The sequence below is a fragment of the Amphiura filiformis genome, chromosome 10, assembly GCF_039555335.1.
Source record: "Amphiura filiformis chromosome 10, Afil_fr2py, whole genome shotgun sequence".
NCBI lineage: Eukaryota > Metazoa > Echinodermata > Ophiuroidea > Amphilepidida > Amphiuridae > Amphiura > Amphiura filiformis.
In genome coordinates this window covers 46700142-47607641 of record NC_092637.1, presented here as the reverse complement: position 1 = coordinate 47607641, position 907500 = coordinate 46700142, and the positions used below count along the sequence as shown (strand labels likewise).

The following is a 907500-nucleotide window of genomic DNA, read 5'->3' as shown; positions in this document are numbered from 1 at the left end:
AGTGTTCCGTTTATTGTTCATTGACACCACCAACGATTATTGCAATAAAAATATCATAAAAAGCTCATTTTGCTCCATCTCATAACGACGCTTTTCTTAGCAAATATATTGCACCTGTCTCGCAATTTGTGTCTCCTCTCTCCTCATCGCTTGGTTGGGACGACGTTGAACTTTTAGGATAATTTCTCCGTCATTTATTACTGCTATTATCAAAACTAAACCATTCAGATGAAGAAGATAGCAATATTAGACACACATCACTTCAACCAAAAGATTATTATCCTCTACGACGACTTTGAAGTAGCATTTATACAATCCGAAAGAAACATAGCCAACTATCTCCGAATATAATGATAGATGAATTTCTTTACTTGAACATTTATGATTTATATAGTTTAATGATGATATTTTGAACGAGTGTGAAGAATTATACAAGTTAGGAATGAGTGATACGTGTAAATGGTTTAGTGGTTCTTGATACCAGTATTTTATTAAAGATGTTTGATTTTTAAGATGTGTGAACTCGACTCGTGAGCAAATCGTTAACGCAAAGCGCTTGCTACTTGAAAATCTAATAAACGCAGTGCAATTTCACAGCAAACGCGATGACACCAAGACGTCACGGCCAAGTCAATACACCGGTAGGGGCAAGTATGTGCGTATGCTATGTTGAGACCCCTGACACGGCAGCGATCTCCGCGGAGGAACCTGATAGCTAAAATTGCCTCCGTGTATAAGCCTGGTTTGGCCTGTCAATTTCCGCACTCGGTTTTCAAAATTAGAAAATTGTTACAAAGGAAAATACGTGAAGCTATTAGGAAAAGTTTGAACATTGCTAAACATGCTTCGTAGGGGATATGAATACTTTATTTCTCGTGCTGTGTTGTTGAGGTTCAATTTCGAGTTGTGTTTCTAAAGGCGATTTAAACAGTCAGAAATCGCAGCGTGTGTGTTGGCGGGTGGTAAGGGCTCTATCAGTGTCGGCTTGGGCCGTCAAAGACGGCAGAATGTTACAGTGACACTCCGGCAATTAGAACCCCAGGTACGCGTCTGGAGGGACTCAATTGACTCGTACAGTGAGCCTAATTGCTGCTTAAATTGAGACCACTTCGAGAAAATAGAAATCTAAATGGTTTGATGCTATGGAACCTTTTGTGAATGATAAAATTGAAAATCATGGTGAAAATTGTCGAAAATTATTGTAAGTCAACCTTTACCAATTATGGGTTTTATTCCCTATTGCTGTTAAGAAAAACAACTGATATCGGACACTAGGAGGGTACGGTTAAACTCACAAACACATATTTCACGACAATATCTTCTCATATTTAACAAATTGTCGATGGCTCTTTGACCATTTAACATGACTTTTTAATACGACTCTTTAATCATGTTAATATGACTCTTTAAATGATATCATAGACTATAGACCCTATTTACCTCTGACCTATATTGGACCAAACATGGTCCTTCAATAAAAGTGGTTCTCTTTACACTCTTAGAAAAAAGGTTCCAAGAAGAACATAAAAAGGTTCTTAAGCTGTCCTGTATAGTTCTACAAATAAAAGCCAGCGAAGGCCATAAAGAACCATTTCAGACATGAAAAAGGTTCACTGTTGTAGGCCAGAAAGAACCATTTTGGGGTTCTGACAATTAGTCAGTTCCTAGAACCCTAGTTGTCCTAGTTCTCCTAAATCCCACTGAACTTTTTTCTCAGTATTGAGAACCATTTTACGCCGACAAGTTTCAATTGAATGCATGGAGTTACCATGGTTACTCACTTTCTTGCACCCATAAAAACTGTGTTTAGAAATTAAACACTTAAAACCATTTGACATGCGCAACAATTTTTTTGTTTTTGGTATTTATTTGAATGCATGGCTAACTGATGTCTAAGTATTATAATTTGAACCTTCACTTAGGTTATACACTCTAAGAAATAAAGGTTCTAAATAGAACCCCTTTTGTCCTCTCAGGATAACCCTCCCTCTTAAACATCTCAAAAAGGTTCTTTAATTTTGAAGATCCCTTAAAGGTTGTCTAAAGAACCGAAAACGGTTCTGTATCACATTTATACTGGGGCCATTTTCGACGGTTTTGGAACCATTTTTTAGAGAACCTCTAAGGGATCTCCTGAGTCCTGAGAGGACAACTTTAGAAACTAATGAAATCCGAAACTGGCTATCTTTTAGAATACCCTACCATTTTTTACATTCACAGTGTATGTGTATGGGTCGTTCATAAAAGATCCCCATTGAAAATCTACAGTGGTAGGGTTTTCTAAATGAAATCCTAGAAACTTTTTAGAACCTTTATTTCTTTAATTAATATAGAGTGTATGTTTTAAACGTGTTAACAAAATAACGGCATATTTAATCGATAAACACGTCGAACACGATATAGTTTTTAGAAAGCATGCTAATTAAATATAGAGAGGCGTGCAGACGAAGGCAACGGACTACATGCACGTGATGTCATCCTGGTATCTCGAACATCTCACTGGTCGGCCATATCTCGCATAGATCAACTCCCTGTGCATTCAATCCGTGCGATCAAAACATCTGATCGGGTTCTTTGATGTTATAATTTTGCCTAATCACTGTAATGATGTTGGTAATGAGTCGCTTAATGAGTCGGTGTGTCGTCGACAGAGGGGGTAGTATTGATTTAGGAAACAGCGGGTTATCAAAAACGTCGACCGCGGCCCGAGATACAAGAATGCCTTTAAAAGGGACATCGTGTTGGATTTATAAACGCCAGAGGTATTCATTGGAGTGAAGTCTATAGTCATTTAGTCCAAAGACTAAATAGTCTTTATTCCTCGACCATGTTCAATCATGGGTATAATAGATGCACACCTCCTATAGGCCTACGGGCTCAGAATTCCAATTCCCAATCACGATCACCGTGCATGTAGAAATCCAAGATTTACAAGCAATTGAAACGGAACAACTACCAAAATGCTATTCCTTATACTCGCTCACTTTTCAATCAATCAACCAAGCAAGCTATTTTGGTCAAACAATAATTCCCAGTCAATTTATGGATCAATAAATCAGTAATTCACAATCAATCAATCAATCAATCAATCAATCAATCAATCAATCAATCAATCAATCAATCACGCATATGCTACCAATTTGAAACTCGTGCTGGGATCCGGAGATGAAATAGAAATAGATAAAAACAGATGAAATATAAAACAGAAAAAAAAGGATGAATTATCAAATTTGAGATAAGCAGCAAGAGAAAATGGAAAGGAATATTTTAAAGGAGAAAGATGAGTGCTTCAAGGTGATCGTGTTAATTTAAATCCGCTCCCAAAAGACAACGAAAAGAGCAAGCCGAATCATCACCATGGATCTCATTTTACCACTAAAAGTTCCGCTGAAAATTATTTTCTCTTTTATCATTTCACTTCATTTAACGGCGATCGGGCTCAAATTTTTATGGCCCTAATTCATCACAATTTACGCGCGATTTTGTTTCCCAGTGAGTTCAATTTTTGACGCAATTTATGATTTATGCGTGTCACTATAGCTAATTGCAAATTGCGCGAAAGGTTTAGTTGTGCAACACACGTGGGAATTAGGTAATAATAATACACGCTAAGCCTTTTACACGGTAACATTATATTAAGTGTTTTTCACCCCGAACATGACGATTTACACTGATGCGAGTTTAGAATGAGATAGGACAAGATATTACATAGGGAATATATAAAATAGGTAATAAATCAGTTACAGGAAAACAGCTTGTGTCTGGGATGAGATGATCACCAGAAATTAGCGATACAATTGTTTAAAACTTCGCTTTTTTGGTGCAAATTATGTCATGAAATCACAAGCTGTTATGGAACATGCAGAATTTGAAAATTAGCCAAATTTGTTAAAGATTTGTCCCACCAGAATCATCATCAATAAAAATTCCTTTAAAAAAGGAATGGGGCGCCCAATGTGAGCTTAGACGTGATATGGTTATACCATGGTGTTTAGATTTGGTATTATAATGATTTTTTTCTAGGGAAGAGTATAGATGATCAAATGCAAGAGAAATGTGTTTGATTGGGGAAGGTGTATGACAGGACTGTTTTGGATGAACAGTTAATGCATGTGTGTACCTGTATATAGTAAAGAAGGTAAAAACGGATGACAATAAAATTTTAGAGAATGACAACGATAACAGAGTTTTCATAAGGGAGCGTGACGAGGCCCTATAAGTGAATAAATTATCCAAAAATACAAGTCAAAATAAAATAAAACAGCGGTCTTATCTCTAAAGGTAAAAGAGTGAGAAACTCACTCCCCAAAAGAGTGATTCACTTATAAGAACAATAAAAAAAGAATGAAATGTGTTGTTTAACTTTAAAACCACTCTAAAAGAGTGAAAACCACTCTGAAAAGAGTGAAACCACTCTGAAAGAGTCTTTCAAGGAGTTACTCTTTCAAGGAGTTAAATGAAGGACAACTCTAAAAACGTGTTGTCCGTCATTTAACTCCTTGAACGAGTTAAAATTAGAGTGGTTTTCACTCGTTTTTGAGTGGTTTTAAAGTTCAAACACATTCTTTTTGAGTGGTTTTATAAGTGAATCTTTCTTTTGGGGGAGTGAGTTTAATGAGGCACACAAAATGACGAGGCCTTAAGCAACACTTCTAAAGAAAATAAATATACAAAAATGCAATTCAAAATAAAAATAATGTATTAGCCCTGTATCAAAACTGCTATGTTGCAAATCACACCCTAAAGTAATCCCAAGTTGGCATATTATGCTTACACCACAATATTATGCCAATCTCCAATACATGTGCACAATTTGGGAACAGATCTTTATTTCGAATTAATAAATAACCATTATTCCGAAAGGTCACGAAATTTGGAACCTTCTCTAAATGTAAAAGAGTGAACCCGAGAGTGTAAAACAGCTCAAAAAGAACCGTATGAGTGACCACTCCTTTGAGAGTTCAATTCACCCTCCAAAAGAGTGAATACATTCACTCTTAAAAAGGAGTGAATAAAATCACTCTCAAAAAGAGTGAATAAATCACTCTTTTAGAGTGAACCCGAGAGTGAAAAACAGCTCAAGAAGAGTGATTTTATTCATGCTTCTCACTCCCTGTCGCAAAGGAGAGTAATAAATGCGAATGATAAAATCTTATTAGTCCTTCATCCGGAGACTTCGTCGTTCAAAGGAGAGTAACAAAATGCGAATGATAAAACCTTATTTAGTCCTTCATCCCGGGACTTCGTCGTGTTATGTTGTATACGAAGGCTTAGCAACCGAGGCATTTTAAGGGGACTATATTTTGTTATCCATGTGCCTTTGGGGTTTAACACTTTCCCGTGTTAGTTTGGTTTTGGGTTCGTTCGTCCGTCAGTGTGTCTTTTTCCACGCGCCATCATATAGTTGCCAGAGGGTATCGGACGGGCGTTACCGTAATGCTCAATTAAACACTACCGAGGCATCACAGAATACATTGGCTATAGACTCGTATAGGTGTTGCGAAGAGGAGGGCTGACCTTGTTCAATGTTGAGATAATACGGATGAAAATGGGAAATCGTAATAAGAGATTCTTAAAAATAAAAATTAACACGTCCGAAATTGTGGAAGACATGCATCCCAGCAAACACAAAACGTTTTCGACATCATTCGCAAAAGGTTATAAAAGGTTGTCAGAAACGTTTAAATGTCGGGTTATATAAAGGGTATATTAAGAGTATAAAACGTTTTCATAACCTTAAAAACATTTTTGCTAATCTACTGCTCAGCAAACAAAAATGTTTTACAGAAAACGTTTAAATGTCAGGTTATATAAATGGTATAAAAACGTTTTAATAACATTCTTAAAACATTCTTGAAAACTTGATACAAAACTTTCTAAACAGAATGTTATTTTGGGGTTGAAAAAATATTTTGCGAAAAATGTTAGCCCAAAATATGTTCAATAACGTTTTAAAAACGTTTTCATGACCTTTATATAACCCGACTTTTAAATGTTATTAAAAGGTTTTGACAAAAACATTTTAAGAACATTTCTGTGTTTGCTGGGTTCAAATATTTCAACATAATGTTATTTAAGTATTGACACAATATTTGGCAAAAATGTTTGCAAAAATAGTTTATAATAACATTTTTTGAAAACATTTCAAAATATTGTTGTAGTGTGTTTTCATACAAAACGTTTTTAAACGTTATTATGACCTTTATATAACCCGACATTTTAATGTTATTAAGACGTTTTTACCTAAACCAAAAGCCAAAATATAACTTATTAAAAACGTTTTTAAAACGTTTTTGTGTTTGCTGGGATATGAGAAATTGCGAGACAGATGCAAAAGATACATCTCAAATTTTGTGACAAAGATGCTTGCGAGAATTGTCATACCCAGACATACTTTACGGTTTCAATTTGCGTCCGTTTTGCTAGGATACATGTATGATTCTGCATCAAAGGAACAACCGTCAACTGTGATCAATCAAGCAACCACTCAGTTCAATCAAGCAAGCAATCACTCATTCAAACAACATAACAATCAAACAATCAACAACAAAAATAAATCAACCGATAATTGACCAACCAACCAATCATCCAATCAACTAATCAATCAATCGATCGATCAATCAATCGATAAGTTCCGATAAATTAATCGATTCATTTACAAGATGGAATTTTTCCTAGAAAATATATAGAAATTCAGTATCAACAAAATTCCACATCACGTGATGCTTAACATCGCTTAGTGATGTCTCCAGGTTCCTCACTGTACCGTAGTAATATTTCGCGAGTTTGCAAGTGTGTAATTTGTCAATTTAGGCGTCGTAATTGTTTTGAAGTCATCTTTGCAACTGTATATAAAGGATATCAAATCAAGTTCATATAGAATCCTATAAAGTCGCTAATGGGTGTAATTTGATTCCCAGGTCCCTGCTCGCCTTTACTTCACACCTTCAAATACAAGCACCGCATATATATCGGCATACATGACATAGATGATTGGGCAGAAATGAAACAGTTATGCCGAGCTCGGGGCAGATCAGAAACAGTTATGCTTAGCCCAGGGCGCCCAATTAACTTATTGGCGCTCTTCTATCAGTTCATTTTAAGACACATTTTGCACCCATCAGGATAATTGAAAACTAATGCGTGCGGCAATGTCACTAAATCACTAGACTGTAAAGTCATGACCAACCGACACCCTCTGGCTCACCGGTGACTCGATATCGATGAACTTGGGGATCGGTGCCGCGGGAAAAGGAGGATACCAAGATGAATTTTGCCGCGGATATATAAACATAAGTTAGACATGTGTTTATCACTGAGGTGGAAAAGGGCATTGTCTTTGTTAAGTTTTCACGCGATGCATTGGACGAGATGATACAACGTAGCTAAAACCTTAAAACATAAATCCTTCTCTTTCGTAAGTTTGTACTAAGGGATGGGGTATGAACGTTTGGACAGTATTTATTTTGGGACATTAGAGCACATCAGACATATCGAATTGCATTCTGAATATGAAGAATGTCATTCCGATATCAAATAATTTTGATTATTTGAAATTCGCAATTTAATACACATTTTATGGCAAATCATTAAAAATTGATTTTTTTGATATTTAACAGTAGGCCCTACTTGAAGTAAACTTTATAAATCTAATGATTTATACTTAAAGTGTATGTAGGTGGGATGAAAAGCCGACGATCAATTGAAAATTTTGACCTTTCGTATTAAAGATATGGATTTTTTCCCCAAAACACCAAAAAAAAAATTAGGTCTTTTGGGGAAAAATCCATATCTTCAATATGAAAGGTCAAAATTTTCAATTGACTGTCGGCTTTTCCTTCCTGCTACATACACTTTAAGAATATATCATTAGATTTATATAATTTACTTCGAGGACCGTTATATATCAGAAATTTGAAAAATATCAAATTTTTATAATTTGTCATAAAATTTGTATTATATTGTGATTTTTAAAAATGAAAATTATTTGATATCAGAAAGACATGCTTCGTATTCAGAATGCAATTCGATAGGTCTGAGGTGCTCTCATGTCCCACAAAAAATACTGTCGAAACGCAATAAACGCTCATTTTGGATCCCTTAAATGAACGACAAAAATTAGACACACAAAAAGGTAACTACTGGTAATAGCAAAATCAGGCTGATGTACATAGGGCGTTGTTCTTCTTCTTCGTAAATACTGCTTAACTTCCCTTGACGAGATAACACAAGCAGTATACCATCATAAGACCAAAATAAATTGTTGTATTGTCGTAATCGGTTGGAAATAAAAAAAATAAAAAAATAAATAATAAATAAATAAATAAATAAATAAATAAATAAATAAATAAATAAATAAATAAATAAATAAATAAATAAATAAATAAATAAATAAATAAATAAATAAATACCAAGGCCTCATCAAACATAATTTACCGCTTTAAAAGTGTGTGTATAAAAAAAAAAAAAAAAGGGGCCTATGCCTACCCACCTACCCCTAATGTTGTTTGTTCAGCCCGTTTCGCCAATATAACAATTTTGTTGGCCTAAGATTTAATATTGGACGCTCCAAAAGACCAGCAGATTTCTTGAAATGGATCCTCTTGTATAGGCATTACCCATGGGCTATCTTCAGTAGACATAACACACGCTTGCCCTTGCGAAACAACGCATGCTGATATATACAAACGTTTGACAGTTAAGATCAAACATTTCACTTTCAACACAAATTACAGACACTGATTTGAAAGTTGACATTTAACACACTGACATAGATTTATAATTGACACATTTTGAAATGCATTGGTGCGTTTTTTATTTATCTTTTTAAATTTTTTATAAAAAGTAAGTGGTACGGTGGGGATATGGATGCAACATTTGCAACTTTGCAAGTCCTTTGAACAATGTTGAAGAAGCAGAGAAATAAACAAAACATGGAAAATGCATTCAAATCGTAAGATATTATAAACATATGTATAAGTTCTATGAATTAAGTAAAAGTGTTTTAAAATGTCCCATTAAAGCGACGAAAAAAGAAAGAACCCTTGTTCTGCCATGTCAAGTTGTTATTATTTGGCAAAACCTATATCATTATAATTATATGTGACCGTACGCCACGAATAAGTCGTAAAGTCGGCAAATCGTGTTCTGAGTTACAGTGTAAAATGTGCATGAAGGTCATATTCATAGGTACCTCAAGTTGGTGCTACATGTTTCTCATTTGGCTAGTGCCAGTCAAACACCTTTAAAACCAATCAATAGTATTATTGTTGAAGTCTATAGAATTCTTAAATAGCTCTAATCTTTGCTTGCTTTTGTTACACCCTGTTCAAGTGGTGGGTTATACAAAGCATTGTATTTTGTCTAGGTACCCAGCAAACACAAAACGTTTTAAAAACGTTTTAAATAAGTTATATTTTGGCTTTTGGTTTAGGTGAAAACGTTTTAATAACATTAAAATGTCGGGTTATATAAAGGTCATGATAACGTTTTAAAACGTTTTGTATGAAAAACACACTACATCAATATTTTTAAATGTGTTCAAAACCTAATATTGTAAACTATTTTTGCAAACATTTTTGCCAAATATTGTGTCAATACTTAAATAACATTATGTTAAAATATTGAAACCAGCAAACACAGAAATGTTCTTAAAATGTTTTTTCCGAAACCTTTTAATAACATTTAAATGTCGGGTTATAAAAGGTCATGAAAACGTTTTTAAAACGTTATTGAAAATATTTTGGGCAAAACATTTTTCGCAAAATATTTTAAAACCCCAAAATAACATTCTGTTTAGAATGTTTTGTATCAAGCTTTCAAGAATGTTTTTGGAATGTTATTAAAACGTTTTTATACCCTTTATATAACCCGACATTTAAACGTTTTCTGTAAAACATTTTTGTTTGCTGAGCAGTAGATTATTAAAAAATGTTTTTTAAGGTTATGAAAACGTTTTATACTCTTAATTTACCCTTTATATAACCCGACATTTAAACGTTTGCTGACAACCTTTTATAACCTTTTGCGAATGATGTCGAAAACGTTTTGTGTTTGCTGGGTATGTATAACCAACAATTAACAATGAGATAACTTATTAATCCATCAATACATCCTTCTTTAAACGTGTTAGTGTTAATCGTATGCAACACCTTCTAAACATTTACATGTAGAATATAAATATAAACGCGTTTTAGTATATAATTAAGTGTTATCCGTTGTTTTTTTACAGATATGGTAAAGTGATTTCTTTTCCGGATGCATCTTCCATTGCTCAATTGAAATAAAAATTGGCAAACGCGACAGAAAATCAAATATTTCCTCCAGTTTCTTTAAATTGATATAATTTTGTAACAGTTTCTTATTCATAATGGCAACCTTTTTGCCGAGACTTGCCCCGAACCTGCACCACGTACACACGATGTCCAACTGCGCCACTCAAAGCCGCGACGCAAAGACATTTTAGACCTGATCAAATTCAAATTTCCAAAACTCTATGTCGTAATTGCAATTCGGCACGCCATACACTACTAGTCAAGCTTATACACCGAGTGGCAAAATAAACTCACCCGGTTCAATTGGGTGAAAACGAGAGACGATTTGTGCGCCCCGGGAGAGAGAGAAGACCCACTCAGATAATTGAGGCAAAAATTAAATTGTTTCCACGACGCACTATTGGTTTCACCATGGATCATCTAGCTTTATCATGTCTTCCAAAAACCGCCATTTTGTAAAAAATCTTGTTAAATTTTGAAAAGCCATATAAAATTTATGAACCAAAACATGGCATGTTTGGACTCGTTTGGGTCCACTTTTCATGCAGAATTCAAATATGTCCATAATTAATAAAGATAATGAAATTTGAGAGAAATTTACGTAAAAATTAGATGAACTTGACTTGGGAAGATGGAGGGTTAATTGTATATCTACGCTCTAGTTGGAATGTCTTTGATGTTGGACGAATGCGTCGTTGGTACGCTGTTGGCTATCTGACACACGAAACCAACAAATGCTATATAGCTTTACTGATGCTAGCATGCTTGCTGCAGCTTCAAATAGGTTTAAATTCAAACCTATTATAAACTCAGTATATGGTATTAGCCAGCGAACAGTTACACTGTCAATTTCCTAATTTTGTTGCTCATGTAGTTCTTTTAGAGAAGACTTTAGGTGACACTGATTGTTAGTTGGTAGATTACAAAAGCCCGTTAGTCTTTTTACAGTCTATGAGAAAATTGAATCCATTTCAATTCAAGTTTAGCGGGCCGTTTTCAGCAATTGTGTCTTGAAAAGGGGTACACTCCGTTAGTCCGCAAAACCGTCAGTCCGAACCACCGTCAGTCCGAATTTTTAGGGTTAGGGTTCCTAACCTTAACCCTAACCCTAATCCTAACGTTAACCCTAACCTAATCCTAACCCTAACCTAAACATTCGGACTGACGGTGTTTCGGACTGACGGGGAGACCTTGAAAAGATGAGACGCCAGAACGGGAGTACAGAAGACTTGAACACAATAACATGCTTAAAAGACGTTAACTTAATTCTCTGTGTGCTACCATAGGGAACACAAAAAGTCCCAAGTTTTGAGATATTTTCTCAAGATATCAAGAGCTTTATTAATAACTACAGAACCAATACTAGGCTTGTCTGTACTCATTTTAATGCATTTTTCGTGCTGATTGCAAATGGTCGTGGAAATGTTTCTTTCCGGAGAAACCACCAAACCTTTAAAATCAGCAGACAAGTCTGCTTGTTTCTGTAGACAAGGGGCAGTCTTCAGTGAACGGCTCTTTTCAGAGCCACCAAAACCTTTATATTAGCAGATAGGCGAGATCTGCTTGTTCTCTGTTGACTAGGGGCAGTCTTCAGTGAACGGCTCTTTTCAGAGTCATCAGTAAGCAAGGGGCGGTCTACATGTCTCATTCTTATATAGGTACTTTGTCCTGAAGAAGTCAGAGCTACTCCTGACGAAAGCTTGACAGTTCTAAACTTGTCCGACGGCGAACCCGCTAAAAAACCCACTAATTGTTATGAATTCCCGTCGTAAAAGCCTATCCCACAATTTGAAATTATAACATTTGGGAAACTTTGCACGCGTGCTACTGAATTCAAGAATACCAAAAACTATAGCGAAAACATGACAACTGTTTTGTTTTCATGTTTACAAGAGAAAGATAATGAAGAAGAATTAAGAAGAAGAAGAAGAAGAAGTGGGAAGGGGAGAAGGAGGAGAAAGAGGAGTAGGAGAAGGATGAGGAGTAGGAGGAGGAGGAGGAGGAGGAGGAGGAGGAGGTAATTATAAAGAAACAGATGAAGATGAAGTTGAACAACTGCATGGTAGTATAAGGTAGACGAAGTAGTAGACATGGCAGAGGAAGAAAATTGAAACTGAGTCGTAGATAATCTACGACTCAAGTTTCAATTTTCTTCCTCTACCATCTGACCATGTCTGACCAGAGAAGATGAGTCTTCTCTGATATGACGAAGAAGTAGAAGAATTAAGAGGAAGAAAAAGGAGATGAAAGAAAACGAAGGAGAAGAAGACATGGAAAAAGAAGAATGGGAAGAAAATAATCACAAAGAACAACATTAAGTAAGAACATAGATAGTGGAAAGAAAGAAGACACTGCATGGTAGTGGAAGCGTCACCTAAACATCTATCGGAAGATGACACTGTGTTGTCACAGCGGGCAAATGTTAGCAGTTAATTTGCTTCAAACAAGCTTAGCCCAAACCTATTAACTGAAATTCAGTACTATAATAGTGACTGGAATATCATAGTTAATGCAGTTTGTAGTTGTTGTATAAAGTAGTTACACTGTCATTTGCCAATATTGCAAAGTTCGTGTCTCTGACAAACAAGGAGAGAATTACACAACAAACGATAGCGCAGCATGTCTACATTTAAGGCATATGAATTCCGTTATATTTTAACAAATGCCTTATTTTGTTCTTGAAACAAATATGCAAACAAACAAATATAAGCAAGCAATCATGCACATGAGTCAATGAATGAATGAATGAATAAATAAATGAATGAATTGTTGAATTGTTGAATTGTTGAATGAATCAATGAATCAATCAATCAATCAATCAATCAATCAACATATCAATCAATCAACATATCAATCAATCAACATATCAATCAATCAAAATATCAATCAATCAAAATATCAATCAATCTACATACTCAACCAATCAACCAATCAATCAATCAATATATCAATATATCAATCAATTTATCAATCAATATAGGCTATCAATCAATCAATATATCAAACAAATGAACAAACATACAGACGGTCATTTAGAAGTGCTATCACTTTATAGCTATAGTATGTTCAGTAAAAAATGGAACATTACCCCATCCATTAACCCGTACACATTATCAAAACTCATATTCTATCTTTTTCTGAATGAATTCTAGCAACTGAAGTATGTTCTAGCATAAGTTGGTGACATGACCTTAGCCCCATGCATGTTGGTGTAGGTCATGTCCACATTTGCTGGAAAAACTATAGAATAAGATAGTTAAGTCTTATGGAAAGCTTTTGACAATAACATATCGTACAATAAAAACGCGCGACTCCATTATTTTGCCTTCGTTTAAACAAAATATTACAGTGAAACTTCATTTTAAAATAAATTGATTACATAATGGATGTGTTTGGTGCGAAATAAATGAATATTAAATTACATTCTACAATATATAAATATATAAAAACTTGTTTAAAGACCCAGTGATAAGGCATTAATGACTGCATAATGCATCATAATCTTTCTGCTTATGAACAAAATAGTTTTATCTTTTTACGATCTCCCTTCATCTTTGTCTCTTTAGGGACGTGCATCTTAATCTTGAATAGCCACTAGCCTTTAAACAGAATTAAATGTTTTGTTAATAACCCCTCTATGTTTCTAGCACCCAGTCTCAGAGATTAAAATTGGACCATGATTATTACCATTGTTTTGCTTCAAAATATTTTTTGCAAGGAGCCCGAGTTGACCCATAAACATGATAATATGCGGATGATTTGTTCGTAATACGTGTATTCCTTCCAACCACGATTAAAAAAAGTGGAATTAATTTGTTAAATGTATGAAGAGAATAAGTAATTAAATTTTGTGCCCATAGGTTATTATAAAGAAAGAATGTTTAAAGATATTATGATTATTATCTATGAAATCTGTGAAACAAATTAATGATGTGAGAATTATAGAAACGCGTGCCTGATGGGGATGGTGGAGGAGTCCGCAGGAAAGGAAATAGCGGTATTAAAGTAAGACCTGATAGTTCAGTTCACTTTGTGCAAAACCCTTCAACGGTGTTGATATAATGCTTTAGCTATTATATAAATCTACAGCTGATGAAAACACAGCACCTATATCAAACACATTACTTCATCAGCTATCTTCTGCTGATCACACACAACTTCATCAACTATCTTCTGGTATTGAGTGCACTGCTTCATCTTTACCTTCTGTTGAGATCTAATTCATCAGCTATCTTCTACTGATAGCCAACTATTTTATCACGTATCTATAATACTAACAGAACACACTTCATCAGCTAGCAGACTACTTCATCAGTTATCTACTGCTGATAGCACATTGCTTCATCAGCTGTCTCCTATTATCCATTATCAGCAGGAGATAGCTACTTCTGATAGCACATTACTTCATCAACGATATTATTCTGATGCTATTACACTACTTCGCAGCTATTTACTTCTGACAACACATCATTTTATCAGCTGTCTACTGCTGATAACACACTACTTCATCAACTACATTCATACCATAAATAGAACACTATTTTTATACAGCTCTACTGCTGATAGCAAATACTTCATCCACTCTCTACTGCTGATAGCATATACTACTTAATCCACTATATCTAGTGATAGCACACTACTTCCTGAATCCACCGTCTAATGCTTATACTATATACTTCATCCACTATCTACTGCTGATATCGCACTACTTCATCCACTATCTACTGCTGATAGCACACTATCTACTGCTGATAGCAAACTACTTCACCACTATCTACTGGTGACAGCGGACTACTTCATCCACTATATCTACTGCTGATAGCACACTACTTCATTACATTAATTTATCTACTATCTACTACTGAAAGCACTCTACTTCATCTACTATCTACTGCTGATGACACACTACTTCATCCACTACTGCTGATAGCACTCTAATTCATTCACCATCTACTGCTGAAAGCATACTTCTTCATCTACTGCTGACAGCATACTACTTCATCCACTTTCTACTGCTGATAGCACACTACTTCATCCGCTATCTACTGCTGATAGCACACTACTTCATCCGCTATCTACTGCTGATAGCACACTACTTCATCCGCTATCTACTGCTGATAGCACACTACTTCATCCGCTATCTACTGCTGATAGCACACTACTTCATCCACTTTATAATGCTGATAGCACACTACTTCATCCGCTATCTACTGCTGATAGCACACTACTTCATCCGCTATCTACTGCTGATAGCACACTACTTCATCAGCTATCTACTGCTGATAACACACTACTTCATCCACTAGCTACTGCTGATAGCATACTACTTCATCCACTCTCTATACTGCTGATAGCACACTACTTCATCAGATATCTACTGCTGATAGCACATTACTTCATCCACAATCTACTGCTGATATCGAACTACTTCATTCACTATCTACTGCTAATATAGCACACTACTTCATCCACTATCTACTGCTGATAGCAAACTATTCCATCCACTGTCTTTAGTGATAGCACACTACTTCATTCACTCTCTAATACTGGTAGCACTATACTTCATCCACTATCTACTGGTGATAGCACACTACTTCATCCACTATCTACTACTGAAAGCACACTATACTATCTACCATGTCTACTGCTGATAGCACACTACTTCATCCACTATCTATATACTGCTGATAGCACCCTACTTCATCCACTATCTACTACTGAAAGCACACTACTATACACTACTTCATCCACTATCTACTGATGATAGTACACTACTTCTTCCAATTGCTACTGCTGATAGCACAGTACTCTCATGTCGATAACACACTACTTCATCCACTATCTACTGCTGATAGCACACTACCTTATCAGCTACCTACTGCTGATAGCACAATATACTTCATCCACTATCTATGCTGATATCACATAACTTTATCTACTATCTACTGCCAAAAGCACTATACTTCATCTACTATCTACTGCTGATGGCGCACTACTTCATCTACTATCTACTGCTGATAGCACACTACTTCATCAGCTATCTAATGCTGGTTGCAAACTACTTCATCACTTATCTACTGCTGATAGCACACTACTTCATCCACTATCTACTGCTGATAGCACACTATATTATCACCTTTCTACTGCTGAAAGCACACTATACTTCATCTACTATCTACTGCTGATAGCATACTACTTCATCCACTATCTACTGCTGAAAGCACACTATGTCATCTACTATCTACTGCTGATAGCACACTATTTCATCTACAATCTACTGCTGATAGCATACTACTTCATCAGCTATCTAATGCTGATTGCAAATTACTTCATCACTTATCTACTTTATCACCTTTCTACTGCTGAAAGCACAATATACTTCATGTACTATCTACTGCTGATAGCGCACTACTTCATCAACTATCTACTGCTGGTAGCACACTACTTCATCCACTATCTACTGCTGAAAGCACACTACTATCTACTGCTGAAAGCACACTACTATTTACTGCTGATAGCACACTACTTCATCCACTATCTACTGCTAAAAGCACACTACTATTTACTGCTGATAGCACACTACTTCATCCACTATCTACTGCTGAAAGCACACTGCTATCTACTGCTGATAGCACACTACTTCATCAATTATCTACTGCTGAAAGCACACTATTTCATCTACTATCTACTGCTGATAGCACACTACTTCATCAACTATCTACTGCTGGTAGCACACTACTTCATCCACTATCTACTGCTGAAAGCACACTACTATCTACTGCTGAAAGCACACTACTATTTACTGCTAATAGCACACTACTTCATCCACTATCTACTGCTGAAAGCAAACTACTATTTACTGCTGATAGCACACTACTTCATCTACTATCTACTGCTGAAAGCACACTACTATCTACTGCTGATAGCACACTACTTCATCAATTATCTACTGCTGTAAGCACACTACTTCATCCACTATCTACTGCTGAAAGCACACTACTTCATCTACTATCTACTGCTGATAGCACACTACTTCATCTACTATCTACTGCTGAAAGCACACTACTATCTACTGCTGATAGCACACTACTTCATCAATTATCTACTGCTGATAGCACACTACTTCATCCACTATCTACTGCTGAAAGCACACTACTATTTACTGCTGATAGCACACTACTTCATCTACTATCTACTGCTGAAAGCACACTACTATCTACTGCAGATAGCACACTACTTCATCAATTATCTACTACTGAAAGCACACTACTTCATCCACTATCTACTGCTGAAAGCACACTACTTCATCTACTATCTACTGCTGATAGCACACTACTTCATCTACTATCTACTGCTGAAAGCACACTACTATCTACTGCTGATAGCACACTACTTCATCAATTAACTACTGCTGAAAGCACACTACTTCATCCACTATCTACTGCTGAAAGCGCACTGCTTCATCCACTATCTACTGCTGACAGCACACTACGTCATCAGTACCCTTTTCATCCTGTTTTCATCATCTATATTAATTGATTTACTTAACTCTTAGTCAAATCTATAATAATTTCATTTGATTTTCAAAACATTGTACTTTAGTCTCCTGCCTTTTTCCGCATTTCCACACCCTTGCTACAAACTGTTAAAACTTTAAATTCTTCCATTTTATACATTAACCCCATTTAAAGTTAAAATTAATTTCAATTTGTTCCTACTCCTTCCCCAAAAGGCATGCGCGATGTTCGAATTAAACTTTTCCCCCATTCTTTGATTCGCCAATTCGTTTCTAACAAAAACTCTAGATCAAAATTCTCTCAAAAAAGGCTTTAAGGAGAATTCATTGACATGCTTCAATCGTACAGGCCTGTCTCTCTATCCAACAAGTAGTGATATAAAGTGATTTAAGTGACAAATTAAATTCAACCCGATTCAATACCCTTTCCTATTATAAATTCTACTTGTAAAATCAGTGAAAAACAAACACTCAAAATTGGTCATTTGGTTTGCCGCCGCCGCCGCCTAACTCCACTAAGTTGAATACCGAACTGAATACACGAACGATACATCATTTCAAAACGCTACCCGTTCAATCCCCTTCCTTGATTACCTTCTTTTTCGCCGATGAATTTTCCAAACGCTACTTTGAAACTACCAGCAAAACATCCCACCGCGGTACCAATTATTGTTTTCTTTCTAAATTCAATTACTATCGTATTAAGGCGATTTTCATATAATGTTTTTTGCTTATTTTGTCTTTCCCGTTTACCTGAGTTTGACCCAATTTACAATCCAGTCGAGATTGTCTTCTTTCCGTATTTATATCCCGATTGACTCTCTGCGCATTACATTGAATGATTGGAGATATACTCGTCTTAGCTAGTGCTGATCTTCCTATAAACTTATCTGAATAATAAGGATCTTGATTGAGTCACGGCTAACACCGCAATGGAACTATAGCCAAAACATTAATGTGGATTTTCAATCCCGATAAGCCCCCGGGGCGTTGTCTAAACCCACCAGGGCGTCGGAGCAGAGCGCCTGGATATTAGGGGATCAAGATTACAAAATTGCGCTAGCTGCGCGATTTTTTCTCTCTCTTCATCATGAGGAGAGAGAAAAAAAGTTCATCGGTACGTGTTAGTACATCATCAGTTATCACACGATGAGGGATAGCATTCCCATAATGCACCATTGTTTATAAGACACTTTCGATGCCTTTTTTAAAAAGTGTACTTGTTGTAAAAGGCTGAAAATAGTGACGCAAATGATGCTATTTTGTTCTTCAAATTGCGCCAACTTGAATCTTGCGCTTTATCATACATAATGTTATTAAAACCATTTCCCTTATTTTCAGTTTAGGAATTTTTTTGAAGGAAACTGAATGATATTAGGAAAGTGAAAAATGCTCAGATACAGTTTTAGAATAACGGCCGGCAAGTTTTATTATCAGGATATAAACCATTGGGTTGTTAGGGTAAGGGTTGGGCAGAGGTGTGGTTAGGAATTTCTTAGAGGGGCGAGGGACGCAAGGCAATTTTCAAGAGGCCAAATTTTACGAAAATGGTCAAAAATGAGCTAACAAGTACAAAAAAGGCACACAATCTTAAATATCTGGGCGGTCGGCGGGCAAGGGGAACCGTGAGGGGGGGGGGGGAGGGGCAGCTTCCCCATTTGCCCCTTGGCTACGTCATTGGGGTTCAGGTTGAATTCTAATACGTTTGTTGAGATAAGCATTAAGATTGGGATCACGAAGGTCGGCTTCTTAAATTTTGCCGAATTTGTTCTCAATCTGGACTGAATTGTTTCATAAAAATTGACTGAATCTGCAGTTTCATTTTTTATATATCAAAATGCTGCTATCTACATGACATGTCGCGCTGAATTATGGGTAAGTATGAATTCCCCCCTTCACATCATCAAAACTATAGCCTTGAATAGTTGAATAAAATGCTACATGAATTTCTTGCAGCAGGTTTTTGTGCGAACGGAGTTATCGCGAATTACGCTAAGTTTACTTTGTTGATAGTTAAACAAGATTCACCAATGCTATATAAGACCGCAGAGTATAGGGCGTGATCCAGGTAGGATTTTAGGCCTCTTCTTTTGACCTAAATACGACTGGGTCGTGATCCATTTATAAATCTGATTATTAATTGATTAACCTTTTTAAAATAATGATGAAAATGGAATAAATCTGAAATTCTTGGGAAAATGGATTGAAATGATATGTGTTATCTTCGGTAGATAGCAATAATTACTGATTAAATGGGCTATGTATTGCACGTACAATGGTTTTGTATATTTTATGCTTTCAATCAGGTAAATTGCATAGTTATTAGATTAGACACGTTTGAGATATCTATAGGATTGAACATAAAACGTCAAAGTTTTGAGGTATTTTCTCAAAAAATAAAGAGCTATCTCAAGAACCACTGAACCAATACCAGGCTTGTTTGTACTCATCTTAATGCATTTTTAATGCTGATTCCAAATATGGTCATGAAAATTGGGAATTTTGTACAATTCTGAAATTTTTGAAAACAAAAAAATCTTGACACGTGGAGGTAGAGATTAACATTTCGTTGTAAATAGGAAATATTCCATACTTAATGTCAAGCCTGTAGGTAAATCCTAATCTTTTAGTTCTAATTGGCAATAAAAGTTAAATTTGAATATTTGGCAAATTTTTGGAAATAAGGGCCAAAAACAAATGCATTTTTAGTGTGTTTTTCGAATGCTGTGACAATCAACTCAAATTCTAATATCAGGTTATGTATTCGAATTGTTGGACCATACATTTTCTGTGATAATTAATCTTTTATAACCAATTATCAAAATTAACATAAAATTTTACATTAATGAACAACTTAAGCAAACTTAGAGCCTTCAAACCTATTGGTTCAGTGGTTCTCTCAATATTTTGAAAAAAATATCTCTTTTTATATTGACGCCCATGGCTAGCATGCAGAGCACTAACATCCAATAGCACCTACTTCGTCAACATCATCAGCTTTTTAAAAAAAATTGCTGATAGCATTATAGCACACTAATTTATTTGTTCATTAACTACCTACACCTGACCTGACGGCCCACTACTTCATTAACACATGAACTATCTACTGTTGATAGTAAACCACTTCATCCACTATCTCTACTGCTGAACACTACTTCAACTATATCTATACTGCTGATAGCACACAACTTCATCCACCATCTACTGTTGATAGCATACTACTTCATCCACTATCTACTGCTGATAGCATACTACTTTATCCACTATATACTGCTGATAGCACACTGCTTCATCCACTATCTACTGCTGATAGTATACTACTTCATCCACTATCTACTGCTGATAGCACACTAACTCATCAACTATCTACTTGTGATAGTACACTACTTCACCCACTATCTACTGCTGATAGCATACTACTTTATCCACTATCTACTGCTGATAGCACACTAATTCATCAACTATATACTGCTGATAGCATACTACTTTATCCACTATCTACTGCTAATAGTTCATCAATGTCAACTATTTACAGCTGATAGCATGCTACTTCATCAACCATCTACTGATGATAGCACACTACTTCATCAGTTATCTACTGCTGATAGAACACTACTTCATCCACTATCTACTGTTGATAGCATACTACTTCATCCACTACTGCTGATAACACACAACTTCATCCACTATCTACTGCTGATAGCACACTACTTCATCCACTATCTACTGCTGATAACACACAACTTCATCCACTATCTACTGTTGATAGCATACTACTTCATCCACTATCTACTGCTGATAGCATACTACTTTATCCACTATATACTGCTGATAGCACACTGCTTCATCCACTATCTACTGCTGATAGTATACTACTTCATCCACTATCTACTGCTGATAGCATACTACTTTATCCACTATCTACTGCTGATAGCACATTAATTCATCAACTATCTACTGCTGATTGCATACTACTTTATCCACTATCTACTGCTGATATAGTTCATCAATCAATGTCAACTATTTACAGCTGATAGCATGCTACTTCATCAACCATCTACTGCTGATAGCACACTACTTCATCAGCTATCTACTGCTGATAGAACACTACTTCATCAGCTATCTACTGCTGATAGCCACTACTTCATCAACTATCTACTGCTGATAGAGCACTACTTCATCAGCTATCTACTGCTGATAGCACACTACTTCATCAGCTATCTACTGCTGATAGCACACTACTTCTTCAGCTATCTACTGCTGATAGCACACTACTTCATCAACCAATGTCAACTATCTACTGCTGATAGCATACTACTTCATCAACCATCTACTGCTGATAGCACACTAATTCATCAGCTAACTACTGCTGATAGCCCATCAGCAATTCGTCTACTATCTATACTACTGATGGTACACTAACTTCATTTTAACTATATCTGCTTTGCTGATGATGAAAGTTATTTTATCAGTCATCTACTACTTCATCACTCATACCTGTTATAGACTGCTCATGTGTTTGTCTGTCTGTCTGCCTGTCTTTGTTTCTGTCTGTCAGTCTGCCTGTCTGTTTCTGTCTCTCTCCCTCCCTCCCCTCACCTCACTCTAATAACAATACCATTTATCGACTGTTAATGTAATACACTTGTTTGTTTGTCTGTCTGTCTGTCTGTCTGTCTGTCTGTCTGTCTGTCTGTCTGTCTGTATGTCTTTGTGCCTGTGTGTCTGTCTTTTTCTGTCTGTTTTTCTGTTTCTCTGTCTTTGTTTTGTTTTTCTCTCTTCCTCTCCATCTCTCCTGTCGTCATCAATTTGATCAAAGCAAAGCTCGGCACTCGGCCATTTTTTCTATGATAGCGCAAATAGAGCAAACTCAATTGATTTTGGTAGCTAGCAGTGCAGTCCATTATTCCTAAAGAAAAAGTCTCATCAACTATGATCAAATAAAATACTTAAAGTCGTAAAGCAAAAAAGTTTAACCTTACAAATATCACGCCAAACTCGCAAGAAAGCTTACCACGTACGCATGCAGGCAATGCCAACCAGCGACAAAAAAGATCTAAAGTTAACAACTCGCGAAATTTTGTAAGATAAATACCTCAATTTCTGACAAGAGTGGAAATTAATGTAGAATCAAGATTGAAGTGGGGTGTTAAAAAGGCAATTGAATGTCCCTATAGTAGCGATAACAAACAATGTCGGTGTGCCGTTGCCGTTCTGAGGGATTTGCGGGAGGCAATATTAGGGATTTTAAGATTTACGTGTTTTTAGTAAAACACAAAGCCGATTCCGTTCGCACTCCGCGTACTTACAAATCCCTTTTCTTTTTTCATACCTTACTAAAAGCCTATGTAGTACCTTTTATTATTAATAAACCAATTTCGATGGTGATAAAATACGGAAATTGAGAAAAATACACATAAATTTGTGTAATATTTTCAGGTTTTTTTATGATCTTTCTATGTTTGTTAAGCGGGTGATGGGATCAGCGTGTAACAAGTGAATATATCTTCTTAGAAGATATATGAGAAATCGTAGTGACAGGATTTTAGTGGAAAATGTACCGTTAATATTAACAAGATTTTGAGTAAAACAAGAAAGATGTATGGTTTACGATTTTATGTGAAAAATTCATCAGGGTGTTTAGGATAAAATGTAAAGTTTGTATGGTAACTATAAACGAGGTTGAAGTCTTAATGACTTAATGATCATATTATATGAATAAGGGTGAGAAAAATGTAGGCCGTTTATGAAGTTTATTGAAGTTATGAGGTAATAATAGTAAACAAATAAACATATAAATTAAGGTAAAGACGTCAGAATATTCTAGAAGAGGTTCATTAGGTTTGTAGAAACTCATAATATACATTTCATCTTGTCAAAACCAACTATATTTTAACAATCTTTCAGTGAATGCTGAATCGAGTGGCTCTATTTCAATTATATCAACATTTTAAACTGAACAGAGAGCATCGAACACCATGAACAGAGATGAGGGGGCCCATTATCTTAGTCACGTATACGTTCCACTTCTGGGCGCTGGTGCGCCCTCTATTGGTGTACAGAAGTTGGATCAAAAACATCACTTTGAAGATGGCCATCGCCCAAGATGGTCGAAACTGTCGGGTCAATAAAACATAATTGGTTTTGAAAAGGTGAAATTTAGAAACACTAACAGTTTAGAATGTTGATATAATTGAAATAAAGCCACTCGATTCAGCATTAACTGAAATATTATTAAAATATAGTTATACAAAGAAAGAAAATCGGAATAGAAAACAGCATAATATAAAATATATATCAACAGCAATCAATAAAAATACCTAATCCAGAAAAAAGTACGCATTAACCAGTTTACAGAACAAAACAAAAATAAAATACAACAGAAAAAGAATAAGTAGAGAAAACACAAACAAACAAACAAACCACCCTAACGAACAAAGAAACATCCCATCAACAAGTAAGCAAAACAATCAAAATGTAACAATCAAAAATCAAGCAATTAAAATGTACTAATTATACTCTCATAAACGAAACATCATCATCATTATATCGTTGTCGTCTTCATCATCGTTGTCGTCGATGTCCTCCTCCTCCTCCTCCATCTCATCATCTTTTCCTCCTCTTCTTCCATCTCATCCGTATCCTCCTCATCCTCACCCTCATCATCCTTATCCTTATCCCCTCCTCCTCCTCCTCACATCATCCTCATCTTCATTCTAATCCTCCTCATCATCGTCCCCATCCTTCTCCTCCTAATCATCCTCATTATCTTCTTCTTCATCCTTCTCCTATTCCTCCTTCTCCTCCTCATTCTCCAGCTCATCCTCCTCACTCTCCTTCTCCTCCTCGTTTGGTGATCACTCCTACAAGCGTATTAACTAATTCAAATTGAAGACGTAACGTTTTCAGAAAAGCCTAGATAACAAGTGATCAAATCTTTTATTGGTCACTCAACAAATCATGTTTCCATGAAGACATAAATAAAAGGAAACAAGGAAACTTTATATTTTGGAACATAAAATAATACAGTTTCTGATCCATGGCTAGCAGCTTTTATTTTAGAAATGTTGCCTACATTTTCTTGGAACCAATTTGGTAGCCTACTTCAAGTTCTAAAGCAGTCTTCAAGATCTGTGGGTACCATAACACGGTAATGGTAATAACAATTATTATTTTTATCAATACGAAAAGCAAGCAATATAATGAGTTTAAATAATGGCATACCCCAGAGGTACGAGCTTTTACAAAATAACAATATTTTGACCAATGCCATATTCATTTCATTATTATGAAAAATAACAGATTGTGTTTTTATAACGAATAATAAAAATGGGGGCAGGTCATCGGAATATGATATCTTCTGGACTGTTATCCCTCTCTATGCGCTGTTACCCCTCTCCATACGATGTTGACTGCAGACGACAAGTTTAAAATTTTCTGAACATTTTCAAACATTTCAGAATTGAGCATATCCGTGACCATATTTGGAATCAGCATCAAAAATGCATTAAAATGAGTACAAACAAGCCTAGTATTGGTTCAGTTGTTCTTGAGATAGCTCTTGATATTTTGAGAAAACATCTAAAACTTGAACTTTTTATAATGAAGTCCTATAACCAGCATGCAAAGCTTTAGTTACCGTATTATAATAGGCGGGATAGGGGACATTGTACTAATGTGTAACAAAACCCAACTTTCTCAAAGCTGTGTGATTTTATATCACATGCAGCATTGAAGTTAGTATGCATACAGCGCGTGCAGCGTAAATAGTGAAACACTTCGGGATTGCTCCTCAAAGCTCATAACCCCCTCCCCCTCCCCTTGGGCCCCTCCCAAGAAAAAAGGAAGGAGATAATGCACTTTAAGATAAGAAAACAAATCGTCAAACGTGTGCACCAATTAATGGCTGCCGTCAGGATTATTTGGGCAATTCCAAGCGCATCATTCCCCAATGCGAAGTTTGCATAGCCTATGCAAATTAGGAAATTGGGTGGTTTGGAAAAGTTTCTCCCACCTTAAAGGTGGGTAACCTGATTGACAGCCTCATCCCCAACTTTACCCTATCAAAGTGCAGATTTTGGTATCAGGTGAAGCTCATATTTGTCTCATTAACATACTGAAATTAAGTGTTCTAAATCGGTATATTTTCGAATAAATCGTCAAAAAACTGTCGAATTAGCCTCAACTGCATGTGGTATACCACGTTTTCGACTAATTCAGCAGTTTTTTGATGATATCTTCGGAAATAAACCGATTTCGAACTCCTAATTTCAGTATGTTTATGAAAAATAGGATCTTTCATTTGATATCAATTTATTACATGATCATGATGATTATCATTAATAAAAACACTGTAGACTACCAGTTTTACGCTAATTCATAAAACTGGTAGTTTAGGAATTCATAAAGAATTATATTAGTCGCATTTACAAGGAACATTTACATGATCTTTTTGCATGAATGCTTGAAAGGGACAACATTTTATGTTATTCATAAGTCTTAAAGAATTTGATTTTCCAAATATATCAGGTCGATCACCTTCCTTTAATCATTCACATTTGCTGCAATAAAAAGAAATTCAGATGCAAGCTTCGCGTTTTGTAAGAAATCGAAAGGAATTGTCAATATCATGTGAGAAAGTAAAGTTTGAACTTTTTCACCTCACGTTCACTGAGATTTTAAATCTTCGAATTTGACGTAAGGCAGCTATCATTAAATTTTTTATAGATTTGTCGACCGGTTTATTAAAGGACGAAAAGTCATGACATCGTCCTCATTAATAATTGGGTCAGTAAATTATGGGAAAATATCAATTTGCAAACAGAGACAGATGTTGGGTTCTTTTGTGTTAAGTTTGTCAACTTCATTGTTTGTTGCAAATCTTCTTTTTCAGGTTTGTTTGCTTTCCTTGTCTTTTTTAAAACTCCTTTGTTATTCATCGAACCAGGTCAATGTAGTATTCTTTCTTTCTTTCTTTCTTTTTTTTTTTCTTTCTTTCTTTCTTTCTTTCTTTCTTTCTTTCTTTCTTTCTTTCTTTCTTTCTTTCTTTCTTTCTTTCTTTCTTTCTTTCTTTCTTTCTTTCTTTCTTTCTTTCTTTCTTTCTTTCTTTCTTTCTTTCTTTCTTTCTTTCTTTCTTTCTTTCTTTCTTTCTTTCTTTCTTTCTTTCTTTCTTTCTTTCTTTCTTTCTTTCTTTCTTTCTTTCTTTCTTTCTTTTTCTTTCTTTCTTTCTTTCTTTCTTTCTTTCTTTCTTTCTTTCTTTCTTTCTTTCTTTCTTTCTTTCTTTCTTTCTTTCTTTCTTTCTTTCTTTCTTTCTTTCTTTCTTTCTTTCTTTCTTTCCAGTACGACGGCAACTTTCGCATACGACCGTTAAAGGTCAATTTTTACCGATAAGGACTTTGGTGGACGACATTTGCCCCCGTGGGTATGAGGAATGATATTTTTCCCGCTGATTTTTAAACAACTTTTGACAGTTCATTACAGAAAATAAAAATCATCAATCGACGGTTAATACGTAAAAAATTACATGGATGTTGACTTTGTTTAACTTTTGATACCAAATTTACAAATCTGAAATGCCATCATCACCGGAAGTCATTTTTATGAGTTCACAGCTTGTGTCACGGTAAGTAATGTTCTCGTCATGTTTACATTATTCAAGAGGTGTGAATTTGCCGTATAAAACAAAATAACAATTAGAGCATAATAAAATATAAAACTATAATATGTTAATTTTATGTTGAGGTGAAATTTGTGAGCGGCGGACTCTCTTATTTGCAATAAATTGGAATTATAATCGAGGCTCCATGCGGACCTTCGCCGACATCGGTCAACGTAAAGGTTGCCGAATTCTGCGCCGAGTATTCACAGCGTACACTGAACTACTCCCGGCGTACTATAAAAAAATCGAGAAAATTCGGTAGAACGGTGCTGATTTTTTTGCAAATTAACACATGTTCATTTTACATGTGTTAAATAGCGTCGGTGTTTTATATTATCAAATTATTAAATTGAAATTAAAATTTTTTATGAAGTTTTGTCATGCATTTTTATTGCATGTCATGATAAATTGACAACAAACAAAATGAAACATGCATGACATATTTGCTGCTTTCCTTTCTGGAATGATCTCTGCAGTATTAATAATGGTCATCAGGGCTGTGGCGTGAGGCGTGAGTCTCATGCACTGGGTTACTTTCTCACGCCAAGGTAGTATAATCCGTAATGTTCCGTAGCTTTTATGCAAAGCTGTACGATGCCTGAAATCTTGATAAAATCCTTCATTTCAATGTGCCATAGCTTTTACGGAACATTGAAATTGCGAATTGTATTGAGATTTTAGGCCTCGTAAAATAGCGATAAAATTGAGATTGAGAATTTTAATTGAGTCTGCCAGTGTTCAGTAGCTTTTACGCAAAGCTTTACTAGGTCTAAAATCTTGATAGATTCCTTGATTTCAATGTGCCGTAGCTTTTACGGAACATTGAACTATACAATTTTATCAAGATTTTAGGCCTTGTAAACTTTACTAAACCTAAAATCTTGATAAAATTGAAATTGATAATTATAATTGATTTCAATTACCCGTAACTTTTACATAAAGCTTTACGATGCCTAAAATCTTGAAAAAATCCTTGATTTCAATGTGCCGTAGCTTTTACGGAACATTGAAATCAAGATTTTAACATCGTAAATCGTGAGGCCTAAAATTCAATAAAATTGAAATTGAGAATTTTACTAGATTTTAATGTTCGGATGCTTTCATGCAAAGCTTTACGATGCCTAAAATCCTGATAAAACCCTTGATTTCAAAAGCTAGGGAACATTGAAATCAATTAAAATTCTCAATTTCAATTTTGTCGAGATTTTAGGCCTTGTAAAGCTTTACTAGGCCTAAAATCTCGATAAAATTGAAATTGATAATTATAATTGATTTCAATTACCCGTAACTTTTACGCAAAGCTTTACGATGCCTAAAATCTTGAAAAAATCCTTGATTTCAATGTGCGTAGCTTTTACGGAACATTGAAATCAAGAAACTATCAAGATTTTAAATCATCATCTTTAAAACCTAAAATCTCGACAAAATTGAAATTGAGAATTTTAATTGATTTCAATGTTCCCTAGCTTTTACGCAAATCTTTATGAGGCCTAAAATCTCAATAAAATCCTTCATTTCAATGTGTCGTAGCTTTTACGGATCATTAAAATTGATAATTTTATCAAGATTTTAGGCCTTGTAAAGCTTTACTAGGCCTAAAATTCAATAAAATTGAAATTGAGAATTTTACTAGATTTTAATGTTCGGTTGCTTTCATGCAAAGCTTTACGATGCCTAAAATCCTGATAAAACCCTTGATTTCAATGTGCCTTAGCTTTTACAGAACATTGAAATCAAGTATTTTATCAAGATTTACCAGGCCTAAAATCTCGTCAAAATTGAAATTGAGAATTTTAATTGATTTTAATGTTCCGTAGCTTTTACGCAAAGTTTTACGAGGCCTAAAATCTTGATAAAATCCTTGATTTCAATGTTCCATAACTTTAACAGAACATTGAAATGGAGAATTTTATTTGCTAAGCCTAAAATCTTGATATAATTGAAATAAAAAATTTATAGATTTTAGGCCTCATAAAGCTTTACGAGCTCGTAAAGCTTCACGAGGTCTAAAATCATAAAAGAATTCAAATTTCTTGCCATCATTCCTTTTCACCACTGCAATCCCAGATTTTTACAGAGCCCCAGTGGCATGGAAAGAAAAATAATAATCTTGGGGCCCGACATACTTGGTAACTCAGGGCCCATCTTGGGAACTTAGGGCACAGACTTAGTAACTTGGGGCCCGCATGATAGTAACTTCACTTGAAGCCCCGAGGTAGTATTTTAGTTTTTAGTGCTCTGATTTTGAAGCGCAAGCCCTAATTTATTGTCGGGCCCAAGCTATTAAGTCAGGCCCCAAGATATTTTTTTCTTTTCCATGTCATTTGTAATTGATATTTTGGTTTATTTCTTTACAGATGAATTTTGAACTTGTACTGGAGGAACCACCTGCAGCAACAAGCTAAAGCAAGAGACAGATTGAGATGTGATACAGTGATGATGATGCTCCATAGCAATACCTGTGCCATATATCATGTCAGCAATTCAACTAAGTTCAAGCGAATTAAACTTTGAGGGGAAAATTATTGACAGAAAAAGACATCTTGTCAAAATGGCTGACGGCCTACATGTAGGCCTACCTATCTATAGGCTTAGTGGACTAGCTGGTAGCCTAGCCATCACCTACTGTTATAGTGTTAATTTGATATTTTACAACAGTGAAACTCATAATTTAAAATTATGATAATGTGTTTGTGGACTGCAATTAAGTCAACAAATTAATACTGGACACAGTGGTAACTATGCAAGTTAAACAAAGGCGAGTTTTAAGAAAGGTGAGTTAAAGAAAAGGCGAGTTACCCCCACCCCCAGATTAGGTTTTTTGTCAATTACCCTACACAAAGTAAGCTAACGGCAGGTTATGACAGAGCTATCAAGTCCCATCGGTGAGCTACGACAAGGCAATTAAGTCCCACCGGCAAGTTACGACAACACCATCAAGTCCCACCGGCGAGTTATGACAACACTATCAAGTGATTCAAGTCTTGTTCACCAATTGAGGTGCATGGTGGTAAGAAAAAATCCACTTTACTCTTTATCAGATTGTAATCTTAACTCGCCAATGGGACTTGCTGTAAATATCTTAACCAGCTGATAAGACTTGCCATAACTTGCTGATGGGACTTGCCGTAAATTTTAATTCGCCGATTGGACTTGTCGTAACTTGTCTGCTGGACTTGCCATGAAAATCTTAACTAGCAGTAAAAATCTTAACTCACCGGCGAGACTTGCCGTATTCTCAGCAGGGGTCACTCTTTAATCTCTGCAGGGCACCATGGGGTAACTTATCTAACTCGCCATTTCTCTCGCTCTAGCTCGCCCATTTTCACTTTCGCCATTAATTTTAAGGCCAAAAAGATAATTGTTTGTTTCGGGCCTCATAACTGCTAAATTGTTGGTCTAAAGTATATAAAAGTATACATATTTAGAATGGCAAAGACTTGATAAGTTCATCTGTGAGGTCAAACTTGGGCCAAAATGCTCATGTGTGGCCCAAAATCCCAAAAGAATGTTTTTGGCCCACTTCTTTTTAGTGCAGCGTAACATTTTTTATTAATTTTTAAAAACTAGATAATAATATCTAGGAGCTGTTTTTTCATTATTTTTAAATTTCGACCAACTTCGAAAAAAAATCATCATAAAAAAGCCAGATTTTTGCCCAAATTTCAAATATTTTTGGGGAAGTTGGTCAAAATTCAAAAAAATAAGAAAACAACTCCTAGATTATCTAGTTTTTAAAAATTAATAAAAAAAAATTTGGCCCAAGAATTTTTTTGTTACGTTGCACGAAAAAGAAGTGAGCCAAAAACCGTTATTTTGAGGATTTTTGGCTAAAAATGACCCAAATTTGACCTCACAGATGAACTTATAAAGTCTTTTGCCATTCTAATATATACTTTATATACTATACACCAACAATTTAGCAGTTACTGAACCCAAAGTTCCATAATTCCTGGGTTCAGACCAACCTTAAATCAACATTACTGATGTCAATATAATTAGGAGCTGTCAGTTTGGGGAGTTTGCACTGGAGCTGGCATTTTAAGTGACATTAAAAATGTGTCAAAATTTGGCGGGTACAATCAAAATTTGTGCATGCTACACATGAATGTCCACAATGAATGCTATATCTACTACTTTGTTTACCATATTTATAATGATAAGATTTTGAATACTGTGATTTGAAAAGAAAAATTAGTTTAAGGGATTCAGGTTGGGCGACGAAAAACAACACCTTGTTATAACTTTCAAGTAGAGTCGGTCAGTCAGGTCTCTTTTTTTTTTTTTTTTTCCCTTAAATCACCAAAATCTGTAATATTCTGCAATTTGGGGAAATACAAACAAAAAATTGTTCCTGATATTTTCAAAATTTGGGTCGGCATTCCTTTATACAGGAAAATTTGTTTCCCAAACTGTGGAAAATTTGGGTCGATCAGGCCCATAGAACAGGGTTTTCTTTTTTTTTAAATCAGCCTTATCATAACATCCAAAAGTGATAATGTAGCTAGTTTGTGAAGCAGGTTCTTGTGTGTGTAGTTGTGAACCTTTAGGCAATAAAATAAAATGATTCCCAAAATGTGCTTATGATTTGAAGTTATGTTTTGTGTGTTTTTGTTTTTGATAACATATTGGTGTAAAAACTACTTAGTTAGGGTTATAAAGAAGCCATCCCATTTTTGGTTCAACATGTTCAAGTTCCTTAGGGAATCAGTCAAGGTTGAGATTTTTGTCCATGTCAATTCTGTTCTGTCACATCAAAGTGAAGTATGTGAAGTGAAGTTTTGTATGAGAAACAGCGAAAATGAAAAGAATTTTTTTGGATGAGAAACAAATAATGTTTGGTGAGCTAAATTTACTGGGGATTATCAACTGTAGTGTCCCCAGTTTCAATGAGACATTAATAATAGACACACACTACAATGAGAACATTTATCTCACCACAAATACAAATTTTTTCTCATCAAAAAAAATTTAGAAAATTTAAATTCTTTTCATTTTGGCCATTTCTCATCAAAATATCCGTTTCTCATCATGACCTTCCTCTAGTGGAGAAATACTGCTAAAAGCTCAGGCAGGAGAGTTTTCAGCTGATCAGCTTTTTTGACTATTTTTGGTTCATCTTTTTTCAAGCAAAGCCACTCCCATGCATGAAAGCTGGATAAAGTCTGTACATTTTTTAAAAGTAATTAAAATTACTTTTGCTTCTATTGAACACCCAGGGATACATTGAATTAGTATGCATTGCTAGCATTTTTTTAGTACAATGTAGCAGTATTTCTCCAGTTTCCAACCTATAACAAGTAATTTAGGGTCTATAACTTGGAACTTATTTTTTGGTGGTTGGGGGGGTTTAGGTAACCTGTTCCTGGTATTTTTCCTCGGGTAGGCCAAGGACGGACGGGCCCGAGAGTACCCGGGAATTGGTGAGAGCCTTAACACATTTTGAAGTCACTGGCATTGCTTTTGTATGTTAAAAGTACTTGATGATAACAAAAAATCTAATACAAACCCCGAAACATGTGCCCCCATAGATTCCGCGTTAAAGAGGTTCCACTTTACAAAGGTGCAGCAGTGGCAGCAGTTTTATGAAATAGGACCCTGGTTCACTAGGTAATCACCCAGGGGATAATCACAGTACCAGGAGCCGCTTTTTCCAACTGTGTAGCTCCTGGTCCAGACCTGCTTATTTCCAGGCTTGTAGGTGGGTGCTTACAGCATGGGCAATTAATGGAACAAATACGGTATATACCGTAAAACCCCGTCTACAAGCATATATAGTGTTTTTGATGAAAGTTCGAGTAATACGATACATGCGTAAATTGCATGTGCTTGGATCTATAATTTATTTGCTCAAACTCCATAATGGCGTCTGGATTAATTTAGCTTTTATCAGAAGCACTCTATATGCTTGTAGACGGGGTTTTACGGTATAGGCCTACCCCACAGTATGTGTATAGTTGTATACTCAAAAATGGCTTGTTCCCCTGCTAAAAATACTTCTTTTCTGTTGAGATGCAAAAAATCTTACAGTAATACTGTAAATACAGTACTGTTTCCTATGCAGACCCGTAACCAGGAGGGCAGCCGCCCCATGCCCAAAATGTCCCATTTGCTCGTGTAGCGCGCGAAAAAATTGGAGTTTTTATGCCTTTTTGGTCAAAAACGTCCAAATTTTAGGGAAAAAAGCCACTTTTTCAAAATCTGCCGCCTTCCAGTCAAAATGTTGAAAAAAAGGTCCACATTTTCAAAATCAGCCCCCCTCAAAAATAAATCATGGTTAGGCAACGAAAAAAAGAAACCCTGTTCTACGGGTGGACTAAGTAGGGTTGGTCGGTCCGCCTGTTTTTTTGTTTTGGAAATAATTAGCAATTTGAGAAAATACAAAAAAAAAATTTGTTCCTGAAATTTCCGAAATTTGGGTTGGCAGAGGAAAAATTTATTTCCCAATTTGTTCAAAATCTGGGTCGGTCGGGCCCGCAGAACAGGGTTTTCTTTTTCGTCCCCTTACTGGCCTGTTCTTATGCCTATGGCTGTGAGTTGTAGAATTGGAGTCTTGCATACTTGACTTGATTCGCTTATCTGCGACTTGACACATTAATTGGACACACAGGCGCAGTGATTAATAGTGCGCTATGCACAGGCCCAGTGCTTAGACGTTGATCCACAAGTCTCAACCTTTATAGGTTGTCGATGACCACTTCGGCCCATATCATTCCATAAACCATTTAACACAGGGACTTACAGCTCCCGGTTGCAGCTAAGAAGCACACACTAGACATTCCACAATTATCCTTCACAGCCAGGATCAGCTCCCCAAGTTTCGTAAGGGTTTTAAAAATACAATGAGACAATTAGCAGTGAGTTCCTTGTCCATTGGAATTTCAAGCTAACCCAATTTTTAACACCAAAGTGTACTAACCACCGCCAGGGTTTGAAACCGCAACCTCTCGCACTAGTCTAGCGCCTTATCGATTAACTTGACTGCTTCTGTCAAGCATTGTGTCAATTTATTATGAATGAATTGTGTCAATTTACAGGCCCGATGCATGGAATCAAAAACTGGTGTGGCGCTCGCAATATACGATCCAATTCGAGTGCAGCGAGTGGAGCGTCTAACATTGTGGGGTCCGCTTAGGCCCCTTGACATTTTCAGTAAGCATGTGCATGTTTCACTGATCGCAATATTGAATCATGCGCAAAGTTAATTGTGTGCATAAAGTTAATCGCGCACAGCATACACACGTACAAGGGCGGTTTGTCGGCACACTTGCAGTCACGGAATCGCTTAAAATTATTGACGCCACTACCGAACTTGGAAGTGAATCAATGTATAGTAAATTGCTGTGAACATACAAAGCGTGCATTTTGTTAACACCGGCGGCTACACAGCAGAAGTCATATACGCTCTCGATCATCAATGGTTTACTTCCAGCAAAATAATAGGGAGTTTGTAAATCCAGCATGTCTGGGCCTAAGGCCGTACATGTGGGTACAGGGCGTTAGTCCGACACTCCGCTAGTCCGACACTCGGCTAGTCCGACACGCCGCTAGTCCGAACCTGAGATCCACTGCACCAGTCCGACACGCCGCTGGTCCGAATCTAAAATACACTGCCAGTCCGACACGCCGCTAGTCCGAAAATGAAAACCACTGCGCTAGTCCGAAATTGAAAACCACTGTGCTAGTCCGAATCTGGAAAACACCCCTTCAGTCCGACACGGCGCTAGTCCGAATCTAAAAAACACTGCGCTAGTCCGAAACTGAAAACCATTGCGCTAGTCCGAATTTGAAAAACACTGCGCTGGTCCGAAACTGAAAACCATTGCGCTGGTCGAATTTGAAAAACACTGCGCTGGTCCGAATTTGAATTGGGGAAACATTGCGCTAGTCAGATATTCAGACTAGCGCAGTGTTTTTCAGATTCGGACTAGCGCAGTGTTTTTCAGATTCGGACTAGCGCAGTGTTTTTCAAATTCGGACAAGCGCAGTGTCGGACTGAAGAAGTGTTTTCAAATTCGGACTAGCGCAGTGTATGTTGGAGTTGGACTAGCGGCGTGTCGACTGAAAACTGTTTTCAAATTCGGACTAGCGGCGTGTCGGATTGTTGCAGTAGTTTTCATTTTCGGACTAGCGCATGCTTTTTTCAGACTAGCGCCATGCTTTTCATTTTCGGACTGACGCACCTCTAAGTATAGGGAATTTGTGTTGTCGGACTAGCGGCGTGTCGGACTAGCGGCGTGTCGGACTAGGGGCGTGTCGGTCTAGCGGCGTGTCGGACTAGCGGCGTGTCGGACTAGCGGCGTGTCGGACTGAGCGGTGTACCCCGTACATGTACTGAACAATCATTGTGCGTCCGTGTAGTTGGATGCACAAGTTTGATTGTTCAGTGTGGCCTTAGGCCTAGATTTTTGACAAGCTCCTAGTTTGCCAGCCTAAATAGATATGCCCAAGTTCCCAATACACTTTAAAAGAATATTTAAATTATTACATCCAGTTTCAGTTCATGAATTTTCAGTAAGCTTATCGAGTGATGATCATTCCCATGCCACAGTGCAGAGCGAGGCATCAGCCCAGATCGTGTCCGAGCAGGTCCGAGCTTGGCTTTGGATCTCAATATCTTAATATCAAGTATGCCTAAGCTTATTATTATACATGTTATACGGGCCAGGTAAAGAACCAGACCAGCAGCGACCGCCGCCAGCACAGTAAGACAACACCCCGTGTCCTGGGCAGCTCTGGCCAGGCGAGCTCAATGACCAACCAGGCCGGGAATTTCCCGTCAGTCATAAAGATTATTAATTCCAACTTTGATTTCGAAATAGAAAATACGCCGATTATCGTCAGTGATTTGAAAAATATATAATTACAAGCATTTTATGTTAACGAATTCAAATTCATAAAAGAAAGACAATATATTTGATTGTTTTAATAATTGAAGGTAATATTATTGATCATGGCTGATTGTGCGTGTACGCAGTACGCACAGCTCAGAAAAAACAACAAACTTAGGGTGTGAATTTGCCGTATAAAACAACCAATTTGTATAAGGTTAGGGGTACAAATTTCATTTAGGAAGCGTCTAACACATGGGAAAATATCAACGGCGGCGACCTCAGAAAAAAGGTGTTTTGAAGGATTTTGTAAAACGCGTCGGTGAATGCGTAGTCAGAATTTTCAAATATTTACGGAGTTTAAACCTTTTTTTCTTCATCAAGTGAAAACATTTGATTTGTTTCAGTATAATGGAACTTCTAATCATATGTTTATCTCTTTAAAAAAATATGTGAATTTGAATATATCAAATTCTTTCATGGTAAAATAGCCATTGTTTTGGTGCGCGCTTCGGCACGAAAATACGGGCCCTTTAAATTTAAAAAATATGACGTCATTCAAAGGTCACGTACGGTAAAATAAACCGGAAGTAGATGAAGTTGCCGTCGTACTGTTTCTTTCTTTCTTTCTTTCTTTCTTTCTTTCTTTCTTTCTTTCTTTCTTTCGTTCGTTCGTTCTTTCTTTCTTTCTTTCTTTCTTTCTTTCTTTCTTTCTTTCTTTCTTTCTTTCTTTCTTTCTTTCTTTCTTTCTTTCTTTCTTTCTTTCTTTCTTTCTTTCTTTCTTTCTTTCTTTCTTTCTTTCTTTCTTTCTTTCTTTCTTTCTTTCTTTCTTTCTTCTTTCGTTCGTTCGTTCTTTCTTTCTTTCATCCATTCAGCACGGTAACCTCATTTGAAGTTCACACTTCCTGTGTGGGAGATTAAGGTCATATCTTCCATAGGAAGTGTATGGATTTCAACTGCAGAAAAGCTTAATTTGCATCAACGTGGAAATCTATGCAATAATAATTATGAACACAATCTGATAATGAAGACATCAAATAAGATGGACACCAATAAAATCATCACCCCGCTTAAAACAATGCTAATTAATATGCACTCCCGCACTCATCATTGATTGAACCACAACCCACACACCAATAATAACGATTACAAAATTGAGACAAAAAGAGCAGTCAATTTTCAACATATTAGTGTGCAAAATTCAATGAAATTAAAATTGAGCGTTGTCCATAAAAGGTGACATCAATTTCATCAGCAATCAGTTTCAATTTAGATAGAAAAGCGAAGATGGGATAATTAATCGATTTTTGATGATGGACGAATGAGCGAAGTGATTACTAGCCTATGTTATTAGTCACTGCAATTAATAAATAAGGGCTATTCCATTTAAAATCCACACTACCCCTGTGGAAGATTTTGGAAATATTTTCCTCAGAGGGAGTATGAATTTTAAATGGAATTATCACATTAACCAACTCTTTTTAAAACTCACCCTCCCTCTGGACGATTCAGGTTGAATCTTTCTCAGAGGGTGTATGGAATTCAAATAGAGCTGCCTAATGTGCTAATTCCATTTGAAATTCATATTCCCCCTGTGGAATATATTTTTTAAATCTTCCACAGGGGTAGTGATTTTAAATGGAATAGCCCATTGCGTGATGATTTCCCGGGGGCGGCACTCAACATTTCATTTCTGATTTTTAAGAAGTGACACGCACGATAATAAGTCAGGCGTATTAAAATAAGAATTTTAGTCGGTATTTGATAGTTGTTTGTGTTTAATTGTGGGTCAATAAGTCCGGGAAAATGTATGTTTTGGTTCTCGTCCCCTCCTTCCTCTGATTTTTGACTCTTTTAATTTTTTTAATAGATTTTTTCAAATATTTTAAGACTTGGGAATTCTTTGGGAAAATTTCATACATGTAAATAAGCTTATTATGTATAGGATAATGGCCAAGGATTAGAACGTGAGTGGGTAAGAATGGCTGAGCCGCGGAGCGGCGAAGCCATTCTTACCCACTCACGTTCTAATCCGCGGCCATTAACCGACTTAATACACACCTATGACGTCGCGCTATTGTTTTACCGCTCCATTATTTTTCACGAATGGAGTGTTATTGAAATAGGTTGCTCTTTACAAATTGATCAATTACTCATTGATGCCGGACAATACACTAATATAATGATCGTACTAAATTTTAGGTGCGAGTGCAAAAATAGTCCGACTCAGCTTTATGTAAAATTTCTATAGAAATACCCATCATATCACGATCCAGGTGTTTAGTTCAAATCATCCGTAACCACCTTCTTGAATTATAAAGATTTAAAATGTTTGTTACACAAATTGAATAAACGTAGATTCGTAAAATCATTAAAGTGATTAGACCATCAATAGTTCTTTATGCCCACTTCTAATGTATTAACTGTTGAAGTAGTTGCGTTTAGGTGTCTATTTTGCATAATAAGGAAAATTGGCAAAAGGTCATATAGCATGTATAGGCTCATATGAAATGGTCATTACAGTTGTCAACCTCAAGAAAACTACACCTATCGCTATACCTGAGCAATGATACTCTTCTCTGTGAATTGAGTTTACGATTTTGGAACAACCATGCAATTATGGACACTATTGTTTATCTTGGATAATTTTGTGATGGAATCATTCCGAGGATATATAGGCCTATCGTTGATTCGCAGCAGAAGGACCAAAATCAGGTACGAAAAGGTATGAAAATTTTAAATGTACTACAACACATTTTACCTAGGCCTATTGTTGTCCTTGAACTTTGTCGGCAAAAAACAAAACAAACCAAACTTCGCCGCCTTCGACGCGAAATAAAAAGCCACCTCAACTTCCAGTCCCCTTCCGAAATCAAATGGAGCGTCCCTAACATTGTAATATTTAATTACCGTAAAATGGGGGTAACTTCGGTAAGCGGGGTAACTTTGGTCGTTCAAATATATTTTTTTTTGGTTTATATTTCCGTACAGCAATATTGTTTTTAGTCATATTTGGTCTCAATTTGTTAAGAAATATATTTGGAAGAAGTCGCTCATGTCCAATTTCTTTGAAAGTTACGAAAATATTGGCATTTTTTGACCAAAAATGAGCATTTTTTACATTTTTTCAGACAAAATAAAAATCGATATTTGTGAGCAAGGATGCGTGCTTGCTTAATTTTGCATGGGGACAAATGTCACAAAAAACAAAACCTTGCCCATATACAGCGAAGATCAATTTTTTTCATCTTCTTTTCTTCTTGGAATGTAATACTTTGACCAAAGTTGCCCCAAATGCGGGGTAACTTTGGTCAGGCTATTTTCAACCCCTAGGGCACCCTTTCAAAATTATTCAAAAATCTTTTTCAACTTCAAGGTGTAGAAGGAACCCTAACGTCATAAAAAGAGATAATTAGAAATATATTTGGTTTTGTTTGGAAGCAGTGGTTTAAAAACTCTGAAAAGTGCCCAAAGTTACCCGTTTTACGGTATCGGATAGGCCTACTGATCGATGTAAGTAAATATTCAAGCATGCCAAAATACCATCAGATGAAACATCAGATATACTAATGACAAATAAAAATTATACAGAAAATAGACCTACTGTGGCTTTTATCATTATTAAACATGCCCGAAGAGAACGATTTGAAAATAAACAGATTCATAGGCCTAAATACATTGATACAGAATGTGTATTATGTATATGTAGCAATGTTGCCCAAAATATGACAAATTATATGTAGGGCCTAAGCCACTGAAAACGTATAAAAATATAAAGAAGGAAAAAAAATGTTATAAAAAACAGTAAGCGTAGAAAGAAAGGTCCAAATAAATAAAAGTAAAGGCCTACAAGTAAAGCCTTTAGGTAAAACACATCTTGCATAATAAGTACAACGTACTTAGCCAACAATTTAACCTGCCCGTTTTGATCTTGACTTACTTTTCACAGATTGCATTGTAAGGGCTCGGATAGCGACGTTTTTACGTATTTTGTTTGTGGCACCTAAGAGCAAATCAGACACATCCTTCTGATATCAAATAATTTAGATTTTTATTAAATTCGCGATACAATACACATTTTAAGGCAAATTATTAAAATTGATATTTTTGAAATTTAACAGTCCTCAAAGTAAATTGTATAAATCTAACGATATGCAGTAAATAGTAGGAAGTTGGGTTGAACAGCCGTCAATCATATGAAAATTGTGACCTTCATTATTAAAGATATAGATTTTTTCCTCAAAACACTAAAAAATGTAGGTCTTTTTGGAAACAAATGTTTAAGTTCTATATGAAAGGTCAAATTTTCAATTGCGTCGGCTTTTCATCCCAGCTACATAGGCCTATAGTTTAAATACATATCATTAGATTTATAAAGTTTACTTCGAGGACTGTTAAATTTGGAAAAATATAAAAAATATGAAATTTTAATAATTTGTATTATATCGCGAATTTCACAAAATCAAAATTATTATTATTATTAGATATAGGGACAATCCTCGTATTCAGCATGCAATTCGATATGTCTGATGTGCTCTCAGGTCCCATGACAATACTGTGCAAATGTTGCTATCCGCTTCCTCAATTTATTGTATTAATGAAAATCATTTTCTTCTTGTTTTTCGTATCATTGTTTTGCATGAATGAAGTGATGATAACAATACCGCACTTTTCGCAAATACTTGCTTTTCAAAAGTGCAATTGATATTAACACTACATTCGTAAATGCCAGTACTTTTTCCCTGAAAAGTATTTGCTTTTCAGAGAAAAGAGAAAGGCATTTACGAATGGCGTGTTATTGTGATCATCGCTCCATTCGTGGAAAATAATGGAGCGGTAAAACAATAGCGCGACGTCATAGGTGTGTATTAAAAGGCAAGAAATATCACTTTGTCTTTTTATGGTACTCTATAGTAGGGTTTATCCCTCAGAATCGCACATTTGAAAAAAAGAACAGAAAAATGCCCCCTCCTTTCCTCGAGCACAATTGGAAAAGACCGAGAACTAATGTAATAACAATGTTAATTTTACATTGAAGAAAAAAAAAACACCACCCTTCCTCATCAATTCATGAAAATCCTCTGGACGAGAACCAAAAAATTAATGTTATATAAGCTACACGCTTAATAGTCTCCTCCGCAGCCAGTTTGGTTACGCTCCCTCCACACAAACAGTCTGCCAATTGCCACTTATAAGTTACGCCGTTTCTGATTGGCTACACGAATGTAGCCGTAGAGCTGTACATACGGGAACTTTATTGACCTCAGTCAGCTGGCGAGATGGCGGGTCAAACTTGCTCTTGAATAATAAAGTAGCCGTCTAGCCGATCGACCAATTGAAAGCTTTGTTTGACGTCAAGCTGGATGACGTCGCACAGTGGGCCAGAATCGCCTCAAATTGTGCCAAAATTATAAATGGACAATCAAACCCGGGCACATTCACTGATCCACATAGTGTCTATACGTTATTCCATCGTTCACGTAAACGATAAAGAAAGCTTTCATAGCTTTCAAAATGTTATCTGGAAGTTCAATTCTATGATTAATGCGTAAAACATCCATACATAGGCCTACATGGTATGATGAATTTATGATGAAGGTGAGCCTGTTGAATAAGCAGCATTAAAAAATGTTCTTGATAATGATGCCATGATTTTGCTTTATCTTTATCAATGATGTATTAAAATATTGAGACCTTTTAGCATTTAAAATGCTATTTCTTATGGCAGAGTTGTACTGAGTGAAAACCGCAAAATACCAAGGGTATGTAGGTAATATGAGGGCGCTATGCACATGACATGATAAACCCGTACGCTGTGCACTGATCCATCAAAATTAGCTGAAAAGTGAGCAAATGGGGGTACATTGGATTGACCCTGGAATGCAGGCTTGCAAATATTTGCAAAAACAATTGCCATCAACATAGTTCTAAAACTTGTCTGCAACTAATAAAATTAGTTTCTGTACAGGAATCGACAGGAATCCAAACTAAATTTCTATTTTTTCCCAAAAATGCATATTTTTACCGTATTTCACCAAATTAGCCCCTCATTACTCCTGATTAATACAATTATCTATATTTTGACTTTAATGATTTGGTTTGACTACTATTAGGTATGACATATGCACAATGGCAAGACAACAGTTTCTCATTCACTAACGTTACATTAGTTGTTTTCAAAATTCACACTTTTACCATTTTAAGAGAAACTATGACAATTTTGGGCCAAATTCATGACTAAACGACACTTATGAAATCCATCGAAACATAAATTATGGGCCAAACAATATACTTCAGAATGTTTTCGTTCTCAAACAACTGAAAAAAATTAGAAATTCCACATTCACCAAATTTGAATTTTGGCACACTTTGATTCCGCCCTGGCCCACTGTGCGTCGGCAGAAAACCGTTAGCGAATCAAAAAGGACCAGTTCGTGATCATTGGCAGACTGTTTGTGTGGAGGGAGCGGAACCAAACTGGCTGCTGTGGAGACTACACGCTTAAGGGATCTGGAATGAGCGTTTTGAGCGTTTCGACAGTATTTTTTGTGGGACATGAGAGCACATCAGACATATCGAATTGCATTCTGTATACGAAGAATGTATTTCTGATATCAAATAATGTTCATTTTTTTGAAATTCACGATATAGTACCAATTTTATGATAAATTATTAAAATTTGATATTTTTCACATTTTCGATATATAACAGTCCTCGAAGTAAATTTTATAAATCTAATGACATATTGTTAAAGTGTATGTAGCTGGGAGGAAAAGCCGACGATCAATTGAAAAAATTTGACCTTTCATATTATGGATTTTTTCCCAAAAAGACCTATTTTTTTTGGTGTTTTTGGAAAAAAATCCATATCTTCAATACGAAAGGTCAAAATTTCCAATTGATCGTCGGCTTTTCATCCCACCTACATACACTTTAAGTATAAATCATCAGATTTATAAAGTTTACTTCGAGTACTGTTAAATATCAAAAATATCAATTTTTAATCATTTGCCATAAAATGTGTATTACATTGCTGATTTCAAAAAATCAAAATTATTTGATATCAGAAGAACATTCTTCGTATTCAGAATGCAATTCGATATGTCTGATGTGCTCTAATGTTCCACAATAAATACTGTCCAAACGTTCATACCCCACCCCTTAACAGCTTAAAAGGTCTAGTCGAATTTGAAGAAATCACGCGAAATTTAACTCAATCTTTGTTGAAATTGACACTCTGGACATTATTTGACTGTAGAGATCTAATAGGATTTTGCATCTCGACTATCCCTGGTCTAGGAATTGCTTTGTGGTCGATTAATCTCCACATGGCTATTTAAGGGCTGGGTTTTACCACATAGCAAACACCAAAAAATATTACCACTTTTAAGGGATCGGATAGCAACGTTTGTATTGTATTTTTTGTGGGACCTGCGAGCACATCAGACACCAAATTCTTCAATTCGAAAGGTCAAAATTTGGTGTGTCTGATGCGCTCTTAGGTCCCACAAAAATACTGTGAAAACGTTGCTATCCGATCCCTTAAGCAACATAACAAGTTGTCTAATTTTTTTGCATCACAAGTTCACTGCCAAAGGAGGAAAATATCCTAAACCGGGCCAATGAAATCACATAACATTTGTTCAAGTTTGTCAGGCTTTTTCAACCGACGGAGGGGACATTTGCCCCCTGCAAATTGCGCCTCTGCGAATTTGATATTGAGCTGAAAGGTACAAAATTTAATTTATATAACTTTTGTGGCTCAAATAGGGAAACATTTGTGATTTTGTTATGAATTAAAAACAAAGGGGCCAAGCTGGGGGGTGGGAGCGGGGTTTCTTTTGAAAATTTTTGTACGGGGATGTGCCACACAGACTTTCACTATACCTTTTCTGTTTTTGCCTCCCATTAGTATAGTATACCAATTTTGCACAAAAAGCAGCCAAATTTGCCATAATTGGGCACTTTTAGGGGCACTATTCACCAAATGCACCCAATTGGGCGTTGGTCTCTGCTGCAAAACCCACCCATCGACATACCGAAATCGCTGAAAAGGTGGCAAAACCCCCAAACCGTGGCACATCCCCGAATACCTTCAACCAGAAAGAAAAGGGGTCTTGAAGGACTGGAGCATGATGGCTGAACTGATTCGTTCGTTGATTTTGACTATACCCTGCATGTCAATATGAGAGTGACCCCGGCCCTTAACCCCCCCACTTTATTTTTGAAGATCTTTCAAAATCAACTTTCAAAATATTTCTTATATAATTATACTTAGCATTTAACGGAGAAGATGACTTGTTATATATAGTTAGGAAAATAGCTGACCTCAAATTACAAAAAGTAATTAAATATAAATAATTCTTAATCGTCCCGCGCCCCTCAGTTCAGAACTATTCAATATTTAAACATTATAATAATTACTATAATATCGTATTCTATTATATATTATTATATCATAGTGTTTGGTCTATATTAATATTTTTATGACATGATATCATACCTTGTTTAAAAATTAAATGAGATATTAGCAATAAACGCCGTCTAAATGACTACCATAGCCTGTCCCCAGCGAATGCTGCTTATTTTCTTGCCGTAACACCCCCTTACCCGGAACCTGTCAATTTCCCCTACCATAACCCTTATCCGCGCGTACATAACATTCATAATAAAATATTTCATACTTTTTTCAAAAATTTCAGAATGTGTAATTTTAATGGTCATATTCGATATCTCCATACAAAATGCATTAAAATGAGTACAAACAAGCCTAGTTTTGGTTCAGTGGTTCTTAAAATTGACAGTAAAAAATGGCGGGAATTTGTATGACAGTCATGGACTCGGTACGGTTTATGCAATCGCCTAGTGCAATTTTCCGCGGGATTACTTTGTTTATATGACGTAATTTGCCCATTGGTTCTTGTTGATCCCTTGTGTCAATTATTGTGTCAAAAGATTACACACTTTAGGTCGTTGACATGATGTCATTGGCGCCTTTGTTTTAGTTAAGTGGGATAGTTTTGAAATAAACGCCATAGGCCTATACGTCAAGTTCATGTTATACACAAATTGACCTAGTATACGTCAAGTTCATATTTGGTAAAAATGACAGAAGTCGACTCTTGATTATATCACCATTTGATTGAAACGTTTCTAGAAAACATTATTTTAAATAATTGGGAAATTGGGAACGAAAAAGTTATATGATAGAAAATATCGAACATTGAGATGTATGATTTCACAATAAATTCAATCATAATGTCAAAATCTACTGGACTGCAATTATTGTTGAACTATTTTTAAATATTAAAATATAGTATAACCTGTTGGAAATCAAAGGGCAGCAAAGAGTGGAAGTTTTTGAGTGGGTTTTCACCCGGAGATTTCACAACATTTCTGCCAAAATTGTGAAATTAAACATTTATCGTATTCCTGTTATAAGAAAGATTTGATTACAACACAGAATTACATTCTATGGATTACAAAATAATCTTCTTGATTTTAAGGGGTATTTCAATTTGAGGCTAATTATGGAAATCACAAATTTCAATTTTATAGCAAGAAAATAATACTATACTACTGAATATGCCATGGAAAATACGTGGTGTGTCCTTTACACCATCTCTTTCTTCCATGTTTACACCTATATACTGGATGTCCCCAGCTAACCAAAAATAGAATGCTGTCGCCCAACGGGATAAGAATTAAGGTTACTTTTTAAGGTTATATGATTAGAAAATATTTGAGTCATGATTAACTTGTGGTCATCACCATTCACTCTAAGAAATAAAGGTTCTAAATAGAACCTTTTTTGTCCTTTCAGGAGAACCCCCCTCTTGAACCTCTCCAAAAGGTTCTTTAAAGAAACGAAAACGGTTCTGTATCACATTTTTGGGGCCATCTTCGATGGTTTTGGAACCATTTTTGGTTCTTTAGAGAACCTCTAAGTATTCTCCTGAGAGGACAACTTTAGAACCTTTTTAGAACCTTTATTTCTTAGAGTGTAATTCTAAAGACGCCACAAATCGTCCCCTCCTCCATCAATGTAGGCCTATGACCTCCTTTCCGACAAGTTCCTTATTTTCACTTGATTATATATTTTCATTTTGTTTAAACATCTTCAATGACAGTATCATTCAATTCTGAGGGGACCATGTGACTTCACAAGCATCATGGGATTGACGTATGTCGCCCTCAGGCGATGTCACTAGAACGCCATAATGTAATCGAGTTTTACTAATATTAGCAATATATTTAATAACTTTTCTTTGAATATAAGTCATGAGAATGACATAGATTAGGCCTAAGATTAGTCAAATTGATTTAAAGTTTTCTTTTTTTACTCTTTTGTTAGCTTATCTCATGATGCATTGACCGTGATGGACCTAAGAATTACTGTCTTATTTTCTTGTCCACATGACTGAAATCTTGCATGCTTTTATGCAGTCGTCATTATTTTATGATGGCGTTTTATTTTCCTAAGGCAGATTTGGAATACAGGCATAACTGAATCGTTCAGTAGATTCCAGAAGAGTCGCCAGAGATAAAAATCTGGGAAAGGACATTTCAGTGCGAAAATTGGCACAAGTAAGCATTAAATCTTTTATAAAAATATGTTTTAGTTGTGTTGTTTGTAGCAGTTGGCGGTGCTGATGTTTGTCCCAGAGGATGATTTAAGTACTACCCACCACCCAACTGGGTTTACTATGCAGCAGGCGAGCAGTGTGAGTAACATGACACCACTGCTATGCTATGCTGCATAGAATTGCATGGTTAAATTCGAATTTGTACAGTTATATTTACATAAAAAACTCTGTGAAGATGCTGGTCGATTTCACATTTTATGTTATCTACAGAAGGTGTGAATTATCCTTTAAACACACATCACTTTTGTTCTGAAATCGACTAAGTAATAATGACACAAGCACAATTCTAAAACAACATCTTTTGCACAGTTGAAACTCTAGTGATAACGCTTTCGCAGTGCATGATGGGGCTTCCTTAAAGAGGAAGCCCCGCCAGAGCAGTTCTTCTGGGGTGACCAAATCTGCCTGGTTATCAAATTAATCAGTGACAATGATATCTCTGAATTTGACACGTGCTAATTGATGCAATAACATTAAAATATCAATTAGCACCTGTGAGATTCAGAGATAACGGTGTCACTAATCTATTTGATAACCAGGCAGGTTTAGTTCACCCCAGAAGAACTGCTCTAGCGGGCTTCCTCTTTAAATCATCCTCTGTGTTCGTCCTTTGCTGATTTGTTTTCCTTTTTTCGTCCTTTACATCTGGTTTCTGTTCTTCTTGTTCTTCTACTTTTCAGTCCTCCTCCTTTCTTATTCTCATTCTTCTTGTTCCTCGTTTTTCTTTTTCTTGCATGTTCTTTGTTCTTGTTCTTATTTTTGTTCCTCTTCTTGAAATGCTGATAAAAGAAATAAAAAGAAAGCAAAGCAAATAAAACACAGAAACACACTTATATATAACACTTTTAGTAATTATGAGGATTTTCTGGAAACTAGACAACTGCTCTGAGCATGATAGAGTAATGCCAAATACACTGATCAACGTGCCTTTTGTTTGAAGCAAATCAGACATACGGTTTTCATATTTTCTTTGCATCTTATTGTTTTTTATCAATAGTCAATGTAACCATGTAATTAATGAGCTAAGATGACTAAAAAAGCTTATAACTGTGTATTTTTTTTTGCTTATATTGTCCTTAAAATAAATGCATAAAATAATGTTCATGTTCGTTTCTTTTGCTTTGAAACTTGGCTAAAGTGCTTCAAATATGTATTATGAGACGCCATCTAATGTATATATTTGCATAATTAATGAGCTAATTTGCATAAATTCTAATTAATGTTAAATAAATGATCTGGAAGTCATTAGGAACACTCTGACCAAGTTTGAAACTAATACCGTATTCTGTTAAATAAAACTGTTATGAACATTTTTCAGTTTATGCATTGTTTTAGCAAAATATTGACAAAAATACTAATTAGCACTTTCAAGTCATAGCCCTAACTATATTGATTATTGATTTAAAAAAAACACAAAGCCTACAATTCAAAGGAATATAAAACATGTGTTTTCTTTAAAAATAAAAAAAAAAAAATCAGAATTATATATTTTAATGACCTTTATTTGGAATCAGCATACAAAATGCATTAAAATGAGTACAAACAAGCATAGTATTGGTTCAGTGGTTCTGAAAGCTCTTGATATTTTGAGAAAATGTATCAAAACTTGGGAGTTTTTATATGGCTATTATATATAGCACACAGAGTAGGAAAATTGTACCAGGTATTCAAGGCTCGCTTAAGGGGGTACTACACCCATCGCATTTTTTTACGGGTTTTTTGCATTTTGTGAAGAAATGAGAAAAAAAAATTGGACATAGTGGTATGCAAAATGAAGGGGCAAATCTTCTCGTTCTATTGGTGGCATCGGTATCAATGTAGCTTACATGCTTTTGAAGGTAGAAGCCAAAAGGTGGTACATCACTGATGTTTTAAATTCACTTCATTTTGGAAAGCTTGCTATCAACGGATTTCGTTAAAATTTTGGATATGTGTTGCTAACGCATTAGAGAAATAATGTTGATATGTAAAATGGGAATAAGTGGTTCCTGATGGCTTCATGAACTTGGTGATTTTCAGTGCTCCACATCTATCAAAAACGAACTGGTTAAAATGCTTCTATTTTCAATGTTGAGCTATATTTTGTATTTTTAACTAGCGACATTATTTCACTGAAACTTAATTAAGCCATAGGTAACAGGTTACCACAACCATACTACAGCAATGTTGAAAAAATTGCATTTCTCGTCACCTATACCCACCATATTTCGTAAGTGCGTTAAGCTTATATTTGCGATTTTGGTAACTATTTTACCTTTTGTTTTCTAACCCATTTCAACTAGGAACTCCAAAATTGATACAGTGATAGCATATTTTAAGCGGAGTCATATCATTTGTAACTTACCTATGATTGTCGCTAAAAAAAAAAAAAAAATCAAATATTGTGTATATTTCCATAGAGTTCTGCACGATATACGGTAGCCGAATTTTGACACACGACAATTTTGACAAGTGTTCACCCACAATCCATTGCGTTATACGAGTTGCCGAGTTTTGGTATATATTTCTGATTTAGGTATTTTTAAGATCAAATTCCGGCGTATGGGGCAATCCCAATACGGAGCCATGGAGAAGGAAAAAACAAATTTTAGACAAGCCAAGACGGGCCGGGCCGGGGGGGCAGGAATTTGGGAAAATTTGGCAGATCGAAGGGGGGAATTTTTGGCGCACATTAAATGGGACACGACTGATTTTTAAATAACACGCACAAGGCTTTGGAATCACGTCACGGGTATGCCTACAGAATAGAAACGCAGTCAAAATCATGAAAAATTCCTGCACGTTATCCGGCACGCTCAGGCCTATAACGTAGGCCCTACGCTCGAATTTAGACATTCCCATCTATACAATTTTAAAGGCCTATCCAGTGATCCCAGCAAAGTGTGAAAAATTAAAATTGTTTATAAATGTCTAAAAGTGAAGGATAAGTCATTTAAATAGTCATTTAATATTTTTGAAATGTATTTGGCATAGGATCCTAACAGCAGTAGGCCAATTGACAAAGTTGAAGCCCGATATAGGCCTAATGTAGGTGGCCTATCATAGGCTTATCCCGGCTAGTATTCAGATTCGTGTAAAATGTCTGATGATTTTTCCCCGGGATGAGATTTTGTCTTTAATACTCAGCGTTTGGCTAAACCACTAATAGGCCTACTATAACAACAAACAGGGACAACAAAGGCGATTATGAAGGCCGGGGAAGGGGTAAGATTATAAGAAATTCAGTTGGTAGGCCTACACCATTTGGAAATCCCCCAGTGAGCCCCTTATCATGCTTATTTCATCATCTAATATTTTAATTATATGACTGCCCCGGGCTATAACCTTTAACTTTCATTTTCCGTGTTACCTTTAAAATGTAGGCCTACGCCTATTATTTTGCGGAATTGTAGGCCTATACTCGTGCTTTTCACCGCTGATTAAGTTTATATTATCGCAACTCGCCATCTGGGGTGGTGAATTTCTTTCCCCATGCCAACAAATCTTTGTCCTCCCCACTTTGACATGCCAACCCCCCTCTATCGACATAGGCCTACCAAAACATTGTCCCCCTAGGCCTACATGGCATGCAACCGGTAGGCCTATACTTTTAGGCAGGCCGAGAAGGGGCAAGCAAGTTTTGGCACGTAGGCCTATATTATTGCAAAAGCCAAGTATTAATATACTCCTTTAAAATGCCTCTTCTGGCACAAAAGAAATACCGATAGCAGAGTGATGCCACGTGCACATGTGCATTGACATTGGCCAATATCTATGGGGTGTAATAGGTCTACTATTATTTATTATTCACTTTTTCTACTCACTTTATTAGGGCCTACCATTTAAAATGTCTAAAATTGCGGAATTGTTAAAATGTCTTAATTTGCGGAAATGAGCAAATTTCTCATCTACGTTCAGTGCCGTACATAAGGGGGGGGGGCAATGGGGGAAGCTACCCCAACCCCCTGTGGAAAGTCCGCCCCCTCCCCCTTTGGATGCGGTCGCCCTGAAGAATTTTACTAGGGTCTTTTTTGTACTTTTGAGCCTATTTTGTTTCGTTAAAGATTTCCCCCTGGAATGAGGGTTTCCCCTTTCACTCCTTTGCCCCCCTAAAAGTCCTAGCTACGCCCATGATCCCCCATGACGCCACTTCACGGGGAGGGGGGGGGGGGGCACAACACACATTTCTGGGGGGGATGCTCCGGGGGTATGCTTCCCCAGAATTTAGTAGGGTCCGGGGACTGAGCTCCCGGGGTGCTGACGGCGTACCGGGGTAGGCCTACATGCCGGAAAGAGATCATTTTTGGAGCTGCCAATAAATATAAAAGGTGGTCTTTTGGAGCTGCGAATAGTCAAAATTGGGTCTTTCTTGGCTTTCTGGGTGAATAACGCCTGAAAAAAACCAGACATGTGAAGAATGATCGAGCGATGTAGGTCTTAGAGCTGAAATTGTCAAGTTTCCGTGTTTACGTATGCCTGCGCCTGCGCCTATAGCTCTATTTTGGTCACGGGTCTTTTGGAGCTGCGGAATCCAAAAAATGGAGGGGGGTCTTTCCGGGAGAGCATACCCGTATGGTCTTTTGTGTTAAGTTCCAACGCTTAAAATTCAATTTTAATAACACGACGGTCACAGTCTTGATTTTATCAGGGATTTTACCAAGAGAAGGTGCTAGGCATACATGCTCATGTTTGAATCTGGCAACTTTGAACTTATGCGGTAGTCTTGTAGCCGTCCGGCCCTGTTCAGTTTTATACACGCATTTGAATAGGAATTGTTTTGCGCACTTACCTAATGTTTATGGAGCACATTTTCTTCATTAGTTTGTCAAGTTGATGTCAAATGTTCTATTCTATATTATTTGGCAATAGTGTTTTTTTTTTTATGTCCAAACATGGTCCAATGTTGTAATTTGTTGTTTTTGATCGCAAAGGTCGGATATTTTTATTCCCGATTTAACTGTGCACCCGCCGGAGGGCTTCGCAAGGGTGCAGAATTCGGCGAAAGTTTGACGGTAATTTTGCCTTTTTGACACTAAAACGCATTCGATCCTTAATTTTATTTCAACAAAATTTTTGATTAGGTAGCATATTAATGAGGCGGCTACAATTTTTTTACCAAATCTTAAAGAATTATTATTCTCAAATGTCTGACCTGTGTATTTCCTATTGGTAATACAAATTGACGTGTCAGCCCTAAACATACATAGGCAGGTCGTATTTTGGACTGGTAGCAAGTCTAATACTGTATACGTGAATATCGATGAATGTTAGAAACGGCAGAAACCGGTTGTGACGGAGACTACGTGGTAGCGTCCTTAACAACCAGTCAACTTTAAGACAAATAGGTGAAAAGGGACACTTTCACGATGTTTTTCATATTTTTTTTATTTCACATGATCAGTGCATATATCGCCTAGCTTGAAATGATAAAATATTTTTTTAGACCAATCAAACCAATATATGGGTGTAGTACGCCCTTAAAAACATGATATAAAGAAAATTAAAAAGCCGGCTTTATTTAGCTGGTTATTTTAAGGTGATCATATAAATGGACTTCTTCTATGCACTGCCCAGGCCCTTGGGAGATACAAAAATCATTTTTCTCACTTAAATCATTTCCTTTCGCCAAATTTCCCCGGAAATAGCTCGCAAAACTATAATTTCTAATGTTCTACATGAGATGTGATTTATATGTTTGTTACCTTATCATGGGTATATTATCAAGTTCCTTGTGATTTCACGTCAGAACTATATAATAGAAATTCGAATAAAGAAATGTACTACCGTCATATCGTATGCATGGTCATATCTGATGTTCGAAAATATAGGATGAACAAAATGAGAAAACAGCCTCACAAAAGTAAATTATATGGTAAAAAAGTTACAGAACGGTTCTCGGTTGTTGCGAATTACTCGATAAAATTTGGTTTATAAAATTTGAACCAAACATGTGCTTTCGTCTGAACGGTTTTGGGAAATTTATGACAAAAAGAACTAAATTTTCAGAATGACCGTGTTTGACTGCATGTGTTTTGGAGAAAATTGGCTCTGGACAGAATTAGATTTTTTACTTTTTGCTACAATCATCAGCCGTTTTGGGGGCTAAAAATTGATTGATTTTGACTGAACATTTTTGAAAAAATTCAGAACATTTTCAATACAAGTTTGCAATAAAATCATCAAATTTTGACCAAATTATCAAGCTTTCAGTGATATTTTAGGGTCATATTAGCTTCCAGAAAAAAACCCCCAAAAAACAAAACAAAACCAAATGACGACCGACCGACCCTACTTGAAAATTCCATCCCCATAAGGCGACGAAAAAAAGAAACCCTGTTCTACGGACGGACGGACCTTTCAAGTAGGGTCGGTCGGTCGGGCCTTGTTTTGTTTTGAAAATGACCCCAAAAAATCACCAAAATCTGTAAATAATTTGCAATTTGAGAAAATACAAAAAAAAATTAAAAATGTTTTTCCCCACTTTGTTCAAACTCTGGGTCGGTCGGGCCCGTAGACCAGGCACCAGGGTTTTCTTTTTTCGTCGCCTAAACAGTCGCTTTATCTCCTGAGGAATCAGGAGAACACGATCAGTGCTAAAACAACGTCGGTTTTTGCACGCGATAAGCCTTTCTGCAAAAGCGATCAAGTATAAATCAGCCTAGGCCTAAGTTGAATCAAAACTTGTTCAGTGTCTGCTTACGTTATCGGAAATTAATCAATTTATCGCGATATCACCAACTAAGCTAAAATTCTGTGAATGATGACAGTCAAGGCGTGTCTCAATTATGGAGCAGTGTGTAAAGTCAATTGAGCTCAATATCTAGGGTGCGAACATATTTACGATTGTTTTAAGATTATTATGCTTTTATTTTCGCCAGCCCATCGGGCTGGTACCTATTTCTGGGATGGGGTCAGTTTGCTCAAGAGATTATTTTTTATTGGTATTGGAATGACTTTTTGTTAAAACTTTTTGTGGTTGAATTTTTAAATATTTTAATTCGATGTGTAAGGAAAAGTAAGTATGTTTTGCCGTTTCAACGAATGAAAACGAGTGAGTATTGAAAGTTATGTTTGAATTAATATGACTTTAAAAGTTTTAGGTATAGGCCTAAAATGTAACAATAATAGTTAATATACAGCATCATATGGTCAGCAGAAGAAAAGTATGTCATTTCAGTGTCTTTGACCCGGGGTCCTTGACCACTGAACAGCGTGATATCATGTTGATAACAGATCTAAGAATCAAAATCTTCATCATATGGACCATATTGATGTTTAAGTAATTATCTATCCTATCCTGTGTCGTTTTATGGATAATAAAAATTCCTTTAAAAAAGGAATGGGGCGCCCAATGTGAGCTTGGACGTGACTGTGAATTCCATGGTGTGTAGATTTGGTATTATAATGATTTTTCTAGGGAAGAGTAGAAGATGATCAAATGCAAGAGAAATGTGTTTGATTGGGGAAGGTGTATGACAGGACCGTTTTGGATGAAATAAATGGGATTGAAGCTTTCGTGTCAATTTGCGATTATGTGGGCTGGAAAGTCTGTTTTTGGGACCTATTGTAGTGTGAGGATATTGCTTTGGATATTGAATATTGTTGAATTTCGTTATGCAGGGGTATTATATGATGAATAGTGCTTGGATGTGATATGGTGAATTCCATGGTGTGTAGATTTGGTATTATAATGATTTTTCTAGGGAAGAGTAGGAAATGATCAAATGCAAGAGAAATGTGTTTGATTGGGGAAGATGTATGACAGGACCGTTTTGGATGAAAAAATGGGAATGAAGCTTTCGTGTCAATTTGCGATTATGTGGGGTGGGGAAAAATTCTGTTTTTGGGACCTATTATAGTGAGGATATTGCTTTGGATATTGAATATTGATGAATTTCGTTATGCAGGGGTATATGATGAATAGTATAGAAGACACAAATAAGTAAGCTCTCCTGGCAAAATATGGGGGGGGGGGGGGGATATCCCCCACCCGGGATCTACGCCTATGTTGACCAATAGAAAACGTTAAGTTTTTATAAATGTATAACATGATACATATACATCATCTACTTGCTAATACACTGAAAATCAAATAGAGATGAAGGATAAAGAGGAAGAGTCTTTCAAAATGACAGAGTTCACGAATCAGGTGTTTAGTCATTTGTTGTAACTTTCCATTTTCATATCTAACCTACTCTGCACTAAATCTTACAATAATTCGTGATTTGAGGCATAATGATACCTACATCCTGACTCTGACATATAGGCCTATAACTCCCCAGCAAACAAACTTTCCAAGTCAATTATACCATGCAAATAATAACATTTGGCCTACTAGAGCTCTAATTAAGATAACATCTAATTAAGCAAACATTACTGGGTAGCATCAAGGTTTAAGAACTGTTCCCATGAAAGATAAGCATGTTGTGGATCCTAGTGTATGGTCAAAGTATATGCCGTGTTGTTTCCATACAGTTTGCCGCCCAATTGTGCCACCATATTACAACTCTGGCAATAACCGCTATATAGATTTGTTTATGGTAATTGGCAAACAAAGGCCATTGATATTATGGTCAAATGTCATCGTCTATCGGGTTTTAAGACAAACGGTGAACAGGTTGAAGGCATACAAAGGTCGCGGATTATTTGGTGTTTTTACAAATCCATTAATTTTGTCTTTTAAACAAAGAATATATGCACACCATTTTATCCTGTGCATAACAGAAAACAATAATAAAATAAAATCCAAACATATTGTGGTTTTATTTCTGAGCAAGGGCATAATTTTAGCAAAACAATTGCAGAGTAAATCTAGTAAGAGTGAAATTAGAAGCTTCTCACAAACACATGCCTATATTGTGGGACGCCTCCGTAGAGGGCGCCCCAAAAATGACTCAAAATGCTATTGATGAAATAGTTGCTATCATAAACATCAGTTTTGCCTTTTCAACGGAAAAATCCGATGCAAAATAAAGTTTTTAGGGCCTAGCTATAATATGGGCATAATTTATGCATGTAGGCTATTATTGAACAATGTACCCATTTGACATGCACTTATAGATAAATAAATTGTCTTACTTTATTAATTTAATAACTTCTATGTTATAAATAAAATGACACATAACGTAAGTGAAGCTACTTTCTATCTTTTTTATTTGATTCATAAACTTACAGTCAAAACACACAAGAGTGAAGATTGCAGTGAGTAATCAGTCCTTTATAAATGTTCTTGCCACCATCTATCATATAGTAAACTATACATTGCGAATTAATATCAAATTATTTTAAAATAAAAAATGTACATGTAAGGTGAGTTTATATTATGTTATATGGCGAATTAAAGGAGTATTTCGTGATCCTAGCATCCTCTTTTTATGACATTTTTCAGTAGATATCCACAAAAAAGCCTATTCTAAAAGATTTCAGTTGAATCCGATTTTGCCTTTACGAGTTAATGCATGGTTTATATGTACGTGTAGACAATGTGTTGTAATTTCGTTCTGGTGCACCAGAACGAAATTCAAATTTCACGATTACTTTGCTAAACGAATTAATCTGCAAGAAATATTTTGTACATAAACATTATGTAGCCAGAGGTTTCCAGTGATATAAAAATCTCAACTTTTTTTGAGAAAAGTTAGGGGATGATGCTGTGGATCACGAAATGCCCTTTTAACTAAAACCTGCAGTCAGTGCAGTGTAGTATTTGTGACGTGGTATATCGAAAGCAGACACTTTTGGGCAGGATCGTAAATGGAGAAATAGCCAAAAATCTACCCGGGTGAATTTTTCACGATTTGGGTTTATGATGTTATTAATGTTTAAAAATATTGTCTGATCGTTTCAGACCGGAATATAACTGGCATGTTGTATTTTTGAGACATTTTTCAAGGTAATTCCTACTCTCAACATTGTCAATAATATTTTTAAAGGCAGCTTATCTATTATTAATATTAAAGGCCCATTCAGTGATTTGCTCATCCGAACGATCGTAAAAATCATCAAAATGTTGGTACCGTACCTTTGTTATTACATAGATGTGCTAAGTCTGCGAATGGTTCAGCCAAAAGCCGTGTAGGCCTATTTAAGACAAAATAAGACATTTTATACACGAATCTGTATTTTTAGATACTGACAGTATCTATAATTAGCTACAAGTATTTGAATGGCGGGGCTTGAACTTCGTCAGTACTGCTGTTTTCTTCATTTTTGCCAAATTTGGCATTTCAAAATACCAAATGACAATTTGAATGACTTAGGCCTATCCTTCTCTTTGAAGCAATTTATAAACAATTTTAATTTTTTTACTCTTGCGCTGGGATCACTGAATGGGTCTTTAAGAAATGTGGCGTATCATGTCAAAAACAGACATCTTTTGGACAGCTTATAAATTTGGAGGCTTTCACATAAAGAGCTATTTTGCTCCACAACGCCGTTTTCCCCAATAAAATCGGACATTCCTAAGCGAAGAAATTGAGTTATGGTATTAAAAAATAAGAAATTGAAATATCGTGGGTAAAAAGCTGAAAAGACAAATAAAACCAGAACAGAACAATTTAGAGAACAATAATGAATTAATAATAATGAACAATAATGAATTAAAGAGTTGACAGGAGATTAGGAGTTAATGTTTTCTGCAGTTTCAGTGTACATCTTCTCACCGTTGATGGTTTGGTGGACTGTCATGTAACATGGATGTAGTAAGCCGTGATCCTAAAAATGCCTTTCACATTGACCAAAACTAATTACAAGACCTCTTCTACATTGAGGCTGGCTTTCCCTTTTAAAGGGAATTTTTATTAGCATTTGATTTCAAATAGGTAAAATCAAATTAGAAAGAGGATTGCTATCTTGCGTTAGGAATAGCGATATGCTTATAGTATACTAGTTCTTATTTTACACTGCAAAAATATTGTACTCAACATTGAGTAAAAAGGTCACAACTCAACAGTTGAGTAAAAATTTACACAACATTGAGCTCATATAGCCTGATATAGGTCACAACTCAACAAATGAGTAAAAAATTACACAACATTGAGCTCAATGTTGAGTAATTTTTTACTCAAATTTTTTACTCAACTGTTGAGTTGTGACCTTTTTACTTATATACTTTATATATTTTGCAGTGTAATCTTTAACTTAATCTATGGGGCTATATCACGATTGTGTGTCTCGCACCCCGATGGGCCAAACCAACAAACACCTCCCGGAAATACCTCCACAAACAAACAAACAAACAAACACACAGACAAACAAACAAACAAACAAACAAACAAACAAACAAACAAACAAACAAACAAACAAACAAACAAAAACAAACAAACAAACAAAGCAAACAAGCAAACAACAATGGCGTAGATTCCTTTTTGACATGGGGGCCGGGTAGGGGAAGGGTGGGGTTGGAAAAATTTTCTTGAAGTATAGTTAATCCCGTATGCAGGACATTTCGGCAACAGAATAAGTTTATGGTACAAATGCGCGCGAAGCGCGCGGAAATGTTGCCATAAAACGTTAGCTGAAATATGGCACAAAAGTGGAACAAATTCGCGCGAAAAGCGCAAACATTGTAGCTAAAATGGTCAAATAGTCAGAAACCCACATGCATAGGTGTTAACATTGGGGTGGGGTGTTGTGGGGTGGGGGTGATTGTATGGACCATCACCACTTACCAAAATATTGTGGGATGCATGCCCCCATTCCCCGGGATCTATGCAAATTGTTTGTCATTTTGTTTTTGGTCTATCCCAGCAAACACAAAAACGTTTTAAAAACGTTTTAAATAAGTTATATTTTGGCTTTTGGTTTAGGTAAAAACGTTTTAATAACATTAAAATGTCGGGTTATATAAAAGTCATGATAACGTTTTAAAACGTTTTGTATGAAAACACACTACAACCATATTTTTAAATGTTTTCAAAAAATGTTATTTTAAACTATTTTTGCAAAAATTTTTGCCAAATATTGTGTCAATACTTAAATAACATTATGTTAAAATATTTGAACCCAGCAACCACAGAAATGTTCTTAAAATGTTTTTTTCAAAACCTTTTAATAACATTTAAATGTCGGGTTATATAAGCGTCATGAAAACGTTTTTAAAACGTTATTGAAAATATTTTGGGCAAACATTTTTCGCAAAATATTTTTTCAACCCCAAAATAACATTCTGTTTAGAATGTTTTGTGTCAAGTTTTCAAGAATGTTTTTAGAATGTTATTAAAACGTTTTTATACCCTTTATATAGCCCGACATTTAAACGTTTTCTGTAAAACATTTTTGTTTGCTGAGCAGTAGATTATCAAAAATGTTTTTAAGGTTATGAAAACGTTTTATACTCCTAATATACCCTTTATATAACCCGACATTTAAACGTTTTCTGACAACCTTTTATAACCTTTTGCGAATGATGTCGAAAACGTTTTGTGTTTGCTGGGATGGTTCTCAAGTGCAACGAATCCACGATAGGGGTTTCGGGAGGATCAAAGGGTGTCGTGGTCGGTCGAGGGTGCCATGTTGGGTCAAGGGAAAGACGGACGGGTCAAGGGGTGTCATGGTGGGTCATGGGGTGTCAGGATGATGGGCCATTAGGTATCATGGTAGGCCTAGCCTATATGGGTGAATGGGTGTCATGGTGTGATAAGGAACGTCGGGGCCTGAGGTCAAGGGGTGTCATGGTAGGTCTGGTGTGTCATGGTGAGTCAAGAGGTGTCATGGTGGGTCAAGGGGTATCATGGATCATCAAGGAGTGTCATGGTGGGTCATGAGGTGTCATGGTGAGTTAAAGGTTAATATGGTTGGTCAAGGGATGTCATGGTGGGTCAATGGTGAGTCAATGGTGTCTAGTACCGGGGTATGACCCCTGTGGTGGCGTCAAATGTATGAGAAAAAATTAAGGAATACAATAAAAAAAACCTGGGGTCGTACATCTAATAGTTTTATAGTTCATAAAATTTGGGTCCTTATTTTCAGAGCTTTTCAGGCATACCTATTAGTATTTCTTCTCCAATATACGTCTCTTATACCGGTACGCATTTATTATATATGTTGAGCACGGATCGATTGGCGCAAGGTTCATATTTCAGTTCAGTTTATCATTTGGTTCATACGCACATATTAGTGCGTATGCACCAAATATGAACCTTGAATCCCTCAGAAATTTATAAAACCACAGATCCAGGATCTGTGATAAAAGACAGCAGACCCTGAAACACAGCATCACTGTTAGCACACCACCACGATCACAATAATTAATTGAAAAAAAAAAGTATTATGATGGCGCTAAACCACAGTCAGGGGTATGGGCGGCCGTGAGGGCCAAAAGGGTCTCAAAACTACACAAGGGTCTCAAAAGTACAATAAGGTCTCAAAAACACACAAAGGTCTCAGAAATAAACACACAACAAGGTCTCAAAAGTACAATAAGGTCTCAAAAACACACAAATGTCTCAGAAATAAACACACAGTGATGTCTCAATAGCACAATACGGTCTCAAAAACAGAGAAAGGTCTCAGAAACAAACACACAACAATGTCTCAATAGTATAATAAGGTCTCAGAAACAGAGAAAGGTCTCAAATACAGAGAAAGGTCTCAAAAACAGAAAAAGGTCTCAAAAACAGAGATGTCTCAAATACAGAGAAAGGTCTCAAATGCAGAGAAAGGTCTCAAAAACAGAGAAAGGTCTCAAATACAGAGAAAGGTATCAAAAACAGAGAAAGGTCTCAAAAACAGAGAAAGGTCTCAAAAACAGAGAAAGGTCTCAAACACAGAGAAAGGTCTCAAAAAAAGAGAAAGGTCTCAAAAACAGAGAAAGGTCTCAAATACAGAGAAAGGTCTCAAAAACAGAGAAAGGTCTCAAAAACAGAGAAAGGTCTCAAAAACAGAGAAAGGTCTCAAAAACAGAGAAAGGTCTCAAAAACAGAGAAAGGTCTCAAAAACAGAAAAAGGTTTCAAAAACAGAGGAAGGTCTCAAAAACAGAGAAAGGTCTCAAAAACAGAGAAAGGTCTCAAAAACAGAGAAAGGTCTCAAAAACAGAGAAAGGTCTCAAATACAGAGAAAGGTCTCAAAAACAGAAAGGTCTCAAAAACAGGGAAAGGTCTCAAATACAGAGAAAGGTCTCAAAAACAGAGAAAGGTCTCAAAAACAGAGAAAGGTCTCAAAATCAGAGAAAGGTCTCAAATACAGAGAAAGGTCTCAAATACAGATAAAGGTCTCAAAAACAGAGAAAGGTATCAAAAACAGGGAAAGGTTTAAAAAACAGAGAAAGGTCTCAAAAACAGAGAAAGATCTCAAAAACAGAAAAAGGTCTCAAAAACAGAGAAAGGTCTCAAATACAGAGAAAGGTCTCAAAAACAGAGAAAGGTCTCAAAAACAGGGAAAGGTCTCAAATACAGAGAAAGATCTCAAACACAGAATGGTCTCAAAAACAGAGAAAGGTCTCAAAAATAGAGAAAGGTCTCAGAGACATATACCTCAGAGACATAGACTGCACATAACGGTCGGTTGACTTTGTAATACCTGATTTGAGACCTAGACGTGTTTTTGAGACATGAACGTGTTTTGACACCCAAAAGGGTCTCAAAACTACACAAGGGTCTCAAAAGTACAATAAGGTCTCAAAAACACACAAAGGTCTCAGAAATAAACACACAACAAGGTCTCAAAAGTACAATAAGGTCTCAAAACACACAAATGTCTCAGAAATAAACACACAGTGATGTCTCAATAGCACAATACGGTCTCAAAAACAGAGAAAGGTCTCAGAAACAAACACACAACAATGTCTCAATAGTATAATAAGGTCTCAAAAACAGAGAAAGGTCTCAAAAACAGAGAAAGGTCTCAAACACAGAGAAAGGTCTCAAAAAAAGAGAAAGGTCTCAAAAACAGAGAAAGGTCTCAAAAACAGAGAAAGGTCTCAAATACAGAGAAAGGTCTCAAAACAGAGAAAGGTCTCAAAAACAGGGAAAGGTCTCAAATACAGAGAAAGATCTCAAACACAGAATGGTCTCAAAAACAGAGAAAGGTCTCAAAAATAGAGAAAGGTCTCAGAGACATATACCTCAGAGACATAGACTGCACATAACGGTCGGTTGACTTTGTAATACCTGATTTGAGACCTAGACGTGTTTTTGAGACATGAACGTGTTTTGACACCCTTTTTGGCACACACGGCCGCCCATAGTATTCCGCGGCGTTGACCCTTTTGACCCCGGCGGCCGCGCCGTGAGTGCCAAAAGGGTCTCAAAAGTACGTCTTGGTCTCAAAACCACATCTTGGTCTCAAAAACACGTCTAGGTCTCAAATCAGGTATTACAACCGACCGTATATATGCAGTACCGCATACAGGACTGCAACATCCGCTTGCAGTCCCGCGTGGGGCACTGCAATATTTTTGGTGTATTTCCGTATGGGGAACTGCAATATGTTTGGTGTATTTCCGCATGGGGAAATGCAATTTTTGGTACATTTCCGAATTGGATGTATTAATCAAAAGTTTAAGTCAAATGGCTACGTGCTTTGACATGCAGTTAAAAGGGCATTTCGTGATCCACAGCCTCATCCCCAACTTTTCCAAAAAAAGTTGAGATTTTTACACCACTGGATACCTTTGGCTACATAATGTTTATGTACTAAATATTTCTTGCAGATTAATTCATTTAGCAAAAATATCGTGACATGAAAAATTTGAATTTTGTTCTGGTACCGGTATACCAGATCGAAATTACAACAGTGGCCTATGGAGCAGTGTAATACACATAATCATGCATAACTCGCAAACGCAAAATCGGATTGAAATTGTGTGAATAAGCTTTTTTCGTGGATATCTACTGAAAAATGTCATAAAAAAGGATGCTAGGATCACATGCTAAATTAAGTTACTAAGCTCGTCACAATATAGGCCCTATCGTACTTATTGGGTTGGATGGTTTGTTAATATCTACACCACATTTCGCCATACTGCATTTTAGAAACGCTTACTGTTAGAATAAGAAAAATTTTAATTGTAATTATTGCACATTCTAGGGAAGCGTGGTTACCTTTTTAAAATAACCGAGTGAGAGGGTTTTCAAGAAAATATTTTTCCTGTCAAAACTGAAGCATCCTCTGTATAAAAGAAAATATGAATATTAACTGCACATCATATATAACGATTCGTGATACCCAATTGTGGCACATTTGATGTCGTTTTATGAGGCAGAGAATTTTATTTCAATTTTATATACGCCAAAATATTTTTTAATTGAGCGAGAATGGCGATAGAAAAAACGTTGAAAATTCCATGTATAAATTACATTAGACCCAACCAATGATTACTGTTTCGTTTTTATGGTAATCTAATCTTTTATTTCCTGAAATAAAATTAGGGGTCTAATGTGGATTAATTGTGTAATTGATGAAAACATCGACGTGTATAAAAGAAGCTACAAGAAAAATGGTAGGCCACGCCACATTGATAATCTATGCTTTTAGTATACGGCGAGTTCGTAGCGCACGTGTGAATCAAAATCGATTATACTATTGTGCTTGTATAGCCTCATTCCTATTTCTGTATATAAAACACGCAGTTATCAACAATTAAGCGCTATTAATACACATTAATCTTTTTAAACAAATAAAATTCCAAAATATGGTACGTTTTCTGTATTTGCTTGTCACGTGGTATGTTGAAGTAATGAAGTTGCGATTATATTTTTAAATTTTCATCATGTCACCATCAAGCCTTGATAGCCGAGCGGTCTAAGGCGCTGGTGTCGGACTGACGGGGTTTCGGACTGGGAGAGCTATACAAGGTTTCAGAAGTGTTCTTAGGGTGCTGATTCAGAATCTTTGATTTGTAGGAATACATTCAGTACAAACAGAATTATTAGCTCTAAATCATAAGTGCTTTATATAGGCCTAAATGACAAGAAGTAATGCTCTTTAGCTGTAAGTTTAGAGGGCTTGTCACAGTTCCCTCAGGCCCGTAGTACGCAGGATTTTTTTGGAGGTGCTGATTTTGAGAAAGTGCACTTTTTTCAGGGGGGTGATATTGTGAAAAGTGGAATTTTCACTTTTTTTGACAAAAAAAGAAAAAAAAAACCTGATTTTTTTGCTTGCTATGCTCACAAAAATGTGATATTTTGGTACTTTGTGTATACTTGTGCAAATTTGGGGGTGAAGGTGTGGTCGCACCCTCCCCACTCCCCATGTACAGGCCTGAGTTCCCAAGGTCAAAAGAGCTAAAATTTTCACTTTCATGGCTGCTTTGTTATGATTCTTGTAATTCCTTGTTGATATTCCTTAAATCAATTAAAAAGTGACAGACAAACAACCCAACTTTTAATGTTAATTATGCATATTCAAAATAATACGGGCACACTCTTAAAAATCCCTAGTCACTTTTGACTAGAAACTAGTCAAATTTGACTAGATTGCGGGGTGCAATAGGATCTTACTAGACTCTAGTCATTTTGACTAGGATAATCTAGTCGACAGGAACGACTAGGGAGTCTTGTCAAAACATGACCAGAATATCTAGTCATTTTTTGTTTCACTTTTGACTAGAAACTAGTCAAATTTGACTAGATTGCGGGGTGCAATAGGATCTTACTAGATTCTAGTCATTTTAAATTCTAGTCATGTTAATTTGGGGAAATGCATCATCTCTTGCCCGCTTCACGCTAAGAGAGGAACACTACGCCTCAACACTGTGGTGTTTTAGCCATCAAGTGTATTTGATAGCATGGTGACACGTATTACAGAAATTATCTATAAAATTACGGTCTTAAAAGAGGATGGCAGAAAATTATAATGTATTTGCTTGAAAATATAAAATCTATGGTGTTAAATAGCGTTTGCCCTGTGTTCTTCATCCGTGGTTTTGTTTCCTATTATTTCAACTGAGTATAATATTTAGGATTTAGAGAAGGTCCTCCAAACACTAGCACTCATCACAATAATCATTTGTTACAAAATTGTTACCCAATTTGTTACCAAAATTGGTGTGAAAACTCACACCAAATTCTGCATCCTCGACTTGGAATTGACTAGAATTTCTTGACTAGAATTTATGACCAGGCGTAAATGACTAGATATGCGTTGACCAGGCATAAATGACTAGATCAGCGTTGAAATGATTAGAAAATCTCCTCAAAATGACCAGAATCTCGTCAAATTATTTTGACTAGGATTTCTAGTCGAAAAAACGACTAGGTATTTTTAAGAGTGCACTGCTAGTAAAATTTGATAATTTTAAACAACAAATTTATTAATAATTCTAAAAATGTAACACATGCTTTAGGTTTTACAACTTTGCGTATTTTTGTTTGAATCATACATGTATACTGACCACATGTTGGAATACTTGTGTGTTTAGAAAAATAAAGTGACTATAAATAAGAATACAATTTAACATGTATCTATATGTGTTTGTTTTCATGGTGACTGGTGTAAGGGCTGATCAATATTAGACAAGTTAATTGTTGCGCTTTTTTAATGGCAAGGGGTGAAACAAGAAAAAAAAAAAAAAAATTTATAAGGAAAACAATTTTAAGCAAAATATGTCAATGTTTTTGAGCTGAAAACAATTCATAAATTGCCTCAAAATATTCTCTTTGTGATGCTTTTTATCTTTCACATTTACCCCTTGCACAAAGAAGACTTTTTTCTGTGGTGTAAAACAGGCATTGATTTTTGCCAAAAACTGAGGGTTTCAGTGAAGTTTGTTTTAATGAGGGGAGGTGCAAGTTGTTTTGAAAATGTCCAAATTAGTGAATGCAATGCCTGCTGCTGAATTCCAATAAAACTCAATTTTTGAATAAGATTCATCCTCCACAGTGATATACCAACATGGATATGGGGTGGACCCTGAGTGATCCCATGTTCCAAATACCTGGACAAAATTGATAAATCTTCTCAATAGACCCATTACATACTAAATTTCTATTCAATTCATTTACACCTCTAGGCGCCTGAACTTGTCAGGGGTGGTGCAATAAATTGTACCCCCGGGGCCGGGGTGGTGAATTATAGAGGGGACGCAAAGATGTTTTGGCATGTCAAAGGGGGAAGCATTTTTTGGCAGGTCGAAAGGGCGGGTCAAGTAATTTTTGGCAGGTCGAAAGGGTGGGGGAGGGGGGAGCAAGCAATTTTTGGCACATACATTTTGGGCAACGTTTCTATATTACACCCTAAAAGGTGTAGGATAACGTTAGGAACGTGTTCAAATATGCAAAATTTCTCTTCAATCGCATAATATGATAAGACTTTTTAAGTCCAACTTGTAATTTTGTAAGAAATTTGGACAAAAGTTTTGGCCAAATCTAACACAAATTGTCTAACACAAATTGTCTTAGTTTTTACAACTTACAACCGCAAGCAATTTGAGAAACATTTTGGCTGCAGTGATGCACAGTTGGTCTATTTTCCAAAAGAAATTAAGAAAATTTTGAAAACAAAATGACCCATCCATAGGCCTATATACCGAAATTCCCCATGCGGAAATACACCAAAAATATTGCAGTTCCCCATGCGGAACTGCACATTCCGACCTGCATCACCGCATGCAGAAATGCAAGTTGGGATATGTAGTTCCTCATGCGGAAGTGCGTGACGGAATGTGTATAGTTTCGCCTGCTGATGTGTGCAGTATAGTACCGGTACTGCATGCGGTACTGCACATATAACGGTCGGTTGTAATACCTGGTTTGAGACCTTTCTCTGTTTTTGAGACCTTTCTCTGTTTTTGAGACCTTTCTCTGTATTTGAGACCTTTCTCTGTTTTTGAGACCTTTCTCTTTTTTGAGACCTTTCTCTGTGTTTGAGACCTTTCTCTGTTTTTGAGACCTTTCTCTGTTTTTGAGACCTTTCTCTGTTTTTGATACCTTTCTCTGTATTTGAGACCTTTCTCTGTTTTTGAGACCTTTCTCTGTATTTGAGACCTTTCTCTGTATTTGAGACATCTCTGTTTTTGAGACCTTTTTCTGTTTTTGAGACCTTTCTCTGTATTTGAGACCTTTCTCTGTTTCTGAGACCTTATTATACTATTGAGACATTGTTGTGTGTTTGTTTCTGAGACCTTTCTCTGTTTTTGAGACCGTATTGTGCTATTGAGACATCACTGTGTGTTTATTTCTGAGACATTTGTGTGTTTTTGAGACCTTATTGTACTTTTGAGACCTTGTTGTGTGTTTATTTCTGAGACCTTTGTGTGTTTTTGAGACCTTATTGTACTTTTGAGACCCTTGTGTAGTTTTGAGACCCTTTTGGCCCTCACGGCCGCCCATACAGGGGAATCGCAGGCGGCGTACACGATGATCTGTAGTCTGTACACATTTTGAATTCGCCATTGGTTTTTAACTCTCTCCACGCGGGTGTCGACTGCAGACGACATGTTTCAATTTGTTTTTAAAAATTCAAAAATTTCAGAAATGTAAATTGTCATGACCATATTTGGCATCAGCATGAAAAATGCATTAAAATGAGTACAAACAAGCCTAGTATTGGTTCAGTAGTTCTTAAGATAGCTCTTGATATTTTGAGAAAATATTTCAAAACTTCAACTTTTTCCGTTGAAGCGCAACACCGTGATATTGGTGATTTAAAAATAATAATTTATTCCAAGACCACATAATTTTTTTTTAATTTTCATAAATTGATGAGGGAGAGGGTGTTTTCTTTTCAATGTAAAATTAGCATTAATGTTACTCCCAACAGCTGATCGCGGGTTAAACCACAGAAATTGAAAGTTGTCCTTAAATATAATCAAAGCACACTTTTAATTGTGTTAAAAAACATAAACATCTTCATATTTTTACGTGTTTTAGTGTTATTTTAGTGTTTATAAATTAACACCCCTACCTTCACTGTACAAACAAGTGTTTCATTAACTGTTCAAGTGATTCAGTGTTGACTGTTGCGCTGCTCAGTACTTTTGCAGTGTGACCGCCCTCTACTGGTGAATCAACTGTTGGGCATTTCAACAAATTCTTGTTCATTCTGGCGAGAAAAACAAATATCCTCCTGGGGGGGGGGTGGTGCACTCCGAAATATCATGTACACATAATAGGGCCTACGGCTACGTGTACAAAGAAATAAAAGAATATTTTCGTAACAATACAAGTAACGTACGTTGAAAGAAACATGACACATTCAGAGGCTGTGTAAGGCGTTAATTCTGAGAAGATCGGGCCAAAAAAATTAATGTGGACCAATTAGGGGCAAAACGAAAGACCCCCATTAACTTATGTACATGCTGCCCTCAATTTTCAAGCTCATGTACTTAGAACACGGCATGGATCCAGCATTGCGTGGAGTCAGGTATAATGTGTGCTTTTTACAGAAAATGTCTGTTTTTCATAATTATGTTTTAATAGCGGGGGCCTAATCCGATAATTTATAGAAATACAATTATCTGTTGAAGCACTGTGCTTTTGCTGAATTACTTCGATAGCGATATTAATGGCAGATGGGCTTAAACCTGCTATATGCATGGTAACAGGGATGGCATACATTGGCATAAGCCTAGACTCGCTTGCCAGTCCTTTGGGAAATACACACTTAACGATTTGCGCCGGTTAGAAACTTGAAAAAAAATCATAAAAAATTCATCAATGTATATAAAAGTGGTACCAACCTTATTGTGCTTGCTAATTTAAGACTCGGTTGAAACAAAATTAAGGATCGAATGCATTTTAGTGTCCAAAATTTACAGTCAAAATGCCACTAATGTTTTTAATTATTTTGAATTTTGGCGCACTGAAAGCAGAGATTATAGATTCATTGGTGCAAAAAGATGCATATTTAGACCATGCACCAGATACAGCTTTTACAAGTGTGAAAGTCTTACCGTTTTAAAATTTAAGGACGTTTTGTGCATAATTTTGACATTTTTTACTAAAACGTCGATTTCTCAGAGTTCACTTTTGACAATATTGCGCGATTTTTGTGACAAGATAACTCGCAAAAATATGCAAGCAAAGGGTAAACTTTTTGCACTATCCTTTAGAGTACATCAAAGTCTAGGAAAGGTTTTTTCATTTTTTCAAAATATTTGTTTTAAACAAAAATATACACCATTATGTGCATTTTTTAGCTTAATAGAGTGACAAAATGACTTTTTTCACATGTTTTTTTCAATATTTCGAAAAAAGAGACTTATTTCAAAAAAATAAAAAACCTTCCATAAGTTCATGTCTCTTCTTCATGAAAAGCTAACTGAATTGTTTTTACTCCGAACGGATTTTTTTCTAAGTTGTCACAAAAAATTGGGGTAAAAAGTGAATTTTTGTGATTTTTTCAAAAACTTGAGATTTTTGAACAAATCTGACGTCACCATGGGATTCCTTGACTCATTTCCTTTCCAAAAATGTATAGTTTTATATACTTTGGACATACAATTCAGAAATAATGAAGCTCGAAAAGGTCCATGTTCTCTCCCATTACTCTGCCCTTAAAAGGTGTTTAAAGGTGTTAAAACCATCCTCATATTTTTTTTGCATGGTTTTTAGTGATTATAAATTAACACCCTATACCTTAACTGTACAAACAAGTGTTTATTAAGTGTTCATGTGTTTATTAAGTGTTGCTCTGCTGTTTTTGCAGTGTATATAGCATTACGTGATATGATTTATGTGGATTTCGGTGTTCTATGCTATGTGCGCATTTCTCCTGTGAACGTTTCATGAATATTTAGGCTAAATGTAGGCGGCGTACACGATGATCTGTACACATTTTGAATTCGCCATTGGTTTTTAAACACCGTGACAGGCCCGTACGCAGGATTTTTTTTTTTTTTGGGGGTGCTGATTTTGAAAAAGTGGACTTTTTCCAAAGGGGAGGGGCGATTTTGTGAAAAGTGGACTTTTCCCCTCAAATTTGAACCATTAAAAATTCTTCAATTTTGGGACTTTTTGTATACTTTTGCAAATTTGGGGAGGTGCGGTCACGGTCGCACCCCCGCACCCCCCTGCGTACGGGCCTGCACCGTGATATTGGTGATTTAAAAATAATAAAGACCACATAATTATTTTTTAAATTTTCATGAATTGATGAGGGAGAGGGTGTTTTCTTTTCAATGTAAAATTAGCATTAATGTTACTCCCAACAGCTGATCGCGGGTTAAACCACAGAAATTGAAAGTTGTCCTTAAATATAATCAAAGCACACTTTTAATTGTGTTAAAAACATAAACATCTTCATATTTTTACGTGTTTTAGTGTTATTTTAGTGTTTATAAATTAACACCCCTACCTTCACTGTACAAACAAGTGTTTCATTAACTGTTCAAGTGATTCAGTGTTGACTGTTGCGCTGCTCAGTACTTTTGCAGTGTGACCGCCCTCTACTGGTGAATCAACTGTTGGGCATTTCAACAAATTCTTGTTCATTCTGGCGAGAAAAACAAATATCCTCCTGGGGGGGGGTGGTGCACTCGAAATATCATGTACACATAATAGGGCCTACGGCTACGTGTACAAAGAAATAAAAGAATATTTTCGTAACAATACAAGTAACGTACGTTGAAAGAAACATGACACATTCAGAGGCTGTGTAAGGCGTTAATTCTGAGAAGATCGGGCCAAAAAAATTAATGTGGACCAATTAGGGGCAAAACGAAAGACCCCCATTAACTTATGTACATGCTGCCCTCAATTTTCAAGCTCATGTACTTAGAACACGGCATGGATCCAGCATTGCGTGGAGTCAGGTATATGTGTGCTTTTTACAGAAAATGTCTGTTTTTCATAATTATGTTTTTAATAGCGGGGCCTAATCCGATAATTTATAGAAATACAATTATCTGTTGAAGCACTGTGCTTTTGCTGAATTACTTCGATAGCGATATTAATGGCAGATGGGCTTAAACCTGCTATATGCATGGTAACAGGGATGGCATACATTGGCGTAAGCCTAGACTCGCTTGCCAGTCCTATATACGCCGTACCTATGTATATTAAGGACTGGCTTACGCCATTTTGGATGTCAATGGGAAATACACACTTAACGATTTGCGCCGGTTAGAAACTTGAAAAAAATCATAAAAAATTCATCAATGTATATAAAAGTGGTACCAACCTTATTGTGCTTGCTAATTTAAGTTTTAATAGCGGGGGCCTAATCCGATAATTTATAGAAATACAATTATCTGTTGAAGCACTGTGCTTTTGCTGAATTACTTCGATAGCGATATTAATGGCAGATGGGCTTAAACCTGCTAGGCCTATCCCGGAGGCCTATATGCATGGTAACAGGGATGGCATACATTGGCGTAAGCCTAGACTCGCTTGCCAGTCCTATATACGCCGTACCTATGTATATTAAGGACTGGCTTACGCCATTTTGGATGTCAATGGGAAATACACACTTAACGATTTGCGCCGGTTAGAAACTTGAAAAAAATCATAAAAAATTCATCAATGTATATAAAAGTGGTACCAACCTTATTGTGCTTGCTAATTTAAGACTCGGTTGAAACAAAATTAAGGATCGAATGCATTTTAGTGTCCAAAAATTTACAGTCAAAATGCCACTAAGGTTTTTTAATTATTTTGAATTTTGGCGCACTGAAAGCAGAGACTATAGATTCATTGGTGCAAAAAGATGCATATTTAGACCATTCACCAGATACAGCTTTTACAAGTGTGAAAGTCTTACCGTTTTAAAATTTAAGGACGTTTTGTGCATAATTTTGACATTTTTTTACTAAAACGTCGATTTCTCAGAGTTCACTTTTGACAATATTGCGCGATTTTTGTGACAAGATAACTCGAAAAATATGCAAGCAAAGGGTAAACCTTTTGCACTATCCTTTAGAGTACATCAAAGTCTAGGAAAGGTTTTTCATTTTTCAAAATATTTGTTTTAAACAAAAATATACACCATTATGTGCATTTTTTAGCTTAAAAGAGTGACAAAATGACTTTTTTCACATGTTTTTTTCAATATTTCGAAAAAGAGACGAATTTCAAAAAAATAAAAAAACCTTCCCTAAGTTCATGTCTCTTCTTCATGAAAAGCTAACTGAATTTTTTTTACTCCGAACGGATTTTTTTCTAAGTTGTCACAAAAAAATTGGGGTAAAAAGTGAATTTTGTGATTTTTTCAAAACTTGAGATTTTTGAACAAATCTGACGTCACCATGGGATTCCTTGACTCATTTCCTTTCCAAAAATGTATAGTTTTATATACTTTGGACATACAATTCAGAAATAATGAAGCTCGAAAAGGTCCATGTTCTCTCCCATTACTCTGCCCTTAAAAGGTGTTTAAAGGTGTTAAAAACCATCCTCATATTTTTTTGCATGTTTTTTAGTGTTTATAAATTAACACCCTATACCTTAACTGTACAAACAAGTGTTTATTAAGTGTTCATGTGTTTATTAAGTGTTGCTCTGCTGTTTTTGCAGCGTATATAGCATTACGTGATATAATTTATGTGGATTTCGGTGTTCTATGCTATGTGCGCATTTCTCCTGTGAACGTTTCATGAATATTTAGGCTAAATGTAGTGACGTCAGTACAAAACTCAAATTTCAACTTCCATTTATATCTTACGTATTTATCAATCAATCAATCAATCAATCAATCAATCAATCAATCAATCAATCAATCAATCAATCAATCAATCAATATATTTAGGTTTTTATTGCGTTGCAAAGTAGCAAAACTTTCTTTATATATGGCCCAATTTGTGCCTGGAAAAGGCTATCACCTCTTACAACCTATCGACAGGTCTGATTTCTATAATGAGGTGTCACCGGGTTTGTAAGAGATAATAATACCAAATCTAAACACCATGAAATTTACCACATCACGACCAAGCTCACATTGGGCGCCCATTCCTTTAAAGGAATTTTATTAAGTCACCTACTAGGAAACAAATGTGGCTATAACTACAAAGAAAATTGTATCTTATCACAAGTAAACAAAATAATTACACAGCTTGCTCTTGCTAGCTTTTGTCAGGGTCAGGGATATATATGAACACCAATATTATACAGGTTTATAGGCCTACACATGGGTTATTACAAGAGTCAATAAACATTAGCTAACATTCAATTAACTATAGAGTATAGATAATGGACTTAGTTTTGTGCAATGTAGTAATTTTCTGAAGTAAATCGCTTGCTGCACAGTTTTCTATATGATGATATGTTTACTTTGTAATCAGGCCTGGCCAATGACCCTGCTAGTTTTGATTAACCAATCTGTTATGTGTATTGTCAGCATGTGATGGCTATAAGCCAATTGTAAACATGTTACTAAAAAAGGCAAAAAAAATCCTACTCCTGGACAGACTCTTTTGCGGGTTAGGGCTAATTAGTAAGTTGTCATGTGTGGCAAGATTAGATAAAGGCATACAAACTAGGGTATGAGATATTAGGAATTATTTCCTAGCCTCTTAAAGCACATGGTTGGTGGGCTATATAGCTATTCAAGACACAGGATATGTAAGGGATAAACTGTGCATATGAGATGTGGGTGCAAGTGGCATCATTTCACTGCCGTGAAAAAATAACACTGTCATAAATAAATACAGTTACAATAATAATCAAATAGACTAGGTGGCCAGAATGAGTGCACCCAGCCCCTTCCCAACCAGGAAGTGACTGCGTGCACAAAGACCAAAAACAGTGTGAGACCCACTGAAATGGCTCCAGGGAGCCAGTCAGTGCACCTCACATGAAGCAGAGGCAAAAACCAAAGTACAATTCAATACAAATCAAGCAACATACTATACCAAGGATAATAATGATGAAAAATAACACTGTCAAAAATAAATACAGTTACAATAATATTTATTGTATATTATTTACCACCTCTAAGGTTTTTTTTCATCCGTTATGAACATATGCATGTCTTAACGCCCAAACGACTTAAAACATTTCGTAGATCCATCCTTTGCGCTCATGTTTGTGATATCATGACTGGGAAAAAAAGGGGGGGGGGTCACAGTAAAAGATGTGATTTTTATTTCCCTCTTGTAAAATATTTTCAAGAGATACTGACTTCTTACTTGTTTGTTAGTTTGAAATAGTCATTTCCTTTTATATTTAGAGAAAATGTAGCCAGAATAAGGCGGGTATGTGCAGCGGTCAAGGGTCCCCTTTTCAGGCTTTCCGGCAGTTCCTTTAGACCTACATTTGGATCATGCTCCAGTTCTGCATGTTTTGTAAGGCCACAAACTCTGACAATAATCCCTTTAGCTCAAATTTGCAAATATTTTGAACTTTGTAGCTCCATAATCTATAATTTGGCCCAATTTTAGTTCACTGGACCCTCAAAAGTGTTGAAATTTTAGTTCATCAAGCCCCTAGCCTATTTTGCCCGAAAATCAGTTCTTAGTTCCCAGAGTTCGGCGCTCCGCGACGCACATCCTTGCCATATTTTAAGTTGAGTGCATCCCGTGCGCACACGCAAGTTTGTTTGTTAATTTGTTTAACACGGTTGGTCCTTTAGGACATACACTATAAGACAACATGGAATCTCATCTGTGAAAAAACAAACAAACAAACACTGAGATCATACACACAACATAAGCCAGGCAAACAAATTGAGACTGTTAGAATGTAATAAATTTATAAACAGTCTCAGCCAAGAAGGCCCTTAGAAATCATGCAGGCATTGGTTATAGTTAACCAGGAAAAGGAAGAGAAAGAAAGAGCAAAGAAAATCACTTCAAACATTTTGTCAAACAAGAAACTAACAAATTTTACTGTTACCCTAGTATGGACATGAGACAGAAAATGAGGGATTAAAGCCCCTGTATTAATTTCGCGGTGGGAAAACTGATGTAGTTAAAACTGTGCGTTATTCTTTGTAAAATTAAAATAATGAGATAACACAACGTTCTCATACTTACGCCGTATTTCAAATTTTTTGTAACACACGACAGTATTTTGCATTAACAATTTAATAACTTTAACTTATAGGGCAAATCTTGATCACCTGTTCTCATCTATTGTTGGATACATGTTTCATTACTACTTCAAGATTGGATAGTCTCATCACTCATCAACAAACACCACCATGACCGGGATGACACTTTTAGTTTATATGTGCCTGACACATCTCTGCGCTACAATTTACTGTGACGAGAAGACCAATACATCAACAGTAGATGCAGCTAGACTACAAGAAGCATGTAAGACCAGCAGCTCCTTATCTTTCTTAACATTTAAGTAGCTAAGGTGGAAGGGGGGAAGGAGGGGCGTGTATGGGACACAATATTGTTTCTCCTTTGACTGCGATTTTTTTTGTAAAACATGAAATATCCGGCAATCTGACCGAGAGCTGGTTATCTTAATACCAAAATAATTAAAATCTGCGATGAGAAATTTGACAGTACATTTTGTATCATTGTGATTTATTTATTTATTTATTTATTTATTTATTTATTTATTTATTTATTTATTTATTTATTTATTTATTTATTTATTTATTTATTTATTTATTTATTTATTTATTTATTTATTTAAGCATGTAAGACCAGCAGCTCCTTATCTTTCTTAACATTTAAGTAGCTAAGGTGGAAGGGGGGAGGAGGGCGTGTATGGGACACAAGATTGTTTCTCCTTTGACTGCGATTTTTTTGTAAAACATGAAATATCCGGCAATCTGACCGAGAGCTGGTTATCTTAATACCAACATAATTAAAATCTGCGATGAGAAATTTGACAGTACATTTTGTATCATTGTGATTTATTTATTTATTTATTTATTTATTTATTTATTTATTTATTTATTTATTTATTTATTTATTTATTTATTTATTTATTTATTTATTTATTTATTTATTTTTATTTATTTATTTATTTATTTACATTGTGTTTATATTTTTATTTCACGAATACTAGTCTAAAAGGGGTCTGCATAAGCCCCACGGGCTAATTTGGGTGTGTCGGGATATGGTGTTAAATATTTTATGATAGAAAAAAGTGCTTTCCGTGAGTTTATGGAAAGATGGTCATTATGTAATGAATTGACCTTTTAATGATTTTACTACCTGAAAGTAACAAATTTGCAGAGGATAATTACATGAGCTTTGTGGGGGGGGGGGATTACTGAATTTTGGCAACAATATTACCAAATTAATTGGGGTTTCAGGTGATATTTCCTTAACTTAATCACCAATAGATACTCGTCTGAAATGAAATGCACTTGTAGCGGACCAGTTTTGAAAATGGCGTGTATGAGGAGAGCATGACCTACCGGTGCATGTACTCAAATATTGAGACAACTAAAGCTGATACACAATAGGAAAAATTGTATGGATTTTATAAAAGAGATCAAAAGGCTTGATGTAAATGAGGTGTCAGTACAGCCCCAAGCCCACGTGCATGCCTTTTCTAAAACTTCCCAATCCTTCATCTTGTCATCTTGAAGAAAAGTGTGTGGGTGTGTGTGTGTGGGGGTGGGGTGGGGGGGGGGGGGGTGGTGATGCTGCGGATCACGAAATGCCTAATATATTAAGAAGTACACTGCATTTATTTTAATGGCTAAGACTGGAAAAATATGGGTCCTGTCACCCCACTCGCCTTAAAATAATAAGATATAAAGTTTCATTGTAAAAATTGGAAACTTGTATTATGTTGTGGCAAAAGTTTGAAATGTACAATAGTATGAGTGATAGCAAATATTACTTGCCTTATATTTGTGTATTTATGGTGAAACATATAAGCGCTCATACATAATGCTCATTGTAGACGATTAAAAATGTATGTAATATTTTTTATGTTAACAGATTATGATGGTAATAGAGACAAGATCAACGCCACAGGTACAGGTGAATTCCCTTCATGGTTTAAAAGGTGGTTGATGGATAACAATGACTCTTCAGTGCACGTGCCACATCAATATCCAACGGGAGAACAACCCAATGGAACAGATCCAGCATTACACGAATGTAACTCTGAAGGATGGCTAATTGACCGAGACATCCTTGTTGAACTTGAAATGGCTTTGAGTAAGCAACAACTGTCTCTTGTTAAATTTGATATTTCCTTGAATTTCACAGAATTTCACAGACTCAACTGAATCTTCACAAGGCAACTCTGTGTTCTACTGGGTGTTGGATGCAAAGGGAAAGTGGATTCATTGGAGCCTCATTTGTAGTTGGTTACCAATTGAATTCGACATGTTTCATGATGTATGGAGCCTAAGTATGAGCCTGATGGCACCAGAAGGCACATCACCAAATATAACTCAAAGTGAACTTTTTAACATCACTAAAGGGTGTTTAGATGACGTAACTACTTCAATCTTGCAGATGCTAAGCAAGCAGGGGCACGATTATCCTGAAAACTTACAAGTACTTCGGGCAAATGTGACACACAGCTCTTGTAATGATTTACCTTATATTGTGGCAACTACTACCTACTATCTTGTGTATGCTACCTTAATGTGCGTTCTGTTTCCCACTTTTATCTTAACCGTCATATCACGGCCCATTCCCAAAACATGCTTTCAAAATGGAAACATATGTAGGCTAAATTTAAACATGAATCCATTGCCAGTTGGTTTCAAATATATCACATTATTTTGGAAACCATCTCAGGCTCCAATTAGATGGAGTATTATATCAATTGGTATCCTAGTAGTACCCGTTATATGTTACATTGTTGGTTTCTATAAAATGGACTTGGTAGAAATTCATTGGCACGCACTAGCTTACATTTCTATGATGATTTTATCGGTTACCTATTGGTATAAGAATAAATGTAATCATGAGAACCATCTACTATGTATACCCAGAGAAGATGAGAAGAAACACACCAGACAATCAAGATCAATAATTTCCATGTTTACTATGTTTACCAAAGGAGTTACTATGCAAAGCAGATTTGTCACTTTAGAGAGTACACAAACATCACAAGATTTACTTGATCTTTTTTCTAATTATTTTATTGAATACCAGAAAGCAATTGTAAATTACAAGAACTGGCATAATGTATATAAAACTCTAAACAAATATTACAATATAGTTATTTGTATATTGCTATTGCCCGTATGTTGTTTTTGTCTATGGGTTCTGTTGGTTTTTATCATGGGCATAGCATTGTTGGTATATTTAGCCGTATCTCTTATCCCTAATAATATAAAATTAACCGACCTACACATAAAAAAGATGTTTGTGCCTGTAGCTTTTTTGTTGTTTGCCAATTATTTCATCACAGTGGCAATGATTGATTACAAATTTAAAATATTATTATTGTGTCAAGTTTTGCAATGGGTATTATTTGATCTAATTTGGTATTTTGTTTTAAAAATATTTAACATTTCATTTTTCAACATTACTCCCTTCTTATGTGCTTTTAATTTAACGTTTTTCATATTTTTTATATTGTCTTCCATTATAGAGTTTGTTTTATACATGATTGTTGAGCTTCTAATAAACCCTGACAAAGCAGGGCCCCCCTTGTTCATCTTTGTTGCAAGCTTGGGAGTTATAGTCAAAGCATCTACCGGCTTTTACGATGAGTATTCTCAGCTATTTTATTTGACAGTACAAGCAGCGGAAAATGTCCACCAAGAGCTCACAGAACTTTTGGACGATACCAGTAAATCTCTGTCAAGACTTAAATTCCATCATGGGAGAGGATATAATCACCTGCTACAAAAAGCAGCTACGTACCTGACCATTGAAACAGATTTAATCAACGATCAACGTGACCTTCAAAGCCGACTATCTTCGTTGCTGATGTATAGTGACAGTGATGATGAGCCTACAATAGAAATCAAATTGTTTTGGGTAATGGTTGAGAAATATAAACCAATTGCTTACGTGATCTTTTCCAAAATTATTTTCAAATACATACTCCCTCTTGCATTTATTAGTTCCGTTATTTGGACTTTTTTCAGTGCCTTGGAAAAAATAGATTTTGCTGTAGCTTCAAGCAGGTCTTTTCTGACCATTGCTTTAGCCTTTGGATCAGCAATACTATTGGCAAGGAGTTCTCCTGCATCAGAGTCATGTGAGAATGACACTTTAAAAAGAAAATACCAGCTAGATGTTCTAGCTTATGTGTTATATGGTCGTGTATACCATGCAACAAACGACTTCCCTGAGACAACTGATGACAATGGCGATACTAGCAACCTGTTGACTGTACGTAGTTCCCGGCGACGAGACCACACCTCAAATAATGACAATGACCACAGGAACAGTGACAACGACAGCAGTGCAGTTATTGAGGATGATAGTAACAATGACCGCAGTAACAATGGAATAAACATGGAGCAAGATACTAGCAACCTGTGGGATGTACTAGATGTACTACATGTACTAGGTTATCGTCATCTATACCATGGAACTGTCAAACCCAAGGGCAGCAGTGACGATGATAAAGACAAAATCATTATCATCAGGGAAAAGGATAACGAGAATGACATCGACGGTGATCATGATACCAGTGACAATGATGGTGACAATGACGATGAGGATATTGATAAAGACATTGCCAATAATGACAAGGTACATCCTGAAATTAAGGGCCAACATGTTCTGGCACATGCAGGCATGGCAGGTTTAGGTGATTCTAATACTGGGCTTACTATCAACGTGACCAAGGACAGAGTTGCCCCCTTAGCAACACCAGAGGATTTATCCGACGATGATTCTATAATTTCTGAACACCAAACTCTTCTTAGGCCACATTCTCCAAATATGGAGAAAAGTCCATCTTGTCATGTCACTCTGAATCCACCATATCATCGCCATGGTAACAAGATAAAAAAGAAAACGAGGAGAAGTGCAAATTTGGATACCATGAAACAATTTCCCGTGGTTGCAGCAACCTTACACTATGGTTCAAATGCTGGTTCTGAAGCTGACGGTAGTGAACGTCAAATTCCACCAAAGAAGCTAAACAAAGATCAGTTAACACGGAAGGGAAAAGCTTCCTCGGATTACACAACGGAGAAGACCAAGATGTGGATTCCGGAATTTGGGTTAACTGAAAACGACAAAGACATCATATTAGGGAAGCACCAGGAGACACCGTGGCTATGCGACAAGATCATTGATGCGTCGTCAGAGATTATACAATACCAATACAAAGTATCGGGACTGCAAAGTTGTTGTTAAGGAGCAACGCAACCAAAACAATTCCGAAAAGAAGATGGGGAGTGGTACCAGATAATTAACACGAATACGTCAAGTGGTGGTTCTCATTGGGTACTTTTGTATACCCATGGTGTAACCAATGAAACAGGAGAAATCCCAATCATTTATTTCTATGATAGTCTTAGGACTGGTTTTATTTCTGAAAGTGTTTTGAAGGCAGCACAGGCAATACTATATGGTCCAGAGTCAGATGAAAAAGTTGTCATCAAGACTATGAAATGTGACAAGCAGCCCAACTCTGACGATTGTGGTGTCCATGCAATCGCTAATCTTGTCATGCTTGTTAATGGCATTGATCCAGCCCATCTAAGATATGCAGATCCTGATTCCATGCGGAACCATCTTGTTGATTGTTTGGAGAAAAGGATGTTTACCCCTTTCCCCGTGGAGAGAATATATTTTGGATATAGGCCTATCACCCTCCCAATAGCTTCCCACACGAATCGGAAATATTTAATGCCAGCTAAGATAAACGGAGGTCAAAACACCAATGACTGCACCAAAACTTCGAAAGTTTTGTAAAACGTTTTCATTTTGTTACCATAAAATATGGAACCTTTTTTTAGATTTCTTATTATTTCATCAAACATAACCGCACACTTTGATAAAGAATGTTTTTGGCTCTTTCATGCGACAAAATTGCAGATTAAGGCATAAAAGCCATGTTATTGTCATGATTGGGGCATCAAAATCCACACAACTAATTATTTCTTCATCTATAGAAAATATGTTCTTATTGAGTGTAAATCTCAGCAGAATATTACCCATAGTTAAGTGTATAACCATACTTTTTGTGGCAAGTTTAGCTAGATTTCTGTCAATTTGACTCGATTGAACACTGAAGATAATAATAATCTTTCATGGTCTTTCATAAGAGTCTTTCATGGTTGATAATTAATGCTGGCTATGTATAATTCGGCTGTCTTGTGTGTAGGGATGACTCTAGTTACAATGAACAGTTTTTAAATTATGGCCATTCAAAAGGAAATATGTAAACTATAAATAACTAGAGGCAAATGGTGGTCATAGACCACAAACCTAGCTGGGGCATGTTGGTGTTGTGGAGGTATCTGACCCCTGCAAAATGTTCCAAAAATGTTCCCCTGTCATGAGGTTTGTTGTCACCGAGTTTTGAGTCCTGTACTCCTCACAGATGTCCAGAAAATGCAATTCTAAGATTTGACCCAGATGACCTTTGACCAGACCCCTGCAAGATGTTCCATAATTCACTCCTGGTCATGAGTTGTCACCGAGTTTGAGCCCTGTACCTCTTACTTAAATACTTGTATTTCCCACATTGCCTCTGTCACATATTTCCTTCATATTATTGCCAGCAAGTCCTAATTTTGACTTTGCAAATTGCAAAATGTCATTTCATATCAAATTAGTAGACTTTCTTTGAAAAAACATATCACTGGTGCCTGATGGGAATACCCGTCCGCCATTTCATTAAACTGGATCGTTTTCGCCTGGTTTGTGCCCAGATGTATTGGGGGCGCGCTATACTCTCATTGAACAGGCAAAGTTCGCAAAACTAACAACGTTGTTATTTGCGAAACTCAATTAACATGATCCAAGGGGTCGAACATGAATTATTCATAACGAGCTATAACGGATCGATAACTGGCCTCACTTTCTAGCTAATAAACCAGCTGAATTTTTCATAGATTTTGCGTTGCTAATAGAACAACCGTGAATTTAGTGTCACCCCTTGATTTGCATTTTGTCGGCGAATTTGGCTGACTAGCAAATGTGTTAACTAAGGTTTGCCTGGGATGAGTACATCATCAGGTTGTAGTAAGCTACAAATTTCAAATGTTTGAGGACTTGTTCTCATTGCTTACCTGTGTTTTCACATCATATTTTGTGGTCAAAATGATTACAAATGTGTAATTTGCCCGGGGTAATTTGCAATCATTTCCGACGGCTAAGTAAGATGGCCTTGAACAGGGATCTCTGATTTGAATGCACACTAACCAGGGCCGTGACACTCGTATTCAATCCCTGTATATCAGTAAGCTTAAAGACGAAATACCTAGGGGAAACTGGGGAAAAGTGGAAAAAAATTTTTTGTCCAGCCCAAACAGGATTACGAAGCAAGGCAAGGCAAAACTTATTAAGGTTTACAAGATACATATTTGGTGCATACGCACCGATATGAACCTCGCGCCAATCAGGCCGTCTTCACGTATTAGAGGTAAAGTTTGACATATCAGATATCGCACGACTCTGTGGTATATTTGGTTAACAAGATAGAGGGTTAAATGCACAAAGTGCTATATCTCATTAACCAATGATCCTACAGAGATGTGAGCACTGACTTTTTGTTCTTTATGACCAGAGGAAAAGTTTGACATATCGCACGACTCTGTGGGATATTTGGTTAAAAAGATAGATTGTTAAGTACATACACAAAGTACAAAAAAGTGACTATATCTCATTTACCAATGATCCTACAGAGATGTGACCACTAACTTTTTTGTTCTTTATGACCAGAGGAAAAGTTTGACATATCGCACGACTCTGTGGGATATTTGGTTAAAAAGATAGAGGGTTTGGTGCATACAGTACAAAAATTTGTCTATATCTCATTAATCAATGATCCTACAGAGATGTGAGCACTGACTTTTTTGTTCTTTATGACCAGAGGAAAAGTTTGACATATCGCACGACTCTGTGGGATATTTGGTTAAAAAGATAGATTGTTAAGTACATACACAAAGTACAAAAAAGTGACTATATCTCATTTACCAATGATCCTACAGAGATGTGACCACTGACTTTTTCGTTCTTTATGACCAGAGGAAAAGTTTGACATATCGCACGACTCTGTGGGATATTTGGATAAAAAGATAGAGGGGTAAGTACACAAAGTACAAAAAAGTGACTATATCTCATTAACCAATGATCCTACAGAGATGTGACCACTGACTTTTTCGTTCTTTATGACCAGAGGAAAAGTTTGACATATCGCAAGGCTCTGTGGGATATTTGGTTAAAAAGATAGAGGGTTTGGTGCATAAAGTACAAAAAGTGACTATATCTCATTAACCAATGATCCTACAGAGATGTGACCACTGACTTTTTTGTTCCTTATGACCAGAGGAAAAGTTTGACATATCGCACAACTCTGTGGGATATTTGGTTAAAAAGATAGAGGGTTAAGTACACAAAGTACAAAAAAGTGACTATATCTCATTAACCAATGATCCTACAGCGATGTGACCACTGACTTTTTCGTTCTTTATGACCAGAGGAAAAGTTTGACATATCGCAAGGCTCTGTGGGATATTTGGTTAAAAAGATAGAGGGTTTGGTGCATAAAGTACAAAAACGTGTCTATATCTCATTAACCAATGATCCTACAGAGATGTGACCACTGACTTTTTTGTTCCTTATGACCAGAGGAAAAGTTTGACATATCGCACAACTCTGTGGGATATTTGGTTAAAAAGATAGAGGGTTTGGTGCATAAAGTACAAAAACATGTGCAATTTCACTTAGTTGCCAGCGGAAGAAAACGGGAAGATTACAGTGGTTTGTTGCCAGCGGAAGAACCCGAACGATTACAATACCTAGCTGGGGGGTGTAAACCCCCCAGCTAGGTAAATAGTAACATGTTGTTTTCATTTTCATAACTAAACTGTCCATAGAATTGTACGGTAATATATGATGCATTTTAAGATGAATTTCCATACATGGGTTGTTGTTAGTACACTGTAAATCCCTTGCTGTAACACTTTACGTTTAGCCAAATATTAGGCGTTTAGCCAAATTGTTATTATTATCTACATGTACGTACCTTTTCAGAGAAAATGTTTCATATTTTAAAACCTAATCTCCCACATAATCAAAAATAAAATCAACACCGTTCCTTTTGTTGACAAGTTCTCATAATTTATTTGTATCGAAACGCATTGTAAACACATTATCTGTAGATAATAAGAACAATTTGGCTAAACGCCAAACGTGATGAAAAAGTGTATCAGCTATGGATTTGGGGTGCATGTGTGTATGTTATATTGATATCTTGTTGTACTTATGCTATGTTATGTATTTTCATGTATTTTATAAGTTTGTTATTCCTCTGTACAGCGCATTGGTCCATGGGAAATGCACTTGATAAGTCTTCTATAATAATAATAATAATAATAATAATAATAATAATAATAATAATAATAATAATAATAATAATAATAATAATAATAATTAAATGTTAATATTAGAGTCGAGTGAATATTTATATGTTATTAGGGACCGTTCACAAACACTTGTAAGGGGGGGCTGATGCAAACAAATTTAATTGCGAAAATGTTTCGCCCTCCCCCCTTTACAGACCTCAAAAATTTCAGGGCCCCCCTTTTGACATGAAAATTATGGGTCAACCCCATAGAAAAGCATATAAACTTAATTTTTCCAGGACAATTTGTGGTCATTAATTTCAGGGCCCCCCTTTTGCATCAGACCCCCCTAACAAGTGTTCGTGAACGGTCCCTTAGTGGTATAAAATAATGATCACCATATGAAAAGGTTTTGTTTCAAAATGATTCTCTCATAAATGCATCTACGTATAGTTTCCACCTCGATACACCCGAGTACACAGATATTTCCAAGCACAGTAAGTCTAGCCTCTACACAGTCTGGGTTTATACTACGGTTGAGGTCATAGCATCATAAGAGCTGTGTGAGATCTAGCTGGTGACAAGTGAAAAATGTGGCATATGTGATTGGTTTTTGTCAAAAATCCGAATATTCCCTTCATCCAATCAGAGAAGTTTTTATATCAAACGAAAGCTAACACTTCCCGCTAAAAAGAACTTTTTTCATTTCGTCAACAGATGACGCAATTCAATGTTTATAGCAACGCGAATGTTGAAAACGTCCCCGTCCCTTGTCTTGTATTTTGGTTATTTTTGGTAAAGTTGCTTTGTTTCGCTAATTTCATTTGATTTTAGGGAAAGGCTTCTGGTCTTCCAGCCTTTTTGTCGATATGTATCGTGTTTGTATATTTTTTGATGTAATGTAATGTAATGATTTTTATGGAAATAAATATGAATATGAATATGAATATGAATATGAATGAATTGTGTAAACTGCTCCTTCCGTCTATCCTGAAAAGAATGTCAGCCTTGTAATATCGTTAGCCTCGTACATCACATGTAGCGTGTCCTATACCGCCTGCACACATTCATATGACGCGTGACCGCCCTCTTCAGGTAAATAGATAAAGTGCCCGGTTATTGGGAGTTGCAGCAATTTCTTATTCATTCTTTTCATGGGGGGGAAGGCACTCCGAAATATCATGTACACTCATACGTGTTTAAATGAAGAATGCGTAAAAATAAGTGGTGATGACAATGAAGACACACCTGAAGTGGATGCATTTCTGTAATGCCCCCTCCACGTTTAACTTTTCCCCGGCCCAAAAACCAGGGCTTGTTATTGTTGTTGGGCATCATGCCCCCTCCCGTCAATCATCAATAGCGTCAATCCGTCTTGAAATGTGTGCTGGGGGTGTAGGGGGGGGGGGGTGGGGGGCATTCGGCCTGAATTGTCAAAACATGGCTGAAAAGAACAATAAATGGATCATTTTGACAAAAGACGAGAGGGGAGGGACACCTCCCCCTGGCCCATGCAGGATTGACGCCCTTGCCCCCTCCTATTCACTCCTATTCACAGTCCCAAATTAAGAATGGGATCATAATTATTCAGGCTTATTTATAATGATTTAAATGTAATGAACTCACATTTAAATGCTGGTATAAATGACCTGACTGACGCTTTCTGAACAAATTTTTGACCTCAAATTTTTGACCTTTAACAGTCAAATCATTAGGATATCTGGCATGTCCGGTACAGCACTATCCCCAAGGTTTGGAATAGAAAAAGGTCTTCTCTGTTAAAAACAGAGCAGAATTGTTTGTTTTAAAGTTTCTGTATTTTCTTTAGCACTGGATACTTGGTATTCGACACGCCGAATTCAAAAGAGAAGCACCAAAAACAACCCTTCACAGAGATTTAAGGTAATTTGAAAAAAAAAAGGTTTGGCAGTCGCCGATATTAATTACAGACATTATTGGTATTTTCCAGTTATTCTTAAGCAACTTTTTCGGATACCATGCAAGAAAATAGTCCCTCTTTTTAACCGAAGCACTGCCCAGCTCTAATTAGTGGTATAACCCAGCAAATCTAAAAACGTTTTAAAAACGTTTTAAACAAGTTATTTGGGTTTTGGTTTAGGTAAAAACGTTTTAATAACATTAAATGTCGGGTTATATAAAGGTCATGGAAACGTTTTAAAACGTTTTGTATGAAAACACACTACAACAATTATTTTAAAATGTTTTCAAAATGTTATTGTAAACTATTTTTTGCAAAACCTTTTTGCCAACTATTTTGTCAACACTTAAATAACATTATATTAAAATTTGTTTTTTAAATGTTATGAAAACGTTTTATACCGTTTATATACCATTTATATAACCCGACATTTAAACATTTTCTGACAACCTTTTCTAACCTTTTGCGAATGATGTCAAAAACGTTTTGTGTTTGCTGGGAAAACACGGATTAAGGAGCATTGGTTGGCGGCGGAAGTATTAAAATGTAGGAGGAGGGAGGGGGTCGGGGGACGAGCATATTTTGTTCCGGTTTTCTGGGACTTTTTTTGCGCGCACGAAGAATTTCAATTTCAAACTATTTTAGCCCCGAGGTGTGTTTTGCTATTTTATGGGCCAGTGCGCGAGAAGTGCGCAAAAGTAATAAAATAATGTTTGCCCTATATTTGCCCAATACCCGGGCCCAATACACGGCTTTTCGTGCTAAAAAGGAAGATGCAAAGGGCAAATTATTGCTTTATTGCGATGCTGACAAAGGGGTCTTAACGGGGTTATATATGCGTCCCCTCCAAATTGGGAGTGCCCCCAGCATTCAGACTCCCAGTAAGGTGCATTTTTCCCGGGGCATTTGTCCAAGATGATAAATGTAACTGATGCGCTTTATATGCTAAAGAGGATTAGCTGTTTTTGATTTCTGGTCATTTGCTATGGATTGCCAACAGTTATTGTCTTACTTATGCCACACATTTTGTTACAAAAATTTAAAGAAACTTATAGCAAAATTGCATCTCGTATCTTGGCTTTTGGGTGGTTAAAAAATAATATGCTCATCACAGCGTCAGAATTTAGCATACCAAAATTGCAACAAAGTTTGCATTAACAATATTGTGGGCTATGACAAGGTTCTAAGTGTTATTTTTTTTGGAGATACATATAGTGTAATTCTAGAAATCTTTAAAAGTGATACATAACTTGACTAGATTGGTAAAAGTATCTTAAAAAATAATAACTAGCTTGACTAGATTGGTAAAAGTATCTTTGAAAATGACACCTAACTTGACTATATTGGTATCTTTACAATTAATACATAAGTTGACTAGATTTCTAGAAGTATTAATTTGTTTTCATTCATTGGGATCTTAAAACGGCTTTATTTTAAACACATCAAATTGGCAGATAGAACCTTGTAATTATCAGACCTTTAGTATAATATTATTGCATCATAGTAATATTTAGCATTGAGTAGCAAAATGCGATACGATATTGGCTATGCCCTTGTAATTATATTAAATAAACAAGCAAACATCACTTCCCCAAAGAAACAAATGTAGTAGTAGTAGTAGTTTGGATGTTGCATCCACAATATTATTATTATAACACATCAATAATACAAAAGCAAACTATCAAAAATCTGGTCAAAGGTGACTTTAATTTAGTACATTGCTGACCCATCAAATCGAAACATAACATTATTTAGGAAAATCACATAATAATAACGAAAAAAATATACAAAAAGAAAGATCAGATTACAAAATTGTTTTAAATTATCCCTCTCGGCAAACGAAATAGGAAAATAATTTGTTTGAGAAATGAAATGAGTAACCTCCGAACATCCTTACGATGAGAGGAACAATTTCAGATATTACAACATGACAGGACCATTTTTCATTCATTGGTTCATTTAGAATTGGGTAAATGAATCATGAAAGTACTCCGTCCTTCGGAGGTGATGGTTAGCCGTCGGTCCAGTGTACAGAATTCCATAACTGTACATGCCTGTACATGTTTCTTACAGCCAGTTTCGAAAAGAGTAGGGTGTTCAAAGAGTTTGTTTCTAAAAGGTGATAAATCCAATAGCTGCCTTGTGTCACATTTTCCGGTACATTTTAACATTTGCAAGTTTAAATGACATTTAATAATTGAATACCTGAGTAGAAGAAGGGCCCAATTTTTTTACAAAAATGAGTTAGACCCAGCATTTTATTGCCAGCAGACTGTTCTTCCTTGTGTGTGAAAGAAGAGCCTAAATCCACTCTCTAAATTGTCTTCCAAGTTCATTTCATCATGGTTTTCATGCAAGAAAGGCCAAATTTTCTTAATACTTTTTCTTAATATCTCAAAAACAGCTTTGTTGGAGTTTGGCCCTTCTTCCTCCCAGGTATACAACTCAACACTACACCATACTATCTTGTTAACAATTGGGATACTCCCAATCATAGCTGAGAGCTGAGATTACACCAAAAATAAAGAACATCAATGTTTTCTATAGATGGAGAAATTATTATTGATACCAAAATAAAATTTACTTTTATGCCTTAATTTGCCATTTTGTTACATGAAAGAGCTAAAAACATACCTAATCAAACTCATTATTTTGTTATGTTTGAGGAAATATTAAGAAATCTGAAAGTTCCCAATTTTATGGCAACAAATGCAAAATTTTTTATGCAAACTTTTGAAGTTTTGGTGCAATCACGTGTGTTTTGACCTCTGTTTATCTTAGCGGACATTAAATATTTCCGAGTCGTGTGGGAAGCTATTGGGACGATGATATCTCCAATATAATTTCTCTCCTTGGGAAAGGAGTAAACATCCTTTTCTCCAAACAATCAACAAGATGGTTCCGCATGGAATGCGAATCTGCATATCTTATATGGGCTGGATCAATGCCATTAACAAGCATTACAAGATTAGCGATTGCATGGACACCACAATCGTCACAGTTGGACTGTGTGTCGCACTTTTTAGGCTTGAAGGCAACTTTTTTATTTGACTCTGGACCATATAGTATTGCCTGTGCTGCCTTCAAAACACTTTCAGAAATAGAACCAGTCCCAAGACTAGCATAGAGGTCAATTGGAATTTCTCCTGTGTCATTGGTTACACCGTGGGTGTACAAAAGTACCCAGTGAGAACCACCACCTGACGTATTTGTGTTAATTATCTGGTACCACTCCCCGTCTTCTTTTCGAAATTGTTTTGGCTGTGTTGCTCCTAAACAACAACTTTGCAGTCCGGATACTTTGTATTGGTCTTGTATGATCTTTGAAGACGCATCGATGATCTTGTCGCATAGCCACGGTGTCTCCTGGTGCTTCCCTAATATGATGTCTTTGTCTTTTTCAGTTAACACATGTTCCGGAATCCACATTTTAGTCTTCTCCGTTGTGTAATCAGAGATAGCTTTTGCAGTTGCCTGGTTACCAGTGTCCATTCCTGCCTGATGATGAAATGATACCGATATATCTTCTCTTTTGGTTTCCTCCCCATTACTTATTTCAGACCTGAAATCGTTACCTGGGTCTTTTCCATTTCGCTTTAACTGATCTTTGTTAGACTTGTTTGGTTGGTTCATTTTTAGCTTAACGGTACAATTATCACTGTATTGGACTGGGCGTAAAAACCCCTCAATTTCAGTAATATGATCCTTCTGCTTATCTCTCAATTTGCTTTCATGTTTGTCTGTAGTTTGATCATGCTCACTTAATTTTGTTATAGGATATCGCTGAATACCTGGAATCATCATGATCGTGGATTCCGGCCTGTCAGGTCTTAATTGTCGCCCATATCCTGAAGGTGATTTATACGCCTTTGTTGAGCGTTTTCTTGCACTGGTTTCAATATATTGGATTCCTGTTCCCCGTTTCTGTTCGTCTTTCTTTAGTAAGGCACACTTTTCAGGATTAATACCGGCATCTGAATCACGGTGTACAGCTGCTTCAACCACATGGACATTTCTCTTCGTATCCCAACATGCACTGCTCCTCATTTTATTTTTCATCTTCTTTCCATGGAGAGAGCACAATGGATTCATAGTGACATGACAAGGTCCAGTTTTCTCCATATTGGGAGAATGTGGCATAAGAAGAGTTTGGTGTTCAGAAATGATAGAATCATCGTCGGATAAATCCTCTGGTGTCGCCAAAGGGGCAACCCTATCCTGTGAAATAGTATTAGACTCACCTCCAAATGACAGAACATCAAGCGCCTTGATTTCAACATGCACATTATTGTCTGAGTCTTTGTCAATATCCTCATCATTATTATCACTATCATTGCTATTGGTTTTATGATCACCCTCAATGTCATTATCGTTAATTATTTCGATTATTTTATCAACGTTGGGTTTGACAGTTTCATGGTATAGATGACGATAACATAGTACATCTAACAGGTTGCTTGTATCTTGCTCCATCTTTATTTCATTGTTACTGCGGTCATTGATACTATCATCATCACTAAGTGCATTGTTGTCATTGTCACTGTTCGTGATGATGAGGTCATTGTCATTATTTGAAATGTGGTCCAGACGCCGAGAACTACGTACAGTCAACAGGTTGCTATTATCATCATTGTCATCGCTTGTCTCAGGGAAGTCGTTTGTTGCATGGTATACACGACCATATAATACATAAGCTAGAACATCTAGCTGGTATTGTCTTTTTAAACTGTCATTTTTACATGAGTCTGATGCAGGAGAGCTCCTTGCCAGTATTACCACTGATCCAAAGGCCAAAGCAATGGTCACAAAAACCCTGCTTGAAGCTACAGCAAAATGTATTATTTCCAAGGCACCGAAAGCAATCCAAATAACAGAACTAATAATTGCAAATGGGACTATGTATTTGATAATAATTTTGGAAAAAATCACGTAAGGAATTGGTTTATATTTATCAACCATTGCCCAAAACAATTTGATCTCTATTGTGGGCTCATCATTGTCACTATACATCAGCAACGAAGACAGTCGCTTTTGAAGGTTACGATGGTCGTTATCTAAATCTGTTTCAATGGTCAGATACGTAGCTGCTTTTTCTAGCAGGTGATTATATCCTGTTCCATGATGCAATTTAAGTCTTGAGAGAGAATTACTGGTGACGTCCAAAAGTTCTGTGAGCTCTTGGTGAACATTTTCCGCTGCTTGTATTGTCAGGTAAAACAGCTGAGAATACTCATCGTAAAATCCGCTAGATGCTTTGACTAGAACTCCCAATATTGCAACAAAGAGGAACAATGGGGGACCTGCTATGTCAGGGTTTATTAGAAGTTCAGTAATTATATGCAAAATAAATTCTACATAATCAGCCAATATGTCATTAGCTGATAATAGTATATTAAGAACCCATAAGAAGGGAGCAACGTTGGAAATGTTATGCACTTTTAAAATGGAATATCCAACTAGATATACTAATACCCAATGCAAAACTTGCCCAAATAATAATTCTTCAAATGCGAAATAAAGCTGTGTCACCAAGTAAATTGGGTTAGCAATAAACACCATCAAAACAAATAGGGGTACATGTGCCATGTTTATATGTATGTCGCTTAATTTGCTACTAGTAGAGACAAAAGAGACGGCAATATATAAAAATGGTATGAGCATGCCAGCAAGAAGCAGGGAGATTAGAGCACGACCAAAATAACAGGTGAAAACTAATATGCATATAACTATATTGTGCTTTTGATATAGGGTTTTATATAAAGCATGCCAAAGCTTGTAATTTACAAACCTTTTCTGGTATTCATGTAAATAAAAACACAACAGATCATAATTTACATCTTGTGATGTTTGTAGACTGTCTAAACTGGTACATCTGGTTTGCAAAGCACCTTCTTTAATCATCGCTTCATATAGGTCATTTAACATGTAAAATGATATTAATTTTGCGGGTCTTTGGAAATGATACATTGATCGATGATTCAATTTATTTTTATACCAATAGGTGACCGATAAAATCACCATAGAAATGTAAGAAACTGCGTGCCATACAATTACATTTAGGTCCATTACGTACAGACCAGCAATGGAACATATAACGGGTAAAATTAGGATACCAATGGATATAATACTCCATCTAATTGGAGCAAGAGATGCTTTCCAAAATATAGTAACATATTTGAAACCAACTGGCAATGGATTAATGTTTAAATTTAGCCTAAACATTTTTCCATTTTGAAAGCATGTTTCGGGAATGGGCTGCGGTATGATGGTAAAGACAAACGCTGGAAAAATAAGTGCAAAGACGATTCGAACAAGCACACGGATAGTAAGTGCCAATTTACCTGGTAGATTATTACAAGAGTACGTGTACTCAAACCATTTCATATCTGCACTAAGTACTTGTACGTTTGCAGGATAATCGTGCTTGCTAAGCATCTGCAGGACCGATGTAGTTACGTCATCCAAGCATCCTCTTGTGATGTTAAAAAGTTTCCTTCCAGCATGTACAGTTAGATTACTTAGTGATTTGCCATCCGGTACGACCAGGCTCATACTTAGGCTGTATACCTCATCATGGAACATGCCAAATGTGACTGGTAACCCAGTGTCACAAGTCAGGATCTTATGAATCCACGTTCCCTTTGCATCCAGCACCCAGTGCAACACAAAGTTACCCTGTGAAGATTCACTGGTTGAGTCTGAGGTATTCAAAGAAACATCAAATTTTACAAGAGACAGTTTATGTTTATCTAAAGCTGTTTGAAGCTTAACAAGGATTTCTCGGCCAATTAGCCATCCTTCAGAGTTACATTTGTAAAATGCTGGATCTGTTCCATCGGGATGTTCTGCTGTTGGATATTGATGCGGCACGTGCACTGAAGAGTTATTATTATCCATCAACCACGTTTTAAACCATGAAGGGAATTCACTTGCACCAGTGGCGTTGATCTTGTCTCCTTTACCATCATAATCTGTTGACATAAAATATGTAATATTAATAATTAACTGTCTCATTACTATGAGCGTCGTAATTGAAATTTGAGTGCTTATATTTTTTACCATAAGACACAAATTTATAACAAGTATATAATATTTGCTTTATGTCACTCAACATCTGTATGTTTCAAGAACGAAAACACTCATTTGTCAAGGCAATACTAGTAAAAGGTTTTGCCAAAACAAAATTCTAATTTCCAATATTTACAATGGAATTTAATACAGGCTCAAATGTGTCTGGCTATTGGTTAAGGGTCTTATCATTAAGGTGTTCTACGTCAAACTTTTAATGTGTTCAACGTTAAGGTAATACACTATTTTAAAGTGTTGCGATTTGGTAGTTCACAACATCTTGCGAATGGTAGTGAGCTTCAGCAAAAATTGCATTGCTCATTTCCTTGCGAGCGTGTAGAAGAATTCAAATATCACAGAAATGCTTGTATAGGTCCTGTGGTTCTTGAGTTATGTTGTAAAGAGGGCTGAAACAACAACACTTTTGTAAAATGTACATAACTTATTAACAACAATAAATTAAGCAAGTTTTCAAAGTATATGATTTGTAGAATGAACTTTTGCAAATCATCAAAGTGTTATTTTTCAATAATATATTGATTTAGACAATAAAAATCGATTTTTTGGCTGCTTCGACCAACAATACCGCATCTACCCTTAAACCATCCGACTCTGGATCTTAACGCGAGTCGGTGCGGTGCATGATATAGCGCGTGTTTGTTCGTAAATATTGAGAAACATAAACACACATTAACAGGGAAAGGTAACATGCGTTCAGTACGTAAGATCACAAGACTTATTGCATTATGGGTCTTATTTTTATGTGCATATCTATTCCTGGGAAGGGAAAAATATCGAAAACTGTTCGTTTAGCCTATTATTTTTGAGCCAGTCCATGCCTGATGTTAAGGAAGTTTTCCACTCGTAGTCACAGATGTGGCTAATGTTTTGAAATTAGGTGGGGATTTATGCCAACTCAATAGATTTCAAACCAAAATTACAATTCCTTACGATTTTTGTGTAGTGGCTCTTTAAAAATTGACAAAATGGCCTCCAAGCCCATTTTTCATTTGTTTTTATTGTTTTTTAAAGTTAAATGTCCCATGTGGGCAAACTTCAACATTTTTTTTTAGTTTCTGTTAAAATTGTGTCAAGCCATTTTTGTCAAAGTTGGTTTCAACTTGGTATCTCGGATTATTACGTAATTACGACGATAGAGAAAAATAAAGAAATACATAAGAATGTTGTATATTAATACCAATTATATTTAGTAAGGGTAAATACTGATCAATTTTCAGTTAAGTAGAAAACATATCCGGCAAATATCTTGCTTGTAAACCAGCAATGACCCCCCTTACCAACTTGAATGTTAAAATGGTTAAGAAAGATAGTGAGCTGGTCTTACGTGCTTTTTGTAGTCTAGCTGCATCTCCCGTTGACGTATTAGTCTTCTCATCACAGTGAATTGTAAGGCAGAGATGTGTCAGACACAGATAAACTACAAGTATCATCCTGGTCATGGTGGTGTATGTTGATGAGTGATGAGTCTATCCGATCTTGAAGTAGTAATGAAACATGTATCCAAGAATAGATGAGAACAGATGATCAGCTTTATCCTATAAATTAAAAGTAATTTATTCATAATTGCAAAACAATGTCTTGAGTAACAAAAAAAATTGCTACTTGGAAGTAGAAAATCACGTAAAACACCTACCTCCTTGTGTCTTGTGTTTCAACCGCTTTTTTAAAGGTGCCAAAATATAATGGGATGCTCAGGAGGATGAGCTCAAATTAGACTATCTGAAATATCACCATTGTGTAGCCGACTATTAATACATATTTAACTATTAAGCAATAAACTGGGTGCTCCATGCAAAATGACATACTTTTCCAAACGGATATATTTTGCAAAAATGCAGGGCTCAAATTTAAATTCTGGGTAAAACCCATAACCTGATAGTATTCCTCTCATTATCAGGATTCAGAAAAAGTATAGTTTGGTCTCCGAAGCACAGTTCTTGAGTTAATGTCAACATTTATTTTGGTCTCGATGCTCCGATTTTAATCAAAGTGGTCTCTCAAATTGTTCCGATGGAGACAATATTTGAACAGAGAATAGTTTGCAATATCTCATGTGCTCAGTATGCATGGGGGTACCGCGTATAGGGTTAAACTTAGTGCTGTTGTTATAAAAACAACGTCTTTTCACTGTGACATTGTCTGTACAGCCTGTCTCAAAAAAAATTGTGCAAGTGAAAAGCGCCCTCTCTGGCAATTAGAAAATACCATTGTGAAATAATGCTTACATCAATGTCAAGGGTGTAGTCTTAGCTCTCAGATGCCGTTTGTTCTGTTCAATTTGATTGTTTTAATCTCCAGATATGTTTAGTTAAAGACGAAAGGGTAAAATCACAATTGTGCCACTTTTACTATGGAAGATGGCTTTACATGTAACAGTGATAGCATCAAGTTTATCAAGAGTTCCTTCATGAAATCAAAAGAATACACAATACAAAAAGTTTTTTACTGTTTTTACTGTTTTATCATGATGCAGGAATGATGATTCTCTTTTTCCACTTAAAAGAGATTAAAAGCTAAATAAATATTTCACATTCTGTTGTAAAAATGGATTTCACATTCTGCTGTTTTGCACGTGCATGTCAATGATTTTATAATGGTAAATACTGTTCTCTTAAGACATGTTAAGGGGGTACTACACCCCCTGGCCAATTTTGTGCCTATTTTTTGCGTTTTTCTCAAAAAATATTGCGCATTGGTGACGAATAAGATATGTATATTATAGGGGCAAGGACTACAACTACTGCACTGAAAATTCAGGAACTCAAGGCAAGTAGTTATTGATTTATTGATCAAATATTGGTTTTCCTCATTTTTGACTGTAACTCCACAACTGTTGTCTGTGCTGAAATAAAATTTCCAGTGCAGTAGTTGTAGTCCTTGCCCCTGTAATATGCATATCTTACTTCTTACCAATGCACTATAATTTTTGAGAAAAATGCAAAAATAGGCACAAAATTGACCAGGGGTGTAGTACCCCCTTAAAGGACAAGCAAATATTGCGCACTTATACATGTTATAGGTTAATGAACGCATATTACTTGTTGGGAGAGATATTAGACAAAATAGTGCTGATGTTGATGCGTCTAATGCGTGCGCCCCGAAAGGGAGAGTGCATTAGACGCATCAACATCAGCTATCATTGATTTACAGCTCTCTTCCCTAGTAAAAGTGGCACAATTGTGATTTTACCCTTTCGTTGTTAAATAAACATATCTCGAAATTGGAACAAGCAAATTGAACAGAACAAACGGCATTTGAGAGCTAAGACTGCGCCCGTGACATTGATGTGAACATTATATCACAACAGTATTTTGTAATTGCCAAAGAGGGCGCTTTTCACTTGCACATTTTTTTGAGACATGCTGTATAGGCATACCATGTATATATAATTATCCAAATGCCGGGTCCTACACATGTAATGTCAGGGACATTGATTTGTAGTAAATTACACACCAGCGTTTCTTTTACGATATATGCAAAATGAAATATTGATGCAAAATACTAATTTTGTTCAGTACATATTGTGTGCCACGCAGGGCAATAGGTTTACATACACATTGTATTTGTACTGAAAAGCCCCGTGAAAAGCCCCGGAACGTGACATATTAAACCATTTGCCCATAGCTTTCGTCAAAATAATAGTGACAGTTACGACCAATGCCATGACTACCATCACTTCGATCGAATACACTTAAAACAATCCGTCGTTATACACATGGCGTGCTTGACTGTACATGTATTAATGACCTACAGATTGACAAAGACCCATGAATAAGACCTTAAAACCAACCAGAAATTGCGATTCGGAACAATATGATACATGTGATAATACTTACCAATCTTATACAGTAATTGATTGTTATGATATCGAGGATTCATTGCTGATATCACGAGCGAGAATATTGTTCATGCACAGGGCATAATATACATTTCAGCTACGGCGACACCGCGTGACGTCACGCTTGACAAAGTCCATTCACTGTCAGAGGAGGTTTGTTGTTGTAAATGCAAAATGAAATGGAGCAAACATATGACCAATTTCATGATATACGCTCGTACAGCATTGATTTGGTAAAAATTGATAAGGGCATTTGATAAATTAGTTGATTGTCTTTATTGACGACCTATGATGCAAGCATCCCCTCATGGCGTAATGCATTGTGGGTAATATGTTTTTCATCATCATCATATGACCTTTTGGGGTTTCCCCAGCCTGATGTAATTTAAATATACACTATGACTTATATTCGGCCCGTATCGGCACAGTTCAGCTTATATGAATATGAATTGATCCAAGCAAGAATCCATAGATGTGGGATACTGCTGGTTTAACATGTTCATGATACCCGGCAAAATAGCAAGATTGATTTCAGAAGTTAGTGGTAGTCTAATTTTGATTTTGATAGATTAATAATTCAAGCCCCAAGCTTGCTTCATCCTCATAAATGAACCCATTACTAATTTGTTTTACGTATGCCGATTTCCTCCCACAAACAGACAAATACTTACAAAGAGGTTTGGGAGTGACACGATGACACCTGTTACGATATAGCAAGACCTAATGCCGGAAATATCTTTTCACCAAATTCTCTTATATATGCACTATTCAATAAAATAATCATGGTAACGCACTGTTCTATAATTCAAACACAATTTAAAACAATTTATTTTGGTCCCATCCTCTAAAATTGCTTTTGTCGATTTTGACAACATTGTGCACAATTACCCTCCGCTTAGTTTATCCATGCTCACATCTACTGCTGATATGATGTCAGGTAATTTATCAATGCTCACAGCTACTGCTGATATCAGTTAGTTTACCAATGCTCACATCTACTGCTGATGTCAGGTAGTTTATAAATGCTCACATCTACTGCTGATATCAGGTAGCTTATCAATGCTCACATCTACTGTTGATATCTGGTAGTTTATTAATGCTCACATCTACTGTTGATATCAGGTAGTTTATCAATGTTCACATCTACTGCTGATATCAGGTAGAAATGTCTACATCTACAGCTGATATCAGGTAGTTTATTAATGCTCACATCTACTGTTGATATCTGGTAGTTTATCAATGCTCACATCTACTGTTGATATCAGGTAGTTTATCAATGTTCACATCTACTGCTGATATCAGGTAGTTTAGAAGTGTCTACATCTACAGCTGATGTCAGGTAGTTTATTAATGCTCACATCTACTGTTGATATCTGGTAGTTTATTAATGCTCACATCTACTGTTGATATCAGGTAGTTTATCAATGCTCACATCTACAGCTGATGTCAGGTAGTTTATCAATGCTCACATCTACTGTTGATGTCAGGTAGTTTATTAATGCTCACATCTACTGTTGATATCTGGTAGTTTATCAATGTTCACATCTACTGTTGATATCAGGTAGTTTATCAATGCTCACATCTACAGCTGATGTCAGGTAGTTTATCAATGCTCACATCTACTGTTGATATCAGGTAGTTTATCAATGCTCACATCTACAGCTGATGTCAGGTAGTTTATTAATGCTCACATCTACTGTTGATGTCAGGTAGTTTATTAATGCTCACATCTACTGTTGATATCTGGTAGTTTATCAATGTTCACATCTACTGTTGATATCAGGTAGTTTATCAATGCTCACATCTACAGCTGATGTCAGGTAGTTTATCAATGCTCACATCTACTGTTGATATCAGGTAGTTTATCAATGCTCACATCTACAGCTGATGTCAGGTAGTTTATTAATGCTCACATCTACTGTTGATATCTGGTAGTTTATCATTGCTCACATCTACTGTTGATATCGGGTAGTTTATCAATGCTCACAACTACTGTTGATATCAGGTAGTTTATCAATGTTCACATCTACTGCTGATATCAGGTAGTTTATTAATGTTTACATCTACCGCTGATGTCAGGTACTTTATTAATGCTCACAACTACTGCTGATATCAGGTAGTTTATCAATGCTCACAACTACTGTTGATATCAGGTAGTTTATCAATGTTCACATCTACTGCTGATATCAGGTAGTTTATTAATGTTTATATCTACCGCTGATATCAGGTACTTTATTAATGCTCACATCTACTGTTGATATCAGGTAGTTTATCAATGCTCACAACTACTGTTGATATCAGGTAGTTTATCAATGCTCACATCTACAGCTGATGTCAGGTAGTTTATCAATGCTCACATCTACGGTTGATGTCAGGTAGTTTATTAATGCTCACATCTACTGTTGATATCTGGTAGTTTATCAATGTTCACATCTACTGTTGATATCAGGTAGTTTATCAATGCTCACATCTACAGCTGATGTCATGTAGTTTATCAATGCTCACATCTACTGTTGATATCTGGTAGTTTATCAATGTTCACATCTACTGTTGATGTCAGGTAGTTTATCAATGTTCACATCTACCGCTGATATCAGGTAGTTTATCAATGCTCACATCTACTGTTGATATCAGGTAGTTTATCCATGCTCACAACTACTGTTGATATCAGGTAGTTTATCAATGTTCACATCTACTGCTGATATCAGGTAGTTTATTAATGCTCACATCTACTGCTGATGTCAATTAGTTTATCAATGCTCACATCTACTGCTGATGTCAGGTAGTTTATCAATGCTCACATTTACTGCTGATATCAGGTAGTTTATCAATGTTCACATCTACTGCTGATATCAGGTAGTTTATCAATGCTCACATCTACTGCTGATGTCAGGTAGTTTATCAATGCTCACATCTACTGGCGATGTCAGGTAGTTTATCAATGCTCACATTTACTGCTGATGTCATGCAGTTTATTAATGCTCACATCTACTGTTGATATCTGGTAGTTTATCAATGTTCACATCTACTGTTGATGTCAGGTAGTTTATTAATGTTCACATCTACCGCTGATATCAGGTAGTTTATCAATGCTCACATCTACTGTTGATATCAGGTAGTTTATCCATGCTCACAACTACTGTTGACATCAGGTAGTTTATCAATGTTCACATCTACTGCTGATATCAGGTAGTTTATTAATGCTCACATCTACTGCTGATGTCAATTAGTTTATCAATGCTCACATCTACTGCTGATGTCAGGTAGTTTATCAATGCTCACATTTACTGCTGATATCAGGTAGTTTATCAATGTTCACATCTACTGCTGATATCAGGTAGTTTATCAATGCTCACATCTACTGTTGATATCAGGTAGTTTATCAATGCTCACATCTACTGTTGATGTCAGGTAGTTTATTAATGCTCACATCTACTGTTGATATCTTGTAGTTTATCAATGTCCACATCTACTGTTGATATCAGGTAGTTTATCAATGCTCACATCTACAGCTGATGTCAGGTAGTTTATTAATGCTCACATCTACTGTTGATATCTGGTAGTTTATCATTGCTCACATCTACTGTTGATATCAGGTAGTTTATCAATGCTCACAACTACTGTTGATATCAGGTAGTTTATCAATGTTCACATCTACTGCTAATATCAGGTAGTTTATTAATGTTTACATCTACCGCTGATATCAGGTACTTTATTAATGCTCACATCTACTGCTGATATCAGGTAGTTTATCAATGCTCACAACTACAGGTAGTTTATCAATGTTCACATCTACTGCTGATATCAGGTAGTTTATTAATGTTTACATCTACCGCTGATATCAGGTACTTTATTAATGCTCACATCTACTGTTGATATCAGGTAGTTTATCAATGCTCACATCTACAGCTGATGTCAGGTAGTTTATCAATGCTCACATCTACTGTTGATATCAGGTAGTTTATCAATGCTTACATCTACAGCTGATGTCATGTAGTTTATTAATGCTCACATCTACTGTTGATATCTGGTAGTTTATCAATGTTCACATCTACTGTTGATGTCAGGTAGTTTATTAATGTTCACATCTACCGCTGATATCAGGTAGTTTATCATTGCTCACATCTACTGTTGATATCAGGTAGTTTATCCATGCTCACAACTACTGTTGATATCAGGTAGTTTATCAATGTTCACATCTACTGCTGATATCAGGTAGTTTATTAATGCTCACATCTACTGCTGATGTCAATTAGTTTATCAATGCTCACATCTACTGCTGATGTCAGGTAGTTTATCAATGCTCACATTTACTGCTGATATCAGGTAGTTTATCAATGTTCACATCTACTGCTGATATCAGGTAGTTTATCAATGCTCACATCTACTGCTGATGTCAGGTAGTTTATCAATGCTCACATCTACTGGCGATGTCAGGTAGTTTATCAATGCTCACATTTACTGCTGATGTCATGTAGTTTATTAATGCTCACATCTACTGTTGATATCTGGTAGTTTATCAATGTTCACATCTACTGTTGATGTCAGGTAGTTTATCAATGTTCACATCTACTGTTGATATCAGGTAGTTTATCCATGCTCACAACTACTGTTGATATCAGGTAGTTTATCAATGTTCACATCTACTGCTGATATCAGGTAGTTTATTAATGCTCACATCTACTGCTGATGTCAATTAGTTTATCAATGCTCACATCTACTGCTGATGTCAGGTAGTTTATCAATGCTCACATTTACTGCTGATATCAGGTAGTTTATCAATGTTCACATCTACTGCTGATATCAGGTAGTTTATCAATGCTCACATCTACAGCTGATGTCAGGTAGTTTATCAATGCTCACATCTACTGTTGATATCAGGTAGTTTATCAATGCTCACATCTACAGCTGATGTCATGTAGTTTATTAATGCTCACATCTACTGTTGATATCTGGTAGTTTATCAATGTTCACATCTACTGTTGATGTCAGGTAGTTTATCAATGTTTACATCTACTGCTGATATCAGGTAGTTTATCATTGCTCACATCTACTGTTGATATCAGGTAGTTTATCCATGCTCACAACTACTGTTGATATCAGGTAGTTTATCAATGTTCACATCTACTGCTGATATCAGGTAGTTTATTAATGCTCACATCTACTGCTGATGTCAATTAGTTTATCAATGCTCGCATCTACTGCTGATGTCAGGTAGTTTATCAATGCTCACATTTACTGCTGATATCAGGTAGTTTATCAATGCTCACATCTACTGCTGATGTCAGGTAGTTTATCAATGCTCACATTTACTGCTGATATCAGGTAGTTTACCAATGTTTACATCTACCGCTGATATCAGGTAGTCTATCAATGTTTACATCTACCGCCGATATCAGGTAGTTTATTAATGCTCATACTTACCGACTGATGTCTATCATGCATTTCTCAATGCCCATACTACTGGCAATATGAAGTAGTTTATCAACATAATCAATGCTCACATCTATACTGCTGGTATCGGATAGTTTATTAATGTCCACATCTGCTGCTGATCATGATGCAGTCATGTCTACAGTAGAATTCATCTCGACCTTTGCAGGACTTAACCCCATTAAAAGCTATTAAACCAAGATAACACTCATTGAAACAGCTCAACTGATTAAATCGGATCTTCTCTGGTTGTGCACAAGTAGCCTACAAGTGTCTGTTTTCATGTGCGATATCGCAATAAAGCTGGTATTCATAGCTTCAGTTGGGTAACCGATTATAAAGGAAACGAAAGGAAACAATGGTATGTGTGGCTTTGTTCACGAAATCAGACAATGGCGTGCTTTTTGTAAACCAGCATTCTTGAAAATGAGCAACATAATGATTGTTGACTTAACACGGTTTGGAAATAATTTCTTCATATTTTTGGTGTTATCTGTCGTTTACATGTCCTTCCTAAAACACAAAAGTACGACCCTCTCCAAACACCTAAATTAGCTAAAAATTTAGGACATGTTACAAAACTATATTGTCTAGAATTTTAGAAGAGTACTTTTAATATTGGCCGGTTATTTTTCACACAGCGACGTTAACTAGGCAATGTACTATTACCTATAACATTAACTAAAACACCAAAGTACGAATATTTCCAAACATCTAAATTAGCTAAAATTTAGGACATGTTAAAAACTATATTTTCTAGAACTTTAGAAGAGTACTTTTAATATTGGCCGGTTATTTTTCACACAGCGACGTTAACTAGTCATATCCCCATACTTTTAACGTAGGGCTATTTGTAGGGTCACGCGTCAATGGGAAAGAGCACTGTGTATTGTGTATAGGAAAACGGACAGTAACTGCAGTATGTGTCAGTTAGTTTATCATTTATCACATCTACTGCTAATATCGGATATCAAGTAGTTTGGCCATAGTCACATCTACTGCTCAATGTCAGTTGATTTATTAATGCGACGTCTAATGGTGATAAAGTATTTTTGTGTGTCTTTCTTCGTAATGCCAGCATCTAGGCTTACTAGCTTATGCAATTTAAAATACGTACATCCATATACTGAATTTCGACTGAATTACAAGTAATCTTTCAATGCTCGTTTTCAAGCAAAAACTTCATCAAATCAATTCAATACTTCAATTGTGATTTTTATTATCATGCTTCAGATTCATTGCTGAAGCCAAAAAGCCAAAATCGACTGTTTTTTAAGTTTCGTAGCGTTCCTGCAAACAGGCTTTTATTCTTACACTTCAATATAGGAAGCAACATAATGGTTTCACATTTTTAAGGGACCTTTCAATATTATTATTTTTTTAAAGTTTTAAGGGGGGATCCGAATGTTTTTGGGGGTCTCGCGGTTGGGTTCTCATGTTTTTACTTAAACCAGGAGCGGTTAACTTTGTGCTACGTTTCAAATGGGAAAAGGGAAAACGGGGAGGGTGATCTGAAAATTTAAATTTCGAGCGGATGCGATTGGAGAACGAGAATTTTTTTTTTTCGATTTTTTTGTCAAAACTCCCACTCTCCCCTGTCGCAAATATTGAACGGTCCCTAACGGGATTTTTAACAGCGTACAATACTACAATAATGTTTTTGGTTTTCCCTTGTTACTGGTTCGCTGAACAATTGCTGACATTTGACTTTGAGAATTTCTATGTAACACACGATGCATGATAAGGAACTTCTTTAAAGGAAGTATACTATGCATTGATATGTACAATACTTTCCACTACTGACTTTGGTCCATAATGTTACATTTCAATGCACAAAGTAACACAAATTCGTGATCTGATCTATACACAGAGTTGATATTAATTATCGTTGAATAGGTACATGCATAACTACGCTGATATTTTTGTCTGCTAGTTGTGAAAGATTATTTGTTAATACTACATGTTATATTTTGCTACAATTGAGCGCTGCAAAGTGACCTTTCTGGTGTCTTGCTGGTGTGAAATAATGGACGTTTTTAGTTAAAGACTGGTAAGTTGTATCTTTTCTAAACGGTTGTTTCATATAAAAATACGTATGCAAACCATAGGGAAATACGAAATCAATGGTCAGTACACATCCCTCCCACACCGACATCGCCTGGCTAATAATTACTTGGTATAGCAGAGATACTAAAATAAATACCCGGGATCGATACACGTGAATTTGCTATGCACGAGTTTGATATGAGAAGAAAATCTTTGAATACCGGTGTAGAAAATGATGAATATCTCCCGTAAATGATTTCGTATAAAGAAACCAGATGTGGTTCCTTGCACATGAATATATATTTTGAACAGATATGATAGTCGTTAGCGTGCGCTTTGAGACAGTAGCTTGCGTCTTGAGTCAAAAACTGACAATAATTCCGCAATAATTCTGATTTATATGTGCCGAATTATATAGCGCAGTGTATAGACCAATCGTGAAGGTTGTCTAAAAGAATATGACCTATGGCATACCATGCTTGACTGACACACAGCGAGGTTAGCCACCGAGCTAATCGGGGCTATTGTCAGTAACCTTAGTCAGATGTCCTTCAGCCTATTATGCGACTGAACTATTAAACAGGTCGATATGTATAATGGCCATTCAATCTACCATGGCGATTTCTGCCATGAAGATATCTGTGCCTGACACTGACACTGTGCCTCCCTACCCCGGTCATGTCCAACGGTAGCGGTAACAAAGTGACATAATACATGTAGGCCTATAGCTTAAGGTCTTGGAAGGTGGAACAAGTGTCTAATTGCGGAAATTTAGTTTTAAAAAGTAGACCATACTTTCAAACTTTCAAATACTTTCAAGTAGAACTCTCAATGTCAGGGGCATTGTTTCTACATAAACATCGTATCAGGCAAGGATATGTTGGTTACCAATCGTCATGTTCTTGTAGCCTATCTTCGATCCCAGCAAACAGAAAGCGTTTTACAGAATGTTTAAACGTTATCAGTGGTTATATATGAAGGTATAAACTGTTTGAATAACATTAAAAAACACGTTTTAAAAACTTTATGTGAAAAAAATATTCTAACATAATGTTATTTATGTGTTGGCAAAATGTTTTACAAAAATGTTTAGCAAAAATATTTTACAATAATATTTTGACAACATTTTAAAACTGTTATTCAATGTTAAGACCAAAACCAATACACATTTATAATGTTTTAAAAACATTTTTGTGTTTGCGGAGTGTTAACCAAGAGTTTTGAACTGGGCAAATAAGATGAGAGCGTACGTACGGCATGTTGTTGTTATTTTGAAGGACGGAAAGCACCGAATAATTCCATATATAATGGATGATTGAGCAGAATTGCTGAAAGAAAATACCATAAAATGCAAGTCAATGTCAGGGTTCAATTGTACAATACAATAGTAGCAATTTTAGGGATAGGACATAACGGGAATTGATATGCAATACCATTAAAAGAACAATAGTAATTTCTAGGATCCGTTACTTTTAAAGTTGGGTGCCCCCCTCCCCCCGCAAGACTATACTGTTATACACCATTTATACCTGACCAAGCTTCATTTGGAAGTTAACATTAACCAACATTTATTAGCTATAAACGTTGGTAGAAATTTGTAGAAATTTTAAACATGAATACAAAATTATAGGAAATATGTAATTCCAATTTATAGAGGTTATCCACTTACATTCATGTGTGACTTCTAACAAAAGGCGCAGGTTCCCGTAGTATTCCCCATTCAAACCAATTCAATGCACGACCTTGGAGTTACCTGCATGACTTTGGCGGGTTATTTTGAAACAGTGATGGTTTCACATGCAGGTACTTCTTTTGAAAGTCCTAAACAAGGTATAGCAGTCGCTGATAGGATATGCAGCTTATAGAACACGGATAACCTCTATTGGTTGGATCCAGCATGGTCTTGAAAGGGCTTGAATATTATGCCCCTCTTATAACACTTATTTTAAATCAAATTACAGGACAAGATATTGACCACCTGTCCGCACCTATTCTTAGATACTTCAAGATCGGAGAGTCTCATCACTCATCAACAAACACTTGTTCAACCATGACCAGGATGATACTTTTAGTTTATCTGTGCCTGATACACTGTCTTACAATTCACTGTAACGAGAAGACTAATACGACATCAGTATATGCAGATAGACTACAAGAAGAAGGTAAGACCAGCTTATTATATTTCTTAACATTTGAGTAACTAAGGGGAGGGGAGTGTATGGGACACAAGATTTGTTTCCCTTCAACTGCGATTTTTTTTTGTAAAAACACTAAATCTGAGTCTGACCGAGAGCTGTTGATACCTTAATGATTCACAATAGGTGGCTTTTTATTTATTTATTTATTTATTTATTTATTTATTTATTTATTTATTTATTTATTTATTTATTTATTTATTTATTTATTTATTTATTTATTTATTTATTTATTTATTTATTTATTTATTTATTTATATTTACATTATGTTTATATTTTTATTTCACGAATACTAGTCTACGGTATTGGGGTCTGCATAAACCCCACGGGCTAATTTGGGTGTGTCGGGTTTTATGATAAATTATTTGAGCTTTATGGGGGCGGGGGGAGGGCTGAGATTTCTGCATTTGGGCAACAAGATATTTTTTTATCAAATAAATTTGGATTTGAAGTGATATTTCCTTAATTTAAACACCAATAAGTGCGCGTCAGAAATGAAATGCACTTGTAGTGGACCTGTTTCAAGTTTTCTAGTGGAATAAAACTCTCAACTTTTTTGAGAAAAGTGGGGGATGATGCTGTGATATGTCCTTTTAATATTAAGAAGTACGTACACTTCATTTCTTTTAATGGCTAAAACTGGAAACAATATGGGTTCTGCCATCCCACTCGCCTTAAAATGATAAGATCATTGGCGCCTTATAGTAGTACTAAAAGCCAGACACAGTAAAAACCTGTATTAGATTTCATTGTAAAAATTGTTAACTTGATTTATGTTGTGGCAAAACTTTGTACAGTTATAGTATGAGTGATTTAAGGATTCAATCATGTTTCACCGTTGTTCATCACCGATTAACAACGATGCGTCCGCGTCGTCTGCGTGGTTTACCACGCAGAGGCGCCAGACGAAGATCGTATAATTCATATGATTCATATGATCGTATAATTCATATGATTATTTCCCTGATTATTTCATGAGGAATGTCAGTTAATCATTGACAGTCAGCCTTACAAAAAGATCGGTGATTTCTATTGATATCAGCAATAAAACTGAATAAAACAGCAATCTTTATCCGATACTTCCAAAATACTGAATTCAACTTGTAAGCTCGCGTGATACGCACACAGATTCCAGACATGACGAATTTTACGCGCTCACGCGTAACGCGGATGTGCTCTGGCGTTCGCGTATACGCTTACTGCAAAAGTGTTGATTCATCACGGATTAACAACGGTTGGCTCCTGTACAAAAGTATAGGAAGAGTTGTTGAAAGCAAAATATTACTTGCCTTAAATTTGTGTATTAAGGGTGAAACATATAAGCGCTCATTATTTCAAACATAATTCTAATTGTAGACGATTAAAATTGTATGTAATATTTCTATTTGTTAACAGATTATGATGGTAATAGAGTCAAGATCAACGCCACAGGTACAGGTGAATTCCCTTCATGGTTCAAAAGGTGGTTGATGGATAACAATGACTCTTCAGGGCATGTGCCACATCAATATCAAACAACAGAACAACCCAATGGAACAGACCCAGCATTATACAAATGTAACTCTGAAGGATGGCTAATTGACCGAGACATCCTTGTTGAACTTGAAACAGCTTTGAGTAAACAAAAACTGTCTCTTGTTAAATTTGATATTTCCTTGAATTTCTCAGACTCAACTGAATCATCACAAGGCAACTATGTATTCCACTGGGCGCTGGATGCAAAGGGAACGTGGATTCATAAGATCCTGACTTGTGACATTGGGTTACCAGTCACATTTGGCATGTTCCGTGATCAAGTATACACCTTTAGTATGAAACTGATGATACCGGATGGCCTATCACTATTAAAGTAATCTAACTGTACATGCCGAAAGTGAACTTTTTAACACCACTAAAGGGTGCATGCATGACGTAACAACCTCGGTTTTGCAGATGCTTAGCAATCGGGGGCACTATTATCCTGCCAACATACAAGTACTTTACAGTATGAAATGGTTTGAGCACACGTACTCTTGTCATGATCTACCAGGTAAATCGGCCTATATTATCCGCGTAATTGTGCATATTATTTTCGCATATATTATTCCCGCTTTAGTCCTTATCATCGTCATACCGCCACACATTCCCAAAACATGCTTTCAAAATGGAAACATGTGTAGACTAAATTTAAATATTAATTCATTGCCAGTTGGTTTCAAATATGTCAGTATATTTTGGAAACCATCTCTTGCTCCAGTTAGATGTAGTATTATATCTATTGGTATCTTAATACTGCCCGTTATATGTTCCATTGCTGGTTTGTACAAAATGGACTTGAATGTATTTCATACGCACTTACTTACTTACATTTCTATTGTGGTTTTAGCAGTCGCCTATTTGTATAAGGGGAACTGGAATCCTGGCATGAAACATTTCCATTTAACCTCACCATTCAAACTTTATTTTCAAAAACTGTTTATAGAAGATACTATGCAAACCAGATTTGTCAGATTAGACAGCTTACAAACACCACAAGATTTCCTTGATCTAGGCTCGTTTTATGCACAAGAATATCATAAATCATTGGTAAATTACAAACACTGGCATAACATATATAAATCTCTGGACAAAAAGTACAGTAAGGTTGGTTGCATATTACTATTAGCCTTTGAGCTTTTTTTTGCTATAGTCACCCAGGCGGCTATTTCCATAGTGTTTGCAGTTGTATATATTGCCTTCTTTTTTGTCCCTAGTAAGCTCGATGTTCGTGTATATAGAAAAAGAATATTTTAATCGGTTTTACTTACCAGTGGATCTTGGTGGTGCTGTATGTTCTCGACATTGAATTAACATTATTATTATTAGGTCTAGTTTTGTCATGGGTATTATTACATCTGCTTTTTTATTTTGTGTCAAAAATGCGTGACATTTTATTTTTCAACCTAACTCCTATCTTATGTGTTTCAAATTTATTATTTTCAGCTTATGTCATATTGTATGATTATATAAATTTTGTTTCGTATATAGTTACCGAACTTCTTATAAACCCTGAGAGCGCAGGTCCCCCATTATTCCTCTTTGTTGCAAGCTTGGGAACTATGATCAAAGCATCCAGCGGATTTTACGATGAATATGCTCAGCTATTTTATTTGACAATACAAGTAGGTATGTCACAGTGGCTGCACAATAATTCTGCTACACTGTGCATGCAAGCATAACAGTGAATTGAAAAGGGCGCGCTTCAAATTTGGCCAATTTTAGAAAACATCCATGTCGATAAATGAATTTCTTTATATGCTTCATTTATCCAAATTGTTTAAATTTTTAATATATGATGTGTGAAGCCTTTCCGAGGCTAACATCAGGGTCCTCCAAAATTAAAAATTGTTTTGTTTAAGAGCTACTGCCTGTTTTTATGGATTTTGAAGATCGCTCATAAATCAGTAAATATAGGCCTATTGAAGTAAAGGAACTACCACCATTTAGCTGAAATACTAATCTTTCTTAGCATGTAAATTAATTCCGTCGACAACAAATGAAACACTTCCCTAAAACCAGTTGAAGCAAAACATTAATCAATGTTTTTTTTAGGGAGTAATTTTCCAAACCACAATAGCTCTAAGCCATTGTGTGTGTCCAAGGCCATACTATTTTTGTGTACGTGGTACAGTAAAATTGCTGTTCACTTTACCGATTGTCCTCCCACGTTAATCCAGATGACAAAATGTTAATTTAAAGTCTCATTGCAACTGAATTTTAATTTTTACTTTTCGGACTTGGCTTTGAGTAATGGTGACACATACCATGTTTACAGTAAAAATGAAAATTATATTCTAGACACCGTCAAAATGTCAAACTTTTTATTTTTTTGTATTGTTTTTAAATAATTAACTGCAGTTCATTTATTCAACCTCATAACAGGATCATACTTTAAAAAATTATGATGAATGAACAGACGTTCATTAAATATTGAAAAAAAACTAAAATTACTCATGCCTAATTTGCATAATAATAGCATAAATACATAATTAGCTGTAATTACTTAATTTGCATAATTAATTACTTTTTGTGTATTTTTTGTTATCAATTGAAAGAACGTTGTATACATATGTGTGCAAAAAAACCCGCACCTTTATATCATGTACGGTTTTCTATTGGCATCAATTTTGCATATTAATTAGCTGAACTTAGTCATTTTTTGAGATATAATTTGTTTGCAGATTGGCCGAAATTGCTAAAATAGTATATTTGGTTAATTTATTATGATTATTCAATGATAGATTTTTTAATTTTGTTTTCTGTAACGAAGTCAGGAAAGATAGGCATTTAACATGTGATATTTAAATTAACGCTGCTTTTTCAAGGAAGCGTCCAAATATACCTTCAAAATCTCGAAATGTGCCAATTTTGTCATTACAGCCATTTGTGGCAGGATTTCATTCCATCTATGAGCATCTTGAAATTGACACTACATCACAATGCATTGACCGATTTCAATTCTGTTTTTTGATTTTTGATGCTTTAATAAAGCTCAATAATGTAGGAACATTAAATAACGTGTTTCTGCTGCGATTATTTTTGAGGTGATATGCCTAATACAAGCAGCGTCAAAAGTCCACCATGAGCTCACAGAAATTTTGGACAACAGTAAATCACTGTCAAGGCTAAAATTGCATCATTGGACAGGGTATAATTACCTGCTAGAAAAGGCAGCTACGTGTCTGACCACTGAAACAGATGTGGTCAGCGATCACCGGAACTTTCAAAAGCGACTTTTTTCGTTGCTGACGTATACTGACAGTGATGAGCCCACAATAGACATCAAATTGTTTTGGGCAATGGTTGATAAATATAAACCAATTCCTTACGTGGTCTTTTCCAAAATTGTTATCAAATACATACTCCCTCTTGCATTTATTAGTTCTGTTGTTTGGACTGCTTTCGGTGCCTTGGAAATAATAGATTTTGCCGTAGCTTCAAGCAGGTCTTTTTTTACCATTGCATTAGCTTTTGGATCAGTGGTACTATTAGCAAGGAGCTCTCCTGCATCAGGCTTATGTGAAAATGACACTTTAAAAAGAAAATACCAGCTAGATGTTCTAGCTTATGTATTATATGGTCGTGTGTACCATGCAACAAAGGACTCCCCGGAGACGACTGACAATGAAAATTATGTCAAGGTACATCCTAAAGTTAAGGATCAAGCTGTTCAATGTTCTCTTGGAGGCATGGCAGATTTAGGCGATTCCAATACTACTCTTTCACAGGACAGATTTGCCTCCGTAACAACACCGAAGGATTTATCCGATGATGATTCTATGATTGCTAACCCTAACCCACACCAAGGAAAGGACAGAGTTGCCCACCTAGCTGCACCAGAGGATTTATCCGACGATGATTCTATAATTACTGAACAAGCTCTTCTTATGCCAAATTCTTCATATACAGAGAGAAGCCCATCTTGTCATGTCGCTCTGAATCCACCATATCATCGCCATGGTAACAAGATAAAAAAGAAAACGAGGAGAAGTGCATTTTTGGATACCAAGAAACAATTTCCCGTGGTTGCAGCAACCTTACACTATGGTTCAAATGCTGGTTCCGAAGCTGACGGTAGTGAACGTCAAATTCCACCAAAGAAGCTAAACAAAGATCAGTTAACACGGAAGGGAAAAGCTTCCTCGGATTACACAACGGAGAAGACCAAGATGTGGATTCCGGAATTTGGATTAACTGAAAAAGACAAAGACATCATATTAGGGAAGCACCACGAGACACCGTGGCTATGCGACAAGGTCATTGATGCGTCGTCAGAGATTATACAATACCAATACAAAGTATCGGGACTGCAAAGTTGTTGTTTAGGAGCAACACAACCAAAATTATTTCGAAAAGAATATGGAAAGTGGTACCAAATAATCAACACGAATACGTCAGGTGGTGGTTCTCACTGGGTACTTTTGTATACCAAAGGTATAACCAACAAAACAGGAGAAATTCCAATCATTTATTTCTATGATAGTCTTAGGACTGGTTTTATTTCAGGGAGTGTTACGGATATATGGTCTAGAGTCAGATGAAAAAGTTGTCATCAAGACTATGAAATGTGACACACAGTCCAACTCTGACGATTGCGGTGTCCATGCAATCGCTAATCTTGTAATGCTTGTTAATGGCATTGATCCAGCCCATATAAGATATGCAGATCCTCATTCCATGCGGAACCATCTTGTTGATTGTTTGGAGAAAAGGATGTTTACTCCTTTCCCAAGGAGAGAAAGTATCTTGGAGATATCACCCTCCATATAGCTTTTCCGACGACTCGGAAATATTTAATGCCAGCTAAGATAAATGGAGGTGAAAACTAAAGTGACTCCACCAAAACTTTGCATTTGTTGCCACAAAATGTTGCGCTCCACACACCTTGATGAAGAATGTTTTTGGCTCGTTCAGGTCACAAAAGTGCAATTTAAATTCATAAAAGTCAGCTTATTGTGGTATCAAAATGCATACTACTAATTACCTCTGCATCTATAGAAAACTTACTGCAATCTATTTTAAAATAAGTGTCGACGAAATATGTGGTTAAAAATATTGGCATAAAGAAATATTTCACAGTAACATTTTAAAACATTAAAAAATGTTGTTGCCGTTTCATACAAAGCATTTCAAAACTTTTTCATGACCTTTTTAAAATTTAATGTTTTTAAAATTTTGTTACCAAAACAAAAAGCCAAAATATTACCCGATTAAAACGTTATAAAACGGTTTGTTTGCTGGACAACAACTATAAAGAAATAAGCAAAGCAGATTTAAACTGTGTTGAAATATATATTTACCTCAAATACTTCGATGTGTACAACGCACATTTTCATCGGGAGGACTGCAATGATTACCTGGTGGAGTTGAATGTCCTGAGCTTGACATTTGATGTCCTATCTAATAGTCAGATTAGGACAATTTGTGACCAGCTCCAATAAAACCCGGAACAAGTCTAAAGACATGTTATTGAGTTATGTCTTTAAGGGGGTACTACACCGCTCGTTAAATTTGTGGCTATTTTTGCATTTTTCTCAAAAACTAATAACACACTGGTAACAAAAGTTATGTATATTATTGGGGCAAGGAATCCAATTACTACACTGGAATTTCAGTGACCCAAGACAAGCGGTTCGTTATTTATGATAAGAAATGAGGTACCGCTAGGATGTACCTCATTTCCTATCATATATACTGAACCGCTTGTCTTGAGTCACTGAAATTTCAGTGTAGCAATTGCTTTCCTTGCCCCAATAATATACATAACTTTTGTTACCAGTGTGTTATTATTTTTTGAGAAAATGCAAAAATAGTCACAATTTACCACAGGGTGTAGTACCCCCTTAAAGATGACATACCCATTTAAAAAAATCAAATGTTGGAATTCATAATTTTATGGTATTTGACTTTATTATTATTGAAAAGATGTTTATTTAATCAATAATTAACAGTTGAACTATGATGATCCCTATTCAAGCAAGGCAATATCATCAGCGAAATCCAAGTCCAGCTGGAATTGAGATGTGTCTAGAATTTCAACAGTCATTTTTATAATACAGATTCCGGCTGGAGGGTATGGAAGACATTGAGATTTAGGTGAAATTCCGGCTGCTAAAATTAACAAAAAAACAAGAGTGGGGATTGTGAAAGGCCATGATGTGCCTATGGAAGACATCCATATTTCTTAATATTCCGGCTGGAAAATGGTCAAAAATGCTCCAATTCTGGCAGGATCTTCACTTATGGTCGCCATCTCGATTAACCTATGAATGACATTTACAATATACTTGAATTCTGGCTGGAAAATGTTCTAATTCCAGCTGGAACCCTATGAAAGACAATTACATTTACTTGAATTCCGGCTGGCCATATTACCACAATTCCGGCAGGGTCTTCGATGGGGTTTTCCTGACACGTGAATTCCGGCTGTCAATTTAGCCCCGAATTCCGGAAGTGTCTTCCATAGGGGGGGTGCGGAATACATCTGGAATAGCCCAATATATAATGTCCTGGTCCGATCATTCGAAAGGATATCAAAGGTCAAGATCAGGACATTCAACTCCATCAATGATAATGGATTTCAACTGGAATAGCCCCTTGCTAATTTGGTGTACCTACATAAATACCAATGAAGTCAATAGTTAAAATACCTCGTCTTCCATCTTGGATGTTAAGGTATAGAAATATATCATAAGGGGAGGGGTATGAAGGTTTGGACAGTATTTATTGTGGGACATTAGAGCACATCAGACATATCGAATTGCATTCTGAATCCCAGGGGGGGGCACATTAAAAATTTTGGTGGGTATGCTCCCCCGGAATTTTGAGGTGGTGGGTCTTTGGGAGCTGACGGCGTACCGGTAAAAGGGGTCTTTCGGAGCTGCGAACCGGGCTGTGAACAAGTAAAATGGTGTCTTTTGGAGCTGCGAAAAGTCAAAATCAAGGGTCTTTCTTTGCTTTTTGGTTCAAAATCGCCTGAAAAAACAAGAAATATGAGGAATGAGCAATTTTTGGGTCTTTTAGAGCTGAAATTATCAAAATCAAGGGTCTTTCGGAGCTGTATTTTAGTCAAATATAGGGGGTCTTTCGGAGCTGCGAAACCCAAAAGGTGGGTCTTTCCGGGGAGCATATCCGTATGGTCATTTGTGTTGAGTGCCCCCCCCCCGGGTTCTGAATACGAAGAATGTCCTTCTGATATCAAATAATTTTGATTTTTTGAAATTCGCAATGTAATACACATTTTATGGCAAATCATTAAAAATTGATGGAACTGTCTTAGATGTCACTCAGAATATGAAACTTCTTGGTATCACCTTAGAAAGTGATCTTAGTTGGACTACTCAAGTCAATTCAATGATATCTCGCACCTTTAGACGAATGTATATGCTTTATGTTTTAAGACGCTTCAATGCTTCGAGGGATGATTTATCTTCTGTTTATCAATGTACATTCGGCCTATCACGGAATATGCCAGCCCTTTATGGCATACTAGTATATCCAGGGCACAGTCTGAGCAGATGGAGCTCCTCCAGAAGCGGGCGAGTCGTATCATCCTGGGCCAGAGCTACACATCTTATCGGGCTGCTTTGGAGAAACTAGGTTTGGTTTCCTTATGTGAGAGGAGAGATCAGCTGTTGGTGCGATTTGGCCAAGGTTTGCAAGCGTCTGCTAAACATGCTGCCTAAATCCAAAGGTGATCGGCAAGGTAGGAATCTTAGGTATGCCCAGCAGATTGATCCTCCTCGCTGTAAGCGAACCAGGTACATGCAATCTACCATTCCTCAAGTTGTTCAGCGTCTTAATAATCTGTGATTTCTTTTTTGCCTTTGAATGTTATGCTATTGTATGGGAAATTAAGGTGATGTCTTCCATAGGGGTGTATGTATTTAGACTGGATCAGCCAAGTGCGTTACAAGACGTCACCCGTACACATGCGTCCACGTATGCGTAAAACTAATCTTATCTTTTCAGACTAGCGGCGTGTTGAATGAATGAATGAATGAATGAATGAATGAATGAATGAATGAATGAATGAATGAATGAATGAATGAATGAATTAATTAATTAATTAATTAATTAATTAATTAATTAATTAATTAATTTATTTATTACGGTATAAACAATCAGAAAGCAGGTCACAGACCTGATACGCCTGGATAACAATAAAATATGTATATATAAAATCAACAACAAAATGCATACAATAGCATAACATTCAAAGGCAAAAAAGAAATCACAGATTATTAAGACGCTGAACAACTTGAGGAATGGTAGATTGCATGTACCTGGTTCGCTTACAGCGAGGAGGATCAATCTGCTGGGCATACCTAAGATTCCTACCTTGCCGATCACCTTTGGATTTAGGCAGCATTTGAGAATGTTTAGCAGACGCTTGGAAACTTTGGCCAAATCGCACCAACAGCTGATCTCTCACCTCACATAATAGGAAACCAAACCTAGTTTCTCCAAAGCAGCCCGATAAGATGTGTATCTCTGGCCCAGGATGATACGACTCGCCCGCTTCTGGATGAGCTCCATCTGCTCAGACTGTGCCCTGGAGATACTAGTATGCCATAAAGGGCTGGCATATTCCATATAGGGTCAATACGCCTATTCTCGGTCACACGCCTATTCTCGGTCAGTTAGCGTTTTGAACAACCGCTGACGATCGTTGCTTTAATTTCAGCCGTGTCTTCCGAACGAATCATTTAGCCGTACCGGTGCTGCAGGTTTTGGTGACTTTTTAATATCACGGCAGCACAGTTCACCTCAAATGATAGATTTTGAGATTGTATGGTGACCTGAAATATCGGCATTTAAAAAAAATAATGACGTCATTTAAGAGGTGATATTGTAATATAATCAGTGATGCGAAATTGTACATGCATTTTAAAACTGTAATTTTAACAAGTTGATCCATCTGCATTGTAAATAACACCATAGCAAATGATTGGTGTTGTGTTTATGTAAATTCCCATAGAAACAGGGGTGTCCGAGAATAGGCATACGAATTCCGTTGGCATTCCTATTCTCGGTCAGTGTTCCCTAGTATGAGCTATGTTGACATTGTTGTTGCCATGTGTCCTACAAATGATCATGCATGAGCACATGAGAAGTTTTGCATTTTGCTCTGCAGGCTTAAATTAGGCCTATAGCCATTTGTTGAATACAAATGAGCGAGGAGAAATTATTTGTGACCGCCCGCCCCTCCGCTCCTCTACCCCTTACCACACCCCTACCCTGTCGTATTTTCGAGCTTTTTCGGTCGGAAAAACGGTCAACAATGTCACATTTCTGTCGGCAAAAAATGGTTCCTAGAACTGACTTGCGCAGATAACATACACTACCACCTCGGGCCTACACGTGCTATTAGCGCAATTTTGTCATTACTTTATATAGGCCTACATGTTAGCACAAATAGCACCGCTATTTTCATGGGTGTGCTATTTGTGCAATTGACAGTGTTATTTTTTGAGGACTTAGAAAAACCCATTAGGGACATTATAAATAGCTTTAAATGTTAATAATTAGGGCAGTTATCATGGTTATGCTATTTTTGAGTTCTCCTATTTCTTGGAGGGGTGTTATTAGCGCTGTTGTGCTATTCTTATGGTTAGACCTTATAGCGTGCTATTAGCGCTATGCTGCTATTCTTAAAATGGTTAGGCCTTATAGCGTGCTATTAGTGCTATTGTGCTCTGGAAATTGTTTTGGCCTTAGGGGGCATATAGCGCGTTCTTATTGCAATAATGTTATTTTTGAATTCTTGTACACTTGGAGGGGGTGCTATTAGCGCTATTGTGCTATTCTTAAAATGACCTAGACATTATAGCGTGCTATTTGTGCTATTGTGCTATTCTTCAAGGGGGCACAGCACTAAATCCTTCCGCATTTGGTGTAACCTTGTATAGTTCCGGTTAAAACTAGCGCCTGAGCAAAATGTATCAGCCTCTCGTGGGTACAATATATGCAAGTGAATCGTGCTTGTTTTTATGGGAACAACCGAGTAGGACCTCAACATTAAAAATCTATTCAAAAATGTTTAAAATCGATTGTGAATTAGTGACAGGTTGTCGGAATAATATCAAGGCCGGAACTAGTAAGGAGGCGAAATTGTCGGCTGAAATTCGTGAGGGCGCTGTTTAGGCGCCCGTAGCGCAAAAATTTTGACTTTCATCACTTGGATGCTAAATTGGTCAATTTGGCGCCCGCTAAGGTATGTTGCCCCCCTCCCTGCCCCCCCCCCCTCGTAGTTACGCCACTGGTCGATTTGCAGTGGTATTGATACCAAAATGAATTCATTTTCATCAGTAAAACGTGAGTTTTGGTGATTTGTATGTCCCCTACCCCTTAATATTGTTATTATTTTATGTTGCTACACATAGAAATTAACCCCTTTTTTCACATTTTATGTCTATCTACCTGACAACTAATGGTTTAATTGCTTTTAAAATAATTACTAGAAAGTTAGAACAACCAATTAGCTACATATTGATACCAAAATGAATTCATTTTCATCAGCAAAACTTGAGTTTTTCGTGATTTGTATGTCCCCTACCCCTTAATATTGTCATATTTTACGCTGTTAGATATGGAATATTAACATATTTCTCATATATTATGTTTAAGTACCTGACAACTAATGGTTTAAATGCTTTTAAAATAATGCTAGAAAATGAGAACAATCAAATAGCTACATATTGATACCAAAATGAATTCATTTTCATCCCCAAAACTTGAGTTTTGGTGATTTGAATGTCCCCTATCCCTTAATATTGTCATTTTATTGTATTTTACGCTGTTAGACATGGAATATTAAAATTTTCGTATATTTTATGTCTATCTAGCTGACAACTAATGGTTTAATTGCTTTTAAAATAATACTAGAAAGTTGGAACTATCAATTAGCTACATATTGTTACCAAAATGAATTCATTTTCATCAATAAGACCTGTGTTTTGGTGATTTGTATGTCCCCTTACCCCTTAATATTGTCATATTTTACGCTTCTACACTTGAAAAATTGATATTTTTTTACATTTTTAAGTCTATACAGCTAACAGCTAATGGTCATTTTGCTTTAAAAGATTACAAGAACCAAATAGCTATATATTGATGCCAAAATGAATAAATTATAATGAATAAACATCGAGTTATGTTGGATTGTACGTCCCCTACCCCTTAATATTGTCATATTTTACAATGTTACACATTGGAAAATTAACATTTTTTCACACTTTATGTAGACCTGATGGTTTTTCTGTTAAAAATAATACTGGAAAGTTAAAACAATCAATTAGCTGCATGTTGATACCAAAATGAATTCATTATTATGAGTAAAGGTTGAGTTATGGTGGTTTTTATTTCCCCTAACCCTTAATAATACCATATTTGACATGGTTATACATGAAAAATTAACCTTTTCTCACATTTTATGTCTATCTACCTGACTAATAATGTTTGTTTTGCTTTAAAATAATACTAAAACATTTGAACAATCAATTAGCTACATATTAATTCCAAAATGAATTCATTATCATGAGTTGAAGTTGAGTTATGATGGTTTATATTTCCCCTACCCCTTAATATTGTTACACACGCTGCTACATGTGGAAAAGTAACTACATTTTCAGTCTATTTTCCTGACAAGCAGTGGTTGATCTCACCCCGCACATATAAATATTCAAAATATTACATGAATGGTAACTTACCAAACAAATTTTGTTAATGGAACTTATATAGTTCAGCTGAGTGACGTATTAAGACACGTAAAACACCCCAATCCCGAACCCTATACACACCAACCCCCACACCCACATACACACCCCACCTACCCCAAACCTACACAACACAAACCAACATGCACGCAAACATGCACTTATATAAATATTTGAACCAGAATATCAATGTTTGCCTAGATATGCTTAATATTAAAAACAAAAAAAAAAAATGGAGCTTAATTAATTTTGAAAATAGAAATTGGCACAATAGTAAAATTTGAAGCCAGTGCCATAAAAACACCCACCCTACGCATTGTTGTGAAAACTATGATTTTCCACTAGTGTATGGACTGGCCACTTCCAATCATGATCTAATGAAACCTAGGTTTGCCTTCAAATAATACTAGAAAGTTAGAACAATCAATTAGCTACATAGGCATACCAAAATAAATTCATTAGTAAAAGTTGAGTTATAGGAATTTATATCTCCCCTACCCCTTAATTTTGCCATATTTTTTGTAATTTTATGTGATTATACGTCCATATATAAAATGACCTGTAAAAAAAGTGTTACCACAATTTGAGACCACTACCTACCTAGCAGTGATCTCGAGGGTCCATACTAACTACCTATGGTGTCAAACCTTGTATGTAGTGGGGGTGAACGAACTCCTTATTTAGGGCCCTGTGTGATCTTGCTCCTGGATTAGTCGGGCGTGCCACCGCATTCCGCTGTGCGGTCCCACAAAATAGGACCACCTCGGACCCCGATCGGATGGTACGAAAATTTTTGCCAATAAACCGTTTTGAAAGGATCGCTCCTTGTCAATATATCTGAGAATATTGCACACGTATTTTATTATGGGTTTAAGTTATCAAAAACGCATCATACCGATCAAACAGGCTTCCAAAAGAGAATGACCGAGAATAGGTATAGAAAAACTATACGGTGACCGAGAATAGGTGTTTAGTGACCGAGAGTAGGCGCTGCCGTTGACTTTGACCTTTTGACCTTGTACTTCCAATACAAGTTCAATGGAAGATGTCATGCAGGGTATGTTAAACGGGGTGATGTGTGGAATGCACGTTCCCATATAGCTAACTTTTATAATCATTTACGCAAGAAATAGAGCGGATTGTTTCTTAAGTGACCGAGAATAGGCGTATTTACCCTAGGCTGAATGTACATTTGATAAACAGAAGATAAATCATCCCTCGAAGCATTGAAGCGTCTCAAAACATAAAGCATATACATTCGTCTAGAGGCGCGAGATATCATTGAATTGACTTGAGTAGTCCAACTAAGATCATTTTCTAAGGTGATACCAAGAAGTTTCATATTCTGAGTGACATCTAAAACAGATCCATTGAAAGTCAAAGGATTGAAGGAATGCTCCCTTTTTTAAAAAACTGACATGCATAATATGACATTTGGAAGGTTTTGGCAGAATGCATTTTTGTTGCACCACTCACCTAAACCATCAAGATCTTTTTGCGGTTGTGAACAACCACCTGTCATAGCATTTACAACTTCACCAAACGTCAGGTCATCAACATATTTCCATCTCAGGGGGGCTTCGGATGCAGCATCATTAACCATGGCGGAAAAAATAATCGGACCAAATTTAGTGCCCTGAGGCACTCCCCCCGAAATAGATTGACATGCTGTGATTCTAACAGATTGGGTGCGATTACACAAAAAGCTACTAATGACAGGAATAATACTTGGGCGAATACCTATTATCAATTAACTTCAGAACAGCAATATTGTGGTTAATCCTGTCAAAGGCTTTAGTAAAGTCAACAGCACATAAGGTTGCATAATGGCCAACCTCATCAATACGTTTAAGGACAGTGTCTACAACATCCACTAGATAGTGAGTAGTTGAGCTGTCCTTCACATTACCGTACTGCTGTTTATCAATGTGAGGGTAAAAGTCGACCATAGTCCACTCAGCTAGAAAGCTTTCAAAGATCTTACCGTTGAGGCGGGTAAGGCTGATAGGCCTTAGTTGATTAAGGCTTTTTGCATAGGTATCGGGGTTATTGATGAGGTTTTCCATACTGCTGGGAACACACCTTGGTTTAAACAACAATTAAATATGTGAGTTAATGGCTCAGTTAGTTCAAAAGCAAACGCCTTTGATGGAGTCTTGTCATAAATTATTGGTTGGACTAGCGGAAAGTTAGACTCCCGCCATGTTGGACTATAAAAGAGATGATCGTTCGCTTAGAATTAACCCATTTCTATAAAATGTACCTATAGAGATGCGACTTCAATTTGCATCACATGTCGTATAGAACAAATGCATTAGCTGAAAATGAATGATTACCCTATGATTCTAATCTGAAAACTCATTTATTAAAGGCAACTTTTTAAGTCCATGGGCTATGACAAATGGTTGCAATATAATTTCTAGCGATTTTGTAATTATTTTTTTTTGTATTAAAGACAAGAAAATGTCAAATTTCATACGGTTCACTCAAAGAGAATCTTTTAATCTGTATTATTTTCCTAATCATCTCCTCTACCATTTCAATACATTTGAATGTATTTTGTAATGCTATATATATATATATATATATTTTACCCGTATATCACATAAGGTGTTAGTTCGAAGTGGTTGTTGTTGGAATCAAGATGACACAGTGATATGTGCAGTCAGGTTAGCTCGACTATTATGTTGTGAGAGGTTGCGTTTTCGAACCCTGGCGGTTGTTAGAGCAATCTCGTGTTAGAAATTAACCCTGAAATTCCCATGGATAAGGAACTTACTCTTATTGCCTTTTTACCCGTGCAAAAATCGGCCGCCGCGAAGGTCAATTGTGGAACAACTAGGGTGTGAGCATCTTAGCGTCACGCAACTGTGTTGTTGTTTAAAGGCATACATTGGAATGTCATCTTTCCCTGGGTAAGATCTGATACCAGGACAGCCCATGGCCAGAGGGTAAAATGAGTAGGTTTGTTTCACCTTGAAGGCAAGGTTAGTCTTGCAAATATGGGTTAACTTTCTCCTAGGCCATCCAATATGCCATATACAGTAGGACTATAACTTGTATCTACTGGTCAGTTTATACTCCTATTTCCACATCTGTTATTCCAATGTATGCCTTTTTAAAATGGTTTATGGAATGATATGGGGACGTAGTGGTCAGTGACAACCTGTAAAGTGGGCTGCGGCTTGTGAATCAACGTCTAGTCGTTGTGCCTGTGCGTAGTACACTATAAATCACTGCTAAAGTATTCTCGGTCACTGTTATGTTGGAAGACCAAAAATGATTATACCCCTTTTTAGACGCTCTGACCCCAACAATTAGACGTTACTCCTGCACTAAAACATTTTTCCAGGGGTTGATATACGCTAATTGAGGTCGTGAGGCATAGGAGCTGGTCGAAAATATAAAACACATTTACCATCATCTCTGTTTGTGTTCTTTCCCCTTGGCTCCTAATCCAACTGCCTCCCTAATGGGCTATTCCATTTAAAATCCACACTACATCTGTGCACAATTTAGCCAAAGTTTTACAGAGAGGGAGTATAAGTTTCGAATAGAATAGACAGTTGGGTATCTTTCATTTTAATACTCACTCCAGTTGTGGAAGATACAGGGGGATTATGGGTTTCAAAATGATTAACTCTATTACATTTGAAAAATATACTCCCCCTGTGGAAGGTGTTTCCATAATCTTCCACAGGGGTAGTGTGGATTTCAACTAAAATAGCCCAATCTGTTCCTTAATTGTTCCTGCTTGATTAAGTTGATACCCTTGATATGATACTAGCTTCCTGCTAGCATTTGATATAGAAGCGAAAGTTACGTCGTCTCTAAATACTTGGGAAAAAGAGGGGCTATTTTCTTGTTTGGCATCTGAAAGAGATGATTAAAAATCACTGACAAACAGTTTTGTTCAAAAGTTCCCTTTAATCTGCTGTTCCTCTCAGGTCTCCAAAAAGGAGAGCCGCTTGGCAGTTTCTGCTATTTCTGGAGGGAACACTATTGGCTTGTGCTCCTCATCCATCAGGAAGGTCCAGTCTCTAGCCTTCTTCAGGATGTTTTTTACTTCTGTCTTTGGGGTACGTAGAGCTGGGTTCCTGTACGTTGTGCCATCGGCTGTACGGAAAGCAATGGTAGGGATGAAGTCTGGAGTATACTCTGTTGTTTTGCTGTTGTTAGCCTCATCAATATAATTATGGTATCAGTCCTGGTGCTATTGCTCTTAGTGTATGGTCATGGCGCCAGTTGTACCTTCCATTATCAAGCGAGTAGCTGCAACAATTCAGGATGTGGACACGGTTGTTTGATGTGACCATTTATTAGTTTTTCTAACAAAACATTATTATAATGTTCAATTCTAGACTTGAATAATACCAACAGTTATCACAATAAAACTCTGAACTGATTCATCAGGATCGTTCATAAATCACTGGTAAGCAAATGTGACCATCCATCTCAAACCGCTCGTAAAGTCGGCAAATTGAATTTCGAGTTACAGTCCAAAATGTGCATAAAGCTTGTATTCATAATGTACCTAATAATTGTCCTACAAGTTTCTCATTTCAGTCCAGTCATATACCAATCTTTAATCCTATTATTGGAGAGGATAATAAGATTATACTTATAGTAAATAGCTTTAGTCTTTGTTTGCTTTGGCTAAATCCTGTTCAAGTGGTGGGTTAACTAACAATTAACAATGAGAGGACATTCCCGAACCTCGTTGACTTGGGGATGATTTGAAGTGACCGCCAATTATGACCATTTGATATTTAATACCAGCAATGTAGAAAAAGAGATATATTGTAGCACAAAAATAATGTACCTTTTTACTGAAGGAGCAAAGTTTAACAAGCCATAACTCCACTTCTGGATATCGTTTGAAGTCAAATGATATATCATTGTAAAGCTTATGATATATATTTTCTAAACATGGAACAAAACAAAATTGACCAGGGGCCGACTTTACGAGCGTTTCGATGTGGATGGTCACAAATGTTCTCAACACAGATCCAAATAATAAATTAGGTACTCACTAGAAATATTTCGATTTCTAGTGAGTACCTAATTTACTATTTGGATCTGTGTTGAGAACATTTTGCTTACCATTGTTATCACAATAATTAACTGTTTATATACATATATTTTGAGCAACTTTTAACATAGATTTTCGTTTCTATATCAAATTATTCATCTTTTTCTGCTTTTTTGTGGTAGTTTTAATTCAATAAACTGTGCATTTGTGTGCTAAATTGAGGGCGCTATTTACATATATTTTAAATTTAAATTAGCTAAATAATGTGAGTTATACCTTACATGTCATGATAAAAAGTTCTTTGAAAATTCCCTTGTGATTTGCTAGTCTGTTTGCTGATGTTCTAATACCATTATACATTATTGTCTACCTCTTGTAAAGATGCAAACGCTATTTTAGATAAATAGCGCCATCATTGTTCACCTTTTCTTAAAAATGACTCGGTTTTACATGCCATCAAACAACCATGTGGAGCAGAGTACAGTTACGGTAGTTGCAGAGTTGGCACAGTCCAAGATTGGTTTCCCCCACAGTTCCAGATTAGCAGGTGAAGGAAGTTGGTCATGGATGGCATTGACATGGAACGACAGGAGCTCTGGTGTCCAGACATATATGAGCTTCTTCCATGAGGTGTCAGTCTGCATGGCGGAGTCCCATCTCAACCACTGTCCTTGTTTAGCACATTCGTAGAGATAAACCAGCATATCTTCTCCATTCACTTCCTTCACCAGATTAGTGAGGCATTTTCTGTGATCTTTCTGGCTCATGTCCTTAATAGCTTTTGGGTTTTCTTGAAACCCAGTCCTGCCCGGTCAGTTTGACCTCGGTTCATCTCATTTAAGATGAGGTGGCGCTCTCTCTGTTCGAGCTCTTTAACTCCATTCCACCTCTTCTTGGTTTTCTTATGTTCCAAACAATCTCTGTAATAGTGTTTGGGTCTCTGGAGTATTTGTTCAGATGGTATTTGATGACCTGCATGCATTTGACAGCGGTGGTGAGCTTTTTCAACTGTAGGCCATGTTTTCCTTTACTTCTGTACAATGCACTATATAGTGAACTCCCATGTCATTTTGGGGATAATCATATGATTGTATATCCACATTTTCATGAATCCATTCAGTTGACTTTGATCAGTAGTTTTCAGCATGGCTGACAGTTTCTGATTAATCATTTGTCTGATGTCACCATCCTTTGGATCTTCATAGATGGGCTTTCCTAGGAATCGCATGGGCTGATTGTGAATATAGGTGATCATCTGTAAGGATTGTAAGCTACATATTGGGTCTTGTGACCATTCAACTTCTGTTCTGCGTTTAGAATCACTTTCGTCATCACATGGGATCTGCATTTGGATGGTTTGGCATTCATAGTTCTTATCCAGTCGAGGAAGTTGTTGACAATATTAATAAGATGCTGGCAACTTTCTGGGCTTCTTGCTACAAGGGTCAGATCATCTGCATATGCCTTGGCTGACGATGTAAGGTCTGAGCTACTCATGCGGTATCCAAGGTGGCTCGATTGGTCAAAAAGATCGAAACACAGATTGAAGACTGCTAGGAATAAGATGCAAGATAACGGCCATCCTTGGAAGACACCAGTACAGCATTTAATCCAGTCTGTGTTCCAATCTTCAGTTTTCACTCTGATGAAAAGATCATCGTAATAATTGAAGATGACCATTCTAATGTATTCTGGGCAAACTGTATAAGACTGTGTGGTACAGTGCCATATGCATTTTGCAAATCTAGTCAGCTTGTAACAATTGGCTTGCCGTTTCTTTTGGCATCTTGGAGCATTACTTTTCTGAAATGAATGGTGATTAAACCATGGAAGAAAGAGATAAGAAGGAACCACAACGAACGCATTCACTTTGTCCACTCCCTTTACCGACATTTAACTGACATTGTTATTCATGAGTTCTCAACTTTGATCAATACCCATTAGTTTGGTATTGTACTCCGTGCATTTGCATATCTCCTGGAGCGTGTCTAGAGGATGATTTGAACTAATGACCTTCCGTGCAAGCACACTACAGGATTTTCTCTGGTGACATGATCATCGGTCATTGTTAGTCCTTCAAGGAGGACCACGCTCCATTTAGTACGATAGTCCACGCCGTCAGGCGTGGGTCCTTCTAGATTAGACATATCCTGACCTGGAAAGTCGAGGGAAATCTCAAACTGATTAACCACGCCTACTGACAGCTACTAATGATATTCAGCCAATCCGATTGACTAAATATCATCAATAGCTGTCAGTAGGTGTGGCTTGCCTACCTGCTACCAGAACACTAGCTTCCAGCTTGGAATTGACACCAGTATTGCGTAACAAGATTGATTATTAACCCTCTTCAGTTGCATGTGTTAATCCTGTTATAATACTCGGTTTTCTTCTTACCCTCAGTTCACTGACCTGTAGGTTGCACACAATCAATTCCTTTTGTCATCACTACATTTAATATTGTCCTGGTTAACCTCGATTCCTTACTATTTTTGTATAAAGGTTGTGCTTGAAATTATTGATTGCAGTGCAGTCCATTCAATCAAATGTTGTCATAAAACTATTTGATCGTAGTGCGTTTGTTATGTGTGTGAGACGAACTGTCTCGGTAGATTGCAATCATGCTTTTGTTGAATGGATTCGAGTATACCGCCATATTTACGGTATGATACGTCATATGCGCAACCTCTATTAATTGGGATAGTTGGCCTATTCGTTTAACATGTTTAAGAAAAATATAGAATTGGAGGACACACGCTTCATAAAAACTTTGGGTTTCACTAATTTATTTACTTTAATTCCTTTTCTTGAAAAAAAAAGAAGTTCAGCAAGTTCTTTCTTTCTTTCCTTCTTTCTTTCTTTCCTTCTCTCTTTCTTTCTTTCATTATTTAATACGGGCCTATAATTACATTTATTTCATGTATCATCATTTATGTTTTATTATTAATGTGTGTTCATTAATTATTCATTTATTTATTTTATTTTCGTTGATTGATTTATATATTGCCATTGATCAGGCTTATATAGCTTATATCGAGAAATTATGATTTCTTTCATTTTTGCTTGCTTACTTTTTTGTTTAGAGATTTTTAGATCAAAGACTAATCATATCAGAACCAGAGCATGATTATTGATGCTTAATCAGTCACTAATGAATGAATATCATGCATATGAATTATAAACGAATGCAATTTGTAATTGAATTATAGAATGGATGATTGGTAGATTGGTTGATTGAGAGACTGATTAATTTGAGATTGATGAAGTTATGAGCGGTCAATAACTATTTGGCTGACTGATTGAGATTGCCAGATCTAACACTATGGACCACAGTGGCCTCATCCTAATGACATAGTTCAATAACCTCAATTAAATACTCAATAGTGCAAATTTGACCTCAAGTTTCAGAGTATGAGTTTTGTATCCAATTTTTCAAATGTATTGGGGTTAAAGAATTGTGCCCTTATTAATTATAGATGAGCATGTTGTGGATCCTAGTGTAAGACCATGAAGAGACAATTGAGAGACTGATTATAAATTGAGTGGTTGCTTGACTCGATTACTTGATTGATTGATATTTTAACACCAAGATACGGTACATTAATTGCGAGACTACAATGTAATTTGTTAATAATTGATCGATTGATCGAACGAATGATTATTGATTGATACTTGATGAGTAGTTCAATGATTGACTGACTATTAATTCATCGATATATCAATCTAATAAGTTATTGTGATTCTATTATATTATATTATTATATTGATTGATGGATGACCATATCAATTAATTGATTAATCAATCAATTCAATAATGATTCTGATTGTTTTCTTGATTGTTTGTTGAATACTTATTGGACGGATCGTTGGTTGAATGAACCAACGATTGAGTGATTAATCAAAGAATCCCTTGAACTTGAAGAACAGTTTGCATCCATTTTTCGAAAATCGGAGCAACTTTTAATTTTTCACCCCTAGCGTGCAAATTGACCTTGGACCTGTCGAGCCTCAAAACTCAATATGTCCTACGTGCGCAAATAATGTTACACTTTTGTGATCCTTAGACCCAGACAAATAATTTGACATGTTTTTAGTGAATTTTGAGCATTTTTGCGCCCCTATATGACATGAGCATGTAGGGTGTTTGAGGGTCTTTTTTGAGGGTCACGGAGTTCCAATATATAGCTTGGTAGACAAAAGTTTTGAATTCAGCATACCCGAATTAAACAAAACAATTTGGTTGCCAGCTTTTACGCGAACTTGCTGCTTGATGCTTAAATAAGCATATTTCCAAAATAGAGCCAGACTAATATAACAACACTGATTTTACAAAATAAATCAATATGATATCACGATTTAGGCCTACACTGGTCGAAACCCAGCTACTTCAAAAGTGTGAAGTGTTTTGATCCATGCAATCTCATAATCAATCGATTGAGATGACTAGCGTACTCGTCCCAGTTACATAACAGATGCGGTTAAATAATGGGCGGGGTTACCAACCATATTTGGAGTTATTACGTTGTCATTAACTTTTGGTTCAGGTCACTGCTTATGGTAATTCGAGTGCGCTGCTGGGGGTAGAGCACGAATCTATAAGGACCAACGCCTGACGGCGTTGATTATAGTGCTAAATATTGCGTTGGTCCTGTATGGACTAGTCATTGTTGGTAAGGCACCAGAAACAAATTGGTTCGATCTTTCGATCGACCGTCGATGCTGCTTCGATGCTTGTTATTAATGAATTATCAACTAATTAATCTGAATGAACACTAAATTTATATTGGTCAATATCACTACAGGCACAAATTACTATTTAATCACAATTAAAAATAGTAAATGAATTGATTTCATGAATAATAAGGATCGACCAAACATCGATGGTCGATCGAAAGATCGAACTAATTTGTTCCTATCGCCTAATTTCCGTGCGTGATCGAATCGAGTCGGCGACACCGTAATTTTCCGAAAAAACACTTTTGTTGCATGCTGGGAAGGTTTGACTTGACTTCATCTCTATCTTCCATTTTGCCCAATTTTCCCGAACTTTGATGACTTTTTTCTCAGAGTTGGCAATCTTTGGCACTGAAACGAGTTAGCTAGTTACAATTATACACATGTAAGCTATTAAATTCATCAGGTTTCATGTACCGGACTCAACCGGAACATTTTGAATTATTTAAGAACATTACATCTATTTTCATCGAAAATTTACGCAATGAAGTCATCAAAATTTTACCTTATTTGATAAAGATGAAACTCAGCAAAAAAAACGGCCGATTTTGATGAACGTTTCGATGTTTAAAAAGTACATTTTCTACACAACACGATCGATAAAACAGTTTGACTGTAGACCCCGAAACAAAGTTACTATGCATGCTCAGAGCATCAGGGAAATTCAAGAATCTTACTTCCGGTAGCGTTTGGTTGTTAGTGGATGGGTTTGTTTGGTTTTTTTTTCCAGTAATGATTTCGCCAAGCATCAATCGCGGTAAATGGACTATACATGAAAGGAAGTATGATTGATAGCTTTTCTTTTCATGCGTCAATAGATAAGCGGATTAAAACTTGGCCGATCGAAGTCGTTGTGGTTCCTTCTTATCTCTTTCTTCCATGATTATACCAGCATTCATTTCAGGCGAAATAAATGGTGATTAAAACAGAAATGACAGGTGATGAGTGCAGCCTACTTATAGTGCAGGGCAAAACATTCAAAGATTGTTTTCACCTATCGCTATGGTAATTAATCCTGCAACGTCACTATTGTCTAGCTGGTATTGTCATTTTATGTTTGAAGCAGATACTTTTCAATCACCCTGTTCTCAATATCGAACGCAGAGTCCGCTATCACAACAAAACAGATACCGGTACTGATACTGGACAGACTACATTATTAAAATTAAACTGTTCAAGTAAAGTGGGATTATTTATGCGTTTTAACAATGCAAAGCTAACATTTTCCATTTCTCCCATTCCTCTTTTGCCCGATCAAAAATGACGTACTTACACGGATCTAATCGAATAAAAATCAACACGCCGTTAAGGGAAGGGGTATGAACGTTTGGACAGTATTTATTGTGGGACATTAGAGCACGTCAGACATATCGAATTGCATTCTGAATACGAAGAATGTCCTTCTGATATCAAATAATTTTGATTGTTTGAAATTCGCAATGTAATACACATTTTATGGCAAATCATTAAAAATTGATATTTTTGATATTTAACAGTACTTGAAGTAAACTTTATAAATTTGATGATTTAATACTTAAAGTGTATGTAGGTGGGATGAAAAGCCGACGATCAATTGAAAATTTTGACCTTTCGTATTGAAGATATGGATTTTTTTCCAAAACAAAAAAAAAAATTAGGTCTTTTTCGGAAAAAAATCCATATCTTCAATATGAAAGGTCAAAATTTTCAATTGATCGTCGGCTTTTCCTCCCAGCTACATAAACTTTAAGAATATGTCATTAGATTTATAAAATTTACTTCGAGGACTGTTATATATCAAAATGTGAAAAATATCAAATTTTAATAATTTGTCATAAAATTTGTATTATATCATAATTTCAAAAATGAAAATTATTTGATATCAGAAAGACATTCTTCGTATTCAGAATTTGATATGTCTGATGTGCTCTCATGTCCCACAAAAAATACTGTCGAAACGCTCAAAACGCTCATTTCAGATCCCTTAATACGTTCGCACTGAATCTTTTGTATACCAAAATAAAGGGGTTTGGCGATTTATCTATTTCTCCTGCTTGAGAATGATTCTGCCAGCTACGTCATCAATACCTGCGTATAAGAGGTCAACCTTAGCTCTATGGTTTTAAACTCACATCATTTCCATATAGCAACGTAAAAAATAATTAATAAAAGCTATTGTGATATGAAATAGCTTTGTATCGTTCATCTAGGTCTTGTTGTCGACACAAACTGGTCACGCAAATCAGTTAACTACTAATAGTAATCGAAACAAAATACATTAGTGTATTGGCGATAAGCTCCAAGCTCGTTGCATTTATTTGTTAGCGGTCAATCTCACCTGGAATATATACCTTTATTTTGCTGTCAGGGATGCATGGCGTTGCGTTGTTATACAATATAAAATAAACTCAAGTTCAAGATATTACCTGAGACGTGCGTGTGATTCGTGTATAATAGGCTACGGTTTGGAAAAAAAATACTGACTGTTGCAGAACGATTATGGTAGTAATATACAAGGAATAGTATTATTACTGTAATTAATCATGCCGTTTCCGAGGATGCATCTTCCTGCCGCCTCTGCGGCTCTAAGGTAAGTGGTATCGTCACCATGTATTAATGCAGTGGGTTACTAGACTTATTTTTTTTTATAAATGAGAGGGGTAATAGGGGGGCATATATGACAGTGTCAGAGAGGGCGTAAACTGGGCCATCTCCATATACACCATATGTGTTAGATTAACTATAGTGGTCACATGGGTAAGATTTGATGAAACCCCCGACGTCTCTAGGTACCCTATTATGTTAAAGCCATAATGTACGATTTCGGTCAAAAAAAATATATTTGTAATAATAAACAGCACTCTCACGAAAGCGTCCTAGTCATTTTAAGTCGAAATAATGAGGAGAAATTACCACTTACTAACTTGTCCGCTTAATTGTGCACCTCTATAGGGAATATCGCGATGCTCTTATGAAGACAATAATTTAAAATTGTTCCATTGTCCTACAATTAATACAAATTTGGCTGATTCCAGTTACGTGTAAGCTTAAAATCAGGGTTGAACTAAAAAATAACCGAATTCATTTAAAAAGATCTTCCATTATGGCTTTAAAGCAAAATTTCACTAAAACTATCTGCCTTTTACGGGGAGTGGCTCAAGAGAATCTGGGACCTGAATAAGGGATGCAATCCCTTCACCCTTTGTCGTGTTTGTAACGACAATAGTTAATAACTGTGCGATTCTAGTTCCTTATTTATAAGGCGGACATGGAAATATATAGGCAATGTAACGTATAATTGAGGAAGTTTGATATAACAAAAACTATCAGAAATATGAAATTAAGGATTTCCTTCCTCTTACAAAATGAAGTCATTTACTGAAAATGATTTTGAAGGTCATAGATCAGATCATCATTTTTACAGATCAAGTATCGTACTTGGTATTTAAAGATTTTACTGGCTTTGGGCAACATGAGCTATCCCAGTTGAAGTTCATAACCGCTTATGAAAGATACGACCTTGATCTTCCACACAGGGTGTATAAATCTTAAATGGACCCACCCATTCGTTCAGGTAACCCCATTTTAATTTCACACTCCATGTGTGGAATGTTAATGTAATGTAGAGGGATGTATTTCAACTGGAATAGCCAACAATGTTTGCGTCTGAGAACATCCGATTGGGGTCTTCTTTAGGGATGCAAATCTTTTGTTAGGGCAAAATATTGTGATACCCATACTTCGACCACCAGTTTTCATAAAACCATTTGTGAGGGCAAAATATTGTGATACCCATACTTCGACCACCAGTTTTCATGAAACCATTATATGCAAACTTTAAGGATTGAGTGCAAAATCTCGCCGACTAACACATCGGCGTGCCCGGATCCCAAGACGCTGACCTAGACGACGATGCAACTACACCAGGCACAAAAAGAAACTCGTCAGTTATATTCATCCTTGCTGTTCAATAACTTGATCATTTTGGATTATTCTGAAATGTACATTTTGTTAATTGGACTTTGCTGTCTCATTTGACACCCTGTTCGTGAAAAACGAACAAGATTTGACCAAGATATGCGCCTCCAAAGCTTCAAACCCCAATATCAAAAGTTGCATTTTCAACGATTTTCAATGGGAACGCATCGTTGGATTGCACACAAGCACCACGGGCCAATCAATAAAGCACACAGTGTAACAGGCACAATTGAATCGTTAAAATTGCAACTTTTCATTTTGGGGTTTGAGAGTTTGGAGGCGCATATCTTGGTCAATACTTTCTCAATGTTCACGAACAGGGTGTCAAATGAGAAAGAAAAGTCCAATTAACAAAATGTATATTTCAGAATAATCCAAAATGATCAAGTAATTGAAAAGCGAGGATGAATATAACTGACCAGTTTCTTTTTGTGCCTGGTGTATGTTGAGAAATAAGTATGCTCTCACACAACCGGATTATAACACTTGACTTGCTTGACAATAATACCCTAACAAATTACTATCCTTGAATGTGTTTGTGAATATAATGATTGACATACATTCTTTGCAGCATTATATCGACTGATTAAACTCAAATTTATGAGGGCCAGGTGGCCTAGTGGTCTAAGGCGCTGGACCATTAGGGAGAGTTGATCGAGAAGTCCGTGGTTCGAAACCCCATCCTGCCCGGTCCTTGTTGCTCACTCTAAATAGTTAGGAAATTGCACAATCATATTCTCTTTCAGTCTAGTAGAATATAATTGTGATAATTTCTTCTCGTTCCCACTCACTTTGTAGAATGTGCAGGTATACACGGTGGGTGCCTGGCGTCTCGTGGTTCGAAGGGTCACGTAAAATGGCGGTTCCGTATGTCAGACGAGTCAAACCTGAGCACGTGAAACGTTGTAGGCCTTATCGAGTAGGAGATCATCCCCGGGCTTGTTACCTGCACCTTTCCTAGGTCCCAGGGCAGTAGAAGTTGTGTGTACAGTGATGGTAGTAGATTAGTTGTGTTGATAGTAATGTTGTGAAATGGTGATATAGGCTATATAGATTACATTGTTGAGTAGTGGTGCGCCTAAGAGGCGGGATTTCCAGAATTGATTGATTGACTACAATAAGCATAAGCATTTGTATAAAGGTTTCGGACAATAAATGACGAACCACGGAGCAAGACGATGGATGGCAAGGTGCTGTGAAGTCGATGCCTAAAATCATCGGCGAAGACGCAACCTATACGCAAGTCTATAGTTCATCGTCACACGTTTTGAATATTCAAGACGCAGGAGAGCCATCGATATGCTCCAAGGCAACATGATGTTGGCATACTCAGCGAGATTCTGCCCCGTGTCCTATTGAGTACCACAGAGTCAAGACGATATCCAGGCAATTTTAGAATTTAGTTAACATTTGAATGTTATTTTTCAAAAGAGATGACAGCTAGGGCCTATTTTGAATAGCAATATAAATATTTCAATATTGAAAACATTTTGATTTCTGATGACGATACAATACCATAGGGGCTTTGTTTATTCTCAATGTTTGCAAATCGATCAAAAATATTGAGACAAATCGACATTTATATACAGACAGAATATCTAAGCATATTGTGGAAATTGGTACATTTCAAAACAGTATATGCAATGATTGGCATGTAAAAGCATTACTAACATTTTGTGATGATATCAAAGTAAAAGGTGCTTTGTTATTATTTCACATTGTTATTATAACACATTGTTTTTATTTCTAATGTCGGTAATTGTGTATAGTTTCTTTCACCTTTAAGCAGAAAGTTACTCGAATTCATCACGAAAACAAAGGGTCAAGTAAAGAAATACTGACACATTTTCTTGCAATATCGGCAAACTATTATTTCCGACCTCTGAATCCTTTAAATTGCTTGATTACATCACATTTTAAAATTTATTTTACCTACGCTATTTTTGATGTACAAATTTAAAGCACTACTTTGTGTTATATTATATCATTGTTACAATACAATATATTTATTTTGTGGCATACTTCCTGATATTGTTCAAAATTGTAGCAGGAAATGCTATGGTATTTTATACATTTTCATATTTTTCTGAAAGCAGCAATAATGGCTACTCCAGTTTAAATCAGTACACCCCTATGGAAGACACGGCCTTAATCTTACACATTAGGACCGTGATGGGTTACCTGAATGAGCGACTCCATTTGAAATCTACAGTCTGTGTGGGAGATTAAGGTAATGTCTTCCATAGGGGGTGTATGGTTTTTAACTGGAATAGCCCAATATGACAATATTTATATCTTTAAGCAGAGCTAATGGGCTATTCCAGTTTAAATCCATACCCCCTATGGAAGACACGGCCATAATCTTCCACACAGGGGGTGTGAATTTCATATGGGATTACCTGAATGAGCAACTACATTTGAAATCTACACCCCCTGTGTGTGAAATTAATGTAATGTCTTCCATAGGGTGTATGGATTTCAACTGGAATAGCTCAATGTGACAATATTTGAACCATTAAGCTGAATTTATACTCCATCGCTAGGCGACGAGCGATTGGTTTCTAGCCAATGAGGTAGCGCGATTTTTGTTGCGTCGGGAAAAGCGAGCTCACTCATTGGTTGAATACCAATTGCTCGTCGCTCAACGATGGAGTATAAATTCAGCTTTAGTGATGAAATTCTTTGTGCTGTTCCTCCTTTCTTATATTACCTTTAAGGTGGTACTACACCCCCTGATAAACTGTGTGAATAATTTTAATTTTTTCTAAAAAAATCTCACTGGTAACAAAAGGTATGTATTATAGGAGCAAGGAATCCAATTACATCAATGAAATGTCAGTTATTCAAAAAAAAGTGGTTCATTATAATGTTAAGAAATGAGGTACATTCTAGCGGTACCTCTTTTCTTATCATAAATAACCTACTGCTTGTCTTCAGTCACTGAAATTCCAGTGTAGTAACTAGATTCCTTGCCCCTATAATATACATAACTTTTGTTACCAGTGTGTTATTATTTTTTGAGAAAATGCAAAAACAGTCACAAATTTATCAAGGGTGTAGTACCACCTGAAATAGTTTGTAAAAATAAAAGAAATACTGCTACAAATCTAAACATCTCAAAAAAAGTAACTGACCCCCTTAAATAAGGCCAAAAAAAATGTTGTGTTGCCCTCCGCGGCCGGGTCAAAATCGCGAAAACCTGGGCCGGGTTTTTTTTTTTTTTTTTTTTCAAAAAAAAAAAAAAAAAAATCTAATTTTATTTTTTTTTTCAATTTTTTTTTTTTTTTTAATAATTTTTTTTAACAAATGATTTTTTTTATCATACATGTACCCCCAAGCCTATTCCCAGATCCATAACGTTCACTAAAAAGATTGTGCCCCAAGCCAGCACTTTAAGTGGATAGTAGGACTGACTCATTGAATCCCAACAACATGGATGTTTAGGCCCTTCACAATATTGATTTTGAGTTTCCTATTTCCCGCCCGCATCAAAAATTGAAAATTGCAAAATATTTAATTATTTGATTTTCTGTCATTTTCTCTGTTAAATGACATTTTTGTTACATTAATTTGCTAATTTCTTACTTTGATCATGAATCCTGAACAAACAAATAACACATATTATTAATTATCAATATATAAAAATCAACCATAATTGCAATATGATCTGCAGTGCCAAAATGTATCATGTAGGATGTTCATGTTGATATTAGGCAGTGACCACTTGTTTCAAAATGAAGAAAATAATAAGTAATAAATAACTAATAATTAAGTTATCTCATGCCTATTTTAAAATCTTTAAATAGTAAACTAAGAGTTAATTGTGAAGGGTCTTAATATTAATATTTACTTCAATAAAATATTAAACATTGGATAGAAAATACAGCCAATATTAAGCATATGCCTCTCTTCACTCATGTGACTGTGAAATAGTAGGTACAGGTATCAAATGGTTGAGTTGCTAAAAAAAATTTTTTTTTTGGCCTAATGTCCATTATTCAAAAACGGGTGATTGTATTACAAATCTGTAAAATGCGTTTTGACACCTCATTTGTAGCAATTGACTAAATATTGACGTCACAGCGTACATTTAAATCAATGTAACCCAAGATCTGAAAGTTGCAGTAAATTCTATTGATTTTGCATTCAGTGTAATGGAAGAAAATCTGTGTAATGATATCTGAGTTGTATGTAAGTGCAACTTTCAAATCTGGACCTCACTGCATTAAATTAACCGGTGTTTTATTGTTTTCTGGGCTATCGTGTCAAATGAGGTGTAAAAATGCACAGAAATAAATTCTGCTTCCAACGCATTTTTCAGATTTGCAATACAATAGCCTCTTTTTGAATAATGACCATTGTTTAAGGGGGTTAGTTACTTTTTTTGAGATGTTTATAAAAGAATCACCGTCGTGGTGACGACTATTAGAAATTGTTGATCTTGTAAACAGGAATTGATGTTTGATCTTGGTTAATGTCACGGCTTTCCAATCATTTATTATCGACATTTAACGCTCTGATGTTATGATGTTGCCTTGGAGCATAATTTATATATTTAGAAATACTGGATCTGCGTTAGTTACTAAAATTACTGTATGCCCATGAGTGTTTGTCTATACATCAATTAAGATGCTCAGTGTAAATAGTCAAAACTGGTATACTTTTGTTATCATGAAAGTACGACGTAATATCTTTTTTTGTTTAGTGGTAGTATTTTTTTAAAGTGGTTAAGAGAAGAGCAGTGACGCAAGTTTGGAATCCCGAAATGTATATATTGGACTAAAATCTAACAACAAACAGAGCAGAGTACTGAAAAAAAGTTCACCTACTGCTGTGTAACAATTTAAGGATACGATACATGATTTACCGACAAGTGACTCATTTCGGAATGCGATCATGAATTTTGAAGAAAAAAAGTTTCCACAGGCTTCGTTGGGATTCGAACCAGCGATTGGGAACTTCCTTTGATTACGCGTCTAGCGCTTTTTGATTTGATTTGATTTATCGCTTGTCCACGGTAGCAGTTGAGTGGAGGAGTGTAATGATAAATGATAAATCTCATAATGCCATCTTTAGCCTTTTGTTTACTAAAAAAAGACGCGTTTTGTAAAGATAGATTAGCCGTTTTATGCATAAAGAGCACGAACGTTTCGGAAATGTTTCAAACAAATAATAAAGACACTGATGTGATGATGAAATTGCGTAAGTCGGGAAATATCTGCGTCGCAATGTTTTGTTTTGGTTTTAGGAATGTGACCTTAAAATTTACAACTTCATGACATTATCATTCGAAATCAACAAAAGATATTTAAACAGTATATGGCCTCATTCTTTCTCTAGAATGTTTTGTACATGTATGTGAAATAGCTTCAACAATGGTTCGCTGCATAATGGTAAAAACAGCCTTGACCTAAAATAGGGCGAGAGGTACCATATTTACCGATTCAGGCTAAATTTAAAATTGATATAAAACGTTTGTTTTTTGATCGATTACAAAAATTAATTTTTGTCATATAAAGAAATTGTGTCTGGCGTGAATTACACTACAGTTTTTTTTATTCTTAGGGCTCTTTAACTTCTTCAAATAATTGTTTAAATGATAGAGTGAATCCCCTGGCCCTCTATAATTACGCACAAAAGATCGAGTCCCCTTAAGCAAAGTAGGTAATGGGGATATAGTTACACATCCTGCACAAGAACAAATAAACACACTGGCATGACTGGGGAATGATTGCTCGCTACAAGAGGAAACTGAATATATTTAATAAGAAAGAATGAACAGTACTGTTTAGACAATTATTTTCAAGTAAAAACTGTAAAAAAAAACCATGATAAACATAGTTGTTTTTATTTTTCGTTCTTTAAAACCTATGGAAATACAATGAATGATGATAATATTTCATGATTAATAAAATAATAATAGATGTGAAGAATTTTTCAAACGAAAGTTACAATATTCATGATATTCAGACCATATGTACATGGTGTAGTCACTCCTTAAACCAAATGCACTTTAAAAAGTTCCAAGTAGAACCTAAAATGTTCTTAAGCTGTCCTGTACGTATAACATTAAATAGTTCTACAAAGAACTAAAATGTTCTGCTATGGCCAGATAGGATCATTTTAGACATGAAAATGGTTCCTTGAAGCCCAGTAAGAACCATTTGGGATGTTTGGGATTCTTGCAATTTGCTAGAACCCTACCTATCATGTATGTAGATTCCTATGTATAACCTGTTAGCAAAGTGCTTCATTTTTGCGAGAGTTTTGCATTAGCTTAAGTGTTATTCTGAACCTTGCAATTAGTGCAATCATCTTCATCATTGAATTGGTTAAGTCTAGACAACTAATGGGCTATTCCATTTAAAATCCACACTACCCCTGTGGAAGATTTAGCTAAAGTATTCCACAGAGGGAGTATAAGTTTCGAATAGAATTGACAAATTGGGTAACTTCAATTTGAAATACTCTATCCAGTTGTGGAAGATATAGGTAAAGCTATAATACAGGGGGAGTATGGGTTTCAAAATGATTAACTTTGACTAATTACATTTTGGAAAACTTACTCCCCCTGTGAAAGGTATTTCCAAAATCTTCCACAGGGTGGTATTCAACTGGAATAGCCAAATTACCAATTATCAGTCTGCCAATTATACAACCCGATTACACGTCGAGCTAAAAGGATCTAATGATATTATAATGTTTGTAATAGGAAGTACATTACGTGTAATTATGATGATATTGAGATGTAGAAGTGCATACCGCACACCGACATCGCCCGATTATTAATTACATTATACAGCAGAGACACTGAAATGAATACCCGTGATCGATACACGTGAATGTGATATGCACGATTTGATATTCAGACGATAAATCTTTGGATACCGGGGTAGAAAATGATGGATAACTCCCGTAATTGATTTATACACGATACATGTGAATGTGCTATGCACGATTTGATATTCAGACGATAAATCTTTGGATACCGGGGTAGAAAATGATGAATAACTCCCGTAATTGATTTAGTCTAAAGAATCCAGATTTGGTTCCTTACACTTGAATATATGTTCAACGGATATGATAGTCGTTAGCTAGCGTCTTGAGAAAGAAGCGTGTGTCTTGAACTCAAAAACATACAAACATATTCTGATTTTATATGTGCCGAATTATAGCGCAGCGTATAGGCTACAATCAAGTGCAAATTTCCCTGGGACACTTGTTCATATTTCGCGCCCTCTGTTCAATAAAACCGGTCATATGAAGTTCACCATGTGATTTTTTATTTGTATAGTTTCCAACCTATTTCGAATCCCTCCTCCCCACCAACCAATGTTGGAGCAAAAATATAGGCCATTTAAAAAATGAGGCGTTTGGTATACAACATTGAATAAGGGGTGCGGAGAGGGTCATTGAACTATGAAAGTGTCCCAGCAAATTTGCACTTGATTGTATAGGGGATGCGAAAAAATAATCTATTAATATCAATAAAATCGCCATAACTATCGAACGCGTTGCTCGATCTTCATAATTTTTTCAGTGATGTCAAGATAATTTCAATATGCATTACATGATTAGCCAATTTTTAAAAAATGTATTAAAATAAACATTTTTTTGAATATCCAACCCTGCAATGCATGCATTTTTCAAGGAATATTTGACACATTGATTGCTTATATTAGAGTGGACTTATAAATTCTCCTTTGGTAGAATTTACAAACATAATAAAAGCAAACCAAATAAGAAATTAAGAAAATATAGAAATAAATAGAACAGAATCATGATGTTTGTCTCATCATTGATCTTTCAAACTCATTACCCTATTTTCAAATGCTATTATCGGAATGCACGTTAAACTCTTTAATATAGGCCTTCAACTACCCATCACAGACACGCTAATTCAACGTAACAATGCCATGCCAAAAAATGTATATACAATTATATACAATTACACATTTAAAATGTGCTTATTATTGGTATTCAAAAATAAAAAAAAAGAGATAAAGAGCAGGATTTAAAAGTAAACATATCGGCGACAATGAGCTTCGAACCGTAGCCCTCATGATCAGAAGGCAGTAAGCAAACCACTACACTATGGTTGAGCTGTTGTTATTCATGCGAATTTATTTATAACAATGATAACAAGAATTAATGACGCAATAACGGTCTACCAGAATAATATAACTTAAAAGTAATATATATTTATTTAACATTATGGTAGACCGTGCTCATTTGGCTTAAATGGAGGAATAATTACCAATAAACATATCAAAGTTAGGAAGGTATGTATAATGTGACCGTGTATATTCAAAATATACGTTAGATAAATGCTGAATACGACCAAAACATGAGTTTTAATGAATGATTTCATTGGATCGAAGCTCGATAACACAATACAGTAGCATTGCAATGATAGGATTAAATACGCTGAAATCGAGTGCAATTGTCATCAGTCTCCCGGTGGCATATAATTACTGGCTTTGCTTCTCTCCACGAGATCTCGAGTTCGAATCCATGTAATGCTATTTTTCTTTCTTTCTTTTTTTTTTCTTTTGTCTTTCTTTCTTTCTTTCTTTCTTTTTTCTTTCTTTTTCTTTCTTTCTTTCTTTCTTTCTTTCTTTCTTTCTTTCTTTCTTTCTTTCTTTTCTTTCTTTCTTTCATTTATCAATGAACTAAAGGGAAACAATTGTTTTGGGTTATGATTTTTTTGGTTATTTCAGTAGGTATTTTTAACTGATTGTACTCTATATTTCCAATATGATTTAATTTTGATTAGTTTTAAATTGTTTTAAAAGTGAATTTTGAGATAATGCGCTTATAATAGCAATCATGTGTCAAATATGCCTTAAATAATGCATATATTACAGCGTTTTGATACCTAAAAATATTTAGTTTGACAAAAAATGACAATTAAAGTAACCAAAATATGCGCAATGTTATTTGTTTTAAATTAGTGAAAAAATCATGTCAATCGAGCAACGCGTTTGCGAGTTATGGTAATTTTACTGAAAGTAATAGATTTTTTTTTGTCTTCTTCAATACATGGGATGCGAAAAATAATCTATTAATATCAATAAAATCGCCATAACTATCGAACGCGTTGCTCGATTTTCATAATTTTTTCAGTGATGTCAAGATAATTTCAATATGCATTACATGATTAGCCAATTTTTAAAAAATGTATTAAAATAAACATTTTTTTGAATATCCAACCCTGCAATGCATGCATTTTTCAAGGAATATTTGACACATTGATTGCTTATATTAGAGTGGACTTATAAATTCTCCTTTGGTAGAATTTACAAACATAATAAAAGCAAACCAAATAAGAAATTAAGAAAATATAGAAATAAATAGAACAGAATCATGATGTTTGTCTCATCATTGATCTTTCAAACTCATTACCCTATTTTCAAATGCTATTATCGGAATGCACGTTAAACTCTTTAATATAGGCCTTCAACTACCCATCACAGACACGCTAATTCAACGTAACAATGCCATGCCAAAAAATGTATATACAATTATATACAATTACACATTTAAAATGTTCTTATTATTGGTATTCAAAAAAAAAAAAAAGAGATAAAGAGCAGGATTTAAAAGTAAACATATCGGCGACAATGAGCTTCGAACCGTAGCCCTCATGATCAGAAGGCAGTAAGCAAACCACTACACTATGGTTGAGCTGTTGTTATTCATGCGAATTTATTTATAACAAGGATAACAAGAATTAATGACGCAATAACGGTCTACCAGAATAATATAACTTAAAAAGTAATATATATTTATTTAACATTATGGTAGACCGTGCTCATTTGGCTTAAATGGAGGAATAATTACCAATAAACATATCAAAGTTAGGAAGGTATGTATAATGTGACCGTGTATATTCAAAATATACGTTAGATAAATGCTGAATACGACCAAAACATGAGTTTTAATGAATGATTTCATTGGATCGAAGCTCGATAACACAATACAGTAGCATTGCAATGATAGGATTAAATACGCTGAAATCGAGTGCAATTGTCATCAGTCTCCCGGTGGCATATAATTACTGGCTTTGCTTCTCTCCCCGAGATCTCGAGTTCGAATCCATGTAATGCTATTTTTCTTTCTTTCTTTTTATTCTTTTGTCTTTCTTTCTTTCTTTCTTTCTTTCTTTCTTTCTTTCTTTTTTTTCTTTTTCTTTCTTTCTTTCTTTCTTTCTTTCTTTCTTTCTTTCTTTCTTTCTTTCTTTTTCTTTCTTTCTTTCTTTCTTTCTTTCTTTCTTTCTTTCTTTTTTCTTTTTTCTTTTTCTTTTTCCTTTATGTTGCCAATTTACATTTACATTTATCAATGAACTAAAGGGAAACAATTGTTTTGTTTTATGATTTTTTTTTTGGTTATTTCAGTAGGTATTTTTAACTGATTGTACTCTATATTTCCAATATGATTTAATTTTGATTAGTTTTAAATTGTTTTAAAAGTGAATTTTGAGATAATGCGCTTATAATAGCAATCATGTGTCAAATATGCCTTAAATAATGCATATATTACAGCGTTTTGATACCTAAAAATATTTAGTTTGACAAAAATGACAATTAAAGTAACCAAAATATGCGCAATGTTATTTGTTTTAAATTAGTGAAAAATCATGTCAATCGAGCAACGCGTTTGCGAGTTATGGTAATTTTACTGAAAGTAATAGATTATTTTTGTCTTCTTCAATACAATCAAGTGCAAATTTCCCTGGGACACTTGTTCATATTTCGCGCCCTCTGTTCAATAAAACCGGTCATATGAAGTTCACCATGTGATTTTTTATTTGTATAGTTTCCAACCTATTTCGAATCCCTCCCTCCCCACCAACCAATGTTGGAGCAAAAATATAGGCCATTTAAAAAATGAGGCGTTTGGTATACAACATTGAATAAGGGGTGCAGGGAGGTCATTGAACTATGAAAGTGTCCCAGCAAATTTGCACTTGATTGTATAGGGGATGCGAAAAATAATCTATTAATATCAATAAAATCGCCATAACTATCGAACGCGTTGCTCGATTTTCATAATTTTTTCAGTGATGTCAAGATAATTTCAATATGCATTACATGATTAGCCAATTTTTAAAAAATGTATTAAAATAAACATTTTTTTTGAATATCCAACCCTGCAATGCATGCATTTTTCAAGGAATATTTGACACATTGATTGCTTATATTAGAGTGGACTTATAAATTCTCCTTTGGTAGAATTTACAAACATAATAAAAGCAAACCAAATAAGAAATTAAGAAAATATAGAAATAAATAGAACAGAATCATGATGTTTGTCTCATCATTGATCTTTCAAACTCATTACCCTATTTTCAAATGCTATTATCGGAATGCACGTTAAACTCTTTAATATAGGCCTTCAACTACCCATCACAGACACGCTAATTCAACGTAACAATGCCATGCCAAAAAATGTATATACAATTATATACAATTACACATTTAAAATGTGCTTATTATTGGTATTCAAAAATAAAAAAAAAGAGATAAAGAGCAGGATTTAAAAGTAAACATATCGGCGACAATGAGCTTCGAACCGTAGCCCTCATGATCAGAAGGCAGTAAGCAAACCACTACACTATGGTTGAGCTGTTGTTATTCATGCGAATTTATTTATAACAAGGATAACAAGAATTAATGACGCAATAACGGTCTACCAGAATAATATAACTTAAAAAGTAATATATATTTATTTAACATTATGGTAGACCGTGCTCATTTGGCTTAAATGGAGGAATAATTACCAATAAACATATCAAAGTTAGGAAGGTATGTATAATGTGACCGTGTATATTCAAAATATACGTTAGATAAATGCTGAATACGACCAAAACATGAGTTTTAATGAATGATTTCATTGGATCGAAGCTCGATAACACAATACAGTAGCATTGCAATGATAGGATTAAATACGCTGAAATCGAGTGCAATTGTCATCAGTCTCCCGGTGGCATATAATTACTGGCTTTGCTTCTCTCCCTCGAGTTCTCGAGTTCGTATCCTTGTAATTCTATATTTCTTTCTTTCTTTTTTATTTTTTTCCTTTCTTTCTTTCTTTTTTCTTTATTTTTCTTTTTTTTTTCTTTTCTTTCTTTCTTTTTCTTTCTTTCTTTCTTTCTTTCTTTCTTTCTTTCTTTCTTTCTTTCTTTCTTTCTTTCTTTCTTTCTTTCTTTCTTTCTTTTTTTTTTTTTTTCTTTTTCCTTTATGTTGCCAATTTACATTTACATTTATCAATGAACTAAAGGGAAACAATTGTTTTGTTTTATGATTTTTTTGGTTATTTCAGTAGGTATTTTTAACTGATTGTACTCTATATTTCCAATATGATTTAATTTTGATTAGTTTTAAATTGTTTTAAAAGTGAATTTTGAGATAATGCGCTTATAATAGCAATCATGTGTCAAATATGCCTTAAATAATGCATATATTACAGCGTTTTGATACCTAAAATATTTAGTTTGACAAAAATGACAATTAAAGTAACCAAAATATGCGCAATGTTATTTGTTTTAAATTAGTGAAAAAATCATGTCAATCGAGCAACGCGTTTGCGAGTTATGGTAATTTTACTGAAAGTAATAGATTATTTTTTGTCTTCTTCAATACATGGGATGCGAAAAAATAATCTATTAATATCAATAAAATCGCCATAACTATCGAACGCGTTGCTCGATTTTCATAATTTTTCAGTGATGTCAAGATAATTTCAATATGCATTACATGATTAGCCAATTTTTAAAAATGTATTAAAATAAACATTTTTTTGAATATCAAAACCTGAAATGCATGCATTTTTCAAGGAATATTTGACACATTGATTGCTTATATTAGAGTGGACTTATAAATTCTCCTTTGGTAGAATTTACAAACATAATAAAAGCAAACCAAATAAGAAATTAAGAAAATATAGAAATAAATAGAACAGAATCATGATGTTTGTCTCATCATTGATCTTTCAAACTCATTACCCTATTTTCAAATGCTATTATCGGAATGCACGTTAAACTCTTTAATATAGGCCTTCAACTACCCATCACAGACACGCTAATTCAACGTAACAATGCCATGCCAAAAAATGTATATACAATTATATACAATTACACATTTAAAATGTTCTTATTATTGGTATTCAAAAATAAAAAAAAGAGATAAAGAGCAGGATTTAAAAGTAAACATATCGGCGACAATGAGCTTCGAACCGTAGCCCTCATGATCAGAAGGCAGTAAGCAAACCACTACACTATGGTTGAGCTGTTGTTATTCATGCGAATTTATTTATAACAAGGATAACAAAATTAATGACGCAATAACGGTCTACCAGAATAATATAACTTAAAAAGTAATATATATTTATTTAACATTATGGTAGACCGTGCTCATTTGGCTTAAATGGAGGAATAATTACCAATAAACATATCAAAGTTAGGAAGGTATGTATAATGTGACCGTGTATATTCAAAATATACGTTAGATAAATGCTGAATACGACCAAAACATGAGTTTTAATGAATGATTTCATTGGATCGAAGCTCGATAACACAATACAGTAGCATTGCAATGATAGGATTAAATACGCTGAAATCGAGTGCAATTGTCATCAGTCTCCCGGTGGCATATAATTACTGGCTTTGCTTCTCTCCCCGAGATCTCGAGTTCGAATCCATGTAATGCTATTTTTCTTTCTTTCTTTTTTATTCTTTTTGTCTTTCTTTCTTTCTTTCTTTCTTTCTTTCTTTCTTTCTTTTTCTTTCTTTTTTCTTTCTTTCTTTCTTTCTTTCTTTCTTTCTTTCTTTCTTTCTTTCTTTCTTTCTTTCTTTCTTTTTTTCTTTCTTTTTTTCTTTCTTTTTTTTTTTCTTTTTTTCTTTTTTTCTTTCTTTTTTTTTTTTTCTTTTTTCCTTTATGTAGCCAATTTTCATTTACCTTTATCATTGAATTTAAGGGAATCAATTGTTTTGTTTTATGATTTTTTTGGTTATTTCAGTAGGTATTTTTAACTGATTGTACTCTATATTTCCAATATGATTTAATTTTGATTAGTTTTAAATTGTTTTAAAAGTGAATTTTGAGATAATGCGCTTATAATAGCAATCATGTGTCAAATATGCCTTAAATAATGCATATATTACAGCGTTTTGATACCTAAAATATTTAGTTTGACAAAAATGACAATTAAAGTAACCAAAATATGCGCAATGTTATTTGTTTTAAATTAGTGAAAAATCATGTCAATCGAGCAACGCGTTTGCGAGTTATGGTAATTTTACTGAAAGTAATAGATTATTTTTGTCTTCTTCAATACAATCAAGTGCAAATTTCCCTGGGACACTTGTTCATATTTCGCGCCCTCTGTTCAATAAAACCGGTCATATGAAGTTCACCATGTGATTTTTTATTTGTATAGTTTCCAACCTATTTCGAATCCTCCTCCCCACCAACCAATGTTGGAGCAAAAATATAGGCCATTTAAAAAATGAGGCGTTTGGTATACAACATTGAATAAGGGGTGCGGGAGGGTCATTGAACTATGAAAGTGTCCCAGCAAATTTGCACTTGATTGTATAGGGGATGCGAAAAAATAATCTATTAATATCAATAAAATCGCCATAACTATCGAACGCGTTGCTCGATTTTCATAATTTTTCAGTGATGTCAAGATAATTTCAATATGCATTACATGATTAGCCAATTTTTAAAAAATGTATTAAAATAAACATTTTTTTGAATATCCAACCCTGCAATGCATGCATTTTTCAAGGAATATTTGACACATTGATTGCTTATATTAGAGTGGACTTATAAATTCTCCTTTGGTAGAATTTACAAACATAATAAAAGCAAACCAAATAAGAAATTAAGAAAATATAGAAATAAATAGAACAGAATCATGATGTTTGTCTCATCATTGATCTTTCAAACTCATTACCCTATTTTCAAATGCTATTATCGGAATGCACGTTAAACTCTTTAATATAGGCCTTCAACTACCCATCACAGACACGCTAATTCAACGTAACAATGCCATGCCAAAAAATGTATATACAATTATATACAATTACACATTTAAAATGTGCTTATTATTGGTATTCAAAAATAAAAAAAAGAGATAAAGAGCAGGATTTAAAAGTAAACATATCGGCGACAATGAGCTTCGAACCGTAGCCCTCATGATCAGAAGGCAGTAAGCAAACCACTACACTATGGTTGAGCTGTTGTTATTCATGCGAATTTATTTATAACAAGGATAACAAGAATTAATGACGCAATAACGGTCTACCAGAATAATATAAATAAAAAAGTAATATATATTTATTTAACATTATGGTAGACCGTGCTCATTTGGCTTAAATGGAGGAATAATTACCAATAAACATATCAAAGTTAGGAAGGTATGTATAATGTGACCGTGTATATTCAAAATATACGTTAGATAAATGCTGAATACGACCAAAACATGAGTTTTAATGAATGATTTCATTGGATCGAAGCTCGATAACACAATACAGTAGCATTGCAATGATAGGATTAAATACGCTGAAATCGAGTGCAATTGTCATCAGTCTCCCGGTGGCATATAATTACTGGCTTTGCTTCTCTCCACGAGATCTCGAGTTCGAATCCATGTAATGCTATTTTTCTTTCTTTCTTTTTTATTCTTTTTGTCTTTCTTTCTTTCTTTCTTTCTTTCTTTTCTTTCTTTTTTTCTTTCTTTCTTTCTTCCTTTCTTTCTTTCTTTCGTTCTTTTTCTTTCTTTCTTTCTTTCTTTTTTCTTTCTTTCTTTTCTTTCTTTTTTTTTTTTTTCTTTTTTCCTTTATGTTGCCAATTTACATTTACATTTATCAATGAACTAAAGGGAAACAATTGTTTTGTTTTATGATTTTTTTTGGTTATTTCAGTAGGTATTTTTAACTGATTGTACTCTATATTTCCAATATGATTTAATTTTGATTAGTTTTAAATTGTTTTAAAAGTGAATTTTGAGATAATGCGCTTATAATAGCAATCATGTGTCAAATATGCCTTAAATAATGCATATATTACAGCGTTTTGATACCTAAAAATATTTAGTTTGACAAAAATGACAATTAAAGTAACCAAAATATGCGCAATGTTATTTGTTTTAAATTAGTGAAAAAATCATGTCAATCGAGCAACGCGTTTGCGAGTTATAGTAATTTTACTGAAAGTAATAGATTATTTTTGTCTTCTTCAATACATGGGATGCGAAAAAATAATCTATTAATATCAATAAAATCGCCATAACTATCGAACGCGTTGCTCGATTTTCATAATTTTTTCAGTGATGTCAAGATAATTTCAATATGCATTACATGATTAGCCAATTTTTAAAAATGTATTAAAATAAACATTTTTTTGAATATCAAATCCTGCATATCATGCATTTTTCAAGGAATATTTGACACATTGATTGCTTATATTAGAGTGGACTTATAAATTCTCCTTTGGTAGAATTTACAAACATAATAAAAGCAAACCAAATAAGAAATTAAGAAAATATAGAAATAAATAGAACAGAATCATGATGTTTGTCTCATCATTGATCTTTCAAACTCATTACCCTATTTTCAAATGCTATTATCGGAATGCACGTTAAACTCTTTAATATAGGCCTTCAACTACCCATCACAGACACGCTAATTCAACGTAACAATGCCATGCCAAAAAATGTATATACAATTATATACAATTACACATTTAAAATGTTCTTATTATTGGTATTCAAAAATAAAAAAAAGAGATAAAGAGCAGGATTTAAAAGTAAACATATCGGCGACAATGAGCTTCGAACCGTAGCCCTCATGATCAGAAGGCAGTAAGCAAACCACTACACTATGGTTGAGCTGTTGTTATTCATGCGAATTTATTTATAACAAGGATAACAAGAATTAATGACGCAATAACGGTCTACCAGAATAATATAACTTAAAAAGTAATATATATTTATTTAACATTATGGTAGACCGTGCTCATTTGGCTTAAATGGAGGAATAATTACCAATAAACATATCAAAGTTAGGAAGGTATGTATAATGTGACCGTGTATATTCAAAATATACGTTAGATAAATGCTGAATACGACCAAAACATGAGTTTTAATGAATGATTTCATTGGATCGAAGCTCGATAACACAATACAGTAGCATTGCAATGATAGGATTAAATACGCTGAAATCGAGTGCAATTGTCATCAGTCTCCCGGTGGCATATAATTACTGGCTTTGCTTCTCTCCCCGAGATCTCGAGTTCGAATCCATGTAATGCTATTTTTCTTTCTTTCTTTTTTATTCTTTTTGTCTTTCTTTCTTTCTTTCTTTCTTTCTTTCTTTCTTTCTTTTTTCTTTCTTTCTTTCTTTCTTTCTTTCTTTCTTTCTTTCTTTCTTTCTTTCTTTCTTTCTTTCTTTCTTTCTTTCTTTCTTTCTTTCTTTCTTTCTTTTTTTTTTTTTCTTTTTTTCTTTTTTTTTTCCTTTATGTTGCCAATTTACATTTACATTTATCAATGAACTAAAGGGAAACAATTGTTTTGTTTTATGATTTTTTTTGGTTATTTCAGTAGGTATTTTTAACTGATTGTACTCTATATTTCCAATATGATTTAATTTTGATTAGTTTTAAATTGTTTTAAAAGTGAATTTTGAGATAATGCGCTTATAATAGCAATCATGTGTCAAATATGCCTTAAATAATGCATATATTACAGCGTTTTGATACCTAAAAATATTTAATTTGACAAAAAATGACAATTAAAGTAACCAAAATATGCGCAATGTTATTTGTTTTAAATTAGTGAAAAAATCATGTCAATCGAGCAACGCGTTTGCGAGTTATGGTAATTTTACTGAAAGTAATAGATTATTTTTTTTTTTTTTTTTTACAATCAAGTGCAAATTTCCCTGGGACACTTGTTCATATTTCGCGCCCTCTGTTCAATAAAACCGGTCATATGAAGTTCACCATGTGATTTTTTATTTGTATAGTTTCCAACCTATTTCGAATCCTCCCTCCCCACCAACCAATGTTGGAGCAAAAATATAGGCCATTTAAAAAATGAGGCGTTTGGTATACAACATTGAATAAGGGGTGCGGGAGGTCATTGAACTATGAAAGTGTCCCAGCAAATTTGCACTTGATTGTATAGGGATGCGAAAAAATAATCTATTAATATCAATAAAATCGCCATAACTATCGAACGCGTTGCTCGATTTTCATAATTTTTTCAGTGATGTCAAGATAATTTCAATATGCATTACATGATTAGCCAATTTTTAAAAAATGTATTAAAATAAACATTTTTTTGAATATCAAACCCTGCAATGCATGCATTTTTCAAGGAATATTTGACACATTGATTGCTTATATTAGAGTGGACTTATAAATTCTCCTTTGGTAGAATTTACAAACATAATAAAAGCAAACCAAATAAGAAATTAAGAAAATATAGAAATAAATAGAACAGAATCATGATGTTTGTCTCATCATTGATCTTTCAAACTCATTACCCTATTTTCAAATGCTATTATCGGAATGCACGTTAAACTCTTTAATATAGGCCTTCAACTACCCATCACAGACACGCTAATTCAACGTAACAATGCCATGCCAAAAAATGTATATACAATTATATACAATTACACATTTAAAATGTGCTTATTATTGGTATTCAAAAATAAAAAAAAGAGATAAAGAGCAGGATTTAAAAGTAAACATATCGGCGACAATGAGCTTCGAACCGTAGCCCTCATGATCAGAAGGCAGTAAGCAAACCACTACACTATGGTTGAGCTGTTGTTATTCATGCGAATTTATTTATAACAAGGATAACAAGAATTAATGACGCAATAACGGTCTACCAGAATAATATAACTTAAAAAGTAATATATATTTATTTAACATTATGGTAGACCGTGCTCATTTGGCTTAAATGGAGGAATAATTACCAATAAACATATCAAAGTTAGGAAGGTATGTATAATGTGACCGTGTATATTCAAAATATACGTTAGATAAATGCTGAATACGACCAAAACATGAGTTTTAATGAATGATTTCATTGGATCGAAGCTCGATAACACAATACAGTAGCATTGCAATGATAGGATTAAATACGCTGAAATCGAGTGCAATTGTCATCAGTCTCCCGGTGGCATATAATTACTGGCTTTGCTTCTCTCCACGAGATCTCGAGTTCGAATCCATGTAATGCTATTTTTCTTTCTTTCTTTTTTTATTCTTTTTGTCTTTCTTTCTTTCTTTCTTTCTTTTTTTTTTTTTTTCTTTTTTCTTTCTTTCTTTCTTTCTTTCTTTCTTTCTTTCTTTCTTTCTTTCTTTCTTTCTTTCTTTCTTTCTTTCTTTCTTTCTTTCTTTCTTTCTTTCTTTTTTTTTTTTTTCTTTTTTCCTTTATGTTGCCAATTTACATTTACATTTATCAATGAACTAAAGGGAAACAATTGTTTTGTTTTATGATTTTTTTGGTTATTTCAGTAGGTATTTTTAACTGATTGTACTCTATATTTCCAATATGATTTAATTTTGATTAGTTTTAAATTGTTTTAAAAGTGAATTTTGAGATAATGCGCTTATAATAGCAATCATGTGTCAAATATGCCTTAAATAATGCATATATTACAGCGTTTTGATACCTAAAATATTTAGTTTGACAAAAATGACAATTAAAGTAACCAAAATATGCGCAATGTTATTTGTTTTAAATTAGTGAAAAAATCATGTCAATCGAGCAACGCGTTTGCGAGTTATGGTAATTTTACTGAAAGTAATAGATTATTTTTTGTCTTCTTCAATACATGGGATCCGAAAAATAATCTATTAATATCAATAAAATCGCCATAACTATCGAACGCGTTGCTCGATTCATAATTTTTCAGTGATGTCAAGATAATTTCAATATGCATTAAATGATTAGCAAATTTAAAAAAAATGTATTAAAATAAACATTTTTTTGAATATCAAACCCTGCAATGCATGCATTTTTCAAGGAATATTTGACACATTGATTGCTTATATTAGAGTGGACTTATAAATTCTCCTTTGGTAGAATTTACAAACATAATAAAAGCAAACCAAATAAGAAATTAAGAAAATATAGAAATAAATAGAACAGAATCATGATGTTTGTCTCATCATTGATCTTTCAAACTCATTACCCTATTTTCAAATGCTATTATCGGAATGCACGTTAAACTCTTTAATATAGGCCTTCAACTACCCATCACAGACACGCTAATTCAACGTAACAATGCCATGCCAAAAAGTGTATATACAATTATATACAATTACACATTTAAAATGTTCTTATTATTGGTATTCAAAAATAAAAAAAAGAGATAAAGAGCAGGATTTAAAAGTAAACATATCGGCGACAATGAGCTTCGAACCGTAGCCCTCATGATCAGAAGGCAGTAAGCAAACCACTACACTATGGTTGAGCTGTTGTTATTCATGCGAATTTATTTATAACAAGGATAACAAAATTAATGACGCAATAACGGTCTACCAGAATAATATAACTTAAAAGTAATATATATTTATTTAACATTATGGTAGACCGTGCTCATTTAACTTAAATGGAGGAATAATTACCAATAAACATATCAAAGTTAGGAAGGTATGTATAATGTGACCGTGTATATTCAAAATATACGTTAGATAAATGCTGAATACGACCAAAACATGAGTTTTAATGAATGATTTCATTGGATCGAAGCTCGATAACACAATACAGTAGCATTGCAATGATAGGATTAAATACGCTGAAATCGAGTGCAATTGTCATCAGTCTCCCGGTGGCATATAATTACTGGCTTTGCTTCTCTCCCGAGATCTCGAGTTCGAATCCATGTAATGCTATTTTTCTTTCTTTCTTTTTATTCTTTTGTCTTTCTTTCTTTCTTTCTTTCTTTCTTTTTCTTTCTTTTTTCTTTCTTTCTTTCTTTCTTTCTTTCTTTCTTTCTTTCTTTCTTTCTTTCTTTCTTTCTTTCTTTCTTTCTTTCTTTCTTTCTTTTTCTTTTTTTTTTTTTTCTTTTTTCTTTTTTCCTTTATGTTGCCAATTTACATTTACATTTATCAATGAACTAAAGGGAAACAATTGTTTGTTTTATGATTTTTTTTGTTATTTCAGTAGGTATTTTTAACTGATTGTACTCTATATTTCCAATATGATTTAATTTTGATTAGTTTTAAATTGTTTTAAAAGTGAATTTTGAGATAATGCGCTTATAATAGCAATCATGTGTCAAATATGCCTTAAATAATGCATATATTACAGCGTTTTGATACCTAAAAATATTTAGTTTGAAAAAAAATGACAATTAAAGTAACCAAAATATGCGCAATGTTATTTGTTTTAAATTAGTGAAAAAATCATGTCAATCGAGCAACGCGTTTGCGAGTTATGGTAATTTTACTGAAAGTAATAGATTATTTTTTTTTTTTTTTTTTACAATCAAGTGCAAATTTCCCTGGGACACTTGTTCATATTTCGCGCCCTCTGTTCAATAAAACCGGTCATATGAAGTTCACCATGTGATTTTTTATTTGTATAGTTTCCAACCTATTTCGAATCCCCTCCCTCCCCCCACCAACCAATGTTGGAGCAAAAATATAGGCCATTTAAAAAATGAGGCGTTTGGTATACAACATTGAATAAGGGGTGCAGGGAGGTCATTGAACTATGAAAGTGTCCCAGCAAATTTGCACTTGATTGTATAGGGATGCGAAAAAATAATCTATTAATATCAATAAAATCGCCATAACTATCGAACGCGTTGCTCGATTTTCATAATTTTTCAGTGATGTCAAGATAATTTCAATATGCATTACATGATTAGCCAATTTTTAAAAAATGTATTAAAATAAACATTTTTTTGAATATCAACCCTGCAATGCATGCATTTTTCAAGGAATATTTGACACATTGATTGCTTATATTAGAGTGGACATATAAATTCTCCTTTGGTAGAATTTACAAACATAATAAAAGCAAACCAAATAAGAAATTAAGAAAATATAGAAATAAATAGAACAGAATCATGATGTTTGTCTCATCATTGATCTTTCAAACTCATTACCCTATTTTCAAATGCTATTATCGGAATGCACGTTAAACTCTTTAATATAGGCCTTCAACTACCCATCACAGACACGCTAATTCAACGTAACAATGCCATGCCAAAAAATGTATATACAATTATATACAATTACACATTTAAAATGTGCTTATTATTGGTATTCAAAAAAAAAAAAGAGATAAAGAGCAGGATTTAAAAGTAAACATATCGGCGACAATGAGCTTCGAACCGTAGCCCTCATGATCAGAAGGCAGTAAGCAAACCACTACACTATGGTTGAGCTGTTGTTATTCATGCGAATTTATTTATAACAAGGATAACAAAAATTAATGACGCAATAACGGTCTACCAGAATAATATAACTTAAAAAGTAATATATATTTATTTAACATTATGGTAGACCGTGCTCATTTGGCTTAAATGGAGGAATAATTACCAATAAACATATCAAAGTTAGGAAGGTATGTATAATGTGACCGTGTATATTCAAAATATACGTTAGATAAATGCTGAATACGACCAAAACATGAGTTTTAATGAATGATTTCATTGGATCGAAGCTCGATAACACAATACAGTAGCATTGCAATGATAGGATTAAATACGCTGAAATCGAGTGCAATTGTCATCAGTCTCCCGGTGGCATATAATTACTGGCTTTGCTTCTCTCCACGAGATCTCGAGTTCGAATCCATGTAATGCTATTTTTCTTTCTTTCTTTTTTATTCTTTTTGTCTTTCTTTCTTTCTTTCTTTCTTTTTTCTTTCTTTTTCTTTCTTTCTTTCTTTCTTTCTTTCTTTCTTTCTTTCTTTCTTTCTTTCTTTCTTTCTTTCTTTCTTTCTTTCTTTCTTTCTTTCTTTTTTTTTTTTTTTTTTTCCTTTATGTTGCCAATTTACATTTACATTTATCAATGAACTAAAGGGAAACAATTGTTTTGTTTTATGATTTTTTTTGGTTATTTCAGTAGGTATTTTTAACTGATTGTACTCTATATTTCCAATATGATTTAATTTTGATTAGTTTTAAATTGTTTTAAAAGTGAATTTTGAGATAATGCGCTTATAATAGCAATCATGTGTCAAATATGCCTTAAATAATGCATATATTACAGCGTTTTGATACCTAAAATATTTAGTTTGACAAAAATGACAATTAAAGTAACCAAAATATGCGCAATGTTATTTGTTTTAAATTAGTGAAAAAATCATGTCAATCGAGCAACGCGTTTGCGAGTTATGGTAATTTTACTGAAAGTAATAGATTATTTTTTGTCTTCTTCAATACATGGGATGCGAAAAAATAATCTATTAATATCAATAAAATCGCCATAACTATCGAACGCGTTGCTCGATTTTCATAATTTTTTTTTTTTTTTTAAGATAATTTCAATATGCATTACATGATTAGCCAATTTTTAAAAATGTATTAAAATAAACATTTTTTTTGAATATCAACCCTGCAATGCATGCATTTTTCAAGGAATATTTGACACATTGATTGCTTATATTAGAGTGGACTTATAAATTCTCCTTTGGTAGAATTTACAAACATAATAAAAGCAAACCAAATAAGAAATTAAGAAAATATAGAAATAAATAGAACAGAATCATGATGTTTGTCTCATCATTGATCTTTCAAACTCATTACCCTATTTTCAAATGCTATTATCGGAATGCACGTTAAACTCTTTAATATAGGCCTTCAACTACCCATCACAGACACGCTAATTCAACGTAACAATGCCATGCCAAAAAATGTATATACAATTATATACAATTACACATTTAAAATGTTCTTATTATTGGTATTCAAAAATAAAAAAAAGATAAAGAGCAGGATTTAAAAGTAAACATATCGGCGACAATGAGCTTCGAACCGTAGCCCTCATGATCAGAAGGCAGTAAGCAAACCACTACACTATGGTTGAGCTGTTGTTATTCATGCGAATTTATTTATAACAAGGATAACAAGAATTAATGACGCAATAACGGTCTACCAGAATAATATAACTTAAAAAGTAATATATATTTATTTAACATTATGGTAGACCGTGCTCATTTAACCAAATGGAGGAATAATTACCAATAAACATATCAAAGTTAGGAAGGTATGTATAATGTGACCGTGTATATTCAAAATATACGTTAGATAAATGCTGAATACGACCAAAACATGAGTTTTAATGAATGATTTCATTGGATCGAAGCTCGATAACACAATACAGTAGCATTGCAATGATAGGATTAAATACGCTGAAATCGAGTGCAATTGTCATCAGTCTCCCGGTGGCATATAATTACTGGCTTTGCTTCTCTCCCGAGATCTCGAGTTCGAATCCATGTAATGCTATTTTTCTTTCTTTCTTTTTATTCTTTTTGTCTTTCTTTCTTTCTTTCTTTCTTTCTTTTTTTTTCTTTTTCTTTCTTTCTTTCTTTCTTTCTTTCTTTCTTTCTTTCTTTCTTTCTTTCTTTCTTTCTTTCTTTCTTTCTTTCTTTCTTTCTTTCTTTCTTTCTTTTTTCTTTTTCTTTTTTTTTTCCTTTATGTTGCCAATTTACATTTACATTTATCAATGAACTAAAGGGAAACAATTGTTTTGTTTTATGATTTTTTTTGGTTATTTCAGTAGGTATTTTTAACTGATTGTACTCTATATTTCCAATATGATTTAATTTTGATTAGTTTTAAATTGTTTTAAAAGTGAATTTTGAGATAATGCGCTTATAATAGCAATCATGTGTCAAATATGCCTTAAATAATGCATATATTACAGCGTTTTGATACCTAAAAATATTTAGTTTGACAAAAATGACAATTAAAGTAACCAAAATATGCGCAATGTTATTTGTTTTAAATTAGTGAAAAATCATGTCAATCGAGCAACGCGTTTGCGAGTTATAGTAATTTTACTGAAAGTAATAGATTATTTTTGTCTTCTTCAATACAATCAAGTGCAAATTTCCTGGGACACTTGTTCATATTTCGCGCCCTCTGTTCAATAAAACCGGTCATATGAAGTTCACCATGTGATTTTTTATTTGTATAGTTTCCAACCTATTTCGAATCCCCTCCCTCCACCAACCAATGTTGGAGCAAAAATATAGGCCATTTAAAAAATGAGGCGTTTGGTATACAACATTGAATAAGGGGTGCGGGGATGGCCATTGATCTATGACAGTGTCCCAGCAAATTTGCACTTGATTGTATAGGGATGCGAAAAAATAATCTATTAATATCAATAAAATCGCCATAACTATCGAACGCGTTGCTCGATTTTCATAATTTTTTTAGTGATGTCAAGATAATTTCAATATGCATTACATGATTAGCCAATTTTTAAAAAATGTATTAAAATAAACATTTTTTTTGAATATTCAACCCTGCAATGCATGCATTTTTCAAGGAATATTTGACACATTGATTGCTTATATTAGAGTGGACTTATAAATTCTCCTTTGGTAGAATTTACAAACATAATAAAAGCAAACCAAATAAGAAATTAAGAAAATATAGAAATAAATAGAACAGAATCATGATGTTTGTCTCATCATTGATCTTTCAAACTCATTACCCTATTTTCAAATGCTATTATCGGAATGCACGTTAAACTCTTTAATATAGGCCTTCAACTACCCATCACAGACACGCTAATTCAACGTAACAATGCCATGCCAAAAAATGTATATACAATTATATACAATTACACATTTAAAATGTGCTTATTATTGGTATTCAAAAATAAAAAAAGAGATAAAGAGCAGGATTTAAAAGTAAACATATCGGCGACAATGAGCTTCGAACCGTAGCCCTCATGATCAGAAGGCAGTAAGCAAACCACTACACTATGGTTGAGCTGTTGTTATTCATGCGAATTTATTTATAACAAGGATAACAAAATTAATGACGCAATAACGGTCTACCAGAATAATATAACTTAAAAAGTAATATATATTTATTTAACATTATGGTAGACCGTGCTCATTTGGCTTAAATGGAGGAATAATTACCAATAAACATATCAAAGTTAGGAAGGTATGTATAATGTGACCGTGTATATTCAAAATATACGTTAGATAAATGCTGAATACGACCAAAACATGAGTTTTAATGAATGATTTCATTGGATCGAAGCTCGATAACACAATACAGTAGCATTGCAATGATAGGATTAAATACGCTGAAATCGAGTGCAATTGTCATCAGTCTCCCGGTGGCATATAATTACTGGCTTTGCTTCTCTCCACGAGATCTCGAGTTCGAATCCATGTAATGCTATTTTTCTTTCTTTCTTTTTTATTCTTTTTGTCTTTCTTTCTTTCTTTCTTTCTTTTTTCTTTCTTTTCTTTCTTTCTTTCTTTCTTTCTTTCTTTCTTTCTTTCTTTCTTTCTTTCTTTCTTTCTTTCTTTCTTTCTTTCTTTCTTTCTTTCTTTCTTTCTTTCTTTCTTTCTTTTTTTTTTTTTTTTTCCTTTATGTTGCCAATTTACATTTACATTTATCAATGAACTAAAGGAAACAATTGTTTTTGTTTATGATTTTTTTGGTTATTTCAGTAGGTATTTTTTAACTGATTGTACTCTATATTTCCAATATGATTTAATTTTGATTAGTTTTAAATTGTTTTAAAAGTGAATTTTGAGATAATGCGCTTATAATAGCAATCATGTGTCAAATATGCCTTAAATAATGCATATATTACAGCGTTTTGATACCTAAAATATTTAGTTTGACAAAAATGACAATTAAAGTAACCAAAATATGCGCAATGTTATTTGTTTTAAATTAGTGAAAAAATCATGTCAATCGAGCAACGCGTTTGCGAGTTATGGTAATTTTACTGAAAGTAATAGATTATTTTTGTCTTCTTCAATACATGGGATGCGAAAAATAATCTATTAATATCAATAAAATCGCCATAACTATCGAACGCGTTGCTCGATTTTAATAATATTATAAGTGATGTAAAGATAATTACATTATGCATTACATGATTAGACAATTTAAAAAAAATGTATTAAAATAAACATTTTTTTGAATATCAACCCTGCAATGCATGCATTTTTCAAGGAATATTTGACACATTGATTGCTTATATTAGAGTGGACTTATAAATTCTCCTTTGGTAGAATTTACAAACATAATAAAAGCAAACCAAATAAGAAATTAAGAAAATATAGAAATAAATAGAACAGAATCATGATGTTTGTCTCATCATTGATCTTTCAAACTCATTACCCTATTTTCAAATGCTATTATCGGAATGCACGTTAAACTCTTTAATATAGGCCTTCAACTACCCATCACAGACACGCTAATTCAACGTAACAATGCCATGCCAAAAAGTGTATATACAATTATATACAATTACACATTTAAAATGTTCTTATTATTGGTATTCAAAAATAAAAAAAAAGATAAAGAGCAGGATTTAAAAGTAAACATATCGGCGACAATGAGCTTCGAACCGTAGCCCTCATGATCAGAAGGCAGTAAGCAAACCACTACACTATGGTTGAGCTGTTGTTATTCATGCGAATTTATTTATAACAAGGATAACAAAAATTAATAACGCAATAACGGTCTACCAGAATAAAAAAAAAAAAAAAGTAATATATATTTATTTAACATTATGGTAGACCGTGCTCATTTAACTTAAATGGAGGAATAATTACCAATAAACATATCAAAGTTAGGAAGGTATGTATAATGTGACCGTGTATATTCAAAATATACGTTAGATAAATGCTGAATACGACCAAAACATGAGTTTTAATGAATGATTTCATTGGATCGAAGCTCGATAACACAATACAGTAGCATTGCAATGATAGGATTAAATACGCTGAAATCGAGTGCAATTGTCATCAGTCTCCCGGTGGCATATAATTACTGGCTTTGCTTCTCTCCCGAGATCTCGAGTTCGAATCCATGTAATGCTATTTTTCTTTCTTTCTTTTTTTTCTTTTTTGTCTTTTCTTTCTTTCTTTCTTTCTTTCTTTCTTTCTTTTTTCTTTCTTTTTCTTTCTTTCTTTCTTTCTTTCTTTCTTTCTTTCTTTCTTTCTTTCTTTCTTTCTTTCTTTCTTTCTTTCTTTCTTTCTTTCTTTCTTTCTTTTTTCTTTTTCTTTTTTCTTTGTTCTTTTTGTATTCTTTTGTTTTTTTTTTGTTTTATGATTTTTTTGGTTATTTCAGTAGGTATTTTTAACTGATTGTACTCTATATTTCCAATATGATTTAATTTTGATTAGTTTTAAATTGTTTTAAAAGTGAATTTTGAGATAATGCGCTTATAATAGCAATCATGTGTCAAATATGCCTTAAATAATGCATATATTACAGCGTTTTGATACCTAAAAATATTTAGTTTGACAAAAAATGACAATTAAAGTAACCAAAATATGCGCAATGTTATTTGTTTTAAATTAGTGAAAAAAATCATGTCAATCGAGCAACGCGTTTGCGAGTTATGGTAATTTTACTGAAAGTAATAGATTATTTTGTCTTCTTCAATACAATCAAGTGCAAATTTCCTGGGACACTTGTTCATATTTCGCGCCCTCTGTTCAATAAAACCGGTCATATGAAGTTCACCATGTGATATTTTTTTTGTATAGTTTCCAACCTATTTCGAATCCCCTCCCTCCCCCACCAACCAATGTTGGAGCAAAAATATAGGCCATTTAAAAAATGAGGCGTTTGGTATACAACATTGAATAAGGAGTGCGGGGAGGGTCATTAAACTATGAAAGTGTCACAGCAAATTTGCACTTGATTGTATAGGGGATGCGAAAAAATAATCTATTAATATCAATAAAATCGCCATAACTATCGAACGCGTTGCTCGATTTTCATAATTTTTCAGTGATGTCAAGATAATTTCAATATGCATTACATGATTAGCCAATTTTTAAAAATGTATTAAAATAAACATTTTTTTGAATTTTTTTCTCTGTAATGCATGCATTTTCAAGGAATATTTGACACATTGATTGCTTATATTAGAGTGGACTTATAAATTCTCCTTTGGTAGAATTTACAAACATAATAAAAGCAAACCAAATAAGAAATTAAGAAAATATAGAAATAAATAGAACAGAATCATGATGTTTGTCTCATCATTGATCTTTCAAACTCATTACCCTATTTTCAAATGCTATTATCGGAATGCACGTTAAACTCTTTAATATAGGCCTTCAACTACCCATCACAGACACGCTAATTCAACGTAACAATGCCATGCCAAAAATGTATATACAATTATATACAATTACACATTTAAAATGTGCTTATTATTGGTATTCAAAAAAAAAAAAAGAGATAAAGAGCAGGATTTAAAAGTAAACATATCGGCGACAATGAGCTTCGAACCGTAGCCCTCATGATCAGAAGGCAGTAAGCAAACCACTACACTATGGTTGAGCTGTTGTTATTCATGCAATTTATTTATAACAAGGATAACAAAATTAATGACGCAATAACGGTCTACCAGAATAATATAACTTAAAAGTAATATATATTTATTTAACATTATGGTAGACCGTGCTCATTTAACTTAAATGGAGGAATAATTACCAATAAACATATCAAAGTTAGGAAGGTATGTATAATGTGACCGTGTATATTCAAAATATACGTTAGATAAATGCTGAATACGACCAAAACATGAGTTTTAATGAATGATTTCATTGGATCGAAGCTCGATAACACAATACAGTAGCATTGCAATGATAGGATTAAATACGCTGAAATCGAGTGCAATTGTCATCAGTCTCCCGGTGGCATATAATTACTGGCTTTGCTTCTCTCCACGAGATCTCGAGTTCGAATCCATGTAATGCTATTTTTCTTTCTTTCTTTTTATTCTTTTTGTCTTTCTTTCTTTCTTTCTTACTTACTTTCTTTTTTTCTTTCTTTCTTTCATAGGCCTTTTCTTTTCTTTCCTTTTTAGTTTTTTTCTTTTTTTTTCTTTTTTTCTTCTTTTTTTTTTTTTCTTCCTTTCTTTTTTCTTTTTTTTTTTTTTTTTCCAATTTACATTTACATTTATCAATTAAAAAAAGGGAAAAAATTGTTTAGTTTTATGTTTTGTTTTGTTTTTTCTGTAGGTATTTTTAACTGATTGTACTCTATATTTCCAATATGATTTAATTTTGATTAGTTTTAAATTGTTTTAAAAGTGAATTTTGAGATAATGCGCTTATAATAGCAATCATGTGTCAAATATGCCTTAAATAATGCATATATTACAGCGTTTTGATACCTAAAATATTTAGTTTGACAAAAATGACAATTAAAGTAACCAAAATATGCGCAATGTTATTTGTTTTAAATTAGTGAAAAAATCATGTCAATCGAGCAACGCGTTTGCGAGTTATGGTAATTTTACTGAAAGTAATAGATTATTTTTTGTCTTCTTCAATACATGGGATGCGAAAAAATAATCTATTAATATCAATAAAATCGCCATAACTATCGAACGCGTTGCTCGATTCCTAATTTTTCAGTGATGTCAAGATAATTTCAATATGCATTACATGATTAGCCAATTTTTAAAAATGTATTAAAATAAACATTTTTTTGAATATCAAACCCGGCAATGAATGCATTTTTCAAGGAATATTTGACACATTGATTGCTTATATTAGAGTGGACTTATAAATTCTCCTTTGGTAGAATTTACAAACATAATAAAAGCAAACCAAATAAGAAATTAAGAAAATATAGAAATAAATAGAACAGAATCATGATGTTTGTCTCATCATTGATCTTTCAAACTCATTACCCTATTTTCAAATGCTATTATCGGAATGCACGTTAAACTCTTTAATATAGGCCTTCAACTACCCATCACAGACACGCTAATTCAACGTAACAATGCCATGCCAAAAAATGTATATACAATTATATACAATTACACATTTAAAATGTTCTTATTATTGGTATTCAAAAATAAAAAAAGAGATAAAGAGCAGGATTTAAAAGTAAACATATCGGCGACAATGAGCTTCGAACCGTAGCCCTCATGATCAGAAGGCAGTAAGCAAACCACTACACTATGGTTGAGCTGTTGTTATTCATGCGAATTTATTTATAACAAGGATAACAAAATTAATGACGCAATAACGGTCTACCAGAATAATATAACTTAAAAAGTAATATATATTTATTTAACATTATGGTAGACCGTGCTCATTTAACTTAAATGGAGGAATAATTACCAATAAACATATCAAAGTTAGGAAGGTATGTATAATGTGACCGTGTATATTCAAAATATACGTTAGATAAATGCTGAATACGACCAAAACATGAGTTTTAATGAATGATTTCATTGGATCGAAGCTCGATAACACAATACAGTAGCATTGCAATGATAGGATTAAATACGCTGAAATCAGTGCAATTGTCATCAGTCTCCCGGTGGCATATAATTACTGGCTTTGCTTCTCTCCCCGAGATCTCGAGTTCGAATCCATGTAATGCTATTTTTCTTTCTTTCTTTTTTATTCTTTTTGTCTTTCTTTCTTTCTTTCTTTCTTTCTTTTTTCTTTCTTTTCTTTCTTTCTTTCTTTCTTTCTTTCTTTCTTTCTTTCTTTCTTTCTTTCTTTCTTTCTTTCTTTCTTTCTTTCTTTCTTTCTTTCTTTCTTTTTTTTTTTTTCTTTTTCTTTTTTCCTTTATGTTTGCCAATTTACATTTACATTTATCAATGAACTAAAGGAAACAATTGTTTTGTTTTATGATTTTTTTTGGTTATTTCAGTAGGTATTTTTAACTGATTGTACTCTATATTTCCAATATGATTTAATTTTGATTAGTTTTAAATTGTTTTAAAAGTGAATTTTGAGATAATGCGCTTATAATAGCAATCATGTGTCAAATATGCCTTAAATAATGCATATATTACAGCGTTTTGATACCTAAAATATTTAGTTTGACAAAAATGACAATTAAAGTAACAAAATATGCGCAATGTTATTTGTTTTAAATTAGTGAAAAAATCATGTCAATCGAGCAACGCGTTTGCGAGTTATAGTAATTTTACTGAAAGTAATAGATTATTTTTGTCTTCTTCAATACAATCAAGTGCAAATTTCCCTGGGACACTTGTTCATATTTCGCGCCCTCTGTTCAATAAAACCGGTCATATGAAGTTCACCATGTGATTTTTTATTTGTATAGTTTCCAACCTATTTCAATCCCCGGCCCGCCTCCACAATCTAATGTGAAAACAAAAATATAGGCCATTTAAAAATGAGGCGTTTGGTATACAACATTGAATAAAGGGGTGCAGGGAGGTCATTGAACTATGAAAGTGTCCCAGCAAATTTGCACTTGATTGTATAGGGATGCGAAAAAATAATCTATTAATATCAATAAAATCGCCATAACTATCGAACGCGTTGCTCGATTTTCATAATTTTTTAAGTGATGTCAAGATAATTTCAATATGCATTACATGATTAGCCAATTTTTTAAAAATGTATTAAAATAAACATTTTTTTGAATATCAACCCTGCAATGCATGCATTTTCAAGGAATATTTGACACATTGATTGCTTATATTAGAGTGGACTTATAAATTCTCCTTTGGTAGAATTTACAAACATAATAAAAGCAAACCAAATAAGAAATTAAGAAAATATAGAAATAAATAGAACAGAATCATGATGTTTGTCTCATCATTGATCTTTCAAACTCATTACCCTATTTTCAAATGCTATTATCGGAATGCACGTTAAACTCTTTAATATAGGCCTTCAACTACCCATCACAGACACGCTAATTCAACGTAACAATGCCATGCCAAAAAATGTATATACAATTATATACAATTACACATTTAAAATGTGCTTATTATTGGTATTCAAAAATAAAAAAAAAAGAGATAAAAAGCAGGATTTAAAAGTAAACATATCGGCGACAATGAGCTTCGAACCGTAGCCCTAGTGAACATAAGGCAATACGCAAACCACTACACCATGGTAGAACTGTTGTTATTCATACGAATATAATTTTAACAAGGATAACAAAAATTAATGACGCAATAACGGTCTACCAGAATAATATAACTTAAAAAGTAATATATATTTATTTAACATTATGGTAGACCGTGCTCATTTGGCTTAAATGGAGGAATAATTACCAATAAACATATCAAAGTTAGGAAGGTATGTATAATGTGACCGTGTATATTCAAAATATACGTTAGATAAATGCTGAATACGACCAAAACATGAGTTTTAATGAATGATTTCATTGGATCGAAGCTCGATAACACAATACAGTAGCATTGCAATGATAGGATTAAATACGCTGAAATCAGAGTGCAATTGTCATCAGTCTCCCGGTGGCATATAATTACTGGCTTTGCTTCTCTCCACGAGATCTCGAGTTCGAATCCATGTAATGCTATTTTTCTTTCTTTCTTTTTATTCTTTTTGTCTTTCTTTCTTTCTTTCTTTCTTTTTCTTTTTTTTTTTCTTTTCTTTCTTTTTTTTTCTTTTCTTTCTTTCTTTCTTTCTTTCTTTCTTTTTCGTTTTTCTTTTTTTTTCTTTCTTTTTTTTTCTTTTTCTTTTCTTTTTCCTTTATGTTGCCAATTTACATTTACATTTATCAATGAACTAAAGGAAACAATTGTTTTGTTTATGATTTTTTTGGTTATTTCAGTAGGTATTTTTAACTGATTGTACTCTATATTTCCAATATGATTTAATTTTGATTAGTTTTAAATTGTTTTAAAAGTGAATTTTGAGATAATGCGCTTATAATAGCAATCATGTGTCAAATATGCCTTAAATAATGCATATATTACAGCGTTTTGATACCTAAAATATTTAGTTTGACAAAAAATGACAATTAAAGTAACCAAAATATGCGCAATGTTATTTGTTTTAAATTAGTGAAAAAATCATGTCAATCGAGCAACGCGTTTGCGAGTTATGGTAATTTTACTGAAAGTAATAGATTATTTTTTGTCTTCTTCAATACATGGGATGCGAAAAAATAATCTATTAATATCAATAAAATCGCCATAACTATCGAACGCGTTGCTCGATTTTCAAGATTTTTTCAGTGATGTTAAGATAATTTCATATGCATTACATGATTAGCCAATTTTTAAAAATGTATTAAAATAAACATTTTTTTTGAATATCAACCCTGCAATGCATGCATTTTTCAAGGAATATTTGACACATTGATTGCTTATATTAGAGTGGACTTATAAATTCTCCTTTGGTAGAATTTACAAACATAATAAAAACAAACCAAATAAGAAATTAAGAAAATATAGAAATAAATAGAACAGAATCATGATGTTTGTCTCATCATTGATCTTTCAAACTCATTACCCTATTTTCAAATGCTATTATCGGAATGCACGTTAAACTCTTTAATATAGGCCTTCAACTTCCCATCACAGACACGCTAATTCAACGTAACAATGCCATGCCAAAAAGTGTATATACAATTATATACAATTACACATTTAAAATGTTCTTATTATTGGTATTCAAAAATAAAAAAAAGATAAAGAGCAGGATTTAAAAGTAAACATATCGGCGACAATGAGCTTCGAACCGTAGCCCTCATGATCAGAAGGCAGTAAGCAAACCACTACACTATGGTTGAGCTGTTGTTATTCATGCGAATTTATTTATAACAAGGATAACAAAATTAATGACGCAATAACGGTCTACCAGAATAATATAACTTAAAAAGTAATATATATTTATTTAACATTATGGTAGACCGTGCTCATTTAACCTTAAATGGAGGAATAATTACCAATAAACATATCAAAGTTAGGAAGGTATGTATAATGTGACCGTGTATATTCAAAATATACGTTAGATAAATGCTGAATACGACCAAAACATGAGTTTTAATGAATGATTTCATTGGATGGAAGCTCGATAACACAATACAGTAGCATTGCAATGATAGGATTAAATACGCTGTAACCGAGTGCAATTGTCATCAGTCTCCCGGTGGCATATAATTACTGGCTTTGCTTCTCTCCCCGAGATCTCGAGTTCGAATCCATGTAATGCTATTTTCTTTCTTTCTTTTTATTCTTTTTTGTCTTTCTTTCTTTCTTTCTTTCTTTCTTTCTTTTTTCTTTCTTTTTCTTTCTTTCTTTCTTTCTTTCTTTCTTTCTTTCTTTCTTTCTTTCTTTCTTTCTTTCTTTCTTTCTTTCTTTCTTTCTTTCTTTCTTTTTTTCTTTTTCTTTTTTCTTTTTTCTTTATTTGATATTTTTGTTTTGTTTTTTGTTTTTTTTTTTTGGTTATTTCAGTAGGTATTTTTAACTGATTGTACTCTATATTTCCAATATGATTTAATTTTGATTAGTTTTAAATTGTTTTAAAAGTGAATTTTGAGATAATGCGCTTATAATAGCAATCATGTGTCAAATATGCCTTAAATAATGCATATATTACAGCGTTTTGATACCTAAAATATTTAGTTTGACAAAAATGACAATTAAAGTAACCAAAATATGCGCAATGTTATTTGTTTTAAATTAGTGAAAAAAATCATGTCAATCGAGCAACGCGTTTGCGAGTTATGGTAATTTTACTGAAAGTAATAGATTATTTGTCTTCTTCAATACAATCAAGTGCAAATTTCCCTGGGACACTTGTTCATATTTCGCGCCCTCTGTTCAATAAAACCGGTCATATGAAGTTCACCATGTGATTTTTTATTTGTATAGTTTCCAACCTATTTCAGAATCCCCTCCTCCCCACCAACCAATGTTGGAGCAAAAATATAGGCCATTTAAAAATGAGGCGTTTGGTATACAACATTGAATAAGGGGTGCAGGGAGGTCATTGAACTATGAAAGTGTCCCAGCAAATTTGCACTTGATTGTATAGGGATGCGAAAAAATAATCTATTAATATCAATAAAATCGCCATAACTATCGAACGCGTTGCTCGATTTTCATAATTTTTCAGTGATGTCAAGATAATTTCAATATGCATTACATGATTAGCCAATTTTTTAAAAATGTATTAAAATAAACATTTTTTGAATATCAACCCTGCAATGCATGCATTTTTCAAGGAATATTTGACACATTGATTGCTTATATTAGAGTGGACTTATAAATTCTCCTTTGGTAGAATTTACAAACATAATAAAAGCAAACCAAATAAGAAATTAAGAAAATATAGAAATAAATAGAACAGAATCATGATGTTTGTCTCATCATTGATCTTTCAAACTCATTACCCTATTTTCAAATGCTATTATCAGGAATGCACGTTAAACTCTTTAATATAGGCCTTCAACTACCCATCACAGACACGCTAATTCAACGTAACAATGCCATGCCAAAAAATGTATATACAATTATATACAATTACACATTTAAAATGTGCTTATTATTGGTATTCAAAAATAAAAAAAAGAGATAAAGAGCAGGATTTAAAAAGTAAACATATCGGCGACAATGAGCTTCGAACCGTAGCCCTCATGATCAGAAGGCAGTAAGCAAACCACTACACTATGGTTGAGCTGTTGTTATTCATGCAATTTATTTATAACAAGGATAACAAAATTAATGACGCAATAACGGTCTACCAGAATAATATAACTTAAAAAGTAATATATATTTATTTAACATTATGGTACACCGTGCTCATTTTGCTTCAATGGAGGACTTATTACCCATAAACATATCAAAGTTAGGAAGGTATGTATAATGTGACCGTGTATATTCAAAATATACGTTAGATAAATGCTGAATACGACCAAAACATGAGTTTTAATGAATGATTTCATTGGATCGAAGCTCGATAACACAATACAGTAGCATTGCAATGATAGGATTAAATACGCTGAAATCGAGTGCAATTGTCATCAGTCTCCCGGTGGCATATAATTACTGGCTGCTTCTCTCCACGAGATCTCGAGTTCGAATCCATGTAATGCTATTTTTCTTTCTTTCTTTTTATTCTTTTTGTCTTTCTTTCTTTCTTTCTTTCTTTTTCTTTCTTTTTCTTTCTTTCTTTTTTCTTTCTTTCTTTCATTTATTTGTTTATTCATTCTTCTTTCCTTCGTTCTTTCTTTTTTTCATTCATTCTTTCTTTTTTTTTTTCTTTCTTTTTTTTTTTCTTTTTTTCCTTTATGTTTGCCAATTTACATTTACATTTATCAATGAACTTAAGTGAAACAATTGTTTTATTTTATGATTTTTTGGTTATTTCAGTAGGTATTTTTAACTGATTGTACTCTATATTTCCAATATGATTTAATTTTGATTAGTTTTAAATTGTTTTAAAAGTGAATTTTGAGATAATGCGCTTATAATAGCAATCATGTGTCAAATATGCCTTAAATAATGCATATATTACAGCGTTTTGATACCTAAAATATTTAGTTTGACAAAAATGACAATTAAAGTAACCAAAATATGCGCAATGTTATTTGTTTTAAATTAGTGAAAAAATCATGTCAATCGAGCAACGCGTTTTGCGAGTTATAGTAATTTTACTGAAAGTAATAGATTATTTTTGTCTTCTTCAATACATGGGATGCGAAAAATAATCTATTAATATCAATAAAATCGCCATAACTATCGAACGCGTTGCTCGATTCCTAATTTTTCAGTGATGTCAAGATAATTTCAATATGCATTACATGATTAGCCAATTTTTTAAAAATGTATTAAAATAAACATTTTTTTTGAATATCAACCCTGCAATGCATGCATTTTTCAAGGAATATTTGACACATTGATTGCTTATATTAGAGTGGACTTATAAATTCTCCTTTGGTAGAATTTACAAACATAATAAAAGCAAACCAAATAAGAAATTAAGAAAATATAGAAATAAATAGAACAGAATCATGATGTTTGTCTCATCATTGATCTTTCAAACTCATTACCCTATTTTCAAATGCTATTATCGGAATGCGTTAAACTCTTTAATATAGGCCTTCAACTACCCATCACAGACACGCTAATTCAACGTAACAATGCCATGCCAAAAATGTATATACAATTATATACAATTACACATTTAAAATGTTCTTATTATTGGTATTCAAAAATAAAAAAGAGATAAAGAGCAGGATTTAAAAGTAAACATATCGGCGACAATGAGCTTCGAACCGTAGCCCTCATGATCAGAAGGCAGTAAGCAAACCACTACACTATGGTTGAGCTGTTGTTATTCATGCGAATTTATTTATAACAAGGATAACAAAATTAATGACGCAATAACGGTCTACCAGAATAATATAACTTAAAAAGTAATATATATTTATTTAACATTATGGTAGACCGTGCTCATTTAAACAAATGGAGGAATAATTACCAATAAACATATCAAAGTTAGGAAGGTATGTATAATGTGACCGTGTATATTCAAAATATACGTTAGATAAATGCTGAATACGACCAAAACATGAGTTTTAATGAATGATTTCATTGGATCGAAGCTCGATAACACAATACAGTAGCATTGCAATGATAGGATTAAATACGCTGAAATCAGCAGAGTGCAATTGTCATCAGTCTCCCGGTGGCATATAATTACTGGCTTTGCTTCTCTCCCCGAGATCTCGAGTTCGAATCCATGTAATGCTATTTTTCTTTCTTTCTTTTTTATTCTTTTTGTCTTTCTTTCTTTCTTTCTTTCTTTCTTTCTTTTTCTTTCTTTTCTTTCTTTCTTTCTTTCTTTCTTTCTTTCTTTCTTTCTTTCTTTCTTTCTTTCTTTCTTTCTTTCTTTCTTTCTTTCTTTCTTTCTTTTTTTTTTCTTTTTTCTTTTTTTTTTTCCTTTATGTTTGCCAATTTACATTTACATTTATCAATGAACTAAAGGAAACAATTGTTTTGTTTTATGATTTTTTGGTTATTTCAGTAGGTATTTTTAACTGATTGTACTCTATATTTCCAATATGATTTAATTTTGATTATTTTAAATTGTTTTAAAAAGTGAATTTTGAGATAATGCGCTTATAATAGCAATCATGTGTCAAATATACCTTAAATAATGCATATATTACAGCGTTTTGATACCTAAAATATTTAGTTTGACAAAAATGACAATTAAAGTAACCAAAATATGCGCAATGTTATTTGTTTTAAATTAGTGAAAAAATCATGTCAATCGAGCAACGCGTTTGCGAGTTATAGTAATTTACTGAAAGTAATAGATTATTTTTGTCTTCTTCAATACAATCAAGTGCAAATTTCCCTGGGACACTTGTTCATATTTCGCGCCCTCTGTTCAATAAAACCGGTCATATGAAGTTCACCATGTGATTTTTTATTTGTATAGTTTCCAACCTATTTCGAATCCCTCCTCCCCACCAACCAATGTTGGAGCAAAAATATAGGCCATTTAAAAAATGAGGCGTTTGGTATACAACATTGAATAAGGGGTGCAGGGAGGTCATTAATTTCTATGAAAGTGTCCCAGCAAATTTGCACTTGATTGTATAGGGGATGCGAAAAAATAATCTATTAATATCAATAAAATCGCCATAACTATCGAACGCGTTGCTCGATTTTCATAATTTTTTCAGTGATGTCAAGATAATTTCAATATGCATTACATGATTAGCCGTTTTTAAAAATGTGTATTAAAATAAACATTTTTTTGAATATCAAAACCTGCAATGCATGCATTTTTCAAGGAATATTTGACACATTGATTGCTTATATTAGAGTGGACTTATAAATTCTCCTTTGGTAGAATTTACAAACATAATAAAAGCAAACCAAATAAGAAATTAAGAAAATATAGAAATAAATAGAACAGAATCATGATGTTTGTCTCATCATTGATCTTTCAAACTCATTACCCTATTTTCAAATGCTATTATCGGAATGCACGTTAAACTCTTTAATATAGGCCTTCAACTACCCATCACAGACACGCTAATTCAACGTAACAATGCCATGCCAAAAAGTGTATATACAATTATATACAATTACACATTTAAAATGTGCTTATTATTGGTATTCAAAAATAAAAAAGAGATAAAGAGCAGGATTTAAAAGTAAACATATCGGCGACAATGAGCTTCGAACCGTAGCCCTCATGATCAGAAGGCAGTAAGCAAACCACTACACTATGGTTGAGCTGTTGTTATTCATGCGAATTTATTTATAACAAGGATAACAAAATTAATGACGCAATAACGGTCTACCAGAATAATATAACTTAAAAGTAATATATATTTATTTAACATTATGGTAGACCGTGCTCATCTGGCTTAAGTGGAGGAATAATTACCAATAAACATATCAAAGTTAGGAAGGTATGTATAATGTGACCGTGTATATTCAAAATATACGTTAGATAAATGCTGAATACGACCAAAACATGAGTTTTAATGAATGATTTCATTGGATCGAAGCTCGATAACACAATACAGTAGCATTGCAATGATAGGATTAAATACGCTGAAATCGAGTGCAATTGTCATCAGTCTCCCGGTGGCATATAATTACTGGCTTTGCTTCTCTCCACGAGATCTCGAGTTCGAATCCATGTAATGCTATTTTCTTTCTTTCTTTTTTTTTATTCTTTTTGTCTTTCTTTCTTTCTTTCTTTCTTTTTCTTTCTTTTCTTTCTTTCTTTCTTTCTTTCTTTCTTTCTTTCTTTCTTTCTTTCTTTCTTTCTTTCTTTCTTTCTTTCTTTCTTTTTCTTTCTTTCTTTCTTTCTTTCTTTTTTCTTTTTTTCTTTTTTTCCTTTATGTTTGCCAATTTACATTTACATTTATCAATGAACTAAAGGGAAACAATTGTTTTGTTTATGATTTTTTGGTTATTTCAGTAGGTATTTTTAACTGATTGTACTCTATATTTCCAATATGATTTAATTTTGATTAGTTTTAAATTGTTTTAAAAGTGAATTTTGAGATAATGCGCTTATAATAGCAATCATGTCAAATATGCCTTAAATAATGCATATATTACAGCGTTTTGATACCTAAAATATTTAGTTTGACAAAAATGACAATTAAAGTAACAAAATATGCGCAATGTTATTTGTTTTAAATTAGTGAAAAAATCATGTCAATCGAGCAACGCGTTTGCGAGTTATGGTAATTTTACTGAAAGTAATAGATTATTTTTGTCTTCTTCAATACATGGGATGCGAAAAATAATCTATTAATATCAATAAAATCGCCATAACTATCGAACGCGTTACTCGATTCTCTAATTTTCAGTGATGTCAAGATAATTTCAATATGCATTACATGATTAGCCAATTTTTAAAAAATGTATTAAAATAAACATTTTTTTTTTATATTTCAACCCTGCAATGCATGCATTTTTCAAGGAATATTTGACACATTGATTGCTTATATTAGAGTGGACTTATAAATTCTCCTTTGGTAGAATTTACAAACATAATAAAAGCAAACCAAATAAGAAATTAAGAAAATATAGAAATAAATAGAACAGAATCATGATGTTTGTCTCATCATTGATCTTTCAAACTCATTACCCTATTTTCAAATGCTATTATCGGAATACGTTAAACTCTTTAATATAGGCCTTCAACTACCCATCACAGACACGCTAATTCAACGTAACAATGCCATGCCAAAAAATGTATATACAATTATATACAATTACACATTTAAAATATTCTTATTATTGGTATTCAAAAAAAAAAAAAAGAGATAAAAGAGCAGGATTTAAAAGTAAACATATCGGCGACAATGAGCTTCGAACCGTAGCCCTCATGATCAGAAGGCAGTAAGCAAACCACTACACTATGGTTGAGCTGTTTGTTATTCATGCAATTTATTTATAACAAGGATAACAAAATTAATGACGCAATAACGGTCTACCAGAATAATATAACTTAAAAAGTAATATATATTTATTTAACATTATGGTATACCGTGCTCATTTTGCTTAAATGGAGGAATAATTACCAATAAACATATCAAAGTTAGGAAGGTATGTATAATGTGACCGTGTATATTCAAAATATACGTTAGATAAATGCTGAATACGACCAAAACATGAGTTTTAATGAATGATTTCATTGGATCAAGCTCGATAACACAATACAGTAGCATTGCAATGATAGGATTAAATACGCTGAAATCAGTGCAATTGTCATCAGTCTCCCGGTGGCATATAATTACTGGCTTTGCTTCTCTCCCCGAGATCTCGAGTTCAGATCCATGTAATGCTATTTTCTTTCTTTCTTTTTTATTCTTTTTGTCTTTCTTTCTTTCTTTCTTTCTTTCTTTCTTTTTCTTTCTTTCTTTCTTTCTTTCTTTCTTTCTTTCTTTCTTTCTTTCTTTCTTTCTTTCTTTCTTTCTTTCTTTCTTTCTTTCTTTCTTTCTTTCTTTTTCTTTTTCTTTTTCTTTCTTTTTCCTTTATGTTTGCCAATTTACATTTACATTTATCAATGAACTAAATGGAAACAATTGTTTTGTTTATGATTTTTTTGGTTATTTCAGTAGGAACTTTTAACCGCTTGTACTCTATATTTTCAATATGATTTAATTTTGATTAGTTTTAAATTGTTTTAAAAGTGAATTTTGAGATAATGCGCTTATAATAGCAATCATGTGTCAAATATGCCTTAAATAATGCATATATTACAGCGTTTTGATACCTAAAATATTTAGTTTGACAAAAATGACAATTAAAGTAACAAAATATGCGCAATGTTATTTGTTTTAAATTAGTGAAAAATCATGTCAATCGAGCAACGCGTTTGCGAGTTATAGTAATTTTACTGAAAGTAATAGATTATTTTTGTCTTCTTCAATACAATCAAGTGCAAATTTCCCTGGGACACTTGTTCATATTTCGCGCCCTCTGTTCAATAAAACCGGTCATATGAAGTTCACCATGTGATTTTTTATTTGTATAGTTTCCAACCTATTTCAGAATCCTCCCTCCCCACCAACCAATGTTGGAGCAAAAATATAGGCCATTTAAAAATGAGGCGTTTGGTGTACAACATTGAATAAGGGGTGCGGGAGGTCATTAATTATAAAGTGTCCCAGCAAATTTGCACTTGATTGTATAGGGGATGCGAAAAATAATCTATAATATCAATAAAATCGCCATAACTATCGAACGCGTTGCTCGATTTTCATAATTTTTCAGTGATGTCAAGATAATTTCAATATGCATTACATGATTAGCCGTTTTTTAAAAATGTATTAAAATAAACATTTTTTGAATATCAACCCTGCAATGCATGCATTTTCAAGGAATATTTGACACATTGATTGCTTATATTAGAGTGGACTTATAAATTCTCCTTTGGTAGAATTTACAAACATAATAAAAGCAAACCAAATAAGAAATTAAGAAAATATAGAAATAAATAGAACAGAATCATGATGTTTGTCTCATCATTGATCTTTCAAACTCATTAACCTATTTTCAAATGCTATTATCGGAATGCACGTTAAACTCTTTAATATAGGCCTTCAACTACCCATCACAGACACGCTAATTCAACGTAACAATGCCATGCCAACAAGTGTATATACAATTATATACAATTACACATTTAAAATGTGCTTATTATTGGTATTCAAAAATAAAAAAAGAGATAAATAGCAGGATTTAAAAGTAAACATATCGGCGACAATGAGCTTCGAACCGTAGCCCTCATGATCAGAAGGCAGTAAGCAAACCACTACACTATGGTTGAGCTGTTGTTATTCATGCGAATTTATTTATAACAAGGATAACAAAATTAATGACGCAATAACGGTCTACCAGAATAATATAACTTAAAAAGTAATATATATTTATTTAACATTATGGTAGACCGTGCTCATTTGGCTTAAATGGAGGAATAATTACCAATAAACATATCAAAGTTAGGAAGGTATGTATAATGTGACCGTGTATATTCAAAATATACGTTAGATAAATGCTGAATACGACCAAAACATGAGTTTTAATGAATGATTTCATTGGATCGAAGCTCGATAACACAATACAGTAGCATTGCAATGATAGGATTAAATACGCTGAAATCGAGTGCAATTGTCATCAGTCTCCCGGTGGCATATAATTACTGGCTTTGCTTCTCTCCACGAGATCTCGAGTTCGAATCCATGTAATGCTATTTTTTCTTTCTTTCTTTTTATTCTTTTGTCTTTCTTTCTTTCTTTCTTTCTTTTTTCTTTCTTTTCTTTCTTTCTTTCTTTCTTTCTTTCTTTCTTTCTTTCTTTCTTTCTTTCTTTCTTTCTTTCTTTCTTTCTTTCTTTCTTTCTTTCTTTCTTTCTTTCTTTCTTTCTTTCTTTCTTTTTTTCTTTTTTCTTTTTCCTTTATGTTGCCAATTTACATTTACATTTATCAATGAACTAAAGGGAAACAATTGTTTTGTTTTATGATTTTTTTTGGTTATTTCAGTAGGTATTTTTAACTGATTGTACTCTATATTTCCAATATGATTTAATTTTGATTAGTTTTAAATTGTTTTAAAAGTGAATTTTTGAGATAATGCGCTTATAATAGCAATCATGTGTCAAATATGCCTTAAATAATGCATATATTACAGCGTTTTGATACCTAAAAATATTTAGTTTGACAAAAATGACAATTAAAGTAACCAAAATATGCGCAATGTTATTTGTTTTAAATTAGTGAAAAAATCATGTCAATCGAGCAACGCGTTTGCGAGTTATGGTAATTTTACTGAAAGTAATAGATTATTTTTTGTCTTCTTCAATACATGGGATGCGAAAAAATAATCTATTAATATCAATAAAATCGCCATAACTATCGAACGCGTTGCTCATTCCTAATTTTTCAGTGATGTCAAGATAATTTCAATATGCATTACATGATTAGCCAATTTTTAAAAATGTATTAAAATAAACATTTTTTTTTTTTTCAACCCTGCAATGCATGCATTTTTCAATGAATATTTGACACATTGATTGCTTATATTAGAGTGGACTTATAAATTCTCCTTTGGTAGAATTTACAAACATAATAAAAGCAAACCAAATAAGAAATTAAGAAAATATAGAAATAAATAGAACAGAATCATGATGTTTGTCTCATCATTGATCTTTCAAACTCATTACCCTATTTTCAAATGCTATTATCGGAATGCGTTAAACTCTTTAATATAGGCCTTCAACTACCCATCACAGACACGCTAATTCAACGTAACAATGCCATGCCAAAAATGTATATACAATTATATACAATTACACATTTAAAATGTTCTTATTATTGGTATTCAAAAATAAAAAAAGAGAGATAAAGAGCAGGATTTAAAAGTAAACATATCGGCGACAATGAGCTTCGAACCGTAGCCCTCATGATCAGAAGGCAGTAAGCAAACCACTACACTATGGTTGAGCTGTTTATTATTCATGCGAATTTATTTATAACAAGGATAACAAGAATTAATGACGCAATAACGGTCTACCAGAATAATATAACTTAAAAGTAATATATATTTATTTAACATTATGGTAGACCGTGCTCATTTGGCTTAAATGGAGGAATAATTACCAATAAACATATCAAAGTTAGGAAGGTATGTATAATGTGACCGTGTATATTCAAAATATACGTTAGATAAATGCTGAATACGACCAAAACATGAGTTTTAATGAATGATTTCATTGGATCGAAGCTCGATAACACAATACAGTAGCATTGCAATGATAGGATTAAATACGCTGAAATCGAGTGCAATTGTCATCAGTCTCCCGGTGGCATATAATTACTGGCTTTGCTTCTCTCCCCGAGATCTCGAGTTCGAATCCATGTAATGCTATTTTTCTTTCTTTCTTTTTTATTCTTTTTGTCTTTCTTTCTTTCTTTCTTTCTTTCTTTCTTTTTTTCTTTCTTTTTTTCTTTCTTTTTCTTTCTTTTTAACTGATTGTACTCTATATTTCCAATATGATTTAATTTTGATTAGTTTTAAATTGTTTTTTAATTGTTTTTTGAGATAATGCGCTTATAATAGCAATCATGTGTCAAATATGCCTTAAATAATGCATATATTACAGCGTTTTGATACCTAAAATATTTAGTTTGACAAAAATGACAATTAAAGTAACCAAAATATGCGCAATGTTATTTGTTTTAAATTAGTGAAAAAATCATGTCAATCGAGCAACGCGTTTGCGAGTTATGTAATTTACTGAAAGTAATAGATTATTTTTGTCTTCTTCAATACAATCAAGTGCAAATTTCCCTGGGACACTTGTTCATATTTCGCGCCCTCTGTTCAATAAAACCGGTCATATGAAGTTCACCATGTGATTTTTTATTTGTATAGTTTCCAACCTATTTCGAATCCTCTCCTCCCCACCAACCAATGTTGGAGCAAAATATAGGCCATTTAAAAATGAGGCGTTTGGTATACAACATTGAATAAGGGGTGCAGGGAGGTCATTGAACTATGAAAGTGTCCCAGCAAATTTGCACTTGATTGTATAGGGGATGCGAAAAATAATCTATTAATATCAATAAAATCGCCATAACTATCGAACGCGTTGCTCGATTTTCATAATTTTTTCAGTGATGTCAAGATAATTTCAATATGCATTACATGATTAGCCGTTTTTTAAAAAATGTATTAAAATAAACATTTTTTTTGAATATCCAACCCTGCAATGCATGCATTTTTCAAGGAATATTTGACACATTGATTGCTTATATTAGAGTGGACTTATAAATTCTCCTTTGGTAGAATTTACAAACATAATAAAAGCAAACCAAATAAGAAATTAAGAAAATATAGAAATAAATAGAACAGAATCATGATGTTTGTCTCATCATTGATCTTTCAAACTCATTACCCTATTTTCAAATGCTATTATCGGAATGCACGTTAAACTCTTTAATATAGGCCTTCAACTGCCCATCACAGACACGCTAATTCAACGTAACAATGCCATGCCAAAAAATGTATATACAATTATATACAATTACACATTTAAAATGTGCTTATTATTGGTATTCAAAAAATAAAAAAAAGAGATAAAGAGCAGGATTTAAAAGTAAACATATCGGCGACAATGAGCTTCGAACCGTAGCCCTCATGATCAGAAGGCAGTAAGCAAACCACTACACTATGGTTGAGCTGTTGTTATTCATGCGAATTTATTTATAACAAGGATAACAAGAATTAATGACGCAATAACGGTCTACCAGAATAATATAACTTAAAAGTAATATATATTTATTTAACATTATGGTAGACCGTGCTCATTTGGCTTAAATGGAGGAATAATTACCAATAAACATATCAAAGTTAGGAAGGTATGTATAATGTGACCGTGTATATTCAAAATATACGTTAGATAAATGCTGAATACGACCAAAACATGAGTTTTAATGAATGATTTCATTGGATCGAAGCTCGATAACACAATACAGTAGCATTGCAATGATAGGATTAAATACGCTGAAATCGAGTGCAATTGTCATCAGTCTCCCGGTGGCATATAATTACTGGCTTTGCTTCTCTCCACGAGATCTCGAGTTCGAATCCATGTAATGCTATTTTTCTTTCTTTCTTTTTTATTCTTTTTGTCTTTCTTTCTTTCTTTCTTTCTTTTTCTTTCTTTTTCTTTCTTTCTTTCTTTCTTTCTTTCTTTCTTTCTTTCTTTCTTTCTTTCTTTTCTTTCTTTCTTTCTTTCTTTCTTTCTTTCTTTCTTTCTTTCTTTCTTTCTTTCTTTCTTTTTTCTTTTTCTTTTTTCCTTTATGTTTGCCAATTTACATTTACATTTATCAATGAACTAAAGGGAAACAATTGTTTTGTTTTATGATTTTTTTTGGTTATTTCAGTAGGTATTTTTAACTGATTGTACTCTATATTTCCAATATGATTTAATTTTGATTAGTTTTAAATTGTTTTAAAAGTGAATTTTGAGATAATGCGCTTATAATAGCAATCATGTGTCAAATATGCCTTAAATAATGCATATATTACAGCGTTTTGATACCTAAAATATTTAGTTTGACAAAAATGACAATTAAAGTAACCAAAATATGCGCAATGTTATTTGTTTTAAATTAGTGAAAAAATCATGTCAATCGAGCAACGCGTTTGCGAGTTATGGTAATTTACTGAAAGTAATAGATTATTTTTTGTCTTCTTCAATACATGGGATGCGAAAAATAATCTATTAATATCAATAAAATCGCCATAACTATCGAACGCGTTGCTCGATTTTCATAATTTTTCAGTGATGTCAAGATAATTTCAATATGCATTACATGATTAGCCAATTTTAAAAATGTATTAAAATAAACATTTTTTGAATATCAACCCTGCAATGCATGCATTTTTTCAAGGAATATTTGACACATTGATTGCTTATATTAGAGTGGACTTATAAATTCTCCTTTGGTAGAATTTACAAACATAATAAAAGCAAACCAAATAAGAAATTAAGAAAATATAGAAATAAATAGAACAGAATCATGATGTTTGTCTCATCATTGATCTTTCAAACTCATTACCCTATTTTCAAATGCTATTATCGGAATGCACGTTAAACTCTTTAATATAGGCCTTCAACTACCCATCACAGACACGCTAATTCAACGTAACAATGCCATGCCAAAAAATGTATATACAATTATATACAATTACACATTTAAAATGTTCTTATTATTGGTATTCAAACATAAAAAAAAGAGATAAAGAGCAGGATTTAAAAGTAAACATATCGGCGACAATGAGCTTCGAACCGTAGCCCTCATGATCAGAAGGCAGTAAGCAAACCACTACACTATGGTTGAGCTGTTTGTTATTCATGCGAATTTATTTATAACAAGGATAACAAAATTAATGACGCAATAACGGTCTACCAGAATAATATAACTTAAAAGTAATATATATTTATTTAACATTATGGTAGACCGTGCTCATTTAACTTAAATGGAGGAATAATTACCAATAAACATATCAAAGTTAGGAAGGTATGTATAATGTGACCGTGTATATTCAAAATATACGTTAGATAAATGCTGAATACGACCAAAACATGAGTTTTAATGAATGATTTCATTGGATCGAAGCTCGATAACACAATACAGTAGCATTGCAATGATAGGATTAAATACGCTGAAATCGAGTGCAATTGTCATCAGTCTCCCGGTGGCATATAATTACTGGCTTTGCTTCTCTCCCCGAGATCTCGAGTTCGAATCCATGTAATGCTATTTTTCTTTCTTTCTTTTTTATTCTTTTTGTCTTTCTTTCTTTCTTTCTTTCTTTCTTTCTTTTTTCTTTCTCTCTTTTTTTTTTTTTATATCTTTTTTTCTTGTTTTGTTTCTTTCTTTCTTGTTTTTTTGGTTGTTTGTTTGTTTGCTTTCTTTCTTTCTTTTTTTTTCTTTTTTCTTTTTCTTTTTCCTTTATGTTGCCAATTTACATTTACATTTATCAATGAACTAAAGGGAAACAATTGTTTTGTTTTATGATTTTTTTGGTTATTTCAGTAGGTATTTTTAACTGATTGTACTCTATATTTCCAATATGATTTAATTTTGATTAGTTTTAAATTGTTTTAAAAGTGAATTTTGAGATAATGCGCTTATAATAGCAATCATGTGTCAAATATGCCTTAAATAATGCATATATTACAGCGTTTTGATACCTAAAATATTTAGTTTGACAAAAATGACAATTAAAGTAACCAAAATATGCGCAATGTTATTTGTTTTAAATTAGTGAAAAAATCATGTCAATCGAGCAACGCGTTTGCGAGTTATGGTAATTTTACTGAAAGTAATAGATTATTTTTTTTTTTCTTTAATACAATCAAGTGCAAATTTCCCTGGGACACTTGTTCATATTTCGCGCCCTCTGTTCAATAAAACCGGTCATATGAAGTTCACCATGTGATTTTTTATTTGTATAGTTTCCAACCTATTTCGAATCCTCCCTCCCCACCAACCAATGTTGGAGCAAAAATATAGGCCATTTAAAAAATGAGGCGTTTGGTATACAACATTGAATAAGGGGTGCAGGGAGGTCATTGAACTATGAAAGTGTCCCAGCAAATTTGCACTTGATTGTATAGGGGATGCGAAAAAATAATCTATTAATATCAATAAAATCGCCATAACTATCGAACGCGTTGCTCGATTTTCATAATTTTTTCAGTGATGTCAAGATAATTTCAATATGCATTACATGATTAGCCAATTTTTAAAAAATGTATTAAAATAAACATTTTTTTTTGAATATCTACCCCTGCAATGCATGCATTTTTCAAGGAATATTTGACACATTGATTGCTTATATTAGAGTGGACTTATAAATTCTCCTTTGGTAGAATTTACAAACATAATAAAAGCAAACCAAATAAGAAATTAAGAAAATATAGAAATAAATAGAACAGAATCATGATGTTTGTCTCATCATTGATCTTTCAAACTCATTACCCTATTTTCAAATGCTATTATCGGAATGCACGTTAAACTCTTTAATATAGGCCTTCAACTACCCATCACAGACACGCTAATTCAACGTAACAATGCCATGCCAAAAAATGTATATACAATTATATACAATTACACATTTAAAATGTTCTTATTATTGGTATTCAAAATAAAAAAAAGAGATAAAGAGCAGGATTTAAAAGTAAACATATCGGCGACAATGAGCTTCGAACCGTAGCCCTCATGATCAGAAGGCAGTAAGCAAACCACTACACTATGGTTGAGCTGTTGTTATTCATGCGAATTTATTTATAACAAGGATAACAAAATTAATGACGCAATAACGGTCTACCAGAATAATATAACTTAATAAGTAATATATATTTATTTATCATGATGGTAGACCGTGCTCATTTAACTTAAATGGAGGAATAATTACCAATAAACATATCAAAGTTAGGAAGGTATGTATAATGTGACCGTGTATATTCAAAATATACGTTAGATAAATGCTGAATACGACCAAAACATGAGTTTTAATGAATGATTTCATTGGATCGAAGCTCGATAACACAATACAGTAGCATTGCAATGATAGGATTAAATAGGCTGAAAGCGAGTGCAGTTGTCATGAGTCGCCCGGTGGCATATAATTACTGGCTTTGCTTCTCTCCACGAGATCTCGAGTTCGAATCCATGTAATGCTATTTTTCTTTCTTTCTTTTTATTCTTTTTGTCTTTCTTTCTTTCTTTCTTTCTTTTTTCTTTCTTTTCTTTCTTTCTTTCTTTCTTTCTTTCTTTCTTTCTTTCTTTCTTTCTTTCTTTCTTTCTTTCTTCTTTTTTCTCTTTTTTTCTTTTTTTTTCTTTTTCTTTTTTCCTTTATGTTTGCCAATTTACATTTACATTTATCAATGAACTAAAGGAAACAATTGTTTTGTTTTATGATTTTTTGGTTATTTCAGTAGGTATTTTTTAACTGATTGTACTCTATATTTCCAATATGATTTAATTTTGATTAGTTTTAAATTGTTTTAAAAGTGAATTTTGAGATAATGCGCTTATAATAGCAATCATGTGTCAAATATGCCTTAAATAATGCATATATTACAGCGTTTTGATACCTAAAATATTTAGTTTGACAAAAATGACAATTAAAGTAACCAAAATATGCGCAATGTTATTTGTTTTAAATTAGTGAAAAAATCATGTCAATCGAGCAACGCGTTTGCGAGTTATGGTAATTTTACTGAAAGTAATAGATTATTTTTGTCTTCTTCAATACATGGGATGCGAAAAATAATCTATTAATATCAATAAAATCGCCATAACTATCGAACGCGTTGCTCGATTCATAATTTTCAGTGATGTCAAGATAATTTCAATATGCATTACATGATTAGCCAATTTTTAAAAAATGTATTAAAATAAACATTTTTTTGAATATCCAACCCTGCAATGCATGCATTTTTCAAGGAATATTTGACACATTGATTGCTTATATTAGAGTGGACTTATAAATTCTCCTTTGGTAGAATTTACAAACATAATAAAAGCAAACCAAATAAGAAATTAAGAAAATATAGAAATAAATAGAACAGAATCATGATGTTTGTCTCATCATTGATCTTTCAAACTCATTACCCTATTTTCAAATGCTATTATCGGAATGCACGTTAAACTCTTTAATATAGGCCTTCAACTACCCATCACAGACACGCTAATTCAACGTAACAATGCCATGCCAAAAAAATGTATATACAATTATATACAATTACACATTTAAAATGTTCTTATTATTGGTATTCAAAAATAAAAAAAAGAGATAAAGAGCAGGATTTAAAAGTAAACATATCGGCGACAATGAGCTTCGAACCGTAGCCCTCATGATCAGAAGGCAGTAAGCAAACCACTACACTATGGTTGAGCTGTTGTTATTCATGCGAATTTATTTATAACAAGGATAACAAGAATTAATGACGCAATAACGGTCTACCAGAATAATATAACTTAAAAAGTAATATATATTTATTTAACATTATGGTAGACCGTGCTCATTTAACTTAAATGGAGGAATAATTACCAATAAACATATCAAAGTTAGGAAGGTATGTATAATGTGACCGTGTATATTCAAAATATACGTTAGATAAATGCTGAATACGACCAAAACATGAGTTTTAATGAATGATTTCATTGGATCGAAGCTCGATAACACAATACAGTAGCATTGCAATGATAGGATTAAATACGCTGAAATCGAGTGCAATTGTCATCAGTCTCCCGGTGGCATATAATTACTGGCTTTGCTTCTCTCCCGAGATCTCGAGTTCGAATCCATGTAATGCTATTTTTCTTTCTTTCTTTTTATTCTTTTTGTCTTTCTTTTCTTTCTTTCTTTCTTTCTTTCTTTTTTCTTTCTTTTTTTCTTTCTTTCTTTCTTTCTTTCTTTCTTTCTTTCTTTCTTTCTTTCTTTCTTTCTTTCTTTCTTTCTTTCTTTTTTTCTTTTTTCTTTTTTCTTTTTTCCTTTATGTTGCCAATTTACATTTACATTTATCTTGTACTAATGGGTTTCATTTGTTTTGTTTTATGATTTTTTTTGGTTATTTCAGTAGGTATTTTTAACTGATTGTACTCTATATTTCCAATATGATTTAATTTTGATTAGTTTTAAATTGTTTTAAAAGTGAATTTTGAGATAATGCGCTTATAATAGCAATCATGTGTCAAATATGCCTTAAATAATGCATATATTACAGCGTTTTGATACCTAAAAATATTTAGTTTGACAAAAAATGACAATTAAAGTAACCAAAATATGCGCAATGTTATTTGTTTTAAATTAGTGAAAAAATCATGTCAATCGAGCAACGCGTTTGCGAGTTATGGTAATTTTACTGAAAGTAATAGATTATTTTTGTCTTCTTCAATACAATCAAGTGCAAATTTCCTGGGACACTTGTTCATATTTCGCGCCCTCTGTTCAATAAAACCGGTCATATGAAGTTCACCATGTGATTTTTTATTTGTATAGTTTCCAACCTATTTCGAATCCCCTCCTCCCCACCAACCAATGTTGGAGCAAAAATATAGGCCATTTAAAAATGAGGCGTTTGGTATACAACATTGAATAAGGGGTGCAGGGAGGGTCATTGAATTTATGAAAGTGTCCCAGCAAATTTGCACTTGATTGTATAGGGATGCGAAAAATAATCTATTAATATCAATAAAATCGCCATAACTATCGAACGCGTTGCTCGATTTTCATAATTTTTCAGTGATGTCAAGATAATTTCAATATGCATTACATGATTAGCCAATTTTTAAAAATGTATTAAAATAAACATTTTTTTGAATATCAAACCCGGTAATGAATGCATTTTTCAAGGAATATTTGACACATTGATTGCTTATATTAGAGTGGACTTATAAATTCTCCTTTGGTAGAATTTACAAACATAATAAAAGCAAACCAAATAAGAAATTAAGAAAATATAGAAATAAATAGAACAGAATCATGATGTTTGTCTCATCATTGATCTTTCAAACTCATTACCCTATTTTCAAATGCTATTATCGGAATGCACGTTAAACTCTTTAATATAGGCCTTCAACTACCCATCACAGACACGCTAATTCAACGTAACAATGCCATGCCAAAAAATGTATATACAATTATATACAATTACACATTTAAAATGTGCTTATTATTGGTATTCAAAATAAAAAAAAGAGATAAAGAGCAGGATTTAAAAGTAAACATATCGGCGACAATGAGCTTCGAACCGTAGCCCTCATGATCAGAAGGCAGTAAGCAAACCACTACACTATGGTTGAGCTGTTGTTATTCATGCGAATTTATTTATAACAAGGATAACAAGAATTAATGACGCAATAACGGTCTACCAGAATAATATAACTTAAAAAAGTAATATATATTTATTTAACATTATGGTAGACCGTGCTCATTTAACTTAAATGGAGGAATAATTACCAATAAACATATCAAAGTTAGGAAGGTATGTATAATGTGACCGTGTATATTCAAAATATACGTTAGATAAATGCTGAATACGACCAAAACATGAGTTTTAATGAATGATTTCATTGGATCGAAGCTCGATAACACAATACAGTAGCATTGCAATGATAGGATTAAATACGCTGAAATCGAGTGCAATTGTCATCAGTCTCCCGGTGGCATATAATTACTGGCTTTGCTTCTCTCCACGAGATCTCGAGTTCGAATCCATGTAATGCTATTTTTCTTTCTTTCTTTTTTATTCTTTTGTCTCTTTCTTTCTTTCTTTCTTTCTTTTTCTTTCTTTTCTTTCTTTCTTTCTTTCTTTCTTTCTTTCTTTCTTTCTTTCTTTCTTTCTTTCTTTCTTTCTTTCTTTCTTTCTTTCTTTCTTTCTTTCTTCTTTCTTTTTTTTCTTTTTTCTTTTTCCTTTATGTTGCCAATTTACATTTACATTTATCAATGAACTAAAGGGAAACAATTGTTTTGTTTTATGATTTTTTTTGGTTATTTCAGTAGGTATTTTTAACTGATTGTACTCTATATTTCCAATATGATTTAATTTTGATTAGTTTTAAATTGTTTTAAAAGTGAATTTTGAGATAATGCGCTTATAATAGCAATCATGTGTCAAATATGCCTTAAATAATGCATATATTACAGCGTTTTGATACCTAAAATATTTAGTTTGACAAAAAATGACAATTAAAGTAACCAAAATATGCGCAATGTTATTTGTTTTAAATTAAAAAAAATCATGTTAGTGAAAAAAAGTCATGTCAATCGAGCAACGCGTTTGCGAGTTATAGTAATTTTCCCCACTGAAAGTAATAGATTATTTTTGTCTTCTTCAATACATGGGATGCGAAAAAATAATCTATTAATATCAATAAAATCGCCATAACTATCGAACGCGTTGCTCGATTTTCATAATTTTTCAGTGATGTCAAGATAATTTCAATATGCATTACATGATTAGCCAATTTTTAAAAAATGTATTAAAATAAACATTTTTTTGAATATCAAACCCTGCAATGAATGCATTTTTCAAGGAATATTTGACACATTGATTGCTTATATTAGAGTGGACTTATAAATTCTCCTTTGGTAGAATTTACAAACATAATAAAAGCAAACCAAATAAGAAATTAAGAAAATATAGAAATAAATAGAACAGAATCATGATGTTTGTCTCATCATTGATCTTTCAAACTCATTACCCTATTTTCAAATGCTATTATCGGAATGCACGTTAAACTCTTTAATATAGGCCTTCAACTACCCATCACAGACACGCTAATTCAACGTAACAATGCCATGCCAAAAAATGTATATACAATTATATACAATTACACATTTAAAATGTTCTTATTATTGGTATTCAAAAATAAAAAAAGAGATAAAGAGCAGGATTTAAAAGTAAACATATCGGCGACAATGAGCTTCGAACCGTAGCCCTCATGATCAGAAGGCAGTAAGCAAACCACTACACTATGGTTGAGCTGTTGTTATTCATGCGAATTTATTTATAACAAGGATAACAAGAATTAATGACGCAATAACGGTCTACCAGAATAATATAACTTAAAAAGTAATATATATTTATTTAACATTATGGTAGACCGTGCTCATTTGGCTTAAATGGAGGAATAATTACCAATAAACATATCAAAGTTAGGAAGGTATGTATAATGTGACCGTGTATATTCAAAATATACGTTAGATAAATGCTGAATACGACCAAAACATGAGTTTTAATGAATGATTTCATTGGATCGAAGCTCGATAACACAATACAGTAGCATTGCAATGATAGGATTAAATACGCTGAAATCGAGTGCAATTGTCATCAGTCTCCCGGTGGCATATAATTACTGGCTTTGCTTCTCTCCCCGAGATCTCGAGTTCGAATCCATGTAATGCTATTTTTCTTTCTTTCTTTTTTATTCTTTTTGTCTTTCTTTCTTTCTTTCTTTCTTTCTTTTTTCTTTCTTTTTCTTTCTTTCTTTCTTTCTTTCTTTCTTTCTTTCTTTCTTTCTTTCTTTCTTTCTTTCTTTCTTTCTTTCTTTCTTTCTTTCTTTCTTTCTTTCTTTCTTTTTCTTTTTTCTTTTTTCTTTTTCTTTTTTTTCCTTTATGTTGCCAATTTACATTTACATTTATCAATGAACTAAAGGGAAACAATTGTTTTGTTTTATGATTTTTTTTGGTTATTTCAGTAGGTATTTTTAACTGATTGTACTCTATATTTCCAATATGATTTAATTTTGATTAGTTTTAAATTGTTTTAAAAGTGAATTTTGAGATAATGCGCTTATAATAGCAATCATGTGTCAAATATGCCTTAAATAATGCATATATTACAGCGTTTTGATACCTAAAAATATTTAGTTTGACAAAAATGACAATTAAAGTAACCAAAATATGCGCAATGTTATTTGTTTTAAATTAGTGAAAAATCATGTCAATCGAGCAACGCGTTTGCGAGTTATGGTAATTTTACTGAAAGTAATAGATTATTTTTTGTCTTCTTCAATACAATCAAGTGCAAATTTCCCTGGACACTTGTTCATATTTCGCGCCCTCTGTTCAATAAAACCGTAATAGATTATTTTTTATTTGTCTTTTCTTTTCAATACCAACCAATGTGGATGCCATTTAAAAAATGAAAAACAATCTCATTAATATCAAAATAAATATCGAAAAATAATCTATAATATCAATAAAATCGAACGAACGTTGCTCGATTTTCATAATTTTTCAGTGATGTCAAGATAATTTCAATATGCATTACATGATTAGCCAATTTTTAAAAAATGTATTAAAATAAACATTTTTTTGAATATCAAACCCTGTAATGCATGCATTTTTCAAGGAATATTTGACACATTGATTGCTTATATTAGAGTGGACTTATAAATTCTCCTTTGGTAGAATTTACAAACATAATAAAAGCAAACCAAATAAGAAATTAAGAAAATATAGAAATAAATAGAACAGAATCATGATGTTTGTCTCATCATTGATCTTTCAAACTCATTACCCTATTTTCAAATGCTATTATCGGAATGCACGTTAAACTCTTTAATATAGGCCTTCAACTACCCATCACAGACACGCTAATTCAACGTAACAATGCCATGCCAAAAAATGTATATACAATTATATACAATTACACATTTAAAATGTTCTTATTATTGGTATTCAAAAATAAAAAAAAGAGATAAAGAGCAGGATTTAAAAGTAAACATATCGGCGACAATGAGCTTCGAACCGTAGCCCTCATGATCAGAAGGCAGTAAGCAAACCACTACACTATGGTTGAGCTGTTGTTATTCATGCGAATTTATTTATAACAAGGATAACAAGAATTAATGACGCAATAACGGTCTACCAGAATAATATAACTTAAAAAGTAATATATATTTATTTAACATTATGGTAGACCGTGCTCATTTGGCTTAAATGGAGGAATAATTACCAATAAACATATCAAAGTTAGGAAGGTATGTATAATGTGACCGTGTATATTCAAAATATACGTTAGATAAATGCTGAATACGACCAAAACATGAGTTTTAATGAATGATTTCATTGGATCGAAGCTCGATAACACAATACAGTAGCATTGCAATGATAGGATTAAATACGCTGAAATCGAGTGCAATTGTCATCAGTCTCCCGGTGGCATATAATTACTGGCTTTGCTTCTCTCCACGAGATCTCGAGTTCGAATCCATGTAATGCTATTTTTCTTTCTTTCTTTTCTTTTTATTTTTTGTCTTTCTTTCTTTCTTTCTTTCTTTTTCTTTCTTTTCTTTCTTTCTTTCTTTCTTTCTTTCTTTCTTTCTTTCTTTCTTTCTTTCTTTCTTTCTTTCTTTCTTTCTTTCTTTCTTTCTTTCTTTTTTTCTTTTTTTTTTTCCTTTATGTTGCCAATTTACATTTACATTTATCAATGAACTAAAGGGAAACAATTGTTTTGTTTTATGATTTTTTTTGTTATTTCAGTAGGTATTTTTTACTAATTGTTCTCTTTATTTTTAATATTATTTATTTTTGATTAGTTTTAAATTGTTTTAAAAGTGAATTTTGAGATAATGCGCTTATAATAATGCATATATTAATGCATATATTACAGCGTTTTGATACCTAAAAATATTTAGTTTGACAAAAAATGACAATTAAAGTAACCAAAATATGCGCAATGTTATTTGTTTTAAATTAGTGAAAAACATGTCAATCGAGCAACGCGTTTTTATATAATTTTACTGAAAGTAATAGATTATTTTTGTCTTTCAATACATGGGATGCGAAAAAATAATCTATTAATATCAATAAAATCGCCATAACTATCGAACGTTGCTCGATTTTCATAACAGTGATGTCAAGATAATTTAATTATGTATTACATGATTAGCCAATTTTTAAAAAATGTATTAAAATAAACATTTTTTTGAATATCAAACCCTGCAATGCATGCATTTTTCAAGTAATATTTGACACATTGATTGCTTATATTAAATGGACTGTTTTAAAACATAATAAAAGCAAACCAAATAAGATATTAAGAAAATAGAAATAAATAGAACAGAATCATGATGTTTGTCTCATCATTGATCTTTCAAACTCATTACCCTATTTTCAAATGCTATTATCGGAATGAACGGTAAACTCTTTAATAGAGGCCTTCAACTACCCATCACAGACACGCTAATTCAACGTAACAATGCCATGCCAAAAATGTATATACAATTATATACAATTACCATTTAAAATGTTCTTATTATTGGTATTCAAAAATAAAAAAAGAGATAAAGAGCAGGATTTAAAAGTAAACATATCGGCGACAATGAGCTTCGAACCGTAGCCCTCATGATCAGAAGGCAGTAAGCAAACCACTACACTATGGTTGAGCTGTTGTTATTCATGCGAATTTATTTATAACAAGGATAACAAGAATTAATGACGCTTTCTTTTTTATTCTTTTTGTCTTTCTTTCTTTTTTTCTTTCTTTCTTTCTTTTTTTCTTTCTTTCTTTCTTTTTTTCTTTCTTTCTTTCTTTCTTTTTTCTTTCTTTCTTTCTTTCTTTCTTTTTTCTTTTTTCTTTTTTTTTCTTTTTTTCTTTTTTTTTTCTTTTTTCCTTTATGTTGCCAATTTACTTTTACATTTATCAATGAACTAAAGGGAATCAATTGTTTTGTTTTATGATTTTTTTTGGTTATTTCAGTAGGTATTTTTAACTGATTGTACTCTATATTTCCAATATGATTTAATTTTGATTAGTTTTAAATTGTTTTAAAAGTGAATTTTGAGATAATGCGCTTATAATAGCAATCATGTGTCAAATATGCCTTAAATAATGCATATATTACAGCGTTTTGATACCTAAAAATATTTAGTTTGACAAAAATGACAATTAAAGTAACCAAAATATGCGCAATGTTATTTGTTTTAAATTAGTGAAAAAATCATGTCAATCGAGCAACGCGTTTGCGAGTTATGGTAATTTTACTGAAAGTAATAGATTATTTTTTTTTTTTTTTTATACAATCAAGTGCAAATTTCCCTGGGACACTTGTTCATATTTCGCGCCCTCTGTTCAATAAAACCGGTCATATGAAGTTCACCATGTGATATTTTATTTGTATAGTTTCCAACCTATTTCGAATCCCCTCCCTCCCCCACCAACCAATGTTGGAGCAAAAATATAGGCCATTTAAAAAATGAGGCGTTTGGTATACAACATTGAATAAGGGGTGCAGGGAGGTCATTGAACTATGAAAGTGTCCCAGCAAATTTGCACTTGATTGTATAGGGGATGCGAAAAAATAATCTATTAATATCAATAAAATCGCCATAACTATCGAACGCGTTGCTCGATTTTCATAATTTTTCAGTGATGTCAAGATAATTTCAATATGCATTACATGATTAGCCAATTTTTAAAAATGTATTAAAATAAACATTTTTTTTGAATATCAACCCTGCAATGCATGCATTTTTCAAGGAATATTTGACACATTGATTGCTTATATTAGAGTGGACTTATAAATTCTCCTTTGGTAGAATTTACAAACATAATAAAAGCAAACCAAATAAGAAATTAAGAAAATATAGAAATAAATAGAACAGAATCATGATGTTTGTCTCATCATTGATCTTTCAAACTCATTACCCTATTTTCAAATGCTATTATCGGAATGCACGTTAAACTCTTTAATATAGGCCTTCAACTACCCATCACAGACACGCTAATTCAACGTAACAATGCCATGCCAAAAAATGTATATACAATTATATACAATTACACATTTAAAATGTGCTTATTATTGGTATTCAAAAAAAAAAAAAAGAGATAAAGAGCAGGATTTAAAAGTAAACATATCGGCGACAATGAGCTTCGAACCGTAGCCCTCATGATCAGAAGGCAGTAAGCAAACCACTACACTATGGTTGAGCTGTTGTTATTCATGCGAATTTATTTATAACAAGGATAACAAGAATTAATGACGCAATAACGGTCTACCAGAATAATATAACTTAAAAGTAATATATATTTATTTAACATTATGGTAGACCGTGCTCATTTGGCTTAAATGGAGGAATAATTACCAATAAACATATCAAAGTTAGGAAGGTATGTATAATGTGACCGTGTATATTCAAAATATACGTTAGATAAATGCTGAATACGACCAAAACATGAGTTTTAATGAATGATTTCATTGGATCGAAGCTCGATAACACAATACAGTAGCATTGCAATGATAGGATTAAATACGCTGAAATCGAGTGCAATTGTCATCAGTCTCCCGGTGGCATATATTTACTGGCTTTGCTTCTCTCCACGAGATCTCGAGTTCGAATCCATGTAATGCTATTTTTCTTTCTTTCTTTTTATTCTTTTTGTCTTTCTTTCTTTCTTTCTTTCTTTTTCTTTCTTTTCTTTCTTTCTTTCTTTCTTTCTTTCTTTCTTTCTTTCTTTCTTTCTTTCTTTCTTTCTTTCTTTCTTTCTTTCTTTCTTTCTTTCTTTTTTCTTTTTCTTTTTTTTTTCCTTTATGTTGCCAATTTACATTTACATTTATCAATGAACTAAAGGGAAACAATTGTTTTGTTTTATGATTTTTTTGGTTATTTCAGTAGGTATTTTTAACTGATTGTACTCTATATTTCCAATATGATTTAATTTTGATTAGTTTTAAATTGTTTTAAAAGTGAATTTTGAGATAATGCGCTTATAATAGCAATCATGTGTCAAATATGCCTTAAATAATGCATATATTACAGCGTTTTGATACCTAAAATATTTAGTTTGACAAAAATGACAATTAAAGTAACCAAAATATGCGCAATGTTATTTGTTTTAAATTAGTGAAAAATCATGTCAATCGAGCAACGCGTTTGCGAGTTATGGTAATTTTACTGAAAGTAATAGATTATTTTTGTCTTCTTCAATACATGGGATGCGAAAAATAATCTATTAATATCAATAAAATCGCCATAACTATCGAACGCGTTGCTCGATTTTCATAATTTTTCAGTGATGTCAAGATAATTTCAATATGCATTACATGATTAGCCAATTTTTAAAAATGTATTAAAATAAACATTTTTTTTGAATATCCAACCCTGCAATGCATGCATTTTTCAAGGAATATTTGACACATTGATTGCTTATATTAGAGTGGACTTATAAATTCTCCTTTGGTAGAATTTACAAACATAATAAAAGCAAACCAAATAAGAAATTAAGAAAATATAGAAATAAATAGAACAGAATCATGATGTTTGTCTCATCATTGATCTTTCAAACTCATTACCCTATTTTCAAATGCTATTATCGGAATGCACGTTAAACTCTTTAATATAGGCCTTCAACTACCCATCACAGACACGCTAATTCAACGTAACAATGCCATGCCAAAAAATGTATATACAATTATATACAATTACACATTTAAAATGTTCTTATTATTGGTATTCAAAAATAAAAAAAAGAGATAAAGAGCAGGATTTAAAAGTAAACATATCGGCGACAATGAGCTTCGAACCGTAGCCCTCATGATCAGAAGGCAGTAAGCAAACCACTACACTATGGTTGAGCTGTTGTTATTCATGCGAATTTATTTATAACAAGGATAACAAGAATTAATGACGCAATAACGGTCTACCAGAATAATATAACTTAAAAAGTAATATATATTTATTTAACATTATGGTAGACCGTGCTCATTTGGCTTAAATGGAGGAATAATTACCAATAAACATATCAAAGTTAGGAAGGTATGTATAATGTGACCGTGTATATTCAAAATATACGTTAGATAAATGCTGAATACGACCAAAACATGAGTTTTAATGAATGATTTCATTGGATCGAAGCTCGATAACACAATACAGTAGCATTGCAATGATAGGATTAAATACGCTGAAATCGAGTGCAATTGTCATCAGTCTCCCGGTGGCATATAATTACTGGCTTTGCTTCTCTCCCCGAGATCTCGAGTTCGAATCCATGTAATGCTATTTTTCTTTCTTTCTTTTTTATTCTTTTTGTCTTTCTTTCTTTCTTTCTTTCTTTCTTTCTTTTTTCTTTCTTTTTCTTTCTTTCTTTCTTTCTTTCCTTTTTCTCTTTCTTTCTTTCCTCTTTCTTTCTCTCTTTTTTTCTTTCTTCTTTCTTTCTTTTTTTTTCTTTTTTCTTTTTTCCTTTATGTTGCCAATTTACATTTACATTTATCAGTGAACTAAAGGGAAACAATTGTTTTGTTTTTATGATTTTTTTTGGTTATTTCAGTAGGTATTTTTAACTGATTGTACTCTATATTTCCAATATGATTTAATTTTGATTAGTTTTAAATTGTTTTAAAAGTGAATTTTGAGATAATGCGCTTATAATAGCAATCATGTGTCAAATATGCCTTAAATAATGCATATATTACAGCGTTTTGATACCTAAAATATTTAGTTTGACAAAAAATGACAATTAAAGTAACCAAAATATGCGCAATGTTATTTGTTTTAAATTAGTGAAAAATCATGTCAATCGAGCAACGCGTTTGCGAGTTATGGTAATTTTACTGAAAGTAATAGATTATTTTTGTCTTCTTCAATACAATCAAGTGCAAATTTCCCTGGGACACTTGTTCATATTTCGCGCCCTCTGTTCAATAAAACCGGTCATATGAAGTTCACCATGTGATTTTTTATTTGTATAGTTTCCAACCTATTTCGAATCCCTCCTCCCCACCAACCAATGTTGGAGCAAAAATATAGGCCATTTAAAAATGAGGCGTTTGGTATACAACATTGAATAAGGGTGCGGGAGGTCATTGAACTATGAAAGTGTCCCAGCAAATTTGCACTTGATTGTATAGGGATGCGAAAAAATAATCTATTAATATCAATAAAATCGCCATAACTATCGAACGCGTTGCTCGATTTTCATAATTTTTTCAGTGATGTCAAGATAATTTCAATATGCATTACATGATTAGCCAATTTTTAAAAAATGTATTAAAATAAACATTTTTTTTGAATATCCAACCCTGCAATGCATGCATTTTTCAAGGAATATTTGACACATTGATTGCTTATATTAGAGTGGACTTATAAATTCTCCTTTGGTAGAATTTACAAACATAATAAAAGCAAACCAAATAAGAAATTAAGAAAATATAGAAATAAATAGAACAGAATCATGATGTTTGTCTCATCATTGATCTTTCAAACTCATTACCCTATTTTCAAATGCTATTATCGGAATGCACGTTAAACTCTTTAATATAGGCCTTCAACTACCCATCACAGACACGCTAATTCAACGTAACAATGCCATGCCAAAAAGTGTATATACAATTATATACAATTACACATTTAAAATGTGCTTATTATTGGTATTCAAAAATAAAAAAAAGAGATAAAGAGCAGGATTTAAAAGTAAACATATCGGCGACAATGAGCTTCGAACCGTAGCCCTCATGATCAGAAGGCAGTAAGCAAACCACTACACTATGGTTGAGCTGTTGTTATTCATGCGAATTTATTTATAACAAGGATAACAAGAATTAATGACGCAATAACGGTCTACCAGAATAATATAACTTAAAAAGTAATATATATTTATTTAACATTATGGTAGACCGTGCTCATTTGGCTTAAATGGAGGAATAATTACCAATAAACATATCAAAGTTAGGAAGGTATGTATAATGTGACCGTGTATATTCAAAATATACGTTAGATAAATGCTGAATACGACCAAAACATGAGTTTTAATGAATGATTTCATTGGATCGAAGCTCGATAACACAATACAGTAGCATTGCAATGATAGGATTAAATACGCTGAAATCGAGTGCAATTGTCATCAGTCTCCCGGTGGCATATAATTACTGGCTTTGCTTCTCTCCACGAGATCTCGAGTTCGAATCCATGTAATGCTATTTTTCTTTCTTTCTTTTTTATTCTTTTTGTCTTTCTTTCTTTCTTTCTTTCTTTTTCTTTTCTTTTTCTTTCTTTCTTTCTTTCTTTCTTTCTTTCTTTCTTTCTTTCTTTCTTTTTCTTTCTTTCTTTCTTTCTTTCTTTCTTTCTTTCTTTCTTTCTTTCTTTTTTTTTTTTTTTTTTTTTTTCCTTTAGTCAATTTTCATTTATATTTACTAATGAACTATATGGAAACAATTGTTTTGTTTTATGATTTTTTTGGTTATTTCAGTAGGTATTTTTAACTGATTGTACTCTATATTTCCAATATGATTTAATTTTGATTAGTTTTAAATTGTTTTAAAAGTGAATTTTGAGATAATGCGCTTATAATAGCAATCATGTGTCAAATATGCCTTAAATAATGCATATATTACAGCGTTTTGATACCTAAAATATTTAGTTTGACAAAAATGACAATTAAAGTAACCAAAATATGCGCAATGTTATTTGTTTTAAATTAGTGAAAAAATCATGTCAATCGAGCAACGCGTTTGCGAGTTATGGTAATTTTACTGAAAGTAATAGATTATTTTTTTTTGTCTTCTTCAATACATGGGATGCGAAAAATAATCTATTAATATCAATAAAATCGCCATAACTATCGAACGCGTTGCTCGATTTTCATAATTTTTCAGTGATGTCAAGATAATTTCAATATGCATTACATGATTAGCCAATTTTAAAAATGTATTAAAATAAACATTTTTTTGAATATCCAACCCTGCAATGCATGCATTTTTCAAGGAATATTTGACACATTGATTGCTTATATTAGAGTGGACTTATAAATTCTCCTTTGGTAGAATTTACAAACATAATAAAAGCAAACCAAATAAGAAATTAAGAAAATATAGAAATAAATAGAACAGAATCATGATGTTTGTCTCATCATTGATCTTTCAAACTCATTACCCTATTTTCAAATGCTATTATCGGAATGCACGTTAAACTCTTTAATATAGGCCTTCAACTACCCATCACAGACACGCTAATTCAACGTAACAATGCCATGCCAAAAATGTATATACAATTATATACAATTACACATTTAAAATGTTCTTATTATTGGTATTCAAAAATAAAAAAAGAGATAAAGAGCAGGATTTAAAAGTAAACATATCGGCGACAATGAGCTTCGAACCGTAGCCCTCATGATCAGAAGGCAGTAAGCAAACCACTACACTATGGTTGAGCTGTTGTTATTCATGCGAATTTATTTATAACAAGGATAACAAGAATTAATGACGCAATAACGGTCTACCAGAATAATATAACTTAAAAGTTAATATATATATTTATTTAACATTATGGTAGACCGTGCTCATTTGGCTTAAATGGAGGAATAATTACCAATAAACATATCAAAGTTAGGAAGGTATGTATAATGTGACCGTGTATATTCAAAATATACGTTAGATAAATGCTGAATACGACCAAAACATGAGTTTTAATGAATGATTTCATTGGATCGAAGCTCGATAACACAATACAGTAGCATTGCAATGATAGGATTAAATACGCTGAAATCGAGTGCAATTGTCATCAGTCTCCCGGTGGCATATAATTACTGGCTTTGCTTCTCTCCCGAGATCTCGAGTTCGAATCCATGTAATGCTATTTTTCTTTCTTTCTTTTTATTCTTTTGTCTTTCTTTCTTTCTTTCTTTCTTTCTTTCTTTTTTCTTTCTTTCTTTCTTTCTTTCTTTCTTTCTTTCTTTCTTTCTTTCTTTTTCTTTCTTTCTTTCTTTCTTTCTTTCTTTCTTTCTTTCTTTTTTTTTTCTTTTTCTTTTCTTTTTTCCTTTATGTTGCCAATTTACATTTACATTTATCAATGAACTAAAGTGAAACATTTGTTTTGTTTTATGATTTTTTTGGTTATTTCAGTAGGTATTTTTAACTGATTGTACTCTATATTTCCAATATGATTTAATTTTGATTAGTTTTAAATTGTTTTAAAAGTGAATTTTGAGATAATGCGCTTATAATAGCAATCATGTGTCAAATATGCCTTAAATAATGCATATATTACAGCGTTTTGATACCTAAAAATATTTAGTTTGACAAAAAATGACAATTAAAGTAACCAAAATATGCGCAATGTTATTTGTTTTAAATTAGTGAAAAAATCATGTCAATCGAGCAACGCGTTTGCGAGTTATGGTAATTTTACTGAAAGTAATAGATTATTTTTGTCTTCTTCAATACAATCAAGTGCAAATTTCCCTGGGACACTTGTTCATATTTCGCGCCCTCTGTTCAATAAAACCGGTCATATGAAGTTCACCATGTGATTTTTTATTTGTATAGTTTCCAACCTATTTCGAATCCCTCCTCCCCACCAACCAATGTTGGAGCAAAAATATAGGCCATTTAAAAATGAGGCGTTTGGTATACAACATTGAATAAGGGGTGCGGGGAGGGTCATTGAACTATGAAAGTGTCCCAGCAAATTTGCACTTGATTGTATAGGGGATGCGAAAAAATAATCTATTAATATCAATAAAATCGCCATAACTATCGAACGCGTTGCTCGATTTTCATAATTTTTTCAGGGATGTCAAGATAATTTCATTATGCATTACATGATTAGCCAATTTTTAAAAATGTATTAAAATAAACATTTTTTTTTTGAATATCCAACCCTGCAATGCATGCATTTTTCAAGGAATATTTGACACATTGATTGCTTATATTAGAGTGGACTTATAAATTCTCCTTTGGTAGAATTTACAAACATAATAAAAGCAAACCAAATAAGAAATTAAGAAAATATAGAAATAAATAGAACAGAATCATGATGTTTGTCTCATCATTGATCTTTCAAACTCATTACCCTATTTTCAAATGCTATTATCGGAATGCACGTTAAACTCTTTAATATAGGCCTTCAACTACCCATCACAGACACGCTAATTCAACGTAACAATGCCATGCCAAAAAATGTATATACAATTATATACAATTACACATTTAAAATGTGCTTATTATTGGTATTCAAAAATAAAAAAAGAGATAAAGAGCAGGATTTAAAAGTAAACATATCGGCGACAATGAGCTTCGAACCGTAGCCCTCATGATCAGAAGGCAGTAAGCAAACCACTACACTATGGTTGAGCTGTTGTTATTCATGCGAATTTATTTATAACAAGGATAACAAGAATTAATGACGCAATAACGGTCTACCAGAATAATATAACTTAAAAAGTAATATATATTTATTTAACATTATGGTAGACCGTGCTCATTTGGCTTAAATGGAGGAATAATTACCAATAAACATATCAAAGTTAGGAGGTATGTATAATGTGACCGTGTATATTCAAAATATACGTTAGATAAATGCTGAATACGACCAAAACATGAGTTTTAATGAATGATTTCATTGGATCGAAGCTCGATAACACAATACAGTAGCATTGCAATGATAGGATTAAATACGCTGAAATCGAGTGCAATTGTCATCAGTCTCCCGGTGGCATATAATTACTGGCTTTGCTTCTCTCCACGAGATCTCGAGTTCGAATCCATGTAATGCTATTTTTCTTTCTTTCTTTTTTATTCTTTTTCTTTCTTTCTTTCTTTCTTTCTTTTTTTTTCTTTCTTTTCTTTCTTTCTTTCTTTCTTTCTTTTTCTTTCTTTCTTTCTTTCTTTCTTTCTTTCTTTCTTTCTTTCTTTCTTTCTTTCTTTCTTTCTTTCTTTTTTTTTTTTCTTTTTTTTTTTTCCTTTATGTTGCCAATTTACATTTACATTTATCAATGAACTAAAGGAAACAATTGTTTTGTTTTATGATTTTTTTGGTTATTTCAGTAGGTATTTTTAACTGATTGTACTCTATATTTCCAATATGATTTAATTTTGATTAGTTTTAAATTGTTTTAAAAGTGAATTTTGAGATAATGCGCTTATAATAGCAATCATGTGTCAAATATGCCTTAAATAATGCATATATTACAGCGTTTTGATACCTAAAAATATTTAGTTTGACAAAAATGACAATTAAAGTAACCAAAATATGCGCAATGTTATTTGTTTTAAATTAGTGAAAAAATCATGTCAATCGAGCAACGCGTTTGCGAGTTATGGTAATTTTACTGAAAGTAATAGATTATTTTTGTCTTCTTCAATACATGGGATGCGAAAAAATAATCTATTAATATCAATAAAATCGCCATAACTATCGAACGCGTTGCTCGATTTTCATAATTTTTTCAGTGATGTCAAGATAATTTCAATATGCATTACATGATTAGCCAATTTTTAAAAAATGTATTAAAATAAACATTTTTTTGAATATCCAACCCTGCAATGCATGCATTTTTCAAGGAATATTTGACACATTGATTGCTTATATTAGAGTGGACTTATAAATTCTCCTTTGGTAGAATTTACAAACATAATAAAAGCAAACCAAATAAGAAATTAAGAAAATATAGAAATAAATAGAACAGAATCATGATGTTTGTCTCATCATTGATCTTTCAAACTCATTACCCTATTTTCAAATGCTATTATCGGAATGCACGTTAAACTCTTTAATATAGGCCTTCAACTACCCATCACAGACACGCTAATTCAACGTAACAATGCCATGCCAAAAATGTATATACAATTATATACAATTACACATTTAAAATGTTCTTATTATTGGTATTCAAAAATAAAAAAAGAGATAAAGAGCAGGATTTAAAAGTAAACATATCGGCGACAATGAGCTTCGAACCGTAGCCCTCATGATCAGAAGGCAGTAAGCAAACCACTACACTATGGTTGAGCTGTTGTTATTCATGCGAATTTATTTATAACAAGGATAACAAAGAATTAATGACGCAATAACGGTCTACCAGAATAATATAACTTAAAAAGTAATATATATTTATTTAACATTATGGTAGACCGTGCTCATTTGGCTTAAATGGAGGAATAATTACCAATAAACATATCAAAGTTAGGAAGGTATGTATAATGTGACCGTGTATATTCAAAATATACGTTAGATAAATGCTGAATACGACCAAAACATGAGTTTTAATGAATGATTTCATTGGATCGAAGCTCGATAACACAATACAGTAGCATTGCAATGATAGGATTAAATACGCTGAAATCGAGTGCAATTGTCATCAGTCTCCCGGTGGCATATAATTACTGGCTTTGCTTCTCTCCCCGAGATCTCGAGTTCGAATCCATGTAATGCTATTTTTCTTTCTTTCTTTTTTTATTCTTTTGTCTTTCTTTCTTTCTTTCTTTCTTTCTTTTTTCTTTCTTTTCTTTCTTTCTTTCTTTCTTTCTTTCTTTCTTTCTTTCTTTCTTTCTTTCTTTCTTTCTTTCTTTCTTTCTTTCTTTCTTTCTTTTTTTTCTTTTTTCTTTTTTCTTTTTTCCTTTATGTTGCCAATTTACATTTACATTTATCAATGAACTAAAGGGAAACAATTGTTTTGTTTTATGATTTTTTTGGTTATTTCAGTAGGTATTTTTAACTGATTGTACTCTATATTTCCAATATGATTTAATTTTGATTAGTTTTAAATTGTTTTAAAAGTGAATTTTGAGATAATGCGCTTATAATAGCAATCATGTGTCAAATATGCCTTAAATAATGCATATATTACAGCGTTTTGATACCTAAAAATATTTAGTTTGACAAAAAATGACAATTAAAGTAACCAAAATATGCGCAATGTTATTTGTTTTAAATTAGTGAAAAAATCATGTCAATCGAGCAACGCGTTTGCGAGTTATGGTAATTTTACTGAAAGTAATAGATTATTTTTTTTTTTTTTTTATACAATCAAGTGCAAATTTCCCTGGGACACTTGTTCATATTTCGCGCCCTCTGTTCAATAAAACCGGTCATATGAAGTTCACCATGTGATTTTTTATTTGTATAGTTTCCAACCTATTTCGAATCCTCCTCCCCACCAACCAATGTTGGAGCAAAATATAGGCCATTTAAAAAATGAGGCGTTTGGTATACAACATTGAATAAGGGGTGCGGGGAGGGTCATTGAACTATGAAAGTGTCCCAGCAAATTTGCACTTGATTGTATAAAAAAAAAAAAAAAATAATCTATTAATATCAATAAAATCGCCATAACTATCGAACGCGTTGCTCGATTTTCATAATTTTTCAGTGATGTCAAGATAATTTCAATATGCATTACATGATTAGCCAATTTTTAAAAATGTATTAAAATAAACATTTTTTTGAATATCCAACCCTGCAATGCATGCATTTTTCAAGGAATATTTGACACATTGATTGCTTATATTAGAGTGGACTTATAAATTCTCCTTTGGTAGAATTTACAAACATAATAAAAGCAAACCAAATAAGAAATTAAGAAAATATAGAAATAAATAGAACAGAATCATGATGTTTGTCTCATCATTGATCTTTCAAACTCATTACCCTATTTTCAAATGCTATTATCGGAATGCACGTTAAACTCTTTAATATAGGCCTTCAACTACCCATCACAGACACGCTAATTCAACGTAACAATGCCATGCCAAAAAATGTATATACAATTATATACAATTACACATTTAAAATGTGCTTATTATTGGTATTCAAAAATAAAAAAAAGAGATAAAGAGCAGGATTTAAAAGTAAACATATCGGCGACAATGAGCTTCGAACCGTAGCCCTCATGATCAGAAGGCAGTAAGCAAACCACTACACTATGGTTGAGCTGTTGTTATTCATGCGAATTTATTTATAACAAGGATAACAAGAATTAATGACGCAATAACGGTCTACCAGAATAATATAACTTAAAAAGTAATATATATTTATTTAACATTATGGTAGACCGTGCTCATTTGGCTTAAATGGAGGAATAATTACCAATAAACATATCAAAGTTAGGAAGGTATGTATAATGTGACCGTGTATATTCAAAATATACGTTAGATAAATGCTGAATACGACCAAAACATGAGTTTTAATGAATGATTTCATTGGATCGAAGCTCGATAACACAATACAGTAGCATTGCAATGATAGGATTAAATACGCTGAAATCGAGTGCAATTGTCATCAGTCTCCCGGTGGCATATAATTACTGGCTTTGCTTCTCTCCACGAGATCTCGAGTTCGAATCCATGTAATGCTATTTTTCTTTCTTTCTTTTTTATTCTTTTGTCTTTCTTTCTTTCTTTCTTTCTTTTTTTCTTTCTTTTCTTTCTTTCTTTCTTTCTTTCTTTCTTTCTTTCTTTCTTTCTTTCTTTCTTTCTTTCTTTCTTTCTTTCTTTCTTTCTTTCTTTCTTTCTTTTTTTCTTTTTCTTTTTCCTTTATGTTGCCAATTTACATTTACATTTATCAATGAACTAAAGGGAAACAATTGTTTTGTTTTATGATTTTTTTGGTTATTTCAGTAGGTATTTTTAACTGATTGTACTCTATATTTCCAATATGATTTAATTTTGATTAGTTTTAAATTGTTTTAAAAGTGAATTTTGAGATAATGCGCTTATAATAGCAATCATGTGTCAAATATGCCTTAAATAATGCATATATTACAGCGTTTTGATACCTAAAAATATTTAGTTTGACAAAAATGACAATTAAAGTAACCAAAATATGCGCAATGTTATTTGTTTTAAATTAGTGAAAAATCATGTCAATCGAGCAACGCGTTTGCGAGTTATGGTAATTTTACTGAAAGTAATAGATTATTTTTGTCTTCTTCAATACATGGGATGCGAAAAATAATCTATTAATATCAATAAAATCGCCATAACTATCGAACGCGTTGCTCGATTTTCATAATTTTTCAGTGATGTCAAGATAATTTCAATATGCATTACATGATTAGCCAATTTTTAAAAATGTATTAAAATAAACATTTTTTTGAATATCCAACCCTGCAATGCATGCATTTTTCAAGGAATATTTGACACATTGATTGCTTATATTAGAGTGGACTTATAAATTCTCCTTTGGTAGAATTTACAAACATAATAAAAGCAAACCAAATAAGAAATTAAGAAAATATAGAAATAAATAGAACAGAATCATGATGTTTGTCTCATCATTGATCTTTCAAACTCATTACCCTATTTTCAAATGCTATTATCGGAATGCACGTTAAACTCTTTAATATAGGCCTTCAACTACCCATCACAGACACGCTAATTCAACGTAACAATGCCATGCCAAAAAATGTATATACAATTATATACAATTACACATTTAAAATGTTCTTATTATTGGTATTCAAAAATAAAAAAAAGAGATAAAGAGCAGGATTTAAAAGTAAACATATCGGCGACAATGAGCTTCGAACCGTAGCCCTCATGATCAGAAGGCAGTAAGCAAACCACTACACTATGGTTGAGCTGTTGTTATTCATGCGAATTTATTTATAACAAGGATAACAAGAATTAATGACGCAATAACGGTCTACCAGAATAATATAACTTAAAAAGTAATATATATTTATTTAACATTATGGTAGACCGTGCTCATTTGGCTTAAATGGAGGAATAATTACCAATAAACATATCAAAGTTAGGAAGGTATGTATAATGTGACCGTGTATATTCAAAATATACGTTAGATAAATGCTGAATACGACCAAAACATGAGTTTTAATGAATGATTTCATTGGATCGAAGCTCGATAACACAATACAGTAGCATTGCAATGATAGGATTAAATACGCTGAAATCGAGTGCAATTGTCATCAGTCTCCCGGTGGCATATAATTACTGGCTTTGCTTCTCTCCCCGAGATCTCGAGTTCGAATCCATGTAATGCTATTTTTCTTTCTTTCTTTTTTATTCTTTTTGTCTTTCTTTCTTTCTTTCTTTTTCTTTCTTTTTCTTTCTTTTCTTTCTTTCTTTCTTTCTTTCTTTCTTTCTTTCTTTCTTTCTTTCTTTCTTTCTTTCTTTCTTTCTTTCTTTCTTTCTTTCTTTCTTTCTTTTTTCTTTTTTCTTTTTTCTTTTTTCCTTTATGTTGCCAATTTACATTTACATTTATCAATGAACTAAAGGGAAACAATTGTTTTGTTTTATGATTTTTTTTGGTTATTTCAGTAGGTATTTTTAACTGATTGTACTCTATATTTCCAATATGATTTAATTTTGATTAGTTTTAAATTGTTTTAAAAGTGAATTTTGAGATAATGCGCTTATAATAGCAATCATGTGTCAAATATGCCTTAAATAATGCATATATTACAGCGTTTTGATACCTAAAAATATTTAGTTTGACAAAAATGACAATTAAAGTAACCAAAATATGCGCAATGTTATTTGTTTTAAATTAGTGAAAAAATCATGTCAATCGAGCAACGCGTTTGCGAGTTATGGTAATTTTACTGAAAGTAATAGATTATTTTTGTCTTCTTCAATACAATCAAGTGCAAATTTCCCTGGGACACTTGTTCATATTTCGCGCCCTCTGTTCAATAAAACCGGTCATATGAAGTTCACCATGTGATTTTTTATTTGTATAGTTTCCAACCTATTTCGAATCCCCTCCCTCCCCCACCAACCAATGTTGGAGCAAAAATATAGGCCATTTAAAAAATGAGGCGTTTGGTATACAACATTGAATAAGGGGTGCGGGGAGGGTCATTGAACTATGAAAGTGTCCCAGCAAATTTGCACTTGATTGTAGCTGCACTCACTCGTGGACATGTGGTGTAGGCAGACCCATGGCGTATACATGCTCACTCACACAGAGAGAGGTCAATTACCAGGCTATTGTCAGTAGCCTTAGTCCGCCTTAGTTAGCATGCGTGGCTGTGGATTCAATCTACCATGGCGATTTCTGCCATGAAGATATCGGGGCGATGACACTGTGTACCGTAGAATGATATAGGATAGCATTACATGAACGTAAATTTTGTTTCTGAATTTCTGATACCATGGATATTATAATATAAGGGACTGTGCAATAATGATTAACCGGGGCAAAATTTTTAAAAATGCTTGCTTCTCCTTTGCACATGAGTCCAAATTTGCAAGACGTTAACGGTCTAGATATTGCGAGCGTATAACCTGGTAACGAGCAGGAAAATTGGCAAATTTAAGCGTTTCTGTACCATTTTTACCGTTTTATTTAAAAGGCGGCTTTTGTTCTCCTGTCTTTACATGTCACTTGCAGGAGCCGCCTGTAACACCGCATCCCAAAAGCATCAACTCTATTTCTGCCATTCTTGGTCATGGCCCAAGACTCGCATCCATAAGTAGCAATGGAAAACCTCGTTGCACGTAGTAGGGATACCTTATGAGGTCAATGGGTATTCCTAGTCTTTCCCACATGCTTGACATGCCTTGTACGGTTGTCCTTCTCTGCTCTGCGTGCTAGCCATAGCCTTCAACATAAAAAAAATCCAAGTTTTGAGATATTTTCTCAACATATTAAGAGCTATCTAAAGAACCACTGAACCAATACTAGGCTTGTTTGTACTCATTTTCTTGCATTTTTCATGCTGATTCCAAATATGGTAATGAAAAAATACAATTCTGAAATTTTTAAATTTAAAAAAAAAAATTGTCGTCTGCAGTCGACACCTGCGTGGAGAGAGTTAATTTCAGTTGTGGTATCATTCGAGATGTTGACAATTTGTCCTCTAGTTCCCCTTCCTTCACGAAATCCAGCCTGCTCATCAGATATTTATTGCTCCATCAGTTCGTTCTTCATTCTTTTGATGATGATCTTCAGAAGCACTTTACTTGCATGACAAATCAGGCTGATGGTCTAATGATTATTTTAATGATTCCGTTCTTCGGGAATGGAATAAATACTGCCCTGCGCATGTCTCTCGGCCATATCTTGTTTTGACAGATGATACAATATAATACACGCCACATCCCCCAGTTACCTTCTACAACTTAGAATCTACAATGCCAGGTGACTTAGCATTTGTTAACTGTACCATAGGAAGCTCAACTTCAGATCTCAGTGGTGGAGGTTCTTCCTCAATCGTTTCACACTCTACACAAATTTTGTCATCTTGTGCCTCAAACAGCTGGGAACTATATACCCATCGCCCCTTGAGGTCCTCACTTCACTTTCACTTTATGGGTATCCATAAGTAAAAATATATATTTTTCGATTTTTTTTAAATTTGATTATAGGAATTATATTTAAGCACAAATTTAGAAACATTGCTTATGTAGCTACAATAAAATATAGATAGGTGAAATTAAAGCAAACATTAATTTACACATACATGTATAGAAATAGTTGAGCATTTTAATTAAAATTTCCAGGGCTGATTTCCATTGGGACCCACAGTTAATTAAAAAAACATGGAATAATACAATATAAAAGCCACCTAATTAAATATACAAACATGCAATGTTCATTTCAAATAATGAACCCTGTTTCAAGTAAAAAAAAAAGACAATTTTAGGCCAAAAAAAACATGTTTGTTTCCTGTAGCAGGTCCAAAAAGTCAAATACGAAATGCGTTTTTTTAAAATCCATGTCTTGAAATGAAAAAAAAACACCTTTTTTACGCTGCAAATTGGAATGGGAATTTACAGTGGGTTTCTCTGACACACACAAAAAATCATATTTCTTCATATTCAAGAATATTTATATTGTTTATTTGTTGTGTAATGTATACTGCGCCAATAAAGTATCCTTACAGTTGGAAAAATAATCACAATTCCCAAACTGAACAATATTGGGGTAAATTTGTTTTTTTAATAGATGCACTAGCTAATCCTGCACATTATGACACCATCTTGAATCCAATGTGACTTCAAGAAGCAAAGTTACAATCATTTGATTAGACGAAGGTCCAGTTTTGAAAGTGACAAACTGGCCTATTCAAAACTCCACAAACTAGACATGTGGTTTGAGAGTGGTGAATGGCTAATTTATGCGTTTGGCTTTAATTTAAAACAAAAGGAACAAAAGAAAACTGAAACAAAAGAACTGACAAATAACATGAAAGTTAATGAAAAGTACAGAGAAGTAAACACTGAAATAAAAACTGCTTTAAATAACGCTTCATTGAAGAAACTGTGTTGTCTCTTTGTTTTGCTTGTTGGAATCTTTTTGCGCCTTGTATAGGCCAGTTTGTCACTTTAAAAACTGAACCTTCGTCTATTCAATTGCTTGTAACTTTACTTCCTGAAGTCACATTGGATTCAATGTGGTGTCATAATATGCAGGATTAGATAGTGCATCTATTAAAAAACAAATTTAACCCAATATTGTTCGGTTTTGAAATTGTGATTATTTGTCCAAGTGTAAGGATACTTTATTGGCGCAGTATATAAATGTTTACTCCAGTAGTGTTTTATATTTTTTTTGGCAATTTTCCGGGTTTTTTTCTTTTTTTTCTTTGTAAGTGAAAAAAAAAATCAAATGCGCACAAAAGCCGTCTAAAACGAAATGCACGCGCTACAGGAAACAAACTTGTTTTTTTGGCCTTATATTACGAGGGTACACCAAACCATATCTTGACTCTTATTGATCATTTCCTTTTCCCTCATTCTAGATATTATAATTGAACAATTTCATTTCATTGAAAATGAATGTAGCCGAGCAAACTGATAGATGATACCATTAATGATGCATTATAATGGCTAAGTAGTATGCTATTATTTATCAAGTCCAATTGATAAGCACTTCGTCAAATTGCAACATAGAACAGCCTATATTATACACTCTTAAAAATACGGGGTCAAATATGCACGACTAAAAATTAAACCATTTTAGAAAATCATTTTGTTTACTGCATCCTGGTAACTGAGATGTGTGTTTCATAACAAACCATAATTTATTCTATTGAACTGTTGAACATGTCCAAGTAGAATACATGAATAGAATACATTAAATCCTTTGTTATACTATCTATAGAAATGTACTGATTATAACACTGAATAAATTAAATAGGCCTAATCTCTTCCACATATACAATTTAATACTACACCATGTATGTATCTTCTATAATGTGTTGTTAGGAAAAGAGATTTAAAAAAAGGCTATAAGGTCATCAAAGGTCAGGTTATAGGTCAATTGGTTCAGGTCAAATTCAGGCATCAATTTTGAATACATGTGATAGTCTGTGATATCATACATGTCATAATGAGGCATCAATTTTGATATTTTGTCTGTTACTGGATATATAATGGAAATGTGTGAGGTGGATATACTAAAATACCTTGGGATGTAAATGGTGAGTACAATTTAGATTGCCTAGTTGAGATGGATTGGGCAAATAAATATAAAATAGTTACCAAAATCACAAAAATGAAGCTTACGGTATAGGTGACAAAAATACAATCTTTTTCAACATTGCTGTAGTGTGGTTGTGGTAACCTGTTACCTATGGCTTAATTAAGTTTCAGTGACATAGTGTCGCAAGTTCAAAATACAAAATATAGCTCAACATTGAAAATAGAAGCATTTTAACCGGTTCGTTTTTGATAGTTGTGGAGCACCAAGTTCATGAAGTCATAAAAGAAATCAGGGACCACTTATTCCCATTTTACATATCAACATTATTTCCCTAATGTGTTAGCAACACATATCCAAAATTTTAACGAAATCCGTTGATAGTAAGCTTTCCAAAATGAAGTGAATTTAAAACATCAGTGATGTACCACTTTTTGGCTTATACCATTAGAAGCATGTACGCGTCATTGATACTGATGCCACCAATTGAACGAGAAGATTTGCCCCTTCATTTTGCATACCACTTTGTCCAATTTCTTTTTCTCATTTCTTCACAAAATGCAAAAAAAAAAAAAAAAAAAATGCAATGGGTGTAGTACCCCCTTAAAGTAAGAAAATCAAGAATCACCCTCAGATACTGAAAAAGGGTTCTTACGTCTGCCTTCTTTTGGGAATCCTAAACCTAAAATGGTTCTTTTCGTTTAAAGAACTTTGTTTCTTGAGGGTTCCATGTAGATAGCGACATTTTCACGTATTTTTTGTGGGACCTGAGAGCACATCAGACATATCGAATTGCATTTTGAATACGAGCAATGTCGTTCTGATATCAAATATTCTTAAACACTTGAGAATGTTCCTGCAATCTTATTGGTTCTTACCCGTGTGATATGACACGATATGACACGGGTTAGCGCGTGTGCATCGACGCGATACGCGTACTTGCTTTTTGAACCAATGGGAGGCGCACTGCAACAACGGGACTGATCGATTTTAAGCCCTAGAATTTAATTTGATTAAAATTTGTAATACTTATGATAATATTTTATTATTTTGAATTGAAGTGTTTAAGAATGAGAATAAAGGTATTGTTTTTAGCCGCTGTCGTGCATCTATCGTCTCATATAACACGGGCGATATCATTATTTTTAGCGTAAAACAACTCGGCTCCGCATCGTTGTTTTACTTAAAATAATGATGTCGCCCGTGTTATATGAGACGATAGATGCACTCCAGCGGCTAAAAACAATACCTTTATTTTCTTAATTTTGATTTTTTAAATTTTTTGTCATTTTTTTTTGAAGATTCCGCACACCCCAAAAATAATTCCATGTTACGTGGCTGTGCATTGACAACAGTATACCTTTTATATGGTCTATGCTTTTATATGGGCCATGGTGCTACGCGGTTTGGGTTTTTTTTCCATCTAATAGCTAACTAATGGAGCAATTAGTTAATATGTTTCATGGAAAATAGAAAATACCATATGGAAATAAATCGGACATCCACCTTTAAGCAGTTGCCAATGGGTGATTCCAGTTGAAATCCACACACCCCCTATGTAAGACATAACCTTAATCTCCTACACAAGGAGTGCATGTGAATCAAATGAGATAACCATAACCTGCATGTGTGATTCCATTTAAAATCTACACCCCCTGTGTGGGAGGTTAAGGTTATGTCTTCCATAGGGGTGGATGGATTCAATTGCAATAGCCGACTGTTGTTCGACCATCGACCATGTACGACGACTGGTATACCATGTCGGCCGTGTACAAGGTAGATTTACCTGACTTTGAATCGACTTACAAAATAAACACATGATGGTCATTATCAAGATTACTACGGTATTACAACATTTTCTTTGAAGCCGCACTATAGTCATATTAGTAGTACTTTCATCATGATTTTCAATATTAATATTATTATTATTATCATTTTAATGGGCAAAATATGCACTTAATGTTCTATGTGAAGTTAATTAATTAAAAACACAACCGAATTTCAGCCAAGCGTCAAGATTGAAAATCAAGACAAAATTAATATAAGTAGGTTCAATACTGCCGAGGATAAAAATAGGATCGATTGCGAAAGTAAATACAAACGAATCCTTCAATATTGCATTCTTATATATTATTTCCATATTTTTTTAAATAAAAAGAACACAACATCTTTAAGATGACAATTGTGGCAAGGAAAGAAGGCCTTGAGTTTAAATAAGTTGAAATTATACTCTGGATTTTCCCTGCAGCACTACTTACTGTTATTATGAGACGGAACTGCTACCATTTGATCAAAGGTAAAACGACCTAGCGTGTTTAGATAACACAATCATCGTCGTACCAGGATAAATGGAGGTTGCGTTTCCATGGTAACGTATACCAAGGTCGGAACTCAAATTATAAAAGCGTTGACTCCGTCATATTTCTATTAGGTTCTCACCAAGCGGAACGAGTTTGCAAATAAACGAACCAGTTCCGTTGCAATGCACTCTATAATTATGATAATAATACAGGGTGTCCCCCTAAAAGTGTGTTAGTTCTGATATTTTTTTACAAATAACCCCCTATATTGGTCAAAATAAACAACTCGCATTTTTTGGCATTGTTTGCTATTAAGAACGTAGCGAATTGTTAATGTCATTTTAGAAATTCTCTCACACTAATTGTGCCACAGATTGACGCAGGTACAGCTCCTAAAACTCCCCATTGAGTGATACATTTTGTGCGCGTAGCAACAAGTCCGGTGCGATTTCATATCAGCAGAAAATTGCAAAATGTACAACCTCCAACCATCTTTACAACCGAGATCATGTCTTCAAAACTGTTTTTTTTTAATGAGCCGCTGTTTTTTTTACAAATTGTAGCTAAAAGATTGGCCTTAAATACAGAATAATTGTGAAAACAGATTTTTAATTCAATATTACTACATTCGTTGCTGCTCGCATTTTCTGGGACATCACGTATGGTTACTTCGGGGTTAAGTTTGTTTGTTTATTCGTTTGTTTGAGTATTGATGGGTTTTTGTTGTTGTTGTTGTTGTTGTTATTGTTGTTGTTTTCTGTTCTTTTCTGTTTCGTTTCGTTTCGTTTAGTTTTTGATTTTCGTAATGCACTTTTATTACGTTTTTACAGAAAGCCAAATCATAAATTGGTCACGTGATACATATCCATTCTCGCTTTACTGTCTTTTGTTATTGATACTTGCATAGGCGTATTGTTATCATTAATTTAAATTTATTCCAGCAAGAAATACTCAAACTTTCGGACTATTTAAAATACCAAAAAATTAACAATGATATCACCTTTTCATAATTGTAATAAATCCTGAAATTTGGCAGATGAAATATCACCTGATCCTTGAAAGTTGATTTGGTACATCCCTAACTGATACACAGCGGAAGTGTATGGATGGTTGAATTACAACGTCTCGCAAGAAAAATACAATATTTACAACGTTTTAAGGTGGTACTACACCCCCTGATAAATTTTGTGACTAATTTTGCATTTCCCTCTAAAAATAACTACACACTGGTAACAAAAGTTATGTATATTATAGGGACAAGGAATCCAATTACTTCACTGAAATTTCAGTGATTCAAGACAAGTGGTTCATTATATATGTTAAGATATAAGGTACATTTTAGCGGTACGTCTTTTCTTATCATAAATAACACACTGCTTGTCTTGAGTCACTGAAATTCCAGTGTAGTAACTGGATTCTTTGCCCCTATAATATACTTAACTTTTGTTACCAGTGTGTTATTATATTTTGAAAAAAATGTAAAAATAGTCACAAATTTATCAAGGGGTGTAGTACCACCTTAAGTTAGCCAATGCGACGTTTTGACTTGTAGTGATTGAATGCGTGTGCTAACCTTTAATACAATTACATTATTTTCCTTGTAGTAATAACACTTTACTTCTATAGTACTCCCTCGTGACAGAGAATGTCATGCTTCTGCTTCGGTGCTTTTCTATATTTGAATTAAATAAAAACGTATTATGTACGCAAATATAAGTCACAGGGGACATAATGTTTCAATATTACAGATAGGGTTATTGCTTGTCTCTCTTTGTTTATTTGTGATTTTTTTTCTTTAGAATATTAAATTATATACTAAGTTATACATAACTCATATCAATTCAAATCATGATCCACATAATTTATAGATAAATTGTGTAACAAGTCATAAACTATATATTCTGGACATTTCAAAAGTATCCAATGTTCGATTTGGAAGATGCAGGCTTGTCGAACAAAACTTGCCGAACATCACCTAACACGAAACGAATTTGGCGGATGGTAGCATTACATAAAAAGAACATAAAACGAACATTGACAAATAAGAACGGCTTTACTAAAATACTATCCGTTTCTTGGACGTAAGGCCGATCCGGCAATGTGTGACAGGGGCATAAGGAAGTGACTTTTGCATTTACTCGATTGAAAGTACAATATCTATTACACTGTACTGTGGAACTCATTGGTTACTGAGACACAGTCATTTATCTGTTCGGCTATTTTGATGACTTCATTTTCATTATAGCAGTTTCACTTCAGATAAAAATTCCCTTTAAAAGGGAAGGCCAGCGTCAATGCAGAAGAGGTCTTGTAAATCGTTTGGGTCACCGTGAAAGGCATTTTTTAGGCTCACGCTTACAACCATGTTACATGACAGTTAACAAAACCATCAATGGTGAGAACATGCACACTGAAACAGCAAAACACATTAACTCCTATAACTCCTGTCAACTCTTTAATTCATTACTCCAAATTGTTCTGTATTTTTGTCTTTACTGCTTTTTACCCATGCTTATTATAAAAATCAAGAAATACACTGCAGTTGTTAGTTAATTCGCTATGTTAAGGGATCTAAAATGAGCGTTTATTGTGTTTCGACAGTATTTTTGTGGGACATGAGAGCACCTCGGACCTATCGAATTGCATTCTGAATACGAAGCATGTCTTTCTGATATCAAATAATTTTCATTTTTTGAAAATCACAATATAATTCAAATTTTATGACAAATTATAAAAATTTGATATTTTTCAAATTTTTGATATATAACAGTCCTCGAAGTAAATTATATAAATCTAATGATATATTATTAAAGTGTATGTAGCAGGGAGGAAAAGCCGACGGTCAATTGAAAATTTTGTCCTTTCATATTGAAGATATGGATTTTTTTCCCAAAAAGACCTAATTTTTTTTGGTGTTTTGGGAAAACAAATCCATATCTTCAATACGAAAGGTCAACATTTTCAATTGATCGTCGGCTTTTCATCCCACCTACATACACTTTAACACTACATATCTCAGAAAACAGTACAATATAGCAAAATCGAGGAAAAGAGGGGTCAGCATTTTTTACTCATATTTTGAAGTTTCATTGGGTTCCCTAAAGTATTCATGAAAATGGTGATGAAAAATTCTCATATCCCCCCGAGCAAGATACCAGACCCCCCTAAAACCGCCCTAAAATTGGCTTCTATTAACCCCTGACAAATTTGAAAATATTGCATTTTTGCACACATTTCAGATGACATATTTGAATATAACACAATGGTTTATCACTTTATTTTTTCTGTCATGTAATATTACATATTTTCACAATATAAAAATACGCAGCAAGCTTTAAAAATTTTTTGGAATGTTCCATTTTCAGCATGAGGGGTGAGACTATATTCTTGTATTTTTAAAATGTTGAAAATGCCTGATTTTCCCCAATCTTTGAGGGAAAAAATAAAAACCTTCATATCTTTTTTTATTTTTTATTTTTTTGTCATATATTACCCCACTATTGATGTTTACAAAAATGCATTCTAAATCATGGAGACTTCTTTAGTATTTTACTTACATGACCACCAATTTAGGGCACTTTTAACAATTACCGTAGTCAAATGAGGCATTTTTGTTACGTACACTTCTACTTCCATATCACTGCATATGGTGATGACTTCCATTCTAAACTGCAACATTTTGTTTATCACTCTATATCACATGACTACGGTGACACAAACATGTGATATTAGCAAGGGTTAGTCCATTATTTCAAAGGGGTTTTTGTAGAAAACTGGGGTATCAATGTTTTTGCTATATTCCATTGTGTAAAATGGCTGATTTTGAGCAGATAATAGCTGTACGGTCTGCTAAATGCTCATATCTCTACAGTATGATGCTAATTAGGAGAGTTGCATTAAGGGGGGGTACTACACCCCTGGCCAATTTTATGCCTTTTTTGCATTTTTCTCAAAAATTATAGCACATTGGTGGCAAGTAAGATATGTATATTATAGGGGAAGGACTACAACTACTGTACTGAAAATTCAGCAACTCAAAACAAGTAGTTATTGATTTATTGATCAAATATTGGTTTTCCCTCATTTTTGACTGTAACCTCACAACTGTAGTCTGTACTGAAATAAAGTTTACAGTGCAGTGGTTGTAGTCCTTGCCCCTATAATATACATATCTTACTTGCCACCAATGCGCTATAAAATGCAAAAATAGACACAAATTTGGGCTGTGGTGTAGTACCCCGTTCACTTGGTCAAACTTGACAAATATGGTTATAACAATAAGCAACGAAAGACTTTAAAAAACGACTTTTATGTCACTGAGGTGTTTGTAGAAAACTTAATTATCATGGTTTTCGCCATATTTTACTGTTTCGTATGGTTAACATTGAAGGGATAATACATAAACGGTCTACCAAAATGCTGACCAAAGTTCAATCAAAACGCGATCTGGAAGTTGCAAGAACTCCATAAGCCACAATAAGAAATGCCAACTTCTTTGCATTACCAATTGCCGCAAGCCAGTGAAGTTCTTATACGGTATTCCATCCGTGACAAAGGTTAAAGATGATTCTAAAAATAAGCATCAAAAAGCTCAAAAATGTCTTTTGATGTCCAGTATTCTATGTCCAAATCTCAACTATAAATTACATAAGGAATGCTACATAATTTGAAGCTGTAATACTTAATGAAAGTATGTACTACATTCACATTGACTTGTATCTATGGTGAGTGGATAATTGCTCACTAGCATTTTACTCTGGGCAAGCTGTGGCGAGCAAGAATGATCACTCGCCTCAAACAAAATTTACCATTTGCACCATGTGACTGTGACTAGGTATTATGACTGATTTGGAATTCAGATGCACTGTTTTCAGCATTTTTTTTCCCAAATATTTCCGTCGTGTAAATTTTCTCCATTTTAGTTTCTAGGATGACACCCATCTATAAAAATGGAATAACTCAGATGTCAAAATACATTTAATTAGTTTTAGGGGAGGCAACTGGGGAAAGAGTTCTGACTGGGGGCATTTGTTGAGAATAGCACCCCCCCCGTGGCGCCCCACTGAAAACAAATCGTATTTTAATTACAAATACATATTAAAGATTAAAAGTCCATATCTTACGAACATCTGCATTTTTGCATTTCAAAAAAGTAGTCCACTTCTGGCATGTGTATCTTGTAAACTAAAATATACTCCATGACTTGTATTTCTTTATTTAATTAGTCTGGAATTAAGGGCTCGGATAGCGGCGTTTCACATATTTTGTATGTGACCTGAGAGCATATCAGACATATCGAATTCTGAATACGAGGAATGTCCTTCCGATATCAAATAATTTTTGATTTTTGATATAATACAAATTTGAGTAAACTTTATAAATCTAACGATATGTACTTAAAGTGTAGCCCTATGTAGCTGGGATGAAAAGCCGATGATCAATTGACTTTTCATATAGATATTAAAGATACATATTTTCCCAAAAAAGACCTAAATGTTTTTGGTGTATGTGCTCTCAAGTCCCACAAAGAAATATGTGAAAATGTCGCTATCCGAGCCCTTAAACTAGTTTACCTGTGAAATTAAAAAATAAAAATATATGAAGGTTTTTATTTTTGCATCACAATATGGGTAACAAATCACATGATTCACTTTTTCTCAAAAAGAGAAAAGTAGTAAAAAAGCCCTCCCCGAAATGGAACAAACCAATCAAATGTTTTACTTTTTCTCTTATATTCCTAAAGAGTAATTTAACTTATCACATGCAGATTATATTTTTGATTGAGAAGGGTTTTCTATATCTTTGTTCATCGTGAAAATACCACTTTTCTACATTTGTTGATGTTATTGGACCATCATAAGCTAACTTTCTTGAGTGACACCTCTGTATTATAATGGATTAACACACACATCAAAATACCTTTGTTTGTCATATTAGACAATATAAAGGAGAAACAAATAATTTTTTATTAAAACCAAAATCAAGACTTCAAATAATCAATTAAATTCAATATATTTACAACCTCTGCATTATATAGCATTAGGAAAACGTAGTCCACTTTTGGGGCTTGTATCCGATAAACTGAAATACTCTCCATGATTTTTATTTTTTGATTTAATTAGTCTGGAATAAAACTAGTTTACCTGTGAAAATAAAAGAAATTAAAAGCTATAAAGGTTTTTTTTTTTTTGCGTCAAAAGTGGGTGAAAAAAGCATTTTTCACTTTTTTTTACAAAAAGTGAAAAATAGGAAAACACCCTTCTAAAAATGGAACAAACCAATTAGATTTTTTACGTTTTCTTTCATATCTGTTAAGGGTAATATATCAACTTAATACCTACAGAGTACATTTTTTTTTATTGTGAATGGTTTTCTATATCTTTGATCATCGTTAAAATAATCATTTTCTAGCTTTTTAGATGTCATTGGCCCATATAAGCAAACTTGAAATGTTCTAGAGTGATACCTCTGTATTATAATGGAATAGCCCAGGCTTCAAAATGCCTTTGATTGTCATCTTAGACATTATAATGGAGAAACAATTTCTTTTTATTAAAAATACATAATCAAGACTTCAAAAAACCAATTTAACTCAATATCTTTACAACATCTGCATTCTAGAATATAGAAAAAGTAGTCCACTTCCGGGGCTTCTATCTCATAAACTAAAATAGTCTCCGTGATTTGTATTTCTTTATTTAGTAAGTCTTGCATGAAACTAGTTTACATGTGAAAATAAAAAAAATTAAAAGGTATGAAGGTTTTTATTTTTTGCGTCAAAAAGTGGGTAAAAAACACATTTTTCACTTTTTCTCAAAAAGTGAAAAATAGGAAAACCCCCCTCCTAAAAAATGGAACAACCCAATTAGATTTTTTACTTTTTCTTTCGTATCGGTTAAGATTAATATGTCAACTTAATACCTACAGAGTATATTTTTGATTGTGAATGGTTATCTATATATTTGATCATCTTGAAAATACCCATTTTCTAGCTTTTTTGTTGTTGGAAAGGGGGCGACAGGGGGTCATTTTAGGGGGGTCTTGTATCTCGTACCAGAGGGGTCGTGAGATTTTTTTAATGTCACCAGTGTGCATAACTTGGGACACTTGCTCAACCATCAAAGCATGAAAGAAATCTGCCTACCCTCGTTTTCCTCGGTCTGTCTGCTTCTATCAGATATTCCGTGTTAAGTATAAATCATCAGATTTATAAAGTTTACTTCAAGTACTGTTAAATATCAAAAATATCAATTTTAATGATTTGCCATAAAATGTGTATTAAATTGCGAATTTCAAAAATCAAAATTATTTGATATCAGAATGACATTCTTCGTATTCAGAATGCAATTCGATATGTCTGATGTGCTCTGATGTCCCAAAATAAATACTGTCCAAACGTTCATACCCCAGCCCTTAACTCAACTTACATGCACATTTTATTTTAAAATAATTTTATATTATTTCGCAATGTATAGTTTACTATAAAGTAGATAGTGGCAAGCACATGATAAAGGACTGATCATTCACTACAATCTTCACTTTTAAACTGTATTTTTTGAATGTGTTGATTGTTAGTCCGAAACTCCTGCAAAGCTATGGACATGGCATCTTACCTACTCCATTCTGTAGTCTGCATTGTGTGTTTTCTCAGTCTTCAATCATTTTGTTGAATGTAATTTTATGAATCAAATAAAAAGATAGAAATTGGCCTCACTTTAGTTATGTGTCATTTTACAGTATTTATCATTTATAAAGTAAGACAATAATTTATTTATTTTCTATAAGTGCATGTCAAAATATGGGATATATTGTTCAATATTATAGCTAGCCCTAAAAACTTTATTTTCAATCGGATTTTCCCGTTGAAAAGACAAAACTGATGTTAAAGATAGCAATAATATCATCAATAACATTTTGAGTCAATTTTATCCATAAAACGATACAGGATAGGATAGATAATTACTTTGACTTAAATGTGGTCCATATAATGAAGATTTTGATTCCACAACATTATTAGATCTGTTATCAACATATCAATTATGCACTCACAGGCAACCAAACATCATGCTATGCTCCACTGATATGACCTCGTGATCATTCCCCGCTTTGACCATGTCATTTTTTTGATATGCTGATTGCTGAACAAGTTTATGTTTATATGTGTAGGCCTAACCTATGATAACTTTTTAAGTCATAATTAATTCAAACATAACTTTGGCAATACTCAATCGTTTTCGTTCGTTGAAACGGCAAAACATACTTTCTTTTCCTTGCAAATCGAATTAGCAGACATCAAAAACATTTCCACCACGAGAAGTAAAAAAAAATTCATACCAATAGAAGAAGGCTATAATCTTAGCTAATCTTTAGTGTACACAAACCCCATCTCAGAATTAGGTACCAGCGCCCTATGCGCTGGCGACAATAGAGGGGATTACTGGGGCTGAGTACAGTTCAAGGCCACGCACGGAAAATGAAAAGCCGACTGTCAAAGGTCACTAACTAACTAGTAATTTGATAGCACTTCAGCCTGCTTCGAACAACGTCTAAGGGCGAATTTCTCGACGGGTGGCTTAGCAGTTGGCTAGTCTAGCCGCAAGGCTTAAGAGGTCGTAAGACCAGGCTTAACTGAAAACACGTTCCCCGAAGCACGGCTACCATAGCCTCGAGGCTTCGTTAGCCTGTGGGCCAGGCTTGTAGGATTAGCCCCAGGCTTCGGTAAAATTTGCATTTCTCGAAATCAGTCTTCTGTAGCCGTAGTCTACACGCAAGCCTGTTAGGCCAGGCTTACAGCGGCTTTTCTTGGCCCTGCTTTAGAGCAGGTCTTAGGTCGTAAGCCGTGGACTATTTCAACTGACAAATTGCTTAAATTGTAACGCAAAGTTTTTCTTTCATATTTTTGAGAAATCGAAACAGATGCTGTCTTTCATTCAACATAGAGAGTAGGCCTACCCCTAAGTAATAATTATTGTTCGATTTAGTTGAACATTTCACCATTTTATTTTAGTGTTCATTCGAGTCAGTTAAACCTGCTGTTACTATAAGGCCTACTCATTTTGAATGATGAACTTTCTTTTGGAGCGAGACGCAATCTTCGACGTCAACTTGCTGTTGTGAGCGTCTTCAGGAGAGGAATGATCCTTTTCTGAAGTATTCGGATACCAAACTTAAATCGCGCTGCCGATTCAGTAAAGGCAATGTTTTAAGGCTTACTGATCTGCCTGAACTTGTAACGGTCAACAAATAGGAGTAACCTTCTCCTTCATGTTCAACAATTTACTAACCTTACGATATTTTGCTACAAGAAGTGCCCCCCCCCATATTTGAGATGTCCAAAAACCTTGAAGTTCCACATGAACTTGCTCCCATGCTTTCCTCTTTTTTGCCTGAGATTTATTATCGGACGCCTTGCTTTCGTCATCATCATCATCATCATCATCATCATCATCATCATCATCATCATCATCATCATCATCATCATCATCATCATCATCATCATATTAAACTATGCACTCATGCTAAATTCGCAAATAGAACATGAAAATATCAGCAGTTAATAGCACGCACGATCGGTTGTCAAATGCTTGGTTATGTTTTTGTTTTTGCACCAAAATGATCCTTAAATAATGTTTTACATTTGAGGCCTACTTTTAGAGGAATCAAAGTATCCTTTTCTGTCGGCTTGCAGTTTGACCCTTTTGGAAATGCAAGAAAAATTAATGTGTCGAGTAAAAAGTATAGAAGTATCATTCATGCAAGCAGGACTCATAATAAAGTAAAGTGGAAATAAAATAATACATAAAAGACACAAAAACAGAAAAAATACTAGCCTTGCATCAAGTTGTGTACCGTGTAAGCCCAAGCACAAGACCGCCGGTCTAGGCTAGTCTTTGCGCTGGTAACCTTGTTAGTACGGTAAACCGGGAAGGACAACAGCTTATGCACACTTACCTCCAACTGCCTATACAATTAAGTCGCTGGTAGAAAGGGACGCGGTTGTCAAGCGTTAAGCCTGAAAGGCCACTAAGACCAACTTGAATTTGCGTTCAAGAAATCCGGCTACAGTTAAGACTCGGGCTTCGAGAGCGGGCTAGGCTTAGTAGCCTCAAAGCCACCTTAAGCCTAAGGCTTACTAAGACTCCTATCGAGAAATTCGCCCTAAGTGTCTGTGTAATTTGAGTTAGAAAATAGGTTCTGGACGCTAGATTTTTTTCTGCAACCATGATGAACCGCTGCAACCATAATGGGTCGCAATTATAGTTAGGGTTAGGGTTTAAGGTTAGGGTTAGGGTACGGTTAGCACATTGCGGCCCATTATGGATACAGAAAATAGTAAATACAAACGAATCCTTCAATATTGCATTCTTATATAATTATTTCCATATTTTTTTAAATAAAAAAGAACTTTAAGATGACAATTGTGGCAAGGAAAAATGGCCTTGAGTTTAAATAAGTTGAAATTATACTCTGGATTTTTCCCTGCAGCACTACTTTTATACTGTTATTATGAGACGGAACTGCTACCATTTGATCAAAGATAAAACGACCTAGCGTGTTTGGATAACACAATCATCGTCGTACCAGGGTAATGGAGGTTGCGTTTCCATGGTAACGTATACCAAGGTCGGAACTCAAATTATAAAAGCGTTGACTCCGTCATATTTCTATTAGGTTCGACCAAGCGGAACGAGTTTGCAAATAAACGAACCAGTTCCGTTGCAATGCACTCTATAATTATGATAATAATACAGGCTGTCTCCCCAAAAGTGTGTTAGTTCTGATATATTTTTACAAATAACCCCCCTATATTGGTCAAAATAAACAACTCGCATTGTAAAATGTACATCCATCAACCATCTTTACCTCCGAGAGCATGTCTTCAAAACTGTTTTTGTTAAAGAGCTCCTCAGTGGTTTTTTTTACAAATAGTAGCTAAAAGATTGGCCTCAAACACAAAATGATTGTAAACAGATTTTTAAATAATTCTACATTCGTTGGTGCCCGCATTTTCAGGAACACCATGTATGGTCACTTCCGGGGTTAAGTTTGTTTGTTTGTTTATTCGTTTATTTGAGTGCTGATGGTTTTTGTTGTTGTTGTTTTCTGTTCTTTTTTGTTTCGTTTCGTTTCGTTTTGTTTTTGATTTTCGTAATGCACTTTATTACACGTTTTTACAGAAAGCATAAATTGGTCACGTGATACATATCCATTCTCGCTTTACTGTCTTTTGTTATTTGTACTTGCATATAGTACTTGTTATCAATTTAAATTTATTCCAGCAACAAATACTCACATTTAAAATGCCAAAAATGTAACAATGACATCACCTTTCCATAATTGTAATAAATCCTGAAATTTGGCAGATGAAATATCACCTGATCCTTGAAAGTTGATTTGGTACATCCCTATACTGATACACAACCGAAGTGTATGGATGGTTGAATTACAACGTCTCGCAAGAAAAATACAATATTTACAACGTTTTAAGGTGGTACTACACCCCTGATAAATTTTGTGAATAATTTTGCATTTTCCCTCTAAACATAACTACACACTGGTAACAAAAGTTATGTATATTATAGGGACAAGGAATCCAATTACTTCACTGAAATTTCAGTGATTCAAGACAAGTGGTTCATTATATATGTTAAGAAATGAGGTACATTCTAGCGGTACGTCTTTTCTTATCATAAATAACACACTGCTTGTCTTGAGTCACTGAAATTCCAGTGTAGTAACTGGATTCCTTGCCCCTATAATATACTTAACTTTTGTTACCAGTGTGTTATTATTTTTTGAGAAAAATGTAAAAATAGTCACACATGTATCAAGGGGTGTAGTACCACCTTAACTTAGCCAATGCGACGTTTTGACTTGTAATGATTGAATGCGTGTGCTAACCTTTAATACAATTACATTATTTTCCTTGTAGTAATAACACTTTACTTCTAGTACTCCCTCGTGATAGAGAATGTCATGCTTCTGCTTCGGTGCTTTTCTATATTTGAATTAAATAAAAACGTATTATGTACGCAAATATAAGTCACAGGGGACATAATGTTTCAATATTACAGATAGGGTTATTGCTTGTCTCTCTTGTTTATTTGTGATTTTCTTTCTTTAGAATATTGAATTACTAAGTTATACATAAAATTTCATATAAAATTACTAAGGTAAATATAAATATGTTATCAAGAATCATATATGAAATCCGCTATATAGGCATGATACCTAAATTCTATTCATTTCAGTATTCTGTTTTTAGTTATTTCATTGACAAGAATTGTATACACATGGACAAGTTATAACAGTGCTGCTGTTTACAATTGATACGTCAATTCACTTTCTCACGGACCCGGACTCAAGGATGAATGTGGAGAGGGGGGTGGGGGGGAGGGCGTATCATTTTTATGCGATTTTGAAACAATGTTTGCAAAAGACTTCGACTCCGAGGTGGGGGCGAGGGGGGTGTTCGAGACACCGTCAGAATAGTCAATAGAGTTACGTTACGCATTTACCACGACTATCATCATCATCATCCTTCGGATGCGGAGCAGGCGACTACCCACACATGTTCCTCCAGCTACCTCGGTCTTGAGCTATTGCTGATAGTTGACCTTGAGACAGCATTCTGTCCATATCCCCCCAAAGACACTGGATGTATTGCCAGAACAAGGTTCGTTGCCGTTCGGGTTTCCTCTTGAGTTGGGACATACAAGCTGTATAAAAATGATTGGTACCCATTAGCTTCCATTGATAATGGATGAATCTGACACATTATCAATTCAAAACATGATCCACATCATTTTATAGATAAATTGTGTAACAAGTCATAAACTATATATTCTGGACATTTCAAAAGTATCCAATGTTAGATTTGGAAGATGCAGGCTTGCCGACAAAACTTGCCGAAAATCACGAAATGAATTTGGTGGATGGTAGCATTACATAAAAGAACATAAAACGAACATTGCCGAATAAGAACGGCTTTACTAAAATACTATCCGTTTCTTGGACGTAAGGCCGATCCGGCAATATGTGACAGGGGCATAAGGAAGTGATTTGTGCATTTACTCGATTGAAAGTACAATACAATGTCTATTAGACTCATGTGCTGTGGAACTCAGTGGTTAGGCTACTGAGACACAGTCATTTATCTGTTTGGCCATTTTGATGACTTTATTTTCATTATAGCACTTCAGACAATAGAGGGGATTACTGGGGCTGAGTATAGTTCAAGGACACGCGCTGAAAATGAAAAGCCTACTGTCAAAGGTCATAAACTAACTAGTAATTTGATAGCACTTCCGCCTGCTTCGAACAACGTCTAAGTGTCTGTGTAATTTGAGTTAGAAAATAGGTTCTGGACGCTAGATTTCTTTCTGCAACCATGATGAACCGCTGCAACCATAATGGGTTGCAATTATAGTAAGGGTTAGGGTTTAAGGTTAGGGTTAGGGTACGGGTAGCACATTGCGGCCCATTATGGATACAGAAAATAAATACGCGTTCCGGACGGGGTTCGAGAAGGAAGAGGTTTGTCGGTAAACAACCATCAGTCAAATAGCGATAAAGGATTCATTTAGGGGTGGCGAAACAATAACTAATTCTCGATTAACATGGTTGTCATAATAAGCAATATTGCGTTATTTATACTTGCTTGCTTGCTTGCTGCAGTCGAGTGGGATCCACCGAATCACAAAGGCTTTCCAGAGTTGTATTTCTTGCATTGCTGCCCTGAAGTCTGCTACTTTCAGAGCCGTCTTTTAGGATGTCGTTAGTGTATTGGACGAGCCTTCAATGTTTCCTTCTCCCATACTTTGGTATTCTATGAAAACAGTTTGGGTACAGGCTCCTAGCTTCTGGAACAGCATAATTGTGTTCAGAGAATATTACCTAGTCTTTATTTATAAGTTTTAGTCATCAAACGATTTTGTATATGGCGCATCACTCCCGGAGCATCACTAAAATGCCCTTTCGCTGAACTTGATGAAAAAAGGTGGTCAAAACATCCGCAAAGCTTGCAACAAACAAGTATAATAGCATAATGTATGACAACGATGATCGAGATGAGGGGAAGAAACGAGAAATTAAGTTTATGATTGCTTTGACGTTCTACAATACGCTATGTAAATTTCTTTAACCACATATTTAAAATCTGAAGTACTAATGTACTTACGGTCAATACCCCTCAAACTATAATTAAATAGAGAGATAAGAACAAAATTCAGCACCAAATGCTTTATATTAAAAGTAAATTACATCTACATGTCCACGAAGAAATCGTTGAATATAGTTGAGTTAGTTTTATCTAATACGTTGTACGTGTTAAGATGTTGTCCGGTAGTCCTATTTATAGATGTGTTGAGACTTCAGACATTGTAATCAATAAGACTAAGAGTAAGTAGGAGGAAACAGCATCGTGGTTTGAAGAAAGATGTTTTTGCGTGGAAGAGTAAAGGCTGCTTTTGGTTACTTGTTCACATGGTATACCGTAAACGTTCGCCTAATGGCGCTTTTGGATTCTTAGAAATGTGAGAGCGCCATCCTTGTAAAATCTCAACAGCATTAAGGATACGTGTATGTTAAATTGAGCAACCTGGACATAATGCCTCAGAAAAAAATATCGTGACATGACCCAATACTTTAGGTCACTACGTTAGTTGCTAGAGCAGCAAATGTTTTGGGGTTTCTTCAGGTAGTCTTTCTCAAAGTGCCATTGGACTTAATTTGTAAATCGATTTATACGTTATACCTAACTCATTTTGGTAAATCTTTTTATAACATTGTAATTTCTTCATATTTTTTTAATATTCTTCAGTTCAAAATTACACCCTTCTATTGTCTGACCCGTTAGCTCAGTCGGTGAGGGTGCGCCTTGAATGGTGAATGGTACTTGTTCGAATCTTGATTTTTGCCCCCACTTTTATGTGAAGAAGGGTCAAGAAATGTTTTTGGATTTTGTCCCCATTTTACGAACGAATATTGTGAATTTTTTAAATTTAATTTTAATTTTCTTATTTTTTTTAGATAAATACGCACTGCGAACAAACGGCAACAAAAACCGCTGACAAAATTTGCTCCACCTGCTATCAATGCGTGATATATTCCACTACATTTAACAGTTAAATGACCTTTGAAAAATAGAACGGCCTCAATGTTTCAAATTGTGTAACTACATTACTTTATTCATTTATGCATTATAAATGATCAGCTATTTTTCTTTTCTTAAAAGGATCGAACCCAAGTAGATCAGACCAGGAAAGTTGAAAAAGAAGGAGGAAGAACGGAATTATATCCTTGAGATAATCCTGTAGGTTATCCTGTCGCACCTATTCATAGTCCTTTATTCTCAAGTAGTTACACATCTACTTGAAAGTAGCCTTTGATGTGATGTACCTTGCCGACTACGGTTGATTAATTTTCACTCCAGAATTGAAACCATATCCAATGTTTCTATAGATAATTCCTTGAAAGTATGACACGTGTGTGTTAAGTACCTGATGTTGCTCTGCAGGGATACCGCACGTGGATACTATAAGAAAGAAATGTAGTTTTGTAAAGATTCCAAAAAATCCGCCCATTTTGGAATATATATTAATTATTTAGGAGAGTGTTTTAGGATTTTGTTAGAAACGGGATGATTTTTGATCATCTATATTTTATTGTTTTAATGTATTTTCCTGTCATTTCCTGCAAACCTAATAAAGATATTTTGATAATTGAAAATAGTCTGTATCATAAATCGTAGAGGTTGAAAGCGTAACCAAGCGTGCAAAATTATTATTTGCCATTGAACTTCGGTCATATTTTATTTGAAATAAACTGGATGTTAGGATCTGCATGCATGGTATGCATGGTATTGATGGTATACAGACACTGACCTTTCCCTAAAACCAGTAAGCAGCAACTTGTGTATCACACCCGTCATGGGTTCGAACCCTTTTGTTGTATTTTATTGTTAAACCTAAATAGCGTGATTGCTTTTGAATGAGCGGCAACACACATATTTTGTTTGAGGATAGCTGGATCTATCTCCTTCTTTTACATCTTCTCTGATCAGACCATTGATCATATAACTATCAGACCACGAAGTAGTTACGTAACTCCGTGATGGTATCGGAACCAAGCACTGTTTGTATGGCGATCATTACGATCACGCTATTTTGGTATGCCTTTTTTGTGTACTGATTGTTTCGATCGTGGTTCATTACTTAAGCGCGTGATCCCGTTGACATAGTAACATTACGTAACTTCGATACCGGGCTTCGATACTGAATAGTTGTTGAGTGTACATAATATGGAAAGCCATTGGGGTATTGTGTGCCTTCCAAAGCGCCTTATAACATGTTCTCATTATGTTGTGGAATCCTAGCCAGTATTCAATGATAGCTATAGAGGCCTTGCATTTATCGATTGGCTCCAAACAAAGGATTTGAACCGGTTTCTTCCCCGTAATCATGGCGCAGTGCAGTCCATTCAATCAAATGTTGTCATCAACCTATTTGATCGTAGTGCATTTTGTTATGTGTGTGAGACGAACTGTCGTGGTAGATGCAATCATGCTTTTGTTGAATGCATTTGAGTAGTCCGCCATATTTACGGGGTGATACGTCATATGCACAGCCTCTATTCAGTTGGTCGTTGTATGATTTTGTTCGTTCACTCATTCAAATTTTATTTATATCATTTGAAGACTGAGCCTATTATGATACATCCTCCGTGGAACAGTTTCAAACAAATATAGCTAGGGATTATTGGGACAGAGGTGATCTTTTGAATCCTCTTAGAGGGCTATCATTTTTTTCGGAAGGGGGGTCCCAAATTTACAAAAAGTCTGCGTCAATAAAATTGCGCACCCCTATTTTGGCAACAAAATTTTATGATCCCAAACCCCAAAATTGTATTGAAATCAGTCTTTTGAATAAAATAACACACTTTCTGTGGTCATCGTGTGACTCCTACATTTTGGTCATAAAACATTTTATGACCCCTCCTATTATTCTTTCCAAGACTTTATGACCCCCGTATATTTGGGACCCCCCTTCGAATAAAATGATATACCTCTTATGACCACTGATGCATGGGCAAGGACACTCGCGCGAATTGAAAGACTTGTCGCACGCGACAGTTCGTCTCACACACATAACAAATGCCTATACAATCAAATAGGTTCATTACAACATTTGATTGAATGGATTGAGTTACTCTAAAATGAAAAAACAAAGAATCATAAAAAAGTACTTCATACAAGATAAAATAATAAAATTATATAAACAATGTTAAAGATAAAATCAAGAAAATAGAGAATAAAATTTCCTCAAATCAGAAAAAAAACATTGACAGACATCATAATCTGTCAGAAATTACTGCATGAGATTCGAACCATCAATCTTCTCCACAAGTTCTCTTTATCCTCGCACTATAGTCTAATGCTCTGCTCACTGGGCCACAACGTATCAGGTGAATGATTACCGCATTATCATGAACAGGTTTGTTCGATCTTGTTCATAATTGTATGTGTCAATAGGTTTCACCCTTTAACAACACGTACCCTTAATGATCAGTGATAATAGTCGGCTTTTACAGGGATGGCGCTCTCTCATTTCCATGAACTCCATAGCGCCATTAGGCGAACGTTTACGGTATATGACCTGCTACCCCCAAATGAGCGTAAAGTCGGAAGTTGGTAGTTTCGAAACACCCCGGCTACTGCGTTGGTGTTCACTGTTTCACACGCACCTGTTCAAGCCAGAAGTATGCATGTGCATGTTCTTTGTGAATGGAGGTCATTCGCAAAGGACATACTAACATGCAGGTGCGCGGCAAACAAAGAACAGCAACGCAGTCAGCCAGGATGTCTCGAAACTACCAACTTGCGACTTTATACTCATTTCGTTGTAGCAGGTCACATACATACATGCTTTATTTACGCTAAGAAAATAGATCAATAAAATAGTTGATAAATCGAGAGAATACCTTAAACTTTTTTCGTTTCAGAAACATGAACAAAATGCGAAGGAAACTGAAATATAACGTCCTTATTTGAGATCGCGTTTCTTATTGAATTCGCTGGAAATCCTTAAGTGCGCAAACCAAATAATTAAAAGATCTGTCCCCCATGAAATGAAAACTCGATGTCTACCGTAACGGTTAGTTATATCATGGAGGTATATAAATAAATGGAGAATGATCGCCAGAATTCTAATCTCTTAAGTGGAGATTATCCTATTACCTCTATTCAATGAGTCACCAAACTTGAATGACTAGCCACTTCAGCCAAGCTATTGATCTCCACGATGGTTATGAGACTCTACCATGGTTCATTGATCGTCACTCCCAAAATTTCCTCATAGGAATTGACCCTACATTGACCCGTACCGGAAGGCTTGTAAAAGAGACTGTATAATGACGTCAGCTAGTCAATTAGCTGTTCAAAGTCGCCAGTTTTGATAGCTTATAGTTTCAATGTATGATTGTGCGAAAACCCGATGAAATTTGGATGTTCTGTTCTCAAGTTATGAAACTGTTTTCTACACTAGTTGTGCCGTAACTTGACAAATATACTTAGTTTTCATGTTCATATATTAAGCTTTTAAGGGGTCTGAGGGAGTTCAAATATAGTGCAAATGAAAGCAAAACGTTTTTACCTTCCGATTGTGAAAAAATTATGTTGGGCCAATTTGGGCCAATTGAGTTAAGAGCGAGTAAGATTTACCGGAAGTACTTCGAATTCAGCTAAAATCTTTTCATCATCATTAAACTTCTCATTTTATAATAAATAATTATCAGTATTTAGGCCTAAATGATTATTAATATTATTAGGGGCCATCATTTTCTTTGGAGGGGGGTTCCAAATAGGCCTATACCGGGGGGGGGGGGGTCATAAATTTTTGGAAAGAAAAAAAGGGGGGCATAGCCTAATTTAATTTGTCAAGAATCATGACCAAAATGTAGGGGTCACAATATGACCACAGATATAGGCCTACAGATAGGGTGTTTATTTTATTCAAAAAGACTGATTTCAATGCAATTTTTTGGCGAAAATGACATTTTGATATCAAATTTTCTGAAACATGAGCACTTTCCAATAAACATTATAAGGTGCGCTTCAGACTCCGTATTGTACGTACAATATTGTATGTACAATATTTTTCGTGACGTCAAAAAGTATTGCACGTCCAATAAATATACGTGCCACGACGAGTTGAATCAGATTAAATAACGCGCTATATAATATAAAACCCTGACGGTTCATTGTTTGCTAAATCCAAGCGAGGTCACCCGAAAATCTATGCAAGAGAAATTTCTACTGCTGCTGATGAAAAATCCTAGAGTGCGTTTGGAGGTTTTTCTGCACTTTACCATTAGGCCTAATAAATTCATTAAAAAATAAAAATAAAATAAACATTTAGAAGGAATGTTTTTACTCACTGCTCATCTGATCCACTTTCCCAGGAAACTAAATACCGATACTCCTTAGTTTTATCCCTGACTTTCCAGACATAATTATGAGTAAACATCAAATTTAATGTTTACAAAACAATCAAATATATATACATTCGTTTGCATTTTGTATATTAATATTAATATTAATAAAAAATGTTTTCCATGCTGATTTGTTTTTGTAACGAGTATATCATTTCAAAAAGAAAGTAATAAAGGCGGATATTACTTTTTAAAATCTCAACGCATTACTATTAATAGGCCTATAATTAATGACAAAGTATAGAAGGCGTTGCATCCGGGTCTACAGGCCTACAAATAATACTTAAGAAACTGACTAAATCAATATATGACTAAATATAAACGAATCTCTAAATCAATTAATCAATCAGTAATCAATCAATCAATCAATAAATAAATAAATAAATAGGCCTAAATAAATAAATCTATAAATAAATAAATAAATAAATAAGAACTGAATGTGCCATTTATATTATTATTACAATTTTAATATTTTTTTATATTAATATCAGTATTAATATTATTAACTTTAAAGGTGCCCATTGATTATATAATAATTCAAGTACAGTTGAATACAAGAAGACATAAAAAGATGTTCATCATTCCGTGCACGAACACTGCACTAAATTTACCACTCTTAGAAATTTGGCAACTCCGTATCAATTAAGCAACCAATGATTGTGGCAAAATATATATTTTCCCGGTACATACTTTTTATTGTACGTGCAATACTTTCTGACGTCACGAAAAATATTGTACATACAATATTGTACGTACAATACGGAGTCTGAAGCGCACTTAAGTAACTGCATTTAGCACCCCATTGAAATAAATGACCAGTGAAACAGACTTAACAATGTAATCAGCTTAGCATAATCAATATCCCTGAAATTGCCTATTCAACAATAATTGGTCATAACCAACGTAGTACAAAAGATGCTTGGCTAGATCATTCTCCATTTATTTATATACCTCCATGGTTATATACTATTATACGTTATAATATTCTAAAAGTGCCAAAAACGGCATGTATATAAACAACAGTGGAGTCGATATTTAGAGAAATGATATCTGAAGAACGATGATAGATGGAACTAAATAGTTGTATTCTTTTGAAAAGGGGATCTTAAGGAAGAAAAGGAGCCTGCTTAATTAGTGGTTTTGAAAAACAGTATGAAAATGACAAACTGTCTTGACGCCCGCATGCAATCTCCTGTCAATAATATATCGAGGGCTCCCATCCAACCACTGTGCACAAAACATGGCGTATTAATTAGCGAAATTAGTTTAAGGGTGGTCTTAACCCTGGAATTATGGAAACTTTCGGGCTTCATAACTGCTAAATTATTAGTCTAAAGAATATAAAAGTATACATTTTTAGACTGGAAATGACTTGCTGAATTCATCTGTGAGGTCCAATTTGGGCCAAAATGCTCATTTTGGAGAAAATCTCAAAAACGGGGTTTTGGCCCAAATTTTTCGTGCAACGTAACAAAAAAAATTGTTTGGCCAAAATTGTTTTTTTATTAATTTTTAAAAACTAGATAAAAATATCTAGGGACTGTTTTTTTATTTTTTTGAATTTTGACCAACTTTGAATAATTTGCACCAAAAATGGCAAAAAAATCATAAAAAGCCTGATTTTCGCCCAAATTTCAAATATTTTTGGTGAAGTTGGTCAAAATTCAAAAAAATGAAAAAACGGTCCCTAGATATTTTTATCCAGTTTTTAAAAATTAATAAAAAAAAAACCCGTTTTTTTGTATTTTGGCCCAAAAATTAGCATTTTGTCCCAAATTTGATCTCACAGATGAACGTATCAATTCTTTGTCATACATTACACCAACAATTTGGCATTTATGAGGCCCGAAAGTTTTCATAATTCAGGGTTCAGACCAACCTTAATGTGTTGGTTATTTTATACTTGTCTGATACCGTTTTTGGATTGTATTGACAAGTGTGAGCACTTGTAATATCAAAGCTTGAATAAGTTTATAATATGTGACGTGTCATGTCAAAAGGAGACACTTTTGGGCAGGTTATCAATTTTGAGGTTTTTACATATCTTAAATAATAGAGATATTTTGCCCCACAATGCCGTTTTTCCCAATGAAATCGGACATTCCAAAGCAAAGATATTGAGTTCGAAGTTATGGTATTATAAAATTGGGAATTGAGATATCGGCCTTTAAAAATATTATTGACAATGTTGAGAGTAGGAATTACTTTGAAAAGTGTCTTAAAATATTGGCAATATTGAGAGTAGGAATTACCTTGCAAAATGTCTTAAAAATACAAGATGCCAGTTATATTCCGATCTGAAACTATCAGACAAGATTTTAAACATTAATAACATCACAAATTCGCAACAAATTGTGAAAAAAAAATTCACCCCGGGCAGATTTTTAGCTATTTCTCCATTTACGATCCTGCCCAAAAGTGTCTGCTTTTGACATGGGACGTCACATGGCAGCTATTGCTGTTCCCATGTTATTTTGCACTATGCTTCCAGAGAACAAGAAATGTTAAATCAAGCTTTCAACAAAAGCTTTATTTGCCACATATGATTCTAAATTAAGAAACTTCCCTTTTTATTTTGAACATAATTATAATCATAATCAAACAATTATGTTACACCATCTCCCGACACGCCCCTATTAATATCTAGACCGTGCGGTTTATGTAGACCCTTTCCAGACTAGTCTTGGAATTTTTCAAAAAGAAAAAAAAATCCATACTAAATGTCAAGTCTGTACTAATATTAGTAATAATGATAATAATAATAATAACACTAATAATAATAATAATAATAATTTACAATAATAATGTGCATCAACAATTCTAATTTATTGATAAAATATTGTTATCACATTTTCTCAAAGTCGATCAAACCAAAATAACAGTCTGTTTATCAAACTGCAAACAAATAACGAATTTAATTTGTGGTTTCGCCAATACTGTTTCTGACATAATGTACATAATTATTAAGAAAACGTTTCATAAGACATAATATGTCAATGACAATATAACAATAATGGTCTATTTTGAGGGAGAAATCTGCGCATGTGCATACTTTTATATTCTTTAGACTAATAATTTAGCAGTTATGAGGCCCGAAAGTTTTCATAATTCCAGGGTTCAGACCAACCTTAATGTGTTGGTTATTTTATACTTGTCTGATACCGTTTTTGGATTGTATTGACAAGTGTGAGCACTTGTAATATCAAAGCTTGAATAAGTTTATAATATGTGACGTGTCATGTCAAAAGGAGACACTTTTGGGCAGGTTATCAATTTTGAGGTTTTTACATATCTTAAATAATAGAGATATTTTGCCCCACAATGCCGTTTTTCCCAATGAAATCGGACATTCCAAAGCAAAGATATTGAGTTCGTAAGTTATGGTATTATAAAATTGGGAATTGAGATATCGGCCTTTAAAAATATTATTGACAATGTTGAGAGTAGGAATTACTTTGAAAAGTGTCTTAAAATATTGGCAATATTGAGAGTAGGAATTACCTTGCAAAATGTCTTAATAATACAAGATGCCAGTTATATTCCGATCTGAAACTATCAGACAAGATTTTAAACATTAATAACATCACAAATTCGCAACAAATTGTGAAAAAAAATTCACCCCGGGCAGATTTTTAGCTATTTCTCCATTTACGATCCTGCCCAAAAGTGTCTGCTTTTGACATGGGACGTCACATGGCAGCTATTGCTGTTCCCATGTTATTTTGCACTATGCTTCCAGAGAACAAGAAATGTTAAATCAAGCTTTCAACAAAAGCTTTATTTGCCACATATGATTCTAAATTAAGAAACTTCCCTTTTTATTTTGAGCATAATTATAACCCTGCAATTTTTGTCACAAATAGTACGCCATGATGAGGTCACCTATTTGCGTATTTCTATTATTACCAGTAAATGAATCAAAGAGGCTACACACTTGCTTTGATAGCATGAAACATTTTCTATTTTTATTCTCATGGTCATAAATTAAATTAATATTAAAAATGGAAGTTCATCTGTGTTGGCAGTAAACATAATTGGAGGATGTTTTAGCTCCCCTTTTCAAAATGGCCTAAAAATTATCAAAATGCTCCAAGTTGAAATGTCAAAATAATATATAATTATGTAGTCTGGGTGTCCTCAGAAAAACACCTTTGCGATGTTACATAGAAATGTACACTTACCGTAATCGGGGTGTCCTCACAGAAACGCTTTGCAATTTACGCAGCAATGTAAACTTACCGTAAACTGGGTGTCCTCGCATAAACACTTTGCAAATTACACAGCAATGTACACTTACCGTAATCTGGGTGTCCTAACATAAATACTTTTGTAATTTACACAGCAATGTACACTTACCGTAATCTGGGTGTCCTAACATAAATACTTTTGTAATTTACACAGCAACGCACACTTACCGTATTCCGGGTGATCTCACATAAACACTTTACAATTTAGACAGCAATGTACACTTACCATATACTGGGTGTCCTCACATAAACACGTTGCAATATACATAGCAACGTACACCGTAAACTGTTTGTTCTTACATAAACACTTTGCAATTTACACAGCAATGTACACTTACCGTAAACTGGGTGTCCTCAATAAAACACTTTTGCAATTTACACAGCAATGATCACTAACCGTAATGTGGTTGTCTTAACAATAACAACAACAACAACAACAACAACAACAACAACAACAACAACAACAACAATAATATTTAATTGGTATATTGGAAGTGTATTTCAGCTCTGAAGAATGCCAATTGCTGGCGAAGTTTAGGAAATAAATTTGATAATAACAGAACAATGTGGCATAAAGTCCGAAATTGTGTCCGCCACAAAGCTCAAATTCAGCCTCCCTAAATCCGCCATTTTAGGTAAATTCACTACATTATAATCAGCATAATGTAATCTCATGAAAAGCACATTTTCCATCAAACAATTATTTTACACCATCTCCCGACACGCCCCTATTAATATCTAGACCGTGCGGTTTATGTAGACCCCTTCCAGACTAGTCTTGGAATTTTTCAAAAAGAAAAAAAAATCCATACTAAATGTCAAGTCTGTACTAATATTAGTAATAATGATAATAATAATAATAACACTAATAATAATAATAATGATAATTTACAATAATAATGTGCATCAACAATTTTAATTTATTGATAAAATATTGTTATCACATTTTCTCAAAGTCGATCAAACCAAAATAACAGTCTGTTTATCAAACTGCAAACAAATAACGAATTTAATTTGTGGTTTCGCCAATACTGTTTCTGACATAATGTACATAATTATTAAGAAAACGTTTCATAAGACATAACATGTCAATGACAATATAACAATAATGGTCTATTTTGAGGGAGAAATCTGCGCATGTGCGTTTCCATTCAATATCAATCAAAGTGTTGGACCGCGCCTGCTAATTTGATTAAGTACACGATTTATGACGTAAGTGTTTTTTCCAATACGTTATAAGGATGTGAATACCAGTAAGAATCACTCCCTTGACACTTCCCTACTTCACCATTGAATTGGTAAACATGTCCATTGCTGCCTTGTATCAAATAGGTAAAGAAACCCAAAACTTGAATGCATAGAACTGGTTTTATATAAGAAACAAGAATAACAATAATATTATTCATAATTAATGATTTAAAATTATGATATCAACATAAAATTTAGACGCATCTCTTAATTAATCAAGATGTACGTCTTAATGTAAGTGGTACGTTTTAATTTTGTGTTGAGATCATAAGTTTTAATATTAAGAGGTACCTCTTAATTTTGTGTTGAGATCATAAGTTTAAATCATTAATTATGAAGTTTACCAACACAGATAAACTTTCATGCTAATATATTACTCCCTTAATTCAGGAAAAATATAACACTAATTTATTCCTCTTTTGCCAAATTAAACATAGCTGAATACGTATCGTATACCCAGTAAACACGCAACGAACTACAGAAAAGGTTTTTAAACCTTAAAAGGTTTGACACTATTTTAAAGTGTTGCGATTTGGTAGTCACAGCATCCTGCGAATGGTAGTCAGCTTGAGCTTTGGCAAAAATCGCATTGTTCATTTCATAGCGAGTGTTTAGAAGAATTCAAATATCACAGATATACTTTTGTAGGTCCAATGGTTCTTGAGTTATGTTGTAGGAGGGCTGAAACACCTGCAACACTTACATAAACGTATACTTAACTCATTAACAACGATAAATCAAGCAAGGTTTGAAAGTATATGGTTTGTAGAATGAACTTTTGCAAAACATCAAAGTGTTATTTTTCAATAAAATATTGATTTACATATGAAAATCGATATTTTTTGGCTGCTTCGACCAACAGTAGGCCTACCTTGTCTACCCTTAAATGTCTGGTTATATATATCGTCAGATTGCTACGCTAATTGCCTAAATCATTTTTGGTAATTTTGAGAACAAAGTACAAAATATGGTTCAAGTATGCATTTAAACATATTTATTCACCAATCTTTGCTCAAGAAGAAATGACAATGATACTAATAAAAGGGAATAATCCGAAATAATTAGGGTGATTACGTGATTGATGCATGCTTGAACCACATTTTGTTCTTTGTTCTCAAAATTACAAAAACAAAAAAACAACAAAAAAACCACTTGCAGGCTGACGATATAAAGGGTATAAAACGTGATGCAAAACATTCTAACAAAATGTTATTTAACTGTTGACAAAATATTTTTTAAAAACGTATTTATGATCTTTACATAACCCGACATTTAAATGTTATAAATCGTTTTAAGAACATTCTTGTGTTTGCTGGGTAGTTATTACGATTTGATAATATAAGTCAAATTTTTATATTTGGCCAATTTTTAGAAATAAGTGCCAAAAACATGCGTTTTTATGGTGCTTTTCGTATGTTGTGACAATCAAGCACAAAGACTTGTACTAAGACTAGGCCTAATTGCATTCTATACATTCTAACTTTTGGAAAACACATTTTTACTAACCAATTATCAAAATTAACTTAGACTTGTGCCAATTCTTTGAATTTTGTGACTTCGATTGTTAGAAATCACGCAGAATTGCATGATCCATTTCCCCTTAAATTGCAAAACTACTGCCAGTTAGGACTAACTTAAAGATTGAGATTTAGCTATGTTTCATTTGGCAAAACAGGATAATATTTAAAAAAAAACAATTGTCTTTTTCTGGAATATGGTGTAGTTAAATAATGTCCTGCCAGTCTCGTCAAATGACTATTTCGTTAGACAAATACTATAAAAAAAAAGCGCCACGTTTTACTTAAAGCAGCTAAAGCAGTTAGAACACTTTAATACAAACGGGGAAACTTTGCAACTGATTTCACGCGCAAAATATCATATCAATATCGTGTCTTACAGAGAGCCGTCTCCAGAGGCCGTCTCTCCCGGGGGGGTCACTCCCATTGTGGCCTGTACACCATCCGCGATAATCAACTTTTGAAAAGCACCCTAAACAAGGATTTAACCCTTGGCTAAAACGACACCCTAAACAGGGATTTCATTCCTAACATCAAATTTCATACCCTAAATTTCATTTACGCGTATTTAGCAATTGCAATTTTGCTACCCTTTTTCCAATTTTTCATGTTTTTGACACCCTAAACGCGATACGCGCGGATCGTGCCTACCCACGAAAAACGACCCTTTTTACGCGTTTTCATTATCGCGGATGGTGTACAGGCCACAATGGGAGTGACCCCCCCGGGCCGTCTCTCTTTGGTATCAATCAAGACGAAATTGATGCAGTAATAGCGGTCATTGCAATATAATTGGCGAGATAGGGATTTATAATTTGTTAAGGGCTGGGGTATGAACGTTTGGACAGTATTTATTTTGGGACATTAGAGCACATCAGACATATCGAATTGCATTCTGAATACGAAGAATGTCATTCTGATATCAAATAATTTTGATTTTTGAAATTCGCAATTTAATACACATTTTATGGCAAATCATTAAAATTGATATTTTTGATATTTAACAGTACTTGAAGTAAACTTTATAAATCTGATGATTTATACTTAAAGTGTATGTAGGTGGGATGAAAAGCCGACGATCAATTGAAAATTTTGACCTTTCGTATTGAAGATATGGATTTTTTTTTCCCAAAACACAAACAAAAATCAGGTCTTTTGGGGAAAAATCCATATCTTCAATATGAAAGGTCAAAATTTTCAATTGACTGTCGGCTTTTCCTCCCTGCTACATACACTTTAAAATATATCATTAGATTTATATAATTACTTCGAGGACTGTTATATATCAAAAATTTGAAAAATATCAAATTTTTATAATTTGTCATAAAATTTGTATTATATTGTGATTTTCAAAAATGAAAATTATTTGATATCAGAAAGACATGCTTCGTATTCAGAATACAATTCGATAGGTCTGAGGTGCTCTCATGTCCCACAAAATACTGTCGAAACGCAATAAACGCTCATTTTAGATCCCTTAACATACACTACAGATAATTATAGAATTACTATAATTTATAGTAAGTGTAAAGCACTACATCAAATATTGATGGTCTGAATGTATCTTTTTTACCTTTTCATGGAGGTCCACCACCTAAACATTTGAATACATGAATTCAAAACCCACCCAAGTCCATGGGAAGTGATTTTGAGAAAAAAAGACTGTGTATCATTTTAATTCCTTTAGTTAGATTATATATTTTATATTATAAGTTTTGAGTTAAATCATTGCTTTGGATATTAGTATCAAACACTTTATTGCAGCGGTTTATGTAGAACAAATTGCTATCACTATTTGTTCATAATTCAAGCAAACTCACAAACGTTTTTGAATCGTTTTTTATAACATGTAATAAATATGTTTGGGTTTCGGTCAGAACGTTTTAATAACATTTAATATGTTATATATAAAGGCCAATAATACATTTTTAAAGCGTTTTATATGCAAATCACCACAACAACATTTTAAACATATTGCCAAAATGTTATTGTAAAATATATGTTGGTAAACCTTTCTGCCAAGTTTTTAAAAACTGTTTTATACCTTTTATAAAATTGAATTTGACAGTGATGTCAGACGGAAACTTTTTAATTCTGTCTTGGATTATGAAATAGCTCTTGACAACCCAATAATGTCTTTGACGTAATTCCTTAAAACCGAAACGTTGATTATGTGCTGTTCCCGTGAATGTACACTCAGACCCCTAGTCATCAGTTCTTTTGTTATACCATGATGCAATCATGTCTACAGTAGAATTCACCACGGCCTTTACAGGGCTTAAACCCCATTAAAAGCTATTAAACCAAGATAACACGCATTGAAAACAGCTCAACTATGTTACATCAGATCTTCTCTGGTTAAATCCACACCGTACATGTTTCTGTTTTACCTGTGCAATGAGCAATGAGCTGTTATTATAGTTTCAGTTGAGTGAACGATTATAAAGCGAAGGCAAGGTAACAATAGTGTGTAGGCTTTGGTTTACGAAATGATAATAGTCTGCTTTATATTGTTAACCAGCTTTATTGAAAATGAGAAGCATAATGGCTTCAGAAATGTCAGTTAAAAACATAGTGCTTGGATATACATTTAAAAAAATCCAGGTGTTAAAATTAGGCATGAAATTGTGTCTTTAGTGTAAGATTTTTGATATATATAGGCCTTAACTTCGTCTGCGAGCTTTTTTCGGACTTCATTTTTTAGCGTTTCAAACTATTATAGCTTGCTAAAGAAAAGAACTTGAACTTGAACTTGAACTAAAAAAAAGACATTTCCCACCTCTGTAAGGCACATCGTGTGGGTCTATATATTATAGTTTTGTCAGAATATCCGTTTCGATTTCTCCTTCACATGCAACTGCCAAAATGTCCAACTCAGTACTTCTTTTCTAATATAATCGATATTTCTATTGTGACTTGCAAAATCAGCCATCCATGGGTACATTCGCGAGTTGATTTTGACAAAATTGGTAGTCGTAATTGAAAAATGGTGCAATAAAAACCGAAATTCTGACAAAACTATGACATATAGCTCACTGTGCTCACTGTAATGTGCGTTAGAAAGTTGGGAAAAATCTTTCAAAGTTGGGAAAAATCCTTCATTAGCGAACTATATTACTTAGAAAACCTAGAAGGTTGGCCAAAAAAAAAGCTCGCGTGCCAAGTTGAATTAGCCTATCAAAATCGAAAATCTAACACTAAATGATTGAATTTCATGCCTAAGTTTAACACTAGGATTTGAAAAAAAAATACAGTATCAAGCATTATAGTTTTTCATAACATTTACTGAAAAATGAAAATTATTGCTTTTTATTTGGTCGAAACGGTGCAACTCAAAATGTTGCTCATTTCAACACCAAAATTGTTTGTATCGCCTATAATTAAATGATTGAGCAAGCTTTGTACAACAATAGAAATCGGTTGACCAGAGTTCTGCCTAGGTAATCGTTAGTTCTAATTTTAAAAACAAACTATAAGCTCTGGGCGGGATGCGGTGGAAAATTTGGGTCAACATAAAATCAATACCCATTAGATTGATAATGAGTGTGATTAGCGTGTACTTTAGTTACTCAGTTCAAATCAATATTATTCCACTTGACCGTTTCTTAAGGGCTGGGGTATGAACGTTTGGACAGTATTTATTTTGGGACATTAGAGCACATCAGACATATCGAATTGCATTCTGAATACGAAGAATGTCATTCTGATATCAAATAATTTTGATTTTTGAAATTCGCAATTTAATACACATTTTATGGCAAATCATTAAAATTGATATTTTTGATATTTAACAGTACTTGAAGTAAACTTTATAAATCTGATGATTTATACTTAAAGTGTATGTAGGTGGGATGAAAAGCCGACGATCAATTGAAAATGTTGACCTTACGTATTGAAGATATGGATTTTTTTCCAAAAAAAAAAAAAAAATTAGGTCTTTTTGGGAAAAAAATCCATATCTTCAATATGAAAGGTCAAAATTTTCAATTGACCGTCAACTTTTCCTCCTGCTACATATACTTTAAGAATATATCATTAGATTTATATAATTTACTTCGAGGACTGTTATATATCAAAAATTTGAAAAATATCAAATTTTTATAATTTGTCATAAAATTTGTATTATATTGTGATTTTCAAAAATGTAAATTATTTGATATCAGAAAGACATGCTTCGTATTCAGAATGCAATTCGATAGGTCTGAGGTGCTCTCATGTCCCACAAAAAATACTGTTGAAACGCAATAAACGCTCATTTTAGATCCCTTAAGGCAATCGGAGCCCTTTTATCTGAGCTTATTACGTGTCCCCAGCAGTTGTCATTTGAAATAATTTGGATCCACCCAGACATAATTGGATTAGTCTCTACCATAATCTTTTGATCCTTATACCCATATCTTCTCACTAATCCTATTCATAACTGAAATGTAGTAATTATCCTAATCATATGGGGATATGACAACAAATATTCAGATTTCACACCACCAAATAGTATATATGGTTGTGCGCCCTTGAATTTCACTTCTCAGAAAAACCCATTGATTCTGAATTTAAGCATTAAAATGAGCAGAAATTTGCATAATTTTAGCCAAATTTAGATTGGTCATGATTAGTAATATTAATTCCTGCAAGTGTACCACAGATGGGAGAGATCGAATAACTTTTAATGATTTTAAGCAGCCTTTTCTTTACAGAAACACCGGCATGGTTTTGCCTGAAAAATAGGACATTCCCAGACATCGTAGACTTTGAGGGCCAGTCGTAAAAAATAATGAGGGATCAGGCAAGGGCTGATTTGAACCATCATAGCTGTCGCTTAAAACTGAGTCGCTCCTGTGAAGAAAAAATGACGTTTTCTTAAGGCAAATTTAGCACATATCTCTATGGGACTCTGATTTGGTGGTGTGAGATCTGAAAAAACAAAAAAACAAAAACAAAACAAAAACAGCAAAAAAGAAAGAAAAGAAAACATTTCGTAGGGGTTCGGAATTCGACAACCGTGCTAAATAAATAATAAATAAATAAATAAATAAATAAATAAATAAATAAATAAATAAATAAATAAATAAATAAATAAATAAATAAATATAACAAGTTTACTTCACAGGTGACTAGCTTTGGAATAATAGAGCGCTCAAACCCATTACATGTGAGCTAAGAAACAAATTAATTAATTTGTAAATTAATAAATAAATAAATAAAAAATAAATAAATAAATAAATATTCAAATAAATAAATAAATATAACTAATTTGATCATCATCATTACTGTCTTTCATTCATTGATATATTCCTTATGCTAAATAAACTTTTATTCTTGCGAATTTGACATGCTAGAACTAGAACTAGAACTCAATTCAGGTTTTTTTAATTTATCAATTCGTATTAAACAATTCACTGATTCCAGCACTGGTGGCTGACATTACTGTTTGTGACAGGAGGTCTGTAAAGGTGGCCTTAGCTTTGCGCTGTGGGTGGTGGTGTTCCTGTACTTTTAAATGTGACAGAAGTAAGTAAGATTTTTGAGAGCAAATTTTGCGACTCTTTGAAAGTTTTTGAGTGTAGAATAATGATTTCTGTCGATGTAAAATAAATAACATATCAACGTTTTAGAGTCCCCATGTTATAAAATACATATGTAAGTTTTAAGTAACTTTTATGAAAGCCCTCAAAAAGTTACCTATTTTTTGTACTGCTAATGTCTGCTTTGTCTGCAAATCTCACTCAAAATGCTTTACAATTTTATTCTTGGGATTCAAATAATTGTAATATCTTTACAAAAATGAAATTATTTTAGAAACTTTCAAATAAATGGCCGTATACCGAAAAGATATAATAATTTATGTAAGTTATCGATCCAAATGCACGTGAAAAGAAAATACTGTCATATAAAAATCATTTTAATGAAAACAAATCCATTTGAAACGCGACGTTTGAAGCTAAATAGGTTGATATGTATCTTACAAATTTTATCATAAAACATCTGTTTTTGTCAAAATGAAGTCAATAATCTCGTGTGCGATCAGAAAAGACGAAACATCTGATCATTATCTAGCATATTCACGAATGTTCTGTTTGGGTGATAGTGACTATTCATGTGATTGTTACTCTCTAAATGTGAAAGAGTGAAAAATCACTCAAAAAGAGTGAAATCTCACTCTTTCAAAGAGCCATCTGAGTGACAACTCTTTTAGAGTGAAGCTCACTCTCAAGAAAGAGTGAAAAATTCACTCCGGAAAAGAGTGAATCAGAAAAGAGCATTTATTTATTTATTTATTCATTTATTTATTCTATTTTATATACAAGAATATCACAGCAGTTCATATGGTGAGTACACTTAGGTGTAGGACATAACACTTGGCAAATACCATGTTTACCGTGTCCCAGTCTGGAGAAGCGTGATGCGGCGTAACCTACATAAGCTTATACATATGCGTACATGTAAACCGGCACTGGGCCGGTAACAAACTGCTCACATTTGACTTAAGCTTACTGCCGCCGTTGTCTCCAGACCAAGTGTATACTTGCTACGATTTAATGACCTACACATAAATGTAATCACTATTGAGTATGCTGTCTATTTCTTCATCAAATCCGCTTTCTTTTCGCCATTCATTCACACACTGTTCGCCATTTTGTTACACAAGTTCAACAAACATCGGCGGATTTTCGGCGCTTCTGATTGGCTGACAGTTCACTCCAAGAAAGAGTGAGATTTTGCGTCACTTTTGAGCGAGTGAGGCTCACTCGAAATCGCGAGTGAAATTATGTGTCCTGTTTTCACTCTTTTAGAGCTAAAACCCACTCTTTTAGAGCTAACTTAAATTCACTCTGAAATTCAGAGTGGTTTTTCACTCTTTTACATTTAGAGAGTACTCACAAAATTATAAACCAACACGTCTACTTTTCTGAGCTGAAAATGGCGGGGAAAATGGATTACTGTACAGTGTACACATATGTTGCAGATAGATTCTATGTAGTTTAAATCCTAGATAAAATAAATTATTTTAAATTGCGTGCTCTCTTCAATAATGCATTTTACTTGTGGGGCAAATGTAGTGAATGAGAGAGACATCGCAGTCAGTTCCAATAATTCTGAACTAGCTTGCTAAATGTAAACAATTATAACACAATGGTTTATACCATAATATGAGACACGATTTATACAATCCCTCCTGTCTTATTAACTGTGTACGTAATATAACGGCGTGATGTTGACACACAAGAATTGTTAATGATCATCTCAAACAACCCACATCTATCGGGACCCATTGCTTAGAGCTATATCCGGCAGTTTAATAGCACCTCAATTAGGAGTACCTTTTGAAGTGAGAAAGAATAGAGCAAATCTAACCCAGCTCAAACATGGCAGTGACTATTATTAACTTTACCTCTTCCATGTGTTTGATCTATCGATCTAGATTGTTGTTACATTTTAAAGGCGCACTTCGTGATCACCCCACAAACTACTCTATATAAAAGTGACAAATTCAGTGATAAATGAAAGTTGCTGTTCAATTTGAAAAATAAGGGTCTTCGGATGACAGGACATGTGTTCTTAAGAAAAAATATGGGGTCTTTGGTTGACAGCGATGCTGAAAAAGGGGGTCTTAACAGCCGTACGTACGCGTCAACTCCAAAGTGGGAGTGCCCCCAGGCCACCGAGAGCCCAAATTAAAACTTTCTAACACTAGTACTAGTAAATACGTAACTTTTAAATTCAATGTCCGAATCAACTGCCATTTTGTAAATAAACTTTTTTTGCATGGATATCTGTTGAAAAGAGGATTCTATTATCCCTTTAAATTACTTCACGGTTGTTTGATTTATATAGAATTGGTTTCATTATTAAGTAAATGCAAACTATAGGTGGCGCTATTTATCATAAATTATATTTCTTAATTTCTTAATAGTGCCATTAAAACAGGTGGAATAGGTGAAACAAGCAACAAAGAAATTTTATAAACATATTTCATCAAAAAATAAAAGGAATTATTTGTATTAAAAGCCTGAAAGGGTAATTTCCAGTATCTAAATAGCGCCACCAATCTTGTCATAAATAGCTCCGGAAAAGCTTTAAAAAGTGCTGTGAAAGTGAATAATGTTCTAAATAAGGGGAAATTAAAGTTGAAAATGACTCAAAAGCATCTGTATCATACCGCTTTAAGCTGTTTAAGATGGGTTGTACATGATGTCTTGTTTGAAAAACTAATAAATGATCACATCAAACAACCATGACTTAGAATGGTTAAATTTGATTGCATCGACATGGTTTCAAATGTCGGATATTAACTGTTACTTTGATATACCTCTTTTCTAAGGAGAAACTAAGGGATGCACCATTAGAAATTATCAGGAGGGGGGGGAGCTAGAGAGTTAGAGTCTAGCAGAATTTTTTGCACTTCATGTGGGATTGCACGTTGTGAACGTTTGATATCAGGTAAGATATCGTCACCCTCATAACAAAACTACCTAAGACATTTTTACATGTTTCTCATTTGCAACTTTGATTTTCTGAGTAAACCCATAATTAATCAAATTTCCAGCCGCATTCTTCATTAACTTGTGGAATACATCACAGAGATGATTAATTATGGGTTTATTACTTAGAAAATCAAAATTGCAAATGAGAAACATGTAAGAATGACTTAGGCAGTTTTGTTATGAGGGTGACGTTATGACAATCCAACCATTAAAGGTGTATGAGCAGATCGACAGCACTACCCCATACTACATTATCCTATTAAATAGAGCATTATTTTTTTTGCATAATCAAACTGATATTTAATACCTGAAATATGTTCCGTTTAAATTTTATGAGCGAAAAATAGTCTCAATCCCGCCTCCCCCATGGTGGTTGGTTATCACACAAATTATAATATTAATATCGCTAGTTAATTGAATAAACTCAAAACTTGGGAAAACATAATATCTGATCACCCACCTTTAATCACTTTCTTGCTTCAAAATTCCTAACGCATATTTTGAAATTATTCCCTACTAATGTTTACCATCCTATAGTGGTCTTTTATAGTCCACTTACAGTAAATGAGCACATTATACTAAAAATATTCTTATTGACCAACAATACCCGTACGAGGCTATTGTATGACGTCATAAATCCAAATCGATGATAGTTAACAACAGAGGGCAGCAAACAGGAATTCCACGTCTGAGCATTAATTTATTTTATTCAAGTTTTATTTCAAAGAACTGCATGCGTATTTTTAAATCCATTACTATATTTTTAAAGGACGACCTCTATATGTTATGTGTTCCGAGTCAGTTTGCGTTCACTGGAGTTTTGTGATGAATGAGAATGATCTTAAAAGAGTGCACATCGGTAACATGAATTGCAAATAGATATTTATTTTTATTTGTTTCGCAATGTTTTGTCTGATATAAATACCTTAAAAACACGTTTCCACAAAGGTCCTTGAAATTAGTAAAAGCTTTCCGTGATTTGGCAGTCTGCAATAAAGTGCATTGTCAAAATGTGAAAGTATGTTGGCACAGGCAAGGCTGTAAGTAGTTATGATGTATATATATATAAAATAAGATGACATTAATATTGAGATTCTCATGAATATAGTGGATCATTGATTTTCGTGTAGGAGTGGATACGAAGCTAATACTCTAAAGACTGACCCAGCAATAATACTAAATTTAAAGAACCAGGGTTGAACAATTTAAGCATATATTGTTGCGACAAAAATCCAGAATCTTTAGCAATGTTTGTGTAATTTTGCGACCCGTTATAATATAATAGTGAAATTAAGTTGAATTCACTCTGTTTGGAGTGGTCCTTTATATGGCTCCTTCACTCTAAGAAATAAAGGTTCTAAATAGAACCTTTTTTGTCCTCTCAGGAGAACCTTCCCTCTTGAACCTCTAAAAAAGGTTCTTTTATTTCTAAGAACCCTCAAAGGCTCTCTAAAGAACCGAAAACAGTTCTGTACCACATTTTCGGGTCATTTTTGATGGTTTTGGAACCATTTTTGGTTCTTTAGAAAACCTCTAAGGGTTTTCCTGAGAGGACAACTTTAGAACCCTTTTAGAACCTTTATTTCTTAGAGTAAACTTTGAATGTCACTCTTTTGGAGTGAATTCACTCTTTTAGAGTAGAATTTCAATTTTTGAGTGAAAATTTTACTCTTTTGGAGTGATATTCACTCTTTTTGGAGTGTATATAGTCACTCTTTTTGGTTCACGTTTGAGTATTGGGGTTAACGAACTTTGTCCTGCCACATTGGCATATTTTTTGTCCTTTAAAAATGACTATAAATCACACATATCATAACACCATACTGTACAAAACTAATGTCTTCAATCGTGTGAGTTGTCATGTGAAAGGTCGATAAACGCCATTTTGCGTTAACACTGTTAACCCAGCAAACACAAAACGTTTTCGACATCATTCGCAAAAGGTTATAAAAGGTTGTTAGAAAACGTTTAAATGTCGGGTTATATAAAGGGTATGTTAAGAGTATAAAACGTTTTCATAACCTTAAAAAACATTTTTTGATAATCTACTGCTCAGCAAACACAAAATGTTTTACAGAAAACGTTTAAATGTCGGGTTATATAAAGGGTATAAAACGTTTTAATAACATTCCAAAAACATTCTTGAAAACTTGATACAAAACATTCTAAACAGAATGTTATTTTGGGAGTTGAAAAAATATTTTGCGAAAAATGTTTACCCAAAATATTTTCAATAACGTTTTAAAAACGTTTTTATGACCTTTATATAACCCGACATTTAAATGTTATCAAAAGGTTTTGAAAAAAACATTTTAAGAACATTTCTGTGTTTGCTGGGTTCAAATGTTTTAACATAATGTTATTTAAGTATTGACACAATATTTGGCAAAAATGTTTGCAAAAATAGTTTACAAAAACATTTTTCGAAAACATTCAAAAATATTGTTGTAGTGTGTTTTCATACAAAACGTTTTAAAACGTTATCATGACCTTTATATTATATTATATTATTATGTTATTAAAACGTTTTTACCTAAACCAAAAGCCAAAATTTAACTTATTTTAAAACGTTTTTAAAACGTTTTTGTGTTTGCTGGGAAGGCCACCAACTTAAGCCCTATAATGTAAGCTTTTAATTGAAACAACATATTTTGAAATGCATATTTTAAAAACTATAATCAAAGATAGCACACAAAAATTGATATAATCGGTTTTTGTATCTTAGAACATGATTCACTAAGAACATTGAAATTTAGATTGACTTGTTAGGAATTTTGGTAGCTTCAGTTTGATACCCCACTTTTAAAAACGAATTCCAAATTCGTCCAGATTTTAGTTTTTGTGAAACTTGGTGTGATTTGAAAAGTTGCAAATTCAATCGGATTAGTTCGTGCAAAATTGCTTCAAACGGTATATGGACATGTACTGATCGCGGTCCTTTCTATTTTGTGTGGTGGATAGTCATCAAATCAAAGGGATTTAACCTTAATACTACGAGGGGGTGGGGGAGGGGTCGTACCAACCCCCCTAAAGTTTTTTTATCCGTCACAAAAAACACACGTTTACGCCCAAACGACCAAAGCTAATCGTAAATCCATCCTTTGCGTTAATTTTAGTGATACAATTTTTTACCCCAGGATCTTACCCGAGGGTAGGACCGGCCGTCAAAGATGATCATGCATAGAGGGGGGTTGGGAGGTTGGTGAGGCCCACCATTGGTTTCTACACTTCTACAGTAAAATTAATGATTTTCATTTCCCTCCTGTGAAATTACTTACTTTTTACGTTTTAGTTAGGTTGAAATAGTCATTTCATTTTATATTGAGGAAAAAGTTCGGTGAAAATCGCATTTTTGTAGAATTTTTAGCCAAAAATCAATTTGCCTATACTTAATTTCTCAAATTTGCATTGGCGCCATCACATTATGACGTCATAGCGGCATTATGTGGGGCATGTTTATACTTGTTTTGGTATATATCGTTCAGATTTAAAAATTAGGGGACACCCCATTCGTAGTCCGTGTTACAAAATATGGCTCAATAGTTATATATAGGTATATAATAAACGTTTGATTTGTTTTTTAATGACACTGATTGAAATCGTTAAAATCAGGATGATTTTGAAATTTTTTTACCTATCAAATTGCAGCTTCTCACATTTTATGTATTCTACGTTCTTCATCAATAATGATAAGATTTAAGACCTCCCAAAGAACGGTGGACATTTTGTATCAAGAGAATCCGCAATGTTTGTTCGTCTGCTATAACACATTTCTTGAAGCTTTCAACCAATATTCATGAAAATGCAAAGGTCAATTCGATTTGAGACTTTGTTTAAGATGCTTCCCATTATCCTCTGCAGACTATGAACCACAACGACATCATGTGTCGAGGCATAGTCCAATGATATCTATCCAAACTCACGGCTCAAAAGGTGACCTCAAGTTTAAAAGTACGAGGTTTTGCACCAAATGGCTTCAAAGTTCATTATATTAATGCACAAGCATATTTGGGGTCAATAACTGGGCCGTGGTAGATGAGAATGTTTGATATACTCGTGGCGCAAGAAGATGGTCAACCTCCATCTACTCACATCACATTCCTGCCTATATACTTTCGATTAAAATATAGCCTCGACCAATATAATGTAATTTAACCACCAGGCTTGGTCTCAATTTTGTCACTAACAATTCCCGCCATTTTCTTCCGCCTTCATTGATTTAGTGGTTGAAAGCAATTAAATATCAGTGTTGCGTTTGTTTTTAGCTTACGAGCGTAAACTAACGATAAACTAACGATATCATACATTTATCAGTGAAGTATAATTACAAGCAGACTTGGTACTGGGAAGCACCTTTTTAGTTGCAACATTTCCCTTTGATGTAACGTTGATAATATTTTCTGTAGCAAACGTCTTGGCGCCAAATCGTGTGGAATTCTATACAGTGCATACTGTTTTTTTTAAATGGAATCATTAAACAATACTTGGCTAAACAAACTACAGTCATATCTATCTAATGGCAATTTTGAGGACTGAGAGCGATCAACGTTCTTTGCAACTTTTATCTGAAGTAGAGTTGGAGAATTCACGTGAAAGTAGAGTAAACAGACAAGATTTCGAGAATTCGCGTGAGGGAAGAGAAGAAAGACGACGAGGTGTATATCAAGAGGAACAAGAGGAAGAAGAGCGTCCTCCCGGTGAGGTAACTGTGTTCCATTTAATTTGTGAAATAATATGCCCGGATCTATATCGGTACGTAAAAGGCTTTCTATATTATTAATTTTTGCACACATGATAATATTTCATTGTTTGTTGGTTTAAATAAAAACCTCTTTCGCCATCCACATGCCATGCTGTATTCTCTGCAGTCTCCTTAAAACTCGTCTAATGCCTGTTTCGCTTGCCGCAGCGGCAAGCGACATGCCATATCAGCCAATGACAAGCTTTGATTATGTCCGTTTTTCTGCAAAGCGCACATCGGCAAGCGGCATTGTAGTATGAAACTAGCATAAGGGGGAAGGGCGCTAATAATTATCCACCCGATGTACCAATATGCTAAAATGAGCCGCCAAATAACATGGGGCAATTAGGAGATCATTCATCATTGTGCTTATTTTTTAAAAAAGAATTTTAAAGAATTTTACAAAACTCCCTCATTTTCAAACCTTTCCACGGAATGATTCAAATATCAATCGATGATCTGTATTCGGAGTGCCAATCACTGCCTATCATCAGCACATGAGACGTAGGTATATTGTTTTTTATAGAACTTTGACCACATGGAACGGATTGAAAATGAGGTAGTTTCGTAAAATTCTTTTTATTTCAAAAACGGAGCGGCCAATTGTCAAAATTCAAAAAGCGCGTGATAGCTAATATTCCTTCAACCACATCGGTTATTTAGTTATATTTGGTTTTTGCCTTAGATTACCCAAAAAATCAGTTCCCGACGATACAGTTCTTTCAGGGACACCCTGTACACAATATGTAAAGCCTAGAGGGCGGTTGTCTAAGCCCTACGATGTGCCAATCATAGACCTATATGTATCTCACCGCTGATTGGTCCTTTAGAAATTAGAACAACGAGGGCGCTATTAATTTGAAGCCTAATTTGCATATTTACAGGTGGTAAAGATTTGTAAACTATGCATTTAGGACAAAATCATGAAGAACACTAAAATATGGCTCCATTTATTGTGAAACAGGTGAACACTAATGAAAAAAATAATGTTTTATTCAAAATAATTAGCGCCCTCAATTTCTATCACACATTATGCTAATAAAATAGATAAATAGGTCGATTATTATGTAAATGGCGGAAAAATTAGCATCATGAGTAGCGTAAAATATATCAGGTAACTATTTGGCAACCGACCTGGCTCATCCACTATAATGTAAAGCTTATAGGAAATAATAATCATTATCACTATTAATCTTTTAATCATTCTGATGTTAAAATGCTATTAGGAGTTTCCAAACTTATTTAAACAAAAATCAAGGTATGCAAACAGTGAAGTTGACATATGTTTTCAAACTGTACTATTCATAAACACACACAAAATCAACCACGCTTTAAAATTCAATTAAAGCTTAATGTCCTTCACAGCTTTTAAATGGAAGACTAGTGGTAGTGGTGGTGGTGGTAGGCTAATGTTGGCGGTGGTGGTAGACTAGTGGTATTGGTGGTTGTGGTGGTGGTGGTAGACTATTGGTAGTGGTTGTGATGGGGGTAGACTAGTGGTGGTGTTGGTCTGATGATGTTAGTGTTCGACGCCTCAAATGCTGGCCCCATAGAATTCAGCTTGAGAAAATCTAATTTTTTCTTTAAATGAGCGACTCAGTTCTGAATGCAACCCTTTTGTAACATCTCCGACTATGACAAACAACAAGTTGACCCATTTTTTACGACTAGACCTCTAGATCCATAATGCCCGAGGCTCATATAAGAATCCTATGAGAGTTTCCACTCAGTATAATATTGAAGGGTTACTTGAGAACATTACAAATTACTCAATCTGTTACATCTGTCATGATGATACTAGAAATCGGGAATAAGCCAAATGCTAGGCACACTCAGTTTCTATCCAAATCCCCCTGAGCACTACCTGCCGATCTAACATTGTCTCTGATTGGTCAATTGCATGATATTTTCACTTTAATCGCCAATTGATAATGAAAACTTCTTTTAGGCCAATCGGCAGGTAGTTCTCATGGGGTTAACCTTCAACTTACCTTTTTGAGAATTTCTATTTGGTCTTCATTCCAAGTATTTGACATGATTTTAACTCGTTGAATTGTAAACTCTAGGGATTGGGATCAACCTAGCATCTAGATAAAGATTTTAAGGGATCCAGTATAGTAAGAAAATACAACTGATCAAATAAAAAGAACCTACTTTAAAAATGAGGAAAGAGTGAACCAAGTAGGTAAGCCCCTTGATTCCTAAATGCCGAAGTGGCGGCACGCTCACCACTCCATATAACTTGATATGAATTTTGACTGATTTTGACCTTTCAATGCTAGAGGGCTGACTTTCCGAACATGAACATGGAACATAAATATCTAAACAAACGCATTCATAATTATAGGGTAATAAACTACATGCCTAAATTTTAAAATTTCTGAAGGAAAACAAATTGCTATATTTGACCGAGGGAATTAATTTCTTAGCAAAAAGTGTGTATCTCTGAATTGTGCTGTAACATGTATTGTTAACAAAAGAACTGGTGACCACCGTCCTGACTGTTAGTTGAATGTTAACTGGAGTTTAATTAACTATAAAAATGAAGCTTAAATTTCTACCACAGTTAAGAAAAAACAAAGGAAAATCGGTAATATAGTTAGATCAGAAGAAATTGAAAGCCAACACAACGCGAACACACTCATGGTAGTAGCAATAGTAGTGGTGGTGACGGTGGCGGTGGTGGTGGTGGTGATAGACTACTGATAAGGGTGGTGGTGGTGGTAGTTGTGATGTTGGTGGTAGACTAGTGGTAGTGGTGGTGGTAGATTAGTGATAGCGGTGGTGATGGTGGTAGTGGTGGTGGTAGACTAGTGGTAGTGGTAGTAGTAGTATTAGTGGTGGTAGTGGTGGTAATAGACTAGTGGTAGTGGTGGTTGTGGTGGTGGTAGTGGTAGTAGACTAGTGGTGGTGGAGGTGATGGTATCTCGTGTTAGTGGTGGTGGTGGTAGACTAGTGGTGGTGGTGGTGGTGGTGATAGTATACTATACTGGGCCAAATGTTAGGGATAATCATGCACGATTCTGTCTAAATTTACATTCAGCTTACCTTTTTGTAAAGCAAAACAGATATTTACCAGACAGGGCACGATTAAATTTCTATTTGGTGACGTGAGATCCGCAATATAAATTATTTACCGTGAGAAGAAATTTATACAAAGTATTTTGACATTATTTTAACTCGTTGAATGGTACATTCTAGGGCTTGGGATGAATCTAGACCCAGCATAGTAAGACATTACAACTAAACACCTCAAAAGAAATAAGTCCCCCTCTGAACATGTCGTCATAACATCGTAAGGTTTCATTTTGTACCAACAAAACTAACTTTGAAATAATTATATGACTGTTTACTAAGTGCTGTGTGAAAATGAGAGATTTCCATGACTTCAGGGCTGAATGAGTCTAAATTGAAGGCAAAAACTGCCCTTTTCAAAAGTCACAAAGTAGGCCTATGCTTGTCACAAAAGTTGATTCATGGCTTGTTACTAATGGAAAACCCCATGTGTTTGAGTGCAGTTTAAAATCCTCACCAAGTGAACATTTACTGTAATGTGTATCGATTCTTGATCATTCAGCCATGCAAATCCCCTTGGTGCAGAGTTCAGCACAGTGAGTTGTAAGATGGTCAGTTCCATTCCTTGTCCCAATACGCCTTGCAGTTAACAAGCATAGGCCTACTTTGTGACTTTTGGAAAGGGCACTTTTTGTCTTCAATTTAGGCTCATTCAGCCCTGAAGTCATGGAAATCTCTCATTTTCACACAGCACTTAGTAAACAGTCATATAATTATTTCAAAGTTAGTTTTGTTGGTACAAAACGAAACCTTACGATGTTATTATTACGACATGTTCAGAGGGGGACTTATTTCTTTTGAGGTGTTTATTTAAATAAAAAGAACTTATTTTAAAAATGAGGCAAGAGTGAAAGAAGTAGGTAAGCCCATTGATTCCTTAATGCCGAAGTGGCGGCACGCGCACCACTCGATATAACTTGATATGAATTTTGACTGATTTTGACCTTTTAATGCTAGAGGGCTGACTTCCCGTCTAAGAACAGAGAACATAAATATCTAAAGATACTGGTGAACGCATTCATAGAGAGTAATAAGCTACAGTTCCGTTGTTTAATATTGGTCAATTTGCATGGATTTATGCGGAAACAACGACAGACGTTTTCATTCTATATATCATTCCACAGAAATCATTTACATTGCCCCGAGCTATGCATCTGCAATGTTTAGAAAAAAGCAAAAGAGACTGTTTTTTCTCTGGGCTACAGAACATTTATAAACTTAGTTCATTTCTACAGTTCAGAGATGTTGCTAGCTGCCCTCGACTACAAGCACCTTAAAATATTGAGCTCTAATAGGCTTTTGCCTTTTTGCTTTTTTTTTAAAGAGATAAGTTGATTTATTTCTACATGTATGTTACTTTGTTATTCGTAAAATACCCCATTGCGTTTTGGATCGAATTTGGATTTAGAGTAAGGGTTGGAATTAGAAGAGAACAGCAAGTTGCTTAAAAATAATTTGTTTAAAAACAACTGTTTTTCCCAAATTTATGGAACAAAATTACATGTCTTCTTTAGGGGGTGCCATTAATTTCTGGAATAGCCCAATATTGCAATGGGCAGCTATTGGGCATACGCATTTCTGCCAGCGAGCCTTGAGTCAAGGCCCTTGACTGATCATTCAATCATTAAAATGGCAGCCTCTTAACCATCCATATAATTATGCACAAATTGATATTGTACATTACTGTAATATTTAAATAATTGTTTTTATCAAGTAGATGTTATGAATAGTTTTAAACATTACTCAGGGCAGTTAAGGAAGATGTAGTTTGTAGTGCACCAACTGTAATCTTTCAAGCAGAAGCATCGGAATAAGTCACGGTTGTTTGATGTATATAGAATTGGCTTCAATATTAACTAAATGCAAACTATAGGTTGCGCTATTTATCCTAAATCATATGTCTTTATTTGGGGTATGTGATTAATACTGCCATTAAAACAGCTGGAATAGGTGAAACAAGCAATAAGGACATTTTATAAACATATGTTGTCAAACAATAAAAAGAATTATTTGTATTAAAAGCTTGAAAGAGTAATTTCCAGTAACTAAATAGCGCCACCAATTTTGTCATTAATAGATACATTTTATATCCGAAAAAGCTTTAAAAATACTATAAAAGTGAATTATTTTGTAAAAGAGGGAACTTTGAAAGTTGAGAATGACTCGAAAGCATCTGTATACATTAGCATGATATCACTTTTAGCTGTTTAAGCCTAAAATTTGGTTGTACATGATGTTTTGTTAAAAAAAACCCTAATAAATGATCCCTTCAAACAACCGTGAAGTGCCTTTACTCGTTTCTTTGTAATATTTTTAACTATAAATTAATGTCTGAATTTGGGTTCATGCTTTGTTATAATGGTTACGATATTTCAAGGCCAAATACACATACAACTTCATGCTGATTTACTTGGTCCATTGCAGTGGAATAGGTTTCCATTAAAACATGAATAAAATCTAATTCCCTCATGAGCGTAAGGAAAAATATGACAAATGTAGTTTCGTAAGCAGGGTTTGAATTTGACGCTAGACAATTGACAATGGCAAGTTGTAACTGTGTCGGGCAAGTTTCGATCAACTGGTAGTAAATGTCGTCGAAGGAGTTGTAAAGAGCCGTTGCTTACTGGAGTCTTGTTGTATTCTTTAACATACTGCCACCATTTTGTATTAGTCTTGCAATTACTAGAGACAAGGGGATAATAATAATAATAATAGCGACAAGGTACATATCCACTCAATTAAGAGCGCTCAATGCACTAAAACAAAAAACAAAAACTGAACAATAGACAAAGAAAACTGGAAGTAAAATAAGAAACATAACTTAAGAATTACAGAATGTTTCTGACATAAGATGAGTTTTTAACAACTTTTTAAACACAGTTACATTTTTAGCAGTTCTAATATAAATAGGCAGTTCATTCCATTGACGTGGAGCGGAGCCTATAGACCTTTTCAAATCAAGATCAAAGATCGGAAAACCGCAGTATTTATTCAGAATGCTGGGGGGGGCAAATTGATGCACAATGAATCAAACGGAATCACGTACCCATTTGAGTGAAAATGCAACGTATTTAGCCAAAATCAACATGAGTCATCACAGAGAAATATTTTCTAAAGGTATTGAACACTTCCACTATTTGGCACTTCACAATGTGACAGTAAAAGAAAGAAAAATGCAAATGTTTGTCGTCTGTGGCACATTTGATTTGGTCTTCGTGTGGTCTTCACAATACAAATACCATCTCTTGCACAAGCCATACCCAACGCTTGACCGTGTCTTTCACGCAGATTTGTGTTCAGACGTAATAGTTGCGTTTGTATTAGCGTCGATGACCCGGAATTGGTACAAAATGGGGTCCTCCATAAAACACTTCGAAAAGCGTCGATTTGAAAAAGGTTTATATAACTGAACAATTTCTAATATTGGCAGCAAGTCGTAAAACTAGTCCTATCTTGATTAGACAATAATAACTGCGCGCTATCTGTTTTGAGGTCATTGCGAGAAATCGGAGGGTTTTGTTTTGGGCCGAGGAAAATTACCGAGGCCCAAAACAAAACCCGACAATTTCACGCAATGACCGTAAAACAGATGGTGCAAAGTTATTATTGTCATTCATTACCGCCAAATTTGTTTCATGAAAATAACACATTTTTTGCATAAAATACGATTGAAAATGTATCTTCCTTTCACCGTTTTAATTCGCAGTTAATACGCGATCAACAAGTACGCGAGCTTACTCGCGGTGATTACGCGTGCTTGTTTGCACGTTAAGAAACAATACGCAAACGTCGGTCAATTGAACAATTGTGAGATATTTTAAGACCTCGATTTGTGTTCGCGTTTTCACAAATGATAAAATATGATTGGATCGCACGCATCGCGTTTATTAATGAGGTTATGAATTAATGATTAAGTCTTCAATAAGAGTCTGCCTTGTTCTTTTAAGAGTTAATCTGCAAGCTGGTCAAGCAAACAAAATGCAAGATTATAAAACAAATAATTAAAAGTTGACCGCAAACCGAAGGAAAGAAACATAGTAATGCAGCCATCAAACAAGCAGCAAACCATAAATAGCCTATAGGTCCTATAACTGAAATACAACATTAAATCAGTATCTGCTTATATATAGCTGAGTGCAGGAAATGCTAATGAACTGAATATCGACGTTGAAGTGGTAGCGCCCCAATTCGCACTTATATCAGACGGTGGATCATGTTCTACCCAGAATACACCACAGAGCTGACATTTTACACCGCAGACATAAGATTAACACATGTATTCCGAAGCATGTCACAGAGTGTAACTGAAGGTTTGTACTGTTAGAACATTCGGTACAAAACCGTTTAGGTAAAACTTTGTACCAATTATTGGATCAAGTTTACCCAACATTGGCTTATTGTCAGTAAAAGTGCCATATTACTTGTAGGGCATGGTGGCTCAGTGGTTATGGCATTGGACTCACAATCTGAGAGTTTTCTTGATGTGCATGGGTTCGAGTCCCCGTCCTACCACCGTGTTGCGCCCTTGGGCATGGCGCTTTGCCTCGCTTGCCTCACCCCACCCAGGTGCAATGGGAAGCTGTTAGGGGTTGTCACAGTCGTTGTACTGATGAACCCTGCGCAAACGTGGTTCCGACATATTCTAATGACGGCGGAATAAATGTAAAGCGCTTTGAGGCTGTTTACGGCATAGAGCACTATACATATCTACATTTTTTTACTCAACCGATGAGTACCATTATGAACTACCCTCATGTGTTGGGTAAAGTTCTTACCCAATGTTGGGTAAAAGTTTACCCAAACAGTGGGTAAATTGCTGAAAATAACCCAATGTATGTTTTTTTATCAAGTTTTTTAACCGTGTATGCACTGATCACTGAAAGTTACAAATTAGGGCTTTTAGTATAAAACAGCATATCAAATTAGATATTGTGTATTATACTATAATCCGTATGTGAATATTTCATTCTGGACTTTGAACAAGCTAAAATACCGGACTAAAATATTGATGTTGACATTAATGTCTGAAAAGTATCGAAAGAGAATACGTTTTTACTCACCGCCTTCTCTAGCGGTCACCTGACTCATCTCCGACGCCATTTTGATTACCTTTGTCTGTCAGAGTGTGTAAAGTATGGGTGATCGCAATGGAAGGAATTTATTAAAAAACGATATGTTATTATAGAGTTTCCAGAGGAGAGGACGATAATAAACGTTAAACCAAGCACCAACCAACCACCACCAGATCTTTATCTCCACCAATGGATGTCTGTAAAGAATTGTAGCAAAAATAATCAGCAGAATTTATCTGACTCCATAACGACCAAGGAACGGAAGCGATCAAAATGTTACCAGTACTTTTATTTCAGAAAGTATACGCGTTGCATTATGGTTTACTGTGATCATGGTGACGCTAGCTAATTCAATTCAGTACTTGTGACATTTCTATGATGTACAAGAAAGCTGGGTGGACCGTATAATGAAATTTGAATTCAATCAGGACTCATGGTAATGATTTCAAGGAAATGATAAAATACTCAGTCATCTCTTCATATGCATCACCAAAGGCGCACATTATACAAAATATAGTGCATGCATTTCCGGCATTTTCGTAGTTAATGCAGGGAATTAATCTATTTCATGTAATGTAGATGGTTTTACTGCTGATTTGCTTTGACATGATAGGGGTGAGAAAATGGGAACTCCGATCATATTCAGTCGTAAAGTAAGTTTATACTAATGAAAGAGCACATCAAAAAGAAACTGTAACCTACAATACGTGTTTGTCATGTTAAAACTACAGAGTATCCCAAAATGAAGAGTATACTCAACTATGCAAAATGTTGTATTGTTATGCAGATAACTGGACAATTGACAAGATTAGGCAAACAAAAAAGTCTCAATACTGCCGCGAGTACTATTTTGTTTGATTTGTGGTTCGCATTTGTCGACCAATGACCAATTAATATTTCCAAAAATACATGTAAAAGCATTTGTTGGTATAATTAGTGTAAATGTATATTTCATTATGTTAATATTGTAAGCTTATAAGGCACCAGAAACAAATTTATTCGATCTTTGGATCGACCGTCGATACTACTTCGATGTTTGTTATTAATAAACTAATTAATCGGAATTAATGCTAAATTTATATTGGTCAATATCACTACAGGCAAAAATGACCATGTTATCACAATTAACGACAATAAATTCATTGATTTGTTTCTGGTGCCGAAGCAAGTACATATTAAACGGATTGAGCATATCAAGATTATTTTGAGCCTGTAAGATAATTTTCAATCAAAATAATTGTTATAAGTTACAAGTTATCATAGCAGTATCTAAAGTTAATGTGTTGAAAACTGATGAGTTTAAAAGTGAGAAATCATAAAATCCTCAAAAACTGCCATTTCAATTTGTTCATGATACTTTTTGAGTATCTAGAGCATGCACAGAAACGATTGGCAGAAAGAAACAACTCATCCAAGAGCCTATATGTGATGCAATCAAGCAAAATCAGTCGGAACTCGGAAATATTGATTTTGAGATATAGCCAAACAAAGGAAATATTTCCTTTTGTTTCCTCTTGTTTTGGAAACTTTTTAATTGCTCATATCCTTGGAACTGGTTGTTCAATTTCAATGGGGTTTTCTGCAAAATCCAGCTTTGTAAATGTTGTTTACTATACTATACTATAAGAAACTGAAAATATAATATTTCCGAGTTCCGACTGATTTTGCTTGATCACATTACATATTATGACTTTGCAACATCATTGACAAACAGAACAAATAAACTTCTTGTAGCTAAAAGGTTATCTACAGGGTGTATCAAAATGATTGGTACCGACGACTTTTCATTTTTGCAGATTTTTTTTTACTATGTTTTGTACCAGTTTGGAGTTAATTGTTTACATATTTGAAATGATAGTACTTTTATCTTCTCTACGAATTTTAGATCTTACAGATAGCACATTCGGTTCAGAAGTTACATGATTCTAAAGGAAAGTAGGTGTTTTACACTTTTCATCGTAACGCTGGATCCGTAGCGCACCATTTTCAAGCTGTTGCGCTCTATTTTATTACAAATACCTGTCGAGAATGATATTTATGTTGAAGATCTTGGAAATGTTTTATTTTTTCCTTGCATATTTCTTCATTCACGATGTGTTCTAATCAATATTTATTGGTTGATAGTAATGTCAAAGCCGTAATACCTTATTAACTTGAATTAAGAGCATGTATGCAATAAACATTTCAAGCAGTGAACATATTCATCTTGTTGTGTATAAGTAAAATCATGATTACGCCGATCTTCATTTAATTGACAATAGCTCCCAGATGCATCAACCTTTCATCGTCGGATTATTAGATCAATAAGTTAACATATGCCCCTTTCTATTTATAGTACAAAAACAATATTAATTAGCAATCTTATATTTTTGATATATTTTTGAAAATGTCACATGTCCCGGTACCAATCATTTTGATACACCCTGTATGCACAGTCTGTGTTGAGCAGCGACGTAGCTTGTGACACAATCACGGCGTCTTCATTTAACGTAGTGTTTACACCCCGATCAAGTGATCCTCCGCTATTGGTAAGTGTTTACACTCCGGTCGGGTGGTCATGTAACCGGAGGAGTATTAACACTACGCTGAAAGAAGACGCCGTGATATTGTCAATAGCTACATCAATGTTCAACACAGACTTTACAAAGGTAACTTTTTAGCTACATGTAATGTCAATATGACAGAGTCCAATATCAGTATACAATCTGCTAAGTGCTTTTCCAAGAAGTTATTATGTCTTTACTAAGATTGTGGATATCGAAACGGATTAAGATTAGTATCCGACTCTTTACGAAATTGACTGTTTTCAATAATCTATCGACCTCTTTATTTTGACATTTTATTTAATGTCTTTAAGAAATTGCATTTGTTTTAAGTGTAATGATACTATCCATATTTTAATGAGTCAGTTGACCAAGCGTAAAACATAATAAGTTGTAAAATAGCAAATGGGTCAGTTCCGATATTTGACCTGTTTGTAAAATAGCAAATGGGTAAAGTCCGAAACTTGCTTGTAATTTGGCATCTTTTTGTTTTCTGATAATAGAATATGCAATACAGGCCATTACACAACATAGTAATGCGCATTGTAATGTGGCTCTCAACTCCTGTGTAGAGTGCCCCATTAACTGACTAATGAAAAGCTGAAAAACAGTGGCTTTAATGAAAAGCTGCCAAAATGTTAAAATGTACAAACAACCCAACTGTTGGAAAGCTCCTTTTTTGTAGGCTTTAGCCCGCTATAATTATGCAGCCAGTGTGGGAAAGAATTTTTTCACTTGTGAGTGCTAAATAATAGGCCAGTAAGGAAGATGCACATGCTAAACTACTAATAGTTATTATGATAATAATACGATCGGCGATAAAGATATATCATAGTTTACTGGGATAATACGGTCAGATGTCATTAAAGTGTTTAGAAATAGCAATTCTGGTGTCAATAATCACTGAGACTGCACTGACGATGGCAAAACACGCAAAAACATCGGAGGATCACCCAATGTGAAAAAGTGAAATATTTTGCCGAAAATGCAGACCCGCATCAGGAAACCTAATGTGTTTCATTTACGTGAGTATTCGTTTTGTCCATATGGTAAATCCCTTTACAATAATGCAAGTCGAATACCACACTTGAATTGAATAATATAACCCAAGTGGGTAAAACCGTGACACAGTGATCCAGTGGGTCAGTGATTCATGTGACTTGGTTGGCTCACTTAAAGTGTGTCATATGACTCACATAAATTTTAAAAGGAGGTCACCACACAGACAAAATGAATACTCACGTAGGTGAGTCACATGACCCTCATAAGTTGTGTGTGTGGAATGGTTGTGAAAGCCATAATATCACATGTTCAAGAAAGGATTGATATAATGTGTATAAAAACCTCTTTATAACGACCTGCAATTAATTGTACTCAAATGATTGATAAAGTGAAGTATTAAAATGACAAGGTCATTCCAAAACTGCTTTCTCCATCACAATATCAGTAAAGTACTGGTACAGATATTAGGCAGTGTAGTTTTGTAAACATCCTTTTGCGGTCCAAGTATTTAACCTAGTGGCCTATCAAGGCCAGTTTTCCGAGGGGGCAAAGATAAAAAAGAGTGACTATTTTAGCCCAAAATAAAGTTGAAATTGTGTGTTTGCCGAGCCAATTTTCAATTTTAGACAAGTTTAGCCAAAAATTAAGGCGAAATTTTGTGCATACCGTGACAAGTCTAGTTTTACAATAGGAGGGGAGTATTCTTGCTAAGGTTGCTTTTAGGGGGTTGAAATTTTGTAAGGGTAGAGTTTTTGATGAAAGAACTGAAAGGCAGCCACCCTATACAAAAACATTATTTATTACGAATACGGGCGGCTGTGCAGTGTGCATTATTGTTGTAGTAAGACCAATCTATTGTCAAGCATTTGTGTGTGTGTGTGGGGGGTGTCTTTCTTACGTCTATTTCGTCAAAAAACACGCACAAACACCCCTCCTACCCTCCACACACACCCCACCAAAAATCTAAATAAAAACACTCATTTAGAGGCATACTTGCTTATGGAATTTTATGATATTCAGTTAAGAGTCTCAGTAAAATTGATAGCTATCATATTGAACTTTTTGTGAAAGTGGAAATTTAACCCCATTTTGTGAGCTGTGTAACCCTAACCAGGCTGCGTGGGATATCATACTAAAACGTTCATATTTCTTAAACTTGCCGCGTCTGATTTCATTTTCTCTCGTCCAGTTGTAGGTTACATGTAATGCAGTTTGTTTTGTATTGCTAATTTTGCTTATCTATATCTTAACTTTTGTGTTTTTAATCCACTGACATTTAGTTGCAAAGCAGTTATCAAATCATAATATTTCTTGATATTATGGTCATGTTTGCTGATATGCAAACCGAGGATACAAATGTATAGCCATACAATTAAGGGCACCATGGCAAATTATTGTGGATTTTACAATAAGAAAATAACTTCAAGGTTTGCATGTAAACGTTTATTAAATTGCTTTTGCAAAATTCAATATCTTGATGAATTTTATCCTTGAAAATGTATCAGAAAATGGCATTTCAATTTGTGATATATATAAAAGATTCATTATCGAGGGGAGTTTCCCGAAGTTTGTAGTGGCTTATTCAGGTGGGGTTTACATTGGTTAGTTCAAAATTGAATTTCTCTGTCATGTTTGGTTATTTGAATAGGTTCTATACATTGGGCTATTCCATTTGAAATCCACACACCCCCTGTGGAAGATTTTGGAATTCCAACCAAAATCATCAGTTTGAGTCGTCGACATTCCAACTGGAATTGAGGTCAGATTTCATCTGAAATAGTACGGCAAGGGTGTGGAAGATTTTGGAATTCCAACCAAAATCAACAGTTTGAATCATTCCAGATCTGGAATTGAAGTCAACATTTCAACTGGAATTGAGGTCAAAATGCAAATCTTCCACAGGGTATCCGACTGAAAGTTAAATAAAGTTAAATTTCCCACTCAAAAACATTTAAAATAGTACCAAAATCAACAGGTTGAGTCGTCAATATTCGAACTGGAATTGAGGTCAAAGTACAAATCTTCCACAGGGTAATTAAAAAACATGTATATTTCAACCCAAAAACATGTAAATTTCCAACTGGAATTGAAGATTGACTCTGAAAAGGGTGTGGAAGATTTTGGAAATCAACCAAAATCATCAATTTGAGTCTTCCAGATTTTCATTATATGAAAAGTGCATGTTAGGAGTTCCAGCTTTTCATAGTACCTTAGTATTGGTATAAAATACCTGATCTTATTATTTGCTAGTAATCATGATTTCAAACCATCAAATGCTGGATCTAATGAGATTGCATGCTCCCAGTCCCCGCACTCCGTGTATCCGCGGGTAGTTGTGAAATTTGAAAACCCAGACCTGAAACTTTTCAGTTACTTTTGTTGCTCAAATTCATACATTAAACAAAATTTCAGCCCAATTGGAGTTATTTTATCACCAATTTGACGCTGTCTTTCAGTTTTTTTTGTTTGAGCATTTAGCTCTGAAAACCTGGGGGGTCAATCCCATTGTAGCATGTACACCATCCACGATAATCAACTTTTGAAAAGCACCCTAAACAAGGATTTAACCCTTGCCTAAAACGTTACCATAAACAGGTAACACGCACCTGTTTTTTCACACCCTAAACAGGGATTTTATTCCTTGCATCAAATTTCATTTCCGCATATTAGCAATTGCAATTTTGCTACCCTTTTTTCCAAAATTTCATGCTTTTACACCCTAAACACGATACGCGCGTAATTTTAATAATTTGTCATAAAATTTGTATTATATCGTGAATTTCAAAAAATGAAAATTATTTGATATCAAAAAGACATTCTTCGTATTCAGAATGCAATTCGATATGTCTGGATGTGCTCTCATGTCCCACAAAAAATACTGTAGAAACGCTCAAAACGCTCATTCCAGATCCCTTAAACAAAAGTTTATGGTACAAATTTGTGCGACGTGCCTAATATTTGCCATATTAAAGCTATATAAAATTGTGTGAAATATGGTTCGTGCAAAAATAGAATGAATAGGCCAGCATGAAGGCTCTTTTTAGGCTGAAAAGCTACATAGATGTCAACTTGATGCATGGGGGAGGATTGTCAATACCCCCTTGTCAAAATGTTTAGGGAATTATATAAAAACGAAGCTAAACTATTATAAATGATGAAAACAAAATCCATGTTTTGTCAAGAAGTGGTAAATTTCTTGACTTTTGTTTCATTATGTCTTGAATGAAACTTCAAAGGAAATTCTAGACATAATTAAGTAAAGACAAGAAATTTGCCATTTCTTGACTAAACTGTTATACAAAACTTATTGTTGCTGCATAGTGAAAACATCAAGCTTCATTTTAATATGAGTAACAGTTTTAAAGAGTTAAACTTAGGCCTACAGCTAATTATAATGTTATAATGTTTTGGCCTAAATTATTTTTTGGTATAATATTGTAAATATTTAAGCCAACAGATACAATCACTACAGTTTATTGCCAGATTAAAAAAAATATAGTGAAATTGAATAGAGACTAAAAAACAAAAACAATCCGGTTTTTTTGTAAATATATATTTTTGCCATTTTAATGTGATAAAGCTGTGGAAATTTAGTGAAAAAGGGGAGAATGTGGGACTCGAATGCAGGGCCTTCAAGTCAGTGGCATAGATTTGTATTTGACATGGTAGGGGGCTGGGGTTGGAAAACAATTCTTTAAGTGTGAAACTAAACCTACCCACAGAATAAGTTTATGGTACAAATTAGCACGAAGCACCTAATATTTGCCATATTGAAGCTAAATTGTGTGAAATATGGTTTATACAAAAATAGAATAAATAGACGTTAGGCTATTTTTAGGCCAAAAAGCCGCACACAGATATAGATATCAACATGATGCATGGGGAGGATTGTATAGATCATACCCTCTTATCAAAATATTGGGGAATTATACATGTACGAAGCTAAAATATTATAAATGATGAAAATGAATTTGTTTTCACCCTTGACACCAAATCTTTTTGTTGACCCGACGTGGAGCAATTTTTTTAAATATTTTTTAGTCTGAGGTGGAGGTGTGGAGCTAATTTATTTTCCCCTCAGATAGCGAGATAATTTATTTTTCTTCAAAGAAACCACAATATCATAATATTGAAAGTTACACATAATGCTAAAAAAAAGGGGGGGAAGGAAATTAACTGACCAACCTCTGGCACAGTTGGAAAATTGTTCATGATAAAATTATATAGCAATCCCAAAATGTTTATATAATCTTGAACATTGGCTTCAAAATGCAACAACTTCAATTGCACTACTTATCCTAGAATTGCTTTTCAAATTTGGTCTTTATCAGATTGCATTCACAATAAAAATCCCTTTAAAAAGGGATGTGCTGGGACATGGTTGTTCACATTGAGTAACTTTATATTTCTTTATATAAAAACAGTCAAAATAATTTGAAGTGCAAAGATTCGGTTGGTTCAAACCTCAAAATCAGGCCACTTTTTCCCAGATACTGATGATTCAGTTGGATTGCTTACAACAGTTCCATTCCAATTTGTATACTTTTATGCTCTTTATGTTACTCCTCCTAAGGTTTGCGTTCACTAACTTACAGCCCAATACGAACAATTTTAAAATATGATCCCTAGATGACCTATGACCTATGACCTCCAAACATTTTCACTCACTTGATGCCCCCTTACACAATTATTACCACTAGGTAATGTTTGACATTGAAAATTACTTTTACAAAGGAGGGCAATTTCCCCATCGCTTTATCTAAATCAACAATGACCTCATTTGACCACTAAATGACCTTTGACCTCAAATATCTCCACTCACGTGTTGTCCCCCTACTCAAATATTATCATCACCAGGTTTGGATGGCATGAGTTGGAACCGACGTTTGCACCTTTCATAGCTCTTTTTGTTTTTTGAGGATTTAAGCATACAAAGTAACAAGCAAACTTTCAAGAAATATATATTTTTTAAGTACCAGTATATATTACAGGCCTACACAAACTGAACCCCAAAATAGCACCTTTAAAGCCAATAAGTGAATGTTTATTGATAATATTCGTAGTAACAAAATCCAATCATTACGTATGCTCTAATCATGCTAATGCTTCATTCTAGTTTTGACATTTGTGTCGGCATCATAAAAATAGACCCAAATATTTGAAAGTGATGTGTGCATCAATAGCTTTTGATCACCATCTTGTTGTAACCAGGAAATGTACACAGCCCTATCTTATTTCCAAGCAGTGATCTTGTTTATTTATTAACACAGGTCTTCCCTCAAATAACTATGCTGCATGTTGCAGGGTCAAACATGTTTTTGTAGTTGAAAATTATCCAACATATATTTGATAACAGACCACCACAGACAGACCACTATCTACATGAAGAGATTAAGGAACATGTGTATTCATTGCTCACTACTCAGCAGGTAGCTCTCAACAGAGATACAGGCCATACATGGCAGATACTGAACAACAACAAAGCATGTATGGTACCCGGTGTGTCTGCCCATAGAACCCATAGCCTGCCAAGCTCAGTGTGCTAGTGAAGAGAACCATCAAAACTTCCTAGTCTAGATTCAGAAATATTATTTTCCTAAAACATATACCTATTTTACCTTAAAATGCAAAATCAACACAATATTTCTGATATCTGCACAGGTCAATTTTAGTATTCATGTTTGTCATAACCATTTTGATAATTTTTTTGCAATATTTTTACAAGTTTCCGTTTTCTTCTTGAATTACTAATAGAAACAACAGAAAACTGAAATCAAACAATAAGTGCTGGGTTGCCACGGCAACCCAGCACAAAAATGTGTTATTGGCATGGTTTTCTTATATGCCTACATGTATACATGTATTTATTTATTTATTCAAATTTCTCTGCCATCACAAATAACAACATACGAGGGATGGTCAATATATTCCTGCAACTATTATTTATCTCTGCTAAGCATGACTTTGATGACTAGTTTGTAGTTTTTGTACCTTTGTCTTTCAAAACAAATGTGTATTAGCCAAGTCGAATCCTTGATTACGTAATGACATTAGCATAAGCACAATAGCATATGGACACTGCCTGATATATCATAGTGGTGAAAAATAGTGGAGAAAATAATGAGTCAAATTGAGGTATTGTTACATAATTCTAAATATCTCGAGAATAAAAGTATGGAATCTGGTGCGGTTTTGCAATTTGGTAGATCAATAACACAGGGTTGATGCTATACTCTATATATTTAGACCTATACTATTTTTATTAGAGATAGGGGATCATGTTGAATATCTCCAATTTTGAGTAGGCGTTATCACGCATTGTTCTTTACATAATAAGAAATAGCAAGATTAAAATGGTACCTGGTTCGATAAGGTAAAATGGGAGGTCCCTGTGGGGAATTCGCAAACATTTCTTCCTTTTTAAACCCTTTGTTTTCAAAATGTCATGTTTATGTAATCAAAGCAGCACACCATAGAGAGGCTCTGAATTGAAAAAGAAATTTGAATTTCAAAAGGTGTGTTTAATTTCAGCATTCTTAGACTTAGTATAGCAACTAACTCACAACGTCCAGCAGCATTGTATTTAGTCATATTTATAGCGCTTTTTTGCCTAAATTTTCCTTTTTTCATACATTTTTGCCTTTGTACTTTTAATTGTGCCTACCACCCACACATGCGCAAATTTATTTCTTTTATTGCAACAATTTCTATTGTCCTGACTATTTCATACCAATAATCATAATTGTTTTCGTTTCATTTTGGAGATATTTTTTATTCTTGTGTCTAACTTATATGCTCGTCTGTCATGATTTTCACAACATTTTTGTTTGTCATTAAGGCCTATTTCTGATGAATTTCAAAGACTGCACCTTTCCTCGTCTGTGTGTTCAATTCTTCTTTCACAATTATCAAGTGAATATACTCAGATTACCTCATACCAAAACAGGGCTTGCAAACTGCTTTGGTACTTACTTATCCTTCTCTCATGTTCTGTAACTGCAATTCAAATGTCCCACCAACGTTGACAGTTGTACATATAGCAATGACTTGATACAAATGAGATTACGCAATTCAAAAGTACAAACTTGTGGTATTTATCATAAGAAATAGTCATCAAAGTCATGCTTGAGGGGAGATAAATAATAGTTGCGGGAATATATTGACTGCATTGTCCCTCGTACAAAGACAATAGAAAACAGCATACCCAAATAGTAAACTTATCTTAAGGGATCCCCGTAGAATACAGGAAGGAACATGATAAAGCGCAACATATCTTTTTATTTCAACAGAAGGGTTGTCAACATGTCCAGGGTTTTGTTAAAATGAGTCCCAATTTATATATTTTTATTTACAATCTTTTCTCAAACATGCCAATGAATGTGAGAAAGAGAGTGAATAATTGATACAAATTCTCCTTTCAGAAATATATGGCTGGCTACAAAACAAAATGTGACATATTTGTTACAACCTGCAAAACAAGTTGAAAATCAAAGGCATTCATTTTATTTTAACAATCTTCATAATGCCTTTGTTTTTATGAAATATTTGATTAATTTAGTTAATTCCGCACTTGTCATTAATATTGTGAAAAGATATTCCAATTCCAAAAATATTGCAGCCACAGAAACTCAAAATATTTCCTTATGACTGTATGACTGTATGGCATTGATATTCATCAAATATCCACTTGGCGATAACTAATTAATTGAAAGGGCTATTGACATTCATTTTAAGTTTAGAAGAATATCACATTGAAATGTTTAGAAATACAACTTTTAAAATAAGTAATTTTTTTTAAAATATTTTTTGTCATTGAACATGGCTGTTAGCTAAGAAGGCATTTTTGGCTATTTTGGACTTTTTGGATAAACAATCATCACTGGTGTATACCTATAACAATTCTGAACTCAAAAATCTTTTTTTTTTTCGTCGCCGCATCCACCGTTGCCATGGTAACGGCAGCCATATTGGATTTTTATACACTTAGTTATTCAAGTTTTTCAGAAAAATTAAAACAACAATGAGTCTGAAACCACCAATATTTAAATGTTTGAAGCAGTACAGAGCCCTTTTTCACAAAATTTGTTCCGTTTTTGTTTTTGAGACGTTTTAAGATTGTGTTTATGCGAAAAGTTCAAAATTTGGCCATTTTGGGGGAAAAAATCACCATATTTCAAATTTGGAGGGGTTTTGTTAAAAAGGGCTCTGTATACTTCTCTAGATCTACTTAAAATACACCTTTCTGCCAAGTTTCAAGTCATTTGGACCAGGGATATGAGACAAAAACTTGAATTACTGATAAAATTACCATTTTGAAATAAACGCATTTTTAAAATGACTAATAATAGCCAGGTGAGGAATTATGAAATATAGTATTAATATACTAGAATATAAATTTGTTGAAGCAAAAATAATAATAAAGTATATATAAATAATAATAAAGTAAATAAATGTTAAATTATGATTGTAATTGCCAGGTAAATATTTTTGTTAGGAATTCTTTTACATATCGCACCTTGAAAAACAATAAAATACATTAAAATTCAAATGCATGGATAAGAATAGGAAACGAACGAAAGCTACCATATTTCTCGACACTTTGTTCACTTCAAATAGTCGAAACTTGGCAATGCAACATCCGATTTTAATGGGGTAAAAAATATTTTAAAGCTAAAACTCTGCTGAATTTAATAAGTAGCAAAACTCAAATTACACATAAATGCTCATTTTAGTCATTTTCTTAGCTAACAGCACCCTTAAACATTGTGCAGAAATAAGTCAAGCAAGTGAATTGCCCATATTTTCTCAGTTGACAATATTTACAGGCTTATGACAAAAAACAAAATACAATACAAATTAGTGAACTTGATGTATGCATTAAAATGAACGACCAATTCGATTGATTGACAAATATTACAATAAAATAAAAAATAAAATGACATGGTATTGCACACATAAGCCTAACAAACTTCAGTGACAAACTTATTAAAATCAAAATGTTTGCAATAAAAAATTCATTTTCTTGCATTACAAATTATTTTAAATTTATTTAAAATTTTATAAATATTTTTAGCATTGAAAATATTACTTTTGATGAAAAAGTCAACAAACATTGGGCAGAAATAAGTCATGCAAGTGAATTGCCCATACTCCCTCAGTTGACAATATTTACAGGCTTGATATATTAAAACAAATATAATACAAATGATTGAAATGAATGAATGAATTAAAATGAACGACCAATTCGATTGATTGACACATCTACTATGCGTTCATAGGCAAATGTAGAATGCCAGAAGACAATAAAATGACAAGGTATTGCACACATAAGCCAAACAAACTTCAGTGACAATCTTATTAAAATCAAAATGTTGGCAATAAAAATTAATTTTCTGAAATTTTCTGAATTTGTCAAATAAGGAACTTTTTCACGATAAATTAAAATTTTCATTTGTGCATGCATGACAAATTTTTCAACTAAGACAGTATGTATGGCCATATTTTGTTTGTTAAATGATGAATTAATTATACTTCATGTGCTTGGTGTACAAATAAAGTAAACTAACACATTTATATTAGTCAGAACAAGAAATTTAACAGAGAATGTAATTAGACATTTTATAAATGCTTGATATGACTAAACATTGATAAAAGGGCAAAAGGGCAAAATAATTATTTATTGTTGTTGGGTTTTATTAAGTGGGAGCATGATAACAGAACAGAACAAGTTTTTGAAGACTCATTTTCTGAACGAGACATTTGTCTTACAAATAAGCAAATGAATAAAGAGTAAACTGACGAATCAAACGGAAAACATTACAAGAGCATATTTATAACTGTTAGTATACATTTTAAATGAGAATCAAAATAAACCTTGAATGAATAAATTAACAATGTGAACTGCAAAAAGTTTATTCTTAATTAATATATCATTTTCTTTCTTTGAAATGAGTGGTCACATATGCAATATCAACGGTACATTTTGGCACTGCGGATTTAATTATATTGCAATTATGGTTGATTTCACACAAATGCAGGGATGTTATTTGTTTGTTCAGCATCATAGCTATTAAATGTGATCAAAATATCAAATAAAAATCAAATACAGTGAATAGATTCATCTGGTTTGTAAGACATATCAATTAGAAATTTTCGCTTGACAAAACCAGTAAGTTTTTACTTACTCTCTAATATTTCGTCCTACACGTCGGAGGACTTCTTCAGATGTGAAACATCTGATCCACTTTCCCGGGCAACTGACTTCCGGTTGTGATTGGTCTTGTTTCCAGTCTTCAAAAGTGGGTCATATACGTGACTTAGGAAATAAGTGCCTTCCTCTCTATTCATGGTCTTTGTCTCCCTCTTTCTGATCTCCATCGCTTCTCGTACTTCTCTGGATCTTCTGATATGTTCTTTGCCAAGTATCTTGGAGTCCTCCCAGTTGACAACGTGATTTGCTCTAGCGACATGATCAGATATGGCTGACTTCGTTTGTTCTTGCTCCGATGTCCTTCGCTCTGACCGAGTGAACCTTTTGTCATTCGCTTTCTTAACCTCCGCTTGATGTTCTGCGAGCCTAATCCCGAACAACCGAGAGGTTTCACCAACGTAACTAAGATCACAATTTTGGCAGCCGATCTCATAAATACAATTGCCTGTTTTAAGTTTGTCTCTCTTGTCCTTTGGATGGACCAAAATCTTTTTGAGGGTTTGGTGGGGCTTCATTGCAGTGTCTACTTTGTGTTTTTTGAAAATTCTTTGAACTCGTTCAGAGATTCCATTGACATAAGGGAGCACTACCATCCCCTTGCTTTTGTCCTCAATCTTTTGATCTTTCTTAGCGCTAGGTTTCACAGTCGCTTTAGATTTTTGTTTCATTTTTTCTTTGACTTGGTCTACTGCCCATTTAGGATAGCCACAGTTTTAAGGGCTCCACGCACATGTTTTTTTCTTCATTTTCTCTATCCGTTTCTTCCGTGACCACGCTGTACATACGGTCAAATAGAGTTCGGACCACACCCATTTTCTGATGGAGAGGGTGTTCTGACTTAAAACTGAGATATTGGTCAGTGTGGGTTGGTTTCCTATATACCAGGAGCTTTACCGTACCATCAGGTTTCCGAACAATAAGCGTGTCGAGAAATGGTATTTGCCCTTCTTTCTCTTCCTCGTACGTGAATTTTACACTGTCCGTTTTGTCAACTTGGTTTAAGTGATCAGTTAAATTCTGGACTTCACCTGTTTTATGATTTCAAGCACGTCATCCACATAACGACGCCAATACCGTGGCTTACAATCAATCGGGGCAGTCGCGATTGCTTGCTGTTCCAGGAATTCCATAAATAAATTCGCTATTATGGGGCTGACTGGGCTGCCCATCGCTGCGCCAAACCGTTGCCTATATATGGCACCTCTGAATTCAAAATATGTGGTGGTGAGAATAAATTCAAGGAGTTCGATAATATCTTCAACTTCAAGTTTGGTGCGCTTTTTGAGATCTTTGTCATCTACCAGTCTTTGTTTAACCACATCTAAAGCCTCGTTTATTGGGGTATTGGTAAACAAGGATACCACGTCGTGCGAGTTAAATATTTCATTTTCCTCGATACATACTCCACTTAAGTCCTCCGCTAATTCTTTTGAATTTTTCACAGAGAAGTACGAGAAGCGATGGAGATCAGAAAGAGGGGGACAAAGACCATGAATAGAGAGGAAGGCACTTATTTCCTAAGTCACGTATATGACCCACTTTTGAAGACTGGAAACAAGACCAATCACAACCGGAAGTCAGTTTCCCGGGAAAGTGGATCAGATGTTTCACATCTGAAGAAGTCCTCCGACGTGTAGGACGAAATATTAGAGAGTAAGTAAAAACTTACTGGTTTTGTCAAGCGAAAATTTCTAATTGAAAAATCAAATAATTAGGCCTAAATATTTTGCAATTCTCAATCATTTTGGATGCGGGCAGGAAACAGTAAACTCAAAATCAAGAAGGGCCGAGGTTTTTCCCTTCAAAACAGACCAGGGAAAAATATTAGTTCCTATGATATGACAACGTGGAGGGTGATAGTCATAGCAGGATACTGTCATGCTCTAGACTATTAGCCGTGTTCAGACGTAGGGTATTTAACTCGAGTAAAGGGGTATTTCTCGAGTAAAGTGCCCAGTCGGGGTAAGCTCGTGATAAATGTCGAGTTTGTGCCCGTCTGGACAGTAGTCGGGGCAGCTTATCCCGACCTTAACCCGACTGATTTACCTCTGAAAAAAGTCAGAGGTAAATCCTTAACCCGACCGGAGCAGTCGAGGTTGATGCCTGTGTGGATCGCACTAGAGGTAACAGTCGAGGTAAACATCTGCAGATTTGACCTCACTACAATTAACCATCGGCGTTCAGTCAGTTCTTGCTCTAAACTACTTTACATGAATCAAGGCGTGCATTTTTTTTTCTTCGCTGAAGAGTGTAGGCCTAATGACCCTGCAAATACATTAATATACAAAACTTTTTAATAGCATTTAAATGTCGGGTTATATAAAGATCATGAATACGTTTTTAAAACATTATATTTGGGCAAACATTTTGGTAAAATATTTTGTCAACAGTTAAATCAAATTCTTTTAGAATGTTCTGCATCACGTTTTCCATTTTCCGTTGCGAATTTTACTCGAATGAAATTGGTTTACAATCGGACTGCATATTTACTTTTAGAACCTGCGCGCTACTTCCGGAAATTATCCCTGGGTACAAAATGGTCGTGGTAAATTCACGTCAGCAGGTCGTGTTAAAAGGTCGGGGTAAGCTATGTATGGACAATCAGTCGAGTTAGCGAAAATATTTGTGGTATTTTATCACGGGTTGTAAAAAATTTAACTCAAGTAATAATTCGGGTCTGAACGTGCCTTATGTTGATGGTTCAAATAGCCTGTATAAACAGCTAGGGGGGTACTCAGTACAAAAGACCATTTGCCCATCTAATATATCAATGACTTTTCGGAAAAGGTAATTGGTATAAAAGTTTCATGTCCATCTGCTTTGATAACGATCAAAGCTGAAAAAAAAATCCCCTCATTTCAATATCTCCAATATCTTGAAATAATTAATTAAGAATGAGTTTTTTAATTCTCATCTTTCTGATATCAGAAAATGAGCATGTAGTGTGGAATTTTTAAGTGTTTATTTTTTCATATGGGCAAGTTCTTTGACATTTGAATCTGTCGAGACATTGGCACAATACATATAGGAATCAGCCTAGAAATCAATTCAAATTATATTGTAGCCAAATTTAATTTGTCCATCAAAGTATGTTGTCCAACCTGTTTGGAATTTCACCTTTAGACACCAAAATGACACCTTAAAATTAAAATGTCCTGGGTACAAAAATGCAGGCAATTTTGTTTGAAAATGTTTACGATTTTGAACTCTAGAAAGCCGAGAATAGAAATAAGCAACCAGGGCAATTATATTAATTAAATTATATTGTTATCTGTATGAAAATATCAATACAAAAAGTGAAGTGGTAACGGGAGTGGTAATCAGTTTTGAGGTTAGAAGACGCATTATACTTCAGTAAAAAAAGAAGACTCGTTATACTTGAACTTCAGTAAAAAGGGTTAATTCACATGTCAATATAAAACTTGAATTTGTTATGTGAAAATCTGTAACCAGGTAGAAAAAAACATGAAGCAAGGCCTATCCTGAGAAAAGCCCAGACTAAAGATCATAATCAAATTATGCTCCATACACTGTCCACTGTGGTCCACAGCTTCTGTGCACAAACTTGTAGTGGTTTTACAAAACTATTCCACTGGGCCAAGGACACCCATCCTAAAAATAGTTTTAGAATGTTAATGGTTTAATTTATGTGGCATTATATTTTTGCAATTATCTGTTCTTAAAACAAAAACTTCACAATGCACACAAAATAGATTTCTTGTCACTTGAGGTCTATTAAAGTTGGCTATAAAGTCTATCTGGTATTTGAATGAATGAATGTATAGCAAAATAAGAATCTGAAGAAACTGTCAAGAATTCTATCTATAAAAAATCCTTTTTTACAACAACAAAAAATTCGTAAATTTGGACAACAAAATAAAATTCAGGCAAAAATTCTCATTTGGGGCTGTGCAATAATTATGAGCCAATGGGTTGGGGGGGGGGGAATTTCCCCATGATGGTCCAACTCAAAATGTGTCGGTTATTGTTGGAAATTTCAGCATGATAATATTTTAAGCAAACATGTTTTTTGCGTCTAACAGTTTTTATAATTTCTAAATTTCCACCATACTCAGAAAACAAGCAAATCTTCCACAGGAATTTCTCCCGGGGATCACTCCCATTGTGGCCTGTACACCATCCGCGATAATGAAAACGCGTAAAAAGGGTAGTTTTTCTTGGGTAAGCACGATACGCGCGTAAAGCCCGATCCTGACTCCACATCGCAGCGAGATGCGATGCTACGATGCTATAAAAACTGTAATCTGAGCCAGGTTTTTACGAGCTCAGCGGTGAAAATTCTCATCGCGCGGTGGAAATTATGGTCCGCGAAAAAGTTGAACAATGTTCAACTTTTTCGCATCGCGCTGCGATATCGCAGCTTCTGATTGGCTGCTGGAAAATCAAGGTCGGTTGAATGATCTTAAAAGGAGATGCAGACCCCACATGCTTTTAAAACATCGCAACATCGTGCGATGAAATTAAAATGTACATTTTAATTTCATCGCGCGATGCTGCGATGTTTGAAAAGCATAGCAGCATCGCATCGCGCTGCAAAGTGGAGTCAGGATCGGGCTTAACGCGTTTAGGGTGTCAAAAACATGAAATATTGGAGAAAAGGGTAGCAAAATTGCAATCGCTAATACGCGGAAATGAAATTTAGGGTATGAAATTTGATGCATGGAATAAAATCCCTGTTTAGGGTGTAAAAACACCTGTTTAGGATATTGTTTTAGCCAAGGGTTAAATCCTTGTTTAGGGTGCTTTTCAAAAGTTGATTATCGTGAATTGGTGTACAGGCCACAATGGGAGTGAACCCCCCCCCCCCCCGGAATTTCTACCCTGTTTTAGACCTTCTCTGCTGGAATTCTAACAAAATGTAAATGTTTCCAACTGGAATTGAGGTAGAAGTGCAAATCTTCCACAGGGTATCCGACTGAAAGTTCAATTTTCCACCGATGTTTCCAACTGGAATTGAAGTCGACATGAAAATCTTCCACAGGGTATCTGACTGGAATGAAGTTTTTAGCTAGAATTCCACACAAAACATGTAAATGTTTCCAACTGGAATTGAGGTCAAAATGCAAATCTTCCATAGGGTATCCAGCTGGAATTGCGTTAAATTTGTAAATCTTCTACATGATTCAGCTGGAATTACAATGAAACGTGGGACTATTTCCAACCGGATTGTACATTTGGCCCAACTGGAATTTAGGTAGCATTGTAAATCTTCCACAGGGGGGTGTGGATTTCAAATGGAATAGCCCATTGTAACATATTATGGTCTTAGAATACGTGTTTTCTTGCGATTCATTTCTGGTTGCATTTATTGAGCTATTCCACTTAAAATCCACACTACCCATGTGGAAGATTTTAGAAATATCTTCCACAGGGGGAGTATGAATTTCATATGAGATGAACACATTAGACAGCTCTATTTGAATCTCTTACACCCTCGGAGAAAGGTCTAACCTGAGTGTTCTACAAAGGAGGGAGGTTGAGTTTCAAATGGCGCTGCCTAATGTTCTCATTCTATTAGAAATTCTTACTCCCCTTGTGGTAGATATTTCCAAAATCTTCCACAGGGGTAGTGTGGATTTTAAATGGAATAGCCCAATAAATGCAACCAGAAACGAATCACAAGAAAACACGTATTCTAAGATTTTAAATAAAATAGCCCATTCTAGGTTTACTCAAAGAAAATTGGAATAAATGCTATGAAAGATATAAATGTTTCTTTGCTGTCCATTAGCGTGATTGCCATAGTAACACAACGGCTGACGTCACATACTCGGGTTCTCCAGTTAGATCGTATCAACGATTTTGCATTTTCTAGTTATACGACTAAGAATGTCATGACTTTATTATATTAACCATTCATGCGGACACGAATGATTATTTTACTATTCTTGTATCGCGAAGTTATTGACAATAATATAAGAGTTGAATCGATTATTTAAATGAGTACGCACAGTCCATAGTTAGAATTGGTGCGGTATTTCTTGAGAATTGAGGTAAAATAAAGGAGGTGACATTTCAGCGCATACGGGAAATTTATGTTTAACTAGCCGTGTGAATATAATACATTTCCTTGCTTGAATCGTTTTCCTGCAACGGTTTACGGTGTATGAAGTTCATGTCTGCGTTCATATGATGCTAATAAAATTCAGATTGATCTGTATTACTTGGATTAAGTACACAGAGAATGCGAAAAACTTAGGGTATAGTCTTAACTCCATTTTCCGTGATGATGTACCCCCGGTACATTTTGAGAAAACTCAAGAAAGGAATTGAACCCTCTGGACACTACTGATCATCTTACCACATTTCTGATTGGCATTTGCAGATTATCTTATTAATGTCCTCCTTGAATGGTTCAAAATTGGACACTATCTTCCTTTTGGCCAATCAGCAGGTAGTTCTCATGGGGTTTATTTGATTTTGAAATCGCCTGTTTGTGTTGTATATATTTGGGTCAATCTGTATTAATCTATCTTTTATATGGATCAAACTGAGTCATATAAACATCCCCATTATGTTTCACAAGAAAAAAATGAACAATTGAAAAAAATAAAATCTAATATCTGTATGGTGATTTTTGCCCGAGGCATAATAAAATAGTAACAATACATTACAGTCTCGCTCACGCATACCAAATCGAGTCTAATATCAACACAATTATTACTTGCTATATTGACGACAAAAATGACAAGTAACAAAAAGACGTTGGCGCGTCTTGTAAGCTTATATAAAATGGAACGTAATAAAAATATAGGATTATACACCATGATAGCTAATGCTATTTAATGTAAATGCTACGGTATACAGAGATAACACCTTGCGAACCTCTTGAAAACATGCTAGTGAATGAGGCTGAGTTGGTTTCTGTCCCGTATCTTTAGCAGGATGTCTTTTACCGCGTAGACGAAAAGCATATTCAATTGTGATGATGTTGTATGGTGCTGCCAGTGTTTAAATCACGGGGTCAGAGTGGAATGTGGAATAGTTTGCGGATAAGTGTATGTGACAGATTCGCATCCTTAGTGGATATATTTATTAAGGAATAAACGTTAAGTCTATGGAACGGTTTTATGTGAAGTAACACCATGTACCACTACGGGAATAGCTTAATAAGGGCAAAATCTTCAAAACACCGGTAAGTGCAATTGTTCATCAATTAACCGATATATTATGGATCCGTAAGGTTGATGCGTAGTCAAGTAGGCTAGAATATGTCATTTAGCTTTAATTAATGATGTTAAAGTCATAATTACAAGTCTCATATTTTACCAAAAGCAAACTGAGGACCTAGTGTTTATTTTTGCCGAAAACTAACCATATGCACCTTGTACATTTGCTGTTCTCGGACATTTTAAACACGTGTCTTTGCTGTAATTTAAAAGACTGCGTGATTTGGCACTGTCCCTAGTCTATTGATTTTATGCTAATGCTGTTACGTAATCATGTGTGTGATATCATTTTTACATGTGTTGTTTGAAAGACAAATGTACATTGTTTATGTGATCATTGAGAAATGCCATGAAAACAATCCATATATGACGTCACAAGTCAACTATTATTACATACTGACCGACTCTCGTATTGTTCCTATTGCTAGGTATGTACGGTTTTGTTTCAACCATAATAATCTGTTTTACACGGCAGCCAAGTATCTTTCATGTATTTTGGTAAAAACTGCTGTTTCTTTTACTTTCTCTTTTCTTTGCCGTACTATGCATGGTGGCTGCATGTTTACAAAAAATTATGTATAAAACTTAAATGTCAAAAATGTTGCATTATTATATGGTGTTCAAATTGAAAGTCGTTAAATACATAATAATAGAAACTGCCCTATATACATCAAATACATTTAATAAAAACATGTTCGATGCATGATAAAAGCAATAAAATAAATTCTTCTCTGGCATTTATGATCTCAAATTTAATTTGGTATTTTAGCAGTAACACTAGGTATTGTTTGAATGTTTTTAGACAGGCCGCAATTCCGTTAAGGGAAGTGTTCCTTTATTAGTTGTAAATAGCGAATCAAGGGCATAATTATTTATTATTATTATAATTATATATTATTATTATTATTATTTGTATTATTATTATTATTATAATTCACTCATTTATTATTGTTATTATTATCTTTATTATTATTGTTATTATTATTAGTCCCAGCAAACACAAAAACGTTTTAAAAACGTTTTAGATAAGTTATATTTTGGCTTTTGGTTTAGGTAAAAACGTTTTAATAACATTAAATATATGACGTCACATTTATTACATTACATACTGACCGACCCTTGTATAATAAAGGTAACACAATAATGTTCTTTATTCGTACGTTTTTCACATAATTACATTTCCCGTCATATGTATGATTTAAAGCAAACAAATAAAAATAAATAAGCATACAAATACATTTTTTGCAGGTATTTCACTCACATACACGTCGTCACGTAGTCTGAATATTTTCATGAAAACAATTTCCTCTTTCAGATTTTAATTTCCTACTAACTAACCATTATACTATTTAAATGTAAGAGTGATTTTCCACTCTTTCAAGGAGTTTAACGAAAGAACAATCCATTTGTGAGTGGAAAACATTCTAAAATGACAATATTCACTCTTTTGAGAGTATACAGACTACTAAAATTTTAGAGTGCATTTTTCCACTCAAAAAGGGGTTATCCTCCTTTTCACTCTCTCACTATTTAATCCACTCTTTCTGCTCAGTGTACATTTAGAGAGCAGAGAACCCTATCTTGCACTTTTACAGTTAATAGCAATGTTTCTATTGCTAGGTATGATTACATAATAGCAATAGAAACAATATACTAAATGTAACACAATAATAGTCTTTATTTGTACGTCCTTGTTACGTCTATAATTACATTTCCCGCCATATTTATGTTTTTAAAGTAAATAAATAAATAAATAAGCATACAAATACACTTTTGCAGGCATTTCAATCACATACACATCGCTTACGTAGTCGGAATATTTTCATGAAAACAATTCCCTTTTACAGATTTAAATTTCCCAAGTATCTGACCATTGTAGAGAACCCTATGTTGCACTTCTACAGTTAATAACAAATTGCTCGGAAATTCTAGCTTCAAATTCACTCACCCGGCAGTTTAATATTCAAAGCTAGAGTCTGGAGCTGTCGAAATCTAGTGGAAATCGATGACACCGTGTAAAGCATTTTGATGTATAGACAGCTTTTCAAAATGTTGCTAAACTTGCGCTTCAACTATGTTATAGACTAAACAATGAAGAAGGGACACGATTCTTTGAACCAAATATGCCAGCACATTTCTAGAATGATCTTTGGTTGTGCTGAGTACAAAAAACTCTTACATCATAACCACAGACTTTTGAGCTATAGTTATGGAATGATGTGGGGCCGTAGTGGTCAGCGACAACCTGTAAAGTGTGCTGAGGCTTGTGGATCAACGTCTAGGTGTTGTGCTTGTGCGTAGCGCACTATAAATCACTGCGCTTTTCTTTCTGTATTATTTAATGAACTATTGTAATTATAAAGAAACGAGAACACGGGATAATGACACATATTGATAATAGCCATGATATTAAGAATCCTTTTATAATCATATTGTAAGATTAGAACATGTTTGACATTTAATCCTCATATTGTTGTTGTGTTAATGATCTTCATTGTGATATTTTGTGTGTGTTTACCTTCTGTCTCGAGGCCACTCAATAACATGTTTTTCACGTGCGTGATGTCCTCGCAACGCGGCGCCGCGGGAGGGGGGAGGGTGCATGTGGGAAAATGGCCCACGGTCGGAACACTTGCCCCTGTTGCCCCCCCAGTGAAAACCTAAAATTACGAAAACTTCCACTTTTTGCGGCAATTTTAAGCAATTTTTTTTTATTTTCCCCCCTGAAATTAACTTTAATTTACCCCCTCAAATACCCCCTGAAAGAAAACTCCTGGCTTGCCTTAAAAGAAAATATTGTTAACTACTCGAAATAATTTGTAATTTGCTCCACAGCGACGCCCACGATGTTTTATTGAATTTCAACTTTTTGCATGATTGTAATGCCCAATAGTATTCTAAAATATCGTCTGAAAGCCTGAAGTGCAATAATTACAGTAAAAGATTTGAATTTTTATACCCGCATATTAAAGCAATAATGTGTGATTTGCTCCACAGCGGCCCGCTATGTTTTCTTGAAGTTTTATTTTTTGCATAATTGTAATGCCCAATGGTGCGCTAAAATACCGTGTGAAAGACTACGCCTGTAATTACAGCAAAATTTAGAATTTTTATAATAAATCAGGGATCTCAGGTTTTATTCGCCAATTCATTCCCATAGAGCTCCACAGTTAAGCGGCTAAGTGGTTTTCGTTCATGTCTCATTATTTCGGCTTAAAATAATATAATTAGAAAACCTCCTTGACAGTTGCTACAAATATTATGTAATATGGAAAAGACTTGACATATCCACCTGTTAGGTCAAATTTGGGCAAACATGTTCAGTTTGGAGAATATCGATTTTTTTGAGTAATTTAAAATAATTTGAAATTTAGGTATAAATCAGGCTTTTTTTAATGATTTTAAGCATAAATTAAGCATTTGTCAACCATATTTGGTGAAAATTAAAAAACCCAAAAAACCAATGACCAAAAACAAAAACAACTACAACAACAAAAAAAAAACAAAAAACAAAAAAACAAAAACAAAAACAAAAACAACAACAACAAAAAAGAATTAAAATTCTACTAGTGTTTAACCGGGGTTCGGACCCACCCAAAAAGAGAAAATCAAATCAGAAAATGTGGCTTTATTTAAATAGTTTGAATACCAAGCAATAATTTAGCGTACAAAATCTATAAAATTTAAAATAACAGACATATTGTGAGCTCTACGTTAACCTTTTCTCCCATAGAGCTGTGGGAATTAATACCAGTAAAATTTATAATTTTTCATAATAAACCAGGGATTTTATTCGCCAATTCATCCCCATAGAGCTCCACAGTTAAGCGGCTTAGTTGTTTTTTGTTCATTTTATCTCATTATTTCGGCTTAAAATAATAAGAAAAATCTCATTGACAGCAATGTTGATACTATTATTATGTAGTATGACAAAGACTTGACATATCCATCTGTTAGGCCAAATTTGTGCAAAAATGCACAGTTTTGGAGCTAATCACAAAAAACGGTTTTTTAAAAATAATTTTAAAATATTGGAAATTTGGGTGAAAATCAGGCATTTTTATGATTTTAAGTAAAATTAAGCATTTTCAACCATTTTGGTGAAAATTTCTCATAGTTAGTCAAAAAAGAAGAAAAATAAATAAATAAATAAATAAATTCGATAATAAAATAACAATTCTACCGGGGTTCGAACCCATTATCTACGGATCCATACTCCACAGGTTACAAGTCGTCCTGCCGAAATAAAGTATACACATAGGATATACTATGACTAGCATAATTACCAATGAATACGTATATAATTAACCCTAACCCTAAACCATTAAACCGTAACCCTAACCTAATCCTAAACCCTAACCCTAACCCAAACATATAGCCATTTCAGACCTTATTAGGCGTTCTTACATTGAACTTTGTATCGCAAAAGCCTTTTTAGGATGGCATCTTTGAGGTTTCCATTCAGCTTCTTTCTGTATTTTTATTTAACCACCTGAATCACTAAAATATATTTGTGTCACAATTTCAACAATTTCCTGGTCAAATCTAATCGGAATAAATGTAAAAACAAAACAAAAACAAAACAATAAAACAAAAACAGAACAAAAACAGAACAAAAACAGAACAAAAACAGAACAAAAACAAAACAAAAACAAAACAAAAACAAAACAAAAACAGAACAAAAACAGAACAATAACAAAACAAAAACAAAACAAAACAAAAAACAAAAAAAAAACAAAAACAAAACAAAACAAAAACAAAAAAAAAACAAAAAAAAACAAAAAAACAAAAAAAAAACAAAAAAACAAAAACAAAACAAAAACAAAACAAAAACAAAACAAAAAACAAAACAAAAAAAAAAAAAAAAAAACAAAAACAAAAAAAAACAAAAAGAAAGAAAAGAAAAAAAAAGAAAAGAAAAGAAAAAACAAAAAAAATCAAAATTAACAAAAAAAAAAACAAAAACAAAAAACAAAAAAAAAATCAAAAAAAAAAAAAAAAAAAAAAAAAAACAAGCAAAAAATATTCGATTTAGGTTTAAACGGGACAAACATCCTAGTGACTTACGTGACAGACATTAAGTACAGAGATCCATGGGGAAATGCGAATTCAATGTAAAATACATTGAAGGACGGAACTTAAGAACCAAAGTAGATATTTTACGTCAAGGTGACAAAAGCTAATTTGATACGTTCACTACCAATATGGGAATTACCATCTTTCGCTCTATATACCTAGACTGTTCCATTAGCTCGAGCCTGTCTCCATTAAAATACTAATGGATTACCATTCTATTAAAAGTGGTAATTTTCAGTAAGAATGAAAAAAAAATAAAAGGAATGTTCTGGAATGAAACATACATGTAATACTTAGAGGAAGGTACCATACAGCCTACAAGCCATTAAATTCACGGCCTTGCCATTCAGCCTTGAATATACTAAATGCTATGGTCGAAAACATACCCAATGTGGCATTCAGAAATCTCCTATGGTCACTTTTATTTAGGTCTCAAGATATGCATCACATATGTTCCAGCTTTCATTCCCCACCACAAGCTTAGTGGGCAGACCAAAAATATAAATTAGTTCTGATGCTAAACTTACATTAAGGTTATTAATTATTTTAAACTGTTGTGATTTGGTAGTTCACAGCATCTTACGAATGGTAGTGAGCTATGGCAAAAACTGTATTGCTCAATTCATAGCGAGTGTGTAGAACAATTAAAATATCACAGATATACTTTTATAGGTGCTGCGGTTCTTGAGTTACGTTGTAAAGAGGGCTGAAACAACAACACTTTTGTAAAACGTACATAACTCATTAACAACAATAAATTAAGCAAGTTTGCAAAGTATATGATTTGCAGAATGAACTTTTGCAAAACATCAAGGTATTATTTTTCAATAATATATTGATCTAGATAACGAAAATCGATTTTTAGGTTGCTTCGACCAACAATACCTCGTCTACCCTTAAAAGGGCTCAGAGAGATTTCTTGAGAAAATCAAATCAGAAAATGTGGCTTTATTTAAATCATGTAAATAGATTGAATACTCAGAGAACATACCAAGCAATAATTTAGCGTACAGAATCTATAAAATAACAGACATATTGTGAGCTCCGTGTTAAGCTTTTCTCCAGACCTGTGGGAATTAATGTCTGGATCCAGACAAATCACACTGCTTTATGCTGAACTATTTCAGAGGCTGATTCATGTATGGGTAAACATTGCTTACATGTGAAAAACTGGACTTTGATCAAAATTGAGGGCGCACTTTTTGTGAAATCTCTCAATGATGTTTAATATCCCTCTCCACATTGGTGTCGACTGGAGACGACAAGTTTCAAATATTCTGTAAAAGTCAATTACAGAATTGTACATTTTCATGACATAATTCGGAATCAGCACGAAAATGCATTAAAACGAGTACAAACAAGCCTTGTATAAGCCAAATCGGCATTAGAAGTTTGCAATACATTTTGGGACAGTTTTTGCATTTTTAGGACACTTTGTCCTTTGACCTATCGCGAAAATTGGTTTTTGTGCATACAAAATATAATTAAAAAAAGTTTTACTAGAATAAAAACAAATCCAAAAAATATATTTATAAATTAATTATCTAAATATTTTTAACGATAAATATAAATAAATAAATAAATAAATAAATAAATAAATAAATAAATAAATAAATAAATAAATAAATAAATAAATAAATAAATAAATATAAATATATAAATAAATAATAGTTAGAGCAACTTGCCCGATATATTAGAGGTCAAAGTGTCCCAAAAGTGCTCTCAAAACCCGGAAGTCACAATGGCGATTGGGCTTATTGGCTCAGTGGTTTTTGAGCTAGCTCTTAATATTTTGAGAAAATATCTCAAAACTTTTTATGTTGAAGCCTATTGCTAGCACGTATAACATCAAATAAATGCACAATCTATCTGACGGATATTGAAGTAATAAAACGACCTAATTTATATCATTTATTAGGTGACACAGGTATAGATTCGGTTCTTGGAACGGATACTACTAATGGCCTAGAGGCAAACGTGACTTTTTTACACACACAAGTTTAACACAGCGATTAAAGTTTTGACATAATAATTACATGGGCTGAACCGTAAATTTTATACAATGTTAATTCGTTTGAGTGTGATACAAGAATATATATTGCAAGAGATATATTCCACGAGTAGAAGACAAGAACAACATCTTCTTGAAACACACAAAGTTAAGCCATTAAATATTATTATTATTATTATTATTATTATTATTATTATTATTATTATTATTATTATTATTATTATTATTATTATTATTATTATTATCACATTGATATATTTAATTTTACTTATTTGACCTACCGCAGTGCAAATGTGAAGCCGATTAACGAAATGTACCCGCGCACATCATCTCTTGTGTGCATGGTGTTCCTCAAGGTACCAAACTATGTCCCATCATTTATAGGTTGTCATCAAAGCAAATCTCTATAATTGTTTACTTCAGATGCCTGACAAATAAAACACAAATTCCAGTCACACGCTACACACAATATTGAAGGTGGCAAAAGGCCAAAATATATACACATCAAGCAAAATAAATAATAAATCACATAACGCTTGGTGCAATCAATAAAGTGACCTGGCAACAACAACAACAACAACAATAATAATAATAATAAAAAATAATAATAATAATAATAATAATAATAATAATAATAATAATAATAATAATAATAATAATAATAATAATAATAATAATAATAACACAAACACTACTACTACTACTACTACTACTACTACTACTACTACTACTACTACTACTACTACTACTACTACTACTACTACTACTACTACTACTACTACTACTACTACTACTACTACTACTACTACTACTACTACTACTAAAACATGCTTTATAAAGTATACTGCGCCAATAAAGTATCCTTACATTTGGAAAAATAATCACAATTTCAAAACTGAACAATATTGAGGTAAATTTGTTTTTTAATAGATGCACTATCTAATCCTGCACATTATGACACCACATTGAATCCAATGTGATCTCAAGAAGTAAAGTTACAAGCAACGGAATAGACGAAGGTCCCGTTTTAAAAGTGACAAACTGGCCTATACAAGGCGCAAAAGATTCCAACAAGCGAAACAAAGAGACAACACAGTTTCTTCAATGAAGCGTTATTTAAAGCAGTTTTTATTTCAGTTTTTACTTCTCTGTACTTTTCATAACTTTCGTTTTATTTGTCAGTTCTTTTCTTTCAGTTTTCTTTTGTTCCTTTTGTTTTAAATTAAAGCCAAACGCATAAATTAGCCATTCAACACTCTCAAACCAGATGGCTAGTCTGTGGAGTTTTGAATAGGCCAGTTTGTCACTTTTAAAACTGGACCTTCGCCTAATCAAATGCTTGTAACTTTGCTTCTTGAAGTCACATTGGATTCAATGTGGTGTCAAAATGTGCAGGATTAGATCGTGCATCTATTAAAAATTTTCCTCAATATTGCTCGGTTCGGAAATTGTGATTATTTTTCCAAGTGTAAGGATACTTTATTGGCGCGGTATATGTACAGAATGTTGCGAGAAAAAACCTTTTCAAATTACCCCTTATCATATAAACAGTGCCAAAATGAGTTTCCTATAGCCACAAACTAGTCCAAATTGATATGTCACACAAGTTTTTAGCTCTATTAATGGTTTTAATCAAATGTTATAAAAAAAACCAAACAACAACAACAACAACAAAAATAAATTTAAAAAACTCCCATGTTTGTAATAGCCAATTTAAGTAGATACGGGACAAAGACTTTTAATGTTAGTGATTTATATGACATTATGTACAGTTCTCCAAGGGGAAATCCAAAGTCGATGTATATAAAACACATTGAAGCAAGAAACGTAAGAACCGAAGTAGATATTTGACGTCGAGGTGACAAAAGCCTGTTTGATATGTTCGCTACCAAAATGAGCTATTTTAGTTTAAATCCATCATGCACCCCTATAAAAAACATGATCTATACACACAGGGATTGTGAATTTCAAATTGGATTATCTAAAATGGTGACTCCATGTGAAGTCTACACTTCCAGTGTGGGAGATTAAGGCCTGGTCTTCATTAGGTGTGTATGCATTTCAGTTGGAATAGCCCAATTTGACTAAGCATCCTTCGCTTAAATGTGCTACTCCATTTAAAATCCACAATACCCCTGTGGAAGATTTTGGAAATATCTGCCACAGGGGGAGTGTGAATTTCAAATAGGATGCGCATACGCAGCTCCATTGGAATTTTATACACCCTCTAAGAAAGATTCAACCTGAATCTGGCCCTGAGGGAGAGTCAGTTTCAAATGGAGCTGCTAATGTGTTCATTCCATTTGAAATTCATACTCCCTCTGTGGAAGTCATTTCCAAAATCTTCCACAGGGGTAGTGTGGATTTTAAATGGAATAGCCCAATATACCTAGACTAGTTCATTTAGCTAGCTAGCTCGAGTCAGGTCATGTGATTCATTAAATTCCCTTGCTATAATAATGGAATAACTTTATTTTAGTATACAGATGTAATGGTTCCTTAAGATTAAAGAAAATACAAAGGAATGTTCTTGAATGAAACATTCATGTAATACTTAGGTACCATATAGCCTACATGCCATTAAATTAATGCACGCTATTCATCCGTGAACATACTAAATACTAATGTTCGAAAACATCTCAATTTATATCTCAAGATATGCATCATATATGTGTCAGCACATACGTGAATATATTCCCGACCACAAGCTATGTAGGAAAAAATTGTAAATTTTCAGTCAATATAAAGGTAAGACATTAAAAAAATCCCTGAACCAAACCGACCGGAATTGTAATGTTTCAGATGCTAAAAATGTAAGCAAAATGCAATTATATCTGCCAGTATGCCTATACATTAATGTTAAATAAATGCACACTCAACCTTGTGGATATTGAAGCAATAAAACGACCTAATTTTAACATTTATTAGGTGACTCAGGTATAGATGTAGTTCTTGGATACTACTCGAATGGCTACTGGCAAACGAGGCTTTTATTCACTGTTGTTAAGTTTTTACGAACATAAAGTTTTTATAAGAATGATTATCTGGGCTGAACCGTAATATTTATATGACGTAGAGTCACTTTGAGTGTGATACAATAATTGCACGAGATGAAACAAAAGAGAACAACATTTTTTTTGCATCACAAACAAATAAGCCATTCAATATCATTATTTGTATTTTCATTAGAGTGACTTCTTGTGTTTATTGTATAATGCAGCTCTGCCATTTGGTCGCGATGTTGTGCAAGTTAAATAATAATAATAAAAAAAAAAAAAAAAACAATCATGTTATGTCATCTGATATAATATTGAATGACTTTGAGTGTGATACGAGAACATATTGCACGAGTCGAAGACGAGAATCCAGAATTGCCGCAAAAAATGTTTGTGGTTTTACTTGTTTATAAAATTCCTGTGAGTGGCCGTGTTGTTGTGTTGTTGTATTGTGATGCGTGTTGGTGCTGTCAGGTGCCGTGACCATGGTGATTCGCGTTGGCGTACTCGCTACGCGTAAAATATTAAAAAAATATTGTATTGCATCCGGGTATTTGCAAGAACTGTACAATATAAAGTCTTGTGGTATCGCTCAAAAGCCTGATATAAATAATAATTCTAAATAATGTAGTCATCAGGCTACTTTAAATAATTATATAATACAGTTATTATATGTTTAACAAGGTGGCTTTTCCGAAGCTATCATCTTTCTGTATATTTGATTTGTTTTTTTATTTTCTATTATCACAACTTTCAATTTTGATTTCCTTTCTTTAATGCAAATATTTTTGTTCAATATATTCTGCAGCGTTGAAATTGAACAACTCCACTAAACAACAACAAAGAAATGGCGTTGAATTTATTGACTACGGTGATCTATAAATACGACAATGTTAATTTTATTTTGGGTTTTCATTGGGAAAATACTTTCCATGCACACAATAAAGAACCCACAAGACAAATTGCTGAATCGTTATTTAATTTGAATTGTTGCTAGTTTTATACCAACAAAAGGAGAATGAGCACACGCGTACTGATGAATGTGTCTTATATTCACTTATAAAAACAGTAACGCTCCGGATAGGTGATAATTTGATGTTTTAGCAAAATAAAAATGCAATTTGTTTAGTTTTTACAGAGAACAGAAATAATGGGAGAGATCACCAAATATTGTTTTCGGAAGTAAGCCATAAAATTAAGATCAGTGCTGTTATAAACTATTTGCTTCTTCGTTTCTCCTGACATATTATACAAGCCAACGTGCATTTAAAAATCTGGTATGTTGGGTTATCATTCTTAATAAGTACAAGCGTATCCTTAATATTTCGATATTTGCATATTATTTGCATAATATTTGCATAGTATTTGCATAGTACTATGAGTACCACCTGTCCCAAACAACATTACCTAATCTCTTTTTCTGATTCAGAAATATCAAATGGGTATCATATCTGCAAATAAATGGCTATTTATTTCTTTTGCATGCATTTGAGTCGTTCCTTGTTTTTTGAAAAAACGTCAACGAAAAAGTTGATTGGAATCATGTAAACTCTTCTCTTATAACAAGCAGTACTGCAATCTGTCATAATATTTTGATTTATTTCTTGTATTTTATTTCCTCTTATAATGATAATGGGTTGTCAAGGTCATCGGATGTTAATCCTCCTGCCAGGTATGATCACATGGTGTTCTGATCTAATGTAATTGGGTATTGCGTAAGGGTAAAACAACAACCCTTTATGAATATATTTTCCCTCTTTTATTGCAAGCTGGCTCATGGAATAATAAGACATGTAAATAAGGAGTCAATTAAAGGTAAAATCACAAAGCAATAGCCATGCATGGGATAATGGTCCACAACAGTCAGCTCGCAGATCATATAAATCAACCGTTTGATGTTAGGAAAAGAAAAAAAATCAAAATAAACAGAAACTTGGTATTTTCTTGCTTGAAAGTTAAGCTAAGCACAAATAATTATAACAAAACTGCTTTCAACCTAGAAAGACATGGCCTTTAGCCAGTAGAATCTTTTGAGAGGGGCCGGTAATCCAGGTTCATGCTTAGAATAATAAGGGTCGGTTCATAGTGAATATTCGAAGGCGAATATTCGGCTTCGAATACTTTTTGTGACGTCAAAATATATACGGCAACGAATAAAAACGGAGTTGAATGGGATTAAATATCGCGCAACTGATAGCGAGATACTATTGATTTATATGAAAGGCTCGAGGTCACCTAAATATCGTTCGACGAACGATGATTTCAAAAATCCCCAATGAAAATTAAGGAATCTGGAATGAGCATTTTGAGCGTTTTGACAGTATTTTTGTGGGACATGAGAGCACATCAGACATATCGAATTACATTATGAATACGAAGAATGTCTTTTAATTTTTTTCATTTTTTGAAATTCACGATATAATACAAATTTTATGACAAATTATTAAAATATGATATTTTTCACATATTAAGAGAGATTTTCTGAGAAATACAGATGCCATGGGAAAAAGGTGGAAGATGGGGGTCAGCAAATTTCAACCATATTTTGGCAATTTAATAAGTTTGGATAAGTGTTCATAATAATCAGTATAAGAAAATCTGCTATGCCCCCTCCTGGAAAATATGGGGCCCCCTAAAATATGCCCCCTAACACGTATTTCCCTGACTTGTAAAATGCCGTTTTATGCCATTTTTGAACAAATTTTTGGCACCTAAGACAAGCATCTATGAAAGTAATTTTTTCTACACACCTTCTTTCATCCTTTGTCTTTATCAAAAAATATAAAACAACAAATGTTTATATTGGGATGTTTCATTTATGGACAGGGGTGGGGGCCCGTATTTCACATTTTACAACTTTTGAAAAAAAGTGAAATATCCCTCTACTTTGTGACGTCATTGTAGGAGTTCCTCAATCTTTCTCAAATTGTTCATTACAGGAGAGAACCTCTGTACATAGATCATTTATATAATGCAATAAAAATCATGGAGACTTTTTTACTTTTCATAGAACACAGACATGGATTTTCCCAATATGTGACATTGGTATAATGATGCTGTATACAACACCAACATCAATATAAGATCTTTTCACTGTAGCAGTCCCTTTTCTTGAGCCAATAGTCAGTTATTGCATTTAGAAGTTAAGAACCACATTTAAGAATCAAGTACAGGGGTAGGTGTTTCTATTTTACAGCATATTGGTAAAATCGCCAGTAGATAATGCTCCTTGAATATGAGCCCCTACCTAATGTCAAAAGGTCGTATTCATACATGTTAGTGGTATTATGATTATTATGAAAATCACAAGCTCCTATTCTGATTCTTAATCATTTCACATGCATCCGTACTTAAGTTATAGGAACTAGGCCTAGTAGGGCCCCATACCCCAAAGTACTAAATTCTAATAACCTGGGGTGGAACTTACTTAATGCTAGGAGTGCATGGGCTATAAATGGGACTTGTTTTGTTTTGCTTCGGGATAAGGTTTGTTGTATGTTCTATTTGACCTAGGCCTATCTCAACATGAAATTACAAAATGTTAAGCCTGGGTTTCAAAAAAGAATGTGCACAGCAAAAATCCAAAATGGCCGCATTTTTCCCTGAAAATCACATTTTTAGCCATAACTTTGTAATTTTTGGGTCTTTTTTACCAAGTTCTGGTGCCTAGTCTATGGTGGTTTTTTTGGTCAATCAATCTATTTATGTAGTTAGAAGTAGTCTCAAATCTTCATGTGTTGAGTTACGACCATTTCTGACCCAATGCACCTTTTTTACCCAAATTTTGAACCAGGCCCATAGACCTCATATTTAAATTACAGAAAAAGCTAGACAACAGGTTAAAACTTACATTACAATATAAATTGGAAAAACGAAATAGACACACAACATACGTTACATCAAGTAAAAAATGTAGATTTTTGCACTGCAGACTTTTATACAATTTTGATAGTTTAATGGATTTTATTGTATTTACATTTTTAGCAATTTCTTGCATTACAAAAGTTTGTATTACACTTTATATTACTGATTATACGAGGCTTCTTTAATTGTGAGCTACGATAATTCAAAGAGAAGGCAGTTTCCATGGCAACGGTCATTTATACTAATTTTAAAGCAAATTTCCCCGGTAACACTTGACAAATTCCCTCATCATGTGAACATGACCTAAACATTTTACCCGGAATAGCCAGTATCAGGGATAATAAATTTGACAGTGTAAAAAAAAAGATCAGGGAAAGAAAATTTATTATCCCCGATACTGGCTATTTGGGAGTAAAATTTTTAAGGACATCTCCACAATATGAGGTAAAATTTACAAAAAAAACAACAACATAATATAAATGGCTAGTTGTTATGTTGCTACGGAAACTAAAGTGTCACAGGCACAATCTCAAACTGCTGCATGATAGTGTCCTGGATATCATCATCAGTGCCATGTGGTCGCTGCTCACTTTCATCTCCGGTATCAGTACCAACGCGCATCAGGTGATCCACTCGAAGGTTTTGTCCCCCGCGTTTCGTCCCTATTACCATCAATATACCAACTTTTGTTGCCTCCCTCATCACAGATGACAGCAACAACATTTTTCTGTGACCTATGACCTTTGAATTTTGGGCAGTTTGACCCCAAATTTTGAGCAATTTGTTGCATTAAAAAAAGCTTGTATTACACTTAATGAGTATATGATATATGGATTCTTTAATTTTAAGCTACATGTATTAGGAGATTTCAAAGGGAAGGCAATTGCCATTTATACTAATATTTAAGCGAATTTCCCCAGTAATCTATGATCTTTGAGCAGTTTGACCCCAAATTGACCCATTTTCTTCATTTTGAGCAATTTGTTGCATTAAAAAAGTTTGTATTACACTTTATAAGTATACTATTGATATACATGGATTCTTTAATTTTAAGCTACATGTATTAGGAGATTTCAAAGAGAAGGCAGTTGTCATGGCAATGGCCATTTATACTAATATTTAAGCGAATTTCCCTAGTAACATTAAGCAAATTCGATTTCACAAGTAGGCCCTCTCCGAATAACTTCTAACAGAGCCCGTTTTAGTACTAGTTTCGATGTTGAAATAGCAGCATCACTTTCTAACATTAATTTTGTTAATAAAAACTGAACCTTACCTTAACTGAACCCTATTTAACGGGTTATGCCATTTTAAATCGACTTTCGAAAAGTTTTTTGATACATTCATTGATTTCTCAAAAAGTAAAAATCGCAGTTTAACAAATAACGGTTCAAATGAAAGCCATTATTGGGGGCTAATTGTTGTATCACTATGATAGGCCTGACACCAATATAAACACTTGTTTCGGTGACCCAAGTTCATGGTCATTTCTGCTCACGCACTTTTTGGGTGGGTGCGGCGTGCCGCACCCACCCTGTATTCTCTGACTATTGACCTACTTTTTCACATGCCGCAGTGTTGAGAAAATATTCGTGCCGGTTAGACCCAAACACCCACAGAGGTGATAGTTTACGGCGAGTTTTGTAATTATTACTTGATTTTGATATGTAAGTAATACGATAAAGTCGTCATAGGCAGTAATGTGTTTGTATTAAAAGAAATAACAAAAATGATTATTTAAGTAATAGAAATACTATTTGGAAATTGCAGCAAGATTTGCAGATGTTTTTATTTGAACAGTACCAGTTCACCAGTTTTGCTAGTTTTCCTAATCTTTGGGCTAAATTAATAGCATCGTGAAAACCAAACAGTCAATTAATTTATGTCAACATTTCCTTGTTTGACATCGCATGCAAACATTATCTTATTTACATAATGGTTTTGACCTCGAGTCATGAGTGGTGATTCATTGTTTAGGCCAAGTAAAATAAATAACGTGTATATCGTCCCCGCCCTCTCCGATTTTTGGAGATTTTCAAATATTTTAGTTATTTTTCCTATTTGCTTCCTTACTTTGTTTATAAAATTGTTGTGATGAAATGACATGTTTAGAAGTTCTTGGTTATCATTTATAAACACATTGCAAACACTTTCTTCAAGCTAGGGGTAGGGCTTTGGGGAAATAACAAAAATATTAGGGGCCTCCCCGATTTTATGATGTGTTGACAAACATTTGCCATTGCAATTTTACACAGAAATGAATGGTAAAACAATAACACGATAACAAATAATAAGGACCTCCCTCACCAATTATTGAAAAAGTCCGGACATATACATTTTTTTTACTTGGCCTTAATTGGCATACTCCTCTAAATATTTTACCGCAAAGTCCTATGGTGGAGGGCTACTTTGTTGTGTAGTCCTACAAAGGTGGGTGACTAAAAAGTAGCCTGTTGGTACATGTTTTACCGTACAGTCCTATGGTGTGGGTTTTTATTTTTTTATTTTGTTGTCCTAATTCGATTGCTCTTAGTTCGTTATTTATATAACTTCAAACACAAACCTTCTTAGGGATGCACCATTAGATTCTCAGGGTGGGGTAGGAAGTTTTTCAAAAAAAAAAAAAAACTTCACCCACTTCATGAGCAAAAAAAAAAACTTTCCCCACCAACTATAAAAAATAAAAAACTTTCCCCGACCCCAACTTCCTACCCCCCTCTCAGTATCAAATGGTGCGTCCCTTAGTTTAATTCTTTCAATCAAAATTCCACTCCTCTGCTAATGATGACAAGTGATAATCGAAGTAATACTGCATTAGGCCAAATACAAAAATAAACATGTTTCACGTCCCCTCCCTCCTTTTTGGAGGTTCCTTCAATTATATTTTTATATTTTGCAATTCAGTTATAACTTTTAAAAAATTATGTCTAGGGAGTTGAGATGCTTTCTATAGCCTTCTCAATATACAAGAAACAATTTGGAAGGTTTCGAGATCATTAGAGGGGGCCTACCCATCAGAACAACAAATAAAAAGAGGCCTCCTCCTTTTTGCAGGCATTATTGTGCACGCTAAAATAGCTCTAAATATGGGTATTTACATTGATTCTGCGATACAAAATAAAAAGGCCCCTCCTACTCCTTTTTTTCAAAAACCTGGACGTGAAACATGTTTTTTATTTTACTTGGACTTATCAATATGGAACTACACCTTTATCTTGACAATTCATTTGCTCGCCCTATTCCTTTTAAAGGAATTTTTATTTATTGTGAAATTGACTTACTCATTCTTTCATTTCTCTTGACAATTTTTTTTTTTTTTTTCCTATTCCTTTTAAAGGAATTTTTATTTACAGATGGCCTGGAATTTCATATTTCGGTTTCAGCGATTGCCCGAAAAAGGTGGTATGTTTTTGAAAAGCGTTTCCGCTTGGAATGTAGATAGTTATTGTTGCTATTACTCTTCGCGATTTTAATTTATGCCCTCTTTAGCCGACAATTTTCAATGCATTTTACACAATAGATACGTCGCTTGCATAAATACCGCTATTTTTAACAGTATCGTTTTTGTTAACCAACATAACATCAAAAAGAATTCTCAAGACTTTGATGAGACCATAGATACCAAATCGGACTACATGTGATGAACAGATTTTACACTAGAATCAAAAGAACCAGCGTAGGCCCTCTCAAAATGTACTTTTTTAAATATCGCGTTGTGATAAAAATGACTGCCTTTTCCTTGTTTTTTATAACAAGGAAAAGCTTTACTTGCCTCAAACTTCAAACGTAGTGCTGTCTCAGTGTCCGTTACTGGTTAGTATTATTCCGATTAAGCGATTTTCATGATTTAGGCCTACTTAGCCTACATTTGAGCAACTATTTGCCCACACCGTGTACGAATATATTCCACATATGGCGCTGCATTCAGTATCACGCTAACGACAAGGTTATACTAAGATGTGTAAGACTTTCTGACACTATATTCACGGTTGTTCTAATGGCTATTCAAACTTATGACAAATTTGGCTGGTTTGCGTTGTTCAATACCATTTCACCTAGTCTTGGTACCAGCCGGTTTGTGCTCCTCCGTCACTAACGGTGACGGAGGAGCACAAACTCGCTGGTACCGAGACTATTTCACCCTGATGTGACAGTGACGTCACATCCGGGGTCACGTCAGTATAAAGCTGGTTTCCACAGAGGAGTAAGATATCTTACTCCTCTGTGCTGGTTTCATACTACCATGCCGGTTGCAATGAGCGGCGTGGCGCACTCGCATTGCAGACAAACGGACACAATCAAGACTTGTCATTGGTTGAAACGCTCTGCCGCTTGCCGGGTGTTCGTGATCGCGCGCCATTATCGTGATGATCGGGGATTCCTTTTTTTTGTGATGAAGGCACCAGCCGAAATGTCCGTTTTCAGAATGCAATGAACATAACTCTGTACTCCCCGGGGAGATGATGTATTTTGCGACACTCATGGCGGGAAAGAGATATGAAACGAATTTTATTAGGCGCAGCATCACTCGCTGGAGTTCGATGGCGCTGGTGTACATACGCACGCGCTTAAAGACACCGCATAGATGCGCGAGCGAAACAGCTGTTCACAACGCGTTGACATCACTGCCACATCGGGGTGAAAAATGGTATAGGTAATAGATGACTATGAAACCTCAAACTCGCCCCTCGATAAAGGTTGGCAATTGAAGCAGGCCTCAGTTTAGCGAACTTTGTCTAGTTTAATGCGATGCGAGTGCAAGCGCCGCTCAGACTGTGAAGGTTTCTGGATACCGAATATGGGTTTAGATTAGGCCTATATCATGTCCTCTAGGCCATATAATTTATTTTTGGAAAGGAAAGTCTAATCTCGGAGCCTATTCAATTGAGAAGAGACTGGATTTTGTCATAATAATATACAAATTAATACTTAATGCCTCGCGATTTTTTTTGATATCCAGCCATAGTATTTTAATTGATTAAACTGAACATAAACCTATATCTTTACTAGCTTCATGCACTAATTTGCAGACCCGCCCGGCCTTCTACATGTAGTGAGTACCACATTAGATTGTGTTTACAAGAAATAATAAGCACTGCCTCCTCGAAATTTCTTATGCCATCAGCTTTGATGATTAAATATTATCTACAACTCGGCACCTGTGTTCAAGGCCTTTCTTTTATCTATTGACCTCAAAAGAAAGGATTAGAATGATCAGAATGCCGTCCCTGACCCCTTTTCACACATTAATAATGAGTCGGTAAGGGAACGTGCTACCGTTATACTTCAATGAGTACGTATGGCTACTACGCAGTTCAATGGCCTTATTGTGATCTGGCGGGAGTTTTAAAAGCACGGTCCCTGACTGCGTGGGCATATTTCCGGACAAGGAACAATAGAGACCAATTGCCTGGCAATGACGTCACATGTAATCCCAGTCTATAGTGTGATTAGAACATTATAGGCTGGTGGTTACTTATAGTATGATCAGTACGAAAAGTCCAATGCGATTATTAATGTATTTTCTAAAATTAAAAGAACCACTTTTTAGCGGGAATTTTTATAAGTTACACAGCTGAAGTTGTGAAAGGGTTGAAAGACTACAATATTACGGCTTAAACAAGAATTTCTTTGTTTGGTCGTTATTCCTATAGACTCATCCCTTAATACAGCTAAAAATAAAGAAATATATTGTCATGCGTGGTAGAATTGCCGCTTAAAAATGTTGATTTTTACATGCTTTTCACTATGATGGAGAGGTTATTTGGTGGTCTGCGCCCCCTTAATAGACAGAGGTCACTCAGATGAAAGAGAGAGGTATACTAGTATATTGACCATCAAAGGATCCTCAATACAAACCCCAAAATCCATATAATGTCAGCAGCATTTTGGTATTTCAAAATCGAGAATCATAGATAGATAAGCGTTTTTATGTTTAACACAATAACACCCCTACTTGATCAATGTAGTGTTCCAATATATTATTGTCTTTGTTGTTAACTACATAGTGATAGAAAATAATTATTGTAGGCCCTACCTGCGTTCCTTGGAAGAAAAAGGTAATATTCATTTGAGGGTGCATAAAGCATGATGCAAAAGGTTATTTTAAATCAGCACAGACAGAATTTTAGTACTGACCCGGGGTACTGAACCCCCAACTAATTATAGAATAGTCCTGTTCTAAGCATTTATCCAACACAATTTAGGCCCCAATTTATTATGTAATAGTGTTGTTGATGTTGTTTACTTCTGATAGGCTCCCTTATCATCAAATTTCATTTTTAAACTTAGAAAATCACCGTACCTGAGTTTAGCATGAAAATATCGCAATTTTGCACTTTTCTGAAAAAGAGCATAAAGTAAGATGTGCTCATTTTAAAACGGAAAAAGTCTCCACGATTTTTATTTGCTCAATTGTTCAACCTATATCTACTTTATCCAACAAGTAAATAACTTTGACAAAAATATTGAGGAACTCTCACAATCATCTTGCAAACTTTGCTTCAAAATTAGGATTTTGCACTTTTCTGAAAAAGAGCATAAAGTAAGATGTGCTCATTTTAAAACGGAAAAAGTCTCCACGATTTTTATTTGCTCAATTGTTCAACCTATATCTACTTTATCCAACCAGGTTATAACTTTGACAAAAATATTGAGGAACTCTCACAATCATCTTGCAAACTTTGCTTCAAAATTAGGATTTTTCACATTTACATAATTGCTGAAAAGGCCATTACACCCCTCTCTGAAAATGGAACAACCCAAATGTTGTCCAAAGAATTTTTAATTGTTATGTCGAGACAAAATGTGTATTATTACTGTGAAGTATAAATCAAATATCTGCAGATGCGCGTTATTACGTGGCTCTAATCAAAAGTTAGTGCACATTTCAAAGTTTTTGTGTCTGAGAAGACAATCATGGGGGTCAATTTGAGGGGGGTCCAGTATCTCCCAGTGGGGGGTCCTCAAAATTTTTTAATACCTCCACTGTAAATACTCATGGACACATGTTTGATTGGCAAAAGACGAACAAAATTTGCTCACCACCATCTTCCACCTACCATCTGAGTCTATCGGATAAACCCTCTTAATATATAACAGTCAACAGCAAATATTATAAATCTAATGATATTTTCTTAAAGTGTATGTAGCTGGGAGGAAAAGCCGACGATCAATTGAAAATTTTGCCCTTTCATGTTGAAGATATGGATTTTGTTCCCCAAAAGACCAAATCTTTAATACGAAAGGTCAAAATTGTCAATTGTTTGTCGGCTTTTCATCCCACCTACATACATGGCCGTTCCTAGGGATTTTGCCGCCATAGGCAATGCCTCTCCCTGCCGCCCCACCAAAGCATACCAAAAAAAGTATTAAGGGGGTTACCCCCTTGAAAACTCTTCAGTTTTGACCTATTTGTATACTGCCCACCGTCACGACCGTTTTCCTCAGTGGCGTAGATTTCTTTTTGACATTGGAGGGATGGGGTTGCCACGGAAAAATAAACCTTGAATTATAATGAAAAATATTCCCATTTTTAAAGCTAAACTGTTGAAATGTGGTGCAAAAATGAAATAGATTTGCGCGAAGCGAGGAAAAAATTGCACTTTTGGGACTGAAATGGCCAAATAAGAGGTGAATTTGTCAGAAACCCACATACAGGCGTCAACATTGGGGGGGGGGGGGGGGAGGGGATGATTGTTTACTATACCTCATAAATATTTATTAGGTAATCCATACATCTTATTGGTTAATAACGCCAGCGTCCGAGTACGGTATTTTGACTACTTCCCCGCGCCTGTGCAATTACGCGCACGCGGGGAAGTAGGAAAAACTTCCGCACCCTACTACCACACGGTGTATCGACCCCGCGCGTCACCGTTCCTTTTGACGTAGCATTATGCTATACAACGGCGATTCTGCAGATGCGTTTATCGTGAAAATGGCGTCTGCTGCAGTTATTTTGCCGAGATACCGATGAAAAATAACACGCGAATTTGACGTTTTATGAAACAAAATGTTATTTATGGAATGTTAAAAAGAAAATTCGAATAATATAGGTCAAAATGTAGATTGATTGAACAGAAATCTTCCAATAAAATCAGGTAGGCCTAAGCCAAAATATTAAGCTTATTTACCATGCCGGCCGGCACGTTGACTGGTGTGTGTTTTGACTTTTGTTTACGATTTTACCGTGATAGTGAAAATATTTATGAGGTATAGTAAAACAAATACAACATGTTTTATTTCGGGAAAGTAGTCAAAACTACTGGTCCCTCGGTGTTGGATGATTTGACTACTTCCCTCCGCTGACGCGTCGGGAAGTAGTCAAATCATCAACACCTCGGACCAATAGTTTTGACTACTTCCCTCAAAACATGTTGCATTTGTATAATGGACCATCCCCTGGCAAAATATTTTGGGATTTACCCATCCCCGGATCTACGCCTATCAGCCAATGAAAAAGTATTCACCGGAAATATATTTGTGGGAGTTAAAACTATGCAGAACAACCAAAACCACGAGCGTTGGTACCCTATCATTGCGTGTTCTTTTAAAATAAATTCTTGTTTATTTCTATAATTTGTGAATCAGGCAGTAAAACACACTAGCATGTAGGCCTACACAAGTTCGGAACGAGACTTTTTATCTTTTGACGCGTATTTCGGTCGAATGCCAAAATTGATTGCACAATGAATCATGAAATGAGAGAAATACTACTTTGATGATACCGATCTCAAGTGGACATCAGCCAATGAAAAAAGTATTCACCGGAAATATATTTGTGGGAGTTGAATTTTGTTGAACTCGACAGATATATATTTGGTGGGTCACCGTGGGAGGTCTCATATATAACACTTGTGAGGGCTGTCATATTTGTCGTCGCTTCAATCACATCTTATGATATTTATTTATTTATTTATTTATTTATTTATTTATTTATTTATTTATTTATTTATTTATTTATTTATTTCTATCTATCTATTTATTTATTTATTTATATTTATTTATTTAATTATTTATGTATATATTGACTTATTTATTGACTTATTTATTTATTTTTTATTTATTTATTTATCTATTGACTCATTCATTTCTTGATTTGCTTTGCAGCTCCGCGCCGGTTACAGGCAGGTCGTAAATGCCCCGAAAAGCAAATCTTTTTGACTCCTATTCAGGTCAGGGGCGTAACCAGACCTGACCTTCCGGGGGGGGAGCAAGATTGAAAAATTTCCCAATTTCTGATCAAAAGTTTTAGTATTTATGTTCGAGAGAAAGCTCGCTTGCCGCGAAGCGTTAAACGGGTGGAGTCGGTGGGGTCCAGGGCAAAGCCCAGGCGGGGTCAAGGGGCTGAGCGCCATGAAGCTCAGGTTTTTGGCATATTAGAAAATATCAGTGTTTCAGAGTACAAATTTCACAATGAAAGTAGTAGGCCTATAGATCTTCTTCTCTCTTTCTTTCCCTTTTCTCTTCTCCCTTGAGTCCCTTCCCCTTTTCTCTTCTTCCATCCCCCTTTTCTTCCCTCTTTTTTCTTTTCTTCTTTCCCCTTTCTCTTCCCTCTGTCTTTCCCTTTTTTCTCTTCTCGCTTCCCCTTTTTTCTCTTCTTTCCCCTTTCTCTTCCCTCTTTTTTCTTCCCTCTTTTTCTCTCTTTCCCCCTTTCCCCCCCTCCCAATTTTTTACTCTTCTTCCAGGTTTTTTGTGTCCGGGGGCAGCTTGCACCCCGGCCCCCACTGGTTACGCCACTGCTCCTATTTAGACCCATTTATACAGACATTAAATCATGACAATAGTTCAATGGAGTTTACCTATTATGATTTTCGTTAAAGAAATTCTCTAAATTTTGCTTACATTGGTCAACAGGCAATACTTGTTAACAGTCGGGCAACGCTGTGAATTGTAGAAATATATCTTTCTCCGGTTCATAGAAAAAAATTAAGTCAACAAAACAAGTTAAAAAACACCAAAACGATTAGCCTACAGACTTTCATTACTTCAAAGAAAACATTAGCCCAACTTAAGTAAGAGACGTTGACAAAAAACCCGATTTTGTAATAGTCGATTTCAGTAGAGACGGGATAGAGACTTTAATGCTAGTGACCTATGTGACATTATGTACAGGCCTCCATCGGGAAATCCAAAGTCGATGTAAAATACATTGAAGGAAGCAACTTAAGAACCGAAGTAGATATTTTACGTCGAGGTGACAAAAGCCTGTTTGATATGTTTGCTACCAAAATAAGCTGTTCTAGTTGAAATCCATTATACATTCCCTGTGGGAAACACGATATTAATCTTGAACACAGGGAGTGTGAATTTTAAATTGTTAGTAAAGCACAATCATAATCATTATTTCCCATACAACAATATAAGAAATAAACTCAGAAAAAATAACAGACGGGGGAGGTGCAACTAAAAGCAAACAAATGCCTGAAAATTGTGACACCCCTATACATATACTAAATTGCATAAACAAAACACAAAACCAATTCTATAAACCTCGTATCTCACACACAGCACTCACATTGAACGCATGAAAATAGTAACATTATAATCACATTGATATTCAAATACATAAACGTGTAAGGTTATGATTGTTTTCGGTTATCCAGTAGTATAAAATAGACAATATGAATCAAATTCAACGATTTTTCAGTAATCTTGCGATCCGTTTATCATGTCTTCATCAGACTGCGCAGAGACTAGACCGATTGTTTGGTCACGTGATGGTAGTCGGCGAGGACGTAGTTTTACGGTGGGGTGCAGGCGTGCGATAACAGGAAACGAAGACCCCCTTCTTATTGAGTGCTCTCCCATTATTTCTGTTATCTATAAAAACTAAAAAACAATCAAGTCATATCATTAGAGCATACAAAATATTTCTAAATATTGTAGTCATCCAGCTATTTTCAATATAAATAATATAAAATACAGTTGTCCATGCAGATTTAACGAAGCGGCTTTTCCGAAGCCATCGTCTTAATTTGTTTTTATATTCTATTATTACAACTTTCAATTTTGATTTCCTTTCTTTAATGCAAATATTTTTGTTCAATATATTCTGCAGCGTTGAAATTGAACAACTCCACTAAACAACAACAAAGAAATGGCGTTGAGTTTATTGACTACGGTGATCTATAAATACGACAATGTTAATTTTATTTTGGTTTTTCATTGGGAAAATACTTTCCATGCACACAATAAAGAACCCACAAGACAAATTGCTGAATCGTTATTTAATTTGAATTGTTGCTAGTTTTATACCAACAAAAGGAGAATGAGCACACGCGTACTGATGAATGTGTCTTATATTCACTTATAAAAACAGTAACGCTCCGGATAGGTGATAATTTGATGTTTTAGCAAAATAAAAATGCAATTTGTTTAGTTTTTACAGAGAACAGAAATAATGGGAGAGATCACCAAATATTGTTTTCGGAAGTAAGCCATAAAATTAAGATCAGTGCTGTTATAAACTATTTGCTTCTTCGTTTCTCCTGACATATTATACAAGCCAACGTGCATTTAAAAATCTGGTATGTTGGGTTATCATTCTTAATAAGTACAAGCGTATCCTTAATATTTCGATATTTGCATATTATTTGCATAATATTTGCATAGTATTTGCATAGTATTTGCATAATATTTGCATAGTATTTGCATAGTATTTGCATAGTACTATGAGTACCACCTGTCCCAAACAACATTACCTAATCTCTTTTTCTGATTCAGAAATATCAAATGGGTATCATATCTGCAAATAAATGGCTATTTATTTCTTTTGCATGCATTTGAGTCGTTCCTTGTTTTTTTGAAAAAACGACAACGAAAAAGTTGATTGGAATCATGTAAACTCTTCTCTTATAACAAGCAGTACTGCAATCTGTCATAATATTTTGATTTATTTCTTGTATTTTATTTCCTCTTATAATGATAATGGGTTGTCAAGGTCATCGGATGTTAATCCTCCTGCCAGGTATGATCACATGGTGTTCTGATCTAATGTAATTGGGTATTGCGTAAGGGTAAAACAACAACCCTTTATGAATATAGTTTCCCTCTTTTATTGCAAGCTGGCTCATGGAATAATAAGACATGTAAATAAGGAGTCAATTAAAGGTAAAATCACAAAGCAATAGCCATGCATGGGATAATGGTCCACAACAGTCAGCTCGCAGATCATATAAATCAACCGTTTGATGTTAGGAAAAGAAAAAAAATCAAAATAAACAGAAACTTGGTATTTTCTTGTTTGAAAGTTAAGCTAAGCACAAATAATTATAACAAAACTGCTTTCAACCTAGAAAGATATGGCCTTTAGCCAGTAGAATCTTTTGAGAGGGGCCGGTAATCCAGGTTCATGCTTAGAATAATAAATGTATGTTGACTTGTTGATCAGAATTCATTTTAGCACGAAAGTGAAATAACAATATCATTAAGTGAGCTGATCTAATAATTAAGTCAACAAAACAAATCTCCACCAACCCTTTAGAAGGCATATGTATTTACGACGTCAAGTGGGTCATTATTTCTTCAAGATCTTATTGCTCCATTATACTGCATCTCGCTGACTTTGTTCTCAACAACTTCTGAGTGTTATTCCCTGTATGCTACGCATACAATTTGTTTCGCACCGCCCTGAAATGAATGTATTTGCTGTAATTTCGTTTTAGATCCGGACTTGTCTAGTTCTGTCAAAGACAAAAACAAACAAACAAACAAACAAACAAACAAACAAGCAAACAAACAACAACAACAAAAAAACAAGAAAAAAATTAAGTCAACAAAACAAGTTAAAAAACACCAAAACGATTAGCCTACAGACTTTCATTACTTCAAAGAAAACATTAGCCCAACTTAAGTAAGAGACGTTGACAAAAAACCCGATTTTGTAATAGTCGATTTAAGTAGAGACGGGATAGAGACTTTAATGCTAGTGACCAGTGTGACATTATGTACAGGCCTCCATGGGGAAATCCAAAGTTGATGTAAAATACATTGAAGGAAGCAACTTAAGAACCGAAGTAGATATTTTACGTCGAGGTGACAAAAGCCTGTTTGATATGTTTGCTACCAAAATAAGCTGTTCTAGTTGAAATCCATTATACATTCCCTGTGGGAAACACGATATTAATCTTGAACACAGGGAGTGTGAATTTTAAATTGGTTAGTAAAGCACAATCATAATCATTATTTCCCATACAACAATATAAGAAATAAACTCAGAAAAAATAACAGACGGGGGAGGTGCAACTAAAAGCAAACAAATGCCTGAAAATTGTGACACCCCTATACATATACTAAAATTGGATAAAAAACACCGCACAACCAATTCTATAAACCTCGTATCTTACACACAGCACTCACATTGAACGCATTAAATTGTAACATTATAATCACATTGATATTCAAATACATAAACGTGTAAGGTTATGATTGTTTTAGGTTATCCAGTAGTATAAAATAGACAATATGAATCAAATTCAACGATTTTTCAGTAATCTTGCGATCCGTTTATCAGGTCTTCATCAGACTGCGCAGAGACTAGACCGATTGTTTGGTCACGTGATGGTAGTCGGCGAGGACGTAGTTTTACGGTGGGGTGCAGGCGTGCGATAACAGGAAACGAAGACCCCCTTCTTATTGAGTGCTCTCCCATTATTTCTGTTATCTATAAAAACTAAAAAACAATCAAGTCATATCATTAGAGCATACAACATATTTCTAAATATTGTAGTCATCCAGCTATTTTCAATATAAATAATATAAAATACAGTTGTCCATGCAGATTTAACGAAGCGGCTTTTCCGAAGCCATCGTCTTAATTTGTTTTTTATATTCTATTATTACAACTTTCAATTTTGATTTCCTTTCTTTAATGCAAATATTTTTGTTCAATATATTCTGCAGCGTTGAAATTGAACAACTCCACTAAACAACAACAAAGAAATGGCGTTGAGTTTATTGACTACGGTGATCTATAAATACGACAATGTTAATTTTATTTTGGGTTTTCATTAGGAAATTACTTTCCATCCACACAATAAAGAACCCACAAGACAAATTGCTGAATCGTTATTTAATTTGAATTGTTGCTAGTTTGCTACCAAGAAAAGGAGACTGAGCACACGCGTACTGATGAATGTGTCTTATATTCACTTATAACATTGCATAAAAACAGTAAAGATCCGGACAGGTGATAATTTGATGTTTTGATTTTTTTAAAGTTTTTACAGAGAACAGAAATAATGGGAGAGATTACCAAATATTGTTTTCGGAAGTAAGCCATAAACTTAAGATCAGTGCTGTTATAAACTATTTGTTTCTTCGTTTATCCTTACATCCTGCATCCTTTTATCCTGCATCCTTTTATCCTGCATTTGAATATCTGGTATGTTGGCTTAACATTCTTAAGGGCTGGGGTATGAACGTTTGGACAGTATTTATTTTGGGACATTAGAGCACATCAGACATATCGAATTGCATTCTGAATACGAAGAATGTCCTTCTGATATGAAATAATTTAGATTTTTTGAAATTCGCAATTTAATACACATTTTATGGCAAATCATTAAAAATTGATATTTTTGATATTTAACAGTACTCGAAGTAAACTTTACATATCTGATGATTTATACTTAAAGTGTATGTAGGTGGGATGAAAAGCCGACGATCAATTGAAAATTTTGACCTTTCGTATTGGAGATATGGATTTTTTTCCCAAAACACCAAAAAAAAAAAAAAGGTCTTTTGGGAAAAAATCCATATCTTCAATATGAAAGGTCAAAATTTTCAATTGACCGTCGGCTTTTCCTCCCAGCTACATACACTTTAAGAATATATCATTAGATTTATATAATTTACTTCGAGGACTGTTATATATCAAAAATTTGAAAAATATTACATTTTATAATTTGTCATAAAATTTGTATTATATTGTGATTTTCAAAAATGAAAATTATTTGATATCAGAAAGACATGCTTCGTATTCAGAATGCAATTCGATAGGTCTGAGGTGCTCTCATGTCCTCAAAAAATACTGTCGAAAGGCAATAAACGCTCATTCTAGATCCCTTAAAAAGTCAAAGCGTATCCTTAATATTTCGATATGAGCATAGTACTATACTATTTGCATAGTACTATGAGTACCACCTGTCCCAAACAACATTACCTAATCTCTTTTTCTGATTCAGAAATATCAAATGGGTATCATATCTGCAAATAAATGGCTATTTATTTCTTTTGCGTGCATTTGAGTCGTTCCTTGTTTTTTTGGAAAAAACGACAACGAAAAAGTTGATTGGAATCATGTAAACTCTTCTCTTATAACAAGCAGTACTGCAATCTGTCATAATATTTTGATTTATTTCTTGTATTTTATTTCCTCTTATAATGATAATGGGTTGTCAAGGTCATCGGATGTTAATCCTCCTGCCAGGTATGATCACATGGTGTTCTGATCTAATGTAATTGGGTATTGCGTAAGGGTAAAACAACAACCCTTTATGAATATATTTTCCCTCTTTTATTGCAAGCTGGCTCATGGAATAATAAGACATGTAAATAAGGAGTCAATTAAAGGTAAAATCACAAAGCAATAGCCATGCATGGGATAATGGTCCACAACAGTCAGCTCGCAGATCATATAAATCAACCGTTTGATGTTAGGAAAAGAAAAAAAATCAAAATAAACAGAAACTTGGTATTTTCTTGCTTGAAAGTTAAGCTAAGCACAAATAATTATAACAAAACTGCTTTCAACCTAGAAAGATATGGCCTTTAGCCAGTAGAATCTTTTGAGAGGGGCCGGTAATCCAGGTTCATGCTTAGAATAATAAGGGTCGGTTCATAGTGAATATTCGAAGGCGAATATTCGGCTTCGAATACTTTTTGTGACGTCAAAATATATACGGCAACGAATAAAAACGGAGTTGAATGGGATTAAATATCGCGCAACTGATAGCGAGATACTATTGATTTATATGAAAGGCTCGAGGTCACCTAAATATCGTTCGACGAACGATGATTTCAAAAATCCCCCAATGAAAATTAAGGAATCTGGAATGAGCATTTTGAGCGTTTTGACAGTATTTTTGTGGGACATGAGAGCACATCAGACATATCGAATTACATTATGAATACGAAGAATGTCTTTAATTTTTTTCATTTTTTGAAATTCACGATATAATACAAATTTTATGACAAATTATTAAAATATGATATTTTTCACATATTAATATATAACAGTCAACAGCAAATATTATAAATCTAATGATATTTTCTTAAAGTGTATGTAGCTGGGAGGAAAAGCCGACGATCAATTGAAAATTTTGCCCTTTCATGTTGAAGATATGGATTTTGTTCCCCAAAAGACCAAATCTTTAATACGAAAGGTCAAAATTGTCAATTGTTTGTCGGCTTTTCATCCCACCTACATACATGGCCGTTCCTAGGGATTTTGCCGCCATAGGCAATGCCTCTCCCTGCCGCCCCACCAAAGCATACCAAAAAAAGTATTAAGGGGGTTACCCCTTGAAAACTCTTCAGTTTTGACCTATTTGTATACTGCCCACCGTCACGACCGTTTTCCTCAGTGGCGTAGATTTCTTTTTGACATTGGAGGGATGGGGTTGCCACGGAAAAATAAACCTTGAATTATAATGAAAAATATTCCCATTTTTAAAGCTAAACTGTTGAAATGTGGTGCAAAAATGAAATAGATTTGCGCGAAGCGAAGAAAAAATTGCACTTTTGGGACTGAAATGGCCAAATAAGAGGTGAATTTGTCAGAAACCCACATACAGGCGTCAACATTGGGGGAGGGGGGATGATTGTTTACTATACCTCATAAATATTTATTAGGTAATCCATACATCTTATTGGTTAATAACGCCAGCGTCCGAGTACGGTATTTTGACTACTTCCCCGCGCCTGTGCAATTACGCGCACGCGGGGAAGTAGGAAAACTTCCGCACCCTACTACCACACGGTGTATCGACCCCGCGCGTCACCGTTCCTTTTGACGTAGCATTATGCTATACAACGGCGATTCTGCAGATGCGTTTATCGTGAAAATGGCGTCTGCTGCAGTTATTTTGCCGAGATACCGATGAAAAATAACACGCGAATTTGACGTTTTATGAAACAAAATGTTATTTATGGAATGTTAAAAAGAAAATTCGAATAATATAGGTCAAAATGTAGATTGATTGAACAGAAATCTTCCAATAAAATCAGGTAGGCCTAAGCCAAAATATTAAGCTTATTTACCATGCCGGCCGGCACGTTGACTGGTGTGTGTTTTGACTTTTGTTTACGATTTTACCGTGATAGTGAAAATATTTATGAGGTATAGTAAAACAAATACAACATGTTTTATTTCGGGAAAGTAGTCAAAACTACTGGTCCCTCGGTGTTGGATGATTTGACTACTTCAGTCAAATCATCCAACACCTCGGGACCAGTAGTTTTGACTACTTTCCCGAAATCAAAACATGTTGCATTTGTATAATGGACCACCCCCTGGCAAAATATTTTGGGATTTACCCCTCCCCCCCGGATCTACGCCTATCAGCCAATGAAAAAAGTATTCACCGGAAATATATTTGTGGGAGTTAAAACTATGCAGAACAACCAAAACCACGAGCGTTGGTACCCTATCATTGCGTGTTCTTTTAAAATAAATTCTTGTTTATTTCTATAATTTGTGAATCAGGCAGTAAAACACACTAGCATGTAGGCCTACACAAGTTCGGAACGAGACTTTTATCTTTTGACGCGTATTTCGGTCGAATGCCAAAATTGATTGCACAATGAATCATGAAATGAGAGAAATACTACTTTGATGATACCGATCTCAAGTGGATATAAAAAAAAAAAAAAAGTATTCACCGGAAATATATTTGTGGGAGTTGAATTTTGTTGAACTCGACAGATATATATTTGGTGGGTCACCGTGGGTGGTCTCATATATAACACTTGTGAGGGCTGTCATATTTGTCGTCGCTTCAATCACATCTTATGATATTTATTTATTTATTTATTTATTTATTTATTTATTTATTTATTTATTTATTTATTTATTTATTTATTTCTATCTATTTATTTATTTATTTATATTTATTTATTTAATTATTTATGTATATATTGACTTATTTATTGACTTATTTATTTATTTTTTATTTATTTATTTATCTATTGACTCATTCATTTCTTGATTTGCTTTGCAGCTCCGCGCCGGTTACAGGCAGGTCGTAAATGCCCCGAAAAGCAAATCTTTTTGACTCCTATTCAGGTCAGGGGCGTAACCAGACCTGACCTTCCGGGGGGGGGGGGCAAGATTGAAAAATTTCCCAATTTCTGATCAAAAGTTTTAGTATTTATGTTCGAGAGAAAGCTCGCTTGCCGCGAAGCGTTAAACGGGTGGAGTCGGTGGGGTCCAGGGGCAAAGCCCAGGCGGGGGTCAAGGGGGCTGAGCGCCATGAAGCTCCAGGTTTTTGGCATATTAGAAAATATCAGTGTTTCAGAGTACAAATTTCACAATGAAAGTAGTAGGCCTATAGATCTTCTTCTCTCTTTCTTTCCCTTTTCTCTTCTCCCTTGAGTCCCTTCCCTTTTCTCTTCTCCCATCCCCTTTTCTTCCCTCTTTTTCTTTTCTTCTTTCCCCTTTCTCTTCCCTCTGTCTTTCCCTTTTTTCTCTTCTCGCTTCCCCTTTTTTCTCTTCTTTCCCCTTTCTCTTCCCTCTTTTTTCTTCCCTCTTTTTCTCTCTTTCCCCCTTTCCCCCCTCCCAATTTTTTACTCTTCTTCCAGGTTTTTTGTGTCCGGGGGCAGCTTGCACCCCGGCCCCCACTGCTTACGCCACTGCTCCTATTTAGACCCATTTATACAGACATTAAATCATGACAATAGTTCAATGGAGTTTACCTATTATGATTTTCGTTAAAGAAATTCTCTAAATTTTGCTTACATTGGTCAACGGGCAATACTTGTTAACAGTCGGGCAACGCTGTGAATTGTAGAAATATATCTTTCTCCGGTTCATAGAAAAAAATTAAGTCAACAAAACAAGTTAAAAAACACCAAAACGATTAGCCTACAGACTTTCATTACTTCAAAGAAAACATTAGCCCAACTTAAGTAAGAGACGTTGACAAAAAAACCGATTTTGTAATAGTCGATTTCAGTAGAGACGGGATAGAGACTTTAATGCTAGTGACCTATGTGACATTATGTACAGGCCTCCATGGGGAAATCCAAAGTCGATGTAAAATACATTGAAGGAAGCAACTTAAGAACCGAAGTAGATATTTTACGTCGAGGTGACAAAAGCCTGTTTGATATGTTTGCTACCAAAATAAGCTGTTCTAGTTGAAATCCATTATACATTCCCTGTGGGAAACACGATATTAATCTTGAACACAGGGAGTGTGAATTTTAAATTGGTTAGTAAAGCACAATCATAATCATTATTTCCCATACAACAATATAAGAAATAAACTCAGAAAAAATAACAGACGGGGGAGGTGCAACTAAAAGCAAACAAATGCCTGAAAATTGTGACACCCCTATACATATACTAAATTGCATAAACAAAACACAAAACCAATTCTATAAACCTCGTATCTCACACACAGCACTCACATTGAACGCATGAAAATAGTAACATTATAATCACATTGATATTCAAATACATAAACGTGTAAGGTTATGATTGTTTTCGGTTATCCAGTAGTATAAAATAGACAATATGAATCAAATTCAACGATTTTTCAGTAATCTTGCGATCCGTTTATCAGGTCTTCATCAGACTGCGCAGAGACTAGACCGATTGTTTGGTCACGTGATGGTAGTCGGCGAGGACGTAGTTTTACGGTGGGGTGCAGGCGTGCGATAACAGGAAACGAAGACCCCCTTCTTATTGAGTGCTCTCCCATTATTTCTGTTATCTATAAAAACTAAAAAACAATCAAGAGCATACAACATATTTCTAAATATTGTAGTCATCCAGCTATTTTCAATATAAATAATATAAAATACAGTTGTCCATGCAGATTTAACGAAGCGGCTTTTCCGAAGCCATCGTCTTAATTTGTTTTTATATTCTATTATTACAACTTTCAATTTTGATTTCCTTTCTTTAATGCAAATATTTTTGTTCAATATATTCTGCAGCGTTGAAATTGAACAACTCCACTAAACAACAACAAAGAAATGGCGTTGAGTTTATTGACTACGGTGATCTATAAATACGACAATGTTAATTTTATTTTGGTTTTTCATTGGGAAAATACTTTCCATGCACACAATAAAGAACCCACAAGACAAATTGCTGAATCGTTATTTAATTTGAATTGTTGCTAGTTTTATACCAACAAAAGGAGAATGAGCACACGCGTACTGATGAATGTGTCTTATATTCACTTATAAAAACAGTAACGCTCCGGATAGGTGATAATTTGATGTTTTAGCAAAATAAAAATGCAATTTGTTTAGTTTTTACAGAGAACAGAAATAATGGGAGAGATCACCAAATATTGTTTTCGGAAGTAAGCCATAAAATTAAGATCAGTGCTGTTATAAACTATTTGCTTCTTCGTTTCTCCTGACATATTATACAAGCCAACGTGCATTTAAAAATCTGGTATGTTGGGTTATCATTCTTAATAAGTACAAGCGTATCCTTAATATTTCGATATTTGCATATTATTTGCATAATATTTGCATAGTATTTGCATAGTATTTGCATAATATTTGCATAGTATTTGCATAGTATTTGCATAGTACTATGAGTACCACCTGTCCCAAACAACATTACCTAATCTCTTTTTCTGATTCAGAAATATCAAATGGGTATCATATCTGCAAATAAATGGCTATTTATTTCTTTTGCATGCATTTGAGTCGTTCCTTGTTTTTTTGAAAAAACGACAACGAAAAAGTTGATTGGAATCATGTAAACTCTTCTCTTATAACAAGCAGTACTGCAATCTGTCATAATATTTTGATTTATTTCTTGTATTTTATTTCCTCTTATAATGATAATGGGTTGTCAAGGTCATCGGATGTTAATCCTCCTGCCAGGTATGATCACATGGTGTTCTGATCTAATGTAATTGGGTATTGCGTAAGGGTAAAACAACAACCCTTTATGAATATATTTTCCCTCTTTTATTGCAAGCTGGCTCATGGAATAATAAGACATGTAAATAAGGAGTCAATTAAAGGTAAAATCACAAAGCAATAGCCATGCATGGGATAATGGTCCACAACAGTCAGCTCGCAGATCATATAAATCAACCGTTTGATGTTAGGAAAAGAAAAAAAATCAAAATAAACAGAAACTTGGTATTTTCTTGTTTGAAAGTTAAGCGTAGCACAAATAATTATAACAAAACTGCTTTCAACCTAGAAAGATATGGCCTTTAGCCAGTAGAATCTTTTGAGAGGGGCCGGTAATCCAGGTTCATGCTTAGAATAATAAATGTATGTTGACTTGTTGATCAGAATTCATTTTAGCACGAAAGTGAAATAACAATATCATTAAGTGAGCTGATCTAATAATTAAGTCAACAAAACAAATCTCCACCAACCCTTTAGAAGGCATATGTATTTACGACGTCAAGTGGGTCATTATTTCTTCAAGATCTTATTGCTCCATTATACTGCATCTCGCTGACTTTGTTCTCAACAACTTCTGAGTGTTATTCCTGTATGCTACGCATACAATTTGTTTCACCGCCCTGAAATGAATGTATTTGCTGTAATTTCGTTTTAGATCCGGACTTGTCTAGTTCTGTCAAAGACAAAACAAACAAACAAACAAACAAACAAACAAACAAACAAGCAAACAAACAACAACAAAAAAAAAAACAAGAAAAAAAATTAAGTCAACAAAACAAGTTAAAAAACACCAAAACGATTAGCCTACAGACTTTCATTACTTCAAAGAAAACATTAGCCCAACTTAAGTAAGAGACGTTGACAAAAAACCCGATTTTGTAATAGTCGATTTAAGTAGAGACGGGATAGAGACTTTAATGCTAGTGACCTATGTGACATTATGTACAGGCCTCCATGGGGAAATCCAAAGTCGATGTAAAATACATTGAAGGAAGCAACTTAAGAACCGAAGTAGATATTTTACGTCGAGGTGACAAAAGCCTGTTTGATATGTTTGCTACCAAAATAAGCTGTTCTAGTTGAAATCCATTATACATTCCCTGGGGAAACACGATATTAATCTTGAACACAGGGAGTGTGAATTTTAAATTGGTTAGTAAAGCACAATCATAATCATTATTTCCCATACAACAATATAAGAAATAAACTCAGAAAAAATAACAGACGGGGGAGGTGCAACTAAAAGCAAACAAATGCCTGAAAATTGTGACACCCCTATACATATACTAAAATTGGATAAAAAACACCGCACAACCAATTCTATAAACCTCGTATCTTACACACAGCACTCACATTGAACGCATTAAATTGTAACATTATAATCACATTGATATTCAAATACATAAACGTGTAAGGTTATGATTGTTTTAGGTTATCCAGTAGTATAAAATAGACAATATGAATCAAATTCAACGATTTTTCAGTAATCTTGCGATCCGTTTATCAGGTCTTCATCAGACTGCGCAGAGACTAGACCGATTGTTTGGTCACGTGATGGTAGTCGGCGAGGACGTAGTTTTACGGTGGGGTGCAGGCGTGCGATAACAGGAAACGAAGACCCCCTTCTTATTGAGTGCTCTCCCATTATTTCTGTTATCTATAAAAACTAAAAAACAATCAAGTCATATCATCAATCAATCAATCAATCAATCAATCAATCAATCTTTATTTCATTCAAAATACAACAATACAATAACAGCAAAACAACACATTTGAATGAGGAGATGCTCAGAAGGCCAAAAAGGCCTGAACAAGCACCCCTTAACCTTAGCCTAAGTTTCTTAATTTGTCTAATAAAATACAATTACATACATACAAACACCCCCCACCCTCTTTCATACATTCATGTAGAACGAACTAAGCAGGAAAAAAATGATGAATAAAGAACATGCACAATATAAGTGCAAGACAAATTAGGATTTCATAACATTTGCTCATGTATATCGCACAAGAAAGCTGACATTTTGTGAATATAGTATAAATGCTAAGAGATCAGTTAATTTTAATCGATTTTTTGTTTTAAAAGGGAGAGCATACAACATATTTCTAAATATTGTAGTCATCCAGCTATTTTCAATATAAATAATATAAAATACAGTTGTCCATGCAGATTTAACGAAGCGGCTTTTCCGAAGCCATCGTCTTAATTTGTTTTTATATTCTATTATTACAACTTTCAATTTTGATTTCCTTTCTTTAATGCAAATATTTTTGTTCAATATATTCTGCAGCGTTGAAATTGAACAACTCCACTAAACAACAACAAAGAAATGGCGTTGAGTTTATTGACTACGGTGATCTATAAATACGACAATGTTAATTTTATTTTGGGTTTTCATTAGGAAATTACTTTCCATCCACACAATAAAGAACCCACAAGACAAATTGCTGAATCGTTATTTAATTTGAATTGTTGCTAGTTTTATACCAACAAAAGGAGAATGAGCACACGCGTACTGATGAATGTGTCTTATATTCACTTATAACATTGCATAAAAACAGTAAAGATCCGGACAGGTGATAATTTGATGTTTTGATTTTTTAAAAGTTTTTACAGAGAACAGAAATAATGGGAGAGATTACCAAATATTGTTTTCGGAAGTAAGCCATAAACTTAAGATCAGTGCTGTTATAAACTATTTGTTTCTTCGTTTATCCTTACATCCTGCATCCTTTTATCCTGCATTTGAATATCTGGTATGTTGGCTTAACATTCTTAAAAAGTCAAAGCGTATCCTTAATATTTCGATATGAGTATAGTACTATACTATTTGCATAGTACTATGAGTACCACCTGTCCCAAACAACATTACCTAATCTCTTTTTCTGATTCAGAAATATCAAATGGGTATCATATCTGCAAATAAATGGCTATTTATTTCTTTTGCGTGCATTTGAGTCGTTCCTTGTTTTTTGGAAAAACGACAACGAAAAAGTTGATTGGAATCATGTAAACTCTTCTCTTATAACAAGCAGTACTGCAATCTGTCATAATATTTTGATTTATTTCTTATCTTTTTATTCCCTCTTATAATGATAATGGTTTGTCAAGGCCATCGGACGTTAATTCTCCTGCCTGGTATATAATCACATGGTGTTCTGATCTAATGTAATTGAGTATTGCATAAGGGTAAACCAACAACCCTTTATGAATATATTTCCCCTTTTATTGCACACTGGCTCATGGAATAATAAGACATGTAAATAAGGAGTCAATTAAAGGTAAAATCACAAAAGGAATAGCCATGCATGGGATGATGGTCCACAACAGCCAGCTCGCAGGTCATATAATCAACCATTTGATGTTAGGAAAAGCACAAAAAAGATCAAAATAAACAGAAACTTGGTGTTTGAAAGTGAAGCTAAGCACAAATAATTATAACGAAACTGCTTTCAACCTAGAAAGATATAACCTTCAGCCAGTAGAATATTTTTGAGAGGGGCCGGTAATCCAGGTTCATGCTTAGAATATTATACGTATGTTGACTTGTTGATCAGAATTCATTTTAGCACGAAAGTGAAATAACAATATCATTAAGTGGGCTGATCTAAAAATTAAGTCAACAAAACAAATTCTGCTCTCAATCTCCATCAATCACTTAGAACGTAATATTTTTACGGTGTTAAGTGATTTATATTTTCTTCAAGATCTTATTATTACTCCATATACTGCGTCTCGCTAAGTTTGTTCCAGTTCTCAACAACTTCTGAGTGTTATTCCCTATATGCTTATCACGCATACAATTTGTTTCCCAACGTATTGAAATGAATGTATTTGTTGTAATTTCGTTAAAGATCCGGGCTTGTCTGGTACTGTCAAAAACAACTCCCCCCATAACAAAACTCCCTCCAAAAAAACCCAACGATTATCCAACAGAATTATAAGAACATTTATTACTGCAAAGAAAACAAGTGCAACTTAAAGGAGGATTTCGTGATCATAGCATCCTCTTTTTATGACATTTTCAGTAGCTATCCACGAAAAATGCTTATTCCCAAAATTTCAATTGATTCCGATTTTGCATTTGCGAGTTACGCATGATTATGTGTATTACACTGATCCATAGGCCACTGTTGTAATTTCATTCTGGTGTACCAGAATGAAATTCAAATTTAACGATATTTTTGATAAACGACTTAATAATCTGCAAGAAATTTTTGGTACATAAAAATTATGTAGCAAAAGGTTTCAAGTGGTATAAAAATCTCGAGACGTTGACAAAAAAACCACGTTTTTGTAATAGTCGATTTAAGTAGAGACCTACATAACATTATGTACAGTTCTCCATGGGGAAATTTAAAGTCGATGTAAAATACATCAAAGGAAAAAACGTAAGAACCGAAGTAGATATTTTACGTCGAGGTGACAAAAGCCTATTTGATATGTTCGCTATCACAATGAGCTATTCTAGTTGAAATCCATACACCCCTTCATCTTAAACACAGGGAGTGTGAATTTCAAATTGGGTAATACTCAATCATTTTTTCAAATCAAAACACACAACCAATCCTATATATAAACCTCGTAATACTCGCAGCACTCACATTGAATACATGAAAATAGTAACATTATAATCACATTGATATTCAAATACATAAACGTGTAAGATTATGAATGTTTTGAGTCATCCAATAGTATAAAATAGACAATATGAATCGAATTCAACGATTTTTCAGTAATCTTGCGATGCGTTCATCAGGTCTTCATCAGACTGCGCAGAGACTTGACCGTTTGTTTGATCACGTGATGATAATCTGCGAGGAAGTAGTTTTACGGTGGGGTCCAGGCATGCGATAACAGGAAACGAAGACCCCCTTCTTATTGAGTGCTCTACCATTATTTCTGTTATCTATAAAAACTAAAAAACAATCAAGTCATATCATTAGAGCATACAACATATTTCTAAATATTGTAGTCATCCAGCTATTTTCAATATAAATAATATAAAATACAGTTGTCCATGCAGATTTAACGAAGCGGCTTTTCCGAAGCCACCGTCTTAATTTGTTTTTTATATTCTATTATTACAACTTTCAATTTTGATTTCCTTTCTTTAATGCAAATATTTTTGTTCAATATATTCTGCAGCGTTGAAAATGAACAACTCCACTAAACAACAACAAAGAAATGGCGTTGAGTTTATTGACTACGGTGATCTATAAATACGACAATGTTAATTTTATTTTGGGTTTTCATTGGGAAAATACTTTCCATGCACACAATAAAGAACCCACAAGACAAATTGCTGAATCGTTATTTAATTTGAATTGTTGCTAGTTTGCTACCAAGAAAAGGAGACTGAGCACACGCGTACTGATGAATGTGTCTTACATTCACTTATAACAAGAAATGTCTTTAAAAAGACAACGCCATGGATGCAGATCATGTTTCATAATTTTACATTGCAAGTACTTTGAATGCTAGTAAATTTGAATGTTTGGTACAACTAACCGGGTGCGAAATATTGGCATTTATTGGTAAATACCACCAATGACATACTAGGAAATACTCAAAATTTTCATGCTGAAAGCGGAATTGAAAAATGTGTGCTAAATAGGTCTACATATCATACCTGAACAAATGGCTTTAATTGAAATCACATCCTCTGAGTTTTACAACAATACAACAGTCTATATTCAGACAACCTTTAAGAATGTTTGCTGCTTAAGGGATTTCATATCAACCAAGTTTCATGACAATCCAACTATCTATTATCAGTAACTTTAACCTTGATATGACCTTGATGGTTTCCACAATCTGACAATCTATACTCAATTCACCTTGGATGACCTTGACCTGACATTCAACATTTTCCGCTTACCAACTCATCATGTCCATAACCCCCATAACAATCTGTCCTTTTACCTTTTCTGTGTTTTACCATTTACCAATATTTAGTATATATATGATTACAGTTAAAATCCAATAAAAGCATGGTATTTTAATTAAGATATATTTATTCACAATGTATAGTTTACTGGTAGTTACAATCTACCCCAATTACTGGTATTTACCCTCCCCCTGACGACTAGTGTCACTCCCAACATCAATTATTGATGGTAGTAGTGGCACCTGCACTGTTTATACCCAGCTTGTTTCCTTGTTTGGTCAGATCAGGGAATGGTCACTCAGATTAATGCCAATATTATTGTTAAATTAGTGGTCACACTTGTTGCAGCTTATCAGTAGCCTGGATCAGCAGGAGTGCAATTGTATCCTTTTTCATAGAGCAATGATTGTTCAAAATGCTTAATGTCAAATGGTTCCTAATAAAAATTCCTTTAAAAAAGGAATGGGGCGCCCAATGTGAGCTTGGACGTGACGGTGAATTCCATGGTGTGTATATTTGGTATTATAATGATTTTTCTAGGGAAGAGTAGAGTAGAATGATAAAATGCAAGAGAAATGTGTTTGATTGGGGAAGATGTATGACAGGACCGTTTTGGATGAAAAAAATGGGAATGAAGCTTTCGTATCAATTTGCGATTATGTGGGGTGGGGAAAATTCAGTTTTTGGGACCTATTATAGTGAGGATATTGCTTTGTATATTGAATATTGTTGAATTTCGTTATGCAGGGGTATATGATGAATAGTATAGAAGACACAAATAAGTAAGCTCCCCTGGCAAAATATGGGGGGGGGGGGGTATCCCCCACCCGGGATCTACGCCTATGTTGACCAATAGAAAACGTTAAGTTTTTATAAATGTATAACGTCTGTGATACATATACATCATCTACTTGCTAATACACTGAAAATCAAATAGAGATGAAGGATAAAGAGGAAGAGTCTTTCAAAATGACACAGTTCACGAATCAGGTGTATAGTCATTTGTTGTAACTTTCCATTTTCATATCTAACCTACTCTGCACTAAATCTTACAATAATTCGTGATTTGAGGCATAATGATACCTACATCCTGACTCTGACATATAGGCCTATAACTCCCCAGCAAACAAACTTTCCAAGTCAATTATACCATGCAAATACAGACTTGACATTTAATATGGAATATTTTTCGCAAAAATCCAAGACTGGTTTGGACGGAGTCTGCATAAACCACACAGGCTAAATATTAATTGGGGTGTGTCGGGGGATGGTGTAAAATAATTGTTTGATAGAAAATTTGTTTTACATATGTTTATATTATGGTGTTCATAATGTAGCAAATTTACCTAAAATGGCGGATTTAGGGAGGCTGTATTTGAGCTTTGTGGGAAACACAATTTCAGACTTTATGCAACATAGTTCTGTTATTATCAAATTTATAGGGGTTTGGGGTGATATTTCTTAAACGTCGTCAGCAACTGGCGTTCATCACAGCTGAAATACGCTTACAATGTACCAAGTTTTTGAAGAAGGGAGGAGCTTAAAATTGGGCTCTTAGAAGCTGTACGTACTCAGAAAATTTGAATGACCCCCTGGGGTCAAATGTTATAAACTTGCGGTACAAAAACAACTGTGTGGATTCCTGGTTGTCATATGAACTCAAACTGTTTCTTTGTGTACAGTAAGTTTATAACATTTGGCCCCAGGGGACCATTCAAACTTTCCGAGTGCGTATCACTTTTAAGGGCCATATTTTTTAAAGCTCCTCCCACTTTCAAAACTGGAAGATCACAGGTGAATTTCAGTTCTGACGAACACTTATTGGTATTCAGGTTCAGTAAAATCGCTTTAAACCTCAATAAATTTGATAATATCAGAATAATGTTGCTCAAATTCAGAAATTTTACCCCCACAAAATCAAATTCAGGCTCCTTAAATCCGCCATTTTTGGCAAATTCATTACATAATGAGCGCCATGATATAAACTAATGGAAAGAACATTTTCTGTCATTCAATTATTTTGCACCATCTCCCGACACACCCCAATCAATATTTAGCCTGTGCCGTCTATGCAGACCTCTTACCAGACCAGTCTTGGAATTTTGCGAAAAAGTATTCCATATTAAATGTCAAGTCTGTAATAACATTTGGCCTACTAGAGCTCTAATTAAGATAACATCCAATTAAGCAAACATTACTGGGTAGCATCAAGGTCTAAGAACTGTTCCCATGATAGATAAGCATGTTGTGGATCCTAGTGTATGGTCAAAGTATATGCCGTGTTGTTTCCATACAGTTTGCCGCCCAATTGTGCCACCATATTACAACTCTGGCAATAACCGCTATATAGATTTGTTTATGGTAATTGGCAAACAAAGGCCATTGATCTTATGGTCAAATGTCATCGTCTATCGGGTTTTAAGACAAACGGTGGTCAGGTTGAAGGCATACAAAGGTCGCGGATTATGTGGTGTTTTTACAAATCCATTAATTTTGTCTTTTAAACAAAGAATATACGCACACCATTTTATCCTGTGCATAACAGAAAACAATAATAAAATAAAATCCAAACATATTGTGGTTTTATTTCTGAGCAAGGGCATAATTTTAGCAAAACAATTGCGGAGTAAATCTAGTAAGAGTGAAATTAGAAACTTCTCACAAACACATGCCTATATTGTGGGACGCCTCCGTAGAGGGCGCCCCAAAAACCTTATTTGTGGACGGATTTCCATCGTTGAAAAAACAAAATGTATGTTTAATATATTAATTATTTCATTAATAGCAATTTCCTAAGTTTCCATCCATATATAACCACAGAGCATTATCTGTTTACAAAATAAGTGTTTATTTCAGATTTCCAATTATAGCCATGTTATCAGTATACTGATAAGAGGCCAAATCCAGACCTTCTGGTCATATTTTCATTGTTATAGTCAAAAACGGATACTTTGTCCTGGTAGTCCCTAGCAACCCAGTCTGCATGTGGCTCAGTCGCAAACATACACGACAGAAACCGGCTGTGAAGGAGCCTATATGCACGTAAACAACTTTAATTCTTATTATAAAATCCGTTTTTGAGTATAATAGGAAAAAACTCAGATACCATGGATGGATACTGACTATATATTTAGAGAACTTTGCCTACTAGGAATTTCATTGAAACATAATGGGATAGGTGGAAAACAATTGTACAAGTATTAATTCAAAAGAAAATATCCTATTTTGGTCAACATTTAACCAATTTGAATATGTTGGGTGTCAATCTGGACTGAAAATGAGCCATTCGCCAGATTTCGTTGATTACAGCAAATTTCATCCATAAACAAAAAACTTATTCAGTACATTTCATATCTACCTAAACTCTTGAACAACCTCATATTTTTTTCTGAAAATAACCAGATTTTTGAAACTATTATTACAACTTTCAATTTTGATTTCCTTTCTTTAATGCAAATATTTTTGTTCAATATATTCTGCAGCGTTGAAATTGAACAACTCCACTAAACAACAACAAAGAAATGGCGTTGAGTTTATTGACTACGGTGATCTATAAATACGACAATGTTAATTTTATTTTGGGTTTTCATTGGGAAAATACTTTCCATGCACACAATAAAGAAACCACAAGACAAATTACTGAATCGTTATTTAATTTGAATTGTTGCTAGTTTTATACCAACAGAGTGAGCACACGCGTGTCGATGAATATGTTATACATTTACTTATAAAAACAGTAAAGGTCAAGATAGAAGGTATCTTGATATTTGAGTAAAATAAAAATGCTATTTGTTCAGATTTTAAAGAAAATGGAATAATAATGGGAGAGCATCAATATTTTTCAAACGTAAGCAATTTTTGGAAAGGTAAATTAAGATCAGTGCTGTTATATATAAATTATTTTGTTATTCCTTTCTCTTGACATTTTTATAATGCTTGCCTACGTGCATCTGAATATCTGGTATGTCCAAACGTATCTCTTTATTCCAACGTTTGCATAGTTTTATGAGTACCACTTGTGACAAACAACATTACCAAATCTCTTTTTCTGATCCAGAAATTGCGATGGGTGAAAATGAGATACAATTATAATTATGTATGAAGACATAAAGTGATCAAAAACCTTGCAGAATAGTTTTAAAAGGTAGTGTTAAGCAGTATGCAGACTTTTTATTAGACGTACAATATTGTATGTAACATATCTACGTTATTTAATCTATTGCCATTCTATTTCCAGTAATGTTTAAGTTCTAACGAATGTTTGATGACGTAAAATCGATAATATATTTCTACCAGCTATTATTCGTAACATATTATCGATTTTACGTCATCAAACATTCGTTAGAATATAACATTGAACAACATTTATTTTCATTTTAGACTTTTTTATAGTCCATATTTTCTTCATTTCAGCTTAATTTAGCAGTAAGTTGTCATGGTTGTGTGCAAATTCCTATTACTATTAGATACGTTGTAATAAAACATGATTTTAAACATTTGTATATTACTTTTCTCTGAGGGCTTGCAGCAAAATTGATATTTTATTTTCCTTGGTATGGGTTTGTGGCTAGTAGTCAGGTAATGATGATGATATGATGATGATGACGACGACGACGACGACGACGATGATGATAATGATGACGATGATGATGATGATGATGATGATGATGATGATGATGATGATGGATAATACAACTGATGTCAGATGATTATTAGAGTCGTGATGGTGACGATGATGGCAGTGATGAGGGATTTAATTTAGTATGAAATTCTCACCCCCCCTCCCGCACCCACCAGTCAATGTTGTTTTGATACTGAGACAGGAACGGACAATTGGTCTAGTATTGGCTCCAACATTGCTTTGGGGGGGGGGGGGGGTGCAAGCAATATGAAACATTAATGTTTGCCTCTCATGTTACTTGCAATATTTAAACAAAGAGCACGTTTCTATGGTATCAGTCACAGCAGAGAAGATGTAACCTGTTTACTTCTCATGTATATGTTTTTGCTTAACACGTGTGCTATGACCCAAAAAATACATCATCTCCAAATACACAGTTCAGTGACCTCGAGGCCTCCATTCAACAAGAAAGTTAACAAGTTGTTATAGAAGATCATGCATTTATACCAAATACACTCAGAGGTCAATTTATGAGTGCACAAACATTATAGGGTCAACAAACTGTGTCTTTATAATCCGAACAACATGTGACATATTTTTTTAAGGCCAAATCGACTTTTACAATGTTTATTGAAGAGATAACATATGCATAATCTCAGTTTGCGAGTAGATAAGAGGTCAAATGTTTCCATGTTAAAATAGAATTACATGCTAGGCATGTTTGTTCCTCTTTTCGTTTGTGTATTAATCATCATCATCATCATCATCATCATCATCATCATCATCGTCATCGTCATCATTATCATCTTTGATTTGATTTGATTTGATTTGTTCATCATCATCATTATCATAATCATTATCATCATCATCATCATCATCATTGTCATCGTCATCATTATCATCATCATCGTCGTCGTCGTCATCATCATCATATCATCATCAGTACCGGACTACTAACCACAAACCCATACCAAGGAAAATAAAATATCAATTTTGCTGGTAAATTGTTTTTGAGAAAAAAAGTAACAATGCTTATTATTTACAGATTAAAACGAAGCAATATGTATTGCCGCAATTAAATTCGGCGTACGAACTTATATTTTAATTTTTAAAAATTATTTTGAGGAAGACCTGCCCAATAATTATTATTTTACAGGGAAGCGTACTTAGAGAATATCATTTTAAAATCGCTATTTATTTCTTTTGAATGCAATTGCGTCGTTCTTTGTTTTGGGAAAAACAACAACGAATAAGTTAAAGTGGATAATGGTGATGAAAGTCACTGTGCACATAAGCAGACACGATAAACCAAACAACCATCGTAGACACAACAACAGGCAAAGTTCGAAGCCCACAGAAGTGTCAGGAAAACAGCACAAAAGTACAAGGGAAGTGATGAAAATCACTGTGCAAATAAGCAGATAAACAAAACCAAACAGACAAAAAACAATCGACGTTTTGAGCAGATAAACTGCTCTTCTTCAGGGACAGACAATAAAATATAAAATCAAACAACGAAAACTACATGCTGTAGTGTAATAACAAATTACTATACCAATAGCATCGCAACCCATTGCAATATCGCACAGGTAAATCAGAAACATGTGTTTGTGGACTTAACAAATAGAAATAGTGGGTAAACAAGAAAACAAGCTCAGAGCAAAATAAGCGGTGTCTTTACTCAATCAAAGCAAGTTCACTACGAATAAGTTGATTGGTTTCATGCAAACTCTTTTCTTACAGCAACCATTATTGCAACCCATCATAGAATTGTGATTTATTTCTTCGCTTATTCGCTCTGTTTATACTGTAATGATAATGGCTTGTCAAGGCCATTGGACGTTAATTCTCCTGCCAGGTATAATCACATGATGTTCTGATCTGACAAAATGTGTGCATTGCATAAGGGTAAAACAACAACCCTTTATAAAGATATTTCCCCTCTTTTATTGCATACTGGCTCATGGAATAATAAGACATGTAAATAAGGAGTCAATTAAAGGTAAAATCACACAATGAATAGCCATGCATGAGATGATGGTCCACAATAGTCAGCTCGCTGTCCCATATATCAACGCCATTTTGTTGTTATAAAGAAGGTTGGTATTTTCTTGTTTGAAAATTAAAAGAGTATCAAAAATTATAACCAAACGGTTTTCAACCTAAAAAGATATGGCCTTTAGCCACTAGATCATTTTGAAAGGGGTCGGTAATCCAGTATCATTCTTAGAATAATATACTATGTTGACTTGTTGATCGGAAGTCTTTTCAGTACCACAGTGAAATAATAGTATTAATAGACTTCAGTGGGTTAACCTAAAATATAATTTAACAAAACAAATTCGCTCTAAATCTCCACCTATAGAACACAAATGTATTTATGGTGTCGAGTCATAATTTCTTCAGATCTTATTACCCCAATGCCTAAAGCCACGACATCTCCGTGATACGGAAAAATGGAACAATTCACGGAATTCGGGGTTTGCTCACGGAAAATAGAAAATGCCACAAAATAGTGAAAAAATGTGTAAAATGTCTAACGTGTGTGTTGATATGCAAAATAAAACAAAGAAAAGTGATAAAGCCTATTTAGCAGTGATCAACCATTAGACAATCCATTATAGTATTAGTTATAGGCTTATGATGCAAGATTCTAGCCATACTACAGTAAAATGTAAGACAAAGACACTTTTGTCCAATTTGTAACACGGATGTTAAATTTTGTAACACGGAGAAATCGTGGCTTTACCAATACCCCATATGCCGTATTTAGCAACCTTTGCTCCAGTTCTCAACAACCTCTCAGTGTTATTTATTCAAATTACGGTTTTATTTAGCTTGTCTAAATAGAACCAATTTACTCCAGCAGAGAATGGTTGAGCCTGTTGTTATGGTATTGTTTTTAATGCCAAATCGGCCTCTTCCGGTCATCCAATGGGCGTTCTCCTGCACTGTAACGTTGATTTGCTGGGTTACTTTGAACCGTCACTTTTTTGTCTGCATTTACTGAGAGTCACAGCAATCGAAATCGGCATATGAACTTTACTTTTATTTTACTTATTTTGAAGCAGACATGCCCAATAATTATTATTGTACAGGAAAAGTGCACTTAGAGAATATCAGAAATGTCAAATGGAACTACTAGGTATGATATCTGCAAATAATTTCATTATAAAATCGCTATTCACTTTTTTTGAATGCACTCACGTCGTACCTAGTTAAAAAAACCCCGAATATTAATTGATTGGCATCATATAAACACCTTTCTTATAACAAGTAGTACTCACCATCATAGTATTTTTGATTTATTTCTTGTCTTTTTATTCCCTCCGTTTATAATGATAATGGGTTGTCAAGGACATAGGACGTTCATTCTCCTGCCTGGTATAATCACATGATGTTCAGATTTAATGTAATTATGTATTGCATAAGGGTAAAACAACAACCCTTTATAAATATATTTTTCTTCTTGTATTGCTTTCTGGTTCATGGAATAATAATAAGACATGTAAATATGGAGTCAATTAAAGGTAGCATCACAAAATGAATACATAGTGGGGTACAGAATGGAAGTCCCGTTCTCGGGTTGAGTACAAGAAGTTTTGAAAGTGTTTCTTTATAGATTTCAGGACGCTGAATAAAATGAGAGGGGTCTGCACCATCGAAAAGTGTGGGGACTCTCGCTAGAGGGCGTTTTTCAAAATGGCCGCCAAAATCCCTTAAAATCACCATAACTTGGTCAGAGAAGCACCCAGCAGCACGATTCTGATGTCTATACCCATGTTTTCAGGGTCAAGGAATCCAATAGAGTCATTTACAACAGGACCTATCATTCCAAGATAGCTGCCAAAATTTCAAAATGGCCGCCAGTGAAAATGAATTTGGCTATATCTCGGGTGATGTACTACACAAGTCAGCTCGCACGTCACATAAATAAACGCCATTTTTTGTGAGGAGAAATAAAAATATAAAAAACCCGATGTATTTTTTTGTTTGAATGTTAAGCTAAGCACATAAAATTACAACCAAATGGCTTTCAAACTAGAAAGATATGGCATTTAGCCAGTATATCCCTTTGAGAGGATCGGTTATCTTGTTTCATGCTTAGAATAATATACCTATGTTGACTATGTTAACTTCTTGAGTTTCAAGTAAATAATAATATTATCCAGCGGGCTGATCTAAAGCAACAAAAACAAATTCGGCTCTAACTCTCCTTTAGAACGCAAATATCTAAGATGTGAGTAATTTATTCTTCAGGATCTTATTACTTAATATACAGCATTTTGCAACTTTTGTTCTAGTTTTCAACAACTTACGAGTATAATTCCCTATATGCCTACTATTATAACAACTATGCTCATATATCTTGCGTCTCAGATGTTGAATAATAAAATGTGACCCGCTCTGACAAAACCAGGTAACAAGTCGCATTTTTGACATTTTATGATTTGAGCACTAGACAATAAGCTATAAAATGATACCAAAATTATGTAAATGCTTTTCAAGATATGGATACTTAATGATACCTTGATGTTTTTTGCCAAATTGCTATTCTGAGTATAGGCGAATTAGTTTCCTGCCTTACACAGGATTGAATAGGGATTATCATAGTTCAGCTGTTATTTATTAAATATGTCTGGTAACTTTTTCCCTGTTTTGTCGAAGCTGGTCAAAATGTTATTACCACTTTTGTTAATGTATGTATTTTTAATACAATTAAATGTCTACTCCGTTAATGTATGTATTTTTAATACAATTAATTGTCTACTCTGCTTTAGCACTTTTCTTCGGGACAGGCGCTTACGATAGTGAATGGATGTCCTGGATAGTCTCAATTTATTTCATGTCTAGAGAGTTTTGTTATAATGTTACTCTGTTATCATGTGTTTATTTGGGGAGTTTTATGACGATCTTGGTAAATATCCGAAATGTCAAAAGGCACTGCTAGATATCGTATATCTACAAATAATTTCACTATAAAATCGGTATTCACTTTTTGTATTTGAAGAGCTTGTTTCCAAACCATGTTAAGTCCACATGTTTCTGAGTTACCTGTGCGATATTGCAATGGGTTGCGATGCTATTGGTATAGTAATTTCAATTGGATGCAGCATTACAAAGCAAACAGTGGATGGATGCACAGTAACAATACTGTGCGAGACTTTTGGTTCCCAAATGAGAACTATAGTTTTCATATTGTTAAGTAGCATTCTTATGTTAAATAATTGTTGATGGTACAACTCAGTGTTGCTAATGTCAAACTTGTCAAAGAAATTGTGATTGTATCACACAAGTAAATGAGAAACATGTGGTTGTGGACTTACAATGGTTTGGAAACAAGCTCTTCATTTATTAGAGCAACAAGCCAGACCTAAGCAAAATATTCCAGTTTCATCTAACAGTCAAACATACATGAATGTTATGCAGCAAATACAGGGTGCCTCCTGGTAACAATGTTTCCGCTTTAATGAAAGTCACGAAAAAGATGGCAAATATCCTGATAATAATTTTGACATCGATCAGCAACAATGGGCTGATGCCTTGCGCCTTTGTAGGTTTTAGCAGGGGTACATAACGATAAATATGATCAGAAGTATCACGATTATATTGATAAAGAACAGTTTGAGATATGCCAAACATGTATTTCAATGCCTTAAGGGCTGGGGTATGAACGTTTGGACAGTATTTATTTTGGGACATTAGAGCACATCAGACATATCGAATTGCATTCTGAATACGAAGAATGTCATTCTGATATCAAATAATTTTGATTTTTGAAATTCGCAATTTAATACATATTTTATGGCAAATCATTAAAATTGATATTTTTGATATTTAACAGTACTTGAAGTAAACTTTATAAATCTGATGATTTATACTTAAAGTGTATGTAGGTGGGATGAAAAGCCGACGATCAATTGAAAATTTTGACCTTTCGTATTGAAGATATGGATTTTATTTCCCAAAACACCAAAAAAAAAATAGGTCTTTTTGGGAAAAAATCAATATCTTCAATATGAAAGGTCAAAATTTTCAATTGACCGTCGGATTTTCCTCCCTGCTACATACACTTTAAGAATATATCATTAGATTTATATAATTTACTTCGAGGACTGTTATATATCAAATATGTGAATAATATCAAATTTTTATAATTTGTCATAAAATTTGTATTATATTGTGATTTTCAAAAAATGAAAATTATTTGATACCAGAAAGACATGCTTCGTATTCAGAATGCAATTCGATAGGTCTGAGGTGCTCTCATGTCCCACAAAAAAATACTGTCGAAACACAATAAACGCTCATTTTAGATCCCTTAAAGGAAAGAAAAAAAATAGACAAAATTATGACGCATGTCACTATGACGAGTATAATACTTTAAACGGAATACATTGAACCATAGAAGTAAGCCGACATAAAATAAATCTGATTTTTACACTAGGTTTCAAAAAGTGACGCCATTTAAATTTAGTTTTAAGCTTGTGCGAGCAATTTGAACTATAACAACTGACAAAGAACTAAAACTACATTATTTCTACTTCAAAATGTTTCAAAATGTAAATGAATCTTTGCAAACTATGTTTTGTCTGACAAACTTGTTATAATTGTACAATTCCTTTGAATTCTCGTACTCAAATGTTTTTATTTTTCAATTGGAGTGTTTTTACGTCTACTTAAATTGCTTCTTTATATCACGGAACCAATATTATTTTGCCGGAAGCAGGAAGAGAGGAATAATAAATTTAAGTCCATAAATTGTAAAATAGATTCTAAGAATAAAATGTATTGTCTTCTTAATTGAGCATACTTGATGTTTTTATTTTTTCAATTGGAGTACTTTTACGTCTACTTAAATGGCGTCTTCATGGAACCAAAAATTGCCGGAAGCCGGAAGAGGGAAATTATAAATCTAAGACCATAAATTGTACTAAGAATAGATTGCTTGCCTCAAAATGTGAAATTTGATATTTTAACGTCTAGTACGTGTTGTTAGTTGTTTTGTTGTCAATTTACATATGATGCAAGTGAAATTTTGAAGTCACCCAGATATTCCTCCCTCCCTCCTCTGTAAATGTGCAAGTTGATATTTTAACGTCTAGCACGTGTTGTTAGTGTTTTTGTTTGTCAATTTAATACAAGATGTAAGTGAATTTTTGGAGTCATCTTTTTGGTTACCCAGATATTCCTTCCTCCCTCCTTTTCCTTAAAAAGTACTGCCGCAAATGAATGCGGGAAATTCCGGGCAAAATCGATGTGCCTTGAGTAATTTGATTATTTATCTTTGTTTACAATATAAAGCTTCTGCCATGAGAGATGGGAAACCCCCTTTGCAAAAGCTGGTGTATTGTGACACCCCTTTGTGATGCCAGGCAAAAAAATTCATGGGTATTCCCAAAATTCGCTACTGGTTGCTATGCAAATCATGACATGAACATGGCATGTTCATGTCATGAACATGACAAAACATTCTAATTCTTTTGTTTTGTATATGGCATGAAATTTCTCTATCTAGGATACATGGGTGATTAATTTTGAACCCATAAAAATTGTAATTGACGCCCTTGAAAAAGAATTAATGGGCATGTAAGTAGAGAAAATTTGATATTGACCATGATTCATGCCATGAATTACCCATGAATAAGGAATTTATGGGCATGGAAGTAGAGAGAATTTGACATTGACCGCTATTCATGCCCATGAGTTACCCATGAACATGCCCTGAACATGTCAAGGCTCTGACTAAACGCATGACACAAAAAAAGGCATGCAAGGGCATGGATATTCATGTGTGAGCATGAACAATCCATCAAAATTTCCCAAATTCATGACAATTCATGCCCGTTGCTAGCGAAAATAGGGCATGTTCTTGGCATGTTCATGGCAAGATCTTGGCGTGTTCATGGGCATGACTCATGCCTAAATAAACAAAGTCAGGACTATTCATGGATGGGGAATCCCCGAGTTTGTAAAGTGGATATGGCATCATTTTGAGAAAACCCACAGGAAGTGATGTAATGTGAAAGTTTATTCCCAAATTATATTTATTGTGAACAGGTGCATCTCATCGGACCAATAATTATAGGCCTTATTTTCAATACCGAACACGATAGTAGTTTAAAAAGTCAGGGCAGGTATATGGGTAACGGGTTTGGGTAATTAGAAATAGGCCTATCACGAGAAGCGCCCGACCCGAGAACCGCGAAATCTAGTAACGAATAAAAACAGCCGTCTTTCACCACACGATATTTACATTTCCCGGGCACTAAGTGACAATGACGGCCCAATAACACAATGAAGGCTGACGACAATTGACCACAAATAATATCAACGTGGAGTGGGAATTTTGAATATCGCGTGTTTTTATTCGTTTTTATGGTCAATAAATTATGAATTTGTTTTAAATAAAACCACGTGATTCGTACTTGTTAATTGTTTTATAACATAAAAGGCATAATGTTGTGATTGTCGGAGTGTTCCTGTAACGAGTTAATCATGAGTAACTGACTAAATGACTACTGTCTGTTCAATTAGCTTCGATTCTTGTATTTTTAAGATATTTGAAAAAATAAAAAAATTTGGTCAAAGTCATCAAAGAAAAGTGTTTACACAGCCTTAGACCCAATGTGATTTTAACTTTTCAAATTCCAAAGTTCAATTTAAAACCCCATTTCTTTTCAATTTTGCCTCATTTTAGGCAGTTACTTGGGTCCACCAAAAGGGTTCGCGACCTTTTCACAAATCGATTGTGATAGTCCATTCTTAACTTAGGGCAAAGACCCTATCCAATTTACTACAAAACAATCTGTCCAAAAATCTGTCCTGTCATTTCAATTGTTATACCGTTCCGGTTATTGGATAGGGTCTATAGATGATGATCAGTGATGATGATGGTCCACCGGTTTTTGTTGCACGAAATTATATGCGCGATTACGTTTTATGCATAACATTAGGCCTATGCTGAGCATTATTTTTTTCCCTAAACAATGACATTAAAATTATGGATTTATTTCAACTGGTTTACAATGTAAATTTATTTTTGTTTAAGTACCACCATTCCTCTCCGCGAATATCAGCATTCGCTTGACATTTTCAGATACAGTGACTTTACAGGATTGTTTTCTGTAACCTCATTGTTATTGTACAAAAGTTCTTTTGTTTCCAAATGTCCTTCGCATAGTTTGTATTCAACAAAAAAATTGAAAATAAATTGAAACTTTAGTTCATCTTCACATTTTTACAATAACGTAATGTTTCACAGTGGGGTTTCAACCATCACGGGTCTATGTTTCAACACAAATTAGGCCTATTGGCACATATAGCTATTCAGCTGGACAATACTTTCTGATGCGGATGGTCGAATAAATACTATTTCAGCGCATCTAATTATTATGACATTCGTCCCCTTTGCACTAAATGGATCGATTCAAAAAAGTTTATGGTACCCGACGTTCTACGGCTTTTTATAAAAATATTGCGGGAAAAGACCAAAATTGAAAAGAAATGGGGTTTCAAATTGAACTTGAGAATTTGAAAAGTATAAATCACGTTGGGTCTAACACTTTTCTTTGATGCCTTTGACCGCAATGATTTATTTTTTCAAATATCTTAAAAATACAAGAATCTAAGCTAATTGAACAGATAGTAACTGACATTCCTCATGGAATAACCATGTAAATTAGCTCGGGCAGCGCAGGGCAACGTTGTTAAACGGTGATGAACAACGGTTAAACATGATGAGTCCCTAAGTCAATTATACATTGTTGGGGATAAAAATATGAATAAAATCGGCAAAATCATATACATTTAGCTGATTTAAAATCTTATAAACTAATTATGGCGTAGGGAAGGGAATATGTATAATTTAAATATTCATAATGGCAATTTGATCACGAAAGCCTTTTATTCACACGACAGCTACACCGTTATTATAACTCTCCAAGAATTTGATTTAAGTGGGATGTTGAAAAGAAAATAATAAAAAAGAGAGATGCGGAAGAAAAACGAGAGAAGGGAAGTGTGAGGCAGAGGGAGATCACATGATAGACTTTGTCAGGCTTTAAACATCTGTATTATAACTCTTGAATTCCCGTTTTTGAGGCTATACAATATGCAGGTTTTGAATTACTTTAACTCATTTACCATGAAAGGTTTCGAGCGTCATCTAATGTTTTCATTCTCCCAACCTTAATGGTGTGTGCCACACGTAGTAGTAAGAATAATCTGTTCGTACTCGATGCTAACACACACAGATCTCAGTTTTCTTTTTAAATACACATATTATGTTGCACTATAGTAACCACTAGAGATTGGTTGAAGCTCTTCCCATAATCCTAAGTGCCAAAACTACAAGTAATATAATATGGAGCAATTATTGAAATGAATTCATGACGATGACGATCTCACTACTCATAAACATCTGTATCAATTCGAGTTCAACTTAATGCGTTCATCATTATTAATAGCATACTTTTAATTGATCAAAAATCGCCTATGGCATAGTCTACTCAGCACTTAGATTGACATTATCCCTTAACCTAGCCTTCTATAATGAGGGCTCTCTTACTGAACAATTCTGATTTTGGGATCTACCAGCTTATTGATCGCGAGACCCCGAGTAAAAATCAATTACACTGGAGAGGAGCAAGCAATGGTACCGTAACGATTCGAGTACATAACGACTGCTCAGTGCCAGAAGTGGGTAAGTGAAAGAGCTGAACTGTGTACATATGCAATCTATAGATGAGTTGACCTCAATGTTTAACAACAAAGGCAAGGGACTGGTATATCTTTATGCTTGAGTGAACCCCATGCATCCACTACACCGTTCAATAGTCTTATTGTGATGTGGCGGGAGTTTTAAAAACACGAGCCCTGAACAAAATATGATGCGCGCGCATACTGCCAGGCAAAAAACAATGGATATTGTGATGATGCGTGCGAATACTGCCAGGGATTGACGTCAGAAGTCAACTCATCTATACACAGTCATGGAATAATTGGTAGGAAAAGGCACTATCTCATTAGCATGAGCTGCACTGTTATTTAAATAGCGTATTGTTATTTAAATTTGGCCTCAGCTCGTATAGATGGCGCTAGTCATGGCATGCAGACGGAGCCTGTTCGAATCAGTGGGAATGTACAGGCATGTTTAATTGATGCATAAATCACCGTTCTGTATATAGGTATAAGCTGGTATATTTTGTACACGATTTATTTATACAACAATGGGGGTGATATTAAATGTATTAAGTTTATAAAATGTGACATTTACGTGCCCTTTTATTGTCTGTAGTGCAGAGCTCCGCCGACTGAAGCAGCTTGAAGCTATAGATGGTGCCAGCGTGGCCGTCCCTGGCTGCATGTAAAATTCAATTCCAATAATATTGAATTATATCAGATTCATTTCAAGCAAACACCATTGGTCTGCTTTTGAAAAGAAATGTTAATTCCCAAAGATATATAATCGAGTATCACAATGTCATTATATTATGTCAAAACAGCCGTAGATCTTAAAATATTCAAGGACATTGGTTACGTAATTTCCACAACAGCGTTTGGTGATAGACCTATGAATAAGGGATGAAGTGGTCTTCATTTCTGATCGTCAGATGTGGTGTAAAAGATTTTGACTTGAAATACTACTTGTATTTCATACCTTCTCAATTTCCATCGCATTATTAACAGCAAGTCCTAATTTCGACATTGCTATTGTAAAAAGTCATTCCCTTCTCAAATTAGCAGACTTTCAATAAAAAACATATTCTGGTGCCTAATGGAAATACCAGTCCGCCATTACGGGTGCAGAGGTCAGTGGTCTCAGCTCTCATAGCGGGCGCACTTTCAAGCTTGGTACTCGCATTGAACAGACAAAGTTCGCATACTGAATGGCGGCTTTATTTGTCAACCGTTATTAACATGATCAAGGGGTCGAACATGAATATTCATAACCGATCAATAACTGGACTCATTTTCTACCAAGCAAACCAGCGAGATTTGTCATTGCTTTGCGTGTTTAATAGAACAACCGTGAGTTTAGTGTCACCCCCTTGACACAGTCTATTGTACTCATCTACACATAGCAGCTACACATGGCAGCTATTGCACTAACCCACTTCTGGCGCTGAGCAGTCGATAAGCAGATACTTTGCAATAATGGGTTGAAGTATTTCCCGTTTGATCATTCATCATGTCCATGGCAATCTGCACTGTTTATTTTTAAATACGCTATATATTAAAATATTTTATACCTGGTTTACCCAGGTTTAGACAAAAAAAGGACCTTATTAACTTAACATGTTAATGTTAAACGTAAATATTGTGAGTTTTAAATTCTCAGAAAAAAGGAAATGAGTGACACATCAGCTGCAATTTCGTTGTCCAATTTGTGTGTCTGACACAGCATTCATTATATAAATTCCGAAATTTAATTTTAATTTAATTACTGAAATCACATGACAGTAAATTATCTGGCAATGGAGTTTGGGATAGCAAATGAGATAAAACATGATATTGAGATATAAGCAAAACAAATGATAAAAGCAACAAAAAGTGATGGGGAATTAGCTTGCTATATTATAACCTACAATAAAAGACATAATATTCTGTACGAAAACAACTAAAAAGCAATCAACGCAACAATGTTGCCTTGTGATGATAAAAGATGTTAATAACCGATTTTCGTTAATAAGTTTTACCTAAAAGTTTATTATTTTGACGTAACCATGTTTGATAGCTTTTAAGCTTAATAGTCAGAGGCTGATCCAATCATAACATTACCTTAACACTTTCAAATCGATTGTTAACAGAATTGCGTTTTTCTAGTTTATAGAGACCGAAAAAAAAGAAAAGCAGTGAAGTTGTGGAATGTCAACATGTTCAATTAAAGGTGGGTAATCTGATTATCAGCCTCATCCACCCACTTTACCCCATCAAAATTGCAGATTTTGGTATCAGGTGAAAGCTCATATTAACATTAACATATTGATCGAAATTAGGGATTCCAAATCGGTATATTTCCGAAGAAATCATCAAAAACTGAATTAGTCTTACCTTTGGTACACCACGTTTGAGACTAATTCGACTGTCTTTTGATGATATCTTCATAAGAAATACCATAAGAAATCTGGCTTTGTAAAAGGTCATGACTTTGCAACAAAGTTATTGTAACAAGTATACGTTTACTTTTACTTACATTAACTTATATTCCCTGCCACCCCCCCCCCCCAGTTGCGCACTTATCCCGCATTCAACGCATTCTTGAGCACGCTGTTTACGTGATATAATGCAACACGATACAATTTTCACGCAACAATGATGATGATAAAAGATGTTATTAACTGATTTTTGTTAATTAGTTTTTACCTCATAGCTTGTTTGACGTAACCAAGATTGATAGCTAATAGGTAGAGGCTAATCCAATCATAACATTACCTTATAGTTTCCAAATCGATTTTTCACAGAATTGCGACTGAAAGAAACGCTGAGTAAACCCTCACATAACAAACATTGAAAGCGATAACACCAAAAGTAACAAATTTGACATTTTAGTCAATATGTGACTGTACAGCACGAATGGCCGTAAATATCCGAAATCGTATTCTGAGTTACAGTTTACTGTGCATGATGGTCGTATTCATCTTTACCTCAAGTTGACGCGACATCCATCTCATTTTAATAGTCAAACACCTTTTGAACCAATCAATAATCCTATTGTTGAAGAGGATAATGAGCTTCTACCTCAGATGGCTATATAATTCTTAACTCTGGTATTTGTTTGCGTTGGCTAAATCCTGTTCAAGTGGTGGGTTACAAAGCACTGTATTTTGTCTAGGTATGTATACCCAACAATTAACAATGAGAGGACATTCTCACCTCGTTGACTTGGGGATGATTTGAAGTGACCGCCAATTATGACGGTTTGATATTTATTACCAGCAATGTGGAAAAAGAGACACATTTATATTTGACCGTACACGACGAATGAGCCGTCAATTATGTTTTATTTTGTGTTTAGAAAATATATATATATTATAAGCTTTAAAATGGTATATCACTTGACTTCAAACGATATCCAGAAGCGGAGGTTATGGTTTGATGAACTTTGCTCCTTCAACAAAATGGTAGCTTTTTTTTGTTTCTAAGCGACACGGACCGCACAGAGACTTACATCAATACTTAAAAGAATACCAACTTCATATTTGTTTCAGTACTTCAGTTTGTGTGCTCTTTTTTTGTAAATGGTCACATTTTCGTGGGTAATCCAGATTGGGTAGCTGAGAGGTATCACTGAACAAACATCATACTTTCACTTTTTGTAAGCCGTTTTAGTCAATATAAGAGGCTTCTGGTAGCACAATAGTGGTTAATTTCCCTATACTTTGTGTTCAAAATGGGCTCTATTCAAATGGTTCAACCTAGCTCAATTTTCCAAAGTAAGATTTTCCTGAAAGACAAACAAACAAGCAAGTAAACAAATAAAAAGAAACTACTTTACCGCGAAACTATCAATTTTCTTCATGCCATTTTCAGAATAATGCCACTTGTGATTTTACCTAGAAACCGGCGACTTGACAGGTGCTTGGAATCAAGCCTACATTTAATACCTCGCACGAATTTTTCACAAAAACTGCCAATTTTTTTTTGGTTTTTAATATTGAGTTATATGTGTGCAATGTAAAAACACTGCAGATTGGGACGGAATGCCTTTAGAGACATTATTTGGTGATGTGAGAAATCTTCTGTCAACGACAACGTACATTTCTTTGTACATTTTCATATGAAATTACAAAAGACAGAGATAAAAACTAGTTCGCGTCTGAAATTCTGACAACTAGACAAAAAAATGCCATACTGTGCAGGTCGGCAACCAATCACGGCGCGCCTTTGTCCTGACGTCAGACGCGAATTAGTCTTTTTATCTCTATCTTTCATTATAATTTCATTCACTTTTAATATATCGCTAATAGTGCCTTTAATAGAATCAGAAATTAGTGCAAAATTAATGATGAATCTGTGACAACCGACTTCCTCGACATCCATTACATGCCAAAGGTTACTTAAACAACAATTCTATCTAAGACGGACGTATTACATTGCTTGTAGACAGAATGACTACGATTTCGCTAGCTTAAAACATGTATAAAAAATCTTTTCACCAGCTTGCGGATACTTCTTGTATCTAATCAGGTTCTAGTTTAGAGATCGAAAAAAGAAAAGTAGTAAAGCTGTGGAATGTTAACATATGACGTGATCTTATTATGAAGTTGAGATACCGGCAAGAATAGGGAGCTAAATATCAAACAAACAAACAAAAAAATAAATAAATACATAAGAAATCTGGCATTGCAAAAGGTCATAACTTTCTAACTGAGTTATTGTAACAAATATACATTTTCTTTTCATGACATAATCTATTATACCCTCTACTAGTACATCTGTGAACACAACTTGCACATTTAGCCGGCATTCCACGCATTCTTGAGCAAGCTGTTAACGTGATATATACTTCAAATTGTAAAATTCCACTGTCGTGTGTTTTAATATAAGTAGATGTTAAAGTTCAAATTATAGAACTATAAAGTCCAGTTGATATTGATATATAAGTTTTTTCTGTCATCTCCATTCACCGTAGTACAAGTGGGACGTCAAAATCGATCGTTTCCAGGTCAACTGGTTCAGTGCTCTCTGTGAGCGTGTTTATAGTGGGAGCAGATGTGCGGTACATTGCGGTACAATTTCTACCCGGTTAGAGATTATCCGGATACTTGCCCACTATAAACACTAGCAGTATATGTATGTACGGTACATCGATCGATATCCTTCTAAACCGAATGATATTGTGGCGAGATATTCCCACTATAAACACACCAGTATAAATTGTGTGCGGTATTACCGGAAGTGGGAGCTTCTTCATGATGCGTAGGATGCGCGCAGGACATTCGGAACGATTCTCACCCCAGGAGTTATCAAAACAGAAGCTACATGTTCACCGCCATGATCATATTGTTGAATGGGCTCTTTATAGCTCGGGCCACAATATTTACACATTCCCCGTGTGACCTCGGGGTCATTGCAAATGTACGATAATGCTAGTTGGTATAATTTGTGCGGTAACTGTGTCTCACTATAAACAGCAAGGGTATCGGTATATATACAAGATTATCGTATACGGTATACTCAATATGCGGTATATTTACTATAAACACGCTCTGTGTTTGGAACGACGATATTAAATGATCACAACATAAAGTCAATTGGTTACAAACCATGCGTGAATAAGTTACTAAAGTATGGACGTATGGCGCAATCGATACCATTGATAGCTAACTTAAACAGTGATTGATTTTCTTGACCAGTTAAAATGCTACCTGGTCAATGACCTGACGGTGTTTTTAAAATTTAAGATATTTTCCCTAATATTCAAACTAATATAATGAATGCAGCAATTAATATTGCCTATTGTTTTAATACACTCAAAGTATATGACGGATAATGTACTCTTGCAAATGCATTCGTCAAGATAATCGCACTTGCCATGGAGTTATTGCATTTAGCTCTCGAGTCTATCGGCTCTCGAGCTAAATGCAATAACTCCATGGCGCGTGCGATTATCTTGACTAATGCATTGCACTCAGTTCATTATCCTTATCATAATGCAACACGATATAATATTCATACCACGGTACTGCCTATCCAGAACATGACAGACGCAGTATTTGTTCTGACAAACAGTAAAAAAAAAGTTGTTCGATTTCTGATCGGCACAATTTTAATTTGTCAATATGTTTTTTGTTCAATAAGTTCAACCATGTAAAAAGAAGAGAAAAACAAAAAGTAATACTGACTAAAAATTCGAAACTGGTTCTTGTGCTCGACATTTGCTATGCGATATTGTTATTCAACTTTGACATACCTGTCGTCTTGCGCTCATAAGTTACTTTTTAGATACGGAGTGGAAGCTTAGCAGACGCGTACAAGAAGGATAAATAATAATTTTGTTGTACCATGGCAAAATGCGGTTCATCTAACCTTTCTAGGGGACACTATAGATATGCTATGGTATGTACAAATATCAAGTTGATGATTTATTAATTTATAACCGAATTTTCAAAACAAAATTTTTGGTTGGAACATTATTGTATCACATTATGTAAAATATTTTTTGTGAATAGAACAGTTCAAATTTCTTTTTCATACACTTGTCAGAATTTAAATTTTGTTCACGACAGACAAAAGTGTTTAGAAACAATTGGCTCGGGACAGGTTTAATTTTTGTTGGGAATATTTAGCTAAGAGGTTTAAACATGATATTGCTTTAAAATTCGCATCTGGATCAACGACCCTCAAAATTACTTTGTTATAGTGTAAAAGGAACTATACGTAGACATCATCTAAATAGGTAATGACATCTTTGTCTGGTTCGAATGTGAGAATGATGGATTTTAATATCCCGAAGGGGGCTCTCCCTGGTTGAAGGTATACGGCGATGGGTTTTGGGGAACTTGTTCACGAATTTTGTTATTTCGATGTGTGGGTTTTCAGTGAAGATCAATGTACCTAATTGTGCGCATTTGGGCAAAAGTGCCCTTAAAAGCACCCGATTTCGACAAATTTAGGTACTTTATATCAAATATTGGTATATTGATGAGTTGCAAAAACAGGAAAAAGTAGGAATAGAATACTTATTCCCCCAGGAATAAAGGTATACAGATTGAATTAACTTTGTCATAGGAGTCGAAAAGAGACAACTTATGACAAATTTGTTTGAGAACAGATTGACGTTTAAGAGCTTAATAAAATGCAACCAACTATGTGTCTTGTTGTTGTCAGTTAGCTTAGGTATCTGGTAGAAGCGTGGTGGAACGTATAGCTCCATTGATTATTCCATTTCCATTTCATTTTTATGTTTTAGGGGTGTTATTCTACTAAGCTATTACTTGAAAACTGTTTTTCAAACATTGTTGTTTTGCATATTACTTAACACAATGAAACCATTTGCCAGTTTGCACTAGACCCTGTGTATGTAAAACCATTTGCGACTTTACACCAGAACTTATAAATGTTTCCAATTCAAACGTAATTCACGGCTATAGTGATTACAATAGGCGTCATTATTATGTACGTTGTGACTGGCCGTGTACATGCATATGTATATAACAACTTAAGAGAAAATAAGACAACAGCTGCTGGCCGCTGGTTACAATACTTTACAAAGGTCATTTTTTACCCTAGTTCTAATCCTTGTGGATCTCATCAAAAGAGTAAGCTTGAAGGTGCCTCATCACACTAGGATCCGCAACATGCTCATCTATCAGGGGAACAGTTCTTAAACCCCAATACATGTGTACATTCATTGAATGACCTTTGGGTATTTGGGTACAAAAACTCATACCCTGCAACTTGAGGTCAAATTTTGCATTATGATTATGTAATTGAGGTTATTGGACTATGCCATTGGGATGAGGCTCAGTGTTAGCATCATGGTTTGCAAAAGTAAATTAACATCCAGCACAGGTAAGGATAGCCAATATTTTGCCACCGGTTGTAATCATTGAAACTAAAAGTGCTAAAAGCGTCGTTGAAAACACCCCTTTACAATTACGAGCTGCAACCCTCATGTCATTGTAAATTATACACTGCTGGGGATAAAAATGTATATAAACCAGTTTCTCTCGCCTGTGTGTATACTAAGTATTTTAAAACAATCAAAATTATTTGATATCAGAAGTACATTACTCGTATTCAGAATGCAATTTGGTGTGTCTGATATGCTCTCAGGTCCCACGAAAAATACTGTGCAAACGTTGCTATCCGAGTATAAAAGGTTTCGAAAGTGGTCTCAGGTTTTCCTTCTCCCTACCTTTGCATGGTGTGTTCAGCACGTACGCGTCTGCAGCGTAAATAATCTGTTCGTACTCGATGCTACCACACACTGATATCAGTTTTCTCTTTAAATATACATAGTGAATATACATTGCACTATAAGCTATTTTAACCACCAGAGAATCGTTGAAATCCCGGTTGAAACTCTTGCCAAAATCATAAGTGCTAAAACTACAGTAATATAACATGGCGCATTTTAATGCATGACGATGCTTCAATGTTTAGATAACACTGCATCCTAATTTCAACAACTCACTTTGGCCACTGCCATGGAAATACATGAGAATATACAAGCAGATAGGAGAGAAGAAGCAAGTAACTAAGTGGGACCGTAACGATTCGAGTACACAAGCAGATACTTTGGATAATAATGGATTGAAGTATTTTCCGCTTCATCATTCACATGACAAACCGCACTGTTTATCTAATACGGTGTGTCTGGTTTACTTTGGTTTAGACCAAAACGAAGTATTATTAATTAAGCATGCTAATGGTACACACAAATTATTAGGAGACTCAAACTCTCAGAAAATGAAGACATTTAGTGACATTGCAATTTTGTTTTCCAATTTGTTTGTCTAACACAGCATTCATTACTGATATCACATGACAGTGCTGCATTAGGAAATGTAATGTGGGATAGCGAATGTGGTAAAACATGATATTGAGATCACGTAAAGAAAATGTCAAAACTAATAAAAAGAGATGGGAAAATTTGCACACACTTAAGTTAATACAATCTGAGCAATAGAACGTTAAAATACCATGCATTGGGTATGGAAACGAAAGTATAAGCAACGTTATTACCTTTTACATATAACTAACTGATTTTTCTTAATTGGTTTTTGACGTAACCATAAATGATAGTGTTACGAGTCGTACTTGACTCAAGGCCAAAATCACCTTTTACCCGAACTCACACGAATGCACAACACAAATACACTGTTTGATTAAGCTAACATAATCTAAGTCTTTAATTGAAAACAAAGTATGCTTGGTACATATAACAACAATATACACTAAAATCACACAATCAGTTTTACTCTATCGTTACTTAACCAGCGGTCTTCTTGTTGGTGATTCTAGAGTTCTTGCAATGTTCTGGACGACTGATGTAATATATCCTTACTCACTTGTCCTGCGAAAATCAGCGAAGTCCATAGTACACTTGCATTTATAAATCCTTGCGTATAAAATCCTCATACGAAAATGATGATGCTTCCTCCAATCTCCTTTGCGCTGCTATCTCCACAAATATATCTCCTTGCGCTGCTTTCTCCACAAATATATCTCCTTGCGCTGCTTTCTCCAAAAATGGTGTTTCTTTCACCAATCACTCTTTTCCCAGGGAACAGGTTTCTTTAACACAGCTCCGCTGTTTTTTGACAGATGCGTGGCCTTCACAAACCCATCAAACTCCAGCAATTTGACAGAAGAACTTTTAATCCTTTGATGAGGAAGAGCACTTTTGTGTGCTCGCTGTCTTCTTCGTTGCTGTATTAAAATTAGCTCAATTATTGGCTATATAAACTGGTTAAAATGTACTTCTTTTTTGAAGCACGAAGACCATCACACACATGTGGAGTTTCTCAATCTCCCACGGCATTCTGTAAAGTCCCAACAAAAGCCTCCAGCTTTTTATATCAGTACTCATGCAAAAACCCATCATCTATTAATAAACCATTACTTCAATCACATTTTCACAACATTGCTGCAATCTTGGGATTTCCCAATATTAATTATACACATTCACCTTTCACATTACATCACTTCCTGGGGGTTTTCTGACTATAGTGCAATATACTGAACTGGGGATTTCCAAGTTCCAAACATAGATCTGACTTTGTTTACAATAATTTGGGGGAATACCAAAATGACTTTCCACACCATTGTCTTGCACGTACAAGGGGGTTTCCCATCTCATGAAATACTTTCAGCTTGTAAACAAAGTTAAATAATTAAATTAAATCAAATTACTCAGGGCACAATAGCTATAATCTAAATGTGGTAAAATTGAATTTTTGAAAACATTTTAGCCAAAAATCAATTTAACCTATATTGTACATAGCCAGAATTTCCCACAATTGCATGGGCGCCTTTATATTATGACGTCATAGCCAGGCCCGTAGCCAAATTTGCAAAAGTATACAAAAAGTATAAGTCCGACCAACTAAAGTATGCTAGGTATGTAAAAATATATCAGGAAAAGGGCACCAATAGTGCAAACTAGATAATAACGAGATTACCAAAATTGCGTCGTTATGTAAAATATTGGTATAGATGTTGTTTTTCACAGGCTGCTGAATTTCAATTTCTTCCCCGACAGACCAAAGTGCTTAAAAACGATTGGCCTAGACGGAAAATAAGAAAAAGAGAGTGGGAGAAAAACGGGAGAATAAAAGAGTTTTTGAAGTCCAAAAGTTTTGAAGATACACCTGTATTATAAATCGTGAATTCAAGTTTGTACTATAAAACATACACGTTTTGAATTACTTTAAATTATTTGGTATGAAAGGTTCCCAACGTGGTCTCAGGCATTCATTACCCCAACCATTGCATGGTGTGTTCCTCACGTACGCGTCTGCATTGTAAACAATCTGTTTGTACTCGATGCTAACGTCCACTGATATCAGTTTTCTCTTTAAATATACACAACGCCTATATATTGCACTATAAGCTATTATAACCACCGAGATTAGTTGAAGCTCTTCCTAGAATGACATGCGCTAAAACTACTAGTAATACACGGACAAATTACGCGAGTAATGATGATGTTTTAGCGTCTCGTTCTGGTCGTTGCCATTGAGAGTCAGCATAATAATATGCTTAAAGTAAATAAGATTGCACCGTAATCATGGTAATGATTCGAGAAAACATCAAAAATTGAATTGTCATTCGCAGAGAGATATTTCGCATGCTTTCGACCAAAGGAATCCCAGTGGCACACCTGACGTTGAAATTAGGTTGAAATTTTGACATAGAAATCAAATTTTGACGTCGAAATCAGGTTGAAATCACGTTGTATTTGCAAATGGACTTCAACCTGATGGACTTCAACATGATTTCAACATGATTTCATTTCAGAGGCTAGTTATAATCAGGTTGAAATTTCAAGTAACCTCTAGTTTAAAATCAGGTTGATATTATAGTCTGTCCACATAGAAGTACAAAGTAAATAGACCTCGGAAACTGGAGGTATGAGAATAATTATTTCAGTGCAATGCTTCTTTGGCGCGCCAACTGCTGCGCGATTTATGCTCCACGCTCTATACGCATCGCGTCGCGCTCTCGTGTGACGCAAAGCATCGACCCCCGATGCCACATATTTGGTTTGTACTTCTAAGTGGACAGACTGTAGGTTAGGTTGAAACTTCGACGTTGTATCAACGTTGATTCAAAGTCGAAATCCTAACCTGTGCCCGCTGGCAGTGAAATAAATCATCCACAGGAATCCAATCCAAGGCACCTGCCAAATTTGATTTTGTGTGTCTACCTATCAGCGCCTTTGAACAATTGACTTTTTGTAGATTGACGCTATATAAATTTTTATTACTGTTGCTGATGTTGTTGAAGTATTTCCCTTTTCATCACGCATCATGTTCATGGCTAACTGCGCCGTTTATTTAATACGTTATACTTGGTTTACCCAGGTCAACGCCACGAGGCTGACAAAAAGGCGATTATTAAATCAAATGAGTGTCACAGCAATTTGTTTTCTAATTTGTTTGTCTAAAACAACATTCTAACTGAAATCACATGACATTACAACATCTGGCAATGGATTGTGGGATAGCGAATGAAGTTAAACATAATATTGAGATATAGGCAAAAACACATCTACAAAACCAATAAAAGAGATTGAGAAAGAGAATTTGCTCACTATAGGCTAAGTTTATCCAATCTATGTAACAGAACGTTCAGTTAATAAAAATTCCTTTAAAAAAGGAATGGGGCGCCCAATGTGAGCTTGGACGTGATATGGTGAATTCCATGGTGTTTAGATTTGGTATTATAATGATTGTTTCTAGGGAAGAGTAGAAGATGATCAAATGCAAGAGAAATGTGGTTGATTGGGAAGGTGTACGACAGGGCCGTTTTGGATAAAATAAATTGAATTGGAATGAAGCTTTCGTGTCAATTTGCGATTATGTGGGGTGGGGGAGTTCTGTTTTTGGGGCCTATTGTAGTGAGGATATTGCTTTGGATATTGAATATTGTTGAATTTGCAGGGGTATATAATGGATAGTATAAAAGACACAAATAAGTAAGCTCTCCCCTGGCAACATATGGGGGGGGGGTGATTTATCCCCACCCGGGATCTACGTTGATCAAAAGAAAAGGTCTGTGTTGACCAAAAGAAAAGTTTTTATGAATGTATAACGTCTGTGATACATATACATCATCTACTTGGTAATACACTGAAAACCTAATAGAGATGAAGGATAAAAAACAATTACAGAACATTCATTCTTCATAAAAGTAGCTATGGGTATACAATGTTTACAAGATAAGAACGTTAATATTTTGTACATGAACGTAACGTCTTTGATACATAGTTGTCAATACACTGAACATCTGACTAGAGATTTACAATTTGATGATATTCAAAAGAATACTTAGCGTTGAAGAATAAAAAAAAAATTACAGAACATTCATTTGTTAACATACACGTAGCAATGATTAACAATGTTGAAAATACAAACGTAACGTTTTGTTCATAAACGTAACATCCTCGATACATATATTTCTTAATACACTGAAAGTCTAAATAGAGATTCTACAATTTGATGATATCCAAAAGGATTCTTAGCATTAAAAAGTAAAACAAAATACGGCAATACTGTTATCCATGACTTAGGAAGTTTGAGTTCAACGGCGTAGAATAGAGCAGAACAGCAACCTTACCCTTTCTCGGATGAAAATTAACACCAACAATGACTATAGAGACGCGATGGAAAACAATCAGAAGCGACGCCAATCGATATTAGGTCAATGGCCGTATAACTGTCCAATCACAATTAATTGACAAGTGCATGATCAATGCATGACCTCGTAAATAGGCCAATTAGGGCATACCTCTTTGACCTCAGGTAACATGCTCTTGTATATCTGTACATGTAAAGTTCTCATGCACGCGTGCCAAATGTATTCGAGCATAACAAAACGCTGGTTGCCATAAAATTAAACCCATTCCCGCATCACTACATGAATTACGAAAGCAAATCAATGTGATTACAACTCAACTAAACACATACGCAGTTTCGATGGCATTTACGTTGTTTTTGGTCTTCAGTGTTTTAAAATACGACAATGCAGAACATGTATATACAATTGGTATGTCGTGTTGTTTGCATACAGTTTGTCGCCCAATTGGACCACCATATTGTAAGTTTGGCAATAACCACTATATGGATTTTATGGTAATTAACAAACAAAGGCCATCAGTTTAAGAGGTGTTTTACTGCCTCGTTATTGATCTTATGGTCAATTTGGTCACCGTCTATCGGGTTCTATATAAGAGGCGATAAACTGGTTTAAGCCATACAAAGGTCTCAGTTTATTTGGTGTTTTTAAGTCCATTAATTTTGTATTTTAAACAAAGAATATACGCACAAGATTTTATCCCGTGCACATTAGTAAACAATAATAAAATAAAATCCAATCAAATTGTGGTTTTATTTCTAAGCTGCGCATACTTTAAGCAAAACAATTGCAAAGTAAATCTAGCAAGAGTGAAATTAGAAGCTTTTTACAAAGTCATTCCAAATAAGGGCCCCGCCGTAGCGGGCGCCCCCAAAATGTATCCGATACGATAACAAAAAGCAAACAAAGCTACACAATTACTCATCACCTCTAGATGATAATCACTGGTTTTCGTTCATTAGTTTTTATCTCCTAGCTGATTTGACGATGCTATGAATGAAATAGTTAGAGGCAGAACCAATTATCACATTATCTTCAATGATCTTTATATTCCCAAATAGATTTTCTACAGAATTGCGTATTAAGGATAGACGAGGTTGGTCGAAGCAGGCAAAAAAAAAAATCGATTTTCATTATGTAAATCAATATTGAAAAATAACACAAATCATATACGACGTACTTTGAAAACTTGCTCGATTTATTGTTATTAATAAGTTATGTTCGTTTAACAAAAGTGTTGTTGTTTAACCTCTTTACAACATAACTCAAGAACCACAGGACCTGCAAAAGTATATATGTGATATTTTAATTCTTCTACAAACTCGCTATGAAATGATCAATGCATTTTTGCCAAAGCTCACTACCATTCGCAAGATCCTGTGAACTACCAAATCGCAACAATTTAAAATAGAGGTTCATATTTGCTTCAGCAATGTTGTTTTCTTGCTCATTGGAAAAGGGCAAATATAGGGAGTGGTAGGTACTACTGATCAACCACCACATTTTTACAAGCCATTTTAGTCAATATAAGAAGCTTCTCTTAAGGGATGGGTATGAACGTTTGGACAGTATTTATTGTGGGACATTAGAGCACATCAGACATATCGAATTGCATTCTGAATACGAAGAATGTCCTTCTGATATCAAATAATTTTGATTTTTGAAATTCGCAATGTAATACACATTTTATGGCAAATGATTGAAAATTGATATTTTTGATATTTAATAGTACTCGAAGTTAATTTTATAAATTCTGATGATTTATACTTAAAGTGTATGTAGGTGGGTGAAAAGTCGACGATCAATTGGAATTTTTTTTCCTAAAACACCAAAAAAAAGTATATCTTCAATATGAAAAGTCAAAATTTTCAATTGATCGTCGGCTTTTCCTCCCAGCTACATACACTTTAAGAATATATCATTAGATTTATAAAATTTACTTCGAGGACTGTTATATATCAAAATGTGAAAAATATCAAATTTTAATAATTTGTCATAAAATTTGTATTATATCGTGAATTTCAAAAATGAAAATTATTTGATATCAGAAAGACATTCTTCGCATTCAGAATGCAATTCGATATGTCTGATGTGCTTTCTTGTCCCAAAAAATACTGTCGAAACGCTCAAAACGCTCATTCCAGATCCCTTAAGACGCAATTGGTTCACATTTGATACAGCATTGCTGTTTTCGTACTCTATATAACTTGTCATATGAAAATAATTTCCTTCATTTTTAAGCTATCACTGATCACTGATAGCTCCTTTAATAAAATCACGAATTAGTGAAAAATTAATAATGAATCTGTGGCAGCAGACTTTTTCAACATCCTTGACATGACAGAGGTTATTTTAAAACCAAGTATATCTTATGCTAACACATTACTTTGCTTGTAGACACAATTACTGTGACTTTGCTAGATTTGTAAGAAATACGGAGTGTCAGTTGAGCAGCTTGCGGCTAGTTCATGTACTTAATCAGGTTCTAGTAAAATAAAAATCCCTTTAAAAGGGATGCGTCTGGTCCAGTGAAAAGATTGGATGCGTTGTGGTCATGGAAACAGACTTGACGAATCAGGATCCAAGTACTAGTATATTCTCATGACTTTTTATTAATCGACATAAATATAAAAATGAATATAGTTGGTGGTATTTAAATAATTTTTTGAGAATTATTACTTTTTATTGTTGATGGTATTGGACATATGTACTCAAGTGATATGTACTAATTAATTAATTAATTAATTAATTAATTAATTAATTAATTAATTAATTAATTAATTAAATCAAATCTAGGCTGGTCAAAACCCATCTCTGCTTTCAATGATCACTTTGTGAAATGAAGTGCATTACTTTACCAGCGTGCTTCACAATTTGTGTAATATAATTAGAGAACAAAAAATAGTTTCAAATTATACTATTTCATATCATTCCTGGGATATCATTAAGTTTGGAGGAACATTATTACAACAATTACAGCAATATAATGTAATACATTAATATTATGGCAACACATGACTATGTTCATATAATCTTCTGATTTATTATATTGTACTTTCTAGCGTTGACCTATGAACCTATTATGGCCACAATTCTTCTTACTCAATTTATGACACCATAAGCCGCCTTACCCTAAAGAGTCATAAAAGGCTGGTCGGTCAAATCCCATCTCTGCCTCAGTCTCTGTCTCAGTATCAATGATCACATCTTCAGCTGAGTTATAACAGATATCTTCTAGAATGTGTCACTGGAACTCCCTGGGGATTTAATCCAGACACTAAATGCATCTGGCCCCTTGGGGCCAGACGCGAAAAAACCCAACAACAACAGTGAGGCTGTGGTACATGTCATGTGATTTGATCCAAGGAGGCTAAAGGCGGCAATAGTAAAATACCGGCATAAAGGTGGCTATAAACCGAAACAAACATTCAAAACAAAACAATACAATAAAATACATATTAGAAATTTGCAATGTTTATTTTGCAACCAAGTATGCTAGGAATGATTTCAGCAAAGTACAGTTCACTTTGGTCATCTATTTAAGGCTAGCAACTATTTTAAACTGCTCCGATTTGGTAGTTCACAGCATCTTGCGAATGGTATTGAGCTTTGGCAAAAATTGCATTGATAATTTCATAGCGAGTGTGTAGAAGAATTCAAATATCACAGATATACTTTTGTAGGTCCCGTGGTTCTTGAGTTATGTCGTAAAAAGGGCTAAAACAACAACACTTTTGTAAAACTTGAATTATTAACAACAAGAATGAACTTTTGCAAAACATCAAAGTGTTATTTTTCAATAATATATTGATTACGATAACGAAAATCGATTTCTTGACTGCTTTGACCAACGATACATAGTCTACCCTTAAGAGTACTGTACTATAATTAATAAAGGACAAAGAAAGATAAAAGCAAAAGTATGCTTCATTTAGTTAAACAATCCCTGTTGTGAACAAAAAATAACTCTATACGACAATGCAAATCAAGATCAATTCATGGACTATTAAAGTGCACAGCGAAATGTTGAGTACCCGGTATGTAAATTAAATGGAACAGCCAAAATGCCAATGGGTATGTAATTTAACTAGAACAGCCTTAAATTGATATCGATATCAATATTGACGTCACAGATTCGATTTGTCACGTGATCGTCAAACCTGTACTAGAAGGTGTCAGTTCTGCAGAAACTGACACAAAAACCAACGACAACATTGAGGCTGTGGTACATGTCATGCGATTTGATCCAAGGAGGCTAAAGGCGGCAATAGTAAAATACCGGCATAAAGGTGGCCAAAAACCGAAACAAACATTCAAAACAAAACAATACAATAAAATACATATTAGAAATTTGCAATGTTTATTTTGCAACCAAGTATGCTAGGAACAAAATGATTTCAGCAAAGTACAGTTCACATTGGTCATCTATTTAAGGCTAGCAACTATTTTAAACTGCTCCCAGGGGCGTAACCAGGCCTGACCTTCCGGGGGGGGGCAAGATTGAAAAATTTCCTATTCTTGACCAAAAGTCGCGAGCGGCTTGCCGCGGAGCGTTAAACGGGTGGGGTCCAGGGGCCCGCCTTATGGGCCCTGGTGGGGTCCAGGGGCAAAGCCCCGGCGGGGGTCAAGGTGGCGGAGCCCCCTGAAGCTCCTGGTTTTTGGCATATTAGAAGCTAAAAAATCAGTGTTTCAGAGTACAAATGTCACAATTCCCTCTTTCTTCCCCTTTTCTCTTCTCCTTCCCTTTTCTCTTCTCCTTCCCTTTTTTCCCTCTTTTTTTTTCTTCTTTCCCTTTCTCTTCTTCCCTCTTTTCCCTTTTTTCTCTTCTCCTTTCCTTTTTCTTCCTCTTTTCTCTCCTTCCCCTTTTCCCTTCCCAATTTTTTTGCTCTTCTTCCCAGTTTTTTGTGTCCGGGGGGCAGCTTGCCCCCCGGCCACCCCACTGGTTACGCCACTGACTGCTCCGATTTGGTAGTTCACAGCATCTTGCGAATGGTATTGAGTTTTGGCAAAAATTGCATTGATAATTTCATAGCGAGAATTCAAATATCACAGAATATCTACAAGGGCCTAGATGGTATTACTTAAGATCGTGATATTTAGCAAACGGGTTCAACCATGATAATGTTTGATAAGCGTCTGGATCAATTAACCTAAAAATAATGGAAGTCGTTTTTTAGAATGAAATAACTAGCACAGTCAAGTAGCATTAGTCAGTTCTAAATATTTAATGACATTTTCGTCTAAGTCTGAATATGAGAAAGGGGTGACTTAAAGGTATGCAGACTGAATAACAGCTTTATCGTTACCGAGTACCTCACACCTAAGTGTTATTATACTATAGCACTTTACTCTTTTAGTTGGTAGTAAACACACCTATAGTTTCACTGACAAATTAATGTATAGACCTTACACTATAAAATAAAGTTGCAATATCCCCTTTTATTGGATTATGAGTCCAAATAACAGCCCAAAATACCACAAAATATTTTTACCGATGCTAAATATTGTCATGCTCTGCGTGCTAGCCATGCACTTCAACGGAACATGTTGAAGTTTTGAAATATTTTCTCAAAATATCAAGAGCTATCTTAAGAACTACTGAACCAATACTAGGCTTGTTTGTACTCATTTTAATGCATTTTTCATGCTGATTCCAAATATGGTCATGAAAATTTACATTTCTGAAAATTTTGAATTGACAAAAAATTGAAACATGTCGTCTGCAGTCGACACCCGCGTGAAGAGAGTTAACGACAATAGTATTCCTTCTGGAAGGAAAAGCTGTGCATAGTTTTTGAATTTAACGGACGTTCTCGCACGATATTGAGCTGTAGCAAGAAATGAAACCGGGAATTAAACCAGTTTCAAGATTAAATAATACTTGCAGGGGCGACAAAATATATGGACTTTTGTACGGGGTCTGGGCGACCAAACTCATCATCACGTCTGACCTACTATGTTATTCAGTAGAGAGGCATCCACATGATCATCATTAGGTGTAGATCAATCTAGACTAAAAGGCCATCAATGTTCATCGATGTGTCCATACATGTAGCTCAAATCGGATCAGGCTTTAGTTTACGGCATATACGGTAAATTGTGCGCATTACGCAAAACGCGTTAGCTTGCATATGATCTCGATTTCAATGATCTAAAACCAACCTGGATTTGAATCTTGTATGTAGCGAATCAAATCTGTATCACAAGTTTTCGAACCCATCAATATGCTGGTTAAAAAGTAGACTAGACGGCGTGTCGAAATATTTTACACTATGTTAAAAGGAATATTCTAATAATATTATTCTAAAACCCGAATCAAAGAATTCGATCAAAATGGTATTACAGTGTCATTCACAAGTGTCCTGTTATAATATATCTTCTTGTCGTGCGTCAGTTTGCGTTGCTAATAGACAGCAAGTCGAAAGAAATACATAAGGAAATTAAAAGTCGTTTTATCTGTGGTTTCTTTAAACAGCTCAAATACATTTCTTTTGTAAATGTCAATGGCCCTGTAAAACGTTAAGATGCTCCCAGCGCCGTCTGATCATGCCGGTGTACGTGTTGTAAACACCAGTTTCCGAATTTGACTGCCTCGATGAAATTGTTTCGCACGAATGGTCAATGGTGACATAAAATCGAGCCACTTGTAAGATTTTTTATTTTGATATTGTTTGATATCATATATACTGAATTAATTTTCAAGCAAAGTTGAACACTGATGGCACTATATATCTTAAATCTTGTTTGCATCTTTACAATGACATTAAAACATGAGAAAAATGAGAAACAAATAACAAAGAATAAATATTTTTAATCACGAAATTAAAGGAATAACTAATATTATTTGCTAAATTAACCTAAAATATACAAAATAGCCCCCTCAATTTCCACACAAATATACGATTCATAGAATATTATAAGATAAATTATCACAAAATGGCAGAAAGAGATAAAAAAATATGATAAATAAAGTATTAGTATTATACATACATACATATTGAGCATTTATAAAGCGCTGCTACATTAAGAGCGTAGCGCTACACACAATATTGAAGGTGGCAAAAGGCCAAAATATAAACACAAGCAAAATATATACAGAGCAACAGAACAATTAGGAAGATTTATACAAATGTGTCTTTAAAGCCTTCTTAAAAACAGCAAGTGATGCAGATTCACGGATATTGATCGGTAGACGATTCCACATTCTGGGAGCATTATAGTAGAAGGCCCCGCGCTCAGCAGACTTCAGCAATTTAGATGTATTGTGCTCTGTCAGTCGTGTGGTGTCAGATGCTGAGCGCAGTCCAGCTCTACCAGGTTGATTGAGAGTGATACAAGAGGAGATGTAATTGGGAGCCATATGATTCAGGCATTTGTAAACAAATAAAAGTACTTTAAACACAATTCTTATAGCTGATGGTATTGTCCAGATCTACAATGGAAGATAATATAATGTTTTGTTAGAAACATTAATAAATGATCACATCAAACACATGTGATTATGAAATAATTGTTTTTGATATTTTCCTTCATTTCATAATTATAATTTTGGAGTCAATAAATGTAATCGCTGTAAATAATAAAAGCTGCAGAATTGGTTCGTTTGTTTTTTTATGAGATAAACACTTAGTCTCGATTGATTGCACATCACTTAGCTATTATAATTTGCCATACAGAGCGAGTCAAAAAAAGTGCAATAGAGCAAAGAATCAATACACTCAAAAGTCACCTTCTGTGGAAATATGAAGTGAATCGCGACAACCATTTAATTTTTATAGGTCCTTTTGCTGCGATACCCAATTTCGTTATTTGTCCACGAGATACCATGTATTTTGAATGAGAGCACACAATGCACGGTAAAGGCACCAGCTCTGAAATGACTTTAACTTAAACAAAGTTGAGTTTTGCGTTATTTTAAATTTTTTTTTCTGTTCAAACAAAGTTTCTAATATTATTTTAAGTCCTTCATACCTCACTTGACCCCAACTCCAGTTTTTTAAAGCCCAATATGTTCAACATACTGGATATTTTGTAATTCACTCCACTTCAATTTGCGCGCATTTCATTTTGGCATTTGAAAAAAACTGCCAACAAATTTGTATGTTTTTGATTGAAAATAAACATCTTTAAAGTAAAGGTAAAATGAAAATAACAACAAATAATGTTTTTTTCTCCTTAAAAAGACTAAGGGCAATAACAATGGGTGCTCCAAATCTACCTTTCACAGAGTGCGCTGACATTCAAATTTTAGATGTCTCTTGGACAAACATTAAAATTGGGTATCGCTATAAAATGCGTCATAAAAACAAAACGGTAAATGCTAATTCCTTGGTTTTTTCACACAAGGTTGCTGATGGATATATCATATATAAAATGTTTTAAAACCTAAAAAGTTCAGCTCGGTTCTTAAATAAAAATGGATTCTTTTCTCTATTGCACTTTTTTGACTCACCCTGTATATAAAAGCCAGGATTCTAACCCCAATTAGGAAAGTCTGTATTGATTACCAAGGGCGTTTTAACTGGAATTACGGTGAGTCGAAGGTACTTATAGAGATTATTACTAATTGCTAATACTCCTTATACAATTATAACGAATTTGTGATAGCAATATTGTAACTTTGTTTAAGAGGACGTCTTTCATTTTTTTAAATTTCTGATTTTTACACGATTGTTATGTTCTTCAATGAACTAACACGCTGTTGTTTGATGTGATCATTTATTAATGTTTCTAGCAAAACATGACATAATTTTCTAGACCTTTAGAATACCAACAGCTATCACACAAATATATACATATTTTTTTTTAGCTATTTTTAACTTCAAATATTTCATCTTTTTCTGCCGTTTTGTGGTAATTTTATTACATGAATTGTATATTTGTGTGCAAATTGAGGGCGCTATTTACACATATTTGTAATTTAATTTAGCCCAATAATGAGCTAACCCTTTCATTTCATGATAAAAAGTTGTTTAAAATTTCTTTGCTATATATTACTCATTTTAATGTTGTTTTAATACCATTATACTAGTGTCTACCCCTTGGAAAGAGGTAAACGAGATTTAAGATAAATAGCGCCATCAGTGTCCAACTTTGCTTAAAAAATGAATACAGTTCTACATGCCATCAAACTACGGTGACCATATCCTGTAAAATTAAGGGCTTATGCTCAATTTGTGACCAAGTTTAAGATTTTCAAAATCACTGAACACGAGTGGCTCATACAATCATAACATTAGTAAAACTTGCGTATGGCTGGCATGTCTCCAGACTTGCGTGAAATTACGAGATGTACGTCCATAACGCATTGAGCCGATCGATCTCATTTACTGATCGACTGAATGACACGCATTGACAAAATAGGCGCTGGAATGAAACAGCAATTTTAATTTCGTTCTTTCTCATTTGATCGGCCAAAACTTATATGATTGTGACAGATAAAGTAAATAAGTTAAAGTTAAACCGATAATATACGATCTCTGTCAAATGTTCATTTGAAAAAAAAAAACACTGGGCAGTTTCGGCAGTTTTTAGCGGGGTTTATATGGGGCAATTTAAACTTAGAAACCCCACTGGGCATGTCGAAATTGCTCGGTTGGCCTACATACTTAACACATTTGGCTGACTCCATTTAAGTATAAGTTGCGACATTTGTAAATGTGTAAACTTATAAATATGCAAAAGATCAGGTGTGACGAAAATTAACCAAATTCATCTAAAAAGATCGTATATTATAGCTTTAAAAAGAACCATGACGACATTTATCATCATAAGTTTCTTCCGGTATTTTATAATTGACATTTTATGATGGCGTTAAAATACAATCAAGAATGTTGATTGCCAATGTTGTCATCATTGAGGCACATTATTACACAAGTAGGCCGAGCATACATTTATACGAGTCTTAGACTTGCCATGTCGCGACGAAGCTTACGTGCTGTGGATCATTCAAGTTTCAATTCAATGGAACTGGTGTCAACTTTATGCCGAAGTGAGCAAGATATTATGCTTACTTCTTTATAACGGGATATGCCAATTGAAATCCACACTACCTCTGTAGAAGATTTTGGACATATCTTCCCAAGAAGGAGTATGAACTTCAAATGGAAAGATCACATTAGGCAACTCAATTTGAATATCATTCACCCTCTGAGAAAGATTCAACCAGAATCTTCCAGAAAGGGAGGATGAGTTTCAAATGGAGCTGCTAATGTGTTAATTCCATTTGAAATTCATACTTCCCCGTGGAAGATATTTATAAAATCTTCCACAGGGGTAGTGTGGATTTTAAGTAGAATAGCCCATTTATACGAATCCTAGACATGTCATGTCGCGACGAAGCCTACGTGCTGTAGATCATTCTAGTTTCAATTCAAATAAAACTGGTGTCAACTTTATGCCGAAGTGAGCAGGATATTATGCTTACTTCTTTATAACGGGCTATGCCAATTGAAATCCACACTAAAGTTTCAATTCCAATGAAACTGGTGTCAATTTTATGCCGAAGTGAGCAGGATATTATTCTATCTTCTTTATAACGGGATATGCCAATTGAAATCCACACTACCTCTATGGAAGATTTTGGACATATCTTCCCAAGAAGGAGTATGAATTTCAAATGGAAAGAACACATTAAGCGGCTCTATTTGAATATCATACACCCTCTGAGAAAGATTCAACCAGAATCTTCCAGAAAGGGAGGATGAGTTTCAAATGGAGCTGCTAATGTGTTAATTCCATTTGAAATTCATACTCCCCCGTGGAAGATATTTCTAGAAAGCTAACTTCTTTATAATGGGCTATGCCATTTGAAATCCACACTACCTCTGTTGAAGATTTTGGACATATCTTCTCAAGAAGGAGTATGAATTTCAAATGGAATGAACAGATTAGGCAGCTCTATTTGAATATCATACACCCTCTGACAAAGATTAAACCTGAATGTTCATCAGAAGGAAGCCGAGTTTCAAATAGAGTTAGTAAATGTGCTAATTCCATTTAAAATTTGTATCTTCTACAGTGGTAGTGGGGATTTTAAATGGAATAGCCCAATGTGGTTCATTGTGTGTTTTGATTGGTACCGTATCTTACATGGCATCTACACTCATAGAAATGACCTGTTCGCCTTGTTGGCGCAATTCAAAAGGAGTAAGTTTGGACAACTCAAAATAGTGTAAAAGTTGCCAAACAAAATTCATTTTAGTTATCCGAACTTAAAAAATGCTGAAAAAGCTCAAAAAGTTCCGTCAACTAATCAACTTTGTTGGCATTACTTAAAAAGTTGACGTAAGTCGTTGCGTCAACTTTTTAAGTAATGCCAACTTTTGAATTCAAGTTCAGGGAACAAGGTTCAAAGAACCAATTAGTTGAGTTATTGTAACTCAACATGTAAGTTGATGTAACTCGTTCATATTAAGTGGTACTTAAGTGGTGAGTTATTCCAATTTGGTACTTTGTTACTTAATTCACGTAATTGGATCATTTTCTGCACAATTAGCAGTATTCAAATATTTTTGTAATCAGTGCAAAATTTTGTATACTATAGCACACCTCTATATAATTATGCTAACCTAGGCTAGTTTCATTTTGTAACAACTCAATAAAGTAAGTGCAAATGAGTGCGACCAACATAATGATATCGAGTCAGCGTTACTCAAAATTGTACGCGTTGGCATTACTCGGAAAGTTGACGCAACGACTTACGTCAACTTACTGAGTAATGTCAACGAACAATTTCTATGAGTGTATTGACATAATGTGCCAGAAAAAAAATATCGGTACAAAGAAGAAATATTGAGACTGTAACTCACATATCACAAACACACGACTAGACCCCCAAAACACAACGTGTTGCAGAAAAGGTGCCGTTTGTTATGTAAAGAATTAAGGACGAAAAATTCAAAGTATGTTTTAAATTACAGTATATTACAAATATTCTTTTTTAATGGACCATATGTATGCACATCTTTATGATTTTTGTTATAGTCGGTAAGATGTCAAGTCAGTAATTGGAGTGGAGCGTTTATGCAATTAGTTAAAAGGTGGGCGAGGTCAGAGTTGACAGGCGTCAGTAAACATGGTTTTATATTAATAGTTAAACGAATAAAAAACGTTAAAAATAAAATTATACAATATTATAAAAAAAAATTACTATTTGAAGACAAAATGCATTTACAGAACAAGATAATAATATAAACATGCTGTTATATTTTGAACCTGAACATTACGCATCGACGCTGTCTCACATTATACCGTATTGCTCACAACAAGTACTGATATTTGTATCATATTTTATTTTTACTTCTTTTCACTTCATACATTTTTCTCATGTGATTTGTGATTATATGAAACTAATTTAAGTTGTTGTTTTTAGTACAAAGAAGTAATTTAAAATACCATAACCATGATAACCGGAGTCTAGAACATAGTAAAACTTGGTAGTGGACATAGCTTGCTGCAAAAATTATATATACTGATTTCACTCCATCCAGAGAAGGCCCAGAGCCTAGAGGGCACAATGTTATGTTCACACGACCCATCCACCTGTTGTTAACTAATCAAAAATGACATTATGGTGTGAATACACTAGTAGCAATTCTAGCTGACAGCTTTCAAAATTTGCTTTCAAAACTTTTTAAGGATATGTACGCGTAATCAAAATTAACCAAAAGAAAATCTAGCAAAAATAATTTGTCTGACTTACATTGACTTTTGTATTTATTCCCTATTTCAATAGTGCTGTATTTTTCCAGAGTCGAGAGTAATGCCCTGATCCATCAAAAACTTGTTGTATCAAAACTACTCACATAATTGTTTCTAAGCTCATGGTAAGAGCTTGCTTGACAGATGCTAAATGATAATAGTCACGCTACTTTCTACACGAGTAGATACGGGCGTTGTATAAGGATATGATAGGGTCTTAAGTATATATAACTCAGAACATTCTCTCAGGGCCGACCTAGTAACAAACGGGTGTGGCATTGATTGTTGTTTAAAGTGTACTTGAAATTTAACACGTTCTGGAGTGCAATTTACTTTATTTTTATCATGTTTTATTATTATGAAAACAGTTAAAGCCTAAATATACGATTTCCTTATTTCCTTGCAATTTTAAATTTGTTATTCTATACCCTAAATGCTGAAATAATACTAGTGATAATGGTAGGGAACGGTTTCTCTCCATTTTGAGCTGAAATAAAAAGGTAAAATTAAAGAAACCCAACTGGTTATTTTGGCCGTTAAACACACAGTTCTATAGGAGGACATAAAGTCATAATTTTATGAATTATGACTTTATGTCAAACTTTGCTCTGTGGCCTTACAAACACAACAAAGTTGGCTGGTTCCATTTAGGTGGAAGTTGAGACATGTTTAAATATTACAAATAGCCTATGCCAAAAATTAGGTTACTCCCCACTTCAAATTAGACTTGCATTGGCAGTTAGAACTAACTAAAAGATTAGCATTTGGCAATGCCTCAAACTGGATACTATCTTTTTGATAAAAAAATAGTGCTGTATTTTTCTGGAATCGGGAGTAATGCCCTGATCCATCAAAAACTTACTGGTATCAAAATTCTACTCACATCATGGTATCTAAGCTCATGGTAAGTGCTTGCTTGACAGATGCTAAATGATAACAGTCACGCTACTTTGTACACCAGTAGATATGGGCGTTATATAATGATACAATAGGGTCATAAGTATAACTAAGAACATTCTCTCAGGGTCGATCTGGTAACATAAGGGTGTGGCATTAATTGTTGTTTAAAGTGTACTTGGAATTGAACACGTTTTAGAGTGTAATTTACTTCCTTTTTATTATGAAAATACTTAAATGCATTTCATTTGGACTATTCATTTTGACATTCATTTGAAATCCATACATCCCTATTAAAAACATGACCTGAATCTTCCACACAGGGAGTGTAGATTTCAATTGTTCATTATTATTGTGTTAGTAGCCATTACAGAAGAAATAATGAAAAATATAATTTTACAGGATCTAAGCTTAACTAAGTGACGACAAAATACACAGCAACGTTTACCAAATTATGATGATGATTGAGACAAATATAGTCCCTAATATATACACACGGAACTTAAAATAGTCAAATGTTGATATATATTATGATTCATCCAGTCGTAGAAACAGAATGTGAATTCTGAATAAAATACTGGAATAACTTTTTTTTAAATTTTCATCCAATCTCATTGGACTTCATCTAGCAACTGCAAAGATGCTCCGGTATTGATCGTAATCGGAGACTAGTCACTAGATCGTGAGGAGAGGTGGTTTGAGCAGGAAGTTCGAGAAGCGACTTAGGAACGAGTGGAGAAGCCATACCTCAACAAACGAGGGGGCCTGAGATTCCAACTTTCACACGCATGGGATTCATCGATTGTCAATATTCCTTGCCGATTAACACGTGACCAGTCTCCGATTACGATCAATACCGGAGCATCTTTGCAGTTGCCAGATGAAGTCCAATGAGATTGGATGATAATTCACAAAATTCGTAAGTTATTCCAGTATTTTATTCATAATTCACCTTCTTGAAATAGTCAAGCTGGAACACAAATTATTTATAGTTGAGAGTACATAATCAACTAGTGTATCAAAATTAACAAAAAGAAAATCTACCAAAACAATTTGTTTGAATTATATTGACTTTTGTATTTACTCCCTATTTCAATAGTGCTGTATTTTTCCAGAGTCGAGAGTAATGCCCTGATCCATCAAAAACTTGTTGTATCAAAACTACTCACATCATTGTTTCTAAGCTCATGGTAAGAGCTTGTTTGACAGATACTAAATGATAATAGTCACGCTACTTTCTACACGAGTCGATATGGGCGTTATATAAGGATATAATAGGGTCACAAGTAGCTCAGAACATTCTCTCAGGGCCGTCCTGGTAACATACGGGTGTGGCTTTAATTGTAATTTAAAGTGTACTTGAGATTGAACACGTTTTAGAGTGTAATTTATGTCTTTTTTTATTATGAAAATAATTAATGCACTTCATTTGGACTATTGCTACTGCATCCAAAATGAGGCTATTCCAGTTGAAATCCTTACACCCCTGTTAAAAACATGACCTGAATCTTCCACACAGAGAGTGTAGATTTCAAATGTTCATTATTGTTGTGTTCGTAGCCATTACAGAAGAAATTATTGAAACACAAATTGTTTATAGTAGTAAGAAACTGTACACGAATATTATCTAACAAATAATATTATTCCATACTTCTTTCGTAAAGCATACGATGCATTATTTGTTTACAAAAAAACCAAGTGACTTTCATCATCGATTTTCTGCTTGGTTTTACCTTGACAAATTTATTGCACGTATGCATCAAAATTAATAAATAATTGTTTGTAAAAAGAGTTGTGCTTTATTAGTTTCATGTGGTAATGGACAAGTGGCATGTCTGCTCTCCGTAGTAAAAACGAAATATCTATGACCACATTACACGGTTGTTTGATGGGATCATTTATTAAATTTTCAAACAAAACATCATGTACAACCAAATTTTAGGCTTAAACAGCTAAATGTAATATCATGCTAATGTATACAGATGCTTTTGAGTCATTCTTAACTTTAATTTTCCCTCTTTTACAAAATTATTAACTTTTATAGCATTTTTATAGCTTTTGCGTATATAAAATGTATCTATTAATGACAAAATTGGTGGCGCTATTTAGTTACTGGAAATTACTGTTTCAAGCTTTTAATACAAATAATTCCTATTATTGTTTGATAAAATATGTTTATAAAATTTTCTTGTTGCTTGTTTCACCTATTCCAGTTGTTTTAATAGCAGTATTAACCACCTAGCCCTTGCAAATAAAGAAATATGATTTAGGATAAATAGCGCCATCTATAGTTTGCATTTAGTTAATAATGAGACCAATTCTGTATACCTCAAACAACCGTGATATTATAAACCAAGTACTGCCTTCTTACTAGGGATACAGGTTTGAATTAGTCTACTCACAAGGCAAGATACTGTATCTACTAGTACATAGCTTGGCAGATACTGCACTTTGATTTGAGAGACAGGTGTACATTAATTTTTACTTTGGAGAGCAGATATTTGAGGGTCAGTTTTTCCACAATTACATTTTTTCTCTGCCGTATAATATTACATCACCACACTTACTACACCCATTTGATTTAACTCCAAGTTTGATTAACTATGAAGAAATGAGACTACTGATATAAAACAAGAGAAATATAATAGATGGTATGGCCATCCTAACAATGCGTTTAGTTTGACCGACGGTTATGTACACAAAGAAAAAGATGCCATTAATACAGGGATATGACGCTCAAAACAAATGAACCATTCAACAACATCACTAGTGGCTTTCAGATTTCTATCTTAATAGCTCTTGATGATAAGATTATTTGACCTATTACATGCATGGAAGAACATGCAATAATGTCATAATGGTCATAAAACTATTGCGGTATAAGAACGGTATAGTTGAGTTAACCCGAAATCTTCTTATGTATTTTAATAACAGTCTAGATATGAACAAAATATACATGTGACAACATTGGGCTATTCCTATACACTTTCTATGGAAGACATGGCCGTAATCTTCCCCACAGGAGCGTATATTTCAAATATAGGATTACCTTAATGTGTGTTTGATTAAGTTTATTCCGTAGGAGCGTATGTATTTTAACTGGAATAGCCCGTTAGCATGCAATTTGATTTGCTAAAGCAGCGTATACAGTCAAAAAGCGGATCAAAGTCCAAGTGCACATTTAATTCAAGAAACAGTGTAAAAATCCTACATTAATGTACTATAATAAGACTAAAACTAAATTAAGTTGAAAATAAGTAAACAACGCAACAACAATACTATAATATCAAAATCAGTACTCTTATGTTGTAAAGTTCTACATAATCGTGATTATACAGAGACATATTACAGGTGAAATTGCAAAGATTTCAATTCAGAATTAATGTGCATACAGCACACACGCCTTTTAATAAACGTTAACTTACATTATGCGATCCTCCTGGCTTCCTATTAATTACCGACATGGCAAACAAGTGTCAAACAGGTTCCAGATTAGCCATTTGCAAAAGGATAGAACGAAATTTTCTTTTTTGCCGTCTGTTGTTGTTAAGTGACATATTATTTGAGTGAAATATACCATGGAAGGGCTTGCAGAAGATGTGCATATGATGTCAAACACACAGACCCCAGATCCTATTTCAAACGGTCCAAAATATCCCTCGATCTTGGAGATACCTTGATCAAACATTGTAAGCCATCCAAGATCTTTAACTATATAATAATACAACCCATATGTGGAATGATCTCTCTGCACATATATCTGCTTTCAAGAAGTTTAATAGCTATCTGGGCGTGAGTCTGTGAAAATTCTGATAGTTTTATGCTGTTAATGTGTATACTTTGTTTTTAGAGAAATCAATATGAATTACAATTAATATATTCAGGCAGAAAAAAATGAAATTGGCCTGAGCAATTAACAAGCCTCGTTGTATCTTTGCCTCATTGTATATTAGTTGGCTCTTAACCAGTTCACTAAACTTTAAACTAAACTTGTATTATCTTCAAACAATAACATCAATATAGCTATATTGACGCTTTTCATCAGATTTCAGACAATTTATACGAAAAAAAAACAGGACTGGCTAATCAAATCGGTACCTCGTTTGCTAAAAGCAAAGTCTGCATCGCCCGAAAATACTAGAAATAAGAACCTTTCAGAAAAATGCTTCTTCGGAACAAGAAACATTCGAGGTTCATTGTGAACAAAAAAACAGTGTTCGGACAATGACCTCTCGGAATATCGCCCTGATCTCATGCAGAGGACTGCAGCAAATGTGTTTTTATTTATTAAAAATATAAAATACCACTCAAATGCCTCAGAAAGTTGAGGTTAGCCATTATTTACAGTAATCGCTATCAAGTCGACTACCGTATTGCCTTTGATAAAGGTCAGATGAAATCGTACCTTACAGTCAACAAATAACTAAATGCGAAGACTTTTTTCTTAATCTGTAAAATCTGATATTTTAAAGACATGTTATGCTCACTAATGCGTGTACATTCCTATGATAAGAAGACCTGAGAGCAAGAAGACCGTAAGTCCACTTGGCCCCTCAACATGTATACACTAAAGTTACGTATAGTTTCTTAGGGTTTTATAATGTTCAATACATGTTCCATGGTGAAAACATCATGAAAGGTTGTGAAAGATTTGTTTTAGCCCCTGAACATGTATAAAACATTACCAAACTATACGAAACTATACACAACTTTAGTGTATACATGTTGAGGGGCCAAGTGAACTTACGGTCTTCTTGCGCTCAGGTCTTCATATGGCGGTAATCTGAGTAGGCATTAATCAAGCAAACAAAACAAATACACTTATGATAATAATAATGTTGTCGCCTTCACTTGGCATCAACATGGTCAACACAGTGGAATATAAAGACCATTGCAGGTCAGTTCAGTTCAGCAAATGTCAACAGAGTTTAGATAGTTGTAATTCAATCTGGCCATTGGAGGCACCACTCATGACACTCAGTATTGATAAATACAACACTTTTGAGCTGAATCGCTGAGCAGCGAGCGAATGGCTTTTGGCCAATGAAGTAAAGCGATTTCACAACATAACAAAAACAAACCGCTTGATCTAATTTGTAAAAAATCAATCGCTCAGTGAATAAATGTAAATTCGGCGTAACTGATGAAGCACTCTTGACATTAGCAGCGATCATGAGCAGGCGATAGGTCTAAAATATTTCTCAGCAAACAAACTGTATAAATCTTTCATCACGAAGTTTTTCTCGATATCATACATAGGAGAATGATAATGATAAAGAAAATGTTCTTGTCTGATTGTTGCCAGACGTTTCAATTTGCATCTTAAAGATTCAATTACTCACACGCTTATGACTAAAAAAACTATTAATTAGGATACCCTGTTCCATTTTTTCAAATAATAGTTTAGTACCAGCAAATGGTATCGTTTTTAATTTGCAAATGCAATGCAAATGACATTGTCATTTCTGAACAGATATTTCAATGTTACCATGAAAATATGAACCACCTGAGTAAACAACCAGAGAAGGCTCGAAGGTGTCTTCTTCGGTGAACATCAGTATGAGCGGGTTAATAAATGGCATTCGTTGAAACACCGCTTAACGGGTCTTCAGGGTAGCTCGGAATCGTTAAAGCGATTGCTTGTTTATGATTGATTTTGTCTTCCCACGATACAATCCTGCATGGTCGGTTAATTTGTAAATGCTATTGTGAACACTATTTAAGCATTATGGTCTATAAGCATTGATTTCTGGGAACAGCTAATAGTAAACTACACTATAACGAATGTGATTTAAGCTAGCATAAACTGGGCCTACGGCTAAACAAAGTGCAATGTGGGATGCACTGACTTCCGGAATCATGACACGTCTATCTCTAACACTGGTTGCTCGTTCGTAGCATTTGAAGTATTTTTAGAATTTTACTGTGGAATAAAATGTTCTCAATTCCACATAACGGTGTGCATTTCATGGTACAGCATGATCTAAAAAAGTAAGTTGAGTGATTGAATTCGATTTTGACTGTTATCACCACTTGTCGATCCAATGTCGTGGTTTGCATTTTTATTCATTTAGCCAACTTAGTTTTGTCTTAGTGCTCTGAATGATAATCGGCTGTTATAGATTAGGACAATATTCATATTCCAACTGCCTGGTTATGATAGCATGCAGATCTCGTATACCGTAAACGTTCGATAGTTAGCATACCTGCTTACTATCGAGTACTTTTAAAAACATGCAAACATGAAGAGCCCTATCCACAAAAGTGTAACGGGTTTTAAGCAAATCATCGATTTGCAGGTTTATTTATTCGTATAATTATAACTATTCAAAACAGAAAATGCATGCTACTTTACACAAGACTACCAAATTCGACAACTTTTGATCTAAATTGTGGAAACGAAATGCACCATATCTGGAGTTGTTTTGGATGCGTTCGGTATTAATCTATCTGCTCATTATTATTGTCGTTGAAGCCATTACACAAAAAATGTAAAGGTCTATTTTTAAGGAATATAAAAATAACTAACTGGCGGCATGAAAAAGGAACGTTTACCAAATTATGATCACAATTGTGGCAAAAAATTTTTCCCAAATATATACACACTCGCTCACCTTAAAACACGATGTTTGTAGTAGTATCAAAATCATACGAATCTTACAAAATTGTACACGAATATTATCTTACAAATAATATATCTTTCACTTTTCGTAAAGCATACGGTGCATTATTTGTTGACAAAAAACACCAAGTGATTTTCATTATCGATTTTCTGCTTGGTTTTACCTTGACAAATGTATTGCACGTATGCATCAAAATTAATAAATAATTGTCCGTAAAAAGAGTTGTGCTTTATTAGTTTGCTGTGGTAATGGACAAATAGCATGTCTGCTCTCCTTAGTAAAAACGAAGTATCTGTGACCACATTACAAACCAGATACTGCCTTCTTACTGGGGACACAGGTTTGAATTAGTCTACTCACAAGGGCAAGATACTGTATCTACAAGTACATAGCTTGGCAGATACTGCACTTTGATTTGAGAGACAGGTGCACGTTTTTACTTAGGAGAGCAGATATTTGCGGGTCAGTTTTTCCACAATTACATTTTTTCTCTGCCATAGAATATTACATCACCACACTTACTCTACCCATTTGATTTAACTCCAAGTTTGATTAACTATGAAGAAATGAGACTACTGATATAAAACAAGAGAAATATAATAGATGGTATGGCCATCCTGACAATGCGCGTAGTTTGACCGACTCTTATGTTCACATTGGAAGATACAGCATTAATACAGGGATATGACGCGCAAACAAATGAAGCAGACAACAATGTTGCCAATGGCTTTCAGATTTTAATCTTAATAGCTCTTGATGATATGATTATTCGACCTATTACATGCATGGAAGAACATGCAATAATGTCATAATGGTCATAAAACTGTTATGGTATAAGAACGGTATTTTGAAATAAACCCGAAATCTTCTTATGGATTTTAGTAACAGGTACATACTTGGTCGTAATCAGAGGTTGCATTAACGATGCAATTTGATTTGCAAAAGCAGTGGATACAGTCAACAAAGCGGATCAAAGTCCAAGTGCACATTCAATTCACGGAATAGTGTAAAAATCCTAAATTAATGTAATATAATAACTAAATCTCTCTGAACTAAGTTGAACGTAGACAATTTAATAGCAATCATATAATATCAAAATCAGTACCCTTATATACCGCAATTCTACGTAATCTTGATTATACAGAGACCCATTACAGCTGAAATTCCAAAGATTTCAATTCAGAATTAAAGTGTATACAGCACACGCTTCTTTTAATAAGGTTAAAGACCACTAATAGGCCTGGGAGATACATTGAAATACGATGAGGAACTATTTGTTTTCATGGCATTCGAAAAGACTGCATTAAAATCGCTGAAATTGATCAAGTTATATAGCCAAAAAAGTACTTTTTAGAGTTTGATGCTTCAAAATGGTACATTTTCTCTCATTATATGACATTTTTGATGTAATAGTACCAAAATTCATACGCACAGCTTCGGTTTTTAGTAAATAGTCGCCTTATCATATTGTAACTTTCAGCTTCGAGGGCGCACTGTCATTTTAAGGTGTTTACGGTTCAGTGCGTTAAAACAAGAAAAGTCTCAGGTCAACCTATGTTGAATTTTTTGATCATTTGGCATCTAAATCATATAGTTTCACCTGATATTGGTGGCATTGAACTGTGAGAGTTCTGAATATGAGAAAATTCCACCCGAAATTAGGCATTTTCCCATTGAAACCCGTGTAATACATAATTAGTGGTATTCAACCTATAGAAACACTGAATTCTATGGATCTGATATTCGTCATGGAGACTTTTATTTGCTTACATTTCTCAATATTTAACTGTATTTGCCCTGGCAAGAAAACGTGCATCTTCTTCGACTACTAAGGTATGTTTTTAGAACCCGTTGAGGTAGTAACGGGTTGAGGGGGGGACCTGTGGCATTAGTATTGGGTTTACGGCTGGTTTCTGTGATTTCAGGGCTTCTAAATTCAACAACCTTCGCTTGCCTGCGTATACATATAGAAAGCTTAATGATGATGGAAAATCAATGTTGATGATCATATAGACATGCCACTTTGTTAATTAGACCCACATGCACATTTTGTTGGTGATTTCCTTGCCCTAAATAACGTACATAGGCCTATACGTGTAAATACAGTATAGGCCTAGGCTAAACATTTTGCTTAAGCTTTAAAGGCGCATGTAAGGCCTATAGTCACGTGTAAAATAAAACCTAGTCTTTGTGTACACGTTGTCTATGGGCCTCTACAGCATCTTGTGTGGCCTCACTCTATCCTAACTCAAGCCGGAACCCTAACTTGATCTATAACTCTATTTTAAACCCATATCTAATCCTCGGACCTAGCCGTATCTCTATCCCTATCCATGAGCCTAGCCCTATAAAAACCCTATTCCTAATGCGAACCTGACCCTAATCAACAATTCTAACACTAAACAGCAAGCCTAAATCGGAACACTAACCCTAAATCAATCTTAATCTGATCTGATCGTGCTAGGACAGGCTACAGATACGAATCTCCAGATATAGTCCTAGGTTGAAGCAAAAACAGCGAAACAGTCATCATACAGGGTGTCCGAAAATCATTGATATTTTACTCGTCATGCTGTTTTCCAGAAATTTTCTTGTTAAAACATGTCTTGCAAATGTCAATGTTTACATTCATGGCATTTTACCCGAGATTTGAGCACCTTTGTGCTTATATAGGTTAAAGACCACTAATAGGCCTGGGAGATACATTGAAATACGATGAGGAACTATTTGTTTTCATGGCATTCGAAAAGACTGCATTAAAATCGCTGAAATTGATCAAGTTATATAGCCAAAAAGTACTTTTTAGAGTTTGATGCTTCAAAATGGTACATTTTCTCTCATTATATGACACTTTTGATGTAATAGTACCAAAATGCATACGCACAGCTTCGGTTTTTAGTAAATAGTCGCCTTATCATATTGTAACGTTCAACTTCGAGGGCGCACTGTCATTTTAAGGTGTTTACGGTTCAGTGCGTTAAAACAAGAAAAGTCTCATGTCAACCTATGTTGAATTTTTGATCATTTGGCATCTAAATCATATAGTTTCACCTGATATTGGTGGCATTGAACTGTGAGAGTTCTGAATATGAGAAAATTCCACCCGAAATTAGGCATTTTCCCATTGAAACCCGTGTAATACATAATTAGTGGTATTCAACCTATAGAAACACTGAATTCTATGGATCTGATATTCGTCATGGAGACTTTTATTTGCTTACATTTCTCAATATTTAACTGTATTTGCCCTGGCAAGAAAACGTGCATCTTCTTCGACTACTAAGGTATGTTTTTAGAACCCGTTGAGGTAGTAACGGGTTGAGGGGGGGGGACCTGTGGCATTAGTATTGGGTTTACGGCTGGTTTCTGTGATTTCAGGGCTTCTAAATTCAACAACCTTCGCTTGCCTGCGTATACATATAGAAAGCTTAATGATGATGGAAAATCAATGTTGATGATCATATAGACATGCCACTTTGTTAATTAGACCCACATGCACATTTTGTTGGTGATTTCCTTGCCCTAAATAACGTACATAGGCCTATACGTGTAAATACAGTATAGGCCTAGGCTAGGCATTTTGCTTAAGCTTTAAGGCGCATGTAAGGCCTATAGTCACGTGTAAAATAAAACCTAGTCTTTGTGTACACGTTGTCTATGGGCCTCTACAGCATCTTGTGTGGCCTCACTCTATCCTAACTCAAGCCGGAACCCTAACTTGATCTATAACTCTATTTTAAACCCATATCTAATCCTCGGACCTAGCCGTATCTCTATCCCTATCCATGAGCCTAGCCCTATAAAAACCCTATTCCTAATGCGAACCTGACCCTAATCAACAATTCTAACACTAAACAGCAAGCCTAAATCGGAACACTAACCCTAAATCAATCTTAATCTGATCTGATCGTGCTAGGACAGGCTACAGATACGAATCTCCAGATATAGTCCTAGGTTGAAGCAAAAACAGCGAAACAGTCATCATACAGGGTGTCCGAAAATCATTGATATTTTACTCGTCATGCTGTTTTCCAGAAATTTTCTTGTTAAAACATGTCTTGCAAATGTCAATGTTTACATTCATGGCATTTTACCTGAGATTTGAGCACCTTTGTGCTTATATAGGTTAAAGACCACTAATAGGCCTGGGAGATACATTGAAATACGATGAGGAACTATTTGTTTTCATGGCATTCGAAAAGACTGCATTAAAATCGCTGAAATTGATCAAGTTATATAGCCAAAAAGTACTTTTTAGAGTTTGATGCTTCAAAATGGTACATTTTCTCTCATTATATGACATTTTTGATGTAATAGTACCAAAATGCATACGCACAGCTTCGGTTTTTAGTAAATAGTCGCCTTATCATATTGTAACGTTCAACTTCGAGGGCGCACTGTCATTTTAAGGTGTTTACGGTTCAGTGCGTTAAAACAAGAAAAGTCTCATGTCAACCTATGTTGAATTTTTGATCATTTGGCATCTAAATCATATAGTTTCACCTGATATTGGTGGCATTGAACTGTGAGAGTTCTGAATATGAGAAAATTCCACCCGAAATTAGGCATTTTCCCATTGAAACCCGTGTAATACATAATTAGTGGTATTTAACCATAAACGTTAACTATTATGCGATCCTCCTCACTTCCTATTAATTACCGACATGACAAACAAGTGTCAAAAGAGGTTCCAGGCTAGCCTTTTGCAAAGGATAAAACGGTTTGATCTTCTTGTTGTCTTCTGTTTTCCAGTGATGTATCATTTGAGTCCGGACTCGAGTCCACTTTTTGTTGGACTCGGACTTGGCTCGGACTCGGACACCAAAAGACTCGGCTCGGCTCGGACTCGGACACAAAAGGACTCGGACTCGAAGCGAGTCCAGTCCGAGTCCAGTCCAATTAAATCCATGTAAAATGTGAAATGATTATCTAAAAATGTCAAAGTAGATCTCAATTTGTTGACTTTGCTTATTTGGCAATTTTACAAATTAATTGGGGCTGTCAAATCTGTGATCTGTCATATATCCTACATATCCACCACATTATTTAGATTTATCTGTCACTTAGTAGAATCATATTATTGTTATCATTAATGAAATAATTGATAATTAAGTAAATGCAAGCTTTATTAAATATTTGGACTACATAAAAATATCTAAGAGTTCTTTCATGGAACTTTCCAATCCAATCTTGAAAGAGAGAAATATGCACACTGGACCATACATCTCAGCTCAGTAAATTGTAATGGCTGTAGGGTGCACATTTGTGTGGGACAATTTTGAAAAGATATTTAGAATTAAAGGTGAATTTCTGTTATTATTATTATTATTATTATGACGATGATGATAATGATGATGATAAAGAGGATGGTAACGATGATGATGATGTTTTTTTTTTTCTATAATATATTTGAATACATTGCAATTCATTTACATGTATGCTGCATGCAGCCTAGTGACACTTCTCTAGTCCCTGGGTGCAAGTTCGGGGTGTGTTTACATGTAGTGTGTCACACACACATACAGATAGCCCCACATGACTGCTGTGAGTGCTGTTTAGTACAGGTGGTCTGATACATGTCAGTAGTTTTTACCATCAGGAGTTACCTGTTCATGGGTATGGGACTTTGAAGGGGTGTGTGTACAGTTGATTGGTTGAGTTGGGTTGAGTCTTTTAAATGTTAACTGTTTAGGGTGGGGTGGGTGGGGTGTGGTAGGGTGGATATGTATAGGGAGAGCGGTGTGTGGTGTAGTGTAGTGAGTGACTTATGGCCAATGACCTTCTTTTTCTACAATTATAGCATCAAAAACTTTGCAATTTTCTTTTTTCAGCAAATTTGTATTGTAAATTTTCAAATTAGAAACAAAATATAAAATTTTGCTCCATTTTTGGGAAATAATGACCCATTTTGTCAAAATGTTATACCAAATGACTCCTTCTTTCAAAATTGTATACCCAATTATCCCTTTTTCATTTTGTTATACCCAAATGACCCATTTTTATACAAATAGGCTCCTACTAAGCAATGCCAGTAGGCAGCCACCTGTCACATCATAAGTTGAATGACCCCCCCCCCCCCATACACACACACAGGCATGGACTTTGACCGAGTCCGGACTCGAGCCGGACTCGAGCCGGACTCGAGTCCGGACTCGAATCTTATTTTTGTTGGACTCGGACTTGGCTCGGACTCGGCACCCCTGGACTTGGACTCGAGTCCGGACTCGGACACAAAAGGACTCGGACTTGGCTCGGACTCGGATACAAATGGACTCGGCTCGGCTCGGACTCGGACAAACTGGACTCGGGTACAAGTCTGCTGTTTTCGGTGACATTGTTGTTAAGTTACATATTATTTGATTGGTTACCGACATGGCAAACAAGTGTCAAAGAGGTTCCAGCTTAGCCTCTTGCAAAAATATAAAACGGATTGTTCTTCTTTTTGTCTTCTGTTTTCGGTGACCTTGTTAAGTGATTATTATTTGATTGGCATATTCCATGGACGGGTTTATAGAGTGTTTTAGTGGAGAGTTAGTTTTGATGTAATCCCTTAATACTACTGTGCCTGCAAATGCCGAACACACAAGCCCCAAATCCAAGACTTGGACAGTCCGTAAGATCCCACGATCTTGCAGTCGATATACCCCACCCTCAAACATTGTCAGTCATGTACATATCACTGCTGTCCGATCTCGGGCCAATAGGTGGTTAATAAATTTAGCTATCTGGGCGCAAACATGTCAACAGTCTATACAAACAGATGAAGCAAAATTGTACTATTTCGGAAAAAAATGAGAATTAAAAATCTGTAGAGTTCAAGATCTCAAAGGTTGTCCATTATTTGCCTCTTAGCCTCAATAATTGTGATATTCTTAGTTTTATCGCAAAACAATAACAGCAACATGATTATAATTATTAACAATTTTCATCAGATTTATGATCATTTATGCGGGGAAATTGATTTGCTAATCAAATTTGCTGAATTGCTACGCCCTGACAACACTACGAATAAGAACTTTCCGGACGAATGATTCTTTGGGACAAGAAACATTCCAGGTTTATTAAGAACTTTCACAAAAACAGTGCTCAGACAATGACCCTTCAGACTAAAAATTATTCGGAACAAAAACACCTCGGAATATATCGCCCTGGTCCCATGCATGCAGAGGACTGTAGATAAATGCCTTTGAAGTTTGATTAATGTCAGATGAAATCGTACTTTACAGTCAGCAAATAACTAAATGCTTTCTCATATAATCTGAAGACACGATATGCCTATATATATTCCTCGAATGTTGCGGTAATCTGAGTACGCATTAAACAAGTAAACAAAAAAAACTTAAACTTATAATACTATTGTTCTCGCCCTCATTTGGCATCAACATGGTCTACATGTGTTGTTTTTAAAAATGTGTACATCTTAGGGCCTATATTATTGTTAATTGTCTATTTTTATATAAACATTGTAATTACTGAGTACCGAATCAAATCAAATCAAATCAAATCTACTCAGTGGAATATAAAGACCATTGTAGGTCACTTCAGCGAATGTCAATAGAGTTTAGATAGTTGTAATTTAATCTGTCTATATATATTGGAGGCACCACTCATGGCACTCAGTATTGATAAATACAACACTTTAGAGCTGAATGTATACCCAATCGCTGAGCAGCGAGCGAATGGCTTTGACCATTGAAGTAAAACGCCTTTCCCAACATAACAAAAAAGCGCTTGATCTGATTGGCCAAAAATCAATCGCTCAGCGAGTAAATAAAAATGCGGCGTAACTGATAAAGAACTTCTTCACACTCTTAGCATGAACAGCGATCATGAGCAGCCGATAGGTCTAAAATATTTCTCCCCAAACAAAATATATAAATCGCTCATCACGAAGTTTTACTCGATATCATACATAGGAGACATGTAAATCCATTCTGAAGAGAATGTTCTTGTCTGATTGTTGCCAGACGTTTTAATTTGTAAATATAGAACTACTCATACGCTTATGATTAAGAATAGTATTAATTAGGATACTCGCTTGGAATTTTTTTGTAAATAATTCTTTAGTACCCGCAAATTGAATAGTTTTTAATTTGCAAAAGCAAATTTAAGTGGTATAATTACACGCGTATATTGCCATTTCTTTCAATCTGTATAAGTCATTTCGGAATAGATTTTTAAATGTTGCCATGAAAATATGAACCACCTGAGCAAGCAATCAGAAAAGGCTCGAAGGTGTCTTTTTCGGGGAAGATCAGCATGAGCGGGTTAATAAATTGCATTCGTTGAAACACCCCTTAACGGGTCTTCTGGGTAGCTCGGAATCGTTAAAGCGGTTGCATGTTTGTAATAGATTCTGTCTTCCCACAATACGATCCTGCATGGTTGGTAAATTTGTAAATGCTAATGCGAACACAATTTAAGCTATATGGTCTATCAGCATTGATTTCTGGGAATGGCTAACAGTAAATTACACTTTAACGAATACGATTTACGCAAGAATATACCATCTATACTGTGCCTGGGGCTAAACGAAGTGCAATGTGGGATACTTCGCTGACTTGGCTTCCGGAATCATGGCACGTCTATCTCTAGCACTGGTTGCACGATCACGTTCATAACATTTGAAGTATTTTTAGAATTTTACGCTGGAATAAAATGTTCCCAATTCCACATAGCGGTGTGCATTTCATGGTACAGCATGATCTAAAAAGGTAAGTTGAGTGATTGAATTCGATTTTTATTTTCATCTTCGTATGATCCAATGTCGTGTTTTGTATGTTTCATACGTAGTCATTTAGCCAACTGTAATACGAGTTTTGTCTTATAGTGCGCTGAATGAGAATCAGTTGTTATAGATTGGGATAGGGCTCGTAAGTGCGTCAGTGGTTTATTTTGATGTCTTATCATATTGCATTGCACGCTAATTGATGGCATTCAGATATTATTGTGTTGTATCAAAAGCTAAATATCATTATAAAGAAATCGTGACTACACAAGTATAATGCCTGTAAACCTGTTTGTGGCAAGTGTTTATAAGTATTGACGTAATTTAGTGGCATATTTTAAGTGAAATTGTATTAGTTTGTAATTAATAACTTTACTTTAGTATAATACATTTTATATTTTATATTTTTGGCATGTGTTTAAAGGTATTGATTTAATTTAGTGGTATATTTTAAGAGACATTTTTAATAATTTGTAATTAATAACCTTTCTAGCTTTTTTCTTTCTTGTATAATTCTGAAAACCGTTACCGTCGTTTTTCAATTTTTTTAAACCCAAAATTTTTCTTACTGACAATAGCTCTTCCTTGATGGTAACTTGGTAAGAAATCATGGGTGTATACACTCTTATTTCGCCAATTAAAAAAGTCTTAAACAATCTTAATCAATCTTAAACTCGTGTTAGTTACGTGGTCCTCTCGTCGAAATATTGGTTAAGGGCCCTTAATTTTCTTGTTGTTTAAGGCTCAAATCAATAGTTGGTTAAAACTTTTAACCAATAAATGCATATATCACTTTAACCAGCTTCAAGTTTAAGTGCTTAACCAACTAGGTTGTTTAAGGTCTTTTAATCAATATTTGCTTAATAACTCTAAACAGATAATGATTTATATGTTCTATTTTATCTAAGGATTGTTTAAGAAATACAACTGCTTAATCAATGGTTGTATTGGATTTAATTATGATTGGGACTTTCTTTCTTTCTTTTTTTTAAACATTTTATACTGAAACATAATTCATGATAGATTTGAAGTCATCAGATCTTGGTCAACTGTGAGATTCGTTCAAAAATACAATTTCATGCATAAAGTTTTTTTTTTTTTTTATCAGTTCAACCCGCTATGTATCCGGGCAATGTATCCGAGTAAAAAATTAAAATCTAGTAAGCCTTTCTCTCTCGCATGCATTACGATACAATGCTAAAATACAATACATCAACGCTAATAAATTCACACACTCGATACGGTATCCAGCATACCGATACTTCAATGCATCTCGTCTACATTGTAAGCTATTGTGCGTATGCCCAAAACTGAACATCGCCGTACACACATTGGTGATATACATGTACCGTGCACGTAGAACAGTACAGTACAGTATCGCTAGAATGTCAATCCCAATGACGTTGTTAAATCTAGCAAATGAACGCATCAATATCCATCCTTTATATGTCTCAACGATGTCTATGCATAACTTATCAAACGAATCTCGAGTTTGGTGCAACCTGATTGACTCAAACCTACCTATTTGAACGAAGTTTCAGAAGACCATAAGCAGCACGACCAGCATTCACTCGTGGCCGCCATTTGCTTTTGTCATTTTAAACAATAATTGGTTAAAATTCCGTGGCGCGAGATGTATCGTTAAACAGGTAAAGTACAATTCCACTAAACATTACACAGTTTAACGCCTTTTAACGTAACAAAAAATAACCACCTTTATACGCTCGAGTTTAACAGTCTTTTAACATACGTTAAACTTGGCAGATTAAGCGCAAAATCACGCCTTTGAACATTAATCTTAAACTTTTCTTCTTATACTTGGCGACTGTTAACTGCCGGAACAAGAGTGTATGCTTGGAAGCTGAGCCACTCTATGGTTTTATGCCAGAAATTTGAAAATGCAGCCTCATTTTGGCAATTACTGGACCTTTTAGGCACTCAGCCCCAGGGGTGAATGCAAGGGACGGAATGCTTAAAAGTTGTTAAATACACAAAAATATGACTTAATGCTTAGGTTATATAGTGTGTGACATGTTCTGAAAACATAGATAACAAACAACCATTTTTTAGACATAAGGCAGCTATTGCAATCAGAAAGATATCATCTTGAAGCTGCGATGTACCAGATAATATTTTGTATCGATTTCTAATAATAAACAAAGGTACTTGCACTTAATGTGGCGTCAGGTGGTGCTTAAAAGGATACCTCGTGCAGGGATAGCATTGAAGATTTATATGAAACATTAATGTTGAAATGCTAAGTTATTTTGCATTTCATCAATATTCTACTTCAGGTATATTACTATTACTACAGTGACATATTTACAAGGTAGTTTGAGCAATTATACGGTATATTGTTGATAAATTATTAACCCAATGCATGGGCATTCAGACTTTCTTACCGTGCCTCCGATTGGTTAATAATCATCTGAGTAACCAATCAAAACTTAGATTTTAAATTTTTATCATTAATAGCTTAAATCCCATTCAGTGCTACTTGCCACTTTTTCCAATAACTAGTAATACCCACGAAATGTACAAAATATCCCCTATATCTCAATGTTTTTGCCATTTGACACATGTTTGAATGTCTGTCTGCTCGTGCAAGTAAGCTTACTTGCTTGCTTGCTTATTCTGGGTGGATTTCCCGAACCACGACAGCTTTCCATATCATCCTGTTCTCCATTACCTTTCCCAGGTCAGATGCTTCCAGTCCTGGTGTGCTATAAAGGTATTTTGTTCCATGTTTTTCCCAAAGCAGTATCCAGCGAAGCCTATATCCTCATTTCTCTGATCTTCACTGAGATTCTTTTTCTCTGTCAGTTTGTTCATAATTATTATTCTAGGTTAACGGTTTCTAAACTGAGAAAGGTTTTTAACACAAGTCTCTACATACATAAATGACAGCCAGTGAAACAAATGGGACATCGGATCACCGGACCGATGCTCTACCAACTGAGCTAATGAGTCAGATGGAGAAGAGCAGTGATAAACAGATTTATTCTGCTGTCCAATTCAGTCAGGGTTGTTTAAACGTTTTAATAACGTGATGAAGAAAGTTAAATTAATACTTACTTAAAGCATATTTTGCCCACTTGAGAGCTTTCGGAATGTATCACTATTCCTTGTTCACTCGGTTGATGGATTGGTGATTGAAGTTTAATACTGGGGTGAAACCGTCGGAGTCACGTGTCTGACACTAACGCAGTAGAGAGTTGTAAGCTCCAGAAAGTCTATATCGGCCATGGTCTCGGTTCAAGTCAGTTTTGATGTGAATTGACTCCTTTAGTCTGTTTTTCTCTCGAGGATTTTAACCCCACTCGTATCAACTGTATGTCCTGTTTTCCGATGGTCCCCCACAGGAAAGTGGTGTACGTACTGGGTCTGCGATGTTCAGCAATTTGGGATTTAAGCTAAGGGGCTGTCTCACTGACACAAGCAGAGTTACAGTCTTGGCAATTAACTTGGTAAACAGGTCCACGGCATTTAACGGGAGGAACATTATCATTGAACAACGTTTTAACAGTGCACTTAACTTTTGTTTTTTGAGTCTTGAGTTTGGTACTGTCCAACACTCCAAGATGGAGACAAACGGCCAGGATGTGTGATCTGCGCTGTGGTTTTTGAAATTCTTGCTTAGTCTTGGTTGCTTAGATATTTTGTTACTGCTGTTTTGAAGGGTTCCGGTTTTGTGATGCTGATTAGGTGAGGTGGAAGAGAGTTCCAATCACGTATTGTCTTTGGTATAAATGAGTTTTTGTAACAGTCTTTGTTGGCTGATATGGTTGAATAGGATTCTGGGTGATGATGCCGCGACTGGCGCTGGACGGGCTGTAGAAGGTTTCCGATGGGCAGGGACAGGTCGCCTAGTCTTGCTTGCTGGAATACGCAGAGTCTTCTAGCCTTCCTCCTGGTGCTGAGTGGTTCTAGTTCCAGATCTTTGACCATCTGGGTCGCACAACCGGGAGATTTAGATTTATAATCATTGAGGATGAATCGTGCCGCTCTTTTCTGCACTCTCTCCAGCTGGTCTATGTTCTTTTTGTGTGCGGATCCCAGACGGATGAGGAATATTCAACTTGCGGCCGGACTAGTGATCTGTATGCTGTAAGTTTGGTGGATTGGTTACATGAATAAAGATTACGTTTTATGAAGCCTAATGAACGGTTTGCTTTTGCACAGATATTTTGAATATGACTGTTCCAGTTTAGTTTGTTGGATATGGATACACCAAGATATGGATGATTACTAACAACAGACAATGTGACACCGCTGAGTGTGTAAGAAAACTGCTTAGGAGCTCTAGCATGAGTTAAAGTCATAACAAAACATTTTTGGCAATTGAATTTCATTTCCCACTTTTTCCTCCATTCCCCAAGTGTATGCAAATCTTCCTGAAGAGTGCGAGCGTCAAACTCATTTGCTATTTCACGGTAAATGATGCAGTCGTCTGCAAAGAGACGGACGGATGAATGGATGTTGTCGGGAAGGTCATTGATGTAGACCAGGAACAGTAGCGGCCCCAGCACCGTACCCTGAGGGACGCCAGAAAGAACGTTAGACCAGGCCGATTTCTCGCCGCTGACGACAACTCTCTGAGTACGGTGCTTGAGGAAGCTACTGATCCAGGTCAATGTGGTGTTTTGTATGCCGTATCTGTGTAATTTAGTGATGAGTTTGTTGTGGGGGACTACGTCAAAAGCTTTGGAGAAATCCATAATGATCATGTCTACCTGGGACTTATTGTCGAGAGAACTTGCCAGGTCTTGTATTGTGAGGATGAGTTGAGTTTCGCAAGAGTGCTTTTGACGGAAGCCATGTTGTTTGTCAGTGAGTATTGTATGTTTGTTGAGATGATGCATAATGTTGGAGTGTATGATGTGTTCAAGGATCTTGCTAGTGATGGAAGTTAATGAAACGGGGCGGTAATTAGCTGGGTGTGTTCTGTCTCCTTTTTTAAAAATGGGCGTGATGTTGGCTCTCAGCCAAGAAACAGGTACTTCTCCACTGTCCAGAGATTTCTGGAAAATAATGGAGAGGGGTGAGGCAAGCTCCTCTGCTGCCAATTTTAAAATTCTGGCAGAGATCCCATCAGGACCTGATGCTTTATTAGGGTCTAATTCACTGAGAAGCTTGAAGACACCTGCTTCAGAAATGACAATATCAGGCATGGGTGGGATATTAGAATCATCCAACATGGGAACCTCAGGGTGTTCTTGAGTAAAAACTGAACAAAACTGTTCATTGAGGATCTCAGCTTTTGACTGGTTGTCAGATTCTAATTTGCCATTTCTCATAAGGGCTGGGATACCAATTGAATCAACCTTGAGGCTCTTTATAAAACCATAGAATTTTTTTGTTGATTCACCACAAATATTTTTGATATATCTCCTGTATGCGTTCCTAGTTGTCTTGTTTGCCGCTTTTCTGGCATCATTGAAGTTCTCATAACTGGTGGTGGTATTTAACCTACGATGGGAATTGTAGGCACGCTGTTTACGTTTTTGTAAACGCCTGACTCTGGTGTTTATCCAGGGTGATGTGTTACGCTTAGTAACGATCTTGGAAGGAATAAACATGTCCATAGATTCATTAATAGCATGCTGGAATTCATCATACAAAGTATTGACACTGGTGTCAGGTGAAACAGAGTTAACAAATTGGTTAGACCAATTTTTTAAATGACATTTCAAAGCAGCATCGTCCGCTTTGTGGTACATAAAAACCTTGCGGGGATTTTGTTTTATATATTTGGGTTTAGTGCTCACAATTATAACTGGAATACCATCATGGTCACTTATCCCGGCACTATCCAAGACCTCTCAACAAGGGTGGGATTAGAGGTGAATAGGAGGTCTAATGTATTGTTTTTCCTAGTGGGTCCACGCACTACCTGTTCCAAACCAAAATCACTGGCAATATCAATCATCTGCCGGGAAAGGTTTACATACGACCCACCAGGATCAACAGACATGAGATCCCAATTCACGCTCGGGAGATTGAAATCTCCCCAAAATGATCATGCCATTACTGGTGCTTTTGATTTTATCAAGCGACTCGCGCAAAGCGTTAAAATACTCAGGTGCAGAACCAAACTTATGGGATCTGTAAAAAGATCCAATTATGAGATCCTTGGTACCTTTGATTTTAATGGTAATCCAAACAACCTCACAATTGGTATCCAGATCAACACGATGAGTTGCAACCAAGTCATTCCGCAGGGCAATGAGTACACCGCCTTTGGAATGACCAAAGTCCCTGTCCTTCCTAATGACTGAGAAGTCAGCAGGAAACAACTCACTACTATTAACACTACCATCAAGGTGGGTCTCAGTGCCGATAATTATATCGGGGCAATAATTCTCGATGCAAACACTTAAGTCGGCAACTTTGCCTCTGATACTACCAAAATTTATCACCATGCACTTCAGAGACTGTTTGTTTCTACCTTTTTGGGGGTGGGGTTTGGGTCTACCGAGCTTGGGTGACCTACCCTGAGATGTACTGTGTCCATTTGGGCTAACAGTACTGCTAGCGGAAGACACTGTATTGGTCGACCTTACTCCGCTAGCTAAGTCTTGCGGTGAAGATGTGGCAAGGGGGTGCCAAATTTGAAGATGTTACTGGAATCACTCAAACAAGAAAAGTTGTTGGAAATCTCAAGGCTGGTATCAGAGAATAAAAGAGGGTTGGCGTAATTTGGACTGCCACATCTATTACAAATCCATGAAATGCTACTATCTACGAGTAACTCATAACTGGGTGTTGACATACCCATACACTCTACGTGGAACCACTGTTCACAATTATCACAGCACGTAGCTCTTTGACCCCATTTTGCAGCTTTGGTGCAAATATTACATGGGTACTTGGGCTTGTAAGGCCCCGGGTTTGGATGTAGGTCACCCGACTGCATGATTAAAATCATGGACAAGCAATACAACAAAGAGTGTGAAGGCCTAGATTGGTCATGGTTTACACAAGAAGCAACATCAAAGTTCTTGTAACTATGTTACTTATGTTACTTATAAGATATGATAATTTTCTGCAACAGGTTAGAAAGAAAAGATAACATTTGCTGAGGGGAACGCCCTCAAAAAAATGTTAAATTCTGGTTTTTACACGATAGTAATGTACTTTAGTCAATAAAGATACACTGCAAAAAGCAAGACTTTAGGTGCTGTAGTTTTGTCAAAATCCGAGATTTTGAATAAAACGATGGAACCGGCGTTTTATTATTGCGATGGAAATATTAGTCGAACACGTATGCACAGTACCACGAGGGGATATCCGAGGATCGTACCGTATTACAACCGCGGGAGTAACATGCATGGGCGCTAGTAGTAAATTCCAATTTTCTATGCTTTACCTCACTTGTTCGGCTCAAAATTAAAAGGGGACATATCTGACAGTAAAAGCTAACATTTTATGGAAAACAAATACTAATCTATTTGTACAGAAATGTTATAATATGGCTTTAACCATGGCTAGATACTGTCCTTTACTACACATACCATTCATTAATCACCATTTGATTCATGTAACGCCAGTGAAATTAAGACCCCCCCCCCCCATGTCGCCATCGCTGGGCTGGGGGTTGTATCCGCTATCTCTTGAACCAAAAGCAAGTACCCTATAATTTGGTTCCTCAAGTTTGGTAGTGACGTCATTGCTTCTTCGCGCGCGCGATTTGATACTGCGGCACGGGAAATACTCGCATACGGCACTACCAAACTTGAGACGAACCAAAGTATAACCTCTGTGCCGCACTCTGCCTGGTTTGCGAACACATTTAACGGCTTCAAGTCGCATCCAATCATTCTAATGACATGAATGGTCCATTACCCAATATAATTGAGCAATTAACAGACCGGAATTCTAACTTCAATCAATAAATACAACCAATAATTATTCTAATTTTTCATGGTTTTCTGCGTCAAGTTAAACCTTTACCGGTATACCTGTATAACAATGTCAATTATACATATTCACGTACATTATAAAAACCAACTAGGTTATTTAAGGTCTTTTAATCAATATTTGCTTAATAACTCTAAACAGATAATGATTTATATGTTCTATTTTATCTAAGGATTGTTTAAGAAATACAACTGCTTAATCAATGGTTGTATTGGATTTAATTATGATTGGGACTTTCTTTCTTTCTTTTTTTTTAAAATTTTATACTGAAACATAATTCATGATAGATTTGAAGTCATCAGATCTTGGTCAACTGTGAGATTCGTTCAAAATACAATTTCATGCATAAAGTTTTTTTTTTTTATCAGTTCAACCCGCTATGTATCCGGGCAATGTATCCGAGTAAAAAATTAAAATCTAGTAAGCCTTTCTCTCTCGCATGCATTACGATACAATGCTAAAATACAATACATCAACGCTAATAAATTCACACACTCGATACGGTATCCAGCATACCGATACTTCAATGCATCTCGTCTACATTGTAAGCTATTGTGCGTATGCCCAAAACTGAACATCGCCGTACACACATTGGTGATATACATGTACCGTGCACGTAGAACAGTACAGTACAGTATCGCTAGAATGTCAATCCCAATGACGTTGTTAAATCTAGCAAATGAACGCATCAATATCCATCCTTTATATGTCTCAACGATGTCTATGCATAACTTATCAAACGAATCTCGAGTTTGGTGCAACCTGATTGACTCAAACCTACCTATTTGAACGAAGTTTCAGAAGACCATAAGCAGCACGACCAGCATTCACTCGTGGCCGCCATTTGCTTTTGTCATTTTAAACAATAATTGGTTAAAATTCCGTGGCGCGAGATGTATCGTTAAACAGGTAAAGTACAATTCCACTAAACATTACACAGTTTAACGCCTTTAAAAAAAAAAAAAAATAACCACCTTTATACGCTCGAGTTTAACAGTCTTTTAACATACGTTAAACTTGGCAGATTAAGCGCAAAATCACGCCTTTGAACATTAATCTTAAACTTTTCTTCTTATACTTGGCGACTGTTAACTGCCGGAACAAGAGTGTATGCTTGGAAGCTGAGCCACTCTATGGTTTTATGCCAGAAATTTGAAAATGCAGCCTCATTTTGGCAATTACTGGACCTTTTAGGCACTCAGCCCCCAGGGGTGAATGCAAGGGACGGAATGCTTAAAAGTTGTTAAATACACAAAAATATGACTTAATGCTTAGGTTATATAGTGTGTGACATGTTCTGAAAACATAGATAACAAACAACCATTTTTTAGACATAAGGCAGCTATTGCAATCAGAAAGATATCATCTTGAAGCTGCGATGTACCAGATAATATTTTGTATCGATTTCTAATAATAAACAAAGGTACTTGCACTTAATGTTGGCGTCAGGTGGTGCTTAAAAGGATACCTCGTGCAGGGATAGCATTGAAGATTTATATGAAACATTAATGTTGAAATGCTAAGTTATTTTGCATTTCATCAATATTCTACTTCAGGTATATTACTATTACTACAGTGACATATTTACAAGGTAGTTTGAGCAATTATACGGTATATTGTTGATAAATTATTAACCCAATGCATGGGCATTCAGACTTTCTTACCGTGCCTCCGATTGGTTAATAATCATCTGAGTAACCAATCAAAACTTAGATTTTAAATTTTTATCATTAATAGCTTAAATCCCATTCAGTGCTACTTGCCACTTTTTCCAATAACTAGTAATACCCACGAAATGTACAAAATATCCCCTATATCTCAATGTTTTTGCCATTTGACACATGTTTGAATGTCTGTCTGCTCGTGCAAGTAAGCTTACTTGCTTGCTTGCTTATTCTGGGTGGATTTCCCGAACCACGACAGCTTTCCATATCATCCTGTTCTCCATTACCTTTCCCAGGTCAGATGCTTCCAGTCCTGGTGTGCTATAAAGGTATTTTGTTCCATGTTTTTCCCAAAGCAGTATCCAGCGAAGCGTGTCTGACACTAACGCAGTAGAGAGTTGTAAGCTCCAGAAAGTCTATATCGGCCATGGTCTCGGTTCAAGTCAGTTTTGATGTGAATTGACTCCTTTAGTCTGTTTTTCTCTCGAGGATTTTAACCCCACTCGTATCAACTGTATGTCCTGTTTTCCGATGGTCCCCACAGGAAAGTGGTGTACGTACTGGGTCTGCGATGTTCAGCAATTTGGGATTTAAGCTAAGGGGCTGTCTCACTGACACAAGCAGAGTTACAGTCTTGGCAATTAACTTGGTAAACAGGTCCACGGCATTTAACGGGAGGAACATTATCATTGAACAACGTTTTAACAGTGCACTTAACTTTTGTTTTTTGAGTCTTGAGTTTGGTACTGTCCAACACTCCAAGATGGAGACAAACGGCCAGGATGTGTGATCTGCGCTGTGGTTTTTGAAATTCTTGCTTAGTCTTGGTTGCTTAGATATTTTGTTACTGCTGTTTTGAAGGGTTCCGGTTTTGTGATGCTGATTAGGTGAGGTGGAAGAGAGTTCCAATCACGTATTGTCTTTGGTATAAATGAGTTTTTGTAACAGTCTTTGTTGGCTGATATGGTTGAATAGGATTCTGGGTGATGATGCCGCGACTGGCGCTGGACGGGCTGTAGAAGGTTTCCGATGGGCAGGGACAGGTCGCCTAGTCTTGCTTGCTGGAATACGCAGAGTCTTCTAGCCTTCCTCCTGGTGCTGAGTGGTTCTAGTTCCAGATCTTTGACCATCTGGGTCGCACAACCGGGAGATTTAGATTTATAATCATTGAGGATGAATCGTGCCGCTCTTTTCTGCACTCTCTCCAGCTGGTCTATGTTCTTTTTGTGTGCGGATCCCAGACGGATGAGGAATATTCAACTTGCGGCCGGACTAGTGATCTGTATGCTGTAAGTTTGGTGGATTGGTTACATGAATAAAGATTACGTTTTATGAAGCCTAATGAACGGTTTGCTTTTGCACAGATATTTTGAATATGACTGTTCCAGTTTAGTTTGTTGGATATGGATACACCAAGATATGGATGATTACTAACAACAGACAATGTGACACCGCTGAGTGTGTAAGAAAACTGCTTAGGAGCTCTAGCATGAGTTAAAGTCATAACAAAACATTTTTGGCAATTGAATTTCATTTCCCACTTTTTCCCCCATTCCCCAAGTGTATGCAAATCTTCCTGAAGAGTGCGAGCGTCAAACTCATTTGCTATTTCACGGTAAATGATGCAGTCGTCTGCAAAGAGACGGACGGATGAATGGATGTTGTCGGGAAGGTCATTGATGTAGACCAGGAACAGTAGCGGCCCCAGCACCGTACCCTGAGGGACGCCAGAAAGAACGTTAGACCAGGCCGATTTCTCGCCGCTGACGACAACTCTCTGAGTACGGTGCTTGAGGAAGCTACTGATCCAGGTCAATGTGGTGTTTTGTATGCCGTATCTGTGTAATTTAGTGATGAGTTTGTTGTGGGGGACTACGTCAAAAGCTTTGGAGAAATCCATAATGATCATGTCTACCTGGGACTTATTGTCGAGAGAACTTGCCAGGTCTTGTATTGTGAGGATGAGTTGAGTTTCGCAAGAGTGCTTTTGACGGAAACCATGTTGTTTGTCAGTGAGTATTGTATGTTTGTTGAGATGATGCATAATGTTGGAGTGTATGATGTGTTCAAGGATCTTGCTAGTGATGGAAGTTAATGAAACGGGGCGGTAATTAGCTGGGTGTGTTCTGTCTCCTTTTTTAAAAATGGGCGTGATGTTGGCTCTCAGCCAAGAAACAGGTACTTCTCCACTGTCCAGAGATTTCTGGAAAATAATGGAGAGGGGTGAGGCAAGCTCCTCTGCTGCCAATTTTAAAATTCTGGCAGAGATCCCATCAGGACCTGATGCTTTATTAGGGTCTAATTCACTGAGAAGCTTGAAGACACCTGCTTCAGAAATGACAATATCAGGCATGGGTGGGATATTAGAATCATCCAACATGGGAACCTCAGGGTGTTCTTGAGTAAAAACTGAACAAAACTGTTCATTGAGGATCTCAGCTTTTGACTGGTTGTCAGATTCTAATTTGCCATTTCTCATAAGGGCTGGGATACCAATTGAATCAACCTTGAGGCTCTTAATAAAACCATAGAATTTTTTGTTGATTCACCACAAATATTTTTGATATATCTCCTGTATGCGTTCCTAGTTGTCTTGTTTGCCGCTTTTCTGGCATCATTGAAGTTCTCATAACTGGTGGTGGTATTTAACCTACGATGGGAATTGTAGGCACGCTGTTTACGTTTTTGTAAACGCCTGACTCTGGTGTTTATCCAGGGTGATGTGTTACGCTTAGTAACGATCTTGGAAGGAATAAACATGTCCATAGATTCATTAATAGCATGCTGGAATTCATCATACAAAGTATTGACACTGGTGTCAGGTGAAACAGAGTTAACAAATTGGTTAGACCAATTTTTTAAATGACATTTCAAAGCAGCATCGTCCGCTTTGTGGTACATAAAAACCTTGCGGGGATTTTGTTTTATATATTTGGGTTTAGTGCTCACAATTATAACTGGAATACCATCATGGTCACTTATCCCGGGCACTATCCAAGACCTCTCAACAAGGGTGGGATTAGAGGTGAATAGGAGGTCTAATGTATTGTTTTTCCTAGTGGGTCCACGCACTACCTGTTCCAAACCAAAATCACTGGCAATATCAATCATCTGCCGGGAAAGGTTTACATACGACCCACCAGGATCAACAGACATGAGATCCCAATTCACGCTCGGGAGATTGAAATCTCCCCCCAAAATGATCATGCCATTACTGGTGCTTTTGATTTTATCAAGCGACTCGCGCAAAGCGTTAAAATACTCAGGTGCAGAACCAAACTTATGGGATCTGTAAAAGATCCAATTATGAGATCCTTGGTACCTTTGATTTTAATGGTAATCCAAACAACCTCACAATTGGTATCCAGATCAACACGATGAGTTGCAACCAAGTCATTCCGCAGGGCAATGAGTACACCGCCTTTGGAATGACCAAAGTCCCTGTCCTTCCTAATGACTGAGAAGTCAGCAGGAACAACTCACTACTATTAACACTACCATCAAGGTGGGTCTCAGTGCCGATAATTATATCGGGGCAATAATTCTCGATGCAAACACTTAAGTCGGCAACTTTGCCTCTGATACTACCAAAATTTATCACCATGCACTTCAGAGACTGTTTGTTTCTACCTTTTTGTTTTTTGTTTTTGGGTCTACCGAGCTTGGGTGACCTACCCTGAGATGTACTGTGTCCATTTGGGCTAACAGTACTGCTAGCGGAAGACACTGTATTGGTCGACCTTACTCCGCTAGCTAAGTCTTGCGGTGAAGATGTGGCAAGGGGGGGTGCCAAATTTGAAGATGTTACTGGAATCACTCAAACAAGAAAAGTTGTTGGAAATCTCAAGGCTGGTATCAGAGAATAAAAGAGGGTTGGCGTAATTTGGACTGCCACATCTATTACAAATCCATGAAATGCTACTATCTACGAGTAACTCATAACTGGGTGTTGACATACCCATACACTCTACGTGGAACCACTGTTCACAATTATCACAGCACGTAGCTCTTTGACCCCATTTTGCAGCTTTGGTGCAAATATTACATGGGTACTTGGGCTTGTAAGGCCCCGGGTTTGGATGTAGGTCACCCGACTGCATGATTAAAATCATGGACAAGCAATACAACAAAGAGTGTGAAGGCCTAGATTGGTCATGGTTTACACAAGAAGCAACATCAAAGTTCTTGTAACTATGTTACTTATGTTACTTATAAGATATGATAATTTTCTGCAACAGGTTAGAAAGAAAAGATAACATTTGCTGAGGGGAACGCCCTCAAAAAAATGTTAAATTCTGGTTTTTACACGATAGTAATGTACTTTAGTCAATAAAGATACACTGCAAAAAGCAAGACTTTAGGTGCTGTAGTTTTGTCAAAATCCGAGATTTTGAATAAAACGATGGAACCGGCGTTTTATTATTGCGATGGAAATATTAGTCGAACACGCATGCACAGTACGTACACGGCGAGCGGGGTACACACACACCCCCACACACCCCATCCGAGGATCGTACCGTATTACAACCGCGGGAGTAACATGCATGGGCGCTAGTAGTAAATTCAATTTTCTATGCTTTACCTCACTTGTTCGGCTCAAAATTAAAAGGGACATATCTGACAGTAAAAGCTAACATTTTATGGAAAACAAATACTAATCTATTTGTACAGAAATGTTATAATATGGCTTTAACCATGGCTAGATACTGTCCTTTACTACACATACCATTCATTAATCACCATTTGATTCATGTAACGCCAGTGAAATTAAGACCCCCCCCCCCATGTCGCCATCGCTGGGCTGGGGTTGTATCCATATCTCTTGAACCAAAAGCAAGTACCCTATAATTTGGTTCCTCAAGTTTGGTAGTGACGTCATTGCTTCTTCGCGCGCGCGATTTGATACTGCGGCACGGGAAATACTCGCATACGGCACTACCAAACTTGAGACGAACCAAAGTATAACCTCTGTGCCGCACTCTGCCTGGTTTGCGAACACATTTAATGGCTTCAAGTCGCATCCAATCATTCTAATGACATGAATGGTCCATTACCCAATATAATTGAGCAATTAACAGACCGGAATTCTAACTTCAATCAATAAATACAACCAATAATTATTCTAATTTTTCATGGTTTTCTGCGTCAAGTTAAACCTTTACCGGTATACCTGTATAACAATGTCAATTATACATATTCACGTACATTATAAAAATGAACCATACACAACCATTTGGCATGTGACATATAAATTAAATCCCAGAGCTTCTACCACCAACACCACCACAATCACCACCACCACCACCACAACCACCACCACCACCACCACAAAGTTGAATTTTAATTAATCTAATGGAAAGGACGGCGCTATTTCTCTTTTTCGAAAATGCTTTGTATACAAATCAATATGACATCACATAGAGCGAACCGCAACTTTTGACTTTGCATCTTTCTTGGGATTTTGGATCACCGTGTCTTGACCGATTTCAACAAATGAGGTCTTAAATGCGAGCTATACGATGTAGCTATTGGCTGCTGGTTCTAATTATACATTATATGTCTTTGTTGAGAATATATAGGGGTAAAAATAACTGGTACCTTAATTCTTTTGCTCTCTGTATGGCGATTAGTTAATTATGATCCAGGACCAATTAAGGGTCTAGAATCTCCAATTAGCTATATTGACGCAACTAGTAATCTAAAATAGTTGGTTAAAAATAATATGCATGGTATTGTACGTTATATTTATCTTGACTTCTAACGTCATTCAATTAATGCGCTAAATACGACCACATTGCTTGTTGTAAACTTAAACACGCAGATAAGTATTAAAAATAGATTGATCTTTAAATCTGTGTCAACTTTAATATTGAATAATGATGTAATTTGTCAATACAATTTTTAAGCATCAATTCGGTTGTTTCAATTTCAAAAGAGTCAACCATTCAGTTAACGCCATTTGAAATTTACACTCCCTGTGTGGTAGATGAAGGATATGTCTTCCATAGGGCACACCGGCATCGCCTGGCTAATAATTACTTTGTCAGCAGAGATACTAAAATAAATACCTGGGATCGATACACGTGAATTTGCTATACACGAGTTTGATATGAGAAGAAAATCTTTGGATACCGGTGTAGAAAATTATGAATATCTCCCGTAAATGATTTCGTATAAAGAAACCAGATGTGGTTCCTTGCACATGAATATATATTTTGAACCGATATGATAGTCGTTAGCTTGCGTCTTGAGACAGTAGCTTGCGTCTTGAGTCAAAAACTGACAATAATTCCGCAATAATTCTGATTTATATGTGCCGACTTATATAGCGCAGTGTATAGGCCAATCGTGAAGGTAGTCTAAAAGAATATGACCTATGGCTACCATGCTCGACTGACACACAGCGAGGTCAGTCACCGAGCTAATCGGGGCTATTGTCAGTAGCCTTAGTCAGCTGTCCTTCGGCCTATTATGCGACTCAAAACTATTAAACAGGTCGATACATAATGGTCATGCGTGGCTGTGGATTCAATCTACCATGGCGAGTTCTGCCATGAAGATATCGGGGCGATGACACTGTGTAGGGGGTGTATGGACTTCAACTGGAATAACCGGCCTTTTCCGCAAATCGTATTGTCAATAATTACATTATCCAACAACAGGTTTTTGAGACTTACTTCTCAAGTAGAAGCTCTGTATCTGCTTTGATATTCACTCGAGTAAACGGCAGTATCAGGCCCACGGCACTCTGCACATAGGTCATAAAATGACCTGAATACGAAAGGTCAACATTTTCAAATGTTGGTTGGTTTTTCATCCCCGCTACATACACGTTAAGTACATATCATTAGATTTATAAAGTTTACTTCGAGGACTGTTTTAAAAATGTCAAAATTATAAAACATATCAATTTTAATAATAATTGCCATAACATTTGTATCATATCGTGAATTTCAAAAAATTAAAACTATTTGACATCAGTAGGACATTCCTCGTATTCAGAATGCAATTTTGGTGTGTCTGATGTGCTCCCATATGCCGCCAAAAATACTGTGCAAACGTGGTTATCTGATCCCTAAAGTAACCTATGAAAAGATACGCAAAAGGCGTTTTTATTTATATCGTCTGCTTTGTTTACGTCATTATTCGCTCATTACCACATTTAAGGTTCAGCTATTACACAAGGTTCCTCAGTTTTGTGATCGGAGTGGCGCATCTCTAATGGCAGTTGACTATTAATAGCTTTGTAATAGTCGACACCAAATAAGTCGTGACTATATCAAATAAACATTCAAAGACTAGAAAAATATTAACAACACTTTCACGAACGTGAAATGATTTAGTAATGTAATTGAGCTACATTTTATTTATATATTTCCGTGTTCTTGCAAGGCTATAATAGATAGCCGACTACCACAGGTCACAGTCTAATGTCGCGACTACCGCTAATACTAATAGTTTAATATATTTCGTTCAAAACATTGAACTTACTTGCCAATTGTCATCTGAAGTTTCTTAACTCTTGCATAATATTGTCCCATTTATATGCTAAAGTCAGATGCCCAAGAGCTGAATACATACATAAAGTAGTGAAATAAATTTGCAACATCACCTACACAATAAAAGTTTTATTCAAAACTGAGTACGAAAAGCTAAAATTTGTATTAAGTTCATTAAGTACATTCAGATATCCATTTATCTGTTTTTCTTATTCTTTGCATTATAAACCTCTTAAAAAGATTTTATTTTTATGATGTGTTAAATAAGATTTTGTTTAAGGTAACATGTTTCTCTGTCTCCACAGAGTATTGACATACTATTCATGGAAAGAAATGAAGCCATCAATATGAAACCAATATGTAGTATAAAGTATGCGCTTCAATCGGGTATGTGGGTCCATTACTATATACAAATGACAAGTCATTTACCTTGTACAGAGAAAAGACATTCCTGATATAAGCATTTCCGAGAATTATATGTTTCTGAACTTTAATTTGTTTTATTTCGCAATTACGTTTGGACAAATAGCCCTTAAATAAATATCGCCCTCCACCCAAGCATTTGAGTCAAAAATTAATTGGTTTAGAAATATTACAGAAATTCAGTTACCATCAAAACTGCTGCAATATAAAGAAAATAATGTCAACCAGTTGTTAAGAGGATATAGAAATGAAAAAAAAGGTAGACAAATTCAATTGAATGTTTGGAACATTTTGCAGTCGTGTAATATTAAATTTAAGTAACATTTAAAAAAACTTTTCCCTGTTTTTTTTATATTTGCAATATCTCTCTATCGAGGCCGGCCTTATCTGAGATATTGCAAATATAAAAAAAAACAGGGAAAAGTTTTTTTAAATGTTACTGAAATTTAATATTATACGACTGCAAAATGTTCCAAACATTCAATTGAATTTGTCTACATCTTCATATATTCCTATTATCCTTCAATTTCCAACCGATAGGCCAGGATAAACCATGAAAGTAAACTAAAGTCTGCACAAAAAGTAACACAGTTTAAGAACTAATAATTGTTTCACAATATTTCTACATAGAAAGAAGGATGATTTATTTACGCGTATTTAGTTTACAGCGATCAATGGTTATTACGCGAGCATTGTGGCACGTAAAACCCTCCATTTATCTTCGCACGGACTTCAAATTAATACAAATAGCTGCAACTTTTAAATTCGGGTATTTTTCTTTAAAAACACTGCTGTGTTGTTAATATTGAACAAAATTGGACAAATGGGGGTATTCAAATGCGCGTAAATAAATCATCCTTCTTTCTATGTTGAAATATTGTGAAAACAATTATTACTATTAGTTCTGACCTATAGACGTATTTATAACAGCTGCGTTACTTTTTGTGCAGTCTTTACGTGCGTATTACTTCCATTGACAGGTAATCCCCCGTTTGTGAGAAAGTTGAGTTATGATTCCCTATATCCAGAGAAAAAGTCAGATCATGGATTTTGCTTTCATGCAGGTATGCATCAAAACCCCGGTAGGTATTCTGAAATAATCGTGCTTAGAGCTGGACTTGATTGCTTATTCATGTAAAAGAACTTAACTGTGGGGTGTAAAGTACATAAAATGATGAAATTTGTGATAGTTGAAGCGGAAATACATTTTGCAGTGCTAAAAATAAAACAAAATATGTTGAGAACTAGACAATGAGTACACAACATGTAGAAAACTGAAAGAGGAGGAGAAAAAGAAACAGGAGAAGGAAATGATGCGGGATGGGAAGATGGAGATGCAAGAAGAAGAAAAAGAAAGAGACGTAAAAGAATAGAGGAAGAAGGAAAAAAAAAGAAAAGAGAAAGATATATAATTAACATGAAGTTGAATAATAATAAGAAGAAAGAATACAAAGAGCGAAGAGGAGAATAAAGAAGAGAACGAAGTAGAAAAAGGCGACGACGAAGAAAGAAGAAAAGACGCAGAAGAAGATTCTTAAACTTTTCAGCAATTCCTTCAAATGTTTTAGATTATTAGTATTTCAGCATGCAGTTTTACTAAAAGAACAGTTGCGTATTTATTTGCTATATATAGTTTGATATTTTTAAAAGCAGCTTTATCAGATGCATTCAAAGGATTGGAATGATCCCACATTGCCAGCTAGGGAAAATACCAGAGCCGAAAACCAAAAATACATTACATTATATAAAAAAGATCATTAATTCGCCACTCCGGAAGCTTAGCGCGTTTTACAAAATATATCTTAAGTGTAGAGCAAAACAAAAACGAAAACCAATGCTTTGGAAACTTATAAGTCTTAAGTACCTTTGTAAAGATATGAACTGAATCAGACTGTCAAATAAATATAGGTAGCTTACTCTTTTAAATATCGCGCTATAAAGCTAGCTGTTATAAGAATACTCTTGTAGTGTTTAAAAACAGTTACGTGATTTTCTGTAGTAATGGTGTACTTTTCATGGAAGGAAAATAAGAGCGCAATATGAAACTGACGGGGAGTATCAATTATGCGGCTTGTTGTCAATATAATAATAGGTGCACATATAATAACCCACAAGTCATTACCTTGTACAGAGAAAAGACATCAACTATATTAACAAATACTTCGCAGCAGTGATGATCTTGAAGTGGCTAATGTGTTTGGATAAATGCCCTTACGGAATATATTATGCTGCCCTCTGTCCCTAACTGCGGGACAAGATCAATTATTTTAGCTTCACAATAATAGAAAAAAATCAGTGTTTTAACATAAATACTGAACTCCATATCAAGTTTGTTTATAAAAACTGCACAAATTGTTGTATGGTTCATCCATGAAGGTTGAATGATCTGTAGGAGCAAAATGAAATAATTGGAATAAAGAAACCATTTTCTCGTTACTTATTCTTAATTGGGTGCAAGGGCTATCCAACAATTAGCCCGGGCAACTAGCCAAAGCTACATGGCAGTTTGTCTGAGCGTTTATTCACACGCCGATTTATATTGATGGGGAGGGGGGGATTGAGACGAATAGTACTTCCCCCTCTTGTGTCAGGTAGACAACTAAGAAAAGGGGTTTCACAAACAATTACATTTTAATTCCACGGCTACAAAATGTGTTAAACTCTTCATAATTTTTTCTTACTTTTAAACTTATAAATAGACACACCGCGATGCATTGAAAGGCGATTATGATCATGTAGAACGAAAGCTGCGATTCCTGCGTAGAGAGACAAGTTAGATCATGGAATCTGCTGCCATAAAGGTATGCATCAAAACCCCGTTAGCTATATTCGGGGGTAATCGTGCTTAGAACAAGACTTGATTGCTTATTCATGTATAAGACCTTAACTCTAAGGTGTAAATGACCTGAAATGATCCAATTTGTGATATATACATGAAGCAGAAAATACCTTTACTGTGTTAAAATTAATTATCTTGGTGCGGAAAAATTAAAAAAACGAGAAGTAAACATGAAAGAGAAAATAAACGTGGAAAATGTAGAGAAGATGGACAAAGAAAAGAATGGTAAGATGAAGAAGACGAAGAGGCAAAATTTGCAGAAGAACGAAGAAGAGGAATAAATATCGCCCTCCGCTCAAAAAGTGGGGCCAACATTAAATCTTTCGACTTAAAAATAATACAAAAGTGTAATTTTCACTGAAGCATTCGCTTAATAAAACGTAGGGGCCTATGCCTATTTCTGAACTTCAATACTCATAGCTATACTTACTTTGAACTCAATATCAGCTATGGTAATAATAATAATACTAAAATAAATATCGTTTATTTGATCCCTAACGGGAGGTTTAAAGATCTACAGAACATCACGAAAAATGATCGTAATTCGCCTCGAACGGGTGCAAAACACACCAGACCCACAATTAACCGAAGTCACACGGCGGCTTTTGTGAGAGTTTATTAATACGTCGATTGATATCAACGGGGGTGGGAGGGTTGGAAAAAATTGCACTACTTCGCCCTCTTTCGTTAGGTAGACAATTTATCGAACATTTTTACATCTCGACTGCAAAATGTGCTAAAATATTCAACTGAAGCTTGTGTCATCTTCACAAAATTCATACTTTTAACTTAATTTCAAATCGATAGATAGGCACATCGTGGTTTCTTCAAAGCTGAGTGATGATTCCCATAGAGCGAAACCTGTTTAGAGGGACAAAGTTACATCATAACATTTGCTTCCATACAGGTATGCATCAAAAGCCCAGTAGGTATTCTAAGGCGATCCCGTTTAGAGTTGGACTTGATTGCTTATTCATTTATTAAGACCTTAACGGTAAGGTGCCAACGACCTAATATGATGAAATTGTGATATGGAAAGCAAAAAAAAATACATTTATTGCGCTAAAAATGAAACAAGAATACGGTATGCTGTATGGTTGAAATTTAGACAAGAAGAAACAAAACATGTAGAAAAGAAGGCGTTTGAGTTTGAAATTAGCAATTCTACATGAGCATTGTATCTAAAAAGAAACACATATTTAATCAAGAAAACACTCAATAAATTATGGAGGAAACAAAAGAACGTTTCTTAGAAAATAATACACGAAGTCAATAAAACAGTCAAACTTAACTGAAATAAATTACACTTCTATCACTAAAAGAAAATACTAAGGACTGTGTTTGAGCTAAAAGGATATAAATCATTTTAGATATCAAATTTTGAACCGATTTCTGGAATGTTTTACGGACTTTCAGAGAATGTACAGGAGTTTAATAAAATCATACCAAGTAACATATTGCTCTAACCTTCAGAATTCAGAACAAATAGAATATTTTGCGACATATACTTCTCAAGTTATAAACAAAAAATTGCGAAGATCAATTTTCTGCTCCACATGAGCCGAAATCATCAAATATTTTTCGATACTCATATTTGGTGTCGAATTGTTTGTCTTGCGATATCAATTATAAATATATATATATATAATTATAAATATTATAAAATATAACGCAAACACAAAAAATGTTTTTAAAACGTTATAAAATAATACAACAACATTTTAAGACTGTTGTCAAAATGTCATTGCAATTAAAATTTTGTCAGCCCTTAAAGGAGGTGACCTGATATTGAAAAATCAAATTCTTTAAAACTTACATATAACATAAAATGACATCCCTTTCAAGCAATCATGCAAAAAGAACAATGTAAATGTTTTTTGTAAATGTGACTAATTCCTAATGGAATTACCAGCATTTATACAGCGTGATATTGGTAGTCTACAGTGTTTTTATCAATGATAATCATCATGATCATGTAATATATTGATTTCAAGTGAAAGGCCCTATTTTTCTCATAAATATATTGAAATTAGAAGTTCCAACTCGGTTTAGTCTACTAATACCTTTTAAGGTATTAGTAGTGGTCAAAACTACAATGTTGCTCTTTAATAAGATTTTTGACTGTAAGAACTTTTATGGTAAAAATGTTTCATAGAAAATTATCTTCCCTCCTGACATTTCAGTAGTTCTCGGTACATTATCTTGGTTGCAAGTTATAATCACATAAAACAAATAGCATGACATTTTAAAGCAATACACAAATTACTGCCTGACGCGTGTGGCGTCCTGCATAAAGTTTCATGCGGGATATAAATAAACTTACCTTTTTTATTTAACGCAGATAACACAGAAATGATGGGTCATTTAAATTTGCATTATTCAAGTAATTCTACAGGTGTTATCATTTCCCTTCACCATAATTAAGTAGATTAATTTATAGAGTACCGAAGTGATGACGTCACAGAAAACTTTTTTTGCATTTTAGCGTTTTGAATACCATGCAACGATGGAGCATGATGAAAAACATCCACAGTCCAAATTTGGTGGGAATCGGATCATGAGGGCACGAGATATGGCCGCATGAATACCTAATTAGCCGCATTGAAATCAGTGTAAACTGGTTCCAAACAGTTATGGACCAGGCCAATTTACACCGATTTCCATGGGGCTAACTAGGTATTCATGCGGCCATATCTCGGGCCCTCATGATCCGATTCCCACCAAATTTGGACTGTGGATGTTTTTCATCATGTCCTACTGAAATATGGTCATGCAAATGCTGAAATGCAGAAAAGAAAATTTTATGACGTCACACTTCGGTACTCTCACTTTGGATAACAGCGCGTTTTTGTCTACACCTGAATTTAAGCAACACGAGGTCAACCAGACATACCTATTTTTGCCGGACGAACCAACGTTGCGACTGAAACGTTGCGGCTTCTGCTGGGCTGTGATACAAATGACCTTGAGTACCGGACACTTCCAGTATTGATGACAATCGGTGAGGAATGTCCTTTATGATTCTGTCCCAGCCGTGTGAGAGTTTGGCCCGGACGCCTCTTCCTCGGTTGAGGGATGGTTGCTCAGCCCTCACCCAGATAGCCTCTTTCACGCCACGCTCAAACCAACACTGCTCACGTTCTAAAATTCGGACATCCTAGGTGTCAAAACTGGCTTTCAGATGTAGAAAAACATCCGAGTCGTTTCCACTTGAGCTGGCTCTGCGATGTTGAAGAAGAGGTTGGGCGGTTTCTCCTATGTAGGAGTCTTGACAGGCTTGCTCTCCCGAACAGCGTAACCCGTAGACCACTCCACTGATCCTTTCCTTGGCCGGTACTCAAGGTCATTTGCATCACAACCCAGTTGAAGACCAAAGGTTTCAGTTGCAACGTCGGTTCAACCGTCAAAAATGGGTATGTCTGCTTGACCAGATCCAAATTAAATTAGATTCTCCGAAAAATGCATGTAATTGCAAATTTTTTATTTATCTATTTTACTTGCCATAAATGTTTTTGCCCACAAAAATGGACGTATTACATAATGGGGGTAATTTTTCTTCACCCAATCTTTTCTTCTGTACCATTATCTTGTAATTTCTTGCATGACATGTTATTTTTGAATAACAAGATCCATTACTTTGCCAGGCTAACAATATTTTGCCAATAAATAGAATCTCTTGTTTCCGATTTATAGCTCCGTTTTGCTTGTGCATTTTAACACGCTTGACAAACTGTGGCGGAGTTGAGTCTTACATCATTAATTACATCAACGGTTGAAGTTTGGCAACAACAAATTCATCGAATTAATGTATGTCTCAAATGGTGGCAGACATATGTCCACACACCTGACCCGACGAATTTCGGCCTGTAGAGGGCGCACTACACACGGAGATGATAACAACGACGATGAAGTTGACATTGGAAGAAGTGATGATGATGAAAATGATGCGGCAGCTGATGATGATGATGATGATGATGATGATGATGATGATGATGATGATAACGATTATGATGTTGATGTCGACGTTGGTGCTGATGTTTATGTTGTTGCTGCTGATGATAATGTTGATGTCGAAATTGATGCTGATGTTGATGTTAACATTGTTGTTGTTGATGATGATAATGTCGCTGATGTCGAAATTAAGTAACGATAATGATTGTGATTATGATGGTGATGATGGTGATGACGATGACCACGACAACGATGGTGATAATGTAGATATTGATGTTAATTATGTAACGAGGTTGATTTTAGGGGCCGACGATTAATCGTAGGGGCTAAAAAGATGAACAGGACACATAACACGAAGACACATAATCTTGTAATAAAGTTGTATACGATGGAATTTATTTTATTCCGAAGACTTGGATGGATACAGTAGTGGTATATAAGAAGAATGCAATGAAGTGATGGAGGAATCAAATTTGGTTGATGTTGGCAGATGGATGCCTGGTAGAGAAGTGTGCTCGGAGACAGGCAAATCACATGGGATAAACAAAATGACCTCTGCCTAGACTATGCCATAGTCGAATTTTATTAAAAATATGTTATTATTAGTCATGATGAACCCATTTCGTTGAACTCAAAATGATACTGATGTTTATTAAAATTAAAGTATTCAATAGTAAAATGGTCATAAAGAGTTAAAAATATCAGATGATTAGTGACAATAAAAGTAATTGAATGCAACATTATCTTGCATAATTATAATGGCTCACTTTAATACTGAACAATTCTGATTTTGGAATCTACCAGTTTATTGATAGCGAACCCCGAAAATTCGACTATGGACTTTGAATTGTAAGCAGAACTTTACCCCTGGACTTTGCTCTCTAAAAACACACTGTCAAGCATACTTGTTTATCAGTCCATTAACCACAAGTACGCGCTAGATGTTTGATGAGAGATTAACTTTCGCGTCAACACAAAAGCGCCGCAAATACCACAGACAGTTGAGTACGGTGTAGTTAATGGTAATGACGCGGGCCCAGAAGATTTAAACCATAGCGAGATATGGGCGACCAATCACAAGGCAGATCCATTTAAAGATGCATTACATCATGGCCAATTTTAGTTAGGCCAGAAATTGGCCTAACTCTCCATAGAGTCCCGTGTTAAAAATCTTAACCGCAAGGCAAAGTCAGTAGTCTACTTGGGAAGCTAACAAAGAGAGGGAGTAGGGTGACTGAAAAGATCAGATGTGAAAATCTATCAATTGTGCACACATTAATTAAATCAGAGTTTTAAGCTTAAATACAATATCCAGAGTATGCACAATGGGCAAGTGGACTACAGGGTAGTCTAACCTCTGCCACACATTTAAACATCACCAAAACATACAATAACCATATGCCCTGAGCGGCATTGACCTTGTTACAGAGATGGGTATGATGGGAGGAGGAACATATGCAAATGAGGGCAAACAGGAAATTAGGGAGATCAAGATTACATCAGATTACATAATTAGTTGCTGGGCAAATTCCCTGTTACTTGGGGAAGTCACATGGCCTGGCACATGATTATGATGATGTAAACAAAGCAATTTGGCTGAATGAAATCAAAACATTGGAGAGGAAATAGTGAACACAAAACAAAGTCATAGAAAACCATAACTTTACATAGCTAAGATGGAAATAATTAATTGCCACAAATTATGGATAAAACATATTTTGAAATGAAACCAAAAGTAAGGGGGGGGGGTCTTGACGACGGTTATAATAATTACGATGATAATGATGCTTATATGTTTATATGGCATATGGTGGTGGTTGTTATGATAATGAAGTTGATAGTGGTCATAATTGTCGTGGTATTAATGTTGATGAAGAAGACGATAATGATGATGGTGATGATGATGATGATGATGATGATGATGATGATGATGATGATGTTGATGAAGATAACTGTCCATCTGTTGAAACCAAGAAATCAAGTTAATGGCACAAATATAGTAGTTGCGCGTTCTAATCTTTAACATATCAATTGTACACTAATCTCTGCCTAACAATATGGCCGACAAACACGACCGAGATCCCATAACAGATCTCTTCATAAATGGCATTGATATCAGAACAGATTCTGTGACATTTAATCAATCATGAAACCATTAGTTAAACAAAATTTATACTTCAGTCGTCAGCATTGAATTACTAACATTCAACCAATCATGTGCTGTTTCATGTTGCAACAGATCACTTTATTGGTCAAACATCAATCGCTATTGGCTAACCACTGAAAATTACACCCAGGGTAATGCAGGTGCCTGTCGCTCTCTTCCTCTCAAGAAAGAAATGTAATTTCAATAATATTGAAAGAGGTTTCCGCTATCTATCAATCCTATTGTTCTCAACGGTGCTCCCAGGATGTAGAAGTCACGTTTCTCAATAACGTTCTTCAAGTTTATAAGGTCATTGGTACACTCCTGCGTGTATCGTGTTTGCGCATGTCTATATCATACAAAGGTGATATTGATATAAAACATCACCGTTCAATTAGGGGAACGACAAAAATGAAGCTCCGTCGACTTTCAAATGTAGTGCGAGAGTAACATATTGACGGTGAAGCTTAATAAAACATCATTATAGATGATGATACAAAAATCAGTCCGCAGTTAGTATTTAAGTTTTCAAAGTTGATGCACATACCCTATCGCATAAACTCAACTGGAATTAGCCTTTTCGAAGCATTGTGTACACAGCAGGAGGGCAGTATTCAATATAGGTAAAACCAGGCGGCATCAGTTTTTTTTTTTTTGGGGGGAAAAAGTGAATTTTAGGGGGGTGTCAAAATTGGCAATTTTTACGTAAGTATGGAGGTTTTACCTCAAAAGTGTGTGTGTGGGGGGGGGGACTGGGTAAAACCCGCCAAACTTTACCCACTATGTGCAGCGCCATCCAATTTTGTCCGCCATACATCTAAAAGGCTAATTGTATAACAGTTGCAATGGCAGACATGTTGGTTCTAAATTCTTAGTGTCAGAGGGACAGGTCGCTACTTCGATTCCACAGCCATTCATACCTATCATACGTTTTATTGTATTATCATGCAAATTGGTCCGCAGAGGCATCTTGGAGGGCAGAATTTTATTTAAATGAGGACAAGTGACGTGACGTAGTAATCGATATGGGGACAATATAGATCGTCCACGTTGACACAAAAGGTCCAGTGATTATGTGTATTAATGTGGGAACGGGAGTGCCGGAGGGGGAGAAAAGTCGTTTCTGTATCAAGTAAACCACTCATCTTTGAATGACAAAGGAAATATAAAAAATACGTTATACTTTGTAACTTTTGACATTTTAATTTCCGACATAAGGCACCATTTACGTCATCGTAGAAACCGATCACAATTCCCCTTCCCTGTTTTCCTGATAATATTACCCCTAAATTGACTCTTTCCCCCATGGCGTAAATATTGATCTGTCCTTTGCAACTTATAAATCAATCATACTCGGTGCATTAGGCTAACTATTTAAAATTACTTAGGTATCCTAATTAAAATGACTCAAATTAATTAACATATAATATTACAAATATTAATTTTGCGCTGTCTACAACAAGTGTAAAATTGCATAAAACATAGTAGTGTTTATATAAAAAATAATAATGCCATTAATGCTATGCGTGCTATCCATGTGCTTCAACGGAAAAATATCAAGAGCTATCTTAAGAACTACTGAACCAATACTAGACTTGTTTGTACTCATTTTAATGCAATTTTCATGTTGATTCCAAATATGGTCAGGAAAATTTACATTTCTGACATTTTTGAATTTTTAAGAAATTTTTGAAACATGTCGTCTGCAGTCGACACCTGCGTGAAGAGAGTTAAGCAACAGAATTTGCATTTTGTAATGCATTGAAAAACACTATGCCCTGTGATGTTATTAAAAACGACAGTATGACAGAGCAATCACACGTTTATTAATCTACGAAATGGAGCCATGCAATTTAAAGGAGCGTTTGGCAGTTTATGTTCATTATCCTCCCAAGATTAAAACAAAAAAGGTTTCTGTTTGTAAAGTGTTAAATCCGGCAACACGGCGTTCGTTCCATGAATTCAACACGTAACGATGTGTGGCGTCTTTTGCATGCGCACTTGGAAATTTCACTTCAATTTCAACCTGCATTAAGTGGAAAATAGTAGGCATATCACGCAGGGTATATAACAATTGTGAAGCTGGCTCCGTTGCTAACCAGTACTAGCTTTTGTAAATGATTTTTGTTGCTACATTGTTGGATCTGTAGCAAATGGAGTTTTTGTGGTGAGGAAAATATACACTATTTCGTGTTTTATATTAGGAAAAATCGCCATTTGATGGAGTGATCTGTATTATTTATGGATGTCTTAAATATTAGCGGCGTTTTTTTGTTGAGGAATGGATTCTGATTGTAACCCGGATATACACAAACTTATTTGGAGGAATCAATATAGAAATGGCTGGTGCCGTGAGAATGAGCGCTGTTATTGGGTACGTACATACATACAATAATATATGCAATTTAATATCGGTATTAGTGTATTTTTCGATTTCAATTCACTTGGTTTTACTCCTCGTACAATTTTATTTTGCTCAGGTTAACTCGAAAAATGAATGATTTGCGGCTTGATAAGATACATTATGTAACCGTATCTATGCAACACATGTTTTTTTTTTCCTTTTAGCATTTCCTTTGTCCAAATATCATTGTTATAGATTAAAACATCTGCTAAAAATGCGGTTTTGTCTTCATTCCCTTAAAAGTGGATACTGTTATTTTGTATTAAAGCCATATTATAACATTTGCTGTTGAGGACGCCCTCACTGATTTTTTAAAATTCATTTTTTTACACAATTATATTGTACTTTATTAAACCAATATACCCTGCAAAAATCAAGACTCCAGGTGCTGTAGTTTTGTCAAAATCCGATATTTTGAATAAAGCGCCGGAACCGGCGTCTTATTATTACGATGGAATTATTAGTCGAACGCATACACGATGCTCATAACGCACAGGGGGACGGTGATCTACACAACAAAGGGTCGTACCATAACATGACCGAAGGAGTGGTACGTATTGGCGACATACGCGCTGGTAGTAAATTCCAATTTTCTTTGCTTTGACGTAGTTGTTCGGCTCAAAAATAAAAGGGGATATATCTGACAGTAAAAACTAACATTTTATGTCAAAGAAATGCTAATCTATTTTGTATGATAATGTTATAATATTGCTTTAATATGCTATGAGGTTGTGTATCATAATAGTAAAATTCAAAATATTGCGCAATCACTGCTAATGTTATGGTTTATAGATAAAATTATAGTTAACGCTGCCAACTCACACGGTATAATTATCTGTACACTTTACAGATGTACACTGACTACTAACTAGGCCCAAGCACCCCTTATAAATGAATTTACAACATTATGACTAGAAGTTCTTATTTAGCAAATGATTTTAGATAAAAAGGTCCAATGTTGCTTAGTCACTGTGATTATACTATCAGCACAATTAGCGGCAAGTTCTATTGTCAATAACCTGACTGTCACACCAACCCTCTGCACCACATCACGCCCAACACACCTGTATACTTTCAATCCAGTTAGAAACAATTGCAGGTGTTTTGTCGTTAGAAATATGAAAAATAAAGGTAGACTTTCCTTACCATGAGTATCCTCACAAAATATAATCTGAAATAACACACACCACACAACCCATTTGAGTCGTTCAACTGAAGTCGTATTAAAACATCAATTATTGATTGCAAAATTTAGTGATGAAATTTTCATTTTTTTTAAACAATAAAACTATTTATTCAGGATATATTGTGTAGTTGCACAAATCAAAATGTATTACATTGTTTTGGGAACGCGGAAAGTATGCGCCGTAGAAGTGACGTAATTAATCGGATTAACTACCATAGCAATAGAGTAATACAGTACAATTTTGAATATATCGCCCTGCACTACAACGTTCACGCGGTATCTATGCATTGTACCATACATGTCAAAGAAAGGCTGATCACTCACACCTGTAAGATTAGTATCTTTGAATAGAGCGGTATTGTATTCAATCTATGTTAGCTGACATACACAAGTGATTAGTGCAATCTGCTTGTAGTGCTATGGTAGTTAATCCGATTATAACGTCACTTCTACGGCGAATTGGCGTAAACATGTAATACCTTTAATGTTTTTTATAATAGAGTTGAATACAATTGGCTTCACAATGTCATATTAAAAATATCAATCAAATTAAAAATTTGTTTCAATCAATATAATATTGTTATTCAGTGTGTCAATGTTATCGTTTTGCTATACGGACCTGGGAAAGTAAGAACCGATTATCATTAAAAAGCAATTATTTTGAATTATATTTTAGTATTCCTCTTTTTTTTTTATAAACAACTGTACAATATATTCCACAGAAACGTGCTAGATGTTGATTCTATTTATTAATTTCATTTTTTTTTCATTTATCGCAACTCCTATCTAGTGATGCCTTTGGATACCAATTGCTATAAAATAAAATAAATTATATATATCTACATAACGTGACCTTTAATGCTTTTAGTTAAAAGCACTCACATTTTAATTATAACCCTGTATCGCTGGTAGTCAGGCGTGCTTGATTACCGAAAGATAGCACACTCCATCCTAAACCTAGCGAATGTTTTACGACACAATGATGGTCTTTTAAATAACAGAATTTTGCTAAATAAGTATTACCATGGGAATACAAAGTTCATTTTTTTCAAATTTATTTACGGACTTAAGTATTACCATGAGTACTAGCAGGTTTGGGTTTAGAGAAACATTGGACCATAAGTATTATCTTATTATTCATTAATTCATTTGATTCGTAAAAAAAATGGGCACAATTATTTGCTTTAAAAGTAACATATGATTAAGAAATCCTAATCCTAAGTTATTTCTTGATGGACCTTCCATAACAGGACAAGTACGGCATTTTATGTACTTATACTTGACTGACTATGTGATAGATGGCATGCACTTCCCTTGGTTTCAAGTTTTTTTTCCAGAAGACCTTGACTAGCAGATAATAGTTCCGAAATAAACAAAAGCTGTATACTAAAGACGATTTACACACAATAGAATCTAAATATGTTTCCTTAATATTTTAGAAATAAATTCAGAAGTTATATCAACAGTTCAACGCTAGCTGTTGGTAATTTATGTGGTATGTTTTTTAACACAATCTAAATGTGGTCTTTCTAGAGTTGTCAGATGAACCAAAATTATCTGAAATTCAAGTGCTAAGCTTAGATAATCTAGGTCACTTTTTAGCACGATAAAATAATTAATCAGATTAGTGGAGTATTTTTTCCAAAACGATCAAAAATGAACAACAATTATACAAAAGTAATATAATCGTTGGTAAACTTTGAGCATGATAAAATAATTTATTAGCTCCCTAATTAGTGGTGTGTTTTTTCTTTAATGAGGACCGTAATACCGTAAAAGCTTGTAGAGTGTACTATTAAACAGGTGGTGTGTGGTCAAGATGATTAGCTTATGTATAGTTAATTTGCCACTAATCAAGACAAGATGCTTTTATCAATGTCCACATTTATTGATTAGCTGTATTACCTAATGACAAGATTGACAATTTATTTACACGGGTCTCTAGATGGTTGAGTTAATGTATTGAATCAGGTCGCAATTATAATCCTGTGGGATGTTTTGTCCCAAAACTGAATTATTTTTCTTTCAGCAACCCTACTTCTTTGCACATTTATGTGCAATATATTGCATCATAGAATATATGTGACAATAATTCTTTAGAGATTATGTTCGATTCTTTGCTTATAAAGTACATTAATTTAAGTGCATCTCAATATTTCTTGAAGGCCTTTATAACAAGAATAATACGGCAAATTATGTGTACGTGACTGACCATATGATAGATATGATAGTTATGATATGATATATAGAAAGGCATTACCTTGTTTGAATGTCTTTCCCAGAGGATCTTGACAAGAAGATGACTTGGTTATTCTTTCGTAAACATTCTTAAGCAAACTAAAACTGTATAAAAACGTTAACCGTTAGTAAACAGGGGTAAGTTTTTATACACCAATACAATATACATGTTTTATTTTCTTAAAATTGTCAGGAAAAAAATATATCAAAAGTGAAATACTTACCGTTGAAAATTATGCTATACGTGGTAGCCCTACTATAGGGCCTTTTAAACACACTGTATCCGAGAACCGCTAAAACCCACTAACCGCTCCACCCAAAAATGTCAGGGGAATAAGCAGTAACTGGGTTTTAGCAGTTCTCTGGATATAGCCAGGTTATATGATATATCATGGTCTTAGGGGCGCACCATTAGATTTCCAGGGGGGCATGGGAGCGTTTTGAAAAAAAAACTTCGCCCACTATAGTGAGACGAAAAAAATTGCCTCACTGATGAGTAAAAAAAAATCCCCACCCAACTTTGTATAAAAGGTATACATTAAAATTGAAAAATGAATACTAATTTTTTTTTGCTGCCTTCGGAGGCGAAAAAAAATTCTCCCTGAACCAAACACCCATGCCCCCTGAGAATCTAATGGTGCGTCCCTTAGATCACCACAGTCAAAAGGCCCTATACTAGTAGGGCTAATACGGGGCGTGTCGTTTAATACAATCTAAATTGTCTATCTGAAATTCAAGTGATAATCTTGGTTATCTAGTTCACTTGTATAGAGTATGATAGAATAAAAAATCAGATTACCGGAGTATTTGTTTTCTAAAATGATTAGAAATGAACAACAATTGTACGAAAGTAAAATTAAAGTATTTGGTAATCGTTGAGCATGATAAAACAGAGCCAAAAAGCCAACTATAAAATCAGTACCAACTGACCAGCAGGGAAATGTTGGATCTAAAAAGATCCAAGTAGTGTACATAACCAAGGAAAATAAATATTAGAAACTGTTTAATATGTACAACAACATCCAAAATTGAGGTGTAGGTTTAAAAGGTCTGGATGTTGTTGTACATATTAAACAGTTTTTTACATGATAAAACAATTACCAAATTACTTTCACCAGATGCTTTCACAAGGACAACAATTCGCACCGCAATGCTTTAAAAGCTTGCCGAGTATTAACCAGGTGATATGTGGTCAAGATGATTAGCTTATCAATAGTTAATTTGTCACTAATCAAGACAAGATGCTTTTATCAATGTCCACATGTATTGATTTGTTGCATTAGTTGATGACAAGATTGACAAGTTATTTGCTCTGGTCTCTAGCTGACTGGGTTAATGGATTGAATCAAGTCAGAAATGTAATCCTGTGGGATTCTTTTGTCCAGAACTGAATTGGTTTCTTTAAGGGGTGGGGTATGAACGTTTGGACAGTATTTATTGTGGGGCATTAGAGCACATCAGACATATCGAATTTCATTCTGAATACGAAGAATCCTTCTGATATCAAATAATTTAGATTTTTGAAATTCGCAATGTAATACACATTTTATGGCAAATGATTAAAAATTGATATTTTTGATATTTAACAGTACTCAAGTAAACTTTATAAATCTGATGATTTATACTTAAAGTGTATGTAGGTGGGATGAAAAGCCGACGATCAATTGAAAATTTTGACCTTTCGAATTGAAGATATGGATTTTTTTCCCCGAAACACCAAAAAAAAATAGGTCTTTTGGGGAAAAAAATGTCAATATGGTCAAATTTTTCAATTGATCGTCGGCTTTTCCTCCCAGCTACATACCCTTTAAGAATATGTCATTAGATTTATAAAATTTACTTCGAGGACTGTTATATATCAAAAATGTGAAAAATATCAAATTTTAATCATTTGTCATAAAATATGTATTATTTCGTGAATTTCATAAAATGAAAATTATTTGATATCAGAAAGACATTCTTCGTATTCAGAATGCAATTCAATATGTCTGATGTGCTCTCATGTCCAACAAAAAATACTGTCGAAACGCTCAAAACGCTCATTCCAGATCCCTTAAGCAAACCTACAGTATAACTTCTTTGCACATTAATGTAAATATGTTGGATAAATGTGACAGAATCATTCTATGAAAATGTACATAGTGTTAATCATGGTAAAAGCAAATTAATTGTTTATTTAAATTTGGAAAGATGTTTTTTGTGAAGATATTCATTAGAAGGAAAGTTTTGTTGGTTATACTTCCATTCCTTTGTTTTAACAAAGTGGAATAAATTCTTTAACAAAGTGGAATATATTTAATTATATCTCATTGATTTAAAATGATCTACATTACATTTGATATCTGTTCAAATAAACGCTGACATTAATATTAATGTTAATCATTAGCAATGTATGCTGGCTCATATAATCGGGCATATACAAGGCTTGTTGAAAACTAATAATTAAAAAAAAATGAGAGTAATTAACTTGTGTAGCTATCAACTTTATTGATAGGATATACTCATGTTAGTAAACCTAATTAGAAGAACACAATGATTTCATTTCGACTGTTAGTGGACAAAAAAACCCACTTCATTGCAAGATTTTTAAATTTAAAAATTTGGTTTAGATCTGTCGACTACAATACAAATATAAGCTGGTGGTGGATTGGGATACATGAGAACATTTTGTAAATTAAATAAAAGACCTTGACATTCCTCGCCGTCTAACGTCTCAACACCTGACGTCATCACAACATCATCAATCAGATGCCTGACGAAGTCCGAAGTTTTTGGACGCAACATAGCAAAGTGAGTTGCAAATTTTAGTTCCAGTATTTGATTTAATTTACAAAATAATGTTTTGAACTACTGGATGAATAATCTACACCAAAATATTTGCTATTAATACACACCTATGACGTCGCGCTATTGTTTTACCGCTCCATTATTTTCCACGAATGGAGCGATGATCACAATAACACGCCATTCGTAAATGCCTTTCTCTTTTCTCTGAAAAGCAAATACTTTTCAGGGAAAAAGTACTGGCATTTACGAATGTAGTGTTAATATCAATTGCACTTTTGATGAGCAAGTATTTGCGAAAAGTGCGGTATTGTTATCATCACTTCATTCATGCAAAACAATGATACGAAAAACAAGAAGAAAATGATTTTCATTAATACAATACATTGAGGAAGCGGATAGCAACATTTGCACAGTATTGTCATGGGACCTGAGAGCACATCAGACATATCGAATTGCATGCTGAATACGAGGATTGTCCCTATATCTAATAATAATAATAATAATAATTTTGATTTTGTGAAATTCGCGATATAATACAAATTATTAAAATTTCATATTTTTTATATTTTTCCAAATGTAACAGTCCTCGAAGTAAATTTATAAATCTAATGATATGTAATTAAACTATAGGCCTATATAGCTGGGATGAAAAGCCGACTCAATTGAAAATTTGACCTTTCATATAGAACTTAAACATTTGTTTCCAAAAAGACCTACATTTTTTAGTGTTTTGAGGAAAAAATCTATATCTTTAATAATGAAGGTCACAATTTTCATATGATTGACAACTGTTCAACCCAACTTCCTACTATTTACTGCATATCGTTAGATTTATACAATTTACTTTGAGGACTGTTAAATTTCAAAAATATCAATTTTTAATAATTTGCCTTAAAATGTGTATTGTATCGCGAATTTAATAAAAATCTAAATTATTTGATATCAGAAGGATGTGTCTGATTTGCTCTTAGGTGCCACAAACAAAATACGTAAAAACGTCGCTATCCGAGCCCTTACAATGCAATCTGTGAAAAGCAAGTCAAGATCAAAACGGGCAGGTTAAATTGTTGGCTAAGTACGTTGTACTTATTATGCAAGATGTGTTTTACCCTCACTTAGGCTTTACTTCGTAGGCCTTTACTTTTATTTATTTGGACCTTTCTTTCTACGCTTACTGTTTTTTATAACATTTTTTTTCCTTCTTTATATTTTTATACGTTTTCAGTGGCTTAAGCCCTACATATAATTTGTCATATTTTGGGCAACATTGCTACATACACATAATACACATTCTGTATCAATGTATTTAGGCCTATGAATCTGTTTATTTTCAAATCGTTCTCTTCGGGCATGTTTAATAATGATAAAAGCCACAGTAGGTCTATTTTCTGTACAATTTTTATTTGTCATTAGTATATTTGATGTTTCATCTGATGGTATTTTGGCATGCTTGAATATTTACTTACATCGATGAGTAGGCCTATCCGATACCGTAAAACGGGTAACTTTGGGCACTTTTCAGAGTTTTTAAACCACTGCTTCCAAACAAAACCAAATATATTTCTAATTATCTCTTTTTATGACGTTAGGGTTCCTTCTACACCTTGAAGTTGAAAAAGATTTTTGAATAATTTTGAAAGGGTGCCCTAGGGGTTGAAAATAGCCTGACCAAAGTTACCCCGCATTTGGGGCAACTTTGGTCAGAGTATTACATTCCATGAAGAAAAGAAAATGAAAAAAATTGATCTTCGCTGTATATGGGCAAGGTTTTGTTTTTTGTGACATTTATCCCCATGCAAAATTAAGCAAGCACGCATCCTTGCTCACAAATATCGATTTTTATTTTGTCTGAAAAAAAATGTAAAAAATGCTCATTTTGGTCAAAAATGGCAATATTTTCGTAACTTTCAAAGAAATTGGACATGAGCGACTTCTTCCAAATATATTTCTTAACAAATTGAGACCAAATATGACTAAAAACAATATTGCTGTACGGAAATATGACCATTTAAAAATATATATTTGAACGACCAAAGTTACCCCGCTTACCGAAGTTACCCCCATTTTACGGTAATTAAATATTACAATGTTAGGGACGCTCCATTTGATTTCGGAAGGGGACTGGAATTGAGGTGGCTTTTATTTCGCGTCGAAGGCGGCGAAGTTTGTTTTGTTTTTTGCCGACAAAGTTCAAGGACAATAATAGGCCTAGGTAAAATGTGTTGTAGTACATTTAAAATGTTCGTACCTTTTCGTACCTGATTTTGGTCCTTCTGCTGCGAATCAACGATATATATCCTCGGAATGATTCCATTACAAAATTATCCAAGATAAACAATAGTGTCCATAATTGCATGGTTGTTCCAAAATCGTAAACTCGATTCACAGAGAAGAGTATCATTGCTCAGATATAGCGATAGGTGTAGTTTTCTTGAGGTTGACAACTGTAATGACCATTTCATATGAGCCTATACATGCTATATGACCTTTTGCCAATTCTCCTTATTATGCAAAATAGAGACCTAAACGCAACATGACGCAACTACTTCAACAGTTAATACATTAGAAGTGGGCATAAAGAACTATTGATGGTCTAATCACTTTAATGATTTTACGAATCTACGTTTATTCAATTTGTGTAACAAACATTTTAAATCTTTATAATTCAAGAAGGTGGTTACGGATGATTTGAACTAAACACCTGGATCGTGATATGATGGGTATTTCTATAGAAATTTTACATAAAGCTGAGTCGGACTATTTTTGCACTCGCACCTAAAATTTAGTACGATCATTATATTAGTGTATTGTCCGGCATCAATGAGTAATTGATCAATTTGTAAAGAGCAACCTATTTCAATAACACTCCATTCGTGAAAAATAATGGAGCGGTAAAACAATAGCGCGACGTCATAGGTGTGTATTAAGTCGGTTAATGGCCGCGGATTAGAACGTGAGTGGGTAAGAATGGCTTCGCCGCTCCGCGGCTCAGCCATTCTTACCCACTCACGTTCTAATCCGCGGCCATTATCCTATACATAATAATCATCATCATTAGTCGGGCTCTCATTCACGCGCGGATGGGAAATAGTGTTCACTTTATGTTTGATACGGTTTCTAGACTGAAATTTTGCGTAGAACACGCTCCCGTAGTCCACTTTAATTAAAAATGTGCCCAAAGTGCTTTTTTCGGGGTGCCCCTACAATGGGGTCAAAATGACTAAAAATGTATTATAAGGCCAATGGTGGTGATTTTGGTGTCTAAATATATGTTTATGGACATGAGAAAGTCATTTAGACAGTTTACGAAATCCAAAATGGCTTCCTTATGGTCCAAAATTCAAAATGGCGGCCAAAATGGTGAATTTTAGCCAAACTTATTTGAACGGCTTTTCCAGGACGATGGTGGTGATTTGAGTGTCTATGAATATGTCTTTGGACATGAAAAAGTTATTTACATAGTTTGTCAAAATCCACAATGGCTGCCTTATACAACAAAAAATCAAAATGGCCGCCAAAATGCCGAAAATTATTCTAACTTATTTGAACGGCGCTCTCGGACCCATGGTCGTGATTTGGGTGTAGGTATATGTTTGCGGACATAAAACAGTCATTTATATTGCTTATAAAAATCCAAAATGGCTGCCCTATGCCCCAAAATTCAAAATGGCGTTCAAAATGTCGAATATTAGTCTGTATCATTTGAACGGCATTCTCAGGCCGATGGTGGTGATTTTGGTGTCCAGTTATATGTTTGGGGACATGACAAAGTCATTCAGCTAGTTTACAAAATCCAAAAAAGTTGCCCTATGGTCCAAAATTCAAAATGGCGGCTAAAATAGCGAATTTTAGTATAAATTACTTCTTAGGCTGATGGTAGCGATATTGGTGTCTAGGTACATGTTTCTGACATATAGGCCCTATAGTGTACATGACCAAGTCATTTAGATGATGAAATCTTAAATGGCTGCCCTATGCTAAAAAAAGTGGTGGTCAAAATTGCAAATTTTATATTGATTTCACATAATTATCCTCACATCCCAGCTCTTGGGACTTAATTTTTGTTTTAAATCTAAGGTCGCCGTGTCACAATATAATCACTTGTAATTGGTACATAGATGCCCAAATTATTCAAAATAGCGCCATTAACCAAATAATCACATTTGATGTCCATTGATCTATTATGATTTAAAAAGGTGGCCAACTGTTATATATCCCGTAAAAGGTAAACGATTTCTATCTTTAAACCGGGGTATTCGAAGATAGACCATAATATGAAACATAATAATCATTATAACGCAATTAAGGAAAGTAATTAACCCTAGAACTACGTAGGGGGTTGTACCACCCCTAAGGTTTTTCATCCGCCATAAAAAAAAACCACCCGTCTTTACGCCCAAACGACTTAAACTAATCGTAGATCCATCCTGTACGCTCTTTTAAGTGATACAATTTTTACCCCAGCACCTTACCCGGGGTATGACCGATCACCAAAGATGATTGACCATAGAGGGGGTTGAAGCCCACTATAGGTTTCTACAGTAAATACAGTTTCATTTCACTCTTGTAAAATTATTCCAAGATAATTGACTTTTTTACTTGTTAGTTAGGTTGAAATAGTCATTTTCTTTTATATTTGAGAGACAATTCGGTGAAAATCGCATGTTCGTAGAATTTTTGAAAGAATATCAATTTTGCCTATACTTTAGTACATACCCAGAATTGAATACACGAATACAAAACCCACCCAAGTCCATCGAAAGTGATTTTGAGAAAACTAAAAAACAAATGTGTATCATATATACATGCCGGGTATAGGCCATTTTGGATTTCACCTGCTAATACTAGACCCACGTAGAGGGTTGATTTGGGTTCAACGTTTTTTACATATGATAGGCCTATGTATAAGCAACAATTTTCCATGCTTAACTCAGTTTGGCCAAAGTATGGACTTCGGTGGGTTGTGCATTCATATATTCAACTTTGCAAGGATGTGCTCACGTCATAGTGATATTATGTGGGGAATGCTTGTACTTCTTTTGGTATCACTGGATAGACGAGACCCATAGCTATACATTGGTACCAAATACAATTGAAAATTAGGGGCAACACTCCCCTCCTAGAACCCTAGAACTACTGAGCCATATACACGGACTACAAAGGGGCGAGTTGCACCCCCCCCCCCAATTTTCAATTACAAACGTCATATGCCGTTATATTTGGTACCAAAATATAGCTATATGTCTACTCTCTCCAGGATTCCAAAAAAAGTCCACATTCATCACATAATATCGCTATGACGTAATAATGTGAGCACACCCTTGTAAAATTGGGAAATTTTGGCTATCTACAAAAGTATAGGCAAAATTGATTCGGCCAAAAAATCTACAATAATTTATTTTAAATCTAAAGTGCGATTTTCACCGAATTTTCCCATAAATATAAAAGGAAATGACTATTTCAACCTAACTAACAAGTAAAAAGTCAATATATCTTGGAATAATTTTACAAGAGTGAAATGAAAATAATGATGGGCCTCGCCTCCCCCACCCCATGGCCATCTTTGATGGTCGGTCCTACTCCCGGGTAAGGTGCTTGGGCAAACATTTTATCACTAAAATGAGCGCAATGGATGGATGGATCTACGAATAGCTTAAGTCGTTTGGACGTAAATACGTGTGGTTGTTTTTTATGGCGGATGAAAAACCTTTGGGGTGGTACAACCCCCCTGCTTAGTTCTACGTTGTAAATGGTTATTATTTGATGTTTCATATTATGGCCCCCAAGGTCTTCAAGTGCCCAGGTTTAAAGATAGAAATTGTCAATCGTCTTTGGACTACCTTTTTAAATCATAATAGATCAATGGACATCAAATGTGATCCTTATAGTGTTAGTTAGTATTAACATTTGCTTAATTTTGAATATTTTGGGCATCTATGTTCCATTTATAAGTGATTATATTGTGACACGGCGACTTTAGATTTAAAACAAAAATTATGTCCCAAGAGCTCGGGTGTCTATATGATAATTAGATAAAATCAATATAAAATTTGCAATTTTGGCCACCACTTGATTTTTTTAGCATAGGGCAGCCATTCTAGATTTCATCAACTATCTAAATGACTTTGTCATGTACACTATAGGGGCCTATATGTCACAAACATATACCTAGACACCAATATCGCTACCATCAGCCTAAGAATATCTTTCAAGTAATTTTTACTAAAATTCACTATTTTAGCCCCCATTTTGAATTTGGACCATAGGGCAATTTTTTTTTTATTTTGTAAACTAGCTGAATGACTTTGTCATGTCCCCAAACATATAATTGGACACCAAAATCACCACAATCGGCCTGAGAATGCCATTCAAATGATATAGACTAATATTCGACATTTTGACCGCCATTTTGAATTCTTGGGCATAGGGCAGCCATTTTGGATTTTTTAAACAATATAAATTAATGTTTTATGTCCTCAAACATATACCTACACCCAAATCACGACCATCGACCCCCGAAAGCGCCGCTCAAATAAGTTAGAATAATTTTCGGCATTTTGGCGGCCATTTTGAATTTTTTTTTGTATAAGGCAGCCATTTTGGATTTTGATAAACTATGTAAATAACGTTTTCATGTCCACAGGCATATTCATAGACACTCAAATCACCACCATCGGCCTGAAAAGCCGTTCAAATAAGTTTGGCTAAAATTCACCATTTTGGCCGCCATTTTGAATTTTGGAACATAAGGAAGCTATTTTGGATTTCGTAAACTATCTAAATGATTTTCTCATGTCCATAAACATATATTTAGACACCAAAATCCCCACCATTGGCCTTAGAATACATTTTTAGTAATTTTGACCCCCATTGTAGGGGCACCCCCCGGAAAAAGCACTTTGGGCACATTTTTAATTAAAGTGGACTACGGGGGCGTGTTCTACGCAAAATTTCAGTCTAGAAACCGTATCAAACATAAAGTGAACACTATTTCCCATCCGCGCGTGAATGAGAGCCTGACTACATTCTTCGGCTGCGGAGCAAGCGATCTACAGGTTTACTCCATCTACATCCGTCATGAGCCATTGCTGATAGTTGACCTTGATAGTATATATATATTTCCAGAACAAGGCTCGTTGCCGTCCGGGTTTCCTATTGCCATGAGTTGCGATTTACAAGGCATACTCTTTTACTGGCTCATCTTCAGGGAAACGGAGTATAATGCCCTACAAATTTCAGTTGACGAGTCCTGTCTTTCTCAACAAGTGGTGCTGTCTCTGTCAGATTGTCTCTGTCAGATTGTAGATGGAAGTATTTGGTACTCTGTCTACTCTACTCTAATACTGTTCAGCATAATACGATAGCAGGATGTGTCAAATGAGTTGAGTTTAGTTTCCATATCCTAATAATATTAACCACATAAAGTGAAAAAAACAAATATGCGGAAAACCCATGACTTTTGGGACTAAATTTGACACTTTTAGCGCGACTGTTCTGATTTAATAATAGAAATAGTGTCTATATATGTGTTAAAGTGTTGACAGTATGAGTGGATCAAGGAAACAATAATTGCATTCGAATCAGCGGCTTAACCAGCTTATCGATATAAGAATAGCAAATAATTGCAAATCTAATGTGCAGATGTTTTTTTTTTTTTGCAGAAAGTTGCCTCCAAATCTCCAAATATAAACTGATAATAAGGAAGTCGGACTCTTTTATGTCGAGAATGCTTACTTTTCTTAGAATTAAAATTTCAAGAAATTTAGGCATTTCTATCAATCACTAATACGTCGTATGTTACCATTACACACTCTTTCCGTCATCACACTGCTCTTACATTGATATGCAATATATAGACACCGTCACATGATACGGACTTCAAACAAATATTTGGAACAAGATATTCTACCGTAGCAATAGGAACAAGATATATTACTGTTTAATATACATGTCTAACAGTAGTGCTATGCCTTATAAATCATGAGTTTTGTAATGCAATTTGTAGTGAGAATGATAGAACGTCATAAACACATTATAGTGTTTTTTCAGGAGCGCTAAGGATATTTTTGTTTTACGAAACATATTTGAATATTAATAAATATATTTGGAACACGAAATTTAAATATTGTGTGGACAGGTATGAGTAATCACCATCGTTAATTGTGTTACTATTATTTTTAAAAACGAGAAGCTGTTTAACATTAGTAATTTGAACAAAATTGCAGAGCAATTGCAATTAAGAAACAAGCACAATGCATGTGAATGCCGTTCCAAATAAAGTAAGAAACATCGTTTGTGCATGATACCAACAACCAAGAAAGCAAACACGTTCGTGTGTCCAACAATTTGTTCTAGCATTCTGAGGTTGATTTTGGTCCTCCACAGGAATGGTCATGCACTGATGCACTAACGACCACTTTTATTGTACTTATTTTCTTCTTTTTCATTTTACAAAAAGAGGATAGTCCGTTCAACTACATTCCCCCATTCCAACATTGGCAAAAAACGATTTTTGAAATCAGTGGAAAAGTCATAGAAATATTATGACTGAAATATATTTTGTTTGGATTCTGTAAGCCAGAATTATCTAAAATGGGTTAACCCACTTATTGTTCTTACAGTATTCTATGGGGGTTTCAAATGTACGCTTGGGCTCCCACACAATCATAGTGATTGCAAGACTGTATGTTTGATTTCATCATTTATTAATTTTTCTAACAAAAATAGAATATAATTAATTAGACCTGTGAAATACAAACAGCTATCATACTATTATAAACATACACATATTATATTTTTAGCTATTTTTATTCTTTCGTTATAAATTTTTTCATCTTTTTAATGGTAACTTTTATTCTATAAATTGTATATATTTTTGTATGCACACTGAGGGCGCTATTTACATATATATTCATTTTTGGGCGGGTGCGGTGTGCCGCACCCGCCCTGTATTCTCTGACTATTGACCTACTTTCTCACATGCCGCAGTGTTGAGAAATATTCGTGCCAGTTATATCCCAAACACCCACAGAGGTGATAGTTTACGGCGAGTTTTGTAATTATTACTTGATTTTGATATGTAAGTAATACGATAAAGTCGTCATAGGCAGTAATGTGTTTGTATTAAAAGAAATAACAAAAATAATTATTTAAGTAATAGAAATACTATTTGGAAATTGCAGCAAGATTTGCAGATGTTTTTATTTGAACAGTACCAGTTCACCAGTTTTGCTAGTTTTCCTAGTCTTTGGGCTAAATTAATAGCATCGTGAAGGTCATATATATCATTTTATACTGATAGCTTCGGCATGTACTTAATACAGCGTGTATGTGCATTGTGTTCAGTGTGTACATAGGCTATTTACTTTTCAAATCTTGTGACAAATAGTGCTTGCTGATGCTTGTATAAGGTATTATAGACAAATTATTAGAATGCATGTGCACCAGTAGAAATGGCCCAGGTTGAATAAAATAAATAAACATATGAATGAATATTTTATTCCCTGGATTATTTTTGTTGGGACAAAATAATGATATAGTTTGACGCTTTGAAATACAGTTATGTTAATCATAATAAAGTTACAAAGTTAAAAAATAATATCGAAATATTGTAAAATCAAACTTTTCCCCTCATAAGTTGTATCAAAACAACATATTGAGGAAATTGATATGACAGATTTTAAACTTTGATATGGAAAGATACCCCAGCCCTGTTGTCTCACCAGAGAAGATGAGCAGAAGTCTTTATATCTGATGTTTAAAAAAACTCTAGGTATGATTACGAAACTGTTTTAAATAACTATTATCTACAAAAGTTTTATAACAATGTTTTATATAAAATGTTAACATAAAACGTCTTCTGTTATGATGTGAAGGGTTAATACAAAAACAGGGAAAATCTGTTCCAACTGACCAGCAGAGAACAAAGGATAAGCAATAGATAAGATTAAGATCAAGGAAAATATGACACAACCTCCAATGGGGGAATAACAAACGTATAAAGTTAAAAACTCTTTTAACTTTGTTTATACGTTTTGTGTTATTCCCCCATTGGAAATCGATGTTGTGTCATATTTTCCCTGTTTTTAATTGTGAACTTGACTTACTCATTCTTTCATTTCTCTTGACAATTTTTCATTTGCCCGCCCTATTCCTTTTAAAGGAATTTTTATTTATGTTTAAATGTCATTATATAAGTGACTCCTTCTAAAGATGCAAACAGGATTTAAGATAAATTACACCTTTTAGTGTTCAACTTTGCTTCAGTTCATCTGTCAGGACATGGCTCTTTAACTCTCTTCACGCGGGTGTCGGCTGCAGACGACAAATTAAAAAAATTTCAAAAATTCAAAAAATTTCAGAAATGTAAATTGTCATGACCATATTTGGAATCAGCATGAAAAATGCACTAAAATGAGTACAAACAAGCCTAGTATTGATTCAGCAGTTCTTGATATTTTGAGAAAATATTTAAAAACTTGAACTTTTTCCATTGAAGCGCATGGCTAGCACGCAGAGCATTAACCCCAATATGCTTGTACTCATAAAATTGAGGCCAACGTTTGACTGTGATTATTAGATATCAGATAACGAACTAAGATGGCTTAAAATGAAGACTGTTATGGTGCAAATGTCCTGTGGGCAGTATCCTAATAACATAATCATTAATTTGTGCAAGAGGTATTTCTTTGACTTTGGAAGCTAATAATTAGATATTAGGTATTTATATGTGAATTTATGGTAATTTTGGATAGCATTTCAAAATAAATTTATATCAATATATTGAGAAATATTTTGACATAACAAAGATTCGATTTTTACCTGGCTTATTTACCAAAGGTTATAAATAACAAAACAAAAACAAAGACATGCATCTTAAAAATGTTTTACGTCAAGGCCACGTTATACTGGTTGCTCTATTTGTCTATTTATTCGTACTGCCTCTTGGAACATGGAAGCATTTAATACTGCTCTCCCAACGCTTCGACCTAGATACATTCGAGATAACAAAATCATTGAAGTGAAAATTAATAAGCTTCCGTTCCGCAAGAAATAAAGTTACCTTATTGTTTTACGGTTGCTTTAAATGAGTAAGTGAATGAGATGGACGTTAAATGGGCGCGGAGAGATTTTGCACAACGAAAATTCAAATGAGAAGCATTGCCATATTTTGTTAGAGTGAATACTCAAAGAGCAGTAATTTATATTTCCGTAGGTCTTGCGGTTCTTGAGCTAATGACAATAATTATATCAAAAGGAAATTTGTAGCCAATTTCCCTACACGAGACAAATCTTGTAAACGAGGCAGAAATTAGACACTTTATATCAAACTTTGATCTATTTTATAGAATGAACCAATACCGTTCCTCTTGTGTGTCAGCTTTATGTGTCTCAATATTTGAGTGCAAACACCATGATGTATAAGACATAGTATTATAATCATTAACGGTATTTCATGGCTTGGCAAAAAAGATTTTAACTTCTCCTTTTCAAATGCTTTTCAGACACTTAGGATGGTAAATCATGAAAATAACATTTTGTCTTCTGCCATTTGGTCCTGTGGTCACATTAACAAAAAACAACACAAAGACGTCATCAGTATGAAATAGAGTGTACTTTTGGGAAAAACTTCATCAAATTAGCGGGTGTTCTATTACCCGTTTTAAAATTGAATTCTTACTATGAACTGAAATATGATGTTTTATGAACCTCATATTAGATTATGTTACTCTTTGTTGTATATCTGTGTTTTCTAAAAAAATAGAAGAGAATGGGGAACTACAAGGAAATGACCTCATCTTCCATTTTGTCCTTGAGAAAGTGGCCCATCTTTATAAATTTTGTCTTACTAAGTCACGTTCAGGTAATGTAAAATACATGACGAATCATTGTTAACGGTATTTCATGGCTATTATGTGGTAACCTAATAGAAGCTGCCACAAATTTTATGCCGGTTAAACCGGGGGTTAAACTCCTTTTATTGTCCAGATATGACATGCCATTAAGGTTGTTTTTAAACACTGGAATTATGGAAACTTGTGGGTCTCATAACTGATAAATCATTGGCCTTAAGTATATAAAGGTAGAAGAAGAGACGTTATTCATTGGTAGAATACCAGCGTAGACACCTTATTCACGCGTATTTAAGATGGGCACTCTATATAATTCAAGACCTAATTAAAAAGATTACGCCGAAAATGCCGTACTGTGCAGGTCAGTAACCAATCACGTCACGTCTTTGCCATGACGTCAGACGCAAACTAGTCTTTTTAATCCGGTCTTCAATTATAGTTACTCCTTGAAGGTGGCTTAGAAAAACTTCCGTAAACTGAACATTCTATCCTCGTCTTTGGTTAGACATCAAAATTTGTCTCTGAGGTCTCTCGATTTCAGGTTAGATGTTGGTGGCTTAATTCTCAAAGTGATCCGTCCACGTTACGTTGTAGGCACTACACATTTGAAAACTGAATGAAGACCTAGCCTCTTCAATTATTTACTTACAAAACAGAAATCTTATACTTAGATATGGATGACATGGCATGAGTTACACTATAGCAAGTGCCACATCGTTACAACGGTCTACCCAGGGTAAAATTTGGACAATATAACAAAAAAGGAAAGCTACTACATAATGGAAACCTATATAATTTACTGGGTTTGTTTATGAGAGATGTAAACATATAATTATTTTTCGCTTTGTAAAATTTGAACCGAGATTTTCTATTCATCCGTTCCTAAAACACTCAATTTCGAGGAGATTTTGCAAGAATGTAAGTAACTTTACGTCAAAACAGTTCTCCTACTTCGGAAATTGAAATGAGATATATCAGTCGATGATAGTAGCTCGATGTGAAACATACAAAATACATTCACCCGAGTTCCCTTCAAAGTTCTAAACGACCGAAATTCTACTCTGTAATTGATGCACAAAATTGTATTTTCACCTGGGACACATGGATGGACTCAAAACATTCCACCTCTTCCCGTCATTCTCTATTCTTCAGAGAAACCATGGTATTATGTAATACTGAGATACTTTGTAATACATTGATTGCTGTTTGTGCTGAGCAATGCACGACGGGAAGATAACATAACATAAAATTTATTGAAAGCTTCAGAGGATGTTACTTGTAACTCTTTTGTAGGTAAAAGTTCAAGCAGAATTTTAATCGAATTTGGAAGGTTTTCTATTATGTATCCAAATGAAGACGTTATCAAAAGATTATATCCTGCGTTAAAATACTGTTTGAATTGTTTTTAATTGAGACTATATGAAATAACCAAGTGGATAAATTCATACATGGAATAGTTCATGTTCTTGTCATTCTTGTTGTACTTAAGGGTAGACGAGGTGTTGTTGGTAGAAGCAACCAAAAAATGCTTCTAGATCTAGATCAATATATTATTGACAAATAACACCTTGATGTTTTGCAAAAGTTCATTCTACAAATACTATACTTTGCAAACTTGCTTAATTTATTGTTGTTATTGAGTTATGTACGTTTTACAAAAGTGTTGTTGTTTCAGCCCTTTTTACAACACAACTCAAGAACTACAGGACCAACAAAAGTATATCTGTGATATTTGAATTTTTCTACACGCTCGCTATGAACAGATGAAATGAGCAATGTAGTTTTTGCCAAAGCTCTCTACCAAACTACCAAATCGCACAGTTTGAAATATAGTTAATAGCCTTAATGTGTACTTATTGTATTAAGCATGTTAAGTGAAGTGTAACAGTCCCAAGGGCTCACAACACGGCCAACGCACCTTACATAAACATTGTAATGTAAACCTTACAGACATTGAGCAAACAAACCTGACATAAGAATTGTCTAATAAGACATCACCAGACAACATTAAACCTTGTTAAACTGACGCCCTGTCTAGTTTTTTTTTTTTTTAAATTTTTATGACGACATAAAGACGTTATGAAGATATCCAAGTGAAGGAAAGTCTGTCCTATTGTATTGTACTGTACTCTAATCGTTCGTTACGTAGCATCCCGTCACCCTACTACGATAATTGCCCCAGTCTTTTTGTAATTTTGAGAACAAAGCACAAAGTGTGGTTCAAGCATACATCAGTTACGTAATCACCCTAATTATTCGGATTATTCCGTTGAATTTGTATCATTGTCATTTATTCTCATGCAGATGACTCAAGCAATTATCGTAATGGGCTGACGATATAAAGCTGTCCATTTGGGTTAGACTATGCCATAGTCGATTTTTGATAAATAAAAGCATGTTATTATTGTTAATCATGATGAAAGCATTCAGTTGAAATCGAAATTATACTGATATTTATTACATCAAAATACTAGTATAAAATTGTTATGAAAAAGTTTATATAATTATATTAGTGACAGTAAAAGTAAAGTGTACGTAGGCTTATATTATTGAATGCAACATATCATAATGTCATAATTGTATTGGCACTTCAATACTGACCAATTCTGATTCTAGAATCTGCCAGTTTATTAATCGCGAAATTCCAGGTTAAAAATCGACTATGGACTTTCAATTTTAAACGGGATTTTGAACGGGCAAAGTCCCTAACACTCACACTGTCAATCATACTTGTTTATCAATCAAATTTAACCGCAACCAAATACAAGACGCGCTCATGCACTTACTGACGCGTTCATGCAATTACACAACACAAAGGCCGCATACTTGTGTACCATGTAGTTATTGATGGTAATGACAGGTACCCGGAGGATTTAAACCATAACGAGATCTGGGCGACCAATCACAAGCAAGATCCATTTAAAGATGCATTACATCATGGCCAATTTTAGTAGGCCAGATTTCCGACAATCTCATCCATAGAAGCTCATAGACAGCCGTGTTAAGCATGTAAACCGCAATCCAAAGTCAGTAGTCCACTTGGGAAGCTAACAAACAGAGGGAGTAGGGTGACTGAAAAGATCAGATGTGAAAATCTATCAATTGTGCACACATTAATTAAATCAGAGTTTTAAGCTTAAATGCAATATCCAGAGTATGCACAACTTGGGCAAGTGGACTACGGGGTATTCTATATTTGGGTGCGTGTATTAAAATAGTGGTGCGTTCGTGCGTATGTAGGGGTGTGTTTGTGGGATGGTTGTTGGCTGGCTCGGAGTGTGGGATAAGTTTGTTTATGGGTGTGTGTGTGACGGTGTGAGGCTGGGTTTGTCCAAAATAATGATTTGTAGAAACTATTTTTTCGGTTTATAAAAGTATCATAAATGTACATTCTTCCATTGCTGTTTTAGTAGATATGTCCACAATTCAAAACCGCCTACACACTTAATAATAGAATAGCCCATCAGCTCACTTACTTCGGGAAATGAAATGCAATATTTCAGTCGATAATAGAAACTCGATGTGGGATATATAAAACACAGTCACTCAAATTCTACACAAAGTTCTCCACGACCGGATTTCGACTCTGTAATTGGTGCGAAAATTGCATTGCATTTTCACCTGGGACACATGGATGTACTCATAGCATTCCACATCTTCCCGTCATTCTCTATTCTATACAAAAAAACATGTGGTATATGTAATAGGCGAACATATTGTAACACATTGATTGTTGGTTTTGTTGAGCAAAGCACGACGGGACGATAAAATGATATAAAATGTATTGAGAGCTTCGGTTCTAGAGGATGTATAATTATTGTAACTCTGTTGCGGGTAAAAGTTGAAGTAAAATTTTAATTAAATTTGGAAGGAAATGTCATTGCAACAAAGTAAAGACGTAATCAAAAAATCATATGCTGTGTTTAAATAATTGTTTGAATATGTTTCTTAGTAAACATAGACTATACGATATAATCAAGTGGATAAGTTCATATAACGTATAGTTTATGTTCATGGTTTGTCATAAAAAGTTCTTAACAAATGCGTACGTATATACACTAAATGAAGTGACGCATTTCACTTCGTGAAAAATCAATCGCTTATTGCTCAATGAACTAGCTGGTAAGTGTGAATTCAGATTAATAAAGTGGGGCCTCAAATTCGGAGAGAATCAGAGAATCGAAGAATCATAATGATTCTCTCAAAATAATACCCATTTTGCGTGGGGTAAGTTACGACTATCATTTGCTTCTGAAATGATTATCGCCAGATGACATTTATGACAATCAATTCACGCAAAGTGTAACGAAATTGGATCCTTGATAAAGACTTGAAATGATGATACGAATTAGCTGGGGAAAGCCTTGAGGGAATCGGAACATCTATTGTCATCTATAATGACTAGGAATTAAAATTGAAATTTCAATAAAAAGATATAAGCTCGCGGCCATGCCGATGACATTAACACTACTTAAAAAGTATACACGAAGTAAAGCAGGTTTGTGCAATGTTGCAATATCCCTAGTAAATGACCGGATCCTCAATGCCTTCCTTTAGAAAATTCCTGCTTACATGGCCCGGCTTTACGAAAAGATATCTTCTGTAACCTATATAGATGGCATCAGATACAGATACAAGGTTTTCCATGACTGGATTTCAGCTTTGAAATTCATACAGGAAATTACATTGTATTTTCACCTGGAACATATGGATGGACATAAAATATTCTACAATCTTCCCGTCATTTTATGTGCTATGGAGAAACTGCGGAAACACATTTGTAACACATAGATTGTTGTTTTTACTAAGCAATGCTCGACGGGAAGATAACATTATAACACAATGCATCGAAAGCTTCGGTTCTTGATCTGGAGGACAAAATAGTGTAACTCTTTTGTAGGTAATGGTTCAAACTTGTATTACATATTCAGAATTAAGAAGACGTTTGCCTTTAAAGGCCCATTCAGTGATTTGCTCATCCGGACGATCGTAAAAATCATCAAAATTTTTGGTACCTTTGTCATTGTCATAGATGTGCTTACATAGCCTGCGAGTGGTTCAGCCGAAAGCCGTGTATTTAAGACAAAATAAGACATTTTTCACGAATCTGTAATTTAGATACTGACAGTATCTAAATTAGCTGCATGTATTTGAATGGAGCTTCAACTTCGTCAGTACTGATGTTTTCTTCTTTTTGTGCCAAATTTGTCATTTCAAAAATACCAAATGACAATTTGAATGACTTATCCTTCACTTTTAAGCAATTTCTAAAAAATTTAATTATTTTACACTTGCGCTGGGATCACTGAATGGGTCTTTAAATTGTTTGCATTATTTTCATACATCGAATATACATATATTTATATACATCGGTCATATTCTGTATATTAGCACTAAGTGAAGTGTAACAGTCCCAGGGGCTCACAACATGGCCAATGGACCTTACATAAACTTTGCAATGTAAACCTTACAGACACTTAACGAATAAACTTGACATAATGAATTGTCTAATAAGATATTACCAGATAACATTAAATCTTGTTAAACTGAGGTGCTGTCTAGTTTGGGTTATGTAAATTTGAAACGTGACATTCAATTTGTCAACATCATTCATATGTAATTCTATTTAGGTTTCAAGACTTACAGTCGCGAACTCTAATACCGAGGAATGTTGGACACTTTGATATTTTGTTAAGGACCTGAACGAACGTGTGTGGGTAGGAGTGGGGTGGGTGGGTGTGGGGCTTGATGTTGGTGTCGGTGGTGTTAGAAGGTGTGGTGTGAATATGAACGTGATATTCATGAATTGATGTTTGCGTTTTGATGCATTTGTCAGTGTTTGTCAGAATTACATCTAGTGCATACATTTCCTCTAATTAACCATACGAACAGAACGAGATAAACCATATACCTCAATAGCCTCATTGGTGGGAAAGCAATCGCTCATTGATAGACTTCGTGTAAATTCAGCTTAATAAAGACGTGATGTAATGATGCATTTGGAAAGCTTCGATTGAATCTGAATACCTATAGTCATCTTTAATGGCTAGGAATTAAAACAGAATTTTCCATAAATTGAAATAAGCTCGCTGCAAAATCTGACATGCCGATGACAAAAGTGTACAAGAAAGGTTCATTGTGCAATTTTGCAAATTTCAAATGCCTTCCTTGAGAAAATTCCTGGTCACTTGACTAAAATATATCAATTGTAACTAAAGTGCCGTCAGATATCTCAAAAAAAAATCAACAAAAGTCCCCAATATCATTTAAACGCCGTTATCTAGTGTTCAGATATGACCCGCCATTTAAAACAATGAAATAATACTAAACATTATGGAATTCGATACATATTGCTTGTAATAACTCGTGTCATATTCGCAGCTCCTAAGGACATTCATATACCGTATATTACAGTTATTGGATAGTATATGAATACATTATTATTACATGCAACTAATTTGCTAGAAAGGCTCATATTTGTATATTTATTAAGGTCACGAGACTCAATTAAGACAAGAATAGGAGTTACTTATGATAATTAGACGTTTGTAAACTGAACAGAATTCTGCGACGAGACTCAAATAAGACAAAAAATAGAAGGTACATGTACTTAGACTAATTAGACGCTAAAAGCTGAAAAGAATTCTAAAATATATTCGATTGATCTAGAAACACCGAGATGTAACTGACGAACAAATTAAGAGCTCTTAAAAATCATCAATTATCTTCAATTTATTAACTTTAAATCAGCAATCGACATCAATAACCCATTCAAGTGTATATTTCCATCCACATATTAACATTACAAAAAGCATCATGCCGCCGAAAGCGAGCTCCCTGATACTGAAGACATGGGAAGACATGGGAAACCATTTATATGTTTTAAATGGTTTCAAATCCGTCGTTTTATGAGTGATAGGAATAACATATTTTTTTGCTTTGTAAAATTACATTAATTGTACACTTTAAGAGCTTTGTCCACAATTCAAAATCATCCACTAAAATAGAATAGCTCAACAGCTCGCTTACTTCCGGAAATGAAATGCTATATTTCAGTCAATGATAGAAACTAGATGCGGAACATATTAAACACAGTCACTCAAGTTTTATACAAAGTTCTCCACGACCGGATTTCAACTTGTAATGATGCAGAAAATTGCATTGTATTTTCACCTGGGACACATGGATGAACTCGAAACATTCAACAACTTCCCGTCATTCTCTATTCTATAGAAAAATCAGTTCAAATCATGTGATATATTTAATAGGAGACCAGATATTAACACATTGATTGTTATTTGTGCTGAGTAAAGCACGATGGGACGATAAAATAAAATAAAATAAAATGTATTGAAAGCTTTGGTTCCGGAGGTGAAAATAGTAACTTGGAAGGTAATTTTATTACGTAACAAAGTTAAGATGACGTTATCAAAAAGTCATATTCTGCGTTTAAATACTGTTTGAATAAAATGGGGACTATAATATAACTAAGTAGATAAATTCGTATATCGAATAGTTCATGTTCTGGCTTGTCATTCCATTTTTTGTACTTAATGTGTATTTGCACTAAGTGAAGTATAACAGTCCCAGGGGCCCACAGTATGGCCAATGCACCTTACATAGACCACGCAATGTAAACCTTTCAGACACTTAACAAACAAACTTGACATAAGAATTGTCTAATAAGACATTGCCAGACAACATTAAACCTTGTTAAACTGAGGCCCTGTCTAATTTGGTTTGTGGAATTTTTAAATGTGACATTTAATTTGTCAGCAGCATTCACGCATTCTTCTACTTAGCTTTTCAAGTCTCACGGACTCTAGTAACGAGGAAAGTAAGTACGGGAATTGAGTTGGAAAGTTTGATATTTTGGTAAGGGGTGTATGTGGGGCTTGAGGTTCTTTGAATGGGTCGGTGGGGTGTTTGAGGGGGTGGTGTGATTGCGAACATAATATTGATGATTTACGTAATTAGTTGGTTACTTTTTATCACGAATTACATTGTGAGGATATCCAAGCCTACCTTGTTGCATGTTCGGGTGTGGGTGGTTTGTTTGTTTCTCGGTTGGTTGGTTGGGGTGTGTTTACTTGTGTGAGGTGTGTGGGGGTGTGTGGGGTGTGCGCGTGGGGTGCATTTGACTGATCGTTTGTTATTATACGTTTGTAGTTTTTTCAAACATAATAGAACTCGCTATACCATACCTTATTGGTGAAAAATCAATCACTCATCACTTAACGACCTGGTGTAATCCAGCTTAATAAAGACTTGATGTAAGGATACAAATTTCCTGTAGAAAGCCTCGAGTGAATCGGAAAGTCTATTGTCATCTTTAATGACTAGGAATTAAAATTGAAGTTTCAAGAAATTGATTATGCTCGCGGTAAAATGTTACATGCCAATGACATTAACACTGAATTAAAGGGGGTTTGTGCAATGTAATAAATAACGGTTTGGTTTTTTTTGTGTGAATACTGGTAAAACAGATTATTGGATTAATCTCCGCTGTACATAATACTAGACTAATAATATTATAAACATGCTTCAAATGTTTCGTTACGGAGATTATTTACCCCTGAAAGTTACTGCCAATGGCTTTATACAGTGTTTTTTTATTTATTCATTTGAGTAACCAATTCAGAATTAACTAAAATCCTTGATAAATCCTCTTCAATCCTACTACCATTCTTACCATGTTGCTGATTGGCTCAATAAATCATCATAGTCTTCTTGAAACCAATCAGCAGCAAGTACTCAATGCGTTAAGCCTCTTCAGCCCTATCACCATTCATACCATGTTGCTGATTGGCTCAATAAATCATAATACTCTTCTTGTTCAACAGCAAAACTGTTCGTAATTTATTTTGTGCACCACAATGGGGTATCAAGCGTATCCGGGTTCACATTAGGGTCATGTCAATAAAATTCGGAAAAAAACTGCAGGAGTTACTACATATTTTTGACACCTCTTTGAATAATATCCTCGCCTTTCCTGTGTTACGTTATCATATGGTTACGTTTTCATATTTTTATTATTTGGGTGTGGTCTAGTTTGCAGACACGGTTGTAAAGAAGTTCCGTTCATTTTAGAATAAGGGGGGGGGGTATGACGGTAATTTAATTTGTGCGAAATAAACTAGTTTATAATTATTGTTTAACTGGCTAAGATACACCACCACACACTACTGAAAATATTAAACCTATGTATAAGAAGGTAGAGGATAGTGAAACCAAAAATCCCCTATTGTTCATTATCAAGACTAACTTCCGCGAATGGTTTATAATCATCATGGCCGTGCAGGCACCGCGAAACCGATATTTGACAAAACATCAAAGAATAACGAATTAACCAAATTGCTTTCTAACATATCCCACTGAAATGTTTTCATGCCAATTAGCACAGGCAATGAGCCTGCCATTAGCTAGGCAGACATTTAGTGCAATTAACGTTAGCGAGCACGGGTCTATCTTTACAGTCAATTTGGTATGGTAATAGCTGAAAATTGTGCTAGTTTCATGACGACGAATCCCTATTGTGCTATATAGTATAACGATGCTTGGTAAAAAAACCACTTTGTGACGAACAAACGCTGTTATTTGTTCATATATTGTGTACTATGCACTAAAAAAAGAGTGAGAAAGGAGGTGAAATCGCAGCCTGTAATGATTTTGTAATATTTGGCAATTATTAGTTAAGCTTACAGCGTATTGTGGCTCTACCAAGAATGGTTCTAATCTGGTTGTTATTTAGACCATTTTCACCGGAGAGTCTATTCAACTCTTTTGACTTCACATTTTGAATATCTAATTTGGTATATTGTCTGGAACGGGAAATATGTAGGCTATTGTCAATAAGATGGCACGTTTGTGCTAATTTCATGGCGGTAAATACATTATTGGTTAATGTAACATTTTACTCGAAAATTGCGTCATAAATAACGTATTATTTTTGGTCTTGTCTGGAATTAAAGGCATATTATAACATTTCTGTAAAAATAGATTAGTATTTATGTTCCATAAAATGTTAGCTTTTACTATCAGATATGTCCCCTTTTAATTTTGAGCAGAACAAGTGAGGTAAAGCATAGAAAATTGGAATTTACTACTAACGCCCATGCATGTTACTCCCGCGGTTGTAATACGGTACGATCCTCGGGGTGTGTGTGTATGTGTATCCCACACGCCATGTATGTACTGTGCATACGTTTTCGACTAATATTTCCATCGTAATAATAAAACGCCAGTTCCATCGTTTTATTCAAAACCTCGGATTTTGACAAAACTACAGCACCTAAAGTATCTTTATTCACTAAAGTACATTACAATCGTGTAAAAACCAGAATTAAAAAAAAATTGAGGGCGTTCTCCTCAGCAAATGTTATAATACGGCTTTAACCAGATGTTCAGGATACCCCACATGTTAGGCTAGAGATCTAGTAAAGGACATGAGGAATAACATAAAGAAAGGCAATATTGAATTTTGAAAATGAAAAGTGTGTTAAGTGTACACTAAACCAAAAATAATGGCTTGCGGATATGATGTATCCGCATCCTGCATCATAACGAATATATTGCGTAGATTTAGCCTTTAGCGACTTTTTCGATTCAAATTGGACGCACATTTGCATTATGTTGTTGAGAAGCAATCAGACTTCACTATTAGTGTCATTCCGGGGAGGGGGGGGGGGGTCTGTGCACTCTAATATTAAAGAACTTGAAGTACATGTTCGTAAAATATGACTTTAGGGGTCTACAGAAATTGAAATTCGTCACTGCTGGCATGTTACATGGTAGTGAATTTTCTTGGGACCCGGCTTTGGACGCGATCTCGAAGGCTGATGTGGCACTCATTTTCTTCACATGTTGTCATCTTTTTCGAAAAGAAAATGGTTTCATGGTATTATCCTATTGAGCATGTTGAGCAACTGTTTATGAGGGACTTTAGAAAAGGTTTCATATTTTATTTTTCCTTGACGGATAACTGATTGCCCATTAAGTCGTAAGTTGTAATAGTATTCGTAAACTCACAATGTATGATTATTTTTTCATAATGAAAATAATCATATATTAATTTGAATTATTATAAAATGTATTTTCCTTGCTGTTAAAAGGCGCACAAAATTGATACACATTTTTTTTAGTGTAAAGTTTTTTAAATGTTAAATTCACATTGTTATTTTGCAGCGTTGTGCTACAATCTGAAGCATCAAGTTTTTATAAATTGATAAATTATTAAAATTGTATGCTCGTCAAGGCCGCTTTAAAAGGTTTGGTTGCTATATATATATATAGCTATATAGTGTGAGAGATTTGGTCTTGGCTTTTTTACGACTTGGTTCATCCATTCGTGAAATATTATATAGGCGTAAGAAATTTGAATAGACGACAACGTAGCTGAGTAACATTAACTTTAATTCCAAGCTTTCGCCCTCAGGGCTTCATCAAGGCATAGGCAAACTGTTAAATGAATAAACAGAGAGAAGATACATAAATACCAGGCAATAAATCCCTACATTACAAGAAAATATTATACAATCAAAAACCTGAACAGACCAGAAACAATGTTCATGTATAAAGATTATACAGAAAAGGTATTATATTACAAACTGATGATGCAAAAATTGCAAAATTCTGATGCTATGATGTTTAAAGTCAACAATAAAAAACATAATGAGTATGGGAATATTATAAAACCAAAGCAAAACCTTAACTTACCGAGAGAGGAGATGCTAGATGTAAAGTATGTGTGCTGGTTACGGAAAGACAATGATCAATGTGGAACAAGAACAAAGACAAAAACAGCGCGAAAAAGAAATGAGGGCGTAAACGGCCGAAACCAAAAGTGAGGGCGGAATTACGTAAAAAGTCCGAGGCTGAAAAAAGTAGGGCACTGGAGTACCGACGCGTTATGAAAAACAAAACTAATAGGCCTATAATTAAGATTCGGCGTTGATACCGTGGGGTTTTAAGGTGTGTGGTTTAGCTATCCAGTATGACTCGCGTTTGCGGATTATGTTTTCACGGTGGTTGTGGATAGACTCGATGCCCATGATGGTAACATTGGAGACTGAATGACCGGGTGAGTTAAAATGATGCACATAGGGGAGTTTCTTTTTGTTGAGTCTAATATCAGATTTAGTACCGGTAAAGCGGGTGTACAACTTGTTGGTGGTTTTGCCGACATATTGAAGTTTACAGTTGTTACAAGTAATGAGATAGATGACCCATTCAGACTTACAGTGAATCTTTGTTGTTATGGGGAAAGATTCACCGGTCACAGAACTTGTGAATTTGGTGGCTTCTGTCATGAATGGGCATACTGAGCATCTCTTGGCGGCGCATTTGGTACTGCCGGCGGTTACTTTGTCGTGGGTGGGGCGTAATTTGGATGAAACAGTAAGGTCCCGTAAGTTCCGTGGGCGGCGGAACGCCAAGATGGGGGGAGTTGGAAAGATCTGTTTTAATCTGTCATCGGCGTCTAATATGTGGAGGTGGCGGGATATTATGGAGCGAATGTTGTTGAAAGCAGGGTTGTAAGTGGTGACTAGTGGAACGCGGTCCATTTTCTTTTTGGGTTTGTACGTGAGAAGTGATTTGCGATCCTGTTGTTTGGCCTTCCCGATTTGTTTGTCGATTGTATTGGGGTCATAAGCGCGTTTAAGTAGGTTGGATTTGAGGTTGTTCAGGTGACGATCTTCTTCTTCAGGATCTGAGCAGATACGACCATGGAAGTAATACACATGGAAGCTGGTCAAATACTACATCAAAGTGAGTATCATACTTGCCGCGATACTGAACAAAAGCAGTACATTTGAAAGTGGAACAATTGAGTCATCGCATGGTCAACGTGTACCATGTCTAAAATCAAAGTTCCCGCTTAAAAATCAATAGCAGTACGAGGTCGTGTACTAAGTCCTGACAATGGGCTGTGTTAGATTACCGCAGTGTATGACTAGTTTTATGAACACAAACAGATTTGATAAAATCCCTACGTAATGGTCAGAATGCTATCTGTTTAATTTATACAATTTTATTAAAAGTATGTAATTATGTGAAAACCTACCGATTAAATGTATATATGCTAGACTTTCAGATAGCAGTTTTAAAACAGAAAATGAAATGAAATACAATTTATTTTACGCAAAATGTAAAGATAATACCCGACTCTGGAACATTCTGGTCAACAGCAATTTCAGGCAGCCCCAGGCACACAAATAGATGCGGATTCATTTTATAATGTAAAGCATGTGCCAAGTGCGCATATCAATTATTACCGCTAATTAGCGGTTTAGACGTAAATGCATGATTTCCAATACTTTGAAGTTTACGAAAATCTGTAAGTATAGGGTAGAAATCGATATTTTGAATGGATTTCTGTAATTATGGATTACAAATCTAACATCCCTGTCACTTTTTCCGAATAAAAACAACATACTTGAAACATAATCAAGAAAAACACGATTTTTGCTCAAAATAATAAACCTGTAAATAAACGAACTGGCAATACAGGCGGCAAGTCTGATCCACATCAAAGACACGCTGACTACATTGTTATCACAATAGCTTGATACGTACCCTCTATAGAATGTTACGTAAATAATTCAATAGGTGTTGGATCGACCAGCTTCCATGTCTCTTACTTCCATGATACGACGGACTTTTTACGTAATTCCGCCCTCACTTTTGGTTTCGGCCGTTTACGCCCTCATTTCTTTTTCGCGCTGTTTTTGTCTTTGTTCTTGTTCCACATTGATCATTGTCTTTCCGTAACCAGCACACATACTTTACATCTAGCATCTCCTCTCTCAGTAAGTTAAGGTTTTGCTTTGGTTTTTATAATATTCCCATACTCATTATGTTTTTTATTGTTGACTTTAAACATCATAGCATCAGAATTTTGCAATTTTTTGCATCATCAGTTTGTAATATAATACCTTTTATGTATAATCTTTATACATGAACATTGTTTCTGGTCTGTTCAGGTTTTTGATTGTATAATATTTTCTTGTAATGTAGGGATTTATTGCCTGGTATTTATGTATCCTCTCTCTGTTTATTCATTTAACAGTTTGCCTATGCCTTGATGAAGCCCTGAGGGCGAAAGCTTGGAATTAAAGTTAATGTTACTCAGCTACGTTGTCGTCTATTCAAATTTCTTACGCCTATATATAGCTATATATATAGGCTTTTATATTATTAGAATCTAACAACTTGGCGTACTCTCTGAGGGTCAATGTCGGATGAAAAAAAAGCAACGATAAAGCGGGTACGGCAAGGTTGTTTGACACTATTTATTGCCAAGAAATAACAATTTAAAATAGAAAACAGATATACATTATCGCTCGGCAGTGTATTCAAACCTTGAAAAAAAAAAACCCCAAAGGAGAAGGTTACTTATGGTAATTTCAATATGATATGTTTAATATTAGGATATAAGGTGTAATTAATTTTAGCGATCTTAGCTAATAGTTAGTAGACGACAAAAAAGGAAGAGAGGGAAAGGGGGAGTGAGGATGAAGAGATTCTGCTTCCAACGCATTTTACAGATTTGTAATACAAGCGCCCGTTTTTGCATAATGGCCATTATTTAAGGGGGGTTAGTTACTTTTTTTATTGTATTACTTTGATTGCACAAAACCATCAAATATGATGTGTGATGCAAAAGTGAGCACAATGTCCCTTATACACACATCAACTTAAAAAAAAAGAACCAAAAAAGATAAACACTAATACAGAACATTGACCAGAGTATAAAAACACAGACAGTAAAATACATTTACGAGCATAAATATATCATGTCATTGATTACAATAATTATGATAACACATTGTATAGAATTCATCAAAAATAGCTATATTGCACCAATGAAGTTAATGAATTAAAGTTTTAACTCCAATACTGCATTATTTGTCGCTCAGCTGGAACGTTTTCACTAGTCCGACTAGCGTCCGGGGGGGGGGCGGCGCTACATCGTCCCTATGACGTCATTCTGTCAATCATATGACGTCATTAGTGAGAGATATCCCGATTGTAGGCAAGATATCAACACAGCATCACCATCTGTTGAAGACGCTAGTTGGACTAGTGAAAACGTTCCAGCTGAGCGAAAAATAGTGTAGTGTTGAAGTTAAAACTTTAATTCATTTTATCTACCACTACGTATGAATATCCACTCGTATACCAATGAAGTTAGTTACATTTTAGAATAAAAGCCAATTAGAATAATTAGACCCAATCTAAGCTGAAGAAAGTTTTTTAACATGGTTTAAGGACCCTTCGGAAGTTAATAAATAAAATATATAGAGTTCTATGGTTTTATTAAGCTAACTAATACCATAACACGCTTGTGTATTGGTAGTTGCATCAGTTTTCTATTGTGACACACCATTGTCACCATAGCTTTTTAAAACGACTTTTAACTCTCTTCACGCGGGTGTCGACTGAACACGACATATGTTTCAAAAAAAATTTAAAATTCAAAAATTTCAGAAATGTAAATTTTCATGACCATATTTGGAACCAGCATGAAAATTGCATTAAAATGAGTACAAACAAGCCTGGTATTGGTTCAGTGGTTCTTAAGATAGCTCTTGATATTTTGAGAAAATATTTCAAAACTTTTAACTTTTTCCGTTGATGAAGCGCATGGCTAGCACGCAGAGCATTACACATTCTGAAAAGATGACGACACCGACGACGTGTGTTATGCAATAAGCCGTTATCAGCATTAGTTTTATTACATCGTTTTACAGTTTTTCGTCAAAATAGAAACTTGTAACACCTGTCTGGATTTTACGTAACCGCTTGATGACATGGAATGTATATATTTCGATTTAAATAACATCAACTTTATAGATTATAGTATAATAATATTATACTATAATCTCCAAAGTTGAAACAACATATCCTGTCTCTACGTAATTACACCCAATAAAGATGATGTAGCTTTTCGCTCGTAAATGGAACCAACCTTTTCTATGCTGAGGTAAATCGTTTATATTTAGACAAGCAAAATAAAACCTTATTTTATCTCACTATAATTGAATTTAAATATTGATTTGGTCTATGAAGTTTGTGATGTGCCCTGAGTAATTTAATTTAATTTAATTATTTAACTTTGTTTACAAGCTAAAAGTATGTCATGAGATGGGAAAACCCCTTGTACGTGCAAGATAATGATGTGGAAAGTCATTTAGGTATTCCCCCAAATTATTGTAAACAAAGTCAGAGCTATGTTTGGAACTTGGAAAGCCCCAGTTCATTATTGCACCATCAGGAAAACCCCAGGAAGTGATGTAATGTGAAAGGTGAATGTGTATAATTAATCTTGGGAAATCCCAAGATTGCAGCAATGTTGTGAAAATGTGATTGAAGTAATGGTTTATTAATAGATGATGGGTTTTTGCATGAGTACTGATATAAAAAGCTTGAGGCTTTTGTTGGGACTTTACAGAATGCCATGGGAGATTAAAAATTCCACATGTGTGTGATGGTCTTCGTGCTTCAAAAAGAAGTACATTTTAACCAGTTTATATAGCCAATAATTGAGCTAATTTTAATACAGCAACGAAGAAGACAGCGAGCACACAAAAGTGCTCTTCCTCATCAAAGGATTAAAAGTTCTTCTGTCAAATTGCTGGAGTTTGCTGGGTTTGTGAAGGCCACGCATCTGTCAAGAAACAGTGGAGCTGTGTTAAAGAAACCGGTTCCCTGGAAAAAGAGTGATTGGTGAAAGAAACACCATTTTTGGAGAAAGCAGCGCAAGGAGATATATTTGAGGAGAAAGAAGCGCAAGGAGATATATTTGTGGAGATAACAGCGCAAAGGAGATTGGAGAAAGCATCATCATTTTCGTATGAGGATTTTATACGCAAGGATTTATAAGCGCAAGTGTACACTGGACTTCGCAGGACAAGCGAATAAGGATATATTACATCAGTCGTCCAGAACATTGCAAGAACTCTAGGATCACCAACAAGAAGACAGCTGGTTAAGTAGTCATAGAGTAAAACTGTCATTGTGTGATTTTATTGTATATGCGATATTGTTATTATATGTACCAATCATACTCTGTTTTCAATTAAAGACTTAGATTTTGTTAGCTTAAATAAACAGTGTATTTGTGTTGTGCATTCATGTGAGTTCGGGTAAAAGGTGATTTTGGCCTTGAGTCAAGTACGACTCGTAACAAAAATTGGGGGCTCGTCCGGGAAAATACACTGTAAAAAAGTTAACATTAATTTACTGAGTCTTAAAAGTGAAAGTACAGTATGGAGTTCAAAGCAGAAGAGTTTCTTGAAACTATAGATTGGGAGAAGTTTGATAAGTTGAAGAAACCTGATTTATTAGCATTTGCAAAATACTATGAATTGGATGTAAAGCAAGCCAACAGAAAACAAATAATCAAAAATGCCTTGATTGAAGTTTTGGTTGATGAAGAGTATTTTGAGGAATCCATTTTGGAGAAGAGAAAGAGGTCAAAACTGAAATTGGGGATGCAGTTAAGTTGAAAGAACTAGAAGTTCAGGTGGAAATGGAAAAAATGAAAATGCAATTGCAGTTGGACATGCAAAAGCTAGATATGCAAAATAAAGAATTAGAAATGGAAGAAAAAGCACGCCAAGAAAAGATGGCGCTTGAGCACCACAAATTAGAAACAGAAGAAAAGGAAAAGGTAGCAAAATTGGAACTTGAAAAACAAAAGTTGGAAATGGAAGAAAATTTGAAACAAAAAGAAATTGAAGAAAAGTACAAGTTTGAACAAGAGAAGTTGGCAAAGCTAGGTGACAAATACTCATCAAGTTTCTCCTCAAAGTCAGGGTTTGATGTTACAAAGTATGTAAAGCTTGTGCCTAAATTCAAAGAGAAAGAAGTTGACGAGTACTTTCAACATTTTGAAAAGGTAGCTACAAATTTGAAATGGCCTCCAGAGCATTGGACCCTACTTTTACAAAGTAGTTTTGTGGGGAAGGCCAGGGAGACTTACTCAGCTCTACCAATAGAGAAGTGTAATGATTATGAAGAAGTCAAACAGGCAGTCCTTAAGGCCTATGAATTGGTGCCTGAAGCATACAGACAAAAGTTCAGAGATTCAAGAAAGCAAGCAGATCAAACCCATGTAGAATTTGCCAGAGTAAAAGAACAAATGTTTGACAGGTGGCTTGGGTCAAAAGAAGTCAAGGATGATTTCGGCCAACTTAAGCAATTGGTTCTTATAGAAGAGTTCAAGAAATGTGTCCACGTTGACATTAAAACCCATTTGGATGAAAGCGCTAGCAAAATTAAGACGCTAAACGAAGCGGCGACAATGGCGGACGACTATGGTTTAACTCACAAATTGAATGGGAGTAGATTTGGTCATAACAGAAGTTATTCAAACAGGTTCAGCCATAATCAACCTAGAACAAATCAGGGTGGTACACAAGAAGTGAAACCTCAGTCTAATTCACAGCATAGTGCTGGTGCTAGAGGGACCCCAGGGAGTTCAGGTAACAGAGCAAAATTTGGGACTGAATTTAAAGCCAAAGTAACTTGTACTCATTGTAAGAGACCAGGGCATACGATGACCCAGTGTTATTTCTTAAAAGGCAGACAAGACGCACAAAAACAGCAGCAAACTGCTAGTAATACTGTAGGATGTGCAGTGTCACTTGAGTCAAAGAAACAAGTCAGTCAAATCAAGAAACAAGAATTCCCACAAAAGGGAGGTGAGACAGACAAGGTGTGTGAAGAATTTGAACCATTTGTGTTAGAGGGAGTAGTATCACTTGGTGATAATGGTAGTCCAAAGCCCATTAAGATTGTGCGAGATACGTGTTGTGCACGGTCTATGATTCTGGAAGGAACTTTGCCCTTTAATGAGGATAGTTCAGCTGGTAATGCTTTGATCCAGGGTATTGGGATGGAAATAATTAGTGTACCTCTCCACAAAATTAACTTGAAATCTGACTTAGTTTCTGGTCCTGTAACCATAGGAGTTAGACATGAATTGCCAGTCAAGGGAGTGTCCATGTTGCTAGGAAATGATCTGGCAGGGGGGTTTTCCTGACCCAATAGTCTGAGATAAGCCCTGTTTACAGGATGATAATAGTGAGGAAGAGGAGATATTTCCTGCATGTGCAGTGACACGGGCAATGAGTAAAAGAGCCTCATTAGAAACAATTGAGGACAACCAAATTGATGACTTAGGCTACAATTTGGAAGACACATTTGTGTCAAAGTTGAATGAGAAAGAAGATAAACTTCCTTCTCCTGGGGATAAAAATACCCTAAAAATGACACAGCCTCTGAGCATGAACAAATTGGGGAAACCATGAAAGACCCATTAAGTCATGACAAGCTGATTCTGGAGCAACAAAATGACCCAGAACTCAAAGAGATCAATCAAAGGGCATTGACCCTAGAAGAAGCAGAACAAAATTCTGTCTGTTTTTACAAACAAGATGGTGTGCTAATGAGAAAGTGGCGCCCACCTGATGTGCCTGCCGATGAAGAGTGGAAGGTAGTGCACCAAATTGTGGTACCAAAAGTCTACCACACTGAAGTAATTAACATAGCACATGATAGTCCCATGGCAGGGCATTTGGGTGTTAAGAAAACACATGAAAGAATTCTGAGACATTTCTGGTGGCCCACTCTCAGAAAAGATGTTTCTGAATATTGCAAAACATGTCACATATGCCAAGTAGTAGGGAAGCCAAATCAGAAAATACCTCCTGCTCCATTAAAGCCAATTCCAGCCTTTGATGAACCATTTAGTAGGGTTATTATTGATTGTGTAGGCCCCCTACCAAAGACTAAGTCAGGTAATCAATACCTTCTGACAATTATGTGCGCGTCAACACGCTTTCCTGAAGCCATACCATTGAGAAATATTAAAGCAGTGACCATAGTGAAAGCTTTAACCAAGTTCTTCACATTTGTGGGGCTCCCCAAGTCCATACAGTCAGACCAAGGATCAAACTTTACTTCTAGAGTATTTCAGCAGGTCATGTATCAATTAGGTATAGAACAGTATACCTCAAGTGCTTACCATCCAGAATCACAAGGTGCACTAGAAAGGTTCCACCAAACATTGAAAAACATGATCAGGACATACTGTTTGGAATTTCAGAGGGACTGGGATGAGGGAGTACACTTGTTGTTGTTTGCTGCTAGGGAAGCTGTTCAGGAAACTTTGGGATTTAGTCCTTTTGAGTTAGTGTTTGGACACACAGTGCGCGGGCCCTTAAAGTTGTTGAAAGAAAAGTGGCTCAATGAGAAATCAGATATCAATTTGTTGGATTATGTCTCCAATTTTAAGCATAGGCTTAACAGAGTAACTGATATTGCCAAAGAAAACTTGAAACATGGTCAGGCCAAAATGAAACAATGGTATGATAAACATGCCAAAGAGAGAGTGTTCAAACCAGGTGACAAAGTTCTAGTACTGTTTCCAATTCCAGGACACCCATTACAAGCCAGATATCATGGCCCATGTGAAGTAGAGTCAAAAGTGGGTGAAGTAGATTATATTATCAAGACTCCTGGTAGACGCAAGAGCAGGCAGTTATGCCACATAAATATGCTCAAAGAGTATGTTGAAAGAAGTGACAGTGGCATTCCAAAACCTGTGTGTACAGTAAAACATGCTGATATTAATGTAGACAAACATGCCGATGTAGACAAAATCGCCAATGTAGACAAGAGTAAAGATGACAATTCTGATGTCACATTTGACCAGGATAAAGAGCTGGAGCACAAAGAGTATAATGTAAAATTGAACAATTCTGATGTGCTCACTAATTTGGACTCAAAGTTAGGTCATCTTTCTCAAGATCAACAAAGTCAAATTGCAAATTTGATTCACAAATTTGACAATATATTTCCTGATACGCCAAGTAGAACAAATGCTGCATTTCATGATGTAGATGTTGGTGATACAAAACCAATCAAGCAGCATCCTTACAGAGTCAATCCATTGAAAATGGAACATCTCAAAAATGAGATTAATTATATGCTAGACAATGATATCATAGAATCAAGTAGTAGTGAGTGGAGTTCACCATGTATTCTTGTTCCCAAGCCTGATGGTTCATACCGATTGGTCGCAGACATGAGAGCTGCAAATGTTCATTCAAAGACAGACTCGTACCCAATTCCAAGAATTGATGATTGCATAGACAAAATTGGGAATGCAAAATTTGTTAGCAAATTTGATCTTTTGAAAGGGTACTGGCAGGTTCCACTCACAGACCGTGCCAAAGAGATTTCTGCTTTTTGTACACCATTTGGTCTTTACCAATACAAAGTTATGCCATTCGGGTTGAAAAACGCCCCAGCAACATTTCAGAGAATGGTGAACCAAATTGTGGCAGACATAGAGGGATGTGAAGCGTATGTAGATGATTTGATTGTTTACAGTCAAACTTGGGAACAACACATGGAACAACTCCATCAATTGTTTGAGAAGCTGTCTGAAGTACAGTTGACAGTCAATCTGGTAAAAAGTGAGTTTTGCCATGCCACAGTCACATACTTAGGATATGTTGTAGGTCAAGGTCAGGTGAAACCTATCAAAGCCAAAGTTGAAGCAATTGAGCAATACCCCACACCTGTAAACAAGAAGGCACTCATGAGATTTCTAGGAATGGTTGGCTATTATAGAAAGTTCTGTCCAAACTTTTCAGAGATAGCAAGTCCTTTGACTGATTTGTTGAAGAAAGATGCAAAATTCATTTGGTCAGAACAATGTGAAAATGCTTTTCACAAAGTCAAATCAATACTCATGAGTTCACCAGTGCTAACTGCACCTGATTTTCAGAAGCAGTTCAAGTTGACTGTTGATGCCAGTGACATAGGCTGTGGAGGTGTTGTGATGCAAGAGGGTGAAGATCAAATTGACCACCCCATATGTTACTTTTCAAGGAAGTTCAACAAGCACCAGAGAAATTACTCCACAATTGAGAAGGAGTGTCTAGCAATGCTATTAGCATTGCTACATTTTGATGTGTATTTGGGTACCACAGTATACCCTGTGCTTGTTTTCACAGATCACAATCCCCTCACCTTCATCAACAGGATGAAGAACAAAAACCAAAGACTGGTGAGGTGGAGTTTGACCTTGCAAGAGTACAATCTGGACATCAAACATATTAAGGGAAAAGACAATGTAATGGCTGATGCCCTGTCCAGAATTGCATAAAACTTGACAAACAAAAATTTCCTTTAAAAGGGAAGTTGTGTGTGACAAGTAGTCACTGTGTATGATGAGTTAAATACTCAAAGTTGATAATATGTTGAAGTTGATGTAAAAGAAGAAAACATTTAAGAAAGTTTTCATTACATTCGAACTTTCTTCTTTTAAGGGGGAGGGTGTGATGTGCCCTGAGTAATTTAATTTAATTTAATTATTTAACTTTGTTTACAAGCTAAAAGTATGTCATGAGATGGGAAAACCCCTTGTACGTGCAAGATAATGATGTGGAAAGTCATTTAGGTATTCCCCCAAATTATTGTAAACAAAGTCAGAGCTATGTTTGGAACTTGGAAAGCCCCAGTTCATTATTGCACCATCAGGAAAACCCCCCAGGAAGTGATGTAATGTGAAAGGTGAATGTGTATAATTAATCTTGGGAAATCCCAAGATTGCAGCAATGTTGTGAAAATGTGATTGAAGTAATGGTTTATTTATAGATGATGGGTTTTTTGCATGAGTACTGATATAAAAAGCTTGAGGCTTTTGTTGGGACTTTACAGAATGCCATGGGAGATTGAAAATTCCACATGTGTGTGATGGTCTTCGTGCTTCAAAAAAGAAGTACATTTTAACCAGTTTATATAGCCAATAATTGAGCTAATTTTAATACAGCAACGAAGAAGACAGCGAGCACACAAAAGTGCTCTTCCTCATCAAAGGATTAAAAGTTCTTCTGTCAAATTGCTGGAGTTTGCTGGGTTTGTGAAGGCCACGCATCTGTCAAGAAACAGTGGAGCTGTGTTAAAGAAACCGGTTCCCTGGAAAAAGAGTGATTGGTGAAAGAAACACCATTTTTGGAGAAAGCAGCGCAAGGAGATATATTTGAGGAGAAAGAAGCGCAAGGAGATATATTTGTGGAGATAACAGCGCAAAGGAGATTGGAGAAAGCATCATCATTTTCGTATGAGGATTTTATACGCAAGGATTTATAAGCGCAAGTGTACACTGGACTTCGCAGGACACGCGAATAAGGATATATTACATCAGTCGTCCAGAACATTGCAAGAACTCTAGGATCACCAACAAGAAGACAGCTGGTTAAGTAGTCATAGAGTAAAACTGTCATTGTGTGATTTTATTGTATATGCGATATTGTTATTATATGTACCAATCATACTCTGTTTTCAATTAAAGACTTAGATTTTGTTAGCTTAAATAAACAGTGTATTTGTGTTGTGCATTCATGTGAGTTCGGGTAAAAGGTGATTTTGGCCTTGAGTCAAGTACGACTCGTAACAAGTTGATAAACATGAAATGCTCCCATTTCATGATGTTGTTCCACGATACTTGCATTAATTTGCCTAGATATCTGTGGTGGGAGAATGTACACGTAGCCGTAATTGAACTTGAACCTCGGTGCAAAGTTTAATGACATTTTATTTTCACTAAATGGGGGTACTATTGAAATGCCTCCATAATAGCCTAGATTAATCAGTGCTATAATTACTATTGCTATGTATCTTTCACCAAATTATATATCCCACAAGATAGCAATGTAGTTTATCTTTAGTTATTAGTATAATCAATACTCATAGGGTCCACAACTTGAAGTTCCCTCTAAATACTTTTCAAAAGAAATCGAAATATATTTGACTAAATGCAAGGGTATATTGCTTGATAGTCTCGTCGACTCAAAGAAGCGACAGACTGAATTATCTACATCAACGGACTGTGGTATTTTGCTGGACCAACATAGTGTGTTATCTGGCTGTCAAGTGGAGCAGATAGCTTGCTCAAGTGATATCCAACAGAGTATCTTATGGTCAACATGTAAAACTACTTGGAAAGCACAAGCATAACAGCTAGGACTGTGAAAACATGGTCATCAGGACTTGAAATAGCCTAGATTAATCAGCACTATAATTACTATTACTAAGTATCTTTCAACAAATTGTATATCCCACACGACAGCAATGTAGTTCATGTTTAGTTGTACCTTCCCAGCAAACACAAAACGTTTTCGACATCATTCGCAAAAGGTTATAAAAGGTTGTCAGAAAACTTTTAAATGTCGGGTTATATAAAGGGTACATTAATGGTATAAAACGTTTTCATAACATTGAATAACATTTGTTGGTAATTTACTGCACAGCAAACACAAATGTTTTACAGAAAACATTTAAATGTCGGGTTATATAAAGGGTATAAAAACGTTTTAATAACATTCCAAAAACATTTTTGAAAACTTGGTACAAATCATTCTAAACAGAATGTTATTTTGGGGTTGAAAACATATTTTGCGAAAAATGTTTGCCCAAAATATTTACAATAACGTTTTTAAAATGTTTTCACGACCTTTATATAACCCGACATTTAAATATTATTAAAACGTTTTGTAAAAAACATTTTAAGAACATTTCTGTGTTTGCTGGGTACAAATATTTTAACATAATGTTATTTAAGTGTTGACAAAATATTTGGTCAAAAATGTTTGCAAAAATAGTTTTAATACAATGACATTTCGAAAACATTTTTAAAATATTGTTGTAGTGTGTTTTCATACAAAACGTTTTAAAACGATTTCATGACCTTTATATAACCCGACATTTTAATGTTATTAAAACGTTTTTACCTAAACCCAAACCCAAAATATAACTTATTTAAAACGTTTTAAAAACGTTTTTGTGTTTGCTGGGTTAGTATAATTATAGGGTCCACAACTTATAAGTTTCCCCTAAATATACCTTTCAAAAGAAATCGAAATATATTTGAATACATCAACAAACTGTCTTATATTTTGCTGGACTTACATAGTTTGTTATCTGACTGTCAAGTAGAGCTGATAGCTTGCTCAAGTGATCTCCAACAGAATATCTTACGGTCAACCATTTGTAAAGCACTAGCATATAGCAGATAGGATCGTGAAAACATAGCCATCAGGACTTTGGACTGAGACTGCGGTAGACCAGGGGTTTCTATTGGGTAGACAGGATCTCGGACATTGCCAGATCTTGGATCAACAACTGAGACCACCAAAGGAATCTCATCAGAAAGTCAGCCAATCAAAATCTCCTGGTTTAGATAAGTTACCATAGTAAATGGAAATCTATGTAGTAATATAAAAGGAAATCTATGTAGTAATATTAAGTTCTCGGTATAGCAGGTGATTTTTGTGACCATAACAGTCTCCAGACCAAATATCGGTCTCGAGACCTGATTTTGCAGGTCTTGGTATCTGATATGAAGTTATCGGTCTCGAGAGGTCTGGACTACAGCACTGCATCCGACTAATTGCATTATTTATGGATTTCCGTCATTAAATCACTCATTCAAAAGAAACAAAGTCACGTGAAAGTTACAAGAAAATAGAATACAGTTTGAAGATCTCACCGTACGAAAAAGCTGTGTCAAGGTTAAAACTTGTTTGAATCATTAAACATCATCGATCGATGGAGAAATAAGTAAGAAAAATACACCATTGAACAAAACTGCCAATTATCTTTTTATCTCAAGTTATTTTAACCCGCATCTGTTTGCATGGTTTCCGGCTAACCAACCTAACATTAGTGATTGCCACGCATGCATAATATTTGTATAATTTATAACAAGCACTTTGGTAAATGCAATAACCATTATGGTAGCCTAAACATTGGTGTCTACAAATATGATTAATTTGTCATTACGGGACACTGTGGCATCAACCAGCATGCTTTGAAAATGTCTGCAAGATAAATGGATGTAATGTCAAGATGCATGTTTTAAGGAGGTACTACACCCCTGCCCAATTTTGTGCCTATTTTTGATTTTTCTCAAAAATTATAGCGCATTGATGACAAGTAAGATATGTATATTATAGGGGCAAGGACTACAACTGCTGCACTGAATATTTTATTTCAGCACAGACAACAATTGTGGAGTAAAGCGCTCCACAGACTCCGAGTATTGTACGTACAATATTGTATGCAACATATCTACGTTATTTTATCTATTGCCATTCTATTTCCAGTAATGTTTAAGTTCTAACGAATGTTTGATGACGAAAAATCGATAATATGTTACATGTAATATCTAGTAGAAATATATTATCGATTTTACATCATCAAACATTCGTTAGAACTTAAACATTACTGGAAATAGAATGGCAATAGATTAAACAACGTAGATATGTTGCATACAATATTGTACGTACAATATAAAGTCTGAATACTGCTTTACAGTCAAAAATGAGGAAAACCACTATTTGATCAATAAATCAATAACTATACTTGCCTTGAGTTGCTGAATTTTCAGTGCAGTAGTTGTAGTCCTTGCCCTATAATATACTTATTTTACTTGTCACCAATGCGCTATAATTTTTGAGAAAAATGCAAAATAGGCACAAAATTGGCCAGGTGTAGTACTCCTTAAACATGCCCGAAATGTATGCATATCTGAAAACATACATACATTTCTGGTTTTTTTTAAATAAAGCACTACACCATTAAGATCGCAGGGCACATACTAATACTAAACAATTCAAATCATGGCTTTGCAGGATACACAAAATAAGCAGGAATGCAGAAAGCATTATTTATGAGCAGAATCCTTAATATTAGTAACGTCCAGAGATGAGTTTTCAGATAATGATATTTCTTATAACTAGATAATCAGTTTCTTTCCTTGGTGTGGATGGGTAAAGCTTTCCGTGTTTATGGATTGTAAAGTATCTCAAACACAATGTTGTTAGTAAATAAACACAATGTTTGTGTGTCATGAAGGAATCATGTTTCAAAAAATATTTTCAATCTATTAATTTCCCTCATGACATGTCTGATACTCGAGGCTTATACAGGGTAACAATGAAGTTTCAATCCAAATGTTAAACCTATTTATAAGTGCGGGGCTTTTCTAATATAGACCTACATCACAAGCAATTCTTTAGAAGTTACCGCGCTAGTCGCTGTACCTTCCCCGCGTTTGTTTTAATAATAGACAAGGCAACAATATACTCAATGTTATTGTTCAAATAATTCAGGGTTTCTCAGCAGAAGAATTATATTACAAAGTTATAACTGGAAGCAAGTACATTTTGTGCCCTTCGCTTAAAAATCAAATCCGTAAGAGGACATGTAATTGGCTACTGCTCGCCACACCCTTGGTCATGTTGGTGGATAATGCATCGGAGCGATGCAATTTTCCGCGCTACTTTTTATTATTATTTAATACTTTTTTATTATTGCAACAATTTATGAGAATACGAGGGGTTAATTAGATAATAATGCAAAGCCCAATTGTCTGCACAATGTTGCTTGTCGTTAGCTCGGACTACTTTACCTTTGACCAGAAAATGTCGATCTTAATGATTGATAGCTTACTTTGTTTACACATCCATTTGCTAGAAATAACCCGATGACAATGCAGTTAATGTGTTGAACTGACTAATGAACATGGACTCAGATCAGACTGTCTCCACAGAATTTGTTCAATATATCGTAAGAACCACTGGACCAACTATTGATATGTTTATACTCATCATAGTGCATTTATATAATTTATAGTATTCAAAAATCCCATAAAATATAGATTTCAAATAAGTTAGATTTGTGTAGGTTTCCTTTTTTCTTCCTTTACGGACCATTTTTTGTTATCAGTATACCCTGCACCTGCATATTGTACGACGCGACATGGAGTTATGTCGACTCCGAGGCGTCTGGGCTTTGGGATGGTGATTTTTTTCCGATTTTTTTCCCATTGTACGACATGGAGTTATGTTTTTTTACATCTTGTAGGGAGCAAGCATATAGTTGCATCCGTAGTATTTATTTACTTAACTGATACAAATATTTAATAATATTGATGCGGAGTCTAACATCTTTCAGATAAATGTAAATACGTCTATCATTGATGCAATAATTTGTTTACATAAATAATGTGAATATCTTTCGACTAAATGTAAGAACATTTACACTCCCAAAGTTTACAAAATAATGTAAGAAAATTTGCACTCTTTAGTCTTGTTGTCTATTAATTTTATTCTTATGGTATACATGCATTTTACTGGTGGCTCTAATGGTAATGTATGGGTTATACCAAAAATCATGTGTTTTGAAACATTTTGATATCGTTGTTATATGAAATACATTCATCAAGAATTTTTGAGAAACAAGTGGTTAATTAGATGTCGACTATATCTGTCTGCATTTATTAACTCCCCGCAGGTGTCGACTGCAGACGACAAGTTTCAATTTTAATTTAAAAAAATCAACAATTTCAGAATTGTAAATATTCATGACCATATGTGAAGTCAGCATGAAAAATGCATTAAAATGAGTACAAAGAAGCCTAGTATTGGTTCTTGAGATACCTCTTAATATTTTGAGAAAATATCTTAAATCTTGGCCTTTTTATGTTGAAGAATATGGCTAGCACGCTTTGACCAGAGCATGTCGTTTTACATACATATTGATTGATATGAGTCTTCGTTTACACACCCATTTGGTAGAAATAACCCGATGGCAATACACTTGCAATGTGTCAATGTGTCAAAATGACTAATATTTAGAACTTGTTAAAATAAAACAGAAACTATTCATTTTGATAAGATTGTCGGTTCAAAGGGATAATGAGCAGTATAGTTACGGGATCAAAAAATAAATTAGTAGGGATTATATTTAAAAAAAAAATATAGTACGAAATTTGCAATAAAATACAAGAACTGCTGTACTGCGATTTTTGCTCCTTTTAGTTTCTTCCATTGGGTGACAATTACACTTTCATCCGCTATGTATACGATATAGCGTCATGGTTTCTGCATTTGCTACGGAGCATACGTAATATTTATTTATTTAATTCATGCAAGTGCGTAATAATTGATGCGAAGGCTAAAAGCCTCAAGATAAAATGTAAATACGTCGCTCATTGATGGGATAATTTGTTTACATAAATTAATAAATCGGAATATATTTCAATCAAGTGTAAGAAAATGTCCACTCGCTTTCTTGTTTATTCTTGTTTGCTATATTCTTACTGGTGGCTCTATATTGAAATGGCGTTATTATAATTGAAGACCGAATTAAAAAGACTAGTTTGCGTCTGACGTCAGGGCAAAGGCGCGACGTGATTGGTTACTGACCTGCGCAGTACGGCATTTTTTGTCTGGTTGACAGGACGTCATACGCAAACTAGTCTTTTCAATTCGGTCTTCAATTATAGGTTAGTTGATTATTCAGATCGCGATATTCTATTTAAAATCCACACTCCCCCTTTGGAAGACTTTGGAAATATCTTCGGCAACGGGAGTATGGATTTCAAATTGATTAAGCATATTAGGCAGCTCCATTTGAGTTTCATACACCCTCTGAGAAAGATTCAACCTGATCTTGAACAGAGGGAGGGCGAGTTTCAAATAGAGTTGGTTAATGTGCTAATTCCTTTTGAAATGCATAATTATTCATTAAATGAGTTATTGCATTCAATTAAAAAAACAAACAGACACAAACATTGAACGAGGAGGTACTCAGAAAGCCGGATGGCCTGAATCAAGAACCTTCTTGTTTAAGTTAAGTTTCACATACTTCCCCGTGGAAGATATTTCCAGAATTATCCACAAGATGAGTGTGTTATATGGAATAACCAAATGTTGATGTATGCAACAATTATTGTGAGCATTGGTGCAAAGAGCTCACAGATCATTACATATTGAATTCGGGGTCAAAGTATTAATAGAAGCAACAATTTCATTTCAGCATAATTTCATATTAGCATAATTATATATTGGTCTTAATTAAAGAGCACCACGTTTTCCTACAATATACACTGCAGTGGATTATAGCATGTCTAGAATATTTGTCTAGCACACATTTTATGCCTTGAATTGACGATGTTTTAATGATCCCTTCTAATTCTCAATATGCTATCATATTGTTCTAAACCTGCCATAAAATGTAATTTAACCTTATTTCATCCATTAACCCCAATAATTTGCTAAAAAAAGGCGGTGTTCAATTAAAAATTGACATCTCTTTGTGAAAACGCTCGATTGAAATGCCATTATGCCATCAAGTCGTCACAAAGTAATTTGTTTCATATCTTTAATTATCTCCTGGAAATTGTTCAAATATAAGGAAAAGGTAGTCTTACATGCTCAAGTTCAAGCTAAAAGTCAGATATTTAAATTGGAGTGGTTGGTTTGTTAGCATTTGAATCCATTAGAAAATGTTGAGAATTTTAACTGAAAGAATAACAAACAGACAGAACAAAGAATTTCAAAATGGGACTGTTTCGCCAAAATGAATTGCAATGGGATATTCTCATCGAAATTCATCCACCATAACCGTAATCTTCCACACATGCGCGTAATTTTTTTAATAGGGTTACCTGAATGGGACGCCATTTGGAATTTACACCCCCTGTGTGGGAGATTAAGGTCATGTCTTTATAGGGGGTTTATTGATTTGAACTGGAATAATTCAATAAAAAAAGCATTTTATACTGCGAATTTTGATACCTCATTTCGTGGAGACATTTCGGGGTAAATGACGGGATTTTAAAAGTTGCAGTAGCAAATAAACACGGTATAAATTCATAACAGAAACATTTTCAGTGAAAACCTTTATCGAACCTGTTTATTTCAATGTTACCTGGTTACTCTTATTTTCATGTATTCTGTTGTAATGCGACGCCACAAGTTTCTTCTTGGCCAATGCTGTTCCATAATACCAATACTACAGGGTGAGTTCCAAAAGGTCCAAAAGGATGCGGTTGCATTTGTTACTCTGGCAAGCACATCACAACCAAGCTTGTCCCACAAGTGTTCAATCGGGTTGAGGTCTGGGCTGATAATAGGCCTTTCCATTCGCTCTACTCTCATATTCTGTAGGCAGTCGTTGATTATACGTACCTTCATTAGGGAATGAATTTGGAGAAAACCTTCTGATAATTACAAACACTCGCTGAGCAGCAAGACCTTCCCTCTAAGCTTTTAATCCGATAAGCTGATTATCTATTTTTTTTCATGAATTGGAAGACATTCTTTGATGTATTACTGAGCTCAATCATCTGAAATTACTGGAGCGTGAGCCACTCAGTCTGGTGGCTCAGCATAGTATTTTATTAACAGAAGGTTTTCTCTAAATTCATTTCCTAATGTTGGCTCTGTTGGGGCGAGCGTTGTCATCTTGGAGGATTGCATTAGATTCCAAATTGATTCTGAATGGGACTCCATTTGGAATTTACACCTCCTGTGTGGGAGATTAAGGTCATGTCTTTATAGGGGGTTTATTGATTTGAACTGGAATAATTCAATAAAAAAGCATTTTATACTGCGAATTTTGATACCTCATTTCGTGGAGACATTTCGGGGTAAATGGCGGGATTTCAAAAGTTGCAGTAGCAAATAAACACGGTATAAATTCATAACAGAAACATTTTCAGTGAAAACCTTTATCGAACCTGTTTATTTCAATGTTACCTGGTTACTCTTATTTTCATGTATTCTGTTGTAATGCGATGCCACAAGTTTCTTCTTGGCCAATGCTGTTCCATAATACCAATACTACAGGGTGAGTTCCAAAAGGATGCGGTTGCATTTGTTACTCTGGCAAGCACATCACAACCAAGCTGATCCCACAAATGTTCAATCGGGTTGAGGTCTGGGCTGATAGTAGGCCTTTCCATTCGCTCTACTCTCATATTCTGTAGGTAGTCGTTGATTATACGTACCTTCATTAGGGAATGAATTTGGAGAAAACCTTCTGATAATTACAAACACTCGCTGAGCAGCAAGACCTTCCCTCTAAGCTTTTAATCCGATAAGCTGATTATCTATTTGTTTTCATGAATTGGAAGACATTCTTTGATGTATTACTGAGCTCAATCATCTGAAATTACTGGAGCGTGAGCCACTCAGTCTGGTGGCTCAGCATAGTATTTTATTAACAGAAGGTTTTCTCCAAATTCATTTCCTAATGTTGGCTCTGTTGGGGCGAGCGTTGTCATCTTGGGGGATTGCATTAGATTCCAAATTGTGTCGATATGGGATTGAATAAAGTAGCTATCCAATGATATGCAACACGATATGATCATGTCACAAAAAATCTTAGATATAGATGCTTAAAAAACTTTCCAAACTTTTGTTGAGGAGTTTATATAGAGGGACTGTTGCAAATTTTAAAATCAAGAGTTCAAAGCAACAAATGAGGCGTCAAAATTTCCAGTATAACACGCTGCATCATTCAGCGTGTTTATCAATTCGCTCATTACTCTTTTTAAAATCATGGCGACTTTCAAGTGTAGCGATACGTTTTGAGCAGCTTATATTACGGATTGTTTTGGTTGAAACTGAAAACGCCCGACACTTAAAACCATTTGAAAAAGCAAATGCTTTTTCAACATATAAAGTAGAATGTTATCGCAAAACATACATCCCTAGACATAACCACTCGTGTTACTGTAAATGTACACGATATAATACCAGTATAAGAGTCATTGCAAGCACGACAATGCATTTACAGTTATTCATGAAGTGCCAAATGTAGCTGGATTAATAAATAAAACAAACCACTTGAATTTATAACATGACTAAATGAATATCTTCTTCTTATCAAAATGATCAAAGTAGAATAATGCTGGTTTCATACTTTCTGCCGCTTCCCGCTGAGCGGCATGACGCTTCATCATGACGCTTGTACTTTTCTGCAAGCGGAGCGGCACACCGCTGAGCGGCAGCGGCATGACTGTGAAAGCCACTCTTGCCGCACAGCACCGCTCCAAAATCGTATTTTGTTCTCATACGTCAGAGCGGCACCGCTCCGAGTTGACTTGAATTCAACTCCCAGTGGTACTGCCGCGGCGGCAAAGCGATGGAGTGATCGATATATCGGCTTGCCGCTGGTCACCGCTAGTGTTTTTGGTGAGATTGCGCAGTGAAGCAAATTCATCTTCAGAGCGGCATAGCGGCAAGCGGCAGGAAAGTATGAAACCAGCATAAGATTATATGATAAAAGGTCAGGTACATGAAGACGATATTATTGTAGGACATTTAAGTATTACGGCAATACTTTATGCTCTTTATTTATAATACTTAGGCCTATTTACTCAATTTTGAGTATCTGAAAATGTTCTTCCATGAAGTGTGCTTGCCAAAATGTCACTAGTAGTGTCTCAATGCTTTTCCATCAATTGTATTTGTCAATTTCGGGAAAGCACAAAATGTTCTTCCAGTATTATAAGTGAAATTTTGAGATACTCAAAATTTCCTTACAATATTTCAAGTGCAATTTCAATTTTGAGATACTCAAAATGTCCTATTATTTCAAGTGTCATTGATAAATTCTGAGTATCTCAAAATATTCTTCCATTATTCCAAGTACAATTGTCAATTTTGAGATACTCAAAATATTCTTCTACTATCTCAAGCGCAATTGTCAATTTTGAGTATCTCAAAATGTTCTCCCAGTATTTTAAGTTCAATTGTCAATTTTAAGATACTAAAAATGTCCTTCCATTACTCCAAGTGCAATTGTAAATTTTAAGATATTCAAAATGTCCTTCCATTATTTCAACTGCAACGGTCAATTTTGAGTATCTCAAAATGTTCTTCCAGTATTCCAAGTACAATTGTCAATTTTGAGTGTCTCAAAATATTCTTTCAATATCTCAAGCGCAATTGTCAATTTTGAGTGTCTCAAAATGTTCTCCCAGTATTTTAAGTTCAATTGTCAATTTTGAGATACTAAAAATGTTGTACCATTACTCCAAGTGCAATTGTGAATTTTAAGATACTCAAAATGTTCTTCCAATATTTCAAGCGCAATTGTCCATTTTGAGTATCTCAAAATGTTCTTCTACTATTGCAAGTGCAGTTGTCAATTTGTTCTTCCAGTATTTTAAGTTCAATTGTCAATTTTGAGATATTAAAAATGTTCTACCATTACTCCAAGTTTTTTAAACCATATTTTAAAATGTTCTTCCAATTTTTCAACCGCAATGGTCAATTTTGAGTATCTCAAAATGTTCTTCCAATATCTCAAGCACAATCTCAAAATGTTCTTCTATATATTATTTCAAGTGTAATTGTCAATTTTGAGTATTTCAAAATGTTCTTCCAGCATTCCAAGTATAATTGTCAATTTTGAGTGTCTCAAAATGTTCTTCCAGTATTCCAAGTATAATTGTCAATTTTGAGTGTCTCAAAATGTTCTACCATTATTCCAAGTGCAATTGCAAATTTTAAGATACTCAAAATGTCCTTCCATTATTTCAATTGCAATTGTCAATTTTGAGTACTTCAACTATTCCAAACTGCAACTATCAATTTTGAGTATCTCAAAATGTTTTTCCAGTATTTCGAGTGCATTTGTCAATTTTGAGTATCTCAAAATATTATTCCTTTATTTCAAATGCAGTTGTCAATTTTGAGTATCTCAAAATGTTCGTACATTATTCCAAGTGTAAACATTTCATGATAAGCGTAAAACGCATTAAAAACGCCAAATAACAGTCACAAAATACAAAATATTAGTAAATCACCAAAGCGAATGGTAACGTAGGTATTTGGAAAAGAACTTTATCAACAATAACTAAGTATGTGCCCAAAGATTTGTCTTTGACATGTCGCGTTTTTGAAATATCAACAAAAATATACAATTTTGGAAAAATGCCCCAAAATGTTAAACAAACATGAACCTTCCAAAATGTATACATGTTCGCACGTGGCGTCCCAGTCACTACCTGCCGCTTTGATTTTGGGGTAACTCGTTGCTTCCTCTCTCCAGTTACCTGTACTTTAAGTTTGCCCATACCCAGTCCTTAAATGACATTTAATACTGTTTAATGTGAAATTGGCAATTGTGAGTATCCAAAATGTTCTTACGTACATAACGTGCTCTTGTCACTATTGAGTATCTCACATAATCTTCGTTCATCAAGTGCAATTGTCATTGAGTCTCTGAAAATGTTCTTCCATTAACATTAAGTGCATTTGAGTTATTATCTTGAAATGTTCTTCCATTAAGTGCAATGTCAATTTTGAGTATTTCAAAATTTGAAGTTCATTATTGTCACCATCTATAAAACAAACTTCCAGCATGTACTAAAATACCGTAAGATTCGCACAACTGAATTTTAGGCACAAACTAAAAAATGCCACCAGGAAATACAGACACGGACCCTGAATTTTTGATTTTTTTTTTTTGATTTTCAGATTTCTATTGTATGTCAAAATTACCATAAAGCAAAAGAGCAAATATATACGCCATAATATGTGACGTGTCCTGTCAAAAGGAGACACTTTTGGGCAGGATCGTAAATGGAGAAACAGCCAAAAATCTGGTCAGGGGTGGTTTTTTCACAATTTAAGTTTGTTGCGAATTCGTGATGTTATTAATGTTAACAATATTGTCTGATAGTTTCAGACCGGAATATAACTGGCATCTTGTATTTTTGAGACATTTTTCAAGGTTCCTACTTTCCTACTCTCAACATTGTCAATAATATTTTTAAAGGCCGATATCTCAATTTCCAATTTTATAATACCATAACTTACGAACTCAATATCTTCGCTTAGGAATGTCCGATTTCATTGGGGAAAACGGCGTTGTAGAGCAAAATATCTCTATATTTAAGATTTATAAAAACCTCAAAATTGAGAACCTGCCCAAAAGTGTCTCCTTTTGACATGATACGTCACATATGCGAATCTTTACGATATAAATATAAAATATTCGACTAATGCGTTGTTGGTAAAAACATTACGGTTAGGTCGGGAAATTTTAAGATTACATCACTTTTATGCTTATCACAATTTTCTTGAAAAAATAGAAAAATTTGTAAAATTACGTTTGTCCTTGAGCTTATAGTAAAAATTAATTTTGATGGTGCGATATATTTTTGGTTCGGAATACAGAAATGCAATATTATTCTTAAACGTAATTGAAAAGAAATCAATTTGACTTTGGTTTTGATTTCAAGTTTCAGGTTTCAAGTTGTATTTATTTTCACCATCAAATGTAATAAACAACAACATTAATACTACGAAAAACGTGACCGCCCTGTCAAAGATTGTAGTATCAATATCTGAAATGTACTGCTCCACCAGAGAAGAGTCTCGATTACAATCGTGTGATCACACAATGAAACATGTGAAAGTTTGGAAAATGCCATCTGCATGAACAATTGTATCAAATCACATTCATTTGAAAAAAAATACATTCATCCATATTTTTTTTATTCATCCATACATATATTCATCCATATGTATTGAAAATTACAGACGGCGCAGGTTTTCAATATTTACAGCATGGTGAAAATTCTCGAGATTGTGTATTGTGCAGACAGAACTAAAGAACATACAACTAAGGGAGGACAGTTTTTATGGTCTACTTAGCTCAGCAATGCTTTGCTGTCTTCGATAGCGCATTGTATCGGAGAGGTATCTGGCTTTTATCAGAGCCCAAACCCATTAAAGCCTGTAGCAAACTCTGTCAGGCTCCGCTCAATTGTACACAGCGCTCCGATACCACGCTTTGACCAAATATCGATCGAATCTATTTTACGACCATGCTTGAATTCACAACCCCTTGAAACCTAATTACACTATTGACTTTCTATTGACCGCAAAACACGACCCCAGACATGCTTATTTAATGACCACTTGAGGATTGATAAGTGGGTCGTTATGTACTTACTGAACACAAAGGAAATTGATTATGGTTTTACCATCGACCGTAGTTTTAATCCTGCTGCTCTGCTGAACGCTCCGATAGATATCAGCAAACTCGTATACTGTTCGCTTGTTCCTATCGAACGCTCTAGCGTACATGAACCATTATCGAAGACAGCAAAGCATTGCTGAGCTTAGTAGACCATAAAAACTGTCCTCCCTAAATAGTGTGGTTTTGATAAGCATCTCAACTCATGTTATGAATTATGCGATATATCTTGCCGCTTCTACGAATAAACAACGTTATTTATATGATATGCCATACCCCAGAAGACAGAATTGCCTGCCTCCGGAATTTATTGTGTTTCCGTGATAATATCTATGTATTGATAAGTGGAGCTGTGAACTGATTAATTAAGGATATTGAAAGCAACATTAACCTTATTCTCTACTCAAATTTGGTACATTCAGCGGGGCGCTTTCACCGGTTCCACCGGCGTCTACACAGAGGGATTCAATCATGTTTCACCGTTGTTCATCACCGATTAACAACGATGCGTCCGCGTCGTCTGAGTGGTTTACTTCGCGAGGGCAGCTTCGTGAGGGCAGCTGCTGCCCGAGCGAAGTAAACCACGCAAACGCACCGGACGCGAGTTGTTAATCGGTGATGAACAACGGTGAAACATGATTGAATCCCTTTCAACAACGAAACAAGCTAAATATGTCTAATTCACATGATTCTATCATTCGGAATGTCATTGCCACTCAACCTTACAAAAAGATCGCGGTATTTCTCTGTTGATATCAGCAATAAAACTAAAAAATAAAGCGGTCATATTTAGCTGCTACCGCCAACATAAGAGAGTTCATGTTTAAGCATATGTTCCAGGCATGACGAATTTTACCCGCTCATGCGTAATGCGTACGCGTAACCTTGCGTATACGCTACTGAATTGTGGATTCATCACGGATACAAACGCGGATACTGTACAAAGGTATAGAAAGAGTTGTTGAATGGATGTTCTTACTCTGAAGATGTGTTGTTGCTGTTGTCTACTCAAATTTGGTACATTCAGCGGAGCGCTTTTCACCGGCTCAACCGGCGTCTACACTAAATGTTCTTACTCTGAAGAGGTGCTGTTGTTAGTGATGTTGAAATACCACCTGCCTAGGACAACTGCCTGAGCCCTGGTATCAAATGGTCCCACAACAACTTTTTGTTTGACGTCATCTACACCTGTGATGTTGTTATCATTGCTTAAAACAATAAGTGTACAGGTGCCCAAAACAGATGCCAAAACGGACACTTCTTTATCCAGACACAGGGGGTGTCTGGGTGCTGAGAGGGGTTGTGCCCCATAAGTATTTGGATAAAGGTTAAAATAAAGGCCCAATTGAAACCCTTTCGTGGACCATTTTTACACTATTATTACGCAATTTAAATGTTCAGTGCCCGTCGCAGTTGTTTTTTACGAAAGTTTTTTGTTTTTGTTTTGTTTGACATGAAAGGTGTTTCCCTGCCTTGATCCGCCACTGGAGATCATGATCAAAATGCGACGTGATGCCTTCCATAAAACACGTAAAAATGAAAAGAAAAAGAAAGGAGCTTTATTTTTTTCCAACAAAATTGTAAAATGGATCCGCACCTGCTTTAACACAGTGACTTCTTTACTCTGTCATTACTTCATTGCAGGTCACACACCTGTTTACAGAAGTGACAATCTTTTCAAGTTAAGAATAATATAACAATAAATCTATCGCACAAAATCTAATAATGAATATAAAATGCTGTGTCCAAGAAATAAAACAATGGAATAAAATCAGCGATTCCCCAACGTATGCCAAGTGCCGTCATACCATTTTAGGATACCCTGTTACACGTACAGAAATAATACGACTAAGCATAAAACCGTTACTCACGTGCGATCAATTCCAATCTTTTGATTTAATATTCTAGCTCATTTGTCAGGCTACGATATGCTGAAAACGTTATCAAGATTGAATTTTCTGTTCTGATGATATTAATATTTTCATGGCGTACACGCAAATAGAATACGAACCAAATGTCAATGCTTTCTACTGTATCTAGTCATGTAGATCAATAAGTGACTTAACAACAGGTTATAGCTAGATCGAATCACAAAATAATTAACTGGCACTCTTTGGGATTCCAAACAAACATAATAGAATGTAAACCATTAATAGGGTAAGATAGTAACGAGAAATATTCAATTTCTTTCATTGCGCTTTAGGTTATCATTTTATAATTTAACCGATGCGTATTGAAATACGATGTTAAGCTAATAAATTACACCCGGATTCTATCCGCCATTTTCCATTTAGAGTGACTCCACGATTTGCATCGGACTCTGCCCCTTCAATTGAAATATCTCTCTCCAAGCAGTTGCCATGGATTCCGAGGATTTTTAATAACATTGGCATGACTTGGGAAGAATGGCATTGTCAACATTGTGGCATTATTAAATTGCTATTGGGAATGAATTGTGTGACAAATTTCATTTCAAGTCAGGATTTTATAGATTTTTTTAATTCAACCTTTTTATGATATTGTTCATTTTTCTCTGTGAATATCAAAACGTTAAACAAACTGATATTTTGTTATAAAATAAAGAAAAACAAGTCTGTATGTAGGATTTTACTCTCGTTTATTTAATTCATCTTGAGATGTGCATATTATATAATCATTTTAAAGTAAAATTCACAAGAATATTTGTGAGTCTTGTGAGTGCAAAAAAAAGGCGATGGACTATTCCATTTAAAATCCACACTACCCCTGTCGAAGATCTTGGAAATATCTTCCACAGGGGGAGTATGAATTTCAAATGGAATGAACACATTAGGCAACTCAATTTGAATTTCATACACCCTCTGAGAAAGATTTAATCTGAATCATACACTGAGGGAGGGTGAGTTTCAAATGGAGCTGCTAATGTGTTCATTCCATTTGAAATTCATACTCCCCTTGTGGAAGATATTTCCAAAATCTTCCACAGGGGTAGTGTGGATTTTAAATGGAATAGCCCAATAATAGTTGCTCTTTGTTTTGTAAAATGGATAGCACAGTTAATGTGGCAGGTGTGATGGTAGTGGGAATTGAGATGCTTACAGAAGCAACTTTAATCACCCCATGCAATCTCAAAACCAAATGACCTAATGAGATAAACATTTTTGTCAATTTTTTTTTATTCTTATGTCAATGCACTTTCTAAATCTAACATTAGGCCGCCATTGCATATACGACTATCTTACCCTCTCACGACGATCTATTTTATAGTCTGAACTTGCATATAAATCAGTATATAGCATATAACAAATCAATGTGTTCTCACCAATACGTGACTAGCACAATAGATATTCAATCAATGACGCCCTGTTAAGCCAACATTACAGGTTTGGTGCCTAGTAATTGCAACTCCCTACCTACCCTCCACAGTAAAAACGTTGTATCTTCTTTATTGATTATCAGCAAATACTTCTTTTTACTTTGGAAGCAGTATAACGTCGATAGGCTCTATCAGGTGTATTGGCAATGTGAAAATACTGCATTTGGAAGCAGATATGTGAGGTGATGAAACAAAATCAGTCGGAAGTCGGAAGTTTTGTTTTTGAGAAATAGCTAAACAAAGGAAGTATTTCATTTTGTGTCCTATTGTTTTGGCAACTCTTTAACTACTCATATCTTTTGAAATAATTGTCCGAATTCAATGGGGTTTTCTGCAAATTGTAGCTTTGCGAATGCTATTTACAATCCTATAAACTGACAATAATTAAATATGTCCGACTTCAGCCTAATTTTGCTTGATCACATCATATATATCAATAAAACATACCTGATCTATTCCAGTTGAAATCTATGAAATATATGATCTTAAAGCCTTAATGTACGATTTCCGTCAAATTTTAATTTTGTTTTTCTTTATTCAAAATGTTGAAATAATATTAGTAATAACTGCCGGGAAGGGTTACTGTCCATTTTAAGTTGAAATAACAAGGTAAGGTGAAATAAATCCCAAAACAGCAGAGCAACACTTAATACACATTAAATATGTATTTAAACACTATCTTGTGTTAAAAAACATAAACATCTTCATATTTCTAAACGTGCTTTGGTGTTTATAAATTAACACCCCTATACCTTCACTGTACAAACAAGTGTTTATGAAGTGTTAAAGTGTTTATTAAGTGTTGCTCTGCTGTTTTTGCAGTGCATATTATCATATTTTTTTAAATTATGATAATATGTCGAACTTTGCTCTGTTGACCTACAAAGACAACACCTTTGGCTGATTCCATTTAGGTGCAAGTTGGGACATGTGTAAACATTACAAATATGCAAAAAAATCAGGTTTGAAAAAAAAAATAACCAATTTCATAATGTAAGATCGTACATTTAAGGCTTTAATCAACCACACAGGGGCGTAGATTCCAAATGGAGTCACCCATTACCGTAACTTTGCATGAGATTCGCACTCCCTATAAGGTCCTGTCTTCCATAACTAGAACAGCCAAATGCAGGATCTGCTTGACTGTTTGTTTAAAGATATTGCGATTTATAACCAAGGGCAGATATGTTCAGTATAGCCTCAGTACGTGCTTAAACGATGCTGTTACCCAAAGTTGAACTTCAAAGTTTTACTTTTAGATCTCCACATCTCGGATATACTCACTACATACTTATCGTCATATTTACATAAAGTTGTACTTGAAAATAAAACACTGCAGTGCTCGTGCTTATTTTAATACATATTTTCATTGATTCATGTATTGTCATGAATATGCAACAGTAATTGTAAAAATTAATGATATAAAATGTATTTTTTACCAATTCAATGATCCAAAGGTGTGCCGATACAGGTATGAGTAGGATGGTGCCTTTAGTAATAGTGTAGTAGTTTTCTACGTTATTGGTGTCACTCGTTACTGATTAACAAAGAACTAGAACATTCTGTAGTAAAAAAAGAGATATTGATTTTTGATTTAAATGAGCTGAAACCTATCTCTTGTAAGTAACATAAATAAAACAATTCGTTGCAGCTATAATAGCTACTGGGGGATGACAAAGAAATCGATTAATTTGTTCAATTAAGGTTAATTTAGAGAATACCTTACTGATGGTAGATAAAATATAGCTGATAATATATTTTCTTCTAAAATTCAAGAAACGTAACTACCTGACTCTGTCCTTATTCCTTTGCCGGGTCATACATTAGGCTCAATATTTAAAATCATGAGAAACTTAAATTAATAACAATATGTCAATAAATCTACCGCACTACATATAATGAGAATTTTAAAATAATTGATTCCAAGAAACAAAGAAAATAAATCGAATTCCATTAGCTTATCCGCAATGAATGCAAATCTCTGTCGTTCCGTTTTAAGATAGATATAACGACGAAGCAAAATAAGCTGTTTCGCGCGTGATCAATTTCAATTTGAAAATCGCCATTTATAAGGCTACAGTATGATGAAAACGTTGTTAGCATTGAACTTACCGATCTGAAGATATTAATATTTTCATGCTGTTGACAGCAATGATTATGAACGAATTGTCAATACTTTTGGCAGTATCTATTATTATGTATAAAAATAGATTGTGTTTATTTTATACAAATTTCTTTTCATTCGTTTCGTGCACTGTCATAAATATGCAACAAATATGATATATTTGTCACACATTCATCATCACGGGGTCTTTAGTATATACTCTTTGTCGAGCAGTATTATTGGTATTATTCAGAAAATATTTTAATAGATGTGTTGTAATAATGTTTTCCTTCTAGCATCGGAATACGTTAGAACCCAGAAAACACAAAAACTTTTTATAAACGTTTTAAATAAGTTATATTTTGGGTTTTGGTTTAGGTAAAAACGTTTTAATGACATCAAAATGTAGGGTTATAATAGGTCATGAAAACACACTACAACAATATTTTAAAATGTTTTCGAAATGTCATTTTAAACTATTTTTGCAAACATTTTTTGCCAAATATTTTGTCAACACTTAAATAATATTATGTTAAAATATTTGCACCCAGCAAACACAGAAATGTCCTTAAAACGTTTTTTGCAAAACGTTTTAATAACATTTAAATGTCGGGTTATATAAAGGTCGTGAAAACATTTTAAAAACGTTATTGTAAATATTTTGGGCAAACATTTTTTGCACAATATTTTTTCAACCCCAAAATAACATTCTGTTTAGAATGATTTGTACCAAGTTTTCAAAAATGTTTTTGGAATGTTATTAAAACCCTTTATATAACCCGACATTTAAATGTTTTCTGTAAAACATTTGTGTTTGTTGTGCAGTAAATACCAACAAATGTTATTTAATGTTATGAAAACCCTTTTTATAACCCGGCCTTTAAACGTTTTCTGACAACCTTTTATAACCTTTTGCGAATGATGTCGAAAACGTTTTGTGTTTGCTGGGAATTGACTGGCCAAAAACCAGAGTGATTGGACTCTCAACAAATCGACTTTTTGTGGTGAATTGTACTAAATTGGTTTCTCTCCATAATTGGTAAATTTATTATATGGCACACGATATCAGGTAACCATGACGACGCTGATTATCAAGCTTTGTGATAATGAGAGATGTGGTGCCGTATAATAGGAAATATTACCGAAAATATTGAGTGAATATTGGGTGAAATATATAACACTGTCAACGATATAATTGTAAATTATGTAATATAATAATAATATTCTTTTGCACTTGGGTATTATCTGTAAAATTTGCCAATCTGATCGTTTGGCCCCGTTTAAATAAAAAATAAATAGTGATATTTAAAACATAATATTGAAGTATATACCCTCCTATACATGTTTCTAATTACTATTAAATGGTTAAAAAGCTTTCAAGATTTTCTGATAGATGTGCTTCTATGACATCGTCAAGTAATTTGACTAATTTAGCATTACACATGGACAGTTTTAATCACTCACAACGACAAGAAGAAGATCCCTTGCGCATAAACTGAATAGCAATATTATAAAAAACTTAAAATATGCAGAGAATTTCCTTTCTATATAATACAATACCGAAGACCATTAGCAAATTACTTTGCTTACTAAGTCGTCGCGACATCTTTCAAAAGACGGTTAAAGTTCATCGTATAAAGGTGACTTAATCTTTTTTGAAATATTTTCTGTGAGAGTGAATTTCATCATCATCATGACGTCTAATCGATCAGAACTGTTTCATCACAATATGTGCACCTGTTCGTTATGACCAGGTATGCATGGAATGTTGTCCAGGTGCAACCACGCATAAACAAGAATGAATGGAATGCAGATGTCAAGGGAAGCAGGTGCAGTGATAGTGTTATCGGTATATACCATTAACATGATTGACTGACTGTGACGTCACATATTTTCAAGGAAACCACATCAATACTAGACGTGGATACGTCTGTTCTGTAAAGTACAAAACATAAATATCTTTATAATTATCATTGTGAACGTGATGACGAAGAAAAACATCTAAAACGTGCTCATGAAACTTAAAACTTAAGCGCGATGTTTAATGAAAATTTTAGGGTTGGCATCACAGCAGCAGATAGGTGTATCCCATCATGCTCTGCAGTACCACAGTAGAATCCCTCACTTCAACTTTCAATTACTCACTTATATCAGGGGAGTTCAGACTTTTGTTTGAAATATGATCCCCAAAGTATTGTGAAACTATTCATAGCTCTCAATATCTAAGCCGCTCTTACTTATGTTTTGTATGTATTTGTTATGGAGCAAGCAGATGTATGATGGGATACTCCCTTCAGCTGCTGTGGGTTGGCATAAAGATCTGAATGTATACACTGTCTCTGACCAAAAGAATTTTAACGTAGCTCAATATTATTTTCCAAACTATGGACACTACAGGGCTAGAAATCACACCGTTACCTCCATAGTCTTTAGTCTAAGTAATTAATTCTTTTCACGCGGGTGTCGTCTGCAGACGACATGTTTCAAAACTTTTTCAAAAATTCAAAAATTTCAGAAATGTAAATTCTCATGACCATATTTGGAATAAGCATGGAAAATGCATTAAAATGTGTACAAACAAGCCTAGTAATGGTTCAGTAGTTCTTAAGATAGCTCTTGATATTTCGAGAAAATATTTCTCTAAAAACTGTTTCCGTTGAAGCGCATGGCTATAGCACGCAGAGCATTAAGCTCCAAGGTTTTAATGTTTTGTCTAACTACACCAACAACGATCAACAATTATATATCGACCGATTTTGCCAAAATATCTGTTATATACATAAAACATGTTAACAATCTGCTCTGAAAGCGTACATTGCTATAAATGTGTCTACTGCTAACACCGTTCCATGCCTACTTCAACTGACACCGTCAGTGACAGCCTTGCTCGCGCGATACAAGTATGAACGTATCTTCATTTTGATGTCTGAGTTGGTTTCATGGTTGCCATATTCCCGCTTTAGTAGCACACCTATCATGGCTATGCTTGCCTATAAAAATCTAGCATTTGATACATTTTAGGATATTTTGGTTTGCTGGTAATCTCTTTAATGATTGTAGTATATAATGACGCAAGAAGACTTGTTGCAAATTTATTACAGCTAGTCAGTGTATCAAATATGTGACGTTTGAAGCATCGGATACGTATACTAAGTAATACTTCGTATGGCGAAGAAAAAAGCACTTTATGCAATTGGACACTATTGAACTAATACAATCTATACTGATGCTTGTAACTTTTTACCCCCAAAGAGCTGTAGTATTATATACCAGAAGAAAATAATACAAAGATTCTAAACTTACATTTATGTGTTCACTTTGGCCTGGTGTGTTTTCGTAAACATTTCAATTTGGTTTTGAAAATGAGCTACTGTTTATTAGATAAAAATATTTTTTAAACTAGAGACGGCACATAGCCTTAGAAGTCGTAATCATAAAACTATAAGGTGTCGAGTTATTGAGCTAAGCGTTTCGTCGATGGAAGAGAGTGCTGATGTTAAGGCTGGTTCAAAGTGAATATTCGAAGGCGAATATTCGGCTTCGAATACTTTTTGTGACGTCAAAATATATACGGCAACGAATAAAATATGATGACACGCCGAGTTGAACCGGATTAAATATCGCGCAACTGATAGTGAGATACTATTGATTTATATGAAAGGCTCGAGGTCACCTGAATATCGTTCAACGAACGATGATTTCAAAAAAACCCAATGAAAATTAAGGCATCTGGAATGAGCGTTTTGAGCGTTTCGACAGTATTTTTGTGGGACATGAGAGCACATCAGACATATCGAATTACATTATGAATACGAAGAATGTCTTTCTGATATGAAATAATTTTCATTTTTTGAAATTCACGATATAATACAAATTTCATGACAAATTATTAAAATTTGATATTTTTCACATATTGATTATATAACAGTCCTCGAAGTAAATATTATAAATCTAATGATATTTTCTTAAAGTGTATGTAGCTGGGAGGAAAAGCCGACGATCAATTGAACATTTTGCCCTTTCATATTGAAGATATGGATTTTTTTTCCCAAAAAGACGTAATTTTTTTGGGTGTTTTGACATGCTCTCAAGACTGCAAACCCGATTCTGCCATTTTTTAATTCGCGGACCTATTTTCTCAATAATGATAAAAATGCGACTTTTTTGGTGACTCAAATTTATGTATAGGCTTTCCACTTTTATTTAAGCTATAATTCGCCACTCTTTCTGATTAATAAGTCTAAAGCCTCAAATAGTTTCTGTATTTTACCGGAACTCATTAGGGTTACACAAATGGCGCATTGATTTAGTGGTGTGCCCCTTATTAGTGCAGTACAAGCATACCCATTTTTATATGATATGAAAATAAAGGAAAATGCCTGGCAGGCAATAGCATTCCAATGCTGTAGTGATGGTAAGTAATGTTTTATGCAAATAATATGATATTTAGGCTTACAAACATAACCTAAATGTACAAGTGAATGTTTCCATACTAACGTAGCTCCATTTAAATCGACTGATGCAGAAAAAAAGTCTAACTCCAAATTCAGATTTATGCCTCCACCCCGGTTTTACATAAATAATGTTTGGCCCCAGTTCTAGGTCCCCATATGCATCTGTCCCTGGCAGAGGATGTGTGAGGGTCTGGGGGTGGTAAATCATTGGTTATTGATGTAAAATGCATTTGCCATGGAGGTTCACCCATTTTGTCATCTTTTCCGCACTAGCGGAATTCTTGACGTTTTGGCACCTATAAACGATGTTATTTTGGGCGGAATAAAGATGTAATGCGTTGTTATCAGTCAAATTCATAATTATAATTAATAATTAAGAGGGCAAAAGTAATATGTAGGAATGGATATATAGCGCTTTGCAATGAATATCTTCATAAACTATGCAGAACAACCAAAACCACGAGCGTTGGTACCATATCATTGCGTGTTCTTTTAAAATAAATTCTTGTTTATTTCTATAATTTGTGAATCAGGCATTAAAACACATTTAGGCCCTAGCAATGTAGGCCTACACAAGTTCGGAACGAGACCTTTTATCTTTTGACGCGTATTTCGGTCAAATGCCAAAATTGATTGCTCAATGAATCATGAAATGAGAGCAATACTACTTTGATGATACCGATCTCAAGTGGATATCAGCCAATGAAAAAAGTATTCACCTGAAATATATTTGTAGGAGTTGAATTTTGTTGAACTCGACAGATATATATTTGGTTGGTCACCGTGGGTGGTCTCATATATAACACTTGTGAGGGCTGTCATATTTGTCGTCGCTTCAATCATATCTTATGATATTGATATATTTATTTATTTATTTATTTATTTATATTTATTTATTTATTTATTTATTTATATTTATTTATTTATTTATTTATTTATTTATTTATTTATTTATTTATTTATTTATTTATTTATTTATTTATTTATTCATTTAATTATTTATGTATTTATTGACTTATTTATTTATTTTTTATTTATTTATATCTATTGACTCATTAATTTCTTGATTTGCTTTGCAGTTGAAACATACAAGAAGGTATGGGTCAACCTCCGCGCCTGTTACAGGCAGGTCGTAAATGCCCCGAAAAGCGTTAAACGGGTGGAGTCGGTGGGGTCTACTACGGGGGTCCAGGGGCAAAGCCCAGGCGGGGGTCAAGGGGGCTGAACGCCATGAAGCTCCTGGTTTTTGGCATATTAGAATATATCAGTGTTTCAGAGTACAAATTTCACAATGAAAGTAGTAGGCCTATAGATCTTCTTCTCTCTTTCTTTCCCTTTTCTCTTCTCCCTTGAGTCCCTTCCTCTTTTCTTCTCCCTTTCCCCTTTTTTCCCCTCTTTTTTCTTTTCTTCTTTCCCCTTTTTCTTCCCTCTTTCATTCCCTTTTTTCTCTTCTCCCTTCCCCTTTTTCTCTTCTTTCCCCTTTCTCTTCCCTTCCCTCTTTTCTCTCTTTCCCCTTTTCCCTTCCCAATTTTTGACTCTTCCAGGGTTTTTTTCCGGGGGGCAGCTTGCATCCCCCGGCCCCACTGGTTATGCCACTGCTCCTATTTAGACCCATTTATATAGACATTAAATCATGACAATAGTTCAATGGAGTTTACCTATTATGATTTTATTTACTTCGTTAAGGAAATTCTCTAAATTTTGCTTACCTTGGTCAACGGGCAATACTTGTTAACAGTATGGCAACGCTGTGAATTGTAGAAATATATCTTTCTCCGGTTCATAGTTTTATATTCGAAGCCGCATATATTTTGACGCCCAAAACGTATTCGAAGCCGAATATTCGCCTTCGAATATTCACTATGAACCGACCCTACTTTACTTTCAGTGGTGTTTGAGCTTTTGTGATCTACTTTGCTCACGGTTGTTTGATGTGATCATTTATCAAATTTTGTGACAAAACATTGTATAATGTTCAATTCTAGACCAGAAAAATACCAAATACTATCACATTATTATGTACAAATATTTCCAGCTCTTTTAAACATAGTTTTTTGTTTCTTTTCCAGTTTATTCATCATTTTCTGCTTTTTGTGGTATTTTTTATTCTATAAACTATATTTGTGTGCAAATTGAGGGCGCTATTTATATATATTTTTTAATTTAATTCAGCCAAATAATATAAGTTATTCCTAACATTTCATGATAAAAAGTTATTTGAAAATTTTTCTGTTGTTTTACTGCCATTATACCAGTGTCTACCCCTTGTAAAGATGAAAACATGATTTAAGATAAATAGCGTCATCAGTGTTCACCTTTTCATAAAAATGACGCAATTTTACATGCTATCAAACAACCGTGTGCTGTACATGAATAATAAAATGAACCTGATATACATATTCTCAATGCTTTTCAACAATTTGACGTTTGTTTTAATTTGATGTGATGGCAATGAAAGCAAAATGATGACAAGTAGACAAGAAAACAATAATAAAAATAGAAGTATGCATAAAGTTAGCAGTCAAGTTAGCTCAATCGATAAGGCGTTCGACTATGGTGCGAGATGTTGCGGGTTCGAACCCTGGTGGTGCCTAGTACGCTCTCGTGGAAAAATTGAGTTAGCTTGAAATTCCTCTGGACAAGGAACTCACTGCTAATTTGTCTCGTTGTAACCGTACGAAACTCGGGGAGCTGATCCTGGTTGCGAAGGTTATTTGTGGAATGTCTAGGGTGTGCGCTCTTGGAAGCAGCAAAGTCCCTGAAATGCTGTTAAATGGTTTGTGGAATGATGTGGGCCGTAGTGGTCAGCGACAACCTGTAAAGTGTGCTGAGGCTTGTGGATCAACGTCTAGGCGTTGTGCCTGTGCGTAGCGCACTATAAATCACTGCGCTTTTTTTTAATGAGCAAAAATTATGAGAAAGAAAAAAATGTCAATTTAATTAAGAATGCATAGGTACCGTATGAACGTAATAGTGCAGTGCGATATATCCAAAAATTGCTTGTTATGGCAGTTAACCCTGTTACATCATCACTTCTACGGCGAATAGGCTAATTTAGTGTATGATTGCATAATGGATGCGGATCCTTTCTTCTAGTATCTACTGTATATTCTTGATATCTTGATGAAATACCCTATAAAATTCTACAACAAGCCAATAAAAAAAATGGATTATAATCATTGGTGGTCAGAAAGCTAAGTAAGGCATTACGTGTTTTAAAATCCTTAAGGAGAAAGAAAGGTTACAAAATGCGTCAAAATGAATCAAAAACAATGTAAAAGTGTTTGCGTGTTACATATGTCAAGTATGTCGTGGCTTTCTATCCATCAAATATTTGTTATGATCAATGATGCTAATAATGTAGACTTTCTCCTGTAATATTGAGCAAAGTACATGAAACCTTGAGTATCAATATTAAATTTAAAATAGTATTGGAGAAGAATATTTTGTATTTGATTTTGGAAATACAGTCTACTCTGATTGTGCAATAATTGTTGTTTTTTCCTTTTCTTTTTTGTGTGTGGTAATTTAGTAAATGTCTGTATATCATATAATTTCGTGTTGTTTTTGTTTTTTCAGCTTATGAAAAAAGGTGAAACTAAATATGTTTTCTTATTCGATAAAACGATCCATTTAAGTATAAATGAATAAATAAACTCACTGCGTAGTAGGGAAGTGAACGATTCTGATATTGCTATGGAAGCACATTTAATTTATATACTCACTAAGTATTCATGCAAGGATGTTTTGGTATTATAAACTACTAAGAATAATGTTTACGCAAGCATAGTGGCTGGTTGTGGGCCATCTTTATTACATAAAACTTAACGTAATATTAAGGCTTAGAACATGAACTATTCCTTTAAAATCAGATCGAGGCAGAGACATTTCAAAATTAAGAATAATGGAAATCAGCCGCAAGGCGCAACCAAAATCGTTAATTATTATTTTAGATGATACAAGTTTAAATGCAAACCTTTATTAACCTTGTCTAGGAATCAGGTGCGCTGAACGCACTAATGACACTGTACGCGAATTTTCCCAGCTAAAGATCCTGGCTACGTGAGTGAACAGAGGGGTTGATGAAGAGTCATGATCTTTTATTCCTTCTTCTAAATATTTAGGTAAAACAGAAAACATTGCATAAGTTACATAAGATACTTGGTCGTTGCCGACCCTAACTGATAATTGTTTGTGAGAATGAAATAAAGTAATTTGTAATTGTCCTCAACGCAGCATTTTATATATTTGTTACAAGAAAGCCATATTGAATTAATCAACATTTAAAGGGACGTTGTCCGATATGTATGTGTGTTCTTTATTCTATGTGGCATACCATTAAAACAGCATGTTTCCTAATTTTGAGTTGTATTGCTCGTGCGGGTTTTGATATGAGAAGCAAAGAACGTGTATAACATGCCCCATCGGATAGTACATACGCTTCCGGTGTGGTTACCACAGTTCACCACTGATTTTTTCACACTGGAGTAATAAGGGAAATTTGAGGTTTCTTCCGATACCAAAATCTCATGTGGGATGGGGCTGTCGATCGGGTTAATGACCTCTCAATGACACCGACCAAATCAAACATTTTCTCTGTTAGCGTTAAAATATCATTTTGAAACATAAAATGACTTTAATCATTATAATTATTAAAAACGTAAAAGCTTATGTTCAATCAAGATAAAACATATTCAAGGTTGAAGTAATTATTGCTGTTTTATCCCTACGAAATAACTTTTAAAATTCCACCTGATTTTGCACTAATACATTGGTCCAAATTAGATTCAGATTGACAGAACTTTGGCAGGATTTATTTTGACGCAGGTGGTAATGTCAATATGTGACGTAATGACATTTCAAAACACTATTTGAGTATGTGATGAATTAGTAATGAAGCATACTTTAGGATGACAAGCAATTCTTAACTTGAGGTTCTTCCGGTTGGGCCACAGTAGACAGAACTGGGTGAACGAACGTGAAGGCGGTACTTAAACGCGCGATGTCACGTGATGCCGCAGTAACCAATTAGCGCCCATTAATGCCACCAAATTAATATCAGGTGTCCACGTACCCCGTTAAAGTTCGTTCAACTAATGCTGTCCTCTATAATGACGTCTATGGCAAGCCAAGGGGGCCAAAAGCGTGGAACAGCTACGCGTAGCTTCTTTCTCGTTACGAGCAGCTGTTTGACCAATCAAAATAGTCAAATTTAATCACGTGGTTGGGTCGTTAGCTGCGCGTAGTATAGTTATAGGTATCCTCTTTCACAATTATTATCTTGTAATTAATTTACGGAATTAGCATAGATAACGAACGGGTAAAGGAGGCCAAATCACAGCACGTGTCAAGAGAACATGTTGCTAATGCCTGGCTAAAATGACACAAAGCATATTTATTTAGTGTTTCCAAGTTTACACCGTGTTTAATAGCAAGTAACTTTATACTCGAGCTGTATTAGCGGTGCAGGGGATATGAAGGTCAAACAACAACTACTAGTACTACTGATGTAAAGCGCTGTGTAAAGATATTGCAGGGAAAGCGATATCACATGCCACTGTGTAAATATGGAGAGAGTAAAATGGGTCGGAAGGGGGGGTTCCTAAATTTACAAAAGTCGGCGTCAATAAAATTGCGGCCCTCACTATTTCGGCATCAAAAAATGTTATGACCCCCGACTCCCACCACCGATACACCTTACCCCCTTCCGAAGAAAATGATAGCCCCCCTAAATATAGAACAATCATCATTCTGTTCAGATATTACTTTAATAGCACCTATACACTTTTTTGCTGATATACTACAGATATTTTCATTTACAAAAATTAACAACGTAATATTTTGTGAGAGAGGATGTTTACATCAACTCCACGTGTTTAAAACCGCGAATCTGATTGGTTAATAAGCTGCACGTAACGAGAAAGAAGCTACGCGTAGCTAGTCCCACGTTCTGAGCCGCTTAGCTTGCCATAGACGTCGGGCTTTAAGCGTACCAGTTGCCACAACAAATTAATCCTGCTACACGCCATCATGTATGCGATCATCTTATCAAACCAAAATCTTTTCCGTTGGTTTGTTTTAGTTCCAGAGGAAACATTTCAAATCATGCTATTTTAGTACAGTTTTTATTTCACAAAATCAATATGATCATGAGACTCATACGGTTGCACTTCTGCAAGGTCGAAATTGAGACATATTTGAACAATTAATTATTTGATATATCACTAGGTTAGTACGCTATGTTTTTGATGTCTTTCAGAGGACTGAAGTGACGTAATTGGGAGGTTTGGACTTTGTCCTGGGCGTTTCGATAAAAATCAGTAGATTTGTAGTTTGGTGTGAAAATACAAACGTGCTGGGCACATTTATATCACTTTCATGACGCCCTTGACAGTTTGACAAATGCGCGATCAATTTACATAAATGGTCTGTTTTATAATTATTATGTTCTGGTTGTTTTGTGTTTTAGGTCTTTTTCCTTTTGCGTTGTCTTTGTTTTTGTTTATTGTTTTTGATGTAGGGCTATCCTTCAGTGTAGTGTTTTTGTTTGTGTTGTTTCATCATTGGGTTTTGCCAGGCTGTTGCCAAACGTAATAAATCCGTCGAAACATATTTTTTCCGTCGGCAAATATTTTAAAATGCTGTTTTGATAACATATTACGAATTTGGAATCCCACTATGTGTAATGAATTTGCTTTTCTATTAATACTTAAATTTAATGATATTTATCTTGAGAGTTCCTATCCTTTTCTGTATAGACGAATCCAAACGAGCCAAGTCATGGTCAGGATTTGGTCGGCTATTATTGGGTCCCCGCATGCACCAAACAGGTGTTGTGAGTGCCCAATTGGGTGGATTAAAGCCGCTTAAAATTCGATGTTAGATTATTTTGTGTTGTAAACTGTCATCATTCTTTTGTCTACGTGTAACACGGGTGATAGCATGCAGTTTAAAATACCCTCCAAGGCCGCATCATTTCACATTTTAGGTGAGATAGAGCCGACGGGGACCCAGCTATTGGCTGCCATTGAGGTGTAGGAATGCGTGAAATTGAATTCGTCTATAGCGGCCAATGCATGATGATTTGGTCACGCTTGTTGGTCTTGGTATGTCGTGCCCATGGGTCACGTGCGAATTTATAAATATAGTCGAAGGTAGCTGATAATGGAAATAAGATAATAAACATAACGCCAAAAATTATTTTATACATGTTATAGTAAACATCTCAAAAAAAGGAACTAACCCCCCTTAAATAATGGCCATTATTCAAAAAGTGGCTATTGTATTACAAATCTGTAAAATGCGTTGGAAGCAGAATTTACTTCTGCGCATTTTGATACCTCATTTGATACGATAGCCAAGAAAACAATAAAACACCGGTCAATTTAATGTAGTGAGGTCCAAATTTGAAACTTACATACACATTTTTACAATACAAAAACACTCAGATATCATTACACAGATTTCATTCCATTACACTGAATGCAAAATCAATAGAATTTACTGCAACTTTCAAATCTGTTTAGATAGATTTAAATGTACGCTGTGACGTCAATATTTAGTCAATTGCTACAAATGAGGTGTCAAAATGTGCAGAAATAAATTCTGCTTCCAACGCATTTTACAGATTTGAATAATGGTCATTATTTAAGGGAGGTTAGTTATTTTTTTGAGATGTTTATAACATGTATAATATGAGGCCGGTCGAGTGCCGATCCGTCGGAAACCCTAACCCAAAACATTGAAATAAATTCTAACCTCATCGTGACATCATCCAAGCATTAAAGTTCATTTCTCATTGAAAAAGCGTTACCCGACGGATCTGCAGTCGACCATTCTGATATTGATGAACGACGGCGATATTGATCATGATAAAATCAAAGTTACTTAAATTAGCGCACTTATATATTCTTAAATTATAAAGTAATTCCATTATGGCGCTTGTTGATATCACTATGATTTGTTGCGCCCGCTAGAAGTATTACAAAACATATCTCATGTCATATAAATTGTCTACATGAAATAAGATCTAGCCATCAAACTCATAATGGCGTTAACGAGAGCCGCCTTTAAAAGCACCTTATGCTTATATCAACATCGTTTTAAATAAAGTTTCTCTTCGAGCAAATGGGAATGAAGATGAATCGAAATATTTACAGGGAATCAGCTCCCAGGTAGTCCTAGTATTTTGAAGGCTGCTGCCAGAGTAGCGCCGTTTATTGTTAGGACACATCAGTGCGTTATGTCCATCTGAGAAAATAATGTAGTTGGAATTGTCATATTGCTACGGTAATAAGGATTTGTTCTCTGAGCTATCTACCACTTATAATATACAATACATCTTTCATGTACCAGAACTAATTCACTGGGTTCTAGCTACATATCCTAAGATTAGTACCCACTATAAGTGACTTTGACCGACTGCAGGTAGTGGGCCGACCTTTAGTTGGCCTCACGTGACCTCACTCAGGAAATACAGTGGGACAAGAGTGAAGGTCCGTTCATACTACGCCGCAATTGCTTTGCGGTGCGGTGCCGATATATCGATTACTTTTTGCCGCAACTCATCGCAACTCGTCGCATTTCCAAGTTCAAATGTATTTAACTTTATTGTTATACCGCAATGCAGTAGTTTGCACTAACACTATGAACCACAATGGCCTCATCCCAATGGCATAGTTCAATAACCCCAATTACATAATCAAGAGTTCTAAATTTGACCTCAAGTTGCAGAGTATGAGTTTCTGTACTCAAATTGTCAAAGGTCATTCAATGAATGTACAAATGCATTGGGGTTAAGGAACTGTGCCCTGATAGATGAGCATGTTGTGGATCCTAGTGTAAAGCACTAATGTGAGGCAGATTGGTGCTGTCACTCCTTAATGAAACTAAGAAACAGAAAGCCTGAAAAGGCTCTTTGATATACCCGCATACCCATTACACATGTTTGTCATATAATGTAAATTTCTATCTTCATTTTCTTTCTTTACACAGGGCTAAGCGGAAAAAACGAGAGCCAAGTAACAAACTACCCACAGGGCTTGTCAATATGAGGCGAAGGGCCTACGACTCGGTGCTTGCTTCGGTAGGAACAAGTGAACATGAAGTACTGGAAGAAGACGAACTAAAATTCCTACAGGTAAAGGATCTCTTATAATTTCTAATATCATCATTATCAATACAGAGTAGTTCTATCCGAATGCCAGTTTGCTTTACATTTGAGTATATTAATGTCCTGCCACAAAGTAAAACTTACGTATTAATTTATGTTCCTTATTTCGAGTAATGTTGGAGCCCAACCAACACAAAACGTTTTAAACAAGTTATATTTTGGGTTTTTGGTTTTGGTAAAAACGTTTTAATAATATTAAATGTCGGGTATATAAAGGTAATGAAAACGTTTTAAAACGTTATGTATGAAAACACACTACAAATATTTTTAGAATGTTTTCAAAATGTTACTGTAAAATATTTTTTGCAAACATTTTTTGCCAAATATTTTTTCATCAACACTCAAGTAACGTTATGTTTGAATATTATTTATGAAGTTAGCAAAAAATGTTTTTGAATGTTATAAAACACGTGTTATACCTTTTATATACCCTTATATAACCCGACATTTGAACGTTTTCTGGCAACCTTTTCTAACCTTTGGCGAATGATGTCGAAAACGTTTTGTGTTTGCTGGGAGGTTAAATGACCTTTTTTTTTATCACTTTACCACTACTTTATTTGGCGTCATTACATTGTGCGTGTCTTTCATTGAGTTAATTATCACGCTATGTAATTTTTTTTTGCAAAAACAATGGAATAGTCCAGTGGGAATCCCTATGTGTTATGTTTAATGTTCAACCCAACAAAATGTTCTATTTTGTACCACTAGTGTAAAAAATACAATACTTATAACCACTTGTACGTGATCGCTCATTATAAAAGAACAAATTTAAATGACTGCCATTATTTCTTCCATTCCAGTAACTAAGAACTAGAGCTTTTACATTTTTGTATTATTGCTGACCTTACTAATGATAATTTATGCTCTATAGATATATGAAACTCAAAATGCATATATTGCTGTCATTACTCCTTTTCCTTCATGGTCATTAATTTTGTGAGTTCAGATTTGTAATTTCATTTGTCCATGTATTGTATGTCATGAAAGTTTGTAATGTGTCAGACATGCAAATACGTGGCAAACGATGTAATGGGCATAAGAAGAAAAAGACTATAAACGATTTTAATCACAATCCTTCAACGCAGTTATATTGATATTATTATGTAATTCAAAAAGCATAAGGCCAAAAAAACACCAACAAGTGTGTTTCCTGTAGCGCGCGCATTTCGTTTTTGACAGCTTTTTTGCGTATTTTCACTTTTGAAAAAAAATAAAAGAAAGAAAAACCTGAAAAAAAAAAAAACACATTACTGGAGTAAACATTTACACATCACACAACAAACAAGCTTAGTGCAAAACTACTGGAGAAAACATCACACATTTTTAAATACTTTTTTACAATGTCCAAATGTGTTTTTTTTTTCATTTGAAGACATGGATTATAAAATAAAAATAAAAATAAAATTGCCTTTTTGACCTGCTACAGGAAGCAAACATGTTTTTTTTTGCCTAACCACAAAACTGTATTAATAACACGCACGACTCGATTATGAGCAATTTATACCTGACATTTCACTCCCTCTCGGTACCACGTGGCTAAAAATAGAGCAAGAAGCGGAAAGTTGCCGCTCTCCCTTGGTTCCTCTTCACTAGTTGATTGCCGTTGTTATTTTCCTGTAAGTGCGTCTATCGCGTGACATATCCCCCAAAGATATTCACAGCAGAATCTTTGTGCCAGATCGGCAACTTCTAAGAAGATCCACACAACCAAAAAATGATCTGCTTTACTTCAATCGGCAATTTGTTTGATACAAGCTGTATCAAAATGATTGGTACCCGTCAGTTTTCATTGATATTGGATGAGTCTGACACATCAAAATTCAAGATAAGATGTACATAATTTGGAGATAATTGTATATCAAGTTATAAACAATATATTCTGGACTATCCAAGATTATCCTATGTTGCATTTTGAAGAGACGATATCACGGACTATGATATAACGAAACCTTGCTATATGAACCAAAGCAGGTACGAACAACTAATCCAGTCCTGGAGTCACTGCCTCTTGATAAAACTTCAACCACACCCGGCAGCTCAGCTACTGTACTCAAATTCAAGTTAAAGTGGTCCCATTGGATCTGAATGGCCATTGTAGAGATATCCCTATTGTGTACCTCTTAAGGGGGTACTACACCCCTGGCCAATTTTGTGCCTATTTTTGCATTTTTCTCAAAAATTATAGCGCATTGGTGACAAGTAAATTATATATATATATTGTAGGGGCAAGGACTACAACTACTGCACTGGAAATTCAGCAACTTAAGGCAAGTAGTTATTGATTTATTGATCAAATATTGGTTTTCCCTCATTTTTGACTGTAACTCCACAACTGTTGTCTGTGCTGAACTAAAATTTCCAGTGCAGTAGTTGCAGTCCTTGCCCCTATAATATACATATCTTACTTGTCAACAATGCTCTATAATTTTTGAGAAAAATGCAAAAATAGGCACACAATTGAGCAGGGGTGTAGTACCCCCTTAACATTTGCAATCCAAACGCGCGTGACTGGTTTTCTTCAGGATGTGTCAGAATGACACCAACTCAATTTGATTCTAAAAATGTTATATTTTAATTTACAAAAAAAAAAAAGCTTGTGTTTATTGTGCATCTTATTGTTTACGTTAGATATCTGAAGCTGAATTCCTTATTAATATTTTAGTCTTTAGTAAACTGTAACACCTAACACCGGCAGCTCAGCTACTGTACTCTCATTCAAGTTAAAGTGGTCCCAATTGATCTGAATTGCCATTGTGGAGATACACAGGGAAAATATGCCACATAGTGCCAGGTTGGCACTTGCCAACTGCATGCCAATGTGGCATTTGCCAGGTTCGGCCAAGAAGAATGTGCAAGGGGTACGCACAACCAGGCATTTGCAGTCACGGGCCAAATTGGCATTTGCCATCAATATCCAGAGTGTCAGAAATCATTGGCATCTGCCAATTGTACCAGGTTGGCAAGTGTCAATCTGGCAGGGGTTGGCATTATCATTTTTTTGGTGATTTATAGATTGGTATTATTTTTGAACAAAAATGAGATTTTTAGATGGTTTCCAGCGGTGGTTCCAAGTGTTTTAGGCTCCATATTGTTTTGAACATACAAAACATTGCATGATCTTTGTTTTCATTGGTTTTTGTAATTTGAATAAATCAAAACAATGATTTTGTATAAAAATGAGCTATTTCTGATGATTGAATTTCTTTTTCATGTGGTTTTAATTTTATTATTCTAATTTATTTTGGAACAAAAATGCAATTTTTGGATGGTTTCCTGTGGTGGTTCCCGGGGTTAGGCTCCAGGTCGTTTTGATAATAATTATGAATTTGCAGGTTTGTACTTTGATGTGTTTTTGTTATTTTTCAAGATTTAAATTATAATGGAACAAAAAAAAAAAATGCATTTTTGGATGGTTTCCTATGGTGGTTCCCGATGTTTTCGGTTCCGTGTTGTTTTGATAGTAATTGTGCATTGGTTGATTTGTGCTTTCATATGTTTTTGTTACTTTGCCAGATTTAAATTATTTTGGAACATTGAATGCATTTTTGGATGGTCACTGTGGTGGTTCCCGGTGTTTCGGCTCCGTGTCGTTTTGATAGTAGGCCTACTGGTGCATTGGTAGTTTGGGCTCTCTCATTTGCAAGAATTAGGCCTAAATTATTTTGGAACAACAATGTATTGTTAGATGATTTCCTGTCCTGGTTCACGGTGTTTTCGGCTCCATTTATGCATTTTTAGATTTGTGTTCAGTCGTGAGCTCCCTCAAATGCTGTTGTATGTGAAAGAGCTCTAATGACAAATTATCATACCAAAACCAGTAAATGTGCACGTCGCAAAAAAAAAAAAAGTAGATTTAAGATTATTCAGATGAAAAATTAGTGTGTGTTTCAGTCAAAAGTAAGAAGAAACGCCATTATTAAACTTAATTTTTTGTTTGCAATTTAAATAACACAATCTTAAAAATCACAATGAAAGATAAAACGGTTTTGTACACAATACCACGGAAATGGTGTACATATTGGCGTAAATCAACCGGGAGATTAAATGAGTTTTGAAATTTTCAGTCTATTTTTAAATTTTGTTTACTTTTTTATGGCTTGAAGAACTGAATCGCGTAATACGCTGCCCACCACTCGCATGGTGCAGAGCGCCACGCAAAGTTCATTGCGCGTACCGGCGCGTAATTTTAGCGCAATCGCGGATAAGCCAAGTTGATTGATCGGTGACGCAAAATCACGCACGAGAAATGCATTATTTACGATCTGCATCATTTTCTAGCTCGGAAGATAGCATTGCGGGCCTAATAAAGCAACAGAAAACATTTCACACATTTGAAAAACATCTGTTGTTCAGTCGGAGGGCCATCATGCGCGTTTTCCGTGAAAGGTCAAATTATTAACGTACGCGACCTTTGCAAAAATGACCGTCGCACTCTTGGGTATGTTTTTTTACCTTTCCCGCGGAAATTTTCGATTCGAAATGTACCGTATTATGTGAATCCAATCAACTTGGGCAATTTACAAATAACTTGTATTGAAAATATCTTCACAATTCTCTACTTGATTTCCATTTTGTCTACTTTTGTCGTTAGAATTCGTGATTTTTGCGTTTGCTTTACCTTCAAATTTATTTTCGTTGCTAAGGACTTCTAACCCGGATATTTTCTGTCTTAACGCTTTAATCATTCTAAATTTTAGCCAGACAAGTAATTTCAACCTTTATCTATCGATTAGTCTTTGTTCCAAATTTTGAACTTAAAATTCTAAGTTGTTATAATGGTTTAAATTGGTTACCCAGATTAGGCCCATCGACGATAATTAAGTAAACAACTTCTTAACAATACCGCGTGACTTGACACCATGAACGAGTACATGCGCGCGACTTTGTTGCGCCCAAGCGCGCCATTCATCTGCGTTCAGTGAAATACGCGCGCGCAGTTTAACACTGCTCGCATGAACCTTCTCAATGTTCTTGTCGCATGGCCTACTGAATACTGGTATTTTTCCGTCTTGTAAAATACCTTTTCATCCCGGCAGGTTTTTGTCTTAACCAACCAAAAATCGTGATTTTTAATATGAGGATAATAAGCCATGTTTCTAATCATATGCAAATTCCTGATTTATGAACTCGCACCATTTTTAAAATAAAGTTGTTTTTGTTACTCTTTTATCTCAATTCATGACAAAAATTTGTGTTTATGTGCCCATATCATATTCCTTGCAAAGTTACGGTATTTTTTGTGAACATATATGAAATGTTGAAAGCCTTTCTTGTAGTTATATATAAAATATATAGCTATTAGGAGTTGTAGTGAGAAATTTGGAAGCTTTTAAAACTGCAACCCAAACCAAGCGAATTTAAATTTTCGTTGTGTGCGTATTCATAGCGTACAGTTTAATAATAGCGCGTCAAAGTTGAATGGCCCTCCAACTGTTGTTAGGAAAGTTTGTTTTTGATGTGTTTTGTTTGTTTGTTTTTCCACTATCTACTCAAGATAGCGGGGTTTTTTTATAATAAAATAGGCCTAAGAAAGTAAGAAAGGTTGACAATATTTTGTTATCTACCATTTGAAACCGTATGAACTAATTTTTAAAAAAAATCAAAGAAGTCGGAAATTTCATTTGGTATATTTTTTGTACTACATGTTTGTTGTTTGTTTGCTTGTTTGTTTGTTATCTGTGTTAATATTGACCAACGAAGATACACCAAACACAAGATATGTTTAGCTTGACAAGAGTATTTTTAATGGTGGCCGCTAGTCTCGTTACTATGCGTAATGAACGTTGGGGGTGCTATACAAACAGTGTGCACGTACATAATACTACATCTCCCCCTTAAGTATGAAACTGTGTATTTAAATGTTTTTGTAAAAGTTCTCAATGAGAAGTTATTAAATTCAGATTTTATACTCCATTGAACTGAGTATGATTGTTTCTTTCACTTGAGTGTCCTTTTCCTTTCCATGTTCATAACTTGTCCATTTCTGATTTTAGTGTCTTTTGCACAATGTCCTTTTTAAAAGCACTTCTTGTTTTTGCTTAACTATTTAACACAACTGAAACTTTTGCAACTTTTTGCAACTTCATTTTTGTAAACTTTGTAAACAACAAAGTAGAAATAGATAAAGTCCAATTCTTTTTGGCTTTTAACAGTTCAAACTTTTTAACTACTCAACATTAAAATGCTTTGGGCACTAAATTAGGTCAAATTTGTTTTGCCCAATTGAAAGGTCCATAGTTTCTTTTTCTGAAACTTAACTTGAACAAACTTGATTGTCTTTAGTTTCTTTTTCTGAAACTTTGAACTTCAACAAACTTCAAAACTTCAACAAACTTCAAAAGGTAAACTTGATTGTCTTTAGTTTCTTTTTCTGAAACTTAACTTGAACAAACTTCAAAAGGTAAACTTGATTGTCTTTAGTTTCTTTTTCTGAAACTTTTAACTTCAACAAACTTCAAAAGGTAAACTTGATTGTCTTTTAGCGCACAAAGTCACTGTATTTTGGATTTGGCTTTACTACTCTGCCACTGCGAGTCTTCATCTGAGTGACTGGTTCTGGCGTAGCTTGCGACGAACTGTTGTTGCTGGTTGAAGGCGCTGGAACTGTTGCAGCTGTCTGAAGCTTGCTGGTTGGGGGAGCTGGGACTTGTGGCTGTTGAACTTGCTGATACCGATGATTGGTGCTTGTCTTTGGTTGTACTTGTTCTTGCTGTGTACTGACAGCTGTGTCTTTAGGTTGTGTGGTGGACACCAGTGCTGATCTGTTACGGCGCACTGTGCCTTGCATAGTTTTTACTAAGTAAGATCTTGGCTCAGACCTTCGCTCTATTATCTGTCCATAACGTTTTGATCTCGCAGCCAAACATTGTCACCCGGCTGAAGAGTTGGCAACTCTCTAGCGTTGTGCCTGTTGTTAAAGTTACGTTGCTGATTGTCTCTGTACATTTCTTCCTTCTCGCGAACCTTCTGAAGATCTTGTTGAGATCTTGGTTGCAGTGTTGACGGGAGCACTGGAAGCTGCGTACGAAGTCTGCGGCCCATTAACAACTCGCTAGGGGACAGGCCATTCTGTAGTGGGGTTGATCTGTAGCTGAGCAGCGCTAAGTAAGAGTCACTGTTCTTTTTCAAGAGTCCTTTAATGGTGCGAACTGCTCTCTCAGCCTCACCGTTGGCTTGTGGGTATAGTGGACTACTGGTTGTGTGCGCGAATCCGTAAGTTGTTGCAAACTTGCGGAATATGGCTGCGCTAAACTGTGGGCCATTGTCCGAAACCAAAAGATCTGGGATACCGTGTTGCGCAAAAAGCTCTTTGAGCGCTATTATGGTGCTTTCTGAAGTTTCGTCATTGAGCTTTTTAATTTCAATCCATCGCGAATAATAATCAACGACGATAACATATGTTTGACCTTGGTGATGGAAAAGATCAGTACCAAGACGCTGCCAAGGTCTGTCAGGGGTGAGGAGGGCATGAGTGGTTCTTTGGTTTCCGGTCTATTTATAGCACAAGTGACACATTTGTTTACCATTTCTTCGATGGTTTTTGACATTCCTGGCCACCAGACAGAGATACGTGCACGAGCTCTGCATTTACTAACACCCAAATGACCTTGATGGATAGACTCCAGAATCTCTAACCTCATGGACTGTGGAATCACAAGTCGATCATCATACAACAAAAGATCCTCAACTATTGCAAAGTGACCTCGATTCTCCCAGTAAGGACGTAATAGTGGCAAATGCGGCATGTATGCAGGCCATCCCGTAGTGCAGTATTCTGTAATTTTCATGCAAATTTCATCAGCCTTCTGGGCCCTAATTACCTGCACCGCTGTAGACGCTGTTCAGTTGCTGGCAGTGTACTAAGGATGGATTCTGCATAGGCCTCAACTTCGCCAATGAACATCAAGTCGGCTTCTGACGGAAGACCGGTAGGTGCCCGTGACAGAGAATCTGCAATAACTTGAAGTTTACCAGGAACGTGTTGGATCCTAGGGCTGAACCTCATCATTCTCAGCCTGAATCTTTGGATGCGAGCTGGCAATTTGGCTAGTTCTTTGGAACTTAACAGTGGAACGAGTGGTTTGTGATCTGTTTCTAGCAAAAATCCAAGCCCAGGACATACTCAGAGAACTTTTCACATGCCCAGGTTGCTGCAAGAGCCTCCTTCTCAATAACAGCATACCGCTGTTCTGTCTCCGTCAAAGATCGTGAAGCGTAACTGATTGGACGTCGTTTCCCATCATCTTGTACTTGCATGAGAACTGCCCCTATGCCGGTTGAAGATGCGTCGGCTGCAATAATAGTAGGTAGTGCCGGGTTGTAGTGTGCTAGGATACTTCGTGAGACTAGGACTTCTTTGACCTCCTGGAAAGCTCTTTCTTGCTCCACACCCCAGTACCATGCTGTTTCCTTTCGTAACAGCTGTCTCATGGGCTCTGTCATGTTTGCTAATGAAGGAATATACTTCCCCAGTTGGTTTACCATACCCATGAACCTCTGAAGCTCTGTGATATTGGTAGGTGCCGGAAACTCAGTAATTGCGCTGGTTTTATCCGGATCAGCATGGCGCCCTCTAGAGTCCACTATGCACCCCAGGAACCTGATTCTTTGCTTGAAGAACTCACATTTGTTGTTGAGTGTGATTCCAGCTTCAGCTAATCTTTGTAACACTGCCCTTACATGTTTCAAATGCTCTTCATGTGTTGGACTGTGAATCAAAATATCGTCCATGTGACAAATCACTCCGTCAAGATCTTCCAAGACCTCCGACATCATTCTCTGGTATATTTCCGGTGCACTGCTTATACCAAATGGGAGACGGTTGAAACAATAACGACCAAAAGGTGTAACAAAAGTAGTGAGAAGTCTAGACTGTGTGTCCAGTGGGATTTGCCAGAATCCACTATTGGCGTCGAGCTTGCTGAAAAACTTGCTGTCACTGCCCCCTAACTTGGCCAATGAATCATCCACAGATGCCATGGGATGTATTTCCCTTTGAACACTCTTATTCAGTGCTGTCAGATCTACACAAATGCGCACTGAACCACTTGGCTTTGGAACACATACAAGTCCTGAACACCATTCTGTTGGTTGTTTGACTGGGGATATTACACCTTGTTTCACCATTTTCTCAATCTCAGACTTCACCTTGGGTAGCAATGGGTGTGGAATTTTTCTTGGTGTGTACAAGCATACAGGCCTACAATTCTCCTGTAGTGTAATACGGTACGTATACTGATCCTTGACCTTACCTAGACCTGTGAACAAACTGGGAAATTCCTCTCTAAAATTAGGTCCAATCTCTCCATGTGACTGTACCTCATTCACCCGTTGTGTGATCAATCCTAACCTGTGACATGCTTTTCTACTCAGGAGAGAACACTTTTGGTTTTTGATAACATAGACCTCTTCATTAAGCTTAACATCACCATACTGGAGTGTTGCCATGAACCTACCAACAACTGGGAGCTTGATACGACCAGGACCATACAGTGGGTTGGTGTTTTATCTAATTTCTGACCTTTGACCCATGGTAAGTGTTCACTTACCACCGTGACCCTAGCCCCAGAGTCTAGTTTGAAGTGTGTGTCATTATTATTGACATTGACATTCTCAGACCAATAATCCTCATCATCAGCTAGATCACAACTATCAACAGCATAGACTTCACCAAGAAACGGGATGTCCACATCCTCATCTGACGATTGATCATAACCTAAATCTGCATAACATTGGGATTGCTCATCATCAATTTCATTGACTGACCTACCTCCTTGTTGACATACCACTGCGTAGTGACCAGGCTTGTCACATTTATTACATGACACATTTCTAGCCGGACAGTTACGGCGATCGTGTTTTTCTTTACCACACCACTGGCACTGACCTGCTCTCCCTGACCCTGACCGTTTATTGAACTTGGGTTTTTGACTAGGGTTTTGACCAGGGTTAGGCCGATATGAAGTAGATTTTTGCGCATTACCATAGCGTTTTGCGTGCGGGTTTGCGTGTGATTTTTTGACATAGTTTACTTCGGAAGCGCTTGCAGCGGCACCGCGTACCAGGGATTTGTTTTGGTTTCTTTCTTCCGCCTGCCTGCATATTTTAACAGCTTGGGCCAAAGTTAGGTTTGTTCCTTTCCCTTGCAAATGGTCTGACAACTTGTCGCTCAATACCCCTACTACTATGCGATCACGAATCAACTGTTCCTTTAGATCACCGTACTCACAGGTATCTGCGAGCTTATACAAGTCTTGAATAAATGAGTCTATGGGTTCTCCTGGCGTTTGTTTTCTTGTGTTAAACCTTGCACGTTCCACCAGCACGTTCCTTCTGTCTTGGAAGTACTCATTAAATGCTTTTGTAATCTCATCATATGTTGCCTTTTCTTCATCGATGTGTTTTAATGTCACCAAAATGTCATCACCTGTGTCGCCCATGGCGTACAAAAGGTGCTTACTTGATCTACATCTGGTTTGTTTACAAGTCCCGATGCGTATCGGTATCGTTGAAATCGTCTGCTCCATTTTGACCACTTTTCAGCTTTGTCTGGTCCCGATGCATTTAGGCTATATCAAATCGTTCGGGCATTGGCAAATTGGCGTTGAACCCAACCGATTGCACCCCTTCTCCTGGTGGAGGGGCCTGTTCGGCTTCATTTGGCATTGTTTGTGGGTCACACCGCTGCCTCCATGTGTTAATATTGACCAACGAAAATACACCAAACACAAGATATGTTTAGCTTGACAAGAGTATTTTTAATGGTGGCCGCTAGTCTCGTTACTATGCGTAATGAACGTTGGGGGTGCTATACAAACAGTGTGCACGTACATAATACCATGGAGCTATTAAATAGATGGAGAAGAAATAGATTACGTAACGCATTGAAACCTTGTGCCGATTTGAAATCTGACAAGCTATTCATCGAAAGGTACCTTTTGTTTGGGACAAAGGGCTTCCGCCATTAAATCGGTAACCTGACCCGACAATGTATTAACGCTTTACCTAGCAGGCTACTGTCAATAAGAGGCTAATAAGTGATCAAACGAAAGGCGCGTGAAAGCGACGTCTGGAACGAAAAGTAGGCCTACCTTTTGTTGTAATAACATACAAGGATGTGATTGAGTAGCCGTAAGCACAAAAAGCACACATTAGCCGCTGAGTACAGTTCGTGATCACCCCACTGACTTCAGGTGCTTCATTTAAATACATTGAATGCGCTTGCTGAATGATTACACATCAAGCATTCAAGGCTGCCATTTATCTATAGTACTGTATAATGGTAATAGCTATACGTATACATGTAACAAATAATAAGTATACCGGTATAGGCCTATATAAAAGTTGTTTCACAAATTGACATTTTATTTTATTTTAAGAAGGAGAATGTCATAAACAGTGGCGTACTGTAGGGGCGGGGCAGCTCTTCTGTGAGAGGTCTTGGGAAGGGATGAGGGAGGAAGAGGTGAAAGAGGGGATATGAAGAACGAGAGGGGGGTTGGAGGAAGAGAGAAAGAGGAAGAAATGAAGAGAAATAAATAAATAGAAGTAAATAAATAGAAAGGTAAGGTAAGAAAAATGATAGGAATGAGAGGGGACAAAAAGTAAGAGGGGATGGAGAAGGGAAGGGAGATAAGAAGAGGGAGTGATACTTCAAGGAAAGAATAAGTACAGAGAAAAGAAAAAGGAATGAAAAATGTAGGCATTACAATAATTATTATAGAAACTAAACACAGCCCCCCCCCCCCATAGGCCTAACGCTAACAGCACTATAGGCAGCCATTCGATGATATCAATGACTTTATGCGTTACGTATTTAAAACGCCCAGTCAGATGTATTTTACACCTGCCAAGCACAAGTCACCCCATTTCGAAAATTGGACGTTGAATGTACACTCTCATGAATATTGATTGGCAACATTTTCCAATATGTCAGCGCTCAAATCGGACACAATAGAACAATAGACCATTCAGTGCGTTGCATAATACTACATTATCTACTCAAGGTCGAATTTACGGTGTGATTTCACAAAAATATTTCACAAATTTAGAAAAGTTTGTTTTGATGTTTTTTGTTTGTTTATTATTATTTGTCTGCTTGTTAGTTTTTCCGCTATCTACTCAAGTAAAATACAAAGAAATTGAGAAAGGTTGAATATATTTTGTCAGGCCTATCTACTGATGATAGCATTATAAAACCTAATGAAATAATACAAAAAGAAGGAAATTATAAGACTTAGCATGAGACGAGTCAGAAAGATAATTTGATATGTTTTTGTATATTTTATGTTTGTTTGTCTGTTTTTTGTTTTTTATCTACTCAAGATACCATTTACAGTGCGATTTGCAAATCACCCGTTGCGACATGCATCTGTGAACACGCGCGAGCCCACTTACGGCCTGCATCATTTACGATCTGCATCATTTTCTCGGAAGGCGCTCGCGCAAACGGCTATCTTCTGAAGATAACATTGCGGGCCTAATAAAGCAACAGAAAATATTTCACACAGTTAGAAAACATCTGTTAGGAAAGGTTGTTTTTGAGGGTGTTTTTTTTGTTTGTTTGTTTATTCCGCTATCTACTAAAGATATTTTTTTTTTGGATAAATTACAAAGAAAGTAGGCCTAAGTAAGAAAGGTTGACAATATTTTGTTATTTAGGGGTTCATTCATATATTTTCATGACTAAACGGTTGTTTATGCCCGAGGGGCCGCTTGCGGCCCGAGGGCATAAACAACCGTTTAGTCATGAAAATATAGGGCCTATGAATGAACCCCGTTCATACATATCAGAACATTTTGTGATTCTTATTTCATCAAAATAATAACAAAAAAGTTACTAAAAATGCACGATTTTCCTGCACTTTTTCTACCCGGCGATCTAACATCGTGGACACCGGGCATAAACGCTGTTTATGCCCGGCTCTCGACCAATCACGCGCGCTGTTACATAGCGTATATGTATGAACTACTGATGATACCATTTGGAATTGTATGAACCAATTTCTTGTTTGTTTGTTATCTACTCAAGGTAGAATTTACGGTGTGATTTGCGGCACCAAGCATCATCTGCTCAAAAAAACGCGCTCAAAGCCTATTTACGGCCAGAAAATATTTCACAAATTTAGAAAACGTCTATTAGGAAAGTTTGTTTTGATGTTTTTGTTTGTTTATTTATTTATTTGTTTGCTTGTTAGTTTTTCCGCAAGTAAAATAGAAAGAAATTGAGAAAGGTTGTTCGTTAGGCCTATCTACTGGTGATAGCATTTTTAAACCTAATGAAATAATACAAAAAAGAGGAAATTATAAGACTTAGCATGAGACGAGTCGGAAAGATAATTTGGTATATTATTGTATTTTCCATGTTTGTTTGTCTGTTTTTTATTTGTTTGATTTTTACCTACGAAAATGAATTTTTGACAATTTTTGTTCTGTACATCATAACAAAAAAAAACATTCTTTCCAAAAAATTTTTAGTTTTTTGATATTGGCCTAATTTTTTGAGATATTGACCATAGGCCTATAAAGCATCAAAATGTACTTTTTAAAATTCACAAACGCCTATTTGCACAAAATGATGCCTAAAATTGGAAATATACTAAAATATAAGAAAATGAGAAAAACGTTTCTTAAGTCGATCATGCTTTTTATGATGAGCACAATTGCTTAATAAGTGCTGTATTCATTGAGTTATCGTGTACCTAAATCGTCATTTTACCGAGAAAATGAACATTGAAATAAAGGCAGTTGAAGTTTAAAGTGGTCACATTTTGCACTTTGATCGAAGATCACAGGAGAATGCGGCATTTCTCGTCTTTCTTCCTTACATTACGTGAACATCGAGTAAATCCACAGCCCCTTCAGAAGTTTGGGCGAAATCTTTTCATATCTTGATGTTAAAATCGGAGAACTTGAAAAAAAATCACAGTAGCTAAAACGGAGCCCTTTGACCGCAAGGTTTTTTTTAAATCAGTGCTTCCGTGGTGCTTCCATAAGATGCGCCGCGCATGCAGATAATCGTTGCGTATGCGTAGCGTATCCGTGCGTTAACAAATTGCGCGACTACAAAACGCGATGTGTTGTTCCTCGCGTGTACCCCGATGGTACAACAAAGATTTCCTTTCCTTCTAAATTGCGGAAACAAGTGAAATAGTGAAATAAAATCCATAAAATAGAACAGTTAGAGTTAACAAATCTGGATTATTTTTTCTTGTATTTATGAAAAACATAACAAAGTAAATACATTTCAAAAACTCAATTTCATGAAAGAAACAGTGTCTACCCCCATTCCAGAAAAATACAGAACTAATTTTTTTGCGATTAAAAATATTATCCTGTTTGGCAAATGAAACATAGCTAAATCCTAATCCTTTAGTTAGTCCTAACTGGAGATAAAAGAAAAAGTTCACTATTTCACTAATATCTTGAAAAAGAGCCAAAAACATGCATTTTCGGCATGTTTTCTGACAACCGAGTCACGAAAATCACAAACTTGGAACAAATCTAAGCATTCAAATCTGCAAATGATCTGAAGATGCAAATCTAAGCATCTTCAGTATATGCCGAAATCACTTTTTTGTGTTACTTTAATAAATGGTTGCTTTATATAAGAATGAAACATGTCTTTTCCAAAATTAGAAGGCATAAAATGTTATTATTCTTAGTTCAAGTCTTTGGGCTTGATTATCACAACATACGGAAAACACCCTAAAAACGCATGTTTTTGGCCCTTATTTTCAAAAAGTGGCTAGATATCAAAATTTGACTTTTATTACTAGGATAATATTTTTTTTATTCAAAAAAATTAGTTCTGTATTTTTCTGGAATGGGGAGTAGAGTAGGCCTACACAGCCACGTTAATAATACTTGTAATTGTATGATTCACTATTTTCGCTAAACTCGTACTCGTATGATAAGCATATTTCAGCAGCTCAATGATCTAAAGGTTTAAAAGCACGATAGGAATGAAAAGGTAAAACATAATTGGGGTGTTCTTATGTCAGTTTGTTACAATTTCAACTATTATGAAATTATAAAAATAGAATAGCTAAATTATTTGAAAAGCACATGCTGGTGACTGTTTTCAGGAATATACATGACGTAGGTTAAAATAAATTTTCGGGTAAATGCCAGCAAAAAAATATAAAACTTTCTTCAGAACTTATACTAGCAGCTGTAGATTGCGGTTATTTGAAAATGACTATACATAGGCCTTAGGCCTACCCCGGCACCCTAGTCAACACAAAAGTTGACAACCATGAGAGTTACCAAATTGCGCGGAAAAGGGGTTATTTTTTTACCAGCAGCAAGGACTAGTCTGAATCCTTCTGGCCTCTAATGACGGCGCCTTTTATTTACCCACAATCCTTCACGTTGCCTTAACCTGGTGACCGTGCGTAGTTGTTGAAAGACTGAAGGATCCAAGCTAAGCAAGGATCGTGAAATTGGCAAAATTTGCATGAAAAAGGGGGGTAAATTTGATGAAAAATCATTGCAAAGGGGACCTTTGAAAGATTTGGTTACTCTCGTGGTTGTCAACCTTTGTGTTGAGGGAGGGGGGGGGGCTACATAGGCCTATTTCTTTTACAACCATGAGTAAGATGAGTAAGATGAGTAGACCTACCGTTTGATGGTTAATATTTCAACAGCAGTTTCATTATTGGTGTTATTCGACATAATCATTTTTTCGTTTGTCGTACATCATTTTTGTAAAATCAGTTGATTTTGAGAAAATCAGATTTCAAAGTTAATTTAGCTTTATTCCGTGTTAATTTATGTACAAACGAAATAAATAAAATTGACACAAAACGATGTCGTATACATTTTACAATTTTTAAACTGCTGAACTTTTGTATCACTAAATTGAATATATTATGACGGTTATGACAATGTCAGGTTTCCAAAGATTACATGTAAATAATACATCGTTGACTTGAAATTGTAGAGGGAAATTTAAATGCAAATAGAAATGGTGCTGGTGCAATATCACTCGGCGTAATTGAGTACAGAATTTTTCACAAATAATAGGAAACATAACCTACTACCCTATTACAGCTTGCTACATAAAATTATTTAAATGTCGGTAAGTATTTAATTTTAATTTTATTCATTTATCAATTCATCTTATTTTCATTTTTAAATAAACATGCGCAATTTATTTTGAACTAAAAGCGTCTGAGGGCAGTTGAGTGATCAAACCGTTGTAGAACAGAATATTAGATTAAAATACTCATGTGTGCAACATCGTTTTTGGTGTGTTTTCTAAGAATGTATTTTTCGTCCAAACCATTAGAGGTAAAGACATGATTTTTTCACCAATAATAGAAAACATACCATTCTGTTACAGCCTATAAACACAAATTATTTAAATGTCGGTAAGTATTTTATTTTATATAAATCACCCTGTATTTTAAGATTATAGCCTATACACGCCCTTAATGCCCTTATAATAAATAATGCCCTTATAATAAATAATGCCCTTATAATAAATAATGCCCTTATAATAAATAATGCCACTTAATAAAATTCAACGTATTTTTTCTGTCGAGATCTTGCACGAACTCAGCAAACACAAATTATTAAAAAACATTTTTTTAACATTTGTTTTACATATTTAATAGAAAACCTAAATTAATTTGTTACCGATTTTGACAAAATACTTTTATTATAATCAATGTTTTGTTTATGAATAAAAATACGCCGTATTGATATTGACAGTAAGCCGATATGATTTGTGAAAATGTTAGAAAAACGTATACAACAATATTTAATTTAAGGCACCGTTTGTAGGCCTTTTTAAAATATTATGAAACGTTTCATGATTTTGCTGGAAAGTATTAATTCTTCAAATATACACTGGTACATTTTTTATATATAAACCGAAGATCATTTTAATTAAACCCACCAAAATTAGTTTTACGCCTACTTATACACGTTGCTTGTCTGGGGCTATATACGTTTTCTAAATTTGTGAAATATTTTCTTCTATGATTTTTTTTTAAATATTAGTTCATACGGTTTCAAATGGTATCATCAGTAGATAACAAAATATTGTCAACCTTTCTTACTTTCTTAGACCTTAAAAAAACTACTATCTTGAGTAGATAGCGGAAAAACAAACAAACAAAACACATCAAAAACAAACTTTCCTAACAACAGATGTTTTTCAAATGTGTGAAATATTTTCTGGCCGTAAATAGGCTTTGAGCGCGTTTTTGGACAGCAGATGATGCTTGGTGTCGCAAAGGGCCTATAATGATTTGCAAATCACACCGTAAATTCTACCTTGAGTAGATAACAAACAAACAAGAAATTGGTTCATACGGTTCCAAATGGTATCATCAGTAGATAACAAAATATTGTCAACCTTTCTTACTTACTTTCTTTGTAATTTAAAAAAAAAAAAAAATATCTTTAGTAGATAGCGGAATAAACAAACAAACAAACAAAAACCCTCAAAAACAACCTTTCCTAACAGAAGTTATCTAAATGAGTGAAATATTTTCTGTTGCTTTATTAGGCCCGCAATGTTATCTTCAGAAGATAGCCGTTTGCGCGTTCCGAGAAAATGATGCAGATCGTAAATGATGCAGGCCGTAAGTGGGCTCGTGCGTGTTCACAGATGCATGTCGCAACGGGTGATTTGCAAATCGCACTGTAAATGGTATCTTGAGTAGATAAAAACAAAAAACACAAAAAAACAGACAAACAAACATGAAATATACAAAAACATATCAAATTATCTTTTTGACTCGTCTCATGCTATTAAGTCTTATAATTTCCTTCTTTTTTGTATTATTTCATTAGGTTTTATAATGCTATCATCAGTAGATAGGCCTGACAAAATATATTCAACCTTTCTCAATTTCTTTGTATTTTACTTGAGTAGATAGCGGAAAAACTAACAAGCAGACAAATAATAATAAACAAACAAAAAACATCAAAACAAACTTTCCTAACAGACGTTTTCTAAATTTGTGAAATATTTTCTGCGTTGTTGCGAGTGCCGACAAAATGATGCAGGCCGTAAGTAGGATTTGAGCGCGTTTTTTTGACAGCATATGCATGATTCGTGATGTCGCAAAGGGCCTATAATGATTTGCAAATCACACCGTAAATTCTTTCATTTCATTTCATTTCATTTTATTTAGCACTCAATATACATCAACAATTGCAAACAAAAAGAAAATACAATAGATTGCACATTATGGATAAAATACTTTAAAATCTACTGTACATGTATGTAATTCAGGGTACCAGAATAAACTATTGCACGAGGTGACAATGGAATAAATACCAATGAGTACCAAGGATAGCCCAAAAAGCCTTCCGAAGAAAGCTTAATTCCATTGGGGTCCTTGTAAGGCAAAAAACAATAAAGCAGCAGCAGCAATGATTAAGGCAGGAGGACGAGCAAAACATAACAAAGACGAAAAACAAACGAGCAAAAAAGGGCCTAATAATTTTCGTGATGCATAATATCATGCTCAGCTAGCCAAGCCTGTTCGGAAAGGTGCTTCTTGACAGCACGTTTGAATTGCGGCAAATTCCCAATTTCTTTGATTGATTTGGGTAACAAATTCCAATGGTGAATAGCAGTGAAATATTAAAGTATTGTATGCTTGGCCTTTGACTTTGGGGACAATGAAATTGACTGAGCTACCCCTGGTACTATATTTGTGAATGGACGAAATACGGGTAAAATTGGAATTAAGATAATCTGGGGCGGTACCCTGAAAATTTTTAAAAACGTTATTCATTTTCATTTGAATCACCCTATCTTTCACTGAGAGAAATCTAACTCTATCCCGCTCTCTCTGTCCAATATGAGAGCGAGGACCTAAGTTTAAAATAAATCTTACCACTCTGTTTTGCATTGTCTGTAACCTTTTCTTGTAATGTACAGACAAACCTGAAAACCATGAAGAACATGCATAGTCATAGTGACATAAAATCAGGGCAGTGCTCAGAGTTTTACGGCACTTTTCATTCAAAAAATGAGCATGCCTATACAAGAAAGCCAGTCTAGCGCCAGATTTTTAAGAATATCACGGGCAATTTCTTCCCCAGATAACGAATCGTCAAGGGTTACGCCTAAATACTTAGCTGAATTAGTAGGCTTAATTTGATTACTATTGCATGTAACTGAAAAATCTTCAACTTGTTTCACCTTTCTTTTTTGAACCAAAAATTATACTCTCAGTCTTTCCAAGATGTAATGAAAGTTTGTTATCAACAAGCCATTGACGACAAGTCTCTAACTCTTTACTTAATTTATCAGCAATACACTTTGGATCTTTGTCTGAAACTAGCAGAGCACTGTCATCTGCATAAAGCAGGAGTTTGCACTCGACACTGACGGCCATGTCATTCATATAGCACAAAAAAAGGAGTGGCCCTAGGATACTGCCCTGTGGAACTCCACAAGAGATTGGAAGGGGGTCAGAATCCACCTTGTTCACGTGGACAATCTGCTTCCGACCGCTCAAATATGATCTAAACCATTCCACCGAGTCAATACCCATGGCCCCAAGTTTTCCACATAGAATGTCATGGTCGACAGTGTCGAATGCCTTCTGGAGATCCAATAAGACTAGTCCAGTGTAGTTGCCTTTTGAAGTTTGACTGTTTATATAATCTGTAAGATGGATTAAACATGTATCTGTTGAAAATGAGTTCCTGAAACCAGATTGATGTCCATAAAGAATATTATTTTCCCGTAAATAGGAATCAATTTGAACAAAAACAGCTTTTTCAAGAATTTTCGATGTTATACAAAGAATACTGACGGGTCTATAATTACCCACTTCAGACCTACTATTTTTCTTGAAAAGTGGCCGAACACGGGCGGATTTCAATTCTTCAGGAACTGTATTAGTTGTTATTGATGAGTTCACAATGTGCGTTAATTGATCTTTTAAACCTGTTGCACCATCCTTCAAAAATTTGGCTGGGATCTCATCAAGGCCAGTACTTTTATTTGGCTTTAAAGAATGGAGTTCTTTGAGGATAAAATCAGAGGAGACTGGAGAAAGCTTAAACCCTTTGTTTGCAACTCCCATTTTCTCATAATAAGATTGAACAGTCTTTGATTTTATATCAAACTTGCCAAGGGAAGGTGGTAATTTTTTGACTAAAGCACTTGCCACGGTTGTGTAAAATGAATTGATATAGTTTGCAACTGTACTAGAGTTAAAGCAGAGATTACCATCAATATTCAGAACTACTTTGGACTGGTCTTTACTTTTGGAGCTATAGCCCAAGGTCTTAAACTGTTTCCAAAGTTTTTTGGGGCTAGATTTATTCTCCTCAATTTTATCCTGAAAGTAGTTAGCCTTAGCTTTTTTTACGGCTCTCTGAACCTTGTTGCGTAATCTGCAATATTCTGAATATAGAGTACTGACTTTGGTTTTTTTTTTTTATAAAGATAGTCATCTCTACTCCTGATGTCATCAAGAATTGTAGTGCTGATCCATGGCTCAGTGCGACTCTTCAGACGGATTTCTTTTATGGGCGCAACACTATCCAAAATACTACTAAATATCGTCCTAAAAGTCACCCAAGCATGTTCAACATTACTACAATACACTTCAGACCAATCAGCACTAAAGATAGCATTCAATAAATTTTCAGCAGAGTAATTCTTAAGAGATCTTATACCTTGAGTAGATAACAAACAAACAAGCAAACAAACAACAAACATGTAGTACAAAAAATATACCAAATGAAATTTCCGACTTCTTTGAAAAAAAAAAAAAATTAGTTCATACGGTTTCAAATGGTAGATAACAAAATATTGTCAACCTTTCTTACTTTCTTAGGCCTATTTTATTATAAAAAAACCGCTATATTGAGTAGATAGTGGAAAAACAAACAAACAAAACACATCAAAAACAAACTTTCCTAACAATAGATGTTTTTCAAATGTGTGAAATGTTTTCTGTTGCTTTATTAGGCCCGCAGTGCTATCTTCAGAAGATAGCCATTTGCGCACGCGCCTTCCGAGCTAGAAAATGATGCAGATCGTAAATAATGCATTTCTCGTGCGTGATTTTGCGTCACCGATCAATCAACTTGGCTTATCCGCGATTGCGCTAAAATTACGCGCCGGTACGCGCAATGAACTTTGCGTGGCGCTCTGCACCATGCGAGTGGTGGGCAGCGTATTACGCGATTCAGTTCTTCAAGCCATAAAAAAGTAAACAAAATTTTAAAAAAGACTGAAAATTTCAAAACTCATTTAATCTTCGCCAATACTTGTCAACCTCCCGGTTGATTTACGCCAATATGTACACCATTTCCGTGGTATTGTGTACAAAACCGTTTTATCTTTCATTGTGATTTTTAAGATTGTGTTATTTAAATTGTAAACAAAAAATTAAGTTTAATAATGGCGTTTCTTCTTACTTTTGACTGAAACACACACTAATTTTTCATCTGAATAATCTTAAATCTACTTTTTTTTTGCGACGTGCACATTTACTGGTTTGGTATGATAATTTGTCATTAGAGCTCTTTCACATACAACAGCATTTGAGGGAGCTCACGACTGAACACAAATCTAAAAATGCATAAATGGAGCCGAAAACACCGTGAACCAGGACAGGAAATCATCTAACAATACATTGTTGCTCCAAAATTATTTAGGCCTAATTCTTGCAAATGAGAGAGCCCAAACTACCAATGCACCAGTAGGCCTACTATCAAAACGACACGGAGCCGAAACACCGGGAACCACCACAGGAAACCATCCAAAAATGCATTCAATGTTCCAAAATAATTTAAATCTTGCAAAGTAACAAAAACATATGAAAGCACAAATCAACCAATGCACAATTACTATCAAAACAACACGGAACCGAAAACATCGGGAACCACCATAGGAAACCATCCAAAAATGCATTTCTTTTGTTCCATTATAATTTAAATCTTGAAAAATAACAAAAACACATCAAAGTACAAACCTGCAAATTCATAATTATTATCAAAACGACCTGGAGCCTAACCCCGGGAACCACCACAGGAAACCATCCAAAAATTGCATTTTTGTTCAAAATAAATTAGAATAATAAAATTAAAAACACATGAAAAAGAAATTCAATCATCAGAAATAGCTCATTTTAATACAAAATCATTGTTTTGATTTATTCAAATTACAAAAACCAATGAAAACAAAGATCATGCAATGTTTTGTATGTTCAAAACAATATGGAGCCTAAAACACTGGGAACCACCGCTGGAAACCATCTAAAAATCTCATTTTTGTTCAAAAATAATACAAATCTATAAATCACCAAAAAATGATAATGCCAACCCCTGCCAGATTGACACTTGCCAACCTGGTACAATTGGCAGATGCCAATGATTTCTGACACTCTGGATATTGATGGCAAATGCCAATTTGGCCCGTGACTGCAAATGCCTGGTTGTGCGTACCCCTTGCACATTCTTCTTGGCCGAACCTGGCAAATGCCACATTGGCATCAGTTGGCAAGTGCCAACCTGGCACTATGTGGCATATTTTCCCTGTGTATCCCTATTGTGTACCTCTTAACATTTGCAATACAAACTCGCGTGACTGGTTTTCTTCAGGATGTGGCAGAATGACACCAACTCAATTGATTCTAAAAATGTTATATTTTAATTTATAAAAAAAAGCTTGTGTTTATTGTGCATTTCACTATCTTATTGTTCACATTGGATATCAGAAGCTGAATTCCATATTAATATTTTAGTAACGCGTAACACCGGCAGCTCAGCTACTGTACTCTCATTCAAGTTAAAGTGGTCCCATTGGATCTGAATATTGCCAGTGTAGAGATATCCCTAACGTGTACCTCTTTCGCAATCCAAATGCGCATGACTGGTTTTCTTCAGGATGTGTCAGAATGACACCAACTCAATTTGATTCTAAAAATGTTATATTTTAATTTATAAAAAAAAGCTTGTGTTTATTGTGCATTTCACTATCTTATTGTTCACATTGGATATCAGAAGCTGAATTCCATATTATTATTAATATTTTAGTCTTTAGTAAACTACAGGGTGATTTAAAATGAACTGTACCCAACTTCACCCAATTTTTTAAATATATTTGCGGAGATTGTACATATCAGAAAACTATCATAGAAAGCAGTGATAAGTGTTCTGTAGTAGAAATTTTGAATTGTGTGGTTTTAGTCAGAAGATATCACATTTTCAAGTTATCATTTAGACCAACACACGGAACCAAGTTTATCCGTGTTCTCTACCGCAGTAACAAAATGCAACTACCATGACTACGTACATGTACAGCAAAACCAAGATTAATGTTATTTCGCATTATTGAATCAATAATATTGATATTCAATTACAATGTCAGGTTTGCAAAGATTACATGTTAAATAATACATGTAGAACAAAGGACCCGTTGACTTAAAATCGTAGAGGGAAATTTGAATTCAAATAGAAATGGTGCTAGCGCAATATCGTAATTGGGACCTGATTTTTTTCACCAATAATAGGAAATATAGTCTACAGGTTGCAATATAAAATTATTTAAATGTTGGTAAGTATTTGATTTTAATTGTATTTATTTATTTATCAATTCATCTTATTTTCATTTTTAAATAAACATGCGCAATTTATGTTGAACTGAAAGTGTCTGAGGGCAGTTGAGTGAGCAAAATGCTGTAGAACAGATAATTTGAATAAAATACTCATCCGTGTGCAACATCGTTTTTGGTGTGTTTTCTAAGAATGTACTTTACTTCAAAACCATTGGAGGTAAAGACATGGTTTTTCACCAATAATAGGAAACATACTATCCTGTTACAGCTGATAAAAACCAAATTATTTAAATGTCGGTAAGTATTTTATTTTAATTTTTGAAGTTGGATACAGTTCATTTTAAATCACCCTGTATAACACTTAAAGAACTGCCTTATTTGACGGGAAAATGGTGATACAAAATAGTTAACGATACTTACAGCCTTACAGCCGCGATTAAAATACGCCATTAGAATGTGCCACAGCGACAAATAGCTTGAACAGTTCCAAAGCCCGAATAAAGCTAATCATGTAGGCGAAAAAGAGCAGGGATTCGAATTCACCTTCTTGCACTGAAATTACACAATGTGACTTAACACCTTTTTGTTCTGAGGTCTACATTATTGAGAGGTGGGCAATGTTTATGTCTTGGTACCCTCGCCCGTGTAATTAGTAAACTGTAAAATTCACGACTTTGAATACTTACTAGTTAGGCGAATATTACCAAGTCAAAGGAAATCACTGCTCTTTAAATATTTCTATTTATAATTCCAAACTATAATGACAATATGCATGCTTTTTTCTTTGTTTGGTAAAATAATTTCCATGATTGTATTAAACAGATCAAAACACAGCAAACATGAATTTAATTAGGGTCCCAGACCTGCCAATTAAAAGTAGAAAGATCAATAGTGACAGAGCACTGTGGTGTTTCATGAAATCTCAAGACAATATCGTGAAATCTTTCTTGTGTAAAAAGTTGAGTAAACACGCATATCGGGCTATTCCATTTGAAATCCACACTGCCCCTTTTGAAGATTGTGGAAATATGTTTTACAAGGGGAGTATGAATTTCAAATGGAATGAACACATTAGGAAGCTCCATTTGAATCTCACCCTCCATCATTGGAAGATTCAGGTTGAAGTTTTCTCAGAGAGTGTATGAAATTCAAATTAAGCTGCCTTAAGCTCTCGTCACACGGTCAATCTTTACATCAAACTCGGCTTCAAATTTCGTTTTGACAGATATTTGATGATCCTAACCAAACCCAGTCACACTATCAAATATTTGCATCAAATGTTTTTGAACTATTGTGGTATTAGCAGGGCCACTGTATTAAGAGAAAGGGACAATCTTAATCCACATGTTGTATTATGTCTTTATACATACTGTTGATTTTGCCTTTATGTCTTGTTCTGTAAAATTAAATTAATATTATAGGCCTATTAGATTAAAAAATAAACATGTTAAAATAAAACATTTTAAAAAACTATTAAAATATACAGTTTCCTTTCTGTTAAAAATCTAACTATTTAAGTCGAAGGGCCTATACAATGTATTAGTATTAGGCTTTACATTGTTTTTCATACAGATGTTTACGCATAGCCCTTAGCATAATGCTATACCATCAAATTAAGCCTACACTTTAAAAATAAAAACGTGTGGATCCTGAGGAGGATCTTTTTATTTCTTATCAAAAGAAAAGAGTAAATAGCCATATAGGTGATATAGGCCTATGAATTGAACATATATAGACATATAGCCCGAGTTTAAGGAGGAGGCCTTTTTATTTTATTGTTCTGGTAGGCAAGCCCCCTCTAATGATTAAGAACCTTCCAGAAGTGTTTATTGGCTATATAGAAAGTATCTTTATCTTTATAATCCTTACTTTGATGTTCCAAAGAACCTCCTCCTCTCAAGTAGGTTACATGTAGTGTTTAATGTTTTACCTCTAGACATACTAGTTTCTATGTACAAACATCGAGCAACTTACAATGCAGCAAAACAAAATTCTGTTCTCTTTCTATAGCAGTGATACTGATATTATATTGACTCTGTCAAAACTTTCGGTGAAAATCCCTCAATGTACCCACATTCTTGTTCTATAATTGGCTCATGATTCCCTAGGTATTGTAAAATTTGAAGGAAAAATAGAACATGTTGTATTTTCTTGCAAACTATTTTGACATTCCTGTAACCCCAAATTGTGTAAAGATTGACCAAACAGTGGCAGTCACACGATCAAATATGTCTTCAAACTGCTTTGAACCAGGTGCAGGCAATTCATCATTGCCATTCCCTATGGAAGTATGTTGGCAAAGATTGACCGTCTGACGAGAGCTTAATGTGTTCATTCCATTTCAAATTCATACTGCACCTGTGGAAGATATTTGCTAAATCTTCCAAAGTGGTAGCCAACAGAATAGCCCATTATCAACCTGATGTGTAAATTCCATTTGGCAAAATATGACATTAAAAATCCATGTTATTTGAGAGAAAATTGCAAATTTGATTTGAATTATTACAACAATATGTGACACGATCTGGTCCATGGGGCCAAAGGAGGTATTTTCGAAAATTAAGTTACTGTAATTATTACATTATACACACAATAGGCTATCATTTACTGAAAACAGCAAAGGTCTAGCATACTTGGTTCTCAAGTTATGAAGTTTTTTGATGTCAATTTTCTTATGTATTTTATTGTTTTTTACTCCATATTTTTACCTTTATCTCAGTTTCAAATTTGCCACCTTTGGCCCCCATGGACCAGATCGTGTCACATATGATATAATTCTTTTAAGGAAAGTACATTATTGTTTAATATTTTTAATGTCAATTAACTATTTTTGTAAAATGACATTTAAAAGATCGTTGCATTTATTCTAAAAATACGAATCATCAGAGACTTTATACTTCCGTGTACGTAGGGATCCTAGGAAAGAACCACGCAGATGAAGTATTTATGTCACAAATAATAGTACTCCAAGTTTAAGGGATGGGGTATGAACGTTTGGACAGTATTTATTGTGGGACATTAGAGCACATCAGACATATCGAATTGCATTCTGAATACGAAGAATGTCCTTCTGATATCAAATAATTTAGATTACGTAATACACATTTTATAGCAAATCATTTAAAATTGATATTTTTGATATTTAACAGTACTCAAAGTAAACTTTATAAATCTGATGATTTATACTTAAAGTGTATGTAGGTGGGATGAAAAGCCGACGATCAATTGAAAATTTTGACCTTTCGTATTGAAGATATGGATTTTTTTTCCAAAACACCAAAAAAAATTAGGTCTTTTTTGGAAAAAAAATCCATATCTTCAATATGAAAGGTCACATTTTTCAATTGATCGTCGGCTTTTCCTCCCAGCTACATACACTTTAAGAATATATCATCAAATTTATAAAATTTACTTCGAGGACTGTTATATCTCAAAAATTTGAACAATATCAAATTTTAATAATTTGTCATAAAATTTGTATTATATTGTGATTTTCAAAAAATGAAAATTATTTGATATCAGAAAGACATGCTTCGTATTCAGAATGCAATTCGATAGGTCTGAGGTGCTATCATGTCCCACAAAAAATACTGTCGAAACGCAATAAACGCTCATTTTAGATCCCTTAAGCCAAGAGAAAGAGTGCAAGAAAATAATACACTCTTGACATGCTCGAAATGGGCAATATTACAAAATAGAATTGAGTTTTTAATGTTATAAAAAAAAAAAAGAATGTGAAATTCAACATTTGCATTGGAAATTTCAGGAACCATTTTATGTAAATCACAATATCATGCAGTAGCTGATAAAAATAAATATCTTGTTTTATAAGCAATTAACATGGTACCTGTAAAACGTGTTATTTTCTAATTAAAAATTTCTTCTCTCATTGAAACGTGACGAGAAAGCTTTCACAGATCTATGAAAATTGGGGCATATTATAGGTCAAACCTGGGGTCACAAAATCATCATGATTTGCCCCTTCAAAAACAACAACAAAAAAACAAAAAAACAAAAAACAAACAAAAACAAAAACAAAAAACAAACAAAAACAAAACAACAACAAAAACCCTTCCTCCTTAACATGAATTCATAACCCCATTAACAAACGCGATGCGTGCGATCCAATCACATTTAGTTATTTGTGAAATCGCGAACGCAAATCGAGGTCATTAATATCACACAATTGACCGCAAAATCCGTAATTATTCGAAATTAAATGTTAGTAACCTCCGCGAGCGCCGTATTATGAGTCAAACAAACTGCGCGCGCGCTGGCTGCCGTATTTGCACATATTGTGATATGCACTTTTGTTATTGGTCGTCCTGTTTTAGCCTGATCGATTTGTGTAAAGGGAAGATGCAAAAATCATTTATTTTTGAGCCAAATTTTGTGTTATTTTTTAAAGTGAAGAAAATCAAAGTGACGGTTATAAATCGGTAATATGTCGGGCACTGTGAAAATCTAAACAATTTGGTTTGGACTTCGGAATATCCCTCGGTTCCAAAGGCAAAATTTTTAGATTTTTAACAATGCCCTCCAAATAACTGATGCGGAGTTATTAATCTTTAAATCATAATAGGACAACTGGATCACTAAAAGAACGGACTGAGTAAAAGGTCATATTTGTTTTGTTAAATAATTATTACAGATAGGTAAGATATTATTAGTAGTAACAAATCAGGCCACCACAGTGTCTGGAGGTTTGTCTTTTTCTGATGATAGTTCCCTACTTAACTTGATATTTCGCTCCGTTTAGTTTGAAAGTAGAGCTCCTTGATCATTGATCCATATCTCTATTTTTCTATGCAATCTATTAAACTAAAACTCTAACTAAAATTGTAGTCAGCCGTTCGCTATATTATTTTAGGCTAAGAGTTGAGAACAAAATCAGGATTTATTTTCTCGTATGTAATTCATGTTAAGCCATGTTTTGTGAAGCGGGATTTACTAGATTATTATAGTATTTTAATTGGTCACATTTTAAAATTGCAAATTTATTTTACATTTGAGATATTAGTAAAAACAATCAGGACATAAAAATCACAGCAAGACATTTCGTAATTTACTGCTATATTTAAACATAGAACTACGAAGGGGGGAGGGGTCTACCATCCCATAGATATTTTATCCGTCACAAAAAAAACCCGCACGCGTTTACGCCCAAACGACCTAAGCTAATCGTAGACTATTCATCCTTTGCGCTCATTTTAGTCAGTTAGTGACCCCAGGACCTTACCGGGGGGTAGGACCGGCCTTCAAAGAAGGACCGGGGGGGGGGGCGCTTGGTGAGTCCCATCATTTGGTTTCTACTGTAAACTCAATGATTTTCATTTCCCTCCTGTGAAATTAATGGACCTTTAACTTGGAATTTCGGTCTGGTTAGTTTGCAAGTAAAGCTTCTTGAGCCATATCTTTATTTTTGTATGCAATTCAATTGAAACAGTAGTCAGTCGTTTGCTCTACATACATATGAAAATAAAAATTAACAAGCAATATTTTAGCAGACTCTTGTAAAATGTGATTTAAGGCAGCAGCTGGTAAAATCATGCATACACGCCTGGATAGTAAGAACCAATCAGAGGAAACTTTAGTAAATTACTAGCTGTGCATAAATATACTGCGCCAATAAAGTATCCTTACACTTGAAAAAAAAAACCCACAATTTCAAAACTGAACAATTTTGGGGTAAATTTGTTTTTTCAATAGATGCACTATCCAATCCTGCACATTATGACACCACATTGAATCCAATGTGACCTCAAGAAGTAAAGTTACAAGCAATTGAATAGGCAAAGGTCCAGTTTTAAAAGTGACAAATTGGTCTATACAAGGCGCAAAAAGATTCTAACAAGCGCAACTAAGAGACAGTGTCTTCAATGAAGCTTTATTTAAAGCAGTTTTTATATCAGTTTTTACTTCTCTGTACTTTTCATATCTTTCATTTTATTTGCCAGTTCTTTTGTTTCAGTTTTCTTTTGTTCATTTTGTTTTAAATTAGGCATAAATTAGCCATTCACCACTCTCAAACCGCGCAGATGTCTAGTCTGTGGACGTGGTGGAGTTTTGAATAGGCCAGTTTGTCACGTTTAAAACGGGACCATCGTCTAATCAAATGCTTGTAACTTTGCTTCTTGAAGTCACATTGGATTAAATGGGGTGTGATAATGTGCCGAATTAGATCTATTAAAAAAACAAATTTACCCCAATATTGTTCCGTTTTGAAATTGTGATTATTTTTCCAAGTGTAAGGATACTTTATTGGCGCACTATACATGTATTGTATAATTGCACGGGTGCGCACCTCGCTTAATACGAACAGTGCTTTCGGACGAGTTCATTTTTCATGCAGGTTGATGCATTTATATTTGCTTGCTTTTTCCAAACCCTTTAATGACAATTTTGTTATAAAATAGCACAGATCACGGGATTTTTTCTCGTTTATGAAATAGGTTAATAAATGCGTATCACTTGTCGCTCGAGAAATTGTATAATTAATGCACTTATACCGAGATGTTGATGCGTCTAATACACTCCCACTTCGGGGCTTATGCGGTAGGCGCATCAACATCTCAGCACGCGTACATTAGTGGGTACAATTTCAATCCAAACAAGTGATACGCATTCATTAACCTATAAATATCTTGATTTATAGACTATTAACATGGTAACCAGTATAATGTAAAACTCTCAACCCATATATCTGCAAAGACAAAGCCAAGAGAAAGTGTGAAAAAAAGAATGAACCCTTGACATGCTCGAGATGGAAAACAGTAAATCATAATAGGAAAACATGATCTCTAAAAGTTCCTTTAAAAGCAGACTAATTAAAAGGCCTCCAAATTAAGACCGCAGATTTTTTTTCATATAATTATATGTTAGATAAATTTAGTAACAATTCAGGCAACCGCAGTGCCTGGGTGTTAGTCTTTTTCTGATGATACTGAATATGATATTTTGCTCTGGTTAGTTCGAAAGTAGAGCTCCTTGATCCATATCTGTATTTTTGTATCTAAGTGAAACAGTAGTCAGCCATTCGCTATACAAATGGAGATGGCAATTGGACAAACAGTATTGTTATCAGACTAGAAAAAAATACAATGCAATGGGTTTTTTTATACGGACACTGCACAAAAGTATTGCAACACTGCTGAATAAAGGAACATTTCGCAAACTGTTAGTTGAACATGAATAATTATTCGTCGGTCGCAACACATAATAGTTGAGAAGAGTGATTTTTCAAATTTTTCCGTTTCACATAGCGGCGTAAAGGTTTAGAGCTAGCTATATCCTATAATATAATTCCTATTAACCCCAGAACTACGAAGGAGGTTGTACCGCCCCCTTAAGATTTTGCATCCGCCATAAAAAAAAAACCGCGCGTGTTTACGCCCAAATGATCTAAGCTAATCGCAGATCCATCTTTTGCGCTCATTTTAGTGATAAAATTGTTACACCAAACCTTACTCGGGGTAGCACCAGCCATTAAAAATGATTATAGAGGGAAAGGGGGTTGTGAGGCTCACCATTGTTTTCTACAGTAAAATTAACGATTTTCATTTCGTTCTTGTAAGATTATTCCAAGAGCTACTGACTTTTGGCACTTCATGAAGAGATATTCCATATTAAATGTCAAGGCTGTAATATGTTTTAACCAAGTTACGATTTAATTAAGTGAAATTTGATATGATGCTGAAATGAGCATAACATAAATGTATCAAGGAATTTAACAGAAAAGATGAAAATGTAAAATCTTAACATGGTAGCGGAAAAATATAATATAAAACTGAGCTAAAATAAGGCTATCATGGAAATGGGTAATTGCGATTGCGATTTTCAAACTACAATAACAAATCCCGTGTTTTTATTTACGTGTACATACTTTTAATAATTGTATTAGAACGATTAAAACACAGCCAAAATGAATTTAATCCCAGACCTAAAAGTAGAAAGATCAATAGTAGCAGAGCAATATGACATTTCAAGAGAGGTCATGTTATAGGTCGTTTAAAATAAGCCACAAAAGTATCATCATGATGTGCCATTCCAATAAAAACGCCCTTCCTCCTTAAGAGCCAGTCTCCCTTATTATGTACCCAAATCAGGGGGGTTGTGATACAAAAAAAAATAGAATTTTCTCTAAAAAATAATTTTGGTACATATTAGCACCAACAACTCACATGTAAAATATGAGCGTGCACAGCGCCCTCATTCAGCTTGAAAAAATTCTTGAAATTTCAGCCTCTCTGAGCCTTACTTGCAAATGGTAAACTTTGGAGGTGCATAACATCGTGCGCCATCATCATCCCAACCTGCATTTTGCATTTTTTAAAGTACCAAATGGTTACATTACAAAAACCAAGAAAAAAATTGGGATCTTGATGGCGCACAAAATCAACAAATCCAATGATTTGATGAAAAGCGCCCTCGTGCAAACTTCAAAGCATCATAACGGGCTGCGCCATCAAGATCCCAAGTCCGAACAAGTTTGAAATTAAAGACCTCCATGGCAAGTTTCATTTTTCAGCAAAAATTTTTTGGGATTTCGTTGGCGCACAGAGTTAACAGAGGTCAAAGGTCAAAATTTCCTATTTTCGCACATTTTTGCACACCTGTATTATTGCGCGCCAACGTCACATGACTCTCCGAATAGGATTTCATCAAAGAAGAGGTAATTCTCTGCAAGAACTGAAAAAATTAGCTTGGGATCTCTTGATCTTCATATTTTTCTGATTTTTTGAAAATGGACTCAATTTGACCTCTTTTTCCCACTCGCTGCACAATGTGGGCTTTTTACTGCATCACAAAAAGATGCGCCAACAAGATCCCAATTTTATTTTTCATCGTCTAGCTTCTTTGGCGACCAGTAGACAAAAAACAAGCAACAGCTAATTGGGATCATGTGGGCGCACTAATATAAAAGAGGTCAAAGGTCGCGCTTTGTGCCAAAGTGATGCATATTTGCCTATGTGCAGCACGAAAGTGGATCTTTGACCCGCAATAAAAATGTGCGCCAACAAGATCCCATCTTACTTTTTGGATGATTGGATAAAGGGGCTTATGTATAACTGATAACAAGTAAAAAAAAGTGGGATCATGTGGGCGCACTAATTCAATAGAGGTCAAAGTTCATACTTTGTGCCGAATTGGCATTACTTTGCCTATGTGCAGCACAAAAGTAGAACTTTGACCCGCAATAAAAATGTGCGCCAACAAGATCCCATCTTACTTTTTGGATGATTGGATAAAGGGGCTTATGTATAACTGATAACAAGTAAAAAAAAAAGTGGGATCATGTGGGCGCAGTATTTTGACAAAATTTTTTTTTACTCTCACCAACTACCATGATGGAATCAGCATCATCTGAAATGCACTCACACAAGTTTCTATGAGACATGTCTGGTGATCCCCATTGAAAAAAAAATTTGGCACAAAGTATGAACTTTGACCTCTATTGAATTAGTGCGCCCACATGATCCCACTTTTTTTTTACTTGTTATTAGTTATACATAAGCCCCTTTATCCAATCATCCAAAAAGTAAGATGGGATCTTGTTGGCGCACATTTTTATTGCGGGTCAAAGTTCCACTTTTGTGCTGCACATAGGCAAAATAATGCCAATTCGGCACAAAGTATGAACTTTGACCTCTATTGAATAAGTGCGCCCACCTGATCCCACTTTTTTTTAAATTGTTATCAGTTATACATAAGCCCCTTTATCCAATCATCCAAAAAGTAAGATGGGATCTTGTTGGCGCACATTTTTATTGCGGGTCAAAGTTCCACTTTCGTGCTGCACATAGGCAAATATGCATCACTTTGGCACAAAGCTTGACATTTGACCTCTTTTATATTAGTGAGCCCACATGATCCCAATTAGCTGTTGCTTGTGTTTTATCTGCTGGTCGCCAAAGAAGCTAGATGATGACTAATAAAATTGGGATCTTGTTGGCGCATCTTTTTGTGATGCAGTAAAAGCCCACATTGTGCAGCGAGTGGGAAAAAGAGGTCAAATTGACCTCCAAAATGAGGCTAAGTCCATTTTCAAAAAATCAGAAAAATATGAAGATCAAGAGATCCCAAGCTAATTTTTTCAGTTCTGGCAGAGAATTACTTCTTCTTTGATGAAATGCTATTCGGAGAGTCAGGTGACGTTGGCGCGCAATAATACAGGCGTGCAAATATGTGCGAAAATAGGAAATTTTGACCTTTGACCTCTGTTAACTCGGTGCGCCAACGAAATCCCAAAAAATTTTTGGCTGAAAAATGAAACTTGCCATGGAGGTCTTTAATTTCAAACTTGTTCGGACTTGGGATCTTGATGGCGCAGCCCGTTATGATGCTTTGAAGTTTGCACGAGGGCGCTTTTCATCAAATCATCGGATTTGCCGATTTTGTGCGCCATCAAGATCCCAATTTTTTTCTTGGTTTTTGTAATGTAACCATTTGGTACTTTAAAAAAATGCAAAATGCAGGTTGGGATGATGATGGCGCACGATGTTATGCACCTCCAAAGTTTACCATTTGCAAGTAAGGCTCAGAGAGGCTGAAATTTCAAGAATTTTTTAAAGCTGAACGAGGGCGCTGTGCACGCTCATATTTTACATGCGAGTTGTTGGTGCTAATATGTACCAAAATTATTTTTTAGAGAAAATTCTATTTTTTTTTGTATCACAGATGGGTACATAATAAGGGAGATTGGCTCTTAACAGGAAATCATAATAGGAAAACACGACCTCTAAAATTTAATAGAAGAAATTTAATAAAATAGAAATTTAAGAGCAGAATAGTTAAAAGGTCTTTATTTAAAAACTACAGTATTTGTTATGTCATATAATTATCGCAGATAGATCAGATAATAGAAACACATCAGGCCACCACAGTGCCTGGAGGTTTGTCTTTTTCTGATGATAATTCAACCACTTACTTTATATTGGGCTATTCTATTTAAAATCCACACTACCCCTGTGGGAGATTCTGGAAATATCTGCTACAGGGGGAGTATGAATTTCAAATGGAATGAGCACATTAGGCAACTCCATTTGAATGTCATATACTCTTTAAGAAAGATTCAACCTGAATCTTCCACAAAGGGAGGATGAGTTTCAAATGGAGCTGCTAATGTGCTCATTCCTTTTGAAATTCATAATCCCTCTGTGGAAGTTATTTCCACAATCTTCCACAGGGGTAGTGTGGATTTAAATGGAATAGCCGATTTCGTTCTGGTTAGTTTGAAAGCAGAGCTCCTTGATCCAGATCTCTATTTTTGTATGCAATCTTAGATCTAATTGAAGCAGCAGTCAGCCGTTCGCTCTACATACATATGGGAATGATTATTAGATTATTATGAAGATCTAATCATGTTAATTGTTCACATTTTAAGCAAAGAAAAAAAATTTTTGGCAAATGTATTTTACATTTTCGATAGGACAGATATTAATATTAATAAAAATCAGGATAAGAAAAATAACATCTGTGCATTTCGTAATTTACTGGTATAACATTAAATGTTTTAACCAAGTTATGATTTAATTAAGTGAAACTTAATATGATGCAGAATATATTGTATCAACTAATTTAACAAAAATACGAGAACGGAAGATCTGAATATGGTAACGGAAAAATATAATATATGTAAAATAAAAGCCAATGGAATGGCTAATTAAGATTGCGACTTTCAAATTATACCGACAAATTCGCTTTAAAAAAAAAATCTATGAACGTAACGTGTACATGGTAAAACACTTTCCATAATTGTATTAGAAAGATCGAAACACAGACAAAATGAATTTAATTAAGGTCCCAGACCTAAAAGTAGAAAGATCAATAGTAGCAGAGCACTATGACATTTCAAGAAATCTCCAGACAATATCGTGAAATCTTGCTTGTGTAAATAGTTATGTAAACATGTATAACAACGACCTGATGTGCTATTCGGCTACTTCGTATATTTGAAATGTTCAGGCGCAAAATGGGCTATTCCATTTAAAATCCACACTACCCCTGTGGAAGATTTAGCTGAAGTCTTCCACAGAGGGAGTATAAGTTTTGAATAGAATAGACGATTGAGTAACTTCCATTTGAAATACTCACTCCAGTTGTGGAAGATATAGGTACCCAGCAAACACAAAAACGTTTTAAAAACGTTTTAAATAAGTTATATTTTGGCTTTTGGTTTAGGTAAATACGTTTTAATAACATTAAAATGTCGGGTTATATAAAGGTCATGATAACGTTTTAAAACGTTTTGTATGAAAACACACTACAACAATGTTTTTAAATGTTTTCAAAAAATGTTATTGTAAACTATTTTTGCAAACATTTTTGGCAAATATTGTATCAATACTTAAATAACATTATGTTAAAATATTTGAACCCAGCAAACACAGAAATGTTCTTAAAATGTTTTTTTCAAAACCTTTTAATAACATTTAAATGTCGGGTTATATAAAGGTCATGAAAACGTTTTAAAAACGTTATTGAAAATATTTTGGGCAAACATTTTTCGCAAAATATTTTTTCAACCCCAAAATAACATTCTGTTTAGAATGTTTTGTATCAAGTTTTCAAGAATGTTTTTGGAATGTTATTAAAACGTTTTTATACCCTTTATATAACCCGACATTTAAACGTTTTCTGTAAAACATTTTTGTTTGCTGAACAGTAGATTATCAAAAATGTTTTTTATGGTTATACAAACGTTTTATACTCTTAATATACCCTTTATATAACCCGACATTTAAACGTTTTCTGACAACCTTTTATAACCTTTTGCGAATGATGTCGAAAACGTTTTGTGTTTGCTGTCGTTTTTAAAACGTTTTAAATAAGTTATATTTTGGGTTTTGGTTTAGGTAAAAACGTTTTAATAACATTAAAATGTCGGGTTATATAAAGGTCATGAAATCGTTTTAAAACGTTTTGTATGAAAACACACTACAACAATATTTTTAAAATGTTTTCGAAATGTCATTGTAAACTATTTTTGCAAACATTTTTGGCCAAATATTTTGTCAACACTTAAATAACATTATGTTAAAATATTTGCACCCAGCAAACACAGAAATGTTCTTAAAATGTTTTTACAAAACGTTTTAATAACATTTAAATGTCGGGTTATATAAAGGTCGTGGAAACATTTTAAAAACGTTATTGTAAATATTTTGGGCAAACGTTTTTTGCAAAATATTTTTTCAACCCCCAAAAAACATTCTGTTTAGAATGATTTGTACCAAGTTTTCAAAAATGTTTTTGGAATGTTAATAAAACGTTTTTATACCCTTTATATAACCCGACATTTAAACGTTTTCTGACAACCTTTTATAACCTTTTGCGAATGATGTCGAAAACGTTTTGTGTTTGCTGGGAGACTACATTTAAAAAAGTACCTCAACATTGAACGTATACAGTGACATAGGTTATGTACATTATCGCAAGTTTTTAATAACTATTCCTTACACCTGTAAGTGTCCTTTTTTTACCAACGTTTTAGATAATACATAATTGATTCATAAGGGTGAAACAAAATCAAGATGTATCCAATTCTTGTTTTGTGGAACGAGTTTTTTTTACTAGGTTCTTATTGTATTTTAATTGTAAAACTTTTGCAACAAAGAATTAGCTCTTGATCAGAGCCCTCGCAGTACCTTAGAAGATCCAGTGATCCCCAAGTAAAATAAACCCAAGCAAGTGACTGGTATTTTTAAAGAAAATGTATATAGGCCAATCCCTGCCTGGTTTAGACCATTCTGTAAAAAAATAATACCACTCCCAGCAGTACATGTACATGGTACAGAGCTTGCCGAAGGCAAGCTTCACTATTGGCAAGCTACACAAGTCACCAACACGTATATATGCACTATGCAGTAAAGATCACTGCCCGGGATCACTGTCTCCCTAAGATATTGGTCTACAAAACCCACCAACCTACAGCTGGTCTTTACTATTAGTGTCAGAGGGCATATGGCATGGTTTTTCATTTTTTCTTTCAATTGGATGGAAAATAGGTTGGCTTTGGAGCAAAGCTACAAAGAATCACTTTTTTTGGTTTGTTTGTTTTTGTTTTGTTTTTTGCAAAACATTTTGCATTTTAGATAAAAATAAAAAATAAAAAATCAGGCCATTAATATCACATTTGGGCATTTCTGATAGGTCTTTAACATAATATATTCTAACCAAGTTATGATTTAATACAGGGAAACTTGGTATGATGCTAAATTAGAAACATAATATAAATGTATCAACGAATAACAGAAAAAGCTGAAAACGTAAAATCCCAACATGGTTACAGAAAATAATATAATATAAAACTGAGCTACATAGAACAAAGCTAATGAAAATGGGTAATTGCGATTGCGACTTTCAAACTACAATAACAAATTCCATGTTTTTATCTATGTACGTGTACATACGTTAAATAATTGTATTAAAACACAGCCAAAATGAATTTAATTATTAAGGTCTCAAACCTAAAAGTAGAAATATCAATAGTAGCAATAATGATATGACATTTCAAGAAAGGTCGTATTATAGGTCAAAAACGTTAAAATAAGTCACAAAAGTATCATCTTTCCAATAAAAAAACAAACAAACTCTTCCTTCTTAGCATGAAATCATAACAGGAAAATAGGATCTCTAAAAGTTCCCTTAAGAGCAGACTAATTAAAGGTCTCTAATTAAAAACGCATTATTCGTTATGTCATATAATTATATGTCAGATATAAATAACAATACAGGCCACATCAGTGCTTGGTGAGGTTTGTCTTTTTCTGATAGTAGTTCCCTATAGGCCTACCTAACTAGATATTCCGCTCTGGTTAGTTTGAAAGTAGGACTCCTTGATCCATATCTTTATTTTTGTATTCAATGTAATTGAAACAGCAGTCAGCCGTCCACCCTGTATACATATGGAAATGAAAATTTGTCAAAAAATCAGTGGAAAAAGGCACGGCAGCGTCTTTTTATACGATAAACAGTCTTTTAAAGGGTTTAAGAGAGATTTTCTGAGAAATACTGATGCCATGGGAAAAAGGTGGAAGATGGGGGTCAGCAAATTTCAACCATATTTTGGCAATTTAATAAGTTTGGATAAGTGTTCATAATAATCAGTATAAAAAATCTGCTATGCCCCTCCTGGGAAATATGGGCCCCCTAAAATATGCCCCCTAACACGTATTTCCCTGACTTGTAAAATGCCGTTTTATGCCATTTTTGAACAAATTTTTGGCACCTAAGACAAGCATCTATGAAAGTAAATTTTTCTACACATCTTCTTTCATCCTTTGTCTTTATCAAAAATATAAAACAACAAATGTTTATATTGGGATGTTCCATTTATGAACAGGGTGGGGCCCATATTTCACATTTTACAACTTTTGAAAAAAAGTGAAATATCCCTCTACTTTGTGACGTCATTGTAGGAGTTCCTCAATCTTTCTCAAATTGTTCATTACAGGTGAGAACCTCTGTACATAGGTCATTTATATAATGCAATAAAAATCATGGAGACTTTTTTACTTTTCATAGAACACAAACATGGATTTTCCCAATATGTGACACTGGTATAATGATGCTGTATATAACGTCAACATCAAATATAAGATCTTTTCACTGTAGCAGTCCCTTTTCTTGAGCCAATAGTCAGTTATTCCATTGAGGAGTTAAGAACCACATTTAAGAATGCAAATCAAGTACAGGGGTAGGTGTTTCTCTTTTACAGCATATTGGTAAAATCGCCAGTAGATAATGCTCCTTGAATATGAGTCCCTCTCATGTCACAAGCTCGTATTCATACATGTTAGTGGTATTATGATTATTATGAAAATCACAAGCTCCTATTCTGATTCTTAATCATTTCACATGCATCAGTACTTAAGCTATAGGAACTAGGCCTAGTAGGGCCCCATACCCCAAAGTACTAAATCCTAATAACCTGGGGTGGAACTTAATGCTAGGAGTGGGCTATAAATGGGACTTGTTTTGTTTTGCTTCGAGATAAGGTTTTTTGTATGTTCTATTTAAACTAGGCCTATCTCAACATGAAATTACAAAATGTTAAGCCTGGGTTTCAAAAAAGAATGTGCACAGCAAAAATCCAAAATGGCCACATTTCCCCCCTGAAAATCACATTTTTAGCCATAACTTTGTCATTTTTGGGTCTTTTTACCAGGTTCTGGTGTCTTGTGTATGTTTTTTTTTGGTCAATCAATCTATTTATGCAGTTAGAAGTAGTCTCAAATCTTCATGTGTTGAGTTACGACCATTTCTGACCCAATGCACCTTTTTTACCCAAATTTTGAACCAGGCCCATAGACCTCATATTTAAATTACAGAAAAAGCTAGACAACAGGTACAAACTAACATAACACTATAAATTGGAAAAACGAAATAGACACACAACATACGTTACATCAAGTAAAAAATGTAGATTTTTGCACTGCAGACTTTTATACAATTTTGATAGTTTAATGGATTTTATTGTATTTACATTTTTAGCAATTTCTTGCATTACAAAAGTTTGTATTACACTTTATATTACTGATTATATGAGGCTTCTTTAAGTGTGAGCTAGGATAATTAAAAGAGAAGGCAGTTTCTATGGCAACGGCCATATATAGGCCTACTAATTTTAAAGCAAATTTCCCCAGTAACATTTGACAAATTCCCTCATCATGTGAACATGACCTAAACATTTTACCCGAATACCCAGTATCAGGGATAATAAATTCTCTTTTCCTGATCTCTTTTTTACACTGTCAGTATGGGAGAGCTCCAACTAAGCCATGTGTATTGACCCTTGACCTTCTACGGTGACAGTGGTATGTTAAAATAAGATGAGGGAAAGAAAATTTGTTATCCCCAATACTGGCTATTTGGGAGTAAAATTTTTAAGGACATCTCCACAATATGAGGTAAAATTTACAAAAAAAACCATAATATAAATGGCTACTTGTTATGTTGCTACGGAAACTGATATGTGTCACAGGCACAATCTCAAACTGCTGCATGATAGTGTCCTAGATATCATCATCAGTGCCATGTGGTCGCTGCTAACTTTCATCTCCGGTATCAGTACCAACGCGCATCAGGTGATCCACTCGAAGGTTTTGTCCCCCGCGTTTCATCCCCATTATCATCAAGGTAAAACCCAATATACCAACTTTTGTTGCCTCCCTCATCCCAGATGACAGCAACAACATTTTTCTGTGACCGATGACCTTTGAATTTTGGGCAGTTTGACCCCAAATTTTGAGAAATTTGTTGCATTAAAAAAGTTTGTATTACACTTAATGAGTATATTATTGATATATGGATTCTTTAATTTTAAGTTACATGTATTAGGAGATTTCAAAGGAAGGCAATTGCCATGGCAATGGCCATTTATACTAATATTTAAGCGAATTTCCCCAGTAATCTATGATCTTTGAATTTTGGGCAGTTTTACCCCAAATTGACACATTTTCTTCATTTTGAGGAATTTGTTGCATTAAAAAAGTTTATATTACACTTTATAAGTATACTATTGATATACATGGATTCTTTAATTTTAAGCTACATGTATTGGAGATTTCACAGAGAAGGCAGTTGTCATGGCAATGGCCATTTATACTAATATTTAAGCGAATTTCCCCAGTAACATTAAAGGAAGTGTCCGGCAACCACAACATTATGTCTTATATGTTAGAAAAATAATTATCAAGCACGAATCATATGGTTTTATTTAAAACAATGTCATATTAACCATAAAAACGAATAAAAACAGCCATCTCTCAACACGCGATATTCAAAATTCCCGCGCCGAAATTTTCTAGAGCAGTGACGTCATGGTTATTTGTGCTCATTTGTCGTCAGGCTTCATTGAATTATTAGGACGTCATTGCTCTAGACAATTATTTCGGCGCGGGAATTTTGAATATCGCGTGTTGAGAGATGGCTGTTTTTATTCGTTTTTATGGTTAATATGACTTTGTTTTAAATAAAACCATGTGATTCGTGCTTGATAATTATTTTTCTAACATATAAGACATAATGTTGTGATTGCCGGACACTTCCTTTAAGCAAATTCGATTTCACAAGAAAAGTATAGGCCCTCTCCGAATAACTGCTAACAGAGCCCGTTTTAGTACTAATTTCGATGTTGAAATAGCAGCATCACTTTCTAACATTTGTTAATAAAAGCTGAACCTTACCTGTAAAGATAGACAAAATTGGAGCTTAAGTGAAAATTTAGGCTTTATTTAATACAGCTAAAAATAAAGAAAACTATTGTCATGCGTGGTAGAATTGCCGCTTAAAAATGTTGATTTTTACATGCTTTTCACTATGATGGAGAGGTTATTTGGTGGTCTGCGCCCCTTAATAGACAGAGGTCACTCAGATGAAAGAGAGCAGTTTACTAGTATATTGACCATCAAAGGATCCTCAATACAAACCCCAAAATCCATATAATGTGTCAGCATTTTTGGTATTTCAAAAATCGAGAATCATAGATACATAAGCGTTTTTATGTTTAACACAATAACACCCCTACTTGATAAATGTAGTGTTCCAATATATTATTGTCTTTGTTGTTAACTACATAGTGATAGAAAATAATTATTGTAGGCCCTACCTGCGTTCCTTGGAAGAAAAAGGTAATATTCATTTGAGGGTGCATAAAGCATGATGCAAAAGGTTATTTTTAAATCAGCACAGACAGAATTTTAGTACTGACCCGGGGTACTGAACCCCTTATAGAATAGTCCTGTTCTATAAGCATTTATCCAACACAATTTAGGCCCCAATTTATTATGTAATAGTTTTGTTGATGTTGTTTACTTCTGATAGGCTCCGTTTTCATCAAATTTCATTTTTAAACTTAGAAAAATCACCGTACCTGAGTTTAGCATGAAAATATCGCAATTTTGCACTTTTCTGAAAAAGAGCATTAAAGTAAGATGTGCTCATTTTAAAACGGAAAAAGTCTCCACGATTTTTATTTGCTCAATTGTTCAACCTATATCTACTTTATCCAACAAGTAAATAACTTTGACAAAAATATTGAGGAACTCTCACAATCATCTTGCAAACTTCGCTTCAAAATCAGTATTTTGCACTTTTCTGAAAAAGAGCATAAAGTAAGATGTGCTCATTTTAAAACGGAAAAAGTCTCCACGATTTTTATTTGCTCAATTGATCAACCTATATCTACTTTATCCAACAAGTAAATAACTTTGACAAAAATATTGAGGAACTCTCACAATCATCTTGCAAACTTTGCTTCAAAATTAGGATTTTTCACATTTACACAATTGCTGAAAAGGCCATTACACCCCTCTCTGAAAATGGAACAACCCAAATGTTGTACAAAGAATTTTTAATTGTTATGTCGAGACAAAATGTGTATTATTACTGTGAAGTATAAATAAAATGTCTGCAGATGCGCGTTATTACGTGGCTCTAATCAAAAGTTAGTGCACATTTAAAAGTTTTTGTGTCTGAGAAGACAATTATGGGGGTCAATTTGAGGGGGGTCCAGTATCTCCCAGTGGGGGGTCCTCAAAAATTTTTAATACCTCCACTGCACACCACCTCAATGCCTTCGGCAAAATATTTCCCTAAGTTCAGGTGTGCCATTTGCGCATGCGCGAAAGTAGTTTGATTGACAGATTTCACCTCTGACCTCGATCAGCTGTTTTTGCGACAGTCATAACACTGACAGAAGTATCCAGTTGCGAAAATCGAATTATTTGCCTCATTTTAGCGACGTGCTTGGACTAGTTTGCAATAGTAATATTAGTATTCAATTCACTGAATATTTAGAGAAGCAAATTTGTCCCACTGGCCTACTACACGTAGATTGCCTGGCGATCGGAGTGTTATCGTCAGAGCACCTCGGCTCGGACTACACGAAAACATGACGAGATTTGTCCCATTCACCACTGCATCACACAGATCTGTTGTTCATGCACTGTCATGACTGTACATTCATGATCATTGCAATACAGTGCAGTGTATGTCGTGTATGTGTATACCGTTCTCCTGGCTGAGTATGTTGGGTGTGTTGTTTGTACCTCGACTCTGCAAGGTGAGTTTCTTTTTATAACTCATTAATTTTTTTAATGCACAAGTAAAACTAAACGACACAACATTAATTTTAACTGGCAGTGAGGATTCGCTATAGTAATGTCACGGAGGTATAAGTGCGTTAGTGTTATAGACCTGACGGGGAAGTCCTCTTTTGGTCTATACGCTAGCGCGCTCGCCTCTTAAACCCAGGGTCGTGGGTTCGAGTCCCGGCAGGACCGGAAGTGGCTCTAGGAGGCGCAGGATATTTCCGTGAGGGGTTTGTGACATAAATGGTGGCAGCGGTGGTCCCTGGTGTTTCTTAACACCAGGGGGATCACCCATCGGAATCGGAAAGGGTTAGGCGTTCACAAAATGGCTGGCCGAGTATGCCTTGTATCAAGGACGACCAGTCTGGCCGAGTATGCCTTGTATCAAGGACGACCAGTTTAAACAGAGGAAGTAAGGCGCGAGGACGCGCCTTACGAGGAGGGGGAGCATGTCACGGAGGTATAAGTGCGTTAGTGTTATAGACCTGACGGGGAAGTCCTCTTTGGTCTATACGCTAGCGCGCTCGCCTCTTAAACCCAGGGTCGTGGGTTCGAGTCCCGGCAGGACCGGAAGTGGCTCGAGGAGGCGCAGGATATTTCCGTGAGGGGTTTGTGACAGTATAGACGAATCCAACGAGCCAAGTCATGGTCAGGATTTGGTCGGCCATTAGGCCAAGTAAAATAAAAAACATGTTTCACGTCCGGGTTTTCGAAAAAAAGGAGGAAGAGGGGTCTTTTTATTTTCTATTTTTTATCACAAAATTGGTGTAAATAGCCATACTTAGAGCTCAGTGTTTTAGCGTATACAATAATGCCTGGAAAAAGGAGGAGAGTTACACCCCCTCAAATGATCAAAACCTTCCTAACGTGTTTCTTGTATCGTAACAAGGCTATAGAAAGCATCCTAACTTCCTAGACATATATTTTGAAAAGTTAGAACCGAATTTCAAAAATTAAAAATATATTTGAAGAAACCTCAAAAAAAGGAAGCGGGAGGGGACGTGAAACATGTTTATTTTTTTTATTTGGCCTTATTAGGGTCCCTGCATGCACCAAACAGGTGTTGTGAGTGCCCAATTGGGTGGATTAAACCCGCTTAAAATTTGATGTGAGATTCTTTTGTGTTGTAAACTGTCATCATTCTTTTGTCTGCGTGTAACACGGGTGGTAGAATGCAGTTTAAAATATCCTTCAAGGGCGCATCATTTCACATTTTAGGTGAGATAGTTTGGTCCCCGTCGCGGCTATGGCCGCCATTAAGGTGCAGGAATGCGTGAAATTTGATTCCTCTATAGGAAAATATGATTTTGACTTCATCTTCAGTCTCAATCCCAACCCACAGCAAGTGAGCAAACATAAAGTCTTGATTTTTGCAGAGTATGTAGGCCTACTATATGTTTACAAAGCAATCGTGTAAAAACAGAATTTTGAAAAATATTCAGGGCTTTCCCTTAGCAAATGTTACAATGGCTTTAATTACAATGTCATACTGTATTGTCTTTCCAGAAACTGGCACACGAAAGGTCCATTCAGCAAGGCATATCTTCCAAAAATCTGAACTATAAACACACGCTGAAGCAAAGCACCTGCAACCGAACAGCACAGCTTTCCTTATTGAGGAGGATGTAAGTAATTTCATTTACAAAGTAGTAGCCAAGGGGGTGCAGCACACCACACAAAATGCCAATACCTTATTCCTATGTGTTCCTATATTTAATTCTCAGGCACGACAGGTATATATGAAATGAAAGTGCCCTCTGACAAAAAATAAAAGAGAAAATCAGAAGGGCAAAAGAAAAGAAAAGGGACAAGGAACCCTTTTCTACCGAAATTAACCTGATCATGACCGAAAATAGTGTAAAATACGAAATTTTTGCGTGCTACGTCCCAATAAAGCCTTTTTTAGAAGCTCAAAGACATACAACCTCTCTATGTATAATTGTATGATGCAACTTTTTTTGCAATGCAGAGTTTTTTTGTGTACCACCTAAGTTTTATTTTGCCCTCCTTACTAAAAAAGATGGCTATGCCCATGAAACTATGCACGACTAGTAGACTTAGTAAATTACAGATTAGTGCTTTAAATCTGTCTCCGCTCTCACAGTTCATAAAAAAAAATTAAAATTGCAAAATGATTGCAAGTGACTACTTTTGACTTTATGACCTTTGACCTCACACCTATTGAAATAGCATATCATGACTCTGCTACAATAATTTATCATTTTGGAAGGAAAATCTAAAAATTTAAAAAGATAGTACATTAAGGCTTTAACGGAGTACTACACCCCTAGCTGGCCAATTTTGTGCTTATTTTTTGCATTTTTCGCAAAAATTATAGCACATTGGTGACAAGTAAGATATGTATAGGGGCAAGGACTCCCAACTACTGTACTGAAAATTCAGCAACTCAAAGCAAGTAGTTATTGATTTTTGATCAAATATTGGTTTTCCTCATTTTTGACTGTAACTCCACAACTGTTGTCTGTGCTGATATAAAATTTCCAGTGCAGTAGTTGTAGTCCTTGCCCCTATAATATACATATCTTACTTGTCCCCTATGCCCTATAATTTTTGAGAAAAATGCACAAATAGGCACAAAATTGGGCACGGGTGTAGTACCCCCTTAAGGCACACAAACAGCCTAGATACCATAATCCTGATAATAATGTGTAATAATTAATCATTGGCTATTATTTTATTTTATTCCAATTTCCAGGTGCAGCAGTACTACTGAGGATACTGGTTTCGTGAAAGACAAAGAGGATGATGGTTTGGAAGTCAACAGCTGGCATCTGTTATCTGTCGCATCACTCGCTAGCCGTACTATAGGGCTTTTTAAACACACTATATCCGAGAACTGCTAAAACCCACTAACCGCTCCACCCAAAAGGGGGAATTAGCAGTCTGGGTTTAGCAGTTCTCTGGATATAGCCAGGTTTTACGAACCAATAAGTACTGTACTTTTTATGTACTTTTAAAAAATGTACTTTTTGGAACGCGAAATAAGTACATTTAAAGTATTAAAAAGTATACTTTTCACACAGCCAAATAAAGTATACTTTTCCTATGGCTAAAAAGTATACTTTTTATGTACTTTTGACCTGTTTATACTTTTACTGTACTTTTCTTTTTTTATACTTTTTTTATACTTTAAATGTACTTATTTCGTGTTCCAAAAAAGTACATTTTTAAAAGTACATAAAAAGTACAGTACTTTTTTTGTACTTGTTTTTAACCAGGGCACACAAGCTGGACTCGAATTTCAGTCAGGGCCATTGCCTGCAGTTTTTCAGTTTTGGCCTTTGTGCCCCTGATCTTTGTTAACTTCAAGGTGTTCTTCATTCCTCTTGACAAGTGGTGCCAAATGGCCTTGACAAAGGGTCCCCCCAAATGAAGGTCTGAACAAAAGCCTTCTCAAAAGACTAGTGGCTGCCAATAGACTGTAAATAAATGGTCTTTTTTGCACTCATTATCTCATACTTCATTACTAAATGTATTTTTACACCTATTTCTCTGGTACATAATTATTAGAAAGACAAGAGTTCATGAAATAAACAAAAATGCATGGTGAATATGTAGCTTTGATCATTGTTTTAATTTATTTTGAGATCTGTAAGGAAGTGAAAAATAAAAGCACTATTTTTTCATTAAAAAGTATGAAGGAAGTCCAACAAACCAAAACAGTTGAACACACCTACTTAATAGATAATAAATGATGGGGATTTTTTTACTACATGTATCCTCTATTGTGTGATGGAAGATATCCAATAAAAAATCTGCACAAAAAGTAACACAGCTGAAATATGCCTATAAGTTCAGAACTAGTAATCGTTTCCACAATATTTCTACATAGAAAGAAGGATGATTTATTTACGCTCATTTTGATACCCCATTTGTGAAATGTCGTTCAATACTGATAACACAGTACATAGTGCTTTTAAAGAAAAACCACAAATTTAAAAGTTGCCATTTACAGCAATCAATGGTTTCAATCAATGACTTCATATCAATACAAATAACCGCAACTTTCAATTCGGGTATTTTTCTTTAAAAACACTGCTGTGTTGTTATTATTGAACGAGATTGGACTAATGGGGTATCAAAATGCGCGTAAATAAATCATCCTTCTTTCTATGTTGAAATATTGTGAACACAATTATTAGTTCAAACGCTACAGGCATGTTTATAACAGCTGCGTTACTTTTTGTGCAGTCTTTATTTTTATAATACAATTCAGCATATTCCCTCTAAGTGATTGTGATCTGGGACAAATCCAAAATTGGATCTAATCTATTAGAAATATTCAATCTAGAATTCAATCTTATTTGATTTTTAATCTAAAAACATTTGGATGGATTTTAAAAATCTAATTTGAATACATCTAATTTGATTTTAATCTAAGGGGTTAAAAATCAATCTAAGCAATTTTAATCCCATATATTAAAATTGAATTAGATTGAATTCTAATCTATTGGATTGAATATTTCTAATAGATCTTAATAAATTTTCACACATTCTGTTACACCTAATTTATGAGTCCCGACTTTCAACACAAGTATTGTTCTTCAATTAGTGAGATTGAAGTGCGTTTCTGAATCCGGTCATTATTTCAGTCCTTTTAATATTTCATTTGTTCCATGACTTCCATCTGCCTCCGCTGCAAAATGTGACATGAAATGGCTCACAGTGGCATTGGTTAATGGTGTCTGGCAGTTGGTTGTTACTTGTACAGTGCAGCTCTGACCTTTTAGTAGGCCTGAAAAAGAAAAAGAGGATTTTAGAAAATTTGTCAGGGTAAAGCTGGGACAGTGGCACAATCCCCCGCATGGGGCTGTTACAGCGGCTTGGTTTGAAATCCTTGCCCACCCACTTCCCCCAAATGAGCACATGCATCTGTATTCCCCAGCCCCCCCTTGGCGGTGGTGGCAGATTTACCCCAGCTAGCTGTTCCCTTGATTGCAATGAAAGTGTAGTTTTGCCACTGGTGCCCCCAATCCCCCCTCCACCATCGGTTGCACACCACAGGGTTCATTTATGTGCCATATTAGGGGCTGCGCAATCATTATCGGGGGTAATAAAATGTCCGAACGACCCACCAAAAAATAGCTTGCCCCCCCCTCTCAGCCTGCAAAATAATCGCTTTCCTCCCTCTTTTGGCCTGCCAACACATGCCAAATTTTTTGTGATCCCAATTTGCAAACCTTAAAAGGTCTAGATATGTTGCGAGCACAGCGAGCATGAAAATTTGCATATTTCAGCGTTTCCATACTGTTTTCCTAAGCCTTTTAGAGCATTTTATTTAAAAGGCACCCCATGAATGTGTGCCAAAAATTGCTTGCCCCCCCCCCCCCCTCGGATCGCTTGCTTGCCCCCCAATTTTACCCTCCTTCCAGGGCTCATAATTATTGCACAGCTGAGCCCCTTATAGGTATAAGGGGCTATCATTTTCTTCAGAAGGGGGGGTCATGAATATACTGGGGGGGTCATAGAATTTTAAGACCAAAAATAGGGGGTTATAATTTTTGTAGCAATCAAAATAGGGGGGTTATAGAATTATTAAGGGCTGGCGACTGGTGTAACTTTTCTTACACTTTTTTGAACAAAATGTGCACACAATCTTTATACAATGCAAGATTTTTGCGCTCTCCGTGCGCCTTCTTTACGCTTATGGTCAAAAATTTTAACGCGTTTCGTGTACTCCGCTCTAAAATTTTGACAGAAGGGGGGGTCCTAAAATTTTTGACCCACGATAGGGGGGTCGTAAAAATTTTAGCCCGCGATCCGCGATGGAGGGGGGTCATAAAAAATTGACTTCAGTCACCGACATATTCATGACCCCCTGCCGAAGAAAATTACATCCCCCTGAAAGGTGAATTCAGTCAAATTTTGCCATCAAACACTGCATCATTTTATATCAAATTAAACTCCTTGATTATAAAGAAAGCCAAAACTGAAAATCGTTTTGTCATAGCACTTTCCGTAGCAAAATTACATCTTGTCACAGATTGACTTTCATGATATAATCAAAAACATTCAGCCAACATTAGAAGCTTCAATTGGCAAAACAATCAGGATCTAGGCTCATGGTGGAATTTCCGGCTCATGACAGAGCAGCTTTTCTACGGTGCGGGAACTGCTATCAAAATCCCTCTAAAATTCCATGTGCGATTCTCTCATTACAAAAATAAATCATATATTTGGGTCAAGTGAAGTATTGACAACATATTCATATAGGTTTCCTTGACCGATCTTTTCTTTACGAGGAAAATTTACAAAATATTGTTGTATTTTAGCCTAGTCGTAAGAGATTCCCATTGAGTTTACATGTACGAACCTGTTATTCCCACCTAGACCATGCCAAAAACATGCCCACATTTCAACTCGATTATCTACCAAACTGGTCATAGATCTCCAACAATTTTTTGATATGACATAAATGAAAGTGTTACTTACCTAATGTATCCATTTTCAGTCGAGATCTATGACTGGAATTCCTGTAATTCGTTGCCAAATATTGGTATTTTCCTCATTTTGCACCACACAAACCAATGGAAAAAGTTACTTCCGGGTTGCCGAGAAGGCAGGGAAAGTAGGCGGGGCTTGTGAGAACAACTTCTAGAATCGTTTGAGTCGGGACGGTAGAAACACCGAGTGCATTAAAAGTAACGAACCCAATGTGGTGGTGTGCCTCCACTGTAAATACTCATGGACACATGTTTGATTGACAAAATATGAACAAAATTTGCTGACCCCCATCTTCCACCTACCATCTGAGTCTATCGGATAAACCCTCTTAATAAACAAATATGTAATGGTATTGTTCACTTTTGAAACAAAGAATCAGATCTTCGTTTTGCGAAACATTTGAGTAAATACTCAGGACACGAAAATTACATCTAGGGATTTCGTAATTTACTGGTATGATAACCATAATAATTATGTTTTAACCAAGTTACGATTTAAGAATGAACATAGCATTGTATCAACAAATTTAACAGAAACGATGAAAAAAAACCTCTTTTTAAGATGGCAGCGGAGAAATATAATATAAAATTGGGTTAAAAAAGCTAACGGAAATAGGTGATTGCGATTACGATTACGACTTTCAAAATACAATGAAAAATTGCATGTTTTTATCTACGTACGTGTTAATATTTTCAATAAATGTATTAAAAAGATCAAAACACAGCCAAAATTAATCTAATTAAGATCCCAAACCTAAAAGTAGAAAGATCAATAGTGGTAGAGTACTATGACATTTCACGAAATCTCCAGACAATATCGTGAAATCTTTCTTGTGTAAACAGTTGAATAATATGCATAACGGTAACCTGATGTGCTATTCGACTTGACAAACGATTCGAAATTTTGTGTTCTTTTAAGGGATCTGGAATGAGCGTTTTGAGCGTTTCGACAGTATTTTTGTGGGACATGAGAGCACATCAGACATATCGAATTGCATTCTGAATACGAAGAATGTCTTTCTGATATCAAATAATTTTCATTTTGTGCAATAACTTTGTAATTATTCGCGCAAGACATATAAAAGTATACATTTTTATGAAGGCAAGACATCAATAAATCTTAATATAAATACAGATTTGGGGTACAAACAACAATTATGAAGAAAATCACAAAAAAGTGAGTTTTTGGCAATATTTGTTAGGTACATCATAACAAAAAAACACTCTCTCCAAAATATTTTATTTTGTTTTTAGCTCAATCTTGAGGCTCCATTCCAAAAACGTTTATTTTTATTTTTTTGATATTGGCCTTATTTTTAGAGATATTGACCATATAAGGCATCAAATTGAACTTTTTAAAATTCACAAACGCCTATTTGCACAAAATGATGCCTAAAATCGGAAATAGAACAAAATATAAAAAAATGAGAAAACCGTTTCTTGAGTCGATCATGCTTTTTACGATGATCATAATTATTTGCTTACCTATAGATGCTGTATTTATTGAGTTATCGTGTGAATGAACATTGAAATAATGGCCGTTGAAGTTTCAAGTGGTCACATTTTGCACTTTCATCGAATCTCGCAGGAGAATGCGGCAGTTTTTATTTTTCTACCTTACATTACATAAACATCGGGTAAATCCACGGCCCCTTGAGAAGTTTGAGCGAAATCCATTCATAACTTGATATTTAAATCGGGGAAAGAACTTGAAAAAACCCACATTTTATCAGCTAAAACGGAGCCATTTGACCACTAGGTTTTTGTGCTTCCGTGGTGTTTCCATAAGATGCGCCGCGCATGCAGATAAGCGTCGCGTATGCGTAGCGTATTTGTGCGTTAACAAATTGCGCGATACGCAACGCGATGCGTTGTTGCGCACGTGTACCCTGCTGGTACAACAAAGATTTTCTTTCCTTTTCAATTTCAAACACGAGTGGAATAGTAAAATAAAATCCTTAAAATATTGCAGTTGGAGTTTACAAATCTGGATTTTCATTCATTGTATTTATAAAAAACATAACAAAGTACAAACATATCCAAAAAACTCAATTTTGCGAAAGAAACAATGTCTAGAGTACACAGCTGCCTTAAAGTAGACAATGGTATGATATAATTCTTCGTAGCAAATCATGTTACATATAGCTTCAATAATTAATTAATTGTTTTTTAATTAATTGTTTGTAAATTTCATTTTAAATTGTATGTACTCTAAAATCACAAAGCATCAGGGACTTTGTACTTAAATGTACGTAGGAATTCTGTCGGTCGGACATCCGGGCTATCTCTAGTCTCGGGCCCAAACTGCATGTGGCTCACGGTTTGTTGTGAACAACAGAAACCGGCTGTGAAGGAGGCTACATAGCGATGTTGCTGGAGTGAACCTCAATTTCGGAAAAAACGACACTCGACCATTGAATTTAATTTTAAGTTTGTCAGTATATAAACGGTAAATCAAGTAAGTTTCTTCCACTCTGAAGACTTAGAAACGGTTGTTTGATTCCACTGACTATTTGCGATCGAAATTTACATAACACCAATGACAGAAATCATCAACAAAAATCGAATGTTTTCACTCGACCGTGAGTCGCATCATCAACCGGAAGTGACGTGGCACGGACCGACAGAATAGTATGAATGAACCCCTCAGATGACGTATGTGTGTCACAAACAATACTTTTAGTTTGTTGAGGCCATCAACACACATGTCGACAAATCAAGAGAAAGAGTAAAGGAAAAGAATGGTCGTTTGCAATTTAGGCATGCTCCTAATGTGCAATCTTGCAAAATAAAATTGTGTTTACAATGTAATCTATTGAAATAGTTTAGTTAATCTGCCTTTGAAATTGTGGCGTGATATCAACAGCTATCAACAGCCTGTTTAATCCGACGGCGCATCAGTTGAAACATATATGTTTGTTCAGGAAACATTTAATGTATTAAGCAACATAATATCAGGCAGCTGATGAAAGTCTAGTTTAATCAAAGTCTAGCTATAAGCATTTACAACTACGTTAGCAGTGACACGTGTTTTTTTTCTGAAACTCATTCTTTCCTTAATGCACGAACAGGAAGCTGTCACCTGGCTTCATATAATAAATTATGGCTCCAAATTATAGTAGGGTCATTTGTTAAAAGAAGCGTATACAATGAGTTACATAATACGCAAAAAATACGATGAACACCATTTATCGAACGCAAAAGGTTGCCCGTTACTACCATACATTCAACTCTATGTTTCTTGTTGATATTGAAAAACAACACAAAACGAAGAAATGACTTCATTTACCTTTGCCTTTTAAAAGGTATGATACTTTTTACGCTTCAGATGTGATTAAATAAAGAGACAAACACCCTTGCCTTGACCGCCAATTTCAATACAGCGTTAAATCAGGTATGTGATAAGAAAATTGAAAGCGTTTAAGCTTTTGCTGGCTATAAGAAAATGCACCACTTAACCGTGGAGTACATACCGGGAATACGTACCAAAACGGCGCTGTTTGAAGTGATAATTGCAAACCACTTTGGCGGAGGTTATAATTATTTTCCATAAGATAAAGTATCAAAACACCACAGACGGATTGAGACAGTCTGAGGTGAACATTCTTCTATTTTCGAAACGTGCTGTCCTTACACGGTTTTAAAGGCAGCAAACTCGGCGGTTAAACTCAAGATGCTACTGCTTCTAAAAACAAACGGCTCTTTTCAGAGCCACCATTACTTAAGAGAAATGAAATTGTGTCTTAAAAGGAAGAAGAATACATATGGTTTGCTTAATCGACGTCAATATACACTGGCCAAAAGTATTATAACATACTATACATGAGGTTGGTAATAATTTCACGCTACCATAATTACGCAATAGATGTTTGTGATAAAACAATCGAGTAAGTTATAAACAAGATATTTAATTATAACGCGTTACACATTTGGCGAGTGAGTGTATGATGAATATGTGGAACAGTTCGTAGGTGGGTCAATGTATGTATGTCAGCTATTTCAAAGCATCGTCAATCTCTGTCGGCCCACAAATAATTGCTCTGTAGTGTCAGCAATGATAAACATATCTTACCAAAAGCTCATCTGTCAAGACACAATTATTTAACCCCTTATGTTCATACACTCATCAACATGACCTTTGAAGAAATTGGGTACACAAACTCATTATTCCCTAATACGAGGTCGACTTTTGAACTGTTACTGTTGAACGGAGGTTATAGACCTTTGTCATTGGAAATGAGAGCATTGTGAGCATAGTGTCTCATTAGACACCATTATAAATTGTTAACAATAACATTATTTATAACGTGGTGACGCACGTGCGAACGATAAAAGCAACTGGGCTATTCCACTTGAAGTCCACACACCCCATATGGAAGTAATGACCTTAACCTACCACACAGGTAGTGTGAATTTCAAATGGGGTTACCTGAATGAGTGACTGCATTTGAAATCTACACTCTCTGTGTGGGAGATTAAGGTCATGTCTTCCATAGGGGGTGTGTGGATTTCAAATAGAATATCCCAATGCGGTACGTGTTTTCTCTGGGGAATAGTTGCGTCACTACCACTAATTTATCAACCATTGATTTTTTAGACAATAGAACAAAAGGTTCCTTTGATTGATTACACAGGCTGCTTCGTATTATTTGAAAAGTTCAGGCGCAAAACGTAATTTACATACACCTTGCTCTGAAGCCCTCATTTACATATTTAAAACGATCGCTTACAAATGTGTACACCAATTCATTTCAAATAAAATTAACTAACCGGCGATGTCTCTAGTGGCACCAATTTTCAGAAAACGGGATTTCTTTTGACAATAGTGAGGTATCAAAAGGTATCTCTCCCTATATAATTATATTGATATAAAACGACCCTTTTCGAACCTTTTGAGATAAATATTTACTATCAACGGTTGAAGCCTGTGACCTTTTATTTCCTAGCATTTTATCTTTTCTGTTATATATTCAGTAATTTTCTTTCCGACTCGATTCCGGTGTGAATGACCACAGTAATTTACGGAAGTAGCAGACCGTACACCCTTCAAACTAGCTGAGTATATTTAAAGCATATACTTTGTCATAGAGTTTGTCCTATAATCTATGCTTAAACTTGGTCGAAATTAGGTTGCTGTTACAATAATTGGTTAAGGCGTTACTCCCCTTAATCCATTCCCCATTTACCATAGTGAACCATTGTAACTTTCTCTTATTCACACTGTTTAACCCTGGTGTGTACAAATAATATTCCATCCTGGTCAGTTTTAGCTTCGGATTAGTGTTGGCATTCCACATTTTTCACAAACATCTCAAAAAGACAGACATTGCTAATTTCTTACATTCTTAAATGTAAACCTACCTATATACAAAAACCATCAAATATTTTTGCACTGCTGCCCAAGCCGATGATTAATATCGAATTGACAAGCTACGTAATTCAACCTATCTGATTAGGCATATTCGTTAACTTTGATGACTTTGATTCATTCACGATCTACCGTATTTAAACGCCCTTCAAACTAGCTGAGTATATTTAAAGCATAGACTTTGTCATAGAGTTTGTCCTATAATCTATGCTTAAACTTGGTCGAAATTAGATTGCTGTTACAATAATTGGTTAAGGCGTGACTCCCCTTAGTCCATTCCCCGGGGTTCTCGCTCTTATCTTACCATAGTGACCCATTGCAACTTTTTCTTATTCACACTGTTTAACCCGGTGTGTACAAATAATTTTCCATCCTGGTAAAGTTTTAGCTTCGGATTAGTGTTGGCATTCCACATTTTTCACAAACATCTCAAAAAGACAGACATTGCTAATTTCTTACATTCTTAAATGTAAACCTACCTATATACAAAAACCATCAAGCCGGTGATTAATATCGAATTGACAAACTAAGTAATTCAACCTAACTGATTATACGTTAAAGCAATAATGTGTGATTTGCATAAAGAATAGATTCTTATTTTAAATGTTTGTTTTCATTGATCACATTATCTCCTTTTAATTTCGAGCCAAACACATGAGGTATACGCGAAGAAAATTGCGATTCATTCCAACGCCTACAATGCGTGTACTACGCTCGCCGATCGTATTACATGTAACTGCACGGAGCATCGCGCTCGACGTGTGTACATATACAAGCTGACATCCACGGAACATGTTATCAAGTACTGTAAAACACTTTAATTTCGCGGGTACTTTATTTCGCGAATTGGCGATGATCGACATTTTCGCGAGTATTTAATTTCGCGAATTTACAATTTCGATATAAGCTTACACCTACAAAGTATGCCAAATTTTGAACTCCACAGAATTCTGCACTAACTTTCATATTTCTATCCGTTTACATCGCTCTAAACACTGGATAAATTTCCCTTTTCTTGGCCTATAATGTACAATGAATATTTAGTAATTCAGATTAAACCTTGATTTTTTATATATTTTGTCATTTTGACTGTCTATTTTGATGATAGTTTTGCAATATTTTACCACTTTCGAGTTGGACCATCGGCCATATTTGATTACCTTATTCCCAATGCCCCTTGCCTATTACCCACAATGCTGTAACAAATTAGCCTACGTTCCTCTCCTCTTCCTAACATTGAAGACCATGCCTAGCTTTCAACAGACACGTGGATTTAACCTATTTCAGGATGTTGGTGCATTACTGGAGTTCAGAAATAAACAAATTAACCCCATGAGAACTACCTGCCGATTGGCCAAAAAGAAGTTTTCATTATCGATTGGACCAATCAGCAACATTGTTAGAATAATTTCACCATGCAAAAATATTGGGGTGAATTATTTGCAAAGCTCCATTCTGATTGGTGATTAAAATGAAGCTATCACGTAATTGACCAATCAGAGGCAATGTTAGATTGGCAGGTAGTGCTCAGGGGGTTAAAGATGGCCGATTTGATAAGAAAAATACCAGAAAATATATCAAAAAATAACGTCAAAATAAGTCCAGAAGGACTGAAAAATTAACGAAATGGATGTGCACTAAGAAAATTAAAATATTACTTTACCTCCATGCATCATGAAAAATTAATTTCATGCTGTATTCTGAGCGATGTAAATGGATATAAATATGATGGTTTGTGTAGACAGAATAAGCTTAATTAAAGCTTTTTAAGCTTTCTGTGTGTTTTTCAAGGATCAATTTCGCGAGTATTTAATTTCGCGAATTTGTAGACCTCGCGAAATTCGCGAAATTAAATACCTCGCGAAATTAACTTGTTTTACAGTACTTGATTGTTGAACTCTGAATAAAACCGGGTCGACCCGTTAAATTTTGCTATTATTAAAGCACTTCAGGCTTAGTCTTTTACGTGGTATTTTAGTATACCACTGGGCATTATAATTATGCAAAAAGTAGAAATCCGAGTAAAATTGAGGGCGTCGCTGTGAAGCAAATCACACATTATGGCTTTTAACTTTGATGACTTTGATTTATTCACCAGACTGCATTTTAAAAAGTACCTCAAAATTGGACGTATACAGTGACATAGGTTATGTACCTTATCGCAAGTTTTGATAGATATTTCATTACGTTATACACAAACGGTCCTAAAATACCAGCGTTTTAGATGAAAGGGGAGGGGTAATAACTCATTCAACGTTACTATGGTAACAAAAATCCTGACACATTTCTACCAACTATCAACATTTGATGATGAATAATTTACTCAGGCGAAGGTCATTTTCTGGAAAGTTGGAAAGGTCTTCTCATTATTTATGATATAACTGATCAGTCATTATGCAGCCATTGGCTGTATGGTACCTTTATAAATGGGCCATCGCATGAAGAGTGAAATAATTCCTTTCGGAACTCTAACTGTCAAGATGAATTACGTAAATCTTTTAAGGTGAATGCAGCGTAATATACCTATCCAAATTTTGCTATTAAGTATTTTATTTAATGCTATTGAATGTTGAGACCTCCCCATAGTTAATTACATGTTTTGCTGTGTGTGTATTTTCAGAAATAAGTGGTCAATTGTCTTTCAGTGTTTTCTCAGAAGTTTTCATTACGTTTCAGTACCTGGAGAGAATGTATCAAAAATTGAATTCCCTCCCGAGGTTCGTATCTGTCAATGAGTTGACCATATCACAAGGATGTCATTATAGCTAGAGGCAGTATATAACACAAATGGGTCAATGAGTTACATACAAATGACCTTGTGTGGTGTTGATCCCTCACTACAAGAGTTATTACCGTCGATTTGGTTGAAAAAGGAGGTGAGACATGATCAAATCTCTCAAGGTAACAAAACATAATGTCTTTAGGCTATACGAAGTGGTGACCTCTCCACAGTTTGTGACATGTTTTTCTATGCTGGTATTTCTAGAAGTTACCAATCCTGTTTTTATTTTATTTTATTTCAGGCAACTGAACATGGAGACCTTCCCACAGTTCGTGGCATGTTGGAAGATGACAGCGATTCCACAAGTCGTCTGCTACGAGTGTCAGACTACAAAGATCGAACTGCTATTGAAATAGCCGCTGAAAATGAACACCTGGATATAGTGGAATTTTTGGTGAAAAATTGCTCACGAACATTGGATATGCACAGTGTGAACGAGTCTCTTATGTTGGCAATAAGCAAAGGTTACTTACGAATTACACAAGCATTGCTGAACCACCCTATGTTTTTAAAGAGCAAGGATAAATTTCGACTAGGAAGTCTAACGAACTATTTTCAACCGAAAACAACTCGAAATTCGATCATGATCTGACTCCAATCATGCTAGCAGCCCATGTGAACGAGATCGATATTATACGTGTATTACTAAAACGTGGTGATATTGTGAAGAAACCGCATCACACACTTTGTGAATGTACGCCGTGTAATAACAAACGGAGGTTTGATCCGTTAAAACATTCTTTAGCTGGAATACATGCTTATAGGGCGTTGTCTAGCCCAGCATACATATCACTGACAAGCCAGGATCCAATATTATCTGCCTTTTTACTTAGTAAGGATCTCATGGAATTAGCTGTTATAGAAAAAGAATTTAAGGTAATGTTATTATTTCTTTGTTTACACTCTTAAATACCACCGCCTGAAAATTAATACTTAGTACCCATTTCGGTAATAAGCCCATGGACTAAAGAAATACTGACTAACTCCAAATAGTCAATGTCTCATCACACCAGTGAGTCCAGATCGTTTCATGAAGGGCGACAGACTCACAGACGCCACGCATATGCCGCGAATTTGTACAGTCTTTCGCGAAGGCACACAACGCTGGCGTGATTGTTAGACAAGCACGATCGAACGATCGGCCCTCATGAATATGCATAAAATTCGCAACATAAAAAAGAGTCTCTATTAGTCTATGAATACGCCAAATCGGCAGTAAAATTCGGAATGCATTGTGGGACATTTTTTGCCGTTTTGGTACACGTTGAACTATTTTGTACGCACAAAAACAATTTTCCCGGAAGGTCAGAGTTCAACGTGTAATAAAACCGTCCCACAATAAATTGCGAAATGTAATGCCAATGTCGCTTATTCCTGAATGTTATAATGTATTCTAGTGCGCATTGGTTGAAAGTTACCCAACCTTTACCAAAACCCTGGCCTCTCCTTCGTACACGAAATTTGCCTATCAAGACTTATTATTGACAGCTTTATTCCCGGGTTTTTTGGTAAACGGTATAATCCAAATGTTTTGATACTATGCTACTCTTAGTATACATACACGAAGGCATTCTATACCTCATATCTTTTCAATCTGATTGGCTTATCTTCGTATCTGTACAATGATTATTCTCACAATAAATATATTCGTACTACGTATGACGAATACGTGCAAAAATACACGCGTGACACAGTATTATGCGATGACCGTGGTAAAAATGAGGCAAAAAGGTGTATGTAAATTACCCGAGTAAATTACATCCAAAATACAATTTCAGAGTTTATTTGTTTAAGAATGACAACAAAAGTATTGTTTTGAGACCCAGTCGTGTATACATATATCACTTAACCCTAACCAATATAAATCTTACAAAATCTTACAAGGAAAACCACTGCGCATGCATGAATTCCACGTGATGCCATTGCGCAATCACCCTAAGTCATATATGCCCAACAAATCGCTGGCCGGGCAAGCGACTCCCCCGTGGCATGAGGTCGGTGATCGTGTGAGTGGCAACCGAGGGGTCCCAGGGTCAATTCCCGGGGTGCCAGGTGAACTCTTTCTTCATCTTCTCTCATTTTTCGTCCCTTCTCTACCTTCCAATAGCAAAAAAGCATGTTCCTTGTTAGGGTTAATACAACATGGTAGATACCATTATTTTTAGATGATAAAATAAAATATTGGTATCTGCCGATTAAACAATATTTTTGTTTTATATATAAATTTTTCTCAAGTAGGCAGACTGCGGTTGCTCCATTGCAATATTTTTCTCTATTAAAAGATCTTTCATAACCAATTTATTTCAAATTTGATATCAAATCTTGAAGGGTAAAGTGAAAACAATAATGCCAAAATATCGTATGTGGGTGCAAACAATGTTCCATTAGTCACACATGATTGATGTTTCCAATAAAGGGAATTTCGTACCAAATTGAAAAACATCTTGTTTTGAGGAAACACATTGCTATATTTAGTACCTGAACATGATGAAAACAATGTTTTCAATTTCCACTATATACTACGTCGTAATGACGTCACGTTTTAATTTCTTTCGAAGGATAGTTAACTACGACATCAAGACATTCAACCTTTTATATTTGCTTCGTTAACTCGTCAGTTGTCGTAGCGAATCTCCATGGCACTATGTTTACCTTGTAAAGTAATTATATTTCCTTGATGCTGAACTGATCACAGAATGACTAATTCACACGGTGCAATTTCCCAAGCAATTGCCTTTTGCAGGCCACATTGCATGCAACAGGATTGTGCCGTGTGATTAGGACTTGTAAGGTGAAATTGATACCTTGTGAGCATAAATGGGAGTCTCTTACGTTCATGCCACGAGCTGGTAATCCAATGTAAAATAGTGTAATATAATGTAATTGAAGAATGCGAGTGAATGTATGCATTGTGTATGTATGTGAGTAGGTACATAATTCACTTACTAATTAATGGGCTGTTTAATTGAAATTACATCGTGATCATTACATAGTTTGTGCCTGAAAACAGTTCTCAATTGCCACTATGTATTACTTCGTATTAAGGTCACGTGGTAATTTCTTTATATCAATATATTCTATACTTTACTTTGCATCGTTAACTGTTAGCGTATCTCCATGGCACTATGTTTGGCGTGTTAAGTAATTATATTATCTTAATACTGTACTGATCACGTCGTGACTAATTCACACGATTGAATTTCCCAAGTAATTACTTGTTGCAGACCACCTTGCATGCACATGTTTGCGCCGTGTGACTAGGACTATAGCTTGCAAGGTGAAATTGATACCCTGTAAGCGTAGATCTGTGATGTAAGTAAGGCTCATACCTCCATGCCCTGAGAAACTCTGCCATTGTAATAAGGCATTTCTATATACTATATACTTTCAAGGATATTCCTGACAATCCAAAGTAAAGTTATGTACTGTGATTTGAAGAGTGCATGTGAATGTGTTTTGTATGTCTGTGAGAAGGCATAAAATACTTTTACTAATAAAAGGGGGTTTTCGGTATATTTTGCTCTATACAATAGTATGCTTATACCAAGGTAATACCGAAATAACACAAATTTCAATAATGAATCTTTGTTGCAAAAGTGAAAAACATCTTGTTTTTTAAACAAACTCGTCGCTAACGTATTTAACGCGAGGTGGTAATTTGTGGTAATTACATTCGACATAAAGACATTCAACCTTTTATCTTTACTTCGTTAACTCGTGAGTTGTTGCAGCGAATCTCCGTGGCCCTATGTTTGGCTTGTTTTATAATTACTTAAACGCAATTATAATTCCCTTGATGCTGTACTGTATGGTCTAGTCACATGATGCAATCTCCCAGCAATTGAATACATGAATTCAAAACCCACCCAAGTCCATAGGAAGTGATTTTGAGAAAGAAACCGGTGTATCATTTTAATTCATTCAGTTAGATTTACCTGGTCAATGTGGTAAGTTTTACATGCAAATGAGTGGGTTAAACTGTATTAGGTATGACGATTAGCATTTCAGGGACTTCGTGGATTTCATTTTAAATGCTGGACTTGGGTGGTTTTTTGAATCATATACAAAGACAACAATGTTGGAATGAGATTACCACTAGTAAGATAATACAAAATAAAGCACACAGGTATGTATAATGTTGATAAGCATTCTGCCATAACCACACACTTTCCTTGATTAAACCCATTTTTTTTCCACAAGTCATTCTCCAGCAATGAATGTGTTACAAGTGTACTTTTATACATACTGGATTTCAATTAATGTGCTACAAGACTCAAATCATGGACTTGGGTGTTTATTTCATACAAGCTATTTTTCATATGCTCAATAGACACAGAGGGTGAATTTGAGATGTTCTTTCATACATACGACAGGCCTATGTATAGCAACAATTTCCCATGCTTAACTCAATTTGGCCAAAGTATGGACTTGGGTGGGTTTTGTATTCATATATTCAATTGCTTGTTGCACTATGTAGCATATCATGCATGCAACATGGTTCAAAGCGTGGAACTGACACCCTGTGTGCATAGCTCTATGAGTATGATGGGTAAATAAGTATCTTAAAGCCATAATGTACGATCTTATAATATAAATTTGGTTAATTTTTTTCAAACCTGATTTTTTTTGCATATTTGTAATGTTTATACATGTCCCAACTTGCACCTAAATGGAATCGGCCAACTTTGTTATCTTTGTAGGTCAACAGAGCAAATTCGACATATTATCATAATTTAAAAAATTATGATAATATGTCCTCCCGTAGAACCCCATGTTAAATGGCCAAAATAACCAGTGGGGTTTCTTTTACTTTACCTTATTATTTCAACTTAAAATGGACAGCAACCCTTCCCAGCAGTTATTACTAATATTATTTCAAAATTTTGAATAACGAATAACAAAATTAAAATTTGACGGAAATCGTACATTAAGGCTTTAATTCCATGCCATCAGTGCCATGTGTAACACTGCTTTATAGTAAGGCCGATGTACTTTCAAGTATATTGCTTGCAATATAATGTAAAACGATATAATTTGATTGAAGAGTGCAAGTGTATGTATTGTTTCTCTCTGTAAGTTAGCAGATAATAAACCCACTAATTGACGGGACTTTGGAATTGAAATTGCATCGTGCACACTGGCTTTAACAAAAATATACTTAAAAGGATTGCGAAACTCTCGCTATGAACTAAAATATCCAAGGTCCCAATGGCATTGTTCAATAATCTTTATTTATGCTGTTAGAGACGAAACTGGCCTTTGATGTGACTGTTTGTGGTCAAAGCAGTCAAGTTAGGGACCGTTCACAAACACTTGTTAGGGGGCAGCCTGTCGCCCCCCCCCCTTTTTGAGATCTCAACAATTTCAGCCTCCCATAGAAAAGCCACATAAACTCAATTTTCCCAGGAACATTTGTGGTCATTTTTTCAGGGCCCCCCTTAGGAGGGTCAACATAGCTCAATCGGTTAGACTCCGGTGTGTTGGGGGTGCGTGGTTCGAGTCCAGGCGCAGTTACCGTTGGTTTCGTGAAATAATATTGATCTGTTGTTTATTTTCGCGGTTATATACCCGTATGAGGACTCGGATCGGACAGATGATATTGGCTGCGATGTTTGCAGCCCACATTGCATGCAACAGGATTGTGCCGTGTGATTAGGACTTGTAAGGTGAAATTGATACCTTGTGAGCATAAATGGGAGACTCTTACGTTCATGCCACGAGCAAACCTGCTATATAATAAGCACTGGTGTACTTTTAAGGATTGCTGGTAATCTAATGTAAAATAGTATAATGTAATTGAAGAATGCGAGTGAATGTATGCATTGTGTATGTCTGTGAGTAGGTACATAATTCACTTACTAGTTAATGAGCTGTTTAATTGAAATTACATCGTGATCATTACATAGTTTGTGCCTGAAAACAGTTCTCAATTGCCACTATGTATTACTTCGTATTGAGGTCACGTGGTAATTTCTTTTACGGATACGACATCAATACATTATATACTTTACTTTGCATCGTCAACTCTTAGCGTATCTCCATGACACTATGTTTGTCTTGTTAAGTAATTATATTATCTTGATACCGTACTGATCACGTAGTGACGAAGTCACACGATAAAATTTCCCAAGTAATTACTGATTGCAGACCACCTTGCATGCACATGTTTGCGCCGTGTGACTAGGACTTGCAGGTGAAATTGATACAATGTAAGCGTAGATATGTGATGTAAGTAAGTCTATTACCTTCATGCCATGAGTATTTCTGCCTTTGTAATAAGGCATTGCTATATAATATATACTTTCAAGGATATTCCTGACAATCCAAAGTAAAGTTATGTACTATGATTGAGTGCATGTGAATGTGTTTTGTATGTCTGTGAGAAGGCATAAAAATACTTTTACTAATATAAAATAAAACCGCTGGCTTGACGTTAGGCTAACAATAGTATGCTTAGACCAAGGTAATACGGAAATAACACAAATTTCAATAATGAATCTTGTTTTTGAAACAAACTCGTCGCTATCGTATTTGACGAGAGGTGTTAATTTGTGGTAATTACATTCGACATCAAGACATTTAACCGTTTATTAAGTCGTGAGTTGATGCAGCGAATCTCCGTGGCCCTATGTTTGGCTTGTTTTATAATTACTTAAACGTAATTATAATTCCCTTGATGCTGTACTGATTATGTAAAGGCCAATTCACATGATGCAATTTCCCAGCAATTGCTTGTTGCAACCACCTTAGCGCACCATGCATGCAACAGGGTTTTCAGCGTGGAATTGACGCCCTGTGTGCATAAATCTATGATGGAGAAATAAGTATCTTACTTCCATACCATCATTGCCATGTGCAACACTGCTTTATAGTAAGGCCGCTGTACTTCCAAGTATGTTGCTTGAAATCTAATGTAAAGCGATATAATTGGATTGAAGAGTGCAAGTGTATGTATTGTTTGTCCCTGTGAGTTGGCACATGATCCACTCACTAATTGACGGGCCTTTGAAATTGAAATTGCATCGTGCACACTGTCTCTAACAAAAATATACGTAAAAGGATTGCGAAACTCTCGCTATGAACTAAAATATCCAAGGTCCCAATGCTATTGTTCAATAATCTCTATTTATGATGTTAGAGACGAAACTGGCCTTTGATATGACTGTTTGTGGTCAAAGCAGTCAAGTTAGGGACCGTTCACAAACAATTGTTGGGGGGGAGCCTGATACAAATAAAAAATCATCGCGAAAATTTGTCGCCCCCCCCCCTTTTGAGATCTCAAAAATTTCAGCCTCCCCCCTTTTGACATGAAAATTATGGGTCAACCCCGTAGAAAAGCATATAAACTCAATTTTCCCAGGAAATTTTGTGGTCATTTTTCAGAGCCCCTTAGGAGGGTCAACATAGCTCCGGTGTGTGGGCGGTGCGTGGTTCGAGTCCAGGCGCAGTTACCGTTGGTTTCGTGAAATAATATTGATCTCTTGTTTATTTTTGCGGTTATATACCCGTATGAGGACTCGGGCAGACGATATTGGCTGCGATGTATTATTGTGGTAGCTTAGGGTGTGAGCTTCTTTGCTTCAACCCACCACTTCGACCATAGTGTATGTTTATGCATGTGCGTACTCTGCGTAGTGCGCTATATATCGCTGCACTTTTCAAGTGCTTATTTCTACAAATTGTTTATCACTTTACTTGTTCTAACACCGTTTGTAAATTTTTGAAAACGGTGTTTGCATTTTGAGACCAAACCAATCCTGTCGGTTACTACAATTATAATGACCAAAGCAGACTACAAGTGATTTGTTGAAATGATTATTGTAATTATAATACATTAATCTATTAAATACTTTGCAAAAATATGTCACATTCCCCATGCTTTTATCGTAAATAAAGTTGTACTTTTTTTTTTCAAAACAAGTCTGTGAAACAATGTGTAACGAGCTGAAGTAATACTTGGTAATGCGATCATTTATGCATTCAAAACAATATATTCATTTGATATATCGCGGCTATTTCAGGATCAGATTTCCTACACATGCTATACAGTGTGGGCCAAAAACAACTTTACCCAATTTAAAAGGTTCATATCTCAAAATTGAAAAGTCTGCTTCAAATTGTTTTTACACATTCTTAAAGAACTTCTTCTTAAGACTGTTTGGTGAAAAAACTATCCAAAAATTCATTAAATTAACAACGTGACGCTAGTTTTAAATAAAAGGGTCAAAATTAACTTTGTCCACGCGAAGGCCTACTAGCTGTCGCGTAGCATCACTTGCAATATTACCGAGTTCGATAGAGAATGATAACCACTCAGTATACCCACAAATTTGTTAAGCAATTTTATATAACACAACCAAATAAATCAAACATAAACAATTTAAATTTCAAGCTACGATATTTCGTCATGATATGCAGCTTTCATGCTGCAAAGATATAAAAACAATTCTTTTCAAATATCCGCAAAAGCAATTATAACCTCAGACCTCATTTTTTTCATTTTTTTTGTCAAATGTTATCTACAAGAAAGTTTGCACTTTTTGCGTTCGTGGTATGTTCGGCCGGTAAATTGTTGCGTCGACAACTGACTCTGGGGTTAGCTGCAAGTTCCCTTTGATCCGCCGCAATATTTGCAGCTGAACGGTCAGTTCTTGGACGTCCGCTCCGTGTTTTGCATCTATTCATCACACTTCCGAGGTTGTGAAAGTTGTTCATCAGTGTTTAGAGTTAGGGTATGTTTGGGCGGGACTCTTACGTTCGGGAAACGAATCCGAAATTGACGCTGCACTTCCAAAAAGGTTTCTGTTCTTAAGTATACCTCTGCCATAAAAGTCCTCTCTTGTGTTGTGAATTGCCTTCTTGACACCTTGCAAATTTTAGAAATAAGCCACACAGTCTCAAAATGCACGAAGACCCCGGGACGAAGACCTATTTAAAATTAAAAACTTGGGCCAGATGAAACCTTTGTAATTGTGTAATTTTTATGCTAATTGTTGGTCAATGACAAGAGTGGAGTTTGAGTACATGACAAGTAAATGGGGATTAAAATCGATTGTATTTCTTTCATGCATATAAAACAATCATCACTTTTCAAAGACAAGGCAGACGTGTTTACTAATTACATGTATGCCTAACGCATATGTATGCCTTACTCTTAGCAATCGGACAAATCCCATTGAATTACGTGTGGACAAAGTGATTTTTGACCCTCGGACGTAAAACTAGCACCATTTTGTTAATTTAGCTTCTTTTGCTTTCATTTTTTCATCACATACTTTTAGAAAGATATACATTTAGAATATGTAACAATATCATGAATAGCTATTCTACAATTTGAGCAACCACCCTCTGAAATTGGGTAAAGTTGTTTTTGGCCCACACTGTACATGCACGGCAATGGGCTCTGAAATAATAACCTGTAGCCCGTAGAAAGCAGGAATATTTAGTTGCATGTGTCAACTTAAATCTAGATTTAATTAAGTGATGTTGATCTTATTCAACTTTGTCTTATTATATATATACCAAGATACATAATTGTCCTATATATCACAACTGAATGCATAACAGAGTTTTGGTTTGAAGCGTTGCTTTGTTAGAAAATCTTGCAGAATCGCAGTGCAGTTTGGCGTTGTTGTTCCAAATAACAGTGTCTTCTAAACACACCCCTGTCTACATGTATGTCAAACTATTTTACAGTCTAATAAAACCGATCATATTTCAAAATTTACATTTATCAAAATTGAAATGAATTATGAATTTGCATAACTTTTTTTTTTTTTTTTTGAAGCGGGAAATAATGTTCCAAGTCGTGGTGTTAAACGTTGCGTTTTGTGAAGATCCCTGGGGATAAGAAAATCAACATTGATGCCTCCTTTGGTTGTGCTTATTTTGTATAATTTAAATTTCATACACATCTTGTGAAAGAGTACACTGCCATCTTAACACCAGTTTTGCATTACGTTCAATCCAACTTTTTTTTTAAAATTTTATAGTAAATTTTAGTTCAAAATAATTTTTCAAATTGATAACATTCAATTGAATTTTACACAATTGGGCCTAAAATTAGACAATTTGGTTTGGAATTTCATGAGAAAAATGTTGTTTGCATTTTCAACATCTATCATAACCTTTTCACATAATATTTCCAAAACCTCCCAGCAAACACAAAACGTTTTCGACATCATTCGCAAAAGGTTATAAAAGGTTGTCAGAAAACGTTTAAATGTTGGATTATATAAAGGGTACATGAATGGTATAAAACGTTTTCATAACATTTAAAAACATTTTATGATAATCTACTGTCCAGCAAACACAAAATGTTTTACAGAAAACGTTTAAATGTCGGGTTATATAAAGGGTATAAAAACGTTTTAATAACATACCAAAAACATTTTTGAAAACTTGATACAAAACATTCTAAACAGAATGTTATTTTGGGGTTGAAAAAATGTTTTGCGAAAAATATTTGCAATAACGTTTTAAAAATGTTTCCATGACCTTTATATAACCCGACATTTAAATGTTATTAAAATGTTATGAAAATAACGTCTTAAGAACATTTCTGTGTTTGCTGGGTGCAAATATTTTAACATTATGTTACTTAAGTGTTGACAAAATATTAGGCAAAATATGTTTGCAAAAATAGTTTACAATAGCATTTTGAAAACATTAAAAAAATATTGTTATAGTGTGTTTTCATACAAAACATTTTAAAACGTTTTCATGACCTTTATATAACCCGAAATTTTTACCTAAACCAAAAGCCAAAATATAACTTATTTAAAACGTTTTTAAAACGTTTTTGTGTTTGCTGGGCTATTACAACTTTGGATTTTGTTGAAATTCAAAATTGCTCAGCGAGGATCTGGATTTCCAATTCAACACCTTATTATTTGTTTTGTGTATTCGACTTAAAGGAGGATTTCGTGATCCTAGTATCCTCTTTTTATGACACTTTTCAGTAGATATCCACGAAAAAAGCTTATTTCCAAAATTTCAGTTGATTCCGATTTTGCGTTTACGAAATTCAAATTTGGCGATACTTTTGCTAAACGAATTAATCTGCAAGAAATATTTGGTACATAAACATTATGTATATACACCACCTGATAGATGCCATTCAAATAATGTTCTACGTGTAGCTTCAACCCTCCTGTATCCATCCCCTTCCCCCACCGATTAATGTTGCAGAGTCCAACATGGAGCCTCATGACAAGACCCGATCAACATTGTTACTAGACTGCGCTGCATTCCTTTTTTTTAAAAAACAATTCATACGTTTCATGCATGAAACCATTTAAAATCTATGACGAAACACATCACATCTCCAGTGACTGCCCTGCCCAGAGAAAAGTTTTCTCATGGATATCTGAGCTGTTGAATCAGAACAGGAATGATGAGTTTTCAGGTCAGAGAGATTAATTTAGGGAATGATAAATTAAACTGGTCTACTACAGTAGACTACATTGTTACGGGGGAAGGAGGATCGATTTCAGTGCATGGGTCTAAACTGTCCCATGACTTATTTCCATGATTGTAGCACGCAGTGAATTAAGAAGGAATAATGGTCTGTGGAAAGCGCGGACGTCAAGTTTGATGTCAACATAAATTTAGATTTAATTAAGTGATGTTGCTCTTTTTCACCTGTCTTACATTGACTAGATTCATCATACATCCGATATCACAACTCTATACTTGTAATAATATATGCCTTTTTCGAAGCATCAATGTGTTTATATTGATTGAGATTAATTTGTCGGTGCTGTTTCATGCGGAAATTGCACAAACAAAGCTGAAATGAATCACTATTTGTCAAAACATTTGTCGGTCAACCCAATCTATAACAGCTGATAACATTTGAGTTACTAGGGCACCTGTAGCTGTGATGGTCCTGAAGCTGTGGCAGCACCAGCAGCATGATCAGTGATAGCATACTGTTTGAAGGTTTTATATCAGCAATTTCAAACATAATGGGGAATCCCCCATATTCCTACTCGGTTGCTTCCAGTAGGGAGCCTTGTGTGCTACCTGCAGATACCAGCTACTACAGTATTTCTTTGAAAGCAAAATAACTCTTGTCCCTTGTGGTCTCTAGCAATACTCCAGGAATGAATGAATGAATGACCTATTCACCCATAAAAGCACCACGCTGCTTGGGCAACTTGAGACATGTTGGGAATCATCTATTGGATTCTTTTTATCCATTTGTTTGTTATCCACTTGAGGTATTTTCCCCGTAGATGACCTTTGACCTCAAGGGGGGCCTTTCCAAAACCTCCTCTTCAACAGCGCGTGCCCGGTACCCTTATATCCGAAATATTGGGCTGATGCGTTGAAGCCCGGCGAAACGCATAGCCGGACAGACAGACAGAGCTTACAATTTTAGTAGATTAGATTATTTGATAGATCATTATGGAGGACGAATTGCAACTATTTTGTTTATAGGAAATTGTTTGCTTATAATGCTTCTCTCTTTACGTTGATATCAACATTGTACAAAATGTAATATTAAAGACCATTGTGGGTATGTGGGTAATGGAAACCCAACCTTGAATCTACAGTTGCTTAAGCTTGAATCGTGATTTTTTAGTTTTAGCCTGTTTGTTTGACTGATTACAGTCAACTATTTCTTCAATAATACCTCCTGTGGTGTGAAAAAAATATCCGAAAATGTGGGGGATAAGGTTATGGATCACGAAATAACCCTTCCATTGAAGCTAACTGTTATTCTTCATTTTCCCACAGAATGAATATAGAGAATTGTCGAAACAATGCAAAAATTATGCGTCAGAACTTTTACACATGTGTCAGAACTCTGATGAAGTTCGCACGATACTCAACCAGGAGGCAACATCACTTGAAGGATGCAAAGGCTCACCAGAAGACGGTGCCGAAGATGTCTTCGAAAGCAGCGTTCCATCAGAAAGCGCCGAGGAAAAGAACAGGAATTGTTCACTCGCGAGGCTTAAGTTAGCTATGAGATATAGGCAAAAACAGGTAAGATAAATTAAGGTAAATTATTTACTCTTAGATACTCTATTTTAACGTTTTTAACCATGTTCATCAGAAAAAAGGTCCGAGACCATAGGTGGATTTCTCCCAGTCAAACAAAGAAATCACCCAACATATTCTTCTGTCACCACTGGGAAAAGTAATTTTAATATAGTGAAATGGCTGCTTTGTTATGTTTGTATTAGATGTTTTGTGTACATGTAATAGTATTAAGTATACAGGGTGTATCATAGTAAAGTATACAGTAAATGCTTGTAGATTGAAAATTGTGAGGAATTTGGGCAAACTGCTTAAGTTAATAGCTGAATCTACATTTTGTCCTACCAAAACGGGAAATTCACTGGCGTGTGAATTCTAATAAGGACTCAGTGGCTATTTTTGTGAGCCGTGTGAATATGCAATTCCCGAAGTCAATTAAAATAACATGAACATTACAGTTTGACCACTTTCTTTACAGTAATTGACAGGACGCCTTACAGAATCGTTTTGACCATTGCGTGATTTGCTTTAAAGCACCAAGTGGAATGGCCCTATAAGAACTCCAGATCTGGATGAACTCCTGAGACACATAATTGCACAAGTTGACATCTAGTAGGCATGACAGTCATCTCATACGACGTGGTGTGAATGCCATGTTGAAGAGAGCTGGTGACTGCATACAAAAGCGTGATGGTCATGCTCTGGTGGTTATGTGGAAGACAAAGACTGTCAAATACTGTAAAGAAAGTGGTTCTCGCAACTGCATTTTTACTCGGCTCACAAAAATATCCAGTGAGTCCTTATCAATGGTCACACAAAAGTGATTTTACAGTTGTGGGGAACGATATATCTTCTATATCATTTTGGCCTCAGGCCTCATACTTTTTAATCTAGTAGCAATTTTCAAAGTGTATACTTTATTTTGATACACCATGTATATGACGTAATCCAAAACTTATCAGATGCTGAACTCATGACTCATTGGCCCGATGTTGTAATCTGAAGAACTACTACTACCCCTAAAATTGATATCTTGTTAAAAAAGTAATCCCAACTATGCCTCACTATTATATGTAATAGTAATACATTAATATTAAATAGTTGCATTTTTGATCTCCGACATTTGAAAAAAAAAAATGATGAGGCCTATTAAAAAATGAAATTGTCGCAGAAACAAAAGTTTTACAATTTCCGCTAACTTAGTGCTGAAAAATATATAGGTAGTAGATTCCAAAAAGAAACTGACAGAACAGCAAATTAAATCCAAAGCAAAGAGACAATCAAATTTAAATATGATGCGACGTAGTACTATTAATGATTCGTCGCCAGTTGGATGTCAGATCAATCCAAATAAATTGTGTTGTATTTGTTGATGCAATTTCAAACCAGCTGGTATTACTTTCACGATAACCCATTTTGCCTGATAGACAATTTCGCATATTAAAATCAAGATATTGATTTAGCCACCATTTGCCAAATTAACATCCGTATTTGTTGCAACATGAAACACACACATCAAATGAATCGCAGCAACAAGGATTTGGCTGAAAAATTGCTGACGTTAATTCACAATTAAATTACTCACAATGTCAATGGAGTGACATTTTTCGCTCCAATAAAGCAGGCATATAGCAACAGTTGGTAATTGATAAACAGAGCAAGAAACTTATGTGTAAATAACGTGCATTTCTCTGTTTGAAAACTAAAAAATGGGAGAACAGAATAATATTGAGCGTTTCATAAGATCCATATTTTCGTGCGTTTGTACAATGACGTATCTTAATCAAAAATTAAAGCCAAAAATGTACATGTGTTTGATTTTGTAATCAAAATGCTGACGTAATATTAGTAATAATTGTCAGGAAGGATTTCTGTATAATAAACCGAAATAACCAGGTAATGTGAAACCCCACTGGCTATGGGGATTCAATATGCGAATTCTGACATTATAAAGTCAGAAATGCTCTGTTGACCGGACAAACACAACGAATTTAGCTGATTTCATTTAGATGCAAGTTGGGACATGTGTAAAATAATACTCATAAGCCAAAAATCATGTTTGAAACAAATTAACTGAACTCATATTACAAGATCGTATAATATTGCTTTAATGCTCTGCATGCGAGCCATAGGCTTCAACATAAGAAGTCCATCAAGATATTTTCTCAAAATATCAAGAGCTATCTTGAGAACCGCTATGCTTATTTGTACTCATTTTAATGCATTTTTCCTGCTGATTCCAAATATGGTCATGACAATTCACATTTCTGAAATTTTTGAACTTGTCGTCTGCAGCCGTCACCCGCGTGAAGAGAGTTAAGCTGTTGCTATAAATTCATACACTCCTATATCAAAGCAGCTAATCAGAAAAGCTGTTAGAAAAGTACGAAACATGCATTGATTGTGTATATTGTGCACTCCGCGTACTACGCGCAGTGTTTCGCGCGCGTTCGCGTCGCGTAGGATTGATTCATTTTTCGGGCAGGTTGATGCATGTATATATTGGTTCTTTTTCCAACATTTTTAGTGATAATTTGTTATATAAAAAAAGTAAAAATCACGTGTTTTTTTCTTCTCGTGTATGAAATAGATTAATAAACTTGATTACTTATTGCTCGAGAATTAGACAAAATAATGCACTTGCGCTGATGTTGATGCGTCTAATGCACTCCCCCCTTCGGGACTCGTGCATTAGACGCATCAACATCAGCGCGAGTGCATTATTTTGTCTAATTACTCTCCCAATAAGTAATACGCGTTCATTAACCTATAAATGGCAAGTATGGCAAGAATGTTTGATGTACGTATATATATTCAAATTGACTTCCTTGACAAATAACCCATTGTGCTTAATCGTGTAAAACCAGTTAGCCTTTGTCAAAACATAACCTGGCATTCGTTATATCAAATTATCGCAACAACCAACCTCTGGCTGATAAACTGTTTGACGTTAATACGAAATTAAATTACCCCCAAAATGTCAATAGTAGCGGGAATTATTAGGATGCCCAATACATCCAAACAGGCATATAGCAACAGTTAGCAATTGATAAACTGAGCAAGCCAAGTCATTTTAATGTACCTTTCTTAGTAAGAAAGTCAGATATGGCATGAATGGTGAGAATAGAATAATATTAAGATTATACAATGTGACAGTCACATCTAATGATAATCAAATTCTGCCTCCTTCTTTTAAACAAGTGTAAGAGTCACTACCATGGTTAACTCTCTTCACGCGGGTGTCGACTGCAGACGACAAGTTACAAAAAAAATAAAAAAATAAAATTTCAGAAATGTGAATTGTCATGACCATATTTGGAATTAGCGTGAAAAATGCATTACAATGAGTACAAATAAGCCTAGTATTGGTTCAGCGGTTCTCATAGCTCTTGATATTTTGAGAACATATCTTGATGGACTTCATGTTGAAGCCTATGGCTAGCATGCAGATCATTAAGCTGTTACTATTAAAAGAAATACGGTAGATTGGCAAAACGGTGCAGCATACCAAACCTATCATGCATTTAGTGCAACAGAATGGTGCAGCATATCAAACTTATTGTATAATTTTGATGACCCTTTTCCCGCCATCTTGGAAAGAAATTATTTTTGGCCCTTACTCCAAAATTTGTTAAGCATTATGAAGAGCTACAAATGTGCATATTTCTGTGCTTTTTTGGTAAAATGTAAGAAAGATTCACAATGCTGCAGCACTATATATGGATCTTCAGGGCCGGCTATGGCGGCAATTAGACAGGGACATGAAACAAGATCATGAAGATGGTGTTACCAGAAGTAGTTTGATTTTGATAAATAACACAATTTGCAAAATAGTACAGCTACCCAGTTAAGTCGCACCGTGCAAATTAAACACCAAATATCGCAACAACAAGCCTTTGGCTGACAAAATGGTTGACAATAATCTAGATTAAATTATCCCAAAAAGCAAATGTAGTGTCGATTCTCAGAATATCCAATACGTTCAAATTAACAAATAAACAGTTGTCATTCGATAAACGGAGCAAGACTTTTTCTTAGTTGGCATGAACAGTGAGAAACAGAAAAACTCTCTTCACGCGGGTGTCGACTGCAGGCAACAAATTTTTAAAAAAATTCAAAATTCAAAATTTTTAATGACAATATTTGGTATCAGCATGAAAAATGCACTAAAATGAGTACAAACAAGCCTAGTATTGATTCAGCAGTTTTTAAGATAGCTCTTGATATTTTCAAAACTTAAACTTTTTCCATTGGCTAGCGCGCAGAGCATTAACATCCGCTATTGTTGCATCATGCTATAATCTACACACCAAATGATCGCAACAATAATCTGTTGGCTGACAAACTGTTTGACATTAGTCGAAATTAAATTACCTAAAAAAATCGATGTATATAGTGGCCATTTAGCAAATAAGCATATAGCAACAGTTGGCAATTGGGAAATGGAGCAAGATTCATGACATCTTTACAGAGATGATTTCATCCCCAGAATGCCGCCTCAGCATGATCACATCAAGACCATCTTCGTCTGTTTATACAAGTAAACCGCTAAGGGTAAATAAAAAATAAACCTAATGAAAAGAAAACAACGGGTTATTCCAGTTAAAATACATACACCCGTATGGAAAGCATTACCTTAATATTTTACACAGGGGGTGCAGATTTCAAATGAAATCATTCATTCATATAACCTCGTTTGAAATTCACACTCCCAGTATGGGAGATTCAGGTCATGTAATCCCTAGGGGGTGTACGGATTGTAACTGAAATAGCCCAATGCCGGCAATACAGCAGAGTAGGGTTACTAATCCCTTTATTTCCCTGATCACTACTAACTCAAGTACACTTTTTTAACGATCTTGATGTATATATATTGCTGGTGATTTAAGGGTTTTTTAGTTTCATAACATCGAGGGTTGAGAGCCAGAAAGCCTTAACTCACAAATGATCCCTTTGTGATACGGCTTTTTGGTTCTCAAACCTCGACATCCTCAATCAATAATCATTTTCTAAAGTGCCGTTCGTAATCTAGATCCTCTTTTTCCACAAACGGTATGTAATCTGACTGAAACGTCAAGTTTTGGTTTGAAAATATATACCTAACGTCATTTTTGTGAGAAATGGTGAAAGAAAAAGATCGTCGGTAACACTATTATGGAATACATTAACGAATGTCTTTACTACGCTACTTAACTAAGGCCATTTGCTCGATGAACTAACACCTCTTAAAATTTGACTAACTTTCTAATGAAATAAGATCCCATTCGCTTTTCCGAGCCAAATTTGACCTAAATTTGTATTATAATCTGCTTAAATTTGACTCAGAAAATCTAGTGAGATCGGATTTTACAACAAATCTAGTCAAATCAATTACATCGTTTTATGTATAGTGTCTGTGTGCTAAAAGAACAGCATATTGAATCAAAAGCAAAGAAAGAAGTATTTACACGTGAATAAATTGTTCAATATTATGTTGATGGAATTTGCAACATATTTAAGTCTGCAAACCAGCTGTTATAACTTTCACAAGTATTAGAGTACGTCTGAATGTAGCCGCTCAAATATAAACTGACATTATAATTACGATGCAACATGAAATTCACACATTAAATGATAACAGCAACAAGCGTTTGGCTGAATAACGATAATCCGAAATTAAATGACAGTGTAGTAAAAATTCTCGCTCCAATAAAGCAGGCATATAGCAACAATTGGCAATTGATGAACAGAGCAAGACACTTCATTTGTAAATAATGTGTATTTCTTTGTTTGAAAAGCAAACAAAGGGTGACATCTGATTAATAATGAACGTTTCATAACACCTATAATATACAAATATATACTGCCATGAGAGGTTCTGGTTAAAACTATGGGCCCGAGGTGAGATCAATATCTCAGTGAGGGACCATAGTTTTAACCAGTACCTCGAATGAAGGCAGTATATATTTGTTTTATATCCTTCATTCATAGATTTGTTTGTTCATTGATTGGTTAAAAGATACATGAAAACTCCACCATGCTGCGCGGAATCCCACTGTAATGCCATGCATGTTCATGTGTTCATGGTTTTCTAAGCTGTATATTCGTTCAAGTTGTATCTTCATTACACTTTGCCTTCATTCATGTCATTCATAGATTATTTGTACAAAGATTAGTGACAAGATGTACATGTAAAAAGATTTACATGTAGGCCTAAACGCGAAGGCCATCATGCATCGGGATAGGCCTCCGTATGCACGGCACTAGGCCGGCTAGGCGGCCAGCGGTCCAAGACTAGTCTCGCACTGCACTGTCAGTGTTTGTTTTTAAGCTTACCATGTCAATATTGCTCTGAATCTGACTGTGTTGGTCTAAAACATATTCCTGCGCTAGAACTGGTAACAATTCAAATTAAACAGCTGAAATCGTGAATCTTCTTCAGCAGTAGCAGCTCACTCCAGCTTGATTTATATTTCGCCATTTTTGTGTTGTCGTTTCTCGGCAGTGACAAAATACTCTCATAGTCAATGTCGACGTTCAATGTTATTGTTATGCTTTATGGACTGCGATGTGGGTATGCTGCTATCCGTAAATAGTAAATATCCAGAAGTACTATTTACGGCTTTAAGGTAAATAGTACTTTTTTGCACTTCCTCACAGAATAGTGTGTTTATTTTTGATCATGTGACACACTTTTAACCAATCAATGAACAAGAATCTATGAATGAAGGATATAATTTCGTACTATTGTACAATATTGAACTAAATCCTGTCTCAAGTGTTTCTACCCTTATTTAGCTGTTGCTATGTATACGAGTAAAACGACAAATTTAGCAGGGATATTAGATGTATAATATTCAAATATCAAGAGCTATAAATGTGCATATTTCTGTGCTTTTTTGGTAAAATGTAAGATAGATTCACTATGCTGCAGCACTATATATGGCTCTTCAGGCCGGCTGTTGATATGGCGGCAATTAGACAGGGATATGAGACAAGATGGTGTTACCAGAAGGAGTTGATTTTGAGTCAAACTTCTTAGTAATGATACCCTATTCCCTCAAAAACGTGAGTCCAGTCACAAACGTATGTATCATGTAAATTTTTGACAAATAACACAATTTGTGTAAAATAGTACATCTACCCAGTTAAGTCGTACCATGCAGATTATACACCAAATATCGCAATAACAAGCCTTTGGCTGACAAAATGGTTGACAATAATCTAAATTAAATTATCCCAAAAAGCAAATGTAGTGTCGATTCTCAGAATATCCAATACGTTCAAATTAACAAATAGACAGTTGGTATGTGATAAACGGAGCAAGACTTTTTCTTAGTTTAGAAAATTAGAAATGACATGAATAGTGAGAAATAGAACTTAACATCCGCTATTGTTGCATCATGCTATAGTCTACACACCAAATGATCCAACAATAATCTTTTGGCTGACAAACTGTTTGACATTAATCGAAATTAAGTTACCTTAAAAAATCGATGTATATAGTGGCCATTTAGCAAATAAGCATATAGCAACAGTTGGCAATTGGGAAATGGAGCAAGATTCATGACATCTTTACAAAGATTATTTCATCCCCAGAATTCCGCCTCAGCATGATCACATCAAGACCATTTTCGTCTGTTTATGAAAGTAAAACGCTAAGGGTAAATAAAAATAAACCTAATGAAAAGAAAACAACGGGTTATTCCAGTTAAAATACATACACCCGTATGGAAAGCATTACCTTAATATTTTACACAGGGGGTGCAGATTTCAAATGAAATCATTCATTCATATAACCTCGTTTGAAATTCACACTCCCAGTATGGGAGATTCAGGTCATGTTATCCCTAGGAGGTGTATGGATTGTGACTGAAATGGCCCAATGCCGGCAATACAGCAGAGTAGGGTTACTAATCCCTTTATTTCCCTGATCACTACTAACTCAAGTACACTTTTTTTAACGATCTTGATGTATATTGCTGGTGATTAAGGGCTTTTTGTTATGTTTCATAATATTAAGGGTTGAGAGCCAAAAAGGATCCCCTTGTGATTATACGATTTTCTTTTTCTCAACCATAGACATGTGAATTTTTCCTCAATCAATAATCATTTTTTAAAGTGCCGTTCGTAATCAAGATCGTCTTTCCTATCAAACGGTATGTAACGTCAAATTTTAGTTTGAAAATACCTAATGGCATTTTTGTGAGAAAGGATAACAGAAAAACAGAAATAAGCTGGTGACACTATAATAGATTATGTTACTCTTACGACCCATTATTCAAAATCACGCACTGTGATTTATTAAAACACGTCACGTGAGAGCCCATTATTCTGCAATAATGGGTCAAGCGCCGTAACACATTCTACGCACAGCATAATGCTTGGTTACGCGTGCAATATTTCTGCGATACGCGCTGTCATTTACGCGTACGCGCTCCACCTTGAAGTAAACAACTTAAAATATTTGTGCCAAAAAATGACATTTTATCTTTAAATCTTAAATCTGGTTATAGAATGCAAATATGGTACAGCATTATCCTTAACACGTAAATAACGTGTCCTCGGCAGTAAAAACGTTTAATGGGTTCGGCTGCGGCGCCTCATCCATTATTTACGTTTTATTGCCTCGGACACATTATTTGGGTGTAAAGGATAACGCATTACCCTTTATTTCTTAAAGACAGTTACTTATCTCTTTACTACGCTATTCAACTAAGGCCATAGGCTCGATGAATGTACACACTTGACTACATTTCTAGTGAAATAAGATCTGAGTAGATAATAATCACAAGCAAGTGAAATTTTCTTGGCTCATCCGAGCATCACTTCTTCAACACTGATTGGTTGTTGGTACTTGTGGTACTTGACGTTTTTCCGCGAATCGGGTCACGTGACCTGGATATTGATCCCAAGTCACTAAGCCCGACAAGGCTTTTGTACAGTTAGCAACCTGGACAACGGATTCTTTTGTTCTGCAAGGCTCACTCAGTCATTTAATGAGGCAATACAAACGATCGAATTTGGTGTTGAAATGAGCTAAATTTTGAGTTACACCTTTTCAATGTAAAATTAATTTTCTCGGCCAAATAAAAAGCAATCATTTTCATTTTTTCAGTACATGTCAGGTCAAATTGTAGCGCTTGATACTGTATTTTTTTTCAAATCCTAGTGTTAAACTTAGGCGTGAAATTCAGTCATTTCGTGTAAGATTTTCGATTTTGATAGGCTTAAACTCTGCCCGCGAGCTTTTTTTTGATCATCCTTTTAGCTTTTCAAAGTAATATAGTTCGCTAATGAAGGATTTTTCCCAACTTTCTAACGCACATCACCGTGAGCGATATATCATAGTTTTGTCAGAATTTCCGTTTGATTTCACCATCTTTCACTGTCGGCTGAAAAAATTCAAAATCAACGCTGAAATCTAAAGCTAGTACTAGCATTGTGGATCGATATCCCTGGGTTTAATAGGAATACCGGCATGGCTATAGTGTTGCCAGAACTTCAATATAGCAAAGAAATTCCCAGACCTATAGCGCTCCTACTGATCATGTTTAACCAGAACACCCAATTGGGGATTTAATCGCTGGTCGGGCAATTTGCTTTCAATGAAAAATTGACCTGGATAACAACAAAGGAAATATCGACTATTTCTGCTAGTTGCTCTCGAGATAAAAGTACTGATTTGACATTTTCGGAACATGAATGGAAAAAGGGTAAAACAAAAAAACGGAAATTCTGACAAAACTATAACATATAGACCCACACGATGTGCTTTACAGAGGTGGAAAATATCTTTCTTTAGCAAACTATATTAGTTTGAGACGCTAAAACATGAATTCCGTAAAAAGCTCGCAGGCGAATTCAAGGCCTATAAAAATCAAAAATATCACACTAAAAGACACAATTTGATGCTTAATTTTAACACCAGGATTTTAAAAAAAAAATGTATATCCATGCACCAAGTTTTTAACTGACATTACTGAAGGAAAAAAAAATATTGCTTTATATTTGACCGAGAAAATTATTTCATAGCAAAAAGGTGTATCTCTGAATTGTGCTGAATTTTACATGTATCGATCGCCTTTTAGCGCGACTAAGCATTTCTAAAGAATTGGTTGTCCAGGCGGCTGACTGTGTAAGCGGAGGATGAGGTGTGTGTGTGGGGGGGGGGGGGCGACCCAAGTCTTTGTTGAGGTCCGGATTGGCGGCTGCGGTATAAATGGCCTTAGAAAATCTAGTGAGATCTGATTTTACAACAAATCTAGTAAAATCTATTAATCTATAGGGTCAGAAAGGGTAGCGGATGGTATTAGTAATTCTTGTTCTTGTTCATATCGAAGACAACTGAGAGGACTAGCTACTATTTTATAATTATTAAGCTAACTTGGATTAGGGACAGAATTCATACTAGCAATGCACCTGTCTTCAATATTTGCAAAAATTGCGTTCTTAGCCAATAAAATATTGCGTGTTGCAGTGTACTTGCAGCTATAGGATAAAACTATAAGTCTAAGAAATTGAAATTGATTATGTGAATAGAAATGCACTTCTTATAAATTAGTTGCAAAACATCAGACCTTTAGAACTATATAGAATCACAAAAAAGTATGCACGTAATACTGTGATTCCAATAAATTAAAACCAAAATAATCACTAAACAGAAGAAGACTGACATTAACATATGGCGCTCAGGGTCCTTAAAACATCAAAACACTAACGCTTCAAAAAAGGACACCAAAGTCCATTATTTATAGTGGTATAAACCACCCTGTATCACTGGATGTCTTCGACTAACTTCAACAGACAGCCTGTACATGGTATGTGGTATAGCGCCGCCATTCCCGCCAGAGATTCGTCGTAGTGCAGCAAGTAGTAGAGAACGTCATCGCCAGACCACATATAGGCAACACCTTGTATTCGGCCATGAAGCTGCAAGGAATCGGCTGAAGTCTAGGAAAATCGTCCTCAACGAAGTTGAACCAAGTGCTGAAGTTACGAAAGCTGCGATATGGAAAGAGAGGCCTCTCAGTCTTCCACAAACAACATCCATGTCCATTAGTGCCAGAGAAGAACTTCCCCCTGGTGCTAACTCAAACTGGGTTGAATGGAAATGCGTCAACAGAATGAGAGTTGGTACTGACCGATGTAAAGTGACTCTCAAAAAGTGGGGTTATCTAAACACCAAAGACGTGACCTGCGTATGTGGAACTGAACCACAAACCATGGTCAACCTCTCCAATGTCCCCTATTAGAGCAATAATTCAAAGCTGAGGACCTTGCAGAGAACAAAGATATTATCTGAAAGCCGTACTGGAGTCAGAGTCCAGCCACTCTGCGACTCTTTGTCTAAAATGACTTCAGCAGAGTCAACAAATTATGACTCTTCAAGAGAGTATACAGGAGTATACACCTAAAGGATATCTTCAATTCGAAAAGTCAACATTTTCAAACGATGGACGGCTTTTCCTCCCGGCTCCCACTTTAAGTACATATCATTTCCAGGACTGTTAAATATCAAAACTTAAAAGATATATAAATTTTAATAATTTGTCATACAATTTGTATTATATCGGGAATGTAAAATAAACCTCGCATTCAGAATGCGATTCGATATATCTGATGTGCTCCTATGTCCCACAAAAAATACTGTGCGATCGTTGCTATCTGTTCCCTTAAAATCAGCATCCTGTTTAATGCCAAATTATTACAATTATGTGTATTAAGTTGCATCATAGGCCCCTGTGTTGTTGTTTTTTCTGTTAACAGAATATAAACACAAATTTGAAGACATTGCGAAGCAATCTGCAAGAAATCGTTTGCGCACAAACTTTATATAGCTAGAGTTTTCCGGTGGTATATACATGCTAATTTTTTTTCTTTTTGAGAAAAGTGGGAGATTAGGCTGTGGATCACGAAATGCCCTTTAAGTTATAGTCATTTCATAAACACACTGGTATATTTACGGAGAGAACGTGACTTTTTTGTGTTTATTTTATGATGATTCATGCTGTTTTAGTTGTAATACTTTAGAGCCGCAATTATGGGAAAAGTTGAACGATGCTGTTCATTGCTGATTAATGAATAAGGAATTGCATTTTAAATATTTTATCAGAGCAAGTGTCGCCCTTTTCAATTAACATAACGTGACTTGACGATAATCATGTAGATTAAATTAGTCTAGACAATGAGTTATCATACAACGTACTAGCGTATGAAATACAATGTTCATAATGACAGGTGTGTAAAACAGATGGTTGTTTGCCAAACTTGAAATGAAAATTATTGAACTCTATACATTTGTGAATAACAGCTTTCATTATGTCCGGTTTTCATGACATATGCAATCTTTAAAATGATAGTACAAGTCATACAAGCTGTCTTTAATGATAACTATCTGCCTACGATATTTTTCATACTGCCTTGGTCAAGCAAAATTAGGATCCTCTTGTGACAAATATTTATTTGCAGATTTTTGAATCATGATGAAGACTCCCGGCTATAATGTGACATAAGAATGTTACATTATAATAGAAAACATTGGATGATTCAATAAATGATATAATGACATAACAATGGTCAGCTCACAACTAACTTTAATAAAGCATCGCCCATGCACATTTCCCTAATTTTGCGTATTCAGATCACATGTGAATCAAAGTTTTATTTGCCCGTATTTTTTTTTATGTCGGGCATATCCAGGCATTAACAGCTGAAATCTAGTAGATAACGCTGACGAAACTTCGGCCAGATACAAGTGACCTGGTGAACGAAGTGGGTCGCCGTAGATAGCTGGTCGGGGTATTTTTACAGGACAGGCAAGTGTAGCCGACAATCGGGGCGTTACCCTGATCGGAACCGCCTGTAAACGAGGTCTTTTATCATAGATCATCTGGCCCGCCATTACCAGATGAACCACGGGGAGAGCGGAGTTGTTTTTTTTGGTCCTACGTGGAATCGAACCCGGGACCTCTCGCACCAAAGGCAAAGACCTTAACCAGTGTGCCACGCTGCTCCCTTAAAGCATGATTAAGGGTTGACTAAGTATTGTTGGTCGAGGCAGCTAAAAAGATCGATCTTCATTATCTAAATCAACATATTTTTGAAAAATAACACCTTGATGTTTTGCAAAAGTTCATTGTACAAGTCATATACTTTACAAACTTGCTTGATTCATTGTTGTTAATGAGTTAAGTACGCTTTACAAATGTGATGTTGTTTGAGCCCTCTTTACAACATAACTCAAGAAACACGGGACCTACAAAAATATATCTGTGGTATTTTAATTCTTCTGCACGCTTAATGATCAATGTAATTTTTGCCAAAGCTCCCTACCATTAAGGATAATACTACGTTTCCGTTCATTGTACTTCAAGTTATCCCCCAATGCTACAAACTTGGAATTTGAAGCATTTTCAAAACTGCGAAATTATCTTACTTCATTTGCTATACTCATTATAAAGTGTTATTAAATGTCAATCTAATTTTATTGAATTGAAACTAACACTGATATACTTAATTAATATTGTATGGAATTGAATACCTGAATACAAAACCCACCCACATCCATATTTTGGCCAAATTGAGCCAAGCTTGGGACATTGTTGCGTATACATAGGCCTATCATATGTATAAAAGAACAACACAAATCCACCCTCTGCGCGTCTATTGAGCATGTGAAATCCAAAAGGTCCAGGACTTGGGTGGTTTTTGCACACATATTATAGTGGCCGAGTAACCAGGGCAAGATGGTTGACGTGCTGAATTGAGGTGATAGCAACAGTGATGACGAAATAAGTGGTAAAAGAACGCAGAAATTAAGCTGAATGGACACACAACAAGAAAAAAGACTGAGAGCAAAGGGTAAAGAATACCACTAACCATGTGATACAAAGACAACCCAAGTCCAGCATATAAAAATAGGGTTTTTTTTAGTTTTCTCAAAATCACTTTCCATGGGTGTGTTTTGTATTCATGTATTTAATTAATATGTTTTGAACAAAGAACATGTAGAGGTCAGATGTGAACAGACAAGTGATATTCTATTTTAAGGATTTTGGTAATTTAAGTTGGGTATTTATAATCTTAAACTCACTCTGTATATGTGCTTACATCAGGGGTTAACATTGTGCCCTCCATTACAGAAATAAAACAGTGAAAATACAATTATATTGACACACACACATTAAACACATCCTGTCTAAATCGATCACTCCAGATTCGGTTCACAATATTGAAATCCAGCATGTGTTAGAGATTCACTAGGGCATTAGCTACCTTATATATTGCCGTACTCTGGAAACGTTCGCCTTTTTAAAGCAGAGTCGGGTCACTTAAAGCCATAATGTACGATTTCCTTCACATTTTGAATTTGTTATTCTATACTCAAAATACTGATATAATACTATTAATAATTGTCGGAAAGGGTTTTTCTCAATTTTGAGCTGAAATAACCAGGTAAATTGAAAGCAACTGTATTGCTAGTTTTGGCCGTTTTCATGCAGTTCATTGGGAGGGCATAAAGTCATAATCATGAATTATGACTTTATGCCGAATTTTGCTCTATTGACCTACAAACCCAACACATTTGGCTGATTCCATTTAAGTGCAAGTTGGGAAAAGTATAATCTAAATCAATATATTATTGAAAAATTACACTTTGATGTTTTGGAAAAGTTGATTCTACAAAACATATACTTTGAAAACCTGCTTGATTTATTGTTGTTAATGTGTTTTGTAAGTTTTACAAAAGTTGTTTCAACCCTCTTTACAACATAACGCAAGAATTACAAGACCTACAAAAGTATATCTGTGATATTTGAATTCTTCTACACTATCGTTATGAAATGATCAATGCAATTTTGGCCAAAGCTCACTACCATTCGCAAGATGCTGTGAACTAACTAGTTACTAACCTAAAACCCTTAATGTTATAGGTTAGGGTTAGGGCGACGATTAGGGTTAAGGCTATAGTAATGATTATGGTTTATAACTTAATAATTGGTTTGTTGGACTAATGAACCACTCGGTCTATCGATCTACGCACACTACTACTTCCGGCAGTTTGACGCCAAAGACAATATTGTCCAGTATTTCTGGTTTGACTCCGAAGAAATGTTGCCAGTCTTGCAATCGGTAAAGATGTTAGCATTATTTGAGTCAAAGGCTGAAACCAGTCTCGCGTAAAAAGCTTCGGAAATAACAAAGCAGCCAATCCATTATAGGGGCGTTTTTTACTCGGTTTTAATGTCACAATATTCAAGAACACAGTATTTCCAGCGATTTCTCAACCTTCACCGCGATTCGATTCAATTAAATTACATTACCATGGTCTCCATGCACCACCGTCGACTATTAGGTTAGTGTTTCTAGAACTAGTACAAGTATTTAACATTTCGTGGATATTCTGATTATGATATGATTTATTTTTGTTGTTGTTATGCCATAATATCATTTTGGATTTATTCGATAAAGATTTATCATTGGGAAAAAGGAAACAAATAGGTAAAATTTTAAATTTATAGTGCAAACCATAGTCTACAACTTTATCGCATCAATTCATTATTGCTCTATTAAGACCGCTTTAGCACAAGATATAACTGGGCATAATGTTTCATATGGAACCAGTATAATGAACAGAATACATGTTCATTTCTTTGTTTTGTTTTTAAATGCAACGAATATATCTGATCTAACGTCTTTTTGTAATTTTTAAGCAACCAAATTAATCAACATACTTCAAATGACATTAAAAGTCAATTCAACAACTCTTCCTATACTTTTGTACAGGAGCCAACCGTTGTTAATCCTTGATGAATCCACACTTGCAGTAAGCGCATAGCGTATACGCAAACGCCAGCGAACATCCGCGTTACGCGTGAGCGCGTAAAATTCGTCATGTCTGGAATCTGTGTGCGTATCACGCTTACAAGCTGAATTCAGTATTTTGGAAGTATCGGATAAAGATTGCCGTTTTATTCAGTTTTATTGCTGATATCCACAGAAATCACCGATCTTTTTGTAACTAAAGCTGACTGTCAATGATTAACTGACATTCCTCATGAAATAATCATGTGAATTATACGATCTTTAGCTTGTGTTCGTTGTTGAAAGGGATTCAATCATATTTCACCGTTGTTCATCACCGATTAACAACTCGCGTCCGGCGCGTCTGCGTGGTTTACTTCGCTCGGGTAGCTAAAGCTGCCCTCGTGAAGTAAACCACGCAGACGACGCGGACGCATCGTTGTTAATCGGTGATGAACAACGGTGAAACATGATTGAATCTCTAAATAAAACACAACAGGGTGTAGCCCAGTTGATATGGTCATAGAATTTATTTCTTCTTCCCTAATTATATACTTTGATCTGTGTAGCCACTATCCACTAATTGAAGGACGAGTCACAATAGTAACATTGCCTTCTTTATAAGAGCTGTAAAGAAAGTGAACCGTGGTTTCGAGGCACAGCCATCAGGAAAGGACTAATTGAGATCGCGCGCCAAATAAATTTACAGCAATAATTTGCTTGACAAAAATCAGGCATAGCTGGGAATCGTACCCTGTACTTGACGGTTGTGAAGCACGGGATAGAGCTACTAAACAAACCACCTATCTGCTCTTAAATGTGATATTAATACTTGATATTGTTTAACGGAATAAATCGACACTAATATATGATGTCATTCAAAAAGAAGCCCGCAAGTAAAGTAGCAATCGATCAATCTTCACTCAATCAGGTATGTCATTTAAATAATCGATAAATAAAACAAACAAATAAATAATTAAATAAATAAATAAATAAATAGATAAATAAATAAATAAATAAATAAATAAATAAATAAATAAATAAATAAATAAATAAATAAATAAATAAATGTGTCACTTTGCACGAGCCCCCCCCCCCCAAAAAACATCATCAAATAAATAAATATGGAAATAAACAAATATTTTTTTTTTACATTTGGCCCCCTCGCCATAGGGGTCACGTGAGGGGTCAAGAGGGGTCAAAAATTTAAAAAAATGTCCAATGTCGTCAAGAGACATGTAAAATTACTTGTCTCATCACAACGATTACGAAAATATATAATTTATCATACATTTTGAGCTCGGTTAATGAGTTGGAAGGTCACTTCCAGTTAAAGGTCAACTGGTACAAGGTACAACATAAATACACTGTTTGATTAAGCTAACAAAGTCTAAGTCTTTAAGGGATGGGGTATGAACGTTTGGACAGTATTTATTGTGGGACATTAGAGCACATCAGACATATCGAATTACATTCTGAATACGAAGAATGTCCTTCTGATATCAAATAATTTTGATTTTTTGAAATTCGCAATGTAATACACATTTTATGGCAAATCATTAAAAATTGATATTTTTGATATTTAACAGTACTTGAAGTAAACTTTAAAAATCTGATGATTTATACTTGAAGTGTATGTAGGTGGGATGAAAAGCCGACGATCAATTGAAAATTTTGACCTTTCGTATTGAAGATATGGATTTTTTCCCCAAAACACCCAAAAAAAATAGGTCTTTGGGGGAAAAAATCCATATCTTCAATATGAAAGATCAACATTTTCAATTGATCGTCGGCTTTTCCTCTCAGCTACATACACTCTAAGAATATATCATTAGATTTATAAAATTTACTTCGAGGACTGTTATATATCAAAAATGTGAAAAATATCAAATTTTAATAATTTGTCATAAAATATATAAATAACATAAATTACAAAAAATAAAAAATATATAATATCAGAAAGACATTCTGCACATTCAGAATGCAATTCGATATTTCTGATGTGCTCTCATCTCCCACAAAAATACTGTCGAAACGCTCATGACATACTTTAAGCTTGTAAACAAAGTTAAACGATTAAATTAAATTACTCAGGGCACATCACAATATACAAAATGATTCTTGTACCTGAGAAGAATCAATATTATGGCGTTTTTGGTTTCTAAATTATTTTATTTTAAAAACTTTAAACGATCATATCTCAAAATGCCAAATATGGACTTACGGTCTTCTTGCGCTCAGAGAGCCGACTGTTTTTATTCGTTTTCATGGTCAATATAGGAGTTTGTTTTAAGGAGATTGCCGGAGACTCCCTTTAATATGTGCTCTAATCTCCCTCTATTTCAAAAAAGGAGCATATCCAGATATCAGCGTTAGTTCCACGGTAAGCTTTAAATCGCCAAAATGCAGTCACAAAATATATATAATATTAGTAAATCACCAAAACGAATGGTAACATAGGTATGCAGAAAAGAGCCGTGTTAACAATAACAACGTATGCGCCTCACATTTGTCTTTGGCATGTCGCTTTCTTGAAATTTCGCCAAAAATATCAAATGTGACTGGACGCGGCGAATCAGCCGTAAAGTCGGCCCCAGTCAATTTTGTTTTATTTCGTGTTTAGAAAATATATACCATAAGCTTTAAATGGTATATCATTTGACTTCAAACGATATCCAAAAGCGGGGTTATGATTTGTTGAACTCTGTTCCTTCGACAAAATTGTATTTTTTATCGGTTCTACATGTGTCTCTTTTTCTACATTTCTGGTAAGAAATATCCAACAGTCATAATTGTCGGTCATTTCAAATCATCCCCAAGTCAACGAGGTTCAGAAATATCCTCTCATTGTTCATTGTTGATTATACATACCTAGACAAAATACAATGCTTTGTTATCTACCACTTGAACAGGATTTAGCCAAAGCAAACAAAGACAAGAACTATTCTATAGAAATAGGTAGAAGCTTATTATCCTCTTCAGCAGTAGTATTATTGATTGATTTAAACAGCGTTTGATAAGATACTTGTCGCAACGAATTGATACACCCATTAATACGACCTTTACTGATTCGCCGCGTCCACTCACAAATTTGCGGAAAACGCCCCAAAATTAAAAACAAACACAAACCTTCCAAAATAAATACACATTAGCACTTGGTGCCCCGGTCATTAACTGGCGCTGTGATTTGGAGTAACTCGTTAAATGATCGCTTTCCCTCTCCAGTTACCTGTCCTTTATGTTTGCCCCTATCACAGCCCTTAAGCGCGAGATATTAGATCCTGTTGGTGTATCATTGTGGGTTTTTTTTCATGTAAACGACAAAGTAGGGCACTGCTGTTATACAACATGGAATTTACACCGCCAACCGCCATTTCCAACTCCTCCTGTCATTTTCCACGCAGGATGGTGTGCGTGGATCGAAATTTGTTCGCGATTCATTTTTTTTTTCGTGGTGGTGGCGGATGGTGGTAGTGGTGGGGTGGGGTTGGTGATCACAATAGATTTCGATATATATTTCAGATTTGAGTAAAATTGAGTTGTAATAAACTTAACTGTTAATGACGTAATGTCATTGGTTCATAACGTCATAAGAAACACCAAATATATCAAATATAAATATTATACAAATATATTTGGAAAAAACCCAGCATAAATGTTATGAATAGTTAACAGCATCAGGAAACAAATAATTCGACTATAAAGAGGAAACTAATTAAGTTACATCAAAAACTAAACAAACAAAACATACAAACATATCGCCACTAATCCAATTGAAGTAATATAAACGTCCTATTTTACTAGTCCGTGGCTTTATATTTAATACGACGTATTTTGAAAACTGATATCTTTTTTTTACTTTTTAAGAAACCGAACTAATCAAAATATTTCAAAAGCCATCAAAAGTCAAATAAAAAACATTAGGATTTGACAACCATCTGCCCATGGCTCAGTTGATAAGGTCATAGAGTTCTTATTATTCCTCTATTATAATTTGATGACCTGTGTATCCACTATACTAATTGATGGTCGAGTCATGATAGCATCATTGCCTTGCAGCATGGGATATTAGATCCTTTTGCTGTATCATTGTGTTTTGTTTCCGACTGAATGTCAAAATGTAGAGCACTGTTTATAATACGAGGGTTATTAAAAAGCTCTACTTCCATCGTCATATCTCTGTTATCTTACGTGTCAGGTTATTGATGATACCAATGATTATACTTTTAAATCTCGACTACAAAATAAAAGTTATTTTGTGAAAATGTGATTTTTGGTTGTTTAGATATGTTGCTAATACAGATTTGGCACATCGAAAACGGTTAAAACTGAAGCCATAAGTTTAGTATTATAGCATTATATTGTAGCTTTGGTTAATCTCCATAAAAATGTTTTCCAGATGCGTTTGTCCAACTTCTCGCTCAGGATGATTTTTTTTTTCGTATTTGGGCTCCTGGTATGCCTTGGGACTTCAAAACAAAATAAAACATGTTTTATATGAGTAAAAAAATCATCTAAGGGTTCATTAGAAATACAAATGCCAGATTTCACCAACTACGTTTAAAGTTTTAAAGAATTTTTTCTACATAACGCGCAAAAACACATACAGAAAGACAAAGGAGTGTATTATATTGTCACTGTTTTTTACCCTGTTTCTCTACTCGCATGGTTTTGCCATATTATATGTGCGGGGAGAGCCTCGAACTGGTAGCATACATGAAAGGAAGGATACGTAACCTTACACAGAATGTTATATGACTGATTCAATCTCCATTCATGTCTGCTGCCAGTTCGAGGCAAATAGAAGTAATAGTATACGTCTTTACGACGTATTTTGGAATGTTAATTTTGCAAAGCACTCCACTTGTCAAATATTGAATAATACAAGTGCAATTTTATTTGTATAAATAGGAAAAGAAAAAAATCAAATCAGTTCATCTTTTTCTTTTGTTTCAGTTTGTAGCTCATCCACACATACAGCATCAGTTGGCGACAATGTGGTATCAAAACTTCCCCGGGTGGCGACAAAGTGGCTTCTTCTACAAACTCCTGGCTGTAGTTCTTATACCTGCTAGTTTACCAATTATGGCATTAGTATACTGGATTGCTCCAAACAGCAAGGTAAACTTAGGGACAGATAACACTGTAACCAGCCATTGTTTTAGATTGCGCATTAATTGGATTAGCGCTCTCTGATTTGTTAAAACACATCACGTGAAAGCCTTTTATCCTGCAATAATTCGTCGGCCGTATCACATACTGACGTATTTGCAAAATACGCATTTCGAGAAAATCGCACTTGAAAATTTAGCGATTTTCATTTGCTGCATAATCGTGATTAAAATATTATTGTCAATTAAAACTAGGTTAACAGTAATGCAAATATACCATATTTTCAATATATTTACACTTATCACTATCAGATCATAACTTATTCTGCAAAAAACAAAACAATATTAAATAAAATACGTCACTCTGTGAAAATGACTAATGTCAATTTCGCCATTCTAATGACAAAACATGTGAAACAGTTGTGCAAATACGTCAGTATGTGAAAAGGACAAAACAGAAATTTTGCCGTGCAATGACAGAGTCGGTCAAATACGTAGCGCAAATACGTCAGTATGTGAAACGGCAAATTCTTCAAATTACAAATACGATATACTGGGCTTGCGCAGTATAGATGATTTTTGGTGAATATATAGAGTAGAACATAACGAACTAATATACACATACGTCAGTATGTGATACAAATTCTAGGCATAGCATTATGTTTCGTTATCCAGACAATTTCCCTCGATACACGCTGTCAATTACGCAAAGGATACCCGTAGAGAGGGGCACGTGCCCTGTGCGCCACCTTAAGGGAGGGACCGAATTGACCAATTAAGCCTAGATTCTGCGCCCCTCCAAGCGATGAAAGTCAACATTATCGCGCGCTTCATTTAACTTCATTATAGCCAAAATTACTACAGTAGTATTTGTTCAAATTTTCGCGCGCTCCGCGTGTAATTGTTTCAAGAATCGGAGGAGGCGTTATTATGTATCCTTGGCCCCGGGCGCCACAACCCCTAGCTGGGCCACTGTTTTTGAATGGTTTTTAATCAGTTTACTACCAGACGCAGTGTGCTTGTGATTAAGAAAACGGAATCCTCGTTTTTGCATGAAAGTTGATGTTGATTTTGTGTAGATGTCGAGATAATGATAATAATGTTACTCGATTATGTTTAATCAAAATAACAATCATATACATTTAGTGATACACTTATTGCGAGTACAGATGTATATTTAACCTATATCTATTTCATTATTGGCATACCAAATTAGGATGGTTGTACGATGATGTTATAGCGGGTATTTGTTAGCCCCATGAGAACTACCTGCCGATTGGCCAAAAAGAAAGTTTCATTTTCAAATGGACCGATCAGCAACATTGTTTAAATAATTTCACCACGCAAAAAAATTGGGGTGAATTATCAACAAAGCTCCATTCTGATTGGTGATTATAGTGAAGATATCACGTAATTGACCAATCAGATTCAATGTTCGATCGGCAGGTAGTGCTCAGGGGGTTAATTATGTGCGGGTTCGTGATTCATAGGAAACCGACAAAAAAAAAGAACAAACTAGACATTGTGCTCACAGAGCACGGCCCTTAGCCAGTGTTGTTGATCTTTTTATGACCTTTGACCTAGAGATGTTCATGCGACATTTGTACCACCAGCCTATGGTTCATGGTGGTGACGACATTGTATAGGCCTACTATGTAATTTATGGGAGCAGCAGCATTTTGAAAGTATTTGGTAAAGAAAGAAAGAAGAAGAATCGGATAGAAAAACAGGACCTCAGCTAGGAAAATACACATATGCCCTTGGAAGGCTCTGTAAAGATTGTTTACCTATATTAGCCTTGCATGCAAGGACATACCTATTCTTACTATAATGTATACTTAAAATGATCAGCCCAATTATTATTATACATGGCTCATTGAACCACAATGGGCTTGCAAGGACTATATATCTTCGCTGTATGGATGACATATTTGTGTGCAAAACTATCAGGGGGGTCATAGCCCCCCTCTAGTCAATTTGAGTGAAAATTACGTTTTTGGTCATTGTCCGCAAGTGGAAGAACTTTGCCCGCAAATAATCATGTGGCATTTGTGGCACCACCCAATGGTCCTAGTGCTTAACTATGATCAACATGGCAAAAAGCATATGGCTACGATGGCCGATTTAAGTTCTTTGGTTACATGCCGGAAATGACCCCTAAATGACCTTTGACCCCAATTCTGTGTACAACTTTTAGACACTGGCTATGCATTTGTGCAAGTGATGTCATGGTGCTATGTAATATAGCGAATGAGTAGCATTTTAAGTGAAAAACACGTTTTGGGCTATAATGACCTTGAGAAGACATTTGCGCCAGACATTTTCACATGACATTTGTGGCACCCCCCAATAGTCATAATAACCAAATTTCGTCAACATTGACAAACGAATATGGCTACGATGGCTCATTATACGATTGGTAGAAGAAAGAAAGACAGAAAGAAAGAAAGAATCAGAATCTAAGAAAAAGAGACCCTTAGCCAAATGCCATTTGGCTAAGGTAAAAAACATGTGCTAAACTGTACTTTTTAATATGCTCTAAAATATCCACATTTTGATGCCTGTCAAGAAAACATATCACGCTTTCCAAAGCATTCGATCAGACTGTGTACACTTGAAGTGGTCTAATAAAATAATCTACCATGGTTTAGCTTCCTGATATTGTCTTAGGTAAATGTCAGAAAATGTCAGAAAGACTACAATGGCACTATTTGATCAAATAATCAATAATGAACGTGAAATATTATCAACGTGATTAAAAAGAATGATTTGGGTATATCGTTAAGGGACCTATTTCAAGTCGGTATGAACAGTTACAGAAAAACTGATATTACCTATTTTAATAATTTGCGAAAGTAGTAAGGCAGTTCATAAGTGTGATTAACAATGTAAATCGTAAAATTAAAATGTAAGTATTGCAAAGTTTTTCTTCTGATCCTGGTTAGGTTATCCTCGTAAAATGATTCAGGCTATTGCCAAGACGTTATTGAGAAATCATGATAATTTATTTTATTCCGCACGATGTATAATCCCGGTATAGTAGGATAACTCTGTACATGCTTACTAGTACATGAAATGAATACGAGTGTTCAATGGAGTGATGAATAGGAAAAAAGAGGGCGAATTCGGGAAAATTTAGCACCAATGAATTTAATATTTCCGTAATTTGATGAGGTTTTACTTTATAAAATATACTGGAAATTATATTCTTAAACACTTGAGAAAGTTTCTGCAAGCTTATTGGAGGCGCAAAGTAACAAAGGACTGATCGATTCTAAGCCTTATATGTAATTCCTTCTTTATAAAATGTAAGATTTAATGTGACTAACATTTGATGTACTTATGAGTAATATATTTTTTCATTTGAATTGAAGTGTTTAAGAATGAAAATAAACATATTGATTTTAGCCGCTGTAAAACAACTCGAATTCTCGCGTTTCACAATACGATGCGCCTCCAACGGTCGCTGGATCGAGGCCAAAATACGAAGGGCATCATGGGAAAATGAGTCGACATCCAAAGCCCGCGTAATACGAAAACAATACATGAACATGCATCATTGTTGGTTTAAATGTCATTATAATGATGTTACATGCGAATGCACACTAAAACAACAATTTATAACTATAGTAGATCCATTTTCTATCTATTGATCACAGGGAATCCTTCGTGAAGCTGTTTTCAACATATTTATAATCACACTCGCGTGAAAATTCAATAGCGACTCTGGAGTCGAAAATTTGACTGCCAAAAGCAACGTATTGTGAAACGTGATAATTCGCTTCGTTATTTTACTTAAAATAATGATGTCGCCCGTATTGTATGAGAAGATATTACGCGATTGATGTACGACAGCGGCTAAAAACGATGCTTTTTATTATTTCTTAACTGTTAAATCACAAGGGCATTACTTGGTAAAGGCCAGAGAACAAAGACTTTATTCATCACTAGTTTAATTTTAACTAAATCTGGTTGCCGTGAAATTCCATGTTTCGTACATCAAACCATGTCCTTTCATATTACACACATTGAGCTTGGAAGCAGTGCCTCAGGAAAAAGACATTGAAACAGATTGCTTTAATATCAAAATTGCAATTCTCCCATAATTCACCGCTGAAAATACTGACATAATGCATTACTTAAGTTAGAGCACTATATTGCTGAATATTGTATAACACGCTGGACGCAAAGCTGTATGATGAAAGCAACAGATTCAAATTATGTGACACACTTTTATCGTAACACCATGTCACGGAGTTCATGGACGAAGATCTAACAGTTGATGGTATCATATCTGTGTCATATAAACATTACCTAATGTCAAATTTGCATGTCATTCTTGACAAATGTAGATTAATGTCTACCGCATACTTGCAAACAATTTGTAACACACTTAATAGTAAAATTCATCTTATCCTTCTAATGATTTAAGCACAGTTAACAAAAGAATTTTTATATATAACATATAGCCGAAATAATGATATAACCTCACCCTACATCTATTATTAATTTACTTCTAAAGGAGCTGGTGTTTTACAAAAGTCTTGATAATTGCTGTTAAAAATCCCATATAATTGCTGACTTCTTTAACATAATTATAATCAAAGCATGTTTCAAGCAAACACAACACTTTGGATCGGTGCAATATGAAATTTTACCTAACCCTAGAACTACGACCCACCCCCTAATATTTTCATCGGTCATAAAAAACGCGCGTGGTTACGCCCAAACGACCTAATCTACTAATATAAATTTATCTATTCTTTGCGCTCATTAGTGCTAAAAAATTTACTCCAGTACCTTTCCCGGGTGTACGACTGGTCATCAAAGATGACAAAGGGGGTGAGGCCCACCATTGCTCTTGTAAAATTATTCATCGCAATTATTTATCATCGCAACTTTTAAAGATGCAATACAAAACAATGTCTAAGATGTCCCACTTGGAGTATCCTGGCAGGTAATATGGTAAGCATGTCGCTGGTTTAGTCCACACAGCATCCTATAGAAGATGTTGACTCCTTCTTCACGAGTTTATATTAACCATATCACGTTTTTGCTCCCTTTTTGCAGGCTGGTAAAATGGTCAGCACACCACTTGTTAAGTTTATAGTCCATACAGCTTCCTACCTCATATTTCTACTCCTACTCTTCCTCGAATCAGCCTTAATGGCAGTGAACGATAATAAAGATGAGAGATCTGAATTTATCGATAATATCAAGAATCAACAAAACTGCAGTGAAATCTTTCCAGACATCAATGATCCAAAATTCAATCTACGATTTTCAGCTCTGACACCACTAGAGTATATCATTGTTATTTATTTAGTTGGTAAGTGGCAAGGAGCTACATACCGTAAAACCCCATCTACAAGCATATATAATGTTTTTTTATGAAAGCTAAATTAATTTGAAGCCAGCGTAAATATACCAATACAATAGATTGGTTTTAAAATAATACTTGTTTGTATATGGTCGAATCCAACCAAAAGTGTCCACGGGCCAAAAATAAAAGTCCGAAATAAAAATGTCTCCACAATTTGTTCCTTTTGCCCTTTGATTGATGACATATTGGCCTTATAGGAACCAAAAGTGCCATTACTAATCTTGAAAAATAAATCCAGGACGTGTGATAGTAAATGTGATATCAAAACCCAATGTTACCTACGAATACCACTAGGATGCTTTCACTATCGCAATACTAATCAACCTAAAACAAATGGAATATTCCCATTAACGATTTTTTCGTGTAATGTAGACCACAGGGTGTCAGGAAAATGCTAGCTCAACCAGAAAATATTTGTTTTATTTTTATAACGCGATCAATATGATCTTAGTCAATTTATGCTAGTTTATTTTTGAAAATGTAGTTTAGGTCAGTTTCTGTGTTTTATTTATCAAATGAGTATGAATCAATTTACACATTGTATAAGAACGAGTAGGATATATGTTTTCAAGAATATGAGGAATTATACGCATACACCTAACGCTTTATACAATGAAAAGGTGAAGAAACCCGGGTATTCGTAGGTAACATGAGCGATTTAACAATATCTATATTGAGTTTAGAGGTTTAAATTTTGCTATTATGCTAATGAATTAATAAAATGGTAGTTTTTAGATCTCTTTCAGATGGTACGTCCAAATGAATAAATGCTATTACCTTAGATCAAAACATTTTTGATGCTTTTAGCAAGATTTTGACCACTTCATTTTGATATACAAGTAGTTAATCAGCAATTTTACATAATAAATAATTGTTGAATGAATCCGTATATGGGTAATAATAGTGTCCTGGGGTACCGCTTAAAGTTTTTGACAATTAATTTCCATTGGTAGGGACACTTCATTACACATGTCATGTATTATGCTGTATTCGTAAGTAACATTTCAGTATTTGTAGGTAAGAATTAGACTTTTGGTGGATATCGCAATCAAAACTTCATTTTATAAAGCACTTTGAATGTATTATTTTTTATGTGCGTTTATGGTTACTTTAGACCCTATCATGTATTAATAATGTCGGTTCACAGCGGTTGAAAGAGGATTGAAGTAAGAAACAAAGGCACTACAGTGACTTTAATTTGCTTAATTGCACACAAATTGCTTAAAACCGTGAAGTCCATCTTGGAGTCAGTTACGTCTTGTAGCCTTTCGTTTGAGGGCAACTACAATTAACTTTATACCAGGGTCCATCACTGTATTGTCTAGATCATGAGACAATGAGAACAGTCGTTTTTCCATGGTATTCGTAGGTAACCTTAGCGAAAACGTCAAAAGTTACCTTCGAATAAATCAATTTGGACACAAATTACTCAGAAACCAGAAGGTCGGTAAACATTTAAAATGAAGCACACATGACAGTTGACAAATCCAAGTATTTATCCCCTTCTAATCTTATTTGAATCTGATTTTTCTTTCAAATGAGCAGACCGTCGTCTATTTCAGTACATATTTTTCAACAATTAAGCCGTATTCAGTTTTGCATGGTGGGCATGTATGTGAATTCGCAACTTTCATTGACATATGATTTGATAGCAAACATACAGGCCCCCGTTATCTACCAATATGGGCATTGGCATGAATGGCGGTGCTTCACAATACTGTCATGATGTCAAATTGTATTCGTAGGTAACATTCGGTTACCGAAATTTACCTACGAATACTTGCTTTTATTGTTGACATCTCAGAAATATTTAAACGCAGGCTATTGAAACTTGGTAGAAATAAAGAGTGTATTACCCTGCACCTATTGCTTAACTATTGTTTACTATTCTCTCACTTTGTGGAAATGACACAGCTTTTAACATGTATTCGGAGGTAATGCATATTTTTTACCAAACCTACCTTTGTGCCATTTAGAATTTCTGGCAGCTAAACACAATAATAAAGAGGTCCGAATGCAATGCATTTCAGTATTGGACATATCAAAGCTTGTATCAATTGCGCATTTATTAGTGATTTCCATTTTTTAAAGATATATCTAGTGCTATGAAAAATTGTATTCGTTGGTAATGTAAAAAATACCACTCAAAAATTATCACAAAAATTCATAATTATGTACAAATATGTGAAAAATTGAACAGGCAATCTTTGAATACATACCTTTCAGGAAATCAATTTAGATTCAATCCAATGACTTCTTTTCATAACTGATTTAGATGTTTTTAAAAATACTTTAAGAAATATTTTGAAAAAATTGGTAAAAATAGCATGTTTTGGGGTCTCTGTGTCTAAGTTTTTCACAGAAGGGGGTCTTATTATATATGGCGCGAAGCGTATGATCAAGGCGAATAAACAAAATACAAAAACGAATGCCAATTGATTAATACTTTTAAGTTATGGCCCTGAACATGCCGTGTACACTTTTCGTTGGATTCGACCATATGCTATTTTTACCCATTTTTTCAAAATATTTCTTAAAGTATTTTTAAAAACATCTAAATCAGTTATGAAAAGAAGTCATTGGATTGAATCTAAATTGATTTCCTGAAAGGTGTGTATTCAAAGATTGCCTGTTCAATTTTTCACATATTTGTACATAATTATGAATTTTTTGTGATAATTTTTGAGTGGTATTTTTTACATTACCTACGAATACAATTTTTTCATAGCACTAGATATATCTTTAAAAATGGAAATCACTAATAAATGCGCAATTGATACAAGCTTTGATATGTCCAATACTGAAATGCATTACATTCGGGCATCTTTATTATTGTGTTTAGCTGGCAGAAATTCTAAATGGCACAAAGGTAGGTTTGGTAAAAAATATGCATTACCTCCGAATACATGTTAAAAGCTGTGTCATTTCCACAAAGTGAGAGAATAGTAAACAATAGTTAAGCAATAGGTGCAGGGTAATACACTCTTTATTTCTACCAAGTTTCAATAACCTGCGTTTAAATATTTCTGAGATGTCAACAATAAAAGCAAGTATTCGTAGGTAAATTTCGGTAACTGAATGTTACCTACGAATACACTTTTGACATCATGACAGTATTGTGAAACACCGCCATTCATGCCAATGCCCATATTGGTACATAACGAAGGCCTGTATGTTTGCTATCAAATCATATGTCAATGAAAGTTGCGAATTCACATACATGCCCACCATGCAAAACTGAATACGGCTTAATTGGTGAAAAATATGTACTCAAATAGACGACGGTCTGCTCATTTGAAAGAAAAATCAGATTCAAAGAAGATTAGAAGGGGTAAATACTTGGATTTGTCAACTGTCATGTGTGCTTCATTTTAAATGTTTACCGACCTTCTGGTTTCTTAGTAATTTGTGTCCAAATTGATTTATTCGAAGGTAACTTTTGACGTTTTCGCTAAGGTTACCTACGAATACCATGGAAAAACGACTGTTCTCATTGTCTCATGATCTAGACAACACATTGATGGACCCTGGTATAAAGCTAATTGTAGTTGCCCTCAAACGAAAGGCCACAAGACGTAACTGACTCCAAGATGGACTTCACAAGTCTGCAATAACGGTTTTAAGCGATTTGTGTGCAAATAAGCAAATTAAAGTCACTTTAGTACCTTTGTTTCTTACTTCAATCCTCTTTCAACCGTTGTGAACCGACATTATTAATACATGATAGGGTCTAAAGTATCAATAAACGCACATAAAGAAAATAATACATTCAAAGTGCTTTATAAAATGAAGTTTTGATTGCGATATCCACCAAAAGTCTAATTCTTACCTTCAAATACTGAAATGTTACTTACGAATACAGCATAATACATGACATGTGTAATGAAGTGTTTTTACTAATAGAAATTAATTGTCAAAAACTTTAAGCGGTACCCCAGGACACTATTATTACCCATATACGGATTCATTCAACAATTATTTATTATGTAAAATTGCTGATTAACTACTTGTATATCAAAATGAAGTGGTCAAAATCTTGCTAAAAGCATCAACAATTTTTTGATCTAAGGTAATAGCATTTATTCATTTGGACGTACCATCTGAAAGGGATCTAAAAACTACAATTTTATTAATTCATTACCATAATAGCAAAATTTAAACCTATAAACTCAATATAGATATTGTTAAATCGCTCATGTTACCTACGAATACCCAGGTTTCTTCACCTTTTCATTGTATAAAGCGTTAGGTGTATGCGTATAATTCCTAATATTCTTGAAAACATATATCATACTCGTTCTTATACAATGTGTAAATTGATTCATACTCATTTGATAAATAAAATACAGAAACTGACCTAAACTTATTGATCGCGTTATAAAAATAAAAACAAATATTTTCTGGTTGAGTTAGCATTTTCCTGACACCCTGTGGTCTACATTACACGAAAAAGCGTTAATGGGAATATTCCATTTGTTTTAGGTTGATTAGTATTGCGATAGTGAAAGCATCCTAGTGGTATTCGTAGGTAACATTGGGTTTTGATATCACATTTACTATCACACGTCCTGGATTTATTTTTCAAGATTAGTAATGGCACTTTTGGTTCCTATAAAGCCAATATGTCATCAATGAATGGGCAAAAGGAAAAAATTGTGGAGACATTTTTATTTCGGACTTTTATTTTTGGCCCGTGGACACTTTTGGTTGGATTCGACCATATGCTTGGATCCGTAATTTATTTGCTCAAAGTCCATAATGGCGCCTTGATTAATGTAGCTTTCATCAGAAGTACTCTATATGCTTGTAGACGGGGTTTGACGGTACTGTAATATAACTTTCTTTCTTTCTTTCTTTCTTTCTTTCTATCTTCCTTTCTTTCTTTCTTTCCTTCTTTCTTTCTTTCTTTCTTTTTTTCTTTCTTTCTTTCTTTCTTTCTTTCGTTCTTTCTTTCTTTCTTTCTTTCTTTCTTTCTTTCTTTCTTTCTTTCTTTCTTTCTTTCTTTCTTTCTTTCTTTCTTTCTTTCTTTTCTTTCTTTCTTTCTTTCTTTCTTTCTTCTTTCTTTCTTTCTTTCTTTCTTTCTTCCTCTTTTCTTTCTTCTTTCTTTCTTTTTCTTTCTTTCTTTCTTTTCTTTCTTTCTTTCTTTCTTTCTTTCTTTCTTTTCTTTTCTTTCTTTCTTTCTTTCTTTCTTTCTTTTGTCCTTTCTTTCGTCCTTTCTTTCGTCCTTTCTTTACTTATTTATGTATATCTGTATATTTGTATGTTATTTATATTTTTATTTATGTATCTATTCATTCTTTCTTTCTCTTTCTTTCTTTCTTTCTTTCTTTCTTTCTTTCTTTCTTTCTTTCTTTCTTTCGTTCGTTCGTTCGTTCGTTCTTTCTTTCTTTCTTTCTTTCTTTCTTTCTTTCTTTCTTTCTTTCTTTCTTTCTTTCTTTCTTTCTTTCTTTCTTTCTTTCTTTTTATTACTTTCTTTCTTTACGTACTTATGTATATTTATGTTATTTATATTTTTATTTATGTATCTATTCATTATGTATCGTATTTATTAATTTCCAGGGATGTGGTGGCAAGAGATTAAGCAAATTTACGAAGAAGGCTACAGACGCTATCTTGCTTCTACGTGGAATTGGCTAGATATTACAATGCTTAATCTCTACGTCTCATGCTTTGTACTGAAAATCATCGGCTACGAGAAGGCTGAAGCAGCCATTGTGTATTTCAATAGCAACGAAGACGCGTGTATACAGGTCATCAATGATAACAGCATAGCGCTACAACATCACTACTATACCAAAGGCGGTAAATACTATTTATGTCTTGATTACTATAACACTCAGAACGCTAGTCAGTGGATGGCTATTGTAATACAAGACCCGTCACCTATGGGTAGACTAGGTACTGTTGACCGAGGCAGCCAAACATAAATCGATTTTCATGATCTAAATCAATAATATTATTGAAAAATAACACTTTCATGCAAAAGTTCATTCTGCAAATCATATACCTAGAAAACGTTTTATGAAAGTGTTGTTGTTTCAGCCCTCTTCACAACATAAACCAAAAACCACATTACCTTCAAACGTATTATCTGTGATATTGAATTCTTCTACACACTCGCTATGAAATGATCAATGCAACTTTTGCAAAAGCTCACTACCATTCGTAAGATGCCGTGAACTACGAAATCGAAACAGATTAAAATAGTTGCTAACCTTAATTATATGTACTGGAAACGATCGGTGTTGAAATCTGCACCATTTTCACTTCATAATTAATTTTCTCGGTCAAATGAAAAGCAATAATTTTTACATTTCTCCAGTTAATGTCAGAAAAAAATATAATGTTTGGTGCTGTATATTTTTTCAAGCGCTGGTGTTAAATTTATGCCTCTGGTGTAAGATTTTCGATTTTTAAATGCCTCAACTTGCCTCAGGGGCAATTTTTTTTGGGTGGGGGGTGCTTCTAAAGCACATCATATAGGGCTATAATATGTCATAGTTTTGTCAGAATTTCGGTTTTGATTGCACCATTTATTCAATTCCGACTATCAATTTTGTCAAAATCAACTCGAGAATGTAACCATGGATGGATGATTTTGCAAGCCACAATAAAAATATCGATTATTTCTGCTGGTTTTATTAGAAATGAAGTTGGACATTTTTGGCAGTGGCAAGTGAAAAAAAGGTGAATGAAATCAAAACGGATATCCTGACAAAACTATAATATATATGAATATATGAATACAAAACCCACCCAAGTCCATACGTTGGCTAAATTGAGTTAAGCATGGGAAATTGTTGCTATACATAGGCCTGTCATGTGTATGAAAGAACAACTCAAATTCATCCTCTGTGTCTATTGAGCATGTGAAAAATAGCATGTATGAAAGAACCACCCAATTCCATGATTTGAGTCTTGTAACACATTGATTGAAATCCAGTATGTATAAAAGTCCACTTGTAACACATTCATTGCTAGAGAGTGACTTTTGAAAAAAAATGGGTTTAATAAAGGAAAGTGTGTGGTTTATATTACATGGCAGAATGCTTATCAACATTATCATGATTATACATACATGTGTGCTTTATTTTGTATTATCTTACTAGTGGTAATCTCTCAAAATCACTTCCCATGGACTTGGGTGGGTTTTGTATTCATGTATTCATATATAAACTCACAAGATAGGCTTATAGACATGATAGAGGTGGGGAAATCTTTCTTTAGTTTGAACATCATGATAAGCAAGATGCCAGCTTTTATGAAACGAAAGGTATTCAACCAACGTGTACTACCAGCCATGATACGGAACTGAAACATGGTTGCTTACTAAGAGGATGGAACAAAAATTGGAAACTGAATAGCATAGCAGGGAAAGATGCATGCTAGGCTTCAGCGAAAGGGATAGGAAAACAGTGGCATGGATCAAGAGCCAAGCAGAAGTTACGGGCATAATACACACACAATAAACATGAAGAAGTTACATTGTGCTGGCCATATCAACAGATAATAGATGGACAAAGAATGCCACAGAATGGAAGCCTTGGCTGGGCTCAAGACACCAAGGCAGACAGAAAATTAGATGGAGGGATGAGATAAGTTTCATAGGTTGATGGCAAAAGCAAATGACAGGAATATTTGGGGCCAACTTGGGGAGGCTTTCGGGAGGCTGAATACGGCTGATGATGATGACGATGATTAGTTTGAAACGCTAAAAAGTTAATTCCAAAAAAAGCTCACGGGCGTAGTTGAGGACTATAAAAATCCAATTTTCATGCCTAATTTTAACACCAGGATTATAAAAATATATATTTCCAAAAACCATGTTTTTATCCAACATTATTGAAAAAAAATTGTTTCTTATTTGACGGAGAAAATTGATTTCAAAGCAAAAAAAAGGTTGTTAATTGTGCTGATTTCAACATGTATGGATCGACTTTTAGCACAACTTTGCATTACAATAGAGGTTGGTGAGTAGCGTTCTGGGTTCAGTTCGTTCAGTTCAGTTCAGTTTATATTCACCATTAAACAACTTCTACAAGTAAAACAAAATCATATGGTTGGAGACCAAACATAGCAGGGGCTCTGAGTGATATTTCCACTTAAAGGCCGCTATAAATATCTGGAAAACACATTAAGTTGGGAGCTGCACAAAGTTTGGTGGTATAGAGGTGAACATTGACTTGATTATATTTTAAGCCTACTTAATTGGGTTGTCCTTGAAAGTTTGCCTGGTCAACTGGATCCCCCTTTAACCAAAAAAGTATCAGTCCAGTTGAATAGTTTTATGCATGCATTTAATTATACCTGTATGAATATAAAACCTTAACAACATTTCTCTACATTACAGATAGAGTGGTTTGGTTGGAAGACGATCCAACACTAGTGGCTGAAGCACTCTTTGCTATGGCGAATGTCCTCAGTTTTTCCAGGATGTCCTACGTCCTTCCAGTCAGCGAATTTCTCGGGCCTTTACAAATATCCTTGGGCCGTATGCTTGGTGACATAATCCGGTTCACTGTTGTGTTCATGGTCGTGTTCATGGCGTTTTTCTGTGCATTGTATAATCTCTACTGGGGTTATGAAAAACGGGAAATTGACGAGAATTGTCCACAAAAACAGGGATTTGGCTTCGCTACGTAAGTGTATTTTCTATCTTGTACTAAGCATGTCGTATTTAACACAGACAGAGTTGTCAAAATAACACCTCGCACTGTTTATACTGGATTTCCATTGCAATGATAATTGATTTTTGATTTACAAAAAAAGGCCCTCTTTTACAAAAGAAAAAGTAAAAGTAAAATTGTGTCTATGAGACCTTCAATGTAATATGAAAAAAAAGTAACATTTTCCATACCAATTATAAAAAGATACATTTCTTAATTTAAAGAAATTGTCTATAATGCAAAATCAAGTGGGATTTTGTTATTTAATTAATTTAAAAGAACCTCGAAGTTGTACAACTCGTTCTTACCGAAGCAAGCAACAGTAAATTTGTCATTCTTTCCACTGCTTTCTGCACAACTAAGCACATGTTACCCAGCAAATACAAGTCGTTTTACAGAAACGATGAAAGGTAAAAAATATGTTCATAACATTCAAAACTATTTTTGAAATCATGCTGCAAAGCATTCTAACATTATTTAAATTTTGACAAAATATTTTGTAAAATGTTTTCCGAAATATTTTACTGTAATATTTGACAACATTTTAAAAAGTATGTTGTATTGGTTTTTCATGACTTATATGTCCCGATATTTAGCTTTTATCAAACGTTTAAAAAAATAGAATTGCTGGATACCTACCCCGTTTGTTGTCGATATTTTTAATAAATGCACGAATGTTTAATGTAGAGAATATCATCTAAAATATCTTAAATTTTTCCCAATCTATATGGTATCTATTTCGCAGATTTGGGGATACTTTCCTGACATTATTCTGGGCGTTGTTTGGCTTAGCCTCGCCTGCAGACACCAATATACCAGAGGGTGAAAAGTACGGTCGCGACGGCCATCATATAACGGAAACCATCGGGACTATGTTGTTTATGGTATATCATGTCGTCATGGCGTTAGTCATGCTGAATATGCTAATTGCTATGATGAGTAACTCATTCCAAGAAATTGAGGTAAACATTAAAGTGACATTATACGTAAAACTCACACTGCCAAATCCATGATATTTCTGTATAGACAATAAGAACTAAGTCTAGCTAGTAGCTACACTCTAAATGTCTACGATTAAAAAAAGAAATCCTAAGGGATTGCGATTAAGCACCAATCAAGTATTGGATTTAAAATTAAATCCTACAGATTTAAAATTAAATTTTTTAAGATTAAAATTCGAATCTGTAGATTAATTTTAAACCTAAAATTGATTGGTCCCTAATTGCAACCTTAATGATTTATTTTTAAAATCTTGTAATTTAGAGTGTAGAAATGGATTATTATTCCATTGATTTAAAATCCACCCTATTATTCCATCTCAGTTACAGTTTTATTCTTATGTCCAATCTGCTTGGAATTGTTTGCCAGTTTTATTTTCAAACCGCCGTCTTAAGGGTAGACGATTTCTGTATCTAAATCAATATATTATTGAAAAATAACATTTTGATGTTTTGCAAAACATAACAACATAACTCAATAACCACCGGACCTACAAAAGTATATCTGTGATATTTGAATTCTTCTACACACTCGCTATGAAATGATCAATGCAATTTTTGCCAAAGCTCACTACCATTTGCAAGATGCTGTGAACTACCAAATCGCAACAGTTTAAAACAGTTGCTAACCTTGCTATGAGATACTACATACTTCTGTATGTCGGACATCCGGGGTTTTGTTTAATTCACTGTTACTCCTCCCTGTATCTGAAGTGCCGATGACGTCAATATTTGCATTTTGGGTTTACACTTTCCGTGAACTTGTTTCAGTTAGCGCAAGAGATTAACATTTTCTTCGATCAGAAAATGAGAGAATATCTTTCTTCTTTTCTTCCTTCCTTTCGTGTGAGCGCTATTCATCGTTGTTTCCTTACTTGTAATGAAATTGTTTTCATCTTCAGAGCGATGAAGACGTAGAATGGAAGTTCGCCCGTTCTCAACTTTGGCTCTCGTACCTCGAGAAAGGCGCCACATTACCTATACCATTCAACCTAGTACCAAGTCCCAAGTCATTCCTGAATGTATATAAATGGTTTCGTAAACATATAACAAGATGGCGAAGAAGCAAAGATATACAAGGTCCACCAAGAAGTCGTTCAGGGGATATAAACCTACACATGACAGATAGGGTAAGCATAACTTTAAAATAATTAATATATTTGGCAATACAATACAATACCAGATAGATATAAATTACAAATTGAAATTCTCACATAAATTGAAATGACAGTTGATTTGGAGATTTAAATTTGTTCAGCCTGAAGTTAAAATTAACCAAAGTCACGCTAACTTCCACCAACTTGGTATTAAATAAAGGGCGAGTACCATTACCATGTTGGGGTATGGTAAGCATAATAGTTGAGAAAGGCGAGACCATATCCGAGTTGTTTCATTTAAATATACTAGGCACAAACCTACAAAATATATTCAGTTTAGCGTTGATGGTTTAAAATATATTAATTGTAAATTAGAGCCCTCTATAGTTTGACCGTTCCATCCAAATCATTAAAATACCAAAGCTGTACTTTGAATCAATTTAAGTTTGTTGAAGTGTCCAAGAACTCAGATAATGTGGCCAGTGTTTCACAATACGAACATGTATTTCTCTTGTTCAAAATTTCTTGACCAGTCCAAGATTTTATATGTTAACCTGTCCAAGATTACCTTGCCCTGGCCAAGAATATGTTGACATGGCCAACACTATCTTGACTTGACCAATATTATCTTGACCTGTCCAAAATAATCATGACCTGGCCAAAATTATCATGACCTGACCAAAATTATCTTGACCTGACCAAGATTATCTTGCCCTGGCCAAGAATATGTTGACATGGCCAACACTATCTTGACTTGACCAATATTATCTTGACCTGTCCAAAATTATCATGACCTGGCCAAAATTATCATGACCTGACCAAAATTATCTTGACCTGACCAAGATTATCACGAACTGGCCAAGATTATCATGGCCTGAACAAGATTATCTTGACCTGACCAAGATTATCTTGACCTGACCAAGGTTATCTTGACCTGACCACGATTATCATGCCCTTTCCATATTATTTGATATTATTGATATTATCGACAGTTAATCAGACTTTGAACAAAATAAATTCAATGAATGATGCTACAAAAGAAGATGACTAGACGAAAATGAGAGATTAATGGCATTGGAATATAAAGTTGTAATCTAATTCTCTCTTTTTCTCTTTCTTTCTTTTTAATATCAGAGAAATGGCGTTTTTAATATAATGAATCACACGGAACTGCGGAGAACGGGGAGTACGCACGAGGTAAATACTTGGATTTGATCATATTTTTGTCTTAAATTAAAAACATAAAATCAGTAAGTAAATACCATAACAGTTACTGCATTAAACCACAATCAAAATGGGTTAATCCATTTAAATTCCACACTACCCATGTGGAGGATTTGGTAAATATGTTCCAAAGAGGGAATTGAATTTGAATTTCAAATGCAATGAACACCGTGGGCAGCTCCATTCAAATTCCATATACCCTCTGAGGAAGATTCTATCTAAATCTTCTAAAGAGGGAGGGTGAGTTTTAAATAGAGTTGGTTAATGTGCTAATTCCATTTGAAATTCATAGTGTCTATGTGAAAGATGTTTCCAAACACCGCATGTGTAGTGTGGATTGGCCCGATACAGCAAGCAAGTAAATAATCTAGATGATACAGTGTTCATGTTTGGGTGGAAGTTACTTTTAAAATTATTATATTCCTTAATTCTCTATAGGGCGGGTCGATAGGGCCGTTGAAAACGTTTTGTATCAAGCATATTTCAGTGGTTTTTTTCTTCAGAAAACGTGTTATAAGTCATCATTAACCAGTAATATCACATAATAGACAAAACCGTTACGTCGAAATACAAAATTCAATATATATGTAGCTTTTATGCATAGTGCAAATTTATACATTTTTGGTCTATCCAACTTGAAGTCAAACACTGATGAATACTTATCATTTTGATAAAGATGGAAAACGTATAACATTGGATCCACAACTTATTTTAAAAAAACACACAAAAAAAAAGAAAAAGGAAAAAAAAACAAATGGCTAGACCAATTCTAGTCTATTATTATGTTAATGGTTGTCTTATGTTAATGGTAAGTTAACGCTCAATATAAATAAGTAAATCCATAATTTTATAAACAAACCCGATAAGTACATTTTGTAATAACTTATAAATTCAAGTTCTAGTTTAAAGAAAATTATACCTATATAATCAACAGATGAATGCCGATGCACGAAGTTCTTCCTCTAATTCTCGTTTATCCCGGACTAACATGGGAGTCCGGTCTTCTAAGAGCGCCGAGGTGATTATTGATTAGTTGATCAATTAGTTGATGTAATATCCACCATTTCCCAAACGTCTTCTGAGAATTGACCAGTTTGGCCTTTCCCGTAATTCTCTGTGAAAAATCCGAATCTACGGAATCGTCAATGTGCACATCGTCAATGCGCAGACTCGAATAGTAGCGCATGCGCATTGTCAATGATGACGTAGCTCGGGCTCCTTTTGCAAGAAATTTCGGGAATTATCAAAATAGTCAATTCACGTATTCAGCAGCAGCCATAATGGTGAAACTCCTACACGAAGCTATCTGCACAATGTCAACTACCGTATTGTTTGTAATAAACGCTCCCCCTCTAATAAACGCCCCCTCCAATTTTTCTGTGAAAAATTGACGAAAATACAAACATTTCCATGCTATATCGTGTAAGTAAGCTTAAAACTACCATCAGTCAGTCAGTCTTGTCAGGGACGATCGGTAAATTGCATGGACAAAACCTGTTATGACTCACACTTCCATCCATTCCATTGCCTAATTATGGTAGAATTTCACCAGATTCTTGCTTGATGATGCAAATACGGGTGTAATTTTGATGTATTTACCACGAAAATGATATTTTCTATGGGCGTCGCCATTAGTATAGCCGTAAATCCCTCCTTTCTACAGGAGCACCATCGGGAAATTTAACCTGATTTTTAAGTTTTTTTCACTGACAATTCACCTTCAATAAACGCCCCCCTTTTGGAAAAATGCAACGCGCCCGGGGCGTTTATTACAAACAATACGTATTTAAGTTATGTATTGGCACAAAAGAAAAGGCGGCACAAAAGTTGGTCTAACTTTCAAATGGTCATATCTAGATTTTGTAATAAGTTAACTTACGAAATGCAAACGAAATGCTACGAAATGTGATTTAATAGAAATTCGTAAGCGTTGTTGTCTGAATCGGAAGATAAAGTTACTTAAAATCAGTTAAATTGCATACAAATAGTTAAACGTGTTGCATGTTGCTCTCAGAAGTCGAATGGAATTCCATTGAACCTAGTAGAATTCTAAACTTCACAAGTATATACTTCATTTTCATTTTTCTTTATGCATGTATTATAGAAAATAATATTGAACAACCAATTTTTCCCCGTTACAAGTGCCTTCCCTAACTAAATCATTTTGTTTAATGGTATAATGTTTTATAAGCATTAATGAACGTTTCATTGCGTATCTTGAAGAATATTATCAAAAATGATTATTTTGTCAAAAACAGAACATTATTGTTTTATTCGAAACAGGGCGATGCTTTCAAATCACAGCATTGAGCATTGGGCCAACATGTTTTGACGATATAACATAACGAAATGCGTGTTGGGCGTGTTTAAATGTTGCGCGATTGCTATTGCTTCGTGGGATGCGTGGCAATGGCATTCGTAACGTTTCCCTTGCAACACCACAGAAGTGCACCCATGGACCACCCGTTGTACTCCAGCTCCACGCTCTCGAATTTTTCGCCCCCATACAATTTTTTGCCACACACTTCCCAATTTAGGAATCTTAGTGCCTTCACTGCACATGGCAGGTTGTCGTGAAGAATGGACATCAGCAACACGATCTAAGTTATCAATTTATATGGCTAGGGTGACACTACATGTACTTTATTTCGTTGTTCCAATATTCACAATTTTAAAGAGTTTCATGGCTATAATAGTTTCAGAAGCGTAGTTCAAACCATCTACATGTTATTTTCTGATGATTAGGCATATGACAATGTTATTTTTGCTATCACATCACAATGTAATCACATCATACATTCTGTCATCATGTTTTAGCATTATAGTCTACTAACCCATCAGTAATGACCTGTACTAACATCACTAAATCTGTATCAAAATATTCCAATTTGAAGAATCTGACGATATAATTGTACTTTTATCCCAAAACTTATAGTAATTTATATGTTTGATATTCAATTTCTCAGGAAGTACTGTTCCAAATTTATAATACTATTTTCACTTTCATTAGTCCAGGTCAAGTCAAGTATTGGCCTTAATATTCAGAAGATGATTGTATTCCTTTGTTGAATCTTGGATTGAAATAAGTTTGTGATTAGCCAAACCTGGAACTTAATATCATGATAGCTGTGATAAATTAGGATAATTCTTTTTGACCGTGAAGAGGGCCATTACATCTATTCTTTGCAGTATGAGGATCTCGCAGTTACTAACATTGATTGTATCAGTTTCCAAGGTGGCAGTTGATTACTTCATTATTGCTATTCACAGCACAGCAGCTTTGGCACAAATTGCAGTAGATTAAGGGGGTACTACACCCCTGCCCAATTTTATGCCTATTTTTGCATTGGTGACAAGTAAGATATATTATAGGGGCAAGGACTACAACTACTGCACTGGACATTTTATTTCAACACAGACAACAGTTGTGGAGTTACAGTCAAAAATGAGGGAAAACCAGTATTTGATCAATAAATCAATAACTATTTGGCTTGAGTTGCTGAATTTTCAGTGCAGTAGTTGTAGTCCTTGCCCCTATAATATACATATCTTACTTGTCACCAATGCGTTATAATGTTTGAGAAAAATGCAAAAATATGCACACAATCGGCCTGGGGTGTAGTACCCCCTTAATACAACGAAATAATGATTCTACTAATTTATGTCCAATGTTGTTATATTAGGCAATTCTAGTTGAAATCCATACACCTCCTTTGGAAGCCATGATTAATCTCTCACACAGGGTGTATATATATATATATATATATATATATATATTTGGAAGGTCATTGATGCAGTGACGTAGCAAAGTTGCACACTTAATTGGTAGAAGCTTTCGACTTTATTAAGTCTTCATCGGCCAATATACATGCCTGTACAAAAATACACACAAAATACCTAATGATAGAATGCCTTATGATATACTATGAGATAATATAATTCTAAAAAACAGTCTAATTATACATGATAAAGTGAAATGTGAAATGCGTATAAACAATAACATATGATAGCATATAAACAACAACATACCTATTAAAATGGTGGTCATTAGGACATACGACCGGAGCGTTGGCTACAACGGAGGATGCTGTAAGTATACACTAAAAAGCTTGAGCAAGCAAACAGTAAATTAGGGTATTATGTAGAATACAAAAGATGAAAAGAGGTAATTGACTGAAACTTAATGATGCGATGATGAAGAAAAACAGGGTGGTTCAAAAGAACTGACCCAAAGTAAATTTGTGAGAAATACGGTCGAACCAAAAATATTAAGACCACTTGGGTAAAAAGCCGGAAAATGGTGTGTGAAACATGAGCACAAATTAGCATTCGACATTAATTCCTTTTGGGTGAAGAGTTTGCAGTTTTAATATCCAGTAGGATTCTCTCCTCAGGATTGTTTGATCAGTTTGTTTGTGAATTTTTTCTATGCCCATGATGGTGATATCGTCGAGTGAGTGATCTGGAAGATTGAAGTGACGGCCGGTAGGGAGGTTCTTGCCTTTTGATGTTGAATGAAGTTTGATGTCACTCTTGTGGTTGGTGAATCTTGTGTAGAGGGTGTTCTTGGTTTTACCCACATATTGTTTGCCACACTTCCTGCAAGTGATCAAATAGATGAGCCAGCTCATTTTACAGTGAATGTGAGAATTTATAGAGAACCGTTGATGTGTGACAGTGCTGGTGAAATGGTTACCTTCTGTTATGAAGGATCTTACCGAACATTTTTTGCAGGGCATGAGGTGAAGCCTGGGTTTTCTACCTGGACGTTCGTCTTAGTGGAACTTGGTAATTTTGAGGATACCAGGAGGTCCTTTAAGTTCCTTGATCTTCTAAATGCAACAAGTGGGGGTTCTTTGAAGACATGTTTCATTTTGTCCGATTGGTGTAGAAGCGGCATGTGCTTGTGGAGCGTATTTGCTGTTTTGGAAAGACGATGATCGTAAGTTAAGACTAGCGGGACTCTCTCTTGCGTTTTATTATTCTTGTTGCGAGTGAGCAGCTCTTTACGGGTATATCACTGCCTTTCTGGATTGCAGACTCTACCTTGTCCTTCCTATATCCGCGTTGTTGAAGATGGTCCGACAAGTCGACAAGATGTTTCTCTGCATCGGTGTCCTCAGAACAAATTCTTCTAATCCTGAGGGTCTGGCTATAAGGAATGCTGCTGAATACATGATGAGGATGCGATGAGTCGTATGTCCTAATGACCACCATTTTAATAGGTATGTTGTTGTTTATATGCTATCATATGTTATTGTTTATACGCATTTCACATTTCACTTTATCATGTATAATTAGACTGTTTCTTAGAATTATATTATCTCATAGTATATCATAAGGCATTCTATCATTAGGTATTTTGTGTGTATTTTTGTACAGGCATGTATATTGGCCGATGAAGACTTAATAAAGTCGAAAGCTTCTACCAATTAAGTGTGCAACTTTGCTACGTCACTGCATCAATGACCTTCCAAACATATAAATTCACGCAGGCAATCCCTGCTGTTTACGGTTGTAGAAAACCTTACAAATATATATATATATATATATATATATATATAGTTATCCATTCAGGAAAACCCCATTGAAATTCACACTCCCTGTGTAAAAAAAATGCGGTCATATCCTCCATACGAGATGCATGGATTTGAACTAGAAAAGCCCATGTTTTATTGTGATGGTTTGCATGCTATGTATTTATTATCTCCTAGTAAATTGAAGACAGAATAAACTCTAAGTCATATTTAAGCACAACAATATAAAATGTGGAATAATGTTTCCAAGCGGAAACTCACAGTCACGTATGTTTGAAAAAGCATCATATCATAATATTCCAGGATAGAAATTAGGCTCTATAATAAATTGTTAGCAAATACTTGAAAGCATGGTTAAATGTTTTTAATTCTTTTCAGAGTATTATGAAGGGCATCGTAAAACGTTATCTATTCAAGCTTCAACGAGAAAAAGAAAACGAAGAGGTCAATGAAGGTATGTACAATTTGCCGTAATGCACTATAAGTATATATAGATATAAATATATATATATATATAGATGAATACAATACCCCTTTTAAAGACACTAATCGTACATATGCGAGTGAATCTTACATGGACTTTGCATAATGCGAAAATTTCATTGAATTACGATTCACGTCTTCATGGGAGGGCGAGTTGGCGCAGCGGTAGTTCCCTCGCCTTGCACCACTGAGGTCCCGGGTTCAAGCCCCACGGCAGTTTCACTCCCATTGAAACACGATAATTAGGTTTGCTGATTCGTGCGTTCAGTTTTTGTTTTCTCCACTGATGAAATACGCACAAAATTGACTAAACGCCACGGCTCGATCGCTGTACTGCATGCAATAATCGAAGCGGTGCGCCATGTAAGATAAAGTTGCTTTCAAACTCTGATAAAACAGTGCCAAAACAGAAAGCAAGTAAGGAACCTTATAAGGTACATAATACTCAATGTTTTTGTCATTTATTGGAATAAAACAATGTTTTTAAGTTTGAAAATTTTTTACAATAAAATCACACACAAATTGCACCCTTTCCCATTGATTTAATAGTTTGTCTAAACATGCAATGTAGAATCAAAGATATTTGAAGACTGGCACTTCAATAAACAGTGGGAATGTATGTTACTACAAAATGAGGCGTGTTATTGACTAACTTTTGAAAAATTAGAACTAGGCCAACAGAATATGAAGAGATATCACTTAATAAAATCACCCCTTTTCACTGTTAATTTGCGCGTGTTTGCCACAAACACGCACAAACTCGGCTGCGGCGACCGCTCCATGCGTGCGATGCATGAGTAGGCCTATAATGAACATGCATGTTTTACAGCATCTTGTACGCGAACGCCCAAGAAAGAAATAATCCACGTCAGAACTCAGTTGTAGCTAGTTGTATTATGAAATCCTACAGCATATTAAATAATAAAAAATTAATATTTAATCACTTTTACGAAATCCAACCCTGGTCCATGGACTGGGCATAGTTCAACATGTACTGTAGTTTTAGTTCTTTGCATTTGCTGATGCACCGCATGTTAATACACTGGCCATCTTCATCATATTACTTTAGGCCACGTAATAACATGTCTATGCAATGTGTTTATAAATGATAACCAAGAGCTTTTTAACATGTCTTTTCATTCCAACAATTTTAGAAACAAAGTAAGGGAACAAAGAAGAAACATAACAAAAAAGTTTAATTTGAAATCGGCGAGGGCAGGGACTACAATAGGCCTACGTGTTATTTATTGTACTTGGCCTTAAAACATGTTCAAGTTTTTAATTTTCAACGTTTTTGCAAAATCTATCAGAATCACTTTTTTTAAGAAATCTTTCCACTCAGAATCACTCTTTGTTTACAAACATCATTTCCATACAATTGGTTACACACATCATGACAGTGAACATGACCCATAGTTGACCGCTAATAACCCCAATGTTATGGTACAGGTACGCGCACATGACAGTCAATGCACTAACCTGACCGCTTGATAACCCCTAGGATAGTACAGATGCGCGCATAGTACAGCATGAGTGTACCAAAATGTACCACATGCGGTATTAAATACACATGACAAGACAAGTTACATAATTACGAGTCAAACACAGTCAGTTTATAAATATTATAAATGTGGTTTGTTTTTATTTTAAAATCAATACAAAGGTTTGTTTTTTCTTTGGTTTGTTTTTAGTTTGTTTGATTGTTGTTTGTTTGTTTGTATTACTCTCCAAAGCAATGCAAATGGAATTCATTGTGTTAGCCACTGTTGACATAATAAATGATTTCATAAATATAGTTTTATTATAAATCACGTGCAGAAAAATAATCTCATCAATAAATGACTATAAAATTATGAAAGGAAGAAAAACTATAAATGAATGCATTTTTATAGACCATGCACATTTTGTTAGCTTATTGTTTGTTTTATAGAAACTTTAGTTTGCTTGCTTCTTTTTTTATCTTGGTTACATTTTTGTTTCTGATATATGAATTCATTTCTCAATAACAAATTGCCTTATAATTCATATTTCCATCTACATGTAAATATAATTAAAAGTCCACATAAAAAAATCTACAGTGACAGCTGAATGCATGCTATTGTAGGCCTATTCTTTGAAAAGAAATGAATTTCCTACCAAGCATTCCAGGCCTTAGTTGTATAGTATTCACTGTACAGCTTAAAAATGTTATGAACATTCTGTTGACATTTCACGAGGTATTCATTTCATTAGAAAATTTTAGAACATAAAATTGTTTTGATAATTTGTAAACACAAGATCATGAAGATTCAAAACTTGGTAAACAAAAATTATATTTAAAACACTTACCAAAAGATTCAGCACTTGAACTACTGTCTGTTATATTTCAATGATTTAGAAGGTATCATGTAGCCTAATATCATGTTTATAATTGTGATGATTCCAAACATCCAGAAATGTCTTTCTTCGTGTCCATTTCTTTGAAGACTCTTTGAGGTTTATCAGTTTCAAATAATTATATTTATTATAATGCACATCAACATCGGATGAATTTGTTTAATTTGCCGTTGTATTTATTGTAGCTCTGAAATGAGCTGTACATGGAATTTTTCTCTCCTTTTATATAAATCCTTCCTTACAAGGAATGGTTGAAACCATTCTAATATTATAACTTTCTAAACCCGTCTCGGGCTTCAACAAAGCTGTCCTGTAATCTCGTTATTTTCATTTGTCCCGTTTGTCCAGCAGATATTATCCAATAAGCCCAATTCTAGTCTTTCTAGATCCTCTGTAAAATTAAAAAAAAGAATAGAAAAACAAAACAAACATAAATATAAAAGAGTGAAGAGACATCTATCTTGATTTATACCAAGGAAAAAAATGTTCATACAATATTATTATCACACACAGTAGACTAGAGCTTCAAATAACAATGAGGACAGAAAATAACCTGTAGCTATAGATTTTTAAAACGTAGGGCCTAAGCCCTATATTAATATAGTTTTTTTTTAAAGAAATTAAAACAGACCAAAGTGGATATTCAATTATCATTAGGCCTACAAGCATGCAAGTTGGCTGCTGCTTGTTGCATCTATAGGCCCAATCACTTACAAATATGATGCCGAAATTTTTATTGTAAATTCTATGAATTAATCATTCATGTTGGTATTTCTTCCAAATTCCCAGTTTATTATTAGATGGGCCTACTCAGTTAAACCAAATAGATAATATAATAGTTCTATAGGATATCAATAAGTATAATTTACATCTCAAAACACCAACAACACCATAAAACTTACCGTAGGCCTATGCATATTCCACAGTGCACTGAGTGAATGTCCTACGCAGCGGTCCTGTTCAGTGAGCTTGCCGGCTTGTCCCCCGGAGTGTAGCTGTGTCAGTATGCCTATCTCTTGCCGTGTTACGCACGCATTGCTACGGCGGCATTGCTGTGCAGATGTTCTTTCTGGTGAAAAATTACCGCACTTTGGCGTTCCGTTCTGATACAAATTGCGATGGCCTAGAAAAGATTTTGTGTTCCTTGGTGATATTAGGCCCTGTTCCGACTATAGCATGTTTCTCAAGTCTCTGTTGAGGGGACTTAGTAATAATATCGGTGTTCCAAAACAAGCATCATTGTACAATATGCATCATGACGATGTATGTGTCATTCCGAAGGTTCACAAACAAACTTGATTCCATCAAATTTAGAAAAAGCAGAATTGACGTCATTTTACCCAAAGACGTAGCACCTTGTAATCTACGGTAATCTTTGATTTCAAGTCATTTTATGCTTTGGTTTACGTATTAGATCCCTGTAAAATCGGACTCCTATATCCACTGCGCCGGTTTGTGAATCCGCTCTGTTGACCGAGAGGGCAATGCCCCGTGCTGAGCCGAGTCAAAGTTGATATCGAACGTATGCGGGCGCACTCCATTTTTCTGTTTGGATCCGCCGTGGCCCCGGCGCGGCATAAGACCCATGTGCACTTGGTTTATCCCGATTCCATGCTCGCTCTCGCAGGTTTTCTCCGGGATCTCCGGTTTCCTCCTGTATCGCAAAAATCGGTGATTAGTTGTTTGGTTATCAAAAACTTCCTTTACCAAATGGAATGTGGGGAGCTGCACAGAAAATTGGTGGATGTTACGATCTAAATGCGGATAGGTGTGCGCCGTTCGGCAGCAACCTAGTTGATGCGATCTGATTCACCATTGCAGCGAAATTACAGCGCTTTGAGTCCTCTAAGATCTGGAGAAAAGGCGCTTTATAAATCCAAAATATTATTGTTGTTGTTGTTCATGCCTATTCTTTGATTATAAATGGTGCAATGAAAAATTACAGTGCAGTGCAATACATCCAAGTATTGTTTCACATGTCGCTATGGTGAATAATACTGTTACGTCACTACTTCTATATCGAATGTGGATCTCAAAAGCCACGGCGTGTGAATTTGAAACGAGGTTACCTGAATTTGTGATTCCATTTGACCCTGTGTGGCAGATTAAGGTCATGTCTTCCATAGAGCGTGCATGAGTTTCAACTGGAAATTGTGGGTAATACCAAATATGAAAGACGGATTTTTCGGGTCTATCACGTTATTTGTGCTCATAAAGAGAAGTAGCAGCATGTAATAAAATAATTCATTAGGTTCTCGGAAAAATAGTGCAGTGATTGCTAATCGTAAAAACCCTATAAAATCTACCAAGTTGTGTCTAAAAAGACCGCAGTTTAAAATACTTTGATTGTGTGAAATGCGCTATTGTCATTGATTTTCATACGAACTGTTGAACTATAATTGCACTATTTGATGTTTGTTTGTTCACAGGAGAATTAGAAGAAATAAAGAACGACATTTCGAGTCTAAGATTCGAGCTTCTAGAAGAATTCAAAAAAGAAACAAATACTGCTTCCACGTCGCCAAAGGAACAGGGAAATGGAGAACTAAGCACGGTGCGTGAGAACGAACCCAATGAAGCGGCGAATAACACAGCTACTAAATCCAGTAATAGTGAAGACTTCCTGAAGGAGGTGAATCTAAAAGTCCGCAGTATGGACACTAAAATAGATTCACTATCCGAACAAATAGGCAAATTTAAATCGGATATTTTAGAAGTGTTAAAAGGACATATCAATGGTCAAAATGGAGGTCAGAACCACGATGTCGAATATATTTAACAATAACTTTATTTCAAGTCCGTGTTTTGAGCTTGGGAAGAGAACATCGGATATTTCGTCTTCAAATTCAGTCAGTATTTTATCCAGGTACACGACATTAGCACTTAATGTGCGTGCCAGATAAATCAAACACGATTTGTATAGTTATATACTCTGAACAAATGAAAATGATACCATTGTCTTCATTTCATGTACCTTCTCACTGACCAGGGTTAGAAGAACACTCATTCCGCTGCTCATTATCAATCCACGTCTCCTAAAGCACGAGGCTTGTTAAGTCAGATTCTAGTGAAGTTATTATGCAATGAATAAGACCTACTATTGTTGAGTATCCCTCTAACACAGCTTCCATTGAAAGTGTGAACTTGAAAGGGGGTGTGTTTTTAAAATATTGAGAGGGGGAAAACTCGGCAATGTAAGGCTTGAGCATTATGTGTGTGAGTGCATTTGATAGGCAGACTTGTAGTCGAGACACGACTTACGAAAACTGACCTTACTTGAGACTGTGCTGTAAAAAAAAAGGAGTGTTTTACTTGAGACTCTGATTCAATGCCCTGCTATGAATGTACGTTAACGCCTACAGTGGCGGGTGCTCAACGAAGCTTGTCCTTTAATGGCGCTTAACGATTCTAGCACAAGGGTTGATTCGGCAAGGTATGAATATTGGGCGTATAATACAGACGGGAGACCTTTTACAGAAAGTCGCCCAATTGACCAGTATAACAAGTATTTTCTATGCTGCTATTAATAAAGGACCCATGACTCGACACTAGACAAATCGACACGGGACTGATAAGGAAAACATAATGGATGTATTTCTGACTTGTTAAAGGCACATATTTTGACTACGAGCTTGCTGTAATTTATATTATGTAATTTTTTATATATTTATAATATCATGTGTGATCAACGATTAACGATTTGATTGACAGTATATTAACTGAAAGGTATCTTATACTAAATATTACATACAAAGGTGCTGAGGATTTAGACTAAACAAACTATGTATAAATTGCGACGCATTTCTTATAAGTGACACACATATGTAACCCATCACATCAAAACAGACCACTTCGCGGCTGGCTTCATTGGAAAATACCGATGAAAGACGATGAGCAAATATAAAGAAAATAAAGAGATATTTTGCTGCTTTTGTCTCATAAAACATTATACTGTATCTGTGATTTCAACATCCTAGTGTATAAATCTCCATTTTCATTTATGAAGCCAAGTGGTTGGTTTTGAAGTGATGGGTCACATATATTATTTTCTATTGGTTGAAGGAGCATTAGAATTTGACAGCATCGATATCGCGTGCCAAGATTGTTCCCTGCTTGCTAATTAACGATGGTTTTCGAATAGGACAGTCTCGGTGGCCGTACAAGTAAGGAACGTCATAAAGGATCTAGAAGTTCCAGGTTATCCCCTAAGACTAAATTAAACAAAAAGTTTTTACAAACGTTATACAAGGTTAGCATATTTTGGTTTACACACCTGATCAAATTTATAATGTCACATATCGTAGCATTTGGGAACAAAGTTTTGAAGTTTTGAAAGTTGCCCTTTGGTTAATTAAACTGCATCTTTTCTTACGCAATGAGACATTGTGATCAACATGGATGTGTGACATTGTAAAACAAAATAAACTAATAAAAACCTTAGCTTTACAGTTGTCTTAATATTGTTATGAACGTTTTATTTTGAACAGGTGTTACAAAGGAACTTGTAAACCTTTATCAATAGTGCAATGTTTTGTGTAATAATCTTTGACGTTTTCCTTGATTCAAAAGATGTCATTGTGCACGTATTCTCAAATAAAAAGGGTGATCCTGAAAGAAAAACCACCAGGAAGTCTTTTATCAAAGGCTTAGGCTGTCGAATTCAGCACAGTTTTATTATCGTTTTATTATCTTTATTATGTTTCCTTAGCAACGTGCTGCCTGTTCAGACAAAGTTGCTTTTGCATGTATCAGCTGCTAAAAGTTATAATCTCCAAAATTCCACATATCGTTACGTTTGCTCACAATCGCTCAATATAGGGAAAAATATGTAGTTTTGAAGGTTGCTATTGGTCGAATCAACTCTTATAAAGCATGCAGAATTTCAATACATGGAAAAAGATGTAGTTTTGAAGGTTGCTATTGGTCGAATCAACTCTTATAAAGCATGCAGAATCTCAATACATGGGAAAAGATCAACTCCTATAAAGCGTACATATTTTCTTACGTAATTAGGAAGTGTAGACAAATGGAATTGGTATCTCAACGGCCAATCCTACACGTAATAAGCATGGCAATTTATTGAGATACGTCTTTTTGCCTTCAAATAATATATTGTTTAACTGACTACTCATTTATATATAACAGATGCACTATCTAATCCTGCACATTATGACGCCACATTGAATCCAATGTGACCTCAAGAAGTTGCAAGCAATTGAATAGACGAAGGTCCCGTTTTAATAGTGACAAACTGGCTTCCCAGCAAACACAAAAACGTTTTTAAAACGTTTTAAAGAAGTTATATTTTTGCTTTTGGTTTAAGTAAAAACGTTTTAATAACATTAAAATGTCGGGTTATATAAAGGTCATGAAATCGTTTTAAAACGTTTTGTATGAAAACACACTACAACAATATTTTTAAAATGTTTTCGAAATGTCATTGGAAACTATTTTTGCAAACATTTTTGGCCAAATATTTTGTCAACACTTAAATAACATTATGTTAAAATATTTGCATCCAGCAAACACAGAAATGTTCTTAAAATGTTTTTTACAAAACGTTTTAATAACATTTAAATGTCGGTTATATAAAGGTCGTGAAAACATTTTAAAAACGTTATTGTAAATATTTTGGGCAAACATTTTTGCAAAATATTTTTCAACCCCAAAATAACATTCTGTTTAGAATGATTTGTACCAAGTTTTCAAAAATGTTTTTGGAATGTTATTAAAACGTTTTTATACCCTTTATATAACCCGACATTTAAATGTTTTCTGTAAAAACATTTGTGTTTGCTGTGCAGAAAATTACCGAAAAATGTTATTTAATGTTATGAAAACGTTTTATACCATTAATGTACCCTTTATATAACCCGACATTTAAACATTTTCTGACAACCTTTTATAACCTTTTGCGAATGATGTCGAAAACGTTTTGTGTTTGCTGGGTTATACAAGGCGTAAAAAGATTCCAACAAAGAGACAACACATTTTCTTCCATGAAGCTTTATTTAAAGCAGTTTTTATTTCAGTTTTTACTTCTCTGTACTTTTCATAACTTTTATTTGTCAGTTTTTTTTGTTTCAGTTTTCTTTTGTTCCTTTTGTTTTAAATTAAAGGCACAAATACATTGGCCATTCACCACACTCAAACCAGATGTCTAGTCCGAATAGGCCGGTTTGTCACTTTTAAAACTGGACCTTCGTCTAATCAAATGCTTGTAATTTTGCTTCTTGAAGTCACATTGGATTGAATGGGGTGTCAAAATGTGCCGGATTCAATAGTGCATCAAATTTATTCCAATATGGTTCTGTTTTGAAATTGTGATTATTTTTCCAAGCATACGGATCCTTTTTTGGCGCTGTATAGTTACGGCATAGCATAATGCATTCATAGGGTGGCTAAAAAGTAGTACCACACATATGAATCGTGCTAAACAAATTGGGTATTTTGTAATAATATTTTAAGCCATCATTAAGAAGTAAAGTAATTATGATGCTGTATTGTATGTATAACATGTATTGTACCAATTCTTTGAACTATATTCAGTTAATTTGTTTATATAAAACATTTGTTTCTCCATTTACTTACTTACTTGACACGTGACCCATGACGTGACCATGGTGACACAGACAAACCAAAACGTTGTTCGTTTTTTTTTATACCAACATGACCAACAGCCCATTCTTGATTCAAGTATATCATATCTTCTTTTATTTAGATAGGTAAAACATTGAAACAATTAAGAAAAAAAAACAAGAAAAAAAACAATGAATATACAGCCTGTCTAAAAAAAAAAATGGGGAAGCAAAAAAGGCCCTCTTTGGCAATTAGAAAATACCGTTGTGACATGATGCTTACATCAATGTCAAGGGCACAGTCTTAGGTCTCAAATACCGTTTGTTCTGTTCAATTTGCTCTTTTTAATCTCGAGATATGTATATTTTAACAACGAAAGGGTAAAATCACAATTGTGCCACTTTTACTAGGGAATAGGGCTGTACATGTAAATCAATGATAGCATCAAGTTTATCAAGAGTTCCTTCATGAGGGCGCTTTTCACTTGCACAATTTTTTTGGAGACAGGCTGTATGGGGATCTGTCTTGCAATTAATTTAATTATTTTATTTTATTAATCGCCAATAATTCCTCGTAATAGTAACGAACGTTCCCCCATGGAAATCAATTGTATGCCCATATCTACTGGTCTGTTTTGGGCTCATAGCTGATACAGACTGATGGGCAACGTTTCGAAATTGTCCAGACAGTAACACTTTTGGAGCAACCCCCGCCGGCGAGAATGTTTCCTAGTGACATGACTATTTTACACATAATGACAATTGACAAGGATTTACAAACAGTGACTCGACTGTGGACCACAGATCATAAAAGTTGCACCTGAGATATATACATTGTCTTGCAAATAGATTTATCGACGACACTAGCAAACTTAAGAACATCGAATATTTTGATACAGGGCCCAACTTTGTCATTCAGTAGGAGGAAAGTGCACCCAGTCTAGGTAAATGCCCCTAGTCGGATGAGAATTACACGGCCCCCACTTTTGTCAGTCACTCAGTGGAAATGCACCTAATATAGTCTTGGGAAATGCGCATAGTGTGGGGCTAGACTAGAGGGTGGTGCAACAGTCAACAGGATTAAATAATCAATACACCTCCACCCACTTTGTTGAATGTATAGCGTCCCTGCGAAAAAAAATGGGTCAATTAAACAAATTATTCTGATCTAATAACGGCAAGAAAGCCGGAAATTTTGGAGCCGTCGGGGAAATTTGCCACCTACTTTCAAAAACATGTGTACACTACTGGAGTCCGAGTTGACAGGTACCGAAGGACAACAGTTGTCTTAACCCTATTTCCCCTGTATAAACCATGTAGTATTTGTTTGATTACACCGAACTTTGACTATGGGGATGAGGTTGTGGTGAAATTAGGGAAACTCTCAATTCTTTTTATAAAACTAAGACACATTAATTACTGGACAAGTGTGTCATGCTTCGTGTGATGTGTCTTAGATAGTGTTTTCTACATTGTCACCTGTTTCTACGCGTACTGTCTGCCATGTTTCCGTTGTTTAAGATATTTCGGAAAAAACCCAGCAAATATCACTAATTCATACACTCTTAGATAGCGAGAATCAATCAGAGCAAGCGTTAGAAAAATCCAAACCATGCATTGATTGTGTCTAATTGCACTCCGCGTACTACTTCCGGCGGGTTGATGCATTTATATTTGGTTCTATTTTCCAATATTTTTAGTGACAATTTTGTTATAAAAACAGCAAATATCGCATGTATTTTCTTCTCGTGTATGGAATAGGTTAATGAATGCGTATTACTTGTTGGAAGAGAAATTAGACAAAATAATGCACGCGCGCTGGTGTTGATTTATTTATTTATTTATTTTATTTATAACATTCGGCGAAACGCCAGGCTAAACCCAATATTGACAAACAATAAATTGAAGGGATGCCTATACATGAATAACATCAAAAACAAACATAGAGAATAAATAAAAACACAAAAAGGTACCAAAACATGCCAAACAGACAAAAGAAGCAAAAGGAAATAGCTGGGAAAATACACAAAGATACTGGCTAAAAGAGGTGGGATTGGACAGCCAATTTGAAGGCATGAAGGGATGTGGACGAGCCCCGAACAAGTAATTTCTCTTCCCAACAAGTAATACTATAATTAGTACATAACATCAGATGATAGGATATCTAAAACAGGTGCAATAAATACCTGAAATACAAAGATTAATAACAAAGAATGTGCAACTTTTAGATATATTTCAAATTTTGATGAAAATGTGTATATTCTCTCGATAGTTCAGTTCTCTCAATTCCACCAATCCTCTCATCATCTCTTGACATTTATACCTACTAGGATTGACGGCGCGCTATAATTTGGGGTCTTTATGATTGGTGCTTCAAAATAAATAAATGTCAGATCATCATGATGAGATCTTGAGCATTTGGAGATTCAACCTTTTACTTTTAAGTGGCAGTGATATCTCTCCGCTGAGAGAGTTCTCAGCTCTTAATATGAGAAAATCATGCTTGGAATTATTAATTTCTAATGGAACCACTGAATAGATTCATCAGGTTTGAAGATACATAAATATACAATTTCTTCTAAACAAAACCAAAAACTAGTTTGACGGTTTCGCTTCGTCAAACACGTAAACAGTCAGAAACTGAACAATCAAAATCGGCTATTGCAGACCATGCAGTTCAACAGAACCACGTAATAGATTGTGACAATTCAAAAATCCTTAGCAAGGATGCAAATATAAGACGCATCAAGGAATCGATCTGGATTCGTAGAAGAGGACCCAACGTCATGAATAAGGACGACGGGACACACTATCTAAGTCACGTATATGATCCTCTACTGAGTGACATTTCTACACCCTCTGTGGTCGGGAATCGTCCAACCGGAAGAAGTGATCAACAATCAATATTCTGATGATGCTTTTCGACCATGAAAAGCGAAACCGTCAAACTAGTGAGTAAAATTTGGTTTTGTTTAGAAGAAATTGTATATATATTTTTTTCCAATGGAACCGATGGAAAAGGGAATAAGTGGTATATATCTCGTATGACTAAGACTTATTGTTGACATTTTGACCTTTACGTAAACCTTCTGACAAAAATCTCAATTTGACGTCTTGTCTTTTTGTTCATTATAATTTGATTCACCTCAAGTTTGGTAGGGACGACAATGCTACTTCGCGGTTGCGTTGCAAGCGTGCCAACAAAACGCCAATGTACGCATGCGTGTACACTTAGTGCTTTTAAATTTTCACGCGCGATTTGATACTGCGGCACGGGAAATACGCACATACGTCAGCTTGAGATGAACCAAATTATAAAATAATAATAGTTAATGATCTAATTTAATATAAAATACTTCTGAATGAACAAATTAGAATTCAACCATTATTCTCACCTGTTTGGTGAGAACCTGTTAAAGCCATATTGTATCATTTGCTAAGGGGACGCCCTCAATGTTTTTCAAAATTAAAATTTTACACGATTGCAGCCTGAATAAACAATAGTTATTCCCTGCTAGATCAAGGCTTTTTGTGGCACAATCTGAGATATTTAATATAAAACAACGAGTCCAGTCGTTACACACATACGATCGAAATAATTATTATATTAAATAAATAGCGATTTTCTTTTTTTGCCGTTTTTGTTCAGCACAAAGAGTGTAAACTAACATTTTGTTACAGCATGGCTTTAACAACAACAAAAAAAACCCCAAATATATTATAAGTTTGAGGGAAAAGTATGGAATGAGAAGTGCGCTACAAAAAAAAAAGAGATTTTAATATTTCACTTGCAAAAAAATATTCTTATCTTATATCATAAGTTAAAGAGTACAATTTCTCCTTAATAATTACAGTACCTTGTTGTTCCTTAAAAGTTTCAGACTCATAGTTCACAAAAGTGTTACATCATAATACAAACATCTTATTATATAATATATTTTAACCAGCTTTTTGTTATTAATGTTTCAAAATGTATTTTCATAGGACCTATATAGATTCCAACTCTGTTTTGTATGGTTAATAAAATTCCAAGTGCCTTGTCACTATAGTATATAGCATAACAGACTTGATTCTTGTCATTTTATTTGCAAACATAAATTTCCCAATATTTAGAAATCACCTACATATTTAAGGGGGTACTACACCCCTGGCCAATTTTGTGCCTGTTTTTGCATTTTTCTCAAAAATTATAGCGAATTGGTGAGAAGTAAGATATGTATATTATAGGGGCAAAGACTACAACTACTGCACTGGAAATTTTATTTCAGCACAGACAACAGTTGTGGAGTTACAGTAAAAAATGAGGGAAAACCAATATTTAATCAATAAATCAATGACTACTTGCCTTGAGTTGCTGAATTTTCAGTGCAGTATTTGTAGTCCTTGCCCCTATATATTACATATCTTACTTGTCACCAATGCACTATAATTTTTGAGAAAAATGCAAAAATAGGCATAAAATTGGCCAGGGGTGTAGTACCCCCTTAAGTCCGACCGTTAAGGATATAAGAGGTATTGTTGGTAGAAGCAGCCATTGTTATCTGAATCAACATATTATTGAAAAATAACACTTTGCTGTTTTGCAAAAGTTCATTCTACAAATCATATACTTTGAAAACGTGTTAATGTATTGTTGTTAATGAGTTATGTACGTTTTACAAAAGTGTTGTTGTTTCTGCCCTCTTTACAACATAACTCAAGAACCACAGGACCTACAAAAGTATACCTGTGATATTTGAATTCTTCTACACGCTCGCTATGAATTGAGCAATGCAATTTTTTGGTAAAGCTCACTACCATTCGCAAGATGCTATGAACTACTTTTTTTTCTGCTGCTTCGACCAACAATACATCGTATAACCTTAAGCTTGTCTACAAGCATAATGGAGTGCTTTTGATGAAAGCTAAATTAATCCAAACGCCATTCAATTATAATATTATGCAGTAAACTAATTACCGATACAAACATAATTATACAAACAATTACAATTGTAAGACCAATGGCATATTTACGTTTTAATTTAGCTTTCATCAAAAACACACTATATGCTTGTATACGAGGTTTTACGGTATATATATACATTACAGAAAATTTGCAACTTCAGCAAGCTATTGAACAATAACATCTGCGAATACCTCGTGTAAGTACCGAACGCAACCTGATGGTGCGTGTGTACACAGGTGATACGAGATAAAACCTATTTACGGAGATTTGACTTAAGTAATGACCGAAAGACTTGACACTTTAAAGGATGACTCCGGCAATCACAACATCATACCTTATATGGTTTTATTTGAAACAATCTCATTGACCATCAAAACGAATAAAAACAGCCGGCTCTCAACACGCGATATTCAAAATTCCCGCGCCGAAATTATCTAGTGCAATGACGTCATAGTTACTCGTGCGCAATTGTTGCCATACTTCATTGTATTACCAGGACGTCAGGACGGTACTGGACAAGTTCGTTGCCTGGAAATTTTTAATATTTCGTGATGAGGGACGGCTGTAATAATAAGGCATAATGTTGTGATTGCCGGAGACATTCTTTAACTATGCTAGTGTATTCCAATTCAATAAAGAACGTTCTAGAACTCTGCATCACATTGAACGTGACAGATGTATGGCGAATGTTTAAACAATTTAGATCAACGTCATTAGTTTACACATATACGACATTTGCAGCTAATTTTAGATTAAATGGTAGATGCACGTAATACATAACGTAAATTTATCAAGTTACATGTTATACGATAAATAGGTGGTAAATGTAATTGGAACATTTGAAAAAAAGAACGATTTAATATAGTAACATATTTACACGGAATAAAGTTTATTACGTGTAATAAAAGTGACGTTATGACCCTCATCGCTATCTTTACAGGTCAATAGTCATGCATACACTGCAAATAATTTACTCAACTGTTGAGTAAAATGGGACAGATCAACAAAATGAGTAAATTGAACTCAAAATGTGTAAATTGTACTCATATTGATTAAAAATTCAATTGATATTGAGTTCCATTTGACTCATTTTGTTGCTCTATTCCCTTTTTACTCAATATGAGGTAATTTTTAATGTTTTTTGTTAAATTTAAAGTGTATATCTATTTACTACCGATAAATCTTGACGCATTTGTTATCGGCCACCAACAACTCATCCTTGCTGCTTATCGTCAGACAAGTTGGAGAAACCAATCCATCGATGATGCACGTTACGTACAGTCCGGATGCTGTAAACTGATGAACACCCTTCTCACCTACGGAATTGACTACGAATATCACGTCATCCGTGCTCCAGCACACGCCCTTCGGGTTCCACTCCTTTACATTTGTTGGCGCATTTAAAGTAAGGAGAACTCGCCCACTCTCATTTGTGTCTACGACTATGACGGATTTGCAACATGAATCGCGACATGATACCGCTAGATGGTCCTGCGAGTTAGCAGATATGTAATGTGGATGTACTGTTACATTAAACTGGTTCGTCAGGGTACCGTCTTCTGATGAATGAAGGCTGATGCATTTCATAAGCTGTTCTCCAACAGCAATACGGTTGGTGTTGTGAATCATAGTTACACCTCTAGCATAGTTACCTGACGGGATAGAATACTGTCTCAAAATGTTATATCAGATGAGAACTTGTACACGTACTTGTCACATGCAGTTAAGAAGATCTCTCCCTTCTCATTAATGGTACACCCATATGGTCCATATATGTCTGGACCTTTCTTTGGAATGGTCTTAAAACTGGTGCCGTCGGTGACTTTATACGCCGGTTGATATTCATGAACAATACACATTACATCAGCATTGCCGTTGGCCAAACTTATGCCTGATATAACTTCAGTACCCGTTGATTTGATTTGCCTTTGATATTTCCAATTCTTACATTCCGGTATCAGTTCTCTTATTTCAGAAGAAACCGAACCAATTGACACTGCAGGTTGACTCGGCGTGTTTGCTTTAAAGATTACTTCTTCCATACGTTTCGTCTGCACTGGAGGCCTCTTAATGTCACACAAATCCCGCAAAGAAGTAGTCAAGGAAGCGTACATTTGTGCAACATCTGAGTCCAATCCAGTTGTTGTCAGTTCGGATGCCGTTTTCAGAGCAGTGCGTAGACGCGATCTTAACACATTTAGCTCTTCCGTGTGAGTGTCAATATCTTTGCGTCCTCTAGCCTCCTCTTTCTTCATTTCAGATACAAGTGCGTTATAAGTTGCTTCCAATTGCATTAGGATAGACGATTTGGTCTTCTGGTACGCCTGAGAAAGCTCCTCCATTCCTTTTTCCAGTGATGCTTCAAGTTTGCTTGCTGCTTCCATATCATTCTCGACTGCTTCATCTACTTGGACAGCAAGAGTTTTGCAATCTCCGGCAAGCTCCTCGATCTTTGCCTTTTGACTTTCAACCGCACTCTTAAGGTCGACGAACTTATGTTCTGGTTTGCAGTGATCAAACACGGTACAATCGCGACATATCAACATACCGCATGTTTCGCAGTATATCCAAAGTACCTGGTCCGTATGTTTGCTACAATGTTCTGTTTTTTCCACAGGATCCACCTTGCCCGAGCGAAGTTCATCTAAACTGAAAGTGTGATGACCTTTCAACTTCCGCATATTCTTATGTGATTTCAAACAATATTCACACAAAAAATCATCACATTCAACACAGCGTGCTACTGCTGGTTGGTCAGATCCTTCGCAATTAGTACAGGGTATCTGACAATTCTTACTTGCAAGTTTCGTATACAAAGTTTTGCGATCTTTTAATTTGGTAACCAAAAAGTTACTTTCTAGTCCAGCCACGCCATTGGTGGGTAAAGTCCATTCTTTGCGACATATTGGACACGTAATTGTTGTGCTCGTTGATTTCGCCCACTCAGAGAGACATTTGAAGCAGTACGTGTGCAGACAAGGCAACGCTTTAGGCTGTTCAATCGTCGATAGACAGATGCTGCACATTGTTAAGTCTTCATCGTCATACTTCTTCCCTTCTAACATGTCCACAGTTTGGTCCAAAATATCATCAGAACACGCCATATTGAAAGAAATGGTCGTCACTGATAATCCTACACACAAAACGTATTGCGTGCTGTGTATGCACAGGCGTACTGAATCATGTACCGTACATGTAGTGCGTGCAGCCCTATGATGACCTTTGAAATCGGGATATACTTTGCTAGAGAATGCTATGTGTAGAGGTCGCAGTCCGGCTCGCAGCGAATGAAGCAATGCTCTGATTGTAAAATGTAACGACTGGCGCACTTGGCGATGAGCATACTAATATAGCGCCAGTATATTGGTTGCGACATGCAGGGGAATTCCCATATACATTGTGTCAACTGCAATCGTTAAACTCAGCAACCCATCTCGCTCAGTCAGTGTTGCCGAACCTTACAAGCAGTGAAAGAAGCACACAAGCGTGGCAAATCAACAATTGACCTACCAGTCCGAGCCAATGTCCTACTACGTCAGCTATGTTTAGCCAACGGGGAGACACTTCATTGAAAACCCATACAATCATAGTACTTATTAATTTATGTTTGTTGCTCCATCAACTCGAAAAGAAATATACTTTCAAATGATATGCAAAACCGGGATCTTAAATTAAATTATTCATTTGAAGAGTCTATGAAACCGTAAACGATCTTATGTTATAAACTGAACTAGCACAATTTGGCGCTTTAACCGCAGTGTTGGCAATATTTGACTCTATTATCAACGATTTCTATACCTTTTGTGTTCTAGATCGATGTGAATATAACTTACAGTATAATGCTCTTTTAAGTCTATACATTGATACGTGGTAATTTTTTATAGGCCTATGAACAAAAAGACAGACAGAGATAGAAAACAGCCGAACCTGGATATTTCAGATGAAAACCTCTGCATTAAAGTTTAAACTTCAAGATAGGCAGAAAAAAATGCACTTTATGTCCCATTAGGTAAAAAAATTCAACATTTGTGGGGTATATTTGGTTTCCAAACTATCGCCGTAATCAATGGTTTCATCAATAATTGCATCTCTAAAGTCATTTGGCAAAAGTGACTATCCTAGCAATGTTTTTTGAGCAAAAAACGTGCCTATTTTGTAAAATATATCTTATTGCCCATCAATCCAAACATTTGTATTACGTCGATTTTAAAATAAATGTTCGGGACTTTTGGTTAAATTCAACCTGTACACGCACGGAAGCAGTATACGTCCAAGCCTGGGTCACAGAGGTCAAAGGTTTTATATGAATAGACCTATTATCTTCAAACAGACCTATTATCTTCAAACAGACGTGAAGCACACATATTCAGTATACTGAATGTTGTTTAATTATAAAACAAACAAACAAAAACAAATTTTAATTATTTGTGATCGTGTAATTTTTGATGTATGAAGAAGAGTACGCTCAGGGCCGGATTTACCTTTTTGGTTGTCCTGGAACAGGCCAAAATTCAGAGGCCCCAAAGTCACGAGGAAGGAATTTGCACACACGATCGAGAATGGCGGCGGAAGCATTAAAATTTAGAGGATGGTGAACATATTTTGTTGTAATTTTACTAGGACATTTGCGCGCGAAAAAATGCTACTGAGATTTCAGTCTATTTAACCCAAAAAATGTACGTTTTGCCATATAAAGGGCTAGTGCCTCCGAAGCCCAGGCCCATCTGGACCAATGGTAAATCCGGCCCTGAGGATTTTCAAGTTTTGACTTTGTAAAAATGACGGCGAACGTCGTTTAATTATTAATACCTAAACATCAGGAAGACCGACGTCAATCACGACCTACTTTTTTGGCTACCCTCTGCCCCCACCCCCCCAAAAGTAAAATATAAATTGCACACCCTTTCCATTATCTTCTTTTCTTAAGGGGCTGTGCAACAATTATGAGCCCCCTCGGGGAGGAGTAAAATTTCAAACGGCTCGCCAAAATCGCTTGCCCCCCCCCTCTCGGCCTGCCAAAATTCTTTGCCCCCCCCTTTGCTCATGAGAAATTTTTGGATCCCAGTTTACAAACCTTAAATGGTCTATATACATACATGTTGCGAGCGCAGCGAGCAGGAAAATTTGCATATTTAAGCGTTTTCGTACTGTTTCCCTAAGCCTTTATAGAGCGTTTTATTCAAAAGGCTCTCCATGAATGCATGCCAAAAATCGCTTGCCCCTCTTTCGGCTGCCAAAAATTTCTTTAACCTCCCCCAGGGCTCATAATTATTGAACAGCCCCTAATTTTGATTTTGATTAAACATTGACAAGATGGGGAAAAGATAATTTAGTTTTTCTTATACATTTCCTAAATTAGTGATACTTTCACAGGCTTCAAGACTGTTTCTGTTACGCACTGGAAAAAAGCGAAAACAAACAAACCAACAAACATACACCGGGGAAATCGAGATCCGGGTTGATAGGTACCACAGGAAAACTGTAAATTGTCTTTACCCTATTTCCCCGGTAGTATTTGTTAGATTACATCGAACTTTGACTATGGGAACGAAGTTGTGGTGAAATTGGGGAAACTATCAATTCTTTAAAACTAAGACACGTGACAATTTTCTCATGCTTCACATGATGTGTCTTAGATAGTAGTTTCTACATTGAAACCTGTTTCTACGAGTATTGTCTGTCATGTTTCCGTTCTTAAAGATATTTCGAAATAAAAGACTAAAAATACCACTAATTAGATGATAGGATATCTAAAACATATGCTATTCGTTCCTGAAAATACCAAGATTAATAACAAAGAATGTGCAACTTTTAGATATTGTTACGAGTCGTACTGTCGTCGTCGTCGTCGATCTACTCATATCTGAGTATTCGTGACCTTTCTGATGAAGTTTCTCCACTCATGTCGATCTTGTGCTTTGGTGTAACAGCTGTAAATTGACATTTTGGTTAACGAAACAATTCCATCTGTCCACCTGAGTCTCTGTCTTCCTCTGCTTCTCTTCCCCTCAACTTTTCCGAACATTATCACTTTCTCTAGATTGACTCCTTCTCGCCTGGCAACATGTCCAAAATACTGTAGCTTCTGTTTCCTCACTGAGTTGATGAGTGAGACTTTCTCTCTATTTCATGCCGAACACTCTCATTTGTCCTTTTGGCGGTCCATGAGATGCATAGAAGTTTTCTCCAGCACCACATCTCAAACGCTTCAATCCTTCTTTGATCTGCCGCATTGATCACCCACGTTTCACACGCATATGTTGCGATCGGGAAAATCAAAGAGGAGACAAGTCTAATCTTTGTTGACTTGCTGATGCTTCTGTCCTTCCATAACTTGTGCATGGTGCACATTGATGTTTTTGCCATTGCTATGCGACGTCTGATCTCAGTAGAGCATCCGCCTTGGTTTGAAATCATGGATCCAAGGAAGTTGAACTGTTTGATAACCTCAATTGCTTGGTTTCCTGCATGAATAGTGGTGTTCTCTTCTTGTTGGTTGATGACCATCACCTTGGTTTTGCTTACATTTAGAAAAAGCCCAAAGTTTTCACTCTCCGTTCTCACTCTTTCAATCAGCTCCTCAAGTTCACAAGCACTGTCTGCTAGTAGGGTAGTGTCGTCCGCATACCGTAAGTTGTTGATGGTTCTACCTCCGACAGATATTCCAATGCTGCAACTCTCAAGGGCCATTCGCATAATATACTCTGCATATGCATTAAACAGATGAGGAGACAAAATACATCCTTGTCTCACCCCTTGCTCGATTTTGAACCAGGTACTGTCACCACATGTTGTTCTAACAATTGATTCCTGATCGTCATAGAGTGTCCTAAGCAGTTCTACCACATGTTTTGGGAAGCCCATTGATACTAAGGTGTCCCACAGTTTTTGATGCTGAACAGTATCAAATGCTTTTGAATAGTCTATGAAGCACATGTAGATTGGACGGTTGAATTCAATAGCTTTCTCTGTAATATTTCTGATGTTTGCTATTTGGTCTCTTGTGCCTCTGCCTTCCACAAAACCGGCCTGCTCAGGGGGAATCTCACGACGCATGTGCTGTTTGATCCTTTCAACCGTAATGTACAGCATGATCTTACTTGCATGGGAGATTAGAGAGATGGTCCTGTTGTTTTTGCATTCTCTTGTGTCGCCCTTTTTGGGGAGTGGTAGGAATATTGATCTGGTCCAGTCTATCGGCCAGCTCTTGTCTTTCCATAGAAGATTGCATAATTTGTGCATCACATCCACTCCTTCGTCTCCGGTTTCTTTGATCAACTCAGCTGGGATATCATCATATCCTGGTGCTTTGCCTGTCCTCATTTTCTTCATTGCCATCACCACTTCTGATCTCAGTATGTCAGGTTCATTTTCATCAACCTCAATTGGTTCTGTTGCACCTCCTAAACCATCTTTACTTGCATACAGCCCTTGACAGTACTGTTGCCACCTCTGTTTGATTTGATCACTCTCAGTTAGAATTTCACCATCTTCATCTTTGATTACATCCAGCTTTGGTGTTTTCTTCCCTGTGATTTCTTTCACTGCTCTAAAGAGATCCCTGGAGTGGTTGGTAGAAGAATGTGATTCAACCTCTTTGCATTTCCTTTCAAGAAAATCCTGTTTATCTTGTCTGGTTCTGCGTTGAATTCTCCTGCTTAGGTCTTTATACTGCCTTTGTCCTTCTCCGTTAGTATGCCTCTTGCTTTCACCTGTCGTCTTTCGTCTGCCATTGTACCCACTTCCTCTGATATCCATGGCGATCGGGTTTTCTTTGGTTTCGGCAAGTTGTTCTGTGCTGCTGTAGAGATTGCCTTCTTGGTTTGTTCCCATAATTCATTAGGTGTCCACTCTTCTTCTTGTTCAAGGAGTATCTGAAAAGAGTTCCTGACTTCCACTCGGTACTGATCATTAATACGATTAACATCATATCTACGTGGAGGAGTGTCCCGTTTGACTGACTTAAGCTTTGATCGAATTTCAGCAACCAGAAGCTGGTGATCTGAGCCACAATCTGCTCCTGGGTATGTTTTTGCTACCTTCACACTCGACCTCCATCTTCGTTTGATTAAGATGTAATCTATCTGATTTCTGGTCCTCCCATCTGGAGATATCCAGGTGTAAAGCCGTCTAGGATGCTGTTGGAATAGCGTGTTTGTTACGATCAGCTCATTTTCGTTGCAAAAATCAGCTAGTCTTTCCCCTCTCTCATTAGCTTTGCCCAGTCCAAACTTTCCAACGGCATCATTGTTAACCAGGTCATTTCCAACTTTGGCATTGAAATCCCCCATGATGATGTTAATATCTCTATTAGGAATTTTGTTGATGGTTTCTTGGAGTTCATGGAAGAAGGAATCAATTGTCTCATCATCTGCTGTAGAGGTTGGAGCATATGCCTGAACTACTGAGATGTTGACAGGTCTTGCTTGGAGACGGATGGTTATCAGTCTGTCACTGATTGGATTGTAGCCGAGGACACATTTGCTGTTTCTCTTGATAGAATGAAACCTACTCCATTCCTCTTTAGTCTATCAGTGCCAGAATAATATACAGTATGTCCATCATCAAGAGAGAAATGACCTTTGCCAGTCCACCTGACTTCTGCTAATCCACAGATCGGAATATTACATCTCCCCATTTCTCTTTCTATAATGTGCAGTTTGCTATCATCTGTCATACTTCTCACATTCCATGTGCCAAAACGATTATTATGCCTTAAGTTTAAGATTTTGTCCTTTGTTCCAGCCCTTTCATCAGCCTGTGAAGCGTCATTACAGGACCTTCCAAAGGTACACGTTTGTTGCCCGTTCCTTTCCCCTCCGGAGCCAGAGGTATCACCTTGGTTTGCCGGGCTGGTGACTGCCCCACTCTTAGAAGACTTCATCATTTAGGTTGTCTTGGGAAAAATAGTGAAGTGGGTTCCCGTTTCCTTCTTCACCAACAGTAGTCCTCTAACTCGACCATTGCTGCCAGTCATAAGAAAGATCAAATCATCCGACTGCCAGCTTCCATCATTCTGCTGTTGGCTGATAGCTCTTCCACCAAGAATGAGTACATCAATGCTGCTGCCCATTGATGGTCGCCCTGCGACATGTGTCTACCTTTAGATAGCATTTCTTCTATCAGGGTGTTGACGAAAAACCCACTCAGAAAAATCTGAGTCTGTCGGGTTATTTTATTTACCGCCGCCCGGTGGTCGGCGGTGGTGCTAACTGGCAATACTGACTCACCATTATGGCAATTAGGCCTGGTGTCGCCCCACAGTAGCAGCAAGAACCTTGATCTCCATGACCAAAGAACTCCCTGGCCAGACATTCACATCCCAAGATGTTAAAAACAACCTACTTTTACTCTATGATTGGGGAGAAAGAGAGAAAGAAAGAAAAGATGAAAGAGATAGACACAATACCAGTTAGCGTCCACACTGCCTGCTCCTGTAGACAGTATAACTGAACACGGTGTACAGGGGATGGCACACAAGAAGGTGCCCATGTGGCGCTCGCCTTCACCATCAAATTGGGGATCTGTATCCTGTACCCCAGAATGATATTACAGTCGGTAATCGCCCCTGGGATTCGGCGCTCTACCCTATACTAAGGACAAAACCCATTGTCCTAGACAAAACCTGATGTTAACCATCCTACCAAGCCAACTAGTTTGACTCACCTATCCTTGCTAACTGGATTGCGAAATGAAAAAATATAGCAAGAAAAGATTATAGAAAGAGTGAAAGGTGAAACATAGAGATGAGTAGGTTGGGAGCACCCCCCATAGATAAATCCATGCGGGCAAAATCCAGCTTCTGCACCAACTGGTGCAGGTGCTGGCAAAGGGTTATTTTCAGCTCCTCGACACTGGGACAGTGCCTCCCCTTTCCCATACTGACTCAAGGCCAAAATTACCTCTTACCCAAATTCTGCACAGCACAAATACACTGTTTGATCAAGCTAATAAAATCTAAGTCTTTAATTGAAATAAAATATGATTGGTATATACAATAATTTATATGACAACAAATACACATACAAAATTATCACACAATCACAATAACATTGTAACTAATCAGTACTTAACCAGCAGTCTTCTTGTAGGTGATCATAGAGTTCTTGCAATGTTCTGGACGGCTGATGTATATATCCTTATTCACTTGTCCTGCGAAGATCCGGGAAGTCCACTGTACACTTGCATTTATATATCCTTGCGTACAAAATCCTTACACAGAAATGATGCTGCTTTCTCCAAATATTTATCTCCTTGCGAAATTCTCCAAAGACTTAACTCCTTGCGCCGTTATCCTAAACTTAACTCCTTGCGCAGATCCCCAAAGACTTAACTCCTTGCGCCGTTATCCTAACTCTTAACTCCTTGCGCAGATCTCCAAACACTTAACTCCTCCAGGAAACATGCTTCTTTAACACTGCTTCACTTCACAGATGTGTTGTTTAATACAAACCAGACTCCAGCAAGTCTGTCAAACTCTCCTTCGTTACTGTATTAAAATACCACATTATTGGCTATGTAAAACAAGTTCCTTTGAAGCACAACTTTAACGCGGCTGTGTACTCAAGACGTTGTTTCTTTCGCAAAATTGAGTTTTTTTGATATTTGTTACTTTGTTATGTTTTTTATAAATACAAGGACAGAAAATCCAGATTTATAAACTCCAACTGCGCTATTTTATGGATTTTATTTCACTATTTCATTCGTGTTTGCAATTTTAAAAGAGAGAAAATCTTTGTTGTATCAGCGAGGTACACGCGCGCAACAACGCATCGCGCTGCGTATCGCGCAATTTGTTAACGCACAGATACGCTACGCATACGCGACGCTTATCTGCATGCGTGGCGCATCCTTTGGAAACACTAATTTCAAGTGGTCAAATGGCTCCGTTTTAGCTGATAAAATGTGGGTTTTTTCAAGTTCTCTCCTCGATTTGAATATCAAGTTATGAATGGATTTCGCTCAAACTTCTCAACGGGCTGTGGATTTACCCGATGTTCACGTAATATAAGGTAGAAAAACGAAAACTGCCGCATTCTCCTGTGAGATTCGATGAAAGGGCAAAATGTGACCACTTTAAACTTCAACGGCCATTATTTCAATGTTCATTTTCTCGGTAAAATGACGATTTAGGTACACGATAACTCAATAAATACAGCATCTATAGGTAAGCAAATATGATCATCGTAAAAAGCATGATCGACTCAAGAAACGGTTTTCTCATTTTTTTATATTTTGGTCTATTTCCGATTTTAGGCATCATTTTGTGCAAATAGGCGTTTGTGAATTTTAAAAAGTTCATTTTGATGCCTTATATGGTCAATATCTCAAAAACTAAGGCCAATATCAAAAAAATAAAAAAAAAGTTTTTTGGAATTGAGTCTCAAGATTGAGCTAAAAACAAAATAAAATATTTTTGAAAGAGTGTTTTTTGTTATGATGTACCTAACAAATATTGCCAAAAACTCACTTTTTGTGATTTTCTTCATAATTGTTGTTTTTACCCCAAATCTGTATTTATATTAAGATTTATTGATGTCTTGTCTTTATAAAAATGTATACTTTTATATGTCTTGCGCGAATAATTACAAAGTTATTGCACTTTTACTACATGCATGTCTGAGAGTACACAGCCACCTTAATCAACACATAGAGAGTTTACAATCTCTCATGACCTTCAAACTTTTCCTTTAATATACACACAATCTATTAATAGACCAATATGTTATTCACTTCCCGGGGGATTCCGAATTGTCCATTTTAAGGGACAATTTAAGGGATCTTCCCACTGATGCAATACAGGGAAACTTTTCAGAATAGTGGAGTTTTTCCCAGATTATTAACAACTCTGATTGAGTTTGTGAAAGTAACCAAAGAGAGTTTCCCTAAAACATGTCATAACACACAAACTCTTGATTGATTACTTCCAAGGTGCTTTCCCCTGTCTCATATTTCTCATGACATACTTTCAGCTTGTAAACAAAGTTACATAATTAAATTAAATTAAATTACTGAGGGCACATCACACTATATTTCAGAGTTTTGATAAAAATGTGTATTTTCTCTCTACATCAAGTTCTCTCAATTCGATCAATCCTCTCGACATCTCTTGACATTTAGATCTACTAGGGATTGACGGCGCGCTGTAATTTGGGGTCTTTATGATTGGTGCTTTAAAAATAAACAAAGTGTCAGGTCATCTGTTGAGATTTTAAGCATTTGGAGATTCAACCTTGCACTTTTAAGTGACAATGATATATTTTCACTGAGAGAGTTCTCGGCTCCGGTTATGAGAAAATCGTTTGTGAAATTGTAAATTTATCCTATGAAACCAGTGGAATAAGTGGTATATATCCCTTATTATTAAGACTTAATGTTTCCGTTGACCTTTTGACCTTAACGTAAACCTACTGACAAAGTTTTGACGTCTTGTCTTTTTGTTCATTTTACATGAAAAATTAGAATGCATTACTCTCACCTGTTGGTACTTGTTAAAGCCATATTGTATCAGTTGCTGACGCCCTAAATGTTTTCAAAATTAAGATTTTACATGAATAAACAACAGTTATTTCCTGTAAAAATTAAGGCTTAGGTGCTGTATTTGTGGCGCAATCTGATATTTTCCACTCATACGGTCGAAATATTAGTCAAACGAATACGCGATGTTTATAACACTGTACGTACATTGCGTATGTGATCAACAATCAACTTGGGTACGTGCTACTATTGTGCTAAAATATCAGTATGATCGGAGCATGTTTCGCCCAGGCAGTAGATTTTCACAAAATCTGGGAAAAGTAGGCATTGGGGTAACATCATAGCCACTATTAAACAATTTGGGTAGTTACTTGGTTACCATTATTTTTTTTTTAAATATTGATGATATTGAGTTGCTAAATTAAGGGGTAGGGGTAGCATTATGGAGCATTTCCCCAGTTCTACTGAGTCAAATTTCACAATCTTGGTCTTGTTGGGTAGATATGAACTACAAAAGTACAAACAATATATGAGATATGATTTTAGAGCAGCTCTGACTTGACCAGGGGTTAAAGTATCATGTCACGCCTGATTTGTAGTAATTTTCAAGGCTGTGTGACCTTTGACCTCTGGTCATAACATGGATAGCCGAAAATCACATATCATTTTTTTAGCAATGCTGCAGTTCATATCTATGCAACAATATCACATTTGGGAAATTTGACTGAGTAGAACTGGGAAAATCCTCCATAATGCTACTCTAGCCTTAAAGGGGGTAACCCTATCAGTTTAGGATATGGATTGTCTTCAAACTTACATACAATTTCAAATATTGTCCCCTTTATGCATCTATGTGAGAAAACGAGAACATTTTCAGCGTATAAGTGAATAATTAGCACAATTAGTAAGCCAATACGTTGGCTGTACGCATGAATTACATTGTGGTCCGGCATCCAGAAACAACACTCCCGTCGAGTGCTTCGCTATACCACTACGCTCATCATTCTTGTGACAAAATATCTCATTCTTTTTATCTTAATTTGACCCTTATACATTTCCTTTTAATTTTGTATATTATCATCACGTAAATTTTACACTTATCTTTTATTTTAGGATTTGTTTTAATGAAAAAATGGTTTTTTATAATATTTTTAATTAATTAATTAATTAATTTTATAATGGGGGACATTTTTTCTCATATTTTTTTTTTCATATTCCTCGTATCATACTTTAACAAGATAAGGTCTTGTTTTGTATTTATTTCATCCCTCTATGTATTTCTTTATTTTTGTTTGTGCGAATTGGCATGGGAGTAAAACGGCTCTCATTCACGGAATCATTTTTTCCTACCCAGAATGTCGAAGGTGGCTACCAGTATAGCCTGTTTGTTTCTTGATTTCTCCGAAAATACATCAAATTGGATCGTCAAATTTCAGGATGGTAATGAGAAAAATATGCTCTATTAAATGATACCAAAAACTCATCAACAATGAGAAAAATCGTTGAGATGATGCTGTCGATCGGGTCACGGACCTTTAATATAGCAACTCATCAAATATCATTAATATTTAACTTACATGCGTGTCTTTAGCAAAATAATGGTAACCAGATGGAGACTGCTTGCTATTTGGTGATGTTCTAGAGGGTCCAAACAAACTACCCAAAGTGTTTAATATTGTTTAGGGAGTGTTTAGAAATACTTTGGTGGGGGGGGGGGGGTGCTAAAAAATATTTTTTCATGCCGAAAATTGTTTAACCCCCCTCTTCGCGAACCCAAAACTTGTTTGACCCACCTCTCAATGGTCCAAAATCCCCCCCATATTGGTTCAAAACTATTTTGCCCCCCCCCCCCCATCATAATGTACCATTCTACATCAAATGGCAGAGGAAACATATTAATGATACTAAAATGTGTATTCATGTGCAATGAAATTAAGTAGCGTATTAGTATGTTTATGATTGGAATCAGTGGCGACGGCAGCATTACAATTTAGGTGGGGGTCGGGGTACGAGTATATTTTGTTCTGGTTTTACTGGGACTTTTTGTTGCGACGAAGCGCGCAAAAATCTTAGACTATTTTGACCCAAAATACAAGGCGTAGCCAGTTTTCTTGGCGGGAGGGGGGGGGGGATACAATTTCGGGGGCACAGACGAAAAAAGAATTTGCAGTTGCAAATACATATACCGGTTTTGTTTTTAGAGAGACTGCACTTGTATTTGAGCTTCCAAAAAGGCTTTATTGGGACAAAAGCGTGCAAAAATTGTGTATTTCGCCCATGAAAACGCCTTTATTGTGACAATGTGCGCACACAGCGTGCAAACATTTTGTATTTTACACTATTTTGGCCCATGATCGGGGTGAATTTGGACGGAAAAGGGGCTCCTTGCCCCTTTTCTTTGCCCTCCAGATTTTCTCTTTCATTTTTTGTCAGGGGGCCTTTCCGCCCCTGTCTATGCTACTGCCGAAATGGTGTGTTTTGCTAATTGATGGCCAGTTTGCTTGATCGCGAAGCGTAAAATTGTGCAATTTTACCCTATTTGGGCCCAAAACATGGTGCTTTTCGATGTGCTAAAAAAGTTGCACATGGCAATTATTGCTTTATTTTTTTCTTTTATTAGGATTTTTGTGTCCCCCATGGAAAAAATTAGGGGGGTGTATCCCGGTTCTCCAAGCTTCATCCGCCTATAATTGTAATGCAACATGATTTAGTTGTATCAGTGATAATAAATTAATTATCTGTACTACATGAAACATTATTGCAAAAATTGTCAATACCCAAAACTTTTTACCCCCCCCCTTTCATTCAGAACCCTACATATTTTCCTGCCCCCTCCCCCCCCCCAGATAGTCGGGCTCTCATTCACGCGCGGATGGGAAATAGTGTTCACTTTATGTTTGATACGGTTTCCAGACTGAAATTTTGCGTAGAACACGCTCCCGTAGTCCACTTTAATTAAAAATGTGCCCAAAGTGCTTTTTCCGGGGGGGTGCCCCTACAATGGGGGTCAAAATTACTAAAAATGTATTCTAAGGCCAATGGTGGTGATTTTGGTGTCTAAATATATGTTTATGGACATGAGAAAGTCATTTAGATAGTTGATGAAATCTAGAATGGTTGCCCTATGCTAAAAAAAAATCAAGTGGTAGCCAAAATTGCAAATTTTATATTGATTTTATCTAATTATCATATAGACACCCCAGCTCCTGGGATTTAATTTTTGTTTTAAATCTTAAGTCGCCGTGTCACAATATAATCACTTGTAAATGGAACATAGATGCCCAAAATATTCAAAATGGCGTCATTACCCAAATGTTAATACTAACTAACACTATCACATTTGATGTCCATTGATCTATTATGATTTAAAAAGGTAGTCCAAAGACGATTGAAAATGTTGTATATCCCATAAAATGTGAACTAGTTCTATCTCTAAACCTGGGCACTTGAAGACCTTGGCGGCCATAATATGAAACATCATATAATAATCATTATAACGCAATAAGTAAAGTGATAAACCAGAGCTAAGTAGGGGGGTTGTACCACCCCAACGATTTTTTATCCGCCATAAAAAACGCGTATTTACGTCCAAACGTCTTAAGCTAATCGTAGATCCATCCATTGCGCTCAATTTAATGATAAAATGTTTGCCCAAGTACCTTACCCGGGGGTAGGACCGACCATCAAAGATGGCCATGGGGTGGGGGAGGTGAGGCCCATCATGATTTTCATTTCACTCTTGTAAAATTATTCCAAGATATATTGACTTTTTACTTGTTAGTTTTCGCAGTTACCTATAGTACTGACTCCAAGGAACAGTCGCTATATACTACTGAGATCTACTGAGCCATATTTTGTACCACGGACTACGAAGAGGGGGGGGGGGGGGGGGTGCCCCTAATTTTTAATTGTATTAGGTACCAATGTATAGCTATGGGTCTCGTCTATCCAGTGATACCAAAAGAAGTACAAACATTCCCCACATAATATCGCTATGACGTCATAATGTGAGCACATCCTTGCAAAATTGAATATATGAATGCACAACACACCCAAGTCCGTACTTTGGCCAAATTGAGTTAAGCATGGAAAATTGTTGCTTATACATAGGCCTATCATATGTATTAAAGTTGAATCCAAATCAACCTTCTACGTGGGTCTATTAGCATGTGAAATCCAAAATGGCTTATACCCGGCATGTATGATACACATTTGTTTTTTAGTTTTTTTCAAAATCACTTTCGATGGACTTGGGTGTGTTTTGTATTCATGTATTCAATTCTGGTTATTTACAAAAGTATAGGCAAAATGTATCTTCCTAAAATTCTACGAAAATGCGATTTTCACCGAATTGTCTCCTAAATATAAAGGAAAATGACTATTTCAACCTATTAAAAAGTCAATATATCTTGGAATAATTTACAAGAGTGAAATGAAACTGTATTTACTGTAGAAACCTATGGTGGGCCTCACCCCTCTATGGTCAATCATCTTTGATGGTCGGTCATACCCCGGGTAAAGTGCTGGGGTAAAAATTGTATCACTTAAAAGAGGGTACAGGATGGATCTACGATTAGTTTAAGTCGTTTGGGCGTAACGACGCGTGTTTTTTTAATTTTTTTTTATGGAGGATGAAAACCCTTAGGGGGGGGGGGGTACAACCCCTGCGTAGTTCTAGGGTTAATCACTTTCCTTAATTGCGTTATAATGATTATTATGTTTCATATTATGGCCGATCTTCAAATACCCCGGTTTAAAGATAGAAATCGTTTACCTTTTACGGGATATACAACAGTTGGCCACCTTTTTAAATCATAATAGATCAATATACATCAAATGTAATTATTTGGTTAATGGCGCCATTTTGAATAATTTGGGCATCTATGTACCAATTACAAGTGATTATATTGTGACACGGCGACCTTAGATTTAAAACAAAAATTAAGTCCCAAGAGCTTGGGTGTCTATATAATAATTATGTGAAATCAATATAAAATTTGCAATTTTGACCTCCATAGCATAGGGCAGCCATTTAAGATTCCTTCATCTAAATGACTTGGTCATGTACACTATAGTGGCCTATATGTCACAAACATATACCTAGACACCAATGTCGCTACCATCGGCCTAAGAATATCTTTCAAGTAATTTTTACTAAAATTCACTATTTTAGCCGCCATTTTGAATTTTGGACCATAGGGCAACTTTTTTGGGTTTTGTAAACTAGCTGAATGTCTTTGTCACGTCCCAAAACTTATAACTGGACACCAAAATCACCACCATCGGCCTGAGAATAGACTAATATTCGACATTTTGACCGCCATTTTGAATTTTTGGGCATAGGGCAGCCATTTTGGATTTTTATAACCAATGTAAATGACTGTTTCATGTCCGCAAACTTATACCTAAATGACTGTTTCATGTCCGCAAACTTATACCTACACCCAAATCACGACCATCGGGTCGAGAGCGCCGTTCAAATAAGTTAGAATAATGTTCGGCATTTTGGCGGCCATTTTGAATTTTTTTGTATAAGGCAGCCATTTTGGATTTTGATAAACTATGTAAATAACTTTTTCATGTCCACAGACATATTCATAGACACTCAAATCACCACCATCGGCCTGAAAAGCCGTTCAAATAAGTTTGGCTAAAATTCACCATTTTGGCCGCCATTTTGATTTTTGGACCATAAGGAAGCCATTTTGGATTTCGTAAACTATCTAAATAACTTTCTCTTGTCCATAAACATATATTTAGACACCAAAATCACCACCATTGGCCTTAGAATACATTTTTAGTAATTTTGACCCCCCATTGTGGGGGCACCCCCGGAAAAAAGCACTTTGGGCACATTTTTAATTAAATTAACACTCCCTTAGAAAACTTGACTTTAGAGAACAAGTTTATACGTCTTTTATATGTTTTTACATGGTTTTTATACGTTTCTTTCCGTATCATTAATTAACATGATCAAGGGATCGAATATGAATTATTCTTAACCGATCGATAACTGGGCTCATTTTCTAGCTACCAAACCAGAGGGATTTGTCATTCGTTTTGCGTGCATAAGGGTAGACGAGGTATTGTTGGTCGAAGAAACCTAAAAATCGATTTTCATTATCTAGATCAATATATTATTGAAAAATAACACCTTCATGTTTTGCATCATTTTGTTCATTCTACAAATCGTATACTTTGCAAACTTGCTTAATTTATTGTTGTTAATTAGTTATGTACGTTTTACAAAAGTGTTGTTGTTTCAGCCCTCTTCACAACGTAACTCAAGAACCACAGCACCTATAAAAGTATACCTGTGATATTTTAATTCTTCTACACACTCGCTATGAATTGAGCAATGCAGTTTTTGCCAAAGCTCACTACCATTCGTAAGATGCTGTGAACGACCAAATCACAACTGTTTAAAATAATTAATAACCTTAATATAAAAACCGTGTCATGCAGCGAGATCGTTCCGTCGTGGGCTGTGTGCATGTGTGTGACTATTGCTGTTATCCATTCAAGCGTCGCATTAGGTTTTCTTTGCGTGCATTATTGTTTCCCAGGTCAATGTAAATGTTATCGGGACCCGAGCAAATTCCATTGATCAGTACTTCGCATTCACATGTGCTGATCATTGGTACAGGTAGGCTATATATGGATTCTGGAATCAATTTGCGCCGCCATTTTGAAGAGGAAATAGTGAAAATACTTTGTAAAGTAAGTTATAACATTAAAAATAATTTTGAAAAGATGTAGGCCCATTTTATAATGATAGAAGTCGAAAGAGCGATAGTTGGTTTTAATAATTACCCTGGGTTTTAGGTGTTTTGTTTTGCTTTGGAGGTGGCGTCAGTGCGTGGCGTTCTACCGGTTCTTAATAATGTAGGAGCGACAAGGGGGTGGCCATAAATTCACGGTTTTTGTATTAGCTTCGCAAACCTATGGCGAATTTTATTGGCTTGCTCACCACAAAGTGAGGCAAGGTATCGATCGGTTACGAATAATTCACATCAACTCTTACTCGGCCCATAATGTGATTGAGGTCACCACATAAAGATGTCGTATGTTTAGCGAATTGTACATGTTGAAGAGAGTAAAAACGCCTTCAATCGCGGTCACGACGGGCGGAAATGGACTCAATTACTATTATCCTATTACTAATTTGATAATGCAATGCCTTTTTTCTATAATGTCGAAATTAGGACTTACTGTCAGTAACAGCTCAGTAATTTAGATGCCAGAAATTCATGTACAAACTTGAAGTTTGCACACAATAAATTGAACAGTTACATTTATTTTATATTAAGGAAATGGTATACTATGGGAAGCTAATCATTCAACAGCTATTTAATTGCACATTAAACCTAATTATAGAATTTGAGTCAAGACCTGTCTGTGGATATTATTAGCGCTCTAGCAAGGTCACGACGTCATTTTAATAACAATACGCTATTAAGATAATAATTGGACACTTGTAAATTAGTTATTGCCACATCCTGATTTCTATTATCATTGGCAGCACTTAACCTATCACAGACAAAAATATCCGCAAAATTCAGAACTTGGATATTTCCGTTGTTGTCGCGACGCTTGTGATTTTAGCCACGTATGTTTGGTATCTAATATTATACGTTCCACAACTGTTTGGAGTAACCTTTATTATTGTACAGGTATTATTATCTATACACTATATGCAGCTTGGAAGATATTAATAATACTTCGTTACCTATTTCGGAGATTAGTCGAAGTCCAATGCCCTTTAACCTTTTCCCAACGCTCCAATGTGTTATTGAAGCTATTAGAGTACTAGTGTAGTCGTAGAAGTCAATCCGGTAACACTTCGGTGCTATTTTGCTGGTAGACCCGTTTAGGCATTATGTTTTATATTAAAATCTAAAGGTGCTGAGGCGTCGGGCTCCATATTCCACGAAGCTGAAGATATTTCCCCGTATTTCGTGAGAACAAAGAGGGGGTAACGATTTTATCCTTTAGTGAACATGATATTATATTATTTTTTCCGACTTGTTCGTAAACTTTGCTGAACAAATTTAGTTTGATAATTTGACTGAAATGTAGGTCAGTTTCTTCCTTGTTTTTTAACAGTGCAGCCATATATACCGCTACTGTCTGTTCAATTAGCTTAGATTCTTGTATTTTTAAGATATTTGAAAAAATACAAAATTGTGGTCAAACTCATCAAAGAAAAGTGTTAGCACAGCCTTAGACCCAACGTGATTTACACTTTTCAAATTCCAAAGTTCAATATAAAACCCCATTTCTATTCAATTTTGCCTCATTTTAGGCAGTTACTTGGGTCCACCAAAAGGGTTCGCGACCTTTTCACAAATCGAGTGGGACGGTCCATTCTCAACTTAGGGCATAGACCCTATCGAAAAATCTGTCCACCAGTGCAATCTGTCCTGCCATTTCAATGTTGCGGTTATTGGATAGAGTCTATAGGTGATATGATGGTCCACCGGTTTTTGTTGCACGAAATTAGGTGAAGCTCAGTGAGGTGTGCGCGATTAGGTTTTATGCATAACATTATTCCGAGAATTATTTTTTTTCCTAAACAATGACATTAAAATTATGGATTTCAACTGCATTCATCGATAAAAATGTAATTGAGTTTTGTTTAATACCACCATTCTTTCTCAAGAACAGCATTTGCTTGACATTTTCAAATACAGTGACTTTGCAAGAATTGTTTTCTGTAACCTAAGTCATTGTTTTAAATAATATTTTCTTGTACAAAAGTTCTTTTGTTTCTAAATCTTCTTCTCATAGTTTGTATTCAACAAACAAAACGTAATCAAAACGTAAACAAATTGAAAATAAATGTGTAGTTTTATAATAGGCCTAGGCTCACACCTTCTTAGATCCATCCACACAATAAATAAATAAATAAATAAACAAACAAACAAACAAACAAACAAACAAACAAACAAACAAACAAACAAACAAACAAACAAACAAACAAACAAACAAACAAACAAACAGACAAACAAACAAACAAACAAACAAATAAATAGCAAGGAATGTATTAATATAAGCTGGGCCTATTCTGAATATAGTTCATCTTCATATTTTTATGGTAATGTTCCAACAGCGGGGTTTCAACACGAAAATAGGCCTATTGCTGGACAAGATACATTCCGATGCGGATGGTCGAATAAATACTATCTCAGCGCATCTAATTATTATGACAATCGTCCCCATTGCACAAAATGGATTGGTTCAAAAAGTTTATGGTACCCGACATTCTACGGCTTGTTATCAAAATATCGCGGGAAAAGACCAAAATTGAAAAGAAATGGGGTTTCAAATTGAACTTTGGAATTTGAAAAGTATAAATCACGTTGGGTCTAAGGCTGTGCTAACACTTTTCTTTGATGACTTTGACCACAATTTTTTATTTTTCAAATATCTTAAAAATACAAGAATCTAAGCTAATTGAACAGACAGTAGTGAATTATGCGGGCATGGCTTAGGATATCATGTTACGTAGACGCGCGCACAGTGTCATCGCCCCGATATCTTCATGGCAGAAAATGCCATGGTAGGTTGAATCCACAGCCACAGATGGCCATTGTGTTTAATAGTTTTTAAATGCATAGTGGGCTGAAGGACATCCGACTAAGGCTAATGACATTAACCTGTGACTGACCTCTGTACGATCAGCGAGCATTACATTCGCCATTGTCATCTGCTTATAGACTGTCTCTACGATAGTCTCCTACACAGCCAGTTTTTGTCAGTCGGTCTGACGCTCGTCGATCCTGTATGTTCGTGATAGCCACATACAGTCTGGCCCGAGACTACCTCCACGAGTGGTCACTTTTTCAGCTCAAGACGCAAGCTACTCTCTCAAAGCGCAAACTAACGACTATCATATATGTTCAAAATATATATTCAAGTGCAAGGAACCACATCTGGTTTCTTTATACGAAATCATTTACGGGAGATATTCATCATTTTCCACCCCGGTATCCAAAGATTTATCGTCTGAATATCAATCGTGCATAGCACATTTACGTGTATCGATCCCGTGTACTCATTTCAGTGTCTCTGGTAGTATAATGTAATTATTAACCGGGCGATGTCGGTGTGGCGCTTGTGTTAGGACGAAACTACGAGGGAGCAGGTACGTGTCAATTACTAGAGAGATTGCGAAATTTACGTGAAACGTGATACGGGAACGCCAACGGCCAGCGAAAATCTGTTAATATGCCCTAGAGGGTGAAATCTATTGTGAATTGGTCAATCGTGGAATTACCGTAAGGCGATTACGTTGTGGTTGATAGCAAAAAAATGACGTTTCAAATTGACAAAAAAACGCATTATAAAATGTTATGTTTGTCGTGTTATGAAGCGAATAAAAGTATCCTGATAAAACAAGTAGAGTCCGATATGTAATAAAATCCATTTTGGGGGTTACAATTTGACCTAGTATAGACAAGAAGAAGTGTATACATTTTGATCTTTTCAACGCGAATTCGAACGGGCAGATTGCCTATTCATTTGTGTGTGAAAAATTCCGTCCAAAAATCAGCTTGCGAAGAGGCGTTTTAGGCAAGATCGTGACGTGTTACGGCATAATGCGGTATGAATTGCCTGTTTTGAACGGGGAACAGAAGTTCGTGCAACGCCATTTTTCATCTTGCTTTTTCGTTGTGTTAAACAGCTGTCAAAGTGTTTTGCTTATTCAGCAAACAACAAACATTTTTAAAAACATAATCACGTGTTTTGGTTAAAACATTTTGATAACATTTAATACCAGGATATATAAAAGTCACGATACTGAAGGAAAAAAAATTGTAAAATATTATTTTGCAAACATTTTTGCCAAATATTTTATCAACACTTTTTGTACTTCAGTCTATTATGTTAGCCCTTTTCCTTTATTTCACTTTTACTGTGTTACTCTCCTTTTCTGTTTTCGTTTGTTTATTGCAGTACCGTAGCGTCACAGGGGCACGTGCACACAATCGATTTTAAAATTTAGTAAAATTCCATAATTTGAAAATTGCCGTTTTGTGGCACCCCGATCAGGTCAAGTGCCTCTAATCATGGTTGGTGCCACCCCATGACTCCTGGTACGACATTGGCTCATTCCGCACATTTTCATATTTCTTAGTACTCTGGTACTTCAGGAGTTTCTGATTCTTCTGCTTCTTGTTTCTTTCTGTCAACATTTGATATAATTTGATGTAGCTCCTTTATTTGTTGACCAATTATCATGATTATAACAAAATTCCCAAACTTCCACAAAGCTCCACTGCCCCAACCTTTACATTTGACATGACCCACTTGGGTCAAACATCACGGTTGAGTAATTTGACCAAATATGCTTCTTCTCCTACAGATTCTGTGGTACAGTAATGAGATTTGGCTATAGGCGGTGTCTATAGGGTAAACACAAATTTGGGGTCAAAGGTCATTAACGGTGTATTTCCGGTACATAACAAGCGGCTTCAAAATGCTTCTTTTCCTACAGATTACATGGCACAGATATGCGACTGACACATAAGCATTGACATTAGCTGGTGTCTATGGTGTAACAGATTTTGAGTTCAAGATCATGTAGGGGTCAAATATAGTTTGTATATACTGCAAACAACTTTAAAATTCACCTGTTGCTGCATATTAAAGGAGGATTTCGTGATCCTAGTATCCTCTTTTTATGCCATTTTTCAGTAGATATCCACGAAAAAGCTTACTCCCACCAAAAATTTCAGTTGATTCCGATTTTATGTTTGCGAGTTATGCATGATTATGTGTATTACACGGCTCCATAGGCCACTGTTGTAATTTCGTTCTGGTATACCAGAACGAAATTCAAATTTGACGATATTTTTGCTGAACGAATTAACCTGCAAGAAATGTTTGGTACATAAACATTATGTAGCCAGAGGTATCCAGTGGTATAAAAACTATTTTTGGAAAAAAAAAGGGGGGGGGGATGAGGCTGTGGATCACGAAATGCCCTTTAAAGTGTTGTGATCATCAGAACAATGCAAAAATAGCTATAGGATTAGGTGAATATCGGGTTATAATTATAAACACAGCCAAACGGTTCCTATGCTCACGATGATTAAACTTTTGATATCAAATTTAGTATCAACCTTCGAAGGAAAGTGTATAGAAAATTATATAAATTATTTTGTCATAAACTCATCAGACTCTGATTAAATGGTGATGGAACTAGTGGAGATTTTTTAATTTGGCTGTGTTTAGTTGGCTTAAACATGGGTTGGGGTCTCTTTGGGGACAAAGGGGTAAAATTCTAAAGTTTATCCAATTTGAATGAAAATTAGTATGTGATGTTGATATGATTCAAAACATGATGGATGTGATTTTAAGGTCATCATAGGTCATTTCAAGGTCACGACTGGACTTCGTGGTCCTACAAGACCGCAACATATCTATCTTTATGTCTTTCTTTTCGACCAGTGCTCCGGGGGAATTCGTTGCGACGACGAGTCATAATCGATGCATGGTTCACGAAGCATAAAAAAGAGCAATGATGAACAGAAGAAAAAGATTCACCCGCTCACTCAATCATGAACAAATAGAGGTTATCCACTTCACTCATGTGTGACTTCTAACAAAAGACGCTGATTCCCGCAGTATTCCTCATTCAAAGGAATTCAATACATGACCTCGGAGTTATCTGCATGACTTTGGCAGGCTATTTTGAAATAGTCATGGTTACACACAAGGAGGGTAGATAGAGAAAGGAGAGGAAATAGATTACGTAACGCACATTGTTCCTTTGTGCCAATTAGAGTGTGCGTTAAGCTATTCATCGAGAGGTACCTTTTGTTCGTGACAAAGGGCTTCCGCCATTAAATCGGTTACTGACCTGACAGCGCATTAACGCTATAATAGGCAGGCTACTGTCAATAAATGATTATATGAAAGTCACGTGAAAACGTCTACACGGACGAGGGGTACCTTTTGTTATAATAACACCCAAGGGTGTGCTTGAGTTGTCGCATAAACACACAAGCACACTTTACCGTCGATATAGAACTATTTACCACCTATCTTAATTTAAGATACTCGCTTCGCCATCCGACACCAAACTCTTGTTTTGGTTATTTAGACAAATGATCCAGGAAGGACAAGCAGCAGGATGGGAACTGAAATACTTCCCAGTAGAGGTGGGATCAAGAGGATTCACAAACAGCACACTTCGAACCGGCTTCAAGTTCATTGGCCTCACAAACAAAGACACCAAAAAAGGCACTGGATACTGTACTATATGGCTTGCACGCAACAACACACAGTGACATCGCCCCGATATCTTCATGGTAGAAATCGCCATGGTAGGTTGAATCCACAGCCACCCATGGCCATTTTATTCGGACCTTATGAGATGCATAATTAGCGAAGTGACCTGACTAAGGCTACTGACAATAGACGGGGTAATTGATTTCTCGCTGTGTGAGTAAGCTTGTATACGACATTGCGGTCAATGGTTATACTGTCTCCACTTGAGTGAGTGCCGCTATAGCCTGCTGCGCTCTGGAGTCCATACAGGACCAACGCAATATAAAATGTAGAGTTTTGGTCAAATTTTGAGTTCAAAGCGCACGGCCAATTTTCAAAGCGCACGCTAACGACTATCATATCTGTTCAACACGTATTTTCAAGTGTATGAGACCACATCTGGTTTCTTGAGAAAAAATCATTTACGGGAGATATTCATCTTTTTCTAACCCAGTATCCGAAGATTTTCGTCTGATATCAAAATCGTGCATAGCAATTCACGTGTATCGATCCCGTGTATTCATTTCAATGTCTCTGCTGCACCAAATAATTATTAGCCAGGCGATGTCGGTGTGCAACAGACACTTTGGAAACTGGGCATTGGTGAATCGCCCGTATATGCCACCACTCGACCTACCTGATGTTGAATAAATGACCAAACTTTACTTCCCTACATAGGACCAGGATCCTGTGACCAGTCTAACCTCTAATGGAACTTGCACACATCAAGATGTTCCAGCAGTGCAAGTCCTGCCCTACAGATCCATGACAAAGGGTTTGCTTGGTATACTAAGGGGTTGTGGCTTGGCACGTTGGTTTCAACACCTTATACCGACAGTTCCTGGTCCGAAAGAAGGGAGTAGCCAGTACTGTAATGTGATTAATGAGAGGGTTCCCGGGAACAAAGCGCTCAACCCATCACCGCCCGTCCCAAGTCGAGGGCAGTGCAGCAGAATGTTAGATTGATGGAACAGGATTTATAATATGTCTACCTGGGCTTGATACAACAACAACTTGCTTCATCTGTACTACACGTCCTTAATAAACGTCGATTGCAGATTAAGACAGGAAGCAGCTACTCCACGGCTATGGAATTTCACTCAAAACCTGTTAATAATACTCGTTTTAAAAAAGCCCGATGCTATGATATAAACTGGACTGAATGCAGCCAGTCGTATTTGCATACCAATACAAATGTGGGTTAGATGCACCCTACACTAACTGCCTTTGATAAAGATCCTGCTAGGATCGAAAGCTCAGGCCCCTAAAACTTTGACATTTTACTTAACAGGCTATTTTTGTGGATAAGCAGTTTACAACAGCTCCCTTTTTAACGTTATTATTATTATTGTTATTTTAGTTTGATAAAGTAGTCCCATTTTACAGTAGTCTTAGCTCTATATCGCATTTTATACATGCAGGCCCTACATGGTGGACATCTTTGAAAAAATGACAAAAATAAAAAATAACAATGACTCCCATCATCATGCTATTTTTTTCTTGGGGGGGGGGGACCCAAATTTACAAAAAGTCGGCTTCAATAAAATTGCGACCCCCCCTATTTCGTCAGCAAAGATTTTATAACCCCCCCCCCCCCCCACCGTTTGCACCCCCCAAACAGGCATCAGTCTTTTGGAATAAAATAAACACACTATCTGTAGTCATCCCTACAATTTGGTCATCAAAAATATTTTATGACACCCCCTATTTTTCTTTCCGTATATCTGGGACCCCCCTAATCATCTTATACAATCCAATTGCATGCCTTTCTGTTATCATGCTTATGGCTTATAAATGTCATCTCCATCTACATCCAGGGCCATACTGCCCCCCCCCGAGCCCTCTGGAGGGTTTACATTTGCTACCCCCTAGAAACTCGTGTAGGTCATCCCAATAAGGATGGTCAATTGCTCCTGCGCCTGAACTTTTCACCCGATCATGGAAGGTGCGATAGAGAGTTTTCAGTGCCTTTATCTTATCATGTACAGGGTGTCCCCCAAAAAAGAGGCCCCTCATTGCGACCTCTTTTTCGCCTATTTCTGAAAAGTTGATCAAATATGTTTTGGTATGTAAAGAAACCTTTAATTGTTAGCTTTAATAAACCAAAACAATTATTTCATTCGGCTCACAACTTTTGAAGGTATGACCTTGTACCCGTTTTTCACTCTGTACACGGATAGAAAAATAGAGTGGTTGGGATGGGTCATGCTGTGGGGTGGCCTGCAAGATCACCAGACCTCACACCACTTGATTTCTTCATTTGTGGCAAAATCCAAGATCTTTGCAAACGTGTTATTGCTATATTCGCAAGTATCCGGCGCACAAGGTTGGTACGCAACACAATTCGTCGGCTGTATTACATAGTGGCGTATAGTGATTTTTGGTCATTTTTTTTGAAAATTTGCACATATGTTTTTAATGATGTTTTCTTTCATATTTCTAAGTTTCATTAGTCAAAACTAGCTAATTAATTAGTAATTAATTAATTAAATGTGGCGTATAGTTACAAAGTGAAATTTTGTGTTTTCCATAGTGGCGTATCGACAATACGCCACTTTTTATACACATTTTATAATTATGAAATATCGGCAAAAATGAAAAACATTGTATGTCATAATGGCGTACACGTCTTAGTGACGTATCAACCTATACGCCACTATGGAATACAAACGACGAAAAGTAACGCCTAAGGATGACACCGGGATCGAGGTGGCGTAAAGTTAATGTTAGGGTATTGCGTTTTGCTTGTTTTCCATAGTGACGTATAGCTTTGTGCTTTTTGTTTTCAGTTCGCCAGCAATAGTATGGATTTATTTTTTTTGAAAAATATATAACAATAAAATCTATTTAGTTTACTACAGAAATTTCACATCATTTACAAAATATAATAAATGTCTGATTTACACAACTCGATTTTAAATTGGCATTTCTTCAAACCCGATTTTCTCGAAAAGTTGTTTATTCGCGGCGCCCCACTATACGCCACTATGGAATACAGACGACGAATTGATGCAATGAGGACTAGGGCTGAAACCTGCATTCGTCAAGGAGGCAACCAGGTAGAGGGCATAGCAGCACAGTAAACTCACTTCAAAAGAACTAAAGACAAACAATAAAGTAAGAAACATAATAAAAAAAAAAGGCATAAAACAACCGAGAAAATCATAAGTAATTGCAAGTATAGCAAAAGAAGTCCCATCCGACATCAATTTTGCCCTCCCACATCAATTTTGCCCAAATTAATGACACTTAACAAAATCCATAAGCCCACCGGCAAAGTCCATTCCCTTAAAGAAAGTTGTTATTTTATAAAGTTATCATCGAGGAATTTTTTATATTCATGCATGGTATGCACTTTTCAATCTTTGAAGTAGTGTAAAACGGATACATTTCTTTAAACGGGCATATCTTCAAAAGTTATGAGCCGATTGAAATAGTTGTTTCGGTTTATTAAAGCTTACGGGTAAAGGCTTCTTTGCATACCAACATATACTTGACCAACTTTTCTGAAATAGGAGAAAAAGAGGGCGCAATGAGGGGCCTCTTTTTGGGGGACACCCTGTATCTGCTCCCCCGACCGTCTTTCCAATTGACCCCTCTATTGCGTTTATTTATATTAATATTTGCATCTGCAGCCATGATGACATCATGTAGTAATTTACTCTCCTCAGTGGCGTAGATTTCTTTTTGACATTGGAGGGGATGGAGTTGGAAAAAAAATTAAGTATAGTCAATCCAGCACCTTTTGGCGACAGAATACGTTTTGTGGTTCAATTGTGCGCGAAGTGCGCTAACAATTGTGCTATTTTGAAGCTAAACTGATGAAGTAATGGTGTAAAAGTAGAATAAATGCGCGCGAAGCCCGCGAAAATTTGCACTTTTGGGGCAAGACATGGGCAGATATGAGGTTAATTTGGTCAGAAACCCATTTTCAGGCGTCAACATTGGGGGGGGGGGATGATTGTATGGACCATCCCCCCTGGCAAAATATTGGGGGGGATTTATCCCCCCCCCATCCCCCGGGATCTACGCCTATGACTCTGCTTACAATTTTGCGCGAGTGATATACTCACAGTTATATCCGACAGCCCAATAGTGCTGCATGTCCACACGTAATTACTATTACCGGACGTAACGTTTCGATCGGTCTTTTAATAGCTCTTAACCCTGGTCATCTTCAGCTTTAAATTGTCGGATTTAAAGCACATTACGTCGGATATAGTAATTATTTTTATCCGATGCTCATTCACACTGCCACTTATATCCTATACTATTACCGACGTAATTTAAAGGGGCATTTCGTGATCCACAACCTCATCCCCCCCACTTTTCTCAAAAAAAAAGTTGAGATTTTTATATCACTGGAAACCTCTGGCTACATAATGTTTATGTACAAAATATTTCTTGCAGATTAATTCGGTTAGCAAAGATATCGTGAAATTTGAAGGTGCACCAGAACGAAATTACAATGCATTGTCTATGGAGCAGTGTAATACACATAATCATGCATAACTCGCGAACGCAAAATCGGAATCAACTGAAATTTTGGGAATAGGTTTTTTTCGTGGATATCTAATGAATAATGACATAAATAGAGGATGCTAGGATCACGAAATACTCCTTTAAGTCCGACTGTGTGGACAAATTGTCGGATTTAAAGCACATTACGTCGGATATAGTTATATCCGACGCTAATTCACACTGCCACTTATATCCGATACTATTACCGACGTAATTTAAGACCGGTAATAAGTGATTTAAGTCCGACTGTGTGAACACGACTTTAGTCTCACACACAAAGCAAATGCACAACGGTCAAATATATAGGTTGATGACAACATTTGATCGAATGGACTGGACTGCGCCATGATTACGGTGAAGGACACCGGTTCAAATCCTTTCTTTGGAACCAATCGATAAAAGCACGCAGGGCATCTATAGATATATCAGCATAGCGCCACCATAATTGTATTCGATGCGAACGGCATTATGAGGTTCGCCCGCAAAATGTCGTAACACGTAACCCGTATGGCGTTTCCAGTGAATGCCTTTCGCAATCTCTCTACTTCATACTGCTGATGCTGTCAGTGTTCGTTAAAAGAAGCTTCTCTTGCGAACATTAGATACTGATGTGTCTGTTCTTCCGAAAACTGTTAGCAAGTGAAGTCTGGGTTGCCTTTAATTGGCAGTGGTGAAGAAAGAAACTAGTCGCTGCCCATGTACCATAGTCTCACTGGATGTGATTCCACCTTCAATTTGCTTTACGACCGTACCTGCTCAGCTACAGACGTCAAGTAAGCACACATTGACCTTTGTACAAGAAAAGGCCGCTCAACCGATGCGATCAACGCAGCCTTTCTGCAGATTTGATACACCGGCACACGTTAATACATCACAGGGCATTTGAACATTTTCATCAAAGATCTGCCACGAAATCATGTTTACAATCTACTTAACGGATGTGAAATGGGCTGGAACCTGTGTTGGATTGAGAGGGAGTGTGCCTGTAACAGACACAGCCACCAGAAAAGGACCAGCTCAGATTACACCACATTTCGCCATAATGCATTCTAGAAACGCTTGCTGTTAGAATAAGAAAAATTTTAATGCTAATTTATTGCATATTCTAGGGAAGCGTGGTTACCTTTTTAAAATAACCGAGTGAGAGGGTTTTCAAGAAAATATTTTTCCTGTCAAAACTGAAGCATCCTCTGTATAAAAGAAAATATGAATATTAACTGCACATCATATATAACGATTCGTGATACCCAATTGTGGCACATTTGATGTCGTTTAAGAGGCAGAGAATTGTATTTCAATTTTATATACGCCAAAATATTTTCTAATTGAGCGAGAATGGCGATAGAAAAAACGTTGAAAATTTCATGTATAAATGACATTAGACCCAACAAATGATTACTGTTTCGTTTTTATGGTAATCTAATCTAATTTCCTGAAATAAAATTATGGGACTAATGTGGGTTAATTGTATAATTGATGAAAACATCGACGTGTATAAAAGAAGCTACAAGAAAAATGGTAGGCCACGCCACATTGATAATCTATGCTTTTAGTATACGGCGAGTTCGTAGCGCACGTGTGAATCAAAATCGATATACTATTGTCCCGACTATTGTGCGTGTATAGCCTCATTTATAACACGTAGTTATCAACAAATGAGCGCTATTAATACACATTAATGTTTTTAAAGAAATAAAATGCCAAAATATGGTACGTTTTCTGTCTTTGCTTGTCACTTGGTATGTTGAAGTAATGAAGTTGCGATTATATTTTAAAATTTTCATCATGACACCATCAAGCCTGATAGCCGAGCGGTCTAAGGCGCTGGTGTTATGTCAATATCGTATAGGAGTACATTATAGCGGCTGAGTGCAGAGTGGGTTCGAACCCCGCCGGCGCCTCTGACAAAATAATTTTCATTTATTTTTTTAAATTTCATATTATGTTAGGGAAATGTGGCTGGGAGAATGTATGTATGGCGAAGAGTGGTGTGCAGTTTGCAGTTCAGAAATTGCATTTTTTTTCTCAGCCTTGAAAAAAATAGGCAGAGATGGGAATCGAACCCGTGACCGCCCTGTTGTAAAACCCAGTGCGTTACCACTGAGCCAACTGACTATTAGCTATGAGAAGTTTGATAGTAATCCTGGATATTGCTGACTAGAATAAATCAATACTGATAGGCCTATTTATATAATGTACGATGATATTTAAAATTAATAGACATACAATAGGGGGGTATAAACTAGGAATATAATGTGAAACGACTATCAATCAATCAAAAGTTATCAACAATCAATAATAAACCGATGAATCATAGAATATTACTAATTACTAACTATTATACCAAATAAATAAATAAGTCAGTAAATAAATAAATAAATAAATAAATAAATAAATAAATAAATAAATAAATAAATAAATAAATAAATAAATAAGCATAGGCCTAAATAAATAAATAAATAAATACATAATGCAGAATGCAGTTAGTATAGTTATAAAATTCCAAACATTCTATTATAATTTTCTGCTATACACGCAAAGGACCTGTGCTTTTAATATCCGCGCCCCGGGTCCGCGCCTAATCAATAACGAGTCTTTCACCATGCTCACACCATAGTTAAACTACTGTATCCCTGTACCCTCACGAGGGGTCGAAGGTCACTGTCGGGGCAAAACTTTAAAATAGTCCCACCGTGTTGTAATGTATCTCAACTTGTTCCTCTCATCACACGGAATAAAAAAAGTCAATTGTCATATTTTTCTATGGTGCTTAGTTCAGGAGTTATAATGTCGATAAGGTCAAATATCAACATTTTATACACAGAGGTCAAAATTATAAAATAGTCCGATTTCATCGTACTTGGTCTCAAATTACTCCCCTTAGCATTATAAATCTCACACATATACTTAATTCAAAATTTCAGTGCATGTTTGTATTGTCGTGTCCCCCTTTAGAGTTCATGCAGCCAAAATCCAATAGAAATAATATGTACAAGCATAACATTTGACCCATGATTTCGTTTGGTTCTGCGGTTATCTCTTTCTCAAATAAATTATTTGTCAATGTAAGTGGAAACAGGGGTACAGCATGAAGGCAAGTCTGTTTTCCATTAGAAATTAAGTAAAATGTGAAAAGAGCACCATTTTGGAGATTGCCAACTGTGTGAGGATTATATGCACAAAGGATATAAAAATCTTCAGTTGATTTCAATGAGCAGTGATCTTTGCAGGGCAAGTGAATCAGGATATACATGAAAAACATCATTGAGGGTATATTTTTATTACATAGTTTTATAATCATCAACAATGTTATACTCCAAACTCTTCCATGCATGCCTTTATAATTTTTCTGTGTCTATTTTTTTTTTTCTGCGTGCCATTGCCAACTCACGACGCACAGTTAGCTCGCGACGCGAGTTAGCGCGTTATCACCGTCTCTGTGGTGCACGGTGACGGTAAACGCGATCAGCACGATTACATTACTCCGCGGGTATGTTGACGCGCTGATTGCCGGTTCTGCATGATTAAGAGCTGATTATATGAAAACTGAACAATACGGAATTATATTATTTGACTATAAACCAATGAAACGTCGTTATTCATGTCTACAGAATGACAATGTCGTATGTCATTTTTCCTAGGATTGACATAATTTCAAATGGTTCAAGCTGTTGGCAGTCCGATTTGCGTATTATATACTTTAATTTTTTTTAATGAACATTTCCCCGCCATACGCTCTCCCGCGTGCAGCCTTAAACGTATGTCCATATGATTTCATTATAGTTTTTTGTTTGTTTGTTTGTTTTCGTCAGAATGAAAAAAAACTAGAAAAGAAGACTTCTACGTTGGTCCGGTTTAATTCACAATGGAACAGGACATTGCTCAATTCCGAAAGTAAGTATTGTAATCATTGATAATTTTGGAACTTGTCCATCTACAGATGTAAGTTAGGCGGTGGTCTCACCGATAGATATATTTGCTCAGTAAGAATTTTTAGCTAATATAAGTACGAATGTAAAATAAATAATAAATTATTCATCGACGTAATGTAAATAACAGGCTGATATAATGTCACGACATTGAGCAAAGTGGAATAATCACCCGTTATCAAAGTGTCAGGGTTCACTGCCAAGTTTTGAGATAATAATCAGCACATCCTCTGCATTCTCACAAGGTAAAACAAATTGTGTTATTACACAGCTATACGTCATTGATAATTTTGGAACTTGTTTATCTACAGGCAGAGGTTAACGGTGATCTCTCTCTGATAGATATATTTCCTCAGTAACAAATTAGCTTAATTAGTGTGGCCATTTAAAGGTAGACACAATAATATGAAACATATTCTGAACTCACCAACGATATTTTATTAACCATTGTTAACGTTGCGACCCGTTCACCGGGTCTTCATCAGACTGCGCAGAGACTTGACCGATGATTTGGTCACGTGGTGGTAATCGGCGAGGAAAGAGTTTCACGGTGGCGTCTCACGCACGGATTTTTATTGGTGGCCAGAGAGTTTTTACAGGACCCTGACAGCAAGTTCAGAAGTATATTACTGCGTGGAAGCGGCCATTGACCCTGTTATCGCGTATACAGGAACTACCGGTCGCGTAGGCGCACTTGAACGCGCCCTATACGCGTTATTGATACGTGTGTCAATTTGTGATTCGCGGGAAATTTTTTCAGGCTCTGTAGCGTGGAAATTTGGCTGGTTCGATTTTTACAGTGGTGGACCTGGTTTTGAGTGGATGAAGACTGAGCCACTCAATACACTCCCAGCTGGCTTCTTTAATGTATCTCATGTGCCACTGGTCCTCAAGAACAACGAATAACATCTAGAGAAAATAACGCTGAACCTTAGTATATGGTGTCGTGTGCGGTGACACAAACTGCTCGACTGCTTATGTAAGAGAGGGGGAACCCGCTTTAACACAGTCGTCTATCACGTGACCAGTCCCAGTCCAGCGGGTCAGTTGCCTGATGAATTTTGGTGGTTCCAGACGCAACGTAGCAAAGTTGCAAATGTAAGTCTCGGTATTATATTTATTTCCAAAATCAGAGTACTTGAAGGAAAAGCGTTTGTGGAGAGTTGTGTGGAGAATAACACTTATCTTCAAACTTCAAAACTACATTCTGTATATCAAGACTATCGACAGATTCTTGGAGAAATGCACAAACACATTGTGTACTTTTATTCTGGACAACATTAAGTCCACCTTTTTGAAAATTTCAAAGTAAATGCACAGACACTCCCAAACAATTACACCACCGTTCCCGATGTAGTGAGTGAGAAAGTCGGGCATTTCGGATCCAGTAATCGAGTCAACTCGACACCTTTATTTTTCTGTGTGCATATTTAATCCTTGACACTTTACAGATGGATATCCCTAAATATAGCTGCTCTAGAGTGACACAAAAATCAGGGATACAGCAATATACAGGGTGTCAGGAAATCACTGATCTTGTACTCGTCATTTTACAGAAACTTTCTTGTTCAAACATGTAATGCAAAGATTAATGTTTACATTCATAGCATTTTAACCTGATATTGGAGTTTTTATGCAAATATAATCATACTTTGGTTATTCATTGTGGTTGAAAATCATTTTATGACCACTCAAGCAAGTGACGACTTTCTTCTGGTGAGGCGGTGAATAATTACTACATAATCCCCACTGATTTGTGCACTGAGCAGTTTCATGCAGAGGTATATCGTACGCGGAAGACTACTAAATGCATGGATTTGTGTATAATAGAGCATATTCCCAGAAAAGAAAGAGCATGTACCCTGAAGAGAAAGAGGTGTTAAAACTGACGGGTGCGGGGTCGTCGGCTTTTCATCCCACCTACATACACTTTAGGTAGAAATCATCAGATTTATAAAGTTTACTTCGAGTACTGTTAAATATCAAAATATCAATTTTTAATGATTTGCCATAAAATGTGTATTACATTGCGAATTTCAAAAATCTAAATTATTTGATATCAGAAGGCCATTCTTCGTATTCAGAATGCAATTCGATATGTCTGATGTGCTCCAATGTCCCACAATAAATACTGTCCAAACGCTCATACCCCTTCCCTTAACCAGGACAAAATTAAATGTAGTGATGATAAAAGGAACTGATTGTGTGCAACCTACAGGTCAGTGAACTGAGGGTAAGAAGAAAACCGGGTATTATAATAGCATTAACACTCATATGCAACTGAAGAGGATTAATAATCAATTTTGTTACGCAATACTGTTGTCAATCCCAATCTAGAAGCTAGTGTTCTGGTAGCAGGTAGGCAAGCCACACCTACTGACAGCTATTGATGATATTCAGTCAATCGGATTGGCTGAATACCATTAGTAGCTGTCAGTAGGCGTGGTTAATCAGTTTGAGATTTCACCCGACGGCGTGGACTATCGTACTAAATGGAGCGTGGTCCTCCTTGAAGGACTAGAATAGTTTGGCTATAGTGTGAGAGATTTGGCTGGGCTTTTTTACGACTTGGTTCATCCATTCGTGAAATATTATATAGGCGTAAGAAATTGGAACAGATGACAACGTAGCAGTGTAACATGGAATTTTAATCCGAGCTTTCGCCGTCAGGGCTTCATCAAGGATGGCATTGGCAATCTGTTAAATGAATAAACAGAGAGAGAGGATACATAAATGCCAGGCAATAAATCCATAGTACATTACAAGAAAATATTATAAAATCAAAGACCTGAGCAGACCAGAAAAAATGTTTATGCACAAAGATTATACAGAAAAGGGATTATATTACAAACTGTTGATGGCAAAAAATAGCAAAATTATGATGCTATGGTGCCTGTATAGAGCTAATAATTAAAAACAAAATGAGTATGGGAATGTATAAAAACCCAAGCAAAACATTAACTTACCGAGAGGAGAGATGCAAAGTATGTGTGCTGGTGACGGAAATGCGTATGATAAGACAATGATCAATATGGAACAAAAACAAAGACAAAAACAGCGCGAAAACGGAATGAGGGCGTAAAAGGCCGAAACCAAAAGTGAGGGTGGAATTACGAAAAATGTCCGAGGCTGAAAAAACGGGAGGCACTGGAGTACCGACGCGTTATGAAGAATGAAATTAATAGGCCTAAGATTCGGCGTTGATACCGTGCGGTTTTAAGGTGTGTAGTATGGCTATCCAGTATGACTCGTGATTGCGGATTATGTTTTCACAGTGGTTATAGATAGACGCGATGCCCATGATGGTAACATTGGAGATTGAATGACCGGGTGAGTTAAGGGTAGACGAGGTATTGTTGGTCGAAGCAACCTAAAAATCGATTTTCATTATCTAAATCAATATATTATTGAAAAATAACACCTTGATGTTTTGCAAAAGTTCATTCTACAAATCGTATACTTTGCAAACTTGCTTAATGTATTGTTGTTCATGAGTTATGTACGTTTTACAAAAGTGTTGTTGTTTCAGCCCTCTTTACAACGTAACTCAAGAACCGCAGCACCTATAAAAGTATATCTGTGATATGTTAATTCTTCTACACACTCGCTATGAATTGAGCAATGCCGTTTTTGCCAAAGCTCACTACCATTCGTAAGATACTGTGAACTACCAAATCACAACAGTTTAAAATAATTAATAACCTTAAAATGATGCACATAGGGGAGTTTCTTTTTGTTAAGTCTAATATCAGATTTGGTACTGGTAAAGCGGGTGTACAATTTGTTGGTGGTCTTGCCGACATATTGAAGTTTACAGTTTTTACAAGTAATGAGGTAGACTATGACCCATTCATACTTACAGTGAATCTTTGTTGTTATGGGGAAAGATTCGCCGGTCACAGAACTTGTGAATCTGGTGGCTTCTGTCATGAATGGGAATACTGAGCATCTCTTGGCGGCTCATTCGGTACTGCCGGCGGTTTCTTTGTCGTGGGTGGGTCGTAATCTGGATGAAACAGTAAGGTCCCGTAAGTTCCCTGGGCGGCGGAACACCAAGATGGGGGGAGATGGAAAGATCTGTTTCAATATTTCATCGTCGTCTAATATGTGGAGGTGGCGGGAGATGATGGAGCGGATGTTGTTGAAAGCAGGATTATAAGTGGTGACCAGTGGAACGCGGTCCATTTTCTTTTTGGGTTTGTACGTGAGAAGCGATTTGCGATCCTGTTGTTTGGCCTTCCCGATTTGTTTGTCGATTGTATTAGAGTCATAGGCGCGTTTAAGTAGGTTGGATTTAAAGTTTACAGCAAACCCACGGATAAACACGCTTATCTTCTCCCTACATCTTGCCACCCTCCCCATACATTCTCCGGTATCCCATATAGCCAGGCCCTTAGAGTCCGTCGTATCTGCTCAGATCCTGAAGAAGAAGATCGTCACCTGAACAACCTTAAATCCAACCTACTTAAACGCGCCTATGACCCTAATACAATCCTCCTAATTGTACCGTCAATATTTGAAGGTTTGTTACCTAATTGTTTAACTCATATTTACTACCAAACGATGTATTTATTACTGATTATTTGCAGGGATGTGACAGAAGCTATTACAATGATAGATGTCGATAGGTTTCTGACGAATATAAAGTTGGCGTTTTCTGTGTTTGAGTTTGATGTAAGTATATTAAATCCAAAGAAAAGGCAAAACAAATAAAACAGAATCATAAAAAAGAATATGGTTTATATTCATTTATTTAATTCAACCCTTTTCTATTACCCCAGTCAATTTCGTGCCATATAGCACGAAATGGCTTAATATGCATGTAAAAATATTTACCCCTTGCAAAATCTGTTTTTTCTACACCTCCATGCTTCCTGACAATATGGCCAAAGTACTTCAGCTTTCTCTCCATTATGCCGCTTCTGATTGTTAGACTTGTACCAATCTTGTCGTGGATCCAGGAATTTGTTCTCCTGTCTTTCCATGTCACTTGTAGAAGCCTCCTGTAACACCACATCTCAAAAGCATCTACTCTTTTCCGATCATTCTTGGTCATAGCCCAAGACTCGCATCCGTAAGTGGCAATGGAAAACACAGTTGCACGAAGTAGGCGTACATTGAGGTCAATGGATAGGCCTCTGCTTTTCCGTATGCTTGACATGCCCTTCACATTTGTCCTTGCAATAGCCAGTATGCTCTTAATTTCAGTTGTGCTGTCACCACTGTTGTTAAACATTGAACCCAGATATTCAAATTACTTCACCTCCTCAATCTGCTGTCCATCTATCACAAACTTTCAGCCATTTCTTCTTTTTCCAGATGATACCACATAGACGCCACATAAGGTGTGTCCCTTCTTTCCCAGTTGCCTTCCACAACTCAGAAGGTACATTATCAATGCCAGGTGACTTAGTATTTTTCATTTGTTCCATGGCAAGCTCATCTTGTGTCTCAAACAGCTGTGAACTATACTGAACCCATCGCCTCTTGATGTCTTCACTTTCGGTAAGAGTGTTACCTTTCTCGTCATTTATAACATCCATCCTGGGGTCCACTTCTTAGTAAGTTTTTTGGCAATACCAAAAGCTACTTTTGATTCATCCTTACATCTTTCCATTTCCACACACTTCCTTTCGATGTTGTTTCTTTTGTCCTCCTTAACACCTTTGGAGACCTCTTTGTTTAAGCGGGCCCTTTGCTCTCTTCCTGTCATCAGCTATGTTTAAGGTCTGCTGAGAGATTCACGGCTGTTTCCGTTTCTTTCTCGTCAAACTTGTTCTTCACATCTACTGAATATTGAGTGGGAATGTTGTCAACATCATACCTGGTAGGTTGTGCATTGTCTCTCTTAGCTTTCAGTTTTAGTTTCACTTTGGCTACATGTAGCTGATGGTCACTGCCACAGCAGCGCTTGGTCGTGTCCTGACATTTTGGAGTGATGTTCTCCACCTCTTCCTGACCATGATGTAATCGATCTGGTTTCTTGTTCTATCTCCTGGGCTCATCCAAGTCCACAGTCTCCGTGGATGATGCTGGAATAACGTGTTCCCAATGACTAGGTTAATAGCTTCACACAATTCCTCCAGTCTGTCTCCACGTTCATTTCTGATCCCAAGTCATATTGGCCTATACACCCAATTTTCTCTTTCATTTTGCCAATCTTATCATTCCAATCCCCCAGTACGACGAGAAAGTCTAGGTATTCTATCCCTAACTCCTTCTACAATCTTATAGAAGTATGTCATCTCGCTCTCTGATGCATCTGATGTTGGTGCATACACTTGTATTATAGAAATATTTAAAGGTTGTCCTTGCAGTCTTACAGTCATCACTTTCTCATTTATTGGATTATATCACAAAACACACTTGGCTGTGGTTCTCGTTTCCTTCCAGTATCTTTTCCAGAATAGATGAACATTCTTCCATCATCTGTAGTTGTCCAAGCCACTACAACTCTGTTACTCCTAGGATCTTAATATTGTTTGCAACCATCTCCTTCTCCACAACTTCAATCTTTCCTCCTGACATACTGCGTACATTCCATGTAGCAATATGTATTGTCTTCCTTAAAGGGGTGCTGTTCATTTCCTTCCTGGGACCGTCAAGAACAGGACTTTCTGTAACAGGTTTTAATCCTGATCTGTCATCACCAACAGGCGCGGCCTGCGCGTCGCACCGGCCTGCGCGTCGCACCTTCCGATGCCCTCGGTTTCTTTTGATTTCGTACTCTCATGCTTACATTCGAGGCCAAATAGTACGGTGGGTGACCATGTCCTTCCGTACCAATAGTAGAGGGCCTTTCCTGAGTTCTTACAGTACTAGCCTCCTTTTGACACAAACCATCTCCCTGGATGTCAGATGTGAGCTTTGTGTAATTGTGTTTTGTCGTTGACCATACCGTTGATTCTTCCTGCGCTACACAGACATCAATGCTGTTAACCATTGAGGCTATATCTCAAAAATCAATATTTGCGAGTTCCGACTGATTTTGCTTGATCGCATCACATATAATGTAGTCAATTGCTTTTCAGATATTGATGTACATCCAGACTCCAGCAAAAGCATCATGGTTAGTCCATGAGCTGGATAAGGCCCACATGCACCACACACCTTGGTCTGGGGCGGACGTTTTAAAAATGAATTTAGAAGAGCAGCAACGACACATTTGCATTGCATTCCAGATGTTAAATCTACATCATATTTATGCAAAATTTGAGGAAAAATGAATGGGGCGTTTTTAGTTTCGGACCGTTTTTCTATAACTGGTCTTTACATGTAGCCCTATGGAGAGAGTGCACGTTGAGGGCGCTATAACTCCCATTTTAGTATCAAAAATGTGATTTAAAAAAGAATGACCAATGTTAATTTTCTAAAATTTTCAGAGTATGTAGTATGAACATGTGCAAATATAATCAAGTAGTTGCCCTACTACTACTACTATACCTGCTGTTCTCCGAAAAAAAATAAAAAGTCCTATACCTCAATGATAATGAAACCTAGGTGCCCACTCCAGATCCTCCGTGAGTGTTATCATTTTTGTTCCTTGCCCCTTCTGAGTGATATTTTACAAGTTAAATTAACATGGAAACCGTAGGGATGAACTCCGGCTCAAATCCAGTTCCCCCATGACCATTTTCCCCCGGCTGGTAGGTCAAACTGGGGAGGGACCTTCAGATGTCTTGGCTCGGCGTCAATTAATTCATGCTTTGTCAAGTGTGACGTCTCGTCTGTCCTTTCATGATGATCTTATATTTCGTATGGTTTTTATACTACCCTCCTTAATGCAAATTGTCACAAGTCATTGGCGTTATTTTTTCAAATACAAGGTGCAAGATGGTTGTAACATAAGGATATTGGATTTTATTTGCGTGTCACTCATCTGGATTTCGTTAAAATGTATATATTGAGTAGGCTTGGAGAAAGGGGGCATCCTTTATTGCACCAACTACTACATCAAACCAGTCGGCTATTAACCATAACCATATTTGGTTTGACTATGCATTCTTTCGATAAGGTCAACCATAATGTTGTCTACGTAAATGGATTGTATAATAGTGCTTCTTGTAAGAGAGCATCAAAAGCTGCTTTAAAAGTAACAAAATTCCATTGTGTCCGTATATACACCATTATTTTAAGTACACCAACGGGTTTAGTAACTCCAAATCTCTAAAAATGGCACCACTTTCCTATGTAAATGGCAACCACAGATTGGGAAGGATATTCATAATTTATTCCTGGTTGTTATATACAGGAATACGGCAATACATTTCTGGACGTATTAGTTGATGCACTATCTGAAAATAACAATACATGTAGGGCATTGATTAGAGCCAACAACGAGTGGGTGAACGAAACGACGCAGACGGTATGTATAATATGGATCCACCAAAAAAACGTTGACAACGTAAAGAAAGCAGCAAGTTTAAAAAGCCCCCACCTCGGCTCACTTTTTGAAACTTGGTCCCATTTGTAAAATATACGGTGTTATGTATCTTTAATGTGCCGATGCGATATTAAGTTGTTAGCATTCTGGAACGATCAGAAAGGTTATTGTGTTGTTCTTGGCCAATATCCTATATAATTATGTTTTGTTTTATAATATGAAGTTCATGATCAATTGAATGATCGATTGAATTAAACGAATAACAAATAGGCATGTTAATGACAATGATGCTATTTTAAAAACACCGATTTGCTGTTGATATTCAAAATGGGACCAAGTTTCAAAAAGTGAGCCGAGGTGGGGGCTTTTAAACTTGCTGCTTTTTTACGTTGTCAACGTTTTTTGGTGGATTTCCTTTCTTTTTATGAATGTAGCCAAGCAGCTCCAAGCTTGGAAAGTCACCGGGTTACGAAGTACTCCATAAAACGAATAAAACGAAAAATAGATGTTTGAAATTATGTTATCCTTGATTTACGACAGTAAATAATTTAACAAAACTTTATCAGCCGTTTATTTTTTAAACTCGTTGGTCACAGCTACCGCGTGACTGTAGTGTTAATAGGGATACATAATATGATCAATATACATTTTAATATACTTTAATTATACAAAGGCAACTAAGAAAATGTAAATATGAACAACACATACCCAATGTTGACGATGCCAGCGAGACACAGAGTCCGTCCGATTTACTGAGAAATACGCGTATGATTATGTAGCAAGGCTTGTACTACGGAAGCGTCTAAGTGCCACGACTTAGCAAGATCATTATGTTTTAATGATTGTGGTTTTTGTAGTACTGCGGGGCAATCTAGTTGGATATCCAAATTTCGCGGTTGATAGTTCTTTGTAGCCCTGCGGGGCCATTTAGTTGGATTTCGCTATTAAGCGGCAGTTGTTGGCGGTCTTTCGCGGTTTGTGATTTTAATTTCCCTCATTCTTCATGCCCTACCCTCTATCGGGGGTTAATTTATAGTTTAAGCTTGTTGGATAACTATACTTCGCGGTGTGTGGTTCTTTGTAGCCCTGCGGGGCAATCTAGCTGGATATCCAAATTTCGCGGTTGATAGTTATTTAGATTTATATCTCTTTCCCTCATTCTTCATGCCCTACCCTCTATCGGGGGGGGGGGGGGGTTAATAGTTTAAGCTTTGTTGGATAACTATACTTCGCGGTGTGTGGCTTTTAGGACCCTGCGGGGCAATCTAGCTGGATGTCTCTATTGAGCGGCGGTTGTTGGTGGTCTTTCGCAGTTTGTGGTTTTAATTTGTTGGATATCCAAATTTCGCGGTTTGTGGTTCTTTGTAGCCCTGGATATCCCTAGTGAGCGGCGGTTTTTTGGCGTTCTTATGCGGTTTGTGGTTTTAATTTCTCTAATTTATCAGGCCCTGTCCACTATCGGTGGCTAAGTTGTCTTTTAAACTGGTTGGATATCCATATTTCGCGGTTTGTGTTTCTTTGTAGCCCTGCGGGGCAATCTAGTTTGACATGCCTATTGAGCGGCGGTTGTTGGCGGTCTTTCGCGATTTGTGGTTTTTAATTTCCCTCATTCTTCAAGCCCTGATCTTTAGGGGGGGGGGTAATTTATAGCTTAAGCTTGTTGGATAACCATACTTCTTTGTAGCCCCGCGGGGCAATTTAGGTGGTTATCCAAAATTCGCGGTTTGTGGTTCTTTGTAACCATGTGGGGCAATCTAGTTTGACATTCCTATTGAGCGGCGGTTATTGGCGGTCTTTCGCGGTTTGTGGTTTTAATTTCCCTCATTCTTCAAGCCCTGCTCTTTATCGAGGGTTAATTAAATAGCTTAAGCTTGTTGGCTATCCAAATTTCGCGGCTTGTGGTTCTTTGCAGCCATGTCGTCGGGTGTATTACATAGTGACGTATGTTGATTTTTGTCATTTTTATGAAAATTGGCCAATGTATTTTAAATAGTGAGTAGTATAATATTACCAAGAATTTGAAGCTCAAGTTTGCATAATTAATTAGTTAATTAAATATGCAAATGACGGATGTTGATATATTACATTACCCGACGTTTTACATAGTGGCGTATCTAAACATCCGTCACTATGTAAAACGCCGTTTACTCGGAAAAACAACTAAATTGTATGGCGTATCTGTCACATCCGTCACTATGTAAAAACATTATTTTTCAATTTGAACGTACGTAATTCAATATTGTTCATTGAAACCTACATGATTTCTTGACGGATGTTGATAACTGGGTATAAACCAAAAACTTTTACGTAGAGCAGATATTCAATGGATCATTATTTTAGTAAAATATCACTTTTAATAAATTTTTAATGGTTCGAGTTGATTCGACAATTATTTAGAGACATTATTTCAAAGCTTTACAATATAAAAGGGATGATTAAGTAATAAAAAATGAAAATATGAACCTTTTTAATGAGTAGGTTATTGAAAGATGATCAAAATATGTTCAGAGGCGTTTAGAGGCGGCTCCAAATTTACAGATAATACAGTGTAAATTGGTAAAAACTGAATACAATCATTGGCGTTTTGTAAAAAGAAGTTACAGCTTGTGTGATTAGCTATATCATGAGAGTGAGTACTAGTAAGATCAGGAGTAAATACTCAAATACAATATGCCATGTATGTCGTGGGCACTCGTGACGAGTCGGTTTTATCATAATAAGCGTAAAGAACCGACGGATGCTTCGAAGTCCTTCCTTGATCCGACTTTTATGCGCAAGACATAGTGACGGATGTGTGACGGATGTACATAGATCAACACGAGAGACCAGATTAGCGTGCGCGATATTGGCGCAAGACATAGTGACGGATGTGTGACGGATGTTAGGGTGCAACGTTTTTACGTTTTTACATACTGACGTATAACTTTGTAATCATTTTACTGATTTAATAGCGAATAATTCTTCATGTGATAGATGTTTCAAGATACTTTAGATACTAGTTTTTTAAAATACAGCAACTTTTGGAGGATTTTACTTGACAGTGTTCTGCTATGGTTGATCACAAATCGGCGTACTCTTTGATCGCGTCTAACTCAAAAACTTTTTTTCTGGCGATGTTTAACATCCGTCACTATGTAATACACCCGACGATGTGGAAAATCTTGTTGCACATTCCTATAGGCTGTGCCAAGTTGTTCCGTGTGTCTGTGGTGGGGACAGTCCCTCCTTTCAATAGGCCTTCGGGTATTTTTACCGCTAATTTGTCTTTACGTATGACTTTAATGGCCTTCCATATTTGGTTGTCTCTTTTTGGATACGTTTTTGTCCCTGCTGGCCTTCCATATTAGTGGAACAATTTTTCACACCTGCAATAAACCAACCGGAAAAGTCATTATTGTCATTATGCACTAGAGTGCTTAGTTCAGGAGTTAAAAAGTAAATTAGGTAAAATGTCTAATTTCTCATGCATAAATGGGCAATTTTTTAAATGAACCGATTCAAGCGCGTCTATTCTCTCGAAAACGGAAAATATTTGAACCCAAATTGAGAATTAAGTGTATGTTACGGGAGGGGGAGGGGGTAATTTGACACCAGTGTCGATGAAAGCGGAGCATTTTTAAATTTTGACCTCTGTGTCTGAAAGTTTTTACATTTGACCTATTCGACCTTAACTCCTGCACTACGCACCGTAGAACAATGTGCCAATTGACCTTTTTATTCCCTGTGATAAGAGGAACAATTTGATATTAATAATATTACAACATGATATGACTATTTTTAAGTTTTGACACATTGTAACCTTCGACCCCTCGTTGGAACCATAAGGCCATAGATTACAGGCTTCCGCCTTTTTCCTCTTCTCTCTTCCTTTTTTTAAAAATTACTTGTCCCTTCAGGTTTAAGGATGCAAAAAACATTGGTTCCACTAATATACCAACTGAAACTCCCAAACCCATCGCGCCCTGTACTTTAAAAAGTAGAGATATAGTAGTATAGTAGAATAAAAGTAGAGTATAGCATTACTATGCAATCAGTTCTAATAATCGTCTGATGTAATTATATTTTCCTTCAGTACGGAGAAACAATCCTGTATACGGCATCTAAGAGTGGTTACTTAGACATGTGCAGGATTCTAGTTACAGAGGGTAAAGCTGATGTCAACAAGGCACGAAAGGTGAACGCTTCTCTTCCGGTGTATTATGTCACGGCTACAATTTCAGTTATGACGTCATTGTAACGTCAGGCTAACAATGCTTGTATTTTTGGTATCAATGGAAAGAATAGACCCATACATATTTATTGTAGCTAATTTACAGGCTTACTACACCAATTTAAACAGGACACACTTGATTTCATAACTTGTTTTTATTGAACCGTGGCAATGTAATTTGTCCATGGGAGAAACCAAAACTCAAAAACAATTTTCTCAAATGTCGCTCACTTTGGTCTATTTTGCTTCAGAACGGAGAAACGCCATTGTATGTGGCATCATACAAAGGTCACGTAGACATTTGTAGGATTCTAGTGATTGAGTGTAAAGCTGAAGTCAACCAGGCACGAAAGGTAGAAATATTTATTTCACATATGAAGAGCTTATTTCCAAACCGTCCACAACCACAAGTTTCTCATTCACTTGTGTGATACAATCACAATTTATACTTTGACAAGTTACATTAGCAGCAATGAGTTGTACCATAAACAAGCCATTATTTACCACAACAATTCTGGTTAACAATATGCAGACTATTGTTCTCATTTGGGCGTCCATCCACTGTTTGCTTTGTAGTGGTGCATCCAACTGGAATTATAATACCTATATAGCATCGCAACCCATAGCAATATCGCTAAGGTAAATAAGACACATGTGTTTGTGGACTTAACATGGTTTGGAAATAAGCTCTTCATATATAAACTGATGTGCTCCCCTGTAGTTCATATGCGCATTGAAAATATTTATAGAAACGTGCTCTCTTTCTCTGTCTAGTCTGCCAGTTGGCGCTATGGGGCGCTGCTGTGGTCCTGGCAACAGTACGCTAAGTGCATACAACTTGTATGCACTTAACTTGTATGCACTTGTATGCACTTATTGTTAACAAGTGCATTGTACCACATTTGTGCTGAACCATAAAATGGATCAGCCTATAACAGTGTATGTTATTAGGTTACTAGCTAACTTTTTGGTCTAAAATGGGCATATCTTCAAATGCCACAAAGGTATGAACCCCGAAGTGGTGTCAAATGAAAGAGGAAGAAGTAAAGACTATGGGTGGCACTCATAATAACCCCTGGGTCAATATTCTTATGGGTCATTTTCATATCTTTTGATCTAATTATATGAACTCTTTATGACCATTTTACTATTGAACACTTGAATTTTAACATGTTTAATAAACATCAGTATAATTTTGAGTTCAACGGAATGCGTTCCTCATGTTTAAATAATAATAACATATTTATCAAAATTAGTCATAGTGTACTGTGATCCACTGATTTGCTCATAGGAGTACTGATATGCTTGACATAGTCATCGGCTTTAATTGACCTTTTTTATTTAAAAAAGCATCAGTGAGAGATCATGTACACGTATGCTAGTCACAGACTGTAAAGCCGATGTATCGCTTTTCTGTTCTGATGCATGGATATTTCCTCAAAATGATACATTCAAATGCAATTAAACAACGTCAGTTAAAAAAAACCCGCTTATTGTGTACTATTTTGCTCCAGACAGGAGAGACACCCCTTTATGCGGCATCAGTGAGAGGTCACGTAGACATCTGCAGGATTCTCGTCACAGACGGTAAAGCCGATGTCATCATGGCAAAACAGGTATAAAGTTTCCACTTTGGGTGTCTGTTTATCGCTAGTATACTTTCAGGTTTAGCTTGGTACTAGGTAAAACTTTCATACATTATGTGGGAAAAGGTAGTACCTATGAGCAAACAGTTACATCAGACAACTTTAATTACACGTTTGCATCAAACTATAGACGAATCCAATTTCACGCATTCCTACACCTCAATGGCAGCCGTAGCTGGGTCCCCGTCGGCTCCATCACACCTAAAATGTGAAATGATGCGGCATTGCAGGGTATTTTAGACTGCATTCTATCACCGTGTTACACGTAGACAAAAGAATGATGACAGTTTACAATACAAAGGGAATCTAACATCAAAATTTAAGCGGCTTTAATCTACCCAATTGGGCAGTCACAACACCAGTTTGGTGCTGCGAGGACCCAATAATGGCCGACCAAATCCTGACAATGACTTGGATCGTTGGAATCGTCTATACGACAACCCAGAGTAAAAACGATTGCGTTCCATGTATATGTGACGCGTGCACACTTTTTTTCTTTGGGTGGTGACCTACAATCAAGTGCAAAAGTGCTATGACACTTGTACAGTTCCGTTCAGGTCAAATGATATTGTTGTGTACCGAACCGCTCGATGGTTAATACGTAACATGCTTGTGTTACGAGCCGTACTTTGACTCAAGGCCAAAATCACCTTTTACCCGAACTCACACGAATGCACGACACAAATACACTGTTTGATTAAGCTAACATAATCTAAGTCTTTAATTGAAAACAAAGTATGCTTGGTACATATAACAACAATTACAATAAAATCACACAATGACAGTTTTATTCTATTGGTACTTAACCAGCGGTCTTCTTGTTGGTGATTCTAGAGTTCTTGCAATGTTCTGGACGACTGATGTAATATATCCTTATTCACTTGTCCTGCGAAAATCAGCGAAGTCCATAGTACACTTGCATTTATAAATCCTTGCGTATAAAATCCTCATACGAAAATGATGCTGCTTTCTTCTATTGCTTATCTTCTTGTGCTGCTCTCTCCACAAATATATCTCTTTGCGCTGCTTTCTCCAAAATGGTGTTTCTTTCACCAATCACTCTTTTTCCAGCGAACAGGTTTCTTTAACACAGCTCCGCTGTTTTTTGACAGATGCGTGGCCTTCACAAACCCAGCAAACTCCAGCAATTTGACAGAAGAACTTTTAATCCTTTGATGAGGAAGAGCACTTTTGTGTGCTCGCTGTCTTCTTCGTTGCTGTATTAAAATTAGCTCAATTATTGGCTATATAAACTGGTTAAAATGTACTTCTTTTTTGAAGCACGAAGACCATCACACACATTTGGAGTTTCTCACTCTCCCACGGCATTCTGTCATTTTTTTAGTCATAGTAAAGGCTATGACCGCCTGTCAGATCTGTTTTTCAAGATGATAATAATCGTAACATTTTTCGTAAAGTCCTTCACAATGCGCAGAAGACCCTCTATGTCTTACTTTGGTCAATTTTCGTAGCTTTGAAATAACCATATTTCCAGCTTGTCGGTGAAAATATCCATCCATCGCTCAGAGGCTGTTTTAAATAGCACTGTAGGAAACTCATGATCTCCATGGCCACACTCAGTAATACTTCTTGAGTATCCTGATTTTAACTGGTTAACATTAAATACTCTCTTTTTGAGAGCTGTAGCTACATCCATTCACATTACAATCAAATCGATACAGGTCTGCCTAGAATTATTGCAAACATGATGTTTTGAAGCAAATCTGGGATTTTCCCAATGTTCTAATAACAGACATTCACCTGTAACATTACATCACTTCCTGTGGGGTTTTCCCACTATTTCAGTTCACTTTACTATCTCAGGGGATTTTCCCCTTGACATAAATAGTCTTGATTAATGATGTTGTTATTGCAGTCATCTGGGTTTTCCCCATGATGTCATAATAAACAAACTATTGCATGATTAGAAAGGTAACTTCCCCTATTTCATGACATACAATTATACAAGGTACATCACACTTGCTCCAACATTGCTTGGGGATGAGATGTAATCTATAAAATCTTCAATTGTGAATCCTTTTGCAGCTTTAAAAGCTATACTAGGATGGTGCAGAAGTGACGTCAACAGGCAAAGTGAAGAAAAAGTAACGACCATACCAAACGAAGAACTTAGGGTGCGGGATAAAAACATACTTGCTGTGGTGGTTTACAGGAGACTTGAGCAAACAAGTAGCTTCATCCCCCTCACAGCTGGTAGGGTGGCTTCTTTGAAAGTGGCTAAAGATGGTGCTAACACTGTCGCTGATGGTAGTTGGTTCCACAATCTAACAGCTCTAGGATAGTATGCCTATTTGTAGCAGTCTATGGTGGCTTCTGGTATGGAATATTTCAATTGGTGGTCGTGTCTACCTATGTATGATGCTGGTTGGATAATGTGTGGCAGCTGTATGTTGACCAGGCCATGTTGGATCTTATAGAACATGGTCAGCTGTGATGCCAGGCGCCTAGTATGGAGTTGGTCCCAGCCCAAGGTGTTGATCAGGCTTGACACAGATGCAGTTCTCCTGAAGTCTCTGAAGACAAACCGTGCTGCAGCTCGCTGAACTTGCTCAATGCGATTAACTACAGTGATTGTATACGGGTTCCAGGCTTCAGCGGCGCAATATAGTCAAGCTGAGGGCATACAAGCGCCTGGTAGGCTCTGGCTTTGACGTCTTGATTACAGGGAGATAAGGTGCGGCGTAGCAAACCCAAGGTGCGACTCGCTTTCTTGGTGATCTTAATACAGTGGTCGCTCCATTGGAGATCATGCGAGATGGTAACGCCGAGATACTCATGCTGGTCTGCTCTCACAAGTGGCTGTCCAAAGATGTTATATCGGAAGATGCTTGGTTTGCGTTTCTTGGTGATAGAGAGAATGACACACTTGCTGATGTTAAACTGCATATGGAAGGCTTTACTTAACAACAGAGAATGTTGCACTTGATTGTCTGAGTACATTAAAAAGAAGGCCTATAGGCCTATCATAATACTAATGATAGAGAGTTTGTCCGTCTGTCCGTGCGCTATCGCGTGCGCGCGGAACTATCGCGTACTAACAGAGCGATATTGCGGAGTATCAACGGGCGTGTGCGCGCAGTGCCGACGGGCGCAGTGCGGGCATCGGAAACCATTACATAATGGATAAAGATGTAAGCGTCACAGCTACAAAACAGAGTTGTGTCAAGTTAGGTCTTGATCACTGATTGACGTAAGCCTATATCATACCGGTAGTGGTTTTAAAGGTCAGGGCAGGTATACGGGTAACGATTTAATCGGGTTAGAAGGTGTTGCCAGTTAAAGTGCCTGTCTTCAATGATTATTATTCTATTGGTGATACCAAAATAAGATTATGTTGTAGAATTGCTATACCTAGTCAATTCAAGATTTCTAAGGTGAAAGTTAAAACAGGGATCTAAATTTTTAGGGGATCAAACATCTATAGTTTGACCTACCGACTTTCGTTCCGGAGTTATAAGCTAGAAGGTCAAATGTTTAATTTGAAGATCCGCAGGGGCTCAAGCAGATAAAATGCTACCATTTTCATTTTTAAAAAGTTGTCTCAAATTGTTGGTATCGTTATCTCAATTCTAATAAAAAATAATTATACGACATGTAGCGACTCATTACCTTCGTAGCTTTTCAAGAGAATACTGGTATGTCATCAGCATATGACTCGATGGAAATGACCTATTTTGCTGTGGTACTAGGTAACTAGCCAATCATTGTAGATGGTCCAAAGTAATCGTTGTTCTTATCCTTATTAAAATTTTCAAAAAAGAACAATTTTTAAGCAATATTTTCATCAACATCGGAGAATTTTAACCCCTGTGGAGTTCCTTTTTTAACCTTTGACCTTTTCTTCTAGTAATGTAAACCTATATGTCAAGTTTGGTTTACTACCTAGAAAGTGAAGCAAGATATCCATTGGTTATGATACTTCATATTCAGGATAGTAAACTGAAAAGTATACCATTCTGTTGAAGGTATATTGGAAATAAAAATGTTTAACAAACTCATGTGAAAATGTGCACAAATCAATGTAGTTGAATGGCAAATGACATTCTGAGTTAAATAATTTATTCAAATAATTTAATAAAATAAAATAGTTTACCATTGTTCATGTTAGTTTTGATATGTATTTTTTTTTTCATTTTCAAAAAGAACGGACGCACTCCACTTCACGCAGCTGCTGAAAACCAGCGACTAGCCGTGTGGAAGATGCTTATTGAAGAATTCAACGCAGATCCTAATCAAGTCGATAATGTATGTTTAAAAGTAATATTTTACAACACATTTTGAAATTTAAAACAAATATCACCATGAGTCATGAAGATCCCCAATCTCTCTCTACCTATCATGGTTTATGTACCAGTTCAGGTTTCGTTTTTTAAAAATAAACAAGGTAACACGCGCTGTGATTAGCAGCCAAATAGCAGCAATTTATGGTCTATTTTCAACGTCTGACTCATAGTGTCGTATAAAGAAATGTGCACATGATTGCAAATTACATTCTACTTTCACTTTGCAACTTTCAGTCATTTGACAAACTTACTCGCACTTGTATTTTATATGATAATGCTGAATCAGGAACCTTAAAGAATAACAATGAACAAATATGTGTTTACTTGAAAGGGAGTTCAGTATTCGAGAAATGTTTAAGTGAAGTAACTTGTACACATGACTGAAAGTTGCAAAGAAAAAGTAGAATACCTTTTCAGTTCATGTAATTTACAAGCATGTGAGCATTTCTCATGAAAAGTGAAGAACTGTGTATGAAATTCAGAGCCAGAGTCGTTGTTCAATATGGCCGCCATTTTGAAATTCCAGATGACTGTTAATCTCATTGCTCCCCAAGCAATCTGGCACAATCATTTTAAGGTCTTGTTGGTGTTGGCAATGTGGGTATTGCCACTAAAATTTGACTTATAGGATATTCAAGTTATGGGGTAAAAAATTGTTTAAATGACGTCCGTTTTGAAAATCAAAATTTCGACCAGTCTTATTTTCCCCTGCCAATTAGCACTATGTTGTGTTGACTCGTTGGTATTTTGAATGTGGGTATTGCCACCTAAATTTGATTTAATTAAATTTAAGTAAAGAATCACGGGACAATAATCTTACCACTGTCCCACTGACTGTGCCGCAAGCTTAAAAAGAAACAACAATGCCTCATTTCAAATATATAGTTTTAGTTTTGGTTTTGGTTTTGCTCACTTGGTTTCCTATTTTCCTGCCTAACCACTTGAATCATAAGATATCGAACTCATTGTTTCTACCTTTTGTTTAAAACCGAACATTTGTGTCAGTCAGTTTCGGTTTTGGTTTCAGTTTCTTATAAGTGGTGTGGATCGTAAAATTATTTGATTTGAAGTTACCTACTCTAAGTATACAAAAGAAATGTTTAAATTTCGCAGTGAAATATTCACGAGCAGAGAAGTCGAACAAAGCAGTCTACATTTGAAAGCATTTATTTAGTTTGAAAGCATTGACTTGAGACTACGAATTAGCCTAAGCTGATTTCACTGTGAAAATATATAGACCATCGAAATATTTCCACATACATTACAATAGCCACTTGACAGATTATGACTTCATTGATATAAACACTATTATGCGCAACTCTATTTATGTGCATGTCGCATGACGGAAGATCAATATCATAGAAAGCTGGTTTAAACTAACTTTTATTCAATTTATTTATTGGAGAATAGAGAGAGAGAGAGAGATAGAAGAGATCGCCAGGGAAAGGGGGTATGTGTGGGTGGGTGAGGGGTGGGGGGGTAAGGGTAAGGGAGAAAGAGAAACAGAGGGGAGAAGTGGGAAGGGAAGGAGGGGGAGAGGGGGGCTCAAGAGTGGAGTGGAATAATAGTGAAGAGTCGATATCGAGTGTGGGGAGAGGGAGGGAGGAGGTTATATATAGGTGGCGGAGGGAACATAGGTAAGAGGTATGGGTTGTGCTTTTCGGGGAATAATCTAATTCATAATCAAATCATCTACATCATCATGCATCGTTTATATTTCAGACAAATAAACAAACCCCCCCCCCCCACCCCTCAATATATGCACATGATTTCTACATGTAGGCCTAGGTCTCGTATATATCCATACTTTATGTCTCAACGATGTCTATGCATAACTTATCAAACGAATCTCGGAAGTCGGGTGTAATTTTATGGTGTCATGGAAGTGTGCCACCTACGGCAAAAGTCGCCCGCGTTGATAGATATCGATAATGAAAATGTTAGCACAATAGGCTATTATATACGTATGGTTATAGGCCATTATACGTTTGATTATATATACCCTCTTGTGTCCTCCCAGCACAATAGTGTTATGATTGCATACCAGTTCATCTCCACATTTTAATCCCTTGATTTTTGGTTTCTGAACAATAGAGAAACCAAAACTATATATTTGAAATGAGGGATTGTTCAAGTTTGCCTGCAGCAACAATATTACTCCAAAAACGTAGCAATCAAGCTAACTTATGATTAGCGGCGATAGAGGACATGGCTTAAAGAATGAGGGAAATTAAGGGCTAAATTAAAAACAATACTATTAAAAGTAGAGTATATATTCTCTTGTGTCCATTTACATCCCAACATGTAAATTAGGGTGTAGGGTATGTGATATATGTAACGTCAGATACAGTGGGATAGGTCCTTTATTATAAAGTTGATTGTAAGATCGGCCCGCCAATCAGTGATTTCATTCCATCAATAACGCATGTTTGTTGTCCGAGTGATTCTAAACAACATTAAATTGCCGGGTTATATAAATGAAAACGTTAACAAAATAACACTTGAATAACTTTTGTGATAATTTTTTGCAGAACCCTTTAAAATACACCCCTTAAAAGAATTAATATGATGATAATATTATTAATAATTATGCTTGATCTTTCATTGAATCACTTGTTCCCTAAGCTGCAGACAAAATTCACTCAATACAAATATCCGCCATCACCCAATATCAATAATATTATCATCATATCCAATGTTTTCAAAAATGCTGATTATATTTAACTGATCCTTTACATCTTTTGAGGAGTTTATTTTAGAATGATATTATATTGTAGTATACCCTTTGTTATAAATTTATAACCCAAACGAAATTGTTCTATATTTGCTTGGTGTAAATACAGTTCATTTACCTCGTTTTGTAGTTAAAAGATTCGTTTAGCTAAGTTACAATGAAGCAACTTCATTGATATAATGCAAACGTTTTAATCTCGCTTGCACAGGATGGTAACGTTCCACTTGACCTTTGGCCCACAAACGAAAACATACCTGAGCGACAGCATTTTGTGAAAATAATTAAGGTACGTTATCAGTGTGTACGCGATATTATTATTAAGATTTATTTTGCTTTGTGTAAAAGATTACGAATGATTTTAATTTGTTTTTGCTGAAAACTGATATATCATTATCGTTATTATAATGCATCAGCCTCAGAATTATCCCATTACCATCTTCAACGTTAAGCTTTAGGTCGCTCCAAAAGCACTTGGCTCCTTAGATATAACTCTTTAAACTTTTTAAATACAAAGAATTCCAAAAAGAAGTTTGAGGTAAACCACTTGTGGTAAACATTAGTTGGATAAGCTTATTTAACTTGCTTGTTTTCTTAGAAATATCAAAAGGCGTCTCAGCTATCTGCTTTGCTGGAATCCGGCAGTACACCTGTAGAAACCATCAAGCTGTTCTTAGTTGGACACCCTGCAAAGGGAAAGTCTACTTTGAAGAAATCTCTAACAACGGTAAATATTTTTGTCCGTTTAATTATGTAATCAAAATCAGTAGTTTTATCCATAAAAGCTTAGCATTCAAGAAGATTTTTTTCTTTCTTTTTTACTTGGACAAGACTCACAGACTCATGGCCATAGTCAGTTCCTGGTCGAGTTGCGCAATTTTAAACTATTATCTCGGGTTGAGTCGAGTTAAGTGACCGTACTCGAGTCACTGTACATTCTCTATGGAAAAATAGGTGAAATCTGAGTCGAGTCATTCATGTCCATGTCGAGTCTCAAGTGAGTCGTTACAATAATTCTGCTGACGGCTATGTCTTGAATCTCTCGTTTCGATAATAATATATCATTAGAAAGCTTATATTTTGAGAGTTTCATGGGCCTACATTGGCCTACAATGTGTCAATCTGCACATGTAGGGACGGCTGAACACCATGAATGCAAAATGACGTTTTTTTAAATTATTTTCCTCACTATGCCTCATATAACTTATTTAGTATTTGTTGTAAAATTAGTGCAGAGTAGGTTGTATATGAAAATTGAAAGTTAGAACAAATTACCATACACCTGATCCGTGAACTGTGTCTTTTGTTAAAGACTCATTTTGTTAGGCCTAAGATGACTTCTCTGAATAGAAAAAACAACAACAATACCTAGTTTGAATAAGACGAACAATTTGATATATTATAAAAGATCATAAAAGCGAGTGTCGATAGTGTAATCCCTACCTACCTACCTTCCTATAAATCTACTTACCTACCTACCTACCTACCTACCTATAAATCTACTTACCTACCTACCTACCTACCTACCTATAAATCTACTTACCTACCTACCTACCTACCTATAAATCTACCTACCTACCTACCTACCTACATACCTATAAATCTACTTACCTACCTACCTACCTACATACCTATAAATCTACTTACCTACCTACCTACCTACCTATAAATCTACTTACCTACCTACCTACCTATAAATCTACTTACCTACCTACCTACCTATAAATCTACTTACCTACCTACCTACCAGACTTGTAGTCGAGTCACTGAAAGTCGAGTCCGAGTCGAGTCGAGTCATCGAGCCCTCGAGTCTCAAGTCGCGTCGAGTCATGAAGCCTTCGAGTCCGAGTCGAGTCGAGTCATTTGAAGTTGTCAGTCGAGTCGAGTCGAGTCAGGCCATTCTGTCGAGTCGAGTCGAGTCGGATATATTTTGTCGAGTCATTTCGAGTCACTTCACGTTTTATATGCTCATGATACCAGCTGTGAACTTGATAGCCCAATTTGCATGAATTTGTACTTTTTTGAAATTAAAATCCCAGTGAGAGTACATAATATTAATTTATGATCTATGTGCTCCATCCAGCGCATTGTGGAAATCAGTAATCAGTCAGACTTGTAGTATTGCTATTAGGACCCGCCATGAGTATGGGTACGGGTGCGTGTCCCGGACTACGAGTACTTGTACGGGTACGGGTCCCAGGCCATGGGTACGGATTTCAGGTCATGGGTAAGGGTACGGGTACGGATCCCTAGCCATGAGTATTCAGTACGGGTCCATTCCAAAATAGGGTGCGAGTACGGGTACGGAGCCATGGGTACGGGTACGAGTATGGGTACGGAAATTGGGACTCGAGTACGGGTACTGGTCCAGTAGTGGTATGGAAATTGGGACTTCAAGTACTTGTATGGGTCCTATTATGGGTATGGGTATAAACAAATTAATTAATCAAGTACAAAAAGAGATCAAATATTGGTGGTCATAGTGAATCTAGCCTAAAGGTGGCAGATTTTGGGATGCAAGTGAAAAAACTATGTCTATGTACAGTATGGACAGCCAGACTGTGCAATACTAATTTCAACATATATTTAGCAATGATGTAGCTTTCGAGTCTTATTATGCACATCTGGATAATTATATCCATGTTTTATTAATATTTTAAAATTCATATACATCCCAAATTTCTGTATATGGTAAGAACCTCTCAATTCATTTGACTCAGAGGCACAAGAAGTACATGTGGCTGGCGGAAATGCTCACACCAGTCAGTCACATTGCAATGTAGTTCTTCATGTGTGCAGCATGTAGAGGAGTGCATTTGGATGGGGAATAATCAAAATGATTAATAAAAGCTAAAATAATGATATTTTAACAAATTCACCACAAAAAATGTTTTCCCAGTTTGCTGGGTTTTTTACAGTATTGATCAGTCATTGTGTGAATGAGACATGTAGCATACATGTAGGCAGGTGTGCACAGGCTGTTACAATGACATGTGTGTAGCATTCATGTACATTTTGTGTAGCCAGGGCTGGATTTACCTTTTTCAGGGCCCAGGACTAGGCTACGATAAAATTGAGGGCACTTGCTATAGCTTGCTATCTGGATCCATGCGTTACTCCCCACCCAACCCCATCCATGATGTAACCTATTTGTTTTGATTATGATCAGAGGACTCACAGTGGGATTTCCTGCATTTGTGTAGCCATATACTGTATGGTACCCATGGGTACGGGTACGTGTCCCGGACCATGAATACGGGTACGGGTCCCATACCATAAGTATGGGTCCGGGTCCCAGGCCGTGAGTACGGGTACGGGTACGGGTCCCAGTCCATGAGTCCGAAGACAAAATAGAGCATGAGTAGGCCTACGAGTACGGGTCCAAAGCCATGGGTACAATTACGGGTATGGAAATTGGGACTCGAGTACGGGTACGAGCACTATAAGTCTGGTAATCAGCAATGATGGACAATGGACTTTTCCTACATGCCAAGTTTGAAGCATGTAAAAGAATGGTGGATCCTTTAGCCAGATCGACAGGCAATCATACATGTACATTGTACACACATACATATAATTTATATTTTAAGTTATTATAAAGATGCTGAGAGATAGTAAGCCCACTTTGTAAAATATAAGAATCGCAATACACTGAGATGTATGGAAGAAAACGTGCAGGTATTATTAGAAATATTAAGGTATAATTTATATTTTCGAGTCATTTTTAGAAAGTCGATTCAGCCACAGTGACTCGAGTCACAAGCCTCGAGTCATCGAGTCGAGTCAATAAATTTCGAGTCGAGTCGAGTCATCGATTCATCAACCCTCGAGTCGAGTCGAGTCGTCGAGTCACCTTTCCTCGAGTCGAGTCATCGAGTCACCAGAACTCGAGTCGAGTCGAGTCGAGATGACTCGAGTCGAGTCGAGTCATTTCGAGTCGAGTCACTACAAGTCTGCTACCTACCTACCTACCTACTTACCTATAAATCTACTTACTTACCTACCTACCTACCTACCTACCTACCTACCTACCTACTACTACCTACCTACCTACCTACCTATAAATCTACTTACCTACCTACCTACCTACCTATAAATCTATTTACCTACCTACCTACCTACCTACCTATAAATCTACTTACCTACCGGTACCTACCTACCTCCTACCTACCTACCTACTTACCTACCTACCTACTTACCTACCTACCTACCCTGTTTGTTTTTATGTTACGCCAATCAAATAATTATTTTAGGCCTAAGATGAGTTTTCTGATATAAAAAACTACACCATTTTGAATAAGACGACACTTATTTTATTCAATATTGATCATTTTTTTATTATTACCCTTTGGCCAATCTATACCTCATGATTAGGCATCCGGGAAATACACGAGCATTGACTGACTTTTGTTTTGTTATATAACACTGTATAGTTACTTATTGTTGACGTATGTACGGTTGTGTATGGTTGCGTCGGTGTTTGCCTGCAAAGTTGGAACTCTTCATTGCTGCTCTGATAGTTCAGTGAAATTAATATAACTATGTTTGATGGGAAGTACATACCTTCTCCTTTCCCCTTCCCTCCCCCATTTCCCCTCAATCAATGTTGGGTAGACTGAAGAGCCCAATGGAAAAAGTGCTTTCATTAACATTGAACTGGGGGAGAGGGGTGGCGATTTACATTTAGTATGCCAGAGTGTGCCAACATTAATTTCCTTGATTGTCCGAGGCGAATGTAAAATATTTCATCTACATTTCCTTTTTGTCTCATAACTCAAAAACGCAATGCCGTATGAGCTTCATATTTCACACGTTTTGGGAGTGGAATATAGGCCTTTGAATTGTAATAAATTTGTAAATAAAGAAATTGGTTTATTTAGGGAGTGGTCACTGAAATCCTGCCCTATGCTAAATTAAACACATTTTGTGATAGGTCTAAACTGCATCTAAAATTTTAGCCATATCTATAAAACAAAAGCCCGTATTACAACCAAATTTTACCCATTTTATTATGATGATATGTTTCCACTTCAATCAAATGTACAGTACGATATTCACTCAATTACGGGGGAAAACAATGCAAATATGTAGCTATGTGAAAACCGACGAAGGCCAAATGAACTGCATAATGATGACATTAAAAAGGACTACCAACAAAATACTAAGGTTTTGTTAATGCCAGCGCTCGAAATAAGGCGCGTCCTTGCATCAAATAACCGTGAAAGTAGGCACAGACCCGCAAATTTCCTACGGTACGGGTCTGCGTGACCCGTAAAAATTGAACCAGGCAAAGAGTAGAAAATTCTAGTTTTGTTGTTCCACTGGAAGATCTGGTTCACATTATACGTCCAGCTCCCTTGGTACACTTTCCTCTTAGTTTCCCATCAAGTTTTCAACCTGGGTATTCAATTGTCTACACAATCTACATACTGTAGCTAATAAAGGCAAAGGACCGGGGTCGGACCCTTGAAAATTTGTGAGGGCCCTTGAAATTCCAAGGTCAAGGGTCCGGAGGACCCTTAGATTTTTCTTCTTATTTCGAGGCCTGGTTAATGCTATTAATCATTGAGAGAATAGTGTTGAACTCTATCAAGAAGAGATAACAAAAAATGCCGGGGTTCAAACCCGGTACCTCCAAAACATGGGCCAAATACCACACCACTGGACTATTATGTGCAACTGTGATAAAGACTTGAATCATTGTACTAATACGTTAAAGATGTAAAACCATGACGCGTATTGAATACTTTTTTCTGTAACTATTGTGATAACTGAATAAATTATGCGCTATGCATGAAGTTTTGCAAATTGACTCTGTAATCCACGATATATATTCATATTGTGTACAGAAACACCTCAAAATATAATGGCATTGCTCAGTAACTGACGATATGCCTCGATAATCCACAAAAAAAAAACTTGTCTAATCTTTCTTTCTAATGATATAATGGATTACCGTGCAATTTCCATTGAATTGGCTTGAATGATCCTGCAACTTTATGATGACAATCATTATGACTTAAAATGAAAGACCATTTTCACGTCGATCCGTGTTGCTTAATGATAGTAGATGTCGCTTCACAATCGAGAGGTACACGGTTCAAAACTTGGCGCATTTATTTGTTTGTTTCCCACTCAAAAGGTCACTTGTATTGGAATCGCGAATTTTAAATTTGGCCAAACTTGTCTGAATGTCAACGTTGTTATTTTTTTCTTTGATTTAATATATTTCTTTTTTTGATTTATTTATATTTCCAGTGTTTCCTTATTGATAACTTAAATTACCGGTTCATCATGTTTTAAATGGAAGCTGTACCTTTTATTCTTTCATCAATACAGTTATAATATAAATTTTATTTAAAGGAGTGTTTCGTGATCCTAGCATCCTCTTTTTATGACATTTTTCAGTAGAAATCCACGAAAAAAGCTTATTCCCAAAATTTTAGTTGATTTTGATATTGCGTTTGCGAGTTATGCATAATTATGTGTATTACACTGCTCCATAGACAATGCGTTGTAATTTCACGATATCTTTGCAAAACGAATTAATCTGCAAGAAATATTTTGTACATAAACATTACGTAGCCAGAGGTTTCCAGTGATATAAAAATCTCAACTTTTTTTGAGAAAAGTGGGGGGATGAGGCCGTGGATCACGAAATGCCCCTTTAAAAGATAGAATGGTGAATGAAAACAAGACGAGGCCAACGTATAATGTGCACATAACAGTCCAAGTTCTTATCACGTGGTTACGTGTACGCATTGAACTATGCTGTCTACTGAAGATAATGCATAATTATGTAATGAATGATATATGAACAATTCCTGACTTTGTTATATTTGTTTTCAACAATAATTAGGCGTTGAATTAGGAGAACCCAATATTCGTATACAGCAATTCGTGCTAAAATAATTATGATATTTAAGAAGAAAAATGTAACGGCCTATTGTTAGAAAACGTGTTTATTTGGCCTATATAAAAAACTCGTCATTGTGGATGTTTTCAATAACCATTCCCTAAATAAACAAATTTCTTTGCCCTCAGAATTTTTGTAACGTATTTCAAAAGGTGAGTAACTACCAAAAAATTAAGAGTAACAAGCGTTTGATACGATTTCCCGTTTTGGAGATATAGCACAAAAAACTAACTTTTCGCGCGACAGCTTTGAGAACTAATCGTGAAATTCGTGTAGGATAGGTTATGGGACGTTTCACTAACCGCTATCTTGCCAATTTCTTTATCAACAATTATATTAGGATTCCAAAGCATATGGTATACTCCCATATCGTGTGCAATATGAAGTTCATATGACATTCCGTTCTTGAATTATGAGTTCAAAACGAAATTTAGCCTAATACGAAATATGACGTAATTTAGCATAGGAGATGCTTTCAGTGGCCAATTACTAAATAAACCAATTTATTTATCAAACATTTGATACCCATTCTAAAGCACATGGTCCACTCCCACATCGTGTGTAATATGAAGTTCATACGATATTCTGTTGTTGAGTTATGAGACAAAATTTTAGATGTCATATTTTTGCGTTCGCCTCAGACAATCAACGAAATTAATAGTTGGCACACCTTGACAATGTGTTGGAACTCTTCATTGCCGCTCTGATAGTTCAGTGGAATTAGTATAACTATGTTTGATGAGAAATACATACCTTCTCCTTTCCCCTTCCCTCCCCCATTTCCCCTCAATCAATGTTGGGTAGACTGGAGAGCCCACTGGAAAAATTGCTTTCATTAACATTGAACTGGGGGAGAGGGGTGGCAATTTACATTTGGTATGCCAGAGTGTGCCAACATTAATTTCCTTGATTGTAGGCCAGTTTGTCGACGTCTGCAGTAGGTAACAATTGCATGCCAAATGGACTGTTAAGATACGTCCGTTATTGTGCATTAAAATAGCGACACAATAGTAGACGTATTTTGTACTGTGTACTATACACAGCTATACACCCGAAAATTACCTTTTTGGTCCTCGGTTTGTCAATTGAATCTTGATTCAGACGTTTAGGTTTGATACACAATGTACAATGTAAACTGGCCTCAAAAAGAAAAGAAACTTGTAATTTTTCACAAGGTCATATCATAAAATCCTCTCCATAAAAATGAACAAAAATTGCACACAGAATTACTTCAATACTCTACTCTAAACACATGTCAGTAACCAAGCAGTTGTCCAACTGACACAACAGCGAAATGCACTGACATGACCTTCCTGGACCAAAATTCACAGCCCAATAGATTTCTTTTGTTGGTTTCCAATTATTCGCCTGTACATTAAACTTCAATAATCTACTCTAAACACATGTCAGTAACCAAGCAGTTGTCCAACTGACACAACAGTAAAATGCACTGACACGGAACAGCTTCCGGGACCACATTCACAGGCGAATGATTGGAAGTAATCCTGTGTGCAATTTTTGTTCATTTTGATGGAGAGGATTTTAAGATATGACCTTGTGAAAAATTATAAGTTTCTTTTTGAGGTCAGTTTAATACACAATGTCCATGGTTCCTGGCAACACAAACAGGGGTGTGTGGGTGTTTGTGGTAGGGTTCATGTATTATTTATTTATTTACTTATTATTTATTTATTTATTTATTTATTTATTTATTTATTTATTTATTTATTTATTTATTTATTTATTTATTTATTTATTTATTTATATATTTATTTATTTATTTATTTATAATTTACCTTCATACGTAGGGGGTATTTAAGTCACTGTTCACAAGCCGTTGGCACGATAATCGAAACCCCACTCCTGGAATAAAGGTAAAAGAGAAGACGATTGGAAGAGCAGGATCTTTTATGGTATGGGACACGGCTGGTCAAATAGAATTCCATATCACCCATGCTATGTTGCTGGGAACAGGCAGAGGGATATTTATCGCTGTCTACAGCTGTTGCGATTTAGAAGATGTACAGAAAGAGCAGGTAAGGTTTGTAAAATGTTTTAAATTGAAGTGTAACAAGAACTTCATATCATGACTTGATCAACACGTATTACGTGTTAAGTTTAGCAAACTTATGAGACAAAAATGCACCTTAATACAGGAATACGTCCAAATGACTTAAAGCCATATTGTAACATTTACTGAGGAGGACGCCCTTAATATGTTTCAAAATTCTGGGTTTTTTTACACGATTGTAATGTACTTTACTAAACTAACATACCCTTTAAAACTCAAAACGTTGGTGCAGTAGTTGTGTCCAAATACAAGATTTTGAATAAAACACAGGAACAGTCGTTTTATTATTACGATGGAAACACGATATTCATAACACAGAGTCACAGTACGTAAATTACTAATCTATTATTATGGATATGATACAATATGGCTTTAAGCTAATTTTATATTATATCCTCATTCTAGTGATGAAATTGTTACCGGGGGTAGGACCATCAAAAATTACCAGGGGTGTTGGGGAGGGCTGGTGAGGTAGAGATATCAACTTTTTTATTTGGTAGTTACTTATACTTTGAAATAGTCATTTCGTTCCATATTTTCTGGGTAGCAGGTTCGTGGAGCCCGCATTTACTAAAACGGTGATCTCAAACTTGATATTTGAATTAAATTGGTCTATATTTTGAACATAGAATTTTGTGTTATAATTAAGAAATACGTAACACGTTTGTATTTATTATGATTTTTTAGTAGAAGTGACCCAACACTACCCATTGGTATTAAATAGAATAGGCGGGTTTGTATAGAATTTCACAGACCCCCTTAAAAAATAAATAAATTAAAAAAAAAAAACCTGTATGTTACTAAAAAGGCATCGGTATGGTATAATCCTAACAAGCTTACCAATGTATCACTTTATCTCACTTTCAGCTCAGGTACTGGTTATGCTTCATCAAAGCTTGTCACGATCCAGCAGAAGACACACAGCCAGTGATCCAACTAGTCGGTACGCACGCAGACCAGGCGCCAAATATTGAAATAGGTATTTTTGTGATTAATTTCTTTCTAGTTTGATACTTTATCGCATGGAGTGTATGCTTCTCTAGGTACTTGTTGATGTTACGATGTTGTGTAATGGCTGCGCCCATGTACCCCATGGAAAATTTATATATTGCTATTTATAAATAAGGAATAGAGAACTGTGGCCATGGGGGTAATTGACATGGAAGGTTAAGAGCGTGCACTAGCAATTTGGTGCATGAAGTCATACTTTCACTCTTTCCAAAGAGTTATTTTCCAGTAGAGTTATATGTAAATGAACCACGAGAGTACTCCGTCCGTCGGAAGGGCGAAGTATTCGAGAATTCATTGTTTATAGCTTGAAGTACCAATCAGTTTATTTCAATAGAGGTGAATGCCTGCTTTGTCAGTAAAGACTGGATAAAACAAAACTATATAACACCGATGTTTTTAGTAGTCTAGCGCCCCTCTTGTTCATGTTCTCTTATACATTATATTGCAAAATAGCCCTTTAATGTTGTAAAATTGGTTAACATTAAAGGTAGGTGGTCAAGATATTTTTGGAATTGTGTTTTATACCTCACATTGAAGCCTTTTTGATTTTTTCATTCATAACATCTAAACGGAATATATTTTAGCCCTTAAATTTCACTGGGATTATGAGAAAAATATGAATCTTCTTCTTATGCCAAAATCTCCATTTTGATAGGGAAGAATGGGGGGGGGGGGGGACGAGGCTGTCGATCAGGTCACCTATCTTCAATCACATTAATATGACAAAATGCCAATCCGAATGAAAAGGGTCCATTAATATATATTTGTAGTCCATAATTACATAACTCCAACCAAAATATCGCATTCCACCCTATGCTTACAGATTTCTTTAAACTTCAAGATATTGGAAATCAAGTATTATTTAGATATTTAATACGTTCATTAAAAGTATCGCTGCAGTAATATTTACATTATTCATCTTCAAAATGGAATACGATTCTTTCTGGCGCTTTTAACCAAATCTTTCATACACGGTGTGTGTCTACCTTCGCCAGTTTCGTCTTCCACTAACTGTTTTCATTTGTTCTGTTTCCTTCGTCTTCTCATAGCTGTGGCTGTATCCAAAAGACACGTTAGGTACCTGCAACACATATTTCATTTGCACGTTCGTCTTAATGAAGAGGTTATACTTCTAGACAGTCGCCAAACAATGTCAAAGGCAATGCGAAACCTAAAGGACGCTCTCAATGTGCTTGCTGATCCATTGCGAGTAAGTTAAAACAAATGACATTATATTGTAAATTAATCAAAAACCTGGAAATAAATTATTAAGTGAAATTTTGTTAGTGAATACCAAAATTTCACTTGCACAGTGGTCCAGGAGCACTATAAACGAGACGTTGGGGCATTATAGTATTACATTGGAAAATGTTGATACTGGTTTCACTGAATAGAAGAGACTCATATCTGCAAAATATAACAACATGGTGCTTAGTCTCGTCCCACCTCACTTTGTAAATCAGTAACTCAGTAAAATAGTAAGCACGTGTGTTGGTTTTTAAACCTATACTTCTGTTTCTTGATATTTTACCTACTGCGTCTTGTTCCCCTGTATGTAATGACTCGGATTTATGGAGGTATATGTGATGCGATAAAGCAAAATCAGTCTTAAGTAGGGTTGGACCATTTTTATATTATTAAAATCTCATTTTTAGCGTATTCAAAGCTCCAAATTAGTTTTAAAAAAACAGGTCAATACAAGCTTTGGTTACAAAGTTACAATAATTTGAACACCGGTACATAAAAAACTCAAAAAACGGAGCAAATCAAGAAAAGCTCCACATTAGTGAAAAAAAAACCCGATCAATACGACCTTTGGTTACAAAGTTACAACAATTTGAACACCGGTACATTAGTATTAGTCATAATTTTTAGCACATCTAAAATACAAGTAAATATATAGTCAACTAATCAATGATACATTTGGTTATGGTTACGAAATTTTTTTAACATTTTCCCTTCTGGATTTCATCAAAAATATTTGCATGTGAATGAAGAATAATTTTCACTTAAATTTTTGCAAAAAAAGTACATGTTGATTACCCCCTACACACATTATTTGGCCCATATCTCAAAACTAGGATTGCCGACTGATTTTGCTTGATCGCATCACATATTATGAACGGACTCGAATGGATTATACATAAATAAGTCCTATCATTGTTTTTTAAATATCAGGGCAATCTTACTCCATCGATCTGTGACAACATAATGAAGCAAATATCTTCATGGTGCAAACCGGAACTACCACTGATATACTTCAAAGAGTTTGCTGTAAAGGTTAGACAACAAATAGACAGACTGGTGAAAGATGAAACGTTGAATACGGCACTTGCTTACCTGCACGACATGGGACAGGTATACTCTTAATGATACTTTGGCAAAAAATTGCAAAACTAATATTTTCTTATGTCTGCAGATTGAAGTAAAGTATTGACTTTACCATGGGGTAAAGTTGTGGACGATATATTATTGACTTAAGGGCTAGGGTATGAACGTTTGGACAGTATTTTTGTGAGACATGAGAGCACATCAGATATATCAAATTGAGTTTGGAATACAAATATACTGTCCAAACGTTCATACCAGAGCCCTTAACCCTGGTGTTAAGTCTAAACATATGTTTCCTCTTTAAAATAAACCTAATACTTTTATTACAACTATGTCTTAATAAAACAATTTAAACTTACAAATGTTTGAGAAAACTCCAGTTTTACAGAACGTTTTTGTTTTTACAGCATTTTTGCTGTTTTAGGGGGCCCCTGAGTTGTCATGACAGATGATGCCAGACACCCATGTCCATGACCACAGGTTGCGCGACAGTCTGTGAGATCCCATCATCTTATGACCTAGCGGTGGAAGTCCCAAAATCAAACCTTGTCAGCCATGAAAGATCCTTTCTACCATCTATAGCCCAATTATGGAATTCTCTTCCTGCCCAAATTCCAGCCATTAGATCGAGGGCCAGCTGCAGCAGGGAGGTTAATCGCTTTCTGGGTGCCTCTTCGTCAGCAGCTTCTAAATGATTTGTTTGTCTCTGCTGTTAATGCCCAGCTATGCCATGTCGTAAAAAACGGAAGGAGAAAATTAGATGTCCACTAAAAGAGCCACAACAACAACAACAGCTCAGCTGTTTTTAGATTTGCTGTTCTTTTTTTCGAACCATTTCTGTTCGACAGACTATAACAAAACGCATACTAGTTCCCTAAACATATAAGCATGGAAATTATTTTTGTTGCTTTTAAAATAAAGGACATTATATTATATAAAATTGCAGATTCATACGTAGTGGTAATAAAATGAAAGTAAAATAAATTAAACTTCAACACTTCGCTTACCGGGAGTGATGTCACATGATCAGGTTGGTCTCTAGCCGTTTCCAAGAAATACATCAGGACCATCAACATCGGCTGACGACGAAAGCGCTCCCGCTAAGCGAAAATAAACAAGTAGTGTTGAAGTTTAAATTTATTTTACTTTCGACATTATATTAGTTTCTAGCACATTGGTGTAAAAGTGAAACAAATGCCAAGTTAGTTCTTAAATGGCGAAAAGTAACGTTGTAAGCAGCACTCATTGAAATGCTATATTTGTTGGTTTTAGTTACATCGTGCAAAAGTGATTGGTCGCGACTCCATCATCATTGTTCATCCGAACTGGCTGACAACAACTGTGTTTGCCCCAATATTTGCTCCACCGGACCTCACGGCGCACTACTCCGGGTTACCGTTGAAGCAAGAGTACAATATTGACGACTTGACAGACTACTTTAAACGTGCAGATCGGGACCTTTTGGTAGATCTTTTGGAATATTTTGAACTAGCGTACAGGTAATATTACTGAATACATATCAATGTCAAATTAATGCTTAACCAAATAGTGCGATATGTTTTTGCAATGGGAATTCATAACAATTAGTGGGTTTTTAGCGGGTTCGCTGTCGTACAAGTTTAGAACTGTCAAGCTTTCGCCAGGAGTAGCTCTGACTTCTTCAGGACAAAGTACCTAGGAATGAGACATGTAGGGCGCACCTTGCCTACTGATGGCTCTGAAAAGAGTTGTTCACTGAAGACTGCCCCTTGTCAACAGAAAACAAGCAGATCTCGCCTAAATCTGCTAAATTTGGAGGTTTGGTGGCTCTGAAATGGTCTACGGAAAATTCACATATGGTCTACAGAAAATTCACAAAGGAAATATGCCACTTTAGACCTATTGTCAGCTCAATTAATACACCATGCTACAATCTAGCGAAACACCTAGCTGGTATAATATTGACACCCTTATTAGGGAAAGACACTTCCTACATCAAGAACTCGGAACATGTTGATGAAAAGGCAAGGCAAGTGTCTATACAACCAGGCGACTTATTGGTCAGTTGTGATGTAGTATCATTATTCACTAATGTACCATGATGATGCCAGTAACATTATACATTGCGTGATGATGATACACTTGAATACAGAACACAATATGACAAGTGTTGAGATCGTAGAACTTATAAAGTTATGCCTCACATCTACGTATTTCAAATGGCATGGGGTATTCTATGAGGGCCAGGCAATGAGTTCATCCCTTTCCTCAACAACATCGAACATCTTCATGGATCACTCCATAATTATCTCAACAACAAACACAAGTGTGTCCAGTTCATTGGAGATTGAGGAGGCGGGTCACATACCTTTCCTTGATGTCAAAATGCAAAGATCTGACATTAGCTTGAGTTTCCATATTATACCAAACACCCACTCACACTGATCAATATCTTCACTTTCTTTCTAGTCACAATATGTTAGCCTAGAACAGTGTTGTAAATATGCTGGTTCACAGAGCACTGAGTCTGTGTGACGAAGAACAGCGAAAATACGAACTCAAACACATCGAAAAAGCGTTGAACAAGAATAACTATCCCTCAAACCTCATACACTATGCGGTCAAGAAACAGACAGGAGAACAATCAGAAGAAGTAGTGGACGATGAACACAAATGGGTTACCTTCATGCCATATGCGTATCAGATAAAATCTGTCGGTTTCTAAACCGTGCAGGGGTCAAAAAATATTACTCTAGTTCGGCCAAATCCTAAGCCCCCCAAAAGATCATCTCCCCAAAGATCGTGCACCATGTGTGTACTCTATACCTTGCAGTTGTGGTGAGCAATACATAGGCCAAACCAAACGACCACTAAAGGTCAGAATATCTGAACACCGAAGAGCCACAAGACAAAAGAAAGAAGAAGGCTCGGCATTAGCTGAACATGCTTGAAAAGAAGGCCATGAACCTCTGTGGGATGAAACCACAAAACTTAACTAGCACACGTTTCCCACTTGGGGATGAGGTTGATCCATGAAACGTTGGAAATCAGAGTTAATGTAACTTCTACCATCAAAAGAAATGACGGCAAAGACATTAGTCGTGTGTCGTGCTCTCTATTTTCAAACAATTACTCACAGAGCCGCTAATCTCAACCATGTCCGCAATGAAGCGATATATACGCTCATCGCGCATCACCCGTTGTCAAATGATCATCTGATGTCAGTCTGTGATCATTGGCCTACATGCCTCATCCTTAGGTACTTTGTCCTGCAGGAGTCAGAGCAATTCCTGACGAAAGCTTGACAGTTCTACACTTGTCCGACGGTGAACCTGCTAAAACAACACTAATTGTAATGCTTAACCAATGCTTGAGTCGAAAAATAAAAGCGTATTAACGATATAGGTCTTAATACCCAAGATTATTATCATTCCAAGAAATGGTCTCCCAAACCAACCAGAAAAGAATCATCATGAAACTTAGCATTATAAACTTGGAGTATTCAGTGTGTGACTTTTTGGAGTCGTGTAACTTCTATGTTGATTTTTACTGTGTAACTTAGGTTACCTTAGGAAGATGAGGTATCACGGCATTAATTACCTACTTTCACCTTTTGTTGTTGTTGTTATTGTTGTTGTTGTTGTTGTTGTTGTTGTTGTTGTTGTGATTTTGAAATAAAGTTGATTTGAGTTGTCTTGCCTGGAACATTGTCAATTAACAATTTTGTTACTATCCCGTGATTATAGAAATGATGATGGCACATTCATCATACCAGCCAAGTTGCCTGACAGTACACAGAAAATCGCATGGGCTGAAAATTCAAGATTCCAGAGATACTTCGGGCGCAGGATTGAATGTTTAGATGAGAGCGACATGTTCTCCATAGACACTTTCCCTTGCCTGCAAGTGAGTGCAATGAATCGCTACAGAAGAAAAGATGTCAAACCAATGTTATCACAATTTGGTGTGAAAGTGTTCGGTATAGTTGAAGGAATGGTTCAACAAACGCGAGACAAACGTGCAATCCATATAGCAGTCCGTGTTAAGGAAGGGTTACAAGAGCTCCAAAAAGGAAAAGAACAACTGAAGGAGATGGAATCTTTAGCATTTGAGCAGATAACAGAGCGATCTAGAGGAACAGAAGTTACTGCCTCCTACCTGAGTCCAGATGACCTGAAAAACAGCATCAACATAGAGGATGATGTCAGATTCTACACTGAAACGGCGACACAAGAAGCATTCGAGAAACATGTGGATCTCGTGAACACGGCTACACTTATTCCAGAATCAGTTTCTGATGTAGTCCCTAGTATCAAATGCCAAACAACAGGTATTGCCCATAAGAAATACTTTCGCTTAAGTTTGCCTAAGCTGCTGTACTACGTTGTAGGTTCCTTATACAGATGAACCATATTCGATATAGTAAACCCACATTAGAGAATGAATTTTGAGAAAACCTTCTGATAATTACAAACACTCGCTGAGCAGCAAGACCTTCCCTCTAAGCTTTTAATCCGATTTGTTTTCATGAATTGAAAGACTTTCTTTGATGTATTACTGAGCTCGATCATCTGTAATTACTGGAGCGTGAGCCACCCAGGCTGGTGGCTCAGCATAGTATTTTATTAACAGAAGGTTTTCTCCAAATTCATTTCCTAGTGGCAGGGGCGTAGCAAAAGCCTCGTGGCCCATTTTATACAAGAGCAGTGCTGTCCTTTTAACATTTTCGTTTTTGCTCTCGGTCCCTGACCCCTCGGGGTCCATGTATGTCGTCACCCTGTTCATCCGCTTGCTACGTCCCTTTGAACCTTCGCCTTAGCGGGCAGACACCCACTAAACCACTTACTTTCTTTCTTTCTTTCTTTCTTTCTTTCTTTCTTTCTTTCTTTCTTTCTTTCTTTCTTTCTTTCTTTCTTTCTTTCTTTCTTTCTTTCTTTCTTTCTTTCTTTCTTTCTTTCTTTCTTTCTTTCTTTCTTTCTTTCTTTCTTTCTTTCACTCTTTCTTTCTTTCTTTCTTTCTTTCTTTCTTTCTTTCTTTCTTTCTTTCTTTCTTTCTTTCTTTCTTTCTTTCTTTCTTTCTTTCTTTCTTTCTTTCTTTCTTTCTTTCTTTCCTTCTTTCTTTCTATCCTATAGTAGGGGGGTGATCTCTGAACCACTTTTTGAGGTATTTTTTCAAAACTTGTGGAAATAGTTGTAGTGGCATTGTGTTAGTGGGAAAATGCCTTTTGTTTCATCCGATTCGGTTATTTTACCCCCTGGACATGGGGTCTGAAGATATCGAGCTTTTTTGCATGTTTTAGCACAGGCCATATAGGGCCAATACAATAATTATTTCCATGTTATTTTTGTAACATCACTTGATATTAAATCTTTTACAAAATGGTATCAATGTATATCGGAAAGTATTTTCATTCTTTTGATATCAAAAACGGAAAGATCCAACACCCCCACTTGACATCACAATGACGTCATAATATAAAATTTAGATGTCATATTTGTGGGTTGCACCAATTAAACGCATGGAAGGTGTACGCAATGCTTTTTTTCCACCACACGATATAAAGGGTGGTGCAATATTTATGTGTACCCCAGGGTCAATTGTGTGTGTGTGTGTGGGGGGGTGGCAATGATTTTAGGCCAAAAAAAAAAAGCATTTTGTGGCAGGTTTTATGGGGGACAAGCGATTTCTGGCAGGTCGAAGAAATAGGGGGAGGGGCAAGCGATTTTGGCACAGATCTTTTGGGCACCGTTTCTATATTATGCTCTAAAAGATGTAGGAAAATGTTCAAATATGCAAAATCACTGTTCTGGCATTATATGATAAGACAATCTAAGGTTTCAAACTTGGGTTCCCCAAAATGATGTATGTGTATTAAAGGGGGGAAGAATTTGTTGTTTTGGGCATGTCAAAGGGTGGTTGGGCAAAGGTTTTTTTGGCATGTCGAAAGGGGAGTAAAGTTTTTTTGGCACAGCCAAAGGGGGTGGGGTGGGCAAACGATTTTTGGCAGACCATTTTGGGAATTGACCACCCCGGGGTACACATGATTATTGTACCACCCCTTATATGGAATATACTCTTAATTTCGGCGTCTTGGATCAAGTTTCTACCATAAACAATATGCCCAAATTTGTGTATAGGTGTAAAATGTATAGATTAGAATTGGGTATTTTATGTTCCATATTTGAAACAAACAATCTTGCAATATTTCGTGCCCAAGAACCAAAACTGGGTGCTATACTCTGAAAACATTGGGGTACAAATATACAAGTTCCAAAGTTGGCAATAGGGGTCTGCTTTAATTGCATATTCATGACTTTCTTGTGATGGCCTTCAAGAGATGTGGCTATTTTCAGAAAAAGAGATGGGTTTTTTTTACTATGCTTGAAGAATTTAGCCAAATATGAATAAGTGGCGGATGTATGATTTGTTTATGGATGACATTTGCTGTAAGTTTTTGCTCTCGGTCCCTGACCCCTCGGGGTCCATGTATGTCGTCACCCTGTTCATCCGCTTGCTACGTCCCTTTGAACCTTCGCCTTAGCGGGCAGACACCCACTAAACCACTTACTTTCTTTCTTTCTTTCTTTCTTTCTTTCTTTCTTTCTTTCTTTCTTTCTTTCTTTCTTTCTTTCTTTCTTTCTTTCTTTCTTTCTTTCTTTCTTTCTTTCTTTCTTTCTTTCTTTCTTTCTTTCACTCTTTCTTTCTTTCTTTCTTTCTTTCTTTCTTTCTTTAGCATTAAATACATGTAGGATTGTATTCAGACTTGGCTCAAACATGGAGGAGGGGTTTGTTTTGTGGTCCAAAAGGGGTAAAAGTCACCAGGTCACCAGAGGTCAACCAAATGTCAAACTGGGTAACATTCCACAGTTGGTCCAATTTAAATGAAAGCTAGTATTTGCGATGTTGATATGTTTCAAAACATGACGAAGGCCGTTTGGAGGTCAACCAAAGGTCAAACTGTTTTATTGGATTGATAATTGTTATAAAACTATTAAACAATTTTGTCTGTGGTCATTTCAAGGTTATCAGAGGATTTCAAGGTCATGGCTGGGCTTCATGGTCTTATAAGATCATAAATATATGACCTCTCTGGCGAGTTCATGCATACATGGTCAAATACATTGCGTTTGTGTTCGCTCTTGATTGCATACGATCGGTCTATTTACAATAATTATGTTAAAATTGCGGTAAAATGTGCGATTTTGAAAATTACGGAGATTAGAGCACCAGTGTGCGCTAATATTGTATGCAAAATGCATCCAATATGCCATTTTTTGGCGTTTAAACTGTGTAGAGAGGTAGATGAAACAAGATTCTGAAAACATAATAATGGTTATAATGATGGAGCTAGAGTAATTATATCAAATGTTGACAGCAAGAACGAAGAACTAGATAATTATGTTGCGGCCTTATAGGACCACGAAGTCTAGCCGTGACCCGGGCCTTGAAATGACCTCTGATGATTTTGAAATTACTTTGGAAAAATTGTCTTTTCGTGAAAAATGTAGGCACTAAAATGTATTTCAATCTGTTGTAATAAAAACATTTGACATTGGTTGACCTTTGATAACCTTAAAATGTTTTGCATCATATGAACACCACATTATACTATTTTTCAATCAAATTGAACATACTTTTACCTCCTAGTACCTTTGGTTGAGCTCGAAATGATCTTGAAATGAACCCATCGTATTATGAATCATATCAAATTCACATAAACATACTAATTTTCATTTAAATTGGACAAATTTTACCTCTTTTGACCAAAAACAGACCCCTCCCCATGTTTAAGCCAAATCTGATTACAATCGTATATGAACATAATGCTTCAGCCCTTTTGGTATTATTCTTATGATCACAGCACTTAATATGCAGAAAATATTGAATTTCAAAGTGATTTTCAGTAATCCACCCTGTTTGGCACCTGTATGACGTTGAACTAAAAATCAGCGAGGACCCCATAGACATAGGAAAAGAAGCATTTTGAGGAATTTGATATCTGCCGCAAATATATCCTTAATGACATTTGACTCCAAATCTGTGAGGACCCCCTAGAGTCATGCTATAGCCAAGGTCAATGTACAAATCTCATTACTAGTCTCATTACTTCTTTAGAAGAAAAAGAAAAAGAAGAGGAAGAAGAAGAAAAATAAATTAATTTGGCAAACATAGCAAGTGCCGAATATTGCTCTCCGTCAATTAATTGGTTGGGTTAGGCCTACGTTTAATATTCTTTATTCTTTTATTTTCAGATATACCCGATTTGGAAAATTACGCAAAACTGTGTGAAGCAGTTCAAGTTCTGTGTTATTTGAGTCTTCCTTCTGTCCAAGTAACGGTGGAAAAATGGCACCAGATTCAGCAGCCACAAATGAAACCATGTCTTGCATCAGCCAAGTGCCTACCGTACAGGAAACCAACAACCAAATCGGGGGCATGCCAGCCTTGCATTGATTGGGGAAAAGCTGTGGAATCCACGTGTTATCCCCATGGCAAAGGAATCCAGTGGAGAAACGTGAATGCATCGTTGCTTCACAATGATCCTGTTGAAGTAGCGAAGGCTTTTGTGTTCATAATACCCTCTGGTCAACCTTGTACGACGTTTGGTGATTTTGACATCGGAGGCATCATCAAGCTTATGATGGGATTTAGTGATTTTCATAATGGAGATCACGCTTGTTACAACAAAATGGAAAAAGTAATGATATGTAAAGCAAATGTTATTATTTAGTGTGAATTAAACATTGAAAGTAGTATGGAAAGTATTATTATGATAACTCAAAATAATAAGCTACCTTAGTACCTAATTATTTTAATAACTATGCTCAGTGCCGCATACAAGGGGGGGGGTAAGGGATGCGTAAAAAGTAAAGAAAACGTACTTTAACCGTGGACCCGTAGAAGCAAAGAAAGGGACCTCAGGGGCCCGTAAAAAGTAACGAAAATATGCCTTGCAATTAAGGCATCTCTTCTTTGCTTTTTACGGGCCCTCTGATGTATCTTCTTTTTCCGGGTCCATTACGATATCTTTTCTTTGCTTTTTTACGGGCCCACTTCGGTATCTTCGGTATTCTTTGCCTTTACGGGTCCATTGTAAGGTCTGTTTTCTTTGCTCTTTTACGGCCCATAAACAGCAAACAAAAGTAGTAGGACCGTAAAAACAAAGAAAAGAGACGTGCATTAACAATACACTTTCTAATAAATAGGCCTATTTCACTTAAATTATATTGTTACTTTCTGCTCTGCCACAATAATCATCCTCGATATAATGAAGACTTTGACAAATCAGTGTAGCTTAATCGTGGGAAAACAAATTGTGAATTTTCTAGCGCTTTGCGCGCATGTGTCCTTCAATGTTCTTTATTTGATCATTATATTTAAAAAAAACTGGAATTTTTCGCGCTTCGTGCGGAGTTTGATCCAATAAGTTCATAAGTTAATAACTGTAGTGGTCAGATTTATTTAAAAATGCTCATTTTGGGAGACAATCTTTAAAGAAATCATAATTTTAAACCAATTTTAAAATACAATAAATTCTCAAAAAAACTAGATATAAAGATATATCAACGCATTGTTGGTTGGAATTTTGAACAACTTCACGGGAGAATGTATAGTGAAAATGTTAATCATTATTTTTAAAAATTTTCTTCATAATTTTTCAACGCTTTATTGATTAAGTTAAGTTAAGTTAAGTTATAAGGACTAAATTTAATATTTTCATTTGTATTCAATTACACAATACAATTCAAAGGTTCTGGCCATCAGAAATAGCTTGTCCCACATGAAGGTAGAGGACAACATGATCACCTGAGCAACTTGATCAGTCTTTTGAAGCCATTGAGGATCTGGTCACTTCGATGGAGATTCACCAACCATCACTGAAAGCAGACGTTATTATATCGCACCTCAATCAGGTATAACAATCCTGTTGTTATTTTTTATCTGTTTTACCATATCATAATCAAATCCCATAGATTTTTGCATTTGATTTTTTCACCAATTTCTGTATTACTCCCCTCCCTCCTGAGAATCGCAGACGTTTTAACCAATTTCTATATAATACGTTTGGCTTCAGTTTGAGGGATGTTGGTTTAAGAATAGCCCTATAATGGTTGAAGACAGGTCTGCATCCAGGTGCTTTTTTTCTTCTTATTTTTTTTAAAAACATTTTTAAATAGGGGATTATGCATGCTCTCAATAATAATTGACCTGTGTTGGTAGTGTGATATGCCCGAGTAATTTAATTAAATTACATATTTGTGTTTACAATTTGTGACTCCTCGCCACAACTGAGCCCGGATGTCGCCAGTGCCACTATTGAGATATGCCCCATCGAACTTAACAATAAACAATAGGAAAGAAAGGATTTATTGACTGTTTTATTGATTTTTCACTACTTAAATGTCAAGTACTATAGACATGATATACATCATTTTAAAGCTAATTTCAAGCAGAATATTTTGGTTGAATATCTCAAAAATGATGATTGGCGACATCCGGGCTCAGTTGTGGCGAGGAGTCACATTTAGAGTTACTTCCATGAGAGATGGGAAACCCCCTTTGCAAGAGTTCGTGGGTAATGGTATTTTTGGAAACCCCTCTTATGCATCAAGTTAATCAAAACAAATTGAATCATATCCAATTTGGAATTGATAGGAATCCCGTGTTCTCTATAATGTTCATTTTGTATTGCACTATTAGGAAAATCCATGAAAAAGTGAAATGGATACGACATCATAATTATTGGAATTCCTCCAGGAAGCGATGTTATGTGAAATGTTTATTATTATTATTATTATTATTATTATTATTATTATTATTATTATTATTATTATTATTATTATTATTGTTATTATTATTATTAGTATTATTAGTATTATTAGTATTATTATTAGTATTATTATTATTATTATTATTGTTATTGGGACTTCCCAGATTACATCATATATTGTGAACGTAGTAATTGGCTATTAATATGATGGGATTTTTCTGTTGTTTGGTATATAAAGCAATAGAAACAAATTAGTTCGATCTTTCGATCGCCCATCGATGATTGTTCGATCCTTATTATTTATGAAATCAATTAATTGACTATTGTTAATTGTGATAAAATTTGAATCTCTGCCTGCATTGAAATTTATCATTATAAGTTAGCATTAATTCTGATTAATTAGTTGTTAGTTCATAAATAACAAGCATCGAAGCAGCATCGACAGTCAATCCAAAGATCGAACACATTTGTTTAAAGCAAATGTAAACACAATTCTTGGCAGTTATTAGTGTTGTTGTGAGCTCGTTAGTGTGCTTACAGTCCATATGCCTTTAAGGAAGGAAATATTTTATGTAGTCAATGTACTAATATCCAATAATATCGGAGATCTAGAATACGTCAAAGTGCGTACCTCTTCCAAGAAAGGAATGCATGTTATAATATTCTGTCGACTTGCTGAAGTCTGGTGTATGAAACAACACATCTGTCAATGTAAGTTGAAACAGGGGGATCCAAGGCAGACCTGTTTTCCTGAAGACATTGTAAGAAAGGTGAAAATCGCACCATTTTGGAGATAGTCACTCACGTGAGGATTTTTGCAAATGATATAAAAGTCTGCGTATCTGCGATATTTTAAAACAGACACTTCTTTTTACTTAGGAGCCGATGTTTTATTCATTCTGTTCAGAAAGTCAAAATGCCGCATAAGGTTGAATCAGTCTACTCTTAAAGCTGATTATGAACAAATACTACATTTCAGAATCATTCATAAAATGTCGAAACTTTATTGTTAGTAGCAAATATTTTCGCAACATATTACTCGATACTTAATAACATTAGGCTTGTGTTAAAATGTTTCGCAGACAATTTTCAAAAATGTTTTTAAAATGTATTAAAACGTTTTACACACAAAAATATTCATGCTTATCGTATCATGAGAACGGTTAGAATTGCTTACAGCAATACTCCACACTACACTGTCTACTCGAATTGTTTTTGATACAGATACGGCACTCAGCAGTGACAACGGAAATGAAGAACAGGACTCTGGAGGATCTCTCAGACGGTTTAAAACAATCATTATGTGAATGGCTCGAAGAGAACAAGAAAGGTATAGCAGAAGCTGTTTGTCAGGAATTGGATCCACACTTCAAAAGACTCGAGAATCTGTTATTAGGCTCAAAGTAGCACTGCTAATAAAGAGCAATAAAGTTATATGTGATGTGATCAAGCAAACTGAGTCTAAAGTAGGCTAAGGTCAAATTTGACATTTTTACATTTTGATTTTTAGCGTATTCAAGCTCCACAAAACCCCATGTCCATACGACCATTGGTTACAAAGTTATAGCAATTCGAAGACCGATATATTAAAAACAAAGAAACAGAGAGAATCAAGTTTAAAGATAGAGCACTTCAATAATTTTAGCACACCTAAAATACATGTAATTACATAGTCAAAATTTGGCATAACACAACGCTAAATACGAGCTTCTTTTGGGATAATTTCACGATTTTTGACAACTATTGAAGCTGGGTCAAAAAGGTCACTCAAACATTTTCCCTTTGGAATTTCATCAAATAGTATTTTCATGTGAAAGAAGAATGGTTTCCCCTTCCATTTGTGAAAAAAAGTAAATGTCGATTATGTCCACCCATTATTTGGCCCATATCTCAAAACTAGGATTGCCCAGTTTCGATTGATTTGCTTGATCGCATCACATATTCTGCTGCCGAGTATATACTAGATGTACTTAAACAGGGATGTATATATTTAAAAGATTACCGACAGTTAATGGCTGCTTACTCTGATTGTGTAATAGAGTACAATATGATGTGCCCAATTGGCTGGTATCAAACTTTAATAGTACAGTATGCTTCGACTATATTTATAAATACGTATACCCACGTGACCACATCCGCGCTGCGATAACAGCTGGTAGAAGGTAAGTCTCGAAGCGACCTTCTACATAGCGGGTGGTCTTCCTGTACATTTGAATGCAAAGGCGTTAAACAACACGTGACTGTGCAGCAAAATTGTCTATCTTGTTCATTTTGTGATTATATTGTAAACGTTTCCGTTGGTAAATATTTATTCCGTCGGCAAATACTTTCAAAATGTTGTTTTTGATAACATATTCGGAATCCCTCATGTGTAATAATGTTGTAAGTAGACAGGCTTTCACGACGGGATTCCATAACAATTGATTTTTATTATTCGGGTGCGCCGTCGGATATCACATTACGTTCAACGAAATGTTGGGAATTCTTTATGTATGACATTCCCTTGCCCGATAATGGATTGAGTATATCTGATAAGTGCTTAGCCAGATTGTAACACGGTGAGTTGATCGAGCTTGCAATTGGCCGTAATGGTATGTTTTCCTTATGAACCTTTTGGCCGTAATGATATGTTTTCCTTATGAACCAATTGGTCGTAATGGTATGTTTTCCTTATGAACCTTTCAAGGACACCAAAAGACCCTCAGCCTAAAGATCATGGACCATGTGTCTATTCCATCCCATGTAGTTGTGGTGAACAATACATTGGGCAAACTAAAAGACCCCTACAAGTGAGGCTCAACGAACACAAGAAGGCCACTGAGAATAAGAAGATAGAGAAATCAGCTTTAGCTGAACAATGTTTCAGCTTCAGTGAACAATGTTTCAGCTTCAGTGAACATGCTTGTAAAGAAGGCCATGAACCTATCTGGGATGACTCTAAATCCCTTGTACAAGTTCCACACAAAGGCATGAGGCTCATTCGAGAAGCCTTAGAAATTAGAACGAATGAAAATACCACCATTAACAGGATGGATGGCAAAAAGATCAGCCGTATGTGGAACAGCCTCAGCTACCATGGTAATCATAATTCCTGATTGACAGTTTTCACTCTATTGACAGATAGGAGTGACATGTCAACATTGATTGACAGACAGGAAGTTCTTTTATTCACATAAGACAATAGTCTTATCTTATGACATAACAGGAAGTAGGTTCCTTTTCATCATTGTTCTTTGAATCTTAATATATTATGACATTACAGGAAGTGACAGGAAGTCCTTTGTTTGTTCACAACAATAGACTTCTCTCTAGCCAATCATATGACAGTATCTTATTTTTACCTGTATATAAGACTTGCTTTTTCAATTCTGTCTTTAGTCCTGATGAAGTCAGAGCCACATCTGACGAAAGCTTGACCAATTTCACACAGTGACTCGTTGCACCAGTACTGTAGTTTTCACACATTGACCAGCTGCACCGGTAATGTGATATCCGACGGCGCACCCGAATAATAAAAAGCAATTGTAATAATGTTACGTTTTAATTAACTCTTAAATTTGATGATATTTATCTAACGAGTTCCTATCCTTTTCAATGGCATAATGATTTGGTCACGCTTGCTGGTCTAGGTATGTCAAGTTAGCTCAATTGATAAGGCGTTCGACTATGGTGCGAGAGGTTGCGAGTTCAAATCCTGCTAATTGTCTCGTTGTAACCCGTACGAAACTCGGGGAGCTGATCCTGGTTGCGATGGTAATTTGTGGAATGTCTAGGGTGCGCGCTCTTATAGCAGCAAAGTATCTGATTTATGGTTTATGGAATGATGTGGGCCGTAGTGGCGCCCAGGGCTAAGGATACATAATGGCGCCCAGGGCCGTCTCCAGACCATTTTCTTGGGGGGGGGGGGGTTTGTCGAGAAATAAATTTTCCTGGTACATATATATGGCCGGATTTACTTTTTGCTTTCAACAGGGCAACATGATTGCAACCCCAGAATTCCTGAATATTTGATAAAATGCGCGCGTAGAGCTCAAAAAAATGCTACTTCAATGCTAAAGGGGCTGTACCGGAGTAGCCGAGCCAGGAGGCTAAATTTCCAAATTGTCCCACTGATCTGCTCCTAAAAGAATATTACCGGGACAAATGCGCGCGAAGCGCGAGAAAAATTGCAATTTCAATGCCAAAATGAACACACTTGAGGACAATTTTGTCCTAAAATCACGCCAAAGGAAGATGCTTATAGTTTTTGGTTAATTTAGTCCCGGTATTTTGACCCAGCTGATGAGTCGAGTTTTATGATTATTCAAGGCATCAGAAGAGCAGCCCTAGCAATCATATTTATGATTTACGTAATAAAAATGACGGATTTCATTTTTGAGATTCGTGATCGTGTTCACGTTTTAGATGGAAAAAAAGTAATTTCCAATGGGGCGTCTCACAGATCTACTCAGATAATAGGTTTGCCGTTCGCGCGCCGCAATTTTGCATTTCAATACGGGGTTAATCTTGGATCTAAAATAGACCAAAAGGAAGATGCAAATCGTACATTTAGTCACCACGGCCGTTTTTAGCGTCCACTTTTATCGAAAATAACGAAAACTGAGGGGGTAAACTATTAGTCTCATATATACGTTTGTGGAGTGTCAGACGCCTACACAGCGAATGCCCACCGTTACTGATGAGTACGTTGAAGATATGGACACGTAATACATATTACGCTTTAAGCTTACTGAAAGTTAAGTTTTTAAGCTTCCTTAAAATCCCATTAGATCATGTTTATATAATTGTTAAAGTGTCCAATACCTTCAATTTAACAATAATTTTGACTCTAAGCTAAAGCAATTATTAATGTAAGTTTAATTGAATCTATTAAGAAGTGAAAGTCCGATTCATGAAGACCCGGGCAGTTTAAAACGTAGACGGGTGGAAAAATTTGGTCTTTTTTTCACCAAAACATAAACTGTGACGGTGAATCTGAACATACCGGTATGCTATGTTAGCCTATTTAACATCGTAAAGAAGTACGACACAGCAAAATGTAGAATTTACTCCAGATTTTAGCCCCCGTAAAAAATAAGTTACGTAGCTGGTTAAAATAGGCTAAAACTTATCGCGTATTGTTGCGTACATAATTGGTCTTTCGTAGGAGCTTAATGATGAAATCGGAACATACCGGTATGTTATTTCAGTATCGTAAAGTACTACGGAACCCAGTACAGAACAAGACATTAGACAATGTAGAATTTTATCGGGAATTTTGGCCCGTAGAGCATTTTAGTTATGTAGCTGGTTGAAACAATCTAAAACTCATCGCGTAGTGTTACATTTGTAACACGTCCCAAATTGGTCCTTCGAAAAAGTGCGACGATGATATCGGAACCGATACACTATTTCAGCATCGCAAAGAACTACGGGCAAATGGAAATCTAGAATTTATCGAAATTTTAGGCCCCGCAGAAAATTTTGTAACGTAGCTGGTAAAAACCAGCGAAAACTCTTTGCGTATTGTTACGTAACTTACGCATGTGACAAAACCAATATTGGTCTTTCGTAAGAACTTGATGTTGACATCGGAATATACCGGTATGTTATTTTAGCATTGTAAAGTACTACGGAACCCGGTGCGTAAAATTATATGTAATGTAGAATTTTATCGGAAATTTGGGCCCCATAGAGCATTTAGTTACGTAGCTGGTTGAAACAAGCTAAAACTCTTCGCGACGTGTTACATTTGTGAATCGGACCAAATTGGTTCTCCGGAAGAGTGCGACGATGATATCGGAACATAAAGATACACTATTTCAGCATCGCAAAGAACTACGGGCAAAATGGAAAATCTAAAATTTATCGAGATTTTAGGCCCCGCAGAAGATTTTGTAACGTAGCTGGTAAAAACAAGCGAAAACTCTTTGCGTATTGTTACGTAACTTACGCATGTGACAAAACCAATTTGGTCTTTCGTAAGAACTTGATGTTGAAATCGGAATATACCGGTATGTTATTTTAGCATTGTAAAGTACTACGGAACCCGGTACGTAAAATTATATGTAATGTAGACATTTATCGGACATTTTGGCCCGTACAGCATTTAGTTACGTAGCTGGTTGAAACAAGCTAAAACTCATCGCGTCGCGTTACATTTCATCGGACCAAATTGGTTCTCCGGAAGAGTGCGACGATGATATCGGAACATAACGATACACTATTTCAGCATCGCAAAGAACTACGGGCAAAATGGAAATCTAAAATTTATCGAGATTTTAGGCTTCGCAGAAAATTTTGTAACGTAGCTGGTAAAAACAAGCGAAAACTCTTTGCGTATTGTTACGTAACTTACGCATGTGACAAAACCAATATTGGTCTTTCGTAAGAACTTGATGTTGAAATTGGAATATACCGGTATGTTATTTTAGCATTGTAAAGTACTACGGAACCCGGTACGTAAAATTATATGTAATGTATAATTTTATCGGAAATTTTGGCCCGTACAGCATTTAGTTACGTAGCTGGTTGAAACAAGGTAAAACTCATCGCGTAGCGTTACATTTGTAAATCGGACCAAATTAGTTCTTCGGAAGAGTGCAACGATGATATCGGAACATACCGATACACTATTTCAGCATCGTAAAGAACTACGGAAGGACAAAATGTAAATATTGGGTTTCTATGTACATGTATACACCAGGCACAAAAAGAAACTCGTCAGTTATATTCATCATTGTTGTTCAATAACTTGATAATTTTGGATTATTCTGAAATATACTTGTTGTTAATTGGATTTTTCTTTCTCATTTGACACCCTGTTCGTGAACATTGAGCAAGAATTGACCAAGATATGCGCCTCCAAACTCTCACACCCCAAAATGAAAAGTTGCAATTTTAACGATTCAATAGTGCCTGTTACACCGTGTGCTTTATTGATTGGTCCGTGGTGCTTGTGTGCTATACAACGATGCGTTCCCATTGAAAATCGTTGAAAATGCAACTTTTGATTTTGGGATTTGAGGCTTTGGAAACGCATATCTTGGTCAATTCTTGTGTCGTTTTTCACGAACAGGGTGTCAAATGAGAAAACAAAGTCAAATTAACAAAATGTATATTTCAGAATAATCCAAAATTATCAAGTTATTGAACAGCAAGGATGAATATAACTGACGAGTTTCTTTTGTGCCTGGTGTAGTATACATGTACAGTATAGTGCGTGTATTATCCCTACATGTCATATCATTTCTGCAAAGTATATGGACTGTGACACTGTTATGCTCGCACAAATTATTATCATTAGCATCTGTTTTACTTGTAAATAAAGCGAGGATGATTATTAACTGTTTTTATGTTCCAGTATTCTGACTAAATACGCTATACCGTACGATATGATTCGCATTTTGTGCAGTGAAGTAGTAATGGTGTACGGACATAAGTTGTCTATTATTAAGCATCAAAGGAGTGTGAACGGTAACTCTTGGATAGCATTTTTATCTAAAGCTTCTGGTTTACTTGAAATATTAATAAAAGATAATTGGGAGTGTTTTTGTGGGTCTATTCTAGTGATCAAAATGGGTTATTTTCACCTTCGAAAGGACATTTCGTCGCCATTATCGGCGACCGATTACATTTGGTAACTATGTAGGGTTGGGCGGTATGAGAATTTTGAGTCAACAGTACCGCTATACTTTTGTGTGCTAATTGGTATCGGTAGTTTACAATTATAACTCTTTGTATCGCCCTACACCACTTAAACGAAATAAGACTCCTTAAGTCAAAACTGAGGGCGCTCTAGATAAAAGTGGACATCACGCATAGGCGGCGAACGGCCGTGTCACAACCTTTCTGTCAACTGAGCCGGGGAGGGGACTGACTTGGTACCCTGCAGCTATGGCTAGTGGCGTATATCTCTTTTTAACATTGGGAATGGGGTTGGAAAGTAAAATCAGCACATTTTGATGACAAAATAAGTTTATGGAACAAATGCGCGTGAAGCACGAGCAAAATGTATCATATTAAAGCTAAACTGGTGAAATGTGGTCAAAAGTGGAATAAATTCGCACGAAGCGCACAAAATTTGCACTGTTTAGGTTTATAATGGCCAATAATATGATGTTTAATTGGTCAGAAACCCACATACATGTGTCAGCATGGCTGGGGATGATGTTATAGACCATGCCCCTCTCAATATATTTTGGGATTTATCCCCCCATCCCCCTGGGATCTACGCCTTTGCCCATGGCTATGTCCATTGGTGCTGATGAAGGGCGTGGTACGGTATGGTCGAATCCAACCAAAAGTGTCCACGGGCCAAAAATATAATTCCAAAATAAAAATGTCTCCACATTTTTTTTCCTTTTGCCCATTGATTGAAGACATGTTGGCCTTATAGGAACCAAAAGTGCCATTAATAATCTTGAAAAATAAATCCAGGACGTGTGATAGTAAATGTGACATCATAACCCAATGTTACCTATGAATACCACTAGGACGCTTTCACTATCGCAATAGCAATCAACCTAAAACAAATGGAATACTAATAGGGATGACCAGCACAAGAACCCACTCCTTTGGACACCTTTTATGTTTACCATGCAAGACTGAACACACATACAGTGTCAATGGAGCTATGCACACAGAGGCTATCTCCCCACACTGACCAATGGATTTCACTTGAGTACACACACAGTGCATCAGTAGTACCTCATATTAGCCTGTTTGTAATTTTGGCAAAAACATGTTTTGATGAAGTTCAAATATGCACCCGTAAATATCAATCAATAAATCTATAACTTTTGCAATCACCTAACAAGAAGTCCCCATCTACTGTAGCCAACTTCATGATTTAAGATACCAATAGTTTTCCCTCCACAGCAAGCTAAAGAGAAATCTACAGGTTATTTGTATAAAAGAGTGATTTTAATGTAAATTTTCTCCTAATTCCAAGATATATTAGGCGAGTGAAGTTTTTGTATACTATACTATATATATTTATCTAATTCCATGTGCAATTTCATAAAATTTCACAACTATTTAGGGGTGCATTTTTGGATGATGAAATTTAGACCCTGTTTAATAAGATTCAGAATTATGCAGTACCGTAGGCCTACATGCACAGTATACTCTGTAATGACCATGGTAATATCTTAAAATTGCACATGAAATTGGTTCAATATTGTTATTATAATATACAAAACTTGACTCATCCAATAGAAAAAATTTGCAGTAAAATCAAATTTTAATGCAGATACACTCCATGGGAAACTGAGCACATGGATGCGTCTCATGTGTAAAAAATGCATCACCAAATTTTGACAACTTGTTATTTAAGTAAAAAAAAACATGTAATTAAGTTGATCTGTAATGACGAATTTTTATGCACTTTTTTGGACTTTGATAATTTTTGGGCCTTGGATGCAAAATTCGGAAACCTCGCACAAAAAATCGTCACTACAAATCAACTTTATTACATGTTTTGTGACTTAAATAACAAGTTGTCAAAATTTGGTGATACATTTTTTTGGTCAAATTTGTTCATAATTTTTCTTCCATGACTGCCATCTTGGATTTGTACAAAGAAATAAAGAACAAAAAGGCTATTTCACAAGACCAGATCTCCGAATGCATTTATGAAAACCCGTATTTATAAATGATTTCTTCTTGTAAGTATTTGTATGAATCATGTAATCCATTTTCAAGGGTTACTGAAAAGGCGTTTTTTGAAAATAATGAATTTGAAACTGGAAATTATTCAATTTTGTGCCATTTTTACTTGGTGTCCATAATCTGTCCAAACTGCCTATTCAAAACATGCATATAAAATTGGCCATAACTTCAGAACCATTTATCCTTTTGAGGTCATTTAAAGACTGAAATGCTCCACTTAATGAGCTCTTTAATATAAGGTATGATTCTACAATACAGGAGAAACTTCAAATTTTCATGGTCATCCCTAATACTAATATTCCCATTAATGCTTTTTTCATGTAAAGTAGATCACAGGGTGATCAATATGATCTTAAATTCAATTTATGCTAGTTCATTTTCGAAAATGAAGTTTAGGTCAGTTTCTGTATTTTATTTATCAACTGAGTATGAATCAATTTACATATTGTATAAGAAAGGGTGGGATATCTGTTTTCAGGAATATTAGGAACTATACGCATACACCTAACGCTTTATAAAATGATAGGTGAAGAAACCCGGACATTCGTAGGTAACATGATCGATTTAACAATATCTATATTGAGTTTAGAGATTCAAATTTTGTTATTATGTTAATGAATGAATAAAATGGTAGTTTTTGATCTGTTTCAGATGGTACGTCCAAATGAATAAATGTTATTACCTTAGATAAAAAAATTGTGATGTTTTTAGTAAGATTTTGAACACTTCATTTTGATATACAAGTAGTTAAACAGCAAATTTACATAAAAATAATTGTTGAATGAATCCGTATATGGGTAATAATATTTTCCGGGGGTACCGCTTAAAGTTTTTGACAATTAATTTCCATTGGTAGGGACACTTCATTACACATGTGATGTATTATGCTGTATTCGTAAGTAACATTTCAGTATTTTGTAGAATTTTGGTGGATATCGTAATCAAATCTGTATTTTATAAAGCACTTTGAATGTATTATTTTCTTTATGTGCGTTTATTGATACTAGAGACCCGATCATGTATTGATAATGTCGGTTCACAGCGGTTGAATGATGATTGAAGTAAGAAACAAATGCGCTAACGTGACTTTAATTGGCTTAATTGCACACGAATCGTTTAAAAACCGTTATTACAGACTTGTGAAGTGCATCTTGGAGTCAGTTACGTCTTGTGGCTTTTCGTTTGAGGGAAACTACAATTTGCTTTAAACCAGGGTTCATCACGGTGTTGTCTAGATCATGAGACAATGAGAACAGTTGTTTTTGTCCATGGTATTCGTAGGTAACCTTAGCGAAAACGTTAAAAGTTACCTTCGAATAAATCAATTTGGACACAAATTACTCAGAAACCAGAAGGTCGGTAAACGTTTAAAATGATATCAGTACATATTTTTCAACCAAGCCGTATTCAGTTTTGCATGGCAGGCGTTTATGTGAATTCGCAACTTTCATTGACATATAATTTGATAGCGAACTTATGGGCCTTCTTTATGTACCGATATGGGCATTGCATGAATGGCGGTGTTTCACAATAGGGTCATGATGTCATTGTATTTGTAGGCAACATTCGGCTACCGAAATCTACCTACGAATACTTACTTATTTTGTAAAAGCCATAATGTACGATCTTATAATATGAAATTGGTTATTTTTTATAAACCTGATTTTTTGCATATTTGTAATGTTTACACATGTCCCAACTTGACCCCAAATGGAATCGGCGAAATTTGTTGTCTTTGTAGGTCAACAGAGCAAAGTTCGACATATTATCATAATTTTAAAAATTATGATAATGGCCAAAATAACCAGCTGGGTTTCTTTCACTTTACCTTTTGACATATAATTTGATAGCGAACGTATGGGCCTTCTTTATGTACCGATATGGGCATTGGCATGAATGGCGGTGTTTCACAATAGGGTCATGATGTCAAATTGTATTTCAGCTTAAAATGGACAGCAACCCTTTCCGGCAGTTATTACTAATATTATTTCAACATTTTGAATAAAGAATAACAAAATTTAAATTGACGGAAATCGTACATTAAGGCTTTAATATCTCAGAAATTGTTAAATACTGGCTATTGAAACTTGGTAGTAGTAAAGAGTGTATTACCCTGCACCTATTGCTTAAACATAATAACATACTGATTTACTCTCAGTTTGTGGAAATAACTGAGCTTTTAACATGTATTCGGAGGTAATGCATATTTTTTTACCAAACCTACCTTTGTGCCATTTAGAATTTCTGGCAGCTAAACACAATAATAAAGATGTCTGAATACAATGCATTTCAGTATTGGACATATCAAAGCTTGAATCAATAGCGCATTTATTAGTGATTTCCATTGTTTAAAGATATATCTAGTGCTATGAAAAATTGTATTCGTAGGTAATGTAAAAAAGTACCACTCAAAAAATGATCACAAAAAATTATTATGTGAAAAATTTAACAGGCAATCTTTGAATACACACCTTTCAGGAAAGCAATTTAGATTTTATCCAATGACTGCTTTTTATAACTGATGTAGATGTTTTTAAAAATACCTTAAGAAATATTTTGAAAAAATGGGTCAAAATAGCATGTTTTTGGGTCTCTGTGTCTAAGTTTTTCACAGAAGGGGGTCTTATTATATATGGCGCGAAGCGTATGATCAAGGCCAATAAACACAATACAAAAATGAAAGCCAATTGTATAAGCTATCCTCCTTCTAGTGCAGGCCCATAGTCATAAAGCGTGATCTAGGCTTTTCACCCCCTCTTTTTTCCTGGGTTACATTCACGATGTGCCGCCCTTTATAGATAACCAAGAAGCGTTTCTCTCTCATCCCTACCTCTAGCCAGCCTACTTGTACCGCCCTTCTTGTATATGTCGCCCCACAAGCCGAATAGTGCTCTCTCTCCTCTATTTTTGCCTGATTACATGGCGCCCTACTTTATAGGAGTATAAGCGTAATTGTCTTTCTTTCTATTTTTTTCTTTCATTCTTTTTCTTTGCTTCTTTTTTCTCGTTTACCTCTTTTTTCTTTTCCTTTTTTTTCCTTTTCTTTTTCTTTTCTTATTTTTTTGGTGCCACCCCCCCCCCTCTCTCCCCAAAAAAATACGCGCATGCATCCAGGTGGTGGTTGCATTGCATTCTCTAAATTCAGTAAATTTTCATCGTCAACCGTGTAATTGAATGGGATTATTTTGAAATTTTAAAACGCTTGAAATATCAAAAATAAATAGGCCTATGTTAAAAAATAATATAAATACACGCTAAAACCGTTGGGGTTCGATAATGAACCCACCCCACAAAACTAACCGAGTATATGGAAAATGCCATACGGCCGGACGGTTTCACAAGTTTGCCGGCTCTATCATGCCATTCGCCGCCTCCATGCATCTTGTGTGTCACATACACACCCTCTTGTAAAATCCCAAATGTAGAGTTTTCAATCATGCATGGAGTTTCATACATTCACATAATGTGGACGTTAGAATAACCATGGAGTTCAACAGTGGAGTTTTGCACAAACAAGCACACCCCCGACTAAATAGCGTAGGTCTTCCTATCACAAAATAAGGAGCGTCATACCCACTCCGTGGTTTAAAGTCTGTGTTTGAAGCTAACTCAACCTTGAAGGATCAGGCTCGACAGTTTGTATGTGTGTAAATATACTCAACTCCACAGTTTGAATATTGTAGAGAGGACACTTTGTAAACTTGCCACCAATGTTCAGCAATTCACGTGTCTATTAAAAGTATACCCTTGAAAGATATTTTCAAAACGTTAAAATGTAGTAAAAGCGTACATCTCATATCTATAATAAATTACTGAAACTGGCGAATTGGTAAGGCTTTACATTATTTCGGAAAACGGACTTTTGCAATGCGAATAACAAGGTCGTGCGCACCCCCATAAAACATCGAATTTTGCTTTTGTTTACGTTAAGGGAGTCAAATTAAGTTATATAGTTCTGAAAGCACTGAAAGGGCCTTTTGGACTAAAAATAACAAAGCCATATTTTTCACTCGCAACTTTTTTGTCTCATACTCCGGTCACTGCCTCAACTACTACATCGATCAAATATACCTCTACACATACCTCCAGATTTACTATTTGTCAAGCTCACAACAGAACAATTATGTCAATAATAATTGGAAATCAAGATTGTTTATATCATCTCATTTACATCAATTATGTACTCAAAAGGGTCAATGTCCTTTTTGGAGTTAACATCTCATTTACATAATAATGACAACAAACATTGACCTGCCACACATTTGACCATGTAAACATAGATTTGATAATATATGATGTAAATAATGACCACACTTGAACATGTACATCATTACCACACTTGAACATGAACATTATTACCACACTTGAACATGTACAATATTGTCGACCCCAGCATTCATGTCTCATGTGTCCACTGGAGTGAGTATCATTTATGGTACTGCCATATTATCAGATATGCATTGTAAGTTTGTAACAACTAGGCCTATAACACATATATTTATGTAAGGAAATGTGATTAAAATTATGTTCAACTACTCAATGGTGTTGCCAGAGCAGTCTAAGAGAACGCCAAATATGGATCAGGAGTATTACATAATAATACCCTGCTATGACAATAGCTGCACTAGGTTAATCGTATAATCTCCTTATGTGGTTAGCATGGCTGGGCCAGGAAATCCACAAGGTCAGCCAATGTATGTACATGTATTCGGTACATGTGCCATATCTTTACAATGAGTGATACATTTCTGGTTTGTTTTATTTCAAAACGCAACATTCGATATTCTAAAGCTTGGTCCAAATCCAAGAGAAGAACCAACTCTAGTAATTTATGTGGTTTCAAATTATATCAGACGTTGCCTTTTTGATAGAAATGGTGTTTGTTGATGTGCACAGTTTCCCATTAGATCATAACATGCTGTTGTACATCCAAGGTCAAAGGTCTTTTAATCCATATTTGGCGTTGTTCTGGGACTGCAGAGGGAGACTAAGGCCAATTTCCGGGGCAAACTTTGATGAAAAGTGTCAACAATGGGATCACAAGAGCATGGAATCCTATATATGTGAACTGTGTAACTTCATGCATATCATTGAAGTTGTGTACATCTGCTACATGATATGTACTTTTAAGGGGTGTTTTGGAATGGCAGGTGAGTCAGGGGTCAAAAACAAAATTGTTACCTTTTTGACCTCAGCACATGTGTATGTATGATGTGCCATACAAAATTAACAAAACAATACCTTAAAGTATCATTTTTTAATGTTTTTTGCCATAAACAGTATATTTTACAAGCTGCAACTATTTGTACCGGGGGCGTGTCTGTTGTCATGTCGTTAACATACGGTCAGACCTTGAATGATATATATCTAGGCTTTAGATTACGCATTGCTTAAAGGAATTATAGTAGCCTTGGCCCAAGACTTTGGGTCTATAAGTCACAGGAAAGCACACAATATAGGCCTATTCAACAATTGCTTTATATCTTGATAATGATAATGTCGCACACCCATTATAACTTTAGTAATTTAGGTATAGGCCTATCATAATACAGTCTACATGAATTTTCACTGAAAATTAATTTTACTGTTCTAACCATGTCAAAAGACTTGGTCAAGTCTAAAGCAATATAGGGTATACAATACAATGTCACTCATGGCACAGTCAATCTTATCATATTCATTGAAATAAAATTTTGACAGTCGTATAAGGTACCACGGGCCAATCGCAGGTGATAGGTATGAATGGTTTTGGAATCGAACTACACACCTGTTCTCTGTCACCTTAAAACTATTCCATGTCTATCCCTGAATGAACCAACCGTAACGGTATGAGTTCAGGCCCAAAGAAATTGATACATTTGGACACACCTCAGTGATCCGAATACATTAATGTCCAATTTTGTGGAATATAGTATTGGCGAGTTGTGATTTACTTTGCAGAGTTTTTAAACTACGTTTTAAAAATAAAATACGGCGGTATTATGTGTGTGCTAGCATGTACATATAGTGTGGCGTAGGGCCTATAAATGGTGATGGGTGTGTATGGGCGCGGGGTGCTTGTTTTAGGGTGCCCTTATCTGTATGATGTACCCTTTGTGAAATAGCCTTACATTTTGTTTCTTGTTATTTTTAAGTTAAGATTTAGGCCATATTGGTAAAATACAGAGTGTATGTTCCTTAAAAACATCATCAATAAAACAATAACAAAGACGTATAGCAGAAGCAGTTTCACCTTCATTTATTTCCACATGATAATTCGTCGCCAGAGTGCTACACTATCGTAAGTGACATTTTTGACCAAAATGAGATTTTGACGAATTATTGAAGGCCATATAAAAACGCACATTTTAAACCAGGTTTTAAGTTTCAAAATTGCTTAATTATTTTTTAATTAATAAAATAAAATAAAGTAAGTGCAATGCAATTTTAATTAATGCATGCAAGACTATCGTATGTGCCACTTACGATAGTCTTGCACGCTAATTTTGTTTTTCATTTGCTGCAAGACCATCGTATGTGCCACATACGCTACTTTATTGGGCCTAAACAACAAAATCACGGAATGCTACACCATCGTAAGTGCAAAACAGTCTATAACACATCACTGGTTGTGACACTGACGGCTGTATGCATTGTCACCATGCTGGCTAAGTTCATAGCTCCCATGACTGGTAATAGAGACGATAAATCCGGTGTTTTTAGTTTTATATTCAGTAATAAATCTTGAGAGATAACATTACGGCAAAGGGTGTCTTGCTATTGTAAATATTATGTGTCATAAAAAATTGACTCCGCTCACCGACATATTTGGGACCCCCCTTCCGAAGAAAATGTCAGTCCCCTAAAACACACACACGTGTACCTCACATACCCCGCAGCACCCACATCAACAAATCCACAGTAAGTCGACAAACACACTCCTATCCCCAAATACCCCCACTCTGCTCTAACTCTACTAATAACTCGTCACTAAAAACTCACAAAGTAATTATACATGATGAAATACGGAATTTTACTGTCGTTTTAAACTAGCATCTCTATCCTTCTCACTCACTGATTTAGATCACGCGGTTTATACTTGAATAGATCTTCAAAGCGATACACGCTTTCCCATTGTTCCTTGGCACATATCACAATAACTGTATAGAAAACGACGGTCCCGCGCGATGAATCGCTGTGTCAGTCGCAATGCTATAAGCAAAATCGTTGAATACGAAAAAATCTTCTTTTTTTAGTATCACCACCAGATACTAAGTTCAGTCACATTAAGCGTACATCGACAACCTACAATGAGAACCCTTGAAATGATGAAATTGAGATTGAATAACTTGTTATACTGACAGTTGGTGCCACTTACGAAGTATTGCGAAGAGCGTTTGCCAGCAAAATATGGAATATATCTAACAGAAGATACAAATCGGAATTATTATTGTAACCACAGTGCAAGGCTTGTGTTGGGCTTCTTACGTGTCCAATTTTGTGGGAGAAGTTGAAAAGGTAAGGTTTAATTATATAATAAATTCATGCTCAAAATTTCCGTTACGTGAATTCTGTAGATATGACATATGTGACTATCCACGTCGAAACGCCCGTAAAGTCGGCCCCTGGTCAATTTTGTTTTCTTCCGTGTTTAGAAAATATATATCATAAGCTTTACAATGATATATCATTTGACTTCAAACGATATCCAAAAGCGGAGTTATGGCTTGTTCAACTTTGCTCCTTCAGTAAAAGGGTACATTATTTTGGTGCTACAATATTTCTCCTTTTCTACATCACGCTGGTATTAAATATTAAATTGTGATAATTGGCGGTCACTTCAAATCATCCCCAAGTCAACGAGGTTCAGGAATGTCCTCTCATTGTTAATTGTTGGTTAACCCACCACTTGAACAAGATTTATCCATAGCAAACAAAGACTAAAGCTATTTACTATAAGTATAAGCTTATTATCCTCTTCAACAATAGGATTAAAGATTGATGTGCGGACTGGACTGAAATGAGAAACTTGTAGGACAATTATTGGGTACATTATGAATACAAGCTTAATGCACATTTTGGACTGTAACTCGAAATACATTACAATTTGCCGACTTTACGAGCGGTTTGAGATGGATGGTCACATATATCAACAGAACTCGCCACTTAATTGAAAGATTGAGCATGAAGTAGGTTATGAATGCACGCAAATTTGATTTTCCTCGCTGTGACCATTACCAGAGAAGTCTTTTTCGTTTTGAAAGTGGGGAAATTCGTGAATTTTGATTGACAAAATATCATGTAGACATTATCGTTTTCTGACCCTGCAAAATCACATGACATTGTCTGCCTAGACAAAATATATTAGGGCATATGTTGAGGTCCGAAGACCCAAATAAGTAGCATAATTCTTTCTAGGGAGTATCCAACATATTCTAGCCAAATGACACGGAGATCGGCCCGAGGGAAGGTTATGAAATCTCGACTGAGTGAAAAAAGTGCGTGAGCCGATATCGAACATTATATATATAGGCCTATTTACATAATTTCCTATGACCTTACACAAGTGACCATGCTCAAATATAAAACTAGAGAGATTGGTCATTGATATGCACCATAAATTTTGAGCCTATGATCAGTATTGCTAGGCAAAAATTAACAACAAACATGGCCGATTTTTCCATTTTGGACCAATTTGAAACCAAGATGGCCCGAACCCTTAAGGAGGCTGTGTACTCTCAGACATGCATGTACACTGTAAATGAGGTGTTTTGATGCTAAACACAAAGTTAAACACCATCTTGTACACACTTTCTAAACATATTTAATTGCTAAACATGTTTAGATAATTAGGTGTTTTGATGCTAAACACAAAGCTAAACATATTTAATTGCTAAACATGTTTAGATAATTAACATCTAACCATCCGTTTTAATACCTAAACACAAGGCTAAACACTATCTTGTACACACTTTCTAAACATGTTTAATGCTAAAACATGTTTAGTATCATCCAAAATGTTTAGCCCTTAAACATGTTCATCAAATCTATGTTTTAAATGTGAACATGTTCATATATAATTGAGATTTTAATAGTTTAGCTGGTGCAAATATACGCATGTTATAGTCAAATGAGGTGATTTATTCAAGTGCAGGTTAAATCCATTTGGATTAACTTCATTAAAGGCTACACTCCCTGTAGGTTCATGACAAAGAGCCGAACAATTCTGCAAAGCGAAACACAATTACAAACAGCAAAACATGCACAAATATTTTCCTGCAATAAAATTTTATTTAACAGATTGATAAAACACAAAATTGATAAAACACGAATTGAATTACATTCATAACTTGGTCAAATTCAAATTACATTATTAATGGCTATTATTTACTAAAAGATCCATTTACTAGTAATTGCTTATACAGGGGGCATCAAAATAGTACCCAGGTATTTTGGCATTTCCAAACAATATTATTACATGTATTAAAGGAGTGTATCCTGATCGACAGCCTCATCTATGAAAATTGAGTTTTTGGTATGAGAAGAAAGCTTGTATTTTCCCCAGAACTAATTTTTTAGCCCTAAAACTGTTATGAACAAATTTGTCTGAAACAGTGGTCGACCACTATAACGGCAATGTGGAAATTGCCACTTTGTCCAAACCCATTTGGTCCAATACCACTTGGTCCAATTTCCATTTTGGCCATTAGGCATTTTGTCCAAAATCCATTTCTTCCATTGCCATTTGGGCCAAGACCCATTTCGTCCATTGCCCTTTGGGCCAAGACCCATTTTGGCCAATGCCGTTTGGGCCAATGCCATTTCGGCCAAGGGTTAGGATTAATGTTTAAGGTTAGGGTGACAAAATGGGTCTTGGCCCAACTGACATTGGACAAAATGGGTCTTGGTCCAAATGGTAATGGTATTGGCCAAAATGGCATTGGACGATGGCTATTGGCCAAAATGGGAATTGGACCAAGTGGTGTTGGACGAAATGGGATTGGACGAAGTGGTAGTAAACAAGGTAAAGTTCGATAAGCACAGCGTTCTGTGGTTGCGGTTTTCTGCCTTTATTATCATACCCACTGGATCAATATCACTCAAAATTTGTAAATTGACATTTTTGGTGATGTTACCATGATAAATTGAGAGCTTGGTATGAAAAATCGGGTCACCCTCCTTTAACAATTTGAGGAGACTGTATATCATCTGTTTGTACTTTGTATAGAATGGGGCCCCAGTGGGCACAGGTTTGGATTTCGACGTTGAATCAACGTTGATACAACGTCGAAGTTTCAACCTAACCTGATTTCAACCTGAAATTTCAACCTGATTTCAACTAACCTCTAGGTTGAAATCGGGTTGAAATCAGGTTGAAGTCCATCAGGTTGAGGTCCATTTGCAAATACAACGTGATTTCAACCTGATTTCAACGTCGAAATTGATTTCGACGTCGAAATTTCAACCTGATTTCAACGTGATTTCAACGTCAGTTGTGCCCACTGGGGCATTAAATGAATATAAAGATCTGAAATTCTGAGCAGAATAGTATGCATATTTAACAAGATTAAAATAAAGTCACTTGAATCAATTAATGTTGCAAGCAATAGGCCAGCATAATTATTTCTTCATAAAAGAAGTGCCACTTATAATGTTATCTAGTAAACAATCTAGATGACACAAAGTGTTCATGTTTGGGTGGAAGTTACTTTTAAAATAATTATTCCTGCTCTATAGGGCGGGTCGAGAGGGCCGTTGAAAACGTTTTGTATCAAGCATATTTCAGTGGGTTTTTTTTCAGAAAACGTGTTATAAGCCATCATTAACCAGTAATATTACATAATAGACGAAACCGTCACGTCGAAAAACAAGTTCAAAATATTTGTAGATTTTATGCATAGTGCAAATTTAGAAATTCTTGGTCAATCCAACTTGAAGTTTTGATAAAGATGGAAAATGTATATTATTGGATTCACAAAAATATTACAAAATAACAAAAAAAGTTGGCCATGTGTTTTTAACCTTTCTCGATTAATTTATGAGAGGAACTAATACGTTGTGGATCCTATAGAGTATCTTAAGTGCTTTTACTTTATGTTATGATTGTTGTATTGGGGCCATAAATAGTTCAATATGAATAAGTAAGTTATTTTATAATAACTTATTAATTCAAGTTCTAGTTTAAAGAAAATTATATTCATTTAAGCGTTACCTATATAATCAACAGATGAATACCGATGCACGAAGTTCTTCCTCTAATTCTCGTTTATCCCGGACTAACATAGACTTCTCCGTAGTCCACTTGCCATTGTGCATATTCAGAATTACCTTTGCATTTTTAAAAACTCCGATTGTGTGCACAATTGATAGATTTTCCTTATCTATTCAGTCACCGTACGCCCTCTGTTAGCTTGATACCCAAGTGGACTACTGACATTCGATTGCGGTCAAAATGCTTAACACAGGCCCCTATGGCAAGAATGTCGGATTTTTGGCCTACTAAGAATAGCATGATGTAATGCATTTCATATAAATTAACCAATTGTGATGCAGCATTTGTGTAGGCGGGGCCTTACCATTTTCCCGACTGTAATCAATTTCATTTGCATTATTGTGACCTCATTTTATGCTGTTCCCGTGGTGTTTGGCTCTCTTGCGGTAAAACTTCAAAGTTTGTTTATATGTGATGAACCAGTGGAAGAAATACGTTCATGCACGTGTCATGTGTGGTACAATGTACGTGTGTGGATAAATCCTGATCGGGTAAATAACTTCAAAAGTTTGTCTCTACCGGCTATAAAATCCCGGTATAAAATATACCTAAATTAATTTATAAACATAATTATTTAGCTCCGCTGTTTAGAGACGGACCATGACATGGCCAATATCACCCGAGACTTCTTCAGGGAATTCTGCTGATGAGGCCGGGTGCGATACAAAACAAACTGCGATTCATGATGCATTCTCACTAGAATGTGAAAATTGTAAACTGGCTCAGGAAGAAGTCCTTCATCATTCCATGGCTGGTAAAGACGTTTTCACCATTCTACCCAGATTTTTAGCAGGGGGGGGGGCTCACAAAATGGAATTTGTTGATGACCCATTCTTTAGGTCAGAAAATTTTGCCAAAAATACCTAGTTTCCTGGATTTTAATGACATTTTTTCACTTCACTTGAGCAATTCTCCAAAATAAAACAGACTGCTAGAAAATCACTGGTAGGCATGAAGGGAGCCCTCTTTCAAAAAATATTAAAAACAAAAGTAAGGCAGGACACAAATGATCACTTATAATGCCTACATCTAGGGCAACTAGATGGGTTTATAGACTATTTATTACATTATAATATCGAGATTGATAACATAGGCCTATTTCTAAATTTCTCAAAATTCGACTATGGCATAGTCTAGGACTAACATGGGAGTCCGGTCTTCTAAGAGCGCCGAGGTGATTATTGATTAGTTGATCGATTAGTTGATGTAATATCCACCATTTCCCAAACGTCTTCTGAGAATTGACCAGTTTGGCCTTTCCCGTAATTCTCTGTGAAAAATCCGAATCTACGGAATCGTCAATGTGCACATCGTCAATGCGCAGACTCGAATTGTAGCGCATGCGCATTGTCAATGATGACGTAGCTTGGGCTCCTTTTGCAAGGAATTTCGGGAATTATCAAAATAGTCAATGCACTTATTCAGCAGCAGCCGTAATGGTGAAACTCCTACACGAAGCTATCTGTTATTTAGTTATTTAGTTGGCACAAAAGAAAAGGCGACACAAAAGTTGGTCTAACTTTCAAATGGTCATATCTAGATATTTTAATAAGTTAACTTACGAAATGCAAACGAAATGCTACGAAATGTGTAGCCAATATCCTTAGCCAATTGCCAAGTGGATGTTTTATTATAGCGAGCGCCAGTAGTTCTGGGTCAATCCAAATTGATTTAATAGAAATTCGTAAGCTTTGTTGTCTGAATCGGAAGATAAAGTTACCTAAAATCAGTTAAATTGCATACAAATAGTTAAATGTGTTGCATGTTGCTCTCAGAAGTCGAATGGAATTCCATTGAACCTAGTAGAATTCTAAACTTCACAAGTACTTCTTTTTCATTTTTCTTTATGCATGTATTATAGAAAATAATATTGAACAACCAATTTTTCCCCGTGACAAGTGCCTTCCCTAACTACATCATTTTGTTTAATGGTATATTGTTTTATAAGCATTAATGAACATTTCATTGCGTATCTTGAAGAATATTACTTTTGTCAAAAAACAGAATTGGGTTTTTACGAAACAGGGTGATGCTTTTAAATCACAGCATTGACCATTTGGCCAACATGTTTTTGACGATATAACACAACGTATTGCGTGTTGGGCGTGTTTAAATGTTGCGTGATTGCTATTGCTCCGTGGGGTGCGATGCAATAGCATTCGTAACGTTTCCCTTGCAACACCACAGAAGTGCACCCATGGACCACCCGTTGTACTCCAGCTCCACGCTCCACGCCCCATACAATTTTTTGCCAATTTTCTTCCCAATTTAGGAATCTTATTGCCTTCACTGCACATGGCAGGTTGTCGTGAAGGATGGACATCAGCAACACGATCTAAATTATCAATTTATACGGCTACACTACATATACTTTATTTTGTTGTTCCAATATTCACAATTTTATTCACAATTTTCATGATTATAGTTTCAAAAGCCTAGTTCAAAATCATCTACACGGTTTTCCTGATGATAAGGCATATGACAATATTTATTTGCTATCACATCACAATGTAATCACATCATGCATTCTGTCATCATGTTTTAGCATATATAATCTACTAACCTATCAGTAATTACCTGTACTAACATCACTAAATCTGTTTCAAAATATTCCAATTTGTAGAATCTGACGATATAATTGTACTTTTATCCCAAAACTTAGAGTAATTTGTAGGTCATTTATGTTTGATATTCAATTTCTCAGGAAGTACGGTTCCAAATTTATAATGCTATTTTCACTTTCTATAGTCCAGGTCAAGCCAAGTCTAGGCCTTAGTATTCAAAAGATGATTTTATTCCTTTGTTGAATCTTGGATTAAAATAAGTTTGCAGTATGAATATCTCGCAGTTACTAACATTGATTGTATCAGTTTCCAAGGTGGCAGTTGATTACTTCATTGTTGCTTTTCACAGCACAGCAGCTTTGGCACAAATTGCAGTAGATTAATACAACGAAATAATGATTCTACTAATGTTGTTATATTAGACAATTCTAGTTTAAATCCATACACCCCCTTTGGAAGGCATAATTAATCTCTCACACAGGGTGCATTTACATCCATCATTATCATCCATTCAGGAAAACCCCATTGAAATTCACACCCCCTGTGTAAAAAAATTTCGGTCATATCTTCCATACGGGATGCATGGATTTGAACTAGAAAAGCTCATGTTTATTGTGTATGGTTTGCATGCTATGTATTTCTTATCGCCTAGTAAATTGAAGACATAATAAACTCGAAGTCATATTTAAGCACAACAATATAAAATGTGGAATAATGTTTCCAAGCGGAAACTCACAGTCACGTATGTTTGAAAAAGCATCATATCATAATATTCCAGGATAGAAATTAGGCTACATAATAAATTGTTAGCAAATACTTGAAAGCATGGTTAATGTTTTTAATTCTTTTCAGAGCATTATGAAGGGTATCGTCAAGCGTTATCTATTCAAGCTTCAACGTGAAAAAGAAAATGAAGAAGTTAATGAAGGTATGTACAATTTGTCGTAATGCACTACAAGTAGGCTGCACTCATCGCCTGTCATGTCTGTGTATGTGTGATATAGATGAATATCGTACATATGCGAGTGAATCTTACAATTTGACTCTGCATAATGTGAAAATTTCATTCAATTACCGATTCATGTCTTCATGCCTATTATTTGATCATAAATGATGCAATGAAAAGCTACAGCGTACATCTAGTGCAGGACAATACATCCAAATATTGTTTTTATCTGTCGTTATGGTAAATAATACTGGTACGTCACTACTTCTATAACGAATGGGGATCTCAAAACCCACGGCGTGTGAATTTGAAACGAGGTTACCTGAATTTGTGATTCCATTTGACCCTGTGTGGCAGATTAAGGTCATGTCTTTCATAGAGTTTCAACTGGAAATAGTGGGTTATACCAAATATGAAAGTGGATTTCGGGTCTATAACGTTATTTGTGCTCATAAATAATTCATTAGGTTCCAAGAAAAATAGTGCAGTGATTGCTAATCGTAAAAACCCTATAAAATCTACCAAGTGTGTCTAAAAAGAAGTGTAAAATGATTGTGTGAAATGTGCTATTGTCGTTGATTTTCATACGAACTGTTGAACTATAATTGAACTATTTGATGTCTGTTTGTTAACAGGAGAATTAGAAGAAATAAAGAACGACATATCGAGTCTAAGATTCGAACTTCTAGAAGAATTTAAAAAAGAAACAAATACTGCTTCCACGTCGCCAAAGGAACATAGAGATGGAGAACTAAGCACGGTGCGTGAACGGCAAAGGACGTCCCATCGTATTGACAAAATAACACTAAATTTAGGCAAAGTAGATTTTGGGCCCTGTACAAACCTATGCAATATATCCGCTAAAAGTCCGTTTTTAGCCATAACTTGTGTCGATCAATTTCTTTTAAACCAGATATCCACGGGAGATAAAAATTTACACAGAGAAAGTAAAATATATTTTGAGGGAATCTACCCGGCGCACAAGATGTGCACCGAGTAGATTTTGAGTAAAAAACCGTCAAAGTTTGACTTTCGCGCGTTTTTTAAAAATCCCTTAATTTGCTCTCTGCTACTAACTATGAAAAGCATCTGCCATAACGAGAGTATTACGTATCGTTATTTCTATGCTGTGTAAGAGTTGGATATTTGCGATTCGTCATCTTGGATTGCAGCAACCCTGATCTTGCCCTAGTCCCCGATATTTTTCACACGTGATTATATACAGACTCGATCACAATTTTTAGGGAAGTGGTGTGTTTACGGCGAGATCCGTGTTTTTGGTGCTGCACAATAACAAATTGGGAACGAAGCACGGATAGGTCAGCACTTCTGTTTACAAACAAACAAAGACAGCTCTATTTACAAACGTGATGACAACTTGAGCATAATTTTAAATTTGAGGTGAGTGTACGGAGTAATTAGTATAGTAATTTCATTGAGTCGTTTTCTCGAGCTCACTGTTTTCCTAGGGTCATATCATGGATGGTGTCGGTACACATAAAAATAAACATGCACTGCCATTGCCACTGCACTGATGCAGAAATGAGAAAGTATTAAATAAGACAACAGTGAGCACATCCAATGCAATGCATGCTATGACACTGATCAGTGCACAATGTCTGTAAAATAATCAGTCTACAATTAACGTCACTGTCTGTCTTTCAGTGTATATTAAACCCTGACCATGCTGCATGACTCCGACCCGGGACCCCGGCCATATTTATAAGGGGCTGTCCAATAATTATGAGCCCCCCCGGGGTAAAATTTCCAAATGGCTCGCCCCCCTCTCGGCCCGTGAAAAATCGCTTGCCCCCCCCCTCTGCCCACCAAAAAATCTTTGCCGCCCCCCCCCCCCCCTTGAACATGCCAAACTTGAACTTGAAATTGTCGGCGAGCCGAAAGGGGGGGCAAGCAATTTTTGGCAAGCCGAGAAGGGGGAGTGATTTTTGGCACACATTCATGTGGCGCCTTTTTAATGAAACGGTATAAAAAGGCTTAGGAAAACAGTACAGAAACGCTTATATATGCAAATTTTCAAACTCGCTACGATCGCAACATACATGACATTTAAGGTTTGCAAATTGGGATCCCAAAAATTTGCCATTTTCAAGGGGGCAAGCGACTTGTGGCGCCGTTTGGACATTTTACCCCCCGTGGGACCTCATAATTATTTCACAGCCCCTTAAAATTGTAGTACGGGGAGCTGGATCAATAACCGTAATCCCCTACTAGCTAGTGATCTGGACATGTATATTGTATATGCTGGACAGGGACTCAAATTGGTCAAATTCTCCCTCCATTGCCCATTGACTTCCACAAGAGAGAGAGAGAGATTTGCACTTTAATGTTTTTTGTAGTAGGCTTTACAGCTTTTAAATGCTTGTAAAAACACAGCAGTAATTTGAGCCAACTCATCCGATTAAAAAATATTAGCCTACTGGAGTTTGCACTGATGTCACTCTCTTGAGAAATGTAAATGGACTATTATGCCTCGCCGACTTATGTAGAACAGGGCAGGGCATTTTTGAATGGGGAGTCCCCGGCCCCATACCTCAGGGAATTTTCCCAAGTCGCTGTCCGTCAATTTCCAAGCAGGATGAGGAATCTTTGTCTTTGAATAGCGAGCCCGACCAAAATATAAAATCCTGGCCCCATGGAGAATTTTCCTGTCCTGTCAATGTCCCCCAAAAGACCAAGTTGATCTTGATCATAAATTATCTTGAGCTACTCAATTATCTTGAGCTTCTCAATTATCCTGAGATAATAAATTATCCTGAGATAATCAATTATCCTGAGATAATCAATTATCCTGAGATAATCAATTATCCTGAGATAATCAATTATCCTGAGATAATCAATTATCCTGAGATAATCAATTATCCTGAGATAATCAATTATCCTGAGATAATCAATTACTCTGATTCTGATTTATTCGATTATTCTAAGATAATCCATTATCCTGAGACAATTATCTTGAGATATATTATATGAAAATAATAAATTATTTCAAGATAAATATCTCCATTATCTTTTTGTCCAGAGATAAATATCTCAAGATAATAAATTATCTTGTCAAGGTAACAAATTATCTGAGAAAATACTTTATCTCAAGATGTTTTTTATCTGGAGATCATAAATGATCTTGATAGTAAATTGTCTTGATCATAAATTTTCTTGAGATAATCATCTTGAGATAATCAATTTTTATTTTCAGATGATCAGTTATCCTGAGATAATCAATTATCTTGTGATAAATATATGGAAATAATCAATTATCTCAAGATAAATATCTCCATAATCTTTTTATCCAGAGATAAATATCTCGAGATAATAAATTATCTTATGTAGAACAGGGCATGGCATTTTTGAATGGGGAGTCCCCGGCCCCATACCTCAGGGATTATCTCGAGATAATAAATTAACTTGTCGAAAAATAATAATCTCAAGAAAATACATTATCTTATCTCAAGATTTTTTTTATCTGGAAATCATAAATTATCTTGATAGTAAATTATCTTGATCATAAATTATCTTGAGATTGAAGATAATTATCTTGAGATAATCAATTATCTTTAGATGATCAGTTATCCTGAGATAATCAATTATCCTGAGATAATCAATTTTTCTGAGATAATCAATTATTCTGAGATAATCAATTATCTTGTGATAAATATATGGAAATAATCAATTATCTCAAGATCAATATCTCCATAATCTTTTTATCCAGAGATAAATATCTCGAGATAATAAATTATCTTGTTTAAAAATAATAATCTCGAGAAAATACATTATCTCAAGATGTTTTTTATCTGAAGATCATAAATTATCTTGAGACAGAGATAATTATCTTGAGATAATCAATTATCTTGAGATAATCAATTATCTTCAGATGATCAATTATTCTGAGTTATTCCATTATCCTGAGACAATTATCTCAAGATAAATATCTCCATAAAAACATCTTTTTGTCCAGAGATAAATATCTCAAGATAATAAATCATCTTGAGATAATTGATAACAAATTATCTTGAGATAAATCACTCAAAAAAATACAAACAAATCTTTTTATCTGGAGATAAATATGTTAAGATAATCTTGAGATAAATTATCTTGAAATAATAAGATAAATTATAATTTGTTATCTTTTATCTGGATATAAATGTCTCAAGAAATTATCTTAAGATAAGTTTAATTGATAAATCTCAAGATAACAAATTATCTCAAAAAATACATCATCTCAAAACCTTTTTTCTGAAAATAATAAATTATATTAAATCATGTCAAGATATTAAATGGCGATGATACATTATCTTATTAAAATTATATGGAGATGATAATGTATTACAGTATCTCAAGTTAATTGATCATCCAGAGGCTAATTAAATCAATTAAAAATGTTTTCTTTTTAATTTTTATGTTATGTAAAATTATTGTTATTATTGTCTTGTTTTTTTGTTTTTGTTTTTACAGGAAGCATGCATGATGGTTTGGAAAATGGACCTTGTGATGGCTATACTGACAGTATTTAAATTAGATACATGTATTTGAATGGGGCTTTTAAAAATAACTTCATCAATACTGCTGTTTTCTTAGTTGTTTTTTTTTTTTGCCAAATTTCTCATTTCAGAAATACCAAATGACAATTTGAATGACTTATCAGTCACTTTTAAGCAATTTTAAAACAATTTTAATTTGTTTACATTTATATTTAACCTTGGTCCTTTTTTTGGCTCATACACATAAAACTGGAATGAAAGCCCCAAGTAGGTCAAATTATGCATCTCCTTTTTGTGTTTAGAATTTGAGCTATTTTTAATTTTGACTGGAATTTTCGAATTTCCCAAGGTTGTCAACCAGCCAATCCAACCATACTTCCAATCCATACATCAAATCAGCAAAGAAAAAATTGGCAACCCATCTTCTCTGCTACTGAACTATGCAGAGTCTGATACCATTGTTTATTTTCAAAATGCTGATTTTGTATGGAAAATACTGATTTTGAGGTTTGAGAATACTGAAATGTGTTTTTCAAAGATGGCAGCCCTGTATACATAGCTCTATACATGGCTATACATAGCTATACATGGCTATGACATGGTAACATATGGCTATACATAGCTATACATGGCTATACATAGCTATACATGGCTATACATAGCTATACATGGCTATACATAGCTATACATGGCTATACATAGCTATACATGGCTATACATAGCTATACATGGCTATACATGGCTATACATAGCTATACATGGCTATACATAGCTATACATAGCTATGCATGGCTATACATACCTATACATGGCTATACATAGCTATGCATGGCTATACATAGTTATATACTTCATTAATATATTCTTGTTCATTGATTGGTTAAAAGTGGATCACATGACCAAAAATAGTTCTACCATCAGTATGCCTATCCGTAAATAGTACCTCAAAGCCGTAAATAGTATTTTCAATGTCGCTGATGAGCTGTAAATAGTACCTCCAAGCCGTAAATAGTACTTTTGACCATGCCTTCCGCATGCGCACATTCGATGCGACGGAACAGTTCACGCACGCGAAACTGCCATAACGTAATTTCGCGCTGCTGTAATTGGTTAGCCCAATTTTAGCCTATTCGATTTGTTTGAAGGGCAAAATATAGGTTGTGCTTAAATTGGTCGTGCTGTTCACTCTGACAGGATAGAAGCTGGAGAGTCTAAACGTCAAATAATTTTCTTTTAACCAATCATTGAACAAAGAATATATTAATGAAGTATATAAAACAAATATATACTGCCTTTATTAGAAGTTCTGGTTAAAACTATGCTCCCTCTTTGAGATCAATTAATACTATTTTCCTTCGGGGCTGCACCCCTCATGAAAACAGTACTATTGGTCTGAACTCGGGCCCATAGTTTTAACCAGAACCTCTCATGGCAGTATATACTTGTATACTATGCATGGCTATACATAGCTATACATGGCTATACATAGCTATGCATATCTATACATAGCTATGCATGGCTATACATAGCTATGCATGGCTATACATAGCTATGCATGGCATTCCTGACCATAACCCATAACAAATGAGCTACAGCACCATTGGTGCTCTTGTTCCTACTCAAATGCAACACTGAAGCAAATTCAAGCAAAGCAAATGATTATGTTTTTAATTTAATATTATTATTTTCATTTTTACACATACAAAGTCATGATTGTTAACATCATCTGTAATAGTAATACCAGTATTTGTGTTAAAAGTTACCCAAGTTCCCTTCAATAATGTAAAGTAAATCTTCAGATACCATGTAAAGAGGTCTAATAAAATGTTCTTTTTATATAGCATGGTTCTACTAAGTCTTGATTGTAGTCATTCTTCTCTCATCTTTAATGTCCATTTGCATTTTATTTTGCAGATCAACCCATTTACTTTGCAACAGCAAGTGTTAATAATTCAAAATCTTCTCATAAAATAAAATATTTGGCCAACCGCAGAGAGTTAATTCCAACACTAATGTTACCGGAAACACAGAAAAAAATTTGTACAGCCTTATGAAACCACAAAGAAGTGAAATGAAAGGTCTTGAAACCTTTTTAAATGAAGTAAAATGATTTTCGTAACAACAGGTGGAAGTTATACATTTCATGTAGAACTAGCTCAGTTTGCTGATCACAAGGCCATCTATTGCCACATGACTCGAGTTAGCTGGGAGTATTTCAAAATAATAGAAATAACTTGAGCTGTAAATAGATGTAACGATGACCAGAAAACCAGATGGTTTTGTTTTGTACCAATTACATGCTGAAGGTGCACTGAATTTGAAGTGGCCCATTTGCACACTCCTGCCCTGCCATATGCAAGGAGAGCCTCAAACTGGCAATTGACATGAATGGGAAGTATTACGTAACATTACATAATGTAATATGACTGGTTCAATTCCAGGGCCGTAGCAAGGTCGAAAAATGTGGGGCGGCCATCACAAATATGGGGCGGCCAAATTACAAATCTATGCCCATATTGAAATTAAGATACAAAGAAAAACAAAACAAAGGCACTCCTTGCATATGGTGGAACGGTGCTATGTAGAATCGTCCACTGCAGATCCGTTGGATAACACTTCAATGGGAAATGAACTTTGCTGCTTGGATGATGTCACGATGAGGTTAGCATTTATTCCGTAATAAAAAGTGTGTTCCGACGGATCTGCACTCGACATACCTCTATGGATGAATTGGGTTTGAAAGTTGCACCTTTCAAAGAGTTCACAGTGTGGGGCATTAATTGGGGGATGGAGATAGAACTACTAATTAGGTTGTATCTAGCCTCAATATGAGGCGTCTGGGCTCTGGGATGGTGTGTTTTTTTCTATTTTTTCCTTTTTTTTTTGCTTCTTGGTTTATTTTATTATTCATGTATTGTAGGCTCCTTCTATTAATTATTTCTTGCCGCCCTAGACTTCTAATTATTTCTTGCCGTCCAGTAACGTGAGTAAGACATAAAAACTGGTTGGAATCAGCAATTTTCTCTGGTTATTTTCTCAGAACCATGACAATGAAGAGAGGTAGTAATCTGATATTATCATGTACAGATCAGAGGTGGGTGGACAGGATATGAAGACACGTGAATAAATAGATAAATCGGGGGGGGAAAGGAAAAAATAGAAAAAAAAACACGATCACAGAGCCCAGACACCTCAAAAAGAGGCTAGGTTGAATCATAATATGACTGTTCTTGGTTTTTTTAACCGAGAACAAATTGCTCAACCAAAGCTTAAAAGCTTAAGCATGATGTTCTTAGCTGTCTATCCAATCTATCACTACAAGATTCCTATTTCGGCCTGCACAGGTACACCATCGCCAAGGCACCAGGCTGGTACACACAAAGTACCTACACAGTACCGGTACCAATACTGCCACTGTACAGGATCCACCAGCAGTGGTACTGCACTGGTACTCACCTGGTACTGTACAGTACCAGCCAAGTACATGTACCTCGGCGATGGTGCACCTGTGCGGGTGGCCCAATAGGAATCAGGTAGTGTAACTGAGCTTCATATTATTAATCCTTAAACACTTGTTGCCACAGTCCACTGCTTAGATTTAATTTGTAAATTGGAATGTAAAATCTAAAAGTTACTTGTCGAGTGCTTGTTGCCACAAATGGCACTGTAGTACACCAGTACACAGGCTCGGTTTCAATCTCAATATGCTACATGTGGTTCCTTTATATTGCTGACTACCAGTTGCCTGATGAGTTATCGGTTTCCAGGGCTTGGTCAATCTTTCGGCTTACCACACATCACACCAACCTGTAAATTTAAAAAAAGAAATACAATAACATATTTTTATTGTTTCACATCGAACAAGTTTTTACTGCAAATTGAAAATGATACACTGGTGCAAACATTGGCAAAGTGGTGCAAGTGATTATGAAAATACCACTGTTAGCGACACCATTTGATATCCATTTCAAAGCAGTTTAAGGTACCGGTTTGAGATGCCGTCTTAGCTCCAACTTCCACTGACATTCTCCACACAAATGTGTGAGGGGTACATCACAGCCAGAAGAGGCACACAGAAAAATAAAATATCAACAGATTCACAACTTAGTAACTTAATTTCCTCACATGAAGTTAAAATCTTTTTCTTTACATCAGTATAAATTTTGAGCACATTTGAATGTGTAAGGTGACCAAAATTGTGACTGAAATTATAGTCTCTTCCCAGAGACTGGCCCAATCACAAATGCAGACATGGTGTACACAGCTTTTCAAAAGTGAGGGGACGATTCTCAAATTTTGGCTCCTTCGCTCGCCATAATTGGTAACCCTGTGATTTCCCCTGAATAGGTGCATTTCGCTTGAATGAACAACAAAAGTGGGGGACCCCCTTTGCGTATGCCACGGATGTGAAGGAAGGTGTCCCACTTGTTCTATTAGTGGCATTCAGGGCCTTTGTGTGAGGATAGGAAAGAAAAGGTCATGAGGTTTCGGGATATTTCCATGTAGGGTCGCTGGGGGTCTGAATGCTTGCGATTCTGATCGATGCTGACATGCCAGTCACTGTGACTTGTTTTAACAAGTACATTTCACTTAACTTTTATATATACAAAGCTTCACAAGTCTCCAAATCGTTTGTAACCAACGACAAGTTGTAAGTTCAATTTACTTAAGAACGGTACCCTTCGTAAGTAATAGGGATTTTACAGAGATCCTTCGTAAAGTGGGTATTCGTAAAGTTACGAATACCCAATACTATAGCTGTAATAATAATTTCTCGATCATGAGCTTCTTTACTTACTGCGTGCACTATGTACTTTTCATGGAATACATGTAACACGCTAGCGTGACATGCCCTTGACCTCGAGTCAGCTGCCTAGCGACACTGCCCGAAGGCTGTATTGGTTGGTTCGGAATGTTGTTTACTGTCGATCGCGTTAAAGCGTGAGTGGCAAGCATTGTGCGCTCAACGCAATTTACTATTGCGTACAAATTGAACACTCATGATCGAGAATCTATTATTTTACATGTAGCTATAGATTAACTTTACGAAGGGTCCTTGTAGTAAATCCTTACGAAGGGTACTGGTCGTAGGTTTAATGAAATGGAACTTACGACTCGTCATAAGTTACAAATGATTTTGAGATTTACGAAGCTTTTTAAAGTTGAATGAAATGGACCCCTGTTAAATATACCGTACTGGTTGAATTTATAGTTTGTTACTGTAAGAAAAAGAATTTATTTAGTAACACTAACAAATAACTTGTGTTGTGGAGCTGACTTACCCGGCCCGGTTTACTACACTATTCAATTGCTAAGAGCAATTACATGTACTGCAATGGCAATGTAATTCATACTGTGTAGAACTAGACACTGCAACATGTACACAGCACAGCAGAGCACAGACACAAACCGGGACGCAAACTAGTCATGCATGTAGCTCGCTGAGACAACTTTTAATATACGTATGGTATACTCACTTTACAGCATCCAAAACTGCCACACAGATTTAATCCACAATGTAGTTTTACCGAGAGTTTACTTGATTTCTACACAACACAGCACAGCTCATCACACGTACCGACGAGTTGGTTTTGTTAACATTTTCCGCACTGACTGAACCCGGAAGTCACTTTTTGCGATCGCCAAAGTGGGTTGCCAGTTTGGCAGTTTGCGAGTGGACGTCCTACCCCCCCTGGGTCTATAACGTTATTTGTGCTCATAAATAATTCATTATGTTCTCAGAAAAATAGTGCAGTGATTGCTAATCGTAAAAACCCTATAAAATCTACCAAGTGTGTCTAAAAAGAAGTGTAAAATGATTGTGTGAAATGTGCTATTGTCGTTGATTTTCATACGAACTGTTGAACTATAATTGAACTATTTGATGTATGTTTGTTAACAGGAGAATTAGAAGAAATAAAGAACGACATATCGAGTCTAAGATTCGAACTTCTAGAAGAATTTAAAAAAGAAACAAATACTGCTTCCACGTCGCCAAAGGAACATAGAGATGGAGAACTAAGCACGGTGCGTGAGAACGAACCCAATGAAGCGGCGAATAGCACAGCTACTAAATCCGGTAATAGTGCAGACTTCCTGAAGGAGGTGAATCTAAAAGTCCGCAGTATGGAAACTAAAATGGATTCACTATCCGAACAAATGGGCAAATTTAAATCGGATATTTTAGAAGTATTAAAAGGACATATCAATGGTCAAAATGGAGGTCAGAACCACGATGTCGAATATATCTAACAATAACTTTATGTCAAGTCCGTGTTTTGAGCTTGAGAAGAGAACATCGGATATTTCGTCTTCAAATTCAGTCAGTATTTTATCCAGGTACACGACATTAGCACTTAATGTGCCTGCCAGATAAGTCAAACACGATTTGTATAGTTATATACTCTGAACAAATGATGGTGATACCATTGTCTTCATTTCATGTACCTTCTCACTGACCTGGGTTAGAAGAATACTCATTCCGCTGTTCATTTAATATCAATCCACGTCTCCTAAAGCACGAGGCTTGAAGTCAGATTCTAGTGAAGTTATTATGCAATGAATAAGACCTACTATTGTTGAGTATCCTAAACACAGCTTCCATTGAAAGTGTGAACATGAAAGGGGGTGTGTTTTAAAAATATTGAGAGGGGGAAAACTCGGCAATGTAAGGCTTAAGCATTATGTGTGTGAGTGCATTTGGTAGGCAGACTTGTAGTCGAGACACGACTTACGAAAACTGACCTTACTTGAGACGGTGCTGTAAAAAAAAACTAGGAGTGTTTTACTTGAGACTCTGATTCAATGCCCTGATATGAATGTACGTTAACGCTCACATTGAGGTCAGTGGCGAGTGCTCAACGAAGCTTGTCCTCTAATTGCACTTAACGATGCTAGCACAAGGGTGTGATTCGGCAAGCTATGAATATTGGGCGTATAATACAGACTGGAGACCTTTTACAGAAAGTCGCCCAATTGACCAGTATAACAAGTATTTTCTATGCTGCTATTAATAAAGTACCCATGACTCGACACTAGACAAATCGACATGGGACTGATTAGGAAAACACAATGGAAGTGTTTCTGACTTGTTAAAGGCACATATTTCGACTACGAGCTTGCTGTAATTTATATTATGGAATTTTTTATATATTTATAATATCATGTGTGATCAACGAATAACGATTTGATTGACAGTATATTAACTAAAAGGTATCTTATACTAAATATTACATACAAAGGTGCTGAGGATTTAGACTAAACAAACTATGTATAAATTGCGACGCATTTCTTATAAGTGACACACATTATGTAACCCATCACATCAAAACCGACCACTTCGCGGCTAGCTTCATTGGAAGATAACGATGAAAGACGATGAGAAAATATAAAGAAAATAAAGAGATATTAAAGCTCGTTTTGTCTCATAAAACATTTTTACTGTATCTGATTTCAACAAGTAAGGTGTCATTTTAAAGCTTCTAAAAAGTCTTCTAATAGGCCGTACAAGTAAGGAACGTCATAAAGGATCTAGAAGTTCCAAGTTGTCCTCTCAGACTAAATGAAACAAAAATGCTTTTACAAAAGTTATAGAAGATGTTGGTAGCATATTTTGGTTTACACACCTGATCCAATTTATAATGTCACATGTCGTAGCATTTGGTCGCAAAGTTTTGAAAATTGCCCTCTGATTAATTCAACTTCATCTTTTCTTACGTAATGAGACATTGTGATCAAATGCATGGATGTGTGAAATTGTGAATTGGACCAGGTGCCAAAAACAAAATAAACTAATAAAAACCTTTACAGTTGTCTTAATATTGTTATGAACGTTTTATTTTGAACAGGTGTTACAAAGGAACTTGTAAACCTTTATCAATAGTGCAATGTTTTGTGTAACAATTTTTGACGTTTTCCTTGATTCAAAAGATGTCATTGTGCACGTATTTTCAGAAAGACCATGAAAGATAAACCACCAGGAAGTTAGTTATCAAAGGCTTAGGCTGTCGAATTCAGCAGTTTTATTTTCGTTTTATTATCATTATTATGTTTCCTTAGCAACGTGCTGCCTGTTCAGACAAAATTGCTTATGCATGTATCAGCTGCTAAAAGTTATATTCTCCAAAGTTCCACATAATCGTTGCGTTAATCAATACATGGGAAAATATGTAGTTTTGAATGTTGCTATTGGTCGAATCAACTCTTATAAAGCGTGCAAATTTTCTTACGTAATTAGGAAGTGTAGACAAATGGAATTGGTATCTCAACGGCCAATCCTACACGTAATAAGCATGGCAAGTTATTGAGATACGTCTTTTTGTCTTCAAATAATATATTGCTTAACTGACTGACTACTCATTTATATATAACAGATGCACATTATGACGCCATATTGAATCCAATGTGACCTCAAGAAGTAAAGTTACAAGCAATTAAATAGACGAAGGTCCAGTTTTAAGAGTGACAAACTGGCCTATACAAGGCGCAAAAAGATTTCAACAATCTCAACAAAGAGACAACACAGTTTCTTCCATGAAGCTTTATTTAAAGCAGATTTTATTTCAGTTTTTACTTCTCTGTACTTTTCTAACTTTCATTTGTCAGTTCTTTTGTTTCAGTTTTCTTTTGTTCCTTTTGTTCAATTAAAGGCACGGATACATTGGTGGCCATTCACCACTCTCAAACCAGATGTCTAGTCCGTGGAGTTTTGAATAGGCCTGCTTGTCACTTTTAAAACGGGACCTTCGTCTAATCAAATGCTTGTAACTTTGCTACTTGAAGTCACATTGGATTCAATGGGGTGTCAAAATGTGCCGGATTTGATTATGCATCTATTAAAAAACAAATTTATTCCAATATGGTTCTGTTTTGAAATTGTGATTATTTTTCCAAGTATACGGATACTTTTTTGGCGCAGTATAGTTACTTCATAGTATAATGCATTGATAGGGTGGCTAAAAAGTAGTACCACACATATGAATCAAGCTAAACAAATTGGGTATTTTGTAATAATATTTTAAGCCATCATTAAGAAGTAAAGTAATTATGATGCTGTATTGTTTGTATAACATTGTACCAATTCTTTGAACTATATTCAGTTAATTTGTTTATATAAAACATTTGTTTCTCCATTTACTTACTAACGTGACACGACGTGACCCATGACGTGATCATGGCGACATAGACAAACCAAAACGTTGCTCGGTTTTTTTTTAAACCAACATGACCAACAGCCCATTCTTGATTCAAGTATATCATATCACCTTTTATTTAGATAGGTAAAACATTGAAACAATTCGGAAAAAAACGAAAAAGAAAACACCAAAACAAACAACAACAATGAATTTGTCTGCAATTAATTTGATTATTTGATTTAATTAATCGTCAATAATTCCTCGTAATAGTAACGAACGTTCCCCATGGAAATCAATTTTATGCCCATATCTAATGGTCTGTTTTGGGCTCACAGCTGATACAGACTGATGGGCAAAGTTTCAAAATTGGCCAGACAGTAACACTTTTGGAGCAACCCTCGCCGGCGAGAATGTTTCCTAGTGACATGACTAGTTTACACATAATGACTATTGACAAGGATTTACACACAGTGACTCGACTGTGGACCACAGATCATAAAAGTTGCACCTGAGATATACATTGTCTTGGATATAGACTTATATACGACAATAGCAAACTTATAAATAAAGAAAACATCGAATAATTAAGTGCATTTTGATACAAGGCCCCATTTGTCATTCAGTAGGAGGAAAGTGCACCCAGTCTAGGTAATAGCCCCTAAAGTTGTTTTTTAAAAACTTCCGTGGCCGTACCTGTGCGTATCGCGTACACGAGCGTAAAAGCAAAAGCAATAAACAATCACGCTGATTGGCTGATCAATGCACTTGACAACAAGCCGGCTGACCCATTGGTCTTCGGCGCGGCGCGTAGTAGGCGACCTTGTCACTTCTACGCGATCGCAATTCACCAGCGCGTACCCGGACCACGGAAGTTTAAAAAAACAACTTTAGTCGGATGGGAATTACACGGCCCCACTTTTGTCAATCACTCAGTGGAAATGCACCCAATATAGTCTTGGGAAATGCGCATAGTATGGGGCTAGAGGGTGGTGCAACAGTCAACAGGATTAAATAATTAACACCTCCCCCACTTTATTGAATGTATAGTGTCTCTGCGAAAAAAATGGGTCAATTAAACAAATTATTCTGATCTAATAACGGCAAGAAAGCCTGGAATTTTGCAGCCGTCGGGGAAATTTGACACCTACTTTCAAAAACATGTGTACACTACTGGAGTCCGAGTTGACAGGGTACCGAAGGAAAACAGTTGTCTTAAGGGGGTACTACACCCCTGGCCAATTTTGTTACCTATTTTTGCATTTTTATCAAAAAATATAGCGCATTGGTGACAAGTAAGATATGTATATTATAGGGGCAAGGGCTACAACTACTGCACTGAAAATTCAGCAACTCACGGCAAGTAGTTATTGATATATTGATCAAATATTGGTTTTCCCTCATTTTTGATTGTAACTCCACAACTGTTGTCTGTGCTGATATAAAAATTTCCAGTGCAGTAGTTGTAGTCCTTGCCCCTATAATATACATATCTTGCTTGTCACCAATGCGCTATAATTTTTGAGAAAAATGCAAAAATAGGCAAAAAATGGCCAGGGATGTTAGTAGTACCTCCTTAACCCTATTTCCCCAGTATAAATCATGTAGTATTTGTTTGATTACACCGAACTTTGACTACGGGGATGATGTTGTGGAGAAACTCTCAATTCTTTTTAAACTAAGACACGTTAATTACAGGATATGAGTGTCATGCGTCGTGTGATGTGTCTTAGATAGTGTTTTCTACATATCACCTGTTTCTACGCGTACTGTCTGTCATGTTTCCGTTGTTTACGATATTTCGAAAAAAAACCAGCAAATACCACTAATTAGTACATAACATCAGATGAACGTTTTATAACAGATATCTAAAACAGGTGCAATAAATACCTAAAATACAAAGATTAATAACAAAGAATGTGCAACTTTTAGATATATTTCAAATTTTGATGAAAATGTGTATTCTCTCGATAGTTCAGTTCTCTCAATTCGACCAATCCTCGCAACATCTCTTGACATTTAAACCTACTAGGATTGACGGCGCGCTATAATTTGGGGTCTTTATGATTGGTGCTTCAAAATAAATAAGTGTCAGATCATCATGTTGAGATTTTGAGCATTGAGATTCAACCTTTTACTTTAAGTGGCAGTGATATTTCTTCCCTGAGAGAGTTCTCAGCTCTTAATATGAGAAAATCATGCTTGGAATTATTAATTTCCAATGGAACCGATGGAAAAGGGAATAAGTGGTGTATTCGATCGTATCGCTTATGACTAAGACTTAACGTTGACATTTTGACCTTTACGTATTAACCCTCTGACAAAAATCTCAATTTAACGTCTTGTCTTTTTGTTCATTATAATTTGATTCACCTCAAGTTTGGTAGTGACGTCAATGCTACTTCGCGGTTGCGTTGCAAGCGTGCCAGCAAAACGCCCATGTACGCATGCGTGTACACTTAGTGCTTTTAAGTTTTCGCGCGCGATTTGATACTGCAGCACGGGAAATACGCACATACGTCACTTCCAAACTTGAGATGAACCAAATTATAAAATAATAATAGATAATGATCTAATTTAGTATAAAATACTTCTGCATGAACAAATTAGAATTCAACCATTATTCTCACCTGTTGGTACCTGTTAAAGCCATATTGTATCATTTGCTGAGGGGGACGCCCTCAATGTTTTTCAAAATTAAAAGTTTACACGATTGCAACCTGAATAAACAATAGTTATTCCCTGCTAGATCAAGGCTTTTTGTGGCACAATCTGAGATATTTAATATAAAACAACGAGTCCAGTCGTTACATTCATACGTTCGAAATAATTATTAGTCAAACGCATACGCGATGTTCATAACACTGTACGTACATGGCGTGTGGGATGGTATAATAAATCAACGGGACCTTTCACGTTCGACGAAGAGACACGTAATGGCGATAGGCGCTGGAATTAAATATATAGCGATTTCTTCATTTGCCGCTTTTGTTCAGCACAAAGAGTCAAACTAACGTTTTGATACAGCATAGCTTTAACACAAACAAAAAAAAAACCAAATATATTTTAAGTTTGAGGGAAAAGTATGGAATGAGAAGTCTGCTACAAAAAAGAGATTTTAATATTTCACTTGCAAAAAAAATATTCTCATCTTATATCATGAGTTAAAGAGTACAATTCCTCCTTAGTTTGACTTGTAACTTCTCGATAATAATAATTATAGTACCTTGTTCATCCTTAAAAGTTTCAGACTCATAGTTCACAAAAGTGTTACATCATAATACAAACATCTTATTATATAATATATTTTAACCAGCTTTTTGTTATTAATGTTTCAAAATGTATTTTCATAGGACCTATATAGATTCCAACTCTGTTTTGTATGATTAATAAAATTCCAAGTGCCTTGTCACTATAGTATATAGCATAATAGACTTGATTCTTGTCATTTTATTTGCAAAAATTAATTTCCCAGTTTAGAAATCACATACATATTTACATTTAAGTCTTACTGTTAAGCCTTGTCTACAAGCATAATAGAGTGCCTTTGATGAAAGCTAAATTAATCCAAACGCCATCCATCGACAAAATTATAATATTATGGGGTAAACCAATTACCGATACAAACATAATCATACAAACAATTACAATTGTAAGACCAATCTATTGTATTGGCATATTTACGACTGTCTCGTTTTAAAAAATACACTGTATGCTTGCAGACGAGGTTTTACGGTATATACATTACAGAACATTTGCAACTTCAGCAAGCTATCTGCGAATACCTCGGGTAAGTACCGAACCCAACCTGATGGTGTGTGTACACAGGTGATACGAGATAAAACTTATTTACGGTGATTTGACTTTAGTAATGACCGAAAGACTTGACTTTAAAGGATGACTCCAGCAATCAAAACATTATATATGGTTTTATTTGAGAGAAACTCATTGACCATCAAAACGAATAAAAACAGCCGGCTCTCAACACACGATATTCAAAATTCCCGCGCCATAATTATCTAGTGCAATGACGTCATTCTTACTCGTGCTCAATTGTTTTCAGCCTGCATTGTATTACTAAGACGTCCAGGAGCCACTGGACAAGTTCGTTGCCCGGGAATTTTTAATATTTCGTGATGAGGGACGGCTGTAATAATAAGGCATAATGTTGTGATTGCCGGAGACATTCTTTAACTATGCTAGTGAATTCCGATTCAATAAAGAAAGTTCTAGAACTCTGCATCACATTGAACGTGACCGATGTAAGGCGAATTTTAAAACAATTTATATCAACGTCATTTTTATATCAGCTAATTTTAAATTAAATGGTAGATACACGTAATACATAACGTAAAGTTATACGATCATGTTATACGATCAATAGGTGTAATTGGAACATTTGAAAAAAGAACGATTTAATATAGTAACATATTTATTCCCAAATTACACGGAATAAAGTTTATTACGTGTAATAAAAGTGACGTTATGACCCTCATCGCTATCTTTACAGGTCAATAGTCATGCATACACTGTAAATAATTTACTCAACTGTTGAGTAAAATGGGACAGATCAACAAAATGAGTAAATTGAACTCAAAATGTGTAAATTGTACTCATATTGATTAAAAATTCAATTGATATTGAGTTCCATTTGACTCGTTTTGTTGCTCTATTCCCTTTTTACTCAACATGAGGTAATTTTTACTGTTTTTTGTTAAATTTAAAGTGTATATCTATTTACTACCGATAAATCTTGACGCATTTGTTATCGGCAACCAGCAACTCATCCTTGTTGCTTATCGTCAGACAAGTAGGATAAAGCAGTCCATCGATGATGCACGTTACGTACAGTCCGGACGATGTAAACTGATGAACGCCCTTCTCACCTACAGAATTGACTACGAAGAGCACGTCATCCATGCTCCAGCAAACGCCCTTTGGATCCCATTCCTTCACATTTGTTGGCGCATTTAGAGTAAAGAGAACTCGCCCACTGTCATTGACGTCTACGACTATGACAGACTTGCAACATGGATCGCGACATGATACCGCCAGATGGTCCTGCGAGTTAGCAGATATATAATGTGGATGTACTGTTACATTAACTTGTTTCGTCAGGGTACCATCTTCTGAATGAAGGCTGATGCATTTCATGTCCTGCTCTCCAACAGCAATACACTTGTTGCTGTGAATTATAGTTACACCTCTGGCATAGTTACCTATCGGGATAGAATACTGTCTCAAAAATGTTATATCAGATGAGAACTTGTACACGTACTTGTCGCATGCAGTTAAGAAGATCTCTCCCTTCTCATTAATGGTACACCCATACGGGCCGTCACCTTTCTTTGGAATGATCTTAAAACTGTTGCCATTGGTAACTTTATACGCTGGTTGATACTGATGAACAATACACAGTACATCAGCATTGCCGTTGGCCAAACTTAGGCCTGATATATATTTCGTACCCGGTGATTTGATTTGCCTTTGGTATTTCCAATTCTTACATTCCGGTGATAGTTCTCTTATTTCAGAAGAAACTGAACCAATTGACACAACAGGTTGACTCGTCGTGTTGGCTTTAAAGATTACTTCTTCCATACGTTTCTTCTGTAGTGGAGGCTTTTTTATGTCACACAAATCATGCATAGAAGCAGTCAAGGAAGCATACATTTGTGCAACATCTGAGTCCGATCCAGTTTTTGTCAGTTCCGATGCCGTTTCCAGAGCAGTGCGTAGACGCGATCTTAACACATTTAGCTCTTCCGTGTGAGTGTCAATTTCTTTGCGTCCTCTAGCCTCCTCTTTCTTCATTTCAGATGCAAGTGCGTTATAAGTTGCTTCCAATTGTATTAGGAAAGACGATTTGGTTTCCTGGTATGCCCAAGAAAGCTCCTCCATTCCGTTTTCCAGTGATGCATCAAGTTTGCTTACTGCTTCAACATCATTCTTGATTGCTTCATCTACTTGGATAGCGAGAGCTTTGCAATCTTTAGCAAGCGTCTCGATTTTTGCCTTTTGACTTTCAACCGCATTCTTAAGGTCAACGAACTTATGTTCTGGTTTGCAGTGGTCAAACACGGTGCAATCGCGACATATCAAGATACCGCAGGTTTCGCAATATATCCAAAGTACCTGGTCCGTGTGTATGCTACAATGTTCTGATTTTTCAACAGGATCCACCTTGCCCGAGCGAAGTTCTTCTAAACTGAAAGTGTGATGACCTTTCAACTTACGTATAATCTTATGTGCTTTCAAACAATGTTCACACAGAAAATCATCACATTCGACACAGCGTGCTACTGCTGGTTGGTCTGATCCCTCACAATTAGTACAGGGTATCTGACAATCCTTATTTGCAAGCTTCTTATATACAGTTTTGCGATCTTTTAATTTGGTAACCAAAAAGTTACTTTCTAGTCCAGCCACGCCATCGGTGGGTAAAGTCCAAACTTTGCGACATATTGGACATGTAATTGTTGTGCTCGTTGATTTCGCCCACTCAGAAAGACATTTCAAGCAGTACGTGTGAAGGCAAGGCAAAGCTTTAGGCTGTTCAATCATCGATAGACAGATGCTGCACATTGTTAAGTCGTCATCGTCATACTTCTTTGCTTCTAACCTGTCCACAGTTTGGTCCAAAATATCATTAGAACACGCCATATTGAAAGAAATGGTCGTCACTGATAATCCTACACACAGAACGTAGTGCGTGCTTTGTATGCATAGGCGTACTGACTCATAACTAATCATGTACCGTACATGTAGTGCGTGCAGCCCTATGTTGACCTTTGAAATCGGGATATACTTTGCTAGATACACCACATTTCGCCATAATTCATTCTAGAAACGCTTGCTGTTAGAATAAGAAAAATTTTAATGCTAAATTATTGCACTTTCTAGGGAAGCGTGGTTACCGTTTTGAAATAACAGAGTGAGAGGGTTTTCAAGAAAATATTTTTCCTTTCAAAACTGAAGCATCCTCTGTATAAAAGAAAATATGAATATTAACTTCACATCATATATAACGATTCGTGATACCCAATTGTGGCACATTTGATGTCGTTTATGAGGCAGAGAATTTTATTTCAATTTTATATACGCCAAAATATTTTTTTAATTGAGCAAGAATAAGGATAGAAAAACGTTGACAATTCTATGTATAAATAACATTAGACCCGGCAAAAGATTACTGTTTCGTTTTTATGGTAATCTAATCTTTTATTTCCTGAAAAAAACATTTGGGGTCGACGCGTTAAAATGGATTTTTTATGTAATTAATAAAAACATCGAACGACATACAAGAAAAATGGTAGGTTCCTCTATAGTATTTTACTGACCATGGAAATGTACTGACACCGTGCGAGCACATGTCAAAATCGATATAATGTATTGTTCATATAGACGCGCATTTATCATGTTTATTGTCGGATTAACAACAATTGAGCGCTATTAATACACATTAATGTTTTTAGGGAAATATAATTCCAAAATATGGTACGTTTTCTGCTTTTGCTTGTCACGTGGTAGGCCTATATTGAAGTTGCGATTATATCTTCAAATAAGTTTCAAATGGATTCCATCAAGACAAGTGGCCGAGTGGTCTAAGGCGCTAGGCTCATAGAGCATATCCAAAGCGGCGTGGTGCGCCGTGAGTTCGAACCCCGCCTCTGCCAAACTTTAAAAGAAGTAAAATTAAAATTAAATTTTAACTTTTTTTAAATTTCATATTGGGGAAATGTGACTGGGAGAATTTGTGTATGGCGTGGAGTGGTGTGTTTGCTAGAGAATGCAATGTGTAGAGGTCGCAGCCCGGCTCGCAGCGAATGAAGCAATGCTCTGATTGTAAAATGTAACAACTGGTGCACTTGGCGATGAGCATAATAATATAGCCCCAGTATATTGGTTGCGACATGCAGGGGAATTCCCATATACATTGTGTCAACTGCAATCGTTAAACTCAGCAACACAAGCACATTCAGTATACTGAATGTTGTTTAAAAACAAACAAACAAACAAACAAACAAATAATTTAAAATTGTAAATTCATACGTAGTGGTATAATTTAAATTAGAAGAATTTTTTAACTTCAACACTACTTAAAATTTGATCGCTTACCGGGAGCGCTTTCACAGTTCCAACTGCGTCCTCAGTTGAACAGAGACACTGGACTGGATTTAGATCCAGTTTGGGACAACCTACTCATACCCAAGACCACCAGGGGGACGAGGACAACACCTTTGACGTCATCTTCTTCTAGTGTGACGTCATCGAAGGTTGTCAACAAGCCATAAATCATCAGAGCCATAACATCCGGCTGAGGACGCAGTTGGTACTGTGAAAGCGCTCCCGGTAAGCGATCAAATTTTAAGTAGTGTTGAAGTTAAAAAATTCTTCTAATTTAAAAAAATTAATTATTTGTGATCGTGTAATTTTTAGTGTATGAAGAAGAGGACGCTCAGGGCCGGATTTAGGGCCGGGTGTAAAAAAATCGGATCTTTTTTTTTTTTCTACAGCCTCACATTTCTATAGAACTAAAATACTGTTGCCTCACAAAACAATCAATAAAAAAGCAGAAAATATATTAAATACATCAATGTAATTATGCAGCATTGGAAATGGTTGCGACATTATAACCAGTATTATATAAATCATAACAAAGACTGGAGGGAAATATAGTCCAGTTTCGATAAGCAAAAAGGTTTTAATGCCCAACTTAAATACATAGACCACTCACAAAATAATAGAAAACATAACATTAACATTTTTTTTCTCTTTCCTAAAAACGATCGCCTCACAAAACAATATAAAACAAAAGATAGCCACTCACAAAATAATAGAAAACATAACATTAAGATTTTTTCTTTCCTAAAAACGATCGCCTCACAAAACAATATAAAACAAAAGATATCCACTCACAAAATATTAGAAAACATAACAAATAGTGGTTTTTTACTCTTTCCTAAAAATTAGTGATCGCCTCAAAACAATATAAAACTAACGAAATTTAAATCAGAAATAATACAAAACATAATATAGTGGGTTTTTTTTATATCTCTCTTGCAAATGATCGCCTCACAAACCAATATAAAACAAAAGAAATCCAATCACAAAATAATAGAAAACATAAAACAGTGTTGTTGTTTTTGTCTCTCCTGCAAATGATCGCCTCACAAAACAATATAAAACAAAAGAAATCAAATCATAAAATAATACAAAACATAACATATTGTTGTTTTTATCTCTCCTGCATGTGATCGCCTCACAAAACAATATAAAACAAAAGAAATCCAATCACAAAATAATACAAAACATAACATAGTGGGTTTTTTTTATCTCTCTTGCAAATGATCGCATCACAAAACAATAAAAACAAAAGAAATCCAATCACAAAATAATACAAAACATAACATAGTGGTTTTTTTACCTCTTTTGCAAATGATTGCCTCACAAAACAATATAAAACAAAATAAATCAAATCACAAAATAATAGAAAACATAAAATAGTGGGTTTTTTTTATCTCTCCTGCAAGTGATCGCCTCACAAATAAATATAAAACAAAAGAAATCGAATCACAAAATAATACAAAACATAACATAGTGTTGTGTTTTTTTACCTCTTCTGCAAATGATCGCCTCACAAAACAATATAAAACAAAAGAAATCCAATCACAAAATAATACAAAACATAACATATTGTTTTTTACCTCTTCTGCAAATGATCGCATCACAAAACAATATAAAACAAAAGAAATCCAATCACAAAATAATAAAAAAACATAACACAGTGTATTTATCTCTCCTGCAAATGATCGGATTTCTTTTCTTTTATATTGTTTTGTGAGGCGATAAGTTGCAGGAGAGATAAGAAAAAACCACTATGTTATGGTTTGTTTTATTTTGTAATCACAAAATAATACAAAACATAACATAGTTGTTTTTTACCTCCCCTGCAAATGATCGTCTCACAAAACAATATAAAACAAAAGAAATCCAATCACAAAAAAATACAAAACATAACATAGTGGGGTTTTTTAACTCTCCTGCAAATGATCGCATCACAAAACAATAAAAAACAAAAGAAATCCAATCAGAAAATAATAAAAAACATAACACAGTGTTTTTATCTCTCCTGCAAATGATCGGATTTCTTTTCTTTTATATTGTTTTGTGAGGCGATAATTGCAGGAGAGATAAAAAAACTACTATGTTATGTTTTGTTTTATTTTAATCACAAAAATATAACATAGTGGTTTTTTACCTCTCCTGCAAATGATCGCCTCACAAAACAATATAAAAGAAAAGAAATCCAATCACAAAATAATACAAAACATAACATATTGTTATTTTTATCTCTCCTGCAAGTGATCGCATCACAAAACAATATAAAACAAAACAAATCAAATCACAAAATAATACAAAACATAACATAGTGTTGTGTTTTTTTACCTCTTCTGCAAATGATCGCCTCACAAAACAATATAAAACAAAAGAAATCCAATCACAAAATAATACAAAACATAACATAGTGGGTTTTTTGTATCTCTCTTGCGAATGATCGCATCACAAAACAATAAAAAACAAAAGAAATCCAATCACAAAATAATACAAAACATAACATAGTGGTTTTTTTACCTCTTCTGCAAATGATTGCTTCACAAAACAATATAAAACAAAATAAATCAAATCACAAAATAATAGAAAACATAAAATAGTGGGTTTTTTTTTATCTCTCCTGCAAGTGATCGCCTCACAAATAAATATAAAACAAAAGAAATCCAATCACAAAATAATACAAAACATAACATAGTGTTGTGTTTTTTTACCTCTTCTGCAAATGATCGCCTCACAAAACAATATAAAACAAAAGAAATCCAATCACAAAATAATACAAAACATAACATATTGTTATTTTTATCGATCAAAACATAACATAGTGGGGTTTTTGTTTTATCTCTCCTGCAAATGGTCGCATCACAAAACAATATGAAACAAAATAAATCCAATCACAAAATAATAGAAAACATAAAATAGTGGGGTTTTTTTATCTCTCCTGCAAATAATCGCCTCACAAAACAATATAAAACAAAAGAAATCCAATCACAAAATAGTAGAATACATAAAAATGTGAAGAGACTGTAGAGGGCGGTAATGTGAGTGCGGCACAAAATCCTCACGCAGAAATTACACCCTAAATCGTGCCATAGCTGCCTGGGCCAGGTCAAAATTCAGAGGCCCCAAAGTCACGAGGAAGGAATTTGCACACAGGATCGGGAATGGCGGCGAAAGCATTAAAATGTAGAGGATGGTGAACATATTTTGTTATAATTTTACTAGGACATTTGCGCGCGAAACTAATGCTACTGAGATTTTAAACTATTTAACCCAAAATAAGGGTACGTTTTGCCATATAAAGGGCTAGTGCCTCCGAAGCCCAGGCCCATCTGGACCAATGGTAAATCCGGCCCTGAGGATTTACAAGGCTTTAGAAGCTGAAGTTTTGACTTTGTAAAAATGACGGCGAACGTCGTTTAATTATTAATACCTAAATATTAGTCGAACGCGTACGTGATATTCATAACACATGTACATGGCGTACGCCGGAAGGTTATATAACACATCAGGAAGACCGACGTCAATCACAATCTACTTTTGGCTACCCTCTGCCCCCTCCAAAAAAAAACCCCAAAAATAAATTGCACACCTTTCCATTATCTTCTTTATTAAGGGGCTGTGCAATAATTATGAGGGAGTAAAATTTCCAACCGGCTCGCCAAAAATCGCTTGTCCCTCCCCCCTCTCGGCCCGCCAAATATTCTTAGCTCCCCCCTTGCGCATGACAAATTTTTAGGATCCCAATTTACAAACCTTAAATGGTCTATATACATACATGTTGCGAGCGCAGCGGGCAGGAAAATTTGCATATTTAAGCGTTTCCGTACTGTTTCCCAAAGCCTTTTAGAGCGTTTTATTCAAAAGGCTCCCCATGAATGCATGCCAAAATTCGCTTGTCCCCCTTTCGGTTCGCCAAAACATTCTTTAACCTCTCCCAGGGCTCATAATTATTGTACGGCCCCTAATTTTGATTTTGATTAAACATTGACAAGATGGGGAAAAGATAATTTAGTTTTTCTTGTAAATTTCCTAAATTAGTGATGTTTTTACAGGCTTCAAGACCGTTTCTGTTACGCACTGGAAAAAAGCGAAAACAAACAAACCAACAAACATACATCGGGGAAATCGAGATCCGGGTTGACAGGTACCAAAGGAAAACTGTAAATTGTCTTTTTTACCCTATTTCCCCGGTAGTATTTGTTTGATTACACCGAACTTTGACTATGGGAACGAGGTTGTGGTGAAATTGGGGAAACTATTCTACATTGAAACCTGTTTCTACGAGTATTGTCTGTCATGTTTCCGTTGTTAAAGATATTTCGAAATAAAAGACTAAAAATACCACTAATTAGATGATGCTATTCTCTCACTTCACTCCTAGACCTCAGCGCTGCGTTTGATACGCTGGACCATTCAATCCTCCTTAGGCGCCTTGAATGTAGTTTTGGTATCAGATACACTGTACTTAATTGGTTTACATCCTATGTTTCTCAACGTTTGCAATCTGTGATTGTCAATGGATCGATTTCCAATCCCCACCCTCTTTTGTACGGGGTCCCTCAAGGCTCCGTACTCGGTCCAGTTTTATTTACATTATATTCTCAGCCACTTTCCGACGTCATCATCCAGCACAACTGTTCTTTTCATAAGTACGCGGATGACACCGAAATATCACAATGTGGCATGCCTCAGGACTTTGTGTCAACTAAGCTGTCCATTCAAGAGTGTATTAAAGCTGTTTTGTGTTGGATGGATAGTAATAAGCTCATGCTCAATACAGATAAGACGGAGGTTATCACCGTTGGTACGGCTTCTCGTGTTAGCCAGATTGAAGATAATACTATACAAATTTTGGACTCTGATATCACCTTTCAAAAATCTGTTAAGTACCTCGGTGTGCGTTTAGATCAAACTTTGTCTATGTCTGAACATATCAGCGATATTTGCCGTTCCTCATTTCTATCTCTGAGACGTATTGGCTGCATTCGACCTTACTTGTCTGATAAAGCAACATCATGTCTGGTTAATTCAATAATTCTGTCGCGGCTTGATTTCTGCAATTCCATCTTGACAGGTATCACTGTTGATCAGTGTTTACTCTCTCTACAAATTGGGTGCGCCAAATGAAACATTTTCTTCCCAAATTGGCCCAATTTTGGCCCAGTAATTCCCCAAATTGACTAATTGTAATACAGCATTACAAATTTTTGTGAGACAAAAATAATTTCACTGGGCCAAAATTGAGACATACGGCCTCTGAGTAAACACTGCTGCTGATCAACTTAACCGTCTCCAACGAATTCAAAATTGTGCGGCCCGTCTTATTGTCAAAAAAAGAAAGCATGAGCATATTACACCAATCCTCATCGAGCTTCACTGGCTGCCCGTCGAATTACGCATCCAATTTAAACTTGCCGTTCTGGCTTTCCGTCACTTCGATGGCACTTTACCACCATACCTGTCATCTGCGCTTTGTACTTATCAAACTTCCCGCTCCCTTCGATCATCCTCTGAAAGATTACTCAAAACTCCTCGGGTTTTTTTAAATCAGCCGGTGAACGCTCATTTCATTTTGCTGCTCCAACTGTTTGGAACTCGCTTCCAACCAACCTTCGTAACATCCCCACACTTTCTCAATTTAAACGCCAGCTTAAAACCCATCTCTTTCGTCAAGCTTTTCCAGACTCACAGAATTAATTGCTTCTTTGTTTGTTTGTCTTTTTCATGTGTTTGCGCGCTCTGAGTTCCACGGAAGATTTTGCGCCTTAAAAGAACCATTCATTATTATTATTATTATTATTCGTTTCTGAAAATACCAAGATTATAATAACAAAGAATGTGCAACTTTTAGATATTGTTACGAGTCGTACTGACTCAAGGCCAAAAATCACCTCTTACCCTAATTCTGCACAACACAAATACACTGTTTGATTAAGCTAACAAAATCTAAGTCTTTAATTGAAATAAAATATGATTGGTATATACAATAATTTATATGACAACAAATACACATACAAAATTATCACACAATCACAATAACATTTTAACTAATCAGTACTTAACCAGCAGTCTTCTTGTAGGTGATCATAGAGTTCTTGCAATGTTCTGGACGGCTGATGTATTTATCCTTATTCACTTGTCCTGCGAAGATCCGGGAAGTCCACTGTACACTTGCATTTATATCCTTGCGTACAAAATCCTTACACAGAAATGATGCTGCTTTCTCCAAATATTTATCTCCTTGCGAAATTCTCCAAAGACTTAACTCCTTGCGCCGTTATCCTAAACTTAACTCCTTGTGCAGATCTCCAAACACTAAACTCCTTGCGTCGTTATCCTAACTCTTAACTCCTTGCGCAGATCTCCAAACACTTAACTCCTCCAGGAAACATGCTTCTTTAACACTGCTTCACTTGACAGATGTGTTGTTTAATACAAACCAGACTCCAGCAAGTCTCTCAAACTCTCCTTCGTTACTGTATTAAAATACCACATTATTGGCTATGCAAACTGGTTCAAATGCACCTCCTTTGAAGCACAACTTTATTCAACACATAGAGAGTTTACAAACTCTCATGACATTCTGCAATCAGCAAACTCAAACCTGTCCTTTTATACACATAATCTATTAATAGACCATTATGTTATTCACTTCCTGGTGGATTTCCGAATTGTCCATTTTAAGGGACAATTTAAGGGATCTCCCCACTGATGCAATACAGGGAAACTTGTCAGAATAGTGGAGTTTTTCCCAGATTATTAATAACTCTGATTGAGTTTGTTAAAGTAACCAAAGGGAGTTTCTCTAAAACATGTCATAACACACAAACTCTTGATTGATTACTTCCAAGGTGCTTTCCCTTGTCTCATATTTCTCATGACATACTTTCAGCTTGTAAACAAAGTTAAATAATTAAATTAAATTACTGAGGGCACATCACACTATATTTCAGAGTTTTGATAAAAATGTGTATTTTCTGTCTAGATTCAGTTCTCTCAATTCGATCAATCCTCTCGACATCTCTTGACATTTAGATCTACTAGGGATTGACGGCGCGCTGTAATGTAGGGTCTTTATGATTGGTGCTTCAAAAATAAACAAAGTGTCAGGTGTTGAGATTTTAAGCATTTGGAGATTCAACCTTGCACTTTTAAGTGACAATGATATATGTGACTGGACGCGGCGAATCAGCCGTAAAGTCGGCCCCGGTCAATTTTGTTTTATTTCGTGTTTATAAAATATATACCATAAGCTTTAAAATGGTATATCATTTGACTTCAAATGATATCCAAAAGCGGGTTTATGATTTGTTGAACTCGGTTCCTTCGACAAAATTGTATTTTTTATCGGTTCTACATGTGTCTCTTTTTCTACATTTCTGGTAATAAATATCCAACAGTCATAATTGTCGGTCATTTCAAATCATCCCCAAGTCAACGAGGCTCAGAAATATCCTCTCATTGTTCATTGTTGATTATACATACCTAGACAAAATACAATGCTTTGTTATCTACCACTTGAACAGGATTTAGCCAAAGCAAACAAAGACAAGAACTCTTCAACAGTAGTATTATTGATTGATTTAAACAGCGTTTGATAAGATACTTGTCGCAACGAATTGATATACCTATGAATACGACCTTCACATACATTTTACACTTTAACTCAGAATACAATTTGCCGAGTTTACGGCTGATTCGCCACGTCCACTCACATATTTTCACTGAGAGAGTTCTCGGCTCCGATTATGAGAAAATCGTTCGTGAAATTGTAAATTTTTCCAATGAAACCAGTGGAATTAGTGGTATATATCCCTTATTATTAAGACTTTTCGTTGACCGTTTGATCTTTACGTATACCTACTGACAAAATGTTGACGTCTTGTCTTTTTGTTCATTTTGCATGAAAAATTAGAATGCATTACTCTCACCTGTTGGTACTTGTTAAAGCCATATTGTATCAGTTGCTGACGCCCTCAATATTTTCAAAATTAAGATTTTACACGAATAAACAACAGTTATTTCCTGTAAAAATGAGGCTTTTAGGTGCTGTATTTGTGGCGCAATCTGAGATTTTTCACTCATACGGTTGAAATATTAGTCAAACGAATACGCGATGTTTATAACACTGTACGTACATGGCGTATGTGATGACCAAAACAAATCAACAAGATCGACTTCAGTCACGTTCGACGGAGTGACACCCCACCAAACACGCAACGTTTTACTGAAAAGACCAAAATCTTGCAAACTAACATTTTGGGGAAACGAACTACAAATCTATGTCTTTTAAGGAAGTGTTATAACATAGCTTTAGCAACAAAAAGACAACCAAATATAGTTTATGTTTGAGGAGAAGTTTGGAATGAAGTCCGATACAAAACCAAGATTTTAATAGTTCACTTGCGATGATCTTTAAAAGTATGTATTCTTATCTGATATCATCAGTTAACGAATACAGCTTCTCCTTATTTTGACGTGTAACTTCTCGATAATAATAATTATAGTACATTGTTGCTCCTTAAAAGTTTCAGACTCATAGTTGACAAAAGTGTTAAATCATAATACAAACATCTTACTATATAATATATTTTAACCAGCTTTTTGTTATTAATGTTTCAAAATGTATTTTCATAGGACCTTTATAGATTCTAACTCTGTTTTGTATGATTAATACAATTCCAAGTGCCTTGTCAGGTGGGGGCCTTTTTAAATTTGTTCCTTTCTTTCACCACCGTGAAACGAGTAACCATGTTCTCTGTTATTTCACCGTCAATATTGAGATACTGATCTTGGTGTAATTCAAATTAAAATGCCCGATGAAACCGCCGTTTTTAGATGCAGTTCTTTGCTGCTTGGGTGCTTGCTACACATTAATACCCCGGAACCGGTACGTGGCGAGTTGCACCGACCATTAGGAACTGCGATGCAGCAATGTGGGTTGTAGGGCAATAGTAGTATTATTTCCCTGGAAAATACCAATGGTACACCATTCCCTCATCAATCGGCCTTTTTACCGATTTGCAAAATAGTTAAAATATTTTAGTCACATGATACTCTTTCAACCAATTAATGAACTGCAATATATTAATGCACGAGCCCCGAAGTTGGGAGTGCATTAGACGCATCAACATATCAGTAGAAGTGCATTAATTTGTACAATTTCGCGAGCAACAAGTAATACGCATTTATTGACCTATTTTGACATGACAAATTGTACAAATTATCTAAGAAGGCAAAAGGCCGACAAAATATTCGAAACTGTTGAACGTTACCATATGTGAATCATCGTTCTTTTAGGGAGCGATCGTTATTTATGGCAGGGGGGGGGGAATGGGTAAATTTAGGGGGGAACACGAAATTTTTTTGTGGTCTTGAGGGGGAACCTCATATTTTTAGTTGAACCAGGAGGGGGGTTGTTAAATTTTAAATGGAGAAATTTGGGAAAACAAGGGGGAACGCGAAAATTTTGAGCGGACGCGAGGGGAACGCGAAATTTTTTGTCGATATTTTTGCCAAAACACCCATTCCCCCCCCTGCCGTAAATAACGATCGGTCCCTTATTACGCTAGAGATCGTGTGCTATACATGTGCATGTTAAATCATGGTGAGTAGGAATTAAAATTCCCTTTAAAAAGGAAACTGGACTCATTGAGAAAAGTTCTTTGAATAGGCCATAAGGTGGACGAGGCATGTTGAATAATGCTCGAAAGCAGTATTCAGACTTTTTATTGAACGTAAAATATTGTATGCAACATATCTACGTTATTTAATCTATTGACATTCTATTTCCAGTAATGTTTAACTTCTAACGAATGTTTGATGACGTAAAATCGATAATATATTTCTACTAGATATTATATGTAACATATTATCGATTTTTCGTCATCAGACATTCGTTAGAACTTAAACATTACTGGAAATAGAATGGCAATAGATCAAATAACGTAGACATGTTGCATACAATATTGTACGTCTAATACTCGGAGTCTGTGGAGCGCTTAAGCATATACATGATATATGAAACAGTTTAACTGAATAGGACAAAGTGCACTGATCAATATGCCTGACCGTACAAACTTGTCATACGCTAATTGCTTATTTTCCTGTTTTATACAATGTATCAGCAAGCATGCCGAAATAGAAGAATGTGAATACACTGTGCAGTAGTTTCATTAGACTAAAAAAATTCTAATATCTCTGCCACAACACCGAAATGTGGGTATTACCAGCTCATACCATAGCCGAGACATTGGGACCAGAGAAAGCTATATGTCTCTGCTGATGTTCCATGCCTTTACTGGGTGTGATCAGACATCATATTTTCTAAACAGAGGAAAGAAAACAGCATGGGAAGCAAGCAAAGTCTTCACAGATGCAGTAGATACATTTGCAGCACTTACTAGAGTGCCTCCTATAGAGCAGAAGTTGAAGCAGTATATGGCAACAATTGAACGATTCGTTGTTGTCATGTAAAACAGAACAAGTTGCTGTGATAGTGTTGACAATTGTCGTAGAGAACTTTTCACCGAGAAGGGAAGGTCAATGGAATTAATTCCACCCACCTCAGCATGGCTGATTGGGGATGGACAAAGAAGAATTCATCGAAGCTTGCAGATCTTGCCAAGAACTTCTCAGGTGTAGTTGCAACATAAACAGAGGGTGCCTGGTTCGCTGCAAATGTGTGAAAGCTGGACTAGCATGTACAACATACTGCGCACGCCATTGTGACTGCGAGCGCCAATAAATTGATGATCAGGCAATTGTCTGGATTCTGGACCTTATGTTCAATTGGAAGGAATGTGTGATGCCTCATGCCAAAAGGAGGGACTTTGCTGATGATTTTAATTTTTGATTATTATCATTTTATCTGTTAGTGCATTTTATAAGCTTTAAAATGACATCTTATTTATTGAAATTGGTCAAGGCAATCAGGTTTTATAACATAAAATCTGTTGGAAATTCTTATATTTGTTTTACTTTTTTGCTGCTTATTTAGTTTCTTGAAAAGTGTTCTGCCACAAAGTCCCCCTTTCGACATGCAACATCACATCTATAACATGGACAATAAACAAAGAATCACCAATGAACAATTTAAAAGGAATGATGCATATACTCATTGCAGAATTAAGCGCAATTTAAGATTGTAAACGTAAAATTTCTCTGAAATGGCGGCCATTTTGAATTTAGCGGCCATTTGGGATTATTTTTTAGTTGAATTATTAATAACCAACCAGACATGGGCTATTTACCCGTTTTCAGCTACATACATATGCAGAAAAATACCACTACAGGTTGTTAACATGAACTTATGTAGTATTTCTATGGTTGTAGCGGCCATTTTGAATTTTGGCGGCCATCTTGGATTCTTAGCCGAAATAATTTTGGCCCTCTATCAAGATATGTTTAGTATATAATCCCCGATATCTGTGCCAATTTTTACACTTTTCACAAATATTTAACAATTGTTTTGTATTGGGCACCATTCTGCAGCACTATATGCACACACCTTTTCTAAAAAAATCTAAAAAAAATACTAAATACATTCATAATTACATCTCATTAAAAAAACCGTATTATAGCGAGCAAGTGTAATACACCAGGCACAAAAAGAAACTCGTCAGTTATATTCATCCTTGCTGTTCAATAACTTGATAATTTTGGATTATTCTCAAATATACATTTTGTTAATTGGACGTTGCTTTCTCATTTGACACCCTGTTCGTGAAAAACGAACAAGAATTGACCAAGATATTAGCCTTCAAAGTCTCAAACCCCAAAATCAAAAGTTGCATCTTCAACGATTTTCAATGGGAACGCATCGTTGTATTGCACACAAGTACCACAGGCCAATCAATAAAGCACACAGTGTAACAGGCACAATTGAATCGTTAAAATTGCAACTTTTCATTTTGGGGTTTGAAAGTTTGGAGGCGCATATCTTGGTCAATTCTTGCTCAATGTTCCCGAACAGGGTGTCATCTGAGAAAAAAAGTCCAATTAACAAAATTCTGAAATGTATATTTCAGAATAATCCAAAATTATCAAGTTACTGAACAACAAGGATGAATATAACTGACGAGTTTCTTTTTGTGCCAGGTGTATATCAAGTACATAGTACTTGGTGTCCAGTAAAAAGCGAGGTATATATCAAGGGTTTAGAACCAGATATCCGTAACTCAGTATGACAAGCTCTCACAAAATGAGCATAAAGTTGGCAAAATAACTTTCTGAGATATTTCAGATTTGAAATCCTTATTTTATACCCTTTAACTACATACCAAACATGTTAGGATGGCTCCTTGCTTTGGTCTTCAACAATCAATAATTTCTTTTGCTTTCTATTGATTTTTTGTCATGATTAATTGACTGTACGCTCGTATCTTCTATAGTGTCCTGGCTACTTTATGCTCATTTTGTGAGAGCAAGTGATTGTGAGTTAAGGCTTTCTGGCTCTCACCCCTCGATAATATTAAAGCGAGTATTTTTAAAATTTTAAATAATAAGAAAGCCCAATTTTGTATCTATCATTTGCCAAACAAAATCCAGACATTTTAATGAACTATGTAAGTTAATACTTGAATACAAATAGAGGTTATCCGTGTTCTATAAGCTGCATATCCTATCAGCGTCTTCTATACCTTGTTTAGGACTTTCAAAAGAAGTACCTGCATGTCTAACCATACGTATTTCAAAATAGCGCGCCAAAGTCATGCAGATAACTCCGAGGTCGTGCATTGAATTGGTTTGAATGAGGAATACTACGGGAACCAGTGCCTTTTGTTAGAAGTCACACATGAGTAAAGTGGAGAACCTAATTAGTTCCTAGTGATCAGTGTGGTGCAACTAGCCCCACTTCTTGTTGATTATATATTTTTTTCTTCGTGTCCTTCAGATTCTGAATGAAATCAATTACGGTGTACAAAATTGGATTTATGGAGGCATTTATAGGCAGTATAAAAACCACCGTCCATGTGTACAATATCAACGGGATTCGAACCCCTGAAAGAGACAGGATTGACATTACGATAATGGGCATCCAACTCATAAAATTTGTGCTAACGATTATACACATACGCAGTGCCATTTTGATGTTTCTTTTAATGCTTTGCGAGCTAACGGCTTTTCCTGATTTCCAAGCAGCAGCAAAAATAGCAATATACGCTACAAATATCATCATACAGGCAATACAATTAATGACCGTAAAAAGACTTAAAGCAAAGTACCATGACGGTTCTGACTTGGTAGAGACTTCCACTTCAAATATATGCACAGCTTCTTGTGTTAATGAAATATTTTCTACTTCTTCACGAATTTGTGAAGGGCGTATAATTAATGGTAACCCAATACAAACATCGGTAAGGCCATAAAACTTACCGTTTGAAGTACCAGCTAGCAATGATGAAACTAAAGCTATTGCAATGGTGACTACCCAAATGAAAAGAATCAGGTAAACACACTTTTTAGGGTTCATTTGATTAACGCTAAAAGGGTAAACACACCGATGATAGCGATCAAATGTTATGGCAGTGAGTAGAAACATAGTTGTTTCACAAGATATCACAGCTAAAAAATTTGCAAATCTGCACAAAAGACTCGACCTCCATTTTTCCGAATAAAGAAAGAACGTGTTGCCCAGGGATGTATCTATTGCAGCTAGCACGAGCATGTACACACCCATCATAAAGTCCGATACAGCTAAATTGAAAGCCAAAATATTTGAAACGATTTGCGTTTCTTTTTTATATTTTGTTTGTATTCGCCAGCAACACACGAGGACATTTCCTACGATAGTGCATATTCCAAATAGCCAAAGAAATACCCGTAGAGTAATATTTTTCATCAAGCGTCCGCACATGAACAGTACTGGTTGTGCTTCGGTGGAGACACATTTATCGACGGTCCTGTGGCAACATAATCTATGGTCGTCGACGTATCTGACGAAAAAGATAAGATGAATGAACCATGGTCGGATGGTGTCCAAGCAAAGCAAGTAAATTAAAACAGGAAAAAACCAAAGAGAGAAAAGAAAAAAAAAACCTAAAAAAACCAAAACAAAACAAAATATTGTCACAATATTGTCACATTGTCATAACTTTCAAGGATCAGATTTGGATGATAATGTACATGTACTAGGTAAGCAATACTGAAGTAAATTTAGCTAAGGTTAAATCTGTCTGTCTAATTCTGTAAATAAATTTCCGACAAATGCGCCCGAAACCCCAGTCTTCATGAGGCATCTGATTGGTCACATGACAGGAGTGTGGCAGTTGAAAGAAGAGACCCCCTTTTTGTTAATGGCTGGCTGATCCACTCTCTCCCAAATGGCATACCTACTGACTGCGGTGCAGAGCCGGATTTACCATAGGGCCAGATGGGCCCGGGCCATTGCCCTGTGCAGTGTGAATCTTCCATTTTAGCCGAAAACACCATGTTTTGGGCCAAAAAACCTAAAAGATTGAAATACTTGGAGGGCTTCGCGCGCACATGCCTGTTATATTCGGGCTAAAATAGTCTATAATTGACATTTTTTCACGCGCTTCGCGCACAAATGTCATAGTAAGATCTCAAAACTTGGCCACTTGAGTGCACATGCCTTCATCACTGTGCGTTGGGGGCCTCCAAATTTTGGCCTTACCCAAGGCCCAAAGCAAGGTAAATCCGGCCCTGCTGCTGTGGAGCGACCGTAGGCGAGACCAAACAGTCCTGCACAGCTAGTTTAATTCAACAACGTAGAATTAGATCAGGTGATGCCCAGAACAGTTTTTAATCACTGCAAAACATCGAAACAACTCGTTAAGCCAGAGATATTTGTGACCAAGAAGAACAGTGGTTCGGGTGGCTTCCGGAAGCCATTTGGGAGAGAGTTGTGCAGCCAGCCATCAACGAAAAAGGAGTACCCGCTTTCAACTGTTACATGCCTTGAGACCAACCAGATAAAGGTACAGGATGCAACTCTCGCATGTAAGCGAATTTATTACCAGAATCCTATTTATCCCTAGCTATTTGTTATATTTTAATGGTGCACTATCTAACACTGAAGTGAGCTTTGATTTTTTAAACAAAAACATAATAAGCAAAGTACGACAGGCTGTTTTGAAATATAAATATAAAATCGGTGCATTAATATAAAACGCTTTCATCACAATAATGGAGACATTCTAGATAATAAAGGTTTATTTAGTTTTCTTTTCTTGGATATGTACTGAAAAATGTCATAAAAAGAGGATGCTAGGATCACGAAATACTCCTTTAATTAATTTGAGTATCCATTTTTTGATGTCTATGTTTGCTTCCAATCTTACAATGTTTTGAGGTTGCTTAAATGATCGAACCCTCCAACCTCGACAGGTAAGGAACTGTCTTTGCGGTCGCCTTGTATAAGCACCCTTGTTAAAACAAAGATACAAAGAAACGAATACAATTAGAAATTAGAAATTTAAGAAGTGCAAATAAAGCAAATGTGCCTTTTTCGTTTACAGCTAGTTAAACCTTTTTTTTTTTTTTTTGGTATTGAAATAATATATGACTGCTACATTTGTTATCTTTGGATAAAAAAAAGAGAAGAAGTAAACCGCATTTTACAACAATGATTGTGCAGGAGTTTTGATGGACAAGCACAATATGAACAAAAAATTGAAGTTACATTAATCTTACATTAAGATAAGGTTTTTGAGTCCTTTGAAAGTATCCGTTGTGATCTGCTGAAGACCAGTGTTCTGTAATAAACTAAAATACGCATATTGAGTATTTCTTGCACCAAATAATTATGGATAGCAATTGGTGGGAAAACCGTCGGTGGGTTTTATCGATTAGCATTCTCTAAACCTCTAATTCCATAAGGAAAAAAATCCACATTCCAAAAGAAGTTGTCATCATTATAATATGCATTACTGGACATAATATTTAATTCAGAATTAATAATATTTTGCTGCTAAAATTTTACTTACAGGATTTTTAAAAATGGCAAGTTTTCAAAAGTACCGGTTGAGAATGCCTTCAAGTTGTTGAATGAAAGATCACTGGAATTCAAATCGATATGAAAATGCATAAAACTGTCATCGTTATTAAGATTATTAAAGCTGTATAAAAAATCCATACAATGATCATTTTATTAGATATCTTGTAGCCCAGGCAAAAAAAAAAATAATAATATAATAAAATCATGGGTATTCCAAAACTTCGATACTGCTTGCTATGGAAATCATGCCATGAACAATGCATGTTCATGACACGAACACGGCAAGACATTCCAGTTAATTTGCTTTGTATGTGACATGAACATGCCATGAAATCCTCGATCATAGGTCTGTCACACTACACCGGATAGGTCTTCCGTACAAGAAACGGATGACATTTTAGTAAATCCGTTGTTGTTCGTCAATGATCATTTTATGTTCTTTTTATGTCCTGCTATCATCCGCCAAATGCGTTTCGTGTTAGGTGATGTTCGTTAAGTCCGTCGGCAAGTTTGTGCATGCACAAAACTTGAAACGGAGTGTACCGAATACACATGTTCGGTATTTATCCGATGCGTGTTCGTATGGTGCTGCATATTGCCGGAGTTTGTTCGCTCTCCTTTCGTTCATGTTCGTTCTTTGTTCGTTGCACTCGGCCCGTGTTCGTTGCAAATACGTTCCTGTGAGGCCTTCACCACCGGATAGCATATTTTTGCATTCGGTGATGTACGTTGACCCAGACCGTGTTAGTGTCACACTACACCGGATCGGTCTTCCGTATAAGAAACGGATGGTATTTTAGCAAATCCGTTAGTGTTCGTCAATGTTCGTTTTATGTTCTTCATATGCCCTGTTATTATCCGCCAAATGCGTTTCGTGTTAGGTGATGTTTGTTTAGTCCGTCGACAATACGTTTCAAGTTTTGTGCATGCACAAAACTTGAAACGGAGTGTGCCGAATACACATGTTCGGAAGTTGTCCGATGTGTGTTCGTACTGTTCTGTATATATACCCTGGGTTTGTTCGTTATTCTTTCGTTTATATACCGCGGGTGTTTGCAAGGTTTCTCAGGCGCTTGTGCCGGATGTAGGCCTATGGCGAACATGTGCATCGATCATGGGGGGGGGGGGCTTTCTGAAGGGTGTGTGACGCAATATCATATTTCCCCAGTACTTTAGTGACTGACAAGTAGAAAAAAGGGAAAGGAGAGAAAAAGAAAAGAAAGTGAGAAAAATTGAAGAGAGAAGAGAAGAGAAAAGTTAAATTGCACGTAATTTAGTAGTAGGCCTATGCATGTAAGTAGTATTGAGGAGGGCACTTTCTGAAGGGTAGAGGACACAATATCAAATTCCTACCAGTTTGAGTGATTGACAAGAAAGAAAAAAGAAGAGAAAACATGGAAAAGGTTAAATTGTATACGTTATTGAGTAGGCCCAGGATAGTAGTACTAGTTTAGCCTAAGTATAGGCCTCTGATATATTATAGACAGTGCTTAAATGTGGTTCCTTGGCCCAAAAGCCTGTGAAAATTACTGCCGGCCAGTCCATATGCAGGGCCCGTGATATTTTGTCACCAAAGTCAGTATTTAAGACGGACTTATAGGTCTATTCCTGACTTTAACATATCAATCCATGCATGCTTTACCTGAAATTACGAGTCTGAGGTCTTATATCTAAGTGTCAGTGGATCAGTGTAACATTTTAAATTTTGCAAATTCAAATCGGGCCTTCTTTGTTTTTTGTTTAAGGCAATAATAGTGTAAAAATGATGCACTAAAAACAATTTTCCAAATCTACCATTTTTAAAACTAAATTTATACACAATAGGCCTAGGCCTAATAATGTAAATAGGCCCTACAGTCCCCATGCAAATGGCTTCACTTGGACCTTCATTTTCAAAAATGGACAAGTCTTCCTTTTTGCTTCTGCTATGGACATCCACGTGTTATTTTTAAAACAATATACAATAATGGTGAAAACTTTTTAATGGCTTCAATTAGGCTTTCGTTTCTCCAATTTGCGGCTGTTTCAAACTAAAATAGTACCCAATAATAGCGCTAAAATTGATCAAAAAAATGACAAATGGCTTCAATTGGGCCTTCATTGTCCAAAGGTTTCTCACCTCTATTGCCCCCGGACGCTGGTTGCCCTGATATATCAGATTTGTAGCCCTTTTGTACTTATTAGCCAATATTTGACCATTTTCGTCAAAATTTACCCCCTTAAAAGTTGTCTTTCCCCACTTTGTTCACCCTCTGAAAAAGTGCATGCTACGTCACTGCCTCTAAGGGGTCAAAAACCCTCTCAAACACCCTCTCCTCCCCCACTTTTCTGATAGGGTGGACGTCCCTGTTGGTGCCACATGCGACGGATTCGCCGGTCATTTGTCGGACGTTGAACGATTGAATATAAAACGCCTGCAGGATTATTAGCGGCCACAACGCATAGAGAGACGAACGGGAATCGGACCCCAAATCCGGACATTTGTCGGACGTTGACCCCCAAATCCGGTCATTTGTCGGACGTTGAACGATCGAAAATAAGACGCCTGCAGGATTATTAGCGGCCACAACGCATAGAGAAACGAACGGGAATCGGACCCCAAATCCGGTCATTTGTCGGACGTTGAACGATCGGATATAAGACGGCTGCAGGATTATTAGCGGCCACAACGCATAGAGCGACGAACGGGAATCGGACCCAAAATCCCACCGAATCTTCTGCCGGACTGGTGATTTTTCCACCGAATAAAATATTTTTGTATTCGGTGATGTACGTTGATCCAGTCCGTCGTAGTGTGACAGACCTATCAAGGATTCGTGGGCATAAAATTAGTGGGTGAATTTTTGAACCCATTAAAAATGTAATTTACGCCCTTGAATAAATAAGGAATTCATGTGCATGGATGTAGAGAGAATTTGACATGACCACGATTCATGCCCATGAATAAGGAATTCATGTACATGGAAGTAGAGAGAATTTGACATTGACCGCGATTCATGCCCATGATTCATGCCTATAAACATGCCCTGAATATGCCAAGGCCCTGACCAATTGCATGACTCCCCCCCACACACACACACCCCCACACAACAACATGAGCATGAGCAACCCATCATAAAATCTCAAATTTACAAAAACCCGTGACTTTTGCTAGCGAAAGTAGGCCATGTTCATGGGCAATGCTCATGCCTAAAATTTTGCCTGGGAGCTCTAATACTATTTGAACGATAATATAGTCAACTGAACTTACTATTTTTGAGTGGGCAATTTTCACGTCGAATCCTGAACACATCATCAGCCGTACTGATCTTCTGGCGGTAAAAGTTCATTGACCCGTGATACTGATATAGTGGTATCAAAGGTCACATTTGAGTTCAATATGAGTGGTATTTTCCTGATCAGGTTGAACCACTCAGGAGGTTGAACCTAAATGTGACCTTTGATACAACAACATCCGCTTTCCAGGTCCATGAACTTTTACCGCCAGAAGATCAGTAGGGCTGATGATGCGTTAAAGATTGAACCTGAAATTGCATATTAGACCCTAAAATATTCTTTATAGATGTATCACTCAACACACAAAACCATTTTATTTCCGTCCTCATTTAAAAAAAAATGTACCCCAAAAATGCAACCAAAACAGTCACCTGCATTCCAAGCGAGACAAAGATTTACAGTGATAGATTTAAAATTATTTTAAGCGTGATCTTACAGAAAACGAAGTTGTTCCAGACCAGCAAATGTTTTCATAGGAATCTCCGTCAATGTGTTATTCCTTAAAACTCTACAGATAAAATAAACACACATAGTAAGCATATAGCGATAACATATCACATATTGTTTGTGAATAGTTTGTATGAGAGTATCAACCGTTTGGGACTTTTTTGGCATTTTTCTTTTCAAATACCCGCCCTCAATCTTGACATGGCTATCCCATGTCACAACACTCTTCGCCATACATTCATTCTCCCAGCCATATTTCCCTAACATAATATGAAAATAAAAAAAGAAGGATATTAAATTAGGCAGAGCCGGAGCTCGAACACTCGCTGCACTACGCCGCTATCACGTATACCACATGACCAGCGCCTTAGACCGCTCGACCACGAAGGACTTGACAGTGTCATCGTGAAAATTGAAACATATATAATGTTAATAGATCGCAACTTCATTACTACATCATATTTTGGAATTTTATCTGCTTAAAACATTAATGTGTATTATAATAAAGCTACCATTAGGCCTATTTATATTGTTGAATTCTCAAGCGCATGGAGACAATTAATACGAGGGTCCTATGAATAGGCCTACATACACAATACATAAAATCGATTTTGATATGGCGGCCACGTGCTCTGCTGTGCAAGTTGTATTACGAAGTGCATCCGAACTCCATTTTGAAGCAAATGCTTTTGACAAGGCATTGGATTGTTCCAGTTTGCATCCTAAATCCACATTAGACCCCTAATTTTATTTACGAAATCAAAAGATTAGATTATCATAACAACAAGACGGTAATCTTTTGTTGGGTCTAATGTGAAAATTACAGTTTTTACAGAATTAATTTTCACTTAATTAAAAAAAAATGGCGTATATAAGATTGAAATAAATTCTCTACCTTCTATACTAGATCAATATTGACGCAAGTGGTTATCAAAAATTGTTATGATAGATGTACAGTTAATATTCATATATTCCATTACCTATCTGATGGTACAGTTTTTACACAGAAAATATTTATTTGAAAAACCTGCCACTCGGCTTTTTCCGGAAAGGTCACAGGGTTGCCGTGACCTGTGCAATAATTACAATTAATTTTTTTCTTATTCTAACAGCAAGCGTTTCTAAAATGCAGTATGGCGAAATAGGTAAAGGGCCACGATTAAGTCACAGACACAGAAATTTGGAGCAGAAAGCAATACAATAGATATAATCGGAGACTATCTATTGTATTGCTTTCTGCTCCAAATGACTACTCACAGCCACTGCAGATTTTCAAGCCCGTTGAATGCTTCATTCCTTATGTTTGCCTCAGTATTGTCGCTTAAATATCTATTAAGAAATTATGATAACAAAATCAGAGTACAAATCAGAGTACAATTCCTTTCTACAGAATTTATACATTGGAAAATAACCCACTTTAAATATCAACCTTACTTTTTTATCAACCATCCGAGGATCATCATGCAAAGCATATGTGACCCGGCAGCACAAATGAGCCGTAAATTCCCTAAATTGTATTCTGAGTTACGGTGTAAAATGTGTACGAAGGTCATATTCATCGGTAACTTAAGCTGGCCCGACATCCGTCTCATTTCTATAGTCAAAAACTAATCAATAATCCTATTGTTGAAGTGGATAATAAGCTTCTACCTTAGATGGCTATAGACTTTTAATATATAGCTCTGGTCTTTGTTTGCTTATATTGCTAAATCCTGTTCAAGTGGTGGGTTACCAGGCATTGTATTTTGTACAGGTATGCATAACCAACAATTAACAATGAGAGAACTTTCTTAAACCTCGTTGACTTGGGGATGATTTGAAATGACCGCCAATTATGACTGTTTGATATTTATTGCCAACAATGTGGAAAAAGAGACACATGTAAAAACGTAAAAAGCTACAATTTTGTTGAAGGAGCAAAGTTTAACAAACCATAACCCCGCTTCTGGATATCGTTTGAAGTCAAATGATATACCATTTTTAAGTTTATGATGTTTATTTTTAAACACGAAATAAAACAAATTTGACCGGGGGAGGAATTTACGGCTCATTCGCCGTGGACGGTCACATATGGTTACCTACTTTTGGTCGATAATGATATTGTCTCTAATTTTTGTTTGTATGATCATTATGTCCCCACTTGCCCGATTAACACACCTACACATATCCGTAATTGATACGGGTGGCTAGAGGCTGGGGTGTGTGTGTGTGGGGGGGGCATGTCACCTCTGTCCCCTCGGGATTGACGCCCATGGTGTGTGCACTTGATGTCTGATTCTATTGACGTTTGCGTGTATGGAAATATGCATACCTTATGACTGTTTAAACATTAAAATGTAGTTAAAAGTCTAGACCCACAAGGTCAAAGTTACCTTCTGTTACACCCGCATGCACAGCATTGTAAACTACGTTTTTCAACCATTCTTGTTTTATATAGCTTGAATATCTTGAACGACTTTACCAAGACAAACGTGCGTGAAATGTGCAATTTTAATGCTAAAATGGGGCTCAATAAGACCGGGCCAAAGGTGTATGCGCATTACATCTTATTCCGTCTTCCTAGTTCCTTTTCTAATCATCATCATCATCATCATCATCATCATCATCATCATCATCATCATCATCATCATCATCATCATCATCATCATCATCATCATCATCATCATCATCATTATTATTATTATTATTATTATTATTATTATTATTATTATTATTATTATTATTATTATTATTATTATTATTATTATTATTATTATTATTTTATTTTATTTTTTTATTATTTTTTTTATTCTCTCAAACCCCAAGGGTCCCTAGATCATGGCCCCAAGTCCTGGCCTACTGTGACTTGTGGGAAATGTACACCAAATTAAAACAAAAGTAACATACAACTTCCGTAGTTTTGTAAAGCGCTTGAAATGGCCAGCATCAACGATTAGTACCAGTGCTCCTGAGAGTTTCCTATAAATAAGTATAAAGTATTAAGAAGAAATAATATTTTAAACGAAATCGTTTCTGTCAGCTTCGATGCAACAGAAATTCCTAATCCGCATATGTTCCATACTATAACAATTTGTAATCCACGTTGACACTAAGTATTGCAACACATAGATGTTCTCTTTTTTTAAATGAGTTACCACTTAATCGGCTTATACTGATTCTACATAACGTAATATGAAGATATGGTGTTCAATTTGGTGGTTTTTAATCCCCTATTTTGGAAATTGCGTAACCTTAAAAGGGCATTTCGTGATCCACAGCATCATCCCCCTACTTTTCTCAAACAAAGTTGAGATTTTTATACCACCGAAAACCTCTGCCTACAAAATGTTTATGTACAAACAATTTCTTGCAGATTAATTCGTTTAGCAAAGATATCGTGACATTTGAATTTCGTTCTGGTAGACCAGAACGAAATTACAACACTTTGTCTATGGAGTAGTGTAGTACACATAATCATGCATAACTCGCAAACGCAAAATCGGAATCAACTGAAATTTTGGGAATAAGCTTTTTTTTCGCAGATATCTACTGAAAAATGTCATAAAAAGAATATGCTAGGATCACGAAATACTCCTTTAAATAAGTTACGAGAAGATACAGAACTATAAGTTGTATTGTTTGGAGACATGGTATATCATAATAGATGTGTGGACTTTTGACGTCAATGTTTAGCAGTACGTACATACATCATTGCAATTTGTGTTTTTTGATAGTATTCGCCAATTTTGTGTTGGGCTTGTGTTTGTTATATTACTGCCACAGCACAATTAGCTGTTGTTGTGTGTATATGTTTTGAGTATAGAAAGACATACTTTAATTATAAAAAATATAAGTAACAAATGTAGATCACTATTGGAAAGTATAAAAATGTTCAACTTTGGAACTCTAGCAATTGCATACAACAAAACAAATATTTCTGGAATGTTGTGAAAGGGGTAGGTGAATTCGGGGGTGAATTGATGGCACAAATTTGGATAAGTTATTGGCAATGGGTACATTGTAAAGGAATCACTGTGATCTACTTTTTGTTATATAATCTTCACATGAAATCATTCCTGTCCCGGTATTATTTTTATTATATACTTACAAGGTGTGGGTTTTGAAGGCCATATGTGTCAAAGCAGAGTTCCAGTCGCCCTGACATATCGTCACAAAATTGCCTCCGTCGTAAAAGCAGATGCATATGTCTGGGCATTTTCTTGTCTCTGCCAAAATTGTTATAAACATTTAAATATGAAACGATATCCATGGAGATTGTAATAAATGATACAAATAATAATAAAAAAATGATATGCTAATGATAATACAGTCATGTACAAAAGGAACAGGTTTATTGTTCTGGAGTAGTGCTCAGTTGAATTTAATTGAAAGATACAAATGTCCTTTGATGTTTACAACACACAGTTTGTCGATTAAACAAAGAATTACCCGAGGAAGCGCATTACAATGGAAAGGCCACATAATCGCAACACTTTTTAGTGATCTCTTTGTATCACAAAATATGATTAAAGACACTAGCAAACTTCATTGTTGTAACAAAAACTTAAACTCTCACTGTGACATGTTCAGATAAGTCTCTTGCGTGAGAAAACACATCTCAATATTTGGCGTGTCCACCCCTTGCCAGCTCAAGGTCATGTACGCGACGTGACATTCCCTCGACCAGGTTTGCCAAGGTTCTATGTGGAATATCTCGCCAGTAATCTCTAAGTTCATGCAGGGTGATTGGTTGGTGGTCCATGTTACCTAACCTGCGGACTACTTCTGCCCATCAGTCCTCTATAGGGTTCATTATATCCGGGCTCATAGCCGACTAGTCCAGGTGTTCAACATTCTCATTTTCAAGGAATTCCCTCACGCGTAGGGCTCTGTGCGCCGTGGTGTTGTCATATTTGATCACGAAATTGTTCCCGAAGTCTCTTCTTGCAAACGGAAGCATAACTGCGTCAAGAACATGCAGGTATTGGTCCTGTTTCATGTGTCCTTCTAGCATGTAGAGGTGTACTTTCGACCTCCTGTGAAATGCTCCCCATATATGATTCCACAACCATATCCCTGGACTCTAGGCAGGATACAATCCTCAGGGCTTGACCTTCTTTGCAGAAGTATCGGATTTCATATTGGTCATCTTGCGCGAAAACCCGCACTATCCAGTCTATATTGTTCACAAGTTTCCTGGTAGCAGGCACGTTTATGGACCTCAGCCATTCTGTTCGTAGCCGAGATGCAGGCTTCGTGCGGCCATTACGGCAACGTCTCAGAAGAGATCGATCTTCCCTGGCGGTTGTCTTTCGGGGCCGACCTGACCTTGGTCTAGGTGAAGTAGTTCTGATCTCTCGACGTCTCTTCAAAATTTTAGAAACTGCACCTTATGTAATTCCTAAAGCGGCACCAATGTCCTTCTGTTTGTAGCCGCAATTACTTAAGTCAATGACGCGGGCGTATAAATCTGCGCTTAACTCATGATCAGGAATATAATAATAATAATAATAATAATAATAATAATAATAATAATAATAATAATAATAATAATAATAATAATAATAATAATAATAATAATAACACCTACCACAATCGGATTCATCGTCTCCATAAATACAGTCATTATTACCATCACAAATTGACTCCATAGTGACGCAAGATGGTTGAAAAAGCACCGAAATTCGTCTACACAAATACTTGCCAGAACATACTACGTGCGCTGCAAATGAATTCATCAATCAATCGATCGAAAAGTCAATCAAAAATGGACCCGCTAATGCTATCAATGGATATGAGGGGCGTATATAAGCAGTGTACATAGTGTCGCTGAAATAACTGTACGCTCGAAAATGTAAATTTGCATTTATTTCAGAGACACCCTGTATACTGTTTAATTAAACGTGACCGAGTAAGAAAAAAAGAACAGTTTGCCAACCCAAACTGTAAAAATTATACAAGACAACAAATAAACACAAATCAAGGGGATGTGATTCAAACCCACGACCTTCTGATCTCTAGATGGGCGCTCTATCCATCAGGCTACCAGCTTCCATTGATAAACGATGGTTAGAACTGGGTAATAATAGAGGCAGTCGAGGTCATACAAAACATACGAACAAATATTACAATTAAAAGTACAGGAGTTCATTACTGATTATTAATCGTTTTCCCCGCATAAAACCAGTAAAATAGGTAATGGGGTAACGCATATTGCACAAGAACGGTGAACGATTGCTCGTTACAAGAGAATTGTGATTATTGTGTGTGGGGGGGTACTCAACACAAATTACCACACGGGTATGTTCCCCCGGAAGTCCCCTCTTTTTGGATTTCCTAACATGCCTAAAGATCCTCTAAAATTGATTCTGATCATTTCAGCTTTAAAAGACCCCTAAATTGCCAATTACTCACATTTCTGTTTTTGTTTGTTCGTGCAATTTTCAATCAGAAAGCCAAGAAAGGTCTTTGATTTTGACTGTCCGCAGATTCAAAATACCCTCTCTTTTATGATGGGGTATTATTAATGTTAAAGCGGCAAAATTTATTTGTAATCCAAATTACCGCAATGTCGCTCGTCTTCATCATTAAATGTACACTGCACAATTCCATCACACACTCCTTCATTAATAATGCAGAAACTCCCCCTCCCGCCGCAACTGAATTCATCATCCATACACACATCTGTCAATAAAATGATAATAATAAGTTATGTAAATAATAAAATCCTATATCGTTACGCGTATTCATTAATTTATTGCAGAAAATAAAACAACAATGATATAAGACAATCATCGTTTTTATATCAGGCGGTAACCGCACCTGTAATTACAACCAAATAATGGAATATTATTGGAGATAAAGGCTAGTAGTATTATACTTTATAAACATATCAAAAAAGTAACTAACCCCCCTTGAATAATGACCATTATTTAAAAATGGGTGATTGTATTACAAATCTGTACATTTTGACACCTCATTTGTAGCAATTGAATAAATATTGCGGTCACAGCGTACATTTAAATCAATGTACCCCAAGATTTGAAGGTTGCAGTAAATTCTATTGATTTTACATTGAGTGTACGGGAAGGAAGTATGTGTAATGATATCTGAGTGTTTTTGTATCGTAAACATTTGTATGTAAGTGCAACTTTCAAATCTGGACCTCACTACATTAAATTGACCGGTGTTTTATTGTTTTCTGGGCTATCGTATCAAATGGGCTATCGTGTCAAAATGCTTCCAACGCATTTTACAGATTTGTAATACAAAAAGCCCCTTTTGAATAATGGCTATTATTTAAGGGGTTAGTTACTTTTTTGATATGTTTATTACCAAATCACCTACTTATTTAAAGAATCAGCTTTCGTTTAATTGTTTATTTTAGGGTTTCAATAAAAAGTGATAATAATTCTAGTAGTTTCATACATAAGTTCGTAACACTCTAGCTAAGAACAAATAACATATCACGAATGAATGAGTCCACGCCACTAACATTGCGAATCATATTAGTAATAAAACCGTGACTAACCACAGGTCATGCGCAAACGATCCTAGATATTGAAATCACTTCGTTGTCGATAATTTAGCAAAATACTCTTGATTAAAGTATTATTAATGCGAAAATCTGTCTTTATGTTTAAAATGTTTAATACAATGTTTGGTTAAATTTCGCTAGTCCGAAGGGGATTAGTCCAAAAGCCCAATAACCATGATAACTTAGTTGGACTTCACCCCAAGCTTTTTAATCCTAGTGAAACCTGGCTTAATCATACCATATGACAATACGCATGAGGTTTCACTGGAATTTGAACAGACTGTTGAAGTGACAAAGTTACTTCATGATTATACAATTCATATAACTGTTGAGATGTTTTGCTGTTATAGAAGTATTATATTTTGAGAGATAATAAGTTAAAAAGTTGAATTTGTTGTAAGATATTGGATTAAAGACCGGGGCTACAGAAGTGCCTAAGTTAATTTAGGGCTAAATTGAGTTACCAGCAGTTTTGATGTTGCTAAGGGCCAGAAAATATGCAAACCTTTTAAAACCAAATTTAATATGGTACATATTTGAGATCGTCACTAATCCAAGCTGCAGAAGTGTCTAAGCCCATTAATGTTTTTATTCAGGGGTGGGGGTAGGGGAGGGACATGCCCCTCCCCCACTTTTCGGCAAAATACCCGGATTGGCGCTAATGCTGGACAGAACAGATCCATAGATACCATTTTGCGCCATGCCATAGAATATTATAGGGCGTTGATACTAACGCATTAATAATTATATTGCACTATCATTGTTTTTTTCCTTTCGTTTTAGCCGTATCAAGGTTTTTTAGAAGTACCTGTTAAACAAGAACAAAAACCAAGCATGTCAGCACTTACAATCAAAATCATGTGATTGATACTTCAGAACAAAACCATCATTGTCAAATCCAAAGGCATCAGTGAAAAAGAAAATCCACATTTTGTTTATTAACGACGTCATTGATACTAACAGCCTCTCTCCAGTAATGCGAGCTAGTAGAGAAGAGTTGCGTATCGGTGAATGGTTTTCTCCTATTTCTAGATAATCCGCATCTTTTTCTAAATCGAATTTCCTTATAATAATTGTAATGTAATAACTTTTCCCTGTTAGTAGGTACGTACATCGAGAGTTTTGGTAATACGAATTTGTATTAAAAATAGTTGCAATTCCGGATGATAGGGTGTAAGTTTCATTTGAGATAAGTGTCCTTTCCCTCAAATCTCCGCATGCCGAAATGGCTATGCCATAAATAAAACAAATGATATATGTTATTTATCATGAAACTATACAGATATTTATCACGATTATAGTATTTAATAAATTGTCAAAAAAAGGTTTATACTATTTCAGTAAAGTAGAGTAAGTATTAATAAAAACTACTAATAAAAAACAAGCCATCTCAGAAAAAGTAACTAAGCTCCTTAAGGGATCTGGAATGAGCATTTGAGCGTTTCGACAGTATTTTATGTGGGACATTATGAGAGCACATCAGACATATCGATTTCCCACAATAAATACTGTCCAAACGTTCATACCCCATCCCTTAAGTAATGATCATTATTCAAAAATGGGCGATTGTATTACAAATCTGACAAATGAGTTGGAAACAGAAATTATTTCTGTACATTTTGACACCTCATTTGTAACAATTGACTAAATATTGACGTCGCAGCGTAATTTAAATCAATGTAACCCAAGATTTGAAAGTTGCAGTAAATTGTATTGATTTTGTATTCAGTATAATGGAAGGAAATCTGGGTGATGATATCTGAGTGCCCCCTTGGAATAATGGCCATTATTTAAGGGGGGGGGGGGGGTAGTTACTTTTTTGAGATGTTTACTCTCACCTATCTATGCGGAGTTATGGACAATTGAATCCCATTGTGACATCATACTGTATGTCACTTTTTGAGGAATATCAGAAAAAGGAATGGTTTAACTGCTCTATTGTTTTTTCTAATGCCACCATCATTGTCAAGGTCAAATGGACTCATTAGAACCAATGCAACTGAATGGAACTATTTTGATGTGTTATTTTGATGTGTTTTGATTTATGTCCCTGTGGTGATACAAATATTGTATCGTTGCCTAATATGGCAAATGTAACTATCTTACTATAAATAGAGAAACGTTAAATGGGTGTTTGTTTGTTTGTATATTAGTAAGTATGAAGATCGAAAGGCTCTGTCAGTTTGGATCCAAATTATACGATAGATCGAGGAATATACGAACTTTATTTGGTTGAAATCGGTTAAAAAATGTATAGAAAAAACGCGTTACTTACAGCATTGATTATTCAAATCTCCATCACAAAGCGTGTATGGGTCGCATATTTGTTCACTGTGTAAACATAAATAGGCGTTGTACATCAGTTTGCACTGAGATATCTTATGAAAAGAACATATTTTGTCCGGTACATCTGTAAAAAATGAAAGCAATCAGAGTATACATGATCACAATACTACTAAATAGGTATTCATCATAAATCTTGAATTAGTTCACTTTTAAGTTTATTGTCTTTACCTTATCTTCTTCAAGGCTCTGTCTTAACCCTAGAACTACTGAGCCATATTGTAACACGGGCTACGAAAGGTGGGTGGGGGTTGCAAGCACCCCCCCCCCTAATCGTCATAATACGCTAAAGTTGGTACCAATGTACAGCTATGGGTCTCTTCTATTATGTGATACCAAAAGAAGTACAAACATTCCCCAAATAAGGTTGCTATGACGTCATAATGTGAGGGCGCTCATGCAAATTTGGGGAATTCTGCCCATGTACAAATGTATAGGCAAAATTGATTTTCGGCTAAATATTCTACAGAAATGCGACTTTCATCGAATTTTCTCCTCAATATCAAAGGAAATGACAAGTTAAAAGTTAGTAGTTTTCGGAATAATTTGACTATATAGAGTGAAATCATTGATTTTACTGTTGAAACCAATAATGGGCGACCAACCCCCGCCCACCCCTTCGTAGTTCTAGGGTTAAAGGGGAAACACCTTATTCATGCAAGATGTATTACAAGAAGGTCATGATTTTATTGATTTGACCAGACCAAATTGTGACAAAACTGTCAATTTTGACAAGTTTGCAAATTATTTGAAACAGCACCAATTTCATTCTTGTCCAACTTAATATCAAAATGATTGACTTTACGTGTTATTAAGTTGTCATCTTCATTGATTGTTAGTCTTAACCCTGGAGTTATGGAATTTGTTTGTCAATCAAGTGTAAATACTTCCCCTGGACACGTCCCTCTGTCCAATAAAACCGGTCATATGAAGTTCACCATAAGGTATTTTATTTGTATAGCTTCCAGCCTATTTCGAATTCCCTCCCTCCCTCACCAACCAATGTTGGAGCAAAAAATATAGCTCATTCAAAAAACGAGGCGTCCGGTATACAACATTGAATAAGGGGAGCGTGACGGAGTGTCATTGAACTGTGAAAGTGTCCCAGCAAACTTGTATACATTTCAATTATCTGCCGATTAAACCACCACAGGCCTTTTTTTTCTTCAGAGGACCATCACATATTCCTACTTACTTGCTTTCACCTGGATCCAAAACGATATCTCAACTGATTGGACTTCTGCCGTTTGTTTTAAAACATCATACATATTTATTGAAACACTTGTTGCATCATATATCAGAAGTGAAACGGGTCTTACTGACTCCCAAAACGACAGTATAGTATGCTGCTTTTTATTTAAGTCCGGTACAGAGATCCCAATGTTTAACCATTCAGGCGCACGGTATTCAATAAAATAAATAACTATGTCATTGGCCTTGTCAGAAGCGAAAATGGTCCATGTGCAAATTCCCAACACTTTTTCGAGATATACATTTGGATACGATGGGGAAGTAAGGTTCAGTATTACGCCACTATCGATGTACTGAGTCACGGGAATATGAACACAGACTTGCAAGTTTCCTGTAATGAGCAAAAATTATACTGGGCGCTAGCAACACTGCTTCGTATCCCCTAGAACTATCGATAATTCGATAATTATCACCATAATTCGCCCAATAAAGACCAATAAAGTCACCGGCCAGTTCGAAAAAAAATGCTTAAGTACAGGCCCTATGGAGAAACCAACTCCTTTGTTGTCCATTCACCCATATAATAATAGCAATCAGTGATTTTATTATAACAGAAACACATAATCATTATTTGCCTTTATTATGGATGAGTAACCAAATGTAGACATAACTGTAAGTTGGATATCCAACAGAATAAAATAGCTTCTGGCATTTATTTATCTTCTTAACTCCTCAACAATGGTCACTGACCTCAGTCAATGGACTAAATCTACAGAATGTATCCATGGCAAATCATGGCAAACTCTTTGAGCTGTGTGAAGGATCAAGAATATTTTCTAAGTTATTGTTGGGCCAACTATCGAGTGACCACCGAGTAATGAGATACATTTTAAAATTGTCCCAAAAAAACATTCCATATGTTCCCAAAATTGAAAAGTGGTCCTAAGAACGCAAGGGTCAATTAAAGGTCAACTATCTAGTTTTTAATCAATTTGAGCAAGTTTGAAATTTGACCCCGGTGTTGACCTTTGACTTAGGGCCACTTCTTAAATTTTGGAAACATCTTGAATGTGTTTTGGCACCATCCAAGGGACCTAAAAGCTGGGTTCGTTTAGTCCGGAATTATGCAAAGGCAGTGTTGCTAGTTCCCAGTCTATTTCGTCAAAGTTTGAACATACACAATACAGTTTAAAAACTGCATCTGTACAGTGACCAAACGCAACAATGTGTGACGTTATCAATTGGACCAGTTGTGTCAAAATAAAACGTGCAATCTTTACACTGAATGTTGAGAACAAAGTATAAGATATGGTTCAAGCATGAACTATGTAACCTGATTATTCCCTGAAACCAGTCTCATTATCATTTGTTCTTGTGCAAAAATTGGTGAATAAATGTGTTTAAATGCATGCTTGAAGCATATGTTGTACTTAATTAAAATTACACAAAATGACTTTATATCGTAACAGGCTGACGATATATGTGACGTGTCATGTCAAAAGGATCGTAAGTGGAGAAATATAGCCAAAAATCTGCCAAGGGGTGTTTTTTTTCACATTTTGGGTTTGTTGCGAATTTGTGATGTTATTAATGTTAAAAATATTGTCTGATAGTTTCAGACTTGAATATAACTGGCATCTTGTATTTTTTGAGACTTTTTAAGGTAATTCCTAATCTCAACATTGTCAAAATTATTTTTAAAGGCCGATATCTCTATTTCCAATTTTATAATACCATAACTTACGAACTCAATGTCTTCGCTTAGGAATGTTCGATTTCATTGGGGAAAACGGCGTTGAGGAGCAAAATACGGTATCTCTATAATTATTTAAGATATGTAAAAACCTCAAAATTGATAACCTGCCCAAAAGTGTCTCCTTTTGACATGACACGTCACATATTAAAGAAACGCTTTCACTTTTTCAAGACAATTAGAACTTACCGGTACAATTCTCTTCATCTGACCCATCAATACATAGACGATATCCGTCACAAAGTTGGGATTCATCCAGGCAACCATATTCATTACCACAAGAAAATTCCTCTTCTTCACATGATACTATAAATGTTACAATAGGTCAAGGGATAATTATTATTACGCAGTTTCAAACATGCAAATCATCTCAAAAGTTAGGTCTTTATAGTAGGAAACTTTCTTTCGCGAAGGTACCATGTCAACAATGCCTAGAAAAGCTGCTTTTTGTCTTGTAAAGTACGTAATTTTTCGCCATTTGCTGCTATTCCTTTTCTCCGATCAGCACCAGATAGATCGGTCTTAACGCGCTATTAACCTGTGTAAACCAATCAAGGATCGTAATTGACAGTGACATCAGACGCGATAAATTATTTTTATCTCTGTCCTTAATTATAATTTTGGTTGAGTATTTGGTAACAACGACACGACTCCTTACCTTGCCTTGCCCTGAACAAAATAATGCCAACTATTTCATGTTGTTCTTTATAAAGCAGCAAATTTCAAAGAAACCTACCGTAAGTTTGACTGCTTGCAAGCACAACTTGGAATCCTTTATCACTTGCATGATCATTTGTTTCCATGTTTAACCATGCTATTATCGTATCTAGAGTAAGAGAATTCGGATGCACCTCGTAGCCCGTAATCTCCATAACCATTGACTCGGGTGTAGTGGAATTACCCTTTCCAATCCTTAAAAAATCATCGTTTAACTTAGTGTCTAAAAATGTAATCACTAAGTAATTTTCGGTACCATACACAATCCAAACACAATCTAAGTCCTTTGGATAATGGTTTGGATAAAACGGAGAAGAAATGTTGGCAGCAGTTCCGTGAATAAGATGAATTGGCACGCATGAGTCACAGAAATCTGACAAAATAGAATGATAATTAGAGGTTAATAACTGCGCAACAGCATTTGTACCATGCATACTTGTAATAATATAGATTATTATCTTCGTTTATTTAAAAATGTTTAAAAAATGTTAGCCTTAAGGGAAGGGGTATGAACGTTTGGACAGTATTTATTGTGGGACATTAGAGCACATCAGACATATCGAATTGCATTCTGAATACGAAGAATGTCATTCTGATATCAAATAATTTTGATTTTTGAAATTCGCAATGTATTTACACATTTTATGGCAAATCATTAAAAATTGATATGTTTGATATTTAACAGTACTCGAAGTAAACTTTATAAATCCGATGATTTATACTTAAAGCGTGTATGTAGGTGGGATGAAAAGCCGACGATCAATTGAAAATTGTGACCTTTTGTATTGAAGATATGGTTTTTTTCCCAAAACACCAAAAAAAATGAGGTCTTTTTGGGAAAAAATCCATATCTTCAATATGACAGGTCAAAATTATCAATTGATCGTCGGCTTTTCCTCCCAGCTACACACACTTTAAGAATATATCATTAGATTTATAAAATTTACTTCGGGGACTGTTATATATCAAACATTTGAAAAATATCAAATTTTTATAATTTGTCATAAAATTTGTATTATATCGTGATTTTCAAAAAATGAAAATTATTTGATATCAGAAAGACATGCTTCGTATTCAGAATGCAATTCGATACGTCTGAGGGGCTCTCATGTTCCATAAAAAATACTGTCGAAACGCTCAAAACGCTCATTCCAGATCCCTTAATGGAACGTAGTAGATTATGTAGTATTCTACTGGTGTAGGGTTATACGCGTCAATTTAGTCATAAAGCATAGGTATTTATTATTTATTTACCGCATTTTTCTTCATCCGAAACATAAATACATTGTCGGAATCCATCGCATATGAAATCGAAGCTCATATAGGCGACATCGCTAACACATACGAATGCGCGCTGTGGTTCGTCTAGATTGAATGAAAAACATATTATTTAGAGAGGAAGATGATTCGACTTTGCCATCTATGCTCATATGAAGTGTGTATTAATGATGTTTAAGTTCCGTGCTCTAATGAAGGTATGCTGATACGAATAAGGGTTTCGAATATTACATTTGACAATTCTCGCTATTCACAATAAGGGCGCCGCCAGCGGATTTGCGATGTAATCGTGATGTATCATGGGAAAAGGTCGACATCCAAGTCCGCGCAATACGAATATTACCATGCTATTACATAGGAACACGTGACAATATTTTTTAGTTTGTCAAAATAAAGGTGTTACACGCGAATCGATACTCAATAATACTTAATAATGTGATTTGAAATGTGCACAATTAATTTGTTCTCTGTCGATTTGCGTGTAATACCGTTACATTGACAAACTAAAAAATATTGTGACGTGTTCCTATGTAATAACATGGTAATATTCGTATTGCGCGGACTTGGATGTCGACCTTTTCCCATGATACATCACGATTACATCGCAAACCGCTGGCGGCGCCCTTATTGTGAATAGCGAGAATTGGAAAGAGGTCAAAATAAATTTAACAAAATGTATCTGTTCTACCTGTACTCATGTACATATATTGTATAATAGCCATGAAACTGCAAATAGACTAATTCAATAAACCTGTTCCTTCATGCTTCGATCCAAAGAGTCATTGGCCAATCATGTTGCCCTGCCGACCAGCAAAAGGTAAATGCTGCCCTGAGGTTAGGGCGTGCTTTTGTGATGAAGATTAAAATGAGAATATGATGTATCATGGTTGAAAGGGCTTGTGTGGAGAAATCAATTACAATTATGGGAGGGGTTAGGTTGTGTGCAAATGAAGGTGTAATAATTTGACTTTTTAGCCACGATATGAAATATGAATTATGAATCCTAATACACTTTTGTGCTTTCTGTTTATTTATTCATTATTATTTTTTGGACACAATCGATTCTATTCTGACGATTGTGTAAATTGACACTTTTTGCCAAAAATACGAAAGCAAAGTGATTCATCACCCATCATTTTCAGGAATCAGGTAGCCATCCCAAATTAATTAATATTCGTATCATGCAAAATAAAACTACCGTCTGCCAATCTGGTAATGGTTAAAACAAACTCGTCGTCTGCTTCCGTTCCACATGTAACGCAGTGCCACGTGATCCACATCAACGAATTGCCCAACGTCAGTTCCTTTGATACGTGGTTACCAGATTGAAGTACAAACATACTAGTATTATCATCCTCTATCTCGCTCATTCCAATTGTTAACGTGCTTTGTGTCTTAAGAAATACACGTGAGAGTTGAATGGAATAGTACCCATCAGATGAAGAAGAAAAATGCCAGGAACATTTCAACCATGTGTATACCATCTGCAAATCAAAGCTGCTAATGTTGGCTAATTGACCCGGAACCATTCCAATTGACCTATGACATAAATCTAACAAGCAGCGAATAGGTTAATAATTGACAAAAATTTTATATATGGTTTGCCTCTTTATAAAGGAAAAATAAACCAAGAAGCTAAAATCGAAACTTTGGCCTGACGATTAATTTTGTAACATATGGCGCGCTTTTATTAGCTCCCAGCAAACACAAACCATTTTTAAAACGTTTCAAACAGGTTATATTTTGGGTTTCTGGTTTTAGTAAAAACGTTTTAAATAACAAAATGTTGGGTTATTTAAAGGTCAAAGAAACGTTTTAAAACGTTATGTATGAAAACACATCACAAATATATTTTTAAAATGTTTTCAAAGTGTTATTGTACAAAATATGTTGCAAACATTTTTAAGCCAAATATTTATAATTTGACAACATTTAAATAACATTATCTAAGAATATTTGCAGGAAGTTTTCAAAAATGTTTTTGAATGTTCTGAAAACATTTAATACCCTTTATATACCCTTTATTTAAATATTTAAACCTTTTCTAACCTTTGGCGAATGATGTCGAAAACGTTTTGTGTTTGCTGGGCTATCCGTTACATCTTGAAATCTAACTTTTTTTCTGCTTTCTTTCTTACTCTAGCCGTTACTACGACTAGTCTTGAAATCCAACCGTTTCTTTTTAGTTATTTACGAAATCCTACTTCTCGAAAAAATTAAGTTTTAAATTGAGATTTGGGGTCAAATGTCATTAATTCCGGATAAAATCTAAAAATCTTTAAAAATTCATATCTGCTACATGTAACAAAAGTATGTTAATGCCACTTAGAAATTATTCGTATGACATCCTGAACATATTAACAATATTTTTGACCCCAGAGGTCAAAGGTCAAAGGGAAATTATAAAATCGTTCCAATTAGTTTTAAGTTAAATCATGTTTAAAAAAGTAATAATTTACCACTAAAAACCTCTTGAGGAATTTCGCAGAAGAATTCAGATATGTCCACAATATTGCACCCAAGAAGATGGAATTCCGATAAGTATTGATGATTTTTGCGAAATACCAAGCAACTCTCGTTAAAATTTACAAGCGAAATTTGTGTCATAGCATCTGCATTAGTAGATGACAAGTCTGACAAATAAAGGATATAGAAATGTGGCAAATATAAGCAAAGCATATCATACTGGATAGCAATGTACAAGTGGCAGATATACGCACGGTTTTATTGGCCGGGCCAGCAAAACACTCGTGGCCACCGGTTACTAACCTGGTACTCGGGTTCGAATCTGAACAAAACAAACAACTCGGTTGTTCATCCTCTGTCAAAATATTACTTACTTACGCGAAAAGGCACTTAGGCCGTTAGGATTATTGTAAATTCGGCTAGTTTTGTGTCTGATGCAAAATGATATAAAAATAAATATTAAATGTCATTTGACACTTTTACCAGGCCGTTGCAACTTCTATACTAGCGCAATACAAAAAGATGGCGACAGCTTCGGCTTCCCCTGTGTATTACTGTGCTGATAGCCTACTGAAAACTGCAGAAAAATGCTGCTGCCACCTACGATAGTACTGCGTAGTGCTGTGGAGACTTATGCTAATGACAGAAAAATGCTGCTGCCATCTACGTCCACATGTTGCAAGTGTTGACGTCGCTGACCTCAAGTCGACGATCGGAGTTGCAATTCCATCGCACTTCGTGCTGTATTCTACTTCCATGCTTTTACAACATGGGAAGTATGTGCCACGCAGAACTTCGTATGCTGACTTTCACTATACCTACTTTTTGCTGTTTTGCCACACATCAGTATACAAATTTTCACAGTGGGGACATTGGTCTCCACTGAAAACCCACCCATGTAACAATCCCCTTCATAGTCCGTGTTACACAATATGATGACTCTGTAGGGCGAGAGTTGAAGCACTATCTTATGATTTTAGGCCTAAAAAATATGTTGACGGACGGATCAAAAATCTTAGGGATACACCCTCCCCCTTACATTCATAGTTTTTGGGTTAATGGATTTGTTTGAAATTCCCCTGGACAAGGAACTTACTGTAATTGTCTCGTTGTAACCCGTACGAAACTCGGGGAGCTGATCCTGGTTGCGATGGTTATTTGTGGAATGTCTAGGGTGTGCGCTCTTGCAGCAGCAAAGTCCCTGATTTGTTGTTAAATGGTTTATGGAATGATGTGGAGCCGTAGTGGTCAGCGACAACCTGTAAAGTGTACTGAGGCTTGTGGATCAACGTCTAGGCGCTGTGCCTGTGCGTAGCGCACTATAAATCACTGCGCTTTTTTTTTTTTTTTTTTTTTTTTGTGTTTATGTTTTATCCAAACTGTCACATTATGACTAGCTATTTCGTAACTTCATAATGGGTGTGCAGATTACAGAGCACATAGATATCTAATATCATTGGAAAAAAAAATATCACGTCATTTTATTGATATCTGAAAATGTCATCTTGGTTAGTAATGGTTGTCAAGTGTTGACAAAATATGTAATATTACGAGGGGCGGTCAAAAATCTCGTAGAACAAGATATGCTACTTTGTCGCACGGTAATGGATTTGGTCTCATTTGAAAGCTTTTTCATTCAAAACATTACTGCAAGAATATTAGATTTTTGCATCACTGTATATGGGCAGGACACTCTGCAGATGCAATCCCCATCTAATGAAACCTATTTTAGAACTTGATGCCCTATCTTTACAATATCAGGTTTCCTGGTGACCAATGCTAGTGAGCCTTCACTGAAGAATAAGCCATGGATCAATCGGAAGACTTCCATTTTGTTGACATAGAAGGTTTCAAGAAAAATTGCGACTAGTGCATTAATGTATGCAGTGATCATGTTCAAGAGTGAGAAAGCAAGAATTTGGCTACAACTCTTTCAAGTACCTTATTCTAAGAACTTATTGACCGCCCCACATACCTGTTTTTAGATTTTTTTATGCGTCATTAAGAGTATATCAATTAATAGAGATGGATGTTTGGATAACAATATTCAATCACAGCATTGTATTATAACCTTTGTACGCTTACTTAAGAATACACGCGTTCCGATAACAGCAATGTGTACGTGTAAAGTATGTAAAGGTACGGTTATTTAGAATGGGGACAAATGAGGACGATGAGATTTGGCAGGTTACATTAATATATCAGCATCCCAAACGAACGTTTCATTAGGAAGTACATGCGTGTATCCAAAACTTACATAAGTTCTGATGTTAGCAATAAGAAGGGCATATTTGTTACCTTGCCTTACGTGGAAGGACTTTCGGAACGGCTGCGCATGGCTTTCAACTCTGCAGGTGTTAGCACAGCTTTTAAACCCCAGAATACTCTGCGCAGATCTCTTGTCTCCCCAAAGGACAAAACTGAACAAGAAAAGCAATCTGGTGTCGTGTACAGCATCCCTTACACTGGCGAGTCTGGACGCAAGCTCGAAAAGAGGCTAACAGAACATAAATCCAAAGCGGCCAGTTCCAAGTCAGCGATCAAGGAACACGTCGACAGAGGCAAATGACACCAGATTGACTGGGAGAACGTAAAAGTGTTAGAAAGGGAGCCCAAGGACTTCCCTCGCAGGGTCGTGGAAGCAATCCATATCAGAACTAAAAGACCCAGACTGAACCGTGACAAAGGGTTGGACATCGACCCTGTTTGGGATAACCTCCTGACCCCTCCGGAACCAAGGGGCTGTACAACATCTTCAAGTTTGACGTCATCAACATCTGTGACGTCATCGGAGGTGTCCTAGTACTACATCACTAGCAACAACAATCTTGAGAGCAGTAACATCCGCTGAAGTCGCCGGTTGACCCGGTGAAAGCGCTCCGGTGAGTGTACCAAATTTGAGTAGCGTAGAAGTATAAATTTGCTTTCTATATATAAGTTATGTGTAATAGTACTTACCAAATGCACATGTCGTCCACCTAGCTTTCAGTCTGCTATGCGTAGATGCAACTCCGATATACCTTATAACTGCTGTAGGACATAATTCTCGATGTATTGTTAATGTTATTGAAAGCGTAATTCGAACTTTAATATGTGTTTCATTCCAGGATACTGTGAAGAATTGTACTTCTGTCGGGTTTAAGTCAAATTCCGAATGTGTGTAATAATACACTGTGTCAATATTGTGTTTCCATGAGCATGCTAGTCCTGTTATAACATTTCCCTGTTCATGGTGCTGAAAAACTTGAAGAAAAATTACAACGAATATGGGTGATGTTTGGGCACATAAAGGGTGGCTGTCAATTTAAATTATCAGGGAATAATTCCTGTGATAATAATGTGAATATGCATTACAAATGAATTTTATTCACCGAATTAAGGCCAGAGTAATGGGAGAGAACATGGACCTTTTCGAGCATCATTATTTCTGAATTGTATGTCCAAAGGATATAAAACTACAAAGGAAATGAGTCAAGGAATCCCATGGTGACGTCAGATTTGTTCAAAAATCTCGAGTTTTTGAAAAAATCACAAAAATGCACTTTTTTATCCCAATTTTTTTGTGACATGAACTTAGGGAAGGTTTTTTGATTTTTTTTAAATTCGTCTCTTTTTTCGAAATATTGAAAAAAACATGTGAAAAGGGCAATTTTGACTCTCTATTAAGCTAAAAATTGAACATAATGGTGTATATTTTTGTTAAAAACAAATATTTTGCAAAAATGAGAAAACCTTCCCTAGACTTTGATGTACTCTAAACGATAGTGCAAAAAGTTTACCTTTTGCTTGCATATTTTTCGAGTTATCTTGTCACAAAAATTGTGCAATATTGTTAAAAGTGAACTCTTAGAAATCGACGTTTTAGTAAAAAAAATGTCAAAATTATGCACAAAACGTCCTTATATTTTAAAACGGTAAGGCTTTCACGCTTGTGAAAGCTGTATCTGGTGCATGGTCTAAATATGCATCTTTTTGCACCAATGAATCTATAATGTCTGCTTTCAGTGCTCAAAAATTCAAAATAATTAAAAATCTAAGTGGCATTTTGACTTCAAATTTTTGTTTTGTTTACTCCACATTTTGCTGGCGTTAACAACATACCGAATACGCCTTGACTGCGTTGGACATACGCGCGTAATCACAATATTTCGCACCCGCGCATTTCTGACTCATTATTTCCCGCCAATTTACTAAGCTGTCTTGAGCCATGTGACTTTTTAGAGTTGAAAAGAGTGAAACAAAGCAAGCTAAAATACGAGTAAATATTAGCAAGTTGTATTTTATCAGTTTCAAGTGAAAGAATACACCTTAGTGTTGATAAATATCAAGAAATCTCGGGCGTGGATGAATGCGTCTTCCATTACTCTGGCCTTAATCTAATTTCAAATCAATTGCTTACTGCTACGGATAGCAAACACCCAAGTCCCAAATCCCCTAAATCCACTTCAATACACGTACACAACAAAACGCACAGTTCTTATAAGTTAACAAAAATTGTGTACTTCTAAGTTAAGTATGTATGGGCAATGCGTGTAAATAATAAAGCATACACTCATCACAGATCACATCTTACTACAACAAATACATTATACCCAGGGGGGCCAGCTCAACATTTTGGGTCAACCTGACATGGGATGCTGTGAAAGGTTGTGGGGCACAGTGTCGACACCCTATATTATAAATATAAACTTAATACTACGTTGGTGAGCGACGGGCGAGTGGTATTTCACCGAACGAAAGAAACGGAGTTCTATCTGATTGGCTAGCAATCGATCGCTGGATCGCTCAGTGGTAAACTACAAACTCAAAATGGAGCGATGTATTCAATTCGATTGAAATCGGTATTCTATTATCGACGCAGATAAAGAAAGTGCCATAGTTTGTATTGTATGACTTGTGATTTAATTTTCTAATACATGTGTTCCTTTATAGAATTGGAAATACCATCCTCGCTTTGCTCCACTTTCATTGAAAGACGTAAATCAGACTTCAGCAAACAAAAGGGAGATAAAACAAATGTCCAAATCGACTTCATTCTGACTGTTTGACTACTGTAACACATACTTTTAGACTTGTTTGCAATTGTTCTTATTTGAGAACACAATAGCCAGATTATTATGCAGCTCACACTTGTAACACTCTCCCAAGATTGTTACTTTTCACTCATTATATTAAAAAAGAAACGTCCAGGAATGTCCACGTCTAATTATAAACATTACCAGTTTACATTGTGGGATTTTCCGAAGATTCCCAAGCAATGTCATCACCGATCAATTTATCTATGGATTACGTAATTATCCTAAAAGATGTTGTTATAGCAAGGGGTTCTTTAGGCTACTTTTATTAATAAAACAAAGAAACAAACAAAGAAACCAACGCTGAACTGTGTATATGAAATATCATACATTGGTGAGGCATTAAGGGATCTGGAATGGGCGTTTTGGCGTTTCGACAGTATTTTGTGTGGGACATGCGTTAGTTTTAAAAGCAATCGGAATGTCCAAGACATATATTATGAGTTATGACCTCAACTTACAAGGGGTGATTGCGCGGAGGCTAAGATGGTCTAATCGGTAAGTGAAGACCTGAGCACAAGAAGACCATAAGTCCACTTGGCACCTGAACATGTATACACAAAGGTTACGTATAATTTCTTATAGTTTGATAATTTTTAATACATGTTCAGGGGCCAAAACAGATCTTTCACAACCTCTCATGAGGTTTTGGCCCCTGAACATGTATTACACATTATCAAACCCTAAGAAACTATACGTAACATTAGTGTATACATGTTGAGGGGCCAAGTGGACTTACGGTCTTCTTGCGCTCGGGTTTTCAAGTGTCCTTGTTTATATCAAGAGAACATTTTGTTTTGATTATATCAATATTACGTAAAGTGTATCTTTGTGAACGCTAATAGCCCTTGAAACTTTGAAAGTGCACTCAATGTAAATGCTTTATCATTCAAACTTCTTTTTACACACGTGTCAGATCATAGTAGAAAAGATATACACACGTTTATATAACTTATATAATCACTCAAACAAGTGCAGAACCTACATAAAATTGGTATCGAATCGATGTTATCATTAACACGAAAAGTTGCTGGTAGTTCCATTGGTGACAGAAGTACGTAAGCAATGGTTGCCCCTTGGACGCTAAAGCTGAAGCTTGTAGTCTGATTGTCCAGGTTTATCAATGGAACAAAGGCACTAAAGTCAAGTATCTGTGACATATCTGTGACGGTGTTTGTTGTTTCTACATCGTAACAATTATCATTCGCTGGAATATTATTAAAGTAATAATAATAGAGATATTAGAGAGTTTTGCTAACGTGAGTGAGTGCGAAATCATCTCTAATATATTGGGGCAGAACAAATAGGATGTGATCTAGCGGAATAGCTTTGCTTTGACTCTGTTATCATTTTAACTCTGGCTGCACTTTCTGCGACAGTTCACAAGTTGGCTGCAGCTTGGGTTGTCAATGTATCTTGAAGGCTGCAGCCAGAGTGAGGCTATTTGGTGTTAGGTCGCATAAGGATTACATCTACATTGGCAAAAATGTGGTTTGCATGTTTACTCTACAATACTAACCATTTTCCCCATTGTATACTTATACTAATAAATAGGATTTATGGGTTCCCTGCGTTATTTACTATTAATTTACACAATGAGCCTTTTATGCCTTAGAGCCAATTCAGTGGGTCTTGGATATGAGGTGGTTAAGAACACATTATACGTTAGCGCAAGGCTCCCCTCAGATTAGAGCGCGGCCCTGCCGGAACATAACAAATGTGTTAAAGTCTGCTCATCTCGAAGGAATTCAATATAATGGTGCGTTTAGAACAGACAAGCTTTTTTCAAAAAAACATAAAAACGGAGGACGAACAAAAGTTATTTTACTACAGCTTGTATAATATTATCTGCCAGGGTTATTTCATTTAGGCATTTGACACTTCTTACATAAGTTTGCTAGTTTCCTTTCTATGTCCAAAACGAAATCGCTTACTTCAAACGGCATCGCTGAAATAAATATTTATAACAATATGTCAGCAATTATCAACAATGTGTTTCTGTTTAATAAATCAAATGAAGAACGAAAGTAAAAAGAGCATGGATATAAAGCTGAATTTATAATCGATCGCTTTTGCAGAAAAGCGATTCTCACGCATTTCCAGAGCATCGAGCCGATCAATCGATTCAAATCTCGGAGGCAAAAACGACGTCGCTTTTGCAAGTTGAAGAAATCCGAACTTCCCAGCGATATCGCTTGACATGTGAATGCACCAACCAATCATACACAACCAACTGGATCTATTATTTTGCTAATTAATTTACCTTTCTCGATTATTAATTGTTGGTGATGAATTAGTTCAAAGCAGTAATTATTGACAGCAACTGCTGTTTTATAAATTGAATTTTGGGTCATTTAGAATATTTTAATTGTCGTCTGCACTCGCTATCGCCGTGATAAGTATAAATGCAAAAGCGACGAGCGATGTATCGCAAAATTCGGCGATTGCCCATCGCTTTCCAAAAGCGTTTAATCGCAATCGCTCGGCGATCGAGTATAAATTCAGCTTAAGATAATAGGATGAAGATAACAAATAGAGGATGAAGATGAAGAAGATAATGGTGATGAAGAAAATAATGAAGCAGGAGGACACAAACGTAGTGATCGTTGTGGTGATGTTGGGCCATGTGTAGTACTTTTTTTCAATACTTCTTACATGTGTTTTTGTCTATATCTTCACACTTCAATGTCTTCTTTAAATGATTGAATCGGCAACCTACTCCAAATCCAGGACAACCAGAAGAACATTTGTTAAAAAGGTATTGCATTTCCTCGTAACCATTCGGCACGCTAAGGTATGCTTCATCATTTAGTTCCTTACACAGGTTGTTTGCATTTTGTGATGTTAGCAACATCCTGTTGTTGACGAGATGTTTATTAATCCGAAAATAACAACTTCCGTTGAAGCACAATGGGATGCGAGCTAAAATAGTGGAATTAAAACATAATCTTTTGTTGTTATTAAGTAATTTCATACAGATACACTAATTGAGTATATAAAACACCCCAAACAGTATAGATACATATTAATATTATTAATCATTGTCACAATGTAATATTACATGGGTGTGATGAGTGATTGATAAGTGAATTATGTGATTACAATTATTCATATATAATAATCAACCAGTTTCTTACAGTTATGGAAATAACAGTGTGTCATATTCTCGTCCGATTTATCAACACATGTTGGGAAACCGTCACATTGCTGATGTTTGCTAATACACATTACATCGTTATCGCAGAGTATCCCATCGGAGCAATGTTGACCCATATCTGAAAACAAAATCATCGTTATTTATTTGCTGTTGCTTAAGTGGTGGTATACAGATTGACTAAGTAATCTCCAATGTAGGTACCAGCACCACCCTCTCCATCAAAAGTTAGGAGTTGTCAGAACTTTACTAGACCGGAGTGAATCGCTAGTCACCGAGGAAGCGGACAGACAGAAAGAGGAGACCAATATACGCGAAGCGTTATCCGGGTGTGGTTACCCAGATTGGTCGATCAAAAAAGTCAAACAAAATAGAGCCACTCCAAAAACAAAGACTACCTCAAAGAATAAAGATGACAGTGAAAAGTCTAAAGGTATGGTTGTAGTTCCCTATGTAGAGGGGCCCACCGAGCGAATATCAAGAGTTTTCAAAAAGCATGGCTTTTCTACCGCTATGAAACCTCACCGCACCATCCGCAGTATGCTTGTTCACCCTAAGGACAAATTACTCCCTCAACAAAAAGCAGAGGCGATATATGAAATTCCTTGCGGAGATTGTGCTGGTACCTACATTGGAGAAACCGGCCGCCCATTCGGCGTTCGCCTCAAAGAACACCAAAAAGAGGTGGAGAAATTTGAAACGAAGCCCTACACAAGAGCCAGCCGCACGTCATCTATCACAGACATTCACAAGTCAGCTATCACTGATCACGTTGTCTCTACCAATCATTCCATCAATTGGGAGGACTCAAAAGTCATCGACAGAGAAGCTGACAAGACCACTAGGTGGCTGAAAGAAGCCATCTGGATACGCCGAAAAGGAAAAGACACTCTAAACAAGGACGAGGGGGCCTACTCACTCAACAACATCTTTGACCAACTCATCACGCCCTCTATAGAGGTTCCTGTTGCCTATAAAAGGAAGCAGTCAGATGTGATGGGTTGCCAGTCTGAAGAAACCACTAGTGTAGTGGTGAAACGTCACTAAAAATGTGAGTTTAACATCTTCATTTTTCTTGGATTTGCATAAAACGAACTATGTTAACAGTGAAATCTAACAATCCAAATGAACTTGTTCAAAGAAATACAATTATTATTATAAACTTCACCGGTTTGTCATCATCACGACAATTGGCTACACATGAGAATACGAAGAGCATTGTCAATAATTTACTTTTTAGTGAGAGGAAAAACTAGGGCCTGGGTGCTCAATCTCGCCGATCAACTGTTCGGCGTGCCCGGAACCTAAGCCGCAGACCCACGCCGATGCACATATGCTGAGAAATAAAATACTGCTGCGATATGCACTAACAAAATGTGTGTCTGCTCGATGAAAAGCCATGTTCAGTCACCCGTTCATCGGCTTGATCGGCCCAACTCCTGTATTTCTCGCAACCGGCTTATAACACTTGACAACAATACCCTTACAAATTAGTGTCCTTGAGTGTGTTGATTGATCCGCAAATTGCTCACGGTGAGTAAACTCAAGTAGGTACTACAATGCACATTAATATAATGGTTTCGTGTAATGAATGACAAACCGCAGAACAAGAAGATGGCAAGATGTTGCGAACTCGATGCCCGTAACTGCTCGCGATTTAGTAACCAGGGATATTGCTACACTATATTAATTCGTCGGCGTACTGCGGCTTGAAACTGTAAGCCGCATGAGAGCCATCGAAATGCACCGAGACGACGCAGAGTTAATCGGCGAGATTGAGCACCAGGGCCTAGCATGTATCCTAGTAGTCACTTAGTATTCCGGTTGTATTATTTTAAATAATTTGAATTCAAATTCAAATTGTTTATATTTCTGATTAAGCATGATATATTTAATTTGTATTATCAATATATAATGCATGCTTTTATGAATAATCTCTATATTCGATTAAAATGCGTAATACAACTGCACTTGTGAGAAAATATTCCAGATAACATGATAAAGTTAAAATAACTATGTTAAATCTGAACCTGTACACGTTGAAAGAAGACAGGTTAATTACGAGGATATATGATGCTACCTTGAAATTGAGAATCATTAAAGGCGTTGATCAAGAAGTAGAAGCTGTGGGGTTCTCGTTGGAATCCTGCTAAATGTCATCCACATTGATGATGCACGTGACTTGATTGTCCTTGGTGAAAGATTTACATGCTTTGGAAATCCGTAGACGGCATTGTTAATACCATTTGAAATGTTTCCCAAAATTAATTTGTCAAATTCATCAAGCAGTAAATCAACAATGGTAAGAAGAAAAACGTTATTTTCGGTGGAATCCTGAGATGTAACGATCCATGAGCAACCCGCTGTGCGTGATGCATAAGGTCGTGGAAAGTGTGGAGATGACAGGATATATGCGCCATTGATTGGAATTGTGATTCTCCTCTTGAGACATGAAACTTACAAAATATAAAACACACACAGGTATTTGTTAAGCACATGATATTTTCACTTTAATCACCAATCAGAATGGAGCTCTAAATAAGTCTAACAATTTTCTAACAATGTTGCTAATTGGGCCAATTGATAATGACAACTTCTTTTTGCCCAATCGGCATGTAATTCTCATAGGATTCATTAATTTCATTGCATTTGCATGGTAGTAGAAAATCAGTAAAAGGTTTCATAAAAATTATGTTCTCTATCGTATTTTGAGAAATTTAATGGTGGTCTATATCTCAAAACAAGCTCTGTCTAACAACAATGGTTACTGAAAAATGTACGTGCAATACCTATATCACAGTGCCATTCATCTGACCCATCTTTACACGATTTATGACCATCACATACAAATCTATAATCCAATCTGATGTTTCCCATCTGACATTGAAAGACATTCGGATCATCTGTAAAAAAAAAAAAAAAAAACATTACTTATATATACATATATCCACGGACGTACATGAATATGGTTATAACGTTTCGGTAGATTTAACGTCATTCGAATATTCCGGTTTGTTAAGGAGCTCCTATTATACTTCAAATTGTGTAAACAACTTTCTACACAAGCTATGTACTTATTTCTAACAGTGTGGCTAAAATGTTTCGTGCTTGGGTGAACCATTGACGCAGAAACTGTGCGTTTATTGTAAGTTAAATTAACGAACCGTGTGTATTCCGAGCAATTTGAATCCAAATACCATCTACAATCGGATAAATAGAATTAAGCAATTCGACGTTATCTTCAATTACTTGCTGATCTTCTGCATTCTTTTCCAGTCTGGGTTTAAACCATATCCATGTCTGTGACACATCAATCAAAATGCTTTGCTCGCCCGACAATTTAACATCTCGACTAGCTATCTCTGCCAGATATGAGTGTTTCGAAAAGGTAGAACCACTACCAAATATTAATGACACACCGAAAGTAATGCTGAACTGGATGAAGGATACAGAAAACGTCCCGTCATCTGAGGATGTTATTACCCACTTGGCATCGGCTATCGTTTTCCTAGGAAATAGGTGCGTAGTTAGATTTACAGTGACTCCTTTTGGTCCCGCCAAGCGTTGAACGTTAGAATAAGCTGGATGACATTGAGCCAAAGTGTGAAAAATTAGGACAAAATCAGAGTCAGGGAGATAGACATTTATACACATAATGATGAAGTGAATACATATAGACAAAAGAGGGGGCGAGAGATAAAAGGACTTACAGTAAGGAAGAGGATAGATAAAAAAGAGATGGAAATATGAATTTGTCTTAAGGGAAGGGTTATGAACGTTTGGACAATATTTATTTTGGGACATTTGAGCACATCAGACATATCGAATTGCATTCTGAATACGAAGAATGTCCTTCTGATATCAAATAATTTTGATTTTTTGAAATTCCCAATTTAATACACATTTTATGGCAAATCATTAAAAATTGATATTTTTGATATTTAACAGTACTCGAAGTAAACTTTATAAATCTGATGATTTATGCTTAAAGTGTATGTAGGTGGGATGAAAAGCCGACGATCAATTGAAAATTTTGACCTTTCGTATTGAATATATGGATTTTTTTTCCAAAAACACACCCAAAAAAAAGGTCTTTGGGGGAAAAAATCCATATCTTCAATATGAAAGGTCAAAATTTTCAATTGATCGTCGGCTTTTCCTACCAGCTACATACACTTTAAGAATATATCATTAGATTTATATAATTTACTTCGAGGACTGTTATATATCAAAATTTTGAAAAATATCAAATTTTTATAATTTGTCATAAAATGTGTATTATATTGTGATTTCAAAAAAATGAAAATTATTTGATATCAGAAAGACATGCTTCATATTCAGAATGCAATTCGATACGTCTGAGGTGCTCTCATGTCCCACAAAAAATACTGTCGAAATGAGCAAAACGCTCAATTCAGATCCCTTAAATTACCACAATTCTTTTCATCTGACTCGTCAACGCAATTGTTAAAAGTATCGCAAATTTGATGCGAATATAAACATACAAGTCCATTTACAACACCACCACACTGGAAATCATCACCACAATTATCTAGTTAAAGAGAAAGAAAACGTATATCGTCAGCCTGCTACGCTAAATGCCTAAGTCATTCTTACATGTTTCTCTTTGTAATTTTGATTTTCTGAGTAATAAACCCATAATTAATCAAATTTCCAGCCGCATTTTTCATTAACTTGTGGAATACATCTCTTTTGAGGCATTTAGCGCAGCAGGCTGACGATATTATGGTAAAAAAGTTAAAAGACAAAATTATGCAGATAATGCTGATGCTGATGCAGAGACTACTGCTGCTGGTGAAGATGGCAATGGTGATGGTGGATGACGATGGGGATTGTGGATAATGATAGTGATGATGATGATGATGATGATGATGATGATGATGATGATGATGATGATGATGATGATGATGATGATGATGATGATTATGAACAGAACAATTTGGATAAAGTCATAAAACGGTCAAAATAGCCAGTGGGATTTCATTCACTTTATCTTGTTATTTTAGCTTAAAATAGACAAAAACCCCTCTTACTAAAATAATTATTTCACCATTTTGGGTCGTACATCGTACATTAAGGCTTTGATTGTGCCTAGTTACAGTTTAAGTAATTACCCGTCGTTGTAGCCTCTCTTCTAATGGATAGTAAAAATCCTGTATCAACTGTTGCGTGCTGGAATATTCCATAGCGGTTCGATGCAATGACAAACGTTACCCACATGCTATAATGAGTGCTGCCTGGGTTATCAATAAGAATTGTTTTTGGATAATCACCACGAATAGGTGTCCCCTTTTGGCCAGTAATCGAGTAAACAGCATTGGTGAATGATGGCAATGTTCCATAACCAACCGCAATCGTGTCCTCATACGATATATTTGTTACTATCGGATGCACAATAAACATACCATCTTCGTTCGAAGATATTATTTGATAGCACAGCGGTAAAGACACATCCCTTAAATCATTGGTGGAATACATTTGTGGATAGTTGGGGGATGAAATGAATATATCCTCGCCATTACAAAGTGATGGTGACCGATAAGGTTGACATATATCTAGACAGTTATCAAATAAGAAGACTATAATCATACACCCGGGGGGCCTCTTGGAAAATATTTGTACGGGGGTGCTAAAAGTAGACTTCTGAATGTTGACCATCTCTATACCTGCATATTGCAAAAAAACACCCGATCACTATACCTCGCTTCTATCAGTTAACCAACCCATCTCTATACCATTTTTACTGTAATGGTGACCCATCATTATATCATCAATATAACCAAAAACTTACAACAGCCCATCTCAATACTATCACAGAAATAAGGGGTCATTAACATACCCGAAACAACTTCAAAACCACCCCATTGGTATACCAAAAACGATGAAAATGTACCTCAAAACCTTTGAGCATCCCCGTATACCATTTCTTAGGGAGAGGCCCCCGGGATCATACACTATACAAGGTATCCCTATAACTCGCTAAAAACACTTGGATATTTGATTATTTAGACACAACAATGGGGTTAATTAACACTTTAGTAAATAGGGATAATAAAATACCCACTTCAAAAATTTCAGATGGTATTCCATCTTTCATCAGCGATACTAAGACATCCGGCCGTGAACTTTTTGACATTACACTTGATCACAGTCTCGTAGACTCCTTGAAGCCTGAATCTGCCCCTTCCTTGTTGAGAAATGGCAGTTTAACTTTCACTTGCACTGCTTCCTTGATACCTCGTTCAAACCACCTGTAGTACCGAGCTTATGATCCACGGCATAATTAAATGCAAAGTTGAAATATTGGTCCGTGTGTGTGCTCTTGCGATGAATTCAGATTTTGATGTATCTGTCCGGTTGGATTACTGACAGAGTGGTAAGAAATGCAATTCGGTGATTTTTTTCTCCTTTAGTAGTGAATTAATGTCCTGATCAAGGAAATTCAAATGATCGGTAGACTCCTGAGAATAAGGCTTCTTGAGAGTGCTATGAGTAACAGAGATTTGTTTCAACATGGACTTTTAAAAATCCACTTTTTTTCTTAAATTAAAAAAAGGGGAGAAAAAGGGAAAAATTCATCTGGAAATTGCAACAGATTTTGATGATTTAGGCTAGGGTTTAGAGTTCTGGTTATATGACATAAGGTTAGGGTATGAAATTATGATTTAGGGTTAGGAATTATGATTTAGGGTTAGGGTTTAGATTTAGGGTTATGACTTTAAAAAGTCCATGTTGAAAATAAATTATGTTGAGTGTTATCTGCATAACGATACCACCGCAATGGGGTGTGTGGTGCGATTGTGATTCTCCTTGTTCCAAGTGTTTCATGTAGATACGGCATAAAATAGGGGACAAATCGTCGGCAGAGTGCTACACTATCGTAAGTGCAGTTTGGACAGTTTTACAGGAGGCGCATTTTTGTGTTTAGCGTAGCCGTTTATTTCCAAGTAGCCATGAAATGACATGGGAATGTAAAGCAATTTGATTTTAATAATATAAACTATATAAATGGTGTTAATAAATCGATGAATTATTAACTTATTTATATGAAGGGAAGGTTTATTTCAAACTCTAATGGTGACCGCAGGTCAAATTGCTAGAATTGTACATTAAACACACTTTAAAAACAGACACAGTGCAATTTGCAGGCAGCAGCTTAAGGGAAGGGGTATGAACGTTTGGACAGTATTTATTGTGGGACATTAGAGCACACCAGACATATCGAATTGCATTCTGAATACGAAGAATGTCCTTCTGATATCAAATAATTTTGATTTTTGAAATTCGCAACGTAATACACATTTTATGGCAAATCATTAAAAATTGATATTTTTGATATTTTACAGTACTCGAAGTAAACTTTATAAATCTGATGATTTATACTTAAAGTGTATGTAGGTGGGATGAAAAGTCGACGATCAATTGAAAATTTTGAACTTTCGTATTGAAGATATGAATTTAAAAAAAAAAAAAAAAAAAAAAATTAGGTCTTTTTGGGAAAAAATCCATACCTTCAATATGAAAGGTCAAAATTTTCAATTGATCGTCGGCTTTTCCTCCCAGCTACATACACTTTAAGAATATATCATCAGATTTATGAAATTTACTTTGAGGACTGTTATATATCAAAAATTTGAAAAATATCAATTTTTATATTTTGTCATAAAATTTGTATTATATTGTGATTTTCAAAAATGAAAATTATTTGATATCAGAAAGACATGCTTCGTATTCAGAATGCAATTCGATAGATCTGAGGTGCTCTCATGTCCCACAAAAAATACTGTCGAAACGCCATAAACGCTCATTCTAGATCCCTTAATCAGCGCCAATATTGCAACATTAAAACAAACAACTATCCAAACATCCAATCCAACCTAACCCCGTCCCCAGTAGGCAATGAGGATAAAGTGCCTTGCCCAAGGACACAACACGTTGGCACGAGCGGGGCTCGAACTCGCAACCTATGGATTATGAGTCGGGCGCCTTATCCATTCGGCCACACGTGCTCCCACAGATGTCGTAAGTGCCACATACGATAGTGTTCCACTCAAATTGAAATGAGTGTAGAGTGCAACACTATCGTATGTGCCACATACGATAGTGTTGCACTCAAATAGAAATAAGTGTAGAGTGCAACACGATCGTATGTGCCACATACGATAGTGTAGCATTCATTACTAAATTATGATATGCGTAATATCGGCTCAAATATCCAATATTTTGTCATTTTATGTTTCTTAACAAGTGTTAATTTATTTTGGCACATAATATTCACAATAGCAAGACACCTTTTACCGTAATGTTATCTCTCAAGATTTATTACTGAATCTAAAACTAAAAACACCGGAGTTATCGTCTCTATTACCAGTCATGGGAGCTATGAACTTAGCCAGCATGATGACAACGCATACAGCCGTCAGCGTCACAGCCAGTGATGTGTTAGAGACTGTTTTGCACTTACGATGGTGTAGCATTCCGTGATTTTGTTGTTTAGGCCAAATAAAGTAGTGTGTGTGGCACATACGATGGTCTTGCAGCAAATGAAAAACAAAATTAGCGTGCAAGACTATCGTAAGTGGCACATACGATAGTCTTGCATGCATTAATTAAAATTGCATTGCACTTACGATATTTTATTTTATTAATTAAAAAATAGTTAAGCAATTTTGAAACTTGGAACCTGGTTTAAAATGTGCGTTTTTATATGGCCTTCCATAATTCGTCAAAATCTCATTTTGGCCAAAAATGTCACTTACGATAGTGTAGCACTCTGGCGACGAAATGAATACCCATTGCAGTGAAGTTGTTCGTAAAAAGTCTCATTGTACAGAGACAAACCACATGGAGTTTGAACAAAACGTCAAGGAAGCAGTGCAAATCAAAGTTAGCCAGCAATCTCACAAGAAATACTGTGCATGTTCAACCTTACAGGAGGTTAAGGTCACGCCTTTATTATCAACATCATAGTTTCAGTTTCGCTGATGAAATATGTAGTAGCCATCAAAAATCCCGTGGTAGGAATATCATTCTTGTGTTTGGATCACAGGTTTTGGGTATCCATATGAAAGTTCCGAATTTAGATCAAAGGTTTTAAACTTTAATCATTCAGTTCCAACACAGATGAACTTTCGTGAACGCTAACGTCAAGGGTTTTCCCGCCATTCAGCAATGATATAATGCATCGGGAAAATCCATAAAGTTTGTGTAGTAAGCTTTAAGTTATTTTTTTATAACATTCGGCGAAACGCCAGGCTAAACCCAATATTGACAAGCAATACATTTAAGGGATGCCTATACATGAATAACATCAAAAACAAACATAGAGAATAAATAAAAACACAAAAAGGTACCAAAACATGCCAAACAGACAAAAGAAGCAAAATTAAATAGCTGGGAAAATACACAAAGATACTGGCTAAAAGAGGTGGGATTGGACAGCCAATTTGAAGGCCTGAAGGGTTGTGGACTTGACGATGGCTTCCGGGAGGTAATTCCAACGCGAGGGAGCATATGGATAAAATAATCTCTCAGAAAGAGTCAGGCGGCAAAAAGGGGGATCAACAGCACAGGAATTTAAGTGACGCAGGGTAGGACGAAGTTGGGTCTGAAGGGGTTTGGAGAAGAACACAGACTGTGGAAGATTTTATATAGATGACAAAGAGTGGCTACGTCACGGCGCTTAGAGAGGGTTGGTTAATCAGTCTCCTGGAGAAGCTCATCATGTGATAACTTTCATTGCTGAAGTATAACACGGCAGGCAAACCTCTGCGTGGACTCAACCCGATTTGTCAGTGTTTTGTTGAGAGGATGCCAGGTTGTACAGCCGTATTCGAGGATGGGACGAACTAAAGCAATGTATAAAGTGCGGCGAGTATTGATAGGAGCCGAGTGGAAGGACCTGTGGATGAAGCGCAAGATTTTGCGGGCCTTTTGACAAATGAGGTCAACATGGAGGTTCCTGGAGAGATTATCAGTAAGGTGGATGCCAAGAAATTTAGCAGATGATACCCGCTCAATTATCTGATTGTTGAGAGTGAGGGTCACATCTGGGAAATAATTGCACGAGGCGTATCTCCCCAAACTCTTGATTAAAATCATTTTAACTTACCAAAATTATCACAATACCTCCCAATTGTTACAGTTGAACATGAACAATTATACCCAATGATTTCCATACGGATTCGTATATACATATACAGGGGCGAACGCAGGAAGATAACACGTATGTGACGTGTGGCAATAGAGTAGGACAACAGATCGAGGTCCAAAATGTTTTTGTTATAAGCGTCGGTCTCCGTCTTGAATATCTAATCCGCATCGATATTGAAAAAATATAAAAATTCAAAGAACAGACCTTCCAGAATAGGTAGTCGTTACTCTGAGTTTCATGCCTAAAAGGCAATCGTCAGACGACACGATGAAAATGCTTTGGGTGGACTACCATCTCTTAGGAATGTGAAAGAATATACATTCCATGGTGTCAACACAGCCAAAGTCTATTCAGAGTCAGTCTGTCTATCGGAGATAGTCAGAAAGTGCTCAACTGCAAAAACAGGAGCGTAATAACAACATTTTACTCATAGTTAGACTATCTTTTGAATAAAGTGCTCAATCCCAAAAGGGAGAGCGTATAAAAATTCAAAGAACAGACCTTCCAGAACAGGTAATCGTTACTCTGAGTTTCATGCCTAAAAGGCAATCATCAGACGACACGATGAAAATGCTTCGGGTGGACTACCATCTCTTAGGAAAAAATATGTATAGTTGATACAACTTTAGTGTCAAGCAACGCACTTTTTCAGCAGATATTTTTCTTGTTATCTGAAGTTCCCAGGATTGTCTGGGACTTCTCACATATTAAAAATAAGATGTAGATTTATTTGTTTTCTTTAAAAAAAAATCAAAACTAACTGACAACAAAATGTGTTTATTCGGTGTTGCGAATAACAACCGCAGCGGCATAAAGTATTTCTTGACAGTACCACCGGATCAGTATTCTAAACACATCGCAAGAAATTAGTCACATTCTCAAAATTTCGTCATAACATCGTAAAATAAAACTTTGACTTTGTACCAATAAAAATTACTATATGACTGTTTACTAAGTGTTGTGTGAAAATGAAAGATGTCCATGACTTCATGGCTGAATAAGCCAAAATTAAAGACAAAAAACTGTCCTTTCCAAAAGTCGCAAAGTAGGCCTGTGCTTGTCACAAAAGTTGATTCATGTCTTGTTACTAATGGAAAAACCCATGCGGATGAGTGCAGTTTAAAATCCTCACCAAGTGTACATTTACTGGAAATTTAATGTGCATCGATTCTTGATCATTCTGCAAGGTGTATTGGGACAAGGAATGGGACTGCCATCTTACAACTCACTGTGCTGAACTATGCACCAACAAGGGGATTTGCATGGCTGAATGATCGAGAATCGATGCACATTAGAGTAAATGTACACTTGGTGATTGATTAAATTCCCACAAACCCCTGCTCTGTGAAAATATGTATGAATTAACAACGATTGTACCTTGATTGTGCCATTCTCCTTGATTGGTTGAAGAGAGCTAGCATTTGATCCATAACAAAATTGCATTGACCCTATCATGGTGGAGTCCACGGATTCTATTCGAATTCCAGTGACAATGACATCAGACGGAAAGTCAATATGTATCCATGGATCGGAAGAGTTGGTAGAAGCTTGCCAAAAGCTTTCATTACCGATCCTACCGTACCAAGGACGTTTATTGTGAGCGTAACTAGAAGCGGTGATTTGATCATCATGTATCCATCCATCTTCGAGTCCAAGTGGAGCAGATTCCCCTGACTTGACTACAAATAGATAATAATAAATTTATTTTAGTTTATTACATCCCGATAATTATTACTTGTCTTTTACTTCATTGTTTACACTGAGCTTTTTCAGAAAATAGATGCACATCCCTATAGAGGAATAAGAATTTCTCAACTCCTCGTTCTTGGTTGTAGGTGCGTTTCCATTTAACTCTATGATAACTACCTGCCTATTGGTCAAAAAGAGGTTTTCATTATCAATTGGACCAATCAGCAACATTGTTAGAATAATTTCACCACGCACAAAAATTGGGCGAATTATTTGCAAAGCTCCATTCTGATTGGTGATTAAAGTCAAGATATCGCGTAATTGACCAATCAGAGGCAATGTTAGATCGGCAAGTAGTGCTCAGTGGGGAAGCGGACAATTTTTCACATTTGCAGGTCTTTACCAACTCCCACCAATGCAACACACCCAAATACAGTTTTTTATGTTTACCTAATTCACATGACTGTCCTCTGTAGCATGGTGCGCAAGTACAAGTATTGTCATCGACGCATGTCCCTCCGTTGCTACAAGCCATCGTGCATGTTGCTTTAGAAAAAAGGAAAACATATAAAAAGGAAAAAAGCAAATATTTTAGTAGCTTGCTTTTCGTTTCTTAACCCTCGCTTACAAAACGTTCTGAATAACAGTTTACCAACCTCCTGAGTTATTGTCATCGGACATAATAGAGAGATTGCGATTTCCACTCTCCTGTGACGGGATTTTGAATAGATTCCATGTACGTTCGATGGAAATCGAAATCTCTCTAAAACCAAACCTCTACGCCCTTGCATCCAGTTGATGGAAAATAACAGTCCGCCCACTGACAAACAGAAAAGTCATCTCGGAGTAGTATGGAATTGAAACTGCAAAGTATGGGACACTTATACTTCAAGTCTTTGATCCAACCATCACCTCAGCTTCAAACAAAAATTGTATTAACTTGAAATGTTGACGAAGGTGCAGACACCTGATGGCCACCATCGAAATATTTACTTCTCTTCGCCATCCTGATTGAATTGGGAAGTTACCTTGTGCAACACATACACTTAAGGCTTTTATGGCGATTAAAAGACGCATTATTTCGTTGAATTTAAACAGTAGCATATAGACGAATCCAATTTCACGCATTCCTACACCACAATGGCAGCCATATTTGGCTCCCCGTCGGCTCCATCTCACCTAAAATGTGAAATGATGCGGCCTTGGAGGGTATTTTAAACTGCATTCTATCACCCATGTTGACAAATGAATGATGACAGTTTACAACACAAAATAATCTAACATGGCATTTTAAGCGGCTTTAATCCACCCAATTGGGCAGCCACAAGACCAGTTTGGTGCTGCGGGGACCCAGTCAATGGCTGACCAAATCCTGACCATGACTTGGCTCGTTGGATTCGTCTATACAATTATATAGTGGTCATTTTTATTATATACATGTAGTAGCTTACCTTCTGGATTACTTTGGGCCGCACTCAGCAGGTGTGAACAATGCCACCAAGCAATTAAGAACGCCAAAATATGTGACACAGAGGCTATAGTTGTCATCTTTGATAACCCCGTCTCTGGTTTCGCCATTTTAATTATTATATTTTACAGTGTGAACATTGAAGAAGAGAAATAACATTTTAAGTTTACATTGTACTGTTGTCATTTTGCTGTTGTCATTGTATTGTATCCACATGTATCATCTATAACAAACGCGGAAACGAATAAACAACTTCCGAAGTTGAACCTTCGATAAATGTCAATTTGTCACAAAAATGCAAAATAAGTGACAGCCAATCGACAATAATAATTGGGTTTTTTTTCCTTCAAAGACGGTTTTTTTATAATTAACAATATAAAATCGCCTTCAACGTATACGCGTTGCTTTAAAAGCTTTTAGCGCCGAAAGCGAATTGTTCAATTATAAAAAACAAATCTTTTTAGCGTCATATATCTTGCGTGAATAATTAGGAAGTTATGGCACTTATACTACATGCATGTCTAAACGTGCACAGGCATGAATATTATTATATAAATACGTAGACTACTCCGTAGTCCACTTGCCAATTCTGCATATACTCTGGATATTGTATTTAAGCTTAAAACTCTGATTTAATTAATGTGTGCACAATTGATAGATTTTCACATCTGATCTTTTCAGTCACCCTACACCCTCTCTTTGCTAGCTCCCCAAGTGGACTACTGACTTTGGATTGTGGACAGAATGCTTAACACGGCTGTCTATGAGCTTCTATGGATGAGATTGTCGGAAATCTGGCCTACTAAAATTGGCCATGATGTAATGCATCTTTAAATGGATCTGGCTTGTGATTGGTCGCCCAGATCTCGTTTATGGTTTAAATCCTCCGGGTACCTATCATTACCATTAATAACTACATGGTACACAAGTATGCCGCCATTGTGTTGTGTAATTGCATGAACGCGTCAGTAGTGCATGAGCGCGTATTGTATTTGCTTGCGGTTAAATTTGATTGATAAACAAGTATGATTGACATTGTGAGTGTTAGGGACTTTGCCCGCTCAAAATCCCGTTTAAAATTTAAAGTCCATAGTCTATTTTTAACCTGGAATTTCGCGATTAATAAACTGGCAGATTTTAAAATCAGAATTGTTCAGTGAAGTGCCAATACATTTATGACATTATGATATGTTGCATTCAATAATATAAGCCTACGTACACTTTACTTTTACTGTCACTAATATAATTATATAAACTTTTTCATAACAATTTTATACTAGTATATATTTTGATGTAATAAATATCAGTATAATTTCGAGTTCAACTGAATGCTTTCATCATGATTAACATTAATAACATGCTTTTATTTATCAAAAATAGACTATGGCATATTCTAATAAATACGAAGCTTTTAGCTATACCAGATTTTTTTAAAGACTGCACGGTAACACCGTGCAAGATATTTGGATACTGAACCGCACATTTTGCGTTGTCATTCGCAACTTGTAGCACGTTACGCGGCATACTTCGCGCGCGGAGAGACCAAAACAGGCGTAATTGATTGAGTTGCGCAGTTTGTTTTGTTTTGTACCGCCGGCAAACATGATGAAAAGGATTACACTATAAAACGTTTGGATTCCAACTGGCACCAACATGTTTAGTTTGATACTTTGGTACTAAAAATGCATAGAAAAAGCTTCATATTATATAATAATAATAATAATAATGGATGGTTTTATATCGGGTTGTACGATAATATACTGCACTTGTCATGAATGATATTCTAATACAACCTTCAATGCCATCAAATCGTCAGCCGTATCACATACTGACGTATTCGACATTTTTAACATTTTTGAGAAAATTGGTATGTTACTTTGTTATGTTCTACTCTATATATTCACCAAAAATCATGCCTCAAAGTGGCTTATTTAGTAAGATACGGTATTAATTAATTTAATTATGTCGTATTTACCTTGAAATGTCTGCATCACATAACGACGTATTTGCCGATCATCTATACTGCGCAAACCCAGTATAGCGTATCTGCAATTTGAAGAATTTGCCGTTTCACATACTGACGTATTTGCGCGACGTATTTGCGCGACTCTGTCAATGCACGGCAAAATTCCTGTTTTGTCCTTTTCACATACTGACGTATTGGCTCAACTGTTTCACATACTGACGTATTTGCGCGACGTATTTATCATTTGAACGGCGAAATTGACATTAGTCCTTTTCACATATTGATGTATTTTATTTGATATTGATTTTTTGCAGAGTAAGTTATGCTCTGATAGTGATAAGTGAATAATATTGAAAATACGGTATATTTGCATTACTGTTAAACTGGTTTTAATCGACAATAATATTTTAATCAAGATTTTGCAGCAAATGAAAATCGCTAGATTTTCAAGTTCGATTTTCTCGAAATGCGTATTTTGTAAATACGTCAGTATGTGATACGGCCGAAATGTTATATAAATATTTTACCCTTTACTTTAATGGTTAAATGAAGAAGACCAACGACACATACCAAATGCTGCGTCAAGTCAGTTTCCTTTTGTGATAATATGCCCTTATTGACGTATGAATATACAAACAGCAAAACACACACAAATAAGCACATAACGTGTAAGATGCAGCAATAATGTATCTCATGATGTGTAAAGCTGGATAAGAAAATCTGATAACTTACCCGTATGTATCCCTGATATAACAGGCTCGCGGCTAATTATTCAAAACACGAAATCAAATTTGCATGATACTTTATTTTTTATCTTTTGACATTGAAGGTCAGGCAGAATGCCTTTATTCATCTATGCATATGCAATATAAATATTGCACACAACTTATTGTACAGCACATATAATTATATAACATATTATAACAAAAAATACATACTATATTAAGAACATCAAACAAATAATATAAGCAAAATGACCATGCCGAAACCGGACACGGACATCATGCAATTAACTGTGGATCTGTAATAAACTAGCGAAATATTCGCATATCAAACCCCTCACACGGAGTTCCAGCCTAAATAGGAACAGCAGATAAGAATGAATTCCTTATCTGAATTTGCCAATGCACATTTTGCCAACACATATGCATAGTTAATATATTTTGAATGAGCACTGGTAATGTCATTATGATAACTATATAAAACACAAAAAAGAAGTGCTCTGGATGATCAACGGTATTACAAGAATTGCACAATTTTTTATCTTCTGTCTTAAGAATACGTGTGTATGTTTTTTAGCCAGATTTGACCAACTTTGAAATATCACCCTGCATTGAGGGGTGGGGTATGAACGTTTGGACAGTATTTATTGTGGGACATTAGAGCACATCAGACATATCGAATTGCATTCTGAATACGAAGAATGTCCTTCTGATATCAAATAATTTTGATATTATGAAATTCGCAATGTAATACACATTTTATGGCAAATCATTAAAAAAATTTTTTTTGATATTTAACAGTACTCGAAGTAAACTTTATAAATCTGATGATTTATACTTAAAGTGTATGTAGGTGGGATGAAAAGCCGACGATCAATTGAAAATTTGGACCTTTCGTATTGAAGATATGGATTTTTTTCCCAAAACACCAAACAAAAATAGGTCTTTTTGGCAAAAAAAATCAATATCTTCAATATAAAAGGTCAACATTTTCAATTGATCGTCGGCTTTTCCTCCCAGCTACATACACTTTAAGAATATATCATTAGATTTATCAAATTTATTTCAAGGACTGTTATAATATCAAAAATATGAAAAATATTAAATTTTAATAATTTGTCATAAAATTTGTATTATATCGTAAATTTCAAAAAATGAAAATGATTTGATATTAGAAAGACATGCTTCGTATTCAGAATGCAATTCGATACTTCTGAGGTGCTCTCTTGTCCCACAAAAATACTGTCGAAACGCCATAAACGCTCATTCTAGATCCCTTAAGGGGGCGGATAAAAACGTTTGCACAGTATTTTTTTTAATCAGGCTGTTATGATAACCAAGCTCGTCGCCCCTGGAATTTAAGGGTATCGATGGCGAAAAACTTCGTTTTTTACAAAAGCAATTTCACTATGGGGTAAGATTGAGGTGGGATAGGCAGTGGGACAGAGTTGAGAAATAATGTAGGTAGTTATCAGTCAAAATTAACGTTTCACAATTAAGATATCGATCATATAACAAAACGTTTTTGTCATGCAAAAAATCGCCAAAAGCATCCCCAAAAATGGGCATCTAAAGTTTATTTAATCTGTACTGCATTTGGTTCTGATAAATGGCGACATTATTTCTTTGATCGGTTTGTGGCACAAGTATAAATAATCACTCGGGTGGTTTTATACGGGGCACACATAAAAAAAACCCAGCATGAACACGTTTTTGATGTCGTGAGCATGGCGCGTAAAAGGGGATAAAACGAAGGATATTCATAAGCATACAAAAATAATGTAAAGCTACATCCAACGCGCGCACTAACATTTCTCTCACTGGGCTATTTTTTGCCGACAAATCTTGGTTTATACGTTTCCCACTTCGTGTCCCATTGGTCAGATTTAAGGACAAATGATTTTTGTTTTACTTAGGTTATAATGTGGAACGTGAATGTACTGCTTTGCACGGAGACTGATACACAGTTTTGGCAAATAAAATCGGCATCAAAAGAATAATGCGATTATGTAATCTATTGTCTCTCCATGTTTGTAAAACCTCATTGGATGGGACAACAGGTGCGGATATAGTGTAGTGCAATTTTACACCTGAGTAGTGTTTACACATTATTTTACTACGTAAGAGATCGTATGCTATACATGTGCAAAATTAAAGAAAAAAAGTTACAATCTATAATTCGCAGAAGGTGCCTTTTAGTGATCTTGTTTTATCTTCGTTTACTTCTTACTCTTAATGAAATCAATTATGGTGTACAACAGTGGATTTATGGAGGCATTTATTGGCAGTATAAAAACCACCGTCCATGTGTACAATATCAACGGGATTCGAACCCCTGAAAGAGAGAGGATTGACATTACGATAATTGGCATCCAGCTCATTAAGTTTGTACCAACGAATATACACATACGCAGTGCCATTTTGATATCTTTTTCAATGCTTTGCGAGCTAGCGGCCTTTCCTGAATTCCAAGCAGCAACAAAAATAGCAATATACGCTACAGATATCATTATACAGGCAATACCATTAATGACCGTAAAAAGACTTAAAGCAAAGTACCACGACGGTTCTGAGTTGGAAGAGACTTCCGCTTCAAATATAAGCACAGCTTCTTGTTTTAATGCAAAACTTTCTACCTCTTCACGAATATTTGAAGGTCGCATTATTAATGGTAACCCAATACAAACATCGGTAAGGCCATAAAACTTACTATCTGAAGTACCAGCTAGCAGTGATGAAACTAACCCCAATGCAATGGTAACTACCCAAATGCAAATAATCAGGAAAGCACACTTTTTAGGGCTCATGTGATTTATACTAAAAGGGTAAACACAATGATGATAGCGGTCAAATGTTATGGCAGTGAGCAGAAGCATAGTTGTTTCACAAGATATCACAGCTAAGAAATTTGCAAATCTGCACAATGAACTTAACCGCCATTTATCTGAATAAAGAAAGAACGTGTTACCCAGGGATGTATCTATTGCAGCTAGCACGAGCATGTACACACCCATCATAAAGTCCGATACAGCTACATTGAAAATCAAACTATTTGAAACGGTTTGTGTTTCGGTTGTCTGCTTCCTTTGCATCCGCCACCAACACACGATGACATTTCCTACGATAGTTGATATTCCAAATAGCCAAAGGAATAGTCGAAGAGTAATATTTTTCATCAAGCGTCCGCACATGAACAGCACTGGTTGTGCTTCTGTGGAGATACACTTATCGACGGTCTTGTGGCAGCATAATCTATGGTCGTCGACGTATCTGCAAAATACATAGTTATATGAATGAAGATGGTCTAAGAGAATTAAACCAGCAACAGGTAAACTCATGATGCTAATGGTCATTGACGTTTGAAATCATATTTATAAATCATGTTAATTATTAACATTATAAAATCGCTGCATTAATATAAAATGCTTTCATCAAAATATCTGGAGACGTTTTACAGAAATGTTTATTTAATTTTCTTCGCAACGTTTTTGAAGGGCTCACAAAGGTCACCAGAACTCTAATAATGGTTAACAAGGTTTTTACAATACTATATGTACGATGATTTCAAAAAGGTTTGCAGAAATCGTAGCTCTTTGATAAGCATTTAGGTTTCAATTATTTATATTTACGATAATAAACATGAGTAAATATAAACGTGCTTAATTAAGTTAGGTATCCAATTTATGATGGCTATGTTGGTTTCTATCTTACAATGTTTTAAGGTTACTTAAATGGTCAAAACCTCCAGCCGCTACAGGTAGGGCACGGCCATCACTGTCGTCTTGCATAAGAACCCTTGTTAACACAAAGATACAAAGAAAGGAATACAATTATAAGTATTGTGAACTTAAGAATTTCAATGATGCATTGAAGTTATTTTTTTTCACCGCTAGTTAAACTTTTTTTGTATTTGAAATAATATAATTATGTGGATGCTACATTTAATATCTTTAGAATAAGAATAAGTAAACCTCGTTTTAGAGCGCCACCCAATTTTTATGTTTGTCTGGAATAATCGGCATTTTGGTCGATTGATCATGTTGCTCGATAAGGACAATAAGAACAGAAAATACAAGTTACTTCAATCTTACATTAATAGAAGGTTTGTGAGTCCTTTGAAAGTATCCTTTGTGATCTGCTGAAGACCTGTGTTCTGTAACAAACTGAAAAACAATGGTGGAAAACGCATATTGAATATGACTTGCACAGAATAATTATAGATATGAACTGGTGGGAACAATGTCGGCGGGTTTTATCGATTATTATCTCTAAACCTCCCACAAACCCACACATATTAAAAGAGTTACTAAGTTGTCATGCTAATAATATGTATTATTAGAAATAATATCCAATTTTTAATTAATGATATGAAAACAAGTTTCCTTTACTTGAATATCTTAAACATATGTTTTTGATATAACACGGTATTAACACTGAAAAGTTGGATTATAAAAATATTTGAACCCAGATAATTTACTTACAGCATTTGTAAAAAAGGTAGATTTTCAAAAGTACCGTGTGAAAATGACGTCAAATTGTTGAATGAAAGATCACTGTAATATAAATTGATATTGAAGTACAATGTACATTAAACAATCATCCTTAATTATGGTCATGTAACCTTAGAGTATACATAACAGTATAAGAAATTCAATATTAATAATGATTATATTAGTCTTCTTCTATATTAGATTCTTTATCGTTCAAGATTGCATCTTGTTTGAATTGAATAGAATTGATCGTTACAATTATTGTAGTTGGTGCTTTTTAAATACTATTTCAATTTCTTGTATTGCTATGTTGGCTGTTTTCATTGTAGACCGTATAATATAACAACAACAAAGCAAACAACATGAGCAAAAACGACCTCGGTGCTTTACAAGAATATTTCTTAAACTACAGATATTACATAACAAATTGAAAAACATACAAAGCAATATGAAACATGAGGGAATAATTAATCTGGGAATAAATAAGTTTTGTTCGGCTCTTGAAAGAAGCAACTGTGGTAGAGTTTCTAATAGCAGGTTCCCCCCGCAAATCGGACCAGCAAAATTTGCACGCTACAGAGCCTGAAAAATAAGATCCCGCGAATCACAATTTGACACACGTATGGAAGCTGCCATGGGGTGCTAAGAGCAACGCGGATGGTTGTCGGGATGCTAACAAACGCGTCACCAGCACAAGCGTCCTACGCGATCATTAACGCGTATAGGGCGCATTCAAATGCGCCATAAGCGACCGGTGGCTCCTGATACGCGACGACAGGGTCAATGGCCACTTCCACGCAGTAACATACTTCTGAACTTGCTGTCAGGGTCCTGCTAATAGCAACTGGCGATGTATTCCATATCATTGGGGGCAGCAATCAATCATTCGATCACTGTTTCTTTAATTCTCAGCCGTTTTATAATTGAAATCCTATTCGTAATCCGTGTAAAGAAGTAAATATAAGTATAAATAAATGATGCCAACAATCAAAATGCACCCTAAAGAAAAAGTGAGCAAAAAAGCAACCTGCCTTTCAAGCGAAACACAAAGATTCAGAATTATTTTAGGCGAAATCTTACATAAAACCAAGTTGTTCCAGACCATCAAATGTTTTCATATGAATCTCCGTCAAGGTGTTGTTCCTTAAAACCCTACAGATATAGCGGTAACATAAAGACACACAGTGTGTGAATAGTTTGTATTACAGTATCAACTGTTTGGTAATGAATGAAAGAACATTTATGACATCTTTCCTAGGAATGCTGATATTATACTATACTTTTTTTGACAATTGTTTCTAACTACCCGCCCTCATTCTGGAAAAACATGGCCACCCTAGTGTGATGATCTAACTAAGTATAATCGGAGACTGAATCAAAATACTGTTTGGCGCATGATGTCACCTGTCAATCAAACTCAGAAAAGAGTTGTTTACGTCTTTATGAATCAGATTTCTATGGTTAATTTTGCACCCTCAAACATAAATACAGTCTCAAGAATTAATGTCTAAACTAGAAATCTTTTCCTAAAAGTACATGTCTAGAAACGTTGCATTATGCCTTGTAAAAAGTATCGTAGCTTTTTGCCAATGTGTGCGATTTCATTTCTTCAATGACGTCATTTACGCGCTACTAATCGATTATGTACAGTTTGAAGTTGATCGTCAGGTGGAAAAAAATCTTTTAAACTCATTCTCCAATTTTCGATCAGACCATATCACATGTTAAAATCAAATCCAAACAAATGAATATATAAGTGAAAATTTTCTTTCAAAACTATAATAATAATACACTTTTTTTCATAGCGTCGTTCTAGCTTAAAACAAAAGATAAAGATAAGTTAGTGTCTGACGAGATTACATCAAATCAGCCCATGTTTGGTTTGTAGCGCATGCGTGCCTTCATCGAAGAAAAAGAATTTACAGAAATGGGAAACTTTTTTGGTACTTTAACTAGACAAAAAACAACATTTCTTTTCTTCTTTACCTCCAACTCCGACTATAACACCACATACGAACGGATCACAGATTACTGTTAAAGGAAATCTGTACCATAAACGAATCAATGGCTAATATAGTTATATACCCCTAAATTAAACATACCAGACGGTCTATATGAATTTCGGATTATTCCTAACAAAGAAAAAGCACTTTTAATCCTTTGTTTCTGCGATTCAAGGAAGCCGCCATGATAGCTGCTTGCGAATCCTTTCTGCCACAAGCGGTGGTGTAACCTTTCACACAGACCCACCAGGGTTCGTTGACGGGCAAATCAATCGTGTAATGCTGTGTGGCATTCGCGAACCCCACAGCGAACTTTGGTTTTTAGTGCTGTTTTTACACTTTTCGTTCCCAAAAGACATTGTTGATCATAAATATTACTTAAAATACATTTTTGTCGCGTTTTCTTTTGAACGAATGTTGAATCTGAACTTTGGTAGAATTCGCTTCGTGTCACCAAATTTCACGAGGAACGAGGCTTGTTGCACGGATTTCGCTGGTTTCAAAATAGGGATACCGTTACAGCGTAATAAAAATGCATCGGGTATCAATATGGCAGCCACTATGGATTGCCAAGTGACCGCTGATCGTTTTAAGGAATTAAGAATTTCTCCTTTATTTGGACGTATATAAGCTTGGGACTTTTACTGTTTGTCGTTTTTATTATTACTGCAACTATTATAGCCATTGATTCGTTTATGGTACAGATTTCCTTTAATCGTCATTCGTAATTATAAAAAAAGAATCCCTTATCGCTCTCTACACAATGTAATTTACACTTTCAAATGACTACTCACAACGACTGCAGATTATCAAGCCCGTAGAATGCTTCGTTCCTTATGTTTGCAACAGTATTGTCACTTAAATATCTATTAGGCAACAAATCACATCAGAGCACATTCATGAATTTAAAACAAACTTGGAGTAGTTATCATAATATTGAAGCCATAATGTGTGATTTGCTACACAGCGACGCCCTCAATTTTTGTAGAATTTTTGTACGAGATTGCAATGCCCATATAGTATACAAAAATACCATGTGAAATACTATGCCTGAATTGCTTTAATTACAGTAAAAGTTTTTTTATAATAAAAATCGGATATCTCCGGTTTATTCAGATTTCACCGTCTTACGTCTTGTTTCTTCGTCCTAGCTGTGTGAATCTACGCCAATATTCATGATAATAGCACGATCGGCGAGCTAATACACATATTTTAGGCGCTTTCATATAGGAATCGATTCGTCATGCAAATTAAACATTATGGCTTTATCCTTAAATGCTTCATAGAATTTTTACATGAGGCAGTAGTTACAATCCCCAGCTTACATTTATGTGTTCTTTCTTTCTTTCTTACTGGGGAGAGCTATAAAATCCTCTATCCCTAAATACCCCCCAAAAAGGCCACACCTGGTGACATCACTTGGTCGATAATGATTGTTTTGAAAACATCCTCACATCAAATCGCAAATGGATGTGTGACTGTGTGTGGGGATGCAATGGAGGTTGGTGTTTTTGATGTTTTGGCGTATGCGTGTCTGGTTTTCTTAGTGCTAACTGTTTAAGTTTGACGAATTTATTAGATACTTAGACGTAGTGAAAAGTTGGTGCACCAACAGGATCGGATTTACCTTTTGCTGCCAACTGGGCACGGTAAATCTCCTATCAATTCCACTGTCACCTAACTGTTTTTAAAACTTATTGTTTTGTGTTTCTTGAGTATCATCCTGTGACAAACATGCGCGACGCTTGCGAACGTTAACGATTTTTAATTGCAAAATGTGGTCAAATTACGACAATAAGACTTTTATTAATTTTTTGTTTTTTATTCTCTCAAAATTTGAGTCCCTGGACCCCGGCCATTTGCGTTTGCCCAATGTGGCCTGTGGTAAATCCGGCCCTGTGCACCAAAACTATACAGTAACATACAAACGTTGTAGTTTTGTAAAGCGCTTGAAATGGCCCGCTTCAATGTTTGGTACTCGTGCGCCTGACAGTTTCCTATAAATGATTTTGTATAAAGAAGAGAATTAATAATAGTGTTCATGCAAAATCGCGCACTTTAGTTTCCATCCAACTGAAGAACACGTTTCTCATTTGTGCCATATTATTTGGTCAAAAATTATTGCTGCGCACAAGTGTATGCATATGTATTGCTTTTTTTCTTTTTAATATGAGTTAACATAATTGCCTAGGCATTAGACCGCCAAAAAAAAACTAAACAGTAATCTTCAGTTGGTCATGTTAGTAATGAAAGGGTCTATACCATCACCAACACTGTGCCTCTTATCAACTCTGTCAGATCACGACAACTACGATTCCTGGGACATATCCTGAGGATGCAGGAAGATGAACCATGCAGAAGATATGCTCTCTACTACACCCCATTACATGGTAAAAGAAGACCTGGAAGGCAAAGAACATCCTATTTGTCTTCAGATCGTAGTACATGGAGAAAGTTTGTAGTCGCCTGCTTCGCAGCCGAATGAAATGAATGAATGGAATTTTATATAAATATTTAATAATCTTTTCAGTCCTCATTTTCACTAAATTAAAAAAAAATGACGCATATAAAATTTAATTAAATATTCTTTTAAACCAGATTAACACTATTGTGACGCGCAAGGGTAACACGAATGGTCATACATATTCATAGGAAGAGTTTGTTTCCAAAAGGCATTTAGTCCAAAAGCTGCCTTGTGTCTCATTTTTCAGGTATATTTTTACATTTTTAAAGTTTAAATGACATTTAACGATTGGAATGGATATGTTTGTAGCTCTAGCTTATTCTCTAACTATTTTCAATATGATTTTGTCCCCTAAAATTCCATTGAACTTAATGCCTTTTGGAAAAAAAATTCTTTTATATTTATTGTTTTCTTCTTCGCACATGAGAGGTTAACGAGAGCTGCAACTATTTTTTAAAGTTAACCAAAAAGTGTTACAAATATTTTACGGCTCTAATTGGCAAGGTTACTGCTACTATTAGGAATATCTTCAACAAATCAAATTCCACAAAACAGCCTTTGGACTTAATGCGTTTTGAAACCAAACTCTTCATATATTCCTTAAAAGGGTATTTCGTGATCCACAGCCTCATCCCCCCACTTTTCTCAAAAAAAGTTGAGATTTTTATATCACTGGAATACTCTGGCTACATAATGTTTATGTACACAATATTTCTTGCAGATTAATTCGTTTAGCAAAGATATCATGAAATTTGAATTTCGTTCTGGTGCACAAGAACGAAATTACAACGTATTGTCTATGGAGCAGTGTAATACACATAATCATGCATAACTCGCAAACGCAAAATCGGAATCAACTGAAGTTTTGGGAATATGCTTTTTTCGTGGATATGTACTGAAAAATGTCATAAAAAGAGGATGCTAAGGATCACGAAATACTCCTTTAATACGTCAAACATTTTATTGAAAATACAACAACTCGGCTATTTCTAATTTTTAATTACACTGTGCTTAATTTATTTTTATTCTAACAACACGTTTAGAAACGTATCATTTAATATACGACGTACTGCGGTTTACTTACAAGGTGTTTGTTTTGAAGGCCATATGTGTCAAGACAGAGTACCAGTCGCCCTGACATATCGTCACAAAATTGCCTCCGTCGTAAAAGCAGATGCATATGTCTGGACATTTTCTTGTCTCTGCCGAAAAACGTTATATACATTCGAAATGAAGAAAAAACACAAACACACACAAAAAAAAATAATAATAATAATAAAAATAATGATAATAATAAAAATAATGATAATGATAATGATAATGATAATAATAATGATAATAATAATAATAATAATAATAATAATAATAATAATAATAATAATAATAATAATAATAATAATAATAATAATAATAATAATAATAATAATAATAATAATAATAATAATAATAATAATAATAATAATAATAATAATAATAATAATAATAATAATAATAATAATAATAATATAATTTGAATCCTTTACAATTCCTACCACAATCAGATTCATCGTCTCCATAAATACAGTCATCATTACCATCACAAACAGACTCCATGGCAACGCAAGATGGTGGATTCAGTACTGAAACCCGTGTACACGAATGCTTGCCCGGACATAATACGTAACCTGCAAATCAATACATCAATCATTGGCATTTTAACAGTACCCTCATTATATTAGAAAAAGGTCATTGAACTTTGTACAGAGGATCAAGTTCAAAAATACTCAGACCTGTTCAAATCTCACAGCATCGTGATCCACTGGTAATAACGATTCAGAAAAAGTATACTTTGATTTATCTATGATTATCACCTCAAATTAAGCGCCGCAGAAACACGTTATTTAATGTTTATACATGAATCAGAATTATTAAGGCATTTTGAAAAAAAAAGTTTTGGTCAAATACTGACCACCCTACCACACACACATATGTACAAAATGTCCCTATTTACCTAGTACAGGTAAAAACTAGATAAATAGATGATTGAACATTATTATTGCTATGTCCACCTCATTTTATTATTGCCACGCACATTTAAGGTGGTACTACACTCCCTGATGAATTTTGTGAATACTTATATCATATTATTAAGAAATGAGGTGCATTCTAGCAGTACCTCTTTTCTTATCATAAATAACGTACCGCTTGTCTTGAGTCACTGAAATTCCAGTGTAGTAACTGGATTACTTTCCCCTATAACAAACATAACTTTTGTTACTAGTGTGTTATTATTTTTTGAGAAACACGCAAAAATAGTCCCACATTTATCAAGGGGTGCAGTACCACCTTAAGGATACCTCTATCATTAATTCATTAGAAATCCAAATTACCGCAATGTCGCTCGTCTTCATCATTAAATGTACACTGTACAATTCCATCACACAGTCCTTCACTAACTATGCAGAAACTCCCCTTGCCACCGCAACTGAATTCATCATCCATACACACATCTGTCAATATAGAATCAGATATTATTGATATGTTGATTGTGGCAAAAAAACCGTGCAGTGACATTATGTGACACGATCTGGTCCATGGGGGCGAAAGGAGGTATTTTTGGAAATTGATTTAATGTAATTATTACATGATGCATACAATAAACTATCATTTACTGAAAACATCACAGGCCTAGCATACCTCGTTCTTAAGTTATGAAGTTTTTTGATGTCAATTTTCTTATTTATTTTATTGTTTTTAACTCCATATTTTTACCTTTATCTCACTTTCAAATTTGCCGCCTTTGGCCCCCATGGACCAGATCGAGTCACATGTAATGGTAATCGTCTTTTATCAAAGACAATTTTTGACTATACCGCACTGTACTAGTACGTTCACGCGGTACCTCTGCATTGAAACATATCATGTTGATCACTCGCACATGTAAGATTAGTATCTTTGAATAGAGCCGCATTGTATTCAATCTATGATCGCAGACATACACAGGTGATGAGTACAAACTACTTGTAGTGCAGCGCGATGTATTCAAAAATTGTTTTACCCTATTGCTATGGCAGTTAATCCGATTATTACATTACTTCGCCAGTTAGTTGTTCATTGATTTGTGGTCAACTGTCCTAAGACAAAGTAGTATATCAACCATTAACAGAGAAGATTTTCATTTTGGACTTTACTAAGTCCAGATTTATTTTAAACTTGAAATTAAATTCACTTTGTGTAACAAGTATGATTTTGAATGTCCAATTTATTATCCATTCCAAAAGGAGCACCCCTTCCAAGGCTATATGATTAGGATTTGGACTAAGGTTAGGAATTGATATAGGAATAGGGTTTGCCTGTTAAGGGTATGTTAGGGTTAAGGTTGGGATTAGGGTTAGGATTAGGGTTAGGATTAGGGTTAGGATTAGAATTACGGTTAGTGTTATGGCCCATGTTTAGGGTTTAGGGTTATAGGGTACCGTATGTAGGAGGGTCTGCAATTACCTTGGATAAAATACAGTTGTTTGTGTGGGTGTGTGTACGTCTGTACAGGTACATGTATGGCTATGTGAATATAGGCCTGTGATTCATATGAAGAATGTGCATGGTCTTTTTATAGTACAAGGACAAATTGGCCAATGCCAGAGGCTATATGCATACCAATGTGTGTACATCTACAACTTTTTGGTGGTTTGCTTTTCATTGCAAATTGCAGTCATTTTAAATTATCGCAGTTTTTTTAATTGCAACGTCCTACGCACAAAATGGCGTTTAATTTACTCGCAACATTACGCGTCTGGTAAAGCCGTGAAATTGTGCCTATTTAGAGGATATCTCATCATTTGTATAATGTACATCATCACTATACTTGTCCATGTTGTCAAAGATATGGCTATATGCAGTTGTGAATTTCAGCCCCCCCTTATGGCCAGGGCACCAGGGGAGGGGTGGCTGGGACTTATACCAGGGCTAAATTTCAAAATGTTAAAACTCCCGGCCAAGTCCCGGACCGACGGGAAACAACACATGGCCGGCCCTACAGGGACAAATTTTGTGTCGTGTCAATGCCCGTCTGTTATAAACTGCCCGGCTATTTTTTTCGGGTATTCTGCACTGCAGGCAGGGGTTGGAGTGTGTCAGGGACTCAGGGTTTCAATTGACAAGTGCATTATCAACAGTCTTCATTTTCACGTGCATGAAATCTATAAGCTTAACTACTGAACATACGGGCCTATGCACCCCCCCTACAATCATAATTACTCACGTCACTAGTATCACAGGGTCAGGGTTTCAATTGACAAGTGCATTATCAACAGCCTTGCATTTTCACGTGCATGAAATCTATAAGCTTACTGAAGATACAGGTCTATGTACCCCCCGTACACACAATCATAATTACTCACATCACTAGTATCACAGGGTCAGGGTTTCTATTGACAAGTGCATCAACAGCAGCATTGTATTTTCACGTGCATGAAATCTATAAGCTTACGGAACATACAAGTCTATGTACCCCCCCACAATCATAATTACTCACATCACTAGTATCACAGACATTCAAATTCCATAATGAAATCTATTCGGCTTTCATAGTACACTGATTTTCAAGTTCAAACGCTAGTTCTTCAAAGGTGCTGAATTCCACCATCGTGCATATCGCATAAGCAAATTAACATAAGGGCGCACATCACTGAAAGTGATGCCAGTTTAACTCTAAAAAAATGCTGTTTAAAATCATTTAAACAATTTTTGATATCTGCCATCTGTGATACACTTGTAGGATTTAATATTACTAATCATTACCAATCCAAATTTATGCAAATTTCTGCTCATTTTAATGCTTACTTTTATTATCTATGTTTTTTTCTTAGAATAAAAATTAATTAAGATTTGTTCCAAGTCTACCATGTTACAATACTGATAATTCAATAAAAAAAAACTTTTTAGACTGCAACAAGTCTGTCCTAAAACATTGTATTTATTTGGATAATGAATTGGACATTCAAAATCATACTTGTTACACAAAGTGAATTTAATTTCAAGTTTAAAATAAATCTGGACTTAGTAAAGTCCAAAATGAAAATCTTCTCTGTTCATTATTGATATGGGAATAAAATATTATTGCAGAAGGAGCGTAATATCATACTAGTTCCATATCTTTGGGTAGTCCGTTCAATTTCACGTACATTATTTTATATTTCAACAAAAAGTGATGACATACGTCCATAAGTCTAAACATGACCCTGAATGTAACCCTAGTGACCATGTGGCCTGATCATACCCATGAGAATAGGCATCGCACCGTCATCATCCATATATTTTCGGGTCAAAAATTGCCGTGATAGTACGGCGAATCCACTCGTTCTTCAAAAGCTACGCATGGCGATTTTGTTCGAGATATCACTACACGATATGAGATACATCAGCGTTTCCATTCATACACGTTTATACAATCTGCGCATGCTCAGTAACCCATATGGCGTTGCCATTACAAGAAAATTCGATTTGTTGTCAGGTAAAACGCAGGGTTTGTTTTCAATAAACTAACTGGAAATTCAACACACTCAGCTGCGATTGCCGTTTTCTTTAAAAACATATACAGGGTGAGTCAAAAAAGTGCAATAGAGAAAGGAATCCATTTTTATTTAAGAACCGAGTGGAACCTTTTAGGTTTTAAAACATCTTATACATAACATATCCATTAGTGACCATGTGTGAAAAAATCAAGGAATTAGCATTTACCGTTTTGTTTTTATGACACATCTAAAATTTTGAATGTCAGCCCACTCTGTATAAGGTAGATTTGGACAACTGCCATTTTCTTAACCTCATTGGCATTGAAATAAAATGTAGCACCCAAAGTGTTATTGTCCTTGGTCTTGTTTAAGGAGAAGAAACATTACTTGTTGTTATTTTCATTGTCCCTTTACTTTAAAGATGTTTATTCTCAATCAAAAACATACAAATTTGTAGGCGGGTTTTTCAAATGTCGAAATGAAATGCGCGCAAATTAAAGTGGAGTGAATTACAAAATATCCAATAATTTGGACATATTGGGGTTAAAAAACTGGAGTTGCAGTCGAGTGAGGTATGAAGAACTTAAAGTAATGTTAGAAAGTTTGTTTGAACAAAAAAATTAAAGTTACGCAAAAATCAACCTTATTTAAGTTAATGTCAGTTTCAGAGCTGGTGCTTTAATCGTGCATTGAGTGCTCTTATTCAAAATACATGGTACCTCGTGGACAAATAATGAAATTGGGTATCGCAGCAAAAGTACTCATAAAAATCAAACGGTAGTAGCGAGTCAGCTCATTTTTTCACCGAATGTGACTATTGAGTGTTGCATTTATTGCAACTTTCAATAATGGGAATGTTCAACTTGGTTCTTACATAAATATCGATTCTTTGTTCTGTTGCACTTTTTTGACTCACCCTGTATTTAACTGCATTTTCAGTAGAACGTAGAATCGTAGAACGTTAATAATGTGATATATTCAACTGTTTGAGAATAAGTATCATTATGAAAAGAACAACATAGCCCATTCAGCTCATACCACGCTGCTGTAAGCACTGGCTATAGAATATTAAATCACAAGTCAATAATACAATGCACCATAATGAGACTCTATACAACTTTTTTTATCTGCGTCAATAATAAAATATTGATTTATTGGAATTGAATACATATCTATATACATCAGAGTTTGTATCACTGAGCGATCTAGCGATAGGTTTCTAGCCAATCAGATAGGACTCCGTCGCGTCGTTCACCAACGGAGTATTAGGACGTGATTAATTTCATATTTAATTAGAGGCTGCCGACACTGTGTGCATGAGGTGTCAGTGAAATTTGAACAATGTGCAAACACAATTTTGTTGCCTACCTTGCTCCATTCTTTTGCTCAATATATTGAAAACTTCAATTCTCAAAATGCCAAAATTGAATTTAATTAGTTTTGTAAACAGCCAAAATTACTAAATTTTGCGAGGGCGCACTCAGCTTTTGAAGATCATAGCACAATTACGTGAATCATGCTGGTACTTATTTGGTCAACTTAACACTGGACAGAACAGCTACAAAGCTATAATTTGGTACCATGTCAAACAGAACAGTACAGGGCGTTAATACTAACACACAACAATCACACTGTACCATTATTGTTTTTGGATTTCGTTTCGGCCGAGTGCGAGAAGTAAAGCATGTAAAAACTTACAATCAAAGTCATGTGATTGATACTGCAGAATAAAACCATCATGGGTTCCAAATCCAAAGGCATCAGTGATAAAGAAAATCCACATTTGCTTTTTCAATGACGTCATTGATACTAACAGCCTCTCTCCAGTAATGCGAGCTAGTAGAGAAGATTTGCGTATCGGTGAATGGTTTTCTCCTATTTCTAGATAATCGGCATCTTTTTCTAAATCGAATTTCCTTATGGTAATTGTAATGTAATGATTTTCCCCTGTCAAAAGGTACGTACATCGAGAGAGTCTTTTATATGAACTTACGCCATAATAAGCTACAGTTCCGGATGTTAGGGTGTAAGTCTCATTTGAGATAAGTATTCTTTCCTTCACATCTCCGCATCCATTATTTTCTATGACATAGTCGATTGATTTTTTTATAAAGAAAAAAATATTATTAATCATGATGAACGCTTTCGGTTGAACTCAAAATTATACAGATATCACAATTAAAGTATATTAAATAAATGGTCATAAAATGTTTATATAATTAGTATAGTACATGTCAATTATCGAATGCAATATATCCTGGCATACTTATAAGGAGGACTCACATGTTGAACAATTCTGATTTTCGGATCTATCGGTCTAATAATTGCGAGACTCCAAGTAAAAAATAATTTGGTGAGCTAGCAAACAGAGGGACTATGGTCACTGGATATATCGGATGTGGACAATCTATCAATTGAGCACAAATTAATACAATTTTATGTATGTAATAGCTATGATGATGGGCAAGTGGATTACGGAGTAGTGTACATCCCGAACCCGCTAATACAAATATCAAGACAATAAGTAGTGTAATGTTTTAAGGTGTTTATAATTATAACTATATCTTATTATTTTATAAAGTTAAAGCCATATTATAACATTTCTGTAAACATAGATTAGTATTTATTTTCCATAAATTGTTAGCTTTTACTGTCAGATATGTCCCTTGTTAATTTTGAGCCGAACAAGTGAGGTAAAGCATAGAAAATTGGAATTTACTAATAGCGCCCATGCATATTACTCCCGCGGTTGTAATTCGGTACGATCCTCGGGGTGTGTGTGTATGTGTATCCCGCACGTCGTGTACGTGTTGTGCATACGTGTTCGACTAATATTTCCATCGTAATAATAAAACGCCGGTTCCATCGTTTTATTCAAAATCTCGGATTTTGACAAAACTACAGCACCTAAAGTCTTGATTTTTGCAGAGTATCTTTATTGACTAAAGTACATTACAATCGTGTAAAAACCAGAATTAAAAAAAAATGAGGGCGTTCTCCTCAGCAAATGTTATAACATGGCTTTAATCGTTACCTCTATGTCACCTTTTCAGGTGTTCTCAATAAAAGTAGTATATACAATGTTTCAGACGAAATATGATTAAGTGTTGTTCTGCTAAGATGTAAATTATGACACAGTCGGTTTTTTTTCATTTGCTATTGGTTTTAAAGTAGACCTACATGTTTCTTGACAATTATTGTTTGGACATTGCTGGTATAAATATATTATGGGGATAATTTTTTGATATTGAGATATTCACATACAATATTGAAAATCAAACAATATCCATACATGGTAAAATGGTAAAATAATTATTTCTTTTATGACGCGTTACCAACTACTACACGATTTACAGAATTTTAATTATTAGGAAAATGGGGTTTAAAACACAAAAGCCATTTAGGTTAAATACTATCACCTATCTATGACGTATGTACAAAATAATCACATAATCACATTATAATGTCATATGTACATTTTTCTTCCACAGGGAGGCGAAAATAAAATTTGCTCTGGTTTTGATGAAAATGATCTCAAATTATTTGTCTAGTCGCAAGAAAACAGAAAAAAACCGCAGATAACACAGCAACTGTCAGGGGCAAATGCTCTTAGTAGAACTCAATGCGACTTACTGGAAATTCCTATTTTGATGCGTTACCAAGGTAGCAACACATTCTTTTTCAAACTATTATTTTTCTGACTCATCGTGAAAGGACAAGTATTTTCAGACCATTTTTAATATAGCAATTTATGCTGAAAAGTATCGCATATATTTTTGCATGGTGGTCTTATTGTGTCTTTGAAAAGAAGTATCTCAAAAGCAGTCTGTTTCATTATTTTGTGCGAATTCGTTGCTTACGGCATTTATAAGGATTATCCAAGTCTCTATCGTTGTGGCAAAGCTGGTATGGGTCGCATACTTGTTCACCGTATAAACATAAATGCGTGTTGTACCCCACTCTGCATTGAAAAGAACACATTTTGCCCGGTACATCTATAAAGAAATAAAAGCAAACATGGAATACCTGATTAGCATTACACAAGACACAGAATAGTAGGCGTTCATAAAAACGCCCTCAGCGCCTCACTCACCGCTGGCCAATGTGCAGGCAGACGGATTTCCAAACCTCAATGCATTAGGGTCCCAAAAATACCTGCCTCCAAAAATTCCCCTAGGGGGAGGGGGTTGGCATAGCCAACAGTCTATATGTGCAGAAAACATCTTACATAGGAAATTTAAGAGGTCATTGCACTTTAAATGTCCTTGCCCAAAAACGACTTTATCCACACATATTAATTTTGGTCATCTTTTTGTGAACATAATGGGTCAGTTTTTGAGTAGGAATGTTAAAGTAATACAACCAGACTTTTCAGGAAATTATAAGTTTTATGTCAGGTCAATTTGCAAAATATGGGTAAAAATGCTAAATTTCAATATCTTTCATTAGACACAAAAAATGTGAAAATCAAGTATGTTGTTAATAACTGGCATGCATAAAACGAATTACACAGGAAAACGGATAAAATTTGAGGTCAGTGACCTCTGATGTCACGCTCCACCGCTCACGACACTCAAGACTTCACTTTTCAGATGTCCCACGGGATGTTCTATCCAACTAAATTATTATAACAAGACACGCGGTCATTTTTGTCAAAGAAATTGTTGCTATCTCTTGGACCATTAATATGAATATCAAATTCAACAACTAAATCTTCAACTGTTTTGACCAAATGCAACAGGATTTCTTCACCACATGGATTTCCTTGAGCTCTCCGAAGTACCATGCTAAAAGTCAAAATGCCAAAATATCCAAGTATTGGAAAGGTGCCTAATTTGTATAAATCCAAAATGGCCGTCAGAATGTCTGCAATTATTTTTTCACTTCTAGATGCCTTTTACAATGATTTAACTTTCTAGGAAGGGATTGCTGGACACATCTAGTCTAATGGGATAGGTTACAAAATGTTTACACAGCTGGATTATTAGCATATTTTCAAAATGGCCGCCAAAATATAAATTATCTGTATTTTACATAGGAAACACATCATTTCGTATTGTATTTTAGAATGGATTGGAACAACTGCAACTTGCTAACCAAATCATTAAGAAATGTCTGAACCAACAGCTACCATGCTTATTTAACTTCATCGACTTTAAGGCTGCCTTTGACCCAGTTCACCGATCATCTCTATGGAAAAAAATCCTGTATATCTATGGCACCCCAAGGAATTTCGTCAACATTATAAGTAACTCTTATCATTACACAACGTGTGCGGTCAAATCAGAGGGCTCCCTTTCCAAATTTTTTCAGTATAGTCACCGGCGTAAAACAGAGTAACATTTGGTCACCACTGCTTTTTAGATGAAAACAAGAAAGGTGTAATCCTTCTACCTAGGCGAAGCTCAAGGTATACAGAGGTGATGCTGGTTGATCTAGGCTATGTTGATGGCATAGCCCTCCTAGAACATTATGATGCCAAGGTGACAGATACAACTGAAGCCATCCATGAAACAGGTGGCAAATTGGGACTTAAAATTAGCTTCAAAAACAGAATTCATGTCACTTAGTCGTTCGCGCTCAGCACCTTCGGTTCCAATGGGAGATGAAGGCCTCATCAAGGTTGTGGATCACTTTAAGTATCTGGAAGCATACTGTAGTACCATTGGATCAAATGCTAATGAGTTCAATCATAGGATTGGCAAAGCATCGGATGCTTTTAAAGAACTTGATGTGGAAAGACCGGTATATCAACTTAGACACAAAGATGAAATTCTATAGTGCCTTCGTTCTCTCTACCCTTCTATATGCTTCTGAATGCTGGACCCTCACTGAAAGAGATGGGTCCAGATTAGATGCATTTGATATGAGATGCCACAGGAAAGTTCTCCGCATCAACTGGAACGAAGCACATCGCCATCAACTTCATAAGATCTATGACGAAACAACAGAAGCTTACTATCATAAGAAAGCGCCGCTTAAAGTGGTTTGACCATCTGCTCAGAATGCACGATGCTGACTGATAGATAGGTAGGTATTTCCAAAATCCATCACTGTCACCCCTTAATAGCTTCGTTGCAATACACGGTTGTTAGATGGGATCATTTATTAAGTTTTCAAACAAAACATCGTGTACAACAAAATTTAAGCCTTAAACAGCTAAAAGTGATATGCTAATGTATTTAGATGCTTTTGAGTCATTCTCAACTTAAATTTCCACTCATTTATTCACTTTTATAGCATTTTTAAAGCTTTTTCGGATATAAAATTTATTTATTAATGACAAAATTGGTGGCGCTATTTAGTAACTGAAAATTACTATTTCAAGCGTTTAATACAAATTTCTTTCATTGTTTGATAAAATATGTTTACAAAATATCCTTGGTGCTTGTTTCACCTATTCCATCCGTTTTAATGGGCAGTTTTAATCACATACCTCTTGCAAATAAAGAAACATGATTTACGACACATAGCGCCATCTATAGTTTGCATTCTATATACATCAAACAACTGTGAATAGCTGATTTATATATAATGTAGTTTATGGAAAGGATCTTGTACTCATTGTTATACAATTTTTGCTGAGTGCCAACTATTGGCCTGTGGATGTGGTTCAGGAAGCTGTCCCGTGTCAGTGCACTTTGCTGTTGTGTCAGTTGGACAACTGCTTGGTTGCTGATATGTCTTTAGAGTATAGTATTGATGTAATCCTGTGTGTAATTTTAGTTCATTTTGATGGACAATATTGTAAGATCATGGCAATAATATTGCTACATTGTAAGTGGAATGGGGATTAAATGAAAAAAAGAAGTGCATCGCCATCCTCATTTAACAAAAACGTTACCATCATACAAGGATTAAGACTAACCTTAAATGATTGGAAATTATTTTGGGGACCTCAGAGCACATCAGACACACCAAATTGCATTCCGAATAGGAGGAATGTCCTTCTTATATCAAATGATTATGATTTTATTTTTAATTCATATTAAACCGTTACACTGCAGGATATGCAGGACACTGGTATATTGCAAAACTGCTTACATCCATTTTTGACTTTTTGAGAAAAACACATTTTTTTAATTGTGCAATAATTACTTGTTCGATTTGATTAATTTTGGTTTTGAACAAAGTGTTGATGGAAAGAAACTAAAAGAATAAGTTTGGTTCAAATTTTTAGCCTTTGTATTTATTTTATTATTACTTTTTACTGTAAGCAGTTTTGCAATTCAACTCATTTACCCTATTTCTAAAAATCAACCTTAAAATCAGAGTTGAGCCCATCTGTTGATATGTTATTATGTATCTTAATTAATGCTTTCAAAATCAAAAAGAAAATGAAAATATCTCATTTACTTTTTTAATTATGATTTTTAATTAAATTCGTCAAAATGCCATTTTCGGCGATCTTTTCCTTTAGACCACCCTCGCTATATAGGGACTAAATTATTACTTTTGCATCAAGGTTTATTTTTGCATCAAGGTTAAACAGTTGCCAAACACTTTGAAGTCAAGGTTTAATATATTTGAAGGAGGGCAGGGCTTCGATAAATGAGGGAAATTATGGGGTAAAAAACAAGGTTAAAACAACTTTTTGCAAACAAGTGAAAACGTCTATTATGCTCGAAGGTTTTTGTCTTGAAAAACAATTTAAAAATTATCGGAAAAACAAGAAACGTACCTTCATAACAGCAGCATCACTTCCGTTACATGAAAAGATGATCAGATGAGTGGAAAGTGGCAAAGAATTTGTGAAATGAGGGAATTTTTTAAGAAAAATACATCGCGTTTTTCGAGAAATTCGCCATCTTGAATAAATTCAGAATTGCGTCACGCAGTAAAAAACTGTCAAACGCGTTTGAAAATGCTTGATACGCGAGCGTTAATCACTGTCAAAGCGAGCGTACATCAAGTGCTCGTGCTACGCGAAGCTTTCTGAGTTTGCATCACCGGTTTTGCATTCAGCTCTTTTACGTCCAAAATTGCGATAAAAACATGGATTTTTGAGCAAAATAAAGCTTGTTCGACAAAGTAAAAGGTATTTTTGAATAGTTAAAAACATGTTTAACCTTGATGCGAAAGTTTAATTTGATAAAATCGTAATTTTAACCTTATATAACTCGGGTGGTCTAAAAGAAAAGATCGCCCCATTTTCGGCCGTTTTTTGAGTATTTCCGAAGTAACATCTTTTGTTAATTAGAATTAAATTTTTCAAACATGATGACTCAAAAATTTAGGTTTTGAAAGTTAAAGGCTATTGAATGCTACCATAATACATCAAAAAAGTAAAACAACATTATTTTTCGGATATTTATAGCCGTTATAAGTCCGAATTTCCGGAAATTCCAAGATGATTTCCGAATGAGAAAATTTACGATATCTTAGGAACGGAAGGTGGTATGAAAGTCAAACAAGCACCAAAATGTGAATTTTATCGGCACTATAACTTGACATCAAAAACTCAATTTTGAAAAAATGGTCCCTAATCTGTTTTTTAATAAAACTCTTCATATGCCCCGTGGTATATGCATGCCAATTTTCCGCCAAATAAACCACCACAAGCTTTATTTCTTCAGAGGACCATCACATATTCCCACTTACTTGCTTTCACCTGCATCCAAAATGATATCTCAACCGATTGAATTTCTGTCGTTTGTTTTAAAGCATCATACATATTTATTGAAACACTAGACGCATCAGATACCAGAAGTGAAACGGGTCTTATTGACTCCCAAAACGACAGTAGAGTATGCTGCCTGTTATTTAAGTCTGGTATAGCGATCCCAATATTTAACCATTCAGGCGCACGATATTCAATGAAATAAATAACTATATCACTGGCTTTGTCAGAAGCGAAAATGGTCCATGTGCAAATTCCCAATATTTTTTCGAAATATGTTTTCGGATACAAAGGGGAAGTAAGGTTCAGTATTTCTCCATTATCGATGTACTGGTTCACGGGAATATGAATACAAACTTCCAAGTTTCCTGAAATCAATCATAGAATATGTTTAGAAAAAGGAAGACCTTCTAGACTGGGAGCTAGCATCAGTAGGACTAACCCAAAACAATCTTTTAGGTTTCTTAGATGTCCCAAAATACATTCAAGATGTTTCCAAAGTTGAAAAGACTTTTAACTTATGGCTACATTAATATTGTGCACTATAAAATACGTTCAAGCTGTTTGCAAGAACTTATTAAACACTACTTCGGCTTTTTACGTAGTACAATTTAATTATACACATTTTTATGAACTGGAATCCATAAATACATTTGAAATGTAGAAATTGATTTCCTCAAAAATCTGAGAATACCTAATACGCGTTCTTCTTGAACTTACCGGTACAATTCTCTTCATCTGACGAATCAATGCATAGACGATATCCGTCACAGAGTTGGGATTCATCCAGGCAACCATATCCATTGCCACAAGGAAAATCATCTTCTGCACATGATACTATATAAGATTGTTAAGGAATGAAATAGCAACGTTTGCACATAATTTATTAAAGCAATGATGTGTGATTTGCATAAAGAATATATTCCTATTTAAATGTTTGTTTTCACTGATCACAGTATCCCCTTTTAATTTGGAGCCAAACACATGAGGTATAACGAAGAAAATTATGATTTCATTCCAGCGCCTACAATGCGTGTACTACGCTCGCCGATCGTAACATGTAATACTGCACGGAGCATCGCGCTCGACGTGTGTACATTATAAGCTGACATCCACGGGAGATGTTAGCAAGCAGTCGATCGATGAACTGTGAATAAAACCGGGTCGACCATGTTTTAATATATAAAGTTCAATTTTACTGTTATTAAAGCATTTCAGGCTTAGTCTTTTACGTGGTATTTTAGCACACTACAGGGCATTATAATTATACAAAAAGTAGAAATCCGAGTAAAATTGAGGGCGTCGCTGTGAAGCAAATCACACATTATGGCTTTAATGGACCTGAGAGCACATCAGATATATCGAATTGTATTCTGAATGCAAGGAATGTCCTTCTGATAACGAAATAAAATACAAAATAAATTTTGTTTGATTGAACGTGTGCTTGAGCCAGGCAAGACCTAATTATCAGCACACTTCAACAATTATTTCGCTGCCATTAGGATATATCAGAATCATTTCCACATCACCAAGTCCGAAACTGATACGCAGGTACTCTTAGCGACTTAGATTGTAATAACCTCAGCAGCTCCCCATGTTATACATGGGTGGAGTAAAGCAATTGGGAATTAAACTATCTTGCTGAAGAACGCATCACACTGATATCAAATAACTGTGATAATGTGTTTTTTAATTCGCGATATAATACAAATTTTAATCACATATTATTAATATTTTTGATATTTAACAGTCCTCTTAATAGAATAGAGAAGATCACAGAATGAAATTTAAAAATTATATAATATATATAAAGTTCGCAAAAGAATTAAGGTACCAGCTATTATCATCCCTGCATATCCTAAACAAAGACAGATATGCCATAATCGGAACAAGCTACATCTTTTAGCTCAGATGTAAGACCTCATTCGTTAAATCGTTCATGAAACAAAGACACGATGATCCAAAAGCCCAAGGAAGATGTGCATTAAAAGTACGGACTTTACTCCACTGCATGCCCTATTGATTTGTACACAAAGCGTGCTCGAACAAGAAAACTGGCGACCTGATTAGCACATTAAAACTAGCGTCGTTCTTACAATGGTTAGAAGATAAAAGTAAAATTTTGGATTATGTTCCTTCCTTAGGTTTCAGATCACCGTTTCTTTAAGGGGTCTAGAATGAGCGTTTATTGCGTTTCGACAGTATTTTTTGTGGAACATGAGAGCACCTCAGACCTATAGAATTGCATTCTGAATACGAAGCATGTCTTTCTGATATTAAATAATTTTAATTTTTTGAAAATCACAATATAATACAAATTTTATGACAAATTATAAAAATTTGATATTTTTCAAATTTTTGATATATAACAGTCCTCGAAGTAAATTATATAAATCTAATGATATATTCTTAAAGTGTATGTAGCTGGGAGGAAAAAGCCGACGGTCAATTGAAAATTTTGACCTTTCATATTGAAGATATGGATTTTTTCCCAAAAAGACCTAATTGTTTTTGGTGTTTTTGGAAAAAAATCCATATATTCAATACGAAAGGTCAAAATTTTCAATTGATCGTCGGCTTTTCATCCCACCTACATACACTTTAAGTATAAATCATCAGATAAATATCAAAAATATTTTTAATGATTTGCCATAAAATGTGTATTAAATTGCGAATTTCAAAAAATCAAAATTATTTGATATCAGAAGGACATTCTTCGTATTCAGAATGCAATTCGATATGTCTGTTGTGCTCTAATGTCCCAAAATAAATACTGTCCAAACGTTCATACCCCTTCCCTTAATTCTTGACCAATTTCAACAAATGAGGTCTTTCTTGATAATGCTTTGTACTTTGCTGTTTTACTGTTTACACATGCTATTTGGATAGCATATTCTTTTTTGTTTTTGAACAACTTTTCAAACAAAGACGTCGTGTAAGTTTAGATTTATAAATGCGTATCACATGTTGGGAGTCAAATTGTAGTAATAAAATGTACGCGCACTTTGATGCGTTTATCTAATGCTCACACAAACCCCGCATGGGAGGGCATTATACTCATCAACATTTCAGTGCAGGTGCAATATGTGCTGTACATTTATTAAACCTTTTTATTCCAAACACAAGAAACATATCCCACAATTTTTTTAAACTGAATAATATTGTCAACAGAAAGAAAAAAAAACGTTAGAAATGCGAGCAAATATAAATGTTGCAATCCTCAAGAAATATGAATATAAAAAAAAAACATGCTTATCATTTTCCCTTTTACGGTGTAATGTAGGATTTTCAATTCACTTCAGCATTTTACCATCAAATATTTGGTGGGATATTTGAAGACCTGAGCGCAAGAAGACCGTAAGCCCACTTGGCTCCTCAACATGTATACACTGGAGTTACGTATAGTTTCTTAGGGTTTTATAATGTGTAATACATGTTCCTTGGTCAAAACCTCATGAAAGGTTGTGAAAGATCTGTTTTGGCCCCTCAACATGTGTTAAACATTATCAAACTATAAGAAACTATACGCAGCTTTAGTGTATACATGTTGAGGGGCCAAGTGTACTTACGGTCTTCCTGCGCTCAGGTCTTCATTTGGTAATAACGGTAGGAATCCTAAAGAGGAATTCTTACTGTGCCCTGAACAATAATGTGATTTTTTTTTTCATTTTGCTCGTAATAAAGTAGAAAGTATCAAAGACACCTACCGTAATTTTTACTGCTTATTAGCAGCACATGGAATCCCTTATGACTTGCATGATCATTTGTTTCCATGTTTAACCATGTTATGATCGTATCAAGAGTAAGAGAATTCGGGTGTACCTCGTAGCCCGTAATCTCCATAACCATGGTCTCGGGTGTGGTGGAAATACCCTTTCCAATCCTTAAAAAATCATCGTTTAACTTAGTGTCTAAAAATGTAATCACTAAGTAATTTTCGGTACCATACACAATCCAAACACAATCTAAGTCCTTTGGATAATGGTTTGGATAAAACGGAGAAGAAAGATTGGCAGCAGTTCCTTGAATTAGACGAATTGGCAAGTCTGAGTCACAGAAATCTGACAAAATGTGCAATAAGAATATCAGCATAACAGCATTTGCACCATACATACTTGTAATAGGTTAAAGTATTCTCTTTGTATATTTAGAAACGTTTTTAGCCTTCATGGAATGAATTAGGTTCTATAGTATTGTACTGTTGTAAAATGCGTCAATTTAGTCACAAAGCATAATTATTTATTTACCACATTCCTCTTCATCAGAGACATGAACACATTGCCGAATTCCATCGCACATGAAATCGAAGCTCATATACGCGACGTCGCTAACACATACGAATGTTCGCCGTGGTCCGTCTAGATTGAATGAAAACAAAAACATTATTATTTAGGAAGGAAGATGATTCGACTTTGTCTTCTATGCTCATTATGAAGTGTGTATTAATAATTTGCAGGTTCAGGCCCCAATGAAGGAATGCTGATATCAACAATGGCTTCGAATTGGCTATTGGAAAATGGTCAAACTAAATTTAACAAATTCAATTCAGATAACTATTACAATTGAAGACCGTTTGTGTATGACGTTCTGTCAACCAGACCCACAATTATGTAGTGCGCAGGTCAGCAACCAATCATGCCGCGCCTTTGTCTTGACGTCAGACGCAAACTAGTCTTTTTAATTTGGTCCTAAATTATAATCCACCTGTGTTCATGTACATGCATTGTATAATAGCCATGGAACATTGTTGTTAATGTGCATTTTGGGTATGGGGTGCAGGGTGAACAGTGCCGGATACAACACAGGGCACAGTGGTCCCAAGCCCAGGCATCACCAACTGGGGGTGGGGCAAAATGTTCACGGTTTTAAGCTACAATTATCCTAACTTACCCCATTTTAGCATTATAATCGCAAATGTTAGCGCGCTTTACGCGGCCTAATAAATTCATTCGAGGATACCAAGCTACGAGAAGCAATACTCTCACAGAATATAATTGAGTACAAATTACTCGTATTGCTACAATTTGTCCACTCTGAAGTACAAAATGACAACTCGCGTGTATACAGCGCGTAAACTGTGCGCAATTATGCCTCTCTGTTGCATGCCCAGACAAACGAGAACCTAGACCTATGACTTTGGTTCGCGTAGTGAAGCCGACACTGCTTAGCAACGACTTTGACAAGGACGCATACCCGGACGCAAAGAAGCAGACATATTCGCGTCTATGGAACATGTTGCATTTGACGCGAGCGATAATGGCGTAACAATCACGCAAACGAGCGCGTCTTTCTCTCCAGACATGAACGCTTATTTCTCCGCGTCCGACCACCCGACCAAAATCACCTTGGATACATGGCTTCACCTACTGCCACGGTCAGGGATGGGCAGTCAAAGGTCTAGGTGGTATGTCTATGGTTGCATGTATGCGTGCCTTCAAAGTCGGCACAATGTGTGCGTCCGCGTCGTACTTTGTACTTCAGAGTAGACTGTACAAAGAGTTAGTCAGAATGATGTCACATAAAAAATGACGAACATCATAATGAATAATTAGTTGGACTAAAATACTGTTGCCGCCAGATTATGAAATTTGAGAGAATAATGATATACTACAAAATCATTATAAATATTATTTAATGACAACCCAATACAAACGCTATCCTATTCCATTAAGATATAGGTCTGAAAGGCGTATTGCTATAAAGACTTATAAAACTGTAATGTGGCTGTCACGATATGAGATACAATCTGTTGAATTTTACACGTGATTAATCGCTCTGAAAACGTGATCCTTTTGACTAATTATGAAACAAACTTCAAAACGATCCAGGGCAGCACCCATTATTTTCAGTCATCGGTAACCATTCCAAATTAATTGATGTTCGTATCATGCAAAATAAAACTACCATCAGCCAATCTGGTAATGGTTAAAACAAACTCGTCGTCTGCTTCCGTTCCACATGTAATGCAGTGCCACGTGATCCACATCAACGAATTGCCCAGCGTCATTTCCTTTGATACGTGGTTACCAGATTGAAGTACAAACATACTAGTATTATAATCCTCTATCTCGCTCATTCCAATTGTTAACGAGCTTTGTGTCTTAAGAAATACACGCGAGAGTTGAATGGAATAGTACCCATCAGATGAAGAAGACAAATGCCAGGAACATTTCCACCATTTGTATACCATCTGTAAAGCAAAGCTGCTAATGTTGGCTAATTGACCCGGAACCATTCCAATTGACCTATGACATAAATCTAACAAGCAGCGAATACGTTAATGATGCACAATATAAATATTCGGAGTTTTTGGCAAATGTTCGCTCTATATATGGGTTGCCTTCCTTTACAAAGGAAAAAAAGAAGCTAAATTAGAATTTTTGGCCCAACAACTTAAAATGTTAAGATATATCAGCAGAACATTATGGCGCGCTTTGATTACCTTGCCGCGGCAATGTTTTATTCATTGACAAAATACCTATATAATACTAATGCTAATTTTCATTCTTTCTTTACCTAGCCGTTACAACGGCTAGGTCTTGAAATTTAACCGTTTTTTTTTTATTAATTTACGAAATACCTTCAAAATGCTAATTCTTGCACAAATTTTAATCTGTGTATTTAAAGTCCGAACACGCATTTACCTTAAGGGACACAAAAGTTAATCTCCGATTTGAGGTCAAAGGTATGTTGGGTCAAAGGTCATTAAGGGATCAAATCTAAAAATCTTCAAAAAATCATATTTACCACTAAAAACCTCTTGAGGAATTTCACAGACGAAGTCCGATACGTCCACAATATTGCATCCAAGAAGATGGAATTCCGATAAATAGTGACGATTATTGCGAAAAACCAAGCAACTCTCGTTAAAATTTACTAACGAAATTTGTGTCATGGCATCTGCATTAGTAGATGATGAGTCTGACAAATAAAGGAGTTAGAAAATGGCAAATACCACCATAACATGTAATACAGGGTGGTCCAAAAACAACTTTACCCAATTTGAAAGCTTAATTTTACGGAGTTTAGAGCAGCTATTCCGCATATTTTTACATATCTTAAATATGTATTTTTGTAAGAGTATATTGTGAAAAAATGACAGAAAAATAAGTTAAATTAACAAAATGGTAGTAGTTTTAGGTCAGAGTGTCGAAAATCGTCCACACGTAATTAAATGGGATGTATTCGATTACCATCAGCAGTAAACACACCTGCTTGTCATTCAAAAGTATTAAATTATCAATTCATTCAATACATTTTATTGATAATGTCATCTTGTAGTAATTTTGGTCCAGTGTTGACCTATTTTTTGAACAATTATTTATGCGTAATTAACAGTATATCCATTGATTGAGATGTGTGTTTGGATTACATTGGTCAATCACAATATGTTTCTGTGTCATTTGCTTACTTACTTAAGATACACGCGGTCTGATAGCATGAACGTGTACAAATAAAGCATGTAAATGCACGATTATTTAGGATGGAAATGCTGACCTAAGGAAGTAGGTAAAGGCAAAGGAGTCCTAATCGATGTGATGTCTAGCAATATTTGCAAATTTAGTAATAAATGAAGACGGCGATGTTTGGCCGGTTGCATTAATAAATCAGCATCCCAAACGAACGTTTCATTAAGAAGTACGTGCGTGTTTCTTAACTATATAAGTATTGTGTAATAGTATTTCTTACCAAATGCACATGTCGTCCATCTAGCTTTCAGGCTACTATGCGTAGATGCAACTCCGATATACCTCATATCTGCTGTAGGGCATTGCCTACGACTTATTGTAAATAATATTGAAAGCGTACTTCGAACTTCAATGTCTGTTTCATTCCAGGATACTATGAACAGATGCACTTCCGTCGGGTTTAAGTCAAATTCCGATAGTGAGTAATGATAAATTACGTGGCGCTTATCTTTCCGTGAACATATTAGTCCTGTTATAATATCTCCTCGATCATTGTGCTGAAAAACTTGAAAAAATAAATAAATAAACAAATAAATAAAAAACGAATTGGTTATGTTTAGGCAAGGTATACTTGGTGGAGTGAAAGATACAGGTCTTCATCCTATTAATCTAAACATGCTAAAGAAGCTTCTTTTTTAAAATAATATTAAAGCAAAAAATAATTTACATCCCTTGGTGTTGAATATCATCGTCTATTGTACTAATATTACAATTGAATTGAATGGTGGTATTTGGTCTAGATCTTGAGAGGAGGTAATGGATACTTGGAGATGCGTTGTAAAATTATTGTGCGGTATTCATGGTATTTTACCTTATTGTGCGGTATTCATGGTATTGTACATTTTTTTTTGCCACCCCTCGTTTATACTGCACTACAAAATACACAAACAGGATGATCCAGTAAGACCAATTGTAAATTGCAAAAGCCTTGGCAGAGATCCTTGCACCAGGGAATACTGAACATCACGTGACCAACTCAAAATCTCCCGCAGAAGAGCTAACAGGCATTTACATAGATGAAGGATGCATGTTCAACTCACGTGATGTTGTATCTGTTTCACTAACATTCCGGTAAAAAAGCGCTGGAAGTCATTAAGACGAAACTAGAGCAAGATATATCTCTTCCGACACGTACAAATCTTAGTGTGGAAGACGTCATGGAATTACTTGAGTTTACATGACAACTACGTACTTCTCTTTCCGCGGCAACAAAATATCGAGAACGTTTTGGGACAGCTATGGGTAGTCCAGTAAGTGCCATTATATGGAGTGGTTAGAAGAACAGGCCATTGCCAGCGGCGCACCACTAGATTGCAAACCAAAATTATGGCGGCGTTATGTCGACGATGTCTTCGAAATCATCCAAAAAGGCACAACCGAACAGCTAACCGAACACCTCAATTCCATAGACCCCACCGGAAAAATAAAGTTCACCTATGAAGAGGAAGACGACGGAAAGATACCACTTCTTGATACCCTGATCGTCCGAAAACAAGATGAAACCATCAAGTTATTGGTCTACCGTTAAAAGACCCACACAGACCAATAGTTGAACTTTACCTCACACACTGAAATATATTGGCACATGCTATTGTTATGGAAACTAATCTCCTGGACCATTGTTCATTACGAGCAGACAATATTCACACACTGAACAGTACACTGACCAAATTCCCAGAATAACACTGAAAATGGTTAGAGTAATTTTCAGTCTAATTCTCGGTATTCGAAATAAATAGCGCTACATACCAACTAAGTGATATTTATCAACGTTTACAACTCGCGTAGCACATCCGGATTTGGATATCGACAAATACTCATGATGCATTGCGATTTCTTGGCGATTTCGCTTAGACGATATGTGGCACAACGAATTATGAATATAAATGCACAGATGTCTTCGTGTTTGCTTTCGGTTGATGAAAACTGGCGTTATGGACACTCAAAATGGTAAAGGTATTTTTGGGATACCCTTTATATTACAACACATAATTAAAACTAGTAATAAGTACATGAACGAATCCTATTGTTGCGTGAGTTGTGTTAAAAGAAATGGGAATGCTCGAGAGATACATGAATTACATTTTTAAGGGGGATGTGCTGAGGCTAAGATAGTCAAATAACCATCGGTAAGTGTCCTCATTTTATATTTAGAGAAGTATTTATACCAATTAAAATGTATCTTTGTGAACGCTAATAGCCCCTTCGTTTTACACATGTGTCGTATTATACCAACAAATCTTTCCACGTACACGTTTTTATAAATTACATTAAGCACTCAAACAAGTGCAGACTGTTTAGTAAGGAGTTAACCCACCTAAAATTGGTATCGAATCAATGTTATCATTAACACTGAAAGTTACAGGGAGTTCCATTGGTGACAGAAGTACGTAAGCACTGGTTGCTCCTTGGATGCTAAAGCTGAAGCTTGTAGTCCGATTGTCCAGTGTTATTAATGGAACAAAGACACTAAAGTCAAATATCTGTGACTTATCTGTGACGGTGTTTGTTGTTTCTATATCATAACAATTACCATTCGCTGGAATATAATTATAGTAACAATAGTAATAGAGACATAAAATATGAATATTAGAATTTGCTAACGTGAGTGAGGATGAGAATAAAAAAAAATCATCTCTAAAGTATAGGAGCACCGTGATCTAGCGAGGGAGCTTTGCTTTTTAATTATGGCAGTTCACAGGTTCGCTGCAACCTGGGTGGAGGCAGCACCCAAGGACGGACCATTTGGTGATAGTTCGCATGAGGATTACATATTTTGATCTACATGTATTTGAAATGACCAGACCTTTACATAAGAATTTTTCCCTCATTATTTTTTTTAATATTTTTAATTCCCCTTTTTAATGTATTTTATCATGATTGTATTGTACTTTTATATCGTAAAATGAAATCAAAGGAAATAAGATTAAAAATATGAAAGTAGGTCATTTCAAGGGGATTCAATATAATGGTGCGTTTAAAACAGGCAAGCCTTTTCAGCTTATATTTTAATACAGCCTGTATATCATCTGCATGGGTAAATTCATTCAGAGCATTTGACACTTCTTACATAATTTTGCTAGTTTCCTTTCTATGTCCGTAATGAAATCGCTTTCTTCAGTCGGCATCGCTGAAATAAATATTAATAATATGTTTTTTCATAAAATCAAAATGAATAACGAAACTAAAAAGAGCATGGATAATACAACAGGATTACCAAAAATAAACAAAAAGATAATAAAGATGAAGAAGATAATGAAGCAGAAGTAAAAATGAAGCACAAGAACATAAAGGTAATGATCGTTGTGGTAATGTTGGGTCATGTTTACGGGTTTTATTTTTTCAAGCTTCTTACATGTGTTTTTGTCTACATCTTCACACTTCAATGTCTTCTTTAAATGATTGAATCGGCAACCTACTCCAAATCCAGGACAACCAGAAGAACATTTGTTAAACAGGTATTGAATTTCCTCGTAACCATTCGGCACGCTAAGGTATGCTTCATCATTTAGTTCGTTACATAGGTTGTTTGCATTTTCCGATGTTAGCAATATCATGCTGTTGACTAGATGTTTATTAATCCGAAAATAACAGCTTCCGTTAAAGCACAATGGGATGCGAGCTGTAAAATAGTGGAATTAAAATATAATCTATTGTGGTAATTAAGTAATCTCATACGGATAAACTAATAAAGTAGCAAAAACCACACCACAAAAACATAGATACACAGTTGTATATATTATCGGTCATTGTCAAAATATAATATAACATGGATATGATCAGTGATCAGTAAATTATGTGATTAAAATCATTCATATAAGATAGTCGACCAGTTTCTTACAGTTATGGAAATTACAGTGTGTCATATTTTGGTCTGATTTATCCATACATGTTGGGAAGCCGTCACATTGCTGGTGTTTGCCAATACACATTATATCGTTATCGCAGAGTATCCCATCGGAGCAATGTTGACCCATATCTGAAAAGCATTGTGTATTTTTAATAGCAGTGATGAGTGCACACCAGTAAATACAAGTCTCCTACACCCTGAGAGGAAAAGGTCAGTGTTTCAAACGAGGAAACGTGCAACACGACTTAATTTAATACATTAGAAAACGCTTAAAACCCAGCTATTATGCCCTGATTCATATTTATTTAATCCTCATTTAGGCCAAATTTAGTCCAAATTTGACCTCACCGATGAAATCAGCAAGTCTTTGCCATTCTAAAAAATGTATACTTTTATATTCTTTACACAAACAACCTAGCAGTTATGAGGCCCGAATGTTTCCATAATTCCAGGGTTAAGACCAACATTAACATAACTACTAGTATGTTGAATCTTTACATGCGCTGTGCACGTTGAAAGAGGATAAGCTAATTACAAGGATTCCCGGGGGGGTCACTCCCATTGTGGCCTGTACACCATCCGCGATAATCAACTTTTGAAAAGCACCCTAAACAAGGATTTAACCCTTGGCTAAAACGACACCCTAAACAGGGATTTCATTCCTAACATCAAATTTCATACCCTAAATTTCATTTCCGCGTATTTAGAAATTGTAATTTTGCTACCCTTTTTTCCAATTTTTCATGTTTTTGACACCCTAAACGCGATACGCGCGTATCGTGCCTACCCATGAAAAACGACCCTTTTACGCGTTTTCATTATCGCGGATGGTGTACAGGCCACAATGGGAGTGACCACCCCCGGCAAGGATTACCTTGATATTGAGAATCATTAAAGGCATTGATCAAAAAGTAGAAGCTGTGGACTTCTCGTTGGAATCCTGAGCTAAATGCCATCCACATTGATGATGTACGTGACTTGATCGTCCTTGGTGAAAAATTTACATGCTTTGGAAATTCGTAGACAGCATTGGCAATACCATTTGAAATGTTTCCCAAAATTAATTTATCAAATTCATCAAGCAGTAAATCAACAATGGTAAGAAGAAAAACGTTCTTTTCGGTGGAATCCTGAGATGTAACGATCCATGAGCAACCCGCTGTGCGTGATGCATAAGGTCGTGGGAAGTGTGGAGATGACAGGACATATGCGCCATTGATTGGAATTGTGATTCTTCTCTCGGAACATGAAACTCACAAATATAAAACACACAAGGGTAGTATTGGTTAAGCACATCTCCTATTGTAACTTGAAAACTATGCACTGCCTTCTTGAACAAATCATCACAATTTAGGCGTTGCTGCCTTTACACGAATCTGTAATTTCTCTACTTAGCTACATGTAATTGAACGGGACTTCAACTTGCCAATACACTACTTTTTTCTTTATTTTTTATTATGCCTGTTTTTGTTTTAATTTCAAAAATATCCAATGACAATTTGAATGACTTATCCTTCACTGTATAAACAATTTATAAACAATTTTAATTTGTTTACTTACCCTGGGATCACTGAATGGGACTTAAATCTTATAAACAAAGCTTGTACTGGTTCAGCATTATTGACTATGCACCACAATTTCGGCGTTTATACTTTTTGAAATATTGGCAAGGCAATTGGTCTTTAAAATTTTTTACAGTAGCAAGGTAGTAGCAAATCAGTTAAAGTTGCAGACAAAATGCTGTTTTCTATAAATTGTATGTTGAGAAGCTCTCAAACAATAATTAGTGAGGGAATGTACGTGCTTAAAATTGATACACTAATCCGCCCTGAAAACACGCGCAATACCTATATCACAGTGCCGTTCATCTGAGCCATCTCTACATGATTTATGACCATCGCATACAAACGTATGATCCAATCTGACGTTTCCCATTTGGCATTGAAAGACATTTGGATCATCTGTAAAAAAAAAAAAAAAAAAAAAACATTATATATATGTTATCTGTTTGTTTGGTCCGATGTTGATGCGTCGAATGCACCCCCTCCGAAAATCTATTTCGTTTTTCGTATTCATTATCATGATTATTGGCAGAGCTACACGCGGCTGATGTGATGTACAGACAAGACGATATGCATATAGTTTATACGATACGTCACTGATTCAATGGTAAACACACACACGACAATGTTTATCCAGCACTCGATCAGTGAGCTCAGAATATTATAAATGCTTAATTTTAATGTAATTAAAGCACTTCAGGCTTAGTCTATCACCAATGCCCATTTCAACGTCGCAAAACGTAGACATTTGAAAACAAAATGAGGACGTGGCTTTATTGTATCTAACCGCCCAAATGATGAATCAATCCTACGCGGCGCGGGTGAGAAAGCACTGCGCGTAGTACACGGGGAGTACACATAAAACACGCACAATAAATGCACGTACTTTCGTGCTTAAGTGAATCATTGACGTATAAACTGTGCGTTTATTTTAAGTAAAATTAACGAACCATGTGTATTCCGAGCAATTTGAATCCAAATACCATCTACAATCGGATAAATAGAATTAAGCAATTCGACGTTATCCTCAATTACTTGCTGATCTTCTGCATTTTTGTCCAGTCTGGGTTTAAACCATATCCATGTTTGTGACACATCAATCAAGATGCTTTGCTCGCCCAACAATCTAACATCTCGACTAGCTATTTCTGCCAGAAATGAGTGTTTTGAAAAGGTAGAACCACTTCCAAATATTAACGACACTCCAAAAGTTATGCTGAACTTGATGAAGGATACAGAAAACGTCCCGTCATCTGAGGATGTTATTACCCACTTTGCATCTGCGATTGTTGTCCTAGGAAATAGGTGCGTAGTCAGATTTACAGCGATTCCTTTTGGTACTGTCATACGTTGAACGTTAGAATAGGCTGAATGACATTTAGCCCAGGTTTAAAGATTAAGATAAAAAACAGAGTCAGGGAGATTATACACATAATGATGAAGTGAATACATACAGACAAAAGAGGGGAGAGAGATACAGCCTGTCTCAGAAACAACTGTGCAAGTGAAACGCGCCCTCTATGGCAATTGCTTACATCAACGTCAATGGCGCAGTCTTAGCTCTCAAATACCGTTTGTTCTGTTCAATTTGCTTGTTTTAATCTCGAGATATGTTTACTTAACAACGAAAGGGTAAAATCACAATTGTGCCACTTTTACTAGGGAAGAGGGCTGCACATGTAAATGATAGCTGATGTTGATGCGTCAAAAATGCACTCCCCCTTCGGGGCTCGTGCATAAGACGCATCAACATCAGCGTGCATGCATTATTTTGTCTAATTTCTCTTCAAATAATACGCGTTCATTAACCTATAAGTTTGGAATATTTGTTTGTCTTTTAACATGTCTTGAGTGACAAAAAAACAGTATTTGCCATGATAAAATCATTGCCATGCACATGTATTTAATTTTACAGCAGAATGTGAAATATCTATTTCTCTGGAAAAAAGAGAATTGTGCCACTTTTACTAGGGAAGAGGGCTGCACATGTAAATGATAGCTGATGTTGATGCGTCAAAAATGCACTCCCCCTTCTGGGCTCGTGCATAAGACGCATCAACATTAGCGCGCATGCATTATTTTGTCTAATTTCTCTTCAAATAATACGCGTTCATTAACCTATAAGTTTGGAATATTTGTTTGTCTTTTAACATGTCTTGAGTGACAAAAAACAGTATTTGCCATGATAAAATCATTGCCATGCACATGTATTTAATTTTACAGCAGAATGTGAAATATCTATTTCTCTGGAAAAAGAGAATCATATAATAATAAACAGTAAACATAGTAAAAACTATTTTTATTGTTGTATAATTGACGCGTTCTTTTGATATCACAAAGGAACTCTTGATAAACTTGATGCTATCATTGATTTACATGTACAGTCCTCTTGATCTTCCCTAGTAAAAGTGGCACAATTGTGATTTTACCCTTTCGTTGTTATCTAAACATATCTCGAGATTAAAACAAACAAATTGAACAGATCAAACGCCATTTGAGAGCTAAGACTCTGCCCTTGAAGTTGATGTAAGCATTATGTCACAACGGTATTTTCTAATTGCCGTAGAGGGCGCTTTTTACTTGCACAATTTTTAGACAGGTTCTAGAAGGACATATTATTGCAAGGCAGAGGAATAGATAAAAAGAGATTGAAATCTGAATTTTGCTTAAATTACCACAATTTTGTTCATCAGACTCGTCAAGGCAATTGTTAAAAGTATCGCAAATTTGATGCGAATATAAACATACAAGTCCATTTACAACACCACCACACTGGAAATCATCACCACAGTTATCTAGTTAAAAAAAAAGAAAACAGTGTTTTTTGGTAATAAGAAGTGTAAAAGACAAAATTATGCAGATGATGCTGATGAAGAGCCGACAGCTACTGATGAAGATGATGATGATGATGATGATGATGATCATCATCATCATCATCATCATCATCATCATCATCATCATCATCATCATCATCATCATCATCATCATCATCACCATCATCATCATCGTCATCATCAACATCATCATCATCATTGATCATTCATCATTATAAAAATCATGATGATGATTAGGGCGATGACTGATGATGATGAGGAAGAGGTGAAGGAGGAGGAGGATGAGGAGTAGGAGAAGGAGAAAGAGAATGAAGAGGATCCGCAGGAAGTGTAGGAGAGGGAGCATGACGAGGATGATGAGGAGTGTGAAAACGATGATTGGGATGACGATTTATAGCCACCATGTACGATATCATGTAATATGAACTTGGTTTTTTTTTAAACCTGTGGTGTTTTTTGTTTTGTTTTTTGCATATTTATTACGTTTACACGGGCCATACTAAAAAAATTGGCCAACATTTGTCAAACCCCCCAAATAACTCCATGCAAAATGGTCAAAATAGCCAGCGTGGTTTCTGTCACTTTCCCTTGTTATTTTAGCTTGAAGAAATAGACAAAACCCCTTCATGGCTGGTGTTACTAGTATTTTCCCAGCATTTTAGATAAAATTTGACAGAAATCGTATATTAAGGCTTTGAGTGTGCCAAATTACTGTTTAAGTAATTACCCGTCGTTGTATCCTCTCTTCTAACGGATAGCAAAAATCCTGTATCAACTGTCTCGTGCTGGAATATTCCATAGCGGTTCGATGCAATGATAAACGTTACCCACATACTATAATGAGTGCTGCCTGGGTTATCAATGCGAATTGTTTTTGGATAATCACCACGAATTGGTGTCCCCTTTTGGCCAGTAATCGAGTAAACGACAGTGGTGAATGTTGGCAATGTCCCATAACCAACCGCAATTGTGTCCTCATACGATATATTTGTTACGATTGGATACACAACAAAAATACCATCATCGTTTGAAGAAATTATTTGGTAGCACAACGGTAAAGACACATCCCTTATCTCATTGATAGAATACATTTGTGGAAAGTTGGGCGATGAAATTGATAACTCCTCACCATTACCAATTGATGGTGACCGAAATAGTTGACATATATCTAAGGAGTTATCGAATAAGAATTTTACCGTAAAACCTCGTCTACAAGCATATAGAGTGCTTCTAATGAAAGCTAAATTAATCCAGGCGCCATTATGGAATTTGAGCAAATAAATTACTGATCCAAGCATATACAAACAAGTATTATTGTAAGACCAATCTATTGTATTGGCATATTCACTATATATGCTTGTAGACGAGGTTTTACGGTATAAGTATAAGCTATACAAGGTATACAATACGATACAACACAAAGAGGATCGCTTAAAAAGTTCAAATTGTGTTGCGCTTTCAAAACTACGTTTGAAGGTGGATATTAAAATACAAAGTACAGGTTCAGGGAAGAGATAAGTTTCAAGAGTTTTTTGAGTATGGGATTGTCTAATATAGACAGGTAGCTTATTCCACCCTTTTGATGCAAAAACTGTGAAAGTCCTATCACAAGCGAATGTAGTAAATCTGTTAAAACGACCTATCCTTTTAAATTTTACGTCATGAAATGAAAGAGCACACTTATATTTACCATAATATTAGCCTCATTAGAATGAACAATGACCAATTTTCTTTAAATTGCAAATCTTGTGCAAAAAGTTACTATTTTCGCCTGTTTTGTCATACTGTTGTAAATTCAATGAACTATGACTTTGCTAAAGAGCGATTACAAATTGATATGTTTCGTAAACTCCTTGAAGTTTGAACCTGCCCTTCTTTGTTGAGAAATGGCAGGTTAAACTTTCACTTGCACCGCTTCCTTAATTTCAGATTTTGATGTATCCGTCCAGTTGGATTACTGACAGCGTGTCAAGAAATTAATGGTGAAGAAAAATAATTAAGAAAACGGGGTCATTTGGTGAGAGATTATCAGAAAGTTGTCAAAAATTTCGGGAAAAAATGGATCTTTTGGTGACAGGAAAACAACAAGGGGGTCATTGGGCTAAAGGGTGTTGAAAAATGGGGGTCAATGTGCCCGCACCTCCCCGTCACCCATATTAGTGAGTGCCATCCCCGGATACACACAAATATCTGCACATTAACATCAGGTTGAACTTATTTAGCTGAGAGGAAAGCTTGTATTTTTTACCAGTTAAAACCTTCTATGTAGTAAAAATGTCTATTGCCAAGACTATTCTGTAAGAATTCTGTTATTCTGTGCAGGCCACAAGGAATTTGTCAAATTTAATAAGGTTTAGCAAAATGATTTAGAGATTTGCTAAATAACTGCAACAGGCGTCTCTCTCCCGATATCCTGAATCGTTTTAACTTACCCAAGTTCTCACAATGCCTCCCAAAGGGTACAGTTGAACATGAACAAGTATATCCAATGATATCCATACGGATTTGCATATAAATGTACAGGGGAGAAGCTGTGAAGACAACACGCAAATGACGTGTGGCAATAGCGTAGTCTTGGTCCAAAATGGTTCTGTAATAAGAGTCGGTGTCCATCTTAAATACCTGATCCGCATCAAAAATATAGTTGATACAAGTTAATAGTGTCAAAGAACGTATCTTTTCAGCAGATATTTTCCATGTTATCTGAAATACTCAAAAATGTGATGGCTTCCCGCATATAGAGGTTGTGCATAATAGTATGACGTATCATCCGGTAAATACTTTAGTATGGCGTGCTACTCAAATGAAGAGCTTTGTTTCAAAACCCCTTACATCCACTTTTGGCTGAAATTGAGTTATTGACATGACATTATAGTGTGGGAAAAAATACACATTTTGGTGGTTGTTTGACCTTCATACCACTTTCCCTTCCGGAGATATGGTATATTTCCCGTTTGGGAAATCTTAGGGAATTTCCGAAAATCTGAACTTAAAATGAATATAGAATTGTTTTGTTTTAATTTTTTGATGTATACTAGTAGCATGGAATGTTCTTTACCTATTAAAACCAAAGGGAACTGTTTTTGGGTCACTATTTTTGAAAAAATCAATTTAATTAACAAAAGGTGTAGCTTCGGAAATACTCAAAAAATGTCATTTTCCCGAGTTTAATTAAAAATTCATAATTAAAAAAGTAAATGAGATATTTCAATTTTTCTTTTTGATTTTGAAAGTATTAGTCAAGTTACATAAAGTAGTGCAAACAAATGGGCTCAAATATGATTGCAAAGGTGGTTTCTAGAAAAGACGTAAATTTGTTTTGTTGCAAAAGCCCTTACATCCACAAAAGGCGCGATATAAAAGATATAATAAAATAATAGGAAGGCTTCAAAATTGTACCAAACCTATTCTTTTAGTTTCTATTTATCAACACTTTATCCAAACCCAAATTGAATCAAATCGAACCAGTAATACTTGCACAATTAAAAAAAGCTGTTTTTCTCAAAAAGTCAAAAGTGGGTGTAAGGGGTTTTGCAACAAAGCTCTTCAAATACATTCAACAATAGCATGATTGCAATCTACCGAGACAGTTCGTCTCAAACACATAACAAATGCACTAAGATCAACAAATGCTAATGACAACATTTGATTGAATGGACTACAGTGCGCCATAATTACGGTGAAGGACACCGGTTCAAATCATTTGTTTGGAGCAAAGCATGCAGGGCCTCTATTAACAATAAGATATGAACACAATTGGTTTCGCTCAGAAAAATAATGATCCCTTATTGTTTTAGGAAGTTTTGCTTCAGACGGCAACGTATCAATTGACCTTTTCGGTAAATCCCATAACCCTTTGCGAGCACACCTGAGAACTCGTCATTTTACGTCACGCCGACTTGAAATGCGCAGTAACGATGTTCGATAAACGATGTGCGCATCGGCGCAGAGCGGCGTGACGCAAAATGACGAGTTCTTAGGTGTACTCGCAAAGGGTTATGGGATTTACCGAAAAGGTCAATTGATTGATAACGGAATTTATCTAGTCGGTGTTGCGAATAACAACCGCAACGGCATAAAGCATTTTTGACGGTGCCACTGGATTATACAAGCACATTGATTTGTTGCTTATGCATGTACACGAAGTGTGTGGTATTTTTGGGCGAGGTGCGGTACGCCGCATCCGCCCTATATTCGCTTTTTCACATGCAGTGTTGCAGAAAATATTCATGCTGGTTATATACCCAAAAAAAACCCACAGAGGTGATATTGTACGGCGAGTTTTGTAATTATTATTTGATTTTGATTTTATTTGTAATACGACAAAGTCATCATAGGCAAAAATTTATTTGTATTTATAAAAAAATAACAGAAATAATGGTTTAAGTAGTAGAAATCCTCTGGTCTCTGACAATATGAAAGTTCCAACAACACATTTACCTTGACTGTGTCATTATTCGTGATTGGCCGAAGGGAGCTAGTATATGATCCATAATAAACTTGTACTGACTCTGCCATGGCCCACTCTACGTATTCTATTAGAATTCCAGTTACAATAACACCAGAAAGAAAGTCAATCTGTATCCATGGATCGGAAGAGTTGATAGACGGTTGCCAAAAGCTTTCATTACCGATCCTACCGTACTGAGGACGTCGATTTTGATTGTAACTTGAAGCGGTGATTTGATCATCATGTATCCGTCCGTCTTTGAGTCCAAGTGGAGCAGATTCTCCTGACTTGACTACAAAATAAACAAACAATACATGGGCTACTCCAGAAAATATATGTACATCCCCGTCCTCGTACTAGGCAGGAGGTGTGATCGTATTCAATCGGGAGAAATTCCACGTTTGTGGATATTTACCAACTCACGTCATCCCACCGAATACAATCCAACACACACACATATACATATTTTTATGCTCACCTAATTCACATGTACTTCCTCTGTAGCATGGTGCGCAAGTACACGTATTGTCATCGCCACATATCCCTTCGTTGTTACACGCTATTGTGCATGTTGCTTTAGAAAAAATAAAAGGAAAGAAAAACACATAATACAATATTTTAGTTGCATTTTTAACCGGGCATAATAATTTGTATTTAAATACATCTATATGACGTAACCTAATCGTATAACCATGTTTTGTATCCGGTTAAGTGATAACAATTTTAGATTTGAAGGGGTGGGTGTAATAAAGTCCTAACCCATCTAAAACACATGTTACTGGTTTCGCGATAAGTTGTTTTTTTAACAAGAACATGAGAATTTCAATAAGTAAAGTATACAAGCATACAGTATAGGAGTTCTTCAACAGACCAACTGTTTTGTTGAAATCATTCGTACAATTTTTACACTAAAATCGGTCACTTGTAAAGAATTCCACACTAGTTTCTAGAACTACTTATGAGATGGATATTTCTTTGTAAAAATATCGAATCTAGTCGTTGTTGATGTAAGAAACACGTTCTCAATGATTCCAGATCAAAATTATTGTTCATGGATAATATAGGACCCCAGGTTTAAAGTCGGTGGCAATATAGTGCTAACTCACATTTCTTTTTTGAAGAAAAACATGGAACATAACACAGCTGTAATCATGCCAATAAGTTCATTGATGCAAACATTACACATGATTTTAATAAGTACAATATAATGATTACTTTTTACAAAAATGGATTAAGTAGTTATCCAATCTATATGTTTTAACTGCAATTGATTCGAAACAGTAACAAGTGCACCCAAAAAAGGGTGAGGGTTAGGACTATTATAATATTACACCCACTCATTCATTTGTTTAAATTTCACGCCTTCTCACGGTTGTTTGATGTGATCATTTATTATTTTTCATACAAAACATTATAATAATGTTCAATTCTGGACCTGGACAATCATATCAACGGATATCAATAATATACACATATGTTTAGCTTTTTACATAGATTTTCGTTTCTATATCAAGTTATTCATCTTTTTCTGTTTTGTTTTTTTAATTACTAATTTTGTTGGTGTAAATCTTATTCTAAAAACTATACATTTGTGTGCACATAAAGGGCGATATTCAAATATATATTTTATACCTGTGTAAAGATGCAAACAAGATTTAAGATTAATAACGCTAATTTGACTTTGCAATAAAGGTTGCTTGCTTGCAGGAAGTTGGCTATATACCTAGACTACCCCGTAGTCCACTTGCCCATTGTGCATACTCTGGATATTGTATTTAAGCTTAAAACTCTGATTTAATTAATGTGTGCACAATTGATAGATTTTCACATCTGTTCTTTTCAGTCACCCTACTCCCTCTGTTTGTTAGCTTCCCAAGTGGACTACTGACATTGGATTGCGGTTTTCATGCTTAACACGGCTGTCTATGAGCTTCTATGGATGAGATTGTCGGAAATCTGGCCTACTAAAATTGGCCATGATGTAATGCATCTTTAAATGGATCTGGCTTGTGATTGGTCGCCCCGATCTCGTTATGGTTTAAATCCTCCGGGTACCTGTCATTACCATTAATAACTACATGGTACACAAGTATGTGGCCTACCCCGCCTTTGTGTTGTGTAATTGCATGAACGCGTCAATAAGTGTATGAACGCGTCTTGTATTTGCTTGCGGTTAAATTTGATTGATAAACAAGTATGATTGACAGTGTGAGTGTTAGGGACTTTGCCCGTTCAAAATCCCGTTTAAAATCAAAAGTCCATAGTCTATTTTTAACCTGGAATTTCGCGATTAATAAACTGGCAGATTCTAAAATCAGAATTGTTCAGTATTGAAGTGCCAATACAATTATGACATTATGATACGTTGCATTCAATAATATAAGCCTACGTACACTTTACTTTTACTGTCACTAATATAATTATATAAACTTTTTCATAACAATTTTATACTAGTATTTTGATGTAATTAACAGTATAACTGAATGCTTTCATCATGATTAACATCAAAAATAGACTATGGCATAGTCTACTATATACCCTATTTGGCTGATGCATTTAAATAGTTAAAGGGGCATTTCGTGATCCACAGCCTCATCCCCCCACTTTTCTCAAAAAATGTTGAGATTTTTATATCACTGGAAACCTCTGGCTACATAATGTTTATGTACAAAATATTTCTTGCAGATTAATTCGTTTTGCAAAGATATCGTGAAATTTGAATTTCGTTCTGGTGCACCAGAACGAAATTACAACGCATTGTCTATGGAGCAGTGTAATACACATAATCATGCATAACTCGCAAACGCAAAATCGGATTCAACTGAAATTTTGGGAATAGGCTTTTTTCGTGGATATGTACTGAAGCATGTCATAAAAAGAGGATGCTAGGATCACGAAATCCTCCTTTAATAGGCTTGAAAATTTATTTTACCTTTTACTTTTATAGTTAGATGAAGAAGCCCAACTACACACATCAAATGTTGCGTCTTCATAGCTGATATGGCGAACCCTGAGTAATACCCTATACTGCAAAAAAAAAAAGTGTAAAAAAAGGCCAAGTCAGTTTCATTATATTTTTGTTTTGAACTGTATTGAAACAGACATACAGCCGTATAAGACTTAAGCTACAGTAACAATTCACTGTACACATTTTCAGACAGATACTCAATCTCTTTTGAGCATGTTCCGTCTTTGTTGTACGTAATCGGATTACGTACAACAAAGTCAAGATTCATCAACTCAAATTTATATACTGCGTCTTGAAGACAATGAGCATGTGAAAGAATATGCGCTTTATATTCCACCACATGGGAAGAGGAAACCGGGACGGCCGCGCACACTGTACTTACAGTATGTCCAGCACCTCCTGGGAGATACTGAAGGGATGCTGCAGCCAAACAAAATTGTTTCGCTTACCCAATATCGCAATAGTTGGAGAAAGCTTGTAGTCGCCTGTTCCGCAGTCGACTGATGATGATGATGAATCGGATTAATTGCCATACATTATAGGTGCAAATTAGATTCCAAAGTATCGCCAGGGCTACGACACTCAGCTCATTTGCATGGCAACATTACCCGTCTCCTCCGCAGCCAATATGGTTTCGCTCCATCGAAATCAAGCTGGCCACGGAGGAGACTACCCTCCTTTGTGTTTGTTCATTTGTGTATGGAGAGCCATTATTGGAGTCTATAATGACTTAGGCTACGCTCTCAGCTAGAGTCCGACGCTGCATTGTACTAGAAATACCTTTTCTGTGAAATCGCTATAGAGCCAACCGGGAACACGTATTTGTTTTGAAATATAGCATTAAAATTAGTATCACCCTTGTGGCCCCCGTGCAGTGGTAAACCTTAATTCTTTCATTAAAAAGAAATGAAAATTAAAAACAACACGGCTCTACTTGTGCACCTATAAAATGGGCACAGAAATTTGTCTCAAATATGGGTGAGTTTCAAGAAACATACGGGATATGATGAACATTGACCTGACGCCATGATAGCAGGATTAGTCGTTTTATATACAATGTATATATCGTATTGTCATAATACCAATATTTGTCATAATATATAATGAGTAATATTTAGCAACATAAACGTGCAGTTCACATGCACAAACGAATACTGATCTTTATGATATTCAGGTTTTTGTACATCACATATAACATGTCACATAGGAGGTCATACGTGTTGACCTTCATCTATTGTATTTGTTCATCTGTGTATGGCGAGGATTAACGCCATTAAAACTCCATCAGTATTAGGGCGTAGTTCAGTGAACTCATCGGATTGCTATTCCAAGTACTTTGATAATACAGATAATATGTATTAATGGGTCGAGGCGATTGCATTGAAAAACCTAATAAATTATTCATAACAGTTACGTAATCAATCGATAGTGCGGACACTTTTCATTTGCAAACCACCAAAATTCGTGATCTTTTAGCGTTGGAAAAGAAACCACGTGAATGGAGTGCCCTCTCAAGAATAGGTTCTCTGTGGTATCGCCCTACATTATACGCTGTCGAAGTTATGTAATAATCTGATTAACTACCACAGCAATACGTGAAAACAAATTTTTGAATATACCGTGCTACACTGGTATCTTCACGCGGTATCTCTGCATTGAAGCATATCATGCTAATCAGTCGCACCTGTAAGATTAGTATCTTTGAAAAAGCCGGTATTGTATTCAATCTATGATTGTAGACATACACATGTGATTAGTGCAACTTGCTTGTAGTGCAGCGCGATATATGTGAGCAGTTCCACCAAAACACGGAACAAGTCGCCAGACGTGTTTTTGAGTAATAATCCTTTAAAGATGACATTTCCATAAAAAAAAATAATTTCGAAATTATTAATTTTATGGTATTTGATTGTGGGTCTAAGTGGACTTTCAAATCCTTGCAAGTAGGAATTAAAAAGAGATATATTTTTAGTCAATGAATAACGGTTGAACTATGATAACTACTATTCAATCTTGTGTAACGCAGGAAACTAATTGGCCCATTACTCAGAATAGCAATTTGGCAAAAATATCAAGGTATCATTAACAAAATTATCCATATTTTGACGGTTATTGTCTAGTACTTAGATTTATATTTAAATCATGAAATGTCAAAAGTGCAACTTTTTCCTGGTTTTTTTTTAGAGCGGGTCACATATTCAAAATTGTTTTCACCTTTTGTTATGGTAGTTAATCCGATTTATTACGTCACTTCACCAGCGTGTAAATAGGTTGGACTCATGTCCTGTTTATATCTTCAATCATAATTGAACACAATACTTTCAAATTTCAAAGAACACTTATCTTACAGGTGTGACTGATGAGCATGATATAAATATTCTCTACAAATAATAATTATAAAATTATGATCCAGGTCTTTGTCTCTGCTATTTGACAATATATGTGCAATACAGTGGAACGGTCTTGTATAGGGCGATAATTTCAAAGATAGGCTGCACCCAGTGGCGACGACACGGGGGGCATAGGGGAAAAATGCCCCCAGTCAAAACTCTTGACCCCCTGTGCCCCCCCACAAGTAAAAACCCAAAATTACTAATATTTCCACTTTTTGCGGCAATTTTGCGCACAATTTGTTGATTCCCCCTCCCCTGAAATTCACTTTGCCTCCTCAATGCCATACCCCCCCCCCCCTAAACGCCCCCGAATAAATCCTGACGCCGCCACTGGCTGCACCCATTTGTATGGTAATTAATTCGGTTACAAATCTACTTCAATGGCGAATACATTTCGTGGTGTGTAAAGCTGGATGCGAAAACCTGACAACTGACGATAATATCCCTGATATAAAAGTGTCGCGTCTAATTTTTTCTCCACATAATCACAACATATAATCAAATTTGTGCATGATACTTACTTATAATTAAAAGCCTTGAAAACATATCGTATAACAGGAACATATCAAATATTGAACACTATAACGAAAACACCACACACTTGATTAAAATCCCATACTACATCTTGTAATATACTCTGGTATATCTGACTATTAATATTATTGTATTGTATTCTTTGTGATAAAAATAAGCTATGACGATGACACGGCATTGTCAAGGCATACCGTGTAGGAGTAGATTTCCATTGTTATTTCAATATAGAATGATCATTAAAAGCATCATGATATACCAGGTTCATGAGATATTCCATCTTATTTATTATACTCGTATGCAAAGCATGCAGGGTACATTTACATACTCTTGATTGTTGACAAACTGACAAACAGAGGGAGTACGGTGAATGAAAAGATCAGATGTGAAAATCTATCATTTGCACACAAATTAATACAATTCAGAGTTTTATGCTTTAATGTAATAGCCAGAGTATGCAAAATGTGCAAGTGGGCTACGGAGAAATCTACGGTTTAATTTGTGTTGATGATGTTGTCTGTGTTGAAATAAAATTTTCAGTGCAGTGGTTGTAATCCTTTCCCCTATAATATACATATCTTAACTTGTTACCAATGCGCTATAATTTTTGAGAAAAATGCAAAAATAGGCACAAAATTGGCCAGGGGTGTATCACCTTAACTAGTGGTGATAAGTCATTTACAGCTGCTGGACCGTCCATCTGGAACAGCCTGCTGCGGAACATACGGGCAGGAGGGTGAAAGTGCATATAGGAACAATGCCAAAAACTACGTCACGCCGGTCACGCTATTGTTCGACTTAAACTACATCATTCGCCATTTTGTAAATATTAACGCATGATCGTTGCTTTGAAGTTTCCACCGGATAGTCTGTGGATAGCGCAAGAGCATGCTTTGACCATGCGCAAAAAATGAATATCATGAAGATGTTTAAGATTGATTCTTAGATGTTTCAAAAATTACCGTCATATTGCATAGATTCATCAAAGAATGGTTTGAAGTACTAACCTTATTTAGTAATTTTAAAAATCGGGAGAATTTTACAAAATCAATGTTTTTACCTGTCGGTATTACAACTCGTGAAACACATTTAGTGATGTGCCTGGGTGACCTAATCTACTAACCTTTAACGTTTCCTCTATGAACTCTAACCCTCCTGCAATATGGCGCCTATTGTCTAGAGTTAAACTACATCTTTCGGTGTGTTACGTAATACTACGATGCCTATCCCATTATATCGATCCCTGATACGGGAAGCTTCTTCTCTCACACAATTTAAAAAGCTGCTGAAAACTCACTTGTACAATTCTTAGTATTTTTCATTTTGTCTTTGCATTGATTTTTCTAGTTTTCCACTGGCTGGTTATTGTTTGTTGTTGGTATTGTAATTGTGCTCGCTTAGATCAGTTAGCTTTTGCATAAGCGCATTAAATCACCTTTATGTAAAGTCTGCACAAAAAGTAACTCAGCTGTTATAAATACGCCTATAGATTCAGAACTAATAATGGTTTTCACAATATTTCAACATAAAAAGAAAGATGATTTATTTATGCGCATTTTGATACCCCATTTGTCCAATTTTGTTCAATATTGACAATACAGCTGTGTTTTGAAAGAAAAATACCCCAATTTAAAAGTTGCAGTTATTTGTATTGATTTGAAGTAAGCGCGAAGATAATGGCGGGCTTTACGTGTTTACAGTGCTAGCATTATAACCATTGATTGCTATAAACTGCAACTTTTAAATTCGGGTATTTTTCTGTAAAAGCACTACTGTGTTTTTAATATTGAACGACACTTGACGAATGGGGTATCAAAATGCGTGTAAATAAATCATCCTTCTCTCTATGTTGAAATATTGTGAAACAATTATTAGTTCTGAATATATAGGCGTATTTATAACAGCTGAGTTACTTTTTGTGCAGACTTTATATATGTATGTATGTAAAGGAAATTTATGATGCGCTGGTAGTGTGCTTATTGAGCTTGAATTTAGATATGTGGCGGCATGCGCTGGTGAGTTCGGATCTCTTGTTGAAGGTGCGGTTTACAGATAATGAACACTTTCTCCATGATACATAGACTGGCCTCAAAAAGAAACTTATAATCTTTCACAAGGTCATATCTTAAAATCCTGTCCATAAAAATGAACAAAAATTACACACAGGATTACTCGACATTGCTTTACTCGTCACCGGCCCTTCAATTACGTTGCGAATAGGAAATTTAATGGCCCGATCTGGTCAACAGAGGGCAGCAAACAACTTGAATGTTGAGAGTTTGTACACAAGAAATCTTTCACTTTTATGAATATGTACTATTTTTGTTGTTTCATGAATTATAGCCTGGTAAGAATAAATAAAAAACAATAAACAAATGAGTTGTGTTTTGAATATTATTTAAATGAGTTCTCAATATTCACTTCTCCAAAATTCAGAGTTGTTTACGAATTATTATCTTTCCCAAACACCGTCCGCCGCGGCCGCACACGGCAACACAAATGATAAACTGAAGCAGCAACTACCGATTAAATGTCACATTTTCACAAACTAGCACCATTAAAGGCTGCACAATCTTATTATGTATTGCTATAAAAAAACTGTATATTTTATAAATATATATTCACCTTTTTTGAGCAGTTGCTCGTTTTCGTGCACTGTTAACATGAATTACGGTATTCATTTTGGAAATCAAAACAAAACCACTTCAAAAAACTTCGTCTGACGCTTTCTGGCTCAATTAAAATAACCCCGCGAAATATTTTGTTTATGTATTATTTGTACCGCGCAGTTGGCGCATAAATCTACTCTGAAAAAAAAAAGATAAATGTTTATAATTAGCTAGAAAATACATTATTCAGGCAGTTGTTGTGGTTCTTGGAAATTATATGGTTAAACTATGTTATCATGGAAGTATTTCCAATGCAAAGAAATATTGTTTATGTTAGTAAACATTATTTTAAGAAATAGGAATTTTGCATCTACCGCTCCCCATCCGTGCGGTTAATTTTCTTGTCTCCCGTTAATTCCGTCAATTTTGCACGAAATGCATCAAAATTCCCCTATCCAAACAAGGCTTTAGAAATTATAAATCAAACTTTCACATTTACGATAGGATTTTTACACATGTTGTTATTAAAAAATTAATAAAGGTTTCACTTTACAAACAAATCTAGCCATGTAAAATAGTTTCTAAAATGGGCATCTCCTACCATAATATCCCGGCATAATATCCGGGTTCACGATTATCCAAGTCGGCCCAAGATGTCCCGGTGAATGTCCGGCGTGAATGCCTTGTGGTTTCCACATAATTATTTTGCAGCAAAGAACATTGAAATCATAAATTAAAAAAATAGTTCACTGTTCTCGAAGGTATTGTGATAAATCTGTGAAGGAGTGCAGTTCTTTGCAGTTCACGGCTCATGCATTTTCTACATGTACAAAAATGTGTGTGCATTGCATTCAGCGAGTAAAAGCTTAGCAATACTGTGCTGTGCATACATGCACACACGTACTATGCATTGCACTGCTGAGACATACATGTAGGGTATCATGACCTTGGCAGAGTACAAGAGTACAGAGTATCCCAATGTTACCATGGATACAACGCCCAGTACGCGTACATGGCGTTTGTTTACATAGCCAATACAATAATAAAACTTGTTGCCAAATTAAATCAAAAATAGCAACAACATGCCCAATTTAAGTTCACCTTTTCCCATACCATTGTGCGAGTGTGATTTTTTTGTTAATGACCACTCACCAGTTCTAACAAAAATGAAACATTGCAAGCATATTTTGACATTTATCATGATTATTTTTTTTTATTTTCCTCGTATAAAATAAATTTATAATGTAGGAAGAATTTTTGTTACTACAATTAAATTTAGTACATTCCCTGTACTCTGTAGTCCCCAGCATTCATAATCTTAGTAACCAAATAAAATATATTAATTACAAACATTAAAATTTATGGAAACCGATTCATTGACTGTATGAATTCTTCTAAAGCCAAGCCAAAAAAATAACATGTATACATGGTGAAATGATGTTCAAGTATATGAGTCGTTGAAAAGAGATCCCAGCCTGAATTGCCCATATTGTGTGCAATTTTCAGGGTCGGATCCAGGAATTTTTGATAAAGGGGGCGCCTTTTGGTCGACGACGAAAAAAATGTGTTAAAGGGGGTTACCCCCTCGAAAACTCAACGGTTTTGGCCCATTGTTTGCTGTTCATGGTCGAATTTGTTCCGGTTTTTTAAATTTCTTACAATTTTTGTATTTTTTAAGTTACCGGCGCCCTTTGCTAGTCAAAAAATAGAGGGGGCGCGCGCCGGCTGCGCCCCCCCCTAAATCCGCCCCTGATTTTTACCAAAATTAATTATGCTGTGCAGTCATTTTATGTATTCATATGGAACACTGTCTAGCTCTGTATTCTTGTATTGTCTATTTTATTCTGAAGTTCATATTATTGTTACACATAATAAACACAATTACACATAAAATATTCATGTTTATAATATTGTTTTATTAAACTGATATTTAATTTGAAAACAACAACATAAATATATATTAGGAGAATTTTTAAACTTTAAATACTTGTTTATATTTGGGCTAATGAGAGTAGATGTTGAGTTTCCATGTCGCCTGTGTGTCACTGTCACATTTATTATGTCGCTTTATTATGTCCATTCTCTTGGTCGCGCTGACCTTACAAAGGGGAAATAGCCTTGTAAAACCAGTGTGCGCATGTGCAGTTCCCCTTTCTCGAGCTGGTTGCTATGCGCACACTTGTGCAAAGGGGCCAATGTTCCCGGATGTCCGACCGAGTGAATGTCAGAATCATTTTGGAAAAATAATTTTTTTTTGCGACTTTGAAAATTTGGAACATCTTTAAAAGTTTTCTACTACTTTTGTCTGGGTAGCAAATTAAATACCTTTTGCATAGAACTGGGTCAATATAATAAGCTAGACAGTACCGTATTTCACTGTATCAAAGTCTATCTGTCACTTAAACATTAATGGTACCCTTTAGCATATTGAAAATACCCTGGGTGGGCACTTATTTGGGCATGGGCACTTATTGGAATTAATACGGTACTGACACTTGACAAAGCTATAGGTTGTGGCACCCGGGGGCCAGAGGGCTAGGATGCAAGCATAATGATGCTGCAATCCCCACCCCGTCCTTAAAACAATTGCAATATCAACTTTCATTAGCCGAATTATACATGTATTGTACATTTACAAAACATAGATGAGACTTAAAAGCAATGGAGTACACCATTTGATTTCCAAGGGAGATGTGGTGAAATGAACAATTGCCGAACTGGGTACAACTTGCTAGATTTGAGTCGGGCTGTTTTGGCTTGTTTAAATTAAGATATTTATAACCAATATAATAAAAATAATAGCTTTATTTATTCACAGTAAAACATGTTCAATATAAAAATATATATTGCTGTCTACCTCAGCTTGAATGACATAACCTGACCGACCTTAAAAGTAGGTCAGACCCCCCTGACATGGCAAAAAAAAAACAATAGCAAAAAACAATTTTATTTGATTTTTATAACATAAGTTCCATGGCCTTTATCAAAAGCAGTTTACAACTTTTAAGGTGGTACTACACCCCTTCATAAAAATGTGACTAGTTTTTGCATTTTTCTAAAAAACTCATAACACACTGGTAACAAAAGTTATGTAGTAGGCAAAAAAAAAAAAGAGTTTGTCTCAAAGCTCACGAGAAATTTAAAAACAAATGCGAAATGCAAAATTTTTTTTCATTCCCGACTTTTTTCATGGTATTTTGAGAAAAAAGTCTTGATTTTTGCCCATTTTTTTATGGAAAAAAAAAAAATTATTTTGAAATAGAAAAAATGTCCGCATTTCTTTTTTGTCAAATAGTGCGATTTTACAAACTCGCGCGCAAGCTTTGAGACAAACTTTTTTTTTGCCTTATACATGTAGGGACAAGGAATCCAGTTACTACACTGAAATTTCTGTGACTCAGGACTTGATTTATTTTCAAATATTGGTTTTCCCTCATTTTTGACTAACTCCACAACTGTTGTTTGTGCTGAAATAAAATTTCCAGTGCAGTAATTGTAGTCCTTGCCCCAAAAATATATGTTACTTCTCACCAATGCGCTATAATTTTTGAGAAAAATGCAAAAATAGGCACAAAATAGGCCAGTGGTGTATTACCACCTTAAAGTAAAAACAAACAACCCTACCCACCTACCCTAATATTTTTTTTGATGTTACATGTACGTCAATCGAACAATTTTTAGGCTGTTAGTTTAAAACATTCACCAGTTCACATTTGCACAACAAACAATTACGCTTATTCCGAAGGGTCCTTATTCTGAAGGTTCATTACTCTGAATTTACAACAATGTTTGTTATTCCGAAGAGTCATTACTCCAAAGGTGCATTATTCCGAAGGGTCATCACATCGAAATTATAATAAGATTTGTTATTCCGACGTGTCATAATTCAGAAGGCTAATTGTTATTCCAAATTTAAAACAAGGCTTGTTATTCTGAATTTGTTATTGCGACAAATCATAAATCAAAATTTAAATAAGGCTCATTATTTGATACGAAGGTCCAGTAAGTACTCCGAATTTAAAATGAGGCTTGTGATTCCGAAGGGTCATTACTCCGAATTTAAAATGAGGCACTTTATTTCGAAGGCTACATTACCGTAGGCCCTACTCTAAATTTACACAAAGGTTCGAAATACCTACAATACATGTAAGGGTTGCTACTCCAAATTTCGGAATAACAGTCCTATAACTTACATTAATTTGGAGTACTCTTTGGAATAATGATCCTTCAGAATAATGGTTGTAAATTCCATTCAGCAAAGTTTGTTTGTTTTACAAATCAGAATTTCGGAATAAAGATCCTTCGGAATAATGAGCTTTTAATGAATTAATGAATGACCCTTCAGAATAACGAACCTTGGGATTAACGACCCTTCTGAATAACGAACGTTATTTTAAATTCGGGGTAATGACCCTTCTAAATAATGACCCTTTGGAATAATGAACCTTCGGAGTAATGACACTTCTCAATGAGCCTTGTTGTAAATCCGTATTACGGTAATACACTTCATGTACACACAACATCGTATTCTTTTTTACCATTTTGAACAATCGACTCAAAAACACCAACATTTTTTACAATTAAAAAACAAATTATCAGCTAGTAATACATTTTAATTAGTAATATATTTGACAAAAGCCTGTACTTAAGCCAAAAAAATAAATTGTTTGGTTACCCTTTAGAGGGTCAGTAGGTTGATCCTTTTTTCCCTTGGGCTCTTCCTCAATTTTGAAAAGGTTTGTATTGACATTATGCTTGATCAATTTACGGTACAAAATTGTGCGTTTTTGGACCGAATTTACTTGTTTAAAAAAAAAAAAGAGGGAAAAAAAACACCAAAGATTTCCAATTTTTTGGGGGCGGCCTCCGAGGGCAACCAAGCATTTTTTTTTTTTTTTTTTTTTGGGGGGTCATATAGACTAGTCAAATTAAGAAAAAATAAGGGGTTAACCCACCTCTAATTGCAAAAAAACATTTAATCACCATTCATTTCAGAAAAGCATATTTAATAACAAATCAAAGTCCCCAAACATCCAAGAACAGTGCCAAATTTGCATAAATCCAAAATGGCTGCTTGTAATATGCAGAGGTGAAATTTCAAAGGGTCAAATCTTGTTTAAAACAACCATACCAATGTATTGCTTTTGGGAGATTGACGCATGCGAAAAGAATTCTGTTGCAATTAGCATTAGTGCTGGGTGATTTTCTGATTTGACTAGCCTTATAGTATCCATATAAATGCATGTCCTGAACTTGCTATACTGGAGGGCTGGTGTTACAAATGACAGGCACATTAAAAACATACACAAAAATGTAACCTACATTGTGTACAATGTTTCTTTCCTTATACTTTCATAGATCACATGTCCAACTATGGAGATTCATACTAGATCCTTAGGAAAGCTTTGTAGAATATGTGGATATCATCTACCAAATGCGAAGAAACTGTCACTTTCACAAAGCCAAGTTTCAAAACCAGCCACTTACTATGCTGAAGATATAAAATTTGCATTTGCTATAGATATCAATTTGGATGAAAAAGATATACATCCTACACATGTATGCCGAAAGTGCATTAGAAAACTACATCATGCCAAAGCCGACGAAAACTTGCACAGAAAATATTTAGGTGACACAAAGGTGCAATGGTCGCGTCACCCACGATCAACCAATGGTCCATGCTTTGTGTGTGACAAAATGGAAAAAGCTAGACGTGGTGGTATTTCTCGCAGACCTGCACCGCCACACCTGACCAACCGCTTACCCTTTGTCTTAAAAGAAGACAACATTTTCCAAGATCTTATAGCTAAAGAGTCAAATCATACTGCACTTTCTACATGTACCAATGATCCAGCACAATTGGCCACAGATGATCCCAACATTAGAACTCACTTCACTTGCAGTATATGTCTACACATTCTGTCCAATCCAATATCCACACCCTGTAATCATCATTTTTGCTCTGTATGCATGTCCAAGCGGTTTCAAATCAAACGATCCAGTACTGTCAACTGTCCAACCTGTGAAGATACCATCAAATTTGAAGATGTTCGAGCAATCTCGTATACATTTCAATTACATTTTGAGAATCTCAAAATTCAATGTTCAAAGTGCAAAGCAACAGTTCCCCTACGTACATCCCACAATTGCCAACAACCCTCCCCTACTACATTCGCAGCTTCTGTTATGACCAAGTTGGCTTTGGATCACCACACTGAAGAGCCTGTCCCAGACAAAGTGGCAGAAGCTGTTGGAGCATGGGTTGACATTATGACAAAGAAGAAAGGAACTGTGGAACTGAAGAGCAAACCCTCTGCTAAGAAGGTATGTGGTACTCTTTATCAACTTTTTTCTCCATCTTTAAAACAGGTCAAAGCAGGCAATGTGCATTTCAAGCAATTTTATGTCCAATAAATTGTTCACATTACAAGTATTATGCAGAACTGTTAGTTGGATCACACACTATGGGAGTCTGGGGATTTTGCAATATGGACCAAGCATTAAGGTGTATCGTGATGGTTAACATATCTAGCTATATTATCTTACCCTATACATGTAGGTAACATTTAGCTGTACTGTACAAAAAATGTACTGCATTACATAATAGCCTACAATTATTTAACTTCGAAACTTTATTTCAGCGTTACTCTGTAGCGAGGATTGTAAAAGCCAACAAGCCAAATGTATCAGGCAGACAAAGGCGCCAACGTAAATATCATCTGACTCAACTTAACTACCTCATCAAGACCAGCCCCATATTGAAGGCCAAATATCGCATAAAGCTAAGCAAAAAAAGAGCATTAGCTATGGTCACTGACTGCAACTTCACAGATGATCAAACCAGAAAGCTTGCAAGGTAAATACCTACATGTAGGGATTGTACAAAAATACCCTGGGGGCACTTGAAATTATATGTAAGGGGGTTAATGCTGAATGGGAGGATAATTAGTTCTTGACACATACATGTAGGAGGGGCGCATAGAAACTTCAGCAACTTTAATATTGGCAACCAAAAAAAATTCTGCAATTAAAGTTATGCATAAAAGTATGAAACTCCTGGTTGGACTTTTGACCGGTCAAAACCTGTTTTGTCCACAACGCGGTTATAACCAGGTTTCAACCGGTCAAAACCGGACAAAACTGGTCAAAACCTGATTTGGTCACATTTTTTAAGTTGGGACCCTATTGTGTCATGTTTATAATTTCTGGCGAGATCCTTACCCCAATCTTGACCCAAACCCATTACCAGGGACAGGCGATTTGCGCGGAAAAAATAGCAAATTGCGCGGAACTCTTTTTTCAGTGCAAATCATGTATCCCTGCCCATAGGAAAAAAAATAGCCAATTGCGCGGAAAAAAAGTTCCGCGCAAATCGCCTGTCCCTGCCCATTACCAATGACGTACACATACATGAACAAAAATAGTCATGTTTTTTAAAGGGGGAGGCTTGGAGATCAAACCTGAGTATTTACTGTACAATGATTTCACCCACAGTTCTTGTCAAAGCAGATCAAACTTGTGACCCCCGCCCCCTTCAATGGTTTACAAATTGTACAATGTAGTGAATGTGTACCGGCCACAATTTCTGGAATTTCAACGTTAATTTTGTTTCTTATGAAACTTTTTTAATACAGATACATTGAACCTGCAGGGGTCAAGTTGCCAAGTGAAGGAGACATAAAACGAGAACAGACATCAATCCTACCAGACATCTCTTCAACTATGCAAGAGGCAAAAATGTCCAGTGATGCCATGGCCAGTGTTAAGGGCCATATAACAAAGCACGTGCCATTGGCATACATAAGAAATCTGAAAGACTTCATCATCGATTACCTTGATCGATTGCATAAGTGAGTACCTACTGGGGTCTTAGCTAAACTTTGACAAGTGCCCGACTGCCCGTCATTTTCATCAAAACTGCCTGTCCAAAATTTGACCTTGGAAACATAAACCAGACCTCTACTCCTGGGGGTTCAGTCAGTTCAAATAGCTTTTGCTATATATCCTCATTTATCAGTCTGGTATTGGTGGTATTTTCTTGAGTTCACAGTTTTAATATTCAACTTCAAGCATTATTTTTATAGTTTACAGTAATGTAGCATGTTTTGCCTGTCTCAGAAGCAAACTGCCTGTCCGTGATGACCTTTGATCTCGGTTGACCTCACCTTTTATTTTTGCACATGTTCCCTTGTATCAAGGATTACGGCCACCAAGTTGTGCTCGATCAGACAAAGTGTGAAATTTGAATCCTATACAACCTTTGACCTTGACCTTAAATGACCTCTAAAACCACCATTTAAAAATAGTGAAAAATTTACAAGGGCTCCACTTAGACATGATCCCTGGTGAGTACGGTACTACAGAATTTACACTAACATCACATTATTCACATACTTAGTAGTGTACAGGCATTGGTTTTAATTTTGACATTTTGTTTGTTTTCACGATATACCTTTTCTTTTGCTGTCTGTATTATTAGTTCTAATACAGCTACTCATTTTCTTTTAACAGGGAAAACATGCTTACTTGGCACGATGGGACAATCTCAAGTGAAGAAATTTGGATTAAGGTTGGCGGTGATTATGGTGGGGGCAGCTTTAAGTTTTCCTTACATGTGTGCAACCTACCCAAACCCAATGCTCCATCCAACACTTTATGCAGTTTGGTTTTTGAGGGACGTGATTCGCGATTAAACTTGGACCAGATAATGGAAGTTGTAGTGGAACAAATGAAGTTACTTCAAGCTACTACATGGAGGTAAATCAACAAATTTAAAATGAATAGGCCTTTGTTTTAAGTTGTAATTAGAGTATACCATGGAGAAACCAGAATTTAAAAACCCAGTTCCCAGAAAATATTCTGATATATTTTTGCACATTATGTAGATTTTGTTAAAAAAGTAAGTCCTTCAAAACTGGAAGGTAAGGTGTAAAACAAAGAACATACCGGTATGTTGCTTTTACCAATTGATATCTTTCTCTAGAGCAACATGTTTGAAGGACTTATTTTTTTAACAGCAAATTTTTGCTCAAATTTGAGAAGTTTATAATGATGCATTTTTTTATGTCAGATTCAGTTTCTACACAAACATTCACCCTAGAAAATGTTCCTTTAAGTGGGACATCTTTCACTTTAAGTTTCCACCATTCTGTCTCTGTCTGCCAAATTATGTAAGTCATATGCTGGATAATTAAAAACTACTTCATTTAGATATCATTTCCCAACATGTTTAATGAAAAATTTGTTAATGTTATACATGTACAGATTTAGTAAAAATGATGGAATTATTTTCTCTTGTATGAAATAGGTTAATAAATGTGTATCTCCTGTTGCTTGATAAGATAAATTTTACAAAATAAGCACTGAGATGTTTATCAGTCGAATGTACACCCACCCTTTTCCCTTGGTATTATTTTACAGGGAGAAGAAGATAGTTCTATGGGCTTATGGTGATCTGGAATTTCTCTGCAGGATCTATGGCCTTTGCTCATGTAATGGTAAGTTCAATTCACCAGTGAAGTGTTAGGTGTAATCCGATTATCACCATGTGAACTGGATCATGCTTTTGAGTTCTACACCACGATCAAAATGATCAAAACACAAAGTCTATGGCATGTACATGACAGTCATCAATCAAGGTGTGTGATCCAGTTACCAGGGAGTGACGTACCGTAACCATTTCACTGTGCATCTAGACCTAAAATAATACTCCCTATCTAGTGTATAGTCTCATTTGTTTCCATGATAACAACATATTGTAACATTTATTTATTATCTTCTTATACTGTATATTCAACAGCAAGACATTGCTGCATCATATGCACAGCCACCAGAACTGATTTCAACACTGACACATCAAAGAGGACTAAGGCACCTGAAAGGACTCTACAGTCTATAGAAAATGACTATGAAAGATTCGTGGAGGCTGGTGGAAAGAGGGAATTGAGCAAAGATGTATCAAACAGTGTTGTAGCTAGACCTCTGCTACCAATACCAGTAGACCATGTATGTATAAAATGTACACAAATAGTATTAGACGGGAAAAAAATAATATTGTTTGCTTGCCCTCCAGTGGAATTTTGAGATGGGTTGATAGGTTGGAAAATATTTAGTTTTTTAAGGACACACTACAGTATACATGTAGGCCTAAGCAGTGTGAATTGGTCATACATGTGGGAAGAAACATCAATAATTCAAACCTTCAATACCCATGACACACCATACACATGTAGAAGTAGGTTCAATTAATACTTAAGTTACAGGCATAAGATTATTGGAAAAATGGATGCAGGAATGGACACATTGTGCAGGAATGGACACATTGGACAGTTATATAAATTACGAGTTTACATAATGTCAAGGTCAAATTTTGATTTGAAATGAAATTTACATACCGGTAATAAAAAACCCATCAACATTATAAAACCAAAATCTAATCAAAAAAAATTGAAAAGGGCTGACTCTGATGGGAAAGCCCCCCCAAATCCTAATTCCATGGGCTACTTTCAGGTTTAAATACCTTAAATCCCCATTTACTTTTGAACCACAGTCCTCAAATTAGTCTACTTTCAGGTGCTACTTTCTGTTACTGGTCATGCCAACCAACCATTTTTTAGGCCTTTTTAATATCAGAATGATGTTAAATTGCATTCTAAATTGTGTATAATTAATATTCCCTTTTCTCCCTGTTCTTCATGTAGATTGCAATACCCAGCTTGCACGTATATATGGGTGTGTTCCAAAAACTCTTTGATATGTTCATCAGAGAGGTCCATAAATTAGATCAGTCTGCCTTTATAGGCAAAGTTAAAAGCAGCGAGCAGGCTGATCTAGGAGAGACCCTCTTTGACGAACATATCAAAGAGGAACAGAACAGGGTTGAGTCGCTGAAGAGGAAATTGGAAGGAAAACAAGAAGAACTGGAGGAATTAGAAGACGAAATACCCGCAGCATTTTTAAGACCACATTGCAAGAGACAACCACCCAGAAAGCATAAAGCGGCTGTATTGCTTTATAGACAGTGTCAACAACAGATTCAAGAGATGGTAAGTATCCAACTAGCTTCAACATCAACATATCTAACTAATCAATGTCAATAATTAACAAAAACATCTTGACAAATAACAAACTCAAAACTAAAACTGAACATAATGCTTAAACCAAATAAGTAACTAATCAACTCCTAAACATGACAGAATTAACCTTACCTTATCTGTCATAAAAATGATCCAGTTGATATATCAATATTCCATGCAAAATATCTTGGTTATCCTTAAAGCTTATACATGTGGGTTACAAACTCTTCTTAAAGATTTAAGAAATAATGAAAAGGCACTTAAGTCACTTTTCATGAAACACATTCATGTGTTCTTTGCAATCACTATACAAATATTTTCCACGTATTGAAATACTCCACAATTGAATACTATATCCATGTTCCTGTGTGATGTGATATTGATGTGTGATGTTATCTCCCTCATAGAACACTCAGACCGTGACCATTGGCTTGTTTTTTATCATTATGGACTGCCGATGGACTCTTCAACTGTAAAAAAGAAACGATATGATAAACACAATTAATTACAATTGTACGTGTACATATTTCCTATTTCAGGAAAATGAGCTTAATTCAGGAGATCTTCCTTTTGGGAAAGGGCCACTTTCATCAAATATTGATACAGTTCTGCAGGTTACATGCAACGTGCGCCGACAGTCCTATCATGGAGGAGCATTTAATGGGAACGATGTCAAGAAAATGCTGACTGTAAGTGTTGCAAGTGAATAGCAGTTTTCACTCAATTTTAAGGTGTTATATTACACCCCTTATGAATGTTGTGACTAATTTTGCATTTTCTCAAAAAAAAAGCTACACACTGATAACAGTGAGTCAAGACAAGTGGTTCATTAAATATGTCAAGAAATGAGATACATTATAACTGTACCTCTTTTCTAACGTACCGCTTGTCTCGAGTCACTGAAATTCCAGTGGAAATGCAAGAAGAGCCAAATTTATCACCTTCATTATTTCTGCTCAAATTGGGATTTTGCCGACTGTTAATCAGGACCTGAAAAAATGTTAATTTCCTGAAGCAAGCTAAATTTCCCACAATTTATAGTCGTTTTTAGACACAATTTCCCTCCATACACCAACTTTTCCGATCCATGCTGTTAATATGTTAGTAAGTTTTGCATTTCGGTGGTAAAAATTTGCCACACGACTTGAAATGCTGAAAATGCCATAACTTATGTAAAAATATTGTGGAGAAACAAAATTGCTACTGCACAGCACATGGAAAGAAGTGTATCAATATCACACACAAAAACAATCCAAACTACAAAAATAAGTTATCACATTATGTTTGTTTCATCAGAACAAATCTTACATTGATGCAATGTGTCGTTCACCACTTGACATGCTCCAAGCTGAATATTCAGATGATATACCAGTAAGACTACGACAACAGCTCATCGAAACTGCAAACAAAACCTATGAAGATTTCTGTGGTGTCTTCAGCCTTTTGGCAGTAGTGAGGGACCTAACTGCACATTCCAAGCCAATCTGTAACGAACAACACATAGAAATAGGTATGAGGTTTACTCCGGTGTGTGTATATTGTTTTCAGTGGCGTAACCAGTGGGGGGGGGCAAGCTGCCCCCCTCCCCCGGCCCCTGGACCTCACCCGTTTATCGTTTATCACCCGTTTTTTTAGGTCAACCATGAATGATCCTAGCATTTAGGTCTAGGTCCAGAGACACTAAAAACCACAAAAAAAAATTTAAAAAAAAAAAAAAAAAAAAAAAAAAAGCCGGGCAGGGAATTTCCTGCCCGGGTAATAGGATTATTGGGCGGGACTCGAATTCCCGGGATTCACTCACACCTTATAACAATGTTGTTTTTACTTAAACATGGTTACCCAATAATTTGTCTGATATCAGATACTAATGTTGTTTTACCTGTACATGGGTGCCCAATCTGATATCATGTTGTTTTTTCCTGTACATGGGCGCCCAACGTGTCTGACATCGGAATGTTGTTTTTCCTGTACATGGGTGCCCATTGGTATGGGTACCGCCATGCCTTCTTCCCATCCTCCTAACCTCCTCTCTCCCCCGGTCAAGGAAAAGCTAAATACAGGAACAATTATAGAATTAATTAACTTACATGAAATTGTGATATTTGATGTTTTTCATCACTTCCAGCTTTCATGTAGATTCAGTACCAAATTCAAAACCTGGCTTAATTTTTATTCTCTTTGCAGATCTGGCCATCAGAGAGTTTTTCGAGTATTTTCGTTTTCGGTTTCCGCAGGAAAGCATTACTTTGAAGATGCATCTTATTGAAGACCATGTTCTTCCACATATCAAGTTCACAGGTTTTGGTCTTGGGTTGCTCAGTGAACAAGGTGGTGAGCTACTCCACAGGAAGTGGAATGTCATTAAGGCTGCCATGCGCTCCATCAAAGACCCAGTTCTGCGTCTGCGGTCCACTATGAAGAAGTATCTGACCAGGGTTATGCCAGAAGTTGTTAGCCGTGTACGTCACCCTAGAAGAAGAAATAAGAAGACAAGTTTAATAGAGGAATAGCTAGATGGATTTAACTACATGTAAATGTAGTGATATAAAGCATCACTACAGCTCGGTAACATTACATGTTGCCATAATGATAACACAAAATTTTATATACTATAATTAGTTTTTGTGAAAAATCATTAACCATACATAATGTCAGGGGTAGCATTAAGGGGTACTACACCCTGTGGTAAATTGTGATTATTTTTGCATTTTCTCAAAAATAATAACACACTGGTAAAAAAAAAGTTATGTATATTATTGGGGCAAGGAATCCAATTACTACACTGAAATTTCGGTGACTCAAGACAAGCGGTTCAGTATTATATGATAGGAGATAAGGTACATCCTAGCCTTACCTTATTTCTTATCATAAATAACGAACCGCTTGTCTTGGGCCACTGTAATTCCAGTGTAGTAATTGGATTCCTTGCCCCTATAATATACATAACTTTTGTTAACAGTATGTTATTAGTTTTTGAGAAAAATGCAAAAAAATACAAAAATTTATCAAGGGGTGTAGTACCCCCTTAAGGCTCGAAAGTTGGGGGATTGTTTTCCCATGTTTTTTACTCCCGAGCTTGCAGAAAATCCAAATACATGGGGTGAAAATTAGATCTCAGGGGTGAAAAATATTTTGCAGTGTAGTCAGTGGTAGGACTAAGGTTCAAAAGTAGAGGGTCAGAGTTCACCCCCGAGTTTGCTCATATTCCCAATATAAAGGGTGAAAAATTGTTATTTTTTAAATTTAGGGGGTCATTCACCCCCGATTGGGGGTTAACGCTACCCCTGCATAATGTAGAGTATGTGTACAAGAGTATGCTGTAGGCATGAGGAGCATGACTACGGTGAAGTGTTACGAGTAACATTTTTTTGCACCATGGCAAATGATGCAGAACCTTTTGTGTACAAGTAGAGTTTTAATGAATTCATATAACATGCAAAAAATGTTATTTCATCGGTCAAATGTGTATGTGATGATTATTTAATCTGCTAATGCTGTTTAATTAATAGTACGTGTCATGCCGCCCTGCGCAGCAGACATTTTGTGATGGTCGCTTACAAATAAAGGCTAGTGGTAGTCACCAAGCTGTATATGCGGATCGGTGGCAGCGAAGAGACTGTTTTCAAGTAAACCAATATTGCCGCTCTATAGTTCAATTCACAAAATTAGTGTGTACATGTATTGTCACACATGTACAAAATGAGCGGCAGATGTACAAATTGGGAGTCAATTGATTTATCGGCAAAATACTGCTTGCTGCTTGATGACCACTAGCATTTTTGGTGCATGTGCAGTGACACAACACCATTGAGCAGAAAAGCAGCATGATTGATATGAAACCAGTAGTACGGTATATTAAAAGGTTACATGTATGGTGGAGCAGTTATTTTGCAGTGATTCAAGTAAGCCCAGTAGTGTTTCTATTTTACACAATTTGTCATCCATCATTATTACAATATGAATCTGTCATGCTTGAGTTTACTTTGGTGTGACCACTTGGTAAGGTGGATTGATGTGTTTAATACAGGGTGTATCAAAATAAAGTAAACATTTCACAAAATGCCATCACATACCTGTAGATTAAAAAGCATAAGGTATTGGTAAAAATATTTGCCTTGAAAGCTGATTCAACATCTTTCCCTCCCACAACTGTAAAATTACTTTAGCGATTAATAGTCATTATTGTGAGCCGACTAAAATCCAGTTGCCCAAAATCAATTAATATCAAAGCAGTATGAAAATCATACGTTTAAGGGGGTACTACTGTACACCCCTGGTCAATTTTTTGCCTATTTTTGCATTTGACTCAAAAATTATAGCGCATTGGTGACAAGTAAGATATGTATATATTATAGGGGCAAGGACTACAACTACTGCACTGAAGATTCAGTAACTCAAGGCAAGTAGTTATATCGATCTAATACTGGTTTTCCCTCATTTTTGACTGTAACTCCACAACTGTTGTCTGTGCTGAAATAAAATGTCCAGTGCAGTAGTTGTAATCCTTGCCCCTATAATTTACATATCTTACTTGTCACCAATCAGCATCAGTTCACATTATAGGTGAGATGGAGCCGACAGGGACCCAGCTATGGCTGCCATTGAGGTGTAGGAATGTGTGATATTGGATTCGTCTATGTGTAATGTTACTGCATTTTTTTTAAATTTAAAGTGATACTACACCCCTTGATTTCCGACTATTTTTGCATTGTTCTATAATAAAAAAAAGGTACACACTGGTAACAAAAATTATATAATATATTGTAGGGCAAGGAATCCAGTTACTACATTGTATACTGGAATTTCAGTGACTCAAGAGTCTAGACAAGGTGTGTGTTCTTTATGATAAGAAAATAGGTACCACAAAAATATACCTAATTTCTTAACATTTATAATGAACTACTTTAGTCTTGAATCACTGAAATTTCAGTGAAGTACCGTAATTGGATTCCTTGCCCCTAATACAGACCTTCATTTTTGAGGAGCTCAATTGAGCCGGAGCTCCTAAAAATATGTATCGTAACCTTTCTTACCAGTGTGTAGCTTTTTTTGGAGAAAAATGCAAAATAGTAACAAAATTTATTAGGGTGTAGTATCACCTTAATAGGCCTCTTTTCTGGTTTTTAGCCTAATGAATTATTTTTATCTATTGATTGAAAAAACATGTTAAGGGCCAGCAGGTAGAGATAGACACTGCATAACATGTAGGATAATTTTCACACGATTGTATACCCAGGTAACTTTCTTGTCAAATTTTTTATGGGTTTTTATTATAAGCACAATGTGGAACCTCACCTCATATCGATGGCAGCAAAATGCAATAAAGGTATTATAATAATTAAATGAACCAAAAAATAATCTGCTTCTGGTCAAAGTGATTTTATTTACAATTTTTACATTATTTCCATTGCATTGAATAAGGCGACAAAAAAATTCTACAAGGTCAGAAATTTGCAACCCAAGTGCAAGAATCCTTTTGGATTCTCCCAGTGCAATACATTTACTGCATCAGAAAAGCTACATTTTTATGCTTTTTCAAATTTTTCCGCCCTTTTTTCTTTACTAATTCTTTTTGCCGCCCATTCTTCTTCCGCCGCCCCTTCTTCTGCCACCCCTTTGTTTTTGCTGCCCCCTACTTTGACCCCAGCGTACTCGCGCCCCCAACGCCCCCCCCCCCCAAAAAAAAAATGCGCATGTGGCATGGCAGTCTTTTGTGGCATTTTGAAACATGTGAAAACAAGGCCAGGGCTGACATTCCATCGCTCAGTGCGAGGATCACAATTCACATTTGATTGAACTTAGTAAAACAAGAAAAGTTTTGATTTATAAATTATAGCACCGTTGAACGTTGTGACAGGGTCAGGGATGTCGACAAGACGCATCCCTGCCCTGGTTGGCCCGAAACATCATGGCCCTATTGGTTCCTTCTCGCCATTCTCTTGACTTGGTCGGGCTGACATCACAAATGGAAAATAGCCTTGTAAAACCAGTGTGCGCATCACCTTTCTTGAGCCGGTTGCTATGCGCGCGCTTGTGCAAAGGGAACGAAGGGGACAAAGTTCCCGGATGTCCAAACGTGGCTGTGCTATAGCTAAAATAATAATTTCTCGATCATGAGAGTCTGAATGTACTGCGACTGTGTGCACTGCGTAATGTCGCAAGTTTAGTGGAATGACACGATAGTGCGATCAATTGTTATCCTTGTGCACGCACAGGAAATGCAGCACTATTCAAAGCGTTGTGTGGTAGGCGTTGACGTTGTACACCGACGCAATTGTCATTGCGTCCCTATTGAGCTCTCGTGATAATGATTGAGAAACTATTATTTTAGCTATCATGGCTATAGTTAGTAGTTTGGTGCAAGTAAAAACACAAGACGTACATGTATGAATGATTGCATGTACTCTCTACCATCACTGGACACTGACCATGTGATGAGCCTGATCATCATGGATGACTCCCTTGCTTGCAGCTACATGTGAGTCATTCCATGTCAAATCAACCAATGGGTTGGCAGGTCACCCCCTCAGATTTTGCTGAAAATCATTTCTAGCATACCTCTATGGCAATAATGAACACATGGAAAAAATTAACGCTCACCAAGCCACTGTAAAGGAGAAGACGCTGACGAAAGAGTAGAAGGGGAGACTAAAAAACAAAACAATTGCACGGTTACTTAGGCGTAGATGATAATAGAAAATGAATCAAAAGGAAAACAATAAACCGTGCATGCTATATCGCTAGCTCCTGTGATTGTTGAGGTGCTTTTAGTTACCATTCCAAGCTATATTGAAATATGAATAACAATGAAGAACTGCACTCAGTCTTGACAAAGCCGTATCTTCATCATAGCTTATTTTTATCACTTGGGATAAAACTTGGCAATATTGGAAATATTATAATATGATGAAACATATGGTATTACAAACAAGCGTCGGTTGTTTTCATTATTATATGAAGTGTACTATTGGAACTGCCATTTCGATCTAAACTTTGCGTCGGCCTACATGGTACTGCGCCATGATTTTAAATGTATTTAGCTATACACGCGTTGGTTCAAATAGCGAGTACGCGAATCGCGTCGATGCCAAGCGCTGACCCGTGTGATAGCGTGTCATATCACACGGGTAAGAATCAATAAGATTGCAGGAACGTTCTCAAGTGTTTAAGAATCAAATTTCGATATCGATAAACACTTACTCATGTATGCTTCATCTCTGTTAGAAAATACATTACTGCATCTTGCGCCTCGTGTGTTTGTTTCTTTGTTTCTTGTTGTTTATTTGTATATCCAAAAGTCAAAATAATGACTAATGACCTAATTTGTTTTACAGTGTAGGATATCACTCAGTGTTCTCCACATCAGCTATGAAGACACAACATTTGCTGTGTGTCGTTGGTCTACTACATATTACCATTAAAGTAAAAGGTAAGGTAATTTTTAAGCCTGCTTTAAGCATAGGGTATATCCTCCATGTAAGAAATTTTAAATGCACGAATTACATATCTTAACAACTTCAAGAAAGTACGAAATGTTAATGCACAAATCATATAGCTTAGCAACTTAAAAAAAACAGGAACCTATCATGCAGGAAGTATAATATCTTCATAAAAAATACTTATGAAAGCATGAAGAAGAATATTCTTCACTCTAGCATCTGTGACAGGGTTCTTTAGCAGTGCCGCCGACAAGGGGGTTAAGGGGGTGCGTTACCCCCGGGCCTAGGGGGATACCCTAATGAGCCCATAAAAGCAAAGAAAAGAAACCATCAAGGGGCCCGTAAAAAGGGGCCCTAAACTGGACATAAAAGCATGGTTGTACGATTATGTTAAGTCATGAAAATGAATTTAAATACAAATGCTTTATTAAGCCCGATGAAAAAAATTCAGGAGTTTACACGAAACAAAATGAAACACTTTTTGTGTGTTTTCTAAAGCAACATGCACGATAGCGTGTAACAACGGAGGGATATGCGGCGATGACAACTCTTGTACTTGCGCACCATGCTACAGAGGACGTACATGTGAATTAGGTAAACGTAAAAGATGTATAGGGTGTGTTGGATTGGGTGGGTGAGTAAGTGTGGATTTTTTCCCGCTTAAATGGGGACCCATCTACTACCGTTGTCATCAAAGAAAATGTTAATCAGCGTAGACGTTGCTGTTAATGTCCACGTTTGTTTGGGTAGCAAGTATCCATTTGATTAGAATCTTCACTGTTGATAGTGTACCCAGAATATGGGAGCGTTTGCAAAATGAAGTTTGATAATTTACTTCAACTTTAACGGCAACTGTTCATATATCAAATGTGTCGATTTCATAGAGACTTGTCGTTTAAACTCGGGACAACCACTTGCTCCTACGATTTTTTTTTAGTTTTTGGTATAACATGTGTGTATAAAGATCTCACCAGAATTACAGAACAATTTTCTGTCTCTTTAAATTAACAAGCCACGTATTTTACATCCTGTTCCGGAATTCCATCTGGAAATTGCAACGTGGTAGCATGGGGGGGTTACTCGATATATAATGTGCTGTGACGCAGCAGCCATTGGCTTACGCTTGGACAAATTTTGACCCTTTGACTAAAAACTGCCGGCACATTTGTAATTTAAATTATTTTTCATTCACTGTTTCACTGAAGACTCTTAGAGATATGGTTGCTAAGAATTCGCAACAACAATTTTGAGATATGAATTTTGAGATATGAAACTTTTAAATTGGGTAAAGTTTTTTTTTTACACCCTTTACAGAAGATATAGTCCATCAATCATGAACATTTCAATACTAACAACATACATTCTGGAAGAGATATTGATTTTTGAAAACCAAAGCAGGGAGCACTCCGAACATGACGTTATTATTATAAAATAAGGATATCATATCTGGAATCTGGAATAATTATATCAGAAACTTATTTTGCCCACTTTTTGGTCATTTTGTGAGAGTTGGTCATAGTGAGTTACGGCTTTCTGGTTCTGAACAGGGCATGTTTTAGCTACTGCTCATATTTGTTTGGTCAAGTATGTTAATTTAATCACTGACCAAAAGACAATTCCAATAATTGGTCTTTTAACTAGATAATGCATAGCCTGTCAGTTTGTATTGCACGAAGAAATAAAACTACTGTTCTTAAATTGACGTATGTTCGTGCATAATTTACTGCTCACTATAGATTTTTACATTCACTTCGACTTCTAGAGACTTTCATGACATAGTGGTTTTGAAAAAATAATAATCCTCTATAATCATCAGGACGTTGAAGTTTATGATTTTGAACAGCGAGCATTTCGCAAACGCCCTAATACATTGTATATATGGGCAATTCCTAGCAAAAGTGGACATGACTCAAAAAAATAAAATTGCCTCTATGTATTTCTTTTAACTTCCATATTATTCCAAACAGATGTAATGTTCAAGTTCTAAACTTTTTTCTGCATTTTTCTAACATTTTGTTCAAAAAAAACATAATTTCTTCGGAGAGTGTATTTTTAGTGGAAAAATCCTGTTCAACTTAGATATTTTCTAAGTGGGCCTATTTTATTAAACAGAGGCACTTTTCTTTTTAATTTGATACATTTTATATCTATGAAATATGGTCTTCAAGAAATATCCATCACATTTTAAATAACCCCCGCTAATTTTTTTTTTCCTTTCATTGTGTTTTGATAACACTAAATATGGTGTAGCACGAGTTACCGAGAGATGCATTTTTTAATATATTTACAAAATGTTGGCAATTTAATTGATGCCACTTATTTTTTTCCTTCTACTAGTAGTACCTTGAATAAAAATAAGAAATTGAAATACAAAACACTATCCACCACATAATAATGACCCCTTAAAAACTGTAGCACGAGTTACCAGTAGCACGAGTTACCGACGTAGCACGAGTTACCATAGCCCACTTCCCCCCTGTACCAGCAAAGGTAATGCAAAATACCACTTGGCAGCAATAGAGGTATCTCCCAACTGCATGAATATGCATTTATGTAGCCATGGTAACAACTTTCTAGCAGTAGTGTAGCCAGTGGGGGGGGCAGGTGGGGCAGACTTCCCCCTGGCAAACTAGAATTACGCGGTTCGTAATTAAGGTGGCACTCACTCAAAAGTGTGTAAATAACAATGTTTTGTAAATACAAATGATATGCAAATAAGCTCATTAATATTCATAAATATGCAAATAGCATGACAAACATCAGGTCACAATATCCAATCACCAAACCAAGTTTGATATAAAATTGGATGGATTGAGTGTGATACCTGAATTTATCGGTCGAGCTAGAGTTTTCAAATATCATGCGAGACGAAGTCGAGCGTGATATTTGAAAACTCTAGCGAGACTGATAAATTCAGGTATCATGCGAAATTATCCGTCCAATTTTATCATTATTATGTCTTCAGAATCATTTTTTGGTCAAAAACATAATTTTTAGTAAAAAAACATGATTTTTGGTCAAAAATGTGACTCTTGGTCAAAAATTATTTTTGACGTGATTTTTAGTCAATTAATGTGATTTTTGGTCGAAAATGTGATTTTTGGTCGAAAATGTGTTTTTTGGTAGAAAATGTGTTTTTTGGTCAAAAATGTGATTTTTGGTCAAAAATTTGATTTTTGGTCAAAAATTTGATTTTTGGTCAAAAATATGATTTTTGGTCATGGCTTGTCACATTTACAAGAAAAAATCACACCAAAAGAGACTTTTACACATAAAGTATATATGAACTATGCACTCTATGAAGAGGCTACATATATGAAAAAACCCTGTAGCTCCAGGTGACCGATACACAAATTAATCGGACAGCTAGGTTATGTACAAAGGTATAGGATGCAAGATTCTGAAGACATAATAATGAAGTTGATTGGTTATTAATGCATTTAAGCTGCAGAGTAAAATGAAAATGTAGGCAAAATATGCAAATAAGCTCCTTAATATTCATAAATATGCAAATAACATAGTACAAAACTATACAGCACATCAAGCCACCATATCCTATCACCATACCTATCTATCTGGCATAGTATACCAAGTATGTAGTTGATCGATTATTGCGTTGAAGCTTCACAGTGGCTTAATCAATTTGCTTCCGCCCGAGCAGCCGAACAAAGGAACAAACAAAGAAACAACCAGGCAAACACACATGTGTGGGGTCCCAAAATTAAAGATAAAAGTGCCCTTCTGACAGAAAAATGAAAGTAAAAATATGGAAGGCAAAGATAGAGAAAAGGTTCAAGGAGCCAGTTCCACCTGATCATGCGCCAAAATAGTGTAAATATACCAAATTTTTACCAAAATAAAGTCTCTTTTTTGAAGCTCGAAGACTTAAACTTGTACAGTCTCTCTAAAAAAATGCTCTAGTATATATCCCATTACTAATACCTGGTCAAAATGATGCAACCAAAATTTTAGTTCCCCACCCCCAAATCTAGCCCAAGAAATATGGATACTGAAAATCCTGAGACTAGCTAACAGCCACAGTGACATTTCAAGTTGATACTGAGATTTGTATGATTGTCTTTTCAATACAAAATTTGTTCATGTTGTTGAGTATGATGGGTCTCATTTTCCAGGTGAAGTGATTGAAATCGTGCAAACTGTATTCAGTAATGCACCAAGCAGGAAATCACAGGAAATGATCTCAACCAAAATATGACCAAACATTCTATACCGGTACCTCAGAAAGCAATTTTTAAATTAAAAAAAAACTTACAGAGCCGATCATTGTAAAGAACCACGAACATTACAAGTTTTGTGAACTAATTTAGGGTAAAATAACCTATCAATCTATCAATTGTTGACTGTTCAATTTAACTGTTGAAATGTAAGCCCTACAATGTATGAAATATCCAAACAAGATGGATCAAGAGATTAAGTACATACATATATGTAATGCTGGGATGTAATGTGTGTGGTACATTGTATGCTGATAGTGATACATGCACTGTATTGGTGTAATTTGTACGTAAATTGGGTTATTTTGGGGGTTATCATGGTTATATCAAAGTATACTTTGGTTATAAGTACATAGATTGGGTTATTTGATCATATACCAGTCATTGATGCATTTTTATCAAGAAACTTTGACATTTAAAAGAACATTAACCATTTTGTATATGGCCGGACAAACTGTAGCACGAGTTACCGTAGCACGAGTTACCATGTTTTTTGCCAGTCAATGGAAAACTATGTGGGACAAAACTTTTTAAGTTATACCAAGATCAACCTTAGCATAGCAGTTACTTATCATATAATCAATTAGGCTTTATTGTTTTTTGTTTTAGGACACGATCAAAATAAAAATAAAAGCTGTCCCATACGTACAAAAGTTGAGATTTTCATTTAGCAATACTATGAGGATCTAGCCTTGAATGTTGGGTATTAAAATACAAAAAATACAGATTCCAATCAAATGATTTTAAAAGCTGGAGCACAAAGTATGTAAAAGGACGCCATAAAGTGTAGCACGAGTTACCGTGGAATTGCCCATATGTATTTGTAGTTAAGTCTGGGACAACTGCTCCACTTGGACTCGAAGATGGATGGATACATGATAACCAAATCACCGCTTCAAGTTACTCTCGAAATCGACGTCCTCAGTATGGTAGGATCGGTAATGAAAGCTTTTGGGAACCTTCTATCAACTCTTCCGATCCATGGATACAGATTGACTTCCTTTCTGATGTTCTTGTCACTGGAATTCGAATAGAATACGTGTACCGCATTCTGAAAGGGTCACTGCAAGTTTTATATGGATCACAGGCTAGCTCCCTTCATCCAGTCAAGGAAAATGACACAGTCAAGGTACGTGCGTTGTTTTGACCTAAACCAGTGCTAGATTATAGAAATTAAAAGAGTATTTGACTAATAAATGGTACCCAAGAACTAAGATCTGACCAAGTGCTCAGCATTTGCATACACTTCCGATCAATTCGATGGATCAGTTTGAATTGATTAGGCAAAACCGTTTAAAAAATGGATGAAAATCGTTTCCATAGTGTTTTACATCTACGAAAGGTTGTATGTATGTAAGTGTGATTGTATACCCATCGAAAGGCTCTGTCAGTTTGGATTCCAATATCGCCAATGCATAAGGGAGATCGAGGAATATACGGGAAGAGCATTATAATAATTGTATTTAGTTGAAAACGTCCTAGCTCATTGAAAGCAAGTTCTCTACGAACTTTCTTTCAATTAAATGATATGTTGACCTCTGTTTCACAACTTCACATATCAATAAAAGGACCATTATTTTTACGAGAGACACCATGTGTATCCATATATCATTCTTCAGTAGGCGTGAAGTCCAGGACAAACTTGCATTCTGAGTACTTTGGATAGCAGACAAATTATCTGCTTAAATATGCATTGATTGACACTATTTAGATAGTGTTCAGAAATACTTTGGTTGGGGCTGGTCACATGAAACTTTCCCCTCCCCTCTTTAGACATACAAAACTTTTTGGCCCCCCTTTTTTTCTAAGAGGTTAACAAACAAGTTACTCCATTTGTGCAGTAACAAACCTGTCACACAGAAAATACATGTTTCATTCTGATAACCAAAAATTAAATAAATCAAAGTAACAAAAACAAGGAAATTAAGAGCATTATCAGGGGCGTAACCAGATTTTTGGTGGCCTCCTTTGGCCTCCGTGGAGAGAGACTGTACAAACCATATATATATATATATATGTATTCATGCGAAATAGATCTTCAAGGCGGAGACCCCACATTATTCTATTAACATTTTGGATGAAGACTTGTTGCCCTACTCTATTGCCACTCGTCATCTACGAGTTCAATTTATGGATCCTCCTTCGCACATGCCGATCCGTATGGAAATAAATGGCTATAACTGTTCATGTTCAGCTGTGGCCTTTGGGAGGTATTGTGATAACTTAGGTAAGAACGAGTTTAATGGTACCAGAGGGAGAGATACATGTTGCAGATATTTAACTTAAAGCTTACTACAAACAACTTATGGATTTTTTTCGATGCATGATACTTCAGCCTACAAGTGTTCACCTTTTTGGCCAAATGTCTGCCTGGAGAACTCAATTTTACTCTGGAGTTCATCTTAATATTGATATCGATAACGTTTTGTACATTACATGTATGGGATGTTGAAAAGTGCAACTTTTTCTGAGATATTTTTTTTGTGGAAAATGTGATTATTGTTGACTAAAGCAATCATTTGCGGAGATGGTTTAACTTTGGGAGGGTAGCAAAATCATTCTTCTATTCACAGATTTTTGAATTTTTCAAATCGAATGCAAAGAAATGTTTTGTAATTTAACGGGTGGGGGTTTCTTTAGAACCCTGGAGAGTTTGGGGATACTTTGTATACTGTACTTAGAGACAGATTGACTGTGTCCGTTCTTCTTATTTAATAACTCTTTAGATATATGTCAAACATATGGGGTACCATCAGTTGGTAATAGTGAGAAGTTATTCATTTCATCGCCCAACTTTCCACAAATGTATTCCATCGCCTATTTAGGGGATGTGTCAATACCATTGTGCTATCAAATAATTTCGTCAAACGATGATGGTATGTTTATTGTGCAACCGATAGTAACAAATATATCGTATGAGGACACAATTGCGGTTGGTTATGGGACATTGCCATCGTTCACCACTGTCGTTTACTCGATTACTGGCCAAAAGGGGACACCTATTCGGGGTGATTATCCAAAAACAGTTCGCATTGATAACCCAGGCAGCACTCATTATAGTATGTGGGTTACGTTTATCATTGCATCGAACCGCTATGGAATATTTCAGCATGAGACAGTTGATACAGGATTTGTGTTATCCATTAGAAGAGAAGCTACAACGACAGGTAACTACATGTGACTTGATCCCTTTAAATCGTCCTCCTCCACCCATCCTAATCCTCATCCATCTGCTCATCATCATCATTATCGTCGACATCACCATCAACATCATCATCTTCATCATCATCATCATCATCATCATCATCATCATCATCATCATCATCATCATCCAAATTAGAACATCAACAAAATATTTAACAAGCGTTGAACAAAAATTGAATTTAGCTTCGAATGTGTAAATTCGAAGCTAGAGTGCTCGAGCAACATAATTAACCAATCATCATCATCATCATCTTCTTCTTCTTCACAACTCTAGCATCGTTTTCTTCATCATTAGCAGTAATCCCTTCATCTTCATCATCATTGGTACCTATCTGCTTTCATTGATAATGGATGAGTCTGACACATAGCAATTCAGCACCAGATCCAAATAGACTAATTGTATAGCAAGTTATAAACTATATATTCTGGACATTTCGAGAGTATCCAATGTTTCATTTAGACGTGATATGTTTTTCTATAAACAAACAAGCAAAATTGGTGTGTACCAATCATTTTGATACATCCTGTCTTTTTTTCATTGGCTAGATAATTGTGGTGATGATTTCCAGTGTGATGGTGTTTTAAATGGACTTGTATGCATATATTCGCATCAAATTTGTGATACTTTTAACAATTGCTTTGACGAATCTGATGAATCAAGTTGTGGTAATTTAAAAGTGTATAGTCCTTCTATATTTTCTCTCACCCTCCCTGGCTCCCCCTCTCTATCTCTCATGTGTCTATATGTATTCACATTTGTCATGAATGTCCCTCTCTCCCTGATTCCATGACTGTGTTGTTGTTTTTTTTGTTTGTTTTTTTGCCCTCATTTTTCTTATTTGGCTTACTGTCAAATAGCTTATGCTGACATACAACACTTGACCGTACCAAAAGGAGTAACTGTAAATCTGACTACGCACCTATTTCCTACGACAACAATCGCAGATGCAAAGTGGGTAATAACATCTTCCGATGACGGGGCGTTTTTTATAACCTTCATCAAGTTTAGCATTACTTTCGGGGTGTCGTTAATATTTGGTAGTGGTTCTACCTTTTCAAAACACTCATATCTGGCAGAAATAGCTAATAGAGACGTTAGATTGGGCAAAAAAGGCATCTCAATTGATGGGTCAAAGATATGGATTTGGTTTAAACCCAGAATGGAAAAAAATGCAGAAGATCAGCAAGTAATTGAAGATAACGTCGAATTGCTTAATTCTATTTATCCGATTGTAGATGGTATTTGGATTCAAATTGCTCGGAATACACATGGTTCGTTAATTTTACTTACAATAAACGCACAATTTATACGTCAATGATTTACCCAAGCACGAAACATTTCAGCCACATTGACCGTTAGATATAGTTACATAGTTTGTGTAGACATTTTACACAATTTGAAGAATAATAGGAGCTCCTTAACAAAAACATACATAAATATGAAAGATGTAAAAAATAAGTTATGCAAAATATTCCGATAGTAAATCGTGCATTTTTTATGTTATATCTACTTCTCCAGGCAATATTAGGTTAAATACCACCAATAGGCCTGGGCGATACATTGAAATACGATGAGTAACTATTTGTTTTCATGGCATTCGAAAAGAATGCATTAAAATCGCTGAAATTGATCAAGTTATATAGCCAAAAAAATACTTTACAAAATTCATACGCACGGCTTCGGTTTCTAGTAAATAGTCGCCCTATCATATTGTAACTTTCAGCTTCGAGGGTTTACGGTTCGGTGCGTTAAAACAAGAAAAGTCTCAGGTCAACCTATGTTGAATTTTTGATCATTTGGCATCTAAATCATATAGTTTCACCTGATATTGGTGGCATTGAACTGTGAGAGTTCTGAATATGAGAAAATTCCACCCGAAATTAGGCATTTTCCCATTTAAACCCGTGTAATACATAATTAGTGGTATTTAACCTATTATATAGGGTTTTACACTCCTATATCAAAGCAGCTAAGCAGCGAAGTGCATTGATTATGTATAATGTGCACTTTTCCAGGTACCTTTTATTCCAAAGAGAGAAAATAACATGTTGTAAATTAAAAGAAAGCAAGAAACAACAAAGTAGGATAGTAAAAGACATAATAATACAAAAAGGTATAAATAACCATGAAAAAATAAGTTTAATATCAAGTATAGCAAAAGAAGTCTCATCCCACATCCATTTTGCCGACATTGGTCTGAACCCTGGAATTATGGAAACTTTCGGGCCTCATAATTGCTAAATTGTTGGTGTAATGTATATAAAAGTATACATATTTAGAATGGCAAAGACTTGATAAGTTCATCTGTGAGGTCAAATATTTAAAATTTGGGAAAAAATCTGGCTTTTTTATGATTTTTTTGAAAATTCAGCATTTTTTGACCATTTTGGTTCAGATTTCTCGAAGTTGGTCGAAATTCAACAAAATGAAAAAAACGGCTCCTAGATATTTTTATCTAGTTAAAAATTAATAAAAACAAATTTGGCCCAAGAATTTTGTTGGTAGGATGTACAAAAAAAGAAGTGGGCCAAAAACAGTATTTTGGGAATTTGGGCCAAAAATGAACATTTTGGCCCAAATTTGACTTCACAGATGAACTTATCAAGTCTTTGCCATTCTATGTATACTTTTATATACTTTAGACCAACAATTTAGCAGTTATGAGGCCCGAAAGTTTCCATAATTCCAGGGTTCAGAACAACCTTAACACAATCCATAGCCCAAAGGCCCACCGGTAAACCCCATACCGTAAATAAGATCGTTAGTTCATAAAGCACTGAGGAATATTTGACATTCATCCATGGTACGGTACGCGTATTCTTTTTCAATCTTTGAAACAGCCAAACCTCCTCCATGGACAGAGTAAAAACGGGTACATTTCTTTAAAAGAGCGTATTTTCCACAGTTATGAGCTGATTGAAATATTTTTCTCGGTTTATCAAAGCTAACGAAAAAAGGTTTCTCACATACCAAAATATAACTTTTCAGAAATAGAATAAAAAGCAGGCGCATTGAGGGTTCTGTTTTTTGGACACCTTGTATTTGCAGAACAACGAAACATAAATCGCTTTAAAAAGCGGCATCGATTTCTTCAAAAACTCTGTAGTTAAAATACTATAGTTAACTACATGCTTAGTTTTTCACAGGGTATAGTACACCATTGAGAATTACAATCGTGAAAAAATACAGCGTACATGTTGAGCAAACCACATGGCTTTAAGAGGAAAAGTTATTGAAAATGAAGACGAATATTATATAGTGAAGAAAGGGAGACGATAAACAGAAATATTGCATGGACAAGACAGGGGGTCAGAGAGACATTTCAGGAAGAACATGAGAAAAGAAACAAACATATAAAATTTTAATACCGTATATGTTTTGTTTTGCTTTGTTTTTACAGATGATCCGAATGTCTTTCAATGCCAGATGGGAAACGTCAAATTGGATAATACGTTTGTATGTGATGGTCACAAATCGTGTAGAGATGGCTCAGATGAACGGCACTGTGATATAGGTATTTCGCGTATTTTTACTCTATCAATTTAAAGCACCTACATTTCCTCACTAATCATTGTTGTACAGAGCTTGTTTTGAGATATGTCACCATCAAATTTATTACAAAACAATAGAAAAATACAAAAAAAAAAGATACAATAAAAAAAAATTGGTTTGCGATTATGCATGATACATGTGTATCACATTGCTCCATAGTCCACTGTTGTAATTTCGTTCTGGTATACAGATCGAAATTCAAATTTTTCTAAAAGCATTAATCTGCAAGAAATTTTTGGTACATAAACATTATTTAGCCAGTCGTATCCAGTGGTATAAAAACTTTTTTGAAAAAGTAGGGGATGCGGTTGTGGATCACGAAATGCCCTTTTAAAACATCTTTATGCCCTTTATATGACCTGATATTTAAATTGTTTTTGTAAAATGTTTTGTGTTTGCTGGGGGTTAAGATTTTTTTCTACATCGTAAAAAAAAACGACCTAAGCTAATCGTAGATCCACCCTTTGCGCTCATTTTAGTGATAAATCCATGATTTACATTTCGCTCTTGTAAAATTATTACCAGAAATACTGACTTTTTACTTGTTAGTTAGGTTGGAATCGCCATTTCCTTTAATATTTAAGAGGAAGTTTGATGAACATCGCATGTTCGTAGAAGTTGTAGCCAAACATCAATCAGCTGCAATTATTACCTTGCCAAACACGTTGCTCAAGTTGGCAGTGTACAGTTTCAAGTTTCAATAGGAGATGTGCTTAACCAATACTTTGTGTGCTTTATATTTGTAAGTTTCATGTTTCAAGAGGATAATCACAAGTCCAATCAATGGCGCATATATCCTGTCATCTCCACACTTTCCACGACCTTATGCATCACGCACAACGGGTTGCTCATGGATCGTTACAGCTCAGGATTCCACCGAAAATAACGTTTTTCTTCTTACCATTGTTGATTTACTGCTTGATGAATTTGACAAATTAATTTTGGGAAACATTTCAAATGGTATTACCAATGCCGTCTACGACTTTCCAAAGCATGTAGATCTTTCACCCAGGACGATCAAGTTACGTACCTCATCAATGTGGATGACATTTAGCTCGGGATTCCAACGAGAACCCCACCGCTTTTACTTCTTGATCAATGCTTTTAATGATTCTCAATTTCAAGGTACCATCATTAATCCTCGTAATTAGCCTGTCCTCTTTCAACGTGTAGCATACATATAAAGATAAAGATTCAACATAGTTATGTTGACATGTTATCTGGAATATTTTATCACAGCGCAATAATGTTACGCATTTTACTATAATCGAGTGGTGAATGTGATTTGAATATACCCCCCCACCCATTTGAACCCTTGCCCGCAATGAAAAAGGTAAGTGGGCATTTATTCAACCAGTTTAGCTTCAATATGCCCACATTTTTCACGCGCTTCGCGCGTATTGGTATACTCAATTTCTTTTGTCACCAAAAGGTGCTGGATTCACTATACTTCAAGACAACTTTTCCAACCCCATAAATATAGAAATATACGCCACTGTTCCGGGGACACATTTCAAGCAGATCCCAAGACTCCTCAGACCTGTGTCGCCCAGTGCGACGAGGGTGTTGACGCGCTTACAAACCCAAACAGCATGAACGACGCCTGCCCTTTATCTATTATGTTTACCCCGTTTACCCCCCTGAAAAGGGTCTAGTTTCGCTACTGAACAAAAAAAACCCACAAAAAACAAACATTGATCTTGTTTTCAGATATGGGTCAACATTGCTCCGATGGGATACTCTGCGATAACGATATAATGTGTATTAGCAAACATCAGCAATGTGACGGCTTCCCAACATGTATGGATAAATCGGACGAGAATATGACACACTGTTATTTCCATAACTGTAAGAAACTGGTTGACTATCATATATGAATGATTTTAATCACATCTCTCACTGATCATATCCATGTCATATTATATTGTAATAGTGATTAATAATATAACTGTGTGGTGTTTTTTCTTCTACTTTATTAGTTCATCCATATGAAATTACTTAATTACAACAATATATTATGTTTTTCATACCACTATTTTTAGCTAGCATGCCATTGTGCTTCAACGGAAGTTGTTATTTTCGGATTAATAAGCGTCTCATCAACAACAGGATGTTGCTAACATCGCAAAATGCAAACAACATGTGTAAGGAACTAAATGATGAAGCATACCTTAGCGTGCTGAATGGTTACGAGGAAATCCAATACCTCTTTAACAAATGTTCTTCTGCTTGTACTGGATTTGGAGTAGGTTGCCGATTCAATCATTTAAAGAAGACATTGGAGTGTGACGATATCGATCAAACAACATGTAAGAAGCTTGGAAAGAAAACCACAAACATGGCCCAACATCACCACAACGATCATTACCTTTATGTTCTTCTGCTTCATCATCTTCTTGTTGTCTTATCCATTCTCGTTCTTCATTTGATTTATTAAATAAAAACACATTGTTGATAATTGCTGACATGATATTATTAATATTTATTTCAGCGATGCCGTCTAAAGTAAGCGATTTCGTTATGGACATAGAAAGGAAACTAGCAAACTTATGTAAGAAATGTCAAATGCTCTGAATGAATTAATCCAGGCAGATAATATACAAGTATAAGCCTGTTATTATTATAGGCAGTGCTTAAAGGTGGGTCTTTGGTACAAAAGTCTATGAAAACTACTGCCGGCCCGTCGATATGCAGGGCCCGTGACATTTTGTCACCAAAGTAAGTATTTAAGACGGACTTAGGTCTATTGCTGACTTTAACATATCAATTAATGCATGCTTTACCTGGAATTGCGAGTCTGAAGTCTTAAATCTAAGTGTCAGTGGACCAGTGTAACATTTAAAATGTTGTTTAAGGGGGTACTACACCCCTGCCCAATTTTGTGCCTATTTTTGCATTTTTCTCAAAAATTATAGTGCATTGGGGACAAATAAGATATGTATATTATAGGGATAAGGACTAAAACTACTGCGCTGGAAATTTTCTGCCGGACTGGTGATTTTTCCACCGGATAAAATATTTTTGTATACGGTGATGTACGTTGACCCAGTCCGTCATAGTGTGGCAGAGCCATAAAGTACAGGTTGCAGCCAACTTATGAATTGGCGAAGCAGACAGCACATAATTAAACTGGGTAGCAAGGCCAAAGCTTCATCGCAGCCTACCGTTAGCAATTATTATTCTTACTATAATTATATTCCAGCGAATGGTAATTGCTATGATGTAGAAACAACAAACACCGTCACAAATATGTCACAGATACTTGACTTTAGTGCCTTTGTTCCATTAATAACACTGGACAATCGGACTACAAGCTTCAGCTTTAGCATCCAAGGAGCAACCAGTGCTTACGTACTTCTGTCACCAATGGAACTCCCTGCAACTTTCAGTGTTAATGATAGCATTGATTCGATACCAATTTTAGGTGTGTTACCTCTCACAGTCTGCACTTGTTTTAGTCATCATTGTAATTTATTGAAACATGTGGACAACATATGTGATGCGATCAAGCAAAATCAGTCGGAACTCGGTAATAATAAATTTTCAGTTTCTTACATGACAGTAAAAAGTATTTACAAAGCTGGATTTTGAAGAAAACCCCATTGAAATTCAACAACCAGTTCCAAAGATATGAGCAATTAAAGAGTTGTCAAAACAATAGGAAACAAAACGAAATATTTCCTTTGTTTGGCTATATCTCAAAATCAATATTTCCGAGTTCCGACTGATTTTGCTTGATCGCATCACATATACGCTTGCCTCAATACTCTACTCTACACACATGTCAATAAACAAGCAGTTATCCAACTGAAACAACAGCAAAATGCGCTGATGTGGAACAGCTTCCCGGACAACATTCACAGCCCAATTGGCACCCAGCAAAGAAGATCTGCGAAAACGGCATCAAATTTAACAACATTAAGTTAACAACATTAAAGAGAGTCAAAACAAACTTATCAGGATCATCATGTCACATGTGCAAACAAATAATGAAGTCCTTTAGTCACGGGTATATCTAACGTGCGCTTGCACTCATGCTGGACCACATTCACAGCCCAATAACTGGTACCCAGTAAAAGATATCTGTGATAATCGTTGAACAGATGTTTGCTTCTTGCTTCAATGACAAAAGGGAAATTTGCACTGAAATGTGACATGACGATTCTGGTAAGTTTGTTTTGACTCTCTTTAATGTTTTTAAGTTAATTTTGTTAAATTTGTTTGCTAAGACCTGTGATTCTAGATGCCGTTCGCACACATTTCTTTTTCTGGGTGCCAATCCTGTGTTTAATTTTGGTTAATTTTGATGGACAGGATTTAAAGATATGACCTTGTGAAAATTATAAGTTTCGTTTTTGGCTTAGTGTATATTCACATATTCACATATTATCACGGAAAAATATTGCCAACCACGCTGTGTGTGCCTAAACATAACCAATTCGTTTGTATTTTTCAAGTTTTTCAGCACCATGAAGAAAGAGATACTATAACAGGACTAGTATGCTCAAAGAAACATAGTCACTTCATTTATTATCACCCACAATTGGAATTTGACTTAGACCCGACAGAAGTGCAAATGTTCACAGTATCCTGGAATGAAACACACATTGAGGTTCGAAATCCGCTTTCAATATTATTTACAAGAGATCTTTGGGCATGCCCTAAAGCAGGTATAAGGTATGTTGGAGTTGCATCTACGCATAGTAGTCTGAAAGCCAGATGGACAACATGCGCATTCGGTAAGAAAAACTATTACACTATATTTATATCGTTAAGATAAGCATTTGCTTCCTCATATAACGATGGTTTGGTGCAAAACCGTTACTATCTCCAATTTCGGGGATCATGATATATTATCGAGTTTGCGAAATGAAATTTGAGAATTCACAATATTGTCTCCTTTATTATATGCTAGTTGTTTTTGACATTTTCCTGATCCTCTATTTGTCAGACTCGTCACCTAAAAATGCAGATGCTCTGACACAATTTACGTTTGTAAAACTTAACGAGAGTTGCTTGGTTTTTCGCAATAATCATCACTATTTATCGGAATTCAATCTTCTTGGGTGCAATATTGTGGACATATCTGACTTCTTCTGTGAAATTCCTCAGAAGGTTTTTAGTGGTAAACTATTATTTCGTTGATAATAATTTTTTTACTGAACATGTGATGCTGCAAATTAAATACATAATATAACTTATTCCAAAGTACCAGCATAACAATGGGAAGCCACATTAAGTAAAATAATTAGTTTTTCCGTTTAGCAATTCCACTTTCCGTGCAAAAACAGGTCATTTTGCCTGATGCTCGCCGTGTAACAGCGTACGTGAAACCGATGGTTGCGAAATAAACCTAAACCTCAATATCTTACAAGTTAATTGTTAGGCCAAACTTACGATTTTCTTCTGTTTCTCCTTTGTAAAGGAAGCCAAACTATATCGCGGACATTGGACAGAAAAATCCTAATATTTATGTTACCCATTATTAACTTGTTAGATTTATGTCATAGGTCAATTGGAATGGTTCCGGGTCAAATAGCCAACATTAGCAGTTTTGCTTTACAGATGGTATACAAATGGTGGAAATGTTCCTGGCATTTGTCTTCTTCATCTGATGGGTACTATTCCATTCAACTCTCACGTGTATTTCTTAAGACACATAGTTCGTTAACAATTGGAATTAGCGAGATAGAGGATGATAATACTAGTATGTTTGTACTTCAATCTGGTAACCACGTATCGAAGGAACTGACGTTGGGCAATTCGTTGATGTGGATCACGTGGTACTGCGTTACATGTGGAACGGAAACAGACGACGAGTTTGTTTTAACCATTATCAGATTGACAGAAGGTGGTTTTATTTTACATAATACGCATACTAAATTTGAGATGGCTACCGATAACTGAAAATTATGGGTTTTGTCCAGCATCTTTTTGCATTTTGTTTCGTATTCTGGCCAAAAGTGTCAATTTACACATTCTTTATAACACAATCGATTAAGTGTCAAAAAATAAATAAATAAATAAGCGCAAAGTGGTATATTCAGCTTCATAATTCAATTGATTATATTAAAACTTCTTGTAGCTTGGTGTCCTCGAATGACTTTATTAGGCCGCGTGATGCGATTTTAATGCTCAAATGGGGCAAAATTAGAATGATTGTAGCCTTAAAAAGGTTACTGGTCCCTGGTTAGGGGCCACTATTCTCCTGTTTCTCCTGCACCCCATACCTAAAATGCACATTCTTAATAACAATTTTTCATGGCTATTATACAATTCGTGTACATGAATACAAGTAGATTAGTTACCTGATTTGAATAATCATTAATTTTGATACATTTTGTTAAATTTAGTTTGAGCATTCAGTCCAAATGTCCAGTTCAAAACTCTTGTTGATATCAGCATACCGTCATTGGGACCAGAAACTGCAGATTACTTTAGTATTAAAACATACTTTAAAGGAGCAGATGACGAAGTCGAATTATCCTGCTTCTGAAATAATAATGTTTTTCATTCAATCTAGACGAACCACAGCGCACATTCGTATGTATTAGCGACATCGCTTATATGAGTTTCGATTTCTTATGTGATGGATTTCGGCAATGTTTCTGATGAAGAGGAATGCGGTAAATAAATAATTAAAATACCTATATTTTGTGACTAAATTGACGCATATAACCCTACACCAGTACAATACTATATAACCCTCATTCCATGAAGGCTAATAAACAAAGAGAATAATTTGCACTATCACAAGTATGTATAGTGCAAATGCTTTATCACAAGTATGTAGGCCTACAGTGCAAATGTTGTTATGCTGATATTCTTATTGTAAATTTTATCAGATTTCTGTGACTCAGACTTGCCAATTCGTCTAATTCAAGGAACTGCTGCCAATCTTTCTTCTCCGTTTTATCCAAACCATTATCCAAAGGACTTAGATTGTGTTTGGATTGTGTATGGTACCGAAAATTACTTAGTGATTACATTTTTAGACACTAAGTTAAAGGATGATTTTTTAAGGATTGGAAAGGGTAATCTCACCACACCCGAGACAATTGTTATGGAGATTACAGGTTATGAGGTACATCCGAATTCTCTTACTCTACATACGACCATAGCATGGTTAAACATGGAAACAAATGATCATGCAAGTGATAAGGGATTCCAAGTTTTGCTAATAAGCAGTCAAACTGACGGTAGGTGCCTTTGATACTTGAAGTTTATTTTAAATGATGATATAAACACAGCCAAATTAAAAAGTCGCCACTAGTTCCGTCCTCATTTAATCAGAGTATGTTGGGTTTAAATCATCTATACACTTTCCTTCGAAGGTTGATACCAAATTTGATATCAAAAGTTTAATCGTCGTGAGCACAGGAACTGTTGTTTAGAAATTGCACGAATTTCCAAACAACGGTTCCTATGCTTGCGATTATTAAACTTTTGATTACACATTTTGGTATCAACCTTCGAAGGAAAGTTGATAGAAAATTATTACATAAAATATTTTGTCATAAACTCATCACACTCTGATTAAATAGGGATGGAACTAGTGGCGACCTTTTAATTTGGCTTCTATCTTTAAAAGCATGTAAGCTACATTGATGCCGATGCCACCAATAGAACGAGAGTTTCTTCACAAAATGCAAAAGAAAAAAGAGCAACAAATGTGGCGTAACTTACTCTGTAATAATAATTATACCTTAACCCATTGTAACCGTTATATATAGTATCATGTGAGGAACAGGAATTTTCTTGTGGCAATGGATATGGTTGCCTGGATGAATCCCAACTTTGTGACGGATATCGTCTTTGTATTGATTCGTCAGATGAAGAGAATTGTACCGGTAAGTTAAGTAATATAATGGGCAAAAATGATGTTTTATTAGGTATTATAATGGTTTCATCAGAGTAAGTAGTGTTTATTATCATGGAAACGGCATGAACGTATCACGACTTATGTTATAGACTTATAGAATAACTCTCCTTTTTTAATCTTGATTTTTTATGTGTTTAATTCTCAAACTTTGAAGGAATAGACTGACAGTTAACAAACTAGTACATTGTCTTTGCATCCCCCGGACTACACAAACTAACCGAAAAAATAGGCGCTAGGAGCCAATCAAGGATCAACAAGGGGTCAAATTTTAAACCTGTTGAATTTTGGGTAAAAACCTAGATAATTGACATTTAATTGACCCCTGCGTTCTGAGGGCCAGTTTTCAATTTGGGAAACATCTTCAATTTATTTTGGGACCATCTAAGAAACCTAAAAAGTTGGTCTGGGTTAGTTCAACACGGGACTCAAATCTCAAACTTGTTCCATTTTGAACTTTAATTGACCCCTGTTCTCTTAGGGCCACTTTTCAACTTGAATATATTTTTGGACCATCTAAAAAACCTAAAAAAGATGGATTAGATTAGTCCTACTGATGCTAGCTCCCAGTCTAGAAGGTCTTCCTTTTCCTAAACATATATATGATTGATTTCAGGAAACTGGGAAGTTTGTATTCATATTCCCGTGAACCAGTACATCGATAGTGGGGAAATACTGAACCTTACTTCTCCATCGTATCCGAAAACATATATCGAAAAAATGTTGGGAATTTGCACATGGACCATTTTCGCTTCTGACAAAGCCAATGATATAGTAATTTATTTCGTTGAATATCGTGCGCATGAATGGTTAAACATTGGGATCGCTATACCAGACTTAAATAAAAGGCAGCATACTATACTGTCGTTTTGGGAGTCAATAAGACCCGTTTCACTTCTAGTAGAGGAAGCGTCAAGTGTTTCAATAATCGTGTATGATGTTTTGAAACAAACTGCAGAAATCCAATCGGTTGAGATATCGTTTTGGATCCAGGTAAAAGCAAGTGAGTAGGAATATGTGATGGTCATCTGAAGAAAAAATAAAAAGACAAAACAGCAATTTACCGTGCAATGACAAAGTCGCGCAAATTCGTCGCGCAAATTCGTCGCGCAAATACGTCACTATGTGAAACAGCAAATTCTTCAAATTGCAGATACGACAAAGTGGGCTTGTGCAGTATAGGTGATCGGCAAATACGTCTGGTTGTGATACACACGTTCCAAGGTTTTGCAAATACGACATAATTAAATTAATTAATATCTTACTAACTAAGCCACTTTGATACATGGTATTTGGTGAATATTTAGAGTAGAATATAACAAGCTAATGTACCAATTTGATCAAAATTGTTAAAAATGTCGAATACGTCAGTATGTGATACGGCCGACGAATCGCTATCATCACCATCACTGGGAGTGATATCCAAAAAGTTTTGTATGTGTGTCTCATGGGGCGAATAAATGAACTTTTTGGCCCCCTATTTTGTGACTACAGACAGCCCGTACAGGCTGTGACCCGGCAGCAATACATCATGAAATATTGAATATTTTCCCTATACTAACAAAACCAGACCATCAAACCGTTTGTTTTGAGCTGAATAATCTCCCTGGTGTATGTTATCGGTTATTGATCGTGTGTACCAGGCAACGACTCCCTAGCGATTGTCATGAATCAAAAAGACATGATGTGGGGCGGCCCGTTTTTATTGCGCGATCAGATTGAGTAGATGGTATGCGACTAAGAAATAAAAAGATCGCCGCGGTTCGTAAATTGACAGCGGTCCTTGGACAGGGGGGGGGGGGATCAGCTGGCTGTAGTTTACGAGGGAGTCTTGAAAAGAATAGGTATTAACAATAAACCTGAAAGTAAAACTAATTCAATACCTACTTTTCTGTGTCTTGTGTAACGCTGATCAGGTATTTACACAGCCGTGACGTTAGTCACGGCTGTGTCTTTTTTCTTACAGGTTCTTCTTTCTTTCTTTCTTTCTTTCTGCCGACCATTACATTTGCTCTAGCACTCACATGCTTTCACCGATTTAGACCTAACTTGGTCACAACCATCATTGACCATGCCCCTACATGTCACATGAAACTCATGGGGTCAAAGGTCACGTAGGGGTAATAGGGGTCAAAAACGTGATTTCAACTAAAAATGCTTCTTCTCCTACAGATTACGTATGACGGTGACCCCACTTGCACACATACATTGATATTAACCAGTGTCTATGGGGTCCTCACAGATTTGGGGTCAAAGGTCATTAAGGGGTCACTTCTGGTATAAAACGAAAAACCTTCAAAAAATTTTATTTGCCAAGAAAAACATAGGACAGTAACGGTATGTTCACACATAAATTGTAGTTACCCTGTGTATATGTGGTATTTTTTTTATTTGGGGTCAAAGGTCATTAAGGGGCCACTTCCGGTATAAAACGAAATACCTTTAAAATGCTTCTTCTCCCACACATTACGTAGGAGAGTGACACCACTTGCACACATGCATTGTTATTACCCAAATGTCTATGGGGTCCTCACAGATTTTGGGTCAAAGGTCATTAAGGTGTCACTTCCGGTATAAAACGAAAAACCTTCAAAATTTTTTATTTGCTAAGAAAAACATAGGACAGTAACGGTATGTTCACACATGAATTGTGGTTACCCAATTCATATGTGGTATTTTTTATATGGGGTCAAATGTCATTAAGGGGTCACTTCCGGTCTGAGACGAAAACCTTCAAAATGTCCCTTCTGCCACAAGTAACATAGCAAAGTGGTGACACGTGCACCCATGCATTGACATTAGCCAATGTCTATGGGCGTTTTCATATATTTTGGGGTCAAAGGTCATTAGGGGTCACAACACGGCTGTGTTCGTGGGTTAGACCACAGCTTAGTCTAGTCTCTGTTTGTTTTCATTTCTTTATAGATGTACCACACAAATGTTCTCTTACTGATGGCAATCAATGCCAACTGGGGTACAACGCCTATCTATGTTTATACTATGAACAAGTATGCGACCCGTATAAGCTTTGCGATCTTAATGAATGCCGTAAGCAACGTGTTCCCACGAAAAAAAAAAACATTTTGTTTTATTATTTTGGTAATCCACAGTCGGTGCTGTATTGCTTTAAATTGTATTGAATTAATTGAATTGTCGTCGACAAATTGTAGCATATCTACAGTTGAAGATCTGAGCGCATTTTGAGATATGATCGTTTAAAATTTTTAACATAAGATAATTTGGAAACCATAAAAGCCATAATATTGATACTTCTCAGGTATATGGGTATAGGCAAGAAGAATCATCGATATTGATCGATTTATCATTTTTGGACTTACGGTCTTCTTACGCTCGCACTCAAAACTGAATGCAGATGTTAGAAATATTTAACCATATTGGCAATCTATGTGCAAAGACGATTTGACACCTTGTTTGTTAAATTTGAAGGTTGTTTTAAAACTTGACCTCAATTGACCTTTAAACGGAAGTGACCCTCTAACTCATTAACCGAGCTCAAAATATATGATAAATTATATATTTTCGTAATCGTTGTGATGAGACGAGTGATTTGACATGTCTCTTGACTCTTGACATGTCTCTAAGTTATTACCGGTAATAAGTGACTTGCAACCGGTAATAGTGACTTATTACCGATAATAAGTGACTTAAGTCCGACCGCGTGAACACCACTAATGATTAATAATATTTTTTTTTATTTATCAAAAATCAATTGACTGTGGTATAGCCTATCCGGGATGCCCAGGCGTGAACGAAAGATCACTTATCTCTAATGAAACTTACAGCCTAACATCCGGAGATGTAACAGTTAATAACATAGCTACATATTACCCAAAGCTTCGATGTACGTACCTACTAACAGGGGATAGTCATTACATTACAATTATTATAAGGAAATTCGATTTAGAAAAAGATGCGGATTATCTCGAAATAGGAGAAAACCATTCACCAATACGCAAATCTTCTCTACTAGCTCGCATTACTGGAGAGAATCTGTTAGTGACGTCAATGACGTCTTTAAAAAAGCAAATGTGGATTTTCTTTTTCACTGATGACGGTGGATTTGACAATGCTGGTTTTGTTCTGCAGTATCAAGCACATGAGTTTGATTGTAAGTGTTGACATGCTATACAGTAAACCAACTAATTAAGGTACCAGTTATGTTCACCCATGTATATCCTGAATGAAGACAAATATGTTCAAAATAAAACAAGCAGCCAATACCTGTACTCTTTAGCTCTGATTTAATACCTTATTTGTTGAAATTGGGTGAGAATTAAAGAAACGGTGATCGAAAACCTAATGAAGAAACGAAATCAAAAGTTGCACTTTTGTGTTCTAATCAATGAAAGCACGACGCTAGTTTTAACGTGCTAATCAATGGAAGCGCAGCGCACACCGACATCGCCTGGCTAATAATTATTTGATGCAGCAGAGATATTAAAATAAATACACGGATCGATACACGTGAATTGCTATGCACGATTTTGATATCAGACGAAAATCTTCGGATACCGGGTTGGAAAATGATGAATATCTCCCGTAAATGATTTTTTCTCAAGAAACCAGATGTGGTCTCATACACTTGAAAATACGTGTTGAACAGATATGATAGTGGTTAGTTTGCGCTTTGAGAAACTAGCGTGCGTCTTGAGCTGAAAAAGTGACCAAAATTCAGATTTTATATAGCGCAGCGTAGACCCTCGTGGAGGTAGTCTCGGGCCAGACTGTATGTGGCTATGACGAACATACAGGGTTGACGAGTGTCAGACCGACTGACACAAACTGACTGCATAGGAGACTATCGTAAAGTCAGTTTAAAAGCATATGACAATGGAGTATGTATGCTCGCTGACCGTACAGAGGTCAGTCACAGGCTAATGTCACTAGCCTTAGTCGGATGTCCTTCAGCCTATTATGTGTTTAAAAACTATTAAACAATTAAACTATTACAATGGCCATGAAGATATCGGGGCGATGACATTGTGCAGCGCTAGTTCTCTTGTTCACGAACGTTTTGTGTACAAATCAATAGGGCATTTAATGCAGCAAACTGCAACTTTTAAATTGGTATCTTCCTTTGGTTTTGGGATCGCCGTGTCTTTATTTCTTGAACAATTTTAACGAGTGAGGTCTTAAATTTGAGCTAAAAATGCAGCTATTACTGCTGGTTCCAATTATAACATTTCCGTCTTTGTTTAGGATATACAGGAGGTGAATATAACGGGTACCTTAATTTTTTGGCTTACTGTACTGTTCGTACTTGTATTACAGAAAGGCTAATAATATTTTTTTTTTAAGTGGAAAAACAATAAAAGTGCAGTCTAATTATTGTGTGTTATTATCAATGCTTAATACTATTTTATTTGACATGGTAGCACATGATAACCGTACTCTCCATTGATAAGTACCGATATGATCCACGCCATTGCGCTACGACGTCAAAAGCTGAGTGATTTTAGCTGTATACGTAACATAGTTCGAGATAAAAGCATTTAAAGTTTTCAAAATAGTGTATCAAAGGAAAAGAGCAAAAGGTATGCGAACTAAAATGAAAATAGTTTTGATGATAAATAACAAGTGATAAAAAATAGTATTAATTTTGGATTTTTGCAGCTACATGGTGTCCCAGAATGATTTATACCGGCAAAGTTGATTTTTTAAGCGCATTGGTATTATTGTTTTAAATTCTAAAATTTACAGATATCAAAATTTTAGATTTTAGAAATAATATTGGACGTTTCTAATAGAAGTTACAGGATATTACATAAACCTGTAAAATTACTAACCTTTCAGCACAAAATTACTTGGAAAATGTTATGCAGTATATTTTCTGTGTCCTCTTCTTACTTCTGCTAAATAGTCGATATCTATCGATTATATATGATGTTACGAAGCAATCCTTGTATGGAATAAAGGATTTGTTACGCTTGAGTGACTTTAAACGTTCTTTCTTTGGCGGCACTTTTGAAGACAATTATTGCGGTGTGTGAGTTTCATCATTTGAAATACCGGTAAAGATGGATTTGTCATAAAAGTATAAAGAAGGTTTTTCCTTAGTGTCACAGCATGTACGGTATTTATGTCCACGGTATATTGGCAAACCCACAACTACGTAACGGAGAAGATTAAAATTTACTGCGGACGCTCTGTAATAATGACATTTCCAGGTAAAAATTGTGGTAAAAATCACATAAAAAGCATGTTTTTCAACCTAAATATCTGAAGTCATATTGAAATGTTTCACTTAATCCTACATCAAGAATTATTCAGCGTGGTGCGCTCTACATCTGTGCCTAATTTGGTGTATTACCTATAAAAGAATGTACGATTTCTCCAATATATTGCACAGTGCGGCCGGACGATGGTGATAAAGGATCCATGGGTTGTGATGCTTTTGTTCTGTAAATTACACACATGCAATTTTCGTCCATTTTCAGTAATAGCAATGTCACGCCAAAACGAATCAAGCTATTTCCATTAAAGTCACAGAATAAGTAGGAGACATTCTTATTGTATTGCACTATTGACTATATATTTTTGATATTTTGTTCAAATACGGTATAAATCATTCTGGAACACCCTGTAGTATCAATGATGAAACATTACAACTTAATTTCACCAAAACCTGTAGACCTATATCTACAAGAACCTAGTAATCCACATTGATATAAAACGACGTCTGCGCTGTAGAGTTAACAAAAGGAGCGTTTCCAGATTTTTTTTTATATCTAATTTCCTTGTAAATTAATTTAATTCACTATAAAACAGCTTATGTTGCTATTTAAAATTAGTTTCAATATATCTTTAAATTACTCTGTTCATTGATATTCATTAAAAAGTTGTTTTTTAAAATGAATAAACATTTATGTTTACATAATAGAAACACTGGTGCGCTTAAAGGATAAGAATTCATCAGGGCAATGCCGGATCGAATGCCGGGTCGAAAGCGTGTTTGTTAACGATAGCTTTAGCTGTTGTCTAGCGATGACAAGGTGTCTATTTAGCCTATTGTGGTGCGCAGTGTAGAATAGCAGCTTGGATAACGCCCTCAGTTGGACTATAGTGGTTCTCAAACATAGCTGAACTATATGGAGTATGGCCTATAAAATAGTGTTTGATGCCATATAATATAGAAAATAGTATTTTCATAAGTGAAAGAGCGGGATGAGGTATGGGCTGGATGGGATGGCTACGTTACATTATAACAAGAACCACTAACCGCTAAATTTGGATATCCAACAGGGCTTGAAGACTGAGGGGAATTAAGGGGTTAATTATAAAGGCCACAGGGGCTTGTCCCGAGGCCTACGACTCCCATACGACGACTAAACACTCCAATATAAGGGCCCCGCAGGGCAAGAAAGCAAACCTTAACCTCAACCGTAATGTGTGCTATGTTTATGTTCTTTGAATTTGTAATAGCGATATAATATAAGTGAAAAAGCACATATTATATTGTCTATATACTAGCATCACTAGAATGAGCAATGGTCAATTCTCTTTAAATTTTCGCCTGTTTTGTCATTGTAAATTCAATGATCTATGACTTTTAAAAAATAGCTCTGACACATTGATATGTTATTTTATTTTCTACAATCAATGTATCAATATAATGATATCCGATTTTAGTTTTTACATAACTTATTATTATTATTTATTAACAGATGTGTGTATGGATGATGAATTCAGTTGCGGTGGCAAGGGCAGTTTCTGCATAATCAGTGAAGTAGTATGTGATGGAATTGTACAGTGTACATTTAATGACGAAGACGAACGACACTGCGGTAATTTAAACAAATTTAAGTACATTTATTTTTATTATTTATTTGGATTTCAAATGATCCTTAAAGTGCTTGGCAGTAATGAAGTGATGTGGACATAATAAACATCTCAAAAAAATTAACTAACCCCCCTTAAATAATGGCCATTATTCAAAAAGGGGCTATTGTATGACAAATCTGTAAAATACGTTAGAAGCAGAATTTATTTCTGCTCATTTTGACACCTCATTTGATACGATAAAACAACAAAACACCGGTCAATTTAATGTAGTAAGGTCCAGATTTGAAAGTTGCACTTACAAACAAATTTTTACAATACAAAAACACTCAGATATCATTACACAGATTTCCTTTCATTACACTGAAAATCAATAGAATTTACTGCAACTTTCAAATCTTGGGCTACATTGATTTAAATGTACGCTGTGACGTCAACAGTTAATCAATCGCTACAAATGAGGTGTCAAAATGTGCAAATTCTGCTTCCAACGCATTTTACAGATTTGTAATACAATCATCTTGATTAATGGTCATTATTTAAGGTGGGTTAGTTATTTTTTTTAGATGTTTATTTAAAATGCGCAATAGTACAAGAATTAATTTAATAGTTTTTACGTTACTTATATTAAATCCTCAAAATTTAAATAATACATTGTGTTTTAAAAGTAAGCATTACATAACGCATTTATTATGTTTATTGTAATGCCACTATAGATTTGAAGTGTTGACAAGTCCATATCAATCCTTTAAAATATATTTGAGCAAAAGGTGTGTTTTACTAATTGTTCTACAGGGTGTCTAGGAAATAATTGTCCGTCGGAAACATTTTAATTTTTGGGTATATGAATTAGGGATTCAATCATGTTGCACCGTTGTCACCGTTTAACGACGACGCGTCCACGTCATCCGCCTACTTTACTTCGCGAGGGCAGCTTTAAATCACGCAAACGCGCTCGATATGTTAAACGGTGATGAACAATCGCAGTGAAACATGATTGAATCCCTCATGATTGAACTCAACAACGAAAACAAGCTAACGATTGTTTAATTCACATTATTATTTCATGAGGAATGTCAGTTAATACTTACCACTAAACCTTACAATAAGATGATGTATCGGTTAATATCAGCAGTAAAACTACTGCTTAAACAAATTGAACAGAACAAACGGCATTTGAGAGCTAAGACTACGACCTTGACGTTGATGTAAGCATCGTATCACAACGGTATTTTCTAATTGCCATAGAGGGCGCTTTTCACTTCCACAATTTTTTTTTGAGACAGGCTGTATAGTCGATGTGCACTTGTTTTCTGGAATAGCCCAATAAACAAAATATTCGGTCATTTTTTATTATAGTAATAATTAATATTAAAGTTACGCTTTTTCAATGGGACATGAACTTTGCTGCGTTGATAATGTCACGATGAGGTTAGCCTTTATACCGTATTGAAAAGCGTGTTCCGACGGAACTGCACTCGACCGGCCTCGTACAGTTCTTTCAGAAACACCGTGTAGCTGGCTCGTACAAAGCAAACCGCACAATAGTTCTCCCATACCCATTGATAGTATACTGATAGTGGACTGTTCCATTCCACGAGCCGTAAATTTTATTACTAAAATACTATTTTATTACTAAAATATATTTTTTCATCAACATAACACCATGTTTTGCCGTGATATACTTCACATTTTGGGGTCCACCCCATAACTAAATCGGCAAGTCTAAGAGTCAGCGCACGGTTTGGGGCAGGCGCACTACGGCGCATCACGATGATGGTAAAAACTATCACATCAGTCCAAGAGAGCGCCAAATATGGATCAGGAGTATTACATAATAATACCCTGCTATGACAATAGCTGCACTAGGTTAATCGTATAATCTCCTTATGTGGTTAGCATGGCTGGGCCAGGAAATCCACAAGGTCAGCCAATGTATGTACATGTATTCGGTACATGTGCCATATCTTTTACAATGGGTGATAAATTTCTGCTTTGTTTTATTCCAAAACGCAACAGTCGATATTCTAAAGCTTGGTCCAAATCCAAGAGAAGAACCAACTCTAGTAATTTATGTGGTTTCAAATTATATCGGCTGTTGCCTTTTTGATAGAAATGGTGTTTGTTGATGTGCACAGTTTCCCATTAGATCATAACATGCTGTTGTACATCCAAGGTCAAAGGTCTTTTTAATCCATATTTGGCGTTGTTCTGGGACTGCACATGGAGAGGCTAATGGTAAAAATGATAAATGGCAATCAACCAATGAACTGTCTAGAATTTATGTATGAGTGATAAAATATACAACTACAAACGCGAACCCATCGTTGATTGACTGACTTTTCAATTGATTGGTGTATTGATTTGCAGCTTACGTATTATGTCCGGGCAAACATTTGTGTACACGGGTTTCAGTACTTAATCCACCGTCTTGCGTTGCCATGGAGTCTGTTTGTGATGGTAATGATGACTGTATTTATGGAGACGATGAATACGATTGTGGTAGGAATTGTAAATATATTATTATTATTATTATTATTATTATTATTATTATTATTATTATTATTATTATTATTCTTATTATTATTATTATTATTATTATTAGCAGCAGCAGCAGCATGGCTACTGATATTGGACTCTGTCATGTTTGACATTTGCTTAAAAAGTTACCTTTTTCAGAGTCATCATTGAGCAGCGACGTAGCTTGCGACACCATCACGGCGTCTTCATTCAGCGTAGTGATGTATTGTTTACAATCCTCCGGTCACATGACCACCCGATGGGTGGTCAAGTGTCAGCAGATCATTGTAGATGGCGGGCAGGTCGTATCCGGCATCCCTGTTGAGCGTGGGCTTTTGTGTCTTTATCTCTATTGCTTCCCTGATCTTCCTGTTCCAAAAATGGTCTTCCCTGCCGATAACTTCCACATCTTCAATACTGATATCATGTTTATGATCAGCTTTGTGGTCACCGACTGCTGTTCGGGGGGTGGTGGTTCTAGTATGTTCTTTGAAACGGGTGCCGAGAGATCTGCTTGTCTCACCAACATAAGTGCTGTCACAATCGGGGCAACTGATTTTGTAGATTACACCACATTTGTTTGGTTTTGGGGGTTTTGTCCTTCGGATGTACTAGGAAAGATCTGATGGTATTGACCGGTTTGTGGTAAGCGTTGACCCCGTGGTCACGGAAAACATAGGATAGTTTCTCAGAAAGTCCTTTGATGTATGGCAGCGGAACATTGATTTTTCGCTCATACTGTCCGGTTGTTTCCTTACGATCTTTCTTTTTCTTTGGTTTGGGGGTTTTAAACATCCAGGACTTATAGCCGTTTGCCTTGAGTGCAGATTTTACATGGCTCGTTTCCTGTTGTTTGTCCTCCTCTGTGGTGACTAGTTTGTCTACTCTGTCCATAAGCGTTCTAACTACTGACCGTTTGTGCTCCAGATGGTGGTTCGAGTCAAAGTTCAGGTATTGGTCAGTGTGCGTTGGTTTGCGATATATGGTGACCTTGGTGCTACCAGTATTGAAGATGTGGAAGTTATCGGCAGGGAAGACCATTTTTGGAACAGGAAGATCAGGGAAGCAATAGAGATAAAGACACAAAAGCCCACGCTCAACAGGGATGCCGATACGACCTGCCCGCCATCTACAATGATCTGTTGACACTTGACCACCCATCGGGTGGTCATGTGACCGGAGGATTGTAAACAATACATCACTACGCTGAATGAAGACGCCGTGATGGTGTCGCAAGCTACGTCGCTGCTCAATGATGACTCTGAAAAAGGTAACTTTTAAGCAAATTATTATTATTATTATTATTATTATTATTATTATTATTATTATTATTATTATTATTATTATTATTATTATTATTATTATTATTATTATTATTATTAATATTATTATTATTGTATTATTATTGCCAGGCACTGCCGATTGGAAGTGCCAAACCCTATTGGCATACAACGTTATTTAACAATGTCACAACGTTGTCACAGCTTATATTACAACTTTGACATTGCTACAGCGTTATGTCAACGTCAAATTACGTTGTATGGATTAGCATTAAGAACAAAATGCCCGAACATGCATTATGCAAATCAAAGTTAACGATCAAAGGCGTGTCGTTTATTTTATGCAACATTCAAGAGGTTATGCTTGCTTCTGACCAATGAAATCCGTCACGCCAACATTAATGCAGGATCATGCATTATTCATACACACCGATATCGTTCCATGTGTCACTCAGCGGAACGAAATCAGTGCGGGCGCAACGAAAATAGAATGAAAATATCTGTATGACAATAAGTTATCCTAGCTTATAATACCAAAGATTTAAGCCTCTTGTTTAATATAATATAGACCGAAAAAATATAGACCACTTGACATCACTGTTTATCAACAAATGCGAGGGACTCGGCTATCGATATGCTTGAACGAGCCGCTACACTGTTCAATGCCTTTCTTGTACTGTATGAAATGTGGCGGGCGATTTAAAATGCACGTGCCCTTAGCAAACTACGATGCGTACGCACACTGCAGGGCAAAGAACAATGGAAATTGCCATAATTCGCACGCATCACGCATAATGCCGGGCAATGACGTCACATGCCAAGTGGTCTATAAGCAAGATGTTTGTTATGTGGCTGTCCCCCCCTTTTTTTTTTTTTTTTTTTTTTTTGCAGTGGCAAGAAAGTGTCCAGACGTATGCATCTGCTTGTACGACAGAGGAAATTTTGAAACGATATGCCAAGGCGACTGGAACTCTGTTTTGACACATATGGCCTTCAAAACCCACACTTTGTAAGTACACCAAAGTACGACGTGGTGACACGTTTTTAAAGTGTTGTTAAAATAAAATAACGCTATCAATTTAATGCACAGGGTAGTGTTAAGGTTAGGGTTTCCATTTAGAAATTTCAAATCAAATTTTCCATCAAATTATATTTGATGCAGTTATAATGAACTCCGATAGGAATGCGACGAACATCATTCGAAGCTAATATCTATAGATTTATACATCGCGCTCTTCTCCAGCGTGTCTCAGAGGTGGTTAATGCATTGCACTAGTATTACAAGGCAAGATGTTCTGTTTAAATTAAAAGCGCGCATTGGTACCAATAACTTATTCTGTCATCAAAAGGTGCTGGCTTCACTATTCTTCAAGAATTTTTTCCAACACCATCCCCCTTATCAAAAAGAGGCGTTCGGTTCAGAGAATGCCCAGAAGGTGCCAGTATTGACGCCAAACCGAATAAAGTTGCACATAAGTGGTGATCGTAAGAAACCGACAGAGAAAGAAGGCGAGAGACATAGTCTTTGTGTTCTTGACGTGATTGAATTTGGTAACATTATTCTTGAGACCTTCTTGTTGTAGCCTTGCAAACTGAAGAGCACGATTTCGGTTAAACATGGTTCTCTTCTTGTTATTTATTCATAGGACATTGTCTGGAGCAGAAGTACCAAGCATTAAAGCTGGCCATTTCAAGCGTTTTACAAAACTACGAATGTTGTATGTTAATGTATTATTTTAATGTACAGGGTCGGATTTACCACTGGTCACAGTGGGTCACAATGAGAGAACACAAATTAATAAACAAACAAAAAATAAGAAGACTTGGTATAGTTGGTATAAATTACAATACGCACCGTCCTTTGACGCGTCTTATTGTTTTAATTTTACCACACTTTAGCATTCAAATATTCAATACTCAAGAAACATGAAACGATAATTCCTGAAAACACTTACGCTACAGTCGGGCGAGTGGGGGCTTAACACCTCGATTCGGAGAGCAAGGGCCAATCGGATAACCATGTTCAGGGGGCAGCAGAAGGTAAATCCGACCCTTTACAATAAGTTTTCAAAATGCTTAACATAGTCGCCAAAATTAAATACATACACGTTATCACATTCCAGACACGCATACGCCAATACAACCCGACATCAAAATCATACACATCCCAAACTCACCCCCACCCTCACACACAAGCACATACCCCTTTTCAGATTGTGGGTCAACCGGCGACATCAGTGTGGTAGCTATGGGTAGCGCCCGGGGCCAAGCATACACAATGCTCCCTCCCCTCCCTTCTTGAAAGAAATGAGCGCGGAATTGCACAAATACCACTTATTTTTTTACATTCTTTGTCTGAAAAGGACGCCGGAGCGACGCTGAATTGGTCGATTCGGACCCCCCCCCCATCCCCATCCCATACCCCTCCCTATACCACCGGGGACATGTGTGAGGGTAGGCATATAGAAACAAATTTGTTCGACTATCGATGCTTGGTCGATCCTTACTATTTATGAAATCAATCGAAGCAACAAAACAACAAAATTTGTTTCTGGCGCCTTACCGTGTATAACCCCTTTAACAACTTTGCAATATAGGGTATTTTAGGTTGACCTTTTTAGCTCTACACTTGGGCGCCACTTTGATGATCAAAATATAAATAACACACACATTGATATATGGGTGATTGTAACTGCTGTCCCTTGTATAAAGTCTATGGAAGAATTACGAGCTTGTTTTTTGTCATGAATTTATTTTGACATGCTTTGTTATCATTATTGCTTTATAGATATTTAAGTGACAATACTGTGGCAAACATAGAGAATGAAGCATTCTACGGCCTTGATAATCTGCAGTGGTTGTGAGTAGTCATTTAAATAATGTCTATAGAATACATTGCGTGGATAGTGTGCCGCTGTTTACTAAAGGCGGTGTATTGTAACGCGGAGTCAGGGATAAGGAAACCACCATGTCAACAATGTCACCGTGTCAATAATGCCTAAAAAGGTTTTTTTCCTGTTAAGAACAGGAAGCCACGTTTGCACAGTATCTTTGGTGAGACCTGAGAACCCATCAGATCATTATGAAACTTCTTGACTTGAAGATATACATAAAGTTAAACTTTCCGGTGCTGTCAAGTGGTGCTGCACTCACCACGAGTCACAGCAGACCCGAAACGTCAATATTTGCCAGCGTTGCGTTTGAAAATAGAGTTTCATTTATTGGTATTTATTTCGTTTTGATGTTAACATGTGATATGGTTTGATCAAGGACGACGCTGAATAAGATACATCCTATTTTGGACAGTGAACTAAGACAGACCGCCTTGCGTTTGATGATCGACTATTCACAGTGCCTTCATCGGGGAAAAGAAATTGCAGAGAAATTGCGAACAATTTTACAAGGCAAGAAGCATCTTTTCTTGACATGGTTCTTTCAAAAAAAAACAATTACGACCTATAACTGTTGAGACGATTTGTATATTTGAAGGTTCAAAATTACCCATGATGTTTCCCTCACCACGACGTAAACACATCGTTTCTGAGTTTGAGTTCTGAGATGATGTCAGACGCCAACAAGTATTTTTATTTAGGTCTCCGATTATTTCTATTGTATTGCTTTATACTTCATACTCTTTCCGCGTCTTAATTGCCGCCCATTGCCTACATTTGCCAGTAGTTAGATCATAACACTGGATTAGCCATGTTTTTTTTTCAGCTGAATGACGGGTATTTGACCGCAATTGTAAAACAAATGGCAAGAGAGGCCTAAGTCCTTTTCAGCCTTCTGAAAAGGACTTTTCTAGGGAGAGATTAAATCTCACTCATATCATGTTTACCGACCTAGAGTACCAAGTAATTTCAAATCGTACATCTTTGTGTTGTGTTTTACCACTATCTGCAGGGTTTTAAGGAACAATACCTTGACGGAGATTCCTATGAAAACATTTGCTGGTCTTGAACAACTTGAATTTCTGTAAGATTTTGCCAATGTTCATTTGATTGGAATGCAGGTTGTATTCTTTTATCTTTTTACTCTTTCTTTTTACTTCTTCTTCTGGTTCTTCTTCTTGTTCTTCTTCTTTTTCTTCTTCTTCTCCTTCTCCCCCCCCTTCCTCTTCTCAACAACAATATTATTGTTTGATCAATTTCATTGAACTCAAATAAAATGCAACCTTGAGCGATAGTAAATTTTATTTTTTATATATTGGATTTTTTTTTCTTATACGGTTATATGTAATTGTAGTTTGCATGACCGCAATAAATGATGAGGGTTTTATGTACTTTAACATCAATTTATATTTCAGTGATCTTTCATTCAACAATTTAAAGGCATTCTCAAGCGGTACTTTTGAAACTCTAACATTTTTAAAAATGCTGTAAGTATTTTTAAAATCTTACTTTACGGATGTTCCTGTTAAGTACAATATCTTCGATTCATTAATTTTGAATTAAATGTTATGTCCGATAATATTTATTCTTAAGGGAGTACTACACCCCTGTGGTAAATTTGTGACTATTTTTGCAGTTTTCTCAAAAAGTAATAACACACTGGTAATAAAAGTTATGTATATTATTGGGGCAAGGAATCCAATTACTACACTGAAATTTCAGTGACTCAAGACAAGCGGTTCATAATGATAGGAAACGAGGTACATCCTAGTGGTACCTTATTTCTTATCATAAATAACAAACCGCTTATCTTGGGTCACTGAAATTCCAGTGTAGTAATTGACTCTTGCCCTATAATATACATAACTTTATTACCACTGTGTTATTAGTTTTGAGAAAATGCAAAAATAAACACAAATTTATCGAGGGGTGTAGTACCCCCTTAAACACTTACGAACGTTCGTGCAATCTTATTGGTTCTTACCCGTGTGATATGATATGATTATGGCGATTTCACACACTTTAGTGCGTGCGTGTCGACACGATACTCATACACGCTATTCGAACCAATCGGAAGAGCAAACACGGAACTGATCGATTCTAAGCCCTAGGCAATTCCTTGTAAAACGTGGGATTTAAGGTTATTAATTATTTTAAACTGTTGTGATTTGGTAGTTCACAGCATCTTACGAATGGCAGTGAGCTTTGGCAAAAACTGCATTGCTCAATTCATAGCGAGCGTGTAGAAGAATTAAAATATCACAGATATACTTTTATAGGTGCTGCGGTTCTTGAGTTACGGGCTGAAACAACAACACTTTTGTAAAACGTACATAACTCATTAACAACAATAAATTAAGCAAGTTTGCAAGTATACGATTTGTAGAATGAACTTTTGCAAAACATCAATGTGTTATTTTTCAATAATATATTTATCTAGATAACGAAAATCGATTTTTAGGTTGCTTTGACCAACAATACCTCGTCTACCCTTAATTTGATATATATTTTGGTATACTTATGATTAATATAAAAATTGTTTATTTGAATTGAAGTGTTTTGCCTTGTTCTTTTACTTAAAATAATGATGTCGCCCGTGTTATATGAGACGATAGATGCACGACATCGGCTAAAAACAATACCTTTATTAGCTAATTAATATGATGACAACTTAGTAAATTTCTTGGAATGTGGGTATTATTATTATTATTTTGAGAGGTAATGCTAATTGATGAAACCCACCGATTGTTTTCCCACCAATTGATATCCATAATTATTTGGTGCAAGAAATAGTCAGTATACTTTTCTTGTATTTTATTTCAGTTTATTGCAGAACACTGGTCTTCAGCAGATCACAAAGAATACTTTCAAAGGACTCGCAAACCTTCGTTTAATGTAAGATTAATATAACGTGAATTTTCTGTTTATATTGTCATTACGCGACAAAAAAAAAACCACCCTGTTCTACGGGCGGGCGAACATATGAACTGTCAGTCGGTCGTTTTGTTGTTATTGTTGTTGTAGTTATTGTTGATGTTGTTTTTGTTTGTTTGTTTGTTTGTTTTTGCAAATGACCCCCCAAATCACCAACATTTAAAAATATTTTGCAATATTGGGAATATCAAAAAAAATTATTCCTGAGATTTTTAAAATAAGGTTCGGCGTTCATTTGTTCAGAAAAAATATGTTTCGCAATTTAGGAAAAAACTGGGTCGGTCGGGCTCGTAGAACATGGTTTCTTGATATAAAAAAATAATTTGTTGTCCAGTATAATAAACGTATCATCCGCTATATTATATAAAAACCTGAGCATATTAAGTGGCTGTAAAAATAAAGATGGTTTCTTTTCAGTATTGTAATTTTTCTATTCTGCTTGTTTCTTTGTATTTTTATGCTAACAAGGGTGCTTATGCAAAACAACAGTAATGGCAGCGCCTTACCTGTCGAGGCTGGAGGTCTCGATCATTTACGTAACATCAAAACATTGTAAGATAGAATATAAATATAACTAATTGAAAACCAAATGCTTATCAAAAAGCTACCCAGCAAACACAACGTGATTAAAACGCTATAAAACAATTTTCCAAAAAGGAATAACGTTTTAATTATATAAAATGTCAGGTCTATGAAAGATGTAAAACATTTTAAAATGGCTATTATCAAAGAGTAAAAACAGTGTTGTCTAAATTTTATTGTAAAACAATTCCTGCTAAACATTAACAACAATAATGTTTTGTCCCCTATCAAATAAATTAAGAACAAAGCTTTTTGCAACTTTTTAAAAACATAAAAATGCCGTGAAAAGCCTTATAAAATTTATTAATATTTTGGTAACATTTGTAAGCCCTTTAAAACGTTGTGAAGGAAACTTTATTAGACAATAATAACTGCGCACCATCGTATCTAATATTTTGAACAAATCAAAATGGCATTTTATGTTATTTTATGCCATAAAACGCTGTTAAATATAACCAGTTTTAATCATTGTTGTAACCTACCCTACAAAAAAATCAACCAGGCGAATATAACATTCGCGCCGACAACAAGAGCTACCAATCACAGAAGCGCGACGGCATCGCTTAGGCGTGTGCGTTGCCATAACGCGTAGCTTATACACGCACGCGCGCGCAGAAGTCACTGTTGCGCGTCCGGTGTCATTGTGAGTTATTAATGACCTTGCAATTAGTGCGCGGTCAGGCAATCAATTTCTTTTGATTGGATTACAGGTTTCGCGTATATTAATGAGGTTATGAATAAATATTATATCTAAAAATCTAAAATGTCTCTTTTAATTTGAGCAAAGAGTTTTATATGAAATTGATAATTACATTTTAAAACATCTGGCTGTAATTTGCTCATTAACCAAAAAGGCTGCTTTGTGTTAAAATCATTTGAAGATATTCCTAAGAGTAGCAGTACCCTTGCCAATCTATTAACATAGGACTACTAGAAAAGTTATATTAATTTT

The 907500-nt window shown here is 35.4% G+C and overlaps 5 protein-coding genes and 2 long non-coding RNA genes across 7 annotated transcripts; 4 read left to right on the top strand and 3 right to left on the bottom strand.

The window, feature by feature from the left end:
• Positions 1–106527: 106527 nt before the first annotated feature.
• On the top strand, positions 106528–112732 carry LOC140161944 (uncharacterized). The gene is made up of 4 exons (XM_072185238.1): positions 106528–106639; positions 108069–108482; positions 109635–109817; positions 111258–112732. The coding sequence occupies exons 1-4, from the start codon at positions 106528–106530 to the stop codon at positions 112730–112732; spliced, it is 2184 nt and encodes a 727-aa protein (XP_072041339.1).
• Positions 112733–132094: 19362 nt separating this feature from the next.
• Positions 132095–605899, top strand: LOC140162956 (short transient receptor potential channel 7-like). Its single transcript, XM_072186273.1, is given in 15 exon segments — positions 132095–132243; positions 483906–484050; positions 542581–542896; positions 542899–543215; positions 555084–555335; positions 576072–576236; positions 581297–581555; positions 587169–587411; positions 589960–590248; positions 591021–591237; positions 592176–592403; positions 593505–593567; positions 594529–594612; positions 599510–599585; positions 604420–605899. Coding segments are annotated over 15 exon segments (3051 nt in total). The 5' UTR covers positions 132095–132196; the 3' UTR covers positions 604770–605899.
• Positions 527517–530663, top strand: LOC140162955 (uncharacterized). Its single transcript, XR_011860385.1, has 3 exons — positions 527517–527697; positions 529232–529350; positions 530442–530663. It is a non-coding gene; the product is annotated as an uncharacterized lncRNA (long non-coding RNA).
• Positions 605900–615186: 9287 nt separating the features above from the next.
• On the bottom strand, positions 615187–616609 carry LOC140163278 (E3 ubiquitin-protein ligase TRIM56-like). The gene has a single exon (XM_072186676.1). It carries the CDS (start codon positions 616576–616578, stop codon positions 615187–615189), a length of 1392 nt encoding a protein of 463 aa, XP_072042777.1. The 5' UTR covers positions 616579–616609.
• Positions 616610–734532: 117923 nt separating this feature from the next.
• LOC140162300 (uncharacterized) lies at positions 734533–736849 on the bottom strand. The gene has a single exon (XM_072185539.1). It carries the CDS (start codon positions 736771–736773, stop codon positions 734851–734853), a length of 1923 nt encoding a protein of 640 aa, XP_072041640.1. The 5' UTR covers positions 736774–736849; the 3' UTR covers positions 734533–734850.
• A 119481-nt stretch (positions 736850–856330) lies between these two features.
• Positions 856331–864896, top strand: LOC140162953 (uncharacterized). Its single transcript, XM_072186272.1, has 10 exons — positions 856331–857480; positions 857798–858012; positions 858791–859006; positions 859668–859913; positions 860577–860653; positions 860956–861161; positions 861857–862201; positions 862771–862920; positions 863528–863741; positions 864416–864896. The coding sequence occupies exons 1-10, from the start codon at positions 856530–856532 to the stop codon at positions 864739–864741; spliced, it is 2946 nt and encodes a 981-aa protein (XP_072042373.1). The 5' UTR covers positions 856331–856529; the 3' UTR covers positions 864742–864896.
• LOC140162954 (uncharacterized) lies at positions 862269–864424 on the bottom strand. The gene is made up of 3 exons (XR_011860384.1): positions 864319–864424; positions 863540–863715; positions 862269–862701 (listed from the first exon to the last, which is right to left on the bottom strand). It is a non-coding gene; the product is annotated as an uncharacterized lncRNA (long non-coding RNA).
• Positions 864897–907500: the final 42604 nt, after the last annotated feature.

Excerpts from the sequence above, each read along its gene's own strand:
- LOC140161944 (XM_072185238.1), top strand. The coding sequence starts at position 106,528 with ATGACCAGGATGATACTTTTAGTTTATCTGTGCCTGATACACTGTCTT. Across the intron at positions 108,483-109,634 it reads TGATCAAGTATACACCTTTA|CTTATGTCATATTGTATGAT; the intron begins GTATGAAACTGA and ends TATTATTTTCAG. Across the intron at positions 109,818-111,257 it reads TTATTTGACAATACAAGTAG|CGTCAAAAGTCCACCATGAG; the intron begins GTATGTCACAGT and ends TAATACAAGCAG.
- LOC140163278 (XM_072186676.1), bottom strand. The coding sequence starts at position 616,578 with ATGTTAGAAGGGAAGAAGTATGACGATGAAGACTTAACAATGTGCAGC.
- LOC140162300 (XM_072185539.1), bottom strand. The coding sequence starts at position 736,773 with ATGGCGTGTTCTAATGATATTTTGGACCAAACTGTGGACAGGTTAGAA.
- LOC140162953 (XM_072186272.1), top strand. The coding sequence starts at position 856,530 with ATGGAGATTCATACTAGATCCTTAGGAAAGCTTTGTAGAATATGTGGA. Across the intron at positions 862,202-862,770 it reads AACAACAGATTCAAGAGATG|GAAAATGAGCTTAATTCAGG; the intron begins GTAAGTATCCAA and ends TTCCTATTTCAG. Across the intron at positions 863,742-864,415 it reads CGAACAACACATAGAAATAG|ATCTGGCCATCAGAGAGTTT; the intron begins GTATGAGGTTTA and ends TTCTCTTTGCAG.